Source organism: Bubalus bubalis, chromosome 15, assembly GCF_019923935.1.
Source record: "Bubalus bubalis isolate 160015118507 breed Murrah chromosome 15, NDDB_SH_1, whole genome shotgun sequence".
Taxonomy (NCBI): Eukaryota; Metazoa; Chordata; class Mammalia; order Artiodactyla; family Bovidae; genus Bubalus; species Bubalus bubalis.
Window position 1 is genome coordinate 35928419 of NC_059171.1, and position 1153433 is coordinate 37081851.

Sequence of the window (1153433 nt, forward strand, 5' to 3'; positions counted from 1 at the left end):
AGAGACACAAGTTATTTCAAAGCTGCAAATCATCATCTGATTTTGGTGAATCTCTAACTTCACAGGGCTTCCCTTCTGGCTCACCTGGTAAAGAATCCACCTGCAATGAAGGAGACCCAGTTCAATTCCTGGGTCAGGAAGATCCCCTGGTGAAAGGAATGGCTACCCACTCCAATATTCTTGCCTGGAGAATTCCATGGACAGAGGGAATCTGGCAGGCTACAGTCCACGGGGTCACCAAGAGTTGGACACAACTGAGCAACTAACACTAACTATATTTAACCTAATGTTGGGGGGGCAAAGAAGGGGGGATTCTTCTAAACCTACTTTTTCTATTCAATATCCCCTTTGTGTTGCTTATTCCAAACAAAATGAAAAAATTCTATTAAGTTCCAAAAGTCTTTCTTTCCACATTTATAGGTCACCATGGCCAAAAGATGCTCATTGGACAAATATTTCTAGAGGAGCTACTATATGCTCAGCACTGTGTTAATACCAGGAAAACAGATGAAAAACAAATACACAAGTCTAAAGATAAAACTTATGATTTAAGTCTTACTTAAGTCCAAGTAGAATACAAAGTATGAAACCTCCAAAAAACTTTGTGATCAAAAGATGTCTGGAAGCAAATGGTAGAGAGAGAGCCTATTACGGTTACTCTTCCACCATGAAATGAGGTGCTATGTACTTGGATCCCAGTAAATTTTTTGGCCCCCTTGGTCTGTATTTGAAAAAGATAGATACTAAAGAAAAATTAAACTAAAAAACAATATTTTTTTTAAAAAACGAAAAATTCCAGTATATACACCATAGTCTTACCTTCATCTGTTTGGGTTCTGGAATTTCTAGAGCAAAGAAAGGACTTCAATGGTCTAATCAAATGCAGTAAGATTTAACTAAGTACCTAGCAAGTCAGCTACTGAAGTTGGGGGAGAACTCTGGGGGTACGAAGGAAAAGGAACCAGCTTTACCCAAGTATACACCTAGAGAGACAAAATAGGTATCTAGGGAGACAAAACCTAAATAATTACAATGCACAGTAGAATGATGTAAGGTTTAAAACTGCCCCAATCTAAATTCCAGAACTTCCCCAGGCCCTGAATGACAGGACATAAGGAGGTCCCCCAAAGCTTACAGACCTCTAACAGAGGGGTGAGGAAGCTTCACAGAGTCCGTCCACACGTGATGGAAACAGGCCCTTAGGTTACCACCTCAGCTGCTGTGTGTGGACAGAGCAATGCTTAATCCAGGCTTCTGCTGATGAGCCTGGTGATAACCAGGGAATGCCCTGGGCCTGTTGATTTATGCTCCACTATCTGAAAAATCACTCGGCCACTTTTCTACCCCCTCAAGGGGAATTCAAATGACAGGCTTCAAATGACAGGTTTTACACCAGTCCTGAACCAAGGAGCAGACTGAGAAAGCTGCTGTACCTGGGAATTCCAAAACGAATATCTTAGATGTTAAAAGACATGTCAAAAAATCCAATTAGTTCACCTCATCTAATTAAATGAGCTAACTGGAAATACAAAATGATCCTTTTATCTCTACTACTACCTAAATCTGCAAGTCAGCTTACTGGGAGAAAGAAAAGCAGTTTTTATTTTGTGGGGAAGAGATGAGCGAACTGTGGGACAAGGAAAGGGGGAAAAAAAAAAGTTCCTGATTCTTGGTAGAAAACAATATGCAACACTGACCCAATAATATTCCCAGAAAAAAAAATGATTTTGAATATTTCCTCCACATACAAACACAAGATTAGAGTCGCTATTATGAATAAAATACACACCTGCTTATTCTCTGTAGCCAAGCAGTATTATGTTTGAGATGACGGCGGAAGGTCCCACTTACATTTAATGAACTGTCCCTAGAGTCTCTTTTGCAAAAGGTGATGTTAAAGAACACACTATAGGATTCTGTGATTTACAACAAGGATACGATCCTGTTCTTTGGGGGGCGGGGGGATGTAATAAAGTGCCAAGGGATAAGGTGTGGCCCGCGTGGTACATGTTAATCACACAGTCAGGCCCGCTTCAGTATGGAATAAAGTAGGAATCAGATCACATCTGGATTTGGTGGCAGAAATGGTTATTTCAGAACAGCTCCTACCACATGTTTGTTCATAATTGCAGCTGTGTCTCTTGAGAGAAAGAATGAAAATATAAATTACGATGTGTCTGAACCCTCCCAGATCTTCAGAACACAGGCTAAAATTTCCTCCCCAACGTTCACCCTGACTGCAATTACAAGTTTATCATCAAGGGTAGGTACAGCACTGCTTTAACTTAGCACGCAGAAAGGGTCCAGAGGTCTGGTTCCTGCTGCAGCTGATAATGCCTTCCTAAAGAAAAGCCATCAATTGTTAACTACCATGCAAATGTGGGAAAGTAGAAAGTTATTCACTGTTATCACTACCTGATTTGCTAAGTACCCCATCAGGAGGGGACTGCGCCTCCATCTACTTGAATTGAGAGAAAAGAAAAAAGAAAAAAAAAAATAGTATTATCTTCTCTGTCTCAAGCAGCTTTGGCTCAGAAAGTCATTTCAGGTGATGCCACTGGCACGTCTGCCACTGTTTTACTGCTTTTTCGAAAAGCAGGAACAATGGATGGAAGCGGGGGTTGGGGGAGGATGGATACGTGTATATGTATGACTGGATCATTTTGCTGAGCACTTGAAACAATCAGAACGTTGTTAATCGGCTATACTCCAAGAAGAAATAAAAAGTTTAAATAAGAAAAAAAAAGAGGCAGGAACAAGAAGATTCATGTCATCACTCAGCTTCACAGAATGGGTGGGAAGCATGATATGTACATTTGCAAAAGAAAAAAAAATTCTAAGACATTAAGTCATATTAATGATCTGCATCCTTGGTGAAACAACTTTTGGGAAATGAAAATCTGTTGTATTTTGGCAACAGTTACAACAGGTGGTTGGAATTCTGGGCACTTGCCAAACCACCTAGAACTTCTATATGACTAGCAAGCTACTGTATCACACTGCAGGTTACAGTTAGACTGAGCTATAAACAGAGCCAATGGAAGAAATGAAAGGGATGATAAATAGACACAAGTGGCAAATCGGAAACCGTACAAGACAAATGTGATTCAATGGCACAGGAAGATTAACGACAGTAACAATGGTTACTGATCGCTTACTGCATAAGCACTGTTCTAAGCATCTTATGTGTAATATTCACTCAGTCCTCACAGTCACAACCCTATGAAGTAGGAGTTATTATCATCCGCATGTTATAAGTGAAGAAATGGGAGGAAAGAAGACACCCAGGGTTTCATGGCTGGTGGCAGAACCACCATTCAAGGCCCTGGCTTCCAGAGCCCAAGTGCATGACCTCCATGCCACATGGTCACACTCCTGGAAGTCAAGAGGCAGGTGCTCCACTCCCTGTTCTGTCATAACCAGCCACATGACCTTGGGCAAGTTGCCCAACTTCCCTGGATCTCTACTTCCTTATCTATATAATACAAGAGTTACATCAGATCTTTAAGATCACGCCAATGATCTTATTTCTCCTCCTTCCAGATAAAACTGACACCGCGATAGCATGACTGACACCAGGCTCCTCTCCTCAGATGAAGAGACAGATGCAAAGACACACAGATGTGTGTACAGACAGACCTGATAGCTCCAATCAGGGGTGAACTCACAGGACTCTGTGCAAGAAAACCAGTAAAGGGAAACCTGAGGACCCGGCGAGGCCCAAAGTGTCACCAACACCCCTAGAATATCTACTTCATACTTGGAATTTAAGAGCACTTAATCTCTGAGCTTATTTTTATAAAAACTTTAGATTTATTTTGACAGTATCATTTACAGTAGCCAAGACATAGAAACAACCTAAGAACAGATAAATGAAATGTGGTCCACATACACAATGGAATATTATTCAGCCTTAAGAAAGAGGGAGAGCTTGCCATCTGGGACAACACAGATCTTGAGGGTATTATGCCAGGTGAAATAAGTCAGAAAAAGACAAATACCATATGATAGTCATACCATATGAATACCACTTGTGAATAAAAAGGTGGTCAAAAAGTACAAACTTTCAGTTTTAAGATAAATGGTCCTGGGGATATAATGTATAGCATGGTATCTAGAGTTAACAACACTGTAACATATGTTTGAAAGCTCTTAAGAGAGTAAGTCTTAAAATTTCTCAACACAAGAAAAAAAGTTGTAAAAATGTATGGTGATGGATGTTAACTAAACTTACTGTATAACCATTTCACAACATATACATATTGCTAACATATAGGAGGACTTCCCTGGTAGCTCAGACGGTAAAGAATCTGCCTGCAAATGCAGGAAATTCAGGTTTGATCCCTGCACTGGGAAGATCCCCTGGAGAAGGGAACAGCTACCCACTTCAGTATTCTTGCCTGGAGAATTCCATGGACAGAGGAGCCTGGCACAGTACGTATATATATAATATTCTACAATATATCTATATATATCATCATTTGGCAAATTATTATGATGTACACCTAAAACTAACACAATGTTTTATGTCAATTATATCTCAATTTTTCAAAAAGGTCTCTTTTGATATTTCATCCTTGTTATTCTCTTTTCAGGGAAGGCAATGGCACCCAACTCCAGTACTCTTGCCTGGAAAATCCCATGGATGGAGGAGCCTGGTAGTCTGCAGTCCATGGGGTCGCTACGAGTCGGACGCGACTGCACGACTTCACTTTCACTTTTCACTTTCATGCATTGGAGAAGGAAATGGCAACCCACTCCAGTGTTCTTGCCTGGAGAATCCCAGGGACGGGGGAGCCTGGTGGGCTGCCGTCTATGGGGTCGCACAGAGTCCGACACAACTGAAGTGACATAGCAGCAGCAGCAGCAGCATTCTCTTTTACCCTACTTGGGTCACTTCTTAGAGGTGGCTAAGTCTAAAATAAGTGGAGGAAAATACTACCCCTTCTCTGAACTTTACTAAACATTTAGGTACTTAAATTTTATCTTCATATAGAATACTGTTCAATTTTTTAAAAAACATGTAATATAGCTCTACAATCTAAATACAGAGCATATTATACATTTCCAGTCTCTGAATCAATAAAAGACTGACGACCCTACACTTACAGATTTGCAACATTACACTTGCAATGCTTAAAAATGCAGTTATCATAAAAGGTGTTGCTTAAAGGTAGCTTTTTAAATGCAGTGTGAATTTTAAAGGAGCATGCGGCATTTAAGAAATGATGTCTTCAAGAAAAATTTATTCTCTGTTGCTCAGTAAAGCTGAAGCATCTCGGTATTAGATCCGTTCTGATTAGATTTTCAGATTGCTTCAGATATACAGACTTAGAAATCATTTTGGAAAATGACCTTCCCAAGCTTTGTAAAAACATAAAACATAATTCATATTTAATCAAGTGTCATATGATGGCTACCAAACCAGAATCCTTATTTAAGACCTACTAAGAAGCCAAGTAAGTGTGATCCAGTGTCTTCTCTCTGATCTACACACCTTGAATACTTCTACGCAATATCCGAACAATTCCACAAGCTAACACAAACAAGTCAGCAGATTTTTACAGGCAGGAAATGGAGGCCAATGGGAGAAACAATGGAATACCTTCCCTCTGCTTTTTTTCCCCTTTGCTTTTTAATTAAATGATAAATCTCAATATGAATTCATTAGAAGCCTGATAGCTCAATTAAGCACTGTGTTACTATATACTCTGGGGCAACGCTTCAATATCAGTTAACAGAGTTGGGATGTAACCTGAGCAGGAAATGAAAGCCAAAAGTTATATTCAACCTACCATTTGGGAGAAAAATTGCAATTAAGGGGGGACAGAAAGTCCCAATATCTACAGACTGTTAAAATTAAATGACAAAAACACCATAATGGTTTCTCCTGTAGCAATAAATTCCTTAGATTCACATTACATAGTAAAGCCTGTCAGTTCATTTTAATTTGGTTTCACCGATAGCTTATTCAACAGAACAAGAACAAAAAAGAAAAAGAAAGGAAACTACTGTGGAGGGGCAGAAAAAGGTTATTGGGAGAAATATCCCCTTTGGAAATAAAAAGAAACTGGGTGAATCAGTAAATGATGCACTTGGGGAGAGCACGGGGATTCCTGGGCTGTAAACCAAAGACAGGGACACCTACAGACCCATACATTGAATCAATGGTTAGCCGAATTTTGATTAAACACAGTAATCAAATAAATAAATGTTAAAGAGATGTAATTAAGTACATGTAAAATAAATGAATAAGTGTGATTTACCAAATTAATTTTTTAAATTTACAAATAAACGTAACTTGTTTAAATAAATGTAATTTCTCTTTTTCATTTACCCACCAAAAACTGAGTGCCCAGTGTGGGTGGGTCAGGCACAGTGCTAGGCTGTGAAGATACATCAGTAATTGAGCTCAGTGTCACTTTACCGACAGGGCCTTCCTGCCCCCACATTTACTGTAAATGCCCACTCCCATTCTCCCTGTGCATCCACATCACGTGGTGAGCGTTTCTAAACACCTGAACTTCATCCCCCAAGAGTCTGATTGGCCAGGACTAGGACCTGGGCCCCATTTCCAGAAGCTCCCCACATTGAGAGCCAATGTCTTCACCCCTTTCCACAGGTTGTTTTCTTCCCAGGATCCAAAGCTTTCTAACATAGACCACAATAGACATGGTTATCAGTCTCCAATCGTTAGACTGGGGCCATCACAGGGCAGGAATGTGTGTCTGTTTGGTTCAGTGTTGAATCCCCAGTGCCTGGAAAACAGCAGGTGCTCAGTAAGTATCAGCTGAGTAGTGAAAAACCAACCTGAATCCTCCCCTTAGGGCCTATACAATTGCTGGGAAGAGAGAAAAACAGATAGTAAAACAAATGGAAAAAAACACAGCCGTGCCAGGTAGAACAGTTCTACAAGAGCCCAAAGCATGGGATTGTGAGATGTCTGGGGCCTCAAGGAAGTGACTCTGGAAGAAATGAACGGAGCAGGGGACAGCTTTCCAAGAGAGAGACAGGAGGCCATTCGGGGAAAAGGAGGAAGAGGAGGAATGAGACTCCACTAAGAGCCTGAGGACAGAAAGGCAGGTGGAGCTGCACCTGCTCCAGCCCCACCCCCGCCATACTATATGGATGAACAAGAAGCCTCGAAGGCAGATCCCAGCACCATGGTGACACGGTCCTATGTCTATCAGTGCTGCTGCGGATGCTTCCCACCAGTCTGTCAGGATGCCAGCATTTATGCAGGATGTGTGAAATCCATTCCAGATTTCCACCCATTAATCCCCATGCTGGACGCCCCTAGAAAAGGGGAAAAGGCAGGACATGTGCCCCACGGCACCATCCAGGCAGCCTCTAAGCTCTAGACAAGCGGCTCTTCATCCCCTTATGGGCACATTCTCTCTCTAATTCCTAGCCTCCACACTTCACACCTGGGGCAGCTCTTTACCTGAGCCCAGGGCCCGAGTCACTCGGAAGACTAGTCAATCAGGAATAACTAGCATCACAGGCCCACACAGCAATACCAGAAAACTTCGTATTTCTCATTACAGTACTGATATGTATCATAAAATCCCAGAAATCTGAGTTAGCAACAAATACCAGAACTTTGATACAAATCCCAAGGACATCCCTTGTACCCCAAGCCCTTGGGGAACTTGCTGAGCTTAGTATTAATAGATAAGCTTTCAAATGGAGAGCTTCTTTTGAGGGCCACCAAAATATTTTTATTTTCACCACAGGGGTTAAAAAAAAAAGTTATAAAACTCATTACATGCTCCCCGAGTTTCTTAAACAAAGGCCAGTGCACACAGGTGATGGCTTGTGGTCGGCACTATGCCATGGCATAGTTTATCCGATATTTACAGGAGCTCTGGTCGGTGTGACCGCCACAGTGCCAGGGGGCAGGACCCACAGGCACACATGTGGGGTACCTGCAGGACATGCTCAGGCTCTGGGCCAGCTGAGCTTAAATTGCAGGGCTTCTTGGATGGATAAGAAGATGTGGTACACACACACACACACACACACACACATATATATATATATATATATATATATATATATATATAATAGAATATTACTCAGCCATAAAAAGGAACGAAATTGTGTAATTTGTACAGATATGGATGGACCTTGAGGCTGTCATAAAGAGTGAAGTAAGAAAGAAAAACAAATACCGTATAATATCACTTATATACGGAATCTAGAAAAATGATACAGATGAACTTATGTGCAAAGCAAAAATAGAGACACAGATGTAGAGACAAACATATGTACGGATACCAAGAGGGAAAAGGGACAGTGGGATGAATTGGGAGACTAGCACTGATACTATGTATAAACTTAGTAACTAATGAGAACCTACTGTAGAGCACAGGGAACTCTACTCAAGGCTCTGTGATGACATAAATAACAAGGAAATCCAAAAGAGAGGGGAAATATGTATATGTATGGCTGATTCACTTTGCTGTATGGCAGAAACTAACACAACATTATAAAGCAACTACACTCCCATAAAAATAAATTTAAAAAAAAAAAATTTCAGGGCTTCTTTACTTCTTTTGGGTGTTACCACTTCCCGCCTGCTTCCTTCTATTTGGGTTGCCAGCTGTCCCTTCTTCCCAGACCTGCCTTCCCAAGAATCCCTCTCTCTTTAAATTGATTGCTTTGAATCTGCTGTGGGCTAAGAAACCAGATGACCAAGCTGGTTAAAACTGTCTCTTCTTCAGTAAGATGAAATAAATTCTAGGTGAGAAACACGAGTGATATTCTATACATCAATCAAGCTATTGTTGACACATGTGTGTGGTCTTTATGACATCAACTCCAGCTGTGCAGAAGCAATAGACACCAACGTGAAGAACGCAGGCACAGAATGCTGATGGCCCTTGGTTGGTATCCCTGCTGTGTGCACTTAGGCAAGTCACTTATAAAGATTCTCTGAACTTCGTTCTGCATCTCAAATGCATATCTTCCTGCTTGGGTGGACGTAAAGATTCAAGAAGATACCGCCCATCACCCAGCACATGGTACGCTCTCAAGAATGCTATCATCATCATCAACCAGGCTCAAATCTGTCAGTGCCAACAGGATATGGCTTCAACAGTGTTTACCACAGCCAACTTCCCCTAACCACAGCCCCCCGTTTCAGGAAGCAACTTTAGGCTGCTCTTTGCAAAAGGATAGCCACCAATTCAATCAAGAATGACAATCTGACAGGACAGCCTTTTAACTGATGAGGTCGCCACCAGACCTAGAGACGTGGCCTAATACAAATGGCTCTCCCTTGAAAGAGTAAGGATCCCCAGGGCAGCCAATCAGGCTGGTTTCATCCAGGGCCTGCATGAGAGAATTCAGGAAGGACTGGCCCGTGGTTGGCAGACACACACAGGGACAGAGGTGCCAGCCAGGGCAGAGATGAAGGTCCAGATGGAGATACCCAGGTGTTGCGCTGGGTCCTGAGAACTCACTGGAGCAGTTCCATTCCAGCTTCTGTTCCCTGTGCCCTTCACAATAAATCCTGTGACATAAGGTGGCCTGAGTGGTACTCTGCTCTTTGCAACCTAAGGGCCTGTGGAACCAACCCATGCGGTATCCTCCCAAAAGTTACCCTCAACCGATCAGGGTGCCGAAGTCACCTGCAAAAGTGACCATCTGCATTCTTGGAGCAGTCGCCCAGGAAACTTGGAGGATGTGGAGGCAAGGCAGTGCCTGACTGCCCCAGAGACAGCCCACTCCACCTGCTCGTACCCTTGCCCCAGCCCACCTGCAAGCTCCAGTGCCCATCTACATCTTTCCACAGCCCACAGAAACAATGGGTAGCCTTCCAGAGCACCTACCACAATTTCCTGAGGATTACACATCAAGAGAGAGGTGAGCAGTTATTTCTGTGGCTTAGTAAAGAGCAAAGTTATGAAACAAAGCAAACCTCTGTGGCTGATTAGAAAATGGCAGGAAGATGGTTTTTAATAAACACCACCACCTTGCAGAGCACATTAGCATTTACCAGTTTTTGCATCAGAAGCATGCACCCACACTACCTCCTTTCGATGTCCCAGTGAGGGGTTGTGATCCCCACTCACAGATGTGGAAACTGAGGCTGAGAGGTTCATCACCTAGTCCAGAAATGTGTGTGGGTCAGTGACTTCCCTGGTCCAGGGTCGCTGCACTCTTCTAAAGGGCTTTGAGGGAAACAAGAAGGTACAAAAGACAAGCAAAGTTCTCCAAAATTCTCACTGCTGCTCAAAGCAATTACGATGCAAAGAGAGCCTAACTAACTAGGCCTAAGGAATTTGGTTCACTTTGTTTTCTCTCTTGGTTTTTTGCTTTTCTTCTTTTCTTGGCCACACAGAGAGCCTTGTGGAATTTTAGTTCCCTGACCAGGGATTGAACCCAGGCCCTCAGCAGTGAAAGCACTGAGCCCTAACCAATTCCCCCCTGACTTGGTATTTAAATCACTTAGAATAGTGCCTCATTTGCACTTAGAATCCCAGATCTGACCTGGACACCCCTCAGGCAAAGCCACCTGCCTCAATTCACCTCCAAAGAACTATAAGCTCAACAACCAAAGAGAAAAGAGATGAGGGACTTTGAGCGACTGATACAATTAACTTAAAAAATGACACCTACCCAGGTTAGGCCCACAGATTCTGAGATCCCAGGAAGGATTGCAGAATGCAGGGAGGAAGAAGTCTACTCAGAAAGAGACACAACAGAGGGTTTTGGCTCCAGTAAAAACAAAACTTCAAAGGGACCAGAGCTGTGGGAGCTTCAAAGACCCCCTGCAGGACCAATTAACACCTACAAATGTTTATCTAAGCAGTCATTTCATGATGGCTACTTCACTAAATGGGTGCTCAGACTCACCTCAAGAACAGCTATTCCTCCAAAAGGGATCTGGGTGGGGGTTGGGAGAAAGGAAGTGCTGTATTTTCCAAGAGAGACCTTAGTCAAGAAGAAAACAAATCCTCAGTACAGTGAAATTCATCACAGGCCCAAGTATAATAAAAGAAGGGAAACAAGTTAAATCTGTTAACTAAGAAAATGGAAATCAACTAGGATATAGCCATGAGTTACTAAAAAGAACTATGCAGCCATTAAAAATCCTACTTTAATATTTTAATAGGCTTTTCCTATTTAGAGGGAGAGAAAAATGCTCTGGCATAATGTTAAGAAAAAAAGCAACATGTAAAAATCCATTTAAAGTCAGACTCTGACTTTATAAAACCCACTGAGGAGGCTGGCTGGAAGTTTGCTGTATTCGCTCCTGGATGCCCCAAGCTCCAACACCTATGTGTCTGGCACAAACAAGACACTGAAAGAAAATGTGTCAGATTCATTGTTTACTATTAATTAAGCAGTAATTAACATATCTGTAGAAGGTACTTGGATATGCAGAGACAGAATGACATAATCACAGAGGTGTACATTTTGGTTATAAAAGGTGAGCTTCTGAAGTTTAATAGTGGTGAGCTCTTATTGTGGGGATTAGAGAAGAAACTTATTTTCATATTCCTATCTTTTGCATTTGCCTAATTTTTCACAAAAGCTCTGCATGCTGGTTGTGGTTGTGGTAGTCACTCAGTTGTGTCCGACTCTGAGACCCCATGGGCTGCAGAGCCCACCAGGCTCCTCTGTCCATGGGGTTCTCCAGGCAAGAATACTGGAGTGGGTTGCCATTCCCTTATCCAGGGGGTCCTCCCGACCCAAGAATCAAACCCAGGTCTTAGGCTCTGCACAACTCATAATTTTTTAACCACTGTTTTTGCATAGGGATCCTGAGGGTAGAGAGTAGTGGTGTGCTATACTCTAGAAACTTGGCCCATTCTGTCAGAAGTGGAACCTTCCAGTGGGTCTCCCATTTCTACAGGATCACACCTTCTTACCTGGGGCAACGATCACTCCTGCACCATCTCACAGGTTCCCTGACACCTAGTGTGGTCACCCCAGTACACTCTCACGGGTTCACTGACACCTGGGACAGGGCAAACCCCGCAAGGTGCTATCATTGAGGGCAAAGGTCACATACCATTCACTTCCTCACTTTTCTGGGAAGAGCTTTAGGAGAGAATGAAAGCCAGAATCTACACAGACAGAGTAATTATTAACAAGCCTTGAACTGAACGGAAGAGTTGAAGGAGTTCAATGTTTTTGCTGTTCAGCCATTAAGTTGTGGTCTGACTCTTTTCGATGGCATGAACTGCAGCATGCCACGCTGATAAATGGGGCCATCTTGATCCCATCTCTGAGCCAAATTTTTCCTTGGAAAACATGTATAGAAAGGAAATCAGCATTGGGGGGGGGGGGGGGGGGGGGGGGGGGGGCGGTGGAGAGATATGATGCACAAACACTGGAATGATATTAAACTCACACACAACCGTGAACAGGCAGACATGTTTGGCTCTTTAAGGTGGTCATGTCCTGTCGAGGAAGCACTGTCTTCGGCATTCGGAATGCCTGGTTTGGACACCGCCGCGTCCTCACCAGACGCAACTGTGGCTCCTTACTTGACCTTCTCGAGGCCTGCACTCCTATCTGTAAAATGGAGATCTTACACTGGTTAAAAGGCTTCAGGCGCTAATAAAGGCAACCTGACGTCAGGCACTGGACAAATGCCATGCAATTGTGAGGAGGTCCTTGCGCATTAGAGGAACTTGGTCACTGGGCAGAAGAGCTTTGAAGGAAAACCAGATGGTTGTTGAGCTCAAGGAAATGCGAACTCCTGTGTTCACATCCAGGCACAAACACGCTCCAGAGTCTGGGGTATCCAGTGATCACTGAGCCAGAGAAGTTCCTCTGAAGAGGCGGGAAAATGACGGTCAGGAGGGAGCAGCAGGCTTCAGAGAAATGAGAGGAGCCACACAGCTTGGGCTGTAGCCCCCATTCAGGTACCCACAAGCTGTGCAGCTTACAACGATGCACCTCACCAGAGCGGGCCTCAGCTCATGTACTTGGATTGTGGCCTGACGAAACACCCGTGAGCAGAGGAGCCAGGCCCTACCAAGCACAACCTTCGGTGTGACCTTGGCATACTCAAGGTCATTGTCAGCAGGTGTCTCATTGTCACAGTTCTGGGGAGGCACATCCACAGGTTTTCCAACAAAGGGAACACACGTTTTGGCCAAGTCTGTGCCATCCAAAGCTGATGTCACAGTCACGGGGACGACCAACGTGGCCTCTCACAGGCAGGGCCTTCCTAGCAAGCCATTCTCTGCAGGCTTAGGTCAAGGCTTCTACTGGCAACGGTCATTTGTTGAACTGGACTCAATCAATCTGCAGTGTCCTTAGAAGTAGCACACAGAACCCCAACCTTTAGGGATTCCTTACAAACCAGGTTCTTGAGCTCTCTCCAGAAAGCAAGTTCAGAGGAATTGAGAAAAGTGTGGGGGTAGGGGGCGGGGGGTAATGGGGAAAAGTGTTACAGAAAGTTTTAGAACCTCAGTTCAAGAAGACATAATTGCCAACTTCAAGATTAGCCTAGGGCTGGCCTTAGCTTTATTTTAAAACTGTGATTTTGTGGTTTATTTTAGAAATGTGTTGGTGCTACTGTACACCTGTGGGGGAAAGGGTGCTTCTACATGTAAAACCTGAGAAGCACAATTTCCACCTTTCATGCCTCCAAGGTTCCCTGCTGGATCGCGAAATTGCTCAGGTGTCTAGCAACATAGCTTGGGAAAAGGGGGAATAAACACATCATTTACTTGTACACATTTTGTGCTTGCCATGAATGCATCTGAATTCAGCTTCTCATTCAGTGAATTAATTCCTTGAGGCCAAACTGAAAGGTTCCCACAACTCCTACTCAGACACAACAGCTCCAGGGACCTCCAACTTAGTTGGCAATGAAAAGAAATATGCAAGCCCAAGAGCAAAAGTTCTCAAGTCTGACAATGCCCTTTAGTAGAGGCTGTGTACCAACTCCTAAAACTAGATGACAAATTATGCATCTATGTGCTTTCTTTTTTTTTCCCACAAAGCTTGTCCAAAGTCTTTATCAGCTTCCCAAATGAGTCCAAGAGAAATCCTATAAGAAACACCATCAACAAGGACCTTCCAGTGTCTGGAGAGCTTTCAAGTGTGTCTGTAATTAAAGATAGAATATTGTAGGTCAAGGGAGAGAAAGTCAGAAGAAGGTTTACTTTCTAGGACTACCCCTGCCACGAACCAGTTTTCTGACCTTAAGCAAATTCATCAGTCTATCCCTCAGTTTTCACATCAGCAAAAGGAGGATGTTTGGAAGTCGAATGATTCCTTAACCTCGGGACCCGTAAAAATACCAGGATTGTGAGCTTCAACAAACACAGGAAAAAGGTGTCCAAAAGGCCTGCACAGAATCCTGCCTGTTACCAGAAGAGCACCTTAAAATATTCTCCACCTCTTTCCTCGGAGGGGTCAAAGATAGAAGCCACCTCTCATTTCCTTCTCTTTCTTCTATTTCAGAAAGCCAAATTTGAAGTTTCACAATAATGCCCTCTGAAGGGATCTGAACTACGTAGTTCATGCAAAAACTACGGTCATTCTGTAAGAATGCATAAGAAGCTCAAAAAATGTAAAATAGAATTTCTCTAAAGCCTCATTACAAATCATGTAATCACCGCATCAACTTCTTTTAGCCGGCGTCATCTACATCTGTGAATATATGTAACTGATGAAAATTAATTATGAGTGTCATAAAAATGGATGTTCTAATATAATCCTAGACGTCTGGGTCACAACTATTGCTGTATTACAAGAGAAAAGTCTTTCCCTTTATTCCACGTAGCTCTTCTATACCTTTAGCAATAAATGTCTGCTTTTCACAAAAGTGACAGTGAGATGAAGAAACTAAATATTTATTGTCACTTAAGACTAAATTTCACTAAAAGCAACTTTTTTAGTTGTACATATTCTATGGTATCCTAACTTGGCCATGAGACCGTAAATTTTCAATCTAATTATCATTCCCCTAATTCTAGAGCAAAGTTATATGTAGTTACTTGTGGCAGCAAATTAAACTGAAGCATTTTCATAGACACTTGGTAATAAAAAAAAAGAAGTAGATGAAAACAGATTCTGTTTTCACAAGCCATTATCAAGTAAACGCTTATAGAGTGCCCTGAAGCCATCTAAAACCCATTCTACCAAAAGATAAACTAAGGTTCAAGATGATGAATCAGAAGTCACACCATAAGGCAGTATGAGAAGTCGAACTTAGATAACTTCTATAGACCTAACTGCAACATCCTCCTCTAGAATGCTGGAACAAGATTAGCATTTGATTGTTGGAGTTCTGTGTCTGATACATGCACGGCTGACTTCCAGAAAACATCAGGATAAATAGCAAAGTACAGTAGTTGGGCTTACTTCAGAGCACAAGACAGGTTGCCTGCTGTGTGAGCATTCTCACCACATCAGAGTTCATTCTTCATCTTCATATCTTCCAAAGTCAACGCAATAGGCAATCATGTTTGCAAACACCATTTAGCAACAATAAAGCATCCAGATAACTCAGTGAGAGGAATGAGTTAAAACTCCAGGTCAACCAGGCCAATGAATACAAACGTTCTACAGCACCATCCCATCCCAGGAAACTCCAGGTTAGCGCTGGAAAGTATGCAAAAGAGGAATGAAGAAAATCCAGAAGTGGCTGCGAAAGAAACCCCTGCTCAGGAGAAAGAAGCAACTTGCCTTCCTCACTAAATGCCACTTTTCAAAGGAGACTCAATCCTGAGGGCCTGACCCCTTGTGGCCTTAAAAATAAACCAAAACAAGGGCGTGGGTGTCAGATTTCTTGGTGCAATCACAAAGGGGTCAAAAATTAGGGAAATTTAATGAGCAACTATTAAAAGTTTCTAGAAAACGAACCCCTCCTTCCCTCATTGCCAAAATCTCTAGAAAAACGCTTCAGCAGAGAATGTAGACATTTAATATTCATTTGAGGCCTAGGAAGGTAAAGCAGATATGATTGTTGTATTGGATGGAGGGTGTTTCCCAAATAAATGCACAATTCCAATTTCTTAAGGTAAGACCTCAGGTTCAGCTCCTTTGTAAGAATGAAGATCATAATGATCTTTCTACAAAATTCAGTGAGACTGCTTTAGACTGAAAGGTTAAGACTTCATCTCGAGTTACTCCACCATAAACCAGACAAAGAAATTCTTCAAAGGCTATGAGCATTTTTTTGTTACAAGCACCCACAGGAATAGGTCAATATAAATGTCGTGTAAACAAAGCGTTCATTACCAACCACGGTTTGTTTCTTTTGTGAGAAAAATTGAAGACAGGGCAACTGCACCCAACATTCACAGGTAACTGCCCCTGAAGCAGGGGACAATTTAGATTCATAACTGACCCTACAGCCTCAGGCTTTGCTTATGCTTGAAAGGCAAGAGGTGCTGGGGGTTGGGGAATCCCAGTGTTTGATCCCTTCTCCTTTACTGTCTACGATCAAGTACAGGAGGACTTGAACTTCCCTTCCAATCCCTCCGACAGGAGGCCTGAGTGTCTGAGGAAATCCACAGACAACAATCAAACCTTTCATTTCAGGGCCCTTTCCCCACCATGCCCCTTCCGGTTCCAATCAGGTCTGCGAAGCGTTTCCCCTATTCTGCATTTCATGAATCAACTGCAAAATCCGCCAACCTCTGCCAGTTCCTCTTGTACTCAGCGGAGAGGTCCCCTTGCTTCCTTGGGTAGCACAAGGCTGCTCTGGTTTTTAACTGGCGTAACGTGGAAATGCACCGTAGGAGCTCACTAACTCTTTCAAAGCCAGACACAAGTTGAGTAACTGGAGTTCCCACCCCATCCACTAGGAAACGGACCCTCCAAGCTCAGGTTAAAGCCCATTGGTGGAAACTAGTTTTGACACCCCCCCCCTCTCAAGTCCAGTGTGTCAGTTACCATCACTGTGAAGGAAAAGGAAGAGTGAGAAAGGCTACAAAGTCTCCAGCTCAGTTACTTAGCAACTGGACAAAACTTGCTTCACTCCAGAGGGTGAGGAGGCATCTCACCGCCCATTCAGAGAGTAACAGTCTCCGATTTACATGCAAATTGATAAAGACAAAAGGGAAGAGGAAATCTAAATTAGCAACTGGAGTTTACAGCAGTAGAGCTGAGGCCCAGATTTACAAACAGCTTTCTCCCAGGGGGGGAAGCAGGATATATACATACCAACAAGCACACATGAATGAATGCATGCATGCATGCATGCATGCAAGATCACAGGCCCTAACCAGCTTACAGTCTCCCTTCATAAAAGTCAATGCCATCTGGGAGTAGGGAAGAGACAGGCACACAAAGTTTAGGAGCTAAAATTAGAGCACTTCCACTACTAACACACATTTAAGGTTTACGGAAAGATGACAACTGGAGGGTGGGAGAATCCCAGGGAAAGCAGCTTCCTCTCCCTCCTCGTGAGAACAGCAAATAAAGCATCAATCTTGGGTGGAAGGTCCCTAGATTGGGTGGATTCAGAGCCTCTGGGGTCCCTATAACCTCTCACAAACACTCTCCTGGCTCCGCCGTTGAAGCGCAGGTTCCAAACTTGGATCAAACCCACACCCTTCATAGAAGATACATCACCCTGAAGGTTTTCCAAGCAAGAGGGAGACACTGTCACCTACTTGGCCCAAGAAAGTGCTCCAGGCTTTTCCGCTTGCCCGAGGAGCTCCAACTCTGGGTCCTCAGCTCCGAGCCACACACTGAAGAACCAGGCTGCTCCGTCCCAGGCTTGGAGCAAGAGGAAGAGGACCGGAGGGGCTCCCCTGTCCCACCCCCATTCCCCAAGCTCACACCTGGATCCAGGTGGGCAGGGCCCGGGGCTAACCCGCTGAGGCCCGTCACTTACTTCTCGTACTCGGTGTTGTCCCGGTCACAGCGAGAATCCTTGTGCTTCTGCCAGTCTTTGCCATGCTTGCAGGTGGTGAGCAGCACTACGTCCTCCCCGTTATGGACGTGATATAAGGCATTCCTGGTGTCTGACCCTATCCCTGTCAGGTACCTCTTCCCCTTGAAGACCAGCATGTACTTCCTGAGAGGAGGGATAGTGTTAAACTTCAAAAACCCCCTCTCCCCTCCTGTCCTGGGATGATCCTTAGAAAAGAGGGGAATAGAAACATCAAAGTTGGGTCGGAAGTTTTCAGTACTGATGCTGGCTTTAGCCAGCATCGCCTGGCCGATGTCAAACCCCACGTCCTCGGTGTAGTCAGGCCAAGTGCCGGAATATAAATTAAAAATTAAATGATTCCTACCGTTGTTCCACAAGTGGAGACTCTGCACTTTGGATCTCAAATTGTGCACATACTGAGGTGACAACTGGTCTCGGTCTAAAGTGTCCAGACTCAGGACAAAGAGGCACGCCTGGCTGGGGTCCGAAGTATAGAACCTGGAGCCCTCGATGGCCGCTAGAATGTTTTGGTAACTTTCAGCAATTTTCTCCCCTTTTTGCTGTGGGTAGACGTAGACTTTGAAGCCGTTTTTCTTGCAAAGGGTGAAATCGAAGCAGGACTCCATGCGGCACTTCTTGCCTTTGTAGATGCTCGAGTTGGCCTCTCGCTTCTGCCGGGGCGAAACGTGCACACTGGAATCCTCGTTTTCCAATTGATCCCAGGGAACGAAGGGGCGCAGAGCGTCCGGGAAGCGGGGCCAGAAATGATCCGGACTCGGATGGTGCAAGCCATTCCGACCGCTGTGCTCTTCTCTCCGGCTGTGGCTTCTCGATGCCCTAAACTGCAAGCCTCCGAAATAAAACAAAAGGGCGAGACAAGAGCCAGCTGAGAGCAGGATGAAATAGCGTTTTTTGGCCTGCATGTGTCCTGCCTGGGTCAAGAGGATTGTAAATAAACACAAGAATCACCCAAGTTTCCCAATCAACACTTTCAGCTCCAGTCCGCCATCTTCCCGCCCGTAAAGACTTCAAACTCTCCGCTCCCACCTTCTCTGGATGCCTTTCCCCAAGCCGTGGACTGATCCAGCGCATGTGGGCGATTTCTTTAACTTTCTCCCCTTCGGTCTTTCATCTTTGGGTTGCACAATGGACGGGAGAGAGCGGGGCGGAATATCTCGCACCCAGGGCGGGCGAGCAGCGGACTGTAATTCTCTTGCATGCAACAAGACCGAGGAAAAGAAAGAGAGAGGGGGGGGAAAAAAGCTCCCAATGCCCAATCAATGGCAAGACGAAGTGATTTCCTTGCCTCTCGGATTCCTTTCGGCACCGTGGAAAACGAGCCCCTGGAAAGCAACTTCAACTCATCCAGGCTCCCGTGCAGAACACTCCGGTTCCAACAAGTCAGCCGATCCCCGGGTTCAGCCGGCTAGTGCATCTTGCAGCTGGGGCGCCGTAACCTCACAAATCCCTGCATCTCTCTTTATTCCCTTCTGCAGCAGCTCCAAGACTCCGGCGGTGTTTACTCCTGCGCTCGCGGGGCCGGCCCCCGGGACGCGCGGCGGCCCGGCTGGAGAAGGCTGGAGGCGGCGGCGGCGGCGCTGGGTGACGGCGGCGGCGCGTCCTCCCCGCGGGCAGTGCCGGCCCCGAGCGGCGCTTCCCAGGCCCCCGCGCGATCGCTGCCGACCGCCGCGTTCGGTCGCCGAATGTTACCCGGTTCTGAATGTTACACTTACACATTCCATTCCCGACGCGACAGCGCTGACCTCATCCATCCACGCAGCCCGCGCTGCCATTGGCCGAGCGTCACGTCCGGGGTGGGCGGTGCTTCCGCTGCGCCCATTCATAACCCCCGGCCACCGGCAGAGGCGCCGGCGCGGCGCTGGGGGTGCGGGCGGCGAGGGGACCCCGGGGCGTCTCGGTCGGGCCTCAGCGGGCGGAGCGCGGGGCTGCCCCGAGAGAGTCCGCGGCCCTTCGGAGCCCCGGGATCCGGACCCCGGCCTGGGCCGCACCACCTGCAGCCGCCGCGCCGGGAAACCAGCGCCTCCCAGAGGCGTCTGCGGGCGCGCGGAGGCTGGGGAACAGGGGACTGGCTGGCGCTTCCCCGACCCGCTGCTCCGGCTGCCCCGGTCGTCCTCGAGAATTCCTACTCCTCCGCTGCCTGCCGGGAGCGCCTCCCCGAGCGGGCGGCGGGGTGTGTTCGGGTTCCTGAAGAAGGATGCTCGAAAAGTGGAGCAGTGGGGCGAGCCCTTGGGCTGCAGGAGGAAAAAAAAAGACTTCATAGAAAGCGACCGTTGACCAGAAGGATGTCTCTCTCTGCCCACCTTCCACCCTCTGAGGGCCCCGAATTTTCCTTCCTACAAAGCATTTAAACAGGTCCCTTATCCCCTAAATGTGTGCTTCAATCGTGTCCGACTCTTTGCCACCCCCATGGACTGTAACCTGCCAGGCTCCTCTGTCCATGGGATTTCCAGGCAAGAATACTGGAGCAGGTTGCCATGCCTTCCTCCAGGGGATCTTCGCAACCCAGGAATCGAACCCATTATCTCCAGCGTCTCCTGCACTGCCCATCTCTTTTTTCTTACTCCCAAGGAACCACCCCAATCCCCAATAATAAAAAGGAAATACTACAACCGAAAGGAATCGTTTTAATTCTTCATGTCTGTGCACTAAGAGAAGACACCTATCCCAAATCCTCCATAACTTTCCGCGCATCCTTTCCTAGCTTCCGAAGCCCTTTGTCTATTCAGTAGAAACCTTCCAAGAGATCCAATCACACCGTGGAAAAAAGAAAGATCTAATAGCCGAGAATAACCCGGTTGATTTAAGCTCCTCCCAGTACCGAAAGTGATGTTACTCTCTTTTGCGGGGGAGGTGAATGGTTTTTAAGGCGCTGTCTCTGAGGGACAGATGACTGGTAGAATGGCCAGCTGTAGATGAGACACTTGAGGCAGGGGATGACCTTTTTTACCATTAGTACAAGCTAGTCCTTCCTTCAGCGGCCCTCCCACACGCCAGCCATGAGCCCCTACCCTCAGGGACCCATCACTGGACAAATCAGATAAAGATGCAGAGTCTATCTAAAGATCCTCCAAGACTGCAAAGATGTGCTTCCAACAGTACTTCTGGTCAAAGCCAAGTCCCTGGCCTTACAGCCTGAATTCTGCTTTACTGGGAACACCTCCCACCCTCTTCCCCAGCCTAAGTCACAGGGGCGTGGCCAAACTGGACAAACAGTTGCCTAGGGCAGCAAGCTGTTTAGTGATTGTTTATTATGGGAGGGACTGAGAGCTAGGGACAGACACATCCCAGCTTCCCCCAAGGCTGCAAAAAAAAAAAAACAACTCCAGCGGGTGTGGACAAAGGGCATGGTTATAATGAGGCAGGATGAAATGAATAAGTGGAAAATTTTAGACATTTGTTGTTTCAGATTTGTTTTTAATAAAGGGGTGAAGGGGCCTGGGTGGGATGTTGCTGTACCTTTCTGAAGTCTTGCCCTATCTCTGGCCTGCCAAAGATGAGATAGCTTTTCCAGATTTGACGTGTATCCCCTGCACAATCAGACAGGCCTGGGAGAGAAATGAGGCTTCAGTCATCTTCCAGATACAATGACAGTGATGCAGATACATGCAGTGATTGAAACCACATGTGACCCAGGGGCCCACCCCAGCCTGGGTTGCTGAGAGCACCCGTGCAAGGCAAGGGCCCTTCTGTTGAGATTAGGCTGGAGATTTTCTCAGCCCAGTGGAACTAAGGCTATGGGGACTGCAGCTCCTCTACATCCTGACAGTCATCCTGTGTGACCGTAATGGGAGCAAGTCACAGCCCTTGCTCTTTTGCGTCTCTTTCTGCTTTGACACATTTTTCCCATCTTGCCTAAGCATTATGGATTCCTTCATCCCACGCTCCAGGGTTATCCAGCCCTACTGTCACATTCCATAGTGCTATACACTATGAGAAAACTCTGGTTCGGAAAATGAGAGAAAATTTGGATTCAGACCCCCAGATCTGTCATTTACGAGTGCCTCAGTCATGTGGTTTAATCTCATGGAATGTCAGCTTCTCGCTTAAAAAGTCAGAATAATAATTTTTTTTTATGAAACTGGATACCATAAATTGCTCTACGTGTGCAATACTTTTTGCTCAAGTTCCTCATTTCAAAAGCCAACTGGAATCTACAGAAGCCCTCTATGATGGCATCATCATTGCGTCTCCCTTGGTTTTATTTTCTCCCCAGCCCTTCTCAATAGCTGAAATCCTTTGTTTGTTTGTTTGTTGTCTGTATTTCTTTACTGTAAGAGGAGCTTCCTCAGTGCAGGAACCCTGTGTTACTCATTCCTCAATCCCCAAGGCTGCCATAGGTAGCTCTGGTATTCGGGTGGAGCCCAGTCACTGATCTGAATGATGAATCAATTACTAAAGTTCGACTTCACCTCAGGATTTGAACATGCTTGAAGAGCAAGGTGTCCCTCGTGGTCTCTCAAAGCAGGTCTGAGTCTCCTAAGATGGAAATATTACAAACTAGGAATATCTTCAATTCAGTTCAGTTCAGTCGCTCAGTCGTGTCCGACTCTTTGCAACCCCATGAATCACAGCACACTAGGCCTCCCTGTCCATCACCAACTCCCAGAGTTCACTCAAACTCACGTCAGTCGAGTTGGTGATGCCATCCAGCCATCCCATCCTCTGTCGTCTCCTTCTCCTCCTGTCCCCAATCCCTCCCTGCATCAGGGTCTTTTCCAATGAGTCAACTCTTCACATGAGGTGCCCAAAGTACTGAAGTTGCAGCTTTAGCATCAGTCCTTCCAAGGAACACCCAGGACTGATCTCCTTTAGGATGGACTGGTTGGATCTCCTTGCAGTCCAAGGGACTCTCATGAGTCTTCTCCAACCCTACAGTTCAAAAGCATCAATTCTTCGGCACTCAGCTTTCTTCACAGTCCAACTCTCACATCCATACATGACCACAGGAAAAACCATAGCCTTGACTAGACGGAACTTTGTTGGCAAAGTAATGTCTCTGCTTTTGAACATGCTATCTAGGTTGGTCATAACTTTCCTTCCAAGGAGTAAGCATCTTTTAATTTCATGGCTGCAATCACCAACTGCAGTGATTTTGGAACCCCCAAAAATAAAGTCTGACACTGTTTCCACTGTTTCCCCATCTATTTGCCATGAAGTGATGGGACCAGATGCCATGATCTAATCAGTCCATCAAACATCTTTAACAGTGTATGTCAGATCATGTCATTCCTTTGGTCAGAGCGCTCAAGGAAACCCTACCTCAGAATCCCAGCCAAAGCCCCCACAAGCCCCTATAAGGTCCTGGAGGATCTTCCCTAACTAACCCCATGCCTCCTCACCAGACCCCTCTTCACCTTATTTTCTACCAATAACTCTCTCCCTCCATCCCAGTCTACTCACTCTTCTCCAGCTGGGCTGGTTTCCTTGTGGTTTCTCATACATGCCAAACATGTCCCTGTCTCAGGGCCTTCGCACATGTTCATCTAGGCTAGTCGGTCCCCAGTATCCATGCTACATCCTTCCTCCCTTATAAGTCTCTTCTCAAGGCCACCTTACAAATGAGCCACCTTTGACCTGTCTGAACAACACAGCAACTCCCCCCACCCAGTTTTCCTATCCCCTCAACTGCTTTAATTTTTATCCTTAACACTAATTGACATCATATACTATTAATATATATTGTCTTGTCAATTTATCATTTATCTGTTGCATATAGAATGTGAGCTCTGTGAGGCTCTTTTAGTTCACTGCTATATCCCCAGCACTTACAACGGGGTCCATCACTAATAAGTATTTGTTGACCTAATTAATTAATTTGATTCCACTATCTGTAGGGCAAATAAAGAATATTCAAGGCTAGTTTCAGTCTCACACACACATGTGCACACTCACACAAAGCTAAAGCTATCCCAGTGATTCAATCCTTGCTTATTTCCTCTTTCAGGAGTAATTTCTCCAGATCCAAAAGCATCATGGCACACTTGAAACCCAGAAGATAGCAATTCTCACCTTTGTTCTGCCACTTGCTTTATAACTTTGAGTGAGTCAGTCACTTCTCCTCCCTAAGTTTTGGATTCTTATTGGTAAAATCAAGAGAAACTGTAACATAATACAGATTGTGCTCAAGTAGTACAAATGGGTAATATATGAGAAAGCCCTTTGCAGTCCACAATACCTATGGCAAATGTAAGATTCGACTGTCACACTCTTGGACAAAAATGGACGCCAGTGCATGAGATCATGTTTGCAAGTCAACAGCATTACCTACATGAAATATCACCCACCAAGTACTCAACAGTTTCCAGATGCTTCCTAGACTCTGGAATGGTCATTGACTATTATAAGCAAACAGGAACAAGGAAGATGGGAAACTCACCAATGGACAAAAAAGTAAATAAGAACTTTTTTGTAATGTGTAAAGCACCAAAGGCACAAATGCCTTTCAAGGGTCTATAATTACATCTGCTGGAGGGAAAAAAAATGACTTCAAAATGTAAAAAAGCAAACTAAAATACTTACATTAATAAGTGTTTAAATTTTCTAAAATGTAACTTTCAGTCGACTGCCAAGGCAACCCAATTTTCATAAAGTTATACACAGATTTTATTTGACGTGGGCACATTTTAATGCTTTGGTGATGTGTGCTGGGGTTTCTAACAGTAAGCATTCCCAGCTCTCAGAAAGGTTGGGAAACTCTGCTGGGTATGTGCTGATTGGTTGTAGGAGGTGAGAAAACAGAAGGAGCCAAGGGAAAGTAGTGGCATGGTGGAGAGATTCCCAGCCAGGAAACAGGAGCCTGGGTTCCAGTCCCTTCTCCGGAACTCTGGGAAACCAGGAGCAGGTGGTTTCTGAATAACAGGTGTTTCATCAGAAAAATGCGGAGTAGGACTTGATGATGCCTTTTCACTGAAACAGATAGGGCAGCTCTGTGTAAACTAAGGGAATAGAGGAGGGGAGTCACTTAGTGGGGAGGAAGCGGGAACTCTGTGGGGGTGGCGAGGGCAATAACCAAGGGTGAAACAAGGACAATTCTCTCAAAGATGTGTCAATCCCGAGCCAGGTGCTTTGTACACATCGTCTCCACGATCCTCCCAAGGTTCTTAGGACACAAGTACTATCCTTATCCTCTGTTGCAAATGAGGACACAAAAATTCAGTTCTGGGAAGGGGCTCCATGCAATTCAATCATCCATTTCATGGAATCATCCAATTCATCCACTCATCCATTCATCCATTTGTTCCTTGAGCCAATATTTATTAAGCAGCTACTCTGTGTAAGGTGCAGTGCCGGACACTGAGGGTATTTGCCTACAGTCCTTTGTCATTTACAAGACAATTTCATGAGAAGAATTTTGCTTGAGCATCGTCAGGACCCTGTGAGTTAGGAAGAGAGTGTTAATCCTAATTTTCTAGTTCGGGTTTTCTCAGCTGAGGCACTGTTGTTATTTTCCTGAGCATAAGGTGGGGGCTGGCCCATGCACTACAGGATGCTTAGCCACATCCCTGGCCTCTGCCCATTAGGTGCCAAGAGCACACCCCACTCTCACTTGCATCCTCAGTTGACACCAAAAACATCTCCAGACACCGCTGAACACTTCGATGAGACAAAATCACTCCTTGTTGTAACCCCCATTAAACCAGTTCAATGACTTACCCAAAGTCAGCTGATTTTCAAGTGGAGAATTTAGAATTTGACCCTCATCTTCTGACCCCATGACAAGGCTTGGCCACAACACTGCAGCTTCCTTTAGAGAGTCTAACTGATCTCCTTCTGAAAGACAGGCAATCAAAAAAAAAAAAAAAATCTCATAAGCACTAATTTAAGAAACTGTTATTAAGCCCATCTTACGTGCAAGCGCTATGCTGGGCACTCAGAATCCACAGTAGAAAAATAGAGTGTCAGATCTCCTTCTAATGGGGGAGATAATAAAATAACAAGTAAATAAATAAGCAAGACAATTTGAGCTAGTTCTACAGAGAACATAGAGGATAATTAAATGGCATAGATTAAGATGAGGAGAGGCAAACAGGCTCACTTTAAATAAGATGCTTAAGAGGGATAAATCAGAAGCTTGGGATGAAAACACATACTGCTATATATATATGATAGATAACTAACAGGACCTACTGGATAGCACAGGGAACTCTACTCAATATTCTGTGATAACCTATATGAGAAAAGAATCTAAAAAAGAATGTATGTGGTGGCTCAGACGGTAAAGATTCTGCAGTGCAGAGAAGCAGATCTGATCCCTGGTCGGGAAGATCCCCTGGAAGAGAGCATGGCAACCCACTCCAGTATTCTTGCCTGGAGAATTCCATGGACAGAGGAGCCTGGCAGGCTCCAGTCCACAGGGTTAAAGTCAGACACTACTGAGCAACTAACACTTAACTGCATCACTTTACTATACACCTTAAACTAACAAAACACTGTAAATCAACTTTACTCAAATAAAATAGGAACTTCCCTGGCGGTTCAGTGATTAAGACTTTGCCTTCCTATGTAGGGAGTGCTGGTCCAATACTTGGTTGGGGAGCTAAGATCCCACATGCCTCATGGCCCAGAAAAACACAAAACAGAAAACAGAAAAAATATTGTAACAAATTCAATAAATACTTTAAAATTTTAATACCACTACAGAAAAATAAACTTGGGCACACTCTCCCTAAACAAATAAATAAAATTGTGCATACACTCCTTTAAAAAAAAAAAAGACTTTAAATAAAATAAAATATAGGATGATTGGTGAGGTGCTAACATTTCAGCTAATGTTCAGCTGATGAGGAAAGAGCCCTGGGAAGAGCATAGCAGGCAAAGGGTCTGACCAGTACATGGTCCTGAGGCAGAAGTGTGTCTGAGGAGCTACACCAGAGGTTTTCAAACTTCAGCAGGCAACAGAATCCCTAGATGGGCTGGTTCAAACACAGATCACTGGGGCCCACCCTCAGAACTTATGATTCAGTAGAGTTTGAGTATGGCCCAAGAATTTGCATTTCTAGCCACTATGCAGAAGATGCTGATGCTGCTGGTTTGGGAACCACACTTTAAGAACCATTGAGTTAGAGCATCAGCAAAAAGGCTACTGTTTCTGGAGTATGCTGAGTGCAAGTAAGAGGACAGGAGGGAGAGAGAGAAGTTGCAGGCACTTTTACATGCCCTGGCGCTGCAGGTCGGGCCAAGTACTGGGATTTTCTTTTCGGTGGAATGGATAAGTCCTGGAGGATTTTAAGCAGGGGAGTGATATGATCTGATTTCCATTTTTAACAGCTTCCTCTCACTGATAGTAGAGCAAAAATGGAAGCAGGAAGTCAAGTTTATACTGTCGTCTTCAGTCGCTAAGTTGTGTCCCACTCTTTGAAACCCCATGATCTGCAGCATGCCAGACTTCCGTGGCCTTCACTATCTCCTGGAGTTTGCTCAGATTCATGTCCATTTTTCTCAAGTCTTTATTCCTTACAGTAACAACTGGAAGCCAGGATGGCAAGCCAGGAGAGAAGGGAAACTTAAGTCCTGTCTTCATAGTACAGAAACAATGACAAGAGTCAAGCCAATAAGCCAAGTTGGTGGATACTTAGCCTGCGATTGCTTATGAGGCAAGATAGTCTGTATTAGTGTTTATCAAAACTGCACATTTAAATTGAGAGTTTCCTCTAAGATCTTAACTCTAGTGCTTGACATGGTCCAAGTCATATACATTTATATTTATCTGTGTCGTCCATGTGTATTTCACAAAGTGAAACTGGCAGCTGTTTTCCGTGACAGGACATCCTCTCGTTGGTGTTTTCTGAGAAACAAATGGTGACAAAGAAGTTACCCTTACCTCAGTTACCCTGACCTCAGTTACCCTGACCTCAGTCTGGATGCCATTCTAGGGGCCTTGTGAAAGTTTTACTGACTCCTGGGGGAAGCACAAGCTCCACCCTGCTGGCTTGTCTCGGTAGCTTCTGTTTCCTTCCCAAGGAATTGTTTCATTCCTTTAACAATTCATGCACCACACAGCCCAAACTCCAGGAGGAGAAACAGACATGGAAAGAAAGAATCACAATAAAATTGGCTCCACGGGTATAATTTACCAGAGGAGGAAGTTGCTACATTTGTGTGGGTCCCTATTAACATTTGAACATCCATTTATAGACAAGTAACTGAGAGAAAATGAGAAATGGAAATGTCAACTATCAAAGGTGATGAAATCAGGAAGACACCCACAATTCAAGCCAATTTTCCCCATTAGATTGTACTATTCTTTGTTATGCAATAGTCTGTCAACGTTCCCTTCACTTAGGGGGGAAAAAAAAAAACAAACTTCTGATACCCAGTGGAATCAAGTTTGTCTGCTATCTATCAACTGAAAAATGTGCATCCTCTTGCACTTATATACTACCCTTGGTGCATACTTATTGATGACTGCAGTAATAACTGAGAGACCCCGTAGGATCTTAAAAGTACGTGCTAACTCACTCGATGGAGGCTGGATTATGTCCAGTCCTATTTCAGTGATTCAAATGTAGTTCATGACAGTCAAAATCATTTAAAGTTGGTGGTCCATGGATCGTGTATGGTAACTAGTTATTAGCATGGTGATAATATGGACTGTAAAGCTAGTGATTTGAGTGATGCTTCTAGGTTGTTATTTGATCAAATTTGCTCTATCTCCGTGAATCGTACTTCTTGAGGTCTGAGGAGGAAGCCTCTAAGCCTGTAGCCTTTCAGGAAGCCTGCAGCCTTTCTAAATAGATTAAAATACACACATACATCTACCCAAGCCTGCATGGCTGGGGACTGACCTCTAGCCTGGATAAACTGTCACTCTGAAAAGTTGTAATTTAAACAAACAAAGTGAAAGTGAAGTTGCTCAGTCGTGTCAGACTCTTTGCAACCCCTTGGACTGTAGCCTACCAGGCTTCTCCATCCATGGGGTTTTCCAGGCAAGAGTACTGGAGTGGGCTGCCATTTCCTTCTCCAGGGGATCTTCCCCACCCAGGTCTCCTGCATTGCAGGCAGATGCTTTAACCCTCTGAGCCACCAGAGAAGTTGAAACAAACAAAAACCATTCCTCAAATTGTAAACTGTCCACCTAGTTAAAGCTATGGTTTTTCCAGTAGTCATGTACGGATGTGAGAGTTGACTATAAAGAAAGCTGAGTGTCAAAGAATTGATGCTTTTGAACTTTGGTGTTGGAGAAGACTCTTGAGAGTCCCTTGGACTGCAAGGAGATCCAGCCAGCCAATCCTAAAGGAAATCAGTCCTGAATATTCTTTGGAAGGACTGATGCTGAAGCTGAAACTCCAATACTTTGGCCACCTGACGTGAAGAACTGACTCATTTGAAAAGACTCTGATGCTGGGAAAGATTGAAGGTGGGAGGAGAAGGGGTCGACAGAGGATGAGATGGTTGGATGGCATCATCGACTCAATGGACACGAGTTTGAGTAAGCCCTGGGAGTTGGTGATGGACAGGGAGGCCTGGTATGCTGCAGTCCATGGGGTTTCAAAGAGTTGGACACGACTGAGCGACTGAACTGATACATAATGTTAGGTCTACCCAAGTACATCAGCTTCCCAACAAATCTCTCTCTACTTCTCTCTTTAGACACCTTTATTCTTCATTTCCCAAAGACTGATCGCCTTGTGGAAATGCAGACAGCTTGGGAACACTAAGAAAAAAGGTATGAAGAAGACTCATATTTAAATATATTTCAATATATTTATATGTAAATTTCAGCATAGGCTTTGTCTCATTGAAAATCTGAATATTTAAATGTCACAAATGCAAAAGCAGACTAAAAATATACATTCTGGCTTTAATTAAGCCTTGAAAAGGGAATTGCCTACAGAAGCATTCTCACTTTTCCTAACTGTTCTCTTCTACCCAAGAAGGAGCCTGCCCTCACTGAAGGCCCAATAATTCCTCATCACACAGGAAAAATGCAGACTTTAGTCCTGTTTAAGACTGGATAAGCCTGACTCCTTTCTTGTTCTTTGAGGCCTGTGGAGGCTTGTTGTTAATAGAAACCCCTGGTCAAAGATTGCTCCAGGTGCAATGCAGACAGGCCCCAAAGCTTTACTGCCCCCTTGTCTCAGTTATTGTCCCTCCCACCCTGACAACTTGTCCATCTAAGTTCAGATGTGACCTGTCAACTGCTCCTTGGCTTGTCTGATCTTAGAATCCCTTGCAACAGGAATTGCCAATGACTGCAAATTACAAGCCATCCTGGGGAGGATGATGCTAATCCTTTAGGAGCTTAGAAAGAGACCACCAAACCGGTTTTGGAGAGTGAGAACACCCACATCAATTGGAGGGGGTGGGACACTCTGCGGCTGTCCTGACCACCTGACTTCTGAACAACACACCCCCGGGTGCAGGAGAAGGGCCCCCATGAATGACCTACCTCTGTCTATGACCAGCAGGGCTGTCATTTCGTGGCTATCAGAGACCTTTCTGATATTTCCCCGTCTGGTTACAGTGTCATATAGCTATTCAGCTGTGTACACTTCCATCTGTGCAGAATATTTACCTAATGAGCTGCATTCCATTGGGGGCAGGAGAGTTGAGTGGTTAAACCCAGGAGGTTCAGAGCCTGACCATCTGGGTTCCATCACGATACTTCTACATCACACTGGCTGTGACTTGAGGCAAGTTAATTACGGGCTCCAAGCCTCAGTCTCCCTCTCTGCTCTCCCCAGTGATAATAACTACTTCAGATGTATATGAAATAATGCATATAAAACATTTAATAGAGCACCCAGCACCTAGGAGGAGGTGCTTACTAAATGCTAAATAGTATAATGGCCTCCTGCTCTCCATCTCTTCCGGGCTTTCCAGCAACCCCTTAGAATTAAAGTGACTTGGTTTCACAATCGGTGTTTCAGCAGTTCTGTCTTACAGAATTTGAATTAATGCCCTTGGTGATTAAGATTGGCATTTCAGCAAATCATGCTGAAGTGTTACAGTGGCTGCAAAGGGACATGTCCATCCATTCATTTATCCATCAATAACAAATATTTATTGAAAGCCTACTATGTCCCAGGGAGGGCACTGGGCATGGGCCATGTGAATACAACAGACCAAACGTTACCTTGGAGAGACCGTGTAGTCTACTCAGGGAGACTCACAAATAAATAAACCAATTAAGCAAGGACCAGATTCTACTGGTGCTCAAGGTATGAAAAGTGTGTTGAAACGGAGGCATTATTTAAATAGAGTGACCAGGCAGTGAGAGCAGAGACAGGGAGACACGTGAGCAGAGACATGAAGGGTAAGAAGGAGCCTGTGTTGCAAGGAGGTGGGGTAGGAAGCTTTTAGAGCAAAGAGCAGATGCTGACACCCGAAAGTCAGACGAACTGGGCTGCCTTATTAGGAGCGGAAAACAGGACAGAGTGGCTACAGCCTTGTGAATAAGACTGCATTTAAGCAGCTGCTATCTAAGGAGCTGCTGTTGGTGATCATAGATTTGCCAGTTCTCCATATAAAAAGGAAGCTGGAGAGATTCAGAAGAACTGAGACAAGGCATTGGGGGCAATCAAGTCCATATCCCTCCAAGTACCCCATTTATCAAGTTTTTCCTTAATGCCTCCATCCACTGATGGGCTCCAGAATCAAGCCCAACTTTTTTTTTTTTAATTAATTTATTTATTTTAAATTATTTTTGGCTGCACTGGGTCTTTGCTGTTGCTCACAGACTTAGTTGCTCCATGGCATGTAGGATTTTCCCAGACCAGGAATCAAACCTGTGTCCCATGCATTGCAAGGCAGATTCTTAACCTCTGGACCACGTGGGAAGCCCAAGCCCAGCATTTTAACTTTACATTACGTTTATTTTTTTCTATGCCTATCTCCTGGGACAAGAGTCCCAGGAAAGTCAACCTATGTCTTATTCATCTTTGTAACTCCAGCATCTAGCACAATGCCTCACCCTTGGTTGGTGCCTTATAAATATTTGTTGAATGATGAGTCACCACTAAATGTACTGTACTCGATGTTGCCAGGCAATGTACTAAGTGCTTTAAATATATTAATTCAACTAATCCTCTTTACACCACCTAAAGGTATATACTATCGTTAGTAACAGTTTATAGAAGAAATGAAGACACAGAGAGGTTAAGTAAGCCGCTCACGGTCTTACAGCTAGGATGGAGTTGAGCTAGGATTTGAATCCAAGTAGTCTGGCTGCAAAGCCTCTATTCTTAGTCACATGCAGTGCTTCTCAAACTACCTTGTGTGAACGTCACCTGGAAAATATGTTACAATAGTCATTCCAGGGCCCCACTTGGAGAGTTTTTAATTCAGTAGTTCTATTAGTTATCTATTGCTGTGTAACAAATTACCCCAAGATTAGAGGCTTATAACAACAAACATTTATCATCTCCAGTTTCTGTGATTCAGCAGTCTGGGCTCAGCTTAATCAGGTTCTCTGGCTCAGAGACTTTCAAAGGTTCCTCTAATCAGGGTGTCGGGGGAAGCTAATGCTATTTCAAGGCTTGACTAGGGCAGATCCTGTTCTCTGCTCACTCATGCGGCTGTTGGTGGACCTTCAGTCATTACTGGCTGTTAACCTGAGATGTTAGTTTCTTGCCCCAGAGCCCTCCCCAAAAGGATGTCCAAAATATGGCAGCTGGCTTCCCTCACAGCAAGTGAGTGAGTGACAGAGAATATCCAAGACCATCCCCATGTCTTTCTATATCCTCATCTAGGAATTGACATCTTTCTGCCTAGAGTTTACCTCCTGTGGGAATACGGGGTGGGACCCAAGAATTTATATTTCTATCAAGTTCTCAAGTGATGATGACAATGATGCTGCCAGTAGAGGACCAAACTTTGAGTAACACCACTACACTATAGTAGAAGCAGGGAGGGACGGAAGAAGGAAGGAAGGAAAGAAGGGAAGGAGAGAGGGAGGAGAGAGAAGAGGAAGAAGGAAACCCAACAATCCTCGACTGGATCATGTATTGTATTTACACAGGGCCTTTCTCCACCCTGGTCCATCCTAACCACCACCTGTACACCCGCGGCTCCTGTCAAAAACTGTCAAGAAGGTAACTGTGAACTTAGCCAAGCAGATGTCCACTCTGTCACTCCTTGGAAAAGCATGACTTGACCCCAGGTTGATACATCCTGTCTTCCACTTCCCGTAAGTCTGCCCTCTAGGCAATACAACATAGTTCCCTGATGGCCCCTAACCCTGCCTAGTGACTTACAACCTCAAGGAGCAAAGCGGGGGGTGGGGGGTGGGGGGGGTGGTTAATTTCAAGAGATTCTCTTTCCTGCCCCCTGCTTTTCAGAAGGAGGATTGAACTTTAAGTGCTCTTCCTGCTGCAGTTAGACAGGACTCTCTGGTTGGTCTTCCCTCTGAGCATCTTCTTTCCCTTCCCGACCATTGACCCCCTGCTGCCTAGTAGGGGGGAGAGGGAGGGGCGGTCTGGAAGGCTGGCCCCAGCTCGCTCTCTTGCTGGCAACTCCAGAAGCTTCGTGTGGCACGCTTCTCCTTCCCCAGCAGGAAGGAGGAGTGTTTGCTGGAGCTGAACAGCTGCTCAGGGTGCAGGGAGGCGAATGTTACTAAATATATGTTCTCATTGTACATTGGTGTGTCAAGAAAAATTATATCTCCGTGTTCTCCACTTGGGTGTTCTTAAAAAAAACAAAAAACAAAAAAACAACAAACTCCTTACAGGAGCACAGTGTACCTCTTAACTCCTGCCCAACAACCTGACTGAAGAATTCAGTTGCTGTCTAATTAATTTTTTTCCCCACACCCTTCAAATGAAAGTTCCCTTGTCACATTCTAGGAGCTTCTGGTACATTCTACCAGTCCCACTCCACACGCCACTTGGCTCTTTGGGTCTCTTCTTCTTCCAGGCTTGTTTCCAAGCCTTTCTCAGGGTGGAATTCAGAGTAACATGCTTGAGATTGCCAGGGAAGAAGGATCTTTAAAATATGAGCAAGTTATCATGGTATTGGCCTTCCCTGGTGACTCAGATGGTAAAGAATCTGTTTGCAGTGTGGGAGACTGGGGTTCAATCCCTGGGTGGGGAGGATGCCCTGGAGAAGGAAATGGCAACCCATTCCAGTATTTTTGCCTGGAGGATCCCATGGACAGAAGAGCCTGGTGGGCTACAGTCCATGGGGTCACAAAGAGTGCAACACGACTGAGTGACTAACATTTTCACTTTCATACTTATCATGGTATTAGTGCTGTCTGTCCTTTTTGTCTAAATCATAAATCAATTTCTAGAAAGCTATAAATGTATCATATGTACTACATATGTGTATGTATGTGTATGTATGTATGTACATGTGTGTATGTAGCATATGTGTGTGAGCAGAAGTAGGGCCTTAAGTCAAATCATTAATATTAAGCTGTGTGTGGGTGTGTTAGTCACTCAGCTGTGTCTGACTCTTTGCAACTCCATGAACTATAGCCCACCAGGCTTCCCTGTCCATGGGATTCTCCAGGCCAGAATACTGGAATGGGTTGCCATTTCCTCCTCCAGGGGATCTTCCCAACCCAGGGATCAAACCCAGGTCTCCTGCATTGCAGGAGGATGCTTAATCATCTGAACCACAAAGGAAGCAATATTATGTTGACTAAGCTGTTTTTATGAGGAAGTTCAGTTACTGATTTGAATGCAGCACTGAGATCCTACCTTTAATTGGAAAGAAACTGATGTGCACCAGTTGGTCTTATTAATCTAAGGTGGGAAATTGCTTTTTAAATGTATGAGGCCCAGGCTCCTAAATATTCTCTTAGTCACCAATATGGAATTGACCTAGACTCACAATTATTCCTGTTATTCCCTTTATTCCCTTCAAACCAATCTTTACCTCTTCTTTCCTTTACTCACACTGAAAGCCAGAATTCTCCAACCTACCCAGCATCTAATTGTGTGCAATAAACTTCTGTTGAATGAATGGCTAATAGATAAACCCATATTCTCAAGAAAAGCTAATTAAAATAAAATGGAGTAGATATATGGTTTAAGCCAAGTCTTGCTTTAGGACCAATTAATTTACTGAAATCTGAAAATGGATCACTTCGGCTTGCTAAAGCTGTGGAAGAGAACTGCATGGAACTAAAGTCTCCCTTAACTGAATCCCCTCTGTGTGAAGTTGATCATTTCATCTGGCGTCAAGCGTTCCTGTCCATGTCTCTATAACTATGCTGCTCCTATCTTATTTCATCTGTTGATTGAGACACTAGAAGTCTCAGAAGGACTGTTAACTTCATAAGGACAAGGATTTTTCACCTCTGTTTCCTGCACACCTCGCACAGTACCTGCCACACTGTTAAGTGTGCATAAAATTCATGTGGAATGAATGAGGAAAGGAGTGAATGCATCCCTAACTTAATGTAATTTTACCAAGAGGGTTGGGAAGATAAAATAAAAATTTTAGGTCAAAGGTTTGGAAACAAGTACATCTTGAAAATCAATCATCAGCCCGGTAAATCATCTTTGAAATGATACAGGCCACTAGCAGGATGGGATTTTCTTTACGATAAGTTGATTTGCATTCACTTTTCAGTGCTTATAATCAGTGAAAGGAGGCACACATCTAGAATTGCTGTCTTATTTCTTTAAGCCCATTGAGTCTTATTCTCAATAGATTTACTACTGTCTAGTCGGAGATCCAACCAGTCCATTCTGAAAGAGATCAGCCCTGGGATTTCTTTGGAAGGAAGGATGCTAAAGCTGAAACTCCAGTACTTTGGCCACCTCATGCGAAGAGTTGACTCATTGGAAAAGACTCTGATGCTGGGAGGGATTGGGGGCAGGAGGAGAAGGGGACGACAGAGGATGAGATGGCTGGATGGCATCACCGACTTGATGGACGTGAGTCTGAGTGAACTCCGGGAGTTGGTGATGGACAGGGAGGCCTGGTGTGCTGCAATTTATGGGGTCGCAAAGAGTCGGATACGACTGAGCGACTGAACTGAACAGAACTGAGGTCTCGTTTTCAAGACTGCACCCAAGTATTCAATTCATTTGGCTCTATGGAGTGGTCATTAACTGTCCCAGAATGAATGTCCCTAGAGTAATGAAGTGGCCCCATGGCCAAGCAGCCAACATCAAGTTCTGCAACTCAGCCATCTTCTTGGCCCCTTCCCAAGTCTCCTGTTGGGGAAGGGCTTGGAGGCAAGCTGCCAAGAGGGTACCTGTGTGCCTCTTCTGGCTTCATGGCCAGTGTCATCAATAAACTGTTTCCCACTTTAAACCTTTTAAAATAAAGGTTTCCCTTGCCGGAGACATGATGAGATGAAATTTACTATAAAACCATGCTGCCAGAGAAAACCAGTTTTACCCTTTAAAAGCTGGAATGATTGCTTCCCCAAGGAACTCTGAAGTCTGAGAGTGATTCAGTGGCATTGATATCACTCATGAAAGAAAAGGGAGCCTTTTCTTCATTTCCTCTTTCTCTTCCAACAACAGATATGTGTCCAGTCCCTCACAAAGTGAGCGCAATACCACTGGCAGAAGGGATCTCGTTCTATGTATTCATCTTTCTGCAGGGGCTGCTCCAGGGACCAGCAGGCAAACAGTAAATGATTTATCTTGTAAAGTTTCTAACTTTGTGGCTGAAATGATTATAAAGAGCAAATTTTTACAAAGATTAACAAAATATAATAATAGTGGGGGAGGGGTTATACTTTTCCTTTCTTTGGCTAGTTTCTTTTTAAATTTATTTACTTTTAATTGGAGGATAATTGCTTTACAATATTGTGTTGGTTTCTGCCATACATCAACAAGAATCAGTCTCAGGTATACATATGTCACCTCCCTCATGAACCTCCCTCCAACCTCCCACCCCATCCCACCCTCTAGGTTGTCACAAGCACCAGTTTGAGTTCCCTGCATCATACAACCAATTCCCACGGGCTATCTATTTTACATATGGTAATGTATATGTTTCCATGCTCCTCTCTCAATCTGTCCCTCTCCTTACACCACTGTGTCCCACAAGTTTGTTCCTTGGCTAGTTTCTTATATAAGAAACAGTACAGGCAAACTCAAAAGTGCTTTAAATAAAATGTCTTACCCTTAGTTTCTCACTTAACTCGTGGTCTAGAAATTGGCTTTGGTTGGTGACACAGGTTAATAGTTTCAATAAGAATCCAGGGGGCAGAAAGAGGAAAGCAACCAATCACAGGCAAAGGAAACCTCATAGGTGCTTCAGCTGATTTTTCAGCAGAAAGTTTACAGGCCAGAGGGAGTAGAAGGATATATTTAAAGTATTAAAAGGGAAAAATCTTACAAACTAAAGTCCTCTATCAGGCAAGGTTACCATTCAGAATTGAAAGACAGATCAAGAGTTCCCCAGAAACAGAAAAACTAAAGGAGTTCAACACCACTAAACTGGCCCTACAAGAAATGCTAAAGAGTCTTCTTTTAGTAGAATAAAAAGGCCATAACTAAATAATAGAATATATAAAAGGAAAAATCATGCTGGTAAAGGCAAATAGCAAAAGTAGTGGTTCAGCTTCTTAAAAACCTACAAATAAGAAAATGCACTGGTCATAACAAACACCCTCTTCCAACAACACAAGAGAAGACTCTACACATGGACATCACCAGATGGTCAACACCGATATCAGATTGATTATATTCTTTGCAGCCAAAGATGGAGAAGCTCTATACAGTCAGCAAAAACAAGACCAGGAGCTGACTGTGGCTCAGATCATGAACTCCTTATTGCCAAATTCAGACTGAAATTGAAGGAAGTAGGGAAAACCACTAGAACATTTAGGTATGACCTAAATCAAATCCCTTATGATTATACAGTGGAAGTGAGAAATAGATTTAAGGGCCCAGATCTGATAGATAGAGTGCCTGATGAGCTATGGAATGAGGCTCGTGACATTGTACAGGAAACAGGGATCAAGACCATCCCCATGGAAAAGAAATGCAAAAAAGCAAAATGGCTGTCTGGGGAGGCCTTACAAATAGCTGTGAAAAGAAGAGAAGCGAAAAGCAAAGGAGAAAAGGAAAGATATAAACATCTGAATGCAGAGTTCCAAAGACTAGCAAGAAGAGATAAGAAAGCCTTCTTCAGGGATCAATGCAAAGAAGTAGAGGGAAACAACAGAATGGGAAAGACTAGGGATCTCTTCAAGAAAATCAGAGATACCAAAGGAACATTTCATGCAAAGATGGGCTCGATAAAGGAAATAAATGGTATGGACCTAAAAGAAGCAGAAGATATTAAGAAGAGATGGCAAGAATACACAGAAAAACAGTACAAAAAAGATCTTCATGACCCAGATAATGACGATGGTGTGATCACTGACCTAGAGCCAGACATCCTGGAATGTGAAGTCAAGTGGGCCTTAGAAAGCATCACTACAAACAAAGCTAGGGGAGGTGATGGAATTCCAGTTGAGCTATTCCAAATCCTGAAAGATGATGCTGTGAAAGTGCTGCACTCAATATGCCAGCAAATCTGGAAAACTCAGCAGTGGCCACAGGACTGCAAAAGGTCCGTTTTCATTCCAATCCCAAAGAAAGGCAATGCCAAAGAATGCTCAAACTACCACACAATTGCACTCATCTCACACGCTAGTAAAGTAATGCTCAAAATTCTCCAAGCCAGGCTTCAGCAATATGTGAACTGTGAACTTCCTGATGTTCAATCTGGTTTTAGAAAAGGCAGAGGAACCAGAGATCAAATTGCCAACATCTGCTGGATCATTGAAAAAGCAAGAGAGTTCCAGAAAAACATCTATTTCTGCTTTATTGACTATGCCAAAGCCTTTGACTGTGTGGATCACAGCAAACTGTGCAACATTCTTAAAGAGATGGGAATACCAGACCACCTGATCTGCCTCTTGAGAAACCTATATGCAGGTCAGGAAGCAACAGTTAGAACTGGACATGGAACAACAGACTGGTTCCAAATAGGAAAAGGAGTTTGTCAAGGCTGTATATTGTCACCCTGCTTATTTAACTTATATGCAGAGTTCATCATGAGAAACGCTGGACTGGAAGAAACACAAGCTGGAATCAAGATTGCCGGGAGAAATATCAATAACCTCAGATATGCAGATGACAACCACCCTTTTGGCAGAAAGTGAAGAGGAACTCAAAAGCCTCTTGATGAAAGTGAAAATGGAGAGAGAAAAAGTTGGCTTAAAGTTCAATATTCAGAAAACGAAGATCATGGCATCTGGTCCCATCACTTCATGGAAAATAGATCGGGAAATAGTGGAAACAGTGTCAGACTTTATTTTGGGGAGCTCCAAAATCACTACAGATGGTGACTGCAGCCATGAAATTAAAAGATGCTTACTCCTTGGAAGGAAAGTTATGACCAACCTAGATAGCATATTCAAAAGCAGAGACATTACTTTGCCAACAAAGGTCCGTCTAGTCACGGCTATGGTTTTTCCTGTGGTCATGTATGGATGTGAGAGTTGGACTGTGAAGAAGGCTGAGCGCTGAAGAATTGATGCTTTGAACTGTGATGCTGGAGAAGACTCTTGAGAGTCCCTTGGACTGCAAGGAGATCCAACCAGTCCATTCTGAAAGAGATCAGCCCTGGGATTTCTTTGGAAGGAATGATGCTAAAGCTGAAACTCCAGTATTTTGGCCACCTCATGCGAAGAGTTGACTCATTGGAAAAGACTCTGATGCTGGGAGGGATTGGGGGCAAGAGGAGAAGGGGCCGACAGAGGATGAGATGGCTGGATGGCATCACTGATTCGATGGACATGAGTCTCAGTGAACTCCGGGAGTTGGTGATGGACAGGGAGGCCTGGCATGCTTCGATTCATGGGGTCACAAAGAGTCGGACATGACTGAGTGACTGATCTGATCTGATCTGAAGGTTAAAGGACAAAAGTAGTATAGTCAACTATAACTACAGTGAGTAATTAAGGGGTACACAAAATATAAAATATGGTATTAAAAATATGAAACATTGGGAGGAGGAGTAAAAATATAGTGCTTTCAAAATATCTTCAAACTCAAGCAACTACTAGCTTAAAATTGAAGACTATACATACAGGTTGCCATAGAAGAACCTCATGGTAACCACAAACCAAAAACTTACAATGAATACATAAAAAATAAAGGCCTTCATCCATGGCTCAATGGTAAAGAATCTGCCTGCCAAAGCAGGAGATGCAGGTTTGATCCCTGGGTCAGGAAGATCTCCTGGAGGAGGAAATGGTGACCCACTTTTCAGTATTTTCACCTGGGAAATCCCATGGACAGAGGAGCCTGAAGGGCTACAATCCATGCGGTCACAAAGAGTTGGACACAACTGAGCATACACACACACACACACACACACACACAAAGAAAAAACAATCCCACTGGCTCCTCAGTCCATAGGATTGTCTAGGCAAGAATACTGGAGTATTCTTCTCCAGGGAACCTTCCCAACACAGGGATCAAATCCTCATCTCTTCTGTCTCCTGCACTGGCAGGCAGGTTCTTTACCACTAGCACCACCTGGAAAGCCCAGTAATACTAAAGGAATCCATCAAACCACAAGGAAAGAAACCAAGAGAAGACACTACGTGTGTGTGACTATATATATAGTCATACACACATGAAATATTACTCAGTCATAAAAATAATGAAGTCTTGCTGTTTGCAGCATGTTGATGGAACTGGAGGGTATCATGCCAAGTAAAAAATGTCAGAGAAAAGTAAATACATATGATTTCACTTACACATGGAATGTAAAAAACAAAACAAACAAAACATAACAAAAATAGACTCATACATACAGAGACCCAACTGGTAGTTGCCACAGGGGATGGAGGTGGGGGGGGGGGCAGATGACAGAGGCGAAGGAGATTAAGAGGTATGGACCTACGGTTAATAAAAATAAATAAGTTGTGGGGATATAACATACACATGTGGAATACAGCCTGTATTGTGGTGATCATTTCATAATGTATAGAAATATTGAATCACTATGTTATGTATCTGAAAGGATTATAATACTGTATGTTAATTATAATTCAATTTAAAAAAAGAACTCAGGGTTCCCATTTTTCCATCTACTTTTCTATCACTAAAGTCAGCAATAATGCTACAATATGGCTACACCTGGTGGCTCAGATGGTAAAGAATCTGCCTGCAATGCACAAGACCCAGGTTCCATCCCTGGGTTGGGAAGATCCCCTGGAGAAGAGAATGACTGCCCACTCCAGTATTCTTGCCTAGAGAATTCCATGGACAGAGGAACATGGCGGGCTACAGTCCATGGGGTCACAAAGAGTTGGACATGACAACTAACACATGGCTACACCAGCTCTAGGCATTTGCCCTCACATAACCCAACCGAAAGCAGGAAGAAAGAGGAGCCACACCAGATTTTGGCCACTCTCCTTCTAATTAAAGAGGAAAAGTTCCACAGAACACCCCCTCCCCAGCATCTCTTTACATTTCATTGACCAGAAGTGAGTCAGTGTTATAAACCACCAGCAAAAGAGAATGCAATGACCATGACTGACTGCATTAGTCTGGGTTCTCCAGAGAAATGGAATCAATAGAGGAAAAAAATATATATATGTATACATCTGTGGGATATAATGATATGTATTTTTACATTTTTTATATAAAGAGATTTATTATAAGGTCTTGGCTCATGTGCCAATGGAAGCGGACAAATCCCAAGCTCCAAAGTCAGCAAGCTGGAGGCTCAGGTTCAGGAGAACTGATGGTGTAAGGTCCAGTCTCAGCACAAGTGTGAGTTAGAAACAGAAGAACACCGATGTCCCAGCTCTAAAACAGTCAGGAAAGAGAAGATTTTCTTAATCTAGGTAGGCAACTGGATCAGATGAAGCCCATCCACACTGAGCGGGGCAATCTGTTTCACTAAATCAACTGATTCAAGTGTTAAATCTCATCCAGAAACACCCTCATAGACATATTCAGTTTAACCAAATATCTGGGCACCCCATGGCCCAGTTGACACAAAATTAACCATCACTGTGGCTTAGATTAAGAATAATCTATCAGAGTTGAGCCTACTTTTCCTAGCAAGTCACTGCTCGATAGACAATATTTGGAGTGTGTTAGCAAGACAAAAAGATGGGATATTGGCTAGGCCACAGGTTGTTTCTTTGCAGGTGTTTCTGTGTTTATGAAAATTAAGCTTTCAAAAGTGGGTTAACAACAAACTCCAAAAAAATGTGGATGATAGTCATATGACTGTCTCTCTGGGGCATTACAAAACTATATATATGTATGTGTGTGTGTGTATGTGTATATATATATATATGTATATATATTCTCACACATATAATATTGTAGAAAATCCTAAAAGTGTAGATAAGCAAAGAGGTGATAAAAATGACCTGAAATCCCATTATCAAGTGACAACCAGTGTTAAAATTTCTATATACATATACTTCTAACATTATCCTATTCATATTAACACGTTTTTAGAGAAAAGTGAGATCATACTGAACAACACTATTTTGCAATTGAAATTCTCTCCTGCAATATACTTCACACATACTGACTTATTCCATATTGACTTACACAGTTCTACTGCATGATTTTTTTGGTTATACAGTTGTTCCACATTTTGCTTAAGCAATCCCCTATTGGACATTTAACTTATAAAGATATTTCTATATAAAAAGGTATCCTGTGGTTCAGAATGTTGCAGTACTCAGAGTTTTTCATCCTTCAGTGAGGGCTTCCCATATATAGCAGTGCCCCTGGTGCCAGCAACTGGGGAATGCACAGTCCTCGAGTGTACTTTCCATTTCTTTGAATCCCTTCTTCTTTAGTGTGTGATATTATTAGTTGTGTGTGAATTGCTCCTGTCCTCAATTAGAGTTTTCAGAGCATTAAAAGGATTGAAGACCCATTCCCCACACTGCTCCATACTAACTCTGGAGGCAATGGCAGGGGAACCTGGAAAGTGTGACACTGTTAGCAGGGTTCACAGATCAGATCACATCAGTCGCTAAGTCGTGTCCGACTCTTTGCGACCCCATGAATCACAGCACGCCAGGCCTCCCTATCCATCACCAACTCCTGGAGTTCACTGAGACTCACGTCCATCGAGTCAGTGATGCCATCCAGCCATCTCATCCTCTGTCGTCCCCTTCTCCTCCTGCCCCCAATCCCTCCCAGCATCAGAGTCTTTTCCAATGAGTCAACTCTTTGCATGAGGTGGCCAAAGTACTGGAGTTTCAGCTTTAGCATCATTCCTTCCAAAGAAATCCCAGGGCTGATCTCTTTCAGAATGGACTGGTTGGATCTCCTTGCAGTCCAAGGGACTCTCAAGAGTCTTCTCCAACATCACGGTTCAAAAGCATCAATTCTTCGGCACTCAGCCTTCTTCATAGTCCAACTCTCACATCCATACATGACCACAGGAAAAACCATAGCCTTGACTAGATGAACCTTTGTTGGCAAAGTAATGTCTCTGCTTTTGAATATGCTATCTAGGTTGGTCCTAACTTTCCTTCCAAGGAGCAAGCGTCTTTTAATTTCATGGCTGCAGTCACCACCTGCAGTGATTTTGGAGCTCAGAAAAATAAAGTCTGACACTGTTTCCATTATTTCCCCATCTATTTCCCATGAAGTGGTGGGACCGGATGCCATGATCTTCATATTCTGAATGTTGAGCTTTAAGCCAACTTTTTCACTCTCCTCTTTCACTTTCATCAAGAGGCTTTTGAGTTCCTCTTCACTTTCTGCCAGAAGGGTGGTGTCATCTGCATATCTGAGGTTATTGATATTTCTCCCAGCAATCTTGATTCCAGCTTGTGTTTCTTCCAGTCCAGCATTTCTCATGATGTACTCTGCATATAAGTTAAATAAACAGGGTGACAATATACAGCCTTGACGAACTCCTTTTCCTATTTGGAACCAGTCTGTTGTTCCATGTTCAGTTCTAACTGTTGCTTCCTGACCTGCATACAAATTTCTCAGGAGGCAGATCAGGTAGTCTGGTATTCCCATCTCTTTCAGAATTTTCCACAGTTGATCCACACAGTCAAAGGCTTTGGCATAGTCAATAAAGCAGAAATAGATGTTTTTCTGGAACTCTCTTGCTTTTTCTATGATCCAGTGGATGTTGGCAATTTGATCTCTGGTTCCTCTGCCTTTTCTAAAACCAGCTTGAACATCTGGAAGTTCACAGTTCACATATTGCTGAAGCCTGGCTTGGAGAATTTTGAGCATTACTTTACTAGCGTGTGAGATGAGTGCAATTGTGTGGTAGTTTGAGCATTCTTTGGCATTGCCTTTCTTTGGGATTGGAATGAAAACGGACCTTTTGCAGTCCTGTGGCCACTGCTGAGTTTTCCAAATTTGCTGGCATATTGAGTGCAGCACTTTCACAGCATCATTTTTCAGGATTTGGAATAGTTCAACTGGAATTCCATCTGCAGGGTTCACAGAGAGTTTCTAAAACACGTACTTTCAGAAACCTGGATGGCATCCTCTAAGACCTGAATTACAAATGCCTATTCCAAAGCCAGAGCAATACTTGCTACATTCAACAGCTCATTGGACTTCTTTCTGGAACCACCCTAAATTCTCCTCTTCTGTCACTACCACTGGAGCCAAATGTTATTAATCTTAGGAGCTTTTCATGGGTAGATTTACTTACATGTATTTTCATTACCAAAACTACAGTTAATGTGTGGGTGATTTCATAATGTGACCGGGTAGTGGTGAGTATGTGGCTTCCCTGATGGCTCAGTGGTAAAGAATCCACCTGCCAACGCAAGAAACTTGGGTTTGATCCTTAGGTAGGGAAGATCCCCTGGAGGAGGAAATGGCAACCCACTCCATTATGCTTGCCTGGACAATTCATGGACAGAGGAGCCTGGCACCTTACAGTCTATGGGGTCACACAGAGTCAGACACAACTGAGCATGCCTGCACATTGGTCAGTATGCATTTATTATGTGTTTGGGGTGAGAGAGATTACGTAACCATGAATAAATAGTATTGTATGTATCACATAATTAATCAGAACTGTATAATTTTATCTGAATAATTTCCACATTGACAAAATTGGCATTTTAATCACCTACTTATTACATTCTCTCATTTTTTAATGTTATTTTTCTTCCTAAGATTTCTTATGAATATTAAAATAGGGTCCTAGAAGTCAAGACCCAGCTCAGTGCCCCATGTAGGAAGCACTTGATAAAGGATTTTTCCCTTTTCACTTTTGTACGGTGTTCTAGTTTACAAAGCATTCTGATGTACATCACTCATTTGGTCTTCTTGACCCTGAGAGGGAGGTGACACAGTCTAAATCCATTCTGCATATGAGAAAGCATTTAAATCTAGCGGTGTCAGTCCTACGTCCTTTTATAGATCACAAATTATTTCAAGACAAATACCTCCTCTGTGCTGCTTTCTCTCAAATAGCTCCACAAGTCAGGGTTCAATGAATGACTCAAGGAAACAATGAGAATGTTTTTTTCCCATTGAAATCCACCTTAAAACGGGGCGGTCATTTTTTGCCTCCAGAAATTTTGCTGCTGATAGAGAAAGACAAAATACCTTTTCTAATGTGAATTTATAGAATGATTGTCTGTCCCATAAAAAATTATTCTCCAGCTTGGAGCAATTAAAGTGGTCTCTCTCCTCTCCAAATTAATGTAATTAATACTACAGTCTTTGTTGTTTATCATGTCTTGATAATATCACAAGGGAATGAAAATATTGGCTCTTTTATCCCTTTAAATAGCTGAGATGAAACTGTTGGAGCTCTAATGTTACAACAGCTGTTTCTCATGTCCGGGAATATAATTGGTTGGTACTGAGGCTATTTAAATTGTAAGAAATTGACTTTGGTTTTATGCTTGCCTAATTCTGGTGAAGGGAGAGATGGGAAATGTTAGCTTTCTCCTGCAAAGAAAAGACAAAACCTTCCCCTCAATGAAACGGCAGCTCCCGGGTCTCATCTCTAATTTTCTTTACCAGCGCACTGTCTTCAGGTTTGCTGGATGACACGGCTGGGAAAGCAGGACCATTCTAGCTTTCCTCCTAATTAGCTCCCAGCCCAACACAGCTGGTCGAAATGCATCAGGCTTTCCCACGAGGGCCTTTACTGGACATACGAATCATACAGAGATCTCGTTAAAATGCAGATTCCGATTCAGCATGTTTACAGAGTGGGGCCCGAGAGTCTGCATTTCTAACAAGCTCCCTAGTGACGGTGCTGCTGGTCCAGAGACCATACAGGTATGACTGGAGAAGTGACTGGAGGACCTGGTGGTCTAATCGTGAAATCAAGTGCACCCTGGCACAAATGACACATGATCCTACAGGACCTGCCAGTTGGTCTGTACAAAGTGAGAGATCCAAAAAACAGTATTACAAGAATTTATCAGGTTGGATCTTTTTAAAAATAATTTTTCAATTAAAAACAGTTTTTTTTGGCTGCACTGGGTCTTCATTGCTGCACCCAGGCTTTCTCTAATTGCAGTGAGCAGGGCTTCTCACTGTGGTGGCTTCTCTTGTTGCGGAGCACAGGCTCTACGGCTTGCGGGCTTAGTAGTTCACGTGCTCAGTTGCTCCGCAGCATGTGGGATCTTCCTGCACCAGGTAACCCCTGCACTACAAGGCGGATTCCTAACCACCGCACCACCAGGGAAGCCCCAGGTTCCGTCTTGAAGGGGCTTAGACAAAGATCTTTCTTTCCATTGGAGAAAAGTTGTTTGTCTCTACTTTCTTCCTCTTTGTGTTCTCAGAACCCTCATGCTTTCTTCCCCCTCGCCTCCTACAGAATACTTCCCTCCTTCCTTTCCCTCCCCCTCCCCACAACCTTCCTTCACCTGCCCAGTCTTGTCACTCTGAAGCTGGTTTCAGAGTGTTGATGCTCCCATCAATTCTCATGAACCGAAAGGCTAGAACCAGTACCAAAACCACAGAATGAGATCTAGTAGGAAAGTCACAAGGGGACTCTAAGGGGAAGATGGAACTTTACCACCGAGAGAACTTTTCCAGTTGCAAAACCAGATATTCACCACTGAGTTCTGATTTCCCTGGTGTTCTCTAACCAATGAGCTATAGCCTCTCCATCCTTTAGGCTTTCTCCTTAGACTGGAAAGAAATCAAGTACGTGCTCGATATTTCCAGCAGCTTCCAGACTGGTTAAAGTTTCCTTTAACCTTTGAAAATGACTTTGAAGTTTCCCCTTGAGACAACCGGGTCGGATGCGCAGCTGGTATCTTCGCTCCTGGAGCTGGGTCCCTAGCCCAGCTGCAGCTATGTAAATTGGGGGAGGGGGGGTCACTTTGATGTCTGCTGTGAAATAATGGCAGGAGACCTGAGATGTGAAATTTAGAATAAAACTGTGATCAAGTCAGCAAAGAAGAAAACCCAGGGCTTCCTGTTTGGACAAATCCCAAGGCAGTTTCTTTCTGCCTCCTCTTCCCCGTCCATTTCTTTGGTAATAGGGGTTCTTCCTTCACTAGAATGTGCACCCCCATTTCCCAATAGTGCTTGTCACTGCCCCACAGACACTGGATTATGCATACAGTAGGAGCAGGATCGGCTTAAATTGAAGAAGAGTGCTGTGTTCTTACGCTCTACAAGTTAGCACAGGGCCATCCAGCAAATGCAAAGAATACACCAGAGGGAATTAAAATTACACCAAGACTTACACTGATCAGAATGGCCATCATTAAAAAGTCTACAAATAACAAATGCTGGAGAGGGTGTGGTGAAAAGGGAACCCACCTACACTGCTGGTGGGAATGCAAACTGGTGCAGCCACTATGGAGAACAGCATGCAAATGCCTCAAAAAATTAAAACTAGAGATTCATGTGATCCAGCAATCCCACTCCTGGGTGTATATCCAGACAAAATTATAATTCAAAAAGATACATGCACCCCAATGTTCATTGCAGCACTATTCACAATAGCCAGGGCATGGAAGCAACCTAAATGCCCATCAATAGAGGAACGGATAAAGATGTGGTGCATATATTCAATGGAATATCACTCAGCCATAAAAAAGAATGAACCAATGCCACTTGCAATAAGATAAATGGATCTAGAGATTATCACACTGAATGAAGTAGTCAGAAAGACAAATACCATATAATATCATGTGTGGAATCTTATATGCAGAATCTAAATATGACACAAACTCATGAAGCAGAAAGAGACACATAGACATAAAAAACAGACTTGTTGCTAAGGGGTGATGGGGAAGGGATGGACTAGGAGTTTGGGATTAGTGGATACAAACCATTATATATAGAATGAATAAACAACAAGATCCTACTGTAGAGCACAAGGAACTATATCCAGTATCCTGTGATAAATCATAATGGAAAACAGTAAGAATGTGTGTGTGTGTGTGTGTATATATATATATATATGTAAAATGTATGTATATGTGGAGCTTTCTTTTTCATTTTGTGAGGATTAGAGGGGAAAATTAATGAATCAACATGAAGAGGTACAGGACAGACATCTGCTTGGAATGGAGGAATGAGGAATAGGGTGAGAATGGATGTCAAACTTGATTTGAGCCTTAAATGATAAGGAAGGAGGCAGCGTGGAGTAGGGATAAGAACATGGATCTTAGAGTGTGTTTCCTGACTACCCACTGGCAGGTGAGTGCCTTGGGTCAAGTGTAGTCAGTGAACATCCCAGTGAAACAGTGGATAGCAGCACCATGTGGGTCAGGAAATAGCACAAGGAACAGTAACCACTCTAGATATTTCAAGCAGAATAGGACTTAAAACTAGAGAAGTAAGTGGAGCCCTGGAAGCTCCAGGAGGTGCCACCAGGCGAGTAACGGCCGACCCCGAGGCTTCCGTAGTTCCGGATTGTGTGGTTACATGAAGTGGGGGCCTGTCCAGGCCCGGTTGAGTCAGGCCGCCAGCAGGCTCCTGGAATCCGTTTCTCTCTCTTATTCCGACTCTGGTTAGTTGCCGCTTCAGAATCATTCCTACAAGTCCGTTGTGTCTAAAATGCAGTCATCAGACACGGTCGTTCCAAGAGATATAGCAGGAAATTATTGTCCTGAAGGTTGTCAAAGAAATACATCCAAGGAGCAGTGGCTGTGTGGGCACAGGAGGGCCGAGAGGAGCTACTCCATGTTCAAAGTCAGGAGGGGCAGCGGTGAGGAGACACCCCTCGTCCAAGGTAAGGAGCAGCAGCTGCGCTTTGCTGGAGCAGCCATGAAGAGATACCCCACGTCCAAGGTAAGAGAAACCCAAGTAAGACGGTAGGTGTTGCAAGAGGGCATCAGAGGGCAGACACACTGAAACCATAATGACAGAAAACTAGTCAATCTAATCACACGGACCACAGCCTTGTCTAACTCAATGAAACTAAGCCATGCCCTGTGGGGCCACCCAAGACAGGCAGATCATGGTGGAGAGGTCTGACAGAATGTGGTCCACTGGAGAAGGGAATGGCAAACCACTTCAGTATTCTTGCCTTGAGAACCCCATGAACAGTATGAAAGGGCAAAATGATAGGATACTGAAAGAGGAACTCCCCAGGTCAGTAGGGGCCCAATATGCTACTGGAGATCAGTGGAGAAATAACTCCAGAAAGAATAAAGGGATGGAGCCAAAGCAAAAACAATACCCAGTTGTGGATGTGATTGGTGATAGAAGCATGATCCAATGCTGTAAAGAGCAATATTGCATAGGAACCTGGAATGTCAGGTCCATGAATCAAGGCAAATTGGAAGTGGTCAAACAGGAGATGGCAAGAGTGAATGTCAACATTCTAGAAATCAGTGAACTAAAATGGACTGGAATGGGTGAATTTAACTCAGATGCGCATTACATCTACTACTGTGGGCAGGAATCCCTTAGAAGAAATGGAGTAGCCATCATGGTCAACAAAAGAGTCTGAAATGTAGTACTTGGATGCAATCTCAAAAACGACAGAATGATCTCTTCATTTCCAAGGCAAACCATTCAATATCACAGTAATCCAAGTCTATGCCCCAACCAGTAATGCTGAAGAAGCTGAAGTTGAATGGTTCTATGAAGACCTACAAGACCTTCTAGAACCAACACCCAAAAAAGATGTCCTTTTCATTATAGGGGACTGGAATGCAAAAGTAGGAAGTCAAGAAACACCTGGGGTAACAGGTAAATTTGGCCTTGGAGTATGGAATGAAGCAGGGCAAAGGCTAATAGCATTTTGCCAAGAGAACACACTGGTCATAGAAAACACCCTCTTCCAACAACACAAGAGAAGACTCTATACATGGACATCACTAGATGGTCAACACCGAAATCAGACTGATTATATTCTTCTCAGTCAAAGATGGAGAAGCTCTATACAATCAGCAAAAACAAGACCGGGAGCTGACTGTACTCAGATAATGAACTCCTTATTGCCAAATTCAGACTTAAATTGAAGAAAGTGGGGGAAACCACTAGACCATTCAGGTATGACCTAAATCAAATCCCTTATTATTATACAGTGGAAGTGAGAAAAAGATTTAAGGGATTAGATCTGATAGATAGATATCTAATAGATAGAGTGCCTGATGAACTGTGGACAGAGGTTCGTAACATTGTACAGGAGACAGGAATCAAGACCACCCCCATGGAAAAGAAATGCAAAAAAGCAAATTGGCTGTCTGGGGAGGCCTTACAAATAGCTGTGAAAAGAAGAGAAGTGAAAAGCAAAGGAGAAAAGGAAAGATATAAGCATCTGAATGCAGAGTTCCAAAGAATAGCAAGGAGAGATAAGAAAGCCTTCTTCAGCGATCAATGCAAAGAAACAGAGGAAAACAACAGAATGGGAAAGACTAGCGATCTCTTCAAGAAAATTAGAGATACCAAGGGAACATTTCATGCAAAGATGGGCTCGATAAAGGACAGAAATGATATGGACCTAACAGAAGCAGAAGATATTAAGAAGAGGTGGCAAGAATACACAGAAGAACAGTACAAAAAAGATCTTCATGACCCAGATAATCACGATGGTGAGATCACTCATCTAGAGCCAGACATCCTGGAATGTGAAGTCAAGTGGGCCTTAGAAAGCATCACTACAAACAAAGCTAGGGGAGGTGATGGAATTCCAGTTGAGCTATTCCAAATCCTGAAAGATGATGTTGTGAAAGTGCTGCACTCAATATGCAAGCAAATCTGGAAAACTCAGCAGTGGCCACAGGACTGCAAAAGGTCAGTTTTCATTCCAATCCCAAAGAAAGGCAATGCCAAAGAATGCTCAAACTGCCACACAATTGCACTCATCTCACACGCTAGTAAAGTAATGCTCAAAATTCTCTAAGCCAGGCTTCAGCAATATGTGAACCATGAACTTCCAGATGTTCAAGCTGGTTTTAGAAAAGGCAGAGGAACCAGAGATCAAATTGCCAACATCTGCTGGATCATGGAAAAAGCAAGAGAGTTCCAGAAAAACATCTATTTCTGCTTTATTGACTATGCCAAAGCCTTTGACTGCGTGGATCACAATCAACTGTGGAAAATTTTTCAAGAGATGGGAATACCAGACCACCTGACCTGCCTCTTGAGAAACCTATATTCAGGTCAGGAAGCAACAGTTAGAACTGGACATGGACCAACAGACGGGTTCCAAATAGGAAAAGGAGTATCTCAAGGCTGTATATTGTCACCCTGCTTATTTAACTTATATGCAGAGTACATCATGAGAAACACTGGGCTGGAAGAAGCACAAGCTGGAATCAAGATTGCCAGGAGAAATATCAATAACCTCAGATATGCAGATGACACCACCCTTATGGCAGAAAGTGAAGAGGAACTCAAAAGCCTCTTGATGAAAGTGAAAGAGGAGAGTGAAAAAGTTGGCTTAAAGCTCAACATTCAGAAAACGAAGATCATGGCATCTGGTCCCATCACTTCATAGCAAATAGATAGGGAAACAATGGAAACAGTGTCAGACTTTATTTTTCTGGGCTCCAAAATCACTGCAGATGGTGACTGCAGCCATGAAATTAAAAGATGCTTACTCCTTGGAAGGAACGTTATGACCAACTTAGATAGCATATTCAAAAGCAGAGACATTACTTTGCCAACAAAGGTTCGTCTAGTCAAGGTTATGGTTTTTCCTGTGGTCATGTATGGATGTGAGAGTTGAACTGTGAAGAAAACTGAGTGCCAAAAATTGATGCCTTTGAACTGTAGTGTTGGAGAAGACTCTTGAGAGTCCCTTGAACTGCAAGGAGATCCAACCAGTCCATTCTGAAGGAGATCAGCCCTGGGTGTTCTTTGGAAGGAATGATGCTAAAGCTGAAACTCCAGTACTTTGGCCACCTCATGGGAAGAGTTGACTCATTGGAAAAGACTCTGATGCTGGGAGGGATTGGGGGCAAGAGGAGAAGGGGCCGACAGAGGATGAGATGGCTGGATGGCATCACTGACTCGATGGATGTTTGATTGAACTCCAGGAGTTGGTGATGGACAGGGAGGACTGGCTTGCTGTGATTTATGGGGTCGCAAAGAGTCGGACAGGACTGAGCAATTGAACTGTACTGAACTGAAGTGGTTACAAAATTGCAGGAAGACAGGCAGGAACTTGAAACAGGGGCCACCTCTAGGCCTCAAAGCTTCTCTTGCAGCTGCCACCTCCAATTCAGAAACTGCAGAAGACCATGCTCACATGCCAGCTACTCCACAGCCTCAAATCTCATTCCCAGACCAGCTTCCCTGGTCACTGCACAAGCTCTCATGTGATGATCATGTGCATCAACCAGTGCCAACCCTGGAGAGGATGGTACTTCTCCCTTCCACTTTCTAATCTCATGAGAGGACATCTCTCATGGAAGAATCCTCCATTGCACCTAGACTTAACAGCAAGGGGAGACTGGGGAATGTAGCTTTTAGCTTTCTGTCCATGTAATAGAAGGTGAACTGGAGACAGAGGTGGTCGACATGGATGCTAACAATATCCAGAGCAAGTATCAAGTGCAGTGTCGAGAATCAAGAAATGCCAGTCTGCGTTAGAGGAACAAGTCAGGTTGGGTGAAGTCGACTTAGAGACTGGTGTCAGGGTTTTGGCCGATAAGGAAAAAAAATATTTCCGTTAAGCTAAAGGGAACTCCAGTGATCGAAGGGAAGGACTGTCACAAGGAACTAGCCGAGAAAGGAAACATAACTGTGTATTTCTTCCATTCAGCCAATGAAAACTAACAACAGTTTTCCTTTCTCTCTGGCTATGATTGTGAAAATAATATCACAGCTTGCTCATTCCCCGAGGCTGAGCCCCACATCTTCCTCCTGCTTATCCACCAAAAGGCTGAAGCCAGTTTTCCATTAGCTCTCTTTCAAGTTCTATCAGCTGGGACCTTCCCCTTCCTGCTCAGCCCCCTAGGGTGATAAGCACATTTTCCAGCAGCTCTGGAGTCATGGTTGCTTACAGAGACGGTGCCAATCTAAACAAGGCCAGCTGGAAGGCGCTGCCTCCAAGCTTTCCTTCCCTCCTTCCAGCTGAAACCACAGGGGCTTCTGACCCTCATGACCAGCAGACATGAGCTGAAACAAGACAAGTAAGTGTCATTTCTCCCGGGAGGAGCACAGAGTGATCAGAATGGTTCTATTCGTCCAAGAACTTGGACACCCTCGAAAAAGATACAAGTACAGGGATAAACAATAACTGAAGTGGAAGTACAGACAGAACAATGTACTGTAACATCAGAGTGCAGCCAGAATGTTTTCAACCTTTCACCTCAACATATCCTCCCCCAAATCAGGGAATTTGTCTGCCTTACACATTGCTCTGGTTCCCTGTGCTAGGACAGTACTTGGAATGTAATAGGCAAGACCCTTGCTGAGATGGAGGGCCATGTTGTGTTGCAAAGAAGTTGTTGTTGAGTCACTAACTCATAACCGACTCTTTGCGACCCCATGAACTGCAGCATTCCAGGTTTCCCTGTCCATCATCAACTCCCAGAGCTTGCTTAAATTCATGTCCATCAAGTCAGTGATGCCATCCAACTATCTCTTCCTCTGTCGCCCCCTTCTCGTCCTGCTCTCAATCTTTCCCAGATCAGGATCTTTTCCAATGAGCCAGCTCTTCACAGGCAGAGAAGTTAGTACTCAGCAAATAGTCTGGCACTTGGCATTTGCTCCCCTGCATTCTGTAGCCTCTTTTGTGGTCTGGTTGGTCTCTACAATTAGTTCTGGCCAATAGGCTGTGGCCACCTGATGCAAAGAGCTGACTCATTTGAAAAGACACTAATGCTGTGAAATATTGAAGGCAGGAGGAGAAGGGGATGACAGAGGATGAGATGGTCGGATGGCATCACCAACTCAACGGACATGAGTTTGAGCAAACTCTGGGAGATGGTGAAGGACAGGGAAGCCTGGCATGCTGCAGTCCATGGGATTGCAAAGAGTTGGACATGACTTGGCCACTCAACAATAACAACAAAATAGGCCATGAGTGGAAAAGACACCTGTTATGTTCAAGTCAGGGCAATTAAAAGTTCTGAGCTTCATTTTTCATTTCCTTCCCTGTGGCAATCTTGGAAAACAAGTCTTGATTTCAGTGCAAAAAAAACTCTGACCCTCAGAGTCTCTGAAGACCTCCTCCAGCCTCACTGGTCTGCATCAGATTTTACATGAATGAGAAATAAAGTTTTATGAGATTAACTTACTGAGGTTTCACAACTTTTCTGTTATTGAAGCATAGCCTAGACTATCCTGGCTAATAGACATTGAGTCACTCATATATTAATTCAGCGGATATAACTGAGCATGCCAGTGTTAGCCACAGGGGCAAGAATAAATTTAGATATTGGCATAAAAGATAAGAAGCTATAGAATCAAATTCTAAGAGATTGTGAAATTCAACAGACATTGTCAACACTCACCTGACTCAGGTTTTATGAAAGTCTTGGGATTTCAATATCTATTTGTATAATGGAACAGAAATAGTAATTTGAGAATGCCATATGCTTAGAGAAGACTCAAAAAGAAAAACAACTTTTTAACATATTTATGTGCCTTACATTCTACAAAGGCTGTCCCATGCACTATCCTACTAGATTATCTCCATAATCCTGTGAGGCGAACAGGTTACGTACTGTTCCTTTTTTGCCATGGTTTTGGAAAATGAAGTTTAGGCATGGGGAGGACCAGATAGCTCATTTGTGACAGAATCTAGTCTCAAGCCAAGGTTGTCAGTTTTAAAGTCAATATTCTATACACCAAACTGCCTTCCAACAGTCTGATATTTAACTTTCCATGATGCAAAAATACAAGTGCAGAAACTGAGATGTAGGTTAAAGGGATAGGAATGAGGTCCAAAGAACCCTGGTGAATGGTTTTACATACAAAGTCAGAATGTTAGTTCTGATTCACTGGGTAATAGAAACCATATGGATCCTAAATGGAGCATCATCCCAGTTAATTTATCTCTGGAAGCCACCTGACTCCATGACAACTATTAAGGATGTGAGCAAGAAAGAAAGACCAGAAAGATGTTCAGATGTAGAGAACCAGGCCCACAGAGAAGAATAAAGGAGGTTGAGGAAGAATCCTGGTCATCCTTTGTGACTGGTTTCTGGAAATTTTGGGGAAATATCCTGCCCTGGGACAATTCTCAATGGCATATGTCCTAAGATGACACCCCAGCTTGTCTTACCATGAAGCAACACCTCTTTAGGCTCAGCTGCTGATAGCCACACAAATCCTGTGGTAGTGTCTTTGGTGGTTTAGTTGCTAAGTCATGACTGACTTTTGTGACCCCATGGACTGTAGCCAACCAGGTGCCACTGACCATGGGATTTCCCAGGCAAGAATACTGGAGTGGGTTGCCATTTCCTTCTCCAGGGGATCTTCCTGACCCAAGGATTGAACCCAGGTCTCCTGCACTGTAGACAGATTCTTTACCGACTGAGCCACTAGGGAAGTCCCAGCTGTATATATGATTCTCCCTGTACACTTGGAAGTTTTAGAAACACATGAAAACCTTGGCATCTGCTTAGGAAAGTTTTTGCAGGTCAGCTGCAGAGGGAGGCTGTGCCTCTCTCCCAGGTCCTTGGATTTCTCGTTTCTGCTGCCAAAATTAACAAATGCTAGAAACATACTATGAAGCAGAAGCAGAAATGCCTTGTAAATTTCTACTATTCAACAATGTATAAGCCATGGACTGAAACAGCATTAACCTTTAGAGAATCAACGTCAGCATTAATTCTCCATTCAAATCCTACTTTTATTTCTAGGCAGTCTATTTTGGCAACATTACTTATATTCCTCTAGAAGTTTCCTCTTGCCTTATGTCATCTCATGTCTCTCAATCCTTTACATCCTAACTCAAGTTTCTCTTCTGGAAACCTCCTGACCACCCTTACCCACTTTCAACCATACATTTATCCATTCAATTCACATCTACTGGGCTCTTGCTTTATTGGATAAATTGTGCTAGACTCTAGGGTCTCTATGGATGACTTATATTCATGGACTAGATTTCAGACCACAGTGTCTGCTTCCTGCTCTTTGTTTCTACAACAAATTCAAGTACTCCTATATAGGTTCTTACTGCTGACACGAGTGTTTGGCGATCTTTGCACAGGTAAGTTCTTTGATGGCACAGACCACTTACGTCTTGTGCATTTCTGATTCCTGCAGTGTCAGGCAAAGAAGTGGGCTACTGGATGAAAGCATCTATTGATGTATATAAGTGACCTAACCAGTCCATCCTAAAGGAAATCAGTCCCAAATATTCATTGGAAGGACTGATGCTGAAGCTGAAACTCCAATACTTTTGCCACCTGATACAAAGAATGGACTCATTTGAAAAGACCCTGATGCTGGGAAAGATTAAAGGCAGGAGGAGAAGGAGACAACTGAGGATGAGATGGCTGGATGGCATCACTGACTCAATGGACATGAGTTTGAGTAAACTCTGGGAGTTGGCGATGGATAGGGAGGCCTGGTGTGCTGTAGTCTGTGGGGTCACAAAGAGTTGGACACAACTGAGTGACTGAATTGAACTGAACTGAAGTAATTAATATTATCCAGTGTCATCTAGTTTGCAGGGGAGAGACAAGAGAGAGGAGAGTTAGGGAAGAGCAGGCATGTTTCAGTCCAGTCTGCCTAGAGCACAGAACCAGAGATTTGTTTGAATCATGAATTATCCAACAAAGGCATGGCCCAGCACCAGTTAATTGTCAATCTTATTAAGGAAGTATGACAGAGAACCTCTTTCGGTTGAATAATTTACCTTATACTACTTGGTTAAGTTTACCCCTGGACATGACACTGTGAAACACATGACACTTTAAAAAAATTAATTCTCAAAGGTTGACTTGAGCTGTGTGTTTTGGGAGAACAGTCAAGATCAGCAATCACCTGTGTATCTGATACGGGGTGGACACATAGTACCTAAGTGTTCAGATCCTCTTCCTTTCAGATAATGTGTGTTGCAGAACTTATTTACAAAGTTAGTTATATAGGATCCCAAGTCAATTTGCATAAAATATTTTTCCACAAAAGTGAAAAATCTTTGACTATGAAATGAGGATTCTTTTTAAAGCCAGAAGAGAACTTCTCAGTGGGTAAAGAATCTGCCCGCAATGCAGGAGACTCGGGTTTAATCTCTGGGTCAAGAAGATCGCCTGGAGGAGGAAATGGCAACCCACTCCAGTATTCTTGCCTGGGAAATCCCATGGCCAGAGGAGCCTGGCGGGCTACAGCACAAGGGGTCACAAAGAGTCGGACATGACTAGCATGGGCACAAAACAAGAGAACTTTAGGGTTGAGCCCATCCCAAATGCTCACTTCTCACATAAGGAAACTGAAGCATAAATAACCTAAACAACTTGCCAAAGACCATACAATCAATAGGGTATCTGAAATGCAATTAAAGTGCAGTGCCTGTGATGCCCTGGTGGAATTCCCTGGTGGACTTCCCTGGTGGCTCAGACTGTAAGGTGTCTGCCTGCAGTGTGGGAGACCCAGGTTCAATCCCTGGGTCAGGAAGATCTGGAGAAGGAAATGGCAACCCAGTCCAGTATTCTTGCCTGAAAAATCCCATGGACGGAGAACACTGGTAGGTTACAGTCCATGGGGTCACAAAGAGTCAGACACAACTGAGCGACTTCACTTTCACTTTCTGATGCCCAGGGCTTCCCTGATAGCTCAGTTGGTAAAGAATCCGCCTACAATTCAGGAGATCCCGGTTTGATTCCTGGGTCGGGAAGATCTGCTGGAGAAGGGATAGGCCACCCACTCCAGCATTCTTGGGCTTCCCTGGTGGCTCAGATGGTAAAGAATCCACCTGCAATGCACAAGGCCTGGGTTTGATACCTGAGTTGGGAAGATCCCCTGGAGAAGGGAAAGGCTACCCACTCCAGTATTCTGGCCTGGAGAATTCCATGGACTATATAGTTCACGGGGTCACAAAGAATCGGACACAACTGAACGCCTTTCACTTTTACTTTTGTGATACTCATCTGGGTCTTTTATGCCGGTGATTCACAGAGTCCTACGTTAGGAAGTAGCACCTGCTAGCAAAGTGGGCCCTAGCTGCCTCCTTTCTCTGCCATTGTCACTACCCAGGCCGAGGGAGGTCAGTGGTGCTCTTCTAGAAATGTGGAGTGTAGACCTAAGAATCTTTAGCAAGGAGGGTCTAAAGCAAACCTATAAGAGTTCATCTCCAACTTTCTGGACAAGGGAAAGGCAAGACTGGATCAAACAGAGAGGAAAGGACGTAGAGTCCAGAAATGGAGACAATACCCTCAAGTGCGAGGGGGGCAGAAGGCAGGAAAGCACGGGAGGACCAAGGTCTCTGCACAGACATTTCCCAGATCCCCTGACCTAGATTAGAGCCCCTAGCTTCATGTCCCCTTATGTTTGTTTCCCATGGCTGATAAAAAAAATTTATCACAAACTTGCTGGCTGAAAACAACAGCAATGAGTTCTCACAGTTCTAGAGGCCAGAATAATCTCCAAACTGTTGGCAGGGTCCATTCAGGGACCAATCAGATAAACCAGAGCTGTCTTTTCATTCCAAGATCCTGGGCCTAATCACACCAGCAAAGACCCCCTCCTTTTGTCCCCCTCAAGCAAAGTCACATTCACAGACACCAGGGGTTCGACTTGGATGTCGTGGGGTGGGCGGGGGCAGTTTCCGGCCCACCACAGTCCTGCAGCCAGTCCCTTGTTTTTTATAATCTCCACCCCCCACCGTGAAGGTCCAGAAGGACATAAGCCTTGTCTGCTTTATTCACCACTGCCGCCAAGCACCTGCCGTAGTAGATACTTAATAAATGTTTGGAAAATACAAGAAAGGAAAGAAGGAAGGGGGAGGGGAAGAAAGGGAGAGAGAGGAAAAATCAGAAGAGGAAAGGGTGAGGAAAGAAGAGGAGAGAGGCAGAGAGAGAGCAAGCAGAAGAAAGGAAACAGGATCTCCAAATCTCACTACTAATTCTTATAAGATGGAAAATAAGGAGGAGTTTTAGATGATGAAAGTCAAAATTAGTAAGTGATGAAGCTTGCATTTTATTTGAAATGCACTGCTTTCCAATACAAAGCAGCTCCTACAGATGCTGGGGGTGAAGTTAGGGTCAATTCAGTTTAGTCGCTCAGTCATGTCAGACTCTTTGCGACCCCATGGACTGCAGCATTCCAGGTTTCCCTGTCCATCACCAACTCCCAGAGCTTGCTCAAACTCATGTCCATTGAGTCAGTGATGCCATCCAACCATCTCATACTCTGTCATCCCCTTCTCCTCCTGCCTTCGATCTTTCCCAGCATCAGGATCTTTTCCAGTGAGTCAGTTTCTCACATCCGGTGGCCAAAGTACTGGAGTTTCAGCTTCAGTTTAAGTTAGGGTGGGAGGGATTAGATACAAAGAAGTGCCTGGTGTGCTCTTGGAGTGCTGTCCTCAAGCAGTTCATAGTCTACGGGGGAGCTGCTTCCTGGACACAGATGGTAGTGTGCCAGGTGCCAAGTAAAGAGGGTCCAGGTTTTGAAAAATGTTGAATGCTTTTGGATTTTATTTTATAGAGCAACATTGAGACAGGGTTTCCAGGCATAGGCCATACTATTTAAAATTTGCTATTTTGATAGTAAATAATAATTTTATAGCTATTGTGTAATTTCAAATACAAATATCTATTATGACTCATAGTCCACTACTGCAGACCATGCGATTCTCTTAAGGGGTAATTTATATTTAGCATTAATCCAACCGTTGGAAAATGTCCACTTCAAAAGGCACAATTATGTCATTCCTACAATGCATTTCATGAATGAATTGGGGTCTTCAGATCAGAATGTTCTTGACTGTTGACTGGCATTTGTGAATTACATAAGATCAAGATATCATTTAAAGTTAACCATTATCTTGAGCATTCATTCATTCATTCAATTCTTCCCAAATTATTTACTGAGATCCTACTGTGAGTTGTTATGGGAGCTGGAAATACAACTTGAATAAGAATATGGTCCTTCCCTTTAAAAAGTTCATCGTCTGTCTTAGGTTCTCCAGAAAACAGATGCAGTGATAAATTGAGGAATGCAAGAGGTTTATTGGAGAGCAATTCCATAAAAGTGAGGGTGAGGAGGTGAGACTGTGAAGGGAACATTTTCGGCCCCCAACACAGACATGACATGTGTGAGAGGAGAGATGAAAGAAGTATAATGAGGCGGCGAGCACCTCAGACCACCGTGCAGATCTGACCAAGTTGGCCAACTCAGAGCTTGCCCACTGCAGGAGCTCCGAGTTGGCCCCAGTGCCGCTATTATGCTCAGTCATTGGCTGAGGCTGCCGGAAAAGATCATGGTCTCAGCTTGAAAGCTGGGGCAGATCCTGAAGGCATTAACAGCTGGAGGCTGTCAGCTAACTGCACTCCTTGCAGTTAAATAGCAAGCTCTTTCTTGAAGGGAGATCAAAGTGATGCAACCCCATGGCTGCCACATAATGTGATTGGGGAGAAGGCAAATAAACAGGCCATTTAAATCCAGTAAGGGTAATGACAGGGTGCCATGGGAGCTTAAAGAGGGAGCACCAAACTTGAGCTTGGGAACAGAACCACTTCCAAGAAGATGTAGTTTATTAGACGATGCCAGCATTACAAGTAGGAGTAGCCAAATAAAGGGAGTAGGGATAGGTACAGAGTGTTCAAGGCAGGGAATCATAGTGTATAGAGCTTTGTGGGGGAGAAAGCCTAACATATTTGGGGGAATGGCAAGACCTTCTACTGTATGATTTTAGTATCATATTGGAGGGACAGTGAAGCAAGAGATAAAGCTGAAGAAGTAAACAGGGGGTAAATAATTAAGGCCTCTGCCTACCAGGCTAAGGAATTAGGGCAGGACAACAACATGCAAAATGGTCTGTGATTTGAACACTCAGTGACCAACGATTTTCCCCGTTAACCTTCCTAGAGAATCTTGAAGACTCCATGCTCCAATTCTCTAGATTTAGGCTCTAGTGAGCCTAATGAAAAGGCAACTATGTTACCAGTGAAGAAGCATATAAATCATTGTCACCCACAGTCATTTTTGTTCAATGTCTTTATCCAAGGCCACCTAGTCCATACCCCACGAGGAGAGAAAGCACAGGCTGATGGGGTGTGATTGAAGAAATAAAAAGTTTATAGCCACGGAACTCTTCATGGCATCAGAGCAAGAACGCAAAGAATCATTTTGGATTCCCAGACTGAGAAAGGGGGACAGAGAAGAGCCAAGAACGTGTTTTGCCTACTTCTAATTTAGAGAGCTGTGTTTTGTTGTTGTTGTTGTTTTAAAATAAGCCCTGAGATTTCACTGCTGTGATTCTATTCTGAGGAATAATCATAAATTTAAAGTTCTATAAAGTTTGCTAATAGCAGTAATAATGGCTAACATCTAGATGGTTTCTGTCGTTACCATGCTGTTTCACACTTGACTTTATATAATATTCAGAATAGCCATTTTGTCTTTAAGAAGTCAGAACTCTTAATTATGCTCGTTTCCTATCAGATAATTAAAGTTCTGAGAGGTGAACATGTCTGTGGTTACACAGTCATTGTATACAAAGAGGTTAAACAAAATATTTTTAAAAATCATAAACAGTCTATAGGAAACTATTAAATAAATCTTGGGTATGTTTATATAAAGAAATAGTAAGTAGTTATTAAAAAGATATTTTCAAATTATCTTTAATGACTTAACAAATACATATGGTATAGTTTTTAGTGAAAAAAGTGGAATGCAAAATTGTATATACAATATGATTTCCCTAGGAAACCACAAACAAAATGAAAAGACAACCCACAGAATGGAAGAAAATATTTGTAAATGAGGTTACCAACAAGGGCTTAATTTCCAAGATACAAAAATAGCTCATACAACTCAACAACAACACAAAATCAAAACAGAAACAACAGAAAAACAATGAAAAAAAGATGGACAAGAAAACCTAAATAGACATCTCTCCAAAGAAAAAATACAGATGGTCAATAGGTACATGAAAAGATGCTCAACGTTGCTATATATTAGAGAAATGCAAGTCAAAACTAGAAAGAACCACCACATGCCAGTCAGAATGGCCATCATTGAAAGGTTTACAAATAATAAATCCTGGAGAGAGTGTGGAGAAAAGGGAACCTTCGACACTGTTGGTGGAGTAAGTTGGTGCAGCCACTAGGGAAAATAGTATGGATGTTTCTCAGAAAACTAAAAATAGAATTACCGTTATGATCCAGCAATCCCACTCCTGAACATATACCTGGACAATACTATAATTCAAAAATGTACACACACCACTATATTCATAGCAACACTGTAAATACAACACTGTAAATCAATTATAATTCAATAACAATATTAAAAAATATAATCTTTTAAAAAAATAGCTTTGCTGAGGTGTAATTTACATACCATAAAATTAACCAATTTAAGTGTGCAATTTAATGATTTTTAGAAAATCTTCAGAGTTATGCAACCATTACCACAATCCACTTTTAGACTATGTCCATCATTCTCTGCAAACCTCTGCAAAAAAAAAAAAAAAAAAATCCCTATGCTTGCTGGCACTTAATCCCTATTCCTACCCTGAGTCATAGTCAACTTTAATGTATTTTCTTCTCTACAGATCTGTCATTTTTGGACACTTCATATAGAAATTAAATCATATAATATGTGGCCACTGCACCAAGCTTTTACTTAGCATAATGTTTTTGAGGTTTAGCCATATTGGAGAAGGAAATGGCAACCCACTCCAGTGTTCTTGACTGGAGAATCCCAAGGACGGCAGAGCCTGGTGGGCTGCCGTCCATAGGATCGCACAGAGCCGGACACGACGGAAGCGACGCAGCAGCAGCAGCACGTTGTAACATGAATTACAATTTATTTTTATGTCCCAAATAGTATCCCATTGTATGATTATAACACATTTTATTTATCCACTCACCAGTTGGTGGACATTTCTTTATTTAAATTTTTATTGGTATATAGCTGCTTTACACTGTTGTGTTAGTTTCTGCTGTACAGCAAAGTGAATCAGCTACACATTTACACATATCCCCTCTCTTTTGGATTTCCTTCCCATTTAGGTCACCACAGAGCACTGAATAGAGTCCTCTGTGCTATACAGCAGGGGCTTCCCAGATGGCTCAGTGGTAAAGAGTGGTAAAAACTCTTTGCCAAGCAAGAGTCACAGGTTCAATCCCTGGGTCAAGAAGATGTCCTGAAGAAGGGAACGGCAACCCCCTCCAGTCTTCTTGCCTGGGAAATCCCATGGACAGTGGAGCCTGGCAGGCTACAGTCCATGCGGTTGCAGAGAGTCTGATGCGACTTAGCAACTAAACAGCAGCATCAGTGCTGTAGAGTATATTTTCAGCTAGTTATCTATTAGATACCTAGTATCAATAGTGTACATACGTCAGCCATGATTTCTGCTCTTTGGCAATTATGAATAATGTTACTATGAACATTTGTGGGCAAGTCTTTGTGTGGACATGTGTTTTGTTTCTTTTTCTTGTTTTGGCTTTTGAGTAGATACTTCAGTGTGGAATTGCTGGGTAATATGGGAAATATGTGCTTAACTTTTCATGAAAGCACAAACTAGTTTTCAACGCGGGTGTTACATTTTACATACCCACCATCAACTGACGAGCATTCCAGTTTCTCTACAGGCTCACCAACACTTGTAACTCTCTGTATTTTTATTACAGCCATTCTAGTAGATTTGAAGCGATATATGTTTGTTGTTTCAATCTGAATTACCCTAAAGACTAATGATGTTGAATTGTACATAAGTATTTGCCATGTTCAGTTCAGTCACTCAGTCCTGTCCAACTCTTTGCAACACCATGGACTTCAGCACACCAGGCTTCCCTGCCTATCACCAACTCCTGGAGCTTACTCAAACTCATGTCCATCAAGTTGATGATGCCATCCAACCATCTCATCCTCTGTCGTCTCCTTCTCTTCCCACCTTCAATCTTTCCCAGCCTCAGAGTCTTTTCAAATGAGTTGGCTCTTTGTATCACGTGGCCAAAGTATTGGAGTTTCAACTTCAGCATCAGTCCTTCCAATGAACACCCAGGACTGATCTCCTTTAGGATGGACTGGTTGGATCTCCTTGCAGTCCAAGGGACTCTCAAGAGTCTTCTCAAACACCACAGTTTAAAAGCATCAATTATTTGGCTCTCAACTTTCTTTATAATCCGACTCTCACATCCATACATGACTACTGGAAAAACCATAGCTTTGACAAGATGCACCTTTGTTGGCAAAGTAATGTCTCTGCTTTTTAATATGCTGTCTAGGTTGGTAATACTTTTCTTCCAAGGAGCAAGCATCTTTTAATTTCATGGCTGCAGTCACCATCAGCAGTGATTTTTGAGCCCAAGAAAATAAAGTCTCTCACTGTTTCCATTATTTCCCCATCTACTTGCCATGAAGTGATTGGGACTGGATGCCATGCATGATCTTACATGATTTTCCATGTACATATCTTCAAAACATTTCCTCATTTTTACTGTTTTCTTATAGTTGAATTTTGACTGTTCTGTATATCTTGTGGGTACAAGTCCTTTATTAGATAGGGATTTGCAAATCTTTCCTTTCAGTTTATGGCTTGATATTATCCTTCTTCAGCAGAGTCTGCCAAAGGGTAAGCATTCTTAATTTTGATTAAGTACCATATAAGAATTTTTTCTTCTATGGATTATACTTTTTGTGACATCTAAGAAATCTCTGCTTAATCCATGGTTCTAAAGATTTTCTGTTTTATTTTAGAAGTCTCAAAGTTTAAGTTGTGCCTTAAACCCATTATCTATTTTTAGTTTAAGATATTTTTGTATATAATGTAAAGTATGAACTGAAGTTCATTTTTTTTTATTTTTTGCATATTGACAGCCAATTGTTCCAGTGTCATTTATTAAAAGGATTATGGGAAAGACTAGAGATCTTCGAGAAAATTAGAGACACCAAGGGAATATTTCAAGCAAAGATGGGCACAATAAGGGACAGATATGGTATGGACCTAACAGAAACAGAAGATATTAAGAAGAGGTGGCAAGAATACACAGAGGAACTGTACAAAAAAGATCTTCATGACCCAGATAATCACGATGGTGTGATCACTCACCTAAAGCCAGACATCCTGGAATGTGAAGTCAAGTGGGCCTTAGGAAGCATCACTATGAACAAAGTTAGTGGAGGTGATGGAATTCCAATTGAGCTATTTCAAATCCTGGAAGATGATGCTCTGAAAGTGCTGCACTCAATATGCCAGCAAATCTGGAAAACTCAGTAGGCCACAGGACTGGAAAAGGTCAGTTTTCATTCCAATCCCAAAGAAAGGCAATGCCAAAGAAAGTTCAAACTACCGCACAATTGCACTCATCTCACATGCTAGCAAAGTAATGCTCAAAATTCTCCAAGTGAGGCTTCAAAAGTACATGAGTAGAGAACTTTCACATGTTCAAGCTGGTTTTAGAAAAGGCAGAGGAACCAGAAATCAAGTTGCCAACATCTGCTGGATCACTGAAAAAGCAAGAGAGTTCTAGAAAAACATCTACTTGTGCTTTACTGACTATGCCAAAGCCTTTGACTGTGTGGATCACAACAAACTGTGGAACATTCTTCAAGAGATGGGAATACCAGACCACCTTACTTGCCTCCTGAGAAATCTGTATGCAGGTCAGGAAGCAACAGTTAGAACTGGACATGGAACAACAGACTAGTTCAAAACTGGGAAAGGAGTACGTCAAGGCTGTATATTGTCATTCTGCTTATTTAACTTCTATGCAGAGTACATCATGAGAAACACTGGGCTGGATAAAGCACAAGCTGGAATCAAGATTGCTGGGAGAAATATCAATAACCTGAGATATGCAGATGACACCACCCTTACGGCAGAAAGTAAAGAAGAACTAAAGAGCCTCTTGATGAAATTAAAAGAGGAGAGTGAAAAAGCTGTCTTAAAACTCAACATTCAAAACACTAAGATCATGGCATCTGGTCCCATCATTTCATGACAAATAGATGGGGAAACAATGGAAACAGTAAGAGACTATTTTCTTGGGTTCTAAAATCACTGCTGATGGTGACTGCAGCCACGAAATTAAAAGATCCTTGCTCCTTGGAAGAAAAGCTATGACCAACCTAGACAGCACATTAAAAAGCAGAGACGTTACTTTGCCAACAAAGGCCTGTCTAGTCAAAGCTTTGGTTATTCCAGTAGTCACGTATGGCTGTGAGAGTCGGATTATAAAGAAAGCTGAGTGCCGAAGAATTGATGGTTTTAGAATTGTGGTGTTGGAGAAGACTCTTAAGAGTCCCTTGGACTGCAAGGAGATCCAACCAGTCCATCCTAAAGGAAACCAGTCCTAATATTCATTGGAAGGACTGATGCTGAAGCTCCCATACTTTGGCCACCTGATGTGAAGAACTGACCCATTGGAAAAGACCCTGATGCTGGGAAAGATTGAAGGTGGGAGGAGGAGAAAGGATGAAATGGTTGGATGGCATCACCAACTCAATGGACACAAGTTTGGGCAAGCCCAGGGAACTGATGATGGACAGGGATGCCTGGCATGCTGCAATGGGGTCGCAAAGAGTTGGACACAACTGAGCTACTGAACTGATAGCTCTCAGTGGAATCGCCTTTCCTTCTTTATTGCAAATCGATTGACCGTGTGTGTATAGGTCTATTTCTGGACTCTATTCTGTACCACTGATCTATGAGTTCATTTTGTCTCTAATGCCACACTGTCTTGATGACTTATCCCAGGAATGTTCAACTGGAATGGATTTCATTCCTCCAGGAGCAAACTGCATACCTGAAATTGCATACTTGCTTGAATTCTTCCCTTTCCGTTCCTACTTTCTCCAGGCCCTTCCTGGTTTCTGCTGGGTCTACAACTTAGTGAGTTCACATTCACACAAATTTTTTTTTTTTTTTAATCTATGTCTTTTTGGGGAAGCCTAATCTACAAAAATGTACAGAAATAGTATAACCCCTAGAGCATTGTTTTTACTCAATAAATGTTAGCTATTATGACTATTGTTAATTTTCCTCGCCTTGTATTTACGGGGGAATCCTTTCACGGATATGAGAAATGATACCATTTTGCATTTTTCCTTTGGGCAGGCTATAACCTTATGGTATTATTTAACTATCTTAGTATAATATTTATATTTAGTAACTAAGCATAATACTATCTTTGATTAGTATTACAAAAGTGGTGTGTGTTCATTCTTTTTTTTTTTTTCATTTATTTACTTTTTTTGGACAGATAATTGCTTCACATTGTTGTGTTAGTTTTTGAACAACAACGTGAATCAGCTATAAGTACACGTATAGCCCCTTCCTCTATAGTCTCCCTCCCACCATTCTAATTAACTAATGTGCCTGTCTTTTCTTTAACTTTTGAAATCTCAAATCTAAATTACAAAGATTAGAGTCTCAGCAGAAGGATGTATTGTTCTATGAAAATCAAGAACAACCATCACCAACTTGGAGTGGTCATGACAAATACAAAATAACAGATTAAGAGTCTGAAGTATCAAAAGTCAATGCCAGGCTTGCTTGGTGGTTCAGTGGTTAAGAATCCACCTGCCAATGCAGAAGACATGGGTTCAATCCCTGATCCAGGAAGGTCCCACATGCTGCACAGCAACCAACCTATGCTCCACAACTCCTGAGCCCTTGCTCTGGAGCCCAGGAGACACAACTACTGAAGCCTGTGTGCTATTGAGCCCACGCTCTGCAATAAGAGAAGCCACCACAATGAGAAGCCCATGCACTACACCTAGAAAGTAGTCCCCACTTGCCACAACTAGAGAAAAGCCTGCAGAGAAACGAAGACCCTCACAGCTAAAAATAAATAAAAATAAAATTATATATAAAAAAATCAATGCCAAAGTTACAAGATGGGGAGTCCCAGAGGTGGCTGGGATATCCAAAGTGAGCACAGACCTTCTGTAACTGTGCAATGGAAACTAATCCAACCTTGTGGTATCTGACCTGGCACCTTCTCAAAGACCCAAGAGTACAGGGGTCACACTTAGCACCAGTTCCGATGTAAAGACCAGTCCAATTTTGGTCTTTACAACCTAGAAGAGATGTAACAAAGTAGAAAAGGGTTCAGAAAAGACCAAAGAACAGTCACATAATTGGCAAATTGAACCTCTGAGGAAAGGTTAAGTGAATTTGGATTGTTTACCCAGAAAAAGCAAGGCCAAAGGTCTACTTAATACTCATCTTTAAGAATTTAAAGTTGGCATCTGACCAGATAGTCTACTTCTGCAGAAAAGGAAACAAGTTCCCCCCACAGCCTGCCCCGTAAATAAGTTAAGAGTTAGGATGGAATAAAAAACTGAGATTCAAAACAGCATTAATTTTTTGATTTGGGATTAATTAAGGTTTGCAAAAAGTCCACCACTAAGCGAGGAATTTCTGTTTCTAGTGATCTGAGAAACACAAGCACAATGCCATTCATGAGCAGAAGTGGATGGTTTTCAAGTGGTGGCGGAAAATCCGTGAAGGGTCCCATCACTAATATGACTAGATCTGTTTAACCTCAGCAGTCACTGTGCAAGCTGCTGTTCAGACCAGCGTGTACAAGCTGGGGGCTCTGCCAGCCTCTTTCAACCTCAGGCTGGCTGAAGAGAAGCTGAGAGGATCACCGCCAAGAGCCATGTTTTCCACTCACTAGCTGTATCAGTTTTCACTGCATAACCTCCCTAAACTGTGTTAGTCACTCAGTCCTGTCTGACTCTTTGCGACCTCATGGACTGTAGCCTGCCAGGATCATCTGTCCATGGGATTCTCCAGGCTAGAATACTGGAGTGGGTAGCCATTCCCTTCTCCAGGGGATCTTCTTGACCCAGGGATTGAACCCAGGACTCCTGCCTTGCAGGCAGATTCATTACTGTCTGAGCCACAAGGGAAGCCCTTCACCACATAACAGAACACACCAAAACTCAGTGGTCCAGGAAGTCCAATGCAGAGGGCATGGGTTCAATTCCTGGTGGGGGAGCTGAGATCTTGCATGTTTCACAGCCAACAGAACAAAACAAACCCACATAAAACAGAAGCAATGTTGTAACAAATCCAATAAAGACTTTAAATATGGTCGGCATTCCAAAAAAGATCCCCAAAACACCCTAGTGACATGAAACTATTTCCTCATGTGGGTCTGGGTGGCTAAACTCCACGCTGTGGACTGGCTGTGCTTCGTAAATGGGTGAATGGGAGAAAGTGACTCAGGGAAAAGGACTCCTGATGGCGGTGGGTGAAGTACAAAAGAGCAAGCAAGCCCCGCTGCCCAAGCACGTTTTAGACCCTTGCTTGCATCCCACCTACTAACATGTCATTGGGTAAGCTCAGAGCCAAGAGGAAGGAAAGTATACCATGTCTTCTGTGGGTAGCACAGCAAAGATATATGATCAAGGGTGTGGATACCAAAAGCAGTAAAGGACTGGAGTCAATAATGCTATCTACCTCTTGGGGAGAGGGGAAAGGTCAATTTACATAGGGAGCTTCTGGAAGCCTAGGTACTAAGGCGCTGGTCATAACCACAGTGGCTCGTGCTCAGGTGTATTCTCACTTACCTTGGCTGAACTAAGCTTCATTCTTCACACTGGTCACAGAAATGAGCTTCTCCCTTGTTATTGCTTTAGAAGAGGGATGACTAATGGCAAGACCATGAACCAAGGATTATAGGCTAGAGTGGCATCTCTGTTTCCCATCCTCCAAATCTCTCTAATGCAGATTTTCATTCACCACCTCCTATATTTTTAATCCGAATCAGTGATATCGAAGTCTACCCAGTCATTCAATTCAGAAACCCGAACTTCACTGTTGGTCCTCCTTCTCCTTCATACAGTTTAACTCCCTTTAATCTACATCTGAAATGACACAATCCCCTACTCTCCCTGCTATCATCCTCATTGAGAAGTTCATTGTCTCTCACTTGGATAACAGTCACCTTACTTGTTCCACCTGCCACTGGTCCACCTACTACACTGCAGTCTATTTCCTTTGAAAAAACAAAAACAGATGTCAAAAACTGCTTAAACAAAAAGCCAAAGGATAGATTTTTTTTTTAAAGGACAAATTCCAACACCTTTATCATGGCATTCAAGGACCTCCAAAACCTTGCTCCCTTTGCCGCTTCACCTCATCTCAAGTCACCTGTACTCCAGTAACACCTGGGGGCCACACAGTCTTTAAACATGCCATTCACAACAATGAATTATTGTATGTTTCTGGCAGTCCCTATGTCTGGAATGCCCTTCCTCTGCCAGAACAAAATTTCTAGCCATCATCATCAAGTATCACTGTCCTTTCAGAATTCAACAGTCTCTTTTCTGTGTTCCCATGGTGCTTTGTTCATCATGTTACTCTAGTGCAGACCTCATATAAACATGCATGTATCGATCACTTACAGAAACCCCAGGGAGAAAAAAGTGCATCAATAATGCCCACACAATGCAGAAACTTTTTTTAGAAAGCACTTAGCCTGGAAGTTGTTCTTTCCCTACCTGAGACCTAGGGTGTTCTACAGAACCCCTCACATCAGTAAATTTCAGGACTGACAAGGAATCTATGTGGCTGGAACAGACAGTAGTGCAGAGTGGACACTGGAGAATAGTGAGCATCCTGCAGTCCAGCACCGCACACATTTGTGCAAAAGCAAATTTGGAACAACAAAAGGTTGGGTGGTACTGAAATATAATGACATATAGTAAAGCCTTAAGTGAAGACTAAATGCTTGAACCTTGAGAGCAATGACAGAAGGAGGTAACAATTATCGATAACAGTATGTCAGCCTTGGAATAAAAAACTAAGCAGATGGTCTCACAGGTGACCAGTTTTGGACCCACCAAAGGAACTGAGCAGACAGATATAGAAGAACTGGAGAGAAGCTAAGAAGAACTAGACCCTACATGATGGTGACGTCCCTTTGGGCAACACTGTTAGCAAGACTGCTCATACACTAATTAAATTTTAGTTGGCTCTGCATATTAGTTATAGCTTAGTTATTAAACTTTAATACTGCATATGTATGTATAATCAACATGCATATATTTATTAGTATCTATTTAGTAAATTACATCAAATCTGCTTTAGCTTGCAGGTCCAACCTGATTAATCTTTTTCACTGATTTTTATTAAGTCCTGGGTAGAAAGCTGTTGCATTTTACCAAAGTTAGAATGGAGTCAACTCTAAATTAGAATAAGAGTCTAATGGTCAGGACTTCTCTGGTGGCCCAGTGGTAAAGAATCTATCTGCCTGCCAATGCAGAAGACTCGGGCTCAATCCCTGATCTGGGACAATCCCACATGCCGGGGAGCAACTAAGCCTGTGTGCCATATGTATTGAGCCTGTGCTCTGGAGCCAGGATCTGCAACTACCGAAGCCTGCATGCCCTCGGGCCTGCACTCCCCAGCAAGAGAAGCCACAGCAATGAGAATCCCACCCACCACAGCTAGTCAGTAGCCCCTGCTCGCAGTAACTGGAGAAAAGCCCCACACAGCAAGGATGACCCAGCACAGCCATATATAAACACACTTAAAAAAGAATCTCAGTCCAGGTTCGATGCACGATACTGGATGCTTGGGGCTGGTGCACTGGGACGACCCAGAGGGATGGAATGGGGAGGGAGGAGGGACGGGGGTTCGGGATGGGGAATACATGTATACCTGTGGCGGATTCATTTTGATATTTGGCAAAACTAATACAGTTATGTAAAGTTTAAAAATAAAATAAAATTAAAATGCAAAAAAAAAAAAAAGAATCTCATGGTTAGAACACACAGGACAGATACCTCATTACCGAATGCGGTGGCTAAACAACGTATTTCCTTGTTGGGTGGGCCACAAGTAATGACAGTCCCCCTAATACAGTATCTTAAAGTTCTTTCTAGATCTATTAGGTTATGAGAGCTGCAAAACCAGGCATCACATTGTATCCACTGTAGTGCTGAGTCTGGTATGCCACAGGTACTCAGCCAGTGCTAACTGATCTAAATTACACTGGTACCAGAAAGATGCCCACTGATGCACCCTGTCAGAGCTGAAAATGGATGTGCTTCAAGGAGGGTGATGCTAGGCTCCTCCTTGGACCAAAGCCTCAGGGAGTTGCTGTGTTGCTATGGCTAGTGAATGGAGTGTGGGCTGGGGAGGGTGCTTGTGGCCAAGAATTCATTACTTTTTCACAACACACCTTAGCACATTTCTAGTCTGTCAGGCTTCTGGGAGGATGAATAATGAAAACGAAACGGTACATGTCCAAATCAGCAATGTCCATGCACAAAGAGTTGAACAGGGTGAAGCAGCCTGGAATATTTATTCTGGTTTCAGGTATTTTTCCTCCCTTCTCACTCTTTGGTTAATCCACCTAGCTGAGCAAAATTGTGTCACAAGCATAGAAACAAATCCACGCATTTCTATCCCGCACCAAATACTTTTTGTGTCTTAAAGCATGCTTCCCTGCATAATATATAGTGCTAATACATGGTTTATTTTCTGCCTTATATAATGAGTAATCTCAAAGTCACTATCCTGTTTTAGTAGAGGGCAAGGGGAACTATAAAATGGGGCTAAATTCGCATGGAATTAGCTGAGGAAAAAATTCACTGTATCTGTCATTCCAGCTCAAGCAGGGTTGCTCTGCAGCTCAGTGACCATAAAAAGACTCACTGATAGCAACTCTGTTCATGGCAGTGGCATTTAATGTGGCAATAATAATAATACACCATCAATTACACCAAAACTCCAAACTAAACATGTGCAATATGAGATAATGTCAGATTGTATCAGTGAGAACATTTGGCCTAATATCACTTGCTTGGACCCAAAGGTCTTTCAGCCAACTGGTTTTAAGATGTGAATGCCATTTTCTGTGGGTGGAAGCACAGAGTTGAGATTTCCTTTTGTGTTTCAGGGGTTTGCTGGAGGAACACTGGCTAGCAAGGCTCCCCGTGGGCCGGAGCACTGCATGTTTTGAAAGGGCTCTAGGGATGTACAAGAAAAGGAAATGCTTGCATTCAGTAATTTTTAAGCAGCTTAAAGTAAATTAAAAACAAATACTACTATATCTATCAATTCCTACATTTCCCAGAATATCCAGATTTGGAGTGTATAATTCAATTTAAGAAACATTTATTGGCACCCATCATGTCCAAAGGCACTGTGTTAGACATTCACAGTAATACAGAGATAAAATTACCATACAGAAGAGGGAGAGTATGTATGCGAATTACTATAAAATATGGCAAAATGCTAGGGGAAGAGATGAAAAATACTTTGCTAATGGGTTTTGAGTAGAGCGGCAGAATACCAAGTGGAGGGAAGGAGCAAGGATTCAAATAGCCATCGCTCATCTGCTCTTTACAGACATCCGTATTTGACATGAATAAATGAATGAATCAGTGATGTATTTTGTCAGATAAGCTACGAGAGATCACTATGGATTTTAATCCACAGGTATGGGGAGACGAAGACATTCAAGAAGGAGAAAAAAAAATATAGGCAAGACACAGCAGCAAGAAAATTCACTGCGATACTGTGGAAAAATGTGGTTTGGTATGATTGGAAAAGGTTTCACAGGGCAGGCGTGGCTACGTACACTGAAGTCACGCTTTGTCAGGACTACAAAGTTGAGATTAAAATCTTTTATTTAATTCAGGCATAGCATTTAAAATTGGCAAATGGTGTGATCTGAATAGGACTGTGGGAAGATGAATGTATTCTTGGGAGTGAAGTACTGATACATAGTTTTGGACCAGAGAGATTTGGCCTCCAAAATTAGTCCCACTAGTTATAAACTGAACAATTCTGTGCATGTTACTTAACCTATGTCCCAGATTCCTCATTAGTAAAATGGGGATAAGTCCACCTTGAATGTACAAATCCATGGACCTGAAGAATGCCAACTCCAGAATAAAGCTATCTTAAGCAAGGGAAGGTTGGAAATTGATCTGGGGAAGAAGATACAAAGGGAATTTTCACATCTGCTAAAGCAAATGTGGCCAAAATTTAGCACTGTCCATTGTAGTTGTTGAGAATATTTACATTACTTTGAGCTGTTCTAAATGTTTTAAATACTTCATGGGTAAATAAGCCCAACTCACAGCCATGGTTGTTGGATATAACACTTATCAAGCATGTGACATAGGCCCTGGCACACAGCAAGGGTTCATAAATGAAAGTTATTTCATTGTTGTTTTTACAATGTTACGATGAGGTCAGTGGAATAGAAAATATGAATGAAAGAGAATAGAATAGAATCTGTAGAATAAAGTCATGGGACACGGAGGACATCTCTGTATAGCTAAGATGGAAGAAGTGGGACTAGATTTGTCTTCCTACTTAAAATAACTGAGAAAATGGACAAATACATGAAACAAAGTTTTTCAAGGCAGTGGATATCAGGCAACAAAGGACAGTGTTCTCAGAAAGATAGCAAACAAATGAGGTGAACCCTATGATGGCCCCAGTTTATTGCTTGGAGAGCAGGTCCAGGCCTTGTAGCAAGAAAGGAAAAAGAACTCAGGTGGATCCCAACGGTCTTCTTGAGTTGAGGAGACAAAGGGTGGGTACAGGGAGGTCAAACTCCCAGGGACTTAGAGTTTTCGTGGAAGGAAATACATGAGAAGAGAGGACTATGGGGTTCTGTAGAGGACATCTCTTGCATATTCAGCTGAGTAATGATTGGCGCCTATTCATAAGGAAACTATCCAAGGCTGGGAAAAGAACCATCCAAGAGGATCAGAGAGTACAGTCCATAAGATCTCAGACAGGGCCAGGAAGACCTCATGCTCACACCAGCAAGAGTAGAAAATGTTGTAATTCACAAGGCATAAAGCAGGGTACTCAGCAGGGTTTTACTTCACTAGTGGAGAAAAATTAATCCTGGACTAAGTGCTGCTCTGGTTCTGCCCAACAAAGCTTTATAGCAAGACTCAGAAGGATCAAACTGTTTCCAATTTCCAAGTAACTTAACCATATTCCAGAGCAAGCTCACAAATATTTATGGGAATATAAAAATACACAGAACCCAACAAGATAAAACTCACAATAGTTAGAGATTAATCTAACAAAAGATGAATAATACCTGTATACTGAAAACTGCAAAACGCTGCTGTGGTTCATTTAAGCAGACATGATAAATGGAGAGATATACTTGTGGAGCTGAAGGCTTGGTATTACAATACATCTGTTTTCTCCAAGGTGATCTATAGATTCAATAAATTCCACTCAAAATCCATACAATTTGTATGGAAATTAAGTGGCCCTAGAATAGCCAATTCTTTCCAAATGAAGAACAAACTTTACATTTCCTGGTCTCAAGATTTATCATGAAGTTACAATAATCAAGATATGTTATATTGACATCCTTGTAGACAAATTGATCAATGGTGTGAAATAAAGGGTCTAGAAACGAAGAGAGATCCACACATATATGATGAATTGATTTCAACAAAGCAGAGAGTTTTGTTGGAATTTCCCACAAATGTGGGTGCAGAACAATATACTATCCATATGCAAAAGAAAAAAGGAATTTTGATCTACATCTCAAGCTATACATAAAAATTGACTGAATATAGATCGCAGACCTAAAATGTGAGGCCTGTAACCATACCACTTCAGGAAGGAAAAACAGGAGAAAATCTTTGCTACCCTGGATTAAGCAATGATTTCTCAGATACAATACCAAAAGCACAATCTATAAAAGAAAAAAAAATTGGACTTCATCAAGCCTATGAACTTCTCTTCAAAAGACACCATGATGAGAATGAAAAGGCAAGTCACAGACTAGAAGGAAATATTTGCAAATCATAAATCTGACAAAGCACTTGTATCCAGGATATATATAAACAGCCCTCAAATGTAATAATAACAGTATATTTCTCTAACAAGTAAATTAACATTTTAGCAAAAGACTAAACAGATGCTTCACAAAAGAACACAATGGCAAACAATCACAGGAAAAGATCAATATCATTCTAAAATGTGCCAAGTAACTTTTAGTAATAGAAAGCAGATAGCTGCCTGGGCTGGGGAGGGGACAGTTGGGAAGGGGAGCCTGAGACATTTTTTGTTATAGTTCTGTTCACTATCTTGTGTGTTTCATGGATATATACATATGGCCAAATTTATCACTTAAACACTTTAGGTACAGCTTATTGTATGTATGTCAATTGTACTTCCGTGAAAGTATTAGCATAGTTATGGAAACTGTGCTCTAATTAGCAGGAAATGGAAGAAAACAAAGGTAACTCCAAGATAATGTTGAGGATTCAACTCTGGGTAACTCCATAAGAGATGAGAGAGTGGGGAAGAAACAGAAGGCTAGAGGATAACAATGGATTCATTTGGGACATGTCGACTTGGAAGAGCCTGATGGGGATGTACAGGTGGAATACATAGGTGGAATCTTGGTTTAGACTTCTCGAGAGTCTTGGGCAACAGGTAAAGAAGGCAGAGATGGTTTTAAAAAGTGATTATTGATTCCTACAAATGGGCAAGATTGCTAAGGGAAAGTGCATGGAACTTGGGGAATTTCTACAGCTATGGGGTAGAGGATGAAAAAAGAGTAACAGTGACATAGAAGCCATGGTTGGTAAGGGAGGAAATGCAGTATTAACTGAGGTCACAAATTCAAGGCCTGAGAGGGATTCAAAGATTAAACAGTCTCCATATCAACTGCATCATTAAAGTTGAGGAGGTGGTGGTTTAGCCACTACATCGTAACTGACTCTTGTGACCCCATGGACTATATATAGCCCACCAGGCTCCTCTGTCCATGAGATTTTCCAGGCAAGAATGCTGGAGTGGGTTGCCATTTCCTTCTCCATTTCCAACCCAGGGACTGAACGCAGGTCTCCGGCACTGCAGGCGGATTCTTTACCAACTGAGCCACTAAGTTATTGGCATCTGGGTTCGAGAAACAGAAAAAAACCAAAAACCCTGCTTTGGCAGGTTATAGAGACCAGAGTCTGCTTTTGCGGGGTTAAATACTGAATGGGTTTAAATAATCAGGCAGGCATAACCTTCATTATTTTTTAAGAATAAAATAAAATAAAAAAAAAAGAAATTTGTTAGAAGACTAAATCTTAAAGTGTTCTTATCAAAAAAAGTTCATTATGTGAGGAAATGAATGTATTAATTAATCTTATGCTGGTAATCATTCTGCAATATATATGTATTAAATCATCACAATGTATACCTTAAATTTACCCAATGTAATATATCAAAAACAACTCAATAAACTGAGAAAAAATTAAAAAAAAAAAAAGAATACAAATGACAAGGAGTTTGTGGAGATGCTGGGTTGATGAAAGCATTTTTTCCTAGAGTTTGGATACAGTATGTTTTTAGAAGGGGGGAAAGCAGCAGCAGGAGAGACCGCAGATTTAAACCAAGATAAGAGAGATACCAGAGCTGTTTCTCATATTCCGCTACACTCAGAAGCACTTGGGAGAGTTTTGCAGCCACAGGATGCCTTGGTGAGTCAAATCAGAGAATCTAGGTGGAAAAGGAGGTGTCCCTTTTCCTAACCTCTATCTACGGGACAGGTCTCACCTTAGCCCCTCACTGTTGGTTAGTCTCAGTCATGTCCTACTCTTTCACCACCTCATGGATTGTACCCTGCCAGGCTCCTCTGTTCATGGGGATTTCCCAGGCAAGAATACTGGAGTGGGTGGCCGTTTTAGTCCCTTATTCTTTACTATGGATACATTTGGGTCAGGGAACATTTGTTCTTTGTCTCATAATTCAATCTTGTAAGTATGGAAGTGAAAGGTCTTATCTGCTATTAAAGTAATAGCAGGCATCAGCAGATAGGTGTGGGGGAGACGGGGGACGCGAGGGGTACATTCAACTGCTCTTGAATCTCACTCCTTCTGCAAGGCAAGCCATTCCCGAAGGAACTAAACTCATTCGGGGTCACTGAGTCATGGGGCGCAAGGGGAGAGAGGAGGGGCCTTCTTCTTCCCTCCAGGGCTGCTGTCTTACCTGCTCTGCGTCCGGGTCACCGCTAGCAACCACATCGCCAACTCAGCTATTTCCTGCTCCTCCAGGCTCCTCCCCCGCCGCCTCCTGGCTCTCCTCCATGCAGCCCCAGGTCTGGTGGCGCATGCTCATTGCTCCTCCTCCTCAGGCCCACCTGGGCTCGTGTCAGTTACTGCTCCACTCACGTTTCCCGACCCCAACTGCTGAGGTCCCGGGTAGCTCCCATCAGCGATGTTACCTGCAGGTGTCTGGGCTTCAGGGAAGAGGGCCTGGCAGGGCCTCAGAGGGAAGTGGGCGAAACGCAATGGGGCCTGGCTGGGGAATAACTGGGAGCCCAGGTCATCAACCGGCGTCAGGTTCGGGTGTGCTCGCATGTGGGGAAGGGGAAGGTAAACCCCAAGTGTAGAAAACTGTTGGCATTAATGGTTGTTTAGTTGCTAGGTCTGTCCAACTCTTCCGCAATCCTGTGGACTGTAGCCAGACAGGATCCTCTGTCCATGGGACTTCCCAGGCAAGAATACTGGAGTAGTTGCCATATCCCTTCTCCAGCGGATCTTCCTGACCCACAGATGTAACCTGCATCTCCTGCATTGCAGGAGGATTCTTTACCACTGAGCCACCAGGGAAACCCCTGGCATTAATTTACAGGTCCTGAAATACTTAACAAAGACTGAAGGAAAACCTAAAAGCTTTGTTTTTGCTGGAAATGCACTCCTAATTATATTGTTTATAATCTTCCCCCAATCACCACTTATCTGTTATGTACAAAATATAATAAAGTTAATTTATCAGAAAAAGGAAAAGAATATCTGGATGATACAAAACCTGAGGGGCTTATATTATCTCAAGGCAGGAAGCAAAAGCGTGGGTAGGAGTGGGTAGGAGTTGTGACGAGGGGAATGGGTGCCTACTTCCAAATGTTACATGGCCACTCTCGGCTCGGAACCAAAAGCTCTTCTTTGTGTAAGGAGCAGAAGGAGGAGGAAGAGGGAGAGGAGACACTTTTTAGAGCTCTAACCCTGTTGGCTTCCACATATTATTTGGGGTCAAAGTCAATGTCAGTGTGGAGAAATATGAGCCCTTCCAAGAGAGTGTGTAATTTTAAAGCATCTCTTTTTGTCCATTCTCTGGATTTTGAAAGTCATCCCAGCCAGTTTCTGCTTCAACCATAAGAAGGTTAGAGCCATCAGGGAGGCCCGGCCACCCACCCCACTGCTTGGTCACCCCAAGCAATAATACTGTGCAGTTCAACACTGGTCCCTTCTCTCCAGCCTGCAGAGGGGCAGACTGTATGTCAAAAAAACCACAGCTACTGTGATTTTTTTGTATTTTCTTCTGTCAGATCAGTTCAGTCTCTCAGTCATGTCCGACTCTTTGCGACCCCATGGACTACAGCACACCAGGTCTCCCTGTCCATCACCAACTCCCGGAGTTTACTCAAACCCATGTCCATGGAGTCGGTAATGCCATCCAACCATCTCATCCTCTGTCGTCCCCTTCTCCTCCTGCCCTCAAATCTTTCCCAGCAAATCTGGTCAACCACTTGTAAAAGAATGAAACTAGAACACTTTCTAACACCATACACAAAAATAAACTCAAAATGGATTAATGATCTAAACGTAAGACCAGAAACTGTAAAACTCCTAGAGGAGAACATAGGCAAAACACTCTCTGACATACATCACAGCAGGATCCTCTATGACCCACCTCCCAGAATATTGGAAATAAAAGCAAAAATAAACAAATGGCACCGAATTAACCTTAAAAGCCTCTGCACATCAAAGGAAACTATTAGCAAGGTGAAAAGACAGCCTTCAGAATGGGAGAAGATAATAGCAAATGAAGCAACTGACAAACAACTAATCTCGAGAATATATAAGCAACTCCTACAGCTCAACTCCAGAAAAATAAATGACCCAATCAAAAAATGGGCCAAAGGACTAAATAGACATTTCTCCAAAGAAGACATACAGATGGCTAGCAAACACATGAAAAGATGCTCAACATCACTCATTATCAGAGAAATGCAAATCAAAACCACTATGAGGTACCATTTCATACCAGTCAGAATGGCTGCGATCCAAAAGTCTACAAGCAATAAATGCTGGAGAGGGTGTGGAGAAAAGGGAACCCTCTTGCACTGTTGGTGGGAATGCAAACTAGTACAGCCACTATGGAGAAGAGTGTGAAGATTCCTTAAAAAACTGGAAATAGAACTGCCTTATGATCCAGCAATCCCACTGCTGGGCATACACACTGAGGAAACCAGAAGGGAAAGAGACACGTGTACCCCAATGTTCATCGCAGCACTGTTTATAATAGCCAGGACATGGAAGCAACCTAGATGTCCATCAGCAGATGAATGGATAAGAAAGCAGTGGTACATATACACAATGGAGTATTACTCAGCCATTAAAAAGAACACATTTGAATCAGTTCTAATGAGGTGGATGAAACTGGAGCCTATTATACAGAGTGAAGTAAGCCAGAAAGAAAAACACCAATACAGTATACTAACGCATATATATGGAATTTAGAAAGATGGTAACAATAACCCTGTGTACGAGACAGCAAAAGAGACACTGATGTATAGAACAGTCTTATGGACTCTGTGAGAGAGAGAGAGGGTGGGAAGATTTGGGAGAATGGCATTGAAACATGTAAAATATCATGTATGAAACGAGTTGCCAGTCCAGGTTCGATGCACGATACTGGATGCTTGGGGCTGGTGCACTGGGACGACCCAGAGGGATGGAATGGGGAGGGAGGAGGGAGGAGGGTTCAGGATGGGGAACACATGTATACCTGTGGTGGATTCATTTTGATATTTGGCAAAACTAATACAATTATGTAAAGTTTAAAAAAAAAAATCTTTCCCAGCATCGGGGTCTTTTCAAATGAGTCTGTTCTTTGCATCAGGTGGCCAAAGTATTGATGCTTCAGCATCAGTCCTTCCAATGAATATTCAGGACTGATTTCCTTTAGGATGGACTGGTTGGATCTCCTTGCAGTCCAAGGGACTCTCAAGAGTCTTCTCCAACACCACAGTTCAACAGCATCAATTCTTCAGCACTCAGCTTTCTTTCCAGTCCAACTCACATCCATACATGACTACTGGAAAAACCATAGCTTTGACTAGACAGACCTTTGTTGGCAAAGTAATGTCACTGCTTTTTAATATGCTGTCTGTTCTACTTTCTGGTTTTGGTTGGTTTTTAAGCTCTTCTAACACTGTGAGCTGGTGTTTTTTATCGTTAACAGGTGACTGCTGCCTTGCTGAGATGCAGAATGGTATGGGGAAGGGACCGTAGGCTTTAACTGAGACAGGCTAGAGTTCAAAACTGTGTTCTACTTCTTACAAGCTGTGGGAAAGTGTTTTCATTTCTCCTAGTTCCAGGTTTTTATCTATAAAATTAGAAATTCATAATGCCTATTTTTGTGTTTATGCATATATGAAAACTAGAGACTTTCTCTCTATCATCTATCTATCATCTCTTTATCTATCATCAATCATTCCATCTATCCCCTAATAGAGGATTTGAAGCATAGTGACATCGTGGGTACCCATTAAGTACTAGCTGTTATTATTTTCTTCTTTCATGCCTTTAAATTTGCTTAAAATCTTTGACATCAGTAGTTCTCAAAATATGCTCCCCAAATCAGAAGTATCACTATCATCTGGGAACACATTAGAAAGGCAAATGATCTTAGACCTACTGGATCTGAAACTCTGGGAGGTGGGGCCCAGTGATGTGTGACTAACCAAGTTCCCCAGGTGATTCTGATGCACCCTAAAGTATGAGAACCACTGTTCTAGAAGACCGGGCTTGTGAAGGTAAATGGGTGATGAGGGAAGGCTTTTTCTTGTGCTTTGTAATTCTCAGCTGTGTTTTAGACAGCTGAAGTTTCCACCTTATAGACCAGCAATAGTATACACTGTGCTACACAATTCTTTATCGTTAAACCTGGCATTGATGAAGCACTTGCTTTAGGTCAGGTATAGGTTTTAACCAATGGATTTTGATGCCTTTTGTGACTCTCTGTTTCACTTGGATTACGTGTATTTCCAGACTGATTTCCATGCTCTCCGAGAGCAGGGCCTTCCATGACATTCACGTCTGCCATTGTGCCAAATACATTATTGCCACCTGCTCGCTAATCGATAGGGTCTGATGGACTTTTCATCTTTTTGAGAAATGGCAAAGTTCTAAATAATGAAACAATGCTTACTCCTTTTGCCTTTCATGGTTTGAAGCATAATAAGAAGTGACACAGTCAGGTCCATGGTGTTTTTTTTTTTGTTTTTTTTTGTTTTTTTTTTTTTAACATGTATCCTCTTCATCCTTCTCCTAAATCCTTGTTCTCTCTTTACCTTTGGTTTTGTCCTTGAAAGATGTCCGCTGGTATAGCATCTTGGCTTCTGGGTTGGTATGCTGGGTTTCTCAACTTCATCCGATTTCAGTTCCGTGCAATAAATAATAGCCATTTAAGCTAGAGTTTTAGCTATGAATAGCTTCTCTCCTCATAACTTCATCTTATATTTATTGCTTAAAATGATAGATTGAAAGTCATCACCTAGCAACTGGCAAATTTTTCTCTTGTGGTCTAGTTACTTGTAATGATTGACTATTGCAATCGTTCCACTGGCTCGTCCTGGTCAAAAATGGATGTAACGGGTCTATAAATAGAGGTCCATTTACATACTCCTAGGCTTATCAGTGCAACTTACTGAAATGAGTTCATTTGTACAGAATACTCTGACTATCAATTTACTTCTCCCATCTTCAAAAGGAGTAGCCGATTTGAGCCTATCTAGGATTTTATACTTCCAGGACTTTATTAGTTCTGTTATCTCAAACCCCAGATCTCCTGTTGGAGGCTGGCTTTTGTGTCTCACTGAAGAAAGCAACTAAAAACCAAAAGCCAGAAAGAACACAAACTTGTTTCTATCGCTTCATGTTCATTTCTCGTACAGCACTCTGTCACAAAAAATTAATGCTTTGTACTTTAAAAGAGACTTTCATCCCCAGCCCTCAAAGAACCTTATAAATAAGTAAACCTGATTATCTGCATTTACAGGTTGGGAATGATGCACAAAGCTGTTAAAAGTGCATTGTGCATCGTTGCCAAACTGAGGAAGAGGCTCATTTTAATTAAATGCACGTGAAATTGGTTGATTTGGTGTTTTAAAATATTTATGCTAGGTTCCACTATACCTCAACAGACCATGGATATTAACAAAGTGACAATAAGGGTAAGCCCCAATTTCTCTGGTCCTTCCTTCCTTCATTCCTTCTACATAATTCAAGATCTCAGCTTCCTATAAAGCCCCTTGTGTGTATCTGGGGATCCCTAGAGGACATCTCTTCTGTGCTCACAGACCAATGGCCTCCTCTGCTTCTCTGAGCATCACTTTCCAATCAGGTGCCAGAATGCAGTTCTCCTCCGTGGCCTGCCAGACACCTTCACAGAGTTAACCATCCCTTCTAGTGCCCAAGTTGCACAGGGTCCAGTAACCTCCAGTGATGTGGGAAAGAAGGTCCTCTTCCCTCCGTATCATGTTCTGTTAGGAGGCAGCCCAAGGTGGGGCTTTTCTTTTTTTCTTTTCAAGGGAAACAAAATCACTTCTTACTTTTCCTCATGGAGAATCGGGCTCAGAGATGTGGCCTGATGACAAACATCACATTGGACTCAGAACCTTCCATCTTTCATGCTCTTGTCTGATGTTGAGGTTCTATAAAAATTTTATATTCAACACTAGAGCCCTGAGGCCTGATTACATCAGGCCAGGTCCCAGAGAATAGGAACTGCCTTTCTCTTGCCCAGGGATCAACCTTGCTGACTGCCCAGCAAGGTGGATATGGAAAGACAGAGCTTGGAATCTAATGTAGAACCTCAGCATCAGACAGGCTGTGACCCTCATGGATCAAGATAGCAGGAGCACTCTACACTCACGTGGGAACACAGACAAAAATGTGAACACTGTGTGAGCTACAAACATAACCAATCATCTTAATTAGAGGAGGGGGGGTGCTATGAGAAAGTGGGGCAAGTCTATGATTGGGTAGCCAAATAAATCTTATTTATAATGATGGAGCCATGGGGTGAGACCTAGCTGTAACTGGTAAGAAGTTTTGTCTCACTTCCCAACAGGATCGACCCACAACTAAGCTTCTCGCTTCTTCAGTGCTTTCCCAGATTACCGACCGCCAGCCCAAATCCTAGAAATAAATCCTCTCTTGCATCCCCTTCTAAGACTCCCAGTGTTTTCCAGGGTGTGTGTGCATTCTCGTCCATTACAAACAGCAATAAGCACAATTGATCAATCACAGCCATGTTCCTGGAGTTCTATGATGGAGGGCATTGACACCTAAGTGGACGCAAAGACCCCTTTGGTGTCTGCTTGGCTTTGACCAATGGGAGAAACCAGTAGAAGATGGAGGTTAAGAGGAGAATGAGGTAAAGGTAGTCATTCCCCCAATACCTGCCCCCCACTTCCCGCTGGGTGTCCTCTCTGTATTCTAGTGACCACATGGTCCTGTCCTGAGACATTGCACCAGTTCTTATTGGTTTCCTTAACGCCACACCTTTGTACATAGCATCTTTATTAAAAGCTCTTCAACTATTCAGTTTGAGAGTGCTGTCAATTTTTTGCCGGGACCAAAGCTTCTTACTGGATTCTTCTCTTTACACTCTGACCCTTTTATCTTACAATGCATTCTTCCTGAGATACTCCTTTGTTCTGTTACGCACAGACCTCTGGTTCATCTGCTTCACCAGTTTGCCTGGTACGTCCCCAGGATCACCCTCTGACAAGTTATCCTTCTTGATGCTCCACCTTGCTTAATGAAAAGGTTTAGGAAAGACCTTCTGAAATTACTAAATTTCAAGATCAGCTGACTGGCAGGTCATCCCTTTCCTTTTCTGAATGCTAAGTCAGAAAACTGCACACCAGTTGTGAAAATCAAGTCCAAGAGAAAGGATTATAAAGACATCCATATGTAGAATAAACCCGTTTTCGTTATTGAAAAGGATATTAAACAAACCCATCCATGGCTCTGACCATGAATTATCTAAGAGAATGATCAACCTTAATTAACATATTCAAAAATGTTAGGCATCTTAACACTTTTTTGTTTTCCTTTTAAAACCAGTAACAGGTTGACTATAAAGCCCAGAGTACACAGTAGACAAATTTTCTTTTGAGGAAACCATTCCATGAGGAAATGTAGATTCTAACACAGTATTGTAAGTTTCAGCATACTATTCATTCTCCTTGTGACTTAGTTTGGCTTTATTATTGTTTTATCAAAAATGATACATTCTTTTTAAATAGGTGATTTTGAAAACCTTTCCTGCAGATGCAATTGTTTCCAAATTACATGTTGGGGCTACGTTTCTTTGTTCCTGTAGGAATACATCTTCACTCCCATCATGTAAGTTAGTATGAAAATCAGATTTGCTTAAAGGAAATTGTTTTATAGCCATGCTTCAGGAACATGCGGAGTCCTTCAGTCAGACACAGCGCTGTTATCAGCAGAATCCTGTGACCCGCAAGGGCTCTTTCTGAGAGACCTAGGGATAGTTCTAGGTGGCTTTTCAAGAGGCAATATGTTCAGTTGCAACATTTTAACTGCAATTTTAAAAGGACTTCTCTAGTGGTCCAGTGGCTAAGACTCATGCTTCCAGTGCAGGGGGCCTGGGTTCTGTCCCTGTCAGGGAACTAGATCCCACATGCTACTAGGAGTTGGCATGCCACAACTAGAGATCATTCAGTTGTGATCCACGACTTTTCACAACTGAGGCTGTGTGCAGCCAAATAAATAAATAATTATTAAAACCAAAAAAGGATGAAGAAGAAATAAAGGAATTCCCTCCTCCTGTGTGTTACCTCCAGGAACAAGCTTCATTTAAATAAACATATTATCTAGTTAAAGTAAATGTAGGTATTATGGAGATTAAATTTTTGCATGAATTGGAAAAGACCCTGATGCTGAGAAAGATTGGGGACAGGAGGAGGAAGGGGTGGCAGAGCATGAGATGGTTGGATGGCATCATCGACTCAATGGACATGAGTTTGAGCAAACTTCAGGAGATGGTGAAGATAGTGAAGACTCCTGGCATGCTGCAGTCCATGGGGTCGCAGAGAGTCGAACACGACTGAGTAACTGAACAACAACAACAAAAGGTCAAATTTAAACTCATGCAATTTTTAATTAAAACGAGTTGCCAGTCCAGGTTCGATGCACGATACTGGATGCTTGGGGCTAGTGCACTGGGACGACCCAGAGGGATGGTATGGGGAGGGAGGAGGGAGGAGGGTTCAGGATGGGGAACACATGTATACCTGTGGCGGATTCATTTGATATTTGGCAAAACTAATACAATTATGTAAAGTTTAAAAATAAAATAAAATTTAAAAAAGAAAAAAAATTAAATTAAATTAAATTTAAATCCATGTAATTTTTAATGCAGTTTTCTTTTCCATTAAAGTAAATGGGGCCTTCAAGGAAATTTCAGGTTTTTAGTGGGTTGTTTTGACCACACTCTCATACCCCGAGGGAACATTTAGACTTTTGTGTCTGCTAGTAGGCAGGATCTACAAGTTTTACAGAGGATGATCACTTCATCTGAGATTTGGAAATGTACAAGTGACTTACTGTGTGAGGCAAGTTACTCAATGCCTTTAAGCCTCAGTTTTCTCATCTGGGGAAACAAGTATACACTGAGCTTAAATTCTTCTTGTGAAGATTAAATGCTCCACATATTGAAAGAAACGTGGAACTTAGCACAGTTCCAGGCCCAATATATCCTACTATTACTGTTATTATAATTATTGCTGATCTATTAATTTAAAAACTAATATTCCTTATAAAACACGGAGGGGGGCTCAAAGTCATCTTTAAGATGTCATATTCTGTTGGTAAACGTATACTCTGCAAATTCTCTTTCCTAGGAATACATCAGATATTTCCCAAACAATAAGACAGAGCAATTTAATTAATGGTAACTTTTGGAGGAGTATGGAAGGCATGCTAGTACAAAAATCAACCCAACCCTCACATTTCTGGTTAATTGGTCAAGACAATTCAATGGGGGAAGTAATCTCTTTAACAATCGGTTCTGAGACAATGAAACAGCCACACACAAGACAATGATGTTGGGCTCTGACCTTCACACCATACACACAAATGACTCAAAATGGATCACAGACCTAAATGTAGGTGATAAAAAAGTCTTTGAAGATAACACGGGAGTAAATCTCCATGACCTTAGGTCAGGCAGCAGTATTTAGGGTAGGACAGCTATGTTGTTGTTTAGTCATCAAGTTGTGTTGGACTTTTTGCGACCTATGAACCGTAGCCTGCAAGGCTCCTCTGTCCATGGGATTTCCCAGGCAAGAATACTGGAGCTGGTTGCCATTTCCTTCCCCAGGAGATCTTCCAACCCAGGGATCAAACCCCCATCTCCTGCATTGCAGGTAGATTCCTTACCGTTGAGCCACTGGGGAAGGACCTTAGGTTAGGTAACAGTATGTAGGATGAAACAGTTATGAAATAATAAATAAATAAATAATATAATATATATATATATACACACACACACATGTCTCTGCCTCCTGTTCCTGGCCCAGAGCTTCTAAAACTCTCGAAATTTCCTAAGTGATAAGAGCACTAGAAGTGTCTTTTGTTCTAATGTCTGGTCTTTGACCCTCATTCCTGACCTAGAGCTCCTAAGTCCCTTGAAATTTCCTGGGTAGAAGAAGCGTCTTTTGTTCTTATGAGACAGCACTTGGTGAATTTCTGGGTGGGAGTTGGTCACCAAAAGACCAAACCATGATTACAAGCTTGGAGATTTCAGTCCCCACCCCTATCCTCTAGGAAGGTGAGAAGGGGCTGGAAACTGAGTTAGTGATCAATCATGCCTATGTGATGAAACCATCACAAAAATCCCTAAAGTACAGCATCCCCAAAGAAGCACACACACCTGGAGAGCTTCCAGGTGTGTGCACACGTTTGTGTGCAGTGAGGGTGACTTACCTCAGCTCGAAGGGACAGAAGCTCCTGTGCTAAGGACTCTCCCAGACCTCGCCCTACATACAGCTTCATCTGTATCTTTTTATCATGACCTTTAATAATGAACCAGCAAATGTAAGATTTTTTTTTTTCCCTGAGTTTTATGGACTTCTGTAGCAAATTAATCAGACCCAAGGAAGGGGTTGGGTGAACCTCCCATTTATAGCCAGTTGGGCAGAAGCATAGGAAACCAGCTGGATTTGAGACAGTCACCTGAAGTGGGGGCAGTCTTGTGGGACCGAGCCCTTAGCTTGTGGGATCCGACCATATCTTCAGGCAGCTCATGTCAGAATTGAGTTGAATTATAGGATACCCAGCTAGTGTTAGAGATGGTTTGGTGTGGGGAAAACCCCACACACATCTGGTGTTAGAAGTATTGTGAGTGTGGTAGTTGTATTAAAAAAACACAGTGGGAAGAGTGAAGTGAGTTTTTTCCAAGTCAACAATGAAACTATACAAGTAACTATACCAAAATTTAAAACTTCTGTGCTACAAATGATACTATCAAGAAAATTAAAAAGCAACAGACAGAAGGAGAGAAAATATTTGCAAATCATATCTCTGATAAGGCACTTGTATCCAAGATATATAAACAACACTTACAGTTCAATGAGAAGACAAATAGCCAAATTAAAAATGGTCTAAGGACTAGCTGGTTTTACAAAAGGCAGAGGAACCAGAGATCAAATTGCCAACATCTGCTGGATCATGGAAAAAGCAAGAGAGTTCCAGAAAAACATCTATTTCTGCTTTATTGACTATGCCAAAGCCTTTGACTGTGTGGATCACAATCAACTGTGGAATATTCTGAAAGAGATGGGAATACCAGACCACCTGATCTGCCTCTTGAGAAACCTATATGCAGGTCAGGAAGCAACAGTTAGAACTGGACATGGAACAACAGACGGGTTCCAAATAGGAAAAGGAGTATGTCAAGGCTGTATATTGTCACCCTGCTTATTTAACTTCTATGCAGAGTACATCATGAGAAAAGCTGGGCTGGAAGAAGCACAAGCTGGTATCAAGATTGCCGGGAGAAATATCAATAACCTCAGATATGCAGATGACACCACCCTTATGGCAGAAAGTGAAGAGGAACTAAAAAGCCTCTTGATGAAAGAGGAGAGTGAGAAAGTTGGCTTAAAGCTTAACATTCAGAAAACTAAGATCATGGCATCTGGTCCCATCACTTCATGGGAAATAGATGGGGAAACAGTGGAAACAGTGTCAGACTTTATTTTTCTGGGCTCCAAAATCACTGCAGATGGTGATTGCAGCCATGAAATTAAAAGATGCTTACTCCTTGGAAGGACAGTATATAGCATATAGCATATTGAAAAGCAGAGACATTACTTTGCCAACAAAGGTCTGTCTAGTCAAGGCTATGGTTTTTTCCAGTGGTCATGTATGGATGTGAGAGTTGGACTGTGAAGACAGCTGAGTGCCAAAGAATTGATGATTTTAAACTGTGGTGTTGGAGAAGACTCTTGAGAGTCCCTTGGACTGCAAGGAGATCCAACCAGTCCATTCTAAAGGAGATCAGTCCTGGGTGTTCATTGGAAGGACTGATGCTAAAGCTGAAACTCCAGTACTTTGGCCACCTCATGCGAAGAGTTGACTCATTGGAAAAGACTCTGATGCTGGGAGGGATTGGGGGCAGGAGGAGAAGGGGATGACAGAGGATGAGATGGTTGGATGGCATCACCGACTCGATGGATGTGAGTTTGGGTGCACTCCGGGAGTTGGTGATGGACAGGGAGGTCTGGTGTGCTGCACTTCATGGGGTCGCAAAGAGTCAGACACAATTGAGCGACTGAATTGAACCGAAGGACTACTATATAGAACAGGGAAGCAGCCTGGATGGGAGGGGAGTTTGGGGGAGAATGGATACATGCATATGTATGGCTGAGTCCCTTCACTGTTCAGCTGAAACTATTGGCTATACCCTAATACAAAATAGTTTTTAAAAAATTAGTCTCAGGATACAAAGAGACATTTCTCCAGATAAGATATACGTATGACAAGCAGGTGAGAAGATGCTCACTAACATTTTTAGTCATTGTGAAAATGCAATTCAAAACCACAGTGAGATACCATTCTGTACCTACTAGGATGACTGTGATGAAAACTTCACACACTAACAAGGGTGGTGGCAGCATGGAGAGGCTGCCACTCTCACGCTTTGCCAAGAGGGATGTAAAACCGTTCAGTCACTTTGGAAAACAGTCTGTCAGTGCCTCAAAAAGTTAAACATGTAGTTACTATATGACCCAGAAATTTCAGCCCTTGGTATAAGCCCAAGAGAAATAGAAATGTATATCCACCCAAAGGCTTGTAGATGAATGTAGATGAATAATGCTGTTCTACAACAGCATTATTCATAACCGTCAAAAGTGGAAAACAAGGAAAATATCCATCAGCTGATGGGTGGATAAACAAAATGTTGTATATTCATACAGTGAAACATTTGGCAATAAAAATGGAGTGCTGATACATGCTATGACCAGTGAAGTTTGAAAACATTATGCTATGTGAACTAAATCAGTTACAAAAGATTACATATTGCATTATTTCATTCATACAAAATGTCCAGGATAGGCAGATTTATAGGAGTAGATTCGTGTCTGTAAGGGGCTGGGGGAAGAGGAGCTTTGGAGTGAGAGGAGTGACTACTGAGGGGTGCAGAGCTCTTTTTTGGCATGATGAAAACGTTTTAAAATTAGGTTGTGGTAAATGGTTGCATAGCCCTGTGAATATAGTTTAAAACATTTGAACTGCGTGCTTAAAATAGGGGTTATGGTATAGCAATTGCATCTTAGTAAGGCTTTTTAAAAAGAAAGGGAAAAATTCCCAAACAGATCTTGAATGCGGATTTTCTAGTCAGTTTCTTCAGCATAGCTTTCTAAAATATAAAATGTATATGTGATCATTGCATGGGTTTAGCTTAACACTATTGTACAGCCAAATCCACAGGCATGTTTGAACAAATTGGAGACCAAATTGAAAATTTGGATGGGTGTGTAATTATGAGTTGAACCTTGATCAAAAGGCATTCTAGTCTAATTAGAGGTACCATTGGGTTTTTTTTTTAATTGGAGGATAGTTGCTTGACAGTCTTGTGTTGGTTTCTGCTGTATAACAACTCAAATCAGTTATAACTATATATATATATATATTTAATATGTATATCCTTCCCTCTAGAGCCTCCCTCCCAACACCCCCATCCCTCTCCTCTAGGTCATCACAGAGCACCAGGCTGTACTCCCTATGTTATACAGCAACTTCCCACTGGCTATCTGTTTTACACATGGTTATGTCAATGTTATTTTCTCAATTTGTCCCACCCTCTTCTTCTGCTGCTGTGTCCAGAGTCCATTCTCTATGTCTGTGTCTCCATTCCTTCCCTGCAGACAGGTTTATTAGTACCATTTTTCTAGATTCCATATATATGAATTGATACGTGATAATTGTTTTTCTCTTTCTGACTGACTTCACCACTGGATTTTTGAGTACCAGCTTCTAGGATTAAGCTTCCTGTTCCTTATATGAGATAGGAATGACGCATTTCACCCAGCCCCTTTTCCTACTGGACAAGTGATATAGTGTTGACTCATGATTAAAAGTACAAACTCCTAAGTGAACAACACTGTTCCTTGCAATGCTTAAAAAATTTTTTTCCCAGGTTTTCTTTCTGTTCAAGTATTGATTGAGGCAGGCCTCTGTGCAGCTTGCAAGGTGTTGGGCATTGCCAGGGTGCAATGTTAGAGCTCTGGAGCCACCACTGACTGTCGTTACAGAGGTGAAGGTGCAGAAGGTCAAGCTGGTGGATTAAAGAACAGAAGTACTTGCTTTAAAGGACCCAGAGGCTTAGCTCAGAATCAGTTCCCCTACAACCTCCATCTCAAAGACAAAATAAGTTGTCGTTGTACATTACAAGCCTCTATCTTTCAGAGAAGTAATCTGTTTTCTGTGACAGGCTATTTTGGGATGTGATTTTGACGAATATATGTATCTGTATACATATAAATATGTAACTCATTTGGCAATTAAAAATGCTGTAATTCTTGGTTAGTAATGGTAATATTTTTAGATGGTATGATGCATAGCAAAAAGGGCAAATTGTTTCGAGTCAGGAAAACAGGGTTCAAATCTTAGTTCTGCATAACCTTGGGCAAGTCTTGTGATCCTTCCTGTATTTTGGCCCCCTTGTCTGTTGACAGGCTAATCATTTTATCTGTTTGTAGGATTTACCTGAGGGTTTCAATGGGGCAATGTTTGCCAAGGTGACTTGATGAAATGGAAAGAGCCCAAGTTTAGGATGCATGCTTGCTAAGTTGCTTCAGTCGTGTCTGACTTTTTGTGACCCTATGGACTGTAGCCCACCATGCTCTTCTGTCCATGGGATTCTCCAGGCAAGAATATTGGAGTGGGGTGCCATGCCCTCCTCCAGTAGGATTTTTCCAACCCAGGGATCAAACTCGTGCTTCCTATGGCTGCTGCATTGTAGGCAGATTCTTTACCATGAAGCCACCAAGAAGTCCAAGAATAGGATATTCACCTGTATAACCAATGACATTAGGACTCTCAGAAAACTTAATAGTTAAAATAATATTATTTAATATGTAGTGAAATTCAAATTTTCCTCATCTGTGCCCCCACTACCCCCAATCCATTATAGCTTTTTGTTGTTGTTTGTGTTGGGGGGTGGGGAGAGTGGTTACCTGGGTGATTAAAAAAGGCTTTCCTACTTAGGTGGCATTTGAGGGAAAAACAGAATGTTGAGAAAGAAATAGCTACATGATGATCTGGTAAGAGAGGATTCTAGGTATGGAAAATAGAAAGGCAGGAGGCTCTTTCAGAAGCCCAGGTGGTAGATATTCATGCCAGTTTATACGCTCCCATCTGGTGCAAACACACTGCCATACACTTTCCCCCAAACCTCTCTTACCCACTGTTGGTTGGCTGAATTCAAACTTTCATAAATCAGAAAATTTGAAGCCATCACCTGGAAGCACTTCCTGTAATCCTGCAATCTAGTTTTGACCATCCAGTTGTGTTCAGTCAATTCTATGAATCTTTTCTTATTTTTTTATCTTCTCATTTTATAACTATAAGTGGAAGATGAAACAATCCATGTTCTGAAACTAGAGTTAAGATGTATAAGTATCATCAGTGTAATGTAGCTAAGACTTGAATTGATATGAATAATGTCAAATTAATTGTCAATAATGATCAACCTTATTTCAGGCCAAATAACTCCATGTTCCATTGAGAAAGAAAATTTAAGGTCATATACACAATTCTAGAACTATTTCCTGAAAAAGTGAAGGGCAGTTAAGAATGATATACGACATTTTCTTTCTTTTGGATGGGCTTCCCAGGTGGCGCTAACAATAAAGATTCCACCTGCCGATGCAAGAGACAAAAGAGACGCAGGTTCAATCCTTGGGTTGAGAAGATCCCCTGGAGAAGGGCATAGCAGCCCACTCCAGTATTCTTGCCTGGAGATTCCCATGGACAGAGAAGCCTGGCGAGCTACAGTCCATATCGTCGCAAAGAGTCGGACACAACTGAAGCGACTTAGCATGCACAGACCATCTCCTAGGGCCTACTGTATGATTTTCCAAACAGTTGAGATTTTTTTTTTTACACATTTCTCATATTGAATTAGCCAGAATAACTAATGCTAAGTGCCACAGCAGACAACTCCTGAAATCTTGGCTTGTGCATTAGAGTTCTATTTCTTGCACATATAAAGCCTGATGCAGGTGGAGCATCTCTTTGTAGCCTCACCATCTGGCATGTGTGGCCTCCAAAGTGGCCTTGGATGCTTGGCAGAGAAGGACAGGAGGAGGCAGTCTGACTGTTTATTGCTACTGCCAGGAGCTCGGGGGAACATCATCACTTCTGTTGACAATTCTCAAGTGCCAGTCCATCCTGTGATGGGCAATAGAGGGCAGTCCTTGGGATAACAGGTCAGAATCAGTGATGTCTCCACAGATGTTCTGTGTGAAAGCAGGAAATCTCAAGATTGAAGTCTTTGGGGACACCTGATATGATTGGCAACTCTAGTTGGGGTGATGTTTAGAGTAAGAGAAGCGAAGACATCAAAAGCCCTGTCTTTTCTTAGCACTTCCTTCTGGAAAGCTGCTTTTTCTCCTGTCCTTCAGCCTCAGGTTTCCTCCTCTAATTTTGAAGACACTGGGGCTTTCTGGGTGGTGCTAGTGGTAAAGAACCCGCCTGCCAGTGCAAGAGATTTAAGAGACATGGATTTGATCCCTGTGTCAGGAAGATGCCCTGGAAGAGGGCATGGCAACCCACTCCAGTATTCTTATCTGGAGAATCCCATGGACAGAGGAGCATGGTGGGCTACAGTCCCTAGGGCTGCAAAGAGTCGAACATGACTGGAGGCAATTTAGCACACACGCCATATATATACATATATATATATACAACTGATTTTGTGCCCTCCATGAAGGCAACCCACTCCAGTATTCTTGCCTGGAGAATCCCAGGGACGGCGGAGCCTGGTAGGCTGCCGTCTGTGGGGTCGCACAGAGTCAGACACGACAGAAGCGACTTAGCAGCAGCAGCTAGGTGGCTCAGCAGGTAAAGAATCTGCCTGCAATGCAGGAGACATGGGTTTGATCCCTGGATCAGGAATATCCCGTGGAGAAGGAAATGGCACCCCACTCCAGTATTCTTGCCTGGGAAATCCCAGGGACAGAGGAGCCTGGTGGGCTACAGTCCATGGGGTCACAAAGAGTCAGACACGGCTGAGCAACTAACACTTTCACTTCACTTTTGGCCTCAGGTTTCCTCCTCTACATTTTGAAGACCAGCTCCTTACTAGTGTAGGGCCCAGGTGAAAGAGGCCTTCTACCCATAGCTTAAGTCAAGTTTTGGTTTAAGCCAGAAGAGGCAAGAGTGGGAGGATATGGTTTACAGTCTGGTTCAAGCAGTTAGGGGTCAGGTAAGAGTTTGGCATCAAAACTGTGGGTACAGATAAGGTAAGAATGGACTTGGATGATGCCTAATGCTCTCAGATTCCTGCTACCACATAAGACCACATGGCAGCATCTGGACAGCCCAGACCAGCATCTCCCATCACTACCTGCTGTTGTCCGTAAAGAGAAAATCACGTGACAAATCACGCTAAGAACTAAATTCAGAAACACAATTTGTGGCTGAAAAGCACTGTTGCATTGGAGGTTCAGCCCAGTGCCTGGCAGCCTGAAAGTGTTGTTCTCAGCTGGGCTCAGCTCTGGACACTTTACTACTAGGCCAGTAGCAACTGGCCTCCAAGTTAGCCCCCTTCTCCTTGGCTCTTGAGGGGAAGTTGGGTGCTGAAATGGCCCTTTGGACAGGGTGCCGGCCAGCTTCTTTAGCGTTCTGTGTTTGAATCTATTGTTCTTTCTCCTGGAATCAGCTGAGGAATGGGAATATATGTCTCCTTCTCACTCATGGCTGCTGGTGCGGGAGAGGCTGGCCAGAAATGTTTACTATCTACATTTGCTTCTTTGTAGCACTTGAGGAATATATGACTGCGCTATAGAAGGTGAGAGACAAAGGTCTGGAGTCATACAGGCCTAAAAGGTAAACCTCAAAAGTATCGACATGCATGGGCCATTCCCCCAGTCTGAGTCACTCAGCATGTCCGACTCTGTGTGACTCCATGGACTGTAGCCCGCCAGGCTCCTCTGTCCATGGGATTCTCCAGGCAAGAATACTGGAGTGGGTTGCTATTTCCTTCTCCAGGAGATCTTCCAGACCCGGGGATTGAACCTTGGTTTCCCACATTGCAGGCAGATTTTTTTTTTTTTTTACCATCTGAGTTACCAGGGAGGTCCCCTATTCTCCCAGACCAGTCCCTAACCATGGACAGAGCCGTGGGACTCATCCTGGCTAGTGAGAGATGACTTATCATATTCCTTTGCTCTATGGGCCTACTATCTGAAAGTTTCTAGTATCTGAAAGACTTGGAGAGCTATTGCAAGAATTAAATATACAGTGCATTCAAGTGCCTGCCATATTACAAGCACTCCAAACATGACTGTTGTCACAACTGAGGTTGGTTGCTAGGCGGCTCTAGTCATGAGCAGATGATCTTCCTTAGTCCTTATTCTCAATCCTCTAGGCAGCCTGCAGATTTGATGAGCTCATAAACAGAGATCACATGACTTGGCCACACAGAATTTTTTTTCCACCTGGTTGCACATAGTTGCTGTGCCCTTTGCTGCCTTTGATGGACGTGATAAGAAGCTGCTGGATGTGAAAACCTTTATTGTATGTGCTATAGTGTTTCTGCGGAGGTATCCGGCTAGGGCAAGTGCAGTTCCTCCGTTGGGTTCCTCGGATCTCTCCCTATCCGGTTGATGTTGAGAGCAACTAAAGGAAGATCAAAGAATGAGAAGCATAGAATTCTTTTCTGTGGGAGGTAACATTTCACTTAACTGGAATTCAAGAACCTAGAGGAAGATGGCTCAACGGTCAAGAATCTGCCTACAATGCAGGAGTTGCAAAAGATAACCTGGCATCCAGACCCCAATAAGATGGTTATCTGTTGAAGGTCAGGGAGGACGGTGGTGAGGAGATACCCCTCGTCCAAGGTAAGGAGCAGCGTCTGCACTTTGCTGGAGCAGTCGTGAAGAGATACCCAACGCCCAAGGTAAGAGAAACCCAAGTAAGATGGTAGGTGTTGCAAGATGGCATCAGAGGGCAGACGCACTGAAACCATACTCACAGAAAACTAGTCAATCTAATCACACCAGGACCACAGCCTTGTCTAATTCAATGAAACAAAGCCACGCCCGTGGGGCAACCCAAGACGGGCAGGTCATGGTGGAGAGATCTGACAATATGTGGTCCACTAGAGAAGGGAATGGCAAACCACTTCACTATTCTTGCCTTGAGAACCCCATGAACAGTATGAAAAGGCAAAATGATAGGATACTGAAAGAGGAATTCCCCAGGTCAGTAGGTGCCCAATATGCTACTGGAGATCAGTGGAGAAATAACTCCAGAAAGAATGAAGGGATGGACCCAAAGCAAAAACAACACCCAGCTGTGGATGTGACTGGTGATAGAAGCATGATCCAATGCTGTAAAGAGCAATATTGCATAGGAACCTGGAATGTCAGGTCCATGAATCAAGGCAAATTGGAAGTGGTCAAACAAGAGATGGCAAGAGTGAATGTCAACATTCTAGGAATCAGTGAACTAAAATGGACTGGAATGGGTGAATTTAACTCAGATGAACATTATATCTACTACTGAGGGCAGGAATCCCTCAGAAGAAATGGAGTAGCCATCATGGTCAACAAAAGAGTCTGAAATGCAGTACTTGGATGCAATCTCAAAAACGACAGAATGATCTCTTCATTTCCAAGGCAAACCATTCAATATTACAGTAATCCAAGTCTATGCCCCAACCAGTAACGCTGAAGAAGCTGAAGTTGAACGGTTCTATGAAGACCTACAAGGCCTTTTAGAACCAACACCCAAAAAAGATGTCCTTTTCATTATAGGGGACTGGAATGCAAAAGTAGGAAGTCAAGAAACACCTGGAGTAACAGGCAAATTTGGCCTTGGAATACGGAATGAAGCAGGGCAAAGACTAATAGAGTTTTGCCAAGAAAATGCACTGCTCATAACAAACACCCTCTTCCAACAACACAAGAGAAGACTCTACACATGGACATCACCAGATGGTCAACATTGAAATCAGATTCATTATATTCTTTGCAGCCAAAGATGGAGAAGCTCTATACAGTCAGCAAAAACAAGACTGGGAGCTGACTGTGGCTCAGATCATGAACTCCTTATTACTAAATTCAGACTTAAATTGAAGAAAGTAGAGAAAACCACTAGACCATTCAGGTTGACCTAAATCAAATCCCTTATGATTATACAGTGGAAGTGAGAAATAGATTTAAGGGCCTAGATCTGATATATAGAGTTCCTGATGAACTATGGACTGAGGTTCATGACATTGTACAGGAGACAGGGATCAAGACCATCCCCATGGAAAAGAAATGCAAACAAGCAAAATGGCTGTCTGGGGAGGCCTTACAAATAGCTGTGAAAAGAAGAGAAGCGAAAAGCAAAGGAGAAAAGGAAAGATATAAGCATCTGAATGCAGAGTTCCAAAGAATAGCAAGAAGAGATAAGAAAACCTTCCTTAGCGATCAATGCAAAGAAACAGAGGAAAACAACAGAATGGGAAAGACTAAAGATCTCTTCAAGAAAATTAGAGATACCAAGGGAACATTTCATGCAAAGATGGGCATGAAATGGTATGGACCTAACAGAAGCAGAAGATATTAAGAAGAGGTGGCAAGAATACATAGAAGAACTGTACAAAAAAGATCTTCATGACCAAGATAATCACGATGGTGTGATCACTCATCTAGAGCCAGACAATCTGGAATGTGAAGTCAAGTGGGCCTTAGAAAGCATCACTATGAACAAAGCTAGTGGAGGTGATGGAATTCCAGTTGAGCTATTTCAAATCCCGAAAGATGATGGTGTGAAAGTGCTGCACTCAATATGCCAGCAAATTTGGAAAACTCAGCAGTGGCCACAGGACTGCAAAAGGTCAGTTTTCATTCCAGTCCCAAAGAAAGGCAATGCCAAAGAATACTCAAACTACTGCACAATTGCACTCATCTCACATGCTAGTAAAGTAATGCTCAAAATTCTCCAAGCCAGGCTTAAGCAATACGTGAACCGTGAACTTCCAGATGTTCAAGCTAGTTTTAAAAAGGCAGAGGAACCAGAGATCAAATTTCCAACATCTGCTGGATCATGGAAAAAGCAAGAGAGTTCCAGAAAAACATCTATTTCTGCTTTATTGACTATACCAAAGCCTTTGACTGTGTGGATCACAATCAACTGTGGAAAATTCTGAAAGAAATGGGAATACCAGACCACCTGACCTGCCTCTTGAGAAATCTGTATGCAGGTCAGGAAGCAACAGTTAGAACTGGACATGGAACAACAGACTGGTTCCAAATAGGAAAAGGAGTTTGTCAAGGCTGTATATTGTCACCCTGCTTATTTAACTTATATGCAGAGTACATCATGAGAAATGCTGGACTGGAAGAAGCACAAGCTGGAATCAAGATTACCGGGAGAAATATCAATAACCTCAGATATGCAGATGACACTACCCTTCTGGCAGAAAGTGAAGAGGAACTAAAAAGCCTCTTGATGAAAGTGAAAGAGGAGAGTGAAAAAGTTGGCTTAAAGCTAGCTCAACATTCAGAAAACGAAGATCATGGCATCTGGTCCCATCACGTCATAGCAAATAGATAGGGAAACAATGGAAACAGTATTTTTCTGGGCTCCAAAATCACTGCAGATGGTGACTGCAGCCATGAAATTAAAAGATGCTTACTCCTTGGAAGGAAAGTTATGACCAACCTAGATAGCATATTCAAAAGCAGAGACATTACTTTGCCAACAAAGGTTCGTCTAGTCAAGGCTATGGTTTTTCCTGTGGTCATGTATGGATGTGAGAGTTGGACTGTGAAGAAGGCTGAGCGCTGAAGAATTGATGCTTTTGAGCTGTGGTGTTGGAGAAGACTCTTGAGAGTCCCTTGGACTGCAGGGAGATCCAACCAGTCCATTCTGAAGGAGATCAGCCCTGGGATTTCTTTGGAAGGAATGATGCTAAAGCTGAAACTCCAGTACTTTGGCCACCTCATGCGAAGAGTTGACTCATTGGAAAAGACTCTGATGCTGGGAGGGATTGGGGGCAGGAGGAGAAGGGGACAACACAGGATGAGATGGCTTGATGGCATCACTGACTCAATGGACGTGAGTCTGAGTGAACTCCGGGAGTTGGTGATGGACAGGGAGGCCTGGCGTGCTGCAATTCATGGGGTCGCAAAGAGTTGGACATGACTGAGCGACTGAACTGATAGTGTTAGCTGCTCAGTTGTGTCTGATTCTGTGCAACCCCACAGACTATAGCCTGCCAGGCTCCTCCATCCATGGAATTCTCCAGACAAGAATCCTGGAGTGTGTTGCCATGTTCTCCTCGAGGGGATCTTCCTGACCCAGAGATCCAACCCAGATCTCCTGCATTGCAGGCAGATTCTTTACCATCTGAGCCACCGGGATGAGCTATAGGGACATTGTCTATAGCTTCACTCAGGGTCCTATCTAAAAATATGCATTAAGAAATTTTTCTCAGACTCATGTGGGAAGGAAAACTTGACTTCCCCCAAGGTGTTCCTTCTCCAGTTTTTTCAGTCTTATCATCAGAGAAGACTGAACTCATACTCCCAGGGGTTGGAGGCATAACCCTAAGCAGTATGAGCACTATTTCTGTTTTATGTTAAAAATTCACGTGATGTTTGTGTTCTTCTCCACTAGACATCATGTTTAGTTTTAGGGATGTTGTAAATCTTATATCAGCTTACTATGCTTGCCTCTGATGTTGACATGAAATTTATGGCTCCTCTTTCATAATGACGGCCAACATGGATGGGCTTCAGCCTACATCCTTGTCTTCATCTTCTAGTTTCTGTGCAATTTCTCTGGTTCTGATTTTATTTATTTATAACTTTCTATTTTATGGTATATTTTCTTGTGAACTGGCTCAACTACTTTGTGGATATAAATGGATTATGAATAAATAAAAGCATTCATATAAACCTAAAAAAAAAAAAAGACTTGACAAGCTTGAAATAATTCCATCTGAGGACACAGAATATGTTCTTGGTTTCCTACAGACATCTCACCCCCAACCTCAGTTGAAGTGAACAATACATTGAACAAAAAGAACGTGTTTAAAATTTTAAGAGAAACAACACAAAAAAGCATAGCTAATATTCTTGTTATCTCCAGAAAATCAAAAGTCCTAATTTGAAGAGAATACATTAATAGTGATTTCAGAGGACAGATGTTGGAATCAGCATTGGAAAGAGTGGGTCCACTTCCTTCCTCGGTTTACCAAAGGCAATAAAGAAAAATATTTTTAACCTCAGTGCTCATTATATTTTCAGCTTCACACACTGGGACAGAAACCATGTGAGAGTCACATATATCTTTACGACGGAGACCCAAAACTAAATTATCTGGTCTTTTGGGGACCCTTATAAACAGTGAGAGGCTCAAAAAGTGAAGAATAAGGATTGCAAATTTGATGCCTGTTTATCTCCTTATCTCCCCTCCCAAACAACAGTCTCCATGAGGACTGGACCTTGTCTGCAGAATTTCCTGGTGTATTCCCAGGGTCTACCATGGCATTTCCCATGGGAAGCACTCAGTAACTACTTGTGGAATGAATTATGACTGTCTCCCTCCTTCCTGTGAGAAGATGTTTGCTGTTTACTAAAGGCCAAAACATTGCTGGCTCCATTTCTTCTGCTATCATCTCAACTTCACCAAGTAAATTCTGTTTTGTTACTTAAAGGGAGCATTCTTAAAATGGGATGAGGTTCAGAAGGCCCTTGAACCTCTTGAAAATGTATGTAAAGATTTGTATGTTGGGTACACTTTTGGACAAGAGCATCCATGGCTTTCAGAAGAGTTTCAAAAGAACTTGTGACTTTGAAGATGTCAAGGACAATTGATGTGAGGGATTAGTCATTTAGTACTCAATTAATGTGTATGGTACATGCTCTATTAATGTATGTATATTCTAATGGTTGAGATTTTGTGTTTCCTGGTCACAAAGAGCTGAGTCAGTTACGCAGTCTGACCTAAGAATTTAAAACCTTTAAATTCTCTTAATTACTTCACTTGTGAAATGGGAATAATAATACCTAACAATATTGTGAGGATTCAATGACATAACATATAGAATGCTCCACACATGGCAAACACTCAGGTAATGGAGCTACTGTTTTTGTTAGGGTCAGTCAATTAAACTGTATTTCAGAGACTATTATCACATACTCATCTGGACCGATTCTCACAATAACAATTTTTGTTCTCTAAAATGAAATAAAATATGTCTTTTTAAAAAGATTATTCTGTTTTCATGTACCATGGAATGATTTTGGAATGTCATGGAGAAAAATACTGAGGGAAAAGAGGGAAAGGATTTGTCCGTCTTGTGCAGCATCAACGAGGAAGTCAAGATGGACGAAGCAGAATTGGGTCTTTGTTAGAAACATTTCCAGCTTCTTCCTCCTTCCCTCCCACCTTCATTTCTATCACTGTACTATGCATATACCAATGCACTTTGAGAAATATAGTCAAGTTAGTGTACACCTTTATGAATGCTTCTTTAAAATATAGTTTGGGATTCAGCCTCTCTCTAAATCCACTAATTTAATTTTTGAACAGAGTGTCATCAAAGGAATCATACCAAAGTGGCAAGTTTGATACATTTTTTTTTTTCTAATTCTTTGCAAGACTGCTTTTTACCCCCTAGTTCCCATTGTGTCCAAGAATAGTTTTTGAAAAAGATTTTTGGCTTAACCAATAAAACCAGCACCTGCTCATGTCAGAGAGGTGGCTGCCTGTAGTCTGCGTGCTTGTGCAATTGCTCAAATTCTGGTCCAACTTGTTTCCTTTGAAAATCTCCCATGACACTTGTGAAACAAAACCATGTAATATAAAAAGTCCTCTTTAGTCTTAAGAAGGAAGCCAAGGTACAGTGGAGTGGAGCTTCTAGATATTGATGTATGCTTGTTGCTGCTGCTGCTGCTAAGTCGTGTCAGTCATGTCCGACTCTGTGCGACCCCATAGACGGCAGCCCACCAGGCTCCCCCATCCCTGGGATTCTCCAGGCAAGAACACTGGAGTGGCTTGCCATTTCCTTCTCCAATGCATGAGAGTGAAAAGTGAAAGTGAAGTTGCTCAGTCGTGCCCGACTCCTAGCGACCCCATGGACTGCAGCCTACCAGGCTCCTCCGTCTATGGGATTTTCCAGGCACGAGTGCTGGAGTGGGGTGCCACTGCCTTTTAAAAGCAAAATTTTGAGATAATGTGGTACAAATTATAGTCATACTTAAAAGGTTGTGCTACAAAGGCATATTAGAGCCCATCTATTCCAAACTGCTAATATTTCAAAATAAAAAATTAAAATCCAGGGACTTCCCTGGTGGTCCAATGACTAAGACTCTACATTCCCAATGCAGGGGGCCTGGGTTTGATTCCTGTTCTGGGAACTAGATCTCACATGGTGAAACTAAAAATCCTGTATGCCACAATGAACATGGAAGATCCCATATGCCACATCTATTACCTGGCACAACCAAATAAATAAAAACGTGACTTGGCCAGAGTCACATTACTGTTTTCCCCCTTCCCATTATGTTAGTGGCAGGGCTAGGATGTGATAGGTCATAGGTTGATTATGTAGCAGTTGCTTCACAATTCAGTTAGTTCAGTTCAGTCGCTCAGTTGTGTCTGACTCTTTGTGACCCCATGAACTGCAGCATGCCAGGCTTCCTTGTCCATCACCAACTCCCGAAGTTTACCCAAACTCATGTCCATCAAATCGGTGATGCCATCTAACCATCTCATCCTCTGTCGTCCCCTTCTCCTCCTGCCTTCAATCTTTCCCAGCATCAGGGTCTTTTCAAATGAGTCAGCTCTTCGCATCAGGTGGCCAAAGTATTGTTGTTCTAACTGTCGCTTCACAATTAATTAATAGAAACAGGCAAGTTCTTATCCCATTTTCTGGCCCTTAGATGTCTATCACCTTCTAGCAGGCCCATCTTTTGCATCACTTATTTCCTGAGGGACTTTATAGTCATCTGGTCAAGATAACACATTGTCACCAAACTAATGATGGATTTAAAACAGCATTTCCCCATGTGCTTCTTCCATGCACCATTCGTTAGTACTCTCTGGGGACAAATAGCTGATGCTTGAATGAATTTAGTCAAAGCTATGGTTTTTCCAGTAGTCCATGAGGTCGCAAAGAATCGGACATGACTGAGTGACTGAACTGAGAACCAGAAGAGTCTGGTGGCTGGAGAGTTCTTGGTTAAGGGGCAGAGGGGGAAGATCTGGTCTAAGGAAGGGAAGCACCTGTTTTGGATGGAAGAGGAGGATGGGATACATGGGAAAAGGACTTTTAAGATATTTTCTGTATAACACATAACCACACTCTGACTCACACTTTCTGCTTTGTAAGCTTCATGAAGGGCAAAATAAAATCTGGAAATATGTTTGTTTACAGTTTTGTTCCACTGCTGAACTTCCCTCTAGAGATTGGGCAATGGGAGACCTAATTATATTATGTTTAAAACTAACAAAAACACATGAGAGAAAAATAGGAATCTATTAAGTGGTCCATTTCTCATGAGAAGGGGGACATCTCTTGTGAAACAACTGTATACACTTCTCGTTATCCACTCTCTCTTTACATCTCCCCAGTTGCTTACAAAAACAAAAGAAAGTGGTTGGAAAGGCACTTTAAAGCTTATTTTAGTTGATTTCATCCATGGACGTACAAAATCATGAAAGATAACAGAAAGCTATTTTACAGTGCACATATATCTATATGCCATAAAAAATAGATTTCTGTAAAAGAGAAAGTATTAACAATCCTAATGATCTCATAATCACCAGAGGTCTCCTTAACTGTGGACTGCTTTCTCTGGAACAAAAGACCTAGCACAGCAGAATACATTTACTAGGTCCTCTGAAGGGATGTTCGGAGAAGGCAATGGCACCCCACTCCATTACTCTTGCCTGGAAAATCCCATGGATGGAGGAGCCTGGTAGGCTGTAGTCCACGGGGTCGCTAAGAGTCGGACACGACTGAGCGACTTTCCTTTCACTTTTCACTTTCATGCATTGGAGAAGGAAATGGCAACCCACTCCAGTGTTCTTGCCTGGGGAATCCCAGGGACGGGGGAGCCTGGTGGGCTTCCGTCTATGGGGTCGCACAGAGTCAGACATGACTGAAGCGACTTAGCAGCAGCAGCTGAAGGGATGTTATATGATTCTGAATCATCCTACGTTAACACATAATTCTTTTTTTTAAATTATTTTTTATTGATGGATAATTGCTTTACAAAATTTTGCTGTTTTCTGTCAGACCTCACCATGAATCAACCATAAGTATACATATATCCCCTCCCTTTTGAAACTCCCTCCCATTTCCCTCCCCATCTTACCCCTCTAGGTTGATTACAGAGCCCCTGTTTGAGTTTCCTGAGCCATACAGCAAATTCCTATTGTCTGTCTATTTTACATATAGTAATTTAAGTTTCCATGTTACTCTTTCCATACATCTCACCCTCTCCTCCCTTCTCCCCCTGTCCATAAGTCTATTCTCTATGTCTGTTTCTCCACTGTTGCCCTGTAAATAAATTCTTCAGTACCATTTTTCTAGCTTCTGTATATTTGTGTTATAATACGGTATTTATCTTCCTCTTTCTGACTCACTTCACTCTGTTTAATAGGTTCTAGGTTCATCCACCTCATTAGAGCAGACCGAAATGTGTTCCTTTTCATGGCTGAGTAATATTCCACTGTGAATCTATACCACAACTTCTTTATCTATTCATCTGTCGATGGATGTCTAGGTTGCTTCTATGTTCTAGCCATTGTAAATAGTGCTGCAATGAACAATGGGATACATGTGTCTCTTTCAATTTTTGTTTCCTCAGGGTATATGCCTAGGAGTGGGATTGCTGGGTCATATAACACATAATTCTGATGGTGAACTTCTCATGACATAACTATCCTTTTAATTAGAGTATAGTTTCTTTACACTGTTGTGTTAGTTTCTGCTGTACAGCAAAGTGAATCAGCTTTATGTATTACATCCCCTCTTTTTTGGATTTCCTTCTCATTCAGGTCACCACAGAGCACTGAGTAGAGTTCCATGTGCTATGCAGTAGGTTCTCATTAGTTATCTACTTTATACTTAGTATCAGTAGTATATATATGTCAATCCTAATCTCCCAATTCATCCCACCCCACTTCTCCCTTGGTATCCATATGTTTGTTCTCTATGTCTATTACAGTTTTATTTCACAGTTGCTATGTCTCTATTTTTGCTTGGTAAATAAAATCATCTATACCAGTTTTTTTCAGATTCCCCTTAAGTATGTGTTAGTTGCTCAGTCATGTCCAACTCTTTGTGACCCCGTAGACTGCAGCCTGCCAGGCTCCTCTGTACATGGGATTTTCCAGGCAAGAATACTGGAGTGGGTAGCCAGTCCCTTCTCCAGGGGATATTGCTAACACCAGGATTGAACCCGAGCCTCCTGCATTGCAGGTGGATTCTTTACCATCTGAGCCACCAGGAAGCCCTAGATTCTACATATATGTGTTAATATACAACATTTGTTTTTCTCTTTCTCACTTACTTCACTCTGTATGATAGTGTCTACCCTTGGTTCAAATATGGGCACCACATTTACCCAGGCAAGCATGAGTTTCTGAAATGCAGAGATGGCAGGAAAGCTTTCTTTGTACTGGCAAAGTGGTACTTAGGGAAATGTGCATAATTCTGGCTTGGGTTACATAAAGCTACCTAGGTAACCTGCTACCATTCACCCACCTCTGAAAACACCCACGTCTGAAAACACATCTGGCTTTCATCTTTATTACCATGAGTTTATTTGCTTAATGAAGAGCTCGTGGCAGTTGGTAGGCTCCGCAGAAAGGAAGGAAATAAGGTGGGAAGAATTAGGAACCAAGTTTAATTCAGTTGGCCTAACATTGTTGAGCAACTATTATATACCAAGAGATGGAGATACAAATACAAATAAGATGAGTGTCCTACCCCACAGAGAGGGAAAAGAAAGGAGAAAGGTAAAATAGGTTAGAGATTGAGACGGAGAAAGGGAGAGAGAAGGAGATAAGATAGAGGTGTTGGAAGGTAAGGCAGAGAAAGGCATCAAGAGAAGCACACAGAAAGGGAGCAATAAGTTAAAGTCATAGAACTGACAGAGGAAAAGGAAGGAAATTATGAGGAATGGACCAAAAAAAAAAAAAAAAAAAAAAAAAAAGGAAAGGAAAAAATAGCCAAAAATGATCCAAGAAAAGTCAGGACAAAGTGGGGGGCACGTTGTAGGGGTCTAGTTTTACATCTTCTGAAGAAGTTCACTGACAAAAACACATGCCCCATTTTCCATGTTCTTAACTTGTGTGAATAGAAAGTGGGAGAAAATTGTGCCTTTAGAGTTATAGGGTGTGTAGACAGCTTTAGAAGTTTTATATATGGTCAGTAAACTAAAGTAAAAGGTTCTCACACGTTTTGTTTTTGGAAACCTTTTCTGGGGAAAACAAAAACCCTCAAATCCCCCAGAACACTAGATTCTTTGTAAACATGTAATAATAATAAAAAAGGCAATGAGTGTTTCCTTTCTTTTTCATGTGATTTACACTTCCTTTTTCCTTTTGGGGAAGGAAGTGTCTAATATCAATTGAGGCAATTTATCATATTCAGCAAAGTCATAGTGGCTGTAAGTACTCATTACAATGTTTCCTTGAGAAAGGGAAGGGTGAAAATGGGAGTTTGGAGCAGATAAAATGGTCTATTGTTATATTTGGTGCATTGTATTACTCAGTGGATTTTTTTGAGGAAAAAATAAAGTTGGTGTCTTTTAAATACGTGGTTGAGAATGGAGTATATCTAGATGTTTGCTGAACTAGAGAACGGCCCTCATATTCCAATCTCTTAGGCAGGTGTTACTTGAAGGCATCTCAATTGATAAAATACAGATAGTTGGCACCTGGTCATCACCTGAGAGAGATGGAGAGAGAAGTGCTGGGGGATGCCATCAATCATGCAATGATAAGCACTTAAGACTCTCTGGGGTGAAAGTCAATTGGCAGGCCAGGATCTGTCATGCCATCTCGTTCCAGGGTGTTAGCGTATCTGCGGAGGAACAGAACTGTGTCTTTTACCCAGCTGTGCTCCACATGAAAGTGTTCAATGGTAATAGCCATCATGCTGGTGGGATTTGGTGCTGGGGGAATTCTGTGTGCTGGGAGCTGGAGGGAGGCCACCAATTCATTCCACATATATTATTTCTCCAGGAAACACAGCATAATTGAGGACAATTTTCCACCATGAATCGCATCATTAGCTAACACAGGGAAAGTGAAATGCTGTTAACTTTCTTTTTTTCTTCTGCAAAGCTGATGAGCTGAAGAAAATAGAAATGAAAAGTTTAATGTAATTTTTTTTCCCAAGGATATAGGTTGAAAATCAGAATCAAAACACTTTTACACAGTAATAGAAATCCCACATTTTAATACATTGCCATGCACATAAGGAATCAAGTAATGCTGAATACAAAATAGTCAAATATACAAAAATGATAAAGCAGATTTTTAAGCCTGATAGAGATCATGCTCACAGATACAAGGGGGCAAAAATCTGTAGTTTCATTTCTATCAATTTAAAAAGAATCATGCCCCCCCCCACCCCTGAAACTCTTTCTGAGGACAATCCAGAACACAAGGAAACATTATAAGAAAAATGTAAAGAAGACCCAAAGGGAATTGGCAAGTTGATAGCTGCTTAAGATATGGAAATCGGTAGTTCAAAATCGTGGTGTGCAATAATTCTTATGTTTAGAGAAAGAAGTTTCTAAACATTGTATGCCCTGGGAACTCAGGGAACTAAAATGAACATCCAACAGAAAAGGCACTCTTATTTTACTACATAACCAGCTTGTGTCCTCCTTAAGTCTAGTCTTGGGAATTTTTCTAGGGTGCATAGAGAAAAAAAAACAACCCACATTTGTGGGCAATGAATAAGGAAAATATTTAATTAACCACTCTTAGGGGACTAAGAGATTTCAGACTGCTGGTTTAACTACTCACTTAAGGAAGCTATAAAAATGTCTCCCATCTGCGTAGGCTTTTGTGTTATGAAATGTGCTTTTATAGCCATGTTTGTTAGTGTTTATAAAATAGTGAACTTTTTTTTTTGGTCAGAATTTTTCCCACTCTTATGCAACTGAAAGCACTCATTTTATATTCAGTTCACATGGTGTGATTTTTCTTCCTCTTCCTTTCCTAGCACAAAGACACCAGCTCATCTAGGAAGTTCGATGTGGCTGTTTCCTGTGACCCGCAATTCATCAACTTCATTGGCTTTCTTTAACCTGAGGATTGGCAATCTTCACCTGCGCTCAGCCCAGCCGGAACTCTCTCCCTCAGCTCGGTCACAGCGCTCTAAACCTTTGGGAGGGGGAGATAAATGTTCATCCTAGCCATAGGTTCTGCAGACCAGCCCCCATGTATTGTGTGTGCATACAAAATGCTTGAGTTACCTTTACCTTTTTTATAAGTTGTACCAAAACATCTACGGAAGTTTCTTCCTAAGTAGCATCCCTTCAAATAATTTGGTAGCTTCCCCAAAATATTGATTGGTGCTTTCTTACCGTTTTACTTTTTAGCATCCCAGAATGGACTCAGTAAAAACAGCTATGAGGGAAAGGCATAATACAAGGGAAAGGAACTCACTGATGAAAGCCCATAGCCCTGCTCACCATGATGAATACATAGACATTGGTGATACAGAACAGCTTCTCCCCTTGGCTCAATTTGGCCTCCAAACAACCCTGTCTGCTAAGGCAGAACAGGTAACATCCCAGACAGATGAGCAAAGGCCCAGAGAGACGCGCAATTTCTCTTGAATGCAAGTATTCTTGAATTCGAAACAGTTTCCCCTTTATCAGAGCAGTGCCACTCTCCACAGAATCCTAAGAATAATTCAAGTACAGAAACAACAGTTCAATATTTTCTTTTCTCGGGTACTTTTGATGGCTAATGTATAATTGTATTACAATATTGATTTTTTCTAAAATTTTGTGTACAGCTGTTTAATTTGGTACCTAACAATATTAAATAGTTGGATTAACTGGAACTACAGCAGGTGTGATAGAGTGACACAAGAGTTTTAGTGGAATTTGTTTCAAAACATTTGTGCTGCCTTGGCTTTTCAGCAGATGAGTTGCTTCTGGGCCAATCACGACTGAGACAGGGCAGGGTCAAGAAGCTGGCTTTATTCAGCTCTCTGAAATAGGAACTTCCACTTGTTAAATCATGGTCTTGTCAAACATGGCCGCATAAGGATAGCGTTTTTCGACTGGGAAAGGAAAAGTAGGGGTGTTGGAATCACTCAGAGCCCCTGAGAGCCTTCTAATTCTCCTTGAGTGAATTTAAGCAAGTGGAACCCCGACTACCCCAAGTGGGAGGTCAACACTCACTCAGCAAAGAGGCTACTGCTTTTAGAAAGAGAAGGGTGATGCGATGGGAGAGTGAGATTATGATGAAAAAGACAAAGCTTCCAGTGTTCAAATGTGAATCCTACCCCCTTGCATGCCCCCATTTCTCTTTAAGGTTTCCACCTATAAACAGGAGCCTTTTGATGTGAAAAAGAACCTGGTTATGGGCTTCAAAGCTTCTGCAGCTGGTACACAGGGAAATATTTCTGGTCTTTTCTCAAATGTCTTAAATGGGAATTGGTGTAAAAGTTAGGTGTTAGTTGCTCAGTTGTTTCCGACTCTTTGCGACCCCATGGACTGTAGCCCAACAGGTTCCTCTGTCCATGGGGTTCTCCAGGCAAGAATACTGAAGTGGGTTGCCATTCCCTTCTCCAGGGGATCGTTCTGACCCAGGGATCAAACCCTGGTCTCTTGCACTGCAGGCAGATTCTTTATCGTCTAGGCTTGCTCAAAAGCTGCGACAGAGTGGGTGGGAAGTGACCAATGCAAACATATAAATGCAGTTGATTGTGGCTTAAAAAAACACTGAAAATAGATATAAAGAATTAGAATTGATTTAGGGAGTCATATCAAGGACCAAGGTGGTACCCAAAATTCAAATTGCATTTTTGGAATTATGCTTGAACAGAGAGTCTATTCAGAGCTTTAGAAGGGGTCTTTATAACACATGTGCTACTTAAGAGCGAGGCTGGGCAGCCCTCTGAGGAGATGGGAGAAGACCAGGGTATGCTTGTGGATTGGAACAGAAGCGACCATCAAGGTATTTAATGGCAGGTGATTTTCTTCAAGGTTATGTCACAAAATCAATATCCCTTCCTATGAGAGAAGCAATGATCTAAATAATGAGTCTCATTTTAGAATTTTCTTGTGAGTAAAGCATTTGAATATATTTTCATAGAAATTGAGGGGTGGGTGGTGGTGATTAAATACAACCACATAAGACAGATCTGTGTGCTTTGGCACATCAACCCAGCCTAGAATTCCACCTGGAGTAGTTGTGTGTGCTACCGTGCCAAGGCCACGTGAAAGCACCCTATTTATTTCCTTTGATCCAAATGGCTGAAATTTAAAAGGCTATAAACAATGCAGAAGGCAACCAGCCTTAAAGATTTTAGGTGGTAGTATCTCCAACTTTGGCTTAATTTAACAGTCTCCTTGTTTACATCAAATGGCTGTTTCAATCACTGTCCTTTAGGCAAAAAGGCCTGGCTTTAAGAGCCTTTCTAAGGCTTCCATAAATGTTGGAGGTTTGCAAAACAACAACAATGAAAGAAACAATGAAACCCCACGCCACTGGCTCCCACAGCTGAAAAAGATATTGTATAATCAGAAGTCATGTTTAAATATCTATAATGTAAGCCAGTCACCTGCAATTCAATGCAAGTCATATGGTTACTTTGAAATTTTATGAGGCCTAAGCTGTTGGTGCCTTCTAGTGCTTGATATAATTGCGGAAAGGAGCCTCTGAAGTAAGGATGCTTGGGGCTCTGCAAGGTTTTAAAATAGCCGTATATGTGGCAATGGAAACTCCAGATTTACAGTGCCTTCTATACCCCTTTTTTGCCGTTCTGTGTTGGTAATTTCTCAGTCTGTGCTGCTGAGTCAGTCAGGGTTAGTCATTCAGTCGTTTCCAACTCTTTGCGACCCCATGGATGGTAGCCTGCCAGGCTTCTCTGTCCATGGAATTCTCCAGTTGAGCAGGATGTCTAAAACCAGTCCCTACTCAGCGGCATTTCTATCTGTCACAGGCAAATTTCACCCTGAAAAGGTCAGATCTTAGTGCTTGCTGCACTTGCCCAGAATTTTCCCTGCAGAGCCAAGATAATGGCCAGAAGAAACCAGGGTACCATGCTCCTAGCCATCTTCCCAAATGAGATCTCCAGGGAAGACTCTGTTTTGTGCTTTTTATTAAGGGCTGGTGTAACCTCCTTGGCTAATTTTTCCTTAAGCTTCCCACAGGTGGTTCACCTTCAAAAGAAGGCTCCCCATCTCCTTCCTGGAGTAAGTCAGCAGAGCAAAACAATGCAAGCACAGTTCTCTTTGACCTTGAAGCTGTGTCTCAGAGCCACGAATATTTCACATTGATAAACAGAACTCATAAGCGAGTTCTCTGGCTACAGGATGAGATTCACATCTCAGGAGACTAAGGAGAAGGACCTGCTTGTCTTTGAAACTGAGTCCCCGGCCGTGTCCTGAGCAGGTGCATCTCCTGGGCTGTCCTCTCTTGTGATCATACGGCCCTTGTTTTGATTATCGGCACTGACCTGCCATCACCACCACCAACCCCCCACCCCGCCCCCAGATCAGAATTCTTGTCCCAGTGTTTGGGCAACTAGCTTTCACCAAGATCAAACTTAAGAAGGAATTCTTAGTCAGTCCTGGGGAAAAAAGGTGACAACTATGTTTCTCTGTTTGAGTTCTTTATAGAATACTTGAAATCTACCCAAGGAACCATGTGAAAAGAAGAAAGAGATTAAAAAGAAAAACACACACACACACACACACACAAAAGCAAGAAAGTGAGGTGGAGGGGGTGTGGGAGAGGTGAATAAAAACAGCCTTTAAGGCATAGAAGAATTGATGTCTTTTTAAAGATTAAGTTTTTAAAAAGAGACGACAGGCAGCTTTAAGTCTAGTTGTCAAGTAACAAAATTACTCTAAAGAATGCAGAGGAAAGCATCACAAAGAATGAAGCTGCTAATGTACTGGAAGAGGAGGTTTTGGTAAAACAAAAGTACTAAGGGGGTCTTGAAAACTTTTCTTCCATTAGACTTGTATTGTTCCTATCCCAAAACAATCATGTGACATTTGCAGACAAAGAAAGCATTTGTAAGAAACCAGGGAGTGCATCTATTAGAGGCTTTAACCTTTTGTTTATAGTCTCACGTAAGGTTGATATTCCTTTCCTTTTGAAGGTTAAAAAAGAGGCTTAATTCCCCCAGAACGAAGGACTATTCGCCTCTGTCTGGGCAACTGAGAAGGGACTCTGGAGGGAACCTGGGTTATTTCCCGTAATCTGGAGGTAGAAGTGGATGGCGCAGTTACACACCTCACAGAGCCTAAGCAGGGAATCCAAGACGTGCCATTACCCACAAGAAAGCTGATAGTGTCTCTGTCCCCCAGGTGCATCTTAAACGACTCGGGTGATGTGTTTTTCACCCTAGCAGAACCACCGATGCTCCGCATATTTAAATTCCGTTCTGGAGCCCGAACTGAGCTTATCCGCCTTGGCACCCCAGAGAGTCTGATAAGTATTCGTTTCTGTTCATTCCCAGGAGTGCCTTTCCTGTGTGAGTGTAGGGGCCAGACTTTTAATAAAAGGTGCAGCACAAGTTCAAGTAAGAGGAAAAGTTAATGCATCAACAGTTTACAGCCCCGAGACATCAAAGCCTTTATATTCTCCCTCCCCATTTCCTGCCTCCTCCTAAACAAAACTCAACAGAGCCATCTCTAGGAGGTAAAATGCCCTACACACATCTTGGGAAGAAGGTACAACACAGCAGGAAGTAGCCATGGGTAACTGTGGGTCAGCACAGAACAAAGAATCCCAAGGCTGAGAAGGAAATCGTTTCTCCAGTTTTGCTGGTTTAGGTCATGACTGTTCTGGTTTTAAGCCACCACATTTCCAAAACCATGCCCTCAAATGATTTCAAACAGAGGCTGACAGTTTGGAAAACAGTAGTAGTTCATATGCAAATATGTGGTACGTGCCAGGAATTAAGGCATTTTTAGAGAAGCCATCTTCAATGGGGCTCTTTCATTGTCTCCATCTTTGCTCTCTTATTTCCACCTTCACCCACTATCTTTAAATAACTGTCCAGTACACTTTGACTGAAAAGAAAAGGCCTAGACAACTCTACTTATTTACTTGTTCATAACATATTTTGCAAAAGCCAAAGTAAGGATGAATCACCATCATTTAATGAATATCTATCTGCACCATAAACATGTTCGGTTTTCCAAGGGTGTTAACAATCATTAACGTTCCCGGCTAAACCAGTGCATTTCCAGCTACAGTATCTCAGCACCTGGCAGGAGTTCTGTCGAGTTCCTCAGGCCCAATTCTGTGTCTCCAGGACTAGTTATAGAACTGGGCTTTCAGAGATGCCAGCAAAATGACGAATGGCTGTTTCTGTATAAGGGATGGGAATATAGGTGACCAGGGTGGATATCAAGAGAAGCAACTGAAACTTGCTTTGGGAAGCTCTCATCAGCTAAATCTGGGTGCCGGAAGGGTTGGCTGTACATAACGGGTGCGAATACATGGCCTGATGCTGTCCATTACCTCCCCCTCTGCTGCCTGCTTCCTCAGTCACGGGAGCTGTGCGTGACCGTCTCCTCCACATTACTCCGGAGGGGTGAATGCTGTCTGAATTCAGTTTTCACTGTGGAAAAGGTGGGGTTGGGATAGTGTTTGGGAGGAGGAGATATAAGGGCGGGGAGAGTCTACCTTGTAAACCATAGTGCCCCAGCTCAATGCTTGGCGCATAGTAGATGCTCAATAAACACTTGATTTCTAAAGAAAGGAAGAAACAAAAGACTGGAGTGAACTCGGCTGTTGGAATTGAACCTCAGGAGTTGGGTGGTGGAGACTGAGGTGTCCAGGGGCATTGGCAGGTAGGCTTTGGCCTCTTAATTTTGGATCTGTAAAGAATTACAGTGTTGGTCCTGATGTTGACCCATCAAAGGGCCAGATCTCGGTGGTGACTGAAGCTCCTGTGAGTTCCCGCTTGGAAGCCCCCTTCTCTGGCACCACAGCCTGCAGACTCGAGGTGAGTCATCTGGCCTGGTGACTCACCCAGATCACCTTTGGATCTCCCTCCTTCCCTGTCAAGCTTCCAAATCACAGGCAGGGACGTTTTCTAATGGGCTGTGCATTTCCTGATACCCCCAGGGGTGGAAAGATGTGGGGAGGACAGACAATGAGTGTGTGTCTGGTGACCCTCTGAAATGCCAAGCTTGCTTGTGCTGGCTGGGTCCCAGGTTGTTACATGTATTTAAAGAAAAGTCTCCTATCCCTGCAATCCACAGACTGGGATTACGGGCACACAGAACATACTTGGCTGAGTTTCTGATTCAGTCAACTTTACATTTTCAGGGGGAAAAAATGCCTAAAGCATGATATAGGGTCAGTCAACATGAACATTCCTCTAACTCCTAAAGACAAGCAATAACTGGCCTGACTGGCACCCCAGGACTGTGCTTTGTTGTAAAACATAGTAAAACATATTAGTTACGGGTATAATTCCAGAGAGGATTAAAAAGGACTAGTAGGTTCTCTTCTGAAGAAGAAACCTAGTGTGCGGCTGGAAACTCTTGCTTCTCTAGACATGCAGGGGGTCACACTATTTTTTTCCTCTTCAGAGAACTGAGATCAACACTTGACCTAAAGAGTTTTCCAAAATGTTAAAGTCACACCCCTTTATTCTGCTGTCCTTACTATCAATGCACCATAGTCTAAGATGAAAATATGGCCATTCCCCCCATTTTTGGTGAAAGAACTCTTCTATAGAAAGAGAGACTATGTACACTGGCCAATTAGAAAGAAGCCTCCTGTGTTTGAGTGTGTGGATGTGCTTGTGGTAAGTTGTGCCCAAGAAGAGGAAACAAGAGGAAACGACCACCATTCCCCAGGCCCACCTTTATCTCCCTTTGGTGCTGTAAGAAATCCAGTAAAGTGTCAAGGGATTAAGTCTAACAGTATTGTGGCCATATTTACCAATCTGTCCCAAACTATGGGGTATATGCTGGGAGTGGAGTCTTGTTTTGGACAGTCTGAGCCAAAATAGGACAAAATTTATAAGAAAGCACAAAAGACTTGTCTTCTCACATGTACTGAACGTGCTAATGCATTTCTGTGTAGGGTTATCATGTAAAGTGCTGAAGAGTTGGACAGACTACCTTTAGACACCATAACTAACACAATCGAGACATGTTTATATTCCTACCAGGGCATAATATTGTGAACACTTCCACTGAGATTGCAGGACTGCTGTAATTTTGTTTTTTTCTAACACATCATGCCATCTGCACACATAATAAAATAATCCAGTAGTTGTCATGCTAAAACAGGACCTGTAGTGAAGGGCACAGACAGCTCCCCAAAGAGAGCCTCAGTTATGCACAGTGATGAAAACTGGAAGCAATTTTCCAGCTAATGGTCTGCCAATGACCACTTGGAACAAGTTGGCACTGTATATTATGCACCTCATTTAAAAATCCAGAGCAAACTAAGATTTTCCACAGCCCATAATCTTGACTGAATGGGTGGTTTTTCAGTTAATCTGGTTAATCTGTCAATGCTCCAAGGATATCTTCTGGCAGTGCCATGAGTTAGTCTTTCTCTGAGGAACAGGCCATGTTCATATTGATTGGCAGGACAGCAGCTTGGAAGGCTAACTGCATTTATGGAGAACCCTCGGCTGAGGCTGCAAGAGGAAAAAGAAGAAAACATGATAAATTTCTTTATATTCTCATATTCTGGTATGTAGCAACAGTCATATTCAAACAAACCTCAACATCCTTAGGTCAAAGAGAAAGCTCTAGTGGAGGTAACGGTGATTCAACTCCAAGGCAAATCACAGTGATGGGTTGTATTCTTGGAACGTCCTTCCTTTTTTTTCCCCAGAGCATGGAAGATATCTCTCTCAGCAATGTGCAAGCTTGAATGCAAGGAAGGGGAAAACCAGATCCTTGGAACTGGCATTCGGCCCTATGACAGGGCTGTGGTTTGGGAACCCATGCTGTACACTGTGGGGTTTCATGCATTTACTTGTTCTGGAAGATCAGATTGGGAATGGTGTGGAAGCATTTCAGGGGGGGTGGTGTGTATAGTCAATAGCGGGGGGCACTTCATTCTGCATTAAGAAGCTTTCCCAGGATAAAACCCAGAAGGAAATATTGGAAGCAGTATGGGTGGAGGTCCTGCCTTTGTTAGTTGAAAAGGCAGACTGGCTGAGTAGGTTAGCGATTAGGTAGAGAAAGTCATTAAAACCTGAGCAGATTGAACTACTTGAATGGCAAACGTGCTCTTGACCTTGGCAATGCTGGTACAGATATATTCGTCTAATTTTTCCAACTTCATTTTCTAATTGCCTTTTATCTCAGCACTCCCTATAGATCCTATACAATATACACAGGTCTTCACTAATTAGTTAATAAAAGAGCCAATTGAATATTTTGCTCAGAAAAATATATTGGTATTAGCTTTATTTAATACCCCAAACTATTGGGCAATGGAGAGAATTAAAAGTTCTTACTATTAAAAAAAAAAAATTCCTAGGCTTTAAAACAGGCTTTTCAAAACATGAGAGAATACACAATTTATAAGTGTTTCATTAAAACCTATGATTTTTGAGACAAAAGTAAGGTGCTATTTAAGTGTATTAAATATAAAATAATATACACTACTGATAAGACTGTAATGAAAGTAGAATATTAATATATTGTGGTGGCATTGTAAGCTAGAAAAATAGTGTCAATTTATTTAAAAAATATTAAGAATTCACATTCATTGACTCTGTTCCCATGCTAGGAGTGCATCCTAAGGAAAATGAAAGAAGTTATATGCACAAACGTGCAACCCAGAGGTTATTTATAATAGTGGAAAATGTAGAAAACAACCAATTTCCTATTGTTAAAAATTTAGGTTAAGTAAATTATAGTACATTAATAAGATGAATGATTACATGGCCATTAAAGTAATGATGATGATGATGATGTAGCAACATGGTGAGCAGTTATGATATACCACAATACAAAACTTATGTCCACACGGCTATATTTAAAGTGGATAACCAACAAGGACCTACTGTAGAGCACAGGGAACTCTGCTCCGTGTTAACTCTGCTCATGTAACAACCTACATGGGAAAAGAATTTGAATAAAACCAAACAACACAACAGATACAAGTATATGTATAACCGAATCACTTTGCTGTACACCTGAAAATATCACATAATCAACTCTACTTCAAAATAAAAAGTTAAAAAAAACTTACACATATGTATAGAAAAGAAATGTAGGGAAAAGTGAAGGCTTTAGGACTTTGATTTATTGTTGTCACGATGTTTTACAAAAGAACAAAAAAATTCAGTTTGCAAGGGTGCAACTTTGATCCATAAGCCTTGGCTAACTAAAGCATCCACAGTTATTTTCATTCACTAATACTACTAAGAAAAGAAATATTTATAATTCGATTAAGAGACAACATTCTAGCATTATTAAAGGGGGTTAGAAACTGATGCAAATAAAAATCTTTCATCCAAGCCAACCCTTAAAGGAACTGTATAGCTGGAATGTACAGGAGGAAATGGCAAACCACTCCAGTATTCTTGCCTGGAGAATCCCATGGATGGAGGAGCCTGGTGGGCTACAGTCCATGAGGTTTCAAAAAGTTGGACACAACTGAAGCGACTTAGCATGCATGCAAGTACACAAATGTAGCTGGAATAACAGATTTCTAGGAATCTGACATTACATAGTATCACTCAGACTTTTGCTAAAATCAGCTCTGGAAAATGTGTGACCTTGAAAAAGAATTATTAAGAATAACATAAGTTTAATGCATCCATCTCGCCTCCTAAATTTTTGAGGGTGCTACCACAACTTATTGCGTGTCTTCCTAATGCAAAGTGTTGTGCCACATACACAGAACATGCTTAATAAATGGTTGTGAAATAATGAAGAAGAAACTGATGTTGCAGAAGGAGAGGTTTTTCTCTTTTTTAGGGCTTAATTCAATATCTAATTTTACTGGAGACCTAATCCTGTAGTTGGGGCTGCAAATGAGTGGGAATTGTGCCTATTTCTTTCTTGACTCTAAGGACTACTCGGGCTTCCCAGGTGGTGCAGTAAAGAATTTGCCTGCCAATGCAGGAGATGTGGGTTCGATCCCTGGGTTGGGAAGATCCCCTGGAGGAGGGCATAGCAACCCACTCCAGTATTCTTGCCTGGAGAATTCCATGGACAGAGGGGCCTGGCAGGGTACAGTCATGGAATTGCAAAGAGTAGGACATGACTGAGCACGCATGCATGCACACGAGGACTACTCAGGGAACATGTGCATCCCAGAAATGACCACGTGTGGATTTGCAACTAGTGAACAACATTACTATTGAATGGTTTAGCCATCCTGAGAGCTATTTCCTTCCTTAGTGCAACAGCTTCAGAGTCCAGCATGAGCAGGGCCACATCAGAGTCCAGTGATTGAAGAGCATGAGTTACTGAATCAGGCAGATCTGGTTGATATCCCAGGCTCACCTCCTAGCAACTACAGGATATTGAACATGTGAGTTTCTCCAAACCTCAACATCCTCACCTTTAAAATGGTGATCATGATTCCCACCTCACTGGGTTGATGTAATGCGGAAATTGGTTCACAGAAAAAGTTCTTTGCATGGTGTTTAGTGAACAGTCAATATCTGCTAAGTGATGGGTGCTTATTATTATTACTACTGAAACTTCTCAAAATTCCCTAGAGAAACGAGATACAATTAGGTCAGTGTACTAACGCCACAGCTAGGGGTCAGGAAGCAGAAACAACACAGCCCCGAGGCCAAGCCTTTGCCCCCTCCAGTGATGGGTAACATTCCCCTCACCTGCCAAGGCCACAGTGAATGCAGCTGGCTTCCCCTCTCACCCAGATTAGTGCCGATGCCAACAGACAGTTCTGTGATAAGGACCGTTTACAACAGACACTTGAAAGGCAGGAAGACGCTGGCCCTGGAGACAAAGGCCAGCCTGGAGAGGATTAAAGAACGTGCCTGGGACTGAGAGTGTCCAGTGTCACCTCCCCCTACTCCAGCCGCAAGGGAGTGTTGGGAAAAAAGAAAAGATGGTGTGTGCAGGCAGCCCCGTCCCTCACGGATTGGAGAGGAAAGATGACTTCGTCTCTTAAAAGGGTTGTTCAGTGTCTTCCATTCAACCAGAAGGGACATATCTTCTATCTGAAAGTGTCTCTCCTATGACTCATGTTTGAAGACTTCGGGGTCCTGAATGCACTCTGACAATTTATAGCAGGTGTGAGATGCACCATCCAAAGGAGGGAGACCCAGAATTGCCTCCACAACAATCAATAAGAAGCATAACTGGGCTTCCCTGGTGGCTCAGTGGTAAAGAATTCACCTGCCAATGCAGGAGACACGGGTTCAATCCCTAGTTCTGGAAGATCCCATATGCCTTGGAGCAACTGAGCCCATGTGCCACAACTACCGAGCCTGTGCTCTAGCACCTGGGAGCCGCCACTACCGAGCCCATGTGCTGCAACTACTGAAGCCTGCTTACCCTAAGCCTGTGCTCAGCAACAAGAGAAGCCACCACAATGAGAAGCTGGTGCAGTGCAAGTAGAAAGTAGCCCCTGCTCGCTGCAACTAGAGAAAAGCCTTCATAGCAATGAAGACCCAGTTTCAGTTCAGTTTCAGTTCAGTCACTCAGTCGTGTCTGTCCGACTCTCTGCGACCCCATGAATCGCAGCACGCCAGGCCTCCCTGTCCATCACCAACTCCCGGAGTTCACTCAGACTCACTCCCATCGAGTCGGTGATGCCATCCAGCCATCTCCTCCTCTGTCGTCCCCTTCTCCTCCTGCCCCCAATCCCTCCCAGCATCAGAGTCTTTTCCAATAAGGCAACTCTTCGCATGAGGTGGCCAAAGTACTGGAGTTTCAGCTTAAGCATCATTCCTTCCAAAGAACACCCAGGACTGATCTCCTTTAGGATGGACTGGTTGGATCTCCTTGCAGTCCAAGGGACTCGCAAGAGTCTTCTCCAACACCACAGTTCAAAAGCATCAATTCTTTGGCACTCAGCTTTCTTCACCGTCCAACTCTCAGCTTAGCCAAAAATAAATAAATAGGGGTCTTCCTGACCTGGGGATCAAACCCGCATCTCTTAGGTCCTCTGCATTGGCAGGTGGGTTCTTTACCACTAGCGCCACCTGGGAAGCCCAAATAAATAAATAAAATCATAAAAAAAAAAAAAAAGAAGCAGCAGCACTAATATTCACTGAGCAGCTATGATGGCCAGCTAAGACTTTATGGGTACTCAATGAGTCACCACTGCCTTCTTCAAGGGCTGAATTGCATTATCCTCACAACACACCCAGAAAAAATGAGGTTAGGTTCATTAACTTGTCACGGCCGTCCTGCTGAAGTGCCCAGAGCTGAGACTGGAAAGCAGATCTGTTCTCACCACAATGCTTTCCTGACTCAACAGGAAACATGTATTAAGAAAGCGAGTTGCTAAACTCCAACAGGAATGCAGGAGACAAAGCAAGTAGCTGTGTCTTTATCAAAGAATGCTCATCAAATGTGAACTCTACACATAAAGAACCCTAAATAAGAGGTTTGGCCTAGAGAAAGTACATTTCTGTCTCACAGTCTAAAGCTGTCCTGTGTTTAGAGCAGTGGTTCTCAACTGGGTACAATTTTTCTCCCATTGGGCAACGTCAGGAGACATTTCTGGTTGTCATACTACCGGCATCGAATGGGTAGAAGCCAGGGACCCTGCTAAACATCCTGGGATGCACAGGACAGACCCTCACTTCAAAGAATTATCCAGCTCAAAATGTCAATAGCACTGAAGATGGTTTAGAGGGTACAGGTCCTTGTTTCTCTTCTCTTCCTGGTTGTGAGTCAAATATATCACTCCCAAAATAGGCCAAGATAAAAACCAACTTAAGTGTGCCTCTTGTGTGTACAGGAAATAAGGCTAATTTCAAACCTCACTCCCCTCTTCTCTTCATCATTTGCTCATTTTATTTGATTTTATATTCAATGTAATCAAAACCTCTGATACTAAATCATTTCTAACTTTTAGAACCCTCACAGGCATACTATTATAAGAATCAAGAGGGGATGTTTTAAACAGGTATGCTCAATTAATTAATCAGTAGGTATGGAAGGAGTTAGGAGATAAAAGAAGGACAAAGAAGGATTTATGTGGCAATAAAACTCAACTCTGCTCACCAGCCCTCTGGTGGGAGAAGTCACATGTGTTCTCAGCTCCACTGGTTTCATTTCTGCCACTACCAGCCTTCTTGATGGTTTGAGGAAGGGGGTGTTTGCCTCCTGAGAATGTGATGAAGAAATCAGTGCTACCTCTGACTGGATGAAGATGGAGGTCAGAATCTCAGACAAGATGAGTATCAGGAGGGCAGAGGACTTGGGTTCAGGGCAATAAAACAGATGACACACACACAAACTAGCCTGTAACTTCTCAAAACCCTCCGTAAACTGGAATCTGTAATGACTCTGTGATGGTTAATTTTATGTGACTGGGCCATGGGGTGGCCAGATAGTTGATTAAACATTATTCCGGGTGTGTCTAGGAGGGTGTTTCTGGATGAGATTAACATTTGAATCAGTAGACTGAGTCAAGCAAGTTGCTCTCCCTAATGTGGGTGGTCCCCATCCAGTCAGCTGAAAACCCAAGTAGAAAAAAAGGCTGCTTTAGGGGGAATTCATTCTCTATGCCTGCTTTTGAGTTGGGATATCTGTGTTTTCCTGCCTTTGCACTTGGGCTTGAACTAGAATTTATACCATCAGCTCTTCTGGGTCTCCAGCTAGCTGACTACAGATCCTTGGCTTTCTCAGCCTCCAAAATTGTGTAAGCCATTCTTTGCAATATCTATCTATCTCTTTACTATCTCTCTCTATTATCTCTCCATCTCTCTCTAGATAGATGGATCTATAGATAGATATACAGATATATCACCTACTGGAGACCAATATCTCCTATTGATCCTGTTTCTCTGGATAACATCAACTAACTCAGAGTCTATAGACCACAATGACCACAGTTGTAAAAAACTATCCTTAACTAAGTAGTCTGTGTCAAGCATTGTGATAAGAGCCTGTTCCATTTTGCAGCAACTTGAGGAGGTAGATCCCATGACCTCCCTTTAAAGATAAAGAGGCAGGCTTGGGGAGATAAAGGACCTTAGAGAAGCTGCAGCCTTCAGGGCAGGCTACGACGTTCAACCTGATTATGACATGTCCAGGTCCCACTGATGCCACAAGTGCTAAGAAGACACATGAGGGCCCAGAGCCCCGTGCGAAGACCTTTAGGTAATCCTTTACACCCAGGTGGGGTAGGAAGGCCTTGATTTCGTCTTCTATCCTTTCAGCCCTCAATTTTATTGTTTCAGTTAGAATGTGAAGGAATCTGGATACTGTAAGGGGAGTCTTTTTGGAGCAGACTTTGCTGTCATGATCAGCTTGGGTTGCTGCCTCTCTGTACAGAGTTTGTGGGTTCCTGAGATGAGTGACATTAGACACACACACACACACACACGCACTGAGAGGAAGAATGCACTTGTGCACAAGCTGCCCCTTTCCTTTTCCTCAGCACTAAGGGGAAAAAACACCCCACTGACACTGTATTCATCCCCTTCCTGCTCTACTACAAATGAAACTGCTAGTCTACACGATGAGGCTTACACATCTCTCAGAAATCAGCTCTGGTTCCTGTGGGTTAAGCTGAGTCTCTGAATTCCAGGGTGATAAGAACTTGGCCATTTTCGTCTGAGGTTCTCAAACTCGACTGCATCTGACTCATCTCAAGGAGCTTCTTACAATTTTTATTTTGTCTAGCCTCTCTCCAATTTCCTCTGATTCAGAGTGTCCAGAGGGAAGTCTAGAAATCTCTCTGTTTAACAAGCAGCTTGGTGATTCTCACGAAACCTGCCTGGCACAAATCCATGGGTGCCCCTACATCTTCTCCTCAGTACTTAAATAGTAGTTATTTGTCTTTCAGACAGAGAAAAGTGTGTAGACTGTGGGGGAAATTTGCTTTATAGTCTTGCTCACTTCATGAAATAAAATACCAAGAGTCCTGGATATAATATAGTGCAGTGATCCAAATACTGGCTTTTAGAGTGAGGCAGATGGGAGAGGCAAGACCCGAGCAAGCCATCCAATCCATCCAAAGCCCCAGGTCCATCATCCCAGTGTTGTTTAGTTTCTACAAGCCTATTCATGCATCAGCTACTTAATTAAGCAGACAAGCCACATTTGTTCCACCGAACATTTACTAAGATACCCGCCCCCCACCCTCCCTTGTGGGTGCAGGGCTTGGAGAGTTTCCTGTCTCATTATACTTATCTTGCTGTATTAGCATCACCTGATGACGTGTCTGCCTAATGCTTCTCCAACTTCACTGTGCTTGGAAATTCCCTGGAGAGCATGGTAAAACCCAGATTTGGGGCCCTGAGTGGAAAAAAATCTGATTCAGTAGGTTTGGAGTGGGTCTGTAAATGTGCATTTCTAATAAACTTGCAGGGCACACCCACATCACCCATCTGAGGACCCCTCTTTTAAGTATCACTACTCCTAACCCCAAGCTTCTTTGGACAAAGAGTAAATCTTTTATTATTATTTTTTAATTGATTTTCAACTGAAGGATAATTGCTTTACACTATTGTGTCGGTTTCTGCCATACATCAACATGAATCAGCCATAGGTATACATATGCCCCTTTCTCCTGAACCTCCCTATCACTTCCCACACCATCCCACCCTCTAGGTCACAAGGGGACACAAGCTACATAAAAATGAACAAATTGTGAAATTATCAATTTCACTATACAGACTCTTAGAAGGGAAGGATATTTTAGAACATTGCTTCTCAAATTTTAATGTGTCTAGGAGTCACCCTGTTTATTTAACTTCTATGCAGAGTACATCATGAGAAACGCTGGACTGGAAGAAACACAAGCTGGAATCAAGATTGCCGGGAGAAATATCAATAACCTCAGATATGCAGATGACACCACCCTTATGGCAGAAAGTGAAGAGGAACTCAAAAGCCTCTTGATGAAAGTGAAAGAGGAGAGTGAAAAAGTTGGCTTAAAGCTCAATATTCAGAAAACAAAGATCATGGCATCTGGTCCCATCACTTCATGGCAAATAGATGGGGAAACAGTGTCAGACTTTATTTTTGGGGGCTCCAAAATCACTGCAGATGGTGATTGCAGCCATGAAATTAAAAGACGCTTACTCCTTGGAAGGAAAGTTATGACCAACCTTGATAGCATATTCAAAAGCAGAGACTTTACTTTGCCAACAAAGGTTCGTCTAGTCAAGGCTATGGTTTTTCCTGTGGTCATGTATGGATGTGAGAGTTGAACTGTGAAGAAGGCTGAGCGTCGAAGAATTGCCTGGGATTTCTTTGGAAGGAATGATGCTAAAGCTGAAACTCCAGTACTTTGGCCACCTCATGCGAAGAGTTGACTCATTGGAAAAGACTCTGATGCTGGGAGGGATTGGGGGCAGGAGGAGAAGGGGACGACAGGGGATGAGATGGCTGGATGGCATCACTGACTCGATGGACGTGAGTCTCAGTGAACTCCAGGAGTTGGTGATGGACAGGGAGGCCTGGCGTGCTGCGATTCATGGGGTTGCAAAGAGTCGGACACGACTAAGCGACTGATCTGATCTGAGGAGTCACCAGGGTATCTTGTTAAAATGCAGATCAAGCATGTCTAACACGTTCTCAGGTGATACCAGTGCTACAGGTCTGTGTCCTCTACTTTGAGTAGCAAGGCTGTTGAGGTTCTTCATCTAGAGCAGCACCATCCAAAGGAGCTTCTGCAATGATGGAAATGTTCTTTGTCGTTCAGTTTCTCAGTTATGTCGGACTCTTTGCAACCCCATGGACTGCGGCACACCCGTCCTTGCAGCACTTCCCTGTCCTTCACTATCTCTTGGAGTTTGCGCAAACTCAAGTCCATTGAGTTGGTGATGTCATCCAACCACCTCTTCTTCCGTCATCCCGTTCTCCTCCTTGCCCAGCATCAAGGTCTTTTCCAGTGAGTTAGCTCTTCACATCAGGTGGCCAAAAATATTGGAGCTTCAGTTTCAGCATCAGTCCTTCCAATGAATATTCAGGGTTTATTTCCTTTAGAATTGACTGGTTTGATCTCCTTGCTGTCCAAGGGACTCTCAAGAGTCTTCTCCAGCACCACAGGTTTATCAAGTATGGCAGCCATTAACCACATGTGGCTATTCTGAGCACTTGACATGTAGCTAGTGTCTCCATAAAATTAATTTTAATTCATTTAAATTTACTTTCTTTTTCTTTCTTTTAAGGACTCTGAAAATATATACTTTAATTTAAAAAATTTTTTGGCCATGAGGCATGTAGGATCTTCCCCAAACAGGTATTGAACCCTCACTCCCTGCATTGAAAGTACAGTCTTAACCACTGGACTACCAGGGAAGTCCCAACTCATTTAAATTTAAATGGTCACATGTACCTAGTGGCTACTAAACTAGACGGCTGTTGTGTGGCATTAGAAACAGAGACTGAGCGATTTAATATAAAGGGGCTTTCAGAAAGAAGAAACCTAAAAAGCAAGGTGAAGTCACAATACTTTTCCCCATATCATAAATTTTATTCTGACTGCCACCCTCTCCCCTTTCTGCTGTCTGAAGGGAGGGCTCAAGGCTCCCCTCTGTTCTCTATCATGTTCCCAGTCTCTCTCTAAACAAAACAGTAATTAGGAAAGGCTTTATAAATGCTCTAAAGTATAGAAGATTATCTTGTTTACATAAACTCTTTCAAGTTGGCAAAACCAAGCAAGAAGTCTTAGGAGAAATAGTTCCTTTGTGATGGGCCCTTTCACCCTGGGGTATGTCTAGCAGGATTCTGAAGAGAGGCTCCAAGGTTACTTCTCTGCTGTGGGTTTTGGCCCTTTGGCCTGGAACATATGGGCAAATGCAAACAGTCCAGGCATTCTAGAAAAGTTCAAAAGGAAAGACAGCTCAGTTCATGTTGAGTTCCCTCAAAGGAGAAAACGCTGAGGGTGGGTAAAGGGTAGGGTTTCATTTAGTCTGAACTGGACTTGTTGGCTCTGGGCATGTTACAGTCTACATTACAGTTAACGAGGTTTGAGGATCTTCCTTGGGCTGGTGAGTATGAATTTCCATTGAGGAAAAAGTTATGAGACTTGGATGTCTTAATGATAACAGATAATTTCTCTGGGTTGGCAGAGCTACAAAGCATGTTGCTACGAAACTGTGTGGATGGGGCTATTTCTTTTGTGTACACAGTTTCCCCTTAAAGAATCCATTTGGCATGAGTTGCAATCCTGCTCCGGGACCCTTGTGATTAATTGCTTGAACTGGCTGGTGGCCATAAGCAGAATCTTGCAATTTACCAAGTTCTACACAGAATTATGAAACTGAAGGTTTAATGGGATTTCAGGTAATAGAGCCCAGATGTCTGAGACCATGAAGTTTGAAATTATATGGCTTACAAGGCTGTAGGGCTGCAACCTTATTTATTTCTTGCTTAGGAAATTTCCCTGTTTCCATCTTTATTCCATCTTTGACCAGTCAAACACTAGAGCCCTCATCTTGACATACTTCATCTAGAGAAGTCATTTACACACACCCACCTGTAACCAGCAGCCTGAAAATATGTGAACACCCCACCTTCCTGTCCAGGCTCTTGGGATTATGTTTCACCCAAGGACATCATAATTAACAGCCTTATCTCCACCCTGCCACTATGCAGAGCTTGACTACCAAATTGCTTTCATGCATTTAATCGTATTTTATTCTGTCAGGGCCCAGGAGAAGTGGGTCCAGAACATGTATTATCTCCCTTTGGGTGAGGAAACCAAGGTCCACAGAAGAGAAGAGATGATCGTAGTTAACATTTGTGGAACACTTACCTGCCAAGAAGTACTGTTCTCATAGGTTTCTGAACATCATTTCCTTTAAACCTTTTAACACCTTTGAGATGATGTGATTATCAACTCCAGTTTGCTAACTTTGATAACGCCATTATCAATCCAGAAAACTAAGGCACAGTGGTCGGGTCGCACTGATGACAATGGATGGAGCCAGGATGGAAGCTGGTACCCTAGACTCTTGGTTATAATGTACTGCCTCCTCCCTAAGGAAATATCATTAGCATCACAGATAAGCTCTGGAGTCTGCTGGTTCTTACGCGGCATTCACTCTATATCATTTCCAAGATGAAAGACAAATCACCAGCACATTTTTCTAAAAGAGAAGCCCCCTGGACCCTGATTCCCCAGTCTCCTCCAGAGCAATGCCACCTCCTGAGTGTTCTGAGGAGAGCAAGGGGATTCTATCTAATGGCACCAATTCAAGAAGAACACTTGGCCCAATATTCCAGGCCCTTTACAATGACACTTTAGCCCATTCTTCCAGACGTATCCACCCTGAATTCCAGGCATAGTAACTGATGGAATTTGTCCCATCCTGCCCTTCCTTTGTTTACATGGTCCTTCCTTCCTCATCCTCCTGCCCCGATTCCCCTGTTCCTATTGGGCCATCTCACAGGCCACTTCAACATGGCCTTATATATTCTCATAAATCATCTCTCTCCCTGTTCAGAACCTCTGCAAGATTTTGTTGAATGAATGAACAAAAGAAATGAACATCCATTTTTGGATTGCTGTACCAGGCACTATGCAAGACACCAGAGACATAAAGATGAATAATCCTTGTCATTGCCCTCAGGAAGCTTCCAGTCTATGGAGAGATCTGTACACAGGAAAACCACTATCATATAACATCCTGGATAATATTACAGAAGGAAGGGTGCTCATTACTGTTAACAGATATGGCTGGGAATTCTGCCCAAGATTCATCCACCCTCCTGCTTAGGGAAACTTCACATGTGAAGGGCTTGTATTTTATGCATCTTTGTTTTGCCCTGAGCACTCAGCAGTCTCTAAACTAAGTAGCTATGTGACGGTGGTCTAGTGGTTTTCCCTATTTTCTTCAATTTAAGTCTGAATTTGGCAATAAGGAGTTCATGATCTGAGATATCCAGATGACACCACTCTTATGGCAGAAAGTGAGGAAGAACTAAAGAGCCTCTTGATGAAAGTGAAAAAGGAGAGTGAAAAAGTTGGCTTAAAGCTCAACATTCAGAAAACGAAGATCATGGCATTTGGTTCAATCACTTCATGGGAAATAGATGGGGAAACAGTGGAAACAGTGTCAGACTTTATTTTGGGGGGCTCCAAAATCACTGCAGATGGTGACTGCAGCCATGAAATTAAAAGACGCTTACTCCTTGGAAGGAAAGTTATGACCAACCTACATAGCATATTCAAAAGCAGAGACATTACTTTGCCAACAAAGGTCCATCTAGTCAAAGCTATGATTTTTCCAGTAGTCACATATGGATGTAAGAGTTGGACTATAAAGAAAGCTGAGTGCTGAAGAATTGATGTTTTTGAACTGTGGTATTGGAGAAGACTCTTGAGAGTCCCTTGGACTGCAAGGAGATCAAACCAGTCCATCCTAAAGGAGATCAGTCCTGGATGTTCATTGGAAGGACTGATGCTGAGGCTGAAACTCCAATACTTTGGCCACCTGATGCATAGAACTGACTCATTTGAAAAGACCCTGATGGTGGAAAAGATTTAAGGCAGGAGGAGAAGGGGATGACAGAGGATGAGGTGGTTGGATGGCATCACTGACTCTATGGTGATGAGCTCCGGGAGTAAGTTCCCGAGAGTTCGCGATGGACAGGGAAGCCTGGTGTGCTGCAGTGGCAAAGAGTTGGACACAAGTGAGAGACTGAACTGAAGTTATGTGACAGTGACACCTAATGAAAGACTGTCATCGAAGTGATGGAGTCTCTCTCATTAGGATAGGAGGGGCCTTTAAACTGCTTCCCTTCTGTCTCTTCAGTGGAAAAGCAGAAGAGGGCGGCAGGCTCTGCATAGTAACTTGCTGACTGCTATGGTAGCCCCACAAGGAGCTGACCCAGATAGGATGGGATAGAGGAAGCTTCCCATGTCTCCTTAGGGTTTCCTTGCTCCTTAGAGCAAGCAGCGGCCCAAACCATAGCTCTTGCCTGTAAGGTGCCAGGGGATGCTTGATGTACTGCCTTAAAATGATAGTTTGGGCAAGTGGTATCTGCCCCACATTCTAGGCATAGTAACTTGGAGAATTTAAGAGTTGGGAAATTGTTCTTTAAAAGTCACTCTTTCAGAGCATTAATTTTTGATTACTTATTGGTGGTGGCTTAGTCATTAAGTCGTGTCTGACTCTATGTGATCCCAAGGTCTGTAGCCTGTCAGAGCACTCTCTATGGGATTTCCCAGGCAAGAATACTGGAGTGGGTAGCCATTCCCTTCTCCAGGGGATCTTCTTGACCCAGGGATTGAACCCGGGTCTCCTGCATCACAGGCAGATTCTTTATCGATTGAGTCACTGAAACTCTGCACGAGTGAACTTTTTTATTAGTTGCTCTTCTCAACAGGACTGTGGGGAGATCCTGGGCAGGGGCCCAGCCTGTGGAAAGCTCTCTCTCTAGAGACGAGGAGTTTGGTTTGCGGGCACTGCACGTGGCACTGCATTCACGTTTGTGAAGTGCTGGAGACGGCAGTGGTGGCTGTCATTCAACATTTAGTATCTTTCTAGAACTACCCACCTGTGTTGCTCTACAATTTTAAAGAATCACTGTGGGGTAATGAACATCAGTGATTTTTCTACTCACTAGTCTTAAGACTGGTCAAGTTATTTAACCTCTCTAAGCCAAGGTTCCTTCATCTGTAAAAGGAGGGAATTCATGTGTGGTTTACAGATGGTTTTGTGAGAACTACTATATTTCATTGACTCCAAAATGCAATTTTTTTTTTTTTTAACGTATCATGGACAAGGGCTTCCCTGCTAGCTCAACTGGTAAAGAATCTGCCTGCAATGCAGGGGACTCTGGTTTGATTGCTGGGTTGGGAAGATCCCCTGGAGAAGGGACAGGCTACCCACTCCAGTATTCATAGGCTTCCCTGGTGGCTCAGACCGTAAAGAATCTGCCTGCAATGAGGGAGACCTGGGTACAATCCCTGGGTTGGGAAGATCTCCTGGAAGAGAGCATGGCAACCCACTCTAATATTCTTGCCTGGAGAATCCCATAGACCCAGAGCCTGGCAGGCTACAGACCATGGGGTCGCAAAGAGGCAGACATGACTGAGAGACTAAGCATACATTGTGGACAAAGGAAGGAGAAGAAAACACTGCTCATGGAACTATGAGATAATGCTTTTTTTGTGACCGTCCTGAACAATGCATGATATTTAGTTTCTTTGGTATTTCTTTCATTTGCTCTGAAGAACCTGGCGATTTCTGTACTTTTAGGTGTAAGCTTTATGTATGACAGGCATTCCTTTTGCATGCATCCTAGTAATAAAATCAACACACCTTCATCTACTCGTGGCATCTTCCTTTAGGCAGTGTAAAGCTCATGATTACTGCTTTGCAGAAAAATATGAAATTGAGGTCATTATCCCAATGTCAAACATTTGCCTCGCTAATGGTGTTCTAGTTCCATGACTTTCAGCATTCAGGATAAATTTTTGCTTCAATGCCAAATTATAGTGTAATATTTCTGAAGACATTTTATTTTTTTTGAAGACATTTTAAAATAGCAATTAAACTCAACAGGTGAAGTGCTAATAGTATATATAACTTGAGTGAGATGATAAAAATATCAACAGTCAGCCAAGTTCATGTAGCCAAGACTGCCATATGACCTACAGTGATTATAATGTAAAAGGTACAATTCAGAAGTGCTAATAGTATACCTCAGAAGCAAAGAAATACAGTAAATAAAATAACATATATTATGGGTATTATGCCTAACAGATGCTCAACAAATTTCATACTCCTTTCCATTTAATAACGGAGAGTGGTGGATCTCAAAAGAGTGCAGGGAGGATAACTCTCATATGGTTGCAAAGAGATAAAATACTGGATTGAAATATGACTCTTTGGGGATAAAATTTACATTCTAGGAACTAAAAACTATGAGTTATCTCCATGGAAATCAAAGTATTTTCATTTCTGAGTGAGAGACGGCTGCAAATTCTTGTCACAGCCCCTCTTCCTAACTCCTGTTGGGGTATTTTTTTCCTTCTCCTTAAAATCTGGGCCAGGCCTGTGACTGCTTTGTCTAACAGAATATGGCAGAAATGGCACTGGACCTAATATCTGGGAGGATTGGAAAGTTCTGCTTCCTCCCTCTGAGAACCCAGCCACCATGTTATAAGCAAGCCAAGGGGCCACATGGAAAGGCCCACATAGAGAAGAACTGAGGTTCCCAGCTGACACTCCAGCTGAGCAACTAGCCACCTGCCTTGACTAACTTGCTAGCCACTGGAGTGTGCCATCTTGGATGTGGATCTCAGCCCCAGCTGATAACATGTGGGGGAAAAGATGAGCTCCTTGTTGAGTCACCCAAACTGCAAAATCATAGCCAATTAGTGACTGTTGTGGGCCTCTAAGATTGGGACTTGACTTATACACACTACTACATATAAAGTAAGTGACTATGGACCTACTGTATAGCACAGGGAACTCTACTCTATACTCTTTAATGAACTATATGGGAAAAGAATCTAAAAAAGAATGGATATATGTATACATATAACTGATTCACTTTGTTGTACGCCTGAAACTAACACAACATTGTAAATCAAGTACACTCCAATAAAAATTAAAAAAAAAATGTGGCTGTTTTTTAATGCAGCAACAGGTAATTGAAATTCACTACCTTGTTAATTTTCACAGATACTTTAAGAAGGTCTGTTCAAGAACCTTAAAGAAGCAGGACCTGGAAGTCAATCTAGATTTTTAAATTATTGGACTGAGGCTTGTGCATAATTATTTAATACACTGGGGTTACTGGGGCTAAGCAGGACTTGGAGGGTTCTGATTGTCTTACTGCTCAGTTCTCATCTAATCATATGATGAGAGAGGTATAGGGCTTAAAATTCAACTCATTGTTTTTTTCTTGAGATCTGTAGATTATAAATGAAAATTTTAAGAAAGTCCTTTCTCCTCACCCTCAAGGAATTTCTTCCATCACTGGAAATCCTTAGAAGAGCTGAGTTGTGCTGGGCCCAGGAAAGAAATGGGTTTCTCAGATGGCGCTAGTGGTAAAGAACCCGCCTGTCAATGTAGGAGACCTAAGAGATTTGTGTTTGATCCCTGGGTCAGGAAGATCCCCAGGAGAAGGAAATGCAACCCATTCTAGTATTCTTGCCTGGAAAATTGAGGAGCATGGTGGGCTACAGTTCATGGGGTTGCAAAGAGTCGGATATAAATGAAGTGACTCAGCACGTACGCATGTAGGAAAGAAATAGAGAAGAGTTAAGAAATACTCAAGAGGGGGAAAGTTTCAGACCCCTCCCTGCCCCCCACACAATCTTAAACACTTCTTGGAATTTGGAGTAGAGTTCACGAATTAGATGCAAATGTGCTTGTGAAATTCCCAAGCTTTTTTAGATATCCAGTGGTGGCCTCAATGAATAATATCTTAGTGGAAACAAGTAAGAGTCACTAGGGACTCATTCATCTCAGTCACGGGTTATTTAGAATGAAATCTGAAGAAGATGTAGATTACCTTGTTGACAGACCAATGCACGGAATGGAATCAGTCATGTCTTTGTGACAGAAAGGCTCCACGTCGAGACAGAAGTCTGGCTGACCATGATGTTACTTTAGACAGCAATCAAATGTATTTCACATCGCTGTTAACTTTCTATGCCAGGATGTCAAAATCTTTTGTCTCAACAGCTCATGGTCTGCATGCCGAGGCTATGGTTTCTGTAGTGTTAGAACCGACGCTACGAGTGTGTGCCCTTGGTAAAGATGTCTGTGTCTCAAGAGGCAACGCTGTCAAGCATTTTCTCTTGCAGTGCAATGTTCAACTGAAGAGGCTTAAAGAGACAGATCTTCTTTGTCTTAAGGAAAGTCCACTCATCACTGAAGCAGGAAGCCTTTTAATAGACATATGTGAAGGATGCTATCTAACATGAGTATGGATGTTAGAAACTTGTTGTCTATTATGGAAATCAAGAAGGGGAAGGAAAGTCAACTTAGTGTTGAACCCAATACAAATTGCTGGTGTTTCTCTGTGCTTTAAAGTTACAGCACTCATGAAATTGTCATTCTTTTCCATGACTTGCTGGTTGATGACAAAGCTACCATTTCTTAATGAAATTGGTTGTGCAGGAGACAGTGTCTTACAGCATTTGGACATAATAGATTAGAGTAGAAAATGCAGTGGAACAATAGCTGGAGATGGAGGTGGAGATTAGATAGGACCCAGCACTTAAATGAGAGGTTGAACAAGAGGTCAGGCTACTACCGCAGTTGTTAGATGTACGGAGAACTTATTTGAAGGACTAAAAAGATCTGAATAGAGTGAGTAAGCTATAAACTTGGGGTGCATGTATATTTTGGAATTATGATTTTCTCTGGATATATGCCCAGGAGCGGGATTGACTGAACAAGAACAAAAACGGTAGCTCTATTTTGAGTTTCTTAAGAAAACTCCACACTGTTCTCCTTAGTGGCTGCACCAGTTTATATTCCCACCAACAGTGTAAGAGAATTCTCTTTTCTCCATACCCTCTCTAACATTTATTGTTTGTAGATTTATTATGGTCATTCTGACTAGTGTAGTTTTTTTATAGCATTATTTATTAATAGCCAGGACATGGAAAGCAAACTAAATGTCCACTGAGCAGAGGAATGGATAATGAAGATATGGCACATATATACAATGAAATATTATTCCACCATAAAAAGGAATGAAATTGTGCCATTTGTAGAGACCTGGATGGACCTAGAGTGTGTCATACAGGGTGAAGTAAGTCAGAAAGAGACAAAACAAATATTGTATGTTAGTGCATACACAAGGAATCTAGAAAAATGATACAGACGAACCTATTTGCAAAGCAGAAAGAGACACGCAGACATAGAGAACAAATGTAGAGATATCAAGGGGGAATAAGAGGGTGGGATGAATTGGGAGGCTGGGTTTGACATACATATACTAGTATGTATGAAACAGGTAACTAATGAGAATCTAAAAATAAAAGAAATGAGCAAACTAGAGAAATTTCTCTACAAACGAAAAATCTGTTACTTTTAAACATAAAAACGAAGTTACAGTCCAATTCCTCTCTTTCAAAAGCTTGCGTCTGGCCATTCCAGTAATCTAGAACAGGTGCTGGAAAACTGGAGCACCTATAAGGAAAATCCAGCCTACCCCCTGTTTTTATAAATCAAGTTGCACTGGAATGACCACACCCATCCATTTATGTATTGTCTATGGTTACTTTCAAATTACAGTGGAAGAGCTGAGTTGTTGCTACAGAGATCATATAATCCACAACGCCAAAAATATTTACTATGGTTCTTCACACACACAAGTTTGCTGACACCCGATGTAGAATACCAAAAATAAATTTAGTACTAGTGAAAAGGCTTTAAGAGGATTCTATATTGCAAGGGAAAAAGCTGTTACAAAGTGCTCTTTATTCCATGGACATACAGGAAATACCCTTTCATCCTCACTCAAACAAGTTCCATGAAGTAAATCAGGATACACAGTAGCGGGGACCCACACGTGGTACCATTTAGTAGGATTTGGCAGAGGACTGAAGAAACAGAAAATGTACTGAATTGCAACAGTCTGGGGACATTTAACATAGGGATACATGTACCACAGCTTAATAAACTTATGTGCAATGTTTTCGTTGTTGTTCAGTCACTAAGTCATGTCTGACTGTGCGATCCCATGAAATGTAGCACACCGGGCTTCCCTGTTCTTCACCATCTCCTGGAGTTTGCTCAAATTCATGTCCATTGAATCAGAGATGCCATCCAACAATCTTGTCCTCTGTTGCTCCCTTCTCCTCCTGCCTTCAATCTTTCCCAGCCTCAGGGTCTTTTCCAGTGAGTTGGCTCTCCACATTAGGTGGCCAAAGTATTTGAGTTTCAGCTTCAGCATCAGTCCTTTAAACTAATATTCAGGGTTGATTTTCTTTAGGATTGGCTGGTTTGATTTCCTTACTGTCCAAGGGACTCTCAAGAGTCTTCTCCAGCTCCACCACAGTTTGAAAGCATCAGTTCTTCAGTGCTCAGTCTTCTTTATGGTCCAACTCTAACATCCATATATGAGTACTGGAAAAACCATAACTTTGACTACACAGACCTTTGTCAGCAAAGTATACTGTATGCACATTCTATATAAGGTTATCCTTTTCCAGTGCTCGCTCTCAGCATTCATTGTTCAGACCTTTGCTTATGTTTTATTCTTCTGCTCTAACCTATTCCAAATGCTCTTATCACAGGAGTCTGCCCTGCAGAACTGTGTGTCTTGTTTATCAGCACACACATGAATATTTACTATGGGCAAGAGATCTTGCTAGATTCTGAAGGGGACTCAGGGCTGGGTAAGGGAGTTTTTGCCCACAAAGTACATCAAATATTAGGGAGGAAAGATAATATATGTATGTAGTTGACCCTTGAAAAACATGGGTTTAAACTTTGTGGGTCCACTTACATGTGGTTATTTTTCAATAAATAATACAGTCAGCATTCCATATCTCTGGGTTCCACATCCAAGGATATGGAGGGCTATGGAACACAAACACCTGAGGATTTTGGTATCAGTGGCAGGTTCTGAAGCCAATCCCCCACAGATACAGAGGGATGGCCATGGAATGATGACAGTATAAATAAAGTATTAGTTGATACAAAAAAAAAAGCGATCACTGTTGCATAAATTGAGAGAGTGGAATTTGAACCAGATCTTGAAAGAAATGAGAAAAGAGTGGAAAAAGCATTTCAGGAAGTTAGCAATGGACAATTGCTTTCCAAGACCCTCTAGGGGTGTTCCTCACAAGGTAAGTTCCAGGGCACGAGGCTGTATCTGGGGCTTTCTATCATCACTCCACATTCCATCTGTGCCTTCCACAACATTTCTCACAAATAAACTCTCCTTTGATTTTGGGGGCATGCTATTCCTAATACCCTGAATATTCATTGGAAGAACTGATGCTGAAGCTGAAGCTCCAATACTGATTCGAAGAGCCGACTCATTGGTAAAGATCCTAAGGCTGGGAAAGATTGAGGGCAGGAGAAAGGGGTGACAGAGGATGAGATGGTTGGATGGCACCACTGACTCAATGGACATGAGTTTGAGCATGCTCTGGGAGATGGTGAAGGACAGGGAAGGCTGGTGTGCTGCAGTCCACGGGGTCTCAAAGAGTCAGACACAACTTAGCAACTGAACAACAACGATTCCTAATACCCAGTAAAGCTTTCTGTCCCCTCTTGCTTAGCCCAGCTCTTTTTATCATTTGAGGTCCAGCTTCTCCGTGGGACCTCACAGGGGGCTCTATTCCATGGGGCTTGGTCCCACATGCTCTTGCAATGCAGGGCTACCATGCAGCACACAACAAACACAGCTTACAGTCAAGTTCTGCAGGACCAACACTGGTCCATCCTCATAGGACAAGCATACCAGGCACAGGCTTGGGTGTTAAAGTGCTGTAGAGTATGCCACAATACTTATCCTCAAGTTATTGACTTCACTGTGGATTAGTCATGCACAGCGTACAGCCTAGCCTTGGTCTGCGGCTCACACTTACTTACTTACTCACTCATTTATTTGACAGTATCAGTCTCAGTTGTGGCACACAGGATCTTTGATCTCCATTGAGGCATGTGGATCTTTAGCTATGGCATGAAAACTTGCAGTTGCAGCATGTGGGATCTAGTTCCCCAATCAGGGATCAAACCTGGACCCCCTGTATTGAGAGGGAGGAGTCTTAGCCACTGAACCACCAGGAAAGTCCCGTGCAGTTCACACTTTAAATAGTGCTGCTCCAGTCTAACTTCATCTGTTTTCACAAATCTTTAAAGCACTTATCTTTTTAGGGGTTGCAAACTGGTGGCATGTAGGTCAAATTTTAATTAATTGTCAACACGCAAAAATGAAGAGGAATATACTTCTTTGAAAAATCGGTAGTTGTGGCATCATTGTCCCATATTCTCAAATGACAATAGTTGGCTGGAGCTGAGCAGAGTTACCTCCTGAGATGTGCCACGAACTCCCCAGCCCTCCAAAGTCCCATCACACTCCTGACTGTTCCCAGGACAGCATACCTCTCGTTTCTGGGTTTGCCTGAGCCCTACAGGCATTTGTGTTGGCCACACTGGTCTATGATGTGTATTTTCCCACTTTAATTATATTAGTATATGCTCTAATTGCTTGCTATGTGTTTGTCTTGTATTCACATCAAGATGCAAATTCCTGGAGGGGGAGAGACTGTGCCCCGTATCTCTTCTCAGTCTCTCTCAGTAGACAGCACAGTGCTATGCACACAACAAGCTCATGCTTAATAAACACTTTTAGAAAAACAGAATAAACACATATCTATTCTGTCTAGGTTATAAATCTACAGCACAAATCTGAAATCAAATATGCAAGGCAATTTGCATTCTCTTGGGGAGGAAAGGCATCTACGTATTCTTTGACACTTTCTCAATGAGAAATGGCATCTATTTCCCTTTTCTTGAATCTGGGTTGGCCTCTGTCTGCTTTGAACAGTGGAGAATGGGATCATGATGCTATCCCAGGTCTAGGACTGGCCTGTAAGAGGCGGGCAGCTTGGTCTGTTAAGTCTCACCACACTATAGGAAAGACCACATGGAGAAGCCTTGAGATTCTACGGAAAGTGGAAAGCTGAGCCCAGTCTTCCAGCCATCCCTACCAAAGCACCAGGAACACAAGTAAATCTGTCTTCGACCAACCCTGCCACCAGCTGAATGCCACATATGAGCCACATTCAATGCCATGTGAGGTCGAAAAGGAGCCTAGCTGAGCCCTGCCCCAGTTCCCAACACTCAAATGTGTACGATATAATGAAATGGTAGTTGTTTTATTATAAACCACTAAGTTTTGGGTATAGTTGGTTACATAGCACTAGAGAAATGGAACAGAATCATCCTGATTTCTACTATTTATCTGATAGCATCCTTATAATCAGAATTCTAGTCCTCATCTGGTGACAGTAATGGCATATATTAAAAGTGATCATGCTTGTCTGGCCCTCTGAGTAAATGGTTGAGGCTACTCATGGCTGGAGGGACTGGCCTGGGAGTTCTGCTGTTGAGAGAATCAGGGTCTTGTGATGCACACACCACCCTGAGTGAGTACTTGGTTATGTATAATTCCACCGTCACATCCTTCAGTAATGGACATGGTGAATAATATCTTGTTCTCTACAGCAATTCTGCTGGGCTATTAATTTTTTATTTTATATTTTAGAAAGCTATCTATCCATTGTTTTGATCTACATGAATAATATGACCATGATTCTGTATTTTATGGCATTGTCTAATAGTCTAACAGTCTATGACTATCAGGTTGTGGAATATGAGATTTGATAGCCTCTAACAGTGGAAACAGTGTCAGACTTTATTTTTGGGGGCTCCAAAATCACTGCAGATGGTGACTGCAGCCATGAAATTAAAAGACGCTTACTCCTTGGAAGGAAAGTTGTGACCAACCTAGATAGCATATTCAAAAGCAGAGACATTACTTTGCCAACAAAGGTCTGTCTAGTCAAGGCTATGGTTTTTCCTGTGGTCATGTATGGATGTGAGAGTTGGACTGTGAAGAAGGCTGAGCACTGAAGAATTGATGCCTTTGAACTCTGGTGTTGGAGAAGGCTCCTGTAAGTCCCTTGGACTGCAAGGAGATCCAACCAGCCCATTCTAAAGGAGATCGGTCCTGGGTGTTCTTTGGAAGGAATGATGCTAAAACTGAAACTCCAGTACTTTGGCCACCTCATGCAAAGAGTTGACTCATTGGAAAAGACTCAGATGCTGGGAGGGATTGGGGGCAGGAGGAGAAGGGGACGACAGAGGATGAGATGGCTGGATGGCATCCCTGACTCGATGGAAGTGAGTCTGAGTGAACTCTGGGAGTTGGTGATGGACAGGGAGGCCTGGCGTGCTGCAATTCATGGGGTCGCAAAGGGTCGGACAGGCCTGAGCAACTGAACTGAACTGAAGAAATGTTTCCTTTCAATTGCCAGATGCCTGAAATCTAAAGGTCCTTAAGAAGTGTACATTTGAAAGAAAATCTTACATCCTTCCCAAGGGTCTGTTTTTAGTTTATCACTACATTTTTCTTCTACCATTCTCATCATGTTGTAAAATCAGTTTCTCAAAGAACTGTTCACAGCTATTCTCATGGGTTTCTCAATTTCCTGTTGCACACCTTGGGAACCAATTGGCCATAATCATAATTCAAGCACAGAGAGACAAGATCTAGGCTTGGTCAAGGTTGGAAAGGTAATGGAAACAGTTAACAGTTAATTCATCCATTCCTGGTAATTTATAGCCATGAAACAAACAAACAAATAGATCAAAGTCTTCCCAAAGAACACCTTTTCCATATTTTGATGTGGTCACTTTATAATTATGTAAATAGTAATTATGCAAATATGCAAAACTTGTTCTTATGCCAAAGGTTTAAAAAGCAGGAGGGACATAGTGTACACAGTGAAGAGATGACACATTGTTGAATATGATGATATAAAGGTCTCTGGAATTATTTGCATATGATTTCCTACAAAAACCCCCAACCAAGCAGGAAAACTTCCTGACATTAAATTGAGGGCAAAGAAGTGCTCATGGAACCAACCTAGATGTCCATCAGCAGATGAATGGATAAGAAAGCTGTGGTACATATACACAATGGAGTATTACTCAGCCATTAAAAGAATACATTTGAATCAGTTCTAATGAGGTGGATGAAACTGGAGCCTGTTATACAGAGTGAAGTAAGCCAGAAAGAAAAACACCAATACAGTATACTAATGCATATATATGGAATTTAGAAAGATGGTAATGATAACCCTGTATGAGAGACAGCAAAAGAGACACAGATGTATAGAACAGTCTTTTGGACTCTGTGGGAGAGGGAGAAGGAAAGGGTGGGATGATTTGGGAGAATGGCATTGAAACATGTATAATATCATACATGAAACGAATCGCCAGTCCAAGTTTGACGCATGATACTGGATGCTTGGGGCTGGTGCAATGGGATGACCCAGAGGGATGGGATGGGGAGGGAGGTGGGAGGGGAGTTCAGGATGGGGAACACGTGTATACCTGTGGTGGATTCATGTTGATGTATGGCAAAACCAATACAATATTGTAAAGTAATTAGCCTCCAATTAAAATAAATAAATTAATATTAAAAAAAAGAAATTAGAAAGTCACAGTGAAAAGAAGTAAATGAAAAAAAATATTTTTTGCAGCACTATTTACTATAGCCAGGACATGGAAGCAAATTTTATGTCCATTGACAGGTGAATGGATAAAGAAGATGTGATATGTATATATAATGGACTATTGTTCAGCTACAAAAAGGAATGAAACATAGAGATATGGGTGGATCTAGAGACATCATAAAGGGTGAAGTAAGTGAGAAACAGAAAAATATATGTATATTAATGCATACATGTGGAATCTAGAAAAAAGTATAGATGATATTATTTACAAAACTTAAATAGAGACAAAGATATAGAGAATAAATGCTAGGACACCAAGGGAGGAAAGTGGGGGTTGGGAGGAATTGGGAGATGGGGATTGACATATATACACTATTAATACTACGTATAACATGGATAACTACTGAGAACATACTGCATAGCTCAGGGAACTCTACTTAGCACTGTGTAGTGATCTAAATGAGAAGGAAATCCAAAAAAGAGGGAATATGTATTACATACAGCTGATTCACTTTGCTGTACAGCAGAAACTGACACAACTGTGGTAAAAATTAATAAAAATTAATTTTAAAGAAACAAAATATTTTTGTCTCCCTAACTATGTGTTTATGGTCTGGCTTATGCAGTAACATCAAATCAAATCTATATTAACTGAAACAATCTCTGCCCACAAGTGGGTCACAATCTGGCAGGGAGGGAGGTAGAAAGAGAAACTATTAATAACTATATTCCAGTGGGAGACATGCCATGTGAGTGGCATAGAAAACATAAAGAATAATTAATTACATCCAGGGAGTGGGAAGAGGCCTTAAGTTGAATCTGCACTATGAGTAGGATATCTCCTTACATAGCTAGAGGACCAGCACTGCTGGAAGAGTTTTGCTTAAGCTAAGGTGTGGAAGAAGCAAGGAACACACTTGTTTCCAGAAGGGTAACATGTGAAAACAATATCAGATATGGCTGAGTCATAGGATGAATTAATTGAGTTGGAGGAGGCTTGCAACCTCATCTAATGTTTGGAGCCGGATCATGAAGAGACATGTATGCTCAGCTAATGTGTTCAGATTTTATCATGTAGGTGATGAGTGGTTAGGAACCTCTGTAAAGCAGAGACTGTGCCATGATCATATACACAGTTTAGAAATAGCATTCTGTACTAGCACTCCTGACAAGGTAATCATGTATTTTTCACAGTTACCCTTTTATATTTGTTGGAGTGATTATTTGATTATAACTAATTAGAGAACTGTGGTGCTGGAGAAGACTCTTGAGAGTCCCTTGGACAGTAAGGAGGTCAAACCAGTCAGTCTTAAAGAAAATCAACCCTGAATACTCACTGGAAGGACTGATGCTGAAGCTGAAGCTCCAATACTTTCCTGATACGAAGAGCTGACTCATTGGAAAAGACCTTGATGATGGGAAAGACTGAAGGTAGGAGGAGAAGGGGACGACAGAGGATCAGATGGTCAGATGGCATCACTGGCTGGATGGACATGAGTTTGAGTAAGCTCTGGGAGATAGTGAAGGACAGGGAAGCCTGGCATGCTGCAGTCCATGGGGTCATGAGTCAGACACAGCTTAGTGACTGAACAACAACAAAATTAGAGAACAGAGTGCCATGCAGACAAGGTCTATGCTTGCTTTTGCCCAGGACAGGCTCCCTAGCATCAAGCACAGTGTCTGGTACATGGCAGAGGTTCAATGATGACATTTTGGGGTAAAGATTCTTTTCAATCTGGGTGATTTTTTAAAGTCTTTATTGAATTTGTTACAATATTGTTTCTGTTTTATGTTTTGTTTTTTTGGTCACAGAGCATATTAGCTCCCTGACCAGGGATTGAACTCACTAGTGTCCTGCACTGGAAAATGAAGTTTTAACCACTGGACTGCCAGGGAAGCCCCAATGATGAATTGTTGAATGAACTAAACTACTGAGTATTAGCACAGGCCAAGTAAGAGATGATAAAGGCCTGAAGCAGAGCAGTACCAGTAACAATGGACAAGACAGAAGAGTTTTGACAGACATTTCAAAAATGAAAATCCTGAGTTACCTAAGACATACGGCAGGAGAAAAGAGGGGATGTTCAACGGAGACTCCAAAGTTTCTAGAGTGGGTGACTGAAGTAGAACAGTTATTAGATAATAAGGGGGAAGAGGAATGGGCTTTTCTTTCTTTTTTTTTTTCTCTGAGAAGAGAAGATATTGAATTTGCCTCTTGTTATGTATTTGAGAAGCCTACAGGACATCCAGGTAGAGACATCACGGTGAGAAGGGGGCAGAAACTCACAGTGGGAAAGACTGAGAAGCCAGAGGATTTGTCGTAGGGCATGTCCTGAGTGTCTCTTAACTCAGGTTTCTAACTTATAAAATGGAAAGTGTAAGAATCTCTGTTATAGGGACTTCCTTGGTGGCCTAATGATGAAGAATCCACCTTCTACTTATACAATGCTGCAATTATCTTCCAGTTAAAACTTTTTTAAAAAGTCCATTAAAATATGAAAAAAACACATATCAGAAAATACGCTAGGCTATTTATTTATATTACTACTTATCTTCACAATAATCTTGGAACTTAAGTCCTGTCATCTCCATGTTATACACAAAGGTCACAAAAGAATGTGCTTTCTAGGGCAGGGGACTCAGGTTCAATCCCTGGCCCAGGAACTAAGATCCCACGTGCCACAGGGCAACTCAGCCTTCGCACCACAACTAAGACTTGAGTCAGCCAAATAAATAAATATTAAGGAAAAAAAAAGTCTCTGCAATTACTCAGGATGATTTTACACTCATCTAAAACTTATGAGAAAGTATATTTTTAAAAATGTATTTTTAAAGTGTAGAAAGCTTTAAAGAATAGTGCATGCCCAATAGAGCCTGTGTGTGTGCTAAGTCGCTTTAGTAGTGTCTGCCTCTGTGACCCCATGGACTGTAGGCCGTCAAGCTCCTCTGTCCATGGGATTCTCCAGGCAAGAATACTGGAGTGGGTTGCCATGCCCTCCTCCAGGGAATCTTGCCGACCCAGAGATTGAACCTGAGTCTCTTACATCTTCTTCACTGGCAGGCAGATGTTTATCACTAGCACCACCTGGGAAGTCCCTAATAGAGCCCATTGTTGTTCAGTCTCTAAATCATGTCTGACTCTTTGCGACTCTATGGACTGCAGCCCCTCAGGCTCCTGTGTTCAGGCTTCCCTGTCCTTCACTATCTACCGGAGTTTGCTCAAATTCATGTCCAGAGCCTAGTACTAATCAATTCAACATCATAAGTTTAATGTCTATGGGCCACTTGACTTGTTAAACTACAAATAAGTCCCCCTTTTTTGGCCAGCAGCCTTGTGCATGAGTTTGATAGCAGAGTAGTCCAGGCATGTCATTAGTAGCAGAAAAGTCTCTCTTCCTATATTTTCTACTGAAAGTGACATATTCCACTGTAGACAGAATGAGATGTTACTGTGAAGATTAAAAGATGCTTACTCTTTGGAAGGAAAGTTATCACCAACCTAGACAGCATATTAAAAAGCAGAGACATTACTTTGCCAACAAAGGTCCGTCTAGTCAAGGCTATGGTTTTTCCTGTGGTCATGTATGGATGTGAGAGTTGGACTATAAAGAAAGCTGAGCACCAAAGAATTGATGCTTTTGAACTGTGGTGTTGGAGAAGACTCTTGAGAGTCCCTTGAACTGTAAGGAGATCCAACCAGTCCATCCTAAAGGAGATCAGTCCTGGGTGTTCATTGGAAGGACTGATGTTGAAGCTGAAACTCCAATACTTTGGCCACCTGATGCAAAGAGCTGACTCATTTGAAAAGACCCTGATGCTAGGAAAGATTTAAGGTGGGAGGAGAAAAGGACGACAGAGGATGAAATGGTTGGATGGCATCACCGATTCAATGGACATGAGTTTGAGTAAACTCTGGGAGTTGGCGATGGACAAGGAGGCTTGGCATGCTGCAGTACATGGGGTCACAAAGAGTTAGACACGATTGAGCGACTGAACTGAACTGATGAAGATTAAGGTTGCTAGTAATAAAACTCATGCTCATATAAATGGATTCTCCTGACAGGCTCTGGAATCTTTTGTCTTTTATCAGAAAGTCAGACACTTTTATTTTAACATACCCTTGCTTCTAAAGTTGGCACTTTCTTCTTCAGCCAACATCCAGGACTTCAGCCCTGCATCCCAGGCCCACGGCTTCAATGACTAATTCCAGGATGGGTGAGTCACTTTCCTGCTACTTCCCACAGCTCCTGGATTTCCCCTAGAAGACACCAACCCACTGAGTCTCCAAAAGCTGAAAACATCTCAGGATTTTGACTTTGGGTCAGTTCTAAGTTTCTGTCAGAATATGATGGAGATGAACAGATAAGGGTTCTCAGTTCAGATGACTGACTTCAAGATTCCTAACACCAGACAGTCTGGCAACTCTGTCCTGACACAGAGGTAAATTTGCTTCTGTCCCCAAAATGAACCTTAAGCGTGGATTCCTTGTGGGATGGAAAAGTTGAGTCTCTGAGAACAATCAATAGGGCTATATCTTTTGCCCGTCTCAAGTTCTTTGATGTGATATAAAAGCAATAATGTGCCTGGGAATGAACTCATAAACAGTTATTCATTTTATAGCATAATAAAAGTACGGCAAGATTGAATTGGGATTTAGGCAAAGAATTGGGTTGGCAGTAAGGAGATCTGATTTTTCTTGCCAACTTGCTCACTGTATCATCATTAGTAAATCAGCAGGTGGCACCTGACCTCAGTTTTTCCACTAGTGAAACATGAATAGGATTGGCACAGTACGGTAGATAAACATAGATGATAATTATTGCAATATACAGTGAAAGCTTACTATGTGTTAGGCTCTTGTCTTGACTTTAGGTAAGAGCAATGAACAGAACAGAAAAAAAGAATGTTTGCATTCATGGGACTCATAGTCTAGTGAGGGGAAAGACAATAGACAATACACTTAATAGGTGAATTATTTTGTATGCTGGAAATTGATAGGTGCTATAGGAAAGGGCTTCTCTGGTGGCTCAGTGGCAAAGAATCAGCTTCCAATGCAGGAGATATGGGTTCGATACCTGGTCTGGGGAGATTCCCTGGAGAAAGAAATGGCAACCCACTTCACTATTCCTGCCTGGGAAATCCCATGGACAGAGGAGCCGGGCAGGCTTCAGTCTATGGTGTCAGACGTGACTTAGTGACTAAACAAAAACAACAGTGTATTAAAGAAAAACAAAGAGTGGCTAAAGGTGTATTTGGAGCCACAGAGTGGATGGAAGTGTTACAGGCTCTGGAGGATTCTGGATTCTAGCTTTGGCTAGTGATTCCCTCATATTCATAACAAGTATATTATAATATACTCAGGTCATAGGTTGTTGTGATGATTCAATGAAGTAAGGGAAGAAAAAGTTCTTGCATCCAAGTGTTACTATTATTATCCTTAATTTCTAACCTCAAATACTTTGACTCCAGAATTGAGATTCTCAGATAACGAATCGCTATAAAGAACAATATTTTAAAATTACAAAGACAACCAAAGATATAGTCTAGCCCAGGTGGTGTGCTTCATGATATGGCCAATTATGGAAATAAAAGCGATGCTTGCTAAAACAGGAGTACATCTGAGGTTCACACAGGACAGACATCTGCAGGCTACAGTTTAGTTCCAAGAGTAAAAACAAAGCAAAGCAAAACAAAAACATAAAAAGGACTTATCCATTTTAAAACAAAGCTTTTACATTTTATAACAGGTCTCACAAGCCTCCGGAGGCTGGCTCTTTGGAGAATGACACACCTGAACAATAATCAGAAGAGGTAAACTCGCCTCCTCTGGGTATTGACGTGAACAGATTTCAGTTTTCCTTTGTCATGCCAGGAAGAGAGTGCTTCTGGCAGAGGTGTGAATTTCGGTGCCTCACTCGCAGAACTGCTGACCTCTGTGGGAAAGCTTTCAGTCCTCTGATGTTACTTATTGTTGAGCAAACAGTATTTCTGGCACTAAAAACATTTTGAGTTTCTATTGGTTTCCATCCATTTTTATTCAATGACATTATCCTTGCTCACCTATCAACAGATATTTCTCAACTGAGATTTGTTGAAAGGGCAGAGGATGGGAGAAAGCATCTATTGGAATGACCAAATGATTTTGTTGCTTCCCTCTTGCCCTTTGCTTGTAGAGGTCATAAAATCACTCATGGGAGAAGACTTTTTATTAGGAAACAGTAAAAGTAGCTCTCCTTGATCTCCATCCTATATTAGGTAAATGATACACATCTTGAGGCTAACACTACCAAGAATCCAGTTCTCTTTTTCTCCCTCCCTGCCTCCCTTTCTCCTTCCTTCTCTCTCTCCATCCTTCCCCATATGTTAAATGTTTGTTATGTTCCAGGTGCTACGCAGCCACAGACATAAAACTTAAGAGCTTATAGCTCCAGGGAGAGAGCCCTCTGCCTCTGAACATGAGGCTGCCTTGGCCACAACTTAAAAGAAGGTCGCTCCATTAACTTGACAGAGAACTTGGCCTGGCTCCCCAAGTGCCACTGGGGAAGTGGTGCTGCCAGGGCTCTCATGGCCGCCGGATGCCAGGGAAGATTCGGAAGGCATCGGGGAACGAGTGGGTCTGGTGCCCTGCTGGGGGCAGCAGGATCATTAAGTTCACTAAGTGCTTGCAGGGGAACAGGGTTAATGGGCCAGAACCTTCCTGGAGCTCAAATAAGTCCCCCCAAGAGCATGCTGAGTGATGTAGGAAAGTTTATTTCAACTCTGCAAAACTTTGGGAAGGGACTCCTGAGAAGGAAGTCAGGCCCAGATGTGGAAAGATGAGGATTAAACAGTTCCTGTCTTCAAAGAACTTCCAGTTCAAGTCACACACATCAAGTGCCAAGTTCAGGGCAGGGGACCCCGTGCTTGACATCTAGCTCACTAAAACACTGAAGCAGGTCTGTAAGAGGAGATGATAAACTGAAGTCAGAGAAATGACTTGGCTAAAGATGCAGTGAATTATAGCCTGTTTAGTCTAAAAAGTAACCGCAATCACATGTTCAGGCTTTCTCGGCACTGGGTCTCCAGGTACAGACTTGACTCAGCAGATTTTCGGGTCCCAGGATTCTATGTGTGCAGTAAGAAGACAGAAGAGTTCATCCATAAGGAATGCTTACTTTGCGTCTGGTGCTGTCCAAAGTGCTGGTGTGTACCAAGTGTTTTATACTTGTGTGTGTGTGTGTGTGAGTCACTTGGTTGTGTCTGACTTTGCAACCCCGTGGGCTGTAGCCCACTAGGCTCTGCTGTCCATGGGACTCCCCAAGCAAGAATACTGGAGTGGGTTGCCATTCCCTTCTCCAGGAGATCTTTCCAACCCTGGGATTGAACCTGGGTCTCCTGCATTCCTGGCAGATCCTTTACTGTCTGAGCCACCAGGTTAGCCCTGATTATCTCATTTAAGCACTTTATAGGTGGCGCTAGTGGTAAAGAATTCACCTGTCAATGTAGGAGATGCAAGAGACGTGGGTTCAATTCCTGGGTTGGGAAGACTCCCCTGGAGAAGGAAATGGCAACTTGCTCCAGTATTCTTGCCTGAAAAATGCCAAGGACAGAGGAGCTTGGTGGGCTATAGTCCATGGGGTTGCAAAGAGCTGGACTGAGCATGCATACATATTACGTATCTCATTTAATTCTCACAAACCATCTGTACAGGGGGCACCATCATTGTCCTCATTTAACACTTGAGGAAACCAAGGAATAAGGAATTTGTAGAAGAATTCATACACTCAAGAACTTGATGAATCAAGATTCCAGTCTTCTCTACCTGATGTCTGTGCTCTTCTTACTACACTGCTGCCTGGGACAAGTTCTTTCCCTTTTGGGCACGGTGATGACTGATAGCAAGTAAATATTTCAGCAATGGAAATTCTAGAATATGGAGAAATAATTATGGGAGAAGATCTAAACCAAATGCATCAGAAGGATTCTGTCCTTATCAGAAAGCCAAGCAAGCCCTTTATTGAAAGCAGGCTGGCCCTTGTATATTTTTAAAAATCTCAACCTTGAAAAACCTTCTATCCGTCCATCTACCCAAGAAACAAATGTTTAAGGAGGATCTACTCTATGCTTTGTACTGTGTAAGTTGCTGGGGATATAAAGTTAAGTTGACATATAGTCCTTGCCCTCAGGCTGGTCATCACAGGGGTGGAGGGAGAAGTCTCATAAAAAAGCAATTAGAATCCAGTGATATACATGTTGTAACTGAGGTAGAAGCAACATGCTATGGCCAACTTCGGGAAGTCAAGAACTTTCAGAGGAGGTGACATGTAAGCTGAGGATAAGAGCTGCTTAAAGGAACATGACAGTTTTAAATATGTGCATGTGTAAAAATCGAGGAACAGTGAGCTGGTCAATGAATGGAATATTCCAGGAACAACTGGCAACTTTAGAAGTGGAGGACACTGAACCTGGAATTAGAAGAACTTGGGTTTTCCTCCTTCGTGGGGCACACATGGAAGCCTGACACTGGGTCAGCCACTCTGCCTTTCTGAGACACTTCTTCATATATTAGACAAGAATATTAATACATAGTCTAACTCATAGGGATGTAACTGAACAATTATGAAGCTTAAGAAGAACATCTTATTGATATAATTATTGTGATGATAAATGAATTTATCCCCTCCAATCCCCAACTGTCCCTCATGCTACAAGCATAAGTCTCAACCTTAAGGGAAAGAAAGATGACCCATGACTAACAAATAAGACTTAAGAAACATGTATGTCTTGTACTAGGAAACGTCCAGATTGTTTTCTCCCTGACTTGTTTATGTGTTCCGAAAGTCTACACCATATCTTATCGTTAACTAGGGCTCACTTTGCTTTTTACATTTGGCCTTTTCTTCCCCTCCTAATTTCACACTGGATCTGTAGATCTGCCCTTCCTACTTCCCCAGGCACCATTTTCATTATTTTTGCTTCTGGGGTGTTGACCATGATAACTAAAGACTGAAAATCCACAATGAACTCTAGAAACTTAATGAGTTAACTTGGGGTGGGTTCTGACTCTCAACTGAACATATCAGGATGAAAGCATTCAGAAAATAAACTCCCATATCCTCTCTCTGGTTTCCCCTTCATTACAGACATTAGTTCATCTAGGGTTCCCCTATGGGAAGACCTCCCTGGACTAAGAGAATATGCACAGCTGCCCTCCTATGACCAGTAACGACTGTCATCTGAAGTTTCAAGCCAGAGCCCAATTATCTACAGTCATTGCATCAAAGGCTTTGATTCCTACCAGTTATGGGGTACAGAAACACACTACCTCCTCCTGGGATGAGGAGAAATAGGAATCTTTCATATAGGAAAGGGGTTAAAAAAGAGAACTGAGAGTAACTGGTCAGGAAAAAGAAGTGTTTTTTTTTTGGTAGTTGCCTTGATATATCTGAAAAGCTGCTAAGGAGACAAAGGATGAGTAACAGGAGTTGGAGGGCAAGGAGGCTAATGGTGCCCTCTGTCTAATGAGGGTCTTTGTGGGCCAGATACTACACTAAGCACTTGAAATAATCGTTCCATCCTCACAACAACTCTATGATATAGACACTACTCTTGTCACAGCTTTAGAGATGAAGAATAAAGAGGCTAAACAACTCACCCAGGGGACTGCAGCCCATAAGTGATGGAAGCAGGATTCTAATCCCAGACAGAAGTATCAGACACATGGCTTCCTGGACCAGCTACATGTAAGGATCATTCAAACAATTGGCTCCTAAACAACCCAGAGGAATCAGAATTTCTGGAGATGCCATCAGGGAGTACATAGCTTCCTAAAAGTGCCCATGGCACTTCTGAGGTACAGCCAGGTTTGAGCACCTCTGGAAGACACATGCTCTGTATGACCTGGAGGGATAGATACCAATGCTGGGATAGTGTAAGGAGCCAGGTTTCGGCTCAGTGAAAGGCAGGAGTTTCTAACAGGGATGACCTGGAGATGGCAGAGGCCACATTAGCAGTGAGTGTGCTTCCTCCATAGTGGGGCTGGATGATCACTCAGCACAATATAAATATGGGGATTCTTAAGTCTTTTCCAATCTCAATAGTTTACAATTTCCAATCACTCATTCAACTGATATTCATTGAACATAAACTACGATCCTCCCTTGGTATCTGTGTGTGATTGGTTTCAGGACCCCTGCAGGTACCAAAATCCATGGATGCTCAAGTCCCTTAGGTAAAATGGTGTAGAGTACTCAGCCCTCCATAACTGCAGGTGTGTGAATTCACAGATGCAGGATCTGTGGATATGGAGGGCTTACTGTCTATGTTGTCTGTTGTGCCAGGCACATCATTCTACTAGTGAAAACTGAAGGCAATCTATTGATAGGTTTCCACCTGCCTCTCTGACCATTGGTAGCTGATAGATTTTTTAAAAATCTGAAATAGCTGGGAGAAGGTGCTCCTGCACCATAGTTCATAATACACTAAGGAGATGTCTTCTTACCTAAGTCTTTTCACTTGTTGATCCATTTATTTGCTTAGCAACCACTTATTGATTGGATACTTATTGATGACTATTTACCCACCCAAATTTATGTTCTCCCTCCCAGGAGTAGCTGCCTAGCCAGGGATTATGTGTCCTAGGACTCCTTGCAATTAGGTGTGGCTAGGTGACTAAGTTCTTGCCAATAGACCATGAACAACAATGATGTACACAGCTCTAGACCAGGTCCATAAAGGCCTCCTGTGAGGCACTCCTTCATGCTTTTTCCTTTTGGCTGGATTGAAAGGAGGAAACCTCCAGGGAGTCTTTAAAAACCACTTATTGATGATGGCAGAACCTCTGCTGGTCTGGGCTGTTGAATGACTGCATGGATGAGGGCCATCCTGTGTACCAGACAAAGCTGCCTAGGATCATTATTCATGGAAGAATAAAAGTCTATGGTGTTGGACATTTCATTCATTTCTTTGGTTGATGTGTTATGGCAATTAGCCCACCCTTGTACAGGTCTGTGAACAAGACAGTCTTAGTCTGTATCTCAGAATTTGCAGCCCTGTTTGGGGAGACGAGTTACAATCAAGGTGTGACAAGGCAAGCTCCCCATAGTAGCACATAACAAGGGCATCTAAATCATCACCCTGAGGAATCAGAGAAATGCCATCCAATTTGAGTTGTTGTTGTTTAGTTGCTAAGTTGTGTCCAACTATTGCAACCCCATGGACTATAGCCCACCAGGCTCCTCTGTCCATGGGATTTCCCGGGCAAGAATACTGGAGTGGGCTGCCATTTCCTTCTTCAGGGGATCTTCACAACCCAGGGATTGAACCCATGTCTCCTGCATTGACAGGTGGATTCTTTACCCCTTAGCCACCAGGAAAGCCCATCCAAGCTGAGACCTACAGGGTAAACCAGAGTTCATCAGAATAGGAAGGAGGAAGGATGGTCCCATCAGAGCAAAGTCTGGGGCAAGAAAGAGCATGGGGTGTTTGAAGAAATGGGACAGGTTGAGTAGGGCTGGACAATATCAGAGGACAAAGTTGGGGAGTAGAAAGTTGCTGGAGAATTCAGGGCACCTGCCAGATTGATGGAAGAAGAGTGTTGTGTCCCTTTCTGAATACTGGGCTCAGAGGTCCCCATTTCATGGGAAGGGTACCTTTCAAGACACTGTGCTGTAGAGTTCCCCTTTCTCATTTCTGCTCAGCAAGGAAGCCCAAAGCGTGCATTTGCCTGAGTACATGTACACACGTGTGCATGCACGTTGGGGTGAGAAGGAGAGACAAAGGGAAAGAAGATGAATTTAGTCGATTCAGTCATTTTTGAACTGAGTCATATCAGAGCTCCAAGAGAGGGGAGGGTGTTGCCTCTCAGGGTGTCACCAGCCCATGCTGGATGAAGGCCACCGCACCAGAAGATTTGTGCAGTGGGATCACCAGCTCTGGCAGGCTTAACAGAAATGAAGAGTACCAGCCCAATTCCAGTTTAAACAGACAATATTGAAACCCTGCCAGGAAGAATCTGAGCAATATTTTGCAAACTTTAATAACGGCTCAGAGAAACCAATCAGAGCATTTGGCTTGGCCGTGCATTATTGCTTAGCAGGACTCGTGTAATAGTAGAGAGGAATAAATCTATTTTTTTTCCCCATTTGCAGAGAATAATATTTTTCTTCCTCCCAAACTGAGAGGAATTCGGTCAAGCCTAAATGTATTTGTTTTGTTCCTTATTTCAACTTCTCTATATATCACCCACAGGGTTTTGGCACCCACTATTAAGGTAGTCGGTTTACTGCCTGCAATATCTTCTCTTAATGGAAACTGTATTCTAGAAACTGGAACGTTCATTTGTAGCATTGTTGTCCCACTTGCCAGGCACTAGCCATGAGAATTAGTTAGAAGGTTTCTTGGGATATGCTGAGCAGTGGGAGAGCTGCATATATTATGCCTTTTCTGGGATAAGAGAAATTGACAGTTTTCTGGATCCATGCAGTAGAAAGAGCATGGGATGGTTTTGGAATCTGAAATAAGGTCAAAATCCAGATCTACAACTCACGAACTGGGTGACTTTGAAGAAGTCGGGTAAGCATTCTGGGCTTCAGTTTTCCCTCACCTATAGAATGAAGATATCCCAGAAAGACTGAGGGCAGGAGGAGAAGGGGGTGACAGAGGACGAGATGGTTGGATGGCATCACTGACACGATGCACATGAGTTTAAGCAAACTCCGGGAGATAGTGAAAGACTGGTGTGCTGCCATTCATGGGTCACAAAGAGTCCATGACTGAGTGACTGAACAACAGTTAGGCTTTCAGGAAAATTAGAAAAATTAGAGGAGGCAAAGTGTGTCAAATGCCTGGGATCCTATCAAATGGCACGTCTCATCTCTTTTTCCTCCTCAACAGGGAGAGAAGAGGACATGAAGCCCTAGACAGAGAACAAAGGCTGGCTTCCAGGTTAGCATATGAATAAAGAGAAAGGTGAGTTCATTAGTTAAGGACTTCCCCTAGGGAGAAGGGTATCTGAAGAGTCCAAAGGACAGGAGTGTGCCGTGTGCTGTGCTTAGTCACTCAGTCATGTCCAACTCTTTGCGACCCCATGGACTGCAGCCTTCCAGGCTCCTCCATCCATGGGGATTCTCCAGGCAAGAATACTGAAGTGGGTTGCCATGCCCTCCTCCAGGGGATCGTCCCAACCCAGGGACTGAACCCAGGTTTCCCGCATTGCAGGCAGATTCTTTACTGTCTGAGCCACTAGGGAAGCCCAAGAATACTGGAGTGGGTAGCCTATCCCTTCTCCAGGGGATCTTCCTGTCTAGTAATCAAATCGGGGTCTCCTGCATTGCAGGCAGATTCTTTACTGTCTGAGCCACCAGGGAAGGAGACCCAAGCAAATAAGAGCCTTCTGGAAAATAGCAAGCTAGCGATTAATGGAACTAGGTCCCTCACTGTTAGAATTGATCCCAACTTCAGGATAAATTCGGCCTCACTTTGGGAATAACATTAAAGAAAGATGGACAGAGACCTTTTTTTTAAAAAAAAAATCTTAAATACTTTATGAAGAAAACAGAACTAGGAAAAAATTGTGGGGGAGGAAGTCAGAGAGAATAATTTTTCTTTAGGTGGGGCTGGTGGTTCCCCAATTGTTTTGGGTGAGGTGTCTGTACATGAAAGGCATTCATGGAACTTTCTTTCTCTTTCATTAGTCTTTACTGGGATTCTGTTTCCTTACAAGTCTTTCCCTGACTACCCCTCAAAGGAAGCATTGTCTGTCTACTTTCTTACCTTACTTTTATTTGTCGTAACATTTATCATCCTCTGAAATTACACAAATTGATTTGGTTTTGTGTTCATAACTTGTCTCCTCTAGCGAAATGGACCTGTGATGGCAGGTTTTCTATCTCACTTGCTACAGTGCTCAATGCCTGATACAGAAATATTTACTGAATGAAGTAATGAACAATGTAATACATATTGTGTATAGGGACTGCTGCTTTTATTTTTAGAGGTTAGGAGGACAATTAAGTAAAGACAAAATTTAATTACTGCTATAAAATAAGACATTAAAAATAGATCATTCCTCAGCAAACATAGTCTACTTTTTCTTGATTTATAAATGCTTAAGAAGCAGAATTGATTTTTATCCACTTTTTCTACATCAGTATCCACAAAAAAAATGTTTGGCCAATAAATCCCAAGTTATGTTTAAATAAATATGCTTTGGTTTTCGATTCATCTTATTTCTTAGCAGTCAGAAGGTATTATCCAAATAAGCGGTCATTTCTACCATCATTTCCCTTAAAATCTGCTCAACTGTCTTAGAAGTATAAACCTTACATTTTAGGGTCAGCAAGATGCCACTCTCAACCTATTAACAAGTAACATATGCATTATAAACTCTTAAAAGAAATGTGATTATCACAAATCTACTTTATCACATGTGTCCTGGTGTCCGCAGGGTTTACACATTTTGATAAAGGAAGAATCATTTCCCATGGGAAATCGTGAGTCTTACTACAAAGTGAAAAGTATCTCAGCAGTGGCAATGATACAGCTTCATAAGATATTTTACATTTCAGAGTGACATTTGTTTCATTCTCAGTTGTTGGGGTCATACTTGAAGAGTGGACAGGGAGGTGGGGAGCATACAGATACAAGGACTATCCTGACCGGCAATTAGTGCCATGACAGTCTACCTGGGAAACAGGCAAATAAACATGCAGGGTTCACAGCTCATCTGGGACTGTCTTCATCCTCTATGGAACGTGCTGAATGCTCTAAGACAGTGGTCCCCAACCTTCCTGGCACTAGGGACCTTCTGTGGAAGGCAATTTTTCTGTGAACTGGGGAGGGTGGAATGGTTCTGGCTTGATTGAAGCACATTGCATTTATTAAGCACTTTGTTTCTATCATGGTGGCTCAGATGGTAAAGTGTCTGCTTGCAATGTGGGAGACCAGAGTTCAATCTCTGGGTTGGGAAGATCCCCTGGAGAAGGAATGGTAACCCACTCCAGTACTCTTGCCTGGAAAATCCCATGGACAGAGGAGCCTGGTAGGCTACATTCCATAGGGTCGCCAAGAGTTGGACACGACTGAGCGACTTCACTTTTACTTTCTTTCACTTATTTCTATTATTATTACATCAGCCCCACCTGAGATCATTAGGCATTAGATTCTGTCTGCTCTAAGACATGCCCTCCTTTACATGCTGCAAAAAGGACCAAGAAGAGTTTATGCTGGGAAGACGATGTAACAGGAACTGCACACCACTGACTCTGGAGGAGGTGTTCTCCCCTGTGAGCCATGTGACCTACTACAGCCCAATCCCCGTCCAGCCCCTGCGAACTTGCTAGCACAGGGACCTACTTTCCAAGGTTCCAGTGATAGGAAGTAAGCTGAAGGTACAGTAAGAGGTACTTATTGAAATCCTTGATCAATGTTAGCAGTCCTGAAAAGCTGTTTGGTGACCACTTCATACCCTTAACTGATTCCTGCACAAATTCCTCACTGTAAGGAAATCTGTTTTATTAAAAAACGGGAGCAGAAAAGCCCCACTGAGGAGCGGGGTCCCATTTGTGAGGGAGGGAGGCCTGCAGCAGGGACTAGAGGCAGCAGCAGCCACACCTTCACAGCATTATAGCCATTATACCCCACGTTATTAAACTCCATGGTATCCAGTTCAACTGGTGAAATAATAAGAATTAAATACAGCCCAAATAGTAGCACTTTCCCTCATCTGTGAAAGAGTGGCACTCAACAATGAAGTTTCTCCAGCTAAATTACCAAGTCCAAGCCCTAATTTTAGGACGGGGCAATGCTGAAACAGTTGATTACTGCATCTAAGATTATGTGTGTTCTTATGAACTGCTGAAATTGATGAAATAAATATAAAATGGTAGATTACTACGGGCACAATTATGGGGGAAACCCTTGCCTGGGCTGACTTAGAGTGGTTCTGCGTCGCTATATGAAAAGCTTCTTGAGAAGTGATTACAACTCATGTCTACAGAAGGCACTGCAAACAGTATCCATCTTCTGTAATAGATTTGATATAGGGACCGAACTGAACAATTTCCTTCATTATCAAGCTTGATCCTTAAGATGAAAAGATACATTTTTGGGGGACTGAGAGCTCCCTTTATGCCTCACTTTCATAAAAAAACAAAAACAACAGGACTTCCCTGGTGGTCCAGTGGTTAAGAATCTGCCTGCCAATGCAGGGGACACAGGTTCGATCCCTGGTCTGGGAAAATACCCCATGCTGCAGGGCAGCTAAGCCCAAGTGCCACAGCGATTAAGCTTGCACTCTAGAGCCGACGCTCCATAACGAGAGAAGCCACCACAATGAGAAGCTCACACACTGCAACTCGAGAGCAGTCCCGGCTCGCTGCAGCTAGAAAAAGCCTGCATGCAACAACAAAGGCCCACCACAGCCAAAACAACAACTAAACCCCATGACAACAGGGGTTCACCGCACAGAGCTAACAGGGAGACCACACAAGGTCAGAAATCTACCCTCCTGACTTCTAGTCAATTTCTGAGGTCAGAGGACACAGAAGACTGGTGCCTATGCTTTGGCATTAAGACAGATTCCACAGCTCTGTCACTTTAAGCTGTGTATTTTCAGACCGTTTCTTGCCTACCGTAAGCCATACTTTCCCTGTCAGTAAACGTAGGATGGTAGTCACAGAATCTTTTTCATAGGGTTGGTGTCAGCCTCTGGGTTAAATGCTTAGATGAATTATTCCATTCAGTCCTCCCACTGACTCCACTGAAAAGGCTCTGTAAATGGTAGCTACTTTCCATGCTTCCACTCTGCCTCCACAACTTAAAAACTTTGTAGTCCTGGGCAAATTACTTAAATTCTAGGGACAGCTGTTGCTTTATATGGAAAAAGACAATGACTAATAATATATGTACTTAGCTGAATTGCTGGAATAAGTTATGTACTGTTGTTGTTGTTTAGTTACTATGTCATGTCTGGCTCTTTGTGACCCCATGGACTGTAGCTGCCACATATCAGTTCAAATCCCAGCTCTGGATACACTAGTTTAGGCTGTTTCCTCGTCTATAAGATGGGGATAATAATAACACCCCAATCTATAGGACTACTGAGAAAGTCACCTGAGATCAAACATCTGGTATCTTAGCAGTGCTTGGCGCATAGTCAAGGATCATACATGCTAGCCAAGCTACTATTATCTCTCTCAATCTCTGGCACTCCAGTATCAGAATGTACTCTAAGAAGTAAATCAAAGAAAAATAAAGATTGTATAACATCTCTTATATGCACAATCAAAAAAGAAATGATTCAAAGGAACATCCTTACAAAACAGAAATGGACTCACAGACTTAGAGAACCAACTTATGGTTCCTGGAGTGAAAGATGCAGGGAAGGGATAGTTAGGAAGTTCGGAATGGACATGCACATGCTGCACATTTAAAATGGATAACCAACAAGGACCTACCATATAGCACAGATAACTCTGCTCAGTGTTACGTGGCAGCCTAGATGGGAGTGGGGTTTGGAGGCATATGGATACATGTCCAGGTATGACTGAGTCCCTCTGCTGTCCACTTGAAACTATCACAACATTGTTAATCAACTGTACCCCAATATAAAATAAAAGTTAAAAAAAAAAAAAGAAAAGAATGTACTGTAGCCTGTTAGGATTTTCCTTTATTTTCTCTTTTTTGTTCTGGTAACATATACATAACATAAAGTTTATCATTTTAACTATTTTAAATGTCTTGCTCAGTGGCATTAAGCATATCCACATGGTTGAACAGCCACAGTTTCCTCTTATTTTGTGTGTAAGGCCCTTGAGACTCTGAATCACATCTTATGACTTGCCCAAAGTCACACTGAACCCTGGAACCTGGATATTTCATCCCTCTAGGGTTCCCTAGATTTTGGAAGGATTTCTTCTTTCTCTCATGTGAACAAGTTTTAGAATGAGCAGCAAAGCTGGGCATTGACTTAGAACATTCATTCCATCAACATGGAAAGAATAAATGCAAAATGAAATAAATAAATATTCCATAAATATTTCTTTGAGCATCTACCATGGAAAAGACATGCAAGAAATGTGACAAAAGAATCTCAGTTATTTCTTATAACAGCCTCATTGGCATTTGGTTGGTAGCACTGTAAGTTTTCAGGGTTCCTTGGTGGCTCAGTGCTAAAGAATCCACCTGCCAATACAGGAGATGTGAGTTTGATCCCTGAGTTGGGAAGATCTGCTGGAGAAGGAAATGGCAACCCATTCCAGTATTCTTGCCTGGGAAATCCCATGGCCAGAGGAGCCTAGTGGACTACAGTCCATGAGGTGGTCGCAAGAGAGTCTGACACAACTTGGCAACTAAACAATAATTGTAAGTTTTCAATCTATAAATGAGGCCATGGAGGTCCAGAGAGGGTTGCTAATATATCCAAGCCCACAGAGTTGGTAAATAGTGAAGATGAAATCCAATACTAAGGGAATATGACTCCAAGATACTTCGGGTGAGTCTGGTGACAAGGCTTGTTAAGTTCTTCTAGGGGTAAAATCTTTTTTTCCTTGAGTCATAATAACATAATATCAACATAGGGGAGTAAACGTTTTGTTATCATGGAAGAAGAAACAGACTCTTCTCTGAAATAAGGGTACCTGAAGTGAAAGAGGAATTAGGTCTCATGTTCACAGACTGAGAACATTCTTAAATCATCACACCAGGGTATTCTTATGCCTTGGGGATGGGAATGGTGGTGGTGGTGTGTAATTTGTAACATAGGAATGGATAACTCACACAAATTTTGAGAGCATAGAGATTTATCTTTGGAGTTACACAGTTCTAGATTTGCATTCCAGTCTGGCCAGTTAGTTTTGCAGCCGTGGGCAACTCATTCCACATTGCTAAGCCTCAATTTCTGCATCCACAAAATGCAGATAATAATAGTACTAATGCCCAAGTTTTTCTTTTTTTTCCCCCCCAGAATAAATAAAATGGTGCTTGTTAAACACAGTGCCTGGCGCACAGCAAGCAGTCAGTATTTAGAAGTTATAATTATTATCACTATGAAACTTTTGGGGAGCTCATTTGGGCAAATATTTGAAATACTGATTCTTCTTAAAGTACCGACTATAAGCCTTTGTCAATTGGATTATGCAGATGAAATCTTTTTACGAGGAAAACATGCTCGGAGAACACAGGTTTTGCCTGCCATTGCCTGTGGTGCTGAAGGACATGCCAAGATCAAAAAGCCAGAACCACCCAGCAGCCAACTGAGCTCTTCTCTCTTTGTCCACAAAATGCTGATGAAGAGCATTCTGTAATATAATTAAGGTTACGTTGAAGAATGAGTCCTCCATCAGCCCATCATTCAATCACCTTTTCCTTAACCAGCAAGAGTCAAGGACTTGGCTTCACCTTTCCCTGCACACAATCACCCAACCTTCCACTCATGAGTCCCACTCCTGGGATAGTATTCACTGATTTTAGGGGCCAAAATCCAATATTTCTCTTGAACATGTCTTTTTATGGTCTGCACAGAGGTCAAAAGGAACTATACTCTCATTTTCTAACAGGGTATTTTCTGATGTGAGAATGGCTAGAAACTTTTGTCTGCTTCCCATTCTTCCTATCCAAGTTTCTGTTCTTTTTGGCACAATGGTTCATCCCATTGCTAACCTGAGGGCAGGTTTAGGAGATGATTCACCTTGAAAACCATAATTTGTCTGCCATCACCACTTTCATAACAGGACTCATTAAGGAAACTTATATCCCATGACAGTGTTCAAAGAAAAGAGTGACCCCTGCCACACTGATACCTCCTCTTCTTCTTTTTTTTTTTTTTTTGAGGAAAGGATCATCTGGCTTACTTCTTAGACAAAAATGAAAGGTCAACCCAGACTTATGAAAACATTATATTTTGATGTGACCTTTCATCAGGTTATAAACAATTTTCTCATGGAGAAGTTTAAGATGACTGCATTTTGCTGGAAACAATCTTGACTCTTAAGTACTATGGGGAGATATTGATAGGGAACAAGAGCCTTGACTGTAGATCTTGGTGTGGCCACTGATTAGCTATATGAACTTGGGCAGGTCAGTTCATCCCTCTATGTCAATTTAGTTTCTTCATTCATATGGGGAGAATAATATCTGTTTCACCTAGTTTTCAGGATTTTCATAAAGATCAAATTATATATATATCAACATAATATATACATATACATATATATCAACATAATATATATACATATATATATATCAACATAATATATATATACACACACACACATATATATCAATATAAGCCACATATATATAGCAACACAGATTCCCAGTGTCAAATGAAAGAAAAGAAAAAAAACTATGGTATTGATAACACTGTATCATGTTTGTATGAATTACAAACATTCTCACTCAAAACAATAGTATATGTTAATTATATGTCAAACATTGTAGTTTTTGCTTAAGTGGGAGGAGATAGAGAGCGCTTTGAGAGAGCTGAAAAAATTGCATGCTACAAACGAAGCAGTACAGTTAATTCAGCTCTGTGCAGCTGAGATTCAGAAAGAAAACCGGCAAGCCCAAACTCTGATTCATTTTTGTAAGAACAGTTTATCCAGATGTACATATGTCTGAAGGATCAAAAACATTTGCAATGAAATATTAACAGTGGTTATTTCTTAGTCCTGGAACGGGATATGACTTTTACTTTCTTCTTTTGCTTATCTGTATAGTCTAGACTTTCTAGACAATGGACACACATTCCTTTTGTATGAAGGAAAACAACTTTACTTCCAAGGCCTAAGGGTACGTGTCATGTTTTGCTAGCTTAATCACCTGTACCCATGCCCACAGTGTGGAGCTTTGAAGGCTCAGGTCCCTGAAAGATGACCTGAAGTTCTTGTTTCTGGTTGTGCTTCTCATGAAAATGGAAAGGGGTAAAACTTTAAAGAGCTGAGCACGAGGCAGCTGTATTTACCAAGAGAAAGAATTCTGCATGGAGACAGAGAGAGAGAACCACACACTGGGCAGGCATTTTCTTTCCTTGGCTCCCCAAGAAACTCAAGAGTATACAGTTAAAAACATTTTCTCTAATGTGGACACAGTGGGGGAAGGGGATGGGGGGATGAATTGGGAGAGTGGCATTGACGTACATACACTATCATGTGTAAAACAAATGGCCAATGCAAAGCTGCTGTATACACAGGGAGCACAACTCTGTGCTCTGTGATGACCTAGATAGGTGGGATGGGAGGGAGTGAGGGAGGCTGCAGAGGGAGGAGATATATGTATACATATAATTGATCCAGTTTGTTGTACAGCAGAAACTTAAGACAATATTGTAAAGCAATTATACTCCAAGAAAACATACAAATAAAAACATTGTCCCCAAGAGTTACCAGGCTTTTCCCTCTATTAGAAATCCACTGGCAAAGAACACATAAAATAACTGTCCTCTTCCCATTCAGGTATCAAATGAAGCCACTGACCTCTGTTTTTAATCACTGGAATTTGAAAACGATTGCAGTCCTTTCCATGCGGTGGCCCTTTCTGAACATTTTGTAGGGAAAAAAAAAATCCATTCATACACATACACATATGTGATGAATGTGTAATCATAACGATTATTGATAGCTGGCATTAAAATTCCTCTGAGAGAAGGAACAATCTCTGTTTGCTGAAAATTTGGGGGACTTCCCTGGTGGTCCAGTGGTTAAGACTTTGAGCTGCCAATGCAGGGGGCATGGGGTTTGATCCCTGGCCAAGGAACTAAGATCCCACATGTTGCATGGTGTGGTCAAAAAAGGTAAAAACAATTTTTTTGTTTTTTGTTTTTTTTTGAGGAGGGGGGATGAACTCTACAGTTCATGGAGACAAGTAGTTGGAGACAAGTAGTTAAAACCACAAAAGTTGATGATAAAATGCCCTGAAGGATATATATATAGTGGGAGAAATCCTGTTTTGTTCTCCAAAGAAAAGTGTAGCAAAAACTCACAAAGGGGAAGAAACAGAATATATGGAGAGGAGTCGAGAGGAGGTTTAAAAGTCTGAAGAAATAACCAGATAATAGCCTGGTGCAGGTTTTTATAACCAGGGATGTCCACTGATACATCTGAAGTTGTGTGAAGTCAACGAACAACTTATCTTCCTGGCCTATTTCCCATTTCCAGTAAGGCTTATTTCTGGGAACAGGAGATGGTGCTGACTTTTCTATCAGAGAGGCCATGTGTGTGGAAGCCAGAGCCCAGAGCACCCCCGAGGACACTTGAGACTCCTCAGACTCCACTTCCGCAACAATTCTACCTGGATCTTCAGAGGGATCACAGGTGGCAAGCTGTTTATTTTTGGCTTTACCAAGGAAACAAATCCAAGGCATGTCAAAGTAGGAAGACAATTTCCTTTGAGGGGAACTGGACAAATGACCAAAGATGGTTAAGGAGTCTCACTTTTTTACTCTCAGACACCGTGAGGCTGAATGAGTTTTCAGAAGAGCTTCTCCAGTCACAGTGAGCTGGTTTAATAGCCTGGCTCCCCTGTAGATTTTTACTATGGAACTTAGAATACTAGGTATATATCAATAATGTACTCTGGATGCTAAGACAGAGTGGGGGTTGAGTTCCCTGAGTCATACAGTAAATTTCCACTGGCTATCTAGTTTACATATGGTAGTGTATATATTTCCATACTACTCATTCATTCCACCTTCCCCTTCCCTTCCCTTCCCTGGGTCCATAAGTCTGTTCTCTATGCTTGTGTCTCTCTGCATTGCTGCCCTGCAAATAGGTTCATCAGTACCGTCTTTCTAGATCCCATATATATGCATTAATATGTGATATTTGTTTTTCTCTTTCTGACTTACTTATCTAGGTTCATCCATCTCATTAGAACTGACTCAAATGTGTTCCTTTTTATGGCTGACAGCTTATCTTTTTTTAACCCTTATTGTGATCCGAGGAGGTGAGGAGGATTATCCCTCACTTTGCAGAGGAGGGAGCTGAGCTCACAGAGGTTAAGTCACTTGCCCAACATTTCAAAGAGTTAAGAAGTGATGATGGCTCTAGGATTTGACCCTGACCTGTTTGCAAAGTCTAGTCTCTTTCTACTTCTGTTATCCTCTCTCTTCTGAAGGAATAATCAAAAGATATATAGGAGCTACCTTCTGGAAATACTTAATAAAAAAGGGCTGACTGACAAACCATTCTCTTTTGATGTTTCCATCATTTCTGGTGATATGTTCGTGCACTTATCACAGAATCTTCCACTTGTAAGGGAAGCCTCAGAGAGCCTCTAAACCAGAAGATCTTTTTGGAACTGGGGTGGGTGTGAGTGGGGTTGAAGCTGAATTTTGACTGAGAAAAAAATAACCCAGGATAAGGGCACTGGGAATCCACTTCAGGCAGAAGAATTCATATAGGGAAAGGCTGAGAAGTAGCTGGAGGAGGCAGTCAGCGTGGAGGTGGAATCTGCAGGGCTAAAGCAGGGAGTGTGCACAAACATGGGTGTGGATAGATATGTGTTTTCAGTTCCAGGCAGGCTCAGTTCCCTTCTGCTAAGCCAATGAGTATTCATCATCTATTCTGCATGTATCAAGCATGGTGCTACATGCTGGGAACTCAAAGATAAATATGGCAGGGCATGTGTGACCATTAGGAGCTTGGTCTAATTGGAAAGTAGAGTGGATACTGTTGTTGGCCTTCAAAATATTCTTCATACCTTCCCCCTTCCTACAAGGACCTGAGCTTTCCAACCTTGGTGTTGTGCTATGCTAAGTCGCTTCAGTCGGGTCCAACTCTTTGTGACCCTGTGGATTGTAGCCACCAGGCTCCTCTGTCCACGGGATTTCCCAGGCAAGAATACTGGAGTGGGTTGCCATTTCCTACTCCCGATCTTCCCAACCCAGGAATAGAATCCGTCTCTCTGACATCTCCTGCATTGGCAGGTTGATTCTTTGCCACTCGTGCCACCTGGGAAGCCCCCTTCCAGGCTCGGAGTCTCAACAAATCATCACATTCCTATCTCCTTTGTACCCATGATTGGTTTAGTGATGGTGCTATTCTTTCACTCACTCAATCTGAGAAAGTGCAGAGCTTTTGTCTTCTCACGAGGGGAAGAGAAGTATCAACCAGGAAACTTGTACTAGGAGTTGTGGCAATCATTATGATACCATGAGGGATTAGTCTGAAGGAAAACCCAGGAAGACTGGCTCAAGAGAAATAGAAAAGTGAAGCCTAGTGATCCCATGAACCTCTGTATCAAACTATACCTGAAGCCTCTCTACCTCTTTCCATTTATGTGAACCAATATAATCTAGTCTGAGTTGGATTTTCTGTAATGTGCAGCAAAAAATGTAATCATTTAAGGAGATTTAAAAATAGATCATTACAACATCAAATGGTTGAATGCTACAATAAAAATATAAACAGTGGTGAGGCATTGACCCCACCTCTGGGATATAGGGGAGGATTTCTAAGGAAATAATAATTTAACTGAGCTTTGAAGGCTGAACTAGAGTTAGGTGGGAAAGGGCTATCAGGTAGTGGGAACAGAATGAAAACAGGCACAAAGGAATGAACTATTATAATATTTGTGGGGAACTTCAAAGAGTTTGGTATCACTAGATGTTAAAGTGCAAAGCTTGGCTGGCTGGCAGCATCACTGGGGAGAACTCTGGGTTTCACTCAATAGTGAAAAGGAGACAAGGTTTTAGGCAAAGAAGTGATATATTCAGATTTACATACGGCTATACAATGGAGGATACAAATTGGGAGACTGGGATTGGCATATACATACTATTGATACTATGTATAAAATAGATAACAAATGAGAACCTACTGCATAGCTCAGGGAACTCGACTCAATGCTGTGGTGATCTAAATGGGAAGGAAATCCAAAAAGAGGGGATATATGTATATGTATAGCTGATTCACTTTGCTGTATAGTAGAAACTAACACAACACTGTAAAGCAACTATACTCCAATAAAAACATTTTTTAAATGGAGGATACAATTAAAGGAGATAAGGAACTCAGTGGGTATTGATTCAATCACATTCATTCACTGTGCCAAATGGTGCTAGGCACTCACATAAAATGAACAATAATTATGGAAAAGAGACACAGGAGCTTAAGGTTGGTTGGAATTATTATAGAAGTTCAGGTGAGAGATCCTAAGAGGCAGAATGGGACATGGCTCTGGAGATGGGTGGATAGGGACATTTCACCAAGGGAAGACATGAAATATATATCCAGTAAGAACTGTTTTACTTACCCTAAATATGGCCTCATGATTAATTGCTTTCCAAATGATTCATTGTTTCCTACAAAATCACTGCAGATGGTGATTGCAGCCATGAAATTAAAAGACGTTTACTCCTTGGAAGGAAAGTTATGACTAACCTAGATAGCATATTAAAAAGCAGAGACATCATTTTGCCAACAAAGGTCCGTCTAGTCAGGGCTATGGTTTTTCCAGTGGTCATGTATGGATGTGAGAGTTGGACTATAAAGAAAGCTGAGTGCAGCAGAATTGATGCTTTTGAACTGTAGTGTTGGAGAGTCCTTTGGACTGCAAGGAGATCCAATCAGTCCATCCTACAGGAGATCAGTCCTGGGTGTTCATTGGAAGGACTGATGCTAAGGCTGAAACTCCAGTACTTTAGCCACCTCATGCGAAGAGCTGACTCATTGGAAAAGACTCTGATGCTGGGAGGGATTGGGGGCAGGAGGAGAAGGGGACGACAGAGAATGAGATAGCAGGATGGCATCACCGACTTGATGGACGTGAGTGTGAGTGAACTCCGGGAGTTGGTGATGGACAGGGAGGCCTGGAGTGCTGCGATTCATGGGGTCGCAAAGTGTTGGACGTGACTGAACTGAACTGAACACGGAAAGCTACTATTCCATTTCTGTTCATAATACAGGGATCACATGGTATGATTTTCACAGTGAATTATATCTATCTTGATTAAACAATGTGGAATTCTGTTCTTACTCTTGGCTACTGCTGTATGAGCTTTGGCTCCAACTATGAAGAAACTTAAGAACAAATAGTCCAGGATCAGACTTGTGGCCAACACTGATGGATTTGTGGTGGCTTCCAGAGGGTGGTATTGAGAAGAAGGCTGGATCAGATTGATTTTTGATGTCTGCCCTGGGCATGGAAAGGATCCGATGGCAATCATGACTGTATCTGCTAACCTGGCCTTAGTCCACTCTTTATTTTGGCCACTATCTGATAAAAGTTAGTGAGTAGGTGACTATTTTATATATATAAAAAAAAAAATCAGAAGATGAACACCCTTTTCTGAAAACAAGTGCAATAAATGGAAGCCAATTAAAATACGATTGGTGCCAAATGACCAAAAGCACTAGAAAGCTTTCTTGCTAAAATACTCTTTTAACTTAATATATACTTCTCCTTAAAATAGTCAGCTCACTAAAACAAATCCATTTTAAGATAAACACAGCTAGGAGCACCTCTTTATTCATGAGAATCTGTTCATGCTCAAGAACCATCCGCTGAGTGGAATTGCCCCTATTGTCAAAATACCACTTGAACTGACAATTATTTCATTTTCTTAAATAAAACGGAGTAGATATGTATGTCTGTATATACACACACACACATAATTTTCTTCTGCTGCAGGTTTTGTTCTCATAAATCACTTTGGATATCCTACAAAATAGTACTTTGTGAAAGATATTTTTATTTTAGAAAGCAGAAAAGATAATTTTAATGACAGGTAGCCTCTCCTCAACAAAAGACATGCAGTAATGTCAGGATTTCTTGGTACTGTCTGTAAGATTCTAGGCTCACTTTGCACTTATTTTAAGCAGCAGCTTAGGGACCTCCCTGGTGGTCCAGTGTTAAGACTCCACACTCCCAATGTAGTGGGGTTCGATCCCTGGTTGGGGATCTAGATCCCACATGCCACAACTGAAGATCCTACATGCCATAACAGAGATCAAAGATTCCAGAATATCCTGCATGCTGTAACTAAGAGACAGCACAGCCAAAAAAATAAATATTAAAACAAAAACACAGCAGCTTAGGCCCTTAGAATAATCTGAGATGAAGTGCAAACTTTCAAAAGGATTATCTTTCAAGGGTACCATGCACTTCTGATGGAGTCCTGGGGGGAAGGCTTTAGAGGTCCAGCATGCTGTTGGTCTTATCACTAACTGGGTGACTGGGAGCAGGCACTGCTGATGACGGCAATCCCACACTCCAGGTTTTGGGATGAGAGGATGGATGGAAGATAAGCTGAGCAAATGTCCCCCGGTCTCTTAATTTGAGCTGAGTTTCTGGCCTTGGGACAGAAGGACAGCCAGTCTGGCTGACTAGGAATTGCCCAGATCATGTGAGGAGGCTGGTCTGTGTGGGTGGCAGAGCACATTGGAGTGTGGCAGCACGTGATCCAACTGCTCGAGCTGTGACGTGCAGGAGGCTGAGGTAAGGAAACAGCATGGAGATGGAATGTGATGTGTTTGAATCCTGGGTCATCAAGTACTATCTTAAGTGAGTTATTAAACTCTTTTGAGACTCATTTCCCTAATATTTAGAATGGGAAAAAGCAGAGGGCTATGAAAGGATGAAATAGAGTATTTTGTACCTACTACAGTAGACTTCCCTGGTGACTCAGATGGTAAAGAATCTGCTTGTATGCAGCGGGCACTCAATCACTGGGGACAACCTAAACCTGTTCAGTTTGTTGAATCCCCTCAAATATCCCAAGGCTTAGAGTATGAAACGCTGAGCTAAACAAAGGGATCAAAAGTCAATCAGCTGTTTTTTCTTGCTAAGCTGGGATGACTTTTAGAGAGTCAAAGACAGGCTCTCCCCTCCCCAGCTCTATAATATTTACCATGTGCCAAGTACTGATTTAAGTACTTCTCAATCCTCACAACCTTATTATTATGGCCATTGTTTAAAATGCACAGGGACTTTCCTGGTGGTCCAGAGGTTAAGAATCCACCTGCCAATGCAGGGGACATGGTTTGATCCCTGGTCCAGGAAGATCCCATGCCACAGACCAACTAAGCCCATGTGCCACAACTACTGAGCCTGAGCTCTAGAGCCCACCAGCCGCAACCAGAGAAGCCATGGCAATGAGAAGCCCGAGCAGCACAGATAGAGAGCAACCTCGCTCGCCACAACCAGAGAAAACCTGCGAGCAGCCACGAAGACCAAGCACAGCCAAAAATAAATAAAAATAAAATGCATACACACAGGTTGAGTAACTTAAAGTGAAGTGAAAGTGAAAGTCCCTCAGTTGTGTCTGAGTCTTTGTGACCCCATGCACTATGCAGTCCACGGAATTCTCTAGGCCAGAATACTGAAGTGGTTAGCCTTTCTCTTCTCCAGGGGATCTTCCCAACCGAGGGATTGACCCCAGGTGGGTAACTGAACCCTAAGATAAAACTACCTCTTCTTATAGTTGCTGTCACAGATATGTGCATAGGGTCTCACTGAGCCAGACACAGGAAAGGGTGGTTAGGTGGTGGTGGCTGAGTGGCAGAAATCAGAAAGGGCTTCATGGAGGAAGTGATCTAGGATTATTCTTTAAAGCCTTTGGATTTGGTCTTAAAATTATACTTAATTCAGGTGCATTCTGCAGTTATGTTTAAGAAGCTGAGCAGCCACCTATAACACAGGGGGGCCCCAGGTGTTTTGAATGACAGTAGGGTCCCCGCTGCTACAATCGGGCATCAAAGCCAGCCTTGCTTTGGTTACAAGTAAGGCGATTATCTGGCTTGAAACGAGGTGGCAGAAGTAATCTTGCACTGAAGGCTTCTTGTCTATCTATTGTCCGAGAGATCACTGTACCCGCCCCCCTTCCTTCTCTGTGAGCACTGAAAACCTTTTGCTTTTTGGTTACTTCTGCTTTAGAAGTTCTATCCCCAACTACTTTCTTGGAATGGAAATTTAATCTTCAAAACTGTTCTGCACTGCTGGCCCCAGAATTAAAAGCAAGCACCTTCAATGGGGAAATTAAATTTATTTGATATACCTGTACATGTATAAAATTGGATCCAGTGCCCATTGGGTTTGCAGCCGCACACAAAATGCTTTTGGCTATACTCTGAACCTAATACCTAATTCGTAGCTGAAAGGGGGCCAACCTCAAAGACCTTGTCTGGCACTGATCCCGAGCAAGGTGATCATTAGCCAAGAGCGGGCATCATTTTCCGGTAGAGCTTTTCCTCATGTGCGTGGTGTAATCGACAGCCAAGGAGCCATCCTTGGGGAGCTAAATATTCAGTTGACTGACTTTTCATTAAAAAAAAAAAAGGAAAAGTGATACCCAGGGGGAAAGACACTTCAATTATAAATATCTATATTTCATTTTACACTCTCCTTTCTGAAGCTTCCGAGTCAGGCTCTGGCTGAGTGCAGCAGAGGGCAGAACCCAAGGTCTGCATGTGCCTATGTCTTGGCTTTAAGAGCAGGCCATGTAAAATAAGCTTGGTCCTTCTCAAACCCTCTCCATGTTCTGCAATTTAGCTGCTACAGAAACTGTCATTGTTTTCCTCCCTAAGTTCATCTAGGACAACTATGTATCTATTAAGATGAAGACTGGGTTTTTCTCTTTTTTTTTTTAGCATATAGTTTTTATTTATTTACTTATTTTAATTGGAGGCTAATTACTTTACAATATTGTAGTGATTTTTGCCATACATTGACATGAATCAGCCATGGGTGTACATCTATGGGTTTCTTGGTGGCTCAATAGTAAAGAATCTGCCTGCTGATGCAGGAGATGTGAGTTAGATCCCTTTGTCAAGAAGATCCCCTGGAGAAGGAAATGGCAACCCACTCCAGTATTTTTGCCTGGCAAGTCCCATAGACAGAGAAGCCTGGTGGGCTATAGTCCATGGGGTTGCAAAAATGAAAGTGAAAGTGTAGTCGCTCAGTAGTGTCTGACTCTTTTTGACCCCATGGACTGTAGTCTACCAGGTTCCTCCGTCCATGGGATTCTCCAGGCAAGAGTACTGGAGTGGGTTGCCATTTCCTTCTCCAGGGGATCCTCCTGACCCAGGGTTTGAACCCGGGTCTCCCGCATTGTAGGCAGATGCTTTACCGTTGTAAAGAGTCAGACAAAACTTAGTGACTGAACAACAAATAACAGCAAGATGAAGACTGGGTGAAATGCACAGCAAACAGGACTGAGTCAGTGCGGGTGGCCACGAGGCCTGTGCTGATCCTCGGAGGGCCAGGATGGAGGCAGGGGCTCCATCAGATGATCTGGTCTGATTCTATCCAGTTACAAACAAGACATCCCACCAGAGTCCACAAAGGCTGGCTGACTTGAGTGAGGTCCCGTAGCTGGCTAAGGGCTGAGCTAGGAGACGCCTCTCTTTTCTCTTTACCTGGACCAGCCATCATCCAACTTTACTGTCCAGTTCCAGTCCAGCACCATTCTCACTTCCTTTATTGGCTCTTTCTGCTCCTTCTCTAATTTTTATTTATTTATTTGGTTGTGCTGGGTCCCAGGTGTGGCACACAGGACAACCTGAGCTGCTTGCATTGGGAGTGTCGAGTCTTAGCACTGGACCCCCAGGGAAGCCCTCTGTTTCTTCTCTTTCCTCCTCTTTTAATTTTCTCATGTTTCTTTCTTCTTCCCTCCCTCCTTTCTCTCACTTTTCCTTTCTTTTATTTTCTCCTCTTTTCCCTATCTTATTCCTTCTTAGACATCCTCTCCCCACCCCATCCTCCCTTTCTTTTACCAAAGGCTAATTAATTGCCCAACATGGGTGAGTGGCCTGGCCTGGGCCCTGGGCACACACTGGTGGCCTGAGTAGTCCCATCCCCCATGGATCTGGGATCTGAGCCTTTGGAGGCACAGGGCACATCCTGCCTTTATCTTCTGTTCTGCCCATCCCTGCAGGAGTCCCGGGCCAGGGGGAATTCCTGAAAAATGTGGCAACTGGGGCGAGGAGAGTGTGGCAGCATTGCTAAGAATTGAACATGGGTGCCATGCGGTGAGAAGCTGAGCACAGGCTTGTAGTGTGGCTTTGATGAGGGAGAGCGGGCAGCCATCGGGGAGGTAGGAGAACCCCTGGCCACTGTAGCTGCTCTGGTGAGAGATGGGACTCTCCCGGATACTCCTTCAGAAACCACCTGCAGACAACACACATCTAAACATATCTAAGCTTTTGTCCAAATTGAGTAGGGTTGGGGGGTGGCTGTATTTTCAATGAGAAACCTTGTGGGAAGGCACAGGAGTGTGAGCTGTCTCTTACTGTGAGGTACAAGCTCAGGTAAGAACATGTGATGGTTAATCTTATGTGTCAACTTAATAGGGTCACCAGATGTCTGGTTAAACTGTTTCTAGGTGTGTCAGTGGGGGTGTTTCTGGATGAGATGAACATTGGAATCAGTGGGTGGAGTAAAGCAGATTGCCCTCCCCAGTGTGGGTCGTTGTTTAGTCACTTATTCGTGTCCAGCTCTTTGTAGGTCCATGGACCCACCATGCTCCTCTGTCCATGGGATTTCCCAGGCAAGAATACTGGGGTGGGTGGCCATTTCCTCCCCCAGGGGATCCTCCCACCCAAGGATCAAACCCACATCTTGCGCACTGCAGGCGGATTCTTTACCACTGAGCCACCAGGGGAGTTCCCCCAGGGTGGGTGTGCCTTAGCTAATCTATCAAACGCCTGAGTGAGAAAGAATTCTCTCTCTTTGACTGTCTTTGAGCTGGGACAACAGTCTCCTCCTGCTTTTGGATTCCACACTTGGACTGAACCAGCTCTCATGGTTCTCAGGCTTTTGGACTTGGAGTGGAAGTCAGTTCTTTGTCTCCAGCTTGCAGACAATAGAACGTGAATTTCTCAGCCTCCATAATCGTGTGGCTCAGTTCCTAACAGCTAACAGTTGATATGTGTATATGTATGTATCCATCTACCCTGATCTCTTTCTTTTTCCTACACGTTCTGTTCCTCTGTTTCTCCAGAGAACCTGGACGGACACATTATGTTTGTAAATTCTGAGTAACAGGACTCAGTTTTCTCAATGCCAAAACAGAAACAGTGGCAAGACATATTTTATCCCATTTCTGTGCAAATGGCTAAATAATTTATCTACAGTAAACTATAAATTATCATGTTCCATATTGTTACTTTTAAATAGAATGCCCTACTTGTTTTTGTAGGTATGAAGACATGTTTTTTGTGTCTTATGGTCAAGCTGCCTTGTAAACAGTTGGTCCCTAATTGATCTTTGGTGTCACTGCTGGTGACAGCAGGTATTTGGGGAAGTTTATGTTCCTGATGCTGCTGCTGCTGAGAGGAGAACATATAATGGTGATGTACTTACCGTGCCTCACATACTCTGACATTTAGCATGTATTCAGTTGGTTAGCAAACAAATGAATTAACCAACTGGCCTATCCCCCAACCGAGGCCAGGCCCCAGAAAAGGAAGATAAATTGATCAAGGCATATGACACTGATAGGCAACAGAGAGATGAGTCACATGAAATCAAAACCCACTTATACTTGGACTTCCCTGGTGGTCCAGTGGCTGAGTCCACCTGCCAATGCAGGGGACCTGGGTTTGATCCCTGGTCTGGGAAAATTCCACATATCCTGAAGCAACTATGCCCATGGGCCACAACTGCTGTGCCCACACGCTGTAACTACTGAAGCTTGTGTGTGTTAAGCCTGTGTTCCACAACAAGAGAAGCCACCACAATGAGAAGCCCATGCCCCACAAGTGGAGAGTAGCCTCCAGTCTCCATAACTAGAGAAAAGCGCACACAGCAACAAAGACCCAGGGCAACCAAAAATAAATAAAAACCCACTTATATTTAACTCCAAAATAGTTATCAAGTGTCTGCTATGACCCAGGAAGAAAATGCTCAGAATGGGAAACACAACACTCGGGCTGACAGTTTATAACTATCCTTTCAGTGAAAAAGTTCTTGCATTTTAGTCTTGTTAAAAGGTTCTATTGTATCTAAGAAAATTGTCTCAAACACTTCTTAGAAGCAGGTGAAGTTTAAATGACAATGACAACCACCATCACGACAATGATAATGCTTAAGCCATAGATGCCTGCAAATAAAATAGATTCCATCTACGGGAAAATCGGCCACATCTGTTGTAGATAAAAGATGAAAGATGTAGAGGAGGGTTTTGAGAACAAGGGCCAGAAACCACTTATTTGAGAATATAACTTAAGTTCTGAAAAATCATTCTAGAATCAATCCCCTACATGTCAAGTATTAGTTTGCAGTGACTATTTCCACCCTGGGGTCTTGCAGGCTGGGGTTGACAGGAGGGTGAAAAACAGTTGCAAAAATGGCAGAGATGTAACACTCAATCTTCCCAATAGCTGCTATCAGCGCTGCAGCCTCTTTGTTGGAAACAAGAAAGTTCCAGAGACTATGACTCATGCCACACGGGAAGAGACGTAAGCAATGTTGGAAGGGATTGAAGTAATACCCCCCCCCCCCCACTGTGTCATCATCCATTTTGCCACATCAGGCTCTTTGGAGACAATAATTAATAACACATATCTAAATTGTTTCCATTCCCTCTGTCCTGAGGGCTCACTCCCTCCTCCTCCATCCTCCCACCCCATTTCTTCCCAAGACATGAGTTCTAAGAGTCCCTTTGCTTCCTCCATGATCACATCACACAAGCCTTTCAAACACACCAGTGCCCACTGTAGGGCGGTGCTGTTTCTCCAACTTTTTAGCACACAACTCAGAGCTGGTCTTTCCTTAGTCTCTTTGGCCATGTTTTCCCATCTTTCTAGGGTTCCTCTCATGCTCTGAGATCTGCCCTTTGTTCCTCTCCCAGATTGATTTCAGAGGCTATGATCAACAATGGGTGATTCTTTCCCCCTGTTGGTGCTCATCACCTCCCCAAGCTGAAGTCTCTTGGAGACAGTCCTAGAGACCAGGTAGCTCTATATCTTCCCTTTGGTTTCTTGTATTTCTTCCCAATATCTCCCTGAACATTCTCTCAATCCTAATTAGCATCTGAGTCGATGTCTCTGGAATGTTGACACCCACACAGACATTAATATTCTTACAAAATCACTTTCAAATTGAGCGCTTAAACCACATTATTGTGATGAAACCAAAACAGATGGAGGAATGGGTTACAGAAGGAGAAAAATCCAAATATGCCCGAATCTTTAAAGAGCCAGGTGTACACTGTCTCCTTTATTTTTCTTTTTCCTAAGGATGATCATTCGTGCTCCATCCCCATGAGGGGGAAAAATTAGCAGAGAAAGAAAAAAAAAGAACAAAATGAAGTTACCTTAAATCTTATTGTCCAGAGAAAGCTATTGTTAACCATTTAAGATCTATTGTTTCAGAATTTTTCTCGATGTAGTGAATACAAAATAAATAAGTAACTGTATATATACACATGTACACACACATTTACTTATAATATACAAAAGTTATTCCTCATAACTAATGTACATATATGTGGTTACAAGTTATATTTTAACAACTATTCTTATTTGCCATGAGAAGACATTTCCTCATCAAAACTATTTCTGGTGTTCCATTTCCTAGGCTAGGTCTCAAAAGTTAATTTAACCTATGAAGCATAAGAAGAACTTTAATATAAAAGGGACAAAACAGAAAACCTATTTTCAAATTGAGTTTTGCCAGTTTCAAATAAAGTCTTGTGACAGGTCCAATTTCAGGCCACAGTATGCAAGACTAATGGGGATGAAGTCCCCATCTCCCCATCTTTAAAATAAAGATAATTCAGATCTGAAAGGTTTGTAAAAATTCTCCTAAATCACCTATATGAAAATGGCCAGCCCCCCATTATCCCATCTTTAAAAATAAAAATACTAGTTCAATGTCCCAAAGGCTTGTAAAAATTCTCTTAAATCACATGCATAAAAGTGACCACAGCCTAGCAAGTTCTCAATAAATAATTACAAAATGGGCAGCAGGGCCTCTTTAACTCAGTCTATTTGCATAAGAGTTATTCTTTCTAGCCCCAGAACCCACTGTCCAATGAGTCGTTTAGGAGACCTTGGATTCAGGGAGAATTCAACCCAGAATTCAGCAGTGACACAGCTCCCACCTCTATACCCCTCATTCCTCATTTCCTAACAGGTCCCTAATGCTGAGCCCTGCCTAAGCTGAATTCATTGCACATCACCCTCCTGTTTGCTCAGACTCCAGACACAACTGGCTTCAAGAAAGGGCCCCAGATCCTGTGTAATCATCTCATTAGAAAAGGCACTTTGCTGCTCTTTATTGTGAATGTAGACAAAACAAAGCTAAGTCCCCACCATGCTCCAAAGTCACCCATGTAATTCCTGCTGTATTCTGCGGAGGCTAAATGCCAGAGAAGTGATATCTTTCACCCAGAGCAGCCCATGATTTAATCAGGCGCCTTCTGCATAGCTGAAAGTCACCATAATAAAAGGAACCATTAACCCAGCCCAATTAACCTATCTGAAATACCACAAGACTGCAGAACCCAAGAGATACACAGATATTTTTTCTAATGTTGCCTTTTTGAAAATACAAACATGTGGTTACTATGCTCTAAGAATTTCTTTATCTTTCAAGGACAGGCTCTTTTCTTGTCTCTGGCCAGGTCAGATTGTCTTTAACAGAATGCCTCACTGCAATGACCAGATGAAATCTGCAAGTATAAGTCACAGCATCCCTGGGTTCATCCCATTCGGGGATCAGCTCAGATTCCAGGCCATGCCCTGTGGGTGATCATGCTACCAGCAGTGATCTCAGGCTTCACAGTCCCCGGTGGAAACTGGTCATCTCGGCCTCCTTTCTCAAGGATCTGGCTGGTTCAGAATCACCATCTGAAAACCTGTCACCCATGGGGAATGTCAAGACCAGATGTAACCTTGAGAGAATGCAGTGAGTCAAATGCTGTTTTTTCTTCCCAGTGTTCAGAGTCTTACTGGACATGGATCCCTTTTTAAAATTACGTACAGAGCCATTTTTAAATGGAATGCTTTTCTCCAACCTTGCACACCATTCAGCTAGGAGTTCCTCAATAGGTTGCTTTATTCTGACGTGAGGGATTATTCCTTGCTACAGTGGACAGAAATAGCCTAACTACCTGGGCAAACTGTGGTTAGAGATCACTGAGGTTCTATCCACTGACAGATTCTATCTTCTGGTGGCAGGGGGACACCGAGTGTCGGAACCTTTCTTCCTGTCCAGTGAAAAACACAAGCATTTGCAATGGAGGGAAGAAGAGGAGGTGGATTCTCTCTGTGAGCTGGAATCTGCTGGGCCATTCCCAGTCTGTAAACTTAAAAGAAGAACCACACAGAACAGGAAACAGAATGCTGTTTTATTTCCCCGCCCGCCTCTAGGACATCTGCACTCCTCTCTTTATCTGTGACATGGAAGATTAGCCTGTGATTTCATTACAAAGCACTTTCCTCATCTGGATTTTTGAAGTCTCTGACTTGCCATACCTTCCATGAGTTTTCTTCATACTGACAACTGGGAAGTGAGGTTTGTTGTCCTTGCTTAGTCTCTTAAGCTGTGTCTGACTCTTTGCAATCCTATGGACTACGAGGCTCCTCTGTCCATGGAATTTTCCAGGCAAGAATAGTGGAGTGGGTTGTCATTCCCTTCCCCAGGGGATCTTCCTGACCCAAAAATTGAACATGTGTCTCCTGCATTGGCAGAAGGATTCTTTACCACTGAGCCAGAAGTGAGTTTATATCCTTGTTATTCATTCCTATGTTTCCAACTCCATAAACATTTTTTGAGAACCTATTAAGTGTCTGGTAATACGTCACTATCCTAGGTGCTAACATGAGACTTATTTAAAATATCAAAGAACATCTTATTGGCTGACATCACACCAGGCTCTGGGCAGCTTCTTAGATGACATAAATGATATATGATCTCCTTGTATAATTTCTCAATGGATGTAAGAGTGAGGAGGGTGGTGAGACTGGAAAAAAAAAACTGTCTTTTGAAATGTTTGTACCCAATTGAAAGGAATGTGTGAACTACCATCAGATATTTTTCATCCTTCTCTTATTTCATTCTAAAATCAGGATATGGGAAAGCTGATGTGGGTAATATCATGGCCATATTAATAGCAGTCGTGATATCACCATGGGACCCGGCAAGTGTCCCTAAGGGGAGAAGCGCTGAGAAGTGAAGAATAAGAGAGCCTCTGCATGGCTCTTCCCAGGTGGTGCTAATAGTAAAGAACCCACCTGCAAGTGGAGGAGACATAAGAGACGGGGGTTCCATCCCTGGGTAGGGAAGATCCCCTGGAGGAGGGCATGGCAACCCACTCCAGTATTCTTGCCTGGAGAATCTCATGGATGAAAGAACCTGGCAAAGAACTGGAGACAACTGAAGTGAATTAGCACACAGCACACCACATGGCTCAAGAAACCAAGTCCATCTGCCAGGCTCCTGTACGTCCAAACCCAGGGAGCGAGTTGATCCTCATATTAGATACATTCTATGAAATCTGGTTAGCTGTTGTTAAAATCCTCAGCAGATCAGAGACAGCAAATTAGTACACTTTGATGTTTATGGGAAAATGACAGCCGTCAGCCTCACAGGAAGAGAGGGAGGGAAAATCAAAAGCATACAATACAGATACAATGTCTATGAAAACAGGGGAGAGTAGGGATACGGGGACATAACTCTATCATGTCTCAAAGATGGGATGCCAGTACGCTAGTGGAGCAACCCAGAAGCCCATGTTTAACAGGCCAGGGATGTGATCAATGTATTTGAGAAAGATTTCCATCTAAAATGGCTAAGAAAAGAAAAGAATGATGAATGCAGTGGTTCTCAACCAGGGGATGGCCTTGCCCTCTAGAGGACACTGGACAAAGTCTGGAGACATTTTTTGGTTATTGCAATTAGTGGTGGGGGGTGCCAGTGAGCAGAAGTCAGAGATGCTGTAAAACATCTTATAATGCAAGGACAGCCACTCTGTCCCCAACACACACACACAGAGAAATATTCTGACCCCCAATGTACATAGTACTGAGACTGAGAAACTCTTGTTTAATGCAACAGATTTAATTATTTGAAAAATTCGCTTATGTGGCCCATCTCAGTTGCTGGTGATGCAGGGGAAGGAGTCATGTTAACTGTCAAGGTTTTTTATACCTATGAAGGCACCTTTGATCTTCACAATAATCTTAAGAGAAAGCTGAGGAAGAGAGTACAGTCTCCACTTTAGAGACAAGAGAGCTGAGACACAGAAGGTTAATGATGCTTCCAGTGATGAAAAGATATCTGGGCTCCTCATCTTGTGCTTGTTGCAAAAAACCACTGTCTTTTGTGGTGGTTTAGTTGCTGAGTCCTGTCCAGCTCTTTGCAACTCCAGGGACTGTAGCTCACCAGGCCCTTCTGTCCATGGGATTTTCCAGGCAAGACCACTGGAGTGGGTTGCCATTTCCTTCTCCAGGGGATTTCCCCAACCCAGAGATTACACCCTAGTCTGCTGCATTGCGGACAGATTCTTTACCACTGAGCTCAGAGGTGTTGCACTCAACATGCCAGCAAATTTGGAAAACTCAGCAGTGGCCACAGGACTAAGCACTGAAAGTGAAAATGAAAGGTCAGCTTTCAATTCAATCCCAAAGAAAGACAATGCTAAAGAATGTTCAAACTACTGCACAATTACACTCATCTCACACGCTAGCAAAGTAATGCTCAAAATTCTCCAAGCCAGGCTTTAACAGTACGTAAACCATGAACTTCTAGATGTTCAAGTTGGATTAGAAAAGGCAGAGGAATCAGAGATCAAATTGCCAACATCCATTGGATCATCAAAAAAGCAAGAGAATTCCAGGAAAAACATCTACTTCTGCTTTATTGACTATGCCAAAGCCTTTGACTGTGTGGATCACAACAAACTGTGGAAAATTCTTCAGGAGATGGGAATACCAGACCACCTTACCTGTCCCCCGAGAAATCTGTATGCAGGTCAGGAAGCAACAGTTAGAACTGGACATGGAACAACAGACTGGTTCAAAATTGGGAAAGGAGTACGTCAAGACTGTATATTGTCACCCTGCTTATTTAACTTATATACAGAGTACATCATGAGAAACACTGGGATGGATGAAGCACAAGCTGGAATCAAGACTGCCGGGAGGAATATCAATAACCTCAGATATGCAGATGATACCACCCTTACGGCAGAGAGTGAAGAACTAAAGAGCCTCTTGATCAAAGTGAAACAAGAAAGTGAAAAAGTTGGCTTAAAACTCACCATTCAGAAAACTAAGATCATGGCATCTGGTCCCATCACTTCATGGCAATTAAGTAGGGAAACAATGGAAACAGTAAGAGACTTTCTTTTTTGGGGCTCCAAATTCACTGCAGATGGTGACTGCAGCCATGAAATTAAAAGACGCTGTTCCTTGGAAGAAAAGCTATGACCAACCTAAACAGCATACTAAAAAGCAGAGACATTACTTTGCCAACAAAGGTCCGTCTAGTCAAAGCTATGGTTTTCCCAGTAGTCCTGTATGGATGTGAAAGTTGGACTATAAAGAAAGCTGAGCACTGAAGAATTGATGCTTTTGAACTGTGGTGTTGGAGAAGACTCTTGAGAGTCCCTTGGACTGCAAGAAGATCCAACCAGTCCATCCTAAAGGAAATCAGTCCTGAATATTCATTGGAAGGACTGATGCTGAAGCTGAAACTCCAATGCTTTGGCCACCTGATGTGAAGAACTGGCTCATGTGAAAAGACCTGATGCTGGGAAAGATTGAAGGCGGGAGGAGAAGCAGACCACAGAGGATGAGATGGTTGGATGGCATCACCGACTCGATGGACATGAGTTTGAGTAAGCTCCGGGAGTTAGTGATGGACAGGGAAGCCTGGCGTACTGTAGTCCATGGGGTTGCAAAGAGTCAGACACAACTGAGCGACTGAACTGAACTGAGCTCAGAAAGGGAGAATCAAAACAGTATTACTTGCTCTGTGTGTGTGCGTGTTCAGTCGTGTCTGACTCTTTGTGACCCCATGGACTGTAGGCCCCGCCAGGCTCCTCTGTTCACGAATCTTCCTAGTCAAGAATACTGAAGTTGGTTGCCATTTCCTATTCTGGGGGATATTTCCATGGATTGAACCCAGGTCTCCTGGTGGTAAAGGCTGATTCTTTACCACTGCACCATCTAGCTAATGGGTATCAAATTTAATTTTAATAAATCAAAACAAAGTCATGGGACTTAGGTCAAATACAACAGGTCTTTTGTTCTCTTGCTCATTTGTTCTCCAAAGAGTTTTTGAGTGGGGAACAGATGCCAAGCACTGTTCCAGTGGCTGCACACACAGCGGTGAACACAAGGGACACTTCTCATGAAGCTGGCATGTGACAGCCTCTTACACTTGCTCACTAAACACTTTGTTGTAGGTCTGGATAAGATTCTCCAACAATCCAAGCAAAGCCTTGCAAAATTCCAAATCCTTTCCCTGTGTCCTATATACCTTGCTCTGGAGTCACGCTATGCTAAGTCGCTTCCGACTCTGTGCAACCCCATAGATGGCAGCCCACCAGGCTCCCCCGTCCCTGGGATTCTCCAGGCAAGAACACTGGAGTGGGTTGCCATTTCCTTCTCCAATGCATGAAAGTGAAAAGTGAAAGTGAAGTCGCTCAGTCGTGTCCAACTCTTAGCAACCCCATGGATTGCAGCCTAATAGGCTCCTCCGTCCATGGGACTTTCCAGGCAAGAGTACTGGAGTGGGGTGCCATTGATGATCTGTAAACAAGATTTGTATATTTCTGCCTTTTCCTCTTCCTCTGCCTGCCCTTCTCATCCAGAAAACTTGCACTCATTCTTTGAGATCCAGAATAAATTTTACCTAATAGCAGAGCTGGTAGCTTTGTCCTCTGGGCTCTCACATTATTTTGTAAGTTTCAGTAGCATGTTAATTACAGTGAATGCTGAAATTTACCTGCTCTTGTGTCAGCCTTCTACCATTAAACTGAGTGTCTTGAGGGAGGTCACAGTGGTGCTGGATTCTTCCCTTTGCCCTTTCCAGCACCTTCTCCACCTTGCTCTGAGACCTGGGAGACTGACCTCTGTGAACTGCACAAATGAGCTCCCTTTTTCTCTGGCTTTAAGAGGGATCTGCCAATGGGCAGCACCAGCAGGAGTTTCAGGGGACAGCAGAGGAGTGACCTTGGAATTTATCTTCTTCAGCTCTCTGCCCAGCAGGTCATTCTGATCAACTATAGCTCATTGCATCTCCCAGGGGTAGCGCAGTCATACTGGCCTCTCTCCAGGTTCCAGGGCTCACTCCTTCCCTTGTTCATTGAGGCCAAGAGGTGGTAAATATCTCCCCACTGTCACAATGCCCCTGGGACTGCACCATCCCTTGTGACTTTATCTAAACCCAATCCATTCATCTGCAATTAGCCCCTTTTCAAACCTCTCCTAAAATTATAGAAGTTAATTGAGCCATCTCCCTCCTTTTTATAATATTCTTACTATAACAGGAAACTGGCTCAAAGAGGATGCTCAAGAGATGTTTACTAAAAGTGCAAATGAAGGAATACAGATGTTACCAAAATTTTTTACTGGAAGTCTTAGAATCTTTCATTTATTAAAAAAAGCTGCCTTCCTCAAAGGCTTCACTTTCTTCAGAAACAGTGAATTATTTTTTTGATCTTGACTAGACACAGTATCACTTATTAGCACTGCTGTTCTTTGTCATTTTACAGGAGATAGAAATAAAAGTGACATCTATACTCTCCCTAGAGCATCCAACAATTCTTCCCCTGAACTCTTCATTGCAACCTCAAACACAAAACAAAATCAAAGCATGAAACTTCTGTCCTGACCAACAAGCCCTGGTCAGAAAGTTTCTACCTCTGAGGATACACATAATAACAGCTGGGTAGACAAGAGAGGGAAAAATAAATAAATTCAATGAGACTCTCACATTTCAGTAAAAGTTTTCACCCAAAGTGAATATGACACATGAAATGAGCATCAGCCTCAAAGATCTTCCTTTGGAACCTCATTGGTAGCTGTGTTTTCTAACTTAGCAAGTGCCTCCTGCTGTTAATGTGAAAACTGGTTTCAGCTTAATTTGGCAACCCAGAAAACACATTATTTTTTGTAGCTATTATCATCCATATTTAGCCCTTTACCATGCTGTCAGTGACTTGGAGAGTTAATAGTAATTATAACTTTTGACTATTTATAAAATATTTGCAGTAAGTGACAGGTCTTATACTGCAAACTTCTCAAAGGTTATCTTTTTAAAAACTATTTATTTATTTATCTGGCTGCATCCAGTCTTAGTGTATCACGTGGGCTCTTTTGTGCAGTGCGCCGACTGCCTAGTTGTACCAATTAGGCTTAGTTGCTCAGAGGCATGTGGGATCTTAGTTCCCTGACCAGGAATCGAACTCAAGATCCTTGTATAGCAAGGTGGATCCTGAACCACTTGACCACCAGGGAAGCCCTGGCAAATGTTATCTTTATGACAATACTACAAGGCAGGCACTATCCTGCCATTCTATGGACAGCAAAGCTGAGTCTGGGGAAGGCTGCTGCAGAGGTGGGATTTCATTCCAAGCACAAGGACTTAGGAGCCACACAGTGGAAACTGCCCTTCTCTGAATAACATACACTCACCCCTAGCAGCAGAGAGAGACACGTGGATACACAGGTACTTTTGAAGTTTCAATCCACCAGTCTGTTGGGGAGACCAGGTCCCTTAGTTCTGAGAGTGGGTTTGGAATGATGCCGAAAAAAAGGTAAGGAGAAAAAGAATATAAAATATTTTAATTTAAAAAGTCTATGAATAATAAACGCTGGAGGATAAAGAACCCAGCCCCCCGACACTGTTGGTGGGAATGTATTAAGACAATGGTGCAGTCACTATGGAGGGTCCTTAAACAATTAAAAATAGAGCCACTATATGATCTAGCAATCCCACTCCTAGGCACGTATCCATATAAAACTATCATTCAAAATGATACATGCACCCCAGTGTTTACAGCAGCGCTATTTACAATAGTTAAGACATAGAAGCAGCCTAAATAACCACTGACAGATGAATGGATAAAGAGGATGTGGTGTGTGTACACACACACACACACACACACAGAAATATTACTCAACTATCAACAAGAATGAAATAATGCCATGTGCAGCAACATGGGTGGACCCAGAATTATCATATTAATTGAAGTCAGACCAAGAAAGACAAATATCATATGATATCACTTACATGTGGAATCTGAAATATATGATACAAATGAACTTTTACAAAACAGAAATAGACTCACAGACATAAAAAGCAAACTTATGATTACCAAAAGGGATAGTGGGTGGGGGAGAGATAAATTAGGAGTTTGGGATTAACATAAACACACTACTCTCTCTCTCCCTCTCCCTCTCTCTCTATATATATAAACTGTTTGGCACAGGGAATTATACTCAATATCTTATAATAACCTACAATGGAAAAGTATCTGAAAAAGAATATATATATATTCAGAATATATATATATATATATATATATTCAGAATATATATAAATGAATCACTTTGCTCTATACTTGAAACTAACAGAACCTTGTAAATTAATTACAATTTAAAAATTAAAAACAAGAAATTCTTTATTTTTAAATTTCCAAAGACAAACTGATTTCTACATGGCAGTAAAACCCATTTATACTTCTGTTAATAGTCTAAGAATCTTCCCCTTTAAGAGAGAGAAAGCCCAAGGCCTACACTAGCTTGACTGTCTCTTTAAATGTTACCCAGCACCTAATATATTACAAAGACACTACAATGCAGAACAGATGGAAGAACATAAAGCAGATGCAGATCTGAAGTCTAAATAGAGATGAACAATTCTTCAGTTAAAACAAGAAAACGAGGTGGCAGCACAGACGACATGGAAAAAGAAGCAGTTTACACCCGAGAGAAGTTACTGGGAAACACACAAGGTATCACAAAGGAGCAGAGCAAAAAGTTGCTATCTTGGCATTTGAAGTGACATTCCCTGATGTCTTCCTGGCGCACCAAACAGGCTTCTGTGGGATACTCAGGAGGAAAGCTAAAGGAGATCTAAAGCCTTTAAAGCCTTGGGGAGGAAAAATGGTTGGATACAAACTATCCAGGGGTTTCAACGAACTTCCAGAATCGAATTCATTTATCATGAGTATTTTCCATACCAGGAGGAGGAACCCAAATAATCATAACCAAAGATTAGATGAAGAAGAGATGTAATTTCTCCTGACCAGTTTTTAACTTAGTTTCATTTTAATATTTTTTAAGGATTTTTCGGATGTTGAAGTCTTTACTGAATTTGTTACACTATTCTTTCTTTTACATTTTTGGTTTTCTGGCCCAGAGGTATGTGGGATCTTGGCTCCCTGACCAAGGATTGAACCCGCACTCCTGCTGCATTGGAAGGCGAAGTCTTAACCATTGGGGCCCCAGGGAAGTGCCTCGTTTTAATAATTTTAACACTTTTATTTTATGGACGTTTCTAAACACACATAAAGTAGTGAGAACAGTACTATGAACCCATGTGAACCACCACCCAGGATTGGTCACCATCGATGTCTGTCACTCTTGCTTCATCTCTTATTCCCTCTCCACTTAATTTTCTTGGTGTTGTAAAGCAGTCTTGATAAAGTGCTTTTTTCTTAGTTTCCCTGTAAAAAGGTGCCTGCTTCCTGTAATTGATTGTGGGAAGAACAGCTGCCAAGTGTTAAGCACAGAATCCTTTAGAAATACTAGTCAGCCAGTGATCATTTTAATTCTTACGTGTGGACACATGAAAACAATGGCAGAGGGTGTGGAACGATGAGACTCGCGCTGTTAATGCAGGAGTGGAGCAAAACAGGACAGGAAAATTGGTGCTTTTAGGCCTCCGGCGTTGTTTTAAACATTAGCTTTTGGGAAATGTGAAGCCCTTCAGACATGCATTTAACCAAAGTCACAGAATTCTGTTCAGACACACAGAGACATGTATCCCAGAAAAAAGGGGAAAAAAAAAAAAAGTTATTGAATTAATCCACATGTTTCAGGGCTGGCTTCTTATTGCAGTATTATCCTAAATGCTACCAAAAGATGGAGTGGGGAAAGACATGACTTCTGGCTTCTAGGAAGCCAAGACTTCCAGGGTAAGGACAGAGCAACTGCAGGAGAAAGCACCCAGCAACCATAAAGAGGAGCATATGTGAAGATACAAGGGAAGAATTTTCTGTGGAAAGGCTTAGGAGATACAGGGTAATTGCTCCCACCCAGAGGCACAGTGAAGTAGGGAGCCAGGGCTCTGCTTGTGAGGCAGGGGAGGTGAGAATGGAGCTGGCCCGCTCCGTCAAGGTGCTGACAAGCAAACGCAAAAACAGTCCTTAAAAGGCTCACAATAAGTGAAAATGCAAGCGACCACTCCTCTCCTAAGCCCTGAGGAGATGGTTTTCATCAAGTAATGTGAGACTTCCTGTAAAAAGCTAAAGCCATCTTCCCTTGCCATGGAAAGAACGCTACACGCGGTTGTCTCCTAACATAAGTTTCAATTTTATTTTATTTTCCGTTTCAGTCCAACTTTCTTGCTCTGTCACCAACACCTGCAAAAATCGACACAACCTTCTAGTTAGCCCTCTCTCCAGAAGGCAAACGATTCCCGGGTAACTACCCCCGTAGCTTTTGTTCTCTCAGTATCTCTGCTGCCCCTTGAGGTGTCTCTAGTACAGACACAGACTTTCACCTCCTGTTCCTCCCAAGTTCCATTAAAGGGTAACGCACAAATCCTGGACTTCCGGCTATCTTTTACAAAATTCTCCTCATGGTTTGGTTTAATGACGTAAATATCATATTGGAGTAGTCTTTTGGTTTCTAAATGCCAAAGAAGGAAGATAAAATTGTTTTCAGAGAAACTATTCTGCAAGCCTTGGTGACCCATCACAAAGGCTCCGAGACATTCCTAGTTGGTGGTTTTCTAAAGCTGGTTAGGACCTGTGCTAGAGTCAAGAGACTACTGTGGCCATATGCACAGGAGTGGAACAGGTGAAGGCAGAAGGCTAGGGGATGAGAGAAAAGAAAGCAAATGCATGAGAATGAGCTAGGGACTACGTAGTACCAGGACATGGGTGTGTGTCCCCAGGGCGATTCTGAGACACACTGCTGTTTACCTTCCCCTCAGCTTTTCCTACCTTGTTGGGGAACTGCTAAGGAAGGGGATGCTGGTGAAATTGTATGGACCTGACAGCATCTCAAGGCGAGGACTTAATTTGAGACATAACTCCTTTGTAGAAAGGAATGAACCACCTACAGAATAAGGTTAATTCTGCAGTACTTCCTCTGACCTCCACTATATCGCTCCTCACATGGCCACTGGAAGTTTTACTATCCTGCAAAGGGCAGGGCTCAGGTAATGCTGCCCAGTTACTGCCAATGGTGATCACCTGAGGGAGTGGAAATGGTCTGCAAGGAGGCACTTAGATCATGAGAACATCCTGAATTTAGTTATCCTGGTGCTCTCATCACTACTAAACTTGCTATGTATTCCCAACTCTCCTTTGGACTTAGACATCTTAAAAATGTCCACAACTGGCTCATTGATTAGGACTTGGCCAGACAGCTCCAGGTGGCTAATTGGTAAAGCAATATCTCAAAAAGGATTTGTCTTTAATTATAGGAGTTTGACATCTTTATGTAGGTTGTAGGAGATATTAAATACATTTTCACTAGACATCCATTGAAGCCATATGGCAGCCCTGAATAAGTAGAACAAATTGGGCATAACAGAGCATTATTATTTATTTCAGGATGGCAAGACAAACTATTAATGGCACATTTTACAAGTCGGGGCTAGAAATTCAGGAGTCTAGGTAGTAGGGAAGATATCTTTTAAGGATGGATGGATGGAGGATGATACAAGGCAAGACAGAACCCAAAGAGCAGGGGTGAGAAACCGATTCTCCAGACTCTAAGAGGAAAATCAAAGACATAAAAGAGTGCAATGATTACGTGTCCTTGTTTTCACCCAGGAAGTCAGCTGGAACTGGAGGCCCTCTCTTTGGGTCCATTCAGTCATTTATTTATTTATTTAATTTTATTTTATTTTTAAACTTGACATAACTGTATTAGTTTTGCCAAATATCAAAATGAATCCGCCACAGGTATACATGTGTTCCCCATCCTGAACCCTCCTCCCTCCTCCCTCCCCATTCTATCCCTCTGGGTCGTCCCAGTGCACCAGCCCCAAGCATCCAGTATCGTGCATCGAACCTGGACTGGCAACTCGTTTCATACATGATATTTTACATGTTTCAATGCCATTTTCCCAAATCTTCCCACCCTCTCCCTCTCTCACAGAGTCCATAAGACTGTTCTATACATCAGTGTCTCTTTTGCTGTCTCGTACACAGGGTTATTGTTACCATCTTTCTAAATTCCATATATATGCGTTAGTATACTGTATTGGTGTTTTTCTTTCTGGCTTACTTCACTCTGTATAATAGGCTCCAGTTTCATCCACCTCATTAGAACTGATTCAAATGTATTCTTTTTAATGGCTGAATAATACTCCATTATGTATATGTACCATAGCTTTCTTATCCATTCAGTCATTTAATTCAACACTTACTTAGAATCTATTAGTAGAGCAAGTGATACGGATCAGACCTGTTAAGAGGTTCACGGACACTTAAGTGGTCTGTGAGTGGGCATCTGGGACTCTGACCTCCTAAAGTTCATGTAAAATCTGTACACAGGAATTTGTCTGAAAAAGAAGTCCATAGCTTTCACGAAACTAAAAGCCTCAGACCAAAAAAAGCTTAAATACTATGTAGCTCCCTATCGAAGACTGTAAGGCATTTTACAATGCAAGAGACTAAGGTGAGTGAGCGTGATCACCCCCTCACTGATCCCATACTTTAAACTTTTAAAAAGGCATGCTGCTGCTGCTAAGTTGCTTCAGTCGTGTCTGACTCTGTGTGACCCCATAGACGGCAGCCCACCAGGCCCCACCGTCCCTGGGATTCTCCAGGCAAGAACACTGGAGTGGGTTGCCATTGCCTTCTCCGTTAAAAAGGCATAGATCTTATTTATCCAGAAAAAGGCGGGTAAGGAGACCCCATAAACTCCAGAGAATTCACGTCTTACAAATGCTTTGAATCTCAGAAAATAATTTTTACTATTGGCAAGATCAAAAAATGTCCTAAAGAAACACAACCAAAAATGTAAGATAAATAAAAGCAGTTAGAAATGAGATGTTCTGAGAAGGCTGAGGCCATCTGGTTCCTATTATTCCTAAGTGAGAGGACATCATTTCATCAGCTTGAGACACAGGCATCACTTCAACAGCACGTGGACAGAGTGGTTTGCTGGGGAAGATGTCAGCAGAGACCAGAACGCTTTTTGATCCTCACCCTTGGCTGTTGAGACAAAAGTCCAACTTGTCTTTTCAGCACGTACTTCCATCCTACTTTTGTTAATCAGTTTGGAATCTATATATAATGTGTGTGTTAGCTTCTAAGTCGTGTCTGATTCTTTGTAACCCCATGGACTGTAGCCCGCCAGGCTCCTCTGTCTGTGGAATTGTCCAGGCCAGAATACTGGAGTGGGTTGCCATTTGCTTCTCCAGGGGATCTTCCCAACCCAGGGATCGAGCCCAGGTCTCCTGCATTGCAGGCAGATTCTTTACCATCTGAGCCACCAGGGATATATATGATATAAAGATGTTTAAATCATAATTATCTAGGCCTAATTTTAAGGAACTGAATAGCTCTACAAGATCTGCGATCATGACTGCCTTGGTGGCCCAGTGGTTAAGATTCCGAGTTCCCAATGCAGGTGGCCAGGATCCCTGGTCAGGGAACTAGATCCCCTTGTGTAACTCAGAGCCTGCAGGCAGCAAAAAGGACCTTGTGCAGCAAAAGAGAAACAAAAAAAGATCATATGATATTCCTCTTCCCTGCCTCCTCTCCCAGCTGATTATTTTGGCATTCACCTGGATATCTCTAAATGATATATTTACAATGTTACTGAATTTTTTTTCAAATTTTAAAAAAGTCAATTTTCCACTTAGCTCACCTCTCTCGGTAAACTTCTGTCACTCTTGTCACCCTTCCCATCACCCCTTAGTCCCCACATAGGACTTTGCACTCAGTCAGTATTCACTCTTTTCACTGTCACACTATTTAAATGCCATGCAAAATTGAGGAGGGCGTGGACTACTATCACAATTTCTTTCCTGTGTGACTACTGTTTTCCTGAAAGGTAGCAATTATATCGTGTTTTTCAATTTATTTGGTTTTCTAAATACTTGTCACTGCTCAGCCTCAGACTCTTTACCACTTGTCTAAATACCCTCTGAAGATGTTTCACACTTCAGGTACTCTATTAATTTCATCTTTTTGGAGAAGAGGCTCCTGGATCTTTGCTCTCAACTGTGTCTGGGGTAGCCCATTTCCAGAAACCGTTTTTACCCTTTCCAGGGACAAAGCTTCAGTCATTAGCCAGGGTAGGGGGCATGGCAGTCTTCTGCCTATAAGGAGAGGTAGAGGGGCTCTGGGGATCTGATTATTTCTCAAACTTTCCGTTGATCTTCTTCAATTAGCTCAGGTACGAATACCTCAGACTGCTAATAGATTTGCCATGTGTCCATTTGCTTTCCAGCTCCCATTTGTGAACTGTCATCTTCTCTTTTCCTTTCCATGTCTTAAGGATTTATGCACTTAACATTTTTCTTTGGTGTTGTTTTTCTTTTTTTAAGCAGGAGACAAATGTAGACGTGTGTATCTACTCTGCTTTCACTATTTTTAAGAGTGTTTTAGAAATCAATATTACAGAAAACCCAGGAAAATACTTTAAGTAGACATCAACAGATATTATAAGACAATAGCCAATGTATGCTTATCTGTAACTTACAGGTGACAAAAAATGAGGCCCATTCTGCTTCAGGTAAGTCATTTGCTGGGCTCATATAAATATTGAACACCTTATGCACCTTTCCCCTTTCACTTAACCTTCCTAATTTTAGGCTTCTGTGGAGCTTTGCCTTCTTGATAGTCTATGGCTGCTGTTAGGTCCCAAATACCTTAGAACTGCCTCGGGCAATCAATACCTCTGTCATGCTCTATTACAGCTGATCAATATGGACAAGGATGCAATGAGGTGGAAGCAAGATGTTTTATTCAATCAAGTTTTGGGTGTCTTTTATTGACCCCAGTACTTTGGGAGTGTTTACAAAACTTCTATACTCCTCTCATCTGGTTTATTTCAGTTAGCACATTTTTTTCTTTTTGTTTGTTTGCATAAAAAACCCTGCACATTCCTCCTTTCAAAGTTGCACAGTCACCCATCAGCATGAACAGGTCTGGATCCCAGCTGCATCTCTGTCCCTGTTTGTGTGATTTGGGGTAAATAAGACCACAATGGGGTTTCCCTCATAGTTCAGTCGGTCAAGAATCTGCCTGCAATGCAGGAGACCTGGGTTGAATTCCTGAGTTGGGAAGATCCCTGGGAGAAGGAAATGGTAACCCACTCCAGTATTCTTGCCTGGAGAATCCCAGGGACAGAGGAACCTGGCAGACTACAGGCCATGGTGTCGCAAGAGTCAGACACGACTTGGTGACTAAAACCACCACACCACTAACACAGTAGGCATCTCTCATCTATGCGGTGGGAGTTGGTAAGGCTCACCAACTGGTATTTCAATGTCAGCTGGGGTCAGCAGACACATTTAGCATGGTTGTTGGCACAAGAAAGAATTTCTTTAGATGTTCATAGCAGCGCTATTTACAATGGCCAGGATATGGAAGCAACCTAAATGTCCATCAACAGAGGGACGGATAAAGAAGATACACACACACGTATAAATGTATATATATGTATACAATGCAATATGTACATATATACATATAATGCAATATTACTCAACCATAAGGAGGAACAAAATTGGATCATTTGTAGAGACATGGATAGACCTAGAGCCTGTCATAAAGAGTGAAGTATGTCAGAAAGACAGAAACAAATACTGTATATTAATGCATATATGTGGAATCTGGAAAAATTACATAGATGATCTCATTTGCAAAGCAGAAACAGAATCACAGATGTGGAGAACAAATGTATGGATACCAAGGGGGAAGGAAGGGGAGGTTGGAGGAATTGGGAGATTGGGATTGACACACACACACACTATTGATATTGTGTATAAAATAGATAACTAATGAGAACCTACTGTAGAGCACAGGGAACTCTACACTGTGGCGATCTGAATGGGAGGGAAGTAAAAAAAGAGGAGATACATGTACATGTATGGCTGATTCATTTTGCTGTACAGTAGAAACTAACCGGAGAAGACAATGGCACCCCACTCCAGTACTCTTGCCTGGAAAATCCCATGGACAGAGGAGTCTGGTAGGCTACAATCCATGGGGTCGCTAGGAGTCGGACATGACTGAGCGACTTCACTTTCACGGTTCACTTTCATGCATTGGAGAAGGAAATGGCAACCCACTCCAGTGTTCTTGCCTGGAGAATCCCAGGGACGGGGGAGCCTGGTGGGCTGCCGTCTATGGGGTCACACAGAGTCAGACACGACTGAAGCGACTTAGCAGCAGCAGCAGAAACTAACACCACATTGTAAAGCAACTATACTCCAATAAAAATTAATTAAAGAAATAAAGATGAGAAAAACTTTTTCTTTTAGAATGTGAGTGCCTTAAGTGGGGATGTTGGTGGGAAAAGGGGAAAGAACTCCACAGTTCTCTGCAGTCATCTCTACTTCCTACTATGGTAACATCACTAGGCTGCTTCACAAATTGCTATGAATTTTCTACTCCCTAAGTATATTTGTTTTCTTTTATTTTTTGCACCATGACTATTCTCTCATACCCCCTTTACCACTAACCTCCTTTGAGTTTATGGACACTGCAAATAACGTTAGTCAAAACACCCCAGAATCCTGGGGCGGCAGAGGTAACTAGCTCTGCAACCAGATAAAATCAGCAGGAGTCTGTTAAGAAATCAAGCAACTTTCCTCTCCTGCTATATGTTTGTGGTTTCTTCTTTGATCAATGCCCAAGAACAAGCTGACTCCTCTTTATATTTCCATTTCCTGAGTGGACATTACTGTCAGCAATATCATTACCACCCACTTTCTTTTCTCCTTTCTCACTCTGTGTATGCCATATTTAGATTATGAATTCCCAGAGGGTAGGCTGGTCTTGTTTGAGTTTGTTCATCTTTCTTTTTTAAATGTTTATTTGTATTCCAATTTTGCATTGTACACATAGCACATTAAATGGAAACATTCCTCATTCTTATCTGGTCTCTTTTCAAGAGGTTAGGGAATCACAGAACATACTGTGTGCTGAATTAGCGCTTTTCTGGAGCTTGGCCATTAAGAGGAAAATTCATGACACATATGAGATAGTCTTTCTTAGCAGTCTCCTCTGAACATCCTTGACAATCTGCTAGATCATACACTTGATCTTATAATCCAAAAGACAACAACAGTGACATATTTCTTGGATTAAAGAGAAAAAGAACACATTGCAAACCAGCAGAGAACAAATAAGGATAAAGGAGAGATAAGATAAATTATTTATACAATAAGCAGGCCAAGCGGTCACTGCATCAGCTGAATATAATTATTAGGTAAATGGGGCTCATAGGAGCTTAAAGTTTAAACCACATGGAGCAGAAGTTATCATATCCCTAATTATTAAATTGAGAAACCATGGTTCATTGGTTGGACTTCTGGGAATGACTTGAATGCAAGGCAAGAGTATGAAAGAGGGATTGCAAGGCAAGTGATTTTTAAAGATCTCTTCTGTCATTTGTGTAGTAGCATCTTTTACATGTTTCCTCACTAATTTTTATTTCAGGGTAAGAACCTGTGATGACTGACTGGACAAAGAAGATGGAAAAATAATCAACCTGAGCGAAAAGGAGGTCTGAAGCTCTGAGTGAAGAGGACCCCAGGGGTGAAGCCCTCAGGAAGGCCCTGTGATGAGCTTCTATACCAGGTAATGGTCACTGCTGAACAGATGCTAATACATGGTAGACTGTAAAGGAAGCCAGTAAACATTGAGGACCCCTTCACCCCCAGCAAAAACTGTCACAGGCAATGCAGACACACAGATGGGAAACAGAGAACCTGCCTCAAGGAATGTGTCCTATTGAAACGGGGCTGAGCATCGTGCAAATGGGTATAGCCTTGGAGGTCGGCACAAGCGTCCCCGGAAGATCATCAAAGGGAAATGAACACAGGCCTGGATCCATGACACTCAGAATGACTGTGATGTATTCAATGCTCACACTGCATGCAACATTTTCTTGGAACCCTACATATGCTATTCTATTTCACAAAAACAATCAATAATGGTTAACATGTACTTGGTACTTACTAAGATCCAGGCTGAGAATCGTTTTGTTTAACGTGCACCAGCCTGGGAGACAGGTATTACATTTTCTGCTTCGCAGATGAGGAAGTACCTTAGGAATTTAAGAAATTTGCAAATGACCGAATGAGCATGTAGTTATATACTGCATGACATGGATCTATGGCTGTAAGAAATGAAAGTGTGGATTTAAAAGAATGTGAAGAAAAATAATGGAGGAGAATTTGGCCACAACCAAATAAACACAAAGGACAATAGTTAGATGATCACCATGTGAGATGTCTTATATATAAATTGGCAAGTTTCTAGAACTGATGCCTTTGATAGGGTTGTTGTTGTTTAGTCACTAAGTCATGTTCAACTCTTTTGCAACCCTATGAACTGTAGCCCCCCAGGCTCCTCTGTCCGTGGGACTTCCCAGGCAAGAGTGGGTTGCCATTTCCTTTTTCAGGGGATCAAACCTGCCTCTCCTGCATTGGCAGGCAGATTCTTCCTTTGATAGGGTAATAGGATGCTATATCAAAGAATGTGTATTCCATCCACATTCATACAATTTTTTGTTTTTATACATTATGAAATATAGTACAGAAAATACAAAATGTAGAGTCTAATAATAACAATATGCAGAGTACATCATGAGAAACGCTGGGCTGGAAGCAGCACAAGCTGGAATCAAGATTGCTGGAAGAAATATCAATAACCTCAGATATGCAGATGACACCACCCTTATGGCAGAAAGTAAAGAGGAACTCAAAAGCCTCTTGATGAAAGTGAAAGAGGAGAGTGAAAAAGTTGGCTTAAAGCTTAACATTCAGAAAACGAAGATCATGGCATCTGGTCCCATCACTTCATGGGAAATAGATGCGGAACAGTGGAAACAGTGTCAGACTTTATTTTTGGGGGCTCCAAAATCACTGCAGATGGTGACTGCAGCCATGAAATTAAAAGACACTTCCTCCTTGGAAGGAAAGTTATGACCAACCTAAATAGCATGTTCAAAAGCAGAGACATTACTTTGCCAACAAAGGTCCACCTAGTCAAGGCTATGGTTTTTCCAGTGGTCGTGTATGGATGTGAGAGTTGGACTGTGAAGAAAGCTGAGCACCCAAGAATTGATGCTTTTGAACTGTGGTGTTGGAGGAGACTCTTGAGAGTCCCTTGGACTGCAAGGAGATCCAACCAGTCCATTCTAAAGGAGATCAGCCCTGGGTTTTCTTTGGAAGGAATGATGCTAAAGCTGAAACTCCAGTACTTTGGCCACCTCATGCAAAGAATTGACTCATTGGAAAAGACTCTGATGCTGGGAGGGATTGGGGGCAGGAGGAAAAGGGGACGACAGAGGATGAGATGGCTGAATGGCATCATCGACTAGATGGATGTGAGTTTGAGTGATCTCTGGGAGATGGTGATGGACAGCGAGGCCTGGCATGCTGTGATTCATGGGGTCACAAAGAGTTGGACACGACTGAGCGACTGAACTGAACTGTGTACCTCTTAAAAGCTTAAGATACAGAAAACTGTACATAAGCCCTTCCCTAAGCTCATCTCCTCTGCTCCCCTCAGACGTAACCAAAATTCTGAATGTTAGTACCTTATTTTTCTTTATAGTTTATATATGTATTTTGTATACAGTGCTATACTTAAAATAGATAACCAACAAGGACCTATGGTATAGCACCGGGAACTCTGCTCAATATTCTGTAATAACCTAAATGGGAAAAGAATTTGAAAAAGAATAGATACATGTATCAATATATGTATAACTGAATCACTCAGCTGTATATTTGAAACTAACTTAATCAATTATACGCCAATATAAAATAAACATTTAAAAATTAACAAAAAAAGAACAGTGTTTAGCATATAAAAATACATGAGAGTTTGCCTGTTTCTAAATTTTATGTACACTTCATGTAAATGGAATGATACTAATATATGCATTCTTCTGTGATTAGTTTTGTTCAACACTACTTATCCATGTGAAGACATAAAGATAAGGTCCATTGGTTTACTTGATGTGATAGAGGGGTATTATATGAAGATGTCAAGACTGATTTAACAATCTAAGTCAAGGGATAGCTGGGTAATTTCCAGTTTTATGCTATTGAAATCAAAACTGTTCTGAACATTCTGGTGCCTGTCTCCCGGTATACAAATTACTCACTAAGCCATATTTCTCTAGAACCTCCAAAGTATTTTGAATACATGTAGTGATAGCTAGCCTCCTCATTTTGTTGCTGATTTTAAAGGGGCTTTCAAAAGTACTTCACCATTAAATATGGTTTTTTTTTTTGTAGATATATTACTGCTACTGCTACTGCTAAGTCGCTTCAGTTGTGTCCAACTCTGTGCAACCCCATAGATGGCAGCCCATCAGGCTCCCCCGTCCCTGGGATTCTCCAGGCAAGAACGCTGGAGTGGGCTGCCATTTCCTTCTCCAATGCATGAAAGTGAAAAGTGAAAGAAGTTGCTCAGTCATGTCGGACTCTTTGTGACTCCATGGACTGCAGCCTACTAGGCTCCTCTCTCCATAGGATTTTCCAGGCAAGAGTTCTGGAGTGGGTGACCACTGCCTTCTCCAGTAGATATATTGGGTTGGCCAAAGTTTGTTTGGCTCTTTCTGTTACATTTTATGGAAAAATCTCAACAAACTTAACTGGCCAACCCAATATATTATCAGATTAAGAAAGTTCCATTCTATTCCTAGTTTGCTGAGAATTTTTATCATGAATGAATTGTAAAATTTTACTGAATGATTTTCGATATGTATTGAGATGATATATGATATTCTCTACTCAGTTGACATGACACTTCACATTCAATAACTTTCTAACAACGGACTAACCCTGGGAGAGGATGAGGGCAGGAGGAGAGGGTACGACAGATGATGAGATGGTTGGATGGCATCACCAACTCAAAGGACATGAGCTTGAGCAAGCTCCGGGAGATGGTGAAGGACAGGAAAGCCTGGCGTGCTGCAGCCCATGGGGTCACAAAGAGTCAGACATGACTGAGCGACTGAACAGCAACAACAATTGTGCTTCCAGGGTTAAGCCAAATTTATGATACATCTTTCAAAAATCTTATTTTGATTTGCTAATATTTCTTTTTACCTGTTACTGTTCTAGATATTTGAATTGTGTGTAATTCATTATCTTATACTGTCTGTGTCAAGTTTGGATCCATGGTTAATATTGGTCTTGTAGAAAAAGTCTGGGATTATTCCCTCCTTATTTCTCTATTGCCTAAAATATTTTATGTATTTTAGAATTTAATATTTGGCATAACTCATAACTAAAATCTTGTCTAGTGTTTTCCAGTAGGAAAAACTTCACTAATTTTACTCATGATGAGATCATTCAGGTTTTTTATTTTTCTCACAAATTACTTTTGATTATTTGTATTTTTAGATTATCCATTTTACCTAAATTTTCAAATTTATCTGCATAAAGAAGTTTATAATTTTGCCTTATCTAATTAACTTCTTGTGCATTTGTAATTACTTTATATCTATTATTTACACAATATTTTTGTGTGATCAGTCTCATTATTGCAAAGAGTAATGATGATCTCTATTGGTATTTTCTATTTCATTTTTTTTAAAAATCTCAATTTCCCTGCTGGTATTTCTGGGTTTACTTTGCTGCTCTTTTTCAAATTTTTCAGTTGATGATTCACTCAGTACATTTTTCCCCCTAATATAAGCATTCAAGGCTATAAATTTTTCTTTAAGTATTACTTTAGCTTCTTGTCACATACTTTCTGAAGTATTATTTATATTATCACCTAATTTACATAGTTTCCATTATGATTTATTCTGTGATCCACAGGTAATTTAAAAGTGGGCTTTAAAACTTACATACACATGCATTTACCTTTTTATGACTGATTTATTTATATCTTGTGTGATCGAATGGATTCTTTAACATTTGTAGAGACTTTGTGTATGCCCTAGAATATGATTAATTTTTTATGAATTTTCTGGGTCTCTCTCAAAGGAATTTCTACTCTCCGGCTGTTGGAAGACTGTTCTGTGTGTGTCCTTGCAGTCAAGCTTATTTGTTGTGTTGTTCTAGTTTTCTATATTCTACTAAAAGCAACAAGTAAAAATTTCCTACTATGATGTGGCGTTGTGTATTTCACTGTAATTCTATCAGTTTGTCTTTACGATTTGAAGCTATACTATTCATTACATAAAAATTCAACATTATTACAGTTTTCTGATGAATGTCAACTTTTAAGAAAATTCAGTGTACCTCCATATCTCTAGCATAATATTTTTTGGCTTTAGTTTTGTTTTTGTTTGATATTATTATTATATCAATGAAAGTTTCATTTAGGCTAATGTCTGCCTAAACTATCTTTTTCTCATCTTTAGTTTCAACCATTCAGTGTCTCTTCTAAACAACATATAGCTGGATTCTGTCTGATAGCGTGTGTGTGTGTTTATCTAGTTTGATAACTACTGACTTTTAGTAGGGAAGGATAGTACAATCACATTGGTTTTGGCTACTGAAATAACTAGATTCATTTCCCCAGCTTTATTTTGTGGCATCTGTTCCACTCTTTCTATACTTCCACTATTATCATTTTTCTTTCTTGACTTCTTGAGGATTTTTGAAGTTTTTCTCTCTCCGCAGTTTTTCTTCCACAAGCTTAGAAATTAGACTCTATGCAGTCTGTACCATTTGGAGTTGTGGAAAGCAAGACTTCTGTGGTGTAGGTTTTATTTTTCCTAATTCACCTATGGGGAATGTTTGGACTTCAAGGTTTTGGCTTTTTGTGAGGGACATCTGATTCAACTTCCCAATATGCTCCGAGTCCAGATTTTAACTCCAGTCCACCTTTCTTGACAAGTGCATAGCTCTAAACCTAGACCACAAGTGCCAGCTCCAGGACTTGCTTACTCCTGTGAAGTAGAGCTTTCTGGATGTTTCTTGACTTTGTATCTTTATATCTATCAATCTATCATCATCCAGCATGCTTAAATGCAGACTGGGAAGGCTTTTCTCTAAATATCTGGTCATTCATCTAGCTAGAAATGAAATCCCAGGCTTTGGTTCCAACACACTCATTCCCTTATGTTGTTTTGACAGATTTATGCAGGCCTAGCACAATAGGGATAAACAACTAGATTTGACTTGAATGTCTGCTACAAAATTTGCAGAATTCTACTCGCAATGATATTATTTAGGGATCAAGGAAACAAAAAGGATTAACCCTAATGAGATGCTTTCCCTTCCACTATGTATACTACTTTTAATACTCACTTTATTTAATCCTTATCATGACTCCATTGGAGAGTTTTTATTAGTACCCTCATTTTATAGATGAGGTACCTGAGACCACATTTTGAGATTATTAACTTACTGAATTGGGATTCAAACTCTTGCTTATTGAATCCCAGAGTCCATGCCCTTTATCCTGACTCTTGCTACTTTTTCCCCAAATAAAGAGCTCTGAGAGATTCTTTTCAGAACTGGTAAAAACAATTCTGGTTAGTTTTTCACTGGTAATTTTCAAAGCAAATAATGCAGCTATTTACCCTGTGCTGGTTGGAACTCTGCTAATTGCTAGCACTCATTCTGTTAGCAAACTTGGTATTTATTGACTCCAGAAAGAGACCAGATTGTGGGAAAGCAAACAATGATAACATAAACAAATGCTTTCAAAGCAAACCTTTGTTTGGGTCCTAATGTCAAGCAATTTTTAATTACCATTTTTACTTTTGACCAAATATCTCATAATTCATACTCTTCAAGCCTCTGAGGGTAATTAAGCCTTCCATAAAATCTCTTGATGTTGGTTCCCATTCTAATTCTCATTAAACACATATCTGTTTATGCAAAAGCCCACGTAGTTCTGCAGGCTAAGCCTAAAGTATTATTGGAGGCAACCTTGCCAAATCTAATGCCATAGATAAACTAATCTTATTTAATTTCCGTGCTTTATCACTGTGGAATTTACCACAGGCAAAGAGCTGAGGAAAAGGCTCTCTTTTTCTGTCTTTCCACAAGTCCCCCTTTTTCCTAGCTGAATTTGAATGTCTAAAGTGGATCCAAGAAAGTTCCTGCATGCAGGCAACATGGAGAACAAAGCATAAAGACGGTACATGGGCCCTTTTTCATTGATCAGTGGCTGCCTTACCAGTGGAACAGAGCCATTTCTATTCAAGACCAGGTTGAAAGCAACATATCCAGAAAAAGCTTACTCTCAAGCCATAAGAAAAAAAAGAAATTATTGGTCACTCATTCATGTCTGACTCTTTGCGAACCCATGGACTGTACAGCCCGCCAGGCTCCTCTGTCCATGGAATTCTCCAGGCAAGAATACTGGAGTGGGTAGCCGTTTCCTTCTCTAGGGGATCTTCCTGACCCAGGTATTGAACTCCGGTCTCCTGCATTACAGGCAAATTCTTTACCCTCTGAGCCACCAGGGAAGCCCTCAAGTCATATGGAAAGGAGTTAAAGTTTGGATCACTATAATTTAGAGTTCAGTGAACGCAAATGCAAAACTATGTCCAGTAAGTTGTCTATTCTGAGGTTTCATACATGATCAAAGAGACAAACATGGCAGTATAAACTGACGGAAAGTCAAAGTGCATTGTTCTCATCATATATGGCCAAGTGTATTTGCAAAGTGGCTCATAAGATGTTGTCACATCCCAGGTTATAAAAGGATCTAAACTTTTTCTTGTTCAAGATTTGCTCCCAAATACAATTTAGAGGAAAAAAGGTACTAGCATGCTCTCCCAATGGGTGGCTCTAGCTTTCTTATTAAAATGAAAAGGGTGTGTTTACATAATCTGGGCGTTCAAGAAAAAAATTACGCAATTCTGTGTAATTTTCCCCAAAGAGTTGAAATTGAACAAAAATCAACTGCACATCTGGGTCTGCGGCTGCTTCAGCCTCCAGTGCAAAAATGAAGATGAATTCCAAGGGATCAAAAAGCTCAAAAGTGCTCACCCCTGACAATTTTTTTCCCTCCACATGATGCAAAGTATAACAACTATTTTTCTGAAATACAAATTACAATCAGCTGCTGTTAGTGTTATTATTTTAAGACCTACTGATCAGACCAATAGCCCTTTATTACCAACTGAGTACACATGAAAAGAAAAATATTCTAGCACCTTCCCTTGCTTTTAACTGGAATGGAAATCTAGATCAAACGGGGGTGTGCCTTTGTGTATTTTAATATTAGGCAATAATCATACATGAGCATCTTCTCATTAATGCTTATGATTGACTCTAATAAGAAATGGTTACGTGAGAAGTGATGCAAGCACTGTATCTTTTTAAATGATTTTAATCACTCATTTTTGGTTCACATTTGAATTATGCTTTGACCTGTAGCCAAGTCTATGGCTATCAGACACAAAACTGAAATGGTTAATTCTCCTACCACTTCCCTGTTCTGACACTGTGGCATGCATTGTCAGTGCTTTAAATAAGAGGGAATAAGTAAAAAATCTATTTTAATAGTGTGATCTGGACGTGCATATTTGATGCATTTTGCTGATTTCCATGCAGCATAATTCTATTCTCCCTGTGTGTCTGAGATTTGTTTCATTTTGGGGGCAGCCAGGGGGAAATGGACAGCTTGGTCCTATGGTATTCATTTCCCCAAAGAGGTAGTTAGGGAAGCAAACAACTAGAGCACAGACAACCACATATTTAAACACACAGACACACGTGACTTAACCTTGGCAAATTTCATATCTGCCAGTGCTTCCCTCCTAGATGACACCACTGAGATTCTCAGTGGACCTTTGTAGTTTGTCTCCCTGGCCACATGGCACTGGGCCTTCTTGTTAATTTCATGATGGCGATGCAGGGAGCATAATAAATGCTTCTAGGCTTTATTCTGCTGTGAGTGCCCAGATCAACCATGAAATCAATAGCCTTAACGTTTTCTTTAGCTCAACAAGGAATACCAAAAGCAAATCCCTATGTAAATGATAGCACAATGTCCTCATTCTTAGTCAAAATATACCTTTCAGTCCAGTCCTTATGATGTTAAACAAATGCAAAACATTTTCCTAGTGCCATTTTGTAGCCAAGCAACTCAGAGAGGATTGCAGTCACTCAAAGTGCACTGAGCTCATGTCCAGTTAGCTGCTCTGTCCACTCTAATGCTATAAGGGCAGAGATAAATGAGTTTGGGATAGAATCAAGGATAATATTGTCATCATTGATACTGAAACCGTGCAACTCAGATTGGGACTTGAATCCATGGTCTTTTATTTGAGATCACACACCTGGTCTTACAACCTAAGGAAGCTCAGGTTCTTGATGTCTCATTGTAGAAAGAATTCAATGAGAGACAAAGTGATAGGTAAGATGTGGATTTATCTAGAAAGAAACATAAGAAAGGGTGTGAGCCATATCAGAAGGTGAGAGACGCTTAAATATGGCATGGTTGGTTCTTATGAGCTGGGTAATTTCGTAAGCTAATGAGTAGGAGGATTATTCCAACTGCCTCAGGGAAGAGGGGAGCCTTTCTAGGAATTGGGCCACCGCCACTTTTGGCGTTTTATGGTTAGCTCTAAACTGTCACGGTGCTAGTAGGCATGTCATTAGCTAATGTTGGGGGCTTCACAGGTGGCTCATCGGGAAAGAATCTGCCTGCCAAGCAGGAGACTTGGATTTGCTCCCTGGGGTTAGGAAGATCCCCTGGAAAAGGAACTGGCAACCCACTCCAGTATTCTTGCCTGGGAAATCCCATGGACAGAAGAGCCTGGTGAGCTACAGTCCATAGGGTCGCAAAGAACTGGACACGACTTAGCGACTAAGCAACGACAATTACAGTGAGCATATAATGAAGCTTAAGGTCTTTTGCCATCTTGGACCTAGTTGGTTCTAGCCAGTTTTTGTCATGTGCTATGGTTATATTATTCTTTTAAAGGTTGTGCCCTGTTCTTCTTCCCTCCTGTTTCAATACCTCTTGGAGATTTGGTGATTACAGCTCTCAATATAAACATGGTAACAGCCAGGATGATGATAATATTTAACGACCCTGAGGGGACTGTGACCCTGGCCCATCAAGCTTAGGAGAAAGAAAACACAGATTTCCTTCCAAAAGCCTACTCCAAGCAGCAGCAGAAGGGAAAGAAAAGGCTCAAGCATTCTTCAGAAATAAGGAGAAACTGGTTTGAACTTAGCTTCTAGGGAACACACATAAATGGTGACAGGAGGTAATTTTCTCATTAGGCAACTGAGACTTATCTCAACTGTATGACTATATATGTATTGTGCCCCAAGCACTTTGGTGGGAGAGGTTCTCTAGAAATAACAGTTCTTAATAATTGCCAGCTATGTCAGCCACCTGCACAGCAGCAGGTGGTTCCACGCTTTTACTTTAAGTGGCACCAATGTACAGTCAGGAGCCCCGAGCGGAAACTGCGAGGCTGCCCTGCTTTTGGCCTGTGGTAGTGATCATATCCTCAGCATAGTCTTAGCAGCACCTTCTGTGCACCTGGACACCTTATATTGTTCAAACTCAACATATTCTCTAAATTCAATTTCAGAAACTGGCAGTGGTGCTAGCAGGGCAAATATAATTTTCCAACAGATATGGCAGTTGAAGCACATGTTCTGTTAAGGCCAGGAAAGCAGGTTATTCTAGAATCAAAAGGGTCCGAAGAGAACTCATTTCAGCCTCTAATTTCACAGATTAGGAAATGGAGAATGAGAAAGGTGACATGGTGAGTTAGTAAGAGAGAAAGAACTGAGGTTCAGTGGAGACCTGGAATCCAGTGTTCTTTAGAAATGCAGCATCAGAGAAGCCCCTTGTTCAAGGGCCTCCCTGTGTATAGTGGTGGTGGGCTTAGGGGTGAAAATGCTATGTGACAGTAACTCCTTCTAACATGCTCACTGTTTTATCGTCAGTTCCTAGCACAGAACCTGTGACAGGTGAACAATACATGTCAGCTGAATGAATACGTGCCAATGCAGGAGAGGCAAGAGACATGGGTTCGGTCATCAGAAGATCCCCTAGAGTAGGGAATGACTACCTACTCCAGTATTATTGCCTGGAGAATCCCATGGACAGAGGAGCCTGGTGGGCTACAGTCCATGGGGTCACAAAGAGTCAGACACGAATGAGCACGCATGCATCCCAATAGACACTAGACATTTTAAGGAACTGCTGATATTTGGCATAAAGGGATAAGCTCTAGACCGGAGAGAAGAGGGGATATGCCGTCTACATGGCAGTTGTTTCTGTAAACATGATACATCTAGAAATAGTTTAGAAACCTGCACTGGGTGGCCATCAGGCCCCAAAGAAGCTGGCAGGGTTCTAAGTAGCTTTAGTCATGGTGGCCTTATATGTAGATGCCTTTAGTGTGACTCAGTAGACCCCTTACTGAGTATGACTCCAGGGATGGTTAAAAACCCTTCCTCAGTTTCTACACCCACATCTCCTCTATCCTCCCTAAGATGCACTCATCATGCATTTTTCTACATGAAAGGCTATGGGTCGCACTGAGCAGGGGGGTGGTGCAGTGTCATTTCAAAGTCTTATTTCCTCTCCCACCATCTAGTGCAGAAAGCCACAAGTTATACACAGGAGTTGCATGCTTCAGGTATTTTTGGCAGAAGTGAGGTCAACACCAGAAAGACTTTAATGACTCTGTTTTAAGGCAAGTTGTTTAGACAGGGGTAACCAACTAGGAGCTGAGTGACATCAGATGGTAACAGCATGATGTGCCTTGATTACAGTTTATCAGGTCCTTTCACTTCCATTTTCTATTTGCTTAAATATTATTTATTTATTTTTGGCTGTGCTGGGTCTTTTTACTTATTATTTATTAAAATTTATTTATTTATTTTAATTGGAGGCTTTATAGTTGCGCAGAGGCTTTCTCTACTTGCAGAGAGTGGGCACTATTCTCTAGTTGTGGTGCAGGGGCTTCTCACTGCAATAGCTTCTCTTGTTGCAGACCACGCACTCTAGGGCACATGGACTCAATAGCTGCAGCTCCTGGGCTCTAGAGCACATGAGTTTAGCTGCCCCACAGCATGTGGGATCTTCCTGGACCCAGGATTGAACCCATGTCCCTTGCAATGCCAGGTGGATTCTTAACCACTGGATTACCAGGGAAGTCTTCACTTCCATTTTCTTATCTGACCATCTCAACCCTGTGGTGTAAGCAAAAACAGTTTTGTTTTGGTTTTTTTTTTTTCCCAGAGAGGAAGTCAATGTTTAAACTGGCTATATTACATGTTCAATGTCAGCTGTCTTGAAGAAACCTACACCATGCATGTGTGTGCTTAGTCCGACTCTTTGAAACCCCACGGACGGTAGCTCACCAGGTTCCTCTGTTCATGGGATTTTCCAGGCAAGAATAGTGGAGTGGGCTGCCATTTCCTATTCCAGGGGATCTTCCCAACCCAGGGATTGAACCCGCATCTCCTGCATTGCAGGTGAATTCTTTACTGCTGAGCCACTGGGGAAGTCAAAACTTGCACTGGGGGCTTTTATTGGGTTGGCCAAGAAGTCTGTTTAGGTTTTTTATGGAAGAATCTGAACAAACTTCTTGGCCAACCCAATAATACTGCCACTGCTGCTGCTAAGTCGCTTTAGTCGTGTTCGACTCTGTGCGACCCCATAGATGGCAGCCCACCAGGCTGCCCTGTCCCTGGGATTCTCCAGGCAATAATACTGGAGTAGGTAGTCATTTCCTTCTCCAATGTATGAAAGTGAAAAGTGAAAGTGAAGTCGCTCAGTCGTGTCCAACTCTTAGCAACCCTGTGGACTGCAGCCCACCAGGCTCCTCTGTCCATGGGATTTTCCAGGAAAGAGTACTGGAGTGGGGTGCCATTGCCTTCTCCAATAATAAGTCCATTGTTCTTCCCATTTTCCTAAGGGCATAAGGTTCAAGGTGGGCAAAGGCTGTTTCTCCCTTTGATGTGTTCTATACAGGCTAGGGAAGGTTGTCTGCTGAACAGATTAAAAGCTGGGCCCTGGCAGCTGCCTATTTCTTCGATCAGCTCAAGAGCTTTCCTCCAAAGAAAGGGAAACTTCTGTGGAAACCCAACCTGTCAGTTTCCTACAACTTATTTCTCTTGCTTTTCATATGTACAATATTTTGCTCAAAGCCTCCAGAAGTTGTTGAAGTTGAAATTCCAATTAACCCTGGCAGTAAGTGCTGTAACTATAGGGGAGTTTTTTTATTCTTTATGAAATGAGAATGAATCTCCAATGTTTTGGGAATCTGCCGAAACTGGAGAGGGATCAGGATTTAGATGCTTCAGTCAACACCACCAGGTTGTTCCCTCTAAAAATTCAATGCGGGTTTTCAAAGCAAATATGACTATTTTTATCGTGTGAGCTACTTTCATTAGCTGTGGTTCCCTGCACATTTCGGAGAAGGCGATGGCACCCCACTCCAGTACTCTTGCCTGGAAAATCCCATGGACAGAGGAGCCTGGTAGGCTGCAGTCCATGGGGTCACGGAGAGTAGGACACAACTGAGCAACTTCACTTTCACTTTTTACTTTCATGCATTGGAGAAGGAAATGACAACCTACTCCAGTGTTCTTGCCTGGAGAATCCCAGGGACGGGGGAGCCTGGTGGGCTGCCGTCTATGGGGTCGCACAGAGTTGGACATGACTGAAGCGACTTAGCAGCAGCAGCAGCCTGCACATTTATTTCATTTTTATATCAGCCAGATAAATATTTTTATTTTTAAGATTTTTTCCTTTAGGCCTATCATTTCAGCCCAAATTCGGTATCAGGTAGAAGGAGCTGGACAATTGCTCTCATGGATTTTTTACAAACAATAAAAATTCCAAAGGGCCCAGAAGTATCACAAATAAAATCTACTTCTAAGTATGGCTGCATGTGGAATTTCACTTTATTCTGATACTTGGCTGGGAGTCATGGAAAAAAGTACACAGTACTCCTTCTCTGGTGCTTTTAGAGACAATGTTATCTTTGGGTAAAAATAAGATATTGCCTTCTAGGCTCATTTAGAATTCATTCCTGATGTCAGAACTGTACCAGGTATGCAAAGTATTTAAAATACAAAGTAAGAGATTCTTATTCTCTAGGTGTTTATGAGTGAGTTTTGGAAGGGTACATTTATAGTGCAGATATTCTATTCCCATATCCATACTCATGAAAGATGCTGCTAACCTGTCACCACATTCTCCTCACAGATAAGTGGCCTTGTAATCTTTGTCTAATCAGCCTCACCCAATCCAAATTGGCATGTGAAACGAAGCTGTTGGCCACACCTGAACTAATACTAACTAACCTGAACTTGAGTAAGAACCTCAAGTACTGAACTCTAGGGAAGGGAGGTACATCTTAGACTCCAGTGATGAGCCTTCTGTGAAGAGAAAGGGTTTCCCCTGGTACTTGTTTGTATGGCTAGAAGTTGGAGAGATTGGGGTGGGGGGAGGTTAGAAACAGAATGAATAAAGACTTCAAATAGCCAATGTATAAACAGAGGAGATGAATGTGGAATGTGTACGTAAATATGGAACAGGGCTTGTCCTGGGGTTGGAGAGTAGGGTTTTCTTCTCACTGTCTGGGAGTTTGACTCAGAAAATTCCCCTATTACAGAATGTTTCCATTCATAAATTCCAACATGGAGACACAGTGGCTTCTGGTTGGTAGAGGCCTGCAGGCACCCTAAAGTAAAATGTATCACATTCTGGAAGGTGTGTGAGTTCATTTCAAAGAACAAAGATGACTATGAGTCATAGACTTCATGTCAAGAAAATGGGTAACGTACACGTGGCTTTAAAAGACTGCCAAATCTTCTATCCACCAAAGATTATTAAATGAAGCCTTTCCAAATATACATCTTTAGACTCATTACGGGCAACCCTGATGATCACTTTTTGCCCCCTTTATGATAAAATGAAGAAAGCTCCAGGTTTCTTGCCTTTCTTAAAGAGAGATGAAACAATAAGCTACTCTCTTCATGTTTAACAGTTAGTTTGCTGTGTATGTGGCTTGAGGCAGAACTGGCTAGCATGACCTCATAACTTCCCTTCAAGCAATATGATTCCATAAAATTTCACACAGCATTGGACAAGAATCAGCATATCCTGTTTTGAACATCTGCACAATTAGATTGACAAGTGAATGATTGATTGCCTGATGTATCCCTGTTCCCTCCAATCTTCATCCATAAGGAATTTGCAATAATCCCTCTTACACTATTTAGACCAAAATGGAACATCAAAGTTGCCTGGAAATGATGTTATAAAAATTCATTAAATTCTCTTACAATTGCCAGAGGTGACATATGGATACTCACATAACTGTTTTCTAGAAATTAGGCTATAGGAGAATCTTGGAGAAACAGTGGACAAAAATTCATCTGTTGTTGGGAACTACATGATCCCAGACAGAGATAAATGATCTGGCCCACGTTCCCTCTAAATGCCATATTCTTTTCTACTCAGGCATGTTCCTTCTGATTCCTTATTCAGTTTCTCTGCTCTTAGCCATGTTTGTTCAGGAATGGCCACAAGAAAGAGCCTGAACTATTGGCTGAAGGCGTGGATTTTTGGACTGGATCTCCAAACTCTGAGTGTTTTGTAAATCCATTTTGCCCAAAATGTGCTGTGGGTACTCAAGTCTTGAATCAACCTTCCATGAGAGAACCAATAGTCCTCTTATTATGGTGATCATATTAACATCAGGGAAGACGCAGAAATTTTTTTTAAAAAAAGAAATAGGTAAGCAGAAAAGCCGTAGAATAGTTTGAAGGTTTATCGTATTAATGACCTCTAAATGTTGCCATTAAAAGAAAAGAAACGAATGCTATTTCTTCAGGTTACTGGATTATCAAACAGATTTTCTTAAAACCCTGTTCCCTCTTCTGTCCTGTTACTGACAACGAGGCATAGTAGAAATGGCCAGTCTTGAAAGACAGTGGGGCTTAGTTTTAATACCAGATATCCCCATTTCTAACTTGATAAGGGTTAAAGAAGGGAGTGAACAAGTTGGCTTAAAACTCAACATTGAAAAAACTAAGATCATGCTATCTGGTGCCATCACTTCATGGCAAACAGAAAGGGAAAAAGTGGAAGCACTGAGAGATTTTATTTTCTTGGGCTCCAGAAATCACTGTAGATGGTGACTACAGCCATGTAATTAAAAGACGCTTGCTCCTTGGGAGGAAAGCTATGACAAAACTAGACAGTATATTAAAAGCAGAGACATCACTTGGCCAACAAAGATCTCTGTAGTCAAAGCTATGGTTTTGCTGGTGGTCATGTACAGATGTGAGAATTGGACCATAAATAAGGCTGAGCACCAAAGAATCAATGCTTTCAAATTATGGTGCTGGAAAAGACTGTTGAGAGTCCCTTGGACTGTAAGGAGATCAAGCCACTCAATCCTAAAGGAAATCAACTCTGAATATTCATTAGAAGGACTGATACTGAAGCACCAATACTTTACCCACCTGATGTGTAGAGCCAACTCATTGGAAAAGACCCTGATGCTGGGAAAGACTGAAGGCAAAAGGAGAGGAGGGTGGCAGAGGATGAGATGGTTGGATGGCATCACCAACTCAATGGGCATGAATTTGAGCAAACTCTGGGAGATAGTGAAGGACAGGGGAGCCTGGTGTGCTGCAGTCCAGGGGGTTGCAAAGAGATGGACATGACTTAGTGACTGAACAACAAACTACATGTCAGCAACAGTTTGCTTAAACTTGTTTAGCCATGGCTTTCTTGTAAGCTAGGAATAAAAGTTTACCAATTTCAGAGTTACTGCAGTGACTGAATGGGACCTAGTTCCATACCTGGCACAGAGTGGGTGTACAAATCAGTAGCTATTACTATTAGAAAATTATTATAAAAATCTGATCCTGTGAGAATCTGTGTTTGATACTTGGAGAAAGACACACACGGCTGGTTTTATTACTGGTGCTTGAGTTTGGTGGGTGGGGAGAAGCATATGTTAGACAGCTGTGTTGGACTCTTCGGAATGAGATGCAGTTAGGAAGGGCAATTTTTCTTGTCTTTTTTTTGCAGGGGGCATTCAATTCATCTCAGTATGGTTTCCTGTCTCCCATCAATCTCTCCTCTGAAAACCACCCAACCTTTTTTTTCTTTCCAGTATCTTTAAGAAAAATAATAAAGGCCAACACTACCACACCCTTATTCCATTGAAATGACAGCATGTTCTTCCGTTACCCCTGAGGGGATATGTCATAACCTGGCAAGGTTCTCTCTCTCCTTTTAACTGGGAAGTCAGAGTGGTGGGACCAGGAAGCTATAAGAAACATATGGCTCCAAGGAGGAAGGAAGAAAGCATGCATGAAAGTCGGTTGGATTTGTGACTTTTTCTTTTAATAAACACTATTTTATTATTATTAAATTTTTTGGGCTGTGCCTATAGGTCTTCTACAGTTATCTGTCTGCAGTGTGGGAGACCTGCGTTCGATTCCTGGATCAGGAAGATCCCCTGGAGAACGGAAGGGCAACCCACTCCAGTGGTCTTGCCTGGAGAATTCCCTGGACAGAGGAGCCTGGCAGGCTATGGGGTCACAAAGAGTTGGACATTACTAGATGGCACCCCACTCCAGTACTCTTGCCTGGAAAATCCCATGGATGGAGGAGCCTGGTAGGCTGCAGTCCATGGGGTTGCTAAGAGTCGGACACGACTGAGCGACTTCACTTTCACTTTTCACTTTCATGCATTGGAGAAGGAAATGGCAACCCATTCCAGTGTTCTTGCCTGGAGAATCCCAGGGACGGGGAGCCTGGTGGGCTGCTGTCTATGGGATCGCACAGAGTCGGACACGACTGAAGTGACTTAGCAGCAGCTTAGCAGTGACTAAACCACCACACGGCATGTGGGATCCCTAGTTCCCCTGCACTGGAAGCACAGACTCAATCACTGGACTGTCAGGGAGGTCCCATATTTGTGTCTCTTGATCAACAACTACGCACCAGAAGAACTAGACGCATTCCACTGAGGGAGCTTGGAGAAGTCAGACTGAGGAGTCATAGCCCCAGTGCCCTTCATATCATCTGCACTTAGATCAAAATTTGGTTTGTCTGGTGGATATTTCACCTGGAATTACCAATCTGTACCCACTATGTCATAGCTAGGAAGGTAGCCTGATCTCACGTACCTGAAAGAGGTCACTTTTTTTTTCTTCCCCTCAACTGTAATACTGAGTTGTTCTGAGGATTAAGTAAGATAACACATGTGAAGCATTTTCAGTGCCTGGGATATAAGGAACCATCAGAAAATTTAGGGCCCCCTGGGTGGCTCAGTGGTAAAAATCCACCTGCCAAGCAGGAGACGTGGGTTCTATTGCTGGATCGGGAAGATTCCCCTGGAGAAGGAAATGGCAACCCACTGTAGTATTCTTGCCTGGGAAATTCCATGCACAGAGGAGTTTGGTGGGCTACAGTTCAGGGGGGCAAAAAGGCTTGGACTCGAGTGAGCGACTAAAGAGCAGAGAGCAGCAAAGTCAGTCCTTGGAAACCAAGGAGCTAGGAGGAATGCTCTCTATGTCAACAACAAAATGAGAAATGAGAAGTCAAAGCAAAGAGCTAAGGTCAGTAAAAGGAAAGAGCTTTGTGATGGAGACAGTTGGAACAGTGCTGGGAGATAGAGGGAAACCCCAAAAGTGACATTCATCACCTTTCCCTCCCTCCCAAGTCACCTGGTACCCAGGTTTTATTAATCTGTTTAACTCATGGTATTACTTTGTAATACAAAGTAAAGAAAGAGAGAACTTGGGCTTATCTGTAGGGGTTTGTCTTATTTCATGATTTGAAAGTGAAAGTCGCTCAGTCATGTCTGACTCTTTGTGACCCCATGGACTACACAGTCCATGGAATTCTCTAGACAAGAACACTGGAGTGGGTAGCCTATCCCTTCTCCAGTGGATCTTCCTGATCCAGGAATCAAACTGGGGTCTCCTGCATTGCAGGTGGATTCTGTACCAACTGAGCTATCAGGGTTGATTTTCTGTTATTGCTGTTTACCCTTCTTATTTATTTTCCTTATTGTCCTCGGGAGATATTAAGAAAGTGTGGACCTGCATGAAACTATGACTAGTGGGCTTTCAAGAACTTGCTGGTTCACGGGAAAGCCCCTCATAAATCATGTGCCCTGTACAGTCACATTCTTCCCACCATTCTTCTGGTTTTAGCCCCAGAAGGAAGAAAAATAACATGGGAAACTGCCACTTTTCCAGATTGTTTAACTTAAATGCCATGTTTTTGGTAGAAACTAATTTGCCACTGAAAGCAAAATTGTCACAAGAAGCCAAGGACTGACTGTCCTGAAGACCAAGCTTGGGCCTCTGAGCAGTGGTACATTTTCTTAGCATGAAAAAAAACATAAATGATGATAAACGATGCTAATAATAATAGCGACTAATTATGATGCCAGTTCCTGTGCTAAAAATTTTATAGACATTATCTTTAATCCTCAAAACAATGCTGAAGGTAGATATTATCCTCATTTCCAAAATGCAAAGATTGAGGCTTAGAGACATTAATTAACATGCAAAGGTCACAGTTAGTTTCCAATAGTGCTTCTAGAAATGCTGGTCCACAAGACAAAGCTTTTCTCATGCCATCTGTCTGTGATGACCTTCAGAAAGTCAGATATTTTCAAAGTCATGAAAATTCAGGTTTTCATTGCTTTGGACCCTCTTCGCCATCATTTTTCTTTTCTTTCTGGAATTGAAATTTGCAACCATTGGGGACTAGGGCTTAACGGCAGTGATTTTGGATTTCTTGAAGACCATCATAAACTATAATTAGCTGGTAATAATTAGCGAGAAACAAATGCTTCTTAAAAAAGCATTCATTCACTTAAAATGATTTTTAATTTTATAATGACTAGTATATAATTATAGCAGAACAGAGTGATTTAGTTAGAAAAAATAACTTCAAAGATGAGAGCCCATTTAGTGTTTATTTGCTCGGGGTTCTAATTACTTTGAAAACTACCATAACTTTGCATATGATCACTAACAGCATTCAGTAGCAGCTTGGAGGGAAGCAGAAGCCATCTTTTTTTTTTTTCCAAGCTCCATTAACATGAGGGAAATAAATAATAAATGATAAATACCAGAGGCACGTATTCACTATGTTGTCATTATTATTTATTTTCTTGCTCTGTTGCCAGTTTAGGTCTCTAATGCAAGAAAAATGAAAACCAAACATGTCCTCCCGGTCATTTGCAAAACGAGGCCAATGGAATGGGACCCGTGAGGAACACTAAACAGGGTACTGTTTTCGTGTACTATATTAGGAAGTCCTGGTATCTTCAATTTGGTTTCATTACATTTCCAATCTATGTGTGTGTCGATTCATCTTCTCTTTTTTCCATAGTTAAGATTTATGCACTTTATCAATCACCCCACGACAGTCATCTCAGCAGCTTCATTTAGCAGGATAAACCAGTCAAACCCCGTCAGACTTCTGCGGCTGTCACACGGCAAAGTTTGGATTCCTGGCAATTTGAATTACTCTTGCCAATATGAGATTTTTCAGAGTGATCCATCTTAGGGCCATGTAATCTATCACATCTCCCTCTGCTCTTTTCCTAATTGATAGGTTGAAAGAGAGACACCCTCTAGACCTTGCAAATGTCTCCCCGAAGCAGCCTCAGGACAGAGGTTCCTTGGCAGCAGCAGCTTAAAATGGCAGGCAGTTAAACGTTCCATTCTCCAAATGTAATTTGGATGCTATGAGGGGCCTGTGGGGCACCCAGTGAGCTCATGTTTTCTAAAAAAGCTTCCATAGGCAATGGCAACCTTTCATGTGTTCACTGCATGCTCAGGTGGTCTAAAAAGACAATGGTGCCAGGTGTGATGGGCCAGTCATTCACTATGGCTTCTGAACTTACAGTAGCGGTAACCCGATTCAGGGGTGGCTAATGCTCCCTAAGCGGCTGGCACCAATTCTAATTCTTAGCCACACTGCTTTTTTTCAATGTTATCACTTTTCTGAAGCCAACTGTACTTTCCCTAAAGTTCTGAAAGGATACAGTTCCAAACATATTTAGTATGGACTCAAATAGTTGGGGCTTCCCAGGTGGCGCTAGTGGTAAAGAACCCACCTGCCAATCCAGGAGATGTACATGGGTTTGATCCCTGGGTTGGGAAGATCCCCTGGAGGAAGGCAAGGCAACCCACTCCAGTATTCTTGTCTAGAGAATCCTATAGATGGAGGAGCGCATACTCTTTTTTTTGAGTTCTTAACAGCACATCTGAGTTGCTTACCAGCTTGCTCAGAGATATGGTGTATAGGGTTCAATTCCAAATTTAGCTGTCATCAGAAAGAAGCAACCTTGGGGCTTCTCTGGTGTTCCAATGGCTAAGACTCTGTGCTCCCCATGCAGGGGGCCCAGGTTCAATCCCTGGTCAGGGAACTAGATCCCACATGCCACAACTAAGTGTTCATGCTGCAATGTAAGACACCACATGCCACAACTAAGACCCGGTGCAGTCAAATCAATCAATAAACATTTTTTTTAAAAAAGAAGCAATCCTAACACAATTATCTTTGAAGAGAGGTGTCTTCTGAGCTTTTCTAGGTCTTACTGTTAATTTTATCAAATAGAAGTGTTTGAGGGAGGCAAGTTTCATACTAAAGACTCAAATAGAGAAGATGCAATGACTTGGAAGTTCTTACAGAGGATCAACTAAGCAGGAAGTATGGCCCTTGTAGAACAGTATGGCCCATGAGACAAAAATAAAAAATGACCAGTTTGATATTAAGAAAATTTAATGAGAAAGCCAGAGAAGAAAATGGGTTACTACAGTGCAATTTTTACAGACTTTCAAATGCAGCTGTGCTTCTAAAATCTTGGAATTATTAGCACTCAAAATTCCTCAGGCTCCCAAGTTTATCAAGCAGCAGGGTGTTTAGCAAAAAGAGGACTAGACTGAAAAATCAACCGACCTGTATTTTAGCCTTGACCTTGCACTACACTGTGCAGTCTCAGGCTGAACCATTAAACCCCCCAGACAACGAAGAGACTGGAACAGACAGTGGGTGGCTACTAGTCACCCTCAAGAGTGGCAACTCCTGGCACTTTTTTCCAACCAAATCATAAGAGTTTCCAGGGCCTCCTGGCACTATTTTTGCTTCTCAGAAAAAGTCTAACAGAATTCACACATCTACCCATGGTAAGATAACACTGGAAAATTAAAATGTCACATTTATTTTTTAAATCATATGAATTGAAAGGGCAAACAGTAGTTAGTTGTTATTCCATGCTAAGGCAATACTGTAATTGGAGGATTGTGTTTTTACTTAGTGGGAAATCTAATTAATTGCTAGTTAATAAGTGTAAATTGTAAAGGGGATCTTTCAAAAATTAAAACTCAGAGGGAAAAATAAATTTTAATGGAAACCTGATGGTGGCCAGTTTAGAAATGGTTTAACAAAAATCCCTTCCAGTTTAGGAATCCTATTACTACAACTCTATAGAGATTAAAATTGGTTTCTTTTTTTTAGTTTTTTCCCAGTATCTTTTGACTTTTAGCACAGAACAGGTTTTATTTACTAAACCCATAGCTTTACAACTCCCTTCCCATTCAATTCTATACATACCTGCAGCGAGGGGATTTTAACCAAACCTCACAATTTCCTTGGCTTACACAGTCCTCGCTTCACTGGCCTAATTATTTTAATGAGCAGTTTAACTGAAATGCTGGCTTACATTTATACTTCAATTTATTTGTGTACAGTTCTTAGTACAATGAAAACCTTGAAAGTCTTTCCTATTTGTGATAGTGTTTCGCTGTGTTTAGTTGTTAGGAACACTAACACATCAAGTAACTTCATTTTATTTCTATGCATACATATTTTCTTTTATCTTTCTTTTTTTTTTCATATTAACAATGGAAAAAAAGATACCAAAGTTCTATCCTTTTGGTTGCCTAGATGAAAAGAGAATCTACCCAAGGCCTGCAGGAGAGCCTAGATCAGGCTGGCAGGAATAAAAATAACTAGCATCATTCCAAGCCACTTCAGCCATGTCCGACTCTGCAAACTCACAGACTGTAGCCTGCCAGGCTCCTCTGTCCAAAGGATTCTCCAGGCTAAGAATAACTGGACTGGATTGCTGTGTCCTTCTCCAGGGGATCTTACCGACTCAAAGACTGAATCCACATTTCTTATGTCTCCTGCACTGGCAGGTAGGTTCTTTACCACTAGTACCCCCTGGGAAGCCCATAGCAGCATTCCTTGGGTCGCCATATAGCCTACGGTGCTTGGGTATTCCCACTCTATTTGTTCCTGTCATTTGGCAAACATTTTTCTCAAACAGGAACAAAACAGGAAGTGGGAAAAAAAAAACCCCTGACATGTAAAATCACTTACTAATCCTAGTCCCCGGGGAATGGAAAACAGAATTCCCCTCGTGGTCTAATTATTCTTTGGTATCTTTAATGAAACCAAATCATAAGAGTTTCCAGCATCTGGCTGATGTTTCAGAGGCCTGATTTCCACGTGTTCTTGGCTCTGAAAGGAAATATATGCTATACTTCCTGAAGTCTCCTTATGATCATCTATTTACCCTTTAGTTCCCAGAAAAATCTTTGTCATTTTTCTAACATGGAAGGAAACATTTAGAGGAACAGAAAAGATCTATATAAACTGTCGTGTGTTTTGCTTGCTTGAAATCAAAATAGCGTGACTTCAGAGTTTGGTTTTTCAGCAGCTGACTCTTTAGTGACAGCCTGTACTGGATCCTATGCATGACCCTGCTTTACCAGGCAAGAGTGAACATATGCATCTCTTTTCATCTGTGCTCCTGCATGTGGGTATATAAAAGGAGGAAACTGCTACAGAGTGATGCTTTAGAAACTGAATTCTATTACTGCCTACTATAAACTGCAGCAAACCAGAACCAGGCGATTTTGGTAAACCTAATAAAACACATTCTGGAATCCTTGTCTCAAAATCTATATTAACTGATTCACAGAAAAAACAGCAAGAATGCAATAATAGCTACTTCTATTACTATTAGGCCAGGCTAGACTTCAATCTTCATTCCACTGGGGGGGAAAACAAACAAACCCTTGCAAATTGGGCATTATTTCATTTTACTTATGCAAAGTTTGAAACTCAGAAACATTAAGCACCTTCCCCAAGACCCCACAGGTCCCGATGGCAGAGCCAGCCAGCCAGCTGAATGTCTTCCAGGTACCCTAAGGATTCTGTAGACCCATTCCCCTCTTTATACACATGAGATGCTGACATTTAGCCATAAGGTGTTTAGACATGGTAAAATAGTTTGAAATGCTAAGGATCTGTATACATCCAATTCTGAAGATTCATGATCACTGATGAGAATGTTACTTTGTGGGCCAGAAAAACAGTTTGTTTTGCTCACTGTAACAGTGGCACAGTTGTTTAGCCGCTAAGTCACGTTGGCCTCTGTGATCCCACGGACTGTGGCTCACCAGGTTCCTCTGTCCATGGGGTTTCCCAGGCAAGAATACTGGAGTTGTTTGCCAGTTCCTCCTCCAGGGGATCTTCCTGACCCAGAACACGCGTCTCCTGCACTGGCAGGTGGATTCTTTATCACTGAGCCACCTGGGGAAGTCCAGTGGTGGCACAGACTAGGCATCTAATCCATATTTGTGAATGAAAAGACAACATACAAAACTGAAAATCGAAAATACAGAAGTCAATTTATATTTGGTTTGGAAATACATGTCCCCCTCAGCAGATTTATCTTCTTAGAAAATAACTCCTTGAGCATTACCATAGCCACTTTGCTTTTTTTACTTTTCTTTTCTTTTTTTTTTTAACACTTTAGTGAAAATCAGAGCCAGATGTGTGCTGCTAGAAGCCAGATGAAGATGTGAAATGCAAAACACCCCCATGCACAGTCAGATCATAGATCCAAACTGTGGCATTTCCTACCCATGGGGCTCCAAGCCTGTTCTTCCAAGCAATCCCCAATCCCCTTCACAGCCGATCAACTGGCCCACTTGGGTTTCTATGCTGGACGAGATATGGCAGGGAGAGGGGAAGGGGCATCGGATGCCAGTGAGAAATGATGTGCCACTCTGTCTTCAGACACAAGCTACCTCTATAGACTACTCTCCCATTTGATTTCCTAGGCTTTGAAGGCCCATCTTAAAGCCAATGATTTGCTGTTCAATCACTAAGTCATGTCTGACTCTTTGCAACCCCATGGACTGCAGCCTGCCAGGCTTCCCTGTGCTTCACCCTCTCCCAGAGTTTGCTCAAACTCAAGCCCATCGAGTTGGTGATGCAATCCAATCATCTCATCCTCTGTCGACTGTTCTCCTCTTGCCCTCAATCTTTCCCAGCATCAGGGTCTTTTCCAATGAGTCAGCTCCAAGGAATTGGAGCTCCAGCATCAGTCCTTCCAATGAATATTCTGGGTTGATTTCCTTTAGGATTGACTGGTTTCATCTCCACGCTGTCCAAGGCAGTCTCACGAGTCTTCTCCAATACCACAGTTCAAAAGCTGATGGTTAATCCATACTAAAGTAAGAGCAGTGCAACCTATTCGGTTGAACAGAACTCGGTCTCAGTGTGGCACATCCTTGCAGCTCAATCTGAGGGTGGGTTGCTTTCATGTCAGACACGTCTGCCTGCCAGGTTAGGTGGGGTGAGCTGCTAGCTCAGCACTGAGGCGTGAGCTGCAGCTGGGGACGTGAGCAGAGCCTGCTGTGCAGCATCGAAGAGAAAAGCTCTTCCTTCCGGACTGACAGCCAGCAAGGCCATTTTCTTGTTCGATGAGTACAAATCTTTTCATTTCTACCCCAAAGCGCGGGAGCCTGGCTATACATTTTGACTCTCCCCTGAGCTGAGCAGACTGAAAAGACTGACACGGGTTTAACAGACACAATCAACTTAGGAGGGCCCCGCAGTCGGCAAATGGAACATAAAGTTAATTGTTTCACTAGCGGAAAGAAGAAATTCAGAGGCTTTCCTCTCTGGTAGGGCTGGGCGGGCTTCAGGCACCCTGACGCTCAGCTGAAATTACCAGTAGTTACATGTCAGGAGGACCTGTTTCTGAAAGGTTTTTTTCCAATGTGACATTAATAATTTATGAATAGGCCAGTACACAAAACAGTATTTGTAAGAAGGACTGAGAGGTAAGATAAACAGGAACTTAAATTCTTAATAAAAATGGAAGGATGAAAAAGACAAAAAAATAAAAAAAAAGCATTTGTGGGTAATATGTAGAGTGTAAATATTTTCTTGGGTCTATCCCAAGAATCAGAAAAAAAGAACCATGTAGGATCATGCCATAAAAGGTGATGCTTTGTGTGTTCTTTCTCCTCTGATCTGCTCTGTGAGCATTTTGGCTGGGTCTGAGTACATTAAATCTGATTAGAGGTTGTTTTTAAAATTGTTTAGATTCATCTAGTTAAGGAAGGCTGAGATGCATTCTAGTCTATCTTGTGTATGCTCAACAGAATTGTCAGCAAAGTTTGGAATGTGGGAACTTTATTATGTAACTGTGTAAGAGAGAGGAAGAACCCAGATTTAGTTTGTAGTTTTTGCAGTTGGAAAAAAAGGAAAAAGACTTCTTTTCTTTCCTGGAAAGTTGGGAAAACTGGGCAAACACGTCATCTAGACACAAAAGAAATGGAGTTTGTCTAGGTCAATTTTGGGCATATTGATTCACTTAGACTTCTCCATCAATTAGATACAACATAACATGAAATAAAGAGAGAATTGGATTCCTCTAATCAGCTGAATTACAAGGTCAGAGCTCTAAATTATTGCTTTGTTGTTGGAGCAGCAAATTACTGGTGAAAGGATATTTTTATTTCTATGCATTCATTTAATCTCCATATTTATATGCTTCTTTAATAGCCATCAGAAAAATGCTGTGATGCAAATATATGTTGCAGTTCACTATACATAGACTACATTTTTCATCACTCTAAATCTTACAGATGTTTTGAAGCTCTGAAATAACATTCCACTTGCTGGAAAATAAAACCATATCCAAACTGTATAATCAAGTCTCAACAGATAGCAAAGATGCATAATTCCACCTAGGAATTATCATTGCTAGGTACTCAATTTAGTAAAATCTACAGCAGCTTTTATTGAATAAAATCCAAAGTAAGAAAATAAATGTAAGACCCAGCATACAATGGACTATGCTGTACTGAGTTGCTTAGTTGTGTCTGACTCTTTGCTATCCCATGGACTGTAGCCCACCAGGCTCCTCTGTCCTTGGAGATTCTCCAGGCAAGAATACTGTGGGTTGCCATGCCATCCTCTAGGGGATCTTCTCAACCCAGGTCTCCCACATTGCAGGGGGATTCTTTACCATTTGAGCCACCAGGGAAGCCCAAGAATACTGGAGTGGGTAGCCTATCCCTTCTCCAGGGGATCTTCCTGATCCAGGGATTGAACTGGGGTCTTCTGCATTGCACGTGGATTCTTTACTAGCTGAGCTACCAGGGAAACCCATACAATGGACTACTTACTACTAATAGTAACTCCAGCTGTCACTTATTGAGCATTTACCAAGCAGTTCACATCAGGTCAGGCACTAAGGGGGATCCACTGAAAGAGAAGACCAAGTTCTGGCTCTTAATGAACTCAATACATAAGTAATAAAAGAAAAGAAAGAGGGAAAAAAATAACCATAATGGAGCACCTGTATGGGCCAGATCAGACCAGTCAATCCTAAAGGAAATCAACCCTGAATATTCATTGGAAGGATTGATGCTGAACCTGAAGCTCCAATACTTTGGCCACCTGATGCAAAGAGCCAACTCACTGGAAAAGACACTGATGACTGAAAAAGACTGAGGGCTCCAGAGAAGGGGGCAACAGAGGATGAGACAGTTGGATAGCATCACCAACTCAGTGGACACCAACTCTGGGAGATGGTAAAGGACAGAGAAGCCTGGCATGCTGCAGTCCATGGGATTGCAAAGAGTCAGACATGACTTAGCAACCGAACAACAACAATGAGCTAGACATTAAGCAAACAGCTACACTTATATGTTTTATCTTCACAATACATCTACCAGGTAGGCGTTACCAAGTCCTTCTGGCTGGTAAGGGTCAATGAGTCTCTCCCTTATCACATAGCAGAGAACCACCAAGATCTTATCTCCAGCATCATCTCTCAACACTCTCTACTCCCAAGAGTTTCCTAGCACCTGTTTTTTCTCTGTTTCTCCAATGCCTGGTGCTTTTATTGTTCGTCTTTGAACTTGTATTCAAAATGTTCCCTTTACCTCCATATGTCGTCAAAATACCTCTTCCTCAGAGAAGGAAGCCATCCTTGATTAGTCAGGCCAGGTAAGCCTGTTACATGTCTGCACTTAACAACAAAATTCGTAATTTCCCATTTATTTGTAGGAACATTTGATCAAGCTCTCTCTCTCTATCTCATACACTAGACTGTAAATTCCCTGAGGGCACAGAGCCAAGGTGAGACGTGAAGCTTGCTCCTTTTTTAATGCCATTTGACCTCTACTGTGTATTTGTCAGTTGTATTATTCAAAAGCATTTGCCATCTTCCGTTGTTTTACAAAAGAAGGTAAACAAAGCTTTGGTCTTAAGGCCCAATTGTGAAGTGTTGGTTTGTCCATTCATTCATTTATATTTTCCTCATGTATTCATTTATTCAGTAAATATTTGTTGACCACCTAGCTGTGCTAGAGACTCTTCTAGGTGTCTGGAATACAATGAATAAAACAGAGAAGAATCCTTAGGATGCATGACATTCTAGTCAAAAATACGCTTGGTCTATCATCTTGATCCAATTTCTAAGTGTCTGCTCTGTATAACTCTGTGTGTATAAGATTGTATGACAGATTGACATGCAGACTAATGGGCTTTTAATTCAGATGAATATATTAAATAGGAAGTCTGTAAAATGATGAGTTAGTGAGAAGCCTTCCATACTAGATATAGTCAAATGATTGCACTGCTTTTCCAGAGCCACGTATTTATTCTGTTCACATTCTTGTAGCTCCACGGGAAACTGGAGTGCCATTTATCTATTTATTTTGGACTGTATCATGTCTTAGTTGCGGCATGTAGAATGTTTCATTGCAGTGTGCGGGCTCTTTGTTGTGGCACCCAGGCTTAGTTGTCCTGTGGGATCTTAGTTCCCCGACTAGGGATCAAACCCATGTCCCCTCATTGGAAGGCAGATTCCTAACTGCTGGATCACCAGGGAAGATCCCTGGAATGCCTTTTTGACAGTTCCTGTCATGGATGGTTTAAAACCACAAAAGAAAACTAAGGTTCCCTGCAGTTGCTCTGCAATTTGTCCCTAACTTGATGATACAGCTGGTCCTAAGAATATCCAAAAAAACATGACTTGGACTCTGATGATCTTTCAAAAATAAGAGTTACCCAAATGTTTAAGCCATGGCCATGTCACTGGTGTAAGGAAACAACCTTTGAAAGTGACAGATGTCACAGAGACAGCATACATTAGATGTACGAGCTTTGGTGTGTTCATTTAAAAAGCAAAGAGAAGAAATACAAATGGTTAGTAAATAATCAGATAGGAAAGCAATTCAACCTTATCAGTAAGATAAAAGCAAACAAAATTGCTTGTCATTTTAAAGCTAATTTGAAAATATTTAAAAGAAAATAGAATACCTACTTTGTGAGGCTTTTATGGGAAGGGAAATGTTTTACATTTTTGATGGGAGGGTAAATTTGTGTATATTTTCAGAAGAGCAGCTTGTTCATACAGGTATGTAATATGAATTCGTTAAAGTATTCATATACCCTTCTTGTAATTTCACACGGGAAAAATAATTTTAATAATATGCTAAGTTTTATTGTAATAATACACAGACAGAAAAAGTCAAATGCAGCACTTATAACTGAAAACAGCATCCATCTATCCATTTCTGCCCATCTTAGTGAACTTCTTGCAAGGCATAACCACTTTTCACATTTTAGTGCTTTCTTGTAGCATTTACATCAATTGTTTATAAACTTTTACGAAGGGATTTCCTTACAAAGAATCAAGGAACAGATTTTTGGTAGATGTGTTTCTAGATCTACTCTAGAAATATTATCAGGTTATGTGCACAAGATTTAGTCGGCCTGTCTTTATATAAATAACAAGAAAATCAGATGCAACATTTGTTCGGATCGTTTGAATAAATGATAGCCTAAATGTATAAGAGAATATTAAGTATCTAGGTACTATAGATGACATGGCAATAAATATATAAGAAATTATCTTTAGATAGAGGCTGCCACTCTTCTGAATTTCAAAATTCTCAAAAAATGTATGTCTACTTATCATCAGGACAATGAACACCATTTTAAAATGTGAATCTTTGATATTTTGTCATCTTGAGGCTTTTATTTCATGTAAGGTAGTGTGGTGTAGTATACCAGGAAAGGGTTGAGGGAAGTATATATATATATGTTTTTTAGGTGAAGTCTTACTCAATATTCAGATCTAAGCTAACTTGTCTCACTATCCAGGAAACTTCCTCACCAATCAGTCTAGGTCAGGGAAGTGCACATTTTTAAATAGTATATTTTGGAAAAGTCTTTGCTTTTGGTTTAATTCTGTTTGTGAGAGAGGTTCTTAGGACCAATGATATAACACGTACATAAAAAAGAAGAGAGTTCGACTAAAGTCCACTTTAGTTACGAAGTGTGCTGTGTGTAGAGTGCGGACAGGAGAACTGGCAAATAAATGGGATACCAGAGCCTGGCACATACCAAGCAGGCAGATGGTCAAATTCTTCAAGGTTTGTGTGGCAGGATGGGGTGATGCGCATGTGGCAGGGTCCAGAGACAGGGGGTGGGTCAGATTCAACAAAGTAACACCAGCAATGGGGTAAAGGAACGGGGTCTTCTGGGGGCTTCCAAGGCTTAAACCACGATGAGAGGCCCATGAGCCTTAACTCTGAAGATACCTGAGGGGAATTCTGCTCTAGTCAAGCCAGTAAACCAGACAGGCAAAGACAAATACATGATATTGCTTATAGGTGGAATCTAAATTAAAAAAAAAAAAAAGATACAAATGAACTTATGTACAGAACAGAAATAGATCCAGAGACAAACAAAAAACAAACTTTTGGTTATCAAAGAGGAAAGGGTGGGGCATATACACCATACTATATATAAAGTTGGAGAAGGAAATGGCAATCCACTCCAGTATTCTTGCCTGGAAAATCCCATGGACGGAGGAGCCTGATAGGCTAGAGTCCATGGGGTTGCAAAGAGTCGGACACGACTTCACTTTCACATATAAAGTAGATGACAAACAAGGACTTACTGTATAGCACAGAGAACTATATTCAATATTTTGTAATAACCCGTAAAGGAAAAGAATCTCAAAAAAAAAGGGGTGTGTGTGTGTGTGTGTGTGTGTGTAGATAACTGAATCACTTTGCTGTACACCTGAAATTAACACATTATCCAGCTATACTTCAATTAAAGTTCTCATGAAAATAAAAGAAGAACACTTCCCTGGTGGTCCAGTTGTTAAGAATACACCCGCCAATGCCGGGGACGTGGGTTCGAATCCTAATCTGGGAAGATTTCACATGCTGTGAAGCAGCAGAGCCTGTGCTCTACAAGAGAAGCCACTGCCATGAGAAGCCCACACACTGCAACAAGAGAGTAGATCCCACTTGCTGCAACTAGAGGAGGCCTACACGCAGCAGTGAAGACCTAGCACAGCCAAAAATGAAATAAAAACTAAAAACATAAATCAGATTGTCTAAAAGAAATTCTGGGATGACTTCACTGGCAGAACACGGTAGAAGAGAAATGGAGGCAGGCAAGGCAGAGCTGTCCAGTAATGAGACTTGAATGAGAAGAAAAGGGCCTTGGTTTCCTTCAATATGAAGCAAAGGATGGGCGGGTAGAACCATTCTGAAAGTGTAAGAATATTAACAGTCCAAGGAGCTGGCAGTTGGAAAAACTCAGATGAAAGATCATCTTCCCAGAGTGCATCACAGTGGCTTTAGGAGATGTTTGGAAGGATTATCAACAATCTTTGTGGCCTACAGACCCTTATGGCTCTAAGCTAAGTACTCATGTGTACTTAGTCACTCAGTCATGTCAGACTCTTTGCGACCCCATGGCTGTAGCCCACCAGGCTCCTCTGTCCATGGGGATTCTCCAGACAAGAATACTGGAGTAGGTTGCCTTGCCCTCCTCCAGGAGATCTTCCCAACCCAGGGATTGAACCCAGGTCTCCCACACTGCAGGTGGATTCTTTGCCATCTAAGCCACCAGGGACGTCCCAAGTACATATAGGTCAATTCAAATAGATTTTTTTGGGATGGGGAGAGTAGATGGTAGATTGATCCAATCTCTCAAGTTTGCATAGTTGCCTCAGAGCTGGGCAACTGGTTCATCTCATGATCATGTGAAAGTCATGCATATTAGGATGAGTTAAACAATGCTGCCCAAACCTCGCTGACTGGATAAACTGATAAGAAAGGCTTCTTCTTCTTTCACATGCCAGTTTTATGTGAGTAAGGCTGTTTTCCTTCACCACAAACTCACAGATCTAGGGACCCTCCATCTTGGCAGACCACCATCTTCAATACATAGTCTCCACTGCTGCCCAGGAAAGGCGAGAGAGAGTGGAGGACCATGCGGGAAATGGTGTGGCCCGATTAGGAGATGTCATACACGAGTCGCTGGGCTGGACCCAGTCATTTGGTCCTAATGTAAGTACAATACAAGCACAGCTGGGAAGTGCAGTGCTTCTGTGTCCTCAGGAGAACTGGGGTCACAATGGTTCTCAACATGTTGTTGGAGATCAACAGAATCAGAATTAACTGGGATTTTGTCAGAAAAGAAAACTCAGAGGCTCCACTGAAGACTGACTGAATCTGTAATTCAGACTCAGTGTGTTTCGACCAGCTCTTCAAGTAATTCTAATAGATACTAAAGTTGGAGACTCACTGGTGAAGGGGATTAGATAGCCAGTCTCTTTCTTTCTTTTTTTTTTTTTTTTTTTGCTAATTTTTAAATGTTACAGATTACAGACAGACAGTGCATCTTCACATAACTGTATATATCTCTGAGCATTTATATACATACTCTGCTGGAAATTAAAATTCCAGTTTCTACAATGTACAAATTTAAACATATTTTGGGCTTCCCTGATAGCTCAGTTGGTAAAGAATCTTCCTGCAATGCAGAAGACCCCTGTTTGATTCCTGGGTTGGGAAGATCCCCTGGAGAAGGGATAGGCTCCCTACTCCAGTATTCTTGGGCTTCCCCAGTGGCTCAGTTGGTAAAAGAATCTGCCTGCAATGTGGGAGACCTGGGTTTGATCCCTGGGTTGGGAAGAACCCCTGGAGAAGGGAATGGTTACTCACTCCAGTATTCTGGCCTGGAGAATTCCATGGACTGTACAGTTCATGGGGTTGTAAAGAGTCAGACACAACTGAGCGACTTTCAGTTTCACTGTGGAGAACAATATGGAATTTCCTTAAAAAAAAAAAAAAAAAAACAAACTAAAAATAGAACTACCATATGACCCAGCAATCCCACTACTGGAGATATAGTATGTGAGGAAACCAGAATTCAAAATGACACATGTACCCCAATGTTCACTGGAGCACTATTTACAATAGCCAGGACACGGAAGCAACCTAAATGTCCAGCATGTGTTTCTGAGTTCATTTATGGAGTCAAATAATTTTATGCACTTATAGGCAGGCGTTTATTTACTTAAAAGTTAGAACATGTCTGACAGTGGTTGAACCATTTGCAGAAACTCAAACAAGCCAGAGTAGAAATGCTAATGATAAATCAGAGCAGGATCAGATAAGACTGACATGGGAATGAAACCCTGGAAAAGAATGACATAAAAACCCTAAAGAGAAAGAGAAACTTAGGGAATGCAAGGAGTGAAAAGTGATGGGACCACGGACGTGAAGAATTAGCAAGCTGTAATCAAGGTGGAGGACTCTTAGCATGTGCAATATGCACAAGTGTGAACACTGCCAAGAGTGAAAACATGAATAAAAATACAGAAAGATGCAATGGAAATGGCTCTGTTGACCCACTGACAGAAACATTTTCTATGTGATTAAATGCTCACTAGATGTATGCCATGCAAAGCTGAAAGCTACAAATACAAAAGCAGCTTAGTCATTTTCTGCCCATAAATGTCCCCTAGCATGAATCACTGACCAGTATTTAATATCCGACACTTACAAGATGCTTCAAAAGGTGGGATACAGAATTCATTAAGTGTTGTATCTTAAAACAATGAGATTATTCATTTGTTTCTCATAATCATATGCATAAACTGATTGCATTCATATTTCATGAAAACTTAGGACTTACTAGAATTGCCATCATAAGAGTAGACATTTTGTCTTTTAACCAGTTTTTAAATTATAAAAGCAATGCAGGCTCATGGGCAAAGACAATCCATGCAGATGGTCACAAAATGAAAACACTTTCTTCCATGATTCTACACTCCTTTTTTAACATTTATTTTTAATTGGAGGATAATTACTTCACAATATTGTGATGGTTTCTGCCATACATCAATATCAGCTCCTGGACATACCCACTGCCACTAGCTCCTTACATTATCCTTAGAGAATTTTTCTACAAGTAGAGAGTCCTTAACTTGCATCTAAGGAATATCTCATTTAAAACAGGTACCTTAGCTGCCAAAAAGAAGGCAAAGACAACACAAATATGAAATGACAGTGGAAACTGAGAAAATTTTTAAAAGCTCAAATGAAGAGCAAGAAAAAAATAAGCATAGGAAAACATAAATGTTGGAATATGGTAAAGCTCTTCACAATATTTTCCAGTGCCATAGAGTTGAGCATTTTTGCTGGGGTGGATTCAAAGGACAAAAGACCAGAGAAAGAAAAATTAAACCTGTATATTATTTATGGAAGCCAGAGGAGGGGAAACTGAGTGGCTTCCAGGGAAGAACTGGGAATATCCTCAGTTGTTCTTAAATTTCTCAGGTCATATTGTGTAATGTAAATGGCAGTGTCTTGAATCTGTAGCCACATTCATCTAGTCTTATGCTCCTTAATTTATTTTTAATGTCTTTGTCGAGGATCTACTATGTGACATTAGCTCTGATCTCAAAGAGCTTATGGCAGAGCTAGAAAAAACACGACGAGCAGAGATGAAACATTGGGGAGTAAGAGTTGGTATATAAAAAGAGATAGATTGAATATAATTAAGTGGCAGCATGCACTTAATTAAATTCAAGCCATAATCCATGTTCTGATTTTAAAAGTCTCCTACAATTTCTCACTTCCCACTGTAACTAATACCTGGAGTTCAGCTCAGTCCACTCATGTAATTAGCAATGACTATGTTTCCATTCTCAAACAGAACTCTGCTATTGTTGAAATGTGTATATGGTTGTGTGTTTAAAAATACCTGTTTGATTTTGGGGGAGGGAGGGTGAATTTGATTACATCTGGTGATTGATTCTTCAAACTTCATGCCTCTGGGAAAATATGTCACAGATCATAAACTCCAGAGAGAGAAGCCCGAGAAATCAACAAGGTCAATCCCTTGCCACCAGGTGGGATGGAACTTCTGACTGATTTCCTAGCCAAAGAGTTACAGTGACATCCGTATGCATCATTTCTTCCTGCATATATTGAATCAAAGAACAAGCAGGCATCTGGTACTGAAGCATTATAAAGTCATATGTGATGCTCACTAATACAAAACGCCTGGAAGGAAATGAAGTTAATACATATGGCATTCAATTTACAGATGAAGACTCATTCATCATCAAAGACCCAGAATGCTCACTGCCGTGACATAAGAAAGAACTTAGGAGGAATATCTATTTTCCTTTGTGTATCATCCCCCTCAACACAAGCAACTAAGAGGAAGGCATGTGTGTATTTCCTGGACTTGATCTGGGGTCTACAACACATTTCACAAAGGCATTCAAGGGCCCGATGTCTTTCAGACAAGACTGTTACGCCAGTTTTACATCATAGACAACTTATACTGTGGAGTCTTCAAAAGAATATTACTTACACATTATGCCAAAGCCATAAACATTATTGGAGGTTCTTTAAAAAAATTACATCAATAAACCAAATCGAAGACAGCTTTGGAATGGAATCCTGTGGTTGTATCCCAAACAACATACAGTTTTCTTTTCCAGGAGAAAGAACAGGCAGGTTGTTCTCCATCACCTCATAGATCTGATTTGAGGAGATACTGACAAGAGAACTTTTTACAAGACTTTTATGGTTAACAAAGTCAACGAGGAAACAGAATCCTATGTCTTCAACATTGGCAGTACCTTTCTTAGGATGTCAAAGAGAAAGTTTCTTTCCCTTCTGATTTTGACCTTTTCTATTTGGCAGATGTTGATTTTTTCCCCTTCTGCCTGTGTTTCTAATGGAGCTTGAAATTAACATGGTTTTTTGTTTCTCTCCTAATTTGTGTGCCGCCGTCATCAACGTTGTCAGCATAGTTCTGGGAATAGGGTTTGTTTACTGCTTCTGTTGAGCCAGCAAATGGAGAAATGCAGAAAAGACTGTTCTGCTCACCCCCTTTCAGGGTAGAGTCCCTTTTCATTCACAGACACAGCCTTTACTAAGCAGCCAGTAACCTTTCTGGGGGCAGAAGTCAACAACCATTCTCAGTGCTTGTTCTCAATGACACTGCTGAGCTGTTTCAGACAGAGCTGGGTATATCCTGACCCCAGACACTCCTTGTTAACAGGTAACACAGAGACTGAACATTTCCCCATATATTCTCCTTCTTCAAAGATCCCTTGTAGGCTTTTTGGGTTCTCACTTCTTTTCCTGCTCCTTTGTGAGATTACCCATTTCCGTATCTTCAGATATATGTGATATATATATCTATATCTATATATATGGAACATCTGAAGATGTGTGTGTATATATACAGAGTACTTGTTTGCTAAGTCACTTCAATCATGTCCAACTCTTTGGGACCCTGTAGACTGTAGCCTGCCACCCTCCTCTGTGCATGGGATTCTCCAAGCAAGAATACTAGAGTGGGTTGCCATGCCCTCCTTCAGGGAATCTTACCGACCCAGGGATTGAACCCATGTCTCTTGCATCTCCTGTATTGGCAGGTGGCTTCTTTACCATCCGGGAAGCCCCCACACATATTTCAATGGAGGACAGTATTTTGCTTTGCAAAATTTTCATCCAGAAATAATGCCTAGCCAGGTAACACTTATTGGCAGTTTATACTCGTCCACAACTTGATTTTGTGCTATTCCAGGCACCTGTTTGCTTTCTGGTCCATACGTCACTCTCCTTTGCTTACTCTGTTGGCATGAAATTGCAGTTCCCAGACAGTTCCTGCCTTCTGGCTTCCAGACAGTTCTAGACAATGTAAGGCACGAGAAGGAGACTGGGGGCAGAAGCAGGGAAAGGCCAGCATATTCCTGGGTCACTTTGCTTCTGGGGGCATCTAGGGCAGTGACTGTCATCTCGTGGCTCCAGTTCCCACTGGACTGCCCACTGGGGTTCCAAGTTCTGCCAGGCAACTCTGAGCTCTGAACTCTGCCTCCTCCTGTGTGCCCCAGCCCCGGGAAAGGTTTCCACTGCTATTAACCTCTGGGTTGTCTCACTTTTGCACTTGTTCTGCCAATTCTCTTTATTAAGTTCTCTATTCTAAATATACCCAGAGTGGTTTCTGGCTTCCTGACTGGAATCTGAATGATAACCATTCCACTGGGAAAGGAAGGTCCAAATTTTCTCAGGATGTGGAATGGATGGCAGTGACTCCTAGGTGTCCTCAATGTGTCATCCATTTAATAGAATATTTAGGGACTTCCCTGGTGGTCCTGTGGTTAAGACTGTATTGTGCTTCCTATGTAGGGAGTGCGGGTTTGATCCCTGGTCAGGGAACTAAGATTCTATACACCACAGACCACATCCAAAATATTAAGAAACTGAATATTTAGCAGGGATTCTGCTTCTAAGCTAGACTTGTAGTTTGCTGTGGCCATGTGAACGAGTCCTGGCCACAGTGAAGTGATCAGATGAGTGGTGTGGCAGAGTCTAAACTTTTCTTTAAAAGTTAGCTGCTCTGTCCTCACTGCACCTTCTTCCCCTCTTCCTGTGGTTTGGAGCATGGATGGGACCACTGGTGTTCCATCTTGGAACATGAGGATGTGGGCCAAATTTGGGAGACAGCAGGACCAAAAGACACAGGAGCCCAATTCCTTGAGAACTTTGTGGAGAAAAATCAGCATCCCAAGTCTGCTCTGCCTCCCTCTGTAGTTTTACACGAGAAGCAAAGAAAATTCTCTTTACTCTAAGCTTCTGCTCTTTCCAATCTCTTTACTGCAGCCAATTTGAGTTCCAAACCAATTCAGGACCCAAATCATGAGCTCAGTGTCTGCCCCAGACTGCTGATCAATTTTCTTATACCTTTCCTTAACAAATTAAAGCAAGGTCCTTGATCCTCTGACCTTATTCCAAGTTTTGGCCTCCTCCTGTTTATACTTAGAATTGACCTACTCTCATCTACAAAGCTTTCCAAAGATTTTATTCCCTTTAACAGCTTCTGCTCTGCTTATTAAGTTTTCTCTGGAAGGGAGGAGTTGGGGGGGGGTCAAAGCCAGCTACTTACTGAGCCTATATCCAACCTAGAAAATGATTAGAGTCTGGATGTTAGAGAATTTTTAATTAAAAGCCTGGGAACATTGTTCCTCAGGTATTAATAAAGCCAGCAAAACGGAAAATCAGCATGGCCCAACACCACAAGACACACTGTTAGTGTCCTGGTCTCATGGCCCCTCTTCCTGGAGCCGATGAGCTGTAACTGTACCTAATGGCTGCCAAGTACAGATAAATCTCACCTATACTTCACCCAAGCGGGTGTCAATTAGAAATACGGACTTCTAGGATGGTAGTTCCAAAACTTTATTGTGCATGACAATCACTGGGGGGAACTTGTCTGAAGTGAAGATTTCCACCCTTCTGCTCATGATTTAGTTGGATGGGGTTGGGGGGCTGGGTCACGAACTTGCCTGATAGAAAGGACCCCAGGCGTCTCTACAGTGCCTGGTCTATGGACCACATTAGGAGAGATTGTGCCCCTGGGAACTCATGAAGGCCACAACATTGCCACAAGTGTAGAGAGTTGTCATCAGCTGGGGGTGGGGCTGGGCCACACAAAATGATGCCTACCACATTCCAGGAACTCCACTAGGTATCTTCCTGAAACCATCTAGTTCATGCTTTTGATAACCTGCATAACTATCATTACTACACTTGTTTTGCAGTAAGCAACCTGAAGCGCAGAGAACTTAACTTGCCTAAAGTTACCAAGTGGATTCAAAGCCAGGTATAAGGTGTTGGAGCTAAGTCTACTGGTTCCTCTCGTTTTGCTCCACACCCTTCCCGATCATGCTCTGTATTTCCAGACACTGATCTGGGCGGACCGTATCACAGGGTCCTCTGGCTTCTGGTTGGGTTGAGTCCTGCCAATAGGAAGTGCTAGGAGAAGACTGCGGAGGGAGGAGGTAAGGCGTTCAGGGTATTGATTCCCCAGCCTCCCTCACCGCAGTCTCCGGGGGTGAATCTTTTAACTAAAGGCCACAGCTCTTGTCAGTGGCTCTTGCCCCATGACTGTCCCCTCCTAAGTCCCTGGAACTACTCCCTCTTCTTGCCTTTTTCAGCCTAAGGCTGATCACTGGTACCCTTCCTCTTTTTCTCTCTAATTGGGAAGAGTGAGTTTGTTGAGGGCAGGGTCTATATCTTTTTATCTTTGTACACTCTGCGTCTAGAATAGCGCCTGTTTCCTGTTAACACAGTAGAAAAATGTTAGTGCATGTTGACATGAACAAGCACTTTACTAGTCCAACAATGTGCTGCTGCTGCTGCTGCTAAGTTGTGTCCAACTTTGTGCGACCCCATAGACGGCAGCCCACCAGGCTCCCCCGTCCCTGGGATTCTCCAGGGAAAAACACTGGAGTGGGTTGCCATTTCCTTCTCCAATGCATGAAAGTGAAAAGTGAAAGTGAAGTCGCTCAGTCCTGTCCGACTCTTCGCGACCCCATTGACTGCAGCCCACCAGGCTCTTCCGTCCATGGGATTTTCCAGGCAAGAGTACTGGAGTGGGTGCCATTGCCTTCTCCGAACAATGTGCTAAATATTCTCTATTAACTCATCTAGCTCCTGTTATTTTTTTTTTTCTTTTTTAAGAACATTTTTTTTTTTTAAAGAAAGCTATTGGATGTTTCTCCTAGAAAAATGAAAACTTTCATTTGTGCAGAAATCTGTACACTAATGTTCATAGCAGCCTTATGTGCAACAGTCCAAGACTGGAAATAATCTGTATATTCTTCCTTGAGTACAAAGTTAAACAAATTGTGGGATTCATCCGGGGTATATGAGGCAGCAATAAAAAAGAACAAACTCTTCATCCATGGCAACAAGTCAGATACATCTCAAGGGAGTTAAGCTCAGTGGGGAAAAGAAAAAGAAAAAAACAACCTCAAGAGGTTATATACTCTGTGATTCCATGTAAGTAACATTCTTGAAGTACCTAAATGACAGAGATGGAGGAGGAAATAGTGATTGCCAGGGGTTAGCATGGACAGTGGGGATAGATGTGGCTATAAAATTACAGCACAGAGGACCTGTGCTGATGGAACGGCTCTGCATCTCAACTGTAGTGGTGGTTACACAAAGCTCTGTGTATGTGTGTGTGCATACTCAGTCATGTCTGACTCTTTGCGACTCCTGGACTGTAGCCTGCCAGATTCCTACGTCCATGGGATTTCTCAGGCAAGGACACTGGAATGGGTTGCCATTTCCTGCTCCAGGGGATCTTCTTGACCCAGGATTGAACCCATGTCTCTTACGTCTCCTGCAATGGCAGGCAGAGTCTTTACCACTGAGTCACCAACACAAAGCTACACCTGTGACAAAATCACACACACACACACACACTTGCATGCTTGTAAAACTATTGGATTGTACCAATGTCCATTTTCTAGTTTTGATATTGTACTATGGTTATCAAGGTTTTAGTAATGTGGAGTGAGAGGTAAAGGGTACATAGAACCTCCTTGTGCATTTTTTTCTGCTGCTTCCTCTGAATCTATAATTATTTAAAAATAAAAAGAAAACTGGCATATTTTATGTCTTCATGTTTTCATTGACAATAGAGTTTCACTATTCTACTTTTAAGATGATATTTAGATTTTATTTTATTCTACAGAATGTATGAGCCATATAGTCTAGTAGAGACAGAGAAAAATGTACAGATGTCAAGCCTTTATGTGTTCCTGTCAATTTTAAGTTAATGGGGATCATGAGAACTGGAATAGGGACATTTGAATTGACTGAATTGCATCCCCCATCCCCAAATTCATATCTTGAAGTCCTAACCCTTAGGACTTCAGAATGTGACCACTTTTGGAGATAGTATCTTAAAGAGGTAATTCAGTTAAAATGAGGCCTTTAGGGTGGGCCCTAATCTATTATGATTGATACTCTTATAAAGAGAGAACATTTTGAACAGAGACATATAAAAGGAAGGACTTCCCCAATGGCTCAGTGGTAAAGAATCTGCCTGCAATGCAGAAGACACAGGAGAAACAGGTTCAATCCCTGGGTCAGGAAGATTCTCTGGAGAAGGGCATGGCTACCCACTCCAGTATTCTTGCCTGGAGAATCCCATGGACAGAGGAGCCTGGTGGGCTACAGTTCATAGCATCCCAAAGAGTCAGACGTGAATGAAGTGATTGAGCACACACATGTACCAAAGTAAGTCCGTGAGAGAATACCGGGAAAAGCCGACCATCTCCAAGCCATGAAGGAGCTCTCAGAAGAAATCAATACTACTTATACCTTGATCTCAGACTTCCAGCTTCCAGAATTATGAGGAAATAAGTTTTCTTGTTTAAGCCAGCCAGTATTTGGTTTCCTGTGATAATAGCACTGGCAATCTAACACAACATACCCTACCCTCCTGGGCGAATCCACTTCTAATGTGTATCAATGGAAATATTTAGTTTTGTTCACCCACATACATGTCTAATATAATCCGGAGCAGAACTTTATACAGAGTAGCCCCAAACTGGAAGCTATCTAAATACCCATGAGCTGCAGGATGCAGAAATAATTTGTGATGTGTTGCATGTTGACCAATTTAGAGCAGTGAAAATAAACCATCTAAAACTGTAGTTGGGACTTCTCTGATGGTCCAGTGGTTAAGAATCCACCTGCCAAGGCGGGGGCCCCAGTTTGATCCCTAGTCCAGGGTGGGGCAACTAATTAAGCGCATGCACAACAACTACAAACCTGTGCTCTGGAGCCCTTGAGCTGCAGCTAGTGAGCCCACGCGCTGCGGCCACCAAAGCCTGAACGTCCTAGAGCCTGTGCTCCGCAACAAGAGAAGCCACCGCAGTGAGAAGCCTGCACAGCACAACTAGAGAGCCCCCACTTGCCACAACTAGAGACAGCCCCGAGAAGCACCGCAGACCCAGCGCAGCCATAGAGAAACAAATAATGAGCATGTTAGAAAACAACTGTAAACAACAATATGAATGAATGATCTACACTGCTGAATGAAGCCATACACCAAGAGTACATGATGAGTGATTCTATTTATATGATGAGCAAAAACAGATGATGCTTTTCTTTACTGTTAGAATTGAGAATCGTGTTACCCTTAGGGGGTACCCACTGGAAGGCAGCATAAGCAGGGCTTTTGGGATACTGCTGCTGCTGCTGCTGCTAAGTTGCTTCAGTCGTGTCTGACTCTGTGTGACCCCACAGACGGCAGCCCACCAGGCTCCCCTGTCCCTGGGATTCTCCAGGCAAGAACACTGGAGTGGGTTGCCATTTCCTTCTCCAATGCATACCATGTTTTATTTCTTTATCTGGATGTTAGTTTCAGGGGTGTGGTTACTCTGAGAAAATACTGTGAGCTGTACAGTTAACATACATGGTCTTTTCTATATGTATGTGTGTGGAGGCTAAGTCGCTTCAGTCCTGTCTGACTTTTTGTGACCCTATGAACCATAGCCCGCCAGGCTCGTCTGTCCATGGCAAGAATACTGGAATGGGTTGCCATGCTCTCCTCCAGGGGATCTTCCTGACCCAGGGATTGAACCCACGTCTCTTACGTCTCCTGCACAGGGAGGGAGTTTCTTTACCACTCGCGACATGTGTGGCAGGCTCTATGTGCGTACTTCAATTGAAAAATTTTGGACAGAGGTTTTCTATGAAAAAGCTGGGCATGCGTCCCTGATATTCTAATTTGCCTCTGTTTGCTTGAGGGGAGAGAGACAGGAGTGGCTGCTTTCTGATTCCAAGTCTGGTGAGGTGGCTTCAAGGAACTCTCAAACAGCCTGACATATGTTTCTGGGATCTCAGGGGACAGAGAGAGACATCTAAAGAGCCAGAACCTGCGGCTCGCTAACTGCTCTGCTGGCAGACTAAACAAAAGATTTTAATGTCAGAGACAGTCTGTCCTCGTTTGTCTGTGCAAGGACTACACCCCCATTTCCCCTGGAACAGAACCTGGGCCCTCCTGCACGACGGAGCTGGTGTGGAGTTGCTAAGATCTCCTCAAAGAAAGCGTCCACTTAAAAAGGGAAAACACCACTCAAGCCAAGAAGCTGATGTGCTGCTGAAATAGCATCGGGTGAAGAAACAGAAGCTTGTAGAAGGACACAGATGCATTTGCCCTCATCAAAGGAAACACAATGAGTCACCTCCAGTGGTGTGGGGAGCAGGGTAGTGTCCTGAGAGGAACACATCAAAGAGGAAACACTTGTCAGCTCTCATGAGCAAGGGTCCGCTTATGGTAGTATTTGTCACGCAAGAACTTTTGTGACCACTGTGCCTTTCTCAACCTGTTCTCATCAGGAAAAGGTGAGAAACCCCTAGTCAGCAAAGGGAATGAGCTGCATGTGATGCTGGATACAGGAATGTAGCCTATATTCTTTTTCCAACAATGTTCCAAGCTAAAAAAGAGAGGAAAACCATTAAAATTGGAATTTCAAGTTGTAAGTCAGCCATCAGACTCCTAGTGGAAGTTGTGGCCTTGGGAAAGACAGTTAAAAGTCACAGAACACATCTTAAAAGTTCTCATCACAAGAAAAAGAAAAAAACAAAACATTTGTAACTATGTGTGGTGACAGATGCTAACCAGACTTACTGTGATCATTTCACAATAAAGGCATGGATCTAATCATGTTGTGCATCTGAAACTAATCTAATATTCTATGTCAATGATATCATAATAAAATAAAATAAAAACCATAGGACTTCCCTGGTGGCACAGTGAATAGGAATCTGCCTGCCAATGCAGGGGACAGGAGTTCGATCCCTGATGCAGGAAGATTCATGTGCCTCGAAGCAATAAAGCCCACTGGTCATAACTACTGAAGCCCGCGTGCTGCAACTACTGAAGCCCTTATGCCTAGAGCCTGCACACCACAGCTGGAGAGTAGCCCCTGCTCTCCACAACAAGAGAAAGCCCACACACAGCAGTGAAGACCCAGTGTGACCAAAAATAAAAAAAAAAAAGAATAAAAAAAATAAAAACCACAGAGTAATTTTCAAGGGGTCATAAATTGATATGATACTAATAAAACTTGTACCAAGAATATGTTTTTCTCTCCCAGTGGTTCACATCATCCTTGGGCTGTGTCAACCCCCCCTCCTCAATAATGGACCAATAGGAACTGTCGGTTCAGTAGAAGTAGGAGTGAGGGAGGGGAAGCAATTGAGGGGAACCCTAAGGTTTTGATCTTGGGTGATCAGAAGAGACTGATATCCACAGTCAAAATACAGATACAAGAGAAAAGATCAGGTTTGGTGTGGAAGCAGCATATAACTTCATCTTTAATGTGCTGGGTGGGAGGTACCTCTGGGCTATGGTGTAAAAATGGTCTTTGGACAGCTGGGAACTTGGAATGAAACTCAGAAGAAATGGCTGGGGTTGGACTTGTCAGTGGACAGGTGCAGTTGAGGGCTTGGGAGTAGGTGTGGTTCCCCAAGAAGAGGAACATTATTTTCTAAGGAGTGATTAGTGGAGTTGCTGGTAAAGACACTGCTACATGCGTAAGGAAAATAGAAGAGTGATTTTCCTGAAGGTGACTTAACAGAGTCCCCCGAAGAAAAATGGGATCAACAGTGGCAAAATTCTACGGATTTCAGGGAAAAGGGATACTGAGAAGTGTTTGCTTAACCTCAGAGGATGCCAGTGATCTTAGAGTTACCACTTTGGGAAAAGAAGTTGGGCATGAGAGCCAGAACACAGTGGATGGCGGAACAAATGAGATGTGAGAAAGTGCAGACAATCTATACAGACTGCGCTAGAAACCTAGTTATGCAGGGAAGGAGGGCAAAAATTTAAACTGCCAGATTAAAAAACTCATGTCCCCCGTCATTTGAAAAACAACATCTGGTGGCAGGGGACATGGGTTCGATCCCAGGTCCAGGAAGATTTCACATGCCATGGAGCGACTAAGCCCCTTAGTCACAACTACTGAGCCCACAAACCGTAACTACAGAAGACCTCATGCCTGCAGCCTGTGCTCCGAAACAAGAGAAGCCTCTGCAAGGAGAAGCCCATGCACTGCGACAAAGAGCAGCCCCACTCGCCACAACTAAAGAAAGCCTGTGCAAGGCAGTGGAAGACCCAGTACAACCAGAGATAAATAAGTAGCTTAAAAACAAACAAACAAACACCTACTCAAGTGTTTCTTTATCAATGCATTAAATGAGAGGATTTATTGGCCAGAGGCATAGTTAACACAATTTGAGAGTGGTGATGAGAGCAAATGCTGTTTCAAGGTAACTTCAACCGTCATGTGATTAAAAATCACATGTGATTCTAGTAACAAAGTCACAAGAACTGTTAAGAATAGTGAGGTTTTATATTTATGTTCATAATAGAAGGAAATGTTAAATTTCAGTAAAAAAAAAGTATAATTTATATACTGAATTCAGCATAAGACTCAGTACAACTTTATTTGATTAAAATGTATATGCAATATTTATGTAATTTATTCCACAAGAGTATATATCATATATCTCTAAATTCATCAGTCCTAAATATATTATTTATGTTTATCACATATTGTTGAACAACAATATATATTATATATATCCAAATTCATGAACCCCCAATTCATGAATTCCATCCTCGGTTTCCTTGGAGGAGGAAGAGTTCCTGAGATGTAAAGTTAAGAATCTTTCACTACAGGAAGAGAGGGATTTTGTCTTGAAGGAGAGAAAAATCTGTTTATGACAGAGTGGAAAGTTTTGAGTTTTCAGCATTATAATGGGATAATGTCATAAAATAAGATTGTGGAGGTAGCCAGGCTCCTTGAGTGTATCTCTTGACCCCCTGCTTATTAACTGTGTGATGTTAGGCTAGTTAGTTAACCATTTAACTCCTTTACACCTCAGTTTCCTTATCAATAAAATGGGATGATCAGTAGTAACCCACCTCGCAGGTTGTTATGAGAGTTACATAAGGAATGCTTCAGCCAGTATTATATCTTCCGCTCACTCAGTATCTCTCAGCAGACATGACACCTTCAGTTCTTGGAATATGTCACATTCTCTCTTGATCAGAATCACTGTGTATGCTGCTTTTCTATTTGTAAGACACTCCCCACTGTCCTCAACATGACTGACTCCTTCATCCTCTGGGATTCAATTTAAATGTTACCTCCTTAGAAAGCCTTTTCCAGAAGCCATACCTGAAATAGGACTCCCATCATTATTGTCTGTCTCAGCCTTTTTGGTACAGATTTGTAACTGTTTTGTTAGTTGCTATCTCTTATGAGCTCTGTAATGGCTGGAGTTGTCTCTCTCTTGATCCTCTCTCTAGTACCCACCACAAGGTAAGTTCTCCATGCTGCTGCTGCTAAGTCGAGTCAGTTGTGTCCAACTCTGTGCGACCCCATAGACGGCAGCCCACCAGGCTCCCCCGTCCCTGGGATTCTCCAGGCAAGAACACTGGAGTGGGTTGCCATTTCCTTCTCCAATGCATGAAAGTGAAAAGTGAAAATGAAGTAGCTCAGTCGTGTCTGACTCTTAGTGGCCCCATGGACTGTAGCCTACCAGGCTCCTCCGTCCATGGGATTTCCCAGGCAAGAGTACTGGAGTGGGGTGCCATTGTCTTCTCTGAAGTTCTCCATAAAAATCATTAAATAAGCCAAAAGATATGGAGCAACTGAAGATACAAGGGAGATCCCCCAGCTGTATTCATGCTTGCAGATTGTGCTTCAACTTTTGATGTGGGTATGGATTTTATTAGTCTATTCTTATCTTGTCCTGGAGCTGCTGGAAAGAAAGACATATTGCTTGCAGTAAATTGTTTATAAGGCAGCATTTAGTCTTTCTTCTAACACTAGGAGCATCCCCTCTCTGGTCAAGGCTGAACCAATAAAACAAGAGAAGAATAACAAATTCTGGGCTGTGCTAGGACGGTTCCTGTTTCCGCAGCCAGTGCACAGGGCAGCTATAGGGAAGCCACTGGCTTCCACAGAGCCAGTCTTTTGCTCTCATTCTAGTTCTAGGCAATGTGAAGTGATGAAAGAGATATTGATCTAGGCTTCAGAAGCCAGACTTATAGTTCTGATAGTTCATGTTTAATTGGGGGATTTCGAGATCAACCTCTTTGAGCCTTAGTTTTTTTCATCTAACAAATGACAATTTAAAAATATCTGCTGTGGGGTAGGCTGTTGGCTGTGCCTACAAGTCCATTCTTCCCTTCACTCTGAGCACAAGACTAGACTATAATTCCAAACTACCCTTGAGGCTGGTGTGGTCATGTGATTAAGCTCTTACTGATAGGATGTAAGCACAAGTGATGTCTGTCACCTCTGTTTCCTGCTCAAGGCCCTTTACTTCCAGATTGGAATAACAAAGATTGGAGCAGTATCAATATCAAAACTGGTATATTAAAGATGGCAGGGGCTTTTCTGGTGGCTCAGATAGTGAAGAATCTGCCTGTAATGCAGGAGACTCGGGTTCAATCCCTGGGTCAGGAAGATCCCCTGGAGAAGAAAACAGCTACCCCCTCCAGTATTCTTGCCTGGAGAATTCCATGGACAGAGGAGCCTGGTGGGCTACAGTGCATGGGGTTGCAAAGAGTCAGACATGACTGAGCGACTAACACGCACAAAGATGGCAGAATGGCTGTTAGGTCTGGCCCGTAAATCCCTGTGTGGAATAGTCATCCCCTTGACTTGCAACCTGCAGCTAGGATGTTAAATAAGAGACAACAAAGCCACTAACTTTTTGGAATATATTTGTTATAGCAGCTACTGTTTCTCCAATACATGTCCTATCTATAGAGTTGTGAAAGATGGTAGTTCTTCTGTATAAGGAAGAGCTTAAGGAGGTAGAAAGTGCTATTAAATTCTGTCATTAACATTATTTTTCTTCTAGCTTATTTCTTTGGATTGGATTCAATCCAAATTATTTACTTGGATTTATTTATTTGCATCACATCTTAGTTGGGTCATGAGGGATCTTTCATTGCGGCACACACACTCTCTAGTTGTAGCCCAAGGACTCAATGGTTTCGGCACGTGGGCTTCGTTGCTCTGTGGCATGTAGGATCTTAGTTCCCTCACCAGGGATAGAACCCGTGTCCCCTCCATTGCCAGGCGGATTCTTGAGTGCTGGACCACCAGGGAAGTCCCTTCTTCTAGCTTTTTTGAAATACAGATGCCACATCACATTGTGTAAGCTCAAGGTATACAATGTGATGATTTGATACACATATATACTGCAAATCATTTTTTTAATACAGAGAAAACAAGTGCATATCAGAATGCCTGACATATACTTGATATTTAGTGTTTACTTTTTGAAGGAGTGACTGAACATGTTGCTGATGAAAAGTCTGAGATTAAAAAAAAGTCTATACAATACAAAAACACAGGAAAAATATTTGTTTGCTCAGGGAAAATTTTTAACTGATTCATTTGTGCTCATGTAAGTAAAGCAAAAACCTTCTGGACATGTGCTTTTTTCAAAGAAGATTGTTTTTGTTTTTAATACTTTTTCCATCAAAATAAATTATAAAATATTAAAGGACATTTTGAAATAAGAAAAATATACCCTAATCACACCCCCCGAACACACTCTTTCATTTTTACCCATTGCCTTAGCCCTTTTATCTATATGCATGTCTATTTTTCATAGCTGCAAATCTGTTTCTTCTTTTTCTTATTTTTAAAATAAAGTTTAATTTGTACTCAGTAAGGAAAGCACAGGCTTGGTAATTCTCCAGAAGTGATTCCAACAAAGAACCACCTAATATTTCTAAGAGTTCCAATTTAATTTTGCCAGGGGGGTTCCATTCTTATTAAAAAGCATACCAGGGAGAGGAGGTGAGTTTCATAAGAAAGTACACAGGAGTGTTAATTTCTCAGCACAATTAGGGTTATAAGGTTATAGATGTCACAATCTACTTCCTTTTAAGAGTTTATTTTGTGGGTCTTACAAAAATTGTATGAAGGGCAAATGAGTATATATGAGTCTTATTTAAGGGTATAAATGAATTCACAGATTAATTCCACAAATGTTTCTTGAGTGCCCACTATGTGTTAGGCAGAATGTGGACCATACTGAGTAAGAGGCACTCTTTACCTTTGGAAACGTTGAAGAATGAATGAAAGACAAGAAGATACATTTCAGTGAGCTCAGAGGAGGAGGCAAGGCCATCACATGGAGGAAATGAGACCTGATGCTTGGCCAGGAAGCCAGGCCGACAAATGGGTAGAAGGAAGTTCAGGTTGGCTAGACACATGAACCAGAATGAATGATGGTCATGAGACTGCAGGTTATTCTACCTGGCGAGCACACTGCGGGTGAATGGATGAGAAAGGAGAAGCAAGCAGAGGTCAGATCATGAACAGGGAGACAAACTTCATCATAGCAGTGATGATGTTTGCTCAGCATGCCTAGGACAGTGCTCAGCCCTACATACATTCATATATTCCATCTGTATTTGTGGAATGAATCAAGCCACATCATACTATCCAGCTGATCTTAGTCTGGATTCTGGTTGTAAAGGAAGAGTATACCCAGCTGGGAAGGGACAGCTATTCTTCTCTCCTCAAAGACTACATTTTCGATGGCCCTATGGCCATGCCAAGTATGCCAAGGACCACTACTCACTTTTCAAGGCAGGACACTGCTTCACTATTGTTGATACTGAACTGCCTGATGTGCAACAGCAAGGGTCATGTACACTGAGCCCTCATCTGAGAAATGGCCCCTTATTTCAACTGCATTTTTCAACGACATCAGGAATGCCACAAATGTAGCTTCTTAAGACATGCTTGCAAAGCAGATGTATAAATGCCATTTCCAACTCTTATTCCTAGAAGCAAAGAATCAGGGTGGGTGGGGAGAGAGATGGAGAAGTCACAGCAGAAACAAGGGAAGGCTGAGGGGAAAGATAGGAAGACTTCTAATTGTTTCTTTATTCTTGATTCTAGGTGTTTTTTTTTTTAATGCCTCTTAGTTGAAATTGAGCATTAATGATGTAAATTTGCCAGGGATCTTACTCTCTAGGGAGAGGAATAGTTTAATAAACCAGATCTAGCAATACTGAACACTTTGGAGGCAAAAACAGATTTGACTCACAAGAGCCCAGCAGGGTGGCTGACTTTGGAAACATTTTGCTACCGCTCTGCTGGGCACGCTAAGAATGCCTGGTGCTGGCTGACTCCATGGGGGGAGCATACAGATTCAGCTGCTGAAGAGTGATGTGAAATTAAAGACAGAATGAAATGTGTGATCTTATTTAATCACATCTGGTGCTTCAATTTCTCAATAGCAGCACCCTGTTCCACTGTGTCAAATTGGAGAATGACAAAAATATATATATGACTTATAGCTAGAAGATGGATTAACTCTCTAATGCCTGCCAATCCATTTCAGGGATCTAAAATGCAAATGACAACTGAGTTTTTCTTATAAAGAATTTGGGAGCAATTACCCCTGAATCAACATGATTCAGTTACCATAAACTGAGGAATACACTGTGAAATGTCACCTCCTAAAAGAGACCCAAAACTCAGGGTCCCAGCTGGGTGATGACTCGGAGAACATTTGTTGTGCAGTCGCTAAGTCATGTCCGACTCTGTGACCCCATGGACTGCAGCATGTCCGGTTTTTCTGTCCTTCACTGACTCCTGGAGTTTGCTTAAATTCTTCTTCATTGAATCAGTGATGCTATCTAACCATCTCATCCTCTGCTGCCTTCTTCTCCTTTTGCTTTCAATCTTTCCCAGCATCAGGGTCACCAAGTAAAAGAACCATTTCAGCCTCTTTTAGGAGTTTACTAAGATATAAATCTGTACTGGAATTGCTATTTAAATCACCCCCACCCCCAACAGCCCCATCCCACCCTCTCACAAAGAAGCTGCTACATTATGGCGACTGGAGGTTTATACTGAGTGGTGGACACAATACACTGCCATTCTGCAGGACCAGGATGCTTCCTTGGCTAGTCAGATACTTATACTTCATGGCAAGCGAGGTCCTAAAGGTTAGTCAGGTGTTTCATCTAACATAAAAATAGTTATTGCAGTTAAATGCTAAATTCTTCTGGGGTAGGGGGGATGCCTTCTACATAATCCCATTTAGCAGCAGAAAGTAAATGCTTCAGTATAATTAGCTTACCATAGCCAGTTTTCCATCCCATTTACAGAGAAGCAAATTAAAAAGGAAAACAACTTGACAATAGCCATCTTGGTCCCTTCCATGGAGTGAGCATGCAGCGGCATGCAAACATGTATATGAGTGATCCCAAAGAGGCAGGCAGTTCAGAGAAGATTTGTTCAAAGACTGACTCAGTGAAGGGCATTATGTAGGGAGTACACGAACAGTCCAGAATTCTAGTCATGAATTTTCAGAAGCACGGACTTTCAGTATTTTTTAAAATGAACTCCTACCCTGAGAAAACCATAATTCAAAAAGACACAAGTACTCCAATGTTCACTGCAGCACTATTTACAACAGCCAGGACACGGAAACAACCTAAGTGTCCATCGACAGATGAATGAATAGAGACGATGTGGAACATATACACAACGAATACTACTCAGCCAGAAAAGGAATGAAACTGGGTCATCTGTAGAGATGTGATGGACCCAGAGTCTGTCACACGGAGTGCATTGAGTTGGAAAGGGAATCTTGTTTATTAATGCATGCAGCTGGAATCTAGAAAAGTTACACATATGAACTTAGTTCCAGGGCAGGAATAGAGACACAGACATAGAGAACAGACATTTGGACACAGTGTGGAAGGGGAGGGTAGGATGAATTAGCAGATTTGGTTTGACATAAATACACTGTGTGTGTTAGTTGCTCAGTCTTGACTGACTCTTTGCAACCCCATGGACTATAGCCCACCAGGCTTCTCTGTCCATGGGATTCTCCAGGCAAGAATACTGGAGTGGGTTGCCATGCCCTCCTCCAGGGGATCTTTCCAACCAGGCATCAAACTTTGGTTTCCTGCATTGCAGGCAGATTCTTTATCGTCTGAGCCATGAGGGAAGTCCCATAAATACCTTACTATGAGTAAAATCGCAGAAGGCAATGGCACCCCACTCCAGTACTCTTGCCTGGCAAATCCCATGGACGGAGGAGCCTGGTGGGCTGCAGTCCATGGGGTCGCAACTGAGCGACTTCACTTTCACTTTTCACTTTCATGCATTGGAGAAGGAAATGGCAACCCACTCCAGTGTTCTTGCCTGGAGAATCCCAGGGACGGGGGAGCCTGGTGGGCTGCCATCTATGGGGTTGCACAGAGTTGGACACGACTGAAGTGACTTAGCAGCAGCAGCATGTGTAAAATAAATAACTATTTTAGCTATACAAGGAACTGCTGTATAGCACAGGGAGCTCAGCTTGGTACTCCGAAGTTACCTAGATAGGTGGGATAGGGAGAGAGGTGGGAGGGAGGGCCAAGAAGCAGGGGTTGTATGTATGTATATAACTGATACATTTCATTGTACGCAGAAACTAATACAACATTGTTAAGCAATTATACGCCAATTAAAAAAAAGTAACTTCTACTGCCAGAGATCTGAGTAACTGAAGGCTCTCCTGGTTCCTCTCCTGTTTATGAAAATCCAGTTTGTGAGCCATCTTGGCAGCATATACATTACAGTTTACTGCAATCTTCTGATCTCCTAAGACTGAAGGCCACTTGAGGGCAGAAAACCTGGTTTGCTCATCTTTGTCATCCATTTCCAAAGCATATGACACAGTAGCTTCACAGCACAAGTTCTCAATAAACAGGTGTGAACGGGACCATTCGCCATTCCAGGTAGCCTTATGCTGGAGAGTAATCAGTCATTTCCCAGTTTATGGAAAAACAAGAGATAAAATGCCACTAGAGGGGGTTAAAGACTGGTGGGTAATCAAGTGAAGTTATATTAAAATTAACTTTCTGATTTTATAAAGATCTGCTGGGTGGGCCCTTTATAGACACTGAATGAGAATTTATAAAAACAAAAGGTTGATGAAAAACAAAGGCCCATTCATTTTGTCATGTGGTATATATACTTCTTTAGACCCTTGAAGAGCTGAAGTTTTGGCAGTTCCTGGCCCCACCCACCCTTTTGTTTGCAGAAGGACAGACAAATCTGACTGGTGATGGTGGGCCATGGCAAGAACCATGGGAGCTGCCTCAAGCGAGTGACGCCTCCTTTTCAGAAGACGCATCTTCAACTTGAAAAGTTGTGAATGCCAGAGATTTTAAGGCTTGCCAGATCTATTCCAATATGTAGAGTGAGAGTGACATATTTTATCCATTAACATCAACCCACTCCAGTACTCTTGCCTGGAAAATCCCATGGACAGAGGAGCCTGGTAGGCCGCAGTCCATGGGGTGGCTAAGAGTCGGGCACGACTGAGCAATTTCACTTTCACTACGGATACTATAGACTTTAAACAAGTCTGTAATAATACAGGATATGATTAGTATATGTTAATCATTCCCTGTTATATTTTGGATTAAAATAAGCTGGTCTGCTCTGTTTACCTTCTTTTCAGTAGACAAAGCAATGGCTATGACCATGCTTCTCCCTCTTCATGAAACCCTTTGGAGATCTGCCCTTCCTTTTGGAATAAAACCAAAATCCTGACCATGGCTTACACGGCCCTGCAGTGTGATGCTCCTCATCTCTGACAACCGTCCACCTGTCTCACTAAGCCCTTCTGCTAATTTCTTCAGTTTACCGAGTTCTCCTCAGAGCCCGGGCTCTTCCTACCGGCTACACCTCTTGTAAAGTTTCCTCTCCCCACTTCTTTGCTTGATAACTTGTTTATTCTTGGTCACTCCTTTATGAAATCCTTTCCCTGACCCTGTAGCATCGGTTTTCCCTTATACACTGTTACACAGTCACTTCTTCACAACTGTCCTTTCTTAGTTATTTGTGTAATTCTTTCTTTAATGTCTATATTCTGTCCTATATTTTAAGGGTCAGAACAGCAGTGAAAATGTATGCCTTGTTCACTGCTATGTCCTTAGCACCTGGTCCAGTTCAAAACAGGTGCTCAACAAATAATTACTGAATGATTGAAAGTATCTTTCAACTAGAGCTGACTATAGGCTTGAAGCATTGGGCACTATGATGGAGTGGATGGAGGTGGGCTTTGGACAGTGAATATAGCTTCAAAAAGAGGGACGCGTCATTTCAACTCCCTGAGCCTCACTGTCCTTGTCTGATGGCATAATGGCATGAACCCTGCCTTTGAAGGAAGTGAATACACGCGGTGCTACTTGACAATGATGTTCTGTATTGATCATGGTCACACTGCTGCTAACATTGCCCTGTGTTATGGTTCTAGCCATTATTCCTATTTCTGGAGGAAAAGTCTCACATGAAAGCAAGTTTCCCCACCTTCCTCCTTTCAGAAATCCAAAGAGAAGCAGGAGTAGGGAACTGCCTTGTCTTAGTGCTAAATCAGGTCACCTAAAAAGCCATTCATTAGTATCTAGAAACCTCAAACTGAGGGAAGGCATACAAACTCTCATTCTATGAGTTGATCACAGTTGTTTGGGAACAAGTGGAAGGCATTTTGGGAAAGTCCAACAACATCACTAGATTAGGAAGCCTGGCAACATGGGTGGTGGCTGGAAGGAACATGGTCCCATTTGGAGCCTCCTCCCCATGACAGACACAGGGCCCTCTAAGCCACAGTGGGGTGGAAGTGGGGACAGCTGAAGGATCACCCTTAGCTGTTTCCTCTCCTACATGGCTTATTTTTACTTTTAATTTCTTTTTTTTTTTCTTCTTCTTCTTCTTCTTATTTTTAATTTAATTTTATTTTTTAAACTTTACATAATTGTATTAGTTTTGCCAAATATCAAAATGAATCCGCCACAGGTATACATGTGTTCCCCATTCTGCACCCTCCTCCCTCCTCCCTCCCCATCCCATCCCTCTGGGTCGTCCCAGTGCACCAGCTCCAAGCATCCAGTATCGTGCATCCAACCTGGACTGGCAACTCGTTTCATACATGATATTTTACATGTTTCAATGCCATTCTCCCAAATCTTCCCACCCTCTCCCTCTCCCACGAAGTCCATAAGACTGTTCTATACATCAGTGTCTCTTTTGCTGTCTCGTACACAGGGTTATTGTTACCATCTTTCTAAATTCCATATATATGCATTAGTACACTGTATTGGTGTTTTTCTTTCTGGCTTACTTCACTCTGTATAATAGGCTCTTAAATTAGGAAGTGTCATTCATGAAAAGGAGTAATGAAAATTATTGAGATTAGATTTCATATATTACTGAAATTATTAAGTTTCCAGGTGACTCACTGGTAAAGAATCTGCCTGACAATGCAGGAGATGTGGGTTTGATTCCTGGGTCAGGAAGATCCACTGGAGAAAGAAATGGCAACCCATTCCAGTATTCTTGCCTGGAGAATCCCATGGACAGAGGAGGCTGGTGGGCTACAGCCCATGGGGTCAAAAAAGAGTTGAACATGACTTAGATTACATACAAGGAGTTATTAAGTCACATTAAAAGTTTAAATATACAAACATTTAAAATCATTGTCATTAAAAATCAGTATTGCTATTAAAAATAACCATAAAACAAATACTCAAGCATCACCTACTGATTTTAGCAAGTAGAATGTTAGCAGTGACTTCATATGTCTGGAGGGCCGTATCCCTGTTCCCCCTCCTCCCCTCCACCTGTGATCATCTGTACTTGAGTTCATTGTTCACTTGCTTTTAAAAAAAATACCTCTACCACCTGTATACATATCTCTAAGTAATGTATTGCTAAGCTCTGTCTGTTTGGAAAGGGATGTGAATCAGTCATACCGCATGCCTTCCATTAGACCCTTGTTCAACTTTGTTTCTGACATTTGTCCACACTGAGGCATGTGGCTAATTAGAATTTACTTTTCAGGAGAAGGCAATGACAACCCACTCCAGTACTCTTGCCTGGAAAATCCCATGGACGGAGGAGCCTGGTGGGCTGCAGTCCATGGGGTTGCAACTGAGCGACTTCACTTTCACTTTTCACTTTCATGCATTGGAGAAGGAAATGGCAACCCACCCCAGTGTTCTTGCCTGGAGAATCCCAGGGACGGTGGAGCCCGGTGGGCTGCCACCTATGGGGTCGCACAGAGTCGGACACGACTGAAGCGACTTAGCAGCAGCAGCAGCAGTGCAAACAGCAAAATTTATTAACCATAACTGCAGATGCATATTGGGCTTATTTCCAGTTTGGGGCTATTATTTGACTTTTTTGTGCATTTACTCCAACATCCAGGGGAAGGGTTCTGGAGGCAGGGCAGTCTGCTGGAAGTGGAGAGAGTCAATTTTATGGAACACTGTGGAATATGCAGTGCAGGAAAATAATGCCTATGGCCCACCCACTCAGAACTCCTGTGAAGTGGGGATTCTCTCTAACCTGTCAGCAATGTGGTCATTCCTAAAGAAACAGGACAAACATTCTGGAACTAGATAGGATACTGCTCCAACTCATGTAAGTTCTACCCAGAGGTAATTCTATCACGTGATCAGACAATTCACGAGAGGTATAGATGCAGCCACACTAGGCGTACAGAATAGTGGGGAGGGTGAAGTGTACCCAAGATATGGAGAAACAGGTCTTGATGCACGAGTTCCCACACACGTAGCAAATGCTGAGTAAGGCAAAGTTCTCTTGCTGGGTCTACTCATGAAATTGGCTCCTTTCTATTCTCCCGAGGCAACTGAATGACAAAACTTATTCTGTAAATGCACATCACGCAGCCCTCAAATTAAGAGTGCCTGGGAATGCAGAGAAGTTACCCAAGGTACCAGTGAAGAGTAAGTTATCAAACAGGCTCCCACCAAGGCATGAAGAATGGTTCCACACCACAGACCATAAACATCATCTAAACCCATTTTTAAAAAGGAAATAAACATTTATATTTTATATATATATTTATTATATATTTTTATATTTATTATTATTAATATTAATATATTATTATTCATTATATATATATAAACATATAAAATATTTATATTCCATTTTAAAAGGAAATAAACAACATATGAGGGAAGAATGGACTTTGGAAAAAATTCGCCACAAGACAAAGACAAAAGTTTAAGAGTAACTACTCCATATACTCTAGGTAATTACTCAGAACACAACTTGCTAAAGGAAAGGTCATAAGGCAACAAATAGAGATAAAAAAGGCATTTTATGAAAAAAATTGTTGTTGTTTAGTTGCTAAGTTGTGTCTGACTCTTTGTGACCCCATGGATTGTAGCCTGACAGGCTTCTCTGTGCAAGGAGTTTTCTGGGCAAGAATATGAGTGAGTTGCCATTTCTTTCTCTAGGGGATCTTCTCAACACAAGGATCAAACCCATATCTCCTGTACTGCAGGCAGATTATTTTCTGAAAAGAATACAAGCAAGCAAATAATTCCACTGTAGAATTTAAAACTGCTAAAAAGCCGTGAAGAGAATTGTTCCTGAACTAAATGGAATTAGACTAGTGGAATAGGCCAGTGGTTCCAAACCTATATGATCACAGAAGGGGGAGGATACTTAAAATACATATTCCTAGGGTTACATATAGGAGATTTTGATTGAGCGGGCCTTTGGTGAAGCTAAGAAATCTGTACTTCAAAAATACCCTGAAATGATTCAGAATATCAACCTGCTTTAGTAACTATTAAGGTGAGACACTCACCAGAATTTTAGATGTAGCCAGAATTCAGAGAGAGAGAGAGGAAAAAAAAATCAGGTACACAGTATATAGCTATGCACAGCGTGAGTAAATGAGGAAGCAATCAGAACCAATGCGAGAGAATCCATTTCAAAAATGTATATTGCCCTAAACAAAGTGAAAATATAATCTATAAAATGGGAAAAAACATTTGCAAACCCTATATCTGAAAAGGGGTTAATAGCCAAAACATTAAGAATTCATACAACTCTATAGAAAAAAAAAACAAATAACCCAGTTTAAAAATGGGCTATGGATCTGAAAGTCATTTCTCTAAGGAAGATATATGAAAGAACAAAAGGTACATGAGAAGATGCTCAACATCACTAGGCATTGTTGTTGCCTAGTTGCTAGTTCAGTTCAGTTCAGTCGCTCAGTCGTGTCCGACTCTTTGTGACCCCATGAATCACAGCATGCCAGGCCTCCCTGTCCATCACCAACTCCCAGAGTTCACCCAAACTCATGTTAATCGAGTCGGTGATGCCATCCAGCCATCTCATCCTCTGTCGTCCCCTTCTCCTCCTGCCCCCAATCCCTCCCAGCATCAGAGTCTTTTCCAATGAGTCAACTCTTCGTGTGAGGTGGCCAAAGTATTGGAGTTTCAGCTTTAGTCATGTCCAACTCTCTTGTAACTCCATGGACTGTTGCCTGCCAGGTTCTTCTGTCCATGGGATTCTCCAGGCAAAAATACTGGAGTGGGTAGCCATTTCCTTCTCCAGCAGATCTTCCCCAACAGGGATTGAACCTGTGTTTCCTGTATTAGCAGCCAGATTCTTTACTGCTGAGCCACCAGTGAAGTCCTACTAATCATGCAGTTCAGTTCAGTTCAGTCGCTCAGTTGTGTCCAACTCTTTGTGACCCCATGAATCACAGCACGCCAGGCCTCCCTGTCCATCACCAACTCCCGGAGTTCACTCAGACTCATATCCATCGAGTCAGTGATGCCATCCAGCCATCTCATCCTCTGTCGTCCCCTTCTCCTCCTGTCCCCAATCCCTCCCAGCATCCGAGTCTTTTCCAATGAGTCAACTCTTCGCATGAGGTGGCCAAAGTACTGGAGTTTCAGCTTTAGCATCATTCCTTCCAAAGAACACCCAGGGCTGATCTCCTTCAGAATGGACTGGTTGGATCTCCTTGCAGTCCAAGGGACTCTCAAGAGTCTTCTCCAACACCACAGTTCAAAAGCATCAATTCTTCGGCGCTCAGCCTTCTTCACAGTCCAACTCTCACATCCATACATGACCACAGGAAAAACCATAGCCTTGACTAGACGGACCTTTGCTGGCAAAGTAATGTCTCTGCTTTTGAATATGCTATCTAGGTTGGTCATAACTTTCCTTCCAAGGAGCAAGCGTCTTTCAGTTTCACGGCTGCAGTCACCATCTGCAGTGATTTTGGAGCCCCAAAAGATAAAGTCTGACACTGTTTCCACTGTTTCCCCATCTATTTCCCATGAAGTGATGGAACCGGATGCCATGATCTTCGTTAGGGAAATGCAAATTAAAACCAAAATGAGATTATCACTTCATACCCATTAGAATGGCCATCATCAAAAAGACAAGTGATAACAAATATTGGTGTGGATATAAATAAAAGGGAATCCTTGCGCACAATGAGTGGGACTATAAATTGGGACAGTTGCTATGGAAAAACAGGATAAAGCCTCCTCAGAAATTAAAACTGCCATATGATCTAGCAACTCTACTTTTGCAAAAATGTATCCGTCCAAGGATGGAGGGATAAAGAAATTGTGGTACATATAAACATTGGAATATTAGTGTGCTAGTCGCTCAGTCGTATCCCACTCTTTGCGACCCCATGAACTGTAGCCCTCCAGGCTTCTTTGTCCATGGGATTCTCCAAGCAAGAATACTGGAGTGGATTGCCATTCCCTTCTCTAGGGGATCTTCCCAACCCAGGGATCGAACCCAGGTTTCCTGCATTGTAGACAGATTCCTTACTGTTTGAGCTATAGGGAAGCCCATTTATTCAGCTATAAAAAATGAGGAAACACGACTGTTTGTGATGACTCAGATGGGTCATGAAGGCATTATGTGAAGTGAAATACGCATACAGAGATAGACAGATACTCTGTGATTGTACTTATATGTAGAATCAAAAACAGAAAAAGAGAAAAAAATCATAGAGATCAGAACTATGGTTATCAGCAATAGAGGCTGGAGGGAAGGGGATTTGGAAGAAGATGGTCAAAAGGTGTGAACCAGAAGTTAAAAGATAAGTAAGTTCTAGGGATGTAATGTACAACATGATTATAGCTAACACCACTGTATGATATACAAGAAAGCTAAGAGAGTAAATACTAAGTGTTCTCAACATAAGGAGAAAAATTTTTTTCTTTTCTTATTGTATCTATATGAAAAAGTGGATTTGTATTGAACCAATGTGGAAATCATTTACAATATATGTATTGACATATCCCCTAGAGGAGGGAATGGTAACCCACTCCAGTATTGTTGCCTGGAAAATCCCATGCACAGAGGACTTAGCCACGGGCTAAGCCCATGGGGTTGCAAAGAGTAGGACATGACTGAAGGGAGCACACACACACACACACACACACACACACACACATCAAACCATCATGTTGTGTGCCTTAAACTTACACGGATGATGTATGTCAATGATTTCTCAATAAAACTAAGCTAGAAAAAAGGATAATAAAACGGGTAAATGTAAACTCCCCAAAAATGGATAGTGAAGAAAAATCTGAGAGAAAAAAAAAAAAAAAACCCTCTAGTTAAAGCTTTACTGTGGGCTCTGTGCAAATACATCCACTGAATATCAAGTTGTTTTTTTTTTTTTAAATAAACTTCCTCAAATCCAGGAAAAAGAAATATATCCTGTATACAAGAGAAAGATATCAGTTGAATCTGTCTATGTGTTTTTCAGGGAGAATGGTTATTTCCCAAATTCTATCAGTAATAAAGGAAGGCGAGAAGAAGACATTTTCAGCTGGGAAAATACTTTAGAACGCTGATGTGTTTTGTCTTACTAGGTGGTACTAGTGGTAAAGAACCCACCTGCCAATGAAGGAGAGGTAAAAGATGCAAGTTCGATCTCTGGGTCGGGCAGACCCGCTAGAGAAGGGCATGGCAACCCACTCCAGTATTCTTGCCTAGGAAATCCCATGGACAGAGGACCCTGGTGGACTACAGCCCATAGGGTCACAGAGTCGAACATGCCTGAAGCGACTTAGCACGCATGCATATGTTCTCTCTGGTAACTGAGATGAACCAGCAGTATGAACGCTAAGGAAAGCAAACGTCGTTAAATAGCATTGTTTTTAAGGAGAATGTAAATGCTATCTCAAACTTGAAACAAGAGGTCCCATTATGTGACAATCAACAGCTTAACTACTGCAGACTGAGATAAAAAACTTGGAGTAACAAAAAACTGGAAGGAAGGGTGGTATGGATTGGAGCCGGAGGAAGGAAAAGTGTGAGCATTTTTCATCTGTATATAGGGGTGAGTCAATAGATATTGTTTCATTTTTGACATTAATAATTGAGAAACAGGTTTAGAACATAGATTTTAAACACGTCAGTATTATTTAAAAAATCTGATGGTAACAATCAAAAGAACTTTAAACAATTTCCATTACCTTCCAGATTCCTGGAATGGGATGGGGAGAGTGGGAGGGAATCAAAGAAAAACTCATAACATAGGGCAAAACTAGTCACTCTCATATTTTTTAAAAAGGGGGAAGAAACAAAAGAAACTCCCCAAAACTGAAATCAAATGTAAGCTAAGAGAACAGAATAACAAATAATCGGCTTTTATAAATATACATATTTATGAAAGTCTAAAAATATGTGCACCAAAATGGTAACAGTTGTTCCTGCATGGTTGGTTTAAAGTAACTTTAACTTTTAAATTTTTGAATGATTTAAAAAAAAATTTCTGGCAGCAATTACATATTATGTATGCGATTAAAAATAAAACGTACACCGAAAATTCCTCTTCATTCATCTGAATGAACGCTGATCACGAAGCCGCTCATTAAAACTAGAAATGGCCAGCCTGGCTGCAATGGCTGAGATTGGCATTTGCTGTGATTATGCAACTTGTTTCACTAATTTGACTCATTTCCCCAAACAGGATGCACAGGTGGCGTTCATTTATTTAGTCACAACACTAATTACTCTTTACAACTGTGCTCTTCCCTGGTTTTCTCAGTATAACCATAGCAGTAGTAGCAAAGCACCCTTGGGTGCTTGCTTGTGTGTGTGCTAAAGGTGTGGGACCTTGGCTGCTAGCCCAGTGAGACTGGGTCCTCAGCTGTTCGGTCAGTCCCTGTGAGGCTATTAAGGCTCTCTTGTTATATGTCAGCTCCTTAGCACCATACACCTTTTTTTTTTTTTAAGATTTTTTTTCTTTTAACGCAGACCATTTTTAACGTCATTCTTGAATTTGTTACAACATTGCTTCTGCATTATGTTTTGGTTTTTTCGACCCCCAAGGCATGTGAGATGATCTTAGCTCCCTGACTAGGGATTGATCCTGCTCCCCCTGCATTGGGAGGGGGTCTTATTCACTGATCTGCCAAAGAAATCCTAGCACCATTCACTTTTATCTGCCCTCCAGTCTCAGCCCTCATATTTGCACCCACCACAAAATTTAGCCCAACCGGTGAAAGTCGCTCAGTCGTATCCAACTCTGCGACCCCATGGACTGTAGCCCGCCAGACTCCTCTGTCCATGGAATTCTCCAGGCCAGAATACTGGAGTGGGTAGCCGTCCCTTCTCCAGGGGATCTTCCCATCCCAGGGATCAAACCCAGGTCTCCCGCATTGCAGGCAGATTTTTTACCATCTAAGCCACCAGGGAAGCCCAGGAATACTGGAGTGGGTAGTCTATCCCTTCTCTAGGGGATCTTCCTGACCCATGGATTGAAACGGGCTCTTCTGCATTGCAGGCCGATTATTTACCAGCTGAGTTACCTTACTTCTGGCCATACTGAGCAAGTCCTTTCTTGAATCTGGCTGCCATGCCTGGAATGCCTTGCTACGTTAAGGCTGCTCCAAGGGTCCACGGCCTCCTCTGCCTATCTCCTTAATTCCCTGTATATTGTGACTGCTTTTAGTTGTCTCTTCTGCTGAGGAAATGTTTCTCTCACCTCAGCAGGCAGGGAATGGTATGCCTGCAGGCAGGGAAATATGGTGTTTGCATCCAGCGGGAGCACAGCGCCTAAAACGTAGAAAGTGCTCAACAGATACTTCTGTGTGGAAAGCTCCTCTGAGCTGCTTCCCTTCCGCCTTTTCTTCCCTTGCTCATACCTTGCTTTATTGCTTCTCATGAGAACCTGAAACTGAGTTCCCCTAAAACTGAGTTCCCTTTGAAACTTTATTCCCTTTCTTGTCCTCTTCCCCTCAGGACTGAGGGATATCAAAGAAAAGGTAGGGGAGACTGAAAACTAGCAAGACCCTGTGGGCACCAGTCTTCCCATTTCCCCCTTTTTCTTCTGTAACATTCTCTGACTTCCAAAGAGCAGACTCAAGCAGTTAATGATTAGAACAACAATCATAGGCCTTCAAGTTCATCCTGAAGGGATAAAGTTAACAATCTGATGCCCTTCCCTGAAAAACCCAGCAGAGGATGGTGACTTCATGCTGACCACAAGCACACACACCCCAGACTGCTTGGAATGATTGAGATTCCTGAAACATCACCCAGTTACCTCACTACCTACCAATCAGGAAAAGGACCAGGAGCTGATCGCCCACCCTGAGACTCTCACCTCTAACATTGGCTTTAAAACCCTAGAAAGCCATCAAAAGTTTGGGTATTTTGAGCATGAGTTGCTTACTCTCCTTCCTTGGTAAATAAACACTGTGTTTTCCTTCACCACAACCCAGTGTCGGTAGATTGGGTGAGTAAAGCCAAGTTTGGTTCAGTAACAATTTTAGGGTCTAAGAAGCAGAGTTTGGCGAAGCATGTTCCCTGAGCTTCTGAGCTCCACAGAGCCACTCTTCCAGTGCACAGATGAGATTTTTATGCAACAAAATAAGCTGGCAAGTGTTCAACAGCAGGGTGGCTGTGGCCAGCTCCACCCTCACGGAAGAGTCCAGCTGGCTTGTGCTTCCATCCATCCATCCCCTACCCAAAGCTCCATCTTTCTCTGGAAAGAAGCTGGCATCAGGCTTGTTCAGCTTTCTGCATTATGATCACAAGTGGATCTCTCCTGACAGAGAGGGAAGGTTCATGAAGACCTGACACTGAAATTGAATACTCCCAAGTTGAAGAGTGACCTCATCCAGCCCTGTCTTTTAGAATATCATCAAGTGATAACCCTTTTGTTTTACAACTTACAAATGAAGGACAAAATAAAGTGTCTTATGGTCAGTCTGGGTCAGGGGAGTCCTGAAAACAGTGGACCACACTTATAAAGGCATCTGAGTCACTAGCAGCTCAAGAGACCCTCTGAAGAACTGGGGTTTATGCATTTTACTTGCCTCTCACCTCCTCTCTGATCACTGGCCCCCCTTGACTTCCACTAGGTCATCTCTACTCAAATCACACTGTACTCAGCGTCCAAATAGCCCATCACTATGCCTCTGGTGTGTGTCCCATTCCTTCATGCCTATTCTGCAAACCAACAGTCATCCTTCAAGATGGTGCCCAAATGCCAACTCTTCTGCAAAGCACTCTTTTTTAAAAATAATTTTATTTATTCATTCATTTATTATTGGCTGTACTGGGTCTTTGTTGCTGACAGGCTTTTCTCTAGTTGTGGTAAGCAGGTTTCTCATTGCAGTGGCTTCTCTTTTTTAAAGAGCATGGGCTCGAGGGTGCACAGGCTTCAGTAGTTGTGGCTTCCGGGCTCTAGAGCACAGGCTCAGCAGTTGTGGCCCACGGGCTAATTGCTCAATGGAACATGGAATCTTCCCAGATTAGGGATCGAACCTGTGTCTCCTGCATTGGCAGGTGGATTCTTTACTGCTGAGCCACCAGGGAAGCCCTGCAAAGCATTCTTGAATGACTTTGGCCACAGTTAGACATAGAAACATGGTACTGGGGCAGCCATTAGTACTATGCTATTGCATTAGAATTGATCTGTGTTTATATCTCCATTTATGTTTTTATTCAACAACTAGATATTGGCTAAGTGACATGAGTGGGTGAGCTCTGTGAGGATAGAACCTGTGCCTATCATCCCTGTGACCATAGACCTCAGCTCTGCACCTGTGTAAGTTATGAGCACAGTCCATAAAAATGATGGAAAGATAAAGCCTAGCTCTTTGATATTCAGGAATGACTACGCTCATTTTATAACAGAGAGGAGCCCACCTTTGTATCTAACATATGTAAAGAAGATACCACAGTTTTACTTTTTTAAAAAATAAATTACCCTTACTGTCAGGAATTTCTTCTCAAATCTAGTTTGAACTACACCTCCCATAATTTGAGTCTCCCCTTGATCCTCCCTTGCCTTGAAAATGACAAAATGTTGCTCTCCATCACCATTCCAATATTTGAAAATTATTCTAAAATTTTCTCAGCTAGTCCCAACTAACAAAAATATGTGATGTTAAGTCCAGGTTCGATGCAAGATACAGGATGCTTGGGGCTGGTGCACTGGGATGACCCAGAGGGATGGTACAAGGAGGGAAGTGGGAGGGGGGTTCAGGATGGGGAACACGTGTACACCCGTGGCGGATTCATGTTGATGTATGGCAAAACCAATACAATATTGTAAAGTAATTAGCCTCCAATTAAAATAAATAAATTTAAATTAAAAAAGAAATTTCCAACATATAAATATAGGATCTTTCTACACTTCTGAAGATCTTATTTTAATTTCCCTTAGTTATCTTTCATCATTTCCATTGTGGAGGTTTTCCACATCTTTGTTCAAAGTTTTTCCAATAAATTTATTATTAAAAAAGAAAAAAGAATCTCAATTAACTTTATTCTTATAGAGCCCAGTTTTCAAGCCTAGATATCCTTGACAAATACCTTTCTCCTGGGGACTGAAAGTCTTTGCATCACATGTCACTGTTGTGGGACCAAAAGCTTCCTAAGTTCGGTAAAGGCACAGCGTTAGTTAGAGGAAGAGACCTCCTAGATCTAAGAAGAGTGTATGGGCCTCAAAGACCCTTTACCTATTGTGCAGCATTCTTGATGTGGCTGTTAGGGCCCTTGTGGTTGTCTTGTCCATTTTCCTCCAGGCTTTCCTTCCCTTTCTTTTGTGCACGTGGCTTTGCAACTCTGCACTATGACACGTTTCCCTGATCTGCTGGGTTTGAGGTTGTTTTTCCAAGTAATTGTCTTTCTGAAACACCTGAGGGGCTGGCAACAAATTACTTTGTCTTGAATCCCAAGTATTAATATAATGTCAAGGAGGACCTGCCACAAGATTTTCAGGAATTACTGTCCCACAACTTAGTGTGTTATGGGTTGAAATGTGTCTCCCCCAAATTAATATATCTAAGTCCAAATTCCCATCAGGTCAGAGTGTGAGACCTAATTTGGTGGTGTAGATGGAATGATGTAAAAGATGAGGTCACACTGGAGCATTGTGGCCCCCAATCCAAAATGACTGATGTCTTTATAAAAGGGAAAACTGGGAGAGAGGCATGTGAAGACTGGCATTATCCTGCCATACAAGAAGCTACCAGAGAGGTAGGAGAGAGGCCCCGAACAGAGCTTTCCTGATGCCTTCACGTGGATATTTGTTGCTCTAAGCTACCCAGTTTTGGGCACTTTGTTAAACTAACTCATCATGGGATACACTACCTGCTTGCTTAGTTTATCTGGCTATTCTGAAGGGGGCAAGAAAGTTTCCCTTTAAAATTTACATCGAGTGTTCAAGTTATATCATGCTGTCTACTGCCCTGGGAATGATTAGACTTGGACATTGTCCTCGGCCCTGAGGAGGACAGCAGTGAGAATGTAGCAGGAGGGACTGGCTGGGATAAGGAGGAAGAGAGAAGGAACAGAACATAGATCTCCACTCCCTCAAAACCTCCTAATATATGCAGAATGGTGTTTATTTGCATATTACAAATTAGTTACGGTTTGGCAAGATCAATAATCTGCTCATAATCACACACCCAGAGAGTAACTGCACAGACACTGGAATCCAGATCTGTCCGACTCCAAAGGCATACCAGGATTTTCCTTTTGAGGAAAGTAACCGAACATCAGGATGTTACCAAAGAAAACTGACCACTATCATTTTCTTATCTTGTATGGGTAGGTTGTGATTGTTTTATCTGAAGTCAAGCATATGGACAAAAATAATCTTTCCAAGTTCTTTTTGGGTCTTCGATGTTTTGTTGCTGTTCAGTTGCTTAGTCATATCCAACTCTTTGCAATGCCATGCACTGCAACATGCCAATCATCGGTGTCTTTCACTATCTCTCAGCGTTTGCTCAAATGCATGTCCATTGAGTTGGTGATGCTATCTAACTATCTCATCCTCTAGGATGCTTATGGCTACAGAACAGTCTTCATGAATGGAGGAAGAAAGAACCTCATGCTACAGAAATTTTTTCCATGTAGTCCTCATTTGAGAGTTCAGCTCTCTGGACTAAGGGACAAGACTATGCAACCAAGAGGGTCCTTAATCATTGCTGGCTTGGGACCAGTAATCCATGTTACATGCTAGTTTTGCCTTTACACACCAGTGTCTCTTCCATGTTTTGAGTCCCAAGGAACTGAGTGATTTCAGACCTCTTAGAAGCAGAGAGACCAAGCATGCTATCTTGATATGCTTTCTTTAACCTCATTTCACCTTCTAGTCGCCTCCTGCAGATTAAGCAATAAAACTTTTTATTCACTACTCATCTAAAGACAGGGAGGGATCTTGGGCCATAAGAGTCCAGATGTAAACAAAATCACCAGGGATGGAGGGTCACAGAGGAAACACTCCTCACAGTTAAGAGCAATGCATGGTAAATGGAAAGTGGTAAAACTTAAAAGAATAGAAACAAAACTAGCAAGCAGGCTCTACTTTCAGAAATATGAAAGTTCTTCCCCTTTGAAACTGGAGCTCTGCAGTTAGAACTGCTGATGAGGTTCATGGGTCAGTGCCACGGTAATTACAAGCTAATCACCACTTACTAGCAACAGTTTCTGTACTTGCTCTTCAATTTAAAAAGAAAAACTTTATTTTTTATAATTGTACCTAATTATCAAGACAGTGAGTTTGTGATTACTTTGGAGTCCAATGATACGATGATGAAAAAGCTATGCTTTAAAACAGAAAGTGGCCCTTGATAAAGATGACATTTTCTTCTCAAAGCATTAAGATATTGATATTTTTAAACTGTGAGGGATGGGAAAGACTTTGGGTTGCAATGTTGTTGCTTTTACCTTTCCTTGTGGGATTTCTACTTGAAGGAGCTCAGAGTCTACTGAAGATAGGAAATAAACTACTGCTTAGGTATTTCACCAGGTTCTACTAACAGAAAGTCATTTCCACCTGTGGGGATCGGCCTCCCTGGGCTAGAACATGAGTCTACTGCTTGGAAATTAACCAGATCCTGGCATCACTCTCTGACAAATTCCTGACATCCTTGTGGTGTTGCTATGTAACACAAACAAAAAGAAATCTTTCAACACTCCAAAACATGGTAAGCAACGCTCCATACAATGTTGATCATATCAATATATTGTCACTGATACTCAAGCTCCCCAGGAGAGTAAAGAACAAGAAGCCACTTATCTTTAAACAAAGGTCTTTGCCTCCTCTATCTCCCACCTCCTAAAGTCCTCAGTATAAAGAAAGAAAAAGAGAAAAAAGGCATGAGCTGACACTTCGCCAAACTGACTTGGGGTGGAAAACAAAAGGCAATTCCTCAAAGCCCCTGTGGGCCAGGCTGATGAAAATCAGTGACTTCCTCATCACTCTTCACACACAAAACAACTCTGGTGTTTGCCTTGAACTTTTCAGCTCCGGCTGCAGCTCTGAGGGTTAGTGTGATGAAGCAGTCTTGCTGCTGCTTCTGCAGTCTCTGTCAGCAAAGCCTGATGGAACGATGCATTAGTGATTCTGTTCCTGCTTTTCTGACAGGTCCCTGAGGGGGCTTCTGAGTAATTGTGCCTGGCCTTCCACAGCTCTAATGGGACATACCTCCCTTCTTCCTCCTCCCACCAAAGCTAAGACCTCAACCCAGCATGGGGAAGCTGTCTATTTAGGGTGAGTGGTTGGCAGCCTCCTGCCCTATTCTGGGCTCTTCTGAACTGTGTTTCCTTGAAGCTTGTCATTCCATCAGGATATAGGTATAACAGTAGCTCGATACTGACAGAACGATGTTTCTGAATAAAAGAATGTGCTACCTAGGAGGCATAACCAGTATTTAATTTGCTGCCTGTGTTCGATAGACTGTGAGCTCCTCAAGGGCAGGAGCCGTGTCTCACTTGTCTTTGTAGCCTCAGTCACTAACACACGTTCATTTGTTCATTCATTTATTCAAAGCTATTTACTGAGAGCTGGAGATACAAGATGAGAAAGGCACAGGCTCCTACAAAGAATTAGATACTTCTTTTGCCCCACAGGCTGGACTGCCATGGAATAAATATATCTTCTAATATGTTACAAGAGACAAAAATATCCCTCAAAATAAGTAATACAAAAGCAGACCTATCTTACTCCTAGGCTCCTCGAATGTCAAAGATGAACAGGTCCTGCTTTTACCGATAAGGAAGGCAACTCTCAGAAAGAGCTGACCAATCCTTGATCTTGCGCTTTCTTCACCTTGAGCAAGGTGGCCCATGGAAGATAAAGCACTTCAAGCAGAAATTTCCATTGCTCCCTGCAGCCCTCCTGCCCTCAGAACCCAATTTTGTAATGTATATGCATTTATTTTTAATATTCTAATTTTCCAAAGTTCACATAACTTGAGGAGATCTCCAGACTGGTTTAAATAAGGATTGATAACCCAAATTCCCACAAGAGCCAGAATGTAAAATGACTTTGAGAAAGTAAGGCCAGGGGAAAGAATGAAGGTGAGAAGAGAGCAGAGAAGAAATACAGGCTCTTGTTTCAGTTCTCTACTCCAAATAGTTGGCTTGAGCCAAGGAGTTTCCTCTTGCCCATGTTTTTGTTGGGTAGGAATTCAAAAAGGGCTCAGCTGGGTGGTCCATCCTTGATCCATATGATGTCCCCTTATGGGGGTGGAGGGTACATTTCCAAGATGGCTTCTTCGGTCACGTGTCTGGCATCTGGGTGATCTGTTTTTGGGGGGTGGGGTGTGCCACACAGGGCTGGTAGGATCTTAGTTCCTGGACCAGGGATTGAACCCATACTCTTGGCTGTGAAAGCTTTGAGTCCTAAGCACTGGACCATCAGGGAATTCCTTCTTGGGTGCTCCCTGACCTTTATTTTTCTCCACGTGAAGTCTCTTCTAGAACATCTTCCTGTGGCTTGGTCTCCGCACAGCATGGTGATCTCAGGGCAGGTGTGCTTGTTATGTGGGTACACTTGGACGAGTGTGGGAACTAGATACTGCCAGTTTATGCCACATGATAATGGTCAGAGCAGTCACTCAGCCTCCAAGGGGAGAATACCCAAGCACCACCTCTCAATAAGAGGAATGTTAGAGAATCTCCAAATGTCTTTAGTGTGCCTCAGTCTGTTTCAAAGAACAGCCACTAGGTACCAGGCTGTTGCATTGGTGGACTGTGGTCCCATATGAAAAAGTTAAAAAATTTTAAGTAGAAGATGGAAATTTATATTTAAAATATAAATATTTTAAATTATTAACTCAAGTTTATGAATTATTTCAAATTAATTAATGAGATTAATTCACATTTTCTGAAAAACTCTGTTGTCAAATATGCATGTTGGCAGATTCTGGCCGTGCCCAACACTATGCACTCTGGGCTTCATGCACTAAAAGAAATTCTTACAAAGGAGCTTTAGGAAAATGCTGACACGTATTTGGATATTTTCTGCCTATAACTGAAAATAAAGATCTTAAGGGCATTTTATCATCTTTGACAACAGAATTTTACTGAAAACACACCAGTAGGTAAATGAGGGATCTTCCTATATAACTCTATCATGACCCACAAGAGAAAACTGAATGTCTCCTATTCTGAGAATTCCCTTCTCCCATGTCTATCTTGGTCAAAACATAGTTTGATGAAATGTAGAGTGATTTCCATTTCTTGTTGAATTTGACTCAGAACCAGAGATACAAGATATGATGGCGGTAATGACTTCATGTCTCAAAGGAAAGAAAAACAAAAAGTTCAGAAACCAAGTAAGAAGTCACTGATATAAACGGTCCAAGTTCCATATGAGTACTTTTTAAACTTTAGTGACTGACTCACCTTCTGAGTCAGGAGAATCAGGGGATGTTGCAAGACACAGCACTTTTGAGTCAAAACTCCAGATGATTCTGAACCATACTGTGAAAGTCGCTCAGTTGCGTCTGACTCGTTGCGACCCCACGGACTGTACAGTCCATGGAATTCTCCAGGCCAGAATACTGGAGTGGGTAGCCTTTCCTTTCTCCAGGGGATCTTCCCAACCTCGGGTCCAAACTCAGTTCTCCTGCATTGCAGGTAGATTCTTTACTAGCTGAACCACAAGGGAAGCTCTAACCACATTGCTAGTACTCAATTATGGGGGGAGGTTTTGGAGAGAGAGCTGGGCATAGCTAAAGTATGAATCATGACCGCCCCCCCCCTTTTTTTTTAACGCTTACCATATGATTTTAATGGCTTTCTCAATGAACACAAGCATTCATAAAGTTCAATTTCAATGTCTAATTACATAGTTAATGAAGTTATTCATTTTTGTCAGATCAGTAACCTGGTACCTTATTTGCTTAAAAGGGATTGAGCAATCTATTAACTCCAACAACAAGGAAATGTGCAATTGAAATCTAGCATTGTTCATGCATGATTATTGTCTCAACAGGCAGAAATCTGTTGTGAACAAAGCTGGAGATCAGCAAAGCCCATATTTAATTGGATGGAGAACCAAAGTTGCACTGCAGTTTGCCAAGAAAGTAAAATGTGCATCTATCAAGGGTGGTTCTAAACTCTGAAAGGTCTTGATTTCTAGATTGATGAATCACACCTCCTTTTATGAGCTGGTAGCTGTGGCAGTAATGGGGCCAAGAGAAGAAAGTGGGCTCCATCTGCCTGACTCAGTGGGGAAAATGTGCTCAGAGTAGCAGGCAGGGTTTCTAAGCCTGGATTAGCATTCACTGGCTAACTTAGCTCAGGCAAGTCATCCCTTCCTTGTGGCTTCCATTTCCTCTTCTGTACGATGAGGAGGGCCAGCGAGGGTTATAACAATAGGGAGCACAACTGTCCACAAGCCATACCTGAGATGGAGCCCGCTCACCCAGACCACCCTGATCTCCACTCAGCCCTGGCCTCCTAGTCCTCCTCTGTTCAGCCCTGCCCACCGCCCACCCCCCCCCTCCCCACCCCCCACCTCCAATCCTTCTCTGCTCAGCCACATCCAACAGAATGGAGCTAACACCTGGGTTGAGACCAAATCTGTAGCCCTGGCAGAGGATCTCTGAGGTCTCCTCCTGCTTGTGTGCAAATTAGGGTTTGGGAGGGAGAATCAGGTAAAAAGAAACCACAAAGAGTAGTTTTGGAGGAGGGAAAATACTTTTAGGGGCAGGAACTGTCCTGGTATAGAAACATGCAATCTGAGAAGAGGGAGAGGGGGAGCACACAGCTTGCCAGTGAATTTTAGACCCATCCTGGTTATCACAGTGATGGAGGTCTAGGTGTAGTCATCTTCAGCGAATTCTAGCAGGACCATTGGCTTTGGGGAAGGCAGGGCTGGGATTAGGGTGAGCAAAATCATGGACAGACACATGCATGAACCTGGGCATGGGGGCCTCCCTTATATTTTGCACCAGGCCCCTCATGCACCTCACCCTAGTCCCAGCCCTGAAGAGGTTGCATTATAGGACGATGGTGCTGCAGGCTTGTGTGAAGTTGCCACCTATTTCACAGACCCCTGGGGGCTGAGTGGGAGTGGGTCTTGCAGGAGGGAAAATACAGATGGATCAGCTCAGAGTAGGCCAGGACTTCCACAGATCTGATTTACTAAAGGGCATTTGGTATTAAGGGGAAAGGCTTTGGATCGGTGTTGGGTTAGCTGTGTAACTGTGGTTAAGTTACTTAACCTCTTTAAGTCTCAGTGTTCAAGTCTTTCAAATGAGAGTAAGATGGTCTTCTAAGCAGGAATGCTGTGAAGACAGAGAAGGCATACATGGCACCTGGCGGACAGTACTCCACCATTACATGGCAAGTCTTCTTTCCAGCCTCCATTCCACCCTGAGTGTCAGGAAATGAAACAAAACAGGGACAGCAAGCTTCTTGCCAAAAATGGATGTGGAAATGCACGTCCTTGGGCAGAGGAAGCCTAGCAGGTCTTGACACGCACTGTTGGCTTTCTGAGTCACCACTGCTTTCTCTTGTAACACCTCCCATCCTCCCATCCTGCTCAGGTTGGACTTGATCGGAGGTGGATGGTACAATGCCAGGATCTCGCCCACTAGGAAAATTCTCCCAGTGCTGCTCCAAGGCCAAAATTCCAGGAAAAACATTTATGAACTCTGTGTCATAGGCCTGCTTAGTAAGAATTACAGCTACCACTTAGTTATGTGATCAGCGTGTGCATGGCCCCTGCTGGGAATCTATGAACATTATCCACATCAGCCCTTCCTCATCTCAGTCTACAGATGAGGAAATAGAAGCAAACATGTTTCATGACTATAGAAATGGACTGGGAACTCAATCTGTTCCTGAGTTCTTAATCACTATTTGCTACTGAAGCATCATCATTCTGGAAATGCAAAGAACCCAAGAAGAGTTTGTTATTTGCAGAGAGTTTGAAGATGCAGAGAAGAATCAGCACTTGAGTGTGAAAAACAGTGTAACAGTATAAAGCAGCTCAGACAGTCAGTCAGCTCCTTGGGGCAGGGACTTTGTTTTATTCTTTTTTTGTATCTCCATTTTCGAGTGCATTGAATGGCTCTTAGCAGGAGCTCAACCACTGTGGATACGGATGTATAAGGAGATAAAATAATCATGTGAAGCATATGTTACAGATAAGAGACACTGGTGGGAATTCAAGGTCCAGGGAGGTCCACAGTGGTGCAATGGAGAGGGCCAGCTTCATGGAGCACTCTGTGAGCTGGGATTTGGAGAGGTCAACAAGATCAAAGAGGATACAAGAAACACATAAATGAAGGCATGATCCAGCGTGAGCACACAGCACTGGGACTATAAGGAGGACCAACTGTTTAGTCCAGTTGCCAAACAGCCTGCGAAACCAGTAACTGACTGGTTCTTGGTATAGGACTGTATGTTATCTAGAAACAGGTCAACCATGGCTGTGAGAACAAGGTCAAAGGCAAACAGTGTAGGCAGGTCTAGACATACAATGTAGGGAAGTGAGCTGGAGTGGGCTGGTCTGCAGGAAGTACAGTTCCCCACCCATGGTGGAGGATATGCAAATATAACTTCTGGAAGCTGTGAAAAACACCAGGAGGACAAGTCAGCCATGAAGAATGTGAGGAGGAGGGGCACCAGGGACAGGGCTGGAAGGAACACATGCTGGGGCTGATTACCCTCTTCAGCTGGTTTTTCATCCACCAGAGCAGCCTACCTGCTCTCGGGAGACCCTGGGCACATCTGTTTATTCTCTAAAATGAACTCAAGGCAATTGTATTTACCAAGGGATAAGCCCACAGGCTCAGCCATGAGGCTCAAAAAGCCTCCCTTTACTAGAGTTGTCTAACTAGATATATAAAACAATTCCTATGCACAAATATAATTTGACATGATACATTTCATACAAATGCTAATATAATACACATCTATATAAACACTTTTATCCTGGGCTAAAGAGGTAAGGCTAAAAAATGGAAGAACACTGGGGCTTCCCTGGTGGCTCAGTGGTAAAGAATCTGCCTGCAATGCAGTTGTGGTTTGACCGCTGGTCCAAGAAGATCCCACATGCCACGGAGCAACTAAGCCCGTGCAACGGGATGACTAAGTTGGTGCTCTAGAGCCTGTGAGCGGAAACTACTGAAGCCCACGTGCCTAGAGCCCATGCTCCGCAACAAGAGAAGCCACTGCAACGAGAAGGCTGCACACTACGACTAGAGAGTAGCCCCTGCTCGCTGAAACTACAGAAAGACCCAGCACAACCATAAATAAATCAAATAAGTGAATCTTTAAAAAAAAATGGGAGAACTTGAAAGTTGGTTTCATCCTTATTCTTGCCACCCAAATGTGCCAAAAATGTGATAAAATTGTAACCAGCCAGTTGTGCTCTGTCACTGTTTAGTTAATCTGGGTGTCCCAGCCAGGAAGGAAATCACTACTTGGTAATGACTTCCATGTGGGCCTCAGGAACCCTAACATTTCTCAGAGGGGTGATGTGGGGCGATCACCGCCTCTAACTTGTGGGGGTAAGGATGTGAACAGCTCATCCTTACCCACACCATACGCTCTGGACCCCCAGTGGGTCACATGTTGTTAAAAGTCATGGTTGTGACAGGGGTCCTTAAGAACATCCCAGGTTTGCTGACTCACTGCGAGGACCAGCAGGACTCAGCAGAGAGTTGGGCTCACAGCTAAGATGTATCACAACAAAGGGATGCAGAGCAAGATCTGCAAAGGGAAAGGCCCCCGGGAGGAAGTCTGGAGGAAACCAGCACAAGTTTCTGAGTATCCTATCCCCAGGGAGGCACACAGGATGCATTTAATCCCTCCAGCTACCAGTTGTGACAACACGTGTGAAGTGCTGTCTACCAGGGACGCTCATTAGAGAGTCACTGCCCAGAGATTTTTTTTTTTTTTATTATCAGGATCTGGTTACACAGGCGTCCTCAGCCTGGCATGTACCAAATTTCTAGACTCCCGGAAGGGAAGCAAGTACTCAGCATGAATGATCTTGTATGGACAATTTAGTCACATGGGCACATGGGCCATTCTGACCAAAAGGCGGTGGGAACTCTCCTGAAATCCATTTGGGGCCAACCTCGCAAAAAAAGCAGTCTCAGTCTTGTTATGCTAATTTTCTCCCATACAATAGTCTTACTCAGTCTAGAAAACTGTGTGTCAGGGCCACCTTTGGGAGGTTAATAATACACATTAGCACATGAAAGTGCTTTGAGAAGTACTATAGCGTAAAAGACTGGCTTTAAATTTTAACCACCATTTTCCAAACCTCTTTGGTCATTATCCTTTAAAAAATACAGTGCTTATTACATCCTTTTGGATACTAGCGTTCTACAGAATATGATTTGGGAAATACTGCACTAAGTGTATGAACCTGAATTACTTCTCTGGCTTCGGCTTTCACCATTTATTAAACACACTCATAACAACAGCTGGCACTTATATTGCTCTGACTGTGTGTTAAGAGCTTTTTTATACAATAACTCATTTAATCTAATAAGAGGTTGGATGAGGGAACCTCTAAGTGGGGTGAAGCAGCGCAGCTGGGGGAGACGGTGAAGACTCTGAATCACTGCCCGAGATCACGCCCCAGCTTTGCCAGTTACCAGCTGCAGGACAAGTTCCTCAACCTTGGTGTGCCTTGGTTTCTTTATCTGTGAAATGAGAAAGTGCTTAATACACAAGAACTGCTGCACGTGTGGTTGCTGATTTTTTTTTTTTTTTTTAAGTAAATGAACTTCTTTCCAGCTCAAGCAGCTTTGATAATTTGCTCTATGCCGTGAACCACAGAGGGGCACCAAAAATAGACTTGTGGCTTCAGAGACTAAGGGATGGGACAGTCAGATTAAGGTGGCCTGAGGGAACAAGAAAAGCCCAGGGTGGAGCCTGCTCCAGGTCCCAGGAAGCCGTGACACCCACGGCCAGTCAAAGCCAAGGCTCACGCCAGGGCGTAGACACAGACCATCATCGGCCAACAGGCACTATTTCCTGAGAGTCTAGGACTGAGGCCAACAACATAAGTGATCTGCTTTTGACTGTAAATAAAGCAAGACTCCAAACAGCCTTCAGTTAAACCTGGTGATTTTATCCATATGGTGGAAGAAAGGGACCTTGCAAGAAAATCCCCTCTGAATCAAGACTCAGACAGATCTACGTGGTGGAAAAGAGAACAGGGAAGGATGCCAAATTGAAAAATGACAAAGTGCCACCAGGAAAAAGCCAATTTTTAATATGCCTTAACACTTTTTTCTCTCTCCCATCTCAAGCTACCTCCAATTGAGGAATGTTCTATATAACTGAATAATCCTTCATTGAGATATATGGAGAGTCAGCAGCGTCATTCTGAAACGTGAAGGACAGTGATATATTTTGTAGTGAGTGGATAGTCACAGGTGGGTGTAGAGACTGGGAGGAGAAGACCCCTCAGCATGCTTGGGTGTGCTAAAACCGTTGCTTAAATAAAGAATTTTGCAAGGACTTGGTGAGGAAATTATGCTATTATCTCTTTGAGGCAAGCCGATGTTTGTCATACCCCTGTTTACACAGATAATTCCTTGTGGCCATTCTCCTAGGACTCATCTCTCTCTCTCTCTTTTTTTGCAGGATCTAGAACATTCCACACACTTTCACTGTGCCATCCATGCCTGTCAATTCCTAATTAACACTGACCTCAGTGCTTGGCTCACCATTTAGGTCCAAAAAACCTGTGTTGAAAAAATGAAGTCATTTATTCACAGATCTGTCTGTTTTCAGTATCCAGTGTTGGCCTCCTTGTCTAGCAACATCTGATGGGTCAAAGCCTGTTTATCTCTGAATCCTGTGTTCTACAAATGTCTTTTAGATGAGTGAATACATACATGCCTCAATTTCGGGATCCAATGCAATAGGACACACACAGAAGGGCTAATTGTATTCTGGTTACCTCAAAATGGATCTTCTTACTTGTGGGATGCAAGCTTTATAAAACTTACATAGGTTGGTATTTGGATTCTTAAATGTGGTACTTAAAATAGCCATATTTACCATGGGAATCCTGCCTACTTCTCGAGAGCTAGCCCTTTCCGCTTTTACTTTTCTTGCTGTCATTCCTAGTTCTGATTTTTCTACTTTACTCTCTTTAATCACATCCCATCACCTCCCTGACATCTCTGTGTGATAATCTCTTATGCCAAGAACACAACCTGTTCTTTCTTGCCATGTTGGAAAGAAGTCTTCAAAGCTCACTTTTCCCCCCATGACTTCATCTTTAGTAGCTATATGCTTCTTCCTCTAAATATTAATGAAAAAAGATTTAAATCTGGTAAATTTATATCCCTGACATTGACTAAGTACAGTGAAGTACTTACAAAGGAAGTGCAATGAAGGCATCAACCACTTAATGACTGTGGTCAACACCTTTTAGGGTGTCTGTCCATCTCACCATGACCCCAGGGGATGTCTTTAGACAGCTACGGAGACAGATTACAATCCTACTGTTGGCTGTTGTTGATTGGATCAAAGCTGGGTGAGTCAGGGGTTCCTGTTCAGGGAATATGGAATTGGGTTGGGGTGGGGCAGAAGATAAGTCGGAGAAGAAAGGTGAGAAATTGAGAGCATTTGAGAGAGTTCTGAGGGCTTTAGTCATAGTGAACTTGAAAGAGTGAGGCATTGTCTGTTATTCTGTGACTTGGGTTGCAGAGATACTGTGATTAGAAAATGAGGTCAATAAAAAAGGAGAAATGAGAGAGAGAAGGAGAGATAGACAGATGGAGAAAGAGAGAGAGAGCAGGCTATTGTCTAGATCCCAGTTCATAGTTCTATTGAGTTGGCCAAAAAGGTTATTGATTGCAGTTTTTCTGTAAGATGTTATGGAAAACCCAGAATGACCTTTTTTTCAATATTAAATGTTTTTATTAAATCATTTTAAAATAATAAACCCATTACATGGTTAATCTATGTTTTATGAAATAAATATTTTCCAAATTAAAAAATCAGTGAAGAGTGACATTCCTTTACATTTTTTTCAAATTTTCTTAATATCTGGCATACTTAAAAAAAAATTCTCACATCTTTTTTTGCATTTTTTTTGTAGTTCATTGACTTTTAATTGATATAATTTTTTCTTCTAAACACACACAAATTAGAAATATAAAATTTGGTACCTAATCTATATTTTTTTCTATGCTGCTTCTCTATCCTCAAATTTTAGCATTTTATTGTTATCAATATCTCATAATTTTTTCTTTGAAAATTTTTTAGTGGCAGCATGGTATAGTCATGTGGATAACTGATGTAAATACTTCTCTTTTTTTTGCTTATTTTTGCTTTCTTTTTAAAATTTATTTATTTTTAATTGGAGGATAATTGCTTTATAATTATTGTGCTGGTTTCTGCCATACACAACAGGAATCAGCCACAGGTATACATGTGTCCCCTCCCTTTGAACTTCCCTCCCTCCTTCCACCTGATCCCACCTCGCTAGGTTGTCACAGTGCTGGTTTGAGCTCCTTGCATCATACAGCAAATTCCCACTGGCTATCTGTTTTACATAAGGTAATGCATATGTTTCCACGCTACTCTCTCAATTTGCTCCATCCTCTCCTTCCCCTACCATGTCCACAAGTTGAACGACCTTTTTGACCAAACTAATATTTCTACCCGAGGCCCTGTTTCCTGCCTCTTGGCTCTGAAGCCCAGTCAAAGACTTCTTACCTATGTGTATTACCAAGCCCTGTTGTTCTACTGAAGACACTTTTGGCTTTCTGTTCTTTGCAACCACAAGAATCCTAACTCATCTAACAGGAAAACTGATTACAAATAGGATTGTCAACAATAACCTTATGTGCATTCAACATTGTGCACATTTATGAACTGCTTATTATTATTAATACCTACTACAAGCAAGTACAAGAGAAAAGCTGCTGAAGCAGCCATCCAAAGAACTAATAATTGGGCAGCAGCTGAAGGTTAAAAAGCAAACCAGGGAAAGGGAATGGGTTTCCTGAAATGATAACTTATATGAGAAGTCATCATCAGATCACTAGTGATGATTCAGTTTACAAGAGTCCATGAGGGTCGGATGATTATAGATCAGGAGGACAGCAGTGGGAAGTGTTATCAGGAGAGAATAAAACAATGAAACAGATGGATTGCTGTGTTTAAGATGAAGATTACAAGAGCACAAAATACTGGCTCTGCTCAGGTGGTTCCCCAAAAAAGAAATGGCTACTGTCTCCATGGGGCCTAAGAAATACGCTTCACTCTTACAGATGCCGATATAGCATTATGCAACTGTCAATTTAATAATGGAAGTGCCGCCAAAGATTCATATTTAACAAAAACCAAACGTAATAGACAATGGGGAAAGGTGGGGACCTGAACTAACCAACCATGTTTGAGGAAATAATTGAGGCAATAAAAAGATCAATAGGAAATCAGGCCATTCTCCAGGACCTAAGGATTTCTCAGGGGAATGTTTTAAAAGAGGAGCATTTTATGAACTCATCCCATTTTTAGCACACTAAGAAATGTAACTCAGGTCACTGTCATCACTGCAGAAATGGATACACAAGGAGACTCCAGTGAACTGCAGAGCTAGTGCATACATGCGTGCTTAGTTGTGCGCGACCCCATTCACGGTAGCCCACCAGGCTCCTCTGCCCACGGCAAGAATACTGGAATGGGTTGCCATCTGGCTGATAAAAAGGAACTTGGTCACACTGCTCTTTACTCAATGTAGCCCTGCAGATATATCAAGAACAACAGAAACATTGTTCCAGGTCAGAAAAATGCAGTAACTATGTTGCTTTAGAAAATTTGGAAAATGGAGGAGTGCAAAGAAGAAAATAAAAAGCACCCTCAAACAACCATCCAGAGATACCACTTAAAATTTTGGTGCATTTCTTTCCAGTTTTCTTTTTTTCCCTATAAGATACACTCACACATCTACTGTGTATACACTAAAAATAACATTTTAAACTTCCTGCATATGCTATTTTCATATTCTTCATTTAATGTCTGGTGAGAACTTTCTCTTATCATTGCATATAATTTCAACACTGTACACATTTAATTATATGGTTTTGTCATAGTTTAACCAACACATTAGATGTTTATATAGTTTCTACTTTACCATTTGCTGTGGACTAAATGTTTGTGTCTTCCCAAAATTCATATGCTGAATCTCTAATCCCTAATGTGAACATATTAGGAAGTGGGACTTTTGGGAGGAAAAATGAGGTCATGAGGCTGGAGCCCTCATGAATGTGATTAGTGCCCTTGCAACATGAGCCATGAGAGAGCTTGCTTTTTTCCCCTCTCTGCTACTTACAACACTGCTACCTGCTACCCCCAATTATGGAAGGAGGCAGCAAGGAAGAAACTGTCTGAAAACCAGGAGGAGAGTTCTCGCCAGGAACCGAATCAGCTATCACCTTGGTATTGGACTTCCCCATCTCCAGAACTATGAGAAATAAATTTCTGTTGTTTAAGTCACCCAGTCTATGGTATTTTTGCTTTAGCAGCACAAACTAAGCCACTACTTTTTTAAACATTAAAAAAAAAAAAGAGTGTTGTTTATTTCCACCTCCTTCCCTGTCCCTTCCCCCCATGATCCATTCTCACCTTTTCTGTCCGGTCCTGCTCTAGAAGGCTGACTCCTGTGGAATGCATTACCTGTGACCTCATGCCATCTTGCTTCTGGCTGTTTCTATCTAGTGAGGGACCAGCAGGAGGCAACAGGCAAGAGGTTTGGCTATTCTCTCATCCCCTCCCTGCTTGGACTGATGGTTCTGCACAGGCTACACCACTCTGCTATGGAGTCTGCAGTTAGCTGACCCCTCTCCCATGGCTACAGCTCTCTGAAGACTCCATGAACACAGTTTCTCCCTTTGCTCCTTCTGGCTTCTGCTTCTGTTAACCACTGGCTGACTAAACACCCTCATGGGTTCCTTTAACCTCTGATAAGTAATTGCTTATTTAAAAAAAAAAACCTAAAAATTATTTGGCAGTGCTGGGTCTTATCTGTGGCATGCCCAATCTGATTCCCTGACCAGGGATTGAACCTGTGTCCCCTGTAATGAGACTGTGGAGTCTTAGCCACTGGACTACCAGGGAGGTCCCAGTAAATGCTTATTAATTATCTTTAGATTCTCATCTGATTTGTATTGAAAGTTTCAATGAACACCTAGTATACTATGTGGTATAACTCTGTGGAATTCATTTATTTATAGAAAGCATAACAAAATCAACACTATGTTACCCCTGTTCCAAATATGCAAGGCTTCATGCAGGTGAAATACTTATACCAAATGTAAAATAGAAGAATGGTCTAGACTCAGGAACCTCTTCCACTTTCAGAAAGTCTCAGTCATCTGATTTCCCTCAATGCCTTTCCCTCTGTGATGTTCACAAAGCTCTCACTTTCCCCTCCCTCAAAGCCTCTGCTCGCGCTGTTACCCTAGCTAGAGTGGCCCTCCAGTTTCCTCCCTACTTCTAAGCTCAGGCTGGAGTCTTACCTCCTTCCTGAATTCTTGGAGCCCACAGCCATCTCTCCTTAGAATTACTGGAGCTGCACTGCTCAATATGGTAGCTAGTAGCCACATATGGCTGCTTACATGTAAATTAAAATGAAATTAGAAATTCAGTCCCTGAGTCATGCTAACCATATTTCAAATGCTCAATAGCCACAGGTGGTCAGTAGCTACTGTAGTGAGCAATGTGAATCTAGAATATTTCCATGATGTGAGAAAGTTCTATTGGACAGAGCCATCCTAGAACACTTACTTACGCATGACTCGACTGGTGCTGAGTGCTGTACTCAGTCATGTCCGACTCTCTGCAACCCCATGGACTGTAGCCCACCCAGCTCTTCTGTCCATGGGATTCTCCAGGAAAGAGAACTGGAGTAGGTTGCCATTTCCTACTCTAGGGGATCTTCCCAATCCAGGAATTAAACCTGTGTCTCTTCCATCTCCTGCATTGGAAGGCCGATTCTTTACTACTGCACCACCTGGGAAGCCCCATGTATGACTCCAATGAGTATTAAATTAAACACTCTTGTATTGTTCTCTAGTTGCAGAGTCAATGAAATATAGGGAAGAATCTTCACTCTGAGTCCAAACAGCATTGGGCACACAGGAGATGCTTAGCAGATATACCTGCTGACCTGAGTAATGACCGTGACTATTTCTCAGTGGAACATTAAAACACAAGGAATTATTAACAATGGAATCTAGGGAATAGCAATGGCAGAGTATGGACAGTTTGCTGGTAGTTGTGGTAGGGATTTTTCTGGTCCCACAATGATAAAGGCAAAAACACTATGTTTTGTAAAATGTTCTCATAAAGAACCTCTAAACATTAGGAATGATTCTTTAACAAGTTATATATCCTGATCAAATGAAATCATCAAAAGGACCCAAATGCATAGCTATCTTTAGAAGCTTCTAAACCACTCTCCAGACTTGTTCACAGACAATGAAAACTTGTCTTTAGGTACTGCTATAGTAATGATTGTCATTCTGATTGACAAAGAGCTGGCCAATGTCAGAAGCAATTTAATGGCAGTGTATATATATCCTATACAATGTCCAATCTCTTATCTCATTGGCTTGAGATGATTGTTGAACTTTAACAGAAATTCAGTGTTTGAGTGATTAGGACAGTCTTATAAAACACATACCTCATCTTTTTACTCATCTCTGCAAAGAATATCTTCTTAGATGTGGGTTCTCTTCCTATCTACCATTTATTCAGATCTCCGACAAATCTTTGCAAAACTCTGTTTGAATCCTATAGCAACTCTGAGCTAGATATTTTTGTTCTCATTTGACAGCAGAGAAAACTTACCTTCAGAGAGGATCTGACGTTGCCTCCTAGGTGATGAGGGACAGAGCTGGGGTCATAACCTAGATTCTCTGACTCTGAGGTTCATTCTTTGGGTCACTTTCCAATCCTTTATCCTATATCAACAGAAGTAATGCTGGGGTGGGGGGTGGGGGGCTGGCCGAGGACAGGGTGTGATGGACAGCCTCATAATGTCACTCCATGATATCTCTCCTCGATATCCTCTCTCATCCCTCTCAAAGCCCTTTCTGATCTTCATTTGAACAACTTTTATCAGAAGAGACTCGAGATGGGTGACCTAGTCAGGAAAGCACACCCAGCACTCTGAGAGTATGCCCCTGCAGTTCTCTTATTTGACGTAAAACAAGACCTACTGTAAGTAAAGGTCAGGAAGGCTTTGTGGTCAAGTGACTGCACCCCCCCCCCTTCCCCCAGCATACTGGACACATGTATTCTGATGATTCCTAAACCTACAGGTTTGTGCCAATCCTTCACTGGAGCTCCACACTCAAGACACCCGCTTTCTTACGTGTATCAAAGGCACTTCAGACTTAACAAGCTCCAAACTGACCTCTTCACGTTTCAGTCCATCCTCTGCATCACACTCCCCCTTCCAGGCTCCCCGACCTACTTGGCAGCTCAGGACAGGAACCGGGACTCACTCTGCAACCTCCCTCAGTCACACCCACTCCATCACCAAGTCCTATTGAGCCTACCTGCAAACAGAGCCACCCTGTTGTCTCATTCATCTTAGTGGCCAGCACCCTAGTTGTAACCGTCACCTGCCTGCCCTCACCTGGATTTCTGCAAAAGTCACCGACCTTCCCAGCTCCATCCCGCCCTTCTCCAATCCATTTTCCCCACAGCTGCCAGTGTGATCTTTTACAATGTAAATGAGATCTCCTAGCTCCTCTGCTTAAAATCCCTAAATGGCCTCTCATTTTACTTATGGAGCGGCTATTCCAGATCCTCACCGTGGCTCCCAGGCCCTCAGGATCGGGCCCCTGCTGTGTCTGGGCCGTGTGATGAGCTCTGAGGTCCGGTCTGTGGTCTGTGTTCAGTTTCTAGGTAATGCTAACCTCTATTATGCTCCAAAATTTGGCACATGTTTTCCCATTAGCCTGCTTGTTCTTCCTCTACTCTACCTAGCAACCCTTATTTCTCCTTCTTGTCACCACTTAAATGTCACTGTTATTCCCCAGCCTAACGTAGAGCCACTCTTCACATTTTCAATGATTTCTTCATTACCCTTGATGAAACTTCATAGCCTACACACAGGCAGACACACACACACACACACACACACACACACACACACGCACCTCATTTCCTGTGGGCAGGACCCCAGAGAGGGATGTGCTACCTGAACAATGCTGCAGGGGGCAGTGCAGCTCCCTTGGAGATGCCTCTCTGGTATTGGACAATGGCGGCCATGCTTCTGAATCTAAGGAGTCTCATATAACTCTCACCATAGACTGTTTCCAACAACCACTGGCCAACTTTGTGATGTTCCTGTTGGCTTTCATTAGGTCCTTTCAAGGCAAATTTGAGTCCCTACAGAAAGCAAATTTGAAACCTTAAAAGTCAATGTGAGGGGAGGGGTGGCAGAGAGGCTCCAGAGGTAGGGGAGATATGCCAACACACTATTGTAAAGCACTTATTCTCTGATTAAAAAAATAAAAATTTACATTATTAGAAAAAGTCAATGTGAGTCTCTTCAGAACTTGAATTGTTATATGTGCAAAGATGTACTTTTTTTTTTTTTTAACTGCAGTTCCAACACTCCCTTGCATGTCTTTTCTTCATGTTATTATGGTCTAAACTGGTCACCAGATGACAAAATTAATGGTAGAAAGAGGCCAAAGCAGAAAAAATATAAGCAAGGAGCACAGTAAACTTAGACTATGAAGAAAGATTGCTGATTGATTGAAAATGTTCCAGAGTAGTAGCCCCATGCTCATGGGCCGAGTATACATTAAGGTGAGCTGTAGCAGCCAACTGCATGACTACAGAGTGGGACAGTTCAGAGAATGGATAAGATACAGGTTAGTAACTATATTGGATAGTTATAGGTCTAAATCATTTTTTTTAAAGGAAACATTTAAGAAAGAAGTAGTTATAATGAATCAGTGCTGCCAGGGATGGCATTAATGAGATGTGACTATATTTACATGCAGCGTTCTTTCTTTTCTCACATCCACCTCCCTTTGAGGTTCTAAAATTAAGTGGGTCATTTGTAGAGATGTGGATGAACCTAGAGTCTATCATACAGAGTGAAGTTATGTCAGAAAGAGGAAAACAAGTATTGCATATTAGCACATATATATGGAATCTAGAAAAATGGTACTGATGAACCTATTTGTAGGGCAGAAATAGAGAAGCAGATGGAGAGAATGGATGTGTGGACCCAAGGTGGGGGTTAGGAGAGGGTAGGACGAATTGGAAGAGTGGCACTCACATATTTAACTACTGTATATAAAATCAATAGCTAGTGGGAAGCTGCTGTATAACATAGGGAGCTCAGCTTCATGCTCTATGATGACCTAGGTTGGTGGCGGGGGGTTGGGAGGGAGTTTCCAGACAGAGGGGATATATGTATACATATCGCTGATTCACTTTGTTGTACAGCAGAAACACAGACAACATTGTAAAGTGATTATACTCCAATACAAATAAAATAAAATCACCCAGGGCAGGGACCATTTCCGCTCTATTCTGAACTGTAACTCTAGTACCTGGTATGGAACATGGCACAAAGGAATCATGAAATATATTCACAGGGTATTGCATTATTAGAAAAAGTCAATGTAAGTCTCTACAGAAGTTGAATTTTTATATGTGCAATGATGTACTTTTTTTTTTTTAAAACTGCAGTTCCAACACTCTCCCTTGCATGTCTTTTCTTCATGCCATTATGATTGCACCTACACGCTTAGCATGGTGTCTAAGAGTGGGCTTCGAAGAAAGCCTGTTCAAATCCTTGCCCTGTCACTTCTGAAACTGGGACCTGGTTCAAGTCTCTTCAATTCTCTGTGCCTCAGTTATTTTATCCACTAAGCAGGGAAAATAATAGCTTCCATCTTAAGAGTCTCATAGTTGTTGAAAGGATACAATGACAGTGTAAACAGAGAGTTTAAAACAGAGCTGATACATAATAAATATATAATAAAGGATAGTGATTGTTGCTGTTGTTGCTAGTCACCCTGGCCTTACCTGGGACTAAGGATTCTGGATTTGTGGATCAATTTTAATATGACTCTAAGAAGTTAAAAGTCTAAGTCTTTGAAACACTCACTGGACTGAAGGATCCTTGAAGGCAGGGTTGTCTTGAATCAGTATAGTATTTAGCATCTAATATGTACTCAGTAAATGTCTATCCAATTGAATACTCTATGAGCTACATTTCGGGGTCTGGGATGGTGCTCCTAAGCTGAAGCCATTCTCCTACCTTTGTAAACAGCCAGTCACCTTCTTCTCTCCACCTGGGCAGTAGGATTTCTGCCACGGTCAACACTTTCCACACCCATATCAAGGGACAAAGAAGTCAACTCTTTCTCAACCTTTCCTTTCTAAGCCGAGAGCTTGAATGGAATAGGCTCCCCAGAGTCTAAGCAAGAATTATTTCAATTATCTGTATTCTCACAGCACTTATTATCTACCAGGAACTATTTTAAGGATGAGGAAACTCAAGTACTGGCAGTTCCTAATCCCAGTGCTGGTTGAATTCAACAGACTGACTCCCAGCCCAAATGTCTCTCACATTAGAAACTGCCGAGTTGTCAGAATTTCCGCTCTTATTATGATGCAGAGAAGAAAACAAATGACTTCAAGATTAACATTATGCCTATTCCATTAAGGAGTAACTTGTTAAGCTGTTGGAAACTCAACGGTCAAGCCCTTAAAACCCAGTTTTGTGTTCAGACAACTTTAGATAAAAAACAAAACCCCCGAGACTCCAGATGGAGTCAAAGCCTGTTTGCAGTTCAGCAGGGAAAATGGCAATATGTGTCATGAAGAACACAGTTATTTTTAATCACAGAGCTACTCTTTACACCCATAGGGATTTTGTCACAAAGGACGGGTGATTAAGAAGTTCATTATTTGTAGCTGTGAGATCACCAGAAAGTCTAAATTAAAGTCTATCAGTGCCAGGTGGGCATCAGCACCCTTTCCCATCCTTTCAATCAGATGGAGAACTGCTTTCTGGTAAGAACTTAAGATAACATTTATCCCCTTTGGTATGTGTTCTGGAAAAGCAGATGAGAACTCTTTAAGAACCAGTGCATCAGTCTTCTGGAAAGGGAACATGATTCTCTCATGCCAGAAAGACTCTAGTGAGTCTTCTGCAGCTGGCCTACTTGTCCAATTGCAAGGACTGCATTATTCATCACTGAGTCCTAATACCTAGCCTGACACATAATAGGCACTCAACAAAAGTTGTTGAACTAGTGAATGAATAAGTATGTTTATTCCATTTTCATATCCTAAGCACCTATTATAATGTTGTGTGTGTGCTAAGTCATGACTGACTCTTTACAAACTCATGGACTGTAGCATGCCAGGCTCCTCTGTCCATGGGATTTCCCAGGCAAGAATACTGGACTGGATTGCCATCTCCTTCTCCAGAAGATTTCCCCCATCTAGGGATCAAACTCACATCTCCTGCATTGGCAGGCGGATTCCTTACCACTGAGCCACCTGGGAAGCTCATTATAAACTGTGTCTATATAATGTCTAATATAATGGAGAAGCTCTATACAGTCAGCAAAAACAAGACCAGGAGCTGACTGTGGCTCAGACCATGAACTCCTTATTGCCAAATTCAGAATTAAATTGAAGAAAGTAGGGAAAACCACTAGACCATTCAGATATGACCTAAATCAAATCCCTTATGATTATACAGTGGAAGTGAGAAATAGATTTAAGGGCCTAGGTCTGATAGATAGAGTGCCTGATGAACTATGGAATGAGGTTCGTGACCCTGTAGAGGAGACAGGGATCAAGACCATCCCCATGGAAAAGAAATGCAAAATAGCAAAATGGCTGTCTGGGGAGGCCTTACAAATAGCTGTGAAAAGAAGAGAAGCAAAAAGCAAAGGAGAAAAGGAAAGATATAAACATCTGAATGCAGACTTCCAAAGAATAGCAAGAAGAGATAAGAAAGCCTTCTTCAACGATCAATGCAAAGAAACAGAGGAAAACAACAGAATGGGAAAGACTAGGGATCTCTTCAAGAAAATCAGAGATACCAAAGGAACATTTCATTCAAAGATGGGTTATAAAGGACAGAAATGGTATGGACCTAACAGAAGCAGAAGATATTAAGAAGAGATGGCAAGAATACACAGAAGAACTGTACAAAAAAGATCTTCATGACCCAGATAATCACGATGGAGTGATCACTGACCTAGAGCAAGACATCCTGGAATGTGAAGTCAAGTGGGCCTTAGAAAACATCACTATGAACTAGTGGAGGTGATAGAATTCCAGTGGAGCTATTCCAAATCCTGAAAGATGATGCTGTGAAAGTGCTGCACTCAATATGCCAGCAAATTTGGAAAACTCAGCAGTGGCCACAGGACTGGAAAAGGTCAGTTTTCATTCAAATTCCAAAGAAAGGCAATGCCAAAGAATGCTCAAACTACCGCACAATTGCACTCATCTCACACACTAGTAAAGTAATGCTCAAAATTCTCCAAGCCAGGCTTCAGCAATATGTGAACCGTGAACTTTCTGATGTTCAAACTGGTTTTAGAAAAGGCAGAGGAACCAGAGATCAAATTGCTAACACCACCTGGATCATGGAAAAAGCAAGAGAGTTCCAGAAAAACATCTATTTCTGCTTTATTGACTATGCCAAAGCCTTTGACTGTGTGGATCACAATCAACTGTGGAAAATTCTGGAAGAGATGGGAATACCAGATCACCTGATCTTCCTCTTGAGAAATCTGTATGCAGGTCAGGAAGCAACAGTTAGAACTGGACATGGAACAACAGACTGGTTCCAAATAGGAAAAGGAGTTCGTCAAGGCTGTATATTGTCACCCTGTTTATTTAACTTATATGCAGAGTACATCATGAGAAACGCTGGGGTGGAAGAAACACAAGCTGGAATCAAGATTGCCGGGAGAAGTATCAATAACCTCAGATATGCAGATGACACCACCCTTATGGCAGAAAGTGAAGAGGAACTCAAAAGCCTCTTGATGAAAGTGAAAGTGGAGAGTGAAAATGTTGGCTTAAAGCTCAACATTCAGAAAACGAAGATCATGGCATCCGGTCCCATTACTTCATGGGAAATAGATGGGGAACAGTGTCAGACTTTATTTTTGGGGGCTCCAAAATCACTGCAGATGGTGACTGCAGCCATGAAATTAAAAGACGCTTACTTCTTGGAAGGAAAGTTATGACCAACCTAGATAGCATATTCAAAAGCAGAGACATTACTTTGCCAACAAAGATGCGTCTAGTCAAGGCTATGGTTTTTCCTGTGGTCATGTATGGATGTGAGAGTTGGACTGTGAAGAAGGCTGAGCGCCGAAGAATTGATGCTTTTGAACTGGTGGTGTTGGAGAAGACTCTTGAGAGTCCCTTGGACTGCAAGGAGATCCAACCAGTCCATTCTGAAGGAGATCAGCCCTGGGATTTCTTTGGAAGGAATGATGCTAAAGCTGAAACTCCAGTACTTTGGCCACCTCATGTGAAGAGTTGACTCATTGGAAAAGACTCTGATGCTGGGAGGGATTGGGGGCAAGAGGAGAAGGGGATGACAGAGGATGAGATGGCTGGATGGCATCACTGACTCGATGGACGTGAGTCTGAGTGAACTCCAGGAGTTGGTGATGGACAGGGAGGCCTGGCGTGCTGCAATTCATGGGGTCGCAAAGAGTTGTACATGACTGAGTGACTGTCTGATCTGATCTGATTATAATGTTAGACATAGTCTATACTCAGTAGGTAATCTAACCCAAAATTTGATGGGAAAGATTGGGTAGAATTTGAACTTTGCATCATCCATTAGCATTTTGAAAAGGCCAGTAGATGCCCAAATGGTCAAAACATGACCTCTGACACTTTCTTAAGGTCTGAAGTGACTGTGGTGATGGGTAGTCCTCACTTTCCTGCTCTAGCAGGACACATGTGTATGCACAAACATAATCAAATATGGCTCCTCTGATGACCTTGACTTGAGGAAACAGCCAATTGCACATTTGCTAATCACAGCTTTGTTCATGCAGCTTTTACCGGGAGGAGTAACCATTTGTGAACCTCTTAAACTGACATGAGACACTTTTCAGCTCATTCTGTGAGCAAATGTGATGTGCCCGAGACCCTGCTAAGAAAGTCCAGCCCAAAGAACTAGATAAATAAATATAAATGAATTCATTTGGCTGAGCGACATGTTCATTTAATTAAAGCACAAAATCAGCTCTAAAAAAAATGATTATCCCTGGCAAAGAAGCAGAAACTGGTCTTTAATTAATAAATTTCTAATGGTTCTTCTGCAGGCTGAGAGGGGTCTCCAGTGAAGAAATAGGGAGTGGAGAGAAGCTGGGGAGAATAAAAGAGGGAAAGGGAAGAGGAAGCAGAAAAGATAATGCATATCTAAACTTTTAGAAACCGAGAATTAGAGGCCATTTATTTTTGCCTAAGTAAGGTCAAATCCTGCTAGATCAAAATTATAGTAAAACTCTTCATGTAGCAAAACATATCCAAGCTTCAAGAGAGGATCAATTAATTAAAAAAAATTACAAAAACAATTTTAGGTCAATGAGACTTTTACTGCTATTATTTCATCTATTCCTCCATTCCATAGTGTGGTCTGAATTTTAGGGACCCAAATGGCAAAAATCAAATTTTCCAATACTTCACAGTAATAAATACCCACATATGTAGCTTATAGTAAACATGAACTCATGACGACCAAACAACATGATAGAAATGGGGCGAACTGGAAAGTATAGTCAAATGCTTTTCAGACATTTTCAGACCCTCTGTATGTGAACCTCATCAAAGTTCCATGGTTTTTTGTGCTAAACATTCGCTTTACTTCTCTAACATAACTTGGAAAGACTGAGTCTTCTGATATAAACATCAAAGCTCCATCACCTCTTACAAAGCAGACACTTGAAACCTTTGGGGTCACTGTTAATAATTTTCTGTGCACTCCTTTATGCCGAATCAATTTCAATTAAATCAATTAAAATGGCAACTGGCAATCAATTTAAATTTCACATCATTGATCTAATAAGATTAAGATTACTCAGGATATTTGAGGGACATCAGGAAATGCTGGGTTGGCATCTCTGCTTCATTATGATGTCAAGTTGGGAGATGAACAAATTTGATTTCTTAGTGCCCCCAAATCTCAGGTATGCAAGAAACAGCCCAGCAAAATGACACCCTCCCATTCCTAGCAGCCCTAAATCATGGAAAATGGGGGATGGAGAGTGATAACCAGGTGTGATAAGCAAGCTATTAAGAAAAATCTTTTATTTGAACAGCCTCAAGCATTAATGTTTAAAAGTGCATTGGCACTGAGAGTTTTTTATAAAAGAAAAATAACTGCATCTTTGAAAGAAGAGATACTTCACAGCAGGCAGGTAGGTTGGAAAGAAAGGGCATTGGTTTTGGAGACAACTAGTTATCTTACCCACTGGGGTGATTAATTTTATGTGTCAACTTGACTGAGCCACAGGGTGCTCAGATATTTGTCAAATGTTATTTTGAGTGTGTCTGTGAGGGTGTTTTGGATGAGATTAACATTTGAATAGGTAGAGGAATAAAGCAGATTGCTCTCTCCAGTGTGGGTGGGCCTCAACCAATCAGTCAAAGACTTGCACAGAACAAAAAGGTTCATCCCCCCCTCAAGTAAAAGCGAACCCCTCCTGCCTGACTTGTCTTGAGCTGGGACACTGGGTTGTTTCCCAGCCTTTACACTTGAACTGTAACACTTGCTCTTGGGTTTTCAGCCTGCCAGTATTTGGACTGGAACTACACCATTGGCTGTCCTGGGGCCCCAGCTTTCTGACTATAGATCTTAGCCCCCATAATCATGAGAGCTAATTCCTAATGGACACTCTGTTAATCAGTTCACCCCCCTCTCTCTCTCTCTTTCCCTGCCTATGCTTGTATCTCCTATATAATATTTTATATGTATCTCCTATTGGTTCTGTTTCTCTGAAGAATCCTTGCATCTGCTAGTTTTAATTGTGTAGCACTGCAGCTCTCTGGGTCTCAGTTTCTTTGTCTGTAATATGGGTTTCATGACAACTACCTTGCAAAGTTATTGTATGAACTAAATATGGAATTTAAAATGCCAAATGTGCAAATAGGTGCACAATCAGTATTAGCTCCAGACTTGCCCTTTGTGATAACATTGGTAACCTGTGCCTTTGAAATAAAAACAGCATCTAATGGTAATATTAAGTATTCATGATTTTGAAAATGACTGCCAAATGATGAAACCTCCCTGGTTTCCAATATAAACACCTAAAGTGTTCTTGCTGGAGATGAAACACGTACTTTTCTTTGTCTTTTCCTCTCTTGTGGCTTTACTGGAGGTCCTACCACTATAGCTTTGCCCTGATACCTGCCACATGCAAGAGATAGTGGAGGTGCTCTGTGAATTACCTTCTGTCTTGCCCCGCAGGACTAACTGCCCAGGAGAGTTTGTTTCATTTCTCCTGGGGGATACAGGATGTGGGATTGCAGTGGTGTGTCCTGAGAACTGTGGAGAAAGGGCCGCTTAGAGCTTGGGAACCTCACCTACAAGGCTGGGTGATCTGTTAGATGGGCTCCATTCCATGTGGGTTTTAAGGTGAGATACCCTCCTGCACCCCAAGGGCTGATGCTTCTCTCTGAGTTCACCCGGGTATGACGAGCAGACTCATTAAGCCCAAAGGGAGGTTTACTCTGATGCTACAGGAGGGATGAGCGCCTGGAGTACTCTGTGGGCTGAATCTACACAGTGCTTGGCAGTGGCCCCCAACCTTTCATAAGTGCCAGAGTCATATGGGGGTGAAGCTGTCTAAAATACTAACACCTGGGCTGGAGAGCCTGACATGACAGTTTCAGAGTAAGGTCTCGAAATCTACATCTTGAAGAAGTCTGCCCAGATACTTCTGCAACAGGGAGGCCATGGATTTGAGGGAGCAGACTGGAGTGCAGAAGAGAGAATGATGCTATTGAATCCTCTCATGCACTGGTTCTTGATCTACCATCCCAGGTAGCCGAGTCTCTTGAGTTGCTTTTTTAAAAATATTATTTATTTGGTTATGCTGGGTTGTAGTTGCAGCACACGGGATCTTTGACCTTTGTTACAGCATGTGGGATCTTTAATTGCGGCATGCAAACTGTTAGTTATGGCATGTGGGATCTAGTTCCCTGACCAGGGATTGAACCTGGGCCCTCTGCATTGGGAGCACAGAGTCTTAGCCACTGGACCACCAGGGAAGTCTCTAGTCTCTCGAGTTGATTCCTCTTCACCCCCGCTGCCACCACCCTCGCTCAGGATGTCATCATCTCCTGCACAGATCAATGCAACAGCTTCCTGCCTGGATGTCTGGCCCCCTGTCTTGTCCTTCTCCAGTGCCTCTTCTCATCTTTTGATATACAGATCTGATCAGCATAGTCTCCAGTCTGAAACCCTTCAGTGTCTTCTCATTGTCTCTAAATTCCTTCAGTTCAGTTCAGTCACTCATTCATGTCCGACTCTTTGCAACCCCATGGACTCCAGCACACCAGGCTTCCCTGTCCATCATCAACTCCCAGAGCTTGCTCATACTCATGTCCATCGAGTTGGTGATGCCATCCAACCATCTCATTCTCTGTTGTACCCTTCTCCTCCTGCCTTCAATCTTTCCCATCATCGGGGTCTTTTCAAATGAGTCAGTTCTTCACATCAGGTGGCCAAAGTATTGGAGTTTCAGCTTCAGCATCAGTCCTTCCAATGAATATTCAGCACTGATTTCCTTTAGGATGGACTGGTTTGATCTCCTTGCAGTCCAAGGGACTCTCAAGACTCTTGAGAGTCCCTTGGAACTTAAGGGGACTTGGAAATTCTTTAAGGGGCTCAAACAAACAAGGCATTCACATTCATGACTGGGTCCCTTTTCAACGTGGCTTCCTGCTGGCTGGCGTCCCTTCTCCCTCTCTCTCCACCTGTAATCGTAGGAGCCTTCCTTGTGTTCCTGGAGTGCACCGAGCTTTCTCTTCAACTTTGACCTTAGAACAGGTTGTTCCCTCTCCCTGAGACATCTTCCCAATTCCCATTTGCCTTAGTTACTGCCTCTCGCTCTTTTAGATCTCAGCCTGAGGGAGGTTTTCCTGATCTTTCAGAGTCAGGGAATTCCCTCCCCAAAGTGTAACTAACGTCCCCTTTCACATCACTTGTTGTGTTACTATGATTCTTTCTTTGATGACTGCCTTCCTCATTAAAACACAAAATCCATGTATGGGAGAACCACGTCTATCATGTCTACTGAATTTCACCAACATTCAGTCAAGGCAGACACATAGCAGACACTCAGTAGTAAATCTATGATTTGTTAGTAAATAAACTCTCCAAAGTTATCATCTTAGCAATTTTATATCTGCTTGATGATTAGAGAGAAAATAAACACACTCTGCTAATTATAGCACCCAGTTCAGTTCAGAGGTCACTTACTCTCAGAATCTTTCCTGACACATTCCTTCTAAATCAGATGACCTTCCTATAAGATCCTAGAATTCTACATTTACCTTTGTTACTCCTCATATCTATTTTGCTTGACTTCAAGGTCAAGAAATGTCATATTCATCCCTGTATCCCTAACACATAGATAAAGTGCTGGGTACATGGTAGGATCTCAATAAACTTGCTTTTAGATGAATTACTGGATGATTGTATAACTGCTACTATAAAGGGATAAACAAACAAAAAAGGGACACAAAGAATGGAGGGGCTATTTCAGAGAAGAACAAAAGGTTTTAATTCTTGGCTGGGGCACAAGGCTGGGCCATTCACAGTACATGTATGTACGTGGGGCCTTCTAGAACTGGCATGTAGAAACTCGGATGTAAGGAGAACCTTGAACATCTACACTGTGCAGAACTTAACTCCAGGCACTGAGAATTGGTTGCCCCAAAGAAAAAAGCCACAGCAAAAGTAATATATCATATATAATACTAGGGACAGAAATCCTAAAGCATTTAGATGGCATATTTTCTCTCTTCTTAAAAAAAATCCAACACTGCTCCATGCATCCTTGCCAATGGCTTTGATTTTCTCGTACCAGGTCCACATGCCATTGTCCTTCTCAAGTGCCTTTCTAAAAACCCATAGGAGAGTTGAATACCATACAGCTCAGGTTTCAGGATCCAGACTTCCCCCCAAAGAAATGGACCAATGTCAGTCGTGGAAAACCCACATATCACCTTCATAGCAATATCAGTCACTGGAGGTTCTTCAAACCATGAGGTGACATAACAGTGCAATCTCATGGCCATCTTGAATTGTCCAAACAAGAAACACCAACTATATTTTTAATTTCATTTAGAACATTTAATGCAAAGGGGTCAATGGCAGAGAATTTCAAGGTTGATTATTTTTGCAGAGGCAGACATGAAGAATTTGGAGTCTGTGGGGGTTTCCTAACGGGAACTCTACCATGCAAAGATACCACAAGACATGGAGTTGTGGAGAAGTAATGACAAGAATAATTCCTGGAAGAATGTGTCCAAATTAGAACGATGTGTGAACACTTCCACCTTCTACTAGATAGAGGGGCCATCAGGGTACTCAGAACAAGCAGATATTTTTCAGCCATGAAGACTACAACAGACTAGAATCAAGGGTCCATTTCAAGCCTCAAACAAAACACTTTCTGAATGGCCATGATGAACTTCAGAATGAAAATAAAACGGGAGTGGACACTAGCTAGGATGCACCTGTCACAATGCTAACTCCTACTGATGAACTGATGTGAGAGCTTAGTGATCCCCCAAAGAAGCCTGTGTTTAGGAAACTAAACACAAATCTATGCCAAGGAGAATTTCTCTGAAGGCACAAAGACCTGATACAATTAGAAATATTCCTAATTGCAAACTATGTGAAACGGTGTGAAGATCCCAAATGTGTTGAAGGTAAAGCCCAAGAAGGCAGCAGGTTGAAGAAAGGTTGTCTTGGAGACTGGGAAGGGCATGTGGTTGGTAGGGCATGATCAAACAACGCTGAAGGAAGAAGAAGCAATGGAAGACTCCAGTGGGAAAAGGAATAATCAGCATATAATCCTATCAAATCACTCATTCAATGTCCTCACCTACTGTGAGCCCCTGGACAATTAACTGGGTTTTACGAGAAAAGGTTCATTCTATGGTCAGTTGAGTGTCACTGAGGAGCACGCTGAAGACTTGAAAATATGAGGTACAACTCAATGTATGTGGTGGTGGTGGGGGGTGGGGGGCGGGCTTATGTATTTAAGAGTCCTCACCAAAGGTATATACGTTTAAGAACCACAGCCACTGCGCTAATCAAATCGATACAATGTGAGCACAAAGGAATACAATTTGGGGCAATTTTGCCCATGGATAATGCAAAATGGCTATTTAGCGACTCTCTTTTATTACAAACCCATTTAAAAAATGATACTGTATTCACTGTTTTCAGAAGATGACATTGAAAATGAAATAAGAGCTGGTAAATAAGGAGAAAAGGGCAACAATTACACTTAAATCAGCAAAACACATTTAAACAGAGGATTCACTCTCTGAGAGACACGGTGCTGGGAGATAGAAGAGCACAGCAAAATCAGATGACAACTGAGGAGGCCCATGATGTGCAGGGGAGACCAAGACACCCCACGCGCCCATGCCTGAGGCCAAGCTTCTGCTCCTGCCTCATGCCAGCTCATGTCCCTCTGTCAAAACTTACATCCTTTAAGATCGAGCTCTTCTCCCTGTATTTCTTCTCAAGGTTATCAATGCCTTATTCACGCCATCTAAGTGAAGAAGATTCAGAGTCACCTGTACTCCTCCTGTGCCCTCCCCACTCACGTGTAATCAGTGAGCAAACCCTCTGAATTCTGTTTGTAAAATGGCTTTCCAGTCAGTCCCTGCTTCACCCCTACCCTTGTCACTGTGTTAAACCACCTCCCTTTGGCCCCTTCCCAGGCCATTAGGATAACCTACTACTTATGATTTGCTCTCTTGTCTCTGCCCTGCCCCATTCATTCCCCTTTAATTAACATCCAACTTCTACTGAAAGAGTTACACCTTCAGCAAATCTCCCTTTACCCCCTTTTCCCAGATGAGGTTATGTTCCAGTTCTGTGGCATCACTGCACATCTATGCATCTCTGCCACGGCACACACAACTTATCCTTATGGCTAGACTGGGTGCTCCTTTTATCCCTAGTGTCTACCACAGAGCCTGTTGCTCATTGGAAGAACAGGATGGAAGAACAGACAGATATTCAACAGACACTGTGTAATGAATAGATTATTAGTATGAACAATGTGCTTAGAAATGCAGAGGACGGAGTGATTGGTTCTGCCTGAGAGATAAGGTAAGGCTTCTCAGAAGAGGTGATGTCTCATCCTGGCTTGGTCCTTTTTATTATATCATATTCATAACAACTCGGTGAAATAGATTCAGTCCCCATTTTTACAACTAAGGAAACTTAATCTCCGACAAGTAACTTGCCCAAAGTTAATACACCTATGAAATGCTTTAGAATGGATTTCTATGGAATACTAAAGAGTTTGGATTTTATTCCTTAGGCAACTGGGAGTCATCAAATGTTTGTTTGTTTTTTTTTTAGGAGGGAAATAATGTCGTCAGATATATATTTAAATTAACTCTGACAACCGAAGTTGGAAGTTAAAGGAGAATGAATGGGGCAAGGCAGAGACTAGAGAGCAAAATCATAACTAGTATGTTATTCTAATGGCCTGCTGCTGCTGCTGCTGCTAAGTCGTTTTAGTCGTGTCCGACTCTGTGCGACCCCATAGACGGCAGCCCACCAGGCTCCCCTGTCCCTGGGATTCTCCAGGCAAGAACACTGGAGTGGGTTGCCATTTCCTTCTCCAATGCATGAGAGTGAAAAGTGAAAGGGAAGTCGCTCGGTCGTGTCCAACTCTTAGTGACTCCATGGACTGCAGCCTTCCAGGCTCCTCCATCCATGGGATTTTCCAGGCAAGAATACTGGAGTGGGGTGCCATTGCCTTCTCTGTCTAATGGCCTGGGAAGAGGCCAAAGGGAGGTAATTTAACACAGTGACAAGGATGAGGGTGAGGCAGGGACTAACTAGAAAGCCATTTTATAAACAGAATTCAGAGGGTTTGCTCTTTGATTACATTTGAGTGGAGAGGGGACAGGAGGAGTACAGGTGACTCCAAGCCTTCTTCACTCAGGTGATGGCATGAATAAGGCATTAATAACCTTGAGAAGAAATACAGAGAGGAGAACTGGATGGAGACCTGGTGGGAAAGACAATTGGGTTGACTTTGGATATTTTAAATTTGAGATGTCAGTGGACTACTCATCAGAGGTTCACATCTTTTAAGGATATTAATGTAAGGAACTGAAGCTTCATAGACGTCTAAGATGTATTTGAAAGTAACTTTGAAGTCGGAGATGGTTAAAGCAATGGGAGTGGGCGAGGCTCTCTAGACAGCACGCAAAACGAGAAGAACCAAGAGGACCTACCTCCAGGGGGCATCAAGCCACCCACCTGAGAAGGAGCCATTAGAAACCAAAGGGGAGAACCAAGGGGGTCACTATCATGCTCATGGAATAGATGAGCACTAAGGAGGAAAAACTTAATGCTATCCAATTATGATACAGAAGAGCCAATTATGAAGAGACCTGATATGTGAGCATCAGATTTATAACACCAGTGACACAGCTGAAATTAGACATGGAGAAGCCTGGAAATTAAATAGTATAAACTGAGAGATACTAGAAAGAGCCATCAAACATAGCTCATGTACACATAACAAGGAATCTGAGTGGCTCACATTTTCTCTTCTAGGAGCTGCAAATATTACTAGATTTTATTCCTTAGTAAAGAGGCAAAGGAAGCTTTTCTCAGGGACAACTGGGGAAAACCATACCCTACTGCCTGTACATAGATGCTAGAATTTTTAAATTGAATTAATGAGTGAACGGTGAACACATTTGACCTAAACCTACCTTGAGACAGTTCATTAGAAACTCCCAGGAAAGCAGGGCCCTCTCATGGTAATAGTGGCTCCAGGAAGTGCTAGGGAGGACATCTGCAGAGATGCAGTGACTTGCAGAAAACCTCCAATATTTTATATGTATTAAAGTCAGTCTCTACTGCTGTTCTGTTTTGATTATCCTAAGAATACTGGCCTAACACTTCTTACCAAGTTAAACGTGTTGTATGCAACCCAGCAATCACTTCTAGGTACTTTTCTAATGAATGAAAACTGATGTTTATACAAAAACCTGTATGTGCACACTTTTATTTATCCTTTTGAAAGATTTTATCTTGATGTGGACCGTTTTTAAAGTCTTTATTGAATGTGTTACAATATTACTTCTGCTGGTATGTTTTGGTTTTCTGCACCGCAAGGCAAATGGGATCTTAGTTCCCCTACCAGGGATCGAACCCACACCCCCTGCACTGGAAGGTGAACTCTTAACCACTGGACTACCAGAGAAGTCACTGTGAATGCTTACCAGCGTTATTAGTATTTGCCCAAATTGGAAACAATCTAGATGTCCTTCACTTGGGGAATGGATAAATAACTTTGGTATATCCATCCAACTCAACGCTAAAAAGTGAGAGTGAATGAACAAGTGACACACACCCTCTGCTTTGGTAAGGTTCAGTGTATTATAGCAAGTGAAAGAAGCCAGACTTTATGAGTCCCATGATATGACATTCTGGAAAGGGCAAAACTAAGAACAAAAGACCTATCAGTGCTTCCAGACGCTGGAGGTAATGAGAAGCGTTGACAACGTGGGGGTAGCAGGGAGAGTATTTTCTGGAGTTATAAAACTGTTATATCTTGACTGTGGTGGTGGTTGTTATACAACCATATGCATTTATTAAAACTTGCAGAACTGTACATTAAAAATGGTGATTTTACTGTATGTAAATCATACCTTATTAGAAACAATGAGAAAAAAGAATACCAGCCTGGGAATTAAGAGAATTGGGATCTAGTTTCAGTTTTGCCACTGACTAGCTGGGTAGCCACAGACCATCCTCTAACCCTCTTTGGGTCTTGGTGCCCAAAATTGTAAAATGAGATTGGAAATTTTCTCAAAAATTCTACTGATGTGCTCTACAAAGACTCCTTTCTTTAAGCAAGGTGGTGGACCAGATGGCCTATTCCAATTCAGATGGCCTACTTTAGTTGCTAAAGTATCGTTGTGGGGGTGACTGGACTAAAATACTCAGTCTGTACACATGGTTCTGAAAAGTCTTCTTGGCTTAGGGAGTAGTGTTTCCAATTTGTGATGTTCTATAAGATGGAGCTTTGGGCAAGTCCATCTGGTCATGTAATTCTCAACTAAAATTTGACACATATATTTTTGACAATGTGGAAAAAGCCCTTTGGGAAACACTAATGTTTAATGAGCTATAACTGGCCTTGGTAAACAATCATACTCTTTTTTTTTTTTTTTTTTTTTCATTTTGCAGGCACTAATTAAAAAGGCCTTTGAAGACTGGCAGCGTTTACTGTCTTCATTTGCCTTATCCTCCAGCTGGAACATCGCTTTCTACTGCTTAAATTTACCCAACCTTCACAGTTACTGTTACATTTTTATATTATCCATGTATCTGTAGCCAAGAAAGACACTGAAAAGGGCATTGCAGCAGCGGTTCTGTACTGCAGTGTTCCTGGGGTTGAGGGAAGCAATTACAGCTCAAAGGGGAAGATATTACGAATAAAACTGTAATCTTGATTATGCTGTTAATAGTTTACACTTTTGACCTTGTGAAGCAGGGGTCCACAAACTATGAACTAGAAATTGTGCTTGTAAATAAAGCTTTATTGGTGCACTACTAAGCCCCATTCACTTCGGACTGTCTGTGGTGGCTCTCCCATCATGGGTGGGGGCGGGGGGTTTACAACAGACATTCTGTGGCCTGGAAAGACTAAAATACTTACTATCTAGCTCTTCCCAGAAGAAGTCTGCCAGCCCACTTTCATAGACTATGCTATGAACTGTGCTATATAGTTTTCACATAAAATCTCATGCAATCCTCATATCATTGCTGTGAAATAGGAATAACTCACTGGACAGATCAGAGGTGATACAGTGTAATGGATACAGTTCACTGTGAAGTCAGACAGACCTGTGCTAGGCTTTTTACTAGCTGTCCGAAACTGCATCTATTATTTATATTCTCTGACCTCAGTTTCCCCGCAAGTAAATTGAAGCTAACAACAGTACTGATTATGCTCGGGTAAATGTCAAGGGTTGATGTGACAATTAGCACATTGCTTTGTATATAGTAAATATTTAATACTCATCAGCTATATGAGAAACAGCTTTTAGTATCCCTGAGTGAGTGTTTTTCTTCCTAGAAATATCCTGTAATAAAGAGCTAAGGATGCCCCCTGTAAGTTTGATTATGGATTAATTTGGTGGATCCCAGAATAATTTGCACCACTCTGTGTATTACATAAAGCACCTTTTTTTCCTTGTCTCTCATGAATCAAGCAGAAGGAGAGTATAATCATGTTATTTCCTGCTCTGTACTGCATTTCACAAAAGACAGTGGCAGGTGCCCTGATATGGCTGAGTTTCCTGCAGGAACATGGAAGCAAGCAAGACCACCAGATGAACAGCCTGGCCACTCCACAGAAGACCAAAAGGCTGCAGGAGGGAAGGAAGCACCTCAAAGGCACCAAAGGGAATGAGAATAAAGCAGGGCCAAACTCTGATTATGTTGCTGGCAAGTATCAGGTAGTTACAGGGCCATGGTGAATAAAGGCAGGGCAATTAGAGACCAGCATTTTAGCTGAAGGATGGTTTTGGCTTTAGATCATGAGCTGCTTCAGGAATTTTTGTCACAATTCATTGATAGAGCCCATAAATGGATCTATTTACTATGAGTCCACCATACACATTTTTAAAGCACCTTACAGTTTTTGTCTTTGGTCAGCATCCAGAAGAGGGACAGCAAGAAAAAGGAGGGCAGAAACTTCATCTCTCCTGTGTTTAGATAAGCTACAGTGACAGACTGGAGCCCTCCTGGTCTATTTGATGATTTTGGCCATATTACTGTCATGGGGCTCCTGGTGGCTAAGTGACAATGACTGGTGTAGAAGAAAAGTTTAAGACAGATTTTAAAACATCAGTTAAAAGTCAGAAAATTAGCCTTAATTATCTATTAGTTTACTTCCTCTAGAAACAGGGTAGAATGAGCTTTCAGATGGATGTATCTAATTTGGAGGTTTGACTACAAACTGAAGTAACTGATTTGTGTATAATTTCTACATCCAAAAGGATGTTGTTTCCTTGAGAGGAAATCTTTAGAGTCCATTCATTTGTTTCATTTTGGAGTTGATTTCCAAGTTTGTGGCAGGTTCTTTTGAATGCCTCTCCTGGGGTAAGACTTCATCCTTGGAGAATTGGGTTCCTCTTTAGAAATGGCAGCCCAATATTTACCTTTAGATCTTGTAAATAAAGTGGGTAATCAAGCATGGAGAAACATGGTGGGTCCAAGATAAAGCTTGGGAAAAAACAAATAATCCAATTATTTTAATAAGTAAAGGATCTATGATAGATGTTTACCCAGAGAAGATACACAAATGGCCTATAAGCACTTGAAAAGGTGTTCAATATCATTAGCCGTCAGGGAAATAAACAAATCAATATCACAGTGACATTCCACTTTACACATATTAGAATGGTTACAATAAAAAAGACATACAATAACAAGTGTTGGCAACTATGTGGAGAAACTGACACCCTCATGACTGCTTGTGGGAATATAAAAGGGTGAGGTGGATGAAACTGGAGCCTATTATACAGAGTGAAGTAAGCCAGAAAGAAAAACACCAATACAGTATACTAACGCATATATATGGAATTTAGAAAGATGGTAACAATAACCCTGTGTACGAGACAGCAAAAGAGACACTGATGTATAGAACAGTCTTATGGACTCTGTGGGAGAGGGAGAGGGTGGGAAGATTTGGGAGAATGGCATTGAAACATGTAAAATATCATGTATGAAACAAGTTGCCAGTCCAGGTTCGATGCACGATACTGGATGCTTGGGGCTGGTGCACTGGGACGACCCAGAGGGATGGAATGGGGAGGGAGGAGGGAGGAGGGTTCAGGATGGGGAACACATGTATACGGATTCATTTTGATATTTGGCAAAACTAATACAATTATGTAAAGTTTAAAAATAAAATAAAATTAAAAATAAATAAATAAATAAAAAAAGGGTACAGCTTGCTCTGGAAAACAGTCTGGCAGGTCCTGTAATGGTTACACATGGAGTGTGTAACCATTTTATGGAATTTTATGGAATTTTATGACTAAAATTCCATGCCCAGGTATATACCCAAGAGAAATGAAAACAGGTCCATACAAAATGTTGTACAAGAATGTTCAAAACAATATTATAGAAAATATCCAAGATTCATAAACAATCCAAGTATCCAACTGATGAATGAATAAATCAAATGTGGTACATTCATATGATGAAATACAATTTGGCAATTAAAAAAATGAAATATTGACACATGCTTACAACATGAGTGAATCTTAGGAACATTATTCTAAGTGAAAGTAGCCAATTGCAAAAGACCATGTATTGAATTATTCCATTCATAGGCAAGGTCTAGAATAGGCAAAGAGAAAGCAGATTAATGGTTTTTAAAAGCTGGTGGTTGGGGAGTGTTGGGAAGAAATGTGGAATGACTGTTAGTGGGTATTGGGTTTCTTTCTGGGGTGATGAAAATGTTTCAAAATTAACTGTGGTGATGGGTGCACAACTCTGTGACTGTACTAAAAAATCACTGAATTTACACTTTAAGTAGTTAAACTGCATATTCTGTGAATTTATATCTCAATAAAGGATAATATAAAAATAAAGCTTTGATATAAATTCAGGAGGTTGATTTAGTTTTGTGGCTTCCATTTCTGACCGCTGACTACGTGCCGTACTTACTGTCACGCTGCACTGAGTGATGTATGTATTTGAGCTCATTTAATTCTCTTAACACCCCATGAGGTGAGTAGATTTACTGATCTCACTTTTCAGAGATCAGGAAATTGGAACACAGACAAAGTAACTTCCATGAAATAACACACCAGTAAGCGTTGGGCCAAGATTTAAAATTCAGGCCTGTGTGATGCTACAATTCATGGTTTCTCCTTGTTTCTTCTTAAATATTTTATTCTTTAAACAGTTAATATGAACATATTTCAAGACACAAAGTGACTTAAAAAGCATAAGTCCCGTACTTCCCTTCTTTCCCGTCCCACAGGTAAGAGTCTTCTTGTGTACCATTTCCTTATGTACATAAAGCACGTATGCATATTTCTCCCTCTTTCATTCGCAAATGCAGCATCCTCTCCACCTTGTTCTGCGCCTTGCTTTTTCTACTTCATTCAGCATCTCCAGATCCTTCCATATCATTAGTCTTCAATCTCGTGTTTATAACTTCCGAGTATACAACATCGCCCAGATGTACCACAATGGATTTATCTGGCCTCCTAACGTGGACACTCAGGCTCTTCCTAAACTTTTGCTACTCAGTTAAAGCTTATGTTTTGAAATTGCCTTCCAAAGCATGAAGGAAACACATAAGAAACTTAATCAGTTGTGAATTAAGTCCCCATCCTTACAAATTGACTCCTTTGAAGGCAACAATCCCCATTTAAATGTGTTAGTAGGAAAATATTTCTTAAAAACAAAAATGAATTGCATTACACTAGAATCATAGTCCCATGTGAGAAAGTGTGTCTCTAGAGACTGGAGAGGTGAGTTACACTCTTTCAAGGAAATGTGCAGGGATTTCCCAAAACGAAGGCACGTTCTAAGACATCTGTTTATACCTATCTAGCATATTATTTCCAGTGATGAATATTTTCAGAGATGAGGGATCAAATATTCAATACTGGATCACATTATCGCTACCCTGGTACATTTTTATATGATATACAATTAAGTCACTCAGTTCACCTGGGTGGAATGGAGTTACAATTCTTATTACAGCGAACCTAGACCCAAAATGTTTTAAGGCAACCCTAGCTGATTTTAGAACTTCTATTATGAATCATAAAATGACTTGTCAATTTCTGTTTCCCTTTTCTTTTTTTAAAGAAATCATCCTTTCAATAAGGTATGGATTTTCAAAGGCCATCTGACATAAAATGAGTTTGAACATTAACATGGAAAGGACAAGCAATAAAAAAAAAAGTAATAGGAGTGCAAACAAAATTTCCAAGAGCTAGAGAACATGATCTCTTCTTCTAAAGGGAATGGAATAAAAGGATTCTAAAGGCACTGCTTTTCAAAGTGAAAGAAAATGACAACAACTGAATTGAAAAGGCTGAACTCCGCATTACCTTCCCAGAACACAAACATATATTTAGCTTAATAGAGTTGAGTACTATCTCAGGAAAAATCTTATATATTATGCATCTAGGGCAATGAAAGCTGTAGAAAATGATTTTGCAAAGCAAACACATGGCAGACTGTCAGTAGCACAGGCAAAAAAAAAAAAAAAAGCCCAAAGGTACACGTGATGAGTTCAGGTCTCATTCTGTGTCTCACCCCGGGAGGAGAACAGCAGAGCGGAGGAAACGCCAGATGCCGAACAGAACCGGGCAGGGCAGCACTGTGACTGGAGCTGAAATGGTGTGCGTGTGTTTTCTTACTACAAATGTAATACAGATTTATACTCGAAGATTGGAAAAACTTAGAAAAATAAAAAGAAAACACAATCACCCACAGTGTCACTCCCCATGGAAAACCATTATCAAAATACTGGCTAAACCATTTTCAACTCTTTTTCTATGTGCATATAAAAATATGTCTTTACAAAATGGGGCTCATATTATAAATGAAATTTTATATGTGACCTTTCCCCCTTCTTCCTATTACTTTGAGTACTTTCCCATGTTGTCATATATTCCTTGAAGATATAATTCCAATGACTCCGTTATATTGGATCTTCTCAGTTTACGTAGAATTATCTGATTCTCCCTGTATTGCTGAACTTCTTGGTTGTTTTAATTTTTCAGTTTTATACCTGGCACTGCAACGGACACTCCTGTGATAAATCTTGGAATCTCTCTGTACTTCTTGAGAGAAACTTAAAAGTATCACTAAGTTGGATTCACATGTAAGTCACTGAGTGTACCTGTTAACTGTAAATTTATCATCGAAAGTCTCTGGAGACCAAAGTGGATAATGCACACCAAATAAACAATATATTTCCATATCACTTGAAGTCTGTATCTATCCTTCTAGAACGGTCATCTTTCAGGCAGTACTTTACTTCCTCTAGGCAAACAGACTATTACTGGGTTAATCTAAATGCAATACCATGAAACTTGGCTGACCCAGATTTCTTCAATATCAGTATGCATGCAATTACAATATTCTACAGATTGAAAAATACCCAAGGCTCTCAAAAATACATATTTTATCATCCTTTCATCCAAAATGGTGTACAATGAGCATTAAAATAAAACAGGGTTATAGCTGACAGTGGTTGATAGCAACCAGATCTTACCTAGACATATAACTTACATATAGTGTGCCTTAAAGTTTTCTTCAAGATTCAACTTTATTCTGTCACTTCCAGTTATAGGGCTTTTAAATGCTTTCAACAAATTGAAATTATTAATGATTCTTCTTTAGAACTATATGGTTGCAATATTCCAGTTTTAAATTCTCCACAGTCTATTTAAAATTTTATTCTATTGGCTTTTCAAGATGATAAATAGGGTTTGCAAAATTCCTAGAAAGTGTGTGTATACATACATATGTATGTACATATGTATGTGTTATTGTTTTTAGTCGCTAACTCATGTCTGAGTCTTTTGGGACCCCCATGGACTGTAGCCTGTCATGCTCCTCTGTCCATGGGATTTTCCACGGCAAGAATACTGGAGTAGGTTTGCCATTTCCTTCTCCAGGGGATCTTCCCGACCCAGGGATGGAAACTGCATCTCCTGCGTTGGCAGGTAGATTCTTTACCACTGAGCCACCTGGGAAGCCCCCACATGTATACACACACACACACACACACATACACACACACACATATATATACACACACATGGACAGAGACATACCTCTAAAATGTTTTTCTCCCATTAGTAGTGAAAAGTGAAGTAAAACAAAACAGAATAAAAATGCCACTTATATCATGGCCATATGAACTACATATGAACTCAAATCCCAAGGCCCCTGCAGAATGGGTAGTTAGACTAAAACGGCGGGGCTGCCCTGTACTGTTGTGCAAGCTGCACACTGCACAACTCTAGGGGGTGCAACGGTATCCTGATCTATGTTACTGGTACTCTTTGGGGCTTATGCAGTGCGCAACCTCTATAGCTGGATGTGATGGATGACCTTGAAATTAGCTCAGATAATTGTTTACTTATCCATTACTCATCTGTACCTCCTTCCCCCTAGGGAGCTATGAAAAAGAGAAATTTTAGGAGGGAAGTGACCTTTAAATCTATATATATATTTTTTAAAAAGATGAAAGAAATTCTGCAAAAAAAAAAAAAAAAACACAAAAACCAAACCCCAAAACAAAACAATCCAGTTTTTCCCCGGCTCCCCTCTGTCATGATGGTAAGGGTTTCTTTCCTCCCGCCTCCCCTCACATCCACTCGCTAGGCAGCAGCAGGGTACCTTGTGTGAGTAACTGCAGGTTTCTGACTTCTTCTCGCACCTTCAGCTGGAGCACCTGTTGCAAGATGAGCTGCCGGAGGTTCTCCTGGGCAATCCCCATTCGCTCAAGCTTTTTGTCTGTAAGTCTCAGCAGGGCTCGCCCTGCAGGGTTTTAAGAAATAAAAGGAAAAGCAAATGAACAACACTGGAAAAGGATTTCCGTCTTCCTCTGGGCTGACCTTGTCCTAACAGAAGTCTCCATCTAAACACAGACACTTTAGAATAGAGGGTCCTCCTTTGTGCCCACTGACAGGAATGGATAGGCAGGATGGATAAAAAATCCACAAATTTAAAAAAGCACTTCAATTTTCATCTAGTATTGGCAATCCCCGACTGACCCACGCATTGAGTTAAATAGAACAGCAACATTTTAACCTGGGTATTTGGGTCACGGATTGCAGGTTTCCATAGAAACAATGCTCTCTGTTGGGTGATGGGTTCTGAGGCTCGCCTATAGGAACCCGTGCCACTGATGAGCAGCCTGAAGAGTTAGATGCTCTAACTATGGTTATAGGGAAACTCCAGCAATGATTAACCAGGTTACAATAATGTTTCTGTGAAACATGCATTTAATATTCCAGGTTCCATCGGCAAGCATCCACCTCCCATGCTGCACCCCTGGTGCTGGGCTGGAGTTCCATCTTTGGCTGGTGGAACCTAGGCTACTGTTGATTTAGTCCCTAAGTCATGTCCAGCTCTTTTGTGACCCTATGGACTGAAGCTCACCAGGCTCCTCTGTCCATGACATTTCCCCAATATTGGAGTGGCTTGCCATTTCCTTCTCCAGGGGATCTTCCCGACCCAGGGATTGAACTTGCATCTCTAGTATTGGCAGGTGGAATTTTTATCACTGAGCCGCCAGGGAAGCCTGGTGGGAGCTATGCCTTAGCTCAATCACCAGTCTAAGGCCAGGGTCCAGCAGGGCTGAGCGTGGGCATCGAAAATACTACAAAACAAGGAGCCTCAGGTGTGAGTGCCCTCAGAAAAGACACCCTGGGCCCTGGGTAGCTCGGATAGTGTTGGTTAGTGTAAGTCACTCAGTCGTGTCTGACTCTTTGAGACCCCATGGACTGTAGCCCGATGGTTCCTCTGTCCATGGAATTCTCCAGGCAAGAATACAGGAGTAGGTAGCCATTCTCTTCCCCAGGGGATCTTCCCAACCCAGAGATCGAACCCAGGTCTTCTGCATTGCAGGTGGACTCTTAACCAACTGAGCCACCAGGGCAGCCTGGCATAGATTCCTTTCAATCCCTTTCTATTCCTGGTGTGGGGGTAGGGTCCTGCATGCTTCCCTTGCTACTGTGATTTCTATCAAATTCTCCAACTCTCTCCACACTCTGCCTGCCCTGGAATAAGCACACTTCCCTTTGGAGAGTTCAGTGTAAGAAATAAAGGGAATGATTATTGCTAATGCCGCAGCACCCCCCTGTACTCCACACCCCCAGGCACCAGACTTGCAGGTCTTTTTTCACTTTAACTCATGACGAATAGACACAGTCCACCAGTGATTAAAGGTAAGTCTTTGGGTACACTTCGCTATACACTTCGGGAACTGAGTTCTCTACCTCCTTGAAAAAGAAATCCAACAGTCCAAAGGTGGGGTTAATGGGCATTTTTTTCTGAGGAACAGTGAAACCTAAGTGTCTTCTGAGTAGAGACAGGTGAATGGGGAGAAACAGTTAGGAGCAACCTGTGCTGTTCATGCCTCTCTTTCCTTTCCTTTAATCTTTGCTAAATGCATCAGTCAGAGTAGGTTAGGTTCCATGCTGCAGTAACAAGTAGGCCCAAAATATCAGTGGCTACAATGACGTTTATTTCCTGCCTATTCTCATGTCAACTGCAAGTCCATGTATTTTGAAAACTGCTGATCACTATATCAGAGGGGAAAGAGATGTGCTGGAAGGTCTCAGAGCAACAATGAAATGCTCAGCCTAGAGTTACTGACAAATCTTTGGCCAGAAGTAATCACAGGAACTTTCCCACCCACCAAGGGTCCACACATGAACTGTGCTTCCATCACGTGCCACGTAGAAGTGGGGGAAGAGACACATTTCATGGGGAGAACTGATGAGAACCACACCAGTACTGATTTGGCTCTGGACCGGTGCCTGGCAAGGAAGTGAGTGCAGGAGGTTGTGGAGGTGGGTGCTGGTCTGAAGCCTCAATAAAATCTGTACGAGGAAGAGGAAGGAGAGGTGGGGGAAGGGGAACCTGAGGAAGCTTAGCAAGAGCGGGCAGGTCATGGCAGCCATGAGAAAGGAGGCAAGGGACATGTACAGACACACACACACTCTCAAGTAATCGTGTCTGTCTTCTGCAATAGACAGAATGATGCCCTTTGGCCAAAGATGTCCACGTCCTCATCTCTGGAACCTGTGAGTTTGTCACTTTATACGACCAAAGGGACACTGCAAATGTGATTTCATTAAGGATCTTGAGATGGTAGAGTATCTGACATTATCCATGTGGGTCCTTATAAGTGAAAGAGGGAGACAGGAGAGCCAGAGAGGGGAGAGATGTGATAACAGAAGCAGGCACTGGAGTGATGTGGCCATGAGCCAAGGAACTGAGTTTCTACACAGTGGAAAAGGCAAGGGAATGGATTCTTTCCCACACCCTCCAGAAGGAATGTGGCTCCACCTTGATTTCTGCTCCTGAAGACCTATTTTAGACTTCTGATCCCTACAGCTCTAAGATAATACATTTGTGTCATTTTAAATCACTAAGTCTGCAGTAATTTTTTACAGTAGCAATTGGCCTTGTGACTGGAACTCAATGTGCTTTGGAGAAGCCAACTCATGGCTTTAGATTTCCTTTCCAATTCCTTTCTTAGTTTCTGGACACTGGCGTACTCCAAGGTGAAGAGCTAAGGAGTGGTAAGTCTAAGTCCAAGGCTTCTAGGACAGCCCTGCCTTCAAATATTCTGCTATCAGACCTTGGTCTTGAAATTTCATTCAGAAAATACATTATGGGACTTGGGTATCATTTATGTGGCTAATTGGCCTCCAAATAGCAGGAATCTAGTGCTTTATACATGGAGAAAGCAATGGCACCCCACTCCAGTACTCTTGCCTGGAAAATCCCATGGACGGAGGAGCCTGGTAGGCTGCAGTCCATGGGGTCTCGGAGAGTTGTACACGACTGAACGACTTCACTTTCACTTTTCACTTTCATGCATTGGAGAAGGAAATGGCAACCCACTCCAGTGTTCTTGCCTGGAGAATCCCAGGGACGGGGAAGCCTGTTGGGCTGCCGTCTATGGGGTCGCACAGAGTCGGACACGACTGAAGCGACTTAGCAGCAGCAGCAGCAGGGGACTTTTCTGGTCGTCCAGTGGTTAAGACTCCACTTTCCAACACAGGGAGCTTGGGTTCGATTCCTGATTGGGAAACTAAGACACCACATGCCACCCAGTGCAGAGGGGGCACCCCCAACCAGAAAAAAAGGCTGGTTAAAAAACGAAACACACAATTCAGATTATCTAAATCCCTTCCACCAGCAGACTGTAGATATCATCTCACTTTCTGTTCCTCATCATTTGGGCTGTGGTTTCATAAGCTGGAACATTCTGCTGAGGTGTTGGTAGGGCAAATGAGAACTTTGGTCCTGAGAGGTTGGCTGGTCCATCATTAGTGCTAGTAAGTCAAAGGGAGGGTTTTATTCTACTGTGCATGGCTCAGTTTCTTTACAAGCAAAGAAACCAAGATGCTCCCATCTAAGAACCTCCAACTTCAACATTTCCATTAATGCATCTGACATATCACAGTGTGGATACAGAAGCCCAGTCAGAATGTTATCTCATCAGTTCTGAATGGGTAAGTTACAAAACTTGTATAATAGTCTGTGCATTTCACACTATGTGGTACAAACAATTATACCTATCAACATTTCACCTCTTACATGCGTGGCTGTTCAAGTTGTTCTATCAAACCCTGAGACCGTAAGTGTTCTTGCTGTTGTTATTTTTTTTATTTATTTTAATTGGAGGCTAATTACTTTACAATATTGTATTGGTTTTGCCATACATCAACATGATTCTGCCACGGGTGTACACGTGTTCCCAATCCTGAACCCCATTGTTTCCAATGATAGAAAGGAAAATTGAGAAAAGCTGAAGAATATTTAAAGCATGAGAGTTTTTCCTAATTCCTACTACTATACTTTAGTTGTGCTTTATCTTCCTTGGTAAGAAAATAAAAGTCTTAGACTACAGTAGAGAGATTAAGGGAAATTATATAAGAGAATTTCCTGATAAAATATCTTCTGGAAAAGATCATAATATGTACACCAAGGAATTCAGGAACAAAATCTGATTTGCTGCCATCCCTGGATGGTTTTTACGGAACCATTCAAGCCTGTGGTTCCAAAAACTCTTGACAAGCATTAGATATTTTATAGGAGCAAATGCCTGGGCAGCCTCCTCACCAAACACCTCCTGCTGATCACAGAATAGAGTGTCTAAACAAGAGTGAGTCATGGGAGTGATAAGGAGTCAACAATCATCAATTATATCTCGTTTTTTGGCAATTTATATTGTCACTTTTTGTTGCTTATCATAAAAATCCACCTGTTAATTTAACAAACATTTTTTGAGCACTGACTGTGTCCTTGTGACTTTGCTATTCACTCTGGGGATAATGAGGAACAAGACAGTCAGGGTCACTCCTGGAGCTTTCAGATTGATATGCAAGGCAGATAATGATCAATGTTTACAGGTGTGTCAATGTTAAGAAAGGGCAAATACGAGAGCCCAGACTGGGTGAGCTAAACTAGTCTGGGTATCAGGGAGCTATCAGTGAGTAGGATATATTTAACCTGTACTTAGGGAGTAAGTAATAAGAGTAAGTAAATCAGACTAAGACCACTGGATAAAGCCAAGATTTTTTAAAGAGTCCAGTAACCATGTAGATGAGTTTCCCTGGTGGCTCAGTGGTAAAGAATCTGCCTGCCAAGCAGGAGATGCAGGTTTGATCCCTGGGTCAGGAAAATCCCCTGGAGAAGGAAATGACAACCCACTCCAGTATTCTGGCCTAGGAAATCCCACGGACAGAGGATCTTGGAGGGCTATAGTCTATGGAGTCTCAAAGAGTCAGACATGACCTAGTGACTAAACAGCATCTAGATGAACGAGGAGGCTGCTATTACAGACAGAAATTAGAGGAGTGCTCTTAGGACCTTTATACTCCTGCTGTTTCTCACAGAGTGTCTTGACTGACCACATGGCTCTGTGGTCAGACGCCTACACAGGGAGAGATCAAGGAGAGAGAAGTCTTCTGAGGACCTCCTTGGTGGTCCAGTGGCTAAGACTCTTCATTCTCAATGCATGGGGCCTGGGTTTGATCCTAGGTCAGGCAGGGAACTAGACCCCATATGCCACAACAAAGATCTGTCACATCCAAATAAATAAATAAATATTACTTTTAAAGGGGGCGAGGGAGAGAAAAGTCAACCCAATTTCAAAAAGGAAGCATCACCTAAATTTTCTGATACTCCAACTGGTGCCAAATGGCATTTTGGTGATCCAGGCTGTTGGGCCTTTCACAGACTCATAGATTGGAGTTGGAAGAAGCGTAAAAGCCTTCATGTTGATCATTCTCGTGCCTTTTACTTCTTTCCTTTATGAAGTACTTACTGAGCACCATCATATGCCTGACCCTACTCTGGGTATTGGAGCTGCAGGGAAGCTTACCACTCCTGCCGGAGGAAAACACACATAAACCTATATATGAGGGCAGACAGGGCCCCCTACTGGAAGGATGGTGCTATTACAGTTAAGGTGGTGAGAAAGGGGTCTCTCTCAAGAGGTGACCTTGGAACACACAGAAGTGTCAAGGCAAATAGAGGAATGTCAGGAAGGTTGGCGTCACTAGGGCAGAGAAGGCAAGAGAAGTGAACCTAGGAAATGAGGTCCAAGGGAAGGCAGGGGCCAGATCACACAGGGCCTTCCAGACTTTGGTGAGGTCTCCTGATTTTATACTCAATGGGGACAGTTTTGAGTAAGTGATAAACTAGACATAATCTCATATATGCAAAGACTCCCTTGGGTTACTACGTGGGGAATGAACTGGGAGTGGGGAGTAAGTGAGGAGCAATGGCAAGAGCCAGCACACCACCAGGGCAGTCAAAACAGGAAGTGGGGATGCCTCACTCTAGGGTGGAGGTAAGGATATAGTAAGAAGTAGTAGAATTCTAGGGACTTCCTTGGTGGCCCAGCAGTTAAGACTTAACCTCCCAATGCAAGGGGTGCAGGTTCAGTCCCTGGTTGGGGAGCTAAGATCTCCCAAGCCTCGTAGCCAAAAAAATCAAAACATAAGACAGAAGCAATAGTGTAACAAATTCAACAAAGACTTTTAAAAATGATTTAAAAATTAATTTTAAAAAGAAGTAGAATTTTGAATTACGATATCTACAAGTGGGGTGTGAAAGAACAGCAGACATCAGAGATAAACTCAGGCTTCAACCTGAATCACCAATGGCTGGGGGCTGCATTTCAGGGCAGGAAGTTGAGTCACTGCCCCCAGACAGGATGTCCTAAAGGGAGGAAATCATGGTAGACCTAGTGCTATTATTATTTTTTTTTGAGAGTACTTGGGATTTAGAGAAGTGATGAAAAGTATGGAATTAAACAAAGGAGGACAGTTAAAATATTCTTTCCTGCCCACAGTGTTTTCATTCGTTCAATACTCTCCTCAATTCCAAAGCTGTAAGGTGGCTGGGGTCAGGTAAGCTCACACACTTCTAGTGGAATTTAGAGAAATCAGAGGGACCTCTTATGAGCCAAGGTCTGTACTGCTGAACCCTAACAATGGTCTTGGGTGCTAAAACTGTTTCCTAGAACCCCTTGCAGAAGTTCCAGCCCTGGAATATTCCGAGAGGAAGTTCACCCAGCTGAAACGTGGATCTGATGCTCTGCTAGCAATCTTGGAAAATCAGAATTTTGCCCCAACTGAAGCTTAAGCATTACACAGAAGCTGTAATGTGTGAGGGCTAATACAATGCCAGCTCCATAAGAATAAGAATCTTTCCTGTCAGGCTCTCCACCGTCACACGTGCCCCAATGTTGCCCATGTGCTGGTACACAGAACGATCGAGATATATTTATTGAACGATGTCCTCAGAGTCACTAAATGCATGTTGTCTTCTTTACTCACATACTGATGATCTCAAGGTTGTTAAACTAAGTGCCTTTTCTGCTGCAAGAGTCATTGTTGGACATCAACAATGAGAAATTGAATGTAATAGAGGGCATTTTATTGGGGTTGAACACAGAAACACCTGCCAAGTTGAAAGGCATAGAGAACTTGGGAATAAATGACCACTTCACCTTCCTACAGGCTTGAACGTGAAAGTGTTAGTGGCTCAGTAATGTCTGACTCTTTGTGACCCAATGGACTGTATCCCACCAGGCTCCTCTGTCCATGGAATTCTCCAGGCAAGAATACTGGAGTGGGTAGCCATTCCCTTCTCCAGGGCATCTTCCCAACCCAGGGATCGAACCTGGGTGTCCTGCATTGCAGGCAGATTCTTTACTATCTGAGCCACCAGGGAAGCCCTCCTATAGGCTTCACAAAAGACAAATGCCTTTTTCTGCTTTTGAAAAAGCACCCAGTGAGACTACAAGCTTTGCTGCGCAGATGGGGAGCAGGAACGGGAAGGTGACGATAGACTTGGGGAGTGGTGTCCCAGTTTCCCACAGGTGCCCTAACACATTACAAACACAGGGCTCCAAACCACAGAAATTCACTCCTCATAGTTTAGAGGCCAGAGTTCAGCTTTGGTGTCACTGGGCTGAAATCAAGATGTTAGCGGGACCACAACCCCTTCTGGAGGCTGTAGGCGAGGATTCCTTTGACGCTTCTAGCTTCTGCTGGCAGTCACGGTCCCTTTGCTTGTGGCCACATTGTTCTAATCTCTGCCTCTATCTTCACATTACCTTTTCCTCTTCTGTGTGTATAATCTCATCTTGCCTCTCTCTTATAAGGAGGCCTGTGATCTGCTTTGTATGTGTGTATTAGTCTCTCAGTCATGTCCAGCTGTTTGCGACCCCATGGACTGTAGCCTGCCAGGCTCCTCTGTCCATGGCATTTTCCAGGCAAGAATACTGGAGTGGGTTGCCATTCCCTTCTCCGGGGGATCTTTCTGACCCAGGGATCGAACCTGGATCTCCCACATTGAAGACAGATTTTTTACTGTCTGAGCACAGTGAAGCCTGTAATTTACTTTAGGGCCCGTTTAAATAATCCTGGAAAAAGCTCCTCCTGGGAAGACCCTTAACATAATCCCATCTACAAAGAGTCCCTTTCCCTAATAAGGTAATATTCATAGATTCTAGGGCTTAGGACCTGTGTCTCTGAATGACCATTATTCAGTCTGTTTTAAGTTGGAAGCAATCTCTGAGAGTTCTGAGTATGGTAAAGGGTTCATTGTGCTTCCCGTGAGGAAATGAGGCTCAGAGAAAGTACTTGACTAAAACCACACAGGAAATGGGAGGAGACTTGTGTCTAGACACGTGTCTGGTCTGGTCTCTAGTTTAGGTGACCCCAATCCTCTGTTCAGAGAACTATAGCAGAAGCCCTGGCATAGCTTTCAAAGGTGACTGACTGCATGTTGCAAGGCCTGATGGGAATTTCAGGGTAAGCAGGAGGGGACCGAGGATGCGGCTTCAGCTCCGACCCTACTGGAAAGTCCTGATGCACCTACAAGTGAGCAGGGGATGCCACTTTTCCTGAAGAATGATGACGGGGACTCTTTTCTTGCAGAAATAGAGGTCACTGAACAGCTCCCCAAACAAACAGCCATTTGTGCATGGGACTAGCTCCAAATCGGATGCTGGTAAAGGTGACACATGAGGTGGATGCCTCGGCTCTACCCCAGTCCTGGCTGGGCCAAAGTAACAGAGTGACAGGGGCTGGGCACACCACCAGGGACCACAGCCTGAACCCATGTTTCTTCCATCTCACCATGACTCCAAAGTCACAGTTTCTGGAGTAACGATACAAGGAGAGAAGCATAAACACAAAAGTATGCGATTATGAGCTAAATGGTGCAGATAAAGGCTCCGGAAAGCACATGTGAGTCTTAATCGCCTCAGCTCTACAATAGGGCTAAAAATGACCCTATTTCAGGAGGTGACTGTGAGGATCAAATGACAAATACAAACACGTGCCCTTTGCAAACTGGACCCACCATGACGATGCCATGTGGGAACTACCTGGGCACTATGGTTCTCTGGCTGCCTGAGAATGCTTCCTCCTGCTTCCTTCCACTCCCCCTCACAATAATAGCAACATTAAACACTGTTCCAAGGGCTTTACATGGATTACCTCATTCTCAACAACTCTCTGAAGATACTATTATTATCTAAATCAATTAAAAGCTACTAAACATAGCTAAAGGTCACATATTTACTAAGCTGCAGATCTAGGAGACAAAAATATGTAGAGGCCGTGCTTTAACTACCTCCGTAAACTGCCACCCAGCAATTCTTTCCATAGCCTGACACTTCTGCCAATTTTCAGGCAGGAAAGGCGAGGGTTAGGAAGTGATTACTGCGCCTGAGGACTTAGAAGCAAGCAGTGGGAACACGGGAACAACCTCACGATGCACTAGGCTGAGCTCACCCTTCCAGTCCCCTTGCAGTGGAGAATGACAGGGGAATGTGGGGTCTTTGAGGGGAGCCGTCAAACAGCTTCATCCCTCCTTCTTCATAGGTCTACGTCAGTACCAGGGATTGAACACATCTCATCTTTTGCTTTTGGTGGGGAGGGCTGTTCCTCCTCACCTGGTCGGGCTTTTGTGTGCACGCCAAGTCCCTTCTGTTGTGTCTGACTCTTTGTGACCCCATGGACAGTAGCCCGCCAGGCTCCTCTGTCCATGGGATTCTCCAGGTAAGAATACTAAAGTGAGTTCCCATGCCCTCCTCCAGGAGATTTTTCTGAGTCAGGGATCGAACCCACATCTCTTATGTCCTCTGCCTTGGCAGACAGGTTCTTTACCCCTAGTGCCACCTGGGAAGCCCTGGTAGGGCTTTCACTAAGTTAAAAAGTCCCTGCAGGACTTTTCAAGTACTGCATCATTTTCTTGTTATGTTTACCTTTTATTTTCTGATCCCTTCCCACCTCCCATTATGTAAGAAAGTTTAAATCACCTAGCTAGAGCCTGACTCAATGGAGGCACTGAACAAATTTCTTAAATTAATGCTGGGTGTGTGACCCAGACAAGGCCAATAACATTTACTAGAATGATTATGATTTCTAAAGAGGGATGCTCTCTGTCTTTCTTAGATTATGTCCCAAGGGGCAAAATAAGCTTAGACTTGCTGTCAGCGGCTGTCTCTGCCACCATATGGAGAGAATTTGTTGGAGAATTAAGCCAACAGAGAGAGAAGAGCTGAGAAGAAGAAAGGGGGGTGGTGAGAGCAGAGGAAGAGAGGGAGGTAGATGAGATAACATTATTTGATTTCCTGAATACAGCCCTGCCTGAAGTCAGATATTCCTGGGTTTCTCATTGATAAAAGTCAATATCGAGGGGGAGAGGGTAGGGAGCAAGCTGAGCTCATGTACCATATGTACTCCAAGATAATCTTGACTTTCAGAGTCAAGCTTATCTGCGATTCTCGATTCTCGGTTGAGCTGCGTCCTGGCCTGCTTATCACCATTTCAAGAAAGCCCATCAGGAGGTAGGTGAGGAAGAATAATCAGAACCTGTGGTAACTTATTTCCAAAAAGTTAATTATTGGCAAATTTTGGTATTTTAATTATGATACCTTACAAATTATGTGGAATATGCCTTAAGACCAACTGGATACTTCTGTATGTTAGATGCACCTGGGTTCACCTCCTTATCCAATTACACCAGAGGTTATAGACTCAAATGCTGTCAGGATAACATAACTGTGTGAAGAGGACCCCTCCACGGGACGACTGGGACTAGGTGGATGATGGTGGACAGGTCAGTCTGGCTTTTTTCCCCCCCTAAAATGTGCAATTCTGATACATTTTTGTTATGCTAGAATACAGGCTGTGTGTTACTTTTTCTATTTTTAAGCTAAGAATGGAAAATCCAGAAGTTTCATGAAAACTCCTAATTTAAAATTTGCCCCCACCTCATATTATAATCCAAACAAAGCATGTAGATGGGTCATATCTGACACATAAATTGCCACTTTCAATAGCTGACTTTTACCCTTTCTTCCACCATGTAGTGTTGAAAAAGACTCTTGAGGGTCCCTTGGAAGCAAGGAGATCAAACCAATCAATCCTAAAAGAAATCAACCCTGAATATTCACTGGAAGGCCCGATGCTGTAGCCAAAGCTCCAAAACTTTGGCCACCTGATGCAAAGAGCTGATTCACTGGAAAAGACCCTGATTCTTGGAAAGATTGAAGGCAGGAGAGGAAGGGGATGACAGAGGATGAGATAGTTGGATAGCATCACTGACTCAATGGACATGATTTTGAGCAAACTCCAGGAGATGGTGAAGGACAGGAAGCCAGGTGTATTGCAGTTCATGGGATCGCAAAGAGTCGGACATGAGTAAGCAACTGAACAAGAGCAACAGCCCCCACATCCCACCCACTGGCAGTGGAAAGGGATTCAGGCAGCCCTGCCTTCAGGATTTCAACTGAGTCCAGGGTCTGAGATTCCATTCTGTGGGACCTATTCTAGATTATCAGCTAACGAGACCAAGGGTGGCTGACGGCTAGTCTGAACTGGCTCTTTGTATTTTTACAACCTAATGTGTAGTGCAAACCTATCTTCTCAGGTAACCTCTAACCCAGGTCCTGATTTCCTAAAGGTAACTGAGAATCACTAGCACCAGAGTGAACAGGACTCTGAGGTCAGCCAACCCATTGCCTCACTTCCTGGCAAGAAGGTGCACAAAACCTTCCAAGACCAATAAGTCCCCTCTCATTTCTACCTGAGAACACAGCCCACTGCCAAGCCCAGTCACTTACTTGGCTGCATTCGGAATGATTCGCAGTAAATTAAAGACCGCTTCCCTGTGTTGAGGAAGAGAAGGTTATTGGGCATTTGCACCATGGTCACTGTGAGTAATTTACCATACTGACGGGGACTGTATGTTGATTTTTTAAACCAGTCTTGGATAAAAAAGACTTTTCTCTTTTAATTTTTAAAAAATTTATTGGTTTTTTTTTTTTTTTTTTTTTTTTTACTGAAGTATAATTGATTTACAGCCTTGTGTCAGTTTCTGCTATATAGCAAAGTGACTTAGTTATACATATTCTTCTCCATTGTGGTTTAATCCTAGGATAAGATGACTGTTTTAGATAATCTAGGTTTTTGGTTGAATATATTCAGGTGCCAATGATGTTCAAAGGAGGAAATGAAAATAATGCTAATTCCCAGCCAAAGTATTAATATAAAGGTAAGAAATTATAGTGCTTTTCAAACAGAGGGAAAATGTGGCCTGTGCACTATTTTTCGGCTCCCTAAGAAGGCACAGCTTCCAAACAGTAAATTAAAGGTTAAATCCTTGTATGTTGTTGGCAGAACATACAGTTACCAAATCCTCTCCAAAAATTAATTTAAGAAAACCTTAAAACATTTTGTTTGGGGATTCTGTTTTAGACCCTGGGAAAACTCAGTAATTACTTCCCTTGTACCTCAGAGAGGATTTTTCAAGCGAGGAAGTGTAGTATCAACTTATCCAAGACTATGGTTGAAGATTTATGATATCATAAATCGCCTTCAAGGTTTTTTCTGCTTTGGCTAGGTAGACCAGACCTGTTGGTGCATCTGCTTTTATTTGTCAGTGTTTATATGCATGGCTTTGGGGATTCTCAGGTAATCGAATGTCACTAGGTGAGCAACCCACCGTGCATTGGGCATCTTTCTAAATTAATTACCAGGAAGCACGTGAGATATCGACAGTCTCCCCCTCCCCTGTGGTATTCCACTCATGGCCGTAAACCCAACATGTACAGAGCCAGAAGAGGTGGGTGCTAGGCTTGCTGGTCTCTCTGCACAGATTCATCCCAACCAGTGACCCAATGCCAAAGGAATGTTTACAAATGTTTCAAAGCTTTTTTCTTTTAACATCTATTTGGCTGCGCCAGGGGTTAGTTGCAGCATGCGGGATCTAGTTCCCTGATGAGGGATCAAACCTGGGCGCCCCGCATTGGAAGTGCGGAGTCTTAACTGGACTGCCACAAGTCCTAACAACCAGACCACAAAGCAACTATGTGATAAAATCCTACAGCAAGAACCATGAAAACTTTGGTGAAAAAGAAAGAGGTCTTGGGTTTGGAGTTGAAAGTCAGGGTTGGCTTGACCAGTTACTTGCTCCATGGTTACTATTCTGATGACTCACCTTTCTAGGCCTCAGTTTCTTCACTTGTAAATTTGGGGATGAAATGATACCTTCTGCCCCATGTGTGCTAATTAAGCACTCAATGAAGTGAGTAGAATAGAGACTGTCATTGCCATTTCTAGGACCAAAAGAAATGTAAGGTCCTATAGGGAATGGTGTAGTTCACTCCAAAACTATGATGGAAGCACCTGGAAGAAGGACATCCTGATGGTGACACTGGGAATCCATTCTCAGGATGTTGGGGTAAAAAGGAAAAGAAAATTTGACTTAGTACATCCCAAATTTCAAAAGTCATTAATATGACAAGCAAATGCAGTGGATCTTATTTGCTTGACCTTGTCTATTTGGGAGCTATTGACATTTGGGGCTCGGCATTCCCAGTGGCTCAGTGGTAAAGAATCTGGCTGCAGCGCAGGAGACATAGGTTTGATTCCTGTGTTGGGAAGATTCCCTGGAGGAGGAAGTGGCAACCCACTCCAGTGTTCTTGCCTGGGAAATCCCATGGACAGAAGAACCTGGTTGAATACAGTCCATGGAGCTGCAAATAGTTGGACACAACTGAGCAACCAAACAACATCAACAACAAATTCCTTGCTGTGGGGCTGTGCCGTGCACTGCAGGAAGTTTAGCCTAGATGCCAGCAGCACCGGTTCCCAGTCGTGCTGGTCAAAAGTGTCTTCAGATTTTTGACAAATGTCTGCTGCAGGGCAAAACTGCCCTTGGTTGAGAACCACTAATATAGATGTTCACTTTCAACTAATTGAATGCTTACCCAAGAGACAAACTCATCCTCAGCTTTGGAGGTTCCATAGGACTTGGGCAGATAAGGAGGCAAACCAACACAAAACATACTTTTGAGAAAGCACCTACTATGTGTCAGGCACATTCCCATCCATCGCCCCACTGAGTCCATAAATCATGCTGGGAAGCCTTCTTTTCTCCATTTTAAGGATGCAGAAACAAGCCATGGAGATAAAATGCCAAAGCATACAACTAGAAGAACTAGGATTCCAGTTCAGTTCTACCAGGAAAAACTTCCATGCATTGGGTCTTGATGGCCCTCAAAGCCATCAAGCTTAACCATAACATTTCAAGTGACGTTTAACTAAGACAATAACAAAAGTGAAATCAGATTCCTCTGTTTGATAAGTGATGAAAATTTGAGGAAAGCAAGACTATAAAAATTGACTGATACTGTTTGGCATTGCTTCAATGTTGAAGAGATAATAAAAAAATGCACATGTTCATACTGTTCCTTTCTGTCCTCCAAGAGGGAGTAAAAGTAAGGTCATCAAGCTTAAAGTCCAAAATTTGATGTCAACAAGTTATACCACTAAAAGTTATACTGGAATAAGATAAGCAGCACAATCAGATTCTCTTCAACGTTTCTTGTATCTCTGTCTCCCTACAAGTTTTGCTTCCTCATGTCTTCCCTGCCCCCATCCCCTTCTTGACTGTTAGGCTTTGAGGGCTGACTCAAGTCTTAACCTCTCCCAGACTCCCCTGAGAATCTACAGGTAAAACATCCGGTGGTGTTACAGAGAGGATGTCTTTCCCCTACTTAGAGGCACTTAAAGCATGGGTACATCTTGTCATTTTTCCGTTGCTGACATTCAGAATACTGCTTAATAAACTAGTGAAATAATATTTGGACAGAGTCAAAATGAACTTTGTCATTGGAAACTCAAGTTGGAGGGCATGGCAGACCCTAAGGCCACCAGTCCCATGTTGCAATTTCCTGTATATTTGAATTGGCTGGCTTCACCATGTCTACAGTGCCAATACCCCGACTTTGCAATTGCAGGCTTGCAACAGCCCCCTGGTAGTCCAGGCGAGTGTTGGTGTTAACGATTGTGGAACTTGAGACATGGATGGATGGATGATAGCTTTATTTTCTCCCTTCTTTCATCCCCAGGATTACAAAGCTGGAACAGGAGGAAGGCAGAAAGAACAGAGTGAGAGGAGAAGGGAGAGGGCTCGTGTTAGGATGAGTGAGATCACCCCTGAAGACTGGCAGCACAGGGGAAGGGGGAACTGGACGACTAGACAGCAAGGACCAATGGCTTTATGATGGTCAAGGTCATGTCTGTGGAGTCAGATGCTTGGGTGCAAAACAGATCTCCACCAATTACATGCCATACTACCTTAAGCAAGTTACTTAATCTGACTTAAGACTTCATTTACCCACCTTCCTAATGGGTGGGATAACAGCACCTCTGTTGTAGGAATATTTATGAAGATTAAATGAGATGATATAAAGAAAGCACAGTGCCTGGTACATAATAATCTTTCTTTTTCTTAAAGAATTATTTTAATTTATTTCACTGTGCTGGATCTCAGTTGCAACACTCAGGATCTTCTTTGATCTTTGTTGCCGCATGTGGGATCTAGTTCCCTGACCAGGGATTGAACCTGGGCCCCCTGCATTGGGAGTGCAGAAGCTTAGCCACTGGATCACTAGGGAAGTCCCCCAATGAGATTTCAATGCAAATTAGCCATGGATGATGATGACAACCAGTCCTAAGACTGAGGATTTGCTATTGGTGAGTCTCTGATGAGCAATGCGGCCCCTCTGCACAGGTGAAATGTACCATACAACCAACTTACACAGTACAGCCAATCGAAAATTACACCAACACCTGCATTGTACACTCCTTCACTCACTGTTACTCTCAGCCACTTGCGCTTGATGGCTCAAGTCCCTTAGCTGTCCTTATTTCCCTTTTTAATAATTCCATTATTACAGGATGTGTACCTCATATATTTAATCTCAGATTGAGCCCCCTTTAAAGAACTTTAAGTTGTAATGAGACATTTTAAGAATTATTTGGAAAGAAAGCAAAGCAATGCCCACTTGGGCTTTCTCCAATAGCCCCATATGAGGCCAGTGTTTTGGGACCAAAATGCCCCATACAAGGCATCTGATCTCAAAAAGTTTCAAATCATTGTCGTAGGAAACACTTTGCTTACTGTGGGTACAAATAAAGACATGCTATAACCAATAATAGACTCAAAAGCAATGGTAAATGATAATAAAAATAGACTCAGAAAACTAGGAAAAAAACTGAAGGAAAAAGTGAGATTCTTGTTAAAATTTTTTGTTCTGACTTATATTTGGCAATAAAATACTTTACTTAAATATTAGTTAATTCATTCTTCTAGCAATAAGGTAATAACTTAGTTTAATTTTGTTGTATTTTCTTTTTCTGGGGGAAGGAAAGCAACCTGAACTTGAGTAGAAAGCTTGCATTAGAATCTCCGCACTTCTACCCACTAGTGCTATGAACTGGAGCTTACTTAAGGTTACTATGTCACAGTTTCCTCATCTGTAAAATGGGAATATTGACTTTTGTAGCTTTCAGCTTTCTAGGTGAAAGTTAAATTAGGTAGGAAATCCAGGTGGTGCCAGTGATAAAGAATCCACTTGCCAATGCAAGAGACACAGGTTCGATACCTAGGTCGGGAAGATCCCCTGGAGGAGGCCATGGCAACCCACTCCAGTATTCTTGCCTGGAGAATCCCCATGAACAGAGGAGCCTGGCGGGCTACAGTCCATAGGGTCTCACAGAATTGGACATGACTGAGTGCACATGCGCTGCGCTTTCTGCATAGTATTGGACTCAGTATACTTCATGATTAAAACAGAGATTTCATAAATGAATGCCTTGTTTCTATCATTACACTTACTATATTATAGTATTATCATGAATTTGTTCACATGCCTGTCTTCACTTCCAAATTGTGCACTCTTTATAAAGAGAATGTGAGTTTCATTTAACTGAGTAGCTCCAGTGCTCAGCACTTGATAGGTGTTCATTAACATTTTGATCGATTAATGGCCCTGTAAGAAAGGGAAAAGAGATGGTATCATCCCCATTTTTGAAGGTTAAAAGACACAAAAAACCAGGCCCAGAAAAGTGAAGAGACCTGCCCAAAGTCACACGCCTAATCCTAGCAGAGCAGAGATTAGAGCCAAAACATCTGATTCAAATTCACACTGTGTCTAGAAAGGTCATGCCTTCATTTAATAAACAATAATCTAACACAACCATGAGGCTAGCTGCTGGGTACAAGCAATGAATACAATGGTTTCTGTACTCACAGAGCTGAAATTTAGTGAGGGAGGAACACTAAGATCTGAAGGATGAGAAAGACTGGTGAAGAGGGCAGTGAAAGAGGGTGAAGGCAGAAGAAAAAATATATGCAAATGTTCTCTGCAGACTATTACTTTCAGTAAAGGCAAGAAGGCCAGAGAGCGGAGGTGGCCTTGTGAGGAGGGTGGAGACCAATGGCTTGAGATGAGGACAGAAGAGCAGACAAAGTTAAGATCATTCTTGGTCTTGGAGGCAAGAGAAGAATCCCATTACTTATTCCAAGTGTGATAGGAAATCAAAATACAGTTTTAAGCAGGGCAGTGACAAGATGCAATTTGTATTTAAAAACTCACTCTTTGGCAATAAAAAAATATGTCCCTGTTGAAGGTCTAGGTGACATCTGGAGGTAGAGAAGCTAGTTGGGAGACTAGAGCTTTAGTTGAGTCCATAGATGATGGTGGCTTCTACTAGAAGGTGATGATGGAGATGCAAAGAGAGGAGATACTTCAAATGTAGAATCAAAAGGATTTGGTGATGGATTAGGTATTTGAGGTAAGAGAGAAACAGATGCCAAGGATCATCCCGGGTTTCTGGATTGGTCAATAAAATAAATAAATTGGTTAATAAAATAAAAGAAAGGGTAATTACTGACATGGAGAATACTGAGTTAACAAGTCAGAAGAGAGAAATTAATACTTCTGGTTAGGATGTGGAATAAATCTGAATTGCCTATGCCTATGAGATATTTACCAGTAAAGTGGGTGTGGAGGTGTACAAGCTGGAGCTGCAAAGACAAGTCAGGTCTGGAGTTTAGCTTGGGAGCCACGATCATAGAGATGACATATAAACCCATCGTCAAAGGGAAAGGGACATGAACAGAGGAGAGGTGCTGAGGCTGATCCTTTGAGGACCTCTACCATTAAGTGGGTAGATCAGTGAAACAGGCCCACAGCGACACACTGCTAAATGAGTGGTTAGAGACAGGGAAAAAAATCTGGGAGAATGAGATATCAGAAGGAATGTGGTTTAAGAAAGAGACAAGACCATTTGTGATGGACGCTGAGGAGCCCAAGCAGGTGTAGTAACTGCATACTTCGTAATGGAAGGTTCTTAAGACATGGAATCCCTCACGTACAGAATGTATGGAAGGGTAGAGTTCAAGACACCAGGTCATTCAACCACTGAGCTCCTCGCCTAGGTGAGGTATCATTTGGTTGACCCAACAGATAAAGGTGAAGGAGTTACATGGAAATGGGTCAGTGAACCTCTGACATAGTCATTATTCCCAATAATAAAAACATCACCAATAAAATTGAGTGGACAATTATGGGCTGGGCATAAATGTGAATAATTTCTCATTCTTTAATTTATTCTTTGGGACAGTCCTCTGGATAGGTTTAATTGCTATCCTTATTTTAAAAATGAGGAAAATAGGGCTTGAGAATTTTAGTGACACAATCACATGGAGGGCAAGAGACAGCAGAATGTTGAATGATTATTTTTCCAATTCCACAGGTCATCATCACTGCCCACTTTGCTGCCTGGTTTGTCTCTTTATTTGAACAGAAGCTTTGAACAGGAAGAGAATCTCTTTTAAAAAATATTTGAATTTCTAGACCTCATTAGAGTATACCTGGAGAAGGCAATGGCACCCCACTCCAGTACTCTTGCCTGGAAAATCCCATGGACGGAGGAGCCTGGTAGGCTGCAGTCCATGGGGTCGCTGCAAGTCAGACACGACTGAGCGGCTTCACTTTCACTTTTCACTTTTATGCATTGGAGAAGGAAATGGCAACCCACTCCAGTGTTCTTCCCTGGAGAATCCCAGGGATGGGGGAGCCTGGTGGGCTGCCATCTATGGGTTCGCACAGAGTCGGACACGACTGAAGCGACTTAGCAGCAGCAGAGTATACCTGCTACATAGCAGGGCATCAATTAGTGGTTGATGGAAGGGTGGGAGAAAAGGAAAGAATAGAGGAAGAAAAACAAGAGAAAAGCCAAGACCAGATAACTTAGGTCAAATCAATTTCCGACAATGATAGGTTCTAATGGATGGGAGACTTCGTGCTGTGTCACTTAGATACTGAAGAACTCCCCAGGTGGGAGTGACTGTTGCTTGAAGCTCTTCTGGGTGATGTCCTGGGCTGAAAAGAGTTACGCTGCCCGAGGTCATGACCCTGTTTCTGAGAGCAGCCCAGAAGCGATAACTGGTGGGTGGGTGGGAAGATGAAGGCATAGGCGTAAAGGTCCAGCCCCCAGGTACCCCGGCCCTGGTCTGGATTAATTCCAAAGGTCAATCCCTGCTCCAGAGCTGGTTGAGGCTCTTGTGATGACTGAATCGCAGCCTGAATCCTGCATCTTTCGCTTTCCTAGAAGGTGATAAGTAGGACACCACCCAATAAACTCCCAATACTCAGATTTCCTTCTCTAAGCCCGCTTTCTGGGGAAGCCCCAAGCTCTGACACAGACTCACTAGGCAAAGTGGTGCCTGATAGAGTCTCTGACAAAACAAACGTGACATGTTGCCTGAGTTTAAACCAGCCCAGGTGGCTTCACTGCCCCAGCCAGGATGCCTTGAAGTCACCCATCTCCATGGTAAGTGAGTGTGTGCGTGGGGGATCAAAAGGAATAGTGGCCTCTGCAATACATAATTAGTAAGATAAATCTGCTGCTAAAAATTGTATGTGTACATTATCTATTGATTTTATAAGTGTCTCATTTTCCATAAAACACTGTGGGCACTATGTAAGAATAGCACACTCTGTATTTGATCACTATGTAAATCCTAAATACATATGTATATATGCATATACATACATATATTTTCATACACACACAAATATCTATGCATAATCTGTTATATGCTTGTTGTGATTTATTTCATCAGAGTCTTACATACAAGCATAATTACTTCTCTCATTTTTCAGATGAGAAAATTTAGCCCAGAGATGTTAAAGATTATGACAAAGACCTCCTAGCAAGAAGAATTGATGTTTTGGGTCAAATCTGGCACTGCTGCTGCTAAGTCGCTTCAGTCGTGTCCGACTCTGTGCGACCCCATAGATGGCAGCCCACCAGGCTCCCCCATCCCTGGGATTCTCCAGGCAAGAACACTGGAGTGGGTTGCCATTTCCTTCTCCAATGCATGAGGGTGAAAAGTGAAAGTGAAGCCGCTCAGTCGTGTCTGACTCCCAGCGACCCCATGGACTGCAGCCTACCAGGCTCCTCCGTCCATGGGATTTTCCAGGCAAGAGTACTGGAGTGGGGTGCCATTGCCTTCTCCGAATCTGGCACTATGAGACTTAAAAAAAACTAATTAAAAAGGCTGAGTTTAATTAGTTAGTTGCTGTAGTTTCTTGAGTTGCAGCATGTGGGATCTAGTTCCCTGACCAGGGATCAAACCTGGTCCCCCTTCATTGGAGTGAGGACTCTTAGCTGTTGGACCACCAGGGAAGCGTCAAGCTCTATATTTTTAGTCCCTATACCACACTGACGGAGAAGGCAATGGCACCCCACTCCAGTACTCTTGCCTGGAAAATCCATGGATGGAGGAGCCTGGTAGGCTGAGGTCCATGGGGTCGCGAAGAGTCAGACATGACTGAGCGACTTCACTTTCACTTTTTTACTTTCATGCATTGGAGAAGGAAATGGCAACCCACTCCAGTGTTCTTGCCTGGAGAATCCCAAGGATGACGGAGCCTGGTGGGCTGCCGTCTATGGGGTCATACAGAGTCGGACACGACTGAAGTGACTTAGCAGCAGCATACCACGCTGAACATTGATTTGAACAAATTTATTGTAAAAAGCTGTGACTTAAACAAGAGTAAAACAAGAACAGACAGAGACTCAAGGATCCCTCATTTTACACATTTAGATGTTGTATACTGGGTTTCCTTAAATCACGAGACACCAGGGTACACAAGTCAAATTCACAAACAACAAAGCCATGGGGGAAATGTATCATTGTCCTTTGCCCCTAGCAGAAGCTACATCGTCTCAGCAACTCAAGAGAGCTTGCTTTTTACAATCGAAATGTTTCCCTTTGTATGCAGATTAATGGAGCATAGCAGAATACATGCCTTCAGCTACAAAAATCTGTAAATCAACACACACACCCCATGTTGTGACCGTGAGAACACACACCCTCATAAGCCAGGAGACAGCTTCTGTTGAAGGAAGAGCTGAATACTGATCAGCCCATAAAAACAGAACTGAGATTGAAGAAACATCTTATACCTGATAAATGCACTGCTATCGTAACATCAACAGCTTGGAGTCAACAAAAACTATATTGGTTAAATTAAGTCTCCTACATAAAGATGTCAAATGTTACAACCTCACTATTACAGTGAAGAATAGCCCCAAAATGTGTCTAAACTGATGAATTAGATGATTCTATCCTTAGATAGGACTTGATAGAATCGTCAGTTCTAAAATCATATATCTCTACTCTAGCATCAAGTTTCTATTGGTTTGGGCTGTATCTTCCTTGCCATGTCATCCCAATACTAGTAATTTGGACCATTTTCACATCTTGCTTCTAACATAAAGAACACAAATGTGTGCAGTGACTATTCCTAGATTTCTTCCTTAATCATACAGTGCTAAGAAATCTGGACACAGTTGAAATTTGAATCTGTAACAGTTCTTTCAGATTTTCTTTGATAGTAAAGCAATAGTCTTCCAGGCTTCCTTTTGCTTAGAGTCCTGTATATTTTTTGGATCAGATTATTATAGCTCTAGGCTTTCTTTAAATTACCGAAATGTTAAAAACTCATATGGACACAGAAGTCAGCCCTGATGAGAATTCACCTTTTAAATGAACTGAGCCGTGAGATTCATCGCTAGGATCACACACACACACACACACACACACACCTTTTGGGGACACTAGGAATGCTCAAATAGCCACTAAATGTGCCTCTAGATTTAACCTTGAGATTTTATTTTCAGAATGTCTTTTCATCACTTACAAATGTAGCCACATGATTTTTCAATCCAGCTTCTAAGATGAAAGTAAGCCTTTCTTAAGCATGATTTACATTTCCTGTATTTATTCCTTATAAATTATATTTTAAGCCCAGTATTCTGATTTATGAAGTTCCATATCCTTGTCTTTTCAGAAGAAAAAAGGCACATGTGTCCACGATTAGATTCTAAACAATCCAGTGCCTTTAATCATGAAAAACCTATGCAACACAGGGACATTTGAGGAGAAGAACATCATATGCCTACAAAAAGAAATAATTCAGTATTACAAAGTCATTGAAATTAAGAAATGGAAGAGGCTTGTCAAATCAAAGCTTGCAATTGACACCCAGATTTAATATGTCAAGGATGTTGGGTCACCAGAGGTGCCTCCAATCTTTTGATAAAGTGGAGAAACTGAGAAAGAACATTTAAGGAGCAGGGCCCTTAATCAAAGGCAAGTCCTTATAGATCAAAATATCAGAGAGAAATATGTAAGATGCAGAGGACAGGCAAATGGAGAAATGGCACTAAAACATCAAGCAGATAACACTTTATTCGAAAGTTTTCTAGCTAGAGATGTGAGTTCTGTGTGGTTTCTGCGCTGACAGTGTCCAGAGGTTGGTTCAGAAGGGAACTGTTAAAGCCAGAAGAGCCAGAGGGGTCAAAGGATGAAGGATATTATTGTGTGTAAAATCCCAACCTTTCATCTATGGACTGTAACCTAATCCTTAGAAATCTCCTGTTCTGTTTTCCTTCTAGTAAAGAGCAACGGCTCACAGTAAACATTCTTCTGAGTATATGTGTGTTGGGGAGAGAGGAGATATGAAAGTAGGTGTCCTGGGCTGATAAAGCATAAACAACAAGGAGCAGATGCTAGAATTTACCCAAATAATCAGAGCAGAATTATCTAAAAACTATCTAAAAAATTCAAGCATCTTTAGATTTCACCATATGACCATTGAAAAGACACATTTTTTGGTAAGGCCTGGTCTTGTTTGTCTTTTACTGTTGTCCTCTGCTTAAAAAAACAAACAAACAAACAAAAAACTGATAGTAGGAACTAGTTGCGACAAGTCATTTAAAAAGAAGAAGCCTGCCAGAAAACAGTGAAATGGGGTAAAAAGAACTTGCTGGTGAGCAATCTCTAAAATTTATCAGAATCCCTGTGGAGAGTCCGCCCACACACCCTGCACTCAGAATTGGGTACACAGCCTCCTTCCTGATTTATTGCGTCTCTCCACACACTGGAGAGATGAGACCAGCATCTGCCGTGTAGGAAACACTGCATCTCCACGCCAGCCTGCCAACTCCTGTATCACAACTCTAGAGTTCAAAAGGATTTGTTCATTTCAACCAGTCTGCTGTTGCAACAGGGCAAATGAAAACAAGGGTAAATAGACAAAACAGGTCCTAACCTGTTGAGCAAATCGGGCTCTCAACTCTTAGTAACAACAGGGAATAAAGTCTGCTATACATCCATGCTACATATACACATGCTCTTATGTGTATGTGTGCAGTAATGAGGTGTGGTTTCTTGTTTTGGTTTTTAATTAAGATGTGTATAGCAGAATGGTTAAGTGTAGTTGTTTCCACTCACATAGATATATCAGGACATCAAGTCAAGTACCTTAAATATATATAATTTTTATTTGCCAATTATAACTGAATAAACATGGAAAGAAAAAGAGTAGGAGTTCTGGAGTCAGATCGCCTGGGTTTAAATTCTAGTTGTTTCACTTATTTGCTTGATCAATTTGAACATTTTAAGTCCCTTTATCCTCAGTTTCTACATGTGTTTTTTAAAAAGGATAATAATAGTTATTTAATAAAGTTGTCATGAGAATGAGGATAAAGTGAGATGATATACATATATACTAAATACCTGCCACACAAGGTCTTGTAAGAGTTGCCGTTAGTAAATTAAAAACAACAAAAGGAGTTTATAAAAATGAGTTGTGAATATTTGGAGGGTGTGACCTTAATGGGTCAACTTCCAATACTGGCACTGACATGCCTAGCATGACATAATATAATAAAGTGTGGAAGTAAATCAGACGAGCGGGGACGCTCTGAACTGGTAAGCCAACAACAGCACCATCCTCTTACAAAAGCTTATAACTTGAATTAAAAAAGCCATGGGGTAATCAATGACAAAAATGTTTCCACACCTTTTGAATAGAGATAATATATTGCATTTTGTCTTCAGCAACATGATAGGCCTTGGCATGGTGTGCTTTGTTTGTCTGATTGATTGATTTTTGGTATTTGTCCTGTCTTGTGTTCTCTGAGTTCCTTGGATGTATGGTTTGATGCCTGCACTAACTCTTGATAATTCTCTGTATCCCAAAGAAAATTCAAATATTTCCTTGACCTCATTCTCTTTTCCCACTGGAATTCAAATTACCCACACATGATCATTTGATGTGAGCAATCATCTGATATCAATGGTGACTGAGATTTTCTGAGGCTGTCCTGATTTTTTGGTACCTCAACTGCTTGCCTTGCAATACAGTCAACATAGATTTAACCCAATTTCTACATTACCATTTGAGATCTCTGTCATTCTAATCTGTATGCAGTGGTTTACATAAAATCAGTAACATCTATAGAAGTCACTAAGAGAGTTTGGTACACATTTGGTACACAGTTTGAGGACACGAATTCTGATTCAGTGGATCAGGGTTGAAGCCAGGAGTATCATCCTGAATAAAGTTGAGGTAGGTGATTTGCAGGTTATATTTAGAGAAACATCAGCTCAACAAATCTCTTACTGTGGCACTCCAATAAGCTCTGGAAGATTAATGGCCCTCTGCTTGAACCTATGCTTTTATTCATTCATCTTAAAATCGTCCTGGTTTTAGATTAAGAATAAACTTTTCTTGCAGCTCTCCTAAGATGGCTAACATTGAAAGCACTGACAACTACAAGTGTTGACAAGGATGTGGAAAAACTTGAATTATCATGAAACGCTTGTCAAAGTATAAACTAGAATGATCACTTTTGAAAACTTTGGAGTATCTATTCAGGCTCAAAGACCCAGGAATTCCATTTCTTGGTATGGAAATGAGTGATTCTTTCTATCAAAATACATGTACAAGAATATTCTTAGACGCTTTATTCAAAATAGCCCCAAATTGGAAATTATCCAATGTCCCTAAGCAATGAAACAGAGAAATTAGGATATATTCATACAACTAAATATCATGCATGGTGGCTCAGCAGGAAAGCATCCACCTGCAATGCAGGAGTGGCAGGTGATACGGGTTTGATCCCTAGGTTGGGAAGATCCCCTGGAGAGGTAAATGGCAACCCACTTCAGTATTCTTGACTGGAGAATCCCACGGACAGAGGAGACTGGCGGGCTACAGTCCATGGGATTGCAAAGGAGTTGGAGATGACTGAGTGACTGAGCACACACACAGTGAAAAACAACAGATTACAGTTACGCTCAACAACATGGAAGAACCTCACAGAGAAAATATTAAGTGAAAAAAGCCAGACATAAACGAACTTTAAGAATTAATAAATCCAGTGTATGATGGTAGAGGCCAGAACAATGGTTCACTCTGAAGATAGCTAGGAGGCAGCAGAGGGACACTGCTGGAATGACAGAAATGATTTGTTATGAGTGAGGTTTATGGGAGTATATATGCACCTATGTAAAAATGTATTGAGCTGTACATTTAAGATTTGTGTGCTGACTATATGTAAGTTACACCAGAAAAACAGCAAGAAAGAAAGAGAAAGAAAGAGAAGAAAGAGTAGGAGGTGGGAGGTAGGGAGGGAGGGAGAAAAAGATAAACCACTTTGTCCCAGAATTAGAAAATCTGTCTGAGCCACCAGGGAAGTCACAACTATATGTAAGTTACACCAGAAAAACAGCAAGAAAGAAAGATAAAGAAAGAGCAGAAAGAGTAGGAGGTGGGAGGTACGGAGGGAGGGAGAAAAAGATAAACCACTTTGTCCCAGAATTAGGAAATCTGGAAAACAATACTGAAAGCCCTTTGGTCTTCATCACTAATGACTTCACAGATTTTATTACATTCTTTCTCAGCCAGCATGTTCCAGACTATAAAGAAAGCTAGATGGAGTAAATATTTCCTGTTAATAAATATTAACAATCGATGGAAATCACATGTGTGAAAAGATAAGTCCTGCTGACTTCTTTTTGGTCTTGGCTATATGGTCAGTCACAAAAAATGTTTTCCATGGATAAATACTACAAGGTTCAGTGATTTCAGGAGGCTGGAGAATGTTGGTTTAACTAGGTTATATAAAGCTGGATTAAACCAGATTTAAGTATTTCCCTCTGACGAGAAAAGAGTCTTAAAGAAGAAAAATATACAAGGCCTTCCGTGAAATGCCTGGCTCCAATATTTCTTACAAGGCAATTAGGTTAAAATAAACACTGTGCATTCCTCAAGGAAAATAAATCACAAAATGATAAAATAAACTCAGAGGGGAAAATATTGAAGGGAGAAGAGGGAGGTCAGCCCTATATTTTTGCATTCATTACACTAGGAAGGACAAAGTATGAACAAAAACCATAACTTTATTTTTAAAATTCTCTAATTTTAAAAATAATCAACTAGGAATTTCCTCCTTGCCTCACTGACAAATGCCACTGGAGGGACAGGCAGTGAGGTGGGTCTGAGTGATTGCTGGCAAGACTTTTCTATCGCTGCTTCCAGATTATTACTCTCATTTCAGTTCAGTTGCTCAGTCATGTCCAACTCTTTGTGACCCCATGGACTCCGGCACGCCAGGCTTCCCTGTCCATCACCAACTCCCAGAGCTTGCTCAAACTCATGTCTACTGAGTTGGTGATGCCACCCAAACATCTCATCCTCTGTCATTCCCTTCTCCTCCCGCCCTCAATCTTTCCCAGTGTCAGGGTCTTTTCAAATGAGTCAATTCTTTGCATCAGGTGGTCAAAGTATTGGAGTTTCAGCTTCAGCATCAGTCCTTCCAATGAATATTAAGGACTAATTTCCTTTAGGATTGAACAGTTTGATCTCCTTGCAGTCCGAGGGACTCTCAAGAGTCTTCTCCAACACCACAGTTCAAAGGCATCAGTTCTTCTGTGATCAGCCTTCTTTATGGTCCAACTCTCACATCCATAGATGAGTACTGGAAAAACCATAGCTTTGACTAGATGGACCTCTGTTGGCAAAGTAATGTCTCTGCTTTTTAATACGCTGTCTAGGTTGGTCACAGCTTTTCTTCCAAGGAATAAGCATCTTTTAATTTCATGGCTGCAGTCACCATCTGCGGTGATTTTGGAGCCCCCACCCTCAAAAAGTCTCTCACTGTTTCTATTGTTGTTCCATCTATTTACCATGAAGTGATGGGACCGGGTGCCATGATCTTAGTTTTTTGAATGCTGAGTTTTAAGCCAGCTTTTTCAGTCTCCTCTTTCACTTTCATCAAGAGGCTCTTTAGTTCTTCACTGATTATTACTCCACTCTCATAAAAGATCCTTTTCCTTTAGTGTTTACACCCTCCTCCAATTTCTTTTTTACTTCTCTTGCCGTCATTCATCTTCTAAATCACCCACATCCCTTGAGGAACATGGCACGTGGATTTCAGACTAATTTTTCCATCAAATCCTACTCTCTACCATACAACTGAATCTACTACCTACTATTATCCTACTTCAGACACTCACCATTAGAGCCACTCTCTGGACTCGGGTATCACTGTGAATTATTCATGCTCTTTAAGTTCAAGCTTCATCACCAACCTCCTCTCTGCCCAGCTGTCCACTCCCTCTGGCTATTCTATCCTTCAGCCTTGCTGCTGCTGCTTCTGCTAAGTTGCTTCAGTTGTGTCTGACTCTGTCCGACCCCATAGACGGCTGCCCGCCAGGCTTCCCTGTCCCTGGGATTCTCCAGGCAAGAACACTGGAGTGGGTTGCCATTTCCTTCTCCAATGCATGAAAGTGAAAAGTGAAAGTGAAGTCGCTCAGTCATGTCCGACTCTGTCCGACCGCATAGACAGCTGCCCGCCAGGCTTCCCCGTCCCTGGGATTCTCCAGGCAAGAATACTGGAGTGGGTTGCCATTGCCTTCTCCGATCCTTCAGCCTTAGGCACATTCAAAAGCCTTCTACTTCTCCTTTCCCCTCATCTATAAATTCCTATGTGAGTTCACTTTCTTACTCCAATTCTATAGTCAATTGCATACAGACTCCATTGACAATATCCTCAAATTAATCATAGACCAACTAAGCATCAATCAAAGACCATACAAACCATCTGTCTTATTAACCTACACATTACTTTAGAGAAGTTGCACCAGTGTGGTGGAGAAGGCAATGGCACCCCACTCCAGTATTTGTTGTCTGGAAAATCCCACGGACAGAGGAGCCTGGAAGGCTGCAGTCCATGGGGTCGTGAAGAGTCAGACACGACTGAGCGACTTCCCTTTCACTTTTCACTTTCATGCATTGGGGAAGGAAATGGCAACCCACTCCAGTGTTCTTGTCTGGAGAATCCCAGGGACGGAGGAGCCTGGTGGGCTGCCGTCTAGGGGGTCACACGGAGTCAGACACGACTGAAGCGCCTTAGCAGCAGCAGCACCCGTGTGGACCACAGCCACTACAAGCCATGGTTTCCACCCTCACCTGGATCCTCAGACCTGCTCAACAGTTGTGTGAATCTATACCACTTCCATTCCAAATTGTCAGTATCCTAAACTTCCCTATCAACCACTACCTACCATCACTGTTAGAAGGGCTCTGCTTTGTAGAAATATCTGGGGGTTGACAGAAGAGAACTCCTTCAGTTTTTCTACTCTAAAATCAACCAACAGACTCTGCTTTGGGTTGGAGGTTGACAGGGCAGTCAGATTTTCACCTTCCACCTTCCTAAAAAAGGATTCTTGAAGAATCACAGTCATTAACAGTCTTGTTTTTTCTTTTTTTCCAGCTTAATACGCTGCTTTGTAGCAACTCTACTTTATAAAATAGTATTCTTATTGGATTTTCTATGCTTACTGCTTTTAGTTTGGAAAGCCTCATTATTTGCTGATTTAAAAGAAAGTCCACTTATTTAATCATCAAGAATTCTTTTATTTCAAGCAAAATCAAAAGGCCATAGTGGCTCAAAGCAACACAGGTAAAACCCATGAGTAAGAATTTAAAAAATTTAATCTCAGCATGGTTACTGATGTACTAGGTGGCATTAAGTGAGAAATTTCAACTCAGTATGCCTTCATTCTCAAAAAGAACAAAAAAGATATTAACATTGCCAACTTAGCTCAGTTAATTGTTGAAGAGAATTAATGATTTATGAGGCTACTAGAAACATAAAACCCAAGACATCAAGAAGTTACAAATGGGAAGGGTGCAGAAAGGAGGAAAAATTGTTAATCTCCACTGATACAGAATGTTAATTTTTCAAATCAGTCTCCACTGGGTATGCACTTTATAGGAAAATAAGTTCCAATCTTCCATAATGTTTTGACTACATCACTGAGGTAATGAGTTGTTGGAAAAAAACAGAGATTTCTGCAATTTACTTTCTGTTGCAGATACAGCAATTTCGTATTCTTTCAACTTTGTGTCCATCCCTACTTTGTGAGAGATTTTTTCTTTTATTAATGCAATTTCTGTTCACTGAATATCCTCTGATAAAGTGAATTGCTTTCAGTATAGTATGTCTGTACCCTAGGGGGTGTGCCAGGTGACTCATTAGGGTGTGGGGGCTTCTCAGGTGGCTCAATGACAAAGAACCCATGTGCCAAGCAGGCGACATGGGCTCGATTCTTGGGCTGGGGAGATCCTCTGGAGAAGGCAATGGCAACCCACTCCAGGGCTGTTGCTGAAAATCCCATGGACAGAGGACCCTAGTGGGCTACAGTCCATGGGGTTACAAAGAGTCAGATATGACTTAGTGACTAAACAACAACAACAAAGAAAAAGACTACATATTCATAATTTTTTAACCTAAAAAATAAGGCTCCATTATTTGGAAGGTTATGGTGTATTTAAAGTACTCACAGCAGAAAAGTGAGAATTCCATAGGCTTGGGGGGATAGCAGCATTGTCCGCTTCACGGGATCCTGGTCAGTGTCCTATGAGATATTCCATTTACATGTGCCAGGTAAATGGCTTTGTAGTTTATAACATTTAATTTTAACTTGACTGACTTACACAAAATAGACAAGAATGTTAAACAAGTCTTGAAATGGTGACACTCACACTTTTACTTCAATGAAAATCATTTACTAGCTTCACTATGAGATAAAAGCAACAGTAATATGCTATTCTGATAAGAAGAGGTGAAGGTTTCAGCTACACCTGATTTAGATAAGATGTTGAACCTTGTGCCTAAGATTGATATCGGAATGGGATGGGTCTTTCGATGGGTGGGGCTCATGAGTGCCTGCATGTGTGCTACGTCACTTCAGTTGTGTCCAACTTCTTGGACTTTTTTTCGACCTTATGAACCGTAGCCTTCCAGGCTTGTCTGTCTATGGAATTCTCCAGGTAAGAATACTGGAGTTGGTTGTCATGCCCTCCTCCAGAGGATCTTCCTGACCTAGGGACTGAACCCACATCTCTTATGTCTCTTGCATTGGCAGGTGGGTTCTTTACCACCTGGGAAGCCCAGGGCTTATGAGTGAAAGTGAAAGTCGTTCAGTCGTGTCCAACTCTTTGCAACCCCATGAACTATACAGTCCATGGAATTCTCCAGGCCAGAATACTGGAGTGGGTAGCCTTTCCCTTCTCCAGGGGATCTTCCCAACCCAGGGATCGAACCCAGGTCTCCTATATTGTGGGCAGATTCTTTACCGGCTGAGCCACAAGGGCTTATGAGAGTTGAGTATAATTCACACATGGGAAAAATGTAGATAATTTGTTGTTTGTGAATAACCATGGTGGTTTCCAAACATGTCTGCAAATTCTTTCATATTCTTCCCATGAAGTCTATGTCTCCACTCCTGGAATCTGGGAGGTGCCATGTCTGCTCTGACCTACTGAGCTCAGCAGAGCTTACTGTGTGGTCAGAAAAGGCCATGTGGTTCCTGCCCTAGCTCTTTTGGGAGGCTGACTGTGGGAAAAGCTTGCACCATGAAAGGATTTTGAGTCTCCCTAAGACCTCATCAAGCTGGAACAAAGTACAATTAAAAGTCCAGCTGAGCCCAGACTTCTAGCCAAGACATCAGGCATATGAGCAAAGCTGCCCTGGATCATCCAGAACAGTCTATCTACCAGATGAGTACCAATGACGATCAGAAGACTAGGTCAGCTAAGCTCTCCCTGAATTCTTCATCCGTGGAACCTATGAAGTCTAATAAATTGTGTTTAAGCGACTAAGTTTTGGAATATTTCGTTGGGCAACAATAGATAACTGCAACAGTTCGCTGTGTATATCTAGGATACACTCCATAGTGGGGTGGGAGGGGGTGGTCCTGTGACTTGTTTTGGTCAAGGGAATGCTAGCAACTGTTGTGCAAGCAGAAGACTGGATAGCACGTGTAAGATTGGGGTTCTCTTCTCTTGCACCTCCATCACTGCCATGAGAAGATGCGCCCAGGCCAGCCTGCTGGCAGGTGAGAGACAAGGCAGTGGGGCAGAGGCTCCATTTGTCCCTGTCATCCTGGTTAAGTCTGTTCCACACAAACCAACAGCCAACTGGCTCACAGACAAGTGGATGAGGCCAGCCAAGCCCGGAAGGACCACTCATCTACCCTAAATCACTAGGCTGTGAACTTGTGAGCTCAATAAATATTTGTCATAATCCACCCCTTGAGAGGGGATGTGTGTATTATGTACCTTTAATAGCAATATAGAATCAATACAACAAGGATTTTTATTTCAAGGCACTTTGCTAATAAAAACCACTCTGTTTCTAAACATTCAGTTTTGTGCACTGTCCCTAAAACACTTGGCATATTCAAACTACTATTTTTTTCTGATGATGCTCTTTCCCCCTTTTCTGGCTCTCCTAATCCTATGTACTCGTAACAGTCTAGCTTAAATTCTGGAACTCCAGAATCAATTTAGTCCACTCCATCCCACCACAGCTTCACTTCTGGATTCCTAGAGAACTCACCTTCTGTACCATCTTCTTGACAGTTAACTGTATATTGCTTCATGATGTTACTTAACTCACAGGTAGGGAGACTGAAACTCAAAAGTACTTTAGGATCTCTGAGGGTGGTATCTTGTGTCCTACTCCTTCTCACCCTTCTTCCCGGCCCTCCAGCACATAATCTAGTCTCATGCATGCAATAGGTGTTAGATGAATACAGGAAGAGAGCAAAGAATGCGCCATAGCTTTTGAAAGGGTCTTAGCTAGAAACAATGTACTGTACATTTTATAACATTGCTTAGAGTCATTTTTTATAACTTCAAATTTGAAAGAATAATAGAATACTTTATGCAAGATAATTGAGCAATTTGGTCAGGGGTCAGGGGGTAGGAGGGAAATCTGCTGAAATCTTGAATGTTTTCAGTGATTCAGAGGCTTTATGGGCAAAAAGGTATGAAACAATCGCTGTCAGGCTTGACTGTCTGCCAAATGACTGATCATAATGGCATAGTTTTATTTCCCAACTTGGAGGGTTTGCAAGTCATTAATAAACTGTGCAACATTTACCAGGTGTTTGGTTAAAGCCTGCTTACATAACGCATTTACAAATATTTATATTCTACAGAAATCCTCCCACTTTATTCAGAGTTAAAACAGAAGAATCATTTCCCTCTAAATGATTGTATTTTTCACAAAAGGGCATTATATTTCCAAAAATCCTAAAGAGAAATGCTACTCTGCATCTTCTCTTTGTCTCAACTTTCTCCCCAGGGAAGTTACCTCAGAAGAAAATGGGGAGGCTGAATTAGAGCAAATAATCACCCACCAAAAATCACAGTTTAGGGACACTGTGTAAATCTCAATTTTTTTTTCATAAAAAAAAAAAGAAAAAAAAAAGGAGCAAGAGGAAAAAACCTTTCAGCATCTGTTTGGAGAAAAATTAAGTCTTCTACATACCCTGTCTATTTCAACTCTAAGTAGAGGTTAAACAAAGTTACTAATTTATCTTTCCTCTTATTTTTGAAAAAGGAGTCTCTGTGGGATTTACCCAGTCCTTATATTCAGATATTAAAAATGAGAATAAAAACATAATCCACACTGAAATAGATCTGTGTTGAAGGGACAGTGTTTGGAGGTGGGGTGAGGAATAACTCCTGAGATCTACTAAAGAATGAGAGTAATGCCTTTCATATTAACCATAAAAAGAAGGCATCACTTATATGGCAGTATGAAATGATAGGTTTGAATAATCCTATAGAAAATTGTCTAATTAAAAGTACATGTCTAAGACCCAATCGTCATTGCTTTCTTGAGCCAGTTTGGCCAAGACTGACCATGCTTGTAAGGTATGTGCTGTCCTACATACTGTAGGGCACTTAACATTGGAGCCAATTAATTTACAACTAAAACAATTAATTTACAACTTGACAGAAGTTTTAAAAACTTCTATCATTGGCTGTATGTCGCATTGGCTGCTTGTCACTTCCTTTATGTCAATTAAAACAGTAAAACTTGCATATCAAAGGGAGACTCCTACCAGGACTAAGTGGTGGTAAAAGGAGCTACCTACCAAAAGTCAAGAGGAACTCATGAGCTTACCGCAGTTAACTTGTGTGGAAGCTCCCCCTTGAGGAGCTCAAAACAACTGCACAATTCAACTGAAAAATTACATGGCCAACTGCAAAGTTCACCTGAAAAATTCCACCACCAGCTCTTGTCTTTCAGAAGAAAGGCTACCCACTCCTTTAGGACAAAACAAAAAAATCCTTGACAAACATGTCTGAAAAAGACTATAATAACCTTTCAGCATCTGTTTGGAGAAAAGTTAAGTCTTCTATATACCCTATCTATTTCAACTCTAAGTAGAGGTTAAACAAAGTTACTAATTTGGTTTCAATTACAAAAGGCTTCAATTTTTTTTTTTTTTTTGGCTTACATGCAAGACATTTTATTATTTCACTGGTATCTCTAAAGTGAAATAAGACAAATAATTTGGCCACCTGATACGAAGAGCCAATTCACTGGAAAAGACCCTGATGCTGGGAAAGACTGAGAGCAGGAAGAGAAGGGGGTGACAGAGGATGAGATGGTTGGATGGCATCACTGATCAATTGAAATGAGTTTGAGCAAACTCCGGCAGATAATGAAGGATAGGGAAGACTGGCGTACTGCAGTCCATGGGGTCACAGAGTCGGACATGACTTAGTGACTTAACAACAAATATATATAACACAAGGGTACCTCCTGTCACCAGCCAAGACCCATCTTCTTCAACAAAATTGAGAAAAAAACCACTATAAAAATGAAGATAATCCTGTTCTAAAGTAGTACTTTTCTGTGTGTAGACTGTTACCAATGATTAGTTGCTTTGGGTTCTGAGAATGACATGAGGAAGAAAATATACTTCTTGATAAATAGCTACAATTAATTGGAAAACATTCTATTTGGCTGAATGAGAATTTGGAGAGTCTGCGTTTGGTTCAAGATGTGGTGGTTGTTTAGTCTCTAAGTTGTGTCTGACTCTTAGTGACCCCATGGACTGTAGCCAGTCAGGCTCCCCTGTTTATGGGATTTCCCAGGCAAGAATACTGGAGTGGGTTGTCATTTCCTTCTCCAAGGGATCCTCCCAACCCAGGGATAGAACCCATGTCCCCTGCATTGCAGGTGGATTCTTTACTGCTGAGCATTAGAGAAGCACACCATAAAGCCAACTCTTGGAAGGTTTCGAAAGAGTTAGAAGGAATGAGGCAATTTTGTGGTAGCCTCAGGTCTTCAGTAAGCATTCGTCTCTAGGATCGACAGGCTCCTTTCCCAAGTATGTTTTAAGAATGCTCTAAGCAATCTGCCCACGTAAGACAAAGAAGTAAACCTCCAGGGCACGCTGCACACTAGAAGTGGCAACTCACAAGTCAGAATCTGCCCATTTCATGCTAGAACTAAGAGGGCTTTATCAGACTAACAATGCCTGGGGCCTCAGGTGACTCAGAGATCTTCCATTAACCCTGTCTGAACATTCGCATTTATCAAGTGTGGTTTTCCCTCTTCCTTTTAAAGTTTTTGGAGACATTTCCCTCAACACAATGAAGACAGACATAAATTTCAGGATTCTAAGAGGAGAATAGGGTTTTCTTTCTATCAGATCAGGGCAGCTCAGTGCCAATAATAGTTTAATAGTTCCTACTGAAGTGAAATCAGGGTGGCAGTTTGCAATATGCATTGTCCATCTAAATCCCAGTAAGATGGCATTAAATGCTGGGTGTAGGGAAAGACACAGAGAAAATGTGGTATGAGGTGTTGAGCTTCATAATTTTATTATTATTAACTGTGTTACCTATTCTTATTAACCATAATTGTCAGAAGTTACTCAGATCCCGTAAAGAATTTAGGCCAAGAGGCATTAATGTTTTATTCAGGGCATGTTACTCAAATTCTGGCAAAGAGTAATCGATGACATTAGGCTTTTACTTCAGTCTATCTCTAACATGCCCCAGGGAATCAGCCGGAATCAAGGAAATCTTTAAACTTGGGCAGAATCAAATGACAAAGACATGGTTTCATCTAAAACAAAATTTAGGCTGTTGAACTAAATGTTGCAGCTGCCAAAATTCCAGATCCAAAATTGTCCTATGTGAGAAAAATTGAACCATTTTGTGGTTTACAGTTTCATTCATTTTGGGTCGGTTAGCCTGACTAGTACCACCTGGGAAAACTAACACAATGGAATCAGGGAATAATCCTTCAACCTCATCTAACCCCATTAACTTTTCACAATTTTTCCCCCCTCAAAATTTGTTTTTCATCCCATTTTTTTCATCCCTCAAGCCCAGCTCACATCTATAGTTACTTGAAGAGTAATAATCTGTGCATTAGCCCTCCAAGCTCCTCTGTCCATGGAATTCTCCAGGCAAGAATAGTGGAATGGATTGCCATGCCCTTTTCCAGAGGATTATATAGTACACAAATATAATTTTGATGATTCCATTAACTTCATGCATTTTGATTTTTCAAAGTCTTCTGGATTATCAAAGGTGTTTTCCTTTGACCAATCTCAGAAATGAACTGCAGCAGATAAAAGTTTCTAAATGTCATCTTTCCAGGGATTTTTTTCCCTAAATGAAGCTAAAGGAATTAGGTTAATAAGGAGGTGTTGTGAATATAGGTGTTTGCATGGAAGAAGAACCAGTACTCCAGAAAACCACAGACAGTGAATTCTTTCTCTAAAGGAGCCCAACTTTTTTCCCACTACGGGCTTGTGTCTCCATTCTGCTAGTGCTGGCCATCTAGTAATTGCTCAGCAAATGTTTATTGAGCAAATTAATGAGCACTAATTTAAAGATAATTAAACAATTATCAGGTAATGAATGATTTGTAAATTAGCAATTTATAATAAATTACAAATTATTTTGTTAATCAGTGAATAATTAAACTTCAATAGAGAGAACAATAAAATATTTAGGAAGTAAACAAACTGCTAGAATAAAAAAGGAAGATTCCTCTAAGGATTAAAGGTCCAAACTAAAGAATATTTGCACAGAAAATAAATATTATTTTCAAACACTGTTAAGATATAAATGGGCCCTGAAACAAAATTAGATAAATTAGTGAGCAGTGCAATTCACCATGCCGTTTTGCATAATAACGTGTTATTAATGAAGATTTCTTTTATATTCAACTGCTAAATGCCCGATTTAGAATCTTATTGTTAAAACACACTTGAGAGGTTTTCTGTTCAAACTCCACTGTTTTGCAGATGAAGAACTGGAGCCCCATTTCGATGTATGACCTACCTGAATTTACTTGGCTAGCACATAGCTGGCTTTCTTTTGGTTCGGTTTTCTCTTCTATCTCTTCTGCCTGCCATTAACTCAATCTTTATTTCTCCACTGCCTACTGAGTGTCATTTCGATGGACGGGGTCAGTTCTTGTGAATTAAGAGGCAGTGGCTTCACAATAAGTGAGAGTATAATTGTAACAGTTATCCCTTTAAACTATGAGGTTTCAAAGATAGGAGCTATAGCATCCATTATCCTCTGAACAGGACCTGGTTTTTCCCTTAGTGGTTCATACAACAATCATTTCTATTGATACTGCTTCCAAGCAGAGAGTAGAATTGTTCATTTCCTAGTCTTTCTTTTTTAACATACTAAGAAAATCTAACTTAAATGTGCATAGCCAGAGGTGATAAAGAGGGAAAGACACAGACTACAAAAACTTGCAAAAGCAAGCCAGCTAATTTCTTAAATAAAAAGCAGAAAAAAAATGACAAGTAGAGTTTTCCAATCAGGAAGCACGTTTTGCCAATGTGTGATCAGTGGAATATACATTTTTTTCCCATAGTTTCAAGTCCATCTGTCCCTGACATTTTACTAATTATCTCAGAATAGTTCCAATGTAATTTCCCTTTCTCTACTAGTTCTAGTTAAAGGTAACAATATATTTTGGTGAATAATACCCTCAGTATTAAAAGATCTTGAACAGCCATGCTTGGGCTATACAGATTAGAGCTCTCAATCTGCTAATAGTTTGCATGTTCTATAGCATATAATAGTATAGAATGTTCTGTAATAGCCAAATATGACTCTACACAGGATTTACTTAACAAGGGCAAAATGAGGGGAGTAAGGAAGGTGACATTAACTTGGACTGGAGCAAAAAAAATGCAGTCTTTGGTGTCAGAGTTGAGTACTGCCATCTACTGGCTATGTGGTCTGGGTCATTTTTCTTTTTTTAGTTTTATATTCCTCATCTGAAAACAGATTCCCATTAATACTGTATCAACAGGGTTCTGAGGTTAGATGATATGTATGAAATATACCATTATAAATTTTAAGTGTGATTTGAATATCAGTGGGAAATTTCTTATGAGTAACAAAATCTACACTATTCTGGGGACATCCTCAGAATAGTTAGCTGAACACATTTAAGTCACTGCTTAGAGAAACAAATGGCCTCCCTTTTTTATTCTATCGGGCACTTTCTGTCTGTATTCACCCAGTTGTAACTGCATCCTTTACTCTGTAGTCTACGTTTGTTGAGACTAATCTTTGACCTAAACTTAGTAGGGGGCCTCCCTGGTGGCTCAGAAGGTCAAGAATCTGCCTGCAAAGCAGGAGACCCCAGGGTTGATCCATGGGTTGCGAAGATTCCCTGGAGAAGGGAAAGGCTACCCCCTCCAGTATTCTTGCCTGGAGAATTTCGTGGACAGAGGAGCCTGGTGGACTACAGTCCATGGGATCACAAAGAGTTGGACATGACTGAGGGATTAACACTTTTACTTTAAACTTAGTGGGCGCATATTTTGCAAAACCAGAAGTACCTACATCTTGTCCTCCTTTTTCTCTGTGCTCATCTGATCTTCACTGTGAATTTACCACCCAACGACAGGTTGGAGTAAGAGCCTTCCAAAATGACACCAGCTGTCACTTATAGAAATGCTCAGCATCCCCTGAAAGATTTATAAAGAAGGCCACGGTGGCAACATGCAACCTTCTGAAACTCTCTTGGTGTATCTTTTCCCTGGGAGGAACTGTAATGCCCTCTTGTCTTGTGTAAGCTTCTGGGAACCAACCACTGGGGAAGGACACTGAAAATTTAATGAATTTAAGAAAAGCTGTAGGCTTCCCCTTCGGAGCAGCCCTGAGGAAGAAGGAAACTGACAGAAAGAAAAACATTCAAAGAAATTACGCTGTCCTCAAGGGTGGCTTCTATAGAGGACAATAACAGCAATTTGGAGATGGAGTATTTTTCTCCTTCCTGTTTACCTCTGGAGCTGATTTCACTACTGTGCTGGCCACAACCAGGGCTATGATGAAGGAATCTGGTTGACTGGATCAGAGGTACCAATGCTAGTGAAAGAAAATATGACTCCCAACTGCACAACTGAGAGCTACTGACATGGAGATTAAGGGCCTTGGGAGTGCAGTGTTTTGCAGGCACCTCTGTGTATGTTGGCTGAGCAGGTAAAGAATCTGCCTGCAATGCAGGAGACAGAGGTTCGATCCCTGGGTCTGAAAGATCCCCTGGAGGAGTAAAGGGCAATATTCACTCCAGTATTCTTGCCTGAAAAATCCCACAGACAGAGGAGCCTAGCAGGCTACCATCCATGGGGTCACAGAGTTGGACATGACAGAGCGACAGGTCAACATCAAGTCATCATCAACTTCTGTGTGTGTTACAAGTATGAGGAAGGAGAATTCAGAATACAACTAAGAATATATGTCAGGCAGAGCGAGAGAAGGGAGGATGAGGTATTGAAGGAGAAGTGTATGAGAGCAGATAAACAATTTATCTGGAAAGTGGAGACATGCACAACATCCAGAGAATGACCACTAACAACCAAAGAAAATATTCTGCATTCAACAACTGACATACAACTGCACTTGCCATGTACTTTTAAGTGGAAAACGGAAAGCTATTCCACTCTCTAAGGTAAAATGCCACTTCTTATAAATGCGTGTGCAGAGACAACAATCTGAAAGGATGCATATCAAAATGTACCAGTGATTATTTCTGGATGTTGGAATTAAAGCAGTATTTCACTGAGTTGTTCAAAAAGTTGGCTCAGGTTTTTCCATACGATGTTATGGAAGAACTCTAATGAACATTTTGGTGAATCTAATACATACTATTCCTTTTTGTGTACATATTTTCTAATTTCTCTATATTGAATATACACAAAAAGGAAAAAGGTAATGCATGTTTTTTAAAACTATGACTTCTACATTTCTTTGATAACCATCACTAAGAAAACATATTTGAGCAGAGGAAGGAAGAGGTTAGAATAGGGGGCTGCTGGTTACAGCCTGTATAAATAAAGTTTTATTGGAACACAGTCACCTCATTCATTTACATGCTGCACAGGCAGAGTTGAGTACTTGTGAGAAGACCATATGGCCTGAAAAACCAAATGGCCCTACCTGGCCCTTCACAAAAAGAGTTTTCCGACTCCTGGGTCCAAAGAGTTCTTTCCTTGATATTGTATTATCCATTGCATCCTATTAGTACGTGAGCTTGAGAGAGTTGGACCCTCCCTGTCCATTTTGCCCATATATAAAGGGAAGGATAACTCTCTTTATAATCATTAATGCATAAAAAGTATTTAACAGTGTCCCCTGCATATTAGAAAATTCTCAAAAGCATTACCTATTATTAACTACTTCCTTTATAGCAGATACATCGTTCCACTATTATGAGAAACCTAATGCAATTGCCAATTTTGTTGGTCAAAACTGCTCCATATTGGCAACTCCAGTCACTCACTGTTCTCATTTCTTTTGTGCTAATTATAATCTCTGAGATAGTATCAATGTCATTAAGGTAGTTTGGGGTTTGCTAATTTGCCATGAAGGGCTGGGATTCAATCTAGCACTACTGCACCCAAGTCCAGACATTTAGATGACAAAATCCATAACACTCTATTTGTATCATGCCTTGTTATTTGTGAAACACAGGCAAACCAGCACTAAACATAGCTGTGGTGTGACAGATTCTGTATTCCTGCCCTGCTGCCCTAAACAGAAGCTTTTCAGACAAAGGATATTCTTTCCACCCTACAAGATAACACCTGTCTCTTGCATTTCAGTGGGCCCAGCAAGCTTCCACGACATGGTGACAACCAGTCTTGGCACTGAGTAGAGAGCCAGACACAGCCTGCCAAAACATCCTTGGGAAGACCTGTCTGAAGGAAATATGGGACTCTGAAATCTGCAAAATGTTGAGAGTCTGTCATTCAAGTACACTTAAAGATGGCATTTGGGGGGTTGGTACACATTTTGAATAGAAGTTCTTTAAAAAAGTAAAATGGGGCTTCTCTAAGAATGAGATGGGAAGAGAGACTTGATTATCCATGGAATGTAATTATAAGACATCGCAGATAGGAAAGGATAGGATAAGCTTCATGAAAAGGAGGGAAATCAGGAAACTTAAGGACTAATCAAAGTATTCTTATCAACAGAAATGAAGAACAGCTTTAAGTTCAGAGTTCAGCCTATCAAAGGAAGAATAAACTCAATTTAATCCAATCAACACTTACTAAATTGCTATTTTATGTCAGGCACTGGGTTAACACAGCTAGAGATGATAAGATAAATCAGATGCTCTTTCTACCCTAGGGGAGTTTCTGGGCTGATGGAAAGGAGATAAACATGTAACCAAATGATAAGTCTTATAATATTAACAGTAATAGCTGTCATTCGCTGTTTAAAAAAAAATGTAAAGAAAATACAGGATGGAAAAATTAATTCTGCTTGGTCCAGGGAAGGAAGGGAAGAGAGGAATAATCTGAATTAGGTCTTGAAAATTACTAAAAGCTCACTAGGCAAATATATTGCAACAAGAATTAGTGTGGTCTACTGCAGTTGTAGAATCGGTGGACACGAAGAATGACTCAAATGAAATTGAGGAATATTTATGCCAAGCTTAAGAGTTTGGATTTTATCCAGTAGCTTTTGTTTATATACATCTATATACCTACATGGGTTGGTTAGTTCACTTTAGTTGTGTCCGACTTTTTGAGACCCCATGGACTGTAGCCCACCAGCCTCTTTTGTCCATGGGATTCTCCAAGCAAGAATACTGGAGTGGGTTGCTGTGCCATTCTCCAGGGGATCTTCCCAACCCAGGGTTTGAACCCGCATCTCTTATGTTTCCTGCATTGGCGGGCAGGTTCTTTACCACTAGTGCCACCTGGGAAGCACACACATCTACATCTACACACACATACATAACACACACACACACACACACACACACACCTACAAATACATGCATACATGCACAAACATATATATACATGCATGCATGCTCAGTCATGTCTGATTCGTTGCAACTCCATGGACCTCAGCCCACCAGGCTCCTCTGTCCATGGATTTTTTCCAGGCAAGAATACTAGAGTGGGTTGCCATTGCCTTCTGCAGGGGATCTTCCTGACCCAGGGATGGAACTCACATATCTTGCATTGGTAGGCAGATTCTTTACAACTGCACCACCTTGGAAGCTTGCATCTACATATATACACATATATACATATACACACACATATATACATATACACACACACATACATGGGAAGTGTGTATGCAATGTCAATGCAGAAGTGACCTGGTCCAGTCTGGTGTAAAATGACAAAAGATGGTTTCCCAGAGAGCCATAAAGTTGGATCATAGGAGATTGCTTAGAAGACAGACAGAAATCCTACACCACAGAGATGGGAGTAAGAATAGCAAGGAGGGGGTGTAGATAGGATACAGCATGTTTTCAAACTGAAAGTGGAGGCAGAAATCTGAAGACCAAGAAGGAAGGGAAAAACAGATGAGTAAGATTCTCGGGCTGGGGGAGGAAAAAGGGCATGTGGGCAGAAAGAAGAGCATGGTTAGGGGACTGGCCTTGGGATTTTTTTTTCCCCCTCAGAGACATAAGGGAAACAGTTATGGAGAGGTAAAAATGCAGATAATATTGCAGGGAGGGATACTGAGACAATTCATCACTACTGATCTCTATGCTACTAAGAGAAATGGTAGGGATGAGGGCTTTGTGGAAAGGGAGTTAGGTATAAAACCACCTCTGGCAACCAGAAAGGGAAAAAGCTAGAGATTGGTGAAAGACTTATCTAACAGCTTCAGAATCCACCTGGGCCAACAAGTTATACCTCGGTGATGTCACTCATCTGCGCATTTGATTTTTTTCCAGGAGTGCTTTGCGCTTATCATTTCACTTATCATTAAAGATGCTATACCGGGTGCTGAATGACACTCAAGAGAGGAAAATCTAATTTCCCTAACCTGACACTCAAGGCTTCTCTAGTGCAGCTCTCAGTCTACTCCTCTGATCTATCTCCACCTCCACCACTGTTTTACTCCTCAGAATTCAGAAATCCAAATGTTTGCAGGCTCAGGCAGGTTTAACACAAGTGTTAAAAGGCATGGTATGAGGCAATAGAGAGTGGTGAGGTTTGTGGCTCAAAAGTTGTTATATTTTATTTTCAAATTCTATCAGGATAAAACCAAATATACAAAAACAGTTTGATATTTCAGGGACTTTCTCTTCTAAAATTTCATACAAATGAGCTCAGCCTCCTCCAAGCAGAGTTTCTAATAAACCACAAATAAGAGTTCCTTCTCAAATCCTCTTTGGTACTAATTCCCAAGTTTATTTTCTATATCACTCACTTGTACTTGTATGGTGCTATCTTTATAGCATAGAGGCCAAAACATGAGCTTTGGATTCAGATGGCCCTGGCTTTAAACCTTGACTTTGCTACTTTTAGGCTTGCATAAGATACCAAGTTTTCCAAGTCTCATTTTTTCTCATTTGTAAATCAGGAATAACAATACCTTATGGGATTACCATTTTCACTTTTCACTTTCATGCATTGGAGAAGGAAATGGCAATCCACTCCAGTGTTCTTGCCTGGAGAATCCCAGGGACGGGGGAGCCTGGTGGGCTGTCGTCTCTGGGGTCGCACAGTGTCGGACACGACTGAAGTGACTTAGCATAGCATAGCATAGCATGGGATTATCACGAAGATAAAATACACGCAAAATACTTACTAGAGTGCCTGGCATGCAAACATCCAAATATTTTTAATAATAAATGGTTGTCCCCAACACGGTAATTTTCTTAATTATCAAGAATCAAATCTTCTAAACTCTTTAACACTCTGAGTTACTAGAGAAATGTATTGAGAGGATTTGATGCTAAGTATTTGTTTGGGAGATAAGTTGATATTTATTTACAATAATTAGTACTACTTTAAAAATGTATGGGGTGAAGTAAAATTCTGGTGGGCTGGGAAATTGAAGCTGATAGTTTTTAGGGCCATAGTTATACAGTGAAAACAAGAAGTATACATACACATATATTACATACAATATGCACACACACATATGGGGTTCCCTGGTGGCTCGGACAATAAGGAATCTGCCTACAATGCAGGAGACCCAGGTTCAATACCTGGGTAGGGAAGATACCCTTGGAGAAGGGAATGGCTACCTACTCTTGTATTCTTGCTGGAGAATCCTATGGACAGAGGAGCCTGGAGGGCAACAGTCCACGGGGTCACAAAGAGTTGGACACGACTAAGCAACTAATGCTTTCACTTAACATACACACACATGTATTTCATCATTCTCTACCATTTGCAAAGTAATTTCTATACTCTCCTTTGCATCTTACAAACCTTTGTATGGAGTCCATTCAGCTACATATCTACAACAATAGCAATAATAACTAACACCAACTTTGTAAGGTCAGAGAGGTTAAACAGACTTGGCCAAGGCAACTCAACAGTGGAGGGGACTCCTTGTTTTCTCTAATCTTTCATAACTTTCTGAAGGTTATGAAAGGTTGTCAGGAGCAATTAAACCCTTAACAGCTACATCACTCTAAAGTAAGTACGGGAATTGGAAATTATACCTAATGAAACTCTCCAGGAGGAACATCAGAATGCCAGTACGAATGGTCTAGAATGATGCTGGCCAAGACCTCTTGAGGACAATCACATTTCGTCTGAACATTGCCATGAGGTCTTAAAAATTAATAGAATCAGTCCCGCATGTGGGCTTCAGTTTCTCTCCATTAATAATGTACAGTATCATGCTTATCACTGTAAACAGTGCCATCTGAAGGAGGAGAGTCATTGGGCCACTTAGCAGATGGCCTCTAAAAGGGCATAATTTCCAATCCCCCAATAGTGTGCAGCGACAGAGGCTTGGCCCATAAAACCTGGGCTCCATGCAGATGGGAAATCTGACTTGACAAGAAGGGAGTACACATATATGAATTTTCAAACGGGAGCTGGGAGCAAAACCAAGGGGAGGGGATCTCCAATTGTGCAATCTGACTTCAGCATGTTCCCAAAACACGCAAAGTAAAACGGAAAACAAGACAGCATAATTAATAAAACCATTAGGAAAAAAGGAATCAAATGGATACAGAAGCTGAAAAGCAAACAGGGACTTCTCAGGACAGATGAAGTATTTCGTCAACTTAATTTCCCTGACAGGGTAAAAAGCTCAATGTTCAAAGAAAGGGTGATGGAAGTTAGATCTTGGATCATAGTTGATTTAGTATAATGTAGTGACATTCTTATAGGGAACTGGAAAGGTGGAATAAAGAAAAGGAAGAGAAGGAAAAGCTGGATCTGGTGGAAAGAGAACTATGAGATTGAGTTGGTGACTATAAAACCTTCACTCTAATCCTGGAACTGGAAGTGGAAAAACATGCTCACTGAAAGGGAGTCTTGTCCATTTCAGGTCCCCACTCTGATTACTTCTAAGCAAGGCAACCTACTAGACTCTCCCTAAGAATGGGTCTCCTGTTCTTCCAAAGTGATGTGACCTAGCTTTTCACATTTCCTGGTAATCCAAAAATCTGTGTGCCCTTGCACAGATCGGCTTAGCTCTGGGCTTCTTTTTGCACAGGTGAATAAGAGGATGGAGGAGGAGTCTTCTAGTCTTCTATCGGACTAGAAGACCAAAAACCTGGAACCGATGGTGTCCTGCTTTTCTAGTGGTAAGCATGAAATGCTTCTCGCTCACTAAACATAGGCCAGTAATGAGGAGGATGGCAGGTAACATTCACTGAGCTCCTAGCCCGTGCCAGGCACTGTTGTAAGTATGTTTTCACTCCTCTCATCTCCCAAAAAGCCTGTGTGGGAGGTCCTGCTGATGTCCAGTGCTCAGTTTGAGTCACCCACTGAAGTCTGGGCCTCACTTCCTCACCTGTAACAGCTTGCAAGATAGAGAGCTACTAACTTGCCAACACTGATGGTCCCAGTTATAGGTGCCTGACAGGCAGACAGTTCTCAGCAGAGCCTCTTGCACATAGAAAACCTCCAAAAAGCAGTAGACAGTATTTAAGATGTCAGGAGTTTTCTCTTTTAAAAAAATTTTTTTAACACCAAAAACATTTTATATTGGGGTATAGCCAATTAACGATGTGGTAGTCGCAGGTGAACAGCAAAGGGACTCAGCCATATGTATACATGTATCCATTCTCCCCCAAACTCCCCTCCCATCCAGGCTGCCACATAACACTGAGCAGAGCTCCATGTGCATACAATAGGTCTTTGTTGGTTATCCATTTTAAACATAGCAGTGTGTACATGACCTTCCCAAAGTCCCTAACTATACCTCCCTGCCCCCACAACCATAAATTCACTAAGTCTGTGAGTCTCTTTCTGTTTCGTAAGTTCATTTGTGTCATTTCTTTTCAGATTCCACATATAAGGGGTGTCATATGATTTTTCTCCATCTCTGTCTGACTTAACAATGGGTTTTCTAAAGCAGAATTACTACTTTGGTAAGAAGATTCCTCCTGGCTGGCACCAGCATGTCTCAGGTCTCGGAGGCCTTTGGTGTGGGTCTGTTATCTGGTGCTGGCTGGGAAAAGGGTATCTTGTGAGTGAGAGCGGCACTGGTGTAAGGGTTTAAAACACAATTCCTGACTCCAGCTCCCCATTTCCTGGACGTGGGACCTAGGCAAGCCTTCTCCTTGAGTCTGTTTCCGAAACTATGAAACCTATAAAGATGGTAAAGGGAGGGGGAAGGTCATCCAAGAGAGAACCGGTAGCCATAGCAACCCTCCCACCTGTGAGAGGACTCTGGATTATAATAATTCCACAGAGGGCAGTCAGTAGATGAAACAAGAGCAGCAATATACGGGGAGTATTTAAGTTTATGCTGCTGTTTTTTTTTTTTTTTTAAATAATATTCCTTCTGTTCTCATTCTGATCTGTGAAACAACGAATAGTTCACTTGGTGACAACTTCTACTCTTATCCTGCCAAACGCCATCTCTAATATTAAACAAATGATGTATTTAGAATATCAAAAAATGTCCCCCAAGAGCAGTAGTTTCTTTAAGCTAGCTTACAAAGCAGTGCTGATCTGTGATGAAAGTGGGAGAAATAAAAAACAATGTATGTTTTTCTTAAAGTAAAATGTACTTCATTTTTATCTAAACTATGAGGTTTTTGTTGTTGTTGTTGTTAAACTTCCTTTGGTTTATAAAATGGTGGTGAGAGTAGTTTTTAATTGAAAAAAACTATGGAAAGCTATGACAAACCTAGATGTCATCTTAAAAAGCAGAGACATCACTTTGCCTACAAAGGTCCATATAGTCAAAGCTATGTTTTTTCCAGTACGCATGTATGGATGTGAGAGTTATACCATAAAGAAGGCTAAGCACCAAAGAATTAATGCTTTCAAGTTCTGGTGTTGGAGAAGACTCTTGAGAGTCCCTTGGACAGGAAGGAGATCAAACCAGTCAATACTAAAGGAAGTAAACTCTCAATATTCTGGGCTTCTGTTTTGGATGCTGAAGCTCCAATACTTTGGCCACCTGATGTGAAGAGCCAGGTGGCTCTTCTCATTGGAAAAGATCCTGATGTTGGGAAAGAGTGAAGGCAAAAGGAGAAGGGAGTGGAAGAGAAAGAGATGGTCAGATAGCATCACTGACCCAGTGGACATGGATTTGAGCAAACTTTGGGAGATAGTAAAAGACAGGGAAGCCTGGTGCACTATAGTCCATGGGGTTGCAAAGAGTCAGACACAACTTAGCAACTGAACAACAAATTAATGAGTAAAATATAAAAGTACCAACTATCTACTATTGCAACAAATACTTCGTGAAATTTAACTTATCTGTGAAATACAAGTGTCTTGGACACACAGATGTAGACTCAATAAGAATCTCAATACAAGAGAGCTGCTCTTTCTTCATCAGCAGTGTAATCTCCCTGGTAAACTGGTAAAACTATATCTTTCTGTATAAGAATGTTCTGGTATCTGATTATTCTTCCAGTGAAAAATGCATAAAGTGGATTTGCAAACTCAATCTCATTACATATAACTATATATTATTACAGACAAATGAATATAAAACCGTATCTACCTTTAACATAAATGATCCTATAACCAGTATGTAATGATACAGGATGACATTCCATTTTTTCCTTTTAAAAACAGTATGTCCATTTTAGAAAAGCTGGAAAACACACAAGCTTTTAAAAACTAACTTTGAGATTTAACTTATTTACTATATATTTCACATACTTGAGGTGCCAAATAGACAACTCTGACAAATATACAGAGCATTTTCAACAGCACAGAAAGTTTCTTTGCTCCTTTTTATAATTAGTCTCCCCTCTGGCATCCTCCTGGCCAGAAGTAACCACCAATTTCACTCCATCACTGTGGTTCATTTTGTTGTTTTAGAGTCTCATATGATTGGAATCACACTGTATTTGTCCTTTTCTTTCTAATGTCTTTCACTGAGTACAACATGAGATTCATACATGTTGTCATAGGTATCAGTAGTTGGTTCCTTTGTATGATTCTGTATTATTTCTGGTGTGAATATATCACAATTTGTTTATCCAGCTGACTCTTGAAGACTTAAGTCTTATTTAAAATTTTTGTCTGAGTAATGCTGTTTTGAATATGAGCAGACTGGAATTTTTATGAACATATGTTTCCAATTCTCTTGAGTAAATATCTCTGAGTAGAACGGCAGGATCATCTAATAAGTGTATGATTAACTGTCTAAGAAATTCAGCTTTTGCATCAGGTGGCACCATATTTACTCACAACAGTGTACAAGAGATCCAGTTGTTTCATATCTTCAGCAACATTTGGTATTGCCAATCCTTCGGATTTTAGCCATTCTACTGGGAGTAAAGTGATATCTCACTGGGTTCTACTTCCATCTAATAACACTGCTGAGCATATTTTCACATGCGTATTGGCCATTCTTTTATTTTCCTTGGGAAGGATCCAGGTTTTTGACCTTTATTATTGGCTGTCTCTGTTCCAGCTAAGCAGTCTTTGGGGGCCTGTAGCTCTAGCATGTGCCTTTCTCTCTAAATTACAGGATGGAGATCTCACTTGTGACATCAGCCTTTTGGGTCCAAAAATACCCCTGCTGTTTTTCAGTTTGTCCAGCTTTTTTTTTTTTTTTGGATGCACTATATGACTTGTGAAATGCCAGTTCCCCAACCAGAGATTGAACTTGGATGCTTGGCAGTGAGGGCTCACTGTCCTAACCACTAGACCACCAGGGACCTCTCTGTGTCCAGCTTCTCTTGTGGTAAGGATCACAGTGATGACATCCAAGTTCCTTTACATATCAGAACTGATATTTATGCATCTCATGAGATGGTCGTATGACTTCATTTACACTTAATATGCTTAATATGATGAAAAACACTGATTTTAAAAAATAGAATCAACCTAGCACTCCTATGGAGAAGGCAATAGCAACCCACTCCAGTACTCTTGCCTGGGAAATCTCATGGATGGAGGAGCCTGGTAGGCTGCAGTCCATGGGGTCGCGAAGAGTTGGACACGAACGAACGACTTCCCTTTCACTTTTCACTTTCATTGGAGAAGGAAATGGCAACCCACTCCAGTGTTCTTGCCTGGAGAATCCCAGGGGTGGTGGAGCCTGGTGGGCTGCCATCTATGGGGTTGCACAGAGTCGGACACGACTGAAGCGACTTAGCAGCAGCAGCACTCCTATACACACATGACCAGGATATACTATCCTTTTTGTCTACTGTGAAATTCAACCTGCTTCTATTTCTTCAAGGTTTGTCGGTTTATATTCATGAAGGATATTGGTCTGTACCATACAATTCTTGTAATATCTTTGTCAAATTTTGGTATCAGGATTAGTCTGGTCAAATAAAATGAGTTTGGAAGTACACCCCCTTTTCTCTATTCTCTGAAAGAATTTGTGAAGGTTTGGTTGCTAATTCTTGACTGTCTTAATTCACTGGAAAAAGACTTCTGTGCTTGAAGCTTTCTCTATGGGAAGTTCTAATTAAAAGTTTAACATATAAAGAGATCTGTGGCTATTTAAATTTTAAGAAATTAGTCCTTTTCATCTAAGTTGTTAAGGATATGAGCAGAAACCTGTTCATAATATTTTCTGCTCTTTTAATCATGTAGAAGGTTTAGTGGTATCTCAATTTGTCACTTGATTCTCTCTCTCCCCCACCCTGCCCTTGTTCAGTCTATCTAGACATTTATCAATTTTTGTTGAAAGGAATCAACTGCACCTTTGTTAATTTTCTCTATAGTGTGTATGCTTCCCGTCTCACTGACTTTAGCTCTTTGAGATTAGTATTCTTCCTAACTTCTTAAAGATAACATTTTAATTCACTGACTTCAAGTCTTCTTTCTTTTCTAATACAGGCATTTCATGCAATAATTTTCCTCTAAGTTCTATTGAGTCTGTACCACAAAAACATTAGAAATATTAATCTTTCTATTGAGTTGGCCAAAAAGTTCATTTGGGTTTTTTCCATTACATCTCACAGAAAAACTCAAATGAACATTTTGGCCAACCTGATACTATCATTCAGTTCAAAATATTTTCTGTTTTATTTTGTGATTCCCTCCCCCCTCTTCCCATGTGGTTACATGGCTGTGCATTAAGTTTCTAAATATTTGCTTCTTAATTGTTTTGGTAATGATTTCTAACTTAATTCTGTTTTGGTTAGATAATGCACCCTGTGCCACTACAATTTAATAAATTTAATTTACATTTCACTTTAATTTAAATTAATAAATGTAAATTTCACTTTAAATTACAAAAATGAACAATTTAAAAATTGACGGAGACTGATTTGCACCCAGCATATGGTCCATCATGGTGAATAAGTCTCTTGAACTGCAAGGGTGTAACATTCTAAAGTTGTTGGGTATAGTATTCTGCCTGGCATGCAGTAGTGGTCACAGAAATCTTATAAAACAAGTGAATTAACTATGATGTAACAAATAAATGCAATGAGTATTAATAGAAATGGACTGGTCAAGGGGTTAGAATGAAACTACAGTTGACCCCTGAACAATGAGGGTGGTTAATCTACCTGTGTATATATATATAGAGTCAGCCCTTTGCGTGTATTGTTTCCCTGCATCCGAGGAGTCAATGGACAATGTGGTACTGTTGCCATTGAAAAATATCTGCGTGTAAGTAGACCTGTATAGTTCAAACCCACTTTGTTCAAGGGTCAACTGTATTTACAGAGAAAGGAGGTCACCAGTGTAGCTAAAGATGAGAGGATGACTACAACTGAGAAAGCAGATATCCAGAGGTCACAAGGGGAGCCTCATGAAAGTAGAGACAGAAAAGGTTGTTTGTAGAAGGGAACAGGAACCTGCTTTCTGTAACAAGAGGCAGAAGACATATGGGATAGAAGGTAAACAGTTTTAGGGAAGTTCCATTAGACAATGTGAAACTTCTCAGTATAGCAGCAACAAGACCTTTACTAGAAGAAAGGTCTTCTACTTACTTTCTTCTTTATGAAGAAAGGATGTGGGAGGAGGCTTTTGGGGATGGCCACTCAACAAACCACTGTGATTAAGAAAAGGCCAGGGGAAGGTACCATGGCTCCATGAAGGCCTGGCATGAGAATCTGTATTGAGGGCCTTATTCTGCAAACGTTTCTAACCCAGGAACCTAAATGGGATCTAAGGATGGGTTTCAGCTAAACCTCTGCAGAACTTCCTAATAATTAAAATTTTCAAGTGTCAACTCAACATCACATGTCCTATCACAGCCTTTATCCTGGGAGCTACAGGATGAGTTACTGAACCCAGATGAGGAAGAGTAAGAAAAGCTTTTCTAGGAGGTGGTATCTGAACTACAGCTGGAAAGGAAGCTGGAATCATCCAGAGAAAGGGGTGTGTTCATCTGAAGACCTAAATGACATTCTCAGAAAAGCTTTATTAGAAATGAAGCTGATATTTTGATCTCCATTCATATTTTTCATTGAAAAGGGCATTTTTAAACTGATCCTATAAAACTTCGGATGACTTCTGAAGTTCCTTTCAACATTTAGAAGTCTATTATCCTGAATCATCAATACAACCAAACTTGGCACCCTTGGTTTAAGAATGCTGAGGAATACAGAGGTAACATTACTAAGCTTTCTATCACAGAAGAATAAGTGCTGTTATTAGAAAATTAATTTATGGGACATTCATGCCCTGATGATGTCAAAACTTTACAATGCAGAAATAAAATGCTGCTTGAGATTTAGTTAAAAAATGTAGAGCAATTCATACCAAAGAGAAATATAACATCAGATCAGATCAGTCGCTCAGTCGTGTCCAACTCTTTGCAACCCCATGAATCACAGCACTCCAGGCCTCCCTGTCCATCACAAACTCCCGGAGTTCACTGAGACTCATGTCCATCGAGTCAGTGATGCCATCCAGCCATCTCATCCTCTGTCGTCCCCTTCTCCTCCTGCCCCCAATCCCTCCCAGCATCAGAGTCTTTTCCAATGAGTCAACTCTTTGCATGAGGTGGCCAAAGTACTGGAGTTTCAGCTTTAGCATCATTCCTTCCAAAGAAATCCCAGGGCTGATCTCCTTCAGAATGGACTGGTTGGATCTCCTTGCAGTCCAAGGGACCCTCAAGAGTCTTCTCCAACACCACAGTGCAAAAGCATCAATTCTTTGGCGCTCAGCCTTCTTCACAGTCCAACTCTCACATCCATACATGACCACAGGAAAAACCATAGCCTTGACTAGACAAACCTTTGTTGGCAAAGTAATGTCTCTGCTTTTGAACATGCTATCTAGGTTGGTCATAACTTTCCTTCCAAGAAGTAAGCGTCTTTTAATTTCATGGCTGCAGTCACCATCTGCAGTGATTTTGGAGCCCAGAAAAATAAAGTCTGACACTGTTTCCACTGTTTCCCCATCTATTTCCCATGAAGTGATGGGACCGGATGCCATGATCTTCATATTCTGAATGTTGAGCTTTAAGCCAACTTTTTCACTCTCCACTTTCACTTTCATCAAGAGGCTTTTGAGTTCCTCTTCACTTTCTGCCATAAGGGTGGTGTCATCTGCATATCTGAGGTTATTGAGATTTCTCCTGGCAATCTTGATTCCAGCTTGTGCTGCTTCCAGCCCAGCATTTCTCATGATGTACTCTGCATATAAGTTAAATAAGCAGGGTGACAATATACAGCCTTGACGAACTCCTTTTCCTATTTGGAACCAGTCTGTTGTTCCATGTCCAGTTCTAACTGTTGCTTCCTGACCTGCATACAGATTTCTCAAGAGGCAGATCAGGTGGTCTGGTATTCCCATCTCTTTCAGAATGTTCCACAGTTTATTGTGATCCACACAGTCAAAGGCTTTGGCATAGTCAATTAAGCAGAAATAGATGTTTTTCTGGAACTCTCTTGCTTTTTTGATGATCCAGCGGATGTTGGCAATTTGATCTCTGGTTCCTCTGCCTTTTCTAAAACCAGCTTGAACATCAGGAAGTTCACGGTTCACATATTGCTGAAGCCTGGCTTGGAGAATTTTGAGCATTACTTCACTAGTGTGTGAGATGAGTGCAATTGTGCGGTAGTTTGAGCATTCTTTGGCATTGCCTTTCTTTGGGACTGGAATGAAAACTGACCATTTCCAGTCCTGTGGCCACTGCTGAGTTTTCCAAATTTGCTTGCATATTGAGTGCAGCACTTTCACAGCATCATCTTTCAGGATTTGGAATAGCTGAACTGGAATTCCATCACCTCCACTAGCTTTGTTCGTAGTGATGCTTTCTAAGGCCTACTTGACTTCACATTCCAGGATGTCTGGCTCTAGGTCAGTGATCACACCATCATGATTATACAAACATGCAAAAGTAGAACACATTACCCAGAGCAAAATCCAATAAAGACGAGAAAATGTGTAGATACAGATGAGGCTGTGTGGTGGTTCAACAAGCCTCCATTTTACTGGGATATACTGGGTTCTACAAAGTACTGTTCTCACAGGTATAGCATGTAAAATAACACTCTGCTTCTTTTGACACTTGTTAACTGCATACTCCATTGGCCTGGATGGGTAACTAACCATAATGAAAGACTAGGAAGACCACAGCAGAAAGTTAGCAAATGCACGGAGTCTACAACCTAAAGGTCTGGGCTTCCCTTGTGGCTCAGCTGGTAAAGTATCCACCTGCAATGTGGGAGACCTGGGTTTGATCCCTGGGTTGGGAAGATCCCTTGGAGAAGGGAAAGGCTACCCACTACAGTATTCTGGCCTGAAGAATTCCATGGACTGTACAGTCCATGGGGTTGCAAATAGTCGGACACAACTGAGTGACTTTCACTTTAACTTCACCTTCGTTTATTTGATAGCATAAGAACTGCCAAATTTCAGGATGCTACATCCCAGGGGAATATTCTGCAAAGGGGGATAAGGTACAAATGGGCAGTGGCTGAAGCACAAAAAGAACCAGAAACAGTCACTGATTTTGGAGGAGGTCATTGAGAAATACGACAAATCAATACTGACCATCTGCAGGGGATATTTACATAGTAAGCATTTATTCCTGCAGACATCTAAAGGATTCCCATCACTGTCCCATGAAGCAGGTCATGTGGAAAGCTTTTACACATTTAAAACCGTTTTAAAAAACACACTGTGTATTTTGGGGCACTCTGAGTGCTTCACCCATGAAAATAGGTTTTTAAAGTTGGCAAGGGAAAGAACCCTTTACAGATGGAAGGCTTGGTGGTGAAGGAAATGAGTTGACTTTAGCGACCACCACAGGAAGAATACTAGGCACAGCTAGAGGCTGAAATCGCCTCAAACCTGAAAAGATTCTTAACTGTGCTTAAAAGAGAATCTGAAAGTTGCCTGTGAGCTTACACCTGGCCCCAGTTGAGCTTCCTCATCAGCATTCCAAGCCCTGCCTCGGAAAGCTGGGGAAAAGAATCTTGCAAGCACAGGAAAATAAGACAAATTTCTTTCCTTCAAGCCTAATCTGATGATTTAAATCTACCCAGTCTAACGCCTCTCAGGTGTTCTAACCATCTTATGCCTGTTAAGCGCTTCTGCAGGGAGTTACTACCACCAGTAGCGTCTCTTCTGATTAAACACATTTGCCACAAAATAGCAGGTGCCTTCTGGACATAGTGAAATTCGCAGAAATCCTAATAGGAAATTTGCAAAAGGTTTTGAATGCTGGTATGTGAAAACATATTTAAGTTTTCTCAGACTTTGGAGAAATTGGATGGTGCAGGGTGGGAGAAGTTTGTTTAAAATTTAATGTCTTTTAAATAAAGGCAGCCCTTTGAGCCTCTGATCTACCAGGAAAGCCCCCATGGACTGTAGCCTCCCAGGCTCCTCTGTCCATGGAATTTTCCAGACAAGAATACTGGAGTGGGTAGCCATTCCCTTCTCCCAGGGCTCTTTCCAACCCAGGTATTGAACCTGGGTCTCCTGTACTGCAGGCAGATTCTTTGGCACCTGAGTTACCAGGGAAGCCTCAAACAAAGGCATCAGAAAGATATTAATAGAGTGGAGTTGTTGGCTAAAATCAATTTTTAAAAATGAAACAATTAACAAGGTTAAAGGATAATTTTCAAAAGTGTTAAAAGCATGACTTTCCTGAAACACAAAAATCAACATATGTTTAAGATTCTGTGAAAACTGAAAAGATATTACAACCAACTCAAAGGAGAATCCAAACAGCAGACATGTTTTTAGCTCAGGAGTGATGTGAATGTGTAAAGGAGTGGCAAAATTCACCTTTTCCACAGTGGACTGTGAAGTCAATTGCACCTCTGTGGGACAGAATTTATACACCTACAACAGGAATTATTTTATACTGCTATCAGTTTCCTACAACTTACAGAGTTGTAAAACAGCTTTGTAGAATCAGAATTAGATAACCTGGAATAATGTGCTATTGAGGATGCATAGTTTTCTATGGAGGAACAATTTTTTTCCCTACACAGATCACTGCTCATTTAATTTATTGCTGTATTCCCGAAACCTGGAACAGGGTAGATGCTCCATAAATACTTGCTAAACAGATAAATGTCTACTATGTATCAGGCATAAAGCTAAAGCCTTCACATGCATCATCCTCTTTAATCTTCCCAACAACCTTTTAAGATAAATATTATTCTCATATCACTAACTTGAAACTAGCTTGTGTAGCGTTGCATGGTTATTACTTGTCAGAGGTCGAGGGGTGGAGAGCAGGGGCAGAGGCAGGTGGGGAAGGAGGGTTTGCCTCAGGATTGTAATCAGAAAGCCCGTCTTTTTTCTTCTTCCTTATTCTTCTATTCAACACATCCTTTAAATTTATTATTATGGTATCATGTGCCTCTAAATTAGGGGATTGTTTATGGGCTTCCCTGGTGGGCAGAGGTTAAAGCATCTGCCTCTAATGCGGGAGACCCAGGTTCGATCCCTGGGTTGGGAAGATCCCCTGGAGAAGGAAATGGTAACCCACTCCAGTATTCTTGCCTGGAGAATCCCATGGACGGAGAAGCCTGGTAGGCTACAGTCCACGGGGTCACAAAGAGTCGGACAGGACTGAGTGACTTCACTTCGACTTATATATAACAGAGATATAGACATAACTCCTTGATGAGCTTGATACTGGAGATCCTGGCTTTAAGAATCTAAGCGTAAGTAAGAGACATATGAACATCTTTATTGTGGCCTTGCAGACAAGAACAGAATATTACCAGCCCAGATCCCAACCCCCATCCTTAGGTGCTCATTACAATTTTTAGGATAATGAAGATGGATGAATTCAGCAGTGTTTCTGTGCATAGTTTGTTTCCACAGAAAGCAGAGCAGCACTGAGGAAGAGAGCAGTGGCTAACATTTACTGTGTGATTACTATGACTGAGAAGTACTTTCACAGCAACACTTTTGAGGCAGGTACTACCATCAGCTCCTGTTTATGGATAAAGAAAGCTGGAGTATACCAACTCACCTTCACAGAATCACACTGCTAAGCTGCAAGTCTGGGCACTGACCTTGGACGTTTAACTACTGCCCAACCCTCACTCTAAGACACTCTACAGACTGCATCAGTTGTTGAGGTTTTCTCTGCCATCATGTCTTGATTTTTCACAACCCTCTCTGCCTAGGTTTATCAGAGTCTACAAGGGCGCTAGGATTCCTGGAGCTTCCAGCACCACAGGATTGGAAACTGCAGGCTGGCTGAAGTCCTGAGAGCTATCTTCTGGCCACTTGGCACCTGTGATCATCTGGGTAGTTTACATTCACCCTTGGAGAGGCAGGGGTCAGCAATCAGGGGACAAAAGTAGTCTATCTCAAACAGGTGAATGTCAGAAAGATGTGTGCCAAATGTTAATCTGAAATCATTCCCTTTTAAGTCCCCCAGTAGTCCTCTGCTTTCTTTTCTTGCCAGAAAACAGGCTGCCCTCCAGAATGAAGTAGTAGTATGATTTTAAACACATCCAGATGATTTTTGACATGAAGAACAGGTATGCAGTAGTCACTAAATAGTTATAGTGGTTTATTATACCATTTCATTTAATCTTCACAACGACTCCCTGAAACAGGTATTATTATTATTATTATTATTATTATTATTATTATCTCCACTTAGGAGATGAAGAAGTGAGGTTGAATAACTTGCCTAGGTTAAAGAGTTTGCAAAAGATCCCAAGAAGGTTGAGATCTACTAACACTAGAGGTATCCATGGAGACCAAAAGCAATATGACAGCTGTTTGCAACACGTCACTTAGCATACAGCCTTCGGAAGTGGTACCGTTTACTTCATAATCATTGAAGCATGAGATCTTTATTTCTGAGGGGTATAATGCTCACCCTCTTCTAACCACTGTAAATGCTTACCCTTCCCTCAAGAGGATCACAGAATTCCTACCCCTATTAAAAGGTAACACTACTTTCAAATACATAATGAAAAAAGCATTGTTATTACTATCAAACAAACATTAAGAAAGATCTCTGGTGGCTCAGTTAGTAAAGAATCTGCCTGTGATGCGGGAGATCTGGGTTCGATCCCTGGGTCGGGAAGATCCTCTGGAGAAAGGCATGGTAACCCACTCCAGTATTCTTGCCTGGATAATCCCATGGACAGAGAAGCTTGGTGCGCTACAGATCCGGACTCAAATCAGGACTTGTCAACTTTATCCCCCCTGAAGCACAGTTTTGGTGCACAGAACATGTTCCTCTGTCTTTTCATTACAGAGTTTGAAAAGAGAAGGGTGGGAGGAATGGGTGAGGCCTGCAGAAGACACCCTGACCCTGATGAGCATCCCTGTGGACCCACCAGCTTCCTCTCACCCACCCCATTCTCCAGTTGAGAGCCACGATCCTACAGGCTTTTACAGTTCATTATACTGTCATATTTCCTGCTGCCAAGTGCTTCTCGACCTCCACATACAATACGTAAAGGCCCTTGATCTAAACGGAGGCTTAATTTGTGCGTTGAAGGTATTCATCTCAGGGGCAGTGAGTTAGTATTATTATACTCACTCCAGAATTTTCCCATTCAGAAATCTTTTCTACTGAAAACATCTACCTACGGATCCTGTAACCAAGCTCATTTGAAAGACTTCCTCCCTTTCTTTTCTCAAGGACTGCAACACTCTTATTTTCTCTAGAATCCTCCCAGTCCTTAACCCTGATTACCACATACATTTATATTGGACACTCAAAACCCATGGCTCCCTGTAATAACCACATTTGCTTGTTAAGTTGCAGTGGCGTGCCCGGATCTGGAATTTATCACCCCTTTTAAAGTAAACCCAGGCCAGAAAATTTCAGCAGGAAGATGCTTTTTCATTGTGAGGGTGTGGGAAAGGCCATCGAGCTGGGGAGAGGGACTGAGTTACTTCGGATACTGCATACTTTACCAGTTATGTCGTGCTGTTTGAATGACTCACTGTAGATCTGATACTGATTTGGACAATGTTTCTTCAGCCACTTGCAGACATCCTGCTGGGTCCACAGGGCCACTGGTTTTGACAGCTTTACTGTAGCCGACTACAAATAAAGAAGGAAAAGAAGGTCTGTTAACGCCAGTCCCATGCCTAGAGAGGCACTACTGCTAGAAGTCCTGTAGTGTGGTAAAGCAGGGGTCCCCAACCTCCGGACCACAAAGCAGTACCTCCTGTCAGATCAGCAGCAGCATTAGTTTAAAAACATGTGGACAATACATGTAATGAATCATTCAGAAACCATCCCCGCCCAATCCTGGTCTGTAGGAAAATTATCTTCCATGAAACGGGTCCCTGGTATCAAAAACAAATTGGGGATGACTGTCAAAGCTACAGGCTGGAGTCCCTGAAGATAAATATCTGACTCTTGTCCTCCTTTAACGGTCTTCATACCCCTGAAAACTAGGAAGAAAAGGTCCAGGTGGAGAAAGCCATGAAAACTACACCTATTCTCGAGTTCTCTCTGTTGGGAAAAGTCCCCAGGAAGCAGTATTTTCTGATGACTACTCTAACAACAAGACAACTGGATTGCTAAGTAATTGATTAAATTTTGGGGGTGAAACAGCTGCCCCCAAATGGCTTCTCTGCATATTCTAAGACAGTGTCGATTTCTCACTATCCTCAGATATCTCTAGGACCTAGGATAACTGGCCACAGCAGGTGCTAATACTTATTTTAGGAACATTATAGGATTTAGATACTTGCATACTAAGAAGTATGCAAGTGGGCCTGGGAGCTCTGGATGTAGGGTGGTCCTGTAAAGTCTAGGAATTAATTATGCATAGTAGGTAAGGGAAAAAGTCAATTCCACCAGCATGTGGGGATGGTAATAAGATAATGGCTGTAGCAAGACTTCATGTAGAAGCCAACCAGCTGAGGTCTTTTATTGGTCACTGGATCTTTCAGGGAGGTTTATGAAACAAAACACAGAGGTGGACCAATGGCAGGTTACAAGTACACTCATTCATTAACAATCATCAATGGTGTTAGAGGCTCATCTTCCTCACAGACCCCAGGAACTTGGTTGAGGGGAGATGGAAGCTTAACCAGCTATAGCTTTTTGTTTTTAAATCATTCGGAATCACTGTTTGCACTCTGGATCAGGATTTTAATATAGTTCAGTTCAGTTTAGTCGCTCAGTCGTGTCCAACTCTTTGCAACCCCATGAATCGCAGCACGCCAGGCCTCTCTGTCCATCACCAACTCCCGGAGTTCACTCAGACTCACATCCATCGAGTCAGTGATGCCATCCAGCCATCTCATCCTCTGTCGTCCTCTTCTCCTCCTGCCCCCAATCCCTCCCAGCATCAGTCTTCTCCAATGAGTCAACTCTTCACATGAGGTGGCCAAAGTACTGGAATTTCAGCTTTAGCATCATTCCTTCCAAAGAAATCCCAGGGCTGATCTCCTTCAGAATGGACTAGTTGGATCTCAGTTTTTAATATAGGTGGTTCTTTAAAGGATGCTGGATGGTACACAGACCTGGCCTTAAATATTACTGACATGTCTTTCATTTCCCTTTACACTTTCAGATTATGGCAAGGGGAGCTGCTAAGTCATTTCAGTCGTGTACGACTCTGTGCGACCCCATAGACAGCAGCCCACCAGGCTCCCCCGTCCCTGGGATTCTCCAGGCAAGAACACTGGAGTGGGTTGCCATTTCCTTCTCCAATGCATGAAAGTGAAAAGTGAAAGTGAAGTCGCTCGGTCGTGTCCGACTCTCAGCGACCCCATGGACTGCAGCCTTCCAGGCTTCTCCATCCATGAGATTTTCCAGGCAAGAGTACTGGAGTGGAGTGCCATTGCCTTCTCTGAATGGCAAGAGGAGAGCCTTGATTTTGTATAAGTGTTATTATATATATATATATATATTATATAATATATATTGATATAATATATTTAATATCTTACAACACACACTGACATGATCTTTGACAAAAATAGGGCTTCCTTCAGCCTCAGAACTGTCATCAGAAAGCAGAATTTTCATCTAGCACATAATAACTGCTCTGCTTTATTTTTTTATATGTAAGGTTACCCTAAATCTTTTCTTTTAAAACAAATTTGAGTTTAAAAAACCTGGGTCATTATTTACAATTGCCAAGATACAGAAGCAGATTAGTGGATAAAGAAGGTGTGTATACATATACACACATACACAGCAACAGACAGACACACACATACACATACAGTGGAATACTACTCAGTCATAAAAAATAGCGAAATTTTGCCATTTGCAGCAACACAGATAGACATTGAGGGCATTATGCTAAGTGAAATAAGTCAGAAAGAGAAAGACAAATACTTTCTCTTATCACTGGACATCACTTATAGGTAGAACCCAAAAATAAAACAAACTAGTGACTGTAACGATAAAGAAGCAGACTCACAGATGTAGAGACCAAACTAGTAGTCACCAGTGGGGAGAGGAAAGCGGGCAGGAGCAATCCAGGGGTAGGGGAGCAAGAGGTACAAACTAAAAGGTGTAAAGTAAGATACAAGGATATATTGCACAACATGGGGAATGTAGCCAGTATTTTATAATAACTATAGAAGGAGAATAATCTCTAAAAATTGTGAATCACTCTATTATACACCTGTAACTGATGATATTGTACATCAACTTCCTTCAATAAAAAACAGGTCAATTTCAAGAAAAAAATTTAAGGAAACAATAATACAGATGGTAACAGTGAAAACAGAGGATAATTCAAGTTTAGAAAACTGTTCAGGTGTTATGTTTTATTAGTATATTTCCAATTGCATGATTCTTTGGGCCATTGCTTATAAAATAATCAGAAAAAAAATCGATTTTTGCTTTGTGCTAAGTTTTTTCTCTCACTCTTAAGAAAGGCATTCCATTTTTCCAAAGATGATTTTTACATGTGCACATACATGTACATACGCACATATATATCTGCTTTTCATTTATTGTGACTGGTATTCCTCCACTGATATTTGGGGTTGATATTCCCTCCCCCTGATCTCTGACAGGGATCACAGGGAGCTGGGCCATGGAATATAGTGGGATTGATTCTATCTGTGACTTCTGAGACTACATCATGAAAGAGATACAGCTTCTACCTGGCTCACCCTCTCTGGCACTCACCTTTGAAACCCAGACACCATTCTGTAAGGAAGCCCTGACCACATGAAGAGACCAGATCTAGGAGTTCTGGCCAATCCCTGAGCATAAGATCTCAGCTGACAGCCACCACTAACCTACCAACCATCAGACAAATGAGTAGACAAGCTGCAGATTATTCCAGCCACCAGGATTCAAATCTTTTAGTTCAAACTCCCAGATACCCTGATGCAGAAACGAATCAATCGCTGACCCATATAATCCACAAAGAACATATACAGTTCTTCCACCACTGTGCTGGGGTAATGGCAACCTTAGTAACTGAAACACTCAGAACAGAACTCTGACAGCTGAGCTTCCCAGAGAGCCCTGAACTTAATAGATGCTCTATAGAGCCATAATGAATTAATGACACCATTCTCACTGAGTCTGAAAGCATAGCCCTGCCTTGCTACTTAACCAGCTGGATTAATCCAGCTGGATTGGAAGTCCAGCCCTCTCTGCTCTAGCCTCACTGTGTGCTGCTCACGTGGCTCCTAATTAATCTCACCTCTTCCTTCCACTCCACAGCCTCTGGTCGCAGACAGGAAGCCCCTTTCCCTCCAATCACGGTGTACAACCAGATCAATCGTTTTCCTAATTTTGATGAGAAAGAAGGGCCTCTGGCACGGATAGAGCAAATGCTTTGTTGTTTAGTTTTTTTCCTTTCCACCCCTCATCGCCTTTCCCTCACATGATTAAGAAACCAGAGATTTGGCTCTTTCAGCTAGAAATGCACATCCCACCATGTTTCACAAGTCAGCACCTCTGAATCTGGCTCCTTCCTGCTCTAAAGTTTCCTTCAGATTAGCTGAATGAGTTCATAGCTGACAAATCATTGCCCTGAAACCCCTAGCAAGTTACTTGCAAGTAAAGCTAATCAAATCTTTTGAAAATGACTATAAACCAGTCACAGAAGGCTGTAAATTAGGAAGGGAGAGGCAGGAGGGTAAAACTGCTTACACATCAATATATCAAACTTCCTGGGAGGTTATTCCTTCACTTGCTCATTTCCTAGGGAATGAAGTACCCTCAGCACCAAGACAAGCCCCATCAACTGGGGATTCAGGAGGAGATGAATCCAAACATCCCAAGTCAATGCAGAATACACCCTTTCAGCCCACCATGTATGCCCGTGTGATAAATTTCCTTTTATTGTAAATCCAGGTGCGCTGAGGCTAACAATCCAGGTGCGGCCTTGATTTGCCTCCACCCTATACTCTTTGTTCTTGTTGTTGAGTCACTAAGTCATGTTCGACTCTTTGAGACCCCATGAACTGTAGCCTGCTGGGTTCTCCTGTCCGTGGGATTGCCCAGTCAAGAATACTGGAGTGGGTTACCATTTCCTTCTCCAGGGGATTTTCCCAATGCAGGGATTGAACCCACATCTCCTACAGTGGCAGGCTAATTCCTTACCACTGAGCCACCAGGGAAGCCCACACTCTCCTCTTACTCTGCAGTAATTTGGTGTTAGATGGGAAAGCTTCAGGCATACATTTTTAAGATTATATGAGCCTATGGAGATATGCCTCCCTGTAAACAGGCATAACAGATATAAAGGGGAGGGACAGAGATTCCTAGCGTTAATAAGCCCTGTTTGTCTCTTACTGAGAATGTGATGTAACTATTGGCCCCATTTATCAACTGACTCGCAGCCTTGGCTCTAATCTGAACTTGTTATTAGTTGGCTACACGTTAACTTGTGAAGAGCCATTGTGACTCCCACTGCCGGGGTCTGCAGCTGCTTTCTCTATTCTCACAGCAGACTTTCATTTGTTTTGCTTCAACTTCTCCCGGTGTAGCCGCCCCGGTCAACTTCTACTCCTCCTCCATTACGACGCCCCCAACAGCAACCGAGCCTGGGGAGTCAGTGCCATCACCTGATGTCTTTAAAGAGCTTACACTTTATTTCTCTGTGCAATTCGGAACAACAAACATGTGTCAAACTCACGTCAGCCTATTCGATAATCACACTGTCCCACTGGGAGATGTAGAGCTGTCCACTCTTCATGGTGTTACTTCCTTGCCCCTCCCATTCAACAGGCATGCCTCTCTCTACACCCAACATTAGATAATTTTCTTGAACATGGTGTATTTCCCCTCACAGTAAGAGTCTAAACCAAAATAATAGTTCATAAAACAAAGAGAGAGTATTTCATATTTATTAGAAAGTAATTTAAAAAAAAATCTTGCCCGAGGCAAACATTAGAAAAAACACCTGCCCTATTTCTTTCTCCATGCTCAGGAGGTCTGCTGCATCTGATTTCCAGCCCTGGAGACAATTTTGGTTTATTCTGCTGCCCTGAAAGAGGCCGGAGGCAGTTTGTTATCTTAACCCCTATGCACTGGACATCATGCAGAATTCCAGGCATTTTCTTTATGAATTGGTCCTGGCCTTTCTATAGGCAATGTGAATGTACATTTCAGACGCCTTCACTTTCTGTTTTACAGACACCTCACTTTATGTAAAAGACACATGACATTTCTGAAAGTTCTTTAAAAAGACTTTAAAAGAAAATTGTCTGCAAATTACTTTTTGCAAGAAATTCCCATTTTAATTTTGCTTTAATCCATAATTTCAACTATGTTTTTTACTAGTTTCTGATTTGCATTTAATTGGAAAGGGTTCTTCTGTTTTTTTTTTTTTTTTTTGGAAATGTATTTATCTATTGGCTGTGCTGGGTCTAGTTGCTGCACGGGCTTTCTCTAGCTGTGGGGAGTGGGGTTGCTCCCTAGTTGCGGTGCATGGGCTTCTCACTGCGGTGGCTTCTCTCGTTGCAAAGCATGGACTTTAGAGCACGCGGTCTTCGCTAGTTGTGGCACATTGGCCTAGCTGCCCCATGGCACGTGGGATCTTCCTGGACCAGGGGTCGAACCCATATGCCCTGAATTGGCAGATAGACTCTTAACCACTGGGCCTCCAGGGAAGTTCTAGAAAAAATTCTTAAGTTATATGTTGTTTAAGGTAAACTTGTGGCATTTCTGCTAAGTAATAAAAAATGCTTTAAAGGAGCTTGATATTGAAAGAACATATTACAAAATACTTTTAAAGCGAAATTTTATCTGATAATTCAGTTATCCATTATTTGTTTTTCCATATAAATTCTTTTTATTTTTTAATTTACTGGGTTTCGATTTATAAGAGAATGCTGAAATTTTAAGCCCCCAATGGCTGTGCAAACTCTTAATGAGTTCGGCTCACCTGAAGTCCAGTGGGTTGACTGGAAAAAGTAGAGAAAGCAAAGGCTGTTTACTGCCATTGGCAGGACAAAGAAAGCTTTATGCCCAAATATCAGAAAGTGGTAAACATACTTGCTTATAATGTGATGCTACAGGTATTTGTAAACTCTAAAATTGCTTCTTCCTCTCTTACCATCTTGTAATGTCTTTTCTTTAGTTTCAAGTCTTCTCTTTTACTGTCTTCCATTGTGTAACCTTACTCAAGATTAGAGAAAGGAAGGAAGAGAGGGGAGGAGGGATGAACACGTATACTCACACAATAACCCATTAATGTCTGTTCTAGCAGTTTTTATGCTCATTTACCAAAAAAAGTGCCTTTAATTATCAAGAAGGATGGGCTAGTTTACAGAATACTTGGCATTTAAATTAAGTAATTTTTAAGTACTAAAGCTTTTGACTCTGTGGATCACAATAAACTGTGGAAAATTCTGAAAGAGATGGGAATACCAGACCACCTGATCTGCCTCTTGAGAAATCTATATGCAGGTCAGGAAGCAACAGTTAGAACTGGACATGGAACAACAGACTGGTTCCAAATAGGAAAAGGAGTATGTCAAGGCTGTATATTGTCACCCTGCTTATTTAACTTATATGCAGAGTACATCATGAGAAATGCTGGACTGGAAGAAACACAAGCTGGAATCAAGATTGCCGGGAGAAATATCAATAACCTCAGATATGCAGATGACACCACCCTTCTGGCAGAAAGTGAAGAGGAACTCAAAAGCCTCTTGATGAAAGTGAAAGTGGAGAGTGAAAAAGTTGGCTTAAAGCTCAACATTCAGAATATGAAGATCATGGCATCCGGTCCCATCACTTCATGGGAAATAGATGGGGAAACAGTGGAAACAGTGTCAGACTTTATTTTTCTGGGCTCCAAAATCACTGCAGATGGTGATTGCAGCCATGAAATTAAAAGACGCTTACTCCTTGGAAGGAAAGTTATGACCAACCTAGATAGCATATTCAAAAGCAGAGACATTACTTTGCCAACAAAGGTTCGTCTAGTCAAGGCTATGGTTTTTCCTGTGGTCATGTATGGATGTGAGAGTTGGACTGTGAAGAAGGCTGAGCACCGAAGAATTGATGCTTTTGAACTGTGGTGTTGGAGAAGACTCTTGAGAGTCCCTTGGACTGCAAGGAGATCCAACCAGTCCATTCTGAAGGAGATCAGCCCTGGGTGTTCTTTGGAAGGAATGATGCTAAAGCTGAAACTCCAGTACTTTGGCCACCTCATGCAAAGAGTTGACTCATTGGAAAAGACTCTGATGCTGGGAGGGATTGGGGGCAGGAGGAGAAGGGGACGACAGAGGATGAGATGGCTGGATGGCATCACTGACTCGATGGACTTGAGTCTGGGTGAACTCCAGGAGTTGGTGATGGACAGGGAGGCCTGGCGTGCTGCGATTCATGGGGTCGCAAAGAGTCGGACACGACTGAGCGACTGAACTGAACTGAACTGAGTGCCCTCTTTGGCCACCTTCACTCTTTCAAGGGAAAAAATGTGATTAGACAAATTTTAAAAGGTATCTCTTCTATTATATTTTATTCCCCGGGTAGTTTATGAGATCCACTTGGTCCTTCTTGGGTTTAAACCAAAATATCTTATGGTGAATGAAGCTCTTAAACATCTTGCCTCCCCAAGAGAAGATACCTCACTGCTAGCAAGTTTCCAGGTAAAAGTTAAACACTTTTCCTCTTGAATGAATGAAAGATTCATTTCATTCACATTTTCCAACATTGACTACTGCTTCAGTTACCACCTGGATCACTGTATGCTTCCTAATTGTGGTGCTCATCTCTCGTGAGCAGTGTAGCACCTCTAACTAGCAGTAGCAGCTATGCAACTTCAGTCATTTTTTTCCAAGTATACAGTGTGGCATTGATCAATTCCTCCAACAGTTCTTCATAGGGCATCTGTTTCAGACCTTTTACTTTCCAGTCTCCTCCACCAGGTATTGTAGCTTGTTAGTATTTCCTTCAAAAGGTAGTGTCCTAAGTGTGGTGACTACAAAAATGAAATGTGTTATTAAGTCTAAACCTTCATTATTACTGAGTCATAGCAATGACTTGTACTGAACTTAGGGGAAAGTTCTAAAACTTTGCATCTTCTTTAGATGAATTTCTGTCAAATTAGCACTCTCTGACCCTGAAGCAGATTTTTTTAATCAACATTAATTTCGCAGGTTTCAGTCCATCATTTGAGATCCTTATTAAATAGGGCATTTGGTTATTCTCCCATATCTGCACCATCCATGTAAAGGAAACATCTTTGAGGTCCTCAATAATTTTAAAAAGTATAGCAGGGTCCTGGAATTAAAAGCTTGAGAATCACTATTTTAAGGCATCATCATGGTGGTGCCATTAAAGAAAAAAAAAGAAAAAGATGTTTGGCCTGACATAGTTGTTTTCCCTTAACTTGTCCATATTAAATTTTTGATGGCCTTTTTTCCTTCCAAAATGCTCTGAATTACAGAAACTGAAAATTTGAAGAAATCTAAATGGTAGGTTCAAGTTTGAACCCAAGGCAAGAGTCCAATCCAGTTTAAGACATCTAAAATGGTGACCAGAAACCTGGATCAGGATGGATATATCAAGGGTGTGTGTGTGTATAAACAACCACTTGAATACATAAAGATCAAATGTCAATCCTGTACCTGAAAATAATTACTACATTTTTCTTTTCTCTTTTTTTTTTTTTGAAGCTGCACAGATCTAGAGAAACCCAGACCTGTGAAAACGGCAATCTAGATTCAAGATTCTTTCTGAAAGTTTGCAGCATTAGAAAATGTGTCCTGTAAAAGGTGTTATTATTTCATGTCTATAAGCAATAGTCTTTTGTATCAAATACATCAAATGGTCTTTTTTATCAAAGCCAAAGTCAGACCTCCATCATCTTTCTCGCTGCTTTTTGAGTCTTACTTTTGGAGCAATTCAAGACAAATTTCACTACCTGCTGGACTTATTTCCAGTTCACACATCACACTGGGGCTCTCCATGGGATCACATGTCTTTTTTTTTTTTTAAACGTTGGTATATGATGAATCCCAAATCATATCTCCAGAATCCCAAACTGTACAACTGATGACTTCACATTTCTATTTGCATATCTAGGAAACATTTTCTTTTTTTTGATATGCTGAGTTTTTGTTTATTCAAGAAATATTTATAAAACATTTATTACATGCTTGGCCTGTTCTCGTCAATGGAATAGAGCACTACACAATTGTTTTTTTCTTAACCACACAAAGTTTATGTGTTTGTATCTAACCTGATTCCCGCCTCTTCCCTCCTTTCCCTCCACAATTCTTTGTTAGGAAACAGTCTAATTCACCTTTGCCAAAAATGACCTCTGTTCTTCCTCCCCAGACGGCTGTCTACAGCTCATCTGAGAGAGACGGCCTGCTTCCTGTTGCTGAAATCCCAAATCTTGGATTAATCATGGATGCCTTTCTCTCGTAGTCCATGTCTCATCTACTGGGGAAACTTGAGGGGTCTACTTTCCATTATATGCAGACTCCACTTCTCTTTTCATCACCAACACTGTTACAGTCATGATTAGAAACACTATTATGCCACATCTAGAGTACTTCATCAAGGTACCCAATGCACCTAACAGAGCATTTTGTTTTCCCCCTGCCCTTATTTTAAATCTTTACAATGTTCTACACAACCTCGAGCAATCTGAGCACCTAAATCTGTGATGCCACCTGTATTACTTTTTTCTAAAACATGTGCTTCCACTACACTTTCTTGATGTTACTCACACATGCCAACTATACCCACTCCTTGTTTTGCCTGAAATGGTCTTCCCCCAGATACCTACACATAGCTAATTCCCTCACTTCCTTCAAGCCTTTGTTCCAATACTACCTTTCCAATACGTCCTGCCCAATCTCCCCTAATTAAAAATGCAACACTCTGCCCTCCAGCTTCCAGAACTCATTACCTTGTTCCACTGTTTCCATCTCCATAGCAAGTACCAGAGTTAACTTTGTCTTTTGTTTATTATCAGTTTCTTTCCACTAGCTTGCAGCTTCCTCAAGGGCAAAGATCTTTTTTATTTCACAAAGAATCCCACACTTCAGAACAGTGCCTGGCACACAGCCCTGATAATTTGTGGAAGGAGTGAAAGAAAGGTCTGTCTATCATATATCACAGCTCCTATATCCTTGAGTGTCAGAAAACTGGTTCAAGTCCCAGCTGTGCTTTTGACATTCCCAGGTTGGGAGTAAAACAGGCTTTCCTCCGATTAGATGTCTCTCATAGTGAGCCAAAAATGCAGAGGCAGTCTGGCACTATAATTCTTAGCAAGATAGCTCACATCTCTGATCCTTTTTTTTTTTTTTTCTTTTTTGAATGATACAAAGAGTGATGTAATGAAAGAACTTGGCATCTGGAATCAGGCAGACCTGGATGGAAGGCCAGTTCTGGCATTCACTAGCACTGTGACCTTGGGCAGGTCACCGAATCTTTCTAAACATGCTCCTCCACATGCTGGAAACAATTCCGATCTTGTCCTTGGTGGAAGGATGAGAAATATGCTTAAAAGTGTCTGCACACACTATGTTCTCAGGAGAGTTATGGTCACATCTCTTGAAGGGCACCAGGACACTCGCCTACTGGATTCTTAGGCCCGATGCGGGGAAGCAATAGTGTGGTGGACACAGTCAGTCTTTGGAATCTGGCTGACTGGAGCTCAGTTACAGGCATTGTGAGATGGCGTTAGGAGTACTAAGCAGAGATCCGAAGGAAAACAGCTGGTATGAAACAAGGAAGACGAAAAGGCACTGGTGGAAAAGGTAGATATACGAGCAGGGAGAGGGGGAGCAAATGCAGAAGAAGGAAAGAAAGGAAAGATAAAAAAATAGATACCAAATTAGGAAACATGAGGAAACGGTCCTCCTTATTCAGGCTGGCTTTGCTGCAACCACACAAACGTCACCTCATGCCTTCCAACAATAGGTCATGCCATTGGTTTTTATCCGACTCAGAGTCAGCTCTTCCGTGTCTCCAGGGATAGTCAGACAGAAAGCACCCTAATTTCACACCAAAGATAAATCCCCGATTCACCAGGCACCTAAATATTTACAAAGGCACATCATCCAGATGTGTAGACTCTACTGCTCACAAGCTGTGAAGCGGATGCTTGCATTCAATGCTGGTTAAGATCTGCTGCATCCCAAGAGTGGGATACTGGGTATGCATCAGGGTTTCTAACAATAAAACCTCATGGAGGGAACACACAGACATATGCAGGCCGTCAATAGGAAACGAGATCCCTCTGGCCTCCTGGATGGCTTGACTATCAAGGCCTGCCTTTCCTATCAGCCCCGATTGTTGCACCTGTCAAGAGAGACACGAAGGGAAAGGATCACACTGTCCTTTGTGCCTGCTCATAGTAAGGAGGGAAACCCATCAGCTATCTGCCCAGATGAGCACACCCTGTGGGTAGGTGCAAGGAGCCAGGGCACATGTGCACTCCAAGCACGTACCTGATGGGCAAACCCCCGCAAGAATGCTGGATGAACAGAAGCGCAAACGAAAGCAAATGGGAAGCATAAAAATGGTTGTTGATCATCCTTGTTTAATATTTTTACTAAAATTCCTTTGGAACAAAAATGTGGTGCATTGATAACAAAAATATCCGCAGTGCAAAAAAACAAAAAAGACCCTTTGCAATACGACCCAGGGTCCTTAGATTCCCAAGGTAGCACCTATTTATTTATCCATCTCTTAAATATAGGGGTAGGGGAGAAGGGAGCCTGGTGACTTGCTTTGATCAGAAGAACAAGGCAGAGCTGACGATAGGTGAGGTCAAGAGATCTTTTGCACTTGGGCCTTCTTCTTGCTCCTCTGAAATTGCTAGAACAGGTCTGGTTAAATTGGACCAAATTGGGCTTGGGAAAGTGGCAGAGGAGATTAATACCATTCTAGACATAATATTAGGCACAGTTTTATAACAGCATATGGGAGCGAGAATTGTTTTAAGTGCTTTAGATAAATCATCTTTAATCTTTCCAAAAACCTACAATCTTTCCAACAATCCACAAAGTAATTATTATTTTCAGTTTATAAAGGAACAGGCTTAGAGGGGTGAAGTAACTCATCCAAGGTCACAATGCTAGTGAATTCAAACTCCATTCTTACTCCATGAACATAGCGGGAAACGAGGATTATGATATCATGTTGGCCTGATGGATGCAGGGACAAAAAGATGTGACATCTTACTGAGGTGCCCAGGGCTAGACAGCTTCCTTAACTGAATCAATGAAGATAAATCTGAGCTGCCTTTGTCCTGAGTATGCCAAGCTTAGAGCTGGAATGGGCACCAGTCATAAGACCCCTAGTCCAGGGCTGTTTATCCTTATTATGGAAGGAGGCACATTTTTTTGTACTATATGGGAAGGAAGGCAAGGCTCATCTCTGTCTCTCAACTACATCCCCAATAAAATGTGGATAAAAACATCTCTCTCCATCTTGCAAAGCTGTTGTGATGACCAAATGAAATAATCAAAAAGCTAAGTGTTCACTTTGGATGAATATAGAGAAAAAGAGGGCCGATGGGTCTCGGGAAGTTGAGGGCACCATGCTGTTGGCACTCAGGAGGAAACAAAAGCCCTAGGAGAATGTTGGTCTAGGTATATTTAGCAGGGACAGGATGGGGACTTGGGTTTGGAAAGCTTAAAATCTCTACAATCTGTTAGGGTCAGAGCCAGTCTATGTAAAGCTTCTAATACTAGTGTTATCAGGCTTTAAAAGTCAAGCCTATATAAAGGATTGTCATTCTCATGACATCTCAGTGGCAGAATAATGTGTTTGTAAGTTCAACTAAGCCACATGAAACTTAGTTCAATGAGGGCCGTTACAGACTAAGTGTCTGCGTCTCCAATACATATGTTGAAGCCCTAACCCTCAGTGTGACTGTATTCAGAGGCAGAGACTTTATGGAGTAATTAAGGTTAAATGAGGTCATATGGTGGGGTCTTGATCCCATAGGATTACTGTCCTTAGAGAAGAAGAGACATCAGAGAGCTCTTTGTAGCTCTCTCCAGGGTGTGGACACAGCAAGAAGGTGGCCCATTTCCAAGCCAGGAAGAGAGCTCTCAATGGAATCTGCATGCTGGCATTCTGATCTTAGACTTCCAGCCTCTAGAACTGTGACAACAGAAAGTTCTCTTATTTAAGCTACTCAATTTGATGGTGTTTTATTATGGCTGACTAATACAGGAGTGAATTCTAGTTCAGATAAACTGGCCAGGTGGACAAAATAGTCTGACAATCTAAGGCTGATAGAGCTCTGAAGACCTTAGTACATAAAAGGGAAGAGAATAAAATAGAGTACCATGCATTTTATCATAAAAGCCAAAATATATTTTTCTCATATATGTACATTTACCTTTCAAATACTTTCATAAAATTAAAGAAAATTTTACTTCAGATTGATCTCATCAACACAATTACCTTTATTGTCATAAATTATTTTTTCCCACAAACCATGTCTACGCACATATTTTTAAGGCTATATTTCCCTCTGAACAAAAAATCATGTACTTTCACTAGCTTACCAATTTAGGTCATTTTTATGCCTCTATAGTCATCCTGTCTATTTTTAACCTTCTTGTTGCTATCAAGGCAAGCATGCGCATGCTTTTTTTTTTTTTTTTTAAAGAAGATATACAAAAGAGCTTACACTGAAAAACAAAAGTTCCATGTCTTCTCACTGGATACAATTAGTTCTTCACAGTTGAACACACACACAGCCTAACTTAAATATCTCCCTTCTCCAATCCCAGTTGCAACTTCCAGGGGCAATCTCTTAATGATTCCTCTCTTCGGTCTCTTTAACCTACCAAACTTAGAGAATTATCTGTAGATTTCTCCATGAGAAGGATGAGAAATTCACACACATAATGCTAGTGTCCCCCTTCCTTCTCCTTGGTTTACTCTTTGTATTAATAACTTTAGCTCTTAATTGGTTATCTTTGTAGCCTTGATATATTTAAATATAGGATTTTCCAAATAAGCCCCTTTACCTTTTTTCTATGGTTGTTCATTTCTTCTTCCTACATTTCCAATACTTGCTCACCTCCTTCCAAGTCCCACCTCCATCATCTATAATATTATTTTTATATTGTCATGGTCAGTGGTGGGTATTTTGCCCTACAACCTCTATCTGGTCTGCCCCATTATGACTGTAGATAGATTCAAAGTTAAAAAGATCAGTAAGCAGCATTTACCCTATTATGACTGTGTAAATACTGTTCAAATGTTGAGCCAATTAGTCTGGTTTGGATTTTTTTCTTGTGTCACATTCTCAGCATTCCAATGTCATATTTGCTGAGAATCTCAAAGAAGCTTCCCAACATGAAAACCAAATAGACTTTCTTTTCTTATATGCCAACAGTTGCTTAAACTCATTCCACAATTTCATTTGCTATTTCCACATATCATTCATACATTCATCAACATTAAGGGCCAATAAAATATGGTTCCATGGGCCGGTACATCCACTACCTGTTTCTGTATGGTCCACAATCTAATTAATCATAGTTTTTATTTTTTGATAGTTAAAATAACCAAAGAATAGTAATATTTTATGATGGGTAAAAGTTATGTGAAACTCAAACTTCAGTGTCCATCAAGTTTTACAGGAACTTGGCTATGCCCATCTGCCCTCAGGCTACAAAACTAGAGTGAATGATTTTGACAGAGACCAAATGGCTTGCAAAGTTGAAAATATTTACTATCTGGATCTTCACAGAAAAAAGTTTGCCAACCCTTGTTCTACACATGGGGAGAGATTTTTCTCAATTTCATGTGCCAAATAATCTATGACATTTTAAAATTTATTTCAAAAATTGCATTGTAATTTCCATGGGCTGACTTATTCTTAGATATGTACCTTTTTCACAGCATCCAGGACTTTTAAAAAACTGAATGCATTTTATATGGATGCAGTATGTTTCTGAATATCTCTGAGGATACAAGAAGAATTTTTAAAAGGAGGATTTTATTATTCAAAAGTTCTCTTTGCACATATTTGGCTTTATCTGTAGGTTTCCTGCAAATATCTGGTTTATATCTTTATCTCCTAATGAAAAAAAAAAAAAAAAGAGGCAGTGGAGACTAGACAGGGATTTCTGTGCATTTGCACTGGGCGTGATGCCTGAGTAACCTATTACTCAAAATGATCCCCAAATGCCAAAATGAAGATGACCTCACTCTTGAGTGCTAATACCCACACAATATGCTCCAGTTCATCCCACACACTTAAAAAAGTTAACCTTTAAGAGACATACTGTTTCTTTTTTTTTTTTTTTTTTTATTTTTTTATTTTTTTTATTTTTTTTTTTTTAATTTTATTTTATTTTTAAACTTTACATAACTGTATTAGATTTGCCAAATATCAAAATGAATCCGCCACAGGTTTACATGTGTTCCCCATCCTGAACCCTCCTCCCTCCTCCCTCCCCATTCCATCCCTCTGGGTCGTCCCAGTGCACCAGCCCCAAGCATCCAGTATCGTGCATCGAACCTGGACTGGCAACTCATTTCATACATGATATTTTACATGTTTCAATGCCATTCTCCCAAATCTTCCCACCCTCTCCCTCTCCCACAGAGTCCATAAGACTGTTCTATACATCAGTGTCTCTTTTGCTGAAGAGACATACTGTTTCTTTGCTTGAGGCATAAACACCTGGCCATTAGGCTTTCTTTCTACAAGCAGGAATGGGCAAGGAAAAGACTGATGAACATTGCTTTACTGACCCCCTATTTTACGTCCTGTTTCTACTCCTGTCCCCAAGTCTAGAACCTCTTTGAGATTTTACAATGAAACTCACTGGTGTCTCCCCCCCCTTCCTTTCTCATTGTTATTGCCATCAATGTTTATATTCCCCTACCGTTATCTTATTTTATTTTTTAATAACTTTTTATTTTGCATTGGGTTACAGCCAGTTAACAATGTTGTGATAGTTTCAGGTGAACAGCTTCCCTGTGGCTCAGATGGGAAAGAATCTGCCCACAAGGAGGGAAACCCAGGTTCGATCCCTGGGTCAGGAGGATCCTCTGGAGAAGGAAATGGCAAAACACTCCAGTATTCTAGCCTGGAGAATTCCACGGACAGAGGAGCCTGGTGGGCTACAGTCCATGAGGTCACAAAGAGTTGGACACAGCTGAGAGACTAACACTTTCACAGCCGATTAATAATGCTGTGATAGTCTCAGGTGAGCAGCAAAGAGACTCAGCCATACATACACATGGATCCATTCTCCCCCATTCCCCTCCAGGCTGCCACATGACATTGAGCAGAGTTTCTTGGTATTTAGCAGGAAGAAGACACAGACATCTGTGCTCAGTTTACGGTCAGTACAAATGATTGCCATATTTACTTGTTTCTAAAAATTGTTATACTATTTTCTACACGCAAAAGAATATATGTTCACATATAGGCACACACACTTGTGTTCCAATGAAAAGCTAACAATGGAATCATTTCTCCATTAATAGACAATGTATATTGTTCCTGATTTTTCTGCCACAATATATTTTGAAAACCCAGTCTCCCCCTTCCCTACCTCCAGCTATTGCCCCATTGGTCCATTCTCTTCACAGAAAGACAGAAAGAATTGTCTAGGGCAACCGTCTGTTTCAGCACTGCATGCTGTTGACCTTGTTGGGCTTCCCTCCCTCCTCCTCCAAGTGAACACGCTCTTGTCATGGCCACTGAGGCATCCAGGTGGCCAAGCCCAGTATCACTTCTTCCAGTAGCACACCTCCCTTCATATGGCCCCTCGGGTGCATCTGACACCATGAGACAAACTGTGATGGTGAAATACTTCCTTCTCCTGGTTTCCCTACATCTCACTCTAATGGTTTTCTTTCCACCTCTCCAGTTACTTCTCTTTTTGCAAGCTGCTTCTTCTCTAGATGGATGGATAGATGGTGTGCTCAGTTGCTCAGTTGTGTCCAGCTCTTTGCATCTCCATGGCCTGTACCTCATCAGGCTCCTATGTCCATGGGATTTTGCAGGCAAGAATACTGGGTTGCCATTTTCTACTGGGGGATCTTCCCGACCCAGGGATCGAACCCATGTCTCTTGTGTCTCCTGATTCTCCTCTAACTCACTCCTAAGTGGTCTGTTCTGGCACTGATGCTAGAGCCACTTCTGTTCTCTGCGTGCACTCTCACCTGTGGTAATTTCAAGTCCTGTTGGCTTTAAATACTGTCTATAAGTCAGTGATACTGAAGTTTTATACTTCTTCCTCAGTATCTCAAACTTCAACTTATTTAGACAAGTCACCTATTTTATGTCTCACTGGGATGCCCAATAGGACTTTTAAACTCAACATATCCTAAAACGAATTCACAATTTCCCTCAATTCTGTTTTTCTGCCACTGTTTCAACATCCTGGAAGATACGACCCAAAGTCCAGTAATCATTCTTTCATTACTTACCTTTCCCTCACCCTTTTTCTAATATTCAAATACACATGATCCATACCAGGACTACAGAGTCTGCATGAAAATTGTGTCTGGGATCCTTCTACTCAAGTTTGCTTCTTTCAACCCCCAAAGGTAACAATTTGTCACCTAGACTTCAGCAATAATTTTCTGTCTCATTTCCCAACTTCCACACTTGCCATCTATAATCTATTGTCCATAGCTCAATAAGGATAAACTCTTAAGTATGTAAATCTGATTCAGTTCTTCATTATCTTCTCCTTCCACTTATAATAAAATCCAAACGCCATCCTCTAGCCTGAAAAGCCCTTTCCTGGGCTCCAATTCTTCTCCAAAGCTATCTCCAATTCTTCTCTGCCTTGGCCTTAATGTTCTAAGGTCAAGACATTCTCACCTTCTTCCTGCTCCTCCAACACAAGAAGCCCATCCCTGTTCTAGAGTAAGCACCAAAGGCTGGCCATTTTCAGCTCTGCTCCTGACTAGCACTGGCTTGTCATTCAGATCTGTTTCAACTTCACTTCCTCAGGGCTGACTTTCTTGACCATCAGTTCATAACTAATTCCCCAAACATTTTAATGTATTATAGTCCTTGTTATCTAATAATTTTCCATTTACTTGTCTACTACTATACTCTCTGCACCTAGCACTTGGCACACAGTAAATATTCTTTAGATGACAAATAAATCAAACAGTTAATATAGGTCTGTCTCCAGAGTCTGCACTGATTCTTGATTATGATGATGTATAAATTCTAAAATGAGAATACAGAATTACACTTTATCTCTTTGTGTCTTTGTGTAAGTTTAAAAAAAAACAATTATTTTTTAATGCAGCTTTAAGGTCACAGCAAAGTTGTGATTTTGGGCTCCAAAATCACTGCAGATGGTGACTACAGCCATGAAATTAAAAGACACTTGCTCCTTGGAAGAAAAGCTATGGCCAACTTAGACAGCACATTAAAAAGCAGAGACATCACTTTGCCAACAAATGTCCATCTAGTCAAAGCTATGGTTTTTCTAGTAGTCATGTATCGATGTGAGAGTTGGACTATAAAGAAAGCTGAGCATCGAAGAATTGATGCTTTTGAACTGTGGTATTGGAGAAGACTCTTGAGAGTCTTGGCCTTCAAGGAGATCCAACCAGTCCATCCTAAAGGAAATCAGACCTGCATATTCACTGGAAGGACTGATGTTGAAGCTGAAACTCCAATACTTTGGCCACTTGATGGGAAGAACTGACTCATCTGAAAAGACCCTGATGCTGGGAAAGATTGAGGGCGGGAGGAGAAGGGGACGACAGAGGATGAGATGATTGGATGGTATCACTGACTTGATGGACATGAGTTTGAGTAAGCTCTGGGAGTTGGTGATGGACAGGGAAGCCTGGCGTGCTGGAGTCCATGGAGTCACAAAGAGTCGGACACGACTGAGTGACTAAACTGAACTGAAAGTTGAGCGGCAGGTACAGAGATTATTCACATACTTCTGCCCACGCACATGCACAGTCTCCCCCATCAGCATTATTCACCACTAGAGAGGTACATTTGTTACAACTGATGAACCTACATCGATACATCATCATCCAAAGTGTCCACAGTTTACATTAGGATTCACTCTAGGTGTTACACATTTTTTGAGTGTGTTTGGACAGAGGGATAATGACAGCTATTCACCATTATGCTACCATAAAGGACAGTTTTGTTGCCTTAAAAATCCTCTGTGCTTAGCCTGTTCATTCCTGCCTCTTCCCTAACCCCTGACAACCAGTGATCTTTTATACTATCTCCATAATTTTGACTTTCCATAATGCCACAGTTGAAATTATATAGTTTGTAGCCTTTTCAGCTTAGCTTCTTTCATTGAGTAATTTAAGTGTCCTCCACTGAGTCTCCAATTCATCAATGCCAGTTCAGGTGTTCCTAGCCCAGTGCTGGTCCACATGGACATTCATGCTCTGGCGAGATGTGCTGCTGCTGCTGCTAAGTCGCTCAGTCGTGTCCGACTCTGTGCGATCCCATGGACTGCAGCCCACCAGGCTCCTCCATCCATGGGATTTTCCAGGCAAGAGTCCTGGAGTGGGGTGCCATTGCCTTCTCCGGGTGAGATTTGAGTCTCTGTATTTGCCTATTAGTCTCTCTAATTAAGGAGGCAGTAGTTTGCTATGTGACCTCACTTCTCTTGTGGATCTAAGAAGAGTTATTGATTTTTCTTTTCTTTTCTTTTTATTTATTTAATAACAGCTTTTTCTTGTTATTAGGATAGAGGGACGACTTCCAAGCTTCTTACATGCTGGATCAGAAATCAGTCTTCCTTGTGCCATTTGCTGATCCAGTTTGATGGGAGAGAAAGGTTTTTGTGTAAGACAAAGGGGCACAATGAAGCAACCTGCCAAGCAACAGCAATCTTGGATATCTGAATTTAAAAATCATGAGAGTTCTGTCCTCATTCTTTCATTCATATGCATTTACTGGTCACCTGATTAGCACCTTGCATTGTATATCACGTGTGGGTTACTGAGCACTGACCGACACAGAGGAGACGTTCACAGTGTGCTTCACATTCACACATGAGTCTGAAAGACCAAAGATCAGATAAGGGAGCTTGGATGACACCATGAACAGGCACTCAGCTGGCTCTGTTCAAATGAAATTCCAGAGACCTAGATTTGTATCTTGGCTTTTCCATACACTGGCTATTTAATTTTAAGCAGGTGATAATGTCTTATGCCTCTGCTATGATGACTTTTAAAGACACTTGCTCCTTGGAAGGAAAGCTATGGCACATCTAGACAGAGTATTAAAAAGCAAAGACACCATTTTGTTGAAAAACGTCCATTTAGTCAAAGCTATGATTTTTTCCAGTACTCATGTACAGATGTGAGAGTTGGACCATAAAGAATGCTGATCACCGAAGAATTGATGCTTTCTAACTGTGGTGCTGGAGAACACTCTTGAGAGCCCCTTGGACTTCCAGGAGATCAAACCAGTCAATCTAAAGGAAATCAGCCTTGAAAGGACCGATGCTTAAGCTGAAGCTCCAATACTTTGGCCACCTGATATGAAGAGCCAATCTCGTTGGAAAAGACTCTGATGCTGGGAAAGATTGAGGGCAAAAGGAGAAGCAGGAGGCAGAGGATGAGATGGTTACATAGCATCACCAACTCAATGGATGTGAATTTGAGCAAACTCTGGGAGATAGTGAAGGACAGGGAAGGCTGGTGTGCTGCAGGGCACAGGTTACAAAGAGTTGGACATGACATAGCAATTGAACACACATGGTGACTTTGATGAGAAAATAAACTCAAAACATGTCATTTATTCTGTTACTCCTGATGATTAATAATTATTAATAACTGAGAGCCTCTACCATTACTGTTATTTTCTTTTTGCTTCTACCGTTGCTATATCTACTCTTCCTTCTACGGCTACTCTATTTATTGCTACTGAAGTGTAGGTCAGAATTAAGCATGTTTTTAGAAACACTGACAGCTGCCTAATAAACCAGCTTTGTTATTTCTCAGTGGCCTAATTTACCCAGATCTACTAGAAGGAAAAAATGCAAAGGATTTGATGGTTGCCATTCCATAACCTCTTCCAAAAACAGTATGAAAAGGTAAGAAACATGGCATTGTATCCTGTTGATTTCTTAGATCCTGGCATAAATCAGGCAGCTTTATTCACAGAGAAATAAAGGCCAGAGAAGAGTAGGCCAGCCTTCTCTCTGACCACAAACAGCCAATTAAACACGAACCGAAGCTTCCAATAATCAGTACACATACGTCTTGACCGAGAGAAGCATTTTCATTTGTTCAGTCTTTCTTCCAGTCTGTCTTGTCTTTTTGGTCCTTGTGGCTGTCGGATCTTCTCTAGTGAGGATCATTTCAGGGGCATAAATAGAAATCTGGAATCTCACTGAGCAAGGCTCACTCAGCACACAAATGTTATTTGTGAAAATGAAATCTGGGATATTACAGAAGTGCTTAACAAATCCAAAACAGGAAAAACTCTTCCACTCACCAAGCATCACCCAGAGTCTGTAGGAATGAGTAACGACACTAAAAGGTATGCCAAAAATGCCATTTCATTCCTTACCTAAAATCGTATTTCCCCATAAATCATCGAAAATCCTCTTTCAAATGTTTGCTTTTTGTCTCCTGTTTATTCCTTTTTAATAGGCTCCCCTTTTCACTTTTTACTCCATTTCCAATTTTTCTCTTGAATTTACACAGATAGTTAAATTAAAAAAACAAAAAACCTTCATTCTCTGCCTTTGCATGCTCATTATTTTCCATTTATTTTCTGGGCTCTAATTCTGATCTTTTAGCCATGTGGAATTCTGAGCAGGTGCAAAAAGAGGCTGGAGGTTCAAAGGTATTGGCAGCATTTCTTGACCTCTTTGATTTGAAAGCACATTATCTTAATAATAAAAATATCTGGGTTACACATTGGATATACAGACCAGAGAGAATTGAGTGCAGGACATTTTTCTGATCTTTCAAAGAAAAGCCCAGAAAAGGATTCCAAACTAATTTTCCACTGATTCTATGTTCCTCCATTACATTATTTTTCTGTACCTTTTATACATCAGTGGAGTCCTTCAGAGTCATTTAGAATTATTGATTACAAAGCAGCAAAAATCTTTCATACGGCAAGCAGGGTGCATCCAGCCTCCCTCGCAGCTACCCTTTCAATCATCTTATTCTACTCATCAAATGTATTTCACTCCATAATTCTTTTTAGAGTCAAACTAGTTTTCAAGTTAGTATTACTCATTGAAAAGTGACCATATAAAAAGTTTGAAATCTGTAGATTTAATGTGCTCAACACTTAATTTCATGCTCTGTTTGCCCCATTGTTCAAAGCAAATAGTAGTTAAGTTTTCAGCTCTGTGTGTGTGTGTGTGTTTATTCAGTTCATGGCTCCAGCTTTTTACAATATTAATATATTACTTTAAAAAAGTCTCCTACACAGGCAAGGCATCAAATAATAATTTATAATTGTTATGTGATATCACTGGCTTTGTAGTTCCTATTTGCAAAGTGGCCTGATTTCCATAGTTAACATATGCAGTGGCACTTCTACATTTTACTTTACTTTCTACTTTAAATAAGTCAACCCTACACCCAAATGACCGAGTACTGAGCAGAAGGGCAGTACTGAAAGCAGGGAAAATGCCTCTGCATATTGTAAGTCAAACTATTTAAAAGCCACTTAAAACAAGCAAGCAATTATTAATGACGTTGGATGACTGTTTTCTGTCAGATGCATACCAAGGTTTTTAAATATGCTGCTAAGTAGCCTCTCCTAACTCTCAGAGTTCAAAAGAAGAGAATTTCAGCATGAAGAATTTTTAATATCAGGCAGAAGGCCAATGGCTAGGTAACTTTTTAGAAGAATAGCTAGAAGATTCATTCCCTCATGAAATATCTAAGCTATGCTTTGAGATAGGCTAGTGAGAAAGAACAAAAGGACCCCTGCCTGCAAATGGTTTACTTTCTAGCATAAAAGACACACTCGAGTCAGCACTGAATCACGATGAGAGACGTGAGGATAAAGCTGGGTGAGGAGAGAGCGTGGGATCAGGACCGTAAGAGTACAGTAAGGATGTCTATGTCAGCTGGGGAACAACTAGTCACTAAAATAAAAACTGATATTTTGAAAAGCATTAACATGTATAAACCTCAACACGAGACTATGAAAATTAACATTGGTGTTACAACATTGATTTTATTGAAAAGTGTTTCCTTTTCAATAGAATTGTGTTTTCTAGTAATAACACGGCCTCCAATCTGCTCTGAAGTCCCATATGCTGTTGTTATTATTGTGTAGTCACTAATGCGTGTCCAACTCTGTATGACCCCATGGGAGGTAGCCCACCAGGCTCCTTGTGCATGAGATTTCCCAGGCAAGAACACTGGAGTGGGTTACTATTTCCTTCTCCAGGGGATCTGCCTGACCCAGGGACTGAACCTGTGTCTCCTGCATTGGCAGGCAGATTCTTTACCACTGAGCCACCTGGGAAGCCCCCCATATGATACTGACTCTCACAAATGCTCCATCCTCATGAACTATGTTTTATTTGCATTGTTCTGGACAGGGAGGCCTGGTGTGCTGCAATTCATGGGGTCGCAAAGAGTCGGACATGACTGAGCGACTGATCTGATCTGATCTGATCACCACAGAATTGCACTCTTCAATAGGCACACAGAACATTGTACTGTTTGATGGGCCAGGTATAAAAACAGAAACTAACAATCAACAGCCCATCCTTAAACGGAGGTAAAATTCACTTATTCAACATTTACTAAGCACTTGCTTGGGGCTTCCCTGGTAACTCAGGAGTAAAGAATCTGCCTGCAATTCAGAAAACACAGGTTCGATCCCTAGGTCAGGAAGATCCCCTGGAGATGGGGATAGCAACCTATTCCAGCATTCTTGCCTGGGAAATCCCATGCACAGAGGAGCTTGGTGGGCTACAGTCCATGGGATTGCAAAAGAGTTGGACACGACTGAGTGACTAAACAACAACAAAAAGCAAATCTTATATACTAGGCACTATTCCATCTGCTGGGGACACAAAGGTGAAAAATGAGGGCTTGAAGCCAAGGGTTTCAAAAGAGAGAGAAATATAAGTGGGTAAGAGCAGTATATGGTAGCAGCAATGGGTTGGCCAAAAAGTTCATTTGTAAGATCTTATGAAAACCTTGAACATACTTTTTGGCCAACCCAATCCAAGGTAAGAGAAGTGCAGCACCCATGAGGTGGGCACCCATGGGAATACAACCAGTCTGCAGCCCAAGCAAGTGAAGGTGAAATGCAGTCAGAGAGTGGGAAGAATCAACAGTAGGCAGTTTTAGGACAGGGACATACAAGGATATCAATGAGATGGAAAGAAGAAACCAAAAGATTGAGAAAGTTGAAAGACTATGGGAAAGGAGGACTATCACTGAAGAAGGAGAATAGGTGAGGAGTTGGGAAGAGCATGAATGATGCAGCCACAGAGAGTGACACGGTGGGGTTCCCATACATGGTGGGGACACTTGCACGCACACACTTACACATTCTCTCAAGCTGTGCTGCACTGGCTGCTGGTGAAGCAAGAGCAAGGGAGAGAGGCCCGTTTCTATGGTCCCATCAGGCAAACTTGATGTGATTGGTACCCAACAAATCACCCCAGGTTCATTACCCATCATTGCCCCAGAACTACTTCCCCAGCCACATAAACTATTTCCCCTGCCCCGTCTCTGCACATTGAGCTTTATCTTGCTAGGGTGTTACTTTCATTTGACCTGAAGAATTCTTGCACACCTTTTTAAGCCCCAGGTCAAATGCAACCTCACTGGGAGGACCTCCCCAATACCCCCTCTGCCTTGTTCCCATAGTTGTTGGTAACATTCTTTCATTAGAGTCCCATTTCCAGTGGGGTTTAATTATCTGTCTATACATCTGTGCCCACACACAATTCTGAGCATTTCAAGGGCACTCATACTTCTGCCCATCATTTCTACCCTTCATTGGCTCCCCCACAAGGTCTGCCATATAAGAGGTGTTCATTGTGTACATGTCGGGTTTTACATAATTTATTATCCGAGTAGTCATTTAACAAAGGCTCAGATACCTGAGACAGAGACATTATACTATGGCTGTTTTATTTTTAAAAGGCATGCACGATGGGCTTCCCCAGTGGTCCAGTGATTAAGAATCTGCCTTGCAATGCAAGGGATACTGGTTTGATCCCTGGTACAGGAAGATCCCACATGCAGCAGAGCAACTAAGGCTGCACACCACAACTACGGAGCCTGCACTCTAAAGTCTGGGAACTGTAACTACTGAGCCCATGCAGTGCAACTACTGAAGCCTGAACCTACAGCCTGTGCTCCACGGCATGAGAGGCCCCCGCAATGAGAGGCCCCCACAATGAGAGGCCCCCGCAATGAGAAGCCCCCGCAGACCGTAACGAAGAGGAGCCCCACTCACCACAACTAGAGAAAGCCTATGTGCAGCATCGAAGACTCAGCACAACCAATGAGTAAATAAATAAATCTTTAAAAAAAATATACATGGTAATTCTTGAATGCACATTTTCTGTAACAATTCAAAAAGTACAGATGTATAAAGAGTCAGCCACTCTTTTCATACTATTTTCCCAACTCCATTCTTCTAAGCAGAGCTAGCAACTATCATCATTTTGAGGTATAGCCTTGCATGCATTTTCTTTCCTGTGTGTTTTACACCTATATACACACAAAATAGGAAAAATGGTTTTCTGTGCCCATCCCTATGTTTTACTTAACAGTAGATTTTTGAAATATTTTCCACCCTACAACATACAGATGTGGTGGTGGTTTACTTGCTAAGTCATGCCCAGCTCTTGAGACCCCATGGACTGTAGCCTGCTAGACTCCTCTGTCCATGGGATTCTCCAGGCAAAAATACTGGAGTGGTTGCCATTTCCTTCGCCAGAGGATCTTCCCAACCCAGGAATCAAACCCAAGTCCCCTGCATTGCAGGCAGATTCTTTACTGACTGAGCTATGAGGGAAGCCAGATTCGCCTCTTTATTTCCAAAAACTTAGTGTTCACTAATAAACACAGACATGTAGAGGAAAACCTTGTTTAAGTTCTTACCCAAGAAATATGCAAATATTGAGAAAGTTGATAATATTCATGGAGCAATGCGCTTTCTCAGACTAGCTTTGTCTTTTTGAAGTGGAAATTAGTGTGTTTTTAAATGTTTACAAAGTGCAATTCCACTTCAAGTTCTGTCTTGAAGAAGCAGAAACACATATGTGTAAATGTACTCATGTAGGTGTGCATGTATGTTGCTATGGTATTTGTACAGTGAAAACTTGGAAGCATCCTAAAATGTGCATAAGGGTTTAATAAATTATGGAATACCTGCATAGTGTTTTGTGACTCTTGGCTCTGAGGTACTGAAAGAATCTAAATTCACTCTGGTCCCATGTCTGTCCCTTCCTAAGGCTGGTTTATTTCAAATCTCTCTCATTTCTAATATTTTCAAATACTGCAATTCAGGGCTATGTGTGCATCCGATAATAGGGTCCCTTTAGAGACATCGATGGTGTGATCACTCACCTAGAGCCAGACATCCTGGAATGTAAAGTCAAGTGGGCCTTAGAAAGCTTAGAACAAAGCTAGTGGAGGTGATGGAATTCCAGTGGAGCTATTCCAAATCCTGAAAGATGATGCTGTGAAAGTGCTGCACTCAATATGCCAGCAAATTTGGAAAGCTCAGCAGTGGCCACAGGACTAGAAAAGGTCAGTTTTCATTTCAATCCCAAAGAAAGGCAATGCCAAAGAATGCTCAAACTACTGCACAATTGCATTCATCTCACACGCTAGTAAAGTAATGCTCAAAATTCTCCAAGCCAGGCTTCAGCAATACGTGAACCATGAACTTCCAGATGTTCAAGCTGGTTTTAGAAAAGGCAGAGGAACCAGAGATCAAATTGCCAACATCCGCTGGATCATGGAAAAAGCAAGAGAGTTCCAGAAAAACATCTATTTCTGCTTTATTGACTATGCCAAAGCCTTTGACTGTGTGGATCCCAATAAACTGTGGAAAATTCTGAAAGAGATGGGAATACCAGACCACCTGACCTGCCTCTTGAGAAACCTATATGCAGGGCAGGAAGCAACAGTTAGAATTGGACATGGAACAACAGACTGGTTCCAGATGGGAAAAGGAGTACGTCAAGGCTGTATATTGTCACCCTGTTTATTTAAATTCTATGCAGAGTACATCATGAGAAACGCTGGGCTGGAAGAACCACAAGCTGGAATCAAGATTGCCAGGAGAAATATCAATAACCTCAGATATGCAGATGACACCACCCTTATGGCAGAAAATGAAGAGGAACTCAAAAGCCTCTTGATGAAAGTGAAAGTGGAGAGTGAAAAAGTTGGCTTAAAGCTCAACATTCAGAATATGAAGATCATGGCATCCGGTCCCATCACTTCATGGGAAATAGATGGGGAAACAGTGGAAACAGTGTCAGACTTTATTTTTGGGGGCTCCAAAATCACTGCAGATGGTGATTGCAGCCATGAAATTAAAAGAAGCTTACTCCTTGGAAGGAAAATTATGACCAACCTAGACAGCATATTGAAAAGCAGAGACATTACTTTGCCAACAAAGGTCCGTCTAGTCAAGGCTATGGTTTTTCCTGTGGTCATGTACAGATGTGAGAGTTGGACTGTGAAGAAGGCTGAGCGCCAAAGAATTGATACTTTTGAACTGTAGTATTAGAGAAGACTCTTGAGAGTCCCTTGGACTGCAAGGAGATCCAACCAGTCCATTCTGAAGGAGATCAGCCCTGGGTGTTCTTTGGAAGGAATGATGCTAAAGCTGAAACTCCAGTACTTTGGCCACCTCATGCAAAGAGTTGACTCATTGGAAAAGACTCTGATGCTGGGGGGGATTGGGGGCAGGAGGAGAAGGGGACGCCAGAGGATGAGATGGCTGGATGGCATCACTGACTCGATGGACATGAGTCTGAGTGAACTCCGGGAGTTTGTGATGGACAGGGAGGCCTGGCGTGCTGCAATTCATGGGGTCACAGAGAGTCAGACACAACTGAGCGACTGAACTGAACTGAGAGACATCACTTATTTCCAGAGATGTTAATAGCCTTGTCTTGCTTCTCTTCCCACACAAAGTGAAGGATGTGGTTATTCTGGTAAACTAGTAGAAGCCTCTCCTTCATTCTGACACCAAATCTGAATTTGACAAGGTAATATAATAGTTTTTGCCTTATTATTGATAATAGGCATGTGTTGAATGTTAGCTACATTTAAGGTACTGTGGAGGGGATAGTGATAAAAACACAAAGATCCACCAATTTCACACACACCGGATACTCTGGTTGTGCCAATGATGGATCACTGAAAAGGTAATAGGTAGAATGTCTGCATGTCAGTCCATCCATCCACCCACCCACCCATCCATCTTCTGGCTAGAATGATACAGTAAAAGGTGGATTAAATAGAACTCTCCACAAAATCAAACAAGAAAGAAGAAAACAGAGAAAGAAAAGACAAACACAAACCTGGCACCATGGCCGAAAATAAGGACAATGAGCAATGAGAACAATTTTCAAACTCAGAAGCAGATAGCCCAAACACCACTTGGAAATACAGAAGGTGGTTGCTGGTTACCTCCAAATGCCAGGATAAAAGGTTAAGTTCTGTAAGAAATAAATGAAAATGGGAAGAAAGTGTTGAGTCTAAAGAGCATCTTCAATTAGTATAGGGTATGGATGGCTCCTATCCAGACTAGCACACTGGAACTTCACGGGTGGTGGCACAAAACTAGAACCTTGAACCTCGACAGATTCACAGAGCAGAGGCAGCCCAGTTACAGCAATGGGGGAGATGCCTGGGCAGGCGGGCAGCAAGGTGCTAGGAGTCGGTGGCACATAGTGGCCCAGGTAGGCGCTATTTTTAATTTCTTAAAATTTATTTGAATTGGAGGATAGTTACTTTACAATATTGTGAGTGTTTTTGTCATACATCAATATGAACTGGCCATAGTCATATATGTGTAGGCCAGTTGGTCTAGAAAAGAGCCATTTACCCGGGAATCACAGGGAGCAATGGCACATGTGAATGCCATGTGGGAAGGCGAGCAGGTGGTGAATGGGCGGGAGAAGCAGGGCTGCCCGCCTGACAGGTGGAAGCTGCCTGGCAAGGGCTCAAAGAACGTGGATTCTGGGAGGGCACACTGGGCACCCTAGCCTTGCAGGAACCAAAGGACAAATCAGAAAATCCAAAGAAGGAGAAGAGAATGGTAATCCTATTTATGACCAGTACCAGGGTACAATATGGGGCCATGTTGCAGCCATAAGGATCAAACCCAGAGAGTCTCTGTGGCCAGACCTGATCCTGGAGGAGGATTCCTTAAATTCCCCCTTGATTAATGACCACTCAGCATGCCATGCCCTGGGCCTAGGGTAGAATCCATTAAGTGTGGTCACATGGCTTCAGCTGTGGGCATCAGAGGGATTCCAGGGCCAGGGGCCAGTGAGTCATCATGCTCAGTTACTGGGTTTGGCAGGTGGAGGAGGGAAAAGTGTGGTTTTGGCAACACTGTTGGAATTATAAGGCCTTAATTAGATTACTGGATCACCCTCTGACTAGCAAAGAATGTCCTTGGGGAGGTCGTTTAATCTCTTTGTGAGACTATGTCTGAGTTTCCACATAGAAAAAAATGAAAATCATATTTCAGAGGTAGCTTATAGGAGTAGCTTTAAAGAGCCCACAGTGATACTATAAGGATTAGGATTACAGGGAATCCTTCATTTATATACTGCCCTTCACCCCCTGGCCTTGAAAAAAATAAAGGAGACCTGGGAGAAGTCCCCTCAAATAACCACTGCAAAGGAATGCACTAGCGCTATGTCTGTGATAGGCGAAGAAGTTAACTTTGCTGAACCCAAATTAGTTGTGTTGTAAGACAGATTACTATTTAATGCGACTGAGCTATTTATCTTAAAGAAGCCTTCAGAGAGAAACAGGGACAAAGAGACTCAGGATTTCCACCAGCCCATGCAGTTGAATCAGAAACACTACCGAGAACACTTCAGAGAAAAGATGGCTCCAGAAAAAAGGGGCTTCTAAGGTTGACAACAGAACCAAGGAAATAGTCAGATAAAGTAAAGAGAGCTGTTCATATTTGGTAAAGTATTATTTGGTATTAACTGAAAATCTAACCCATAGAATGTTGACTGTTTAGCTAAGAATAAAATTTTTCTTCCAAAAGTTTCCAAATGCAAATCAGGAAGGAAAAAAGAAAGATGTTTGAAAGTGGAGTAAAGGATACACAGAAACAATTCTGTTTTATTATCTGACTTCTGTATTTTGAGCTAATACAGCACTTGTTAAAGTCTTCAGGTGGGCTGCCCTGCTAAGCTTTGGAGGCAACATTTGCAAAGGGCATTACCTAAAACTGGAGCTCTTAGGTTGATATTAAGAATCAATTATAAATGGAAATTGCAGCACCATGGATGGACATAGAGAGTATCATACTAAGTGAAGCAGAGAAAGTACATCACTTATATGTGGAATCTAAAAAATAATACAAATGAATCTACTCACAAAACAGAAACAACTCAAAGACATAGAAAAAATAATTGTGGTTACCAAAGGGAAAAGGTGGCGGGGGGAATATATTAGGAATATGAGATTAATGGCTATTCACTACTATATATAAAATAGATAATCAACAAGGATTTACTGTATAACATGGGGGACAATATTCAATATTTTGTAATAAGCTATAATTGAAAAGAATCTAAAAATATACATATGCAGTTATATTTATATATAACTGAGTCACTCTGCTATACACCTGAAACTAACACACTGTTGCAGTTATTTTAATACAATTATTACATATTGTATAGTTACAAATAGTATAGTTATTACATATTGCAAATATATTGTATATATGTATTATATGTACAATGTAGTTGATTTTCAATTAAGAATTAAATAAAATGAACAAAAAGTGAAGTGGTTCAGTCATGTCCAACTCTTTGCAACCCTATGGATTGTAGCCTGCCAGGCTTTTCTCTGCCCATGAAATTTTTCAGGCAAGAATACTGGAACATGTTGCCATTTCCTTCTCCAAAATGAAAAAATAAATAAATAAATGGAGATTTATCTCACCATAAGAAAGGGTTTGGAAATACCCCCAAGTCCTAATAAGATAACCTGGAGTTTCCCAAGGAAGTTACAAACAGAAAGTAGTGGATGTTATGCTTTGCTGTATTGTCTTTACACAGAATGGTTTGGTCTTTATGGAGCAAAAGAAAAGGTCAAATGCGTGGTTGTCAATGTGTCTCGTACGACCCGGTAGAGAGGGTTCTCAACATCCTTTGCTACAACGCTGGATTAAAATTAGAATAACCCGGAGAATTTTTAAAAGAGCAATGTCTGAGAGCCATTCCAATCAATAAAACTGGAATCTTTGAGGGGCATATTGTGGAAGCAATGATCATACTTCATAGCCTGCACTGAAAGTTGATATACACAGTTGACCCTTGAAAACCATGGGTTTGAATTGCATGGGTCCAGATTTTTTTTTCAATACATACTACAGCACTAAATGATCAGCAGCGGGCTGAATCCACAGATGCGGATGCAGATACACAGGGTCCACTGAATTTTTGACTGTGTGAAGGGTAACACTCTTAACTCCCACATGGCTCAATGGTTAACTGCATACCTTCAGATGAGCGAGTAGAACTCATAAAACTTGATGGCTTTCTAATGTAATGACTCAACTTCCTTTGCTCTAGCACCATGATTAACAAGCACTTTCTTACAGTTATCTCATTTTCTAGGTTGATTCTTGTTATAGAGGCTAAAAAATGTGATCTGCTGACCTAAGGCATCCGTCTGCCTGCCAGCCAGTCAGTTATTTTTAAAGCAATTAAAGCAATGTATTTGTCAATTTTCTTGTTATTTTGAAGAGCCCTATAGAACTTCCAGAATCTAACTAGAGAGAAACGGATATATATAGCTTCAGATACATACAAAACAGAGGCTAAGACCTGGATCCCTCCTGACTCTCAGGAGAGCGTGTAAAGCCTCATCAGTGTCACAGAACTTTAACAGCAGTTATTGTATTTCAAAAGGGATAACTAGCTCCTATTTTTCATTATGGCAAAATAATAACTACATACAAATAAGCTGTTATGAATGCATTCTTGACAACCTTGGTCTTCTGCATCTAGAGAGACCAACATCCTTGTTTTCCTGGGACCAGGGAGGTTCTTGGGCTTCCCTGGTGGTTCAGCTGGTAAAGAATTTGCCTTCAATGTGGGAGACCTGGGTTTGATCCCTGGGTTTAGAAGATCCCCTGGAGGAGGGAAAGGCTACTCACTCCAGTTTTATGGCCTGGAGAATTCCATGGACTGTCCAGTCCATGGGGTCAGAAAGAGTTGGACACAGCTGAGTAACTTTCACTTTCTTTCAAGGAGGTTCTTGGAAGCTGGGATTTTCAGCTTAAAAACTGCGACAGTCCTGGGGAAACTAACCCTTAGGGGTTCCTAAAACTTAAGACTTTCAACGCTAAGTCTGGGATGAGTTGGTGTCCATGCATACCCATAGCTTTCTAAGATGGATTAACTTTATTATTATTACTTTTTTTTAATTTTATTTTTAGACTTTACATAACTGTATTAGTTTTGCCAAATATCAAAATGAATCCGCCACAGGTATACATGTGTTCCCCATCCTGAACCCTCCTCCCTCCTCCCTCCCCATTCCATCCCTCTGGGTCGTCCCAGTGCACCAGCCCCAAGCATCCAGTATCGTGCATCGAACCTGGACTGGCAACTCGTTTCATGCATGATATTTTACATGTTTCAATGCCATTCTCCCAAATCTTCCCACCCTCTCCCTCTCCCACAGAGTCCATAAGACTGTTCTATACATCAGTGTCTCTTTTGCTGTCTCGTACACAGGGTTATTGTTACCATCTTTCTAAATTCCATATATATGCGTTAGTATACTGTATTGGTGTTTTTCTTTCTGGCTTACTTCACTCTGTATAATAGGCTCCAGTTTCATCCACCTCATTAGAACTGATTCAAATGTATTCTTTTTAATGGCTGAATAATACTCCATTGTGTATATGTACCACAGCTTTCTTATCCATTCATCTGCTGATGGACATCTAGGTTGCTTCCATGTCCTGGCTATTATAAACAGTGCTGCGATGAACATTGGGATACATGTGTCTCTTTCCCTTCTGGTTTCCTCAGTGTGTATGCCCAGCAGTGGGATTGCTTAACTTTATTAAAAAAGTGTCACTGATCCTTTAGTGGTAGCTGCTACTGCTAAGTCACTTCAGTCGTGTCTGACTCTGTGCGACCCCATAGACGGTAGCCCACCAGGCTCCCCCGTCCCCGGGATTCTCCAGGCAAGAACACTGGAGTGGGTTGTCATTTCCTTCGCCAATGCATGAAAGTGAAAAGTGAAAGTTAAGTCGCTCAGTTGTGTCTGTCTCTTCGTGACCCCATGGACTGAAGCCTACCAGGCTCCTCTGTCCATGGGATTTTCCAGGCAAGAGTACTGGAGTGGGGTGCCATTGCCTTCTCCATAGTGGTAGCTAAAGGGGAACAATCAAATTAGAGGAGAAATCACAAATGTTCTGTCTCACATCCTCACACCAAGAACGAGAAACCAGCACACACTCTATCACACAGCCTGAGTTAACACCTAGCACCATGTGTCTTTAGATGAAATCTTGATATAGGATTGAAAAGTCACAGCTCAGGCACTGGCAACATGGAAAGAATAAATAGGAGTCTCAACACAGGTCTGAGAGCTTGGAGAACATGGAGAGAGTATGGACCCTACAGTCCAGGGTAGCCAGTTGCTTCCATGTCATAGAAGCAGAAGCCAACCTTGAAGCCATGTGGCCAATGCTAACATTTGTTGAATACTTAGACTAAGAATTCATGTCTGACTCTTTGCAACCCCATGGACCATAGTCCACCAGGCTCCTGTGTCCATGGGATTCTCTAGGCAAGAATACTGGAGTGGGTTGCTATTTCCTTCTCCAAGGGATCTTTCCAACCCGAGCCAGGGATCAAACCTGGGTCTCCTGCAATGCAGGTGGATTTTCTGCCATCTGAGCCACCAGGGAAGCCAAGACATTTGCAAAGACTATATAATTTAATCACACCTCTATGAAAGAAATCCACTTACCATCTTCATTTTATATACGAGAAAACTGCAGTTGTAGGTATGAGTTTTATTCACCCGTGTGTTTCCTCCATTTCCAGTCCATTGTAGGCACACAATGAATCCCACAAAATATATATTATTAGCCACACACACAAAAAAACTTTCAGTGTGGGAAGTACTTTAAAGGATAAAAAGTCTTTTGCTTTTTCAGGTATTCTGCAAAATGGCTGGTGTCTATTTAAGCAGGTTTGTAATGGAGCATCCTTTACAAATTACTTAAAATAAAGATAAGAAGGGAGAAGGATTCAGATTAAAATTATTAACCCAACACTCAAGTAAAATGAAACTACAGATGATACGTTCTGGCTAGCAGTAATTGGGGGAGAGAGAGGGAAAGAAAAAAACGGAGTGTCTGTGTTAGGAAGGAAAATTAAACTGAAAATTAGATTCCCTGCCCACAAATTTTTTGACGAAACTTAAAGGAAATTAATCAACCACTTTATACTTGCTTTGCTGATCACAGAAGGACTCTGACTCCACTTGACATAAGCAAATAAAGATGGTAACACTTGACATGTAATTCTTGGCTCACTTAATTGGATTGCTTCACGAACCATTTTCAGTAATCAATGGTTCCTAGTAGGAATCACCAGAGAAGATACTATGCTGTTGGGGAGAGAAAATGACAAAACTGCATCTTCTTGAGCTATGTATTCAGAGACAATGCCCATTATCAAATGCTTATGATCCCTGCCTACAGTTCCTTGTCCCCATGGCTACTTCTGTGCTCCTTTGGACTCTTACAACCAATTATAGCCTGGGGATCCTAAGGTCAAACTGCCCAGGCTCAAACCAGCACTCAGCAGCTATACAGTTCACTGCATATCATTTTTGCACCAATCTGTCTCCTGGTCTGTAAAGAGGGAATCACTGAATCTACCTCCCAGCATTGTTGAAGGATTAAGTGATGCAATCCATTTAGAGTGCTTGGAATAATGTTGACTACATGGTAACATTTGTAGGAAGGTTCATTACTATTTTCATTACTGTTTTTGTTGTGTGTATTTCCAAAGCTGTGCTATCTCTACTTGGAAGTTAGGATCTCTGATTCGGGTTCAGTTAGAAAAGTGGGAGAGCCATCTCTTGCGCTTCCCTGCAGAGGGACATGTGGTCGTGATCTTTGCTACAATGCCAACTCAGTGTAAAGTTGTTTAGTCGCTAAGTTGTGTCCGACTCTTTGTGACCCCATAGACTGCAGCACACCAGGCTCCCCTGTCCTCCACTATTTCCCAGAGCTTGCTCAAATTCATGTCCATTGAGTCAGTGATGCCATCCAACCATGTCATCCTCTGTCATTCCCTTCTGCTCCTGCCTTCAATCTTTCTCAGCATCAGGGTATGTTCCAGTGAGCTGACTCTTCACATCAGGTGACAAAGAATTGGAGCTTCAGCTTCAGCGTCAGTCCTTGTAGTGAATATTCAAGGTTGATTTCCTTTAAGATTGACTGGTTGGATCTCCTTGCTGTCCAAGGGATTCTCAAGAGTCTTCTCCAATATCACAGTTCAAAAGCATCAATTCTTTGGCACTCAGCCTTCTTTGGTTCAACTCTCACATCCATACATGACTAATGGAAAAACCATAGTTTTGACTATACGGACCAGTGAAAAATAGGTAACCTCAAGGTATCTGGACTGCAGCCACTCCCCTTATGGGCTTGTTGGACACATTATGTAATACAGCCCTGCACTCTGCAGCTCCTGGCAACTGCAAACCTGTGGGCAGTTGGGCACAGGCCAAATGAGCCAGTTGGTAAGGATCTATTTGAATCCTGCCCCATCAATTATGGTCTGAGACAACAATGCAGAGTAGATGGTTCTTGATCTATTTATGACCCAGTGTCAATCTATTTATGACTCCGGTTGCTAATCAGACTACACTTTCCAATCACCCTGAGGGTCTTATAAGTCAAGAGCCCAACAGGCCTCCAAACTTGTGGGTTTCTGAGTCTCATTTCTAAGGATGGGAGTCAGTATGTCACTATGCTGCGGGTCACTTTATCCACCCACTGGGAGACGGAGACCTGTTTCAAGCCAGCACTTCTTACTCTGATAATCTCACTGCTGTAAACCACAACTCTTTTTTTGTGGCAAGTGATATGATAGAGTATCAACAGTACCGATGTGGAAATGAACAATGACAAATAACAGAGTACCCTAGCACAGGAAGTGTGTACACACACACAACACTCCTAGGCCAGATCTCTAACAATATTAAACAGTTGTGGATGATGGGCAAACAGCTGCAGCGATGAGACCAAAAAGTATATCATACCGTCTTTGGCAGATACACCAGGAAGTAACATGAACTAGCCAAGAGGGATGGGTCTTTGCCAACCACCTCTGAAAACCAGCCCGTCTTCACATGCTTACAAAAACCCCAGCACTGTTGGCAGCCGCATCCTCCTTAAAAATGCCAGAATGCCTTCTTTCCTCTACCCTGCTTTTGTTTCCATTGGCTCAGAAATGCCTTTGGAAAATAACTTGCTGCAAAGGGAGATCCAAAGAGCCACACGGCGCTTCCCAGGGCTTTGCTGATATGAAACAATAGTCTATTTCTAAGCTGAAAGCTTTTAGTTGGTTCGGGGTTGGTTTTGTAACCATCTCATTCCCTCCACCTTCCTCTCTTTGCTTCAGAAGCACCTGGAAAAACGCTGGGCAGAGAGCAGTTCAGGCATGTTGAAGTCAAATGTAGCTTCACTGTGGGAACAGACTAGAGGTTTTCCTCCAGTTTCAGCCCTGTTATTAAACTTCTGATGAGCATTCTCCCATAACTAGAGGGATATGTAGGACTCTTGGTGGCCTAACCATGGGTGGTGTATCATTCTTGTCATTGGGCAGAGAGTCAGGGGCGGAAAGCAATGGCCACGCCAAGCAGACAAAGAGAAGCAGCTGATCCTGGGACTTCCCTGGCAGTCCAGTGGTTAAGACTTCGCCTCCCAATCAATGCAAGGGGTGAGGGTTTGATCTCTGGTTGGGGAGCTAAGATGGTAAAGCATCTGCTTACAATGCAGGAGATCCAGGTTCCATTCCTGGGCCAGGAAGATCCCCTGGAGAAGGAAACGGCAACCCACTCCAGTACTCTTGCCTGGAAAATCCCATGGACACAGTCCACAGGGTTGCAAAGAGTTGGACACGACTGAGCGACTTCACTTCACTGGGGAGCTAAGATCACATAGGCCTTGTGGCCAAAACACCAAAATATAAAACGGAAGGGATATTGTAACAAATCCAATAAAGACTTTAAAAAATGGTCCACATTAAACAAAAAAGGTCATTAAAAACAACGGCTGTACTAATGAGATACAGGGTGAAAGCTGTCATCCAGTCTGGGGTTGCAGCTACATCACACCATTTAGGATTTGCTGCACGCAGGTCACCAACACACTTTTCTCCCTGCCTCTGCCTACGCTGTTCTTTCTGGGATGCCATGGCCTGATGCATGTCTCCCCAGCCTCTAGGCTGGCCAGACTCCCTCTTCTATGCTCCCATCACACGGCAGCCAGAAGTCCCCTCATCCTCCAACCTTTGGAAACTGCCTACACTGTCTAGGTGCCCTTGGGACTGACTGCCTGGTTGTGCACATTTTTGTGGCTTGGTCTGATCCACGAGAGGGAGAAGCCCTGCAGTGTGGCGATCATGACTCTGCTCTCATTCCTGCTCTGCAAGACTGTCAGAAGAAGCCTATGATGTTTAAGTGTTATCTCCTCCCTTTTATAACTGGGGGAAAAAAGTTCCTGGAGATTCAGTTTGCTTATTCTGACACACTGCTGGTTTGCTTTTCTTTGTGGACAGTTAGGTAAGAATAGCTAAAATATAAGTAGGTCCACTCTTCACTCCTCCACGAAGAGTACACATTTGTCACCCACAAGTGTACACACTTGCATTGACAGGCATGTGCTACAATTTTTGTATTTTTTTTTAGCATTAATTGTAACTGAAGTTACATTTGAAAACAAGCCAAATGTCCAATGACAGGGAGGCATTTTAATAAATTATGGTAAATGGGTAGAATGGAATATCCTTTATTGGTTAAGAAAAGAGATAAAATCACATACACTGACATGAAGATTTCTCAGTGCCGAGAAAAGTGCCTCTAAGACAGACCACAAGTAAGAAAAGCAAATTACAAAACTATATATAGTATGATTTCATTTATGCTGAAGAGCTATTTATACATATGTAAATGAGAAAAGAAACAGTGGTATGGAGATATATCACTTTTTACTTTATATTTCACTTTTTTTAAAAAACAGTGGGTTTGTGTTCACGTATTACCTATGCAATTAAAAAAAAGAACATGGGAAAAGATATTAGAACCTAAGGGGAAAAAAAATTTGCTTAGATGTTGATTGAAAAGCAGGAGTTGGACTTTAACTTTGGAAGCTCCCTCTCTAAAGAGTGGACTCGGAGTTGGCAGACCCAGATCCTAGCTCTGGCTGTCAGTGCTGACCTGGATAACCTTAGCAGAATCACCCAACCTTCAGAAGGCTTGCACCTGATTCTTTAGACAGAAAGTGGGAAACTGATGTCTGTCCTCCAAGGCACTTTTGAGAATAAGATGATGTATGTCAGAGCCGCAAGAATACCGGAGTGATAGCCATTGCCTTCTCCAAGAGATCTTTCAGACCAAGGGACTGAACCCACATCTCTTGTATCTCCTCCATTTGCAAGTGAATTCTTTACCCCTAGCACCACCTGGGAAGCCCCAAAGACTATAAAGGGCAACTCAAACACTGAAAATACTATTTATCATTGTGACTATTATTCCCATAAAGAACTCACAGTGTTTCAACCAGGTAAGGCACATACTATAAATTAGAAAAATAAATGACTAGGAGAAGATGTAAATTCAGTCTTCTGCATTAGCTCTTTTCAAAGAGTTCTTTCAGTCTTTCAGGGCTATCTCACTGGGAGAAAGTAAACAAAAGGGTCTGAATCCCTATTTCATCTGATCTAAGATGCCACTGGATTTTAAGATGTGCATTTATTTTAGGTACCACCAAGACAGAAAAAGAAAGATGCTAAATAAACTATGTCACATAATGATGCCGGCTTTTTAGAAATGTGAAAATGTGAAAGGAGATGTGAAATACAGTATCTAAATGAAAGGCTTTGGGAAAATTAGCTGATCAATTATACACTGTGTCTCTCAAGTGAAATTACTAATTTAATAAGGCATGGTGCTCGCCTATCAGTGATGTGTTGTGGTGCCTTTTCCCTTTTGGATGTGCTGGCCACAGCATTTTTTTTTAATGTTTTAAAAATTATAGAGAATAGATAATTACTAGTGAATGCTGACCTTTTCCTTATTATGAGTAATTATGCTATTAAAAGCATCATTTGGACCTTAATTTGGTATACAAATTATTCAATTACCTAATCTGCAGTTGTAAGGACTTTTAGCAGCCACCATTTTGGGGGACAGCAGAAGGGCACTCAGTCCTGGGCAATTTTAACTAGCACTATGTTGCAAAAATTTTAGTTGCATCCAAATAGTACTGAAGTAGTGGCTGACCTGATCCTTCCATTGAAATGTGACATGGCACCAAATTATAACCAATATGTTACCACTGATAGCATCTGTGAGAAGAAACCTGATTTTAAAAAATACCTTTACAAAGCCAAAATTGACACGTCATTAAAAAATGAAGCCAGAGGTTAAGCAAAAATAAATCTTCCTTAAGATGTTCAGACTTAGCGTCCATAAGATTTGCCTCTCATCCTAAAGTATCTATGCGCTGCTTTTGTTTTGGGTTAGCCCCAGTGATGACCTCAGAGATGGTGGTAGAGACAACGGTGGTGATGGCATTAGTAACCAGGCACCAGCATCTTTCCCAAAGCAGGATGGGAGACTTACCAAAAGGACCTTTACTGCCTAAAGATACTGGAGTATAAACAAAAACCCCAAAGTCAATTTGAAGCCCTGTTTTGTTACAGCCATAGGGTCACTGGAAAACCATTGTCCTCATGCGTATTTCCTCATGCGTAAAATGTGAATAATATAAAGCACCTTTTAGATTATTGTAAGGATGGTGGTGATAACTCTCAAGAGGCTCTCATACTGATGAGTTTCAAGAAGAGGAAAGAGGAGGAGGAGGAAGTATTGTACTTACTCTGTGGTTTTCTGTGTAATGCCCTAACAGAATAAAGTAGCTGATCATAGTAAAAGAACCTGTATTGCTTTCTGATTTGGAACAATAAGATGATTTGGAAAATTTCACAAATTCCAATCTTATCCACAGCTATTGTCTTACAGTGGATTTTGATAGGGACCAAAGAGGGGAAAAAAATGCTTAAAATAGACTTAGAATAATTGGTCCCAAGAGGAGTTCAGGATATTTCCCATTTTTCCATCTGACTGCTCTTGGTCCTTCCCTGAACTCCAAGGATACAACCTTATACACTGATCTCTTGCTTCCAGTAGGTGCGAGGGGAGGCACTAGGAGAAGATGAGAGGGTGGGGCAGGCAGAGGACAGGGTCTCTTGCTCCCTGAATCTGAGCAGTCTTGGCAATGGCTGGACCTTTCTCAGGTGGCCCGTATCCACATCTTCAGCTCACACCTCTCAAGAGTCTTCTCCTTAACATTTATTCTTAAAAACCCAAGTATGCCATTTGTTTCCTCCTTGATCAATGGAGAGTCCAAAATGAGAATATTCTGTCCATTCATTCTGTACTTACAATCACAGCAGAGACCTTAAAACCCTGTGGTCCCAGAGACCCTGATTTTATAGATGAGGAAACTCACAAAGCTATAAAATCACTGATGTTTCTGAGTCTTGGATTCTCTGCCTTCCTGGCTCTGTCAGTCCTGTGTTTCAGACCTTCCAGGTAAAAGCCCCACTCCCAATTAAGGCCTATGAGAGCCTTTGAAATCTGGCTCCTACTTCTTTCTCCAAGGTAATACCTCACCCCTCACTCACCAGCATTCTACATGTTGACTAATTATGCCAAACTAACTGTGATTCTCAAACGCGTCACACAGCTTCACACACACTGCTTCTTCTAGCTGGAAGGTACTGTTCTCATCTTGTTTCCTGGCTAACCCCTACTCATTGCTTGAGATACAGCTAGGACATCATACCCTCCAGAGTTCTCCCCACCACCCCACACCAAGTCTCCTCCATGCTCATACACTACTTCACACTTCTATCCAAACACATTCAAAATCTGTGATGAAACTGTTGACTCATTTGGCTGTATCCTTACCCAAAATGACTAGTCACTTGAAAGAGCTGTATTTTTTATTCCCAGACTAACAACACAATCATGATTGTCACCAACATTGTTGTCATAGTCATATTTGTCATTAGCGTCACATTCAATCAACAGGCTCCTAAATAGTGCTTGTTATGTGTCAAACGTTGTCCTCTGTGGTTTTGAGATATTCATTCATTTACTGCTGCCATCAACCCAATGGTACAAATGATAATTTCACCCTCATTTTACAGCTGTAGTGGCTGAGGCATAGAATAATAAAGTAAATTAACAGACTGTAGAACTAGTAGGTTGCAGGGCTAGGACTGAAATCTAGGCATTCTATGTCTTACATTTCTACTCTTAATATGTCTATATTTCTTTTCAGGGGCACTTAAAAAAGGTTTGTTGGATTATTTAATAAATGCTAGTTATCAAATTGGATACTGGGAATATATGCCTAAGTCTGGTTAGAGAAGACTTTTGGGAAAATCCCATTTGAGACCAAAGATCCATTAATCTCCATGTGATTGTCTTCCCTTCTTGGGAGAAGCAGATGGGACTGAGTTAACACCTATCCTTCTGAAACTATTGCAAAAAATTGCAAAATGAGAAATACTCCCAAACTCATTCTATGAAGCCACCATCACCCTGATACCAAAACCAGACAAAAATATCACAAAAAGGAAAATTACTAGCCAAATCCCCAATGAATATAGATGCAAAAATCCTCAACAAAATACTAGCAAACCAAATCTAACATTAAATTGACCATACACCATGATCAAGTGGGATTTATTCCAGGGATGCAAAGACATCAATATCCACAAATCAATCAATGTGATACATCCCATTAACAAGTTGAAGAATAAAAATCATATGATCACTCAAAATATGCAGAAAAATTTTTTGATAAAATTCAACATCCATATAGAGTAAAAACTCTCCAGAAAATAGGAACAGAGGGAATACACTTCAACATAATAAAGGCTGTATAGGACAAATCCACAGGTAACATGATACTCAACAATAACAAGCTGAAATCATTCCCTCTAAGATCAGGAACAGGACAAGGAAGCCCATTCTCACCACTTATATTCAATATAGTTTTTTAAGTCTTAGTCACAGCAATTGGAGAAGAAAAGAAAGAAATCAAACTGAAAAGGAAGAAGTAAAACTGTCACTGTTTGCAGAAGGCACAATACACAGAAATCCTAAAGATGTCCCTTGAAAACTTTAAGTGCTCATCAATGAGTTCAGTAAAGTTGCAAGATACAAAGTTAATATAGAGAAATATGCTGCACTTCTACACAGTAACAATGTAATATCAGAAAAAGAAATTAAGGAAAGAATCCCACTCACCATCACATCAAAAAGAATAAAATACCTAGGAATAAACTACCTGAAAAGGCAAAACCTGTACTTTAAGAACTGTAAGACACTAATGAAAGAAATCGAAGCTGTCACAAACGGAAAAATATGCTGAGTTCTTGGATTGGAAGAATCAATCTGTTAAAATGACCATACTACCCAAGGTGAACTACAGATTCAATGCAGTGTGGGCAATTTCTCAGGATTTTTCTGCACTCTACTTTTTAGGGAATATAGACAGAATGCTTAGCTTTTGGATTTTTTCTGTCCCTTGGTGTCTGAATTTTCATCTTACGATGATAGAGAACCCAAGTTGAGTCTAGCCCAGAAAGATAAGACATCTTTAATTCTACCAAACCCCTTAACAATTCTAAAGCTCCCAGACTGCACTTTAGTCCTCTCCACGGCTGATTTTATCATCCTGCGAGTATGTAGAACCAGATAGGCATCTTGTGGAGGGCCTTCAAGTGGGAGGAAGGAGGCTAAAGATGCCTAGCATGGCTTCCATCCCAATTCAACAAATTGGAACAGGTGACTCTAGGAACAAGACAACACTAAGTGTGTTCTTAAAAATTACTAAAAATAAATACTAAAATTATTTCATGCCTTTATTTGCATCCTGGCAGCTCCAAATATCAAAGATTCTGCCAAGAAACCTCAGTCCTCAGAAAATGACATTTGTTTCTCTAGCACAGTGGTTCTATGCCAGTTTTTGAGCAATGCTCAAAGCTTCTTCCCAATTGCTGGCAAAGACTACAGACACAAGACTTCTAGAGAACCTGCCACTGGTTCCCACCCAGACACATTTAGCAGCCTTGTGCCTGCTCACTTCAGCAGCCTTCTCTCATCCTTTGGATGAGCTCTAGCCCCAAGGTGCAGCACAGTCTGATTCTGTGGTCTGTTTGATGCCCAGTTCAAGACAGCTGTCCCATAACCTGCAACAGCAGCATCTGCTTATTCTCTAAGACACAGTAGAAAGTGTTAGTTGCTCAATCATGTCTGATTGTTCATGACCCATGAACTGTAGCCTACCAGGTCCCTTTGTCCATGGAACTCTCCAGGCAAGAATACTGGAGTGGGTTGCCATTTCCTTCTCTAGGGGATCTTCCGACCCAGGGATCGAACCTGGGACTACTGCATTATAGGCAGATTCTTTACTTCAACCCAGAGATACTTTACTCAAATTACTTTCTCTTTTCCCTATTTTGATCTTGTGTCTCTCATTTTTCTGGTCTTTCCCCTTTATATGAACGGCTTCCCAGTGGTGCCAGTGGTAAAGGATCTGTATGCCAATGCAGGAGATGCAAGAGACGCAGTTTTGATCCCTGAGTCGAGAAAATCCCCTGGAGAAGGAAATGGTGATTCACTCTAGTATTCTCGCCTGGAGAATCCCATGGACAGAGAAGCTTGGAGGGCTCTAGTCCATACAGTTGCAAAGAGCTGGACATGACTGAAGCCACTTAGCACATACTCACAAAGTCTTAGAGAACACTAGTAACAGGATCAGTTCAGTTGCTCAGTCACGTCTGACACTTTGTGGCCCCAGGGACTGCGCATGCCAGGCTTCCCTGTCCATCACCAACTCCTGGAGCTTACTCAAACTCATGTCCATAGAGTCGGTGATGCCATCCAACCATCTCAACCTCTGTTGTCCCTTTCTCCTCCTCCTGTGTAACAGGATATACACACAAGGATTTATTCTATAATTTATTCCTGGGTCAATTCTGTCATACTGGTTCTAGGGATCCAAAATTCTGATAAGGAGGCATTAATATTACCTACTAGGATAGACTAGATCAAGTTCTGTGACTCATCATGGTCTGTAGTGACCTCCCAAAGAGACAAGAGAGTGGATACAGTGTGGCCTTGGAAAGCACACAGTAAGTTCTCAACACTGGCACCAACATTTGTAGCTGTATGACCTCTTAGCTTCAAGTTTCCTCAAATTGTGTATCAGAGATGAAACTGTGCATATCTCATGAAGTGATGATTAACTGAGATAGTTTTAAAAAATCACATGGTATAGCATAGTACTCAGTACTTGGTTCAACTCTCTTCTCAATAATTATCCGATTCTGAAGTTAAAAAGAACCAGACAGTATTCTTAGCACATAGCATCATCACACAGATGCCAGTTCATCAAAAACCTGGGAATCTATTAAGAATTAATATATGTTTAATAATACTGGCGGTCTGACCCTGTATCTCCAGTTCTCAGTAGGCCTTCATTCTTATTCTAGTCATCATGCAAGTACTTAAATATAAATCCTTTCCTATCCCATTAAATAAACTCTTTTTTTTAAGACAGTAAGCTCAATGACCACCAGAAAATTAATTCCTTTGAGCCTTAGATAATTAGCATGATGGCTTGGCCAATGTATTTTCTTCCAACAGTGTTCCCCTTCAAGGAAAGCAGTTGTTCCATTTTTGACCGGGACTGGAGGGGAGCCCTGAACTATACAGGTTTAACTGCAGAATCATCAACCAGCCAAAGACAAAGGAAAACAAAGCGACCCAGGAAAGGGCAACATGGCTCTGTGGAGTGCAATTTCATTTCCTTCAGCCACAAAGTAATGGACCTGGAGCGTAAGCCCCCAAAAGCTAGAGTATATGTGGATTTTATTCAAAACATATAAGGCACTTTACAAGTAGTCACTAATCCTCACAGCAATGCCAAGAGGTGCCACAATGATTCCCATTTCATGCCTATGGCAACTGAGGCACAACAAACTTAACTCCTAACATTACAGCTTGGGCACAACTTGATTCCAACCCAGGCAGCCTGGCTCAAGAATCTCTGCTGTTAGCCCTGACACCGGACCGCCTCTCCACGCCACTTGTGTGTGAGTCTCTTCCTAATGACCAGTTGCTTTGGGCAGTGTCTGTCACCCTCGGTCCCCACTGCCCAGACAGATCTACTTTTCACAATTCTGACTCTCCAGCAGTGAGGAGGAGCTCTAAGACCTCGTTAGGGGAGAGCTGACACTCCATTATTTGATATTAAGCTACCCCAGGAATGACAATATGTCAGAGTGACTCAAAGCCAGTGTCAGCAATTTCCTCTGCCACACCTGGGAAACCAATTTCAAGACAAATGGATTTGGTAGGTCATTTTCCCTCAGTCACTTAATGAGCAGTTCACAGTCAACATACCTCCAGGAATTCCTTTGGTCAACACTGGGCTGGCTCCCCACATCCCTCAGAGTAAAAGTCCTTATAGTGGACCCCAGGACTGTCCTCGTCTGTCCCTGCATCTCAGTCTCACGATGACACGTGGCCAGTCACCCTGCGCTCGCTGCCCTCCGTCCACTCTGGCGTCTGACTTGCCAGGCAGGCAGTGCCTCAGAACCTTTGCGCAAGCTGCTCTCCTCATCCAGGGAGCTCTTCCCTGATGTCCTCATGGCTCGCTCTTCAAGTGTTCGCTCAACTGTTGCCCTCTCAGTGAAGCCTTCCCTGACAATGACCCCACTGGCCAGAACTTCTTCCTTCCTCTCTTTTGCCTCTATAATAGTCACCATTGTCTCATATAATTGCTCCCAGAAACTAAGTCCTTACACAGGTAGGTATTTTTTTAATCATTCTGTGTTCACTGTCACATCCCTACACATGACCACTGCTGTATCCCCGTCACATGACCACCATGGCACCTCTACACAGGTTCACAGCACCTCTTCTGCTGCTGTTATCCAGATGATCTCCCAAAACCAGTATAGAAGAGAAGGAAGGTAGAAGGGAGAGAAGTATAACCCCCTACCAGAGTCATATTTGGATTCGACAGCAAGGTCATTAGAGAACATGAACAACATCACCCCCCCACACACACACACATCTCAAAAAATAATTCAGCATATGCTTTTGAAAACTTAAATTTCAGCAGAGGTAATGATTCTCTAGACAAGCAGAAGCAGTGGTTCTCTCGCCAGGACCACTTCTGCAGGAGAGGATGCTGTGCTGGATGACTGGTGCTATGGAGCTGGGCAGCATGTGTGCCACGGGTCCTTGGTCAGGGACAGTGGCAGATGAGCAGCATCATGAGCAAATCAAGTCACACACAAGAGAAGTAATCCCCCTGGACAGCATGAAGGGTGGCCTTAAATTCAGGCATTCAGTGTCAGGACTCACTATCGCCAATATGAAGAGCAAAGCTAATCAATCACTAAATAACCCAGTGCATTAAATATGGTAATAGAGGTACGAACTGCTGCAACAGCCTCTGGGTCCCCTCACGCTGTCCTGGGCCCCCTCCAAAGCAATATCCACAGAAGCAATCAGAGTGACTTAAAAATGGCAATCAAAAGGTGCAAGCCTCAGCCATCTCACTGACTTTTATTACTCTTCAGATCTAGACCCCTGACCTGCAAGGTTCCATGTGGTCACCGCCAGGGACCACTTAGGTTCCTCTCTCAGAGCTCTCTTCCAAGCCCACAGGGCTTCAGTTGGGTTGGCCATCCCCCGTTCCATGAGGGTCTTTATGCCTCCCTATGTGCAGTCCCCTCTACCCACCCTGGGCTTCCTCACCTTGTTTCTCCCCCACTAATATCAGCACGGTGGTTTTTTCTCATCTTGCAAGTCCTCCTTTGAATGTCACTTCCTCAGTGCAGCCTTAACTACACAGTTTAAAGTCTACTGTTCTGCACTCAGAGCACACTGTTCTTTCTAGTCTTTAAAGTAATCTGCAATTAAGTACTCAACTGTTTATATCACTGTATAAGCTCCTTGAAAACAGGGGCTAGCTCTAAGTGGACCCTTTGAATACTGAACACCTAGCACATAGCAAGAGGTTGAAAAAGATGAATAGCTAGCTGGCTAGGCGGTTGGCTTGACTGGAAGGAAACAAAGGTGGGGAAGGGGAAAAGAAGGAAGAAAGAAATAGGTTTTAGGGGATAAAGGAATGCTAAGAAAAAAAACTAATTCTCCATAGGAAAAGGAAGTAAGTTCCTAACAGGCCTTGCAGAGGGGGGTCACTTTGAACCGTTTCTACCAAAGAACCGAAGTCAAAAACTTAGCCAGCCCTCTGCTATAGAGGGTATAGGACTAAGAGGCACAAACCCACTATGTATAAAATAAGCTACCAGGATACACTGCACAGTACAGGGAATATCGCCAGTATTTTATAGTAACTTTAAATGAAATATAATCTACAAGAATTTTGCACTAAGTGGTACACTTGAAACTAAAAGTATATTGTAAATGAACTATACTTCAATTAAAAAAGTGATTTTTGGGGGCTCAAGTTGTGTGGTTTATAGAAATAATACATCAGAATTGTAATTTTATTTCAATCCAGAAGTTAATTTCAAAGCAAACTGTTAGGATGATATAGATTTGAGATGAATTTCACAATATTTAATAACATTTATTTTTTTAGAAGCCATCTCATTATGATTACTCTGATTGTTAGCAGTATTACTACATAATTGGCTAGCAATCTGTAGTCAGCAAATGCATACCCTCTGCCATCATTAATAATAACATTTTTGCTCCAGTTCATTAATGATTCTAAATGATTCTACAAATTTGTGGATGAGACTGACTTACATGAATGGGGGGAAGACAGAGGTACAAAAAGGGCTACATCAAATAACGATGTGCTGTGTGCTAAGTCGCTTTAGTTGCGTCTGACTCTTTGCGACCCTATGGACTGTAGCCCACCAGGTTCTTCTGTCTATGGGATTCTCCAGGAAAGAATACTGGAATGGGTTGCCATGCTCTTCTCCAGGGGATCTTCTTGACCCAGGGATCAAAATCACATTTCTTATGTCTCCTACATGGGCAGGCAGGTTCTTTACCACTAGTGCCACCTGGGAAGCCCCAAATATAATAAAGTTCCAAAATATACAGCTCAGACAATAAATCAAATAGGCAGCCAGAAAGAAGAGAGATCCGAGAAGGTTCCATAGACAAAGCAAGATCCACAGTGCACCTTGGAAGACACGTAGAGATCTGCTTACTTGGAGCCAGGCAACGTCCCAAGAGTTACATACATTGCTGTTGTTGTATAGTTGCTAAGTCATGTCCAACTCTTTGTGACCCCACAGACAGTAGCTCCTCTGTCCATGGGATTTCATAGGCAAGAATACTGGAGTGGGTTGCCATTTCCTTTTCCATGGGATCTTTCCGACCCAGGGATAAGAATTACAAACATAAACTCATTTAATTCCCCCAACAACTCCGTGAGGTAGATCAGTTATTGTCTCCATCACAAATGTGGGAAGATCACGTAGCTAATTACTGGAAGAACAGGGATTTAAATTCAGGCAGTCATGCCCCTCCAAGAAGGATGCCCAGTAACATGTGTTAAATGACCATCCATCTTTTTCATTCCCCAAAATCATCATCAGTAGAAATCCTTTTCATTCAAAAGGTATAGGATCCCATAGCTTCAAAGGCATGAAATGAGCATTCTATGCAACTAAATGATACCCACCATCTGAAAGCAAACATCATCAGTCATGTCAATTTTCTCTCTAGAATAAAGATGACTTTCTGAGGCAAAGATATCTTAAAAACTAGTCACAACGCATGTCACTTCTTACACTTTCAATTCCCACTGTTTATTAATACTGAACAGCTACCAAATGAAAGATAAGGAAAACAGATATGTTTCTTTGCTTGCTTTAAAACTGCCCAACAATCAGTAATTCAGGTCATCCATAAAGTTAACCTCATATGTACATGCTCAATCATGTCTGACTCCTTGTGATCCCTTGGACTGTAGTCCACTAGGTTCTTCTGCTCATGGAATTCTCCAGGAAAGAAGACTGGAGTTGGTTGCTATTTCCTTTTCTGGAGAACTTCCCAACTCAGGGTTTGAACCCGTGTCTCCTACACCTCCTGCATTAGCAGGCAGATTCTTTACCATTGCACTACCTGGGAAGCCCCAGAGCTCACTTCACCTTTTATTACATCTGAATGTGATAAAAAACATTCTGATACTTTTGCAGAAGGAGTCTAAGAAGGACCACCAGAAAGTATGCTCTGTAGTGAACAGAGTTTTCATTGACTTTGGAGTGTTATTCCCAGGGAAAGCACAATGATGAGAAGGTAAATACATTTCACATTCAGTAAAACTGGCAATTAGAGGGCAATGCAGCAAAGTAATTTTAACATATCTGATCTTTGTCATCCATCTCAATCTAAAAAAAAAAAATTCAGGTACAAATATAATCATGCTAGTTTTATGCAGAATATGATGAACTTTATGAATAAATTATTAGAGAGACATGGGAGAGATAAAAGAGCATTAAATAAAATTATTTAATAAAGTAATAACCATGTCAGAAAGCACATCTGCTATTTGTAACAATCAAGACAATAACTGGGAGTGTTTGAGGTTAAAACACAAACCATCAGCAACATCTTAGTAATTCACTGCACTTGACATTTTAAGGAGACAGTATTTTGCATTTGCACGGACTTTTTAATGGAGAAACATACCACTTAGATTTGCAAATTGAAAGGGACTGACATTATAAGAACTTAGTCTTAAATCACATTCTACATTTATTGCTCTGCTTATGTCATCTAACGTGGTCATTTACAATTTGCTTTAACAAATAAGAACTTCTGTCAATCATTCAACTCTTGCCATATTGAGACCAAGATTGCCATCTAGTGAATGTCATTATAACATTTTATTTAATGGTCAGTGGCCAACTTTGATTTTCTGTCTCATTGATGAGATTTGACTACTACAACTCATATCTAGATCATTAATATTAACAAGTTTCCTAAATACCTAATAATATTAATAATTATCTTTTAGCAAAGAAAAATGACCTACATTCAAGAATATACGCAATTAAAACAGGCAACATGAAAGAAACCCCTATTTTTGAGGGTCTTTGAAAGTTCAGATGGGTGTGCCAGGATCTTTTGAATACTAATTGTTAAAATAACTCCATATTGTAATTCTTACCCCCATTTCATAGATGATAAGACTGAGGTGCAGAGAGACGGGCCTGTCGAAGGTCACCAGATAGATTCAAAGCCAGGTTCATTCATTCAGCAAATATATCCTGAGTGCCAACTCTGGGTCAAGGACTGTTCTCAGTACTGAGGACACAACAGGAAACAAAACAGAGAAAGTGCCTAGCTGCACGGACGTTCATTCTGGTGGGGATAAACAGTTATCATGTAATGTAATACCATGGCATGTGCTATGAGGAAAAGGGAAGGGCCAGTAATGAGGTTGGGAGATGATCTCTAGAAAGGAACATGTGAGCAGAGACTTCAGCGATTTAAGTCATGAGGATGAAGTGGCGTGATTACTGGGAGAATGTATTGAAGTATGTTAGGCAAGAGAATTCCCAATTGATCCATGATATTTTTTTTTATTATTGAGACATAATTGACATGCAATATTGTATAAGTTTAAGGCACACACATGTTGATTTGACACATTTATATACTGATCTACAATATTCTATTACAAGTAAGCTCTGTGTGTGCTCATTCATTCAGTTGTGTCCAACTCTTTGCAAACCCCATGCACCATAGCTCACCAGGCTCCATTCTCCATGGAATTTTCCAGTGAAGAACACTGGTGTGGGAGTGCAAGTTGCCATTTCCTACTCGAGGGCATGTTCCCAACCTAGGGATCAAACCCGTGGCTCCTGCATCTCCTGCATTAGTAGGCAGCTTCTTTACCACTGTGCTACCTGGGAGGCCCCAACAAGTAGGTTACATATGTATTATTGGTACAGCTTTATCATCAAATATCATCGTCTCCTTAGGAAGGAAAACACATTAGTTGAGACAGCAGTTGAAATTCTCTTTCAAAATCAACAGTTAATTCCTCCTGTGGGGCTTTGCTTCTTTCTGGCTGTCAAGACATGTCTGTCAACCCTTGAGTGCTTTACTTTAAGAGGGGCAAAAGACAGCAAGAGAAAAACAGTCACCCTTTGTCTTTGGCGGAGTGGTTACAGACTCTAAAAAGGCCACTTCTTTCTCTCCTTCCTCTCTTTCTCTCAGTCCTTCACTTAACAACAATCTATAGAATATGTATGCTGGGCACTGGGAATATGGAGACCAAGGAAACCAGACATCAATCCCTGGTCCTACAGGGCTTGCATGCTATTAGATCTACTCAAAGCTGCTGATGGTGGCCCTGGCCTCCCTGCATGGAATCTGCCCCTGGGTTGTCTCTAACTGCATCAGCACAATCTGTAGACCCAAATCTTGGCTTTTCAATTGGACTGTTGTTCTGCCAAGTGTTCCTTCACCAGCACAGTTTCTCTGTTACTTTGGTTCACGTAGCGCACAGGATCAGCAGTGAGGAGATGAATGCAGTGGCTTCTTAATCAGGCAGGACCAAATGACCCATGGGCCCAAGATATCCACTAATATTTTAAGAAACGAGATGAGCTGCTTTGCAGATACCTCCTCTTCCACCACATCAGTTATCCTGGGGGAGATAATAGCAGGTTGGCCAAAATGTTTTTTCAGGTTTTTCCATATTATGTTAAAACCCATGTTTTGGAAAAGCCCAAATGAATTTTTTGGCCAACCCAATATATTAAAATAATTCACACCAAAGCTGCAATGACTTATTAGATACATAGAGGTGAGGGTGGGGTGCAGAAGGAAGAAGAAACTAAATTGAGTGGCTAGATGAGGAGAGAAGCAGAGACATCAAAGGAACCAGAATAAAGTGAACCTCCCTTATTCCACAGTTTTTCAAAGTTAAAACCTCCTGATACAGATTCTTTCTTCTACTTCCTTTTCTTTATCCTGGGTTATGACATTCAGGTTGTGGAAGTTGGGGGGCAGAATACATAAATGCATATGTATTTTACATACACATATTGTACAGCAAATAATTCTGCCTTGAGCTAGGCAATGTTTATGAAATTTCTTGGGTATTTCCAGTAGCTAAAAGACAAACAATTTTGGATTTTCTGATTCTCTTTTTAAACTAGCCAAACATCATTAAAATTACCTAATACTGGGTATGGTAAATCCAAATTTAGCTGACTGGTTTCTGTCCTCAATCTTCTCATCTGTGAAACAACACTTATATATCACAGAGTCCCTAGGGAATGGGACTAAAGAATACTTTATCAGTGTGCTGGTAGGAAACAGATAACACAAAGGGGTAAATGAAGAGAATTTAGCATTTCAGCTGAAGCTCCAATACGTTGGCCACCTGGTGTGAAGAGCTGACTCACTGGCAAAGACCCTGATGCTGGCAAAGACTGAGGGTAGAAGGGGGTAACACAGGATGAGATGGTTGGATGGCATCACCAACTCAATGGACACGAGTTTGAGCAAACTCCAAGAGATATTTGGAGGCAGGAAAGCCTGGAATGCTGAAGTCCATAGGGTCACAAAGAGGTGGACATGACTTAGCAACTGAACAACAAGCTTCAGTAGGCAGAATAAAGGCCATCAAAGATGCTAACATTCTAATCCCTGTAAACCTAGAACTTGGGGAAAGGGAACTTTGCTGGATTGATTGATATTAAAACCTTGAGATGGGGAAATTATCCTAAACTACCCAAGTAGGCCAATCTTAAAAGTAGAACACAGTGGCAGAAGATGGGGTCAGAGAGATTGGCTATGAGGACTCAATGTGCTGTTGCTGGCTTTGAAGATGGAAGAAGGGGCCATAAGTCAAGGAATGTGGGTACCTCTAGAAGCCAGAAAAGATAAGGGAGTGGATTCTTTCCTGGAGTTTCCCTAACTAACCTTGATTTTTGCCCAGTGAGACCTATGACAGACTTCTAACATACATATACGTTCTAAGACAGAATCTGTGGTCATGTTATGGAAGCGATAGAAAATTAACACAGTAAGAACCACTGACAAAGGTACAGGAAGGCTTAATGGAACCAGCAGGGGTGGGAGGGTCACCTCTGGGCCAGCAATGGTGGGAGGCAGATACCATCTCTAGGACTGAAGGAGAGAGAGCTGCTAATGCAGCCTGAAGAGACCTGAGCCAAATGAGAGGTACTGCCCAATGGGAGCCATGGCCTCAGGTAGCAGACTGTAGCTGCTGTCAATCAAAGCTTGGTATAGGGGGAGAAGAGAAATGAACATTTCAACCTCACTCTCCTCCTGCCCTTTGGTCTCCTGCTGGTGCTTCCCAACTGGAAGTCAGAGGTCAAGGGAGCCTGGGTATTGTGGTCCTACCAGGGTCTGAGTAGGGCGAAGATGAGTGAGGCTGGATTTATGGGGTAAACAGAATACCCAATATCAAATGCACATAAGGGACCTGGTATGCTGTAGGCTCTCCCACTCAGGCAACCCACTCTACCACTCTGGGTTGTTAGCAGCTCTAGGCTTTTGATATTATCATTCTCTAGCTATTTTATACAACTGTGATGCAGTTGGGAAATGTATCTGATTCAAAAGACTATGAGTTTTGTGAAGGGGAGTTGAAGGGAAGGTACACTAAGTTTAGTGAATAAGCAGAGAATAAGGTCCAGAAGGGGCTGGAAGACCATCCAAGCCACAAGCCAGCATGCATCACGGGTACCTTCATCTATTTCAGAGTTCACCTAGATGCTTCTGCTATGCAGGCTGGGAGTGGCCAACCATGTGATCGTTTAGCAAAAAGGAAGAACTCCAAGTCTAGATGCTTCGTGTGGCTCCTGGGAGCCCTGAAAGGAAGGAGTGAAGCTTTACTGTGCTTTAACCTAATATGTATTATGCCTTATGCTAGACATTTTCACAAATATTATTTTATTCTACTTGTTCAAATGAACTTCTGAGGCAAGTATTACTGGTCCTCCTTTAGAGAAGTAAAACTCAAAAATGAAAAATAACTTGGTTGGAGGTAGTGTGTGATAGAACTGAGATTTGACAGTAATCTTTCCTAAGTCCAGGCTTCTCTGGTAGTTCAGTTGGTAAAGAATCCACCTGCAATGCAGGAGACCCTGGTTTGATTCCTGGGTTGGGAAGATCTGCTGGAGAAGGGAAAGACTATCCACTCCAGTATTCTTGGTCTTCCCTGGTGGCTCAGCTGGTAAAGAATCTGCCTGCAATGCAGGAGACCTGGGTTCGATCCCTGGGTTGGGAAGATCCCCTGGAGAAGGGAAAGACTAGCCACTCCAAAATTCTGGCCTGGAGAATGTTATGGACTGTATATTCATGGGGTTGCAAAGATTTGAACACGACTGAGCAACTTTTACTTCACTTTTCCGAAGTCCACTCTTCTGTTCATTTTAACACAGTCTAGCATGGCTTCACATCATGGCTTCATAACTTAAGAGACGGACCTATCAAATGCATCATGACTTTCTATTCTTGCAGTCTAATTAATTTTACATAATATAATATATTGTTACCCTGCACACCAAGATATTGACTATGAAGTTCAGCAATGCAGCTGATGAATTAAAATGAATGTATGTTTATTCCCATAAATAAGCATAGTAAAAAGGGGTTTCTGGTATCAAAAGCATCAAGTCAGCACACAAAAAATAGCAAGAATATCTAATGTGAGTTCACAATTACCATCAATAATCATCATCTTTTTACCCCAAATACATTTTGTTCGAAAAGATACAGTTATAAAGGATGTATTGCATACATGCTCCATTCATTCACTTTACTATTATTTTTTTTTTTTAATGACAGGATACGTGATCTAAAGTGCTTGAAATTTACAATAATAAATACTTAAGAAATTTAACCAAGGAAGTGAAAGAGCTCTACATTGAGGCTAGGAAACATTAAAAACAAATTGAAGGCAACACAATAAAAAATTATCCCATGTTCATGGATTGGAAGAATTAAAGTTGTTAAGATATCCAGACTATACAAAGCCATCAACAGATTCAATGCACTCTCTATCAAAATATTAGAATGACATTTTAAAACGATGTTTAAAAAATCCTAAAATTTATATGGAACCACCAAAGACCCAAATAGCAAAGCAATCCTGAGAAAGAACAACAAAGAGAGAGGCATCACACTTCCTGATCTCAAACTATATTATAAAGCTACAGTAAACAAAATGGTATGGTACTTATATAAAATCAGACACACAGATTGATGGGGCAGAATCTAGAGAACAGAAATAAACCCATACATGTATGGTTAACTAATATTTGACAAAGGGGCCAAGAATACTCATGAAAAATATAGTCCCTTCAATAAATGATGCTGAGAAAACTGGATATTCATGGCTAAAAGAATGAAACTAGACTCCTGTCTTACACTACTAACAAAAATTAACTTAAAGTGAATTAAAGACTTAAACATAAGATCAAAACCCATAAAACTCCTAGAAGAAAACATAAGAAAAATGCTCCTTGATATGGGTCTTGGCAATTACTTCCTGGATATGTCACTTAAAACACAAGGAAGAAAAAACTATAAATAAACAAGTGAGACTACATCTAGGTAAAAAAAAAAACAAAAAACTTATGCACAGGCAAGCAAAACAAAAAGTCAACCTATCAAGTGGGAAAAATATCTGCAAACCATGTACTTGATAAGGGGTTAATATTCAAAATCTATAAAGAACTCATACAACTTAATAGCAAAATCATCATTATCAGATTAAAAAATAGGAAAAGACCCATTTTTCCAAAGAAGATATGCTAATAGCCAAAAGGTACATGAAAAGATGCTCAATATCACTAATCATTAGAGCAATGCAAATCAGAAACACAATGAGATATATCAACTGACACTTGTGAGGCTGTCTATTATTAAGAGATAACATATGCTGGCAAGGATGTGGAGAAGAGGGAACCCTTGTGCACTGTTAGTAGGACAATGGTATAGTAGGAAAGTGATATAGCCATTTTGGAAGAGTATGGAAGCTCTTCAAAAAATTAAAAATTAAACTCCCATGGAAGTGTGAAAGTGTTAGTCCCTCAGTTATGGCTGACTCTTTTCAACCCCATGGACGGTAGCCCACCAGGATCCTCTGTCCATGCAATTTTCTAGGCAAGAATACTGCAGCAGGTAGCCATTTCCTTCTCCAGGGGATCTTCCTGACCCAGGGATTGAACCTGGCTCTCCTGCATTGCAGCAGATTCTTTACCGTCTGAGCTACTATATGATCCAGCAATTCCACTTTCAGGAATATATCCAGAGGAAATGAAAATATTATGCTAAAGAGATATCTGCATCTTCATGTTCACAGAAACATTATTTATAATAGCTAAGAAATGGATATAACCCAAGTGTCCATCAACAGATGAATGGATAAAGAAATTATGGTATACATAGACATCAAATATTAGTCAACCATAAAAAGGAGGAAATCTTGCCATTTGTACCAAGGATGGATCTTGAGGGCATTATTGGAAGTAAAGTAAGTCAAAGAAAAATATGATCTCATATGTAGAATACAAAAACAGAACAAAACCCTCAAACATATAGAAAGAAAGATCAGATTTATGGCTTACAGGTTAGAGTGGAGAGGGATGGGAAATTGGAGGAAGGTGGTATAAAGGTATGCTGCTAAGTTGCTGCTGCTAAGTCGCTTCAGTCGTGTCCGACTCTGTGCGATCCCATAGATGGCAGCCCACCAGGCTCCTCCATCCCTGGGATTCTCCAGGCAAGAACACTGGAGTGGGTTGCCATTTCCTTCTCCTACTATTGAAGGTATAACCTTCCAGCTGTAAGATGAATAAGCATAGGACTATAACTTACATCTTGATGACTACATTTAACACTGCTGTATGGTGTACAGGAAAGTTGTTAAGAGAGTACATCCTAAAAGTTCTCATCACAGAGAAAACATTTTTCACTGTTTTTTGGTTTTCTTAGGGGGGCAGGTATCTTATATGAGATGATAAATGATAACTACATTTATCATGGTAATGATTTCATGATAAACATAAGTGAAATAATTACTCTATAAATCTCAAACTTGTACAGCACTGTGTTATTGATTATATCTCAACAAAATTGGAAACAAAATTTAAAAGAATACAGTCTTTGAAGACAGGTGCTTTATACAATGTATCCAGTATACTGGACAATACTCCCACAGGACTCAGAATCACAATACAGAGTATTGAGGTATATAGTGTGTGTGTGTGGGCGTGTGTGTGTGTTAGTCACTCAGTTGTGTCCAATTCTCTGCAATCCCTTGGACTGTAGCCCGCCAGGCTCCTTGGTCCATGGGGATTCTCCAAGCAAGAATACTGGAGTGGGCTGCCATTCCCTTCTCCAGGGGATATTCCCAATCCAGGGATTGAATCCGGGTCTCCCGTGTTGCAGGCAGACTCTTTACCCCTGAGCCACCAGGAAAGTCATGCAAACAGCAAGATAGGCTAGTACAAATTGTATAATGCAATAGTTTTTTTACATATGTACACACCACGCATTCACAACCTAGATCGAGACAATGGAAAGTTCTATCACCCGTGAAGGTTTCTCTTATGTCCCTTGCTCAACCAGAACTTGTCACATATCACCCTTTCCCCCAGTCTCCAGCCCTAGGGGAGTCTGCTATTCTGGCGCTTCTCTTCCATCTCTTAGTTCCACCTTCTCTTGAACCACACATCACTGAGATAATATAGTGGGCACTCGGGCACCTGGTTTCTTTCGTTTAGCATGAAGTCTGTGATTTTATTCATATTGATACATGCATCAGCCATTTGCTGTGTAGAAAGTATACCATCGTTGGTTTTAGTTCTTTCTTCCCTTCTCTGATTGACAGACACCCAGGTTATTTTCAGTTTGTAGCTATTTTGAATAAAGCTCCTATGATATGAGACTTTGTTTGGACATATTTCCATTTTCTTGGGCAAATACCTAAGAGTAGAATTGCAGAGTCACAGGAGTTGCTTATTTAAATTCATAAAAAACAAAGACACCTCCCTCCCCAACATCCCCACCCCACCCCCCCAAAAAAAAACCAAAACCCACCTAACACTTTTCTGAAGAGGTTGCAGCAATTCACACTTTAGCAACAATGAGTAAAAGACGAGTTACTTCACTTTCCAGCCAAACCCTGGTATTGGCAGTTGTTTCAATTACAGAGATTCTGGTAAGAAGGTCATAATGTTTCATTTTGTTTTTAATATGCATTTCTTCGACTAGTAATGATGCTGAGCTTTCAAAAATTTTCTCCAACTCTAACATTACGAAGACATCCCCTTTGCACAGAACTTTTAACAGTAGAAGAGACAAACCTTCCACTGCCAGCAATTTAAGCCACATGCCTCCTCCCAAGTTTCTTCTGCACCAGCTATAAAAGATGGACTTCTTCCCCTTTAAAGATCTCCAGAGAAACCACCTTGACAAATTTCCTTCAGTGATCTGTTCCGGTGCTTTAAAACCCTTCCTGTCAGGATAGTTTTTTCTTTGCATCGACTGGAAACTACAATCCTGTTCATGTGATGGATTTATAATGCCTTTAATTTTCACATTAAAAACTAATTTAAAACATTTTTAGCTCATAATGTCCTTCTGTTCTAAGCACAGTTGTAATGGTTTTTGCTTTATTGTGCTTTTTTAATATTAGCTTCATCTTCTGTTTGACTCATTGAAAGGAAGTATCATGATTTAACTGTTCAAAACATCATGCCAATTGTTAGTATTAGGATACTGAGGTCCTGGTGAACACTGAGGTGGTGGATGGGAGGGAATGGAGGCAGCTCTGTTGTCCAGAAACATCCGAGAGGTTTCAGATTAATATAGGGAAGAAATGGTTCCTTTCCATACCATCACTATGCACCGATCCTGCCTATGTTTCTTCCTTGCAGATAGAAAAGTTTTTTGTTTATTTTTGAGTAAAATGTTTTAAGTCCTAACTAGTTTGTCATTTTCTAAAATGGGAGTCTGATATTGCTGATGTAGTAAATCATTATTATAAGCTAACATATTACAACTACTCAGATATGAGAGTCATTCAACTTTCCTATTTAAGATGCTAATCAACTTCACTCAAGATGAACTGGAGGGGGGCAACCCATTTATTGAGATTTGGTTCCCATGTTCTTGGTAATTAGTTTATAATTGTGGACCATGTCTATCATTTTCCTATACCTTAAACCAGCCACTTGCAGAAATTGAAAGTAAAACCATCAAGTGTTGTGTGTGGATAAAAGATGGTTTCATTTTCATCATTTAACTCCCTAAAGGATAGGGAAACCAAAGAGAAAGCAAACTATCAAAGGAAAGTGGATGAAACAGTGTGTTTAAGAAATCACAGTGAAGCTAGGATGATTTTTTAAAATCGGAAATCTGCGTCAGGACTAGCTTCACCTAGAACTACCAAAAATTCCAAACTGCTTTTTCTTCTCTCTACCCGTTCTTCCTTTCCCTCTCCTTCTCATAAAAGTCTGAAGGCTTGTCATTCAGGGCCACTATGTAAGCTCTTCTTGAGGTCCTCAGGATCTGACCCGAGAATCAGTGTGGCCAGCATGCTCAAGCATCCTTCAAGGCCACAGCCAAGTCCCTGGGAGCAGGCGGGAATAGGAAATGAAGAAGGTGGGCATGCCCCAGCTGCCTCCTAGAGAAATCTCCCAGGAATTTACATCCCCTTGACCAAAACTTAGCAACATGGCCACAAAGAGCTGCAAGTTAGGCTAGGAAATGAAGCTTTTGCTCTGGGCATGCAGTCATGCCCAGATAAAAAATTTTGTTAATATTAAATGAAAAATTACAGGAGGAAACCTGGTAGGTAGCACTGGACCAACCACATCATTCTACAAAGTAAAGCCAACCACCACATTCCCCTTGCCCCAGCAACATACCACAGCCCTTAATATGATCCACAAGATTTTTTACTGTCTGGCCCCTGACTGTCCTCTTTTGTCACTTTCCCCATTTTTCTCCATGTTCGAGTCATATTTTACTTCTATTCCTTAAATGAGTGAGTTTTGCTTTTTCCACTTTCCAACTTCTTAGGAAACTCATCTCTCATTGCCTCTTCAACTTCAGTTGAGTCACTCTTTCTCATCCTCTAAGAATCTGCTTAAATATCATCTCTTTTGGGACACTAAGCTCTCCTGAGTGTGTTTCCTTGCTTTATCCTACTAGAACATCATAGCATAAGGCTTATCTCTCATGCAATTTCTTATTTAATGTCTTTCTCACTCATCCATCTCCAAAATCCATGAAGGAAGGGACCCCATCTATTTTGTTCATCATTGCATTCCTAGTACCTAGCACACTATTTTTATTTTACAGATAAAATTTACAGATAATAAAATGCATACACCTTAAATATACAGTTGATGAGCTTTGATAAGCGTGTTCACCCTGTAATCAATATTGTTGTTGTTAGTCACTAAGTCACGTCTGACTCTTTGTGACCCCATGGACTGCAGCATGCCAGGCTCCTCCATCCACTATCTCCCAGAGTTTGCTCAGGTTCAAATCCATTGAGTCTGTGATGCCATCTAACCATCTCATCCTCTGCTGCCCACTTCTCCTTCTGTCTTCAATTTTTCCCAACATCAGGGTCTTTTCCAATGAGTCAGCTCTTCTCATCAGGTGACCAAAGTATTGATACTTCAGCTTCAGCATCACCAATACCCTAATCAGATATAGGATGATTCCATTCCCCCAGGAAATTCCCTTATGTCCTCTTCCAATTAGTTCCAATCCCTTACAGCATCTTTTATTTTCTATCACCATAGTGGTTTTTGCCTGTTTTCATACCTCATTTAAATGGAATCATGCAGTCTGTTTGCTTTTGGGTCTGGTTTCTTTCAACACAATGTCTATAATAGTCAGTCATGTTGATGTGAGTACAAGTAATCTGTTCTCTTTTAATGTTGCAGAGAGCCACTATCAACCATAATTTGTTGATCCACTCTTGGCTGGACATTTAAGTTGTTTACACATTCAGAGTATTATGAATAAAACTTCTATGAATATTCATGTAGAATTATTTACATGGCTATATGTCTTAATTTCTCTTGGAAATACTTAGGAGTAGAATTGAGTCACTGGGCAAGTATGTATTTAACCTTATATTTACCGTGTTTAGGTTTGAGATGCTGCTGACAGTTTTCGGAAGGTAGTTGCAACATTGTATATTTCCACTCACACTGAAAGAGAGTTCTGATTGCTCCACACCCTCAGTGACTTGATGATGCTGATCTTTTGAAGTTTTGACTATTCTAGGAGTATGACATTGTTTCTCACCATGGTTCTAATTTATATGTCCCTGATCTGATCTGAATGACAATATATTTTCCTGGGCTTATCAGCCACTTTGATATATTTTTTTTTCTTTTGTGAAGTGTCTAAGTTTTAGACAATTTAAAAAGTAGGGCTGCTTTCTTTTTTAATTTGATCTGTATGACTTTATCTATTCAGAATACAGGTCACTTGTCAGATACATGCATCGCATATACTCCTCCCAGTCTATGCAAACACAACGTTTAATGGTAAGAATTAATATATTTTGAATTTTAACAAATAAAGAGTATATACTTAATGTGTACAACATTTTTTTGGTATTAGTTTTATTCTATTTTGTGTATAACTTTAAGTACATAAAGGTTTATTTCCACAGGCCTCAGGAAATGGGTAGAAATCACAGAACAGTCTCTTTTCCCACCAAAAAAGGTTGCATATTTTGGTAAAGTGTTTGTCCTATAGAAAAAAACTGAAATTTGCATTAGCAAGGCTGTGCAAGATTTTTAATGTGAACAACATGTTTTGCTATATGTATACACTGAAATGATTACCACAATCAAACTAATTAACATATTTACTACATCCCATAATGTATAGTGAGAACGTTAGAGATCTATTTTCTTGGCAAATTTCCAGTATATAATACATTATTACTAAGTATAGTCAGTATGCTGTACATTTGAGCTCCAGGATTTATTCATCTTATAACCGAAAGTTTGTATCCTTTGATCAATACCTTACATTTCCCCCCACCTGCTAGCCTCTGGTAACCACTACTCTTCAACACTTTTATTCTAGATTCCACATATAGGTGAGATCATGCAATATCTGTCTTTTGCTTATTTCTTTTAGCAAAATGTCCACCAGATTCATCCATGTTGTCACAAATAGCAGGATTGTCTTCTTTTATAACACTGAATGATATATGTACATATATATCAATATATAACACACAATGGAATATGTATATACACATTTTCTTTATCCATTCCCATCTAGCCATAGACACTTAGATTGTTTCCGTGTCTTTGCTACTGTGAATAATACTGCAATGAACGCAGGAGTACAGATATCTCATCAAGATAGTGATTTTTATTTCCTTTGGATATATTACCAGAAATGAGGCTGCTGGATCAAAATTACTTTCTTAAACATATCAAAAGCCAAAAGAAAGAGTGATGTGCGTCGTCTTATCGTATCTTAAAGGCTTGAGTCATAGATTAGAGTAATATACTACACTAAAATGCAATTCAGTGCAGAAGACATCTGGATATACCAGCATATTAAAAGGAGGAGAGAAAAAATATAAAAACAGAAGAGGAACTTCAACTGGAAAACCTAACACCAGTGATTTGTTAGTAGTCAATGCAGCTAAGGTACTGGCCTGAATATTTATGCTGACACTGGACAGTCCAGAAAAACATCATTTTAAGCAGAAAATAAAGAATATTTGCTACCCAGCTGACCACAGGAGAAACTTGAAGGTCATCTTAGAATTCTCCCTCTCCTTCATCGCTTATCCAGTTAATCACCATGCTAACTGTACTAATTTTCTCTCAAATTGCTTACTCTTTTCCACTCTCACTGATATGACTTCAGATCCTCATCAGCTCTTACAAGCAAAAACCTCTTAATGTTTTCTCCCATCCTCTTTTTGCTGCTGCTCATTTCCTGTGATTCTATTAAACAAAGCCCAGGATCGAGGGCATCAAATGAAACTCATCACCTGCCTCTCCTGCCAAACAAGAGGCCCCAGAGGTGTCCATGTTCTAATCCCTGAGATTTGTGAGTGCCTTCCCTTCCATGGCAAGAGGGATTCTGCAGGCACTTTGTGATTTAGGTGGAGGGAGATGATAGGGGTTATCCAGCTGTGTTCCACGTAGTAACAGGGGTCCTTTTCTGGAGGAGGCAGGAGTATAAGAGTAGAAGACACTTGAAGGTGATTCACCACTGGCTTTGAAGATGGTGGCAGGGGTTGTGAGTCAGGGAGTACAGGTGTCCTTTAGAAGCTGGAAGAGACAAAGTAATAGACCCTCCCTAGAACCTCGAGAAGGAACACAGCCCTGACAGCATGTGGATTTTAGACCTTAAGATTTATTTATTCCGGACTTATGACAAAACAACAACAGCAACAACAAATGACTCCCACTACAGGAAGACAATAAACTTGTGTTGTTTTAAGCCACTCTTTGTGGATATCTGTTGCAACAGCAATAGGTAACTAATCCCATAGCTTTACCTGCCTTTACTTTGTAAGCACCCGTGCAGCCACGTGCTAGCCATGCCATGCATGTCCATGAAATCTCATTCCATCTGTTGGATGGTGGGGTGTAAGCTCCATGAAGGCAGTCCCAGTACATGCAGGCAAACATATATTTTTAAGAATTTGTATTGGAGTATAGTTGCTTTACAATGCTGTGTTAGTTTCAGGTGTACAGCAAAGTGAATCAGTTATTACATATACATATATCTACTCTTTTTTTTTTTTTTTAGATTCTTTTCTCCCATAGGCCATTACAGAGTATTGAGCAGACTTCCCTGTTCTATACAGTAGGTTCATATTAGATATTTATTTTATAAATAGTGGTATGTATATGTCAATCCAAATCTTCCAATTTATTCCCTCCTACCCTAACCCCCTGGTAACCGTAAGTCAAACATATTTGTTGAATGAATCAGTAAAGGGCTTCAGGCCTCTACACACAGCGTTTCCTCAGTCTTGAATGCCTTTTTCTTATTCACCTAGTTAATTCCTAGGCAATCAAATGCACTGCCTCTGTTCTTGGTTTTCCCCTAAGGAACTGGTTGGTCTTTTCTGGCTGGTGCTCCCAGAAAAGACTCTTTCATCTCTTTATCTCAATTATTTGTGTGCATGGCTGACTACAAGTTCATAAGGACAAAAATCACCTCCTTCCTCTGAGTGCTCAGGACACATCACACAAAGCAGAGGCAATAAATGTCTGTAAATGGATGCCTTCCACTAATGGCAAGCCACTCCAGTATTCTTGCCTGGGAAATCCCATGGACCCATGGGGTTGCAAAGAGTCTGACATGACTGAGCAACTACACACACACACTCACCGCCAATCATATATGCTGAGAACAGGGGTTACCAGTGCTGCAGTCCCCCATTGTGTCACCACGAAGAAATTACAGAAACTTCCCTAGGCTGCCTTTCTGTAGGCCGAGGATATGACACTACATACATTATAGAGCTACTCTAAGAATCACATGAGTGAATGTCCATAAAGAAGATGGAGTACCTGACAAGTACTAGACAGTAAACGTTGGTTTACTCTCATTAACCTCATCACCTTGGTGCTGTTGTTCAGTTGCTAGGTCACGCCTGACCCTTTGTGACCCCATGGACTGCAGCATGCCAAGCTTCTCTGTCCTCCACTATCTCCCAGAGTTTGCTGAAACTCACGTCCATTGAGTTGGTGATGCTATCTAATCATCTTATCTTCTGCCGCCCCTTTCTCCTTTTGCTGTCAATCTTTCTTAGCATCAGGGTCCTTTCCATTGAGGCAGCTCTTTGCATCAGGTGGCCAAACGACTGGAGCTTCAGCTTCAGCTGCAGTCCTTCCAGTGAATATTTAGGGATTTCCTTTAGGATTGACTGGTATGATCTCTTTGCAGTCCAAGGGACTCTCAAGAATCTTTTCCAATACCACAGTTTAAAAGCATCAATTTTTCGGTGCTCAGCCTTCTTGTCACTAACAGAGGACGTTAAAGACTGCGGGGTGAAATTAGGCAATATGTATAAAATAGGAAGAGATCCAAATGTGTCAACAGATTGTCACGGGATGTGCCCCTGTGGGTATAGGACTGACCTGGCACTTGGGTATTCAGCAAGCCATCCAGCATAGGAGAACTCCACATTCCAAAGCTTCAGTGGGTATAATACAGAGTAATATCAACATTCATATTCTCTCCTAGTCCCCCAAAAATGGTTCCAAATAAACTGACTCTGTGAAATATTTTTCTTCCAAGTTCAGCGGGGTATGATTTTGATACGATCACTTTAAGAAATCTATACATGGTGACCAACTGAAAACTGGTAAGAAACTTCAATATCAACCAGAAAATAATCTGCAAAGACTTGTAGGTATTTCTGGCCAGTTATTCATCTTATCTCTTTCTCTCTTTACAATGGTTACGAGAATGGGACCTGGATCCTGCTGCCTGGTTGAAGCCACAGTTACTGATACTCAAGTACTCAGCAATACAGTTTCCTCATGTGTAAAACAGGGCGAACACTGACTTCTTAGGGTTTTAGCAAGAATTAAGTGACGTAATAAATACAAGGCACTCAGGGAAAATGCCTGACACATTTAGGTGCTCATTAAAAGTTAACTCTTACCATCATTAATCAGTATGCTTTCAAATAATACAATGTGTTATATCAAGGGTAGCAGACAGGCTATTTTGGACTTAAGAGACTAGAAAACATGTTTTTTTTAAGAATCATAAGCATTTGGGAATATTTATTTCCTCTAAAAAAGGTGACTTTCTGAGGCCCCATATACTTAATCAAGAACTTTCAAGTTCTTAGATATGTAAAAAATGGCTGAACTCTATGTAAGAAATCTGTTAAGATATGCTAATGAACTACGAAATGTTAGAGGAGACATCAATTAGACTTTAAGACCAGAATGAAGTTTTCAAAGACAGAAACAGATGGAGATGATGAAAAAAAGGAATGAAGAAAATGGCACAGGAGTAGGTGGACGTGGAATACATCTCTCTCCATGGATACATCAGGAATACACCTTCAGACCCAGAAGTGTATGCAGAACACCAGCTGAGAGCGGACAGGAGTACCTGACCAGTGGAAAAGAATATATAGACCCACGCAAAACTCAGTAGGACGAAGGAACTAGGGGGAAAAACAGGGGTGTTAATAGGACTGGACCTGCCCTCAGCAAGTGGGGGAATGGAAGCAGGGGTCTGATCCCCACATTGGGGCAATTGTCTGAGTCAGAGGATAAACTTTAAGGCTGAGGGTGAAACAGCTGATCTGTGGCAGACTAACTGTAATGAGAATCAGACAGTTCTTGCCGCAGCCATACATACCCTGGACAGGGACTCAGGTCCCCTGGAAGGCGCAGTGGCTGGGAGCTGGAATTTAGGGATTGTGGAGCAATCCCAGGGCAAGCGCTGCTGTTGACTGTGGAGAGATGAATGGACAGGATGTGAGAGAGGAGACTGTGGTGGGAAATGCCTGTGAAGAAAGCCGGGCAGCCATGGAAGCAAGGCGATACTGCTGAGTCACGCATGGGGGGTGGAGCCATCACCGTAGCCTCTCTCCCCAAATGCCAGCATCTGCAGCTGACCAACAGAGAGGCTGGCCCGTCAAACGCCTGATGCACTCAACTACAGAGTAGGACCCCACCTAGGGTGCTCCTTTAAGTGCCTGACCTGCTGATCTACAGAGTAGGATTCCATCCAGGGGGGTCCCTCTCTGTGCCTGACATGCTGAATAACAGAGAAGGACCCCAGGCAAGGGAGCCCTCTAAGTGCCTGAATGGCAGAGCTATGGAGAACGACTGGCCAAAGAGGCCTTCTGATCACCAGCTACAAGAGGCTCAAAAAAAGGCTCTGATAGGGCCAGAACTCCTGTGGAGGAGGCAGTCCATGTCCCTGCACACTTGGTGCCACCAGGGTCCCTGCAAGAGAAGCAGCTGTGACACCTTCATGCTCAACTCTCACTGGGGCAGAGTTGCCACAGTGAGTCCTGCATCTATGCATGCAGGGTCGCTTCAGCAGTGTCCAACTCTTTGCAACCCTGTAGGCTGTGGTCTGCCAGGCTTCTCTGTCAGCGAGAGGGGTTCTCCAGGCAAGTATACTGGAGTGTATTGGCCAATACTGGTTGTCATACCCTTCTAGAGCACTGTATTTCCTGCTGTCAGAACCTGGTGCTGCCAGAACCCCTGCGACCCAAGCAGCTGCACCACTTCCACACCTGGCCTCAGAGGGGCAAACCCAAGCCCTCCAGGGCAGCCTCAGGAGCGAACCCCAGTGGACTAAGTTACTAGAGCTAATCAGTGAATTTAGAAAAGTTGCAGGATACAAAATTAATATACAGAAATCACTTGCATTTCTATATACTAACAATAAAAAATCAGAAAGAGAAATTAAGGAATCCATCCCATTCACCATTGCAACAAAAAGAAATATCTAGGAATAAACTTACCTAAGGAGGCAAAAGAACTGTACACAGAAAATTATAAGACACTGGTGAGAGAAATCAAAGACAACATAAACAGATGGAGAGATATTCCATGTTCCTGGTCAGGGAGAATCAATATTGTGAAAACTACTATATTACCAAACACAATCTACAGATTCAACATGATCCCTATCAAATTACTAATGGCATTTTTCACAGAACTAGAACAAAAAGTTTCACAATTCATATGGAAACACAAAAGACCCTGAATAGCCAAAGCAGTCTCGAGAGAGAGTAATGGAGCTGGAGGAATCAATGTTCCTGACATTAGACTATACTACAAAGCTACAGTCATCAAGACAGTATGGTAGTGGCACAAAAACAGAAATATAGACCAATGGAACAAGATAGAAAGCCCAGAAATAAACCCATGCATCTATGGGTACCTTATTTTTGGCAAAGGAGGCAAGAATATACAATGGGGCATAGACAGCCTCTTCAATAAATGGTGCTGGGAAAACTGGACAGCTGCATGTAAAAGAATGAAATTAGAATAGTTCCTAATACCATATAATAAGGTAAACTCAAAATGGATTAAAGACCTAAATAAAATACCAGAAAATATAAAACTCTTAGAGGAAAACATAGGCAAAACACTCAACATAAATCAAAGCAAGATCCTCTATGACCCACCTCCTAGAGTAACAGAAATAAAAAAACAAAAGTAAACAAGTGGGACCTGATTAAACTTAAAAACTTTTTCACAGCAAAGGAGACTATAGGCAAGGTGAAAAGACAACCCTCAGAATGGGAAAAAATAATAGCAAATGAAACAACTGACAAAGGATTAATTTCCAAAATATACAAGTAGTTCATACAACTCAATGCCAGAAAAACAAACAACCCAATCAAAAAGTGGGGAAAAGACCTAAACAGACATTTCTCCAAAGAAGACATACAGATGGCTGACAAACACATGAAAGATGCTCAACATTGCTCATTATTAGAGAAATGCAAATCAAAACCACAATGAGATATCACCTCAAAATGGTCAGAATAGCCATCATCAAAAAAGTCTACACACAATAAATGCTAGAGAGGGAGTGGAGAAAAGCTCTTGCACTGTGGTGGGAATGTAAATTGATACAGCCACTATGGAAGATGGTATGGAGATTCCTTAAAAAACTAGGAATAAAACCACCATATGACCCAGAAATCCCACTCCTAGGCATATACCCCGAGGAAACCAAAATTGAAAAAGACACATGTATCCCATTGTTCATTGCAGCACTATTTATAATAGCTAGAACATGGAAGCAACTTAGATGTCCCTCAGCAAATGAATGGATAAAGAAGTTGTGGTACATATACACAATGGAATATTATTCAGCCATAAAAGGAATGCATTTGAGCCAGTTCTGATGAGGTGGATGAACCTAGAACCTATTATACAGAGTGAAGTGAGTCAGAAAGAGAAAGATCAATATCATCTTCTAACACATATATACGGAATCTAGAGGAATGGTACTGAAGAGCTTATGTACAGGGCAGAAATGGAGAAACAGACATGCAGAATAGGCAGACTTATGGACGTGGGGAGAGGGCAGGAGAGGGTGAGATGTATGGAGAGAGTAACATGGAAACTTACACTACCATATGTAAAATAGATAGCCAACGGGAATTTGCTTTATGGCTCAGGAAACTCAAACAGGGGCTCTGTGTCAACCTAGAGGGGTGGGATGGGGAGGGAGATGGGAGGAAGATTCAAGAGGGAGAGGATATATGTATACCTATGGCTGATTCATGTTGCGGTCTGACAGAAAATAGCAAAATTCTATAAAGCAATTATCCTTCAACAAAAAATTAAAAAAAAAATAAAGGAATGAAGTTAGGAAGCAGGAAGATTGAAACAGAGGAGTAATTAAACAGAAGAAGTAGGAACCAATAATTACTGCAGTGAAATAATGGGGGGCAGAGCTGTAGCCAAGGGCATCACAGTGAACCTGGACACCCTTCCCAGACCCGGTAGCTCTGATACCAGCTGAGACAACTGACTTTGCAGTCCACTTAGGGTTTCAATGGCTATTGATCACAGACACTGTCTCTGCTGAAGGACTTTATTTATGCAGCTATATGCTACTCCCTGGCTTCCCAAGGTGGCGCTAGTGGTAAAGGACCCAACTAAGACACAGGAGACTCAGGTTCCATTCCTGGGTCAGGAAGGTCCCTGGAGAAGGGCATGGCAACCCATTCCAGTATTCTTGCCTGGAGAATCCCATGGACAGGAGAGCTTGGAGAGCTATAGTCCATGGGGTTGCAAAGAGTCAAAGCGACTTAGCATGCAGGCATGCTACTCCCTGGAATACAGGCTCATTAGCATGGTACATAAAAGGTAAAAAGATATTGTTTTCAATGAAACATTAAAAACTTAAAGCTAATCTGTTTTATTTAAATTCTTGAGAGTCTTGTATCTTATGTCCCAACATTCCTAGAGGTACATGGCAGGTGTTGGGAGTATCACCAAACCAAGCTGGGGGATTCCTGCTCTGAATTTCTAGTAACATTAACAACTTCATCCCTTTTTTCTGCCTCCAAAACCTATGATGCTAGATGTTTTGTGGTAATATAGATCTCCTTTGTTTTGTTGTTTAGTTGCCAAGTTGTGTCTGACTCTTTCATGAGCCCATGGACTGAACCCCACTAGGCTCCTCTGCCCATGGGATTTTCCAGGCAAGAATACTGGAGTGGATTGCCATTTCCTTCTCCAGGGGATCTTCTTGACCCCAGGGATTGAACTCGTGTCTCTTGCATCTCCTGTGCTGGCAAGCAGATTCCTTACCACCGAGCCACAGATCTCCTATCCAAACTGAATTCCTGGGAAAAGGTTGGTGTTTACACCTGGTATTCCCATGGCTTACAGAGTTCAACATGTAGAAGTGATGTTGCTAAAACATCTTGATAGGAAGAACAAACCCCAAGGATGTCTATTTATTCATTTATTCCATGGGGTCGCATAGAGTCGGACATGACTGAGTGACTTTCACTTTCATTCATTTATTCATTCAACAAATATAGACTGGGCTCCAAAGAGGTGTGAGGTATAAAGTAGAAGTGGTTGATTTAAATTGGAAAGGAGGTGAAGCACCCTCACTCTGAGAATCTAGAACCTTGTATTACCACATGAATTGGGCACATGCTTTATGACCCTGCTGAGTTCAAGTGGTTTGACACCCCTTTGCTCTCCAGTGAACACACACTGGCTCATATACAAAAGGATCTGATAGAGTCTGTACCACTCAGTATAGGGTAGGTTATATAGCAATGACTCCCAATTTCAAGGGACTTAACAATGAACGTTTACTTTCTAATCATACTACAAGTCAAGTGCAGCAGCTCAGCTCATCAGAGATGCTCAGGAACCCAGGGTGACAGAGACCTCATCCTGGCATTGTTTCCATGATGACCACACAGAGGAAGAGACCACTTGGTCTGAAACTATCCATTACATGCTCCAGCCTGAAAGTGGCAACCATCGCTTCCACTCAGTCTCCCTGGCCGGAACCACTCAACCAGATGGGAAGCAGAAAGTTCACTCTCCATGTGTCCAGAAGGAGAGGTGGATCAAATATTGTTAGCTAGGAGTAGTGATTTAACACAAGTGGCTTGTGATAAGGAGGGAGAAGAAGTGTGGAAATATGAAAAGGACAATTAACTTGATCTAGTCCCATCTCCATGACTAATTAGCCCCCTGTCCACAAAGTTACTTAACTTCCCTAAAATTAGATGGCAATCATCTCTCTCCTCCCTACCCTGGATGGTGGGTCTACAGTTTCAGTGAAGCAGTGGGACACTAAAAACACTCTGAAAGCACACATACTCTAGAAATGTAGAATGTGCTGAATATGAGTTTCACAAGTCCAAGGAGGACATGGTTGGCCAGTGCTTGAGAAAAACTCATAAACGCTGGAGGCTGCCAAGAGATCAGCATGGATAAAAACACAAATGACTTATGAATCTTGGCCACAGATTCCAAGGCCAAGAGCTTCAAGGACTTTTTCCTATTGGATAATGAAAATAAATGGCTTCCCTGCAATGCAGGAGATGCTGGTTCGATCCCTGGTTGGGAAGATCCCCTGGAGGAAGAAACTGCAACCCACTTCAGTATTCTTGCCTGGGAAGTACCATGGACAGAGGAACCTGGTAGGCTACAGTCTGCTGCTGCTGCTCCTGCTAAGTCGCTTCAGTCATGTCCCGACTCTGTGCGACCCCATAGATGGCAGCCCATCAGGCTCCCCGTCCCTGGGATTCTCCAGGCAAGAACACTGGAGTGGGCCACCATTTCCTCCTCCAATGCGTGAAAGTGAAATCGCTCAGTCGTGCCTGACTCTTAGCGACCCCATGGACTGCAGCCTACCAGGCTCCTCTGTCCATGGGATTTTCCAGGCAAGAGTACTGGAGTGGGTTGCCATTGCCTTCTCCAGGCTACAGTCTATGGGACTGCAAAAGAGTCACACACAACTTTGCAACTAAACAACAACAATGCAAAAAAAAGGATGCTGACCCTCCTTGACCTCTGAGTCTCCTTAAAAGAATCAATCAACATATGTGATGAGAAGAACATCTGGAGCACAGGGATGGTCTCCATTCAGGGAAGTCATTCCTGATTCTTCCAGCCAAAACCACTCAATCTTTCCTTTAGGTTGAGAATACAATTATCTGACCTTCTTTTCATATTTATTTTGTCCTTACTTGGATTAGAGTCAGTGATAGTCTTTTTCCCTGACCCCCGCCCAATTCGAGGTCACTACAGGTTAGACTGTCTGCTCACTCACCTCCATCACTGGCTAGCATGGTGATCTGTATCCAGCAAATGTGGAGGGGGGGCCTCTCTAGCCACTTTTCCTGTCATTTCCATTTTCTCTTGTCTTTCTCAAATAGCTCTTAACTAATGAGGATTTGGTACCTTAGAGCCAATCTAGCATGATCACTTTTTCTTGATGTGAACTTTCCTTTTACTCATCTTCCCTTTTTTTCAAACTTTCAAAACTGTCAGTTTTCCATCCCACGCTCTGATGTCTTGCTTTCTACGAAACTAGCTGCTCATCACAGCTGCCTAGGAAGCTTTCTGAAATATGCATACACATTCCTCATCCCCACAAGATCAATTATATCATTTTCTAGATGTGCCCTTGGAATACATCCAGTTTGGACACTGGCCCTCTGAGTGACATCTGGGAAGCATCTTTACAGTGGGCTTCCCTGGTGGCTCAAATGGTAAAGAGTTTGCCTGCAATGCAAGAGACCTGGGTTCGATCCCTGGGTCGGGAAGATCCCTTGGAGAAAGGAATGGCTACCCACTCCAGTACTGTTGCCTGGAGAATCCCCATGGACAGAGGAGCCTGGCTGGCTACAGTCCTTAGGGTTGCAGAGAGTAGGACACAGCTGAGCCGACCAACACTTCCACTTTACAGTGTGTCTTCCTGGGTGATAAGTGGTACCTCCCACAGACGACAAGTTTATCAGCAGAAACTTACGCTACTTAGTCTAATGCAGTGCTTCTCCAAGTAACATACATATAAATCATCTATAACCTGCACAGGAGATTTATCAGTCACTGTTAAAATCCAGACTGATTCAGCAGGTCTGGGGTTCAGTCCACGCTTATGCATTTCTAACAAACCTCCAGGCTGTTGGTGGGCAGATCATACTTTTAACCATTCTGTTAGTTTGCTCATTGGGAGGCTATTTTAAAACAGCATCTTCCAGGGACTGTTAGGCAAAAGCAATCTTTTATTAGCTTGAATATTTATGTTCAAGTTTTTAACATTGCGTATTATAAAGTCAGCCAATTCTAAAGGCCAGTAAAGCTGTTTTGATGAATGCAAAATTTGAACTCATGGGTTATGTAAGACAAATGCATAATATTAGCATGTGTATTTAGTTTATTTTTGCATGTTTCCTGATGAATGCCCTGATTCATAGAGACAAAAACAATCATCATCATTTACAACTATTTAGCAGGCTGTTTACAATCTTAGGTTAGGTGTCAATGAAACAGAAATGACAGGCAAAGCTTTTCTCTCTATTATCTGCAAGTCATGGCAAGTTAAAGTACTAATGATCTGCGGTGCATTCATCTGGAATACCTTGAAGAGTGTATTTTCACTCCAGTGTTCAATGAGTGAAAATGTATATAAAACTGAACTCAAGAGGAAGGCAGTTTAAAAACCACACATTGATCCTAATAAGTGGATTCAGTAGGCTTTTTCAGCATCCAGTTATGGCCTCTGCAGAGGATGAATTTGAAAATAGGGGAAAGGTAAGAATAGCATCACTTAAAGGTCTCTTAAGTGGTAAACTGAGAGTAGCACCTTTGTCTGATTCTCTATGCCAGGCCAAGCACATAGGCCTGGTTTCTGGGAAGTTGCAGGATAAGGATTCTTTCCCCTTTTTCTCTTGGTAAAGTTCATGAAAAACAATACATTTGTCAGAGTAAACCACTAATGTGACAAGCACTATAAATAACCACAAAGAGCAGAGAATGCTTGTGTGTGAGGCAGAGATATTAAAAGCATCAAGGTAACAATTTTTTATGCTCAGTGGATGGTTCTGCCTCAATATTAAAGAGCTCAGTGGCTTTTAATGATGAAAAAATTATGCAAACATTAAAAAACAATTTTATATAATTATTTGGAGTTTGCTTTCATTTTACAAACAGCAATTTAAAATAAATCCATTAATGCTGTCTGTGGGGATTTCTCACAAGTAAAAGGAAATGTATCAATGTACTGTCATTTGGTTTAATACTAGAAATAAGCTCTCTTTCCAGTAGTGCATTATAAAAGGAAATTAAGAAACTTATGTGATTTCTTCTGTGGCTGGGACATTAACGACTTCTGAGTATTTAATGAGTAGAGTTCTTTCATGAAAAGGTTTTAAAGTCATCTGTTCATTTAACAAATATTTACGCATAAGATAACTGTGCTCAGGACTCCCTTTCCACTAGCCAACAGCACTTCTTGGGCTCAACTCATCAATGACTCCTTTTCACCCTCTAGAATGAGGTCAAAATTCATCCACAAAGCGTGAAAAGTCCACTGAGAGTTGGCTATTTGTTTCAAGATGATGTCATCTTTCATCACTTTAAAAAGTTGAGAATAGACCCTGTTCCAAGGCTAAACAGTCAGTCAGATATCAAGCGCCACCTGGTGGTGGGAGGGGGAATCACAATACTGCCACCATCTCCCTGCACCTCTCATTCTCTAGAGTCAATCCTTCACCATGACTACCACCCTCTATTTTTTGCCACAGATAAAATCCAATTAAAATAATTGCCTGGAGAAGGACTAAAAGAGAAAATAAACACAAAATGGTTGCCTAAGGTGATTTTTTAGCCTGAGAGGAGCAGTGATATTAACTTTGCAAGTTGGTTATAGTGGATGGGTTATAACTCAAACCTCCTTATTTAAGTTTATTTTGGGGGTTATCAAAACTTAAGTCCTCAAAAACAGTGTTTTAGATTAATCATCCCATAGAAATGGTCTTTGTCACATTATTTCCTTGGCTCATCTAGATCCTCTGCAACTATTAAATCAGTCTTTCCCTAGCCCCTCATTCTCCTGTTTTTTTTTTTTTTTTTTCTGTTACCATATTATGAAGTTCATATTCACCATGCCTTCATCTATATTCTGAGGTCACAGTTGAGTGGGAAGGAAAGGTTGTTACCTACAATGCAGTCACGCACCAACCTTCATAAACCCACAGCAAAACAACACACGCCTGTCTGTGATCTGCCTTTTCCAGACCAGGCATTACAAAGAAGCCCAGATGAGAGCAACACAGTAATAATGGCTAGATTTTCTTTAATGAGTACACACCTAGTGCCAGGTCCATCTAACCCTTAAAACACCATGCTGCTAAGTTGCTTCAGTCATGTCCGACTCTGTGCGACCCCATGGACTGCAGCCTACCAGGCTTCTCCGTCCATGGGATTCTCCAGGCAAGAACACTGGAGTGGGTTGCCATTTCCTTCTCCAGAAGGAAACACTATAAGGCCCACCACAAGGGAATGGTGACTTGGCTGTTAATCATTTTGTCTATTCTTTCCAAATATGCACAGCTGGTGAGACCATGTGGGGAACAGGGTGTGCCTTTGACTTGCTATTTCCAAAAGGCTTGGGTGGATACTGTGAAAACTCAGGGCTTATCAGAGGATGTAGTGGTTTGAATAGCACACACTCCACCTCCCCCACAAAAGCTAAGTCCATGTCCCAAATCCCTGGAAACTGTGAATGTATTTTTGCTTCCACGTGACTTGTATCATCACCACTTATTATTTTTTTCCTTTTTTGGGTAGGAAATGCTTTTCTGTATTATTGTTAAATATGGGGCACTTAGGGGCACACAGCAAGTCCTCAGACAATACATTCTATTTTCAGCCAAATTCCTGGGGGCAATCAAAAAGGTAGGCAGAGCATGACAGAGGTGGAGATATGAATGAAACGGATAAACGCATTTTCTCCAAACTCATTTCATTCTTCAACTTTGAACATAGTTCCAGGCCCAGGCAACATTAAAAATGGAACTCTAATGGTACAAAGTGATTGAAAGTCTGCTATAATACCATAGTGATGGATCAAATTTCTTATGAAATCTGCTCTGTAATAACATTTCATATTCTTAATAATGCTCTGGCCTAAATATTGGGGAGGCGTTGCCACTTGGGAAGCAAGTGGATGATAAAAAAAATATACCAAGAGTATTAGCCCTCTTCCTTTATGTTTCAATAATTGTCTGGTAAGGACTTCCCTGCTGGCTCAGTGGTAAAGAATCCACCTGATAATGCAAGAGACACAGGTTTGATCCCTGATTCGGGAAGAACCCACATGCTGCGGAGCAGTTAAGCCCATGCGCCATAGCTATTGAGCCTGTGCTTTAGGGCCTGGGAGCTGCAGCTATTGAGCCTACGTGCTGCAACTGTTGAAGCCCACGTGTTCTAGAGCCCATGCTCAGCAACAAGAGAAGCCACAGCAATGAGAAGCCTGCACACTGCAGCTAGAGAGCAGCCCCCATTGGCCACAACCAGAGAAGAGGCCGTGCAGCAATGAATACCCAGGACAGCCATAAATAAAATAGAATAATTGTCTGGTAAGAGAAAAGCATTCCTTTCTTGGGTGATTGTGAACTGATCCTCCAGAAGGTATGAAAAGATCCCAAATATAGAGAAATGTACATCTCTTTGTGTTTCTATTGGTATTTTATAAATGTCAAATAATCGCTTAAAACTTTAGAAGTTCTTGTAGGAATGAATTTGGCCAACTAACCAAAGTTTAATAAGATCTAACCCTCCGGGACTGATTCACAGCTGAAACAGTCACCTTGTCTATTGTGATTAAACCCACAGGCTAGACCTCATAGTGGCTGGGACAACAGAGGGGAGGGGGCCTGCACCTGAACTTCAGCAAAATCACTGGAGGGTGTCAGAAATCACTTCCCAAGGAACAGAAATTGTACTGTGTCTTCATGAAATGGCCTTGACTCTTGGAGGGCAAGAATGAATACATCTATACATGATCTGTTCTTGAAATGGCTCTATTTCTGAAATGTAGAAATACGTGACTTAGTAAAAAATCCTGTAATTTCTTTGACTTCTGTCCTTAACATGTCTTAAATAGTCAACACTGACTATTATTTATCTTAGATGTTAAATCTTGATAGAAAGGTGATGTTTGTATAATACTTTATTGTACCCTAAAGTAACAATATATGTAGTTACTGTGTAACAAATTATTTCAATAATTTGGAATAACATTGGTAGATAGAGATAATATTAAGGGTGAGAATTATCTGTGCAAGCAAAAGAAGTTACACATATACACAAACACACACGTATACAAATATACAGTTGACCCTTGAATGACATGGGTTTGAACTGTGGGTCTACTTATATGTGTGTATTTTTCAATAGTAAGTGCTACACTATTTATTATATGTTTGGTTGAATCCATGGATGGGGAGGACCAGCTCCTCCCCATCCTATACATTACAGGCATTTAACAATTCTTCATCGAGTTCCTGTCAAAAGCTTGCTTGGATCAACAGTTAAAAATGCTAATAACTCCAGCTTGTTCAAGGGTCAACTGTACACGATTGTTTCCTTTTCATACTCCTACATTTTAATGTTAGGCTAGTACTTTACAATTACTAATCTTTTATAACTGTGGTTCTCAATTTTTACTTCACATAAAAACCTCCTGGGAGGCTTGGTGATCAGCACTCATCTCACCAAAAAAAAAAAAAAAAAAAAAATTCTTCCCCAAGAAGGCTTAGGGTGGGGCTCAGGAGCCTTCACTGACAAGCATGTCATGTGATTCTGGTCCAGATCACACTAACAAGGAAGAATTTCACTCAATTGTTCAGTATCACAATCATTTTTTTTAATGAGAAAGAGAACTATATTTATTTATGGAGGTTAACTTTTATAATCATTTCATGGCAAATAGATGGGGAAAAAATGGAAATAGTGACAGATTTTATTTTCTTGGGCTCCAAAATCACTGCAGACTGTGACTACAGCCATGAAATTAAAAGACACTTGTTGCTTGGAAGGAAAGCTATGACCAACCTAGACAGCATATGGAAAAGCAGAGATATCACTTTGCCAACAAAGGTCCATATAGTCAAAGCTATGATTTTTCCAGTAGTCATGTACGGATGTGAGAGTGGGACCATAAAGAAGGCTGAGTGGCAAAGAATTGATGTTTTCAAATTGTGGTGCTGGAAAAGATTCTTGAGAGTCCCTTGAACAGCAAGGAGATAAAACCAGTCAATCCTAAGGGAAATCAACCTGAGTATTCATTGGAAGGACTGATGCTGAAGCTGAAGCTCCAATCCTTTGGCCACCTGATGCAGAGAGTCGACTCACTGGAAAAGACCCAAAACTGGGAAAGATTGAAGGCAGAAGAAGGAGGTGACAGAGGATGAGAAGGTTGGATAGCATCTCTAACTCAAAGGACATGAGTTTGAGCAAACTCCGTGAGATAGTGAAGGGCAGGGAAGCTTGGTGTGCTGCAATCCATAGAGCCGCAAAGAGTCATACACAGCTTAGTGAATGAACAACAACTTTTATAATATTCCATTACTGCCTATAAAGTATATATAAAATTCAACCTTGAACTTTGAGTAAAAGATTCCTCCAGAGAATTCCAGGAAGAGTCATTCATATAATAAATAAAGTGAAAGCAGCCCTTCCCTCCATTACGCAGTATACCTTTGCTTTGCCCGAGTCAGCAGACAAAGGGGTGTCATGTTGGACAGCAGCTACTGGTCAAGCTTAGATAATTACAGTCTAGCTCTATGAGGCAGTAAATACCCCAAACCTCTCTAACCACTCCAAAAAAACCCCAAAAGCAGCAGCTGGGGCAGGACAGCACTATTTATTCATTTAACAATTCTTCACCGAGTTCCTATCAAAAGCTTGCTTGGCTCAACAGTTAAAAACGCTAATAACTCAAACTATTCAGTAGATAGAATGCAAAGTGTCAATGTGGTTACTTTTCTATGGATTCTAACATTATCAAAGCTTGAAATTCTTGTTGAAAGTCAAGTTAAAAGGTATTAACACCACCACTGTCATTTAAAAAATAAACTGACTGTGACAGCCTGGGATATTATATTTTTCTTCACAAAGAACCTACTGGAATTCAAATATTATCACTGACAACTCATCTAGAACTGTAGAAGGAAATTGAACCATTAACAAAAGGGATGTCTTAGTGCAACAGATTCACTGAATTAGAAAAGAATAAATAAATAAATACCAAAACTCAAAAGCTGCAGAGATTAATTTAATTTGGTTGCTTCCCTGGAAAGCACTCAGAATGATGGAAATAGGAAAGTGGAAAAAAAAAAAAAAAAAGAAGATTGATTCCTATTTAGAGGAACTGACAGCAATTGAAATTGAAATGTTCATATGAAAGAGAAAGCCATTAAAAACTGTAGGTGATTTGACAATTCCACCTTTGTCCCCCACAGTTTACGGTGTTATTTTAAGCAACGTAATATGCAGTGTCTAGCAGGTCAATTGACAAATTTAGAAATCTCTGGATGGTAAAATTAAAAAAAAAAAAAAAAAGAGTGCCTGAATAGATGTTTTGTGGATTGGAAAATCTGGGTAGATTTGATAATGCAAACTTCAGAGCAGTGTTTGCTGAACCTCTGCTGTGTCAATTATCATGGCAGGGCCCTAGCAACTCTATAGTTCCGGTTGAAGAGGCACTTTCTTTCTTACATTCCCGCTTCAATAGCAAGTTCTAAAGTAAAGGGGAAAAAAGACAATTTAGAAGATTTCTCAACACAATGCAACACAAAATTCACAACAGAATGAAGGTCTGTAACTGGGCTTGACAACCTCATAAAGATCAGTTAGTAGCAAATTAAACAGACACAATTTGGTTGTATTAATAGTTAAAAGCATTTACCATAGTGATGTCTTTAAAAGTATCCATTTATTGAGCAAAAGTGCACAACAGTGACAAATTCACATCTGTATCAAACAAAGCTTTGGCCTCTTTGCAACCAATTGTTGCTACTTGTAGGACAGACATAAAAAGCAAACTTGCCCTTCCTGTTTATCAGTGATATTGAGCCTCCAATCCTAAGTGAGTAAATCACAGTTGAGCCTTTCTAAGAGAACAAAGTATTATTTCAGTGGACTTCTTTTGTCTTCCAACTCTGCATCGGTTCCCCTTCATCTGGAAATAACTCCAATTTCCCTGGAGGCACCTCTCTCCCACTCCCAGGCCCATATTTCAGTTGGACAGGTGAATACAATCAGCGTGGTTCCTTAACTCTGAAGACGTTGGCAAGAACTCCCAAGAAAGAGACATCTGTCTACTGGACCTGACCTGGGTATTGTACACATGCAGAGGCCCTGCTGTAGAGCCAAAAGAGAAAAAGGAGACCTAAAGGAGGAGATCCGTGACACTGTGAGCTCTGGATCCGCCATGTCTGGCCACCATCGGCTTTTCCAGTGCTGTGCTATGTTGTGCTTAGTCGCTCAGTTGTGTCTGACTCTTTGTGACCCCATGAACTGTAGCCCGCCAGGCTCCTCCGCCCATGGGGATTCTCCAGGCAAGAATACTGGAGTAGGTGCCATGCCCTCCTCGAGGGGATCTTCCCAACCCAGGGATCGAACCTAGGTCTCCTGCATTGCAGGCAGATTCTTTACCATCTGAGCCACCAGAAAAGTCCAGTGTTATGTCGTGAGTCCATACATATTGATCCCATCATTTGACTGATTAACTGCATAAGACAGTACAAGGTACTTTACTATCACTTAGAATTGAACAAATCCCAGAGAAAGTAAACAATTCACATTTCACTGAAACATCAGGTTCTCAATAAACAATATTTTTACGAGACTACAATAAAGGGTAATTAAACCACCAGGCTGTTGGCAGAAACACTGAGTCTTTCAGTGCAGTGCTGAAATACTCAGCATGGCAACGAGTTCCTTAAGATCTAGTTCCTTATGATCTAGTTTCCCAATGAAATGGTCCAGAATATTGTTCTCGGCTTCCTAAGATCTACCTATACTGGTCTATCCATATCCAAACCCAGCCTACCCTTTCATGCCTCTTTGATACTGCTTGTCATTCTCTTGTTTTGGAATGTATTCCCAAAATCTCTTCCCCACTGTTCCACTTATAGACTATCCTTTACAGCCAAGTTTAAGCAACATCTCCTCCATGAAGCTTCACCGAAGTCTTCCCGTCAGATATAATTATTCCCTTCTCTACAAAGCTCTTATACCAAGCAATGTATGTGAAAAACCTTCCAAACACTTTGGGGGAGTATATAAAGTCAGTTATTTTTAATATGATTGAGCACTCTTATCATTTTTTTTCTTGCACTTATATTGTATGTGTGTATCTTCTTCATTTGACTCTTAACTGCTTGAAGGCAGGCACTGGTTTTATCTCTCTTCCTTGTTGACTGTCTGGGCATAATTAATACTAATAGTATTCATGTAGTTCAGACATACACTAGTCATTTGATTTTTCTCTTGCAAAAGCAGAGCCCATGAAAATTTTAAAATCTGCCAATCCCAAATGCAGTTAGCCCAAGGAGAAGGAAATTTAAATATTTTACAAATAAAGTATATAAATAATCCAGGAGTGAAAAATCTTAAAGGAAGAAGAACTCTGAGTACATCTATTAAAACATATTAAAGGATGTAGGATGCGGGACAAGCTGGGGGATTATAAATGGCTAACAGAGCTCACAAGGTTCCTGTGAAGCTGTAAAATTATATCTACCCTGTCTTAAAAGGATGCTTCCCAAAACAGCTCCCCCTGTCACAAATCCCACAAAATACATATGTATATTCCTATACATGTTTTAGAATAAAGACCAGGTCAAAGCCAGCAGAATCAGCTATAGAAAGGATAGAACTTGGCTGCTCCAGAGAGAAAAGAAAAGCCTCTACGCCAAAAACCTCAAGTGCAGAGGTATTTGGAGTATTTGGAGAGAGGTATTTGGTGGAGTCGGGGAAGGGCTGCAGAACTTCAAATTTATTGGGCTCTCTGCTACGGAGTGTTTAAAGCCAGGCAGCTTCTGCAAGTCGCATAATATTTAAAGCTAGTTTTTAAGCCCCATATTACTTTCTAATTTCTGATCATAGAGGGCCCTAAAATGAGTCATGGGACCACAGCAGTAATTTTAAACACATGTGTAGTGCTGTATGCAGAGAAGGCAATGGCACCCCCCTCCAGTACTCTTGCCTGGAAAATCCCATGGACGGAGGAGCCTGGTGGGCTACAGTCCATGGGGTCGCTGAGGGTCGCACACAACTGAGTGACTTCACTTTTACTTTTCACTTTCATGCATTGGAGAAGGAAATGGCAACCCACTCCAGTGTTCTTGCCTGGAGAATCCCAGGGACGGGGGAGCCTGGCGGGCTGCCAGAGTCGGACACGACTGAAGCGACTTAGCAGCAGCAGCAGCAGCGCTGTATGGGCTTTCCGGGTGTCTCAGTGGGTAAAGAATCCGCCTGCCACGCAGGGGACCAAGAGACATGGGTTTCATCCCTGGGTTGGGAAGATCCACTGGACGAGGGCATGGCAATCCAACCCAGTATTCTTGACTGGAGAATCCCATGGACAGAGGAGCCTGGTGGGCTACAGTCCATAGGGTCGCAAATAGCTGGACACGACTGAGTACACACACACACACACACACACACATGCACACAGGCACACAGTGCTGTGTATTTACCAAGTGTTTTTGTATCCAAGTTTTCAATTCCTCCACAGAGCAAATGTGGAGAAGGGTATTATGATGCCCATTTTCAGACTAACTTTATAGCAGGCTCTGGACAAGGCAGAAGGGAGTCCCATGAGTCATTTGTTTCCTCACTGCCATTCATTCACAGCAAATATTTGAGCACCAACTACAAGCCAGGCATTCTCATTCCATTCCTCACTTCAAGGCTTTAAGATGAGGAAGTCTAACAAATCAAAGGTGTCTTCTTCTCCTTCCGTCTACAACATATTCAGAGTGGATCACCGACTGTGCAGGCTGACCACCTCAATCACTGGCTGCTTTCTGCACATGAAATGCTGATTTAGTCAATTTAAGGAAATTAACTATGTGGACAATCAGGGTTATAGGAACCTTTGGTAATCACCATTCTACTCTGTTACTATGAGTTTGACTTAAAAAAAATTCATAAATAAGATCATGTGATGGGACTTCCCTGGTGGGCAAGTGGTTCACCTTCCAATGCAGGGGAGGAGGGTTCGACCTCTGGTAGGGAGTTGAGATCCCATGTGCCTTGTAGCCAAAAAAACAAAACATAAAATAGAAGCAATATTTTAAGAAAGTCAATAAAGACTTACAAATGGTTCACATAAAAAAAAATCTTTTTAAAAAACTGGTATTTGTATTTCTGTGACTAGTTAATTTAACTCTGCATAAAGTTCTCCAGATTTGTTCATGTTATTTCATACACAGGATTTCCTTCTTTTTTAAGACTGAATGATACTCTATGTATATTTAACACTGACTTCTCCAGCATTTTCTTATCTCTTATATATACCCTCTATCTTCTTGGTATTACACACTTTACACTGTAGTATTATGTATTGGTTTAAACATGGCTTTACAATTGCTTTTGAGTTATTAATATTTTGCTTCTGTTGGTTTTGCTGTGGTGATGACACCCTACTTTTGTAAAATTGTTTTGGGCAAAAGCTTTATGTTGCTTATAGCATGCTGCTGACATGAAGCATGTACAACTGCTCAGTGAAGGGAATCCTAGGAGTTCTGGGAATACAGAAAGCTGTCCTTGGTACAGAAAGACAACTTAGTTCTTAACAGTCCAAAGATTTCATTTTTCCTTCCCTGGACCATAAATTTTATGGTTCAAAATATCTTTTCACTTTGACTCATTTTTCCTTAAACTTCATCTGTGGCTCTTTGCTACTGTTGATGTTTTTCTTTCAGTTCTGAAAGTTCAGTTCAGTCGCTTAGTCAAGTCTGACTCTTTGCGACCCCATGAATCACAGCACGCCAGGCCTCCCTGTCCATCACCAACTCCCTGAGTTCACTCAAACTCACATCCATCAAGTCGGTGATGCCATCCAGCCATCTCATCCTCTGTCGTCCCCTTCTCCTCCTGCCCCTAATCTCCCCCAGCATCAGAGTCTTTTCCAATGAGTCAACTCGTCACATGAGGTGGCCAAAGTACTGGAGTTTCAGCTTTAGCATCAGTCCTTCCAAAGAACACCCAGGACTGATCTCCTTTAGAATGGTCTGGTTGGATCCCCTTGCAGTTCAAGGGACTCTCAAGAGTCTTCTCCAAGACCACAGTTCAAAAGCATCAATTCTTCGGTGCTCAGCTTTCTTCACAGTCCAATTCTCACATCCATATATGACCACTGGAAAAACCATTCAAACAAAATATTGGTATCCTCTGTCCATGGGATTCTCCAGGCAAGAATACTAGAGGGGTAGCCATTTCCTTCTCCAGGGAATTTTCCCAATCCAGGGATGGAACCCGGGTCTCCCACATTGCAGGCAGATTCTTTACTGTCTGAGCCACCAGAGAAGCCCACTTTTTCATAGTCCTACAAATTACAAATTTCAAGACAGTTCAAGAAAGTCTAGAGCTTTCTTAGGCTGACTTACTTTCTTTATATGGGTGAATATCTCTCTCAGCAAATAATCAGTGGGAAGAAACCATTTTTGGTTTTGAATATTTCCTAGCTCAAAGGGGGCACTAGACATTCTAGTCACCCAGGGGAACCAACGAGCTGAGGGGAAAAGGCCAAGACCGTCTGAAGTGAGACCAAACATGTAGAAACCTAAATCACTTCTGGTGCACAGACAGATGCCAATACACAGTGGTTACATCACATGCTCTGGAGTCAGGTTCAAGGGCCAATCACAGGTCTAGCACTTACTCAGCTGATTGGGGAAATGACTCAACTGCTCAACATCTTAATTTCCTCATACAGAATGGATGAAAGGTTATGACAATAATGTCTAACAACAGTTCCTGGCACGTGGTGAGTGACTGAGAAATACTGAAAACAACAAATGGAAGGGAAGTAGATCCCACCCATAAAGGCATTCTACAGAAATTCCAGATGATGTTTCATCCAGGTGCTTGCAGAGCACAGGATTATTAACAAACCACCAGGGACCATCGTGTGTGCTGGGTGCCTGCCCAACAGGATATGAAAGGTCATAGAAAGCAGCACAGTCAGTCACACACACACTGGGTGGTTTCCAGAGGCAATGTGACTTAAGACATTTGAGATTATTATAAAATCAACCAGGATTTATTGGTAATAGCTTTTGAATGGGTGAGTTTATAAGAATTATTTTGGTTGCAACTCCATCTAATTTAAATTGGCTGATGTCTATCTATTCATCGTTGAAATGGGTCAGAGGAGGGAGGTGATTAACACACACAAAACTAGGAAATATTATTTTCATTCATGATTGAATCTGGGGCCGGAAATTATGCCATTCAGGTTCTTTTTCTCTTCTCTTTCCCAACAGGCAAAGGTGGTGGTCAAGTAACCCCAGACTCACTTCCTACCAGCTTAGCAACCCCGAGGAAAAGAGGGCAGTTATCTTCAATAGCTTTGGCAAGAATGTCTTACATGGATTCCCAACTGGCCTAGTCTGGATCAAATGTCCATATCTGAACCAATCACTGTGTTCAAAGATATAGGAAACTACCAGGCCTAAGTCATATGCCTGCCACCATGGGCTCCACCAAACAACATGGATCAGGTTCCCAACAGGATTGAGGACCTGTCGTACTACAGACAGATAAGCTTTCAATATAGTCTCAGTAGCTCTGAGCCCAAAACTTGCATCCTGATAAATTAGAAAAATAGCCTCTTTTACCCCATCCCTTCTTCTAGTATGTGCCCTATGCCTGAAGGGTTACAGAAGGACGAAATGTACTTAGCACTGCATTTCAAGCATTCAGCATAGTGCTTGTCTGACGCTCCCCAAGTTATGAATAAACTGTTGTGCTAAACTGGGGGTAAAGGAAAATCACCCACTGACATAAGAGCCTGTCACCCTTCTCTGCCCTTACTAGATAACACAGACACAGAACATTCCTTGGAGTGATGTTTTTTCATACTCCGCTGTCCCACCATCATGCTGAGCACCCCTGGCCTCCTGAAGAAAGGTTTCAGGAAGTGTGCTCTGAGCATCGTTAGCACCCCAGATCTCCCTAGGGCTTCTGAGCTGGGATTCCTGTTCCTGGAATGCACAGCTCTGTCTTTTTATCTCAGTATCCCCAGTGTCAGGCACAAGGGTGTAGTATACAGCGTGTGTTCCATAAATGTTTGTGAAAGGAATGGATGAGCTTTTTTAAGTTTCTTTATTTTGGGTTGTGATGGCTCTTCGTTGCTGTGTGAAGGCATTCTCTAGCTGCAGCCAGCAGGCACTACTCTTCGTTGAGATGTGTGAGCTCTAGAGTGCTGGCTCAGTAGTTGTGGTGCACGGGTTTAGTTGCCCTGCGGCGTATGCGATCTTCCTGGACCAGGGATTGAACCCGTGTCCTTGCATTGGCAGGCAGATTCTTAGCCACTTGACCACCAGGGAAGCCCCCAGATAACCTCTTAAAGAAGGGAACTGTGGAAATGGGGGGTTTATAATGGTGGCTCTGAACAACAGAGCTAGGTTGGAGAGGCAGGAGAGCTGGAAATGCAGAGAACAATCAGTAGAGGGGAACAAAGGTCAACAGTCTGGGTCTGAGGTCCAGCCTGTTTAAACCAACAGACAAGCAAGCCCGTCATGTGGGAATGGCAGAAATCCAACTGCAGGATGGCACTGCTCTGCCTCCTCATCAATTAGACTCTCAGCAGCTAAGCATCTTCCCAGAGGTTTCCAGGCGTTCTCCACACACCCCTAAATTAACCTCACCATCCCTACTAAACCCTAGGGAACTCCTCCAGTGACAATCTGCACATAATATGAGCTACCACTTACTGAGCACCAACCATGTGCCAGGTGTTTTGCCAGGCACTTGACATCTTTAGTTATAATGTTGTTTAGTTGATAAGTCATGTCTGACTCTTTGGTGATCCCATGGACTGCAGCCTGCCATGTGATTTCCTAGGCAAGAATACTGGAGCGGGTTACCATTTCCTTCTCCAGGGAATCTTCCCAATGCATGGATCGAACCTACATCTCCTGCTTGGCAGGGGATTCTTTACCATTGAGCCACCTGGGAAGCCCCTTAGTTATATAAGTGAAAGTCACTCAGTTGTGTCTGACTCTTTGGGACCCCATGGACTATACAGTCCATGGAATTTTCCAGGCCAGAATACTGGAGTGGGTAGCCTTTCCCTTCTCCAGGGTATCTTCCCAACCTAGGAATCGAACCCAAGTCTCCCACATTGCAGGTGAATTCTTTACCAGCTGAGCCACCAGGGAAGCCCAAGAACACTGGAGTGAGTAGCTTATCCCTTCTCCAGGGATCTTCCTGACCCAGGAATCGAACCAGGGTCTCCTGAATTCCCGGTGGATTCTTTACCAACTGAGCTATCAGCGAAGCTGATATTAGTCGTTAATACAGTTATACATACATACATATATATTATATATAAAGTTATATAATAAAGTTATTAGTCATTAGTTATGTTGGTCGTTTATAAAGAAGAGTTTAAATAGCTAAAGCTTAAGAATGAGCATCAGTGACAGAATTTCATGCAAGTCTTGATGAAATTCTTATATTCTTTCCCCTATACAAAAATCTAAAGTCCTCTGGGACTGTTTTCCTAATCAGTCTAGTGCAAAGGACTTATGTCCATTCTAAAATACATGAATCACTTTTATTCTTTTTGATGATTTATGGAGGCACACTGGCTGTACATTTGCTTTCAAGTGCCATACCCTATTTGATGATTTTACATGAGCTGAGAGATTGCTGATGCCAATTGGGTATGCATCCCTGTGATAATATGGTTCTGCCTAAAGATGATCTGCTTTATGGTATGGCCTGAGTGAACATGCTCCAATTAGAAAAAGGAGCAAGAAGTCCACAGAGTGTCTAAAGCTATGAACTTTTAAAATTAGGACTTACTTTTACTGGTCACAACTAAATAAAGTGACTAACGTGTAGTCTGTGTATTCTAGACAATATGATTAATAAAGCCACAGCTACATCATTTGTGCTTGAGTTATCAGTATATTTAAGTTCACAGCACTGAAAAACATGTAATAATTATGTTGGTACCTCTATGAGTTATAATTGCCTCTTGTATGATTACTGATAATTTCAGGTAATTGTCAGCAATGTGAAAATCTTAAAAATTTTTTGGGGGGCCCACACTAGTTATTCGTGTAGGGAAGGAATTGGCTGAGAGGGGAGTTGAGGAAGGAGAGGGTGAGCATTCCAAGTTTGATTTGCTTGGTTTATTCCCTAAAATAAAAACATTGCTAGAATCTAATGATTTAATTACCTCGTATGACAACCATATGCTGACACACACCAGCCTCTAGCAAAGAAAAAGTATGTATAGAAATTCCTTTTCATCTTGCAGTTCCTGACTTTTCAGAAAGTGTAGTCAATTTAAATCATGTGGAAAGCCGACCTGAATGTTTTTACATCTGAAATGCCGGAATTGGTAGGCATGGTGAGAGATCACACTTGCATAGTTGTGAGGTACCCCAAAACATGGCCATTACTACTGTCCAGGAAAGAAAAAGCATCCTAACACAATGCAAGACCATGTTTCTCCACACTATTAGGACAAGGATAGAAGGAGTTTTTTTTTTTTTTTTAAAGGATCATTTTAAAATATAAAGGCTCACAGGCATCTATACATGGACACGTTCCCTTCCAGGGAACTTACATTAATTATCTGTATCTAAAAACATATAACTTATTTGTGAAGATTCAGGCACTTAATGGTTAAATGTTCACAGGTAAAGGACTAGCTATCCAGGAAACCAGATGGCTTGTGCTTCTCTTTTGGAAGACTCATCAATAAGATGACTAAAGATGATCACTTACATTTTTGCTTTATCCAAATATCAAAAGGTCAGAGTGGCTCGATTTACTGTTTCTTAGACAAACTTTTTTTCATTGATTTAGAAAGGAGAAGAGCAAAAAGATAGTAAAACTCCAATCAGCCTGAGAGAAAGGTTAAAGCCATTCTTTTTTATATCCTTTCTGGGTAGCGATCCATAAAAAATAATTAGGGCAAGGGTAAACCTATTAGGGAGCATGGTTTCGCCATCGGGGTCGTCAATCTGTATTTGCCCAGGCACTAAAGATTAGCTGCACCCCAGGTATAATTTAAAAGTATATTAAGTGTATACATATACATTTCTCTTCCTTCATGTCCTCTAGTCTGCTGCCTGACTCCTCCCTTTTCATCTAAACTAGCATCACTGTGCATGTTGATCTCAAAATTGTCATTTTCCCCCTCTCCATTTAATTTGTCGCATTGTCCAATTTTTCACTTTTCCAAACATCCATCATGCAGGTGTTATCTCTACCCAGCACTCACTGTCTGTCACATTTCCCTTGATCCTCCCTTTGAGCTAAGCTTCTTTAACACCAGCTGCCATGTCTACCTCCTTCATCCCTGTGCTGAGCAGAGGGGGCTTAGCACAGGGGCTCCGACTCTCAGAGGCTGGTTATGTGAGGCAGAGGATTTTGTATTAGAGGCCTGTCAGAGCAGGCCCGAAGGAGGACACATTTGAAAGCATCTTTCTTATTGAGAGATAAGGGTTCACTGTCACTTTATTCTTCTATTCCTGCTTTTACCTTCCACACGACGTCCATATTTATCCTCCAGCCGCCTGCATATGTGACAATGTTATTGCTGATACTGTTATATGATCAGATACACACACGTATGGCTGGAGTGAGTGATGCGTGACCTTCCGCCCCTTCTATACTTAATACACACATCTGGGCTCCATCCGACACCAGGCTGCCCCACTCATCTCTATCCAAGGTCCTGATTTTGCTTAATGGTACTAATAATGCTAAGTGATAAGGCTGAGAATTTATTAGGCCTCTTTCTTGCCAGGTAATTAAATTCATATCCTTGTCACCACCTCATTTAGTTGGCATTCAGTCAGATCCAGAAGCTATAGAGCAAAGAAAGAGAAGCCTCCCCCTTCATTGTGTGCCTGGGTGGAGTGGGGGAGAGGGTACTTTTGCTGAGATTTTCCAAACTCACTTTGGATTACTCAATAGCGGAATCTTACACTGACTGACAATATGTGTTTGTTAACAGGAAATTCATCATCCCAAGGAAGTACTGGTTCCTTAAGAAAGTCTATAACCTCTACGATAGCCAACACAGCGCAATTCGCCCAGTATTCTCCAGATTACAAAGTCTCAGGGATAAGAACTGTGTCCTCCCCCCAGCCTGGTGTGATCACAGTGTTCTGCATTGTGGTGGCCACTCTGTAAACTGTTAATTGTCTGAGTAAAAGAGGGAGGGGGAAGGGAAGAACTAAGAGAACCTAGACACATCATCCAATTATTTCAGTGTCCACTGTAGTTTCCACTCCTAACAGCCTGGTGAGCAGAGGGAGTTTTTCAGCAGTCTTAGGCGAGACTTAAGCATATCAATGTTTTCAATAACTTAAAAACCCTTGCCTCAAACTACATTCCCACACCAGACAACTGATACCAAGTTCAGCGCTAAATAATCATCTTCCGTCAGAAGACATGAGCTTTAATGGTTTCCATCAAAGGGGAACAGAAAGGAATCATTTCAAAAGACACTTTTCTACAAAACTGCTGTGAACTTTTAATCTATTTGTGATAACTGCAGATTAAGGAGTTTCATATCCAGCTTAATTGTAAGCCTTGTCAGCAGGGCTTTCCTGATTTGTTACACTGAGAAACAAACGTATCGTCAGATGGGAAACGACTCTGAACAAAATCAACATGACTTAATGGAAACAATAATTCTTAAGGTTTTTAATTTATGTAAAGGCTTTTCTTTACATGAATTATAATAAAAATAAGACACTGAGTTATCTTTAGGGTATATATAAAGCAAGTAGTCATGAGAAGCCATCCCAAGATAGATGATGCTGGTGTAAACACTTTTTACACATACCCACACAACGAATTTTGCTTAGCTCTCTTTACTTAATAAAATACACAGTGTTCTGGGATGTTTTGGTCCTTGGAGGTCATTCTGATATTTGATATTTCTCTAGCTGAAAATGCAATTTTATCTGGCTTTACAAAATGTACTCTTAGATAGATATCTAACTCATAAAATATATTTTGTACCTGAAAAAAGTTGGCCCAGTTGAACCGAGAGTGGCACAGCATGTTTGCTCTGTGATGTACCAAAGTGTTAAAATTAGCTTTGGGAACCTCAGACTTTTCAGAGCTTGCTGACTTGGCATGTGGTTTATTGAAGATTGTGAGGAGGGGAAGTGGATAGTGGGGGTGGGGGTGCTCTCTCAACCTCCTGTGGAAATGGAAGTTATTATTTGTTAAAGACACAAGTCTACCAAGAGGTCCACACTTCAAACAGTCCATCAAACGGAAAGCAAGCACCAAGGTCAGGGTAGCTGAAACGGAAGCAATTAATATCAGTCCTCAGCATCCACTGTAACAGGATGTTGGTTTCCCCCTTTTCATGGCTGTCAGGTTTATCCTAATGAAACACATATGTCATCACAGAAGACCCCCCAGCTTAAGAATAAAGCTAAGCTTCCTACATGGCATATTTTGCTTCTCTCTCATTTGGTTGGCTACATCTGCCTGGCAAAGCCACAACCTTAGATAAATTCAACTCTGTCTACACAATACCCTCAGCTTCCCAGCTGAATAAGGATGGAGAATAAAACTCCACTCTAGTGACTGGCTACCACTGAAATTCAAGGCCAGTAACTTAAGAGGAAATTTAGTGTTTCTGGGCATCTCCAATTTGTGCCCCTCATCTAATCAGTCACTCACCCCCTTCCAATGTCTGCTGTCCATTCTCACTGTTGAATGGAATTATAATTCTCATTTCTGAGACCAGAGGAGCCAGCAGAACAAAGCTCCCCAATCCTTCCCCATCATCTCTCCACTTGCCCATCTTGTCTCTGAGCTCATTTGCTTTGTCTTCTCTCTGGTAACTCTGGGACCTAATTGAAATCAAGCCTTTGATTTAAACACTAGACCTCACACCCTCGTGCCTACTTCAAGACATTACTCAGCCCTTGTCTACTCTTCTTCCACTTCAATTCCCCTCTCTATAGGAGATCAACCCCATCAGGATAGAAATACCTTTTCTACGCCATATCTCCACATCTACCTCCTATTCCCATTGCATCTCTCTTTCCCTTTAAAGTAAAAAGTTTCAATACTGTTGTCCTTGCTCTTGTTCTCCAAATCCTGTGGGTTCATTCTTTCCTGAATTCACTCTCACCGGGCTTTTTAGCCCACTACCCCATTGAGACAGCTCTATTAGGTCACCAGTGACCGATTCCATGTGGCCAACTGCTACAGTCAATTCTCAGTCATCAAAGTCAATTTATCAGGTACATTTAATTCCACTGTCCCCCTTTCTAGAAGCACTTTGTTTTAGCATCCAGGACATAACTCACCTCCTTTCCTTCCCACCTCACTGCTTGCTCCTTCTGACTCCTTACTGTTTCTTCCTAGTCTCCCTGATTTCTAAATATTGGAAGCCCCGGCATCCAGTCCTTGCAGCTCTGTAGAACTCTCTCTTCCTAAGAAGACTCATCCAGTCTCAAGGCTTTAAATAGTGCTTACACATTAACACCTCCCATAGCCTGCACTTCTCCCCTGCACTTCAGGCTCTCTACTGAAGCTGTCTGCTCTCCTCCTCCAACTAAACACATTTGAAGGAGAATACCTGATTTTCATCCTTACCCAACAAGCCTATTCCTCCTGTAGTTCTGTTCAGTTAATACTTATGACCTTCTAACTGCTCTGCTCAAAAACTTTGAGTTGATCTGAACTGACTCTTATCTCTTATGCATACACTTACCTGTGATCCATCATTAAAACACGTGGGTCAATCTTCAAAATATACCAAGTGTCTGACTACTTCTCACCATTGCCCCTGTCTCCCTTGTTGGCCCCCCTCTTTCTCTCTCCTGGGTTATTAGGACAGCTTCCCAAGTGGTATTCCTGCTTTCCTCCTGCACCCCCTACAGTCTATCCTCAACACAGCAGCAAGTGTGACCCATTGTAAGTCAGTCAGATGCTAATAAACCCAATGATGGGGGTTTCCCTGGTAGCTCAGTGGTAAAGAATCGTCTTACCAATTCAGGAAACATGGGCTTGTTCCCTGATTTGGGAAGATCCCATATGTCATGGAGTAACTAAGCCTGCATGCCACAACTACTGAGCTTGTGCTCTAGAGCCCAGGAGCCACCGTTATTGAGCCCTTGAGCTGCAACTACTGAGCCCTTGTGCCATAGAGACCATGCTCGAAAACAAGAGGAGCCACTGCAATGAAAAGCCCACATGCCACAACTAGAGAGTAACCCTCACAGCACTGAAGACCCAGTGCTGCCAAACTAATAATAATAGTTTGAAAAACCAATGATGCTTTACCACCTCACCCGGAATGAAAACAAAGATGCTCACCACTGGCACCCAAGCTCTACATGAACTACAATTTCCACTAATTCTCCACTCCTGTCTCATCACTCTTTTCATCTTTCTTATTTTCAAGCCATCCAGGCTCCTTGCTGTTTCTTCAGTCCATCAAGAGTGCTTGGTATCAAGGTCTTTGTATTACGTTCCCTCTGTTGAAGTGTTTTCCCCAGGGATCCACTTGGCCAGCTTCTGTGTTCTCTCAGGTTAGCTTGTTAGACAGGCCTTCCCTGGCTGCCCCTTGTTATCTACCCTCCCCAGTCCATATACCCTTTTCTCTTTATCCTGCTTTATTGTACTTTTCAATGGCAATTACCTGGAGAAGGAAATGGCAACCCACTCCAGTATTCTTGCCTGGAAAATTCCATGGACAGAGGAGCCTGGCAGGCTACTGTCCCTGGGATTGCAAAAAGTCAGCCAAGACTGAGCGATTGAGCACAGCAGATGTCAATTACCAGCATTTTAAATTATACATTTACTCGTTTGTTCACTAAAATCCTTACAAGAATGGAAGCTCCTGCGCCATAAACAAGGACTATTTTGCACTAGTCTGTGTTCCCAACATGCAGAGCAGTGCCTGATCTATAGCAAAAGTTTAATAAATATGAGCTGAATAAACACCAGCCATTTCTAATACTGTGTCTCCATCATACCAAACTGTGTCTTTCCCAATGATTCCACACTTCATTTCCCATGTACTCTGTGTTATTAGGTGCCAGTGAAACACTTGCCCTGACTCCTTGCCCAAGGAATGAACATCTTCAAGTATCTGATGTGTCACAGATGTCTCTGAAACCTTCCCTGCTTCAACCCACCTCTCCTGTACTCCCCAAAGAGTTGATCACAAAACAGCTCTACCCCCAGTTAGGTTCACAACTACTTGTTCATATGTTGAGAGCAACACTGCCCAAGCAACTGCTAGCCTTACTCCATAGGACGAAGCTGACAGACATCTGCTCTGGGCCACAGCTTGCTGACATTAGTCAAAGTTCCTAAATTTTTATGTTAGCAGTTTTTAAATATTGAAGAATCTAATTGCATTTTATTGTAATTATCTTGCTTTTCTGTGTCCTGCACAAGACTGGATATAAGGATCAAGTCTTATCTGCCCCAAAGCTAGTAAAATTCAAGTGTGTGGAGACTGAATGAACCCTATCAACTGATAATAAGGAACCCTGGAAGCCCAGGAGCATCCTGATGTTTTATCTGGGTTACGTCATTTAAGCCTCTGAATAACCATAAGAGAAAGAAACTATGAGTTCCCTTTATATTCGTGGAACCCCAGGCTTAAACAAGTGAAATAATTTTGCACAAGGTCACACAAAGACAATGGCAGAGCCCTGGACTATTTATTCAACCTCTGCCATTTGGTCCACGTCAGAGAAGGCAATGGCACCCCACTCCAGTACTCTTGCCTGGAAAATCCCATGGACGGAGGAGCCTGGTAGGCTGCAGTCCATGGGGTCGCTAAGAGTCAGCCACGATTGAGCAACTTCACTTTCACTTATTTGGTCCACTATATTATGTGGTCCCAGAAATGTCACCAGGAACACTAGGGAAGATTCCCCAATCTGGCTACAAATCAGAATCACCTATGACCCCTGAAACATTGCTGAGTCTTTGGTTTCACCCCAAAAGTTCTGTTTTGGTTATTCTGGGATGAAGCCCAGAATCTGAATTTCAATAGGCATCCAGGTAATTCTGATGCAGCCAATTCACTAACCAGATAAGATAGCCAACAGCAAACAGCACATCAAATGGGAAGATGAGGAGGAATTTAATGAAGGGACTAATTATAATAGTGTGGGCAGGGATCAGGTGGAGCAGAACACCAGCAGAGAGTTGTTAAACCTCCAGGCTGAAAGTGACAAGGCAAGGGAACAGCTGCCCAAAGTTTACAGAATTGCTATAGTTGCTAGAGAAGACAGCCTGGCAGGAGCACAGATGGTCGATCAAGGCCAAAGGTGGTCAGGAGACAGAGATCAAATAGATAGCCAATGGGAATTTGCTATGTGATTCAGGGAACTCAAACCAGGGCTCTGTAACAACCTAGAGGGGTGGGATGGGGAGGGAGGTTCCGAGGGAGGGGACGTAGGTATACTTATGGCTGATTCATGTTGATGTTTGGCAGAAACCAACACAATACTGCAGAGAAATTATCCTTTAATTAAAACTTTAAAACATGGCAAAAAAATAAATTATATAGAAAGGAGTTCATACCTGAGCAAAGAGGAGAAAAAAGAGAGGTATACTTGTCTGGAGGACTAAAAGGAAAAGTTTTTATATCAGGCATTTGAAGATCAGATTCCTATTGTAAAGAAACATTGATCCAGTAATTGCACTGTGAATCTCCAACACATCTACCATCTGCTGATGCCACCCAAATGTCTTCCTTTTTAAAAAAATTGTGTTTATTTTTAGTTGGAGTTTAATTGCTTTACAATATTCTGCTGGTTTCTGCCATACACCAACACGAATCAGCCATAGGTGTACATATGTCCCCTCCCTCGTGAACCTCCCTCTCACCTCCCACCCCATCCCACCCCTCTAGGTTGTCACAGAGCACCGGATTTGGGCTTCCTGTGTCATACAGCAAATTCCCACCAGCTGTTTTACATATGGCAACATATATGTTTCTGTGCTATTCTCTCAATTTGTCCCACCCTCTCCTCCTCGCACTGTGTGCACAAGTCTGTTCTCAATGTCGTATGGTACCACATATATGTGGAATCTAGAAAGGTGGCACTGATGAGCCTATTTGCAGGGCAGCAATGGAGATGCAAATGTCCTCCTTAGATGCCTCCTTCACTCTTGGCTCCAAACACAGGTAACCACACTTGCCTACTGAATACTCATATATCCATAAACTAGACATGCCTCACATTCCCCACCCCCTGCACATGGGACCAAAGCATCCTGCATCTTCCAGTGTTCCTACATAGGAAAAGAAGCCCCCACCCCCAGGCTCCTGACCAGAAGCTAGTGATTCATCTCTAACTCTTCCCTCTCCCTTCCTTCCAATCAGCTGATGGCAAATCCTTGATTCCCTGCTTGATCTTTCAAATCCACCCCTTTCTACTTTTTTCCACTGCTGCTGTCATTGCTTGAGGCAACACCGTCTCTTCTTGGATCATTGCAGGAGCCTCATAATTGGTCTCCCTGCTTCACACTAGTCTCTTTGGAGCTGCCAAAGCATTCTTTTCAAAATACAAATTGATCCTATTTCTCCCAGGCTTCACCTTCGACAGTAGCTCCCCACAACATACAGGTAATGTGCAGACACCAACTGTGGATGTAATGTGTTTTATTCCCATTTTTTGCAGTTTTGCTAGTTGAGAGGAGAAACTATTGATTTTTGCATATTTATGTGGACCAAGTGGTTGTTAATTCTAACACTAGTATCAATCTATCATGAACTTTCTAGGCATAGACTTTTATAATAAGCACAGGTGATAAAGTATTCTTTTTCTACTATTTATACCAATTTTTACATTTTCATTCCTCCAAAACAATTCTGTTAATACTACTGGTGACAGTAGCCACCCCTTGTCTAGTTCCTGATTTTATCTAAAATGATTTGAATGTTTTACAATTTAAGACTCATTAGCCACTGAAATCTGTTCTTTGTAAACAGTCTTTACTTATGAAATGCTCACATCGTTACTTTCACTTTAGGAATATCTTCTGAAGTTTAGGAACTGCCATTAGAAGCATTTTAATCATGGTTTTCCTTTAATTTGTATCAGAAATTAATTATACTGATAGATTTCCTGAAACTGAGTATCTTTCTGTTCCTGGAAAAAAGTTTACCTACTTATAGCATATTACTCATAGTCACAATGCTAGATTATTTGGTATTTTTAATCACATGATATAGACATGCAGATAGATATATAGCTATAGTTATATCATGATACAGACATGTAGACATATAGACATGTTCCTTATATATATATTAAATCATATTTTGCTATTTGTGATAGGCTATTTCTCTTTATAGCCTGGGATAGTATAGTAACATCAGGATTAAGTGCCTTTTTTTTTTAAGTTTTGGAATAATTCTTTATTAGTATAGCTAATGTACAATATTACATAATTACAAATGTACAATGCAATCACTCACAATTTTTTAAAGCTAGAATATATTCCATTCTAGTAATAAAATATTGGCTATATTCTGTTTTGTATATCCTTATGAACAGCTGTGAAGAGATACCCCATGCCCAAGGTAAGAGAAACCCAAATAAGACGGTAGGTGTTGCAAGAGGGCATCAGAGGGCAAACACACTGAAACCATATTCACAGAAAACTAGTCAATCTAATCACACTAGGACCACAGCCTTGTCTAACTCAATGAAACTAAGCCATGCCCGTGGGGCAACCCAAGACGGGCGGGTCATAGTGGAGAGATTTGACAGAATGTGGTCCACTGGAGAAGGGAATGGCAAACCACTTCAGTATTCTTGCCTTGAGAACCCCATGAACAGTATGAAAAGGCAAAATGATAGGATACTGAAAGAGGAACTCCCCAGGTCAGTAGGTGCCCAATATGCTACTGGAGATCAGTGGAGAAATAACTCCAGAAAGAATGAAGGGATGGAGCCAAAGCAAAAACAATACCCAGTTGTGGATGTGATTGGTGATAGAAGCAAGGTCCGATGCTGTAAAGAGCAATATTGCATAGGAACGTGGAATGTCAGGTCCATGAATCAAGGCAAATTGGAAGTGGTCAAACAAGAGATGGCAAGAATGAATGTCGACATTCTAGGAATTAGCGAACTGAAATGGACTGGAATGGATGAATTAAACTCAGATGACCATTATATCTACTACTGCGGGCAGGAATCCCTCAGAAGAAATGGAGTGGCCATGATGGTCAACAAGAGAGTCCAAAATGCAGTACTTGGATGCAATCTCAAAACGACAGAATGATCTCTGTTCGTTTCCAAGGCAAACCATTCAATATCACAGTAATCCAAGTCTATGCCCCAACCAGTAACGCTGAAGAAGCTGAAGTTGAATGGTTCTATGAAGACCTACAAGATCTTTTAGAACTAACACCCAAAAAAGATGTCCTTTTCATTATAGGGGACTGGAATGCAAAAGTAGGAAGTCAAGAAACACCTGGAGTAACAGGCAAATTTGGCCTTGGAATACGGAATGAAGCAGGGCAAAGACTAATAGAGTTTTGCCAAGAAAATGCACTGGTCATAACAAACACCCTCTTCCAACAACACAAGAGACGACTCTATACATGGACATCACCAGATGGTCAACATCGAAATCAGATTGATTATATTCTTTGCAGCCAAAGATGGAGAAGCTCTATACAGTCAACAAAAACAAGACCAGGATCTGACTGTGGCTCAGACCATGAACTCCTTATTGCCAAATTCAGACTCAAATTGAAGAAAGTAGGGAAAACCACTAGACCATTCAGGTATGACCTAAATCAAATCCCTTATGATTATACAGTGGAAGTGAGAAATAGATTTAAGGGCCTAGATCTGATAGATAGAGTGCCTGATGAACTTTGGAATGAGGTTTGTGACATTGTACAGGACACAGGGATCAAGACCATTCCCATAGAAAAGAAATGCAAAAAAGCAAAATGGCTGTCTGGGGAGGCCTTACAAATAGCTGTGAAAAGAAGAGAAGCAAAAAGCAAAGGAGAAAAAGAAAGATATAAACATCTGAATGCAGAGTTCCAAAGAATAGCAAGAAGAGATAAGAAAGGCTTCTTCAGCGATCAATGCAAAGAAATAGAGGAAAACAACAGAATGGGAAAGACTAGGGATCTCTTCAAGAAAATCAGAGATACCAAGGGAACATTTCATGCAAAGATGAGCTCGATAAAGGACAGAAATGGTATGGACCTAACAGAAGCAGAAGATATTAAGAAGAGATGGAAAGAATACACAGAAGTACTGTACAAAAAAGATCTTCATGACCCAGATAATCACAATGGTGTGATCACTGATCTAGAGACAGACATCCTGGAATGTGAAGTCAAGTGGGCCTTAGAAAGCGTCACTACGAACAAAGCTAGTGGAGGTGATGGAATTCCAGTGGAGCTATTCCAAATCCTGAAAGATGATGCTGTGAAAGTGCTGCACTCAATATGCCAGCAAATTTGGAAAACTCAGCAGTGGCCACAGGACTGGAAAAGGTCAGTTTTCATTCCAATCCAAAAGAAAGGCAATGCCAAAAAATGCTCAAACTACCGCACAATTGCGCTCATCTCACACGCTAGTCAAGTAATGCTCAAAACTTTCCAAGCCAGGCTTCAGCAATATGTGAACCTTGAACTTCCTGATGTTCAAGCTGGTTTTAGAAAAGGCAGAGGAACCAGAGATCAAATTGCCAACATCCGATGGATCATGGAAAAAGCAAGAGAGTTCCAGAAAAGCATCTATTTCTGCTTTATTGACTATGCCAAAGACTTTGAATGTGTGGATCACAATAAACTGTGGAAAATTCTGAAAGAGATGGGAATACCAGACCACCCTGACCTGCCTCTTGAGAAACCTCTATGCAGGTCAGGAAGCAACAGTTAGAACTGGACATGGAACAACAGACTGGTTCCAAATAGGAAAAGGAGTTTGTCAAGGCTGTATATTGTCACCCTATTTATTTAACTTATATGCAGAGTACATCATGAGAAACTCTGGACTGGAAGAAACACAAGCTGGAATCAAGATTGCCAGGGAGAAATATCAATAATCTCAGATATGCAGATGACACCACCCTTATGGCAGACAGTGAAGAGGAACTCAAAAGCCTCTTGATGAAAGTGAAAGTGGAGAGTGAAAAAGTTGGCTTAAAGCTCAACATTCAGAAAATGAAGATCATGGCATACGGTCCCATCACTTCATGGGAAATAGATGGGGAAACAGTGGAAACAGTGTCAGACTTTATTTTTCTGGGCTCCAAAATCACTGCAGATGGTGACTGCAGCCATGAAATTAAAAGACACTTACTCCTTGCAAGGAAAGTTATGACCAACCTAGATAGCATATTGAAAAGCAGAGACATTACTTTGCCAACAAAGGTTCGTCTAGTCAAGGCTATGGTTTTTCCTGGGGTCATGTATGGATGTGAGAGTTGGACTGTGAAGAAGGCTGAGTGCTGAAGAATTGATGCTTTTGAACTGTGGTGTTGGAGGAGACTCTTGAGAGTCCCTTGGACTGCAAGGAGATCCAACCAGTCCATTCTGAAGGAGATCAGCCCTGGGATTTCTTTGGAAGGAATGCTGCTGAAGCTGAAACTCCAGTACTTTGGCCACCTCAGGCTAAGAGTGTGACTCATTGGAAAAGACTCTGATGCTGGGAGGGATTGGGGGCAGGAGGAGAAGGGGACTGACAGAGGATGAGATGGCTGGATGGCATCATTGACTTGATGGATGTGAGTCTGAGTGAACTCCGGGAGTTGATGATGACAGGGAGGCCTGGCGTGCTGCGATTCATGGGGTTGCAAAGAGTCGGACACGACTGAGCGACTGATCTGATCTGATGTTAATAGCTTGTACCCATCAATTCCCTACCCCATTATTGCCCCCCAACTTTCATCTTCCCACTCTAACCACGAGTTTGTTCCCTATATCTGAGTCTGCATCTTTTTTGTTATATTCACTAGCTAAGATAGAGAAAGACAAATACTGTATGATACCACTTATATGTGGAAACTTCTTTCTGATATATAGACAACTTAGCTATACATGGCCTGTTTCTATTTAAAAGTCAGGAGACCTTTTGCTACATTTCTAATATCTTCTATGATAATTAATTACCAAAGCTTTCTTCTTCCCAAATGAATGTATAAGCTTTCTGGTTTAAATTTAATTTTGAATTTGTTATTCAGTTGCCCAGTCGTGTCCGACTCTTTGCAACTCCATGGACTGCAGCACTCTAGGCCTCTCTGTGAATCTGTATCCAGTTAAATCCATTCCTGTTGGTACACATGCCTGCAAGTTTGATGAATGTGCGGAGTCACGTACTCACCATGACAGGGGTCTGACTTCCTGCTTCCTCTGGACAGACAGGTGTGCTGAGTCTAAGGCACCTTACTGTCCACACTTCTGTGTAACTGGGGATGCCCTCAGGCAATGTGGTGAAAAGACAAGAGAGAAACAGTAATGGGGTGATCCCCCCATCAATCTTTGGACTGGGTTTGTTGGGGGGAGGGGTTGCTTTTTCTGATTCTTCTGACCAAGGTTTTAGGTACCTGCACCTCTGCTGAGGCCTCCCTTGGAGTGAGGATAGGGCTCAGAGAGAAAAAGAAACAAGGAAAAGAGAGATTTCTCCCACTCTTTGGTTTGCAGGAGGCCCCCCTTTCCTGGTCAGAAATAGGGGGTTTCTCTGTTAACCTGTAGTAGACACTCTCTGCAAAGTTCAGATTTCAGCCAGGCAGGGGCGAAACAGGAAAACCGTGATCACCGCTGTACTGGTAGTTCAAGTTCTGACTCCCTCCCCATCTGGGTGTACTGTTTACTGTTGAAGCCTTGGGCAGTTTCTTTTGGTATCCAGAACTTCTGGTTGTAACCACTGGAAGCAATAAACTGGGTAGGGCTTCTCTGAGTAGGCCAGCCCCAGATATGACCTGTAATTTGCATCCTAAACATTTCTTTTGGGCTCTCAAATTTACTGTCCCAAGGGTTTACACTGTATCCTCTCACAAGTGTTCTAATTTGTTCTCTATCTGTGGTTTTATCTCCTTTCTTGTTCCTAATTACACACATTTTTGCTGTCTCTCTCTTTTTCTCCACTACAATCAAGAAGAGGTTATCGATTTTATTGGTCTTTTCAAAGCACTGGATTTTGGACTCACATAACTTTTCTACAAGTTATTATTTTCTGCTTCACCAATTTAAGTCTTTATCTTTACTACTTTTTCCCAGGTTTTATTTTTATGTTCTGTTTCTAAATTCTTAAGACACATTTGAAGTTCCTTTTTTTACTTTGTAAATATTGATATCTAAAGCAATAATACATTTCCTTGAGATCAGCTCTTGATACGTCTCATAAGATTTTGGTATAAGATTTTTCTCCTTTTTAAATTGCTTTTGAGGTAGTTCACAATTCAAGTTTTGACTTCCATTTTGACCCAAGATTAATTTAGGAGAATTTTATGAATATAATTAAGATAGTTTGAGTCACTTTATTATTGATTTCCTTTTTAAACTTGTTTTTAATTATTAGATTATAATAAGAGAACATGGTCTATGAAAATTTGGGTATACTATTCTTGAAAGTATAATATGGACATACAAAAATATACTCCCCCTTCCCTTTCACAGAATTCAAAGTTAAATATATGTAATTGTATTTATTATAACATAGTTTATCTGATCTAGGTGATTTTGAAAAATATATAGCAAGATTATACACTAAAATTGAACTAATATCAAGTTCCTTGGCATTTTAGTAAGTTCTGCTTTTTATTTTTCAGTCTTATTTGATGCTTTAATGCTTATGACTAATAGATCTTCCTTTTGTATTGTGCCTATAAGTAATGTCCTTATTTATCCTGTTCACTGCTTTTAACCTCAGATTCCCATAAGTTGTATATTAAATTACAACCTCTATTTTTCTTGGTATCTCTTTGCACATTCCTGTAATTTAAACCACTTTTCAGCTCCTTGATTTAAAAGGGCTTCGTGTTGCTGGATTTTGTTTATTGAATCTGTATAAAATAAGGGAGGTTGTCATGTTCATCATAAGCCACTGATACACTTAATTTTATTCTTTGTATCTTCATTGTTTTCTATTTATTTTGGGCTTCCCAGGTGGTGCAAGTGGTAAAGAATCCACCTGTCAGTGCAGGAGATATGAGAGACAGGGGTTCTGTCCCTAGGCCGGGAAGATCCCCTGGAAGAGGGTATAGCAATGCAATCCAGTATTCTTGCCTAGAGAATCCCATGGACCAAGGAGTCTGGTGGGCTACAGTCCACAGGGTCACAAAGAGTCAGGCATGACTAAAGTAACTTAGCATGCACCCAGCATTCTTCATATCTTCATTGTTTTCTGTTTCCTTTTACCTTGTTTTTCTTGGCTTAATCAAGTTACCACTCACTGTCTTCCCCCACAGGCACTCCACTTCAAGTTCTGCTTTCCTTGACACTGTTAGGAAAAACTGAACATGGACTTATTATTTTATAACATTAAGGCATTTTTTAAAACTAATTTTGTTAGGTGTGATAATGATATTGTGGCTATGCCTTAAAAAAACAAACAAAAAAGCCCTTACCGATTACAGAAACATCCTGGAATATTTTCCAGTAAAATGATAGAATGCCTTTGTTTACAATACCTTGATGTCAGGAGACAGAACAGTTGGAGCAATACATAAAACTAGGCATTTATCGAAACTAGGTGTTGGGTACCTGAGGTCCATTTTACCCCCTTTTACCTATTTTGAGTATGTTTCAAAATTTCATATTAAAAAAAAACTAAATTCATATTTTTTATTTACACAAAGCTTTTTATGTTATTACTGGATTTCCTAAATGTTTGTATCATTGTCTGCATTAATGTTATTGGCATCTTCTTATCAACTTCCATAGCACAAGTTCAGGAGTGAGCAAATTTCTTCTGTATAGGGTTCACATACAACAAGAGAGTAAGTCAATTTCCATAAACTCTTCATTAGCTAAATTTAAAATATAGTAGTGATTGCTGCTGCTACTGCTGCTAAGTCGCTTTAGTCGTGTCCAACTCTGTGCGATCCCATGGACTGTAGCCTACCAGGCTTCTCCGTCCATGGGATTCTCCAGGCAAGAACACTGGAGTGGGTTGCCATTTCCTTCTCCAATGCATGAAAGTGGAAAGTGCAAGTGAAGTCGCTCAGTCGTGTCTGACTCTTAGTGACCCCATGGACTGCAGCCTACCAGGCTCCTCCATCCATGGGATTTTCTGGGCAACAGTACTGGAGTGGGGTGCCATTGCCTTCTCCATAGTAGTGATTACTGAATATAATTTTTGTAACATGTGTCTGAAATCTACTAATGAAGAACAGAATTATTTTGGAGGAGAATGGGTAAGAATTTTCTTAATCAGGATTTAAAGTTAGTGGTTCCTATTATTATGGTAGAAATAGGGATTCCTTTTCCTACAGAGCCTTTCTCTGCTTTACTGAAATACAACCATCTTTCCTGGGAACTCACCAATAATGTGTTGCCTGAATATTTCTTTTGTCATTTCAACACTGCACTCACAGTGCTGAACTTTTGGCTTAGGGAAGCAGATTAAGAGCCTAGGCTCTAGGATACAAAAACTTCCCTGGTGATTCAGTGGTTAAGAATCTGTCTTCCAATGCAGGGGACACAGGTTCGATCCCTGGTCAGGGAACTAAGCTACATATAGCTAGGCAACTAAGCCCGAGTGCTGTAACTAGACAAAGTCCAAGTGCAACAACAAAGACTCAGCACAGTCACACTCACACTCACACACACACACACACACACATTGCTGGAATCAAGATTGCCGGGAGAAATATCAATAACCTCAGATATGCAGATGACACCACCCTTATGGCAGAAAGTGAAGAGGAACTAAAAAGCCTCTTGATGAAAGTGAAAGAGGAGAGTGAAAAAGTTGGCTTAAAGCTCAACATTCAGAAAATGAAGATTATGGCATCAGGTTCCACCACTTCATGGGAAATAGATGGGGAAACAGTGGAAACAGTGTCAGACTTTATTTTTCTGGGCTCCAAAATCACTGCAGATGGTGACTGCAGCCATGAAATTAAAAGACGCTTACTCCTTGCAAGGAAAGTTATGACCAACCTAGACAGCATATTGAAAAGCAGAGACATTACTTTGCCAACAAAGGTTCGTCTAGTCAAGGCTATGGTTTTTCCTGGGGTCATGTATGGATGTGAGAGTTGGACTGTGAAGAAGGCTGAGTGCCGAAGAATTGATGCTTTTGAACTGTGGTGTTGGAGGAGACTCTTGAGAGTCCCTTGGACTGCAAGTAGATCCAACCAGTCCATTCTGAAGGAGATCAGCCCTGGGATTTCTTTGGAAGGAATGCTGCTGAAGCTGAAACTCCAGTACTTTGGCCACCTCAGGCTAAGAGTTGACTCATTGGAAAAGACTCTGATGCTGGGAGGGATTGGGGGCAGGAGGAGAAGGGGACGACAGAGGATGAGATGGCTGGATGGCATCATTGACTTGATGGATGTGAGTCTGAGTGAACTCCGGGAGTTGATGATGAACAGGGAGGCCTGGCGTGCTGCGATTCATGGGGTTGCAAAGAGTTGGACACGACTGAGCAACTGATCTTATCTGATCTGATCTGATACATAAGAAATATATATGTGAGCCTAGGCTCTAGGGTACAACTTTATGGGTGTGAATTCCAGCCGTAGGACTCATGAGGTCTACTTATCCCCTAACCAATCTAGAAGCTTCAGTGGCCTCTTCTACACAATGACTACTAGTACCTCTTCTGTAAGATTGCTGTAAAGATTAATTGAGCTGATAAAAGAAGAGACTTAGAAAAATATACTGTTGTTGCTGTTACTGTGTAGTCTCTAAGCTGTGTTGGACTCTTTGTGATCCCATGGACTGTATCCATGGGATTTCCTTTATCCTTTGGGATTTCCTAGGCAAAAATACAGGATTTTTTTTTTCCCCCAATACTGGGTTTTGGCAACCAATACTGGGTTGCCATTTCCTCCTCCAGGGAATCTTCCTGGACCAGGGATCGAATCTGTATCTCCTGCAGGTGGATTCTTTATCACTGAGCCACTAGGAAATAATGTATGACACGTTGTAAAACACATGGTATGTTATTTTTCTTTCCATTTATTTCAATCATTTAAAAGTGTAAGATCATTTGTAGCTTGTGGGTCAGACAAAAACAATGGTTGGGCCAGATTTGGTCCATGGGCTGTAATCTATTGACCCCTACAGGAGTTAGTTGCTACCTATTATGAGTGTTTTCCATATCTTTCTTCTCTCTGGATTCTGGGCCCCTTTTAGGTTATTATTATTATTTTGCCTCTTCCTGGCTCTATTCGTCCCTGAGGTTCAGGTTCAGCCACTGAGGCCCTTACACAGTAATCTGGTAAGAGGTCAAAGGCACACGGACCAGCAATGGCTGGGTTGGCAGTTGCCATTTCTAAGTGTGGGGGACATTTCCACTGCCTGCTGATATATAGTTCCTGCCATCTCTTGTACAGAAAGAATTACACTCCCCTGACTTGTTCTACCCAGTGAATGTATGTGTCACTTCGGAGAGACAACACTGAAGGGTCGGTGTGCAATCACTCATCTTTTCCCTCTTCCTTCACTAGTAACTACTGACTTTCCAGATGGTGCTGCCTCAATCAGCTGGGGTTCCTGATGTGGAGACACCTCCGATGATGGGCAACTGACATATAATATGAAAAAGAAAATTACTGTACTTTTGTCACTGAGGTTTAGGGGACTTTTCTTTTTCACAGATTACACTGAGACTGCCAGGACTCATACAGCATGCCAAGGAAGTACATTTTCCCCTTGAGTCCCTCAGCTGGAGAAGCCAGCATTCTCCTACTCACACAGAAAGGAGAAGTGCAACCTATGTATTCTCATCCCTCAGCCTCTGTCTCTGGGGGTCAGGAGGTCCTCCAAGAGGTAGTTCCAGGGGTGGTGCTGCCCTTAGTCCCAGAGTCCACACCACTCTGCAGACCCAGGTCTTTCCAGGAAGCAGGGTGTCTAGTCCATGAATGAATGTACCTTGTCTTTGATTTCTTCAGAACTCTACAATCTAGTCATGGTGACACAGGTAGATAAGACATTCTAACACACATGCAGAAACAAAGAAAGAACGCACACGAGTGTGGTGGTGGTATAGTGTCGGTGGTAGAATGGTGAGCACAGCTGCCTTCCGAAGAAAGAACACACAGGAGAGGGTGGATTTATTTTGCTTGCACTGTTGTGTGCTCAGTAGCTCAGTTGTGTCCAACTCTTTGCAACGTCATGGACTGCAGCCCCCCAGGCTCCTAGGTCTGTTAGATTTTCCAGGTAAGAATATTGGAGTGGGTTGTCATTTCCTCCTCCAGGAGATCTTCCTGACCCAGGGATCAAACCCATGCCTCCTGCTTCTTCTGTGTTGCAGGCGGACACTCCTTACCACTGAGCCACCTGATAAGCCACCTTATTTTGCTTGGGGAGGGGGCCAAAAGTTATCAGAAAACGCAGCTTAACAAAATAAAATTAACAACTTAATTGTAACATGCCCAACATGAAGTGATGAAGTCATGGTAGAAATTTGTGGCAAGCATAAGTAACATACATTTATTTACTGTATACCTGTATTCTAAAAAAGGAATCAAGACAGATTAAAACAAAAGGTACAATAAAACTTTAAAACAGGGATAAAACACAAGAACCAACTCATAAAAGGGAGCAGGGAGATGGAAAGGACTAACTGTACCAGAAACTCTTGGATAAGTTGAAAAATAATGATGACAAAAGTAGGATAGCTAAGCATTTTAGTCTGCATCAAACTCTGATATGACAATAGGAAAGGGATGCTCTGATTCTAGAAAATGGTACAGAGTCTAGGCATAGACATTACTAAAGTAGATAAACAAATCCAATATCTGCTGGAAATCTCTCCTAAGACTGCCAGAACCCTAGCCCCTAGTCTGGACTAATCAAGCAATCTTCTGATGGGCCGCCAATACTTGCACCAGATGTCTGGGTCTCGGTCTTGTTTCAGGTGCCTCTTTCCTGGGAAATTAATGATTTTGCATTCTGGTTCAGAATCAGTCTCTTCTATGTTTGACTACTATAAGTCAACAACCCAGAACCTCTTCAACTCTGATTAAATCAAGAATGCATGGCTTCTAAAACCTTGAAACATCAAAGCCAGACTATGCCTTTATCATTTTAACAATTGAAGAAGTCACAAATGAAGCGAACAAAAGCAAACACAGGTGGAAACAAGCATAAGTCGTGGGGTTCCGGCTGTCCTCAGCCCTGAACATGTTCTTCGTAAAGGTTTGCTATTCCCCTCGTCACCATTGGGAATATCACACTGCTTCATATCTTCTGTCTCAAATCCTTCCTACTCCCTAATTATCATTCTAAATTCCAACTTTCCCATGACTTTCTCTAAGACTCCAGCTCATTCTGGTCATCTATAATCTCACTACTCCACAGAGTTATGTAGACAGTTCAGTTCAGTTCAGTTGCTCAGTCGCGTCTGACTCTTTGCGACCCCATGAATCGCAGCACGCCAGGCCTCCCTGTCCATCACCAACTCCCAGAGTTCACTCAGACTCACGTCCATCGAGTCAGTGATGCCATCCAGCCATCTCATCCTCTGTTGTCCCCTTCTCCTCCTGCCCCCAATCCCTCCCAGCATCAGAGTCTTTTCCAATGAGTCAACTCTTCGCATGAGGTGGCCAAAGTACTGAAGTTTCAGCTTTAGCATCATTCCTTCCAAAGAAATCCCAGGGCTGATGTCCTTCAGAATGGACTGGTTGGAACCCTTGCACAAATCTAGGAGATTGTGTAGTGCCCAACCTACACAACCATACACATCAGCCCTGACAACTGCCCATGCATTTTTTATTTGTACTTTTCATTTAACAGATTAATTAATTTCCTTTTGCAAATCCACATTTCAAGGGAATCTGTTTAATCTTCAGAGGCAGGTTGGAAGGTCCTTACAGAGAGTTCGCCCCAGGACATACAGAAGGCACTAACTGAATATTTCTTAGTTTACGCAATTCTTATCCATTCTACCAAAGAATTAAAAGAAGAAAAATGTTAATAGATATCAAGGACTTATTATGCACCAAGCAAGTAACTTAGGCAAGTAATGTAGAACAATGAACCCTTCATAAATTGTTAATGAAACTATTCTTTAGTAAGGCTTCTGTTTAAGTTATTTTTAGCTCAGTCAGTAAAGAATCTGCCTGTAGTACAGGAGATCTGGGTTTGATCCCTGGGTCAGGAAGATCTCCTGGAGAAAGAAATGGCAAACTACTCCAGTATCCTTGCCTAGAAAATCCCATGGGCAGAGGAGCCTGGTGGGCTGCAGTCCATGGGGTTACAAAGAGTCAGACATGACTGAGCGACTAACACTTATAAAATGTGCATACCCTTTGACCCAGCAATTCTACTTTTAAGAACCCATCAAGAATTCAATTGTACACAAAATTCATGTACAAAGATTCTTGTTTTAAAACATTTTGTTATAAGGGAAAAATTAAAAACACTGTATTAATAGAGTAGTTAAATTATGGTATATTCATTAGAGTGAAAAATTGGGAATGCTTCACCTAAAATAGTTAAATATCACAATAATACAGAAAGTGTGACTATCACTCTTCATCTATACATTGAAACATTACACAAAGGCCCCTACTGTCAAACTGGCATGACCCTTCCTTTTTCTTCTATTTTCCCATAAATATACACAAATTTAAGTACCTTTTATATAAATTTACCATACTGTATTTGTGATTCCATGATTCAGTTTTTCACTTAACAAGAGATCTTGGAGAGCTATCAATATTTCCATAGTCTCGTTTTTGGATCTCCCTCATTCTTTTGAATCTCTACATCATATTCCACAAAATTACTGAATATACCATGATTGATTTGACTATCCTCTTATTGATGGGATTTAGTGTGTTTCTAATTTTTCATTCTAATGATAGATACCATAATGTAACTACTCCCATTGATAAAGATTGGCTCTCATTTTTTTCTATACAGCAAAACATTCTGAAATAAGAGTCCTGATACATACATTATTGTGCACAATTGAATTCTTGATGGGATTCCCAGAAGTAGAATTGCTGAGTCGAAAGGCATACACATTTTATATCTTAGAATTAATGCCAAAATAACAAACAGAGCCTTCACTAAAAAAAAAAAAAAAAATTTCCACTCGTTGTGTATGAAAGTGGTCATTGTTCCACATCACTTTTTTTTTTTTTAATGTTTGCTAATCCAATGCAAGGGCATCTCATTTAAAAAATGAATTTTTTGATTAATGAAGTTGAGTCTTTCTATAAGTTTATTGTGACATGAAAATTTCTTCTCTGAGTTGCATATTTATGTGACTTATTTTACTGATTTGTTGTGGATATTTGTTTTACAGAACATGTTACGAATATTAACTGAATGTCTGCTTTATATGTTACAAATGTCTTCACACTGTGACCCAAGTTTACCTATGTTCATAGTGATTTGTTTTGTATTTAGAAATATTTAATTTTATGATGCCTAAGAAAATCTTTCTCCTACATTGTCTCCTGAAATTTTTAAAACCTTATCATAATCACCCTTTAATCCATCTGGAATTAATTTTTGTGTATGTTATAAAGTAAGCATCTATTTATTCCTTTTCTTTCTTTCTCCTGAAATGTCATTGTCTCCATTAGGCAAATGACAAAACTAACTCACAAAGGTTAAAGAAGTAGACTGATACTTCAGAGATGGCACGTGGCCTTACTGGGCTGTATTAATAAACCTGCTTGCCTCTCTCTATCAAACCAAGCCATCTCTCAAGAGTAAAGCACAGTACATTCCACATGAAAACATTATTACATTCAGTACAAACAGTCTAAAAATGTCACTCATGTCTGCTGCACCGCCTTAACAGTAAGAGGTGCGTTGGCATTGCTGATCATATATAAAGATACCTGCCAAGGTCTCCTCTGCATTTGCTCAGAGATGGAATCACGAAGTCCAAGAATAGAATTCCATTATTATTCAGCACCAGCTAACTCAGGATGCCTCAGTTCGACATTTTCTCAAAAGACAATTCTATATTCTCCTGGCTGGCATGGAAGCCGAGTGATAATAAACACAGAAGTGTAGGGTTGATAGTCTACCTAAGACTCGGAAGGCTTAACTATTCTGACTCCAGCTATAACCATCCATTCCCAGAGAATCCTGCCCTGCTGCAGACTACATGGAGAGCTGGCTTTAGCACCTTCCATCTCATTTATCTCATGGGTCAAGAGTAGCCACCCTGGACTGATTTCTCAGCTACAATGAATTCTTTTGTGTCTGGGAATAGTCCCCATATTGCTTGATGCAGAGCCACAGGATCCTAGGGAGTCTAGGGTCTGCAGCACCACTGATCTGCCAGAGGGACATCACTAACCTATACTGGCCAGACTCTCGCTTTCCCAGAATTCAAAGTGGGAATGAAGGAGTCAAGTCAGCCTCGTTTCATGGCTGAAACTGGACAGTATAAGCTTGGAGCTGTGGGTGGCCACAGGTTGCCACATCAAGTGGGAAGCTGAGTAATCATCTGCAGGGGCAAAAAATAAAAGGTGAATTGAGTATTATACACAAAGGAAGAGAGACGAGAGCTGGAGATGGAAAACCACTGGGTTTCTAATGACTTTCTGGCTGGGACCACGCATTCACCAAATATTTACTTCGCACCTAGTATGTGCCAGATGTCATTTTAGACGACGGAGGACTAGAAGATACACTTTATTGTTACAGTACCTTCTCCTTTTTTTTGCATAAGCTAACTGACAAGAATTTCTGTTTCTTGTAACCAGAGACCTATAACTAATACGGGCCCACAAATGCAAGAATCCTCTATCTGTGGGATGCTTTATGCTCTTGACTGTTCCAGATGTCGGCTCCACTTATTAGGCACTCAACCCATCTACCCTGTCTCATGAATAATTTTATAAACCACTTCCATCACCCTAAGGTGACTCCAAGTTCTTCCAGGATAGTGGTTCTCAACCACCATGACACAGGTCCCCAAGGTACTGTGATCAGCAGTGAGGTAGCTCATTACTAATTTTAATGTTATAATGAAGTGCTAAAGTTGGGGAGTGCTTTACGATTGTTCCCACCCTCTGAGCAGATTCAAGGTCATCTGTAATAAAGTCTGCTTCACTTGTCTTCCCATGTGCTTTCTTGTGGAAGAGAAATCTGATAAAGCCAGCATTCGGGGAATTGTGCATAACCCCTGGGATATACACAGAGATCTGTTAGTTACGTGAAAATTACCCTCACTGTTTGTCAAGGTAGATAAAAAGTTAAGAATCACAGAGACTGTGCCATTCACAGAATTCTAAACATATCACAGGAGCTCCACAAGCCACTGCAGTTTCTACTGCAGGTGCTGCAGAAAGGAGCCTTTCTATTCCTTAAGCCTGCACCACCGCTGCTGGCTGTACATCAGTGTCCACGTGTACACTAGGCCTTAGCTATGAAAACCATTTATCTCAACCCAGAATACATACAAAGCTTGAGTAAAGTCAAAGAATGAGGTCTAACAAAGGTAAAGACAATGCAGTTAACATGTTAGTTTTTGGTTGCATTCCTTTCTCATAGGAAATACTCCTCTCTCAGGCCATGGCATCCTGGTAGGCCAGTGATGGGCTTCCCAGGTGGTCCCAGTGGTAAAGAATCCATCTGCCAATGCAGGAGATGTGGGTTTAATCCCTGGGTTGGGAAGATCCCCTAGAGGAGGAAGTGGCAACCCACTCCAGTATTCTTGCCTGGGAAATGTGATGGACAAAGGAGCCTGGAGGGCTACAGTCCACAGGGTCACAAAAGAGCCAGACATGGCCTAGTGACTAAACAACAAGGCCAGTGATTGGTCCAGACATGAGCAAGTGACTAGAGAGATTCAAGTGATAGAATGGGGTCTTCTTAAATCTCAACTAACAGAAGCCTGTAAGCCTAGAGATACAAGGACCTGTCTTTCCCAGAGCAAGAAGCCAACCCAGAGAAAACAGGTGTATGTGTGTGACTTCCTTAAATCCTGTGACCCAGGAAAGTAGATACCTATTAAGCTCACTTTGCTGATGAACTAGAACTCCTAATTGTCCAAAGTCATTTCAGTTTATGTCTTTCTGGTTTGCCCTTCTCCAAGTAGGTATATAATATTTTACACGAATCTGTAGCCAATCTGAAAATGCCTCTCCATGAGACCTTGTTTGGCCAACCTTTTGGGCATCACTGACTTGTATTTAAGTGCATTTAAGCTTGGAGTCAACTGAATCTCATCTGTAAAGGACCTGATAATAAGTACTTGAAGCTTTACAGGACACAAAGTCTGTCAAACTCCTCAAAATTACCACTAGAGTGTGAAAGCAATCACAGACAATATGTAAACAACCACGTGTGGCTATGTTTCAATAAAAATTTATTTACAAAATAAGCAGTGGGAGAATGCAGCACTTGGTTGTGGTAAGAGTTTCCTGTTTTCAGCAATAAATCACCATGAAGTTAGATTGTCAATCCCCTATTGACAAATTCCATATGTTAAAACATTTTATGTTGTTTTAGGATTTCCCCATGACTAAATACACACACACACACACACACACACACACACACACTCTTCAGTAACTGACAAAATGCCAGATCCAAAGCATGCAAATGTACTAACCGACCAAATTAATAAAGGTGTTAACTCATGATTTTGAGTACTTTTATTCTTGAAGATGAATATCTTCATCTTGTAAAAATATCTTCAAATGTCAAATATCTCATTTACAATAAAGCAAAGAAAGTGAAGGTAAGCAGGCGATGCTAGATGGCGGGCATATGTCCACTGAAAAGGGGCAGAGTCCATTTTACCCACGTTACCCCACATAAGGTTGAAAGAATTATTCAGCTAGTGAGAAACAGTCTCCTTTGGCTGCATAGATTGTAAGTGTCAGGACATCCAGACAATAGCAAGAAAATGATACATCAAAAAGATATTTTCCTTGAGTTCTGTAAAGATGATCAGATCATCTCATTCTCAGTAGGAAAACAGGTACATCTATTGCCATTAATTTTCAAAAAAGCATTTGTCTTAAAAATTAAATCACATTATGAACAATAAAATGCTTTAAATATAAATTAAAAATATTCCTGAGATGATAATATTTGCTACAAACTTAGTCCTTAACATACTGCACTAAAAAAAAAAATAGTACAATTTTAGATATACCTTTTAAAGTTCTGGCTTGTAGGGGAGTATGTTTTTAAAGTCATCTGGAGAAGGAGGCAGAACTTTGATTTCAACTTTCAACACCACTGTATGGAAATACCAGGGCACTCTCCCAAGTCTTGCAGAATTAGGAAACCAGAGAACAAAGAAAGGCAATTTTATGATAATCACTTTTATTTTATTTATTTTTTTTTAGTTTTATTTTATTTTTAAACTTTACATAACTGTATTAGTTTTGCCAAATATCAAAATGAATCCGCCACAGGTATACATCTGTTCCCCATCCTGAACCCTCCTCCCTCCTCCCCGATAATCACTTTTATGAGGTTACTTAAAATAATGTCCAAGCGAAAGTTAATTTCCAAGCCTATACACATTTAGTTATGATAGGTTGCCTGTAATCCCCATTTAACCAAATGAATTTTATTTCTATGATGAGGAATAATTTGCCCTTGAAGGATAAACTAGTCTTGTGCATAACATATAAAACAGAACCGTGGACTTCTCAAGGTTGTATTTTCTCTTTGCCTATGCTCCTCTCTGGCATCAAAGATTGTCCCTAGTCTATGTCAAAACATCCAGGCATCTTTGCATTCGATTAGTGAAAAGGAAGACAAAATTAGAGAAAAAAGAAGTGGAAGAGGTGAAGGAAGGAGGGAGGGGCCAAAAGAGAGAAAAGAAAGAAAAGAGGGAAGCAAGGCAATGTACAGCCTGGTAACTGCAACTGGAAGATGAGCACGTTCTGGGGGATCTAATACACAGAATGGTGACTGGAGTGAGCAACACTGTATCATATACTTGAAAGCTGCCTAAGAGTAGCTCTTAAATGTTCTCACCACAAAAAAGAAATGGTAATTATGGTGTGTGATACAGGTGTTATCTAACCCTAAGGTGTTAATCATTTTACAATATATAAATGTACCAAATGAATATGTTGTACTCCTTAAACTTACACAATATTATATGCCAATTATAGCTCAATAGGGATGCCCACGTGGCACACTGGTAAAGAATCCCCCTGCCAATTCAGGAGACATGAGAGATGTGGGTTTGATCCCTGGGAAGGGAAGATCCCCTAAAGGAGGAAACAGCAACCCACTCCAGTATTCTTGCCTGAAAAATCCCATGGACAGAGAAGCTTGGTGGGCTCCAGTCCCTGTGGGGTTGCAAAGAGTCAGACATGACTGAGTAACTAAACACAGCACATTGCTCAATAAATCTAGGGGAGAGACACCATATGATACACCTGAAGGGTGCTAAGAGAATAGATCCTAAATGTTCTCACCACACATGAAAAAAACAAAAACAAAAAAGGTAACTATGGGAGGGGATGGATGTGTTAACTAATCTTAGTGTAGTAATGATTTTCCAATATACACATACATATATCAAATCGTCATATGGTATATCTCAGACTTATACAATATAATTTTTTAAAGAGGGAAAGCAGATGAAAGAAGGTAAAAGAGAAAAAAGAATTAACCAGTAAAATGGGCTGACTTTGATGGTGAGAAGCCCATAGTGTATATAGAAGTACAAACAGAATGTTATACACACAAAACCTATGTTATAAATCATTATTATCTCAGTTAAAAACACACACACACACACAAACAGCCTAAGAATGAAGAGGAAAAGGGCTATCCTTGTAGGCCTAGCAAAAAAAAAAAAAAAAAAAAAAATCAAAAAAGCTTGTCCCTTGTTTTGGACATTCCCAGAGTTTATGCATTTAGTCCTAAGCTCACCACCTTTCACACTCATGACACCAATTACACCTCTACGTGTATAACTTCCAAATCTCTATCACTATAACCTTTCCTGGCCTCTCATTCGGAGTCTGACATCCCTCTTTAGGAGACCTACCTTCATGTCAAATCCCAATGGGAAAAAACAGTAAGTCACCTTCTCCTTCACCAAGCTCCCCTTTCCCATACCTCTATTTCAGTTCATAGTGGAAACCTCAGGAGTCTTGACTCCATATCCCTCAACAACAAAGACTCTTCCTTCACAAGATATTTTTGCATCCATTCCTCACTTTCCCTTCCTTCTAACAACAATCAAAATCTTAGGTACTCATCAACTTCTAGGATGGTCTTCATAATCCTCCTTCAACACTTTACTGCCAGCATCTCCCCATTGCAAGCCACTGGGACTAAATGACTATTTACTCCATTAGTCTCCTGTTCAGGAAAGTCCACTGGGGGCCCATCTACCTAGAGAACAGAGTCTAAGCTCTTGGGTCTGGTATCAGAGCTCTGTCACCATCTGTTCGGTTCTAATCAGTTTACGTCGTGTCCTCGGGCTATGTCATTCTTTTAAAAGTTGTGCCCCACCCCCTTCCCTCTTGTTTCAGAAGAACCACACAAATAGGTATTTGCCCTCCTCTGGCCTCCCCAATCCTCATTCCTGACTAATAACGTGGACAAATGTCAGTCCATAGCTTTCACCTGACTACTCCACTTCTTCCTCAACACATCCTTCAATGTTGCCCCCTAAATGTTCTAATCACTCACTCATTTTGGAAATATTCAGCAGAAAGGATGGGGAAAAGATTAGATTTACTGAGAACATGCTTCACGCCAGGCATTGTACTGCTGCTGTTGAGTCGCTAAGTTGTGTCCCACTCTTTGCAGCCCCATGGACTGTAGCCCATGGGATTTCCCAAGCAAGAATACTAGAGTGGGTTGCCATTTCTTTCTCCAGGGGATCTTCCTGGCCAAGGGATCAAACCTGTGTCTCCTGCACTGGCAGGTGAATTCTTTAGCACTGAGCCACCAGGGAAGCCCAGGCATTGTACCAGATGCTTTCATATATCATGAAGAGAAGGAATGAAGGAAAAAAAAAAAAAATCAGAAAAAGGCGGAGTGGGGACCAGAAGTTGAAAGAAAGCCAACAGAAGGTGGATGAGGACCTTGATTCTCAAATTGTTTCATGCTGGCCCTGACAGACCTCCCGAGGGCAACTGATAAATGAAGATGCCCAAGTATTAATCATACAGTCATAAATCTCTAGGCTGAGATAAAGCTCTGAACTATACAAATACATATGCACATGCACACATATACAAACTGACACACAGACTTTTAAATAAGCAGCTCAGGTAGTTCTAAATAACGCACAAGTATTCACATATCCTAGGTTATGGTATCTACTACTTCTTTTAGACCCCATACTTTCTCTCCTATTTATGTTGACACTATTATTTTGATATTGTGCAGGACCCTGTGGTGTTCCTGGGCACAAGAGCCTGTCTGTGTCCCTATTTCTTCATTAAAGAAGTAGGCTTCATTCAGCTTCCATGACCTTCCCTGAGTTCCAGCAAGCAGATTCAAACAGTTGCTAATTAGGGAAGGGAGAAGATAGATGCAGAGACAAGGAAGGAACAGTCAAAATAAACAATACTGCAGCCTTGGAGCAGGGTCCTGGTTCCCCCTCAAGGGATACATGAGCTGTTTTACAGATACTGAAACCTCCATCAGGTGGGAGAAGTTAACTGTATCCTGCCCACAAGCATATAGACCCCAGACAGGTTGGACCTACAAGATCAATGATGCTGACTTCCACTTACCTCACCAGCAACCAGTGAGAAGGATGTTCATGAGCTGATCACACCCTCTTTGAATCATTACTATAAAACACCTCCCTGCTCCCTCCAGGTCAAGACACACAGGCTTTTTTGGTTTGTTTGTTTAATATATATCTTTTGGTCACATCACACAGCATGCGGGATCGTAGTTCTCCAACCAGGGATTGAACCTGTGCCCCCTGCACGGGTAGCACAGAGTCTTAACCACTGGACCACTAGGGAAGTCCGAGGGACACAATTTTGAGGGCATGAGCCTGCTGTGGCCTTCTTTGCCTGGCAACTGTGATGAGATGGGAAGCAGAGATAACAAAGAGACTCACCCATAACTTAGGTGCTCAGGGAAGGCTCTTGGGCCAAGGAATGGTTAAGGTGAGACTTTAACAATGATGAGTAGCACTAAGTTATCAAAGCAAGAGATGGGAAGAGGAGGTTTCTGTAAACCCCAGCCCTGACAGGAAAAATTCTCAACCAGAATCACAGGACATCAGATAACTTGTCGCAGCAGCCCACATCTACTTTCTCCATATGATTCCCACTAGCTCTTAAAGTGTCCAGAGGAGGCCCACTGGGAGAGAAAGCTTAAATCTGTAGGCTGTCAAAGGAACAGATGAATGGATCTGCTTGAGAGCCAAGTGGCAATGGAGCAATAAATCCACCCTATAAAATACTTCAAATTTAAATGTGTAATCATTCCTATTTCTACAGAGGAATTTTTTTTTTTAAGAAGGCAAATGAAATCACAATGCTAGTCTAAGTGGCAAGCCCCTCTACACCCCCACCGCATCTCTCCATTTAGTCAGCTCAACTTGTAATCATTTGGGAATGGCTTTATCATCCAAGGTGATGTCACCAGCCTCAGCAGTTCAGCAATATGGGGTGGGACAGAAGGAATGCATTACACAGACTCAGTGGGAAGCCAGCCCAGCAAGCTCTTGGCGCCTGGAGTAGAACAGAAGGCCACATCGGTCTGCTTTACAGTAGGCTTCCAGCTAACACAAAAGCAAACTTAGGCATTTCATTAGGGGTACAAAGTTTTCCCTCATCCAAGATTACTGAAAATCATTTTTCTTCTCTTTGCCTTTTTTAAAATGGCAAGAGCCATATTGAAAAAGAATATTTATAGGATATGCAGATTCTTACTTAGGACTCATTCGGAATTTAAAAAGAAAAGAAAATAGAAACCCTGAGCCAGGAAACAAGAAAGTGCAGAGATGGCAAATATTCCAGAATCTAATCCATGACCACTGCAAGATTAGCTCAGGCTTGTCACCTGGATCTGGGAAGACAAAAGGAAAACAGCTTCTCCAGGGACTTCCTGATTGAAATATCAGAAAACACCCAAGGATCTACTGAAAGCCTCTTGGACAGCCTATTTCCTGTACTTGGAATGCCCACTCCCAATCTTTCAGTCAGTCAAGAATGACTTCAATAAGGCTTTCCCTGGTGTTCCCATGGCAGAGGTGATCCACCTCTGTTATCCTAAACCTGGTCCCTAGTACGTACTTTCCCTATTGCAGATAGGATACTGGGTTACGGTGACTCATTTACACTCCTGATGCTACACTAGACTATAAGATGCTGCTGCTAAGTCGCTTCAGTCGTGTCCGACTCGGTGCGACCCCATAGACGGCAGCCCACCAGGCTCCCCCGTCCCTGGGATTTTTCCAGGCAAGAGTACTGGAGTGGGGTGCCATTGCCTTCTCCGGACTATAAGCTGCTGCTGCTGCTAAGTCACTTCAGTCGTGTCCGACTCTGTGCGACCCCATAGACGGCAGCCCACCAGGCTCCCCTGTCCCTGGGATTCTCCAGGCAAGAACACTGGAGTGGGTTGCCAGTTCCTTCTCCAATGCATGAAAGTGAAAAGTGAAAGTGAAGTCGCTCAGTTGTGTCTGACTCTTAGCGACCCCATGGACTGCAGCCTACCAGGGCTCCTCTGTCCATGGGATTTTCCAGGCAAGAGTACTGGAGTGGGATGCCATTGTCTTCTCCGAGGGCCAAAGCCACATCCACTCACCCAAGGATTCCTGTGCCTGGTACAGTACTTGGCAGGTTATACTCATGCAAGTGGAGCAAAGTGTTAATAAAGCATATATGCTGGTCTCTGCTACAAGAACTGTGGTATTTCTGGGTCTCATGAAAAGCATCACGAGAGCACATCAACTTAGATTCATAGGTTAGTACTGTATACTGTATACAGCTCAACTTTGGAACAATTCTAATGTTTTTCCATATAAGTCTAAAATATGTATTTTCTTAATATTTTTCACTAAAATGATTCCCTTTGTTACTTTTCACCTCGTCCTAAGCAACAATCAGGAAACCATGATTATGTGTGCAAATCTTATTCGGTTCAAACACACAGTAAAATATTCATATTATTAAACTGAGCACTGTTCATCTGTACACCACCTCCAATCCTCCAGCATGTGGTAATAAGAGTGGGACATTTACCTCCCCCTTAAGAAATTCTAGATTAATAAAATATTCAAGCAGAAAAGGTCACAAAGATGGCCAAGCCCAAACAATCCATAAGGAGATAAGGAAATTGAAGCTCAGGAGAGGTTTTCTTTCTTTCTCAACAGATAAAGTTAGTGAGTGGCAGCGACTGGACAAACATCCAGGGCCCCCGGGCCCATTTTAGTCTTTTTGCTCTGACGACTGGGATAAATAAGCAGAAGAGATGAAAGCTTTCAAACACCCAAAGCATTTTTGCAAATATTTTCAAGATATTTTAAAACATGGCCTTTAATTTAAAAGACTTGAAAGAGAAGTTCTAGTGGGATAAAGGATACATTATTTTTCTTTTTCTTCCTAGTATCCTAATAACTTAAGAAGTGGTCACAGTACTTTAACAAGGGAAAAAAAAATACAGCCTATATAATGGTTAATTTCATGTGTCAACTTGACTGAGTCATGGTGCCCATATAATTGGCCAACTGTTATTCCAGTTGTTTCTATGAGGGTGTTTTCGATGAGATTAACATTTGAGTCAGTAAACTGAGTAAAGCAGATTGTCCTCCTGATGTAAATGGTCAGTTCCACCAAACTACTGGCTAAAGGCCAGAACAACAAAGAAACAAAGTTGAACAGAATAACGAAGCTGACCCTCTTGGGTAAGAGAACCCCTTTTCCATCTGACTGCTCTGAACTGGGACATCAGTCTTTTCCTGTCTTGAGACTCAAACGGAAACACGGGCTTTTTTTGAACGTTGAGATCACCAGTTTGTGGGCAGGCAGTATATCAGCAGATCCTGGGTCTCCAGTTTTCTGACAGCAGATAATTGGGAAGTTCTCCGCCTCTATCACTTCATGGCAAACAGATGGGGAAAAAGTAGAAACAGTGACAGACTTTATTTTCTTGGGCTCCAAAATCATTATGGACAGTGACACAGTGACTGCAGCCATGAAATTAAAAGACACTCACTCCTGGGAAGGAAAGTTATGACAAACATAGACAGCATATTAAAAAGCAGAGACATCACTTTGCCAACAAAGGTCCATAGAGTCAAAGTCCTGGTTTTTCCAGTAGTCATGTGTAGATGTGAGGGCTGGACTGTAAAGAAGTCTGAGTGCTAAAGAATTGATGCTTTCAAATTGTGGTGCTGGAGAAGACTCTTAAGAGTCCCTTGGACAGCAAAGAGATCAAACCAGTCAATCCTAAGGGAAATCAACCCTGAATATTCATTGGAAGGACTGATGCTGAAGCTGAAGCTCTAATACTTTGGCCACCTGATGCAAAGAGCTGTCTCACTGGAAAAGACCCTGATGCTGGGCAAGACTGAAGGCAAAAGGAGAAGGGGGTGACGCAGAATGAGATGGTTAGATAGTATCACTCACTCAATGGACACGAATTGAGCAAACTCTGGGAAATAGTGAAGAATATGGAAACTTAGCGGGCTGCAGCCTATGGGTCGCAGGGAGTCAGACATGGCTTAGTGACTGAACAACAGCCTCCATAACCATGTGATCTGATTCCTTAATCATGTACACACACACACACACACACACACACACACGGGGTGTGGCAGGGAGCAGGGACAAGCCAGGCACCAGTACCGAGTGCTGAAAGCACAGAAAAGACCAACAAACAGATTTTAAGCTAAGATTGCTAAGGACACTTATTTAAGAATAATTACTCAAATCACTATCTGGAGGGCCACAGAATGCCAAAAAAAGGAAAGAGGCCTGTGACTACAAATCTAACCAGTGTTTTGGGGATAAGAAATGATGGGAGGGGTGCAGACAAATTTGAATTTATTTCAGTTTCTTACCATCACTCACTAACCCTTTTGAATTTGGCTTCTCCCTCCATTTACTCAAGGTACCTCTTACTCTTATTAGAAATGCTGTTTTCTTCGTCCTCATCTTTCCATTTCAGTAGCATTTGCCACTCTTAATTCACTCCCTGTGGAACTTCTCTTCTCAGGTCCTTTTCTTCTCAACCATAAAGGTGTACTACTCTCCTTTCTCTTATTTTTGGGGTATCTCATCTTCTGTCATGACTTGAACTATCTTCTTTGGTTAAATCCTACATTTCTGTTTGGCTCTAATCTTAAATTGTGTGCTACACAGTCAGGGTAACTACTACCAATTTTCTCCAAATTCCAGCAGTACTGTCCAAAATAGAACTGATAATCTTGCATACTCTCTATAAAGACCCTTGAACAACTCAGGTTTGAACTGCAGGGGTCTATTTTAAAATAAATACTATAGTACTACATGATCCGTGGTTGTCTGAACCTGCCATTGTGGAATCATGGATACTGACTGTAAAGATATCCCCTCTTCTCAACTCTGGAGGAGTGGAGCCCCTAACTCCCATCCCCATCCCCAATATTTAAGAGTCAGCTGTACTTGCCTTCCCCTCTGACTTCCTTATCCCTTTAAAAGGCATTTCATCTGCTCAGCCACTTGAGCTGGAAACCACAGCTTTATCCCTCGTTTTGCCCTCTCCCTTTCCCTGCATATCCAGTCAGTAAGTTCAGAATATTCTCTTAAACAAAATCTCCTGAATTGTTCTCTCCTTTCCCATTCATGTTCCTGTATTATTGCTGCATTCTCCCATCCAGTTGCCTTTTTTCTAACCATTTTTGCTGCTCCTTAATTTTATATTTCCAAAGCAGTGGTTTTATGTCTTGCTACTATTGTTTCTGGAGAAGGAAATGGCAACCCATTCCAGTATTCTTGCCTGGAGAATTCCATGGACAGAGGAGCCTGGGGGGCTACAGTCCATGGGGTCACAAAGAGTCGGACACAACACAGTAACTAATACACAGACACACACAACCAACCTGTTGGTTCTATTTCTCTGGAGAACCCAAAGAAACCCTCTGTGATGTAGGCGGGCCTCACCAACCAACTGAAGGCCCTACAAGCAAAGACTGAGGGTTCCCAAAGAAGAAGAAATACTGCCTGACAACTGCAATACATAAACCCTGCCTGAGTTCCCAGTCTGTACCCTGCCTCGTGGATTTTGAACTTGCCAGGCCCTACAGTCATGAGCCATTTCCTTACCCGATCTGTCTCAGATGTGTAAGTGGGTAGGCAGGCAGATGCCCAGGTAAGTAGCTAGGTAAAAGATATATGGATGAATAGATTCATGTCTCCTGGAGAAGGAAATGGCAACCCACTCCAGTATTCTTGCCTGCGAAATCCCATGGACACAGAAAACTGGTGGGCTACAGTCCATGGGGTCACAAAGAGTCAAATGTAACTGAAGTGACTGAGCATGCCAACTTATATCTATATAACCAATGGGTTCTGTCCAGAGAACTAATACACCATATTTTTCCCGGTTTGTGCATTTGTAAGAGGCTCAAGTCAGGCCTAATGATGACCCATCAGGGATCTGGGTAAAAAAGAAAAAAAAAATCACTAATTCAACAATGATAAAAGTGAGACATTCATCTGTTGTTTGTTAACACAGCAAATGTGAGAATTAAGAAAAATAAGCAACACGGTAACTACACAGATCAATTAATGATAAATTCATTTCAATTACAACTTTCTCAGCATGTGCGGAAGAATTCTTTTCCTGATGTTGTTTATCTTTACACTTGATTTCCATTCTTAGTTTTGTTTAAAGCACTAATAAAACAACTAAGATGTTCTTACCCAAGTTTCACAGTTTGCTTATGGTACTTTTGTCTCTTTGAGTCAGTGCCAGAAAAGAAATATAGTTAAGTTTCCTAAAATATTTCCCTAAAACAACACTATTCCTCCTCTTCTTTCCCCTGCCCCACTCTCAGTGATGCCAGTGGGTTTCTTCTAGTGTATCACCGTGTATTATAAACAACAAGCTTGTCTTTCTCCACACTATCACAGGGACACTCCATACAAAGCCTTTTCTTAATGAATCAAACAACTAAATGAATTCTACAGCCCACATTGACAATTGATATTTTAAAATATTAAAATCATAAAATATGTGGCTCTTCTACCCTGCAAATCAGCACACTGTACATTCCCCCCATTCAACTAAATAACAGTGTGCCAATGAAGGGCAGATCAGCTCTGTTATATGTTTATCATTGTATTTCCTGAACAGAGAAACAAACCATAAGAACTAGTTTGAAAAAAAAAAAAAAAAAAAAGACATAGTTTGTCACTATGTCCAACTCTTTGCAACCCCATGGACTGCAATCCACCAGGCTCCTCTATCCAAGGGATTTCCCTAGCAAGAATACTGGAGTGGCTAGTCATTCCCTCCTCCAGGGAATATTTCTGATAGGATCGAACCCGTGTCTCCTTCTTGGCAGGCAGATTCTTCACCACTGAGCCACCTGGGAAGACCAATTAGCTACAATTAGCTCGACTATGCAATGCAACCTCCTCACTGCAACATGAAATTGGGCAAGGGTTATGCCTGGATCCTTGAACATCAGGTCAACTTACCATGTAATAAAGTGGTTTTTAAATGATTTGGGGGATACAATTACCAATCCTTGATATTTGGTAATTTTCAGTGAGTACCTAGTCATTAGTTATGTTCTACTAAACTGGTTTAGAAAAAAAATGAAGAAATCACATCCTGGGAATGGGGAACTAGAAAATGTCAGAGTAAGATGATTATGTACAGAGCACTGAGTCACAAGTACAGAGTTTAGATTTGGGGTCCTTAGTCTTGTGCCTCATTAGGATTCTTATCTAAGTGGAAGGAATAGAAATCTACCAATCACCTTATGGGGGAATGTTAATGATTTAAATGGAAAACCATTCCATTTAGAATATGATTTTTTATATTCTCAAGCACTCAACGTTCATCCCTTTGAAACTGTTGCTCCCATACCTCTAAGCATAGTATTCTAGAATTGCTTTTAATGAGAAAGTTCAAGCATAGTCAAAACCACCTTGTAAGACCTGGTCCACTCTCTTGCTTCCTCCAGTATGTACACACGTTATTGACCAGCTGGCAAAGATTTATGTACCCATAAATACATTTTTACATTTTTAAACTTGATATTGTCATGCTGCATATATTTTTCTACAATTTGATTCTTACTCATCGAGACCTATGCATTTTGATGCTTTAGATACTTCTAGACCAATCATTTAGAATTATGTTTAGTATTCCCTGTATGAACAAAATTCATTTATCTGGTCTTCTACTTCTGAATATTTAGGTTCTTATTTTTTGTATTATAAACAATCCTATAATTAACACTCATGAAATGTCTTCTTTCACAAATCATTTTCTGTACAAGGATGTAAGATGCAACCTCTACGTTATAGCATGTGTGCCTTTAATTCTGTCACCTTAGCTTACTTTACAGATAGAGTGTGTACTCCTTGTTAGTCCAAGGTTCTAACTCTATCTACTACACCAAGATTCTTTACTGTGTTGTTCATATTTTCTACATCCTTTCTAATATTGGTCCACCTAGGCTCTCAATTCCTAAGAGAAGCTAAAGCTTTCTTCTCCAACGGTGAATTTGTCAATTTCTCCATTCAATTTATTTATCTAGTTTGAGGCTATTTTATTAGGTGCATGCAATTTTGATATGACTAGTGAACTCTTCCTTCTATCATTACACAATGACAAGGATGACTGCCAGACAATCTTTGGGGGGAATTGCTGTAAATGATCTGTCCCATATGAGTGATCAGCAGTTGTGAAACTGAGCTAATACTCAATGAAGTTGATCAGGTTTGAGAGAAACACTAGCAAGCCCATACTGCTCACTCTCCAATCAGATGTGTCAGGAATAGAGGTGACAATCTAATTGACATCTGTCCAACCATAATTTAGTTGGGTCTCAAACCAGGAGATGGAAGAGAGTTATTTACTGATCCCTTATTATCTCAGAGCCTCCCTCCAAAATAGATTTTAGTTCTGGGATTTGTCCCAAGGCTATTACTGGCACAAAGCTAATTTGGGGATTAATTTCTCAGCTGGCAGCTCCTGGAACACATGGGAATTACAAATATAAATTCCAAATTCACAGGAAGCCAGGTACATAAATTCAAGTTTTTCTAGGAAGACTTTTCTTTCCCTACCCAGAACCCACATGAAGACAGACATTTTCTTTTGCTTTCCTGTTCTAATGGGAATACCCTTAGACTACTCTTGCTCAGAAAATGCTGCCTTTTTAGAGTTCTTATTTTATGCAGGGTGAGGAGCAGCTCCAACTTTCTCACTCCTTAACTCCACATGAGTTTTAAAATCCAAGTGTCAACCTTCAACCAAGGGCATCACAGTGTTGTGACAGATTCTCACCTCCTGGTTTTGGTTCCCTTTTCGTTTCTAGCATCTGGTGGTTTCCTTTAACTTCCTTAGAAGCTCTGCCATGCACTGTATAGGATTTCTGGTATATTTCATGTAGCATTTCTTGCTATTTATAATAAGAGGGCTCTCAGGTTATCTACCATGCCATTCTGCTAGAACTAGAAGGGGTAACACACGAAAGGCACTTCAAGCAGAACCCGATGCATGATAACTGCTATACAAGTGTTTGCTGAAATTAAAAACATTCTCTCTTCTCCATTTCTTTGTATCCAAGTAATGTAACATACATAGCAATTATAGTGGCATACTTACTGAATGATTACACAAAACCACACCTTTTAATATATTCTTTGCAGCCAAAGATGGAGAAGCTCTATATAGTCAGCAAAAACAAGACCAGGAGCTGACTGTGGCTCAGACCATGAACTCCTTATTGCCAAACTCAGACTTAAATTGAAGAACGGGGAAAACCACTAGACCATTCAGGTATGACCTAAATCATATCCCTTATGATTATACAGTGGAAGTGAGAAATAGATTTAAGGGCCTAGATCTGATAGACAGAGTGCCTGATGAACTATGGACGGAGGTTCCTGACATTGTACAGGAGACAGGGATCAAGACCATCCCCATGGAAAAGAAATGCAAAAAAGCAAAATGGCTATCTGAGGAGGCCTTACAAATAGCTGTGAAAAGGAGAGAAGGGAAAAGCAAAGGAGAAAAGGAAAGATATAAGCATCTGAATGCAGAGTTCCAAGGAATAGCAAGGAGAGATAAGAAAGCCTTCCTCAGTGATCAATGCAAAGAAACAGAGGAAAACAGAGTGAGAAAGACTAAAGATCTCTTCAAGAAAATTAGAGATACCAAGGGAACATATCATGCAAAGATGGACTCGATAAAGGACAGAAATTGTATGGACCTAACAGAAGCAGAAGATATTAAGAAGAGGTGGCAAGAATACACAGAAGAACTGTACAAAAAAGATCTTCATGACCAAGATAATCACGATGGTGTGATCACTCACCTAGAGCCAGATATCCTGGAATGTGAAGTCAAGTGGGCCTTAGAAAGCATCACTATGAACAAAGCTAGTGGAGGTGATGGCATTCCAGTTGAGCTATTTCAAATCCTGAAAGATGATGCTGTGAAAGTGCTGCACTCAATATGCCAGCAAATTTGGAAAACTCAGCAGTGGCCACAGGACTGGAAAAGGTCAGTTTTCATTCCAATCCCAAAGAAAGGCAATGCCAAAGAATGCTCAAACTACCACACAATTGCACTCATCTCACATGCTAGTAAAGTAATGCTCAAAACTTCTCCAAGCCAGGCTTCAGCAATACATGAACCGTGAACTTCCAGATGTTTAAGCTGGTTTTAGAAAAGGCAGAGGAACCAGAGATCAAATTGCCAACATCCGCTGGATCATAGAAAAAGCAAGAGAGTTCCAGAAACACATCTATTTCTGCTTTATTGATTATGCCAAAGCCTTTGACTGTATGCATCCCAATAAACTGTGGAAAATTCTGAAAGAGATGGGAATACCAGACCACCTGACCTGCCTCTTGATAAACCTCTATGCAGGTCAGGAAGCAACAGTTAGAACTGGACATGGAACAACAAACTGGTTCCAAATAGGAAAAGGAGTACAGTCAAGGCTGTATATTGTCACCCTGCTTATTTAATTTATATGCAGAGTACATCATGAGAAACACTGGGCTGAAGAAGCAAAAGCTGGAATCAAGATTGCCGGGAGAAATATCTATAACCTCAGATATGCAGATGACACTACCCTTATGGCAGAAAGTGAAGAGGAACTAAAAAGCCTCTTGATGAAAGTGAAAGAGGAGAGTGAAAAAGTTGGCTTAAAGCTCAACATTCAGAAAACGAAGATCATGGCATCTGGTCCCATCACTTCATGGGAAATAGATGGGGAAACAGTGGAAACAGTGTCAGACTTTACTTTTTGGGGCTCCAAAATCACTGCAGATGGTGATTGCAGCCATGAAATTAAAAGACGCTTACTCCTTGGAAGGAAAGTTATGACCAACCTAGATAGCATGTTGAAAAACAGACATTACTTTGCCAACAAAGGTCTGTCTAGTCAAGGCTATGATTTTTCCAGCGGTCATGTATGGATGTGAGAGTTGGACTGTGAAGAAAGCTGAGTGCCGAAGAATTGATGCTTTTGAACTGTGGTGTTGGAGAAGACTCTTGCGAGTCCCTTGGACTGCAAGGTGATCCAACCAGTCCATTATAAAGGAGATCAGTCTTGGGTGTTCATTGGAAGGAATGATGCTGAAGCTGAAACTCCAATACTTTGGCCACCTCATGCAAAGTGTTGACTCATTGGAAAAGACCCTTGATGCTGGGAGGGATTGGGGGCAGGAGGAGAAGGGGACGACAGAGGATGAAATGGCTGGATGGCATCACCGACTCGATGGACATGAGTTTGAGTGAACTCCGGGAGTTGGTGATGGACAGGGAGGCCTGGCGTGCTGCGATTCATGGTGTCACAAAGAGTCGGATATGACTGAGCAACTGAACTGAACTGAACATTTCTGTAAAGTAAACCTAGTGGGTTTTTTAAATTCCACTTTAAATTGATTATGTGCTTTTTGTTAAGGGAGGGCTCCAATAAACAATGCATTTTTATTTTAAAGCACAAACTGAATAAATCCTCGAAAAGCAATCATATAAACTAATGCCATGTCATCAGCTGTGAATTAAAGTCAATACTATTCAGAAAGTGAGTGCTTTTTAACAATTATCCTACATATTTATGGTGAAATAGAGGTCAACAAACTAAAATTCAAGTTGGGGAAGCATCCCCTCATTTGCTCAGGGCCTCACCTGTGGAATCACATAACCGTATATACTGTTATAATTTGTAAAATTTGCTAAGGTGATGTATCTTACCCATAGTAACTTATGATAATTGGCCCCTACTTTTCCTTCTGCCTTCCTATTGGGCAGTCTTAGAAAATCCACAGACATGTTGGGGATCCTGCTAAGGAGAAGTTGAGGCAGAACCAACTTAAGTTTTTTAGTAATAGGTATTTATATAGCTTATATGCTATCACATGGTCAATGGTGCTTCCATGTATAGCTAAGTTACTATTAGCTGTCTCAGCATAGTATGACTTCTTAGAGTATTTTTCTCACCTGCATGGACTCAGAATCATTTGTCACTGGAAGTACAAGTGTAGTGAAAGAAGCAAGCTTTGAAATGTAATGAAGCAAGGTGCCAGTCTGAAAAATTCTTCGACTATTTAGACATGGGAAGCTGAAAGCTGAGAATCTAGCTCTTACATACACCAAGTCAAAAGAGACCTATGGAACAGACTTGACAATATGACATAAGCATACCTTTTTTTCCCCTTTGTGTAGGAATCTTAGCAAATAGATTCTATCATGATTCCTATCTTAGGGCTCAAACCTATAGTATTACTACAACCAGTGGTAAGTATATTTATATGAGAGGTCATACGATACCAACTCCAGGATACACTATCCCAAGAAATTTTGGTGAAACCCACTAGAGGAAATGATGAATTATCTTTCTATTCTTGCTATAGAAAATACTACAAAAATCAGTGTTCTAGGGAGAGACAGTCAATGAACAAGCAGTCAAAAAAGGAAAAAAGTATTATGTATCAATGAATAAAATTTTATTTTTTGGATTTTGTGATGTTTGTGATATTTACCAGCTCTTTCAGATTTATAACTTTTGTGTTTTATTATTCTAAAGTTGAACCATAAGAAGGCTGAGTGCCAGAGAATTGACACTTTCAAACTGTAGTACTGGAGAAGATTCTTGAGAGTTCCTTAGACAGCAGGGAGATCAAACGAGTCAGTACTAAAGGAAATCAACCCTGTATATTCATTGGAAGGAGTGGCCTGAAGCTGAAGCTCCAATACTTTGGCCATTGATGCGAAGAGCTGACTCATTGGAAAGAGCCTGATGCTGGGAAAGATTGAGGGGAAGAGGAGAAGGGGGTGAGATGGTTGGATGCCATCACTGACTCAATGGACATGAGTTTAAACAATTTCAGGGAGATAGTGAAGGACAGGGAAATCTGGGGTGCTGCAGTTCATGGGGTCCTGAAGAATTGGACACAACTTAGCAACTGAACAACAATAACAGATTCTAAAGTGATAATCATACTCTGTTGATTTTTGTACTTGGAAGTTTTGTAGCTAAAGTTTCAAAACTATCTAAGTATCAGACCCCACAAAATCTACTGCAGGACAAAAACAAAAACCAACTAGACTAAAAGTGAAATTTTAAGAAGACATTTGATGAAACAATGAAATTTGAGGGCCAGTTTTAAGAAAATTTAAACTTTTGATAATGCATAGCAAATAAATCCTTTTATTCATCCATTTAGTAAGAACAAATTTTTAAAGAAAAAGAAATTTCTATATTTTAAGCTATACCTGCATTGCTCCTCTGTTGGATTAATTTAAAATAGGAATTAAAACCATTTATAAAATTTCAAACTTTAACTCTGGGGTTATAATCATGATCTTAAAACTGCCTTCCTTAATAAAAGACACCAAGTATTAAATTAAAACCCTCAACCTGACTTGAAGCAAAAAACAAACAAAAAATTAGTGCATTAAAGTTTATGGCTCATGGGACTATCTGATTAACAAATTTTGTTCAGAAAGATATAAAATGTTAAGAATAAATTCCTACTCAGTCTACAAATTTAGAAACTGATACTCAGTAATCAAGTATAAGAGACAATTTAGAAAAATAATATTAAATAATGTAAGTGTGCACCATTTCTAAAAACAAATACCTTTCTTAAAAATGACAAGATGGGGACTTCCCTGGTGGTCCAGGGGTTAATGACTTTGCCCTCCAAATGCAGGGGGTGCAGGTTCAAGCCCTGATTGGGGAGATAAGATCCTACATGCTTCATGGCCAAGAGGCTCCCCCACACCATAAAGCAGAAGCAATACTGTAACAAGTTCAATGAACACTTAAGAAAAATTACAAGATGGATGAGAAAGAGGCTTCACATCTAAAATAATAATATAGATTCGATTTTTTTCCTCCTTGATTTTTATGTCAAAGACTTATACGTTGCCAAAGAAAGGATGCAGCCTTTCCTTGCTCTGTTCCTTGTGATGTAATAGCAGCGCGTCCCGGGGGACTGTCCACCAGGCACTGGGAAGTGAAGGAAGCGGGCTCGGGAGAGCTGTCAGGCCTGGAGGCCAGGCCGGCTGGTCATCTGCACAGACACTGCTGAGGCGGAAATGGTAAGAAAACCAGGAGGAGGCTGATGATTGTCTTGGAAATCACTATATATGAGGGATGCTGCTACTGCTAAGTCACTTCAGTCGTGTCCGACTCTGTGCGACCCCAGAGACGGCAGCCCACCAGGCTCCCCCGTCCCTGGGATTCTCCAGGCAAGAACACTGGAGTGGGTTGCCATTTCCTTCTCCAATGCATGAAAGTGAAAAGTGAAAGTGATGTCGCTCAGTCGTGTCCGACTCTTCGTGACCCCATGGACTGCAGCCCACCAGGCTCCTCTGTCCATGGGATTTTCCAGGCAAGAGTACTGGAGTGGGGTGCCATCGACTTAGACTGTTGTAATCATGGCTTGTGTAAATACAGAGAAAAGTGGTACATATGTTTAGCCAATAGCATTTTATAGAAGGAGAAAATACCAACAAAAAAAGGATAAAGCTAAGGGAGCCAGTCATTTCCAGAAAACTTGAGGGTTTAAAAGTGAGAGGATGAATCAGACTTTCGTAAGTTCGGTGGTGGATTCACCAGTGTTAATTTTACTATTAGTCACATATACATATTTTATATGCTATTCTATATTATCAAATATTATACATACCTTTTTAAAGAGTGGAAATGCATGCATGAGCCTAGGAATCACTTTATAAACAATCACTAAGATTGTTATTATTTTATTTTGAGGTATAGTCGATTTAAAATATGTAAGTTTTAGGTGTACAACATAACAATTGCAGTTTTTAAAGCTAAGACTCCATTTGCGGTTATTATAAAGTACTGGCTGTATTCTCTGCGCTGTATAATTTGGCCATGAAGTTTTGTTTTATACATAGTAGTTTGTACCTCTTAATCCTCTACCTCTCTATCTTACCTCTCCTCCCACTGGTAACAACTCGATTGTTCTTTCTATGAGTCTTTTGTTATATATATTCACTAGTTGTTTTTTTTTTAGATTCCACATAAAAGTGGTAATGTATAGTATTTGTCTTTCTCTGACTTATTTCACTTAGTATAATACCCTCCAAGTCCATCCATGTTGTGGCAGATTTTCATTCCAATCTCATTAATAGCCATCACTGTCCAAGCCCCAAGTATAAAGCTAAAGGCCATCTTCCACCCTGCTCTAACTGAGGGATGGCTCCAAAGAGATCTTCTCCAGGAAAAAGGTGGAGAAACCCTTAAAATGCTGAAAATAACCAACCCCTATACAACTTGAAGTTTCTCATAAATATTTGGAGTAAGTATTGAATAAAGTCCCAAGAAAAAAAGGCCATGATGGAGTGACAGGATGAAAAATCTGACTCCTAATTTCATCTCTGTAACATTTTCACAGGCTTCTGCTAACCATCCCTCTTCTTTGCCCATCAGTTTTCTCACCAGTAAAAATGAGAAGGCTGGATGATTCTGAACATTCATGCTGATTATGACCACTCCTTTCCCCTATATTTTCTAGGGTTTGCCATCAAGGCACACAAGCCTTGTGCTTCCTCAGAAGCTGCTGCAAATTTTGGGGTTCCACTGGGGACCATCCTCAACAAAATGGTGGCGTTGGCTAGAAACTGCCATGACTCACTGAAGAGCATTAATAAGCACTGCTGCAAATAACTTCCCTGTGCTCAACCCTAGATGTTGCCGATAAATATTAGCCAAGTTAAGCCCAAGAGGGAAAGGGGTCATTCAAGGAGAAGCACTTGGTTCTTAAAGTTGATGTATAAATGGTGAGAGACACAGCACATATTTGCATTCTGGAAGGAAAAAGAGGGCAGCATCTCCAAAACGAAATAATTGCTTCAGTGGATTAAACCGCATACATGCATACACACGCACACAAATAACACTGGAAAAAAGCAACAATTAAGCCCAACAAGGTAGACCAGGTACAGCACTGAGCACTCTGTGATACATTCAAGAAGAAACCATGAGCTAACGGAAGTCACAGCAACAACGTGAGATGGGAACGGTGGCTAGCTCCTGTCAATCACAGACAAACACAAAATGGGGCACTAGGAAGACGTGCCCCATAATGTCCTGACGCTGGTAACAATCGCTGGGGCCCAGGAGAAAAGCTTTAAAATCTTCAAATAGCAGTTTAATTTTAGTTCAGTCGTTCAAAGTGAAAAGGGCACTGAGAGTCTCCATCTGTTGAAAAGAAAGTCATGATCGATACTGACTTCAGAGGATTAGTGGAGCACACCCATCTTTGTCAGGGTTTGCACTTGGCTTGACGTTCAACAAGATGCCTGCCTGTGAGGAGCTTAGGTTTGGGACAAACATTATTACATTGTTCTCAGATGCCACCTGGATTAAACTGATTAGGCTAGGCTTATACTGCAGTAGGGCTTCCCTAGTGGCGCAGTGGTTAAGAATCTGCCTGCAATGCAGGAGACACGGGTTCGATCTTTGGGTTGGGAAGATCCCCTGGAGAAGGAAATGGCAACCCACTGCAGCATTCTTACCTGGAGAATCCCATGGACAGAGGAGCCTGGTGGACTACAGTCCATTGGGTCACAGAGTTGGACATGACTTAGCGACTAAATGACAACACATGCTGCACTAACAAACTCTTGGGACACAATGAAAATGTACTTCTTGCTTATACAAGGTCAGCTGCAAGTCAGCTCCTGGGCAGTCTCTGTGGTGACCTGGTGATCAAAGTTCCTTTGCCTCTGTGCTCTGCCATCTGAGCTGGTGGCTACCACACTCCCCAAAGGGAGCTGGAAGTTTGCACCAGAGTGTCTGCTAGCCCCAGTCCTTTAGGGCAGTGGGTTTCTCTTACAGGCCACTGTCTAGGCCTTCTGGGAGACCAGCAAGTGCAGTCTTACTGGAGCCCAGGAGGAGAGACGTGGATGTTGGTGAACATAAGTGACAACTATAATGACAACACTGATAAAGAGCAGAGACTCACGTCCCTACAGACACTTAAGGAGCCTTCAGAGCTTAACAACGACCTGCTGTTCATCCCCCCAACCCCTACTCCTTTTCCAACTGGCCTCCTTCCACCAAATGCGTGAAACAGTCAACAGTAGGCGAACATGACGATGGGTGGGGGAGGTTAAAAAAAAAAAAGCTGAAAAAAGTGAAGATGATCTACTACCCAAATGATTTCCGGCTATGTCATTACCCTCCAAACTGAAGAGCCTAGTCCTTAGGCTCAAAATTCAATAATGACAGGACAAGGCTAAGAGTCCAAGTAGCAACACAAAGTCAGGAAAACCACAGAGATATCCCCTTTTACAAGTCAGGACTTCTAAAATATCCCTGAGTTTCTACATGTTTGATCCCTCTGCAACACACACACAGATACACACCACAATATGACGCACGTGCCCGCTGACCTATAGCTGTAGCCCAGATCACCCTTGGAAACTGGACTTGCAGGTTTAATGACTTGCTTGACATTTTCTCTTGATGTAACTCTAAAATCATAAAATTAATTATGGTCAAAAAGAAACTTCTGATTTCACCTCAAATCTTCCCCTATTAACATCATCTTTCCTTGACATTTTTTTTTTTTAATCTTACTAAATAACACCAGTGTCTGGTTAGCTGCTCAAACCAGGAACTTAGTCGTCATGCTCACTTCTTCCCTTTGCCTCATGGATTATACCTAATCTCATTTTATCACTTCTGTCTCCAAAATAAACTCCAAATTTGCCCCTTCTCTCCATTTCTATTGGTATCAGCATCTCTCACCTCCATCAACTCCAGTATCCACATCCTAGTCTATTTCTCCTCTTGCTCACTTCCAACCAACCCTCTGAGGAGCAGATGGGATCTTCTCTTTGTAAGCCCCTCCCCTATCTGAAACCTTCCATCAGTTTCTCCATTGCACAAAATATAAGGTTCAGGCAAACCCACAGGATCCCTAACATCACCTTGAGCCATCCGTATACCTGCCACATAGGTCTCTTTCCTTTCCTCAGCAGGAGACACTTCTCCCTACTTCAGGGCCCTTGTAGGAGCTGACTCTGGTTCAGGAAGTATTCTCAGCCCCATCTTTTGGCAAGGCTGCTCCTTTCTAATACTTGGATTTCATTTCAGAATGCACCCTTTTTCCCTTTCCTCCTTCAGGTCCCTAGCCTCACCTCCATCTTTATTTTCGATCTCAGTTTCTCAGACCTCAGTTGGTTTCCTTCCAAATATATATCAGAACTTGTGCCATAGTACATGTTTGAGATCCAGTTTCCACTTCTGTCTTATTCAATACAGTATCACCAGAGAAGGGGTCTAACAGATACTTTGAATGTTGAATGATATGTGCACTTTAAGGAGATAAGACATTTAAATAAGATAGGGCTTACTATACTTTTTATACTATGTCAGTGTCCTTTACACTGAAGATCACAAACTTAAACTCCCTATAGAAGCCTGGCAGGAAACCTCATGAATGAAGAGGGGCCAGGCATAGGCAGAACCAAAGTAGAGAGCCTATTCATCAAAAAGGGGCAGCTGCTGACAACTCCAGCTGGTACCAATTTAGGCTTATCATTTCCAGATTTTTAAAAAATTTTCAAGAGAAGTGGGAAATCTGGAGTATTTAAAGGAAGAATGTTAGGGTTTTTCCACCGCTGAAGATTAATTTAAACCTTAAGTGTGTGTGGGCAAACAAAACTTGTTGGTAGACCCAATATGGCTGCAGGCAGCCAATTCAAAACTTCTGCTGAAAAAAGTTATTTTCTCTAATCCATCTTGCCAAAATATTTTCCAGGGATAATGATGATATGAAGAACAATAATAGAAGCAAACTTAACAGCATGCTTATTATATGCCAGGAGCTGTTTCGAGCATTTTATACATAAATTCCAATGATACGAGCAACCACCCCAAGAGGCAGGCACTATGATTATCCCCACTGGACAGATGAAGACACTGAGGCAGAGAAAGGATAAGAAACTGGCCCCAGGTTATACAGCTGGCAAGTAGCAGGGTAGACTGGGGATTGGATCCAATGTCCCAGGTCAGTGTCCTTTACTACTTTATATCAAGAGCAATCAAAATGTTTGACCACTTCCAATTTGCCTTGATTCATGCAATTAAAAGACGCTTACTCCTTGGAGAAAAGTTATTACCAACCTAGACAGCATATTGAAAAGCAGAGACATTACTTTGCCAACAAATGTCGGTCTAGTCAAGGCTATGGTTTTTCCAGTGGTCATGTACGGATGTGAGAGTTGGACTGTGAAGAAAGCTGAGCACCGAAGAATTGATGCTTTTGAACTGTGGTGTTGGAGAAGACTCTTGAGAGTCCCTTGGACTGCAAGGAGATCCAACCTGTCCATTCTGAAGGAGGTCAGCCCTGGGATTTCTTTGGAAGGAATGATGCTAAAGCTGAAACTCCAGTACTTTGGCCACCTCATGTGAAGAGTTGACTCACTGGAGAAGACTCTGATGCTGGGAGGGATTGAGGGCAGGAGGAGAACGGGACGACAGAGGATGAGATGGCTGGATGGCATCACTGACTCGATGGACGTGAGTCTGAGTGAACTCCGGGAGTTGGTGATGGACAGGGAGGCTTGGTGTGCTGCAATTCATGGGGTTGCAAAGAGTCAGACACGACTGAGTGACTGAACTGAACTGAATGGACCTGACATTCCAGGTTCCTATGCAATATTGCTCTTTACAGCATCGGACCTTGCTTCTATCACCAGTCACATGCACAGCTGGGTATTGTTTTTGCTTTGGTTCAATCCCTTCATTCTTTCTGGAGTTATTTCTCCACTGATCTCTAGTAACATATTGGGCACATACTGACCTGGGAAGTTCCTCTTTCAGTATCCTATCATTTTGCCTTTTCATACCGTTCATGGGGTTCTCAAGGCAAGAATACTGAAGTGGTTTGCCATTCCCTTCTCCAGTGGACCACATTCTGTCAGACCTCTCCACCATGACCCACCCATCTTGGGTGGCCCCACGGGCATGGCTTAGTTTCACTGAGTTAGACAAGGCTGTGGTCCTAGTGTGATTAGATTGACTAGCTTTCTGTGAGTATGGTTTCAGTGTGTCTGTCGTTTCAGACTGAAGGTCGACATTCTAGGAATCAGTGAACTAAAATGGACCGGAATGGGTGAATTTAACTCAGATGACCATTATATCTACTATTGCGGGCAGGAATCCCTTAGAAGAAATGGAGTAGCCATCAAGGTCAACAACAGAGTCCGAAATGCAGTACTTGGATGCAATCTCAAAAACGACAGAATGATCTCTGTTCGTTTCCAAGGCAAACCATTCAATATCACAGTAATCCAAGTCTATGCCCCAACCAGTAATGCTGAAGAAGCTGAAGTTGAATGGTTCTATGAAGACCTACAAGACCTTTTAGAACTAACACCCAAAAAAGATGTCCTTTTCATTATAGGGGACTGGAATGCAAAGGTAGGAAGTCAAGAAACACCTGTAGTAACAGGCAAATTTGGCCTTGGAATACAGAATGAAGCAGGGCAAAGTCTGACAGAGTTTTGCCAAGAAAATGCACTGGTCATAGCAAACACCCTCTTCCAACAACGCAAGACAAGACTCTACACATGGACATTACCAGATGGTCAACACCGAAATCAGATTGATTATATTCTTTGCAGCAAAAGATGGAGAAGCTCTATACAGTCAACAAAAACAAGACCAGGAGCTGAATGTGGCTCAGATCATGAACCTCTTATTGCCAAATTCTGACTTAAATTGAAGAGAGTAGGGAAAACCACTAGACCATTCAGGTATGACCTAAATCAAATCCCTTATGATTATACAGTGGAAGTGAGAAATAGATTTAAGGGCCTAGATCTGATAGATAGAGTGCCTGATGAGCTATGGAATGAGGTTTGGTACATTGTACAGGAGACAGGGATCAAGACCATCCCCATGGAAAAGAAATGCAAAAAAGCAAAATGGCTGTCTGGGGAGGCCTTACAAATAGCTGTGAAAAGAAGAGAAGTGAAAAGCAAAGGAGAAAAGGAAAGATATAAGCATCTGAATGCAGAGTTCCAATAGCAAGAAGAGATAGAAAGCCTTGCTCAGGGATCAATGCAAAGAAATAGAGGAAAACAACAGAATGGGAAAGACTAGAGACCTCTTCAAGAAAATTAGAGATACCAAGGGAACATTTCATGCAAAGATGGGCTCAATAAAGGACAGAAATGGTATGGACCTAACAGAAGCAGAAGATATTAAGAAGAGGTGGCAAGAATACACAGAAAAACTGTACAAAAAAGATCTTCATGACCAAGATAATCACGATGGTGTGATCACTCACCTAGAGCCAGACATCCTAGAATGTGAAGTCAAGTGGGCCTTAGAAAGCATCACTACAAACAAAGCTAGTGGAGGTGATGGCATTCTAGTTGAGCTTTTTCAAATCCTGAAAGATGATGCTGTGAAAGTGCTGCACTCAATATGCCAGCAAATTTGGAAAACTCAGCAGTGGCCACAGGACTGGAAAAGGTCAGTTTTCATTCCAATCCCAAAGAAAGGCAATGCCAAAGAATGCTCAAACTACTGCACAATTGAACTCATCTCACACACTATTAAAGTAATGCTCAAAATTCTCCAAGACAGACTTCAGCAATACTTCACGTATTTTGTGAACTTCCAGATGTTCAAGCAGGTTTTAGAAAAGGCAGAGGAACCAGAGATCAAATTGCCAACATCCGATGGATCATGGAAAAGGCAAGAGAGTTCCAGAAAAACATCTATTTCTGCTTTATTGACTATGCCAAAGCCTTTGGCTGTGTGGATCACAATAAACTGTGGAAAATTCTGAAAGATATGGGAATACCAGACCACCTGACCTGCCTCTTGATAAACCTATATGCAGGTCAGGAAGCAACAGTTAGAACTGGACATGGAACAACAGACTGGTTCCAAATAGGAAAAGGAGTATGTCAAGGCTGTATATTGTCACCCTGCTTATTTAACTTATATGCAGAGTACATCATGAGAAAAGCTGGGCTGGAAGAAACACAAGCTGGAATCAAGATTGCCAGGAGAAATATCAATAATCTCAGATATGCAGATGACACCATCCTTATGGCAGAAAGTGACGAGGAACTCAAAAGCCTCTTGATGAAAGTGAAAGAGGAGAGTGAAAAAGTTAGCTTAAAGCTCAACATTCAGAAGATGAAGATCATGGCATCTGGTCCATCACTTCAAGGGAAATAGATGGGGAAACAGTGGAAACAGTGTCAGACCTTATTTTTTGGGGCTCCAAAATCACTGCCGATGGTGACTGCAGTCTTGAAATTAAAAGACGCTTACTCCTTGGAAGGAAAGTTATGACCAACCTAGATAGCATATTCAAAAGCAGAGACATTACTTTGCCAACAAAGGTCCATCTAGTCAAGGCTATGGTTTTTCCAGTGGTCATGTATGGATGTGAGAGTTGGACTGTGAAGAAAGCTGAGTGCTGAAGAATTGATGCTTTTTTTTTTTTAATTTTATTTTATTTTTAAACTTTACATAATTGTATTAGTTTTGCCAAATATCAAAATGAATTCATGCTTTTGAACTGTGGTATTGGAGAAGACTCTTGAGAGTCCCTTGGACTGCAAGGAGATCCAACCAGTCCATTCTGAAGGAGATCAGCCCTGGGATTTCTTTGGAAGGAATGATGCTAAAGCTGAAACTCCAGTACTTTGGCCACCTCATGCGAAGCGTTGACTCATTGGAAAAGACTCTGATGCTGGGAGGAATTGGGGGCAGGAGCAGAAGGGGACGACAGAGGATGAGATGGCTGGATGGCATCCATGACTTAATGGATGCGAGTCTGAGTGAACTCTGGGAGTTGGTGATGGACAGGGAGGCCTGGCATGCTGCGATTCATGAGGTCGCAAAGAGTCGGACACGACTGAGCGACTGAACTGAACTGAACTGAAACAAAATGTTGAAATCACATATCCTCTATTTAAAAAGTTCTGCTCGATAACAAATCCAAGCTTTGATGCATTTCTTTCTTCCATCTGGGTTCCCCTGGTGGCTCAGATGGTTAAAAAATCCACCTGCAATGCAGGAGACCTGGGTTTGATCCCTGGGTTGGGAAAATTCCCTGGAGGAGGAAATGGCAACCCACTCCAGTATTCTTGCCTGGAGACTCCCGTGGACAGAGGAGCCTGAAAGGCTCCAGTCCATGGGGTCCTAAAGAGTCAAGACACGACAAAGTGACTAACACTTTTACTTTCTTTTCTGTTTGTTACACTTCTGGCTACCTCTAAGTAGTTACTACTATTCAGGCATTGATAGGACTAACCCTGCTTTGTCTATTTAGTACAACATGAGAAAAGGTGGGTATCAGATTTCTCCCAAAAAAAGATTACACAATATGCAAGTTAGACATGAGCGCATTTATGAGCTAAACTAATTATATAAAGAATAGGGAAGCAATGAAGTTCAGCTTTTGGTGACATTTGACCGAAATTCTATAAGGATTTGGCTTCAGCCTTGGTTTTTGGCAGGCCAAGTAGCCAAATGCCATTTTGGCTCCAGTTTTGGCAACCTTGACCTTGTGCAAAATCATGATCATTTGGTCATGTTGGTTACTTACACCTCTGGTGACACAGATAGGGCTGCTGCTGCTGCTGCTGCTGCTGCTGAGTCACTTCAGTCGTGCCCGACTCTGTGCAACCCCATAGACGGCAGCCCGCCAGGCTCCCCGTCCCTGGGATTCTCCAGGCAAGAACACTGGAGTGGGTTGCCATTTCCTTCTCCAATGTGGATGCTCCTTAGGGCTTTTTATTGCTATATGAAAATTCCCTTTCCAATAAAAGTAGGTATTTTATGTCTAATTAAGCTAATCTCCTGGCTTGTTTTTATATTAAAAGTTAATCAGGTGAAACTTACATGTACATTGATTATATGAATTAATTTACACAACAAGTAATTGTGTCCCTATAACATACCAAGCATAGTTTGCCATTTTAGGGATAGATCAAAAGACAAATCAGGTCCCTGCCCTCACACAATTTACATTTGGAGGGATGACATAAAATAATAATACATGTAATAGATAAGAAGATGATACACTGTTTTAGAACGTCATGGGTATGTTGAGTGTGGGAGTGAGAATAACGAAAGAGTCAAGGATCAGAAGCACTGGGAAAGAGTTCGTTATTTAAACACAACAGCCCAGCAAGCGTCACTGAGGCTATGGTTGAATAAAGGTTTCAAGAAGATGGAGGAGAGTGTTTTGGGCATCCTGAGAAAAAGAAGCTGCAGGCAGAGGGAACAAGCATTACAAGGGCTCCCAGGTGGGAAGCTGCTGCTGCTGCTGCTGCTAAGTCGCTTCAGTCGTGTCTGACTCTGTGCGACCCCATAGACGGCAGCCCACCAAGCTCCCCCATCCCTGGGATTCTCCAGGCAAGAACACTGGAGTGGGTTGCCATTTCCTTCTCCAATGCATGAAAGTGAAAAGTGAAAGTGAAGTCGCTCAGTTGTGTTCGACTCTTAGTGACCCCATGGACTGCAACCTACCAGGCTCCTCCATCTATGGGATTTTCCAGGCAAGAGTACTGGAGTGGGGTGGCATTGCCTTATCCACCCAGGTGGGAAGATACCTAGTTTAGTCTAGAAGCAGCCTGAACATGAAGAGTGTAGCAGGAGATGACACGAGTGACTTACCAGGGAACAGATCATGCAGAGCCCAGGAGGACACCGAAAGGACTCTGGCTTTTAATTCAAAGAAAATGGGAAGCAATGAGAGGAGTTTGAGCAGAGAACAACATGATCTGACGGGCATATGAATGAATTCCAGCTACTGAATGGAAATTCCTGCTTTACAGTACTGTGAAAACATTTTTTAAGAGAGAAAACCACAGGGATGGCAATAAAATTCAGCTTAACCATGAGAACGCTTAACAAGTATCTTCTTTAAATACAATCCTAAGCTTTCATTTATGGGACTGTTTCAATGAAACTGCCTCATGAGCTACAACCAACATGGCAAGCCCAAGAGTTGAAGTCTTCATTTCAGTCAGTTTTCAGTGGAAAGGATGAAAGTTCAATGACTTGGTAATATCATCATTAGCATGGCCTGCAGGGGCAGAGCTTGACCAAAACATCTGTTGCTCCTTCACTGATCTCAGTTGAAAAGAGTGTATTTTCAGTATCACAAATGTGCACTATAGAAGCCACAGGAGTCCATGGCTGTGACTCTGCTTGTGATACCACTGCACTACAATGGCAATTAAAAAAAGTATCCGCTTGGTATAAATTTAAGTTGTAATAAATAGGTATTCTTATCAGTATTTCAGGTTATACTTGTATGCCAGACATTCTTTCTAAGATGAAGATATTCAACTTCAGCCAAATAGTGGCTGGACACTTGGTCACTTGGCATCTGACCAAAATGCACATTTGGTATATATTCTGAACCAAATGTTTGTGGCCCCTCCTCAATTCACAGGCTGAAGCTCTTACCCCCAAAGTGATCGTATTTGGAGGTAGGGCTTTTGGGAGATAATTAGGTGTAGATGAGGTCATGAGGACGGGGCCCCATGATAGGATCAGCATCCTTCTCAGAAGAGAAAGAGAGACTAGAGCTCACTTTTTCTTCATCATGTGAGGATACCGGCAGAATGCTTCCATTAGCAAGTCAAGAAGAGGGCCCTTGCCTGGAACCAAATTGACTGACTTCTTGATCTTGGACTTCCAAGCCTCCAAAACGGTGAGACATAATTACTGAAGCTGCCTAGTCCATGTTATAAACTATGCTATTTTGTTGTAGCATCCCAAGCTGCTATAACAAAATATGTATGGTCACATGTAACAGCAACACCTGAAAACTATTTCTCATTCATAAATCCCTGGCAATAATGTTCGAGGTGTTTTCTGATACCTGGTGGTCTGATTCTCAATTTAAAACTTCCTGATCATTTAAGGAGAAGCCGCTGCTTTCTTTTATCATCTGGTTATGACTTCAAGGCAAAGGGGAAAGAGTTAGGGGAGTCAGCTGATGCTTATACTGAGGATTATGAAGAGAGCTGTGGGTGGAGGTGGAATCTTGGCCAACACTGGAGGGAGCAGAGGGACGGATGTGCAGGTCAGAGACTTTTTAACTAAGTCAAGTTTGGAATGCCAACCACAGACCATGAACAGGTATTTCCCTAGCCTAAGGGACAAGTTAGAACTGTGAAGAAGGAGGGTAACTAAAGAGCTATGGATGAAATCCTTGCCTGTCCTGTGGACAATGTTCCACTTGCACCCACCATCCAGAAAAGCATCCTCTGCCACTAACAATCATTACAGCAAGATGGATCTTCCTGCTCGCCTCTACAGAGGATAAAGATAGCAGAGTGGCGTGAGTGAAAGGCGCTCAGTTACGTCTGAATCTTTGTGACCCCATGGACTACACAGTCCATGAAATTCTCCAGGCCAGAATACTGGAGTGGGTAGCCTTTCCCTTCTCCAGGGGATCTTCCCAACCCAGGGATCAAACCCAGTCTCCCGCATTGCAGGCAGATTTTTTACCAGCTGCGCAACAAGGGAAGCCCAAGAGTACTGGACTGGGTAGTGTATCCCTTCTCCAGTGGATCTTCCCAATCCAGGAATTGAACCAAGGTCTCCTGCATTGCAGGTGGATTGTTTACCAACTGAGCTATCAGGGAAGCCCAAAGATAAACACTATGGGGCAAAAGAAAGGAAGACCCAGAGGCGAGGAACTTCTGGGTCACATCAACTAACATTTCATTTATCAGAAGTGTATTCTTTAAGATGTGCTGGACACTGCAGCAGGAACTGATGCTGTACCAGTGAATAAGACAGAGAAGATCACTGCTGTCAAGGAGTTTACATTTTACTGGAGAGACAGAAAATAAACAGGATGATTTCAGACAGGAAGAAGCTCCATGAAGGATACACCATGATATCAGAAAGCGTGACTGGAGTGGCCAGGCCTCTCTGCAGAGAAACATTTGAGCTGGGACCTATGTGACAAGGAACCAAGGTGCAATGATCAAGGAGGTAAATATAGGCAGACAGGATTGCAGGTACCAATGCGCTCAAGAGAGAGCATGACTTTGGAATATTCCAGAAACAGAAAGACAAGTATGTCTGGAGCTTAGATGACCAGAGGGAAATCTGATATGAGGTGAGATTGGGGAGGCCAAGCAAAGCCTGAATGTCTTGGATTCTCACCATAGGAATGAGTCTGGATTTTTTACTTTAAGTGAAAAGGATGCTAAGAAGGTGCGTGGTATCCTTTAATTCGAGATTGGTGTGTGGGAACAGGATCACAGGAGGGCAGGAGTGAAGTGGAAGCCAGTCAAGAAATAGTGAGGTGGGTCCGGGTGATAGCAGCAGATGTGGGAACATGAGTTAGATTTTAGAATAAGAAGTAAGGGAAGAACGAACATGATGTGTTGATGGATAATCTATCTCTGAACAACAGAACTGCCTGTACAATTCACGTTTTTTTTCCTACATAATGCAACATACTATTTTTTCAACTCAATCATTATTACAAAATCATTCTCTTTCTCAATGTATGAGTGATATCTTGCTGCCTGCTAAGTCACTTCAGTCGTGTCTGACTCTTTGCAACCCTATGGACTGTAGTCTGCCAGGTTCCTCTGTCCATGGGAATCTCCAGGCAAGACTACTGGAGGGGGTTGCCATGCCCTCCTCCAGAGGATATTCCCAACCCAAGGACTGAACCTGCATCTTTTACATCTCCTGCATTGGCAGGTGGGTTCTTTACCACTAATGCCACCTGGGATAGCGCCATGAGATAATAGGGCAGTTTAAAATCATGTATTACTTATTACCACAGTTTTTCCTGTTACAACTATTAACTTTTGGCAAGTTATACCCAAATAGAACATAAGTGTTAGCCATTTGTATATTTAGAGAGAAGAGAGAAGAGAAGGCAGGGTGTTCTTATAAAATGACTTAAAATGTCCCTTCCCCACACACCCTCTCCCAACATGTATTTGTTCAGAATCCTGGGTGTACAGCGTCTAAAGCCAACTTGTCCAGTGCCTCCCATTGGCTGAGGTGCAACTGAGACATCATGGAGCAGGGAAGACACGCAGACGTGCAACTCCACACAGGTCTACCTGTAGGCATCTCAGTGAAATACATCCACTTCCGCAAAGTCACATGGGGACTGCAACACCCACCATGAAGAACCAGTTACTATCTGGCTTTTTATAGCCAAAGTTTGCAAATTGCATGGTCACCTGAGTCCAAGTATTCATAGTTCAAAAGCAACTATGATGTAGGATACCAGGAAAAGCCAAAATGTACTTGAAAATCGTATGCAACAATACACATTTTATAAAAATGTCTTAGCATCTGTCTGTGTGTACAGGGAGAGAGAGGGTCAAAAGGGGAAACGTGTATGTATATGTTCAGAGATGCTGTGCGTCTGGTGAACTACAATGTCCCTCACTTGGAATAAGCGTCAGTCCTCAAGCTATGGGTACAGACAAAGGTGCAACCCTGCTTTCTTCTACCACCTTCTGCTCTTCATCTTACTTGGTCTTAAGCTTCTCCCAACTTCTGTTTTATCTTCTCTTGAGTTCTTCACTTGGCTGAGTTGACCAGGGCTCTCAGATGCCTCTAGGCTTTTCCAATGTCACCCATCAAGGACTCGGAGTCTCTTCAGCACAGCCACAGAAGCAGATCCCTGCTGTCACGTCTGCCTCTTATGTTTGTCTTTTTCTTAGGTTCAGATTATACACTTGCCTTTATATAAATGCAGGCAATTCTGAAACTTCTCAATCAGTTCTGACAGGCATGACTCTAACTGCTGTCATGGTTGAAAAGTTTACATATTGATCCCCAGCATTTCAGACTGGAAAAGAAAAGCATTTGGGCAGAGTGCTACCAGACAAGCCGCCCCTAGAACTCACCCTTTCTTCCAGAAGACTATCTTTACTGTGTCAAATTGTCAATGGAATTGTAACTGGGCTCCGATCCATCCACTGATAGGGGCTCCACTTCCCCTGAGGCCAACTTTCCATTCTATCCTCAAATGGCATGCGCTGCAGTCTGGGTACACAAGAAAAGGAACGCCAACCAAGTGGCTGCAAGAAGCTGTTGTTTTGTATAGAGTGGGAGCTCAGCCATGTGTCAGAATTATGATGTTTTAGGTCAGGCTGTGCCACTACTGGCCTCAAGATTTGGAGAAGGCGTCATCTCACCACCACCTATGCCATAAACCAGGTAGTCAGATGCTCCCTAAGGTGCCTTCTTGATTGATTATTCCATGAAACTATGGCTCCAATGCATGCTCCACTGTCACACTTTCCAGAGCTCAACACTTCAGTTATAAATGCTTACCTTTTCAAATACGGGTTGACTGCAGTTTCTCCTGAGGTCTTTCCAAGTGTTCAGAGCATGTGCAGGAGGGGCCTGGAACTCACACGGCATGAAGTCATTTTGGCTTCTCTCTCTTGTTCTGACCCCTGACAATTCTTAACTAAGTATGTGGTCATTATGTTTCCCATGCATTATGTCCTTTCCTATCACTGGTGACAGTACATTGGGTTGGCAGCCTCTTTTGGAGACATTCTTACTTCCCAAGCCAAGAAATACAGATAGCCAAGAATTAGATCATTCTATCCCCAAATTGCTGTAGGCCTTCTCAGAGGCAGCTGAGCAATGTGATTTGATCAAGGTTAAGTACAATCCCCCTTCATCTTTAACCCAAGACACAATTCTCAGAGCTTTCTGTTTCAATCCCAGATTATGCTTCCTTTCCCACTCTAACAAACATCCCCCAGCTGCCCTACAGTCAGCTCTCATTTATCCACCTGTGGCTTATCCCAAGCACCGGGCTTTCTCCTCCTCCCGCCTCCAGCACCAAACTCCAGGCCAGCTCCTTTAACTCTGTGCCAAAGAAATACAAACTAAATCTAATATTAGCCTAATGAGAAAAGGCTATCTGCTGCCAAAGATTCACATAATGCATCCCAGAGCCAAATGTGGGCAATTATTCACTGCTTTGGATGCTGGCACTGCTTCTGCCTTATATAATATAGCAATCAGGATCTACTGCATTTCTCCCCAAGAACGAAAGAATACATGCAGTGCTTTAACCTCTTCCTTTGTCTCGTTGGCCTGATTCTCGGTATAACAGATTCTCTTTTCTTTCCAAATCAATCAATCATTTGTCATTTAATGTTAAAGAGATGAAAAAAATCCTGGTTTTAGAGTCATTATACTTAGATTTCAGTCATGTTCCTCCACTTTTTAGCCAGAAGCTAAGTTTTGCAAGTCATTCTTCATTTTCTCAGCTGCAAGATGGAGATTTTATATATAAAAACATAGGAGTCAATCACATCTAAACAAGAGACACACAGAAAGCCATCAAGACTCTCATTCTTCTGATTCACTGTTTTACATGCTCTGGTGAATCAGCATTGCTGGTATGAAAAAATAAAGATTAACTTTATGAAACCCTTACTTTATAGGCATGAAAACACAGGGCAAATTTCCTCGTAAGCACCTAGAAGATCATGTCTAGAAGACAAGAGTTTCGATTTCCCAATGCTGTATTTAGGCCACTTGTGAGGACACAGTCCAGAATTTCAAGGTAGGGAACAGCCAGCATGCTATCTACCGATGGGCTGATCTTAATCCAGATCCTGAGTTGCTATGGAAACGCAAATTCCAACCATCGGACAATTGAGGGATACAACCTTCAAAACAGACTCCCCTTTCCACATTTATTCTTATGATTGAAGCACATGCCCACCCCCCCCAGGCCCAAGGACAAGGGTCAGAGAAAATGTTCACACAATTCCATCTGTTCATCTTACTCACTCTTATAATCAGAAAACTTCAATGGCTTCCACAGATCAGAGCAGCCTGTCCAATAGAACTTTCTGTGATGTTCTATGTCTGTGCTAGCCAAGACACTGATCCCCAAGTCCTCACTGGCATTTAGGACTCCCATTGGAAAATACCTTTTGCAAATTCACACATCAAATGTATCTGTTTTTGTTTCTGTTTTCCCAACTAGACCCTATGCGACCCAGTAATAAGGCTTAAAAGTGAGCTTGGTTCTCCATTAATTTCTATTTAATTTCTCTTTCATTTAAGACAGCCAATGACATAGATAACCCTCTTTCTAGAATTACAGCTCTAGTCTTTTGAGTCATTGAGGGCAAGGGTCCCCAAATCACATTTAAGATAAAGAAACAGAAAGATGCTTTTTCCAAGGATGTGTAGACAGAGAAATTTTTTAATTATAAAAGCAATATGAATTGCACAGTCAAGATGGTAGATTACACTTATGCAATACAATCCCCTCTCAGACTCTAGAAATGTAAAGATACTAGAAAATATATTTTAAAATGTATATATTGCCATACTTGAAATCAAGGAAGAGATATCTTTAGGTGCCAAGAGCCCATAGCAATGAGGAATGATGAAGCTAAAGACGCCTCCTGGAGATCTGGAATAGGGATTGGTTCCAAAGCCCCGCCTGGCCAGACCCAGAATGGCAGAGCCCACAGGCATGACAGGGAGATGGAACCAGGCTCCTGTGTGAAGCTGCAGATGAGAGAGCACATCTGGGGGGACTTTATTTGCATAATCAGTAGCAAAGACAACATCAGATTGAGACATAATTAAACACCTGGTCAAAGCTGCTACCTCCCAAACAATTCAGGAAGAGACAAACACAAAAGCACCTCATCAGTAATTGCTTCAACAGCACACAGACTACAAAAGCGCCTCAACACATGGTGTATTTCCCAAGACAACTCTCCTCCTTGGCAAATCATTCAGCAAGAATTCAGACCCATGGGAGGAAAGACAACACCCTCAAAGGTAGAACACCAACTCAACAAATAGGAAGAGTCACAGCTCAGCTGCTTAAGCTAATGGGCAACCTGAAAAGAGCCTTAAATAAATATGCTTAAAAGAGTTCAGTTCAGTTGCTCAGTCATGTCCGACTCTTTGCAACCCCATGAACTGCAGCATGCCAAGCTCCATCACCAACTCCCAGGGTTTACTCAAACACATGTCCATCAAGTCAGTAGTGCTATCCAACCATCTCATCCTCTGTCGTTCTCTTCTCCTCCTGCCTTCAATCTTTCCCAGCATCAGGGTCTTTTCAAATGAGTCAGTTCTTCACATCAGGTGGCCAAAGTATTGGAGTTTCAGCTTCAGCATCAGTCCTTCCAATGAATATTCAGGACTGATTTCCTTTATGCTTAAAAGAGTACATATATTAAAAAGAAACTCCAACGAGTGCAGAAGAAGAAAAATTTCCCCATAATCTCAGCTCTAGATATAAACTGTCTCCTGAGAAATCTGTATGCAAGTCAAGAAGCAACCGTTAGAACCAGACATGTAACAAGGAACTGTTTCAAAATTGGGAAAGGGGTATGTCAAAGCTGCATATTGTCACCCAGTTTATTTAACTTAAATGCAGAGTACCTCATGTGAAATGCTCCAGGCTGGATGAACCACAAGCTGGAATCAAGATTGCCGGGAGAAATATTAATAACATCAGATATGCAGATGACATCACTCTAATGGCAGAAAGCAAAGAGGAACAAAAGAGCCTCTTGATGAAGGTAAAAAAGGAAAGTGAAAAAGCTGGCTTAAAACCCAACACTCAAAAAACTAATATGGCATCTGGTCCCATCAGCATATAGCAAATAGATGGGGAAACAATGGAAACAGTGACAGACTTTATTTCCTTGAGCTCCAAAATCACTGCAGATGGTGACTGCAGCCACTAAATTAAAAGACGTTTGCTCCTTGGAAGAAAAGCTATGACAAATCTAGACAGCATGTTAAAATACAGACATTATTTTGCCAACAAAGGTCTGTATAATCAAAGCTATGATTTTTCCAGCAGTCATGTATGGATGTGAGAGTTGGACCATAAAGAAGGCTGAGCACCAAAGAATTGATGTTTTTGAACTGTGGTACTGGAGAAGACTCTTGAGAGTCCCTTGGACAGCAAGGAGATCAAACCAGTCAATCCTAAAGGAGATCAACCCTGAATATTCACTGGATAAACTGATGCTAAAGGTGAAGCTCCAACACTTTGGCCACCTGATACTAAGAGCCAACTCACTGGAAAAGATCCTGATCCTGGGAACGACTGAGGGCAGGAGAAGGGGACAACAGAGGACGAGATGGTTGGATGGCATCAACAACTTAATAGACGTCAGTTTGAGCACGCTCTGGGAGATAGGGAAAGACAGGGAAGCCTGGTGTGCTGTAGTCCACGGGGTCTCAAGGAGTCATACATGACTTAACTATCAGCCATAAAAAGGAACACATTTGAGTCAGTTCTAATGAGGTGGATGAGCCTAGAGTCTATTATATAGAGTGAAGTTAAAAAGAGAAAAACAAATATTGTATATTAACACATACATATGGAATCTAAAAAATGGTACTGATGAACCTATGTGCAGGGCAGCAATGGAGATTCAAACAGAGAGCAGACTTGCAGACACAGTAGGGGAAGCAGAGGGTGGGACAAATTGAGAGAATAGCACAGAAACATATATATAATCATACGTAAAATAGCCAGTGGGAATCTGCTACATGACACAGGGAGCTCAAACCCAGCGCTCTGTGCAAGCCTAGAGGGATGGGATCGGGTAGGAGGTGGGAGGTTCAAGAGGAAGGGGACATATGTATACCTATGGCTGAGTCATACTGATGTACGGCAGAAAACAACACAATACTATAGAACAATTATAAATAAAAATAAATTAATTTAAAATATAAATAAAATTTTGAAATAAATTAAAAACCATTTAAAAATAAATAAATTAAAAACAATTATGGAATGAAGTCTTTCAGACTCGGTGATGCCTTTTTACAGGGAAAAGATATTTATAGGAAAATGGGAACATGTTACACACTGTGCAGGAACCTGCTCGTCTTCCTCTCCCCCTGCTGTAATAGCAGCACGCTCACTTTCCTGCATAAACACTGCTATAGATTGAAAATCGGTGTTCCCCTAGAATTCACACCCTAACCCCCAATGTGATAGTAAGGAGGAGGAGTCTTTGGGAGGATGGGGCTCTCAAAAATGGGATCAGTGTCCCCATGAGAGAGATTCCAGAGAGATCCTTGGTCCCTTTCCACTGTGTGAGGACACAGTGAGATGATGGATGTCTATGACCTGGGTAACAAGGCTCATATCAGACACTCCAGCTGGTGGTACAGCCTTCAGAACTATGAGAAACAAATTTCTGTTGTTTATAAGCCATCCAGTTTCTTTAATTTTTATTGGAGCATAGTCTCTGATCGCTCAGATGGTAAAGAATCTGCCTGCATTGTGGGAGACATGGATTCAATCCCTGGGTCAGGAAGATCCCTTGGAGAAGGGAATGGCTACCCACTCCAGGATTTTTGCTTGGAGAATTCATGGACAGAGGAGCCTGGTGGGCTACAGTCCCTGGGGTTGCAAAGAGTTGGACACGATTGAGTGACTAAAACTTTCCTTTCACAGTTGCTTTATAATGCTATGTTAGTTTCTCCTGTACAGTAAAGTTAATCAGTTATATGTATACATATATCCCCTCTTCTTTAGATTTCCTTCCCATTTAGGTCACTTCAAAGCACTGAGTAGAGTTCCCTGTGCTATGCAATAGGTTCTCATTAGTTATCTATTTTATACATAGTATCAATAGTGCATATATGTTGATCCCAATCTCCCAATTCACCCCCTGGTTCCCCTCTTAGGGGCCATACGTTTGTTCTCTACGTCTGTCTCTATTTCTGCCTTGCAAAGAAGGCCTCTATAGCATTTTTCTAGATTCCACATATATGTGTTAATATACAATAATTCTTTTCTTCTTTCTGACTGACTTCACTCCACATCTCTACAAATGATTCCACTTTGTTCCTTTATACAGCTGAATAATATTATAAGCCACCCAGTTTAAAGTGTTTTATAGCACTCCGAACAAACTAAGATAAATATACATAGGTCTCCATCACCCTTAAAAAGATAGAATTCTGTTCAATTCCATGAATATACAGTCTCTTTGGCCAAAGTTTTATGAATGAACATTATTTTCATATTATAGACATCGCTAGAGTGAATATTCTCCTGCAGCCATCTTTGCACATTTGGGTGATTATTTCCTTAGGACAATTTCCTAGAGAGGGCATCACTGGCTCAAAACTTACACTCATTGAAAATTTTGATAACTCTATCAGACTGTCCTCCAGAAAATCTGTACTGATTTGCATTTTTGAGTGGCTTTACATGATGCATCTGTAGCTAGAGGTTTTTTAAGGTAAGTGTAAAGTAGGTCAAGTTACCAGAGATTCAATTATTTACCTAAGGAGAAAGGATGACTCACAACTCCAATAACCCTTGGAGTGCAACCGAAAGGCACATCTCAGCGTGTCCATATATGCACAGAGCATGTTCACGCTGTCGGTGGTACAGAATCTCTGGGGTACGTGACACTGCAGATCTGGAGTAATCCGTGTTTTTCTTTTTGCCCCTGTTTCCCAGCAACCACCACTGTCATCAAGTCCTCCATGAAAAAATAAATACTTTGTAACAAGAGCTCCTAGTCTGTTCACTCCTAAATATGTCAATGTGAAGACATTCAGAATTCCCTTTCAACTCAGTTTGGGGGTTTCACTGTAGACAACCTGGAAAATCTCAGACAAATCTGGCTTGCAACTAGAGTCTAAACCTGAGGAAAGGTTCATTATAGATGACTGCATTCTCGGTGAAGTAGGTTTTCAGCAAAGCAAATGTGAAGTGAACTAGAGGCAAAAAGGTACTGACATGAAGACTGGTTTTACTACCACATCACACATTCCAAATAATTCAGAAGTTATCAAATCCTATCAGGTTTGAATCCAACTTCTTATATCACCAAATCTGTTCTGCAAATAAAAGAGAATCTGGAAAAGTTGAATTAAATTAATTTAATTAAACTAAAGTTGAATTAAAATCAGGCAATTGTCAATTAATTTGTTTTCTTTTCCTCCACTGTAATATTTAATATTTTATGCATCTCTGAAAAGATCCTACTCAAATAAACCATTTATCTTCCTAGTTAAAGAAGACCTTTAAGACATTTTTTTTCCTCACTCTTTCAAGATGGAACCAACCACTGGCTGACCAGATTTAGATGTCAAAATCAGACCAGATCAGATCAGATCAGTCGCTCAGTCATGTCTGACTCGTTGCGACCCCATGAATCGCAGCACACCAAATAGGGCTTACTTATTCCCAGCTCGTCTCACATAACAATAACCAACCAATTTTCTATGAGGTGTAATTTCTCTCAGCTAAAATGTGCAAAATATCTGCAATATCTCCCTTGCTAATTGTTCCCCACTCCCTACAACACAGATACACACACACTCTTTTGTCATCAGTTTTTAATTATCTGCACTAAAGTAATTGGTAATTATCCAAAAGTACAGACAAGGTAGAAAAATTCACATCTGATCTTGGAAGGCTTTTTTCTTTTTTTTACAGGAGTGGAAGGGAGTTATTGTATGACAGCCGAGCGACCTTTCTATTTGAGGCTTTTCTTGGGGGACTGCAACATCTGCTTTCCAAGGCATGCATATATTCATCTCCTCAACAAACATTTGAAAGGAAATCTCTTCGAAGGAAATACCATAGGAAGATGAGTTCTCTCAATTTGCAAGGAGCAAACTAACATACACCCCCAACAAAAGCATCTTCACTGGTTTCAGACAAAAATCCATACAGTGCCAGTTCCATGATGGAAAACCTTTGAAAGAGGCTGTTCTTACTAAATAATCATCTATCCTTTAAACTCCCAGTTTGCCACTATGTGTCTTATACCTACATCTATATTAAAGACTAAAGGACTGAAGAATACTGCAACAAAATAGAGCAACTATATCTTTAACCACGGTTCTGTTTACTATTGTCTACCTGACAGAATTGTTACAAGAACCTAATAAGCCAGTATGTCAAAGTCCTTCCAACAATACCTGGAATATATGTATATATTTCATAAAATATCACTTGTTACTGTGACGGTCAGCAAAATCCCCTCATACTCATGCAGCCAACTGAGCCTTTTACAAAATACTTGTACATATACAGTATTATTTCATCTGTTCAACCTGATGGAGATGATAGTATTTCTGGTACCCATTTTATAGGTGAAGAATCTGAGGCTTGGAAAGTCATATGACTTGTCCAATATTATCAAATGATCAATTGAGCCTGGTAAACAAATCGTTAAGTTCAGGCACTCATCCCTATAGCTCATCCTATACCATCCTCAGAGCCTCATGCTCTAAGACTGACCACAAATGTGCTTTGATTTCACTCTAAAGGTGATGAAGTCACTATTTTCATTTCTTATTACCTGCAATCGAGGAGCAGTGATTTTTGAATCACCAACAATAATTAATGAAAGTACTGTCAGTTCTTCCCTGGGGCTGGACCACAAAATATAGAAGCTGCAGCTTCAGAATCTCATTGGAGTATCACCTACCTTAGTTGTCTCGGCTTCTGTCTGCAGTCGCTTGGGGGTTCCTTTTTGGTCAAGCACCTTCTGGAAAGTTTTATTTTTAATGGATTGAGACTCAACACCTTCACCTTCAATTTGTAGTTTAATACCTTCACCATGGGCAGGGTGATCAATACCCCGTGGATTCAAACCGCAGTGGAGAGCTAGGAAAGAGGAAAGTAATCGAACTCAGAAAACAGATCCTATAAAGGTGTCCATGAAAGACAATACTTCATTTGGTCTACATGGGAAGAAACAAGACATTTCCAAGTTGAGGGGTGGAATCATAACTATAGGAAATAACCTGGGGAAGAGGGACCATGGTATGGTGGCAAATCCCGAGCTCCAAAGTCAGAAAGACGGCAGCACAAATGCAGGAAGCATCAGTTTCAAGAAGTTCGACCTTGAGCAAGTGACTAATCCCCACATTACAGATGATAATACCAAATCAGGCAAAACTTAGGCACTGCCTCCCACACATGCAGTTATTTCAACCTCTGCAGTTCAGTTTGTATCTATGCTTCCATCTGGAACACTGTTCATTCATTCCTTCCAGCTTCTGAATCTTCTCTATTCTTTGAGCATCCACTCAATAGTCAACAAATATTTATTGAGCAAATAGTAAGAAGGCAAGCAGATATTTTGTTTCCAGCTCTCACTTCTCCCTTAACAAGTCCCATCCCTTCCCATCATTTCTGATAAAATCAATCTGCCCATGACTCTCAAATCTTACATCCAGCCCAGAGAGACCTCTTTTTTTTTTTTTTTCTGACAGGTGTGTACTTGCTTTTTAATTTATTCTAATTGGAGGATAACTACCTGACAATATTGTGATGGTTTTGCCATCCATCAACATGAATTGGCAACAGGTATACATGTGTCCCCCCTCCTCATCCTGTACCCCCCTCCCACCACCCTCCCCACCGTATCCCTCTGGGTTGTCCCAGAGCATGAGCTTTGAGTGCCCTGTTTCATGCATCAAACTTGCACTGGTCATCTCTTTTACATATAAAACGAATGTGAACATGATGCATGTGCTGGGAACTGAACCCGGGTCTCCCACATGGGAAATGAGAATTCTACCACTGAACCAGCAATGGCCCTGTCGCATACAGCCCAGAAAGACCTCTCTTACAAGCTTCAGACATAAGTAAGACTGTCACTCAGCATCCCAATGTCAGGGTATCAGAGATCTCACATTTAACATGTTCACATTGAACTTTGATTTTTCTACCCCCAAATATTCACCTTCTCCAGTCACTACAGAGAAGCTAAAGAGTCCTCCTTGATACCACTCTCCCTGTAAGTCAGTACATCACTTTCATCTTTTACCAGGGCCAGTAAGTGCTGCACTCAAAATGTTGCTCCCATCCACCTACCTCACTCCATCTCCACTGCCATCACTCTGGTCTATGCTACCCACCTGTGTCACCTAGACTGGCCGCCCCAACTGCTCCTCCTCCCTGGATACCCATAATCTCATTAAAAAAATGTATAGGTCATTTTACAAGACTCTTCTGCTACAAAACAGAGACTCACTGACTTAGAGAACAAACTTATGGTTACCTGGGTGGGGAGGGATAGTTAGGGAGTTTGGGGTTGACATGTACACACTGCTTTATTTAAAATAATCAAAGATCCACTGTATAAAAAATGTAGAGGGGGCAAGAGAATGAGATAGATAATATTGGCCATGCATTGATAATTCTTGAAGCTAATTGATAGATTCATGGGGATTTATTTCACTACTCCTTCTACTTTTGTGTATATAAAAAAGTTTAAAAAAAACACACACAAACAAACTTTCTAATGGCTTCATTGTACACCCAGAGCATTCAAAAATCTTTAATGTGGGCAACAAGGCTATGACATTATCTGTTTCATTCTACCTCTCCGATTTCCTCGCCCACTACAGTAACCCTTCCACTCCACCTGTACCACCCACTTCCTTGTCTCTTCTTCGAACATCCCATGCCTTCTCGACTTAGCATATAATGTTTCTTTGTCTGATCTGTTCTTCCCCATTCTTCAGCTAACTGCCACTCATCAGTCAGGTTTTGGCTTAAATACCAACTCTTCAGACACGCCTTTCCTTAATCCCCTCCCTCATTCTCCCTATCTCCCCCTCCCCCACCCCACATTAGATCCTACGCCTGGAACGACAAGTATTTAACAAACATTGTACGAATCTTAAAAAACTCATTGTACAGTGGTCTGTATGCATGTGACCTTATTTATACCACTTTATAATTTTATTTCTTTGTTTGGCTGTCCTGGGTCTTTGTTGCTTTTCTCTAGCGATGGTGAGTGGGGGCTACTCTCCAGTTGCGGCACACGGGCTTCTCATCGCAGTGGCTTCTCTTGTTGTGGAGCACGGGCTCTAGGGCACGCAGGCTTCAGTAGCTATGGCACACATGCTCAGTAGTTGCCGCTCCTGGGCTCTAGAGCACAGGCTCAACAGCTGTGGTTCATGGGCTTAGTTGCTCTGCAGTATGTGGGATCTTCCAGGATCAGGGATTGAACCTGTGTCTCCTGCATTGGCAGGTGGCTTCTTTACCACTGAGCCACCAGGGAAGCCCTATTTATACCATTTTATCTAAAAAATTATCAGAAATTCTTTTCTAGTCTTTTAAGTTCCTAAAACATGGACCAGCCTATTTCACGGTGCATCATAGGCACTCATGTATTAGTTCATGCCTCTTCCCTTGGGTTTTGTGATGGATCTCAAATAATCTTCATGAAAAACCCTGATACATAATTATATTCATTTCACAGACAAGGGAAATGAGGCTTAAAGGGTTATAGTCATAAAAAGTCGTACAGTGTCTGCTGAAGGTCACAAAGATCATGTATCATTTAGGTTGCAGATGATTTCAAGTTTCAGATGAACAAACCCAAAATAGATTAAGCAGTGAAGAAAATCATTAACTTTCAGGAGAAGAAGCCCAGTAATGGGAAAAGTTCTGCGTTAGCTGATTTCCCAGTTCAATAGGGCCATCAAGACCCTTTTTACTTCTCCATTCTACCATCCATAACATCACCTTAAGCCTGGGCCCCAACAGGGCACTACAGCTACAAACTTCTAGTTCACATCTAGCAATAGAGACAGCTTGGTTGACCATAGGTTTCCTCCCTCAATCCACCTCCAAATTTGGATTGTTCTCATTGGTCCAAAGTGAATCACACACACCCAATAGTGAACTAAAACACTGGTGGTGGAGGTAGGATTACCCTTAAACCACCTAAGGTCAAGTCCCCTAACCGCATTGCCGTTACTCAACAAGCAGGTGTGGAATGGATGCTGGAGAACCAAGCATAATACTCAGTTCAGGCAGTGGAATAAAAAGAACTCAACCTATGAGAGCGTGAGGCTAATTACTGTTAATAACAATCAGCTTCTCCATCTCCAAAGATCAGCCTACTTACAGTGAATTTTCAATTAAATATACTAAAACTGTGATTATTAAAAAGAGGTGAGCTTGTATAGGGAGATGGGGGATTTAGACATTAATGAGAAAAGAAAAAAAAATGTGTATCTTTGTTCATACTCAAGCACAATTCCCAGCTGTTTCCTGCCTTGAAATTCACATCCTGAGGAATATCACTGAGCTGCTGGGAGCTTCCAGTATCTCCTGTCCTCCTCTGCTATCCCCTCCCAACTCAGACTCTCATACTTCCCTCACTCTTGCTCATGTTGGTCCCTCCTCCTAGAAAGAGGTTCTACTCCACCCAAATCCCACTTCCTTCTTTGGGGCGTGAACTCCTACTCAGCCCACGTGTCTGTTCCAACATCTTCACCGAGTCTCCTATGAGCTCTGGCATCCTGGGCTTCATCTCCTCCCTGTCTGGGGATGTCTGTCTAATTGATCTGTCTCATTGCTGACAACTGCCAACTCCATCTTCACTGCCCAGTCCAGAATCTGGCACGTAACAGGCACCGGAGAAACATCTGTTCAGCTGCTGAATGAACCAGCAATCTTCTATCTTTACACAAACACACCTTACATCAAAATACCTCTCTTCTCTGCTAGTAAATACTGAGTGTACAGAATGTAAGATCTCTATAGACCTGAGGTGGGATATGGCATTTTGACTTTCTATGCATGTTGCTTTCTTCATACACAGTTTTAATCCTTCATAACTGTTCCCTCCTCACTTACAAATCCAGTAGCCGATTTATGTTTCTGTGCTTGGGTGTATTTATTTAAAACGGTTCCTGACAGGCTTCGTTTTCTTTTCCTTGAAATTTCATGTCCCTAATATTTACAAATCAAGCCACTTTCAAATGGCCTCTTATATGCCGTGACCTCCATCTCTTTGTTCATCATGTAAAAGGTGCCCCCATTTGCTTTCTCTTTTCTGTCCTCATTACGACCCTTTCTTGTTTTCACTAAAGTTATTTACTCAGTTTAATGGGCTCAGTAGCTCACAGGTCAGCTTGGAGACCTTACTGTTTCCGGGATCTCCCTAATCTCACAGTCTTGTGGCTTGTGGATTTTTAGTTATTGTATTGATACTGCAGGCTGCTTGCAGTCTTGACCTTCAGTGCTGCCACTGCGGCTTTAATGTTAAAGTTGCTAACAGTGAGCTCTTAAAATCAGTTAAAGACCAGATTTTTCCAGATGTTGCTCTTTTAAAAGCATTAAAGGTTTTAAAAGCATAAAAAGGTTAAGGTTTTGCCTTCCAATGCAGGGGCTGTGGGTTTGATCCCTGTTCGGGGAGCTAAAAATCCCACATGCCTTGTGGCTAAAAATTCCAAAACCTAAAACAGAAGGAATAGTGTAACAAATTCAGTAAAGACTTTAAAAATGGTCCACACCCAAAAAAAGAAAAAATCTTTAAAAAGCTAGAGAAAATTCTTCTTGCAAATACCCATGTTTTAGCATTGTTTTGAGATGCCAATTTGAAGGCATCATCTCTTTTTCACATGCAAAAATCCACTCCCTCAGAAATGGAAACCCTTGAGTGTTGCTGGTGGTAACGTAAAATGGGACTGTTTGTGTGGAACACTGTATGATGATTCTTCAAAAAAAAAAAAAAATTAAAATACAAAATACATTTGATCCAGCAATCCCAACCAAAGTAGGGATTTGAACAGGTATTTGTCTATCCGTGTTTAGAGCAGCATTATTCATAATAGCCAAAAGGTGGAAAGAACCCAGGTGTCCACTGATGGATGAATGGACAAACATAATGTGATATATATGTGCCACAGAATATTATACAGTCTTAAAAAGGAATGAAATTCTGATACATGCTACAACAAGGGTGAACCTTGAAGACATTATGTGCAGTGAAAGAAGCCAGTCACAAAAGGACAAGTATTGTGTGATTCTATTTCATTCAGAGAGACGAAGTGGAACAGTGGTTTCCAGAGGCTGGAAGAGAGGGGAATGGGATTTATTGCTTAGTATGAAATTTCAGTTTGGGTTGATGAGAAAGTTCTGGAGATAGACAGTGGTGATGGTTGCACAACAATATAAACATATCTAATGCCACTGACTCACACACTCAAAAATGGTAACCAATTTTTACCGTTTTTTACGGTAACCAATTCTGTTATATTCTACAATAAAATTTTAAAACCAAAATGTACTACGTCCACTTTCACCTCCCTACTGCCTCCCAAAGCAGAAAGTTCCAAAAATATTTTTAGTCTTCTTTCAATAATCTCATTGTGATTTTCAGGTATGTTTCTTTTTTTTTTTTTTTCAAAAATAAAATAGTCACGATAGCTCAATGATATCGAATTTCTTTCAAATGTTCCTGAAAAGGGCACGGTCTCCAGAAAGGACCCCAGCCTGACCAGCAGAAGACATGCTTCACTCGCTGGAAGTGAGCCTGGGCCAGCCTGATCCTGACCTCTGAGGGATCTCATTCCGATGGGACTTCGGTCACAGTAACAAACTCTGCCTAAGTGCCAGGCTTCATTTCACCTCGAGATAATTCAAGAGGAGCCGAGGGACGTGCTGGCCTCACGACACTCCTTTGTAAGAACAAGTGGATTTATTTGTCAAGGAGTCACACAGCTGCCCAGTCCTTTTAATCCCCACCCATGCCACACTCTCCCTTGTCTCCTTACAACTCATTCAAGTTGAATGGTCCTTTATTTCCAGCATCACTGAGAAGAGAGATGCTGTGCAAACACCGTCAATGGTGCTGCTCTGGCTACACCTACGTTTATACCAACTCATAGATGCTGCTTGGAACTCTCGAGATGTCTTATGCTTCTCTGCTTTGCCAGAATTGGTCTTTTCCCATAATATACTCTTCTGTTTCCTTATTTGCATGGAAATAGTAAATGCTCTTTCTTCTTTTCCCTGTGAAGCCTTAATTGACTGTGCATCCATTAATATCTTTCTAAGCAATGTTGACAATACATCTTTTTCTTATTAGATCTTGTGTGAGTACACACCATGCATTCCAAGTGTTTATTAACATGTCTGCTTACCCTATAACTAGAAGCCCCATGAAGCAAGGGACTTCTTATTGAGTTTTACAAACCCAGTGCCCAGCCACCTGACTACTACTGTACAGTTACCCTGAAACAATAAGACTGATTCAATAAGATGCTTACAGAATAAGCAGAGGTATGATGGAAAAGATACTGATCCAGTCCTACTGACTGTCATTCCCTTCTGTTGAGTAGTTTACATCTTTATTTTTCAAAGGAAGATTGGGATTGACATGTATACACTATCATGTGTAAAACAGCTAGCTGGTGAGAAACTGCTATAGACCACAGGGAGCTCAGCTCGGTGCTCTGTGATGATTTAGATGTGTGGGATGGCGGGGTGAGAGGGCCAAGAAGGCAATGACACCCCACTCCAGTACTCCTGCCTGGAAAATCCCATGGATGGAGGAGCCTGGTGGGCTGCAGTCCATGGCGTTGCTAAGAGTTGGACACGACTGAGCGACTTCACTTTCGCTTTTCACTTTCATGCATTGGAGAAGGAAATGGCAACCCAGTCCAGTGTTCTTGTCTGGAGAATCCCAGGGATGGGGGAGCCTGGTGGGCTGCCGTCTATGGGGTCGCACAGAGTCGGACACGACCGACGCGACTTAGCAGTGGCAGCATAGCTGATTCACTTCACTGTATAGTAGAACATTGTAAAGCAACTATAATCCCATTGGAAAAAAAAACTTTAAAAACAAAAAAACAACAAAAAAGAGCAAATAAAATTTCTTCCAACATAATTGGATAATTCAAGCTATGATAAATCACAGAACCCTAGAGATCCCAAAACTGCTGTTTTACTTGACTGCTTTCTGCAGAACAGAAACTGCATTATTCATCTGCATACCTGCAAACTCAACAGTTGACATCTTTGGCACCTCATAAATGTTGCTAAATGAACACACGACCTTATGACACAAATATTAATATACTTCAATGCTCAGCCTTAGCTATTAAAATTGAGATAGACTCTTTACAATTTCACGTCTATTTCTTGCTATTAGCTAGAGATAAAGTTCTTGGAGGACATGGCCCTTGTTTCATACCTCTCATATATAATAAACACATACCAGACACTCTCCAAGCACCTGTTTAATTAAGGGAAGTGCCTTGTGCATTATATTTTGGATTCAAACTCAGCAGAACTCGACTCTCTAGAAGTCACCCAGGTATCACAAAATGCTGCTTGCTCTCTGTAGCAGACACTTCTAGTTGGCTAAACATTCCCAGTGCTCTCCTCCGTGGCCACCTCCCACAACATGGCTTAAAGTAAAAACTCAATTTCCCAGCTTCCCTTGCAGCTACAAGTGGCTGCTGACAGATTCCTGCCTACAGGACCTAAGCAGGCATTTGATGGGTAAAGAGAGTCCTGGAACTGACAAAAGAGAACAGATGTGGATACAATCCTTCTTTCCCTCCCTCTGTCTTGAATGCTGATGTGTTCTCTAGAGCTGCTACAGAGCTTCTGTGACAACAGGGCTCCAAACATAAATGAAAGTCAAGAGGCCAGTGGCCACATTGGCTCTGCCACCATAGGGCTACTCAACTATTTTCATAATTGCCTCCCTCTGGACTTGGTGCTCTGACAGAGAAATAATCCCTTTTTGTTAAGTCACTTTGAATCAAGTATCCTCTATCAGATGATCCATTCCAAACTGACACATGATTCCATTTTAACTACTTACATATGGTTGCTTAGCTCTTCCTTAAGGAGAAAAAAAAAAGGAACACTGAAATCCTAGCAAAATGTTCCAGTTTGAGTTGCATAACTCCCATTGACTTAGAAAGCTGCATAAGTATAATAATACCTTAGCAAGGAAGGTGTTCATGTTGTTAATGAAGAAAATTATCCTCAGAAGTAGATCAATCCATGTCTTCCACTGTGGAGACCTGAGGCAAAACTCTTACTCAAATGCGGGACTCTAGTATCCACAATATTCATAAGAACTTCTGTGTGAATGAATGTGTTCATGGGTGTGAGGTCACTAACGTTTTAACATGAGAATATAGTGATGTACCAGAAATGTCTCAGGAATATAAGTTTGGGTTAAGCTAGTGGATACAGAGCACAGTGGCTATTTGGGCAAAGGAACCTGTCCAGTGGACATCTCCTAGGGCAGGAGTCAGCAAATTTCAGCCCATGGGCCAAATTCAGTCTGCCACCTGTTTTCATATGCCTTGTGATCCGAGAATAATTTTTACATTTTTTTAAAGGTTGGGGGAAAAGAAAAAACCTAAAGGAGTATTTTGGGACCTGAAAAGAATATATAGAATTCAAATGTCAGTGTTCATAAAGTTTTACTGAAACACAGCCATCCTTAATTATTTATGTATTATCTATGACCACTTTTGTGCTACAATGGCAAAAATGAGTAGTGGTGACAAAGACCAGGCATGCATGCTTAGTCGCTCAGTTGTCCAATTCTTTGCAACCCCATGGACTGTAGCCTGCCAGGTTCCTCTGTCTCTGGGATTTTCCAGGCAAGAATACTGGGGTGGGCTGTCATTCCCTTCTCCAGGGGATCTTCCTGACCCAGGAATTGAACCTGGGTCTCCTGCATTGCAGGTGGATTTTTTTTTACTGTCTGAGCCATAGGGAAGTCACCAGAGATCACATGGCCTGCAAGACTAAAACATCTGCCAGCTGACCCTTTACAAAAATAAGTCTGCTGAGTGAGCCCTGTTCTAGGGTAGAGTTGAACTATGTTCTGGAGACCCCAGGGTCTTTCACTTTATCATCAAAAAGTGCCAAAAACTCATGGATCTTTGGGGAACTCACCTCTGACTTATTCTGCACTCCCCCACTCCCAGGCAATTTAGATAAACTAAATCATGTTTGATTTTATCATTTGGGTCAGACTATGAGGAAACAAGAAGAGATAAGAAAGCCTTCTTCAGCAATCAATGCAAAGAAATAAAGGAAAACAACAGAATGGGAAAGACTAGGGATCTCTTCAAGAAAATCAGAGATACCAAAGGAACATTTCATGCAAAGATGAGCTTGATAAAGGACACAAATGGTATGGACCTAACAGAAGCAGAAGATATTAAGAATAGATGGCAAGAATACACAGAAGAACTGTACAAAAAAGATCTTCACGACCCAGATAATCATGATGGTGTGATCACTCACCTAGAGCCAGACATCCTAGAATGTGAAGTCAAGTGGGCCTTAGAAAGCATCACTACGAGCAAAGCTAGCGGAGGTGATGGAATTCCAGTTGAGCTATTCCAAATCCTGAAAGATGATGCTGTGAAAGTGCTGCACTCAATATGCCAGCAAATTTGGAAAACTCAGCAGTGGCCACAGGACTGGAAAAGGTCCGTTTTCATTCCAATCCCAAAGAAAGGCAATGCCAAAGAATGCTCAAACTACTGCACAATTGCACTCATCTCACATGCTAGTAAAGTAATGCTCAAAATTCTCCAAGCCAGGCTTCAGCAATATGTGAATCTTGAACTTCCTGATGTTCAAGTTGGTTTTAGAAAAGGCAGAGGAACCAGAGATCAAATTGCCAACATCCGCTGGATCATCAAAAAAGCAAGAGAGTTTCAGAAAAACATCTATTTCTGCTTTATTGACTATGCCAAAGCCTTTGACTGTGTGGATCCCAATAAACTGTGGAAAATTCTGAAAGAGATGGGAATACCAGACCACCTGATCTACCTTTTGAGAAACCTGTGTGCAGGTCAGGAAGCAACAGTTAGAACTGGACATGGAACAACAGACTGGTTCCAAATAGGAAAAGGAGTATGTCAAGGCTGTATATTGTCACCCTGTTTATTTAACTTATATGCAGAGTACATCATGAGAAACTCTGGGCTGGAAGAACCACAAGCTGGAATCAAGATTGCCGGGAGAAATATCAATAACCTAAGATATGCAGATGACACCACCCTTATGGCAGAAAGTGAAGAGGAACTCAAAAGCAGAGACATTACTTTGCCAAAAAGATTTGTCTAGTCAAGGCTATGGTTTTTCCTGTGGTCATGTATGGATGTGAGAGTTGGACTGTGAAGAAGGCTGAGCACCGAAGAATTGATGCTTTTGAACTGTGGTGTTGGAGAAGACTCTTGAGAGTCCCTTGGACTGCAAGGAGATCCAACCAGTCCATTCTGAAGGAGATCAGCCCTGGGATTTCTTTGGAAGGAATGATGCTAAAGCTGAAACTCCAGTACTTTGGCCACCTCATGCGAAGAGTTGACTCATTGGAAAAGACTCTGATGCTGGGAGGGATTGGGGGCAGGAGGAGAAGGGGACGACAGAGGATGAGATGGCTGGATGGCATCACTGACTCAATGGACGTGAGTCTGAGTGAACTCCGGGAGTTGGTGCTGGACAGGGAGGCCTGTCGTGCTGCGATTCATGGGGTCACAAAGAGTCAGACATGACTGAGCAACTGATCTGATCTGATGAGGAAACAGAATAGGATTTCCAAACCTCTCCTTGTGATTCTGCAAACATATGCCAAAACTTAACATGTTTTAGATATAGTCTGAAATCCTTTGCTCACTATTAAAAAGAACAAAGTAAAACATAAACTTCTAAATGGGTAACTCAGAGCCATTAGAAGAGGGCAGGTCCATTCCTAGCCAGCCTGGAAGGGACCAGTAACAGATGGACCCCTTCCTCTGAACAAGAAGAGGCTGGAGAGGAAGAAGGCACTCTGCTGATGAGGAGGAGGGGAAACCAGCAAGGACTGTGGACAGCCGACGCCCAAAATACACTATACTGGCTTCAGGAGTCTGCCCTACAATAGATGGTAGCCTTGACAACTGCCTTGTGGCTGCCACAGTGGAACCTGGGTGAGTGTCCGTCCCAGCCAGGTGTTCAGCCACATGAAGCTGTGTCGGGATGCCGTCTCCTCTGAGCCACGTGAAGAACACTCACTCTAACCGAATGTGTCCACAGAGACGACGTCCTCTTTGTAAAACAGATTAAGAGAATCTCATTTCCCCAAGACTACTTAAGTGTGGCAACCACAGCAAGTATTCACCCTTCCTACCCATGATATCTGGACTAAACACAGCAGAAATTCAGATAATGCTTAACTTACACATTTCACCACCATCAGGACAGTGGGGGAAGGCTTTGGACAACCTCCAGGGAACATAGACATTAACTGTTATTTCATGAGGAGAATACAAAGGCAAACTCAGAAGTTCTGTGAAGCTTTAGAGGACTGATAAGAAAACAGGTGGTCTACAATGGTGACTAAAATATTTTTAGCCATGATACTATAAGAAGCAGATTTCATGCCATGAACCAGCACCCAAAAAGCTGTATCTATGTACATGAACTGAACCAAGTTTTCATAAAACAGTATTTTCCTTTACTACATGTAATCTACTATGATTTTTTTTTCTCAAAAAAAATTTTTTTAAAGGAGTACCTCTTGGATGCTTCTGAGAAAAGAGAATAGACACACTTTTCTCAATTTTCTCTACTAAGGAAAAACATGGAGAAGGCAATGGCACCCCACTCCAGTACTCTTGCCTGGAAAATCCATGGACGGAGGAGCCTGGTAGGCTGCAGTCCATGGGGTCGCTAGGAGTTGGACACAACTGAGTGACTTCACTTTCACTTTTCACTTTCATGCATTGGAAAAGGAAATGGCAACCCACTCCAGTGTTCTTGCCTGGAGGAGCCCAGGGATGGGGGAGCCTGGGTGGGCTGCCGTCTCTGGGGTAGCACAGAGTCGGACACAACTGAAGCGACTTAGAAGCAGCAAGGAAAAACAAAAATCCTGAGCATTATATACAAAGCAAATGTAAGACTGACTTTGAAAGGTGAAGAGGAGGTAGACCATCTAGGGACCTTGAATCTCAAGGAAAGACATGAAGGTGAGTTTCCTAGGCTTTCTCTTTGCCTCATATATTCCAGACTTGGAGCTGAAGAAGCTGAAACATGGAGGTGCCAAAGGGCACCAACAAAAAGATAATAAGAGCCTATGCTCTGTAGACAAAGGACCGTGACAAGGGCAGCCTAGCAAGATGGAAACTTCTAGATAGTAATTGCTCTACTCTAACATCACAGTAAAAATGTAACGCAACCACTCATATCAGCAAAGGAGAAGCCCAACTTCCACCCTCCCCTAGGCTATAATAAAATTATATTCCAAAATCTCTAGTGGGTCCTAGAAGGCCAAGTAAGGAGCCCAGACCTTCATCTCTGTCGGTTGGCGATAAGGTTACCTCCACACCCCTGCAACGTCATCTGAGAAGCGTGAAGGTTGCACCTCCACCCCCAACAAGGAGGCAGTCCCTCCTTTCTGGGTGATGCCAGAGCAAGCCAGGTGGTGAGCCTGGGCTTTCATCACACTGTTTATCATCAGTGATAAACAGTAAAGAGGCCCCATCTCCCAGCATTCAACAGGCAGAGTGAGGAACCTAAATTTCTAACTCTACTTGGCCAGAGTGGTGTTAAAGAAAAGCAGTTAAAACAGAAGGTTTAAGTAAGAAAGATTCAGTCTCATGGGCTTCCCTGGTGGCTCAGATGGTAAAGAATCTGCTGCAATGCAGGAGATCCAGGATCAATCCCTGGGTTGGGAAGAGCCCCTGGAGAAGGGAATGGCTACCCACTCCAGTATTTTGCCTGGAGAATCCCATGGATAGAGGAGCCTGGTGGGCTACAGTCCATGGGGTCACAAAGAATCAGGCACAACTGAGCAACTAACATTTCCCTTCAGTGTCTCATAACATAAAACGAAAATGTCCAAGTTCTGATTGAACAGAAAAATCACACATAATCAAGAAGCAGGAGGACCTCAAACTGAATGAGGAATGATCAATCCATAGATGCCAATACCAAGATGACAGATCTCAGAATTATTTGACAAAAATCTAAAAGTGGACCGTGTTTAAAATCCTTCAGTGAGTAATTAAACCTCTCTCTCTCTCTCTCACACACCCCCCCCCCCCAGAAAGCTTCAGCCAAGAAAATCTAAAAAAAAAAAAAAAAAAAGACAAAGAAGAAAAATGGAAATATCATGACTTAATAATATTAAAAAAAAAAAAAAAAAAAAAAGCTCAGTGGACACATTCAAGTGCTGAGTGGAAGAGACAAAGATTTCACTGTAGAGTCAAGGGAACTTCCTAGGCAGTGCAAGTGTTCTACATCTTGCTTCAGTTACACAACATGATGTAAGTATCAAAACTCAGTGACCTGAACACTTAAAATACTTGCTTTCTATTGGATATTCATTGGAAGGACTGATGCTGAGGTTGAAGCTCCAATACTTTGGCCACCTGATGCAAAGAGCCGACTCATTAGAAAAGACACTGATGCTGGGAGAGATCAAGGAAACGAGGAGAAGGGGGCGACAGAGGACGAGATGATTCGATGGCATCAACGACTCAATGGACATGGGTTTGAGAAAACTTCAGGAGATAGTGAAGGATAGGGAAGCCCAGCGTGCTGCAGTCCATGAGGCTGCAAAGAGTTGGACTCCACTGAGCAACTGAATGACAGCAGCATAATGAATATAAAGTAATCTTTAAAATGTAACAAAATACAGTTTTTTAAGGAATCTCCACACTGTTCTCCATAGTGGCTGTACTAGTTTGCATTCCCACCAACAGTGTAAGAGGGTTCCCTTTTCTCCACACCCTCTCCAGCATTTATTACTTGTAGACTTTTGGATCGCAGCCATTCTGACTGGTGTGAAATGGTACCTCATAGTGGTTTTGATTTGCATTTCTCTGATAATGAGTGATGTTGAGCATCTTTTCATGTGTTTGTTAGCCATCTGTATGTCTTCTTTGGAGAAATGTCTATTTAGTTCTTTGGCCCATTTTTGGATTGGGTCATTTATTTTTCTGGAGTTGAGCTGTAGGAGTTGCTTGTATATTCTCGAGATTAGTTGTTTGTCAGTTGCTTCATTTGCTATTATCTTCTCCCATTCTGAAGGCTGTCTTTTCACCTTGCTAATAGTTTCCTTTGATGTGCAGAAGCTTTTAAGGTTAATTAGGTCCAATTTGTTTATTTTTGCTTTTATTTCCAATATTCTGGGAGGTGGGTCATAGAGGATCCTGCTGTGATGTGTCAGAGAGTGTTTTGCCTATGTTCTCCTCTAGGAGTTTTATAGTTTCTGGTCTTACGTTTAGATCTTTAATCCATTTAGAGTTTATTTTTGTGTATGGTGTTAGAAAGTGTTCTAGTTTCATTCTTTTACAAATGGTTGACCAGATTTCCCAGCACCACTTGTTAAAGAGATTGTCTTTAATCCATTGTATATTCTTGCCTCCTTTGTCAAAGATAAGGTGTCCATATGTGCGTGGATTTATCTCTGGGCTTTCTATTTTGTTCCATTGATCTATATTTCTGTCTTTGTGCCAGTACCACACTGTCTTGATAACTGTGGCTTTGTAGTAGAGCCTGAAGTCAGGTAGGTTGATTCCTCCAGTTCGATTCTTCTTTCTCAAGATCGCTTTGGCTATCCGAGGTTTTTTGTATTTCCATACAAATTGTGAAATTATTTGTTCTAGCTCTGTGAAGAATGCTGTTGGTAGCTTGATAGGGATTGCATTGAATCTATAGATTGCTTTGGGTAGTATACTCATTTTCACTATATTGATTCTTCCAATCCATGAACATGGTATATTTCTCCATCTGTTAGTGTCCTCTTTGATTTCTTTCACCAGTGTTTTATAGTTTTCTATATATAGGTCTTTAGTTTCTTTAGGTAGATATATTCCTAAGTATTTTATTCTTTCCGTTGCAATGGTGAATGGAATTGTTTCTTTAATTTCTCTTTCTGTTTTCTCATTATTAGTGTATAGGAATGCAAGGGATTTCTGGGTGTTGATTTTATATCCTGCAACTTTACTATAGTCATTGATTAGTTCTAGTAATTTTCTGGTGGAGTCTTTAGGGTTTTCTATGTAGAGGATCATGTCATCTGCAAACAGTGAGAGCTTTACTTCTTCTTTTCCAATTTGGATTCCTTTTATTTCTTTTTCTGCTCTGATTGCTGTGGCCAAAACTTCCAAAACTATGTTGAATAGTAATGGTGAAAGTGGGCACCCTTGTCTTGTTCCTGACTTTAGAGGAAATGCTTTCAATTTTTCACCATTGAGGATAATGTTTGCTGTGGGTTTGTCATATATAGCTTTGATTATGTTGAGGTATGTTCCTTCTATTCCTGCTTTCTGGAGAGTTTTGATCATAAATGGATGTTGAATTTTGTCAAAGGCTTTCTCTGCATCTATTGAGATAATCATATGGTTTTTATTTTTCAATTTGTTGATGTGGTGTATTACATTGATTGATTTGCGGATATTGAAGAATCCTTGCATCCCTGGGATAAAGCCCACTTGGTCATGGTGTATGATCTTTTTAATGTGTTGTTGGATTCTGATTGCTAGAATTTTGTTAAGGATTTTTGCATCTATGTTCATCAGTGATATTGGCCTGTAGTTTTTTTTTTTGTGTGTGGGATCTTGGTCAGGTTTTGGTATTAGGGTGATGGTGGCCTCATAGAATGAGTTTGGAAGTTTACCATCCTCTGCAATTTTCTGGAAGAGTTTGAGCAGGATGGGTGTTAGCTCTTCTCTAAATTTTTGGTAGAATTCAGCTGTGAAACCGTCTGGACCTGGGCTTTTGTTTGCTGGAAGATTTTTGATTACAGTTTCAATTTCCGTGCTTGTGATGGGTCTGTTAAGATTTTCTATTTCTTCCTGATCGAGTTTTGGAAAGTTGTACTTTTCTAAGAATTTGTCCATTTCTTCCACGTTGTCCATTTTATTGGCATATAATTGTTGATAGTACTCTCTTATGATCCTTTGTATTTCTGTGTTGTCTGTTGTGATCTCTCCATTTTCATTTCTAATTTTATTGATTTGATTTTTCTCCCTTTGTTTCTTGATGAGTCTGGCTAATGGTTTGTCAATTTTATTTATCCTTTCAAAAAACCAGCTTTTGGTTTTGTTGATTTTTGCTACGATCTCTTTTGTTTCTTTTGCATTTATTTCTGCTCTAAGTTTTAAGATTTCTTTCCTTCTACTAACCCTGGGGTTCTTCATTTCTCCTTTTCTAGTTGCTTTAGGTGTAGAGTTAGGTTATTTATTTGACTTTTTTCTTGTTTCTTGAGGTGTGCCTGTATTGCTATGAACTTTCCCCTTAGGACTGCTTTTACCATGTCCCACAGGTTTTGGGTTGTTGTGTTTTCATTTTCATTCGTTTCTATGCAAATTTTGATTTCTTTCTTGATTTCTTCTGTGATTTGTTGGTTATTCAGCAGCGTGTTGTTCAGCCTTCATATGTTGGAATTTTTAATAGTTTTTCTCTTGTAATTGAGATCTAGTCTAACTGCATTGTGGTCAGAAAAGATGCTTGGAATGATTTCTATTTTTTTGAATTTACCAAGGCTAGCTTTACGGCCCAGGATGTGATCTATCCTGGAGAAGGTTAGAGAACAGTGTGGAGATTCCTTAAAAAACTGGAAATAGAACTGCCTTATGATCCAGCAATCCCATTGCTGGGCATACACACTGAGGAAACCAGAAGGGAAAGAGACACATGTATCCCAGTGTTCATCGCAGCACTGTTTATAATAGCCAGGACATGGAAGCAACCTAGATGTCCATCAGCAGAGGAATGGATAAGAAAGCTGTGGTACATATACACAATGGAGTATTACTCAGCCATTAAAAAGAATACATTTGAATCAGTTCTAATGAGGTGGATGAAACTGGAGCCTATTATACAGAGTGAAGTAAGCCAGAAAGAAAAACACCAATACAGTATACTAACGCATATATATGGAATTTAGAAAGATGGTAACAATAACCCTGTGTACGAGACAGCAAAAGAGACACTGATGTATAGAACAGTCTTATGGACTCTGAGAGAGAGGGAGAGGGTGGGAAGATTTGGGAGAATGGCATTGAAACATGTAAAATATCATGTATGAAACGAGTCGCCAGTCCAGGTTCGATGCACGATACTAAATGCTTGGGGCTGGTGCACTGGGACGACCCAGAGGGATGGAATGGGGAGGGAGGAGGGAGGAGGGTTCAGGATGGGGAACACATGTATACCTGTGGCAGATTCATTTTGATATTTGGCAAAACTAATACAATTATGTAAAGTTTAAAAATAAAATAAAATTAAAAAAAAATAAATTTTCCTGTAAAAAAAATAAATAAATAAAATGTAACAAAATACAAACACTAGATACACTTAAATATTTACAAATGTTTTGGGGTTTGTTTTGTCTTTCATTTTTATTTTTTTTAAGACTTTTTTATGTGGACTTTTTTTTTTAAGTCTTTATTGAGTTTGTCACAATATCGCTTCTGTTTTAGGATGTGTTATTTTGGCCACAAAGCATGTGGGATCTTAGCTGCCCACTGAACTCACATTCCCTGCACTGAAAAGCAGTCTTAACCACTGGACTGCCAGTGAAGTCTCTACAAATGTTTCTGAATCCTGTGTTTTTATTCACATCCCTCCCCTCTATTCAGCCACATGTTGATGCAAGCCCAAGGTCTACACTTACTATATATATTTCATTATAGCCAAGTTATATCACTTCTTTTCCATGAAATGGAAATACTAATATGACCTTATTACTCAGCCACACGTTACTGTATTGACAACACGAGATGGCACATATGGGACACCCGACTCTTAGCACATAGTCAGCGAGCATCCACACTCCATATACATCCTTCTGTCATCCATCAAAACAGAGGAATATTTGGCATTAACCATTTTAACAACTGTTAAACAGCAAAATGGTATCATGTAACTTTAAAGGGCAAACACATTACAGACGTGAAAAGTAGGAGCCCTAATTGAAAAGGGAAAACTAAAGTGAAATTTAAAAAAAAAAAGGGGGGTGAAGCAAAGCCAGAAGAAAAAAATGACAGTTTTTCAAATATATAAACAACCTTGGTGAGAGTTGAGGAATGAGGACAGAAATAAAAATAAAAGCAAACTGCTGCACCTTGAAACATATGCTCTAAAGGTGAGCTGATGGCTGTCTGTCAAATCAAACTAATGAACTGAAAGTGTCTGATTGTTCAAGAAGTCTTTACATAGTACAATCTGGTATTTTGAGAAGGGAGGAGGAAGTATAATAATGTAGAATTAACATATGGAGGATGTTGCATTTTCTATCACTAAGGTATTTTTTAGAAGAAGGAGGGAATTAGAAATCAGAAGGAGAGAAAGACTTGACCCACTTAAGGCCACCATGAAAATGGCTAAGGTAAAAATGAAAACAAGAGCTCTTTCACATGACATACAATGCTGTTCCCACCACACCATGGTACTATGGGGAATAAGAGGTTTTTCTTTTTCTCTCTACATCTTAATTAACCCTTAGTCAGTAAAACCATGAGCTCTGGAGTCAAATAAACCCGGCCCTACCACTGATGAGGTGGTAGGCTTTGGACAACTTACTTTGTGTTAAGTTGTCTTATCTATAAAATTGGAACAATCATAACTTTTCTACAATGCTTTAGAAGGGTTAGATGAAAATGTATTTAAAGTGTTTAGTCAATGCTTGGCATTTTACTAAATGCCCCACAGACAGTAACCGCTGCAATCATTACTTCCTTCATTCTCGTTAATATCATCTTTGTGATGCCAATTTCTTCTAAAGCAAAGACCAGGACCACATATACACACAACTCCACTAAAAAGAAAGGGGTGACTGGTTGGTGTGGCTAGGAAGGGGAAAAGAGGACAAAAGGTCAGATAGAGGCTTCAGAGAAGAAAAGCAACTTTAAAATTCTCTTGCAAGGGTCACCCCACAAGTGAAGAGAAAAAAGAATACTTCAGGAAGAAACATCAGTTTTCTGTGGAATCACAGAAACATGAAAAAGGCCTGATAGGTTCTGGTTTGACTTGACGAATGTGGGTGTTCTCCTTCCCCAAGGGGGTGGAGCCAGATCAACTTGGCAGACAATTCTGTTTGCTTATTTTCTCTATTCATAGTAATGCTCAGGCTAAAGGAACACTCACGGAGAAGGCAATGGCACCCCACTCCAGTACTCTTGCCTGGAAAATCCCATGGATGGAGGAGCCTGGTAGGCTGTAGTCCATGGGGTCGCTACGAGTCGGACACGACTGAGCGACTTCCCTTTCACTTTTCACTTTCCTGCATTGGAGAAGGAAGTGGCAACCCACTCCAGTGTTCTTGCCTGGAGAATCCTAGGCACAGGGGAGCCTCGTGGGCTTCTGTCTATGGGGTTGCACAGAGTTGGACACGACTGAAGCGACTTAGCAGCAACAAAGGAACACTCAAGTTTAACAAGTCCCATCCCTCATTTCACCTGATCTTCACAAATGTATATACGCTATCTATAGGTGCCTATATGTATGGATTGATGTATGTGTACAAGTACATATAAGTCAAAAATCACATTACCTAAACGATCAAAGAAGAGCTATACCAGTGGAGGAAATGGACGACTGCAATTTAAAGACTGAGAATCAGCATTTTAAAAACTTGTGATAGGGCTTCCCTGGTGGCTCAGTGTGTAAAGAATCCACCTACCAATGCAGGAGATACAAGTTCAATCCCTGGTCCGGGAAGATCGCACATGCCGCAGAGCAACTAAGCCCTTGTGCTACAACTGTTCAGACTGTGCTCTTAGAGCCTGAGAGCCTCAATTACTGAGCCCACGTGCTGAAAAAAACTGAAGACCACATGCCCTAGAGCCTGTGTCCTACAATGAGAGAAGACTCTGCAATGGGAAGCCTGTGCACAACAACAAAGAATAGTTACTACTCTCTGCAACTAGAGAAAAGCCCATGCAGCAATGAAGACTCAGCGCAGCCAGAAACAAATATAATAATTAATTAATTTTAAAAAATATAAAAATTGTGGTGATCTGAGGACTAAAAGTAGCTCAAAAGTCAATAGAGCCTTTAATAGGCATATCATTTCCTGGAGACTAATTTTTTAAAAAAATGCCCATGTTAAAGTTTCTCAAGTTTACTAAGAAAATTGATAAGATGCCATCCAAATTAGCACCACAAAGTGTAGCTCAATACTCCTTGGTCAATCCTTTGAAGCCACACAGTCCATCACAGGAGCCAACAGCTGCATGGGCTACTTTAATTATATTTAAGAACAGAATGAAATTTAGTTCCTCTGTCATACCAGCCACATTTCCATTGCTCATCAACCATGTGCTGCTGTGGCTACCATATCAGACAGTGCAGATTACTGAACATTTCCATCATTATAGCACGTTCTAGTGGCTAGTACAAACTTGAAAAAAAAATCAGTGTCTTTCTTCCCAATGTTGAAATCAAACTGTTTTGTTCTATAAATGTTACTTGAAAAGGAACTGAAAAAACAAGAATTTGGAAATGATTTCTGGCTTTTCTATATTTGTTTCAGTGATTTAAATAACCATATCTACAACACCTTTTAGAACTAACACCAAAAAAAGATGCTCTTTGCATCACAGGGGGCTGGAATGCAAAAGTAGGAAGTCAAGAGAAACCTGGAATAACAGGCAAGTTTGGCCCTGGAGTACAAAATGAAGTAGGGCAAGGCTAACAGAGTTTTGCCAAGAGAAAATGCTGGTCATAGCAAACACTCTTTTTCAACAACCTAAGAGATGACTCTACACATGTACATCATCAGACCGTCAATACCAAAATCAGACTGATTATGTTCTTTGCAGCCAAAGATGGAGAAGATCTATACAGTAGCAAAAACAAGACCTGGAGCTGACTGTGGCTCAAACCATCAGCACCTGATTGCAAAATTCAGGCTTAAATTGAAGAAAGTAGGGAAAAACAGTAGACCATTTAGGTATGACCTAAATCAAATCCCTTATACAGCAGAGGTAACAAATAGATTCAAGGAATTAGATCTGATGGAGTGCCTGAAGAACTACAGAAGGAGGTTTGTAACACCGTACAGGAGGCAGTGACCAAAACCATCCCAAAGAAAAGGATGCAAGAAGGTAAAGCAGTTGTCTGAGGAGGTTTTACAAATAGCTGGGGAGAGAAGAGAAGCAAAAGATAAAAGAGAAAAATAAAGATATGCCCAAATGAATGCAGGGTTCCAGACAACAGCAAGGATAAATAAGAAGGTCTTATAAAAAGAACGATGCAAAGAAATGGAGGAAAACAATAGAATGGGAAAGACTAGAGACCTCGTCAAGAAAATTGGAGATATCAAAGGAACATTTCATGCAAGGATAGGCAAAATAAAGGACAGAAATGGTAAGGAACTTAGAGAAGCAGAAGAGATTAAGATGAGGGGGCAAGAATGCACAAAAGAACTGTATAAAAAAGGTCTCAATGACCCAGATAACCATGACAGTATGATTACTCACCGAGAGCCGGACACCCTTGAGAACAAAGCTAGTGGAGGTGATGGAATTCCAGCCAAGCTATTTCAAATCCTAAAAGATGATGCTGTTAAAGTACTGCACTCAATATGTCAGCAAACAGAAAACTCAGTAGTGGTCAAAGGACTGGAAAAAGTCAGTTTTCATTGCAATACCAAACTACCATAGAACTGCACTCATTTCACATGCTAGAAAGGTTATGCTCCAAATCCATCAAGCTAAGTTTCAGCAGTATGTGAACCAAGAAATTTCAGATGTACAAGCTGGTTTTGAAGGGGCAGAGGAACCAGAGATCAAATTGCCAACATTCCTTGGAACATGGAAAAAGCAAGGGAATTCCAGAAAAACATCTACTTCTGCTTCACTAACTATAAAGTCTTTGACTGTGTGGATCACAACAAACTGTGTAAAATTCTTGAAATGGGAATACCAGACCACCTTACTGGTCTTCTGAGAAACCTGTATGTGGGTCAAGAAGTAACAACTAGAGCTGGACATGGAACAACAACTTGGTTCAAAATTGGGAAAAACAGTATGGCAAGGCTGTATATTGTCACCCTTTTTATTTAACTTATATGCAGAGTACATAATGAGAAATGCTGGGCTGGATGAATCACAAGCTGGAATCAAGACTGCTGTGAGAAATATCAATAACCTCAGAAATGCAGATGATATCACTCTAACAGCAGAAAGCGAATAAGAACTAAAGAGCCTCTTGATGAAGGTTTAAGAAGAGAGTGAAAAAGCTGGCTTAAAATTCAACATTTAAAAAACTAAGATCATGGCATCCCGTCTCATCACTTCACGGCAAATATAAGGGGAAAAAGTGGAAACAGTGACAAATTTTATTTTCCTGGACTCCAAAATTACTGCAGACAGTGACTGCAGCCATGAAATTAAAAGATGCTTGCTCCTTGGAAGGAAAGCTATGACAAACCTAGATAGCATATTAAAAAGCAGAGACATCACTTTGCCAACAAAGGTCTATATAGTCAAAGGTATAATTTTTCCAGTAGTCCTGTGTGGATGTGGGGGCTGGACCATAAAGAAGGCTGAGCACTGAAGAACTGATGCTTTTAAACTGTGGTGTTGAAGAAGAGTCTTGAGAGTCCTCTGGACCACAAGGAGATAAAACCAGTCAATTCTAAAGGAAATCAACCCTGAATATTCACTGGAAGTACTGATGCTGAAGCTCCAATACTTTGGCCACTTGATGAGAACAGCTGACTCATTGGAAAGACCCTGATGCTGGGAAAGATTGAGGGCAGGAGGAGAAGTGGGCAGCAAAAGATGAGATGATTAGATAGCATCACCAACTCAATGGACATGAATTTGAGTAAACTCTGGGAGACAGTGGAGGACAGAGGAGCCTGGTGTGCTGCAGTCCCTGGGGTTGCAAGTCAGACACATCCTACTGACTGAACAACAACAAAACTACATTTTAAGGATAAGAAAATGATTAAATATAAAGCCATAATTTGGAATTTTGTAAAATTTTTGCTCATTGAGGATGAAGCTCCTTTGTAACCTGTCTATTGTCCTTTCATACACATTTCAGATAGACTTTTATGAAAGTGATGTGCTCGTTTGGTTATTTTAGACAACTGTCAGATGTTTGAAACATCTACTCCCCAACTCTTTGCTCTGTTGTCACAAATCAGGTTTTTTTGTTGTTGCTGTTGTTGCCGTTATAAGCTTTTAGAGACCCAAGATATCTGAGAAAGACAAAGATAAATTAGGAAGCAGAGATAATTCAGCTCTGGCAAAGCTCACAGTGTACTAAAACAGTGGCTCCCAAATGCCTACCCAGAGAAGAGAAATATATGCGATGTAAATGTCATTGGTTCTCAATGAAAACAGACTCTTAGGAGTTTTCCACTGATGTTTCCAGTATAAAGCCATGTCCTTCATTTTGATATTGTTTTCCCTGCATTTCCTGATGTCAACTGTGTATCTTTTATGAAATTAGGTAAGAGTTTGTGAGTACCTCTGTGCTGTGAGTTTGCTAAGTCGCCTTGGTCATGTTTGATTCTTTTGCGACCCTATGGACTGTAGCCCACCAGGCTCCTCTGTCCGTGAGACTCTCCAGGAAGAATACTGGAGTGGATTGCCATGCCCTCTTCCAGGGGATCTTCCCACCCCAGGGACTGAACCTGCGTCTCTTATGTCTCCTGCATTGGCGGTCAGGTTCTTTACCACTAGTGCCACCTGGGAAAACCGAGTACCTCTGCATCTGTGCACGTAAGTTTTAATGTTAACAAAAAAGTTATAGGAACTCAGCACCATTTCAAAAAATTACTTGTCTATGAAAACTAGAAGATTGAACATTTCTATGATAATGACAATAAGCAGTCCAACAGTTATTTGCAGATGATATGGTAAGACAGGGTGGGAATAAACACTGCTGAAGAAGTAATGATGCTGCTGCTGCTAAGTTGCTGCTAAGTCGCGTCAGTCGTGTCCGACTCTGTGCGACCCCATACACGGAAGCCCACCAAGCTCCCCCGTCCCTGGGATTCTCTAGGCAAGAACACTGGAGTAGGTTGCCATTTCCTCTCCAATGCATGAAAGTGAAAAGTGAAAGGGAAGTCGCTCAGTCGTGTCCGACTCTTAGCGACCCCATGGACTACAGCCTACCAGACTCCTCCATCCATGGGATTTTCCAGGCAAGAGTACTGGAGTGGGGTGCCATTGCCTTCTCCGGAAGTAACGATGAGAGGCTTCCAAAATGAGAAGGGATAATTACTTCCAGCTACCATCACCACCTCCTCTAAAACAGGCAAGACTTCATAGGAACTTTGAATTTTAGACTGGGTTTGAAGAGGTGAGGTCTGTACTCATAGATCAGGAGAAGACATCTAAGCAGAAGGACCAAATAGGAGACTGGGACTGACATATACACACTACTATATATAAAATAAACTAATAAGAACCTGCTGTATAGCACAGAGAACTCTATTCAATACTCTGTAATGGCCTATATGGGGAAAGAAAATTAAAAAAAAGAGTGAATATATGTATATGTATAATTAATTCCCTTTGCGGTACATCTGAAACTAACATAATACTGCAAATCAAGTATAGACCAATAATTAAAAAACAAAGAAAATAAAAAGTACCGATTAGGGAAGTCTGGAGCATTTACAAGAAGGAACAAGTCTTTTAAAACCTAAATGAAAAGAAATCATGAAAAGAAATCATGAAGATGAGACAGGATAATCTGGGAGCAGATTATAATGAGAGTGATGTCTTGGCTATTAGGATAAGAGGTAATATTTTTCACTAAACAGTTGGAAAAGCAAGATTTTGAGCAGGGAGAAATTTAGCTAATATGTTACAGGAACATGGATGACTATGATGAGATCATTCACATGTTGATATGCAAGTGGCCTTCAGATACAGTTTGAAAGTGAGAGTCGCTCAGTCATGTCTCACTCTTTGTGACCCAATGGACTGTAGCCCGACAGGCTCCTCTGTGCATGGAATTCTCCAGGCAAGAATACCTGAGTGGGTATCTATTCTCTTCTCCAGGGGATCTTATCAACTCAGGAATCGAACCTGTGTGTCCCTCATTGCAGGCAGATTCTTTACCACCTGAATCAAAGATACAGTTTAAGTATCATTAAAACCCTCTCCCCTATCCCAACACATACTTGTATTACTTCATCTGAATTCCCAAAGCTTTCTTTCATCATTCAGGGCAGTATGCTACCACTTCAAGTCACCACTCAAAACTTAGGCATCAAATGGATCATGTTGTTAATTATCAACATCATTACCTTTGTCACTTTCAATACTCGGCTCACCATAAGGACTATAAACAATGCCTGCTGGTACAAGTCAACACATACTCCACTGCCCTTATGTTCCCACCTGTGAGTCCCACCACTGAGCACTGGTGGGTGGGCATGTTGTAGACATGTTAAGCACATACACGCACACTGCTCTAGGAGACAATGACGACAAAACCACAAGCGAATAGCAGCGAGTGTGACTGAGTATTTGAGAAAGGATTTATATTTCCACTTAGCTATTCAAATCAGACAATGCTTCTAAAATATTTTACCAGTGTCTTCACTGATTGGTCTAGCTCTTCTTGGCTGGTATACAAACAAAAACAATGCTAAAGAATACTCTCTGAAAGATTAGCAATTCATTTTATGGTGGTATAAATTATTTCTAAAGATGCTTCTAGTCAGTTCTCAATATGACAGCAATTAAAACATTGTAAACACCAACTGTTACGCTATCTCAGTCTCTCCTTAAGATTAGAGAGGAGAAGGGAGTGGGGATCAAGCACATCAAGTTCAGTTCACAGAAAGTTATCAATCCAACTGTTGGCCTTCTTGGCTGCTGCTATTAAAAACCACAAGAAAAAAGGTACTGCTCTAAGTTTGTACTTTCCAATTTCAGTGGAATCCTCAAGCTTTGCCCCACCTTCCATTTTCAACCAGCCTACTCATTCCTCCCAAAAGTCTACTGACATGCTCGTCTCACCCTATATAATAATCTTTCCTCAACTCTGTTGTGAGTATATTGACAAACTTTTTTCCTACTTCCAGACATTAGATTGTTAGATAGTACACTATTGTTTCTAATTTAGGTCAACTTATATGGGCACTTTTCTAAGCACTTAACGCTGCTAGGGTGGATCAGATTGCCTTAGTTGTTGTGTTCAACTCTTCTGCGACCTCATGAACTACAGCCCACCAGGCTCCTCTGTCCATGGGATTTTCCACACAAGAATACTGGGGTGGGTTGTCATTTCCTTCTCCAAGCACTCATGCTGCTAGGGTGCATCAGATTACTGCTTGATAAACATTCACTCTCCTACCCTCGGAGCAGAATACGTTCCTATACAATGACTTTGGTCTTGACCATGTGAGTTCATTTGGCCAGTGGATGTGAGTGTAGGAGATGTGAGCAACAGAGTTCAGCATGCTATGAAGTTTGCTTGGCTTCACAGGCACTTGTCATAAGCAGGGAAAGGACATGCCTAGAGGCAACTGCTCTTTCAAACCTCGCCCTAGGATGAGACACACAGAGTAGAACTGATCCCAGCCTCTCTTAGCCGAGAGGTAGAGAGAACTAGAGAAGGTGGCAGGTGCCAGACCCACAGGCGTCTGAAAGCCACAGTAGGATTCTGCTCTTTATCCTAAGGCCAGTGAGGACCTTTCAGGATGGAGCTTCTAGGGAAAGTCTTCTCCATCCCATCCTGATGCTGTTTGAGGTCCCTTTAATTCCCATGTTGTTATGGAAGCACAACTGTGCTGTTACACAGCACAATGGTTGTTTATGCATTTACCACAACACCAATGCCAACTTCTCTCCCTACGATGGTAACTCTAATTCAGGCAGGAGACAATAGTGACTAAGCTCTGGGAACGTCAATGAGAGTTTAGAGGCACCGATATTTGCCTCGACGGGTTTCACCCGCTTTGAACACATGACCTAAACATTTCTGCAACAGGATAAGTGAAAGACATCCAGAGCGAGGGGAGCAATCCACAAGAGCCATGCCCATCTTGGAGCAGATCCTGAAGGCTGGCTCTGTGGGCAGCAGGAGGGAATCTGAGAAGCAGCTGGTGCTGGAGGAGGTGGCTCTGCCAGCTGGTACTAAAATAAACCAGGGACTAGCAGGCATTTCATCAGCCATCAACCCTCTGCCCCTTTGTGCACGGCTGACTCCTTGTTATTCAGGCCTCCATTTCAGCAGCATCTTCTCAGCGAAGACATTCCTGATCACAAAATCTAAATAGATTCCCAGGCAAACACCACCCCATCACTCCATTTCAATTCTCTAACACATAGCACTAGGTGCTCTCTATTACAGAATTGTGGATGTGTTTACTGCCCGACTCCAGAAATAAAAAAAAAAAAAGTCATGAGACAAAGGAGCTTTGCCTGGGTCACTGTTATAACCCTAGCACAGGGCCCGGTTCCTGCAGCAGCATTCGGCGAATAACTGTTAAATGAGTAAGTGAATGAATGAATGGGCTTGTCCTCTGTTACACGCCTCCTTGTCTCTGGTATCTGTTTTCCTCTGCAAGGCTGCTTCGAATGTTCCTTTTTAACAGGCATCTTCAAAGTCCATAAACATATGCAAGTCCGTAAACATGTATGTATGTCTCTATTTTTCTGGGTAAAGAAACACTAGCTATCAGAGAATGATAAGATCAGTACCTGCTGTGGACCGAATTGTGACCTCCCTACACACACACACAAATTCATATGCTAATGTTTTAAGCCCCAATGTAACTATATTTGGATACAGGACCTTTAAAGAGGTAAGCAGGGTAAAATGAGGCAATGAAGGTGAGCCCTAATCCAACATAACTGGTGCCCTTATTTAAAAACAACAACAACAAAATCAACTACCCTTTAATTGAGTAAGGAGGTAGGCTATATTCCTTACATACATCACCCAAACTTGGCTGGATGATGGATGATAGAATCACCTCATTTATTCATTCCCCAAATCTGGAAGGACGATAGAATTGTTCCCATTCCATAGACCAGTAAATGAAGTCAGGATGTAAGCCAGTCAGTGGGTCACCTTAGCTACACATTACAGTCACTTGGAGAACTTGTTAAATCATTCTCACTTGGCCAACCAGAAAGAGCTCCCAAGTTCACTGGTCCTCAAAGAGCCCAGGCATCTAGTCCTTCTAATGAAGAGCCAGAATTAAGAACCACTGAGACAGGCAATCACAGTTCCCAGATCTTGTGATAGTCTGCCTCTCCAGGTACCCATTGCAACTACTACTGCCTGACTGTCAAAGGTCTCCTGCTCATGGCATGCTCAGTGAATCTTGGTTATTTTGTCCCAGTCCACCTCCATCCTGTCTCCACAACAGCCTAATATCTCCTTGGGGATAATGCCCTCCTCCTCTTCCCACTCCTTACGGTTCAGGGGAGATGTCGCCAATTCCTGAGCTCAAGCACAGGCCCTGGCCCTAAACCCCTCAGCACAGTCCCTTACCCTGGATCACATGACTTATGCTGTCCAATCAGAGAGACCTCTGCACTTGTGTGGGAAAAGATGTGTCCACAGGAGGCTATGAGGCAGGAACTGCTATGGCAGTTCATCCCAAGATAAAAGCCACTGTGTGAACAGGGCTACCACAGCAGAGGAGCCAACAGAGAAACAGAGTTCAGGAGACACAACTGGAAACCTAGCCTTGGGAAAGGTTTCATCCACATCTGCTCCCAGGCTTCTTAGTTGGGTGAGCCAATATAAAGCCTCTTTGTGCTCAAGCCTGGTTGAGTTAGGTTGGGTTTTCTAAGGCTGAAATTCGTATTACATGTGTCACATCAAACACACTCCTAGTCCTACGACTAGAAGAGTCTTCTAGTCAGTGGAGTGGTTTTCGAACTGTGTGTTAGGTAAGGAACTGTGATTTTTATCCTAAGTTCAACAGGGTGCCCCTTGAGGGTTTTAAGCAAGCAAACTGCCATTTCAAATTTTTTCTAAAAAATTATTCTGTATCTGTATGCAACACATTTGGGAGGCTCAAAACTAGAATGAGAAACCCTAAGATTAAGGCTCTTGGGTTCTCCAGGTGAGAAGAGATGAAGACCTAAGTTAGGACAAAGGTAGTGAAAATGAGAGGAGATGTGTTTGTAAATTATTTAGATCAGGGGTTGATTAGCTTTTACTGTCAAGGGTCTGGATAGTAAATATTTACAGCTTTGCTAACCCAGACAGTGTTGCAATTGTCCAACTCTGCCACGGCAGTACAAAAGTGAAAGTTGTTTAGTCGTGTCCGACTCTTTGCGACCCCGTGGACTACACAGTCCATGGAATTCTCCAGGCCAGAATACTGGAGTGGTTTGCTGTTCCCTTCTCCAGAGGATCTTCCCAACTCAGCAATCAAACCCAGGTCCCCCGCACTGCAGGCAGATTCTTTACCAGCTGAACCACCATGGAAGCCCAAGAATACTGGAGTGGATAGACTATCCCTTCTCCAGTGGATCTTCCTGACCCAGAAATCAAACCAGGGTCTCCTGCATCACTGCTGCTGCTGCTAAGTCACTTCAGTCGTGTCAGACTCTGTGAGACCCCATAGTTAGCAGCCCACCAGGTTCCCCTATCCCTGGGAATCTCCAGGCAAGAACACTGGAGTGGGTTGCCATTTCCTTCTCCAATGCATGAAAGCGAAAAGTGAAAATGAAGTCGCTCAGTCATGTCCGACCCTCAGCGACCCTATGGACTGCAGCCCACCAGGCTCCTCCATCTATAGGATTATCCAGGCAAGAGTACTGGAGTGGGGTGCCATTGCCTTCTCAGTCCTGCATCACAGGCGGATTCTTTACCACCTGAGCCACCAAGGAAGCTGCAGTACAAAGGCAGCAATAAATCCGTAAACTAATGAGCATAACTCTGTCCTAGGATGGTCATTTGCCAGACCCTGACTTAGACAGTAAAATGGGTCAAACCTGGTAACTGACTAGATGCGAAGAAAGAGGAAAAGGAAGAGTCAAGTTGCTGGGTTTCTGCATCTTTATATTCTCAGTGTTTGGTCCCAGGATCATAAACTTATTGAGTCAGAGGAGGAGAGAAACTTATTAAAAATTGTATAGTTTAACCACCTCATTTTATTGGTTATGATATTGAGGGCAGGTGCCTCTGACGTAGCAACTACTTAGCAGTGAAGGCAGGGCCAGAATTTCCAACTGGCTTCAGCAGTGCCTCTACTGCACTCAACTGTTCTTTTCCGTGCCTTTTCCAAGGGAAAAGATAAAGGTTTCCCTCTCCGCCTTGAGACCACCATGTTATATGTAATAAAAATTATTGTCTATTTAATAAGCAATGCTAGACATCTATGATGTGTCTTAGGGCCCCTGAGAGACTGCCTCCTATCTGGAAACCTTAAAAATCTTATCTTTGTTTCACACATTTTCCCCAAGCCATTTTTGTGCTTCTGACTTTTTTTTTTTTAAAGATCTGATACTTTTTAAAAAAGGGTTGTGAAACATACATCATACTTCTTTGCTCTAAGGATTATTCACTTTCTAATCTGAATAATGTTTTATGTTAAAAGCATATAAAGAATTTATTCAAGCCAAGAACTAAAGCACTGCTTATTCAGCCTCATGACAAGAAAAGAATAAATCACAGACATGTATTATCAGAATATAACCACAGTTGACTCCAATTGAAGACCAAAAAAATCTACCATGAGGCAAGTAAAATGCCTTATGCCTGCTATGCAAAACCAAAAACCATACAAAGAAAAAGCCTAGAAGAAAATACTAACAGTGGCTGTCTTTCAAAGTTAGGTCCCTGGATAATACTTTTTTCTTTCTACTTTCCAAAGGGTATATGTAATAAATGTATAATTGTGATTATTTTAAAAGGTTAAATTGACTGGTAAGGAAATGCTGCTATGTTGCATTTTTAAATTCTTGAATACCTAATAGTATCTCCCTCTAGGATAGTAACAGAATATAGCAAATTATGTAAAAAAATTTTTTTAAACCTTCAGGTTTGCAACAAACTATGCTTTTAGGTCTTTGTAACTGGATAAATTATTTTTTTAATAAAGCTTTGTTATCTGGGTAATTTATTTTCCTTCATACATAGTGAATGATTCTTCTTTATGTATTTCCAGACACCATACTCTTCTCATTGTTACCCTGTTTCTCTGTACACTGCCCTTTTTCCCCTCTCATCTCTTGACAAACCCAACATGGTTGGCTGACTGAATCTAAGTTCAAGCTTTTCTGAAAGATTATCTTTAAACATGGTGGTCTCACTGCCCTCAGGGGAGAGGTCTTGCTCACCTCCTTCTTCTTTCAGGGAGTCTTGACCTACTGGTGGCTCCCTGAGACTGGGAACCCAGATGTTCAAACAGACGACAAAGGCGTCACCACAGAGCACGTGGTCATGCCAACAGGCGAGAGTCCTCTGGGTTCCACAGTTGGCTCTTCCATAGATGCCAGCTCAGCATCACCCAGCTCTCCTCCATTTCCACCCCAATGATGAAGAACTGGTGGGAAGACACAGAGGACAAGCGAGGAGAAAAAGCTAGGTCAGAATAGAAAGAGGCAGCTGTGGGAGACCCATGGGGAAATCTAAGTTCAAAAAGACCCAATCAGCAGAAAGGAGCAGATGGGCAAGTCTCTAGGAAGCAGTCAGCAGAATGTGTGCTTAAATCAAGTTCCAAAATGCCGCCATCTGAACACACATGGGTCTGCAGGTTCCTAAGAGGAGCAGCTTTGTGATCTGAGGCAGCACTTTTCCACTCACCCTTTCCAGGCTGACTTATAGCTGGCTGCCACTTCAACAACAACCCCTGATCTCAAATATAAAATACACTCTTACTCCAAGAAGTTCCATAAACAGAACACTCTCTCTTTCAGGGCTGAATCTATTAATATGTTAGTTTGCCTGACTGCTTTTGTCAAATCTGAGTGACTATATGTACACTATAGCACTAGGATGGAAGTTAGGAAACTTAAGGCTTTTTTCTCATCCCATTGTACATTGTTCAAAAAGCCTGATGTGCTGAGAAAAATATGAATTCAGGCAACAGTTGTTTTCTGAGCACCTACTATGCACCAGTTATTCTTTTAGGAACTCACACAGGTTATAACTGTAGTGGAAGAAAATTTCTGGTTAAAAGAATCCTCTTCAGAAATGGGCATTCCTAGAAAATCTACGCTTAGATCACCAACTTTCTTAAAAATAATAAAATATACCTAGATAATGGAAGCTAATTGGTGACAAGGCTTATACTCAGCAATCAGGTACTAGAGTTTGAATACTGGGTCGTCTGAGTAATTAACCAGCCCAGCCCAATTAAAAACAAACCACCGCCTACAACAAAAAAGACCCCTAGAAGTCCTGACATAAGATGGCCCACTCCCTTGTCCTAAAAAATATCCAGCCAATTCATCTTACAATGAAAACCATGATTGACAGACCCAATTTATAGAGATCTTCCTAATTTTTAGCATGGGCTATTTAAATATAAGGAAAGCCTAATATCTACAAACATCTGACAATATCCAATCAAAAAAGACCAGAATGAATAGAAAGAAAAGTGCACTGGAAGAAATACAGAGTGAAATAAATTTCAGTTGAAAAAATAAAAATGTTAGCATTAATATCCTCAATAAAATATAAAAAGATTACATCCACAAAACAAGATTAGGATGCTATAAAAACTTCAGAAAACTAAAAAAAACTCTTTGGACAGTTAAAAATGATAGTAGAAATTATAAGTGCCATAGAAGTTTGAAAGATAAAATTAATCTACCAGAAAACAGAACAAAAAGAACAGAGATGAGAAATAAGAAACATAGATTTCAAAAATAAGAACCAGTCCAGGAAATTTATCATCTCAAAAATAGCAGCCAGAGAAATAAAGAACAGAATGAATTGGATAAAAGGAAATCAAATAAATAATTCAAAAAACTTCTCAGAAATGAATGACATGAGTTTCTACTTTGAAAAACCACTAAGTACACAACGCAATGGATAAAAATAGACTCACACCAAAGCATATTCTCATCAAGTTTCTCAGCACTAGAAACAGAAAGAAGATTTAATAATTTCAAAAAAATGTCATACCAATGATCAAGAATGGTAAGGCTTCAGATTTCTCAAAACCAGGACTGGAAACTAGAAGATATTAGAGGCTTCAAAATTGTGAGGGAAGGCAATTTTCAACTTATTTTTAAAAGTCTAATCAATTTATCAATTAAATACAAGGGTAGAATACACACCTTATCAGATACTAAGTTCTCAAAAGTATGCTTCCCATGTACCTTTTCTCAGGGGTAACAGGGGGATGGGGCCCATCAAAATGAAGGTGGAAACAAAGTAAGAGATAGATCTAGGGTCCTGGAGGAGGGAATATATCACAGACACCAAGAAAGGCAACCCAAAGAGACCGGTGGAAGGAAATCCAAACACGACAGCTCTGAAGCAAGTCTAGAGATGGACTTGCTTAAAACCAGCCAGAATCCTTTGGGGAAATTTTTCTTCAATGAGAAGAGACGGACAGAATACCATATGCATGTATGGAGAAGAGCTTTAATAAACAAAATTTTGTTTGAAATTAGTGATGTTTATACAACATTAAGAAAACAATACCTCATTTTAAGCAATTTTTAAAAGGAAATAACTCATTTTGCAATTAAGCTCACAAAACTAATAAAAATAAAATCTCAAAGTTTATAAAGTGCTTAATACACTTCCTTGCACATAGTAAGTACTCAAAGAATTTAGACACTATGATGATGTTCTTAAACATACATACATATACAGGCTTCATTCTGTTTCTTTTATTGAGTAGCCTCATACAAACATTTAACCAAAGCTTGTTTCCTCATATGCAAAATGGGAATACATATATTGTAGTAGGCATTATAAAAAATGGTTATAAGCCACAATCCTTGGTGTACAATAAACCCTCAATAAATGGTAGAGAATATCTGTCTATACTCCCTTATTAAAAAAAAAATGGGCATGTCTCATTATCTGAAAATATAACCCTAATTTACAAATATCTAACACTTAAGGGGCTTCCCAGGTGACTCAGTGGTAAAGAATCTGCCCTCAATGCAGGAGACGTGGGCTTGATCCCTGGGTTGAGAAGATCCCCTGGAGGACAAAATGGCAACCCACTCCAGTATTCTTGCCTGGAAAATTCCATGGACAGAAGAGCCTGGACTCTTTGTCCATGGGATGGCAAAGAGCTGGACAAGACTGAGCATTCATGCAGCACTTGGAGGACACAGTTAAGTAGTAGCTGAATATAAAAATAAGTGATTCTGAACATGATCAAAGATTTTAGAACGTTAAGAATAAAATTGGCTGAACATCCTCCATAGTATAAACAAGAAAATATCAATGAGACATTAGGGCAGTGGTCCTCAACCTTTTTGGCACCAGGGACTGATTTTGTGAAAGGCAATTTTCCCACAGACTGGGGTTGGGGGGTATGGTTTCCAGATGATTCAAGTACATTTATTGTGTCCTTTATTTCTATTATTATTACATCAGCTCAGATCAACAAGCATTAGATCCTGGAGGTTGGGGACCACGACATTAGAGAATAACTAGATAGACAAACTAGGAGACCAAGATGAAACTTCAGAAGCAAAGGTAGAAAACCTTGTTAAAAGAACATTTTTAAGAATAAAATGCCTTGGCAATAATCAAAGCACATCAATCACTAAGCTGTAATAAACGTTGATGAGAAGTTGACAGACGTAACCAAAAAGAAACTGTTACAACTCTGAGTTCTACAATTAACTTGGATCCTGTCCTCATCTTGCATAGATTTCTCATTCCACATGGACTGTAGCCCACCAGGCTCCTCTGTCCATGGAATTCTCCAGGCAAGAATACTGGAGTGGGCAGCCATTCCCTTCTCCAGGGTGTCTTCCCGACCCAGGGATCGAACCTGGGTCTCCTGCATTAAAGGTAGATTCTTTACCATCTGAATCACCAGAGAAGCCCAAAACACATACACCTTTCATTATAAAATGTATTTTCTATGGTTGTGACCTTGACAATAACCATCAACAAATTACAGGACTAGCGCTGTGATGATACCTTGAGAAACGTGGACAGTTACGTATCTGTTGCCCTCTCAAGAGCTCTAATTATTGAGCTCAGTAGTGCTGCATCTGAAGAGAATGAGACTGAGCATCATGCTTACAGACATTTTTTAAGAACAGAAGGGGACACAAGGGAGAAGGCAAGAGCAACCCACTCCAGTACTCTTGCCTGGAAAATCCCATGGACGGAGGAACCTGGTAGGCTGCAGTCCATGGGGTCTCGAAGAGTCGGACACGACTGAGCGACTTCACATTCACTTTTCACTTTCATGCATCAGAGAAGGAAATGGCACCCCACTACAGTGTTCTTGCCTGGAGAATCCCAGGGATGGTGGAGCCTGGTGGACTGCCGTCTATGGGGTTGCACAGAGTCGGAGATGACTGAAGCAACTTAGCAGCATCAGCAAAGGGGCAGAATAAAATTACACCAAGTACAGTCAATTACCTACATAAAGTCAAGGAAGAAATATAAACTCTCCCAGGGTGATCTACTGGGTGTATCAGGGTGGTCTCCTTGATTAATAGCAACAGAATGGGGACTGAAGTCATCTGAATTGGGGTTTGAATTCTTGATCCATCATTTACCAGCTGGTCACCCTGTTTAACATATACACTGAGCACATCATGACAAATGCCAGACTAAATAAGTTACAAGTTGGAATCAAGATAGACAGGAGAAACAGCAACAACTTCAGATATGTGGATGATATCACTAATGGCAGAAAGCAAAGAGGAACTAAAGAGCCTCTTGATGAGGCTGAAGGAGAGTGAAAGAGCTAGCTTAAAACTAAGATCATGGCATCTGGTCCCATTACCTCACGGCAAATAAAAGGGGAAAAGGTGGAAGTAGTGACAGATTTCCTCTTCTTGGGCTCTAAAATCACTGAGGATGGTGACTGCAGCCATGAAATCAGAAGATGATTGCTTCTTGGCAGGAAAGCTATGACAAACCTAGACGGTGAGTTGAAAAGTAGAGACATTACTCTGCCGAGAAAGGTCTGTATAGTCAAGGCTATGGTCTTCCCAGTGGTCACATACGGTTGTGAGAGCCAAAGAATTGATGCCTTCGAACTGTGGTGCTGGAGAAGACTCCTGAAAGTCTCTTGGACAGCAAGGAGATCAAAGCAATGAGTCTTGAGGGAAATCAACCCTGAATACTAGTCGGAAGGACTAATGGTGAAGCTGAAGCTCCAGTATTTTGGTCGTCTGATGTGAACAGCCAACTTAGTAGAAAAGACCCTGACACTGGGGAAGATTGAGGGCAGGAGTAGAAGGGGGTGATATTGGATGAGATGGTTGGATGACATCACAGACTCAATGGGCATGAGTTTGAGCAAACTCTGGGAGATAGAGAAGGACAGAGCAGCCTGGCATACTGCAGTCCATGGGGTCACAGAGTCGGACACAACTGGGTGACTGAACAATGACAACAATGATGTGGGGGAAGTTATTTAATCTGTCTGGGCCTTAATTTTGTTATGTAGGAAATGAATATTAACCACCATCTTGTAGGGCTCCTGGAACAGTCAGAGTATTTAAGACCACCAGTATGGTCTGGACCCCAATCCATCAGGAAAGTCCTTGTCTATTACCAACCAATAACAGTTATACCAGTGTATGTTGGCTGAGAAGCAGTCCCAGCTGCTAATATCAGCAAATGCCTAATTAATGTTAACTATTGTTATTCTTAGTTTCTTATTTCTGTTTTCATATTTTTTCTTTCTATGGTAAATAGGAAAATTTTTCATACCTGAAAAGTGTTTGTTTAAATATTACTTTCATATGACTATTTAGTAGATACAGTTATAATGAATCAATAAAATACTAGGAGAGAGAAAGAGAAACTTATCACTTGAGCCAAGGATTAGCGGCCTCCAGGGAAGTCCACGACTTCAGGTTCCATTCTGGTTGCCTTCACTCATAATTGAAGAAAATTCTTGCTCTCTTTTAGAGTATCCCACTTCAAAGTAGGCACTGTACCATCCCTTCCAAATCATGGCAGCAATCACAGAGGCCATAATAAAAAAGACTTGAGACACTGAGCTCTAAATCTGAGCTCCGTCACTAATGAGTTATGTGACCCTGGGCAAGAGAGCCTTCACATCCTAATTTATGAAACGGGAACAGGAGTGCCTGGTCCAGCTGCCAATAGGTCAGCTGTGGCTCCAATGAGAGGCTGTACTTGGGAAGGCAAGCCAGGGCAGTAGGATTGCAATGATGATAGCCTTGGGGTGAGCCCCAGCAAACGTGCGGTGCCAAAGCCAAGTGATTGAATTTCAGCTAAGAAACCCTGGCCAGGCAAAGCAGGTCAGAGGGAGGCAGGAGCTCCATGAGTTTGTAGAGAGGCACTTAGCAAGCAATAGACGGAACATTAGCTGGGGAAAATCACTCTCCCTTATCATTAGAATCAGGGACAATGGCCTCAGCACCCTGGAAACCTAAATCTTAAGGCCTTTAAAAGCAGAAAGGAGGCAGGAGATGGAAGGAAATGGAGAAAATGTTCCCGTCTTGGCAAAACTGAACAGTTGGCCAAGTTTATTTTCAGCATCATTTCACCTTTTTTCTTTTCACCTTTCTGACATCACTTTTGCTTGCTGTTATTTTTCTGAAACCCTGAAACCAGGGTGCAGAATGAGGGTGCCCTTGTGGTACCCTCTGGCTGGCCAGTACACTCAACCCCTGCTCCACAGGCAAGCACCCCCCACCCACCCCCACAAAGCCTAACCTCTCCAGAAGAGGACTCATGTTCTGAAAATTACCCCCTCTCAACATTTGAGAATTCAGTCCTCAATTCCATCCTTGTCCTACCTAGAATTAGTTATTACAAAATAAACTCAGGCAAGAAATTGTCACTGACCTACTGACAATGTCACTGGATGTCCTTAGAGATCATCCTTTAAAAAAATCTTCATTGATATAACTGACATAACAGTATATTAGTAGGTGATCATTTACTAGTCTCATAATTTAAAAAAATTCTGAAGATGATAATGTCTGAATCCAGTATTCCCCAAAGTGTCCTAACTAGGAAATGGGACGAACATCTTTTTAAGACTTTCTTTTTTTTTGATGTGGACCATTCTTAAAGTCTTCATTGAATTTGTTACAATATTGCTTCTGTTTTAGGGTTTGGTTTTTTTGGCTGCAAGGCATGTGGGAGGTTAGCTCCCTGACCAGGAATCAAATCCACACCCCCTGCATTAGAAGGTTAAGTCTTATCCACTGGACCACCAGGGTAGTCACAAACATCTTCTGTTTTTAATCAAATTGCAGCTTTACCATGAACTAGTTGAGTGACCACAAGCAAGTCACTTAACATCTCTGCACCTCTTTTGTTATTTGTAAATAGGGATGATGATGGTACCTACCTTACAAGATTCATGTGAAGGTTAATGAATTAACATGTGATAAGTTTAGAACAGTGCCTATCACAGTACAGGTAGTAATATCTTTAACAGTCATGTGTTTTATTTTATAGTTATAACATTCCTTACCTGTACCAACCACCCTTTCCAGAAGGAACACCTTCTCCAAGACATAATATAGCTAAACTCTTGCTGGTGCTGATGGCCCTTGCTCTAAAGGTTACCCCTTTTATCCTTTGTATCTTCAAAATCTCCCTCTCCACTGGGTCAATTCACACACAAACTAGAAACACTCTCAAATATTTCATAGCTTAAAAAAATATATATATCTTGCTTTGAACTGCTTCCCACCTACATGAGACCCCCTTGTTTTCCTTCTTCCAACTTTTCACAATATTTACAACTCCCTTGACCTTGATCTCTCCCTTTCCATAATTACTCCCTTTCCACAACTCCCTTTCCTTTCCACTTTCACACTTCTTTCCATTTCTTGATGATACATTTGCATCAAGAGTAGCTTCCTCAACACCCCCAAAGTATTAGTGGACTTGCCTCCCCATTTCATCAGAATGCCTTAAATCTTTACCAAACCACTGGGTACTTCCCAGCACATGTCTTGTTGGCGGTCTTAGTTCATCACGTGATGCTGAGAATCTCCACTCTGAAATGGGACCCCTCCTTCCACTGAGTGCTTCTTCCCATCTCCTTCAGCCTCCTCTTCCTCATCCTATCCCTTAAACTGCTGGTACTGGTGATCCTGCTCATCACACATGAAATCTCCCTGACTTACCCAACTACTCTCTTGCCTTAGACATGCACGTAGAATGATGTGCAAAGTGAACATGTGGAAGAAAGACCTTCTAGGTGGGGAGACCAGCATAAACAGTATGGTAGGGAGTCAGCACACAGCTCATCCCTGGGGCCCTCAAGTATCAGGGAAGGTTCCTAAGGGAAAGGAGTGGAGATCAGCCTGAAGCAGGAGGGCAGTGACAGTCTGGAAAGGTCGCTGACTGCTAAGGAGTTTGGGCTTGATTTTACTGCCAGTAGAGTGGCCCTGAAGAGTTGGGAGCACTTATGTGGCTGCCACACCCTGTAACTACACAATCTCAAATCCTAGTCTTCCCCACCCCCCTACTCTGAAATGTTTATCACATCTGTTCCTCTGTTCCTTTCTTTCCCCTTATCTTATTACTTTAGCTTCCTTGGTTTTTCAGTTTCTCCAGGCTGTGATCAAACTTTCCATAGAAGTTTTAAAAAAAAACAGACGAACAACAAAACAAACAAAAAAACACCCTTTAAGAACATCTTCTGGGGAGTCAAGGGCAGTGAGAGGACCATTGCTGTGGGCATGGCAGCTCCCTCTGATTGAAAGCAGGGCCCCCTACACTGCCCACTCTGCCCAAGTACATATCTGCTTTTTTTTTTATTAAGATACATTCACAAACCAAGCCTTGAATCTGAAGCAACCGTAAGCCCCATGAAGGAAAGGTTTGTGGCCTTATATTCTTTTCTATCACCGGTGAGTGCTATTCACAGAGCTGAGTTTATCACAAGTGCACAATGAATGTTTATTATCCAAATAGGAATGCACACTCATTTGTGCTGGGTACATAAGTGAATCCGGAAACAGGGATAAACAGCAGTAACAAAAACCCAAAGACCTCAGGCTCTTACACAGAAGGAAACTAAAGTGCAGAGAGCCGAGATCAAGACAAATATCTCATAAAGATTTGATCTAAAAACCTGGAAGAGTTTTCCCTACTGTAGAGCCCAAATAAGCAATGTTTTTTTATTACACTGTTTTATTCTTCCCCTTAAATTATCAACATTTCCAGCAAACAGCTAGTAAAGTACAGCCAAGCTACCAAACTGAAACAAAACCAGAAAGCAACACAGGACTGTGAAAAAGCTTCCCTGGTAGCTCAGTTGGTAAAGAATCTGCTTGCAATGCAGGAAACCTGGGTTCAATTCCTGGGTTCAATTCCTACAGCTACCCCCTCTAGTATTCTGGCCTGGAGAATTCCATGGACTACATAGTCCATGGGGTCGCCGAGTCAGACACAACTGAGTGACTTTCACTCTCACTGGAACATGGCAAAGTTGGCAACAAAGCCCAGTCCCACCACCAATTAGCTGTGTGGCCTTGGAGAAATTACTTATCATCTCTGGACCTAAAGTCTCTCAGCTATGGGCTGGGAAATCAACTATCTCATTGCATTATGAAAACTAATGTCTGGAGAAGACTCTTGAGAGTCTTTTGGACAGCAAGGAGATCAAACCAATAAATCCTAAGGGAAATCAACCCTGAATATTCACTGGAAGGACTGATGCTGAAGCTCCAATACTTTGGTCATCTGATGCAAAGAACTGACTCATTGGGAAAGACCCTGATGCTGGGAAAGATTGAAGGCAGGAGGAGAAGAGGGTGACAGAGGAGGAGATGGTTGGATGGCATCACCAACTCAATAGATATGAGTTTGAGGAAACTCAGGAGATGGCAAAGGATAGGAAAGCCTGTGTGCTGCATGAGTGGGTCACAGAGTCAGACAAGACTTTGCAACTGAACAACATCTGGAGAATGGCCATCAAGAGGCTGGCTTAGAGTAACCAGTAGTAACTAATGAAAAGATGTTAATCTTTCTGTTTACTAAACAAATAGTTGTATGCTTTCTATGTGCCAGACATAGTTGTTGGCACTAGAGATTTATCAGAATATATTTTAAAAAAGTAAAATGGCTGTTCTAAAGAAGATCACATTCATCTTTATTCCCTGGAGAACAGAATGACAGCCCCAGTCCCCTTTCCCATGAAAAATACAATATCCATATACACATTGTGCATATGGTTTAAGGGGGTCAAAGATTCGATTTTAGATTAAGAATCTTGCCCCTATATCAGCATCTGCAAATATACTTACTAAGAATGACTCAGGCCATGTGTTAGATTCAAGGCCCCATTTCTGACTCAAAAAAAAATACCATTCAAGGGAGGAGAGGAGGAACGTGGATGTTATCAAGTGCCCCAGAGGAATCTCATTACTAAGGAAACACTACCTAAGCAGATCGGTCTTCAGAACACCTGCTTTTTCTAAGCTTATCCATGGTATTGGTGGTGGTTTCGTTGCTAAGTAGTGTCCAACTCTTTGCGACCCTATGGACTGTAGCCCACCAGGCTCCTCTGTCCATGGGATTCTCCAGGCAAGAATACTGGGGTGGGTTGCCATTTCCTTCTCTAGGGGATCCTCCTGACCCAGGAATTGAACCCAAGTCTTCTGCATTGCAGGCAGTTTCTTTACCAACTGAGTTACATTTCTGACTCAAAAACATACCATCCAAGGGAGGAGAAGAGGAACATGGATGTTATCACCAAGTGCCCCAGAAGAATCTCATCACTAAGGAAACACTACCTAAGCAGATCTGTCTTCAGAACACTTGTTTTTCCTAAGCTTATCCATAGTATTACAGGACAATAAATCAAATTCTGCTAGAGACTGGCATACATTGGATGCTCAATAAATATCTACGAGTGTAAAATGAAGAATATTTCACTTCTAAGCTGTAGGAAGTAAACGCTAAGTAAGTAAGTGAAGTTGCTCAGTCGTGTCCAACTCTTCGCGACCCCGTGGACTGTAGCCTTTCAGGCTTTTCTGTCAATGGGACTCTCCAGGCAAGAATACTGGAGTGGGTTACCATTTCCTTCTCCAGGGGATCTTCCTGACCTTGTGATCTAACCTGGGTCTCCCATATTGGAGGCAGACGCTTTAACCTCTGAACCACCAGGGAAGATGAAGTAAATGCTATACTCACCTAAATTTCCAAGATGCCTTAACACCAAAGGGCAATCCTATAGTTTATTCAGGCAGATTTAATTTAATTTTTTTTTTTTACATTGTGGTTAAGTTATCTCAGAGAGCAGAAAACAAACAGAAAGCAAAAACTGAGGCATCACAAAGTACTGACACATACCTGGTTCTAACCTCAGAGACGGAAGGGAAAAAAAGGTGATGACTCAGCCAAGACCAGGAAGTGCATGTCCATTTCTTGGCTACTGGTTGCTCTCTTGCCTCCAGCTATAAACCACTGTCATCATAGGGGAAATAAGCAACTCAACAAAATTAAGTGCAATGTTCATCTACTGAAGCCTGGTTAATATTATATTTTCACCTCTATGTAATGCACAGGCACCTTCTCGAAAACAAACACAAAAACCCTAAACTGACATTTTACAACCTCCAATAGGGTAGCTCTACATTAAGGCAACCATGCATCATACAAATTCTGGGCTATCCCAAACTCAAATACCGCGAAGACCACTGGGAAATTCTGAAAATCCTCATGCATCCATACCCAAATTATAACTCCAAAACCATGTTTTGCACTTGGAAGCAATTCTGTGGAAAAGTCCTCCATCTAATTTGTGGCTGAGCAAAATCTGGTCTTTGCAGGTGAATCAAGCACTGCTCCCACTGTATAAAGGGAGAGCTCATGAAAGACCCAATTTTTAATCAGATCACACACAGCCACACTTAAAATTTAAATCACTAGAGATTGAATCAATTAACCTTTTCTTAGGCATCATAAAATGGAGTCCTTGGCTCCATCGGAAGCTCCCCTTGGCAGGCAAGACAAATTCCTTCCCGGGATAGGAAGTAAAATTTTCCTGCTCCAGTTTAACTCATCTATGGCCTCTTAAGCATGTTCTTTCCCAATTTTCCTCCCAAGGGAAGCCCTCCCTCGTCTGGGCTCCATTCCTTATCTGGTTTTCCACAATAACAACAACCAAAACAAAACAACAAATAAATATCCAGAACTTGATGGCAAATTCCTGTTACTTTTTATTATAAAGGGAATTTAACAGCTTTCTTTTGGATGTAAAACCAGCGATATTTCCAGGCCAAATCCATCCTTGAAGTCTGGACTAACCTGGAAAGCAAGATACATATTTGCCATTGCTTTACTTGCATGTTCTTCCATAATATAGCTCAGGGAACTCACTCCTGGAAAACTGTTTCCTTCTAATTGTCCCCATTAATGTAATTCTCTTATTCTTGTGAGGTCCTCAGTATGAGCAGATGATTAACAGAGAAAAAAATCCAAATTGAGAAAAATACATATGAGACAGTAACTCTAGAGAGTAGTTTGGCAGTTTCCTATAAAGTTAAAACACACACGGACTCAATTTCCACTCTGAGCTATTCATATAAGAGAAATAACAATGTTTACACAAAAACCTGTATGCAGCTGCTAACAGTCATTTATTCATAATTACCCCAAACTGGAAAGAATCTAAACATATAATTGGTGAATAAACTGTGGTATATCCATTCAATGGAATGCTTGCTATTCACCAATTAACAGGGCTGAATGATGAATTTCAAATGCATTATACTAAATGAAAGAATTCAGACTCAAATGGCAACATAGTATATGATATCATTTTATCATAGTATATGATATTTTATATAACCTTCTGGAAAAGGCAAAAATATAAGGACAACTCAGAACAGTATGTTAATCAGAGACTGTGAACAAAGTGTAACTAAAGTGAACAAGAAATCTTTTCAGGGTGTAGGAATTGAACTTGATTTTCTTCATGGTTACAAAACTGAATAAATTGTATATGTTTGTCAAAACTCAAAGAACTACAAAAGGTAAATTTTACTGAATGTAAATTATACCTAAATAATCTGAACTTTTTAAAGTACTAATGTAGAAAGAGAGGGAAGGAAATAGAGAGTCAAGTTTCAAAAATTAAAGAGTGAAACAGTTTGAATGATACTTGGAGAGAGAAATGGAGATATTTATCTCCAGTTTAGTCAACTTAGATTAAAATTTTAAGTATCTGTTAATTCTTAGAACAACAACAAAAAAAATCAATTTTTGTTATATAGCTCCTCCAACAAGATTTATGTCTGCAGGACAAAACATTTTTCATTTTATGTTTGACTTTTCACAGCCCATTTATAAAGGAGATCATTTTCTCCCCAAAGTATTTCAGGGCATCATTTTTCACCAGAGACTTCTCTTAATCCTTAGCTGGTCTAATTCTTTCCTTGGTTCCTACCAAATCAGCATTGTAGGTCAATTTTCTCTTGTTTAATGGTTACCTGGCCTAACTAAGCCAAATCTTAACTGGGTCACAGCTGTCTCATTCTGTCGGTTTTCCAATGTTACTTTCATAGAGTCCATGAATTTTCTTCCTCTTTTGCATGATCCGAAATTTCTCTTTGCAGTCAATTTGCATGCACAATTGTATAACTGAGCAATTATCAGACTAAGAGAGCCCAACCTACAAAACTGTGGGTGTTGAGTGGAAAGTAAATTTTTGGTGGAGAAAGATTAAGTGTTGAGTCTTTAGTGAATAAACACACTCATATTATGAGGAAACTCCAGGAGATAGAGAAGGACAGGGAAGCCTAGTATGGTGCAGTCCATGGGGCTGGAAAGAGTCAGACACGACTTAGTGACTGAACAACAATTATGATCACCTTTACTTCCTGCTGTTAACCTCATAATGTCAGGGAATCACATAATGAATAAAAACAAATACTACACTTAAAAGTGAGGATGGCTTTTATTTTACCTATTATATTTTGTTGGTGTTATCCTAACTCTTAGGATCTGCATTCCTTCATTAGCAGCTAATACACAGACACTGTAAAACCATTGGGCTATAAAAATGACTTCTGGACAGAATAGCACCAAACACCTTCCAGAGCATCAACAGCAGCTGAGGAACAAAGGAACTGAACTTGCCAGCTGCTTCCTCCCAGCACCAGGTGCCCTGGGAAAAAGGCTGCAAAGAGAAGGCAGTGAGGCGGCCCCTGTCACCCAACAACCACTACCCCTGTGTGCTCTTCCCTTGGGAGGCAAGCTATACGAGCAGCTTCTTGCACCCACACTTCAGAAAAATCAGACTAAATATAGCCAAGTGTGCTCTCATGAGCCAGTTCTGAGCTGGTAGTGCTGTGACATCCATATCAGAAAATTGGGGAGGAATCAGGAGAGCAGTTTTCCTAGCTCACTCTTGTGACAAAAGGACCACAGGCAAGATCCAACTGGGCTGCAGGGAGTGCCAGAGGTCTGGCCAAGCAGATAATGCAGCAGCCCATAGGAAAAGGAATGTACCAGACGTGACAGGCGCATGCCCGTTCACTACCCTGCCCATAGAGGGCTAAACAGCCACACTAGAACTTGGTGGGGAGACGCCATTAGGGAACACACATCCCACTCACAGCCCTCTGTTCTATGTCCTCCCCCCATCCCCCACTCATAAGCATTGTGTTCCAAAGCTCACTCAAAGGCGGTCCCCTTGGTTAGGTCATCCCATCCCATCCAGCTCTGAACTAAATGCTCCGTCTGTTCTCAGACCTCCCACGTTATGTTGCTTGTACTTTTATTTAGCACTTATATCATTCAGCTTTCATCTGAATCTGTCTCTAGCCAAGTGGACACAAGGGAAGGCTAAGCTTTCTTCTTTATGGACTCCGCCCCAAATTTAGTAGAGTTCTTTGCACACAGGCAATGTTCTCCAGCTTATTAACAGCAAATGCCCAATGCCAGAGAAAGAGAGTCTGCAGTTTTCTCCTCTTTCTCCTAATTCACCAAATGCACAATGTCTGATGTTTACTCCCCAGGGAACAGGAACAGGCTTTGGATCCCTGGCTGCCCATCCTGTAATGTGTCCCCGGGGCATCTACTATGACTCACTCAGCATGTGGATGGAACACAGCTTCACTGGCTACATGTTATCACATATTCCACATGTCTTCACCTTCTTAGCACCAGCCCTAGTGCTAAGTGCATAGCGAGACAGAAGAGAAAGAAGGGTGGCCTGAAAGGAATTAGCAAGGGTGGGGCCAGGTAAGGGCAGGATTAGACTGAAGTCCTGTCCAACCAGTTAGAGATCAGGAGAAGAGCTGGGAGTGGCAGGAAGTCAGCCTAGGGCTCCCACCTCTCCCTCATGCACAGTCACTCTACAGGAGCTTTCCATGATGGGCTCCCATTCATCACTCTCAAGTCCTAAAACAGAGTGATTGTTTAAGTTGCTGCTGCAGGAAAGTCTTATCTTGTGGGATACAGAACAAAATAAATATTAAGAAAAGACGGGAAAAAAAAAAAAGACCCTTGGTGAAAACTGAAATGCAGGAGACTTGAGTAGCAAGTAGCTGAACACTGACACCAGATGCTACGCAGAGTCACAACGGAAGCAGGTTGACGGTTGCACTGCCTTTACAACGTCCACTTCTGCAGATGAATGCAGCTAAGGGTTCTCCTTGGGGAGAACATGGGGCCTACTGCAGAAAGCAGATGCACCCATAAGCTTCCCCATTCATTCAGTCTGCCACTTATTCACTGACTCATTCGTTCACCCAGCCTCACGGAGAGTCTATCATGTGTTAGGCAAAAAGCCCCACCAAAGAGAAGTGCACAAAAACCATGTTTGCCACATGGAAACGCAGCTAGAAAAACTGGAGGCGGGCTAGCACCCAGATAGCCATCTTCCTCCTCGATTCCTGTGCTGTGGGAGGCAATCCAAGAGGAGAGCGCTGCTGGTCTCTCGCCACTCTCGACGGGCTCTCCTCTGGTGAGGAGACAAGTAGACACATGCAAGCCTGTGAAAGGGAGCAAGGCATCCGTAGTTGGGGCCTGTGTCTCTCTGGGTCCCAGGTACTTGCTGCAGAAGCCCATCTCCTCTCTGCAGTCCAGGCTGCCAATGTCACAGAGACAGGCACTCCTATAAGGGCTAAACTCACTGCTGGGGTGCAGTATTAGCAAATCCACTTTACCATCCAGCCCAAAGTTAGAAAAAAATAACTCCTGTACCCTTCTAATCAAGACAATGTCTTTAGCTCGCATTGTGATTGTGACTCAGTTCTGGGCCAGCAGGGTACAGTCACTTTTCGTGACTGCTTCCGTTTACCACAAGGGTCCAACTATCTTGTTTCCTCCTCTTTCCCCAGCCACTGTTAGGATTACTTATCCTTACAATATTTTGGTGATGGGCAGTTTTGTTACTCTTTCACAGGAGAAAAACTATAGAATGTGAGCACTGAATGACTAATCAGAGGCTATCTGATAAGTTAGCTTATTCATTTTAGATGGAAAATGCAGATCCCCTAGCCCAATGTCATTTACAGCACACAGCCTTCTACTGGAAATCTTTTTGGAAGGGTAGTGAATATTGGGACTCATCTTTCTGCTATGGAAGAGGAACTATTATTCTATTAGATCTGGAATAGAAACACTATATATAGTATTTCTCCATTCCATTTTTCTTATACAGCTGAGGATGACGCAGAGAGAGGAAATGAGAACCAAAGTAGGAAAAGTTTTCTTTTGCTCCGAAGCATTTATATTGGGTTGGCCAAAAAGTGCCTTCACTTTTTTCCATAACACTGTATGGAAAAACCTGAATGAATTTTGGGGCTAACCCAATACTTCACTCAAGAAAAAGTTACTAAGGTCTGCCAAAGTGCCAGGTACCAATCTTGGATTATAGAGGTGGATACAACACTATGCCAGATAAATCTACTTTTTCCCTCTGCCTACAACTTGTGTTAGAAAAGTGTCTCAATGGATACAACTGTCTCCACAGTCTCCACGGAGAATGGATTACTCTTGGTTTCTGCAGGCTACGTCCTTTCTAGAGGTCCTAGTTCTCCAGCTTAATGGAGTAATTTCTTACAACATGTTTTTAAGAAGAAAATGGATGCCAATACAATCTCAATCTGAATGCAGACCATAACACATTCTGTGGCTGGAAAGTACAGCTTTAAGCTGCCCACAAGTTCAAGACTTGGATCATAACCAGGTTAGGGACTACACCTAGGATGTTGTCATTAATTTAAAGAAAACCTAACTCAGGATAGCCATAAAATACACAGACGGCATCTTTCCCACAAGTTTAAGACTTGGATCATAACCAGGTTAGGGACTACACCTAGGATGTTGTCATTAATTTAAAGAAAACCTAACTCAGGATAGCCATAAAATACACAGACGGCATCTTTTTTTTAATGTAAACTCAAAGCTACAGGTTCAGCAAAATGAATGAGCCACTTACTTGCTCTTAACACTTTTACAAGTTCAAGCTTACTTAAGAAAACAGGTTACACACTGCAAGGAAAAAAAACCTTCTAATTTGTTACTAATTACAAAAACTGACATGAATAAGTAAACATTCAGGGTAGAAAACAGGTTCCAAACAGTATTGCTTTTTGAAAGAAGGATGGTAGTACAAATAACAGTTACGGAGAATCCACCTTCTGAGTACCCTTAATAAGCCCTTTTCTTTTATTTAATACTCACAACTTTAGTAGGACTTAAACAGTAGTGTGCCTATTTTTTCCAGATGCAGAAACTAAATCTCAGATGTTAAGTAACATGTATTATATTTCCTATACCATTCCCACTGGTGAAATTCCTTATTCTCAGTGTTTCTCAGTGAGCTTGGGGAAACTGGTTGTTCCCTGGTCTTGGGTTGGGAATTTTGTATGAAAAGGTCATGCATGGCAGGACATTTAGCATTGCTGGCCCATGGGCACAAAATATCAAGCCAGACCCTGCATTATCTCAAACATGCCCTAGGCAGAAATATCCCTCTCAGATGAAAACCACTGCTCTAGAAGAGCCTTTGAGCATCAGAAGACTAAAGAGAGGGGACTGCTGCTGCTGCTAAGTCACTTCAGTCGTGTCCAACTCTGTGCGACCCCATAGATGGCAGCCAACCAGGCTCCCCGTCCCTGGGATTCTCCAGGCAAGAACACTGGAGTGGGTTGCCATTTCCTTCTCCAATGCATGAAAGTGAAAAGTGAAAGGAAAGTCGCTCAGCTGTGTCCAACTCTTCGTGACCCCATGGACTGCAGCCTATCTGGCTCCTCCGTCCATCGGATTTTCCAGGCAAGAGTACTGGAGTGGGGTGCCATTGCCTTCTCCAAGAGACGGTGCACTTCCTTTAAAAGCCTCCCTACCTTCAAACCTCTCAGAAATCCTAAGAAAGTCCCATGCACCCTTAGGGAGTCAGTTACAAAAGCTCCACGGATTTATTTCCCATGGATTTCATGAGCATTTGTTGAATACCTATCACAGGTCAGGTAGTATACTACAGACTGGGAGTATAAAATGTCAAAAGCACACGGTCTCCACTCCTAAGGGGTTGCAGTTTCACTAGAGTTCAAAGAGAGACATGAACTAAGGCAAGTGCTAGGATGGATGGAGCACAGGTACTAAGGGAACAGAATGCTAGAGGCACTTCCCACAGACTGGGCGGACCACTCAGAAGTCAGAGGGAAAGGAGAGCTAAGACAAGTTCTCAGAGAAGTTTACCCTTCGCCTTGAAAGGCCAAGTGAGAGTAGCCAGGAAGGGCCAAGTTCAAACCGAGAAGCCTGCCTTTGTAAAGACCAGAGACAGGAATATTTGCAGCCAAAGTTTAAAATGTTCCCTTTATTCAAGTTGAAGCTCATTGTGATTCCAGCTCAGGATCTCCTGTTTATTAGACAGCCACTTTAACCAAACAAGCCACTAGAAAATAAAATAAGCTCTCCACAGTCCAGGCATACTTCCTTTCAAAGCCTTTGTTTTTGTAAGGTCTGGCTTCACTGGTATAATAACCCATCAGACAAGAAATATGACTAATTCTATACTTCTTCCAGCAAGCAGGAAATTGTTTTCAAGTACACTGGCAACCAGTGGGAGTGCCCTTCACTTGAGGACACAGAAGAGTGGGGAAGAGAAGATATCATGTCATCTGAGGGGTGAACAGAGAGGATGCCAGTAGGTCAGCTTGCCCTTGGCCTCAGCTCAGTGAGCTTTATCTTGGTGTTTTTTTTTTTTTTTTCTTTTCATCTAAAGTCTTGTCTCAGTTACCATCAACTGTAACAATGCAAAAAGACAGATTCTCATTCTACTATTAATTTGCATGGAAAAGAAAGCTGATTATTTTTTCAAAGTCACATATATGATTTGTTGTTATTTAGAAGCTAAGTTGTGCAACTCTTTGTGACCCCATGGACTGTAGGACACCAGGCTCCTCTGTCCATGGGATTTTTCCCAGGCAAGAATACTGGATGGAGTGGGTTGTCATTTCCTTCTCCAGAAGATCATGTGTGTATATATATGTGTGTGTGTATAAACTTATAATTTTATAAATAATTTAAAAGCCAAATATATACATTAAAGGTAGGTAGATAAATAGATAGAAGTGCCCAGCTGGGGAAATCTTCAAGCTTCAGACAGCCCAAAAGCAAGTCTTCCAAGTTAATGGATGTTGATTACAGGAGCTGGGGTGTTGCTTCTTCAAGTTGCTAAGTAATTAACAAGAGTAATCTAACAAGAGTGGAGTAGCTCAGTTGCTCTCACCTGGGGTAGGGAGGGGAGAAGGAAGCCAGTAAGCCCTCATGGTTTCTTCTTGCCTCCGGCCTCCAAGGAGCAGGCTCATTTCCCCTTGGCAAGGAGCCTGCCACAGCTGGCAAGCATGCCCTCTTTCCAACACCCATTTCCTCTACGACCTGAGCCACACTCAGGAACCATAATTCTGGAGGTGATCGGATGTTCCCCTTTAGTCTCATGCTCATTTCACTTTATCATTCAGGCACAGTTTGGCTATAGTGCGACATCATAAACCCGTCTGGCCCACACATTTTACCCAGAAAGCACCCTCAGCAAAAAAGCCAGTCTTCCAAGGTGAGAGAATCTGAACGAAAACTTGGGATTCCATACAAACCGCCCATCCCGGGCTTTCAACCGGAAAGCTCAAATGAAGCAGGATCATAGAACACGCACTGTAAAGCCAAAGGCCAAAATTATATGAGGAAAGAAGAAGGAGGGCTTCAAAGAAGAGGATTCACCCCAGTCGAAGAGGTTGATTGCCCTCATCCCTGACTGACTGTTTCTGTAAACTCTGCCAGCCTCGGGAGGGTTGTATGAACAGAGGCAGGTGTAGGGACACCTCCACTCTCTGGGTACATCCACTGCTGTCGCTTCTGAGTACACACGACGTGGGGCCCTCGACCCAATAGCAGTCCATGCTTCCCCATGACGCATCTGGTGAGGGTCCTTTCCCACGTGCGGGCGGGGGGAGCGGGGGTGGGCAAAGCTAGCATCTACCAGCCCTGAGGCCAAGGAGCTGGCTCCGGTGTATGGGGCAGGAGGTGGGGAGCATTAAAAAGGGCACCTAGGGGCTGAAATTTCAAGGCGATCTCTCGGGCTTTCCCCCCATTTCCAGCATATCGTTTCTCATTAGGGACACTCTTTGCCTCCGACCCTAGAGTCCTGCGCAATCTACTTGTCTTTCTAAAACAACTGAATAAAGCGCCCACTGGCCTTCCGTGGCTCAGGTGAGTGCCAAGAAGAGGTGTTAAGAGGAAAGGGCCCGCTCGCCACCACCCCCTTTCCTTTCCTCCCCAGGTTCCCCAAGCTTCAGCGGGGATGTGTGTATTGGGGTGCGCGCGTTAAGAGGGAGCTTAAAATGCCCAAGCGTCCCTTACCTTCCACAGCCATTCTCTCAGAGCTTCCCTAACGCATGCATAATTTTCTTGGCGGAGATACTCCTGCCCCGCGATCCCACCCCCTCCTCGCGTTTTCGCCTAAATATTCTGCGCTCATCTGCTCCAGGACCAACCTGCCGCGGTCACGCAAAGCGAGGCTGCCGGCTCCCGGCTCGGCGCAGAGCAGCCTGGGGACTGTAGTTTCCTCTCTTCCTACCTACCCGGGAGAGCACCCCGAGTCCTCCGTGGGGGGAGGCGCCGACCCCACAGTGGGATGGCAGCTCCGGTTTCATCGGACCTAGGCAGAGAAATCCCTCTGAGTGAGGGGGTCTCATGGGTGGACCCGGGGACCCCGGGAAGACGGGGACTACATTTCCCAAGATGTCGCGCGCGGGGTTTCGTTCCGCGCCAGGAGTAGAGACCCGTGATTGAGATCGTCCCTGTCGATTAGAAGAGGGTAAGCACCTGGCAGGGCTCTTGCGGGAGGCAGGAGGCGGAGGGGTTTGAGGTGTGACCTTCTGGGTTTGTCGCTGATCCCCTTGGCCACCTAATTAGTGAGGTTATCAGAGTCACCGGCCAGGTGTGTTTTTCCGCCTGGGCCAGAGAGCCGCTGTGCTGGGTGCGGTTGAAACTTGTTCCTCTAAGATCTGGGAGGTGGGTTAGGGAGAGTCTTGCTTGGTGATAGGACTGTGTTCTGATCCTCCAGGTGGTTCAGGTGGCTAAGCAGCGTAGGGATGGGAGATGTCTTGAGAATTCCGAGCAGGCATCTCCCCAAGGGGTTATTAGGAACAAAATCTAGGAACCAGGATTCCACCTGAGCATGGCAGATGTTGGAAACTACTTGGATTCCAAGAGTGGAGGCTTTCAGCTTGGCTGGCCAGGGAGCCCCTTGGCGGTCTGTTGATAGAGACTAGTAATTAAAACCATCTAGTGCGTTCTTTCGGAGAAGGCGATGGCACCCCACTCCAGTACTCTTGCCTGGAAAATCCCTTAGACGGAGGAGCCTGGTGGGCTGCAGTCCATGGGGTCGCGAAGAGTCGGACACGACTGAGCGACTTCCCTTTCACTTTTCACTTTCATGCATTGGAGAAGGAAATGGCAACCCACTCCAGTGTTCTTGCCTGGAGAATCCCAGGGACGGGGAAGCCTGGTGGGCTGCCGTCTATGGGGTCACACAGAGTTGGACACGACTGAAGTGACTTAGCAGCAGCAGTGCGTTCTTTCAACTTACGCACGTGTGTCCCGACTCCAGGTGCTGGAGTGCTATAAGCGGACAGGAAAAAGAATCGCGGGAGGCAGTAGAATTCCAGAGTTGGTAAATACTGATAAAAATGAAGTCTCCAGACTTTTTTCTTTCCCCTTCATGTGAAAATACAGATGCATTTATCACTGGAAGAGGTAAGGGAATGGCATTGGAAACCAATCTGACTCAGGTCTCTAGTAAGATTTTTAAAGGCTCATTGTTAATCGGCTCTACCCCAATACAAAATTTAATAAATAAATAAATAAAGTTTGAAATAAAAGAAAAGGCCTTGAGCTCAGAATTGCATCTGGCACTGCTTCCTCCCAGCCCCTAGATGATCTGCCCCAGCCCTATATTTAATTTTTAATTACTCTGGAAAATAACTTTAAGGAAATACAAGGATCCGATTCTTCCTGTCATGATGACTACTTAGATTGTCTTTGTCCCACTTGGTCATAATTTTTTTTTAACTGAGCATTTTTGTTTCTGGGTGTGTACGTGCACACCTGGTTTTGTGGTCACTGAGTATATGCTTAGTCCTTCTATTGGGTAACATGGTTGTGTCTGGGCACTTTTAAAAATACCTGTGTGTAACCAGTAAATGCTCTTGGTGATACTTTTTAACTCTGAGTTCATAGAGCTGTATTCAAGTCAAACCCAAGCCTTCCGTCCTTGATACAGTAGAGAGAGTCCTGTTCAGGCCAAAATAATTTTTCCAACCTGACATACAGATCAGCATTCTAAAGTCCAAAAGGAACTAACACACAAGTGCTTCTCTTCCAAGTATATAAAATCAGCAAACTGTTCAGTCTTTCCTTAGATTGAATGAATAGTAAAGAAAGCCATGGGGCAGGTAGTATCAACAGTTCTTAGCCTTGTCTGTACATTCACCTTTTACAAACACACATTCTTAGCCTGACCTTAATCTCACAGAGGTAGGGTTCCTGAGGGTTGGGGCAGGGACACTTAAGTTTTAAAAACCCACAGGAGATTCTGACTGGCAGCGAGGGTGCACATCATTGGTCTGTTTTCAAGCATTTAAGGATCTGGTTAATATTAAAATGTAAAAGTCACTGAAATCCATTTTTAGTTTAAAAATTTCATTTCAGCTCCAGTTGTTAAGATATTTCCCCACTGATGTGTGCATTTCAGTTTGAGTTTCATTTTTAGCATAAATGTAAATAAGATGTGAAGAAATCATTAGTTTAGCCACAAGAAATAGCCAGTATTTACCTTTTTAAATCCTACAAATACAGCAGTTTCATGTGGTTCAGCCTAATAAAGGGGAAGCAGTAGTTAAGCAGGGATTTTCAGTTTTGGCTGAATATTAATATTACCTGAGAACCTTGGGGGACAAAACCAGTTCCCACTAGAATGGTCCTCCAAAAAAAGAAAATACCAAATCTTGGCAAGACTGTGAAGCAGTAAGGACTCATATGTACTACTGGCATTGTGCGAATTGATACAGCCACTTGGGAAAAACCATTTGGCGTATTAAGCTGAATATATCCTTATGCAGTGACCCAGCAGATCCACCCCTAGGTGTGTACCAGACTGATGTGCATACACATCTTTCTCTGAAAGACATATAGGACTGTTCTTGGCTATAGGACTGTTAAGACATATAGGACTATTCATGGCCGTGTTCATCATTTTTGTAATAACTACAGGCTGGAAGCACCCAAATGTTCATCAATAGGTTGGATAAATTAATTTATATGGTATCCAATATAGTGTGTGTGTGTGCATGTGTGCTCAGTTGCTCAATCATGCCTGACTCTTTTCGACCCCATGGACTGTAGCCCACCAGGCTCCTCAGTCCTTGGGATTTTCCAGGCGAGAATACTGAAGTGGCTTGCCAGTTGCTCCTCCAGGGAAATCTTCCTGACCCAGGGATCAAATCAATTTCTCTTACGTCTCTTGCATTAGCAGGCAGGTTCTTCACTTGCACCACCTGGGAAGCCCCATTTTATTAGTTAGATGCAGGTTATTCAAGGGGAGAGGGTTAGTCAAGATCATGAATTCCAGGTGAAGGGGATCATTGGAGGTCATCTTAGAGGCTACTTATCACAACACACAGAATGTTGAACAAAAAAAGCCAGACAATCAGAAGTACATATTGTGTGATTCCATTTATACAAAGTTCAAAAAATAGACAAAACTAATCTATGGCATTAGGACCATATCCATGAGGGCCTCTAGGGTATTAGGGATATTCTGATTGTTTAGGTATGTGCTGATTACATGCATATAATGTTTGTGAAAATGTATAGAGCTGTATATGTATGATTTGTAGAAGTTTACCACAGAATGTATGTTTTCTACTCTAAAAGTCTTTGAAAGAATAATATGCTTAGATTTAACTAATTGATAAATGATCTGTTTATCAGCCACTCTATCTATGCCTTCTCATCCTTTGCCACAGCAAAGTGGTAGTTCCATTCCATTTAGCAAGTATGGTTTGAGGACCTACTGTGTGCCAGGCACTTGTCTGGACTCGTGATATATGAGAGACTGGATTTCTAGAAATGGCCCTCAAGAGTCTGTGCTATAATCCCTGAACCTGGGAATGTGATGGCAGTCCTCCTGTCATTGTGAGGAGGCACAGTAGGGGCTTCCGAGGTGGCTCGTGATAAAGAACCTGCCTTCCAGTGCAGGCGGAGAAGGCAATGGCACCCCACTCCAGTACTCTTGCCTGGAAAATCCCATGGATGTGGAGGAGCCTGGAAGGCTGCAGTCCATGGGATCGCTGAGGGTCAGACATGACTGAGCGACTTCACTTTCACTTTTCACTTTCATGCATTGGAGAAGGAAATGGCAACCTACTCCAGTGTTCTTGCCCGGAGAATCCCATGGACAGAGGAGCCTGGTGGGCTGTAGTCCATGGGTCTCAAAGAGTTGGACATGATTGAGCATACAAGCACACATGCAGGAGGCCCAGTTGACCTTAAAAAGGGAAGATTATCCAGGTGGGCCTAGTCTAATTAAGGGGTTTTCTCCAGCTGGAAGCAAAGGAGAAGGGCAGGAGAGGAACTCACCGTGACTCTAGGCATGAAAAGTACTCAACACTCGGGTTACTTATTTGAAGGTAAAGAGGGCCCCAGCATGCAGCCAGCAAGGGCACATGGACCTCAGCCCTGGAGTCATAAGAAACTGGATTCTGCCAACAACCTGGGTGAGTCTGGAAATGGACTCTTTCCCAGAGACTTCCGATAAGCTTGTAAACCACCAGACACCTTGATTTAGGTCTTGTAAAACCTGAGCAGAGAACACAGGTGTGTCCATTCAACCGTCTGCTCTATAGAACTGTGGGCTAATAAACCAGCCTGTTTTAAGCTGCTGAATTTACCTATTTTGCGTTATATGTGTTTAGTTTGTTATGCAGCAGTAGAAGCAAACACAGGGCACATCCTGTTAAAGCAGGCAGTTATCGTCCCATTTTTGTGGGTGGAGACAGACTGAAAAAATGATAATAATACCAATGCTAACAAAGTTCATCAAAATCTCTGGAAGTAGGACTCCCATACCCAGTGCTGTTTTTCTTTTTTTCAAGTACTCTAGGAGATTCTAATCTGTAGCTTCTATTGCACAAAGTGTTAAAGGGATAGAGACCAAAATGTCTGGGTAAGAAGTAAACAGGGGACTTGGCATCCTCCTCTGTTAACTGCTTTGTTAACCCATCACTGAATCTTTTTTTTTAACTTTTTATTTTATATTGGAGTATAGATGATTAGCGGAGAAGGCGATGGCACCCCACTCCAGTACTCTTGCCTGGGGAATCCCATGGACGGAGGAGCCTGGTAGGCTGTAGTCCATGGGATCACTAAGAGTCGGACACGACTGGGCAACTTCACTTTCACTTTTCACTTTCATGCATTGGAGAAGGAAATGGCAACCCACTCCAGTGTTCTTGCCTAGAGAATCCCAGGGACAGAGGAGCCTGGTGGGCTGCCGTCTCTGGGGTTGCACAGAGTCAGACATGACTGAAGCAAATTAGCAGCAGCAGCAGCATAGATGATTAGCAATGTTGTGATAGTTTCAGGTGGACACCAAGAGGGACTCAGCCATCCTTGTACATGTATCCATTCTCCCTCAGAGTCCCCTCTCATCCAGGCTGCCACATAACATTGAGCAGAGTTCCCTGTGCTGTACAGTAGGACCTTGCTGGTTATCCATTTTAAATATAGCAGAGCATCACTGAGTCCAGTTGTACCTTCTTGAGTGCTGGCTTCCTCTCCACGCCCTCTGCTTTATTTAAGTAGTATCAGTGTCTCCAGTGGTTCCACGGGGACAGGGATGGACTCTAGTTCTGCTCACCTTTGATGTTCCAGCTACCAGCACTCTGGAACATAATGAATATTTAATACATGTATTATGCATTTATAAATAATGCCTGACTGAAGGAGTTTGTGAATAAGCTACCAAATGATGATTAGGTCTCCATTTTCCCCCATGAAACTGCAAGTTCATACTTCATTTTTGTTTGTTTTAATTTCCATACTCTTAGAAGTAGACATTTTCATCAATTCAAAAATGCATATTTTGTATTAATGCAAGTATGTGGACTCCATAAAAATAGTACAGATGAACCTATTTGCAGGGCAGGAATAGAGACGCAGATACAGAGGATGGATTTGTGGACACAGTGGGGGTAGGGGAGGGTGGGACAAAATGGGAGGGTCGCACTGACACATATACATACCATATTTAAAACAGAGAGCTGGAGGGAACCTGCTCTAAAGCTCTTGAAGCTCGGCTCAGTGCTCTGTGATGACCCAGAGGGGTGGGATAGGGTGGGGTTGGGAGGGAGGCTCAAAAGGGAGAGATGTATGTTTGCATATAGCTGATTCACTTCATTGTACAGCAGAAACTATTACCACATTGTAAAGCAATTATACTCCAATTTAAAAAAACAAAGTAATAACTTAGAGACAAGCTAATCTAAGGCCCCTCATTTCACAGTTAAGGCAGAAAAGCGAAAGTGTTTGCCCAGATCACACCGTGGCCAAACAAGTATTCACAGCATAGGTCCAGACCAAGGCTCTGGACAGGAATGGGGTGGGGAAGATTTCTGTTGCTCTAGACTCAGCTTGGCTTGGTTTTCTGGCTTAGCTTTAAGTCAGAGAAGCTAGCGCCGCTGTGCTCCTCACTGCAGATTTGTGGGGAGACTGAAGGAGCCCTTCGCCAGGCTGAAAGGGGAAGCCGCTCTCCTAGTAATGGCAGAGGAGCAAGAGGGTGAAAGAAAGCATGCAAGATGTTAAGGTTCGTCTTAGCTCTGGAGCACTGCCCTTTCTTCCACTGTGTCATTTGCCAAAGCGAGTTATGTGGCCAATCTCTTTAGAGGAAATACACAAGGAAGCCATGGGATGGATGTGAGCTTAGGGAAGGATGAAGGATTGGGCTAAATCCTCAATCTCTACCATGACTGTGTATCTACCTCCTATGGCTGCGATGGGCAAGTTCTGTGAGCTGGGTGGCTTAAAATTTACTCTTGGTCCTGGAGGCTAGAGTTCTGAAGTAAGTCCAGATGTTGGCAAGGCCGTACTTCCTTTGAAGGCTCCAGGCATGCATCATCTCTTGCCTCTTCCTAGCTTCTCGTCTAGGTTGCTAGCAATCTCTGAAGTTCTTGGCTTGTTGCTTCAGCACTGCATGGAGACAGATCTCCATTATCACTTGGTGGTCTTCTTCCTCGTGAATCTGTCTTGTGTCTCTAAATCTCTCCTTTGAGGACACCAGTCATTGGATTTGGGGCTCACCCTAATCCAGTATGTGGAGAAGGAAATGGCAACCTGCTCCAGTATTCTTGCCTGAAGAATCCCATGGACAGAGAAGCCTGATGGGCTATAGTCCATGGGGTTGCAAAGAGTCAGGCATGACTGAGCAACTTTTACTCACTCACTAATCCAGTATGAGTTCAGCTTAATTTGATTACATCTACAAAGACCCCATTTTCAAGTAGGATCACATGCACAGGGACCTGGGGTTAGGAATCCAACACATCTATTTCAGGGACACAATTCAACCCCCAGCAGACTGGAACGTCTTGTACCATTTTTCATAAACTAGAGTAGCTGTTCTCAAGGTCTCAGGCCTGGATGCAGGGCATAAGCATTATCCTGGGAGCTGGTTAATTAAGATTCGTGGGTTTCAGTTCAGACCTACCAGGACCCAGCAGTCTGTGGTGTCACAAGTCTGCCAGGAGATTTTAATTTGTGCTAAAGTTTGAGAACCACCACCAAAGAAGACATTAGAACCCAGACTTTGCAAAGAGGTAAATTTAGCCGTTGTTCTTTTTTTTTAATTAATTATTTTTATTTATTGCTGTGCTGAGTCTTCGTGGCTGCACAGGGGCTCTCTGTAGTTGTGGTAACCAAGCGAGGCTACTCTCTAGTTGTGATGTGCAGGCTTCTCGTTGCGGTGGCTCCTCTTGTTGTAGAACATGGGCTCTAGGTCATGCAGACTTCAGTAGTTGGGGTGCATGGACTTAATTGCCCCGCAGCATGTTATATCTTAGTTCCTGGACCAGGGATCAGACCGATGTTCCCTGTATTGGCAGGTCGATTCCCAACCACTGGACCACCGGGGAAGTCCCTAGCCATTGTTCTTAAGAAGGAGTAGAAAGTGGGACCCAATCTCAATTGGGTGGTAAAAGCAGCAGGTTTAACCAATTTATTGAGTAATAAGGATATAATTCTAAGGAATCTAGTCCTATTTGCCTTATGGAATAGTGGAGTTGATAAAGCCCTGTGCTTACAGCCCAGAGTCATCATAATGAATCTTCATTTTCTATGGGTGTGAAAAAAGATGGGAGGGGTCATCGGGGCTGGCTCCTGAACCTAGCATGAGCTGCACTAGGAAGAAAGTGAGAAAATGTAGCAAAACTTTGAACAGTGTTGAATACATTTGTGGAAATGATTATTAGCAAAGACCTATTGCTGACTCCGGAGAAGGCAATGGCACCCCACTCCAGTACTTTTGCCTGAAAAATCCCATGGACGGAGGAGCCGGTAGGCTGCAGTCCATGGGATCGCGAAGAGTCGGACATGACTTGAGCGACTTCACTTTCACTTTTCACTTTCATGCATTGGAGAAGGAAATGGCATCCCACTCCAGTGTTCTTGCCTGGAGAATCCCAGGGACGGGGGAGCCTGGTGGGCTGCCATCTATGGGGTCACAGAGTCGGACATGATTGAAGCGACTTAGCATTGCTGACTCCACAGTTCTATCTTCAGCCAGTTCTGGAAACAATGACCCCAGGACCCCTATGGCTATATGCACAGAGCTAAGGAGGAAAGATCCCACAGTTGAATATAGCATTTCAGGCATGGAAAGTTAAATTTACCAGAGAAGCCATGTATAATGTTCAACTAAATATGACAAAGAGGGCATCAGTTTAGATGGGGTTAGAATCTCAAGTTAAAGTGGAGAGTAAATATAAAAAAAAACAGGCAACTTTGCCCTTGAAAATGCCTTACATTGCTTTTGAAATATAGGAAACATATTGAAATTGTGTGTGTGTGTATGTGTGTGTGTATATATATATATATATAAATATAAAATCCTGCAGAATAATTTCCTAGCTCAGCAAAATTGGAAAACATAAAGACTATTATGCAAATGTCTGTAAATTTAAAATATTCTTTCTCTAAAATAACAATCAAATCCCTAGTTCTGAATGGGGTGATGGATAGAGGGTTCTGAACTCTAATATATTAATATACTATTTGGTTTTGTGGGGATTAAATGAGAGAATTAAAGCTCCATCTTAGAAGAGAGGCCGTTCTCCAAAGAAATGGGAGTTTGGTTCAATAGATTTAACCTTCCTACATGAAACAAACACTAATGGAGTGGTTATGATTTGCCAGAAATTCTTTTAAGTGCTTTAAAAACACTCTAGCATTCTGACTTTGCAGACCATGTGCTTAACCACTATGCAAGCTCACCTTTCTAATTTTTCACATACTGTATTTCCACCATATGCAGTTGTGCAGAGTTCAGACCCAAGGTCAAAACTTGGAACTGGGTACATTGATATCAGGTGTGGACCCAAAGGAGCCACCCCCATGTGTCTCTGTTCTTGAATGGTGGGCGAATAACACGGACTAAACCTCTGAAACCTTTTCTTTTTAAGTTGTATGCCTTCCTTATTTTCCCAGAGGCAGAAAATACAGCAGAGTAGTATGTTGTCGCAAAGCAAAGAGTGGGTTGAGCCTTAGTGGTTAGAGATGAGAAAAGTCTATCCGTTGTCAGAGACTAAGAGTCGGAGGAATTCATGCAGCTGGAGGCCGATAAAAGGCACTGCAGGTGCTGATGACAGATTACTGTCCTCATAAACCTGAAGGTATGATCTAGGGCTCAATCCTCGTGTCTGCCAAACTCAGAGAAGTTAAAGAAAAATGGGACATAGGAGATGATTTAGATTGCACCTGGGAGGGAAAGAATGAAGCAGGCAAGATGTGCCTTGTGAGATAAGGCCAGCATTAGCATAGCAGATCCGGGCTCTGTCTTCTGCTCGCTTTTCCAGCCCGCAGTAACTGTTGGGGAAGAATTTGGCTTTTGAAAGGGATTTCTTTGTTTTAAAATGAGTTTTTATTTATTTCCTATTTTGCGTGCTAAGTCGCTTCATTCATGTCTGACTCTTTGCGACCCCATGGACTGTAGTCTGCCAGGCTCCTCTTTCCATGGGATTCTCCTGGCAAGAATACTGGAGTTGTCATGCCCTCTTCCAGGGGATCTTCCTGACCCAGGGATCGAACCCGCATCTCTTATGTCTCCTGCATTGCCAGGCCGGTTCTTTACCACTAGCACCACCTGGGAAGCCCCAATTTATTATTTTGTTTATTTATTTTTGGCTGTGCTGGGTCTTCATTGCTGCGTGTGGGCTTTGCTCTAGTTGTGGCAAGCGGAGGCTACTCGCTAGATGTGGTGCGCAGGCTTCTCATTGTTACGCCTTCTTTTTGTTGCAGAGAACGGGTTCTAGGGCACGCGGTCTTCAGTCGTTGTGGGGTCTGGGGTCAGTAGTTGCGGCTCCCGGGCTCTCAAGCTCAGGCTCAGTAGTTGTGCCATATGGGCCTTGTTGCTCCATGGCATGTGGGAATCTTCCTGAACCAGGGATCTAACCCGTGTCTACTGCAATGCCTGGCGGATTCTTTATCACTGAGCCACCAGGGAAGCACTGAAAGGTATTTCTGTGAGGTCTAGTTTCATTCACGAATCCCCAAAGCTAGAAATGTGAAGTTCATGGTGGTGGGGGAAACTATCTGCTAATATTTGCCCCACAGTTTCAAATGTGAATGAGGTAGTATCTATTAGGTGTTTTAATTGCTATACACTGTATTTGTTAAGGCAATCTCTGCCTTCTTATAGGCCTTCTTTGGACCCTTGGGTGTCCTTCACTCTCATCCTCTGGGCTGGTCTTAGGCAAAAAGCAAAGGCAGGTACAATGTCTCCCTAAGGACATGTTCCCCTACAGCACTTCCTATTGTGTGCTGGATATTTCATTGATTCTGTCTTTGGAGTAGACATATCGTGGACCCTGGAAACATAGATCTTAGTTGAAATCTGCCTTTCCCCACAACCAGCTGAGTGACCTGAAAAAATATTAGTAATTAACATCTCCACCTTGGTTTTCTTATTGATGAAATGGATAACCACATATCTCTTTCAGGTCTTAATTTTTTAAATTTATTTTTATTTTGTTTTACTTTTTAAGAATTAACTTTTATTGGAGTATAATTGTTTTACAATGTTGTGTTAGTTTCTATTTTACAGAAAAGTTAATCAGCTATATGTATATGTATATTATATATAATTAATATATAATATATTATTATAATTAATATATATGCTGTATGTAGCTATATATATATATATATATATATATATGCTGTATGTAGCTATATGCCCTTTTAGGTCACTACAGAGTGTTGAGTAGAGTTCCCTGAGCTGTATGTTAGGTTCTCACTAGTTATCTATTTTATTCTGTGCTGTGCTTAGTTGCTCAGTTATGTCCAACTCTTTGCGACCGCATGGACTGTAGCTTGCCAGGTTCCTCAGTCCATGGGGATTCTCCAGGCAAGAATATCAGAGCAGGTTGCCATGCCCTCCTCCAGGGGATCTTCCTAACTCAAGGATCAAACCCAGGTCTCCCTCAGTGCAGGTGGATTCTTTACCGTCTGAGCCACCAGGCTTCCCAGATGGTGCTAGTGGTAAAAACCTACCTGCCAATGCAGGAGACACAGGAGATGTGAATTCAATCCCTGGGTCTAGAAGATCCCCTGGAGGAGGAAATGGCAACCCACTCTGGTATTCTTGCCTGAGAAATCCCAGGGACAGAGGAACCTGGCGGGCTACAGTCCATGGGGTTGCAAAGAGTTGGACATGACTGAGCATGCATTTCTGAAAAAAACCAAAACCAATAGTGTATATATGACACATACATGTCAATCCCAATCTCCTAATTCATTCCTCCCCCTCACCCCCTTGGTGTCCATACATCTGTTCTCTACATCTGTGTCTCTGTTTCTGCTTTGCAAATAAGATCATCTCTACCATTTTTTCTAGATTCCACCTATATGCATTAATACACAGTGTTTGTTTTTCTCTTTCTGACTTCACTCTGTACGATAGTCTCTAGGCCCATCCATGTCTTTAAAAATGGCCCAAATTTTTTTCCTTTTTGTGGCTGAGTAATATTCTGTTGTATATATGTACCACATCTTCTTTTCAGGGCTTTTTGAGAGTAGGCTGTCTATCTCTCTAACGGATTCATCTCAAAGTTTATGGCTTAAAATTAAAAAAAAAATTATCTCACCCAGTTTCTGTAGTTCAGAGAATCTGAGAACAGTTTAGCCAGGTGATTCAAGCTCAGGGTCTCTCATGAGTTTGTAGTCAAGTTGCTGGTCAGGCCTGCAGTCATCTGAAGGCTTGACCGGGGCTGGAGGGTCCACTGCTGTGATGGCTCCTCACACACCTGGCACATCTGTGCTGGCTGTAGATAGGATGCCTCTGTACCTTGCAACATGGCCCTCTTCATGGGACAGCTGGATGGTCCTCAGAGAGTGACAGTGGCTTCCCCCGGAGACAGTGATCCCAGGAGGAAAGCACATGTTTTTGGTGACCTCATCTTTGAACTCATACGGCATCACTCTGGCCTAGTCTATGTGCTAGAAGTGAGCCACTTAGCCTAGCCAGTGCTCAAGGGATGGAGAATTAAGCTCTCCATTTTAAAGGAGTGTCTGAGAATTTGTGGACATATTCTAAATCACCATCAGTTCAGTTCAGTTCAGTCACTCAGTCGTGTCCGACTCTTTGTGACCCCATGAATTGCAGCACGCCAGGCCTCCCTTGTCCATCACCAACTCCCGGAGTTCACTCAAACTCACGTCCATCGAGTCGGTGATGCCATCCAGCCATCTCATCCTCTGTTGTCCCCTTCTCCTCCTGCCCCCAATCCCCCCCCAGCATCAGAGTCTTTTCCAATGAGTCAACTATTCGCATGAGGTGGCCAAAGTATTGGAGTTTCAGCTTTAGCATCATTCCTTCCAAAGAAATCCCAGGGCTGATCTCCTTCAGAATGGACTAGTTGGATCTCCTTGCAGTCCAAGGGACTCTCAAGAGTCTTTTCCAACACCACAGTTCAAAAGCATCAATTCTTCGGCGCTCAGCCTTCTTCACAGTCCAACTCTCACATGCATACATGACTACTGGAAAAACCATAGCCTTGACTAGACCAACATTTGTTGGCAAAGTAATGTCTCTGCTTTTGAATATGCTGTCTAGGTTGGTCATAACTTTCCTTCCAAGGAGTAAGTGTCTTTCAATTTCATGGCTGCAGTCACCATCTGCAGTTATTTTGGAGCTCAAAAAAGTAAAGTCTGACACTGTTTCCACTGTTTCCCCATGTATTTGTCATGAAGTGATGGGACCAGATGCCATGATCTTAATTTTCTGAATGTTGAGCTTTAAGCCAACTTTGTCACTCTCCATTTTCACTTGCATCAAGAGGCTTTTTAGTTCCTCTTCACTTTCTGCCATAAGGGTGGTATCATCTGCATATCTGAGGCTATTGATATTTCTCCCAGAAATCTTGATTCCAGCTTGTGCTTCTTCCAGGCCAGCATTTCTCATGATGTACTCTGCATATAAGTTAAATAAGCAGGGTGACAATATACAGCCTTGATGAAATCACCATAAGAGGTAGTATAAGTAAAATTCCTGAAATAAGAGTTTAGTAAATGCAAGACTTAAATAGTATTGTGTTCTTCTTTATCTCTGCTGTACCTATAATAGTGTTTTTCATATAGCAAGCATCCTAAGTAGTGAGATAATATTTATTACATAGTGAACTAAAGTTACTGCTTACCTTATGTCATGCTTTGTGCTAAACATTTTCAGTGGAATACCTCATTTCATTGTCACAATAATCCTGGGAAATGGATGTTACTCTGTTATTATTATCCCAGTTTTACAGATGGGAAAACAGAAGTATGCACAGAGAAGTTCAGAAATTTCTTGATTTGGGGGGCTTCCCTGATGGTCCAATGAATAAGACTCCCTGCTCCCAATGCCAGGGACTTGGGTTCAATCCCTGGTCAGGAAGCTAAGATCTCACATGCCGCAATGAAGATCCAGTGCACCCAATATAAATAATCATAATAATAAAAAATAATAATAAAAAGAAATTTCTTGGATGTTAACATATGGAAGGGTGTGATAGAGCCAGGAGTTAAAACTGTGAGTCTTCCTACAATTCAAGGCTTCTAAAACTACTCATGTGAAATATTCCCTCCTTTGAAATTTATTTTCCCTGCCCTATTTTGAGAGTGGGTGAAATGATACTTGAATTGTGAAGCCTCTTTCTTGAAGCACTTCTCTCAGATCTAGAATGCCGTGAAAATTTGCAGCCAAGATTCAGAACAAATTCAGCCCAGGAATTCCTCCCCCACACACTTCCTTTCTCCAGTGTTGGATATAACACTCCCACAGCCCTATGATTTCTTCTGTCCTAACCTTGAGGTTTCTCCTTGAAACTGATGTTCGAAGGTTCTAAGGTTAAATATAAGTTTGAAAACTGCCAAACTGGATGATCTTGCAGATCCCTTCTTGCTCTAAAGTTATGTAATGACATGAATCCTTCTGCCTATTCCTCATCCTTACAGAAGTTAGTGATCAAGTCTAGTCAGTTTGCCCTCAATGACTACTCTCTTGACTCCTCTTCTCATCCTTAGCCACCATCTTCATTCTATACCAGATGAGAACTGGGATTGAAACATTGTAGCCGTCCCTAAAGAACATCTCCAGTCATTGTCATCTCCAAACTATCTTGTGTCCAGAGACCACATAAAGCTCCAAGAATATCCTTTTTGGTTGTGAAAATCTGTTGCTAAATAAATCCCTTCAGTTGGCTGTGTAGCAATCCTCATACTGGGCACCACAGATATTAGTACACATCAGTAGTTTTTGGAACATATAGTCTTAAAAGAAGTAGTTTTCTTTAGTGATAGAATTTCCTGAAGAGTTTGATATGCTAACGTGCAGCGTGAATCTTCCTATTGTTGTTGCTCACTCAGTTGCATCCAACTCTCTGTGACCCCCATGGACTGCAGCATGCCAAGCTGTCCTGTCCTTCAGTATCTCCTGGAGCTTGCGCAAACTCATGTCCATTGAGTTGGTGATGCTATCCAACCATCTCATCCTCTGTCGCCCCTTCTCCTCCTGCCTTCAATCTTTCCCAGCATCAAGGTCTTTTCCAATGAGTCAGCTCTTCTCATCAGGTGGCCATAGTATTGGAGCTTCAGCTTTAGCATCAGTCCTTCATTGAATGTTCAGGGTGAATTTCCTTTAGGATTAACTGGTTTGACCTCCTTGCTTTCTGAGGTACTCTCAAGAGTCTTCTCCAGTACCACAGTTCAAAAGCATTAATTCTTCGGTGCTCAGCCTTCTTTATGGTCCAAATATCACATCTGTACATGACTACTGGAAAACGCATAGCTACCTGAGAGAGAGAGGATATAACTCAAGAGGTTGGCTCTTTTGAGCTTTTTATGAACTCAGGTGAGGGAACTCTCTTGGGTTGTCTCTTTGAAAGCAGTTTCTTATCACCAGGCCACTTCCCTGAGACTTCTCACTTGGTAATAAGTCCCTACTTGCTGTACTACCTTCACACGTGAAATCCCAGAAAGCCATTCCTCAATAACTGTTGCTCTGCTTCTCCTTTACTGCCCAACCGTCAGCCTCCTCAGAGTCACCACTTCAGAATATCAAGAGGTGTGTGTCTGCTTGTGTCCATATACATAACATTCTTTACTGAAGAATGGGGTGATTTTATGAGAGAATTGCCTACAGAGGATCTTAGGATAGAGAAAGTACTCTGTAGGATGCTGTAATGATATAGACCCTATGACTGTAGCCTACCAGCTCCTCTGTCCATGGGATTCTCCAGGTAAGAATACTGGAGTGGGTTGCCATACCCTCTTCCAGGGGTCTTCCCAACCAGGGATCAAACATCAAACCCAGGTCTCTTATGTCTCCTGCTTTGGCAGGCAGGTTTGTGGGTTGTTTTTTTTTTTTTTTTTTTTACCATTAGTGCCACTTGAGAAGCCCACACACCATTATACATTTACCCAAATCCACAGAATATACAGCACTAAGAGCAAATCCTAATGTAAACTATGAATTTTGGTGATGATGATGTGTCAGTAAAAGTTCATCATTGGTAACAGATGTACCACTCTGATAAGGGATGTTGATAATAGGGGAAGCTATGCGTGGATGGAGTTGAGGGGTTATGAGAGTCCTTTGTACTTTCTGCTCAGTTTTGCTAAAACCTAATGAATTACTGTGTTTCATAGTGTGAAATTTTTGCTAGTTGTGTACGGTGCGTACAACTGCACTAAAAAATAAAAAAGGAAGTAATTTAAAACCAAGTACTAAACATAACTTCTTCAAGGTCCAGAAGTATACGTGTATGTGTGTGTATGTGTACACACACGCACATATGTGTATGTATTAACAAAGAAGTCACTCCTTAACTGGTGCTTTCCCATGTAGCTCAATGATAAAGAATCCACCTTCCAATGCACATGATGCAGAAGATATGGGTTTGATCCCTGGGTTGGGAAGATCTCCATGAGAAAGAAATGGTAACCCACTCCAGTATTCTTGCCTGGATAATCCATGGAAAGAAGAGCCTGGTGGGGTATAGTCCATCAGTTCAGTTCAGTTCAGTCGCTCAGTCTTGTCTGACTCTTTGCGACCCCATGAATCGCAGCACGCCAGGCCTCCCTGTCCATCATCAACTCCCAGAGTTCACTCAGACTCATGTCCATTGAGTCAGTGATGTCATCCAGCCATCTCATCCTCTGTTGTCCCCTTCTCCTCCTGCCCCCAATCCCTCCCAGCATCAGAGTCTTTTCCAATGAGTCAACTCTTCGCATGAGGTGGCCAAAGTACTGGAGTTTCAGCTTTAGCATCATTTCTTCCAAAGAAATCCCAGGACTGATCTCCTTCAGAATGGACTAGTTGGATCTCCTTGCAGTCCAAGGGACTCTCAAGAGTCTTCTCCAACACCACAGTTCAAAAGCATCAATTCTTTGGCACTCAGCCTTCTTCACAGTCCATGGGGTTACAAAAAGTCAGATACAGCTGAGCAACTGAGCATGTATGTATGCAAGCCTTTACTAGGTGGGTCCTCTTTGAAAACAACCATAATTTCTAATCTGACTTCCCTGTTTCTGGTTTTGCCCATCTATCCAAGACAGCCTTATCTTCCAGACTTCCCATTGAAATTCCATTCATGTTCTGGAAAACGTCAACTCCTACCCATTGAGTTCTTACATAAACCCTTGTGATTCCCCTCCTTAAGATGTCCTTCCACGTCCAAGTTACTGAGACCAAAATAGCACCCTTGGGTTTTTAGTTAGTCAGTGATTTCTTCTCACCACTCAGAAAGCCACAGAGTTGTATGGGGGAAAGGTCTTGAAGCTCTTCAGTTTTCAGCTTCGTTCAAGCTGGCATTTATCCTCCAAACCATATTTCTTTGGTAGTTTTCCTAAAGATACACCTTTAAAAAACCTATCAGATATATTAGAACAACACATAGCTCACCTTAGAGTTATTTTAATTCTCAGGGAGAGCACAGCCCTTTTAAACTCTAATGAAAAGCAAAGTATTTTCTAACTGCTTTGAAATTTGCACTGTCACTTGTTCGTCCATTGAAGGCAGTAAATTTTATCATGCAGAGTAATAATAGACTCTTTTTATGCTTTTAGCTTGTATAACTTTGGAACTTCTGGATAAAGAAAGTAGCCATATGCCTCCGGAAGACTGCTGTCTTAGTCATATAAAGAGAGCTTTTGAAGGACCATTCAAGCAAGTAAATAGTTAGGTACTGTGCTGGACACTAGAAATGGAAACATGAATAATACAAGTCTCCTGACTTGAAAGTATGCCTTCCAAGACATTTATTTGGTTGAACGTCAAGTGTATCCTGAGCACCTACTGTGTGCCAGGTACTATATTGGGTGGTAGGGAATGTTTTAGACTGTGTTCCCTGGAAATAGACTCAAAGTGTGAGAGTTGTGAATTGTGTGTGAAAGTTTATTGGGGAATATTCTTGGGAGATAGATGCACATGAAGGAAAGTAAGATGGCAGGATTGGACAAGGAGAAAAATGAATATTCAGTGAAGTTACAGTGGCAGCCTCGTTCTATTCTACCAGGAGCTCTGGAGCTGAGATAACCCTTTAGAGATTTCCTAAAGTAGCTAGGAGGCCCAGCCTAGGTATGCCCATGTCAGCCAGTCAATGGTGGCCCAATGTGTGTAAGAGGGACTGTACTGTGGGTCTGTAACTATGACCCAATTTCTCTAAGACGGTCTATATGGATCTGTAGGTATCTGTAACCCTCCAGTATTTCTTGCTGCTGCTGCTAAGTCGCTTCAGTCGTGTCCAACTCTGTGCGACCCCATAGATGGCAGCCAACCAGGCTCCCCCGTCCCTGGGATTCTCCAGGCAAGAACACTGGAGTGGGTTGCCATTTCCTTCTCCAATGCATGAAGTGAAAAGTGAAGTGAAGTCGCTCAGTCGTGTCCGACTCTTCGCAATCCCATGGGCTACAGCCCACCAGGCTCCTCCAGTCCATGGGATTTTCCAGGCAAGAGTACTGGAGTGGGGTGCCATTGCCTTCTCCGCCAGTATCTCTTAGAGGGTCTGTAATGATGGGTCTATAACTACGGCCCAGTGTCTCTTAGAGGATCTGTAACTATATAAAACAAGCCAGTTTTCTGCAGCCTGGGGCAGTGGCCAGCAAGCGTCATGGCTTTGAGCCATCAGAAATTGACATCCCCAGCAGCTGGGAGATGGGAAGTAACCTGAGTGGGAACACAACATCCACTGTGGGACGGGTTATAGCAGAAACAAGGATCTATCCATGCCCTCAGGGAGCTGATAGCCTCACTGATGAGCCACAGCAGCAAATACGGAGTGCAAGTGCAGATAGATTAGTACCAGAGGAAAATACCTTGAAGACACAGGGAAAGAGCATCTCATGTTGGGGTCCAGCCCCCGTTGGATCCAGGGATTCCCTCAGGATGACAGCGTTGGCAATTAAGGGATAGCAAAGGCTGAGAGATTTATTAGATGCTCAATAATAACTGGTTTACGTGGGAAATCAATAAAGTTTGTGACACCAAACTTGCTCTGACCACGGAGGCCGCAGGCACCCTCTCGAATAGCGGAAGGTGCCCCGCCTTAGGCACCTTCTCGAGTGGGTCTTAGAAGCCCAGGCAAATAAGTGGTCGCAGAGGACCCCCACGCTCCAAATTATTTTGGCATGAAGGAAGAACAGAAGAGAAAAGGAGGAAAAGGAAACAAGAAAGAATGACACGGGGAGACCAAGCTTCGGTGAGCAAGGCCTGCAGCTTTATTTTCAACAGGGGCTTTTATACTCTAAGTTGCACATAGAGGATAATAGGGGATGTGAAATCATGCAAAGTCAGCAGTCTTTGATCCTTATCGAGACCAGAGTTTCTTTTCTGCAAACTTATCTTATACAACTGGTTTAGGTGATTTACATCATCTTCTGGCCAGAAGGCCTATTAACATTTTATGACTCTTGACAAACGTTTGTCAACCGTAAGACTTATTTTCTCTAAGAGTAATTATTTTAAGGTTTGGCGCCATCCTCCAAAGGTGTTAGATAAAGTTGCATTCCTATAGGGCAGAGGTGCAGTGGGTTTACAACAAAGAAAAGAATTTATTACCTTAAGGGTCTAAAGTTGCTAACACCAAGGCCACTACTTATTTTTTCTACATACCAACTATATTAATTAATACACATTCAAGGATACAATACAGGGGATGTGGAAACTTGGCAGCAAGCATTGGCTCATCAATGAAATCTTTTACTAGTTTTATTCTGACAGTTTCTAACTCTCTGAGAGGCTCTAAGCTATTTGAATATCTTAAGCTTCCCGTGCCTCTGGAGGCTGGGAGACTGTAAACAATCATATGCATAGCTGTAGGAGTCCGGGTAAACTTGTCAGGCGAGTTAGAGAGCTATCTGAGGGGTTTGGATTTAAACACTCCTAATGCCCAGGAACTTATTAACTGGAGCTGTAAGTTAACTCTTTATCAGAGAGAGCGAGATGGTGGTGGGGGACAGCCCCCAGTAAAGTCAGAGGTAAGAGCACAAAGCAGTAAAGTAGGCAGACTCTGGTTTTTGGGGGTAGATGCTCGAGAATATCCAGGGGGGACTCCTGAGGCTCGATCCCGCCTTTGCGTATGTCGAGCCTCCTTCCTCATGACCTTTGCCACGGGTGGAGGTCCTCACGCTGGCTCCCCGCAATCTCACCCAGTCTTAGGGGTCCCGAGCTGGATTCCCAGAAGAGATGGTGTCAGTGATGATGAAAGGAATTAGGCATGTGAAGGCAACAAGGGTGGAAACTGTTAGAAAAGAGTCTTCCCGATAAAGGGAACAGTATGTACAAAGGGTGAGAACATGGCATGAGGGGGCCTCACATCGTTAGGAAAGGCTGGAGTGGAGAGTGAATTAGAGGGAGTGGTGCACAGGGAGGCAAAGGAGCCAAGCAAGGGCTTGGACCTCAAGGTTGGACCTGAAGGAGCAGGGAGGCCAGGTCCCGCAGTTGGGGATTTTACCCTGATTATTCCTGAAAATCACGGTTTCCAGCAGGGAGTTATATGATGAAATGTGCACCATGGGAAGATCATTCTAGCTGCAGGGTGGAGAAAGGAATCCAGATAAAAGAGCAACACGGGGGCCCTATGAATGGCCGTGTAGGTGGCTAATTCATTAATTTCTGGTAAAAAATGAGTGACTTAAAATAGAGGCATGTCAGGTGTGATGGGGAGAAATGGATGGATTTGAGAGATTTTAAGGAGGCAGAATCCATAAGACTTGACTGATTGGATATGGGCCTTCAGGGGAAAAAAGGAGTCAAACTCAGATTTGTCTTTGAGCCAGAGCAGGCTGGCAGTGGTGTGAAGGATGGATCTGCAAGAGTGTCAGACCGAAACAAGGGAGCCAATTAGAGTCATGATAAACAATGTATTTTTGTACAGGGACCCACTCAGGAAAAAAGAAAAGAAGTTTATGACTGTACTCTTTTTGTTCAAATGAAAATAGCATTATAAAATTATGTGAAAATAATATTGTGTGTTCTTATAATTTAAATTACCTTTGTTAAAAGAATATCAGTGAGAAAACTGGCCCTGCTTTTAGCCACTTAAATATATTAGTATCTGGGGCAAGTTTAGACATAGCACCAGGGAGACAGCTTGTAATTTTTTTCGTTCATTTTTGTGTAGTGCGTTGGATCTCACAGAGAACATTCTAGAGTATGTTCTTTTTCTATCCTTGATGCCACCCTGAAGGTAGGAATTATTGCTCTCTGGAATAAAGAAGCAAAAATGGAGGCTCAGAGAAGTAAAATGGTTTCACTTCCCATTAAGCAGGAAATGAAGTTACGTCTAGAATGTTCATTCCATTCAGTGCTGAGGTTGCAGCCATTTCTTGCCATGAATCACACAAAGATAAAATCAGTGTGCCTGCTCCCTGCTTCTTTCAGCAATGTGTGTCTCTCTGTGGCTGCGGGATTGTCTGTCTGCTCATGAGAGAGAAAATGAGCCAGATAAAGATGCCTTATTATCAAGGAGCCCCAACACCACCTACTTCTGCCAAAGGTGCTGGCCACCTGAGCATTTTTGCTAACGAAACACATTCAGGCCACTTCTGAGAGCCCTGCCCTGGACCATCCTATCAAATAGGCTCTGACTTCTGGCTACCTGGAGCACAGGACCTGGGCAGGACAGAGGTGATTTCCCCAAACGTAGATTCTTGTGCTGTGTAGGGTCCAAAAATCTGCCAGCCAATTAGACCTCGGTTTCTGGGTTGTATTTTGTAGCCAAATAAAGTAAATGTAGCTCAAAGAGCCCCATTTCCCAAATCAGTGACACCATCACCTCCGGGGAAGATGACTCAGCCCTGAACTAGAGCAGAAGTAAGGAGAGGAGGAACCGGGAGGGAGGGCAGTGGAGGAGAGGGGAGAGTTCTGTTTTGAAACTGCCCTCAGGCTGCATTCTCTGGCTACACAATAGCCTCCTTTTTGACAATCACAGAGTTAGGTTTTAGAATACAATGAGAAAGGAGCTTGTTTCTTAATCTGGCAGTTTAGAAATTAAAGATATAATTAAGTATGAGTACGGATAAGCTTGAAATACATATTCTGAATATAAACACACATGTACAGATGCAGCCATTTCAGCTTCATTCATTAGTCTCTTTACAAGCACTTGGTAGTCTTCTTTCCCCCCAGCTTTACTGACATATAATTGGTATATCACATTGTGTAAGTTTAAGGCATGCAACCTGTTGATTTGATACACCCATCTTTTGCAAAATGATTACCACCATCCTGTTAGCTAACACCTTCATCACATAATTACCGTTCTGTTTTTGTGGTGAGAACATTTAAGATCTACACTCTTAGCACCTTTTAAGTATGTAATACAGAATTATTAACTGTAATCTCCATGTTATGCATTGAATTCCCCAAACTCATTTGTCCTATAACTGGAAGTTTATCCCCTTTGACCAACATTTCCCCAATTGTTCCCAGCCCTCAGCCCCTGGTAATCACATGGATCTATCTACTCTCTGTTTCTATGAGTTTGGCATTTTTAGATTCTATATATAAGTGATATCACACAGTATTTATTTTTTCTCTGACTTATTTCATTTAGAATAATGCCCTCAAGGTCTATCCATGTTGTTGTAAATGGCAGTATTTCCTTTCTATAATTTATATGTATATTAATATATAAATTATATATATATAATTTATTGTATTGTCATTCATTGTCATTCAATCTCTAAGTTGTGTCTGACTCTTTGCAACCCCATGAACTGCAGCACCCTAGACTTCCCTGTCCTTCCCTGTCTCCTGGAGTTTGCTCAAACTCATGTCCATTGAGTCAGTGATACCATCCAACCATCTTATCCTCTGTTGCCCCTTTCTCCTCTTGCCCTCAACCTTTCCCAGCATCAGGGCCCTTTCCAATGAGTCAGCTCTTCACGTCAGGTGGCCAAAGTATTGGAGCTTCAGCATCAGTCCTTCCAGTGAATATTCAGGATTGATTTCCTTTAGGAAACTGACTGGTACTATATATATATATATATATGTAATTTATTATATTATAATATTATTATAGCTGCTGCTAAGTCGCGTCAGTCGTGTCCGACTCTGTGTGACCCCATAGACAGCAAGCCCACCAGGCTCCCCCGTCCCTGGGATTCTCCAGGCAAGAACACTGGAGTGGGTTGCCATTTCCTTCTCCAATGCATGAAAGTGAAAAGTGAAAGTGAAGTTGCTCAGTCGTGTCTGACTCTTCGCGACCCCATGGACTGTAGCCCACCAGGCTCCTCAGTCCATGGGATTTTCCAGGCAAGAGTACTGGAGTGGGGTGCCATTGCCTTCTCCGAATATTATTATATAATATATATAATTATATATAGTTTATATATTTTAGACAGAGAAACCATATCTTCTTTATTCATTTATCTGTTGATGGACACTTAGGTTGTTTATCTCCCTACCTTGGCTGTTGTGAATAATGCTGTAATGGACATGCGAAAAGCACTTTGTAGTCTTGATTGCTATGCATGCTTAGTGTAAACTTTTTCTTTGTCATCTTCCTTACCACCTTCTCTGAAGTCAGTCTCTATCCGGAACAGCTTTAATCTACTTCTGGAGTCCCACAATATTGTCCCTCAAATGCACAACAAATTGAGCAGAGAGCTGCCTTTAGCATGAGAAATGCTAGTTGTAGAGAACTGAAGAATACCTCTAATTTTAGTTGTAATAGTAATAATGTAGACAGCTGCCATGGATTCAACATTTGTGTGTGTATGTGTGTGTGCTCAGTTGTTCAGTCGTGTCCAACTCTTTGTGACCCCGTGAACTGTAACCCACCACTTTTTCTCTCTCTGTGGAATTTTCCAGGCAATTGAACACTTACTCTTAAACAAACTCTGAACTAAGTGCTTTACACTCAGGGACTCAGTGATAGGTCAGGATTCAAGTCTATTATACCCTAAGGAGCTTGCAACTTTTATAGCAACAATTTAGGCGTTGTGAAACCTTCCCTTCTTTCCTAGCCTTTATCTAGTTCTTTGAATTGTCCTCTTTCAGAACTCAACATACTGACTTGGTACCATAATCTGTATCCTCTGTGAAGTATGGAAGATGCCTCTTCTTACACTTTTATGCTTTTCACATGGGGGCATGAAAGTGCGTTGCTTCGGGTTTGTTTTTCCCAGGCTGCCTCTACTCTTAATTTCTTCTGTCTCCCTAGAATCTTCCTTAAGGACATATCTCAGGCCAAGCCATCTTCTGAAGGCAGCAGTTCTCAAGAATCCCTCCTCCTTGCCCAGACACATTCTTATAGGCATATTTTGACAAAACCCTTAACCAAAGAGCTGTCTCATACAGCCTTAGAAGAGGTAAGATGGGCTGCCAATCCCTCTTCCACTCTGCTCTTCAGGCGTGTGCAGCACTATAATAGGAATAATCTCGAATGAATTCTAATTCGTTCAATTTAGAAGCAGGCTCCTGTGAATCTTATTCCACAGAAATTGTGTGTGCAAAAAGTGTCACACCTGTATACAGAAAATTCTAAAGGAACTACCAGAAAAAGTGACTGGAAATGATAAATGAGTTCATCGAGGTCACAGGATACAAGATCGATTTACAAAAATCAATTGTAATTTTATATACTGGCAATGAGCTATCTGAAAATGAAATTCAGAAAACCATTCCATTCACAATCACAACCAAAAGAATAAAATGCTTAGGAATAGATTTAACACAAGAAGTATAAGACTTGTTAACACTGGAAATGACATAATATTGGTAACAGGAATTAAAAAGACCTAAATAAATGGAGAGACATTCTATATTCGTGAATTGGAAGATGTTAATTTTTGACAGTCACTAACCAAGTCCCAGCAGGTGTCCTCGCTGAACCCTCTGTTCTGCGCTCATGAGAAGCCCTGTGCCCCAACTTTCCTGGGTCACCCCTTTAGGTAGAAGATTGGCCAGCCTTGGTTTTCTCCAGATGCAGACTTTTATGCTGTGAAAAGATTAAAAACTTTCAGTTAAAATTGGCTCTGCATCATATGTTATGGCCAAATGAATTAAATGTAGCTAAGTGAAGTCTCTATACATCCTGAGTAAGCAGATGTCATAACCATCCAGAATCAGAGTGCTTTGAAAAACATCATTAATCAAATAGAGGGACAACTATTGATTGGATTGAGAAAAAGTTCACAGAGCATATATCTCAGAAGGGATTTATGTCAGTCATTCAGTCGTGTCCTGCTCTTTGCAACCCCATGGACTACAGCACGCCAGGCCTCCCTATCCATCACCAACTCCCGAAGTTTACTCAAACTCATCTCCATTGAGTTGGTGATGCCATCCAACCGTCTCATCCTCTGTCATCTCCTTCTCTTGCCTTCAATCTTTTCCAGCATCAGGGTCTTTTCTAATGAGTTCTTTGCATCAGGTGGCCAAATTATTGGAGTTTCAGCTTCAGCATCAGTCCTACCCTTGTAGCTCAGTTTGTAGAGAATCTGCCTGCAATGCAAGAGACCTGGGTTCGATTCCTGGGTTGAGAAGATCCCCTGGAGAAGGAAATGGCAGCCCACTCCAATGTTCTTGCCTGGAGAATTCCATGGACAGAGGAGCCTAGTGAGTCACAGACCATGGGTTCATAAGAGTCAGACATGACTTAGTGACTAAACCACCAAGTACATGAAAAGATGCTGCACGTCATTGGTCTTTAGGGAGATAGAAATTAAAACCACTGTGAAATCCCACTTCCTATGCAGTAGAATGACTATAATAAAATGAAGACAAAACAAGTGTTGGGGAGGATGTGGAGAAGCTGGAACTCTTGCACATTGCTGGTAGAGATATAAAATGATACAACTGCTTTGGTACACAGTTTTTTAGTATTTTACAACACTACCATATGGCCCAACAATTCCACACCTATGTATCTACTCAAGAAAAATCAAAATATGTACACAAAAAGCCTTCTTCTTGTGTTCATAACATTTTTATAGCCTTCTAAATGTTCATAGCATTTTTATAGCACAAAAGCCCCAACCTACATTCAAATATCCATCAATTTGTGAATGCATAAATAGACTGTGGTCTGTCCATATTCTGGAATACTCTGCAGTAATAAAAATAATTGAAGTGCTTATATATGCTACAACACGGATGAGCCTCAAAAATCTTCTGCCAAGTGGAAGAAGATTAAATACTATGTAATTCTCTTGATATGAAATATCCAGAAGGCAAATCTACAGAGATAGAAAGCAGATCAGTGGTTGCCTGGAGCTTAGATTGGGAGCAGGAACTGACTATAAACAGGCATGGGAGTGGGAAGGAGGGGCGGCCTATGCGGACCTGTTGGGGTGATGAAAATTTTTGAAAACCAGATTGTGGTGATGTCTGTACATCTGTATAAATTTACTAAAAATCGTTGACTTGTACTCTCACAATGGTTGGATTCTGTGAATCTTATACCTCAATAAAACTATCAAATAAAAATAACCACAGAGTTGCAAGTGGGAGGTATAGACAGAACAAGTTTGGCAGCATATTGATAATTTGGGGGGCTGGATGATGGATAATGAAGGCTCATTATACTTTTCACTTGCTGTGTATATTTGAAAATTTTTCAAATAAATTTAAAAGAAATGATTAAAAAGGGAATGTCACACTTAATTTTTTTAAGTGGAGTGAAATCTGACCCAGTCTTTATATCCCAGCACTGGAGGCAAGTTAATTCTGTCATCACAGACACCCTGACCAGGGTTTTTATCGATCTGGGGGGTTCCTGCAGTGCTCTAAAACGTCTTCAGGCCAGCAAGGTCAGGGTGGAATGAACATTACCTGATATGAGTGAACTTTAGCATAAGTTAGCAATGTCGCATAAGTGCCAAATCTGGAATAGGCATCTCTTCAGAGCTCTGTGGCATCCATGTAGAGAACCCGGATCCTGGTCATACCCCTCTGAGCTGTGTGCATTCATTCCCAAGGAGGAGCATGGCTCTTGGACAGGCCAGGGTGAACCACAAACCTACATCATCTTCTGGGTTGTGGGAGTAACTTCTCCAGGATCACCTCACTCTCTTATCTTCACCTCTTCCATGGGTTTAGTCTTTCATGATGGCCAAGACAGGAGTTCATCTTGTAGCACTATTTAGATTGTATTAATGCATCTGAGGTATGAACTAACAATATATTCTTTGATTAAATGTGTTTGTGTGCCTGTATGTGTAAAATACAGAGAATGATACATGAGTAGCTCTCATCTTTTCAAATTCGTCTTCAGCATGCAAGCTCTAGTGCATTTGTTAGGGGAACTGCTGACCGAAATCACCCACCCTGGCCAGGCAACAGGAGGTCTTGGTAAGGAATGTGGAACTAACAAGCTACCACCAACCAGAAAAAATCAGGAAAGGTCAAAAGAGAGGAGATGCCAGTCCATATGTCCTGCCAACCTCCCAGAATCCTTCTCACTGGAATCCATCTTGACTAAATGATGTGTTTGCCACCAGGAAGGACCCTGGGTCAGAATGCTTGACCAAAGACAAACTGGAAAGTAACCCAATTATCATAAAACCCAAAATGTCAAGCCACTTGGCAGAGCAGTTCTCCTGGGTTCCCTTATCCTGCTGTTCTCTGCCCAGACTCCCTTTCCCAATAAAGTCTCTTGCTTTGTCAGCATGTGTCTCTTTGGGCAATTCATTTACAAGTGTTAGGCAAGCGCCTACTCTCAGACCTGGAAGGGTCCCCCTTCCTGCTGCACTTTCACTCCTGGAATCATTCACAAAACAAATGTTTATTGAGCCCCTCCAGGTAACACCGGGCATCATTTGCCCCACTGGAAATATAACATCAAACAAAACCCACAAAGGCTCTGCTTTTATGCAACTTAGATTTCAGGGCTTTTAATATCAAGTGTCGTGTGTGGGCTTCCCAGGTGGCACAGCGGTAAAGAATCTGCCTGCCAATGTAGGAGCCACAGATATGCAGATTTGATCCCTGGATTGGAAAGATCCCCTGGAAGAGGAAATGGCAACCAGCTCCAATATTCTTGCCTAGAAAATCCCATGGACAGAGGAGCCTGATGGGCCACAGTCCATGGGGTCGCATAAAAGTCAGACATGACTGAGGGACTGAGCACAAGAATCACATGGTGATGCTGTTAAAATGTAGATTCTGATTCCATAGGTCTGGAGCTGCTTGAGATTAGCATTTCTAACCAACCCCCAGGTGAGGTGAATGCTGCTAGGATACAAAACACACTTTGAGTTGCAAGGTTCAGGGTAGAAAGCAGGAAAATATGGCAAGATGCTGAGATTAATTATTTATAAGCTTTCTGTATTGAATTATTTGCAGTGAGCTTCCTGTCTATGTTGAGTGATGGTTATTGTCAGGCTCTGCCCTGAGGGACCTGACACTTCTTACTTGACCCCTAAGTGGATCATTTTTCTCTGTTGTGGTGAGGACCACCAGACCAAGCAGCGTATTCATACCACACCCTCCAACTCCTCCTGGTCTGTTCACACCCAGTGGCTTCTCTGATTAATTCTCAGGTCAGGACTTGTGTGTCAGAATTCCCTTTGGGATCCGATCTTGTTTTGCACTTCAAAGGCTCGTCTGGCTGGTATCAAAGGTGTGTCTAGAACTTTGGAACTGAACTTGAGCCTTTCTGGTTTTATTTGTTAACTCTTTCCTGTTTTCCACTTTTAAGTTATGGTGTTAATAAGGGGAGAATGGGGGAAAACAGATAAAAAATGTCCCTATGTTCTGTTTATTTATTTATTTTTGACTGTTCTGGGCCGTTGTTGCCATGTAGGCTTTTCTTTGGTTGTTATGAGTGGGCAGTGCACAGGCTCTCTAGTTGCAGTGTGTGGGCTTCTCATTGCGGTGGCTTCTCTTGTTGTGGAGCCTGAGTTCTAGGGTATGTGGGCCTCAGTAGTTGCATCACATGGGCTCAGTAGTTGCAGTCCCCAGGCTCTAGAGCGCAGGCTCAATAGGTGTGGCGCACAGGCTTAGTTGCTCCACGGCATGTGGGACCTTTCTGGACCAAGGATCAAACCCGTGTCTCCAGCATTCACAGGCAGATCCTTTACCACTGAGCCACCAGGGAAGCCCTGTTTGTTTTAATTTTTTTTATATGCCATATTTCCCTTGAAAGCAATCTCTTTGTGTTTGTGTGATTGTTGCACAAAATGGATTAATTCTCAGCTGGCCACCAGTTTAGTGTGGAGCACCTGTGTGAATCATTAAAATACTGGCTGTCCTGGGGTTTCTTGAAGCTGCTGTGGGGGTTAGGGAGATTGTGCAACTGTAATGACCAACCTAGATAGCATATTGAAAAGCAGAGACATTACTTTGCCAACAAAGGTCCATCTAGTCCAGGCTATGGTTTTTCCAGTGGTCATGTATGGACATGAGAGTTGGACTGTGAAGAAGGCTGAGCGCCAAAGAATTGATGCTTTTGAACTGTGGTGTTGGACAAGACTCTCGAGAGTCCCTTGGACTGCAAGGAGATCCAACCAGTCCATTCTGAAGGAGATCAGCCCTGGGATTTCTTTGGAAGGAATGATGCTAAAGCTGAAACTCCAGTACTTTGGCCACCTCATGCAAAGTGTTGACTCATTGGAAAAGACTCTGATGCTGGGAGGGATTGGGTGCAGAAAGAGAAGGGGATGACAGAGGCTGAGATAGCTGGATGGTATCACTGACTTGATGGACTTGAGTCTGAGTGAACTCTGGGAGTTGGTGATGGACAGGGAGGCCTGGCGTGCTGCGATTCATGGGGTAGCAAAGAGTCGGACATGACTGAGCGACTGAACTGACTGACTGACTGATAAAGACATACCATGAAATCAGTGTGTAGGAACAGGCTTTTGTGAAGACTTGCAAAAGGGACAGACTCTACAACTTATCTCCTTGCACTTTGACTTCTGCCCTTTCACCTCTCTCTTCTCTATCTCTCTGGAACATGGCGAAGATCCTGGACATTGAGTAGTGTCTTGCAACCATGAAACTGAGAGCTTTGAACTTACAGTTTTGGAGCAGGAAGATAAAGAGTTCCTGGGGCCTTGAGGGCATCTCTAGTGGTTACACTCTGGATTGCATGCTAAGTTGCTTCCGTCCTGTCCAACTCTTTGCGACCCTATGGACTATAGCCCACCAGGCTCCTCTATCCATGGGATTTTCCAAGCAAGAATACTGGAGTAGGTTGCCATTTCCTCCTCTAGGGGATCTCCCGACCCAGGGATTGAATTGGCATCTCTTGGATCTCCTGCATTGGGAAGCAGGTTCTTTACCACCCTCCTTTGATCTGGATGCAGGATGCATGACAGGAGTTGAAATCCAGTCTCTTAAAATAAATATAATAAGAAATTTATATTTTGTTGTATGTGTGATTGAAAATCATCAGAGGATTTTGAGTAGAAGAGCTCTATGGTCTGATTTATGTTTGTAAAAAATGGCCCTATCTACTCTATGGAGACTAGACTATAGGTTGTACTAAGGACATCAATTAGATAAGTATTTCAGTGATTATGAAGAGAGATGGCAGTAACTTAGCCTGGGGTTATGAAGGTGGAGAGACAGTTTGCATGTACTTTATAAAGTTTTTTTTACAAAAAGGAAACAAAACTGAATATACAGTAAGATAATACTAGTCAACATTTATTGAGTATCATTATGTGTGGAAACAGTGGCTGACTTTATTTTTGGGGGGGCTCCAAAATCACTACAGGTGGTGATTGCAGCCATGAAATTAAAAGATGCTTACTCCTTGGAAGGAAAGTTATGACCAACCTAGACAGCATATTAAAAAGCAGAGACATTACTTTGTCAACAAAGGTCTAGTCAAGGCTATGGTTTTTCCAGTGGTCATATATGGATGTGAGAGTTGGACTAGAAAGAAAGCTGAGCGTTGAAGAATTGATGCTTTTGAACTGTGGTGTTGGAGAAGACTCTTGAGAGTCCCTTGGACTGCAAGGAGATCCAACCCATCAATTCTAAAGGAGATCAGTCCTGGGTGTTCATTGGAAGGACTGATGTTGAAGTTGAACCTCCAATACTTTGGCCACCTGATGCAAAGAGCTGACTCATTTGAAATGACCCTGATGCTGGCAAAGATTGAGGGCAGGAGGAGAAGGGGCCGACAGAGGATGGCATCACTGACTCAATGGACATGAGTTTGGGTAAACTCCGGGAGTTGGTGATGGACAGGGAGGCCTGATGTGCTGTGGTTCATGGGGTCTCAAAGAGTCGGACATGACTGAGCAACTAAACTGAACTGAACTGATGTGGAAGATAAGATTCTAAGCATATTCTATAACTCACTCATTTAATCTTTACACTAGTCATGTGAAACAGGCATTAGTTTTACCTGAATTTTACAGGTAAGAAAACTAAGGAGTAAAAAGATTAAGTCATTTTCTAATAAGTGATGGAGGATCCCTTCCTCCATATGTGTGTGTTGGGGAAGTGGGGGTTTTGTGTTTGGGTTTGGGGGTGTGGTTATAGATGAAGTCATCCTAGAAGAAAAGGTTAGAAGAAAATATAGCAAACATTTTAGAAGTTTTACATCTGCATGTTAGGATTACACACAACTTCTTTATACTGTTCTTCTATTCCTGTACTTCTACAGTGCTGTTTTTGATATAGGAAAATTATTAATATACAAAAGGTATTGTGGCTTAAAATTATGGTGTTTAGCAGTAGATTTAATATCATGTCAGCTGTTTGTAAGCAAAAGAAAAAGGGTCACTGTATAGTTCTCATGGCCAGGACAGAAGTGCCATCAAGCTGAGCTATGGAAAGTAAGCCATGGAACAGGTTAAGTTCCTAGACCTCTAGAGCATGACTATAGCATCCTTGTCCTAGCCCAGTCATCTGTCCACTAATCGATAATGTCTTCTAGGAACAGTCCCATTCCAATAACCAAACTTTTCAACTTTTCAAAACTCTGGTGCTATAGGGAAGCAGCTCTTTAGCACACGGTCTGCCTGTTTGTTCAAATGTGCTCTCCATGTTTGGATTCTCTGTGCCATGTTGGCTTTCTTTGAAGAATTTCCCTTGTCTGATATGATATCATTTAGTTTATTTATGCTGGAGAACCCTCGGGGAAATACTATACCTGTGTTATATATGTGTGTATGTGGATATAAATTGTAGAACAGATCACTGGAAGGTGAATTTAAATTTCTGGTCCTCAGGCTGTTCAAAGATAAGCTATGCACTGTGGACTGGTGTCAGCAAATGAGCAGAGGGCAGTCCAAATTCAGCTGAAGCATGGGGGACCCCCAGACAAGCTTTTAGACTCCAAATCTTAAAAGTGTCAGGGGCCATTTTTTTTAATTTTATTTTATTTTTAAACTTTACATAATTGTATTAGTTTTGCCAAATATCAAAATGAATCCGCCACAGGTATATATGTGTTCCCCATCCTGAACCCTCCTCCCTCCTCCCTCCCCATTCCATCCCTCTGGGTCGTCCCAGTGCACCAGCCCCAAGCATTCAGTATCGTGCATCGAACCTGACCTGGCAACTCGTTTCATACATGATATTTTACATGTTTCAACACCATTCTCCCAAATCTTCCCACCGTCTCCCTCTCTCTCAGAGTCCATAAGACTGTTCTATACATCAGTGTCTCTTTTGCTGTCTCATACACAGGGTTATTGTTACCATCTTGCTAAATTCCATATATATGTGTTAGTATACTGTATTGGTGTTTTTCTTTCTGGCTTACTTCACTCTGTATAACAGGCTTCAGTTTCATCCACCTCATTAGAACGGATTCAAATGTATTCTTTTTAATGGCTGAGTAATACTCCATTGTGTATATGTACCACAGCTTCCTTATCCATTCATCTGCTGATGGACATCTAGGTTGCTTCCATGTCCTGGCTATTATAAACAGTGCTGCGATGAACATTGGGGTACACGTGTCTCTTTCCCTTCTGGTTTCCTCAGTGTGTATGCCCAGCAGTGGGATTGCTGGATCATAAGGCAGTTCTATTTCCAGTTTTTTAAGGAATCTCCACACTGTTCTCCATAGTGGCTGTACTAGTTTGCATTCCCACCAACAGTGTAAGAGGGTTCCCTTTTCTCCACACCCTCTCCAGCATTTATTACTTGTAGACTTTTGGATCGCAGCCATTCTGACTGGTGTGAAATGGTACCTCATAGTGGTTTTGATTTGCATTTCTCTGATAATGAGTGATGTTGAGCATCTTTTCATATGTTTGTTAGCCATCTGTATGTCTTCTTTGGAGAAATGTCTATTTAGTTCTTTGGCCCATTTTTGGATTGGGTCATTTATTTTTCTGGAGTTGAGCTGTAGGAGTTGCTTGTATATTCTCGAGATTAGTTGTTTGTCAGTTGCTTCATTTGCTATTATCTTCTCCCATTCTGAGGGCTGTCTTTTCACCTTGCTAATAGTTTCCTTTGATGTGCAGAAGCTTTTAAGGTTAATTAGGCCCCATTTGTTTATTTTTGCTTTTATTTCCAGTATTCTGGGAGGTGGGTCATAGAGGATCCTGCTGTGATGTATGTCAGAGAGTGTTTTGCCTATGTTCTCCTCTAGGAGTTTTATAGTTTCTGGTCTTACGTTGAGATCTTTAATCCATTTTGAGTTTATTTTTGTGTATGGTGTTAGAAAGTGTTCTAGTTTCATTCTTTTACAAGTGGTTGACCAGATTTCCCAGCACCACTTGTTAAAGAGATTGTCTTTAATCCATTGTATATTCTTGCCTCCTTTGTCAAAGATAAGGTGTCCACATGTGCGTGGATTTATCTCTGGGCTTTCTATTTTGTTCCATTGATCTATATTTCTGTCTTTGTGCCAGTACCATACTGTCTTGATAACTGTGGCTTTGTAGTAGAGCCTGAAGTCAGGTAGGTTGATTCCTCCAGTTCCATTCTTCTTTCTCAAGATCGCTTTGGCTATTCGAGGTTTTTTGTATTTCCATACAAACTGTGAAATTATTTGTTCTAGCTCTGTGAAGAATGCTGTTGGTAGCTTGATAGGGATTGCATTGAATCTATAGATTGCTTTGGGTAGTATACTCATTTTCACTATATTGATTCTTCCAATCCATGAACATGGTATATTTCTCCATCTGTTAGTGTCCTCTTTGATTTCTTTCACCAGTGTTTTATAGTTTTCTATATATAGGCCTTTAGTTTCTTTAGGTAGATATATTCCTAAGTATTTTATTCTTTCCGTTGCAATGGTGAATGGAATTGTTTCCTTAATTTCTCTTTCTGTTTTCTCATTATTAGTGTATAGGAATGCAAGTGATTTCTGTGTGTTGATTTTATATCCTGCAACTTTACTATAGTCATTGATTAGTTCTAGTAATTTTCTGGTGGAGTCTTTAGGGTCTTCTATGTAGAGGATCATGTCATCTGCAAACAGTGAGAGCTTTACTTCTTCTTTTCCAATTTGGATTCCTTTTATTTCTTTTTCTGCTCTGATTGCTGTGGCCAAAACTTCCAAAACTATGTTGAATAGTAATGGTGAAAGTGGGCACCCTTGTCTTGTTCCTGACTTTAGAGGAAATGCTTTCAATTTTTCACCATTGAGGATAATATTTGCTGTGGGTTTGTCATATATAGCTTTGATTATGTTGAGGTATGTTCCTTCTATTCCTGCTTTCTGGAGAGTTTTGATCATAAATGGATGTTGAATTTTGTCAAAGGCTTTCTCTGCATCTATGAGATAATCATATGGTTTTTATTTTTCAATTTGTTAATGTGGTGTATTACATTGATTGATTTGCGGATATTGAAGAATCCTTGCATCCCTGGGATAAAGCCCGTTTGGTCATGGTGTATGATCTTTTTAATGTGTTGTTGGATTCTGATTGCTAGAATTTTGTTAAGGATTTTTGCATCTATGTTCATCAGTGATATTGGCCTGTAGTTTTCTTTTTTTGTGGGATCTTTGTCAGGTTTTGGTATTAGGGTGATGGTGGCCTCATAGAATGAGTTTGGAAGTTTACCATCCTCTGCAATTTTCTGGAAGAGTTTGAGCAGGATAGGTGTTAGCTCTTCTCTAAATTTTTGATAGAATTCAGCTATGAAGCCATCTGGATCTGGGCTTTTGTTTACTGGAAGATTTTTGATTACAGTTTCAATTTCCGTGCTTGTGATGGGTCTGTTAAGATTTTCTATTTCTTCCTGATCGAGTTTTGGAAAGTTGTACTTTTCTAAGAATTTGTCCATTTCTTCCACATTGTCCATTTTATTGGCATATAATTGTTGACAGTACTCTCTTATGATCCTTTGTATTTCTGTGTTGTCTGTTGTGATCTCTCCATTTTCATTTCTAATTTTATTGATTTGATTTTTCTCCCTTTGTTTCTTGATGAGTCTGGCTAATGGTTTGTCAATTTTATTTATCCTTTCAAAAAACCAGCTTTTGGTTTTGTTGATTTTTGCTATGATCTCTTTTGTTTCAGGGGCCATTTTTTAACAATCTAGATTTTAGTGACTTCCCTGGCAGTTCAGCAGTTAAGACTCTTTGCTTCCAATGCAAGGGGGTACAGGTTTGATCCCTTGGGGAACTAAGATCCCACATGCCACATGATGCAGCCAAAATATATATATTAAAAAAAATCTAGATTCTAACCTCTCTGCAGACAGCGAATGTTTATTTCATTTCTTAAAAAAGCCCAATCTGTCTAGTCTCAAATTCCTTTGCATGTCTACTATATGCCCAGTTTTTAGCACTAAACTACCTTTCAGTTCAATACCATGAACATAGTAGAAGAAAAAAATGCAACATAAAATATGTCAAAAATAGAAAATAAGAAATAGTAAAAAAAAAAAAAAAAAGACTCAAAACTCAGAGAGTGAACAATTGATAAAAGAATATTCAGATAGATATTTTTTTTTCTGAGGGATTTGAAAATGTTGGAGTATATGCTCCATGTTTTCTTTATTCATTGGTTTAAACATCATATAGTTTGTTCTTTCCAATTTTTTAATTAAACTTTTTATTTTATATTGGAGTATATCTGATTAACAAGATTATGATTGTTTCTGGTGAACAGCAACAGAACTCAGCCATACATATATTTGTATCTATTCTCCCCCAAACTCCTCTCCCATCCAGGCTGCCACGTAACGTTGAGCAGAGTTCCCTGTGCTGTACAGTGGACCCTTGTTGGTTATCCATTTTAAATACAGTAGTGTGTACATGTTGATTCCAAGCTCCCTAACTATCCCTTCCCCTCATCCTTCCCACCGCCCACCCCCAGCAACCGTAAGTTCCTTCTCTGTGAGTTTGTTTCTGTTTTGTAAGTTTAAGTTCATTTGTATCATTTCATTTTATATTCCACATATGTGGAATGTCATATGATACTTCTCTTTCTCTGTCTGACTTATTTCACTCAATATGACACTCTCTAGATTCATCCATGTTGCTGCACAGTGGCATTCTTTCTTTCTTTTTAATGGCTGAGTAATATTACATTGTATATAAGTACCACATCTTCTTTATCCATTTCTCCATTGATGGACATTTAGGTTGCTTCCATGTCTTGGCTATTGTAAACTGTGCTGCAATGAACGTGGTGTGCCTGTAATCTTTTGGACAGTGTTTTCTCAGGGTATATGTCCAGGACTGGGAATGTAGGGTCATATGGTATATGCTGCTTGTTTTTACATAGAAAATATGAAGGACATACGACCCATGATATACTAAGGAGCTCATATTAAAATTTTTTAAAATAAACCACACTTTATTTTTCAAAAATAGTTCTTTGTTTCATTACATTTTCTGCCATCTCTGAGATTTGACCAATTGATAAGTGAAGGTAGCCATCAGATTAGGTAGTCATTATATGGCATGTCAGTGGAAAAGAAAACGATGATGAAGAAAAAGTGTTCATTACACAAGCAAGAAGTATAAAAAGATTAGAATAGAGAGGCTTTTGAGTTGATTTGACTAAGAACCAGAAAAGGGTTTGTTTTTTGTTTTTGTTTTTTTTTAAAGCTTTGAAATATACATGGGAGCTTAATTTAAGCGGAATGACAATACCAATGTTTGGGTAAAACAAAGAGTACAGACTTCAGTTGAGCAAGGCAATCCTTCCTAAATGGACTAATTCTGATAAATCACCAAGACATGGGCTGCTGGATTCTAGACAATGAATTTATACAAAAGGAAACAAAGCCACATAGACATTTTTATTGGAGATGTTCTCACTATGTCAGTACCAAGCTATAAAACAACCAAAGAACTGAGCATAATTACAGCCTCTCTCAACAGAGCAAGGAGAATTGATTTGAGAAAAGCCCTATTGTAACTCACTGACTCAGGGGTTCCCCTAGGAGGACCATGAATCAGGTTCAAGGGCAGGGATCACATCCATGCTGTGCAAAGCCTTGGGTCTGATTTGTATCAATGGAGAGGAGTTTGGTTATCTCATGTAGGGCTTTCTTGGTGGCTCAGATGGTAAAGAATCTGTCTGCCAATGCAGGAGATACAAGAGACTCAGGTTCGATCCCTAGGTTAGGAAAATCCCCTAGAGAAGGGAATAGCTACCCACTCCAGTATTCTTGCCTGAAGAATTCCATGGACAGAGGAGCCTGGCAGGCTACAGTCCTTGAGGTCGCAGAGTCGGACAACTGAGCGACTAACCCTATATCATGAAAGCAACAGAAGAATGATCCTCAGTCCAGAGGCCAGTGGTGTGTGGTTTCATCCCACTTCTCATGAGATGCAGAATTGCCTTAGGGAAGGACACCAGCTTCTCTGAGCCAGTTTTCTTGTTTCCAAAATACAAGGCATTCTGATTCTCTTTCCTCTAAAACCTTGACTTGTATTCTTTACTGCAAATCCAAGGCAGAATTGTAAAGTTTAATTGCTAACAAATGAAAAGTGAAAACCCAAATGTTGGAAGAGAGCCTTGCAGCCTGGTTTGATTATATTCCTCTTTGTCAAATATTTCCTTGAAGAACCCCTTCTTGTGTGAGGTTTATATGTCTCTGCCCTGTTGAACTCAGGACTGGCTATGTAACTTGTTTTCTTTAATGGAATACATATGTCATGTATGTAGTAATGTAGATGGAAGTAACGTGTCACTTCCAAGATGAACATTTTAGATTTATCATGTTTCTTCTCTGTTATGATGGCCACAGATTTATTGGAGATGGAGGATGTTCTGTCAGCCTAAGTCTGGAATGACCAGTATTTACAGCAATAATGATCATGCATTGTGAACATGAAATAAACCTTTGTTTTAAGCCACTGTAATTTGGGGGAATCATATTCCTGCAGGAGACACAGGTTCAAATCCTGGTCCGGGAACTAAGATTCTACATACCACACAGCATGGCCCCCCCAAAAAAAAGTAAATAAAAATAACATTTAAAAATCAATAAATAAAAGATGTATAGTGAGTCCAGGTAGCAGATACTAAAGGAGGCAGTGTCTGGAAAGGAAGGAGAAGTTAGATCACATGGAAACTTGCAAGTCATATTTAAGACTTTAGATTAATCTGAAGAGTCAATGGAAAATTCACTGAAGAGATTTAGGGAAGATGCTTCCTCTTTCTCTAATACACTCCCCACTCAGCCCTTCATCTTATCCACCTAGCAGCCTCTTCTTTAAAGTCAGATTGAACTTTATGGACCCTCCCTAGGCAGATATAGCTCCTTCCTCTCTAACTTAACATTTATGCATACATATCCCTGAACACATTTATTTTGTGTTTATTCACTTTCCTGCCTTTCCCACAACTGAAGACCTAGCAATCCCAAGGTCTAGGTCTTGTCTTTTGCCAGCTCTGTATGGGAAGCAGAGTTCTAAGCTGACCCTCAGTGGCCCATGTGCTGTGCTGTATAATCTCCCCACCCCCGACCTGAGTGTGAGTGCAACCTGTGGCTAGGATTGGGTACCACCTCTGTGATTAGGTCACTAACCAGTTAGTTGACTTGATTAATGAGTTAATCAAATGGAAGATTATCCAGGACAAGCCAGACTGGCCTGGGAGCAAATAGCCAAGTTGTGAACTGCCTACTGAAATCACATGGTAAGGATGTGTGTGACCTCTTCTAGTGGAAATGAACTCTTCCAATAACCAGTGAGCCTGGACGAAGACCCCAAACCTCAGATTAGAATCATAGCTTCCCTGGTGACTCAGATGGTAAAGAACCTGCCTGCAATGCTGGAGACCCAGGTTTGATCCCTGGGTCGAGAAGATCCCCTAGAAAAGGGAATGGGTACACACTCCAGTAATCTTGCCTGGAGACTTCCATGGACAGAGGGGCCTGGCGGGCTGCAGTCCATGAGATCACAAAGAGTCAGACACGGCTCAGGGACTAATTCTAATTTCTAATTTACATTACTAATTCTAACTTCTAATGTAAACAGAACATAACATTGGGCTTCCCAGGTAGCCTTAGTGGTAAAGAATTCGCCTGCCAGTGCAGGAGACATAAGAGACATAGGTTTAATCCCTGGCTTGGGAAGATCTCTTGAAGTAGGAAATGGCGACCCACTTCAATATTCTTGCCTGGAAAGTCCCACGGTCAGAGGAGCTTGGCGGGTTACAGTCCATATGGTCACAGAGTTGGACATGACTGAAGTGACTTTGCACACGTGGCCCACACCTTGATTTCATCTTGGTGAGATCTGAGTGGAGAATGCAGCTAACTTACACCTGGACTCCTGACCTGTGGAAACTGTGAGACAATACAGTTGTGGTGTTTACACTGCTGGGGTTGTGGTAATTTGTTGTGCAGCAAGAACACAGCAGTGGAAAACTAATCCACGATGTGATTGTATGCCTGTAGGAAAGTTACCTACCTTCTCTGAACTTCATTTCCATCATCTGTGAAGTGAGCATGATAATTATATCCCCTGTTGTTGAATTCAAATAAATAATATATGCAGACTACCTAGTATCTTCCGAATGGATTAATTACTCTCTCTGTTGCCTCCGCCCCACCAGCCCCACTGTCTATGCCAGTGCTTTTCTGGAACATTCTGCCCAGGTGCCCCTTCAAAAGCCAGCACAGGCATTCATGCTGCCATAGGTATCATTTGCCCAGCAGCCTGTCAGAAGGGCCACTGTTCTGATGAAAATTACTGTTGTAATGCATAACCATGAGGAATCCAGAACGAAATTGCTTTGGGAGCCTTTGTGTGATTAACATTTCAGCTGTTTATGGAGTCTTTTGCCTATCATTTCCTGTTTTAAAAAAATTAATGGGCTGATCTCTTTATTATTGAAAAGCAAGCAGGGAAAGTTCAGCTAGAGCATAAAGAAATAGTTCTGTATGATTCCAGTAAACATTTCTGAGTAGGAAGAATATTTGGAAGACTCTTTTTTTTTAAATTCAAATGCTCTTTTAATCCCAACAACTTTTTCTTTTGAAGTCACTTCTCCCAACTTCCCCTCCTTGCTCACTGCTCATCCCTCTCCTGATTTGGGGATGAAAGACATTTGAGTTGAGAACATTGTGACTTTATAATCAGGCCAGTGGTATTATGTTTGACAGTAATGTGAGATCCATTAAATCAGAGTTTTTGAGTCCAAAGAGACTTTGCAGGCCCTGTAGCTTGATTCTCTCATTTTATAGATGAGAAAACTGAGGTTTGGGAGTCTAACTGGCCAAGAAGACACAGTTAATTAGTTACGAAAGTTTTCTCTGAAGGAAACCAAATCTCCCGACATAACTTTCCTCAAGTCTCTGCACTGATTACTTTTGTGTTTTATATAGGGAAATTTAAAGCCTTCTCCTTCAGTACAGGCCCTATAGCTCAGGGGCTAGAGCACTGGTCTTGTAAATCAGGGGTCATGAGTTCATATCTTGCTGGGTCTGATGAGCAATTCTCTTACACTTTGAGCTTCCTCGTGGCTCAGATGGTAAAGAATTTGTCTGCAATGCGGGAGACCTGGGTTCAATCCCTGGTTTGGGAAGATCCCCTGGAGGAGAACATGGCAACCCACTCCAGTATTCTTACCTGGAGAATCCCCATGGACAGAGGAGCCTGGTGAGCTGTCGTACATGGGGTTGCAAAGAGTCAGACATGACTGAGTGACTAAGCACTTCCAGTACAAGGATCAAATGCTTCCTTCTTTGTAAGCAGACAGTATGGTACAGACATCATTGTGGGCCCTGATGATCTGTAATGCTACTTATCAACTGAGCCTCCAGGGGGAATGGAAGGCTTTCTTGAGCCAGATGGAAAGATCCAGTTCAATAAGAAGGAAAGATCTAGGTTAGATTTAAGGGGCAGAAATATCTCAGTTGCAGGAACCCTCAAGTGGGATTGAGAAATAATCCTTAGTGAGATCATCAATGAGACTGTAGATTATATATTCCTTAGTCGGATGTAGGGATTTGTTCCTTGGTCTTACCCATTTTTCTCTCTCTGCCATCCTAATATCTTTTCGATGTGCTCAATATGCACTTAGCTGCTTCAGTCATGACTGACTCTTTGCAACCCCATGGACTATAGCCCACCAGACTCCTCTGTCCATCGGATTTCTCAGGCAAGAATAATGAAGTGGGTTGCTATGTCTTTCTCCAGGAGATCTTCCTGACCCAGGGATCAAATCTACATCTCCTTTGGGGTTCCTGCATTGGCAGGTGAATTCTTTACCACTGAGCCACCAGGGAAACCAATATTTCTGATGACTAGTATTTATATATCAAAACAGTCCAGGTTCTCTTTTTCCAAGAGGTAAAAACTAAATTCTGTTCCAGGGTCTAATCAACCTGAGATTGTAGTAAAGCTTTTGGCTGGGTGAAGCATTTCCTGTGTGTGCAGAGGAGTTGCCATGGCACCCCTGAGATTGCCATCCTTAGAAAGTTCTGCTTGCAGCATTGACCTTGGCTGGCATCTGGGAACGTGATTGCAAACAGATCCTTACATGGATGTTAAATGGCCCCTTAACTGACCAGAGTGGCTCACTGTGCCTAAACTGTTTGGACAAACAGTATCATTCAGGCTGAACACCTGCTTTCCTGCTGGGATTCTAGAATTTTGTTACCTGACAGGCAGTGGGTGCCTGTGTGCCCACCTTCCAAGGCAAGTGTTGGTTATTGGGTCTTTGGTGACCCTCTGTGGTGGACAGGATTTCGAGTGTGCTGCCACAACCCTCTGCTGGAGGAATTGAGCATGTCCTTGTGACTGCCCGAGGATGGTCCGCTTGGGAGCTTGCATTTGGTTTCCTTCAGACTGTGTCTTACGTGCCCTTACCTGTGTTGACTTTGCTTTGTATTCCTTTCATTGTAATAAATCTTAGCTGTGAGTTCGACTTTATACTGAGTCTTGTAATTCCTCCTAGCAGAGTCTACAAACCCAACCTGGAGCAGATCATGAGTCTTGTCTTCCTTAGGGGTATATACTTAGGATCGTCCTTTGGTATCCAAGAACACTGGCGCCAGGACCCCCATGGATACCAAAATCTACAGATGCTCAAGTTCCTTTTTGTAAGATGGTGTAGTACAGTCAGCCTTCCCTTTTCGCAAATTCCTAATGTGCAGATTCAACCAAAATTCAGGCAAAATTCTGCTTGTGGTTGGTTAAATGCATGGAATCATGAATATGAAGGGCCAACTGTATCTTATTTTTTTTTTTATTATTTTTATTTGAATCCTGTATTTTTATTCTTTTTAATTTATGTTTTAATTGGAGGAAAATTGCTTTACAATATTGTGTTGGTTTCTACATATAACAACCCAAATTTCCATGAAGTCAGAGCCTACTGCTCAAGTAGAAGCTAGGGGGGCCTTCAGAAAATAAAATAAGTTCTCTATTGATTTTTTCCAGAAGATATTTTATTTTCTGAAAGGTTCCCCTAGCATCTACTTGAGCGGTAGGTTCTCACTTCATGGAGCTCAAGTTTAAGAGCCAATATGAAGAATAACAATCTACTTAAAAATATTCAAATATAATATCATATCTCTTTTATAACCATCATGTCCCTCTGGTTTTCCCATCTACCCCTCTCTAGATCCTGTATTTTTTTCTCTTTCAGTTTTCTCCTTCCTTTTTCTCCATTTTCTGTGGCTCTGTCTGTATTATCTTACATCTTGGGCTGTGAATTTCCTGATACCAGAGACTATAAAAATAGCAGAATTAGCAGAAAAAAAAAATACTAGTATATGGAGGCTCCATTTTTTTAATTCAGAAATTTATTATTATTTGTCTTCTAATTAAATTGCTTAACATTTTTGTCCTTCTGTTTTCTAATTTCATAAATGGGACTGATATTACCTGTTCACCTTGCAAAGATACAGAGGGGATCACATAATTTTTATGTAAGAATTTCAGAAATTTGAGGCACATAGAAATGTTGAAACACTCCTGGAACCCTGCACAAGTGTATTTTATGAGAAACATAGGCTCTGTAACGTGGGCCTTTTATCTCTTTATTCATAAAAATGATAAAGAAGAGAATACAAGGATCCTTAATGAAAAAGGGCAATAGAAAAAGAAGATTAAAAGAAGATTCAATTATTGACTTCAGCTATTCAAAGGACAGCCATGAAGAAGAAACAGTAGAATAACTTGTATGATTCCACAGAATACAGAGTCAGGACTAGTAGAAAAACAAAACAAAACAAACAAACAAAACAACAAAAGAACAGAGGAAGAAGAGGAAAGACCTGGGTCAAGCACTGGAAAAGTATTATCAGGAAACACCAGTCACTGGGGCTGTTCAGGGTCAAGCTGAACCACAATATCTTGCATGTTGTATGTGGAATTAAACATTGGATTCATGAATGAACTTCTTTTCTGAACCACTCTCACAATTTTTGCTCTAGTGTTCTCTGTTCTATTATTTATTGAGCCTTTTCTTAATTGATTGACTCAATTTTTAAGATAAATTTATTTTAAAACTATATTTTGCACATTTGATGTCTTGGTTATTTTACTTAGTGGGCATTAAAATACAAAAGCTACTTTAAAAAATTTGTCAGTGAACCCCAAACTAGATGGCTTCCAAGCCTGATATTACATGGACATTATTAAGCCAAATGAAAGGCAAAACGATAGCCCTGGAGCCCTGATTTCTATCCTTATGAACCCTTTGGTCACTTGGCATCACATAGTCTTTCTTAAAAAGAAGGATGGTGCTGGATTTGTGGAGCTGAAAGCACCATCATGCCTCTTCCCAAGGAGACCCACTTGTGCATCTGCTCATCTCTCTCACACCGCACCAGGGTGATAGGTGCCATCCAGGATGAGAGCAAACTAGGATACGTGGTCGTCCTACCTTTTCCTCACTCTTGCCACCCTGGTTTTGCGCCCCCCAAATAAAGCATCAGCACTTTACTTTTGCTCTGTTTTCTAGGATGCAGGCTTAGATCTCCCTTTGTCTCAAATGCACACTTAGTCTGCAGGAGTTATAATCCTCCCCTCCCCCAACCCCAGCCTGATTGATTGATTAGAGCAGAGAAGGACACCTGACCCAGGATGTATCCATTTTATTCTAGCTGGAGTTTGGAATTTCAACCTGAGGATGATGTACAGTTTCTTGGGCTGATGTAGCAAAGTACCACAAACTGGGTGGCCCCTGAGGCCTAGCAGTGAATAATTTGTTACAGAGTCTGAGCCAAAAAGCATGTTGAAACTAAATATATATATTCAGTGAAGAATAAACCAGTGGCTAAAGTAGAGGAAACCATACTGCTAACATCTCAAGTATTATAATCAGCCAAAGCACTTGCCTGAAGCAAGTGACCTTTATCAATTGAGGCTATAGACAGATGTAGAAATTTTGTAATACCTTTTGATATCTTAAGTGTACCTTAGGTATATTATATAATAAATGTTACTTATTGGACAGATGAAAGCCATGTTTAATGAGCACTGCTTCAAAATATCTTGATCAGACAGAAGTACTTCCTTTCCAGGGCCAAGGTAACATTTTGGCAGAACTTAAGTTCTTTTTTTATAGAGGCCCATATCGTATCACATTTATTTTAACAAGGGTAATGGTACATTTTAGCTTATATATAATCATCATAAGGGGCTTCCCTGGTGGCTCAGATGGTAAAGAATCTGCTCACAATGCAGGAGACCTGGGTTTGATCCCTGGGTTGGGAAGATCCCCTGGAGGAGGGCATGGCAACCCACTCTAGTATTCTTGCCTGGAGAATCCCTGTGGACAGAGGAGCCTGGCGGGCTACAGTCCATGGGGTCACAAAGAGTCGGACATGACTGAACAACTAAGCACAGCACAGCACACAAGCATCATAAGATTTAAATGTCGTTGAATAGTTAGCAAAAGGATGTATAAGAAAGTCACTCAGTCATGTCCAACTCTTTGCGACCCCATGGACTGTATCCCTTCAGGTTCCTCTGTCCATGGAATTCTCCAGGCCAGAATAGTGGAGTGGGCAGCCATTTCCTTCTCCGGGGTATCTTCCCAACCCAGGGATCGAACCCAGGTCTCCTACATTGCAAGTGGATTCTTTACCAGCTGAGCTTTACCACAGAGGCTTTACCAGAAAGCGTCTTTACCAGGGAAGCCCAAGAATACTGGAATGGGTAGCCTATCCATTCTCCAGCAGATCTTTCTGACCCAGGAATCAAACTGGGATCTCCTGCATTGCAGGTAGAGTCTTTATGAGCTGAGCTACCAGGGAAGCCCTAACAAAAGAATACCTTCTGTATATATAATAATATCGTTTATTAATCCCTACTTTGCAATTTTCTTTTTCTGTTTTAAAGCCAGTATTTTTTTTCTTACTTTTTTTTTGGGTGGATTTTGAAATTTTTATAGGCCTTAGGCATGATGCTTTTGGTTCTTAGTAGAAAAAAATCGCTGTCTTTGTATCTTAATCTTTTATAAAAATTCAACCATTCTGTAATTACATTTTCCTTAACAACTTCCAAAGATAATTAAGAAGTAATATAGTATTTAAACTGCTGCAGTATTTGCTCTCAAGAACTGTCTAGAAATAAGCCTGTGTTTCTGTCACATGAATAGTTTTGTATTTTAAAGCTACTGTTAGTAGCTTCTGAAATCCAACCAAATCTCTCCTTTAAAAGACCACTTTATTAAAAAGTGCAATTAGAGCACATCTCATAGTTAGCTGCCTTAACATGAGCATCGGTATATCTTACTCAAACTTGAATGTGTTCAGAAGCACAGCAGACATCAGCCTGCTTATGTAGTTTCAAGCATTTTGACATAAAGTAAACCAAAATGCACTACTTCCATAAGAAGAAAATAACAGCTGCAGGTATTGTATTTCCTTCTTAAAACTAAAAGGCAATTAAAATACTTCCATTTGCAAACATTTCTCCTTTTTCTGAATTAGGTTCATCCGAAGAGAAGACTCATCATTGCTCAGAAGGACACACTCCACCAGTTCAATACAGTCACTGGGTTAGCCAAAAAGTTCATTGTGTTTTCTATAACATCTTATGGAAAAACCTGAACAAATTTCTTGGCCAATCCAACACATCAGCTAAACCTCACAGCATCTGTCAGGATTCAGCTCAGGGCCTAGCCTTGTGGAGTTTTCTCCCCTCTCTGACTTACTATAACACTTATTTCATCTAGCTCATGGCTGGGTACCATCTTGTATTATTTTCCAGCTGCTTTCTGTTGGAAAATACTTTCATACCTTCAGGAATAGTAAACTTGAAGAAGCATCTGTTAGCTTGTCTCTGAGTTAAGAAAGGAGCCCCACTAAGCAGAAGCATTAATGCTGTGAATTTTCCTCTGTACACTGTCAAATAGTTGCCTTGTCTTGAATAGCTCAGGTGGCCACACTGTTCTTTCAGGCTTGCTGGTCTATATCCAAGTAAGTTGAATCAGTGCTTATTGATCTGATCTGAACTCATTCTCCTCTTTTCCAAAGCTACCAATTATTGGTTGAACTCCAACTTTATTCAAAGTTCTATTTTCTCAAAGAGAAAAAGCGTCTATTAAGTTTAGAATAAAGGGGCTGAATTAATAAATACAATTTTTAAAAAATAAATAAAGATATAAGTTTAATTCCCTAGGTCCCTTTTCCTCCTTAAATACCCCTTGCTGCATTTTAAAAATCGAAGTATAGTTGATTTACAATGTTGTGCTAGTTTCAGGTATGCGTTCGTGCCTAGTTGCTCAGTCGTGTCTGACTCTTTGTGACCCTATGGAGAAGGAAATGGCAACCCACTCCAGTGTTATTGCCTGGGGAATCCCAGGGATGGGGGAGGCTGGTGGGCTGCCGTCTATGAGGTTGCACAGAGTCGGACACGACTGAAGAGACTTAGCAGCAGCAGCAGCAGGACTGTAGCTCACCTCTGTCCATGGGATTTTTCAGACAAGCATACTGGAGTGGATTGTCATTTCCTCCTCTAGGGGATCTTCCCCTACCCGGGGACTGAACCCGAGTCTCCAGTGTCTCCTGCAGAGCAGGCAGATTCTTTACTTTCTGAGCCACGAGGCCTCATTAGTCTCAGGTATATACCAAAGGGATTCATATTCCTGAATAAATACACATCTAAAATGTAAACTTTGGCGACAGACAGTAAAAGCAATAGTATTCTGTGCTGGTGAATTTAAGTTAAGTGATGGAAGTTTAGGGAGGCACTCACACGTGTAGTTTCGTGTTGTATGATCTTTAGAAACATTGACAGTATTTATCAGAAAAGTCTTGCAGCTTTTCCCCAGAGGCAGCTTGGAATAATGGTTAGTTCAAAGACCAGTACTTCTACACAGTCCCAGTGTGACTCCAGGAAATTACTTAATCTTGCTGCCTGTTTTCTTATAGGTAAAATAAAGGATAACAACAGTACCCACGCCTTACATGGCTAAAATAAATAAATCAATGTTATTAAGTTAAGAGCAGTGTCTAACAAATCATATGGCCTAGGTAGTCTTCTAAAATACTTTTTGACACAGTATTTGTGCTTACAGAAACTTTGAGAAAAAACTCAGAGATAAGAACCAGAATTTAGAATTAAGGATGAAAATTAAATACATTTAAAATATCAGACAAGATAGAAATGGTTAAATTCATAGGTTATATACATATTAGTATTACATAACCACTAAAAATTTGATTTTCACAGAATATGGAAATGGAAAAATTCTCAAATATAGTATCACATATTAAAGGCAGTATGGAAAGCAGTTTATATAGATTTTGTTCCTTATGCTATTAGAAGGCACATAGGAAAAGTGCTGGAGAAGGCGATGGTACCCCACTCCAGTACTCGTGCTGGAAAATCCCATGGACGGAGGAGCCTGGTGGGCTGCAGTCCATGGGGTCGCAAAGAGTCAGACACGACTGAGCGACTTCACTTTCACTTTTCACTTTCATGCATTGAAGGAGGAAATGGCAACCCACTCCAGTGTTCTTGCCTGGAGAATCCCAGGGACGGTGGAGCCTGGTGGGCTGCTGTCTATGGGGTCGCACAGAGTCGGACACGACTGAAGTGACTTAGCAGCAGCAGCAGCAGCAGGAAAAGTGCTAGAAAGAAATATCAAAGTAGTAATAGTGATGATCTCAAGGTATTGAAATTAGGAATGATTTTTAAAATTTTGTTCTCTATCTTTTCCATAACTTCAAAAATTTCACAAAAGTATGTACTTTATTCTTATATTTAAACATAGCAGGAAAAGCATATTTAAAAAGTCACATGAAGGAAGGCAAAATCGAAAGGCTTTTTTTCCCCCCTTGAACTGCTGGATAAATGTACAGAATGGGAATCTTGAATACTTTCAAAGAATAGCTTCTTTTAAAGAAAGAGATAGTTTGAAGTTCTAATTAACTAGTTTGAAGATCTAATTATGTACTACAGTGTGTGTATATATATATATATGATATATATATATATATTTTTTCATTCTTTTCCCCCTCAAAAAGAAGCTTAAGTGCTGATATTCCCTGGTTAGGAGGTAGAGCTAAAGCTGATGAATTTTGGATCAACTTAGCAATAACTCAAGTCAGGAGACCAGTGGGAACCAAAGGCAAGTTTCAGAGAAAAGAACCAAACAAACTACAGATTGATGATCTTGGGAGTTGGTAAAGTAATTTGTAAAGGCTAAATGTTATTGCAAATCTGACAACTGGAGACACCAAAACTCACTCCATCAACTGCCAGCCAAGTGACCCAGTTCCCTTGCAGCCTTGGGGAGTCACTTATTCCACCCAACAGACTCCCTTTCCTGTACATGTGAGTTTTAAACTCAAATCCCCAAATTTCTTAATGAAAATGTGCCTTTGAATGTTTTGAGAATTTTTCTCCTCTCATTTCCTGGCTTAGAGAAAGAAGTCTGCCTTCATGTTGAGTATCCAAGGAGTATTTACTACCTAAGCAATTCCTACCTGGATTTTCCTAAAATAATAAGATAGGAAAAAAAAGGTGCTTAGAACACTTGTAAACCTGCCCACCACATCAAAGAACATGTAGAAGTAACTGGGTAGTAACATAGTAATTACTGATAGAAATGGCTGAGTTATATTGCTTTTGTTTTTATGGTAGCTTTGTGACCATAATCCAGGGACCCTGGAGAAAGTTACATAGAAAACTGTTACAGTTGAGGACCTATCTTTTATAAAGGAGATAGGTGCAAGATACCTCCTCTGCCACTTTTAAAGGGAAAGTGATAATTGATAATTCCTTTCATTTGAAAGGAAAAATTCTTAATTTACAACCTTTAAAAGAAGTGGTCTTTATTATACTGCAGAGTATTCTAAGTGTGCATCATGGCTAATATTTTATGCATACATTTTTTCGATTGAAGGCATTTGCCATAATTCAGCCTTAACAAACTCTGTTCTCAGCTGTAACTCAGAGCATGACATATATCCGTTGTCCAACTATAAATCTGTGGTTGTTATTATACTTTTATGAATCTGATTCATGCAGGAAGCATTATCCATGCAACTTTAATTAAGGAATTAGGAATTTCCCCATTTGAATTCCTATCATTCTGTACACTTTATTGTATCTTCTCCCAAGAGCCCCACATAAGATATTTGGATTACAGATCCTTAGAAGAATAAATCCATAAGCTCTAAATCAGGGGTGGATAAGTGGATTTGATCCAGCTTCAGAACTGACTTTGATGGTTCAAATTGCACTGAGTCTCTTAGGATTAGACTGATCATTAATATCTAAGTTTTGAAAGCTGTCGTTTTTTGATATTTGCTGTTTTCAGGATATTAAGATGCAGTCTCTTGTTGTTTGGATTCTTATTTCTGAGAAACCCTTCAATCTTTTACTTTGGTGCTTTTAAAGCCAAGATTCTGTTTAACTTGAAATTGATAGAACAAATTCAGATAGGAAGCAGAAAGAAATCTACATTGGACCTATTACTTTAGATGGTGTTACTTTGAATATAAAGGGCTTCCCAGGTGGCACAGTGGTACAGAATCAACTGCCAATGCAGGAGATACAAGAGACGGGGGTTTGATCCCTGGGTTGGGAAGATCCCCTGGAGGAGGGCATGGCAACCCACTCCAGTAATCTTGCCTGGAGAATCCAGTGGACAGAGGAGTCTGGCGGGCTGCAGTCCATGGGGTCACAGAGTTGTACATGACTGAGCACACGTGCGCACACACACACACACACAAATATGCACTTTTAATGTAATGAAATTGTGGATATTTATTTGTGCCTATGCGTAGATGATTTTACACAAATGCATAGAAATTGCACATCTCTAGTTGGCATTGTGTCTTTAGTTTGACTGCATGTTTAGACACTTCATTCCCACCTCAGTCCTGATTTTCCATTCTAATGGTAAAAATACACACAGCATAACAATTATAATACTAGCTCTTAAATACCAGCCCTGGAGTAAGGTCACTCACTGAATGCTCATAACTAACCAGTGAGGTCATTGCTATGGTTATCCCCATTTTACAGATGAGAAGACGGAGGCAATGAGAGGTTATGCAACTTGCCCAAGATCACAGAGTCAGAAAGTGGAAGAGGTATGAATATGATCCCAGAGAGATCTGGCTCCGAAATTCACAATCTTAAGCATTCTTCCCTGCTGCCTGAACTGATGTAACTCTGTCCGCACACATTTATTGAGCATTTTCAAACAGCACTGCTCTGTCATATCTGAGAAGAGAAAACATTTAAGACTGTTTGACCTCAAAGAGCTTGCTGTTGGGTCACAAAACAGGAAGTGCACACATACTCTTGGGGAATATTTTGTTAATCACATATATTGAATGATTTCTCTGTGTCAGTTGGTTCCATACTAATAGCTAAATCTGAATAATCACAGGAGGGGCTATTTTTTAATCTCTGTTTTACAAGAGAGTAAACTGGAGTTTACTCTCTGTGGGACTGAAGTCCCACAGCCAGTAAGTAGCAGAGGTGAGATCTGAACTCAGACAGTCTTCATCCAGGGCCCCTGCTCCTAACCACTGTAGTCTACCCTGTAGTTCACTGGATGTGAACACACCTTCAAATGGATGTGATGGATAGTCACAGAAGAGTGTGGGGAGAGCTCAGTGAGGGTGGGAAGGGTAGAGGGTCCAGTTAATGAATTACTCAGCTAATTGATTAATTCAATAATATGGATAAATGTTATAAATTTATTTATTTGTTTTTGGCTGTGCTGGGGCTTCAGTGCTGTGCATGGACTTTCTCTAGTTGCCATAACAGGGGCTACTCTCTAGTCGCAGCGCACAGGCTTCTCACTGTGGCGGCTTCTCTTGTTGTGACTCACGGGCTCTAGACCCACTGGCTTCACTAGTCGTGGTGCATGGGCTTAGTTGCTCTGTGGCATGTGGGATCTTCCTGGATCGAACCCGTGTCCCCTGCATTGGCAGATGGTTTCTCAACCACTGGACCGCCAGGAAAGTCCGACTCATTCAACATTTATTGGTTATCTTCATTGTCTCAAGCCATATTGAAATGCTCTTGGAACCAGTAGGCTCCCTTTATTTTCAGGTCTCCGCACATTCCCTGCCAAGAATGTCCTTCAAGCCCTGCCACCCCCAGTGAAAGTGAAAGTGAAGTCACTCAGTCGTGTCCGACTCTTTGCGACCCCGTGGACTGTAGCCCACTAGGCTCCTCCGTCCATGGGATTCTTCAGGCAAGAATACTGGAGAGGGTTGCCATTTCCTTCTCCAGGGGATCTTCCCAACCCAGGGATCGCACCTGGGTTTCCCGCATTGCAGGCAGATGCTTTAACCTCTGAGCTACCAGGGAAGCCCTAAGTACCAACCTAAGTGCCGCCCCCAGTACCAACCCCCAAGTCAACCTCATCACTTCTACCATCTCAACTGCCTCAGCCATCGCCGTGTTCGGCTGATTCCTCTCAGCTTAAACCCCATGGCTTTTGGGAAGCCTTTCTTGCCCTCCAAGAATTGAGTGAGTGCAGTCACATGTCAGCCACTCCATGAGAGCACCTGCCACACTGGGGCATGACTGCAGCTTCCCTAGTTGGTCCATCCCACTCATGCCCTGCTCTACTGCACCTTCCCCCAACCCGCATTCCCTCACCCATCAGCAACAGCCTCTGAGCTTGTTGAGTGCTGGAACTGTGCCTTACTGCCTCCTAACACAATGCCTGACACATTGTAAGTGCTCTATAAATTTTTTTTTTTTATAAAAGACTGGGTTCTATGTGCCAAGCACACTACACATAAAGCCCATATTATGTGTCAGCATTGACTAAACATTTATTTCCATGATCTCACTGAATTCTCATAATAATCCTCTCAGATAGAGAGTATGACTTTGCTTTTACAGAGGGCGGTTCTGAAGCTCTAGGACAGTAAATAACATCCTCAAAGTCACCTAGTTAATGGGTAGTTGGAATTAGAAATTAGGTCTCTCTGACCCTAATCCTGAGTTCTGGATGGACCAGTAGTTGCAACAGAGATTCCAAAGGTGAAATGCAGTTCTAACGAAACACATGGATGACGCAAAGGAGTCAGAAATCATTTCTACTTGTGGTTAGTGGGGAAGACAGCAGTATCATCATGGGGAGGTAATACACAGGCTTGATCTTGAAGGATAAGTCTGTCTTAGTTTGGATGAGAACAAAGAACAGGGTCAGGAGGTGCAACATTGTGAGTCTTGAGATCCCAGTCTCTTTCTTCAGGGAGTGGCGAGGAGGCTTCTCTCACAGGAGCAGAGGGAGCAGGGGAAAAGCAGCCAGTGGTACCTGGATTGGAGTGTAGGGAGAGGAGCCAGCAAGGGAGAAACTGGCAGGATTGGAGGAGTGACTAATGAATGTCCTCGCCTTAATTCTAAGAGACTGAGTGTGAATTCCTAGGGAAAGTGTGGCGTTTATCAAACCCTGGAAAAGAGGTTAAATTTTGTGTGATGTCAGCTGGGAAATCAGTTGACAAGTTGATGGAAATAATTCCCTCTCTCTAATGCGTGAGAAACAGGAATCCAAAGCCTTTTATTTTGTTAGTGAAAGAGTGTTAGTTGCTTAGTCATGTCTGACTCTTTGTGACCCCATGGACTATAGCCCGCCAGGCTCATCTGTCCATGAAATTCTCCAGGCAAGAATACTGGAGTAGGTCACCATTGCCTGCTCCAGGGGATCTTCCCGATCCAGGGACTGAACCCAGATCTCCTGCATTGCAAGCAGATTCTTTATCAACTGAGCCACTAGGATCTCTTCAAATCACATGCCATAGAGAGCAGAGTGGAGACCTGAAAGTGTGGAAGAGTAATTGCCTCCTCTTTCTTCCCAGATCCTTCCTGCAATGCCTACTGTATTAACTGTTGCTATTGTATTTGTTATTTTTATTTATATGCTAGATATTGTTCTGGGCTTTCCCTGGTGGCTCAGCGGTAAAGAATTCACCTGCAGTGCAGGAGACACAGGAGACTTAGGTTCAGTCTCTGGATTAGGAAGATCCCCTGGAGGAAGGCATGGCAACCCACTCCAGTTTTCTTGTTGGGAAAATCCCATGGACTGAGGAACCTGGCGGGTTATAATCCATGGAGTCACAAAGAGTAGGACACAACTGAAGTGACTGAGCACACAGATGCTGTACGACACTCTTTCTTTTCTTTGCTTATTTTGTTTAGTCCTCTCCCATGAAAGGTTCTTTTTTTACACTTTTTTTTTTTTTTGGCTGCACTCGGTCTTCATTGCTTTGTGTGGGCTTTCTCTAGTTGCAGTGAATGGAGTATATTCTTTTGTTGCAGTGCCAGGACTTCTCATTGTGGTGGCTTCTCTTGTGGAACACAGGCTCCGGGGCTTACAGGCTTCAGACATGGGCTCAGTATTTGCAGCCCCCAGGCTCTAGAGCACAGGCTCAATAGTTGTGGCATACGGGCTTAGTTGCTATGGGGCATGTGGGATCTTCCTGGACCAAGAATTGAACCCATGTCTCCTGCACTGACATGAGGATTCTTTACCATCAAACCACCAGGGAGACACCCCCCCACCCCACCCCCAGCCATGAAAGGTTCTAATCCTTCCACTTTCTAGATAAGAAAATAGAAGATCGGAGAGGTTAGGTGACTTGTCTAATTCAATGGGTAATTAGTAGCAGCCAAGAATTAACCCTTGTATATCTGATATCAAGATCTAACCATCTTAACCAATATCACGGTTAAAAATATCACCAATATCAGGTTAAAAATGTAAGTACCAAATATTCAGTGCCTCCTCTGAGCCAAACACTTTATGTAGATAATGAGTGAGGTATTTACTCTTTCAAATCATTCATTAATTCATTCTGAAAGAGTAGAAGATTTGTCTAAAATGTACATGCTGTATTCTCTGCAGCAGTTCCTTCTGTTCGTTGTCTGCTATCTCATTTTCTAATTCCACATTTAGGAGGCCTGAGATATGTTGATGATGTCTCTCAGTTATTAGAAATTCTCTTTTAGAATCTTCAAGTCCACAGTGAGAGTCTATGAGAACAACTCCACGCAAGAGCTTTAAAAAATAAATGTGTGGTGCCAGGGTACTCTCAGTCTCCTTTTAATGAGAAATGGACAGGTTATTACGCTATTACATGGTACATCCTATTCCTGGAAGCCATCTTAAGCTGTTCAGGGTAATGTATCTCTACACTGCATCGGCCTCTTTGTTCCATAGATGCTATTTTTTAGAGTTTTATGAACAGCAAATGGCTCCTTAGGAGACCATTGTAATCGCTCAATCTGGATTTTCCAGCAGTCTTGGTGTAAGGATGATAGAATGCCCAGGGGGCAGTGCCAATTTGAAAAGGATGATTAACTCCAGATTTTCCCCATCCTGGGGACATTGTGAATGGCTGGATCAAGGTCTGATGTGTTCCAGATGATGTGCGAGGATGTACAAACATGCCGGCTTTCATTATAACAAAGACTGGGAACACAGGAGTGCATTATTCATTTGTTTAATCAACCAACAAGTATATAGCAAATGCTTATTCTGTATCAGGCACTGTTCGAGGTGCTGAGCATACAAAGTCTCCAACCTCGAGGAGTTTGTATCTTCTGAGAGAAGGCAAGCAGCAAGTAAATAAATGGTTTTGTTCAAATCAGGAAAAATGTAGCAAGATCAGGAAATAAGGAGTGTTATGGGTGAAACACACTATTTTATGTAGAATAAGCAGACAGAGGCCTCCCTAAGGTTCCATCTCAGCAGAGACCTGGCAGAAGTGACGGAGTAAGCCTGGTGGATGGCAGGAGAGAAGTGTCTCAGGAAACAAGGCAAGATCCCTGGAACAGGCATACGTTTAAGGTGTAGAAGTATGGATGCCCTTGTGGCTGGAACAAAGTGAGTAACGGAGAGAGTGATGATAGATGTCATCAGGAAGAGGCAGGTGGGAAGCAGTGGAAGGCTGGGGTGCAGACCATCAAGACTCACATAAACCTTGGTAAAGAATTTAGATTTTCTGCTGTGTAAATTGAGAAACCACTGCAAGGGTTTGAGCAGGGGAGTGACATGATCTGGCTCACCTTTTAAAGTCTCCGTCTCCCTTTAAAATAAATGTAGAGGGAGAAGGAGAAGGACCAAAGCTATAGGTAGGAGGATGGTTAGTCCAGGCAAGAGATGCTGCTGCTTGGAACAGGATTGTTATGGCAGAGATGGTGAGTGGGGATCTAATTCTGGATATTTAGGAAGGAGAATTAACTGAATTTGCTGATAGGTTGAAAGTGAGAAAAAAAGAGAAGAATCAAGATTTTTATTCCTGTACGCTGACAAGAGTGGAGGTATTATTTAGTGAGATTTCAGGAGAAATAGACTGGGGATGTGGGAGAATTATCTGTGTTTGGGATGTGTTCAGTGTGAGATGCTAGGTTGACATCCATGTGGAGTTATAGAGGAGGCATTTAGGTAGTAATTTTGAAGGTCAAGGGACAGATTTGGGCTGAAAGATTAAATTTGGGAGTCATGAGCTTGTAATTAATCCATGAGTCTAGATGAAATCATGTAGGCAAGTGTTGGCAGGAAAATAAGTTTTTGTGTGGTCTCTTCAAAGGGCTCAGTTATTTTATCAACTTGGTATAAAATTTCACACATGTTATATTTATCCCATCCCTTCAGAGGGCACAATGCTTCCAGGCTCTTCCTCAAGTGATTTCAGGTTAAGTACCACTTAAGCTAACAGCAGTTTTTGTTTCTAAAGTTCTTAGAGACTTAACAGAGAACAGCCAAACAGACAGTGTGCCCTGTAGCATAACACAGCAGTTCTGAGCAGCTTTCTTGCACGATTATGAAATGTCAGTGTGGCCAAACCACACAGTGGGCAGAATGCTCCTTCCTCCAAAGTATCTACCAGTGTCACAGATGTGTTACTGAATTCTTTTCAATGGTAATGGTAGCTACTGGTCAAGGTCCCAGAGCCATTTTGCCTTTTAATGTATGACTTCATCCTAAATGTATATTAAGTGTGTATGCGTGCATATTCAGTTGGTTAGCCGTGTTTGACTCCTTATGACCCCATGGACTGTAGCTCACCAGGCTCCTCTGTCCACAGGATTATCCTGGCAAGAATACTGGAGTGGGGTATTATATCCTCCTCCAGGGGATCTCCCCGACACAGGGATCAAATTGTCATCTTGTGCGGCTCTTGCATTGGCAGATGGATTCTTTCCTGTTGAGCCACCTAGGAAGCCCAAATGTATATTTGTGATGTATATTAAATGTATATTTAGCAGCAGCTTGAAAAGAGGAGAGCTGAGGATTCTCTAGTTAGGGGCATCCACTGGTGTCCCATACTAGGGAAGTCAAGAAAAGGAATGCAGAGGAAATCACAGCCCTGGAAGTGAATGGTAGATACATACCTATTTCACTGTAACTATTTTACATGAAGAAAAGATGCTGCAGTGATTCTGAAAGGGAGCATATGAACTATTTCTCCACGAAGTCCCATATGTGGATTCTATTTTGACATGGATGAGATTCAGATAGTTTTTGTTTGTTTGTTTGTTTTTGATTCAGAGTGTTTGTATCAGGAGGATGGGGACATACAAAGAAAGGTTGTATCCCCTGGGATGGAGAAGGTCCATGCAGTGCCAAGAGCTGCCAGAGGTTGAGGAAGGTCTAGCCAGGCAGGCATATAAGGGCTGGTGGACAAATAATGATCTATGGGCATGCAGTTGATGGATGGCATCACATCACAGAGGTGCTCTGACTGCACCAAAGCCTGGAAATGGAGGCATCAGAGGAACAAAACTAGCAGAAATCAAAACTGTGAGGTCTAGCCATTCGTAGCATTTAAGTAACTAACCATAAGCCTGAGCCTGAGCCAGGACTCCAGTTTTAGGACATGAGGAATGGAGACCCCTGGGCATGTGAGATTTCAGCTCCTTGACCAGGAATTGAACCAGCATCTGCTGCATTGGAAAGTGAAGTTCTAACCACTGGACCACCAGAAAGTCTCAGAAGCTGAACTTTCTAATACAGTGATTTCCCAAAGCTTCAAATAATTTTCAAAGTATGGAGGCTGAATTCCTTTGTAAGGCCTTTTGTGATATCTTTAACTTTCAGCTTAATTTAATGAAGACAGCTGTAATTTTAAAACAGAGTACACAATGGTAAGTACACAGAAATACTATAGATTTTTTTCATAAGTTCTTTTGCATGATACTGGCAGGGAACAGTAGAATAAGTTACAATTTTGTTTTCTTGAATTTGTACCATGTGGCTATTGCCTTAATTTGGACTACAGTGCTTGGTAAAGTGCTTCATTTTACCAGAATTAAATCTTGTTATTTGTTTTAACCGCCACAGTTGGTATAGCTGTTGAGATTGTAACTTGAAATATTATTGACAATGATTTAATTTTAAACTGAAATATTATAAAAATAAAATACTCCTTAGTACACAATTATATTGTGAAAGATACTAAAACAATGTTCTTACACTTCAGTAAAATATGTCCAGAATGCTAATTTTATTAATTTATACGAGCTTTATGGAGTGTGTAGGCTGTTTCTGCACTGAGAAATTTAAAGAACAAATTTACATAACTATCACTAAGTACTTAATTTTTTTTAGCTATATGTAGACAATTGAGGTTAAAATGAGGCTTTGATGAAAATATCTAAGTATCTCAGTTTTTAACTTTATTCTGTGACTGTAGACAAAACGTACTTTGAGTATTTTACTAAATTTATTTCTCAATTAACCATTTCATTTTTAAGAAAACAAATATATTAACATAAGCAAAAAGAAGAAAATAAAAATCATCTATGACCTCCGAATCTAGGGATAATAACCAGAAGTGTGTAGGCAAATAGTAGTTTATAGTTTTTAATGTGAAATATACAAAAAAAAATTCTTCTAGAGATTTTCAAAAAAATATGATGATATTTGTATAAGTTTTTAATAGAGAGTAATTTAATTGTGACCATTTGTGTGTGTCTCAGTGGCTGTGCCTTAAATTAAAAGTTTTATTTTAGCTTGATTCTGATTTCTGATAGTTCAATGATTTAAACTAAATTTATTTAAACTAGATTCCTTGTTTGTTTGTTTTTTTTTAATAATCTCCAATTAACTGTAATTAACTTCTGGATCACCAGGGTAGAAACAGATTTTAAAAGTTATCAACTAACACAATATTGTAAAGCAACTATACACCAATTAAAAAGAAAATAATAATGACCCTAGTTTTAACCCTTTAGGTAGCCACCTCCTTCCAGTACAATATTTGACTTTTTCACGGCAAAAAAAATTTTTTTTTTTTTTTTAAGTAATTCAGTTGACTTCTGCTTCTGAGTTAGACCTCTTCTTCAGTATTTCTGCTGTATTTATCAAGCCTAGACTTTATTGTTTTTATTAACAAAAGACTCACTTCTCTTACAGGATTTTCCATCTTGGAATAATTTTGCCTGCTTGAAAATATTTTTTTCTGTTGTTTTACAACCTATCTCCATTTGGTCTCTAGCCTTCAGAAGCATCAGAGAAAGTCTAATACTTCTTCTCCATGACAGCAGCCCAAGCACAAAATTAAACACAGCTATAAATCCCCCTGTCCTCTCAGTTTCTTTCCCTGTGTTTCCTCCTCTTTAGCATAAGTGCTGCACATTCCCTGAGGTCCTCTTTATATTTCAGTTTCAAAATACCTAGCAAACTATTTGGGGAACGGCAGATAACTTCACTCCATTATTATAAAAACTTATCAAGTTCATTAAGGAGTATTAAGTTAGATACAAATTTGTCATGAAAAAGAGTTATAATATATATTTTTTTCCTTGAGAGGTAAAATTCATTGAATTGCTATGTTGAAATTGGGCCATATAACTTCCAATATTTATCTTTCAGTGATGTTTTATTGGGCTATTAAAACTCATATTTATTTCAATAAAATTGGATTTTTTAAAGGCCTACTTAGATTCATTTGGTATATTTATGGACCACCAGACATTGGACATGGGATAATCCTGAAATTCTTAGCTCCTTAACTATCCCAGCACATTACTAATACAATAAATAATTTCACAAGTTATCTAGTAGCAAGATTTGGCTCTTTGAATACACTGCATTTAAAAGCAAAAAGCTGCAAATCTACATACCTAATTATACTGCATGATCATTTCTATCCCTAATTCCTTAATCAAAACAGTCATTAGCAATGCAAATAATAAAGGAAATTGGATTGTGAAGGAAATAAAGATTAGTGATTCTAAGATCAGATAGCTCATTTTAGCAAGTCAGGTTGAAATTGGGCTCTATTTTATTATTCAAATAAATAATGCAACTACCTTGTCATAAACATTTTCAGTTTTAAGCACTAGGTATTTGTTTTCTTTGATGCAAGTTTTGCATGTGTTAAAAAACAAAATTCATTTGAGTAAATTTTAAAGATCTGGTATTCAGTGATTCATGAATCAGGAGGCATCTAATCTAGCAGATAGAGAGGAGGAGCTCCAAGGAGCTGTATATAATGAAAGACTTATTAGGCAGAAGGGAGCGGAACGAGGAGTTTATACTAGACAAAAAACTGGGGTGGTTATTGAAGGGTCACTTTTCTTTAGGGGATGGCAGATGTCTATCAGGCAGATTATCTGACCAGTGCTGATCAGGTGATTCCTGATTGACTGGCTTAAGATTCCATTTCTGGTATAGGGAATCTAGAAAGATGGCACCTAAGAATTTATTTGCAAGGCTGCAATGGAGAAAGAGATATAGAGAACAGACATACAGACACGGGGAGAGGGGAGGGGAGGGTGAAATGTATGGAGAGAGTAACATGGAAACTTACATTACCATATGTAAAATAGAAAGCCAATGGGAATTTGCTGTATGTCTCAAGGAACTCAAACAGGGGCTCTGTGTCAACCTGCTGCTGTTAAGACGCTTCAGTCGTGTCCGACTCTGTGCGACCCCATAGATGGCAGCCCACCAGGCTTCCCTGTCCCTGGGATTCTCCAGGCAAGAACACTGGAGTGGGTTGCCATTTCCTTCTCCAATGCATGAAAGTGAAAAGTGAAAGTGAAGTCGCTCAGTTGTGTCCGACTCTTAGCGACTCCATGGGCTGCAACCTACCAGGCTCCTCCATCCATGGGAATCTCCAGGCAAGAGTACTGGAGTGGGGTGCCATTGCCTTCTCCATGTGTCAACCTAGAGGGGTGGAATGGGGAGGGAGATGGAGAGGGAGGTTCAAGAGGGAGGAGACATACGTGTACCTATGGCTGACTCATGTTGAGGTTTGGCAGAAAACAACAAAATTCTGTAAAGTAATTATCCTTCAATTAAAAAAAAAAATTCCACTTCTGGGAGAGCTGACACTATAATGAAATCTAGATTTGGTGATGTGGGGCTTTAGCATAAGTGACTGTATTTGGGGCCTGTTATTTTGTTTATAATGCATGAAATCCATGGGTATCCAAGGAATTAAACTATTATGCATTTTAACAGAATGACTCACCCCAAGTCGGGGCAATGCTTTTTGAGTTGTCATTGTTAAATTGGTTTTAGGTCGATTCAGAAAGGTACTTCTGTCTTGGTTGTTTGTCTGGCTGGTGTCTCTGGAGTTCAAGAATTTTAACTATTCAGCTGAAAGCAGTGCTTTCATGACCTCACATGGGTTCCAGTTAATTCATCGAAAAGAAGCAAAGCAGTACTTGGGAGAACTATAAATAAAATTAATTAAGCTTCCTACCAAGGCAAAGATTGGCAAAGAAGCTTATGCCAGCTGCCACCTCTAGGACAGTCTGTGCTTTGGAGGCTGGTTAGGTTCACTTGGTCTGTGTCTACATAATGCAAAAAGCATCTCTGTTATTTAGATTTCTAGTTGGTACATATTAGGTATATAAATATTAATAAAAATGCCTACCCTTAAATGTTACATGTCACAGTTAATATTCTGTACTCTCTGTCTAGATACCTGCTTTTCAATATTTGCTGTTAGAACTTTATTAATAAATTTGAAGCTTGTGTTTTCTCTGTGTGTGAATTTAATCTCGAACACTGTGTTCAAACTAATGAGGGAAAAAATATACGAGCCATTCATCTATTGATAAAAGACAGGAATGTTGCAGACACCCTACAGTTTTAGCAAGAGAAGATATTACTGAGATAAATGTTGTCTTAGATGCAGTGTGCTTCATCTTCTGTTTAACATAGCAGAGGAATGTTTCACTGTCTCTTGTGGGTACCAAGTTTCCCTATTATTGAAGAGCTACTTCAGCAAGCTATCAGAATGCTGAAGAGCTTCCTACATTGGTAGGAGACTCAGTGGCATGCACGCATGCTAAATCACTTCAGTTGTGTCCGACTCTTTGCCACCCTATGAATCATAGCCCGCCAGGCTCCTCTGTCTATGGGATTTCCAGGCAAGAATACTGGAGTGGGTTGCCATGCCCTCCTCCAGGGGATCTTCCCAACTCATGGAACGAACCGAAGTCTCCTGTATTATCAGGCAGATTCTTCACCACTAGCACCATCTGGGAAGCCCAGACCCAGTGACAGTGGTTATCAACTTGGCCACCCACTGAAGGCCCCTTGGGAACTTTACAAACTACTGATGTCTGTCTGGGTCCTAGCACAAGAGATTCTGAGCTGATTGATTTGGGATAAGACTTTGGTCATTGGGAATTTTAAACGTTTCTTAGGTGATTTTAATGGGCAGACACAATTGATAACAGCTGTTCTAAAGTCACTTCTGAGATTAGAAGTCACCTCTAATACAATTCTATAATTTAAAAATCTAATCCAGTTTCATGAGTTTTAAAATATGCTTCCTAAGAAAACCTTAGATCTGCAAAATAATCTACATCAAGAAATTCTGTGATCAAATAAACTTGGGAAATGTTATATATCTTATCCTGCTCTAGGAGAAATTCAGTTTACCTTGACACATTCAAGACGATGGTAGAGACACTTGTCTCATGTAGGGTTTCCCAGAATTTTAAACCAGGATTTATTTTCTTTGGCCCCATGCTGTGGCATGCAGGTTCTTACCCGGCCATAGATCAAACTGGTACCCCCTACAAAGGAAACATGGAATCTTAACCACTGGACACCAGGGAAGTCCCAAAAGTCTCATTAAAAAATATATATTATTTTGCTTTAAATCACCTCTTTTTATATTCATTAGGGCTTCCCTGGTAGCTCAGCTGGTAAAGAATCCGCCTGCAATGCAGGAGACCCCAGTTCAATTCCTGGGTTGGGAAGATCCTCTGGAGATGAGAACGGCTGCCCACTCCAGTATCCTGGCCTGGAGAATTCCATGGACTGTATAGTCCATGGGGTTGCAAAGAGTTGGATATGACTGAGTGACTTTCACTTTCACTTTGACTATACATATATAATGTTTTAGGCCACACCATGTAGCCTGCATGATCTTAGTTCCCTGACCTCTGCCCCCTGCAGTGGAAACACAGAGTATTTACCCCTGCCAGGAAAGTCCCCGGATTCTCATTTTTTATAACAGCTGTGTTCATCTCCTAAAACTAGCATTCTTTGGTCTATGCATTGGTCATGCTGCTTTGTGTTTTGGTGGTTTGTTTCTGAGTTCTGTGTTTAAAAGAAATCCCTGGCCTAGATGCTTATCTATACAGTACACCACAAAATTCACCTAGCTCTTTTTGGCACAAGATCTTATATTGGTAATTATTATATCTGTGTGGCTGTTGAATACAGTGCTTGTTGGTAAGAGCCTCACTAGAGATACCTTTTTTTCTGGGGCTGTTCGCTATAAACCTGATGTTTATTAATGCAAAGGGCCTGGTGTTAAGGCAATCCATCTTAATGTCCTACGTGATGAGCAGGGGAGGACTGCTGATCTTGTTTGAAAGTTACCATATTACCAGTGACCTAAATCTCCTTTAAATGGACTCCCTCTGCAGTTTTAAGTCATGGATTCTGTGACTTAAAATGCTTCTCTCTGTCTTAAAATGCCTTAAAATCATGAAAGCATTAGAGAAGGTGTTTCTTTGGCAGGGAGGAGAGCTGGAGGATTTGGGATGTGGAAAGAGTAGGAAATGGAGTGAGCAAGGTTTTGTGGAGATGCAGCCAAGAAGGGGGGTTTTACTCACAAATGAGAGTTAGATTAAGGGGCTGGAAAATTGGCCTTGAGGCTAGAGAAGGCAGTAGACATGTCATTTATCATTTCTCCTTGGATAGAAATTAAGATGTGACTGGAATACACACCAAACAGTCAAACTACCCATGCAGTTGACTTCACATCTCAGGTGTTGTCTTATTTGGTTTCTTGTCAGAATGCCAGCGGGGCCTCCTCCTGTGCTTGTTTTCTTTCCTCGGCTTCTGTAACTGTGTATTTTCACTGCTTTTGCCTTATGGCTTTAATTCCTCCTTCTGGTCTCCCCCAGGTTGGTGATGACCCTCTAGCTTTTTGCTCAGATGGTGGCCTGTGCCCACCCAATTCCATTATGATACTAGTTCCAGGTAATGAAACGGTTTTCTCTTAACCATATTAGCTTTATATTAAATATATAAATCATATAGCTGTATAGTTACTGTAATCCCCTTGAGAGGAGGAAGTATGTTGCTTATGCTTGTCTCCCCATATCATGGCAGACACTTAACAGGATGTCAACAAATGTTTGTTAAGCTAAGTTGGCTGATTAATCCCATAAACACTCAGGAGTTCCAGTAACACAACAGATGAACAATGGCTGACTGAGCCAGGCTTTATTTGTATTACAGCTGCTCCCCATCACTTGCATTGCTGCCTGAGCTCCATGTCCTGTCAGATCAGTGGCAGCATTAGATTCTCATAGGAGCGGGAACCCTACTACAAACTATGCATGTAAGGGATCTAGGTTGCATGCTTCTTATGAGAATCATTCCAAAAACATCCCCCCTCTCCCACCCCCACCCCTGGGGGAAATTGTCTTCCATGAAGCCAGTTCCTGGCGCCAAAAATGTTGCCGTGCGTGCTTAGTTGCTCAGGCGTGTCCAACTCTTAGTGATCCCATGGACTGTAGCCTGCCAGGCTCCTCTGTCCATGGGATTCTCCAGGCAAGAATACTGGAGTGGGTTGCCAGTCTTTTCTCCAGGGGGGTCTTCCCCACCCAGGGATCAAACCCAGGTCTCCTGCCTTGCAGGTGGATTCTTTACTACCCAAGCCACCAGGGAAGCCTGAAAAGGTTAGGGACCACTGCAATAGGGAAGTGGAATCAAGGCCTTCAAGAAACATCACCGAAAGGAATAGTGACTTATGTTTTTTTCAATGCATACAGACCTTTTATCACTTAGAAATGTCACTAATGGAATTTATTAGTATTTATCATAGAAGATTTTTAAAATAAAGAAAGAAATAAAGAACATAAAAACAGTGCACAAACCCACCCCCTAGAAGTAATAGTTGTAAATAATTCTGAGTGGTTCCTTTCAGATCTCTTTCTGTGCATAGGTAGGGGTCTACCCATGTATCTATCTGAATTATACTTACAAGAGAATTTGGATCATGTTGGAAAAAATTATTTGTACCCTCTGACATTCAGTGTTATATTCTTTCACTTGACAAGTGTTTAGAGGGCTTAATATCATGTACCAGGTATTATTTTAAGTTCTAAGAATACATTAGTGAATGCTATCTTGAATGTTGTCCTGAAAACTTGATTTTTAATAAGTTACTAATATCTCATATTTTAGGTTAACTATGAAAGTGAAAGCGTTAGTCACTTAATCGTGTCTGACTCTTTGTGATCCCATGGACTGTAGCTGCCAGGCTCCTCTGTCCATGGAATTCTCCAGGCAAGAATACTGGAGTGGGTTGTCATTTCCTTCTCCAGGGCATCTTCCCAACCTAGGTTAACTATATTAATATATAATAATTAATATATATAGTATAATAATAAGTTAACTATAATCCACTTAAATTTCTGGCTGTTATCATTTCACACTATTATTTTAATCTTGCACCAAGCACCCGTACTCATAAACCTCTGTGTTCTTCTCTGATCATTCACTTAAAAGGGTAGTTGTGGGTGCAGTGTGTGTATGCTCAGTTATGTCCAACTCTTTGCTACCCCATGGACTGTATCCTGCCGGGCTCATCTGTCCATGGAATTTTCCAGGCAGGAATACTGGAATGGGTAGCCATTTCCTACTCTAGGGGATCTTCCTGACCCAGCGATCAAATCCTCACCTCTGGCCTCTACTGCAATGGCAGGTGGATTCTTTACCACTGGCGCCACCTGGGAAGCCCAAAGGGTAGTTATCAAATTATAAGGCATAAACTTTAAAAAAAAAAAGTTGTCTAGAGGGGCTTGTAATAATGGTGTTCTCCAGGCAAGAGTACTGGAGTGGGTAGCTATTCCCTTCTCCAGGAGATCTTCCCAACCCAGAGATCGAACCCAGGTCTCCCGCATTGCAGGTGGATTTTTTACCACCTGAGCTACAAGGGAAGCTCTAATAAACCCTCACCCACACAAATAGTGTATGAGAATACCCATCCTGCCTCCCTCACTGGTACTAACTTGTACTTCATTGCCTCGTAATAGGATGTCTAGTATGTCTAACACTCATTCTTTCCTTTTTTTTTTTAACACTTATATTCTTATACGAGTAAGTAATCTTTGTTTTCCCATTAGTTTTTGTTGGTTTTCACTTTCACTGTGAAAGTCTGACATTACAGACTTTAAGTGAAAGTGAAGTTGCTCAGTCGTGTCCAACTCTTTTTGACCCCATGGGCTATAGCCTACCAGGCTCCATCATCCATGGGATTTTAAAGGCAAGAGTAGTAGAGTGGGTTGCCATTTCCTTCTCCAGGGGATCTTCCCGACCTAGGGATCGAACCCAGGTCTCCCGCATCGCAGGCAGATGCTTTACCGTCTGAGCCATCAGGGAAGCCTGGTTTTCACAGGCTTTAAACACAGACTTTAAAGGAAATCCCTAATAACCTATTCTGAGGATTTTCTTTTAAGGATCTAAGTTGTTCAGTTATCCATCAGTATCCACAGGGAATTTGCTCCAGGACCCGCCATGGGCACCAAAACACCTGCAAGCTCAAGTCCCCTACTGCTGCTGTTTGGTTGCTAAGTTGTGTCCGACTCTTTGTCACTTCATGGACTGTAGCCTCCTGTCCATGGGATTCTCCAAGCAAGAATACCAGAGCCAGTTGCTATTTCCTTTTCCAGGAGATCTGCTCAACCCAGGGATAGAACCTATGTCCCCTGCTTGGCAGGTGGATTCTTGACCACCAAGCCACCTGGGAAGCCCTAAGCCCATAGTCTTCCCTCTACTCCCTGGATCCGAGGTTCCACATTCGTGGGTTCAAAGGACCACAGTACTACTGTGTTGTACTATATGTATTTGTTGAAAAAATTTGTGGGTAAGTGGCCCCTCGCAGTTCAAACCCATTTTTTTCAAGGGTCAAATGTATTTTAGCCCCCTGGCAAAGATCCTGGGGTTTTCCAAACGGTCTTTTGCTGGTTGCCTTCTTCAGTTAAAATATTCAGTTCAGGTGCTCTCATTTAGTAGAGGTACATTAAGCAAAGCAGATGTTCGGTGAAAGTCAAGTGTCCTTCAAAGAGTAGTAACAGCATCCCAGGGGCTCCCTTTGCGTGTGAAGCCGTCTCTGAGTCTCAGCATAATAATTTGTTGGGCAAATCCCATCACATCAATCTGCATGAAAAAGGAAAAAAATCCAGCTTAACCTAGATGAACATATCTGACAGTACTGTCCGACGTAGACTGCTATCTCTGTTTTCAGAATATTAATAGAAAAGGCCCAGGTGTTGTCAGACAAAAATTTTAATCCTAATCACTAACTAATAAAATGCTCAAATTTCTGAAGGCGCATCATAAACTTATTGAAAAGAAGACATACCCAAGGACAAGAATGCTACTCACTAAGGATTTCTAAGTGTTAACACAATGCAATCTAAGTGGAATGCTATTTAGTTTAATTAAAGGAAAAAAAACATTGTGTGTTTTTGAAAGAAATTTTGTATGTTTTAAAAATATTTGTTTGTTTATTTTTGTTTATTTATTTGGCTGTACTGGGTCTTAGTTGTGGCACGTGGGGTCTTTTTAGTTGAAGCATGCAGGATCTAGTTCCCTGATCAGGGATGGAACCTGGGCTCCTGAACTGGGAGCACAGTCTTAACTGCTGGACCACCAGGCAAGTCCCAGCTCTGTGTGTGTGTGTGTGTTTTCCACCGATGAGAGTCACCATATCAAGGACACCATATCAAGGATGCAGTGGGAAATTAAAGGGGGTTCAGCTGGTTTCAAAAGCAAAGCGTTTTTGTTTTGGTACAAAAGTGAATGACTCCATGTTTTGACTGACTTTTACATTTATAGCTTCTTTTTATTTGTTCTTTTATTTTCATAGTTTGCCTCTTTGCTTCCCATGAAGACCCATCCCTTAGAATGTATATATTTTGATTTGTTTGTTTTCCCATTGCTTCTGTCATGCAGTCTCCTAGAGTCAAAGATCTGATCTGCATAGAGTAAAGGTTTTTCAACCTTGGCACCACTGGATATATAACTCTTTGTTGAGAAGGGCTGCCTTGTATGTAGGACTTCTAGCAGCATCCATGGCCTCTGTTCATTAAATGCCAGCAGCACCCCTCTCCCCTAGTTTTGATAACCAAAAATGTTCCTCTCTGTACTTCACCTTCCATTGTCTACCCAACAGCCATGGTGGTCTTCCCTACAAATAAGATTGGGTCACTTCCCTCCTTGTAACATTCCCATTGTTTCTCTTGGCACTGCGATGAAATCTGAATTCCTTGCAGCATCCATTAAGTCCCTCCATGGTCCTACCCCAGCCCCTTCCTGCCTTCATGGGCTACCCATGACCTCTCTTTCCTCTTCTACATTTATCCTGGTCAAAGTTACCACCTCAATGAGGCCTTCCCTGTCTACCAGAAATGTATCCCCTCTCTCCTTCTAGTCACTCTCTTATATCATCTGGTTTATTTTCTCTCCAAGCACTACTAAAACCCAAGATTGCCTGGTGTCTGTATTCATTTACTAATTTATTGTCTTTTCCCAAGCCCAATAGAAATTAAGTTCTGAGAGTGCAAAAGCAATTTCTGTTTTGTTCGTTACTTCTTGCCCATTGCCTACCACAAACCTGGTACTTTATAGGCACTGAAAAAATATGCTAAGAATGAATGAATAAGGACTTCCCTGGTGGTCCAATGGCACAGTGGCTAAGACTCTGTGCTCCCAGTGCAGGGGGTCTGGGTTTGATCTTTAGTCAGGGAACTAAGTGCCACATGGTGCAACAAAGAGTTTGTATGCTGCAACTAAGGATCCCACACGTCACACCAAAGATCAAAGAGCTTGTGTGCCCTGGTTAATATCTATAAATAAAGAGAAATATTTTTAAGAAAAAATAATAAATGAATAAGCAAATGGGTACAGATAGGCAGAACTAGTGACTAGGTATATGTGTTTTCTTTTCCTATATTCAAATTTAACAATTCAGTAATATTTCAAATAGTCAAACAAGTGCAGAGAATAAAGTAGGCCTCCTCATGTATCTGCTATCCAGATAATGAGGCCTTCCCAGGTGGCTCAGTGGTAAAGAATCTGCCTGTCACTGAAGGAGACGCAGGAGACGTGGGTTTGATCCCTGGGTTGGGAAGATCCCCTGGAGGAGGGCATGGCAACCCACTTCTGTGTTCTTGCCTGGGATAATCCCATGGGCAGAGGAGCCTGGCGGGCTATAGTCCATGGGGTCACAAAGAGTCAGACACAACCGAGCATCTAACACTTTCACTCCCACTGTCAGGAGGCTCACAGTCTGGTAGGTGGTAGGCATAGACAAGGAGACCGTTATAGACAGTCTGATAAGTGCCTTCAATGTGAGATGAAGCATTAGGGACTAGGGACGAGAGAGACTTTGGATCAGAGCTGGAGTGTTACATGCTGGAAATCAGGGAACCCTGACTAGGGTTCTCTCAGAGAGCCCTCTGATATATTTTGGTAGAGAATCACTCCATGTGGTTAGTGAAAGGAGCATGCTCGCATATGCTGCCTTGCCAAGTGAACTATAGGTTTTGGCTGTTGGCTGTGTTTCATGGCCCTGAGAGCCTTCAGATTTGGAAGGTCTTCAGTTTCCTCATCTCTTTTGCTTTCCATTATTGCCTTGACGTATGGGCAACTCTTAAGAGTTCCCTACTTCCAAAAAAACCTTCAAGCCAGTAGGGAAAAAAATCTTGTTTTGGAGAACTTCCAAACATTTGTGGATTGCCATCGTTTGCTTTCTCTCTGCTGCAGCTAGGCAAATAAGTACCATCTGATAGTAATATGATATTATATTCTGCCCTCAGTGATGTGTTTGGTACAAATACTGTGCCTGAGCATTTCCTTTTGAGTATGGCACTGTTTCAAGTGAGTACAATGGTATTTTCAGATATTTTCTGTAATTCACATAAATGTGGCTAGGGTATCAAGGTGTGGTTAAGTAAAGAGACTCCTATATGAGTACTTTGAAAAAGAAATTAGGAGAAAGAGTTTATGACCTAGTAAGTCCAGCTCATTAGTTCTTTGGTTGAATAGTTGCTCAATGTGGTTTAAATCGGTTGGGTATATTTCATGGAACAGCAACCAGGACAGTCAAGATTCCAATAATTATTACATTGCAATTACCCAAGAATTCAAAAAGCAAATATCTTTCAGATTAACTTAATATATGAGAGGCCACTCATACTCTTGTTGATTTGGGGAGAAGGTGGGTAGAAGCCATGCACACTTTGCCCACGTGTTTTTAATATGATTTAAAATATGTCAAAGCCATTGAGATGTTGTTAATTTGGGAAGACAGACAGAGAGAGGAGCTCAGATGGAAGTAGTTGAGAATTTTCTATTCCTCATCTGAAGATAACCGGGTCATCATCCCGAGAATAAGTCTCTTTACTCTCCTTCTGCTTCAGATTTTAGCCATCCAAAGTAGAATGTGAGATTAAGAAAATGAACTTATCGTTGCTAGGGTGGGGGGAGGGAGAGTTAGGGAGTTGGGGAGGGTCATGTACACACTGCTCTATTCAAAACAGGTAACCAACAAGGTCCTACTCCATAGCACATGGAACTCTACTCAATGTTATGTGCCAGCCTGGATGGAAGGCAAGTTTGGAGGAGAATGTATACGTGTACATGGATGGCTGTGTCCCTTCACTGTTCACCTGAAACTACCACGACATTGTTAACTGGCTATGCCCCAATACAAAATAAAACGCTTAAAGTTTAAAGAACAAAACAAAGTAGAACGTGAGAGTGATTTTGCTTATTACTCCTTGATTCCCTCTCCTCTACCCCCACTTTTTATCTTAACTTCTTTGCCTCTAGAGGCACACTAAGGTGGTTTTTTTCTTTGCTTATGTTGTTGTTAGTTGAATTTATGTAGGCTTTTCTTTTTTTTTTTTAATGTGTATTGGAGTATAGTTGCTGTACAATGTTGTGTTAATTTCTGCTGTATAGCAAAGGGAATCAGCTGTACCTATACATATATCTCTTCATTTTTGGATTTCCTTCTCATTTAGGTCACCACAGAGAACTTAGAGTTTCCTATGCTACATTGAGTAGGTCTCATTGCTTAGTCACTCAGTAGTATCTGACTCTTTTTGACACCATGGACTGTGGCCCACCAGGCTCCTCTGCCTATGGAATTTTTGAGGCAAGAGTACTGGGGTGGGTTGCCGTTTCCTACTTCAAGGTTCTCATTAATTATCTATTTTATACATACTAATGTATATATGTCAATCCCAATCTCCCAATACATTCCACTCCCTCCGTGTTAGCCATAGTCTGTTCCCTACATCTGTGTCTCCATTTTGTTCAGGGTTTTCTTAAACCACTTTTATTATACCATACCTCCCCCAGAAGCAAAATAGTGACACTGTCTTCAAGGATGGAGTAGGGAGTCATCAGTAAGGAAGTTCTTTCCCAAGGCTTAAAGATATCCACTTTCTAGTCTGTTTCTACCCCTGTAGACACAAATGTCAAAATCCGTATTGCTGGTGGCATTTGAAATGGTATATGCACACTTCAGGAAGCATAACTGTTTATCCATTAATCACTCTGGGCTACCAGTCAAAATATTTTCTCTGCAAAAATGCCTTTCCTATTTTGTACCAATTAATATTGGATGAAACTCAAGAGTCACAGTTAATCTGTGGCAAAGCTTATATTTGCTGTCAGGCATGCAGACATGAAAAATGCTCAGTGCAATATTTTAATTAATAAAAATATGCTGAGAAGTGTATTTTTTCTGAAGTAGATTTTTATTACACTTCATTACATTTCCAAATTTAATGGACACATATATTATGTCCTGTCACCAAGGGAACCACATCAAGACAGGCTTTTTATAGGCTGTTGGATGTAGCTGTAAAACTCTCACAAAGACAAAATTGTTTCTTGTAAGTTTAAAAGAAGCTGTGCTCATTTACAGTATGTATAATTTACTGCAGAGCTTGGGGCAATAGAGAAAGTCTTTATTTGATTTAGAGACTAACGCTTCTTTTTATGAAGCTCTTAAGTTTTAATTATTTCAGGTCTACGTTCACGAAGATACAACTTGGCTATTATGAAAGTAAATTAAAAAAAAAAACCACACAAAACTACATATAAATTAAAAAAGACAAAACATTTTATAACAGTTTAAAAAGCAAAACACTTTTGAAAACAAAAGTTTCCAAACATACATAAAAGTAAGAACTGCAATGAACCCTAGTGTCCACCTTCAATAACCATCAGCATTATCCATACTTATTTTATCTGTAGCCCTCCCACCACCAATTTTATGGTTGAAGTATTTTAAAGAAAATCTCGGACATTATGTTATTTTACTATCAAATACTTTAATATGCGTCTTAAAAAAGGAAAGGGGCAAGAAAAATGTCCACATAATGAACAATTTTCTACATTCCATAAAAATATTATTAAACAATATGACAGAACAGAGATCAAGCATATAGATCATATCGGGCTTATTTCAGTTGTTACAAAAAAAAAAAAAGATAAAAATATAAAGGATTTTCATATTGCCCCCAAGAGCAACATCTGGCTGTCCACTGTACCCAGGGATTGAACCCAGGTCTCCCACATTGTAGGCAGATGTTTTAACCTCTGAGCTACAGAGCTCTCAAAAAGGGACATACCTAAAATTAAATAATTTTAAAGGTTAAAAGGCTGGGCAATTGTAATTAAAAAATTACAGGTCAATATAGGCAAAATAGGATGAAGATCAAAATATTTTTATAATACTAAAGTCTGAAAATCACAAAGAAAATGCAAAAATTATTATTATTACCAATTCCTCCAGTAACACAGCAATGACTTTCAGAAATCAGAAACTACTAGAGATGTGAAATAGAAATACACTAATAATAGAAAATTTTAACACACTTATCTCAATCCTGGGGAATCAGAGGAAAAAACACCAATAAAGATTGAGAAATTTCAACTAACATAATCAATAAGGTGGAGCTAATAACTCTATTGAAGTTTGAACCCTGGTTAATACAGGTTATGCATTCCTTTCATGTGAGAATCTTTAGGATTCAAATTACTGCAAGCTGATAGGGAAAAAAAATCATAGAGTTTGAACTATGACTTAACATTCTGCAGCCCTTTCAAAGTTAGAAAACATGTTCACTCTTTCCATTCAAAATTATTTATGCATTTTTTCATGTTCCATTCACATGGTTCCATCCCACAGGGACTTATTCTAGCGATTGATGGTTTTCCATATTAAAAGTCAGCATTGGTGCTGATTTTTGCATTAGGCAGAGCTTGAAATGTTTTCCTCAAATGTTTCCAACTTTAACCTGCAAGGAACTATCCAGTTTAGCCTCATATGAGCTTTTTGCCTTTTTCTAAATGCCAGGAGAGTGCTGTAAAATTTCACAAACATTTCAGTTGTTTCCCAGTCAGTCACAACGCATGCCTGGCAAGTGCATGGGGCTTCTTAGACAGGTAAATGCAGGTCTTTTTAAACAAAAGTGAAAGATTTGTTCAAAGGCATTACTTTCCCCTTTGTTCAAAGATTCTTCTACTCCCAAGGGAAAATATATTTAGGATGTAACTTTTATAGCCTGAGGGCTTCCCTCATAGCTCAGTTGGTAAAGAATCCACCTGCAATGCAGGAGACCCCGTTAATTCCTGGGTCGGGAAGATCCACTGGAGAAGGGATAAGCTGCCTACTCCAGTATTCTTAGGCATCCCTTATGGCTCAGCTGGTAAAGAATCTGCCTGCAATTTGGGAGACGTGGATTCGATCCCTGGGTTGGGAAGATCCCCTGGGGAAGGGAAAGGCTACCCACTCCGGTATTCTGGCTTGGTCTGGCTTGGAGAATTCCATGGACCGTATAGTCCATGGGGTCACAAAGAGTCGGACACGACTAAGTGACTTTCATTTTCACTTTTTATTTTTTTTTTTTTATTTTTTTTTTTTTTAATTTTATTTTGTTTTAAACTTTACATAACTGTATTAGATTTGCCAAAATGAATCCGCCACAGGTATACATGTGTTCCCCATCCTGAACCCTCTTCCCTCCTCCCTCCCCATTCCATCCCTCTGGGTCGTCCCAGTGCACCAGCCCCAAGCATCCAGTATCGTGCATCGAACCTGGACTGGCAACTCATTTCATACATGATATTTTACATGTTTCAATGCCATTCTCCCAAATCTTCCCACCCTCTCCCTCTCCCACAGAGTCCATAAGACTGATCTATACATCAGTGTCTCTTTTGCTGTCTCGTACACAGGGTTATTGTTACCATCTTTCTAAATTCCATATATATGTGTTAGTATACTGTATTGGTGTTTTTCTTTCTGGCTTACTTCACTCTGTATAATAGGCTCCAGTTTCATCCACCTCATTAGAACTGATTCAAATGTATTCTTTTTAATGGCTGAATATTACTCCATTGTGTATATGTACCACAGCTTTCTTATCCATTCATCTGCTGATGGACATCTAGGTTGCTTCCATGTCCTGGCTATTATAAACAGTGCTGCGATGAACATTGGGGTACTCGTGTCTCTTTCCCTTCTGGTTTTCTCAGTGTGTATGCCCAGCAGTGGGATTGCTGGATCATAAGGCATGTCTATTTCCAGTTTTTTAAGGAATCTCCACACTGTTCTCCATAGTGGCTGTACTAGTTTGCATTCCCACCAACAGTGTAAGAGGGTTCCCTTTTCTCCACACCCTCTCCAGCATTTATTACTTGTAGACTTTTGGATCGCAGCCATTCTGACTGGTGTGAAATGGTACCTCATAGTGGTTTTGATTTGCATTTCTCTGATAATGAGTGATGTTGAGCATCTTTTCATGTGTTTGTTAGCCATCTGGATGTCTTCTTTGGAGAAATGTCTATTTAGTTCTTTGGCCCATTTTTTGATTGGGTCATTTATTTTCACTTTTTATAATCTAATTTCCCTAGGAATACAGCGCTTGTTTAAATGTACAGTTGATCCTTGAACAACCTGGGGATTAGGGGTGCCAACCCTCTGAGCTGTGGAAAATTCTCCTATAATTTATTGTAGTAGGCCCTTGTATCAGGATTCCTTCCTACCTACGATTCCTCCATATCAGCGGTTCCGTATCTGCAGATGCAACCAACCCCGGATGAAGTTAGTACTGTACTTACAGGTCTTCTTTACTTATTTACAGTAAATGGATTCATGCAGTTCAAGCCATGTTCAAGGTTCAACTGAACTACCTTTAGGATTTTTTCTGTCTATAAGGTATAGCATTTTTTTCCTTCCAGTTTTTATAAGATAAATTGAATATGGGTGAGTGATGGAGTGTGGTTTATATCACAGTGGCCAATATTGGTTTTAATGGGATCACAATGGGGACCAGTAATCTATAAAATGGTCAAAATAGTGTGCATGCCTTATGACAAATGCATAGGCATTCAAAGTCAGTGGCTGGCTGCTCTGCTGGGTTGGCATTTATTTACCTGTTTACTCTTGTGGGCTTTTTGTTTGTTTGTTTTAATAACTGGGGGTTTGTGAACTGCTGCAGGTGACATTTGCAAATACAGCAAAGTGACCATGAATGTGAATTTTTGGTATCAAGTTGTTTTGGAAATTAGAACCGCTTACTAGCATTGTGACCGCAGCAATGTACTTAAGGTTTCATATTTACCACCTGTAACATGGGAAGCGTAGTACATTGGACCCTTGAATAACATGGGTTTGAACTGCACAGGTGGGTTTTTTTTTTTTTCTCTTTTTCACCAAATAGGTACAACACAGTCTGGAGTTGACTCCAGGAATGTGGAACCCAATATATTGAGGGGTGGCTATCAAGTTATACATGTGTTAATATTTTCAATTGTGTGAATGGTGGACAGTTGGCACCCCACCCTCCACACTGTTCAAAGGCCAGCTGTAATAATACCCAACTAATGGAGTTGTTGTGAGGTTTCAACTGAAGAATTTTTTTTGAAATGCTCAGCACAGCTCGTAAATACATTAAGCATTCTATTGATGCTAAGAGCTATACTAATAATTACTATAGTCTTTTAATAATTAATATTTAATTAATTGAAGAGAATGAGAAACTTTTGTTTTAAAAGTGAAATGAGGTTTTAAAAATTTTATTTACCTTTGTGTGTGTGCTAACTGGTTTGTCATGTCCAACTCTTTGAGACTCTAGGCTCCTCTGTCCATGGGGATTTTCCAGGCAAGAATACTAGAGTGGGTTGCCAGCCCTCCTCCAGGGGATATTCCCCACCCAGGGATCGAACCTGCATCTCTTTTGTCTCCTGCATTGGCAGGCAGTTTCTTTACCACTAGTGCCACTTGGGAAACCCTTTATTAACCTTTACTTGTGGTAAAAAGCACATAACATAAAATTTACCATCTTAACCATTTTTAAGTGTAAAATTCAGTAATGTTGAGTCACATTATTATACAACAGAGCTGCAGAACTTATTCATCTTGAAACACTGAAGCTCCCTATCCATTAAACAAGGCTTAAAAAAAAGCCAAAACTTTTTTTGAAAAATTGCAAAAACTAGTCAAGAGAATTTTCATATATCCCATATCCAATTTCCCCTATTGTTAACATCTAACATTAGTATAGCTTCCCTGGTGGCTCAGTGGTAACAAAAATCCCCTGCCAATGCAGGAGACTCAGATTTGATCCCTGGGTCGGGAAGATCCCCTGGAGAAGGAAATGGCAACCCACTCCAGTATTCTTGCTTTGGAAATCCCATGGACAGAGAAGCCTGGTGGGCTATAGTCCATAGGGTCGCAAAAGAGTTGCACACGACTTAGAGACTAAAAAAAAAATAAGTATGGTACATTTGCTACAAGTAATGATGTTGATACATGGTTATTAAAAGTCCATACTGATTCAAATTTCCCTAGTTTTTTCCTAGTGTTCCTTTTTCTCTTCCAAGATCCCGTCTAGGGTTCAGTATTATATTACATGTCTCTTTAGGTTCCTTTCACCGTGACAACTTCTCGGACTTTTGTTGTTTTTGATTACCATGACAGTTTTGAGGATTTTTGTATTTTATAGAATGCTGTTTATTTGGGAGCTGTCTGGTGTTTTGCTCATGATTAGACTTCAGGTAGAGGACAATCAATATGACATCTCTAGTCAGACACGACTGAGTGACTGAACAGCATCTTTAATATAGATTGTCTGGCTAAGAGAGCATTTGCCAAAATTTTCCTCTATAAAGTCACAAATGTTTTAATTTGTAATTCCTTAATGATAAATGCTGGAGAAGGCAATGGCACCCCACTCCAACACTCTTGCCTGGAAAACCCCATGGATGGAGGAGCCTGGTGGGCTACAGTCCATGGGGTCGCTAAGAGTCGGACACGACTGAGTGACTTCACTTTCACTTTTCACTTTCATGCATTGGAGAGGGAAATGGCAACCCACTCCAGTGTTCTTGCCTGGAGAATCCCAGGGACGGGGGAGCCTGGTGGGCTGCCGTCTATGGGGTCGCACAGAGTCGGACACGACTGAAGCGACTTAGCAGCAGCAGTAGCAGCAATGATAAATGCTGTTGAGAATCTTTCCATATGTTTTATTTTATTGGAGTATAATTGGTTTACAATGTTTTGTTAGTTTCAAAGTGATTCAGAGTGTGTGTGTGTGTGTGTGTGTGTGTATATATATATATATATATGCAAAGTGATTATATATATATATATATATACACACACACATACTGTATATGGGGATGGTGGTTTAGTCCCTAAGTCAAGTCTGACTCTTTAGTGACCCCATGGACTGTAGCCCACCAGGCTCCTCTGTCCATGGGATTTCCCAGGCAAGAATATTGGAGTGGATTGCCACTTCCTTCCAGGGGATCTTCCTGACACAGGGATCGAACCTACATCTCCTATATTGGCAGGTGGATTCTTTAGCACTGAGCCACCTGAGAAGCCCATACTCTATACATATGTGTGTATATGTGTGTGTGTGTGTGTATATAGTCTTTTTATACTCTTTTCTCATATAGGTTTTTCATATGCTGACTTTGTTCCATGTATCATTTTTGGTGAAGAGCCTGTTCAGATCTTTTGTCTGTTTTTTAAATGCTGGTTGCTAGTGTTGAATTGTAAGAATTTTTTTCTATGTTTTGGGTACAAGTCCTTTATCAGATGTGCATTTTCCACATATTTTCTCCAAGACTCTAGCTTGCCTTTTCATTCTTTTAATAGCATCTTACACAGAGCAGAAAGTTTTTATTTTAATAAACTCCGACTTCCCAATTTTTTCTTTCATGAATCATGCTTTTAGTGTTGTATCTGAAAACTCACCAACAAATACAAGTTCATGTAGATTTTCTACTTTGCTCTTTTCTAGAAGAAAATACTTTTGCATTTACTTGTAGGGCTACACTCCATTTTGAGGTAATTTTTGTGAAAGGTATAAGGCCTGTGTATATAGGATTTTTTGTTTGTTTATTTTGTTTGTTGCATGTAAACATCCACTTGTTTTAGCACCACTTCTAAAAAGACTGTCTTTTCTCCATTTCATTGTCTTTGTCCTTTAGCTGTGCTCATGTAGCTCAAAATGCGTTTTCATTTCTCTTATAACTTCTTCTTTGGTCCTTGTGTCATTTGGAAGTGCATTGTTTAACCTTCAAATATTTGGGAAATTTTTCAGCTATATTTCTGTTCCTGGACTTATATTTTAATTCCATTGTGGGATAAGAACAAACTATATGTTTTCTAGTCTTTCAAATGTGTAGAAGTATATTTTATGGCCCACAATGTGATATACCTTGATGAATATGAAAGCTTTTTAAGAAAGATTTTATTTAACTACTTTATTATTTTTTTTTCTCCCAGTAGAAAAATATACTTGTAAAACATTTTTGCTATTGAAAGACTTGTTGGAAATTTTTTTTTAATCTCTTCAAAACCCTCTGGCCTGTGTCTCCTTTCTTCAGTTGAAACAACTGGCTTTGTAATCAAGTGTCAGTGGTGTTAGTAATAACTGTAGTAGAGGAAGCAGCTGCATTTATTAAACATCTTCTGTTTTCTAAGTCCTATGCTTTCCCTATATAATCTTGGTTCTTATAACAACCCTCTAGGATGGATGCCATTAATCCCTTCATGCTGCAGAGATGAGAAAATAAACGTAGGTGCCTAGTTACCTATCCAACAGGGTTCCCTGGTGGCTTAGATGGTAAAGAATCAGCCTGCAATGCGGGAGACCTGGGTTCGATCCTGGGTTCGGAAGATCCCCTGGAGGAGGGCATGGCAACCCTCTCCAGTATTCTTGCCTGGAGAATTCCATGGACAGAGGAGCCTGGTGGGCTACTCCATGGGGTCACAAAGAGTTGGACACGACTGAGCAACTAAGCACAGCATACCTATCAGATAAGTGGCAGAATCAGAATGTGAACCCTGGTCAGTCTGACTCTTGGGAGTACTTGTTCACCTGTTATCCTGGAACTTTCTTTGACATTATCGCTACTTAAAATATTATATTCATGTTTGTAAAGTTCTGTTTCTTTAATATTACCTCTTGAAACTTCCTTTATTAATTTGTTAAATTAAAACTCAGCATTCAAAAAACTAAGATCATGGCATCTGGTCCCATCATTTAATGGCAAATAGATGGGGAATAAGTGGAAACAGCGACAGAGTTTATTTTCTTGGGCTCCAAAATCACTGCAGACAGTGACTGCAGCCACAAAATTAAAAGACGCTTACTCCTTGAAAGAAAAGCCATGACAAACCTAGACAGTGTATTCAGAATCAGAGACATCACTATGCCGACAAAGATCTGTGTAGTCAAGGCTATGGTTTTTCCAGTAGTCATGTACAGATGTGACATCTGGGCCATAAGAAAGGCTGAGTGCTGAAGAATTGATGCTTTCAAATTGTGGTGCTGGAGAAGACTCTTGATGGTCCTTTGGACTGCAAGGAGGTCAAACCAGTCAGTCCTAAAGTAAATCAACCCTGAATGTTCATTGGAAGGACTGATGCTGAAGCTAAAGCTTCCACACTTTGTCCACCTGATGCAAAGAGCTGACTCACTGGAGAAGACCCTCAGAAAAGATGCTCGGAAAGATTGGAGGCAAAAGGAGAAGAGGACGGGCGAGGATGAGATAGTTGGGTGGCATCATTGACACAGTGGACATGAGTTTAAACAAACTCTGGGAGACGGTTGAAGGACAGGGAAGCCTGGTGTGCTAAAGTCCATGGGATTGCAAAGAGTCAAACACACCTTTGCAAATGAATAACAACAAATTATATTTGATCACTTAATACCTGCCAAGCCCTAGAGCAAACCAGACACGGTCCTGCCATAAAGAAGCTTATGGTACAGTAAGGCAAGAGATATTCATCAAAGTTCTCAAAAAATAAATGTGAAATCATGTAATGCTGTAGCAGTGTATAACTGGTTAGACTTGATGTGATGTAAACAGGAAGTGACATGACTTTTTCTGTTTCTGCCTTGAAATATTTTTTGATAGATTTTCTTCCTTATGCAAAGAAAGTATCTTTGGCATGTCCCAGAAGTTTTTAATTTCAATTTTTACAGGGATAGTTTTAGATTTAATAGAATTATTAAAAAAAAAAAAAAAGAAATAATACAGAGAGATCCCATGTACTTTTTTCCCAGTTTCCCCTAATGGAGACATTATATAAAACAATAGTATAACATTACTAATAGGATAATGGCATTGATAAAACCAGCTGATCCTACTTGTAATTCTCCAGGCTTACTTGTGCTCATGTGTATGTGTGTATTTAATTCTTTGAAATTTTATCACATGTTTAGGCTCATGTATCTACCACTAGTGGAGAAGGAAATGGCAACCCTCTCCAGTACTCTTGCCTGGAAAATTCCATGGACAGAGGAGCCTGGTAGGCTACAGTCCTTGGGGTTGCCAAGAGTCGGACACGACTGAGTGACTTCACTTTCTTTCTTTCTGTAGTTCCTTTTGGAGAAGGAAATGGCAACCCACTCCAGTGTTCTTGCCTGGAGAATTCATGGACAGAGGGGCCTGGTGGGCTACAGTCTATGGGGTTGCAAAGAGTCAGACATAACTAAGCAACTAACACACACATACACACACACACACACACACACACACATCTACCACTAGAGTCAGGATAGTGAGAAGTTTTATCACTACAAAGATCCTTTATGAAACTGCTTCATAACAACATCAGCCTTTCTCTGCTTTTCACCCCTATTTCCAACTCCTGAAAAGCACTAATCTCCATTTCTAAAACTTTGTCATTTAAAATGTTATATAAGTGGAAATCTTACAACATGTATGTAATCTTTTGGGACTGACTCTTTTTAATGCAAGATAATTTTCTTGAGATTCTTCCAAGCTGTTCTGTGTAACAATAGTTTCTTTTTAATGACTGAGTAGTGTTCCATGGTATGGATATACCCAGGTTCTGCCAACCATTCATCTATTGAAGGCACGTAGCCTTTTTTTCCAGTTTTTGGATGCGGCAGATGAAACTGGAATAAACATTCATATACTGGTTTTAATGAGAACATAGTTTTCATTTCTCTGGGCTAAAGGCTCAGGAGCATAATGACTGGATTGTATGGTATTACATATTTAGTTTTTGAGAAAACTGCCTTACTGTTTCTACAGTGGCTGTACCATTTTACATTCCTATCAGTACGAATGATCTAATTTTTCTTCATTCTTACCTGTATTTAGTGTTGTCACTCTTCTTTTATTTTAGCCATTCTGATACGTATGTAGTGATAGCTCTTCCTACTCTTAATCTCCATTTTTCTGATCTAAGGATGTTGAATGTGACTAGAGTTTAGAAAGTGATGGTGAGTCCCTGGTGATGGTTCTAAGATTCTACTATACATAGGAGCTGACTGTGGCTCAGATCATGAAATCCTTATTGCCAAATTCAGACTTAAATTGAAGAAAGTGGGGAAAACCACTAGACCATTCAGGTATGACCTAAATCAAATCCCTTATGCTTATACAGTGGAAGTGAGAAATAGATTTAAGGGACTAGATCTGATAGACAGAGTGCCTGATGAACTATGGACGGAGGTTCGTGACATTGTACTGGAGACAGGGATCAAGACCATCCCAAAGAAAACGAAATGCAAAAAATCAAAATGGCTGTCTGAGGAGGCCTTACAAATAGCTGTGACAAAAAAGAGAAGTGAAAAGCAAAGGAGAAAAGGAAAGATAAAGCATCTGAATGCAGAGTTCCAAAGAATAGCAAGGAGAGATAAGAAAGCCTTCCTCAGAGATCAATGCAAAGAAATAGAGGAAAACAGTAGAATGGGAAATACTAGAGATCTCTTCAAGAAAATTAGAGATACCAAGGGAACATATCATGCAAAGATCGGCTCAATAAAGGACAGAAATTGTATGGACCTAACAGAAGCAGAAGATATTAAGAAGAGGTAGCAAGAATACACAGAAGAACTGTACAACAAAGATCTTCACGACCCAGATAATCACGATGGTGTGATCACTCACCTAGAGCCAGACATCCTGGAATGTGAAGTCAAGTGGGCCTTAGGAAGCATCACTATGAACAAAGCTAGTGGAGGTGATAGAATTCCAGTTGAGCTATTTCAAATACTAAAAGATGATGCTGTGAAAGTGCTGCACTCAATATGCCAGCAAATTTGGAAAACTCAGCAGTGGCCACAGGACTGGAAAAGGTCAGTTTTCATTCCAATCCCAAAGAAAGGCATTGTCAAAGAATGCTCAGACTACTGCACAGTTGTACTCATCTCACACGCTAGTAAAGTAATACTCAAAATTCTCCAAGCCAGGCTTTAGCAATATGTGAACCGTGAACTTCCAGATGTTCAAGCAGGTTTTAGAAAAGGCAGAAGAACCAGAGATCAAATTGCCAACATCCGCTGGATCATGGAAAAAGCAAGAGAGTTCCAGAAAAACATCTATTTCTGCTTTATTGACTATGTCAAAGCCTTTGACTGTGTGGATCACAATCAACTGTGGAAAATTCTGAAAGAGATGGAATACCAGACCACCTGACCTGCCTCTTGGGACACCTGTATGCAGATTAGGAAGCAACAGTTAGAACTGGACATGGAACAACAGACTGGTTCCAAATAGGAAAAGGAGTACATCAAGGCTGTATATTGTCACCCTGCTTATTTAACTTATATGCAGAGTACATCATGAGAAACGCTGGACTGGAAGAAGGACAAGCTGGAATCAGGATTGCCGGAGAAATATCAATAACTTCAGATATGCAGATGACACCACCCTTATGGCAGAAAGTGAAGAGGAACTAAAAAGCCTCTTGATGAAAGTGAAAGAGGAGAGTCAAAAAGTTTGCTTAAAGCTCAACATTCAGAAAACTAAGATCATGGCATCCAGTCTCACCACTTCATGGCAAATTGATGGGGAAACAGTGGAAACAGTGTCAGACTTTATTTTGGGGGCTCCAGAATCACTGCAGATGGTGATTGCAGCCATGAAATTAAAAGACGCTTACTCCTTGGAAGGAAAGTTATGACCAACCTAGACAGCATATTAAAAAGCAGAGACATTACTTTGCCAGCCAAGGTCCGTCTAGTCAAAGCTATGGTTTTTCCAGTGGTCATGTATGGATGTGAGAATTGGACTATAAAGAATTGATGCTTTTGAACTGTGGTGTTGGAGAAGACTCTTGAGAGTCCCTTGGACTGCAAGGAGATTCAACCAGTCCATCCTAAAGGAGATCAGTCCTGGGTGTTCATTGGAAGGGCTGATGTTGAAGCTGAAACTCTAAACTGGGCCAAAGAATTGATGCTTTTGAACTGTGGTGTTGGAGAAGACTCTTGAGAGTCCCTTGGACTGCAAGGAGATTCAACCAGTCCATCCTAAAGGAGATCAGTCCTGGGTGTTCATTGGAAGGACTGATGTTGAAGCTGAAACTCTAAACTGGGCCAAAGAATTGATGCTTTTGAACTGTGGTGTTGGAGAAGACTCTTGAGAGTCCCTTGGACTGCAAGGAGATTCAACCAGTCCATCCTAAAGGAGATCAGTCCTGGGTGTTCATTGGAAGGACTGATGTTGAAGCTGAAACTCTAAACTGGGCCACCTGATGTGAAGAGCTCACTCTTTTGAACAGACCCTGGTGCTGGGAAAGATTGAAGGCAGGAGGAGAAGGGGACGACAGAGGATGAGATCATTGGATGGTATCACTGACTCAATGGACATGAGTTTGGGTAGACTCCGGGAGTTGGTGCTGGACAGGGAGGCCTGGCTTGCTGAGGTTCATGGGGTCGCAAAGAGTTGGATACGACTCAGTGACTGGACTGAACTGTACCCCAAAAACGTTAGCCTGCCACCATCTTATAGAAACTGACAGAAGACAAAATGTCTCAGAATCAGAGACAAAAGTTCTATTAGTCCTGACACATTAAACAGCAGGAGCTTCGTGTTGCATCATTCCCCCTGCCCATCACCAGAGTCACAGAGGCAACATGGAGAGGTCCAGTGGGGCTGAACACATGGTGAATTTGTGCCACCATTGAGGAATCCTGAGCTTTGGGAATCTGAGCCTTTTAAAATTAGAAATAGACCTGCTTGGCCTTTGATCTGGAGGGCATGCTTGCGTAGTCAGTCATGTCTGACTCTCTGCAATCCCATGGACTGTAGTCTGCCAGGCTCCTCAGTCCTTAGGATTTTCCAGGCAAGAATACTGGAGTGGGTTGTCATTTCCTTCAGTCTGGAGGTACATGTTGTTTTTATTACACTGGACAATACGTACGCAAACCTACCCTACAAGGAGACATCATCTGTAACTTCCAGGACAATGCCCTATACAATAACCCTTGGAAAGATAGTCTGGAACGGAAGGGTAAGTACCTCTGCTTGCAAGAAATGCAGAAACTTGAGAGGTCTGTAGGGAATTGTCTCCCAACAGGATATGCAGCAAGGAAGTAGAAGAATTAGATGTGGGCTAGACCATGCAGGTCCTGTAAGCTATGGTGGTGTGGTGAGTGTTGGGTGTGTAGTCAATCTAATACCAGATTGCCTACAGCTGTCCTGAACTTCAGCATGCACTTGCTTCTGTGTCTTTACATGTAGCCTTTTCTCTTAGTACATTGTTTCCCCTGCTTGCTTTCCTAAATCCCAGATGATCTCCTGCTGATCCTCTAAGCTAGTTCAAGCCTTCTTCTCTGCCACTCAGCTTATCCATTTCCATGGTTTCTCCTACTTTCTGTATCAGATTAGGTGACCTAATTTGAAGGCATCTTACAAAATCCTACTATGTATTCATCACTTCTGTGTCCCAGTGAATGAGAGGTCCTAACTCACACCCTGGGATACTGGAAGATGAATTTTGTTCTTCACCAGTTCCCACCTGCCAGATGAGGGAGAACCAGCTCCCAGGCTCTAATTTTCTAACTTTCACCTGGTTTTTGAAACCAGAGCAGGTCTCTGGCCTTTATTGTTGCACAAAGTACATCTTTGGGTAGCTTCCCAACAGCTCTTTTCCGTGGACAAGGAGGATGCTCACATGAGAGAATGAGAAGAGTAGCTGGGCAGTTAAAAAAAAAAAGGGGGGGAGATGGCAGGGGAATCATTCAAGGGTCAAGGTCTTAGTGGTTTTTAATCCATAATGTGTACAGATGATAACTCAACCAAAGTGAAGGAAAAACCCAAACAAACCCGATCTCCATCTGTTTACATAGTTATCATCAGAAACAGCCAATATTATGTACTTTATGCCTCTATCAGAGTGTTTTATTTTTCTCTAGTTCCTTCATTTCCTTCTACATCTGTCTTCTTCAGATAGATGCACCTCTGTTCATTTGGCTAAAAATATAAAATTAAGTGGCTGTGTTTGGGCATTGCCTAAATCTGTAAATTTACCCTCATTTTCATCAAGGCCTTGAAAGAAATAGGAAAGTCTAGGAGTATTAAAAGTTATAAATACTCATCCTCGTCAGAGCCTTTTAGGCATATTCCTTCAACCAGGCAACCAATTTTCAGTTCAGGTGACTATATTCATCTCTAAGCCGATTCAAACCAATTTAAGAAGTAGAATTTTATGAAAATTTGTCATAAGCTTCACCAAAGGCCAATTATAAAGCATTTACTTCATTTCCTTCTGTCATTGATTTTCTCATTTGTTGGCAAAAATCTATGACTTCAGTCTAATGTGATATTTTCTTGGTAAGCCCATCTTATCTTTTGCTTATGATCCCATTGTGTTCTAACTGTTTAAAGATTTTTCATTTTATTATATTTGTTTCATTATATTGCTAAGGTAGAGTCTCTGAATTACAATAGCTGGCTCAGCCATTGTCATCTGCTCTGTGGAATGATACCACATCTATCTTCCTCTAATCTCATGGTATGTCTTGAGTGCTTTGTTTAAAGATAATTATAAGCAATTCAATTGATGTTTGCTAATTTTCTTGTTATGCTAGGATGCATATCATCCAGACCAAATGTTTATGTTCACATTTACTCTAAATACGCCCCACCTGCATTTTGCCAATACTTATTTTTCAGTGCTTCCTTTATTCTCATTGTGCAAGTTTATTTTTCTAATTTGACTTGGTAAACAGGAGTTGAAAAATGACTACAATCATTCAGCTAAGTTTAGAGTCATAATAATTTAGTATTCTATCTTTTTGTTAACAGACCTGTCTAATGTAGAGTTTATGTTTCTCCCTCAGTATAATTTGTTTAATGCTTCTTTATCCCATTTTCTTTTTTTTTGCCTCTTAATAGCATTGATTTTAATCTGGATTTTTACTTACATGATCAGTTCTCAACATATCCCCTAACAGAGCAGGCATGTTTCCTCTTTCTTTCACTATCCATCTCTGTGGGACCATAAAGCAACTTATAGGCATTAATTTTTATGACATGGAGATCAAAGTCAACAAAAATTACATAAATGACTGTAATCATTTGCCTTGATAAGAACTTGAGCTTTTAAATCCTGGCAGTTTTAAATTCTGTCTGTAAGTATGAAAAATATTCACTTGGCACAGATTGGGCATTGTAGTAAAACACTGTGCTTTTAATATGGTAAGTAATAGAAATCAGAGAAAAATGAAAGGGAAGAAATCCATCCACATGTAGATAGCATGACTGACACAGTTAGACCCTGTGATCTAAAAGTTAGAAAGTATACTGCATGGTGAGGGCCTTGAGAATTGGTTTTTAATAAAAAATATGTAGTGATTGATACACTCTCAACGTCTAGAATCTGTCTTTGAAAAGAAAAATCTCACCAGTTGTACACATGATCTATTCTCAAAATGAGACTAATAAAGATGGAAGATTGCCCAAGGGGACCATACACACTGCCAGACAAACCAGGTGATCATGGCTAACAGTACAGTTGACCAGAGTCTCTCCTCTGGTGGTTGGACTTGGCCTTCACCCCAGACCATTGCATTTTGGATATGAGAATATTAATATCTGGTCAGAGAGCTGCCAGCAGTTCAGCTGAGCTGTCATATAGAGAGTATAAATGTAGGCGCAGGGACCTTGAACACCCACATTCTTAATTGGGAACCCAGTGAGAATGATCAAACATACTAAAGGAGAGTATCACGTGGTCAAAGAAGTTAAACCGTTTTTGATGCATGTTCCCATCCCCCAAACAAGTAAGATTTGGGGTTTCTGAATCAGTTCAATCAGCTAGGCAGAATCAGGAGTGTATAAACACACACACACACACACATTTATTTTAGGGATTTGGCCATGTACACTGGGGAGAGCTGGTTAAGTATTCTTCTAACGTTGTTGTCGTTGCACCTGCTACTGGAGCTTGAAGTCCAAAGCTAAGGAAATCCTGAAGGGAAGATGGATATAAAGTGGGGTCAAGCAAGATGAAGCTGGGACCCACAAGCATGAGCTGGGGCCCTCCAAGATGGACTGAAGTCCATGTCCACTCTTCTTACCTCTGATCTTGGTGGTGTGAATGCTCTAGAGAGGCCAAGGCCCTTTGTCATAAGGTTAAAACCCCCATCCCTGGTCCATTAGTCAAAGATGCTTCTAATAAAGAGATTGACTCCATTTTTGTTTTAGCTGAGAGCACCCAATCCCCACCACACCCTTTCCGCTCTGCCCCACACCTGGGCAGGCTGATAAGAAAACTTGGATACTCCCTGCTTTGGTTCTTATAGGAAGTTCAAATCATATAAGCCTTAGCCCGTATGTAGAGCCTATCACTCTAGCAGATTTGAAGGATTTGGGGAAAGACGGAGAAGTTGCGGACCCAACCACTGTCTCAGGTCAACAAAATGCTCTGTGACAGTGTGCTTGAGCTACATTGTTAGCCCTGCAGAAGGACTGCACTCCAGGTCTCTCAGGAGAATCTACCTTGTGGTCCAGCCTAACCTGAAACATTCAGAAAAAGGAATGTTGGGAAATGTTGTTCAGCCCAGCCAACTCAACACACTGCAAAGCCACTATGGCTCCTCTTTGATTTCTTTCTTTTTTTCTGATAGCCATAATCATTTGCTAACTGACATACCCTCATACATGATGTACAGTTCTCAGCATCTTCCCTTTTCTCCTTAAATGAAATATTATTAAATCATTTAGCATAAAGTCTTGCACATGCATAACACTTGAAAGTTACCTATTACTATTTGATTATCACAGAAAATGACCTGAATTTATTGTCATTTTTCAGGGCTGACCATTTGCATCAAACTAAAGAAGGCTCTTGACTTCTCTGGCCTTGACAGGCTCTGAGGGAAGGACTCAGAAAGTGTGGAAGGAATCTGCAGCCATTTGGTGTCCTATGGTAGTACTGCCCCAGAGGAAAAGGTTTCTGATTCCTAACGGAAGCAAATTTCCAGTGCAAGAAGTCTGTGGTATCCATGGGATCAGGTATCCACTGGATAAGTGTGGATTAAGTGTGGTTTTCACTGGACCTCTAAATCTGTTGAATTTATTACATTCTCTTTCATCTCTTTCTTTTTTCAGAGTTAAAAGAGGTTTTTGTGTGTGTGTGTGTGTGGGTATAGCTCTGGTACTTGTTTTTCTTAGGTCATTCATTCCTTTTTAATAGTTCTCCCTGCTGCCCTCTACTCTGGTTTTCCTGGTACAAGACTTACTGTGCTTTGATTTTTTTTTTAAAAAAAGGATCCAAGTCTATTAATTTTCTCAAGTACATTTCAAGAGCAAAACTAGAAACTTGGAAAAGGGAAAGTAACATGCAGAGAGTTTAATGAAATACTGGCAGCAAAATAATCCCTTTGTTTAGCTGGTTTGCAATAGCGGGCAGGTTCAGCAATATGGAGAAATACAAGTGTTATTTGTTAGAGGTTCTCTGTGATGCAGGTTGGGTTTTAGGAAAGCAGACTCTGACATGAAGATCAGCATTTAGGGCTTTTCTTAGTGCTTTTGGGGTCAACCTATGAAAGGAAAGAGAAATAAACAGGATTATACAGAGAGAAATGCCAAGTTGACATGTAGTCTCTCTGGAAGCCTGAGCCATCCCTAAGGGGGTTCTGTTCTGAAGATGGCCTAGACCTTCAAAACTGTCCTTACTTGGGGTGAGAGACCTCTCCCTTTATGCATGAATGCTAAGTCATTCAGTTGTGTCTGACTCTGTGACCTAATGCACTGTAGCCTGTCAGGCTCCTCTGTCCATGGGATTCTAGAGGCAAGAATACTGGAGTAGGTTGCCATTTCCTCCTCCAGGGAGTCTTCCAGACCCAAGGATCCAACCTGCATCTCTTATGTCTCCTGCACTGGCAGGTGGATTCTTTACCACTAGTGCCACCTGGGAAGCCCCAAAGTAAAGTGTTAGTCACTCAGTCGTGTCTGAATCTTTGCGACCCCATGGACTGTAGCCTGCCAGGCTCCTCTATCCGTGGGATTCTCCAGGCTAGAATACTGGAGTGGGTTGCCATTCCCTTCTCCAGGGGATCTTCCCAACCCAGGGATCAAACCCAGGGCTATTGCATTGCGGCCAGATTCATTACCATCTGAGCCACCAGGGAAGACCATTTATAGGCCTGTGTTAATCAGTCATTGGATGTGAGTTGTTCTGGGATAGGGAAAAGTTGCCTGACCTTGGGTGAGTGTCTCCCTTCAGGCTAAGGCACCCCTGAGAACACTGGCAGTTGAGACCTGTCTACCAACACCATTCCCAGCACTGGGCACTCAGACCTTGATTCCTGACAAGGAATCTGAATGGTGCCTCACCACATCCAATATACTCTGACAAGAGTGCTTATGGAAGATCAATTTTTAAGAAATGCTTTCTTTCTGTCCTGTTATAGAATATTCTTCACTAACCCAATATCCAGTACCTATACCATTAATAGTTAAGGGAATAAAACCATAATAAAAGGTACCTTTGATTTTTTTTATGAGTCTCATGGTCAATGTCATATTTTTCTTATGTCTTTATCTTATAGTCCTATAGCTGTGTCAGTATGTTATCCTTGAAAATTATTGAAATGACTTTTATAGACTCTGCCTGGAGGGAAAGACCATTTTCTGTTCTCTTAGTTGTACTTCTGATCCCAGTCAGGTTTGGATGAGCTCAGTGGATCTTTAGAGCCTGGATAGAGGAGACAAAAATAGCTGGAATAATCTTCCTTCTGCCCATCCGCCTGCCTCTTGTTCTGATCTCTGTTCTGTACCCTCTAAGGCTGGTCTTTGGGGGCTATATTTCCCTACCACCCTTTCCAGCTTCTTCTCATTGGGCTCGGCCAGTGGGAGACAAGAGGAAGGAAATGAACATGTGAAGGCAGAAAAGGTTAGGGAATTTCTTCCCTGTCACCCCCATGCGTCAGCACACCTCCTGTTCACTAGCTGTATCCTGTGATTGCAACCCAGCCAGGCAATCCCCCGTCTAGATTCAAGTGTGTGCGTGCTCAGTCACTTGAATCATGTCCAGTTCTTTTCAACCTCATGGATTATAGCCTGCCAGGCTCCTCTGTCCATGGGGACTCTCCAGGCAAAATACTGAAGTGGGGAAGTGGGTTGCTGTGCCCTCCTCCAGATCTTCCTGACACAGGGATCAAATCTGCATCCCCTGCATTGCATGTGGATTCTTTACCACTGAGCCACCAGGGAAGTCCCCCTCTAGGTTTGAAGCTGTCTCTAATTCAGCTCTAAACTTGGGACACCATGTACATAGTCAAAGTGACAGTTATTTTCTCCAGTTTTTTTTTTTTTTTTTTTTTTTTTTTTAACCATCACTAGCTTTGTTGCATAGTTCCCAAGAGAACTGCCACCAGAAGCCTGGTCAATTAGATGTCAGTGTCACTCAGGATCAATACAACACCTGTGAGTTTTTATACTCGACCAGATATTTATGTTTTCTAATTAGGATCTGCAGTTGGTTGATGAGAGTGATAAACCCATAGGCAGTGTAGAGAGTTGGCTGTGGGTCCTGAGGCAACAGTTTATCATCATTAGCAGAGTTGAAAAGGCAGCTACCAAGGAAAACTTGGAAGATCTCCTGCAAAATGAGCGAAGACACCTGCCAAGGTCAGGTACTCTGACTTCTCTGCACCTTTTCTCTAGGCTGCCAGCGGCCAATTCTCCCATAGTTTGTTCAGGTTGTACCTCGCCACCCCTCCCACCTGGCAACCTTCTTCACCCCTGTCTCCTGACAACAGCTGTTATTATTTAGTGACAGAGTGAATGATTGAGAAGAACACATATAACAGGGCGTGTTAGGGACTCCTTTCTTCCCTTCTAGCCCCAGACAGAGGTTGCTAAATTTCTGAATTCTCTTGAACTGGAAGAATTAGGAGATACTGATTGATTGAATGAGTAATTGATTGAAGGATAGTTGATTTACAATATTGTGTTTGTTTCAGGTGTACAGCATAGTGATTCATTTTTTTTGCAGATTATATTCCATTGTAGGTTACTATAATATATTGCATATAATTCCCTGTGCTATACAATAAATCCTTGTTGCTTATCTATTTTACGTGTAATAGTACCTGTTACGGAGAAGGCAATGGCACCCCACTCCAGTACTCTTGCCTGGAAAATCCCATGGATGGAGGAGCCTGGTAGGCTGCAGTCCATGGGATCACAAAGAGTCGGACACGACTGAGCGACTTCACTTTCACTTTTCACTTACATGCATTGGAGAAGGAAATGACAACCCACTCCAGTGTTCTTGCCTGGAGAATCCCAGGGATGGGGGAGCCTGGTGGGCTGCTGTCTATGGGGTCGCACAGAGTCGGACACGACTGAAGCGACTTAGCAGCAGAAGCAGTATCTGTTAATCACATTTGCTTGTTGCTGTTCAGTTGCTAAGTTTTGTTTGACTCTTTGCGACCCCAGTGGACTGCAAATGCCTAAAGTGGGCAAATACTGAGTAGTTCTGGGCACAGTTATAGAGGCAAGAGCTACCAAGACTTGGACCCTCTCCCCCTCTACTGACCACACATTCCTAAGATTCTTCTGTCATACCAGGAGGGGAAGGGGGCCAAAATATTTGTTGAAGTTGAATTTCTCTCCAACCAGGTAGATTGAGAGCTTTCCTGTAGCTCAGATTGTAAAGAATCTGTCCGTGATGCAGGAGACCCAGGTTTGATCCCTGAGTCGGGAAGGTCCCCTGAAGAAGGGAATGGCAACCCACTCCAGCATTCTTGCCTGGAGAATCCCAAGGATAGACGAGCCTAGTGGACTACAGTCCATGGGGTCACAAAGAGTCAGACACGACCGAGCGACTGACACTACTACCAGGTAGATTGAGACTTAGAGCAGATATGATCTGATTTAGAAAAATAAACAAGTGTGCTCTAAACATGTATTCTATATGTTCTTCTGTTAATTTTCTCTGTCCTCTCTCAGCCTCGCTCTGTGGTCTGCATGGCCGCATCCACAGGCTGACTTACTCTCTGGCTTTCACTGGGTCCACCCAAGGCCAGATTTAGGGTGAAAGGAGCAAGGTCCCCAGGGCATGGTGATGGCTTTGTGCCTCATCTGGGCCCTTTATTTACCCACGGGAATCAGGATGGAGAGTGAAGTCAGGATGTTTGTTCCCCTGCCCTCACTGCTGGTTTGCTAAGGGCGGATTGAATTCCTCCACGGAGGTGAGTCATTTCTATCTGTCAGTGAAAAGTGTTAGTCTCTCAGTCATATCTGACTCCTTGAAACTCCATGGACTTAGCCCGCCAGGTTCCTCTGACCATAGAATTCTCCAGGCAAGAATACTGGAGTGGGTAGCCATTCCCTTCTCCAGGGGAATCTTCTTGAACCAGGGATTGAATCCAGGTCTCCACACTGCAGACGAATTCTTTTACCATCTGAGCCACCAGGAAAGCCCCAATTCCTCCAGAAAGTTCTTCTGGGATTCCCTAAGCATGATCCTCTTACTCCTTCCAGAGTGTATGTGGGATGGGGTGAGGTCAGGGTGGAGGACCTGGGGTAAGAGCTGGCTCTGTGCTAGAGAGCTCTCTACTGTTTTCTATTATTTTTATTATTTCCTCAGGGGACTCCACTCTTCTGCGTCACAACCCTGTAGTGCCGCATGCTTCCTTTTAGGGGACCGAATCCTGCCTACACCTTTACAAATAGTCCCTTATTAAAGTCACCCATCTGCTTACATAAATGGGCTTCTGTTTCTTGCTGGGACCCAGTGTGATACAGCATGTGACTTGTCTTGATCCCGAGAGCCATGGTCCAAAATTCAACTCCTTTATATTTAGAAAAGTTATGACCAACCTAGACAGATTGTTAAGAAGCAGAGACATCACTTTGCTGACAAAGGGCTGTATAGTCAAAGCTATGGTTTTTCCAATAGTCACATATGGATGTGGAAATTGGACAATAAGAAGGCTTAGCATGCTTTTGAACTATGGTGCTGAAGAATACTCTTGAGGGTCCCTTGGACTGCAAGGAGACCAAACCAGTCAATCCTAATGGAAATCAACCATGAATATTCATTGGAAGGACTGATGATAAAGCTGAAGCTCCAATACTTTGGCCACCTGATGTGAAGAGCCAACTCATTGGAAAAGACCGTGATGTTGGGTAAGACTGAAGGCAGGAGGAGAAGGGGGTGACAGAGGATGAGATGGTTGGATGGCATCACCAACTCAATGGATATGAGTTTGAGCAAATCCAGGAGATGGTGAAGGACAGGGAAGCCTGGCATGCTGCACTTCATGGAGTTGCAAAGAGTCGGACATGACTGAGTGACGGAGCAACAACAAAATGAAATAGTTTCCTTACTATTTGTCTTCCTTACTAGTTTTCTGGTTCCCTTAGTAGGCAGGGCCTCTGAGTTGTCACCCACCTATCTACAGAGCCTAGCAACGTGCTGAACATATATTAGGTGCTCAATAATGCTTGCTGACTGATCTACTATCTTGGCAAAATCTAGGTCACAATTTCTGGATATAAGAAAAAAGTCAAGGGTTATTGGATACCTGTCTGTTTGAATAAAAATCTTGCAATAAAAGAATAGACTGAGAAAGGAGAGGGATATCTGTCTTCTGTCCCTGAGTCTACAATATATCTTGGATTTCCTCGAGCCCTTTAATTTTCCCTCTGTCATTTCTTGTCTATCAACACCCCTGTCTGGTGGATATGGCAAAACTGCTTTCAGTAAGCAAACTTCAGGGGAAAAAAATAAAAAAGCATGATAAGCACAGCACATGCTCATTTCTCCTTAATTGCCTGATCCTCCATCTGTTGGTCTAGGATAATATTGATAAAGGAATTAAAAGACACCACACCATCTCCTGAATCAAATGAGAACAGTCATTCTCAAATTACAGAGCATGACATTTTTATGTTTTGAAACATGAAGAGGAAAGAGCATTTAATTTATTTTAATGTGGTTAATTAGAAGCTAGATTAGATCCTGTAGTTAACTCATAGGTTCTTGACTTTTAAGACCAGACATTGTGTAGCATCTCATTTGCACAGTGGTAGCTGCTGCTGTTAATATTGGCTTGTGTCTAATTAACGGGGATGCTTACCTGGAATCCCAAATACAGAATCTATAAGCTAAAAGTGAGAACTAATGTGATTTTAAGGAGAGAATTACTCTTAAGTAAGAGCCAGCTGTGTGTTGCCTCAAACTAAGCACAACTTTGATGCTTGAATATGTCAACTCGTTTTTATGTGTGGGAGAAAGGTACTTTAAAGCCTAGCTACTTTCTCATGGTGAGACTAGATACAGTGATGGAAAATTTCAAACATGATAAAATCAACACTGTGGTCAGCACTTGAGGTAATTTCTATGGTGCCTGGGGAAATGGAAAAGCTACTTTCAGTCTGATCTTAGAGCTAAGACAAGATGATGTTTTCAGTTGGGCTTGGATGGGTTCTCAAGTGGAAATTCTTGCTTCTCCAGGGAGGAGATTCACTGAATCACTGAACCTGATTTGGAGTTGATAATAAGCTATAACAAACAATTGCAAATTTCATTATCGTTTACATTGCATGATCGGGAATGAGATTGGGCAAAGAAAATACTTAAGTGGCTTAGACTTTGGAGACTCTTGAAGACTTCAGTACTGGAAGACCAGGGTAGTGAGATGTGAAGTTCGGTTTTCTTTTTAAGTGATTTTGCAAGGTCTTAAAAAATACTTCAGCCACTTGCTTGGTAGACATTTGATCTTAAATTGGCACCCAGCCACAGCTGTGTTTACCAGATGCAGGTTTCATTTGAAGCTCAAATATTGGGAGAGAGTTTTCAGAAGGTCATCAGGTCTCCCGAAGGTCTGAGGTCTAAGTTTTCTCCCTAATTATATTTCACCCCCTCTATCCTTCCACTCTCTACCATTGCCCTTAATCTTATTCTGGAATTATTTGTTTTCCTCTGATTGAAATCATAAGTAGTATCATTAAATTGAGTCCAGACAGATCATGAAGTGAATATATAATATATTTTAGTTCACCTTGACTATCCTCCAAGTATGTTCAGATGATTGTTCTAGATTATTTGAAGGCATTTGATGGTATTTTGATTATTGCCTAATATTATTGTATGCTTTAAAAATGCACTGAAATATGTCCATCTTTAATTAGCTCATCTCTAATTCTTTATTTTTTTAAAAGAAACTATTTAACATGCTCTTCATTTCAAGCCCAATCATGTGAAGTTCTTTGTGATTCACCTTTTGCAGATAGGAAAAAAATGAAATTTTTAAGGTGGATCTGTAGCCCATCCATAATAGGATAGGAAATACTTAAAGGATTTAAGTGTGAAAAGCCTTTTCAGCTGAGCAGTAGAAAATCTGAATGCAAGCATCAGTATTTGTGCTTTAAATATGGCAGGTTGTGGCCTTCCCTAGTAGCTCAGCTGATAAAGAATCCATCTGCAGTGCAGGAGACCCCAGTTCGCTTCCTGGAGTTGGGAAGATCCCCTGGAGAAGGGATAGGCTGTCCACTCCAGTATTCATGGGCTTCCCTGGTGGCTCAGACTTTGAAGAATCTGCCCGCAATGTAGGAGACCTGGGTTTGATCCCTGGGTTGTGAAGATGCCCTGGAGGAGGGCATGGCAACCCACTTCAGAATTCTTGCCAGGAGAATCTCCAGGGACAGAGAAGCCTGGCAGGCTCTAGTCCAAGGGGCTGGACATGACTGGGCGACTAAGTACAGCACATGGGGGGATGTGTGGGTTATATGACTCTGAGATCCGGGGAAAGTTTAAAAAGATAAACAGTACAAGATAACTAATGAGAACCTACTGTACAGCCCAGGGCCCTGTACTTAGTGCTCTGTGGTGACCTAAACAGGAAGGAAATCCATAAAAGAGGGGATATATGTAAATATATAGCTGATTCACTTTGCTATACAGCAGAAACTAGCACAGTATTATAAAGGAACTGTACTCCAATAAAAATTAATTTAAAAAAAAGCTTATATAGGAAGCCCATCTGTGAAACAAGTATCCGTGTATTACACTTTGCCTAGAAGTTCTTCATTTTTGTTAAAAAACATGGAATCGAAATCAGTTGCCCCTCTCAGTGTGTTCACAGAAGACACTAGAATGTCAGGGATGTCTTAAGGTGAAGATAGACTGATGTTGTCTCTGAGTTCCAAGAGTCATAGCACAGAGAATTTTTTTTTTAATAATTTTATATATTTAGTTTTTTTTTTTTTTTTCCCTTGGCTGTGCTGGGTTTTCCTTGCTGTGCACGGGCTTTCTCTAGTTGCAACAAGCAGGAGCTGCCCTTTGTTGTGGTGCGAGGGCCGCTCACTGCAGCGGCTTCTTTTGTTGTGGGGCTTAGGCTCTAGGGCATAGGCTCAGTAGTTGTGATTTTATTTACAATATTTCATGATGGACATTTAAATTCTTATGTAGCAAATTCTCCTAAAATGTTCCTTTGTGCTCTCTGCTGTTATGCTTCTAATCTTTTCTCTACCATTATCTGCTACCTAAGCTATTTTCTCTGGGTCTTCTTATATGACACTCTTTAACTTGGATTTTATTTTGATATATGTGTGAGATGAGTGTCTAACTTGACATATTTTCCTCCAAATAACCCATATTTTTACCTCTAACCCCTTACCACCTCTGCCCCAGGAACTAGATCACAGGATAGATGATTCATTAAAAATGAAGAAGTAATTTAAAAAGATCGCCTCACTTAAGGCCCATCCTGTTAGAGAAGGGATGCCCACCTTGCTTTTGTCATTCAGAGATTCACTGAATATAGCATTGAGTTTTCTAAAGAGAAAGCTTTTCAGGCTGTCCCCAAGCCCTCATTAATTCTAGACCAAAAATAGTGGAACTTGATTCCTTTGTGCTGCTGAAAGTTATTTTCCTGGTATAAGATGTGATTTTTTTCTTTTGTTTTAATTCCCATCATCACCCATGATGCTTTTTTCAAAAGAGGGGCTAAAATTGACTTCCAGCTTCTGCTTTGCCCTGGAATAGAAGCCATGCTTTTATGATAAATTGCACACACAAGAAAGGCAGCAGGACTTGCTTGTACTGAAATGAGAGTTGCTTCTGGCTCTGTTTAAATGACTTTGTTCCACATTTCTTTCTGAACTCTCAGACAAAAGTGATCATGAGAGCTTAATCTTGAGACTTGTGCCATCAGCTGTTTACTTTCCTTAGACTATTTCAATTCCTACAGGGCCTCAGTATCAGCCAGAGAAACAGCAGTTTCGTGGTAGTTCTTCCCTTGGGTGGAAATAGAGAGGAACACCCAAGGTTTGCCTTACCTTCCAGCTGTGATCCAGTGTATTTTCACCAGTTGGAAAAGACTGAGGGTACAAGTAAAGCTTTGTTGTTGATGTTGTTCAGTTGCTCAGTTGTGTTGGACTCTTTGCAGCCCCATGGACTGCAGCATGCCAGCCTTCTTTATCCTTCATTAGCTCCTGGAGTTTGCTCAAACTCATGTCCATTGAGTTGATGGTGCCATCCAACTGTCTCATCCTCTGTCACCCACTTCTCTTCCTGCCCTCCATCTTTCCTAGGGTCACAGTCTTTTCCAACTCATTGAGTCTTTTCCATATGATTGGGCTATCGATATGATGTGGTAGTCACTATCGTGTAGATGCTGCTGCTCTGATTTCTCCATTTGTCTGGATTTCTACCCCCTGCTTCACTATAGAGGCCTGCTTCAGGCATCACGGACCTTGCTATTAGACTTGTGCAAAATTGGATGTGTTGCCCACAGGTGTGGAACTCCTAAGAACTAAGAATTCCTTCAGTAGAATCCTTGTTTGATGTAGGTAAAGAGTAGTGTGGTCAAAGGGAGTGGTGAGGTCCAACAATAGAGCTTTTCTAACTTTTTTTAAGCATTAAAACCATTTTTCCCAAAGTCTTATGAAAATAATGCTTTTAATTACTACATGATGCTTTAGGATACAGATGATACCATATTTAAATTTTAATTTAAGCTAAATCAAACATGACTCCCGGCCTCTTCTTGCCAATACTGATGGAAGGACCACCCTTTCCTCTTCTTTCTCTGTCCCTCTTATATTTGACAACAGTTCTAATGTAATTGTGGTCATGCTTCCATGGTGGCCACTGATGCCTTGGCTGCTTGCCCTGACTCCATGGTCCATCAGAGGAGAAAGGTTTATGCCCCTCCCACTTCCTTTTTTTCCATCTCAGCCACAGAGCATTTTTGCCAAGGTTACCAAGGCCATATGCTTAACCCCAAGCCCTAATGAGCACCCACACTGCCAGCCCTTGATGAGGAATGGCTTGCCTCAAAGAGACTGTGCTTTAAGAAAGGCATCTTTGTTGTTGTTTAGTTGTCAAGCTGTGCCTAAATCTTTGCAACCCCATGGAGTGCAACATGCCAGGCTTCCCTGTCCCTCACTATCTCCTGGAGTTTACTCAAACTCATGTCCATTGAATTGGTGATGCCACCCAACCATCTCATCCTCTGTCACTCTCTTCTCCTCCTGCCCTCAATCTTCCCCAGCATCTACCATCATTTTATTCAAATCCAGGAGATTTACTGTCTCTCAGGAGCTTAGGAGTTTCCCTTGCCAATCTTCACGACATAACATCTCCATAATTTTCCTCTTTAGGTGATTCAAAGTAGTTTCAACATTGCCTAGAGCTTTGGACATCAAACCCCTCCTCAGAAGGTATCATTAGGGTATAATCTCCTGCTCCTGGCTCTTGGTTGGGGTGGGTGTGGGGCCAATGAGGGGAATGGAGGAAGGGACAGTAAAGGGCCGTTTTTCCTGCAACCTAGAGGATTGGGGAATACAGACCTACAGAGCTAGGAAATAGGGCCTAACCACTCTCCTGAGATGTGCGACTAACAAATTTTTGGCTCTGTTATCATAGACTAGCTGAAAAAAATCACCCACATTTAACTATTTAAATAGGTAATAGTATTATATTAAATTTTCAGCAGATCACCATGCTGCACTACCATGACATGTGGAACGTCAAGATGCAGACGTCCTTAGCTGTAGATTCTGTAGTGCAAATGAGACGAGGTTTTGATGCCCTTCCTACTCAGCATCCCACCAGTGTCTTAAGAGTTCCTGAGCTTCCTTATGGAGCCCTGGTGGGTCCATGGATCCCAGTTTAAAAACCATTGCTCTGGAGTATAGTTGCTTTATGGTGTTGTATTAGTTTCTGCTCTATAGCAACGAGAATCAGCTATACATATACATAAACATATACCCTCTCTTTTTTATAGATTTCTTCCCCATTTAGGCCAATACAGAGCACTGAGTAAGGTTCCCTGAGCTATACAGTAGGTTCTTATCAGTTATCTATTTTACACATAGTATCAGTAGTGTATAGATGCCGATTCCAATCTCCCAATTCATCCCATCCACCCTCCTCCCCCATTTCCTGCCTCTGTCTCTATACGTTAGTTCTCTACGTCTGTGTCTCTATTTCTCTTTTGCAAATAAGATCATCTATACCATTTTTCTAAATGCTAAATTTAAAAAATTTTTTAATTAATTTTTATTGGAGTATAGTTGCAGAATCTAGGACATACATATACCTATAGCTGATTCATGTTGATGTATGGCAGAAACCAACACAATATTGTAAAGCAAGTATCCTCCAATTAAAAAAAATTTTAAATGACAAAACAAATAAATGAAAGTTAAGGACTCAGATATGGGAAAGATGTAGTCTGAGAGCAATGGGGCTAAATGATAAAACAGATAAATATATATACTTAAATATTTATGTATTGCTGGTATATATGGATGTGAGAGTTGGACTGTGAAGAAAGCTGAGCACCAAAGAATTGATGCTTTTGAACTGTGGTGTTGGAGAAGACTCCTGAGAGTCCCCTGGACTGCAAGGAGATCCAACCAGTCCATTCTGAAGGAGATCAGCCCTGGGTGTTCTTTGGAGGGAATGATGCTAAAGCTGAATCTCCAGTACTTTGGCCACCTCATGCATAAGAGTTGACTCATTGGAAAAGACTCTGATGCTGGGAGGGATTGGGGGCAGGAGGAAAAGGGGATGACAAAGGATGAGATGGCTGGATGGCATCACCGACTCGATGGACGTGAGTCAGAGTGAACTCCGAGAGTTGGTGATGGACAGGGAGGCCTGGCGTGCTGCAATTCATGGGGTCGCAAAGAGTTGGACATGACTGAGCAACTGAACTGAACTGATATGGTATTTAATTTAACACCATTATTCAGATGTTAGAAATTAAATAAATAAAAAACATTACTCTGATATGAAGATAACCTTTCTTCACCCCTATTCTGACATTTTGGTCTGAGAATGTAAGGATGGCTGAAGAGGGATCTAGCCACCTTGGGTGCCCTTTGTAGGTGGGATATTTTAGAGGGAATGAAAGGGTTTGTCTGCAACATCCACTTTCTAAATAACATCTTCAAAGAATAAAAATGTTCTCTGAAGCATTTTATTTCCCTTAACAGAAGCATATACCTTTTCTAGTGTACTTACTATACATCAGACTGAGTTTATGCATAAGTGAAATTTATAGAGCACTTACTATGTGCCCAGTATTTTTTACAGACACATCACATATGGTATTTATTGTTTTTGCTTACAAATACTTACATGTGCCAGACTTCGGTCTAAGAACTCAATGAACATTAACTCATTCAGTCTTTGAAAGAATCTTCTAAATACGTAAATACTATTATTCATCCCCTTTTTGCAGGTGGGGAAATTAAGGTATAGAGAGATAAAAAGAATTTCCTGAAGTCACACCTACAGCCACAAGCAAAACTAGATTGCAACTGTGACATTCTAGATCCAGAGTTAAGGATCTTTACTTCTATACTAAGTTTTCCCATGACACAAGGCAGCTCAGTTAGTCTCCTCCAAAAGGTAAGTAAAATTTTAATAGCTCCATTTTACCGATGATAAAACTGAGGCCCAGATATTTAAATAATTTGCTTGAACTCATACTACTGCTAAGGGAAGAAACATGGATTCAAATCCAGGTATCCAAAGTCCACAGCCTGTCTGAATAATCATAATTAAATCTTCAAGAGGTGAATTTGTCAAGATCATGCTGCTGATAGAGCGGAGCCTGGAAACATACCTAGATCTGTCACTCAATTCTGTGCTTTAATAATTCAATGATGTTTAATGAAGTATGTGTTTAAGTATTTTTGAAATCTATTGAAAATATCTTTCCCGGTTGTAAGTAATGATAATATTAATGATAACTCACACTGTGTTTTAGGCATTAGTATTAATTGAGATAATATATAGGTATTTATAAAAATCAATGAGTATATATAGAAGAGTATTTAGAGAAAAGCAAAGATCGTTGCAAGTCCCCATTCTAGATAACCACAGTTAACATTCTGGTGAGAGTATTTACAAGTATCTTTCTCTGCACATTTCATGCATTCACTGTATGTACAATCATATGATTTTAGGTAAGTGGAATCATATTCCAAACACTATTTGTAACCTGCTTTTATCCATTCATTACTTCAGTCAAGATGTTTATTGAAAGCTTTAACACTTAGAAAGCAATTTGCTTGAAACAATATTTTACCATTTTGATGAACAGAAAGATTGATCTTTTATGAGCAATAAATTATATTAATCAGCATGATCAAGGCTTCTCCACAGTAACAAATTCACCTCTACAACTCAGTGGCTTAATAAAATAAAGGATTACTTGCTCACACAGTTGACTGTGGATTCAGTGCAGCAAGGGAAGAGACTGCTTTTCATGGCTTCAGTTTAGAACACTTTGTTCTTGGTCCTCTAATCAGAACTAGCTACCTGGTGCCACCTGACTTCAAGAAGACTGGGACATGTAACCTCTTTGTGCATGTCTGGGGAAGATAAACCTGCTGCATAGAACAGGGAGTTTAGTTCAGTGCTCTGTGATGACCTAGATGGGTGGGGTTGGGAGAGAGGGAGGTCCAAAGAGAGGACTATATGTATACATATAGCTGATTTCACATTGTTGTATAGCAGAAACTAGCACAACATTGTAAAGCAATTATGTGCCAATACAAAAGAAATTAGGGCGCTCTAGTAATATCCCTCTCATGTGAGGACTCTGCTCAGTTCACTTCAGTTGCTCAGATGTGTCTGACTCTTTGTTGACTGCATGGACTGCAGCACGCCAGGCCTCCCTGCCCATCACCAACTCCTGGAGCTTGCTCAAACTCATGTCCATAGAGTCGGTGAGGCCATCCAGCCATCTCATCCTCGGTCGTCCCCTCCTCCTCCTGCCTTCAGTCTTTCCCAGCATCAGGGTCTTTTCCAATGAGTCAGTTATTTGCATCAGGTGGCCAAAGTATTGGAGTTTCAGCTTCAGCATCAATTCTTCCAATGAATACTCAGGACTGATTTCCTTTAGGATGGACTGGTTGGATCTCCTTGCAGTCCAAGGGACTCTCAAGAGTCTTCTGCAACACCATAGTTCGAAAGCGTCAATTCTTCAGCACTCAGCTTTCTTTCTAGTCCAACTCTCACATCCATACACGACTACTGGAAAAACCATAGCCTTGACTAGACGGACCTTTGTAGGCAAAGTAATGTCTCCCATCTGCAGTGATTTTGGAGCTCCCAAAAAGAAAGTCTCTCACTGTTTCCCCATCGATTTGCCATGAAGTGATGGGACCAGATGCCATGATCTTAGTTTTCTGAATGTTGAGCTTTAAGCCAACTTTTTCACTCTCCTCTTTCACTTTCATCAAGAGGCTCTTTAGTTCTTCTTCACTTTCTGCCATAAGGGTGGTGTCATGTGCATATCTGAAATTATTGATATTTTTTCTGGCAATCTTGATTCCAGCTTGTGCTTCATCTAGCCCAGCATTTCTCATGATGTACTCTGCATATAAGTTAAATAAGCAGGGTGACAATATACAGCCTTGACGTACTCCTTTCCCTATTTGGAACCAGTCTGTTGTTCCATGTCCAGTTCTAACTGTTGCTTCTTGACCTGCATACAGATTTTTCAGAATGCAGATCAGATGGTATGGTATTCCCATCTCTTTAAGAATTTTCCGCAGGTTGTTGTGATCCACACAGTCAAAGGCTTTGACATAGTCAATAAATCAGAAGTAGATGCTTTTCTGGTATTCTCTTGCGTTTTCGATGATCCAACGGATGTTGGCAATTTGATCTCTGCTTCCTCTGCTATGTGGATGTAAATAATCCTTTATTGATGGATAATTATATAGTTACTATTGTTTCTCCATTATAAACAATGCTGTGATGAACATACTCAATATATATTATAGACTTGCATCCATTAATTTTCAATTTAAATTCCTAGAGGAGGAATCACTGATTCAATAATAGAAAGATTCAAAATATTAATATCTCAAAATAGGTGATAGATATTCCCTATACCTACACTTCCAAGTTTAACTATGGAACAAAGGATCTTAAAGCCCAGCAAGTATGTATCCCAGATTCTCTTGAGTTAGGGATTTGTTTAGAATTCACAAATTAAGGAAGAGCCATGGTTCTCTGGGTCAGCTAAAGACTGACACAGTACTACTGACTCAGTAGTATAGGTTTTTTTTTTTTTTTTCCCAGTAGTAGGGTTTTTTAATTTTTATTTATTTATTTTTCACTGTGCTGGGCCTTTGTTGCTCTGAGGGCTTTTCTCCAGCCATGGAGAGTGGGGGCTATTCTCTAAGTTGCCGTGCATGGTCTTCTCGTTGGGGTGGCTTCTCTCATTGCAGAGCACGGACTCTAGAGCTCACAGGCTCGGTAGTTGCGGTTTCTGGGCTCTAGAGCTTGGACACAATAGTTGTGGCACGGGAGCTTCGTTGCACCACAGCTCGTGCGATCTTCCTAGACCAAGGATCGAACCTGTGTCTCCTGCCGTGGGAGGCGTGTTCTTTACCACTGAGCCACTAGGGAAGCCCAGTAGTTGAGTTCTGCCTGTGACTTTTGACCTCCTCAGCCAGGCCCTCAGAGTCTTCAGGCATGCTTCGGAGAACCACGTATTGCAGTGTGGCCGGGAGCCCGGTATATCAGGTGTGACTTGTTTATGATCCTCCACCTCCAGGTTTCCTGAAAAGGGCCTTCCTGATCTACATGATCCCAGACTCCCAGCTGTGTCATAAGCCTCAGAACAAGTGACTGCTATTCTCCTAACTGCCCCTGGATTGATGCCACATCTACTGCCAAATTGCTTTTCAGGAAATATGTACCAAAGAAACTCCCAACAACAGCAGTACATCAGAGTGGCATGTCTTCACACTTGTGTACTCACTACTCAGTATTTTTCAATATTAGCAAAAAAAAAAAAAAAAAAAAAAAAATAGGCCAAACAAAGAAAATTCATAGTGATTTTTATTTACATTTCTTGGATTGAAACTATCATATTTTGTTAGCCATTTTTTTTTCTTCCTTTGTGAATTGTGTGTTAATGTCTTTGGTTATTAGATCTCCTCTTTTGATTCGTGTGCAGGCTAAGTCATTTCAGTTGTGTCTGACTCTGTGCAACCCCATGGACTTTCATCCACCAGGCTCCTCTGTCTGTGGGACTCTCCAGGCAAGAATACTGGAGTGGGTTGCCATGCCCTCATCCAGGGGATCTTCCTGACCCAGGGATAAAACCCGTGTCTCCTGCATTGGTAGGCAGATTCGTTACCACTAGCATCACCTGGGAAACCTTTTTGATTAGCACCCTTTCTTAAATGCTCTCCTCTTTAACATCAGGCCTCTATTTGACACTGCTTCTTTTGGATTTCAAGGAGGAATCATTTGTTTCAGTATATTAGATTTGGAGAGAAAAACTCAAATGCGTTAGAGCAAATAACTATGTCTCCAAGTTAGAGAGTAGCTAGGTGTTCATCAGGATAGAGTGAGTCATTGAACAGTCTGTCTGGGTGATTCCTTCTCTCTGTGCCCAGGAGGACAGCACCTTTAAATATGAAGAGCATCTTACAGTAGGAAGAATTTTAAGTTAAAATAATTTTTAGGGCTTAGTAATGGCATAAGGTTAGTATATCTCCTTTTGTTACCTCCATTCACTACCTGTCCTCTTTAGGTCCATATGTGTTGCATCACATCTTTGGCAAGGAAGAATGTAATGCTCTGCTGGTGAAAGGAGTTCGAGTAGGTTTATGCTTTATGGCTTTTGATCAACAGAAGGATCACCAAAGGATCTTTGGTGTAGACTTTGTCTCAGGATCTGTGTCACTCAATTCTCTAGGAACCACTGCCAATCAAATAGATTTGTCACATAAGATATAGCTTCATTTCTGTTCCTAGGTCTGAATCACTCTCAAACTCTTTATATTCCCTTCCAGTTCTTAATTCTCAATAAATTATGGCCATTTGGCCACAGTTCCCTGATATTTTTGCCTTGATTCCCCTGCTTAAAGTCTACCTTGATTATGGCACTGGTTTTTCTCTCTCTATATATATAGAGAGAGCACTTTCTGATGGTGGTCTTTTTTTTTGATTGCCATTTGCCATGAGGGAGGTGAAAAAGATGTCACAAACTTGCCATTTTCCTGTTTAGAATGTAACGCCTTGTAGGAGCAAAGAAAGGACCTTTTCCCCAGATGAGACTGAATAATATGACAATGTCCTAGGAAAGAACAAGACTTTATAACGCAGGCTCTCTCCTCTCCAAATTCCTGGCAGATCCCATTCTGTTTTAAGAAATCAATGCTAGCCATATTTTCTTTTTACACACTCTTAATAATAGGTCAGAAAGAAAAATAGACACATACACATATATATAGTCTTTACTTTGATGTAACAATATATATTCATACAAAGAATATCACACAGTTGCAGAAGAGACCACCTAATGAATGGATGTGGGATATTCATTTTTTGGGGTGGGGTTGCATTTACCAGTCTGAGAATCATGTTGATGTATGTTATCCATCAAATGCTTGCTGACTGTTAATGTAACTTGTTTCAGAATGAAAATACATACTTGTGAGGGTTAATATTTATTGACTATTAAACATTTTACTGCAAAACCTCATTCTCATGCATTTGTTGCTTGTACAAGTTCTTTTTATATGAAAATTAGAATATAATCATTCTTAAATTGTTTTAAAATGGGCCAGTCAAAAAGCAGAACACTTCAAAGTGCAGATAGCAATTAATATCTTCAGTTTCTTTTAAAATAAGAATTGCACCCTCTAAATCTAGTTAGCTATTTTTGGAGCAATCTTATTCAAGAATATCAAAATACTTTAAAACATATTATCCTTCCTTTTGAAAATGTATCTGTGTAGGACAAAATTTTCATACTGTTTTCAATTTAGAAATAACCTTGATACTGCTTGTGATAAGATAATCTGACCTATTAGTAGTTTTGCTCATATTAAAAATATACATCACCACCTGCAAGTGGGTTGTATTGTTCCCCACACCCCGCCATGTATACCTGGAACTTGTGATTGTGAACTTATTTTGAAAAAGATTCCTTCAAGATGTGATTAATCTAAGGATCTTGAGATTAGGATGGCCCCAAATCCAATGATATATATCCTTATAAAAAGAAGTGATGGCAGAGAGAAATAAAAATATGTCTTCCACATGAAGACAGAGTCAGAGATAGAAATTATGCAGACACAAGCCAAGAAACAGCTTGGGTTGTCAACAGCTGCTGGAAGCTAGGAGAGAGGTATGGATTCTCCTAGCTTCTTGATTTTGGACTTCCAGTCTCTAGAACTGTTAGAAAATAACTTTCTGTCGTTTTCAGACTCCAAATTTGGGTAATTTGTTACAGCAGCCTTAGGAAACCAGTGTCATCTATTCTTTCCTTTATTCTCCCTTCTCTTCTTTTCTACTTTCCTTCCTTCTTTCCTTATCTTTTGATTCACTTAACAAACCTTTGTGTGCCTATATGTGATAGGATAGTCCTACTGTGTAGTCTAGAGAAATTAGGAATATAACGATAATAAAAGGCACAGCCACCTTGTCTTAAAAACATTTATTTACTACATTGTTAGCATTTCTGTTGTACACAGCCTTTCTTGCTTTTCTCTTATCATGAGTTCTTGTGGCCTCTTCTACGTTGACATCAGTAACTGAGCATGCTCCTGACAAATGTCACTTTAAATGTGAATATTAAATTATTTGACTTTGTGTGTGTGCCAAGCATTGTTCTGGAAAAGTTGAACTGGTTCTCAGTAGTGATCATACTCCCCAGTAAAGGCACTGGCTAGTCTTGGGAATGGGAGCCTTTGTCTGCACCCACGCCGGTGCACTCCATACTCTCAGGGCTCTGGTGGTCCAGCACCATCCACTGTGCCCCTGTATCCAGATCTCCCTTCTCCCACTCTGCCCACCTTGAAATTGCTTCCATCTCCCTTCCCTTTCCTCACCAAAGCTTCTATTCCCTCAGTTCCTATGTTCTTTTTTAAAAAATAGATATCAAGTTTTATTTAATATAGATTTTTCTGTTTTGTTTTGACTTTTTAATTGGAGAATAATTGCTTTACAGTGGTGTGTTGATTTCTGCCATCAACAATGTGAATCAGCCATGAGTACAAATATGTCTCCTCCCTCTGGAGCCTCTGTCCCCACCCTCCTCAGCTCCCATGTTCTTTGTACTTTCCACCTCGCCCAAACTTCCTGTTACAGCTTACACATACTACATGATCTGAGTTTCATCTTCTACCGTGCCTTACTCACTAGGTGTCAGATGCACCAATTTCTTTGATATTTCTCCAAGATTCCAGTTATACTCCTGCCTCAATGCACAGGAAGGTTCTTCCTGAAGTAGTCACATGGTTCATTCTCTCACTTCATTCAAATCTCTGCTTTTAAATGTTATTTCTTCAGAGAGAACTCTGATCACCCCACTCCCTAAGCTACTTTATTTCTCCTCATTGCACTTACCATTACTGGAAGTTAGACCATATATTTACAAATCTAGTTTTTTTCTGATTTAGTATGTAGGTTTCAGGAAGAGAGACTCCATCTCCTGTGTGTCTAGTCTCTGGAGCTACATCTGGCATGTAGTAGGCATCCATATTTGTGAGTGAGGGAATAAATGAAGTGAGAGCCGGCTACTGGGATGAAGCAGTGAAATCCAAGGACAGTTGTTGCTTCTCCTTATAACACAGATGCATTGTAGTAGCATCTTTCCAGTGACTTTTTAAAAATATGCATTATAACAAGCATTTACAATGTGCAAAGTGCTTTCAAAAATCCAAGTACCATATTGCTTAAAACAGCCCCCATTTTTATAGCTAAAGAAACTGAGGTTCAGTGAGACTAATTGACTTAGCAGCTAAGGGCACACAACTTGAGAATGGCAGAGCTAGCGTTCAAACCTTGGTTTCCAGATTTCAAATCCAAGACATTAAGAACCATCAGCACCACCACCACCACAGCAAGCCCCCAAAGTCTGTACATGACAGTCTCTCTCTCAGTGAGGGAGACCTTCCTATACTGTGTTGATGGGGGTTGAGGGTAGTTTTCATGTGATGTTGGTCTGATTATCACTAAGTCATCATACCGGGAGCCATTTATTTCTTCAATGCTTGAAGCATGTTCCTAATGATTGAGCACAAGTGCTAACCCCTTCTAAGGCTGATGATGTCACTGCATCTTCCATGGGTATATTTCCACCATCATGTCACTGTCTTGCTTATGGACACAGGAGTGGAAATCAATATGAATAAGAGCAGCAGTTAACATCCACTGACCATCTGCCATATGCCAGAGACTTTGCATCCATTGCGTCTAATCCTTAAAACCACCCTGGGATATTACTTTCTGCATCTTATGATCAAGAAAACAGACCTGGAGGGATAAGGAAGCTCTTCCAAAGTTACAGTAACAAAGCGTATGGCTATTATTTTAGCATTCCAGTCTTGACGCTAAGGATGGACTCCTAGCCATTGTGTTCGAGTTTCAGTCTTTTAGAAGTAGAGTCAATACCAGTCACAGCAGATGCCTGAACAATACAAGTATTCATACCAACAATCCCTGACAGCCACAACTTCATAGTCAATGGCAAATTTTTCATTTTTATTTTCATTCGAGTGAAAAGTATACATTTTACCTGAACATGCATGCTTCATGCTTAATGAATATTTCTTAAAGTTTCTCTTGTGATTATAATTTGAGGAGCTGGGCTGCAAAAAGATAAACCATATATCAATTTGTTGATTAAAATTCTCCTAGTTTTTCTCCAAATTGCATAAAACAGGAGTCATCTTATTGAGTATGTGGAGGTTTCAGAGAACAAATACATTTTGGCCTAAAATCATCATGGTTCAATAAAACTTATCCAGAGAAATGTTTTGATTTTTACTGTTGCTCAGGCTTTGCTCGTATCAGGTAAGGGACTTAAGCTGTCAATAATTAGATCTCAGTCCTGTTATTGGATCTCTTGGCAAACTTTGATGAGGCAGAAGAACTTAGTTTTGTTTTTTGTTTTTTTTTTTTCCTGATGTAAGAGACTTTGCATAAGTAGGAAGGGGAGCCTGAATAAACAGAAGCAGAGAGCATCATAGTGGGGTTTGACAGTGAAGAGTTGAGGTACACCAATATACATCTTGGATATTTGGCAATTTTGGGGTATTATGTTCCCAGAATAAAACACCAGAAATTGAAGCCTGACCAGCTTCCGGGTCATTGTTCTCATGATCCATGCTTTCAGGGCCTATGGTCATCATTTTGTCACCAACCATACCAATCTTGAGGAAAGATACACATATCACATGGGTATCATACCTGAGGAAGAGCAGAGTGGGGGCTTCTTTCATCTTCTCCTCTTTGTCTTCACAACTCAAGCTGATCTGCCTCTTTCCTTTCACCTCCTTTTTATTGAGTGTCATAAAATGTTCTTTTTTAAAATTCGAGTAATTTTAAATTTTATTTATTTTACTTTTTGGCCATGCCATGCGGCATGCATGATCTTGGTTCTCTGACCAGGGATCTTAGTTCTCCCACCAGGGATTGAACCCATGCCTTTGCAGTGGAAGCATGAAGTCTTAACCCCTGTACCTCGAAGGATGTCCCAAATGTTCTTAATTTTATGGAAACATTTGAGTTGCTGCTGCTACTGCTGCTAAGTCGCTTCAGTTGTGTCTGACTCTGTGCGACCCCATAGACTGCAGCCCACCAGGCTCCCCCGTCCCTGGGATTCTCTAGGCAAGAACACTGGAGTGGGTTGCCATTTCCTTCTCCAATGCAGGAAAGTGAAAAGTGAAAGTGAAGTCCCTCAGTCCTATCCGACTCCTAGCGACGCCATCGACTGCAGCCTACCAGGCTCCTCCATCCATGGAATTTTCCAGGCAAGAGTACTGGAGTGGGTTGCCATTGCCTTCTCCGAACATTTGCGTTACAGAGTATCAAAATAAATTATCCTATCTTACTTATGATTCCTAGACTTTCTATAATATTTGCATACTAAAAATATAGGTAACCTTACAGGAATTTCCCTTTAGGCTAAATTTCACCTTGGAATTATAAAATACAGGGTTAGTAGAGATGAAGTCAATGGCAGCCCACTCCAGTACTCTTGCCTGGAAAATCCCATGGGTGGAGGAGCCTGGTGGGCTGCCATCTATGGGGCTGCACAGAGTCGGACACAACTGAAGCGACTTAGCAGCAGCAGAGATGAAGTAAACTGTACACTATTTCTGATGTTCTGCTTTCCTTTGCTAGCTTGAATGACCTTGCATTTGAAATTTTTTTTGTAAATAGATTTTTTTGATGTGGACCATTTTTAAACTCTTTATTGAATTTGTTGCAGTATTGCTTCTGTGCTATATTTTGGTTTTTTGTCCATGAGGCATGGGGGATCTTAGCTCTCCGACCAGGGGTTGAAACCACATGACCTGTACTGGAAGGTGAAGTCCTAACCACCAGACCATCAGGGAAGTCCTTGAATTGCTTTTTTGTGTGTTAATGTAAGTACTCTTTGCCACTAGGCTGTAAAGCATATAAAATCAGTGTCATCCAAGAACTCCAGCTTTTGTGTTCCAGCCCTAGAGATGGACTGTTAGTTGATTGTAGTCAGGACTTTACATTTCCTTTCTTAAGATCTTATAAGTCATTTAGGAAATGGGTAACATTTAACTCTTTGCAGACACAAAAGTGAAATATTTAGATCAGACCTGTCTAATAAAGGGCTTCCCTGGTGGCTCTGATGGTTAAGTATCTGCCTGCAATGTGGGATACCCAAGTTTGATCCCTGGTTTGGGAAGATCCCCTGGAGAAGGGAATAGATAACCCACTGCAGTATTCTTACCCGGAGAATTCCATGGTCAGAGCAGCCTGGTGGGCTACATGTAGTTCATACGGTCTCAAAGAGTCGGACGAGACTGGGCAATTAACACTTTGAGTTTTTCGCTTTTGTTTAATAAAACTTTCTTCGGTGATGGGAATGCTCAATATCTGTGCCGTTCCTATACAATAGCCACTAATTACATGTGCTTAGTGAGCACTTGAAATGTAGCTAGTGTGACTAAGAAACTGAATTGTTAATTTAATATAATTTATTCCTAATGTATTCATTTAAGTTTAAATAGCTACATTTCTGGCTAGCAGCTCCTCTTAGTGCTGGTTTAGATTGTTATTCCCATGAGCATGTATGTTCCAAGACCAATAATTGGAACTCTCATGCCTAAATTAAGTGAATGGCCAAATCTAGTTTTTGCCAATGAAGATACATCATGAAGGCAGTTTCTTGAAAACTATGGGTCTGCTGCTTTGTAGGACTTTGGATAGGTCTGTTACCAGGTTATCTTCATTTTCATCTTGATTGCAAGGGTGGGTGTAGAAGTCTCCAAGTGTGTGATTTCAGTGGTGATTTGCCATTAGAAACTCTTCTAGACTGAAATTTACTTACACCTGAGCTTTTAATCAATATACTTGCCACTTATCTGATTTGGAAACCCTTCATGTAACGATTATATTCTGTGAATTACCAACAAAAGTTTTCTGCAGAAAATAAGTAAACAGCCTTCTCAAGGTCACAGTTTTTTCAAACAAAAGAAAGATATTGCTGTTTGGAATCAAATGGAAATTTGGTGTGCTAGTCTTTAGGGCTTCCCCAGGTATTTCTGGTTCTCTCCCTTCTGGCTAAGTACTTCCAAACTGTGCTACAATCAGATGGGGCCGTGTGATCATTCTGGCCAGTGAATTACAGGAAGTTCTGCATGCCACTTTGGGGTCAAGTATTTAATTGTTGATGCAAGATACTGCAGAACTCATTTTCCTTCAACACTGCTGCTGCTGCTGCTGCTAAGTCGCTTCAGTCGTGTCCTGACTCTGTGCAACCCCATAGACTGGCAGCCCACCAGGCTCCCCCGTCCCTGGGATTCTCCAGGCAAGAACACTGGAGTGGGTTGCCAATTCCTTCTCCAATGCATGCAAGTGAAAAGTGAAAGTGAAGTCGCTCAGTCGTGTCCGACTCTAGCGACCCCATGGACTGCAGCCTACCAGGCTTCTCCATCCATGGGATTTTCTAGGCAAAAGTACTGGAGTGGGGTGCCATTGCCTTCTCCGTCCTTCAACATGGCAATTGGCAATCTTCAAGATGGTGCCTGTTCCATCAACTTGGGACCCTGAATGACTAAGATGAGCAGAGACTTCTTGAAAACTTGCAAGATATACATGATATGGAAAAGATATATGATATGGAAAAGAAACAAATCTTTGGTATTTGCTGTCAGCAGACTGATACATGTCTAAGTAAAGGTTGTGAATAGTTCAAAATAGCAGTGGAACACGGAGAGGGATGAACTATCAGAAGTTGAAATCAACCAATTTCACCTTTGTCAAAACCTGCATGACAGTGGATGAGGACATCAAGAAGGCTTGGAAACCTTGGGGAATCGGGAAATTTGTGGAGCCTTGGATAAAGTACTTTTTAATAAACAAGTATCCATGCAGTTTTTATCTGTAGAGTGAAAAAGGTGCTTTTGGGGGGTCCAGTAGTTTCAGAATAAATTATTCCCATGTTAAAGGGTCATGTAGAACATCCCTTGATCTGTGGCCAACATCAGTTGAAGAGAGGATGCTGAGCAGGTAGGGTTATGTTTTGATCTGTATTTCTTAGTTTTGAAGAGGAAACTGAGTGATGGAAAGAAGATAAACAGCTTGAGGCAGGATGTTGGCAAAGATATATGTTTCATTTCATGCAATTAACAGTTCTTATATTAGGAAATCTAATAAACTCTAATAGATATTATATTGAAAATACCAGGCTTTTTTGGTATTAAACCCCAGTTTTATTAATAAGACCTCTTAGAGGAATCACATAAACTATTGTTTTCAATTTAAAAAAACCTTATAAAAATTATTATGAGCTAATTCAGTTCTTTAGGTCCCACATGCTCTTAATGATTAATTAAATCAGTGATACTAATTAATAATTATTAGTATTAATTAGTATAATTCCATTACTAATAGTGCCAATTATAGCAATAACAATAGTAATGATAGTAATTAATAGCTTCTATTTTAATGTTCTTTCTATTCCTCCGGCAATATAGTAAACATTGTACTTGAATTATCTCATTTAATGTTCACAACACTCAATTTTATATTTTACAAAAAAGAAAACAGTTTCTAAAGTTTGGGGAACTTGATGCAGGCTCAATAGCTGATATGTAGTAGAACTCTTATTTGAAATTTGAGTTGTGTGACTCCAAAGACTATTTTCATAATCTTATATAATGTAGATTTTTTTTTTCCTGGACTAAGCTTTAGTTGGCTCAGATGGCTAAAATCTGCCTGCAATGCAGGAGACCCAGGTTCGATCCCTGGGTTGGGAAGATCCCCTGGAGGAGGAAACGGCAACCCACTCCAGTATTCTTGCCTGTAGTATCCCACGGACTGAGGAGCCTGGTGGGCTATAGTCCCTGGGGTTGCAAAGAGTCGGACACAACTGAGCGACTAACACACACACAGAAGCTTTAGAATGTTAGCTTTAATATAGTCTGTACCTCAGTTGTATTTGGCTAAACTTTTTATTCAAAAGCATTACCCATTAAAAATAATTAAGAAAATAATCTTTAAAGAAATTTAAATTTCATACCTCAGATGAATTCTTTGATGACCTGTTATCATTTAAAGGTATAATGCTTAAGGAAAATGTGAAAGCCAAAGCAAAAATAACAAACATAGGTTATGCAGTAATTTTGTTTTTAATGAAAAGGAATGCCAAGACCACAGCGTATGTATTATCTATTACCCTGTGCAGCCTTCAAAGGAGGCATGGTGCATCAGACTGGGATAGGCTTGTCTGGCAATTTCTACTGCTTGGTATGCCATGTTCAATTCACATCTAATGGATAGTGCACAGGTAAGCTGATTTTTTGCATTGCCTCTGAGCAATTAAGAGAACTGGGCAAGTTTCTACACCTTATTGGATGTCATTTTACTTATTTGTAAAGTGCAGGTGTGGACTGAGATGACTCTAAGCTTGTTGCATCACTAATTGTCTCTTATATCCTGACATCATGAAAACTTTAGTTTCTGATAGGTTCATGGATGGGTCAGCCACGAATTTTCCTGGGGTACCAATTGATAAGACATATGTGGCACAGTCATCAAGACAGTATGGTACTGGTACAAAGACAGAAATATAGATCAATGGAACAAAATAGAAAGCCCAGAGATAATCCACGCACATATGGACACCTTATCTTTGACAAAGGAGGCAAGAATATACAATGGATTAAAGACAATCTCTTTAACAAGTGGTGCTGGGAAATCTGGTCAACCACTTGTAAAAGAATGAAACTAGAACACTTTCTAACACCATACACAAAAATAAACTCAAAATGGATTAAAGATCTAAACGTAAGACCAGAAACTATAAAGCTCCTAGAGGAGAACATAGGCAAAACACTCTCTGACATACATCACAGCAGGATCCTCTATGACCCACCTCCCAGAATATTGGAAATAAAAGCAAAAATTAACAAATGGGACCTAATTAACCTTAAAAGCTTCTGCCCATCAAAGGAAACTATTAGCAAGGTGAAAAGACAGCCTTCAGAATGGGAGAAGATAATAGCAAATGAAGCAACTGACAAACAACTAATCTCCAGAGTATACAAGCAACTCCTACAGCTCAACTCCAGAAAAATAAATGACCCAATCAAAAAATGGGCCAAAGAACTAAATAGACATTTCTCCAAAGAAGACATACAGACGGCTAACAAACACATGAAAAGATGCTCAACATCACTCATTATCAGAGAAATGCAAATCAAAACCACTATGAGGTACCATTTCACACCAGTCAGAATGGCTGCGATCCAAAAGTCTACAAGTAATAAATGCTGGAGAGGGTGTGGAGAAAAAGGAACCCTCTTACACTGTTGGTGGGAATGCAAACTAGTACAGGCACTATGGAGAACAGTGTGGAGATTCCTTAAAAAACTGGAAACAGACCTGCCTTATGATCCAGCAATCCCACTGCTGGGCATACACACTGAGGAAACCAGAAGGGAAAGAGACACGTGTACCCCAATGTTCATCGCAGCACTGTTTATAATAGCCAGGACATGGAAGCAACCTAGATGTCCATCAGCAGATGAATGGATAAGAAAGCTGTGGTACATATACACAATGGAGTATTATTCAGCCATTAAAAAGAATACATTTGAATCAGTTCTAATGAGGTGGATGAAACTGGAGCCTATTATACAGAGTGAAGTAAGCCAGAAAGAAAAACACCAATACAGTATACTAACGCATATATATGGAATTTAGAAAGATGGTAACAATAACCCTGTGTACGAGACAGCAAAAGAGACACTGATGTATAGAACAGTCTTATGGACTCTGAGAGAGAGGGAGAGGGTGGGAAGATTTGGGAGAATGGCGTTGAAACATGTAAAATATCATGTATGAAACGAGTTGCCAGTCCAGGTTCGATGCACGATACTGGATGCTTGGGGCTGGTGCACTGGGACGACCCAGAGGGATGGAATGGGGAGGGAGAAGGGAGGAGGGTTCAGGATGGGGAACACATGTATACCTGTGGCAGATTCATTTTGATATTTGGCAAAACTAATACAGTTATGTAAAGTTTAAAAATAAAATAAAATTAAAAAAAAAAAAAAAAAGAAAGACATATGTGGCAGATTCAGAGTGTTAATGTAGCTCTTTAGGAACTACAGTTCCCAGAATTCCCTTTGTGTACAGCTCTGGGCTGGGGTGAGCCATAAAAGATGTTTCACACAAGATTTGGAAGGTGGAAGGAACAGCAATATTCAGTTTATGCTCAGGATGGTACAAAGTGTTGCATCCCAGGCGAGTTGTTATCTATCTGCTGACACTTCTTCAAAAATATATATATTTTAAATTGGAGGCTAACTGCTTTACAATGTTGTGTTGGTTTCTGCTGTACAACAATGTGAATCAACCGTAAGTATACATATGTCCCCTCTCTCTTGAACCTCCCTCCCACTCCCACTGCTTCCCACCCTTCTAGTGCCACATCCAGTACTGCAGCCAGACCCCACTTTCAGCTTCTCTGACTCCTGGGTCAGGTGTAGATTTAGCTGCATGAAAACAGGCACCAGCTTCTCTTTCAAATCATTCCCATGATCCAGGTCGGAGGCTCAGTGGCAGTGCCAGTCTGATGCAGTTTTACAGCCATTCTCCTGTGTCCCAGCCCATTCCTGTAAGGATCTTTTTCAGCTTACTTGCCTCACTTCTCATCCTTCTTCCATTCCCGAATGCACTGGCTGCCTCCCCTTGCTGCAGAAGCCATAGCTTAATAGATTCTTCAACCCACATTTGTTTAAGATTAAACCCCTTCTATAAGTCTGCTGCTGCTGAGTCACGTCAGTCGTGTCTGACTCTGTGCAACCCCATAGACGGCAACCCACCAGGCTCCCCCATCCCTGGGATTCTCCAGGCAAGAACACTGGAGTGGGTTGCCAGTTCCTTCTCCAATGCATGAAAGTGAAAAGTGAAAGTGAAATCGCTCAGTCGTGTCCGACTCTTAGCTACCCCATGGACTGCAGCCCACCGGGCTCCTCCATCTATGGGATTTTCCAGGCAAGAGTACTGGAGTGGGGTGCCATCGCATTCTCCGCCTATAAGTCTCTTATTATATAAATTTCCTAATGGTCCTGCTTCTCTGATCTAGCTCTGACTAACATAAGTTACAGAAACATCTCAGGGAAGGTAATTGGATGGAGAAAGGAGAATCTAGTGTAATTCTTAGAGAAATAATGTTTATGATTGGAAGGATTTTTTGTTCAGCCATTTGTGGGACTTTATTGGGAGAACTGAGGCAACAATCGGTATTTACTAAGTTGCCTTTGAAGAAAGATGTGGGAGTCTAGTTCAGTTTAGGGCTTTTGTTTTTTGAGAGGGGATGCATATTAGGGAGCCAGGATGAAATTGCCTAGAAGGCAACAGAGAATGAGGGTGTAAGTGGTGTTGCTACCATGTTTCCTCAGGCAGAGCTCAGAATCACCTGTAAACACATATTAAAACCTATTTAAATTATTAGGCTACCTGATACAACACCATGCCTTAACGTGGCTTTGAAAACCACGGGCTATTTCTATTCCACCCATGCCCTAAGTCATGTGATGCCACTTCAAAAATGGCACGTTGTGCAACCATCAACAAAAATGATTCCCTCTTTCACTTGGAGTGTTAAAATAAGTAATCAGTGTTACTGCTGCTGCTTCTGCTGCTAAGTCGCTTCAGTCGTGTCCGACTCTGTGTTACCCAATAGATGGCAGCCCACCAGGCTCCCCCGTCCCTGGGATTCTCCAGGCAAGAACACTGAAGTGGGTTGACATTTCCTTCTCCAATGCATGAAAGTGAAACGTGAAAGTGAAGTCGCTCAGTCGTGTTCAACTCTCAGCGACCCTATGGACGGCAGCCTACCAGGCTCCTCTGTTCATGGATTTTTCCAGGCAAGAGTACTGGAGTGGGGTGCCATTGCCTTCTCCGAATCAGTGTTACTACCCCATTCTAAATCAATTTCTGTCATTTCAAACAACTTATGTTTTTCTTTACTAGTTAAAAACAGAGTAGGCTATTTGGGGCCTCACGTACAAGCAACACATTGCTTCTTGATTTGAGTGACTGTCATAAGTTTCAAATTCCCAGAAAATAATGTAGGAATTGTGAGGTTCAGGCATCCCTAACTGCATGGTGCCATCTAATTCAATTTATTCTTTTGTTCCGTCACCGATAGAATATAAGGGAAGCTTCAAAAGCCTGTGGAGGAGGAAAATTCACAAATTTAATCTTAGAAACATATATTAAAAATAAACAGAAGGATGGTGAATCATGATAGAGATGTGAGCACTCATTTTCTGTGTGATCGAAGGAGTGTTCACCCTCAGGGGTGTATGGCCATCAAAGACAGCCAGAGTCATCTCGCAGCACTTCACAAGCTCCATGTGTGTGTGTGATCAGTCTTGTCTGACTCTTTGCAACCCCATGGACTGTAGCCTGCCAGGTGCCTTTGCCCATGGAATTTTCCAGGCAAGAATACTGGAGTGGGTTGCCATTTCCTACTTTCCCGACCCAGGGATCGAACTTGTGTCTCTTGAGTCTCCTGCATTGGCAGACAGATTCTTTACCACTGCACAAATACTATGCTCTGGCAGAAGTAGTGTTGTCTGTAAAAACCGCAGGGGCCCCTCTTCTTTCTTTCTCAGTTTTTCTAGAGTTTTCCTTTGTTAATAGATTGAGTGAAACCTTCTAAGCATCTCCCTCAGCCCGTTCATCAAATGTGGGAAAAAACATAAAAGGAACAGAAAAGCAAAGCATAGTATGCTGTTGTCCATGAAGCATACTGTTTAATAAATATTCTTTTTTCCCATGCATCGTATTTGCATCTGATGTCTCATGTGGTGAATTTTTATGTCAACTTGACTAGGCTGTAGTGCCTGGTTGTTTTCCAAATATCAATGAAGATTGCTCTAAAGGTGTTTTTTATAAAGATGTGATTCACGTTTAAGTCTGTCAAATTTAAGGAAAGCAGACGGTACTGGTAATGTGGGTGGGCCTCATCCAATCAGCTGAAGGTTGTAAGAGCAGACCTTGAGTTCCTGTGGAGGAAGGGCTCTGCCTCCAGGCTGTCTTTGGACTCAAGGCTGCAGCATCAGCTCTCGTCAGAATTTTCAGCCTGTCAGCCTGTTCCACAGCTTTTGGACTTAGCCCCTGAGTCTCGTAAGCCAGTTCCTTAAAATAAGTCTCCTTGTCTCTCTTTCTCTGTCTCTCCCTCTTTTTCTATGTGTGTGTATGTGTGTGCATGCCAAGTCACTTCAGTCATATCCAACGCTGTGTGACCCTGTGGACTGTAGCTCACCAGGTTCCTCTGTCCATGGAATTCTCCAGGCAAGAATACTGGAGTGGGTTGCCATGCCTTCCTCCAGTTAGGGTTAGGGTTAGGGTTAGGGACCCAGGGATTGAACCCAGGTCTCCAACACTGCAGGCAGATTCTTTACCAACTGAGCTACCAGGGAAGCCCTTTTCTATGTATGTATGTGTGTGTGTGTGTATATACACACACATATATATGTGTGTGTGTATACACATTTATGTGTGTACATGTGTGTGTGTGCCAAGTCACTTTAGTTGTGTGCAACTCTTTGCAACCCCACGGACTGTAGGCCACCAGGCTCCTCTGTACATGGGGGATTCTCCAATCAAGAATACTAGAGTGGGTTGCCATGCCCTCCTCCAGGGGATCTTCCCAACCCAGGGACTGAACCCGTGTCTCAGCTCTCCTGCATTGGCAAGTGGGTTTTTACCACTGTGCCTGGGAAGCCCTTATGTGTGTGCATCCATCTGTATATCTGTATACCTACCTAGTTATCTATCTGGATATGTACATCCTGTTTCTCTGGAGAACCCTAACTAATACCGCAGATTTTAAACAACTTTATTAGAAAGATAAATAAGACCATGAGTTTTTGTATCAAAAATTCTAGGGATTTGAATTCTAGCTTTGCAAATTATTAACCTTCTAACCTTTGGGAATTTTTTTTAAAGCCTCTGTAATCCTCATTTTTTAACAGCTGTAAAAATAGGAATGATAAAATAATAACACATTAGATTCTGACTGTGTGCCCGACACTGTTAAATGCCTCACACACATTACTTGATATTCACAGCTGTCTGAAGCAGGGAAGTGATGTGGACACATTTGCATCTCATCAAGTTTCTCTCTACAGGCCCAAGGCTCTGTGGTGGGAGAAGCAAATCCCCCACATGTCCATGTGCTCTTAATTCCACCAGTTTGGGGCTTTGGTAGTTTCTCCTGATTGGACCCAGGTCCAAACTTTAACATTTATTAAAAGATTTACCCAAGCTTATTAAACAGATGTCACCATCATTGATACAAAAATGGCAAGTAAAGCTCATTTACTTTCCTGTGAAGCTGACAGCTTGTAGAATCCCCTCATGTTATCCAGTGGACAGGCTCTGGCTACATGTGGGGTTGAAGATGCTCCAGGCTGTTTTCTCTGTAGGATCAATGAGATTTTTTTTGACTATACATGCTGATGAATCCAAAATGTGGCCAATAACCCTTTGTAGTTTCTCTCAGTGCAAACATAAGAAACAAACACCATACATTAACACATACATGTGGAATCAGGAAGAGTACAGATGAACCTGTTAGCTGGGCAGGAGCAGAGATGCAGATACAGGGAGTGGATGTGTGGCCATGGTAGGGAGGCAGTGAATTGGGAGATTAGGATTGATGCATGAGCAGTGCCATATATAAAACAACTAGCTAGTGGGAAGCTGCTGTATAGCAAAGGGAGCTCAGCTCGGTGCTCTCTGATGACCTAGAGGGGTGGGATGGGGAGTGGCAGGGAGCTCAAGAGGGAGTGGATATATGTGCTTATATAGCTAATTCACTTCATTCTACAAAATTGTAAAGCAGCTATACCCCAATTAAAAAATATTTTAGATGACTGCTGCTGCTGCTGCTAAGTCGCTTCAGTCGTGTCCGACTCTGTGTGACCCCATAGACGGCAGCCCACCAGGCTCCCCCGTCCCTGGGATTCTCCAGGCAAGAACACTGGAGCGGGTTGCCATTTCCTTCTCCAGTGCATGAAAGTGAAAAGTGAAAGTGAAGTTGCTGAGTCGTATCCGACTCTTCGCGACCCCATGGACTGCAGCCCACCAGGCTCCTCCATCCATGGGATTTTCCAGGCAAGAGTACTGGTGTGGGATGCCATTAGGTGACTGAGCCCATTTCTTTTCACTGTGTTAGTACCCATTTCTCTTATTCTCAGGGCGCTGAAAATTGGTGAATCATTTACCTCCTATATGTCCAAAAGTTTGTGCTTTCTTTCTGTGAATATTCCAGGATCCTAAAGGACATCAACAGAAGTTTTAAAGGGATAGTGTTAAGTGAGAAGTGAACATTGTGTCTTCATATAAGTGCACTGATTCTTCTTTTTCTTTTCTGTTAAATCTACTATCCAGTATTCTTCACTTCTCTTTTAAATTTTTATGCATAGGGCTGGATGAGATACCAGAGTTATTGTTTAGCTTTTATTCTTATGTAATATTTTCACTTCCTAGACATCCCTTCTAATCTCCAAATTGCCTTAAAACCAAAACCAAATTGCCTAAGACCCAAATCTTGAATAATAGCTGTCCTCCAAGTTCTCTCTGTATTTTTGGTGTTAGGTAAATGCATTATATGCAATTGTGTGTGTGTGTGTGTGTGTGTGTGTGTGTGTGTGTAAGTCATTCAGTTGTGTTTGACTCTTTACAACCCCATGGACTGTAGCTTGCCAGGCTGTTCTGTCCATGGGATTCTCCAGGCAAGAATACTGGAGTGGGTTGCCATTTCCTTCTCCAGGGGATCTTCCCGACCCAGGGATCAAACCCGGGTCTCCTGCATTGCAGGCAGATTCTTTATTGTCTGAGCCACCAAGGAAGCATTATCTCAATAAATTCCAAGAATTTTTCTGTTGGGAATGTTACTCATATTGGAGCTCATTTAAATTCGTGCTTAGGGACGGTACTCAGCTCCCCGGGTCAGGCTGCTATGGAGTGGTGGAGCCGGGTGCTACTGGAGTTGCCTTGCCTGTGAGCTGGAGACCCAGCAGGGCCCTGACGTTTGCATCCCCCCAGCAGTCCTGCATCAGTGCCTGCTCAGGAGGAACGAAAAAAGCCCAGCTCCCTTGCCTCGGGTTGGGGATGATCCTGAAGCTTAACTTCCACCCCAGAGCGCCTCTTTTTTTTTTTTTTTTTTCTTTTGCCTGAGTTTCACCACTATGCTTGGCTTCCAGCGCTTCTCTGTTTTACATCTTTTGATCTCTTACAAGTCTTTCCTGGGATGTCATCCTTAAATGACCACTTGCATGTGAATCCTTCCTTAGAGTCTGATACTGGGTACCCTGGACCTATGATACCAACCCAGGGTTGTTGATATCAGAACCTCTTTTCTTTTGTATCCAACTTGAGCCTCAACCTAAAAAGTTCCAGTTATTCTATATAAGAGAAAAGTCTGATTATGAGCAAGGATAATTACATACACAGTGTGTACACATTCATTCACTTGCCAAACGTTTATTAAGTTTTCATGCACACAGGTCTGGTCTAGGTACTGAGGATACTATGTCAAACAGAACAGCAAGGTAGGTCTCATGAATTTACCTTGTGATAGTAACTTATATGCAGAGTACATCATGAGAAACGCTGGGCTGGAAGAAGCACAAGCTGGAATCAAGATTGCCAGGAGAAATATCAATAACCTCCGATATGCAGATGACACCACCCTTATGGCAGAAAGCAAAGAGGAACGAACTAAAGAGCCTCTTGATGAAGGTGAAAGAGGAGAGTGAAAAAACTGGCTTAAAGCTCAACATTCAGAAAACTAAGATCATGGCATCCGGTCCCATCAGTTTAGTTCAGTTCAGTTCAGTCACTCAGTTGTGTCTGACTCTTGGCAACCCCATGAATCCCAGCACGCCAGGCTCCCTGTCCATCATCAACTCCCGGAGTTCACTCAGACTCATGTCCGTCGAGTCAGTGATGCCATCTATCCATCTCATCCTCTGTCGTCCCCTTCTCCTCCTGCCCCCAATCCCTCCCAGCATCAGAGTCTTTTCCAATGAGTCAACTCTTCGCATGAGGTGGCCAAAGTACTGGAGTTTCAGCTTTAACATCATTCCTTCCAAAGAAATCCCGGTGCTGATCTCCTTCAGAATGGACTGGTTGGATCTCCTTGCAGTCCAAGGGACTCTCAAGAGTCTTCTCCAACACCACAGTTCAAAAGCATCAATTCTTCGGCCCTCAGCTTTCTTCACAGTCCAACTCTCACATCCATATATGACCACTGGAAAAACCATAGCCTTGACTAGACGGACCTTTGTTGGCAAAGTAATGTCTCATCCCTTCATGGCAAATAGATGGGGAAACAATGGAAACAGTGACAGACTTTATTTTCTTGGGCTCCAAAATCACTGCAGATGGTGACTGCAGCCATGAAATTAAAAGATGCTTACTCCTTGGAAGGAAAGTTATGACCAACCTAGATAGCATATTCAAAAGCAGAGACATTACTTTGCCAAGAAAGGTCCATATAGTCAAAGCTATAATTTTTCCAGTAGTCATGTATGAATGTGAGAGTTGAACGTAAAGAAGGCTGAGCACTGAAGAATTGATGCTTTCAAATTGTGATGCTGGAGAAGACTCTTGAGAGTTCCTCAGACTGCAAGGAGATCAAACCACTAAATCTTAAAAGAAATCAACTCTGAATATTCATTGGAAGGACTGATGCTAAAGCTGAAGCTCCAATACTTTGGCCACCTGATGCAAAGAACTGACTTGTTTGAAAAGACCATGTTTCTGGGAAAGACTGAAGGCAGGAGCGGAAAGGGAGGACAGAGGATGAGATGGTTGGATGGCATTACTAACTCAATGGACATGGGTTTGAGCAAACTCCAGGAGACGGTCAAGGATAGGGTAGCCTTGCACGCTGCAGTCCGGTTCAAAGAGTCAGACACGACTTATTGACTGAACAACAATAATTGTCAATAATGATAAGTGATATGAAGCAAAGAAAACAAAGGGAAGGACTGATTTCAATAGGGTGATCAGGGAAGGAGCGTTGAAGTGAGGTGGTGATGTCCTCAATGAGAGCTGAATAAAATGAAGTTGCTGGTGGCGTGACATTCTGACATCCTGCAGAGGAAGAAGCCAATCCCCCTCCTTAGATGAAGCTAGATTTGGAGAGTTGCAAGAACACAGAGATGGCCAGAGTGGCTAGAGTATAAAGAGTGAGGGAAAGAGAGAAAGGTAAGAGAATAAAGAAGAGCTAGAGGCCAGATGGTAGAAAGCATGTAAGCCATGGTACAGCATTTGGGTTCTAGTCTCTGTCACCCCTGGAGGTTTGTATTTTAAAGAGATCACTCCAACTGCACAGCTGAGAGTTGAGGATAGAAGGGCAAGAATGGACACAATGCCCATTTAGCACCTGATGGCTGCACCTCCCAAGGAATATAATCATCAATTGGATTAAGATGGTCCATGTGGATCTGGAGAGATATGAACAGATTTGGCTTTTGAGATCCAGCTGCTAAGACATGGAGATGGGTTGGATGTGATGAGTGAGGGCATAAGAGGTGTAGGATAGCTCCATGCATTTAGGGGGTGAGCAACGGGAGCTGGGGCTTTGGGGACAGGATAAATCGCATTCATATAATGTAAAAATCTAGTACTTATTGAATCCTTTAGTTTTGTAAAACGTGAAATTTATCTTGGTTCCCATGGCCTTTAATGTAGAAATTTATGTTGATTAATGGCAGCCGTTGCCTTTGGTAGTGAATGTGTTGCTTCTGCAATGAGTAGGATCCTTCCAAGAAGTTCAATTGCATTCTACTATAGGGGGTATTCTCTCTGGGAAAGTCCTCCCAGCGGTTGTGAATTCTATTCCCAATCACACATGGTCCCATTCTTTGCCCTAAAAAAAAATGGCAACACCCATTGAAGTCAGCCATAGGAATTTGGCTTTCATGGCCATGAATTGTGCAGTTCCATGAATCCTGAAGATAAGAGTTGGAAAAAGAAAAAAAGAATTGAGCAGAAGTGCCTGGCTCTTGCTTCAAGGGTGAGCTTGTGTCAACATTTCTTAAGCATGATTCTTACTCTTAAACCTTGGAGAATGGCTTTTGTAATGAGAAAAGAATTCACCTGTCCCCTCCCTCAATGTCAATGTTTATGTTTCAGTCATTTGGATTGTAAGAAACATTTTATTTTCTTTAAAGGGAAAGAAGCTATTTTAATTGTCAGTATCTGAGGGAAGATTTCACTTCTTATAGGACTTGATATCAGCCCATAACAGGCTTCACAAGGTAGAATCACACTGTCGAGTTGATGAGGTTTGGCTTCTAGGTTTTTGGTGATGGAGTCCCCCTGGGTGAGGAGGTAAGTAGTCTGTAATCCCATTTCCTCAGAGTATGATTCTCACTTGGAAGTCTTCCATAAAAAAAATTTCTATAATTCTTCAGCTTTTCCAGTGTAAATATTTGTGTGTGTGTTGAAGCTAGATTGAGGAAACTTGTTTTTCATTTGTTCAGAGAAAGCTTTTGATTTCAAACAAGAGTCACCTGATTAGTGCACGGTGGTCTATGCTGTAATGTCAGCACCACGCCAGCAGATGGCAGTCACACCACACTGCGTTTTGGCATTAGGCGCAGCATTAGAAGCCAGGAGTTTGTCCAGTTCACAGAGGGAGGGTCTGGTACAGTCTGTACCTTGGGACAAGGCGGAACATACATGGAGACTAATTCCAGGGAATCCACTACATAAGTCTATAAATTTGGCCTTGATGCTGAGGATATACTTAGTTGGAAAAGGAAACAAAACTGAGTTAAAACACACACACACACAACTTCTTAAATAAATCTGTCAAAATGAGCTATGAGGTGAACATCCCAAGGTCTTGGACTCATTTGGGGCTTTCTTTTACTGTTACATGGATCAATATAATCATAGTTGAGGAGCTGGCATGAAAACATAATGGCCAAGAGAATAAGGCTGGGAACAACTGCAGAAATATTTTATTTTGGGGAGGATTAGCTGAGCTCTGGGTGGCTGGAGAGGGTAGGGAAAAATAGAAGAAACTTGGAAGCGAAATTAGAAATTTTAGAACTTTACTTTCTTCTATAGAGAGGGCATTTTCAAAGGCATTCTGTTTGGAAGAACACTGCTTTTTCTTCAGCCAGAAGGAAGACATTGCACGTAATTCTGTTATACCAGCTTCAACGTCATCATGCTTTCTGGAATTCCTGTCCCCCAACCCAGCTGGTCTGGGCCATTCTTCCATTCCCACCAGTTAAATGGTTGCCTCTCTTTTTTTCTAGAAGGTGTGCCAGCTTTGGGACAGATGTAGGGGTTACATGGCATCGGGAGGACATTCCTATTTCTCCACCTGCTGTGTGGCTTCTGTATCTGAGGAAAAGGCACATTTTGTCTCTGTTTATATTGGGTTTGTGTTTTGACGGTGTCTCACCAAGAAAGGTGTGGGACCAGAGCCCTGTTTAAGGAAGATGGACACATCCAGGGTTAGGGAGAAGCCTTGAATCTCATAGCAATGGACTACATAGGCCAGGGATTTCTGCATAGCTTTCATTTCCCAGTGAGCTATTGAAATCAGGACTGTTGTTTCTGATGCAAATTTTAAAAGAGATCGTAGAATACCTACTGACAAAACTATCCACAAATCGTGATAAAAATGGTACAGGTTTAAGCATGAAGGCATCCGTAAGAGGCACGAGCAGCCTCCTGGCTCGACGTTCTAAGTTGGTTGAGGGTTTGCGTATTCTCCATTTCAGTAAGTGGAGAGTGACATGATGATCCATCTGTATTTGATCAAAGACTGGGATACACCCTCCACTTGGGCTACAGACAATCGAGACTGCATTACCTGTAAAGAATTTAAAAGCATAACCACACTGACTCAGCTTTGTCTGTGTTTAAATTACCACCATGCCTAGCAGTTCTTAAGCACCATCCAGAAAAAAAAAAAAAGAGTATTTTTCTGGTCTACTTTACAAGCATTTGCCATGATCACTGCTGAGTTTTCAGTAACATATATTTATGTTTCAAATGAGCACATTTCCATCTCTTTAATAAACATTGGGTTATATACGAAAGTTAATTCAGAGAACGCCCAGCTCTGCAGTTGGCCTCTGACACATGTGGACTTGGCCACCAAGCTCATTTCCAGAAGAAATTCCTAATGGTTTATAATCCTTGGAGCTTCCTCCTTTAGCAGTTTGTGTTTCCAACTCCCACGGTGCTATATATTTCTGCATTTAAACAGTGCATTTGAAATAAACAAAGATAGCAGTATGTGATTTTTGTTCCTGATTATATATTTTCTAGTGTGAAGAAACCAGCCATAAAAATATTTGCACACAGCCAGAATCCATTTAATGATGTACTGACAGCAGCAAGTTCCAAACTTTTTCCCTGAAGATTGGTGCACAGCAATGGTGAGAAAGCCTATTCTCTATGCCAGATGTAAGGAATTTGGACATTTACCTAGAAAAATGAATCAAATTCGATGAAAAATACCCAGAGAAATAACAAAAGATATTCATCTTACATTGTTGGAAAAATAACAAGGCAATGTTTAAATATCCTAATCATTTCCACTAAGTTCTAGACATTGATTCTAAAGCAAAAGAAAAACTTAGAAGTTTTTACTAAATATAATAGAAATTTAAGATGGATTCCTGATGAAAGTATTTTAGTGGAACTTTTTTGACTGTAAAAAATTTGGAATAATTCAAATTGATACCAAAGAAATAAAGACGTGGACAGTACACATTTTATGAAATTTATTTTGAAATAGTATTTTTATGAAACTTTGCCCTGTTTTAGATTAAATTTTCTTAGCTGTTTTTATGTCTCTTGTTTCATGTGAAAGAAATTTTATGACGTTAAATGTGTTCTTCCATCAACTATCAGTGAGCACAGATTGACCAAAAAAAGTCGACATTGTCTTGAACATAAATATGTGAAAAAAAATGACTTTGACAAAATCATTGACAAATCTGTAGAATGTTAAAGCTAGAAAAACAGGAACTGTAATTCTTTGGAACTATTAGTCGTTACTACAAGAGATCAATATGTAGGTATACATTTTTTCCCTTTAAAAATATGCAATGCAGTTAAAATGACTAATCCATTACTTGTTTCCTTAAGTTTCTTTTTTGTTGTTGTTTCCATTTAAAAAATTGAAGAAATTATGTATGTATCATAAGACCTGATGGCTGGCTTTTCATCTTATAATGCAAGTGCCTGCCTTAAGCTTTGATTGCTGAGGCTTCCACTTCAAAGTTGGCTATCTAGAATAAACACAAGCCAGCCATACAGTTGGATAAAGAGCCCGGTCATCTCCCCACACTGAGGTTCCTTTGTTATAGAGTTAATTTCAATAACCGACCATTTGGACTACATGTTTTTTCTTTCCCTATGCTTTAAATTCCAGCTGTCATGTTTTAAATTCACCAATAAAGAATTGAGTCTAGGAGTCAGTCACTCAGTCATATCCTAGTCTTTGTGAGCCCATGGACTGGAGCCGACCAGGCTCCTCTGTCTATAGGGTTCTCCAGTCCAGAATACTGGAGTGGGTTGCCATTCCCTTCTGCAGGGTATCTTCCTGACCTAGGGATTGAACCTGTGTCTCTTGTACTGCAGGCAGATTCTTTATGGTCTTAGCCACTAGGGAAGCCTCTGAAGCCACCAGTAAAAGCAAAATCCCAGGCCAGATGTGCTCTTTTCTTTCTCTCCTCCTTCCCCCTCCCCTCTCCCTCCCTTCCTTACCCGCTCCCCGCACCCTGCAGCAACCTCACTGCGTGGTCCCAGGTGTGCCACCTACTTTCCAGGACCTATGAATAATAAACCTCTTTTTTTCTAGTTTTCTGCTCCTTTTTGCTGAGGACATCTCACGGTCTTAATAAGAACCACAAGAACCGATCCAACTACAATATTGGTTAGGGATCATCACAAAACAATATAAAGGCTCTATAAAATGAAAAATTACTTCTATTTCCATTTTTGACCATTATTATTTTTTATTTTGAGTTGTGTTACTCCAAATAATTTTCTTATGTCAAGGAAGAGGGTATTTAAAAATGATCCCCTATGTCAAATATGCTAGAATTTACCGTAAAAATATTTCCAAATTTGCATTTTTTGTTCAGTTTAGTTCAGTCACTCACTCATGTCTGACTCTTTCTGACCCCATGGACCACAGCACTCCAGGCCTCCCTGTCCATCTCCAACTCCCGGAGTCCACCCAAACCCATGTCCATTGAGTCGGTGATGTCACCCAGCCATCTCATCCTCTGTCGTCCCCTTCTCCTCCTGCCCTCAATTTTTCCCAGCATCAGGGTCTTTTCAAATGAGTCTGCTCTTCTCATCAGGTGGTCAAAGTATTGGAGTTTCAGCTTCAACATCAGTCCTTCCAATGAACACCCAGGACTGATCGCCTTTAGGATGGACTGGCTGGATCTTCTTGCAGGCCAAGGAACTCTCAACAGTCTTCTCCAACACCACAGTTCAAAAGCATCAATTCTTCAGTGCTCAGCTTTCTTTCTAGTCCAACTCTCACATCCATATGTGACCACTGGAAAAACTATAGCCTTGACTAGACAGACCTTTGTTGGCAAAGTAATGTCTCTCCTTTATAATATGCTGTCTATGTTGGTCATAATTTTCCTTCCAAGGAGCAAGCATCTTTTAATTTCATGGCTGCAGTCACCATCTGCAGTGATTTTGGAGCCAAAAAAATAAAGTCAGCCGTTTCTACTGTTTCCCCATCTGTTTGCCATGAAGTGATGGGACCGGATGCCATGATCTTAGTTTTCTGAATGTTGAGCTTTAAGCCAACTTTTTCACTCTCCTCTTTAATCTTCATCAAGAGCCTCTTTAGTTCTTCTTCACTTTCTGCCATAAGCGTGGTGTCATCTACATATCAAGATTTCTCCTAGCAATCTTGATTCCAGCTTGTGCTTCCTCCAGCCCAGCGTTTCTCATGATGTACTCTGCATAGAACTTAAATAAGCAGGGTGACAATATACAGCCATGATGTACTCCTTTTCCTATTTGGAACCAATCTGTTGTTCTTTGTCCAGTTCTAACTGTTGCTTCCTGACCTGCATACAGATTTCTCAAGAGACAGGTCAGGTAGTCTGTAATTCCCATCTCTTTCAGAATTTTCCACAGTTTATTGTGATCCACACAGTCAAAGGCTTTGGCATAGTCAATAAAGCAGAAATAGATGTTTTTTCTGGAGCTGTCTTGCTTTTTCGATGATCCAGTGAATATTGGCAATTTGATCTCTGGTTCCTCTGCCTTTTCTAAAACCAGTTTGAACATCTGGAAGTTCATGGTTCATGTATTGCTGACGACTGGCTTGGAGAATTTTGAGCATTACTTTGCTAATGTGTGAGATGAGTGCAATTGTGCAGTAGTTTGAGCATTCTTTGGCATTGCCTTTCTTTGGGATTGGAATGAAAACTGACCTTTTCCAGTCCTGTGGCCACTGCTGAGTTTTCCACATTTGCTGACATATTGAGTACAGCAATTTCACAGCATCATCTTTCAGGATTTGAAATAACTCAACTCGAATTCCATCACTTCCACTAGCTTTGTTTGTAGTGATGCTTTCTAAGGCCCACTTGACTTCACATTCCAGGATGTCTGGCTCTAGGTGAGTGATCACACCATCATGATTATCTGGGTCGTGAAGATCTTTTTTGTACAGTTCTTATGTTTATTCCTGCCACCTCTTCTTAATATCTTCTGCTTCTGTTAGGTCCGTACCATTTCTATCCTTTATTGAGCCCATCTTTGCATGAAATGTTCCCTTGGTATCTCTAATTTTCTTGAAGAGATCTCTAGTCTTTCCCATTCTATTATTTTCCTCTATTTCTTTGCACTGATCACTGAGGAAGGCATTTTTATCTCTCCTTGTTATCCTTTGGAGCTCTGCATTCAAATGGGTATATCTTTCCTTTTCTCCTTTGCTTTTCACTTCTCTTCTTTTCACAGCTATTTGTAAGGCCTCTTCAGACAGCCATTTTGCTTCTTTGCATTTCTTTTCCTTGCTAATGGTCTTGATCCCTGTCTCCTGTACAATGTCACGAACCTCTGTCCATAGTGCATCAGGCACTCTATCAGATCTAGTCCCTTAAATCTATTTCTCACTTCCACTGTATAATCATAAGGGATTTGATTTAGGTCATACCTGAATGGTCTAGGGGCTTCTAAAAGGTCTTGTAGGTCTTCATAGAACCGTTCAACTTCAGCTTCTTCAGGGTTACTGGTCGGGGCATAGACTTGAATTACCTTGATATTGAATGGGTTGCCTTGGAAATGAACAGAGAAAATTCTGTCGATTGCATCCAAGTACCGCATTTTGGACTCTTTTGTTGACTGTGATGGCTACTCCATTTCTTCTAAGGGATCCCTGCCCACAGTAGTGAATATGCTGGCCATCTGAGTTAAATTCACCTCTTCTAGTCCATTTCAGTTCGCTGATTCCTAGAATGTCAACATTCACTCTTGCCATCTCCTGTTTGGCCACTTCTAATTTACCTTGATTCATGGACCTAACATTCCAGGTTCCTATGCAATATTGCTCTTTATAGCATCGGACTTTGCTTCCATCACCAGTCACAAACACAACTGGGTATTGTTTTTGCTTTGGCTCCATCCCTTCATTCTTTCTGGAGTTATTTCTCCACTGATCTCCAGTAGCATATTGGGCCCTACCAACCTGAGGAGTTCCTCTTTCAGTATCCTATCATTTTGTCTTTTCATACTCTTCATGGAGTTCTCAAGGCAAGAATACTGAAGTGGTTTGCCATTCCCTTCTCCAGTGGACCACATTCTATCAGACCTCTCCACCATGACCCGCCCATCTTGGGTGGCCCTATACAGCATGGCTTAGTTTCACTGAGTTAGACAGGGCTGTGGTCCATGTGATCAGGTTGGCTAGTTTTCTGTGATTGTGGTTTCAGTTTGTCTGCCCTCTGATGCCCTCTCTCAGCGTCTACTGTCTTACTGGGTTTGTCTTATCTTGAATGTGGGGTATCTCTTCATGGCTGCTCCAGCAATGTGCAGCCGCTGCTCCTTACCTTGGATCTAGGGTATCTCCTCACAGCCACCACTCCTGACCTTGGGCGTGGGGTATCTCCTCATGGCTGCTGCTCCTGACCTTGGACGTGGGGTATCTCCTCTAGGAGATATTGCATTTTTATGTACTTGAAATTATTTTCTCCTGGAACAAGTCTGAAATTGCTAATTCAATTTATTGAGTTGGCCCAAAGCATCCATATGATGTTCTGAAAAACCCCAGCAAACATTTGGCCAACCCAGTACTTCTGATCACTTTAAACACACTCAGTGTCAACCCTTCACACTGTTGTCCGAGCACGTTATGGGTAAAATATACTTCTGTAAGCATAAGTTTTATCACAACCTTTTTTCTGTATATGATATGGTCTTATCATTTTTTTCCTTTATTCTATTAATGTGGAATATAACATTGATTTTCAAAATGTTAAGCTAAATTTGCCTTCCTAAAATAAACTCAGCTTTCTTGTGTTGTATAGTCTTTATAGCTATGTTATTTATATTATTTAAATAAGTGAAATGACTGAACTTATTTTTATTATAATGTTCGGTCTGTCTTATGAAGTTCATGTCAGTTGCATGAAATGAATTGGAAAGTGTTTGCTTGCTTTTCTATTCTCTGCAAGAGTTTTGTGTAAGATTGGTCAGATTTTTTGCTTGAAGATTTGATGCAATTCTCAGTAATTCCATGTGTACCTGAAGTCTTTGGTTTGGTATGGAAAATTTTTAATTATGGTTTCAATTTCTCTAACAGGGATAAAACTGTTATGATATTTGTCAGATAAACAATATTTGGGCCATATGTATACTAAAAAATGATCAGTTACTTTTCTAAAATTCAGATTTAACCACATCCTATATTTTTCTGGTAATCCTATAATGTCCTCATTTTATTTTGAATGTCTGAACAAGTAACAATGGTCTGCTTTCATCTCCATTAGCAATTATTTGTGCCTTTTTTTGTCTCTTTTCTCTTAATTAGTCTCACTAGAGGTTTATCAATTTAATTAGTCTTTCCAAAGAGCTAACCTTTGGGCGGTTTATTGTCTTTACTGTATATTTTCACTCCCATTAATTTCTACCCCCGTTTATTTTCCTACTTTCTCTGTGTCACATTTAGTTTGCACCTCTGACTTCTTGGGATAATCATTTTATCTTTGATTTTGAGCTTTTTGTTGTTGTTGTTGTTATAGGAATATAAATTTCTAGCTATGATTTTTAATCAGTTCTCAGTCAGTCTCAGGGACTTGAATTTTATTTGGCAGGTGATAAAGAGCCCCAGTTTTATGCACAGAAATAATAACTTTATATTTGCTTTTATGTGTGCCACTTGCCGTGTTTTCCAGGAGATCATTCAGGGGGCAGAAGACTAGAAGTAGAAGGGCACATGGCTGAGAATAGAACATTGAGGGGCGGTCTTCGGGAAAGGGGCGGTCAAAGAACACAGAGTCACTGTTATTAGAGAGAAGGAACAGAGAAGAAAGAGCTTCTGGTTCATCCTGCATTCATGAGAATGAGTTGAGGCCACAGAGACTAAGTGGAGGGGATTTTTCCAAGTTCCCCATTGTTCCCCAAGTCATATTTCTTCTTAAGATTTCCCACTGGATATTGGATTGTTGTTTTTGTTTAGTTGCTAAGTCATGTCCGATTTTTTTGCAACCCTGTGGACTGTAACCCAGCAGGCTCCTCTGTCCATGAGATTTCCCAGGCAGGAATACTGGAGTGGGTTGCTGTGCCCTTTTCCAGGGGATCTTAGGAATCAAACCTGTGTCTCCTGCACTGGCAGGCAGATTCTTTACCACTGAGCCACCAGGGAAGTCCAGATTTTGGATCTATATATCTAAAATATGTATCCAAATATATATATATATACACTATATATATTATATATAATACATATATAACATAATAGAATATATAACAGACCTCTAAAACAAAGAACACATTTACCAACTGTTTTACACAGGGTTACACAGCACACCAGCACTTGGGCTTCCCAGGCATAGTTAAGCTCCACCTACAACCCTCAGACCAAAGACTCTATTGACATACATAGAGCGTCAATGATGACCATCCTGAGGTCTTCCTCAGTTGGCCCTTCAGGGGAAGTCATGAACCTGAAGCCAGCACTGCCCCCATCCTCTCATTTTGTCTATCTGATTTAATTAGGTGGATGCTATGCAAAATGTCTTTAGCGACTAGGTGAAAGGTAGCATATAAGTAAATATCAGTTTCACTTTAGTTGGAGAAGATAAAAGATAAAGTGGCTTACATAATTTAAGAGAGAATAGTTGCACTGAATACAAACCAAGTCAGATTCTGTATTGATTTTTTTTTTTCACTGAAAGAGAAAAAAGTTTGGCCAGAAATAAAACTTTGGTGGCTTGTTTATCGATAAGGCACACTATTTTTATCTCGGGTAGACTAAATTATTTTTTTCACACAAAATAAATAATGCCACTCCAGTACTCTTGCCTGGAAACTCCCATGGATGGAGGAGCCTGGTGGGCTGAAGTCCATGGGGTCGCTAGGAGTCGGACACAACTGAGCGACTTCACTTTCAGTTTTCACTTTCATGCATTGGAGAAGGAAATGGCAACCCACTCCAGTGTTCTTGCCTGGAGAATCCCAGGGACAGGGGAGCCTGGTGGGCTGCGTCTATGGGGTCGCACAGAGTCGGACACGACTGATGTGACTTAGCAGCTAGCAGCAGATGTATTTTTGTAATTTTAATTTTTATATTAGGGTATAACTGATTTACAATGAATTACTTTCTGGTGTACAACAAAAGTGATTCAGTTATACATATACACATATCTATTATTTTTCAGACTCTTTTTGTATATAGCTTATTACAGAGTATTGAGTAGAGTTCTCTGTGCTATACAGTAAGTCCTTGTTGATTATTTTATATATAGCAGTATATATATGTTAATCCCAACCTCCTAATCTATCCCTCTCTCCTACCATTTTTCCCCTTTGGTAACCATAAATTTGGTTTCTAATTCTGTCAGTCTTTTTCTGTTTTGTAAATAAGTTCATTTGCAACATTTTTAAGATGCCACATATAAATGATGCCATATGATATGTGTCTTAGTCTGACTTACTTCACTGAATATGGTAATCTCTAGGTCCATCCATGTTGCTACAAATGACATTTTTCATTCTTTTTTATGACCAATATTCCATTGTATATATGTCCCACATCTTCTTTTTCCACTCCTATGTTGATGGCCACTTAGGTTGCTTCCATGTCTTGGCTATTGTAAATAGTGCTGTGATGAACATTGGGGTCATTTTTCTTTACAGGTTTCCTCATATATATGCCCAGGAGGAGATGGCTGTATTGTATGGTAGCTCTGTTTTTAGTGTTTTAAGGAACCTCCTTACTATTCTCCTTAGTGGCTCTACCAATATACATTCTCACCAACAGTGTAGGATTCCCTTTTCTCCACACCCTCTCTAGCATTTACTGTTTGCAGACATTTCAATGATAGCCGTTGTAACTGGTATAATGTGATACCTCGTTGCAGTTTTGACTTGCATTTCTCTGAAAACTAGTGATGGTAAGCATCCTTTCATGTACTTTCTGGTCATCTGTATGTCTTCTTTGGAGAAATGTCTCTTTAGATCTTTTGCCCATTTTTTAAAAATTGAACTTTTTTCCTTTTTTTATTGAGCTGTTTGTATATTTTGGACATTAGTCCGTTGTTCACATCTTTTGCAGATATTTCCTATTCTGTGGGTTTGGTTTTGTTTTGCTAATGGTTTCCTTTGTTGTAAAAAAAACTTTTAAGTTTAATTAGGTTCCATTTGTTTATTTTTGTTTTTATTTTCATTACTCTAGGAGGTGAATCCAAAAATATACTGCTGTGATTTATGTTATAGAGTGTTCTGCCTATGTTTTCCTTTAAGAGTTTTATAGAATCTGGTCTTACATTTAGATCTTTAATCCATTTTTAGTTTATCTTTGTATATGGTGTTAGAGAATATTCAAATTTCAGTCTTTTACATGTAGCTGTACAGTTTTCCCAGCACCACCTATTGAAGAGACTGTCTTCTCTGCTGTATATTCTTGCCTCCTTTGTCATAGATTAATTGTAGATGTATCTTTTTTGAATAGCCATCTTTAGAAACCAACAGGAGGAGATATTAAGAGGAGTGGAACCTAGTGATTCTCCAAGAATGAACTGCAATTTATAAATGTGCTGTTGCCCTACCAAATTCCAGTGTCTAAAGTTCTCGCCACTGTCTCTTTCCTGGCACATTGGAAAGAAGCCTATGGTTTATTTCCTTTTTTTCCATTGGTTCTTGAGTCTCACCATGTGTAGGGTTGCTCAGCTGACTTGTCTGTGGGAAGGGGAAAAAATGTCCTTTTCAAAGGAATCAACTTTTGTGGTTACAAATTTGGGGTTTGAATAGATATTGGCCAATTTCTTCTGAAATTGGAAACTTCCTTGAAATTCTCACCATCATGTTAATTTGTAGAAAATTGAGATATTTAAAAAGCTGTGCCCCTCCCTAAAATAAATAAATGACTTTTCAAATCACATAACACCATTGTATGTATACACACTATGTGATATATCATGGTTTAAATTTTAATGACAAGGAATAGCTTCTTTAGATTTAGTGCTAAGATATGGGATTGGGTGTGATTACAGGATGAAGAGGGCTTCCCTAGTGGCTCAGACAGTAAAGCATCTGTCTGCAATGCAGGAGACCTGGGTTCAATCCCTGGGTTGGGAAGATCCCCTGGAGAAGGAAATGGTAGCCCCCCCAGTATTCTTGCCTGGAAAATCCCATGGACCATGGAGCCTGGTAGGCTACCGTCCATGGGATCGCAAAGAGTCAGACACGACTGAGCGACTTCACTTTCACTTTCACAGGATGAATAAATAGATACTTTCCTTGTCCATAACCAGTTCCAACTCTATATTATGTTTAATATCAATACAAACAAGCTAACAAACAAACCTAGGTTCGTTTGACTACCCCTTTTGTGTTAATTGTAGAATCTCTCACCAGGAACTTAGTAGAGGAACTCAGAGAGTCACAGAATTATTGAGCTGCCTGTAATGATTTCACTGTAGTGATTTACTTTTTTTATTTTTATTTTTTATCACTGCATCTCTCTGTCCATGGATTGCTTGGGGTGAAGCTGTAAGTATTTCTGGTGAATAATCTATCCCCAGGATGGGAGAGGATATACAACTGTCTATGCATTTATCTGGGGCTTCGCAGGTGGTGCTAGTGGTAAAGAACCCACCTGCCAATGCAGGTGATGTAAGCGATGCGAGTCTAAAAGATCTTAATGCCTGGTTGAGCTAGAGATACATAAGATGAAATATCTACCTTTGTAATGGGAATAGAAAGAGAAGAGATAAAGCACAGGGTGAAATACAGAAGGCCAGGATAATAGCAGTGACAATGAAGAGGGAGAGATATATTAAACTGCTTTTAGGAGAAAAAAGTCACAGAAGTGAAGAGTTTGGTTTTTGAGCCCTCATATCCTTATACTTCCGGAGAAGGCAATGGCACCCCACTCCAGTACTCTTGCCTGGAAAATCCCATGGACGGAGGAGCCTGGTAGGCTGCAGTCCATGGGGTCGCTTAGGGTTGGACACAACTGAGAGACTTCACTTTCACTTTTCACTTTCATGCATTGGAGAAGGAAATGGCAACCCACTCCAGTGTTCTTGCCTGGAGAATCCCAGGGACGGGGGAGCCGGGTGGGCTGCCGTCTGTGGGGTTGCACAGAGTTGGACACAACTGAAGCGACTTAGCAGCAACAGCAGCAGCAGCATCCCTATACTTCTACTTTCTAGGATACTAGTTCAATCATTTGTGCCAGTCCAAGTTTTTAAAGTTCTCAGAATCTTACTTTCCTTATTTGTAAAATGGGATAATAGTACCTACCTCCTAGGGTTTTTGTATGGTGTAAATGAGATAGTTTGAAAAAAGTTATCAGCATCCAGTGCTTTAAACATAGTAATTCATGTTTCCTATGAATTAACCAATACAGGTTGGCTATTTTACTGTCAGGATTCTCTAGAGAAACGGAACCAATAGGATAGATATTATGTATTTATTATAAGGAATTGACTCATACAGTCTGGAGACTCAGAAGATCCATGATCTTCTGGAGACCCAGCAGAGCAGTCGAATAGTTCCTATGTGAGTCTGAAGACCTGAAAACCAGGTGAGCTGGTTGTGTAAGTTCCAGTCCAAGTGCAGGAGAGGTCAGTGTCCTATCTTGAAAACAGAGAGAGTGAATCCTCTCTTCCCTGTCTTTCATTCTCTTCAGGTCCCCCATAGATTGGAGGCAGCCCACCCACATTGGGAAGGGCAATCTGCTTTACTCAGTCTACCTATGGTTTATCTCACCCATAAACACCCCACACATACACTTAGAATGGTGTTTAAATCAGTATCTCAGCACTTCATGGCTCAGTCAAGTTGACACATAGAACTGATCATCACAGCTGTTATAATTACTACGGTACTAGAACAGCTGAGAAGTCACCTAGTGTGGTTGAATTTGTATGAGATTTTAAGCCACATAGCCTCCCATTTAAATCCCATCACTGCATTTTTCTATCTGTAAAACTTTGGTAAAGTTCCTTAATATCTGGCTAAATTATTCATTGTTGTTGTTCAGTCGCTAAGTCATGTCCAACTCATTACAACCCCATGGACTGCAGCATGCAAGGCTTACCCATCCTTCACTGTCTCCTGGAGTTTGCTCAAACTCACGTCCATTATGTTGGCGATGCCATCCAACCATCTCATCCTCATTTGACATACATCCAATCAGAGCAAGTTTCTTTAGGTTGCCTGGCAACAACATCATCTTTCCTCTTTCCACCCTCTTCTTTAAAGCTATATTCATCCTTTATAAAATGTCCACCTCTACTTTCACATACCAGGAAAGGTCATTGGTGCTATTTCCAAAGAGCTTTATCCTATGTAAAAATGCTGGGATACATCTTGAAAGCTGGCTCTCTTCCTTCCACCACCAACCCTTTGTTTTAAATGTCTCATTGTCTCACTATTTAAATGTCTCTAATGTCTCACTATTAGACACAAGCCCACATGGACTTATCGTATGTTTGTAACTCACATAATATTTTTATCAGTTGTTTTTATCATATTATAAGTCTTCTAAGAATACAGACACTTTCAGATGTTGTCAAGGAGAGTTTGAGTTGCTTTAACCAGTCTTTTCCAGAAAATAATGTATGTATTCTTTGACCTGGGCAATCTCATTTTTGGAAACATATCCTATAGATAACAATAGCCTCTGAGATGGAAAACTATGGTTAATGATATTTCCTATATTGTTATTTGTAGTGACAATAGAAGTGGAAACAGATGGAATAGAAGGAAAATTGACTACATTATAGTATTCCATAATATAGATTATAATGACCAGAGGGATGTCCATGACGTTTTATTAAGAACAAAAGCAAGCATGGGATCCATACACATAATATGACCCCATGTTTAGAGCATAATTAAAATATTTTATTTGTAGTTTATATCTTTGCATGAACATATATATTTATTTCAAATATATATGTATTGATCATAGAGGAAGGGGTGGAAGAATTCACATCAAACTATTAACATTGATTACTTGAGGGTTGATGGAGTAAAAATGAGGTAGAGTGAGATTGTTAATCTTTTCCTTATATCTTTGAGTATTCTTATATTTCATTATTAGAACAGACTTGCATTATTTTTAAATTGAAAAATAAACCCTAAAAATGAAAGGAAAAATAAACGTTTCACTACCTCATGAGATGATAAACCATCTATTTTGGAATGAGCCATAATAGACATAATGAGGATGATGTGATAATTAGCAAGACTTGGATAAATAACCTTAACTTTGGAGTCAGAAGATGCTGGCAGTGACTGGTCTCCCTGACAGAATTTGAGAAACTGGGCTTGCTACCTGCTTGTAAATGTCATCACTCCTAGAGTGTCTTCCGGACCTACACCTGTGCTTTTGAACTTGATTACTGTGTGGGATGACCTGTCAGGGAGTTCACACATTGGCAGGGATTAGATTGTTGATTTTATTTAACCAATATTTATTTAATGAAATCCATAATAATAATATTAAATTAATACTATTCAAATAACATTTAAATAATATTAACAAGTGTGAAGTGAAAGTGAAGTCGCTCAGTCATGTCCGACTCTTTGCCACCCTGTGGACTGTAGCCTACCAGGCTCCTCCATCCTTGGGATTTTCCAGGCAAGAGTACTGGAGTGGGGTGTCATCTCCTACTCCAGTTAACAAGTATGAGTGTCAATAATTTACCATACATGCATGCTTAGTTGCTAAGTCGTGTGTGACACTTTTGCAGCCCCAAGGACTATAGCCCTCCAGACTTTTCTGTCCATGGGATTTTCCAGGAAAGAATACTCTAGTGGGTTGCCATTTCCTCCTTTGGGAATCTTTCTAAGCCAGGGATTGAACTCGAGTCTCCTGTGTCTCCTGCATTGGCAGGAGCCCTTGGGCTTCCCAGGTGGCTTAGTGATAAAGAAACTGCCTGCCAAGCAGGAGATGTGGGTACAGTTTCCATGTTGGGAAGATCCTCTGGAAAAGGAAGCAGCAACCCCCTCTAGTATTCTTGCTTGGGAAATCCCATGGATGGAGGAGCTTGGTGGGCTACAGTCCATGGGGTCACAAAGAGTTGGACATGACTTAGCAGCTAAACAATAATAATTTAATGATGTAATTATTAACAAAAATTTGTATTATTTTAATAAATTTATATAAAATTAATCAAAATTTATTTTAAAAATATTAATAATTAAATTAATAAATCCATTAGCCTCCTAAAAGAGCAGAAATGACATGCAAACAGCTAAGTGTAGACCAGGTAGTAGTCATGGGAGAAAAGCCCTAGAAAGATCCCCAGATCACAGCAATGCCCCATTCTGCTGGAAGTCTTCTGTCAGGAGTGGGTTGGAGGCGGTACTGGAAAGTCACAGGTGCTCTTAGAACATAGGAAAAGGAACAGGAGAACATGCGAAAGAATGGTAGAGGCCCTCTAACCCTTGAGGGAAATCATCCAGCTTAGGGAATGAGAATTGGGGGAGGGAAGAAGAGAGAGTAATGGAATTGAAAGAGAAGGTGGTAAACAGTGTGTTTGGACAGCCATTTGGTGTGATACTTTGAGCAGGTGACAGGTGAGCAGAGAAGATGATGAATGCCAGGAGGTCTGGAAAGGCCAGAAACGACGTGAGAGGTCATCCAAAACAAATATCACTTCATTTGATGTTTGCTTATCGTTGGCCTTGCTTGTATTTAGTCTCATTCACCAGCCAAGTCAGTTCCGAGGGCTAATTTATAAAGCGAGGAAGTATGAATTATCTTCATTTACATAATCATTTTTCATAACCAAGACGTCTTAAGCATCCAGAAGGCTTACTGTGTCTCTGCATGCATAATGGTGTCAAATGATATATTTGGATTTCTCCTTCTGAGAGGTTTCATTCTCCTTTGGCAAAGCAGAGCTTCTTGAATGAAGGAAAAGAAATACTGCTCGTCAGAAAATTATAGTAAAAATATAAGGGACAGGAGAAGTCAGTGTTGTAATAAGAACAAGAGACCCACAAGAGGACCAGAAAATCTAATTGGTTTGAGATAGCATGAAGTAGCTTTAACATCTTGTAAATACTCTTGTTCTCTATGATCTACATACATCTGTAAGATGCAAGCTGAGGAGATCTATGATTTCTGTGGTCTTGTGTGATACACAATTCCCTAGGTCAGGAATTCTTTTGAAACTGATGCACAGACTTGGAGGGAGTGATGGGAAATGAAGATACAGACTTCAAAGTTATGGAAAATTAATAGCTAAGAGGAGTCGCACTAACCCAGGTACAAATTCTAGCTCTAATTGCCTGGAGAATCCCAGGGACGGGGGAGCCTGGTGGGCTGCTGTCTATGGGGTCGCACAGAGTTGGACATGACTGAAGCGACTTAGCAGCAGCAGCAGCAGCAACACATGTTAGCAGCTAACCTCGAGAAAGTTTCTCTGTGCTTGCTGCTGCGTTGCTTCAGTCGTGTCCGACTCTGTGTGACCCCATAGATGGCAGCCCACCAGGCTTCCCGTCCCTGGGATTCTCCAGGCAAGAACACTGGAGTGGGTTGCCATTTCCTTCTCCAATGCATGAAAGTGAAAAGTGAAAGTGAAGTCTCTCAGTTGTGTCCAACCCTAAGCGACCCCATGGACTGCAGCCTACCAGGCTCCTCCGTCCATGGGATTTTCCAGGCAAGAGTACTGGAGTGGGGTGCCATTGCCTTCTCTGTGCTTATTCCCCCCTAAATAAAACTGAGGATAAGAACAAGTCTCTAGCAATCAACATGGTGAGTTAAATGAGATAATATATATTAATGTGCTTCACAATACCTGATAAGCTGCAAGTGTTCAGATGGGGTAGAAAATAAAATGAAACATTTCAGTTCATGTAAGAGACATGCTTTTTTTTTTCTTTTTTAGGTAATGGTTTTTCCTTCCAGATGGAAAAAAAGAAGGGTTGTGAGCATCTTGGCTGTAAAAACACAAGTAAATATGGTAGTGATTTAGCAATACACAGTAAACAGACCATTTCACAGCAGGAAGGCAGGAAGGAAGGAAGGAAGGATCAAGAGTCGAGCAAACAAAAAAGGAATAATATCCAGACAGGGAACTAACCAGCTCAATGGCTAAAAATACCGTGGGATCATCAAGGAAAGTGAGTTGTTCCTTGGGTCACGAACCCTGTGATTTATCAAACCCAGTATATTCCCCTTCAGGAATGTTCTGTAGTGACCCCGTGGTTACTCCACTTTTGGGGCTACCCTGCATTTCCTGGCCTCACTGGGGCTACTAATGGGATCCTGTACAAGTTTGGCTGTGCCTGTTGTGAGTGAGGGCAATGACCTAGGCCAGCATCACCACCATCACATGATACCTCAGGCTTAAAATCTTGTTACGTGCTCATAGCACCTGCCCCTTCATAGCCCTCTCATGGGCTGACACCAAGAGAGTAAATCCTTCCACGTGCAGTATTTAACTCATTGTGAGAAAAATGAAGATTTCAGAAAAGGCAACAGTGTATGTATCTGCAAACAAACTTGGGGCATGGAAATATGTGACCTGCCAATGTTTTGGCCAAAGCAGACAAGAAGCCAGTACATGCCCATTGTCTTCTTCTTGTCTTATATGCTGAAATAAGCCATGTCCCTGCCCAGCAGTGACACACAGGAAACCATCTCTGGAAGGAAAGGGTGACCCAGTGGTGACAAGCTGAGATCACTGATATACATTCCTGTCTCCCAGAAGTCCACAAGCTGATGAGAGGGACAGAAGTAAAAGGGGAATGGTTCTATAATATACAGGTTATAAGGACTGATACAACTGGGCAGAATGGAGACAATGAATATATAGATGATACCTACTGGAAAGTTCTCCTGTGTGCTCCTGGGCTGCAGTGGGAGAACGTTTAGCCAACTTTAGAAATCTCATTGAAATTCTAGGAGAAAAGCTTGGGTATCAGGGTGGAATCAAACTGCTTTCTCCTCTTTCAACAACTTTTCTTTCTTTTTTTTGCACTTTGGAGAATAGACCACATTTTCCACCCCCTGATTTTTGCCTCATTATTCTGATAAAGTTTTTGGTTGAAGTTGGCATGAGTGAAATTATGAAGGTATTGCACAAAAGCATCCCTGAATTGTCTGAGCTCAAAATTTATCTCAAAAAAATTCTGTTCAAAATGATGGTTTTTTATGGTGACTTTATTCTATCATCATTAACCGTCTTGGACCAGCAGCTCTGGCCTTCTGTCTTGACCTGGTGTGCCCTCAATCGAGACAAAGGATCAGAGACACAGAGTTGAGACAGCTCTGTGTCAGAGGCCCCGGGAGTGTCCCTGTATGAGCCGTCACATGGGGGTGCACATGAAGGAGCAGGGGAGAGAGGAAAGCCCTGCCTTTTCGGTAAAGGGCACATTTGATCTTTTCCAACCACAGCAGAGGACAAGGCAGGTTTCCTGGAAGAAGCTCGGGGGAGGGAAAAGGAAAATTAGAAGGCTTCATCTGAAAAGTTGGGGCTAACCTTGAATTCCTAATTGCCGCAGGTCTTAGAAGCATGTCTGTCTGTGGTATACCAGCCTTCAGCTGGGTGGCTCCTGGATCATGTCTCCTTAGTCAACCCAGCCGATGGCATCAGCACCATCAGCTTCCTTCCAGGAAAGCAGTGCCCATCCTCTGGTTTTATGCTGAGTTGGTCTGGCCCTACTTAAGAGGAAAATAATTGGTATTCTTTACTCCTATGTTGGGCAGTCATTTCCCTTTGAGCCACCCTTCACATCAGGGCCAGCCCTCTGCCAAAGTAGGCACTAGACAGTTTGTTTTTAAGCATTTCATGTTTTTCTCCTGGTGCCCATCACTCATCCTATCCTTCTTCCCTTGGCCCCAATTTTTGGGACACTTCCTGTTTTTCTGTGACTGTCAGAGGTAGCTGTGCCCTCATCACTGTGGTGCCTGTGCTCAGACTGCACACACTGTCTCCTTTTGGTATAGTCCACGTGCTTTAGAAGTTACCAGTCCCCATCTCATTGTGCCACGTGCCAGACACTGTGTCAGACACCATGGCTATAACAATAAAAAGACATGGTGCTCATGTACATGGAGCACACCGTTTTCACAGGATAGACAAGAATATCTGTATCACCACAAAGATGCAGAGTCATGAGACAGCATAAAACACTGCAAGGAATGTCACTGTGGCAGAGCGTGACAACCCCTAACTATGCTCTGGAGTTTGTTCTGGACAGGCCACTAAACAAGTGTGCTGTAACCCAGGGGTGAGTGTGAGCACTCCCTGTAGGAAACCCATGAGAAAGTTATTCAAGAAGGTATCAAGATCAGATTTGTAATTTAGAAAAGTCTCTTTTCTAGGTAGATTCAGGGAATAGGACTACCTAGTCCTATTTATGTCAGAAATCCACATGAGAGATGGAGTAGCCTAGATTGAAATAGTGGAAGTGTGGGTAGGGAAGAGGAGACAGATTTGGGAGATATTTAGGAAATAGGAATTGTACATTTTGGTGATTGCTTGTGCCATTGTATGGGAAGATGGTGAGGGAGACAGAAGCATCTAGAATGACTCTGTAAAGAGTGTGACAGAGGCCAGGGTGCCTTCCCAGAGATGTGGAATGCAGAAAGTGTTGTTGATTGAAGACTCTTATTTTGAAGGTAGAGGGTGTAGATAAGGCTTAACCCAAGCTCAAGCACTTATTTACCATTTGCATGTTATTTTTATACCAAAGTGGCATCTGATTGGTCTTATTAAGTTAAAATATCTTTTTAAAATTATATCCCTAGAGAGTTTTGTTAATGCTGGCAGTTTTAGAGACCATCGTAAAGCAATGGAAGAAATGTCATTTTGGGGCTGGAGGGCGTGGTGGGGCAGGGTATGGGACTGCCTGGAATCAAATTTGTATCATCTGGGCCTCTGCTTGCTGTGTTTCCATGTGATCCTAACCTCCCTACACACTTAGTTTTTCTCTGACTTAAAAAATTTTTTCTAATTTCTATCTGCTCTATTCTTTAATTCATTCTTTTATCCCTTCCGGTTCCATTATTGCCAAAACCCTGCCCTCTGTACGAAGTGCACCGGCTACAGCACAAGAGACCTCCCAGTCATGTGTACTTGTAATTGAAAAGGAAAAGAATGAAGATTTCTTTCCCATGGACTCAGGATTCAGATAATCTCATTGCTGCTACAGAAGACATTTTGGAAGAGGGGTGATTACTGAACCAGTAAAAATTCCCAAATCTTTGCTATTTCTGAGACACAGAAGCTCAATGGTGCTGAGAGAGCTTAAGGAAGGAAGATACTTGAGAAATAAGAAAAAACATTTTAACGTTTAAATATTTAAATTATTTAAGCTCCATGCCCCCTAGTTCCTTCGTTTCTATCAATGCAGTTCTTTAACATACTCTTTTTCTTCCCTATTTCTTGATCTGTGGGTATCAAGTGAAAGACTTAAATCCCCCATGTTACTACTCCCACAATAGTTATATTTTGTTAGAATGTGAAGGAAGAGTTGGACTATAAAGAAAGCTGAGCACAAAAGAATGCATGCTTTTTAACTGTGGTATTGGAGAAGACTCTTGAGAGTCCCTTGGACTGCAAGGAGATCCAACCAGTAAATCCTAAAGGAAATCTGTCTTAAATATTCATTGGAGGGACTGATGCTGAAGCTGAAACTCCAATGCTTTGGCCACCTGATGCGAATAACTGACTTATTTGAAAAGACCCTGATGCTTTGAAAGATTGAAGGCAGCAGGAGAAGGGGACAACAGAGGATGAGATGGTTGGATGGCATCACTGACTCAATGGACACGAGTTTGACTAAACTCTGGGAGTTGGGGATGGACAGGGAAGCCTGGTGTGCTTTGCGAGTCCATGGGCTCGCAAAGAGTTGGACACGACTGAGCAACTGAACTGAACTGAAGAGAAAGAGCAATAGACTCCCGAGAAGTCACAGAAGGAACAGCGATGCCTATGAATAGAAAAATGTTGTTTAATAAACACTGAACCAGAAATCTTGGAGCCAGAAACAAGCACAGAATCAGAAATCTTGCAGTTTTTGTAGCTTAAACATGATAGACAAATACTTTCACCATTAGGCATCTAGCTACCGACTGCCCTTCATTTTGTGGTGGGAAAGAGCACATCTATCTGTTACGCAATGTGGACCTAGGAAGTGGTTTTGGATTGGTTTTGGCTTCTTTGAGATGGTTTTGGATAAGATTTTGTTATGAAAACTAAACACAAGTTATGATTGCATGCTATAAGAATGCCCCAGATCCATTGGCTGTTCAGTCTCCTAAACCCACACTGAAATCCTGTAGAACCATTGTTGTCAGAGGCAATTTAGAAAGCAAAGGACAAGAGTTAGCTACTGGAAAACAAGAAAATGACTTTGGAACTTGATTCTGAGGATGAGCAATGCAATTGCTACGATAATGGATAGTGCTCAGTTCCACTTGGCAGAGGCACCTCCCGTGAATGAGTTTGTCCAAGTGACATGCCAGGACCCCTACCAATTCAGTGACATAATAGGGGGTAAGCATAGAAGAGGAAGTCTCAACACATTCCAGTGGAATTAAAGGTAGGGGAGAGATGTCACATTTGCTTACTGGCATTTTACATCCTAAATAGAAAAACAGTGAATTGCTAGACTTATGTAGAAACATGAAATTCAGTAGTCAATGATAGCTGAAAATGGAGTGGGAGAAAGAGAAAGACATAGTCATTCACAGGAAAACTTTGTAGAAATTGCTTGTTCTTCTTAAATTCTACCAGAATTATCATGACAATAAAATAAGACTGTTTTCCTTGAGAGCAATGACCATTGTATCCTCAGCAAGCAAGACATTTTCTGGTATACAGCAGGTGCTCAATAAATGCTTGCTGACCTAATGAATATATGATCAAATGCTTACATTTATAGACAGACATCCACATATCACATCCATAAGACTTCTATTGTGATACCTAAGTAATATAAATTTTGCCTACCTATTATCTATAACAAAAAGTCAGTGAAGGTTTTTCTATAAAGGGTCAGATAGCCAAACTTTTAACTTTTTCAGGCTAACAGGTGAAATTGAGGTTATGTAGGTACCTCTGTAATACAAGGGAAAACAAATGTCCATTATATTTTACTGATGAAATTAAAAATACAATAATAATCAAGTGCACTTGTTTGTAATAGAATGACAAAAATGGAATCTTTTGGAGTAAGACTTCATTTATTTGATGTCATCTGTCATCACAATGTTTTGCAAATGTCCAGTTGTTAATGTTGATGTGTCATGAGATTTTAATTATTTCATATTGAGTTTGAATTTTATATAATTTTTACCTGTCACTAAATATTAATTGTCTTTGATTATATTTTCATACCTCTTAGAAGTGTAAAGGGCATTCTTCACTCTCAGGCCATAGAAACACAAGTGGCCCATGGGCTGCACTTTGCTGACCCCTGAGCTATGTCTACTGGTTTTGAAAAACAGTTCACTTATTTATTTTAAAACCTGTCATGGAAAGTTACATTTGAAAATTTGCATCTAGTTACATTGTTTGCAATCTATCACAAAATAGAAAAATCCCTACATGTGAGAGTTTTTTCTTTGTTGTTACTGTTTTTTAAATACTTTCATGGGAGTATCATGCTGAGAACCATTCCCAAAATAATTCATTTTGATATCCTCTTGGTTAACCTGATAGCTTCACTCCAAAACTGAGTATGATTCTTGGCTAGACTGGACTAGAGGACAAGGACTTCATAAGAACTTCCTATCCTGGGATAAAAATACAGCGATGAGGACAGAACCCTCAGGAACTGCCAAGTCCTCTAAATGCCCAAATTTGAAGTTATTTTTTATGTTGTCCTTTTGGTCGGAAATGCTTCAAATGCTTTTGTGCCTTGTAAGCCTTGCTCCCCACTGTCACTTCCAGGCTGTCCCTCCTTCTTCCTCCCTTAAAACCCCAGATTCTTTGACGTGCATGTCTTTGACTTTATCATCCCTCACCCTGCCTTGTAGCTCTCATGTCTCTGCCTCCAAATGTCTTCTCCTCCGTCATCATGTCCTCATCTTTTAGCCTCACCTATTTCTCTGTAAATCACCACATAATACAGTGCTGAAGGACAGAGAATCTAGAATCATATTGACTTGGTTCAAAGCCTGGCTCTTTCAGGCTTGTCTTGTTCCTTGTCTTTTAAACTATGAAATGGGTATAAAAATAATACCTACCTTGTAAGGATGTTGTGAGGATTAAATGAGATTTAGAAAAATAATAAATGATTAGAACAATGCCTGTCATAGAGTGAACACTCAGTGGATTCAGAACCTTCATCATCATTGGAAGGTATCTGGTTCTTGTTAGTGTTGTTAACCCTCTGAATTAAGGATCCCTGGGACAGCCCAGGGTCTAGATAACTGAGATAACTTCCAAATTGTTCAAAATTCTCTCAGTTGGGTCTCTGTGGCTTGCAGTGGAAAGAATGATGATCCAGATGTCTCTATTCTTATTTATTTGATCTCTAGTTTTCAGTAACATTTATCATTGTTGACCTGTTTCTCCTTCCTGAAACATATTTTTCTTTAGACTTCTGTGACTCAGTCCCTCTCTTTTCCTACCACCTAACACACTACACCTTGAGCTACTTACTATTGGCTCTTTCTTCCCCGGCACTCTAAATTTTGATGTGACACAGGGCTCTATCTTTATCTTTCTGGTTTATTTATCCACAGTGTCTCCCTAGGGTACGAATTTAGTGCAAATGTACCTGTAAATGGAAAACTCTCACTTTTATATCTCTGTCCTAGTCCCCTTCCTGACTTGCAGATTATTCACTTAACTGCATACTTGACCTTTCCATTTGGCTGTCTAATAGGCATACTAATCATAACATGGGCAAAACAAAAGTATCATCCCACCCCCCACCCACCTACTGTATCTGTTCTCTCATAAGGTTTTGTTATCTCAGTAAATGTCATTTACAGGCCAAAAATCCAAGATTTGGGGATTTTGATTCTTTTCTTCACAGTCTACATACAACCTTGTATGCTTTTTCACCAAAATGTGCCCTGGGTGTGACCACTGTGCACAAATCTCATGGCTAAAACCTGAGTTCAAGTCTCCACCCTATCCGGTCTATTTTTCTACCAGCCTCACTGATCTCCATGCCTTCAGGTGGGCTCTTCCTTCAGAACCATTATTCTACGATACAAATCAGATCTCATCATTTCCCAGATAAAAATATCCATTAACTTCCTATTAAAAATGTCAAACTCCTGCCTTTGCCTGTTAAGCACTACAGGATCAAGAGGAGGCTCCCCTCTCAAAGCCCCTCTCTATTTTTCAACTCAGCTACTGAGATCCAGCTACTCTGGCTTTCTTTCTGCCCTATAAACAGATCAGCCTTGTTCCATTCTCAGAGTCTTTGTTAAACTCAACATTCAAAAAACCAAGATCATGGCATCTGGTCCCATCACTTCATGGCAAATAGATAGATGGGGTAACAATGGAAATGGTGAGAAACTTTATTTTCTTGGGCTTCAAAATCACTGCAGATGGTGACTGCAGCCATGAAGTTAAAAGATGCTTGCTCCTTGGAAGAAAAGCTATGACCAACCTAGACAGCAAATTAAAAAGCAGAGAGACATTACTTTACTGACAAAGGTCCATCTAGTCAAAGCGATGGTTTTTTTCAGTAGTCATGTATAGGACCATAAAGAAAGCTGAGTGCTGAAGAATTGATGCTTTTGAACTGTGGTGTTGAAGAAGACTCTCTGAGAGTCCCTTGGACTGAAAGAAGATCAAACCAGTCAATCCTAAAGAAAATCAATCCTGAATATTCATTGGAAGGACTGATGCTGAAGCTCCAATACTTTGGTCACCTGATGTGAAGAACTGATTCATTGGAAAAGACCCTGATGCTGGGAAAGATTGAAGGCAGGAGGAGGAGGGGACGACAGAGGATGAGATGGTTGGATCACCAACTTGATGGACATGAGTTTGAGCAAACTCTGGGAGTTGGTGATGGACAGAGAAGCCTGGCCTGCTGCAATCCATGGGGTCGCAAAGAGTTGGATACAACTGAGTGACTGAACTGAACTGAATTGATCAGAGTCTTTGTACTTGATCTTCTTTCTCTTTGAAATAATCCTTTTCCCCACCTCCTTGCCTCCCACCCCACCCAGATTTCTGTTTAGCTGCCTTTGACTTATCATTCAGAACTAAATGCACATCTCCTGCTAAGAGAGATCTTCTCTGAGGACACTAAACAACCCAGCATCCGCATTCACTTGCTGCTACTAGTTTCCTGTTTTAATGTCATCATATGTATTAATAGTAAAACATAAATTGGGCTTCTCAGGTGGCACTGGTGGTAAAGAACTGACCTGCCAGTGCAGGACACCTAAGAGGTGCAGGTTCAATCCCTGGGTCCGGAATATCCCCTGGAGAAGGAAATGGCAACCCACTCCAGTATTCTTGCCTGGAAAATCCCATGGACAGAGGAGCCTGGCAGGCTATAATCCCTAGGGTCACAAAGAGTCAGACATGACTGAAATGACTTAGCACACATGCATGCATGCACTCAAAACATAAATTATCTGTTTATTTGTTTTACATAAAAATATGGTCTATTTTTTCAGTGAAGATATAAGCTTCTCAGCTGGAAGACTCTTGTTTAACTGTATCCCTGGTGTCTATTAATACTTGGAGTCTTGACGTCAGATTTAAGCCCTTGCTCTCAGCTGCTAGGACTCCGACTCTGCTGAGATCGTAAGTGTCTGTTGTTTCCTTTGCTTTCATTCATCCAGCTGAGATCAAGGCAAATACCACTAGTGTTATTTACCATTTTTATTTGGGAGAATCTTTGTTTGTTCTTTTCTGCCTTCTTCTCTTTGGAAGTAGATGTTTGGAACTCACTGAAACTTTGAAGCTGGTTTTATATAGGTTGGAATATCAGCCATGGTTTTAGGCAGATATTTTCACCTCTCTTTCTCTAAGGTTCCTCTTATATGAAACGGTGATGATCTTTTCCTATTTTTCAGAGTTTTATTTTATGTAATAAATAAGCGGATTTCACTGCATAAAGACAGTAATCAATTAATATCACTACTCTTATTCTATATTCATGGTTTATGTCTTATTATCTTAAGAGGATGGATGCCAGAGAGATTGGCCATTGATTCAATCTGTGGACTTCTAGTTCCACTGGCATCAACTTGGTCCTGTGAGATACTGTGCATCACCCTTCCACTAGCAAGGGCTTTTTCTGTGCCACCCTCAGTTCTTCCGGCTGGAAACAGATACAATGGAATGGACAGAAGCACAGTGAACAGTCCCAGATACTTATTTCTTGGGTTGTGTTGAGCAGCTTACACTTTTGTTGTTGTTTAGTCACTAAATCCGGAGAAGGCAATGGCACCCCACTCCAGTACTCTTGCCTGGAAAATCCCATGGGCGGAGGAGCCTGGTAGGCTGCAGTCCATGGGGTCGCTAAGAGTCGGACATGACTGAGCGACTTCACTTTCACTTCTCACTTTCATGCATTGGAGAAGGAAATGGCAACCCACTCCAGTGTTCTTGCCTGGAGAATCCCAGGGACGGGGGAGCCTGGTGGGCTGCCGTCTATGGGGTCGCACAGAGTCGGACACGACTGAAGCGACTTAGCAGCAGCAGCAGCAGGCACTAAATCTTGTCTGACTCTGCAACCCCATGGACTATAGCCTGACACGCTTCTCTGTCCATGGGGTTTTCTAGACAAGAAAACTGGAGTGGGTTGCCATTTCCTTTTCCAAAGTTACACTTTTATTTATTTTAATGGCTTAACTTTTGTTTTCCTCATCTACATAATAAGAATAATAATTGTATTATTATATATTATTGCATTATGGTTTTTATAGTGAACATCTCTGAGTTTGCCTTATGAGAATAGTCTTCAATTTTCTGGGATCTTCCTCCCAGTTCCACTTCCATTTCTTGTCATCCACATTTTCTTTTTTTTTTTTAAGTAATAGAGTTAATTAACCCAGAGGAGTCAACAAGATGAATAGAACTTTCTTTGCCAGGGTTTTTTGAATTGATGAGTGCAAAGAGAATATCTTTCCAGGGACAGACATTTTAAGATATAACTCTTTGGAGCCATTGGTAGCCCAGTTCCCTCCCAAAGGCAAAAAACTTGTCTGCAATAAGAAGGAATAAGTGACACATGCAGAGAAGAGCAGAGAGAGTAGAGAGACCCAGAAAAAACTTGAACTTTGAGTTGCTGGTTCTTAGTATTCCTGAAGCCACGCTGCCTTTGTGACTTTCATTCGTTTGGTCTGCTTGTTTAAACTTTGGAATTTGGTATTTAAATTTGGAATTGAGGCAAACTTTATCCTTTTTCACCAAAATGAGTTGGAGTCTTATTTCTGACACTTGCAAACAGAGGATCCAGAAAATCATCCAGCCTTGTGGACTTTTGTAAGTTGTGAACCTTCTCTGAGGCTTGGTTTCCTCAGCTATGTATGCATATATGTGTTACTTGCTCAGTTGTGTCTGACTCTTTGTGACCCCATGGACTTAGCACTCCAGGTGCCTCTGTCCATGGAATTCTCCAGGCGAGAATACTAGAGTGAGTAGTCTTGCCCTTCTCCAGGGAATTTTCCCAACCCAGGGATCAAACCCAGGTCTCCTGCATTGCAGGCAGATTCTTTACCATCTGAGTCACCAGGAAACTCTTCCTCAGCTATAAAGGGCACAATACTTACTTTTATTTGAACACCTAACATGGTGTCTGGCACATGATTGGTCGTTCATAAGTAACTATTAGCATTATTAACGATGAACTGCTGTCAGTGACAGAATCTGACTCATCTTCTCTCTTGCATTCTGTCTTATGAACAGGCCTTCAGAGGCAAAACAGACTGAATGGTATGCAGGAAGTACCATAAAGCAGAAAATCTTACAAAGACTTCTGGAAAGCTCACGCCATAGTCAAGCTAGGAAATTAATGGAATTTGGAATAGATAAGTAATGAGAAGAGAGATTAGATTAGCAAGGCTGGTGTAGTCAGGATTTCTCAAAGAGTTCCAACTACATAGTCTCCAGGGTACCAATTGAAATAATCTTGGTCCCTTTTTAAGTAAAACTTTTGATTGTTACTCTGAAAGCAGTTGTTTTCTTATTTAACACATGCTATTTACAGAAATAATAGGAGACATAAAATGATGGAAATGTTAGAAAATAGAGTAAGAGTTATGAGCCAGCTGTTCTAGAGGTAAGGAATATAAACATGAAACCACTTTCTCCTCCTTCATAGGAAGACAAGTTGTGATAAAATATTAGTTTCAGTGTAACATAGGCAATCACTCCACGCTTTTTAAAAATTTAATGAACTTTATTTTTAGAGCAGTTGGAGGTTCACAGCAAAATAGAACAGAAAGTATGGGGAGTTCTCATATTACATACAACCTCCCCTTTATCCATGTCTGATATCAGAGTGAGGTGTTGGTTACAATCTTCCACCACTTGGTAATATGCAGTTAAGTTGCCTCCATGTCTTCATGGTTCGATTGATCATTTCTTTTTAGGACTAAATAGCATTGTATTGTCTGGATATGGCACCATTAATTCATTTTCTTACTGAGGGGCATCTTGGATATTTCCAAATTTTAGCAATTGTGAATAAAGCTACCATGAACATCCATGTGCAGGTTTGTGTGGACATAAATTGTAGATTCATTTGGGTTAATATTAAGAAGCATGATTGCTGGATCATATGAAAAGAAAGAGTGTGGTTTTGTAAGAAACTGCCAAACTATTTCCCAAGGGATTATATAATTTTTCACTCCCAATAGCAATGAATGAGACTTTCTATTGCTCCAAATCCTTGCCAGCATTTGTTATTTCCACTGTTCTGGATTTTGGCCATTCTGATAGATATGCAGTGGTATCTCATTTTTAATTAGCATTTCCCTGATAACATGGAATGTGGAACATCTTTTCATACACTTATTTTCCATCCATATGTCTTCTTTGCTATTGTGTCTTTTCAGGTCTCTGTCCCACTTTTAAAATCAGGCTGTTTGTTTTCTTTTTGTTTTTAATTTAATTTTATTTTTTAAACTTTACATAATTGTATTAGTTTTGCCAAATATCAAAATGAATCCGCCACAGGTATACATGTGTTCCCCATCCTGAACCCTCCTCCTTCCTCCCTCCCCATTCCATCCCTCTGGGTCGTCCCAGTGCACCAGCCCCAAGCATCCAGTATCATGCATCGAACCTGGACTGGCAACTTGTTTCATACATGATATTTACATGTTTCAATGCCATTCTCCCAAATTTTCCCACCCTCTCCCTCTCTCTCAGAGTCCATAAGACTGTTCTATACATCAGTGTCTCTTTTGCTGTCTCGTACACAGGGTTATTGTAAACTGGAGCCTATTATACAGAGTGAAGTAAGCCAGAAAGAAAAACACCAATACAGTATACTAACGCATATATATGGAATTTAGAAAGATGGTAACAATAACCCTGTTTGTTTTCTTATTATTGAGTCTTAAGACTTCTTTGTATGTTTTGGATAACAGTCCTTTATCAGATGTGACTTTTGCAAATATTTTTTTTTTCTATTCTATGATTTGTCTTCTCATTTTCTTGAAGTTATCTTAGTAATCTGTGTTTTGAAATTGAAAATATAATTATTTATTTTGATGCACTTGCATTGACATGCTTTGCATTTAAGAACATCTCAAGACCATCATGATGCTTGATGTAATCTTCATGATGTTCCATCATCCTCCTCTGATTCTATGGACAGTTGTTTACAGGCCATCTCATGCAGTCCAGTTACGTCAGGATTACTGAGGTAATCCAGACAGCTGTTGCTATCTCTCTCCCTCAAGATATTTTCCAAAATTAGGGTAGGCAGAAATACCTTCATGATAAATTACAATATATCCTTAACTGATGTCAAACAAGACTATTATAGCACCTATTTTAAAAATCTTTATCAACATAGTACAAGTATGAAATGAATTGACTGTATCTCCTCCTGCTGCAAAAAAAGAGAAATGCAAGCATCTTACTTTATGTGAATAAAGTTGTATTCTTGTTGTATTCTCTAGGAGTGAACTTAAGAAGTAGTGGGGGTCAATTGACTTCTTCCATGAGGAGCAACTCGGCATAAAATCTTGCAAAACAAAAATTCATTGTAATTGCTAGACGTTCAGTTTTAAATATCCCCAGGCAAGAAGTCAATTTATTGTGTCTTTTATAGGGATTCAGTCACCCTTGGACCACAAGTGGATTTATATCTAATTCAAGCTCATTTTGCTCCTAATTCATCCTGATGGCTCCTTAGAATCTAGTTCTTAAAATGAGATGTTTTCTTGTTTATGTATTGATGTTCTTTATAGATGAGGCCAACAGTGGTCTCACACACACTGCTACTATGGGCTGAAACATTAGCGTGGCTAAGCCTTTTTATTTCATGTTACCTGGTGCTATATTGTGGGGTTTCAAAAAATATGCTTGCTTGAAAAAAATCAAACCTCTGCTTTAGAAAAAAAAAACTAACTTTATCTTTAGACCTCTCTGCTGTTCTCTCTTCACTGTTATAATGAAATTTTAATGCATGGCATATTTCCATTGTTACCTCAGCTGCCAGGAAACAGAATACCATGCACTGCCTGTGATAGAAACTGATTATTTTACTTGGCCATAGCCTGGGGACAAACCTCAATTGCCTCTGTGTCCTTTGGATAATTTTTAATTGCTACTTATTATCATGAGCATGTTTAATTTTTAGTCAATCTAAATGATTTTTTAAGACATTCCAGTGCATTCAATAACTTCTGTCAACAGAAGTTCTTGAGCTCTGGGCAAGTTAGTGAGTTGTCTCTCAGCTTGAAACCCATCCTTTTATATTCAGCTTTGTGATGCTGTCTGTGGCTAGAACTATGAAAATCACAATTTGGTTCTGGCAGTAGGCTCCGTGTAGACTTCACCAATAGGGAGAGACAGAGGGAGGTCACAAGTGTTGAAGAGGAAGAAAGGATATCCTCCTTCCTCCCTAGCTTCTTAGGGGCTTCCTGTCTGCTCTCTGTTCCCAGTATTTCACCCAAGTATGACTTCTTCATCCCATAGCAGTTGTTCCTTCTGAAAGCAACAGCTGGATCCAGTGTGCCACTGGTTCTTCCAGGATGAACAGAGCCCATTTCATCATTTATCACTTCCCAGCCCAACCTTCAACAGTCCTTCTTCAAAGGTCTGGGTCCCAAGCCTACCAGGTCACTCCTCTGAGCTCAGAGGCACCAGCCATGAGATCCCTCTTCTCAGAGCCCCAAGTTTCAACTCCACAAGGACGCTCTCCTAGGTTTCTGCATTTTAGAATTTCCAGCATCTCCCTTATCCCTGTGACTAAGCGGTGGTGTTTGCTTCCTGCTCTAGTTACTTCTGGGACACTCGAGAGTTTTCTTTGTACTGTTCTGGTACCTACTTCAGAGAAGACAATGACACCCCACTCCAGTACTCTTGCCTGGAAAATCCCATGGACAGAGGAGCCTGGTAGGCTGCAGTCCATGGGGTCGCGAAGAGTCGGACACGACTAAGCGACTTCACTTTCAATTTTCACTTTTCACTTTCATGCATTGGAGAAGGAAATGGCAACCCACTCCAGTGTTCTTGCCTGGAGAATCCCAGGGATGGGGGAGCCTGGTGAGCTGCCATCTATGGGGTCGCACAGAGTTGGACACGACTGAAGTGACTTAGCAGCAGCAGGTACCTACTTAACAAGCTCATAGTACTTAGCACTTCTTGGTACTAAATTTCCTGTCATCAAATAATGATGTAACTTCTGATTCCCAGTTGACTTCACTAATGCAGATACTAACCTGGATCAAACATAGTTCTAAGTGCCAGGAAACAGTCATGACCCACATAAATCTATTGCCTTCACAGAACTGATCTTATAGGGTTAGACATGCAACACACATAAATACTTATTATGATAAGTATTTTTTTCACAATTATTAAAATAAATACAGCCAAGTATGGGCTTCCCAGGTGGTGCTAGTGGTAAAGAACCTGCAGTGTTCATCGCAGCACTGTTTATAATAGCCAGGACATGGAAGCAACCTAGATGCCCATCAGCAGATGAATAGATAAGAAAGATGTGGTACATATACACAATGGAATATTACTCAGCCATTAAAAAGAATACATTTGAATCAGTTCTAATGAGGTGGATGAAACTGGAGCCTATTATACAGAGTGAAGTAAGCCAGAAAGAAAAACACCAATACAGTATACTAACACATATATATGGAATTTAGAAAGATGGTAATAATAACCCTGTATGAGAGACAGCAAAAGAGACACAGATGTATAGAACAGTCTTTTGGACTCTGTGGGAGAGGGCAAGGGTGGGATGGTTTGGGAGAATGGCATTGAGACATGTATATTATCATATGTGAAACGAATTTCCAGTCCAGGTTCAATGCATGATACAGGGTTCTCGGGGCTGATGCACTGGGATGACCCAGAGGGATGGGATGTGGAGGGAGGTGGGAGGGGGGTTCAGTATGGGGAACACATGTACACCCGTGGCGGATTCATGTCAATGTATGGCAAAACCACTACAATATTGTAAAGTAATTAGCCTCCAATTAAAATAAATAAATTAAAAAAAAAACAAAAAACCTGCCTGACAATGCAGGAGACGTAAGAGACGTAGGTTTCTTGAGTGGGGAAAATCCCTTGGAGGAGGACGGGATAACTCACTCTGGTGTTCTTACCTGGAGAATCCCACAGACAAGAGCCTTGTGATCCATAGGGTCCATAAGATTGCAAAGACTTGGACACAACTGAAGCAACTTAACATGCACAAATTCAGCCAAGTAAAGGGGAAAAGAGTGTCAGGAAGGGGCTGCTATTGTATTGTGTGGGATGGTAGAGAAAAGGCCTCTCTGGGCAGGTGACATTTGAGCAGATTTGAAGGAAGCATAGGATCAAATTATGTAGCTATGTGGATCAAGAGAGCATAGCATGTGCAAATGCCCTGGGGGTAATGCATGCTTACTATAGTCAGGAAATGGAAAGACCAGTATGTGTCTAGTAAAGAGTATGTATGCTCAGTCACTCAGTCAAAGAGAGCAAGTGGAAAAGTGATAGGAGATGAAAGCAGAAAGGAGGCGGGAGGCCAGAAGACCAGGTCCAGCAGGGCCCTGGAACTCAGAGTAAGGGTTTTGACTTTTCATCCTATTGAAATGGTAAGCAGCTAGAGGATTTCAAATATAGGAGGCACAAGCTAGTCCTCAATGATCAAAACCTTTTTCAGCATCTACTTTGTGCTAGGCATTTTTCAAAAAGCAGGTAATAGAGCAGTGAACAAAACTGGTTTATTCCTGCCCTTCTGATGGCAGAGACAGAGATGGAGCTCCCACACAGAGAGGATATGTAGCGTCTGCCCACAATGCCGGAGACCCGGGTTTGATCTCTGGGTTGGGAAGATCCCCTAGAGAAGGAAATGGCAACCCACTCCAGTACTCTTGCCTAGAAAATTCCATGGATGGAAGAGCCTGGTGGGCTACAGTCCATGGGGTCGCAAAGAGTCAGACACAACTGAGCGACTTCACTTTCTTTCACCATCATGGGGATAAAGATGTTTTAAAAGTGTGGTCAGATTCTGGATATATTTCATATGTAGTGACAAAAGAATTTTCTGATGATTAACATGGCTGCTCCCCAAATATGCTGGTCCTAATAATGACCTATAAGATTTAGCATGGTCTTATCTCTGCTTACATTTCTAATCTCTCTCCACTGGCTTCATCCTTATATGTGGCTCTTTCACGCAACAGAACACATTCCAGTTCCTCCAAAGAGCCGTATTCCCACTGGCTGGTGGTCTCTTGCCCATGCCAGTCCCCCTCGAGACCTTATTTACCTGACTAGTTTCTTCTTCTCCTCCTTCAAGCAGGGCTTATAGTTCCCCTATTCATAGAAGCTTTCCTGTTTTCTAGAGATGAGTTTAGACATCTCTCCTATGAGCAAAACCCCAAGGCTGCCTTGATCTTCTGCAGTTAATCAGACATATAGAAAGCTGTGCACACCTTTGTGGTAATCAAAACTTTATATGTTTAGTTATGTCATTAACTCTGTTTTGGCTTCAGAGCTCTTGGTTGAGGAAAGAGTTGAGGAAACGTCACTTTATACCATAGACACAAAACAAGAGGACCCAGAGCAGTAGAGATGCTTGGCAGGCATCATACCATCCAATGAATACTTGGCATGGACACTCCTCAATATGTTCATATTTAGAAGCAACCTTATAATAATGAAAAACAATTCAAATTGAATTTTTTTTTTATTTTTGCTCTGGAACCTAGTACTTTGCCATTATGGCCCTTAAAATACCCTTATTTTCTCAAGATTTTAATTATGCTCACTTTTCTTAAGGTCCTGTTTTTTACTCTTTGATTGTAAACATACAACCACTTTTAATCCACAGCTCATAGCATGCTGTAGAAAGAGCTATTTGCTTCTTCTATTAAAACAACATACAAAATATATCACATGTTCATTTCCCGAAATATGGAGTGAATTTCTTTAAACCTTGGAAACACTCCATTTCCATGAAATAAATTCTTCCCAGACTGGTAAATTCCCTGAGATTATCATAACAGACTTAAGTCGAACTGAGAAGGGATTTCTATTTTGAGAGAATAGTGCTTTTGGCAATCATCATTGGCAGCCTTCTCTAGACATCTTTTTGAGGATGGGATAACTCATCTGAATTCATCATAGCCAGAAATAAGGATTGTTGGTGCCTGATGTAGGTGCATTACCGGAAGGATGGTAAGTCTGGCTTAGTATTGCTTGCAAAAATTATTTATGGTTGGCACTCCCCATGTGTTTAAAAAAAAAAAAAAAACTCTTCATGTTTGGTTAAATGTTCCTGTCTTGCTTTTCATTGTTTATTTGAAGTCTACCTTCAAAATGCTCAAATTAAGGTTGTTGTTGGACAGATCTCTATCTGAAATCCAGGAAATAGTTTTCCTTTTGGCCCCCAGTTAGAAGCCACATCATGTATATTAATGCAGTTTTCTCATTCTAGATGACTTGTTGTTTCTCTGTTGCAGCCAGGCTTTTATTAACATGCTTAAACCAATAAATCCTCATCTGTACTGGAGTGAGCTAATTGTGTCGTATAATGAAGAAGGCTGAATTTCATTTGTCAAATTTATGTTCGCACACAGCCTGCCTCATTGAATGCAGACCAGCTTAAGAAGGAGGCATGTATCCAAAAAAACTACGCTGATTGAGTACTCCTCCCAAAACATCTTTCCTTGCTGACGACGTTTTAAGAACTTAATTCTGTACATTTTATTTTTGGTGAAAGTATGCAAATTCTTCCTACTAAAATATTTATAAATTTACTTAATGATATGTCATTTTCTTTTTAACATTTTTTATTGGAGTATAGTTGATTTATAGTGTTGTGTTAGTTTTGGGTGTACAACAAAGTGATCATTTATGTATACATACATATATATGTATGTACATCCATTCTTTTTAGATTCTTTTCCCATATTATTTTTAGATTCTTCTCTACTTTTATAGAGTATAGACTAGAGTTCACTGTGCTATACAGTAGGTTCTTATTGGTGATTTAGTTGCTAAGTCATGTCCATCTCTTGTGACCCCATGGACTGTAGCCTGCCAGACTCCTCTGTCCATCAGATTCTCCAGTCAAGAATACTGGAGTGGATTGCCATTTCCTTCTCCAAGGTTCTTATTAGTTATCTGTTTTGTATATAGTACTCTGTGTATGTCAGTTCCAATCTCCCAATTTATCCCTTCCCACCTTTACCCCTCAGTAACCATAAATTTGCTTTCTGCATCTGTTATTTTCTATTGGTTAGAATGCTTATCTTGCCCACAAACTCTTTCTTATATGAAAAATATCTCATTATTATCTTATTTTACTTCTCCTTAGAATGACTGCTCTGTTCTTCTTCACTAGGCTAAATCCTTTTCTCTTTTCAATCTAACTGAAATCTTACCTTGCACCCTTACCTCATTTGGGCAGAATATTGTGCAGATAATGGCAATTTCACTACTAAGTATGTTGTGTGCTCTTAGTGGAATTAATACAAGCACATATTTCCTGGATATCAAAGATTCATCCACCTATAAGAATGGCTTTAATTTATTGTTGTCTTAATGGAAATTTTAGGACATTGGAATTGAGTTCTATTTGTTTGCTTTTGCAACAATCCTGAGATTCATTGTAGAAGACATTGGTTTCTTTGACTTTTTCAGAAGTTATTTACCTTTATTCAGGTAATAGCACTCTGATGTACCTTAGGGGTCCTTCCAGTGATTCCTCTAGATGCCTCCTTCTGAACATATAACTGATTGGAATAATGGAGGTTCAGTTTGTAAACTCTTGTTCCACCTGTTAGCTCAGAGAAGTGTTCATTGCATAAGAGTTGGGAGTGTAAGGATATTACCCTTGAATTCTGGGGGCCATTGTGATGGGAAAGCATACTTGAAAATTAAGCCCTTTCAGAAGAAAGAGGCATATGAGAGAGATTATGTCTCTCAGGCATATGTCAGACTTCCTGACAATATCGAGTACCTGAATCCAAGTGTGCCAGAAGCTAGAAACTCCTAGGTTTGTTTTTTTTTTATAAATAGTCAAGAAATTTCTTTTATTTCTTACCTATTTGTGTTGTTATTTATACAAATTTGGGTTGTTTCAATATTTGCAGTTGAAAGAGCTCAGTATTTGAGTCTTGATTTTATAATTGAAATTAAGCTGAAAGATTTAAACAGCTGTGGAGCTGATAGTAAATGAAACTGAAATTGCTAGTCTGCCTCTCTGGTCCATTCTCTGTCTGCTCTACCACATTCCATTACAATTTCCTAGTATGTTTTGGCTCCCATGTTGATGTATTTTGACTCCTCCAAAATTATTTATTTATTTAGATGGGTAAAGTCCATGACTTGCAGTTGTAACATTTTTTCCTAGTATTTTGGAGGAAGAGAATATGAGGGACACTGAAACTTTTGTATTCTAAGTATTTATAATAGAAGCTCCATTAATACCCATTGCATTTTCTGGTGTTTAATATTCATTGTATGTGGTCTTTCTTTGGGTTCAAAGAACCTTGCTTGAAGTCAAAGTAATTCTTATTCATAGAGCAACGTACTAGTCTTTGAGTCTGTGTTATTCCAGTGTCTGTTGTCCATAATCCCTGTCTCCGTCAATCTGTGTTATTTTCAGAAGCACAAAGACGTTGAGTTGGACCATCACAAGGACACGTATATTGGAAATACCGGGAAAATTATGACTATTCTTAGGCTGGATCGAGAAACAGGGTTGAGAGAAACATCTAAAATTTCATTCCTGGAATTGTCACTGCATTTCAGGGTGGCCTTGGACAAAGTTATTTTTCTAGGTTTCTCCAAAAGGAAGAGAATAAGGGTGGAAGAGGAATAACTGAACATTTCCAAAAGAATACATTTTTTTTTTCTTTTTTCAATGTTAAGTACTACAGTCCCATTTTCCTGAAATTACTGTAAATGCACAGGCCAGATCTCAGAGAGAGCCTTTTGAAATTCCAAAAATAGTTATTTTCATTTATAGCTAGAAGAACAAAAACAAGAGCAAAACAAATAGAAAACAGGCTGGGTGCACTCACAAAGCTCCAGGCAGGTGGGTCCTTCTGGTCAGTGTCACTTCCTAAGACCTAATTAGCTAGTCTGCCTTGGTGGCATTTTCAGAAAGGAAACTGGAATCCTTGCCTGTAAACGTCCCCATTAGCTCAGTGTATGTGTTTTCATTGGCCCTTGGAGAAGACTCAAATTCTATTATGGTTTTGTTGATGGCTAACAGTGTTCTTGGCGCGGAACGAGATATAGAAGAAGGTACCAGATCCGCCCAAAGGCGTTTGCAACCTGAGTTAGTAAAACAAATAACACGCTATTAGTCTTGACCTTGTTGGAAACTGGGCTTAAATATCAGTACTACTCAATTCCAGAGTATTTTTATTTATGCCCCTCTGGGACGGGCAGGGATGACATTGTGGAGTAACCATATTGCCTGGTATGCTTCCTTTCGTCCATTTTTGGCATGTCTGTCTTTCTTCCATACTCCAGGGCTTTTTCTGTGGCTGAGACAACCACATACATGGTCTTAGCATCCATTTGCTTGGATGTAATATTCATCTTCACTTTAGTTCATTATAGTTAACTCTCATTTTTCTCCATCTACTGTTTGTGGCAGAAAAAGTATTGGCCCAGATAAACCTTAAGTAGTTTTTTTTTTAATATGAAAACACTTTTTTCTTATATATATTTGTGTGAATATTCATGACACTTCAAACAAAGCAGTGAATGAGTGTGAAGACCCTATTAGACAGTAATTGCAATTTATCCAACATCCTCTGCCCATGTAGTTTGTTTGTTTGTTTGTTTGTTTTTCCATATTGTTAGGGAAAGAATATATTACACCTCAGACTTCCTGGCGTTCGTACCTTTGGGAAGGGTAGGTGAAACAGAAGAAATAGTGGGGGAAAGTGGAGAATCACCGGTGTGGCAGAGCTTGGAAAAAGGAGTCAGGCAATTAATAATTTGAAAGCCCATTTTTTTCAAATGAGCTGGTCTCAGGTTATTGCCAAGGAGAAGGACATATGAGAAAGAATAAATAAAAAGAGCTGTTTAAAGAGTTAAGCAGGGTTTCCCTGGTGGTCCAGTGGTTAAGAACTCACTTTGTGATCCATGGGACACTGGTTTGATCCCTGGTCCAGGAAGATCCCACATGCTGTGGGTCAGCTAAGCCCATGCACTGCAACTACTGAAGCCCAAGACCCTAGAGCCCATGCTTTGCCACCACAGAAGCCACTGCCCTGAGAAGCCTGCTCAGTGCAACCAGGAGTAGCTACCTCTCACCACAACTAGAGAAAAGCCCACATAGCGATGAAGACCCAGCACAGTGAAAAATAAAATAATTATTAATTAAGTTTTTAAAAGAGTTAAGCAGATTGTTGATCTTGCCGCTAGTTCATATATATAACTCCTGCTTATAAGCCATCCAACGTATGCTGGGTTTGGTTCAGTTCAGTTCAGTTCAGTCTCTCAGTCATGTCCGACTCTTTGTGACCCCATGGACTGCAGCACGCCAGGTCTCCCTGTCCATCACCAACTCCCGGAGTTTACTCAAACTCATGTCCATTGAGTCGGTGATGCCATCCAACCATCTTATCCTCTGTCGTCCCCTTCTCCTCCCACCTTCAATCTTTCCCAGCATCAGAGTCTTTCCAAATGAGTCTGCTCTTCACATCAGGTGGCCAAAGTATTGGAGTTTCAGCTTCAACATCAGTCCTCCCAATGAACACCTAGGACTGATCTCCTTTAGGATGGATTGGTTGGATCTCCTTGCCGTCCAAGGGACTCTCAAGAGTCTTCTCCAACACCACAGTTCAAAAGCATCAATTCTTCGGCACTCAGCCTTCTTTTTAGTCCAACTCTCACATCCATACATGAATACTGGAAAAACCATAGCTTTGACTAGATGGACCTTTGCCAGCAAAGTAATGTCTCTGCTTTTTAATATGCTGTCTAGGTTTGTCATAACTTTTCTTCCAAGGAGTAAGGGTCTTTTAATTTCATGGCTGCAGTCACCATCTGCAGTGCCTTTGGAGCCTCCCAAAATAAAATCTCTCACTCTTTCCACTGTTTCCCCATCTATTTGCCATGAAGTGATGGGACTGGATGCCATGATCTTTATTTTCTGAATGTTGAGTTTTAAGCCAACTTTTTCACTCTCCCTCTTTCACTTTCATCAAGAGATTGGTGTATAAAGCTAATTGAAATCTGCTGCTTAGGATTAGTCTACATCAGTGAAACAAATGGACTATGGCCGCATGCATTAGCATGGATGAATCTTATTATTTTTTTTCAACTATTCCCATCTTAGAATTTTCATCAAAGTTAAATACACCTTTAATAATCACTTTAGAATGTAAACTCTTACCTGTTTAAAAAAATTGGGGATGGATTATTTGAAATAGAATCAATGGATCAAGGGATATGAACATTTTCATACTTGATATACTGTTTAAAGTTTTCAGAGTTATAATTAATTCAAATTTTCATTGGCTAAATTTTCATTATTGAAATTAATTTACATTTTCACTTGACTGAATCATATAGTGCTATGTTGAATAGAAGAAGCCAGACACTAGCGACTAGAGACTGATAACTCTATTTCAGTGAAGTTCAAAAGCAGGCAGTTCATCTATGGTGTTAGCACTCTGCATAGTGTAACCCTTGGAGGGGTGGTGCCTGAAAGATGAAGGCACTTTGGGATGTCTGAAATGTTCTATTTCTTGGTCAGGATGATAGTTGTATGGGTGTGCGCCCCTTGTGAAAATTTATCAAGCTGTAACCTTGAAATTGGTGTAATTTTCCTGTTTATATTTTCTATTTAATTTTAAAAAGATTACTTAAAAATTGTTTATGTCTGTTAGAGACGTTTGCATGCATAATATGTGTCATTTGGAGCCACTTTGGCTAAATAGTTGAATTTGCTTGTTTTTCAAATTAGTAATTTCAAATTGGGAAATATTTGTTACATAAATAATTTCCAGTTAATAAAAGGAGTCAGTATGTCTTGGACAGTAGACTGATGGATACCTAAGGACTGTGGCTGATATGCAGCCTTATCATAATCAAAGGCAGTTAAGCCAAGAGCAGAGTGCTGTTCGTGCGTGAGCACTCAGTCCTGTCTGTGAGTTCAGAAGGAGAGCAGTGAGACTGGATGATGGCACTTTTGTGGGGGAGGAAAGATGGTCTGTACGCCATTGTTCCTCTGGTCCTGAAATGCGTGGCCGCTACTGTGACCCTCCTTCACTCCATGGCCCACTTCTGTCTGCCCAACCTTTCTCCATGTTCTCTCTCCCCCGCTTCCTCTCTCTGTCTCTCTCTCTCTCTCACACACAAGGAAAGCAGACCTTTAAAAGACTATGGTGGACCTGGTGTATAAGAGAGCAGAAAGAGAAGAAATAAGACCCAGCAATAAGAGAGATGAGGAGGAAAACAAAGGGGAAAGTGAAAGAAATCACGACAGATGTATGAGGAGCAACTGAATAAACTTTAAACGAAGACCAACTAATAATGACAAAATTATAGGGGCTTCACACAATTCTATTTTTTATTAATTGACTAATTGATTTTAATTGGGGGATAGTTACTTTACAATATTGTGATGGTTTTTGACATACATCAGTATGAATCATAGGCGTACATGTGTCCCCTCCCTCCTGAGCCCCCTTCGACCTCCCTCCCCACCCCATCCCTTCAGGTTGTCACAGAGCACCAGCTTAGGGTGCCCTGTATCATATTTTTAAAAAATATTCAAAATATACTTAGTATATGCTAGGTGCTGCCCCTATGCTACATGCCCTATATAATTCCATTTAATTCTATTCTTATAACTTTGAGAAATCAGGAGGATTTTGAACACCCTATGTCAGATTCCAGTCTACACACACTCTTATTCACTAAACTAAATCCTCTTATTCAGAGCCCATTGAGTCAGAATAATAATGCAATATATAAGTATTTTATTTATTTTAGATATTTATTTATTCTCAAGGACCTTTATTTCAAATTTTATTTTTAAAAACATTATTGTGGTAAGAACATGTAACTTGAGATATACCCTTTTAACAAATTCTTGAGTGTGACATAACATTACTGTTGACTAGAGTGCAATGTTGTACGGCAGGTCTCTAGAATTGATTCATCTTGCTTAACTGAAACATTATGCCCACTGACTAGTCACTCCCCATTTCTCTCTTCCCTGTCATTGGTAACCATCATTCTGCTACTTGATTCTATGAATTTGATTATTTTAGAGACCACATAAAAATGGAATCATGAGTGTTTATCTGGCTTATGTCATTTACCATAATGCCCTCAAGGGCCATCCATGTTGTCACATACTGCAGAATTTTATTTTTTTAAAGCTGGATACTATTGTATACATGTAAATATCACTTTTTCTTTATCCATTTGGCTGTCAGTGGATCTTTAGGTTGTGTCCCCAACTTAGTTATTGTGAATAACGCTGTGAATATTGTATTAATAGTGCTTTCAGATCCTGATTTCAGTTCTTTGGGATAAATACCCAAAAATGGGATTTCTGGATCACATGATTGTTTTGCTTTTAATTTTCTGAGGAACTCCCATACTGTTCTCCGTAGTGGCTGTGCAATGTTGCATTCCTACAACAGTGAACAAGGGTTTCAATTTCTTCCTACTTATACATTTGTCCCCACCAACATATTTCATCTTAAATGATTTGTTTTTGTTCCTTCTGATCAATATGTGCATGTGGCCACGTGTGGTTCCCTGTGCCCATTGGTATCTGCTACTTGTTACTGGCTGTGACCCTATCATTTGGGCTTTAACCAGTGTTGGCCTACAGCTGGGCAGGACTGCACGGAGCCACTCCAGGCTGCGTGGATCCTCTGGCCACTCTGGTCTGGACTCATTCCGCCTTACCATCCATCCTCCTCACCAGAGCTTATCTGGAACTTTACCAGCTCCCAAGGGTAAAGATAGGTCACTGGTCAGATGACCATGTGCCTTTAACTGCTGACCCTGATCTGTGTGTACTGGCTTTGAGGGAAAATTCTTGTGGCTTCTTTTTACTCCTGGTTTATATTTAAGCAAAGATTAGATTTGCTACACTCGTCTCACTGACACATGAAAGGTTGGGTGTGCAGTATGCCACAAAACCAATAGACTATAGAAGTCAATTGGGCCAAATATATGTGATCAAATGGAGCATTCACATTTAAATGGCTGTAAGTTTTGTAAAGGTCAGTTAAAGGGTCATTGCAAGTATTTGAGTATCCATGACCTGCAAGCATTGTGTTGGCCAAAATATTTGTTTGAGTTTTTCCATAACATCTTACCCAGTATTATGCCAGGTAATTTTGGGAATACAGAGGTGTGATGTCAAAGGCGGGAATGTAGAAACAACTGAATCAGATTGTCAAATACTGTGCTAAAAAACAAACTGTGGTGAGGGCCAAGAGGCATGTGAAAAGATGCTCAGTGTCACTAATTATTAAGGAAATGCAAATCAAAACTAAATGAGATATCAGTTCACACTGGTTAGAATGGCCATCATCAAAAATCTACAAATAAATTCTGGAAAGGGTGTGGGAAAAAGGGAACCCTCCTGCATTGTTGGTGGGAATCTAAATTGGTACAGTCACTATGGAGGTTCCTTAAAAAACTAAACAGAAATACCATATGACCCAGCAATTCAACTCCAAGGCGTATCTCTGAAGAAAACCATAATTTGAAAAGATACGTGCACCCCAGTGTTCACCGCAGCACTAACTTACAGTAGCCAGGACATGGAAGCAACCTAAATGTCCATCAGCAGAGGGATGGAGAAAGAAGATGTGGCACATACATACAATAGCATATTACTCAGCAATGAAAATGAACAAATAATGCCATTTGCAGCAACATGGATGGACCTAGAGATTGTCACACTGAGTAAAGTAAGTCAGATAGAGAAAGACAAATATCATATTAAACCATTTATATGTGGAATCTTAAAAAAAAAAGGTACAATTGAACTTATCTGCAAAACAGAAATAGAGTTACAGATGTAAAAAATAAACTTACGGTTGCCAGGAGGTAAGAGGGGGAAGGATAAATTGGAAGATTGAGATTGACACATATATAATACTATATATATTAAATAGATGACTAATAAAGACCTGTTGTTTAGCACAGGGAACTCTACTCAATACTCTGTAATGGTCTAGATAGGAAAAGAATCTAAAGAAGAGTGGATATAAGTATATGTGTAACAGATTGATTTTACTGGACACCTGAAAGTAACACAAAATTATAAATCAACTATACTCCAGTAAAATTTTAAAAAATTTCTATGCATTGTCAATAGCAAATGCTGAATATCTTTGTTAAATAAAGTGAAAATACTACAAAAAGAAAAAAACAGTGTGCTGAATGAAGATGATTAAGAAAAGGAGCTTAGCATGGGCACATACTAAGATGGGATACATGGTCACTTAAATATACAGATAAAATGATCTACACAAATGATCACTTCTATGTTTTTGCAGATCAGATATAATGATAATTGGTGGTTTGTGTAGAGTATGTCTTCATTGGCCAAATAAATTATGGCATGCTAGAGTCTGACACGACTGAGCGACTTCACTTTCACTTTTCACTTTCATGTGTTGGAGAAGGAAATGGCAACCCACTCCAGTGTTCTTGCCTGAAGAATCCCAGGGATGGGGGAGCCTGGTGGGCTGCCATCTATGGGGTTGCACAGAGTCGGACATGACTGAAGCGACTTAGCAGCAGCAGCAGCAGTTTAAGAAAATATATGTAGATTTCTCTACAGTAGGATCTTTCTTAGCTTTTTTTGAATGATACTTTCTAAACTTCAAGAGAGAGATGAGTTTTCTGACATCCCACATGTTTTGCCCCTCAAAAACATTTTTATATGAGATATCTTGCAGAATTAGTTTTTAGAAAGTCTGGAGACAATAGTTTGACATTTTCCAAGTCATCTGCCTGTCATTTCATGTTTTTCTTTAAGTCTGAAGGAGAAAATCTAGGTAGCACAATGTAGTGGAAAAGTGCCTGGAGAGTAGCCCAAGATCTAGGCTTATCACTCACGGTTGTTTTGGTTTTACCTACTAACGTACTAGGAAGATAAATCCATCCCTGCTTTCCTAAAAAAAAGTGAACCTAACTTGAGACTTCTTGACCCAGAATCTGCAGCAGTCAAAGGATTTCAGGTTTTCTAAGTTAGGGAAGAAATACAGGTATAAAAACTCTTTAGGTGCATTCTCTACATGCATTTTTCTTTTTTTCTCAAAATACTCAGCTCTGAGCATTTACCTTCCGGCTCATTTTGTGTTTGCCCAGAAAAGCCCCCTCAGTGGAATAGATCACTGTTGGAAGAGCTCTAAAGGGACATGTCAGTTCGAGTCTTCTATCTTACACATGAAGAATATAAACGTTCTTTGGAGATTGACCTTCTCTTGGGTTGCAGTAGTAGTTAGAGTCATAAAGTCACCTGATTCAGAGTCTGTGCCACTTCTATAGTGGCACACAGCAACCCTAGGAGATCTCTGAGGGTTGAATCCGTTGACACAGGGCTAACCTATGGGAAATGCCCAGGGGAAGTTTGTCAGTTTCACCCAGCTCCTCCTACTCTTCTCAGACTACTCAACTTAAATATAGTTACTCTTATCTCTTGGGGAAAAATATTGAACACAAGCAATTAGGATTCAAAAACTCCATCCGTCTGTTAGGGATTTACCTAATTGTCCCAGAATGACAGTCCCCCTCCCCCTCCCAAACACAAACAAACAAAAAACCCCTATTAACAGATCTTAGATTCCATTCTCTCAAGGGTCCCAGGAAATGATTGAGTTTAACACTTGAGGGTTTCAGAATAAGCGCTGGGGAAAATGCATGGTGTCCGTAAACCTCAAGCAATTTAGTTGTGGCTGCCGAGGCATCCACAGAAAGAGGTTTTCAATTGGTATATTTATACTTTCTTTACTTAGTATTGATTCTAAATAAGGATAAAACCCACCCTTGATGGGAAGCCTATGAGTAAGAACAGATGAATTAAAGTTTGTTTTATCTTCCCACTTTCCTTCTGCTGTAGCCAAAAAAAGCCTTCCTTTTAGAGGCAAACGGGATGTATTCTAGCGGCGGCAGCCACTGCTTTCAGAACAGCTTAAGGATGAAGCGGTAGGATGGCCTTGGGCAACAAAGGTGCTGGGTCCTGGTGCAAGTTCAGGGTTATAGAAACCTTTTGTCTATAAAACTGGGGGAAACAGACTATCTTGAAGGCCCAGAGTCCTATGAACTTGCTCTCCGACATGCTGTGTGTTGATGCCGGAGCCGGCCACTTTCTAAACCCTGTATTCCTCTTACAACACCTGCTTTGGAGTCATTGATAAAGCAAGTGCTCTCCCTTTCCCTTAGGTCTTGCACCAGACAGATTTCACCTTATGTATTTGCTTATTGATTATTTGTAGGATTGAGAATAATCTGTGAGTAATTTGCCTTATGTCAGAAAATGAGTAGAGAGAATGAATGACCAAGGTACGATTGTTTAGACATTGTCTGCTCATAGTGTTGTGTGTGTGTGTGTGTGTGATGTGTGTGTGTTATATGTTGTTGTTGCTAAGTTGTATCCAACTCTTTTGCAACCCCATGAACTGTAGCCCACCAGACTCTGTCCATTCTCCAGGCAAAAATACTGGAGTGGCTTGTCATTTCCTTCTCCTAGGGATCTTCCCTACCCAGGGATCAAACCTGTGTCTTTTGCATTGGCAGGTAGACTCTTTGCCACTGAGCCACCAGGGAAGCCCATATGTGTTACTGTAAAACATCATTAAATCAAACCCACTCAAATAGGAATTGTGACGATTCTACGAAGCGTCCAAGTTCATCTGTGTTTCAGGTATGCAGTAAAGTTGGTGAACATATGGAGACTGCATCCATACTTTAAAGAACAGTCTTTTCTGACACTCTGGTCATTCTACCCCTACCTAGATAGAGTCTGCACCTACCTGCAGCCTATTTTTTAAGTTTGAGCACACAACTACTCTACCCTGTGAAGTGACATTGCTAGGGCTTGACTGATAGGATTTTACATCCTGAAGTTCCCTTTATCTCCTCCTATTGCCCCTTATCTTATATGGTTTATGTAAAATGTCCTGATTAAGGTCAACCCTCATTCTCTACCATTCAAATTCACTGTTTTCTTTCCCACAGTTTCAGAGTTCAGGAGTTCCATGATAATTTACTCATACCTCCAATAGAGTACTTATTTCATTCTGCCTGATATTATAGTAAGATATTGAAAGAAAGATAATAACAAAATAGAAAAAGAACAGGCTTTGGAAATACAGAAGAGATTTCAGCTTTGGAAAACTCTAGCTGAAAAATGTTAGGCAAGTTATTGAGTCTGTTTACATCTTAGTTTCCTTCTCTCTAAAATGAGCATAATAATGACCTTGCCATTTTTTGTCATCATAAAATGAGCTAATAGATATAAAGAGCCTTGCACCATGCTTATTGGGTGGTGGGTAATAATTATAGATTGTTATTATTAATAAGAATGGTATAGAAATTTTATCTTTCTGTCATTTTTGTAATGTTTTCATCTTTGGAAAACTGTATCTGTTTCAAAAATATTTGTTGAAGAAAGGAATAACTCCCTTGTCATGTTTTAAATTCCTGTTATCCTTATCAGTTCAGTTCAGTTCAGTCGCTCAGTTGTGTCCGACTCTTTGCGACCCCATGAATCGCAGCACGCCAGGCCTCCCTGTCCATCACCAACTCCCAGAGTTCACTCAGACTCATGTCCATCGAGTCGGTGATGCCACCCAGCCATCTCATCCTCTGTCGTCCCCTTCTCCTCCTGCCCCCAATCCCTCCCAGAATCAGAGTCTTTTCCAATGAGTCAACTCTTCGCATGAGGTGGCCAAAGTATTGGAGTTTCAGCTTTAGCATCATTCCTTCCAAAGAACACCCAGGGCTGATCTCCTTTAGAACGGACTAGTTGGATCTCCTTGCAGTCCAAGGGACTCTCAAGAGTCTTCTCCAACACCACAGTTCATCCGTATAGAGCTGCTACAAAATTTCATGCAATCTACTCAATGAATAAAGAATAGAGTTGTTGATGATGCAAGCAGAGGTGTGATGATACAATGACATGATTGTTCCAGACTGTTTCATTTATTCACCAACATAGCAGTTCCATGGGACAACACTTGGGACTGACATTAAGTTTATCTTGAGAATTTTCTGTGTACTAGGCGCTGTACTTGGAGGATAGCAGTGGTCAGCAATAGCAATTGGTAATTATTGATCATCAGTAATTTTACCTGGGCCTAAACATCGGGTTTTAGATGGATTAATTATTACAAGCAATACCAACAATCATTTTATGAGCAAGATAGTAATAGTGTCTTCAGTTTACAAAATTGAAAGTCCAAAGAGGTGAAATAACTAATCCAAGTTTATGGAGATACAATGGCCAACACTGCACTCAGACTCAGGCACCTGACTCACCAGACCCACTGTTCCTGCTCTGTCAGGTAAGACTTTATCCTCAGGCAGTTTCCACTCTAATCAAATAAAGGCAATCAATGTAATGTAATGCACTCTCCAGTCCGAGATGATTCAGAGCACATAGGAGATGCCATCAGAAAAGCAATGGACTTCCTAGGCATTCTGACTCCCCACTTCCCCCAGTTACTTCCTCTGTTAGACTTGAAAACCTCTTGGCTCATTATTGGTGGGTTTTCCCCTCACTTTCTCATAGAACTTCTGTGATTCATTTAGCTGGAGGTTTCAACTGTGAGGGAAAGTACCAGTCTTTGGTCATGTTACTCATTGGCTATGTAGAGGAGTTACATGCGGTCACTCAAAGACATCAGACATTTGATTGTGTTCATAATAATGCTGCTACTGACATCTAAACTCAATACCCCTCTGCTATCTCTAGTTCCTCTGAAAAACAGTTCTGCAAACACAGCAGTAACTGTTCTCAGAATACTTTCTGCATGGACTTTGATTCTTGCGAGTGTGGGTCTGGGAAAAACCAGAGAAAAGATAAATTAGTATAGCAGTAGCAGGCTGGCCAGACTTGTTCACATTCTATGTGTACAATAGCTATCCTCAGAGTCACTTAAAGAAACCATCAGGATTCCAAGGAGAAGGAATGATCAAATACATATGTACACTATTATGTATAAAATAGATAACTAATGCGAACCTCCTATATAACAGTGAACTCTATTCAATGCTCTATGGTGACGTAAGGGGATATATGTATATGTGTAGCTGAGTCACTTTGCTGTACAGCAGAAATTAGCACAATGTTGTAAAGCAGCTAAACTGTAATTTTAAAAAAGCCTCTTGGAAAGTAAATAAATAGTTGTCTTTCTCTCAGCTGTCAGGGAGGAGACTAGACATTGCCCGCTTCTAGTGACTCATGTTAAGTTCTTTACACACAAGTTTTCCTTGAATTAGGATTTTTAACTTTTTGTTACATTCCTTTGTTTGTACCTTGTCTTAGGGGCTGCCTACCTGATTAATGAATGCATTCATACCTAATTGCCATTTGACAGAGAAAAAGTTCTTATACAAAGAGATGGAAGGAAGGAATCCAAAACACAGATGGAGACAAGCTAAGGCATGCTGAAGGCATTATTAACCAAAGGAAGAATATCCTTACAGTTGGGGAAAAGGGAGCTGGGAAAGAACAAGGCAAATTCCCTTTTGCCTTGAGCTGGTTCAGTTATCTTGTTGATAAATATTACAACCATTCATTCATTCTTTATTTAGCCTTCCCTCTCCTCCAGACACTAGAGGAGGGCATGGCAACCCACTCCAGTATTCTTGCCGGGAAGATTCCATAGACAGAAGAGCCTTGGTGGGCTATAGTCCATGGGGTCCAATGAGTCGGACACCACTGAGCATGCATGCTGCTTCTCCAGACGTGGTACCAGGCAGTCACCAAGAGAAATACAAAGAGGAAGGAAACTTGGTGCCTCCTTCAGGTCCACAGTCTAGCAGTGGACGCATGCCTGCACAACTAGGGTTACAGAAAGGCTGATTTTACAAAGTATGGAAGTGGACACCGTGGCTTATAGTCATGGAACCAGTGTCCTTTTTATCTGGGTCTCCATAAAGCAAAATAGGAAATGGAGAGGCAGACATGCCTAGGAGTCTGGGAGGAAGTTCACCTCCTGCTTGGTGGAGTTGCCTTCAGTGCTTGTATACTTGCCTACATCCTGGGAAACCCTGCAGGCAGTCCCTTGGCCTCTCGGGAATTTATGTAACATGTTTTGCTAAGTATGTCCGAGGCAGGGGTGTGCAGATAGATAATGAGAATCTAGCAATTAGAGCTAAATATTTTGTATTTTTTATGTGCCAGACACTGTACTAGTCTGTTTAATGATCTTGGCAACAGTACAAGTGCTTTTATTATTCCCATTTTACAGATAAAGAAACTAATGCTGAAGGAAGTTCAATAATATGCTCACGGACACACAAGTGACATGGCAGAGCTGCGATTGCCTTCAGTAGTTCAATTTTAAGTCCTAAGCCTTAATCATTCTTTCTGGATACCCAGTACCTCATAATGCAGGTAAGTGGAATCTCCATTTGCAAGAAGCTCTAAAAGAATGTATCATGATAGGGATCCAGAGGGATCTGTGGGAATGCTAACTGTTAGAAAGTGAAGCATGTACCATCCTGGGATAGACATAGTCCTTTGGTTTGGGGACATAGGGGAAGCCAAGTGAGAAAGACTTAAGCATCACTAGTGGTTGGAAGCAGGTGTATGGTTAAAAGGACTTGGAATAGAATAGTGTCTTCCCAGTGATACAAAAACTGAGTTTTGCATACTGCTTATGAACCCATTTTGAAGGAAGGATGTGGTGATGTGCTTTGATCCTAAAATCTCTTGTTCTCTGTTCAGCCAGACAGATATCTTTCATCATTTTAGTGTTCAGATTCAATATTGGTATCAATTGAATAGGAAAACAGTGGTCACTTTTTTGGTTCAATGGATGAGTTTAAACAAATATTTTTGTTTTGTCTGTGGGAAGCTGTAATGAAATGGAACTAGCCTTCCAAATGCAAGTTGCAATATGTAATTAGGTAGATAAACATGGCTGTAGAAGTTCGAACTGCATGAACCTTTAGCAAAAAGCAGAGAAAAGGATATTATAGATGTCTATTGGTGAGGATGTAACTCTGACTGTGGCCTGATGCGCAACGTTTCTTTGATGATAGCTTTGCCTCTTAGCTTTAGTAAATATGTGACTTTGTTTAGTGCCCTGAAAGAGTGTGTTTTCAGTTGAAGATAGTCATTATTCATTTTAGCTTTGGACATCAGAACTAGAAGGTGCTGATATAAAACTCTTATTCATTTAAGATTTCTTAAGGAGCATCTGGACTTCAGGTAGAAAAGAAACACAGTTAGGGTGCAAAACAGAAATCTGATTCTAATATTTTATACACAAGATTTGGATCTTTCTTGAAATGAGGGAGAATCTGAAAAAAACATGGTTTCTTTCTGCCCCATGTCTCCTCCAGCCTTTTTATTGAACTGAGTTGTAGAGTGTTCCCTCTAGCCAGGTTTCTCCTTGGTATTTTTGTCCCTTTGAGCCTTCTAGTCACCCATTAATCATTTTTTGTGTTTTAACGTGTTTTATGTAGTTGGCATGTGCTTCATGAGTAACTTAGAAAATAATGGTGCAATAGCAACTTAGCAGCAGCAGCAACAGCTTTGCACAAATATCTTTAAGCAATTGTGAGTGGGCTTCTGGGAGAGAAACTGAAAGGTAAGATTACTGGGCCAAAATATAAATGCATTTGAATGTGATGAACACGATGGAATCATGTTGTGAAAAGGCTGTTTGTTCTCTTGCATCAAGTGCTGAGTGTCCGTTTTCCTGCATTTTTGTTATTATTAGATACGATTTTTTAATTATTGTACATCTGATAGGTGAAAATGTCATGGTAGTGTTGTTTTAATTATTTCTAGTTCCTTGGTAACCACAAAGATGAATATCTTTCAATATTTATTGATGATTTGCTCTCTTTTTTTTTTGAACTGTCTATTCAAATTCTTTGTGCATTTTCCCTAGTGGTTTCAATATGTTATTCTTAGACTTGTAAGAGCTGTTAATATTGTGAGTGTTGATATTTTTTTGTAAATATTTTCCCCCACTTTTCTTTATTTTTTGAAGAATTTTTATGATATTTTTCAAAGTAACTAATTTGAAAGATTTAGTAATAAATCTAAATTTATTTTAGATTTAGTAATAAATAAAGATTTAGTAATAAATCTAAATCTAAATTGATACAAACATATCAATGTTTGTATATGTATCCTTTGAGTTTTGTGTCTTACTTAAAAAGACTTTCGTGTGTGTGTGTGTGTGTGTGTGTGTGTGTGTGTGTGTGTCTAGGGTTCCCTGGTGGCTCAGCAGGTAAAGCATCTGCCTGCAATGATAGAGATGCGGGAGATGCGGTTTTGATCCCTGGGTCAGGAAGATCCTGTGAAGGAGGGCATGGCAACTCATGCTAGTATTCTTGCCTGGAGAATCCTGTGGGCAGAGGAGCTTGGCGGGCTACAGCCCATAGGGTCGCAAAGAGTCAGACAGGACTGAAGTGACTGAGCACACAGCACAGTGCTTTTTGCTCATAAATTAGTCCAAAATTTGTTAATAATCTTATTAGAATCTTTTTCCTTCTGCTGCTTTTTGAAGCTTCTGTTATATATTTGATTCTTTCATTTGTGTATATAATGAAATAAATAGCTTATTTTTTCAAATAGATGTTTACTTTTTCTATCTGCATTTTAAGTAGCAAGCAATTTTACCTCTAAATTGAGCTATCACCTCTATCACATAATAGACTCTCATGTGTATATATATATATATACACATACACACACACACATATATATCTGTTCATTTCCAGACTTTCATATTCTATTTCAATTAGTCAATTGCTGTTATTCACCTCAATGTTTTAACAACTGTCACTTTACATTTTGATTTGGTACATTGAGTTTTATCTTTTTTTGATACAAAATATTTTGGCTATTCTTGGAATCTGCTCTTTTGATGACTTTGGGAAGAGCTAGTCAATACCTTTTGAAAACTCTCAGTGGAGTTTTGATGGAAACCACATAGTATATGTAGACCCACTAGAGAAAGAAGAGTCGTCTTTCCAAGCAAGTGTGTCTCCTGGCACGGATGTCTGCCCGCATGGTATCATGAACTACTGCCTCTGAAATGTTTGCATTGCTTAACACTCCCAAAGTTAACCCAGAAGAAAAATATTTTCCTTCTTTCTCTTAATGAATGTTAAGTCAAAACCCTGCTTTATTTCATCTGCAAAATGAAACTAAGATCCTAGGATGTCTGCCTGGGTGAGTTCTGGGCATATCGTTTGAGAAGCTTTGCCATCTGGCTTTAGAGGTGATTCACAGTGGGGTTCCTGCAGGATGTCAAAATGTTGGAAAAGTTATGAAAACCTGGGACTAGATTATTTAGATGAAATTCATTACATGTTCAATGAAGATCAGTTTACTTTTCACTTTCATGCATTGGAGAAGGAAATGGCAACCCACTCCAGTGTTCTTGCCTGGAGAATCCCAGGGACAGGGGAGCCTGGTAGGCTGCCATCTATGGGGTCGCACAGAGTTGGACACGACTGAAGTGACTTGGATTGTATAGCTTTTATCTAAAGCTGTGTACACATGACTTAGAGGGTACCACTCAATTCAGTTAATTCTCATTCAGGGAAATTATCAGTAAAATTTGACAAGACAACCTGCAAATGTGTTATTTGATGTTATATAAACCAAAATTATTAGATAAAATGAATAAACATTCCCCTTTTCATTTTCTTTCCTTCCTTCCAACAATGCCTTGTTTTATTTTTAAAAGATTGGAGAAAATAGATCCATTCTCCACAGTGGTGGTGGTGGTGTTTAGTTGCTGAGTCGTGTCTGACTCTTTTTCGACCCCATGGACTGTAACCCACCAGGCTTCTCTGACCGTGGGATTTCCTGGGCAAGAATACTTGAGTGGGTTGCTATTTCCTTCTCCAGGGAATCTCCCGACCCAGGGATCAAACTTGTGTCTCCAGCATTGGCAGGCAGGTTCTTTACCACTGAGCTACCTGGGAAGCCCCTTCTAAAGTATCAGATCAGATCAGTCGCTCAGTCGTGTCTGACTCTTTGCGACCCCATGAATTGCAGCACGCCAGGCCTCCCTGTCCATCACCAAGTCCCAGAGTTCACTGAGACTCACGTCCATCGAGTCAGTGATGCCATCCAGACATCTCATCCTCTGTCTTCCCCTTTTCCTCCTGCCCCCAATCCCTCCCACCATCAGAGTCTTTTCCAATGAATCAACTCTTCGCATGAGGTGGCCAAAGTACTGGAGTTTCAGCTTCAGCATCATTCCTTCCAAAGAAATCCCAGGGCTGATCTCCTTCAGAATGGACTGGTTGGATCTCCTTGCAGTCCAAGGGACTCTCAAGAGTCTTCTCCAACACCACAGTTCACAAGCATCAGTTCTTCGGCGCTCAGCCTTCTTCACAGTCCAACTCTCACATCCATACATGACCACAGGAAGAACCGTAGCCTTGACTAGACGAACCTTTGTTGGCAAAGTAATGTCTCTGCTTTTGAACATGCTATCTAGGTTGGTCATAACTTTCCTTCCAAGGAGTAAGTGTCTTTTCATTTCATGGCTGCAGTCACCATCTGTAGTGATTTTGGAGCCCAGAAAAATAAAGTCTGACACTGTTTCCACTGTTTCCCCATCTATTTCCCATGAAGTGGTGGGACCGGATGCCATGATCTTCATTATAGTTTTCATTTATTATAACATTGTGAATTTTACAAATTGCAGGCAAATCTGAATGTTCAAACAACTTGAGTAAATAAATTTTGTATATCCATAGAACATCATTATTATACAGCATTTAAAAAAATTTTACTCTATTTTTGGCTGTGCTGATTTTCATCACTGTGTGCGAGCTTTCTTCAGTTGCAGTGTGCAGGCTTCTCGTTGCAGTGGCTTCTCTTGTTGCAGAGCACAGGCTCTAAGGTGTGCAAACCTCAGTAGTTGCAACCCGCGTGGGCTCAGTAGTTGTGGCTTGTGGGCACCAGAGTGCAGGTTCAGTAGTTGGCACATGGGCTTAGTTGCCCCACGGCATGTGAAATCTTCCCGAACCAGGGATGAAACCCATATCCTCTGCATTGGCAGACAGGTTCTTTACCACCGGACTACCAGAAAAGTCACTATACAACATCTGAAACATTGTGATAGAGCTTGTAGTATGTATGGCATGAAAGGTTGAAGATAAATTATTGAACAGAGCTCGATCAATCTGTTGGGGGCATACAGAACATGATCCATTTTTGTTTAAAATAATGTATAAAAATTTCTATTAAACACACAGACATATCTAAAGAAATATGAAAAATAAGCACTGAACCTTGGATTTTGGAAATATACAATTATAATTCTACCTTATACATATTTATATCATGTAAACATTTTATAATGAGCATACATAAGTTCTGTCCGCTTCCCAGGTGGCACTAGTGGTAAAGAACCTGCCTGCCAGTGCAGAGGACATAAGAGACAGGGGTTTGACCCCTGGGTTGGGAAGATCCCCTGCAGGAGGGCATGGCAAACCACTCCAGAATTCTTGCCTGGAGAATCCCAATGGACAGAGGAGCCTGGAGGGCTAGAGTCCATAGGGTCGCACAGAATCAGACACAACTTAAATGACTTAGCCTGCATGCACGCATGTAAGCTCTCTGATGAAAATCAATAAAAATTTTCATTTGGAAAACATAGTTTTTAGATTAGTTACTAATGGTTTTACTTCCTATAATAACCTTTTCTTATAGTCATAGATTATTGAGAGTTGATTATGCCTCATAAATCATGTTTTATTCTACTATAGCACTATCTGTAGATACTATCTGTAGATGGAGAAGCTCTACACAGTCAGCAAAAAAAAGGCCAGGAGCTGACTGTGGCTCAGATCGTGAACTTCTTACTGCAAAATTCAGACTTAAATTGAAGAAAGTAGGGAAAACCACTAGGTCATTCAGGTTTGACCTAACTCAAATCCCTTACGATTATGCAGTGGAAGTAACAAATAGATTCAAGGGATTAGATCTGACAGATAGAGTCCCTGAGGAACTATGGATGGAGGTTCATGACATTGTACAGGAGGCAGTGATCAAGACCATCCCCAAGAAAAAGAAATACATAAAGTCAAAATGGTTGTATGAAGAGGCCTTACAAATAACTGAGAAAAGAAGCTAAAGGCAAAGAAGAAAAGAAAAGATATACACATTTGAATGCAGAATTCCAAAGAATAGCAAGGAGAGATAAGAAAGCCTTCCTCAGTGATCATTGCAAAGAAATAGAGGAAAACAATAGAATGGGAAAGACTAAGAAGCTCTTCAAGAAAATTAGAGATACCAAGGGAACATTTCATGCAAAGATGAGCACAATAAATGGTAGATACCTTCTCTGTAGATGGAGAAGCTCTATACAGTCAGCAAAAAATGGTTCTGGAAATGGTCCCATTTCTCCAGAAATGGTATGGACCTAACAAAAGCAGAAGCTATTAAGAAGAGGTGGCAAGAATACACAGAAGAACTATACAAAAAAGATCTTCATGCCCCAAATAACCATGATGATGTGATCACTGGACTAGGGCCAGACATCCTGGAATGTGAAGTCAAGTGGGCCTTGATAAGCATCACTATGAACAAAGCTAGTGGAGGTGATGGAATTCCAGTTGAGCTATTTCAAATCCTGAAAGATGATGCTATGAAAGTGCTACACTCAATATGCCAGCAAATCTGGAAAACTCAGCAGTGGCCACAGGACTGGAAAAGGTCAGTTTTCATTCCAATCCCAAAGAAAGGCAATGCCAAAGAATGTTTAAACTACTGCACAATCGCACTCATCTCACACTATAGCAAAGTAATGCTCAAAATTCTCCAAGCGAGGCTTCAATAGTACATGAACTGTGAACTTCCAGATGTTCAAATTGGATTTAGAAAAAGCAGAGGAACCAGATAAAATTGCCACCATCTGTTAGATCATAGAAAAAGCAAGAGAGTTCCAGGAAAACATCTACTTTTGCTTTATTGACTGCATCAAAACCTTTGACTGTGTGGATCACCCCAAACAGTGGAAAATTCTAAAAGAGATGAGAGTGCCAGACCACCTGACCTGCCTCTTGAGTAATCTGTATGCAGGTCAAGACGCAACAGTTAGAACTGGACATGGAGCAACAGACTGGTTCCAAATCGGGAAAGGAGTACGTCAGGCTATATATTGTCACCCTGCTTATTTAACTTATATGCAGAGTACATCATGCGAAATACAATGCTGGATGAAACACAAAATTGCCAGAAGAAATGTCAATAACCTCAGATACACAGATGACACCACCCTTATGGCAGAAAGCGAAGAAGAACTAAAGAGTCTCTTGATGAAAGTGAATGAGAAGAGTGAAAATGTTGGCTTAAAACTCACCATTCAGAAAACTAAGATCATGGCATCTGGTTCTATCACTTCATGGCAAATAGATGGGGAAATAATGAAAACAGTGAGGCTTTATTTTTTAGGGCTCCAAAATCACTTTAGCCATGAAATTAAAAGACTCTTACTCCTTGGAAGAAAATCTACGACCAACCTAGACAGCATATTAAAAAAAAGAGACATTACTTTGCCAACAAAGGTCCATCTAGTCAAAGCTATGGTTTTTCCAGTAGTCATGTATGCCTGTGAGAGTTGGACTATGTCAGCATGGAAGAATTAATGCTTTTGGACTGTGGTGTTGGAGAAGACTCTTAAGAGTCCTTGGACTACAAGGCAATCAAACCAGACAATCCTAAAGGAAATTGGTTCTGAATATTCATTGGAAGGACTGATGTTGAAGGTGAAGCTCCAGTACTTTGGCCACCTGATGCAAAGAACTGACTCCTTGGAAAAGACCCTGATGATGGGAAAGATTGAAGGCAGGAGGAAAAGGGAATAACAGAGGATGAATTGGTTGGATGGCATCACCGACTCAATGGACATGAGTTTGAGCAAGCTCCAGTAGTTGGTGAAGGACAGGGAAGCCTAGTGAGCTGCAGTCCATGGGTGTGCAAAGAATCAGACATGATTAAGCAACTGAACTGAACTGATCTGTAGGTACAACTCAGGAGTGTTAACCTTATTACAATTTCTTGAAAGATTACTAAGTGCCACCCACAGAACTGTGCATATTACACTGCATCATTTAATCTTCAGAGCATTCCTTTGGACTAGGTATTGTCGCCATTTTAAAGGTAATCATAACTGAATTTCAGAGAATGTGAGTCATTTGCCAAAGTTCTTCAGCCAATTAATCGGCATAGTACGGAATGAAACTTTAGCTTCTGATTCCAACTATGGCTTCCCCCATATGGAAATTCATAAACACAAGCTAGAGAGACTATTTGGAATTCAAGGCCACAGTCTTCCCATATGCCTTTGTTGATTAACTTAGTAAGACTGCCCAATCATGAGAAGGGGTAAAGTTGATATCATGGAAAATCACTATTTGCTTAGGTCTATAGCCTTCAGATAGCATATTCAAAAGCAGAGACATTACTTTGCCAACAAAGGTCCGTCTAGTCAAGGCTACGGTTTTTCCTGTGGTCATGTATGGATGTGAGAGTTGGACTGTGAAGAAGGCTGAGCACCGAAGAATTGATGCTTTTGAACTGTGGTGTTGGAGAAGACTCTTGCGAGTCCCTTGGACTGCAAGGAGATCCAACCAGTCCATTCTGAAGGAGATCAGCCCTGGGATTTCTTTGGAAGGAATGATGCTAAAGCTGAAACTCCAGTACTTTGGCCACCTCATGCATCTGATAGCCTTCAGACGGAGAAAGAAATGGCAACCCACTCCAGTGTTCTTGCCTGGAGAATCCCAGGGGACGGGGGAGCCTGGTGGGCTGCCGTCTCTGGGGTCACACGGGTCGGACACGACTGAAGCAACTTAGCAGCAGCAGCACAGCCTTCAGATCTGTTGTCTTGATGATAAAAACTAAAGCCAATTATCATCATCTTTCTTTAGAGAGTGTTGGTTATCTCAGACTATGTAACAAAGTGCAACAAACTAGGTGGCTTAAAGAATAGTAATGTCTTCTCTCCCAGTTCTGGAGACTAGAAGTCCAAGATCAAGGTCTCAACAGGGTTGCTTCCTTCTGAGAACAATTCTATGCCTCTCTCCGAGCTTTTGGTGTTTTGCTGACATTCTTTGGGGTTCTTTGTCTTGTGTAAGCATCATCCTGATCTCTACCTTCATTGTCACACATCTCTCTCCCTGTGTGGCTGTCTGTGTCCAAATTTCCCTTGTTTATAAAGACATCAGTTATATTGGATCAAGGCCTCACTCTGTTCCAGTATGCCTTCATCTTTACTAATTACATCTGTCATGTTGAAAATAAGGTCATATTCTGAGATATAGGGGTTGGGACTTCCAGATATAAATTTCAGGGGACACAGTTAAGCCTGTAACAGAGAGTAGCTTCCTTCTCCCTAGACCCGAGGAACATGCTGAGGGATGCTCTCTTTACATTCATCAGCTGGAACCCCTCTGCACCCCACTGTCTGTGGCTGAGAGCACCACCATTCTGTGTGAAAGTCCTTCAATATTCTTCTCTGTTTTCCTTCACTGTTTAGACACTTTGAAGAAGACGTTTTATTTGAGCTTCTTGTTTATATGCAGTGTTCTCTTAGGCAACCTGATGCTCGCTTTGCATGGTTGCTTGGGAGGTGCTGGACACTTTAGTTTGCCAGGCTTTGGGGTAAAACTGACTTCATTTTCTGGATCCCATTCATAGTTCAGAAGAAATGTAGACCTCTGTATGCAAAGCATTATATTTACTGGGGCTTCATACATTTCTAAGGCAGGACCCTCATCTTAAAAACTTATAATGTCAAACCTATATATATATATATATATATATATATATTTCCCCCCCCCCGAGTTGCAGCCTCTTAGAGTAACATAAAAAGTAACCAGAAGTTTTAGATTGAAATTAGCACTAGTCAGTAATTTCTTGTACCTAAACCAAAAAAACCATGAACTTCAGATCAGGTTTTTTACTTAGACATAGCTATGAGGGTGTTTAAAAAAAAAAAAAAGAAAACCCCATGTGGCAGATACTCCTAGTTTTCTGCATTTTCCTCCTTTCTGCTTTCAATTAATGCAACCCAGTTTTTAGTAGAGAAGCAACACTCTCTACTTTCCTCTGTGGAATTCCTGGTAGCCAAGCCTCTCCTGGTCATATGACCTAGTTTTAGCTAATGAAGTGTGAGCAAAAGTCTACTGGCTAGAGCTTTTGGAGGAGCTGTAGTTTTTGTTTGTTTGTTTGTTTTGTTTTTTCCCTTCTCAAGCTGTGGCACTGTCATTCTCGTAATTTTAAGATGATTAAAAAGTACTTCATCTGAGCTGTGGGCAGAAGAATGAGGAAAACATAAAGAACTACAGTTATGTGCAGCTAAGAAAGTGGAAAGAGTTTTGCTTTTCATGAGTAGCTGCTCCAGCCCTGAACTACCTTTCTCTGGACCTTATTACACAAGAAAAATAAACTCATATTTAGTTAATATGCTGTAACTGGATTTTTGACACATGCGGTTGAGTTCAGTCCTGACTGATGCATCAACCATGTCATGTTGGACAGTATAGTGCCACCAGCTTGAAAATGCTTCTGCTTTTTCCAGGGGAAGCTCCCGATAAAGGGATGTCACTAGCAGAGTGGTGACTACTAGGCCTTCCAATTGATAACAATGACGACAACCTCTAGAAATCTGGCCCTTAGCAGCATCTCTGGGAAGCAGGGGATCTTTGAATTTCTTATTAAATCTGTAGTGTCTCTCACACGTCTCCAGCAGGCTACAAGACAGATGCTGGGCATCTGTTAAAAGATCAGCTCGAGGTATTTCTTCAAGAGCTCATGGAGAGTATGTTCCTATTGCTATTATAATTCCTGTTACCGCTTATGTTAGTTGGATAGCACAGAGGTCTTTGGAAGAAAAAGTCTCTTGAGAGAACTTTCTGAAAGCGCTGGGGAATTGGCCTGAGAAAATAAACTCTAGTCCCAAGTGGCATCATAATTTTAATGTTTATCTAGTCAATTTTGCATTTTCCTGAACCCAAAATGTCTCCTAATTCATGTAAGTGGGAACTCATAGCCCTTAGCTGTTTATCACTTTTCTGGAACTTTGGGAATTAAAATAGTTAGCAGATCTGACAAGAAACCCATTTTCTTCTTATAGCTGTCCCTTGAGATGTAAGGACCCGGTTGGCAGGGGATGGGGAAGGAGGAATTAGGTATGACTACTCAGGGTCCTGAGGTAGCAGAGTTACTCTTTGGAGTGATGAGACTGTGCTGAAAGTAGACAGCGGTGATGATTGCGTAACTTTGTGAATATACTAGCAATCACTGAATTGTACACTTTAAAAGGGTGAATCACATGGTATGTTAATTACAGCACAATGAAGTTGTTATTTTAAAAACAAAGGTAAGAATATCACTACAGAGCCACTGAATGAGAACTTTATAATATCACATATGTTCTTAATATGATTTTAATTCAAATCCCAGTTTAAGAACCCCCACTGTGGCACATGTTCTACCCCTGAGGGATGGAACTCCGTACACATACACACACATGGACATACATGTGCGTGTGTGTGTGCTCAGTCGTGTCTAACTTTTTGCAACTCCATGGACTATAGCCCGCCAGGCTCTTCTGTCCATGAAATTCTCCAGGCAAGAATACTGGAGTGGGTTGCCATTTCCTACCCAAGGGATCTTCCTGACCCAGGAATCGAACTCCCGTCTCTTGGGTCTCCTGCATTGACAGGCAGATTCTTTACCACTTCACTGAAACCCACTTAACTGAAGTCTGTATAGTACACCAACTACAATGCTACGGTTCTTTTAAATGCCTTTGCTTTCTTGACTGGTCTCAACCTGTAGCCTCATGTCCTATAAATAGAATGTTGTGGAACATAGTCTAGGAATCATCGAGTATGGCCATGAAATATTGCCCATTAAAGATTTATTTCTACTTTTGCACCTTTCAACTTCTTAATCCACTGCTCACAAGAAGTTATTTTACTTCATCAGAATTTGAGTTGAAATTTGAGAAAAAAAAATAATAGAAATGTCCAAAGGTAAAGTTTCTATTACTGTCATGAGCTTTCTAAATTATGAGACCTTCAGAGAAAGTGTAATAACTTTGTGAAGTTGGCTATTAGACTATGTCTTATTCGTCTTTGAAATCCAAATACTTAAGTGACATAAACTTGATGATCAATGACTCTTTTGAAATAGACTATTTCTGTCATGAGGGAAAACCTCAGACATCCTCTTAACTAACTCCTTTCTTTCCCCCTTCCCAAATTAAATGACTTGTTCAAGGTCTCTTGCTCTTTTAATTGGCAAGTTGAGGCTGGAACCAAGGTCTTGTGTCTCAGAAACTGATGCCATTCTTTCATCTTCATTCCAGTCATCAAAACACAGCATTGTTAAACAATATTTCATTTAGTGGTAAAAAAGTGCTGCAGGATTATGGACATCCTTGATGACAAACCAGATCTTAAATTTGGAAGAATGTTTAAGAAGGAGATTATATATCAACAATTTGTGGCTTAGAATTTAGTATTTTTCTGTTGACTTCTTTATATTAACTGAATTTCCATGACTCCGTCCCCTTGGATTGCAGTTGTAATTATGTAGCAGTTAACATCTTCTCTGGGCCCAGCATATCCCATAATTAGCTGTGTTCTCTCCACAGTGTATGACTCAACGCTATGTGGTTCTTCTATATCAAAGGCAGGGTGGCCAGATTTTTTTTAACCACAATACTTGAGCATGTAGTGGCAGATGGCTGCACAACCCAAGTGCATCGGGTCCTTTTGAAGGGTAACCTCACCCAAAACAAGCAAACAAACAAACAAAACCAAACCCTGAGATTTATTTTTAAAAAAAGGAAAGAACCTTCTTGGGGATGTTTCCAAACACTGCATCATTTAAAAAGAAAAGCATCTCCCTCTCTCTCTCTCCCTCCTTCTCTCTCTTTGGAAGAACTAAAATAGAAATAAATGATTTAGAACTTTGAGGTCAGCCTTGATCAGGAAGGAGGGCACCTCTTGGTCTCTAATCAGAGATCTACAGAGGTTTACTCAGTTGAGCTCGGGCACTGGGCATAATGTAGCTTGTAGTAGAAAGAGCGTAAGACTAAGGATCAGCAGACCCAGTTTCTTCTTTGTTCTTCAGCTAATTAAGTATCTGAACCTTTCTGAGCTTTGGTGAATCCAAGTATCTGCGATCACTGCTCTAACACCACTATTGTAAATGCAAGATCTTATATCATTAGGGCAGTTGAAAAAATAGAGCACTTCAGGCTCCTTCTGTACATACACATTCATCTACATCATTAATATATATCTCCTTGTAAAGAACCCTAGGGAAGAAAAGGTCTAAGTAGCTGCCCTGGTAAACTTATTACAGACTTAGTGAAACTCACCATTGGGAGTTCCTTATTATATTCAGAATAACATATCAGAATGAGGAATATTTAATTCACCAGAATTCCATAGGGAAAAACAACTCTTATTTGTGGGGAAAAGCACTTAGAATGGAAGGCTGGACCCAGTGGGTATAAATATGAGCTTTCCTGCTCTGGGTGACTTAAGGGAACAGATTTTCTTGCCCCTCCCCAGAGGGAGGGTGTTAGAAGAGGGAATAGAGGATGGGGCTCATACAATGATAAGGTTGCTCCATGATGTGCGAGGTGACCCTGCCCCGTTACCGTCAACAGTTGAATTTTCTCAAGAGTACATGATGCTGCTGATGTATGTATGTGAATACTGGAAGAGAGAGAAGTTGGGAAGGAACCCTATTTTACACTCACCTTAATTCTAATTAGCATCAAGCTTGGGTATAGGAAGGAAGCAAAGAGAAATAAGAGAAAATCGAACTTGGGGACTGGCAGAAATATTTACAGAGCTCTGGATTTCCAGTCTATGGAACTGGACTTCAGATCAAAGTCGACAGGTCTTTAAAAAGACCTACACGTACCAGCTAACACCTGTGATCGGTGTACTTCCCACATTCCAGGTACTGTGCCAAATGCTATATGTGTATTGCACACGTGCATGTAGAGATTTGTTTTCATCATTACAAGAACCCTGTGAGATGGATAATTTTAAATTAATTTTATTGGAATGTAATTGATTTACAGTGTTGTGTTAGTTTCTGCTGTACAGCAAAGTGAATCAGTTATACATGTATACTTAGCCACTCTTTCTTAGATTCCTTTCCCATGTAGGTCATTACAGAGTATTGAATAGAGTTCCCTGCGCTATACAGTAGGTTCTTAATAGTTATCTGTTTTACAGATAGTAGTGTGAATATGGCAATCCCAATCTCTCAGTTTATCCCTCCCCTCCCCTTACCCTCTGGCAACCATAGTTTGTTATTTCCTACATCTGTAACTCTATTTCTGTTTTGTAAAGAAGTTCATTTGTACCACATTTTTATGAGACTGATACAGTGCTGGCAGTACTATGAGGGCAGACTATACCACATTTTTAGATTTCGCATATAAGTGATATCATATATTTGCTTTTCTCTGACATTTCACTCAGTATGACAGTCTCTAGGTCCGTCCACGTCACTGTAAATGACATTATTTTGTTCTTTTTTATGGCTGAATGATATTCCATTATTACTACCCCAGTTTCACACTTGGAGAAACAAAAACCCAGAAAGGTTACATAAATTGTCCAAGGTCACACAGATGTGAAGTGCAGTTTAGAGTCCAAATATGCTCAAACATTCGTGTATTAATTATTGATGACTCTAAAAATGTATCAAGCAGTTTCTCTACTAGACATGAGAGGGAGTGCAAAGATGATCCTAAAGTGGATCTTGCCACAGTGTATTTGTTTTTGTAGTCTAATAGTGGCTACAGGCTGAGGACAGAACCATGCTATTGAGACAAAATGAAGCACGGGCCGTGTGAGAGGTTTCAATGCTGACAGTTTCAGAGGATCAAAGGTCGAATTCTCCCCACCCCTTGGCGCAGTCTGAGGCCTTTTCTCTTGTGGTGCTGAAGAATAGAAGTTTGATGTATATGTATCATCAGTTATGACAAGGATCCACCTCTTCATTAGTTTCAATACTTCTGGCAGTCTCTGCTGAAAAGCCTTGAGCTGTGGTCTGCGGTCTGCTCAGAAAGCATGCCGCGTTTCACCCTGTGCATTCCCCATTTGGTGTTTTTCCTCTCCTCCCATTCCTACCCTCGGTTCTTGTTTTTCTCTCATCTTCCTCCTTATCTATCCTTCCTCTGGCTACCACATGTACACCTTCCCTTCCCAATCCTGCCCTTAGCAGATCTTAAGGACCTATTTTGCCAGCAAAGTAGATCTCCAAGGGAGAGAGTCCTTGTTTTGGATTTCTTGTTTTTTTGCCAAGACAGACCTTTCTTCATGTAAAATTTTTTTCATGAGTTTCTAGACCTACCTGAGCCTTCCGGTCCTTAGCTGTCCCCTACTTTCTGAGGCTCCTCTGAAATTTCCATTCCCCAGCCCTCTTCCTTGATCTTAACCATCTTGATATTCTGTTGCTCATTAGCTCATGATTTCTCTAAATATTTGATGAGGGTATATGAGTGGTATGATAAACTCAAATCAACCAAGTATTTCATGTGCAGCTTTCTTAAAAATTGGGAAGGAGAACCTACAGGTGGCCTGTGGGTTGCTTTTTATTTGATTTTTCCTATTTTCATCAATTCTAAAGTAGAGTTCACTTTCCTGAGGAAGAAAGGGGCCCTTTCTTAATATACCAAAGTGATGTTATAGAAAACAATTTTGAATGTTAGAGCTAGTACTGGCCCTAAAGTCAAAGAAATTGTATATATATCTCAGATCTACCACTTCATAATTCTCTGATTGGACAAAATTATATTCAACCATTCTGGGTCTATTTCCTTACCTGTAAATTGGGATGATAAAACTGTACCTATTTGATAAAGTTTATTGTAATGGTCAACTAAGATATATACATATTCAGAACATAGTAGGTGCTTAATAAATGGAGGCAGTTGATTAGACTGACAATCTAAAGCATGTCTACTAAGAAAAGCAACTTTGGCAAAAGTGTAAAAATTCTCAAGTTCCCACATTCTCACTGACCTGTGTGCACCGATATTGGAAAATAATACATGGGTTAGCTACCTTTTGGTTTGACCTAGTTACAATTCTATAGCTATATAATAGGAGTGTTTATAATTGAATTACAAAGTTAGAGAAGCCTAAGGTTGGCATTCACAGCTGAAAAAATATCACACCACTGGGTCTAGATTTTGTATCTCTGCAATCATTTCCTGAGAAGTCTTCCAACGATGTGATTTCCCATAGTTGTAGGCTTTGTTATTATTTAAGGACGCTTTTGGGCTTGTTGTCAGTTCTGGCAACTGCCCGCAAAAGTGACTACATGGTGAGGGGTGGGTTCAGTATGGAGGTTGGGGTTGTCTGATTCCAGGGGCAAAGATTCTTTGTAACAACAAAGTAGACATATATCTTACCTCGAGTATAAGGTGTATGTAAGGAAGTAACTAGGGGTCCACAAAGAGAGTGGGCTCACAAGCTGAAGAGTAATGATTCAATTAAAAAAACAAAAACTCCTGTACAGGAAAGCTCCATGTTCATCACTGTCTTGTATGTAAAAGACTACAAGGTAAAACTCTTTTGAACCAGTTTTTCTAACTTCTGTTGGCTTGAGAAACCTGGTATCTTACATGACAAGAATAAGATAAAGTGCTCAAGGAATAACAAGTAACTGCCATCATTTATTGAGAAATTATGTTCCTCCTACTTATAAAGAGTAGATATTCTTTATTTCCATTTTACAAATGAATTTTGTGAGGTTTAGTGGTATTAAATTATTTGCCCAAGGTTTAAGAACTAAGAACTTATTTTCAAGAATTTATAAAAATTCATAAGCCTTCCCCAGAGGACTCGCCCGCCCTGCCCCGCCGGCCCCGGGGGCAGCGGAGCATCGCCACGCCGGAGACTGGGCCGGCTCTTGCCTTGGAGCTCCCTGGGGCCGGCGGGCCTAGATCCCCACCCTCGGGAACGCAGAGCCTTCTCCGCATGTGTGCGTGTAGCTGTGTCTGTGTATTTATACGTATGTCGCTCTTCGAGAAGCAACCTAGTTTATGGGGCAGCTGGACTTTGCATGTTAGAGTGAGCCCCCCTCGCCCGCCGCCCCTCCCCCCAGGGCCCTGCCCCTCTCCCCTGCTCCCTGGGCAGCCAGCCTTGCTCTTCCCTGCAGAGAAAAGGATTGTGGGAAACTCCAGGACTCTTCCCACCCATCCCCCAGCGCCTGCCGGCTGGGGCTGCCTGCATGCCTCCCCAGAGCCCGGGGGTACCCCATCCCCAGTTCCTTTCCCCCTTTTAACAAAGGAGAAGAAAGAGTTTCAAACCAAAAAAAAAAAAAAGAAAAAAAAAGAACTTATTTTCAAGAATTCATCAGTTCAACAATTCCCTTCCATCCAAAAATATACACTAAGAATTGTTTAGTAATATCATTTGCCTTTTGTCCTAATAATTTCAAAAGACATTTTATCAGAGAAATATTTAGGAATACTTAAATATGAAAGAATCCAGTTTGAAAGGCATGAATATTTCTTAAGGTTTTCTATACAACACAGCAATGGGTCAGGATAGCTTCTAAAATCCATTTCCATGGCAAAAAAAAAAAAAAAAAGTTGATTTTTTTTTTTTTGATTCTACAAAACCCAATATCTCTTAAAAGCACAATAAATTTACTAATGAAAGATACATATTCAGTCCCAGAATACTGGGAAGTCTTCAACAAATTCAAGAGGAGGTAACACCTAAGAAAATGCAATATGATTCTTTCTAGAACTTAGCTTCCTTGAGGGTGTGAAATCTTGTCTTTCTATACTTCAAAGCACTAATCACGGCTTTAGTGCTGTGCCCTTCAATGAAATTTTATGGGATGAATAAGACTTACACATAACAGACATCTCCAAAAGTCTTGTTTCCATGTCTTTTTATGATCAAAGCATTTTATTACAAAATAAACAAACCTGAAACAGAACAAGGATAAATGCTTCTCCAAACATAAAAATAGGCTAGTAAATTGAGGAAAATGAGGTTATGATTATTTGAAATTTTACTGCATTGAAAGATGGTGGCTCCCATTATTGACTAATGACCATTTAGCAAGATTTTCTATAGGTTAGTTCCTTGCTCATAATGGTTATTCTCATTTTATTGGCAAAGAAATGGAGGCTGATAAGTATTAGAGTGCCAAAAACATACTGCAAGTTAAATAAATAGGCAAGCTTTAAGTCGTTTTACTTAACCAAGTGCTGCTGCTCCTGCTAAGTCGCTTCAGTCGTCGTGTCCGACTCTGTGTGACCCCGTAGACGGCAGCCCACCAGGCTCCCCCATCCCTGGGATTTCTAGATCACCTCTAAATTTCATTCCTTATGCTGCATTGTACTCTCTCCTGGTGGTAAAAAATCAGTCCTGAAGTTCAGGATAACTTCATTATACAGAGATTGAGCTTAGGTAAAGAACAACAGACTGGTTCCAAATAGGGAAAGGAGTATGTCAAGACTGTATATTGTCACCTTACTTATTTAACTTATATGCAGAGTACATCATGAGAAACACTGGGCTGGATGAAGCACAAGCTGGAATCAAGATTGCTGGGAGAAATATCAATAACCTCAGATATGCAGATGACACCACCCTTATGGCAGAAAGCAAAGAAGAACTAAAGAGCCTCTTAATGAAAGTGAAAGAGGAGAGTGAAAAAGTTGGCTTAAAACTCAACATTCAGAAAACTAAGATCATGGCATCTGGTCCCATCACTTCATGGCAAACAGGTGGGAAACAGTGGAAACAGTGAGGAATTTTATTTTTTGTGCCTCCAAAATCACTGCAGATGGTGACTGCAGCCATGAAATTAAAAGACTCTTACTCCTTGGAAGGAAAGTTATGACCAACCTAGACAGCATATTAAAAAGCAGAGACATTACTTTGCCAACAAAGGTCTGTCTAGTCAAGGCTATGGTTTTTCCAGTAGTCATGTATGGATGTGAGAGTCGGACTAGAAAGAAAGCTGAGCACTGAAGAATTGATGCTTTTGAACTGTGGTGTTGGAGAAGACTCTTGAGAGTCCCTTGGACTGCATGGAGATCCAACCAATCCATCCTAAAAGAGATCAGTCCTGAGTGTTCACTGGAAGGACTGATGTTGAAGCTGAAACTCTAATACTTTGGCCACCTGATGCAAAGAACTGACTCCATGGAAAAGACCCTGATTCTGGGAAAGATTGAAGGTAGGAAGAGAAGGGGACGACAGAGGATAAGATGTTTGGATGGCATCACTGACTCGATGCACATGAGTTTGAGTGAATTCCGGGAGTTGGTGATGGACAGGGAGGCCTGGCATGCTGCAGTCCCTGGGGTCGCAAAGAGTCGGACACAACTGAGCGACTGAACTGAACTGAACTGAAAGAACACTCCTCTAGAGGTATCTGGATCAGCAGCACTAGCCCACAGAGGAGCTTTTTAGAAATTCAGAATCTTGTAACCCACCCCCTCCTACATCATAATCTACTTTTAACATCAACTCTTGGTGATTTGTGTGTGGTATGAGGATGTTAGTCACTCAGTTGTGTCCGACTCTGTGCCACCCAGTGGACTGTAGCCCACCAGGGTCCTCTGTCCATGAGTTTCTCCAGGCAAGAATACTGGAGTGGGGTACCATTTCCTATTCCAGGGGATCTTCCCAAGGCAGGGATCAAACCCAGGTCTCCTGTATTGCAAGCAGATTCTTTATAGTCTGAGCCATGAGAAAAGCAATGTGATTTGTGTATAGATTAGTGTTTATAAGCTCTGCCCCAGAAATGTGTGTGCGCGTGCAGATACGCGTGCATGCACACACACACACACACACACACAGCATCTCACAAGGTGTTTATTTAGAGGATAAAACAAAGTTGTGCCTTTTCAAATAAACCTCTTTCCATTCTTGGTAGTGAAAAACATTTGGACTGTTTTGATTTCTGTCAGGAATATGGCAGAAGATCAAGAATGTGTGCTTTGAAATCATCCACTAATTTATTCTGCCAGATTGCTTTTATGTTATCAGTGCAGAGGAAATTAAGCCTCGCTGGGACAGTTTCTCACTGGAGGCACCGACGTTCACAATCTTTCCTGTGGAAGGGGAAGCAGATGGGCCTGGACAAAGATATTATGCATTCAACTAGCAAAGCAAGGATCTTTCATGAGCTGCCCTGGAGCAAAGTGGGAAGAGTTCTGTGTTAATTTTTTAATGTCTTTTTAATTAAAAGTGTCAAGCCAGAGTCCCTGAGTTTCACAGAGAGAGCCGGATTCTTCTCTGTTATCATCCTTGAAATGAAAGCCAATTCAAAGAGCCATTTGTTATGTTTTTGCCTTTTTTTTTTTTTTTTTTTGGTTTCCTTGTTTCCAGTTTTCCCTACTTTTGGTGCATTTCAAGGTGAAACCCAGGTAGAGTTATTTGTTAACTTTGTTCACTTTGCATTAAGGTCATCTTGGAACACAAAACAGATACCCACCTATATCAGTCAACTGTGGCCACAGTAATACAGCATGCTGCTGCTGCTAAGTCACTTCAGTCGTGTCCAACTCTGTGTGACCCCATAGACGGCAGCCCACCAGGCTCCCCCATCCCTGGGATTCTCTAGGCAAGAGCACTGCAGTGGGGTGCCATTGCCTTCTCTGGTAATACAGCATAATAGCACAAAACATGCGTGGCATTCAACGATAAGCATTTGTTCCTCACGCCATGTTTATAGAGGTGGGGGTTTGACTCAATCAGAAGGAGCGAGATGAGGGCAGCTTCCTGCTGAGGTCTGTGGGTCTCTCATCTTCCTCCAGGGACCAACAGACTGGACATGCTCATCTCACAGAAATGCAGAGGTTAAGACTGGAAGCGGAACCATACAAGATTTCTTATTGCTTCATATCAGAACCAAACACTACTGTCTCCAATGCTTTGTGCTATTGACCAAAGCAGGCCATGTGGTGAAGCACAAAGTCAGATGGCAAGGAGATTTATTCTACTTCATTTAAGGGAAGAATTACAGAAGCACATAGTAAAAGGTGTGGATGGAGGAAGAGGTGAAGAATAGGGGCTTTTGCTTCCATTTATACCATCTACCACACTGCCTGTCTCATTTTCTTGAGATTTCTGAAATTCAGAGTCCTAGCCTCACATTTCTATTAACAGTAGGCATTCTGATACAGGTATCAGGATATATATTTCATGATTTCTTTTTCATATGCTGAAAAGGGACCTACTTACTGCTGTGAACTCAATTTATTCCCAGTCCTTTGTTATGCTCATAGTCAATGTGACATTATAGAAAACCATGTCATACTAATTACAAAATCATTTCAGTAACACAGTATTATGGACTTTTTCCTTGCCTGATAGTATAGCCTTTTTGAGATGATCAGATTACACTGGAGAGAATTGCTGAGTGTAAATAGTGGTGAATTATTCAAATACCCATCATTAATCTATTGAGAGATAACCTCAAGATAGAAAATTCAAGGAACTTTTCTATGTATTAAGAGCATTAAAATCCTCCTTTTCAACAACTCTTTCAGATTATAAAAATTTTTTCTTTAATTTTCTGCTTAAAGTACCATATGAAGAAAATGTCTTCCACAGTTTGGAGGAAAAGACTGGCTTAAAAGTAAAGCAGAATGGTTGTCTTAGGTGCTATGATTTGAGGTACCAATATTCCCTTCCTTTTCCAGTATCTAAAACATCACCTTAGAGTTACTCTTTGGGGTAAGATTTTATTGATTTTTCAGATATCTACCACCTGTGAGTGCCCAGCACCAGTGGATGAGATGGTTTCTTGGTGAAGAGCATGGCATCCCCAGAACATTTGGATGTGTAGTGATAGAGGATTGTAGGGCCAAGGAAGCTTCCTGTTCTTATGTGCCCAGTACCCTAAGCTAGTATTAAGGAGTTAAGTCCTTTATATTGTAATTAAGGATAATATAATAGGATCAAAACCTACAGTGCAAGGTCTATATGGTAGCAGAGTATTATTTCTAAATTCAGGAACATAGTTACCTCTGAGGATTTGAAGAATGCTTGTATAAATTAATGGAAAATAATGCACACTCATATGAAATTTTACAAGCATGAACCCCTTAAAATCCATTCATGAATTAGGAACCAAAAGGTGACAATTTTTAGAGGTCCTTATGTCTCCTATGTGAGTATGGTTTCAGTGTGTCTGCCCTCTGATGCCCTCTTGCAACACCTACCGTCTTACTTGGGTTTCTCTTACCTTGGGCATGGGTTATCTCTTCACAGCTGCTCCAGCAAAGTGCAGCCACTGCTCCTTACCTTGGACAAGGGGTATCGCCTCACCGCCACCCTTCCTGACCTTCAACGTAGGATAGCTCCTCTAGGACCACAGCCTTGTCTAATTCAATGAAACTAAGCTATGCCCGTGGGGCAACCCAAGATGGGCGGGTCATGGCAGAGAGATCTGACAGAATGTGGTCCACTGGAGAAGGGAATGGCAAACCACTTCAGTATTCTTGCCTTGAGAACCCCATGAACAGTATGAAAAGGCAAAAACGATAGGATACTGAAAGAGGAACTCCCCGGGTCAGTAGGTGCCTAATATTCTACTGGAGATCAGTGGAGAAATAACTCCAGAAAGACTGAAGGGATGGAGCCAAAGCAAAAAGAATACCCAGCTGTGGATGTGGCTGGTGATACAAGCAAGGTCCTATGCTATAAAGAGCAATATTGCATAGGAACCTGGAATGTCAGGTCCATGAATCAAGACAAATTGGAAGTGGTCAAACAAGAGATGGCAAGAGTGAATGTCGACATTCTAGGAATCAGCGAACTCAAATGAACTGGAATGGGTGAATTTAACTCAGATGACCCTTATATCTACTATTGTGGGCAGGAATCCCTCAGAAGAAATGGAGTAGCCATCATGGTCAACAAAAGAGTCGGAAATGCAGTACTTGGATGTAATCTCAAAAACAACAGAATGATCTCTGTTCATTTCCAAGGCAACCCATTCAATATCATGGTAATCCAAGTCTATGCCCCGACCAGTAACACTGAAGAAGCTGAAGTTGAACGGTTCTATGAAGACCTACAAGACCTTTTAGAACTAACACCCAAAAAAGATGTCCTTTTCATTATAGGGGACTGGAAGGCAAAAGTAGGAAGTCAAGAAACACCTGGAGTAACAGGCAAATTTGGCCTTGGAATATGGAATGAAGCAGGGCAAAGACTAATAGAGTTTTGCCAAGAAAATGCACTGGTCATAACAAACACCCTCTTCCAATAACACAAGAAAAGACTCTACACATGGACATCACCAGATGGTCAACACCGAAATCAGAGTGATTATATTCTTTGCAGCCAAAGATGGAGAAGCTCTATACAGTCAATAAAAACAAGACTGGGAGCTGACTGTGGCTCAGATCATGAACTCCTTATTACCAAATTCAGACTTAAATTGAAGAAAGTAGGGAAAACCACTAGACCATTCAGGTATGACCTAAATCAAATCCCTTATGATTATACAGTGGAAGTGAGAAATAGATTTAAGGGCCTAGATCTGATAGACAGAGTGCCTGATGAACTATGGAATGAGATTCGTGACATTGTATAGGAGACAGGGATGAAGACCAACCCCATGGAAAAGAAATGCAAAAAAGCAAAATGGCTGTCTGGGGAGGCCTTACAAATAGCTGTGAAAAGAAGAGAAGTGAAAAGCAAAGGAGAAAAGGAAAGATATAAGCATCTGAATGCAGAGTTCCAAAGAATAGCAAGAAGAGATAAGAAAGCCTTCTTCAGCGATCAATGCAAAGAAATAGAGGAAAACAACAGAATGGGAAAGACTAAAGATCTCTTCAAGAAAATTAGAGATACCAAGGGAACATTTCATGCAAAGATGGGCTCGATAAAGGACAGAAATTGTATGGACCTAACAGAAGCAGAAGATATTAAGAAGAGGTGACAAGAATACACAGAAGAACTGTACAAAAAGATCTTCATGACCCAGATAATCACGATGGTGTGATCACTCACCTGGAGCCAGACATCCTGGAATGTGAAGTCAAGTGGGCCTTAGAAAGCATCACTGCGAACAAAGCTAGTGGAGGTGATGGAATTCCAGTTGAACTATTTCAAATCGTGAAAGATGATGCTGTGAAAGTGCTGCACTCAATATGCCAGCAAATGTGGAAAATTCAGCAGTGGCCACAGGACTGGAAAAGGTCAGTTTTCATTCCAATCCCAAAGAAAGGCAATGCCAAAGAATGCTCAAACTACCGCACAATTGCACTCATTTCACACGCTAGTAAAATAATGCTCAAGATTCTCCAAGCCAGGCTTCAGCAACACGTGAACCGTGAACTTCCAGATGTTCAAGCTGGTTTTAGAAAAGACAGAGGAACCAGAGATCAAATTGCCAACATCCGATGGATCATGGAAAAAGCAAGAGAGTTCCAGAAAAACATCTATTTCTGCTTTATTGACTATGCCAAAGACTTTGACTGTATGGATCACAATAAACTGTGGAAAATTCTTAAAGAGATGGGAATACCAGACCACCTGACCTGCCTGTTTAGAAATCTGTATGCAGGTCAGGAAGCAACAGTTAGAACTGGACATGGAACAACAGACTGGTTCCAAATAGGAAAAGGAGTACGTCAAGGCTGTATATTGTCACCCTGTTTATTTAACTTCTATGCAGAGTACATCATGAGAAATGCTGGGCTGGAAGAACCACAAGCTGGAATCAAGATTGCCGGGAGAAATATCAATAACCTCAGATATGCAGATGACACCACCCTTATGGCAGAAAGTGAAGAGGAACTAAAAAGCCTCTTGATGAAAGTGAAAGTGGAGAGTGAAAAAGTTGGCTTAAAGTTCAACATTCAGAAAACGAAGATCATGGCATCTGGTCCCATCACTTCATGGGAAATAGATGGGGAAACAGTGGAAACAGTGTCAGACTTTATTTTTCTGGGCTCCAAAATCACTGCAGATGGTGACTGCAGCCATGAAAGTAAAAGACACTTACTCCTTGGAAGGAAAGTTATGACCAACCTAGATAGCATATCCAAAAGCAGACACATTACTTTGCCAACAAAGGTCTGTCTAGTCAAGGCTATGGTTTTTCCTGTGGTCATGTATGGATGTGAGAGTTGGACTGTGAAGAAGGCTAAGCACTGAAGAATTGATGCTTTTGAACTGTGGTGTTGGAGAAGACTCTTGAGAGTCCCTTGGACTGCAAGGAGATCCAACCAGTCCATTCTGAAGGAGATCAGCCCTGGGATTTCTTTGGAAGGAATGATGCTAAAGCTGAAACTCCAGTACTTTGGCCACCTCCAGTGAAGAGTTGACTCATTGGAAAAGACTCTGATGCTGGGAGGGATTGGGAGCAGGAGGAGAAGGGGACGACAGAGGATGAGATGGCTGGATGGCATCACCGACTTGATGGATGTTAGTCTGAGTCAACTCTGGGAGTTGGTGATGGACAGGGAGGCCTGGCGTGCTGCGATCCATGGGGTTGGGAAGAGTCGGACATGACTGAGTGACTGAACTGAACTGAACTGATGTCTCCTATGTATTTCTCTTTGAGCACAGAAAGCTACTCTCATTCCTGATGCCATTAAGGAAATAATCTATAGAGATGTGACTCAGTGCATTTATGAAGTCCAAGGGGATAAGAGTGAGCAGATCCCGAGGCAAATAAGATAGGTAGGGAATTGATGTCTCAGTCATGCTGCTGGATATATTAAAGCAAGTCAGGCTTCAGTTTATGATTACAATACTGATACATAAATGGTATTGATTGGCACCTGGTCTTAGGAATACTTGTCTGCCTGAGTTATGTTTTAAAGTCCTCCTAGTGGTGACACTTTGAATAGGTGGTTTAACATCATGCCTCCTTGATTTGGTTAATGGACAAAGATGCTCATTGCAAAATGTGTCAAGACAAAGTGGATGTATGTCTGCAATTACCATCAGTATGATGAGCCCTTCAGGAATTTCTGGTTGCACGCACTAGTTAATAGATGAAAACAAAATGTGACCTAGAAGGCTATGTGGTCAAGTGAAAATGCTGTGGTTTGGGGGTCAGAAAGACCTGGGTTTGATTTCAGCTTCATCAATTGTTAACTGTATGATCTTAGGTTGGTTATTCAATTACACAGAGCCTCAGACACTTCATCTGTAGAACTGGGCTGAGAGTACTTGTTTCTCAGTTCTGTTGTGATGGTGCATATAAAGCACTTAGCTTCCAGCTTGATACAAAGAAGATGCTCCATCTTTGTTCTCACCCTCCTTTAACATTCTAGATAAGTACTATCTAATAATAGATTGGTTCTTTAATTAGACTGAAGGGTGGGATGGGAGGGAGGGGGCATGGCTGTATCTATGGCTGATTCTTGTTGATATATGACAGAAAACCACAAAATTCTGTAAAGTAATTATCCTTCAATTACAAAATTTATATGTTTATATAAGCATCCAGAAGATCTATATTGGACATCCTCTGTACAGGAAGCATCCAATGGGGGAATACTGAGAATGTGAGATGCCAAGTAGCGGGAGCAGCAGGATTAAAGGAACTTGTGGTCAGCCTGAGGGGACCTCCCTAGTGATTTTTTTTTCTCCAGGGCTAGTCCTGAGATATTCCCATGTCTCCTCAAGATCTGCCTATTCCCAGCCTTTAATCCCAACTGGATGCTTCACATCAGTCCAGAAGGAATGAAGTTGCAACATGACTGATTTTCTCCCCATGTTTTCCACTTTTATCTGCAGAGGACAGCTGTGTAACCTTCACTTTGGAGGTGTTTTAGAGGTAGGAATATAACTGAAGGAAGGAATTTTATATTTTCCCGGATTTCTCAACATCAGCAGTATTGACAGTATGAGCTGGGTCATCCTCTGTGAAGGTCCTGTGCACCCAATGGGAGCCTGTTTAGCCGCATCACTGTTCTCTACCCACTAGATGCCAGTAGTGCCCCCTGTTCCTGATTTGCGACAACCAGGACTGTCCACAGACACTGGCAAACGTCCCCTGGGGAGAAGAATTGCCCCTGGTTGAGAACCACTGTTGCAGTCCTGCCTTTTCTCCTGTAAATGGCTGTTCCTCTCATGACACTTTCTTTTCTTTACACTTTTTGAGTTTTCTTTATTTGATCATGTTCTAGTTTTACCATAAATGTCTGTTTTTTTATGTTTAAATTAACCTATTGCTTCATATATATATATTTTCATCTTTATTTATATTGCATAGATGTTTAATTAGAAACATAAAGGCAAGAAAATCTTGCTTAAATTGTTTTCAACTGGACTTTCAGTAAAGCAAGATCTTGAGCTAGTAAGGTATCTTCTTTTTTTGTGGTATATTATAGAGTTAAAACTTGAATCATTAAGGACATTTTTGATGCTCTATTTGCTAGAAATTTAAGAGATTAGACAATGACTTTTAGATTCTCCTGCCTCCTTTAATTTGACCTTGGACAAGCTAACTTTTGGCTTCTGAGAATGAGGACAGTCTCTGCAAAGGAATTATTGGTCTCTGAAAGGCACCTCCATGCTACTCCATGGAGACTGAGGATAACATTGTTTTTTGGATCATGCCTGAAAGAGCATTTCAGACAGGCATGAAATGAGACAATGCATCTAGAAGATCTTGCACTGTATCTAGAATGGTACTTGCTAATGAATATTGACTCTTTTATCAATATCATTATTTTTATCACCATCACTCCCCTGGTTAAACTCTAGTCCACTTTACAGATAAACTGTGTGAGTCTTTGTTGGCTTGTCTGCTTTTGTTTTCTTTATCTCTTTGAGCAGTAAATTTCCACCTTACATTAGGTTATACTGGTGAATTTATTTTGAATGATTCAATTCATAATGCAAATGTAGAAGCTTTATGTGGTTCCATCCAGTTCATAAAGTTTATAGGAATACACTGAATAAACACTTGGAAATTAAATAGTCAAGATCCAAAAGGTATTTCTTATATCCTATCAATGGCCTTCAAGGATAGGCAGAAAATGTTAGCAGGAGCAGGAGATAAAAACTAAAAAAGTCATTATTGCTAATTGCTAAAATAGTCCTAGGTATTTCTGTGAACATCAGGGCAACAATAGTTTCTTTTAAAGCATCCCCAAGGGAACCTTATGGGTTATGGTAGCTGGCATCTCCAAACCCATGTTTTGCTTCCTTTAAAGGGCTCTGTTTTCTTTAAAGCCCTGGATTACCCAGTTCAGTGTTGAGACATTGTGCTGGAAAATTAGGGCATTGGATCAGAGGTGGTAGAACCAGGTGCTAAGAGGTTATTATAACTCCTCGTACTTAAATAGGATACAGTGGGAGCTGTGAGCCCCGAGGCATCACTGCTGAGTGATGGGACCCGTGAGGAAATCTGGATGTTGAAGTTCTTTCCTCTGGACTTAAGGGAGGAAGGAAGTTGTGAGTGGGGAGAAGGGAAGGGGGTGGAGGATACACAAAACTTGTTAACATGTATTTCACCAGGACACAAAGAGAGTTTACCTGAAGCCATACATGTTGGCAGATGAGCAGTTTAGCCAGGGCAGTGTTGGTGATAAAAAATAATGGGCCTTCCCTGGCAGCCCAGCAGTTAAGACTTCACCTTCCAATGCAGGGGGTGTGGGTTCGATCACTGGTTGGGGAGCTTAGATCCCACATGCCTGGTGGCCAGAAAACCAAAAACATAAAACAGAACCAATTCAATAAAGACCTACAAAAATAATGATGATGGTAACATAGTTGGTATTGCTTAGCAAGTACCCTGCTAGACACAGTGCCAGGGACTCTACATACATTCTGTGATTTCAACCTCACAGCAGCCCTCTGAGGACGATGACTAACTTTAATCGTGCAGATGAAGAAGCAGCAAGATGGGAGCCTGAAGAAATTGGTTCAAGTAGTAGAATTGCCCAGGGCTTTGAACCTCCTCTCTATTGTTTGTCTCAAGGTGTAGCACACTGTTCAAGTTGATCTAGAATCGGATGCAGGGAGAAGAGCCAAAGGATGAGAACAGCCAGGATCAACAGCAACAAGCAGGTGTTATGGAAACGCTCACAGAGGTTTGGTGGCAAGTCCTTTCTGAAGAAACCCAAGGCTGTTCTGTGAGATCACATGGAGACTCCATATTCTCAAGACTAGCAGAATGGGCAAGAATATGTCCTCTTTTCCCGGAAACATGTCTAGTGGCCCTGACACTGTAAAATTTGACCAATCTGGTTTGTATAGGATAATGTTTAGGTTCAAACCCACTCCTTACTGAAATGCTCCATGACTGTTTCCTCTATGCCTAAACATATCAGTTTTTCCTCTCATCTTCTATCTGGAACTGTGAGAATGGTTAATGGGAACATGTTTGTGAGAAATTCTTTGATTCACTTTGGAAAAATTATGCAAATTCATAATGTAATAATCTGCCTTGTACTACCCAGAGAGAGTTAACTAAAGAGGAAAATTAAATGATTATGGGCCTAAGTAGATGATTTATGAGTAAGGGCTACACAAGTTCTAACAAAACAAAAACCCCTATAAAGGTTGATATGCAAGAAAAATGATGCCAGCTGGGACAAAGGCTTCTAGGTAAGATTAACAGGCTGAAATTGCAAAAAAAAAATTGTTTTGTCCCTTATGACAAGTATCAAGACATTCAGATTAATGATATCCTGAATGGTTTTATAGAGGACCTTACACCCTCCAGTGTTAGAGGGCCTGAAAACAAATATGGTAACATCCAAAACATTTGAAAGTAAGGAGGGTAGAAGTGGTGGGATATAATGATTAATGGTCTGGGGACCTTGTGAGATGAGGTCACTGCTAAGGTTAATGGCAAATATAGTTTATGTGACTCTCCTGTTTAGACTTAGAATGTAGTAAAACATACATTAAGAGTTAAGATGCCTCTTTGAGACCATCTATGATTTATAGGCTCAGATGTTAGCAATATATAATCTTAGACAAACGAGGGTAGAATATTTCCATAATACAAACTCTCATGAATGTTGGGCAATTCTGTACCAGTGTTCAGAGAAAGCCTGAATGTGTAACTTCCTTCAGGGAAGTAGTAAAACAATACTAGACAGGAACTTGTGATCTGGGTTATTTTATAGCAAGTAGACAAGTGCCCTATATGTCTTGAATAGTCTTTCTGCTGTACATGTGATTTGATGCTAAAATTTACAGGGAGTTATTCAAAGGAGTACGTCAAGGCTGTATATCGTCACCCTGCTTATTTAACTTCTATGCAGAGTACATCATGAGAAATGCTGGGCTGGAAGAACCACAAGCTGGAATCAAGATTGCCGGGAGAAATATCAATAACCTCAGATATGCAGATGACACCACCCTTAAGGCAGAAAGTGAAGAGGAACTAAAAAGCCTCTTGATGAAGGTGAAAGATGAGAGTGAAAAAGTTGGCTTAAAACTCAACATTCAGAAAATGAAGATCATGGCATCTGGTCCCATGACTTCATGGGAAATAGATGGGGAAACAGTGGAAACAGTGTCAGACTTTATTTTTCTGGGCTCCAAAATCACTGCAGATGGTGACTGCAGCCATGAAATGAAAAGACGCTTACTCTTTGGAAGGAAAGTTTTGACCAACCTAGATAGCATATTCAAAAGCAGAGACATTACTTTGCCAACAAAGGTCTGTCTAGTCAAGGCTATGGTTTTTCCTGTGGTCATGTATGGATGTGAGAGTTGGACTGTGAAGAAAGCTGAGCACTGAAGAATTGATGCTTTTAACTGTGGTGTTGGAGAAGACTCTTGAGAGTCCCTTGGACTGCAAGGAGATCCAACCAGACCATTCTGAAGGAGATCAGCCCTGGGATTTCTTTGGAAGGAATGATGCTAAAACTGACACTCCAGTACTTTGGCCACCTCATGCGAAGAGTTGACTCATTGGAAAAGACTCTGATGCTGGGAGGGATTTGGGGCAGGAGGAGAAGGGGAGGACAGAGGATGAGATGGCTAGATGGCATCACTGACTCGATGGACGTGAGTCTGAGTGAACTCCGGGAGTTGGTGATGGACAGGGAGGCCTGGCGTGCTGCGATTCATGGGGTCGCAAAGAGTTGGACACAACTGAGTGACTGAACTGAACTGAACTGATTGACTTTAGAAAAGAAGTGAGCATTGGATATGGAAGCAGAAGTTTCTCACTGTAGCAAGATGAAAGAATGCTTATGAAATAAATTTAAAAAGTATCAGCTCTTTGGGTCAAGATCTGAGATGATTCATTGCAACAACTATCTATTGAGAAGTTACCTGTGCACAGTACTGTTCTAGGAAAACAGGAAAAGGGAAAAGGGAGCAAAATGAATACTGGTGCTCAGGGTCTGGTGAAAAGATACAAATCAGCATTCAAAGTTATCCTTGAATAAAAGGCAGACTAGTACAGAGTTATAAAAGGAAGGCCTACATGGGAGGGGGCTTCACTGGTGGCTCAGTGGTAAAGAATCTACCTGCCAATGCAGGAGACTTGGGTTCGATCCCTGAGTCAGGAAGATCCCCTGGAGAAGGAAATGGCAATCCATCTCAGTATTCTTGCCTGAGAAATCCCATGCACAGAGGAGCATGGCAGACTGCAGTCCATGGGGTTGCCAAGATTCGTACATGACTTAGCAACTAAACCACCACTACCATTGATGATGGGTGGAGGAAATAAGTAGAAATTCGTATGAAATGAGATAATTTATAGTTTTTCTTCAAATCCCTCAAGACATGAGGAATAGGAAGCAAAAAAGGATTTACAATGAAAAAATTTCCCCAATTAATTTGCAGGGTAAGTAGACCTAGTGTTTGTGATACAGAGGCAGGCTGGCACTAGGCAGGGAACTGTTCCAGATAATCTTATGTCTCTAAGACTGGATTGTGCCCATGGGCTTTTAAGAGTAGAAATTTCCTGGAACCAGTTTTAAGTTATGCTGTTACAGTCTGTTTTCTGCTCTATTACATTGTGAGTGAGTGAGTGAAGTCGTTCAGTCGTGTCCGACTCTTAGCGACCCCATGGACTGTAGTCTACCAGGCTCCTCCGTCCATGGGATTTTCCGGGCAAGAATACTGGAGTGGGGTGCCATTTCCTTCTCCAGGGGATCTTCCCAACCCAGAGATTGAACCCAGGTCTCCCGCATTGTAGGTAGACGCTTTACCGTCTGAGCCACCAGAGAAGTCCCTTCTATTACATTGTAGTCTAATTATTGGGTATAGTTGTGAAATGAGTTGGAAAGACTAGGGTCTCCTTTGCATAGCAGGAGTAGTTTTGGCTCCTGGAAACTTCCAAGCCAAATAGAACACACAATTACTGAACCCACCTTATCCCATGTTCAATATATAAGGGTCTTCCCTCCTTGAATGTCATAATCACTTAAGCTAGGTTCATGGCTTTTATACACTTCTCCAAGGGGCACATAGCTCCAAAAGATTAAGAATCACCTAAGTGTATACTACATATTTTGTGCCTTTTTACTGTATTAGTATTTTAAAATAACTATTATACTGTACTTCTTTTCACCACATTGTTGTTATGGTTTAGTCTCTAAGTCATGTCTGGCTCTTTGTGACCCCATAAACTGTAACATGCCAGGCTCCTCTGTCCATGGAATTTCCCAGGCAAGAATACTTGAGCGGGTTGCCATTTCTTTCTTCAGGGGATCTTCCCATCCCAGGGATCAAACCTGAGTCTCCTGCATTGGCAGGCAGATTCTTTACCACCTTGCCACCCAGGAAGCCTTCCTGCTCAGTCGCTCAGTCGTGTCCCACTCTTTGCAGCCCTATGAACTGTAGCCTACCAGGATCCTCTGTTCATGGGATTTCCCAGGCAAACATACTAGAGTGGGTCGCCATTTCCTTCTCCAGGGAATCTTCCTGACTCAGGAATCAAACCCACACTCCTGCATTGGCAGGCTGATTCTTTACCATTGAGCCACCTGGGAAGCTCCTTTCCACTGTGAACCATCTCAAATTCTCTTTGGCACAAGGGGTGTAGATGATGAATGAAAGTGGACAAATAGTGCTGAATGTTGATTATTTAATTGACTTAAAATTAAATGTGAGTTCCTCAAAATTTAAACAGGAATAATTATATGACCCAGAAATTCCATATATATATATATATATATATATATATATATATATCTCCATCTCCAAGAGAATTGAAAGCATGTGTTTAAACAAAAACCTGTACAAAAATGTTATAGCAGCATTATGCATGCTACCTCAGAAGTGAAGATAACATAAATTTCCATCAGGGGCTGACCAGATAAACAAAATGTGATATATACATACAGTAAAATATGATTTAGCCTTAAAATGAACTGAGTAGGTACATGCTACAGTATAGATGAACCTAGAAAATATTATTCTAAGTCAGATGTAGAAGGTCATTAGTGTTCACTTACATTTATGCAAAATGTCCAGAGTGGGCAAATCCCTGGACAAAAGGTAGATTAATGGTTGCTAGATGCTGGAGAAAGGAGGGATACTGTCCTGTTACAAGTAATGGGGTTTCTTTGGGGGGGAGGGGGGAGTGATGGAAATGTTCTAGAATTAGAAGTAACAGTTGCACAATAAAAACTACTCAAGTGTGCATTTTTAAATGGTGAATTTTTGTTAAGTGAATTATATCTCAATAAAAATGAATGTGCTAAGTCAAAAAATAAAATAAAACTAAATTAAAAACCTGCATCTATGGTGGTATTCCATGAAGCCCATGCATGTGTGTGCCTGCTAAATCTCCTCAGTCGTGTCTTTTTGCGACGCCATGGACTGTAGTCTGCCAAGCTCCTCTGTCCATGGGATTCTTCAGGCAGGAATACTGGAGTGGGTTGCCGTGCCCTCCTCCAAGGGATCTTGCTGACCCAGGATTCGAACCCACCTCTCTTTCACCTCCTGTATTGGGAGGCGAGTTCTTTACCACTAGCGCCACCTGGGAAGCCCTCCAAGAAGCAAAGTATCTCCCGTTTTCTCTCTGGAAGGGGCATGACCCCATCCATGCTTTCCCAGCTACTGCTTGAGAGTCTGGCTTCCCTCCAGCCTGCATCCAGGGCTGAATGGGATCCTCCCCTTTGGGGTGCTAAAGAGCCCTTGTCACACTGTCAACTACTGGGAGTCACTAAAAAAAACACAGACAGCTTAGGCATTCATAGAGGTTTGAGAGACAATCAGGAGCTTGGCTGGGCCGATTGAAGAGGTTCATCTATGCAGAACCAGTCTGTTAAGACTGGGAGAAACAGCTGTTTTATCTGATGCACAGAAACAAACACATTTAGTCCTGGGTTTCTTTCCGCTTAAACCCTCAGGAATTTAACCACCCTATTAAGACCACGGGAGTTGGAAACAGAAATCTTTTCATGTTATCAGTATCATCTGGGGATGCAGCCTCAGTACTGATTTATACAGATGAGCAAGGGACACCAACAAATTAGAAATATTCCAACATGCTTCCATTGGGGGTGCAGCCATAAACCAACGAAGCCACACTCCTGCCTCAGACCCCTTAACTCTAGTAATATAGGAGCCATATCTGTTCCATTCGGAGATTTGCTGTATTGTGCATTTCGGTCCTGGCCACATAAGAGATGATCAGTTAACACTGGTCAGATGAATATATGAACCAATCAGGATGAGAAAGGGGCTCTGTGATTCATGATTCATTGCAGCTTTTAAAATTTACGATGCCAACTTAATCATCTTCTTCATCTCTAATCAAAGCCTTTTAAAATTTACTCTTAATTTTCTTCAGTAATGTGATAAAGGGTTAGCAGGAAAAACAAAACAGAACTTGAGGGAATAAGTATGAATTTCTCTCCCTTCTAGCACAGAATAGTATTCCTTTGGCATTCCCAATAGATTAAAGTCTTCTTTGAGGAAATGAGGAAGGCCAAGATAATTTAACTTTAATTTGGTCAGTGGTGGCTTTGCCAGATGAAGACATAGGCATCTGGTTCCTTAACCAGTTGTTGAACAGCCACTGACATACTGTTAATTCGTTCTTATTTCGAACAGGTGTTTCATATTTCTTTTAGAGGCAATCTCAATAAGAGACACAGATGAGATACAAAAAATGTTTATCTTGCTGATTGAAGTATGGTCTCTAAACATTAAACTGAAGTTTTTCTGTATCTGTAATGTTCTTGAAAGCTCTATGTTGTTAAACTTCCACAAGGAAAAAACACTGTCAACTTTTATGATGTCTGTCTTCTTAATTCTCTTAAACTGTGTGAAATTGTATTTTCTGCTACTAATCTGAGTGTTTATTTTTAAGATATAATTTCAGTTTTTTAAAATAATATGTTATAATTCTACTTCTTGACTTATCAAATTTAGACGCTACCTATTGATGCCCTTGGGCTTCTCAGGTAGCACTAATGGTAAAGAACCCACCTGCCAATGCAGGAGACAAAAGAGACGCAGGTTTGATCCCTGGGTCAGGAAGATCCCCTGGAGGAGGAAAAGACAACCTGTTCCAGTATTCTTGCCTAGAAAATTCCATGGTCAGAGGGGCCTGGGAGGCTATGGTCCATAGGGTCTTAAAGACATGCCTGGAGCAACTTGGCACGCATGCATTGATTCCCTCCTGTGAAAGATGAGAATGTAAATTCATGTAGTACTTGAATTTAAATTGTAGCTAAGTGCAGCATTTTAAAACACATAGCTGACTATAAAAGCTTTCTTTAGCTTTATTGCTATTTTTCTGGTTATAGAAGTCATACATGCTATAGTAAACACTTTGGTTTCCTGCCCAGAACTCTTTTATTGGATCATTGCATCTATCCTCCAGCTGCTGTGAGTCCTGGCTGCTAATGACCGATGCCCTGGGCATGTGGTTGTCCTCACTCCCAACACTCTGGGGGGCTTCCATGCAGTGACTGAGATTGCTCAGACCAAGGAACCAGCTGTATGGGAAAGTAGGTGCGACTATGGATACATAACCATGGGATCTCTGGTCCTACCTTATAACTCAGAATCCTGCTGCTCGCCTGACTGAATGCTATTTAGACAACTAAAGCAGCAGTTGATCTGCAAGCATGGAGAAAACACCATCCTTTCAGTAAATATATTAAAGTAATGGACTTCCCAACTCAGAGATCAAACCCACGTCTTCTGCATTGCAGTCAGATTCTTTACAGCTGAGCCACTAGGGAAGTCCCGTATTCTCTGTATGTATATTCAATCATTGAATCAATTCTCTGTTTGTCCTGATAATTAGATGTTAAGTGCTATGATAAAAAAGTATTTGTACATACATCTTTGCACACATCCAGTTATTTTCATGGGATGCATTTTTAGAAGTGCAACTATTAGGTTAAAGTACATAATTTAAGGATTTTACTTCTTTCTGACAAATGCCCTTCAGTGAGCTTTGTATGAGAGTGACAGTTGTCCCACAGCTTTGCTGGCACATGGACAATGACATTTTAGTGTTCAATAAACCTATAGATTGATAAAAACTCTGTCTTTATTTAGACAGTGTCTGAAGAACTATGGATGGAGGTTCGTGACATTATACAGGTGGCAGTGATCAAGACCATCCCCAAGAAAAAGAAGTGCAAAAAGGCAAAGTGGTTGTCTGACGAGGCCTTATAAACAGCTGAGAAAAGACAAGATGCAAAAGGCAAAGGAGAAAAGGAAAGAGATACCCATTTGAATGCAGAGTTCAAAATAATAGCAAGGAGAGATAAGAAAGTCTTCCTCAGTGATCAATGCAAAGAAATAGAGGAAAACAACAGAATGGGAAAGACTAGAGATCTCTTCAAGAAAATTAGAGATACCAAGGGAACATTTCATGCAAAGATGGACTCGATAAAGGACATAAATGGTTTGAACCTAACAGAAGCAGAAGATATTAAGAAGAGGTGGCAAGAATACACAAAAGAACTGTACAAAAAAGATCTTCATGACCCAGATCACCCCAGTGATGTGATTACTGGACTAGAGCCAGACATCCTGGAGTGCGAAGTCAAGTGGGCCTTAGGAAGCATCACTACGAACAAAGCTAGTGCAGGTGATGGAATTCCAGTTGAGCTATTTCAAATCCTAAAAGATGATGTTGTGAAAGTGCTGCACTCAATATACCAGAAAATCTGGAAAACTTAGCAGTGGCCAAAGGACTGGAAAAGGTCAGTGTTCATTCCAATCCCAAAGAAAGGCAATGCCAAAGAATGCTCAAACTACCGTACAATTGCACTCATTTCACAGGCTAGCAAAGTAATGCTCAAAATTCTCCAAGCCAGGCTTCAATAGTATGTGAACCGTGAACTTCCAGATGTTCAAACTCGTTTTAGAAAAGGCAGAGGAGCCAGAGATCAAATTGCCAACATCCGCTGGATCATGGAAAAAGCAAGAGAGTTCCAGAAAAACATCTACTTCTGCGTTATTGACTATGCCAAAGCCTTTGACTGTGTGGATCACAACAAACTGTGGAAGATTCTTAAAGAGGTGGGAATACCAGACCACCTGACCTGCCTCCTGAGAAATCTGTAAGCAGGTCAAGAAGCAACAGTTAGAAAAGGACATGGAACAACAGACTGGTTCCAAACTGGGAAAGGAGTACATCAAGGCTGTATATTGTCACCCTGCTTATTTAACTTATATGCAGAGTACATCTTGAGAAACCTGGGCTGGATGAAGCACAAGCTGGAATCAAGATTGCTGGGAGAAATACCAATAACTTCAGATATGCAAATGATACCACCCTTATGGCAGAAAGTGAAGAGGAACTAAAAAGCCTCTTGATGAAAGTGAAAGAGGAGAGTGAAAAAGTTGGCTTAAAGCTCAACATTCAGAAAACTAAAATTATGGCATCCTGTCCCATCACTTCATGGCAAATAGATGGGGAAACAATGGAAACAGTGAGAGACTATTTTGGGGGGCTCCAAAATCACTGCAGATGGTGACTGTAGCCATGAAATTAAAAGATGCTTGCTCCTTGGAAGAAAAACTATGACCAACCTAGACAGCATATTAAAAAGCAGAGACATTACTTTGCCAGCAATGGTCCATCTAGTCAAGGCTATGGTTTTTCCAGTAGTCATGTATAGATGTGAGAGTTGGACTAGAAAGAAAGCTGAGGGCCAAAGAATTGATTGGAGAAGGCAATGGCACTCCACTCCAGTACTCTTGCCTGGAAAATCCCATGGACGGAGGAGACTGGTAGGCTGCAGACCATGGAGTCGCAAAGAGTCGGACACGACTGAGCGACTTCACTTTCACTTTTCCCTTTCATGCATTGGAGAAGGAAATGGCAACCCACTCCAGTGTTCTTGCCTGGAGAATCCCAAGGATGGGGGAGCCTGGTGGGCCGCCGTCTATGGGGTCGCACAGAGTCGGACACGACTGAAGCGACTTCGCAGCAGCAGCAAAGAATTGATGCTTTTGAACTGTGGTGTTGGAGAAGACTCTTGAGAGTCCCTTGGACTGCAAGGAGATCCAACCAGTCCATCCTAAAGGAAATCGATCCTGAATATTCATTGGAAGGACTGATGCTGAAGCTGAAACTCCAATACTTTGGCCACCTGATGCGAAGAGTGGACTTATTTGAAAAGATCCTGATGCTGGGAAAGATTGAAGGCAGGAAGATAAGAGGCTGACAGAGGATGAGATGATTGAATGGCATCACGACGCAATGACTTGAGTTTGAGTAAGCTCCGGGAGTTGATGATGGACAGGGAAGCCAGATGTGCTGTAGTCCATGAGGTTGCAAAGAGTTGGAGACGACTGAGTGACTGAACTGAACTGAACTGAAACCTATAGATTAGAACTGATAATTTAGAGTGAAAGTTTTAAAATGATCAACTGAATAGACTTTTAAAATTATTAATCAGTATTTGAAATGAATGCTTAAAATATAAAAATATTGAAACTATTAAGTGCTTACAGGTTTAGTGCTTAAAATAATTGAATTTTTATAACCTAAGGAGGTACATTTTTTTTTTTTAATCCAGTAAAACAGGGAACAGACCATCTGTGAAACAGACTAACCTGCTTTTATTTATACAACTAGTTTAAGGCAGTTTGGTCTGCCTGACCCCTAACATCTGATTTTTCTACATGGCCTTCTATCTCTCACAGGTTATCTTAAAACTCAAAATATTATAGTATAAAAATAAAGTCAAGGGACTTCCCTGTTGGTTCCATGGCTAAGACTCTGTGCTCCCAATGCAAAGGGGACAGGATTGATCTCTGGTTGGGGAACTAGATCCCACATGCTGCAACTAAGACCCAGTGCAGCCAAATAAATATAAAAATAAAGTCAACCAAGAGAAAGATCTGATGAATGTTAATTAAGAGGCTAATAATATCTGAAATATTAATGGAAAGCATCCCTATGCCTTTCCCATGTGACCTGTTAAACCTTTCTCTGTGATGCCTGTTACCCTTTTCCATAAAGGTAATCATTGCTTTAGCAGATGCTCACGGTCAAGAATAAAAATGCAGACCCTAAGAAGGTAAAATCAAAAGGATATCATTCCTAATGTGACTTTAGCCCAGAGGGGCAGAGATTTCTATTGCTTTCCCTTTTCTTTTTTTTCCCCGCCCCAGTGGGAATTAAAAGGGGTTTGCTGGCAGGTCTTTCCAAGAAGTTTGGAAGAGTAGGAGACCATTCTCTCTCCCTCTCTCTCTCTCTTTTTTTCCTACTGGAGTTTGCTGAGCTGCAGTCGGTTGTATTTGCTGAGGCTGAGACAAGAGTGAGCAGCAGGAGTAGTGACAGAGTGGCATGCCACCTCCAGGCAGGAAAAGGGCAGAAGTTGTCCTCTGTTCCTGTGGCCTGCACATGCCAGGGAAGAAATCCAGATGAGGGAGCTGAAAATTGATAACTAAATTGACTGCACACTGTCAGCAAAGCACAAAGCATGGGAGCTGTGGGGACTAGACACCCTAGCAGTGGAGCAACCAAGATGGGGGTCTACTCTATTGGGGAAAAGGGTCAGTCTACATGAAATTCAAAGAATCTATAGCATCAATATCAGTATTTCTGAGACACTCATCTAAGTTGCTTTTTTTTCTTGTCCTGCTCCAGCCAGTCAGATGGGAGAGGGTGAAGAACTGCCCTGTTAGCCAACTTAGAGCCTTGCCACTTTTCTAAATGGACTGATAAATCACTTGATGGCACTCAATTTGCTGAAGCAATGTGGATGTAGTTGCAGTGATAAGGTGTGGAGTGGGTGCAGTAAGGTGGAACATGCCCCAAAACAAATTATTTCATTTATAGAGATAGTTTTACTACTAAACATCAGGTCTTGTCTATCCCCCTAATTTTAAAATATTTGATCAGTTCCAGGTGGAATGGTAACATCTCAATACAAAATTTAGCAAAAGTGAAGTAATTTCATGTTATTTTATGTGGGATGTTCAAGCAGAGGATGGGGGGTAAGGCAATTGAAGATATGAGTCAAAGCTTGGTAAGGCCACGTGAATTTTCTTTGAAAATTGGCTGCATGATTCAAATGCTCACATGATAATGTTCTTTTTGCAACAGTTTTAGTCAGTGTAACAATTGCTGTATTGTAATAGATGCTTTGTGGGGAATAACAGCAACCCCAGGTCTTATAGCTGGAATTGACCCCAGATCTTACAGCTGGTATTGAGACAGAATTTTATTGACCCATCACCTAAAACCATAACTTTACCCACAATCCAATATTTGAAAAGAGACGGGAAGTTTCATAACCTTCCACTCCACAGCACCCAACATTTGATTCTATTCATAGATGAGGTAGAGAAATAGAGAGGAAGAGGTGCTATTTATGGAATCCTAACAAGGAAAGGATTCCTGCCTGAAGAGAGACAATTTGGTTTAGCAAATTTACAGACAAGTTTGAACATGTAATAGTCTGGGTCATCTAAAGACTATGGGATTCATCCAATTCACATGATAAGTTATGAGAAAGCATATTTGGTCACATGTATTTTTACAGATATGATTGACTGTAACATTTGGATATGAGAGTTGTTCATTTTTTTTAATTGAATTATATTTAGGCCTAAATTCTTATTCATCAAGGCAAAAAGAGAGTCCATCTCATTATTTTGGAGGAAAGGAGGAACAAGTGAGAGATAGATGGAGAGTATTTTTTATCTTTGGATGATACAATAATCCAAAAGAAGTACAGCTAGCTGAGGAATGAGTTAGGGTCTGGTCTTTATTTCAGGAGGCCTTTATTTCCCCTGATATAAGGAGAAATCAACATTGCTGACCTTCTACACAGCAGGCAAAATGAAGCAAATACTATTCTCTTGATATTTAAGGGACTTAATATCCCAGTGAGGAAAATGAGACTCAAACATGCGACTAGATAATGTAAAAGTAACTAATTGAACAACTCAAATATAAGGGCTTTGAGAGTGCAAAAAAGTAACCGCCTTCAAGATGAGTTGGTTAGATTGGACTGGGCAAGATAGGTCTGTGGCATGAAGTAAAGGTTAATGTGAGGTTTTTGAAAATTAATTTTTAAATTTAATTTAATTTAATATTTTTAAATGTAATTTTTAATTTGATTTTTAAATACTTTATTTTTTATTGCTTTACAGTGTTGTGTTAGTTTCTGCTAAAAAGCAAAGTGAATCAGACATACATATACATATATCCCCTCTTTTTTAGATTTCCTTCCCATTTAGATCACCATAGAGCATTGAGTGATATTCCCTGTGTTATAAAGTAGGTTCTCATTAGTTATCTCTTTGATGCATAGTAGTGTATATATGTCAAAACCAGTCTCCAGATTCATCCTATCCCCTCCTTCCCATCCCCCCCCCCCCCCCCCGGTATCCATGTGTTCATTCTCTATGTCTGTGTCTCTACTTCTTTGTGAATAAGATCATCTGTACTATTTTTCTAGATTCCACATGTATGTGTTAATATATACAATATTTGTTTTCCCCTAATGTTAGTTTTTAAGGCAGGATGATGTGATATGTTATTTGTTTTCTTGAAGTGAACGAAAGGTACTTTTCCCCTTTCCTAGCCTAAGAATGCAGACCAACTTTCCAATTCTAACAGAGGCTTTGGCCTTGGCCCAAGAAACAGAGTTTTCCAGACCTCTAGAAGCAATTAACTCCCATTCTCACTCTTATATTCTTTTATTAGGGATGCGAGGTTCATTGAAGGATCGAGGAGGGAGGCTGAACTTGAAGGGTGTATGCTCAGTGACATAAGTCAGAGAGAGAAAGACAAATACTGGATAATATCACTTATATGTGGAGTCTAAAAAGAACAACAGACTAGCAGATATAATAAAAAAACAACAGATTCACAGATATTGAGAACAAACCAGTGGTTACCAGTAGGGAAAGCGAAAGGTGGAGGGGCAATATAGGGGTAGGGGATTAAGAGGTACAAGCTACAAGGGTATATTATAGAACTTAGGGAATGTATCCAATATTTTATAATGACTATAAGTGGAGTATGGCCTTCAAAAAATTGTGAATCACTATATTGTACACCTTTAACTTATATAATATTATACATCAACTATACTTCAATTTTAAAAAAAGAAAAGACCCAGGGAGAGATGGCAAAAGCTTTTCAAGACCAGAAAACTACGGGGGTTTTGAAGTTTTGAGAAGTCCAGGCCCCTTGCTACATGCTATGCCGTGTGCTGGATGAGGTGCGCCTCCAGACGCTGTGAAGGAGGCTCTGAATCCTTGAAGGCAACGCTCACTAGGGTGCTGAAAAAACAACTGTTAGGAAGGGTACCTCTGATCTTGTCTTTCTTCCCCAGTGCTAGTCCCTGACTTGGCAGGTGTCAGATACAGCACATCTGAACTTGGACTTGAAACACGTGACATGGGACTGGAAAATGGGAAGCCCAGAGCCCCTCATCTCATCCACCTTTCCAGACAGACTCTGCAATGGGGAGTGGACTATTTCTGCTCACAAAAACGCAAGGGAAGGGTCCTGTGCACATCCTGCAAAGTGAAAGTTGCTCAGTTGTGTCCAGCTCTTTGTGCCCCTATAGACTATAGAGTCCATGGGATTCTCCAGGCCAGAATACTGCAGTGGGTAGCCTTTCCCTTCTCCAGGGAATCTTCCTAACCAGGGATCCAACTCAGGTCTCCTGTAGTGCAGGCAGATTCTTTACCAGCTGAGTTATGCTTTCTTCCCAGCCAATTTCAGAGAAACCTGAAGGTGATGGAGCTCAGATCCGTGACTCCTATGCTGCCCACAGCAACATGGGTATAACCAAATCAGGAAGATCTGGATTGGAAGGAGGGGGAAGGGATGAAAGTTCTCAGAAGAATAAAACAAGATTCCATTTTCAATGGTGCCTCTGGGGATTATTCATGCCAGGCTTTAGAAATCCAGAGGATTGTAGACACAAGTGGAGATTTCAAGGAAAGGGTGTCTGGACTGTCCTCTTTCCAATTTCTTCAACACTTGCCTCCATTTCTAAATGGAAAACTGAAAAGAGGCAGACATCAGTGAGATAGTCAGACAATAACTAGCTTATTCACAACTGCAAGGCTGCAAAGAGAATTGCTGAAACCTCAGCTATCCCTTGGTTCAGGTAAAGCATTTTTAGGATGAAATGGAAAATCAAAACTCTATTTGAAGAAATTAGCTTTGAGGATTGAAAGTAAAAGTGAACTGGCTATTTCTGAGAGATAAAAAGATAGCTTACAGTTATGATGCTGTGACTAAGGCCAGGGCAAGAGGAGTGATTTGATCTGATATCCCATAGCCCCAGGCGTGAGGACTGACTGGTGCCTCCATTTCCACTTTTACACATACTAACCTTGTTGAGCTCTAATCGAAAGGAAAAACCTCAGTCTGGATGAAAGAAACACTTTTTAACTGTCTAATTGTCCCCACTTTGATTGAACATGGCTTTGTCTTCTTGGTTATAAATCTTGACACACTTAGAATCATCTGGATTCTTTCTAACTCAGCATTCCAGACCAATGAATTGCTGGCATTGGACCCAAATACCAGGCTAGGTAACTCCAAAGTGAGGGTACAGTTGAGGCCAAATACTAACTCATCCCATCTTTCTCCAGTATCATCACTTCTACCTTCTGGAATCCCAGCCCCCACTGACTACCAACTATCTAAATGATAGTTTTTGCAAGTATCAGTAGTTTTTTTTAATAATAAAAGAACAAAAGACAGATTAAAGGATACAATGTATTGGGTGTGAGTAAATGGGAACTTTGTACTTTCTGCTCAGTTTTGCTATGAAACTAAAACTGCTCTAAAAAATAAAATCTATTAAATGCATTTCTTAAAATCTTGAAACTGGGATTGTCAGTTTGGCCTACCATAACAGATATCCCATAAACTGGGTGGCTTATAAACAACGGAATTTATTTTTCACAATTCTGGAGGTTGAGACATCCAAAATCGAGGTATTGGCAGATCTGGTGTCTGGTGAAGGCCTGCTTCCTAGACAGCCTTTTTTTTTTTTTTAAGTGTAACCTCACATGGCAGAAGGACTAAAGGATCTCTCTGAAGTCTCTCATTTTGTAATTAATTTTTAATTGAATGATAATTGCCTTACAATACTGTGTTGTTTTCTGCCATACATCTACATGAGTCAACCATGGGTATATACATGTGTCCCCTCTCTCTTGAGCCTCCCTCCCACCTGTCACCCCATTCCACCCCTCTAGGTTGTTACAGAGCCCCTGTGTCATACAGCAAATTCCCACTGGCTATCTATTTTACATATGGGTGGCACCCCACTCCAGTACTCTTGCCTGGAAAATCCCATGGACGGAGGAGCCTGGTAGGCTGCAATCCATGGGGTTGCTAAGAGTCAGACATGACTGAGGGACTTCACTTTCACTTTTCACTTTCATGCATTGGAGAAGGAAACGGCAACCCACTCCAGTGTTCTTGCCTGGAGAATCCCAGGGACGGGGGAGCCTGGTGGGCTGCCGTCTATGGGGTCGCACAGAGTCGGATACGACTGAAGTGACTTAGCAGCAGTAGCAGCAGCAGTGTATATATTTCTATGCTACTCTCTCCATTCGTCCCATCCTCTGGAGTCTTTTTATAAGGGCCATTCATGAGAGCTCTGCCCTCATGACCTAATCACTGGGCCCACCTTCTAATGCCATCACCTTGGAGATTAGGATTTCAACATATGAATTTTGGGGAGGCAAACATTCAGCTCATTGCATCCCACCCAATGAGTCTCCCCCAAATGTATATCCTTCTTACGTGCAAAATACATTCAGTAGCCTCAGAAGTCTTAACTCCTTCCAGCATCAACTCTAAATTTTGGTCTCATGTAAATATCAAAATCAGGTATGGGTCAGACTCCAGGTGGATTCACCCTGAGGCAGTTCCCCTTCAGCTGTGAGCCTGTGAAATCAAGCTTTGTACTTCCAAAGTATAATGGTGGGACAGGCACAGGACAGATATCCCCATTCCAAAAGGCAAGAAGAGAGGAGTTACAGATCCTGAGCAAGTCGGAAACCTTAAGATGTAAGAATCTTCTTTGATTTTTTTGTCCTGCTCACCAACTGTGCTGGGGCAGAGGTCCCACATTCTAGACTGAGTTGTGGGTCCCCAGCTTTGCTCTGCAGGGCTTCAGCCCTTAAGCCTCCAGGTTGCCCTGCCCTCCCAGCTTTGGGAGGCCCCATACCCCTGACTTTGCTGACATGAACCCCACCATAGCTCTCACAGGTTGGATGTAGTCCTGAAACTGCACAACACACGTTGGGACTTGAACCGCACTACCTTTTAAGTCACACACCTGGTCTTAGGACCTAGTTCAGGTTCTTTGTGCCTTAGTGCAGAAAGAATGCAGCAAGAGACAAAGTGATAAGTAAGAAGTGGATTTATTAAGAGAGATACATATTCCATAAACAGAATGCAGTTCATCCTGAAAAGGCAAGAGTGGTCCTAGGAGAAGCACACTCCACAGATAGAGGGTGGACCATCTCAGAAGGTGAGAGGTCCCAAAATATGCAGTAGTTGGTATTTATGAGCTAGGTAATTTCATAGGCTAATGAGTGGGGGGTTTATTCCAACTATTTTGGGGAAGGGGCAGGGATTTTCAGGAATTGGGCCACTGCCCACATTTTTGGCCTTTTATGGTTGGCCTTGGAACTGTCATGGCACCTGTGGCTGTGTCATTGAACATACGCTGATGTATTACAACGAGTGTATACTGAGACTCGGGCTTCACTGGAAGTTGAATTTTCCACCATCTTGGGCCTAATGGGTTCTAATCAGTTATGTCATATCATCAAAGCTGTACCATTCTTTTAATGGTTGTTTATCTCTGCCCCCTTCCCTCTGGTTTCAGTCCTGTGCCTGTGGCTTTCCTGGACTGGAATTGCCTGCTGGTAGTTCTACTGTCCCGGAGTCTGGGGGATGACCTTGCCCCCAGGTTCTATTGGGCACCACTCTAGTGGGGTGCTCTCTGTGGTAGCCCCACTCCTACAGTGCTTTTGTGCCTGAATGGCACACCTGTGGCTCTGAGACACTCTTTTCCTTGCAAATCTAGGTTGAGGTAGCCACGTCCCCTGCCTCCCAGGTGACTGCACTCTGTGCCAGTAGAGAAGACCCAGAAACTGAGAACTGTTTTGCCCATCAGAAGCCAGAGCAGTTACATACATTTATATACATTTTATTTGTATAATATATATAAATTATATAAAAGTTATATAAATTTTGAGACAGAGGGCTGGATGTTAAATTATGTGGTATTGACAGTTTCCACAATCCAGTTCTAGCCATCCTTATGGCCCCTTACAAGATCAAGAAAGAATGTTATCCTTTAAGGAACTGTCTTGTTGGTGCTAGAAGAATGATTATGGTTTATGGTCGAGCAGGTACTTCTGCTGATGGGGAAGTTTGGCTGATGCATAGTGCAGATATGCGATGCATGGTAGAGGGGAGAGAGGAGACAAAGGGACAGAGAAAATTCTTTATGTTTAAATTTTTATTATCGTGTCATAAAATATTAATTTTATTTAACACAGGCCAAAGAGCATGGAGGTCCCGCAGGCACTGGTGGCCCTTCTTTTGAAATTGTTTTCATGAGTTTTGGATCACCTTGGGGAGACGCAGGGGTCATTCTTCCATTGAAACATAGCTCCTGGCTTCTCTTTAGAAGTCTGACTAAATTGCCTTATCAGATGGTGGTTTGGCCACATCGTGAAAGTTGTTTCTCAATAGACCTTCTCAGTTTTACAATATGGATAGGCTGAGAATGTTCTGTACGTTTAAGTTTCTGTTCCTTCCTGATGAACAATTCCACCTTTAAAGCACCTCTCTCTTCCCCCATTTTCCTGTAGCAGTCAAGAGCAAACAGTCTGCTCCTTCCACATTTTCCTTAGATATTTCCTCAGCCAAATACTCTATTTTATTGCTCACTTGTGATAATGAAAGCTCAGCTTCTCTGTACACTGGTGCCGAACCAAATCTCAAAGGTGGAGTTTTGGGTGAAGTAGGGAAGAAAGTGAAGTCGCTCAGTCGTGTCTGACTCTTTGCGACCCCATGGACTGTAGTCTACCAGGCTCCTCTGTCCATGGGATTTTCCAGGCAAGGGTACAGGAGTGGGTTGCCATTTTCTTCTCCAGGTGATCGTCCCAACCCAGGGATTGAACCTGGGTCTCCCACATTGCAGGCAGATGCTTTACCATCTGAGCCACCAGGGAACCTTTATCACTTTGTTAGGCAAAGGGGGACACAGTGGACCCCTGCCTCAGAAAAACTGTGTCCCAACTGGGAGAGGATAGTGAGAAGGTTTTATAGTAATGGTTCAAAGGGGATAACCAGCTTGTGGACATTCTTCTGATGGGGTGGTGGTGAGTAAGTAGGAGCCAGCATCGTCAGCCTTCAGGTCCAGCTGCTCTGGGGTCTCCCTGCTGGTGGCAACATACCATTTTAAATCATTAACATCTCCAATCTGGAGGGGGTTTCAGTATCTGCAAAATAGGTCAAAGATATTGTTGTCCGTTTACATTGGTGGGGAACAAGGACCTTGCCCCAAGGCTACTCTTGACTGTTCTCCCTGATCTCGTATCCCCTCCCTTCTCTAGTTAGCAACTGCTTGAACCTGCCCATTGGAACTCAGGGAAGGTTATGGAGGCTGAATGAAGGCTATTTCCTGTAATCAAAGAAGTGCGAAATACAGAAAGGCTTTGTGCCCAGGAGCCCCACCGGGCCCTTCTCAATATCAACCCTCACTGTTTAGTATCATTTGCTCTCAAGTGTAATGTTATCATGAAAGCAAGACTTAAGAACCAGACAGAAAAACAGTCACTTTACATGAGAGATTTAAGCCAAGTGTACAAACAAGATTGATGGTAACATAAGCCCATCTTCTGGTTTGTATTAGAGAGTAGTCTTTACTGAGGTAATTAAGTTAAAATGAGGCCTAATCCAAGGACTAGTGTCCTTATAGGAAGAGGAGATTAGGACAGACAAAGAGACTTGAGGACAGTAAGGTAGAAGGCAGCCATCGGCAAGCCAGAGAGAGAGGTCTCGGGGAAAATCAGACCTTTCTCCAAGCTTCTAGGGCTGCAAGAAAAGAAGTTTCTGTTGGTACTCCATCCTGTCTGTGGTTTTCATTATGGCTGCTCTACCAAAATAATACAATTTCAAATTTCTATAGGTAGGTTTTTCAACTTACAGTGAGCTCTGTTTCTGGAAGTGCATATATCCAAGTATAGGTCTTGTAGAAAGCACGACCTTACTCACAACCACCCCTCCTATATTCGCTGAATACATCTTTCTGGTCCAGAATCCTTTCCCTTTGGGTATCTGGGACGGGGAATTATTTCCTCTCTGAAGAAACGTTCTCCTAATAATTCCTGATGTCTTAGGCTTCCTCATCATTTCCTTTATTTCTCCCCCAGTAGTGGAGTGAGTTATCTGATTGATGAATTTGGAGGGAAAGAGGATATGTGTATCTCAGCTCCTTCCTTCCTCATTGTCATGGAAGGCAGTCTGCTTCAGAAAGCATATATCCTAGTCCATTCATTGGAGGCAGCCCTGCTTGGAGAGGCTAATGATTATCCAGTGCTGTGCATGACAGAGAGGGTAACAGCAAGCCCATTGTTACTGCACAACTTTCCCAGTTATTGCTGTGTGGCAAACCATCCAAAAACTTAATGGCATATCAACAGAGGAATGGATAAAGAAGACGTGGCACACATATACAATGGAATATTACTCAACCATAAAAAGCAACAAAATTGTGCCATTTGCTGAGACATGGGTGGACCTAGAGACTGTCTTCACCTAGAGAGTGAAGTAAGTCAGAAAGAGAAACAAAACATCGTATAGTAACACATACATATGGAATCTAGAAAACTGGTACAGATGAATCTATTTGCAAAGCAGAAATAGACACACTGATATAGAGAACAAGTGTATGGACACCAAGGGGGAAAAGGGAGAGAGGGATGCATTGGGAGACTGGAATTGACACATAATCATTATAGATACTATGTATAAAATAGGTAACTAATAAGAACCTACTCTATATTAATAGCACAGAGAAACCCTACTCAATGCTCTGTGGTGATGAAGAGGACATTCAGTTCAGTTCAGTTCAGTCTCTCAGTCATGTCCGACTCTTTGTGACCCCATGAATCGCAGCATGCCAGGCCTCCCTGTCCATCACCAACTCCTTGAGTTCACTTAAACTCACGTCCATCGAGTCAGTGATGCCATCCAGCCATCTCATCCTCTGTCGTCCCCTTCTCCTCCTGCCCCCAATCCCTCCCAGCATCAGAGTCTTTTCCAATGAGTCAACTCTTCACTTGAGGTGGCCAAAGTACTGGAGTTTCAGCCTCAGCATCATTCCTTCCAAAGAAATCCCAGGGCTGATCTCCTTCAGAATGGACTGGTTGGATCTCCTTGCAGTCCAAGGGACTCTCAAGAGTCTTCTCCAACACCACAGTTCAAAAGTATCAATTCTTTGGCGCTCAGCTTTCTTCACAGTCCAACTCTCACATCCATACATGACCACAGGAAAAACCATAGCCTTGACTAGATGAAACTTTGTTGGCAAAGTAACGTCTCTGCTTTTGAATATGTGATCTAGGTTGGTCATAACTTTCCTTCCAAGGAGTAAGCATCTTTTAATTTCATGGCTGCAGTCACCATCTGCAGTGATTTTGGGGCTCCAAAAAATAAAGTCTGACATGGTTTCCACTGTTACCCCATGTATTTCCCATGAAGTGATGGGACCAGATGCCATGATCTTCGTTTTCTGAATGTTGAGCTTTAAGCCAACTTTTTCACTCTCCACTTTCATTTTTATTAAGAGGCTTTTTAGTTCCTCTTCACTTTCTGCCATAAGGGTGGTGTCATCTGCGTATCTGAGGTTATTGATATTTCTCCCGGCAATTTTGATTCCAGCTTATGTTTCTTCCAGTCCAGCGTTTCTCATGATGTACTCCGCATATAAGTTAAATAAACAGGGTGACAATATACAGCCTTGACATACTCCTTTTCCTATTTGGAACCAGTCTGTTGCTCCATGTCCAGTTCTAACTGCTGCTTCCTGACCTGCATACAGATTTCTCAAGAGGCAGATCAGGTGGTCTGATATTCCCATCTCTTTCAGAATTTTCCACAGTTTATTGTGATCCACACAGTCAAAGGCTTTGGCATAGTCAATAAAACAGAAATAGATGTTTTTCTGGAACTCTCTTGCTTTTTCCATGATCTAGCAGATGTTGGCAATTTGATCTCTGTTTCCTCTGACTTTTCTAAAACCAGCTTGAACATCAGGAAGTTCACGGTTCACGTATTGCTGAAGCCTGGCTTGGAGAATTTTGAGCATTACTTTACTAGCATGTGAGATAAGTGCAATTGTGCAGTAGTTCGAGCATTCTTTGGCATTGCCTTTCTTTGGGATTGGAATGAAAACTGACCTTTTCCAGTCCTGTGGCCACTGCTGAGTTTTCCACATTTGCTGGCATATTGAGTGCAGCACTTTCACAGCATCATCTTTCAGGATTTGAAATAGCTCAACTGGAATTCCATCACCTCCACTAGCTTTGTTCGCAGTGATGCTTTCTAAGGCCCACTTGACTTCACATTCCAGGATGTCTGGCTCTAGGTCAGTGATCACACCATCGTGATTATCTGGGTCATGAAGATCTTTTTTGTACAGTTCTTCTGTGTATTCTTGTCACCTCTTCTTAATATCTTCTGCTTCTGTTAGGTCCATACAATTTCTGTCCTTTATCGAGCCCATCTTTGCATGAAATGTTCCCTTGGTATCTCTAATTTTCTTGAAGAGATCTCTAGTCTTTCCCATTCTGTTGCTTTCCTCTATTTCTTTGCATTGATCGCTGAAGAAGGCTTTCTTATCTCTCCTTGCTATTCTTTGGAACTCTGCATTCAGATGCTTATATCTTTCCTTTTCTCCTTTGCTTTTTGCTTCTCTTCTTTCACAGCTATTTGTAAGGCCTCCCCAGACAGCCATTTTGCTTTTTTGTATTTCTTTTCCATGGGGATGGTCTTCATCCCTGTCTCCTGTACAATGTCACGAACCTCATTCCATAGCTCATCAGGCACTCTTATCTATCAGATCTAGGCCCTTAAATCTATTTCTCACTTCCACTGTATAATCCTAAGGGATTTGATTTAGGTCATACCTGAATGGTCTAGTGGTTTTCCCTACTTTCTTAAATTTAAATCTGAATTTGGCAATAAGAAGTTCATGGTCTGAGCCACAGTCAGCTCCTGGTCTTGTTTTTGCTGACTGTATAGAGCTTCTCCATCTTTGGCTGCAAAGAATATAATATATCTGATTTTAGTGTTGACCATCTGGTAATGTCCATGTGTAGAGTCTTCTCTTGTGTTGTTGGAAGAGGGTGTTTGCTATGACCAGTGCATTCTCTTGGCAAAACTCTATTAGTGTTTGCCCTGCTTCATTCCGTATTCCAAGGCCAAATTTGCCTGTTACTCCAGGTGTTTCTTGACTTCCTACTCTTGCATTCCAGTCCCCTATAATGAAAAGGACATCTTTTTTGGGTGTTAGTTGTAAAAGGTCTTGTAGGTCTTCATAGAGCCATTCAACTTCAGCTTCTTCAGCGTTACTGGTTGGGGCATAGACTTGGATTACTGTGATATTGAATGGCTTGCCTTGGAAACGTACAGAGATCATTCTGTCATTTTTGAGATTGCATCCAAGTACTGCATTTCAGACTCTTTTGTTGACCATGATGGCTACTCCATTTCTTCTGAGGGATTCCTGCCCGCAGTAGTAGATATAATGGTCGTCTGAGTTAAATTCACCCATTCCAGTCCATTTCAGTTCACTGATTCCTAGAATGTCGACATTCACTCTTGCCATCTCTTGTTTGACCACTTCCAATTTTCCTTGATTCATGGACCTGACATTCCAGGTTCCTATGCAATATTGCTCTTTACAGCATCGGACCTTGCTTCTATCACCAGTCCCATCCACAGCTGGGTATTGTTTTTGCTTTGGCTCCATCCCTTCATTCTTTCTGGAGTTATTTCTCCACTGATTTCCAGTAGCATATTGGGCACCTACTGACCTGGAGAGTTCCTCTTTCAGTATCCTATCATTTTGCCTTTTCATACTGTTCATGGGGTTCTCAAGGCAAGAATACTGAAGTGGTTTGCCATTCCCTTCTCCAGTGGACCACATTCTATCAGATCTCTCCACCATGACCCACCCATGTTGGGTTGCCCCATGGGCATGGCTTAGTTTCACTGAGTTAGAGAAGGCTGTGGTCCTAGTGTGATTAGATTGACTAGTTTTCTGTGAGTATGGTTTCAGTGTGTTTGCCCTCTGATGTCCTCTCACAACACCTACCGTCTTACTTGGGTTTCTCTTACCTTGGGCGTGGGATATCTCTTCACTGCTGCTCCAGCAAAGTGCAGCCGCTGCTCCTTACCTTGGACGAGGGGTATATCCTCACCGCAGCCCTTCCTGACCTTCAACGTGGGATAGCTCCTCTAGGCCCTCCTGCGCCCGCGCAGCCACAGCTCCTTTGTCGTGGGGTTGGTCCTCCCGGCCGCCGCCCCTGGCCTAAGGCTTGGGGGCGTGGGGTAGCTCCTCCAGGCCGCTGCCCCTGACCTCGGACTTGGGTAGCTCCTCTCAGCTGTTCCTGAGCTGTCGCAGTCTGGCATTCTCTGCCGCTGCCCCTGACCTCGGACGTGGGGTAACTCCTCTCAGCAGTGCTTAGTGCGCCCGTCGCAGCCGGCTAATTCACTTTGCTGTGCAGCATAAACTAACACAACACTGTAAACCAACTAAGCTCCAATTAAAAAAAAATCTTAGCGATGTAAAACAGCATTTTTATTAAGTTCATAAGTATTTCAGTTGGAAATTTGGACAGGATGCAGCAAGGATGACCTGTATCTACTCTGTGATGACTAGAGCCTAAGGTTGGCTGAAATAGCTGGATTTGGCTCATCTGGTTTGACTGGAGCCATCTGTTTCGGACTTTGATTCTGGCCGTCATCTGGGTTCCTCAGTGTTTCTCCAGCAGGGCTGGAATGTTCAAGGTTTTCACTGACTTATCTTTGCCTGGGCTGCGATGGTTGAAACAACTAGAGCTACCTAGGCAAATCTACCCCTCCACAAGGAGGTTAGCTTGGGCTGCCTCACATTGTGGTGGTCTCAGAATAGTGAATTTCTCTGAGATATTATGGCTGACTTTTCCCAGAGTGGGCATTCCAAGAGACCAAACTGGAAAGTGGAAGGCCTTTTCTGATCTAGTCTTGAAAGTGACACCGCGTCACTTTGGATGTAATCTGTTGCTTACAGTTGAATCCCAGAGCCACCCAGGCTTTAATAGGCAAGGGATGGCTGCACCAGTTAATACTGGGAGGTGATCAAAGGTGGGTGGGAGGGGTGCCTTTTTAAGAAATTAACTACCACAGTGCTTAAGCTATGTTCTTAAATAGCTAATTAAGGTGCTACTGGCATCTTCGTCTGTCTTATTCCTTTGTTATACTTTCTGCTTGCTTCAAAACTGAGACCAGGAAAATTGAAATATTTTTTTACTGATCTTCCCGTACATCAACAACAGCTATCATCTGTCCTTGCAATATGGTTTGTATCAGAAATATCCTAATTATAGGCAACATTCAAAAACGCTCTGCTTGCATGTAAATAAGAGGATGTAAATAGATGCTTGGGGATTGGGATGTTGTCTAACACCATGTGTTAGACACAAATTGGCATCACCTCTTAGTTAAGGAATAAATTCTAAAGACAGAAAAGGATTTTGAAAATGTGATTGCTAAAATATCTTGGTCATTGTCATGGCTACAAGGCAGTTAGAGCATGGAGGATGTGAATGAGAGAGTTTTTGCAGGAGTTTCCATGCTTTGGACATAAACGAGCCTGGGTGTCACACAGATAAGCAATGTGGTGAGTTTGAACCAGATCTGGATCCTGGGAGGCTGGGTCATGTTGGTCTATTATTTATGATCACAGAGGAAAAACTGAACCAATGAGCTGAGTCAACCCAACTCCCATGATTGAAATGTTTCAAGAGACTAAAGAACAGCTAAGTTTCCTCATGTAATTACACAGGAGTCAGAAAATCTGCTGGCTACATCTACTCCCGTGGGACCAGAGTCCACTGTGCCACTTAGGATAGTCCAGTGGCTGGTCCCAAATGAGCAGACAAAGAAAAAAAAATACACACTAGAAGGTTCCCACAGCCCAGAGAGAGAAAGAACAAGCCCATCAGGAGAGGCAGCCCCTGCCCTTCCAAGAGCTGGTGGGTGATCTGTATGCAACTTGAATAATAAAATTTAAAGAAGATAAGAAGGTTTGTTGCTGCAGAGAAGAGATTCTGGCAAGTAAGTGACATAATATTTTAAGTAAAATATCAGTGGATAAATTGAAGGAGAGCTAGTCCTTAACAGAGATTTAAATTAGATGTTGGGAAGATCAAGTGGAGGAAATTTTCTGAGACTACTTGATCAAACTACAAAGAGAATTCAAGAGAAAAAGATGGCTCTTTAAAAGGAGTCAAAGGAGATATAACATGCAAATAATAAGAGTTCCAGAAGGGAAAACAAGAAGATTGTGCAGAAAGGCAATAATTAAAGAAATAACAGAAGAAAAATTTCCTCAACTGAAGAAAGACCTGAATGGACAGTGAGGTTTATTGAGGCAAGTTTTAATAAACTCCTAAAGTCCAAGGATAAAAAAAAAAAATGTCTAGGCCTCCTGGTAGAAAGAACAAGTTATGTTGAAGACTAATTTAAAAATTCAGGTTGGTAATAGATTTCTCAAGAGGCAGGTCAGGTGGTCTGGTATTCCCATCCCTTTCAGAATTTTCTACAGTTTATTGTGATCCACACAGTCAAAGGCTTTGGCATAGTCAATAAAGCAGAAATAGATGTTTTTCTGGAACTCTCTTCCTTTTTCCATGATCCAGTGGATGTTGCCAATTTGATCTCTGGTTCCTCTGCTTTTTCTAAAACCAGCTTGAATACCTGGAAGTTCACGGTTCATGTATTGCTGAAGCCTGGCTTGGAGAATTTTGAGCATTACTTTACTAGCGTGTGAGATAAGTGCAATTGTGCGATAGTTTGAGCATTCTTTGGCATTGCCTTTCTTTGGGATTTGAATGAAAACTGACCTTTTCCAGTCCTGTGGGCACTGCTGAGTTTTCCACATTTGCTGGCATATTGAGTGCAGCACTTTCACAGCATCACCTTCCAGGATTTGAAATAGTTCAACTGGAATTCCATCACCTCCACTAACTGTGTTCGTAGTGATGCTTTCTAAGGCCCACTTGACTTCACATTCCAGGATGTCTGGCTCTAGGTCAGTGATCAGACCATCGTGATTATCTGGGTCGTGAAGATCTTTTTTGTACAGTTCTTCTGTGTATTCTTGCCACCTCTTCTTAATATCTTCTGCTTCTGTTAGGTCCATACCATTTCTGTCCTTTATTGAGCTCATCTTTGCATGAAATGTTCCCTTGGTATCTCTAATTTTCTTGAAGAGATCTCTAGTCTTTCCCATTCTGTGGTTTTCCTCTATTTCTTTGCATTGATCGCTGAAGAAGGCTTTCTTATCTCTCCTTGCTATTCTTTGGAACTCTGCATTCAGATGCTTATATCTTTCCTTTTCTCCTTTGCTTTTCGCTTCTCTTCTTTTCACAGCTATTTGTAAGGCCTCCCCAGACAGCCATTTTGCTTTTTTGTATTTCTTTTCCATGGGGATGGTCTTGATCCCTGTCTCCTGTACAATGTCATGAACCTCCATCCATAGTTCATCTTGAGAACCCTATATGCAGGTCAGGAAGCAACAGTTAGAACTGGACATGGAACAACAGACTGGTTCCAAATAGGAAAAGGAGTATTTCAAGTCTGTATATTGTCACCCTGCTTATTTAACTTCTATGCAGCGTACATCATGAGAAATGCTGGGCTGGAAGAAGCCCAAGCTAGAATCAAGATTGCCGGGAGAAATATCAATAACCTCAGATATGCAGATGACACCACCCTTATGGCAGAAAGTGAAGAGGAACTAAAAAGCCTCTTGATGAAAGTGAAAGAGGAGAGTGAAAAAGTTGGCTTAAAGCTCAACATTCAGAAAACAAAGATCATGGCAACTGGTCCCATCACTTCATTGGAAATAGATGAGGAAACAGTGGAAACAGTGGCAGACTTTATTTTTGGGGGCTCCAAAATCACTGCAGATGGTGATTACAGCCATGAAATTAAAAGAAGCTTACTCCTTGGAAGGAAAGTTATGACCAACCTAGATAACATATTGAAAAGCAGCGACATTACTTTGCCAACAAGGGTTCGTCTAGTCAAGGCTATGGTTTTTCCTGTGGTCATGAATGGATGTGAAAGTTGGACTGTGAAGAAAGCTGAGCACCGAAGAAGTGATGCTTTTGAACTGTGGTGTTGGAGAAGACTCTTGAGAGTCCCTTGGACTGCAAGGAGATCCAACCAGTCCATTTTGAAGGAGATCAGCCCTGGGATTTCTTTGGAAGGAATGATGCTAAAGCTGAAACTCCAGTACTTTGGCCACCTCATGCAAAGAGTTGACTCATTGGAAAAGACTCTGATGCTGGGAGGGATTGGGGGCAGGAGGAGAAGGGGTCGACAGAGGATGAGATGGCTGGATGGCATCACCGACTCGATGGACATGAGTTTGGGTGAACTCCGGGAGTTGGTGATGGACATCGAGGCCTGGCCTTCTGTAATTCATGGGGTCACAAAGAGTCGGACATGACTGAGCGACTGAACTGAACTGAACTGAATAGACTTCTCATGTACAGAATCAGGAGTTGCCACCCACAGAATGACATCTACAGATTACTTAGAAAAAAGAAGTGCACCCATGGATGCTGTAAGCAGCCAAAATGCAGTTCCATTAGCATGATGAAATAAATACATTTTTAGGTACAAAAGGATACAACATATACATCATCCAGATATTCTATAGGAGGAATATTCTGGAGAATGGACCATAACAAACAGCAAGTAACTCAAAACATAGATTGGAATAAGGTGTTTGAGAGGTGGTAGGGGAGAAACGGAATCTATGAGTGGAAATAGGAAGAATGGAGCATCTACAAGTCTCATCCTAAGAGGTGCAAGGGAGATAGAGGGCTGTAGTAGAGGAATGGGCTTCCCAGGTGGCGCTAATGGTAAAGAACCCACTTGCCAATGCAGGAGACATAAGAGACGTGGGTTCGATCCCTGGATTGGGAAGATCCCCTAGAGGGCATCATGACAGCTCACTCCAGTATTCTTGCCTGGAGAATCCTATGGACAGAGAAGCCTGGAAGCTATAGTTCACAGAGTTGCAAAGAGTTGGATACGACTGAAGTGATTGAGCACTCACACGTGCATGCAGTAGAGGAATAGAGCACTTGATGAGGGGTTTTGAGCTAAAATTAGTATTAATAGAGAAATAATGGCTTTAACTGTAACTGCCAGGAAAGGGGAGAATGCTGTTAGTACCCAAAGTATAGTAGAGATCTCATATTAACAAGCAGTTCTATCTGTAAGTAAGCTGCAAATATAAAAAGGAAAGATGTCAACATAAATTACCAGAGTAAGATGAAAGATAGAAAAAATATATATATTGTGATTTTTTTTTTTTTTTGACTGTGCCACAGGCCATGTGGTATCTTAGTTTTCCAACCAGGGATAGAACCCATGCTCCCTGCAATGGAAGTGCAGAGTCTTAACCACTGGATCACAGGGAAGTCCCCTACATATTGTTTTAATTATGTTATTTTTCCCAAATTAAATTAACCACTTATTTCCACCTGTAACACTAGCAAAGGAGTCCAAAACAGACTGACATACAAGGATATAGTTTAAAGGTAACAAAGAAAGATGTGAACTATGTACACTGAGGAAGGGAAAGGGATTTTTTCATATCAACCTTTTCCTACTTTGCAATTTCTGAAAGGTAGAAATGAAACATTTTTCTCCAATTTACTTTAGTATGAAGGAATACAATTTTTATGATCAATCATTTGACCTTAAGCATAAAGCATAAGAGATTTTGGCTGCATTAAAAAAATAACCCAAAATTTGATGAACTAAAGTACCAAAGATGTATTATGTTGTAGTTTATGTGGGTGAGGAATTTTGGAGCAACTTAGCTGAATAGTAATGGCCCTCTTGTTACTCATTACCCTCTCATTACCTCTTATTACCATATGAGTCTTTCATAAGGTAAGGATATTGGTGGGACCCAGTACTTAATCTGAAGGCTTAAATGGGCCAGAGGACTGACTTGCAAGATGGTTCATTCACATGGCTATTGGCTGGAACCTAGTTTTTCACCTGACACCTTCAGGGCAGCCCTCTACATGTATAAAGTCATTTGAAACTGTGTTCCCTGCCTGATTTGACTAGATTAGTGGACCCTCCAGAATATCTGCTTTATTTGTGAAGGGCTGCACTTTCCAGGCAAGGTATTCTTTGGAGTTCTTAAAAGTTGAAGAGAAGCTAGAGCTTCCTTGATTTTTAGAAATAGATTGTGTGGCTGTTTTGATTGCTGATTGCTAATAAATTGTTATATGATTAATTTTACCTTACCATCTAATGTGTATGTATGTGGAGAAGTTAACATTTAGTTTTTATTCACTATTAATTATTGGAGATTATTAGTATTAATTTTAAAAATCCAGATAATTATAATGAAAAAGTAGTTAATGAGTGTGAAATAATCATTTATTCTCAAATACCCTCAAAACTAAATATATCATTCTAAATGGTCAAATATTAAAATTGTTTTAATTAAAACAAAAGCAAACTTTTGGAGAACTCATGAAAATGTTTCTTTTTACTGATGAGTTGTATAGCTAGAAAATCAACAAGTACATCATCTACAGAATAGTATTGTAAAACTAATAGAAAAATGATGTAAAATAACTGGATATACAATAAATATATAAAAAGCAGTGGGTTTTCTCTGTGATAATGGTAACCAGAAATAAGAGTAAGAAAATATTCTATTTGTAATGGTTAAAAAAATGATAAAGTACTTAGGAATGAATTTAAGAAGAAAGGCATCAGAACTTAATAGGAAAGTTTAGCAGAAAACTTAGAGGAAAAAATTGGTCCCTATTGAGAGACATAAAAGGATATTCATGCGATTAGAAAGACATATCATGTTTTAAATGGTAACATTAAGTAAATAAAAATATCAATGGTTCCAAAATAATATTAATTCCAATTACAATTGTAAAAAGAGTTTTTGGTAATTTCATAAAAGATGTTCTTGGTGGTGGTGGTGGTTTACTTGCTAAGTCATGTCCAATTCTTGCAACTCCATGGGCTGTAGCCCACCAGGTTCTTCTGTCCATGGGATTCCCCATGCAGGAATACTGGAGTGGGTTGCCATTTCCTTTTCCAAAAGATGGTCTTATGGAAAAATAAGTAACAAATATAGCTTTAAAAAAGTATGAAAAATAAATATCATGATAAGGATATTGCCTTGCCAGACATAAGCTACTGTAGAATTTATTTTGACATTTAAATAGATAAATAGATTGTTGGAACAAAATAGAAAATCAAAAAAATAAGCTGTAATATTAATGAATTTTTGATATATAGTAACGTTGGCACTCTGTTTCACTGGGGGAAAAGATAGTTTATTCAGAACAGTTGACATTTAAATTTCAGCTGAATTAAAGACTTAAAAAAATTGATTTAAAGAAATAAATGAGAATCTTAGAAGAAAATCTAAGAAGTTACACATGCTGCCTGTGTATGAGATAGAATTTTTAAATCAGGACAGGAAATTCAGATAGTATAAAAGACACATTAAACATGTATAAATATGACAGAAAGTACCAAAGTCAATGGATAGATGATAGATTTGTAAAATGTATTTGCAGATACACAAATTCAGATTACAGCTTAAAATCTATAGGACACAAAGAATATATAATATCTGAACTGACCTGAAAGCATAGCTCAATAGAAGTTTGAACAAAGGCTATAATAGGAAATTCTTAGAATCACAAAATCATGTGATAAAATCATTAAATTCACAATTAATTGAATCTGAATATAGAAAAGGAAATGAAAGATGTAAGATCAGATTAGATCAGTCGCTCAGTCATGTCTGACTCTTTGCAACCCCATGAATCGCAGCATGCCAGGCCTCCCTATCCAACACCAACTCCCGGAGTTCACTGAGACTCACGTCCATCAACTCAGTGATGCCATCCAGCCATCTCATCCTCTGTCGTCCCCTTCTCTTCCTGCCCCCAATCCCTCCCAGCATCAGAGTCTTTTCCAATGAGTCAACTCTTCGCATGAGGTGGCCAAAGTACTGGAGTTTCAGCTTTAGCATCAGTCCTTCCAAAGAAATCCCAGAGCTGATCTTCAGAATGGACTGGTTGGATCTCCTTGCAGTCCAAGGGACTCTCAAGAGTCTTCTCCAACACCACAGTTTAAAAGCATCAATTCTTCGGTGCTCAGCCTTCTTCACAGTCCAACTCTCACATCCATACATGACCACAGGAAAAACCATAGCCTTGACTAGATGAAACTTTGTTGGCAAAGTAATGTCTCTGCTTTTGAATATGCTATCTAGGTTGGTCATAACTTTCCTTCCAAGGAGTAAGCATCTTTTAATTTCATGGCTGCAGTCACCATCTGCAGTGATTTTGGAGCCCAGAAAAATAAAGTCTGACATGGTTTCCACTGTTTCCCCATGTATTTCCCATGAAGTGATGGGACCGGATGCCATGATCTTAGTTTTCTGAATGTTGAGCTTTAAGCCAACTTTTTCACTCTCCACTTTCACTTTCATCAAGAGGCTTTTTAGTTCCTCTTCACTTTCTGCCATAAGGGTGGTGTCATCTGCGTATCTGAGGTTATTGATATTTCTCCTGGCAATCTTGATGCCAGCTTGTGTTTCTTCCAGTCCAGTGTTTCTCATGATGTACTCTGCATAGAAGTTAAATAAGCAGGGTGACAATATACAGCCTTGACGTACTCCTTTTCCTATTTGGAACTAGTCTGTTGTTCCATGTCCAGTTCTAACTGCTGCTTCCTGACCTGCATACAGATTTCTCAAGAGGCAGGTCAGGTAGTCTGGTATTCCCATCTCTTTCAGAATTTCCAACAGTTTATTGTGATCCACACAGTCAAAGGCTTTGGTATAGTCAATAAAGCAGAAATAGATGTTTTTTTGGAACTCTCTTCCTTTTTCCATGATCCAGAGGATGTTGGCAATTTGATCTCTGGTTCCTCTGCCTTTTCTAAAACCAGCTTGCACATCAGGAAGTTCATGGTTCACATATTGCTGAAGCCTGGCTTGGAGAATTTTGAGCATTACTTTACTGCGTGTGAGATGAGTGCAATTGTGCAGTAGTTTGAGCATTCTTTGGCATTGCCTTTCTTTGGGATTGGAATGAAAACTGACCTTTTCCAGTCCTGTGGCTACTGAAAAATGTAAAGAAGTAAAAATAAAGAGAAAAATAAGCACTGAACAAAAAATATCCCAAAATGTTTGATATGAACCTCTATGTATGAAATTTTTAATGGATGTGAATATATGTGTAAAATCTTTAGAAAATAGATCAAATTAGATCTATATCTACAGGTAGTAGGCATTTTACGTATATATAAGTGAGTGGAAGAAGAAGGCAATTGCACCCCACTCCAGTACTCTCGCCGGAAAATCCCATGGACGGAGGAGCCTGGTAGGCTGCAGTCCATGGGGTCGCTAGAGTTGCACACGACTGAGCGACTTCACTTTCACTTTTCAGTTTCATGCATTAAAGAAGGAAATGGCAACGCATTCTAGTGTTCTTGCCTGGAGAATCCCAGGGGTGGGGAAGCCTGGTGGGCTGCCATCTATGGGGTCGCACAGAGTCGAACACGACTGAAGCAACTTAGCAGCAAGTGAGTGGAAAAAGTCCACATTTTATAGAAATATATATACTATAATTCTGTTTTGTTAAAAAATAAAAACAGTAGCAATCCTATGGATATATATATGTGAGTGTATAAATTTGATGGAGAAAATGGTATGAAAGAACACACATGAATCTAGTTACTGTGTGTGTGTGTGTGTGTGTGTGTGTGAGTGGCAGGGTAGTGTTATTGAGAGTGGTAGCAGACAACAGATTTGTTCATCTGTTCTTTTATAGTGTTGTTTTCACACATTATAAGAATGTATTTAAAAAAAAAGAATGTATTACTCGGAATATTTGAAAAACATCAAATGCTGAAAATGCAAATATATATATATATATCAGCTTCCCATGCTATATTAAAATAATAAACTGTTAATTACAAAATGGGATTCTAAATCATTGTATAAAGTGAAAATTGGGTATTGACAGAATTCTGTCAATATAAAAAGTTCTGATATCACTCATGAAATACATAATACTTGATTTTTAGCATCCAAACATAAAATACTTTGCATGTTAAAGTTTGCAAATGAAACATCCTGGGGAAGAACAAAGGACAGTCTCTTTGCAGGTCTGAACAGGTAACCGCTTGCTCTCATATAACTATCAGAACCCTGGGGGTGAAGAAGGACGAATGCACAATTCTCAAGTATTCTTTCTTGCTGTGATGTTTACTCCATTCAAGCTCAATATCAAGTTTCTAAACCACAATGCATGCATTTATCAGGAGGATAAAAATAAATAGTCAAATCACATTTTTAGAATAGTTTAATTTCTAAGATTACTTCAAAAGTTATATGATCTTAATAGCTTTATATAATTATAATAAGTGACAGCTCCAACCTAGCTAACAATCAAATGAAATCTGACTACATATCAAGTTGTTTAATTGAAATCTGCATTTTATAAAAAGAAAAGTTCAGGAGTTTCAAGTAATTTATACAAAGACACATAGGTAATATGGAGCAAGAGGAATTTGACACCATATCTGCCTGAAACCTAGGCTCAGCCTAAATAGTTCTCCACTTACACCAACCTGCAGTGGAAAGTCTAAAGAAAACTAACAAAGTAACTCATAAATCCACCAAAGGATTTGTGATTTCACCAGATGAAAGAACAGAAAATTGAGAGACAAGGAGGGCAGAAGGCTTGCATTGGTATTTCTGGGGGTGCGTGTGGATCAGAGGTGGGATGTTGATATAGGATAAGTATATGGAAGAGGTGAGAGGAAACTGACTTGGCCCAGGGAAATCGAATTGGCTTGGAACTGAGAATCGTGGGTGACTTAAAAACTGCAGTGGCCTCCAACTAGTAATTTGCACTTCATCCTACCTTTATTTCTTGTCCAAAGGGAGGAAAAAGGCCTTGAAGAACAGGAGTAGGAGGGAGAAGAAAGGAAGGGCTGGTGGGAGGTTAAGCCTAGGTCGGTTTCCTTCCTGACCTCACCCACGTTCTCCCACTCTTCCTGTCTGCACTCACTCTCTGCCCAGGCAGAAGCTGCTAAGTCAAGCTGGGTTTCAAGGAGGCTTTGGAGGAAACTTAAGGCTTAAGATGGAGCAACATCTCCAGGGTGACTCTTAGGGAATTTGTGGCTGGAATTCCTGGGAGGCAGTTGTCTTGTCTTCCCATCCGCTTGAGTTACAAGGGCAGACACCCTTAAGGGATAGTGTCCTTTAAATGGCAAGTGAATGGATGGGTCACAGTATGACCATAATCTTATTATTTGTCCTGCAGGATGCAAACGTTTGTGACTTGAAATCACAGAAATTTGTCTTGGGGGCTCCGAGGAGCTCAGGTTTTTTTGTCTCAACACAGAAAGAATTCATTAAGAGGCGAAGTGATAGATAAGAAGTGATTTATTAGAATAGGATGCTTCTGAGGTTTACAGGCAGCAAGAGGGTGCCACCCTGAGAACTTAGTGGGCTATAGTTTTATAATCAAAGGAAAACTGGGGAAGGGGAGAAGACCACCTTCTTCCTCATTCTTGAGCAGACATCAAGCTTCCATCATCAGCTCCTCTTCCACATTGGGTGGGTGGGTGGGGGGGGGTAGTTTTCTTGTCCTTACATGGTCAAAGTGGGACCGTCGTGATGCAATGGAAATGAGCAAAAAGTCAAAAACATATCCTACAATATGATAAATCATTTCAGGTTTTAGCATAATGTCACATTTTCCTTATATTTTTTGTTTTTAGAAGCATGTCTCAGGAATCATTAACTTACCTCACTGGGCAGGATGTGGGTCTCGTTTCACCTTGTTTTATTGTTTTAGGGCATGTCTCATGCTTCCGTTGCATAGTTTTGTTGCTAAGCAAGCCTGCTTGGTTTTGTTGTTAGGCAAGCCTGCTTTCTTGAGTGATCATTAACTTACAGGGGTCTCTCATACTTTTGTTTTTCACTTCTTATCCCTTGGTGGTGGTGGTGGTTTAGTCACTAAGTCATATCCGACTCTTGTGACCCCATGGACTATAGCCCACAGGCTCTCTGTCCATGGGATTTCCCAGGCAAGAATACTGGAGTGAGTGGTCATTTCCTCCTCCAGGGATCTTCCTGATCCAGGGATCAAACTCAAATCTCCTGCATTGCAGGCAGATTCTTTACACCTGAGCGACCCGGGAAGCCACTTACTACCCCTTAGTGAGATTAGCTATTCAATCACCTACTTTGTACCTGTATTCTATTCCCGTCAATTTAGCAATTATTCAATTCTCTGAACACCAACTGGGTGTCTGACAATTCAATTCTGTTCTGACACTAATTATCTGGAATTAGCATCAGACTTCACAGATCTAAAGGCTCTGTCACAAAGACCATTCCCACTTCAGAGGCCAGTGGCAAGCATCAGATCCCAGGTTACCAGCACTTCTGTCTGACTTGGCTACAAATTCAAAGGTTCCCTCAAGCCCCTCCGAAGGTTTGACAATTTCCTAGGACAATGCAACTAGGTTTCCCTGGTGGCTCAGATAGTAAATAATCTGCCTGCAATGCAGGAGACCCAGGTTTGATCTCTGAGTTGTGACAACCCCCTGGAGAAGGGAATGGCTACCCACTCCAGTATTCTTGCCTGGAGAATTCCATGGATAGAGGAGGCTGGTGGGCTACAGTCCATGGGCTCACAAAAAGTCACACACAACTGAGCAACTAACACTTTAGGGCAACTCACAGAACTCAAGACAGTATTTTACATACTATTATCGGGTTATTATAAAGTATACAACTCAGAAACAGCCCAGTGGAGAAGATGCAGAGGTCAGGGGAGGGGGGTGGAGCTTCCATCCCTTCCTGAACATCCTACCCCCAGCACCTTGATGTGTTTGTTCACCAACCCTGAAGCTCTCTGAATCCCACTGTTGAGGGGTGAATTCATGGAGTTTCATTATATAAGGCATGATTGATTAATAATTGGCCATGGGTGATTGAATGCAATCTCTATCTAGCCTCTAATCTTTTCCTGGAGGACAGGGGGTGGGATCAAAAGTTCGAACCCTATAATTATGCCTTGGTCTTTTGATGGAGCAGTCCCCATTGTGAAGCTGTCTAGGGGCCCAGAGTCACCTTATTAGTGTAAACTCAGCTGTGGTTGAAAGAGGCTTGCTTGGATACCAAAAGACACTCTTATCTCTTAGGAAATTCCAAGGGTCTTGGGAGCTCTGGGCCAGGAACTGGAGATAAAGGACCAAATATTTCCCATTATACTGCAGGGACATATTTTGGTATTAAAAATTGAACTTTATGAGGAGGGCTACAACTTTTCTTTGTTATATTGCTTGATAACCTATCTCCAAATAAGGTTACATTTTGATATACTGGGTATTAGAACATATGAACCTGAGGGGAACACAATTCAGCCCGTAACACCCTCATTGCCAGTGCTTTGGCTTTTCATGGGAGATGAACAACTTTTGAAGCAGTCATCATGGGCTGTTATGGAGGATTTGGTATGGAGGGGTAAATGAGACTTGATATGGACTAAACATTCATGTCCATAGACAGTGTGAGCACTCTAAGGAGAAAGCACCTTAAATTATCATTTTCACTGGAAAGTTCCTTCTTGGACACACCATTCTACCTAGTCTTATTATTCTATTCTCAGCTCTGCATCCCTCTCACCAACCCCCACAGTTTGACTTCATCCTCCCACATCCCTTGTTGTTCACAGATGTTGATTTGGCCCTACTATTTTTCATCAATCCTACTCATATTTTCAGAATATATTGGAACAGGGTTATCTTTAGTGGTGTCTTTCTCAAATACCAATATCTTTCAGCTGGGAAGACAGATTTGTTCTGTTCTATTTCTCTGTTGTGTTTAAAAACGATGGTCTATTTTTATCCAGAGCCCAAGCCACACTTCAGCACAGAGAAATAAGAATTTCAGAGGGTGGGCTCTTGATTTTTTAAGCTCGCCAGGTGATTCTGCACCATAGAGTTAAGAACCACGAGTCTAATACAGCAACATGAGGAATGGCAGGGTGGTGGAGTGTTGGCAGGGCACACTGTTCCAAGTAAAAGATGCATATACGTTTCCCAAAAGAAGGTATGAAGTCTTAGAGACAGTATGATCTAAAGACACATTATGACAAACATATTTTCTTAATTAGAAAGTGATTTAAACAGTTGTTCCTACATTCAGTGGATACAACATCTTATCTCATTGCAAAAAGAAGTTCTAATTTCTGTTTCAAATTGGATTCCTGATTATAGACTGTACCCTGATAGCTTTTGGTACATGAGAGGAAAACCAAGTTCAGAAGTAATTACCCTTCGCTGCACAAAAAGTTTACTGGGCTTTAAAAATTAAAATATTTCCATTACATTTCTTGGCTATTTGAAGTTCACTTTGAATCAAATTATAACTTTACATAATTTAAGGGGCTAAATCATTCTAGAATTATTTATTAGGAAAATAGCACCTTTGTTGGTTGTTTTTTTTTTTTTTTTTTTTTTAGATTCCACATGTAAATTAAATTATCTCCTTGTTTTTCTCCTAGTTTCTTTGTTTAGGTCTTGAGCTGCTCCCTTTTCAAAAAACTATATTTTTTTTAGTTTTCAGAATTCACAGAACATAAAATCAACCACCTTGAAGTTTACATTTCAGTGACATTTAGTGCATCCACAATGTTGTATAGTTATTACCACCGTCCTGTTCCATTTTCATCATCCCAAAAGGGAACCCATTGCCCACTGACCTGTCTCATTACTTTTTGGTAAGATCAAATGCTGCATTAGCTCTATTGCCGTGCAACAGATGAGTCTGATACATAGCACTTTACATCAGTTTCATGTATTGTCTCATAGTTTCTGGGGGTCAAAAATATAGACATAACTTAGACTTTAGTTGAGGGTTTCTCACAGGCTATAATAATTGTGTCAGGGGCTCTAGTCATGTCAAGGCATAACTGGAGGAGGGTGGATTTCCAAGTTCAGTCACATGGCTGTTGGCAGGATTCAGTTCCCTGCAAACTACTGGATTGAACGTCCTAATTCCTCGCTGTTTATTGTCTAGAAGCCATCTTCAGTTCCTTACCACATGAGCCTCTCTACAGGGATGCTCACATCAGGATAACTGGTTCCATCAGAGCTAGGAAGTCAGAAAAAAAATAGAGGACTCTGCATGGGAAATAGATGGGGAAACAGTGGAAACAGTGTCAGACTTTATTTTTTGGGGCTCCAAAATCACTGCAGATGGTGACTGCAGCCATGAAATTAAAAGACGCTTACTCCTTGGAAGGAAAGTTATGACCAACCTAAATAGAGTATTGAAAAGCAGAGACATTACTTTGCCAACAAAGGTCTGTCTAGTCAAGGCTATGGTTTTTCCTGTGGTCATGTATGGATGTGAGAGTTGGACTGTGAAGAAGGCTGAGCACTGAAGAAGTGATGCTTTTGAACTGTGGTGTTGGAGAAGACTCTTGAGAGTCCCTTGGGCTGCAAGGACATCCAACCAGTCCATTCTAAAGGAGATCAGCCCTGGGATTTCTTTGGAAGGAATGATGCTAAAGCTGAAACTCCAGTACTTTGGCCACCTCATGCGAAGAGTTGACTCATTGGAAAAGACTCTGATGCTGGGAGGGATTGGGGGCAGGAGGAGAAGGGGACGACAGAGGATGAGATGGCTGGATGGCATCACTGACTCGATGGACATGAGTCTCAGTGAACTCTGGGAGTTGGTGATGGACATGGAGGCCTGGTGTGCTGCGATTCTTGGGGTCGCAAAGAGTTGGACACGACTGAGCGACTGAACTGAACTGAACTGAGAGAGAGAGAGAAAAGGAGAGAAAGAGTCAAGGGACTAGGGAGAGAGACAGATCTGACACGATAGGAGTCTGTCTATAACCAATTTTGGAAGTGACTTACCAACTCTTGTGCTGTATGTACCCTATTTGTTAGAAGCAGTAGCTAAGTCCCGCCCACAGTCAAGGGAGAGGATTACCCAAGGGCATGAATTAGGACCACCAAGAGGTGGGTATGGAGGCCATCTCAGAACTGCTCTCCATGCTTTGGTATGGTTTTCTCAAGATATTTTGATGGCAAATCTGGCTTCTCCAGATATAATGGTAGCAACCTAAGGACCTGTTATCTAATTTTGAGTCAGAAATAACTTAAGAAAAGAAATAGTGGCTTGGATTTATTTACATTTTTGGCCTGATAGGTAGTACCAAGACATATTGTCATCATAATAATAAACATTCATTGACCATTGATGTGTTTTTTATATATATATAAAATCTCATTTAATCATCATGAAACACTTCAAGGTACCATATATTACCACCACACTGAATATAACAAGAAAAATCCAATATAATAAGATAGGTACTATTATTATCTCCATTTTTTTAAACAGAGGAAAATGAAGCTTAGAAACTTGTCTGAAGTTAAGGGAGAAGGTGGGTAGCAGGTTCTAGATTTAAGCCTAGCTGCACCAACTCCAAAATATGTTCTCTTATCTGCCATAGTACCTAACATATGGTATTTTGAGTTAGTTATAAGTAGTGTGAATACCACTAGTCCAATATCTTTTCCCTCATCTTCCTCAAATAATAATATAAAATCCAATTGTCTCATTTTACATGTTTCCCCACTTTATGTTATGGGAAAGAACAGTGTCCATACACGTTACTTTTTCTGAATGCCTAAAACATGGTGAGCATTTTAAAAATATTTACTTTGGTTTTCTAGAACTGTGTGCATAGGGAAATGGGTTGGTCTGCAATCCAATGTTCTTTCTTTGCTTTGGCAAGAAGCAATGGTTTTCAAGTCTTCTGGCAACTGTAATGAATATTTTTTAAAGAAAATATTATCCTGGAGCTACCTGAATCTATTATGTGTGGTAAGATTCCACATTGCTTCCCAGTTGTTTTTCTACTTCTCCAAGAATTTGGCTTTTCTGCATTTCTTTGTTACTCAGGAAAAAAAAAAAAACAAAACCAAACAACTCTCTGCCTTTATTTCTCACATCTTGAAACCCACATGCACTGGGGATAACCACTAAAGAGATGGGTCTTCCAGGATCACCAGTGGGTAAAGCACTGAGAATTACCCTAGTGCCCAGTGTGCATATAATGATGACTTTCCCTTTTTTTTTTTTCTTCTCACAATTAGGAGATGTAAATTTGGCTAAAGAACAGAGAAATTCTTAGTTGGGGGTTAGAGTCATGGAGGAGGTTGAGGCAGAAGTGATGTTTAATTTTTGCAAGGGTTGGTGGTGAAAGTAAAGAAGTTAGAAGGCTGATGCTTCAGTGAGAGAATTTCTCCAGCAGTGACTGAAACCCTAGGTGTTCTCCATAGGCTTGGAATAAATAGGAACTGAGCAGTCAAGGGGGTTACATATGATGTCAGCTAGTTAAACACACTCTCCCCGCAGTTGAATTTTGGGAAGAGGGTGTTTTATAGTTCTCAGTGAGCTCTAGGCCCTGGGTGACAGAGCCAACTGGGCCCATGGTTTGTATTTTTTTACTTGAGAGTGGGAACAGCCTTGATCAACAGAACAAGCAAAACTATAGGAAACAAAGGAAGTCCAAACAGATTGCATTTACTGAAGGAAAAGGGTATGCTACAGGCAAGAAACCACGGAAGTCCCTAACAAAACATTGGTCACAATTGCATGGTTTTCCATTGCCTGTAAGGGATGAGGACATTCTTTTAATAGTCAATGCAATGTCTTTTGTGTGTCTCTGTCTTAAAGGAAATATCTGCTCATGACGACCAGAAATAAAATGTGAATAAAGGTTATAAGCTAACATATTCTCAGGTATTAAATTGTGTGCAAATTAATTAAGTGTGACTAAGATTATGACATGAGATCTGATTTAAGATTGGCCTCAGCACCAGTTGGAATGAGATGAAGATTTGTTGTAGCATATTATTCCAATTTCACCATCTTTACTTCAAACCCGACATGTTCCATGGCCTTGCCTCTGAGTTAAAATCCATTTAGCAGGCTCTTGAGCTGTCACTTTGCTCAAGGTGTCTTTTTCAATATATTTTCTCTACTTTGAGTAGCCTTCCTTTCTTTTTCCTAAGACCACTTTGCTTTATTAACATTTCTTAATCCAGTAATACAAAAACCTGGTAACACCTCTATTGAATTCCTCATAGGCTGCTCAGTTTGGAATAATTGCATTCCTTCCAAATACTTCATGCAAATATCAACCATTGCATTTATCATATGTTATTATAATTTCCTATTTCTCTGTTTACCTCTTCCAACTGTGCTTTGCCTTATTCTTCTTCATGTAGAGAAAAATAAGTGATGTTGAAAGGCTACAGACTGAAATAAGTCCCTTTTCTGAATAGGACTGGTTTCAGAGAAATGAGCACAGGATCACATAACTGACTCATGTTAAATCATCTAAGAAGCCAGACATAAAAGGCTACCCATTGTATGGCTGCATTTATACAAAATATCCAGAATAGGCAAATCCATGGAGACAGAAAACAGATTAGTGGTTATGAAAGGCTGGGGGAAGGAAATGGGGAGTAATTGCTTAATCAGTATGGGGTTTCCATTCAAGGTGATGAAAAATTCTGTAACCAGATAGTGGTAATGGCTACACTACATTGCAAATGCTCTTAATGCCACTGAACTGTACCCTTTGAAGTGGTTACAGTGATAAACTTTATGTGTGTATTTTGCCATAATTAAAAGAATAAAATAAAAAAGAAAAAGAAATGACTATACAAATATTAAAAAAAAGCAGTAAAATCAATTCCCATATGTCCCTGTGTTTCTAAGGCTTCTGATCAGAGTGTCCTCAGTTTCTTTGCCTCTCCAGATTCTTATCCTTGGCCTTTTAGGATGCTGTGATGTGAATCCATAACTTACAGACTTTCCACTATAGTTTTATTCTATATTGAGGTTCCAATAATGGGGGGAAAAAGATACGATTTTCATACAAAGAAAATGCGATTCAATATTATCAGAATCAGGTAGCTTATCAGGAATGGCAGGTAGTGTTTTTCTCCCTTGATATACAAAACTGTTTTAATTTACAAAGTAAAAATAGCTGTTTGAAGAAAAGCAATAATAAAATATCAATAATCTCAGATATGCAGATGACACCACCCTTATGGCAGAAAGTGAAGAACTAAAGAGCCTCTTGATGAAAGTGAAAGAGGAGAGGGAAAAAGTTGGCTTAAAGCTCAGCATTCAGAAAACTAAGATCATGGCATTTGGTTCCATCACTTCATGGCAAATAGATGGGGAAACAGTGGAAACAGTGGCTGACTTTATTTTGGGGGGGCTCCAAAATCACTGCAGATGGTGATTGCAGCCATGAAATTAAAAGACGCTTACTCCTTGGAAGGAAAGTTATGACCAACCTAGACAGCATATTAGAAAGCAGAGACATTACTTTGCCAACAAAGGTCTGTCTAGTCAAGGCTATGGTTTTCCCAGTGGTCATGTATGGATGTGAGAGTAGAACTATAAGGATAGCTGAACGCAGCAGAATTGATGCTTTTAAACTGTGGTGTTGGAGAGTCCCTTGGACTGCAAGGAGATCCAACCAGTCCATCCTAAAGGAAATCCATCCTGGGTGTTCACTGGAAGGACTGATGTTGAAGCTGAAACTCCAATATTTTGGCCACCTGATGCAAAGAGCTGACATATTTGAAGAGACCCTGATGTTGGGAAAGATTGAGGGAAGGAGGAGAAGGGAATGACAGAGGATGAGATGCTTAGATGGCATCACCGACTTAATGGACATGAGTTTGGGTAGACTCTGGGAGTTGGTGATGGACAGGGAGGCCTGGTGTGCTGTGGTTCATGGGGTCACAAAGAGTCGGACACAACTGAGTGACTGAACTTAACTGAATGATAAAATAATAGGATAAGTATATAAAGTAAAAAATAAAAATCATTAAAAAATGTGTCCTCTGATGGAGACAAAGCTATATATAACCAAACTGTGATTTTGTTTTCCTTTTCTGCGTGCACAAACCACATTCCCCAGACTGTTGTGTAACTGGGGAAGGACTGTGTAAGTGTGTTCTGTCCATTGGGGTTTTAGTGGAAGTAATGTAACCCACTTCTAGGGTTGGCTATAAAATCCCCATGCAGTCATCATGCTGTCTTTCTTTTCTGCAATGATTTTAGAAGTGACATGTATGAGATTAAGTAGAACCACAAGTTAGAAGAAATCTGGATCCCTATGTCTCTGCTTGAAAGATGAGCTGCCAAGAGAGCCAGGCAACTTGCATAAGACCATGACATTAATAAAAGGAAACTTGAGTTGCTGTTGCATTAAACTTCTGGGATAGGGGACCTATTTGTTATCTTAACATAACCTCTCCTATTCTGACTTATTTATCTCTCAATCTTACTCAACAGGGTAATAACTATATATCCAATTTTTCAATCAACATATAGAATATTTCTGTCAAGCCTTCATCCTATATCTTTAAAGTAGATCCCAGATGAAGTTTAGGAAGCCATGTTTTTCATAGGAAAAAACCAACATGCTAGGAACATGCTAGGAAGCCATGTTTTTTTCTTAAACCAAGTAAGGGAATCCCTTTCTTCTCACTAGGAATTGGCTTAGGAATGGATATGTAATTGATTCTGGTCAAGGGGAAATGAGAGTTCCTACAGAAGATTTCTTAAAAGGTGTTTTTATATGTTATAAACAGGTAGCTCTTCATATTTTGCTAAACACTGTTAAAAACTTTGATTTGTGGTACCATATGATATCAAGTAGAGTTATTTTGACAACAAAGTTTACAAAGAGGAAAAAGATGGGAGCAACCACTGTCCTTTATATTGCTGACCAAATAAATTAACCAATACTCAAGATCCACTTCTTATTAAAATTTTGGCACATGAGATAATAAAACTTTCTTATTTTTTAGCTACTTTGAAATGTTTTTATGTTACTTGCAATCAAAAGCATCCTAAGACAGATTGATATTTTTCTCCTGTGATTTTAATATTTCAAATAATATTGCAGCAAATATCCTCTGCATTTATCATTGTCTATGTAGTTTATTTCAGGGTCAAGAAGCATAAGCACCTAAATTTTAATAGATAATACCAAAATACCATATTTTTCTCCAAAACTATTGCCTTCCTTTTGGCTTTTAAGTTTTCCAATCTGGATATCATTAATCTATTTAATTTTGCTAATCTTATAAGCAAAATAATAACTCATTGTTTTACTTTATATTTCTTTTGTCATTAATTGAGTTGAACATTAAGGGCTTAATGACTATTTCTAGGTCTTTGATAAATTGTCTTTTCAAGTCTTTTGACCATTTTCCATTGACATTTGTATTTTTCTTATTAATAGGAGCTCTAAATAAAAATATGATTATTAGCCCTTGGATTACAAATATTTTTTCCAGTCTGTCGATTATCCTTAATGTTACTTTGAATGTGTGTTCCTATATAGGAATTTAACATCATTATCTCACCACTCAAACCACTCAATTGAATGCCTTCCAATTTTTTATATCTTAAAATCCCAGGTGTTATTCTCAGTGTTGTTTTTTTTTCCCCCAAAAGGACCAAGAAATTTTTAAAGTGCAAATAGCTCAAATTTTAAATGACAAGATACTTAGAGGGCCAGGGTATAGGGGCAAATGCTTTTAAATTTTCATTTTGTATATAATTGATTTTCCTTTGAGGACATCTTAAGGACAGGGAATATATGTTGTTGAGTACTTACTGTATGCAAGATATTTCCCTAGGGACTTTACATGTGACTTGTTTTTCAATTTTAATCCTCATGACAATCCTATAAATTGGTTTTTAGTATTACTGTTTCAAGAGAAGCTAGATTAATAGCTTGCCCATGGACACAACTGAAGCGACTTAGCAGCAGCAGCAGCAGCATGGTCACATGGCCAGTAAACAGTAGGTCTGTGTTATGGGTCTCAGTCCTATTCGTTTCTTAAAACTCCCTTTAATCAAGGTGCTGTACTTTTGCTGAGAAATGCAGACACTGGATAAGCATGTATAACAAAATTCGTATTTCTCACTTTGCACTTCTCCTTATGATACACTTTCTTTTATCTGGGAGCCAAGAATGAAAACAACAGAGCTATGAGACTCAAACACTATTCTTTTTTTTTTTTATCGTACCATGATGCCTATCTTTGAGCTTAAAAAAAGAAGTGGGATATTTTTATTTTGTTTTTAACCTGTTTGTATCAAGAACTGTTCATTGACAGACTGAATCAAGTACCAGCATTAACAGGAAGAACTTTCATGGTGCTTGTGGGCTGGGTTCATATGTTTTGGAGACATTGATAAACTGGGTGGTAGCTTTGTTTCATTTATCACCAGACCTTATTTTTTAGGGACTTACCTTGCTGAATCCCTCCTGTTTGAACAGTCACTTCCTCCTGTCTCAGCTGGCTGTCTTTGATGTCTAGTACTGTCTGGTATTATTTTTAAGATGAGAGTGTGGGAAGAAAAGAGGAAATGCGTCTGCATATTGCACCCACCTCTGATCCAGGAGAGCTTTTCTACTTTTGAGTTGTACTCTGCCAGGGGTTTAAGCTTCTTTGCATGCTAATCCCAATCTGAACCCAGTCTGATAGCCTTTTCTTAAATAAACATTCAGCATAGCCAAAATAAAAGAACCTTTAATTCCAGGACTTTAATTCAGGGCTTTTAAGTCTTGAAAATAGGATCTGCAAAAACCCTTACCAAAGTGGCTAATCTCAAGAGCACCACTTTTTTTTTTTTTTTTTTTTTTTTTTTTAAGAGCACCACTTTTTGAAAAAATTTATCAAAGTGGTTGGGGTATCATTGAATGGACTTAAGCAAGTGACTGAAATAGCCCAGATAGTGTTTTCTGTACACATAAAGTAGAGGCATTGAAGCGGTGTCCCCACAGTTTCTTCTGCTGTTCAGTCTCATTCTCGAACATCAGAGCCACCCTAGACAAAAGCAGGAAGCTGCCAGAGTTGGCCTTACATGCTGTATCTTCCCGTCACATTTTGTTTTCCCTTCTGAGCACTTTACCTTGTAGATGTTTGTATCTTGCCCCATGAAGGTTTTAGCATCTCTAATTCTGGGTTCTATTGCCCCAGCTCTCTCAGACATTATCTCTTGTTCTCAAAATTTTTGTATTTAAGGCCTTTCTCCTAAGGGCTTCCCTGGTGGCTCAGATGGTAAAGTGTCTGCCTACAATGCAGGAGACCCGGATTCAATTCCTGGGTCAGAAAGGTCTCCTGGAGAAGGAAATGGTAACCCACTCCAGTATTCTTGCCTGGAAAATCCCATGCACGGAGGAACCTGGTAGGCTACAGTCCATGGGATCACAAGGAGTCGGACATGACTGAGCAACTTCACTTTCAAGGCCTTTTTCCTTGGCATGAAAATGATGTATTAACTAGTCAGTTAATGTGGGTTACCTTGTCTTTTATTTTAATTAATTAATTAATTATTTATTTATTTTTGGTTGTGCTTGCCAGGTCTTTGTTGCTGTACGGGCTTTTCTCTAGTTGAAGAGAGCAGAGGCTAATTGCTAGTTGCAGTCTGTGGGCTTCTCATTGCAGTGGCTTCTCTGTTTTGCAGAGCTCGGGCTCTTGGGTGCACTGGCTTCCGTAGATGTGGCACCTGGGCTCAGTAGTGGCGGCTCCCAGGCTCTCGAGCACAGGCTCAGTAGCTGTGGCACACGGGCTTAGTTGCTACGCGGCGTGTGGGATCTTCCCGGATCAGGGTGGAACCCATGTCTCCTGCACTGGCAGGTGGAGTCTTTACCGCTGAGCCACCAGGGAAGCTCAGTTGTTTGAATTCTAACAAGGACTTTCAATAAACAAAATATATTAATTCCAAAGATGTGATCCCGAAGTGGAAATTATATACACGTTGGTTGAGCCAGTGGGAAAGTTTGAGGGTGAGGCTGGATACAGAACTCTTCTCAGAAATCTCTAGAAAACAGCCACTTGATCTGTCTTGATGAACAGAACATAAATGCTCTATGTTCCTGATGTCCTTTAAGAGACTAAATGACCTTGATGTCCTTTTTCTTTTTGTAAAGCTCCATATGATCCTTTTTTAAACAAAGAGCTTATACCCTTTTAAGGGGGACATGGGATCTCCCAGGTGGCACTAGTGGTAAAGAATCCAGCTGCCAATACAGGAGACGCAAGAGATGCAAGTTCAATCCCTGAGTGGGGTAGATCCCTGGGAGAAGAGAATGGCAACCCACTCCAGTATTCTCGCCTGTAAAATTCATGGACACAGGAACCTGGTGGGCTACAATCCATGGGGTCACAAAGAGTCAGACACAACTGAGCACACACACACCCAAGAGGCACAAGAAGACCAAAGCCTCCTATTAATCCACAGAAGCACAGAGCCTAGTCAGTGTCAGCTATTTCCTATGATAACTCCATTAGGCAGTAGGGCAGACAGGACCTGACAAAATCACCGTGGCCTCTCTCCTCTCTCTTCATTTTAAGATTCCTAAGCTTTAGTCATTGCTTATGGAGACATTTTCTTTTCCTGAAGAGAATTTTGAGTTCTCTGTGGTCCGGGCTTGGGCATTTTACTTCTTTTTATGCTCCACGGTATCCAGCACAAGCAGGGAACATAGAATTGCTTAATGAATACTTGCTGACATATCATCTCTCTGGAGAAGAGACCAAAACAGCTATATAGTTATTACCTCATTTTTCTGGGATAAAGCACCCTTTGAAAATATCAGTAGCATCAGTATCTTTGTTTTGTAGAGAGAGGAAAGCAAAAGCTGAAATGACTTGTCTTATGTCACAACTAGAGAGTGTAACAGTTAGGATTAAAACTAAATTTGGACAAGTAGCTAAAGCAGAAAGTACCAGATCTTCTGTGAACCCTCTGCTGGCCTTCATGTCCTCACGAGCAAGTTTAGAGCAAATGGAAAGAATAGAGGAAGCCCTGAGCCTGTGGACTGCTTTCTTAGGAGAATTACAACCAGACAGTTGTAGATATGCTGGATGCTGGTGTCGTGGAGATAAAATGATGGGCTTTTGTGTTGTCCTTAAAGGTGCCATCCAGTGTCTTAGCTGCCTACCTAAGAAACCCTTGTTAAGTTTCACCATCTCAGATTTTGAGGTGACATAGGCAAAGGCATGCCCCAGATTTGCAACTTGCTAGTTGACAGATCTTTGAAAAGGTACAATGTAAGGATTCCATTGGACACAGGGGTAGGGGGAGGGTGGAGTGATTTGGGAGAGTAGGATGGGCATATATACATGAACTGTGCTGTGCTTTGCTTAGTTTCTCTGTTGTGTCTGACTCTTTGCAATCCCATGAACTGCAGCCCACCAGGCATCTCTGTCCATGGGATTCTCCAGGCAAGAATGCTGGAATGGGTAGCCATGCCCTCCTCCAGGGGATCTTTTCAACCCAGGGATCGAACCCAGGTCTCCTGCTCTGCAGACAGACTCTTTACCATTTGAGCCACCAGGAAAGCCCAAGAAAACTGAAATGGGTAGCCTATCCCTTCTCCAGAGGACCTTCCCAACCTAGGAATTGAACTGGGGTCTCCTGCATTGCAGGTGGATTCTTTACGAGCTGAGCTACCAGGGAAGCCCGTATATACACTGCTGCTGCTAAGTCGCTTCAGTCGTGTCCGACTCTGTGCGACCCCATAGACAGCAGCCCACCAGGCTTTTCTGTCCCTGGGATTCTCCAGGCAAGAATACTGGAGTGGGTTGCCATTTCCTTCTCCAATGCATGAAAGTGAAAAGTGAAAGTGAAGTCGCTCAGTCATGCCTGACTCTTAGCGACCCCATGGACTGCAGCCCACCAGGCTCCTCTGTCCATGGGATTTTCCAGGCGAGAGTACTGGAGTGGGGTGCCATTGCCTTCTCTGCATATATACACTACCATGCGTGAAATAGATAGCTAACAGGAACCTGCTGTATAGCACAGGGAGCTCAGCTCTGTGCTCTCTGATGACCTAGGGGGTACGATGGAGGTAGGGTGGGAGGCTCAAGAGGAAAGGGATATATGTATACATATAGTTGATTTACCTCATTGTACAGCAGAAACTTATGCAACAATAGAAAGCAATTGTAGTCCAACTAAAAAATTAATTTTAAAAGAAAAGAAAAAGATTCCAGAGCTATTCCTGTTGCCTACAAAGCCTTACATTATGGGGCTCCTGGCAGCCTCTCTTCTAGCCCTATGGTCCTCCTTGCCGTTTCTTTACCACATCAAGTGTGCTTCGTCTCAGGGCCTTTATACATGCTGCCCCCTCTCCCTGGAATTCTCTTCCTTCAGAGAGTTGCAGTCCTGGTCCCTCACTCCACTTGGGTTTCTGTACCTTCTCAATGACACTGGGCTTTCCTAATAGTCCAATCTCAAGTACTGTCTCTGAGTTATCATATGTAAGGCAAGAATACTTATCATACTTTCCTAACCTTAAAAAGCTAATATAAGGGAAAGCTCATGGTAAACTTTAAAGTAACATATAAATATAAAGAGTTTTGGTTGTTTTTATAACTCTAAGAGACCTGCAAGAACATTTTACTCAGGGCTTTAAATTTAAATGTTGATCAATTTGTTTTTCTAAATTGGATTGACCTTTTGAAGAAACTTTTAATTGATTTTTTTATTTCCTTTTTAAGGATTACAGTCATAATACATTCAGTCAGCACTCTGTATCTGTGAGTTCTGCATCCACAGATTAAATGGACAGTGGATCAAAATATATACATATGTATAAATTCCAGAAAGTTCCAAAAAACAGAACTTGAATTTGTTGCATGCTGGCAGCTATTTATGTAACATTTACATTGTATTAGGTATTATAAATAATCTAGAGGTGCTTTAAAGTATATGGGAGGATGAGTGTAGGTTATATGCAAATATAATACTATATCATTTTTATATAAAGGACTTGAGTGTCCATGAATTTTGGTATCTGCAGAAGTACTGAAACCAGTTCCCCCGTAGATACTGAGAGACGACTGTATATGATGACTTATAGTGATGATCAGATTATATATATATATATATAAATATATAATTTTTGTGCTTCTACACAATAGATCTAGATTAGCTCATTGTTCAAAATGATCTGTTAAATGCTTCTGTTGTCTAATTTCATTAGTCTTCAGACCTCAAATTTATTACTCTAGCCGCCTTTGAGAACAGGAAATTTTTCCACTCTCACACAATCAGTAAGTTAGGACTCTTTTTAGGTGGAAGATAATAAGCTTCATTTCAGACACAGCATCTATGATGCGCTGGTGCAACTTCCAAATGAAAATCCTTACTGGGTTATGCTGGGGAAAATTGAAGGCAAAAGGAGAAGGGGGTGGCAGAGGATGAGATGGTTGGATGGCATCACTGACTCAATGGGCATGAATTTGAGCAAATTCTGGAAGACAGTGGAGGACAGAGTTTCCTGGTGTGCTGCAGTCCATGGGGTCACAAAGAGTCACACACGACTTAGTGAGTGAACAACAACAATAGTGGAGGAGGAAGAAGTTCTCAAGAGTTACTAGATGTCATCTAAATGGAGATACTAGGGTTAAAGGTGAAAACTGGCCATTCTGCAGTACAAATTCAATATTAAAACAGCAACTTGGAATGACACAGTAGTGCCAAGTGCTTACTATATGCAGGTAGTGCATTGTGGCTTTAATGTATTGTTTCACTTAGTTTTTGTAATAATTGTATGAATAAGTGCTGACTTTATTCCCATTTTTAGTTGAGGTATCCAAGGTGTAATGAAATAAATTAATTTTTAAGAGCTCACAGAGCTAGTGAAAATAGGAGCTGGAATTTAAACCTAGGTTTTCTAACATGAAAGCCAAAGCTTTTAGTCACTATGTTAGACTGCAGAGTGTGTAATTTATTCAATGAAAATGAAAAACCTATTCTCAGCAGGAAGGCTATTCCGCAGCAATGCATTACTTGAGGAACCCGTGAGTCCTTGAAATGATTCCAGTTTTTCAGTTACAGACCTCATTTTACCACTGCTTACTTTTACCCAGTTTCGCAAATATTTTATTTTTTACAAATTGAAGGTTTGTGGCCAGCCTACATTGAGCAAATCCCTCTATGTCATTTTTCCAACGATATTTGCTCCCTTTGTGTCTCTGTGTCACATTTCAGTAATCTCAAAATATTTCAAACATTCTTAGTATTATTATATTTGTTATAATGATCTGTGATCAATGATCTTTGATTTTACTGTTATGACTCGCAGAAGACCCAGATGATGGATAGCATATTTTAGCAATAAAGTGTTCTTTAATTAAGATACGTACATTGTTTTTTTAGCATAATGCAGCTGCACATTAATAGAGTACAGTTAAACATAACTTTTGTATGCACTGGTAAACCAAAAATTCATGTGACTGACTTTATTGTAATATTCACTTTATTGTGGTGTCTGGAACTGACTCCACAATATCTCCAAGATATGCCTGTACTTGGCTCTTTCAGAGTAGACTCCAAATCTAAAGAAAGATTTCATATTTCCTATTTATACACTGGGATTCATAACATGTCCTTTAGGCAAAACCTATCCCTCTTTCTTCAGAGTGCCAGGGAAATTGCATGTGACATAGTCTTCTGTCGAGTCACTTTTATCTCTGTAAGTATTGAGATATGTATTATATGAGTTTTTGTATCTCCTTGAAAAAATATAATATGCATATTATAAATGAACTGAAATAGTTCCTGGCATGAAAGCAAAAAAATGATGAATGAAACCTAGTGTGATTTGCCTATAATTGTGCTCCTCTGTGTCTGTCTCCTGTCCTTTTCTCCATTTCATTCCAAACAGGTCTAGCACAGAACAAATAGCATGCTAAATCATACTAAATAATTCAGCACAGCATTTGCGGATGTTTCCGGGGGAATGTGTATTAAAGATGATGGTAATCTTCGTAGAGAGGAGAAAGATCAGAGAGTTTCTACAGGTTTGGGAAATATATTTAGACATCCATTTATAGTCTTTGCTTTGTTTCTTTTAAAGATATTTTTTTTCTTTCAAGCTTTTGAGTGTAATATAGGAGGAGTGAGCATACAACCTTTCCTTTAGTTTCTATTAGATATTCAAGGGACTGACCCCACACCGAAGAGTTTAGCAGCAGGGGAGTTGCTGTGGTTAGACAGTGTCACTGGGGTTCGAAACACATACACACCCTTGGACAGCAAGGATATCAAACCAGTCAGTCCTAAAGGAAATCCAAAATATTCATGGGAAGAACTGATGCTGAAGCTCCAATACTTTGTCCACCAAATGCAAAGAACTGACTCACTAGAAAAGACACTGATGCTGGGAAAGATTGAGGGCAGGAGGAGAAGAGGGTGACAGAGGATGAGATGGTTGCATGGTATCACTGACTCAATGGACATGAGTTTGAACAAACTCCGGGAGACTCTGAAGAACAGGGAAGCCTGGCGTGCTAAAGTCCATGGGGTCACAAAGAGTCAGACAACTGAGTGACTGAACAGCAACACCAGAGGATAGAGACCTGAGGCAGGATTGGAAATTCTCACAGGCCAACAACAATAGACAAGAGTCATCCAGTATCCAACTTTGTACTTGGTTAGAGTTTATGGTCAAGTCTCCAATTCTTGCCGGGTAGGACTGCCAAGAATAAAGCAAGTTTGAATCACTAGGTAGATTATCATGATGGAGATGTGACCCAGACAGAAGCAGAAAGAAGGGCAGTTTTCAAAACCAGGGCAGGGCTAAGTTCTCAGTATTTAGCTGGAGTGGTTTAAGTACCTCCTGTTTTCTATCTCCTGTTTTCTATCACTGCAAAAGGTCAGTGAGACAATTCTGTAGGTCGTGTCAGAGATCCAGGCGCAAAACTCCATCTCGTCCTCTGGTTTGCAGTTCTCCACTGAGGTCACAGCTCCTGTTGGGTGGCCAGCCTCTTATAGTGACAACATTTGTTCTAGTTTCTAATAGTGGCTCTGACAAGTACTGACTCCCCCAAGTATTATCAAAACAATCTGTTGATAAAGCAAAGCTGAATGTTTCATTTATCACTAAGACATACCACTTTGATAAGAGTCTTAGCAGCAACTCGCAAGAGAGAGAACAAAGGCAGATAGTGGGTTGGCCCAAAAGTTCATTCGGATTTTTCATACCATCATACGGTAAAACCCAAAAGAACTTTTTGGCCAATCCAATATATATGAGGTTTTAAAGGTCTGATTTAACGTGGAATTTGCAATGTGAGGACTCGATTAGCATGGGGCAAAACTCATGATATAATAGTTTGAGATTGGTGGACACCATGAGATGAGGGTTTTCAGTTGAGTTAAGTAATGAACAACTGCTTGATAAACTTGGTGGAGCTGTTATCTTAAGAAGGAAAGATTTACTCAAGTGAGGATAAGCCAAGCTGTGTGGTAGTAAGATGAATGGACTTTCGGGACGTTCCTAAAACAATCAATAAAGTTATTTGAAACTTCATCTTCCTGAGCTTGAGTTGCCAGAAATAGCCAAGTCATGCTAATATAGACTGTGAGCTATGTGGGTGTATCTGGTTTTTGTTTTCAGCTCCCATCCTCTCAAGCTTTTCAAGGATAGTAAAGGCTCCACACTGGTCCTAGCCACATCCAAGTGCTTCAGCATCCTGTGGTTGGGTTTCCTTCCCAAACTGTACCCTTGTCAATAATCTATCAAACTTGTTTCAACTATCCCATTTGACTGTGCCATCTGTTTCTTATTGGGACCCTAACTGATAAAGACAATGATGACTTGGATAAACATTTATTCATTTGTACAGAAACAGTGTCAGACTTTATTTTTCTGGGCTCCAAAATCACTGCAGATGGTGACTGCAGCCATGAAATTAAAAGACGCTTATTCCTTGGAAGGAAAATTATGACCAACCTAGATAGCATAGTCAAAAGCAGAGACATTACTTTGCCACCAAGGTCTGTCTAGTCAAGGCTATGGTTTTTACTGTGGTCATGTATGGATGTGAGAGTTGGACTGTGAAGAAGGCTGAGCACCAAAGAATTGATGCTTTTGAACTGTGATGTTGGAGAAGACTCTTGAGAGTCTCTTGGACTGCAAGGAGATCCAACCAGTCCATTCTGAAGGAGATCAGCCCTGGGATTTCTTTGGAAGGACTGATGCTAAAGCTGAAACTCCAGTACTTTGGCCACCTCATGAGAAGAGTTGACTCACTGGAAAAGACTCTGATGCTGGGAGGGATTGGGGGCAGAAGGAGAAGGGGACGACAGAGGATGAGATGGCTGGATGGCATCACTGACTCGATGGACGTGAGTCTGTGTGAACTCTGGGAGTTGGTGCTGGACAGGGAGGCCTGGCGTGCTGCGATTCATGAGGTCACAAAGAGTTGGACTCAACTGAGTGACTGATCTGATCTGATATACATATTAACACAGTAACTCTCACAGATTTTCTCTGTTGCCCATTATTAATCAATCACCTTGTCAGTTCAGGGCTTCCCTGATCAGTTGGTAAAGAATCTGCCTGCAATGCAGGAGATCCCAGTTCGATTCCTGGCTCAGGAAGATCCCCTGGAGAAGGGATAGGCTACCCACTTCAGTATTCTTGGGCTTCCCTTGTGGCTCAGCTGGTAAAGAATCTGCCTGTGATGCGGGAGACCTGGGTTTGATCCAGGTTTGATCTCTGAGTTGGGAAGATCCCCTGGAGAAGGGAAAGGCTACCCACTCCAGTATTCTGGCCTGGAGAATTCCATGGACTGTGTAGTCCATGGTGTCACAAAGAGTCAGACACGACTGAGCAACTTTCACTTGTCAGTTCAAGTCAATATGATAGCAGTTTGTTCACTGAAGAACAAACCTCAGTGGCGAAAAGCAGCCTTCATTGGTCAGGTTGGGGTAAGCCTGGGAATAAATATCCAGTGTCCTGAGCTCTCACCTTCCCGTCTCCTGCTAGTGTCTCCCCTTTTTCTCATCCATCTGAGAACCAGAGAGCACAGCAGCTCTGGACACAGTTCCTAGATCCAGAGGAGGGTAGCAAAGGATGAAACACAGATCTGGAGAGAAAAAGGAGACCATTCATCATACTGGAGCCAGAAATAAAAATCAGTACAAATCCCAATATGGTGTAAACTACGTCCTTAACAGATGAGATGTGGGACTTCCCTGGTGCTTCAGTGGTTAAGACTTCACTTTCCAATGCAGGGAGTGCAAGTTCAACCCCTGGTTGGGGAGCTAAGATCTCACATGCCTGTGTCTGAACAACAGCAACAAAAGAAACATAAAGCAGAAGGAGTATTGTAATAAATTCAATAAAGACTGTAAAATGGTCCATATCAAAACCAAAAATTAGATCTGTAAAAACTGACCTAGAAAAACTGGACTTTCTAGAAATACAGTCAAGTAACATTTTAAAATCTAATTTCAAGCTCTAAAATAAGTTGAAAATCACATATGGTGAAAGTTACCCTGGAAATTCCCTAAATTGCCCACCAATACAGAGTACAAAGATTCTTGGTACAGTGCAATAATGTGTATGTATATCTGGCTACTATATGCAGCATACGATTCCACAGAAGGACCTTAATCAGTAAGTAATTCAAATGTTTACAATACACAATTTTGTGAAAATTTCAAATTGTTCACTCCTGTCTATTTTCCATCTAAGATTTTAAACAATTTCACCAATTTTGGTCAATGTTTCTCTAAAACCTTCAAATAGTTTTTGTTTTTTTTTAAAAAAGAAAAACTCTATTTTGCAATACTTTCCAATTTAAGGAAAAATTTTATGGAAATTACAAAGAACAACTATATAACCTTTACACAGAGTTACTACTTTTGAATATTTTGCCACATTGTCTTTTTTATTGTCTTTGCCACACACATACCCATAAACACACACACTGTACACACACACACACACACATACCCATACACACATACACACACATAGATTTTTTTTCTGAACCATTTGAGAGAAGATTGCATTCATCATGATTCTTTATCACTCAATACTTCAGTGTGTATTTCCCAAGAATAGATTGTTTTCTTACATAACCACAGTCTAGTTTTCAATTTCAGGAAAATTTCTTGTTGCTACACTGATTTTATAAAATGTATAGTCCGTTTAAAGTTTCACCAGTTATCTCAATAATATCATTCATAGCAGTTTTTCCTCCAGTACAGAATCTAGTCCAGGGTTGAGTATTATACTTAGTTTTCATGGGTTTTTTTTTTTTTAATCTTATTTAATTTGGGATGGTTCCTTAGCCTTTCTTTTTGCCATTCCTGACCTTGATATTTTAAAGATTACAGGCCACTTATTTTACAGACAGCCCTTCAATTTGGTTTACCCAGTATTTTCTCATAATATGATTCTGAGTATGTACTTTTTTGATGTGATTGCTCAATAAATGATGTCATGTGCTTCTTACACTATCATATGTGTAGACACATGATGTCTGGTTGCCCTTTATTCCTGATGGTAATTTCCATCACTTGGTTAAGACATTGTTTTGCTTGTCCACTGCATAGTAAATTGTACTTCTTATAAATTATAATTGGTAGGGAGATATTTTGAGATCATGTTAATAACTTGTTTCTCATCAGTACTCGCCTTGCCCACATCCCAGTTCCTTAATTTCTGATTGGAAAAATCACTGCTCAATTCTATCCCCATCATGTATAAAAAGTTTTAATGTGTGAAATCCCCTGGGGTGGATTTTCAAAATCACTGAAACTCTCAGATGTATTTTAATTTTTGGCCAAGCTGATTGAATTCAAGTAAATTAAATGTGGGGCTGTCAAACCCCTATTATAATAACCGTAAAAGAAAAGTCCTCCGGGTAGAAGCTATAATCAGTCACATTTGATATGGACAAAATGAGTGACCAGTAAATCAGATGTACAGTGTACAGTTTGCAGAAAAATGATCTTGATGAATATAATTTCAGTAAAGTAAACATAAAAGTGTTTTAACTGTGCTGAATAGCAAATCCAATCATAAATTAAACCACAATAGTAAATTAAACTGGCATAATATTTACCCTACAGAGTTCTTGCTTGACAGAAATTTTTCAGTAGTGTTATAATTCTGAATAAAATGTTTGCATTCATAAAAATGGAAGCCAGAGGCCCATGGCATCAAAAAACTGAGGTTAAAATGTCAAAGAGAGGCAATAGGGCTCTTACTCATTTAGAAGATTGTTCATATGGCTTCATTTTGATGTGGTGTCCACAACCCTTCATTTTGTTTTTCTACCTTCGTACTCACAAAATCAACTGGTGAGTTGGAATTTTTTTCTGCTCTACCTAGCATAGTGAAACAACTGTGGACCTGGGCATACCGTGAGACAGGCCATGAGGCTCAGCCTAACCCAGAGAAAGCCTTACTGGTAGGAGAGAACTGAAAACTGAAATCCATAAATCTATCTTTTCTCATCTCAGCAAAGTGAAAAAAAGATCTGGGTTTTTCTTTCTCTTGTGATGTATTTTGTCAAAATTCCCCTCTTTTAATTTTTTTAACAATCGAAGCACTTGGTTTAGGGCAAAGAAATATAAATTGATAGAGAATGACTTAACTAGGAAATGCAAATCAATAGCAACTTCCTTATACAGGAACTTCTTGGTCTGAAATGTTTAATAAGATGTTATTTGTTCTAAAAATATGGCTTTAATAAGTGATAGCCTGTAGTGATGCTGTTTACATTTCAAAGAACTATACAATGATATTTCATAATATTTCATTTATCTCAGGGCACAACCAACTAAAACTTTTCATGCATCCTATAGCTATGATAAAGAGGCAATAGAAAAGTAAATAAATCAGATTAGAATAGCAGTAAAAAAAAAAAAAAGAAGGCAGTGTCTAGGATGAGTTACTACATAATACATAGGTAACATAGATATCCTGTATTTCCTATCAATAAATCTCTAATGAGAATTGATGCATAAAATGATCATTCAGAAGAACTTTTGAGTGAAAACATGAAGATTATTTTTGTATTTGGTCTTGTGTTGATATTCTGATAGTTTTCTGATAATAAAACAAAAATTCTGAGTCAGGAAAATTAAGTTCTTTAGTTTAATTAGTTGCTATAACTAGTTAGAGGGGAAAAAATAATCATTGAACTGAAAACAGACCTTTAGATTATTATCCTGAATATACCACTTCTAGCTGTTTGGCATTGAGGACATCATTTATGGAGTGGTGGTTTGTCTTCCCACGTTCTCATTGTCTCTGATCCTACCCTGTGCTGATCATGTGCCAGTGGTTTGTTGTTGCTATGTAGTCACTAAGTCGTGTCTGACTCTTTCGCTACTCCATGGATTACAGTCCTCTGTCCATGGGTTTTCCCAGGCAAGAATACTGGAGTGGGTTGCTATTTTCTTCTCCAGGGGATCTTCCCAACCTAGGGATGGAAAACGTGTCTCTTGCATTGGCAGGCGGGTTCTTTACCACTGAGCCACCAGGGAAAACTTTGCTTTCTGGATTGCCCCATGTTTATATGACTCTTCTTCTATGACAACAGTTGACTTGGACCCAACTGCACCAATTAAGGTCCTTCCCTAGGGTTTGGCTTGGCCCAGAGTGGGCATCTCAGCAGTAGTTGAAGCTCTATGATATATAACTTAGGTATCAGTAGCCATGTTTCCCTGCTTCTGAATACTGCCAGTCCACAGTGAGAGGGAATAAGGCTAACGTACAGAAAGGAACAGTGGCAGAAACAAGCCTGGTGAAGTTCATGTCTCTGGTCCAGTTGTCCCTGATACCTCTTTTCTTCCCTGCACTTCCAGAGACTGGGTTGATCCACCCTTACTTGGCTTTTGCCTTTTTAAGTTGGATATTATCTCATTTAGATCTGGTTGGAATATTAACCTCCCACTTCATGACCCATAATCAAAGTCCTGGATGTAATTTTGTATTGTTGTGTTGTTTTTTTAAAAGATGACTTTCCAGATTGTGTAAGTTTAATGCCCTCATAAACCTGGACTCACTTTTGATCCTAATCTGCACAACTTAACTTCTCTAATTTTCAGTTAACTGATTTGTAGAAGATGGGAAATCAATCTTAAATGTCACTAAAATTCTGAGCCTCTGCTACTGTATAAAGTATAACTTCCCTCATTTTTACAACCATTGGGAAATGGCTCTTTTTGTTCAAACTTACACTGAGACTGTGATGAAGTGTCATTGATTAGTAACAGGGAGAATTTTGAAGAGGAAGTGACCAAGAGTACTGGAAACTTGAGGGGATTTCAGGTAAAATTCTACCTGTCAATTACCCCTCTGGAACAGACAAAGGGTCTCAATACTGGAGGGACAATTGCTGAAATGAAAATTCTAGGTATTATACGTTGGGAATTTTTTTTCATTAAAATATCATACTTCCTCCCTGGCAACTAGATGATACTTGGAAGTTTTGTGGTCTAGTGTTTGTTTCTTGCCTTTTTTCCTATTTTATTCACATTAACATATTAAAAATGTAACACTCTTCAGATATATTGAACATACTGTAATTAGTTTACTATAAGAAGGGTTTTATTATCAAGAGATAAACATTTTTTTTTATCATTGTTTTAGATCCTGCTGTCCAGCTATCAGACACTGAATTTTTGCATGTTCTGGTGGCCTCTTTTTCTTACTACATAATACATCTCTATATTTTCTGGTTCTAAAGGCAATTGTAGTTTTTCCATTGATTTACTCACTTTAAAAAAAAGTTTAATAGTGTAGTTGATTTACAATGTTGTGTTACCTTCAAAGGTACAGCAAAGTGAATTAATTATACAAATGCATCTCAGTATAGCCACTCTTTAAGATTCTTTTTTAAAAAAGAACTTAGAGTTAAATTTGAAAAGATGGTAATTAGCAAAAAGTTTTTTTTTTTTTTTTTTAACTTTAAAATTGATATGCTAAGTCACTTCAGTCTTGTCCAACTCTGTGCAACCCCATAGATGGCAGCCCGCCAGGCTCCCCTATCCCTGGGATTCTCCAGGCAAGAACACTGGAGTGGGTTGCCATTTCCTTCTCCAATGCATGAAAGTGAAAAGTGAAAGTGAAGTCGCTCAGTCGTGTTCAACTCTTAGCGACCCCATGGACTGCAGCCTACCAGGCTCCTCCGCCCATGGGATTTTCCAGGCAAGAGTACTGGAGTGGGGTGCCATTGCCTTCTCCGAAAGTTACACTAACACCAGGTAATTAACAATCCCATGTGCTTCTACAATGAAAGTATCTTTGCATAGTAGATTTTGGCAGTAACCATACTAAACAGTTTCATCAGGCAAAATCGCATACAGGTAGTTAAAATTATTTATATATATGAGATTTGAACTTTGAGGGGCCGGGATGGAGCAAATGGAGAAGGGTTGGTATTCAGAAATGACAAAGATCCAGCAGGATAGCACTGGCCGCAACGGAAACTCAATGTAACATGTGTGACATTAAGGGGAGGCAGGCAGGCTGTGACCCAAATATTTGTCAGTGCATGTGAGCCAGAAAACCTAATAGATGGCAGAGCGAAATATTCATTTGGTGGAATGTCCAGTAAATGGAGGGCCAATCATTAAGGGTCCTGACGTCTAGAATCAGAGGAGCAGGTAGGGAGGGTGGTCCTGGTGGTCTGGGCTAGCTCAGGATCCCAGTCCTGGAAGATTAAGCTTGAGCAACCAGAAGCCACTCCACTCCCTCTAAGTCATTCTTCATACACCAGCGTCAGATCACACCTGTTATTTAATCATACTCTTTCCCAGTTTAAACATTTAATGACCTCTGTTGCCCAAATTCCTTAGCATGACCCCAGAAGTTTCTCTTGAACTGATTTATGCCTTCCTTACCAGTTTCATTGCCTGTTCTCTATATTCTGATTTACTGTTTATTGTTCAGTCGCTAAGTCGTGTCCAACTCTTTGCAGCCTTACATCATGCCAGGCTGTATATATATATATACATGTGCATGTCTAGTTATAGAGTTATATCTCTCATATATATATATTCTAATACATCGAGCTATTATGATTTCTAAAGAGTAACTCTACTTTATGCATATACTTTATGCATATACTATTAACTCTTACTTTTACTTTGAAAAACTTTGCTTGTCCTTCAAGTCTTAACTCAAGCAGCACTTCCTTTATGAATCCTTCTTTGCTCATTCTCTCCGTTGAATTGGTCCCTAGTATCCTAGTACATTCTCACGTTATAGTAGCACTGTATCATGTTGAAATTTTATTTTACATTATTGTCTCTTATACTTATACCACCTCATTGTGGATAGATTCCATGTATTAGTCATTAACCCTAATCTTTAATGTTGTGTCTGGCCCTTATTTGACCATCAATGATTACTGAACAAATAACAAAACAGGTCTTCAATGAATAAATCTGAGGCATCAGGTGGAGGTTTGAGACAAAATAAATAAAGCAAGATCTAGTTATAGAGTGGTATTTGTTCTATTCTTCTATACCAAACCCCAGTTATTTACTGGCTCTTCTCTAACATCTCAAAATTATCTTGAGGAGAAAAATAAGGTCATAGGTAAAAATACAAATCAAAAGTGGTATGCAAAGCAAAATCTTAAGTGTTGAACACCTGCTACTAAAAATGGCAATATTATTTAGACCATGTCAAACATTGACTATATTGATATTTGAAATAGTATCTATAAATATAAATACATATGAAATATACACATAAATATATAGCTATTGTATATGATTTAAAAGTGTGTGTCTAGTAGCTTCAATCACATGGATAAATTATGTGAATATATTGAACATCAAGAAAATAGTTTGCTAGTAAATTGTTTCATCCCTCAGGACACAGCTGGAGATCTTAAAGAGAAACTTTTGTTGAGCTTTGCAGAGAACTTTGCAGTGGCAGTAGCTTAGCCAAAGGCATTGTCTTTCTTCTGAGAAATGAAAGCTGCTTTATCTAATTTTGTTCCTCAATCTTTCCCCACTCAAATAACCTCACCCTGTGTTTCAGTCAGTTTGATCAGAGAAACACAACTTCACTGAAATATATGCTAATATCTCAATAAAAGATTTATTATGGTAGCTTGGCCCCTTGCACAATTGTGGAACAGGTTAAGCCATTATGTGAGATGCTTTCTTCTGGGTCTGATGGAGCCAGAAATCCTCAGGGTGGGCAATTAAAAAGGAAAACGGGTGTGAAGTGAGGGAAGTGAGCTCAAGTGGGAACCTGGGAAGCTGACTGGGGCCAGGAGGCCAGGCTAAAATCTGCGATACTCTCCTGCATGACCAACATGGTGGTCTTTACACCAGCAATATTGATGATGGGGTATCTTGCAGGGAAAGCTAGTGCCCTTCATCATGGATCTAAATCTGCACAGGGCACAGGAGCCAGAGAAGCCAAATGAGAATCTGGAAGGGGGAGTTCCGGGAGGGTATTTTACCCCAAGATGCTCATCAAGCAATAAGCAACAGTGTGTGTAGACTTCAAGGAGCCTTAGTGTCTACTCTGACCTTCTGAAGATAAAAAATGTGGCTGATACTTCATTGCTAACCAGGAACTATGCAGAGAAGGCAATTTTGAAGAAAGTTAGCTCTACTTAAGCTAAATTGACATAGTATAAATCCACCATGTTCTGAATGATTGTGTAAAATTCCATCTTTGTACCTTTTATTTTTCTTAACCTAACTTGTTCTTAACCTGCATCCTTGGGATAAAATCCTCTCCCCAGATATCCTAACTCTCCCTGCCAAAACTGAGCTTTATTTGCTGTTCAATAGATAAATGAATTCAGCTCACTGTATCAATTTTCCAGTGCAATGTTTAACTTTTATTTGTTTCGTAATGGGTTCCCAGAACTAGTAATCACATTCAACCCACACTGTCTTGCAGAAACTTGTTTAAAATGAATTCTGGTTTAATGCTTTTTCCATGTTACTCGGAAATGCAGTTCTTGCTTTTTTCCTAATTTCTCCCGCAGCTGAGTCTTTATTTTACAAATGTGGGCAGATCTGTATTATAATGAAAACCTGAAATGGATTAGTGAGGCATCCTGGATATTGGAAAAATGAATTTATTGTTTAAAATCAAAGTAATTTTTTCCCAGCCCAGCTTTGAAGGGGAATATGGAAAGTCATGCTATTAGAAATAATTTACTCATTTGTATATTTTATACAGATTGAGTGTCTTTGCTTTAAACTTGGCTTTCGTATGGAGATTATAAAGTGCTTTGTCAGGTTTGCAAACACAGTTTGAAAGCTTAACCTTGACTAATGCATCACACAGATGTCCCCCCTTTTTTTCTAGTTCCACATGATAGAAGCAAAAGTGGAATACCCGTAGGAACTGGTGAATTAATGGTTCAGAGGTCATGAAAAGTTGATGAGATAGGAACCAAGGAGGGTGTAGTACCCAAGACCTAAAGCCATCATGACGCAGCATCTCTAGGCCAAGTGAGTACTGTAGTTTCCTGTAGAAGTTAAAAACCTCCTGAAAAAAGAGCATCAAAACTGATGGGCAGCTGTTGGTGGCAGAATGAGCCAGTCCTCTGTAGTCTTGGCAGAAGCTCCTCTTGAAGGGTGAGGAAAAACAGAGGGAGTACTGCTGGGGTCCAGCCCCTGTGGATCCAGGGAATTCGAAGCGGGGACGGTGTCCGCGAGGATCAGGAAACAACTGCTTAATTAAATGTTAATTAAGGATATAAAGAGTGGTGAAATAAGGACAGCTCAGTGAAGAAATTCAGTGAAGAAAAGAGGCTGAATAAAATTCCAAAGCAGGGAATTTACGTCACCTACGAAGGCCGCAGGCATCCTCCCGTTCTCCCGAAGGAGAGGAGACACTAAGGCCTCCCCGATCAGATCTTAGAAGCCCAGGCAAAATTAGTAGGCTTGACGAGCTTCCCCGTCTCAGAGGAAAAATTCAGCCAGAAGGTGAAAGAAAGAACGACATGGGGAGACCAAATTTCGGTGAACAAAAAAGGGCGTACTTTATTTTCCAAAGTAGTTTTATACCTGAAGTTGTGCATAGAGGATAATGGGGGAAGGGGTGGAGTCATGCAAGGACAGCAGTCCCTGATCCTAATCGAAGCCAGGCTTTCAAACTTATCATATGCAAAAGTTTAGGTGATTTACATCATCTTCTGGCCAGGAGGCCTGTTAACATTTTAAGAAACTTATTTTTCTCTAAAGGTGATTATTCTAAAGTCAGGCGCCAGCCTCCAAAAAGCATTAGATAAAGTTGCATTCCTATAGGGCAAAGGTGAGGTGGGCTCAATCTAGAAAATAATTAACTCAAGGGTTCAAGGTTACAAACATTGAGGCTACTACTTATATTTCTATACACCAATTATATCAATCAATACATTGCCAAGGACACAGTAGGCAAGGGATATGGAGACTTAGCAGCAAACATTGGCCCAACAAGTGAAAAACCCTTCACCAATACAATTTCTAATCAATCTTTTAACTGCTCAAAGGAATCTGTATTTAGACAGTTTAGAACATCTCATGCCTCTCACAGTTGGGAGGCTCTGAACAATCACATGTGGCCAGAAAAACCTATTCAGGCAGGCTAGAGGATTTCCAAAGGAGTTTGTAGGTTGAAACACTGTCACACTCATGAATTATTAACTGGAGCTGTAAGTTAACTCTTTTTTCAGAGAGAGGTAGTGGGGGACAGCCCCCCGTAAAGTCAGAGGTGTAGGTGAGAGCACAAAGCAGAAAGTAGGCAGACTCTGGTTTTGGGGGGTAGATGCTCGAGAATTTCCAGGGGGACTCCCGAGGCTCGATCCCACCTTTGCGTATGCCAAGCCTCCTCCCTCATGACCTTTGCCACAGGTGGAGCTCCTCAGGCCAGCTCCCAGCAGAGTACCAAGAAACTCTGGAACAAGGGGGAAAGAAACAGTTCAGATACAGCACCTGGGAAACTCTGGCGCTCAGAGATAGCCAGTTAGCACTTATAGGGGAGAGAGGTAAGGAAGCAACTATGGTCTGCCATGTTCCCAGAGGACCTCAGTCTTGTCTACATACAGTCATCTTACAACACTCACAGACCACTTCACCATCACCAAGCCAAAAACCAGACCCATCATATACAAGTAATCTTTGGGCTAGTCTTGAAATAGCAACCCACTCCAGTACTCTTGCCTGGAAAATCCCATGGACAGAGGAGCACGGTGGGCTACAGTCCACGGGGTTGCAAACAGTCGGAAATGACTGAGCGACTTCACTTTTACATTATACCTGGAATCCATCTTTGAGCCATTTTGCCCAGATCTCAATTGCACAAAGACCCTTTGGTTGGCATTATGAAGAACATGAGAGATAGATGATAGAGTGTAAGATAATAGCAATTTCATTGAAATATTGTTAATAGAATTTATTTCCAAAATTGTTCTGTGGATGCTGCCATTTATAAAATGAATACAAGAATTTCTTCTGAGGTTGCTCATTCCACAAATATTTATTGAGCACTTACTAGGAGCAAATGCTAAGGAGATACCAGGAAGAAAAATTCCTTGGCCTCATGGACCCTGTATTGTAGTAACCTTGCCACCTGTTCATCCTTTTTCCCATTCCCCAAGACAGTGGATCCAAACCCATTTAGCCTTTACAACTCTAAGTCTCCCCATCTTTGTCTCATATCCTTCACCCTTGGTAGGTAACTTTATACATCACTTCACAAAAGAAACGGAAGACAACAATGCATTTTCCCCTCTACCTCCCTGTAGAGTATGCAGCCTCATTCCCTTTCTTCCTGCTTCAGAAGACTGGGCAGTAATTTTGGAACTTCCCCCCGGGATTAAGAGGCCAAGGTGCTATGAACATGCAAGTCTGCTATGGATGTTTGTTTGCAACACTGAGAGTACCTGATATTTTGCTTAGTCCAGGAATGCCTTCATTTGCTGACACACTTCATAGTTTTAGCATGCCCTCAAAGCATTCACTGTCTTTGACTAACTCATTAGATAACCTTAAAGAAGACTATGCTCACTCTTATTTAGCATACACAATTGATTCTTACAACAAATCTTTTATTAGTTGTTAGTTAGCAAGTCGTATGGGGCTTCCCAGGTGGCACTAGTGGTAAAGAACCCACCTGCCAATGCAGGAGACATAAGAAACTTGGGTTCGATCCCTGAGTTGGGAAGACCTCCTGGAGGAGAGCATGGCAATCCACTCCAGTATTCTTGCCTGGAGAGTCCTATGGAAAGAAGAGCCTGGTGGCCTACAGTCCACTGTGGGGCAAAGAATTGGACACAACTGAGACAATTTAGCATAGCAAGTCCTATAGAAGAAGAGTTATGGGATTATAAATACTAGTGTTATTAAGAAAGAGAGTGTCCACAAAAACTTCCTTTTTAGTTTGTGAGTTGCAGAGATGCCAAGAGCTAAGTATAAAAAATAGACCTTTCATAAATACTAGATAACGTGACATAGAGTGATGAAGTCAAAAGATAGTGGACCTTGGAACAGAAAATCCTTAGTTTGCATTCCAGTTCTACTACTTAGTAGCTATGTGACTTTTGTAAAAGCTATTTAAAACCTGTAGAACCCACCATTGCAACGAAAAGAATAAAAATACTTAGGAATATATCTACCTAAAGAAACTAAAAACCTATATATAGAAAACTATAAAACACTGGTGAAAGAAATCAAAGAGGACACTAATAGATGGAGAAATATACCATGTTCATGGATCAGAAGACTCAATATAGTGAAAATGAGTATACTACCCAAAACAATTTATAGATTCAATGCAATCCCTATCAAGCTACCAACAGTATTTTTCACAGAACTAGAACAAATAATTTCACAATTTGTATGGAAATACAAAAAACCCTGAATAGCCAAAGCAATCTTGAGAAAGAAGAATGGAACTGGAGGAATCAACCTGCCTAACTTCAGGCTCTACTACAAAGCCACAGTCATCAAGACAGTATGGTACGGGCACAAAGACAGAAATATTGATCAATGGAACAAAATAGAAAGCCCAGAGATAAAGCCACGCACCTATGGACACCTTATCTTTGACAAAGGAGGTAAGAATATACAATGGAGAAAAGACAATCTCTTTAACAAGTGGTGCTGGGAAAACTGGTCAACCACTTGTAAAAGAATGAAACTAGAACACTTTCTAACACCATACACAAAAATAAACTCAAAATGGATTAAAGATCTAAACGTAAGACCAGAAACTATAAAACTCTTAGAGGAGAACATAGGCCAAACACTCCCCGACATAAATCACAGCAGGATCCTCTATGACCCACCTCCCAGAATATTGGAAATAAAAGCAAAAATAAACAAATGGGACCTAATTAAAATTAAAAGCTTCTGCACAACAAAGGAAACTATAAGCAAGGTGAAAAGACAGCCTTCAGAATGGGAGAAAATAATAGCAAATGAAGCAACTGACAAAGAACTAATCTCAAAAATAATACAAGCAACTCCTGCAGCTCAATTCCAGAAAAATAAATGACCCAGTCAAAAAATGGGCTCAAGAACTAAACAGACATTTCTCCAAAGAAGACATACAGATGGCTAACAAACATATGAAAAGATGCTCAACATCACTCACTATCAGAGAAATGTAAATCAAAACCACAATGAGGTACCATTTCACACCAGTCAGAATGGCTGCTATCCAAATGTCTACAAGCAATAAATGCTGGAGAGGGTGTGGAGAAAAGGGAACCTTCGTACACTGTTGGTGGGAATGCAAACTAGTACAGCCACTATGGAGAACAGTGTGGAGATTCCTTAAAAAACTGGAAATAGAACTGCCTTATGACCCAGCAATCCCACTTCTGGGCATACGCACCGAGGAAACCAGAATTGAAAGAGACACGTGTTCCCCAATGTTCATTGCAGCACAGTTTACAATGGCCAGGACATGGCAGCAACCTAGATGTCCACCAGCAGATGAATGGATAAGAAAGCTGTGGTACATATACACAATGGAGTATTACTCAGCCATTAAAAAGAATACATTTGAATCAGTTCTAATGAGGTGGATGAAACTGGAACCTATTATACAGAGTGAAGTAAGCCAGAAAGAAAAACACCAATACAGTATACTAACGCATATATATGGAATTTAGAAAGATGGTAATGATAACCGTGTATGCGAGACAGCAATAAAGACACAGATGTATAGAACAGTCTTTTTAACTCTGTGGGAGAGGGAGAGGGTAGGATGATTTGGGGGAATGGCATTGAAACATGTATAATATCATATAAGAAACGAATCGCCAGTCCAGGTTCGATACAGGATGCTTGGGGCTGGTGCACTGGGATGACCCAGAGGGATGGAACGGGGAGGGAGGTGGGAGGAGGGTTCAGGATGGGGAACACGTGTACGCCTGTGGCGGATTCATGTTGATGTATGGCAGAACCAATACAATATTGTAAAGTAATTAGCTTCCAATTAAAATAAATAAATTTAAATTAAAAAAAATCATACAGAAGAAAGATAAATAACAAAGACTATAAAAAATTGTCAATTACATTCCCCCCCCAAAAAAATAATACCTGTAGAACCAAGTTTTATCACTTTTGAAATGATGATAAAAAAGATAAAAATCTTCTCACAGTTATTGTAAAGACTAGATGGGTTGACAAAGTTCAACATCCATTTATGATAAAACCTATCTAGAAAGCAGGCATAGAAGGAACATATCTCAACATAATAAAAGCCATATATGATAAACCCACAGCAAACATTATCCTCAATGTGAAAAATTTAAAGCATTTCCCCTAAAGTCAGGAACAAGAAAAGGGTGCCCACTCTCACCAATACTATTCAGCATAGTTTTAGAAAGGCCAATTTTCTTTAGAATTCCTGTTCCCCCTCACTCCTAGCCTCATTTGTTTGGGTCATAACTCTTTCGTTGAGATGCAGCTGATAACTGGAGTTTCCCAGAGGAACTGACCAAATACTAATGTTCCCAAATGGTTAATCCGCTTCGAAACAGTAGGAATTTGGGGCTGTTGGGTTGAGAGGTGGATCTTACCCCTATGATGCAAGTTTTTGACACAATTTTGAGTAACAGAAATCCAATAAGCCTTTTCTCAACAGAAGGCTTTTGCTACCTCTAAACAAAGTGTATTTATGAAGAGTCCCTTTTTTAATGCTGTCTTGACCAAACTTTGAGATGATCTGTTAGTAACAGGAATTAAAAGTAGAATATTAAGTGTATCCTTCCATTTTCTGCCAATAGAAATCCTGCTACTTTGTTAGTAAGACAAATGCTGGAGCAGAAACACTGATCAAGAAACTTTTGGCTTCAGAAACTGACACAATGTTGTAAAGGAATTTTCCTTCAATTAAAATAATAAATTAAGGACATGGAAGCAACCTAGAGGTCCATCAGCAGATGAATGGATAAGAAAGCTGTGGTACATATACACAATGAAGTATTACTCAGCCATTAAAAAGAATACATTTGAATCAGTTCTAATGAGGTGGATGAAACTGGAGCTTATTATACAGAGTGAAGTAAGCCAGAAAGAAAAACACCAATACAGTATACTAACGCATATATATGGAATTTAGAAAGATGGTAAAGATAACCCTATATACGAGACAGCAAAAGAGACACAGATGTATAGAACAGTCTTCTGGACACTGTGGGAGAAGGCTAGGGTGAGAAGATCCGAGAGAATAGCATTGAAACATGTATATTATCATATGAAATAGATCACCAGTCTGGGTTCAATGCGTGAGACAGGGTGCTCAGGGCTGGTGCACTGGGATGATCTAGAGGGATGGGATGGGGAGGAAGGTGGGAGGTGGGTATAGGATGGGGAACATCATATAAACCCATGGCTGATTCATATCAATGTATGACAAAACCACTGCAATATTTTAAAGTAATTAGCCTCCAACTAAAATAAATAAATTTTAAAAAATAAAATAAATAAATAAATAAAAGGAAAATAAATAAATTAAAAAAAGGAAAAAACCAAATATAACATTATACTAAAACTAATAGCAAAAACAGGCTCTCAACTACACTAAAAAGGATTAGTACAAGGATATATATAAAAAGATTTTTTAATAAACTGGAAGAAGAATAAAACTTAAGCAAAATCAAGTATTTCAAACCAACAAAAGTATTTTTTGTTACTAACACAAAGCAATATTATACTTAAGAAGCGTCTTTGAAATGTCTATTGCTTTCATAAACCTGAAAACTGTCACTGAAGGATATTGTGTACATAGAGATTAAGAAGTGTACATGAGCAGCTAATATTTCACCTTTAAAATAAAAATCCTTATTTCCAACAGCTCAGTGTTTAAATATCACTAAAAAGAATGGGTAGTAAAAGTAAAGTAACTATATTTTAGACATTAATTCCATTGTGTACTCTCTGATTATGTTTCTACTTGGATTTATACAGTGTCAGCAAATTTGAGACATGGTGAAAAACTAGTCTTATCAGACATACATAGAAAGCATTTTTAATCCTCTTTAATAATGAGCTTCAAAAAAAAGAAATGAAATGTCTTAAAAACAACAAAAAAGAAACTTCTGCCTTCAGATTCATTTAGATATACACAAGCTTTTGATTGACGTAGGAGTTCTTGTCCTCCTAGATGAACTTGCTGATTCATTTGGTGGAATCTTATCCATCTTCCTTAGTGAAGAGAAATAGGATCATTTGCACAGGATACAGCAGAGACCAGAGGCCCACATTTGTTTTAATCTCTGGTGATACACTGTGCTACAATAAAAAAATACCCTATCTTTATTTTTTAGAATTGCCTTGATATTTGCCAGTTTAATGATGGATTAATATGGGAGTTGAATGAAAGTGACAAATGGAAAATATTCTCAGAGGAAGCTTAAAAAAAAATAAAATGTTTTTTTAATATATGGTCATTAGCTACCATTAATGAATCTGTTTGGTTGATGAGGTGCCATTGATTAATTATCTGAATAACTGAAGGGATAGAATTTGGCAGAGGAGCTTCTTCCCCCCACCCCCCAACCTTACTTCAGAATTTACTGTTTCTACCAACAATTCATATTTGCTTAGTCTTAGCGAAACACTGGTATTAAATGATAATGGCATTGATGATCCTTAGACACATCTCTTTCTTTTCCTAGGACCTATCTGTTTATTACAAGATGAGAATAAGAAATGAAGTAAATATGTTTACTTATTAATTCAAATTTACAAACTTTTCTTTTCGAGTGTTTGTTATCCATCAGGCACTGAATTAGGTATTGGATATGAAAAGATGAATGTCATCATTTCTGTACTGGTAGGTTTCAGAGTTTAATAGTAGAAAAAGTCAGTTTGTCATAGAAGTCAGTGCACTTTGAGCCATGTTTTAGGTCAGATTTCCTAAAAGCACAGCCTGAGGTGGGAGCCCTTGTGCAAGTGGTTTACCGATGAAGTGTTTGAGGAGAAACTTATAAGAAAGTGAAGGAAGTGGATTAGGATAGGGGAAGAAGCTAAGCAGCCATGTGGGTTTGGCTAAGTCTAGTTTCAGCCGGATCTCCAGGAGAGCTCTGGAGTATGAATGACACCAGAGATTTGTCCTACCTTGAGTCAAAGGACTGGACTTTTGTACCTTTGAATCATCCAGTCATTTGATGAGGGCACTGCTCATAGGCATTTCTGGGTTTCTATAGGTCAAACACAATTCTCTGGAGAAAGGTAACTACAGCCCCTTAGCAGCCAAGATTCACAAAAGCTGGAGGAGGGCATGGCAACCCACTCCAGTATTCTTGCCTGGAGAATCCCATAGATAGAGAAGCCTAGCGGGCTTCAGTCCATAGTGTCGTAAAAAGTTGAACACAACTGAAGTGACTTAGCATGAATGCACGGAAGACAAGTGCAGTGACTCAGCAAAGACAGGCAGGGAAAGGCGTCATCTGCCACTGAGCACAAAAATGAGTATAACATGGCTTTAGATCCCAGTGAGTCAGAGCCTCATTGTGTAGACTGACACAATTATAGTATAGTATGACAAGTATAATCGTAAAAGCTTGTACAGGGTGACATGCACAGGAGAGTGGTTACCTGGTTACATGTTCATTGACACTTTAATCTCATTGCAGAAAATACTGGAGGTATTTTTTTTAAAGCTATATCTTGCTGGTGTTAAAGAGTATAGTCATACAGTATGGTACTGGCACAAAGATAGAAATACAGATCAATGGAACAAAATAGAAAGCCCAGAGATAAATCCATGGACCTATGGACACCTTATCTTTGACAAAGGAGGCAAAAATATACAATGGAAAAAAGACATCTCTTTAACAAGTGGTGCTGGGAAAACTGGTCAACCACCTGTAAAAGAACGAAACTAGGACACTTTCTAATATCATACACAAAAATAAACTCAAAATGGATAAAGATCTAAATGTAAGACCAGAAACTATAGAACTCCTAGAGGAAAACATAGGCAGAACACTCTCTGATGTAAAGCACAGCAAGTTCCTCCATGACCCACCTCCCAGGGTAATGGAAATAAAAGCAAAAATAAACAAATGGGACCTACCTAATTAAACTTAAAAGCTTTTGCACAACAAAGGAAACTATAAGCAAGGTGAAAAGACAGCCTGCAGAATGGGAGAAAAATAATAGCAAATGAAGCAACTGACAAACACAAGCAGCTCATGCAATTCAATATCAGAAAAATAAATGACCCAATCAAAAAATGGGCCAAAGACCTAACAGACATTTCTCCAGAGAAGACAGATAGATGGCTAACAAACACATGAAAAGATGTTCAATATCACTCATTATCAGAGAAATGAAAATCAAAAGCATAATGAGGTACCATTTCACGACAGTCAGAATGGCTGTTATCAAAAGTCTACAAACAATAAATGCTGGAGAGGGTGTGGAGAAAAGGGAACCCTCTTACACTGTTGGTGGGAATGCAAACTAGTACAGCCACTATGGAGAACAGTGTGGAGATTCCTTAAAAAATTGGAAATAGAACTACCATATGACCACAATTGGAGAAGGCAATGGCACCCCACTCCAGTACTCTTGCCTGGAAAATCCCACAGATGGAGGAGCCTGGTAGGCTGCAGTCCATGGGGTCACTAAGAGTCAGACATGACTGAGCGACTTCACTTTCACTTTTCACTTTCATGCATTGGAGAAGGAAATGGCAACCCACTCCAGTGTTCTTGCCTGGAGAATCCCAGGGACAGGGGAGCCTGGTGGGCTGCCATCTATGGGGTCGCACAAAGTCGGACATGACTGAAGTGACTTAGCAGCAGCGTGACCACAATAATATTATATGGGCTTCCCCAGTGGCTCAGTGGTAAAGAATCTCCCTGCAATGCAGAAGTCACAGGAGACACAGGTTTGATCTCTGGATCAGGAAGATCCCCTGGAGAGGGCATGGTAACCCATTCTAGTATTCTTGGCTGGAAAATTCCAAGGACAGAGGAACCTGGCAGGCTATAGTCCATAGGGCTGCAAGAGTCAGACGCAACTGAGCAACTGAGCGTGCAGGCTTAATATTATATACATTATATTATAAATGAAACTTTAAGAAAGGAATAAGATGGAAACCGGTCATTACAATCTAATGATAAAACCTTTTTCAAGAAAGTAAACTCATGATGATAGTATTTCTTTTTGGAACTAGAAAGAAAGAGGTCAATATGAGTATAATGCTACCAGTGTTAGTCAGCTTTTGTTGAGAGACAGATACATTTTTGTTTAATAATGGACTTGGCCAAGTTAAATGGTTAAGGTATGTTTTTGTAAAACATTTTTCCAAAGGTAGTCTACAATATCCAGTGATGTTTTCTTTTAGTGATACATTGTTTCATTTGATACATTTTAGAATTAATGTTAGCTGTAAGTTTGTAGAACTTCCAGAGAAAATAGGCCTAACCCAGAACTGGGAACATCTCTGATTGAATCCAGGTTTTCATTTCTTGTCTTCTATTCCTCCAAAATTTTATTTAGTTCTGGTGGCCATTAATAAATCTATGTTTCAGTGTACTTATCTGATGCACTGCCCACTTGAATATTCGTATTTTAAGAACAATAGAATTAAATGATATTTCTTTGCATGTGTGACTAAGTGTCAGTTTCTATGGTTTTCTTATTCATTTTAAATCCTGGTATACAGTGCTTAACTTAGGAATTGAGAAATTGAAAGACCATTTATTTAATTGTGTTCATTATTACTGGAGATTTTCATATTTCATGTCCTTTTTAATGATCTTCCCAAGATTTTCACACAAGTTTAATTCATAACCTAAAAATGTATGTTTCATTTAAAAACAAAAAGTTGAAAGAAAACAGATTTCCTGTGACCCCATAATTACCTTCCATATTTGCTCTTTTGTATGTGTGAATATTTTAAAAATTTGCTGGTTCATATGACATTCTATTTAAGAAACAAAGTTACATTGTCTGAATATCATGTTCATTCATCATTGTTTGATGACTTGAGTGATATATGATCATGGAGAGAGGAAATTTCTTATGAAGAGAAATGTGGGGGAAGAGAATAAAGGAAACAAATACATATACACTCACACACACAGTCATGGGTAAATGGCCTGATTTAAGTAATATTTGAAGCTTGTCATCAATTGGACTTTTACAAAAGTTTCTGAAACAAAACTACATTAGGAAGTATTGGCAACTTATTTCTTTCTAAATTTTGTTATTCTTGCTTATTCTTTCCTGAGACAAGAAAATACTTAAGATCTGAATTAATTATAACAGGACAGACAGATGGGAAAATTTATCATTTTATTTGCATAACTTTTGTCTTATATTGCATACCTCCCCTAGGGGTAACTGAACAGTTTAAATTTGGGGAGCTATGCTTTTCAAGACTGTGTCTCTGTAGGCAAAGTGGAAAGTTTAAAGTAAGCATTTAAGTAATTTACAAGAGGGATAGAAAGAATTTTTACAAAGACATTCTCTTAGCCAAACTGGCTATTAAATCCCTGATTAACCTACTTGGATATCTACTATGTCCATTTCACTTGCAGTGCTTAGACTCAACTTTGTGGCCTTTTGAGCAAAAAAATTCCTTTGTGGTTCCAAATTAAATTAAATCAGAATAGGCTTTGAATTTGGCTGTTTCTCTTTTGTATCTCTGTATTAGGAGAAAGCAAGCATTTGGAGGAGCTTTCACTTCTCTTGGTTAGAGGTATCATCCTGTGTTGGTCATCCATGGTTGGTTTGGTCCTTTAGGGATGCACAGTGTAGCTTGTAAAGTTCATTCTGGTAGCATCACCCTGCCTAATCTCAATCCATGTGGTTCAGATAAGGCAGTACTCCCTTTTTTTTTACCCCCTCACCCATCCCAGCTCCCTGGGGAGGTCATATGACCCAGAAAGAAAATAAAAGTGAAGTTGTTCAGTCTTGTCCAATTCTTTGAGACCCCATGGACTGTAGCCCACCAGGCTCCTCCGTCTATGGAATTTTCCAGGCAAGAATACTGGAGTGGGTTGCCATTTCCTTCTCCAAGGCATCTTCCCGACCCAGAGATCAAACCCAGGTCTCCCGCATTGCAGGCAGACGCTTTACCCTCTGAGCCACCAAGGAAGCACCATATGACCCAGGTTAACCACCAAAACATGTCATCCTCATGGCCAGGATGGGCTCATGATCTGAAACTGAGCCAAACCATAGATATTCTTGTCCTTGCAACTAGACTATTCAATTAACATAGTTGTCTCTTTTTTTTTTTTTTTTAATTTTATTTTTAGACTTTACATAACTGTATTAGTTTTGCCAAATATCAAAATGAATCCGCCACAGGTATACATTGTCTCTTGAACAACACAAGTTTGAGCTGTATGGGTCCACTTATACATGGATTTTTCAATAGTAAATATGATCATTTTACTCGATCTGCAGTTGGTTGAATCTGTGGATGCAGAACTGCAGATAGAGGAATTGTGGATGTGAAGGGCTGACTGTAAGTTATACGCAGATTTGCATTGGTGCAGAGGGTTAGTGCCCCTAACCCACATGTTGTTCAAGGGTCAGTTTTCCTTTCTTAGAGAGTAAAAGAAATTTCTCTTTTCTCTTGGTTTTAATTCCTATAAATTGAAAAGCCAAATGAAAAGACATTTTCTCAGTCTCATTCTATAATTAAAAAAATAGTGGTCAGGAACCATGGTCATATTCATGGTCACATTTGGTTCATCTAAATTATCTTAAATAATTTCCATGATGACTCCCTGAGGTAGATACTTCTCTTATCCCTATTTACTCATAAGAATCTGGAACTTGGACATAGTAAGTAGTTTTTTAAAGGTCACATGCTAATTAATAAATTGTCTGCCTTGATTGTCTACCTTGAAGCCACTCAGTCTGATCTGAAACTCATGCTCTTAACCACTGCACATTGTCTCTGAAAATTCTAGTGAGCAGAAGGAAAGCCTACATTAAGTATTTTTGCAACATCAAAATAAAATGGGTTTGGAACAGAGGGATGAAGGAAAAGTGGGAGAAATATATGATAGAGAACCAAATAATTGGAGGGGCTGTATTCTGTTCAGCTATTGGAGATCAAGATCTGAACATCTAGAATGGTCGTGGAACAGAAGTGGGTAACACTCAATTATCTGAATCCTGGCTGAGGACCTGCCAGGCGAAATCTACAACTCGAAGCAGCCTGGTGGCATCACATAACATTCAGTGTGAAGGCCATAGTCTAGAGTATTCTGAGGTTTTCTAGAACTAAGTATGAGTCTGGTTTGGTACCCTGTTGCTTCATGTTTGTTGATTAATTAATTTCTTTGTATTTAGTCAGTCATCCTTTTGGTTTTTATTGAACACCTACTAAATGCCAGGAATTAGATACCTGGCCTATATCAAGGTATCTGCTTTTAAGGAACTCCTAGGAGAAGGCAATGGCACCCCACTCCAGTACTCTTGCCTGGAAAATCCCATGGATGGAGGAGCCTGGTAGGCTGCAGTCCATGGGGTCGCTAAGAGTCAGACACAACTGAGTGACTTCACTTTCACTTTTCACTTTCATGCATTGGAGAAGGAAATGGCAACCCACTCCAGTGTTCTTGCCTGGAGAATCCCAGGGACGGGGGAGCCTGGTGGGCTGCCGTATATGGGGTCGCACAGAGTCGGACACGACTGAAGCGACTTAGCAGCAGCAGCAGCAGTCTAGAACAAGAAATAGATGAGTTAAAAAAAAATTATAGTGAAGCAATAAGTGTTCAATAAGTTTCTAAGTTTCTTTTAGAAAAAAGAAAGAAAGAAGAGAAAGTATGATAGAGTAGATTTGGTAACTGGTCCTATTTTGGAACATACAGTTGAGCCAAGGAAGATACTTCTAATATTTACTTTCAATAATTTAATTTGTTTAATTATGGATAAATTTAATTCTGGAAATGTTCCAAGATGCCCTTCTCTCCTGGGGAACACAACAGTTTTATAAATAGCAATCTTCCCCTCTTAAGGTGGCAGGGAGCCATCTTAATTCTTCAGTACCTCTGCTAGAAACTACATATAAAGAATTTTATGCCTAAATACTGTGATACACTTGGGGAAAATACAAGAAATTAGATCAACATGAGATCCAGTTAATTACTGGGTGTATTATATTGTGCAAATTATTTAACATTTCCCAGCATTAGTTTCTATAACTGTAACAAGGGGAAGAGTATATGAAGTTTAAATGAATTAATAAATATGAAGTGTACCTCATGTTGGTAGTCACTGGATCACAAATGTTAGTTTTCTTCCCTTGGTTTTTTCCCCATGGTCTCACAGTTTCCCTTTTCTCATTTATCAAACTGAGATAATAAAGTTTACTTGCAAGACTGATCATTCACTGAGAGAATATAAGTTAAAAAAAATGTTTGGGACATAGTAGTTACTCAATAAGTATAAAATTCTCCTGGTATTTCTCTTGCATACTTAAAAATATACATGATTTTCAATCTTCATTGGCAGAAATATTTCTCTGATACATTCTAAAAAGAAAATTTGCACATATCTGAATTATATTCTTGACTCAGGGTCAATTATAGCTTGCTTCAGTTCAATTCAGTCGCTCAGTCATGTCCAACTCTTTGTGACCCCATGGACTGCAGCATACCAGGCCTCCCTGTCCACCACCAACTCCCGGAGTTTACTCAAACTCATGTCCATTGAGTTGGTGATGCCATCCAACTATCTCATCCTCTGTCGTCCCCTTCTTCTCCTGCCTTCAATCTTTCCCAGGATTTGGGTCTTGCTTAGGAAGGCACTGCTGCTGCTGCTAAGTCACTTCAGTCGTGTCCAACTCTGTGTGACCCCATAGACAGCAGCCCACCAGGCTCCCCTGTCTGGAGTGGGTTGCCATTTCCTTCTCCAATGCATCAAAGTGAAAAGTGAAAGTGAAGTCGCTCAGTCGTGTCCGACCCTCAGCGACCCCATGGACTGCAGCCTTCCAGGCTCCTCCATCCATGGGATTTTCCAGGCAAGAGTACTGGATGGGATGCCATTGCCTTCTCCGTGGGAAGGCACAATAGAAACTTAAAGCAGGAAGCAGGTCACAAAGACATATAATGTATAATGGAACTAGTCAAGACTTTAGGTAAGATTATATATATTTATACCCTTAATGGCTTCTTTAATATTATCCCATGCTTATCAAAAATAAAAGCAATGCATTGGAATCATAGATGGTTCAAGGAAAACCATTGCCTTATTAGTACTACGGAAATAGTACTTTAGAAATAAAATTGTTATTCATTTATCACATATATTTTTATAATAATTGTCCTGAACCTTGTGGCTGATAGTCTGGTTATGTAGAAGCCCTCTTGTTTCTGTAAAGTAGTTTCCTACTCTAAGTCAATTCCATTTTCATTTATATCAGAATGATGAATAATGCAATGTGGAACTGCTTTTTTTCTGATTTAATACCAGCATAGGAACTCTTCTCTGAAATAATATCTAATTAAAATTCACTGTTGCAGATGTGGGTTGTGGACTTGGTCAAAAAGGCATAAACTCTCAACCTACCTTCTGATTGTTTTAGTAGAAGATTTCCAGGCATTATTTTGAATGATCCTAACCATGCATTGCAGGTAATGAGGAAAGCACAATTTCATACCTAGTTTCTTAACTCCTTGGCTTCTGTTGAATATAGCTTTATTTTCCATTTGGTGGGCTTTAGCTTCCCCTCAGATTAGAAAGAAGACAGCTCTTTAAAGTTTATAAGCACAGCTCTGTTAGGAGTGAGAAATAATAGCACAGAGTTTGATTTTTTATAGTCAATTTTATTTCTACTTTAAGGAACAAATTATTTTTCATTACATTTGTAAGCAGAGGCAGAATGGCTCTTGGTAGAAGTTAAAGTGTGAACAGTCTCAGCAAGGATAATTGAAATCTACACATTTAAATCTATTCTCTTTTATTTTTTCCAAATAGATATTAGCCCTTACTATATTCCAAACAATATGCTCAATGCATATATGTTGGATTAAGTGTGTCGATATCCATTATTCAGATTGGTCTGCCAACATTAAATAGGATCTCCTGATTTTATGCAGTTAAACCATTTAACTAGTCATAAATAACTTTGATTTCCTTCTTGTCTTCTTTTTGTTACCCATAAAGTTTTAGAGCCACACTGCATTCTCAGAATATATCTGTGTAAGTAAAAGCTAATTTTGTGAGGGAAATCTCCTGTTAAGAGTCTAAGAGTATATCCAAGAGCCAAATGGGAATGTTTCTGTTTACCTAGTCTATTTTGTTCCTCAGGAGTTTTAAAACTTACTAGTGTGGCAGGTGGGTTCTAAGATGTCTCCCAAAGATCCTTATCTCCTTTTCATTCACATCCTCTTGGAGTCCCTACCCATTGAATGTGGGCTTATCTAGTGACTTGTTTCTAACTAATCCCTAGAATAGGGGGAAGATGTTGAGATGTCATTTTTGTGATTCAGTTCAGTTCAGTTCAGCTCAGTCACTCAGTTGCGTCTGACTCTTTGTGACCCCATGAATTGCAGCACGCCATGCCTCCCTGTCCGTCACCAACTACCGGAGTTCACTCAAACTCATGCCCATTGAGTCGGTGATGCCATCCAGCCATCTCATCCTGTGTCGTCCCCTTCTCCTCCTGCCCCCAATCCCTCCCAGCATCAGAGTCTTTTCCAATGAGTCAACTCTTCACATGAGGTGGCCAAAGTATTGGAGTTTCAGCTTTAGCATCAGTCCTTCCAATGAACACCCAGGACTGATCTCCTTTAGAATGGACTGGTTGGATCTCCTTGCAGTCCAAGAGACTCTCAAGAGTCTTCTCCAACACCACAGTTCAAAAGCATCAATTCTTTGGTGCTCAGCTTTCTTCACAGTCCAACTCTAACATCCATACATGACCACAGGAAAAACCATAGCCTTGACTAGACGGACCTTTGTTGGCAAAGTAATGTCTTTGCTTTTCAATATGCTATCTAGGTTGGTCATAACTCCTTCCAAGGAGTAAGCGTCTTTTAATTTCATGGCTGCAGTCACCATCTGCAGTGGTGACATAAAATTATGACTTCCATCTTGCTAGCAGAATCTCTGTTGCCATCTTAGTTTGCATACTGCCATCTTAGAAAAGCTCATGTGGCAAGGAACTGAGGTATACTTCTAGCCAACAGCCAGCTGGGAACAGAGGTCTGCAGTCCGATTACCCTTGACAAACTGGATTTTGCCAACAAGCCTGTGACCTTGGAAATGGATCCTTTCTCATTCAAGCCTTCAGATGAGACCGCAGCCCTGGACAAATGTCTTGGCTGAAGCCTGTGAAAGACCCTGAAACAGACAACCTAACCAAGCTGTGCCTAAATTCCTGACCCACAGAAGCTGAGAGATAATAAATGTTTTTTTAAGCTGCTAAATCTGTTATAATTTGTGATGTAGCAATAGGTAACTAATGTGATTAGATAATTTTCAAACCTTTGAATTCTCATCAGTTCTACCACTAACTTAACTGACAAATTACTTGGTTTTTATTTTACCTAATCTTTATTTTGCTTTTATGAGAACACAAATAATATAATAAAATGGCCACAAGTCTAAATGAGCATAAATTTATTCCTAGAGTCTCTATGGTCTTTTGTCCCAGGTCAGGTATTAAAGTCTGGTTGTCCAATACTATCCATTATGGAAGACTTGTTGCTTATTTTACATTTAATCCCTTGGACCCTCTGTGCTTTTTTTTTTTTTCCACCAAATGAAAATAATAGGGCTACCTTCTGTTGAAGTCTGCATTGCATCAAATGCTTTATATTCAACATCAACTTTAATCATCAAATCTTATTTTGTGTGCAAAGAATCTCTAAAACAAAGAAAAAAATTAAAAGTATGTTATTGAGTGATGTCAGTAAGATGACAGAACAGAAAGCTCTGGATTCTTCATTTACCCAACATCCTAATTCAACCAGGACATGAGGACAAAAATCCCTTTGTGAGATATCCAGAAACTGGTTCAAAGCTGTGTGTAACCTTGTGTGTGTGTGCACTCAGTTGCTCATGTAACCTTGGCAAGCAGAAAACTAGGGAAACTGAAGTCAGAAGGAAATCTGAGACACCCTCTGTGTATAATTTCTACCCCCAGCATAGCACTATATGATCAGAAGGAAATCCCCAAGATCTCTGCCTTTTTCAGGGAAAGGAGTGGGGTGAACCTGACACCTTATGACCCAGCGTCTCTGGGGGCTTCCCAGAAGCCTGGCTTCTGTATTGCTTGTCTCAGGGTGCTGATGGAACCTGGAATACTCCGGTGGTTTAGTTGCTAAGTCATGTACAACTCATGGCGACCGCATGGACTATAGCCTGCCAGACTTCTCTGTCCATGGGATTTCCCAGGCAAGAATACTGGAGTTGGGTTGCCCTTTCCTTCTCCAGCCACCTTCAGACCATTGAGACCAGAGATGGTGGTTTTAGGCTAGTAATTATTATAGCCCTCCTCCCAGATCAGCACAGAGTGAGCAGAGGAAAAATACCAGCTCCAAATTTCTCCTTGTGGAAAGGAAAATCACACATCCAAAACACCAAGTTTTCAGGAGACAGCCACGAGGAGTGACTTCTGTCTTTTCTATCTTAGACCACTAAGAAGACCTGGCATACTCTTGTCTGGGAGCAGAGTTGGCAGTTTGAACTAGCAGCTGCTGTAGAGCCCCTCCACCCAGCTCAGCACAGGGCAATATGGTTTTTCTGTGTCAAAAATACATGAAGTTGTAATTCCGATAGCTTTACCAGTAAGTTGTACTGGTACAGTAAATTTACTAGTAAAAGTGAAAGTCGCTCAGTCATGTCTGGCTCTTTGCGGCCCCATGGACTACACAGTCCATGGAATTCTCCAGGTCAAAATACTGGAGTGGGTAGCCTTTCCTTCTCCAGGGGATCTTCCCAATCCAAATCTCCCACATTGCAGGCAGATTCTTTACCAGCTGAGCCACAAGGGAAGGCCAAGAATACTGGAGTGAGTAGCCTATCTCTTCTCCAGTGGATCTTCCCGACCCAGGAATCAAACCAGGGTCTCCTGCATTGCAGGCAGATTCTTTACGAAATGATCTATCAGGGATTTGCTTCCCCTCCAGTAATGTAGGAAAGTGGCTGTTGCCTTATATTCTGGATAACTTATATATCAACAACTTTTTAAAGTATTTTATAATGTGGTGGGTGAAAACAGTGTCTCACTAATTTTATTTGCACTTATTTTCTAGTAAGGATGAACAAAACTGCATATGATTAGTGTTTTTTTTCCCCTATAAATCCTTAAAATTTTTTATTAATTTTTTTTCTTGGTGATTTATGGGGACTATTTTATATATTAGGGAGATTGGCCCTTGTTTTCTTAGATATAAGTTGAAAATAGTTTTTCTCATTTTGCCCCTGAGAATTTTTATTTTGATTATTATAAGGTTTGCTATGCCAAAATCTTTTACTGTCAAATTTTCACACTTTTTGTTTCATTGAAAGTGAGAGTGCTAGGATGACCCAGAGGGAAGGTATGGGGAGGGAGGAGGGAAGAGGGTTCAGGATGGGGAACACAGGTATACCTGTGGCGGATTCATTTCGATATTTGGCAAAACTAATACAATATTGTAAAGTTTAAAAATAAAATAAAATTAAAAAAAAAAAAAGAAAGTGAGAGTGCTAGTCACTCAGTTGTGTCTCACTCTTTGCAACCCATGGACTATAGGCCACCAGGCTCCTCTGTCCATGGAATTCTCCAGGCAAGAATACTGGAGTGGGTTGCCATTCACTTCTCCAGGGGATCTTCCCGACCCAGGGATGGAACCTGGGTCTCCTGCATTGCAGAGGGATTCTTTACCATCTGAGCCACCAGGGAATGTTTTTAATGTGTTTGGGGAGACACTTACAACTCAGACATCATATATCAAAAATTGCTACCATGGTTTCTTCTTCTCCTTTTTATGATTTTTTTTTTAGTTATATTATTGATCCAATTAGATTTTTCTTTCAGATGGTCATCCAGTTATTCTGATACCATGGATTGAATAAACTTTCTGTTCTTCACTGATTTTACATGTTATCTTTTCCATGTGCTTAATCTCCACATACATTTGGGACTGTTTTTTGAGTTATTTTTTTGTTCTCTGTATCTATCAATTCATGTATCTATAATATATTCTGTAAATTATTTTGCCTTATGCAACATTTTAACATCTTTTAAGCTTGCCCCTTCTCAATATTCTTCTTTTGTAGAATTACCTTGGATAATTTTAGTTATTCTTTTACATTGACTTTGAAATCAGCTTTTTGTTTCACAAATAAATGAGTTGCTATTTTTGGTAAAATTGCACCAGACTTATAGGTTGATTTGGAAAGAATTCGCTTTATAAAGTTGTCAGATATTTCCATCTAAGATCACTGTATGCCTTGACATTTGCTCAAGTCTCTTTTTTGTCTCTCTGAAGAAATTCTGTTTTCTTTAGATAGTAAAGACTACTGGTAAGTTGGCATTCCTGGTGGCTCAGATGGTAAAGAATCTGCCTGCAAAATGGGAGACCTGGGTTCAGTCCCTGGGTCAGGAAGATCCTCTGGAGAAGGAAATGGCAACCCACTCCATATTCTTGCCTGGAGAATTTCATGGGCAGAGGAGCCTGGCGAGCTACTTGTGTCCAAGGGGTCACAAAAAGTTGGACACGACTGAGAAACTAACACAAACTGTTAAGTTATCTAAGCTTTTTTTTTTTCTTTTCCTATTGTGAATCAAGTGATTTTTCTTTGAAACAACTAATTTGATTCTATCTATAGGAAGGCTACTAATTTTTAAATATAAAATTTGTGCCCAAACTTCTGGCCAAATTACTTATCTGTAATAGAAAAATGACAAAAAAAACTTTCAAGAAATTGAAAAAATTATTTTTAAATTGTCTTCAGTTTTTCAAATATACAATAAAATAATAAATATTCCTTCTTTCTAGTTTTTTACCTTAACTTTCTTTTTTTCTTAACTGTACTGAATTATACATCTAGAATTGAAGTTAAATAGCAGTGCTAACCATTTTTATTTATCTGGAATAAGTGACAAATATGAGACTATTCTAGTAAAATAAATCTTTTATTATTCTAATTGAGAAGTTTATGGATTTAATTTGCATTAATGTTATTACTGTCATGTTTTGGCTTTTTTTTTTTTTTTTCATTTTTTCTTTTGGACTTCCAATATATTGGAAGTTGATCATATTGATCAGTTGATGAGACATTAACATCTGTGAGCTGTGGGAACTCCCTCTTATTTTAAAAAATTATTTATTCCCATTTATCACTATATTCCGTATTTTTCTTTTCTTTCCATAATAAGTTACCATCCTTGATGTGGGCTGCTTTAGTTTTGGTTGTAGGTGTTGTTGCAAAATATGTATTGTGTGTATGTATTATTAGCTTTCATAAATGGTTTTGTATCATCTATCTCATTAAGTACTGTGTTTCTAAAACCCATCATATTGCTATATGAAAATCTCCTCTGTAAATTCTGTTGTCATACTGAATTTCCTGGGGTTCGTGAATTATGTTTTGCTTCTTCATGCTCTAGCTGATGGTTGCCTCTGATTCCCTGCCAAACTCTTACTTGCTCGTATGGAGACTGTGTGAGAATTTCTTTGGATTATTTACTCAGGATCTTGGGTTCTAAGATGTATTTATAGGCAGCCAGTAATGCTATATGGCTTCTCAGAATGGTATTACCAGTCTGTACTCCTGTCAGCAGAGCACAAGAGGTCATATTCTCCCACAATCCCTACCACTTGCTTGTATGAAATGTGTTTTCTATATGCTGATTCCTTGCACTTTAATTTCCCCTGTGTAATGATTGGTCATATATTTTTTCCAAAGTCTTCATTTTCTAATCTATCATATATATTCTTTATAAAAATGATACCATACCAATTTCATGTTATTGGTAGGTAAGATTCTTAATATATTATTTGCATTTGAAGCTGATGAAATTCTTTCAAGCTTTACAATTTTGTGATTTAATATAAACAGTTTAAGAAAGATGACATCAGTTTTAAAAAGATCACATCCCTTTTTGTAGCAAGGGTTTTACTTGTAAATTTCCCACAAGCTGCCGTCTAAATACAACAGGAAGTATCTAAAAATTCTAAGGAAAAAAAAAAAATCTAGGATAGGGATGAGCGGGAAGTCAAGGTAGGCACCGCTATTATTTCAGAAATATATTTACTCACTCATTTAATAAACATCTACAAAGTGTATCATGTGCTGGACACTATAATGAAAGCTGATGATACACAGATGAGTAAGACAGTCACCTCCCTTAGAAAACACATGTCCAGTGAAGGAGAGAGGCATGTACAAACAAATGATCTGCAAATATAACTACAGAAACATTAGCAAAGCACAGAGGACAGAAGTTTCTTCCATTTTATGACTCAGATTTTCCAGCCTTAAATTAATGTGTTTATTATAATGATGACACATTTTCAGAGTCATATTAGGGAAAAAATAGAGAAAAAATAGAGTTGAGTCCATTGATTGTTGGATTTGGTCAACAAATATTTATTGAATGACTCATTTTATCATTGTACCAGGTGTCAGGGTACAAAGGTGAGCAACTGGTAAATGATAACCTTCAGAGGACAAAAGGAGCAGAAGCAGTATATCACTATGATTCTTAGGTCACAGTGATCCAGAATGTTTATAGTTGCTCAGTCATGTCTGACTCTTTGTGACCCCATGGCCTGAAGTCCACCAGGCTCTTCTGTCCATGGGATTTCCCAGGCAAGAATACACATTCCTTAATCATCTGTGCTGAATGTCAGAGATCATAATAGTGTATATATATGGGAGTAAGCATTTTAATTTTGTGGCTGTGGCTACACAATGCTGATTCCATCTTGTCTTACTAAGAACAAAGATGCATTAAAAAGAATAAATCTTTCCATACACTGGTGATTCTTCTTGCATACATAGTGACCTGGACCTCTTCAGGATGTCCTTAGGCAGAGATGTAATAAACAAAGTTGATCTTCTCCTGTAATCTTCTACCACTATTCAAGGCTGAGATGGGTACAAACAGATTTATGGTATGTGACAGCAGAGCAGAGGTCAGTTGTGAAGAGTCGATGAAATCATAAAAACTAGAGGTGGTGTAGATTTTAAAATTAGATACCAGTCACTTTATTTCTAAGGCAGTAATGTGGTCCTTTGAAGCCCAGAGTTTCTAGGGAAGAGCAATTTTGGAACATTTTTTTCTTTAAATCCTCCTCCATTCTGTTCTTCCTTCATTATGTAGCATTCCAAGGTTTATGTGGGACTGACTCCATCCCTAGATCAACTGGAATAATCCTTTCCTCTTTACCCTATTGAGTGGTTCATTGGCAGCTTGAGAAGCCTGCATGGATGAGCTGCGCTTTGAAGATGGAGTAGAATTTGGATAAGTGGAGAACAAAACATGGGCAATAGTGAAGAAACAGAAATATGCAAGGGTTGCTCAGAGAAGTCTGAGCAAACCTTGTTAACACCTAAAGCCACCTCGGTGCTTAAATTCAGTCCTTTCCTTCAGTTAGCTACTACTGAATGGTACATAGCACTGGATAATAGACAGGCTTCAACAAAGGAAGTTGCCTCAAGATTGAGAAACTTCACTGTCAAGAAAAACTCACTGATTTTAGAACTAAAAAGGCCTAGGACATAATCTTGAGCAATCCGTTCATTTTCAGGTACAGAAACTGGAGCCCAGAGAGCTTAAGGGGAAGGAATGGAAGCAGTAAAACATGAGGGGAAAAATACAAGTTGTAAGAATCATTTAAACTCTCTTTCTTTAATTTCCAGCACTGGAAAAGTTGCAGGAATGACACAAGAAACTGTTGTAATTTGGGGAAAGGGCAGGTACGAAGCACCAGACACAAAATAGATACCAAATAAATATTCCCTTTCATTTTCGTTCTTCCCTTTATTGATAGTAATTAGTCATGCTAAGACAAAATTAGAAATAACTTTACCTGGACTCCCAAGAGAGTTCCTCCCACATAGTACAGCAGTCCTTTGTTAGAAATACCATAAGGAACCACGGAGGGCTCTGCTACGTCACTTCAGTCATGTTAGACTCTTTGCAATCTACGGACTATAGCCTGCCAGGCTCCTCTGCCCAAGGGATTCTCCAGCCAAGGAATTAGAGTGGGTTGCCATTTCCTTCTCCAACAGAAGCCTCTCAATTCAGTCGCTCAGTTGTATCTGACTCTTTGGGATCCCATGGACAGCAGCACACCAGGCTTCACTGTCCATCACCAACCCCCAGAGCTTACTCAAACTCATGCCCATCAAGTTGGTGATGCCATCCAACCATCTCATCCTCTGTTGTCCCCTTCTCCTCCTGCCTTCAGTCTTCCTCAGCATCAGGGTCCTTTCCAAGGAGTCAGTTCTTTGCATCAGGTGGCCAAAGTATGGAAGTTTCAGCTTCAGCATCAATCCTTCCAATGAATATTCAGGACTGATTTCCTTTAGGATGGACTGGTTGAATCTCCTTGCAGTCCAAGGGACTCGCAAGACTCTTCTTCAACACCACAGTTCAAAAGCATCAATTCTTCAGTCAGCTTTCTTCACAGTCCAACTCTCATATCCATACATGACCACTGGAAAAACCATAGCCTTGACTAGACAGACCTTTGTTGGCAAAGTAATGTCGCTGCTTTTGAATATGTTATCTAGGTTGGTCATAACTTTCCTTCCAAGGAGTAAGTGTCTTTTAATTTCATGGCTGAAATCACCATCTGCAGTGATTTTGGAGCCCCCCAAAATAAAGTCTGACACTGTTTCCACTGTTTCCCCATCTATTTCCTATGAAATGATGGGACCAGATGCCATGATCTTAGTTTTCTGAATGTTGAGCTTTAAGCCAACTTTTTCACTCTCTTCTTTCATTTTCATCAAGAGGCTCTTTAGTTCCTTTTCACTTTCTGCCATAAGGGTGGTGTCATCTGCATATCTGAGGTTATTGATATTTCTCCCAGCAATCTTGATTCCAGCTGGTGCTTCTTCCAGTCCAGTGTTTCTCATGATGTACTCTGCATATAAGTTAAATAAGCAGGGAAGCAGAAGATATTAAGAAGAGGTGGCAAGAATACACAGAAGAACCACAGTTGAAAAGCACCAGTTCTTCGGTGCTCAGCTTTCTCTATTATCCAACTGTTACATCCATACATGACTACTGGAAAAACCATAGCTTTGACTAGATGGACCTTTGCCAGCAAAGTAATGTCTCTGCTTTTTAATATGCTGTCTAGGTTGGTCATAGCTTTTCTTCCAAGGAGCAAGCGTCTTTTAATTTCATGGCTACAGTCACCATCTGCAGTGATTTTTGAGCCCCCAAAAATAAAGTCTCTCACTGTTTCCATTGTTTCCCCATCTATTTGCCATGAAGTGATGGGACTGGATGCCAAGATCTTAGTTTTCTGAATGTTGAGCTTTAAGCCAACTTTTTCACTCTCTTCTTTCACTTTCATCAAGAGGCTCTTTAGTTCTTCTTCACTTTCTGCCATAAGGGTGGCATCATCTGCATATCTGAGGTTATTGATATTTTTCCAGGTTATTATCTTCACTACCTCCACCGTAGTCTGGTCTCCAGATCAAACAACAGGTAGGGAACAGATCCCTGCCCATCAAGACAGAATGGGTTAAAGATTTACTGAGCATGGCCCTACCCATCAGAACAAGACCCAGTTTCCCCCACAGTCAGTCTCTCCCACAGTCAGTCTCTCCCATCATAAAGCTTCCATAAGCCTCTTATCCTTATCCCTCAGAAGGCATACAGAATGAAAACCACAATCACAGAAAACTAATCAACTGATGACATGGACCACAGCTTTGTCTAACTCAGTGAAACTATGAGCCATACTCTGTAGGACCACCCAAGATGGATTGGTCATGGTGCAGAGTTCTGACAAAACGTGGTCCACTGGATAAGGAATGGCAAACCACTTCAGTATTCTTGCCTTGAGAACCCCATGAACAGTATGAAAAGGCAAAAAGATAGGACACTGAAAGATGAACTCCCCAGGTTGGTAGGTTCCCAATATGCTACTGGAGAAGAGTGGAGAAATAACTCCAGAAAGAATGAAGAGATGGAGCCAAAGCAAAAGCAATGCCCAGGCGTGGATGTGACTGGTGATTGAAGTAAAGTCCAATGCTGTAAAGACCAATATTGCATAGGAACCTGGAATGTTAGCTCCATGAATCAAGGTAAATTAGAAGTGGTTAAACAGGAGATGGATGGCAAGAGTGAACATCGAAATTTTAGGAATCAGTGAAATAAAATGGACTGGAGTGGGCGAATCTATTTCAGATGACCATTATATCTACTACTGTGGGCAAGAATTCCTTAGAAGAAATGGAGTAGCCCTCATAGTTAACAAAAGAGTCTGAAATGCAGTACTTGGGTGCAATCTCAAAAATGACAGAGTGATTTCTGTTTGTTTCCAAGGCAACCCATTCAATATCACAGTAATCCAAGTCTATGCCCCAACCACTAATGCTGAAGAGGTTGAAATTGAATGGTTCTATGAAGACCTACAAAACCTTCCAGAACTAACACCTCAAAAAGATGTCCTTTTCATCATAGGGGACTGTAATGCAAAAGTAGGAAGTCAAGAGATACCTGGAGTAACAGGCAAATTTGGCCTCGGAGTACAAACCAAAGCATGGCAAAGGCTAACAGAGTTTTGCCAACAGAATGCACTAGTCATAGCACACACTCTCTTCCAACAACACAAGAGAAGACTCTACACATGGACATCATGAGTTGGTCAATACAGAAATCAGAGTGATTATATTCTTTGCAGCCAAAGATGGAGATGCTCTATACAGTCAGCAAAAAAGAGACTTGGAGCTGACTGTGGTTCAGATCATGAATTCCTTATTGCCAAATTCAGACTTAAATTGAGGAAAGTAGGGAAAACCACTAGACCATTCAGGTATGACCTAAATGAAATCCCTTATGATTATACAGTGGACATAACGATAAATTCAAAGGATTAGATATGATAGACAGAGTGCCTGAAGAACTATGGACAGAAGTTTGTGACATTGTACAGGAAGCAGTGATCAAGACCATCCCCAAGAAAAAGAAAGGCAAAAAGGCAAAATGCTTGTCTCAGGAGGCCTTAAAAATACCTGAGAAAGAAGAGAAGCAAGAAGCAAAGGAGAAAAGGAAAGATATACCCATTTGAATGCAGAGTTCCAAAGAATAGCAAGGAGAGATAAGAAAGCCTTCCTGTATCAATGTAAAGAAATATAGGAAACAATAGAATGGGAAAGACTAGAGAGCTCTTCAAGAAAATTAGAGATACCAAGGGAACATTTCATGCAAAGATGGGCTCAATAAAGGACAGAAATGGTATGGACTTGATAGAAGCAGAAGATATTAAGAAGAGAAGGCAAGAACACAGAAGAACTATACAAAAAAGATATTCATGACCCAGATAACCAGGATTATGTGATCACTCAAATAGAATGAGACATCTTGGAATGTGAAGTCAAGTGGAGGCATCACTACAAACAAAGCTAGTGGAGGTGATGGAATTCCAGTTGAGCTATTTCAAATCCTGAAAGATGATGCTGTGAAAGTGCTGCACTCAATATGCCAGCAAATCTGGAAAACTCAGCAGTGGCCACAGGACTGGAAAAGGTCAGTTTTCATCCCAATCCCAAAGAAGGGCAATGCCAAAGAATGCTCAAACTATACATAATTGCACTCATCTTATACACTAGTAAAGTAATGCTCAAAATTCTCCAAGCAAGGCTTCAACAGTACATGAACCATGAACTTCCAGATGTTCAAGCTGGATTTAGAAAAGGCAGAGGAACCAGAAATCAAATTGCCAATATCCATTATATCATAAAGAAAGCAAGAGAATTCCAGAAAAACATTTATTTCTTCTTTATTGAGTACACCAACGCCTTTGACTGTGTGGATCACAAGAAACTGTGGAAAATTCTGAAAGAGATGGGAATACCAGACCACCTTACCTCCCTCCTGGTCAAGAAGCAAGAGTTAGAACCAGACATAGAAAAACAGACTGGTTCTAAATTAGGAAAGGAGTACATCAAAGCTGTATATTGTCACCGACCTTATTTAACTTATATGCAGAGTACATCATGCAAAATGCTGTGCTGGATGAAGCACAAGCTGGAATCAAGATTGCTGGGAGAAATATCAATAACCGGCAGAAATATGCAGATAACACCACTCGTATGGCAGAAAGTGAAGAGGAATGAAAGAGCCTCTTAATGAAAGTGAAAGAGGAGAGTGAAAAAGCTGGCTTACAACTCAGCATTCAGAAAACTAAGATCATGGCATCCAGCCCCATCACTTCATGGCAAATAGATGACGAAACAATGGAAAAAGTGAGAGACTTTATTTTCCTCGTCTCCAAAATCAATGCAGGTGGTGACTGCAGCCATGAAATTAAAAGACGCTTGCTCCTTGGAGGAAAAGCTATAACCAACCCAGATAACATATTAAAAAGCAGAGACATTACTTTGCTGGCAAAGGTCTATCTAGTCAAAGCTATGGTTTTTCCAGTAGTCATGTATGGATGTGAGAGTTGGACCATAAAGCATGCTGAGCGCTGAAGAATTGACGCTTTTGAACTGTGGTGTTGGAGAAGAGTCTTGCGAGTCCCTTGGACAGCAAGGAGATCCAATCAGTCCATCCTAAAGGAAATCAGTCCTGAATATTCATTGGAAGGACTCACGCTGAAGCTGAAACTCCAATACTTTGGCCACCTGATGTGAAGAACTGACTCCTTTGAAAAGACCCTGATGCTGTGAAAGATTGAAAGCAGGAGGAAAAGGGGACAACAGAAGAGAGATTGTTGGATGGCATTACAGACTTGATGGACTTGGGTTTGAGTAAGCTCTGGGAGTTGGTGATGAACATGGAGGTCAGGTGTGCTGCAGTCCATGGTGTCGCAAAGAATCAGACAGGACTGAAGGACTGAACTGAACTAATATCTAGCCAGAAAGGACCACGGCAATTCAACCAATCAGAGTATGTCAGGGAGATGCCTCAGGTTTGTCTAGAAAAGCAATGGATCATGCCTAGGGGTAGAGGATGAATAATTCCTTTACTAACAAATGGTACAAGGGGCTTACTGCACTGTTTCTAAATCTTGGTTGCATATCAGAATTATCTGTGGAGCATATGAAAGATATGGAAACCTGGTTCGTATCCTAGAATTATGGAAACAGGAATTGGGAGAGGAAGCGCAGGCATATGGATTTTTGGGTGATATGTGGTTGGATATGATGATAAGTTCAAAGGGGTTGGGAAGCCCTGGTCTATTTTGTGCCAGGTATTTGCAGAACACTGAAAATACAGGCATGATTCTATTCCTTCGTTAGAAGACAAGACTGTCCTAGATAAAGTGATTATCAGATGGGAGAGACAGGCAAGCAAAGATAAACAATCAACCAGATAAGATCTAAGACAGAGATAAGCACAAAGTCAGAACACAGAGATGGGAAAGTCCAACTCAGTCTTGGGAAGGGAAGAAGCTTCCTAGAGGATGTCACATTTTTTTTTACTTTTTATTTTATATTGGAATATAATCAATTAACAATGTTGTGTTAGTTTCAACTGTATAACAAAGTGATTCTGTTATACATATACATGTGTTTATTATTTTTCAAACTGCAAAACAGAAACAGACTCACAGGCTTAGAGAACGAAACAGCTACGGGAAGGGGGAATGGGGAGGGGAAGCGGGGAAGGGATAGTTAGGGAGTTGGGGACTGACATGTTACACACTGTTATGTTTAAAATGGATAGGCACCAAGGACCTACTCTGTAGCACAGGGAACTCTGTATATTCTGTAACAAGTGAAGTCCCTCAGTCGTGCCAACTCTTTGCCACCCCGTGGACTGTAGCCCACCAGGCTCCTCTGTCCATGGGATTCTCCAGGCAAGAATACTGGAGTGGGTTGCCATTTCCTTCTCCAGGGGATCTTCCCGACCCAGGGATCGAACCCAGGTCTCCTGCATTGCAGGCAGACTCTTTAACCTCTGAGCCACCAGAGAAGCCCTGTAACAACTTAATTGGGGAAATAATTTGAAAAAGGATGTCACCTCGGAAGCGAAATACAAACCATGTGTAGGTGTCTCCTAAATGAAGGAGGTTTGGAAGAATATCCCAAGAAGAGAATTGAGCCTCCAGCACCCACCAAACTTCACAGGCAGGTCAGATGATTCCTGGGAGAAGCCTCAGGGCAAAAGATTAGGGCACTTACATGTGAAAGTCACTCAGCTGGCTCTGACTCCTTGCAACCCCATGGACTATACAATCCATGGAATTCTCCAGGCCAGAATACTGGAATGGGTAGCTTTTCCCTTCTCTAGGGGATCTTCCTGTCACGCGAGTGTATGTTCCTTGGTTCTTTGTCTTGTCACAACAAAGAATTGGAGCGACAGACATTAAAGCCCTCGGCGCATCACAGCTCTCAGGTCTTGGACAAACCGTGCTACAGCTCTTAGGCAAATCAGTGTTACAGCTCCATTTTATTTAGAAGATAGCAGGAGAATCCAAGACTCGAAGAGAAGAGAGTGGAGGAGTGCGTAGGGGGAGAGAGAGAGAGAGAGAGAGAGAGCGAGAGCACGTGCGTGAGAGCGCATGCACGAGTGAGAGCGTGTGCGCACGTGGGAGAGAGAGTCTGAGAGAAAGCGCTTTGGCTCTTCCTTTTATATGTTTTTTCCTCCACCTGGGCCTGCCCTATGCAAATTGGGCTTAGCCAGGAGTGCTGTTTTTTCTGCCTGAAGTCTTCATTCTGGTCCTCAGACCTTCCTTGTCTTTTAGCCACCACCATTTTGGACTCCTTTTCCCTATTCTACCTACCTAACATTCCCAAACCAGGAATCGAACTTGGGTCTCCTGCATTGCAGGCAGATTCTTTACCAACTGAGCTATCAGATAAGCCTAGGGCTTAAGCATGGGCCAGGGCTTTTAGGTGTGCCTGAGTTGGAGGCTGTGATGCTGATCTGTTGCATCATTGACGTATAGCTGTTTCCTAAGCCATTTTCATTTCTTCCAACTGGACATTTACCGGATGCCTTTATACCCATGAAAGTGAAAGAAAGTGAAAGTGAAGTTTCTCAGTCGTGTCCGACTCTTTGCGCCCCCATGGACGGTAGCCTACCAGGCTCCGGGTCCATGGGATTTTCCAGGCAAGAATACTGAAGAATACATTTCCTTCTCCAGGGGATCTTCCCAACCCAGGGATCAAACCTGGGTCTCCTGCATTGAAGAGAGAAGCTTTACCGTCTGAGCCACTAGGGAAGCCCATATTGTTCCCATGAGACGGTCATAAAAAGAATTGATAATAGAAATATACTAGAGGGGCAACACATTCCCTCACCAAGTTCAGTGACAGAAGCAAAGCACTGGGGAGAGATGTGACCATGGAGAAAGCTGGGAGGAAGGTGTACACCAAGCTGCTAACAGGCTTCTTATGCTCTGCAGGAGTCTAGATTTCATCTAGTTGGCCATGGGGAACCCTAGTTATTTTGTGCAGGGCAGTGACAGAGTCTGATTTAATTTTCTGGAAAGGTCATTCTAAGCATATGCAGGTTTTCTTTCTCCAGCAGAATTAAGTATGCAAAACAGGAATCTTATCTTGGCCTTTTGTTGTTGCTGTTCTTGCTTTGGGGGATTTTGTTTATTTCACAACAGTGCTTAGCAGAGTCAGGGACACATGAAGAAGTGAATAGTTAATAGATTCATTACTTGATTGGGAGGCACCAACTCTTACTTGAGTTAATATAACATGGATACTATATCCTATGTGGTGTCTGATAGTTAAAGACGGCAAGCAATCTTTTTTCTTTCTTTCTTTGGCTGTGTTGGCTCTTAGTTGCGGCATGTGGGATCTTTGATCTTTGTTGCAGCATGCAGGATCTTTAATGGTGAATGATGTCAGATTCGTGATCTCTGAAGAAGATTCAGCTTGAAGATCAGGGACCAGGCTTGATTACTCAGAGCTTTTGTGTGGCAGAAGGACAGAAAAAGCTTCTGACATAGACATCAGAAGGGGGACAGACAGTGCCCCTCTCAGTAGTCTTAGCAAGGGAGCTATACACTTTTTCAATTGGTTATTACAGTAAATCAAAAGAATGTCTCAAGGTTGTAAAGGTCTTACCAGACCCACTCCCACAATTTACATTTTAAGATGACAGGATTTGAACTAGTAATAGAAAGATCTTACCAGACTCACTCCCAAAGATATCAGGATTAGTCAGAAGGTTCCTAAGAAGGAGAAACAGTCCTCAAGCAGGATACATTGTTGTTATATAATCCTTGAAGGTGAAGGTGAAGGTGAAGTCACTCAGTCGTGTCCAACTCTTGGTGACCCCACAGACTGTAGCCTACTAGGCTCTTCCATCCATGGGATTTTCCAGGCAAGAGTACTGGAGTGGGTTGCCATTTCCTTCTCCAGAGAATCTACTGAGTTTAAGATGACTTGTTTTGTTGTGTAATCATCAGCTCTGGGCTTAAAGAAAAAAAAAAAAATTATGTGACCAAGACTAAGGAATGTAGAAAAAAGTTTGTCCTTTTCTCCTCCTTGAGAGCCTCAGACCCTTTTCTCCTTCTCAGGGACCCCAGACTTCTTATCAACCTACCTAAGAATTAACTCTCTCAGTTGCAGCACGTGGGATCTAGTTCCCTGACCAGGGATTGAACCCGGACTCCCTGAATTGCGAGCATGGAGTCTTAGCCACTGGACCACCAGGGAAGTCCCTAAAGGTCTCAGGCAATCTTAAGTTCTGCTTCTTAATTTTACCATGCACACGAATTACCTGGGATCTTGTTAAAATGGAGATTCTGATTCATCATGTCTTGGGTGGGGCCTGACAGTCTGCATTTCTAATAAGCTTCCAGATGCTTCTTTTGCCAATGATCTGCATTCTCACAGTTTGAGTGGCAGCACTCTTAACATTCAGTTATGTTGCCTGATTTGTAGACAGTCTAATGGTGGATTCATCTGTGAACAGTGGAACTTTCTACAGGGATGGTGGAAATGGAGAAGCTTCACCATGAGAGAGTAAGACTCCTTGGCTGAGACACCTATGGCCCCTTGGGACTGGTCTGGAAGGCAATGTCATAACTGTGAGGCCTCTAGGGTAGACCTTGTTGTTATTTACCTTTAAGGGAATTTCTGATGCTGCCACCAGTTTCTTCTTCACACAACCAAATATTGAGTTCAGCTAGAAAATCCATTAGTAACAGTGGAGTTGATAATAGAACAGCAGATAAAGTCAGAGAGCTCTGAAAACAGCATGCTCTCAGTGTGAAATTTGTTTAGACCTATATAGAATAGAGTCTTTTCTTAGAAATTTTCAAGTTTGAAATTTGATTATGGGCCAGTTCATCATTGCTTAATAGCCTCTTTTTCTTTGTTCACTTACTCATTGTCATGTAATGACAACCTGGATGTCCCTCAGTCCTCACTGTCTTATAGGCATAAAAGATAGTCACATAGGTTAGGCTGCAGTTTCCTCCCTTGATGTTATTCATTATTATGAACAGGTACTTGGTCTTTATTTTAAGGCCCCCTGATCTTTCTACTGGTTCTCAGAGAAGCCCCCGGCCTTGTCTTCTCTCATTTCCAGTGTTTATGTGGGTCATTGCCTGCCCTTCCATCATTCAGCAATAGACCCCAATGGCTGCTCCATCTCAGTTCCCCATGACACCACCCACTCCATGCTGGCTGTAGCCACCACATCCTTGGACTGAAGCCTCCGGCCCCCTTGTGAACCTCATCTGGGAAGTATCAAGAGTAGTAGCAAAGACAATTGTCTCTAGAGACAGAACCCCACATCTCAGATGTGTGATTTAGGCAAGTTATTTAACCAGTCTAAACCTTAAATTTCTTCCCTGTAAAATGAGAATAATTAGAGTTCTATAATCTCAAGATTTTGAGAAAATAAGGTAATCCCCTTAAGCTCCTAACACTTCATTCCTGGCACATAGAAAATTCTCAATAAATGCTCAGCATTATTCTCACCACTTCTCTCTGTATTGTTATGATCCCAGTTTGGATGAGCTTCATTTTTATTTCACTACAGCACAGCTGAGACCAGTTGATAAGGTTTCCATGACATGGCTGATGTCTCAGGGATAACTGAAGGGGATTAAAATCTGGGAAAGTACAACTGCTATTTAATACAAAGGCCCAGACATAATACAACCAAGTGCATTCTTCTTCTGGGGTCCCTTCCAAGCGCCTCCTTGCATTCCTACTGGTGACCGTCTTTCTGGGTCAGAAGGTATCCTCCCTGCACATTCAGAAGAGTGTCCTTGAACCATCTAGACTCCTATGACTTCAGGCTCAGAGGTCAATTTTGCATTCTCAGGTTCATTTTCTTTTCTACCGCCTTAGAAGGGAAGCTTTTTCCTACTCAGGAGTATCACCTTATCTTGAAATGAGGACCAATGTCTCTTTCCCTTCCCGGTCTTGCTCCAGGATTCACTTTCTTTCCTTTGTGCGGTGGATAACCCAACCCTGGACCAGTCATTATTCAGTCTCTATTAAGGTTCATGTGATAATCGCTCATGATAATCACAATAGCAGTTAAATTTTCTCATGTTTCCCTCACCCTTCTGCCCCTGAAATATTTTTAAAATGCTTCTTTTTTTTCCCATTTTTTTTTTAAGGAAACTCTATACTGTTCTTCATAGTGGTTGTATGAATTTACATTCGCACCAACAGGGTAGCAGGGTTCTCTTTTCTCCACATCCTCTCTAGCATTTATTGTTTATAGGTTTTTTTGATGATTGCCATTCTGACCAGTCTGAAGTGATACCTCAGTGTGGTTTTGATTTGCATTTCACTAAATATTAATAACCAGAGTAGGAAATGGCAACCCATTCTAGTATTCTTGCCTGGAAAATTCCACGGACAGAGGAGCACAGTGGGCTACAGTCCATGGCATCACAAAGAGTTGGACACGACTGAGCAACTGAGCACAGCACAATATTAGTAATTAGTGATGTTGAGCATATTTTCATGTGCCTCTTGGCCTAATACAGTATACCTCAGTTAAAAAAGAAAATGGGAAAAAGGACACTAGTTATTTGAATTTAAATGTTTCACAATATGTTGCTCTAACAAAATCTAAAGTCAAAATATATACAGAGTCAAAAAATTAAGCAAAATGCCATATGTTTCACCCTTAAAAAAGTAAAAAAGGTCTTCTTATTTCACTTTCTGCTTCAAAGTAGTTGTTGTCCACCCCCATCCCTGGCACTTAGGATACAAAATATATATTAACACATGAGGCTTTTTGTATGTGCTGGTCTTCTGAAATGCCCTCTGCTCCTTTGCTTTCTCAGAAAAGAGCATTCAGCCTTCGTGGCCAAGCTTAAATCTGACTTCCTCTCTGGATTTGTTCTGGAACCTGGCACCCATGTCCCCAGACATCAACCAAGTTCCTTCCTCCAGGCCCCAGTGACAGTCTGTACATTTCTTCACCACCTCACGTCATATAATACTTCACTTCCAGTTCTGCCTCCCTCTTTTAAAGGGAGCTCTATTAAAGCACAATCTCTAATCACATGAGTAGCCAGTGAATTTACCTTTAATTTATTGAGTTCTTTTTCATCTACTTTTTTCTCTGATCCTTACTAAAGGTCTGTGAGATATGTAGGACAAGTATTGCATGATCTCTGCTTTATAATATGAGAAAAAGAGTCCATAGCCACCCCATCTATGTGAGGGAAAAGGGAAGTAAACAGAGCCTGAGTTCTTTGGACTTTAATTCCATTGCCCCCTTTCACTACTTTTTATTGCTTCCTTTTAACAGAAACCAAACCTTGGTAGGAAAAGGATAAGGTCCCCAGGAAGACAAGACCTGGACCAAGGAAGACTGAGGGGAGATGGCAACACGCAGAGAAACCACACCTGCAGAATTACGAGGACTCCATGGTAAGATTGAGTTGCATGTGATGACAGCCCTGGGTGTACTGTGTGCTGACTGACTTTCAGACCTGAGGGAAGCCACTCTTTGACTCAAACAAAGTGGATAGGAATGAGAGTGGGGAGACACCACAGCAGTTTACACTTAAAATCCGGTCTCTAGCATCACCTTGCAGAGTGTCTGTCATTCCTTTTCAGTCACCCTCTGGATTGCTCTAAGTGACAAATAATTTTGTTAAAGTCTTTAACTGCTGGTAAGAGTCCTTTTTAGAGCTGAAAGCAAAACAAACAAACATGAAGCCCTACGGAGCTGAGAATAAGCTCTGGAGAGAGTGAGAGCATTGGAAATAGTTACTGGCATGAGGAAGGAGATCACAATGTACCTTGTCTCCAACCCCACGAGCTTGTCTCCTCAGCCACTCGCAAGTCCTGCGGCAGGTCTGAGCTTGGTGGGAGTTGGGGTGGGGGGTTGCGGGGGAGGGGGTGGTTCAGGGGAGACGCCCGGGACAGGAGGGCTCAGAGCTATTTCAGACTCAAGGCCAACAGCCACGGAGACCTTGACTTACGTCACCAAAACTGTCTGGACTTGAGGCCCCTGAAGCCAAATGCGGTTTCCAGAAAAAGGATCCGCCGCACATTTGGAAGCCCATCAACCGAATGTTGTCTCATCACTCTTGTGCTTGAGATCTTTTCATTTGTGAAGAGCATATTATTTTGCTTAATTATGGGCTTTGAGGAGATGGCATAGAACAGCGGAAAAAGCATGAGCTCGGAGTCAGAAAGACCTGGGTCTGAATCATGGCTCTGCGGTCCACCAGCTGCGGGGCTCTGACTGGGGGCACCTCAGTCTCCTCGTTGTGATCTGAGAACATTCTTGTAATAATTACCCATCTCACAGGAGAGTTGTTAGGTTTAGATGGTTAATGTGTGTCGAGAGTCATATTGTGCTGCCGTTCAGATATTTAACGATCAGTAGCTATGATGAAGAAAGTGTCTTTTAACACAGTGACATTTGGCAAATGAGATTTCATTTTCACTTCAGAAGCGTGTATATGGTGGTGTGTTTTCTATATATATATGACTTCCTTCTGCTTGCAAAATGCTGTTTATATGAAATTACATTTCCCAGAAAGGTAGTACTGCTATTATTCAGTATCAAAATACCTCTCCAAATTCACATTTCCTAGGAAGTTCTCTTAGAGGGAGCCTATTGGTGCCCTACTGATGCTTTTTTTTTTTTTTTCCTCCAGAACCTGGATATTTCATTTTGAAATTAACTTTTATTGGAGTATAGTTGCTTTACAATGTTGTGTTAGTTTCTACTGTATAGGAAAGTGAATCAGCCATATGTATACATTTATCCTGTCTTTTCTGGATTTCCTCCCATTTAGGTCACCACAGAACACTGAGTAGAGTTCCCTGTACTATATAGTAGGTTCTCATTAGTTATCTATTTTATACATAATATCAATAGTGCATATATGTAAATCCTAATTCCTCCAACCCCTTTTCCCCCAAATGTGACCATATGTTTGTTCATTACATCTGTGTCTCTATTTCTACCTTGCAAGTAAGATCATCTATACCATTTTTCTAGATTATACATATATGCATTAATATATATTTATTTTTCTTTCTGACTTACCTCACTCTGTATGACAGAGTGATAATTCATTTTAAAATATTTATAGCTTATTTTGGAATCATCTATGCCATGACTGATTATCCTTTTCTTTAAAAAGGGTCACATCCAGAAAGGAGGTAAGATCAGAAGCCTTTATCTGCAAAACTCAGTCACTTACTACCTGATACTTTATCTCAAGTATGGGGGTAATTATTTGACCTATGTGTTTTACAGTTTTTTTGTATTTTTTCCCCTGGGGGGGAAAAAAATCAAATGAACTCATAAATGGGAAAGAATTTTAAAATTATAAAAGATATAAAAATTTAACTTATGATGTGATTTTTGCTATAGATCCCTTTGTAGCATATAGGAAAATTCTCTGCCAAGGCCACTTGACCAATGCTGTTGACTGCTTCATGCCTGGGAGTCACCTTGAGGTTACTTAGCTGCTCTCTTTGCCACCGGATGTTAGGAGATTGAGTAACTTTCTTGAGTAATTTCTGACTCAAGTAATTTCTGACTCACATTCCTGCAGTCCCCATAGTGACAGTGTACCACCTAGGGTGAGCAAGGAATTCCCTTTCTATGGCTGTTTAAGGACTAGCCCCAAACTTTCAACTTAGTCTTTATTTAACATGTCTTCCAATACTACCTACCTGAGTAGCCACAGAACAAATCTGTGCAGAAGTCAGATTCGGTCTTGCTGATATGTATTTTGAGTATATGCTCTGGGAAGCACAGAGTCTCCACTCTAATGAGATTCTCCTTAATGAGATACTCATCTCTCCTTAAGGACCTAATTAAGGTGGAAGATCATAGTTACTACATGACACTTATTGTTGTTTTGTTGTTGCTTAGTTGCTAAGTTGTATCTGACTGTTTTGCAACCTCATGAACTGTAGCCTGCCAGGCTACTCTGTGCATGGGATTTCCCAGGCAAGAATACTGGAGTGGGTTGCCATTTCCTTCTCCAGGGGATCTTCCCAACTCAGGGAAGGAACCCACGTCTCCTGCATTGGGAAGCAAATTCTTTACCACTGAGCCACCAGGGAAGCCAGTAAGTGCCAATAAATAATCCAGAGATACCTTATAGGTGTACTTGACTATCTTCTTTTCCTTACTTTATCTATTTTTTGTTTCTTCTTTTTTTAATCCCTTCTCTCTTTTCTTCTCCCTGTACTACATTGTCTCCCAATCAATAGACTCCCTATGGCATCTCGGGTATATGTTACTACTTGCATTAGAAGTATAGGCAGTGCCCTATGGAGGCTTCTGCATCCACTAATTCAACCAACTGCGAGTTTTTAAAGATTTTTTTTTTTTTATGTGGACCATTTTAAAAGTCTTTATTGAATTCGTTACAATGTTGCTTCTGTTTTATGTTTTGGTTTTTTTGACCAGAGTTTTGTGGGTATCTTAGCTCCCCAACCAGGGATAAAATTCACACCCCTTGCATTAGAAGGCAAAGTCCTACCACTGGATCACCAGGGAAGTCCCCCAGGTGTGATTTTAATCTGTGTTTGGCTGAACCCACTGCACTGTTGGTTGAATTCATGGATGCAGACCCACAGACACCAAGGGGTAAATGTGCTATGCCATATTATGTTTATAAGGGATTTGAAGAGCCTTGGATTTTGACATCTGTGGAGCTCCTGGAAGCAGTCTCCTGTGGCTACTGATAGGTGGCTATACCCAGAGCACAATTGTAGACTCTAAGTCCAGGTTCTAGATTCTCGTCCTTTTCTGTGTATTGCTATTACCTGGAAAACTAGAAAACACTGATGCCTGAGTCCCAATTGAGTTTACATCTCTAGGAGGGTAGGCCCTGGACCTCGTATTTTTTAAAAGCTTCCAAAATGATTCTAACATGCATCCAGATTACACTGGTTAAAGATACTTGGAAAGCAAAGATATGACAAAGCTATACTAAAAATAAAATAAGATTTATGGCTCAAAGAACTGCAATCATGTGGTTTGGCCACACTTGCTTGTTTCCTATCCATCAAATAACAAGTGTTTTTTTTTTTTTTTTTTTGAGGACCACAAAAAGAGGGGCTGGTTATGCCCAGGCAAACCCTGTAGCTTGTAGTCTCCGAGATAAGGTGAATGGCCACGAAACACTCTTAGAGCTAGTATTGGTTGGGAATACACTCTGAGTCATGTGCTGCACTAGACACTTTTCGTGCATTATATCATTCAATGTTCTTAACAGCCCTCTAAGGCATTATTATTCTTCCCAGTTTCCAAAAACAAACATAGATACCAGGTGATTGCTTAAATAGCTCAAGAGCTGACCACTAGTTAGAAGTGGAGCCAAAAAAAACTTGAATTTGACTGCTGTATTCTTTTTAAATTCACTGCAGCAGTAATTCCCAATCTTGGCTTCCTTATTAGGGTCATTGCAGGAGCTTTGTGAAAAAAAGCAAAAAAGAATCCTTTGCTCAGGTTAACACCTAGGACCAATTTAATCCATGTCTCTTAAGAATGGGATCCAGACATCAATAGTTTTTAAAGTATCACAAGTGACTCAAATGAAGTGAAGTGAAAGTCAGTCATTTCAAACTCTGTGATCCCATGGACTATACTGTTCATGGAATTCTCCAGGTCAGAATACTGGAGTGGGTAGCCTTTCCCTTCTCCAGGGGATCTTCCCAACCCAGGGATCGAACCCAGGTCTCCCGCATTGCAGGCAGATTCTTTACCAGCTGAGCCACAAGGAAAGCCCACAAGTGACTCAAAGTACTGTTAATTACTGGGGTGTTTAGCAGAGATTGATCTGATAGTTTTGTGGAAGAAGGATTGAAGTCAGTGAAGCGGGAACTAGGCAGATCATTCAGGAAGTTGGACAACTTAGGCTTCTTTGGGTCTGAATTCTGAGTGACAGTGGCAATGCTGGTAGTAGAAATGGAGAGGAGAGGATGAATCCAGGAAACCTGCAAAAGAAAACCAGCTCAAGGGAAATTAACCTACCTGAGAAGGACAAAGGAAAGACAGAGTCAAAGACAACTTCAGGTTTTTAGGTATGGCTGGCTTAAAGGGTGGTTGATGGTGCCCGTGGCAGAATTGAGATGCTAGGAAAGAGAACAAGTTTGAAGAGTAGGGTCGGGTAGGGTAGGGTATATAATAGAGAATTTTACTGGTCTTTGTTCTGGGAGGCTAAATCTTTGTACTATCCTAACTGATGAAAAATATCATTTTTATGCTTATAGTGGGTTGCCCAAGAAGTTCATTCGAGTTTTTCCATAGCATCTTACCTAAAATCCAATGTACTTTTTGGCCAACCCAATGTAATTACAAATGTTAGGCTCCTAGATAATTTTAGCATAGAGGCTGGATGTAAGATCAACCAACCATGTTGATTAGTGTTGCAACTTTGAGGTATCTTGACCTCCGGGACGTGGAAGAGGGCTGGAAACTGAGTTCAATCAATCCTGCTCATGTATGAAACCCCAATAAAAACTCTGGACAGTGGAGCTGCCTAGTTGATAAACACATTATTCATGTGCTGAGAGGGTGATGCATCTGATTCCACACAAAGAAGGCATGCTCCTCCCAGGACCCTTCTAGATCTTGCCCCTAGGAGTATCCTTTATAATAAACTATGATCATAAGTACAGTGCTTTCCTGAGTTCTGTAAGTTATTCTGGCAAATTATCAAGCCTGAGGAGGTTGTAGGATCCCATTCTTCATAGCCAGTGAGAAGTGTGAGTGGCCTGGGGACTCCCTAAAACGTGTGGCTAGCGGATGCCTCTGAAGCCAGGGCAGTCTTGTGGAGGACCTTTCCTCATAATCTATGAGGTCTGTGCTACCTCTGGCTAGTTAACATCAGAACTGAATTTCAAGACTTCCTTGGTGGTCCAGTGGTTAAGAATCTGCCTGCCAATGCAGGAGACATGTGTTCAATCCCTGGTCCAAGAAGATTTCACACACTGCAGAGCAACTAAGCCCATGTGCCACAACTACTGAAGCCTGCCCGCCTAGAGCCCGTGCTCTGTAATAAGAGAAGCCACCGCAATGAGAAGCCCACACACCACAACTAGGGAGTAGCCCTCGCTTGCTGCAACTAAAGAGAAAGCCCAAGCGACAAAGACCCAGTGCAGTTAAAAATCAATCAATCAATTGAAAAAGAATTTCTGTTCACCCACTTGGGGTGGAAACAGAATAAGTAGACACAAACATGTCATAAATATCTGTAGCCAAACTCAAAATTGCATGAAACCAGTTTGCCCTCCACACTAGGGCAAGAAAATGCAGGAAATACTAAATACAGCTTTTAAATGCCCATTCTTAACTGACTGCTCTCTGACTTCTCCAAATGTCTTTGGATCAGTATGATAAAATGAAATATCAAGAGTTTTAAAGACAAAATGGAGCTTAAAATCTATCTCCGTTACTCCCTTGCTATGAAATAGTGGGCATATAACTTATTCTCTTTTGGCCATGGCCCTTTATCTTTCAAATGGGAATATTAAGGGCTAATGTGTAAAGCCGTTAAGGGAATGAACATAAAAAGATAAGATCTTGGCAAAAGACAGATGCACAGTGATTGCTATTTTCTTCTGTCCTTTAAGATTATTTCCAATTGGAATCGTTCTTTGAGAAAGATTTTCTTTTATCCAGATTCATCAAAAGGAAGTCAGAATGATTGATGTGGCTTCCCTGAACACTCAAAGACCTGTCTGACTTTGTGGCAATAGGCTAACTCAGCCTGTCAGATGTCAGTGACTGGGTAGAGTTTTGTTTTAAAGAGGATCTTCCCATAATTGTCTACCATCTCTGCTGAGCACGTGAACAGAGAACATCTCCACGGTATTTGCATCTGCTCTCTCCATGGTGCCTGCAGTTGCGTGTATGGCATTTGTCACAAACCATCTGGGTTGCAGGTGTTCTGTGTCTGTACTCTGCACGGCAGCACTGTCATAAGCAGTCCAAAATTTCAGTGAAGCCCAGAAAGCCTAGGGCTCAAAATAAAAGCCAGGCCTATGGGTACCTATGTGTCTCCTTAACCGCCTTCTTTTGACCTGCCTCCCTTCCATTTTGGGGGTGAAGTGGTTACAACTCTGAACCAAATCATCAGCATAGCTTTCTGGAGGAATGATCCTTTCCCATTTCGCTGGTCAAATGATTTCATTTCCCTGATCAAAATGATCACACAGAATGGTTGGGACCCATCCTTTGTGTGAAGTTTTAAAAAACACTTGTTTGCTCTGCCATGTACTGTGTTAGAAATTTACATGGGATATCCAGACACGTTTCTAAGGTTTTAGTCTATGCATTATGCAGACAGAGAGGCTGAGCCCTAAAACAATCACACTGCTTAAGAGAAAAGACAGGATTTATTTATTTTTTACACAAATATTCGTAGAAGCTTTATTGTAATAGCCTCAAACTGAAAACAAGCTGCCGAACCTACAAAATCGTATTTTTTTAACACAATCACACAAGGGAAAACAACCTTTTAATATACAACACTTCATGCATTCTACTACACCTATTCAAACATCCTTCAGTTAATCAAGAAATGAGCTAAAAGTAAGAACACAAGATGACAGATAGTACAAAATTAGTGTGCACTAACTAAAACAAGATTGAGGGCAAGAGGAGAAAGGGACAACAGAGAATGAGATGGTTGGATGGCACCACCAACTTCATGGACCTGAGTTCGAGCAAACTCTAAAAGACAGCAAAAGACAGGGAAGCCTGGCGTACTGCAGTCCATGGGGTTGCAAAGAGTTGGAATTTCAAGTTAGCAACTGAGCTTAGTTGCTAAACTGAACAGCAATCACTAAGACAAAATGAATAATTCCTTTGAAGTAAACATGGTCATCATCAATATTATTAAACTGTTGGTATAATTCCTAAAATATTATATACACACATGTTGAATATTAAAATCCAAAGATATTTAAAATCAGGTGTGTCTTACTTTAAAGCCCCTTTCCTTTACTGAAGGTTTATTAACTCACGTGGGCCTGCTTCTGAGAAAGATGGCTACTTATTTCGAAGTGGAATCATCTCTTATATTTATTCTCAGATTCCATCAAGTTTATGTTTTCTAGAAACTTTATTATGAAATTCTTTATTCTCTAAATGTGGCCTAGTCAACAGAGGCTATTTTCAAATAATCAAGAAAAGATGTAGTACCAGTTATACCCAAGTGTGAGTTTGCAGGCTTTAGGTTTTTTTAATACCCGGTTTCAACTTCATAGTTTGGGTTTAAACAGAAATTTATTCTGGAGGCTTTAGCAAAGCTGCTTCTCTTGCCATCTCCTCTTAGTAATCAAATCCTGGATGCTTTCCTCGCCATGAGTGCTTAATGGCAGAATACATCATGTCATCATCCAAGGCAGAGTTTTTTGAGTGGCATATTCTCCTGGTAGGAGGGAAAAATCTGATCCAGGTGCCACAAAAAACAGATGGAAGTTTCCATACAAAACTATTAGTCTTGGATTGCTGGCTAGTGAATTTTGTTTTTCAAAAGTATGACTTTGGGCTCTTACTGTCATCCTATTTCAGGAGTGATGTTTGGTATCTTGAGCTAAAATCCAAAGGTGTAATTGAGATAGATCAGTAGTAGGAAGTAGAGGACTCGGGGTAGTTGTGGCACACCCAGTCCATGTAGTAGGTTATAAGAGAGGTCTCAATTTTTAAAACGGTGGATGTCAGGAGAAGTCAGCTGCTAGGGCTGTGAGGACTTAGTGAAATGATATAACAAGTGGATTAGGGAGAGTTAATGAATTAGGTTGTTGACATTTAATGAGATGATGTCTGTTATGAGCTTAAGCGTAGGGCTGTGTTCCTAGCAAGTTCTTAAAGGGCATTTCCTGTGAGTTCTAAGGTCAGTGTAGAAGCAATAGCAAATCAAGGATGGATCAAGAATTTCCTGGCTTTTGGCTTTATAGAACATCATTTTCTCATCTTAGTTTTTAATTATTTTTTATTGAAGTATAGCTGCTTTACAATGTTGTGTTACTATCTGCTGTACAGTAAAGTGAATAAGTTATATGTTTATATATATCCACTCTTTTTTATATTTCCTTTCCATTCAGGCCACCACAGAGCATTGGGTAGAGTTCCCAGCACTAATACAGTAGGTTCTCATTAGTTATCTATTTTATACATAGTAGTGTCTATATGTCAATCCCTATCTCCCAGTTCATCCCACCCTCCCTCCCCCAACTTAGTAATCGTAAGTTTTTTCCCTACATTTGTGACTTTGTTTCTGTTTTGAAAATAAGTTCATCTGTTCCATTTTTCTAGGTTCCACATATAAGGGATATTATACGATATTTGTTTTTCTCTTTCTGACTTACTTCACTTACATAACACTGTTTTCTAGGAACCTAAATGGACACACAAATCTTGGGATAACAGGAAAGCATGTAATAAATGATAGAGATTATAATTATTAATGCTGTTGTTATTATTACCATTAACATCAGTATCAAGAGGTAGCTGAACTGTCCTTTGATAAGTGAAATGATAGATACATACACAGTGACTAAATGCACTCAGAGAGGGAAAGCTAGTTGTTTTCCATTTCATCAAGAGAAGCACAAAGTTAAAGGAGCATTGTAGTAGAGTTCTGAGTCTTAGGAGGTCTGAGTTCTTCCAGCTGTGCAATTTGATTGGGATCCTTAATGGTTAGAATACACTCATTTCCAAAATTGCCCAATAAGAATTCTAGCATCAACTCCTAACCCATGGAATCAAAATCATCCTGAAAGTGTGCTGGGAATGTGTATTTTGAATAAACATCCCACGTGATACTTATGATTAGATTATTTCTGATAAATACTGGGTTAGAACAATCTAGAAGGGCCCACCTGCTCTAAAATTCTAAGTAAGAATTTCTATTAAGGAAATTTTTTTTTTTCCCCCAGTTTCAATTTCAGAGTGAAAGCTCTTGAGTCCTGGAATTGTGTTCTGTTGGCAGTGTGGGTCCATGTGTATATGTTGTAGGGACGTCACTAAGCAATAAGATTACTTGTAAAATGGTTAAATTCGAGGTCATCTAAACCATCCCTAGGATGGTTTAGAAATGACTGGACCATGACATGAGAGGTGAACAGATGACCTCTTGTTGTCTCTTAGAAACCTGTGATTCCACAAGGATGACACAGGTTTCATGCATGATCTGTCCTGTTTACCCTCTCTTGTCTGAAATCAGTGAGTCACGAGAAACCAAAATTGCTACAGAAATGTCAATTTGGAAGACGTCTTTGTGTTAGTTAGAAGGATTTTTGTGGAATTATGACTTAAGCTTTTGTGTCTCAAAAGATGAGGTAGAATTTCCCTGGAAAAAGACTCAAGAGAACCCAAGGAAATGGGAGATTTATTTTGTATTAAATACTTGGAAAAAGCCAGGAATCTCAATCCATTAGTCATAACCAAGTGTCCAGTGATGGTGCTGTTTCTCTGATGACTCTTGGAAAGATGGCAGATGCTTTAATGTGACCTCCTCTTCCATTCTGGGCTCCCAGCCCTAGTCTGTGTTGTCTATTTACTTCATGGCTGAAACTGTTCTAATAGTCAACTCTTCTGCTTTCATTGTAGCCTATTTCTGCTCCAATCCATTCTCTACACTCCTGCCAGAATAATCTTGAAATGCTACCTTGCAAACATCAATACCTTTCTTAAACCTCAATGGCTCCTATTGTGTTTATATATAGATATTATAAAACTAAAGATTCTCAGATGGATAAGTACTCACAGTCATTGCTGTTAGCTCCTCAAATCCAAACAACTTTGTCCGGTGTTTAGGGACCTAAATAAGGACTCCTGCTTATGAATGACAGAAACTGGCTTGAGGGAGAAGGAAAAGTCAATGGTTCACAAAACTAAATATCAGGAAGAAAAAATGTGGCTAGAACCAGGGGCTTAAACATCATTAGGATTCTCTGCCTATCTTTTCTCCTTAGTTCTCTCTGTTAGCTTCTGCCAGCTTAAAAAGGGTACAACATGAGAGTTTCGAGTTAAGTTTTATTTGGGGCAAAATGAGGATTATAGTCTGGGAGACAGCTTCTTAGATAGCTCTGAGAAACTGTTCCAAAGAGGCAGTGGGGAAGTCAGCATATATGTGGTTTTGGTGAAGGGGGAGTATATACAATCAAGCACATATTTTTTACCGAAGACTTCTTCTAGTCTCATAAAGGTTACTGCTAGTCACTGGAGCAGACAATGCCATAAAGGATTTTAGTGCTTTTCTAGATATGAGGAGATATGAAAACTGGACTCATAAAATCATCTCTTGAAAATATCTAACTATCTGAAGACTTGTTCTGCCAGTTTTTCCCAGAGCACAGAGTGCCTTATTTCTTCTCTCCACCCTGAACTCCTTTCATGGGGGTGTTGAAAGTCAGCATCTGCAGCAGCACTTGATTTAATCCTTGTAGAGGTAGATGGCAAGTGCTCATGGCAAATGCTAATTTGTTGTTGACACTCCCTTTCTCTGTGACCTCTAGTGGCTTTAGGTTTACATTTTTATAGTTATTTCATTGGACAGAAAAAAATATTCAAGTCATTTCAAATTATAAATCCTGAAGAAGATATATCTCTTTGAATACCTTGGGATAGCAATGGGAAAGCGTAGAGGTTGACAGAGAAGGAATTAGTATCAGCCCCCATTGGAACTACATGATGAGTTTGGGGTGGGGTGGGAGAGAGCAGTTCCTTAAAAGAAGGAGGTGCTTATCAGACTAAAATGAAGATTTGGGGGTAAATCAAGCAATTTTTTCTATTGCTAGCACATTGAGGGTTAAAATAAACTTCTATGAACATATTTAATGCTACTCTTTGAATTTTATATAAAACGATGTAAGTATAGACAATGTTTCTTCAATACGTTATGTACCTTTTGGCTTCTATAACTTTTGCAGTAGTTTCTTATATCTCAAATATCCTACCTTTTCTCTCTGCTTAGATGTGGCTACTTGACCTAACTGAAGTTACTGTTTCTTCTTGGCTTTCTCTGGGCTTCAAAGGTGACATGTGATGACTATGCCATGTTTATACAATTCAGTTGGCACTTAGGGTATCCTGTCTGGTATTAACAGTTACTCTTTCATGTGTATATCCTGTCTTACCTAATAGGTTATAACCATCCTCAGAACAGATGTATTTAAACTCCATTACAGAGATGATTGCTGCTGGCTATTATTACTGTTAAATCCCTACTTTATCGGAGAAGGCAATGGCACCCCACTCCAGTACTCTTGCCTGGTAGGCTGCAGTCCATGGGGTCGCTAAGAGTCAGACATGACTGAGTGACTTCACTTTCACTTTTCACTTTCATGCATTGGAGAAGGAAATGGCAACCCACTCCAGTGTTCTTGCCTGGAGAATCCCAGGGATGGGGGAGCCTGGTGGGCTGCTGTCTATGGGGTCGCACAGAGTTGGACACGACTGAAGTGACTTAGCTTAGCTTAGATGTGAAGAGAGAGGAATTTGGCAAACAACAGCAAGGAATCAAAGAATGAGAATACAGTTGCTTTCAGTATCAACAACTTATATTAATTGAACTGATAACCACCACTGTTATAAACTTTGATCAAGGAAAGAGCATGGTAGAAGTTTATCCCTCAGTGAGTGTGGGTATCAGTTTAGGAAAGGCTACCCACTCCAGTATTCTGGCCTGGAGAACTCCATGGACTGTATAGTCCATGGGATCACAAAGAGTCAGACACGACTGAGCATCTTTCACTCACTTAGGAAACATCTCCAAATGTTCTCAGTATTTTGAAAGGAGCTATTTCCAGGGCTGGGCTTCCCATATGTCTCTGTGGTAAAGAATCTGCCCGCCAGTGCAGCAGATCCAGGGGACTTGGTTCCATCCCTGGGTCAGGAAGATCTCCTGGAGTAGGAAATGGCAACCTGCTCCACTATGCTTGCCTGGAAAATTCCATGGACAGAGGGGCCTGATGAGGTACAGTCCATGGGGTTGCAAAGAGTTGGACGTGACTGAACACGCATGCACTTCCAGGGCTATCTCTGCATTGGTAAAGAAGAGTGTGGAGTTCTCTGTCTTTAAGGTCCTTTTTTTCACACTCATCTCTATACCTGAATATAAATACCTCTCTGTTTGACAGGGACAGTTTCACAATTAGCAAATTAAAACAACCTAAGTCTACACTCTAGAGAGTAGTGATGGTTTGCAACTTGTGTAAACCTGGGTATAAAGTATATTGTGTTGAGTACTCTAATTTGGAACTCAAATATTTTTTCAATAAGTTAACACATTGGATTTTCATCATATGAATAAAATACTGAAGGTAGTCTATTGAATTAGATGCTTAGTAAAATAGATAGGATAGAAAAACATGGTTTTGTAGATTAAAACTTCAAGGAAATTTTTCATGACAAGTGTAGAATAAGGATTTCAAAATTGTTCCTTGGCCTGAATCTTTTTTCCCCATTATACTAATTCATTAAAACTGCTTCACAACTTGTGTAAGTTTCCAGATGGACCAGAGGAGATAGTGGGACTGCACTCATGAGGATAGTTTTAACTCCCATCCAGTCTTTCACATCAAGTCTTTAAACAACAAAACTGACCAAGTTTTGACTTCCCCCTAGGAAGAATGGGTAAAGCTGAAGGATGTAGAGAGCTGGAGTCAGTGACATTCTCAGACTTATGAGGAAAAGGAACCAAACTAAATTCAAATCTCAGACTTGAAAAAAAAAAAAACTTTGGATGTACAACACCAAGAGTGAACTCTAAGGCAAACTATGGACTTTGGGGGATAATGATGTGTCCTGATAGCTAAGGAAAGGGAACAGGAGAAGGGAGAAGTCTGTTCTTGGGACAAAGCACAGAATTAAGTACTGAACCTAGAACTGCAGCCAGGGAAGGGGCAGGAAAATTGAGAAGGCCATACACCCCAGGGACACAGACATGTTTACGGGCCTTAATGAGAACAACACCAGGTATGGGCTTCCCTGGTGGTCCATGGTTAAGAATCTACCTGCCAATGCAGGGGACATGGGTTCGATCCCTAGTCCAGGAAGATCCCAATAGCCGTGGGACAGCTAAGCCTGTGTGCCACCACTACTGAACCCCTAGGGCCTCTGCAACAGGAGAGGCCACTGCAATGAGAAGCCTGCACATTGCAATGACGAGTAGCCCCTACTCACTGCACCTAGAGAAAGCACAGCAGCCAAGACCCAGTGCAGCCAAAAATAAATAAATAAATAAAAAGAAGGAGAAAAGAAAAAAAAGAACACGGTAATTGTACCTCCCACCCCACACTGTGAAACTATGAAACTTCAAATGACAACAGCAAAAATATTTCTGGGCAAGGGTTGTTAGAGGAATAAGAATGTGCACAGAGAACCAGTTTGAGGCATAACCTAAAGGGAACACCAGAAATTCAGGATCCTACAGCCATTGCTTTGATGTACATCAGCCACCTTAGAAACAGGTATCTATAGAGATTTGAAAATCTGTGATTCATGGCATGTAACCTAGCAACAACAACAACAAATCATAAAACTAGCCCAGTTACTAACTGGATTAATGGAAAGGCTTCCTTTACAATTTTAGCAGAAGGAAAACAGTGCCCATGACAGTGGAAGTGGAGAGGTTAATTTTAAAAGCGCACAAAGAACTTACACAACTCAACTTCTAAAAAAACCAATCAGTTAGAAAATGGACAGAGAACCTGGATAGACGTGTTTCCAAAAAAGACATACAGATGGCCAATAGACATATGAAAAGATGCTCAACATTAATAATCATCAGGGAAATGAAAATCAAAACTTCAATGAGTTTTGATAGCCAGTCAGAATAGCTATCGTCAAAAGAACAAATAACAAGTTTTGAGGATGTGGGGGAAAGGGAACCCTTGTGCACTATTGGTAAGAATGTAAATTGGTGCAGCCACTATGCAAAGAAGTATGCAAAAAATTAAAAACAGAACTACAATACAATTCGTCAATCTCACTTCTGGATAGTTTTCTGAAGAAAACAAAAACACCAATATGAAAAGATATACGCACCATATGCTTATCACAGCATAGTTTAAAATAGCCAAGCTATGGAAGCAACCTAAGTGCTGTCCATAGATGAATGGATAAAAAGGATGTGGTGTATACATGCAATTAAATATTATTCAGCCATAAAGAAGAATGGAATCATACCATTTGTGACAACATAGAGGAGCCTAGAGGATAATATTCTAAGTGAATTAAAACAGAGAAAGACAAATGTCATATGATTTCACTTATATATGTCATCTAAAATACAAAATCAGAGAAGGCAATGGCACCCCACTCCAGTACTCTTGCCTGGAAAATCCCATGGACAGAGGAGCCTGGTAGGCTGCAGTCCACGGGGTCGCTAAGAGTTGGGCACGACTGAGTGACTTCACTTTCACTTTTCACTTTCATGCATTGGAGAAGGAAATGGCAACCCACTCCAGTGTTCTTGCCTGGAGAATCCCAGGGACAGGGAAGCCTGGTGGGCTGCTGTCTATGGGGTCGCACAGAGTCAGACACGTCTGAAGCGACTTAGCAGCAGCAGCAAAATACAAAATAAATGAACAAACGAAAAAACAGAAGCAGTCATAGACACAGAGAACTAACAAGTGGTTGCCAGAGGGAGAAGTATGGGGATGAATAAAATAGGTGAGGAAAGTTAAGAGGTCAAATTTCCAGTTACCAAACAAATGAGTCACCGGGATGAAGTGTACAACATTAATAATGTGATATCTTTGTATGGTGATAGATGATAACTAGACTTATCATAGTGATCATTTTGTAATGTGCAGAAATATCCAATTTCTATGTTGTACACCGAAATTAATATCATGTTGTAAGTTAACTGTAATTCAGAAAGAAACACAGAAATTCATAGGAAAAGAGATCAGATTTGTGGCTACCAGAAGCAGGGGGTAAGAGGTGGGGGGACAGGGAATTGGTTGAAAACGGTCAAAAGGTAGAAATTTCCAATTATAAATAAGTACTAGGGATGTAGGTCTAACCTGGTATCTCAGTTGGTAAAGAATCCACCTGCAATGCAGGAGACCCCCATTCAATTCCTGGATCAAGAAGATCCCCTGGAGAAGGGATAGGCTACCCACTCCAGTATTCTTGGGCTTCCCTGGTGGCTCAGAGGGTAAAGAATCAGCTTGCAATGCAGGAGATCTGGGTTGGATCCCTGGACTGGGACGGTCCCCTGGAGGAGGGCATGGCAACCTACTCCACTATTCTTGCCTGAAGAATCCCCATGGAAAGAGGAGACTGGTAGGCTATAGTCCGTGGGGTTGCAAAGAGTTGGACATGACTGAGCGACTAAGCACACACAGCACTGGGGATGCAATGTACAATATGATTAAATAATTAACACTACTGTATATTGTATATGAAAGTTGTTGAGAGAGTAAATCCTAAGAGTTCTCATCACAAGAAAAAATATTTTTTCCCTTTTATTTTGTATCTATGTGAGATTATGTGTGTTCACTACACTTGTGATAATCATTTCATGATGTATAAGTCAAATCATTATGCTGTACACCCTAAACTTATATATAGTGTTGTATGTTGATTATATTTCAACAAAACTGGAAGAAAATAAAGACTGTGGTATTGGTGAAAAGACAGACTGATAGATAAATGGAATAGAATGGAGTCCAGCAATATACCCACAGAAATATAATCAACTGATTTGTAACAAAGACACAAAGGCAGTTAAATAAAGAAATGCTAGTCTTTTCAACAGATCCTATAGGAACAAGTGAATGATCATATATCTGAAAAAAAAAAGGGACTTCAATACATATGTCACATTTTATATAAAAATTCACTTTTATCAAGGTTCATATCAACAGCAGTCATGCTGATATCATTTGCCCCTGGTATGATGTAAGAACGACAATTACCTATGTGATATTCTTCCCCCAAATCCATAATATCATCTGTTCACGAGAAAACAGACAGACTGAAATTGAGGTGTATTTTACAAAATAGCTTACTGGGGATATTTTATATAATATTTTCAATGATTCTGTAAGTCTAAAATTATTTCAAAATTAAAAGTTAAAAAAAAGAGAGAAACTGACATGAATTTACATATTATATTTCCCTTGGAGGAGAAGCTTGAGGCAGATTCAACCCATAGGAGCAGGCAGGGAAGCCAATCAAATTAGCACTTAAAGGATTTATACTTGATGCCATTAAACTTCCAAACGTTTCTTAAACTTAACTGATGTGTATGAGGCCATTTCATTTTCTGTGCAGAAGAACTTTGGTGGAGGAACTGGAGCTTCTGAAGGCAACATGCTGGCTGTTAGTTAACCCCTGTCCTACTTATGCCTTCAGCACTTAATTTCCACATTTTCCACTCCCAGGATTGCAGCTTGGGACTCTAATTCTCCAGGCTGGAGCCTCTTGACTTTACCTCTGCCATTTATTTCCCCCAGATTTATGAGCTTGTGTGACATTTACCAGGATCTACCCTTCTGTCAAGGGCTTCCCTGGTGGCTCAGTTCTAAAGAATCCATCTGCCAGTGCAGGAGATATGGGTTCAGTCCTTGGGATGGGCCCTTGGAGAAGGAAATGGCAACCCACTCCAATATTCTTGCCTGGCAAATCCCATGAATGGGATTTGATGGGTTGCAGTCCATGGGATTACAAAAGAGTTCGACACAACTTAGCGACTAAACAACAGTAACCCTTCTGTCAAAGCAGCCATAATGATCTGATTTCACAAAGGTAGGCTTGACCTACATTAAGGTTTCACTTGTAATGTAGGTGTTGCATTCTACATCTTAGTAAAGTGACAGAAAAGAGAAATGCAGACTGTGAAAGGATGAGGTGTGGACCCCATTCACAGTGATATCCCCTTCTTGGGAGCTGAAGCTGATGAAGACAGACCCTCACTGGCCATGTATTTACACCAGTCCCTATTTGAACAACCAGAGTCTCTCTGCTAGGAATTAGAAATTTGAACTAAAAGATACAGGAATATAAGACTAAGACAAAGTGTAGGAACTTCTGTCACTCAGGGGCCCAGTGTTATCTTAATTCTACTGTTTCTGAGGCTTAGATACAACCTGTATTAGTACCTATGGCTGTTGTGGCAAATTACCACAAACTGGGTGACTTAAAACAACAGATGTGAATTCTCTCATAGTCCTGGAGGCCAGAAGTCCAAACTCATGATGTCAGCAGGGCGTACTCCCTACAGAGGCTCTCAGGGAGAAAGTGTTCCTCTCTTCCCTCGCTTATGGCTTTTTGGCTTGAAACCACGTCACTCCCATCTCTGCCTCTGTCTGCACATTGTCTTTTCTTCTGTCTTTCTGCTCTGTGTCTCTTATGAAGACACTTGCCACTGCATGTAGGGCCCACCTGGATAATCAAGGATGATTTTCTCATCTCAAGACAACTTAATTACACGTACAAAGACAGATGATTTTTCTAAAGCACATTGACAGATTCTGGAGAATATGGTATAAACATAATTTGGGCAGGGACTACCATTCAACCAAATACATCACCCTTCCAGTTAATGTTTTCTTAAATTAAATAGTGCCAGTTTCTAGTGCATGCCTGCTTGCTCAATTACCTCAGTCATGTCAGACTTTTTTGTGATCCTATGGACTGTAGCCCATAAGGCTCCTCTGTTCATGGGATTCTCTAGGTAAGAATACTGGAATGGGTTGCCATGCCCTCCTCTAGGGGATCTTCCCGGCCCAGGGATTGAACCCATATCTCCTGTGTCTCCTGCATTGGCAGGCAGCTTCTTTACCCACTGAGCCACCTGGGAAGCCCACAAGTTCTTTTACTGGCAACCAAAAGAACTTATATAGTTTGGTCTCTTGATGCTAGTCGCAGCAGTTATAAGTGGCTTGTGTCATTTGTTTACTAAACTTGACTTCAGAAATTCTTCAACTTATGTGTAGTAAAAACTGCATTGGAGCATGTTAAAAATTCAGGTTTCTGCCCTCCTCCCTAGAGTTTCTCAAAAAATTGGCCCAGGAATCTGCATTTTTAACAGTGTTCCCAAATGGTCCTGATGATAAAAGAAAGGGAAAATTGTCAAACCTCAGATCCATTCATGTGCCATTCAAATAAAAGCAAGAGGAGAAGCGATGAAAAATAATTTGAAAACTTTAATTAATGATGTTGTTTATGTGGTAAAAACATAAAATCTTTTAAATAAGGTACATTCAATTTCTCAGAGCATCTAATATTCAGATAATTTATATTTCATACACTTTCCAACATTGAACAATTGACTACATAATGCATTTTCTATAAAATGGTATTACAGCTTATACAGGTTAAAGTATATTACAAAAATACTCTACACAGGAAGAATGGCAGTACATATTAGGAAATGCTACAAACATTCTGTTAAAAATATATATTTTTATCTCTTTCATGTATCATAATAATAAACAGAATATATATATTTTTCTTTCTAAAATTAAGTCTTACACAGTTTCCCTTTAGGATGGTAATATGTACAAACCTTATATCTGAATGAATATAAATAGCAAATACTATAATAGTGTTACAGATATATTAGTAACTTTTACAGAAAAAAAATGGCTTTTAAATAAAAGCCTCTAGTACAGCTGAAATCTCAAAGCTATTTAAATTAGACATTCTGATATTTAGTACAACACAATGGAGTCTCATTTCTTATTTCCAGTTGAATTACTGCAAGCAGTAACAAGAGAAAATAGAGGCAGTAGATATTGGACCAGATGTGTCAGCTGGATGAACTATTTGGGGTTTATTATACTTTGGGGGAGAGAGAAGAGTTCTTTCTCCACACCATAGTTTCTTTTTGGGCCCTGGGGTCAAAGCTAGTCCTTGGTGATGAGAAAGAAATCACTGTTCCCTCCTCAAGCGCCTGAGAAACAGTCTGCTCATTCATCAGATCTGGTCCATGGTGAGGAAACAGTTCCGTGACCATTTCCGGTTATAAGCAGCTTATCTTTAATGACTGGACCTGGTTTCCTATCATGTCTAAAAACAGCTTCCGATATAACCTGTACATGGTGAAGCTGTGAAGGAACCGGATGGTCTTCTTGAGACTCTGAATGACAGTCTTGGGGAAGTGGTACGTCTTCAAGTGCTTTAGGGCGTGCAGCAGGCCCTTCCGCGTGTCCTGGTCGCCATTTTTTATCCTCCACAGGCTGAGCAGCTTCAGGAGTTGCTCACTTGATTTGCATGTCTTCACTGTTTTCTCAACGTCTTCGGTCGTCACTTTCTTCCCCGGCAAGCTTTCCATCAACTTTAGAAGCTGCTCAAAGGTGAGGTTCAGGTGTCCAATGTGCCTCCGCACGCTGTTTTCACAGAGGTCGATGTCTGAATGAAGCAAAAACAGAGACATTTCTTCACACAGTCTATCTAAAGCCACTACAGAACTACCCCGAGGCAAAGGGAGTTCCCCAGCATTTCATAATTTAAAGGCTGACCTCCTCCTTTCCTTTGAGGGAGGGCTCAGGTCACGCTAGTTATTTCTGAGAACTGAGTTCAATATTATTTTGTGTTACAACAGAATAATATGCTTTCTGTATTCTCGGCATCCAACAGAGCTTTGTGAAAAGCCCACATTTGGAAAATAACAGTAAGAAACTAGAGACACATTGCTCTCAGTTTTCTAATAAAATCTGAAGAAATGAAAAGCGTAACATTTTAGAAAAAATACAGTTAGCTATTTGTAATATAAACTTTCATTAATTGATACCAATATATGTGCTATTTGAAAAATTAGTTGCTTCAAATACTCTTTAATAAATAGCACCAGAGGATTATCAGCACACAGGAGATCTGAAAATCCAATAATACGAGGCCAGAGAACAGTAGGATACACATGGCCTAGAGAATATTTTGGTAATGAGCTAGGACATAAACATAGACGAGTAAGTAATGTTTCTGTTGATGACATGAGTCATTTAGTATCTGTAAGACCTACGGCAAGTCCCTTCATCTTTCTGGGATAAAATGTCTTCATTTATAAAACAGGGAATTCTGTCCCATCCAATTCTAACTGTCTCTGTTTCTCTACTTCCCTTTCTTTCTGCTTCAGGGCTAATTATACTTTCAAAGAATACATTTTGTTTGCCAAAAACAGAAGACAAGTTTACTCTGCACAAGTGAAAGCATTCAACTGTCAAAGATGTTAGTCTCCTAAAATCTGTTGCCTCAGTTTCAGATGTTTGAGGCTTTAGAGTTGTGTAGGATTCCTCAATCATTTAACTACACGTGAAGAGCAGAATGGATTTCTCATTAACATTGCATCATGAAAGCTCCTCGACCATTTTTTTCCAGAATGTCCTCCCAATGCTAATTCAAGTCAGAACTTTCTCTTCTGTGTATCCCAAAGCTTATAGTACACTCTGGATGAAACTTACTTCCTTTTCCCTTCTGTATTAATTCACTCCCATCATAATACACACACACACACACACACACACACACAGTTTCAAAAGGAGATTCTTTACAAAACTAAAACATGAGAGTACTTGGATTTAAATAGCCCCTTTCTCCAAGAAGCTCAAACACTTTAAAGAACTTATCTCATTAATCCTCACGACATGTGCTATTAAAATGGTAATTTTAAAATAGACTGTATTGTGAGGATTAATGAGAGGATACCTAGACACTTAGATTCTCTCTGGAGAGAATTACCAGATAAATACCACATAGTTTCTTGGTAGAACTGCGAGGTAAGATCTAAAATAGTTAAAGAACTTCTAGATATATCAGACAGGATGCTCGCACACCTACTAAGGGATCCAGAGTCAGATTTCCTGAGGTTTATTCCTACATTTGAAATGTATTTTCTCTCCTTCTAGAGAGACAGTTGAAAAATTGGAGAGTAGAGTAGGTGAAAATAAAACCTCACATGACTGATCTAGGAACAGCTTCTCCTCTATCATTTGAAAACTATTTCAGTCCAACAATAATTCCCAAAGGGAAACAGCATCCATACAACTAAACAGGTACATAGTCTCATTTCTGTTGTATGATGAGCAGGTGTTCTGATTTCTGTTTGAGTTGTTTAGTTCAGGCTACCATACCTTGGATGATCTTCTTGACCATATCTTGGTCTTTGTTTTGATGCTTCCATAACTTCAGCAGCTGGAAAGTCTGTTCTCGTGAGTTGTGTCGCTGTTTTATCCTCTCTACGCTCTCTGCATTTACTTTGGTGCCAGGCAGATTGTCTACCAGAACACTGAGCCAGTTCGGGGTAAGCTTTGTAGGAACAGCAAACCTGAAGAACGCCTCCTCACACAGGGTCATGTCTAAAAGGAAGGTGGGAAGATTAAGAAGATTTACTCAATAATTTGGGCTTCCCTGGTGGCTCAGATGGTAAAAAATCTGCCTGCAATGCAGGAAGCCTGGGTTCAATCCCTCAGTAGGGAAGATCCCCTGGAGAAGGGAATGGCAACCCACTCCATTATTCTTGCCTGGGAAAATCCCAGGGACAGGAGAGTCTGGTGGTCTACAGTCCATGGGATCACAAAGAGTCGGACATGACTAAGCGACTCACACTTTCACTTTCACTCAGTAATTGGAATCTTGGATGTCTAATGGATAATAATAATAACAGGAAGAAGAAGAAGGAAAGGGAGAGGGAGATGGAGAAAAAAAGGACAAAAACCAACACAGTTGCGTTTTCCAGAATATTGCATGCTAAAATGAAAAATTTGAATAAAATCAACCTTCTATTGCCTAATGTTAATGGCAGATTGCCAATCCAGCTCAGTCCCATGAAATATTCTTTTAGAATATATTGTGGGGAAGAGTTTACTAAATGTCTAATAAGAATATAGTATTGCTATAAAAAATTACAGCAAAAATTCTATTACTTAATATAATATTAACATATTTTAAAGTAACTATTAAACATTCTTTTAAAGGTTTAGCTGGTATCTATAAGTTACTTCAAGGCCAGTGTCAAATCATTGTCTTTAAGAAAGCCTGAAAAGTAACCTGAAATAGCATATTATTTTCTGCACACACACATATGTAGTATCTTTGGGAACAAGGGTGGATACAGAAGTATAAGCATACATTAAGTGGGAAAATAATCAAACACAAAAACTTGTCATTTAGAAAAAAGGTCCAAGAAGCTGAGTGTCTGGGTAGCATTAGTCTATCGTAGGGATTAAGAGTCTGTGTTTGGATTCATTAGGTCTGGGTTTGAATCCTGACTCTGCCATTCAAGTTCATACAGTAACTTGAACAAACTTCACAGTGTTTTTGTAAAGATTAAAACCCATATAGCAAAAGTGTCTGGCAAATAGTAAGTGTTCAAAGAGTGATATAAATAAAATTATAAATGGATTAAAGAGAATGTTAAAGTTAGATGTCACTCCTTTTAACATCCCTCCCCACATTCCATCATTTAATAAGAAAGCAGACAGGATGAATGACTTAGCCAAGATTTTTATAAGACAGAAAAAATGTTGGAACCAGGCTTAAATCTTAAATCTCCCAATCCACGTTGCTATGTTTTATATACATCTATGTTGCACAAAAAGATGTTTGAAGAGAGTCAAGCTGATTAAATACTAAAAGGTCAGTTATCCTTGGTGTGATGAGTCCTTGGTAGGAGGTCTGAGACTAGTGTGGTGGCAGGAGTGACAAGATGAAGACACCAACCTGATTAGTGTCATCACCAACATGGGGTGCACTCAGATACCTTGAACTTGGAGCTAGTGACCCTTCCTGAATAGAGTTTAAGACATATACAGGAACTCAGTACTTCTTGCAATAGATGCAGTAATACCACAGGTAACAAAGCCAGTATTGCCTTTCTAATTTGTCATCTATTTATATCACCGTGGCTCAGATGTAAAGACTCCGCCTGCAATCCGGGAGACCTGGGTTTGATCCCTGGGTTGGGAAGATCCCCTGGAGAAGGAAATGGCAACCCAGTCCAGGATTCTTGCCTGGAAAATCCCATGGACAGAGGTGCCTGGAGGACTGGGATGGTCCATGGCATCGCAAAGAATTGGACACGACTGAGCGACTAACACAATCCAATCCAAGTACTCTCAATTACTTGGCTTCTTAGTTGCCAATTTATACTTTGGCTAATAATACAGGTGTGCTTAAAAGTGATAAAAATGCATAGCTTAAAAACATTCTGCAACTCGGACTCTGATAATGTGACCTTCAACATAATCTTACTTCACCCCTTTTCTGTGGGTAATGTGATTCAAGTGTGAAAGTCAGGGTTTGGAGCACTATTATAGGAAGATGGAGACTTTTTGAAAGATTTTTGAGTTGTGGCTTTAGCAATGATGCACAGAGAATAGTCTTAGTTGGTTAAAATTCAAGAAAGGAGAAATACAAGTTTAACTAAGAAGGAACAGAGGGTCTTGTATTCAACCCAGAGGTGGTACGAAGATTGATATTTTGAAACATAATTACCTATTCCGCATTTGTGAGTCGATGATTCGCTGCTACCAGAACATATATTGTCATGTGTTGCGTTTCCTTTCTGAGTTAGAAGGAGCCCAAATGCACTGCAGTTCGTGTGTTTTCTACAGGGCGCTTTGGATGATGTCTCATTCGAGAAGAACCCATCTGGACATCTTTTGCAAACTGTATTTCGCTCCGGGGTTCCTACAAAAATATCAAGCCGTTTAGCACATTGTTCTCAAGTACTCTCGCAGCAGAAACCATCTTAACAGAGTTGGGCTAAGACTTTTCACTTGGTTTTTACTGCTACTATTATGTTGCAGGAAACTTCAGGCTTTTTCATTTTTCACTTCATTAGACAGAACAAAACTTCTACAGTGAACCCCTTAGGCATTCTTTCCTCCTTGTAATATGAACACAAATGTGTTCTGTTGTTACCTACAAAGCACATAATGGGAGAGGAAAGAAAAGAAGGGTAGGATATTCAATTAGTCCTGCCTGTGCTGAAGTTGTCAGGAAGATCTTGTTGTCAGCCATATTCTCCACACAATTATCCCTGGAAAATCATGAAGATAACTGCTGTGTAACCGCTGTAATATCATTCTTTGAAATCAGTACCCGTGGTATGCCACATCGTTAAATCCCAATCGATTCCTACGGAGGTTCTTTCTTTTCTGAATCCTAATTGTGAAGTAATTCTTAAGTGTGCTAACCCCAAGAAGTAAAAATTTACAACATTATAATAAACTTTTGAAGGTGGCAATAAAGTTAACTGTGGACTTAAGCGTAAGCCTGCAGTTACATAATAAATGGAAGATGATATACCATTTGCTTAAACTGTTGAGTTTAAAAAGGGCACAGTCGTTAAAATTTCAGGCAAGGGTGACTGAAAGGGCATTTTCTTTCATGGTGGAAAGATACTTGATAAATTTGGGGAAATCATTGGCAGGAAAACTTGAACCAGTCAACAACCCAAGATGCTATTAAAATTAACATCTTTAAAACCCTTGACTCTATGCCTGAGTAGATCATACATTATAGCGTATTTGCATATGAAAATACCTCCATCTAGTGTAAGCTAGTTGAACAGATTTAGACTCCAGTGTTCAAATGTAGCTATTACAGGGCAATTCTGGCTGACACAAGATGCCAAATACTAAAGAAACAAATGAAAGTTAGAGAAAGTTAATAAACTTCATTTATTAAAACTTTTAACCTCCCATTTCATTGCATTCTCTACCAAAAAAGGGAAAAAGAGCACAGTGAATTTGGTTTTATTTTCACTTCTGGCTTCTTTCTTTTCTAAAGGGTTTGATAATGCATTGACCAGTAAAAATGACAAAAAGGTGGCAGAAAAAAAGAAAAGGGGAGACCAAGCATGAAATTTTAACATGTTAAATGCCCTTTCCAGGGTTGCAGTGACATTATCTTAGGAACCACCTTACAAAGTGGTCTCTTTTTTTTTTTAGTACTTTCTTACTATACTCCTCTCCTTAAAGGGGATCCAACTCCACACCAAATTCTACAGTATCATAAGCAGAGGTATTCGGGCATGGACTGCATGGTATTATTTTATTGTGAATATTCTGGGAATAAATGGTCTTAGACATCTGGATCCAAATCTGCCTTTGTCAGCTGCACAAAGAAGAATCTTTCATTCTTCACATACGTGTTGATGGCTTGGGTGTTCTTCTGCATTCCAATGAGAAGGTCATAGGCACAAGACACTCTTCCAGGTAATTTAGCCTTTAAAGTTCCTTACCAAGAGGAATCCAAGAATTATAGAAGGAAAGTTTCTTAATATATGTGGAGGCTTTATGTAATGACCTTTCTGTAAAGGGCTTCCCTCTTTCATGATTGACAGAACTTCTTATAAAAGGATGTATCCATCTAAGTAAATGATTTTGCCTTGTTAATGTCAAGAGAAACACCCGAACTATAATCTGGCAGGCAAAACGTGAAACAGAATGGCAAGAGGAATTTTGCTTTTCAGTTGAGAATTCACCATGCTAGGCACAGACAATTATATAAGAATTACACAACTAATAGAACTATACTACAGTTGATCCTTGAACAATGGTGGGTTAGAGGACCCAACCTCCTTGCACTGGAAAATCCCATTATAACTTTATAGTCAGCCTTCTATAGCCAGAGTTCTGCATTCACAGATTCACACAACTGGGATCAGTATTACTGTAGTATTACTGAAAAAAATTTGCATAGAAGTGGACCCACGAGGTTCAAACCCATGTTATGCTGTTCAAGGGTCAGCTGTAAAATCTGAAGACGAGGCAATCTGACTTCAAAACAACAGAGAATGAATATTAAATACTCTTTAGACTAAAACTGCAGAATCTTGCCTTCTCTTTGGTCTGGAAACCTTTTATATTTTAGGCAGAGAGAAGTGAGTAAATAAATAAACCTCAGTGTACCTTTGTGCTAAGACTTCTGTTGCCTGCTTACTTCATTCTACAAACCGATTTTCATGCTTATATGAGTAAAATTCTTACTATTTCCATTATTTTTCAAAACTTTCTAGTTTCCAAACTGCAATGCCCTGCTTAATGAATTTTCCTACATATATAAATTACTGAATTGAATTAAATGCATCTGTTTCTGTTGGATGGGCTTCTCCCTCTACAACTTGGGTTAGCTTTTGAGTCCCAAATTGTCATCCAGTAAAAATTAGGAAGTGTCACCAATTTCTCCCTCAAAGACTTATACTAGAGGCATTTTAAGGAACTGTCATGCAATTTTCACCTTCTGTGACTGATTTTATAAAATTCACAACTTAGGACACTTAATAGTTCAGTTTTTGAATATATTTAATTCGTGTCCGACTCTTTGTGACCCCATGGACTGTAGCCTACCAGGCTCTTCCGTCCATGGGATTTTCCAGGCAAGAACACTGGAGTGGGTTGCCATTTCCTTCTCCAGAAACCTAAAATGTTGATAATAATTTAGACTCTATACTGCAACTTCTGAAAGTCAAAATAGTTACAAGTAATTCACATCCTTTAAACCCACGGTTGTCAACTAGGGGTGATTTGGCCATCCAGGGGACACTTTAGTGGAAAGAGTACTATTTTAGCATTTAGTGGCTAAAGACCAGGGATGCTGCTAAACATGCTACAATGCATAGGACTGCTGCCCACGAAGAGAATTATTCAGCCCCCAAAGTTAGTAGTGCTGAGACTGAGAAACACTGCTTCAAATTGAATAACTGGAATCTATATCCATACTGCTTCCTCCAGAAAAGTGAGTGAATACTCTTAATTTTTCCAGGCCAGGAGAACATGCAGACTATACTGAAACTTCATTAATGTGGCGAAAATAAAAAAGGGTTGCAGCTTTAAAAAATTCAGTGCAAACTGGCCTTAATCTCTGCTCTTCAAAATGCCAAAAGAGAAAGTACTTTGTTTGTAGACAAGTACTTACTCTTGGCTTGCCAGTCTGTTTTGTCTAAGATAAAGAATCAGCTTCACAGGAGAGATGCTGCTATAGCCGTTATCCTCCCAGACACTCAACTCCCCTGCCAAAGGAAGAACTAGCTTCATTTTTAATAATGAGCTGCAGTTCCCCTAGCCATTCTCACTTTTTATATAATTAATTATAACTACTCACTGTTTGCACGCCAGAGCCTCATTAATATCAGCATAATTACTCTCTTGGTATCAATTAACATTTCTGATGTTTGTCCAAAAGCACTGCACTCTGAGGCTGTCCATGCCAAAGTGAAACACAGACGTATAGATCAGCTATGAATGGTGCAACTAAGAGTGTGTCCCTTTAAGAAAGAGCAATCCATCACATATCTCATTAGAGAGTGATTTGCTGCATTTGAGATTTGTCACTAAATTGGCCCATCGTGGCAAAGTGCTCCTCTGAGGAATGGTTCTTTGGCAGCCATCCAGACACATAGTACATACCTAGCAGATTCCATTACCTTTGTAATTTGCTATCCTGTAATGTCATCAGGACCAACTTGTTCCCTTAAACTTCCCCCACTACCTGACTCTGTGTGATGTTAATGAACTTGGCTGGTACATACCCGGGTGTAGCACTCCAAACCCAGGGGGACAGCTCCTGTGCTTCAAGCAGAACTCCAGCTCCAGATAGCGCCCCTCCTCACATTCACACACGCGGTTATGGGTGCGACTGCACTCCTGCTTGACGTACTGCAGTTCCTTGCACACTGGGCTGCAGTACAGACACTCGTCACTGGTGTGCCAGGTGTCCGTGTAGTAGTGGTCGGGACAAGGGGCACACACGGTCTTCCGCCTTGTCGTGCACGGCTGTTTCAGGAAGGTGCCAGGAGGACATTTGTCACACATCAGCTGACGAGAGCTCTCAGGGTCATAATGAAGGTACTTTGGAGGAAAGGTTTCCTGGGTGGTCCATTTAATGGAGATGTCTAGGAACTAGAAGAAGAAAGGGAAATAGTGGTATGTTAGCATGGAAATGGGGTGATTCTTCTGTGCAAAAGCATCATTAACCTCAGAGTCCTTTACTACCTGGAACCTCATGCTGTTCCTGCCTGAGTAGCTAGGACCACAGAAAACAAGTTCAGAAGCCATAACTCTTGCCTCTAAGTAGATTAATCTCCAAGACCATGATGGCAGTACCAGCAAAGTGTATTAGGAAAACATAGCTCACAGATAGCTGGAGTGGAAAGCTCATCAGAGTAGAAATTATTACACTTAGATGCACCGCTAAATAGCCTGTGTGCCTTGAGTAATACTTTATCTCCCTGGGTTTTAGGACAATCATTAGATTAGTGAGTTGGGTGAACTAGATTCTCAGGATAGCTATACCAGGATCCCTAGACTCCTTGATAAAAATGTAGATTCCTGGAATTTATATTCCTAAAAATTCTGATTCTACAGATGTGAAGTTGGGACTGAGGATTTAAAAATGTCCTGCAATGATTCCCATCTGTAGAACCCATACACAATAAATATTATTTCACTTATTCACTTGTTGGTAGTTATGTACCAGGCTCTGTTCTGGGTATTTGGGATACAGCAGTGAATAAAACAGTCAACAAACTCTATCTTATGGACTTTATTTTAATAACAAATTATACATAAATTATGTGTTAGAAGATGAATGTTGTAAAAAAGTGAGCAAGTAAAAGATTGGAAATATGGAGGGGAAGGTGGAGAAATTACAATCTTTATTATGGGGTGATGGTCACAGTAGTATATTTAAGATCAGTTATTTTTCTTTCAGTTTTCCTGTTCTAAGATGTAATGGTTTCACAAGTATGCAAACAGTTGGTGATTATACTCACTCTGGTCATTCATTCACTCATGCAGCAGATATGTATTGCATACTTACCAGAAATATGCTGATGAGAAGATGTAATCTTTGTGCAGCTGCTAATCTGCTGGAAAACTATTAAAATTTTAAGACTGATATTTCCTCCAGAATATCAGTGCAGTCTTGAATCTTATAGGTGACTGATGTCTAGAAATGATCACCTCTCTTAAGGTTAATTGGGGAAAACTCGAGGGAGTAGGCAGGGTTTCAGAAGTTTCTATCCATAATGGCCGAAGAGGTGTGTGCATAGGAGAGAGACAGTTGTGTGGGCCAGAATCCTGCTTGTGAAGGTGGCTCCAAATGAGTATTCTTTCTTGTATTCTAGATCTCAAAAGGTCTTCAAGGGAACACTGAAGTAGTTCTTCACACTAATTAAGAGAAAAAGTGTTGTTTCTGTGTAGGGGTTGTTTGTTTGGCTTTTATTGTTTGTTTTTGGTACAGGGATCAACACTGACTATTTTCAGACTTTTGGGAAGTGACAGGCTAAACACTAATTTTTTCTAAACTCTCTTCTTTGCAGAACTCAGCAAATCTCACAGAAACCCTTTGACCTGGAGGAAAGTGTGCCAAGCTAGGAAAACAGCACTCCTTTTTGAATGAGGAATGACAGAGGTAAAGAAAGGCCTTTTTCATAAGCATTTGGGCATTTTAATAAGCAATAGAATCCACCTGCCAATACAGGAGATGCAAGAGATGCGGGTTTGATCCCTGGGTTGGAAAGATCCCCTGGAGAAGGAAATGGCAACCCATTCGACTATTCTTGCCTGGAAAATTCCATGGACAGAGGAGCCTGGTGGGCTACAGTCCATGGGGTCGTAAAGTATGGGACACAACTGAGCATGCATATACACATGCTCTCATTTCTTATTGGGATATGACTAGCAACAAGGCAGTTTGGACCTAAAATGAGCTGATAAACCAGAATTGAATAAAATATCTTACCTAGGGCCACAGACCTTTTAACTGAGAGCAGTTTTCAGAGTGCTATAATGTAAAGGACCGCTAACCAACAGAAGATAGACTACAGTGGAAAATTGGGGCTGCCTTGATATTTTCAAGACACTCTCATGACCCAATGGTTTTGGGGAAAAGGATGTTCTTGAATTCCCCTGGGGCTTTTTATTGGCTAAGATAAAGTGGGTCAACAGTAGAAGAAAGAAATGGACCAGTAATGAGTGAAAGCTCTGGTTTGGTCTGTATCTTTCAGAAATCTGTTCATTCAACATACGTCTCTTGACCACCCACTGTGTACCAGGCATTGTAGAAGGTCTTAGCATATGGTGACCCACAAAACAAGGATGCTCTTCAGACTGCTCACAGTCTAGCGAGAAGACAGAGAAGTGATGGAATAAATAATTACAGATAACGATCAATCTTTTGAAGGAAATGAAGCAAGATGAACTAACTTTGTTGCTACTTGGTCATTCTAATAATATTGTACTATATTTTTTAAAGGCCCTTTGTGTGGGTTTGGCTGAAATATTTCTAACATCCTCAACACTAAGGAATGAAGTATTCCTGATGCAACTTGCAAAGACACATGAAAGCAATGAGAAATGTTTTTATTTTTTTCTGTCTTGATGTTCACTTTTGATTTCCTGAAAAGCCACTTTTGAGGGTTCTGTTTTTTCAAGAGGGCCAGCTCAGAGGTCCACAGGGACACATCTGTCTTGCTTACTGTGGCTGAGTGAGCCCCATCCTGGTAGGGCTGGCAGTCCTGAGACTTAACCCTGCCTGATTTCCCATCATCCTGCCCTTCCCATGACAACGCAGCTCATTTACCCATTAGCTGACTCTTTTCTGTCTTACCAAGAAGAGATGAGGATGAAATGGGAAAACCCCACAGATGGTGCATGTGTTCCTCACTAGAAGCAGCCACACAAATACAAGATCTGACCGAGAATACTGATGCAATTTGTATTTTTCTAGGCAATTGGACATGACACTGTTGGTTTTCTGAAACCATGCTTAAGAAATTAGTTGCCATTTCTTCAAAATACAGGGAAGCTGAGGTGAAAGGAATCCACAGAGAAAAAAAATAATAAATTAGGTTGACTTAAGGATTAGAGAGCAATTATAATAGTGAAGATCATTTCCCCTAGGCTACCGCATGGAATTATCATATATATTTTTAAAAATCGGAAAGCCTTAAGGAACTGCAGACTTGTTTTCAGCAAATTCTATGGGGCCTCTGTGATTTACTTGAAAATTTTCCACTTTGGTAAAAAGACAGAACTCTGTGTGGCCAAAATTAGATGCTTAGCTCTCCATCTCTGGTTAGCCTCAATTCCCGCATGGAATTTCTGGAACCAATTCTTGACAGAGGATTGGCAAAATTAATAAACCTCTTCATCTCAATCCCCTTTCCTTCTTCTGCATTTTCTAGAAAAGCAATGAAAAATATGCCAAAGGAGGACAGTCCATCTTAACACTGGCTCTGTGTCCTTTGCCAGCTGATAACATTTAAAGTCTAAGAAGAGTACAAAAGTAATTTTTGTGTGAAGTGAATAAACACTGATGAATATCTGCAAAAGCTAGGACTCGTGCATAGGTGTCTCTGCAGAAGCCTGAAGTGTCCTATATAAGAGTGTCCTATATTATAGTTTCCTATAAAAGAAGCTGCTTTTTCATGCTTAACTTGTTTTTAAATTGGAGGATAATTGACTTACAATATTGTGTTGTTTTCTGCTGTACATCAACATGAATCAGCCACAGGTATACATATGACCCCTCCCTCCTGAACCCCCTCTCATCTCCCACCCCATCGCACGCCTCTATGTTGTCACAGAGCACTGGGTTGAGCTCCCTGTGTCACATAGCAAATTTCCACTGGCTGTCTATTTTACATGTGATAATGATAAATCAACATTAAAATGGAATTTTCTCTCCATTTTTTCTTTCTTCCTCTTCCCATTCTATATCTGTCCACCAGCTACAAAAGTACAAAAGTAAATGAGGAACCAGTCCAGGTCACAGTAATTAGTGGAAGCAGAATTAAAACCCAGAGCATGTGCCATAGAATAGTATATCTTGACCAAATCCTTTAACATTGCATAGCCCTAACATGCTAGTTTTTCATTCAGACTCAAGAGCATAGTGTTAGGAGATTACAGAAGTGAGATCATCCAATGCCTTCCTGAAGTCCACATGAATGGATGATGTTTATTTCTTTGTGCTAAGACTAGCACCTGTCCAAGGTAACTGATATGGAAATATCTTAGATGACACGTGATTTCAGTATAGCTGACTACCGGTATTTGCTGCTTCTTAAAGGATACAGGAATATACTTCCTCCATCAAGTTTACTTTTGCATGATGCAATGCAGTCAATCCCCTGCTACTGCACTTATTCTCTGGTATGAAGAACCACGAGTGACCCAGTGGGTTTCCGTTTATGGAAAATTCATTAAAAGGAGCCCACACAAAGCTTGAAATAACTACTTGGTTTGGGAGTTCCTTTTGTGATCCCTCGTCATGATCTTTGCCGCAAAGAACTATTTGAGGACTACCAGAGTTAGCTAAACTTCTGGTCAATTTGGAAACCATGATATTTTACAATTCATCTTAGCCAAGAAAATAAACATTCAGGATATACACCACAGTGAGTTTCCTAAAGATCTCTTGTAGTATAAACTACAAATCTTATTAAAAAAAAAAAAAAAAAACTCTTTTGCTCTGAAGTTTAGCTTATTTAACTTTCTATAGTCTTATGGTATAATGGGGCTTCCCTGGAGGCTCAGACAGTAAAGAATTCACCTGCGATGCAGGAGATCTGGGTTCGATTTCTGGGTTGGGAAGATCTCCTGGAGGAGGGCATGGCAACCCACTCCAGTATTCTTGCCTGGAGAATCCCATGAACAGAAAAGCCTGGAGGGCTGCAGTCCATGGGATAGCAGAGTCGGACACGACTAAGCAATTAAGCATACACCTGGTATAGAGGCCTCTTCCCTATTTCCTCCAATCCTTAAATTATTTATTTATTCATTCATTCAGCAAACACTTATTGAGACAATTACTATGCTCAGGAAATATTGCTAAGCAATAGAGCCGAGGAAGTTAATGTTCCTATTTCCTACAAGAATTCATCCAAAAGCCTCTGTTGGTGTAAAAAGTCACAAATTACTGCAAAACAATGAGAGGGAAAACAAAGGTAAAAAAAGGATCAAGAAAAGACTCAATAGAGAAACAGGTCAGAAATGAGAAGCTGAAATTCGGTAGTAGTAAGGAGGAGAGAAAAGATAGATATATGTTAGCTAATTGCCCGTGGAGGGAGGTACTAGAAAGAGTAAAGGAGGACATGCCCATGAATTATGACTATTAGGTATGTGATGTTGCTGTTAATTACTGACAGCAGAAGAAAGAAGCAGTTATGGAGGAAGACAATGAATTTGGTTCTGGGTCTTCCAACAACGAGACTCAAGTGATGATGTCGAGTAGACACTTAAATATATGTATCAGGTATTCAGGATAGAAATGCAGGTAAAGACACAGATTTAAAGAGATGCAAGTTCAATCCCTGGGTCAGGAAGATCCCCTGGAGGAGGGCATGGCAACCCTCTCCAGTATTCTTGCCTAGAGAATCCCATGGGCAGAGGAGCCTGGTGGGCTACAGTCCATAGGGTTGCAAAGAGTTGGACACGACTGAAGTGACTTAGCACAGGGTTATGAGCACATAAATGGTTCCAGAAACAGAGAAGTAGCATGGCATTACCCAGGGATTTTATACATAAAAAAATATTAAAATATAACCTTTGGGACTTTACAAACATTTGCAAGATAAGATGAAAAAAAAAGAAGGAAAAAAACAGTAGGGATATTACAGAAAGTTTCAAGAAAAATGCTAAATGGATGATGAATAATAAGATATGAAAAATGTACAGCGTTTAGATCCATTAGATTGATATGAACTAACCAGATCTCTTTGCTGGGAACCTGCATGTTAGGGTTCCAAATTCAGTTCAACCACCAGCTTAATAACCCTTGGCCATTATCTTAGCTCTAAAAAGAGATAATTCTTATTTCATCTATTCCTATACAATTGTTTTCAATTGAGTAAAGGGACACAAATAAACTTGGTAAAGAATAAGATTCCAGACAAGAATGAGTCATGACTACATATGCTAATTACACAGGAGGTGGGAAATAGGGAACATTTTGAATCAGATTCATTTTTGGAGACATTTTGAAGTCTCTTGTTCAGGAGGAAGTCACAAACCTAAAATGTGCCCCAGTCAGTTATTTATCCTCTTCTTAAGTTGTTTTCAGAAAAAGCATCTCTGACTCGTTTTTAAAATCAGTTCCAGTATCTTCCCAACTTGTATCATTGACTTGGTCGAAAGGCAGTTCCACAGATTTGATTAAAGGGCTCAGATAGAAAAGGATTTGTTTCCACATACCTTAAATGTTTAGCATGGTGTCTTAAAGGCTTCCCAGGTGGCACTAGTGGTAAAGAACCTGCCTGCCAATGCAGGAGTTGTAAGAGATGTGGGTTCAACCCCTGGGTTGGGAAGATTCCCTGGAGGAGGACATGGCAACCACTCCATTATTCTTGCCTAGAGAACCCCATGGACAGAGGAGCCTGGAGGGTTACAGTTGCAGAGTCAGACACGACTGATGCAACTTAGCAAGCAGCATGCATAAGGTCTTATGGGCTTCCCTGGTGGCTCAGAGGGTAAAGAATCAGTCTGTCATGCAGTAGACCTGGATTCAATCCCTGGATCAGAAAGTGCCCTAGAGAAGGGAATGGCTACCCACTCCAGCATTCTTGTCTGGAGAATCCCATGGACAGAAGAGACTGGCAGGCTACAGTCCATGGAGTCACAAAGAGTTGGACATGATTGAGTGACTGACACTTTCCCTGCTTTTTTCATGGTGTCTTATACACAGCAAGTATCCAATATATATTTTAATTTTATTCAATCCAGTAGATATTGAATACCTACTAGGTATAATTAGGATTGCTGGTGATTCTATAGACAGATACAGAGCCTCCAGGTAAAGGAAGCATTTTCAAGGACAAGCACAAAATCTGTAATGTTTTTATCTGTAAAATGATAGTGATGACAAAATTTGCCTAAAGGAAGTTTTTTGTTTTTTTTTAAGCATCTTTCATTTTGCTTGGCATTTTGCATGGATCATTCTGTTTGTATTTAGCTTCTATTTTGAAGGTAAATGTGGGAAAAGCAGGTGGCTCATTTGAGAGGTTTATCTGCTGCTTCCATTTCTCTACCTGAGGGTCTGCCACTGCTTAATCATTTCCAGAACAGCCAGGATGAGGTCTCTAGGTAAGGATGCAGAGCAAATGCATTAAATCTATTCATCTATGAGGAACTGATGTGCTGCCAACAGCTTTTGCTACATAAACAGGAGAAAGGCAACAGGAAAAATTATGATTTATTAGATGAATCGCTGGGCCAGACTTTACACTCTTTGCTTCCTGTGAGGCTGAAGAACTGTCTCTAGGTAAAACTTAACTTTAAATGTGTTTTGTTGTTGTTCCCTTCAAGAACTTTCCCTTTAGTTGTTTGTTTGGAGGCTTTTAGAATTAATTAGCAGTACCTTGTTTATGTCTGGAATCTACAAGAATTGTCAGAGCAGATTTGCTTCTGATGCTTTTGCTGCTTCAGAGTTTTACAGATAATTAACATTTGCTAGATTAACAAATAAATGAGAAAAATCTCTAAGAACTTGTGATGCAAGTAAACACGTCAAACTTTCCAAGGCAGTTGTGTGGACATCTCCTGCATTTTGAATCTCAGATCTTAATTTCTTCTCTTTACTTATTTGTTTAGTCATTCATTCAGTTGTGTCCAACTCTTTGCAATCTCCTGGACTGTAGCCCATCAGGCTCCTCTGTCCATGGGATTTTTCAGGCAAGAATACTTGAGTGGGTTGCCATTTAATTCTCCACAGGATCTTCCTGACCCAGAGATCGAATTCATGTCTCCTGTGTCTCCTGCATTGCAGGCGAATTCTTAACCTGCTGGGCCATAATCACCAGATTTGGGATATAACATCCATTTTGAAAATTTCAACTCAACAACAGAGCTGGCCACAATTTTCCTTTTAATTATATCCATTCAAGCCCACCAGACAAGCACAAGGGCGACATCCCTAGAATTTTCCAGAATTTTCCAGCTACAAATTTCCTGGCACTTTGGACTCAGAATTGGCAATACATTTTAGTATGTTGATATATTTGAACATCAATTATTAAATCCCATTTTATTTCTACCTTTCTTTGAGGATAATACCTTGTTCACATCATCTTATGAATTAATCTGGTTGGTGATGATTTAGATTGAAGCCCAATCAATATATGGTTAAGGGCATCTGGAGAGAGAAATTTAGAAAAGAACAGCCATGGTGGTTAGGAAATGAAATAGAAACTAGAAATGGAAATAGAATAAAACAGGATGTGACTTAAACATGTAGATGTTTATCATGTGCCTACAACAATGTGAAATATCCTTTTGGAAGTACTGGATGATATGGTGAATAATAATAGTATAGTATATTATAACATCATTACATAGTAAACTCTATACTTCACTTGTCATCCACCCCTCCAATCACCTCTGAGATGATAGTATTATCCCCATTTTATAGATGAAGAAACGGAACCTCAAAGAAGTTGAGTGATTGCTCAAAAGTCACAGAGCTAGTATACATTGAAGATAGGATTCAAATCTAATCCTGTCTGAACCTAAGCCTTTAACAATTGACTCTTCTCACTAGGGACCTGCAGTGTTAGGAAGGAGACAGGCATTTAAGTGATCACCTATGACACAATGTAAAATTCTGGAAGATCTATATTTTGTCCATCTGTCCATACAGCCATCCATGCCACCTCATCCTATATCTATGCATCTATCTATCTATCATTTACATCATTTATCCTGGTGAATAAATTCCTCGCTCTTCTGTCCTGAAATGCAGTAGTTCACACAACTTCTCTAGAAGATGGTCCTGTGAGACTGAGCAGTGCGTTGCACTTTATACAAAACAGCAGCTTCTCAGTCAGTCATGCACCCGCTTAAATTTGTCTTCCTTTTTTGCTTACTCTTCTTTTGCTAGCCCCTGCTTCCCTAGGATTGCTCTTTCTAATAGAGGAGCTAAACTATAAAGTGTTTGCCTCATGTTCTCTATCCTGAAGGGTCTGGACTTAGAACTCAAGTCCGGTAAGGAAGCTGGGATATTTAATTTCATCAGGAAAGAAAAAACACAGTGGCCTCCTCTAGCTGAAGGAGGAGGTGAAAAAAGCATTTAAAAAATCCACTGGGATCACTTTGCCCAAGGATATGACTCTGAGTCCCATCCCAGGACCTTTGTATCTCCAGCAGAGAAAAGAACTCTGGTTGAAGGAACTCAGAGGCTTTCCTCTGCTTTATGGGTATTTTTCACTGGACTCCGCTGCTAGATTTCAGCTCCTATTAGAGAGAGAGAAAAAAAAAAAATCTTCATCTAGGTCACCGTAGGGAAAATTACTTCACTTCTCTGAACCTTGGTTTCCTTGCCTGTAAAACAAATTCCAGTCTCTGCATCAGAGGGTTTTTGTGAAAATGAAGGCTGTTAGCATTGTCCTCTCTGTCCAGGACCTAGGATCTTATAAAAATTAATATCTGGAACAAGGTTGGTTTGCTGGGAAAGAAAATGTTGGGAGTCATATACAGGCAATGAGGTGCTCTAATGTACAAGTGACTTGGATCATTTAAACTCACAAATCTGCCAGAAGGATCACATCCACCTCCTTCCTCACCAGAGAAAGCTGGAAGGTACAATGTTACCATGTTTCTGGAAGGCAGGACAACGGAGAAGGCTTACAAACAGCAGGAATAGCTACATCATTGTTCAGTAAACATCACTCATACTTTCTAGTTGACCCATTATTTTAGCACAATCTAGTTGATTTTTTCCCCTTTTATTGGCTATTAAGAGACAGCAAATAGAGTGTGGGAACAGAGGATTCTGTCTCTCAGCCCACGTAGTATTCATTCTCCAGGGCATTTTCCTGACCTGGGAATCGAACCCAGGTCTCCCCCATTCCAGGCAGATTCTTTACCATCTAGCCACCAGGGAAGCCCAATGTAGTATTCCAGCACAGTATTAATGGTCATGCCAACACTTTCACTTTTCACTTTCATGCATTGGAAGAGGAAATGGCAACCCACTCCAGTGTTCTTGCCTAGAGAATCCCAGGGACGGCGGGGCCTGGTGGGCTGCCGTCTATGGGGTCGCACAGAGTCGGACACGACTGAAGCGACTTAGCAGCAGCAGCAACCTACCCATTAACATGCTTATTTCACCTGAAGGTGAAATGCTTCCTTGTGAATACAAATTCAAAGAAAACTCTGCTCAAAGAGGCTAAAGAGATGGCTAGTGACCATAATTACATCTCTTTAGTAAGTCCTGAGGGAATAGGGCTTCTAAGTAGTATATGAAAATATGCACATTAATGGCTTCTATGCTAGCTAAAGACAAAAAGGTCTTGTTTCCGAATTAAAAAAAAAAAATAGTTTTTAGCTTAAAAGAATAATCTGATCCTAAAACACAGAAGTCTTACTGCTTAAAAGTAGGTGACATTTCAAAAAGCTGCTTCCTCTTTTGATCTCCTTCACTTAAACAGAATTTCTTATCAATTAAACCAGTTGGGCACAAGGAACTTTGACAATTGCAACGAAGTAGATTTAAAAAATTTTTCTTTAGTATGCTTTTTTTCATAGATAACTAAGTCCATTTGATTTTTGTATGTCTGGCATATTAAATAGTATCAATATGTAATAAAACATTTTAATTTATTTTTAATGACAAAAGCCTAATTTTTTTTTTTTTTTCCCACTGTGCAACCCGCTTCAGTGCCTGCAGCCTACTGGCAGAGGCCAGGCAATGGTTTGGGGCTGGGTTTGCTCTGGCATGGGACACTATGAGAGGCCCAGAGGGATGAGCCAAAAGTGTAAAATTATAGCAGCGCTTCCAGATATCATCTGGTACAACACACCTATTTTAAAGGTGAACAAAGACCCAGAGAAATGAAGTCACAGACTGGACCTCAGAGTCTAAGGCAAAACTGAGGAATGAGATCTCTTGTTCTTGACTGCTGTTGTGGAGGTCTTACTATCATTACACCTCACAGATGGCTTCCTAAATTACTTCTGTTGGTTGTGATGATGGTGGTATGAATGCCAGAGGGAATTTAAGAATAGGGCCTTGATATCCATATTTTCTAAGAATAAAATACGTTTTTGAACAAGAAAGTAATATTACATGGCAATAGAGGTTTAGGGATCAAAGACCAGAGAAGAAAACTGAATTTACCAAAGGCAGTCACAAAGCTTAGATGAATTACTGTCTTTTAAATCTATATTCATCTTGACACTGATTTTCCTGTTTTATAGTTGATTATTTAAGAGGCTGTTATAGAAAATGCTTCCAAGGTACAGACTAAACGGAGGTGAAGAATCCTAAGGCTACTCTTTTTAATTTTATAGAAGATGCTTCTAGGAAATTAATGTTTTTCACTGTATTAAAACTGTGATAAAAAGAGGTGGATTTTAAAAAAAAATCTCAATAGGAAAGTAATAAATCAGAACTTTTGGGAGCACATTACTTTTTTAGAAGGGCTCCAGAAATGACATTGCATTTCCTCCTGTATCCTCTATCCATTTATGGTCTGGCTGATTCAGGTGCTTCTGAGAAACTGGGCTTGAAAAAAACTACCCAAGCACCTGGGAAGTTATGTCACCTTGTAGTTGAAAGAAACCATTTTAGTGTGTCTGTAGACTGTTCTGGCCTTTGGAACATTCATTTAGCAAGGCCAGGTAAATGTGAGAGGGAGTGGGTACCACACAGCTTCTTACCTAATGTGTTGTAACACTATTCTTATCCCTTACAACTGTCTAAAAGAATTCTTTTTTTAGACTTTCTATGCTAGTTACCCCAAAATAAATATTCTGTGGTAGTGAGTTCCTAAAACTAATTACATGTCACATAAAAATACCATGTGTATTTCAAGTTGGCTATACCTCACTCCTTCTTCTTGCATGGATAGTTTACAGATGTTGCTAGGATTTCCGATTGACTAGTTCCTGCTCTTGTGGGTTGCGAAGTTTTATTTTGATTTTTGTTTTCTTTTCTAAACATGGCTGCTAGTACTGTTCATATGTGCTTTTTTTTTTTAAACCTATCAGTATCAGAAATGCACTCTGGGGCATTTCCTCCTGCCCTCCTCTCTTGCCCTGTGAAATCCTCCTTTCCTATGGCTTTCAAAACCCGTTCTCTGCTCATGACCCAGATGTTCTGATCTCCAGTCCAGGCTTCTCTGAACTTTTTGAATCCAAATGCCTATTTGACATCTTCATTGGGATATTTTAAGAATGTATCACATTTATCAAACCAAAAAATGAACATTGATGGGAAGGTCAGAAGGGGGATTCAGTTAGGTAGCACCTGCAAGGGTCAGTATATAAGCCTGGTTCATTGTTGTTGCTCTCATAAGAATGGACCTCCATGAAGGTATTGTACCTTCACAGTAGAAATGGACAAAAATAAGTAGGAAAAATACTGGTCAGGTGGGTAGGGCGTTATATTTATATTTTGAAAGAGATCAAAGCTGACATGAGAATGTGAAATCTCTGACAGTAAGCTACATTTTGTTGGAATATCCATGGAAACTGCTGGTACATTGTACAAACACCCCAGCAAATCTCATCATAGCTCCTTTGACTCAGCAAACACACATTTAGTGTCAGGCACTGTGGAGACCTGGAGGCTATAAATATGAATTGGGAAAAAATCTCTGTTTGCAAAGAGTTCGTATTTTGTTTACCACAGGGGTCGTGCCATCCCCTAGAAGTTCTGGAAATTTGTGTGGGATTTTCTCTTGTCACAATTTCTGTGTGCTGCTAGATGCCCCAGTGACCAAGAATAATCCCATGTTCCACACACTGTCTTTTTCTTGGCCGTGACATTTGGCATATGGGATCTTAGTTCCCCGATCAAGGACTGAACTTTCAACCCCTGTGTTGGAAGCAGAGTCTTCACCACCAGACCACCAGGGAAATCCCACACACACTGTCAAATGTCCTACCGATGATGGTATAAGTGATCTAAGCTAAAAAAAAAATATTTATCATTGTATGAGCCTGGATTCAAACTCTCTCTCTATATATATATATATACACAAACACACGTATATATATACATGTGTATATAATATAAACACACATGTGTGTATGTACATATATATATTATATATATTATGTGTATTTATATGCACACATATGGGCTTCCCAGGTGGCACAGTGGTAAAGAGTCCACCTGTCCATGCAGGTGAAGCAAGAAGAGTGGATTTGATTCCTGGGTCGAGAAGATCCTCTGAAGTATGAAATGGCAACCCACTCCAGTACTCTTGCCTGGAAAATTCCATGGACAGAGGAGCCTGGTGGGCTAAAGTCCATGGGGTCGCACACAACTGAGCGACTGAGCACACACACATACATACATATATATGTGTGTGTATAGGTCTACACATATGTAGACCTATGTGTGTGTGTTGTAAGATTTTTATGCCTATTGAATTTTCAAGGAATTTAACAACATAAAATTTGATAGAGGGTTGTGCATGCATGCATGCTAAGTCGCTTCAGTCATCTACGACTCTTTGCCACTCTATGGACTGTACTTTGCCAGGCTCCTCTAGCCATGGGGATTCTCCAGGTAAGAATACTAGAGTGGGTTGCCATGCCGTCCTCCAGGGGATCTTCCCAACCCAGGGATCGAACCCGCGTCTCTTAGTCTCCTACATTGGCAGGCGGGTTCTTTACCACTAGTGCTATCTGGGAAGCCTGAAAGAGGGTTGTATTTTGTTTAAAACTTGAGCGAGATTTGTTCACCATTTCAAAAAATCACAGCCCAAAGCCAATACCAATCATGGTTTTGAACCCCACATGCTCTCGTCTGTTTCTCATGGTCTGTTCATGACAGTTCTACATAAAGATGCTAATGTATCATTACTTCATTAAATCTTCTAGTGAAGCTTATTTCATTATAAATCATTTTCTTTTTATTTATCCTTCATTGTATAGTTATGCCAGTATATTGATTTGAAAAAATTCTGTATGTAGGTAAAAATATAAGCACTCTTAATTTCATTTCAGGAGAGCCAGGGAGTTGTTGCTGCTTCTGCTGCTAAGTCGCTTCAGTCGTGTCCAACTCTGTGTGACCCCACAGACGGCAGCCCACCAGGATCCCCCATCCTGGGATTCTCCAGGCAAGAACACTGGAGTGGGTTGCCATTTCCTTCTCCAATGCATGAAAGTGAAAAGTGAAAGTGAAATCGCTCAGTCGACTCTTTGCGACCCCATGGACTGCAGCCTACCAGGCTCCTCCATCCATGGGATTTTCCAGGCAAGAGTACTGGAGTGGGGTGCCATTGCCTTCTCCAAGGGAGTTGTTACAAAGGATTTATTTAATAAGCGCATGGAAGAAGTCTGATCTGATGGAGAACTACTGCTCCACAAGGTAAGATACACAGATGCACCGATAATGTTGGCATCTCTGCTCCATAGTAACAACATCAGGGGCAGCCAGGCGTCATTAGGCAAGACTTGGAATAATGTAAACTTTTTTTTTTTAAATAAAAGTACTTTTTCTCTGCAATATACTTCACTATCTTTTTTTTTCCTGGGCTGCAAAGACAAGACTCGGGTTGAATGAAGTACTTCTGGTCAATGAGATACTGAAGGTAATGCTTCTCACAGAAAGCCTTCATGGAAAGGGACCATGCAGGCAGGGAGGCTGAGGGTTGCTTAGAGCAAGACCCAGCTGGCAAGTGAGTGGATAGGAGGACAAGAATATTTGAGTGTGTTTAGTGCCCCTTTGAGAGACTCTGATATACCTCTCCTTCTAAACTATGTAGATAAAACATTTGTCACAGAACGCCTTCTTCCCTGACCAGTGGAATCTGACAACTGTGGTTTTAACCTAAGAAGTAAAATTAAAGGCCAGATAGAAATTAGGAATTGTGCTGAGGGTTCATGGGTGATAGAGGCCAGAGAGGTTGCTGGAGACAGAAGTACAGGACTGCTGCGGAGTGTATGTTAGATTCTCCTAGAAACTTCAGAGTTATCATTTTCTTAAACAAACAAACAAAAAGGCTAGACAGATATACTCAACCACTGGGGGAGGGCAAGGAAACCAAAATAAACATAAGGAGGACCAATGTATCAGGCAGTTGTCCCGAAAAAAAAAATTTACTACCTCCTAATGCTTCACCCCATCCCCCACCCCAAGTCCTAGCATCTTAACATTAATTTAGACCTTTGCTTTGAGAAGGCCAGTGGCTAGTTCTGGAGCTTCTTGTTGGGAAGTTTCAGCCACCAGTGAAAATCTAAGACTAGACTAGGATGTTCCCAAAGCATCAGGAGGCTCCTTGAGCAACCATGAAAGAAGTGACTTGGTGATGTAACCACCTCACCTTGCAGAGCAGGTCTCTAACTACATGAGTGAGCATTTCAGAAAGCCCATGACTATGGCATTAGTCCTAATGACCACACCCTCTCATGCTTGCCTACCAGCATATCCTCTGCTGTCACAAAAAGAATCTAGAATTCTAGTTTGCCTCACAATTTTATCTTCTTCCACTTCTTAAATTCAGGACGCCTTGATTTTATCTCCAAATAAGAAACATTTGGAATGTATAATGAGAATAATAAACATTCTATTGCTCCTGCAAGGTAACAGTTGGTGGCCATCTCTCCCCCATCTCTGAGCATCATCAGCACTTTGTTTACATAATTCACTTGGGTCTAGAATGTCGACTAGAAGCTAGTGTTACTGTGGAATAGGAACTCTATATTACGTGTGGTTATCTTGCATGTGTGCATATTATTATCTCTATTTTATAGAAAACTAACACACGAGAGAGATATAAATTGCCCACCATCTTTTATCAAGTAAAATACTGGTATTTGAATTTTGATCCCAAATAACCAAACTCATAACCACTGCACAGCAGCTGCCTTTATAAGGTCTTGGAAGGCAGGATCTTTTATATTCCCAAGTCACCTCGTACTTCCCCTTTTGTTATTCTCATTTAGACATTCCAGTATCTGCTTTCTCCGTTTTGCTGTGCGGTCCATGAGGACAGAAATGGTGTCCATGTTTTCCATTCTGTGTCTCGTATCCAGTGGCATGCCTGGTACAAAGGACTAAATAGCTGTAATGCTTCCAGTTTTTAGCACTACCTCTTGGTGTTTATGAAAGGGCATCTGGACTCTTCATATGTAACTGCAAAGTATCTTTTCTCACTTATTTGTAAAATAAAATCAATCTCAGAAGCTACAGAAGGGAAAGGGAGCACTTTCCTATTGGAAGTATTTACCAGGTTCAAGACACAATAAAAGGTTTCTCTTTTGATAATGCTGTAACATCTTCAGATCGTATTATCTACATACATATCTACATCCTTATACAGACCAGATATAAAAACATTTGTCTACTTATTATTTTGGAACACTTAGAATACTGGAGTGAGTGGGTAGCCATTCCCTTCTCCAGGGGATCTTCCTGACCCAGGGATCAAAACCAGGTCTCCTGCATTGCACGCAGATTCTTTACCATCTGAGCCACCAGGGAAGCTCATTATTAGGTATACATATTATTTAATGGAAATTTTGAAATTTAAAAGTTACTGATAATATGTTTATTATTAATCAAATCTTTGACAGCATACAAAAGCCTAGGAAGAATAAAAGTGTCCCCATATTAATAGCAGAATTATTTATACTAGCCAAAACCTAGAATGAATAAGTCACTTGTGGTATAGCCATGCAATGGAATATTATACAGCACGGAAATGGATGGGCATTTGTACATCCAATACTGGAGATGATCTCACTGTAGAACCTTAAGTGATAGCAGTCAGACACAAAAAAGTACATAAAGTTCATTTACTCATGGATGGCATTATAAGTCAGAATGTTGATTCCTCTGGCCATGACTGTCGTGGTGATAAGGAGGAAGCTCAGGAAGCTTCTGGGGTGCTGGTAATGTGATGGTGTCTGAGCTGGGTGCTGGCTTACAAGTATTCACTTTTGAAAACTTAATTAGGTTCTTATGATTTGTGCAGTTCTTTATATGTGTCCTTTTTAAATAAGGGTTCACTTTTTTAAAAGTTCTCCATATTAGTGAAATTATATTATATATATATAATATATACCCACATATATACAAATATATTTATACACATATATGTATACATAGTACCTATACATAAGATTAGATTGCTTAAGGTGACCTCTTATTAATCTACCTTTCCTTTAGTGACTTTGCTGTTTATTTACTTATTCATGTGTGTGTATCCCAAGATCTAATTGGAGGACTTGCTAGCCTTCCATTCACTCTTAGTGGGTTGGACATTCACATTCAAGCAGTTACTGCAACAACTTTCAAAACACATATGTGGCTTAAATATGGATTTTCCTGTCCTTTCATGAATGTCTGATTCATATCTCAATGCAGTCTACATTTTAGTGACAAAGGAAATAAGTCATGGGTCACAGAATAATCTACATAGAAATCTTATTAACTTGATTGGTCAAAATGTAAATTTAAGTAAAAGAAGCTAAAAATTACAGACATTCCTTTCTTTTCCAAATTTAAAATAACTTTTAGCCCTATTGAGTGCAGAACCTCAATTATTTAAATCTATTTTATAACCTAATTAACATTATCTCACCAGTATTTTCCACATTACATTGAAATTGAAATATCCCATTTTAATAATAGAATGTTATTAAAATGTTAAATTGCACAATAAGAAATATGTGTGTGTGTATGATCTTTTCTCTGGTGCCAATTATTCAAAATTTCCTATAATATTTGCTTAAGTGGCAAATAAGCCTAATGATGTCATATTCACTGCATCCAAATTTTATTCTAATTACAGTAGTTTTAAGAATTATTATGCTTAGCATTAAGAATAATCTCTCAAATTACTTTGATACTATTATTACCACTAATAATAAGGATGCCCAAGTTAAGCAAAGATGGTATGGAGCCATCTGAGATGAAGAAAGCCAATAAATAAAATGTATAAAAAAATCATTCCAATAAAAATGGTCAGGAGCTCTTCTTCATAAGCCCAGCAGGAACTTTCCAGTGTAAAGGGACACCCTAGGAGAAGCACAATCAGCTTGAAAGAAGTCTCCTGTTCCAACCTGACCCCAGATCTCTCCTGGGAAAGGGAGCAAGTTGAACTTTGTCCCATCAACAGGCGGGCAGGTCGGGAGACCAGGAGGCGAGGAGCCTCCGCGGGCGCCCAGAGCACCGCTGCCGGCGTCCCGGGCCAGGAACTTACCACGAGCGCGCAGCACAGCAACTTGTTCATTGTGGTCCCCGGGAAACCTCAGGCGCTCGGAGGCGGCGGCTGCGGGGCGAGCGCTACGGTGCGTCTCGGCTGCCCGTGCACTCATCACTTTATATATAGTGTCCCGGCAACAGGAAGTATCGGCTTGGCTTTGATCATTCATTCCCTATCTGGACCAAACTTTGCACCTTTCTTTTTTAGGAACCTTGGGCGGGAGTCGGGCGGGGAGTAGGGGTTGGGGGTGGGGGACGGGAGGGGGAGGTGCGAAACGCTCCAGGGTTAACACTTTCAGAACCAGCGCGGAAAGAAGTGGCACGAGAGGTGGGAGTAGGGGGTGGGGCGGGGATGTCTGGCCCCTGGGAGGCGAAAAAAAAAAGCTGCAGAACAAGGCAGCTGCTGTCTCCGTGCGGCTCTGAGGTTTCCTGGCCCCTTCCCGCCAGCGGCCGGCCTCCTGGCAGCCGCGACCAGTGGTGGGAGGACTGGGCGCACGCTGGGCAGTCGCTGTGCTGGGCTCCTCCGCCCTGAGCGTCGGATCCAGCCAAGATCTCGACGCAGCCTGCAGTGCGCCCCAGACACTACACCCCGCTCTCGTCTGACCCGCTTCTCAGGGGTTCTGAGATCCCCCAATAACAATTATTCTCATTCATGCGCTGCGCTCACAGGCTCTTCTGGGAGTTTGCAGTCATTAATCTCCAAGGTTGCACAGATGGAGAAGAAACTTCTCTAACTTATGTCTGGTTCGAAAGCCGATGCCTTTTCCCACTCACTTTTGTTGCCTGGGGTAGTTCCAGCCAGAGAGAATCAGCAGAGGACAAACTTCTTGCCTAGGGCAGAAAAAAACACCACCGTAGGATTAGTCGCTATACTGAACTGAACTGATCGTCTTTATCAACACCATCATCATCCAAAGGTTATTGGTACCCACTGAACTTCTGAAGTTGCCTCTTCCAGGTCTTTTCATTGCCCCCAAGCTTTTGGTGGAAGTTGGCTCTGCCTAAAGGGTTTTTGGCTCCCTCATCCACTCCCACCAGCTGCTTTTGCGAGAGTTGGACCCCATGACTTCTAAAGTGTAGGCCCCTTCTGAGGTCCTGCAGTTTGCTGATTTGTTCTTAGGTTGCCACCAGAGCTCTTCACTTACAGAGGCTGAAAAAAAAACAAAACAAAACAAAAAACACTGCAAAGCCAGCCTCCCCATCAGGGCCACGTGCTCAATTCTTGTCTCCTGAGAAGATCAGTTTCTGCTTTTCACCAGAGTTCATGGAGAGGGAGATGAAGGTGATTCTCTCTGGCTCCAACTATCCCAGGCAATAAAAAGTGGCCCCCAGGGGCAAGTATTACCAGCAGGGATCAGAGTATCTGCGCTTTCAAACCAACATCTTTCCACCAGAAGGTCAAAGTGGGTCCATAGACAGAGTAGAAAATATTTAGAGGGAACAAATTCAGCTCTTCTGCTCCTACTGTGAATTACAGAAGACAAGAGTGTCTTACTCAACTTTCTTTCTCCACAGCATGATGGTTTCTTAAGTGAACTAGTGAATGAACAAAGGTCAGTGAGTACTGACCAAATGGTTTAACTCCAGCCCTGCCCCTCAGCTTCTGAACTTCAGCTTTGACATCCACAGTCTGAGCTACTAGCACTTAGACTGACCATGGAACTCAGGTAAATTTGAATGTTAGTTGTAAAATACTAAGTAAATGGCAGTATTATTGTCTTTATGAGGTAATGCCTGCCTGGGATACTGCCTGAAGGCATTTTTCTTGAACTGTCGTATAATGCTCACATGCAGGAGTCAAACTCTGGAGAAAACTGGTCAAGGACTGAGTCCTGCAGTGTTAACCCTGGGAAAGTGTTTATGACTCAGTTAAAAATCTATCAGTTAAAAATAGTAGTTATTACAGAAATGTGGAATGGAACAAATGAAAGCATTTTAAAAAGTAATGCATAAATTAGATTAGTAATGCATAAATGAGGTTAATCACTAACCATGAGCAGTCAATAAGTAAATGCATATGAGATAACCTAGCACATTGCCTGGATGGAAAATGTTTACTAAATTATAGCTATGATTGTTCACAGGGAGTACATAAGATACCAGGCTTTAGAGCCAGACTGACTCCTAGACTTGAACCCCAGATCTCCTGCACTCTGGCTCTATTACCTCAGGCAGATTTTAACTAACCTATTTGTATTTTTGTTTGATTTCTTTATTGGTATAGTGACGATAAAAATCATACCACCCTCAGAGGGATTAAATCGGCTAAAACGTGTAAAGTGCTCATCGTACTGTTTAACATGTATTAAGTAAGTGTTCACTAAGTCTAGCTATTATTGTTATACTTATCTGAGGTGCTCTTAGGCACATTTATACAAGTATTAGGTGAGTCTGGACTCTAAGCTCCTGGGAGCAGTAATCATATATTTTCTTATGATATTTCTTGAAACTTTTAGCTCCACATCTGGCCTCCCTATAACTATTTGATGAATAATGGTGATAGAGGTGGTGGTGGTGGTTGGTATGTGTGTGTGTGTTGGGGAAGGGAGGAGAGGAAGTGTAATTAGCTGTCATTTTGAGAAAAGCCCCATTTTTATAGAGTCACAGAGTAGACAGTGTATTGATTGTGCCTTTTGGGACCTGACCGTGGGCTGTTTATTAATCACCCACTGACAGGAAACAGACACTCTGAGTTTGCAGTCACGTCATTTGTTATATTCCTGGAGCAGTCTGGCCAATCCCCCTGGCTCTTCCCATGGGACCCACTACAGTGAGCAGCAGGCCCTGAACACTTGGAAGCTGGAGTCCATCTTCAGTCTAGATTGGACGGGACCCGGGGATTCAGAACTGAATCTGTGGGGTGATGTCTGAACACTCGCTTGGCAGACAGACTACATCCATCTTCCCATGACAGATCCTTCATTGGCAGGGGCCAAGGGTGACATGAAACAGAGTGTCTGGTAAATTTAACCTTCTCTTTCTGATCACCAGAGATGTGTGATGCTGACTGTAGGTGACACCTCATCAGATAGCCATCATCTTCTTTTCCCTGAACTGTTCTGAGTTTGGTCCCATGTTGAACACATTTTCATTGCGCACATATCTGATTGGCCCTGCTTCCATTTCAGCCACTGGTATGGCTTAAAGAAATGGTGTCTGAATATTGGGGACCCCCTTGAGGAAAATACTTCCTCTCTTTAACACAACAGCAAAGCACCTGCTATAGGAGGCCATTTATAATCATCGTTATAACAGAAATGCCTGAAACTCAGGACAGGGATTGATTTGGTCTTTTGGGAAACAAGACAAGCTGATGGGTTCCCTAGAGACTGATTGAATGCCTAGAACATCTTACACATAAGCTCCCACACATAGAAACTGGAAACACAAGTTCTGAGGTTGTATATGGGAAAGGTTAATAGTAGAAGAACAAGAACTCATTCCTTGTTGTTTCACTGTTACTAAATCTTTTTCTGGTTTCATAGGAGATGGAACAGAAAGAGGAGAAATAGGTAGTTAGCCTATTGATTTTATTTTATTAATGTTTGCCCATTTCTTTATTAACAAACATAATTTTAATTATTAATGTTTTAGACAAAACATTAATTTTAGCTATTAATGTTTTATTACTGGACTGAATTGTCATGCCCTCCTCCAGGGGATCTTCCCAACCATGGCAATCAACTCCAGTATTCTTGCCTGGAGAATCCCATGGACAGAGAAGCCTGGTTACAGTCCATAGGGCTACAGTCCATAGGGTTGTAAAGAGTCGGACACAACTGAAGCAGTTAAGCACAGCACAGTAATGTTTTACGGTGTTACAGGCTCTGTGTGAAAATGGATATGTACTTACTTTAAAAATAGTGTACAAGGGAACTCTGGTCAAAGTTATGTAGCAGCCTGGAGGGGAGAGGAGTTTGGGGGAGAATGGATGCCTGTATATGTGTGGCTGAGTCCCTCTGCTGTCCACCTGAAACCGTCCACCATAACATTGTTCATTGGCTATGCTGCTGCTGCTACTGCCGCTAAGTCACTTCAGTTGTGTCCGACTCTGTGCGACCCCATAGACAGCAGCCCACCAGGCTTCCCTGTCCCTGGGATTCTCCAGGCAAGAACACTGGAGTGGGTTGCCATTTCCTTCTCCAATGCATGAAAGTGAAAAGTGAAAGTGAAATCGCTCAGTCATGTCCGACTCTAGCGACCCCATGGACTGCAGTCTACCAGGCTCCTCTGTCCATGGGATTTTCTAGACAAAAGTACTGGAGTGGGGTGCCATTGCCTTCTCTGGTTCATTGGCTATACTCCAATACAAAATAAAAAGTTTAAAAAAGTAGCATCCAGAAAGGCAAGTTTATATATAGCTGAAGCACTTTCTGCTTCAGTAGGTCACCCATTTCTTAAAGATCTGAAAGTATTAGACCAGGAGTCATTAAGGGCTAGTTACGGTTTCCCACTCAGTAGTAGAATGATTCCGACATTGTCAGTCATTTGTTAAAATAACCCTTTCATTGAAAGCTAGCATAAATCAATCACACAAATATGTAAATATTCAAATCTATAAGTACATGGAAAGAAATAACAATAGGAGCTACTGGGCCAGTGTGATTGTAAGCCACATCTCACATATGTTAACTATCAGTGAGAAGATAGCCCTTGGACAGGGAGAACAATATGTCAGCAGACCTTGAGGTAAGAGGAAGTGAGGTGTGATTTCCAGGAACTAGAGGAAGCCCGGTATGGCGGAGAGCAAGATGTTGCCTGGGCTGGAAGAGGCTGCAAAGGAGAGTGGACAGTGGTCAGGCTGCAAAGTGTAATTGATTCTATTCTTCCTCCAAACATTGAAAGGAAGCTCTGGAGGGTTTAAGCGTGAGAGTGACATGATCATTATAGCTTCTGTGGGGTGGAAATTCTCTGAACTTTACCCTGCCAACCTCAGGGTCATATCCAAGCATAGTGCACAATAGAAAGCCTTCTTAAATTAAGAAAATCACAGCATAAATGGAAAAGTGTTTTATTAACTTAATTAAAGTTAAGCTTTTTAAAATGCCTGCCTACGGTAAAAATTTAAATAGTATTAACACATATACCATGGAGGGTAAATTTCCATTTTGCTTCAGACCTCCACTGCCCACTTATAGAAGCTTCTACTATCAATGGTTTTTATATGATTGTTCAGATCATATAAAGACACATATTTATGGATAGATATCCTGTTTTTGCACTAATGGTAAAGAATCTGCCTGCCATTGCAGGAGACACAAGAGACGTGAGTTTGATCCCTCAGTCTGGAAGGTCCCCTGGAGAAGGGAATGGCAAACCACTCTGGTATTCTTGCCTGGAGATGCCCATGGACAGGGGACTCTGCCTGGCAGGCTACAGTCCATGGGGTCACAAAAGAGTCAGACATGACTGAGCGACTAAACAACTACAGATTCTTAATATTAATCTCACCACTTGGTGTGTGTTTGGGGCAAGAAGGAGTACCTAAAATAAGTGACTGCTACTCTCTGTAATGTATGTCACATAGCATTGGAGGGAGCACTTTAAGAGGGAAGTCTGGTCTTTCAAGCTCTATAAAGAAAGCTACCTCATTTATGATTCAGGGCTCAGCAACTTCTGCTAGCCCTCCAAGAGAAGTGCAAGGTGGGAAATTTGTCTCAGTCAGCTCGGGCTGCCCTATCAAAATACCGTAGACTGGGTGGTTTTAACAGCAGACATTTACTTCTCACAGTTTTGGAGACTGGAAGTTTGAAATTGAGGTTGAGGTGAGTTTGAAATTGAGATTGAATTGAGTTTGAGATTACGGTGAGTCCTTTTTTTCTGGCTTTCAGGTGATCAGCATCTCGCTGTATGCAAGCATGACCTCTTCTCTGTGTGTGTTCAAAGGGAGAGAGGTCTCTTTTCCTATTTTTATGAGGTTAGCAGTTCTATAGATTCCACCTTTATGACCTAGTTTAAACTTGTTTCCCTCCTAGAAGCCCTATCTCCAAATAGAGTTGCACTGAGGGTTAGGAGTTCAAGATATGAATTTAAGGGGGAACACAATTCCATCCATAGCAGCATATTTCTATTCCCCTCTTTTAGGGTGTATAAGCTCATGCTTAATTTTCAAGGGAATTTAGACTTTTGCAGTACTTGCTATAGTGCTCAATAAATGCCATGAATATAGAACTGTAAAATCATAGTTTTTCTTACCCTCAAATTTCTTTCTGCCTCCTTTTTGGGATTCTCTTTCTCCTACTCAATTTAAGAAAATAACTTCCATAGTTCAGGCAGTTTCACTTTATGTCTGTATTTCTTTCTGAATACATCACCTGATTGTAGATTCTGGTTTGCCTGACTGAATGAGGTTGGCAAGATACTGGCAGGGGAAATTTTTGTACATTCTTTGATAAAGGTTCTTAATAGAGGGAATTCCCTGGTGGTTCAGTGGCTAAGTCTCCATGCTCCCGATGCAGGGGCCCTAGGCTCGATCCAGGGTCAGAGAACTAGATCCCACGTGCCACAACTAAGAGTTCACATACTGAAACTAAAAGGTCTCAGATGCTGCAACTAAGCCCTGGTGCAGCAAAATAAACAAGATTTTGAAAAAGTTTTTAATAGATGAGCTTTATTACGTTACATAGCATAGCATACCCTGCCCTCTTAAACAGAGAAAAATATAAGTCAAGCCTTTCTGCACATGCGACACCCATCACAATTTTCTCTTTGAAATTATTGTCAAGGATGGTGCCAAATTCATGGTAACTCTCAGTGGGGAAGTTGGGGGAAAAGAAAAAGGCATTTCAATAGACCAAAACATGGTATGTTGTTCCTCTGCAGCTAGAGGAAGAGACATACCTGTCTGCCAATACTTCCAGTTACTTCACCCAGGTTTTCCTGAAACTTACATACCATCTAGTGTCTACTCAGGCCCACGAAATGGGTTCCCTAATTAAACAGGGATGTACATCCAAACAACCACTCATCTGAAGGCTTCTTAACAAATATGTGTGATGTCTTCCTATCAGAGGAATGTTAGAAAATACAGCATGCGTACACAGTTTCCTCTTCTAAGGTCCTTCAAGAAATTTGGTCATCTCTAGTGTCAATTCAAAGATTCTGTCCCTCTCCCAAACCCTCATTCATTTTGTTTGCACCTGGCAAATGAAAATAAGATAGATAAGAATCCTTAGAACTATTTTCTTAGTAGTCAATTAGGTGCTTCTGCCTGGGAAAGTCCCCTCCTTTAACTAAAACAAACCTTTATAAACAAAGATTTTGATGTAATAATTTTCAGAGAAACTAACCTGCAAGAGAGAATTGCTTCCTGAAACGAGAGTTTACCTAGAAAAGGCTTAGCCTAAAGGAATATCTCTGCTGCTGCTGCTGCTAAGTTGCTTCAGTCGTGTCTGACTCTGTGCGACCCCATAGACGGCAGCCCAGCAGGCCCTGCCGTCCCTGGGATTCTCCAGGTAAGAACACTGCAGTGGGTTGCCATTTCCTCTTCCAATGCATGAAAGTGAAAAGTGAAAGTGAAGTCGCTCAGTCGTGCCTGACTCTTAGCGACCCCATGGACTATCTCTAAGTTACTGTTAAGCTAAAGAGGGAAATTAAGTTGTTTAATATCCAGCTGAAGGGACACTGTTAATGCAACAGGTTTCAGTACAAATAAAGTACTTTATCATTTATTTATTCAACAGATAAGTGATAAAGTATTTAATACCTAGTGGGTACCAGATGCCGTACCCCCATTATAGACAGAAATAGTTAACCACACTTCTGAAGCTTTCAGTCAGCTTGGGGAGAGAGAGTAATGAAATAAACTGGGAAATAAACTCTTTGAATGTGATAAGCCAGTTTCAGAAAGTGATAAGAGGGTTGAAGTCCATAATACAAGTTAGCATAATGGCACTTGCCTAGAAAGGGGCTACATTAGCTGAGTTTCTTAGGGAAAAGCTCTTTAAAGAAGCAACTTCTTTTATTTATTTATTTTTTAATTGGGGAATTATTGCTTTACCATATGCTGGTGAATGAATCATAATTTTATTTATATATATATATATATATAGCATGCATATACTATATATATATATATGGCATGCATATGAATGCTAAGTCACTTCAGTCATATCTGACTCTTCGCGACCCCATGGACTGTGGCCAGCCCAGCTCCTCTGTCCATAGGATTCATCAGGCAAGAATACTGGAATGGATGGCCTTGCCCTCCTCCAGGGGATCTTCCAGACCAAAAGATCGAACCCACATCTTTTTATGTCTACCTGCATTGGCAGGCATGTTCTTTACAACTGGTGCTACCCGGGAAGTATATATATATATATATATATATATATATATATATATATATATTCCCTCCTTTTTGAGCCTGCCTGCCCACTCCCATTCCACCCCTCCAGGTCATTGCAAGATGCCAGGCTGGGCTCCCGATGTTATACAACAGCCTCCCACTACTTATCTGTTTTACTTACACATGTTAGAGTATATATGTCAATGCTACTTTCTCAATTTGTCCTACCTTCTCCTTCCCCACTGTGTCCACATGTCCATTCTCTATGTCTGTGTCACCAGTCCTTCCCTGCAAATAGGTTCATCAGCACCATTTTTCTAGATTCCATATATATATATATATATATGCATTAATATATGATAGTTGTTTTTCTCTTTCTGACTTACTTCACTGTGTATAATAGCTCTAGGTTCACCCACCTCATTGGTACTGACTCAAACTCATTCCTTTTATAGCTGATAATAGTCCATTGTATATATGTACTACATCTTTTTTATCCATCCATCTGTTGATGGACATCTGGGTTGCTTCCATGTCCTGGCTATTGTAAATAGTGCTGCAGAGATCATTGGAGTACATATGTCTCTTTGAATTGTGATTTTCTCAGGATGTACACGACTGAAGCGACTTAGCAGCAGCAGCAGGGTGTATAACTCCTGATCAGATGATGGGATGATGAACACATTGTGTATTCTGGGAGCGGGGGTGAGGGGTCAAAGTCTTCCAGGTAGAGCAAAGAGCAAGTGTGGTGACCCAGATGAGAAATATGACTGGGCTAAAACCAAGGGAGTAAGAGAGAGATTTAAACCATATGTGCCCAGACTGATGGACAGGACTAGACCATGCAGGGGCCAGTGACAAGATGTAGCAACAATGCCTCCATCAGGCAAACAAGTATTCTTAACATCAGAGGTAGATTAATTCAGGGACCAAATTTAGGGCATTGATACTGAAAATATTTTACTTCTAAATATTTTGTTGTTTTTATGCTATTGTAAAAGCAATTTCCTTCTTAATTTCTGTTTCAGAGAGTTCATTGTTAGTATATAAAATGCCACTGATTTTGTGTGCTGATTCTGTATCCTTCAGTTTTACTGAATTTATTCATTAGTTCTAACAGCTATTTGGTGGAGTCTTTAGGGTTTTCTATATATAATATCATGCCATCTGCAAGCAAAGATCATTTTATACTTCTTCCTTTCCAATTTGAATGCCTTTTATTTATGTTTGTTGCCTAATTGTGGTACTTTTGGTACTAAGTTGGATAGAAGTGATGAGCGTGGGCATCCTTGTCTTGTTTCTGATCTTAGAGGAAAGACTTAACCTTTCACTCTTGAGTATAACAACTGATACAAAAGAAATACAAATGATGATAAGAGGTTACTATGAACAATTTATTCCAACCAACTGAACAAACTTGAAGAAATGAAAAATCTTAGAAACACAATTCATCAAGACTAAAATTAGGAAAATGGAAAATCTGAACAGACCAGTTACCAGGAAGAAGATTAAATCAGTAATCAAAAATCTCCCAAAAGATAACAGCCCAGGGCCAGATGGTTTCACAGGTGAATTCTGCCAAATATTTAAAGAAAAAATAATACTCAGATCAGATCAGTCGCTCAGTTGTGTCCGACTCTTTGCGACCCCATGAATTGCAGCACGCCAGGCCTCCCTGTCCAACACCAACTCCCGGAGTTCACTGAGACTCATGTCCATCGAGTCAGTGATGCCATCCAGCCATCTCATCCTCTGTCGTCCCCTTCTCCTCCTGTCCCCAATACCTCCCAGCATCAGAGTCTTTTCCAATGAGTCAACTCTTTGCATGAGGCGGCCAAAGTACTGGAGTTTCAGCTTCAGCATCAGTCCTTCCAAAGAAATCCCAGGGCTGATCTCCTTCAGAATGGACTGGTTGGATCTCCTTGCAGTCCAAGGGACTCTCAAGAGTCTTCCCCAACACCACAGTTCAAAATAATACTAGTCCTTCTCAAATTCATCCAAAAATTTGAGGCAAAAGGAGCACTTTGAAACTCTTTTTATGAGGCTAGCATTACCCTGAAATCAAAGCCAGGCAACATTACAGGAAAAGAAAATTGCTGGCTAATATCCCTAATGAATACAGATGCAAAAATCCTCAACAAAATACTAGCAAACCAAATTCAACAGCACATTAAAAGGATCCAACACGATTAGGTGGGATTTATCCCTGGGTTGGAAGGATGGTTCAACATATGCAAGTCAATAAATATGATACAGGGCATAAACAGAGTGAGAGGGATAAAAATTACATGATCATTTCAATAGATGCAGAAAAAAAGTTTGACAAAATTCAATATCCTTTCATAATAAGAACTCTTGGTATCTTAGGTATAGAAGGAACGTGCATGCGTTCTCGCTTCATTCATGTCCAACTCTAGGTGACCCCATGGACTGTAACCCTCCAGGCTCCTCTGTCCATGGGATTTTCCAGGCAAGAATACTAGAGTGGGATGCCATTTCCTTCTCTAGGAGATCTTCCCTACCCAGGGATCGAACTCTCCTCTCTTGCATTTCCTGCATTGGCTGGCGGATTGTTTACCACTGTGCCACCTAGGAATCCCCATAGAAGGACTATGCTGCTGCTGCTGCTAAGTCGCTTCAGTCGTGTCTGACTCTGTGTGACCCCATAGACGGCAGCCCACCAGGCTCCCCCGTCCCTGGGATTCTCTAGGCAAGATCACTGGAGTGGGTTGCCATTTCCTTCTCCAATGCATGAAACTGAAAAATGAAAGTGAAGTCGCTCAGTCGTGTCCGACCCTCAGTGACCCCATGGACTGCAGCCCACCAGGCTCCTCCGTCCATGGGGTTTTCCAGGCAAGAGTACTGGAGTGGGGTGCCATCACCTTCTCCGTGGAAGGACTGTACCTCAGCATAATAAAGGTCACATATGACCAGGTCAGTGCTTAGGGTACTCAGTGACCCTAAAAATAAAGGACAAAGAATTGGCTACATTCTGTATTCCTACAAAGGTCTATAGAGGGTATTAAAATAGTTTAGTCACATGTTTCTCCACATATTTTTCATTATTACTCCCAAAGGAGAAATTTTTAAGTCAATATAACTCAGTTTAAAGAGAGAAATTAAATACTAAGGCATAAGATGTTTTCACGTGAGGTTGTGCTTTGGAAGAACATGAATCCCTTGCAATATTTCAGGGTTGTTTTTTTTTTAACCTTTCCCCCACCAAATAAATTTTGCCACTTGCGGAACATATGTCTCCCACTGAGAATGCATGCTTTAGCCAATGCCCTGATTAAATACCCATAATTTCAGCAGTGAGAGCCCATTTTACCACCATTATGCAGAGTAAGAAGTCTTTGGTATTGCTGGAAGATGGACAGAGCTTAATTCCTGGAATGTGGACTTCCTGTTGAAATGCTAATTCACTTTCTGCTAAGTGGGAGTCCTGGTTAAGTCAGCTGCCTACAGGCACAGGGTAGATTAACATGACTAATGTGTATATAACACATTATATACATGCAGTGCCAAAATATTCTACAATAAATTTCAGACACACAGGAATTCAGAACAAGGGAGTGGCAGAGAAAGAGCTGTGTATGGGGAATAGCTTAGACAACAATAGGAGAGAGAGGATAGGATATGAATCTGGAGGAATGTAAACATGTATAAGTGAAAAATCGTTTCATTTACAAATTGTGTCACTACAGTTCCTCCTCCTCCTCCTGTATGTGAAGTGAAATGGCCTTCGAAGGTTCATATTTCTGTAGGTACCGCATGGTAGTCAATAAGAATTATGTAGTCAGTAGAACCTGAGAACAGTCAAGGTTACCTTTTGGGTCCTAGTGAGAAGGGCATGGCAACCCAGGCCAGTATTGTTGCCTGGAGAACTCCACGGACAGAGGAGCCTGGCAGACTACAATCCATAGGGTTGCACAGAGTCAGACACGACTGAAGAGGCTGAGCACACGCACAAGAAGGACATTAACTGTTATGATTTTTTTTTCTCTTAAAAGACATGTTGCTTCTGATGGGAGGCGTTCCAGTAGAGGCAAAGACACACTTGTTCTTATAAATTAGGACATTAGAAAGGATTTTAAACTGTGGCATTCTAAATCACAAGGACCCATGAGGTCTGAGTGAGACCAGGAGGGAAGGGGCAGCAGGAGGGGCGGGGAAGAGACAGGCCTCCCCACTTATCCTCTGTTTTAACTCCTCTCTGAAATACCTAGGTAACAGATAATATTATTTGATGAGTTGTTTTGCAGATGTGAAACCACACCCCAACCCTAACCAAAAAGAAGATATTAACTTCTTGATGACCATGAGCACATAGCCTCAGCCCTCATGGAGCTTAAGGACTAATAACTTTAACCCCTGTGACACCAGTCTTACCTCACCATCAGCCAGTCAGAGAATTGTACACCAGCTGGCCCTATAGAGCTCTCTTCTTCCCTGCCACCTGGCTTTTAAAAGTATTTTGCTGAAATCCTTCAGAGACCTCAGGGGTTTTTAGGACATGAGCCTCCTATCTCCTTGCATTGCCCTTCAGTAAACCTTTTTCTGCACCAAACTCTGACATTTCAGTTTGTTTGGCTTAACTATGTGTGAGGCACAGGTACTTGCATTAACAATGGAACTGAAAGTTGGCCCTAGACACAGAGACATCACTTTGCTCACAAAGGTCTGTGTAGTCAAAGCTATGGTTTTTCCAGTAGTCATGTACGGATATGAGAGTTGGACCACAAAGAAGGCTGAGCACCAAAGAACTGATGCTTTCGAATTGTGATGCTGGAGAAGACTCTTGAGAGTCCCTTGGACAGCAAGATCAAATCAGTCAATGCTAAAGGAAATCAACCCTGAATATTCATTGGAAGAACTGATGTTGAAGCTGAAGCTCCAATACTTTGGCCACCTGATGCGAAGAAATGACTCATTGGAAAAGACCCTGATGCTGGGAAAGATTGAGGGCAAAAGGAAAAGGAGGGGACAGATGGTTGGATGGCATCACCGACTTAATGGACATGAGTTTGAGCAAACTCAGGGAGATGGTGAAGGACAGGGAAGCCTGATGTGCTGCAGTCTTTCAGGTTGCAAAGAGTCAGACATGACTTAGCGACTAAACAACAGCAACAGAGATCATGACTGAGTGGATCCAGCTCCACTCACTGTGCAGCAGGAGAAAACCTTCTTGGCAGGAGTAGCCTCACGGCCGGGGCTTTCAAATTCATAAGAGCTGTGGGTCTTCCAGGCCAAAAAAAAAAAAAATGTGTAAACACATGAATTTTGCATTCAGTTTTAGAAGGTTCATAGCCTGTGACTCCAGGAGGGAAACCGATTTGGAATATGATGAAACATTTTGCGGCTCCGTTTTAAAGAGATGTTTGTACCTTGGTTAGTAATAATATTGTTGTATCATCATTTGTCATGTTTCAATATTTATGTTTCCTGGGTTCTTGTCTAGGTTACCCATCCTGAATTTTCAATACTACATAAATGAAGCTTGTTTTCTTCTCACTAGTGCATCACTGTCCTGACCGAGTCTATAAATGGGCTTGACCTCTGACACTGTGTACTCGCAGCTCAGCTCAGATCTCAGGGCAGCTGATTCTGCTTGGCAGGTGTGGGCTGTGTGATTGAGTCACTGGAGGATCTCAAAGAGATATTTGTTAGCAGGAGCAGGGAACAGTGACTGATTCAGTAGCTCCCTGGGCTCCAAACAACCTGGTACTTACCACAGTTTACATTTGAAGGAAGCCCTGCTGCTTCTTCAGTGGTTGTTAGATGCTGGGGAGATGAAAGGAACACAAAAGCAGAAGTCCCAAGGGGCAGGCACAGTGGGAAGTGTAGAAGAGGGGGTTTTTTGTGGCTTTTTCTTTAAACTCAAGTAAGATAAGGTCTAGGGGTGTGTGAGTGCATGCGTGTGTGTGTGTGTGTGTGTGTGTGTGTGTGTGTGTGTGCATATGCGTGGGCTCAGTTGCTCAGTCATGTCCTACTCTTTGTGACCCCATGGATTGTAGCCCACCAGGCTCCTCTGTCCATGGGATTTTTCAGGCAAGAATAATGGAGTGGGTTTCCATTTCCTTCTCCAGAGGATCTTCCCGACTCAGGGATGAAACTCGAGTCTGCTGCGTCTCCTGAATTGCATAGAATAAAGATCAGTTTTGCAGCCAAAGTAATCATTTAGATGAAAAGCAATAGAGCAGAGTGTAGCTATGGTTCTGAGGCTGAACTCTTTGCACCTGAATCTTTGCTGCCTTGCTCTGTGTCCTTCCATTTCTCTGGGTCTCACTTCTTTCATCTACATAGTGGAGAAGCTGTAACAGGATTCATTTTTTAGGAGTGTTTTGAGTAGTAAATAGGGATATATATGTAAGAACAATGCCTGGCAAGCAGTAAGCTTTCCACAAACATCAGCACCTCTGTCATCAAATTCACTGATGTATTATTTTAAAATGATTGTAACAGGTGCTATGTGGACACGGATATCTAGGCCATTGAATGGAGAGATTTTATAGTTTCAAAGACTGTTCATGCTATAGTTACCACCTATTTAAAAGTATAAACTGGATATTTAAAGCAGGAAACCTCCCAGCATCCATGGCAGTCAAATCAGGGAGGGGTGGAGGGAAGCCTGCTGAAAATGGATGTCCAGGTGTCGTCCTTGCCTTCTGGGAGTTTATCGCCTGTCTCTTAACCAGAGCTTGGCCTATACTGTTACACATGCTTTAAAAAAATTACAGAAAAGAAGTGGCACAGGAGGTCAGAGGCATAAAGACAGTATGGCAAAAACCATAATATTGTAAAGTAATTAACCTCCAATTCAAATAAATAATTGAAAAAAAAAAAAAAAAGAATCTGCCTGCAATTCAGGAGACCTGGGTTCGATCCCTGCGTTGGGAAGATCCCCTGGAGGAGGGCCTGGCAACCCACTCTAGTATTTTTGCCTGGAGAATCCCCATGGACAAAAGAGCCTGGCAGGCTGTAGTCCATGGGGTCGCAAAGAGTCTGACATGACTGAGTGACTAAGTCCAGCAGCATAATGGGAAGTCTTTAGGAGGTTAGCCTGAGAAATGGAGTATTTCCTACCGTATTAATAAACAGGGATGTCATGGTCTTCAGCCATTCCAGCCCTCCAGGGCACACAGAAGGAGAAGCCTATCTGCAGGTCTGGCAGCCACTACCTCCAGGGAGCCCGAGGAACTCAGGGTGTGAAAACGCAGGAAACTGGTCCCAGATAACTGAGATGCATATGAAAGGAATGATTTCAGTGAGCCCAGACTCTTGCATCTTCCCATAAATAGAAAAGTGCTAAATTCCTTCACTTGGGATATCTGGCTTCCTTTCATTACTAATTATCTGTTGATGTTCAGGCTACCTGCCCTTTGTTACAAAATTTCTGTATAAGCTGGCTCCTCCCCTTGCCTCCTTGGAGCAGTTCTCTCAAGCCTACTTAAGATGCGGCCTACTGGGCTTAAGTCTTAAAAATTTCCTCCGAATAAAACATAACTCTCAACTTTTGGGTTGTGGCTCTATTTTAACTCGACAAGCACATAGGAAGGATACATTGAAATGGGACTGATGAAGGTCTGGCTACCTGGCAAGTCTTCCTAAAAGTGAAGGGCTTTGAGAAATAAGCAGGCCTTTCAGAGACAGAGATGAGAAGGAAATGGGTTCCAGGCAGAAAAAACAAGGCTACTGGAGGCCCAGATGCGGGCAGGAGTGGATGCGTGTTGGTGGTGGTGGTGGCTTCCCTGGTGGCTCAGATGATAAAAGAATCTGCCTGCAATGTGGGATACCCAGGTTCGATCCCTGGGTCAGAAAGATCCGTGGGGAAGTGAATGGCAACCCTGGAGAAGGGAATGGCAACCCACTCCAGTATTCTTGCCTGGAGAATACTGTGGACAGAGGAGCCTGGTGGGCTACAGTCCATGGTGTCGCAGAGAGTTGACCACAGCTGAGCACGCACACAGAGGTACCTATATCGTCACGCTCACTTTAAACATACCTCTTATTTTATCATGTAACCCATAAGACACAACCCAACATTCTATAGTTCTTTTTAAAAATTCTTATTTATTTATTTGTGTGTTTCTTTATTTTTGGCCACACGGCGGCTTGCTCGATCTTAGTTCCCCAAGTAGGGATTGATCCCAGCCCTTGGCAGTAAGGTCATGGCAGAGTCCTAACCACTGGATCACCAGGCAATACCTTGTACAGTTCTTTTAAATTAAGAGAGCATCATGAGACCATTTAATCATTTAACCTTTGACCAATAACTGACAGGTAGGTAAGTTAAAATATAATTAGCATTTCTATTAGAAAATTAGAAAAAATAAGAAAGTAGCACTCAGAGAGGACCAGTGACCAGTCCAAGGTGACAGAGTTAGCAAGAAATAGGCTCAAAATTAAGGCAGAAGCTTGAACTGTAGATTCAAAACTTCTGTGCTCCATTATATTTTGCTGTTTCTGCTTAATTCAAGCTATTGTCCATCAGTTGATGGTAAGCTTCTATAGATTAAAAGGTGTTTTCCTCTTTTTTAAAAAAATAATTTTATGTATTTATTTTTGTCTGTGCTGGGTCTTTGTTGCTGTGCAGGCTTTTCTCTCATTGCAGAGAGTTGGAGCTACTCTCTAGCTGTGGTGCGCAGACTTCTCACTATGGTGGTTTCTCTTGTTGCAGAGTGCAGGCTCTAGAGTGCACTGCCTTCAGAAGTTGCGGCATGAGGTCTCAGCAGTTGCGGGTCCCTGGCTCTAGAGCACAGGCTTAATAGCTGTGGTGCACTGGCTTAGTTGCTCTGCTACATATGGAATCTTCCCAGATCAGGGATCGAACCCATGTCTCCTGCACTGGCAGGCAGATTCTTTCCCACTGAGCCACCAGGGAAGTTCTAAAAGGTATTTTCAACTGTTACCAGAACAGTTCCTTGTTTGATTATTTGAGGCTTGTGGGCAGGTACCAAGATGGAAGATTACAAGTGACTCATCTGATACAGAAGCTGGCTCTGTCTCCATAAAGCTAAAACTAGTCAACAGCATCACAGGACCCTGCCATGGCTGACATGGCTACGAGACATATTGCATCTTGTTGATTTTTTGGCCTGCCTTCCTCTCCTCCCTTCTTCCTGTCCCTTCACTCCCAGGCTAAAGGAGCAGAGGGAGCCTAACATCAGAGTGCTACCTTTTCTGGCTGGCTACCCATCTGCGTCAACATGATGTTGGCTTTGGCACCTTGGCGGTTGGACTCGAGACCATCTTTGGGCAGTCGCGATGATTTCTTTCTAATGGTTTCTTGACCCACAAAGTTGGGAGTAGGTTATTCTTGCTTAGACAGACCTCAACCTTTCAATGGGGAGTTTCGTTTTGGACATTTTTTAATGCCCTGCTCAGTTCTTAAGTAATTTTTAAAAAGTGCTAAATCATTTCCAAAGAAATGACTTTGCCAGTTGGCATGTCAGCTTGTGGGCCTAGAGCTGAACTCATGCTCTCCAAGCCACACTTGTAGGGAAGAGGCAGGCAAACCAGTCAGCCCCTTGTTGTTTTGCATTACCAAAAAGACAGCCCTTCCACAGAGCAGTGGTGTGTGTAAATTCTGGCTCCCATAAAAAAAGTGTTGAGAAACATTTGCAGTCTCTTTAGAACCTCATAAAGTTAACAACTTTCCATGGAAGGGACTGCTAGAGCAGCAAGTCCAAGTCAAATTGGATGAGTAACTACCTATAGTAGAGATTGACTAGCTGGCTGGGAAAAGCCAAGATGAATAAAGACCTACTTATTCCATGGGATGTACCCATGTATTCCAAGAAGCAGTAATCTCTGAATCTGTTGCTCATAGACAGAACTTATAAAAATTTTGTTGAGTGAATAGATAACAAAGGCTTTTATAAAAACTTTTCTTGGAAGGCCCTTTTCCCAACATAAATATATTCTTACATTCACTCAACAAATATTGTAAGAAACTTTTAGGTTCTAAGCATTATATTCTGGATATGATAGATACAAATAAATCAGGGTTCACATGTTCAAGGAATTTACAACCTAGTAAGGAAGACAGATAAGTGACAAGTTGAAACAGAAGGTGTTAAAGGTGAGCACAGAGTGCTATGGGAGGTCATCGGGGTAGCTGGGGTCGGGGCTGGGGAAGCCCAGAGCTGGCATATCAAGGCAAGGGTCCAACAGTTAAAAGAAACAAATAGGATATCAACTAGAATTCAGTTGAAGAGTTACTGAGTAAAATGATTAAAAAAATACCATCATTTATTGAGTCTCCTTTAAGTTTAGGGTCTTTTTATATACATCATCTGAAATTCAGAGGTTATATTAGATAATCTCTAAGGTGTCATTGAGCGTTTAACATTTAAATTTCATAATTAGCAGCCCATTTTGACAATTATTGAGGAGATATGATGTGCTGAACTGCTAAACTTTCTGCAGGGTACTGGAGGAATTATGATGAAAGAAGAGAAAGAAATAATCCATTCATTTAAGATGCTTACCATCTTGAGGAGGAGATGATTGATGGCTTCAATATAAGGGAACAAATAATTCCCTCTGCTTCTGAACTTTCAGCTACTATCATTGTCCTACCCCAGAGTGAGCAGATTCTCTTAGTAAAGACATTTAATTCTGCCTGCCACCAACAGATGGGGCAAGTGGTTACATCAGTCAGACCTGTTGCATTGGATTTAAGAGCTAGTGAATGAGGGAGCTTTGAAAACCTAATCCGCATTTGTATGCCAGGGTATCATGGGAATTGAAAGTAAGGGTCATTTTGTTTTACATGGATGGTGATGGGAGGTGGGAGGTGCTGTAGAGTGGGTCAGAGATGCTACTGAGGGAAGTTTAATAGAGCATTAATGTGTCAGTTAAATTTTGAAGCAGGTATATTAGTTGGGAGGGACTGGGGCTTCCCTGGTGGCCTAGACTGTAAAGAATCTGCCTGCAATGCGGGAGACCTGGGATCGAAAGGGAATGTCTACGAACTCCAGTATTCTGGCCTGGAAATTCCATGGACAGAGAGTCAGACATGACTGAGCGACTTTGTCTTTCACTTTTTCTTTCATACTAGTTGGGATGGCTTCAGTTGCAAAATACAGGTTACCCAACTGAAGATGGATTAATAAAAAATGCAATTATTATCCCACATAATACAAATTGCAGGAGCAGGGAAATTCCAGGTGTAATACAATGGCTCAAAATAGCATTGAGAATGCAATCTCTTTCTTTCTTTTGTGCTTGGTCTTTTTCTCAGGATATTGGTTTCTGGTCTTTAGCTTTTGCCTCATGATTGCAAGATGGCTGCTTATCCCTCAGCATTTTTTAAAACAACAGTATCTTAAAAAAAAAAAACTGAAAGGGGGCAACTTTTCTCAAAATCCTTTTAATCAGAGAGAAGAACCATGTTTTTCTTGCCCTGTTTCCTCTGTTTCTTACCCAGTCTCAGCAGACTTCCCTTCAGTTGTGGCCATGACTGGCACTCCAAACGCAAGGGAGGCTGGAAGAATACGTACCTGGTGTTTTCAGTCTCCATGTTGGATGGCAGATTCTGTCTGCTGGGAGGAAGTGTGTGTGTGAGGGAGGAAGTGGGGAATGGTGTGGATGCCAGGTAAGCTGCCAACACTGTCTTCAAAACAGGAAAAAAAGAAGTGGAGAGTTATTAATGGATCTCCAACTCAGGCCCTGGCACAGCCGTTTGCTTTCTGAATTGTAGGCATTCAATTGATATTTGCTGATTGTGGGATCATTGTCATAGAAATGGAAAATCAATGTCAGGTCCTGCAACTAAGTAGTAAAATCAGTTATTCTTTCCAAGCCGTGACTTGAAAAAAATTTTTAATTTTGTCACTTGAATGGGTGACTGTTGACATTTCTACTAGTAGGCTAAATTAAATACTAATTCAACATCAAGAGAGATAGTGGTGGTGTTTTTTTTAAAAAAAAAAAAAAATCTCTGATTTAGCAGCAGTTATATAATTTAGAAGCAAATCAGGGAAAAATTTGTATTCAGTGGAAAAAGACCGCATCCTAAGAACTGAAAATTTACTGAAAATACCATGTGTGGGGCTCTAATGAAAAAAACAGAGTGTAAGATGGCCCCAGGGCTATGGAAAAAATTTAGTATGTCCTAATGACGTACTTGGAGAAGGCAATGGCACCCCACTCCAGTACTCTTGCCTGGAAAATCCCATGGACGGAGGAGCCTGGTGGGCTGCAGTCCATGGGGTTGCTAAGAGTTGGACACGACTGAGCGACTTCACTTTTCACTTTCATGCATTGGAGAAGAAAATGGCAACCCACTCCAGTGTTCTTGCCTGGAGAATCCCAGGGACAGGGGAGCCTGGTGGGCTGCCGTCTATGGGGTCTCACAGAGTCGGACAGGACTGAAGTGACTTAGCAGCAGCAGCAGCAATGACGTACTTAGTGTCTGTTGATTACACATGGAAACACAACAAGGAAGCAAAATTAGGACACCAAATTAGGACATTAAAAAAATCAACTCTATGTACAAACAGACATCAACATTTTTTTAAAGCTTCCTTTGTAAAGAAATTATCCTCCAATTTAAAAAAATTCCTTTGCCTTTCTCAGAAGTATAAATAGAACAGAAAGCCAAAAAGTTTTCTTCTGACTTTAACAACAACAAGAACGTTAAATAGAGAATGAAAGAAGGCACAAGTCATTGTGTTGGTGGGTTGTAGATTATTTTAAATAATTCGTATGAAATAATGCAGAGAGACTGCAAAATTAGTCTGAGCATGTCAAACACACTGATCCTTTGAAATGACTTCTCACCATGTCTTTTTAAGCTGGCTAAACCCTTTTGCAGAATTGTGAGGGCTTGTCTGTAGAACAGAAAGCATTAAAGAGGAATAAAATATATGGGGTTATTTCCCATTGCTCTTTCCTGGAAGCAGTTGCTCCATTTTTAAATGACTGGGACTATTTAGCTCTAACCACAATGTATTTCCAGTGGAGGTTTTTTTTTTTTAATCTAGAGTTTTATTCTTTTGCTCCACTCCACCCTAATTTTCTACTCATGAATGCAAAGGCATGTGATAACTCAGGAAAAGGGGCTGCAAAGTATCATAGGTGGTTGATTCATCTTTAAATCTTTCATGGGGTTTGCTGTGATGTGTCAAGCAAGGTACCATATTTCTGTTATAAAGTTTTCTTTCCATCTAGACTAGATTCACAATCTTTCTGAAGTTGTTATATACTTTTGTTGACCAGTTTTCTAACACCACTTGGAGTTCCTGTATTTGCCCAAGTCCTAGAAGATAATGATGCAATTTCTGTCCTTTTTTCAGTGTCTAATAAGACCTGATGCAGTGTTCTTCCTCAGGAGTCCAGGTTAGAGTTACACAGGGAGCTTTTACCTACACTCAGGCATCTACTTGCCTTAGTGCACAAAATCAGAAGCTCTACAGTTGGGCCTGTCAAAAACATACCTGAAAATTCTTTTTTGAGTTATTCTGATGTACATATCTGGTTCAAACCATCACACTGTTGGAAATCATAAATTTACTCTCAAGAAGAAAAAAGAGAGAGAGAGAAAAGAAAAAGAAAAGAAATAGAAAAACAAAGGCTGCATAGACAACCCCTTGAACCTGACTATAGGCATAGTTAACCAGTATGGCAAAAGTGGTAACTGACAGAGAGAGTATCATGGTTAAGAGACCAACTCTTTGGATTCAAATTTCTGCTCTGCTATGTGACCTACATCAAATTAAGTCACCACTCTGAACCTAAGTTTATTCCCCTTATAATCAGTATAATAATAATGCCTGTAGTATTTTGGGGATTTAATTATGTATTACATATAAGATTAAAAACATAAAGTAGGAGGAGCCAAGATGGCGGAGGAGTAGGACGGGGAGAACACTTTCTTCCCCACAAATTCATCAAAAGAGCATTTAAACGTCGAGTAAAATCCACAAAACAACTTCTGAATGCCGGCAGAGGACATCAGGCACCCAGAAAAGCAACCCAACTCTTTGAAAGGAGGTAGGAAAAAATATAAAAGACAAAAAAAGAGACAAAAGAGGGAGGGACGGAGTTCTGTCCCGGGAAGGGAGTCTTAAAAAGAGAGAAGTTTCCAAACACCAGGAAACCTTCTCACTGCCGAATCTGTGCCGAGCTTTGGAAGCACAGAGGGCAACATAACAGGGAGAAAAAAAATAAATAATTAAAAATCGCAGATTGCGAGCCCTACAGTAACTCCCCCAGCGGAGAAGCAGCGCAGATGCCATTAGCAAGCGGGGGCTGGGCAGGGAAGCGCGGTGCGGGCTGCGTTGCTTAGAGTAAGAATCTGGACCGAATGTCCTGAGCGCTATCTGAGCGAAATAATTTGGGCTAGCAAACCAGACTGTGGGATATCTACCACGCGAAAAGCCAGCCCTAACCTAAGACACCGCCAGGCCCGCGCACGGAACAAAGGACTGAACAGAGATAGCCGGCTGCAGACCTTCCCCCTCAGGTGACAGGCAGCCAGAGCCAAAATGGGGCATTCGCAGCCCCAGAGAGACACTATCTATAAAACTGTAAGCAGGCTTCTTTGCTAACTAAAACTTATTGGGGGTCTGGACGGTCAACATCTGCCTGAGAAGGTGCGCCGGTTTTACACCCAGATAACCGAGTGGCGGGGAGGCGATAAGTCGCAGCATTGGCGCCCGCCAAACACCTCATCACCTGAGCTGCTCGGATCTGGGAAGAGCACAAAACGCAGGCCCAACCGAGTCTGCGCCTCTGAGGACTACCCGAGTGCCTGAACCTGAGCGGCTTGGACCTGGGAGCTCAGCCCAGGGCCGGCCTCTGATTGTTCCCGGCGGAACAACCTAGAGCCCGAGCAGTGTGGGCAGGGAGGCTACACGCGCCATGAGGGGGGGCAGACCCAGTGTGGCTGAGGCACTGCGAGCGCACGCCAGTGTTATCTGTTTGCAGCATCCCTCCCTCCCTCCCCACAGCGTGACTGAACAAGTGAGCCTAAATTAAAAAAAAAAAAAAGTGTCCTCCGCCGTCCCCTTTGGGTCAGGGCGGAAACCAGACACTGAAGAGACCAGCAAACAGAAGAAGCTATAACAGAGGGCAACGCCTTGGAAGCTACAGGCCATAGATTAAAACCCTGTGGTTACTACGGACTACATAGGAAGGGGCCTACAGATCTTGAGAAATATAAGTCGGACCAAGGAACTAGCCAAAAATGAACTGAACCCACAATACTCACAACAAAACCAGAGAAAGACCTAGATATATTTTTACTATTTTTACGATCAATCTTTCTTTCTTTTTTTTTAATTTTTAAAAAAAAAATTTTTAAGTCCTCTATTGTCCTTTAATTTTCACTTTTATAACCTATTACTTTGCAAAAAAAAAAAAAAGACCCTATTTTTTTCTTCTTCAGCAAACTTCATATATATATATTATAATTTTTTGACCATGTTTTGTTTTTTTTTCTTCTTCTTCTTTTCTTTAACATTGTATTTTTGAAATTCCAAACTCTACTCTAGATTTTTAATTTTAGCCTTTTGGTATATGTTATCAATTTTGTATCTATAGTTTTTTTTTATAATCTCTGTGACTTTTTTTTTTCCCTCTGTTTCTTTCTCTTCTTCTTTTATATAACATCATATATCTGCAATTCCAAACTCTACTCAAGATTTTTAATTTATGCTTTTTGGTATTTGATATCAATTTTGTACCTGTATTTTCTTTATAATTTTTGCGACATTGTTTTTGTTGGTTTGTTTGTTTTCTCTCTTTATTTTTCTTCTTCTTTTTTTTAACATTGTATTTTTGAAATTCCAAACTCTACTCTAGATTTTTAATTTTAGCCTTTTGGCATATGTTATCAATTTTGTACCTATAGTTTTTTTTATAATTTCTGTGACTTTTTTTTTCTTTTTTTTCCCCTCTGTTTCTTTCTCTTCTTCTTTTATATAACATCATATATCTGCAATTCCAAACTCTACTCAAGATTTTTAATTTATGCTTTTTGGTATTTGATATCAATTTTGTACCTGTATTTTCTTTATAATTTTTGCGACATCGTTTTTGTTGGTTTGTTTGTTTTCTCTCTTTATTTTTCTTCTTCTTTTTTTTAACATTGTATTTTTGAAATTCCAAACTCTACTCTAGATTTTTAATTTTTGCTTTTTGGTATTAGTTGTCAATTTTGTACCTGTAGTTTCTTTATAATTTTTGCGACCTTGTTTGTTTTTCTTTGTTCATTTTTTCTCTCTTTCTTTTCCTTCTTCTTTTCATTAACATCGTACTTTTGAAATTCCAAACTCTACTCTAGATTTTTAATTTTTGCTTTTATGTATTTGTTACCAATTTTGTACCTTTAAGAACCCAGTCTTCAGGACCCATTTTTCACTAGGGTACGAGATTACTGGCTTGACTGCTCTCTCTCCCTTTGGACTCTCCGTTTTCTCCACCAGGTCGCCTGTATCTCCTCCCTAACCCCTCTCTATTCTACCCAACTCTGTGAATTTCTGTGTGTTCCAAACGGTGGAGAACACTTAGGGAACTGATTACTGGCTGGATCTGTCTCCCTCCTTTTCATTTCCCCCTTTTATCCTTCTGGCCACCTCTGTCTCCTGCCTCCTTCTTCTCTTCTCTGTATAACTCCGTGAACATCTCTGAGTGGTCCAGTTGTGGAGTGCACATAAGGAAGTGACTACTGCTAGCCCACTCTCTCCATTATTGATTCCACCTCATCTCATTTGGGTCACCTCTAACTCCCTCCTCCCTCTTCTCTTCTCCATGTAATGCTGTGAACCTCTCTGAGTGACCCTCACCGTAGATAAACTTTTCATCTTTAACGTAGATGTTTTATCAATGGTGCTGTATAGAAGGAGAAGTTTTGAAACTACTGTAAAAATAAGACCAATAACTGGAAGTAGGAGGCTTAAGTCCAAACCCTGACTCCAGGGAACTCCTGACTCCAAGGAACATTAATTGACAGGAGCTCATCAAATGCCTCCATACCGACACTGAAACCAAGCACCACACAAGGGCCAACAAGTTCCAGGGCAAGACATACCACGCAAATTCTCCAGCAACAAAGGAACACAGCCCTGAGCTTCAAGATACAGGCTACCCAAAGTCACCCCAAAACCATAGACATCTCATAACTCATTACTGGACATTTCATTACACTCCAGAGAGAAGAAATACAGCTCCATCCACCAGAACATCGACACAAGCTTCCCTAACCAGGAAACCTTGACAAGCCACCTGTACAAACCCACACACAGTGAGGAAACGCCACAATAAAGAGAACTCCACAAACTGCCAGAATACAGAAAGGACACCCCAAACTCAGCAATTTAAACAAGATGAAGAGACAGAGGAATACCCAGCAGATAAAGGAACAGGATATATGCCCACCAAACCAAACCAAAGAGGAAGAGATAGGGAATCTACCTGATAAAGAATTCCAAATAATGATAGTGAAATTGATCCCAAATCTTGAAATTAAAATGGAATCACAGATAAATAGCCTGGAGGCAAGGATTGAGAAGATGCAAGAAAGGTTTAACAAGGACTTAGAAGAAATAAAAAAGAGTCAATATATAATGAATAATGCAATAAGTGAAATTAAAAACACTCTGGAGGCAACAAATAGTAGAATAACAGAGGCAGAAGATAGGATTAGTGAATTAGAAGATAGAATGGTAGAAATAAATGAATCAGAGAGGATAAAAGAAATGAGGACAATCTCAGAGACCTCCAGGACAATATTAAATGCTACAACATTCGAATCATAGGGGTCCCAGAAGAAGAAGACAAAAAGAAAGACCATGAGAAAATACTTGAGGAGATAATAGTTGAAAACTTCCCTAAAATGGAGAAGGAAATAATCACCCAAGTCCAAGAAACCCAGAGAGTCCCAAACAGGATAAACCCAAGGCGAAACACCCCAAGACACATAGTAATCAAATTAACAAAGATCAAACACAAAGAACAAATATTAAAAGCAGCAAGGGAAAAACAACAAATAACACACAAGGGAATACCCATAAGGATAACAGCTGATCTTTCAATAGAAACTCTTCAAGCCAGGAGGGAATGGCAAGACATACTTAAAATAATGAAAGAAAATAACCTACAGCCCAGATTATTGTACCCAGCAAGGATCTCATTCAAGTATGAAGGAGAAATCAAAAGCTTTTCAGACAAGCAAAAGCTGAGAGAATTCTGCACCACCAAACCAGCTCTCCAACAAATACTAAAGGATATTCTCTAGACAGGAAATGCAAAAACGGTGTATAAATTCGAACCCAAAACAATAAAGTAAATGGCAACGGGATCATACTTATCAGTAATTACCTTAAACGTAAATGGGTTGAATGCCCCAACCAAAAGACAAAGACTGGCTGAATGGATACAAAAACAAGACCCCTACATATGTTGTCTACAAGAGACCCACCTCAAAACAGGGGACACATACAGACTGAAAGTGAAGGGCTGGAAAAAGATTTTCCATGCAAATAGGGACCAAAAGAAAGCAGGAGTAGCAATACTCATATCAGATAAAATAGACTTTAAAACAAAGGCTGTGAAAAGAGACAAAGAAGGTCACTACATAATGATCAAAGGATCAATCCAAGAAGATATAACAATTATAAATATATATGCACCCAACACAGGAGCACCACAGTATGTAAGACAAATGCTAACAAGTATGAAAGGAGAAATTAACAATAACACAATAATAGTGGGAGACTTTAATACCCCACTCACACCTATGGATAGATCAACTAAACAGAAAATTAACAAGGAAACACAAACTTTAAATGATACAATAGACCAGTTAGACCTAATTGATATCTATAGGACATTTCATCCCAAAACAATGAATTTCACCTTTTTCTCAAGCGCACATGGAACCTTCTCCAGGATAGATCACATCCTGAGCCATAAAGCTAGCCTTGGTAAATTCAAAAAAATAGAAATCATTCCAAGCATCTTTTCTGACCACAATGCAGTAAGATTAGATCTCAATTACAGGAGAAAAACTATTAAAAATTCCAACATATGGAGGCTGAACAACACGCTGCTGAATAACCAACAAATCACAGAAAAAATTAAAAAAAGAAATCAAAATTTGCATAGAAACGAATGAAAATGAAAGCACAACAACCCAAAACCTGTGGGACACGGTAAAAGCAGTCCTAAGGGGAAAGTTCATAGCAATACAGGCACACCTCAAGAAACAAGAAAAAAGTCAAATAAATAACCTAACTCTACACCTAAAGCAACTAGAAAAGGAAGAAATGAAGAACCCCAGAGTTAGTAGAAGGAAAGAAATCTTAAAACATAGAGCAGAAATAAATGCAAAAGAAACAAAAGAGATCATAGCAAAAATCAACAAAACCAAAAGCTGGTTTTTTGAAAGGATAAATAAAATTGACAAACCATTAGCCAGACTCATCAAGAAACAAAGGGAGAAAAATCAAATCCATAAAATTAGAAATGAAAATGGAGAGATCACAACAGACAACACAGAAATACAAAGGATCATAAGAGAGTACTATCAACAATTATATGCCAATAAAATGGACAACGTGGTAGAAATGGACAAATTCTTAGAAAAGTACAACTTTCCAAAACTCGACCAGGAAGAAATAGAAAATCTTAACAGACCCATCACAAGCACGGAAATTGAAACTGTAATCAAAAATCTCCCAGCAAACAAAAGCCCAGGTCCAGACGGCTTCACAGCTGAACTCTACCAAAAATTTAGAGAAGAGCTAACACCTATCTTGCTCAAACTCTTCCAGAAAATTGCAGAGGATGGCAAACTTCCAAACTCATTCTATGAGGCCACCATCACCCTAATACCAAAACCTGACAAAGATCCCACAAAAAAAGAAAACTACAGGCCAATATCACTGATGAACATAGATGCAAAAATCCTTAGCAAAATTCTAGCAATCAGAATCCAACAACACATTAAAAAGATCATACACCATGACCAAGTGGGCTTTATCCCAGGGATGCAAGGATTCTTCAATATCCGCAAATCAATCAATGTAATACACCACATTAACAAATTGAAAAATAAAAACCATATGATTATCTCAATAGATGCAAAGAAAGCCTTTGACAAAATTCAACATCCATTTATGATAAAAACTCTCCAGAAAGCAGGAATAGAAGGAACATACCTCAACATAATCAAAGCTATATATGACAAACCCACAGCAAATATTATCCTCAATGGTGAAAAATTGAAAGCATTTCCTCTAAAGTCAGGAACAAGACAAGGGTGCCCACTTTCACCATTACTATTCAACATAGTTTTGGAAGTTTTGGCCACAGCAATCAGAGCAGAAAAAGAAATAAAAGGAATCCAAATTGGAAAAGAAGAAGTAAAGCTCTCACTGTTTGCAGATGACATGATCCTCTACATAGAAAACCCTAAAGACTCCACCAGAAAATTACTAGAACTAATCAATGACTATAGTAAAGTTGCAGGATATAAAATCAACACCCAGAAATCCCTTGCATTCCTATACACTAATAATGAGAAAACAGAAAGAGAAATTAAGGAAACAATTCCATTCACCGTTGCAACGGAAAGAATAAAATACTTAGGAATATATCTACCTAAAGAAACTAAAGACCTATATATAGAAAACTATAAAACACTGGTGAAAGAAATCAAAGAGGACACTAATAGATGGAGAAATATACCATGTTCATGGATTGGAAGAATCAATATAGTGAAAATGAGTATACTACCCAAAGCAATTTATAGATTCAATGCAATCCCTATCAAGCTACCAACAGTATTCTTCACAGAGCTAGAACAAATAATTTCACAATTTGTATGGAAATACAAAAGACCTCGAATAGCCAAAGCGATCTTGAGAAAGAAGAATGGAACTGGAGGAATCAACCTACCTGACTTCAGGCTCTACTACAAAGCCACAGTTATCAAGACAGTATGGTACTGGCACAAAGACAGAAATATAGATCAATGGAACAAAATAGAAAGCCCAGAGATAAATCCACGCACATGTGGACACCTTATCTTTGACAAAGAAGGCAAGAATATACAGTGGATTAAAGACAATCTCTTTAACAAGTGGTGCTGGGAAATCTGGTCAACCACTTGTAAAAGAATGAAACTAGAACACTTTCTAACACCATACACAAAAATAAACTCAAAATGGATTAAAGATCTAAACGTAAGACCAGAAACTATAAAACTCCTAGAGGAGAACATAGGCAAAACACTCTCTGACATACATCACAGCAGGATCCTCTATGACCCACCTCCCAGAATATTGGAAATAAAAGCAAAAATAAACAAATGGGACCTAATTAACCTTAAAAGCTTCTGCACATCAAAGGAAACTATTAGCAAGGTGAAAAGACAGCCTTCAGAATGGGAGAAGATAATAGCAAATGAAGCAACTGACAAACAACTAATCTAGAGAATATACAAGCAACTCCTACAGCTCAACTCCAGAAAAATAAACGACCCAATCAAAATATGGGCCAAAGAACTAAATAGACATTTCTCCAAAGAATACATACAGATGGCTAACAAACACATGAAAAGATGCTCAACATCACTCATTATCAGAGAAATGCAAAACAAAACCACTCTGAGGTACCATTTCACACCAGTCAGAATGGCTGCGATCCAAAAGTCTACAAGTAATAAATGCTGGAGAGGGTGTGGAGAAAAGGGAACCCTCTTACACTGTTGGTTGGAATGCAAACTAGTACAGCCACTATGGAGAACAGTGTGGAGATTCCTTAAAAAACTGGAAATAGAACTGCCTTATGATCCAGCAATCCCACTGCTGGGCATACACACTGAGGAAACCAGAAGGGAAAGAGACACATGTATCCCAATGTTCATCGCAGCACTGTTTATAATAGCCAGGACATGGAAGCAACCTAGATGTCCATCAGCAGATGAATGGATAAGAAAGCTGTGGTACATATACACAATGGAGTATTACTCAGCCATTAAAAAGAATACATTTGAATCAGTTCTAATGAGGTGGATGAAACTGGAGCCTATTATACAGAGTGAAGTAAGCCAGAAAGAAAAACACCAATACAGTATACTAACGCATACATATGGAATTTAGAAAGATGGTAACAATAACCCTGTGTACGAGACAGCAAAAGAGACACTGATGTATACAACAGTCTTATGGACTCTGTGAGAGAGGGAGAGGGTGGGAAGATTTGGGAGAATGGCATTGAAACATGTAAAATATCATGTATGAAACGAGTTGCCAGTCCAGGTTCGATGCACGATACTGGATGCTTGGGGCTGGTGCACTGGGACAACCCAGAGGGATGGAATGGGGAGGGAGGAGGGAGGAGGGTTCAGGATGGGGAACACATGTATACCTGTGGCGGATTCATTTTGATGTTTGGCAGAACTAATACAATTATGTACAATTTAAAAATAAAATAAAATTAAAAAAAATAAAAAGCTAAAAAAAAAAAAGTATTTGCTGATACATCGACATAAAATAGTTATTCAGACAATGTCAACTCTTTATTATCTCAGGCTGCTCAGGGGCTCAGATTAGAAGTTAATATCTTTGATTTAAAAAATGAAAATATGAGTAATTATAAATAAAAACATTTTTGTTTAATAGATAGGCTATTTTAAAGCCTGAGATCCATAGTGGGATTTTGTTTTAGGTCCTAGGTATTATAAATTTTGGATCCATATTTAATTTAAATAATTATATTAGCATTTAGAATGCCAGAGCCCCTTTTAATTGTTAGTAAAACCTTAAGGTATTATAAGAGAAGGCAATGGCAACCCACTCCAGTATTCTTGCCTGGAAAATCCCAAAGATGGAGGAGCCCGGTAGGCTGCAGTCCATGGGGTCGCAAAGAGTCGGACACGACTGAAGTGACTTACAGCAGCAGCAGCAGCAAGGTATTATAAAATGACATCTGGAAATTACCATTTTGATTAATTAAAGATGGTGTTTTTTTTCTGGTAGGTCATGAATATTTTGGGCTGTGCCATCCAACAAAAAAGATTAAGAATGCATTTAGTGCATCAAAAAGAAGGCAGGAGAATAAAATGGCAATCTTAAAATAAAATTTTGGGAGATATTTCAAAACAAGCATTCAGTAGTCATCATGAAGTTAGATATTTATCTTAGTTCCTTATTTTGTGCTTTAGAGGTGTTTTGTTTTTAAATTACAAATGGGAGTGGGGCACAATAATCTTTTCAGTGCTTGAGAGTATCTTGTTCTTAGTCTGGTTCTGAGTCAAACTCCCTTCTGGGGATGTGAGAATTCCACGTGAGTGATTTCTTTAGACAGTGCCCTCTCAGTAATGCCATTTCAAGGTGAGGTCAGTAGAAATACTGTAACAAAAATGTTTGCTCTTATCCCCACATGTATGGCATAGACATTGAGCCATCTAGTTCATCCAAGAGACAGGAATCATCTGATACATAAGTTCTCCTTCAGTAGCTCTGATTTACCTTTAGACAGCTTTGCTAACTTTGTAATAGACTGTAGGGTCCACATACAACAGGACCAGGTGGACTCCATGGTTCTTAGTATCAGTAGTTGTGGCTTGCAATCTCTAGAGCACAGACTCAGTGGTTGTGCTGCATGGGCTTAGTTGTTCTGAGGCATGTGGAGTCTTCCCGGACCAGAGATAGAACTCATGTCCTCTGCATTGGCAGAGTCTTATCCACTGCACCACCTAGGAAGTCTGGTTCCTAGTATCAATATCAGCACTGAAAGGAGTCCAGAATTTTAGAATTGTGAAGCATCTTACGGTGGGACAAAAAAATAGTCCCTTGAAGATGTTCACATATGAATATGTTAACCTGACAAGGTAGAAGGGACTTTGCAACTTTGATTAAATTAAGGATCCTGAAATGAGGATACGATGCTGGATTGTTGGGTGGGCCTAGTCTAATCATGGTGGTGGTTTAGTCACTAAGTCATATCCGACTCTTGCAACCCCATGGACTGTAGCCCCCCAGGCTCCTCTGTCCATGGGATTTTCCAGGCAAGAATAGGTTGCCATTTATTTCTCCAGGGGATCTTCCTGACCCAGGGATTGAACCCGCGTCTTCTACACTGCAGGCAGCCTCTTGCATTGCAGGTGGATTCTTTACCACTGAGCCACCAGGAAAGCCCATCTAATCATAAAGATCCATAAGTGAGAGGCAAGAGGATCAAAGTGGGTAGAAGGAATTGTGATAGTATAAGCAGAGCTTAGAGTGATGGAGCCAGGAGCCAAGTAATGCCAGCATCTTCTAGAACCGGATAGAAGCAAGAAACTGATTCTCCCCTGGCATCTCTAAAAGAAACCAGCCCTGATGATACATAGATTTTTTAGCCCTATAAGACTCAAATTTCAAACTTGTGACCTCCAGGACCATATGATATAAATTCGTGGGATTTTTAAGCCACCAACTTGTGGTAATACATTACAGCAATTATAGGCAAGTAATACTGATGTCATAGAATCATCACATTCCATTTTTAAAAATTATTTGTTTGTTGTTGCACTGGGTCTCCATCGCTGCACTCGGTCTTTCTCTAGTTGCAGTGAACGGTGGTTAGTCTTCCTTGCAGTGTATGGACTTCTCATTGTGGTGGCTTCTCTTATTGTGGAGCACAGGCTTCAGCAGTTGCAGCATCTGGGCTCATTATTTGCGGCTCCTGGGCTCTAGAGCCAGGCTCAGTAGTTGTGGTGCAGAGGCTTAGCTGCTCCATCACATGTGGAATCTTCCCAGATCAGGGATCAAACCTGAGTCCCCTGCATTGGCAGGTGGACTCTTATCCACTGTACCACCAGGAAAGTCCCATTTTTTTTTTTTTTGATTGAGTGATATAAGGCCCAGAAAGCTTGGTCATTCACTCCTGTAACAATTTATTGAACTTGAACTTCTAGCATGAGCCAGGCACTGTGAGCAACCAGGCATACAATCCTTGCTATGCCTTTCTGAACTTTTCTCCCAGGACCCCGGGGGTTAGACTCAGGAGTGGAGAGACACCCAGAAAAAAGATAGGTGGAGTTGATGAATACTGATGATAGTAGGTCTGAACCTCAGAATTTTATTGTTTTCATTCCTTCCAAGGACTTGGTAATTTGCTTTTCTTTTGATTTTTTGAACTGCCTAGGATGTACAGATTCCTTCATCTACGCAAGTTGGCTAGAGTGGCCCACTCTAATATGTTACCTAAATAGTCAGCTGACAGTTGTGTCCTCTGATTATATCAAAGGTCTGTTGATAGTGTTTTAAGACCAAAAATTTACTTTTAGCAAGCTCACTTGATTCTGCAGAAATAGTCTTCAGGCCATCAGTCCGCTGATGTTTCATCCCCAAGAAGCTAAGTCCACATCCTAATCTCAGCATTTGAGAAATATTTTTCTCTATGTGGAAAGAAGAATATGAACCACAGACTGAATTTTCAGTTCTCTAATGTCTGAGCTGCTCAAGTGTATTATGGAAAGAGTAGTTTGGTTGTAAATATGAATTTCATAATAATTCCATGAATATTATATACCACCAGCAAGTAAGAAAGTTACCATTGCTGGATAACCTCTAAAAAACTAGCCATGGAAGGGATGATGGCAGCTGTATAATGGCTTGAATAAGTAGCGATCATCCTCCTTGAGGAATAGCAAGTTCTTCAATAAAGAGAGAGCTTCCCAGGTGGCACTATTGGTAAAGAATCTGCCTGCCAATGCAGGAGATGCAGATTTGATCCCTGGGTAGGGAAGGTCCCCTGAAGTAGGAAATGGTACCCCACTCCAGTATTCTTGCCTGGGAAATCCCATGCGCAGAAAAGCCTAGCAGGTTACAGCCCTTGGGTCACCAAGAATGGACACAACTAAGTATGCATGTATGCAACAAAGAGAAGGGATAAATTGGAAAGCAGAGGTAACTGCCTACAGGGATTAAGGTCTATCAGGTGTAGCCTAATGATTTCATGCATAGACGCTTGATGAATCTTGTTCTATACACCCTGAGAATTCACTGTGTCTCCCCTTACAGAGCTTGCCAGGCTCTGATGATAGCAAGATTCAACAGGTTGGTTAAGTGACTGAAGTTGAAAGCCAGGCTCCACCCTTTGACTTGCCTCTGTCGTCCCCTTCTCCTCCTGCCTTCAGTCTTTACCAGCATCAGGGTCTTTTCCAATGAGTCAGTTCTTCGCATCAGATGGCCAAAGTACTGGAGTTTCAGTTTCATCTTCAGTCCTTCCAATGAATATTCAGGACTGATTTCCTTTAGGATTGATCTCCTTGAAGTCCAAGAGACTCTCAAGAGTCTTCTCCAACACCACAGTTCAAAAGCATCAGTTCTTCAGCACTCAGCTTTCTTTATAGTCCAACTCTCACATCCATACTTGACTACTGGAAAAACCATTGCTTTGACTAGATGGACCTTTGTTGGCAAAGTAGTGTCTCTGCTTTTTAATATGCTGTCTAGGTTGGTCATAGCTTTTCTTTCAAGGAGCAAGAGTCTTTTAATTTCATGGCTGCAGTCATCATCTGCAGTGATTTTGGAGCCCCCCAAAACTAAAGTCTGCCACTGATTCCATTGTTTCCCCATCTATTTGCCATGAAGTGATAGGACCAGATGCCATGATCTTAGTTTTCTGAATGTTGAGTTTCAAGCCAGCTTTTTCATTTTCCTCTTTCACTTTCATCAAGAGGCTTTTAAATTCTTCTTCCCTTTCTGCCATAAGGATGGTATCATCTGCATATCTGAAGTTATTGATATTTCTCCCAGCAATCTTGATTCCAGCTTGTGCTTTGTCCAGCCCAGCATTTTGCATGATGTGCTCTGCATATAAGTTAAACAAGCAGGGTGACAAGATGCTTCCCAGGCTCAATATCATGGTGAAGAGGGAGACAGAGTCCTTGACTTCATGGAGTTCACAATTATGCTGAGCCTGTTACCCTTCCAAAATAGAGAAAAACCACTCATACAGGGACAGAAAAGCAATGAACCATTATCCCTAACCAAGAACCAAAGATCAGATGGGTAGAGTGGATGTAACCTGGTTGACATTGGTTCTGGGCAGCCTGGAGGTGTGATTCCTGCAGGGCTGTGGCACCTTTGTTGGTGCTTCTGCTCTGAGTTCCCTGACCCATTATGCTACAATTGCAGCCAACAAAATGGCCCTCTTATGGAAATAATGGGACTTCCTCCACCTGCAATACAGAAGATGCAGGAGATGTAAGTTCAATCCCTGCACCGGGAAGATCCCCTGGAGGAGGGAATGCGTACCCCCTCCAGTATTCTTGCCTGGAAAATTCCATGGACAGAGAAGCCTGGCGGGTTTCAGTCCATAGAGTCACAAAGAGTTGGACATGACTGAAGTGACTAAGCACACACACACATACACGGAAGCCATGCCTCATTCTATCACACGCACTCACACTCTGCCTAGCCCCACCATCCCCTGAGACCAAAACAAAGCCGAATGTTTCCCATCCTGATCTACCATCCATCCACTCTGGGTGTGTTAGACCCACCTGGGTATGCTGCTGCTGCTAAGTCTCTTCAGTCGTGTCCGACCCTGTGCAACCGCATAGATGGCAGCCCACCAGGCAGCCTTAGGTTAACTTTCTGAAGAAGCTGAGAAGCAACCAATCAAAAGGCTATTTATTTCACTCCCTTTCTGGAAACGAATGACAGTTTTGGGAAGCGTGGTGATGATTCTCAGTGGGTTCCTGGCAGCAGGCATGAGCTCTGTGATGTGGGCCCTCGTTCCACCAAGGTGGGAAGGCAGAGGTCCCTGTTGCAGTTCTGTGCGCTCCCACATGAGAAGGAGCGTTGGTAGTTCAGGACTTTGAAAATCAAGGAGGAACACCGCTGCACATTGAATCCAGCGGTCAGCACCTCGGGCTGGGCAGAGATGCCCCAGTCCTGGATGCTACCGAGAGAGTGCACTTCTTGGCTCCTCACCAAGAGAGGGAGTGGGAAGGACTCTACAGTAGCTGTTGATGAGCTGCTTCTTTATGCCCAGGAGTGGTTTGAAATGAAATACATAGTTTTTCTGTATTCTTGGAGTAGCTTAAGCAGGACTGATGGTGTGGGGAATAAAAACATCATCTGGAAATTCATGTTGCTTCATTATGACACATGGGATCTTAGTTCTCCAGCCAGGGATCAAACCTGTACCCCCTGCAATGGAAGCTCGGAGTCTTAACCACTGGACTGCCAGGGAAGTCCCAATCTTGAGTGAATTGTGTGGTCTCTCTGAGACCCAGTTTTCTTACCTGTGAAATTGAAATACTGACATCTTATAGGTGGTCAATAATTATGTATGTTAAGCAGTGTCTAGAGTTTAGTGGACTTCCATTATGTGTTCACACTTTTTCCCTTCTAAAGCAAGTATGACTGACTACTTCCTTTTGCTTCTTTATCTCTGGGAGAAAGCATTATATGTCTTTGAGGGTTACAATGCCCTTTCCATGCATCATATACTGCATCCATCATTTATTTTCTTTATCCTCCCAAAAATTTTATGAGTGAGAACTACAATGATGCCAGTCTTATAGATAAAGTGAAGCACAAAGAAATTAAGCATCTTGGTTAATGATCACAAAGATAGTACTTGTCACAGGTATGACTTGAGCTCAAATATTGGACCCAAAGCCCCTTCTCTTTATAGTCTTTGATCTTTCTTTGTGATTTGCATGGAGTCTGCCTTTGTTGTGGCCAAAGATTAAGCCATGTTTAGCATTATCTCTGTCTACAGGGTGGCTTCTCAGGTGGCTCAACTGTAGAGAATTTGCCTGCCAATGCAGCAGACTCAGGAGCCATGGGTTCAGTCCCTCGGTTGAGAAGATCCCCTGGAGAAGGGAATGGCAACCCACTCCAGTATTCTTGCCTGGAAAATTCCATGGACAGAGGAGTCTGGTGGGCTACAGTTCATGGGGTCCCAAAGAGCTGGACATGATTGAACAACTGAGCATGCCCACATGCTGTCTACTGGTCTTTCTGTTTCCATTGTTGTCAGAAACAACTTGATATAAGGTCAACTTCAGCCATGTTGAGCCTTCATTTGGAAAGGAGCAGCTGCATAAGTGTTAGGCTGGGTGTGGCCCCCTTTTTCTGTAGGACTGGAATACCAGATTTTAATTTTGGTAAGGTCTCCTTTGTTTAGTCACTAAGTTCCCCAGGTATGTGAAAAACTATGGCCAGCCTTTCACTTAATTCAATGTCATTTTGCTCCACTCTTTGTTTCTAGAGAGGCCTTTCTGGATTGTACTATCTAAAACAGCACGTCCTTCATTACTTTTTGCCTCCTTATTCTTTTTTATTTTTATTTTCCATACTGTTTTTTAACCATATGAAATATTATATACCACATTTAATTGTCTATTTTTCACTACTGAAATGAAAACTCTGTGGAGTAAATACTGTCTGTTCTGTTCATGACATATATATAAAATGACCCATTTGGTTAAATAAAGGGGAAGTTTGTTAGGACAATAGGTGATGGTGGTTCAGATGGTAAAGAGTCTGCCTGCCATGTGGGAGACCCTGGTTCTATCCTTGGGTCAGGAAGATCCCCTGGAAAGGAAATGGTAACCTAGTCCAGTATTCTTGCCTGAAAAATCCCGAGGATGGAGGATGCCTGGCAGACTACAGTCCACGGGATCTCTAAAGAGTCAGACATGACTGAGTGACTTCACTTTTGTTAGGACAAATACAAACTCTACAGAAAGAAGAAAAAAAGAGAGTGCATATTTCTTCTAGTAACTATCCTGTAATCATCAAAAAGAGTAAACCAAAGTATTACCATATTCTGATCACTGCAGAAAGGTGTGTGTGTATGTATGTTAGTCGTTTAGTCATGTCCAACTCTTTGTGATCCCATGCTCGTAACTTGTCCGACTACTCTGTCCATGGAATTCTCCAGGCAAAAATACTGGAGTGGGTAGCCATTCCTTTCTCCAGAGGATCTTCCTGACCCAGGGATGGAACCCAGGTTTCCTGCATTGCATTCTGTACCATCTGAGCCTCCAGGGAAGCCTGCAGAGAGGTGCATCTTCCTTTAATTAAGATGAGAATTCCTTTAAGGACTTTCATTTCCATTTTCTGCTATCTCATTAAGCAACTTTTCTATCACTCAGTCAGTTTTCTAATTACCTTGTTCCTAGGCAGGACTGTGAATGCAGAGCTATTGGGCATAAGCAATCTGATCACTAGAGTTGTTCATTCCCACTGTTTTTGTATCTCCCTTAGTAATCAGTAAAGTGATGTTCTTGTTTATAAAGAAACATCAGAGCTGAAATTTAGGTAAACTCACAAAATCAGGTTTATGAACCTGGAAAGCCAAGGTCTCAGCTCTCCACTGTGATTTTCCTCCAACAGGTGGCAGCCGTGATGAAGGACATCTGAAAAGGTTACCCAACCTTATCCATGACTCTCCTCTGCAATCCAGAGAGGCATATACATTTTGAGACTGGTTAGATTCAAGTTCATATTGGTTTAGATGTAGCAATTGTGGATCTTCATAATTAACCTAAATGAGCTTAAGATTTATAGAGTTTCACTGGGAGAAAAGGGAGACATTGCTATAGCATTGACCACACAATTTACATTTAATGGACAGATTTTCATTTCGTGAAACGCAGCAGTACAAAGCAAAAATGCTGCAGACATTTTTCTCTCAGTAGCTCCCTAATAAAGCTTAAACTGGCCAACTTCCATGCCCTTCAGGACTCCAGAAATACAAACAGGAAGTTAACATTTCCATAGCAATAACAATTCTATAATAAAAGCTGAGGCAAAACAATAAAACAGTAGGTCAGGATAAAAGCAATTTACCTTTTATTAACATGCTAACACTATATTGGAATACATTTTAAATATTAAAATGAAATAGTAAAATTAGAGTAACATTTATAATCAAATGACCTTTTTTTTTTTTTTTTCATTTTTAGGCATGGCTTCCCTCTTGTCTTGTAGCAAGGTGTGAACTTATAGAGCATTTCTAAATTCCCTCAACTTGTAAGTTCTGTTGTGTTATCCATTAATAATTTTGCCCAAGCAAGGCTCTATTTCAGGCATAAATGTTCTTTTCAAAGAAAAGATGATTCTTGTATGATTTGCCATACTGGTTATTTGCTAATATTCACTCCGTTATTGTGAGAAGCCATATACACTTATGTTTTAGTCACTCAATCATGTTCAACTCTGTGACCTCATGGACTGTAGCCCACCAGGTTCTTCTGTCCATAGAATACTCCAGGCAAGAATACTGGAATGGGTTGCCATTTCCGTCTCCATATACACTAATGAGTGTAATGAAAAGAGTGATTTTAAGCAAATCAAATCTTCTTTGATTTGATTCTTCAGACATCCCTAGTAAGCCAAAAGGATGACAGTTTGTCCTGTAGGCATAGACATAGCCTAGAAATGGTAAATGTTCCTTGAGTTTCCTGTACTTGGACCTTTCCTTTCCAAACTATTGAACATTCCTTTCCTCTAACTATGAAAGATGATGGTGGCTTTCTAAGACAGTGAAAAGATATTCAACACTGTGCAGAGGAAGGATGAACTGAAGGTCAAGAAGAGAGAAAAGGTACATTCCCAGGTTGAGATGAGTGACCAGGAGATAGGGTGTTTAGTTCACAAACCATGAAGTTGTTACTGTAATCTTGAGCTGTGCAAGCCTCCATGGCCTTCTGTTCCTATCAACTGATGGGCTTATAAAGTAGATAAAGTTGCTAACATTTGGAACATTGATACAGAAAATTAGAATCCCTTTCCCTGTGATGGAATCTATTTTTTGTCAATTATCTTTTATTGTTTAAGGAATACATATTCGGTTTCTTTAAATGGTCTAAGTGCCTTAACAGTAGTTTCTAAATCTTCCACTTTAAAATTGTGTTGAGCACTGAATAAGATCCAAGTAAATTCTCATCCATAAATGATTCCTTATCCTCTTTTATTTTCTCACTTTACCTCTTACTCCTGAAATGTGATTTTGATGTGGGACAGGCATGCTGATTTTGAAATAGTTGCAACCCTGAACATAGCAGTTTACACAGAATCCATAGAAAATATCTCTTTCTAAATCTACATACTAGCGCTAGAATGTCATCCCTTAGTTGGGTTGACAAGTGTGTTTTAATAAGTTATAGTACTGATGAGACAGAAACATAATCTCCTCAAGTTAAATAAATGCAAGCCTGAGAGCCAGAAATGACTCCTCGTGCCCCTAGTTGTGATAAATTTGTGTATTCATACTTAAAACCGACAAATCACTCTTCTTAACATAATCTTAAGGGGGTTAATACTAGCGAATGTTATGCCAATCTCAATGCCTGTAATTGTAGTGTACTGAACACTTACAGGAAATTGTGTAAGAATTTGTTTAAATGGAATGCTGCCCTCTTATGGTTACACAAATCCTTCTAGAGCCAAACATAAAATTGTAGTCTTGAGTTAGGGCAGTTAATAGAGGGGTTTAATTAGTGGAAAGACCCCAAAAATGTAAGCCACACTTGGATTTTACACACTACAAATTAGAGTGGCATAGAGGTGACTCATTGCAAGTTCATATATCTAGGTAACATAGAGCCAAGGATAGAACCCAGTTTGTTGCTTTTCTCCTTATTTTAATAATGTATATTTGAACATAATTTTAATTTTTACTTTCATAATTCAGATATTTCAATGGACATCACAAACATCAATTTTATCAAAGGAATTAAAATAAGATTAATTGTAATAAATCAAGATGATATCAACACTTTCTAAACATTAGAGGACTTCAGCATCTTATCAATTCAGAAAATTTGGGAAGTTCTCAAATATCAAACTTAAAAACTTCCAGTTTTCAGGACATTTTATTTATCTTCTTCCAAGATCATTCTTATCATCTGAGGAGTCCACAGAACCAGTTTAATACATATCTAAAAAGTGGATGTCTGTCAAATACTGGATAAAAGCATTTTATTTTTCCTAAAAATTTCCATCTTTTACAAGATAACTATTTGCATTTTTATTTTTGCTCTCAAGGATTGTTTTTATTTGAATCAGCTTTTTTAAGGTATAATCTACCTACCAAATTATATATACTTTAGTGTATAGTTGAATGAGTTTTGATAAATACCTATAATAATGTAAGCATCAAGATATAGAACATACACATACAGATACAGAACATATATTAATGTATCACCCAAGTAAGTTTCCTTGTGCTTCATTTCAGTCATTCTCCCCATTCTGGTCCCAGGCAACCATTTATCTGTTTTCTGTCTTATCTGTAAAGATTAGATGTGATTTACACAAACCTTCCTATATAAGAACTTATAAAGTAGATACGCTTTCATGTCCGGCTTCTTTCCTTCAGCATAATGGTTTAATTTTCATCATTGTTGTTTTGTTTATCAGTATTTTCTTCCTGTTTATGATTGAGTTGTATTTCATAGTATGGATGTACCACAATATTCATCTGCTCACTATCTATTGGATATTTGGGTTGTTTCTAGGTTTTTTAATCTTTACTAAAAAAATACTGCTGTGAAAATTCATGTAGAAGTCATAGTGTGGTCAGATGTTTTCATTTCTCTTAGGTAAATACCTAGAGGTACAATTGTTGGCTCATATAATGTGTATGTCTAACTTTGTAGGACACCGCTACACTGTCATTCAAAGTGACCATATGATTTCACATTTCCACCAGAACTATGCGAGAGTTCTAGTTGCTTCAAATTCTTGCCACCACTTGGTGGCATCAGTATTTTTAATTTGAGCTATTCTCATGGTTGCTAGGTATCTCATTTCAGTAGGAGTTTTGATTTGCATAATCAAAATCTAATCATGAATCATTTTAAACCTTTTTTCATGTGCCTATTAACCGTTCAAATATATATATTTTAATGATGTGTCTGGCTAAATCTTTTGGTCATTAAAAAAATTAATTTGCAGCTTGTATTTGAGTTGTAAGTATGCTTTATATATTCTAGATACCAATCTTTTTTCAGCTATATGTATTGTCAATATTTTTTCTCTCAGCCTGGCTTGCCTTTTCTTTATCTTTCCGGCCATGCAGCGTGGTGTCTGGGATCTTAGTTACCCAGCCAGGGATCAAACCTGCGCCCCCTGCAGTTGAAGAGCGGCATCTGAACATATGGACTACCAAACAATGGTTAAGTCCCATGTGCTGTAGGCCTGAACCTTGGAGGACAAAATTCAGCCTTGGGACCTTTGTCCTTTCTTATCAGAACAGATAACAACATTAGTTTTGGTGGTTTCCCAAACCTTGTGACTTGAGTGCAAGAACAAAGGATCTGACACCAAGATGTTTGCAACAACTAACCCCTGATCCCCACCCCCTGCACCGCCATCTTCCCTATAAAAGTGCTTTGCTGAAAGTTTTTGGGAAGAGTTTGGGGTTTTTAAGGCTTGAGCCACCAGTCTCCTTGCATGGCCCTGCAATAAACCTTTCTCTGCTCCAAACTCTGATGTTTTGGTATTGTTTTTGGCCTCACTGTGCGTCAGGCACATGGACTTATATTAGATAACAATGGACTGCTTGTGGAACTGCTTCTGGAGAGTGGAAAAAAGAAGACCAACACATATATATTCTAAGTGGAACTTTAGAACTCCATGTATGTATAAACAGAAAATCCCAAAAGCTTCCAGAGAGAAAAACAGGGGACTTACAAAGGAACAAGAAAGATTGATATAGAATCCTCATTTTAAAAACTGGCTCAAGAAAACATTTAAGCAGTATCTTCAGTATGCTGAGAAAAAAGATTATGAGCCTTGAATTTAATGCCCAGACCAATTATCATTCACATAAATGGCAAAATAATGACAGAGGAAGACATGCCTAGACTTGGAATATTTATCACTGCAAACTCTGTCTGAAATGTTTATTAAAGTTATATTTCAACAAACTTTAAAAAAAACTTCAAGCTGCATTTCATCAGAAACATTTATAAGCAAAAAAACCAGTAAAACATTTTCTTCAGCATAATAGTGCTCTGATTTCAGCTCTAAGAGGTAGAGCTTAGAAGTCAACATTTATGGCCTTATAACAAGAAAAAGCTGAACAACTAAAAATCAGCCAGTTTTCTTGGACCCATTAAAGAACCAGGGTCACATGGCAGACTCCAGAGTCAGATATGACAGACTATTAGAGAATTTTAAATAACTACATTAAAGGTTCTAATGGAAAAAAGTAGACAGCGTGAAGGAACAGGTAGATAATACAAGCACAGAGATGACTTGCCTAAGAAAGAATCAAATGAAAATGCTACAAATAAAAAACAAAGTAACAAAAGTGAAGACTGTGTTTGATAGGTTGATTAGTAGACTGGACATGGCTGAGGAAAGGATCAGTGAAGTTGAAAATAGTTCAAATTTCCCAAACTGAAATACAAAGAGAAAAAAATAATGAACAAAACAGAGCAGTATACATAAAACAGAATGCATCAAACAATATCAAAAGATGCAACATACCCATAACTGGAATATCAAAAGCAGAAGAAAAAGAGAATGGAGAAGAAGAGATACTTGAAGAAATGATGCTCAACAGTTTTTTAAAATTAGTTGTTGTTCAGTCACTCAGTCATGTCTGACTCTGTGACCCCATGGACTGTGGCACACCAGGCTTCCCTGTCCATCACCAGCTCCTGGAGCTTGCTCAAACTCATGTCCAGTGAGTTGGTGATGCCATCCAACCATCTCATCCTCTGTCGTCCCCTCCTCCTCCTGCTTTCAATCTTTCCCAGCATCGGGGTCTTTTCCAATGAGTTAGTTCTTTGAATCAGGTGGCCAAAGTATTGGAGTTTCAGCTTCAACATCAGTCCTTCCAATAAATATTCAGGATTGATTTCCTTTAGGATTGACTGGTTGGATCTCCTTGCAGTCCAAGGGACTCTCAAGAGTCTTTTCCAACTCCACAGCTCAAAAGCATCAATTCTTTGGTGCTCAGCCTTTTTTATGTTCCAGCTCTCACATCCATACATGACTACTGGAAAAACCATAGCTTTGACTATACAGATTTTTGTTGGCAAAATAATGTCTCTGCTTTTTAATATGCCATCTAGGTTGGTTAGGATTTCTTTGGAAGGAATGATGCTAAGGCTGAAACTCCAGTACTTTGGCCACCTCATGTGAAGAGTTGACTCATTGGAAAAGACTCTGATGCTGGGAGGGATTGGGGGCAGGAGAAGGGGACGACAGAGGGTGAGATGGCTGGATGGCATCACCAACTCGATGGACATGAGTCTGAGTGAACTCCCGGAGTTTGTGATGGACAGGGAGGCCTGGTGTGCTGCGATTCCTGGGGTTGCAAAGAGTCGGACACGACTGAGTGACTGAACTGAACTGAAGTGAGGTTGGTCATAACTTTTCTTCTAAGGAACAAGCATATTTTAATTTTATGGCTGCAGTCACCATTTTAAATTTTCATGGCTGCAGCAACAATTTTAAAATTAGTGACAGATATCAAACCACAGATCCAGGAATCTTAGAATACCAAGCAGGATAAACACCAAAAACACCTTCATACATGGGCATAGTATATTAAAGCTGCAGAACACTAAAGGCAAAGAAAATCTTGGAACAATGAGTAAAATCATAATCTTGAAAATTCTCAGATTGTATCAGTGTGCTAGTAGCATGTGACAAGGGATAAAATGTAAGCAAAATTTTTACTTTCTTAAACATAAGGTATATACACAGACTAGCTCTAAGTAGTAATAGATTTCATATACTCTCTATGTACTTCAGAGATACTGCCTCGAGATTCAGTTCCAGGACGCCACAATAAAGTGAATATGACAATAAAATAAGTCACATGAATTTTTTGGTTTCTCAGTGCATGTGAAAGTTACCTTTATATTATACTGATATACTGTAATTCATTAAGTATGGAATGGCATTATGTCTAAAAAAAAAAACACTGAACATACCTTATTTCAATAATGAAATAATGCTGTTGGCAAAATGTTGCTGACAGACTTGCTCCATGTAAGGTTGCCACAGACCTTCAGTCTATTAAAAAAACATGCAGTGTCTCTGAAGCACAATGAAGCAAAGTGTAATAAAAGGAGATATGTCTGTACATACTATAAAACTAAGGACAGCAACAGGATGGGAGTTAGAAACAGGACATATAACTTCTGAAACACTAGAGGGAAAAAGATAGATTAAAAAAGAAAAATGTATCAGCAAACTTATACCTACACTGAAGAATTTGAGATCAAAAGAACATGATGTCTGACTCTTTGGGACCCCATGGACTATACAGTCCATGGAATTCTCCAGGTCTGGAGTGGGTAGCATTTCCCTTCTCCAGGGGATCTTTGCAACCCAGGGATGGAACCCAGGTCTCTTGCATTACAGGCAAATATACCAAAAACCTGAGAAGAATATACTCCTAGGAGGAGGAAGAGAATTGAAGTGGGAAAAAGAGAAAAAATGTTTTTTCTTACCTCTGTTGTACATATATACACACACATATACATATATGTGTGTGTGTGTGTGTATATATATATATATATACACTTGTGTAGAGTGCATATAATCTGGAAAAGATTTTTTAAAACTACCAGCCTTTCTGTGTAGATCCTGTCTTAATATTGAAGAACGGAGGATGGGTCTGAATTTCTCCTGCAGTGTAAATGGAAGGGCACAATTAACATGGAGAACTGTATAAGAACACAAATTATTTCTCTCCACAAAACCTTCAAATGTCATGTTAGGAGATAGTGCTTCAAAGGGAAATAATTTGTTCCTGGAACACAATTTTTCATTTAAACACAATCTTCATTTTGAAGAGAAAACAAATAGACACAATATAACCCAGCTGGCCTTATGCCCACTTATGTCCCATAAGTGCCATGTAAAACCATGAAAGGAACCACATCAAGGCAGATTAGACCACTGAGAACTTCAAGGAAATCACATTCGCCACGCACAATTTTTCTGTGGACCTTTGTTAGAAAAAGCAAGCCAAGTGGCCCAGAGCTAATGGGAACAGTCATCAAATTGGAAGTTATCTTTTGAAATGACATGAAGAAGCAAGAATCTTGAAAAAGTCTGGAAAGGTCATTAACTTCATAGACATGGGGCTTTCTTTCTTTTAGGGAATAAAAAAAAGCATAATGCTATTCATTGTCCTTAAAGCCATTATTATCCTCACAAATTGAACAACCTTTTATTCTTTTCTTTCAGCCCAAGGAACAGCTACTTAATTAGTTTGTTTTTATTTTTACAAATTAATGGGCTTACCTGGTGGTTCAGTGGTAAAGAATTTGCCTGCCAATGCAGGAGACATGGGTTCGATCCCTGGGTCAGGAAGATCCCCTTGAGAAGGAAATGGCAACCCACTCCAGTATTCTTGCTTGAGAAATCCCATCGACAGAGGAGCCTGGCAGGTTACGCTCCATGGGGCTGTGAAAGAGGTGGACGTGACTTAGTGAGTAAACAACAAATTATAATAAACTGTTTTTTAGCATTTGAAATATTTCTGAAACATCTCATATATCATTTATAATCTAGAAGTCAGTGTTGTATAGTATGTTAGGAGAATGGGCTATAAAGCCACACTGCCTGAAAAAGCACCCCAGCTATGACACTGTTCAAGTAACATTCATCAAATATATACCTCCCTGTGTCTTGATTATCTCAACATGAGCATCGTGAACTAGAGGGCATTTCATCCTTGTTGTAAGGATTGAGTGAGATACAATAAGCACATTTCTCACAGCCCTCCTTGGAACAAATTAACACCAATGACGAATAGTTGTTAAAATCCTCATATCAACTTCATGAGGTAGATCCTTGTGCTACAGACAAGAACGCTCAGACCTTGAGAGGGAAAGCAACTAGTCCCAGATTTTCCAAATGGTGGGTGGAAATGGTGGAGACAGAGTGCAAATCAAGTGCATTCTGACTACAAAGCCCCTGCTCTCAGCACTCATTAAAATAGATTATTTTGTAACTTTTTCATATCACAGTCTTTTGCCTTTACACTTGGGTATAAACTCAAGAAGGTCAGAATTAGCTGCACCTTCTAGTTGTAGATTTTCCCATGTGGCCTAGATCAGTACCCTGGAAACACATGGGCAAAAGTTGCTGAGAAAGAGAAAATTGACATTTATAAAGCACTGAAGAAATGTCTGCCAAGAACTAGGGTGAGATACTGAAATAAATTGCATCCATATTTAATCTTTACAACAGTCTCAAGGGGCAAGTGTTAATATCCCTGTTTTACAGATGTTATACAGATGTTGTTGAGAGGATAAATTCTTCTTTCCCCAGACTGTGTATTTTCTTTGTGGAATGCACACAGTAAATGAGAGCAAGACCTTAAAGCCAAATCAAGCTTGGTAAGAAGCTTAGTTCAGCTACTTACTGAAGTGTGTGATTTGGAATTATAAAACTTCTCTGAGATTCATCTATAAAATGCAGATAGCACATACAACCTCTATCAAGGGGTAATTGCATTAAATAAGGCAATATGCATAAAGCCCACTATAGAATCACTGTAAGCAGTTAATAAATGTTAGTTATTATTATTACTGTTGTTACACTATTAATACGAGTTTCAGTAGAGTCAACTGAAGTGAAAGGACCTTTATTCAACTTTAGCCTGACTGTCAGTGTCTGCTTTAAAATGAGAAATATCCTCTTTAAAATGGGAAAGCTTTGGAGGTCAATTACACAGGTAATTGAATCAGTTTAAACAACTCCACTGGGCAGAACCTGTCCAAAATAATCATTGTTTCAGTAAAACAGTTGATAGGACTATTTTAAATAAAACAGTAAAAATATTACTTCCTGACAGGAGTATTACCTATAGGTTTATAGAAATAAGCAGCCTGCGGACTGCAGGTAGAAATTGTATGCAGCAAGCATTTCCTCTGAAGCTAAAGGATATGACCTTAGAAAGGACAATGCAGCCAAACTTATTGAGACTTTATCATCATTTGTTGATTGCACTTCAGATGTCCAAAATCCCTTGGGGAAGAAAACTTCACGCATAATATTTTCATTTTAGAAACTATGATAAACTCTGTTTTATTCAGAATGATCAGTAAATTGAAAGTGCTAGTTATAATCAAATAATATTTGTCAAATATCCTAAGTTAATTAAAAGCTAGAATATTCAAATCAAATATTGTACTTTCAGTAGTAAACAGCATTCAACTCTCAGCAAGGAAAATGCTTTCTCTGACTGTTCTGAAACTGCTTTAGAGTCTTAGCGTGTCCCAATGTTATCATTAGAAAGCTTAACTGTTATGATAACATAAATTTCAGTGTAAAGTAAGGAAGATTTTCTCACACTGAGCAGTTCCAAGATGAGTTGGGTAACACTAGAATTTTGAGGATTCCCTTTGCAGGGAGATTTAAACAAAGGCTGCGGGACTGCTTGCCTGGAAGGTTGCAAACCAGATGTTGACATGGAGCGAGGAGTTCCAGAATTGATGTTTCCCACAGCTGATTATCTTCATTTTCTAGGACTGTGGTAAGAAAGTACCACCAATTGGGTGGCTTAAACAGCAGCAGCTTATTTTGTCCAATTGCAGATGGAGGTATCATCAGAGTTGATTTCTCCCGAGGCCTCTGTGGCTTGTAGGTGGCAGTCTTCTCCTGTGTTTTCACGTGGTCTCCCCACTGTATGTTTGTGTCCTGATTGTCCTGATCTCTTTTCATAAGGACATCAATCGTACTGAATAAGGGGTCACCCTAATGGCCTCATTTCACTTTACCGCTAAGTCACTACAGTCGTGTCCGACTCTGTGCGACCCCATAGACGGAAGCCCACCAGGCTCCCCCGTGCCTAGGGTTCTCCAGGCAAGAACACTGGAGTGGGTTGCCATTTCCTTCTCCGATGAGTGAAAGTGAAAAGTGAAAGGGAAGTCGCTCAGTCGTGTCTGACTCTTTTCGACCCCATGGACTGTAGCCTACCAGGCTCCTCTGTCCATGGGATTTTCCAGGCAAAAGTACTGGAGTGGGGTGCCATTGACCTCTTTAAAGACCCCGTCTTCACATACAGTCATCTGAGGTACTGTTTGGTTGGTTGGTTTAGTCGCTAAGTCGTGTCTGACTCTTGCTACCCCAAGGACTATAGCCTGCCAGGCTCCTCTGCCCAGGGGATTCTCCAGGCAAGAATACTGGAGTGGGTTGCCATTTTGGAGTGATGATTTCAATAACTGAGTTTGGGGGATATATGATTCAGTCCCTAACACTGGTTTTGTAAGAGAATCAGTTGGGGACTTCATTAAGGATTCTGAATTCCTTAGAACTACTCTTGAAGATTGGAAGGTCAAGGAAACTGCATTTTTAGCAAGGATCCAATAGGTATTGGTTTGGTGCTTGTTTTTGTTTTTTTGTAAGTAGCATAAGATATATCTCAAGCTTGCTCAACTAAACTAGAGAAACTCCTTAGCTTACACAACTGAACATTTCAAGACTAAAGTTTCTTTTCCTAGATCAAGAATCTAAATGACATAGTATAAATAATGCTTTAGCAGCCTGACTGTTCTTTCTACATTTCTTCCATCTGTTTTCTCAGTGTCACCTCCTTTTCTCAGTTCCCTGGTGGTTGGAAGATGGCTTGACCAAGCCCCTGTGTCTTCAGAGGCTCATGTTTATCAGAGTTGAGGGTAAATCTGGTTAACTTTTTATAACACAATACCTAATGCAAAAGATACAAAGTATATAATTATACAAAGCATAATTCAAAGTTTACTTTTGTAATAGGTTATTAATGCTGATAGTGTTGACTTAGTGCTTATGCATTAGCCTGTATGCTGACTGCATCATATGTGTATTTATATTCACATTAGGTGCAGTGATTCTCACCATTATACAGATAGGAAAACTGAGTCTCCCAGAGGCTATCTCTTGCCCAAGGTGTCAGAGTGAGTAAAAGAGACAGAGCTGGAATTCACATTTCAACACTGTGGTTTTCAAATTCTCACTTCTAAATGCTGTATTCTGCTGCCTCATTAACGTGCTAACTATGGGTGTTCGCAGTTTTTTTTCTTAAAATTGATTAATTTTCATTAAACATTTTCCTTATAAACCTTTTTTCCTTTTAATTTTACTGAGTCATCCCTGACAGACAGCCCTGTGTAAGTTGAATGCCTATAGCATTGTGACCTGACTGACTTTTATTGTGAAAAATTAATCACCATAAGTTTTATCATCCATCAGCTCACATAGACACAAGGAAAGTTTTTTCTTGGTGAAGAGAACTTTTAGAATTGATTCTCTTGGCGGTTTCCAAATGTACCACCCAGTAGGGTGACTTAGCATCAGTAAATGTTACTTTACATCCTGGAGTTAGCTCTCTCCATCAGAGCTGCACTACCTGAAATGTTCAAAGTTTTGATGATAAAAGGAAAACATATTCTTTATCCTAATCATCCTTATGTACTAGAAACACCATTTGTCGGCCTATCATTTACAAAGTTGTCATCCAAACTCAATATACCATGGTCACTGTATCTCTTAGCCCTCGCCACAGGAATCTTTATAAGGTGACGACTTCTTAATTCAATTTAGTATAGGCAAATGGAAAAAAAAGTAGTCCAGAAATGCTTCTTAACTCCCCTACTGAAGCTGTGAGTCCCACCTGATGACTACCAGCTTGACAAGATAACCAACTTGCAGACTGCAAAAAAAAAAAAAACCAACCAGCATTCACTGTGAGTTGTCCTTATTCAGCTAAGTACGTTTATTTCACTATTGGACTGTAGCAAAGGTGTTGGTAGGTCTTTCCCTGGAATGTGGGCAAGATGCCTGTGTCCTGTTGCTGAGAAAATGCATATAAATGCCCAAGCCTGTTTAGTGGTCTTTACCAAAAATAGTTTGGCCTTTTGACTCACCCAGGCTGCCGGTAAACTGTTTTTTTTTTTCCCCCTCTCCACAGATACACTAAATCTAGTAACATCACGTCAGTGCATTCCAAATTGGAGGCAACATTGACTTTGTTTTAGTTTGGGAATCCTTATTATTGGTTCATAAGTTGGATCAGAGAACACTGGGACAAGAAGGATCTGAGAGATATTCAGTCTTCAGCCCAGCCTCGTAGATTTATAGATAAGAAGCAGAAGCCCAGAAAGCTTAAGTGACCCCCACAAGCACACATTGCTGGTAAGTGGCAGACCCAAAATAACTCTGGGCTGCTAATGCGTGAAGCAGTCTGTTTTCTGCCAGGGTCTCAGCCGGAGATTTCGTGGGTGGGTTGTGCCAGGTTCCCCTCAAGAGCAGTTTGGGGGAGTGATGGCAAGATATGAGTCTTGGCTGCCCTTGTATTTACAGAATTTTCATTTGGACATGTGCTGCTTTCGCAAGAAGGAATTTGAGAATCAAATAATACAAAAACCAGGAAAGCAAATAGATATTTTGATGCTCAAACTTGACCATGGGTGGCTTTTTAACAGGGCCTTTAGGGAAAGCTAGTTTGCATTAGCAAGCTTCTCTGAGATCTTTCAGTGCTACTCAGTCATTCCTGTGGCTCAGGTGTCTAAGCCTCACACCTTCCCAGGTGGTCCAAGTGCACTGTTTTGCACACAGAAAGGATCCCCACAGTCTGCTCTTTACTCAGTGATCAAAACCTCTGTGTTTCTCCGTATGCTTGGCAGCTGGGCCAAAGTTTCATTTTCATACAGATCTTTTCTTTTCTCTCTCGAATCTTCCTCTCATCTGGTTGAATCTCAGGATAGGCTTTTGTTGTGTTTTGTTTTCCACTGAAAAGGGTATAAATTACTTCTATTTTATTTAGTCTGATAGACCTGTCTGTAATGTGAAGGTGGGATTTGCAGTTACAAGATGAAATCTGATCACACTAAAGAAGGGCTTCCCTGGTGGCTCAGCAAAGAATCTGCATGCAATGCAGGAGACCCAGGTTCAATCCCTAGATCAGGAAGATCCCCTGGAGAAGGAAATGGCAACCCACTCCAGGATTCTTGCCTGGAAAATTCCATGGACAGAGGAGCCTGGAGGGCTATAGTCCATGAGGTCACAAGAGTCGGACTTGAATTAATGACAAAACCACCACCACTAGCAAAGAAGGCAAGTATGCCTTTGCTGAGTAGCTATTAAATTTGTCTTTAAACAAATATCCAGAATATAATAAAACCTGAATAATAACTATTTCAGTTTAAAAGGAAGTAAATCAGGCACAGATCATGGAGCAGCACTTATTGTGTATGCCAGTTTTACAAGTGAGGAAAGCGATCCTCAGAAAATAAGGAATGTGGGTCAGGTACAAAGCTAGGAAGTGAAAAAATAAGAATTTAGACCTATATTTATATCTGAGGCTCACTAGGGGTCTTGTTATTTCCATTTTGCCAGGCAGTCAGTCTCTATAACTGTTTGACTTTTTAATGGGAATATTAAAATCTGTTGTGAAGTGTTTTAATATTCATTATGTCCTTTGCTCTTTCTAAAGCCTTGAAAGGAAACTAGATGTTACTCCACTTGAAAAGAAAGATACCTGAGGGTATGTTGCTGGTTTTTTTTTTTTTTTTTTTTTTTTTTTGCATTAGCAAAATGGCAAAATAGAAAGACACTGAATTCATCTCCTCTCAGGAGCACACCTAGATCACAACTATCTGCAGAATAGCCATCTAAGAAAAAGACCAAAACCTACTGGAAAAGATCTACAACTGAACACATAAAGAAAGAACCCGAATGAGATGAGGTTTCCCACCATCCCTATATTGAGATGCAATTGACAAATACAATTGTACAATATTGAAAAATCAGATCAGATCAGATCATTCGCTCAGTCATGTCCGACTCTTTGTGACCCCATGAATCGCAGCACGCCAGGCCTCCCTGTTCATCACCAACTCCCGGAGTTCACTGAGACTCACGTCCATTGAGTCAGTGATGACATCCAGCCATCTCATCCTCTGTCATCCCCTTCTCCTCCTGCCCCCAATCCCTCCCAGCATCAGAGTCTTTTCCAATGAGTCAACTCTTCACATGAGGTGGCCAAAGTACTGGAGTTTCAGCTTTAGTATCATTCCTTCCAAAGAAATCCCAGGGCTGATCTCCTTCAGAATGGACTGGTTGGATCTCCTTGCAGTCCAAGGGATTCTCAAGAGTCTTCTCCAAAAATAAAATTAAATTAAAAAAAAGATACCTGAGCTTCAGAGAAGTTAGTTGACTTACACAAAGTTGACTGCCCAGAAGCAACTAATATGGGACTCAAATCAAAGTCTTGTAAGTCTAAAGCAAAGTGAATAGTGAAAAGCACTGGCAAAGTGGGCTCAAGAGACCCAGGCTCAAGTTCAAACTATTCATTCCACTTATTTGAAGTATATCCTGGACAGATTACTTATATCTGTGATATTCATTTTCTAGCTGTCTGCTAAGTGGGACTAAAATAACACCCTGTGGCTGGATTTTTATGAAATAAATCTGAAATATCTTTTCTGACCAAAAAGTAATTTATATGTGCTATGAGTAAAACCATTTTAAAAGTTATAACTTTTACAGCTTAAGAGTTCAAACTTCAAAACAATATTAAAAGTTAAGAGACTATACCTCAATACAAAATAAAAAGATTTTTAAAAGTTAATAGATCCATTTATGATGTGAATGTGGAAATTCTCTTTTGCTCATAAAGGTTATTTAATCAGTTTGATCCTCACAAGAAGATGCTCATTTAAGTATTTGGCCATTTTCTCTTCTAACTTGATAATCTGTAAGATAATTAGAAATACTCAGTGTCTTTTACTTCCAGGATATCTGTGTAAGCTATAATTATGAAAATACATCTTAAGCAGATTTCTAGATTCTGAAAAGTAATACAGTTCATATCCTAGTCCTTTGTCTTCTTTCCTTTCTAGTAATTAGGGGCTATTTGAGGGAGAAAAACCATGATGTGGATGAGTAAAAGATGACATTTTTGAAAGGCTAATGGCAGATTTTTAAAGGAGTCTCTGTATATAATACATGAGATTATGTTCATTTATCAGCAAAAATCTCATTGAGAGAATCAAAGCAATACTTGTCTAAGAGTTCATTTCTTCTTCAAATTAAACACGATCAAATTTTTCTTAAACTTTTACTTTTAAAATGACATTTTCAGTAGGCTGAGGAATATAAACATTCTAATACCTTTCATACAGCTTTTTTCCTGCATTGTAATTGATGGTTTTCAAAAACAAGATGAATGCATTCAAAACAAAGAACAAAACAAGAGTACACATTTGATTTTAATTACTCTCTGCTGCACTTGGTAATAAAATGCCCAGTTGGAATTGGCCTACCCTCTTCCTGCAGGGTGACGTCTTTAACCCAAATGAACCAGTGGTTTTTGTGGGAATTGAGGCAGGAACAAATGCTTATTAAGCAGCAGTAATATGTTAGGCACTAATCCTCATGATGATGCTGTGAGTTAGATATTAGGGTCCTTGGTTTTAGTTAAGAAAATACACTCAAAAGTTTGTTTTTCTTCAAATGCCACAACAAGGTGATGAAGACCCAGCTCTGAGTGATTCTGAACCTGCTGTCTACTCTAGGCTTTGTAAGGAAATCTCTTTGTAGGCTCTGCTTTTGTCAAGCCCCTTTCTCCTTCATTGGTCATGCTTTATAACTGGTGAGTGTCTGGGTGTCTTCTGCCTTATGGAAACTCTCAAGTGTTAATGTACCAGATTTCATGGTTTCTAAAGTTATATACAGTAGACTAAAGCACAGATAAGTGCAACTTCTCAGTCAAGGGGTATTAAGGAAATCTTTTGGATGGCAATAAAATAGAGGTGTTGGTGTTACCAAGTGAAAAACAACCTGTTCTATTTCATATAATAAAATCAGTTCATCACAATATCTACTGAGGCAAAGCACTGAAGACTAGTGCTGAAATGTTCAGCAGACTAGCAATCAAGACCTGTTTTTTTCCAGGTATGGATTTGCCAGTTATAAACCATGGGAGTCAATTAACCTGTTTTCAACTATAAGATAAAAATTATAGTCTTCCTGCCACCTCACACGATTGATTTACAGATAAAATGAGACGTTGTAGGTAAAAATTGTTTGCATCCCTATAAAACTGTAAGAATTTAAAAGAAATCAGTTATGTTTTCCTTTTGCTAATATTCCCCAAAGGGAGTAAATATTCCAGTTATTCCCATTGTGGATAGACTTCAACCCCATGTATGTATTTAATAATTAACACCTACCCTAAGTGTCTATTCAGTTGACTCCATTCTTTTTTTTTTAACCATTTATCATTTATTTATTATTATTATTTTTACTTTACAATATTGTATTGGTTTTGCCATACATCAACATGAATCCACCACAGGTGTACACGTGTTCCCCATCCTGAACCCCCCTCCCACCTCCCTCCCCATTTTAAAGCAGTTTCTTATCAATATTTTTGTTTAGTTTTATTTTATGGTGACACTCAAAGTTTATGACTAATTTTTTTATGTTAACTATGGGCCATGAGCATCATCAGTTGACTCCATTCTTATATGTGATAGAGGGGACAAGTTGGTTTTGGTCATGTGTGGAGGAGCAATGAAACCATCACTTTGGCTGAAAAAAAAGTTTAATTAAATACAAAAGCTCATGAATAGAAGTTCCTGAAATACCAAGTGATTGTGATATTCTTGTAAATATGATCTTGAGATGAAAATTTAAGAACTTGGTTTTGTTTGGCTTAATTGTGTTTTCTAAATAATAGCCCATCCCTGATATAACTAATATGTATTGTTGTGTTCGAATTTATTGAGTGCTTCCTGTTTGTCAGGCACTAGGCTAAGTGCTTTGGGTACATTATCATTTAATTTTCATAAGAACTCCAGACATTAAGTAATGTTACCAATTGAGGTATAAATGCATTAAGTAATTTTCCCAAGGTTACACAGTAAGACATATACAAGATACATACAAGATTATGGAAATGATTGCCCTTTTGCTATTCATTTGTTTATTCATCGATATTAATTGCAGTACTTTGTATGAGGAAAATCGGCATTCAGATGACATTTGAAGCCATTGGAATAGTTAAAATCGCCTCAGGACATGTGTTCTAGAAAACAGACAAAGGCTGAGGACAGAGCCCTAAGAGTTTCCTATATTTATAGATCTGAAAAAAGAGAAGGAGCCAGTAAAGGAAATTGAAAAAGAATGTCCCAAGAAGGGAGAAAAAACACTGTATAAATATGGTCTCAAAAACCTTGAAAATGAAATTAAGAGATAAGATTAGTCAGATTTGTTGACTCCTACTGAGATGTTGGGGCTTCCCTGGTAGCTCAGAGGTTAAAGCATCTGCCTCCAATGCAGGAGACCCAGGTTTGATCCCTGAGTTGGGAAGATCCCCTGGGGAAATGGTAACCCACCCCAGTATTCTTGCCTGGGGAATCCCATGGACGGAGAAGCCTGGTAGGCTACAGTCCACAGGGTCGCAAAGAGTCGGACACGACTGAGCAACTTCACTTCACTTCACTGAGATGTTGAGAAAAGGGGGAACAGAAAATTTGCCATTGACTTTGGGAAGATGTAAGATGTTGGTGACCCTGAAAAAAATTATTTCAGTTAATGGCTCTTCAGTTACAGTCACACTGAGAACAAATAGAATGTGAGGAAGGGGAAGCAGTGAGTATAGAGGGTTCTTTAAAATGGAGCAGATACCAAAATGAAAACTGAAAAGAATTATGGGGTCTTTTAAAAAGATGAGTATTAAGGCATGAAAGTGAGTTAGTTGCTCAGTTGTGTCTGACTCTTTGTGACCCCAAGGACTGTAACCCACTAGATTCCTCTGCCTGTCCATGGAATTCTCCAGGCCAGAATATTGGAGTGATTGCCATTTCATTCTCCAGAGGAACTTCCCAACCCAGGGATCGAACCCAGGTCTCCTACATTATAGGCAGATTCTTTACCATCTGAACCACCAGGAAAGCCCATGAGCTACCAGCAAATTTGTAGGCAAATATGAATGATCCTGTGGTGAGGAAGAAAATGATGTGCAGTAAAGAAAGGGAATATTGTGGCCTCCAGAGCAGCAGTGAAGGGGAAGGCTTTCTACGAAAGCAGGATACCTGATCCATTAAAACAGGAAGAAGACAGTGGCAAGAAGAAGAGGCAAACGGAAGGAAGTGCTAGCATCAGAGAGAAGATGAAATTGTTTCTTTCTTGATTGTTTTGGGGGAAATTATCCTGCAATGTTTTCAGCTGAGAATGAGATAGAAGGAAAGGTTGGATATCAGAAAAGGGTGTTAGAGTGGAGAATGGAGAAGTAATTTTTCTGGAGAAGTGTGGTAGGATTATCAGGCATTGCAGAGTTCATAAATTAAAATGAGGTCTATCAGCATACCTGTGTCCTTTCTTCCAGCAACATATAGCCTCTTAGGTGCAAGCACAGAGCAACAGGATAGCTGAGTTTAATCAAGCTTGAGTTTCACCCGGCAAAGAATGGCAGAGTAAGATAAAGAGGAGGGGAAAGTGATTTAAAAGTGTTTGCAAGGAGGTGAAAGCACTTCTGAAGATGAGATCTAAGCAGGGAAAGGAGCACAATGCAGAAGAGGGTGATGGATGTTTTTAAAAGTGATAGGGGAAGGACTTCCCCAGCAGCCCAGGGATTAAGACTCTGCCTTCGTGCAGGGCACAGGTTCAATCTCTGATTGGGGTACTAAGGTCCCACATGCCCAAGGGTGCAGCTGAAAAAATTTTTAAAAAAGAAGAGGTGAAGGAAAGTAATGGAGATCTGGTTCATTGTGTATATTAAGAGTAAGTGAATTGGAATCATAGGACATTTCCAAAATGGCCCAGTTATTTGGCAGAAAGGATGTTCATATGAATGTAACTGAGGTGGGGTATAGACCACTGAGATGGATAGATAGAAATGTTGAGGCTGTTAAGAATGATTGCAGGAAATGTGGTGGAGAGGAAGATAGTGGGCTTGGTGGTGAAGCCAATCATGAATGCAGAGAGAGTGGTGAAGACCATGACAAGTTCACATGAAATTCACACGGGTGAATTCACACAGGATACGAGATGTTAACAAAAGAGTGGAAGAGTCATGGCCTACAGATCATTGTGATCATGGGGAGAGCCCCGCTTTTCTGGTCAACCCTGAGCCTGAGTGAATAAGGGAGAATAAAAAGCTTCCATGTGAATGAGGCACAGGGGTCTCAGGTTTCCTAGGGGTTACTCTTAAGTCAGAATGCATTAGGTGATGGAGTTGAGGCTTTTAATAATTAGTATCATAGTAGAAAAGTTTGGCCAGGAAACGAGGAGTAGGACATTGAAAGGAAAGCACAAATTTCAATAAGAGTACAGTATGCAGATGACACCACCCTTATGGCAGAAAGTGAAGAGGAACTAAAAAGCCTCTTGATGAAAGTGAAAGAGGAGAGTGAAAAAGTTGGCTTAAAGCTCAACATTCAGAAAACGAAGATCATGGCATCTGGTCCCATCACTTCATGGGAAAGAGATGGGGAAACAGTGAAAACAGCGTCAGACTTTATTTTGGGGGGGCTCCAAAATCACTGCAGATGGTGACTGCAGCCATGAAATTAAAAGACGCTTACTCCTTGGAAGGAAAGTTATGACCAACCTAGATAGCATATTCAAAAGCAGAACTATTACTTTGACAACAAAGGTTCGTCTAGTCAAGGTTATGGTTTTTCCAGTGGTCATGTATCAATGTGAGAGTTGGACTGTGAAGAAAGCTGAGCTTTCTTTCATGAAGAATTGATGCTTGTGAACTGTGGTGCTGGAGAAGACTCTTGAGAGTCCTTTGGACTGCAAGGAGATCCAACCAGTCCATTCTGAAGGAGATCAGTCCTGGTTGTTCATTGGAAGGACTGATGCTGAAGCTGAAACTCCAATACTTTGGCCACCTCATGTGAAGAGTTGACTCATTGGAAAAGACCCTGATGCTGGGAGGGATTGAGGGCAGGAGGATAAGGGGATGACAGAGGATAAGATGGCTGGATGGCATCACCAACTCAATGGACATGAGTTTGGGTGAACTCCGGGAGATGGTGATGGACAGGGAGGCCTGGCGTGCTGCGATTCATGGGGTCACAAAGAGACATGACTGAGCGACTGAACTGAACTGAAAGGAAATAAAAACAACGGGCTGGTATTTTGCCTGGTGATCAGGCAAATGGTATCCTAAAACAAGGTTGGTTGCATTTTGCCTAGAGGCTAAATCCCAGTAGTGCCTTTGTAGATTGAAGAGGGGAGAGGAAGGAGAGGGAAAAGTGACTCCAATGGTTTCGCTGCTGCCTTGACAGAAAGCCCTGCTCTGGCCAAATGAAACAGTTGCATGGAGACTGAATATCATAGTGATCCAAAGCAATGGACCAAATGCCATATAGTGACACAGCATCAAGAGTGGTGCAGGAACTACTGTAAGCTTATAAAAAGTGAAAGTGTTAGTTGCTCAGTCCTGTCTGACTCTTTTTGACCCCATGGACTATAGCCGACCAGGCTCCTCTGTTCATGGAATTCTTCAGGCAAGAATACTGAACTGGGTAGCCATTCCCTTCAACAGAGGATCTTCCCACCCCAAGTATTGAGCCCAGGTCTCCTACACTGAAGGCAATTTCTTTACCATCTGAACCACCAGGGAAGCCCTATAAATGGATGCTCAAAAAGTATTTGTTAACTGAACTAGTGTTCCTTGATAAGTAAGGCTTGAAAGACCTATTGATTCTTTGAATTCTTTCTACCCTAAACCAGGCTGGAATCCCTTGTGGCTCAGACAGTAAACCATCTGCCTGCAATGACAGAGACCTGGGTTTGATCCCTGCATCAGGAAGATCCCTGGAGAAGGAAATGGCAACTCACTCCAGTACTTCTGCCTAGAAAATTCCATGGATGGAGGAGCCTGGTGGGCTATAGTCCATGGGGTCATAAGGAGTCAGACAGGACTGAGTGACTTCACTTTCACTTTCTATTCCACTTTTACTGAGCCAGTAATACTTTCAGTAAAAGTGATTATTTAATATTACATTGTTTTGTTTCCAAATTTAAAGTAGGAAGTGGAGATAACCACTTACAGTTTTTAAAAATGGAAACTTGGAATAATTACAACTCCTCTATGGTTTTAGCATTCATAATTTACAGTTTATGACACCAAAGCTTGAACATTTGTTTTTTTGCAGAGGTAAAGATCAAAGCCATATTGAATTTGACAGTCACTTTCATTCTAAAACTTTTCTTTTCATGCTCACAAATATAAGCTTAGTGCTATTACTCTGTGCCTTACAAAGCAAGGATCAATGAATAATGAAATTGATCTTACATATATAGCTAACTTGGGAAAAAGTAAGTCTAGTTATAGTCCCACTTCATAAATATCAATATTCAATTATATATTTGATATGATTGTATGAATGTGCCTGTGTATGCTTTTTAGTGTATTTTTCATAAAATTTTAGAACTACAATTGCGCTCATCTCACACGCTAGTAAAGAAATGCTCAAAATTCTCCAAGCCACACGTCAGCAATACATGAACCGTGAAATTCCAGATGTTCAAGCCGGGGTTTTAGAAAAGGCAGAGGAACCAGAAATCAAATTGCCAACATCCGCTGGATCATCAAAAAAGCAAGAGAGTTCCAGAAAAGCATTTATTTCTGCTTTATTGACTATGCCAAAGCCTTTGACTGTGTGGATCACAATCAACTGTGGAAAATTCTGAAAGAGATGGGAATACCAGACCACCTGACCTGCCTCTTGAGAAACCTGTATGCGGGTCAGGAAGCAGCAGTTAGAACTGGACATGGAACAACAGACTGGTTCCAAATAGGAAAAGGAGTACGTCAAGGCTGTATATTGTCACGCTGCTTATTTAACTTCTATGCAGAGTACATCATGAGAAACTTTGGGCTGAAGAAGCACAAGCTGGAATCAAGATTGCTGGAAGAAATATCAATAACCTCAGATATGCAGATGACACCACCCTTATGGCAGAAAGTAAACAGGAACTCAAAAGCCTCTTGATGAAAGTGAAAGAGTGAAAAAGTTGGCTTAAAGCTCAACATTCAGAAAACTAAGATCATGGCATTTAGTCCCATCACTTCATGGGAAATAGATGGGGAAATAGTGGAAACAGGGGCAGACTTTATTTTTTGAGCTCCAAAATCACTGCAGATGGTGATTGCAGCCATGAAATTAAAAGATGCTTACTCCTTGGAAGAAAAGTTATGACCAACCTAGAGAGCATATTCAAAAACAGAGACATTACTTTGCCAGCAAAGGTCTGTCTAGTCGGGGCTATGGTTTTTCCAGTGGTCATATATGGATGTGAGAGTTGGACTGTGAAGAAGGCTGAGCATCGAAGAATTGATGCTTTTGAACTGTGGTGTTGGAGAAGACTCTTGAGAGTCCCTTGGACTGCAAGGAGATCCAACCAGTCCATCCTAAAGGAGACCAGTCCTGGGTGTTCACTGGAAGGACTGATGCTGAAGCTGAAACTCCAGTACTTTGGCCAGCTCATGTGAAGAGTTGACTCATTGGAAAAGACTCTGATGCTGGGAGGGATTGGGGGCAGGAGGAGAAGGGGACAACAGAGGATGAGATGGCTGGATGGCATCACTGACTCGATGGACGTGAGTTTGAGTGAACTCCGGGAGTTGGTGATGGACAGGGAGGCCTGGCGTTCTGTAATTCATGGGGTCGCAAAGAGTCGGACACGACTGAGCGACTGAACTGAACTGAACTGATGATTAAGTATATTGTTTAAATTGATGAATTTCATTAATTTAATAGACAAATCTTTAAATATATTAATAAAACATCACTAGCCTGTTTCTTGAAATAGTTGTATCACAATAATACAACCTAAACATTTCCTAATGAAATACCTAAAAACATTTGTTTATTAAAAGATATGTTTCAGAATTACCTGGCGGCCCAAAGTTTAGGACTCTGAACTTTAACTGCCGAGGGCCTGAGTTCAATCCCTGTTCAGGAAACTAAGATCCCTCAAGCCACATAGTGTGACCCCCCCCAAAAAAAGATTTATTTCATGTTACTAGAAGAAACTTTTTAAATTTTATTTTTCTTGAAGATTTTTTTATGTGGACCTTTTAAAGTCTTTATTTATTACAATATTGCTTCTGTTTTATTTATTTATTTTTTTGCCTCAAGGCATGCAGGATCTTAGCATTAAGATATTAAATATTATCTGTGCTCAAAAGGGACTGAACAACCATGGTTAGGGGCTGACACCCAAATGCTCAAAGTATTTAACCAGTCACTTAATGGACTAGAATAAATGGGATCATGTAGACCAAATTTTCTGGATGATGGCATTTTATTTACAAGGCTTGAATGTTCTGTTCCAGTGACCAAATGCCTTCAAGTCTCCTCAGGTTCTTATCTAGTTAATTACATTGCTTCACAAAGGAATCTCATTACAAGGGCCAGTAGGGTTTACCCAGGATAGTTAGAAAGGGAATCCAATAGTACTATGGGAAAGCTTTGTGGAAATTGTTGGCCAAAAAGTATTACCTGGCTAGTATCAGAGAGTAAAGCCATCAATAAATGAATGGTTTTAGATTATTGGGAGAGAGACGAGACTGAGAAACTGGAAACTTTAATGATGTTAAAGAAAGTACTTTATTGGAATTAGAGAAAATTAGAAAGTTGTAGTTGGAGAGAGAATTCAAGCAAAGGGATTTAAATCAGCTTTGAGGAATTGCCTCAAAACAATGGGGAACCAGATGAGTAACATGAATCACTAAGGATATCTTTGAAAGGGAAAGGGAAGTCGCTCAGTCGTGTCTGACTCTTAGCGACCCCATGGACTGCAGCCCACCAGGCACCTCCATCCATGGGATTTTCCAGGCAAGAGTACTGGAGTCGGGTGCCATTGACATTGCAAAGATATCCATGTTCAAAGGATATCTTTGAACATCATTTCAAAACCCTGGACTTTTGAAACCCTCTAAATCTGGCTTTGCAAAAAAGCAAAATGGCTGTCTGGGGAGGCCTTACAAATAGCTGTGAAAAGAAGAGAAGCTAAAGGCAAAGGAAAAAAGGAAAGATATAAGCATCTGAATGCAGAGTTCCAAAGAATAGCAAGAAGAGATAAGAAAGCCTTCCTCAGCAATCAATGCAAAGAAATAGAGGAAAACAACAGAATGGGAAAGACTAGAGATCTCTTCAAGAAAATTAGAGATACCAAGGGAACATTTCATGCAAAGATGGGCTCGATAAAGGACAGAAATGGTATGGACCTAACAGAAGCAGAAGATATTAAGAAGAGGTGGCAAGAATACACAGAAGAACTGTACAAAAAGATCTTCATGACACAGATAATCACGATGGTGTGATCACTCACCTAGAGCCAGACATCCTGGAATGTGAAGTCAAGTGGGCCGTAGAAAGCATAACTATGAACAAAGCTAGTGGAAGTGATGGAATTCCAGTTGAGCTATTTCAAATCCTGAAAGATGATGCTGTGAAAGTGCTGCACTCAATATGCCAGCAAATGTGGAAAACTCAGCAGTGGCCACAGGACTGGAAAAGGTCAGTTTTCATTCCAATCCCAAAGAAAGGCAATGCCAAAGAACGCTCAAACTACCACACAATTGCACTCATCTCACACGCTAGTAAAGTAATGCTCAAAATTCTCCAAGCCAGGCTTCAGCAATACGTGAACCGTGAACTTCCTGATGTTCAAGCTGGTTTTAGAAAAGGCAGAGGAACCAGAGATCAAATTGCCAACATCCTCTGGATCATCGAAAAAGCAAGGGAGTTCCAGAAAAGCATCTATTTCTGCTTTATTGACTATGCCAAAGCCTTTGACTGTGTGGATCACAATCAACTGTGGAAAATTCTGAAAGAGATGGGAATACCAGACCACCTGACCTGCCTCTTGAGAAACCTGTATGCGGGTCAGGAAACAACAGTTAGAACTGGACATGGAACAGCAGACTGGTTCCAAATAGGAAAAGGAGTACGTCAAGGCTGTATATTGTCATCCTGTTTATTTAACTTATATGCAGAGTACATCATGAGAAACGCTGGACTAGAAGAAACACAAGCTGGAATCAAGATTGCCGGGAGAAATATCAATAACCTCAGATATGCAGATGACACCACCCTTATGGCAGAAAGTGAAGAGGAACTCAAAAGCCTCTTGATGAAAGTGAAAGTGGAGAGTGAAAAAGTTGGCTTAAAGCTCAACATTCAGAAAACAAAGATCATGGCATTCGGTCCCATCACTTCATGGGAAATAGATGGGGAAACAGTGGAAACAGTGTCAGACTTTATTTTTTGAGCTCCAAAATCACTGCAGATGGTGACTGCAGCCATGAAATTAAAAGATGCTTACCCCTTGGAAGGAAGGCTATGACCAACCTAGATAGCATATTCAAAAGCAGAGACATTACTTTGCCAACAAAGGTCTGTCTAGTCAAGGCTATGGTTTTTCCAGTGGTCATGTATGGATGTGAGAGTTGGACTGTGAAGAAAGCTGAGTGCCAAAGAATTGATGCTTTTGAACTGTGATGTTGGGGAAGACTCTTGAGAGTCCCTTGGACTGCAAGGAGATCCAACCAGTCCATTTTGAAGGAGATCAGCCCTGAGATTTCTTTGGAAGGAATGATGCTAAAGCTGAAACTCCAGTACTTTGGCCACCTCATGTGAAGAGTTGATTCATTGGAAAAGACTCTGATGCTGGGAGGGATTGGGGGCAGGAGGAGAAGGGGACAACAGAGGATGAGATGGCTGGATGTCATCACTGACTCAATGGACATGAGTCTGAGTGAACTCTGGGTGTTGGTGATGGACAGGGAGGCCTGTCATGCTGCGATTCCTGGGGTCGCAAAGAATCAGACACGACTGAGCGACTGAACTGAACTGAACTGAAATCTGGCTTTAATTCCCTACTCTTCCACTTAGTAACTTAGTAACTTTGGATGAGTTAGGGCAGGAAAGTTATTTCCATAATCATATGTGATTTAATTTTCTCTTCACTGATTAGTTCCAATTGAACTTACACTTTGCAAAGAGAAATATTCTTGCTACTACAAAGAGAATATCATTACTATTTTAGTGACTGAAATGTATAGATAAACATTCAGGAAAGCTCTTTGTGTGACCAGTTACAATGGAGAGAAGAAGTCGAAGTCTTTACCAGATTGTGTTTTTCAACTACTCGTAAATAAGTTTTGCACGGATGCTGTCATGTCGACCCTTTGTGATCACATGGAGTATAGCCCACCAGGCTCCTCTGTTCATGGATTTTAACAAGCAAGAATACTAGAGTAGGTTGCCATATCCTACTCCAGGGAATCTTCCTGACCTGGGGATCAAACCTGCATCTCCTGCAATGCAAGCAGATTCTTTACCTGCTGAGTTACTTTGAAACTGTGCTTGACAAGAGAGCTGTGTTTCAGTGTGATGTGAGGATTCAAAGTCAGGAACCACATAAACGTAAATTGTATGCAGAATAAATTATACTCTGTATCAGATTCTAGCTCACTGGTTTTAATACTTCTCTGAAATACTTGGTTGGGTCCCAAATGGCACAATTATTTCCAAAAAGTAAGAAGTATTTCTCTTTCCGAAAGAGTCTCATATCATTGTCCCAAAATGATTTCAGCATAAACAGAATGAGTATGTGATTGGCATCCCTGAGCATAGGATGAATTAACTGGATGTCCTTTTTAGGATGCTTGGAAAGCAAGATGATATCATTTAGAGGGATCTGGATTTTTATCTTCTCTTTTCCAGTTTGATTTTGGTTGTGCCACTTAACCCATATCCTTACCTCTAAAATTGAGATGATAATACCAAGCAAGTTGCCCAGATTCTCTACCTTTTTCACATTGTTGCACACATTAAAAATTATAACATTGCCTAGCACACTAAGACAAATGGATGAGGCCAGAGAATACTAACTTGGGGTTTCCCAACTATGGTAAGCTGTCTAGCCTCCTTGAAGGGATCAATATCTTACCATATTTACAACTAGGAGGACTGGATATCTTATCATATTTATAACTGGGAGGACTGGATAATATAGATATCAACACTTCTGAGAATGAAATTGGGCACATTAATAATAGCACCCAGATTGGTACCCCGGGCAGAAAATGAAATGTGTGTGTGTGTGTGTTAGTCACTCAGTCGTGTCCGACTCTTTGCGACCCCATGGACTGCAGCCCACCAGGCTCCTCTGTCCATGGGATTATCTAGGCAATAATCCTGGAGTGGGTTGCCATGCCCTTCTCCAGGGATTTAACCCTTCTTCCTGACCCAGGGATTTAACCCAGGTCTTCTGCATTGCAGGCAGATTCTTTACCATTTGAGCTACCTGGAAGGAGGGCACTGAAATATTACTGGGTGATTGAAATATTACTGAAGTGTGAAACTGAAAATATTACTGGGAAAACCAGAACATTTGTTCAACCAAACCATAACCCATCACAGCAAGCAGCCTACTTTTAGGGAAGTTCTAGACTCAAATGATAGCTGATATATTAAGCATTCAAAAGTGGTTAGCTGTTATTGTTATTTACAGGAAAAGTAAGTGTGGAGAACTTTTCTGATCCTTAGGGAAATAGTTTCTTCCACATGAAGTACTGATTCAGCATTGATACCCACGATCTATTCTAGCAACTTCAGCTATGTGATCAGGGAAAACAAGAGTAAAAATCCCAAGAATCCTCTTAATATATCACCTTTCCTAGTATCACAGACTGAAGTTGCTTCAGTTTCAGTCTTCTCCCTTTTCCTTTACAGTTGCCAAGAATTATCCTTGAGAGAACTACAGGAATGAATAGCAATCTCTCTGAGACTGAAGTTTTTATTCTGAGTAGACCATCTATAGGCTATTCATTCCCCACCTTACTCAGCCCAGGGTCTCACTCTTGAACTCCATACTGATATTCCCAATTATCTTCTGAATGTATAAATCTAAATTTCTAACCCATTCTTCAAACTCTACATATCTAAAGTGAACTGTATATATCCAGCGTTTCACCCACACCAACCAACTTTTCCCTAGTCTATGCTTCTAACTTGTGGATAGCACCATTAATGGGCCCCTCCCTCAGTGAAACCAGTCAGCTTGGTGCTGATTGATTGCACCAAAACTCTTCCACCCTGGAGGGAGAGATCTTTTCTTTTTCCTGGAATTATTGTATATAAAGATATGGGTTTGCCTTTTCTCTCTTCAGTGCTACAACTAGGACCACAATTAAAGGCTTACACAATGCTTAAAATACCATCATAACTGTGGGATCTACTTAACTTATTTTAAATTCAATCATCAAGAAGCCTATTAGAATAGTGGAAATGCTTACTAAACACTCAACTAATGTGCCAGCTCAGTAATATTGCCCTCAGGGTTTCAGCATTATCGTCAGAATAGAGTAAATATATTGAATCAAGGATCAAGAGATGCTGCTGTGTCTGCAACAGGTGAAATACATGAATCTAAGAAGCAAGAGATTTACATAAAATAGGCACTGTTTTTTGAAATTCACATGTAAAATTTGTGCTCGGACTCTGATGGACTTGAGGAACTATTTTCCTAAAGGATTTATCTCCAAAGGAAAAAGGAAGAGCTCTACTCTTTGTGAAGCTAGAGTAACCTTTTAGTCACTCTGGAATCTTCATGCTAGTGAACCAGCAAGTGAGAAAATGATTATAGCACTGGTGTGGGTAACTGATCATGGTTTCCATGAGGAGCTAGCATTGTTACTATACAGAGGAGGTAAGTTGGAGCATTTATTAACCGGAATATTTACTTGGGGTTCTGTACCCACTGATTATGATGAATGGGCCAGTGTATGTCATGTCAGGCCATGACCTAACAAAGGCATGAGTCCTAAGTCCTCAGGAGTGAAGGTCTAGACTGTATCATTAGGCAAGCAACCTTGACTACTACGAAAGACCACTAGACCAACCAAAAACCGGCGAGGAAAATATTCAATGGATCAGATCAGATCAGATCAAATCAGTCGCTCAGTCCTGTCCAACTCTTTGCGACCCATGAATCACAGTACGCCAGGCCTCCCTGTCCATCACCAACTCCCGGAGTTCACTGAGACTCATGTCCATTGAGTCAGTGATGCCATCCAGCCATCTCATCCTCTGTCGTCCCCTTCTCCTCTTGCCCCCAATCCCTCCCAGCATCAGAGTCTTTTCCAATGAGTCAACTCTTTGCATGAGGTGGCCAAAGTACTGGAGTTTCAGCTTTAGCATCATTCCTTCCAAAGAAATCCCAGGGCTGATCTCCTTCAGAATGGACTGGTTGGATCTCCTTGCAGTCCAAGGAACTCTCAAGAGTCTTCTCCAACACCACAGTTCAAAAGCATCAATTCTTCAGCACTCAGCCTTCTTCACAGTCTAACTCTCACATCCATATATGACCACAGGGAAAACCATAGCCTTGACTAGATGGACCTGTTTTTGCAAAGCAATATCTCTGCTTTTGAATATGCTATCTAGATTGGTCATAACTTTCCTTCCAAGGAGTAAGCGTCTTTTAATTTCATGGCTGCAGTCACCATCTGCAGTGATTTTGGAGCTCAAAAAATAAAGTCTGACACTGTTTCCACTGTTTCCCCATCTATTTCCCATGAAGTGATGGGACCGGATGCCATGATCTTTGTTTTCTGAATGTTGAGCTTTAAGCCAACTTTTTCACTCTCCACTTTCACTTTCATCAAGAGGCTTTTGAGTTCCTCTTCACTTTCTGCCATAAGGGTGGTGTCATCTGCATATCTGAGGTTATTGATATTTCTCCCGGCAATCTTGATTCCAGCGTGTGTTTCTTCCAGCCCAGCGTTTCTCATGATGTACTCTGCATATAAGTTAAATAAACAGGGTGACAATATACAGCCTTGACGTACTGCTTTTCCTATTTGGAACCAGTCTGTTGTTCCATGTCCAGTTCTAACTGTTGCTTCCTGACCTGCATACAAATTTCTCAAGAGGCAGGTCAGGTGGTCTGGTATTCCCATCTCTTTCAGAATTTTCCACAGTTGATTGTGATCCACACAGTCAAAGGCTTTGGCATAGTCAATAAAGCAGAAATAGATGTTTTTCTGGAACTCTCTCGCTTTTTCGATGATCCAGCGGATGTTGGCAATTTGATCTCTGGTTCCTCTGCCTTTTCTAAAACCAGCTTGAACATCAGGAAGTTCACGGTTCACGTATTGCTGAAGCCTGGCTTGGAGAATTTTGAGCATTACTTTACTAGCGTGTGAGATGAGTGCAATTGTGCGGTAATTTGAGCATTCTTTTGCATTGCCTTTCTTTGGGACTGGAATGAAAACTGACCTTTTCCAGTCCTGTGGCCACTGCTGAGTTTTCCACATTTGCTGGCATATTGAGTGCAGCACTTTCACAGCATGATCTTTCAGGATTTGGAATAGCTTGTGTCAATTTTCTCAGGCTGCTATAATCAAATCCAGAGACTAAATGGCTTAAACACCAGAAATCTGCTTCTCCCAGTTCTAGAAGCTGGGAAATTCAAGATCAAGGTGGTGGTCCATGTGTTCCTCGTAAAAGCTGTCCTCCTGGCTTGTAGATGGTTTCCTTCTCATTGTGTGCTCACCTGGCCTTTCCTTGGTGCAGGTGATGAAAGATGGGGAGAGAGCAAGCTCCTTGGTTTCTCTTAATTATAATCCTACTAGATTAGGGCCTAACCCTGTGACTTCATTTAACCTTACTTGTAGAGGTCTTATCTCTAAATGCAGTCACATTGAGGGCTAGGGATTCAGTGCATACATTTTGGGGGGACGTAAGCATTCAGCCCGTAACAGATAGTATATGAGTAAGAGAATGAATTAAAATCATGTGCTTTGGTACCAGTTACAACAGCAGGAACTGGAGTTGTACCCTTAATCTACTTTTAATAACTACCTTTGACATGGAATTTTGTTCTGGATTGGACTAATGGAAGGCGAAAGTCGATCTGAGTAATATAAGAGGTGGATGGTACTGGAAGAGGATGCTATTGGACATCTTTTGTGCACAACTTCAAATCTTCTTAGAGCAGTTATTAGACACATAAGTCTTCAAGCCTCAGGCTCAAGTGACATGTTGCTTGTATCAGTAGCCAATTAGAAGATGCAACCTCATACTGGCTTCTCTTCCTTTTCTGTTTCACTTTCCCGTGTGTTCACTTTTGCTTTGGGGAACCACTTTCTAAATACAGAATCTTCACTCAAGGATTTGTCTTAGAACTCTTGCTGAGACATCCAGTTTTCCCAAGATAAGTACAGCACTAAGCAAAGGAACTGATGGATGATATGGACCCAATAAATATTTAGTTAACAAATACTGGTCTCTGGACCTGCCATGTTCTTTCTTTGGGTCTGTCTGGATCTTTGCTCAGGAATTTCTTTTTAACCTAAACACCTCCATCAGATTTATCATCTGTAAAACTCCTGCTCATTTTTCAAATCTTAACTTATTTGTAACTCTGCAATGTAAACTCCCTGAGTTCTTATAAGAAACATAATGCAATTTGAGCACCAAACAATTTGATCTGTGGAAATATTGAAAGAGTACATTTCCCAGTCAGCATTGCAAGGAGCTACGACCATGTGACTGAGTTCTTGTCAGGGAAATGTGATCAGAAGTGATAAAAGTGATTTACAACCCTAGTCACAAAACCTTATGCATGTTTTCCATTTTCTGTTTTTGTCTATGCAGTTATAAGTGAAGGATCAAAGATGACAAAACTGTAAGTTGGAAGCAACCTGGCTCCTAGTTTATCACTTGGGAGAGAGTTGCATAGAAGTATCACCAAACCACACTGAACTTTACTTCAGTGAAAAGTAAATTTGTGTTAAGTCCCTAGGATATTAGTCTTTATTTCTATTAATACTTCAGTGCAGCCTACCACACCATCACTAATATATTCCAGACAGACATACACAGTTCCTCTATGTTCCTACTGAACTCAGATATATCTGTATCAAATAAGTAAATATCAATTGTAATAGTTTCCTTTCATTTCTACCCACTTGACTGTAGCCTTTCTGGGTTCCCTAATGCTGGTACTGATTGCATGGATGCAGAAGGGCATATGGGTTTACTCAGTATGGTTCTAGGAGAAAAATTTTTGGAAATTATTGGGAGATATATTTTGATTGACTAGGAAGAAAAGTTTCTAAAATTTTTAGCTCTGGAACAAAGAGTTTTTAAAAGGGCTGCATTTAGAGGGGATGAGAAATTTATCATCGAGATAAATTTAAAGACCAGTTGTCCAAACTGTTCAGCTCACCAGTGAATTAAGTCCAGGGAAGTCAAAGGACTTGTCCAAAGCATATTTTCAACAGAATTGGAAGTAAAATTGAATTTCTTACCTTTGATGCCAGTTTTTTTTTTCTTACATTAACATTCAGAGAGTTTGAGGAACTGGAAATATCAAATTTGTATTAGATCTGAGTTCAAATCCTGAAAATTGAATAATTATGTGTTTTTTGGTTAATTACTTAATCTGGCTCAAGAAAGTTTTCTCCTTTATAAAAATGGGGTATGATATCTTCATAGATTTTCATGAGATTGTGTTAAATGCAGATCCTGATACAAGGTTGCAATTATTATGATCATATTTATTAAATTTTAGCAATCATAAGAATCTTCTTATCAAGTCTATTATTTGCACTTTACCAGTATGGTACTAAGTACATTTCAGCTATGTTATGCGTTAGAGAGGTTTTGGTAGCTAAACTGAAACCATTAATCCTATGGGAAAATGCAGTTCAAAATGCAAACCAATGAATTCTAAGTGAATTATGGAACACAATAATTTTTTTAAACTGAGAACTCTTTGGGAAGATATTTTTGTGATAAAGTGACTCAAGTCAATTGCAAGCAGTGTGAGTAGAAGAGGTATGGGAAAGTGTGCCTCTGGGAACTCATTGAGGAGGCTGGAAAGTCCCAAATGCCATGCCCCTTCTTAACTTCCTATTTTCCCAGTTTACTCTGAATTAGTATTCTTCATAATTTCCATGAAAATGAGTAATCTAGTAAATGTAATTCTGTAGGGTCAGGGAAGAGCTAAATTGACTGAATCATTATCAAAAGAGTAATTTTTTGTCACTGAGATTTAGCTTGTGCTTAAGTTTTGGGTCCATGATAGCTCAGAGGTTTATTTGTTCAGGGAGATAATCGTTCCAGAAAACTGGATGCCTGGGCAATGGTGGGTGTCTCATGGGAGGCATTAAGACAGATGTGTGTGTGATGATCTTACACAACTATATAATAAATCCTGGCTGTGTCTTTTAATATCTTTGTGATCTTGAGAAAGTTACTTCAACATTCTGAGCCTCAGTTTCTTCCTATAAAATGCCCACCTCCATTGAATTGTGATGGTTAATTATCTGGCACATAATAGGTACTCGACATTTCCTCCCTCCCTGCCTTCCTCCATTTTTTCCTTCTTTCCTTCCTACCTAATTAAGCAAGAGTGAAAAGAAGTGGCGTCAGTTTGTAAAATCTAATTAGCAAACTTATTGAGCACTAACTTGGAATTCCTGAATACAAACACACACAGTGTTTCAATAGCCTCCTTAGGGTAGTGCCTTTCATACCCTGATATATGCTCCTGCCAACATTCAACCCTAAAATTCACCTTTGAGGTTCATTTCAATAAAACACAGACAAGCGAGGGAGGGAGGGGGCACCACTGGCTCAGAACCTCCCATGCAGGTCCTTTCCCCCTTAAGAACAGATTGTGGGCAGCTAGAATAAAGCCTATAGGAAGGACAGATTCAGGGGGCACAGCACAAATGGGGATCTGACTTTGATTTCCCGCTCTATTCCTTTGAGAAGTTGGGTAAATCACCTTTGATTTGCTTATCTGTGGATTAAGGATTAAACGCACTTCAAGAAGGCTGTGCTTTGGCTCTTGCTTGATGATTATAAAGTAGTTTAACACCTTACTCAGAAATGAAGTAAAGAAGGCTTAGCTTTTCAGTGCTATCTTTATCAAAGTTAGTAAAAAAAAAAAAGTAACTCTAGGGCACATAGTGTGTGCTAGGGAGTTATCTAATCCTCACAACTACCTTATGATATAGGCGTACTATCATTCTACCTTTTACAAATGAAACGGAGGCATAAACATTTAAGTAACAGGTCCAAGGATGGTTGTGTTGAAATCTGATTCCAGGAAATTGGCCCCCAGAGATTTTGTGCTTAACCATTATGCTCTACTGTTGAATTTGGCAAGTGGGTTTAGCAACTCTTAATTAAAAGGTAACACATCTCAAGAAAATGTACTGCATTTTTTGAGAAATTTTTGTTGCATATTGTATCTGGGGTAAAGTCTTATTTGGCATGCCCGAGTGTAAAATTGGCCAAATATTTCTCAAGATGTTGGCCTTATAAAAAGAAAATATTTTCCCATATTTTATAATTATATATTCTTCTTTTGCCAAGATAAATCCCATAGAAGAGGTGTCTTCTACATAAGGTATGAGAACCCCAGAGGTGTGCACAGAGAAATTCTTGGAAGTACAAAAAGAAATACTAGATCATTTATTTTATCTCATTTCTTTATTGTTAATTATTTTAATAAGCAATATATTATTTTTAATAAGCAATATATTATTATTACAGGAGTTCTTCTACGTGATTTATAAATTCATATTATACTTATATTGGAGATTAATCCTCAATAATATCTTTTCTGATGGAGAAGAATATTGCAACATGTTTGGAGGCCTTAAAATTTAGGAAACTAACCTTTAATGCTTTACTGCGGTGGATCAATTTATGCTTTCACAGGATCATTTAAGTTGTCTTCTCAACAATCACTGGATTTATGAACAATATCAAAACTACCAATATGTCTGAGGTATTCACCATAATACAAAGTTTTCAGATTTCTACTATAGAATCTAGTGCATACTAAACTCTCAAAGAATACTGAAGGAAGGAAGGAAGAGAAAGGGAGGGAAGAAGGAGGAAGAGAGGAAAAGAGAAAGGGAAAGGTGATTTCTTTTTACACAATATTTTATCTTTAAGATCACAGATTTTGTGAACAGTCTTGATCTTTTCCCCACAGCTAGGAAACTCTTTTCATAAGAAACACAGATTATTCTTGGGTTCACCCTATCACAATGTTAATCTTAAACTGAACAAATTTGGGGTTTGCTGAGAGTTGAGGTAGGCATTTGCACACTGCTGAGGATATGGAACTTAGCAGACACTCAATAAATTTCTGTTTAGAGAATAAAAGTTTATCTCCTATTTCAGTTCAGTTCAGTTCAGTCGCTCAGTCATGTCTGACTCTGCGATCCCATGGACTGCAGGACACCAGGCCTCCCTGTCCATCACCAACTCCCGGAGCTTACTCAAACTCATGTCCATCTAGTTGGTGATGCCATCCAACCATCTCATCCTCTGTTGTCCCCTTCTCCTCCTGCCTTCAATCTTTCCCAGCATCAGGGTCTTTTCCAATGAGTCCGTTCTTCGCATCAGGTGGCCAAAGTATTGGAGCTTCAGCTTTAGCATCAATCCTTCCAAAGAATATTCAGAATTGATTTCCTTTAAGATTGACTGGTTGGATCTCCTTGCAGTCCAAGGGACTCTCAAGAGTCTTCTCCAGTACCACAGTTCAAAAGCATCAGTTCTTTATGGTCCAACTCTCACATTCATACATGACTTTGACTAGACATATCTTTGTAGGCAAAGTAATGTCTCCGCTATTTAATATGCTGTCTAGGTTGGTCATAGTTTTTCTTCCAAGGAGCAAGCGTCTTTTAATTTCATGAATGCAGTCATCATCTGCAGTGATTTTAGAGCCTGAAAAAATAAAGTCTGTCATTGATTCCATTGTTTCCCCATCTATTTGCCATGAAGTGATGGTACCAGGTGTCATGATCTTCATTTTTTGAATGTTGAATTGTAAGCCAGGTTTTTCACTCTCCTCTTTCACCTTCATCAAGAGGCTCTTTTGTTGCTCTTCACTTTCTCCATTAGAGTGGTGTCATCTGCATGTCTGAGGTTATTGATATTTCTCCCAGCAATCTTGATTCCAGCTTGTGCTTCGTCCAGCCTGGCATTTTGCATGATGTACTCTGCATAGAAGTGAAATAAGTAGGGTGACAGTATTCAGCCTTGATGTACTCCTTTTCCAATTTGGAACCAGTCTGTTGTTCCATGTCTGGTTCTAACTATTGCTTCTTGCCCTGCATACAGATTTCTCAGGAGGTAGTTTAGGAGGTTTGGTATTCCCATTTCTTTAAGAATTTTCCACAGTTTGTTGTGATCCACACACTCAAAGCCTGGCATAATCAATAAAACAGAAGTAGATGTTTTTCTGGAACACCCTTGCTTTTTTGATGATCCAGCAGATGTTGGCAATTGGAGCTCTGGTTCTTCTGCCTTCTCTAAATCCTGTTTGAATATCTGGAAGTTCTCAGTTCATGTACTGTTGAAGCCTGGCTTAGAGAATTTTGAGCATTACTTTGCTAGCATGTGAGATGAGTATAATTGTGTGGTAGTTTGAACATTCTTTGACTTTGCCTTTCTTTGGAATTGGAATGAAAATTGACCTTTTTAGTCCTGTAACCAATGCTGAGTTTTCCAAATTTGCTGGCATATTGAGTGCAGCACTTTCACAGCATCATCTTTTAGGATTTAAAATAGCTCAGCTGGAATTCCATCACTTCCACTAGCTTTGTTCATAGTGATGCTTCTTAAGGCCCACTTGACTTCACAGTCCAGGATGTCTGACTCAAGATGAGTGATTACACCATCATGGTTATCTGGGTCATTAAGATCTTTTCTGTATAGTTCTGTGTATTCTTTCCTCCTCCTCTTAATATCTTCTGCTTCTGTTAGGTCCATACCATATCTATCCTTTATTGTGCCCATCTTTGCATGAAATGTTCCCTTGGTTTCTCTAATTTTCTTGAAGAGATCTCCAGTCTTTCCCATTCTATTGTTTTCCTCTGTTTCTTTGCATTGTTCACTGAGGAAGGTTTTCACTTCCCTCCTTGCTATTGTTTGGAATCACCATTCAGATGGGTTTATCTTTCCTTATCTCCTTTGCCTTTCACGTCTCTCTTTTCTCAGCTATTTGTAAGGCCTCCTCAGACAACCATTTTGCATTTTTTCATTTCTTTTTCTTGGGACTGGTCTTGATCACTGCCTTCTGTACAATGTTATGAACCCCGTCCATAGTTCTTCAAGCACTGTGTCTATCAGATCTAATCCCTTGAGTATATTTGTCACTTCCATTGTATAATTGTAAGGGATTTGATTTAGGTCTTACCTGAATGGCTTAGTGGTTTTCCCTACTTTCTTCAATTTAAGTCTGAATTTTTCAATAAGGAGTTCATAATCTGAGCCAAGTCAGCTCCTGGTCTTGTTTTTCCTGACGGTATAGAACTTCTCCATCTTTGGCTGCAAAGAATATAATCAATCTGATTTCAGTATTGACCATCAGTGATGTCCATGTGTAGAGTCATCGCTCATGTTGTTGGAAGAAGATGTTTACTATGACCAGTACAATCTCTTGGCAAAACTTTGTTAGCCTTTGCCCTGGTTCATTTTGTACTCCAAGGCCAAACTTGCCTGTTACTCCAGGTATCTCTTGACTTCCTACATTTGCATTCCAGTCCCCAGTAATGAAAAGGACATTTATTTTTGGTGTTAGGTTTTAGAAGGTTTTGTAGGTATTTATAAAACTGTTCAACTTTAGCTTCTTCAGCGTTAGTGGTTGGGGCATGGACTTGGATTACTGTGATATTGGATGGTTTGCCTTGGAAAAGAACAGAGATCATTTTGTCATTTTTGAGATTGTGCCCAAGTACTGCATTTAGGACTCTCTTTACAGATGAGGAAATGAAGACCAGAGCAAGTAAGTGACTTGCCCAGTGTCACACAGTTAGTGGCAGATGCAAGATGCACACACACATAATCTGGCTTTAAAACCCTTGCTCTGAAGTCACTACACTACTACCCAGGAACTCTCCCATCTCTTCCCTCTCATATTTTAAACTTCTTTCCCCCTTTAAGGATACCTTGGAGTTTCACTGTATTATACTTATGTTGGGCTTTGCAAGCTGAAGAGGAGGGGTAATGCCATGGGAGATTTCCCAGAGTACTAGGAAAAAATTAGTTAAAGCCAGTACCACTGGTATTATGAGGGATGTCATCATGGTAATCCACATCTTATGTTGTTTTAACACTTCAGTTATCAAAGTAGTCATAAAAATACTTTTATATTGAACATTTAATACTTCCAAAATATTTTCCCATTTCTGACAAGGAAAGAAATTTTGATGTAAGGTCTAGCCATAGTCACAAAGCTAAGGAATGAATGCATATCCTCCAATGTTTGGTATTGGGGCCTATAAATAAGTGATTCAACTGATACCCTTTTGCAATGGGCAATTTAGATGAGTAATTGCTCTCAGAACTATACAAGTAACAATTCCTTGCATTTTTACTGAGCCAGATTGGCAAGTAGTGTCCACAGTAGCTATGACTTTTTGGTGGTAATCAGCTGTGTTGAAAGGGATGCTGAGGCTCTGTCAAAATAAATGATTGATTAGTCATGGCTTTCACTGGTACATGTGTAGTGATTGAGGGAAAATTTTTCAGCTATTCACTGGACCTCTTACTGAGATTTTATTTTTTAGGATCTGTTCTCTTATTTGTTGCATCTTCCAAACAGAGTTATCCCTTTGGTGATTTTACAACCCTATAGTCATACTTCTGTGATTTTATATTAATAGCTGTATAAATATCTAATGATATTTTTCTCATTCTCACTCTTGAAATCAGAGACCTTGTGTATCTGGGTATTTCTTCTGTCTGACACAAATCCTGGCAGATTTTTGGACTTAATACATTGTTACTGAAGGATTTATGGCTAAAAGTGATTTTGTGGGGTGAGCATGATTAGTCGTCTATTTGAGAAAACTGAGAATTCTGTGAAAGCCATCTTGAACTGATACAGAGTTAAGGAGGTTTTCCTCTGACCTGTCTCTTAAGATGTAAATGACTTACCTCATAACCACTGGGACTTTTGAAAGCCATTAGTATTCTAAGAGAGGACGGAAGTGTTCTGAAGTTGCTCCCTCTAACTGACCTACTATACTTTGTTTGGAATTAAACTGCCTGTGTTTCCTGCAAACTTCATCAGTTCTCCACAGACATGAAAAGAAATTGTTTCCACCGAGCCATCTTGCTAGGAGACCTTTACTAAAATTGTCCTGAAGAAGAAATTATTCTTCACCCTTGGGGTCACTTGGTAGCTAAAACAGACTTCTCCTTTTTCTTTTAATCTGTTCTACTTCACTGCCTTCTTTTTTTGTGTGTTCTTGAAGGTATTGCTTTATTTACTTTGATGGTTTCTCAACTAATTGAATACAGCAGTGAGTCCTTTCTTCCTTGACTCTTTGGATGTTTCTATTTCCCCAAGGGGAAGGGTCCCCATTAGATAGCTTGACTTTGAGCTACTTGCATATTGAAACTACTTTAAACGTTATTGTTATTTATGAGGCTGTTAAAAGTTTGCTCGTTTGGCTGAAACAGAGAGTGCTGGAGTGATACCAGCCTTGGCTTGTGATGGTAGATTTCCTAATTCATAGGTAGGGGGAATAGTCCCTAAAAACAAAAGCATGGATATATCTTGTGGCTTCATATTTAGGTCTCTGTGTGTTGCGGTCAAAAGGGCCTAATATGATTTAAAATAATAATAATAAATGGTGAACTTATTTGCAAAGCAGAAATAGAGACATACACATAGAGAACAAATGTATGGATACCAAGGAGGGAAAAGGCAGGGATGAATTGGGAGGTTGGGATCAACATATATACACTATTATGTATAAAATAGATAACTAATGAGAACCTACTGTATAGCACTGGGAACTCTACTCAGTGCTCTATGGTAACCTAAATGGGAAGGAAATCCAGAAAAGAGGGGATGCATGTATACATATAGCTGATTCACTTTGCTGTACAGCAGAAACTAACACAACATTGCAAAGAAACTAAACTCCAACAAAAATTAAACAACAACAACAAAAGCAACTAAGAAAATACTTGCATAAGATGATAAAGAGCATGAGCTAAGTCCAAGTGAGACAGAAACTCTACTGAAGAGAAAGAAGTAATTGTCTTAGAACCAAATCCTCACCTCTGACACAGAGATGACTTGTTTCTGACCCCATAGTTACCAAATATTTTCTGTTACTTTAATATTTGTGTGCTAGTGTATAGACACACATAACCCACAGAAAAGGAATATCTTCCATAATCGGTCAAAATAGTATATATTTTGTGACTCTGTTTCCTCCATCCTTATCTACCTAATCCATTGTATGAAATACTTTTAAAAACATTTTCATCATGATAAGGATTTTATTTGACAGACTATAAAATCCTAAGAAAAGATTCCTACTCCCTTCTCCTTGGGCACACTGACCGGTACCCTGTGACTCTCCAGGGCTCAGGATTTTCCAAGAGTCTATGTTTAGCATGCAGTATGAGTAATGAATCATAGTGTCCACCTGTCAGTGTCATAAACAGATGGTATAAATATGCTTGCATAATGTGACTCAAAACACATCTCCAGTTTTAGCTGGAGTTCAAACAGTATTTGCAGTTCCAAGAAACCTGCGGCTTGCGACTTCCGGGTCAGTGGGAGGAGAATGCTGGAAAAAGGAAAGTGGGTTCCCTGTTGCCCGTCTGGACAGCCTGTCAGCACAGTGCCAGGGCCCCCGGGAGACGGTCAGGTGAGAGAGGAGTGACAGGAAAGCCTGTTTTCCATTTGCTCCTGAAGCCATTCATTTTAAGGACTCCCAAGAAATTGGTCCTCGGAGCCTATGGGAATGGGTGGCATCATACAGGCTCCTCCCTCTTCCTGGAAGGTCTTTCCCTACTTTCCACCCCCTCCTGGTTTTTTCTTTTCTTTTTCTTTTTTTCCCTCGCCGCCCCGTTTGTTTCTACTCTCACTCATCAGGTCCCAGCTTCAAAGTTTTTTCCTGCGGGAGGGGAGGTCTTTCCAACCTGAGGACACACAGATGACACACAGGAGAGGGATCCTCCAGGGCCAGGCATGGTGCTGCCTCCTACACTGACAAGTGCCCGACACTGGGCACGGGCAGTGCTTGGCATTGAACACTTAACCTTCATTTGAAGGCTTAACCCAAGAAGCAAACTATTAATAAAGCTAAGCAGCCCAGTTAAAATTTCAGTACCATGCTATCTGACTTCTTAAAAAGTGATAAGAATTGACCTTGGGCAGGGGGGAAAGGTGGGGGGAGAAAGAAAGAGTAAAGGCAACTGAATCATCATTGATCTGTGAGGTTTCATTCATTCCTCACTGTGTCTCTCTTACAATACAGAAATCAAGTATTCTATCCTCTTCAAAGTCTTGTCTGACCTCCGAGACAGCAGTAGCCTTCCGTTCTATGATCACACAGCACTGGTTGATAGTCTGGCTTCTTTATGTCCTTTTATCCTACCCTATAGGTTTTCTGGATAGCGCTGGAGGTAAAGAAGACGCCTGCTTATGCAGGAGATGAGAGTTCAATCCCTGGGTTGGAAAGATCCCTTGGAGTAGGAAATGACAACCCATTACAGTATTCTTGCCTGGAGAATCCCATGGACAGAAGAGCCTGGAGAGCTACAGTCCGTGGGGTCACAAAGAGTCAGACACGACTGAGCAACTGCGCATGCACACTAGGTCACTAGCTACTTAAAGTCCTGAACTGGGTCTCTGGTTCTTTTGCCTCACGCTTCATTCTACCTTTCCTAGGATCTAGCATATTACTTAGCACAGGGTAAGCACTCAGATGTGCTGAAATGATTAAATGTTGGTGCAAAACGTAGAACATTTATTCATTTAACCAACAGTCAATAAATATTTATTGAGAACCCAACTGTTTACCAGGCACTGTTTTCAGTGCTTGGAATACATGAATAAAAAATTCCCTCCTCAAATAAACATTTTAGAAGGTTTTAACTTTTTCAAAAACTCCAATAATGGTTTCTAGGTTTGTTTTGTAACTGTGTTTACCTAAGAGATGCACACGGATACCTAGTACAATTGCTAAATTGTTGTTTAGTGTCTCAGGTATGTCCGACTCTTTGCGCCACTATGGACTGCAGCATGCGTGCCAGGCTTCCTTGTCCTTCACCATCTCCCAGAGCTTGTTAAATACTAGGTGTTAAACTCCAAGGTTGTGATTAAGAGTTAAGCTTAACAGTATCTCTTCCGTTTTGGGGGAACCTAGTACCCTGAAGCTGTGCAGTCACAATACAAAACAGTAGCTAAGTTAGCCAATGGTGTTAGTGTTAGCAACTCTTCGTGACCCTATGGACTGGAACCTCCCAGGCTCCTCTGTCCATGGGATTTTCCAGGCAAAATGTATTGGAGTGGGTTGCCATTTCCTTCTCCAAAGTTAGCAAATAATTTCAGTATTTCCCAATGTTACCTTGGGCATGGATGTCAGTATGGTGGTGAACATTCTTTTCACTTTTTCATTATAAGTGAAGTGAAGTCGCTCAGTCATGTCCGACTCTTTGTGATCCCAAGGACCGTAGTCTACCAGGCTTCTCTGTCCATGGGATTTTCCAGGCAAGAGTACTGGAGTGGGTTGCCATTTCCTTCTCCAGGGGATCTTCCTGACCCAGGGATCGAACCCAGGTCTCCTGCATTGCAGGCAGACGCTTTACCCTTCATTATAAGCATCCTATAAAGATCTGAAGGTTAAAAGGCTAGCAATCTTGAATTGGTTCCAAAAATTGTATTTAATTAAGTTTTATTTTTTAAAAAGCACCTAGTCGGAGAAGGCAATAGCAACCCACTCCAGTACTTTTGCCTGGAAAATCCCATGGATGGAGGAGGCTGGTAGGCTGCAGTCCATGGGGTCGCTAAGAGTCGGACACGACTGAGTGACTTCACTTTCACTTTTCACTTTCATGCATTGGAGAAGGAAATGGCAACCCACTCCAGTGTTCTTGCCTGGAGAATCCCAGGGACGGGGGAGCCTGGTTGGCTGACGTCTATGGGGTCGCACAGAGTTGGACACGACTGAAGTGACTTAGCAGTAGCAGCAGTAGCAGTCCTTCTTAAGAGAATAATCTTCTTTTTGAGTATGTTTAAATCAAATTCACCTAGGAACTGATATTTTGGTAGGTTTGTTTTAAGCTAGAATCATTAAAAATGCACAAGAATCTCAGGCTGTGCAATCTTTGTCTTTTCTAATGATGCTACTTTAGTTGTAGAGTGTTTAAACAACTAGGACTTGCTCATTATCAGTCATTTTGACATTGCAGATGATGTACAGAATATAGTAATTCATGTCAATTATTATCCACAGTCATACTTCATTTCTGAGCTAGTAAGCAAAAATTTTAGAAGCAAACTTTCAATGTTAATTGGAAAATCAATAAACTTCTGATGGAATGAACTTTGTGCCTTCTATTTCCCCAATTTTAGAAGCTGCCTCAATTTAAATCCATGGTGTTAGCCCCATTAATATTGTTTTGAGGACAGGCAGATGGTGACTTTTTATTCTTCTATCCTGTCAAGGGGACATGGATCACATTATTTCCAGATTTATACCAACAGAACTTAACATTTCATGAAGGGCTTTGCAGCACCGCAGACTACATAAACATGTTCTCTCATTTTTCCCCGCAGATGAAGTACAATAGCAATTATATCTAAGGTGGGGACTCTCGAAGGAGTTTGTGTGCTCACTCACTCAGTTGTGTCCAACTCTTTGCAACCCCATGGACTGTAGCCCACCAGGCTCCTCTGTCCATGGGATTTCCCAGGCATGAATACTAGAATGGGTTGCCTTTACCATCTCTAGGGGATCTTCCTGACCCAGTAATCGATCTTGTGTCTCTTGCATCTCCTGCATTGGCAGGCAGAATCTTTATCACTAGTACCACCTGGGATGCACCTAAGGAGTTTAGGGGCAGGAAATGACTGTCCTCTACAATCAAAACATAGGATCTGGAGGAATTACTCCTTTTGGAGCTGGTGGAGGCTGAAGGCTTCCATCTGGAAGGAAATGGAATAGGCAGAGTTTGGTCCTGGGTGAGTCTGCATCTCAGGTCAAGGCCTTAGAGATCCCACAGGCTTGTTGAATACCACCCCCTTATGTTCCTGGAAAGACCCATCGTTAACAAGGTTGTGAAATAACATTGCTCTTTTCTGGTCTACTTTCTCTTTCCAGATCCGTCAATGCAACATAGTAGAAATATGACTAGAGTTAAATTCTAAACCCAGTTTTGAGCCTAGCTCTGTCATTTACCAATGATATGACCTGGGGAAACCAATATACATATTATAAGACAGTATGTTTCTCTGTACTATGCAGCCAACAACACATAATCCACCAGTTGCTGGGAGGATTACATAGGTGGATGCATGGAAAACAGCTCAGTCCACTGAGAAGCATTCTCTGTGCTTGATTATTATTACCCTTAAAGCTGGCTTTGGGACAGAAATGGGCAAGACCATCTCATGGTTACTATTGCTCCCTCTGACAATCATCTTGCTCAAATGCCAAGATTCCCCTCACTTCTGTCTCAACAACCCCTAAATAGAATATCTTGATGTTATGGAGAAAAATAAAAGCTGTAACTGTCAGAACTGTGATGGAATTGTCAACAGCCTCATAAATTGATCAGCCTCATAAATTAGATCAGCCTCATAAATTGTGAACCGAGTATAGGTTCTGTTTGTTCTGTGACAATTTAATCGCTGGCCAGTTTTTTTTTAAGGAGAGCAAATGAAAAACAAAAAACCTCCATGTATCTGACTTCCCTACAGACGGGCCTCTCCTACAGTCAAGCAGTTATAACCCCTTAAACTTTTTATTTCCCATCTAAGTCTGTGTGGGATGAAACAGCAAAGATACAGGAATCTACGTGAAGTGTTAGTGTTATATATAAACTATTTCAGGGACTTCCCTGGCAGTCCAGTGTTTAAGACCTACTCTTCCAATGCAGGGGCCACAGGTTTGATTCCTGGTTAGGGAACTGAGATCTCACATGCTGCATGGTGCTGACAAATTTTTAATCTTTTTAATTAAATTAAATTAAAAAAAAAGATTTTAGCACTAAGAAGAAACTGCTTGAGGTGGGGAAGTTAAAGCAGAGTTTATCTTTCATGCAGGGTATTGACATTGGGAAAGGCGGACCATTTTTTTCACACCCGGCATCCAATCGCTCAGGACATTCTTTTGGCTCCTCCTTCAAAATAGTCTAAAAAGTGGTCAAGTGAGAACTTCTTCCCACCTCCTCTTCTTCCACCCTCATGTGAGCTATAATCACCTATTGCCTGGATTATTGCAGTAGCCTCCTAACCAGTCCTTCTCACTGGCTTCCTCCTCAGTCTGTTCCCAACTCAGCAGTCAGAATCATCTTTCTAAAAAGCAAGAAGGATCATGACATTCTTTTGTTAAAAACCCTCTAATGTATTATAAAGCAATTATCCTTCAATTAAAAAGAAATATATATTTTTAAAAAGTACATGAATAGAGGCGTAATGCAAGTCAGTGATTGACTAGGGCTAAAAAAAAAAGGCAGCACTCCAATGGCTTACATCTCAGAACAGCACTCCAATGATTTACATCTCACCAAGTAAATGCCAAAATCCTGAAATTGTCAGGAGGCCCTCCTTACCCAACTTCTGTCTCTGTGATATTATCCCCTATTAGTTTTCCCTTGTTAGCTCTGGATTCCTTGATCTTCCTCCTGTTCATTAGGCACTTCCTGCTTGAGGATCTTTGCACTGGCCATCTGCTCTGCTGCAGGCAACTGCTTTCCTCTACGCTCTTCCCCCAGACACCCACCTTGCACCAGCACCTGCTTCAAACCTTTGCCTAAATATTGTTGTCTCAAGAAAGTCCATCCAACTACCCTATCTATTTAAAATCACAAACTGCACACCCACTTCCTGCTTCTTAGTACTGCTGATCCTGCTATATGTTTTTCTGTAGCACTTATCACCATGTAGTATGCCATATATTTTACTTGTTTCTTCTGTTTATTATTTATTGCCTATCTTCCATCCATTTCCCCCATTATCAATTCCAAGAATGCAAGGATTTATGTCTATTTGTTTCGTTTATGTATCCCATTTGGAGAATAAATAAACAGATGATCTTCCTGACCAGATATTCTTGAGGGTGGTATTTTTGAGGGACACTTCAGAGACAAGCAGAGAGCTGGGAAAAGAGTATTTTTTAAATGGGAGGAAACAAGTGATCGAGTTATAGAAGGAGAATGGTGGGATAGAATTTAATGAACAGAAATAAAACTGAGATTATATATTCCAGATTTAAAACCCCCAGTTTCTACACGTTTTACTATTCAGCTTAGTTCTCTCTTTGTGACTTCTATGAAAATTGGATAATATTCTGGTTTTAAATTTTAGTTGTGTGGAAAGAATGGATAACATTTAGTGAAACAAAGCAATGATGTTTCTGTTAGAATGTATATCTCAATCATTATATCTTTCAGCAAAAGCAACATCCCATTCTGTATTTATCTTTCAATCAAGTAATTTGATGTCAAGACATTTGGTGAAAGCTGCAGTCACAGACATTCATTTGAAGTTGAAGGAAAAGCTATTTGAGAGGCAGGAGTGGGATTTTTGTTACTGCTTTCGTTTTAAGAGAGAATGTGACAGTCGTGTACTCCCAGCTGCTTTCATCCAGAGCCAGACACTGAAGGTCAAAACCTCACACGGATGCATATTCTTTCTGGGAAGTCTCATTTGTCAGAAACATGCCAATATGATAAGGGCTGGGAGGTGAAGAGTGTATAGCACAGGTCAGATATTAAATTTGCGCTGCTATGAGAAAAAAACTGTGACTCTTTCGAGCTTCCATTTCAAGAAAGTGTTTTAAACTTTGTATTTCCATGCCTCTGGTTGGGTAGGGGCCTGTATTATTAGCTTTTGACGAAAGGCAGAGTTGATGATCACCAACCAGTTATTTCTCACCCATTCCTAGAATATCCTTTGGGACCTTGAGTCTCACCTTTTATGAAGAAAGGCTTCAGGAATTGGAAAAGATAGAAGTGGAATAAATTAGGAAAAAAACATTTTAAAATTATTTTTAAAGCTTCCCCAGAAATTGGGCTTCCCTGGTGGCTCACACAGTAAAGAATCTGCCTGCAATGCGAGAGACCAAGGTTCAATCCATGAGTTGGAAAGATCCCCTGGAGAAGGAAGTGGCAGTCCACTCCAGTATTCTTGCCTGGAGAATTCCATGGCCACCTGGTGGGCTACAGTTCGTGGGGTCGCAGAGTCAGACACGACTTAGCAACTTTCGCTTTCACTTTTTGAAATTGGGGGAGATGGCATTTTACTTGTTTTCTTTAATAGGGGGACCCTTTGTAAGACCTAGATTATATGAGTGACCACAAATGGGAATGGCTACATAGATTGGGATGCTGGTCACTGATTGTTAAGGCTCAACCCTTAGGGGAGAATCACCTCCTCTTCCAACACACAAACACATCTATAACGTTGTACAGTCACCTGGTTTTAAGGGTAGTGGGCAGAGTGTCTGTCACTGAATATCCTAGATGGCATGAGACTGCCACTGTTCTTGTATTATTCTTGTATTACACTGAGGAGGAGGTGTCATACTGAAGACTGGTTACATTTTCTTACCTTTTTCAGAAAGATGGAAGGTGAGAACAGGCCATCTGATTTACTGAAAGAGAATAATATTAAATTTCTTGCTAAGAGGTTTGGAGATTAAAAGTTCTACCTGCTAAAATGGTCTAAAAGGGAAATTGAGGGAGAATTTTAGAATTTATCAATTAAGAGTTCTCACACTACTCTTTTTTATTTTTTAAGCCACAAGAGATCTGAGCAAGACCATTGACACATAATCTCTCAACCCAGTTACATTGAGTTACAGTAAGCTGGGACTTACATGGATTATCATAACTAACAAAAAAGATCCCACTTTCTGTAAGATATCCATACAACTTCAATGACATATATTTGCATCTACATAGTACCATGTCTCAGAGCTTGGTTTCCATTTCACAGCTTCAGTGTCTATTCCTTCCAGAACATGGAAATTGGGAGGTCATGCATTTGATCTTTGCTTTCCAGAGCTAAATGGAGAGAAAGTGATACCTAAGTATCTGGCAATTCAATCCACTGAGTGGAAAATCTGAAATGTTCCAGGCTTCGGCATTTTGTTTTCAAATTTACCACAGAGATTATTTTTTAAAGTTTTAGCTGCTATTGCCTCTATTACATAATGCTTGGTACTGCATGCTGCCTAGAATAAATAAGCACAAACATCAGCATTTCAAACATGGTTTCTGTGCTCTGTGGGTTCGTGGGAACTACTTTCTGTGGTTATTTCCCCAGGCCACCCACCCCTGTGGCCTTAGGTCAGGAACTTCTTACCTGAAACTTGGCTTCCAAAAAATCGACAAATACGGGCACCAGGCACAAAGTGACCAACCACACGGCTTGACCACATCACAGTGTGGGATTTGAGGATTCAGTTTTGGGAACCTCCAGTTCTTGAGAAAGAAGATGTGATGTGAATGACTGTTCATAGAACCTCAGATGTTTGCTTAAGATTCATTGTTGTTGCTGTTCAGTCGCTAAGTTGTGTCCTACTCTTTGAGACCCTATGGACTGTAGCCCACCAGGCTACTCTGTCCATGGGGTTTTCCAAGCAAGAGTACTGGAGTGAGTTGCCTATTTTCTACTCCAGGGGATCTTCCCAACCCAGGGATTGAACCCGTGTCTCCTCCGTCTCCTGCATTGGCAGGCAGATTCCTTACCACTGTGCCACCTTATTACAAATGATATTACTCCAGGATCCCTGTGCTTACACAGCAGACATAGACTCAGTTCAGCCTTCACAGATGAACAATGTTAGAAAACACCAAGTCTCCATCCTGGCTCCCTTGAAAGCCAATCTCCTTGAGAGCATAGTTTACAATAACTCCTCAACCTTACGTTCTTCCAGTTCATTCTCTCATCATCCTGTTCTTTCCATAACACAGTAGTATAGTTCATGCTTACATCATGTCATGTCAACAAACTTCACTTGGATTACTCAAACTATCCCACTGCCAGAGTCAGTGGACACTTATCAGTCCTTATTCCATTTAGTCTTTCCTTAGTGCTTGATGTAGTTGACTAGTTCCTCTTTCTAGTCAACTAGAGGAATAGTCTCCTTTCTTGATTTTGACAATACATAGTTCAGCATATTCTCAATTCTCTTCTTTTCAAGAATAATTTTATCGAATGACTTTTCTGCATCATGAAGTCATACAAAAAGTAGAATGTGTTCATTTATGTGTTCATTTATTAATCATTTTTTGCAGTCCTGGACATTGCCCTGTTATCTTTGATTTTGCAGAGGTACATAGAAAAGTGTTTTAAACCATGGCTAATACAACCAGTCCAATTGAATTCCAATGCTATCCCTGTCATTTGGTGGCTGTTTAGAAGAGAGTCCTGAGAGGATACTCTGAGATGAAGATCAGTATAGGATGTTTATTAAGGAGTGCTCTTGAGATCAAAGCTGTGGGTGTTAAGGAGGGAAGCAACATTGGGCAAAAAGAAAAGTAGAGCTGTAGACTCCTATCAAACTAGACTCGTGGAGTTGCCTGAAGCTGATCTCATATCAGCTAGCAAAGTAATGCTCAAAATTCTCCAAGTGAGGCTTCAACAGTACATGAACTGAGAACTTCCAGATGTTAAAGTTGGATTTAGAAAAGACAGAAGAAACAGAGATCGAGTTGCCAACATCTGTTGGATCATAGAAAAGGCAAGAAAGTTCCACAAAAAACATCTGCTTCTGCTTTATTGACTATACCAAAGTCTTTGACTGTTTGGATAACAACAAACTATGAAAAATTCTTCAAGAGATGACAATACCAGACCACCTTACCTGCCTCCTGAGAAATCTTCATGCAAGTCAAGGAGCAACAGTTAGAACTGGACATGAAACAACAGACTGGTTCCAAATTGGGAAAGGAGTATGTCAAGGCTGTATGTTGTCATCCTGCTTATTTAACTTATTTGCAGAGTACATCACGTGAAATATCAAGCTGGATGAAGCACAAGCTGGAATCAAGATTGCTGGGAGAAATATCAATAACTTCAGATATGCAGATGACCACACCCTTATGGAATAAAGTGAAGAGGAACTAAAAAGAGCCTCTTGATGAAAGTGAAAGAGGAGAGTGAAAAACCTGGCTTAAAACTCAACATTCAAAAAACTAATATCATGGCATCCAGCCCCATCACTTCATGGCAAATAGATGGGGAAACAATGGAAACAGTGAGAGACTTTATTTTCTTGGGCTCTAAAATCACTGCAGATGGTGACTGCAGTCTGAAATTAAAAGACACTTGCTCCTTGGAAGAAAAACTATGACAAACCTAGACAGCATATTAAAATGCAGAGACATTACTTTGCCTACAAAGGTCCGTCTAGTCAAAGCTATGTTTTTTCCAGTAGTCATGTATGGATGTGAGAGTTGGACCATAAAGAAAGCTGAGCACCAAAGAACTGATACTTTTGAACTGTGGTGTTGGAGAAGACTCTTGAAAATCCCTTGATCTCTCAAGGAGAATCAAACCAGTCAATCCTAAAGGAAATCAATCCAGAATATTCATTGGAAGGACTGATGCTGAAGCTGAAGCTCCAATGCTTTGGCCACCTGATGCAAAGAACTGACTCATTGGAAAAGACCCTGATGCTGAGAAAGTTTGAAGGTGGGAGGATAAGGGGACAATAGAGGATGAGATGGTTGGATGACATCACCGACATGAGTTTGAGCAAGCTCCTGGAGTTGGTGATGGACAGGGAAGCCTGGCGTGCTGTAGTCCATGGGGTCACAAAGAGTCAGACAAGACTAAGCGACTGAACTGAACTGAATGGGATGGCCTTTCAGAACTTTGTCAAACTTGGGAGAGGTTTTGTAACCCTGTTTCTACCAATTATTAGTTGCAGGCTTCCCCTGTGCTGTGTGCTGTGCTTAGTTGCTCAGTTGTATTCAACTCTTTGTGCCAGGCTCTTCTGTCTGTGGGGATTCTCCAGGCAAGAATACTGGAGTGGGTTGCCATGCCCTCTTCCAGGGGATCTTCCCAACCCAGGGATCAAACCCATGTCTCCCGCATTGCAGGCAGATTCTTTACCATCTGAGCCACCAGGGAAGCCTAGGCTTCCTCTGGGGATGATATTATGGCTTTGGGCCATGTGGCTTTCTTAGAATGGGACTGGGAGCTGAGGGCTGTTCAGTAGCAATAATGCCAGCCATTATAGCCATGTGTTCTGTTCCTAAAGGGAACAGGAAGTCTTGGCATAGCCTCACAGTTTGCATTACAGTAGCTCTATATCCTTAGGGAAGTTATTTAAATTTTCTATGTCTTACTTTCTATAGCTATAATGGGAATAATGATAGTACCTATCACATGTTTTTGTGATGGTTTAAAATTATATCTGGCACATAGTAAGTGCCTGGTAAAATCAGGTATTGTTTAAAATTCAATAGCCACTCAAAACAGCTAAAGAAATAAATGTGCTACAGGACTAAATTCAATAGATTGCCAGACTGTAAGTGTGCCCACATTCAATCCATGAATTCTATTGATCCTTTGTTTTATTTTTTATTTTTTTAATTTTATTTTATTTTTAAACTTTACATAACTGTATTAGTTTTGCCAAATATCAAAATGAATCCGCCACAGGTATACATGTGTTCCCCATCCTGAACCCTCCTCCCTCCTCCCTCCCCATTCCATCCCTCTGGGTCGTCCCAGTGCACCAGCCCCAAGCATCCAGTATCGTGCATCAAACCTGGACTGGCAACTCGTTTCATACATGATATTTTACATGTTTCAATGCCATTCTCCCAAATCTTCCCACCCTCTCCCTCTCCAACAGAGTCCATAAGACTGTTCTATACATCAGTGTCTCTTTTGCTGTCTCGTACACAGGGTTATTGTTACCATCTTTCTAAATTCCATATATATGCGTTAGTATACTGTATTGGTGTTTTTCTTTCTGGCTTACTTCCTTTGTTTTAAATATCGTACCAGTGATGTGTTCTCCAGCCTCAACAATGTTCCTTCCCTAGTTTAGATCCTTATTTGCTATTGTCTAGACCGATATCTTTGCTCTCAATCTTTCTCCTTCTTAGACAATCCTTTAGAGATAGATAATGATCTTTTATACAAATTCAAATACAATTATTTGAATTATCTTAAAATCCCATTTGAATTATCATAAAATCCCATTTCCAATAAGATGAAGTAGAAGTTTCTTAGACAATCGCATTTTCTATTGCCACTCCATTACGTGTAGCTCTGGCTTCCCTGGTGGCTAGGACGGTAAAGAATCTGCCTACAATGAGGGAGACCTGGCTTCTATCCTAGGGTCAGGAAGCTCCCCTGGAGAAGGGCCTGGCAACCCACTCTAGTATTATTGCCTGGAGAATTTCAGAAGCCTGGTGGCCTACAGTCCATAGGGTTGAAAAGAGTTGTTGGACACAACTGAGTGACTAACACTAACTATATGTAACTCATTTCCCAGCAAGAGCTAATTAATTTTATTGAAGTATAGTTGATTTACAATATTGTGCTAATTACTTTTAACTCTGGGGCTTTAACCAGTTGCTTTGTGAGTTAACTTCTCTCCACAGCTAAAATCTTTTCTAGGAAGCTGTCTCTGCCTCATACACATGAGTGCAGAAAAACACACAGATCTTCTTTTCTGTCAGTGGAAAAATTACTTTCTCTCTCCTCTATGTTATCCTGCCTTCTCCATCAGTCTCTGGATTAAAGTACTTAACATTAGTGTCCATAGTGGCATATGATGAGCCCTGAGATTGGACAGTCTTAGGTTTAAATCCTAATTCAACCCTTATTATGAAGTGATCTTGGACCAATTATACCCCTGATTTCCTTGGCTTACCCTGGAAGTTCCTTGTCAAGATTAAATAAGAAAATGTGTACAAAATACACCAAGTATGTACACAGTATTAATAGATATGAGTATTAATGTGGTTATCTACATGTCTCCTCCATTTAATTATAAGCCCCTCAAGAGAAGGAGCTTGTCTTATACATCTTAGTTTCCATGACATCTAGGAGAGTGTCTGGCGCATTAAATGAATAACTTCTGGATACATGGCTAAGGCAAAAGTTTGATATGTATCATATATCATACTGAAATTTCACAGTAGTGTAAAGGACAGACTTTTGGAAAAAGTGAAATGTCAAGTGTATGACACAGAAACTTAAGGAGTTGTTGTCTCTATTTTAAAATGAGAATGCTCCACAATCTTCTTTTTGAGAAAGTGAAAGTCATTTCAAAGGTCAATTCATATGTGGTCTTGTCATCTTAGGTAGATAAACATTATTTTTTCCTGATGACAGGAATAAAAATCACAGTAACTAATTATTGGTAGTATGGTATTCATTCATTCATTCAAAAATTATTTGAATGCTAATAATACTAGGTACAAACAATAAAAAATAAAGACAAATCTCTGAGCATCAACTTCTATCACTAAGATAGACATAATTATAGTAGTTCCTTCATTGCGGTTATTGGGAGAATCAAATAAGTCAATATGTGTAATGAGCCTAGAATAAGTATAAGCAGTACTTATTATATAATTGTTTTGAAATTTTTGAGAAAATGCAGTCCTTTACATCAATACATTGCCAGAAAACTCTGAACATGTGAAGGCATGCCTGTGAAATTGACCATACTTCATATTAAATACAATGACTACCCTACCACTCATGCACAACTCTGAGTTATTGTGTATAAAAGTATTTATAATTATTCATCCTGTATTTTATATGAAGATTTCAAAATTCCACTGATGACTCTGGGATGGAAGGATGGAAGTTGTGAGAGAGCATCGCATCATGTTGGGTTCTAATCATCACAGATGTAAACCATATTTAAAGGTCCAGTGTATTCTTTGGAAAGAAAGACAGAGGGTGGTGCCAGTGTTGCATCATATTCCAGACCAGATTAAAGGTCTCTGGAGTTGTGGTTGTGCACACCCTGTTTTATGGTTGTGAGAAGTCACTCCACAGCCAATGGTACATGGAGCTTCATCCAGCATTCCATCTCTAAAATATGTAAACCAAATGCAATATCATGTAGCAATAACTGATTATCAATCACAAGGGTCTGGGAGGTTCTTATTCATGAAAACTAATCAATTGAGTGCTCACTCTCTGCCAGATATTAGGATAGACGTGAAGGTACCAATAAGAAGAAAACACCCTCTAGCCAGGAAATTTCCAATTAGTGGAGGAGCAAGACAAGTAAAAAATTCCAAAACAGTATAATAATAGAGGCATATGAAATTCACAGCAATGAGACCTGGGGAGTGAGGTCTGTCAAATACAGAGGAAGCTGCCTTCAGGGAGGAATAACCTGAAATGAGTTTTGAATGGTAAAAAGAAGTTAATCATCAAACTAGATAGTGTCATGAGAAGAGCATGATTAGAAGAAAGGCCAGCAATCTTGGCATGTTTGGGAAACTATAAGTATTTCAGCATTTGAGGTCAAAATAGTTGGGAATTGAAGTTGAAGAGGGCTTTTTGTCTTGTATGTCTTGTGGAAGAGTTTAGGCTTTATTCTGTGGACATTTGGGGTCCATAAATGTTTTTTGACAAAACAGAAACATGATCTTTGTTTTGTTTTGTTTTAGAGTGATACCTCTGGCTGTAGCATGGAAAATGGGGAGTGGGGAGCAATAGGAGATTCTTAAATAATTCAAATGATAAATGATGAGGGTCAACATTTATGTCATTATGATGAAGCTGGAGCGATAGGGTAAACTATGTACGGATAAGAGTAATAAGACTTATAGGACTATGTCACTGATTAGCTTGAAGTGTTGGATGAAAATGTAGAAAAGTAGTAGTTGAAGAAGATCATGCAACATTGTACATCAACTGTATACCAATTAAAATTAATTTAAAAAGGAAATGATCATCATATTTCTGACATAGCATATCAATTAGTGAATAGTGATGCTGATGACTGTCATGGGACATGCAGTTGAAGGAGATGGTTAAAGTAGGTAAGAGCAAAACCATTTACAGAGGGACTTCCCATTCTCATGTGTCTTACTGCAGACCTTTTCTCCTTGATCACTTAGAAGTTAATCCAAAAGAAGGGTAAACAGGAAGAAAAATTATGTATTTCATATATGTTACATTATGTGCATGCATGCTCAGTTGCCTCAGTCTGACTCTTTGCAATACCTTGGACTATAGTCCACCAGACTCCTTTGTCCATGGGATCCTCCAAGAGTAAAAATACTAGAGTGGCCTGCCATACCCTCCTCCAGGGGTTCGACCCAGGGAGAAAACCTTCATCTTCTTCATTGCAGGTGGATTCTTTACCCACTGAGCCACCTGGGAAGCCCATATGATGTTATACTTGACCTTAATTCAACTTACAATGACAATTGAGCATTCATAGAGGGTAAATGTAATTTTAAAACCCATATGTGTATCACATCTTAGAGAATAGACTTTGACTTGAGAACATTATATTAATGATGATGATGATGATGACGACATATTAACTTGGCACTTACCATGTATCAAGCACAGCATTAACCTCTTCACAGTCATCACAGAACAAGCCTATAAGACAAGTATACCATTGTTCCCACTTTACAGATGGGGAAATTTGAGATTTAGAGAGTTTGTTTGCCCACTGTTAAGATGCTAGCCAGGATTCAAAATGAAGTCCTCTCATGTTGTGGGATGAGCAGAGGGTCAGGAATTCAGATATTTGGTTTAGAGTCCTAATTTAGCTATTTATTGGCAAGGCAGTAGTCATGCCACCCTTCGTCTGTAAAATATGAGTTGAGGAATGGGTTGCTAGGGCAGGGAGAAATTGGAAAAGTTGAAATTAAAGAACTCAGTAGCCCCTTCAAGCTTTGTGTTCTGTGGTTTGGATTGTATAATGGAGTATTCATCCTGAGAGTGACTCTGAGCTCAAAGGGATATGGTAACTGATCCACACAATCTACCCAGAGGGTAGGCACGTCACCAAAAGGAACACATGGCATTGCCTAATCAGTGTGGCCATTAGTTTAATCCTTGAATATATTAAAAGCCCTTTCCAAGATTCCCCTGGCTGTGGTTTTGTACTCAGCCTGAGACATTACTTAGATTATTGCCCTTTGTTTATAGGCAAAGAAGTGAGAGGAATTTCTCTGGAAAAGGAAAATCTCTTTCTCTTGTAAACAAAGGTCTTCTTTTCCATGGTCTGTGTTTTAAAACAATTCAGAAAGGGATTTTTTAAAAATATATTTCAATATTTTATTCTGATCATATCTTGTGTTGAAATATATTACACAGAAAGATATTTTTATTCATTATTTTGTACTAACTGAGAGAGAAAGGTGTACTCAGTATCTCCTTGTCTTTTATGCTCTGTCCAACTACTAATATCATCTTTTTTTGTTAATCTTTATTTTATATTGAGGTATAGCTGATTAACAATGTTGTGACAGTTTCAGGTGAACAGTGAAGGGACTCAGTCGGACATATACAAGTATCCATTCTCCCCCAGACTGCCCTCCCATCCAGGCTGCCACATAACACTGAGCAGAGTTCCCTGTGCTCTACAGTAGGTCCTTGTTGGTTATATAGCAGTGTGTACATGTCAATCCCAAACTCCCTGACTGTCCCTCCCCACCCCCCACCCCCCACCTCGGCAACCATAAGTTCATTTTCTAAGTCTGTGAGTCTCCAGAAAGGGACTTTTTGTGATGCATTTGCTTGAATTTTGTCATCTCTCTTTCTTTGTAGTTCTGTTGCCCAAATATGGGACAATAAAAACCCCTCTAAGTAGAGGTTTGGAGAGTCTGAATATTTCCAGGAAAACCCATAGAAGGGTCTTTTTAAAGCCACAGATAGGGGCAGAAAAGTAGGTGAGTAGAAATATCAGAAGTTTCTAACTTTGGTTTTTTAACTTTGGGATATGAACTGCTGATTCATTTTGGTAGCAGGAAAGTCCTTCTAAACTACAGTAGTACTAAGCCCTAACTACAAAGTTAGGGCTTCCCAGGTGGCGCAGTGGTAAAGAATCTGCCTGTCAAGGCAGGAGATGCAAGAATTGCCTGTTGGATCATTGGGTTGGGAAGATCTGCTGGAGTAGGAAATGGCAACTGACTCTAGTACTCTTGCCTGGAAAATTCCATGGACAGAGGAGTCTGGCAAGCTACAGTCCATGGGATTGCAAAGAATTGGACACAATTGAGTGACTGAGCATGCAAAAAAAAAAAAGGTTAATCCTACTCTTGGGTTTTAGAAGAAAAGACATGTACATTGAAAACAAGCACTGGCTCTGCCATTTATTAGCTATGTCAATCCCAGATAATATTCCTGAACTTCCACTTCTCATTTGTAAAATAGGAATCGAAATCTTTGTTTTAAAGATTATCATGAAGTTGAAGGGCAATAATACATGTAATGTACTTAGTCCAGTGTGTGCCTATAGTTTAATAGATGAGAACTAACTGCATTATACAAAAATAGCAAAGACTAGTATTTTGAGTTCAGTTCAGTTCAGTCCCTCAGTCGTGTCCAACTCTTTGTGACCCCATGAACCGCAGCACGCCAGGCCTCCCTGTCCATCACCAACTGCTGGAGTCTACCCAAACCCATGTCCATTGAGTCATTGATGCCATCCAACCATCTTATCCTCTGTTGTCCTCTTCTCCTCCTCCCCTCAATCTTTCCCAGCATCAGGGTCTTTTCAAATGAGTCAGCTCTTCGCATCAGGTGGCCAAAGTACTGGAGTTTCAGCTTCAACATCAGTCCTATCAATGAACACCCAGGACTGATCTCCTTTAGAATGGACTGGTTGGATCTCCTTGCAGTCCAAGGGACTCTCAAGAGTCTTCTCCAACACCACAGTTCAAAAGCATCAATTCTTCGGTGCTCAGCTTTCTTAACAGTCCAACTCTCACAGAGTTGCTGATGCTACTGCTGCTAAGTCGCTTCAGTCGTGTCCGACTCTGTGTGACCCCATAGACGGAAGCCTACCAGGCTCCCCCGCCCCTGGGATTCTCCAGGCAAGAACACTGGAGTGGGTTGCCATTTCCTTCTCCAATGCATGAAAGTGAAAAGTGAAAAGGAAGTCACTCAGTCGTGTCCGACTCTTAGCGACCCCATGGACTACAGCCTACCAGGCTCCTCCATCCATGGGATTGAGTTAGCAGAATACTAATAATATAGTATTCCCTGTTCATTGGGCAAGATCTCCTACAAAATATTTTCTTTAACCTTGTTTATTTAGCCTCTTTACAGCACACATGAGTAACAATCACAGCAGACAGTGTCAATAAGCAAGCAGAATGGAAAATAATTAAAGTAATGTGCTTGCGTGCATGGAAGTATCTATCAGAAATTATAATGCTAATGATCTGTATTCTCCTAGAATGAAATTAAAGCTCACAATGGCTTTGTATGTGCATTAGCTATTATTTTGTACTTTCAGGAATATCTGCTATCTCTAGTTTGTTGTGATTATTTTTGAAAAGCAGAAATAGGAAGAAGAAATATGAAACTGTGCTGGATTAATAAGAGTGCCCGAGGCATGGACAAAATATTATTGTACTTCACACAAAAATGGGGTGACCCAGCTGAGCTCAGATATCAAACCTATCTGTATCCAGGAGGATGTTAATTTTCAGTGAAAACTCTTGGATAGATGCCAATAAATTCTGGGAAAAGGAAATAATATTATACAGATTCCTTCTCTGAGATCTTTGATGTCCAGAGAGAAACCCTTTTTGAAAAGACAATTATTTTCTCCTTTGGCTCATCTTTGAGGATTGCTGCAGCTGGGTCATTTTGTACCCAAAGACCACCACAAAGTTCAGAGAGTGTAGGAGGGGCCTTCCCATTAAATCTATGGTCAACCATTCACATTTTCCAAAAGTTAGTTGACAATTACAAGGTTTGGGGACTTTCAGTTATAATTGTATTGCAAAAATAATAAGAGAGGAACCAGGCAGAGGTTATGTTAAAAGGCCCTTGGTGGCTGTCAAGGACATGTGGTTCAGCCTTTGAAGTCAGTTTCAATAGATTTTCATGTGAAATAAGCTGAGTAAAATGTTGCCATTTCAGATTTCACAAGTGATATTGTTTAATGTACTGATGTTGTTTCTTGTAAATTTGTTTTAGGGAGTTATTTTATTTCCTCTGACTACTATTTCGGAACTTCTCTATTAAGCGAAGCAAAACAGCAGGTTGAAATTACATCTCTATTTTTATTTTTACGTTACTTAAAAAAAATTAATTCAAGCCCTTGTTTCTTTTTTCTTAAATAAAAGAGATACAGAAAGCTAAACGAATATGAAGTAACAGTCTTGTTTTCCTTTCTCTTCATATCCCTTTCAAAATTTCTTTTTGTATAAGTCCAAAAAGATACAAAACCAAATTTTATGTGTAGACCCACTCATGTAGCAGATACACTATATTGTGTATTTTACCCAAATAGAAATATAAAATACTATAGAGTACTTTGATTTCTCTCTTAACATTTCTTGGAAACATTTCAATATTATTATATATAGATCTTTGCATTCTTTTTAATATTTGCAAGTCATTCTATTGTTTGAATGTACCATAATATAGCTAACCAGTGATTCTGTATCTTGTTATTGCAAATACTGCTGTAATGGAGAGGATAAATTCCTTACATGGCATTTCTTGGATCAGTGCATCTTAAATTTTGACAGATTAATAAAGTTCCTACTAAGAGTATGTGTGAGCGCTTGTTTTAGGCAGGTATTCTATTGTCTGTGTGTGTCATCCTCTATACCAGGCTGAGGGTGTGGTATCAATCGATGTAAGCAAAATAAGTAAATAAAGAATAGAAACTTGGATACAACAAAGGTGTTAGTCAGGGTCCCAGCAGGGAATAGAACACCCACTCAAATGAGAATAATTTAAGGATGAGTCATTTACAAAGAACTTTTTGTAATGATGCAAGTGGATAGACGGGAAACCCATGGAATCATGCAGTAATCTGCAGGTGGTAAATAGTGGCTGAGATACAACCTCTGAGGCATAATGGAGAGAGGAGGGAGCAGATATTGGACTTCAGGGAAGTCACATAGAGAAGTTCACCTTGAGAGGAGTTGTACATGGCCATATGTTGAGGGTCAAGGCATCATGAGGGTCCCCTTTCCCACAGTTTCCTGGGGGCGGGGGTCCCATTGGCTTAGCGAAGCAGAAGCCAAAGCCCATGCTCTTCACTGGGGTCCATACCAGTCAATTTCACAAGGCAAACAGGATGGTTATAAAGGATGAGGAATACAGCAGCTTCCCACTACCTATCTATTTTATGCATGGTAGTGTTTACATGTCAAGGAAGCTCAGCATGGTGCTCTGTGATGGTCTAGAGGGATGGAGTTGGAGGCGTGGGAGGGAGGCTCTAGAGGAAGGGATATATATATATATATATACTTATAGCTGATTGATGTTGTTGTACAGCAGAAATGAACACAACACTGTAAAGCAATTATATTCCAATTAAAAAATATCCTATGACAAACCTTAAAGGCAAAGAATATTAAAAAAAGAATGGGTATATATATATATATATATAGGCCTGGCGTGCTGTGATTCATGGGGTCGCAAAGAGTTGGACATGACTGAACGACTGATCTGATCTGATCTGATATATATAACCAAATCACTTTGCTGTATAACAGGAATTAACAATAGTAAACAACGTAAGTTGAACAATTATAAATTACAATGAACAATTGTAAATTATTTACAGCATTGTTAAAATTAACCATTGTAAACAATTTACAACATTGTAAATCAACTATACTACAATAAAAATAAATTTACAAAAGAGTGAAAAATAGATCTGAATAGGGCAAAAAATTAAAATCACCCCAACATAAAGATTTCTATCACTACTGATTTCCAGAATGACTCATCCCAAACCAGATAAGGACCTATACAAACTCAGCACATATCTAGGGGCAGAGTCTTTTTTTTTGTACAGTATATCTCCTTATTAACCAAATATTTTATTTTGTGAATCATCTACGGGGAGGGACCGTATCTAACTTATTCATCACACTTTTAGCAGAACCCAGAACAGTGCCTGGCACAGATGAAGAACTTAATAACTAGTAGTTGGGCAAATAAATGCCAGAAAAAAGTTTCTTATTTCTGAACTTGACATTTTATAATGTTATTTAAGCCAGCTTCTTCATCTTCATTTCCTAGGACTGGTGGTGGGAAATTGTCTTCTAGAGAATGGTGGGGCTCTCCTACTATCATGAGAGGCCAACCCTAGAATTGAAGTCATACCAGCTTGGTTCTTCCAAGGGACTTACCTATATGATGAGGTCCAGGGTACAGGATTTCACTCATACACAGAGCATGTGTGTGAGCATAGTTGCTCAGTTGTGGCTGACTCTTTGCCACCCTATGGACTGTAGCCTGCCAGGCTCCTCTGTCCATGGGATTCTCTAGCCAAGAATACTGGAGTGGGTTGCCATGCCCTCCTCCAGGGGATCTTCCCCACCCAGCGATCAAACACACATCTCCTCTGTCTCTTGCATTGCAGGCAGATTCTTCACCAGATGAGCCATCAGGGAAGCCCACACAGAGCATAGTTGACGGGAATAATTACAGACATATAAACAGCATTCGAGATGATGAGAAGTTTCCATTCCTACTTTTTCCAAAGTGTTTTTTTCCCCTTCAGGTTTATTGAGATTAAATTGACAAACAAAATTGTGTATATTTAGCAAGTACAATGAGATGATTTGGGACATTGTTACCACAGTCAGATTAATTGACACAATTCATCACCTTCCATAGTTACTATAGTTACCACAATGTACATTAGATCCTCAGTCCGCAAAGGGTTCTGAACTCTCAATTGATCATCTCAAACATCTGTTCACAGTATGAACTTCCTTGGTAGAGATTTCTTTTGCCTGTGTACATCTAAATTATTATTCTTGGAAATCTTTGAATATAATTGACACTCATTCCATTAAAGCAGTGATCACATTGAACTGTATTGTTTTCCTCTTGAATGACTGTATTAAATATAAATTTTGTTGTCTAGCTGCCTGAAGTTTCAGACCCTGTCTTTTTCATCATGAAATGCACAACATTAATCTTGGCATTTAATAGGTGCTCAATAATTAGAAGCTGAATTTATTCAGGTCAACCGTTCTTTCCTTTTCTAGGCTCTTCTGGACACATCCCTAGACTTCAGAGATACAGCAAGAAAGTTGATTCTCACTCTTTTCTGCTACTGAACAGAAAGCATGAAAATGACCATGGTAAGATTTGGGCTTTAATATGAGACCAACTGGAGCTCACATCACAGTTTTGCCATTTCTAGCTTGATAACCTTGAGTTATCAACTTCTTGAGTTATTCAACTTCTCTGAGGTTGCTGAGAGAATGTAACAGGTTTATGTACATAGTAAGTTCACTGACATGAAGAAATACTAGCTTTCCTGCTTCTATCACCCTCTTTTCCCTTAAGGGTACCAAAAACTGTGCTCTGGTTAAAGTCAAAGGATGGGACCGTGGATTCAAATGGGGGCATTTAAAGACCTTGTAATTTTAGAAAAATTCATGGTATGATGGGAATCAACATTCTTCCATTAAACTTTCCTTTCCATGAGATGTGGAAACTTAATCCTAGTACTGCTTAATTTTCTGTATTTATTTTTTGGCCACACCACACGGCATGAGGGATCTTAGTTCCCCAACCAGGATTCGATCCCATGCTCCCTGCAGTGGAAGCTCAGGTCTTAAACCACTGGACCACCAGAAAAGTCCCAATCTTAGTACTACATCAAATGAACAACTGAACAAAATACCATAGGAATTTATGTACATTCACTCCCCTCTTTTCTACATAAGCTGGTAAACTTGTTTCAGGAATGTATAATATTTGAATCAATGGATGTTTGTGTTGAAATGATAGTGTTATACCCTCATTCTCATTCATTCATGAATCTTGTGATCCATCTTTGTGGGCCTTTAGATTAATCATTGATATTTTGTTCTTGAGTTAACCTGTCCACACAATTTAATAAACACACCAGGATTATTTCCCAACCTTATCAGATGCTGCTACATTAGCTTTCTTCAAGTTCTTTTCAGTTTTACATGACCATCTAAGTATTATACATAAAATTATAACATGAAAAATATACATTAAAATTCTATAAAATGACACTATATGTAAAATTAAATATGTGCAATTGTAGCAGTCTTACTAATAGTATTAAATTATATCACCCTAATTCTGTTTCTAAAGGCTCAGGAGTCACAGTGTGTGGCATGCATAGCATTGACCCCCTGTCCCTGTTCACCTTAATTGCCCCTTCCCTCACCATGCTCTCTCTAAAGCCTTTATTCCAGTCATGTAGACAGAACCTTCCTTTTGCTTCACCAAGGCTTTCTTTTTTAATTCTGGAACATGCACTTCCTTCTGTTTATTTCTATTGTGCCCCAACTTCCAATTCCACTCACATTCCCAAGGTCAGTTCCCTCTGCTCACCCTTCAGTTTTCTGCTTGAAACAGCAGCTTCCACAGAGGCCATTCCTGACCCCTCCTAGGGTCGCTCACCTTGCCAGGGCATCCTTGGCACCCTGCCCTTCTAATGGATAGTGCTTTCCCTATGTCAATGTTAATGCTGATTTAACTTTCTTTTTTTTATTTAATTTTTATTCTATACTGGAGAATAGTTGATTTACAATGTTGTGTTAGTTTCAGGTGTACAGCAAAGTGATTCAGTTATACAAATGCATGTGATTTAACTTCCTGACTCTTTCTTCATATTATAAGACCTCAGAGGAAAGGACTTGTGAATTGTCTGATTTCTTGTTATGTACCTGTTGTCTGGCATAGTGCATGATCCCTGTGTGCATGCATGTTATATCACTTCATTCGTGTCTGACTCAAAGACCCCATGGACTGTAGCCCCCTAGGCTCCTCTCTCCATAGGATTTCCCAGGCAAGAATACTGGAGTGGGTAGCCATTCCCATCTCCAGAGAACCTTCCCAACCCAGGGAACTATTCCAGGTCTCCTGGCATTGCAGGCAGATTCTTTACCAATAAGTGACTTAGCATAGCATAGCATAGCATATCTGTAAAACAAGAGGGGGGGTTAATGGACTTCTAAGAAATCTTCTGCCTCTGGCCCAGGCAATATATATAATATTAAACTATCCAGTGAATGGATTCTACTCTTTTCTTCCTGGTAAATTTTGTTTCTTTATGACAACTCCAAGTCATGATGCATAAAACACCAGAAAGAAGAAAGCAGATACCAACCACAAAAATTACATCATTAGTTAGGCTTGATTCTGAAATTAACTATTATTTTGTTTTTGTTTTGGGGGACCTAGCATAGCAATAGTCTTAAAAGCAGACATTCTCGAAGGAGAAGATGTTCTCAGTTCCTTAATATCTCTTAATATCAAGGTGGAAGATTAAACCACGTGGAGTGAAGTTGAGAATATGATCTAAGGGATATAGTTATCACAAAGGGAAGAGCAAAAGCCCATTCATCCTGGAGCACGTGGGGAGAAAGAAGAAAGTCAACAGGAAGCATGTAGTGAAATACACATGCTGTGGGTCTCTGTTGTTGTCATTGTTGTTTAGTCACTAAGCCATGTCTGACTCTTTTGTGACCCCATGAACTGTAATCCACCAGGCTCCTCTATCCGGGATTCTCCAGGCAAGAATACTGGAGTGGGTTGCCATTTTCTACTCCAGGGTATATTCCCAACCCAGGGATCAAACCCGAGTCTCTCATGTCTCTTATGTCTTCCCAACCCAAGGATAGAACCTGAGTCTCTTATGTATCTGCATTGGCAGGCAGCTTCCTTACCACCGAAATGCCTAACAAGAATTTCCATACTGATAAGGGATATATTAGTCATCTTTAGCAGGAAGATGTATGTTTAAAGCTTTGAGCAAAGAAAATTTGATGAAAAGGCTATTTACAGAGAGATATGGACAGAATTAAAGGAGCCAGTAAGAGATGAAGAAGCACTAAGGATTATCAACAGAGGGGAAGCATCAGAAAGAGGAGCTGGGTTTTGGGATCCACAAGAGGAAGAGTTTTAACTGTATGCAAGAGAGTCATTCAACAGGAGCTGTGACTATTGATACAAGAGAGAGCCAGTGTCAGACTCCAGCCCTACAGGGGAAGTGTGGAGGGAACACCTCTACTTCTCTCCCTCCCCACCTTCTGAACGCCAGCTGATGACGCTCAGCAATTTGGCAAATTCAAACCCAGAAACTAGAGGACAAGTGAGACTCTAATCTGGTCTAAAAGGGACAGTGGGATTTTTTTTTCCTTGGGTTCTTCCCCAGGAAAAAAATAACAGGAGCAAATGGAGAATAGCTAACACAGAATAATTTCCAGACACATGGGGTTGTGCTTTGTGTGCCCGGACGTAACCTGCGAAACTTCACAGTTAGTTTGGTACCATGTCAAAGGGGCATGCAAATCCTTGTCTGAACGTGGACTGCTATGGAATTTGGTCCCTAACATGGATGGAGCTGGGTCTTAAACCTATTTGTCTTGCTCCCAAGCCCATGCTATTATCTAGTACCAACTATTTTTGGCTCTTGTTGTCAGATCCTTAGCAGAGAATCTGCTGAAGCAGCACTTCTTTTTTCCAGTCTGATCTCCAAATGATGGAGTACCATTTCATTCTTGTAGGAAAATCTGAAGGTGTATTTTTTTTTTTTAATGGCATTTCCTTCAGTACATCCGTTCAGTAGCAAAACACAATAAGAATGCATTTTCATCATTTTGATGAAATGGATCCAAGACTAAAAGAATACCACCTAATAGAATTTGCTAAGTGCTAATAAGTTTGAAATCTTCCTTTTCCTAAACTATGCTAACTGGGTTCCAATTTTTACCTTGCCTCTTACTTATAATATGACTTTGGAAACTGTTTGAATTCTTTGTATGTCATTTTCTGTACCTGTGAGATTGAGGTGAAATAAGATAGCTGTTAGGAATCAATATTTTCATGTACCTAAAGTCCTTTGAAGAGTGATTGGTATATATTAAAGATTAAAGGGACTTCCCTGGTGGTCTAGTGGTTAAGAATCTGCCTGCCAATGCAGGGGACACAAGTTCAGTCCCTGCTCTGGACGGATCCCACATACCACAGAGCAACTCAGCCTGTGCACCACAACTACTGAAGCCCTTGCCCCTAAAGCCTGTGCTCTGCAATGAGAGAAGCACGGTGATGAGAAGCCCATGCACCACACTAGAGTGGCCCTCGCTCTCCACTACTAGGAGAAAAGCCCATGAGGCAACAAAGACCCAGCACGACCAAAAATAAATAAAATTTTAAGAAAAAACAACTGTGACTCCCAGCTAAATCCATATTTCGAGAAAAAATGATTAAAACTCAGTAAATGGTATTATTACATCTCTTAACAATAACACCTTGTGCTTTTTATTCAGCAAACTTTTAGTGGACACCCACTCTACAGTGAAGACCTATAAAAAATGGTTTTGTACTTAACATCAGAACTTGGTAGGAAAAACAGACTAGTTAATATAAGGAATTGCATGACAATTCAGAGATAGTCATAGAGGTCTGAGTTACACTGCCGCTGCTGCTGCTAAGTCGATGCAGTCGTGTCCCACTCTGTGCGACCCCATAGACAGCAGCCCCCCAGGCTCCGCCATCCCTGGGATTCTCCAGGCAAGAACGCTGGAGTGGGTTGCCATTTCCTTCTCCAATGCATGAAAGTGAAAAGTGAAAGTGAAGTCGCTCAGTCGTGTCCGACCCTCAACGACCCCATGGACGGCAGCCCACCAGTCCATGGGGTCGCTGAGGGTCGGACACGACTAACTACCATTATTGACTGGTGTGTCACAAATTCAAACTAGACAGACAATGGTTGAGATGTGAAATAGGCAAGAAGGGAAAACCAAACTTGGTGATCAATATGACAGTCATTCCTTATTTGTGATACATTTGAACTTTTGTTTTTTTAAGGTTTTAACGTTTTAAAAAATCTTTTCAAGAAATAACCCGGTTTTATGGAATTTTCACTGGGGCAGCCGCTCAAAGACACAAGCTCAGTTGCTAGCACTACAACTTGCTGGCTCTGTGACGCTGGACCATCCTCTCTGAGCATCCTCATTTGTAAAATGAACCTAGCATCTACCCTTTTGTGCTGCCCCCATAAAACACCATTAGGATCAAATAAGCTAAATGGATGTGCTAGTAAGAGTGTTAAAAACATGAGACTTTGTGCAAATGTAAAGAAGAAAGTTGTTATCCCATGATATACCCTGAGGTGACACTATAGTTGTTAAAAACACAGGGCTTGGATTTCAGATATTGTTGCTGTTTAGTCACTAAACAGTCTTTAATGTCACTAAAAAGACTTTAGTCTTTTATGCCCCCATGGACTGTAGCCTGCCAAACCCATCTGTCCATGGGATTTCCCAGGCAAGAATACTGGAGTAGGTGGTAATTTCCTTCCCCAGGGGATTTTCTTGGCCCAGCTATCAAACCCACATTTCCCACCTCTCCTGCATTAGCAGGCATATTCTTTACCACTGAGCCACCAGGGAAGCCTTGGATTTCAGATATACTTGTGTTTGAATCCTGGCTTTGCCACTTACTAGCTGTGCAAACTTGGTTGAGTAATTAATCTTTCTGACCCTCATTTTATGTAATGGATCATTTTGAGAATTTGTTGAGATTGTGTGTAGAAAATGTTTAGCACATTATTAATATCAAAGCTCAATAAGCTCTTTAAAAAACTATTCTTTATACTGCAGCTTGGGTAGGAATGCATCATAGTAATCAAATGAAGACGCAATCTTGCACCTAAAATTTATAACTAAGAGTCATAACAGAAGAGAGAAATTATATTTGTATTTGTCTCCCAGGGTCAGCAAGATGACATGAGGAAGTTTTGAAATGTTAGCATTCAGACAAGCAATATGGACAGTCAAAACAATATACCAAATTGTGCCTGTGGCATATGCAGAAGGTAGATAAAGCTTATCACTTCTAATTTAAAAGGGGAGATTTATTAAACTAGATAAGGATCTAGAATTTGTGATAAATTTTGTTTCTGTTTCTTATCCAACCACTTATATGTTTTTAATAATGTACACCTCTGAAGTTACGTGGACCATGTAACACTTTTATCACCCAGACTTTCAAAAGACACAAAGACTTGCAGACAGCTAGAAACAATAGCAGGAAGCCAGAGAATTTACCTAAAAATTGAAGGTGAGTCAAATAGGAAAAGTCTTCGTAACCAAGAGCAACCAGACAGCGTCTAATGTGACTTTCCCACATGAAAGACTGTTATAACAAAAAACCCCACCAGTATCCTAAGCCATAGAGTTTTGCCAAAAACACACATGAAAAAAACATTTCCTGTCTGTGCTGAACTACCAAGTTGCTGTGACATTATGTGTCTGGGTGTGACTTTCATTTTTTTTCTCTTTTTTTCTCTTTTTTTTAAAAATATAAATTTATTTATTTTGATTGGAGGTTAATTACTTTACAATATTGTATTGGTCTTGCCATACATCAACATGAACACGTGTATACCTGTGGCGGATTCATGTTGATGTATGGGTGTGACTTTCAATATAGATAAACAATCTTGCTCTTTTTTTTTTCAGAGATAACATTATCAATAGTGTATTCCAGACTCAAATTCTGTTTGTTTTCTTATCTGATATTTATTGAAACTTCATATTATTTTCATAATTGGCCTCTATTTTTATATATGCATATGGAAATGCAAATAGAAATTTGAGGGGCATAGAAATCCTAGAGCATTAAGGGCTAGAAGAAGACTTAGTAACTTGCATGTGTGCTAAGTCACTTCAGTCGTGTACAACTCTTTGTGACCCTATGGACTGTAGCCCACCAGGTTCCTCTATCCAAAGGAAGAGGATTCCAAGGGAAGAGATTCTCTAGGCAAGAATGCTGGAGTGAGTGTCCATGCCCTTATCCAGGTGATCTTCGCGACCCAGGGTCAAACCTGCATCTCTTACATCTGCTGCCTAGGCAGGCAGGTTCTTTACCACTAGAGCCACCTGGGAAGCCCCATAGTGACTTAGTCAGATGCAAATACTGAACCCAAGAGAGGATGATGAGTCTTTGAAAATCTCACACTTAGAAGTGAGACCACCATATCTTCTTTCTATTTCCTTTTACCTTTCCACTATATAATGCTGCCTTTCAAAACAAGTCTTAAGAAAAAAGTTAAAATAGAACAAATACCTGTACAGGGGAATTTTTACTAATGTGGATATTGGAAACACTCAAACTAGGGAGATCACGTATCCTAGTTTGTCCAGAGTAGTTTAGTCTGCATCTGTTGTCCTGTTGTAATAATCAATAGTCCCCCATTTGCTCTCATAAATGTGTGATTTAGAAGATAATTTCTATGGTCACCTTAATGAAGGCACAAGTTTCTTGTTGAATGTGAAGAGTCACATTTTACTTGCAAAGAACCTGAAGGTACATTCTAACTAGGCCTTCCATAAGGAAGTATACACAAGCTATTACAAGCGTTTGGGATTGTAAAGAGGCTGGGGGATGGGAAATACTGTGTACTTGAAAATGAGCAAGGTCACACACAATGGCCATAATACAGCTGTGCTCAGTTGCTCAGTTGTGTCTGACTCTTTTTGACCCCATGGACTGTAGTCCACCAGGTTCCTCTGTCCATGGAATTTTCCATACAAGAATACTGTAGTGGGTTGCCATTTCCTACTCCAGAGGATCTTTCCAACCTAGGGACTGAACCTGCATCTCCTGCGACTTTTGCATTGGCAGGTAGATTCTTTACCACTGAGCCACCTGGAAAGCCCAGAGTAGAACTAACCACTACCAGAAAGACCCAAGCATGTACATGTAGCTTTGCAAGATGTCTTCAATGAGAATTTTGGTTCTGTTTTTTTTTTTTTTTTTAACAAACAAAACAAACATACATGAAAGAGTAGTAAAGCTATGCTGTGACTGAAAAAACACAGCTGGGACCCAAACACATTGAGACCCAAACTCATGTTTCAGCAAAATGTAACTTGAGGCTTATTACTCTAAATCTCTGGATCTTATCATTCCCATTGTTTATAAAGTAAAATGATTCGATGGGACTATCTTTGTTTTCTTTCCAGCTCTAACTTTAGACTCCCGTGGATTTGTTAATTAGCTTTCATGATTTTATCATTTCTCAGGAAAAATTATTACTCATACAGCCACCCCCACCTCCACCATCACCATCAGCAATTTGCCTCAAGCTCTTGATGAAATTTCCTCAGAAATTTCAGAAAATGAGAACCACAAAGAATTTCTCCTCCTGGAATTTGCCTTGGGCATTAATATAACTTAACACAACCTAACAACTTAAGGTCATGTTGGTAGGCCAATGTTTCAGATTTCACCTTCCAATACAGAGAGTGAAAGTTTGATCCCTGGTGGGGGAGCTAAGATTCCACATGCCTCATAGACAAAAAAATAGTATGTAAACAACAGAACTTGTTATTGTAACAAATTCAATAAAGACTTTTAAAATGATATGCATTAAAGAAAAAAAAATCTTAAAAACAGCAACAACATAAAACAATGTAAGTTCAGAACAATAGGGGTCCATCTCTCCATCTCAGTGTCCTGGGATGTCATTGCATGTTTCATGTTTTTATCTTTTTAGCTCAGTGGCAAACGAAGACTCTACCTGTATACAAGGAGTGGATAAAATGTGGCATGACCAATTGGCTCAACTCTGCTTTTTCTCCCCAATTGGCTTAGTATTTGGCCCAGCAACTCATGATGACAATAGGGAAAACTGAAACAATAGGATTAGATACGCTATAACCTCATTTGATGGCATGAATAGACCCAGCTTCATTTTTTCCGAATTCCATTGCTGAGTTTTAATAAGAAGTCCAAAGGTCAATTACTTTTTGACCGCCTGTATGAAGAGAAAACTGATAGCTGGGAAAGTTGATTGTATCATTCACTCTGCACACACAGCAAATTGGTTTTCTATTTATGGAGAATGTTTTTAATTAGTGTTTGTATCATGCATTAAAACTGGGCAACTATAAATAGTTAACAGCTGTGATATTTTATACCTTAAAATTCAAAACTCCCCCCCACCCCCCACCTCAGTTTGATGAATTCTAACCCATAGCTCTCTGTTTACATGTTTGCTATTTTGGTTCTGTGTAATTCTAGAAATAACTAGTTTCAGACAGTTATGGTTTAGTGAACGCAGGGAATTGCTTTTGCTAAAATTATTGTTGCTTGTTTCTAAAACTCCTACAGAATAAATCTACGGTCTTTGGAAAAGCAAAAGTTATTTCCAATGACACATACTATTTGCTGAAAATTTACGGTAGATTGACTCATGCATCTTTGCATTGTACTTAGATTAAAATACTATAGCTTTGGTTGAGGGGCAGATGTGTCAGTGGCCTCTCTGTGGCTTAACAGTTTGTTTTGATAGGACGTAGAAAGTTTACCTAATTATAGGAGGCTCATTATTGGTTCTGAAGGAGGAAAAAAGTCATCTCAACATTGATTTCTTCTGGAAGTGAATCATGCAGTTGTATAACTTTTAGCACCACTGTCTGTCTCCATCTGTGATCTTCTTTTTTTTCTTTTAGTTAATGTGAAGTTTGTCATTTCAAATAATGTCTGATGTCTGGCCCCAAGCTATTTGTAGATTTATCCTACCCAACATGTGTCACTCATCTTTGTTTAGATTTTGCAGCCTTCATTCTGGCAAACTCTTTTCATTTTAGAATTGCTTTTGCTTTGTTGATGGCTCTGTACAGATTATAATGGACTCTTTCAGAAACAGTATGATTAATGGTGATTATCATAAGTCCATTGATGTACAGTAAATTGGAATTCTTGACATGAATTTATCATTCAGATTAAATATTAGCCTCATCTTATTTCAACAGTTGCTTTGCCTATATTTTATATTGGCCAACCCATCCTTTTAATGGTACCACTTATAGAAACAATAGATAGTTCAAACTATTCACTCAACACATCCAGTCTCTATATTGAAGCTAGAGATGTTGGAATTCTTCTAAACATGAAAGATGCCTTAATTTTCAAACAATTGTAATTTTACAATTAGACTTTCCTGAGTTTTACGTGGTATTGTATCTGTTTTATTGTGGTTTTGTTGTTGTTCAGTCACTAACTTATATCGGACTCTTTGCAACCTCATGGACTGTAGCACTCCAGGCTCCTTTGTTCTCCTAGTGAAATGAAAGTTACTCCAAGTGAAGAGTACAACTCTTTGCAACCTCACTCAGTCATGTCTGACTCTTTGCAACCCATAGACCGCCAGGCTCCTCTGTCCATGGGATTCTCCAGGAAAGAATACTGGAGTGGGTTGCCATTCCCTTCTTCAGGAGATCTTCCTGACTCAGGGATCAAACCTAGGTCTCCTTCATTGCAGGCAGATTCTTTACCACCTGAGCCACTAGGGCATAGGGCTTCCCCGAGTATGCTCAAATTCATGCCCTTGAGTTGGTGATGCTATCTAGCCATCTCATTCTCTGCCACCCTCTTCTCCTTTATCTGGGGCTTCCCTGGTGGCTCAGATGGTAAAGAATCTGCCTGCAATGCAGGACACCCACGTTCTATCCCTGGATTGGGAAGATCTCCCGGAGAAGGTTATGAATGTTGTTGCTTATTTAGAAATAAATTTTATTTCATTTAGACCTGATCTTGAGCCATAGACTGTCTTCCTATAGCCTTATGAGTTAGTCAATGGCTTTACCACACATTGAACCATAGAATTTTCTTTCCCACCTTTAGCTTTCATGTGAAGTAACCAGCATGAACTTGCATGTCAATAATTCAGCAAAGAATGTGATGAGGTCTTGGGAGGAGCATTCCCTTAGGAAACCTTAGCTTAGCTGACTTAGTTCTAAGTAATCTGGCTCTTCTACTTTGGACTCGACTCAAAAATGTGTTTGAGGAGGGATATATACCAACACATTATTAATGGGTACCTTCTCAAAAGAAACAGTACATCATTATCACAGAGAAGCAACCACTTTCAAATAAAAGAGTACATGGAGCAGTGTACAAGGTAAACATCTTGGGTCCATCTGAGCTTTGGTGAAACTGGTTTACCACTTTGGCTCTATTACCACATGGGTAATGGATCAGGCAGCTAGAGAAGCATGGACTCTTTTCAACTGTGGAAGATCAGGGCGTGACTCCAAGCCAGAAGTGTGGCCATGGCCAGCTGTCTCAAGCCTCTGTGTGTACTCAGTAACCAAGAGTATGTTACAACATATGCTGTGTCACATCCAGCCATTAGCCTTCCAGATCAAGTTAAGAGAGTCTTTCTTGCACTGATACACCAGCAAGGAAGCTTCATTTGAATTACAGGGATCAGGAAGCACAAAGGTAGAGAGACTAAAGCTCAAAGTGAAATTTGGACTTTCGCTTTCCAGCTCTTAATAGCGGCATTTCTACTTTTGTCTTTTTAGAGGACTAATATACATATAATATTCAGATGCAGATTTTTCAACACCCCACCCCCCTGCTATCAGCTGGAATGGAGATGTTTCTTCTCTGAAAAATGTGCAAATAAGGATATATATTTACTCTTTTAAACATAAACCGCCCCCCCAGAGGTATTGTTTTATTTCTGAACTAAAGCCCTCCAGTTTTCTACATTTTTCTATAAGGAATGTGATTACATAGTATAAAGAAAAACTAAAAACTAATAGGAGAAAACAGATGGCCTTGAAAGTCCAATGTCAAAGGTGTCATGCCAATTACAGTAAAAATCCAATTAATAAAACACAGCTCTCAGCAATAATGCAAATAAGCGGAAAGTCTGAATTATCCTCTTATTTAAAAAGCATGTCGGGAAAACAAGCTTATCTCATAGATGTTAGCAAAATATGATTTTCAAGATAAATTCTAGAGTTGGAACAAATTTAATCTATCTCCATACATAAACCTGTCTACTGTAGAATGAGTCATCATTCCACATGGTAACTCCTAATGCTGTATACTCAATCATCACAGAAAGAGATAATTTTTAAAAGCATCCTTATTTACTAAGCCACAAGAACAGCATAATCAAATTTTTTAAGTTTGGCTTGTTTTTTTAAATTGGTTTTTTAACAAAGAGATATTCTCAAGTTCAAAGGCTAAGTCTTACTGTACTGTCTCCAGTCCTTAGGCAAGTACATGGCAGAGTCAGTACTCATAAATTCTTAACGAATCAAAGGAATTTTCTTTTGACACCAATTACAGGAGCTGTATAATTGGCCCTGAAGAAGAAACAAAGAGTCATCTCAGCACTGATTGCATCTGGAAAAGAACCATGTGACTCAATAGATGCAGAGAAAGCCTTTGACAAAATTCAACATCCATTTATGATAAAAACTCTCCAGAAAGCAGGAATAGAAGGAACATACCTCAACATAATCAAAGCTATATATGACAAACCCACAGCAAATATTATCCTCAATGGTGAAAAATTGAAAGCATTTCCTCTAAAGTCAGGAACAAGACAAGGGTGCCCACTTTCACCATTACTATTCAACATAGTTTTGGAAGTTTTGGCCACAGCAATCAGAGCAGAAAAAGAAATAAAAGGAATCCAAATTGGAAAAGAAGAAGTAAAGCTCTCACTATTTGCAGATGACATGATCCTCTACATAGAAAACCCTAAAGACTCCACCAGAAAATTACTAGAACTAATCAATGACTATAGTAAAGTTGCAGGATATAAAATCAACACCCAGAAATCCCTTGCATTCCTATAGCAAGGTGAAAAGACAGCCTTCAGAATGGGAGAAGATAATAGCAAATGAAGCAACTGACAAACAACTAATCTCGAGAATATACAAGCAACTCCTACAGCTCAACTCCAGAAAATAAATGACCCAATCAAAAAATGGGCCAAAGAACTAAATAGACATTTCTCCAAAGAAGACATACAGATGGCTAGCAAACACATGAAAAGATGCTCAACATCACTCATTATCAGAGAAATGCAAATCAAAACCACTATGAGGTACCATTTCACACCAGTCAGAATGGCTGCGATCCAAAAGTTCTAATGAGGTGGATGAAACTGGAGCCTATTATACAGAGTGAAGTAAGCCAGAAAGAAAAACACCAATACAGTATACTAACGCATATATATGGAATTTAGAAAGATGGTAACAATAACCCTGTGTACGAGACAGCAAAAGAGACACTGATGTATAGAACAGTCTTATGGACTCTGTGAGAGAGGGAGAGGGTGGGAAGATTTGGGAGAATGGCACTGAAACATGTAAAATATCATGTATGAAACGAGTTGCCAGTCCAGGTTCGATGCACGATACTGGATGCTTGGGGCTGGTGCACTGGGACGACCCAGAGGGATGGAATGGGGAGGGAGGAGGGAGGAGGGTTCAGGATGGGGAACACATGTATACCTGTGGCGGATTCATTTTGATATTTGGGAAAACTAATACAGTTATGTAAAGTTTAAAATAAAATAAAATTTTAAAAAAAAGCAAAAAAAACAAAAAAAGTCTACAAGTAATAAATGCTGGAGAGGGTGTGGAGAAAAGGGAACCCTCTTACACTGTTGGTGGGAATGCAAACTAGTACAGCCACTATGGAGAACAGTGTGGAGAGTCCTTAAAAAACTGGAAATAGAACTGCCTTATGATCCAGCAATCCCACTGCTGGGCATACACACTGAGGAAACCAGAAGGGAAAGAGACATGTGTACCCCAATGTTCATTGCAGCACTGTTTATAATAGCCAGGACATGGAAGCAACCTAGATGTCCATCAGCAGATGAATGGATAAGAAAGCTGTGGTACATACACGCAATGGAGTATTACTCAGCCATTAAAAAGAATACATTTGAATCCGTTCTAATGAGGTGGATGAAACTGGAGCCTATTATACAGAGTGAAGTAAGCCAGAAAGAAAAACACCAATACAGTATACTAACGCATATATATGGAATTTAGAAAGATGGTAACAATAACCCTGTGTACGAGATAGCAAAAGAGACACTGATGTATACAACAGTCTTTTGGACTCTGTGGGAGAGGGAGAGGGTGGGAAGATTTGGGAGAATGGCATTGAAACATGTAAAATATCATGTATGAAACGAGTTGCCAGTCCAGGTTCGATGCATGATACTGGATGCTTGGGACTGGTGCACTGGGACGACCCAGAGGGAGGGTATGGGGAGGGAAGGGAGAGGAGGGTTCAGGATGGGGAACACATGTATACCTGTGGCAGATTCATTTTGATGTTTGGCAAAACTAATACAATTATGTAAAGTTTAAAAATAAAATAAAATTTAAAAAAAATAAAACTTAAAAAAACATGTAAAAAAAAAAAACAAAAAAAAACTTCTAGTACTCCTGTCTGTCTCCATCAATGGTCCAAAAATTCAATTATCTAAAAATTCAGTTTCCCCCATTTTTCAGAAGTACACTCTCAGTGTGGTTGAATTAGCTTTTGCTTGGAGAGACAAACTGGCTTTCAAGGCTGAAGTTGCTACTCTGAAACTGATTGCCTGTACTCATAGTTCAAATGATGATTACAAGCCGTGAAACCTTGGGCAAGCCACTTAACTTCTAAATACCTGCTTCCTGGTAAAAATAGTGCATATCTACTTGGCTTTTTGGGAACATCTAATTCATACATGTAAAGCACTTGTAAAAGTGAACGTTCCCCAGCACTTCATAAGTCTTAGCTATTTTATTTTGGTGGGTTACTAAAAGGAAAGCATTCTATTTCAGATTGCTTGTCACATAATTTCTAAGAATTTCTATGGTAATCAGAACATAACTGATTTTCTTTTTAATATTTTACTGGATGTCAAGGAAAAATAAGAAAGTTTACTTGGCCTGTGAAGTACTGATTTAATTATAAACTCACCATTATCTCTTGAAATCATTTTATGGCAGCCTTAAAGTGATATGATTTCTTCAGAAGTTAGTAAAGAGATTTTCTATCCAAGAGAAGCTTATAAATCATCAGATAGAGGATGCAAGAAACTATATAGACATACTGCTGGCTTAGATGATAAAGAATCCACCTGCAATGTCGGAGACCTGGGTTCAGGGTTCAATCCCTGGTTGGGAAGATCCCCCAGAGGAGGGCATGGCAACCCACTCTAGTATTCTTGCCTGGAGAATCCTCATGGACAGAGGAGCCTGACAGTCTATAGTCCATGGGGTTGCAAAGAGTTGGACATGACTGAGCAACTTAGCATACACATAGTCTGATTAAACGTCTGGATGTCTGTTTTATTCCTCAGGAAAAACATTTTCTAATTTTTGATGTGATAATTTATTTTACTCTAATACAACAGCTTATACTTTTTAATACAATGAAAAAAAATATTGTATAATTCTAAGACTCATGTGAAAAAAAATTTTTTTTGGAGATAAAAAGACAATAAATCAGTTCATATCCAGGTCACTAGATACCAAGCAATCCTTTGCCACTAAGGAAGAATATCTGAGTGGTTCTATCCTGGATTTACTGACTTGTTTATAAAATGGGAAAAACAGGACCAAGTCAGGAGCTTGCTGCTTATGTTGGTCAGGTAGCTGTGATCTTTCCATCACTCTTACAGGGAAAAGGAGTAAGTCAAGGCTGTATATTGTCACCCTGTTTATTTAACTTATATGCAGAGTACATCATGAGAAACACTGGACTGGAAGAAACACAAGCTGGAATCAAGATTGCCGGGAGAAATCTCAATAACCTCAGATATGCAGATGACACCACCCTTATGGCAGAAAGTGAAGAGGAACTAAAAAGCCTCTTGATGAAAGTGAAAGTGGAGAGTGAAAAAGTTGGCTTAAAGCTCAACATTCAGAAAACAAAGAACATGGCATCCGGTCCCATCACTTCATGGGAAATAGATGGGGAAACAGTGGAAACAGTGTCAGACTTTATTTTTCTAGACTCCAAAATCACTGTAGATGGTGACTGCAGCCATGAAATTAAAAGACGCTTATTCCTTGGAAGGAAAGTTATGACCAACCTAGATAGCATATTCAAAAGCAGAGACATTACTTTGCCAACAAAGGTCCATCTAGTCAAGGCTATGGTTTTTCCTGTGGTCATGTATGGATGTGAGAGTTGGACTGTGAAGAAGGCTGAGTGCCGAAGAATTGATGCTTTTGAACTGTGGTGTTGGAGAAGACTCTTGAGAGTCCCTTGGACTGCAAGGAGATCCAACCAGTCCATTCTGAAGATCAGCCCTGGGATTTCTTTGGAAGAAATGATGCTGAAGCTGAAACTCCAGTACTTTGGCCACCTCATGCGAAGAGTTGACTCATTGGAAAAGACTCTGATGCTGGAAGGGATTGGGGGCAAGAGGAGAAGGGGACGACAGAGGATGAGATGGCTGGATGGCATTACCGACTCGATGGACATGAGTCTGAGTGAACTCTGGGTGTTGGTGATGGACAGGGAGGCCTGGCGTGCTGCGATTCCTGGGGTTGCAAAGAGTCGGACACGACTGAGCGACTGATCTGATTTGATCTGATCCGATATCTAAAATATTCTGAGTCCCACTACCAACAAGAAAAGTTAAAGTATCAATAAATAGTTAGGCTAAAGATGAAACAGAGCAAGAGTGAGAGCTATTTGCTTTTTCAAAATGAATAAATTCTACTTCCATCCTTTTTCCAAAGCTTAAGTGTTTGAGTGAAATACCCATGTCCTTTACAGCTGTATACTGAAACCCATTTTTTAAGTTAGAGGGATAAGGGCTGCAAAATTTTTAAAATTTTTTTCATTTACTTATGGATGATAAGAGTCTGTAATGAAATCTAAAGCTTAATTAATTATTAAAAATGAAGTAGAAATAAGAGCACAGTTCAGTTCAGTTTAATCTCTCAATTGTGTCTGACTCTGCCACTCCATGGACTGCAGCATGCCAGGCCTCCCTGTCCATCACCAACTCCCAGAGTTTACCCGAACTCATGTCCATTGAGTTGGTGATGCCATCCAACCATCTCATCCTCTGTCATCCCCTTCTCCTCCTGCCCTCAATCTTTCCCAGCATCAGGGTCTTTCCAATGAGTCAGTTCTTCGCATCAGGTGGCCAAAGTATTGGAGTTTCAGTTTCAACATCAGTCCTTCCAATGAACACCCAGGACTGATCTCCTTTAGAATGGACTGGTTGGATCTCCTTGCAGTCCAAGGGACACTCAAAAGTCTTCTCCAACACCACAGTTCAAAAGCATCAATTCTTTAGCACTCAGCTTTCTTTATACTCCAACTCTCACATCCATAGCACAAATTATAAGTAATATAACTCATTCATTACTCTTTCCAGATTACTGTTTTAGGTGGTACTTGGATTACTGAAACATTTTTCCTTTTTAGTGATGTAGTGAGATAAGTACCTAGATAGCAAATCAGATCTGAATTCAAATCCTTGTTATGTCCCACCCACCCATCTGGCTGAAGGCAAGCCTCTTGACCTTCCTGAGCCTTTGTTATTCCACTTATAAAATCAGATTTTTAAGAGGAAGATAGAGATCATGAGCCTAATGAAACTGCTGTCCATGTTTTACAACATTAATTGAAGTATCCAACTCAGAAAGTCTGGGCCTTGATCACAAGCGAAAGTGCCTGGCACACAGATGGAGTGAAATAAATGGTCATTTGAAGATTCATCAATGCTTGAATAAATAGATGAATGTACAGTAGATAATACATTCAATGGACATGAACTTGAGAAAACTCCAAGAGATAGTGGAGGACAGGGAGGCCTGGCATGCTGAAGTCCATGGGGTCACAGAGTCAGACACGACTGAGGGACTGACAACATCATAGTAGATAAAACAGTGACATTTATTCCCCAGCCTGAGCAGGAAAAAAAAAAAAAAAAGGATAATAATAATAGAAGTAGCAACATCACCCTCCTTTTAGACTGTGATTACATTATATAAGTTGTCAGTTTCTCTAACGTATAATGTGTACATTGCTCAATATATGGAAGCAATATGGCAACCTGTAAAGGTACAGATTCTGAATCCAGTGGCAGAGCATGGAAATGCTCTGGCTCAGCCCAAGTACAGCTTTTGGATCCTGTACTTGAATCCCATCTCTGCACCTCAATGGCTAAGTGATATTAAGCAAGTCACTTAAATACTCTGTGCCTCAGTTTTGTCACATGTCAAATGGGAAAGAAAAAGTATTATTTTAGTGTTCTAAGCATCAAAAGAGATAACAAAAGTATTCAGTACTCCCTCAAATAAAGACCTTTCTGGGATAACTTTGTCATTCTTTGAAGAGCTGATGGGAAATATACCAGGATGGCAACGTTGCTATAATTATTTCCATCTACAACATTATCAAAACAATTGAAGTTTCTCATTCTTAGCCAAAGTTCATTTGGCTTGGTTTAAGCCAACATGTTCCTAGCAACATTCCACAGTTTTAGCTTAGAGCTAGCAAAACGCATGCATTTTTTAAATAGGAGGTCAGAAGTTAGACAAATTATGGAAATAGTAGCAACAGGTCTGTGCATATACTGATCTCTCATAGAGGTCATATTAATGTCACTTAGGTATAATTCTGGGCATCCGCAGTGGCTCAGTGGTAAAAAATCTGCCTGCAAGGCAGGAGAAACAGGAGATGCAAGTTCAATCTCTGAGTCAGGAAGATACCCTGGAGAAAGAAATGGCAATTTATTTTTTCTCCAGTATTTTAGCATGGGAAATCCCATGGACAGAGGAGCGTGGCAGGCTACAGTCTCATGGGGTTGCAACGAGTCAGGCACGACTGAGCACACATGCAAGCAGGTGTAATTCTGAGAGCTCCTTACAAGTCTTCTCTGCCAGGTGAGTATTTTAAGTTAAAAAAAAATCAAGTCTTTCCATTATTCAAGGCATTATATCATTAAATTTCTAGAGCTCCAAGGCTATCATTACTGACCTTAATTTCTAAGATCTGAACTCGAGTTCTGGTTGAGGTACTTACTGGTTAAACAAATTTATTATGTCTCCTAAAGTCTCTCTGAGTCTTGTCTACTCACAGAGTTAATAAGATTCTCAGTTTAATATAATATCTGTGGAACAAATTACAAATAGCAAATCAAGCTAGTACTCTCTCCCAAGGTCAGTTGATGTTATTTTTGTGTCCATTTCATTTTCAGAGGAGAGAAAAATAAATATGGCAATGTTGTCATCCTGGTGTATTTTCTATCAATTTTAATTTAATTGAAAAAAATGTTGCTGGTGGTGGTATATATCTTTAAAAAGGGTATTTTATTTTAGATTATTGGGAAATTTTAGTGGAAGGCACACAGTGAGAAAGCAAAAAATATTTGCAAAATGCAACAAAAAATGGTTTTGGAGAAACTTTGGCAACCCAAGAAGGAGGGAGAGTGAGGATACATAGAACCAAGAAGAGAAGATCAAAGGCAAATTTCTTTTTAATTAATTTATTTTTATTTATCTGGCTGCATGAGGTCTTAGTTGCAGCTCTTGGGAACTCAGGCCCCCTCTATTGGGAGCATAGAGTCTTAACTACTGGACCAACACAGGGCAGTCCCTCAAAGGTAAATTTCTAGAGGAAAATGTAGAGAAGGAAAGGCTGGAGAGAAGATGACAAAGGGGAAATTCCTAGTATGTTATTGGCTAGAGAATTTTGAAGAAGATGAGTCCCTTATAGTCAAGTTTAAGTTGTTTGAGGTGCTCAAAAATACTCACCCTCTTTTATCCTTAGCACTTGGGTATGCTTGCCTGGAAAATCCCATGGAAAGAGGACCCTAGCAGGCTGCAGTCCACGGGGCTGCAGAAGAGTCAGACATGACATAGGGACTAAAGAACAGCAAAAGCAGTTTTTCTTAGCAGGTGTTTTGCAGTAGCGGTCAGGGTTTGAACCCTGCCTCCACCACTTTCCCCTGAAACCTTGGGTAAGTTACTCAACCCTTCTAAAGTTCCCTACTTGCAAAGTGCAGTAATTGCCAACCACTCAGGACTGCAGGTAATATAACATGAGATTAATCTCCCTCGTGTGATGGATTGCACACACTTGAACTTACACAATGGCATATAGTCTTTCCTTCAGTCTCAATTTAGTTGACTGACTCGAAATAATTTAAGAATGCAACTAGTGAATGTGATTTTTTTTTGTCAAGGAAACTCTTCCATAGCAATAGATTGCCAACAAGTCATATGATAATGCTTGTATTTTAAACTAAATGTACTAAACATTCATAGAGGCAGCATGTGACAGACAAGGAGCCACTTAACAGATACCATGGACCTAGGGTTGAAGTATTGAAACAAAACCAAAATTGAGTTGAGTTCAATGGTGTGGCCCAGATATCATAACACATTAACCGATGTACATATTCCCATGGTATCAGGACGCACACACAGCATTATTTCTGGGAGTCCCTAAATTCTGGCTGCTGTTTTCTCTGATATAGTCTGCCTCTGAAGTTAACTTGTTTAAAAATATTGTAGCAACAAAATGCTCACTTTCAACCAACATCTTTCCTTGGTGTTGTATACATTGTGACATGTCCTTGTGAGATTTTTCAATCCTGCAGAAGAAAAATAATAGGAGTAAAAGACTTCTGTATCTATGCCTGTTATGAGGTATTTGCTTGACTACTAAGTTTAGATCTTCTCAGAAGTATTTCGTGAAAATATGTGCTGAAAATTATATATGATGCAAGTGACCAAATTTCATAATGTGAAATCTCTGCAATGTAAACAAACCATTAAAAAAGGAACATATCTTTTATTAGGCACATGTTTCCCAGCAGAGTTGAAGTAAATATTTATCTCTATAATGCAGGAAATATTTTTTCCCAGGAATGGGTGATATTCTGGATTTCATCAGTTCAACAAATGCCTGATGATCTCTCTTGACTTCTCCGTATTGAATGTCAAGCAAATAGAGCAGGTCAACCAGATGCTCTTCAGTCTGTATGGAGACCTTGTTGCTGTGGCTTCTCAGAAGCAAAGGGCAAAAGAAGTGGTCAACAGCAATTACCCTGAAGAACGTTCATCCCTGACCTCTATACACAGTGATGAGAGAGGCAAAGATGCCCTTTAGTAATTCAGCCTGTATCTGTTTAGTGGCAGTCTCCAGGGAACTCAGGTACAATGAACCTTTGTTTGACCCATCTCCATAAGCAGGGCATGGATCTTGGTCTCCACATTTGAGAAATATGATGTGGCACTAGAGATCATCTTTCCAGAGACAAAATCTGTAATAAAATTGAAAGTTGGATCCAGGCTTTTTAAATGTTAAGTCACCATTCTTGTTTAACACAGTTTCTGTTAGAAATATTCAGTCTAATCATCTATTTTTCCTAGAGAGCATAAAGCAATTTAAAAGAGATCATGTATTTGAGCTAACGACAAAGAAAAAAAATGCCTTGTCAAAAAGGAAAAAGAAGTGCATAAAGTATTAATTTCCCTTTCATACTGCCAAAAGAATGAATCTCTTAGTTATAAAATCTGAACTTTCTTCTTTTATATGGATTTGACAAGCTACCAAATTTTATTGATTCTTCCTTTATTCTACATTGACAATCTTTGCATATCACTTCCTATTCTTTCAAGACCTCATCCACTCTGATGACTTTAATTACAACCTATATGTGGATGACTTTCAAATCTGTACCTCTGGCTGAGATTTCTTTGGGGCCATCCAATACCTCACCTTGAATATTCCACAAGGATGTTGAACTAACATACTCAAATTTTAAGTTTTCATCTTTTCTTGAAATTTGCATTTCTCATCTCAGTAAATGACATCACTTCCAGTTGTTCAAACCAGTAACCTGGGAATTTCCCTGACCCCTTCCTCTCCCTTGCCCTCCATTTCCAAGCAATCAGTGTGTCTTGTTACTTTCACTTTCTTTTTTTAATCCATTTGCTTCACTTTATATCTATTCTTTCTTCCAAAGCCCTGATCTATCTAATCAAACTATTTGATCTCTTAGCCTCCCTTGCTGATAGCACGGGGATATAATCCTGGCCAATGACCTGTAAGAGGATTTCACCCCAGAAGTTCTCCAGGATCAGATCAGATCAGTCGCTCAGTCGTGTCCGACTCTTTGCAACCCCAGGAATCGCAACACGCCAGGCCTCCCTGTCCATCACCAACTCCCGGAGTTCACTGAGACTCAAGTCCATCGAGTCAGTGATGCCATCCAGCCATCTCATCCTCTGTCATCCCCTTCTCCTCCTGCCCCCAATCCCTCCCAGCATCAGAATCTTTTCCAATGAGTCAACTCTTCGCATGAGGTGGCCAAAGTACTGGAGTTTCAGCTTTAGCATCATTCCTTCCAAAGAAATCTCAGGGCTGATCTCCTTCAGAATGGACTGGTTGGATCTCCTTGCAGTCCAAGGGACTCTCAAGAGTCTTCTCCAACACCACAGTTCAAAAGCATCAATTCTTCGGCACTCAGCCTTCTTCACAGTCCAACTCTCACATCCATACATGACCACAGGAAAAACCATAGCCTTGACTAGACGGACCTTTGTTGGCAAAGTAATGTCTCTGCTTTTCAATATGCTATCTAGGTTGGTCATAACTTTCCTTCCAAGGAATAAGCGTCTTTTAATTTCATGGCTGCAGTCACCATCTACAGTGATTTTGGAGCCCAGAAAAATAAAGTCTGACACTGTTTCCACTGTTTCCCCATCTATTTCCCATGAAGTGATGGGACCGGATGCCATGTTCTTTGTTTTCTGAATGTTGAGCTTTAAGCCAACTTTTTCACTCTCCACTTTCACTTTCATCAAGAGGCTTTTAGTTCCTCTTCACTTTCTGCCATAAGGGTGGTGTCATCTGCATATCTGAGGTTATTGAGATTTCTCCCGGCAATCTTGATTCCAGCTTGTGTTTCTTCCAGTCCAGCGTTTCTCATGATGTACTCTGCATATAAGTTAAATAAACAGAGTGACAATATACAGCCTTGACGTACCCCTTTTCCTATTTGGAACCAGTCTGTTGTTCCATGTCCAGTTCTAACTGTTGCTTCCTGACCTGCATACAGATTTCTCAAGAGGCAGGTCAGGTGGTCTGGTATTCCCACCTCTTTCAGAATTTTCCACAGTTGATTGTGATCCACACAGTCAAAGGCTTTGGCATAGTCAATAAAGCAGAAATAGATGTTTTTCTGGAACTCTCTTGCTTTTCCATGATCCAGCGGATGTTGGCAATTTGATTTCTGGTTCCTCTGCCTTTTCTAAAACCAGCTTGAACATCTGGAAGTTCATGGTTCACGTATTGCTGAAGCCTGGCTTGGAGAATTTTGAGCATTACTTTACTAGCATGTGAGATGAGTGCAATTGTGCAGTAGTTGGAGTATTCTTTGGCATGGCCTTTCTTTGGGACTGGAATGAAAACTGACCTTTTCCAGTCCTGTGGCCACTGCTGAGTTTTCCACATTTGCTGGCATATTGAGTGCAGCACTTTCACAGCATCATCTTTCAGGATTTGGAATAGCTCAACTGGAATTCCATCACCTCCACTAGCTTTGTTCGTAGTGATGCTTTCTAAGGCCCACTTGACTTCACATTCCAGGATGTCTGGCTCTAGGTCAGTGATCACACCATTGTGATTATCTGGGTCGTGAAGATCTTTTTTGTACAGTTCTTCTGTGTATTCTTGCCATCTCTTCTTAATATCTTCTGCTTCTGTCAGGTCCATACCATTTCTGTCCTTTATCGAGCTCATCTTTGCATGAAATATTCCTTTGGTATCTCTGATTTTCTTGAAGAGATCCCTAGTCTTTCCCATTCTGTTGTTTTCCTCTATTTCTTTGCGTTGATCGCTGAAGAAGGCTTTCTTATCTCTTCTTGCTATTCTTTGGAACTCTGCATTCAGATGTTTATATCTTTCCTTTTCTCCTTTTCTTTTCCCTTCTCTTCTTTTCACAGCTATTTGTAAGTCCTCCCCAGACAGCCATTTTGCTTTTTTGCATTTCTTTTCTATGGGAATGGTCTTGATCCCTGTCTCCTGTACAATGTCACGAACCTCAGTCCATAGTTCATCAGGCACTCTATCTATCAGATCTAGGCCCTTAAATCTATTTCTCACTTCCACTGTATAATCATAAGGGATTTGATTTAGGTCATACGTGAATGGTCTAGTGGTTTTCCCTACTTCTTCAATTTCAGTCTGAATTTGGCAATAAGGAGTTCACAGTCTGAGCCACAGTCAGCTCCTGGTCTTGTTTTTGCTTACTGTAATAGAGCTTCTCCGTCTTTGGCTGCAAAGAATATAATCAATCTGATTTCAGTGTTGACCATCTGGTGATGTCCATGTATAGAGTCTTCTCTTGTGTTGTTGGAAGAGGGTGTTTGTTATGACCAGTGCATTTTCTTGGCAAAACTCTATTAGTCTTTGCCCTGCTTCATTCCGTATTCCAAGGCCAAATTTGCCTGTTACTCCAGGTGTTTCTTGACTTCCTAATTAGACAGCTCGATAGTCATCTTTTCAAAGAATTATTTCCAGGATAATTCTTTGAAAAGATGACTATTGAGCTGTCTAATTATCTCAGCCCTTGGTCATCCTGCCTAGAATGTAGGTGCAATGTTTGAAATTATGGCAGCTTTTTTGTGACTATGAGGAGAAAAGCCACATGAAAATATAGTGAAGCCAGAGAGTAGAAGTCTTGGTCCCTGACGATAGATAGCATGGTACTACTATGTGATCAGTAAGATTAGGATTCTCTGCTTTCAGATTTGGGAAAAAAACAACAACAATAACAACAACAACAACAAGCAAACTGAAAAACCCATCACCTATCTTGTTAAGCGGGCTTCCCTTGTAGCTCACTCGGTAAAGAATCTGCCTGCAGTGCAGGAGACCCGGGTTCGATCCCTGGGTTGGGAAGATCCCCTGGAAAAGGAAATGACAACCCACTCCAGTATCCTTGCCTGGAAAATCTCATGGACAGAGGAGCCTGATGGGGTTGCAAAGAGTCAGTCACTGAGTGACTAACACTTATATTGTTAAGCAAATAAACCATTGTTTCTTGTTTCTATTAATGAAGGTCTACCTCTGACATATCTCTCATAATCTGATTTTCAGATCCAGCAACAGCATCCCCTTTCTTAAAATCTTTCTTGCACGTCCACTGCCTTAAGTATCTTTTCCAAACTCCTAAGCAACACCTATAATGTCCTTCGGATCTAGTCTTTACCTTCAGCTTGAGCCTCATCCATCCAATCAAGTTCCAAACTCTAGCCTCAGTCAACTACTCTCAGTTCCCCACAGATATCTTTCTATCTCTCAACCGAGTCTTGGCATATACTACTCTGTCTATGCAAGCTGTTTTCATTTTATCCCTTCTCAGCTTTATTTGTCTGATTCCAATAAAGTTTCCAAAACCTGCTTAGGAAACATCAACTAAAGGAAATTTTTCTAATCTACCAAACTTAAGTCAAGTCGCTCTCATCTAAGTCTCCATGACAACTGGATACCTGGTGTTTGTCCCTATCAGAATGGGAAAAAATTTAAGAAATAACTTAAACTGGCAAGTATTTTTTAAACTTTTCTGTCTTCCTCAAAGGATAGTGAATTCGCTAAGGAAAACTCTGTGCCTTATGGACACAGATATTAAACTATAATATCTGATAAATAATTCCAGATATTATACTACAGTATCTGATAAATAATACACAGTTGTTCAATCAGTAGGTGAATAAATGCATTTGTGTCACACATATCTATCATTAAAACTCAAACCCCTATCATTATGTGCCCATATAATTACCCATTCTAATTCATCCAATATTATTCAAGAAATTGCAGTGTATAATTAATCACAGAACAAAATAATGAAAATCAGAAACTTGCCTTGAGACACATTAGAACCAGAAGAAGGTATTGATCTCTAAGTAAATGGTTGGGGATACTCATGCTCTTTAGTGTAATTAATTTTTGTAATTAAGTTTATACTCAGATTTATTTAAATAATAGAATTTAGTAATTTGTAATATATTAAGTTTTTTCTTTTCTCTGGTTACTGTTTTTTATTGATTCCTTTGATTGAAAAAGCATCACATAAAGACACTCTTTAGGTGCTAACATGGCAGCAGTTTTAAGATCGATTACTTATTGAATCTACCAGAACCGATTTCCAAAGTGGCGGCAGAGGCAAAATTTTCTAATTGATGTATTCTAGGCTTACAAACACTTCTGAGATTTAAAACATTTCAAGAATTTGGAAGGTAATTTTAACGTTAGTTGTTTCTCATGTCTGTGTGATTTTTTTTTTAAGTTTTAGGGAGGTATAAATTATGTACCATACTATTAGCCAATTGTAAGTGAAGAATTGGAGTTTTTAGTGTATTTATGTAGTTGTGCAACTGCTACTGTAATACAAGTTTATAACAGAGCCATCACTTCCCAAAGTTCCTTTGTGCCCATGTGAAATCAATTTCTGCTTCCACCCCCAGCCTTAGGCAACTACTCATCTGCTTTCTATCTTGAAAATCTTGCCAATCCTAGAAATTTCATGGAAAAGGAATAATATAATATGTAGGAATTTTTGTCTGGTTTCCTCTGCTTGCATGCTCAGTCACTAAGTCTTGTCCAACCCTTTGCGACATCATGAACTGTAACCCACCAGGCTCCTCTGTGGAATTTCCCAAGCATGAAAACTGGAATGGGTTGCCATTCCCTTTACCAGGGATCTTCCAGACCCAAGGATAACACCCATGTGTCCTGCATTGGCAGGCAGGCTCTATACCATTGAGCCACCAGGGAAGCCCCTGGTTTCCTCTACTTAAGGATCACTTGGAGAGGCACCATCATCTATGTTGTTACATGTATCAGTAGTTTGTTCCTGACATTATTGATCCATTGTATGTGCACACTACTTGATGGACAAAATCTATCCACTGCTTGATGGACATTTGTCTTGTTTCCAATTTTTTATTATTATGAATAACACTGTTATGAACATTCATGTACAAGTACTTGTGTGGACATATATTTTAATTTCTGTTGGAAATCTATCCAAGAGTTGAATTGCTAACTTATATGTTAAGTTTATATTTAGCTTTTAAAGAAACTGCCAAACTGTTTTCCAAAGTGACTGTACCATTTACATCCCTACCAATAAAGAAGGAGGGTTCCAGTTTATTACATCCTAGCCAACACTTAACTATCACTTGGTTTATTGTTATGACTACTCTAATCTGTGGCTAATGGTATCTTATTGGAACTTAAGGAGTAATGCCATTGGGCATCTTTCCATACCTATATTAGCTATTTACTGTCTTTGTAGAAATGTCAGTTCAGTTCAGTCACTCAGTTGTGTCTTACTCTTGGTGACCCCATGGTCTGCAGCACGCCAGGCTTCCCTCTCCATCACCATCTCCTAGAGTTTGCTCAAACTCATGTCCATTGGAGTCGGTGATGATGTTTGTTCAGTTATTTAGCTCATGCTTTTTTATTTAGTCAGTTGCATTTTATTATTCAGTTTTTTACAAGTCCTTTATTAAATATATGGTTTGCAAATACTTTCTTCCAATGTGTGACTTGTCTATTTATTCTTAATGATGTATATGTGTGCTTAAGTACAAATGTTTTAAATTTGAAAGTAATGTAAGTTATCAATTTTTTGTGGGCCATGGCTTTGGTGTAATATCTAAGAAATTTTTGCCTAACTCAAGGTCACAAGTATCTTATTTTATGTTTTCTTCTATAAGTGTTATAATTTTGTCCCTTATATTGCAGTTTTTGGTCCGTTTTGAGTTAATTTTTGAGTACAATGTGGGATGTGGTTCTAAGTTCTTTTCGTGTAGCAATTCAATTTTCCCTGCAACATCATTTGTTAAAAAATACTATCACTTTCCTCACTGAATTGCCTTGGTACTTTGGCTAACAATCAGTGTGAAAATTTATTTCTGTACTCACTAGTTGGTTACATTAATGTATAAGTATGTTTCACATACATTGTTCCATATTAAGTCTGTCTGTGGCAGCAAAGTTGCTGGATTTTGGGGACTTCCTTTTACTGATAAAACTACTGTGCTCATAATCTTATATAGAGGAAAGATGGAATTGGCATCACACATGAAGGACTCGTATGTTCATTGTTCTTATACAAAGCTATGACAGCTTTTCAAGAATAAATGTTTCTACACTTATTATCTGCTTTGGTCACTTTTCAGAACTCTGAAATAGTTTATTTTTAATAATTTTGTTTAGTTTCATACATGTTATGTGAAAAGGATGCTCTACTCTCTTCCTGTAGCCATATCCTCCCCAAGACTAATTTTTAGGGAAAAGAATATGCTCATTGAGTCTCACCTTAGGACACTTGCCTGAAGGAGTTGCTTGAAACTATATGATAAGGTAATCTTTGGAGTGTCGGAGTCCATATGGCAGCTTGAATCTACATATTTATATTCTATTTCCTCCAGAATGTCACCAAAATAGCAATAATGGAATACAAATAATAATAATAATCTATTATGATAGATACTACAGAAAAGAAGAAGCAATAGAAAAGTGACTACAGATAATGCAGAGCAGTGAATGCAAAAAGGCTCAAATTAAGGACATACTACTGAAATTTCAGTAGATAAAGAAATGCTCCTAAAATGAAAACAATATTCTGTACAAAGAGTAGACAATTTGAAGGACATCCAAGTTCTTAATAGCAATACTGGAAGCTAGAAGAAAGTAGAATGATGTTTTTACATGTCATGGTGAAATTACTTCCAATCCAGAATTCTATACCCAGCGAAAATACAACATAATTTGGAGATAGAATTATTACATTTCAGACATGCAGCGTCTGAAAAGTGTATCTACAGCTTCATTCTTTTTCAGGAAAATACAACACAAGGTGAAGGATAAAACCAAGGGAAAAAATGTGGACACAGGAAAAGAAGTGGTAATACATGTTCTTAGACAGTGAAGAAAAGTCCCAAAATGAAAGCTCTACCTCAAGCCTAAATAACATTCAGTCCAGATGGTACAAGTATCTTGAGGCATTTCTAAGAAAAGCAGAGGAAGAAGTATTTCTAAGAAAAGTAGTGGAAACTAGTTGAATATTTTACACTTTACACAGAACTGAAAAATCTCAAAGAATGAGTAGTTATTATAGGGTTGGTACATAGAAAGCCATTTAAAAGAAAACAACACAGTTATTAAATATTGTGAAAACAAAATTAGTTCAGGAAACAAAATGTCATCATAATGCACCATGTGACTCAGCTATGAATAATTGTTACAGTCATGATAATACACTGAATATTGTATTAAATGATAATATTAAATTATAAAGAGAAATAAATGAAACGTGTAGAAGAAGACGTAGGACTAAGGATGAAAGAGAAAGAAATCTCCACTTTCCAATTAAGTCAATTTAATTGAAAAAATAAAACTCAAGAATATCAGTATAAATTTTTTGCTTAAAAATATGGAAGAGATAAAAGAAGAAGAAATGACTATAATAATGTCCTCACAGGAGCAAGAATAAAGAATAGGGCAGAAATAGTAGGAGGCTTATGTTTTATCTCATAAACCTATTAAAACACTTTGATTTTTTTAAGATGTGCTTTTATAAATATGACTTAAAATATAAAAAAAATAATTTTATGAATGTCTGTTAGCATTTTGCTTTCTAAATATGTCATTTTAAAAGCCTTTCTATTAACTTCTATTTTTTTTACAAACTTCAAACAATTAAATTAACTTACAAGAGAGAATTTTAAGCAAATAAGATGCTTATATGGGAATGGACAAAGACCAAACCAAGTCCAGAGTTGAGTTATGTCACCTTGTGAGGAAATTCCTTCAGGAGATGAGGTTGTAATTTTGTTGTTCTCCTGTTTTAACTAGTAAAACACTTTGGCCTTGGGATATGCTTGTTTCATATTCTGTTTTTCATTTCCCTCCAGATAGCATCTAAGCTGGATGCACAATAATTAAAATACACAAGAACAGATGTGACACTGTCTCTGTCAGGCACCAAGTAAATGTTTATGTTTTTCCTTCCCAGTAACTGGGAATGAATATCACAAGAATGGTATCTTAGTTTCCTAGGCGTGCTATAACAAGCTAACACAGAGTTGGTGTCTTAAAATAACACAAATTTATTATCTCACAACTATGAAGGTCAGAGGAGAAGGCAATGGCACCCCTCTTCAGTACTCTTGCCTAGAAAATCCCATGGACGGAGGAGCCTGGAAGGCTGCAGTCCATGGGGTCGCTGAGGGTCGGACATGATTGAGCGACTTCACTTTCACTTTTCCCTTTCATGCATTGGAGAAGGAAATGGCAACCCACTCCAGTGTTCTTGCCTGGAGAATCCCAGGGACGGGGAAGCCTGGTGGGCTGCCGTCTATGGGGTCGCACAGAGTCGGACACGACTGAAGTGACTTAGCAGTAGCAGTAGCATGAAGGTCAGAGTATGAAATTGAGACTGGCAGGCCTGAGCTCCTTCTGAAGGCTCTAGGCAAACGGTGGTTCCTACATTCTTTTAGTTTTTGGTAGCTCCAGGGGTTCCTGAGCTGGTGGCTGCATAACTTCAACCTCTGCCTCTCTCCTCATGTGACCTTCTCCTTTTGTCCCTGTGTCTCCTCTTAGTGTCTCTTATAAAGACACTTGTTATTGGATTTAAGGACCACCCACATAATCCAGACAATTTGCTTCCCTGGTGGCTTAGACAGTTAAGAATCTACCTGCAATGCAGGAGACCTCGGTTCCCTCCCTGGGTTGGGAAGACCCCTTGGAGAAAGAAATGGCAACCCACTCCAGAATTCTCGCCTGGAGAATTCCATGGACAGAGGAGCCTGGTGGGCTACAGTCTATGAGGTCGCAAAGAGTTGGACATGACTAACACAACACATGGATAATCCAGATAATTTATCTTGAGATCCTTAGCTTAATTACATCTACAAAGACCCTTTTGCCAACCAAGATCACATTCACATGGTTGGGGCATTGAAATGTGCACATATTTTTTATGGGGTCACCATTCACTTCAGTGGTATGTCATTTTGGACAAGAATAAATCTTAAGCCTACAATTTCAAATGCCTTGGGAAATGGAAGATGAAAAATTCAGGAAAATTATTGTGTGTGTGCACGTGCACATGTGCACGTGCATGCACTTGGTCTTGTTCAACTCTTTGCTGCCCTGTGGACTATAGTTTTCCAGGCTCCTCTGTCCATGGAGTTTTCCAGACAAGAATATTGGAGTAAGTTGCCATGTCATCTTCCAGGGGATCTTTCTGACTCAGGGATCGAACTCGCATCCCTTGTTTCTCTTGCATTGGCAGGTGGATTCTTTACCACTGGCTCCATCTAACCTCTTCTAATTTTATATGAACTGAAAACTTGATTGATTTATTGTTTATTTCAGAACTATGTTTTAAAGAAAAGGCAGAGTTGACTTGTACTTCAACTTCTGACATCATTTTCTAAATAATGGAGAATTACTTCTTATATCTCAATATTTTTCAAGCAAGCAACTGATATTTTTCATAAGAAATACATTTAACATCATCTGATGACTTTCTTTCATTTATTCAATCCTCTCTCCCCTTTTAAAGTTTCTGTCATTCATTCATTCCATATTTACTGGGTTATTAGGGAACCTGTACAAAATTTTTAAACAATAGTGACAGGCTCACAACTTTAAATGTGGTTGAAATGGGTTCACAAATGTGGTTTCATTAGTACCTTCTTTACATTATTTTTCTTTTCTTCATTGACAGATTATATAGTAAATTATTCTAGATTCCATTTCTCACTCATCACAACATTTAATTTTTAATAGCACTCTGATTTAAGCACTGTTTAGAACTCTTAAGGAGAACTAATACAGCATGTTTTTAGATGTTGAAGGTAAGTAAGCAGGAGAAATATATGTCAATAAAGTTGTATTATTATAGTTTTCTTATGATTGTGACTTTTCAATAATGACTTTCCCAGTGGTCATAGGACTCCTTGTCACTCCTTTTCTCTCATCTTGATGAAATCTCTCTACCAAGTGATCTCTTTCATTCATATGGTGCTATTTATAAATTACTGACTTCTAAATCCCATGGCTTATCTCAGCCTTCATCTTATGCTTCCGTGCATTCATTGGGACCAATTATACACCTAGACTTTCTTGTCCTTTGGCTTCCTTGACATTTTGCTCCCTCTTTAATCTGTTTGCTAACCCTCCTTTCACCTTCTGATCCCCTGAACTTAGAATCTCTTGGCATTCATACTCTTGAACTTCTTTTCTCACTCAAAATTCCACTTTTATCTATAATCTCCATTCTTTTCACTCTCCAATTAAAATCTCAAATTCTAGACTTTCTCCTGGAATCATAACCTGCATTCCAAAATGCCTGCCTTGTGATCTCCATCCTGTTATTTCCCTGACCTTTAAACTTACCCAGCCTCATTATTTTCCTTTCAGAATTATTTTTTCCATAACCAGGGTTTCTTAGTAGCAGCAGTGTTTTTCTTGTCATCCAGATTAAAACTGAAAAGTGTTTTTTAAGATCACATTTCTTGGTAAATCATAGCTGAAAGTAGAGCAGTCCTCTCTAGTCTATGAAAGTCCTCTTCTTTGAATATCCACCTATTTATAATCTCCCTTATTTATCAGTGAGGGGAAAAGCAAACTATAATTTCCAAGCCAGATTAGAAAGAAATCAATCTGGAGACCATAGACTCCATGAGAAAGAACAGAACAATGTGATGACAATATATGAATTATTTTTAAAAAATTTCTCTTTGTCTCTTGCTCTGAGCATTCAGTGAGTTACCAAGTCAAATACATTCATCTTCTACAAGATCAAAAAGAATAAGAACACAGTTTGAGCTCTAAAGACGTTTATCACAATATTATAATATTAGAAAGTTCCAGTTCCCAACAATAGGGCATTGATTGACTAAATCACATTTTATATATAAAATGTGTGATGAATAATCGGAACTAATTCAAATTTTGATATGATAGTCTATTCATTAATATGGAAAGATATTATATGCACTGGTGAGTTTTTTTAAAAAAATGTTGGAAAGAAGCAGGAATAGGGCATTCAAGGAAAAATACTAAGGACTATTGCTTTAAACTGTTACCAGTGGATCTCTGTATATAGATGTAATGAATGCATTTTCATTGTGTGCCAGGCAGTGCTTAAAAAAGAAATGAAAGAAGTGAAATAGATTTAGAATAGTCTAAATAGCTTAAAGAACACCTATTTTCAAAGAATCATAGAATTCAGAAAATACATTAAATATCAAGTCTACACTCACTTCATATGCCTTGAGGCAATTGCAGTTAAGTGATTTGCTCTGTGTCATACATCTGGTTATGACAGATGTGAAATTTGAGGCTTCTAACGTCATTCTATTAATTCCATTTTCCTATCACAGTTAACTTGACAAATGCATCCACTTTGGACATTTTAAGCATGTATGAAAATGAATGCACTTTCAAAGCTAGAGAATATTCAGCTTTATGGAATGAAAATAGCATTTTAAAGCAGAAATTTTTAGACATAATTTGTATTTGAATTTCTTTTGTCCCCTTTTCAATGGGGACTATAGGGTCTCCAGAGAAATAGAACCAACAGGATATATCTTTATCTATCTATATCTTATCTGTATCTTTGTGTTTATGTCTGTCTGTATATATCAGTATTATTGTTGTTGTTTTAGTCGCTAAGTCCAGCTCTTTGCAACCCCATGGACTGTAGCCTGCCCAGCTCCTCGATACATAGAATTTCTCCAGACCATTTCCTCCTTCAGGGGATCTTCCCAACACAGGGACTGAACCCATGTCTCCTGCTTGGCAGATGGATTCTTTACCATTGAGCCACCTGGGAAGCCTGTATATATCAGTTCAGTTCAGTCACTCAGTCATGTCGGACTCTTCGAGACCCCATGGACTGCAGCATGCCAGGCTTCCCTTGTCCATCACCAAATCCTGGAGTTTACTCAAATTCATGTCCATTGAGTCAGTGATGCCATCCAACCATCTAATCCTCTATTGTCCCCTTCTCCTCCAGTCTTCAATTTTTCCGAGCATCAGGGTCTTTTCCAATGAGTCAGTTCTTCTCATCAGGTGGCCAAAGTGTTGGAGTTTGGCTTCAGCATCAGTCCTTCCAATGAATATTCAGGGCTGATTTCCTTTAGGATGGACTGGTTGGATCTCCTTGCAGTCCACAGGACTCCTAAGAGTCTTCTCTAACACCTCAATTCAAAAGCATCAGTTCTTCAGCACTCAGCTTGCTTTATAGTCCAATTCTCACATCCATAAATGACTACTGGAAAAACCATAGCCTTGACTAGATGGACCTTTGTTGGCAAAGTAATGTCTCTGATTTTTAATATGCTGTCTGCTGCTGTTGCTAAGTCACTTCAGTTGTGTCTGACTCTGTGCGACCCCATAGATGGCAGCTGTCTAGGTTGGTCATAACTTTTCTTCCAAGGTGTAAGCGTCTTTTCATTTCATGGCTATAGTCACCATCTGCAGTGATTTTGGAGCCCCACCCCAAAAAAGTCTCTCACTGTTTCCCCGTCTATTTGCCATGAAGTGATGGGACCAGATGCCATGATCTTAGTTTTCTGAATGTTGAGTTTTAAGCCAAATTTTTCAGTCTACTTTTTCACTTTCATCAAGAAGATCTTTAGTTCTTTTTTGCTTTCTACCATAAGGGTGGTGTCATCTGCATATCTGAGGTTATTGATATTTTTCATGGCATTCTTGATTCCAGCTTGTGCTTCATCCAGTCCAGCATTTCTCATGATGTACTCTGCATATAAGTTAAATAAGCAGGGTAACAATATACAGCCTTGATGTACTCCTTTCCCTATTTGGAATCAGTCTGTTGTTCCATGTCCAGTTCTAACTGTTGCTTCCTGACCTGCCTACAGATTTCTCAGGAAGCAGGTCAAGTGGTCTGGTATTCCCATCTCTTTCAGAATTTTCCACACTTTATTGTGATCCATATAGTCAAAGGATTTGGCATAGTCAATAAAGCAGAAGTAGATGTTTTTCTGGAACTCTCTTGCTTTTTTGATGTTCCAACAGATGTTGGCAATTTGATCTCTGGTTCCTCTGCCTTTTTGAAACCAGCTTGAAAATCTGGAAGTTCATAGTTCACATACTGTTGAAGCCTGGCTTGGAGAATTTTGAGCATTATTTTACTAGCGTGTGAGGTAAGTGCAATTGTGCGGTAGTTTGAGCATTCTTTGGCATTGCCTTTCTTTGGGATTGGAATGAAAATTGACCTTTTCCAGTCCTGTGGACACTGCTGAGTTTTCCAGATTTGCTGGCATATTGAGTGCAGCATTTTCACAGCATCTTTTTTAAGGATTTGAAATAGCTCAACTGCAATTGCATCACCTCCATTAGCTTTGTTCATAGTGATGCTTCCAAAGGCCCACTTGACTTCACATTCCAGGATGTCTGGCTCAAGGTCAGTAATCATACTATCGTGGTTATCTGGTCATGAAGATCTTTTTTGTACAGTTCTTCTGTATATTCTTGCTACCTCTTCTTAATATCTTCTGTTTCTGTTAGGTCCCTACCATTTCTGTCCTTTATTGAGCCCATTTTTGCATGGAATGTTCCCTTGGTATCTCTCATTTTCTTGAAGAAATCTCTAGTCTTTCCCATTCTATTGTTTTCCTCTATTTCTTTGCATTGATCACTGAGGAAGGCTTTCTTATCTCTCTTTGCTATTCTTTGGAACTCTGCATTCAAATGGATATATCTTTCCTTTTCTCCTTTGCCTTTAGCTTCTCTTCTTTTCACAGCTATTTGTAAGGCCTCCTCAGGCAGCCATTTGGCTTTTTTGCATTTCTTTTCCTTGGGGATGGTCTTGATCCCTGTCTCCCGTACAATGTCATGAACCCCCATCCATAGTTCTTCAGGCACTCTATCAAATCTAATCCCTTGAATCTATTTCTCACCTCCACTGTATAATCATAAGGGATTTGATTTAAGTCATACCTGAATGGTCTAGTGGTTTTCCCTACTTTCTTCAATTTAAGTCTGAATTTGGTAATAAGGAGTTCATAATCTGAGCCACAGTCTGCTCCCGGTCTTGTTTTTGCTGACTGTATAGAGCTTCTACATCTTTGGCTGCAAAGAATATAATCAATCTGATTTTGGTGTTGACCATCTGGTGATGTCCATGTGTAGAGTCTTCTATTGTGTTGTTGGAAGAGGGCATTTGCTATGACCAATGCGTTTTCTTGGCAAAACTCTATTAGCCTTTGCCCTGCTTCATTCTGTACATTCATCAGCATATACCTCTGTATATGCCCATATCTATAGATATGCATATCTATACCTCAAGAAAGAGATCTATTAGATGAAACTTGCTTACATGATTGTGAAGGATGTGAAGTCTCATGATCTACCATTTGCAAGCTGGAGACCTGGGAAAACTAGTGGCATAGCTTCAGGCTAAGCCCGAAGACCTTGAGAATTGAGGAAGACAATGATATAAATACCTGTCCCAGTCCAAAGGCTCTAGAACCAGCATAAACGATGCTGTAAGTTCTAGTCCAAGTGTAGGACAACACCAGTCCCAGTTCTGTCACTCAGGCAAAGAGCAAATTCTTCCTTTCTCTGTCTTTTTGTTGTACTCAGGCACTCAAAGAATTGGATGAGAGCCCCTCTTTTGGGGAGGCCAAACTGGTTTACTCAGTCTACCAGTTCAAATGCTAAGCTCATCTGGAAACATTCTCACAGACATGCCCAGAAAAACTGTATAGCCAAGGGTCTGGCTCCCATGATCCAGTCGACTCCTAAAAGCAACCATCACAGAGGCTTTGGGAAAACTGCTTAACTTTTCTGAGCTGCAAAGCAAGGGAATTACTATCTATTCCACAGGGCTATCTTCAGGTTTAAAGAAAATAAGCAAGTTAAGAGACCAAGGCTATCTTTGCACATAATGACTATTCAAACAATGCCAGTTCCTTTCCCTGCCTTTCCCTGTATGACTTATGAAAAGATAAGTCTAATCATAGTACTAGTCTGTTGTTATGCATTGAATTGAGTCTCCTCAGGCCAAAAAAATTGGAGCAGGAAATGGCAACCCACTCCAGTATTCTTGCCTGGAGAATCCCAGGGACAGAGGAGTCTAGTGAGCTGCCGTCTATGGGGTCGCACAGAGTCGGACATGACTGATGCGACTTAGCAGTAGCAGCAGGCCAAAATAGAAAAATCCTATGTTGAAGTCCTACTCCCAAGACCTCATACTGCAGCGCCTTGAGGCACTACCAGGGGCTATGAGAGAGCCTGGAACTGATCCTCTCTTGGTGTCTTCAGAAGAGGCATGCTTTGCCAATGCCTTGAACTCAGATTTCTAGCCTCCATAATTGTTGTTTAGTAGCTCAATTGTATCTGATTCTTTGTGACCACATGGACTGCAACCCATAAGGCTCCTATGCCCATCAGATTTCCCAGGCAAGAATACTGGAGTGGGTTGCCATTTCCTTCTTTTAATAAAATTGTCATGTTGCATGCTCACGCATTTGTATGTACTATGATTTGGCAACCCTTAACATATCATTGCGGAGAAGGCTATGGCATCCCACTCCAGTACTCTTGCCTGGAAAAATCCCATGGATGGAGGAGCCTGGTAGGCTGTAGTCCATGTGGTCGCAGAGGGTCGGACACGACTGAGTGACTTCACTTTCACTTTTTACTTTCATGCATTGGAGAAGGAACTGGCAACCCATTTCAGTATTCTTGCCTGGAGAATCCCAGGGACAGAGGAACCTGGTGGGCTGCCATCTATGGGATCACACAGAGTCGGACACGACTGAAGCCACTTAGCAGCAGCAGCAGCAACATATCATTGACTCAGTGGTAAAGAATCTGCCTGCCGATGCAGGAGACATACGTTTGATCCCTGAGTCAGGAAGATCCCCTGGAGAAGGAAATGGCAACTCACTCCAGTATTCTTTCCTGGGAAATCCCATGGACAGAGGATCCTGGTGGGCTACAGTCCATGGGGTCACAAAAGAGTCAGACATGACTTAGCTACTAAACAACAACAATATGTCATTAGGCAATTGATGTCCCTTCCTGCTTTGGCCACATCTTTTAATCAAAGCTTTGTCCACATTTCACAGTATTTCTTTAAGGCAGTGTACCAGAAGGCCAGTTACTAGGTCAAAGGCTATACATATTTTTAACATTCTTGATACTTCTTGCCTAATTGCTTTGCAGTAAGTGGTGTTCTTTCCTTTAGGGTTTAACCCCAAGACAATTATTTGTAGCAAGAGAAGGAAATAAGCTTATGGAGAGCAGTAAGAGTATTAGTGTTCAACTGACACCAGAAGCAGGTAATGAATATTTCCTTGTTAAAAAGCTCAAAGCCATGCACAATGATTATATAATATGTAGGTAATTCACAAAATCTCTGGCTCAGTCTTTCTGGAACCCCAACATTTAAGTGCAATTTGGGCATTAAATTATCCATTCATGTACTAAGCCAAAGGTATATCTGTTCTATTTTCTGGAGTGTTTCTACTGACCTGCACACTTGAGTGTTTAGTTCAGAGATAATTTTCAATAAACTCTTGTCACTTGAAAGTAAATAGTCTGGAAAATGTACGGCTCATTTGGAACACTGAGAAAATAAACAATCTAAGATATGCTTCCTTCCTGTCTTTACAGCCCTTTTTGGAATGTGTGTTCCAGATATTTCCCTTTCTTCCCCAAAGAAGAAGTTTTCATTAAAAATCGAACTGTTTATTTGGCACTTTGAGGCAGCCCTTTTTTGAGGAAACCGCAGCAATGGGTGGCTTTGGAGCCCAAGTTCGAAGAAACCAGTTCATTCTCCTGGTGCTCTTTCTTTTGCAAATTCAGAGTCTGGGTCTGGACCTCGACAGTCGTCCTACGACTGAAGTCTGTGCCACACACACCATTTCACCAGGACCCAAAGGTGAGGAAAGAAAAAAAGTGAAATCTTCCCATCTAATAAGTAAGCTCTCTTACTTCATCGCTCAGTGCCACTCTAGCTCCCACTTTCTCTACTCTCCTCCCTAGAGTTTTCTACTCTCCCCCCTAGAGTTCTACTCTCCTTCTATTTTAGGAAAATCAATGTCCTGGTACTCCCTTGATGTTAAGTAAGAGAACCCCGGGAGGGAGGGGAAGCCTGGGACAGGGATGTGATAGAATTCACCTGGGACAGGGGGATATTCCGCCTTCCTTGCAGCTCCAGGGGGATACACAGACAGGATTCCTTTTGTTAATAACATCTCTATTCATGGACTGTTTTTACTCCAACTCTTTTCTCATACTGATTCTGGTAAAGCTACTAGACAAAAGCTCAGTAAACTTTAATTCTTTTATACGTTTCATAAATTAATGGACTCCTGGGTTCCAATGAAGAGGGGTCCATCAAGAATTGGAGGTGGCAGTAAGAAAAAAAAATGCCAAAAAAGGAAAACGGCACTGTCATCTCAGCATATTGTTTTTATTTCTTCCATGTCTTTTAAACGTGTGTTCCCTATTAATCATATTTTTCCACAGTCATAATCAAAGTGTGTGGTCCATTTTGAGAAGTGTTGGATAACAGAAAAAATTACCTCAGTGAGACATGGACCAGGCTGAAAATTTCAGTTTCGTTTCTTTCTAGCTACATGCTCTTTAGGAAAAGTTTTAACTCTCTGAACCTAAGCTCTTTTGTATTAGGGGTGGGGGAAAGTGTTATCATCCTCTCCACTCAGCACTGGAGTAATGATTAAATAAAGTAATATTTGCAAAAAAATATTTAATGTCTGGAACATAGTAGTTGCATAACAAACATCAGACATGTTTCCCCTTTTTCTTGTAGCCTGCTTTTTCCAAATACTATTTATTGTAAATGTTGAAAGATCAGTATGTTTATAATTATACTTCTATGTTCTTCAAAACCAAACAACCCCCTCCAAAAAAAATAAATAAATAAAAATAAAACAAATAAAGGATTGGAGATGGTATAGAAATAAGCATTTCTTTATTTGCAAGTGGAGACTTTAGGGCCAAGAGCCTTCAACAGAAGGACGATAGAATATTGGAATTTTTTTTTTTTCAAGTAGGGCCAAGGTCCAAATGCGCTTCAAGCAACTGGTTGATTAAAAAAATGCTCCTGTTTTCTTGGTTTCAGCTCTGACCCTTTTGTTCTGGAAGTGGTCAGTGCAGTACAGATCGGTGCTCCTTCGTTAGTAATTCATGCTCTGTTTCTCCAGGATAGAGGGTGGAAGAATTGCAGCTACTTAAAATTTTAAGTTGAAAAAAAGGTCTTAAAAACACACACACAGACACAACAGAAAAACATCGCCCTGTGCTTGTCAGTGATTTAAATGTGTATTGCTTAAATGCATTTTTCCTAATCAGTGAATTAATTTCCTCCTAAGATTGCAATCTAAGTTTTAACCTTTGATACCATAAAATAAATGCAAGGAAGAACAATGAGACCTTGGGGCTTCCAAATAATTTCTTGGGTGAATAAATGAATAATGCGAGGGTCAATGTTCAGAAAAGAAAGTTTCAGTCAGAAACAAAGTATTTTCTTAAAACCATTACTGGACTTTCCACAGAATAGAGGAAACTTTGTATGATTCCAGGGTGTTCATGGAAAATGCTAAAAAATTAAAATGTTTCTGTCCCTTCAAAGGGAGAATCCATTTGAGAATAGAAATGTTAAGCAGTTTTCCTTACAGAGAAACTGCAACTTTCAAACTGGAGGAAGAATGGACAAAGTATTGTTAAAATAATGTCCAAAAGACAGTGTACTCCAATTCAATGATTCTAGTCATTTCAACTCAGCCAACATATATTGAATGTGCTAAGCACTATTTTATGTACAAGAGATGCATTAAATTATATATATATATATATATATATATATATATATATATATATATATATATGCTTTCCTGATGCCTCAGATGATAAAGAATCTGCCTGTAATGCAGGAGATCTGGGTTTGATTCCTGGGTTGGGAGGATCCCTTGGAGAAGGGCATGGCAACTCACTCCAGTTGAATTCCATGGACAGAGGAGCCTGGTGGGCTACAGTCCATGGGATTGCAAATAGTCAGACACAGCTGAGTAACTAACACTTTTACATTTTTCATATATATATATGTATATATATATATATATATATCAGTGTCATGAGCAATGAAATGGTAAATAATTTAAGAGGGAAAGCAGAGAGCAATTAATATGTGTTGGATACCAGCATAGTGTCCACATGAATCTTCCAACTCTCATTTTTTTAATTTAACACAAAACTTTTCCCTTCCCATTAGCAACTCTCTTAAGATTCCAAACAGTGGAAACCCCTTTAACTCTCTTCCTGAGTGTATGTAGAAATTATGAGATGATTACAAGTGAGAATGTGACAGAAGGAAGAAGTGAGTGCTCCCAGGGAAGAAAGACTTGGAAAGGACCCCTTAAGAACCCCGGATTCCAGAACTAAGTCTGTTATGGACTTGGTACAATTTCTTCTTCCCCTAGAGCCCAGGGACCTGGCATCAAATGGATTCCACGTTTCTTATTAAAGTAATTCCAAGATTCTGGAGCATACTGAATACCTACCTAGTCCCAGGCATCAGTGAAGTGAAGTCACTCAGTCATGTCCGATTCTTTGCAACCCCATGGACTGCAGCCTACCAGGCTCCTCTGTCCATGGGATTTTCCAGGCAAGAGTACTGGAGTGGGGTGCCATTTCCTTCTCCAGGGCATCTTCCCAACCCAGGGATCGAACCCGGGTTTCCCGTATAGTAGGCACATGCTTTACCGTCTGAGCCACCAGGGAACCCAGGCATCATGTACCATGCTAAAGGTTTCAAGCTAAGGAAAAAGCTTGTACCTACATTTCAAACTGGTGTTAGATTAAAAACTCTTGGGGTCAGGACTCACATAACTCATTTTTTTTATTTGCAAATTGCCTCTATGTGCACAACACGTATAGCATCAAGAGCCTATTCGTCACTGCCCTACCTCTGCTCTGTGTCCTGTGCTAGACATTGTGGATACCCCAAAACACAAAAATGATTTTTGTCTTCCCTCAAGATATAGACTGCCTCATCCTCTTATGAACGTGATGATAGTCTTCCCCACCCCTGACTAAGGCAGATTTATATATTTATCTCTACAAAATAATAAAAAAGAAAGGTTTGATGTCTAAGTAAACATTTTAAAGAACTAGATTATTGCCCTTATTAAAAATATTTTTCCTAAAACCAAGCTGGTGTATATTTTTCTTCATGACTAATCATCTCAATACCATATTTATCAGCACTGTGCTCAGAAACTTCTAAATACTCTGAGAAACAGACAATAAAAGGAACTTTCCCTAGATTCATTTAGGAGACTTGGAATTAAATAAAAATATATAGAATGGTAAACAGAAAACTGTTAATACTAATCTGTCATATAGTATGTTATCTAACACAGAGACACCATTTTTTCCTGCACTATTTCACAAACTTGACTTAGTGGAAAACATTGGATTCTGCTTGATCTTCATTCAGGATGATATCACATCTGTCTATACTTTAGTTTCTTTATTTGCAAAATGAGTTTCATGGCAGACATGTTTTAAGAATAACATCAGATAATCAATGTGAACCTTAAACTGTATCGGTGTCGAGAACAGATACTTAACAAATTCTGTTTGTCTTTCCCTCTTCTTCCTATTTGGCTAAGTCCATTAAATAGCAGTTTTGAGAATGAGTATTGCTCTAGTTATCAAAAATTATTTGTTGAAAGCCATTTTTATTTTTCTTTCTTCACCTTAAATTTATTATTTTATGCTGCTTAGTAGAAAGACATTCTTTTTTCCCCCAACGTTGGTGGTATCCTTAAACAATTTACGTGAAATTCTGACCTCTAGTGGTTTTACTTCAAAACAGCAATGACAAGAAATTTTAATAAGAAATGTTAAAAAAGAAATGTAAAACCACTAAGAAGTATTTGGGTGATAAGTAAGTCCTGACTGACTCTTTTTGACCCCATGGACTGTAGCATGCCAGGCTTCCCTGTCCTTCGCTATCTTGTTTAATTTTCACAGCCTGGGTTTAGTCGCTTAGTCATGTCCAACTCTTGCGACCCCCTAGACTGTAGCTGCCAGGCTCTTCTGGGCATGGAATTCTCCAGGCAAGAATACTGGAGTGAGTTGCCATTTCCTTCTCCAGGGGATCTTCCCAACCCAGGAATCGAACCTGGGTCTCCTGTATTGCAGGCAGACTCTTTACTGACTGAGTTATGAGGGAAGCCCTATAATTGACTTATGTGGTGGCAATTATTTTAAACCTAAGGATAAGCAAATACTCTCAATGAGGTCAAGTGGAGTTTCCAAGGTCTTCCACTTAAGATGTTATAATCATGCAATTTGAGCTTGACCCCTGACCTTCTGGTATGGGTCCATGGTCATTCCGTGACATCTACTAGTTTCTATTAGAATAATGTTTGAAAATACAGCCCACTGACCCCTTTTTGATAAGAAATGCATAGGACACTGCCTCAGAACATGGAGTTTATGCAGCCTCACGGCCCAGCATTGTACTGTACTACATGCTGAACGTGATGACCCGCCTCTCTGATAATGAACTCCATCCTCATTCGTCTGTTTAGAAATGATATTTAGAATGGTATTTCACCCAACTGCTTATTTTGGCTTTTAGTTTAGGAGGCTTTTCTTTCAATGACATTTGTGTGTGTGTGTGTGTGTCTATGTGGACTCAGAGGTCCTTTGGATCCATCTGGCTTCTCCCAGCTTCTCCCATCTCAAACTACTTGCCCACTTGTTTGCTGCAGCCTTCCTTGCTTTGTCTCTCATTCCCAACCCAAGATCTTTGCACTTGATGTTCCTTTTGTCTGACCCAAACTTGCCCCAAATCTTCCCAAGGAAGAGTTCCTTCTCATTTTTGGTTTTAGCTCCAGTGCCATCTGCACAGTGGGGCCCTGCCTGAAGACCCCTGTACTCTCTGTCATAGTTTCCAAGACATTTTATTATTTTCACAGACTGATTGCTATTTATATACATACTGTCAGTCCTAGAATGAAAGTTTCATGATGGCAGAGACCCTAGAAGAATTCCTGACACATAGTGATGGCTCAGTAAATATTTTTGATGCAATTGTTTTTTAGTTGCTAAGTCATGTTCAACTCATTTGCAACCCCTTGGACTGTAGCCTGTCAGGCTCTTCTGTCCATGGGATTTCCCAGTCAAGAATATTGGAGTGGGTTGCCGTTTCCTACTCCAGAGGATCTTCCCGATCGAGGGATTGAACCTGAGCCTGTTGTGTGTCTCCTGCATTAGCAGGCAGATTCTCTACCACTGAGTCACTGGGGCTTCCCTTTTGACACAATGAATGAACCCAGATTTTCCAAGATCCCCTGACAGTTCCTTGAAAATACTTTGCAGGGATATGCTGCAGATTCCCCCATAAGTTGTGCAATGCTTCAAAAAAAAAAAAACAACTGCTCTTGGAAGGCGCTGTCATTTCACCCCTTCAGTGCTTAAAGAACTTTCCCACCAGTGGCCACAGCAGTGGCCACAGCAGTGCGAAGCTCCCCTGGTGCCCCTATGCTGGCCTGGCCTGACCACTAACTCAATGACACTTCACTCAGTAAGGAAGGCTTCCCTTTGCTTCTGAGGACATTGCAAATTTACAAGTAATGATCATCAGTCCACACCTGTGGCCTGTGATGAACTCAAGCAGCCAAGAAAGGCTCTCTCCTCTTCAGCTGGACTGTAATGGCAGTCTCAGTCTCAGTGATGGCAATAGTAACCAGCACACACTGAACAGATGCCACTGGCAAGGCGCTGCTTGAATGCTTTCCAGCGATTTTTAAGTTAAACTCTCTCAATAGACTTTGAGAGAGGAGACATAATTCTCATTTAAGAGATGAAGAAACTGAGGTTCAGAACTAGTTAAGTTACTAGCCTAAGGTCACACAGTTGGAAGGTGGTGGGTTGGAACTCAATTCAATCCCAATTGGACTCCACGCTCCAGTCCTAGTGCTAAACCATCTAATCAGCTGGAGGGGTCCCAACCGGTGTTGAAGACATCAGAGGATTTTACAGGGCAGGATGAAATAGCTATTATACTTAAGTTTTGGCTTAAAAATCCTATCCATCCCTATGGAGCCCATGTGTGGGTGGACGAGAGCACTAATCTTTGAGTGCCAGACACTATGAGATCACATGGCTTTGCCAGTATATAAACCTCTTTCTTTGGGATAATTTCTTTCTCAGCAAACCCCTTACCTCTAGGATTTGGACTTCATCTGGCCACTCACTGTTTTTCTGAACATGGCCCTGCATCCCAGCAATTGACACACGAGTTATTTTTCAAGAGTGTTTTCAGTTTCCAAACAGATGGCCAGTATGCCCAGCAGTATCTGGGTTACTTTCACACTCTGATTGGAAGTGTAACTACCTTTTAAAGTAACTCCAGATTACTTAATTTAACCCCCGTTATTTTCACATTTGTGAAAACTGAAGCCCAGAGACATAAAGTAACTCATTCTAGGTCACACAGCTGCTCATTGACGGCAGAGCTAACAGTCATCTTCCAGATTCCCAACCAGTAAACATTGTTCCGTTTCACCATGTTATGTCATTGTCCTCACGTTTTGTCATACTCATTAGGCATGAAATGATCCTTCCCTTGGAGTTATAAATTAACATTAGAAAAGGAGGTCAGTGTATAAACATGGTACAGAATTGTTTTAGCTCGGTCACCTTGATACAGATTAAGCTGCTGAGTTCTTTCTGGTGACTTTATCAGAGAGGTTAAGCAAGTAGGCATTTTCCTAAAACCTTTATATTAATTATATTAATTCACTAGAGTCTTTCATTAAGAGTGTTAATATGTATGCTATGCAATGAGGACGGACCAAAATTTTAAGTGGCTTGGATTTTTCAACTTTATATTCCAGTGTGTGGGTGTTCTGAACCATTCTTTCCCCTCTCCTTTCCCCTTTGAATAGATGTCAAGAAAAGAGCTCAAGGTTAGGTCAGGACAGGAAGAATAAAACTTTAGTCAATCAAAGCGTGGACAAAGATGAGTCAGTAGGTAATGACAAAAAAAAAAAAATAGTTTGTTTCATTTGATAAAGTTTTATGTACGACCTATGCCATTTTTTCCTACAACTTGCTTACATAATAAGTTGGCTATATATCAATCATTACTAGGGACTGTAGTAATAGAAACTCACATGTTGATAAAGATCATGCACTTTGAAGATAGAATATATGGTTTTTTAATTTGACCTCTGTCACTTACATATCTGGAGTTCCCTGGTGGCTCAGTGGTAAAGAACCTGCCTGCCAATGCAGGACAGATTTGATTGCTGGGCCAGGAAAAGCCCCTGGAGAAAGAAATGACAACCCACTCCATTATTCTTGCCAGGGAAATCACATAGACAGAGGAGCCTGGCAGGCTACAGTCCTTGGGGTCGCAAAAGTCAGACACAACTTAGCGACTAAAACAACAGCAAACAACATTTATCAGCCTTGGTGTCCCTGTTTTCTAAATGGAGATAATTATATTGCCAATCTCAAATGCTTAATCTGAAAATTAAGACGTGTTTAGCATAAAGTTCAATGGCACCCCACTCCAGTACTCTTGCCTGGAAAATCCCATGGATGGAGGAGCCTGGTAGGCTGCAGTCCATGGGGTCACTAAGAGTTGGACACGACTGAGCGACTTCACTTTCTCTCTTCACTTTCATGCATGCGAGAAGGAAATGGCAACCCACTCCAGTGTTCTTGCCTGGAGAATCCCAGGGACAGGGGAGCCTAGTGGGCTGCCGTCTATGGGGTCGCACATAGTTAGACACGAATGAAGTGACTTAGCATAGCATAGCATAGAGCTCAGCTATCATTTTCTTTCTTTCTTTCTTTCTTTTCATGAGCTTCCACAGCTCAACATTCAGAAAACTAAGATCATGGCATCTGGTCCCATCACTTCATGGCAAATATATGTGGAAACAGTGGAAATAGTGGCTGACTTTATTTTGGGGGGCTCCAAAATCACTATAGATGGTGACTACAGCCATGAAATCAAAAGACGCTTACTCTTTGAAAGGAAAGTTATGACCAACCTAGACAAGCATATTAAAAAGCAGAGACATTACTTTGCCAACAAAGGTCCATATAGTCAAAGCTATGGTTTTTCCAGTAGTCATGTATGGATGTGAGAGTTGGACTATAAAGAAAGCTGAGTGCTGAAGAATTGATGGTTTTGAACTGTGGTGTTGGAGAAGACTCTTGTGAGTCCCTTGGACTGCAAGGAGATCCAACCAGTCCATTCTAAAGGAGATCAGTCCTGAATATCCACTGGAAGGACTGATGCTGGAGCTGAAACTCCAATACTTTGCCACCTGATGCAAAGAACTGACTCATTTGAAGAGACCCTGATGCTGGGAAAGATTGAAGGCTGGAGGAGAAAGGGACGACAGAGGATGAGATGGTTGTATGGCATCACCGACTCAATGGACACGAGTTTGAGTAAACTCCAGGAGCTGATGATGGACAGGAAGGCCTGGCATGCTGCAGTTCATGGGGTCACGGAGTCAGACACAACTGAGTGACTGAACTGAACTGAACCGAAGCACTGCTGTTACTAGTCGCCATAAACCTCTCCCCACATCCCTCAACAAAGGCTCATAGGTGGTAACCTTGGCTCTACAGACAGAAATCTACCAGGGAAAAGCATACCCACTACCCACTTCTGCTGCTTGCTGCCATTTCCTGCCTACTTTAGTCTCACTGCAAAGTAAACTTTTATTTATCAGAAGTTCACAAACTTGAGTCCACCCTTTCTCTTTGTTAATTTGGCTTCTTTTTCCTAACTCCAACTGAACCTGGGGCTTCTTATCAGTTAAATAGGAATAATAGTGTAAATACTCCCTAGGAATGTAGTAGGATTAAATGAATAAAGACATAAAAAACCAAGCCTCAGTCTTTTTATCTGTAAGATGGGTTGATAGTGGCATGACTGCTTCATAGGATTGTGATGAGGAGAAATGAGTTAAGCCACATAAAGCGCTTAGCACTATCCCTAACACACTATCAAGGACTCTTTAAGTATTAGAAAATCATAGATTAGCAAAATCCAAGGGAGAGTGAGAATGATATTCCTGGGTTTTTCTTCTTTTTTTTCCTTTAAGAACCATTTTCCTATAGCCACAGTCTGTGCCCTGGGCAGGCATTTCTGTTGGTCTTAGGTCATTAGCTATATATATATATGCCAGATACAACTTAGATCTAACTTTTTATTTGTACTTATGAAATTCTACTTCTGGACACTTTCTAATTCTGTTAGAAATGGTTTTATTTGGTACCTCCACTTCTTTACAGGATATTCCAACTGATAACCAGTCTGTCTGGTTTTTGTACTGTTATTTGATCTGTAATATTCTATAATTTTCTAGAATTCTTTAAATTATACTTTACAGTTTTCTCTACTCTTTCATGAAGGAGTTATAAATATATGTGGTTAAAATCTGACACTCAGAGACTCAAGTGAAGTAGCATCTGAATAATTTAATTGCTTTCAAATTTTTTATCATGGCTATTCTTGATCTAAAAACATCAAGTCTCTTGAAAATAGTTGTATCTATGAAATAAATTATATTAATATGAGTTTTTAGAATTCACAAAGGTTTATCCATTATTTTGCTTTGGCTCCACTGACATGCTATAGGAATCATTATCTCTATTTAAAGAGAAGGAAACTAAAGCTTATGATCCTTTTGAAGGTCATTTATTTGACATATCACCCAGGATGGGTGTACATATAAGACATTACAATATCAGTTGCAGTCAAAAATAATTCACATGATGTGTTCTTGTTGACTTAAAAAGTATTCACAACCTAAAAGTTGAGAGCTATGTTTTATTCAGTGGGAATTTTTAGGACTTCAAGCCAGGAAGGGAGCATCTCAAGTAACCTTGAAAGAACTGCTCTGAGGAGGTGATGGGGGCAGTCAGGTTATATAGAAGTTTTGCGACAAAGGGCAGGTAGTCTGAACATCAAAAGACTATTGTTAAAGGAAAACCAGATATCTCAAGTTAAGGAATTTATCACTTCAGAAACTGTTCCTTTGATATGCATCTCAGCTACCTGGGGCCAGTGTTCTTTGTTTTCATATCTGGAATGAAAACTCATCCTGAGGTGAGTTTTCTTAAGGAGTGGCTGTAGTCACTGTTAAGTTCAATTCAGTCGCTCAGTCCTGTCTGACTCTTTGTGACCCCATGAACTGCAGCAGGCCAGTCTTCCCTGTCCAACACCAACACCCGAAGCGTACTCAAACTCATGTCCGTCGCGTTGGTGATGGCATCCAACCATCTCATCCTCTGTTGTCCCCTTCTTCTGCCACCTTCAATCTTTCCCAGCATCAGGGTCTTTTCCAACCAGTAGTACTTCACATCAGGTGGCCAAAGTATTGGAGTTTCAGCTTCAGCATCAGTCCTTCCAATTAATATTCAGGACTGATTTCCTTTAGGATGGACTGGTTGGATCTTCTTGCAGTCCAAGGGACTCTCATGAGCCTTCTTCTACACCACAGTTCAAAAGCATCAATTCTTCAGCACTCAGCTTTCTTTATAGTCCAACTCTCACATCCATACATGACCACTGGAAAAACCATAGGCTTGACTAGACGGACTGTTGTTGGCAAAGTGATGTCTCTGCTTTTTAATATGCTGTCTAGGTTGGTCATAACTTTTCTTCCAAGGAGCAAGTGTCTTTTCATTTCATGAATGCAGTCACCATCTGCAGTGATTTTGGAGCCCCCCCCCCCCCCAACAAAAAAATAAAGTCAGCCACTATTTCCACTGCTTCCACATCTATTTGCCATGAAATGATGGGACCAGATGTCATGATCTTAGTTTTCTGAATGTTGAGTTTTAAGCCAACTTTTTCACTCTCCTCTTTCATTTACATCAAGAGGCTCTTTAGTTCTTCTTTGCTTTCTGCCATAAGGGTGGTGTCATCTGCATATCTGAGGTTATTGATATTTCTCCTGGGATTCTTGATTCCAGCTGGTGCTTCATCCAGCCCAGCATTTGTCATGATGTACTCTGCATATAAGTTAAATAAGCAGGGTGACAATATACAGCCTTGGTGTACTCCTTTCCTGATTTGGAACCAGTCTGTTGTTCCATGTCCAGTTCTAACTGTTGCTTCCTGATCTGCATACATTTCTGCATTTCTCAGGAAGCAGGTTAGGTGGTCTGGTATTCCAATCTCTTTCAGAATTTTCCACAGTTTATTATGATCCACACAGTCAAAGCCTTTGGCAAAGTCAATAAAGCAGAAGTAGATGTTTTTCTGGAACTCTCTTGATTTTTCGATGATCCAGCTGATGTTGGCAATTTTATCTCTGCCTTTTCTAAATCCATCTTGACCATCTGGAAGTTCACAGTTCATGTACTGTTGAAGCCTGGTTTAGAAAATTTTGAGCATTGCTTTGCTAGCATGTGAGATGAGTGCAATTGTGCAGTAATTTGAACATTCTTTGGCATTGCCCTTCTTGGGGACTGGAATGAAAACTGATCCTTTCCAGTCCTGTGGACACTGCTGAGTTCTCCAGATTTGCTGGCATATTGAGTGCAGCACTTTCACAGCATCATCTTTGAGGATTTGAAATAGCTCAACTGGAATTCCATCACCTCCACTAGCTTTGTTCATAGTGATGCTTCCTAAGGCCCACTTGACTTCACATTCCAGGATGTCTGGCTCTAGGTGAGGGATCACACTGTCATGGTTATCTGGGTCATTAAGATCTTTTGGTATAGTTCTTCTGTGTATTCTTGCCACCTCTTCTTAATATCTTCTGCTTCTGTTAGGTCCATACCATTTCTGTCCTTTATCGAGCCCATCTTTGCATGAAATGTTCCCTTGGTATCTCTAATTTTCTTGAAGAGATCTTTAGTCTTTCCCATTCTACTGTTTTCCTCTGTTTCTTTGCACTGATCACCGAGGAAGGCTTTCTTATCTTTCCTTGCTATTCTTTGGAACTCCACATTCAAATGGGTATATCTTTCCTTTTCTCCTTTGCCTTTAGCTTCTCTTCTTTTCAAAGCTATTTGTAAGGCCTCCTCAGACAACCTTTTTGCATTTCTTTTTCTTGGGGATGGTCTTGATCACTGCCTCCTGTACAGTGTACATAGTTCTTCAGACACTCTATCAGATCTAATCCCTTGAATCTATTTCTCACTTCTACTGTATAGTCGTAAGGGGTTTGATTTAGGTCATACCTGAATGGTCTATTGGTTTTCCTTACACTCTTCAATTTAAGTCTGAATTTGGCAATAAGGAGTTCATGATCTGAGCCACAGTCAGCTCCTGGTCTTGTTTTTGCTGACTATTTAGAGCTTTTCCATCTTTGGCTGCAAAAAATGTAATCAGTCTGGTTTGGGTATCGACTGTAGTCTGGTGGCTGCTGCTGCTAAGTCACTTCAGTCGTGTCCGACTCTGTGCGACCCCATAGATGGCAGCCCACCAGGCTCTGCTGTCCCTGGAATTCTCCAGGCAAGAACACTGGAGTGGGTTGCCATTTCCTTCTCCAATGCATGAAAATGAAAAGTGAAAGTGAAGTCGCTCAGTTGTGTCTGACTCTTCGCAACCCCATGGACTGCAGCCTACCAGGCTCCTCCTTCTATGGGATTTTCCAGGCAAGAGTACTGGAGTGGGAGGCCATTGCCTTCTCCTGGTGGCTGCTAAATGGCAGGTATTCTTTCCTTCCTAAGTTCCCTCAGCGCTCACCATCAGTGGTGACTTGCAGTCGCTGTTGACTGTAACATCCTTTCTTTGCTGATATGGGTGGAAATATCCCTTTTCTCATTCTGCCTGGCCTGAGATGAACAGATATCTAGAAAAAGATTTTGATATTCAGAGCTATGACAAAGTCACCTCTCTTTCATCAGACCACATGCTGAGTGACCATATGACCAGACAACCAAAAGGAAGAGGCCCATATGTCCAATAGGAAGTTGGGAGATGGAGTGAGGCAGCAAGTGTGACAATGTGCAACAGACCAAAATGAAAGTCGGCAGAGACTGGGAGGCTTTGCTATACCAAAAAGGAGGGTCTCTCGATCTATTTTTATCAGGGCTGCCCTAGCACTTGAAGAGCAAGGCTGGACAATGTGACCAATGATCTCAGGGCAATGCCAGTGATAGACCATAGACAGAGACCAAATTCATTGAAATAAAGCTCACACAGAGTGTGCAAAGGCGAGGGATATGACCTGCTTTCCTAGATGAGAGTACTCCTAAGGGGACATTATACTTTTGTTAAAATGGGCCACTTTTATTAATATATATTCCCAGGCAGCTCAGTGGTAAAGAATATGCCTGCTAGTGCAGGAAATGCAAGAGACTCAGTTCAATCCCTGGATTGGGAAGATCCCCCAGAGTAGGAAATGGCAACCCACTCCAATATTCTTGCCTGGAAAATCCTGTGGACAGAGGAGCAGGTGGTCTTAGTCCTTAGGTTTGCAAAAAAATGCTGAACATGACTGAGCACACACACACACACACTTAACATATATGTGTGTGTGTGTGTGTATATACATATATATACATACATATATATGCACCTATAAACATATATATGTATATATATTGAGAAATAAAATATTGCCTGCCATATCAGTAAACAAAAGATGTCATAGTCATCAGTGATAGCAGCCACTTCTGAGGGTCAACCAGTGAGCCCTGAGGGAACTCAGAAAGGAAATGAAGAATACCTTTCATCTAGCAGCCATCAGGGGCTTCCCAGGTGGCACTAGTGGTAAAGTGCCGCTAGTAAAGAACCTGCTGCCAATGCAGGAGACGTAAGAGACATGGACTCGAACTTTGGATCCGGAAGATCCCCTGGAGGAGAGTATGGCAACCCACTCCAGTATTTATGCCTGGAGAATCCCATGGACAGAGGAGACTGGCAGGTTATGGTCCATAGGGTCGCAGAGAGTGAGCCACAACTGAAGTGATTTAGTACAGCAAACAGTAGTGATCAGACTGCAGCCACTCCCTACATGAGCCCTAAGAAAACTCAGGATGTGAGAACACAGGATACTGGCCCAGATAACTGAGGTACACATCAAAGAAATTATTTCAGTGAGCCCAGACTCTTGCATCCGCCCATACATAAAAAAGTGTTGAATTCCATGGGATATCTAGTTTTTTTTTTTTAATTAACAGTAATCTTTTGTTCCAACTAGCTGCCCTTTGTTGCAAAACTCCTATATATCTTAGCTCCCTGCTCACTTCTTGAAGCAGTTCTCTCAAAGTTACTTGAGATACTACCTTCCTCTTGAACTTGAAGTACTAAAAATTTCCACTGAATAAAACATAACTCAACTTTTAGGTTGTACATATTTTTTTAGTTGACAATATCTAGATCTAGATCTATATCATCTATGTCATCCTCTTCTGATGATCACAGGGAGCAATAATACCATGTTGGTGTTATTCTGGTGTTGCTCAACCATACAAAAATGGCACACTTTTCTGCTTCCTCTTTCTGACTGACTCATATTTTAACTCTCAACAAATGAGCGTGTGCAAAACTAAAATGTTCAGCATTCATGGCAGCCAAGGTGTTTCTGCATCTTCCTGAAAAGTTTTTTTTACTGGGAATAGAATCTACGAAAATGCTTCATTCCATGGCCCATGCTTCTCCATCTCTTTCTGCCTTACTTTTTGAATTAGAAATATGAGTAGGGGTGGGAGGTTAGGATGCAGTTCTCTGCCCTGTCAAAAAAAAATATCACAATGTAACAAAATTATTGACTCAATTTTCTGGTCATCAGAGACCTAGTCTTAGAGAAGTAGTATCCAGTGGAGGAGGAGTTAAGTGTTATTCTACCTCCATTTAGGTAAATAAGATTGATATTTTAATAAAGTAGAAGACAGAATTCTTTTCCCTATCCTAGCTCCAATGACTTCTATGTAAATATTCATATGCTTCATTATGCTTTGTTAATCTCATTGTACTTTGGGTTTTCTTTCTTCTTCTTCTCTCTCTCTCTTTCTCTTCTTCTTTTTAAGTTTTGTTCTGTAGAAGTAGTGATATTTATCAGGTCTGACCAATGAAATGATAGTTTAAACCTAAGGAGCCAATGGAAGTTTTTGAGTAGGAGAATGACATAAATTACATCTTGTTTTTCAGGTAGATAAATCTCTTGGAAGGGGTGACAATAGATTGAAGGATGTGAGAAGGTCATGGTGGAACATAAATTAAAAAGAAGGCTTACATTAGAGCTGTTGGGAGAGGGTGAAGGGGGTGTATATTTCAAAAGAAAATTGGCAGATTATACTGAGTTCCAAACTCTCTTTGAGTTGCCTGTAAACATCCAGATGTAAAAATGCAATAGGTAGTTGAAAACAGAGATCCTAATAATTTTTAGGCATTTCCTCTCTATAGAAGCTAATCACACGACCTACAGTCTTTACTCTTAGTTTATATTTTTGTTAACCAAGTTCGTGCACTCGACACACAGTGCGGCCAAACAAACGGAAACGTCGGAGTTTGGAAGCAGAGAAATATTTCCTGCAGGGCCGTGAAGGAGATGAGGTTCCTCACGATCCAAAAAGCCTCGTGCTCCCAGAAGGGTTTCAGCAAAGCATTTTTAAAAGCTATGTGAGGTGTGTTGGTGGTGGGGTCCACAGGGTAACTGATCTGCTTGTGTACAAGTCTCTGATTGGCTGATGGTGAGGTAACATGGTGGTATCACAGGGGTTAATTTTATAGTCTTTAGGCTCCAGGAGGCCTGGGGGCTATGTGCTCATGGTCATCAAGTAGTGAACATCTTCATTTGGTGGGGGTTTTCACATCTGCAGAAAAACTCAGGAAATGTGCATCAGATACCACTATCTAGGTACTTCAGAGAGGAGCTAAAGCAAAGGACATAGGTAGGGGAAGGCCTGTCCTAGGAAGGCCCAATGGGTCCTGCTCAGTAGCTTTTGGTCTTTTTCAGTGAGAGTCAGCAGGGAGGACTGCCTTTCTCACAGACAATTTGGATATCCATGGATTGCGCTGTTCATTTATATAGTAACAGAGTTATTACTTACACAGAGTATTACTGTGTAATTAGTTATTACTAACAGAGTAACTCGGAGAAAACAGTGGCACCCCACTCCAGTACTCTTGCCTGGAAAATCCCATGGATGGAGGAGCCTGGTAGGCTGCAGTCCATGGGGTCGCGAAGAGTCAGACACAACTGAGTGACTTCACTTTTACTTTTCACTTTCACGCATTGGAGAAGGACATGGCAACCCACTCCAGTGTTCTTGCCTGGAGAATCCCAGGGACAGGGGAGCCTGGTGGGCTGCCGTCTATGGGGTCACACAGAGTCAGACACGACTGAAGCGACTCAGCAGCAGCAGCAGCAGCAACAGAGTAACTTACACTTACTCTTTTTATTTTAATTTGCTTCCGCCCCCATTATGTGCTGGAATGAACTTTAGACAAAATATTGTATGTTCCATCTATAGGGTTTGTAAACATTTCAATGCCAGAGGCACAAATCTCTAAAAGCAAAAATACGTATCACTCAGGGCATGGGAAACCAGCACAACCAAGGTGTGAGCTGAGAAGGACATTGCTTCCCTTTGGCTTCTCTTCGTATTGCTCTAATTTCTTTTTCTTTTTTTCACATTTTTTTTTTTTTGAGGGAGGTTCTCATTCTATTTTATTTTTTAAATTTGAAGTATAGTTGATTTACACTGTTGTGCTAGTTTCAGGTTAGTTTCAAAGTGATTCAGTTATATATATATATATATATATATATATAAAATATATAAATATATGCATTTTTTCAAATTCTTTTCCCTTATACTAATTACAAAATTTGTACCCTCTAATTTTTCTAGTGGCTAGAAATTCTAGGGGCCTATCATAATGCACTGGGTTGACCAAACAAAACTTTCATTTGAGTGTTTGTATAACATCTTATGAAAAAACCCAATGATGTTTTTTGCCAACCCAGTAATATTTCTCGAGTACTCACGGCATTCCAGTACCATGTGGCCCTTGCAGGTATCATCATTTTACTCATCTCCACAGCACTCTGAGGAAGATATTTCACGGTTCTGATTTACTGATGAGGAAACCGAGGCTGAAAGAGTTGATGCGGGTTGCTAAGTTCTCACAGCCTGTGAGTGCCGATCCCCCGTGCCCTGTTCTTCACCACTGCATTGCGTTGTGGGTCATCACGCAGTCTAGACAGATTGGATACACCCTCCTTGCATTTGTTTCTACTGACTTGGCTATGAATGCGTTTAAATATTGAATGTATGTTCAGGCAGAAGAAAACCTGTCCCACAAAGCTTAATGTTGTATTTGACATTAAGGATAACGTTAGTTGCTGTTGTTTTCCTCCTTGTTTCTCAGACATGCAGTGACTGCAAAAGACTTGAAGGTTCCAAGGAGGAAATCTTTTTAAGGTAGATAAGCCTGAAAACAAAGAGTAGGTGCTTTGTATTTCAAGTAAGAAAGAGTGTAGGATTCTTGAGATTCTCCTTTTACTTTGCTAGGTTATACACGGGTGAGGTGAAGGAGAAATGAAGTTTATGGGTCCCTGGAGGTGACGAAACACAGTAAAGAGACTGGTTGACGTCATGGCCACGCATATTAACATCCCGGCTTGGCCCATAGTAAGCACCCAATAAACATTACTGTTATCATTATTAACGTTGATATCATTAGTAGATAAGTTCATACAATATGCATGCGTGCTCGTTGCTTCAGTCATGTCTGACTCTTTGCCACCCTATGGACTGTAGCCCACCAGGCTGCTGTGTTCATGGGACTCTCCAGGCAAGGATACTGGAATGGATTATCCTGCTCTCCTCCAGGGGATCTTCCTGACGAAGGGATCAAACTGGCATTTCCTGCTCTGCAGGCAGATTCTTTACCACTGAGCCATCAGGGAAGCCCCTAGTACATTACAGGTATCTCTTTAAGGACTTCCCAGGTGGCTCAGATGATAAAGACACGTGTACCCCAATGTTCATCGCAGCACTGTTTATAATAGCCAGGACATGGAAGCAACCTAGATGTCCATCAGCAGATGAATGGATAAGAAAGCTGTGGTACATATACACAATGGAGTATTACTCAGCCATTAAAAAGAATACATTTGAATCAGTTCTAATGAGGTGGATGAAACTGGAGCCTATTATACAGAGTGAAGTAAACCAGAAAGAAAAACACCAATACAGTATACTAACGCATATATATGGAATTTAGAAAGATGGTAACAATAACCCTGTGTACGAGACAGCAAAAGAGACACTGATGTATAGAACAGTCTTATGGGCTCTGTGAGAGAGGGAGAGGGTGGGAAGATTTGGGAGAATGGCATTGAAACATGTAAAATATCATGTATGAAACGAGTTGCCAGTCCAGGTTCGATGCACGATACTGGATGCTTGGGGCTGGTGTACGGGGATGACCCAGAGGGATGGAATGGGGAGGGAGGAGGGAGGAGGGTTCAGGATGGGGAACACATGTATACCTGTGGTGGATTCATTTTGATATTTGGCAAAACTAATACAATTATGTAAAGTTTAAAAATAAAATAAAATTAAAAAAAAAAAAAAAAGAATCTACCTGCAATGCAGGAGATCTGGGTTTGATCTCTGGGTTGGGATGATCCCCTGATGAAGGGAATGGCTATCTAGTCCAGTATTACCTTGCAATTGTTTAGTGTATTAATAAAGAAAAAGCACTTCCATTTTATTTTCTTATTTGATAGGTTATCTTGTCATCAGAGGAAAGAGCAGTATAGATGAATAAAAGCCAAATCTCTTTTGTTGTTGCTGTTTAGTCACCAGGTTGTGTCCAATCCTTTATCGACCCCATCGACTGTAGCCCACAGGATCCTCTGTCCTTAGGATTTCCCAGGCAAGAATAGTGGAGTCGTTTGCTATTTCCTTTTCCAGGGGATCTTCCCAACCCAGAGATCAAACCCATGTCTTGTACATCTCCTGTGTCTCCTGCATTTCAGACAGATTCTTTACTGCTAAGCCATCAGGGAAGGCCTTAGTCTCTTTACCCCTACATCATTGTTAGTTGCCAACAAAATACACAGTAATTTCCCTTTTATAACTCTCATGACAGTTACAGGACCTTGCTTGGTGCCTTCTTCCTACTAAAACTTTTAGTCTTAGATCATGTTTTGTCTGAGGCAGTGTTGTAGCCTTAGGATCCAGCCCAGAACTTGGGAACTGGTAGAAACTCAATAAATATGTGTTCAAGCAATGAATGAGTGAGCACATTGTGCAGTTCTGAACAGCTCTTGAAAACAAAGTGTAGAATGTCTGCCCCTATCACAAAGAACTTACACTCTTAATTTAAATAACAATGCATATAAAAATAATACTTCAAGGCAGCAATTAGAAAATAGTAACAAGGAACCAGATGGTGAGTTTCCAAGGAAATAATTCCATCAATAAATTCAGAGAATTTAGAATTTAATTTGAGACAAGATTTATGGGTAGGATTTATAAAAGGAGAAAAGGGCTATGATTCCTTTATATTATTTGCGATTTATTTTTTTAATTGCAAGAGTAATTCAAGCTTGTTGTAACATATAACATGTATAAATGTGTATAAAATAAAGATGCATAAATAAAAAGCTAATGATCTCTCTTTTCACTATGGCTTCCTTTTCAGATCCAATTCTCTCATGTAACCATCATTAATAGCTTGATATTAACACTTTTCTCTGTATTTGTTCTGTTTATTTGTTCTTTCTTCTGAATCGGATCATATGCATCTGACTTCCCAAGAGGCATTCTTCAGATAATAGAACATGGAGTTCACTCCTTAATTCAGGGATCTTTCATTATTTTTAGTAGTTGTATAACATTCCTCATATTTTCATTAGTCTCATGATGATAAACTTTCAGATTGTTAATAGCTTTTTGTTTTTACCACTGCAGGCATATATACATATATACATTTGTTCTTACAGTTATTCCCATAAAATAGGTTTCCTATCCCTGATGGTTCAAATGGTGAAGAATCTGCTTACACTGTAGGAGACTCGGGTTTGATCCCTGGGTCAGGAAGATTCCGGGAGAAGGAAATGGCGACCCACTCCAGTATTCTTGCCTGGAGAATTCCATGGACAGAGGAGCCTGGTGGGCTAGAGTCCATGGGGTCGCAAAGAGTCAGACATGACTGAGCCACTAACACTTTCATTTTTCTTTCAAGGTAGAGTGTGTGGATTTTTTATTTTAATCATCATTGATAGATTATTTTCCAAAAGTGTTGTAACAATCTATGTTGCCAAAAACAAAGACAGTGTTTTCTCTCTCTAGCACCTTCAGATACAATTAATCCTTTGAAATTATTACTAAATCTGATGGCAAAATATGATACATACATTTACACAGATATATGTTTTTCTAATAGTGAATCTGGACATTTTCATCCATCATTTGCTGTTAATATTTTTAGATTATCTTTTAATCTTTTAATTTCATTTATTGTCTTTTTTTGGAGAGTGATTTGCAAAAACTTTTTGTATGATAAAAATATTAATCATTTTTTATGTCTTAGTGTTTGATTTTTTTCTAATCTATCATATTTTTGTTGGTAAACTTTATATATTTATGTGGCATCTTTTATCATATAAAAACTTTAAATTTCTCATATAGTCATATAAGTCTTTTATTTTATAACTTTTCCCTAGGAGATGAATTTCAAATAGAGAGAAAGACATGTGCCTTTCAATGGAGATACACATTGAAAGACATTTTAGTGAACAAGAACAGACACATTGGGCAGGAATAGAAGGTTATACAGGTCAGTGTCAAAAAATAATGCCAGAAAGTTCCACTCTTGCCAGTCTGTGAAAGTCCAAACACTAGACTAATTAGTTTGGACTTGACCTAGAAACACAGAGGAACTGCTGAAATGTTTTGAATAGGGCAGTTTTATAATGAAAATGTGATTTTATAAAGATTAAGTTTGCACAGTGGTTTGAAAAACTGAAGTTCAGTGTCAAAGAAACCAGTATTTCAACAACTATGTATTGAACAGACACAGTTCTAGGCACTTGGAATCATCAGTGAATAAAAGACTGTGGAGACCATTTAGGGCTCACTTGCAAGGGTTAGTGTATGAGGACAGGAAGAGGTAAAATAATGGCAGTAGAAATGGAAGGAAAAAGAAAGGATGGATGTGAGAAAAAATAAGCATCAACATGGGAGATAGAAAGGAGGAATGAAGACTTCCCTGGTGGCCCAGTGGCTAAGACTCTGTGCTCCCAGTGCAGGGGACCGGGGTTCCATCCCTGGTCAGGGAACTAGATCCCGCATGACTGTGATTTATTAATAGTTTGCTAGGGCTGCAATAACAAAATACCACAAACTGGGTTGCTTGAGCAACAGAAATTTATTGTCTTACCATTCTGGAGACTGGAAGTCCAAGGACAAAGAGTTGGCAGATTTAGTCTCTTTTAGCCAAGACCCCTTTTGTTGGCTTACAGATGGCTGTCTTCTCACTGTGTCCTTACGTAGCCTTGTCAGGGATGAGCGCAAGTATCCCTCATATTCCTTTGTGTGTTCAAGTTTCACTTCTCATAAGGACAGCAGTCAGATTGGATTGACTGCCCTGAAAGCCACAGTTTAAGTGAACTACCTTTTTAAAGGCCTTATCTCCAAACATAGTCCCATTCTAAAGTGCTAATGTAGGGCTTGAACATATGGATTCTGGGGTTATGGTTGTTCAGTCTCTAAGTCATGTCCAACTCTTTGTGACCTCATGGACTGCAGCACACCAGGCTCTTCTGTCCTCTACTATCTCGAAGAGTTTGCTCAAATTAATGTCCATTGAGTTGCTGATGCTATCTAACTGTCTCATCTTCTGCTGCCCCCTTCTTTTGCCTTCAGTTTTTCCCACCATTAGGGTCTTTTCCAATGAGTTGGCTCTTTGCATCAGGTGGCCAAAGTATTAGAGCTTCAGCTTCAGCATCAGTCCTTCCAATGAATATTCAGGGTTGATTTCCTTTAGGACTGACTGGTTTGATCTCCTTGCAGTCCAAGGGACTCAAGAGTCTTCTCCAAGACCACAATTTGAAAGCATCAGTTCTTCAGTGCTCAGACTTAATTTTGGAGAAAGGATACAATTCAGCCCATAACAGACTATAAAACTCCTGTTCTAGCCATTGCATCAAGCTTCTGGAGGAAACCTAAATGATGGTCCCATTGCTACATTCAACTTGAATAGACATGGTTCTTAAGACTGAGCCCCTTGAAAATTTCACCTTGATCAAAAACTGTTACCTTTCATGTAAGATTCTCCCTGGGACAGCTTTTCTCCTTGAAGTCATGCAGTTTCCTGAACATGGTTCTTTTGTAACCATATCCCTCCTCCGGACAGGTACAAGCAATATTTTGTGAATGTTTTAGTATTTATTTATTTATTTTACTATATTCAGGTCTTTGTTGCTGCAAGCAGGATATTTGATGTGGTGCATGAATTTTCTAGTTGTGGGGCACAGGCTTAGTTTCTCTGTGGCATGTGGGATCTTAGTTGCCCACCAAAGATGGAACCCATGTCCCCTGCATTGCAAGGCAGATTCTTAACCACTGGACCAGCAGGGAAGTGCCTGTGAACATTTTAAATGTGTTAGGAAAAGTGTTGGCTGTTTACAAGAATGATCTTATTTCATGCACATTCATCATAAGGAAGTGATGTAATGTTAGGGAAGCACCTCAGAAAAATATCTTAGAGAACCTTTGTGCTACCGCCATCTCTTTACTAATCATGGAGAAACATATTGCTTATTTTTCTTAAGCAAGGTTGACCAAGGTCAGGATCTCCCTTATCCACAGATAGCATGCCTCCCGGCCATGAAGATGGGGAAAATACTGTTTTTTAGAAATCATACCTGCTCATTTTTTTATGCTTTCATTTTTAAAAAAATATGAAGAAAATTGCCCCTTAGAATCTCAAATGAAGAAAGAGTGCTGTGATAAAAAATGTCACCATAGATCTGTAATCTCACTACACTATCCCCCAGTGCTATCTTTGGGGGAATTAGCAAGTCATGCCTGGTTTAAATTAAAGATAATCTTTAATTTTCTTTAATAATAATCTTTAATATTATCTTTAATCTTCTCCTTAAAAAAAAAAAATATATATATATCTAAATATAATCTTCTCTTATTGGCTCCCATTAACCAATCGGTACCAGTTCAAGTATAAGACCATTTAGACCAGGGGTCTCCAACCTCTGAGATCTAATGTCTGATGATCTGAGGTGGAGCTGATGTAATAATACTAGGAATACATGTAATGCCCTTGAATCATCCTGAAACCAGGAGAAAGACTGTTAATGTCCCCCATCCCCACCCCCATCATAGATAACATTATTCTGGCAGTGGAAAAAGTACAAAACTTCCTGTGAATTTTCTTTAGCATTTCCAAAACCAATTCTCTAATTTTTAATAATTACTTCCTTTGAGTAGGGGGTAATGACCTAGGCTCAGCTATTTCATTTCAAACTAGAATTTAATTTTAAAAGACTTTTTGCTTGTTGGGGAAAAAAAATTGTACCTAAAGAAAAATTGCTCAACTGTGTGCTCTGCTGGAATTCTGCTGGAGAGATTACCGCAGCAAGCTGGTGGCCTGGGGCGGGGGGCTGAAACAAATCATTTTTGTAAAATTGAAATGAGTTCATTACAGTTGATAGCTTTTCATTTAATTTTTAAATGTAAAGTGGCTATTTTTAAAAGAAGGAAAGTAAGTCTAAATTGCCCTACTAATCCAATGAAATATTGCCAAGAGGATAAAAGCAGACAACTGTGAGCCATGTGGGGATCCTTTCCAAAGCTTGCTTTTATGCTTCTCTTCTGTTCTCATTAAAACAAGTCCCAAAGATCAAATGAAGCTGGAGCCCAAGCTCAAGGCAAGGGGACAAGTTGTTTACTTCATTGCAGCCAGCAGCCCTCTCACCACCAGGCGGGAATTCAGGCATACAGGTCAAAAGGATAATAATCCTATTTTCACCCTCCCAGGTCTCTATCAGCAACCACCAGGGAGCAGCAGATGACTAAGTCACTCATCTGGCTGCCTCCAGTTAAGTACTTGCTTGAAAATGAATGGGAAAGCTTACAAGAAGGGAGAGAGGAGAAATAATCATGGCACTAATAATTCCTATTAGTGTGGTTTTATGATTCAGAAAAGCACACACGTGCCTGCATTTGATCGTGCCTTTTGGTGAGCCAGACATGCATCTTTGGTTCCATTGTGCAGAATTGTTGTTTAGTCACCAAGTCATGCGCAACTCTTTTGCGATTGCAGGGACTATAGCCTGCCAGGCTCCTCTGTCCATGAGATTTTTCAGGCAAGAATACTGGAGTGGGTTGCCATTTCCTTCTCAAGGGGATTTTCCCAACCCAGAAATAGAACCAGCATCTCCTGCATCTCCTGCATTGCTGCTGGTACTGCTAAGTCGCTTCAGTCGTGTCTGACTCTGTGCGACCCCATAGACGGCAGCCCGCCAGGCTCCACTGTCCCCGGGATTCTGCAGGCAAGAACACTGGAGTGGGTTGTCATTTCCTTCTCCCTCCTGCATTGACAGACAGATTATTCACCACTGAGCCATCAAGGAAGCCTCATTGTTTCGGAATAACAATCCCCAGAGCCAGAAATGTTGAAACAGAAATTTGTTCCCAATCATACACCTTGTTCAGAACATTGGTTTTGAAGGCATTTTCCCTGGTTTGAATTCTGGCTTTATTACTTATGATTGATGTGACCTTGGGAAGTTATTTAACCTCTTTTTGATCTCATTTTCTCTTCTGTAAAAGGGAGATATCCATCTCAGAGATTGTTGTGGAGCTCAAATGACAGGATGCAGGTCCAGAACTAGGAACTTTTTGGTGCTTAATATTCAATAAACATTATCACTCTATTTGTAAAATGTTCTATGGCTCATAAAACATATCTGGTTCAACTATATTTATTAAGCTCCAGAGTCAAGCACTTTGCTAAGTTTTGGGGGTGATAGAAAAATCACTCAAGACCCCAGGGATCCCACAGGTCAGAGACGAGTATAAAGGATAAACAGATAAACACATAGCATGGATGAACAGACTCATAGAAGGTGGTACTTTAAGGAGAATTTAGTACAGCCTGAGGGAGTCAGAGAGAGCTTCCTGAAGGAAATACTTTTCTAATTTTACCTGTACCAAAACTTCTAAAAAGGGTATTATTCTGGCATTCTACAAATGAGTGAAACAAGGTCCAAGGTCAAGGGCTTCCAGAGGTCCCTCAGCTCGTGAGTGGCAGAGCCAGATCTCACTTACAGTAAATTACCTCAAGGATACATTCCCTATGAATTAAGTCACTGACACATTGAGCTGGTTTTGTCCTTCCCACTTTCTTTCTTTCTTTTTTTTTTTTTTAATTTTTTTTTTAAATTTTATTTTATTTTTAAACTTTACATAACTGTATTACTCTCTTTCTTACTTAAAGAGGAACAAAAAATTCACTTTCTGCATCTCTCCTTTTCTCCTTGAAAAATCTGGTGCAGCGTCAAGTTCTATAAAATCCACAATCTGCTAAGAATTGCACAATTCTAGGGTGGAAGGGTGGAGAAGGCAATGGCAACCCACTCCAGTACTCTTGCCTGGAAAAATCCCATGGAACGAGCCTGGTAGGCTGCAGTCCGTGGGGTCGCTAGGAGTCGGACATGACTGAGCGACTTCACTTTCACTTTTCACTTTTATGCATTGGAGAAGGAAATGGCAACCCACTCCAGTGTTCTTGCCTGGAGAATCCCAGGGACGGGGGAGCCTGATGGGCTGCTGTTTCTATGGGGTCGCACAGAGTCGAACATGACTGAAGTGACTTAGCAGCAGCAGCAGCAGCAGAGTGGAAGGGACAATTTTTTTTTTGGTAGGGATCCAGAGGGGCAGAGACAGACGTATTGTTGAATCCTAGTTCTGCCACTCACAAGTTCTATGGCAATAGGGTAACAACTTAATCTCAGTGAGTCTCAGTTTTCCCACCCATAAAATGGAGCAGTAATCCTTTCTATATCCTAGAATTGCTGTGATGAGCACATTAGCACAGTGCTGGCACACATTATAATTGCTCAATAAACATTCACTAATAACTTTAGCTAGAGAAATGCCATCTAGTTCATCCACGTCATGTCACTGGCCTGATCACACCAATCGTCTGTGAGTTTTTTTCTGAAAGCCTTTCCCTGAAGGAGATACTAGAGTTTCATGTGTGCAGGGTTCCAGTGCCTGACCAGTCCCATGATCTGGAAATCTAACCTGTTCCGTACTTTGCTATGCTTTCTTTAAACATTCTGTTCTCAGAAAAAATTAGAGAATGGCAGATTGTGCTTTTTCTGGATAAATAAATGTCTCAACATTCTCTCTCCCACACTAATCTAATCTAATCCCAGGAATTTCATTTTTGTTTTTTGAAGTCTCTTATCTACCACTTTCCACTGGAGATGACCAGGACTCCTTCCTGTCCTGAGATTGCTGTGGTGATAAGGCAGGTAGCTGGTCTTAATAATATTGTGGGTTGTGCTTTTTATTTTCAAAGCAGATTCACATGCCTTCCTTGTTGATCCTAATACACTGGGAGAGTTGAGGAGGACGGTGATTATCTCCACTTGAAGGGTGGTGAAACTGAACTATAAAGGAAAGAACAAAAGCCACCACCACTTCTAAGCATCATTACATTCTGGGTCTTTTTAAATTTTTTCATTATATACTGGAGTATAGTTGATTAACAATGTCATGTTAGTTTCAGGTGTATGCAATGTTTCAGTCTTTTCCGCATTTTTGTTGTTTAGTTGCTAAGTTGTGTCTGATTCTTTTTCGGCCCCATGGACTATAGCCCGCCAGGTTCCTCTGTCCATGGGATTTTCCAGGCAAGAGTACTGGAGTGGGTGGCCATTCCCTTCTCCAGGGGATCTTCCCAACCCAGGGATCTAACCTGCATTTCCTGAATTGGCAGACAGATTCTTTACTGCTGACTACCAGGGAAGCCCTCCTTTTACACATAGTATCTAACTTAAATTTCTCAGGAGCCTTCTTTACTAGATGTTATTAGTTCCATTAATAGAAGACAAAAATGAGGCTCATAAAATGAAGTCACATATTCAACTTTCTCCAAATACTGAATACTAGAGCTGAGAAACTCCAGATTGATCTCACACCAAAGCCAATAAGCTCAATCACTGACTTCTGCAAATTTGCTTGACCCATCAGTGACTAACACGACATAAAGTCAGGATTCCTGGGTCACAGTTTAGGACACCTTCCACCAAACCACTCATTCAGTCCTTGTTGACTGGTGAACTGCTAGAGCTCGACCCACCTGTGACTAGAATGGTCACTGCTCACACTGACCTGCTTTGCAGCTGTTCCCCACTCCTAGCTAGTTTTCTGTTCTTACCTTCTAGGTCCATGCCTATGATTTTGGGATTCTTAAGCATCTGTGATTCACAAGTCAGAGAGCAATAAATATATATGGGCTTTCTAGATGGACACAACTGAGCATGGACACGTACACACATATTATACAATTTATATATACTTAATATATATATTTATACATATAATACATTGATACGCATGAATATGGATGTATATACATGCACATGCTTCCAGAATTTGCCAGATTCTCCAGCAAGAATAAAGATTTGTCAGGCCAATCAAACTTCTCAGGGTTTTATCAACAAGGATATTTCTTTAAATACCAAGTTGGATGTGTGTTGGTTTGCAATTTTGGGAATTTCCTCAGGGAAATCTGAACATGTCTCCATACATGGAGGGCAAGGAGTGAAAAAGAAAGGCAGGCCACTCCAAATTGGTAGGTAGAATGTTTCACAAACAACGGAAGTTTCAAGATTCGTCTTGAGCAGCCTTAAGACAAGTAGATCTCTGCACTCACCCACCAGAATCTTAAAGGTTTATTTACATAGATGCCTTAACTGGGCTCAGTCATATTTTCAGCCTAGGTGGTTTCAACACGTTATTGTCTCAAGGCTGCATCCTTGAAATGGCTTGAGCTATGCAAACAGGCTGGAATGTACATTCCATGGACAAGGGAGAGGGTGAGGAGCTAGGGTCTAGCTTGCTGGTCAACCAACGGTCACCTCCTCTTGATTACCTCCTCCAACAACAAGGGAAAAGTGAAAGAAAAAAGTTAACAGGAGTCTCTTCTCTTTCTCTGAGTGTCTAGTTCACATGTGCCTATTAGGCATAATCACCTTGAAACTGTAAGGCAAGCACTGAGCTGAGAGATGAATTCTAACCACGTTCAGTTTCTCCTGGGGAATCTGTGCTTATGTTACTATTTGAGCTGCTCCACTCATTCATTTTTCATTTCAAAAGGAGATGATGGTGAAAAAGGAGATCCAGGAGAGGAGGGAAAGCTTGGCAAAGTGGGACGCATGGGGCCGAAAGGTAGGTGACACGACGTGACTTTGACATTTTTCTCTATACAGGACTTGGCCTGGAAGTTTAGCAGCTTCCATAACACCCTCTGCTCCAAAGAGTCATGAAATGTATTTCGCATGTGAATTTAGTCACCACCAGAGAGTTCCCATGAGATTGCTTGTCAACAAGACTCGGACACAGTTCTCAGGCTGCATTATTAGGGCCGATGAAAGAGGAACACCCTGGGAATTCTGGAGCATAGCAGTCTCTGGGAATATCTGAGAAACCATTACTGTTAGAAACACAGCTTTGTTCATTGCTGTGTCTCTTCTCAGAAGCCACACTAAGCAACTCTGGTTTAGAGTGTGAGGAGGAAGATAACAAGGAACAGAAAGAACAGTCTGATCCAATGATTTACTCACTTTTCCCCAAGATCTCCCAGCAAGTGGTGGGGTATTTATGGGAGAGGTATAAGCAAAGAAAATGAGAATAACACAAAGGATTTTTGTGAATGTTTTCATCACAAGGCAAGACTTAACCTTGACAAAATACAGCTTCTGCATTGTGTTGTGTGTGTGTGTGTGTGTCCTGAATGCTAGAACCGTTCCTCTCCAACTGCTGCAAGGTGGTGGCCCTGGACCACTGATTTTTATATCTTCAGTAATTTAAAGAGAAGCAGACTCATAGGCTTTTGAGGCTTCAGTTTGAGAAATGCTGACTTAAACCCTTCTTAGTCTGAAAATAGGCTTCCCTGGTGCTGCCGGTGGTAAAGAATTCACCTGCCAATGCAGGAAATGTAAGAGACATGATTGGATCCCTGGATTGGGAAGAAATATGTACAATCAACTGCAGAATTATTCTCACATATAGACAGCTTTACAACTGGTAACTATTTTTTAGATAATCACAGATTAAAAACCCAAATTAATAATAATTTTGTAGGAACTCAGGAATTCCTGATTATGTATATATTTTTTAAAAATAAAAATATGGTGGAACAATCTTTGATGTTCCTTTGATTATTAGGTTTTATTATTGTGCATTTGCTCCCTTTTTAAAAAATGGTAAGATAGTCAAATCTTGTTTTAAGGTAGTGAGGAAATAGAATCCCAAAGTGAAGCTAAAATGGATCTCAGGAGGAATAGAATTAGAATAAAATACAATAATTTTTTCACTCAACCCTTTATCTGACCTTTAGATTAAACATCCTCTGCTCAAGTTCTTTAGAAATATTGAATCTGTAAGCATTTTAATATCATCAAACCCAGGAGTCATACTCAGTCACACTTTAATTTTAGTGCATACATTATAATGCTATTAAAATAGGTGATATAGCAAAGAATATATATTATATATCGCAGATAGAAGAATGCACTTTTAAGTATTTCCTTCAAGTGAATATCATATGTTAAGCATATCATTAAAAGGAAGATAAAACCTTAAGATATAAAGATGACACATTTTGCTTTTCAGGAGTTAAGGGAGAACTGGGTGATGTAGGAGATCAAGGCAATATTGGCAAGACTGGGCCCATTGGCAAGAAGGGTAAGCTGTATTCTACCATTCTCCAGTAGCAATTTAAAGCAGATGGAACCTACCCTTAATCTATTTTGAAATGTTCTGTATCACAAAAATGACCCTTTTTCTTTATTTTAAAATATGAGTTCTCTCTTCCTAGCTTGGGTGTTTCTTCCATATGTAAGCAATGTGTCTTTACAAAAAGGCCTTTAGCAAAATTCAATTGAAATTCAAGGACAGAGTCAAATATAAAGTTCAGTTAAACTCTACATAGAAATGTCTCCTGGGACCTACTGGTTATAATCCTTTACATCATTAAAATTGGTGTCATGACCATGAAGCACATTCGGTTGTAGAAAACAGTCATTCATAAAAATCAAGATAGCCAAGAACAGTATAATATTGTATTTTAATTGGAGTGGAATAATAATAATTCTATGTCTGAGATCTGTTAACAGAGTAGGAATCTGAAGTGTATATATCTACATCCTTTTGTTTTCACTCATATTTTGATCCTGCACATTCCTGCTTCACTATTATGTAAAATGGAGATGGCCTTCTGTTTATTATCTCAGCACCCTATCTTCTTTTCCTAAAGCCCCGCAATGGTAGCTGGTTCTTACTGCTTCTGATATTTACCAATTCATACAGACATTGTACTATTGGTTTGAAGATGCAGAGTGATCATTTTTTACTTGGATACACAATTTGCTTGAAACTACCAACTGCTCCAGTGGAGATGAATTGCATCAGAGGAGCATTTTAAGCAGACACTTGCAACACTTGAGATCACACAATAGTAGTGGGAGGTGGCTACGAAACTATACCTTAGTACAGTATTTCAGTTCAGTTCCGTTCAGTCGCTCAATCGTGTGTGACTCTTTGCAACCCCATGAATTGCAGTACCCCAGGCCTCCCTGTCCATCACCAACTCCTGGAGTTCACCCAAACTCACGTCCATTGAGTCAGTGATGCCATCCAGCCATCTCATCCTCTGTCGTCCCCTTCTCCTCCTGCCCCCAATCCCTCCCAGTATCACAGTCTTTTCCAATGAGTCAACCCTTCGCATGAGGTGGCCAGAGTACTGGAGTTTCAGCTTTAGCATCATTCCTTCCAAAGACACCAGGGACTGATTTCCTTTAGAATGGACTGGTTAGATCTCCTTGCAGTCCAAGGGACTCTCACGAGTCTTCTCTAACACCACAGTTCAAAAGCATCAATTCTTCAGCACTCAGCTTTCTTCACGGTCCAACTCTCACATCCATACATGACCACAGGAAAAACCACACCCTTGACTAGATGGACCTTTGTTGGCAAAGTAATGTCTCTGCTTTGAATATGCTATCTAGGTTGGTCATAACTTTCCTTCCAAGGAGTAAGCATCTTTTAATTTCATGGCTGCAGTCACCATCTGCAGTGATTTTGGAGCCCCAGAAAATAAAGTCTGACATTGTTTCCACTGTTTCCCCATCTATTTCCCATGAAGTGATGGGACCAGATGCCATGATCTTCGTTTTCTGAATGTTGAGCTTTAAGCCAACTTTTTCACTTTCCTCTTTCACTTTCATCAAGAGGCTTTTGAGTTCCTCTTCACTTTCTGCCATAAGGGTGGTGTCATCTGCATATCTGAGGTTATTGATATTTCTCCTGGCAATCTTGATTCCAGCTTGTGCTTCTTCCAGCCCAGCATTTCTCATGATGTACTCTGCATATAAGTTAAATAAGCAGGGTGAAAATATACAGCCTTGACGTACTCCTTTTCCTATCTGGAACCAGTCTGTTGTTCCATGTGCAGTTCTAACTGTTGCTTAGTGACCTGCATATAGGTTTCTCAAGAGGCAGGTCAGGTGGTCTGGTATTCCCATCTCTTCAGAATTTTCCACAGTTTATTGTGATCCACACAGTCAAAGGCTTTGGCATAGTCAATAAAGCAGAAATAGATGTTTTTCTGGAACTCTCTTGCTTTTTCAGTGATTCAGCAGATGTTGGCAATTTGATCTCTGGTTCCTCTGCCTTTTCTAAAACCAGCTTGAACATCTGGAAGTTCACGGTTCACGTATTGCTGAAGCCTGGCTTGGGGAATTTTGAGCATTACTTTACTAGCTTGTGAGATGAGTGCAATTGTGTGGTAGTTTGAGCATTCTTTGCATTGCCTTTCTTTGAGATTGGAATGAAAACTGACCTTTTCCAGTCCTGTGGCCACTGCTGAGTTTTCCAAATTTGCTGACATATTGAGTGCAGCACTTTTACCGCATCATCTTTCAGGATTTGAAATAGCTCCACTGGAAATCCATCACCTCCACTAGCTTTGTTTGTAGTGATGCTTTCTAAGGCCCGCTTGACTTCACATTCCAGGATGTCTGGCTCTAGGTGAGTGATCACACCATCGTGATTATTTTGGTCATGAAGATCTTTTTTGTACAGTTCTTCTGTGTATTCTTGCCACTTCTTCTTAATATCTTCTGCTTCTGTTCAGTCCATACCATTTCTATCCTTTATCGAGCCCATCTTTGCATGAAATGTTCCCTTGGTATCTCTAAGTTTCTTGAAGAGATATTTAGTCTTTCCCATTTTGTTGTTTTCCTCTATTTCTTTGCATTGATTGCTGAGGAAGGCTTTCTTATCTCTTCTTGCTATTCTTTGGAACTCTGCATTCAGATGCTTGTATCTTTCCTTTTCTCCTTTGCTTTTCACTTCTCTTCTTTTCACAGCTATTTGTAAGTCCTCCCCAGACAGCCAATTTGCTTTTTTGCATTTCTTTTCCATGGGGATGGTCTGGATCCCTGTCTCCTGTACAATGTCACGAACCTCTGTCCATAGTTCATCAGGCACTCTATCTATCAGATCTAGGCCCTTAAATCTATTTCTCACTTCCACTGTATAATCATAAGGGATTTGATTTAGGTCATACCTGAATGGTCTAGTGGTTTTCCCTACTTTCTTCAATTTAAGTCTGAATTTGGCAATAAGGAGTTCATGACCTGAGCCACAGTCAGTTCCCGGTCTTATTTTTGCTGACTGTATAGAGCTTCTCCATCTTTGGCTGCAAAGAATATAAACAATCTGATTTTGGTGTTGACCATTTGGTGATGTCCACGTGTAGAGTCTTCTCTTGTGTTGTTGGAACAGTATTTACTCCAGTTAAATTTATACAGTTATGATTTAATACTGCATCATTTTGTTTACATTTCTCATAGCTGGGAATGGCACCATGTATGGTCTGCGATTGTGTATGGAAGTTTTGATAAATATTAACTTTCTATAATCATTTGTAGATATTTTATGGTATATCTATTCTATTTAATGCATATATTTTATGTATTCATGACATACCTTCGTGTTAATTTTTTTCGTATGTCTAGTCTATGTAGTTTATACGTGAATTTTTTCAAATTGTTGCAAATCTCCAAAACTTCCCACCAGTGGACCACGTTATGTAGTTTGGGTATATTTCTACTTTATATATTTCAAAAGAGTGAGATGTTTCCACCCCTGCTGCACTGACTTTTGGTCTGTGAGCTGATACTGTCCCCACTGGAATGCATGGATTAAGAGTACTGTCTCCTTTTGCTGTTTCCCAAACATGTCAAGGTGTCTTCTCCTGCCCTCTGCCTTTACTCAGACAATTTTCTACCCCTAGACACCTCTTTGTCCATCACTGTCAGTCAAAATACCACTCATTCTTTGAAACCATGGGAAAATAGACTTCTTGATAAAGCTTTTCCTGAACCCCTCCTTTCTTTTGTGCTCCCAGCCTGAGCTTGATCATCCATTAAGGTATGAACATCTTCTACCATGGATTATTTGGTTTGTCATACAGCAGAGTATTTACGCTCTTGAGGTTTGAAATCAGAATGATTGGGTTTCAATCCACTCAGGGTCTTTCTTGTATATATTTGACCTTGTGTACATTTCTTAATCTATCTGTGCTTCAGTTCCCTCACGGACAAAATAAAGACAATAACATCCTCAAAAAAACAAAAGAGTCCTGTCTTCTGATCCAACTTTCTTCCATCATACTTCTCCTTGTATCAGTTTTTGGAATGGATACAAGTATTTTGAGAGCTAGTTAAGAAGAACTTGAATAGAGGAAATATTTCATTTGGACTTAATGGAATGCAGTCACTTCCATGTACAGTTAAGTTCCTGCTAACAATTCTGATGTAGGAATAGCTTCCAGGAATACTTCTACCACCTACCGTGCAGATGTATCCAAAGTCATGATGGAAAAGTGCAGGGGCAGAGATCAGATCATCATAGGAATATGTACAGGGCATCCAGCCCAAGAAATGTGTAGGTTGTGCAAAAGAAACAGGGTATGAAATGTACCAGGCATTGTTCGTCAGTGGAAAAAAATTTCAAATCTAACAGCTCATATGTGAACAAGACTTTACAGAGGTATTTTCAAGTTTGACAATATTCTTAATTTATATACACCATCAATAACAAGTTGTGAAGGTGAGAAAAATGACTTACATTGTTTATAACAAAGACAAAATTCAGATTTCTGCTACTGGCTATGAGAGATTCACCTGCATGAATCCTTCTGCTAAGAATGACTAGTTGAGTCAAAAACAAACAAACATATTTGAAAGCATGAGAGGGCAACCAAACTGAATAGACTTTAGGGCTGTGATCTGGAGAAGAAGGGGACAGCACTAAGGTAGGCTCTACATCCTGATCCATTTTTCCTCATTTACAGATTCACATGTGAGGCAGTAAAGGACTAAGAGACTTGAGCAGAAAGTTGCTCAGACTTAATTGGTGTTCAAAGTCTGCCAGAGATGAGTGGCCCAGGAAATGGGACTCTTTTATTTTTCATTTCAAAAATAAAAACCTCCAGTTAAAACTTATTAAATTCTGAATAAAACAGTCAAACACATGCCCATTCCTTTTTTTTTTAATTTTAGCAAACAAAATCAAGGGGAACATTTAATATGAAAAGGAATAAAAAGGAATAGCATCAATGAAAACTTATTTAGAAATCATACTTGGTAGTGAAATATTGAACACTGCTCTCCTGATAATGGAAATGAGATAAGTATAGCCCTCATCAAGTCTAGTCAACATTATAGAAGAGGTTCTAGCCAGAGGAAAAATGCCAGAATAAGAGATAAGAATCACAATAGTTGGAAATGGAGAAATAAGAGGGTGATTATTTCCTAATCATGTAACATACCCAGAAAATTCAAAAGAATCTACAGATAAGCTATTTATATCATTTTTAAAGATAGCTTAACAAGGGTCATCCCAGGTGGTGCAATGGTAAGAATCCACCTGCCAATGCAGGAGCTGAAGGAGATGCAAGTTCAATCCCTGGTGAAAAAGATCCCCTGGAGGAGGGATGACAACCCACTCCAGTATCCTTGCTTGGAGAATCCCAAGGACAGAGGAGCCTGGTGGGAGCTGGACATGACTAAACATGCAGGCAGAGCTTTAACTTACAAAAATCAATTTTTGTTCCTAAGTACTAGAAACAATTTTAAAAACTGAAATTAAGATTCCCTTTATTATAGCAAATATCTAGAAATAAATCTAACAAAAGATGTATAAGCTCTCTACAACAAACACTACATGATTATAATGAGAGAAATTAAAGATTATCTAAGGAGATGGAAGTAAAACTACATTCATAGATTGGGAGACTCAATCTATGTTAACCTTATATAATGTGATTGCATCTCAGAAATCTCGAAGTCCAACATCCCATACTCTAGTTACACCTTTCCATCCCTTAACATATCCCTTAGACATACTGTTAAGATGTCCCAGATTTGATCTGTAGTTTCAGTCTTCTCTCAATTAACATCCCAGAAGTAATTCTCTTGGTATCTGATAAGCCAATTCAAAATTTATATGGAAATGAAAAGGACCATGGATACCCAAAGACTATCTTGAAAAATAAAAACAAAAGTGAAAGATTTAAATCAGATAAATGTTATAAATTAATGTTTAATAGATTTAAGCCTTTATCATAAAGCTAAACAATTAAGATAGTGTTGATTTAGTGCAGAGACAAATAGACCAGTGGAAAGAAATAAACAATGCAGAAACAGACCCCAAACTTGAGTTATGCAAAGGTGATATTTTGAAATGGGAAATGAGACACCTACCAATAAATATTGCTAGGTCAAGTGGATGAATATGAATGCAGCCAAACATACACAGCATATTATATATGAAAAGAACAATTATAGATGCACAAAATTCATTTATTAATTAAAATGTTACATTTTTAAGTGAATTTTGTAATGTGGCACTTGACTACTTGTAAAATTTATTCATTTAGTTTTATTTCTTTTCTTATAATGTGTTGATTTGTATCAGTACTTTTTAATTTGGAATTTGGTTTTTTTTTTTTAAAAAGTCTCCTCAAATTGTATAAGCTTTGGATAAAATCATCATGAATCTGCCTCTGGTTATATCAGCTTCACTTAACAAATGGTTAAGGGATGGAAAGGTGTAACTAGAGTATGGGATGTTGGACTTAAAGATTTCTGAGATGCAATCACATTATATAAGGTTAAGATCTCAAGTATTTCCCTAGAGATGAGCAGAAGTGGAGGAGGAGACTAAGTTATTGCAATGAACACATCCAGAATTCAAGACCTTCATTTTTCAGTGAATTATTCTAGATGTTGAACTTTCCTAGATTTAGATATGTCAAATCTAGATGAGACTCCAACCAGGAGAGTTGAAGTTCATGACTTTGAGCCAAGTCTTAATCCTTCCATAGAATAAGACTAGATAACTCTTGAAGACAGGGTGGTAAACAACAGAGACAAGGGGAAGGTCGAAAACTATACTATGATTATCTGAGCCTCAAAATGGATGAAGTTCCAAATATTGGAGAAGCAGCAGTCTGGAACGGATAGGGTTAAAAGACACTTACTCCTTGGAAGGAAAGTTATGACCAACCTAGATAGCATATTCAAAAGCAGAGACACTACTTTGCCAACAAAGGTCCGTCTAGTCGAGGCTATGGTTTTTCCTGTGGTCATGTATGGATGTGAGAGTTGGACTGTGAAGAAGGCTGAGCGCCAAAGAATTGATGCTTTTGAACTGTGGTGTTGGAGAAGACTCTTGAGAGTCCCTTGGACTGCAAGGAGATCCAACCAGTCCATTCTGAAGGAGATCAGCCCTGGGATTTCTTTGGAAGGAATGATGCTAAAGCTGAAACTCCAGTACTTTGGCCACGTCATGCGAAGAGTTGACTCATTGGAAAAGACTCTGATGCTAGGAGGGATTGGGGGCAGGAGGAGAAGGGGACGCCAGAGGATGAGATGTCTGGATGGCATCACTGACTTGATGAACATGAGTCTCAGCGAACTCCCGGAGTTGGTATTGGACGGTGAGACCTGGCATGCTGTGATTCATGGGGTCACAAAGAGTCGGACACAACTGAGCGACTGATCTGATCTGATCTGATCTTCTTCAGGCCAATTCCTTATTCAAACTCTTATGCATATGCACCTAGTGCACACCTATCACTTTATTATCACTATGCCTTGTTAACTTGTCTGTGTCATTCAACAGGCTATGAATTTCTGGAGGAAATGAACGGAAGCTATATCAGATCTATTTGTTTAAATACATATAAGTTGTATTGGGGAAATCCTGCTTTTTAATCATTTTATTCTAATGTCTACTATAAAGGAGAAACTAAATGTTTATTGCATTAAGAATGAAAAAATAAATGATATATGTCATTTCCTATGATGTGACTCTCTTTTCTACTCTTTATTTCTGTTAGCTACTACTTTCCCTTAACATTAGTTTTCAATACTGGCTAAGTTTTTTTCTCCTCCAGAGATATGCCTTGAAAATTTATGAGCACGTCCTAGAATATTTTTGAAAATTGAGGTTCAGTGTTCTGGCTCACCTGGATTAATTTCATTTTTAATCTGTACTTTGAAATTTATTGTCCTCATTTTGTCGCTGGTCCTTCTAAATTTTTCACTGACTCAGATTAATCTCAACTTTCTGGGCTGACCTTAATGTTGTCACTTGAATGGAGAAGGTAGCTTTCTGGATGTCAATATTTCATTTAAGGAATAGGAAAGGATGATTTAGTATAGGTAAATTCAATCTCATAGCAAAATAGATGCTTTTATTTAAGGTCGATAATCCTTTTACAGTGAAAGTATCACAGTGTTTTGTTTGTTTAAATGCAACCTCTGATTCTTCAACCTTAAGACAGTTAATACAGAGGTGTTCTTACTTATGGGTCAAAAATTAATTTTTATATGTGGCTTTAAACCAGATTTCATTTTGGGGAAATAGACACAATGAGCTCACATCCACCATGAACTGGCTAACTACTTGGCACACTTTTCATTACTGTAACTCTGATTTAGTGCGCGGAAGCAAACATTGGTTAAATACCCTCTACAAGTCAAGCACAGACCTAATCCCATGACATTGTCTAATTTATCCTTCTTATGACTTTAGGCACTTTAGACATTCCACTTTAAAAATGAAGAAATAGAAATTTAAAGGAATTAAGTAACTGGTCCATGTTTAGCTAGTAAGACGCAGAGTCAGCATTCAAACCCTGGTTGTTCAGACTTCCGCGGTTTTTCACTCCACCATACTGTTTTGACTTCCCCATCTGTTAAAAAAAGGAAAGGAATTCATGTCAAAATACTGGAAAGCAGTCACAGTGCTTACATCTTCTCAGAAAAAGTCCATGTATCAATTCAAGAATCTATTCTCCACATTGTTAATATCCAGTTAAAGGCTGCTGCTTCAAAGAAGCCTTCCTTTCCTACTCTGATCTGCAGTCATCTTTGCCTTCTCTGAATACCCACCAGGCGTTTCTTTTATTTCTCTCTGTTAGGGAGTAATAGAGCTAGTGTCTCATCTCCTTGGTCTCTTATGCGTGCTTTGTTTTCCTTAAAAACCTAACATTTTGGCTGTGCTGCACAGCCTGTGGGATCCTACTTCCTCAACTAGGGATTGAACCAGCATCCTTAGCAGTGAAAGCATGGAGTCCCAACCACTGGACTACCAGCAAAGTTCTCCAAAAGCCTAAAATTTTCTAAAGCAAATACTTTATGTATACTTTTTAAATGTTTATTATTGGACTTAGACCAGAACTAGGATTGTAGCAGAACTAGAATCAGTTTTCAACTCATGTTGAATTGAAAGAGATTCACATATAAAGAAAATAAACTATTTTTAAATTAAAATATGAAGCCAGATTCATATGATCTTTCAAGTCCATACTGTTTTTGGTGATGATAAGACTTACATTACTTTCAACATTTTATATCTCTTTTTGAAGATTTTGCTTCCCTTCATTATATTGTTGGTTAAATTATTTGAAAAGTACCACAATCTGGGAAGTCAGAAGTGGTTGGGTTTTAATAGCAGCACTGCTTTTGAATTGTTGGATGTCCTTGAGTCATTTATTTTGCTTTCCTGACTCTCAATTTCTTCAGTTGTTAGAATAAAGATAATGATAGCACATAGCTCATTGGATTTCATATAACAATACCTCTAAAGTATCCAAACAATACTTGACAACTGATTGGCACTCAGCAAACATATATTCCCTTTCTTCCATTAACATTGTCTCAAATCCAGTCTTATCTTTTCCAGTTTACACATAAGAGAAATGAGGAGTTTTCAGGACACAGATCTGATGTGTCCAGATCAATCTTCCTTATCAGGATGCTTGGCATACTTTTATGCTTCTTTCCCAACTACACCTCTGCTGTACGGGGTCTACCACCTGGCTCCCACCTCCACCTGCTGAAACTCCAGCACCATCTCCTCAGGAGAACCTTCCTCCATTCCTCCAGCTGGAGCACTATCTCTAGCTCCCTTTAACATTGGACAGAGTATGTTATCTCTGTTCATGGTATCTCTTACAATATTTATCACATTCCATTGTCATAGATTTCACCATGATCTCATTTCATCTAAGCCCAAGGTTCAGAGACATTCCAGTGCATACTCAAACTACATTCAGAGTTTCAAGGAGCCTCCTCCTTTTATCTGGGGAGCTCCTGAAGGTCTGGCATCACTGTAGAGAAAAGCATCCATCTGGGTCAATTAGGAAAGGCTCAGCAAATCCTTGGTGCCCTGGTCAGCATGAATTTCTGGATGATCAATGATCAACACTCACAGGACTCTTAATGAAAAGTGATCAGCAAAGACAGAATAGCTAATGGACAGGCAATATGGGGAATCCTTTCGGTTTTCTCTTTTTGTTGGGAAAGGAAGGAATTAGGCAGAACCTCTAAGCTAACTCCATTCCCCTTTACATTGTCCGCTCCGTTATTTACCCAATTCCTGGCCATATCATTGTCCTACAAGAGTAAACCTCATACTCTTCTTTAGCCTGTATGACTATCATCCTGTATTTATCCCCCTGAATTTTTTCTTATTCTTTTTCCAGATCTCCATTGAAGCATAAGCTCTATTTTACTTCTATCAGGATCTTCTCTTTTGATTCCCCCAAAGTTCAGCCAAACATTTCCTCTTATAAATCAAAAGCTTTTGCTTTCAATTATTGTGTCTGATGTGGACTTCAAGAGCCTATTTTGAAGTTGAAAAAAGTCAACTTTTTTTTTCTCTCTGCTTTAACAATTCTGATTCTCAAATTTATTTTGTCGATGTCTCTGACTAAGAAAAAGGTCACATACAAAAAAGAGAAGAAAGGAAAATTATTAAGGTTGATATTTCAGAATAAGATTTTTGACACAACTTTATATTACCAGTATTTGCATACATCACATCTCTTCCAAAAAGCATAAACTCTTTCAAGCCAAAAGTTTAATCTTGTCTCTCTTTATTTCTTTTCAAAGTACCAAGCAAATGTTTTGTGTTTCATAGAGCAAGTAAATAGTATATATTTGTTGAACTAAATTGAAAAAGCACAATATATGTTTTTGAAAATCCAAGGGCAAAGCCACATGGAAGAACTTAGGGGCATAATATAATAAATACACAGATACTGTGTTATGCTAATCAATTGATTCAGATATGTAAAGCAATGGCACTTTAAAAATTAAAAACATGCAGAATATTGTATTAGCTGTGCCTAGAAGGCCACATTATAAAAACACGTTAGTGGGATAAATGACACAAAATTAAATGTTTATACATTCAGCTGGAATTCTGTATTCTATCTAATTAAATGATGACTTGTTTGATTAGTTATACCTGTGCAGCCAACTCAAAACCAAATTATTTTTATAATATTAGTAAATATTATTTGGAGATATTAAAAATGAAGTTTAAAATCTCTTTCTTCTTATTTTAGGTATGTAATATGTTGTCTGCCTGATATAATTCTATTTCATTATATTTTATGCATTTAATTCTACTCATTAATAGTACTATTTTATTTAGTTGTTCTTTTCATGGCTATTGTTTTTCTTCAGGTGACAAAGGGGAAAAGGGTTTGCCTGGAATACCTGGGGGAAAAGGCAAAGCAGGTATAATATGCTCATTTTTTTTCTTTTTTAAATTAATTTTTATTGTAGTGTGGTTGCTTTACAATGTTGTATTAGTTTCTACTCTACAGCAAAATGAATCAGCCACATTTTCTTTGTCCATTCCTCTGTTGACAGATATTCAGGTTGCTTTTCTTTTTAATTTTTAACATCATTACAAAACTATTTGTCTCAAAAATAAATATATTTAATAGAAGAACAATAGTCTGTTCAGTGTGATTAACCTCCTTTTCCTTGGGCCAGAGGAATGGAAGGAAGGAAATTCTCCTCTCTCTCTAGTGGTGACTTTTCAGGCCCTATGGAAGGGGTGGAAGGACGGTGGTTCATTCTACCTCTGCCACACTTGCTTGAGGTAGCAATTCTAGTTGGTTCAGGAAGCAGCCCTCATCCCCCTAGACCAAGAGGAAAATCCACAAGGGCCTCAACAATAGGACCAGCAATAGGTTCAGCCGTTCACCAGAGTCTCAACCAAACGCTGGCCAAGCATTTTGTCACCAGCAAACTGGCCTGATGGAGAGAGTCCTGGCGGTTACAGAACATGCGTCAGTGGCCCGAAAGCATCTCCCTGATACTGAAAAGAGAACTCTTTCCAGTGCTTGATGCAGGGAAAGAAAGCAGCTCATTCCTGGTGAGCTTCAATTATTTCTATCCGTAAAGGTGTGCGTGCATGCGTGCTTAGTTGCTCAGTCATATCAGACTCTTTGTGACCCCATGGACTGTAGCCTGCCAAGCTTCTCTGTCCATGGAATTTTCCCAGCAAGAATACTGGAGTGGGTTGCCATTTCCTCCTCCAGGGGATCTTCCCTACCCAAGGGATCAAACCCACATCTTTTGCATCTCCTTCATTGGCAAGTGGATTCTCTACCACTGAGCCACCTGGGAATCCCTTATCCATAAAGATGTAGAGAAGCCTAATTCTAAGAACTGTTTTAAATTCCTTATATTTAACTGTGAATATGGATAAATAAAGCCACAGATTTTCCCCCCCTTTGGCTAGTAAAATTCATTTTGCTTTTCAACCATCAGAGAAAAAAGCAAATGGAAATGTTGACATGAAGCATCGTTAAATAGGAAAAAAGAAGCATTTACTTTACATCATTTTCCTTACAGCTTTTTCTCAGCCACATTATCAGTAGGTGATTGAAAAGGTAAATGAGTGAAGGGGAATTAGTGGCAGAAATTAAAATCATAGTTAATCCACAAATGGGACAACTTGCTCTTAAAATTATAAGATGAATCTATTCACAAGATTTAAACTTAGTCCTCGAAACATTAAGCTATACTCCAAATGGATAATCAGAATTAACATTAATTTTGTCATGAAAGGTTTCTCCCAACTAACAATACAGTAACACAAGAGAAAACTAGAAATATGTTTTTAAAATGCTGTAAAGATTTTATTCTGAGACTGTAGAGGTACATTCTGTGTTCAAAAAAAACGCCAAATGATTCCCAATATGTGAGCAGTGGTTTGTCACATTTACTGTTCTTTTTAAAAAACTGGTTTAGAACTCTCTTTTAACTCCTTCAAATTATTGTAAAAGATATATTCAGAATTCCTGTATATTGGAAACCTTGTCTTTAATAAAAGACAAAAAGCATCACTATTCACAGAAAGACATAGCTAGACTAGAAAAAGACAGTAAATATTGGGAAGAGAGCAATTGCCTTTCTTATCCATTCTTCATGGGCATCAACATGAATTGACAGCTTTGTCATTTAAAAGGTACTGTCTGTGATTGTGGAAGATACCGAAAAGTTGTTGGACAGCTAGACATCAGTGTGGCTCGCCTTAAGACTTCAATGAAGTTTGTTAAGAATGGTGAGTCTATTCTCATTTGCTTTGTGCTATTTATCCATGGATTTATCTCTTTCAACATGGCAATTCTGGGATTTTCCTGGCTGTCTAGTGGTTAGGGCTCTTCCCTTCCACTGAAGGGGGCATGGTTTCTTTCTCTGGCTGAGGAACCAAGATCTTGAATGTCACATGACCTAAATAAATAAATAAATACAAATTTAAAAATAAAACAATCTCTTTCTTAAAGAAACAAAAACAAACCAACCACTGCAATTCCAATATCCCTAGCAGAAATTAACTTAGTTTGGGCAAAGGATTATTGAGATAGTGTCTCCAGTTTATAGCTCTCTTAGAATCCTGATTATGCACTTACTCTAGTATACTTCAGGTCCTGTGGACATACATATGTCCATTCCTATAGGTAGAAAAGGGAATTTTAGTGACAGAGGGGAAGGGAGAAAAGGCAGAGTTTGAGTACCTGGGCCTTAAGAAAAAAAGAGACAACAAGAGCCCAACAACCAGCATCTTAGAAAATAAAAATAGTAATGAAAACAATAGTTGCTTTGTTGATTACTTGCAATAATACTAATTTTTATGATTAGACTGAAGTTTAGAGAGATTACCTTGCCCATAGATACACGCTAATGAGCAGTGGAGGAAGGATTTGAATACAAGTTTCACTGACTCCTCTACCCTCAGTACAAATCAGTGAGAACATCATGCATTTCTCTAAACTGTGCTAGTCCATGTTACCCTTTTTGTTTTCTCTCGTATTTCCCCAGGATGGTTAGCAGTAAAACCCTTAAAGTGGGGCTTATGTGCTCTCTCCTGAGACGGTATGAATCAGGGGGCTGTTCTAGTCGCCGTTACAACTATTTTCACTTTGTTGTACTTTTATTTATTGGGTTGGCCAAAAAGTTCGTTCGGGGTTTTCCATACGATGGTACAGAAATATTATAATCCAGGAGTATTTATTTACATTAGTAGAGGCACACAAATGCTACCTTGTGTCCATCCTCATCTTGTAATACTAGAGGCATAGGAAATGTTTGATATTAATTAACCCTCAGTTATAACTCTGGTTATAACCTGTACAGATGCTGCCTCTGACCTGACTTCGACCCCAATGAATAAACCAAACTCCAGAGGTTTAACATAGTGCTATAGTTCTTAACATTTGAGTACTCATAGTTTTATTTGTAAATTTTAACTTATAGGCCCTTAAGTGTATATATACATACATATGTGTTTGTGTGTGCTTGGACCACAAAGCCCAAAACATATATAGCATATCATGATCTTGGGATGATACTGACTTCCTAATTCTCTCCTGAATCTTACTCAGAAGCTCAATCTATTTTATGTACCTGAAGTGAATTATGTGTTGTTGTTCAGTTTGCTAAGTCCTGTCCAGTTCCTTGAGACCCCATGGACTGCAGCACACCAGTCTTCCCTGTCCTTCACTGTCTCCCGCAGCTTGCTCAAACTCATGTCCGTGGATTCACTGATGTCATCCAACCATCTCATTCTCTATGGCCCCCTTCTCCTCTTGCCTTCAATCTTTCCCATCATCAGGGTCTTTTCCAATGAGTGAGCTCTTCACATCAGGTATTCAAAGTATTAGAGCTTCAGCTTCAGCATCAGTCCTTCCAATGAATATTCAGGATTGATTTCCTTTAGGATTGAGTGATTTGATCTCCTTGCAGTCCAGGAGTGAAGTATAGACCATCTCAGTTGACGCATATATTCACAGTCTGGGAATCTGGCCAGAAGTGGATGAAATTCTGTACTGTTTCTGTATTAGTCCAATAAGCCTTTACCACTATCCTGCACTGTTGCAGGCACTGAGACTACAGAGTGACAAGGACATGGTCTTGGGCCTTAAGATGTTCACAAGCTTAACAGATACACAATTAGGCTAAAATGTGTCAAGTGCTATGAAGTGAAGGGGTCAGTGGGAACACAGGGGAGAAAGCGCAACAGCACCTGTCTCTGTCCAGGGGCATTGGAAAGGCTCTTATAGGAGAAAGTATTTTGACTGAAATCTGAAGGATGGGTAGGAATTTTCCAGATAAAGCACCAAGAAGACTTTCCAGGCATGAAAGGCATGGAAGGGGAAGAGTGAAGGGAGTGCTCATGGAACTGTAAGGGTGGAAAAGGCATACATTAGGGGGGAAAGATTATCTGAGATGAGCTGGGTGACAGTTCATATAACACATCTTTGTCCAAACAGCTCTCTGCTTCACGTTGTGTGGGAAGTAAAGGAGGAAAGACAGGGGAGGGCCAGTGACAGGAATTGGTTCTCCATCAGACAGCTACAAAGGTGGACAAAACACTGAAGCAGTGCCTACCTCATGATAGGCAAAAGAATTGTTAAATCTTGAATAAATTTATTTAAATCTAGCAATATTATATACTTAGCTTTTCTCTGTTTGAGACAGGTAATCACGTTTTTCTTTCCCTCACTGCAAAGTCATAGCAGGGATTAGGGAAACCGAAGAGAAATTCTACTACATCGTGCAGGAGGAGAAGAACTACAGGGAATCCCTGACCCACTGCCGCATCCGGGGTGGAATGCTAGCCATGCCCAAGGACGAAGCTGCCAACACGCTGCTGGCTGACTACGTCTCCAAGAGTGGCTTCTTCCGGGTGTTCATCGGGGTGAACGACCTGGAGAGGGAGGGTCAGTATGTGTTCACAGATAACACTCCCCTGCAGAACTACAGCAACTGGAAGGAGGGTGAGCCCAGCGACCCCTATGGCCACGAGGACTGTGTGGAGATGCTGAGCTCAGGCAGGTGGAATGACACTGAGTGCCATCTTACCATGTACTTTGTCTGTGAATTCATCAAGAAGAAAAAGTAACGTCCCTCACCCTACACATTCGTCATTTCCCTGTGACTATCGTCGCTGTTATTTTTATCCATCCTTTTCTAATTATACTACATTCATTCTGACTCCAGCCAAGTGAGAAATCTAGACTAAATTTTGGAATCTTCATCACCATGCTTATCCACGATGATTTTGATGATTTTTATACATGGTATGTTATTGATTCAGTAGCTCACCAGGTTAGGTGTCCCAAGAGAGAACTTGAATCACTCCTTGTATAGGAGATGGCTGTCTACTTCTCAAATGGAATGTTCTCTTGACATTTGCTCTGTTGACTCTCTCTAAGGCCCTAAACCACTGTCTATATGGCCCAGTCGATGATGAATTGGACAGTGGGTTGATGACTAGGCTCAAAGCCAGATATATGAGAAGGCTTCTATTAGTAATGTCAAGGTATTATCTGTCTTTGAACCCAAGGTCCCCAGTTCTTTGACCAGTCACCCACCACGGCCATAGCCACACTCGCAAGGTCCTCTGTTTGCACAGGCATAGAAATACTTTAACCTTACACCTCTATATGAGGACCTTCTAGCCTAGTGACCTATTCTAGGCCATGTGGAATCATATAGTTAAATTTTATGCTTCTGATTGACAGCCTTCACTGAAGTATACCAAACATGGGCCGCCTTTATGTACACCCACAACTTAATCCAAGGCCTCCAGATATTAACCCTCTGATCTGAGGAAAAGGGAACTCTAGAAATTGAAAAGATAAAAAGAGAAACAAATATTGTATATTAATGCATGTATGTGGAATCTAGAAAAATGGTACAGATGAATCTCTTTGTAGGGCAGGAACAGAGATGCAGATGTGGTGAGCAGTCATGTGGAAAAGGGGAAGAGGGAGTGAGGAAGAACTGGGAGATGTGGGTTGATGTACTTGCACTGCCATGTGTAAAACATATAGCTAGTGGGAAGCAGCTGTATAGCACAGGGAGCTCAGCTCGTGCTCTATGGTGACCTGGAAAGGTAGGGTGGGGGAGAGGGAGGGGGTTCCAAAAGATAGGGGATATATGTGTACGTATGGCTGATGTACTTGGTGGTATAGCAGAAACTAACAATGTATACGTATGGCTGATGTACTTGGTGGTATAGCAGAAACTAACACAACGATGCAAAGCAACTATACAGCCCCGCCCAGAAAAGAACCCTCCCGAAGAGAAAAGGTTAGTTCCCAAACAATATCATCTATAATCTTGTGCTAAGATGACCTCCTTCTATTAATATGTCTCCATTTTTTCCTCATCTTAGGTTTATCCATAGCAACTTTCCTTCTTTTGGGCATGGTGAATGAGGGAAAGAGTTTGTGAAGCCTTCAGAGAACTCTGGAAACTTCACAGTGCTACTAACATCATGTCTCTAAGGTCTTTGTCTGCCTCTAATATATCACTCATGGTGATATTTCACGGCAGGTGCTTTATTCTGTGTAACTGTATGTTGTAAAAACCTCACATCAGTGGTGCTTTCCTATGATATCACAAGATGTCATTTCCTATGATGTCATTTCCTATGACGTCATTTCCTATGACGTCATTTCCTATGACATTTCTCTTATGACATCACAACAGTGTGTCAAGTATGGCATTTGGAACATGCCTAAGACTCACCTATATTATAATACTAAATTGGTAAAATTCTACTTTGAACTGCAGATCAAACCTCAAAGCAGCTCTCATTTGAAATTTAAAAATAAAAGTTCAGTGGACTCTGTGGAAGAGGGAGAGGGTGGGAAGATTTGGGAGAATGGCATTGAAACATGTATAATATCATGTATGAAACGAGTTGCCAGTCCAGGTTCGATGCACAATACTGGATGCTTGGGGCTAGTGCACTGGGACGACCCAGAGGGATGGAATGGGGAGGGAGAAGGGAGGAGGGTTCAGGATGGGGAACACATATATACCTGTGGCGGATTCATTTTGATATTTGGCAAAACTAATACAATTATGTAAAGTTTAAAAATAAAATAAAATTAAAAAAAATTAAAAATTAAAAAAAAATAAAAGTTCAGCCAAACCCTAGATTATCCCCTTGTAAACTGCTGCTCCAGTTATAGTTTGTGACATATAATTAGACTGTTTAAAATGCTGGCAAAACAGTTAATGAAGTAAGAGAAACAGATCAACAACATATGTTCACCTTAAACCATCTGTTCATGATTTCATCCATGACTAACTGGTTAGGAGAATGGATTTAATTAGGTTATTTCCGTGAATGTTTCAAGGGTCACAAACTCAGGTCCTACAGGGGCCACACAGATGACATAAATAAATGAAGTGGTACAGGTGGGGACCCTGGTACAATGAACACAGATTGCCCTCCTAAAGAAACCAGCTGCTTCTTAGTCGTTGCTATTTTTGCCATGAAGGACCCAGTGCCACTACATGATCTGATATTTAAGAGAAGTCAGAAAGCTGGAAATTTGTGAGATAGTTTTCTATTTTTAAAAGTTGGTGACTCATGATTCTTAATCTAAATTCTAAGTCATATAAAACAGTCTGCTAGACAAAATTTTGACCTCTCCACTTCTCACCTCTGAAGAAAAGTTCTGAAGGTTCTAACTGTATAGTAGGTCATTAGTACACAGTGATGTCAAAGTCAAGGTCTCCCATTTATACCACACTCAATTCAGCTCCAAAGTCAAGTCCAGCCATTTATACCACATTCAATTCAGCTCAATAACAGGAATTTGGTCAATGTTTATCATCCATCAGTTTAATAAACTAGTTATGGATTCAGACTTTTGAGAATATGGCATATTTTGAAGGCAGAGCAATTAAATCAGAATTACAAAGCAAGACGTCAGATCAAAGTCAGGATCCTTGAGTAGAATGCCAGCCAAGAGCTCAAGGAACAAGAGTCTAGAAATACTTTGGTAGGTAGGTTTAGTCGCCAAGTCGTGCCCAGCTCGTGTGACCCCCATGGACTATGTAGCCCACCAGGCTCCTCTGTCCATGGGATTCTCCAGACAAGAATACTGGAGTGGGTTGCCATGTCCTCCTCCAGGGGATCTTCCTGACCCAGGGATCGAACTTTGGTCTCCTGTATTGCAGGCAGACTCTCTACCGAATGATCCACCAGGGATGACTTCCAGGATGAGAAAATAGAGAGGGAACAGACATCAAACATTGCCGACAGGCAGCTCACATCGGGAACCATATTCTGAGAAGTTCTAAGCTCCCCTAAGTGTGAATATTAATTATGTGTACTGTCAATGCTATTCTTATTTCTCTTACGATCTTTGTAATAATAACAACATTTCTCTTAATGACTCATCTTTGCTGCCAGTACTTCCAAGAGAAGATGACAGAGTTTCAGTGAATAGGATTTATCCTGCAATCTTGCCTGGGAGAAATTTCGAAGACACCACACACTTGATTAGATTTGCGGTGAAACTTACTTTGTGCTTACAAAATAAATGCCCTCACATATTTATTTTCCAAGTAATCCTGATAAACTCTAAGTATGAAGGGCAGACATTTTTAATGCCATCTTCCCAAAGAGAATACTGAGGTCCAAGGAAGCCAAGCAATTTACCAAAATCAATATGTGAGAAAAGCAGAACTCCAGCCTGCTGATTAAAGCTCTCAATCCAGTGTTCTCTCCTGATTTTACTCTTATTTTGAACGGAATTTCATCCATGATTCTCTTGTGATAACAGAGGCTCAGATAATCTCTCTTGATTACTTTCCAAAGTTAAAGATCAGGGCTAATTAACAGAGATGCTAGCAGTTCAGAAATGTGTGTTACAGATACGGTCCTCGCAGGTTTCTCTTTAAATTTGAAAATGTCTACACATGTCATTCGGAGAAGGCAATGGCAACCCACTCCAGTACTCTTGCCTGGAAAATCCCATGGACGGAGGAGCCTGGTAGTCTGTAGTCCATGGGGTCACTAAGAGTGGGGCACGACTGAGTGACTTCACTTTCACTCTTCACTTTCATGCATTGGAGAAGGAAATGGCAACCCACTCCAGTGTTCTTGCCTGGAGAATCCCAGGGACGGGGAGCCTGGTGGGCTGCTGTCTATGGGGTCGCACAGAGTCGGACACGACTGAAGCGACTTAGCAGCAGCAGCAGCACACATGTCATTAAAGTTGAGGCGGTGACAGTGCAGCATCACTATAGTCTTGCAGATAACTTACAGGGATAACTATAGGGAAAGTAAAACAAATATCTTAAAGGCATGATACAAATGAACTTACTTAGAAAACAGAAACAGACTCACAGACATAGAGAATGAACTTATGGTTGCCAGGGTGGGGAAAGGATAGGGGGAGGGACAGTTAGGGAGTTTGGGGTGGACAGATACACAATGCTCTATTTAAAATGGATAACCAACAAGGACCTACTTACTGTATAGCAAAGGGAACTCTGCTCAAGTTATGTGGCACCCTGAATGGGAGAGGAGCTTGGGGGAGAATGGCTGCGTGTATATGTATGGCTGAGCCTCTTGCTGTCCACCTGAACTGTCACAAGGTTGTTAATCAGCTATACTACAATATAAAAATATAAAATGAGCAAGCAATTATTTGTCCCATAACATAATTCAGTAGAGCAGTTCCTTAAATAGCGTTTAAAATAAACTTCATTCTCCAAAGTTAACTGTTTATTCAACTTTTTAGGAATTTAGCTGGGCATTTCCCAAGGATGACACAAAGGTTCCAGGGGATGAAAATTAAAAATTTATTCACAGCTGCACAGCATTGCCTTCTCAAAGCAACACATTCTATAACTAGGCAAGAGGAAAGAGCTTATGTACAGAGTCATCGCCTAGACACAATAAAAAGGTCCTGTGTTGAAACACATATAACAAACATTGATTAGAGTTTGGATAATTCACCCATAAAAACTACTGGTATTTTAAAAATGTATTTTTTTCCTGCTAAGATGTATGTTGCCCAAATATGAACTGCTTTGATTGTTATTAACCGATTAATTTTTAGCTCTCTGGATTGCATACCTGGAGACATAAAACATCTATGGAATAAGAAAAGTTAACAAAATAGCAGTACCCACTGCAGTTGCCGCAGTTATGGTATACATACATTTTTTTATATGAGACTTTTTTTTACTGACCCCCAACAGATGGCCATAAAGTCCATATCTGAAGGGTTTTAGTAATTTGCTAACCCCATTTGAATTATTTTTCTTACAGTGAACTAAAATACTTCCCTCTGATGTCCATCTGTCTTTCTGCTGTTTGTAACTCTGAAAGGCCTGGCCCTGAGACAAGCTAGGGCAGGCTCTTAATGAAAATACAAATCAGGGCAGGAGAACCATGCTCCCTGTGGCACTGGTTACTAAGGTGAATATCAAGTTTTGCACATGTCTCTAAACCTAGATGTTATGCCCTACACCCAGTGAATTCAGATTTTGTTGGTGAGGCATTAGAGGCACAGATAAAGAGTAGAACTGAGATTCAAAAATCATGTAAGCATCTCACTTATAAATAATCTATTTATTGGATTGGCTAAATAGTTCTTTGGAGTTTTTCTGTAAGATGTTACAAAAACCCTGAATGAGCTTCTTGGCCAACCCAGTTTAGGAGAAGGTATATGGTGGACAGGGTTAAACTCCAAGGGAGGAGGCTATTAAGAGGTCAGTGGTTTGGTAAGACCTCATTGAGTGGGTTCAAGGCAGGTGTCCAATGCCAGTGGGATGAAGTCCAGGTCAGAGTCCAGATGTGTTAAAACATACATGGTGAACAATAGACTTAGGTGGAGAGTAGCGCTCACTAACTCATTAATTCACCAAATATACTTGAGTGTTACTATGATATGAGGGCTAGAGGCACAATGAAAATGAAGACAGATCAGATTCCCAGCCTCATGAACAGAACTCTCCTCTGGCTCATTGAACATCAACGCTACCATAATAAAGCCAAAAAGTTAATCCATTGTTGGGGATGGAATATATAAACCTATTCTATTTTTACTCCTACTTCCTCTTCAATGTAACACCTCTTCAAAATTATACTGAAACAAGTTGGATAAGGAAACTTTTTTGATAAAAGTACCGCAGTACCATTTCTTGAAGAGCAACATTAACATATTTCTTCAAATACATTTTTACATTCCTGTAGGCTGACTAATTTTGATGTGAACAAGAAGTTCCTGCATCATTGGGTATACCCACCCGCAGCACTTCTTTACAAGACAGAATATATCCTTGTGTCTGTGCTTGGATGAACATTGACCCCTGATAAATGTTCCTCCACATTATTTTCTTCTGGTAACCTACACCAAAGTTCAATGAAACCCAGATTTGCCACAGATTGTCACTTTCATAATAAAGACAGGTAGGAATAAGGGAGAAGTGAATCAGACATTTTATAATTTATTAAAACCTGAGTACGTTTACCTTGAATTAATCACCATGTTGGCATCTGCAACTGGAAAATAAGAGATCAAACTGTGCCCATACAATTTTAAAATCTATATAACACTTTGGCTGATGTATTTTTCACTTTAAAACTCTTACACAGGCTAATTTATCAAGAGTTAAGTAAGCCTTATTCTTTGTACAAATCTGGTTGTGGGCTTTGGGGGGAGGTGATGGAGATGAAGATTGTCTACAACCCATCCCCTGATACATTTATAGGATGTCAGTTGGGAAGAGTAATCATAAGCTCCATCACAATATGTGAAAAGCCAAGATACAGAAACATTTCCTAAGTCTTGAGAAAATGAGATACTGCTGCTGCTAAGTCGCTTCAGTCGTGTTCGACTCTGTGCGACCCCATAGATGGCAGCCCACCGGGCTCCCCCATCCCTGGGATTCTCCAGGCAAGAACACTGGAGTGGGTTGCCATTTCCTTCTCCAATGCGTGAAAGGGAAAAGCGAAAGTGAAGTCGCGCAGTCGTGTATGACTCCCAGCGACCCCATGGACTGCAGCCCACCAGGCTCCTCTGTCCATGGGATTTTCCAGGCAAGAGTACTGGAGCGGGGTGCCATTGCCTTCTCCGAAAATGAGGTAAGTGGAGACATAATTACAAAACACATTCAACTTAAATCCAATAAAATCTAGGTGAATATTTTTACTAAGAAGTGTAGAAGAATGGGATGGGAGTTGGGTGGTAGGGAGGCTCAAAAGGGAGGGGATATATATGTATACATATGGCACAGCAAAAACTAACACAACACTGTAAACCAATTATTAATATATTCCAATAAAAAGATTAATATATAAAAAAGAACTATAGCACACATAATGGATAATTGTGGGAGACTCTTTCCTAGGAGATCACAATTTCATATGTATAATTTCCTGAATCAACTCAGAGAAGATGATTCTGAAGAAATCTTATCAGAAGAAGTATATGTGTTTTTACACATAGATGTTTTGTGGAAATGTTTATGTTTAAAATAATAATATGTTTCAGAATATGTTTCCCCAAGCTCCCTGATTTTTCTGATCTTATCTTTGATTCTGCTGACATTGGTACATTTCAGGGACTCAATCTCCGGGAAGAATGAAGGATTTTTGTACAGGCACTTACAAGCCCCAAAGTTCTCTCATCCACAAAACCAAGATATTACCTTTGCCCTGAAAGACCTTAGGACTTAACGAATAGAGTGAGCCAACACAGGAAGCTATTTCCAACACAGTCCAAAATATTGGTCTCTACATTTGAGAAAAAGGAAATCCAAAAATACATTTTAAGACACTGCAGTGAAATATCAAAAAACACAGTTTTGGGGTTTTTTTGAGAAACTTGAAAATATTTTTCTGAGTTTTCTAACCCTAAACACCCTTGCACAGAGAGATTTTATAAAAAGTGTAAGGCAGGGAATAAATATATATGTTTGTGTCTCCATCTTTGAATGTGTAAAAGAAAAAAATTCCTAAGCTCTTCTTTCTTCATATAATTTCCTGTATTATTGGGGGTGGGATGGAGCATTACATGACTTCTCCTTTTAAAACGTTGTGTTTTAAGTTTTCCTCATTCTTACATTTTCAAAAATTCAAGAGCTCAGAGCTTCCCTAGTGGTCCAGTGGTTGAGAACCTGCCTGCCAATGCAGGGCACACAGGTTCGATTCCTGGCCTGGGAAAATCCCACATGCCAAGGGGCAACTGAGCCCACGTGCCACAACTACTGAGGCCTGCACACCCGGTAGCCCATACTACACAACGAGAGAAGCTGCTGCACTGAGAAGCCCGAGCGCCACAGCTAGAGAAAGCCCACGCACAGCAACAAAGAAGCCCAGCACAACCAAAAAGAAATTTAAAAAATTCAACAGCTCAGTATGAACTAATATCCAGGTCTCACCAATTCATGCCTGTATGGATTATCAAGATGGTAGGCACAGAGTGAAATTGTGCAAGAAAAAAAAAAGAGGGGGGGATGTATTCCTTTGATCACCACAAAGCCTCAGGTCCATTTGGAGAGAAATAACATGATATCTGGGTCCTGGTATGTAAACTTCTTCCACTGGAAATCTTTACTGTCAAACTTTATAATCACTCCTAAATAATTTGCATACTTGGGATTCTGAAATCTTACATGTAGCATAGTTATGATGGCTTATGAATTCCTGAGAACTCCTAGCCAGAGTTGTTGGAAAACATCCTCACCCTTGGCAGAAGTATAATTATCACATAGTTACCAGGAATAGAATTCCTTAGTTCCTTTATTCTTAACTTGGCTTCTTCCATTGACACCCAGTGATGAAGAGTAAAAGGCAATTCCACTTTATTTTGTGCAAAGATCTCTGGAAGTAACCCCACCTTCATTAGGTTTCTGTGCTCAGCATCCATAAGAGATTTTTGGATAAGCATTTGATCTAGAGAATCTCCCTCCCTTCAAGTTCAATAAAGTCCACTTCACCTCACCAGAGCCAGACAAATCGATTCTAACTGGTATCACAGCTTTGGGAAATATTTGTTTAGAAGAATGTCACTTTTACTGATATACTGTGTAGCTTGGGGTCACAAACCCTTCTCACCATGCTCCTACTGGATGACCTTGGCTGAGGCTATTTGGTGTGGTAAAAGATAATGTGGAAAATATTCAATGGCAAGCAGCAGAAGAACCTGAGACTCACTGGACTTTAAAAACCTCAAGGAATTAAACCTTTGAGACTTTGTCATGTTTTATCATTTTCTGAATCTCAGCTCTTCCACGGCTTCTCAGAAGTCTCATGTTTAAAATCAAGTACTTCTAACTTCAAGATATTTTGTGGGCATTGAGGTTTCTGGCCGCCGTCCTGTGACCTACGTAATCAGCAGCTTCATGCACTGTCATTTTTGGAGACGTAGCTTCTGTTTTCTGTCTCCGTGTTCACATTCTCAGCATCCCATCTTTCGGCTAAACTTGATCTCTCCAACTATCCTAGGACAATAAGGAAGAGTTAGTCTCTCATCTACCTCCTTTTGAATGAATTTATGCTGATAGCAGCATAAATTCTTTTTTCCTCATTAACGGACTATGCAAAATAAGACTTTGATTCTTTTACCACCTGATATTAGGCTTAGCCTTAACCTAGTCTGACACGATGAAATGCTGTATTCTCCTTGTTTCTTTTTCTCCCGTATAAGCTATTTGATCAATTTTACCATCCACTCATGATGCTAAAGGTCTTAAGCTTAGATCGAAGAAATCAAGGATGAATTCAAGGACTGAAGAAATAAAAATTATCAGTGCTTTATTAATTAGCAAGAGTGTTACCCACCAAATTATACATCTGAATAAGTTTCCTTTTTCATTTCTCACCAAGATTCACTCAAAATACTGGTAATACACAGCACCCCACATGAGGAGAGTAATATACTATGAGAAGTCCTGAGCAAATCAAGCTTCCTTCTCTTCAAAAGTCCTTATCAAAAACAATTTATGTTATTATATGACAATAATTCTGCAAATCAGTAAGCCACATCATATATGCCTAAAGAGTAGGTTCCAGAATTTGAAATTCTATGCTAGCAATATTAAAAGTTCACTTTACTTGAGTCTGTATCATAGCACATAGACATTTCCCATTCGTGTTATTTTAGAGACTTTTCATGGGAAGTCCTGACCAGATCCTGGACATAGAAGTGGGATTTGAAGGTACAGAAATGAGGTAGGTTGCTTTGGGTTACGATGTTGAGTGAGGAGACCAGATATCCCAAACCTGAGATCTGAGTTATTCTATTATTTAAAGGTTAGGGAGAAGGATAGGGGTAGGTTTCTTAGGATACATTGCTAAAGAGTAGACAGGGAATAGTTGTAGACTCAGGAACATTTCAAGAAGGGAGCATCAACTTTATTCAAAGTCTAGAGAGCTCAAAGACAAACCGTTAACAAGTACCTGTTGGACTGGTCAACATGAAGTCCTAAAAGAACTTAGCAAAAGAAATCTCAACAGAACAAGAGAATCAGGAGATAAAGTAGAGTTGGGTTTAGGGGGTAATGGACTGCAAAGAAATAGAGATAATATGCATGTGTGCATGCTAAGTCGCTCCAGTTCAGTTCATATCAGTTCAGTTGCTCAGTCGTGTCTGACTCTTTGCGACCCCATGAATCACAGCATGCCAGACCTTCCTGTCCATCACAAACTCCCAGAGTTCACTCAGACTCACATCCATTGAGTCAGTGATGCCATCCAGCCATCTCATCCTCTGTTGTCCCCTTCTCCTCCTGCCCCCAATCCCTCCCAGCATCAGAGTCTTTTCCAATGAGTCAACTCTTCGCATGACGTGGCCAAAGTACTGGAGTTTCAGCTTTAGCATCATTCCTTCCAAAGAAATCCTAGGGCTGATCTCCTTCAGAATGGACTGGTTGGATCTCTTTGCAGTCCAAGGGACTCTCAAGAGTCTTCTCCAACACCACAGTTCAAAAGCATCAGTTCTTCGGCTCTCAGCTTTCTTCACAGCCCAACTCTCACATACATACATGACCACTGGAAAAACCATAGCCTTGACTAGACGGACCTTTGTTGGCAAAGTAATGTCTCTGCTTTTGAATATGCTATCTAGGTTGGTCATAACTTTCCTTCCAAGGAGTAAGTGTCTTTTAATTTCATGGCTGCAGTCACCATCTGCAGTGATTTTGGAGCCCCCAAAAATAAAGTCTGACACTGTTTCCATTGTTTGGCCATCTATTTCCCATGGAGTGATGGGACCAGATGCCATGATCTTAGTTTTCTGAATGTTGAGTTTTAAGCCAACTTTTTCACTCTCCTCTTTCACTTTCATCAAGAGGCTTTTTAGTTCCTCTTCACTTTCTGCCATAAGAGTGGCATCATCTGCATATCTGAGGTTATTGATATTTCTCCCAGGAATCTTGATTCCAGCTTGTGCTTCTTCCAGCCCAGCATTTCTCATGATGTACTCTGCATATAAGTTAAATAAGCAGGGTGACAATATACAGCCTTGACGTACTCCTTTTCCTATTTGGAACCAGTCTGTCATTCCATGTCCAGTTCTAACTGTTGCTCCCTGACCTGTATACAAATTTCTCAAGAGGCAGGTCAGGTGGTCTGGTATTCCCATCTCTTTCAGAATTTCTAACAGTTTATTGTGATCCACACAGTCAAAGGCTTTGGCATAGTCAATAAAGCAGAAATAGATGTTTTTCTGGAACTCTCTTGCTTTTTCGATGATCCAGCAGATGTTGGCAATTTGGTCTCTGGTTCCTCTGCCTTTTCTAAAACCAGCTTGAACATTAGGAAGTTCATGGTTCACATATTGCTGAAGCCTGGCTTGGAGAATTTTGAGCATTACTTTACTAGCATGTGAGATGAGTGTAATTGTGTGGTAGTTTGAGCATTCTTTGGCATTGCCTTTCTTTGGGATTGGAATGAAAACTGACCTTTTCCAGTCCTGTGGCCACTGCTGAGTTTTCCAAATTTGCTGGCATATTGAGTGCAGCACTTTCACAGCATCATCTTTTGGGATTTGAAATAGCTCCACTGGAAATCCATCACCTCCACTAGCTTTGTTCCAGTAGTCGCTCCAGTAGTGTCCAATTCTTTGTGACCCCGTGGACTGTCACTTGCCAGGCTCCTCCGTCCATGGGATTCTCCAGGCAAGAATACTGGAGTGGGTTGCCCTTTCCTCCTCTAGGGGATATTCCTGACCCAGGAATCGAACCTTCATCTCCTATGTCTCCTGCCTTGGCAGGCAGGTTCTTTACCACTAGTACTACCTGAGAAGCCCCAGAGGTGGTATATATAGGTAATATTTTTCAGAAAGTTTTCCAGCAGAAGAGAGTTGAAGCAATCAAATCAAGAATGGAAACTGGACATTATCAATCAAAATAATAGTACAGTACTAACTAAAGTAATTTGAATGCTATGTTAAGCATTTTACATGTGGTTTCAATTTAATCCACAAATCAACCTTCTATGGTACACACTATTACCATCTCCATTTTACCGATGAGTAAATAGAGGCCCAGAGATTACAGAGCATCCCTAAGGTCCCCGCTAGGATTTCATTGCAGGCAATTCAGTCCAGTGCTTTCATTGCTAAATCACTGCACTGTTCCATCTTACCATGTAATTGGCATATTTGGAAAGTCCAGAGTTTCTTCTATGACTTTGCTAGTTAAGTTCTAGATAAAACCTTCACAAATCAGTTTTTCTGGGCATGTTGTCAATGTATACAACACATGTATTGATGGATGTGTGGAGAAGAGGAAAAACTGTACAAAAATACTCCTGTTTTACAACAACTCCATCAGTCATGACTTGGTTTGGAACTTAGGAACATATTGTCTGTACCTCAAAAGGAACAAATGGATATTTCAAGAGTTTTGGAGACTACTCTTTTTTTCTGTCCTTCAGAAGGCGAGGAAAATTACAGCCTCACATAAAGGCAGTGACTCTAATAGAGACAGAGCGTTCCAGGGGGATCTGGTGGAAAACACTTAAAGTCAAACATGATGAAGTTCCTGAAAGAACCTTAAGAAGCAACTGCTTTGACCTAGAGGAGGGAAAATGATGTAACTAGGGTTCCCTGGGCTGGAGTGATGGGACTGTGGGATGCAGTGTGGCAGGAAGATGGAGTGCTCAGGGGTCATCTTAAAGGACACTGTGAGTGCCACTGGAGGGAAGCATGGGCATGTGGGTCCCCTCCTAGTGACGATGTCGAGTCATTTTGGGGGATTCTGAAAGCATTCGGGTCCCACTGCTGTAGAAATAGTATTCTAGCCTGGAAAAACCTATTCCCTGCCTTCCTCTTTTATTACTGTGATGTATATAGTGGGGCAGGACTTCCCAGGTGGTTCAGTGGTAAAGAATCTGCCTGCCAATGCAAGAGATGTGAGTCTGATACTTGGATTGAGAAGATCCCCTGGAGAAAGAAATGGCAACCCACTCCAGTATTCTTGCCTGGGAAATACCATGGACAGAGGAGCCTGGTGGACTACAGTCCATGGGTTTTCAAGAGCTGGACATGCCCTAGCGACTAAGTAATGACAACATGTTTGCTCAATAGCTACTTTATAAAGGGCCAATTCAAGAAGAGAGTTTAAGGTCTCTTGGTGTACTTTGGTCCTATTATGTTCAGAGCAGTATTTTAGAAACAAGGAGTGTTTTATTCAGGGTCCTTATGGGAAAGAGATGGAATATATAAATGAGGTAATTGTGAAGACTTGAAAAGGGGAACTTTTACAAAGGTGTAAGCAGAGTTAAGACTGAAGTGACTGAGCATGCATGCACACGGGCAGTTAAGAGAAACCACCAAGAGGTGATGAAACATGCGGGGCAGTAACAGCCATGCCTGCAGGGCCGATGTGAGGAATGGTTACCAGACCTGGAGAGAGCTCATGGGAGAGCGATCCAAGAGGAATCATGGCTTACAGGTAGGATAGCAACCTTCTGCCAGGTGGGGGAGGGAAACAAACAGATCAGTAGCTGGCTAGCATCTCTTACTGCTTCCTACTAACCCACAAGTGCTTCCCATTGCTAATCCCAACCAGAAACCAGGGTAAAGGATAAGCTGTTGTAGGCTAAAAAATTCAACCTCTCTAGACTCTACCCATAGTGGAGCCAAGTAAAGATGGAGTTGAAGGGCAAACAAAATAATCCATCAGAGAGACCAGAGTCCAAGATCTCTTCTTGAGCAAGCGGAGGCTGACAATGCCTATTAGGGCATCCAGAAACTAGGATATGATAAGGAATTTGGAAGGCCATTAAAATTAGAAAGGCAGCAAGCAATGGAGAGCCAGGATTAATAGAGAGAGTCCCGACAAAGCATCAGAATACAGAGATGAGTAGATTGGTAGATACCAGATGTGAGGCAATGGGACTTGAACCCAGGATGAAACAGGAAAGTTTCAGTGAAAAATGGTGAGGGTAGGAGACCCTCTCTAAAATGGTAGAGTTGGTTATAGGGAGTTTTCACAAAATGTTTACAGATTTATTTTTAGGAGAAGAAAGAACTACTAAGTCTACAGAGCTGGTTTTGGCAGATGCAAAGGGGACTAAAAGATATTCCTAACTTTCAGTTCAGTTCAGTCACTCAGCCATGTCCGACTCTTTGCGACCCCATCAATCGCAGCACTCCAGGCCTCCCTGTCCATCACCAACTCTCGGAGTTCACTCAGACTCACGTCCATCGAGTCAGTGATGCCATCCAGCCATCTCATCCTCTGTCGTCCCCTTCTCCTCCTGCCCCCAATCCCTCCCAGCATCAGAGTCCTTTCCAATGAGTCAACTCTTCGCATGAGGTGGCCAAAGTACTGGAGTTTCAGCTTTAGCATCATTCCTTCCAAAGAAATCCCAGGGCTGATCTCCTTCAGAATGGACTGGTTGGATCTCCTTGCAGTCCAAGGGACTCTCAAGAGTCTTCTCCAACACCACAGTTCAAAAGCATCAACTCTTCGGCGCTCAGCCTTCTTCACAGTCCAACTCTCACATCCATACATGACCACAGGAAAAACCATAGCCTTGACTAGACGAACCTTTGTTGGCAAAGTAATGTCTCTGCTTTTGAATATGCTATCTAGGTTGGTCATAACTTTCCTTCCAAGGAGTAAGCGTCTTTTAATTTCATGGCTGCAGTCACCATCTGCAGTGATTTTGGAGCCCCCAAAAATAAAGTCTGACACTGTTTCCCCATCTATTTCCCATGAAGTGATGGGACCAGATGCCATGATCTTCGTTTTCTGAATGTTGAGCTTTAAGCCAACTTTTTCACTCTCCACTTTCACTTTCATCAAGAGGCTTTTTAGTTCCTCTTCACTTTCTGCCATAAGGGTGGTGTCATCTGCATATCTGAGGTTATTGATATTTCTCCCGGCAATCTTGATTCCAGCTTGTGCTTCTTCCAGTCCAGCGTTTCTCATGATGTACTCTGCATAGAAGTTAAATAAGCAGGGTGACAATATACAGCCTTGACATACTCCTTTTCCTATTTGGAACCAGTCTGTCATTCCATGTCCAGTTCTAACTGTTGCTTCCTGACCTGCATACAGATTTCTCAAGAGGCAGGTCAGGTGGTCTGGTATTCCCATCTCTTTCAGAATTTTCCACAGTTTATTGTGATCCACACAGTCAAATGCTTTGGCATAGTCAATAAAGCAGAAATAGATGTTTTTCTGGAACTCTCTTGCTTTTTCCATGATCCAGCGGATGTGGCAATTTGATCTCTGGTTCCTCTGCCTTTTCTAAAACCAGCTTGAAACTTTAGGAGTTTCTAAATTGCCAATGGAAAAGGGTCAGATGGAATTCAACTATGCCATCCATATCTGCATATTCTATCATCTCATGTCTAAGCACACTCTTGTGATCCCCAATCCTTGAGAACTTTAAAAAAATGTTTCCACAAGACCCTGAAATTCTTTGCTATCATGGGCATCATATGTAAGAAACGAAAATGTGTATATACAGCTTTATGTTTAAATTCTTCAAAAAGTTACCAATAAGTTGGTTATCATGAGTCTATTTTAATTCTAATCATAACAACACATAAATAAAGACTCAAATTTTATTCTCAATCAGAGTCAACTCAATCAAGCAAAAGTCATTTGTGCAAAGAGTATGTTTCCGCATTCCCTCTGCACCACTACTTCTGGGCTTAGAGTTCTCCCTTTGTACTGCTTCAGGCCAGAATATTTTTTTGACTTTTTATTTTTTATTGGAGTATACTCAATTACCAATGGTGTGACAGTTTCAAGTGCAGTGCAAAGTGACCCAGCCATACACATACACGGGTTTCCCAGATTGCACAGTGTTACAGAATCAGCCTGGCAATGCAGAAGACAAAGGTTCAATCCCTAGGTCAGGAAAGATCCCCTGGAGAAGGAAATGACAACCCACTCCAGTATTCTTGCCTGGAAAATCCCATGGACAGAGGAGCCTGACAGTCTACATACAGTCCATGAGATTGCAAAGAGTCAGACATGACTGAGCGACTGAGCACACATACATATACATGTATCCATTCTCCCTCAAACTCCTCTCCCACCCACATGCTATGCTGCCACAGAGCATTGAGCAGAGTTCCCTTTGCTCTACAGTAGATCCCTCTTGGTTATCCATTTTAAACACAGCAGTGTGTACATGTCAATGCCAAGGCCAGAATATTTTAACAGCAAGAAAGAGCAACTCAACTCAGACCGACTGAAACAGGGGAAGAAAGTGGGAAACACAGGGCTGTTGCTAGATTGTGATTCATCTGGATCCAAGTCCTGCAAGGACTCTGCCTTTTCTGGGTTCTTGTCTTTATGTCCTTACAGACTCTCAAGCCTTGATGGGATGCTGGCCACTTGTCAGCCTCATGTAGACTCTCATTCTTCCTCTTCACCAACCCCAGCGAAAATACAGTGTGTCCTGCTGGCTGTGACACAAGATCCCACTGTTGTCCCCACAGAGCTTGGTTTTGGTCTGTCCCGGCACTAAGGCGGGAGAACAGGTGGGATGGGGAAGGAGTAAGTAACAATTCCAGTAACTCATGGAATCTCTCTCTTTCTGTATCTCTCTTTTTTCTTTCTATATTTTGATTTCTCTAATCATCTACCTATCTAGAAATGCATCTATCTTTGTATGGAGTAATACTGTTTTGAATTGTGTTGATTAGAATTGAAGGCCTGGATAGGAAGAAGGGAAAGAAATGAAGAGGGATAAAGGACCTAGGTGTGCCATTGCTCCACCTTCATTTTGCCCAGGAGACATCATCCATCACAATCAACCCCAATTACTTGTAAGGAACATGCATCCTTGAAAGTCCTAGACCTGAATTTTGCTCTCGTATCCAATGAGTTAAGACCACTGGGATTTTTGATATAAATATCTAAGGAGGCACCAATATCCATCCTGCTAAATTGTAAATTGCCTCCTACAGCCATTCTCCCCTTCTGTTCATCCTCGCCTCCCAGTTTCTCAGTTAACTAAGGCAGGCAGGCTTGTCTCTGCCAAGTGATTCAGCCCATGGAAGCTGAAGTTTGCCAATGCTGCAAAAATAAATGTATTTGCACTTCCATATCTCATCTCAAAAATTCATCTCGATGCTGCAATCTCATCTACAATACACTGTGTTTATTTTAATATAAAACAATGTGCCTACTGGCTGTTTCAGGCAGTAGAGAAACACAGACCATATTTCTCCTTTGCACTGGACCTCTTTGGCACGCTGCTAGAAATATCTTGGTCCAATAAGCAGGGGTGTTACTGCCTCACACAGAAACCCAACTTGGGTAAGACCATAGGGGTGTGATTGCCAGCTGGAAATCAATTTGATTGTGCAGGATCACTTTCACACTCACTGAAATTTTAATTGCCCTGAATATTTTTACAATTACCAGACATTTCCTAAATGAAGAACTAGCAATTATGGCAATGACCATGAGGCATTTCATTATGTTCATGGTGATCCTATGTATCTATTTTTTTTTTATCAAGTTGACATTTTCAAGGTGAGAAAGGCTTTTTCTGTGATTTAAAAAAACATATGGCTGCTAAGTTGACACATTATACCTGGCAATTTGACAGCACCATCAGTCAATTTGAGACTCTAAAGCTGTTCCAGCTACAAGAATAAGTGCATGTGTGGTCTTTTATTCTGCTGACCTACCACTCTTTCTGGTCTGACAGGGAATACATTTGACCATTGATCTTTAGCACCCCTGTTTCTATCACCAGGGAAGTTCCTTCTTGTTCATGGTTCTCCTTGGCCTGTACTGATGCGGGTGTTAAAGACCATGCCTTCTTTCGGGGTTAAATAGCTTTTGATGCTTGCGTGCATGTGCATGCTAAGTCGCTTCAGTCATGTCCCACTCTTTGCTATCCTATAGACTGTAGCCTCTGTAGGTTTCTCTGTCCATGGGATTCTCCAGGCAAGAATGCTGAAGTGGGTTTCCATGCCCTCCTCCAGGTGATCTTCCTGACCTAGGGATTGAAACTGCATCTCTTATGTCTCTTGCTTTGTCACCTGGGTTCCTTACCACTAGCACCACCTGGGAAGCCCCTTTGAGGCTTGACTCTTCTTCCAAAGTTTGGGACCAAAAGATTGTGTCAGGTCTCATCCAAAGGAATTTTTAAAGCCAAAGTTGTGATCTCTTCAGGCACGCAATTCCTTTAAAAATCAGTAGTCTTCTCTTCTTGCTGTAGGTTCCATGTGCCAGCAACCACACACATAATTCTCTGAGAGGAAGAATTTTCCAACCTGATGTATTTCTCTGCTTGCTTGCTTTGTGCCTGTCCCATTCCCTCTCTTGAAGACTCTCTGGGGCAGTGCTTGGAAAGTCTACAGTCTTCATCTGTCTTTGCCCAGATTACTTTATTTCAACTGAGAAGTTTTATTAAACCTTTTATTGAATGTCTTCTAACATCACATCTTTTTTTTTTTTTTTACAGTCCAGGTCTTCTATCTTTTTTACACCCATCATGCCGTGAATTCATATGGATAGGCTTCAATTTGAACTCAAGTTCCTTTCCATTCGTCCTTATGAAGTGCTTCTCTGGGTAGGGCAGGCTGGTGCCTCAGTTGAACCAAAGTGCCTTTCTCTTTAGCTTCCTTCTTTTTCTGATCATTTTCCTTCACACGTTTCAGGAGGTTTTCTCTGCTCTAAGAGTGCTTAACAGCCTTGGAAGGCACATTAATTCTCTTGGCAGGAACCTTGCCCTTAACTTGTTTGTTTACAATAATGTCAACAGCATGCTGGGTGACATTGTAGACTCTTCTCGTTTTGCCACGGTAACATTCGTCCGACATTCCTTTTTGAAAAGTGTCTATTCCCTTGATATCTACAATATCACCTTTCTTGTAGATTCACCTGTATGTAGCCAAAGGAACAACTCCAAGTTTTCTAGAAGGCCTAGAGAATGTGTAGTGGGAACGCCTTTCCCTTTGTGCTGGTCATTTTGGCAAATTACTAAAAGATGGCAGTTCTGAAAAGAAACTAAAAGAAAGGAGCATCTTCTTTAATTTTTGGAAGACTTCTGACATGGCAAGAACTCAATTTCTGCATGCTACTCTCTTTCAATTCTACTTACATACTGGCTAGTTGCTGTCAGATTTTTTTGCATAATAACCTTGCCAAAGGCAGCCAGTAATAGCCAATAGACACTAGTGTTCTCATCTTATGCATCCATTTCTCCTAAAGCTAACAAGTTAAAGGCACTTATTCTGTCTCTGGAGTTACTAGAAGTACAGTTTTTTTCCAGCTGCTCTTCTACAGTATAAACAGAATAGCTAGTTTCTCATAATCCCAGCCTGTGACATGGATCTTCTTGATGCCTAATAATGAAGCCAATGTCACATATTATAACTTATTTAAAGCGGTCTGATTCAAAATACCAATTCCTTTACTGGTCAGGATACACTGAGGTATGTCTAAGTAAATGCACTCTCAAATCTTAGGGGTTTAATGCACCAAATGTTTATTTCTCATTCATATGACCCTTAAAAATAGACTGGGGAGTACTTCTCCATCTCTTGGTGGCCCTATGTAGAACCATTAGCTTCCTAGTTGCCACAAAGGAGAGAGAGAGATCTGAAAGACTGCAGAAAATTACTTTAAAGGCCATGCCTGGAAGAAAGTTCATATCATTATTGCCTACATTCTTCTAGCTAGAACTCAGTCATTTTGCCCTATCTAGTTGCAAGGCAATCTAGCAAATGAAGCCTTTCTGTGTGTTGGAAGAGGAAAATGAAGTAAACACATACCATTTTCTCTGCTGCCTGCGAATACAAACTGGTAGTTAAGTATAATGACCCTGATGTTACTGTGTATTGTCATGGGACATTAAGCAAGTTACTTAACCTCCATGTGCTTCAGTTTCTTTCCATGTAAAATGGGAATTGTGAAAGGGTAACTACATCAGAGGGTCATAGGTTTATATACATAAAGTAATTAGAGCAAGCCTGGCACACAGTAAGTGCTATGTAAGGTTATATGAGTGTTACATAGCAAGCTGTTGAAATGTCAGTACAGAGCACACCAAGATAATTTAGCAAAGGAGCCATTTTATAATAAGTTGATTTGACTAGAAAGACAGATATTTAAAAATCCCAGCCCGTGTGGCTCTAAGTCCAAAATAACGCACGCCTCCCATTCTGTGTCCTATTATTTTAGCTCATTTCAATTTTGCAGGATTTGTTTTAGATTGTGTGTGGAGCCAATAGGATGAGACACTAGTGAAAATTCTTCAGATGGGCCTAATTTCCTACTCACGTAAGAAATACTCCTCCTGAAGGCTGTAGAGGAAGGCTGTAATGACTGCCAAAGTCACCAGGAATCGAATGTGAATGAGAAAATATTGTCTTTTATTTATAAAACAGTTTATTTACCAAAAGTTAATAAGCAGTTCTTATGTGCCAGATATGGAGTTAAACAAAAAAGCTCTAAATAATTGATTTTCCACCTGGTGGTAGAAGATTGTGTGCCTGTGGAGTAGAATTCATTATTATCTACATTTTAATAAATTAGAAGTTGGAGTTTGAAAAGGTGCTATAGATACTCTACTTTTCTTCACTAACACAGGAAATGAAGTGAAGATCTGCATCCAGGAGATCTCGCGCCAGCACCCAGTTTCTTTATCCTCCTCCAGCACGTCAGTCAGGGTGCTGGCGGGAAACCGCTGGTACACTCAAAATGGCTAAGTCAAGGTGAGTTTTAAAAAGGGACTATAGGGACTTTCCTGGTGGCCCAGTGATTGAGAATCTGCCTGCCAATGCAGAGGACACAGGTTTGAACCCTGCTCCAAGAATTAAGATCTCATGTGGCAGGGCGACTAAGCCTCTGGTCAACAACTACTGGATCCTGCATGCCTAGAGCCTGTGCTCGACCACAAGAGGCCACCACGATGAGAGGCCTGCACACCACGGTGGAGAGCAGCCCCCGCTCTCTACACCTAGAGGAAAGCCCCCATGCAGGCATGAGGACCCAGTGCGGCCAAAGATTTAAACATAAATATTTTTTTTTAATGTTCAGAAAAAAAGGAACTACTAACAAAATTGTGGGCAAAGTGTGGGGAAACGAAGGGATAATAGAGGACACTAGGGCTGGTAAAAATTGAGCACAGTTCCCACCTACAGGTCTGAATGGAAAGAATAAAAAATAACTATGGGAAGTGAGAGAGAGGAGCCTACCTATAAGAAAATAAGAACTTAGGCCCATCATCAGATGAATGGATAAAGAAGATGTATGTGTATACAATGGAATATTGCTGCTGCTACTGCTGCTAAGTCGCTTCAGTCGTGTCCGACTCTGTGCGACCCCATAGACGGCAGCCCACCAGGCTCCCCCGTCCCTGGGATTCTCCAGGCAAGAACACTGGAGTAGGTTGCCAGTTCCTTTTCCAATGCATGAAAGTGAAAAGTGAAAGTGAAGTCGTTCAGTCGTGTCTGACTCTTAGCGACTCCATGGACTGCAGACTACCAGGCTCCTCCACCCATGGGATTTTCCAGGCAAGAGTACTGGAGTGGGGTGCCATTGCCTTCCATACAATGGAATATTACTCAGCCATAAAAAAGAATGACATGATGCCATTTGCAGCAGCATTAATGGACTAGAGATTATCATACTAAGTGAAGTAAGTCAGAAAAAGGGAAAAATGTGAGAGGAAGGATAAGCCAGGAGCTTGAGATGAACACAGGCACACTAATATATATAAGATGAATAACCAACAAGGACATGCTGTATAGCACAGGAAACTCTACTCAATATTCTGTGATAACCTATATGAGAAAAGAATCTAAAAAAGAATGAATATATATATATATATATATATATATATATCTGAATCACTTTGCTGTACACCTGAAACTAACACAACATTGTGAATCAACTATATGCCCAAAAAATTAAAATTAAAAAAAATGAGAACTTAGTTCCAGGGACTTATGAAACCCAATGTGACCCCACAGGGAAGGGTCAAGGGCCATAAATACTCAAAGTCTCCCTCCCTTGGATCTCCTGCCAGCATTTCTCATTCGCCCAAAGCACTTGGAAGCTGGAGAGAGGCTGTTCAGCTTCTTGCAGAAAATAAGAAGTTGGAAAAAGAAGAAAGAGAGTGAATTAGAAGGGAGCATATGAAGATACCCCAAGTGGAAAATGAAGGAAAATGATTCTGAAGTGGCAACCAAGGTAGTCACCACAACCATAAAGGGTACACTTTCATAAAGGGTACACTCACCTATTTATACAGCATTTTTTCTGGGAAGTTATGTTAGTCAAGAATTTACAGTGGATTTAACTTAATCTTCATAGAAACAGCCCTCTTTTACTGTAAATATTACCTCTGTTCATTAATATTGAATTATTTTATTATAGTAATGTGACCTGGTGAAACAAGTTTGGAAACAAACACACTTGCCTCTTTGTAAGCACACATATTAACAGGTGATAATTGAAGCAGGCAGGCTAACCCAGATGTCCAGTCTCTGCAAGAATTCAGTGCAATGGGTCATTGTAATTTATCAAGTGATGAAGTATATCAGTGAAACCAGCAAATAGGATTAAAAGGCAAGGAAGAGAGCTTCTAGTTGCTAAGCTTCTGGTTGTTTTACTCTGATATCTTAAATGGAGAAACATTTGTCTGGCTAGAATATTTCAAGTCATTTTATCTAATCTTTTCTTACAATAGCAACAATCTTCAGTTTCTTATAAAGCTGTCAATGATGGTTAATTTCTGTGCAATCCTCATGTCTGAAAATTTCATGGATCAGCATCTCCTCCAACTGCCTGTTTGGTCCATTTTAACAGCCTAGTTTTGCAGGCAATGTCAATGATTAATGAATCCTGTGTCATGAACTAGCAGCTTGCTTGGTATTTCTGACCTGGGTACTTTAAAACTCATTACTGGTACCTACTGAAGCTTTTCTAATGGATTTAAAATAGGCTGCACTGTCGTTAACATGATTCTGCTCTTACATGATCTAGATTTCATGTTCCTTGTTTTTGTGTTGCAACTTGTCATCCTTAGGCACTATTAACAGACATGCTTCGGAGAAGGCAATGGCACCCCACTCCAGTACTCTTGCCTGGAAAATCCCATGGACGGAGGAGCCTGGAAGGCTGCAGTTCATGGGGTTGCTGAGGGTAGGACACCACTGAGCGACTTCATTTTCACTTTTATGCATTGGAGAAGGAAATGACAACCCACTCCAGTGTTCTTGCCTGGAGAATCCCAGGGACAGGGGAGCCTAGTGGGCTGCCATCTATGGGGTCTCACAGAGTCGGACACGACTGAAGTGACTTAGCAGCAGCAACAGACATGCTTAAAAAAAAAGTCAACCTACACTCAGGGTAACAATTTACCATGTATCATTTAGACAAAGTTACATGTCTAAACAATGGGCTTTTGACACATGATAGCACTTATTTAATGTAGAATTTTTGCATCTAATATGACAAATAAAGCCAGGTCTATAAGAAAATAGTGCCCTGGAATGCTCCCTATAATGAATATTGATTATTTGCTCAATATTTCTTTTTCCAAGTGGCTGTAGCAGGGACTGGTAAACATGTTACTCTATCTCTGTCCCTCTGTGGGTGGGAACATGCTCTAAGCTCGCCAAGCAAATAAACTTCTTTTCCTAATCACTGTGATTGATTCAAGAATGTGGCTCAAGCACAAGCCAGTCACTTTTTGTTGAGATTTAACATATGGATAATGGAAGATATGAAGTATCTTTCTTCCTCTGGGACTACAGATACTAAAGGTGATGGAAACTGGAGTTGTCACAGACATCTTTCCCTTTCTAATGGAGGAAGCCGCCTACACTAGGAAAGAGGGGGAATAACTCATAAAGATAATCACTTAATTTAGCACATAAAAATACATTATTACCAATTCTTTCTCTGATATAAAGTATAAAAGCTAGAATCTTCCTGCATTCCAGTATGACTCATTTATGCTAATTTGAGTTTCAGTCTTTGAGATTTTAGATCCCTCTTGACTCAGGAAGATCAGAGAAACCTGATAAATATCCCACAATTACTGCCTTCTATAAAGGATGAAAATTGGGGTTAACAGAAGAAAGAGGAATGAATGTGAATGACCAGGAAGAAACAAAAAAGAAGGGGAAAAATAAAATTATAAGCCATAAGCAAGCAGACATCAAATCTGGATTGAAAACCAAATTGTGATCAAACTTGGTGGTTTCTTAAAGAATTAAAATAGATGAACCTGAAGGTAGATTCATTGGCTCTCTAAGTTGTGCTTAATTTGCCAGCTATTTTGGATTCTCAACGAGTAGAATTTCTTCCCATCCCACCCCACTCACCTCTTTCTCTCTTTTTCATTTTTGTGTATCTCACTGTGCCCTACATACAGCAGTAGTCTCATGTTTGATGTTAAAGTAATAATACTGTGTGTGATATGTAAACACACACATATGCAAACACACAGAGAATAAGAAAGTATGGTATAAAGAAGGAAGGGGGTTGTTGGTTAATGATTTAACAACAGAAAATTCTAACTATATGTATATACTTGAGGATGTAGCAAAGTGAGTGAGAGTAAGAAAGAGATCAAGACAAAAACTTTGACACAAAAATTTTAGACTAATGGAAGTCCAAAACTTCAAATTCTGAAATTTCAACTATAAAAGAATTTCAATATAAAGGCTGAAAATTATTTCAAGAAATATTCAGTTCACACTATATTCTATGGTACTTCCAAATGACATGAACCAAATGGTTTCTGTAAAGAAAATTAGTGCCTTCAAGCAAACAAATGATTAACAAAATTTATATCTACAGAATGATCTTTAGATAATAATCATGACCTATGCAAAACCAGGGACCAATTTTGTTTATTTTTGTCTTTTTTCAACGTCTATCTCAGCATTGCACATAGCAGATGCTCAAAAAAAGGCTTATTGAAAGAATGACTGTTACCCTTGCAAAAACTTAAATGACTGGTTGCCTGGCTATAGAGGTATACCTATGCATGAATATATATAGATAAATATACCAGGAAACAATTATTCACTGGTTGTTTAATTATAGATAGAAACCTTTGTTCTTTGCAAAGATGCTTATAGTCTTTAATTTAATTGGGTTAAAAAGATAGTCTCTGCCTTGAAGAGGGATGTAGTTTCTTTGAAGAATACAATACACATTATGATATCTAAGGTTTGTTTATGTTTGCAGTATTGATCAACATAGCTCTTTTAAATGTCAGATAAAACTGAAACATAAAATTTTATAACATTATCTCATTTATTACCTACTTTAATTTAAAAGAGTTAATGTAGTTTGTAAACTTAAAGTACACAATTTTACTTCTCTTAATTATTTTGTTTTAAAAGGGCAAAAATCTTTATCTTTAAAAGAGATAAAATATGACCTGCCAAAATTTATAGTCAATTTGTGGAATCAATCTGAAATTAAAGAATATATTTCAGAATTTTACATTCAGAACTAAATTTCTCTTCTGTTTGCTAAATTCATTTATTCATTCATTCAATGCACTGATCATTCAAAAGTATTATTTACTGCTGAGGAATTTGTGCCTAAATTTCTTTTTTTTTTTTAATGTTCAAGCTGGTTTTATTTATTTATTTATTTATAATTCTGGATTTTTTTTAAATTTTATTTTATTTTTAAACTTTACAATATTGTATTGGTTTTGCCAAATATCGAAATGAATCCACCACAGGTATACATGTGTTTCCCATCCTGAACCCTCCTCCCTCCTCCCTCCCCATACCATTCCTCTGGGTCGTCCCATTGCACCAGCCCCAAGCATCCAGTATCGTGCATCAAACCTGGACTGGCGACTCATTTCATACATGATATTATACATGTTTCAATGCCATTCTCCCAAATCTTCCCACCCTCTCCCTCTCCCACAGAGTCCATAAGACTGTTCTATACATCAGTCCCCTTTTGCTGTCTCGTATACAGGGTTATTGTTACCATCTTTCTAAATTCCATATATATGCGTTAGTATACTGTATTGGTGTTTTTCTTTCTGGCTTACTTCACTCGGTATAATAGGCTCCAGTTTCATCCACCTCATTAGAATGGATTCAAATGTATTCTTTTTAATGGCTAAGCAATACTCCATTGTGTATATGTACCACAGCTTTATTATGCATTCATCTGCTGATGGACATCTAGGTTGCTTCCATGTCCTGGCTATTATAATGCAAACTAGTACAGCCACTATGGAGAACAGTCTGGAGATTCCTTAAAAAACTGGAAATAGAACTGCCTTATGACCCAGCAATCCCACCGCTGGGCATACACACTGAGGAAACCAGAAGGGAAAGAGACACGTGTACCCCAATGTTCATCGCAACACTGTTTATAATAGCCAGGACATGGAAGCAACCTAAATTTCTTTTATTAACTTTGTACACTCTGATTTTGTCAATAACTTGGTTCAAAATCTTTGTTTATTTATTCTAAGCTATTAAATGTCTGATTACCAGGATAAGTCCACCGCTCACAAAGTTCTGGTTTTAAAATAATTTAGGCAAAAAGAGCAAAGGTTTACTTATTTAGGATATATAGTCTGAGAAACTATTATTAAAATGAATTAAATAGCTCACTTTATTCTTTGTCTGAAGACTAAAATATCAGTGGATGACAGTTATACCTTCCCATAGTATTTCCCCAAACATAATTAACCAAACTTGGAATCTTTTGTTTAATAAATATACTCACTGCTAGACTCTAAAGCCTATCAGAGTAGGGATGTATTAGTACTGTTTTCCACTTGATGTCCAATGCACACAAAAGCATCTGCCACCTAACAATCCAATAAATATCAGTTGAAAAGAACAAAATGGAAAGGTAAAGTCACACAGAAGCTCTTCCAACCACTTATTGAAAGTATAATGAGACATTTCAACATGCAAAGGAAATTAAAACTACATCAAAGGAAATTAACTAAAATCTTTCATATATTTCATACATGTGTTGTGTTTGGTTTTGATATTGATATATAAGTATGTATTGCATGTATCTGTTTTGATGTCATTTCTAGATTATCATAGACTTTGAATGCTGAGAATGTAATAAAAATAATAGCAATAATAGTATAGATAAATGTTTATCAAGCCCTTACTATGTACCAGAAGCTATGTGCTTGACATGTATGAATTAATTTAATCCTCACAACTGTTCTACTAGGTAAGTATAATTTTATTCCCTTTTACAGAGAAGGAAACAGTGTAATTCTACAGACACTATAAAATAAATGGAAAACAATGTCATCTTTACAGTTTGATCAGCTTCTCATATGACCACAGTGGCGGGGGTGGGGGGCGCGGGGGAAGGAGAGAGAAGAAAGAAAGGTAGTTAATTAGTTCCTGATCAATCCTATTAAGTATACATCAATAAAGACCACTCAGCTATAAACTAGGTTATATCACCTAATGTAGGAAGAAAAGCCAGTTTAACTGGGTGAAGTTGTGCAGTATATACACTGCAATATGTTCCAAAGGATGAGGTCACTCATCCTTTTTCACTTCAGGCTTGCTTTTTGTATTGCGCAGAGTAGACAGAGTAAACAGAATGACTAAGTAAACAGAAAATGGCAAATTGCACTAAGTATTCTGAGACTTTGTGTATACTAAAGATTCCACAGAATCAAGCTAAATTTAGCAATCAGTTCAGTTGCTCAGTCGTGTCTGACTCTTTGCGACCCCATGAACCACTGCATGCCAAGCCTCCCTGTCCATCACCAACTCCCGGAGTCCACCCAAACTCATGTCCATTGAGTGGTGATGCCATCCAGCCATCTCATCCTCTGTCGTCCCCTTCTCCTCCTGCCCCCAATCCCTCCCAGCATCAGAGTCCTTTCCAATGAGTCAACTCTTCACATGACGTGGCCAAAGTACTGGAGTTTCAGCTTTAGCATCATTCCTTCCAAAGAAATCCTAGGGCTGATCTCCTTCAGAATGGACTGGTTGGATCTCCTTGCAGTCCAAGGGACTCTCAAGAGTCTTCTCCAACACCACAGTTCAAAAGCATCAATTCTTCTGCGCTTAGCTTTCTTTATAGTCCAACTCTCACATCCATACATGACCACAGGAAAAACCATAGCCTTGACTAGATGGACCTTTGTTGACAAAGTAATGTCTCTGCTTTTTAATATGTTGTCTAGGTTAGTCATAACTTTCCTTCCAAGGAGTAAGCATCTTTTAATTTCATGGCTGCAGTCACCATATGCAATGATTTTGGAGCCCAGAACAGATGGAAAATAAAAGGTCTTATCACAGGCCAAGATAGTGCAAGGTGGACCTTTCCATTGCTCTTTATGAAGTGGAAACTAAGTTTATCTTGAGGTAAAATTGAAATTATGTCCTGAGATGCCTAACATACAAGCTGAAGAAGTTTTATCAATGCTGCAAGTCTGTCTGCACAGCTTTGTATGCAGCTTGCAGAGAGAGTATCATTTAGACAGTGAATGTAATTTATGTCTGCATTTCTATTCCTGCTCTGCAAACAGACTCATCTGTACCATCTTTCTAGATTCCATACATATTTGTTCAAATACATTATATTTCTCTTTCTGACTTACTTTACTCTGTATGACAGGGGAGGGTAAGACAACTTGGGAGATTAGGACTGACATGTGTACACTACCATGTGTAAAATAGATGGCTAGTGGGAAGCTGCCGTATAGCACAGGGAGCTCAACTCAGGGCTCTGTGATGGCCTAGAAAGGTGGGATGGGGGTGGTAGGAAGGAGGTTACAGAGGCAGCGAGGGAGTGAGGGGATATATGTATGTGCTGTCCTTAGTCGCTCAGTCATGTCTGACTCTTTGCGACCCCATGGACTGCAGCACGTCAGGCTGTCCATGGGGATTCTCCCGGCAAGAACACAGGAGTGGGTTGCCATGCCCTCCTCAGATATATGTATCAGTTTAGTCGCTCAGTCGTGTCTGACTCTTTGCGACCCCATGGACTGCAGCACGTCAGGCTTCCCTGTCCATCACCAACTCCCGGAGCTTACTCAAACTCATGTCCATCGCATTGGTGATGCCATCCAACCATCTCATCCTCTGTCATCCCCTTCTCCTCCTGCCTTCAAACTTTCCTAGCATCAGAGTCTTTTCAAATGAGTCAGCTCTTCACATCAGGTAGCCAAAGTATTGGAGTTTCAGCTTCAGCATCAGTCCTCCCAATGAATATTCAGGACTGATATCCTTTAGGATGGACTGTTTGGATCTCCTTGTAGTCCAAGGAACTTTCAACAGTCTTCTCCAACACCATAGTTCAAAATATGTATACATATGGCTAATTCATTTCATTGTACAGCAAAAACTAACACAACATTGTAAAGCAATTATACCTTATAAAAAATGTAATTTATACATATATATTTAAATGTGTGTTTATATTAAAAAATTCACATTTATTTAAAAATTCATATTTATGTAAAATATAATTTATTTATCTCTTTACATAAGCCAGGTATCACATAGAGTACTTTTCATTGAATTGCTGTTCCTAACTGCTCTTTGATGGTGTTATTACTTCCTTACCAGGAGGGTGAGAAAGGGGAAGTTAATAACCTATCCCAGGTTACAAGGAGCAAGTGCTAGAGCTTCATCTGAATACAGGCGGATTGACTCTATCACCCATATGGTTTCAGTGCTCTGTAAACTCTTTGGAAGTGTTAGTCACTCAATTGTGTCCAACTCTTTGCGACCCCATGGACTGTAGCACACTAGGCTTCTCTGTCCATGAGATTCTGCTGGCAAGAATACTGGAGTGGGTTGCCATGCCCTTCTCCAGGGGATCTTCCTGACCTAGACATGGAACCCAGATCTCCTGCATGGTAGGCGGACTCTAGGCAGACTCTTTACTGTTCGAGCTACTTACAGTGAAATCGCTCAGTCGTGTCCGACTCTTTGCGACCCCATGGACTGTAGCCTACCAGGATGCCCTGTCCATGAGATTTTCCAGGCAATAGTCCTGGAATGGATTGCCATTTCCTTCTCCAGGGGATCTTCCCAACCCAGAGATTGAACCCGGGTCTCCCACATTATAGACAGTGGCTTTACCGTCTGAGCCACCAGGGAAGTCGGAAAGTTGAGCTACTTGGGAAGCCCAAACTCTTTGGAAGTCGGGTTGCATGTGCTAAGGGCACACGAGCAACTGGCCCAAATGCAATTACTGTAAATCTTGAGGTGGAAGTAGACAAATACGTCAGCAGGTTACTACTGACCTTGGTCAGGCTTGAGCTAATAAGAGGCCAGACTGAGGCCATGTGTGACCATGGGTCTAAAAAGGAAGAGGCAAAGGCTAGAGCTACTTAGGAGACTGCTTGGCCAGAACTTAGCATCCATTAGATGTAATGGTAAAGGGACAAAGAAAATCCTTAGGTTCCTGGTTAAGTGACGAAAAAGTGTGCCCCCCAAATGCATGAAGATTTAGGAAAGTGGTTTGTTAATTATGTCTAGTAGGAAAATTTTGAATTTGAGGTGATTGCCTTCAGTTGGAGATATTCAGAAGGCAGATAATCATGTAGGAGTGAAACTCAGAGAGATTAACCCTATAGAAAAAGATATTGGGAATTGTTAGCTTGGGGGTGAGGCAATTAAAGTGATTAAACACTCAAAATGATACACAGTGTAGAAAAAAAAGATAGGAAATCAAGGAGAGGAAGCCTAGAAATAACCAGATTTAAAGAGTTCCATCATGCTTCCCAAGACCAAAGCTTGACTTCTTCAAGAGACTCTTTAATATTTAATCTTAATTACTGAACAATTTCCATGCTAATAAATTATGTTTGTATTCCAATAAACATTATTTGAATAAAATAATAACTAAATACAATAAAAATTTTAAAGTAAAACTATATTATATAAATAAGCAATTAAAATATAAATACAACAAAATAAATAAAGCACAATATATGTAAACATATAAGATAATATAAATAAATAAATTTAGTATAATTAGTGCTATCAATAAATAACACATAAATAAAATAAATATAAAATAGGATCCAAAAATGACAGTCTAACCATAGATCTGCTGTTTGTGTGATTGCACTACTTATTAAATGACCTTATTATAAAAAATGAATAGAGAAAATATTGGAAGTGTAAAGAAACAAAAAAATCAATGATTTTACCACTTGACAATCTCCTTTGTTTATAAATCAGCTTATTTACTTCTAGTAATTTATTTGTGGAAAGCATAAAGTATGCTCACATACTTTATAAATAAAATTAGAATAATATAAATAAATAAAATTAGATTAATGCTGTATATTTACTTTGTGTTATTATTTTGATTTGCTTATTAATGTAAAACTATGATACAGTAAAATTCACTCATTTAAAAGCACAATTCATTGAGTTTTGGCTTGTGAGTATACCGAATAAGGTTTGGAGTGGCTCTGTCACCCCAGAAACCTTCCTCATGTTTCTTTCCAATCAATGCCTTCAACTTATGACAATCCCTGTTTTGATTTTTATGGCCATGGATTACTTTTGCATATTCTAGAACTTTCTATAAATGGAAGCCTGAAGAATGTATTCTTTTTTGACCCACTTCTTTTGATACCACAATATTTTGGAGACTTATCCACGTAGCTGTGTATATAAATACATTACTGAGTAATATCACAATTTGCTTATCCATTCAACTACTGGTAAATATTCAAAGTGTTTTTAGCTTGAGGCTATTATGAAAAAAATCTTCTCTGATCATGTTTTACAAAGTTCATAAACGTATGTTTTCACTTCTGCTTTTCAGAACTTTAAAATAATAAATTTATGTTGCTTCTTGGCACTGAATTTGTTACAAAAGCATTAGCAACTAATACCTTTTCTTTTACATATTTTCAGAATTGGCTTATTCTAACAGCCCATAGGCGATGGCACCCCACTCCAGTACTCTTGCCTGGAAAATCCCATGGACGGAGGAGCCTGGTGGGCTGCAGTCCGTGGGGTCGCTGAGGGTTGGACACAACTGAGCGACTTCACTTTAACTTTTCACTTTCATGCATTGGAGAAGGCAATGGCAACCCACTCCAGTGTTCTTGCCTGGAGAATCCCAGGGATGGGGGAGGCTGGTGGGCTGCCGTCTATGGGGTCACACAGTTGGACACGACTGAAGTGACTTAGCAGCAGCAACAGCCCATAGCACATCAAAACCTCTCTAAATGCATTCCAAATTGCCACCAAAAACTCAGATTAATTTAATTAAAATTCCCAAATATGAGTACCTTGAGTCAGACATGTCTTTAAATGCAGAGTTCTTATATAAAAGGGCAAAAAAGATGTGTATATGTATGTGTGCTGGGAGGCAGGCATGAAAAACTACTAGCAAGTATATTTCTGTCTTAACAAGACACCTATTATTGACACAACTATTTCCAATAATTCAAGAATATCTGCCACTATGAAATGTGTTCAATTTTGTAAAAGTTAGGATACAATTGACATGGTGAGAAATTGCTTATTCCACCACTCTTCAGAGAAATCTGCGCAGCACTGGAAGCTCCACCTTCTGCTGACAGTAAACCGCACCTGTTACTTGGCACCCCACACCTAATTCTCTCGAGTGACAGTTTTCATTTATTCCCTCTCTTAAATGCCGTGAAGAGATGACCCACAAACATCTCTGAATTGTTCCTTTTCCCATTTACACTCAAACTTTACTTGCGTGCATACGTGTAATTAGCATTTCCAGTGAATCAACAGCATGATTGGTCATACTTAATGATGCATGATTAATCATTAGATTAAGAGAGGTTTTTGATCTTTGATCTCAAAGGCCAACACAAGTAGTAAGGTACATGGCCTTGATCCAAGACTTCTTTATATATGTATTGTGTATTTTTACTTCCTTGTGTCAAGAAACAGGTAATGCTTTACCAAGAATGTAGATGAACTGGTTTGATTGGTTTTATTTATTTTTAAAACATTTAATGAAAAGAAGCAGGAAGCAAATGTTTCTTTAATTTTGGGTTTCATTAAAATCTACATATCTAATGCTTCAGTTAAACGAAAAAATACATTCAAGAATGATTCAATAGGAAAAAAGTGGGTTTAAAATTTGACTTTGTTATAGCAACACAGAAAACTCTGGCTCTAAAAATTTAGTTTTATTACCAAGAGATTGCATCCTGGTTCATAAAATTTTCTGTGTCAGCCTTGGAACTGGAAATTTCTCATATTTTTCCCCCCCAAGATAAATTTTATAAAGCATAGGTTATAGTCATTTTCCCTTTTCATGGGAATCTAAGAGTCAGGGGCCTGGAGGAGGAAAGGCAGCTTACATTGTGGTGTCATTCTTCTCTTTTATTTTCTAGACAAATCACCACTGAGTTAAATCAATGTATATAAAGTACCTATTGTGGACATTAATATTAAATGTCAAGAATAAAGTGAATAGACACAGTTCCAGCTTGAAACATGTCTTTCAAAGGACAAATAAAAGTCTATTAGATATTTTTTAAGATCTATATTTTTTAGTCTTAAGATCAGATTTTTTTACTTTTACAGATTTAATTACTTTTACTGATTTTTGGTTCTTGCTGGGGAATTATAAATTAAAAAAATATATATCTGTATGCAAAAATGACACTGGGGCTTCCCTGGTGGCTCAGTGGTAAAGAACACACCTGCCAGTGCAGGAGATTCAGATTCGATCCCTGAGTCAAGAAGATCCCCTGGAGAAGGAAAGGGCAACCTACTCCAGTATTCTTGCCTGGGAAATCCCACGGACAGAGGTGCCTAGCGGGCTGCAGTCTGTGGGGTCACCAAAGAGTCCGTCATGACTTAGTGACTAAACAAAACAACAACAAAGACAACACTCCCCCCACCCCCGACCCCACCTCCTACTCCAAAGGCCATAATTAACCAGATTCCTTAAAGGGTGAACAACTCTTCCAGGTTTTCCCAAGGAAACTTTAGTTTTAGAATTGAAATCCTATATGCTGAAAATCCCTCTCAGTCCCAAGCTAGCTGAGACAGGTGGTCACGCTTCTTACGTATGACCAGGTTCAAGTTAGCCAAATTTAAAAAAATATGCCTTGTTTTTCTCATGTATGCCCAGCACTCTGCTAGGAATAGTATGTGAACTAATTAGTGCTCAAACCAATAGTTTGATCTTTTGACAAGGAGTTAAGTAATACACTTTATTTATCTCACTATTTGAAAAAGCAACAAGAAAATTCAATGCCTTATATTATTTAAATAATAAAGAAAAGCAAACCTTCAAACCATTCAGTTCTCAGTTACAATCCCTCCAGCAATCATTTCACTTCGTAGCATCACATTCTAGCCTAATTGTACTAGAAAAGTCAGTGAACAGAAACAATTTATAATTGCTGAGGGAACCATAACTTTGAGTTATTTCACATTGGGGCCTTATATCTATATTTTTAAGTGACAGTGTGAATGAATACCTGTTTTTAAACTAATTTAGATTAAATTCTTCAGGACACAAGGGAAAGATATTATTCCATTTGCTTTTTCAAAAATGCTACTGTTAAAGTAATTCAGAACCTAAAACAAACACGTTGACTGAATCCAAGAATGGTGTTTTCCATTCATAGAACTAAGATGAAAACTGGGAAGCCATCATTTGACTGTCAAAGTTGAACAATTTTATTCACTGATACTGCTAACTAAATGAACTGAGTGTCTATTTCAATTTGGCTACCCAAGATCTCTATTTCAATTTGGCCACAAAAGATTTCATATTTATATATTTTATATACTTATATATGTATTTTAAATCATGCTTTTCAAAAGTTAACAGATTTTGAGAGTATTTAGTACACTGAATTTAATCATGATAAAATTATATTAGCCTAAATAGAATCCTCAAATCTTTGAATAGTCACTTATGATTATGGTAGGTTCTTAATTAAGAATTGCTAAGGAAAAAGTCCATGCAAAACAATTTTATTCACTAAGATATCAAAGTTATTATTAAAAAATAAAATTATATTTGTTTATTCCCAGGCTGGGATAGAGTAGCTGTGCTTGATTGTCTCAGAGACATCTCAAATTTAGTATGTCTTAAAAGGGACTGTTGACTTGAGGGGAATTCCCTGGTGGACCAGAAGTTTGAGCTTCAAGCTTCCCTCTTACAGGGGGCATGGGTTGATCCCTGAACAGGGAACTAAGATCCTGCACGCCTGCATGTCACAGTCAAAGGTGGGGGGAGAGGGGTAGAGAACAAAATCATAATTGAAGAACATAAAGAAAAGATTGTTAACTTGATTTGGTTATTTCCCAAATCTGTCCCCCTTCCTCCTCCTGTCCTCTCCTCAACACTGTAAATGGTGTGACCACCCTACCAGTGAATCAGCCATGATCCTAGGTTGTAAGCATGAGTGCTTTTTATTTCACTCCTCCAAGTCCTCTTTATCCTGTCATAAGTAGGTGTTGAATCCATGTCTTTCTCTCCATCTTCATTCCACCTATCTTAGCCCAGACCACCATTGCTTCTTTCCTGGATCACTCAACAGCCCCCTAACCAGATCCTCTCACTCTTTCTCACTCTAAATCCATCCAACATTGAAAGTATACGTAAAACACACCTTGGGGTCACTTATCTGTTTCAAAACCCAGCATTAGCTTCCTGCGGCACTTGGAACAAAATCTGAATTTCTAACCCTGGCCCTGAAATACCCTGACTGATCTGGCTTTGCCTATCCTTTTAGACTCATTTTCTGCTCATTTTCTCATTTCCTCCCCGCACCTTCATTTTCTGCTGCTCATTGACTCACTGCTGGCTTTATCTCCATGGGTTCTTTGTTGTTGTTCAGTTGCTAAGTTGTGTCCGATTCTTTGAGACACCATGGTCTGCAGCATGCCAGGCTTCCAGACTTCCTTGTCCTTCTCTGTCTCCCAGAGTTTGCTCAAACTCATGTCCATTGAGTTGATGATGTCATCCAATCTCGTCCTCTGTCGTCCCCTTCTTCTGCCTTCGATCTTTCCCAACATTGGGGTCTTTTCCAATGAGTCGGCTCTTTGCATCAGGTAGTCAAAGTATTGGAGTTTCAGCTTCAGCATCAGTCCTTCCAAAGAATATTCAAGGTTGATTTTCCAAAGAATTGACTATTCTAGTCTATTCAGGCTGTTATAATAAAAACACCATGGATTGGGTAGCATGTAAACAGCAGAAATTTGTTTCTCCCAGTCCTGGAGGCTGGAAAGTCCAGTATCAAGGCCCCCACAGAGTCTGTGTCTGGTGAGGGTCCACTTCCTTATTCAAATACAGCTGTGTTTTCACCGTGTCCTTATATGGCAGAAGGGATGAGTAAAATCCCTGGGGTCTTTGTTAAGGTCCCAATTTCATTCATGAGGGCTCCACCCTCATGACCTAATCACCTTCCAAATGTTCCCTGCCTCTTAATATCATCACATTGAGGGTTAGCTGTCAACATATGAATTTAGGGACAGACATATTCAATCTACAGCAGGTTCCAAAAAGAAGCTTTAGGCTTTAGGATCCTCACACAAACATTCCATGTTCTGCCAAAGATTCCACATCTTCTTGCATTGTTGAAATGTCATCTCCTCAGAGGCGTCTTCCCTGACCACTCTACTTAGACTATTACTAAGTCCAAGCTTGCTCTGCTCACCACAAAGTAAGTCAATGAATCAGAGACAAGGTGTTAGGATCAGGAAGGGACTTTATTCTGGAGCCAGCTGGCCAAAAAGATGGCAGGCTAGCACTTCAAAATAACCATCTTGTTGGAGCCTACATGTCTGATTCTTTTACGGATCAGAGAGGTATGGGGGGAGGTAAGGAAACAAAATTTAAAAAACCATTTAATTCCTGCAATCATCTCCTAGAATGACAAGCCTCAGGTAAGGAGATGTGTTAGTTCCACTTCCTTTCAGTCATTTCATGGGTGGTGTGAAATTAAATATTCCCTGTCATATCAACAAACAAAGTTTTCATATCTATCTGTCATTCTGGCTTCCCCAAATGTGTATTTCTGGGCAGCACTGGTAAGCTGCTGAGGAGAGGCAGGGCAATGCACCATTTGTCACACAGAGGGTTCACATTCCTTCATAGGTAGGAAGGATCAGGCTATATCCCTGAGGTAGGCCATTGTTGTTTCTGTTGCTCACTCACCCAGTCATGTCCTACTTTTTGCAAACCCATGGACTACAGCACACCAGGCCACCCTGTCCCTCACCATCTCCCGGAGTTTGCCCAAGTTCGTGTTCATTGCATTGGTGATGCCATCCAGCCATCTCATCCTCTGACTCCCTCTTCTCCTTCTGCCCTCAATCTTTCCCAGCATCAGGAACTTTTCCAATGAGTCATCTGTTCGCATCAGATTACCATTATGCATGCTTATAATAACAAAAAGAGTTAAAGTCACAGAAGCAGATCCAGTATAAATTCAAAATTAACCCTTCCAGGTTACAAGAATGGGAGAGTTACTTTATTCCCACCAATTATTATAACTTGTAATCAATTGCTAATTTGTCTCTGCACTGTGTTTGGTATCTTTCCACCATCAAAAGGTAAGCTGCATGAAGCCAGAGGCTGGTGTCTTGTCCACTTTCTATTTCTAGCACCTAGAGTGAGGTCTCAGAGAAGGCAATGGCACCCCACTCCAGTCCTCTTGCCTGGAAAATCCCACGGACAGAAGAGCTTAGTAGGCTGCAGTCCATGGGGTCCTAAGAGTCAGTCACGACTGAGAGACTTCACTTTCACTTTCACTTTCATGCATTGGAGAAGGAAATGGCAACCCACTCCAGTGTTCTTGCCTGGAGAATCCCAGGGATGGGGGAGCCTGGTGGGCTGCTGTCTATGGGGTCGCACAGAGTGGGACACGACTGAAGTGACTTAGCAGCAGCAGCATAGTGAGGTCTATGACAAAGTTGAGTGTCAAATTAGTGTCTGTTGCAGAGTAGGTGATTTTTTTTGTTAATGCAGGTTACACACTTTAGGTCATAGATAATTTCATCCTACTGAGAGATCAATACTATTCATAGCAATATTTTACAGATAAGAAAACTGAAAATTAAAATTTCTGGTGGTATTTCTTTCCTGCATGGTCACGTGGGTAGAAAGTGGTGACATTAGAATCAAGCCACCTCAGCCTACTCAGTTAACCAGGTTATTCCTGGCCCTGAGACTCTGTGAGAACTACAGATTCTGAGGAGCTGAAGCAAATCAAATGTGAGCCCTAAAGACTCTTCTTTTACCTAATTAAGAATTATAAAAATTGTGATTTCTATTATTTTCCCATTCTCTCTACATCTCTTAGCTGGAATTCTTCCATTACAAAGGGAGCTTAAGATTACATGTGTTTCATATATATCTTGTTGTGAGTAATTGAAATTACTAAGCAATGTGGATTCTGAAACTTGGATAGGACTTTTGAATACACTTAACAAAAACTGTTCTGAGTATAACAGAAGGAGGAAATGGATTCTTCTGATTTCCCTCCCTGCCATTGTTTGTCAGGACTCTTTTCTAGGCAATAGAGCAATTCATATTATCTTGAAGGAGGAAACAGAACAGGCTCTATCATGAAAGCAGGACTCCATTTTGGGCCAGTCTATGGACTTTGAGCTATATGCCCAGTGTCTATGGAAATGACATACCAACTGGAAAACCAGGCCCCCAGAAGGAAGAACCCCACAGCTCATACCTACACTCTCCATCACCTAAAAGAATACCCTAATTATCTGTGTAACCATGTAGAATCATACATTTCATTATGCTTATTGGGGTGGCAAGAATACACAAAAGAACTGTATAAAAAAGATCTTCACTACCCAGACAATCATGATGGTGTGATCACTCACCTAGAGCCAGACATCCTGGAATGTGAAGTCAAGTAGGTCTAAGGAAGCATCACTACGAACAAAGCTAGTGGAGGTGATGGAATTCCAGTTGAGCTATTTCAAATCCTGAAAGATGATGCTGTGAAAGTGCTGCACTCAATATGCCAGCAAATTTGGAACACTCAGCAGTGGCCACAGGACTGGAAAAGGTTAGTTTTCATTCCAATCCCAAAGAAAGGCAATGCCAAAGAATGCTCAAACTACTGCATAATTGCACTCATCTCACACGCTAGTAAAGTAATGCTCAAAATCCTCCAAGCCATGCTTCAGCAATACGTGAACCATGAACTTTCAGATGTTCAAGCTGGTTTTAGAAAAGACAGAGGAACCAGATCAAATTGCCAACATCCACTGGATCGTGGAAAAAGCAAGAGAGTTCCAGAAAAACATCTATTTCTGCTTTATTGACTATGCCAAAGCCTTTGACTGTGTGGATCACAATAAACTGTGGAAAATTCTGAAAGAGATGGGAATACCAGACCACCTGACCTGTCTGTTGAGAAATCTGTATGCAGGTCAGGAAGCAACAGTTAGAACTGGACATGGAAAAACAGACTGGTTCCAAATAGGAAAAGGAGTATGTCAAGGCTGTATACTGTCACCCTGCTTATTTAACTTATCTGCGGAGTACATCATGAGAAACACTGGGCTGGAGGAAGCACAAGCTGGAATCAAGATTGCTGGGAGAAATATCAATAACCTCAGATATGCAGATGACACCACCCTTATGGCAGAAAGTGAAGAAGAACTAAAGAGCCTCTTGATGAAAGTGAAAGAGGAGAGTGAAAAAGTTGGCTTAAAGCTCAACATTCAGAAAACAAAGAACATGGCATCCGGCCCCATCACTTCATGGGAAATAGATGGGGAAACAGTGGAAACAGTGTCAGACTTTATTTTTCTGGGCTCCAAAATCACTGTAGATGGTGACTACAGCCATGAAATTAAAAGATGCTTACTCCTTGGAAGGAAAGTTATGACCAACCTAGACAGCTTATTTAGAAAACAGAGACATTACTTTGTCAACACAGGTTGATCTAGTCAAGGCTATGGTTTTTCCAGTAGTCATGTATGGATGTGAGAGTTGGACTATAAAGAAAACTGAGCATCGAAGAACTGATGCCTTTGAACTGTGGTGTTGGAGAAGACTCTTGAGAGTCCCTTGGACTGCAAGGAGATCCAACCAGTCCATCTTAAAGATCAGTCCTGGGTGTTCATTGGAAGAAGTGATGTTGAAGCTGAAACTCCAATACTTTGGCCACCTCATGTGAAGAGCTGACTCATTTGAAAAGCCCCTGATGCTGGGAAAGATTGAGGGCAGGAGGAGAAGGGGACAACAGAAGATGAGATGGCTGGATGGTATCACCAACTCAATGGACATGAGTTTGGGTGAACTCTGGGAATTGGTGATAGACAGGGAGGCCTGGTGTGCTGTGATTCATGGGATTGCAAGAGTTGGACACGACTGAGCAACTGAACTAAACTGATTGGGGTATGCTGCTGCTGCTGCTAAGTCACTTCAGTCGTGTCGGACTCTGTGCAACCCCATAGACGGCAGCCCACCAGTCTCCCCCGTCCCTGGGATTCTCCAGGCAAGAACACTGGAGTGGGTTGCCATTTCCTTCTCCAATGCGTGAAAGTGAAAAGTGAAAGTGAAGTCGCTCAGTCGTGTCTGACTCTTCGCAACCCTGTGGACTGCAGCCTACCAGGCTCCTCTGTCCATAGGATATTCCAGGCAAGAGGACTGGAGTAGGTTTGCCATTGCCTTCTCCACACTGGGGTATGACCACAGGCCTATTGACAATTGTCCACTATTATCTACCTAGGCTTAAGGCCTATGAATCATGGGTTAACTTTGATTGTATCTCTTTTTCCTTTGATTGTATCTTCCTTTTCAGACTAACTTCAGGGAATTTGGGGAGGCAGGTTTATCCATGTACACTTAGGGTATATAAGGTTTTCACAACAACTGGTTGGGGTCCTTGGCTAAGAGGAGACTCTGCCTTGGGCATGCTGGTGTAATAAACTGCACTCCACTACCTGCATTGTCCTTCTGAGTGAGTTTGTTTCCTGGAATGCGTGGCTACAACAATCTCATAAGCTCAGTAACAAGAGAGATCATGCATTTTCTATTAGCAAAGGCACAGTTCTTAAAAAATTCCCTACAGAGCTGTTATATTAAAATATCATACATTTTCGTGTTTAAGTCTTAGGAATGATGGTTTTAATGTGATTTTAGCAATCATCAGTAGAAACTCTACAAGCTAAAACTTCCCAAGACACTAAAAGTGATTCACTCATCCACTCACCCACACAACCTTCCACTCTATTCTTCATACCCTTTCTGGATGGTCTCAAAAAATAAATCTGTGGACAATATTATTGAGACAGAAATAAGGGAGAGATTTCTTTCCCATCTAAATCCTATTATCCTGTCCATGAAAACTGAATGTGTTACTCGCTCAGTCATGTCAGACTTTTTACGAACCCATGGACTGTAGCCTGAGAGGATCCTCTGTCCATGGAATTCTCCAGGCAAGAATACTGAAGTGGTTAGCCATTTTCTTCTCCAGGGTGTCTTACTGACCCAGGGATTGAACCTGGGTCTCCTGCATTGCAGGCACATTCTTTACTGTCTGAGCAACTAGAGAAGCCCATCATATTCACAAATTAACTATAAAAAGTCAGAGCCAAGCAATGAACATAAAGACAGCTCCACCAAAAATCCAGATGAGCCAATTGGCTATAAGCCATGGATCACGGAGAGCCAGTTAAAACAGAGATCACTCAGGATAGAGAAAAAGAACAATAGAAAAAAAAGAAAAAATTTCAAGATTCAGAGAGAAGTACGGACAAATGGCTGTCACTATCACATTGGTTTGGGATTGGTGTCTGCATATAAGGGGGCTTTTCATAGATTTGCTTAGAAAGAACTGAGAATATAAGGGAAATGCCGATTCTCCTGGCTGATGGGTAAATAGAAAGAGATACGTAGGGAAATCCTAGGTTTTGATTATGGAATTTTGAGCATGGGGACCAGTTCTTTCATAGGTCTACATTGGTTGATGTACCAAATACAAATTCTTTGCATAACAAGAACAATCTGCTAGGGAACAAGTTATGGTAATAACAAAAGAGAATTGAGCCACATGCCAAGTAGAGAAAGTTACTTGGTTTTATCTCTGGAGAGAAAACTTTCTCAGCATAGAACAAAGTGAATTTTCCCAAGGTACACAAAATCTAATGAAGCTTTTTTACCCTTAAGGTTCCAGCCCCTTTCTTACTGCCTTGAGTAAATTAGTATGCTGAGGGGAGCCCTTATTGTATTCAGAACCAAGGCTACAAAATCTGAAGGAGGGAGGAGCAAGATATAGAGGTAGCATTATTGTTCTCAAAGAAACAGGAAATAGCATACATGGTATTTGTTTTCTTTTCCAGAATGGCTGGAACCTTTGGCCAAAGTGACTAAGAGAATATGCAAAATACCCTCAGGGACTCCCAGAAAAGATGGGAGAGTTCAAGATCCTGAAAGGGGAATGGGACAAAAGAAAATGTTTGTTTTTGTACAGTTAATGTGACCACATTAGCACCTCACAGACTGCTATGGTCTAGGAAAATAATGGACCGCAACAGTGTACACGCAGATAAAAATTTTAAATCCCCTGCCATAAAGAATATTATGCTTCAAGAGGAGGGGTGTGGAATGAGAAAAATTAAAGGAATTTATTAATGTTTCATAACACACAGAGGAATTTATGCATATTGAAAGGCAAGTATCATCAATATTAAAGGAGAATAAACAAGATAAAGACGTGTGTGTGTGTGTTGTGATGGGAAATAAATCAAGTATGCCATCTTTCCTAGTGTTAACTTCTTTAGTTTTATTCCTATTCATTTTGATTTTATGGTGTGCCATACTAAGATCCTAAACTCTCTTGCTTTTTGTCCTTTGATTGCTCCGCCATGGCAAGTAGCCAACCAACAGCCAAGAACCTAGTTATCTATCACTTCTGTGACTACACTTAGGGTGATGAGGGTCCTCTCTGGTGGCTCAGCAGTAAAGAATCTGCCGGCCAAGGCAGGAGACACAGGTTCAATCCCTGGGTCAGGAAGATCCCCTGCAGGAGGAAATGGCAACCCACTCCAGTATTCTTGCCTGGGAAGTCCCACAGACAGAGAAGCCTGGCAGGCTACAGTCCATGCGGTCCCAAAGAGTCAGACATGACTTAGCAAAGAAACAACAACAACAGCAAACTAGGTTGATGAGTACTCCTGGGAAAATCCCATTATTGGGCAAACTGACGTCCTTATCAATATATACTCAGCATTCTCAGCTGAGCCCTTAGTATGGATTGAAAACTCTACCCTATTATGATATTCATTGTGCACACCTTACAATAGTTCTTTTTCTATTCTTTTCAAGCATTTCTTGTGTCCTTATCCTCAGTCCCTCTCAGCAGATGATCTCAAGTAATCTTCCAAATTATCCAAAAAAGAGAAGCCATCAGATGAAATTTGTCTCAACTTCCAGTCTAGAAATCTATAAATACTCATCCATTCCACAATCGTTCTTATTTAATCATATTAATGACCTTCTTAGGAACCTAGCATGTTTAGTCATCTCCATCATTTGTCAAATATATGCACTTGTTCTATACATGTATGTATGTATGTATGTATGCATGCATGTAGTATGTATGTATTCCACCATCAAGACTAACAACCCTTTTAGTTACTGTCCTAATTCTTTTCCTTTCCACAACAAAATTTCAGAGTTGTCTATATTCATTCTCTTTGGTTTCTCTTTTCATTACCCACTTAATCTTCTTCTTTTACCATTTCACTAAAATTGTTCTTACCTGGTCACTAATAATTTAAACATTACTTAAAAGTATACTTTTAAAACTAAACATTACTAAAGTATACGTTTCAGTCCTCATTTCTTCTTATCTCTTAGCCTCATTCAACAGAGACATTTTGTCTTTCTTGAAACCATCAT

At 40.9% G+C, this 1153433-nt stretch overlaps 4 protein-coding genes, 3 long non-coding RNA genes, 2 other non-coding genes and 1 pseudogene across 31 annotated transcripts in view; 3 read left to right on the forward strand and 7 right to left on the reverse strand.

The window, feature by feature from the left end:
- Positions 1–19486, reverse strand: part of EXT1 (exostosin glycosyltransferase 1) — a 297370-nt gene extending 277884 nt beyond the window's left edge. Inside the window, exon 1 of the mRNA XM_006046563.4 lies at positions 17822–19486. Coding sequence (XP_006046625.1) covers positions 17822–18783 — 962 coding nt within the window. The 5' untranslated portion in view covers positions 18784–19486. The remainder of the gene's footprint in view (positions 1–17821) is intronic.
- A 4980-nt stretch (positions 19487–24466) lies between these two features.
- LOC123329349 lies at positions 24467–78385 on the reverse strand. The gene is made up of 3 exons (XR_006544725.2): positions 78254–78385; positions 25535–25651; positions 24467–25254 (listed from the first exon to the last, which is right to left on the reverse strand). It is a non-coding gene; the product is annotated as an uncharacterized LOC123329349 (long non-coding RNA).
- A 30109-nt stretch (positions 78386–108494) lies between these two features.
- Positions 108495–570732, reverse strand: SAMD12 (sterile alpha motif domain containing 12). 15 transcript variants are annotated; one of them, XR_006544731.2, is made up of 8 exons: positions 570580–570732; positions 518357–518535; positions 361822–361951; positions 302677–302817; positions 145704–145843; positions 124615–124700; positions 122460–122561; positions 116844–116923 (listed from the first exon to the last, which is right to left on the reverse strand). XR_006544731.2 is itself a non-coding variant. In XM_006046560.4 (6 exons), exons 1-6 carry the CDS (start codon positions 570590–570592, stop codon positions 116891–116893), a joined length of 546 nt encoding a protein of 181 aa, XP_006046622.1. In that variant the 5' UTR covers positions 570593–570732; the 3' UTR covers positions 108495–116890. The 15 variants fall into 15 exon arrangements, 10 of the variants coding, with proteins under 10 accessions (XP_006046622.1, XP_044784276.1, XP_044784275.1 ...); XR_006544728.2 differs by lacking the exons at positions 122460–122561; positions 145704–145843 and adding an exon at positions 118307–118356 and having other exon boundaries at positions 108495–116923; XR_006544729.2 differs by lacking the exon at positions 145704–145843.
- TRNAG-CCC lies at positions 288200–288272 on the reverse strand. The gene has a single exon. It is a non-coding gene; the product is annotated as a tRNA-Gly (tRNA).
- A 53-nt stretch (positions 570733–570785) lies between the features above and the next one.
- Positions 570786–918737, forward strand: LOC102413604. Of its 9 annotated transcripts, none has more exons than XR_006544733.1 (7): positions 570786–571036; positions 672252–672421; positions 698867–698976; positions 747321–747466; positions 876064–876185; positions 906029–906120; positions 918663–918737. It is a non-coding gene; the product is annotated as an uncharacterized LOC102413604 (long non-coding RNA). The 9 variants fall into 9 exon arrangements; XR_006544734.2 differs by lacking the exon at positions 672252–672421 and adding an exon at positions 599014–599093 and having other exon boundaries at positions 570789–571036; XR_003103454.2 differs by lacking the exon at positions 672252–672421 and adding an exon at positions 645903–645976 and having other exon boundaries at positions 570790–571036.
- On the reverse strand, positions 894896–923091 carry TNFRSF11B (TNF receptor superfamily member 11b). The gene is made up of 5 exons (XM_006041054.3): positions 922865–923091; positions 904238–904607; positions 900196–900390; positions 897834–898058; positions 894896–896115 (listed from the first exon to the last, which is right to left on the reverse strand). The coding sequence occupies exons 1-5, from the start codon at positions 922892–922894 to the stop codon at positions 895727–895729; spliced, it is 1209 nt and encodes a 402-aa protein (XP_006041116.2). The 5' UTR covers positions 922895–923091; the 3' UTR covers positions 894896–895726.
- Positions 915344–915478, reverse strand: LOC112579280. Its single transcript, XR_003103775.1, has one exon. It is a non-coding gene; the product is annotated as a small nucleolar RNA SNORA42/SNORA80 family (small nucleolar RNA).
- Positions 923092–974093: 51002 nt separating the features above from the next.
- Positions 974094–1036633, forward strand: LOC112579067. The gene is made up of 3 exons (XR_006544738.1): positions 974094–974274; positions 1024338–1024433; positions 1036435–1036633. It is a non-coding gene; the product is annotated as an uncharacterized LOC112579067 (long non-coding RNA).
- Positions 1036634–1062813: 26180 nt separating this feature from the next.
- COLEC10 (collectin subfamily member 10) lies at positions 1062814–1109318 on the forward strand. Its single transcript, XM_006068053.4, has 6 exons — positions 1062814–1063081; positions 1091539–1091610; positions 1093057–1093128; positions 1104495–1104548; positions 1106293–1106388; positions 1108838–1109318. Exons 1-6 carry the CDS (start codon positions 1062934–1062936, stop codon positions 1109227–1109229), a joined length of 834 nt encoding a protein of 277 aa, XP_006068115.1. The 5' UTR covers positions 1062814–1062933; the 3' UTR covers positions 1109230–1109318.
- An 18749-nt stretch (positions 1109319–1128067) lies between these two features.
- On the reverse strand, positions 1128068–1129424 carry LOC123464928 (annotated as a pseudogene).
- Positions 1129425–1153433: the final 24009 nt, after the last annotated feature.

Bases quoted from the DNA above. Each gene is read 5' to 3' on its own strand.
- COLEC10 (XM_006068053.4), top strand. From the start codon at position 1,062,934: ATGGGTGGCTTTGGAGCCCAAGTTCGAAGAAACCAGTTCATTCTCCTG. The intron at 1,091,611-1,093,056 runs GTAGGTGACACG...TTTGCTTTTCAG, and splicing joins GGGACGCATGGGGCCGAAAG to GAGTTAAGGGAGAACTGGGT. The intron at 1,104,549-1,106,292 runs GTATAATATGCT...GTCATTTAAAAG, and splicing joins TGGGGGAAAAGGCAAAGCAG to GTACTGTCTGTGATTGTGGA.
- TNFRSF11B (XM_006041054.3), bottom strand. From the start codon at position 922,894: ATGAACAAGTTGCTGTGCTGCGCGCTCGTG. The intron at 900,391-904,237 runs GTATGTACCAGC...ATATTTTTGTAG, and splicing joins GTTTGGAGTGCTACACCCGG to GAACCCCGGAGCGAAATACA. The intron at 896,116-897,833 runs GTATGGTAGCCT...TGCTTCATTCAG, and splicing joins GGTCAAGAAGATCATCCAAG to ACATCGACCTCTGTGAAAAC.
- SAMD12 (XM_044928340.2), bottom strand. The intron at 361,952-518,356 runs GTAGGTGATACT...CTTTATTTGTAG, and splicing joins CAGAAGCCGAGACAACTAAG to TCGGCTACAGTAAAGCTGTC. The intron at 116,924-122,450 runs GTTGAGTTTTAT...TTCCTCTTGCAG, and splicing joins CCAGAGGGCTGGTGAGCAGA to CCTCAGCCGAGGGTTCTCCA.